We start from the raw sequence: 1,132,425 nt of genomic DNA, 5'->3' as shown, positions 1-1,132,425 counted from the left end.
ATGTGTACAGCTTCCCTTGAGAAAGAAAACTGAAAAAATGTGTGGAAATATGTGGGGAAGAAAAAGTGCTTTATTCTGCTGGCTTACAATGTCAAAGAAAAAAGGCCCATGTCAATATTTTTGTTTATTCTGAGGATTTAATTTTGCTAGATGCAAATAACAGAAAAACAGACATAGAATGAAGGAAAAAAAAATCTCAACATGCTCACCTAAAGAATTAATTATATTTTAATGGAATTTAAGAACACTATTTCTGTATGTGAAATTATGGAGCATTATAAAAAGTCAGCTAATGAAAAATGTTTACTGGGAGATGTATTTGTTCTTACCTATGGTTCTATGTATGGTTCTTACCTGTGGTTATGCTGTCTGCTGATTAAAAGGTGGGGTGCAGAAATAGATACCTCTGCTCCTGCTTCAGGCTCGGATTAGTCTGTAACCTCTGCCATGATACTTTGTATGTCCCAGCTGCAGGATAATTGGAATTTATAATACAACGTGGAATATTTTTACTGTATGTGCTTGTAACCATCTTACAAGCACATGATGCTTGGTGTCATAAGTCCTCAGCATGTTCAGATTTCAGTACATGCTGTCAATTTTTAGTTCCCTCTTTTTCAGTGGTAAGTCTATATGGAGATAAGCTATCTGGACCCACTTTGACTTTTGTGGCTCATTTACCCAGTAACTGGAAACTACCAATTACTATTTTGTATTCAAAGCAGTTTCTTATATACATTTCTGTTAATTCTGACTTAAATACTATGGGTTGTATGCTTACTTTTAAAAGCATTTAATTAAAAGTTTAAAAAAGGACTTTAGAATTGTATGCTGTTGTAAGTGTTTTGAAGTTATACACACTAAACATTTAGTTTTAAAATAAAACATTTTAATATGCCTCATACCCATTGTTCAATTTTGGATCTACCTTGCCTTGGGCCCCGCTGAAGTACAATGTAGGAATGGATAGGAAGTTTACATACAACTCTCAGACAGAATTGTCTTTAAACCCTTGCTGCTTGTGCCATCTCTGCCTCTGCAAAAGACTCCTTAGAGGAGAAAGGAAGATGAAAAAGAAAAAAAGAAGGTACTTCAGGTAATTTAAATATATGTACTTTTGCACTACAGATATGAATACCATTTTTAGTTGTTGCCATAACATGAAAATGATTAGTCGGTTATAAAGTAACATTTATTTTGTATTGAAGACAGCTGAGCTAGTTCTTTTTCTTTACAACTCAAATCTCAGAAGCACCTTTTTTAAATGAATTTATTCCTGTTTCTGTAGATTTATTGTGACATTTTGTATGCTGCCAAATTTAGTGTAGTGAATTTGTAGTTACAATCCTCTTTAAAAATTGCCAATTCTCAAGCCATCAGAAGCAAAGAAAATAATTTTACAGTACCCAGCAACATAATGTGTTCAGTTTAGCTTCCATAATTTTCTTACCCTGAAACTTTTAAACATGAAGCATTTGTTAAATATGCCCCTGGCATGGACAAAGTGATAAGGGAATACTGTGAAATGCTGGGACCTTCCAGGTTTTTCCCAGATAAAATATAGGACCTTCACCTCTCTCAATGTTCAGAATAGGACTCGCTTGAATCTATTCCAGAAATGTAAAAATAAATAAAAAATCAATACTTCCTGGAATATAGTACAAAGTTTGGAAGAGCAGCAGAGATAAGATAAGCTTCCCATGTGTGAAATCCTTTCACCTCTGTAAAGGCTTTCCTGTGTCATGAATTTCCAGTGAAAATAGTATCAGGAACTGATATAATGTCCTGAGATAAATGGAGTAGATACCTCTCCTCATTTCACAAGCCCCTTTAATGGACTGTGCTATTTTGCACACTGAAACCACTGACAATATGGGACTTTTGTTCCATAAAAGCAGAAGAAGCACAGTTATGTGGCTTTGAAACTCTCTGAGGGTGCCTGCTGCTTCTGATGGACAGAGCACACCAAGATGCTATTTTTTCTTCAAAGCTCTGGACACCAGCCTCTTGGATTAGATAGACAATGGACCTATTATAACATAGAAATTTTTTAATGGAATAAAAGTGACAAAAGAGACAAGACATAGAACAAAACATCTAACATAAAAGCCATGAGTTTAAAAGTATTTTGCTGCTTTCTTTTTGGATGAGCTCCCAACAGAAAAAAAAAAAAGCCAAAACAACCCCAACCTAATATTTAGTCTTGTCTTTAGCTATGTAACAGGAGAATGTGTTGCATCATTTGTCTGCTGCTTCCAGGTGCTTAAAAAAGCTCAGTGGTTGCTCTCACTGAAACTTGAGTGCTGTCCAAATGTTAAAATCGGTTTCTAAAAAGCTTAGTTCATTCTAGAAGGCCATGCCCTATGGGACAAAAACCAAAGGACCCACTGCCCTACTTTGTTGCTATCATTGGCATTTCCCTCTCAGGTTTGTTGGCACAAATCTTTCTGAGACCATTTAATAAACTGGATCAAGGGCTGAAAAAATACTCTTCTTTTCTGATGGGTTATTTTGAAGCAGGATTATTTCCCTTTTTCAGTTTACAATGAAATACTACAAACAGTTGTGCCATGAGCAGTGAAGGGATGCTGCACCTCTTTCTAGCAGTGAGTGGTGGAGATGGAATATGTCAAACTTCATTAATTCTGGATGGAAAATTCATTCTGATCTAGGCCACCTGATCACTGGTTAGATAAAGCTGTTGCACTCCTGAAAGACCACAGAGGGCATATAGGCACTAATATCCTTCATGCATTAAGTTCAAAGCCTAGGAAATCTCCACAGGGAAAGGACATGTTAGGATGTCTTCAGAAAAGCTGTGCATGTTTGTTAATACTTTAAAAAACAAAAGGAAAGACATGTAAATAGTGGTCCCTCCTCTAGAGACTTCACAGTACAATTTGGGAGAAGGCAAAAGCAATGCAATAAATAGAAAGAGAATTATAGAAAAAAATTTTGAGATCAGATCATGGTAAACTGTATCAGGTTGTTGTATTCATAATCCATGATAGAAGTCTGTTGTGGTTTAGGAATGGTACTTCCCCATTTGGTGCATCCACAGAGATTCTCCAAACCAAGCTGCGTTCAGTTGCTCACTCCCCCCTTTCCCCTGTTCCTCTCCCCTTCAGGAGGCTGGAGAGGAGGGTTGGAGGCACAAAAGGTAAAGATTATAGGTTGGGATAAGGACAATTTACTGGAAACAGCAATGAGATAAGAAAATGAACAATGTGTGATTGCCTGGAACGGGCGTTACCCGACCCCTCCCTCTGCCCACTGCCCCTTCCCCTGGCAATGATGTGTCAGAGAGTGAACAGTACCAGTGCTTGGAAAAGGTGCAAACTCCAATCCAGGCTGTATGTGAATGACTCTTGCTCAGTTTTGAGAGGTGGTTGTGAATAAATATGCTGAAAATGTATGTATGCCTCATATTTCTAATTATGTTTGTTCTTATTTCTGAAAATATCCAGCTTTCTTCCAGGGCAGGGTGCAGGGCCATTGGCAAGAAGGCATGGAGTAAGCTTTCAGTTCAGCTTCCTACACTGTACATGTTCTATGAATAAATAAATCTTCCCCAGCTTAGGCTGACAACTTTCATTAAGTGAATTTATTTGAGACTGGTCCTAGTGTTTGGATTTTGGTTTTTTTTCGGGTCTGTAGAACAGATGATGTTGAAGGGAAGTGTTATGAAATAGAACCTGGACTTGTCTTTTGAGGCTTGGTCTTTCCCTCCTGATCTTCACTTCAATTAGCACAGCTGGGGTGTGGCACTAAGCAGATAATCCCCCCCTTCAGCAGCACAGCTGAATGCTGTTAATCTTTCAAATTGTCTTTAATTTAACACTCTTCTTGCTTAGCTTTGTATATGCTTCATTACTAGCCAAGTACATCACTAGTGGAAGAAAGTAATAGTTTTCTTTCCTTAGCTGAGAGAATTAATCCTTGAGAAGTTGTGATGATGCTGATTCATGTACCACCTAAGGTATGACATGCAAGTAATTGCTGGATTTTTTTTTTTTCTTCATCTTTACTAGGCCTTTAAAGAACATTACTATCTAACTCAAATGACTGGTGGCTTAAGAATACTGAATGGGGTAAATTTTTAATCTCTCTGGGTCTCATTTATGGTTAGGCTGTTTCTGCATGATTAGCAGCAGAAGGAGCTAGTCTGGTGTGCTCATGTGTACCAGGCAAGTTCCTCTTGCTTGCAGGCACACGTGCATCTGGAAAATGGCTCTGAGCAATAAACGTAGAGTAGCTGCAGTTAAGTACAAACTGCTCTGTAGTGTTTGTTCCTTCTCATTTCCCTTTGTCCTTTTCTTCTTTTCCCTTTGCATATGCAGTATAGTATTTGAGCCAAATTTCAAGTACAGTTAGTACTCTGATGTATATCAGTGCTGATAATATGTTAAAAATTATGAATTATGTCTGTGAAGGCATCCTGCTTGAATGTGTAAGCCAGAGTTTGGTGTTCAGTTCTGACAGGTTCCTGGATGTACTCTGAGGACTAGTTATGCTTGCAGAATAGTTCATTACTGATTTTCCTCTGGGTTTTTTGTTTATTTCCTTTATTGTACTGAAGCTCATCTCTCCTGAGGCAGGCTCAAAGAGAGAGACTTGTCCAATGTTATAAACGGGCTTTTAAGATGAAAGGTTCTTAGTCAGAAATTTCCCAGATCTGAGGTCTTTACCACAGCTGTTCTGCAAAACTTGAGTCTGATTTCCTTATGCTATAAAGCATTTTTTTATTCCTTCAGCTTTTTAAAAATATTCTCAGTATGAACAAACAAAATTCCTCTCCATGGTCTCTTACTTGCTTGAGTGGCATCATTAGCCTTAGACTCCATGACAGCTTAAATCTGCTGTTTATTTTATACTTTAGACTGAGGGACTAGGGTTATATTAAAATTTTCACCAAAAATGGAAGCAACAGCAGAAAATAATACAGAAACAAATAAAGCTAACCTTTCCATTGGAATTTCCTGATTTTGAAAGTGGTTTACCAGACTTGGATCAGATTATGAAACATTTATGCCTCTGTATAACTTTGTATATACATGGATAACATTAGTCATTAGATAAATGTCTGCAAGAACATAACAGTGCATTCACGATGGCTTATTTTTTTTCATTTAATTTTCTAGATTTTCCTTAAGATAAAAGAAATGCTTGAAAATTCTCAGAAAAATACTCTAAGTAGGATTACCAAGGCTGAAGGAGGCCAGTAGATTGGAACTTCCCTGAGACTCATTAACCAGTAGGAGAAAAAAATAATGCTGTGGACAGATGGCACATGACTGTCCTGCTGTTCCCTTGCCCCTCACTTATTTCTTGCCAAGCACTGAGTAGTGGGACATGGGAGACTAAAAGTCCACAGGATGAATGCTACAAGGGGAGAGGAGGACTGGGGGCACTGGAAGTGTTAAATGGAAATATGTTGCTCCACAGGTTGGTGGGTGTATAGCATCTGAAGATAGAAGGCTCACTTTAGGGAACTTTCAGAGACTTGGATTGCTATGGGAAAGGTTGCTTTTTGCTCTTGTGAGCAAAAAGCAACCTCAAAATTCATCTATCTTGTCTCAGATGGGCTGATTGATTTTCAAATTTTTAGCTTAGAAATTTTGGGAAAAATTAGCTCTTTTCCTCTCTCTCTCTCCAAAAAGTAATTTCACTTGCAAAGACTGGATCACTTGAAGAAGCTGACTAAAACTGAAAGGTTTTACAATTATTTTGACTATGTGCAACAAAACATATATCACAGACCTGACTTTTCCAGTGCTGCAAAATGTAGTTTATGACTTTCCTTTGTCTCCAGACTTCCTTTAGCCCAGTTCTTCCTAACACTGGATGATCTCTCCCCTCTCACAGCAAGAATTGTGTAGTAAGGTCCAGTCCCCTTTTCTTTACAGCTGCTGAGGCTGTTCTTTGCTCTGACATCCTCAGATCTCAGACTGACCCTTTGGGACCAATAGTAGCAGGTGTTAATTGGAACAATCTTTTGGCTGCTATGATGCACTCCAGGGACAAGCTGGGGTTTAAAAGCTGTCTGTATGTGTGCCAGATCTGAACAGTTAAAGCAGAAAGTTCCATGTTTCACATTTCAGGCTTTGTCATGCTTCCCCCTTGTACTGATTTTTAAATGTACAAATGGAATTAACAGGGATCCTGGGCAGGAGCCATGGTGTTCATTCAATTCAGGGTACTGCAGGTAACGGTAGAAATAAAAAATAGTTTATTTTTCTCCTTTATTAAAACTACTAGAAAAATAGTCATCATCTATTTAGAATCAGTCTGCATCTGTTTCTTTTCAGCATAGTTTGGATAAAATGGGATTCACTTGGGTACTTTTTCAAAGATGTGACTTTGACTTTCACTTATTATGGTAGTTCACAGCCATTTAGGAAAAAAAACCCATCCAAATTTCATTATATTTCATCATACTCCCAGTACCTCCCTACTTGACTGCACTTTTTGCTCTTGAACAATGAGAGCTTGGTACTTGAGTTTGGCCATGCAGCATTTTTGCTTTCTCATAGAGATATAAAGGGATGTGTCTTGTATTCCATCCAATAAAGACTGGGTTTTGACTTATTTTTGGACACTGGCAGGAGATCTTCTGATGGAATGAACAGTGTTTAAATATGCAATCTGGGCTTGCCTCTTCTACCTCTAAGCAAAACCTTTTAGACTAAATGTCACTGTGGTGCCTAACCTTTGAGGTAGACCATGAGATGACCAGTGCTGGAGACTCTTATACCCATAGGATTTCTATCAGCCTAGGAATCTGAAAAGAATCTGTTTTTACTCTAAGGAACAGCTACATAGACAGAGTAGTAGTGGATATATTAATTTTCTATGAAAAAGGTTTTTAACAACTAAGCTAAATAAATCAGAAATGCAAAACTTAAATTTTAAAAGCATTTTGTCAAAGGTTTGATAATCAACAATTTTTCACCAGAGAGCTTTATGAAAATTTTTATATTTGTGTATTTTGGGAGTCTGGGGATTTTTGGAGCAAAACACAGAAAATGTTGATACAAGAGATTACTTTTTGTAGAAATTTCATTCCAGTGGCTTTTTTTTTTTTAATGTTGTAATTTCTATTTTAATCTGCATTTAGGGTAAGCATAAGTTCAGCACTCTGGATTTTTAGTTTTGTTTTGTTCCCCCACAGATATAAGTGAACAAATAAGAGCAAGAACTATTTTCTTCTTCCATGTAGAGTTTGTGATTCTCTTGCTTTTTTGAAAAAACAGCATTTCCCTATTGTATAGTTCAGGATAGGAATATCAGGCTTTACTGGAGACAACAGCACATTCAATACAGCATCAGAAAGCAAAAAAAAAAAAAAAAGGAAGTAAATCTGCACAGTTTTAAAATTACTTCAATCTTAACTCTCCCCACCTTTTAAAATTTCTTTTCTGTCTGTTCAGCACGTGTACTAACTTTTTCTGATGGCTTTTATATGGTTGAGTACTCTAAAGAAGATCTCACAATGAGCTCTAAGCCTTTTTCTAAGCCTTTGTAATGTCCACAGCTTTTGATCCTGTCTTAGAAGAAGCAGTTGTGACCATTTGATGATAAATCATTTACTGGCATTCAAGGGTCCACTGGGCTCTGTTCCCACTCTTTCATTTTCAGAAACTTTCTGCACAGAAATATTTTTTCCTCACTAGAAGTTCAGTGCCTTTGGTGGCATTCTAATTTTATTCTTTCTTCTTGCTTTACTCCCCCTTGTAACAAATATGTTGCTGAGTTGATGCTGTAGATTGCAGGGACAGAGAGTTAAAAATGCTTAATGCTGTGTGGATTTGCAGGCTCTGATCTGTTAAGCAGGCAGCAATGACTTTACTGTCACTGGGGTTACAAAATCTTGGCATCAGGCTACCAGAGAGACTTTGCCCATCCCACCCTGTCCCCTATTTCCAAGGTGAACTTTGGTTTTCAGAATTTGATTACCTCATAACTGCAGAACAAAACCAGCCTTTCAACCATTGCACCATTTACATTTGCTTTATTGTGTTAAGTTAGCACATTTTTTTTATTTTGCTTTTAATACGTACTATGAACTCATGATTCTCATAAATCCTGAGATATTCAGAGAGTAAAATCCCCAGGGGACAGTGGTGGCCTATGATTTATGATAAATTTTCATGGGTCATGTTCTTGATAGTCTTGAGGTGGTCATTTCTGCAGACTTGTGTTGAAGACTCCTGGGAGCTGGGGCCATGGGTAAGAATAAAGAGACCTGATGGGCACAGACTAGAGACTGGTCTCCCTTTCATCCCCTCTTCACTGCTGCTGCATTAAGAGGATTAGGGGAAGCAGTCAGGTTTCTCTGGCATAGTGATGCTCTCTTTGCACACCTCCCATGCTGGATGTTTTCCTGCCTCGTGCTTTACACCAACCTTACACATGGAGATTGCAGCAGGGGAGAGGGAGAAGGGAACCTGAATTTGGTGTGTTGCAGCAAGTCCTGACCACCATGGGGCTTTGGTGAAGCAGCTGGTATAGATTAGAAGAGCCCTGGGATTGCTTTCATCTATGGAAGGGCAGGGCTGGTGAAAAACTGCCCCCAGGATAGGAGAAATGCATTGGTTTTTCATGGATCTCATCCTCAGCCTCCTCCTTAGTTACATCTAATGAACAATGGTACAGCTGGGAATGTGGCCACACACAGCTTGGAGAGTTTCTTTTTGTAACTAGATCTTGGGAAAGATTTCCCTTCAATAGAGAATTTCATGGATTTCCTTTGTGCAAGTTGCGAAAATAAACAAACAAACCGCGTCCTGCAGTTGGAATGTTTGGGACACCATGAAATGAATTTGATTTCCCTGTCTGATGGTCTACTGGGGGCACTGATTGTAACAGATGCCCTAATGGAATCTGTGTACATTTAGGTGTGGTTCTTCCAGTCAAGTATCTGGAATGAAAGTATAGACTAAGTATGTGATGTTATTTCTAATATGTTTTTAATTTTAATGTTTACATTTATATATTTAAAATATTTCTTAAATAAAGAGGAATTTGGCCACCAGAGCTAACTTAGTGGTTCCTGGCACCTGTTTTTAGGAGATTACCAGCTGTTTACCATTTATTGTCCACAGTAACTGCAACTGCTCAGACCTCAGTGTGTTTCCCACAACTTTCCTGAACGGACTGAGCCAGTTCTGCAATGCTGAAGCGTCACTGACAAATGTTGTTCCTTGATTGTTACACCTTGTTCAGTCATAGCAGGTTTGCATATTTGTATTTCTTTTACTGGATTAGCAAGATTTTATTTATGATAGTTTAATTTGGTGTCCATCCCTGAAGTTTCTTTCTTTAGAATGACTTTGCCAGCTGGTCTGGTAATACAAATGTAGTATTTTCTTTAGCATGTATAGTGTAAAATTGCATGCTCTCACTCCTAGGTGTGACAAAATAGTTATGTCCACAGAAGATGCACAAAAGAACAAACACAATGTTTTGACTATTTACTAAATATGAATTGTGCCAAACATTATTCCATCTTTTGCAGTCATTAAGGTTATTCTAGTCTAATAAAATGCCCTTAGTAAAGACAGAAAAAAGAGGAAGACAGAGATTTGGGTAAGTGTAGGGAAGTTAAGTGTAACAATTAATGGGATTAACTCAGTTTTGCCATGAGGCCCGTCAGCTTTTTATATTACATTTTTTCTCTCTGTCAAACTGGCCCACAAGGATTTTATGTAACCTGTCAATGACCAGCAGTATAGGGCTATGGAGCAGAAAGCCTTAAAGAAAGTCACAGGATGGATGCATTTGAAAAGAGGAAGGACACAAAGAGCATGAGGTTTCATGGGAAGGACCCCAAGCCAAAAGAGGGTACAGAGAACACATGTACTTATTTTTGAAGATGTTTTTTCAGGGCATCTCTGAAAAGCATCAGAAACACTCCAAAGACAAAAGACTGGGTGGCACCATGCAGGTGATAGTAGGGAGTAAAGTGTAGTATTGCTTCTTTCAGCATCCATATCCCATTGGATCAGCTTAAATATCTATTGTAATTTTAAGTAAGGGCATAGGATCTCATCACAGATGGCTGAATGGCAGCACAGAGCTATATTACCTTTTCCTGTTCATGTATACCCAGGTCTGGTCACATCTTTTTCCAGAGTGAAAGAAACAGCCAGGAACAAGAACATTGTCATGTATGGCCTTTGCAGGATGTCTGAAAGAATTTCCAGATATGAGTTGACCTTCATCTGTTTCCCATGGCTTGGTATAAAGCATGATTTTCCAATGCTTTCTCATTTCAATTTCTAGTCAGGCCAGTGAGAAGATTACCTCGCCTTCCAAAGACTAAAAAATAATAATTTTAAAGCGGGAAGTGTAAAGTGTAATGTGGAGCGCTGAAGCTGAGGACTTTCCTCAGAAGCTTGAAAATCATACTGGATACCAAGATCACAATGTGTAAATGAAATACTGGCTTCAGGGGTGTCTAGGAAGTACCAGACAACACAGAAGGATTAGGCTGTTCATTTGCAAACACGTGCATATGTACTAGCACCAAGCATGAACTTCAGTGACACAGCTAATTTTAGACCCTAATTTATCTCTACTGCAGTTCAGTGTTATCTAGCCTTAAAGGTGTTGTTGGGAAAATTCAATCACCGCTGTGGTTTAAAATTCTCATACACGTGGTAAAAATAAAGCCTGTATCTATAGATAGCCACAAATAAACCATATGTGCTGTAATGCATTCATTAACTGACTTACTGACTGGTTTTGAAAGGTTGAGGAGTCCCTTTCTAAAGTTTTTAGAGTTTGGAATAGAGAGGGTAGCTTCTCCCTGACAATTCCACTGTGGTCTCTGACCATGTTGGAGCTGTTTTAAAGTAGCTGGTCTCCAAAAAATGTACTGAGGCCTTTAATAAAGACTAAATGTGACTGCAGTGATGTTTTAGAAGTTAATGTCACACCTGAAAGAAAAGCTGAAGGGGAAGATCCCCACAAGGGGGTCTGCTCTTGCTGTTCTTAATACTTTGAGCAGCACAAACTCACTGAAGTGCCCAGTATGTCTCATCCATGGTTCTTATGGAGACTGAAACACAAAGCCCTGCTTCCTAAATTATGTTGAAGTTGCAGCCGCTCTCCTGTTTTCTCCTCCAGTGATTTAACCTTGTGGACTTCATCTACTTCTCCAGGGTGAGAGCTGAATGTTTGAGGCAAAATCCTTTAAAATGAGTGTGAGTCGTTCTTCTGGCTCTTATCAGGCTTTCTGCTCTTTGGCGTTATGGTAACGTGTGACCCTCGGTTGACTTGTAATTTTACACTTGAGGAGCAAAGAGAGTGATAGAATGAAGCTGATGTTTCATTCCAGTAATAAGCTGACTGAATTGGGAAGGATTTACTGCAGCTGGCCAGAGCTAATGGCTGAGTATTGTGGTGGCTGAGTGTTCCCTCTCATGTGCGTGGAAATTCTGAGGAAAAACTGACTCCACCAAGACCAAAACATATTTACTAGTGGGAATTAAAGGGACCATGTGATCCAAGGATGTCTGTCTCTGGGCTGGGAATGCTTACAGGCAAGAGATGAGGAGCCAACTCATTGGAAGTTTGGGTCAGGACGCACAAGCTGCTGCTGAAAGGGCCTGTCTACAGTTGTCTTCTGCACATCCAAACAGGAGATCTCCTCTAAGACAGAGAGATTTTTTTTTTCCTCATTACATTTTCCCATTGCTGGTCTTCAAATTCTTTGATTAGGTGAGCAAAATGGGGACCTACTGACATGTGATGATCAGTTTAATTCTTTCTGAAGTGGATTTGGTGCTGGGAATTCCCACTGAAAACTCCCTACAGTGTGAGTGCTGTGTCCTTCTTCTTCCAGCACACTGCAATCCCTTTATTTGTATAGAAGGCTGGAGTAACTTAAAAGCTGCCTTGAAGCTTAATAAAACAACATTAAACATGAAAGCTTCTGGTCTTCAACTTCATCCACTGTAGGTTCTCAGTAATTAACAGTGATTATTCAGCAGTGCATCTTTTTTCCTTACAGGTGAAAATGTTAACTGTGCTGAGGCTGTAGATGTTCTTTGTAGATTTTGAGGTAAATTAATGTGTTTGACATGTATGTCCATGTATATTTATTTTGCAGTAGCACCTAGTAGTGGCAGATATTTTTTGTCTGAGATACATGATGGAGAAAGCCTCAGTGCTTGAACATTTACAAGTCCTACAATTATCTTTGTGTTTATTGTAGCTTTGTTTTTTTTCTGTCTCAGATCGAAAAGTAGTGTAGTAAAACTGAAGCATCATGCTATCTGTTTTTTTGTGAGGGATGGAGAAGTAAGAGACAGAAAGGCACATGAATGCACACACATGAGCATATAGGGATGAATATCCATGTACCTTGACAGACAAATACATTGGATGTGTGAGAATTTAAGAACACCAAATATTCTATAAAGCATGTCTGTTCTCCATGGAGTACTACATCCAGGTGGCACATGAATACTTGAAGTATAGAAATCTCCTCTGGTGACTTGTTGCTCCTTTGGTACTTTTACCTCAGTAAAAGTACCAAAGCAGGTAGCTCCAGTAGTTGTGCAGATATGCTTTGTTATTGAATAGACATAGTTTTTTCACTGCCTGAATCTGAGACAAATGAATATTTGGATGAGGACAGCTTGCATGATTCAGATAACATTCTGAAATGCTTCTTTGATTTTTGAATGTTAGCTTTCATTGAAAGTGGTATTCTGTTTTAGTTCTTTCCCATCCTCAGAATTTCCCATAAGCAAGAATCTTGCTTAAAGCCAAATTCAACTCTCATAAACTCCAGAGATTAATTTGGCTCATTATGCTGTGGGCAATTACTGTTATATGGATTTTTAATCTGGTTTGTTCCTCTACAATTTTTTTCGGGTTGGACTCTGTTCTTGGGCACACTCTCTTCAGTATTCTATTGTTATAATTCAGCTGTAGCTACCCTTGGCTGCTTTTATTTCTGATTCTCATGGATTTAATTAGAAAAAAAAAATACTTGGTATATTATGATGGATTTTGTCACTAGACCTATTAGATATTAACTCATGTGTGCCAGTAATGCTGTGGAGTAATTTTTAAAAATTGCTACATGCAATATAAAAATTAACATCAGAACTAAGTAAAAAACCCAGTCTCTATAGTTACATAACTCTGGATATATTTTCTTTTAGAAAGCTCAGAAAGAAATCTGACTTGTGCCTCCTTTTAGAGCTCATTAGAGGTTCATATTTAGTTCTACCCATGTGGTTCTTCCTTGTTTTTTGTATTTAGCATTAATAGTTTAATTGCCAATAGCTGAGCAACAAAGAGCTTCTACAGTCTGAGTAGTCTCATTAGAGTTTCTCATCTATGCAGTAATGTATTATTTTAAACTTGAAAGAAGGAAAAAAATTATTGTGGGGAAGTAGCACACTTCTTTGATTACAGTAAGGTAATTCCTTCCTTTTCACAGAAAATCTGACTGATAGACCTACTAAAGAAACAAATGCCTCTATCAAAGTCATTCTTAGGATTCCCTGCTTTCCTCAGTGCTTGCCCTCAGTTGTTACCATCAGTTGTGAAGAAAAGTCATTTAGACAAATAGAGTTGGCACTCGTTCTATCAGAGCAGAATTGGGTTTTTAATTTTGAACACAGACCCTCTGTTGGAAAGATAATTAGAGTAAACATTCTGCCATCCCAGTGGACTGTCTTTCACACTGTCTTGTGGAATTATGATAGTTCAGTTTTTTATAGAATATACTTGGAAATTACAGGTATATTTTGTTTCCCACTTTGCTGCTAATGGCTACAGAATTGATGTGCACTGTATTTTTTCACAGAACTATTTACTTTTCTTTTGTCATTGACCTAATCTTGAAAACAAAATTGTTTTTACGCTGAGAGTGACTGGAAGGTTTAACAGCTTTGAAAAAACTAGCAGTTCATTTTCTGTTTGATACTTCATGCTTAGTCCATTCTGTGTAATTTTGTTTCCCCACATCCTCAGCAAATATGCAGCATATCTTCTACACAAGAGCTTTTCATTGAGAACTGCCTTGAAGTTATTTTTTCTTCCTTTTTTTGGTATTGTTGACTCCCCACTGAGCAGGGACATTTATGGCACAGAAGTAGCTATTACAGGAGGGCAAAATCTGCCTCCTGAGGTATCAATGACCTGGGAATAGAATGGTCTAAGTGTATTTTTATGGCTTCAACCTTCCTCTAAAGATAGAACATTTTCTCTATCGGTTGGAGAGATTGAGTAGCTGCATCTGCTCCTAATCATGCAGGTGATAATAGCCCTGCCATTGCATAGCATTTTCTCCTTTCTTTTGCTTTAATTTTCCAATTCTGCTTGTCACTGCTTGAAACAACAGGCATTTAATGATGTGATGCCACTTGAAGTAGACAAGGGACACCTGTCTCTAGTTGGATCTTTCTCCAGTACTTCATAATGGAAGACACAGGCAGTTCATTACAAAATCTAAATTAATGCTTTATCTGTAAATATGCTGAGAGGATATATGAAGCTGAACAAGGAAATTAGAATCTTTAGGAAATACCATCTAAAGTCTTCTGGCCTCTTCTTTGGATTCTCTAAAAGCTGTGTAAGCACCATCAGTGGCAGACCAGAAAGTGGATTGCACTCAGGGTATCAAGCTCACAGGAGTGGGGAGGTCAGTCTGTTGATGCTCCTGAGCATGCAGATGCTGTGTTACTCTGCTGCTGAACTCCAGCTCCATCAGGGCTTTGCTCTGCTTGGAACTGCTAGGTCAGCAATGTGCACCTATTTAGGGGTTGTACATTGTGCTAGATATACTGAGGGAAATAAGGAGAAAAGCATACAGAATTTACATCAGCCTAGAATCAACTGTAAATGCTTCTGGAACTGAACTGTGGCACTAAATATGAGAAGACAACCTCAGGTTTTCAGCACAGATGCTATGTAACCACACTGAAAGCAATTGCACTAGATTTGCAAGAAAGGACTCAAGTAAAAAGCTGGGTTGTTATAATTTAAAAATGTTCAGAGAGTGGGTTTGTAATGTCACTTATCTACGTGCTCAAATCTTTTCTCTAAAGAGAAAATTATTTTAATGGTGAAATATGATAGTTCTTTCATAATTTATTCTCTGAACCTGGCTCATGTCTGTGCCTAATATGTTTTTCAGCGTAATAGAGAAAGTTAAACTTGGCCTAAAGTACTCACAGAAGACCAAAAAATGAAAATAAACAACAGAGATGGCAGTTTTATAACTCTTTTAATGTTAGTTTAGAAAAAAAAAAACCTAAGTATAGTGTTGGAGTTCAGACTTAGTGGCTGTTTAATGCAGTCTTATACTTTTAAATTCAGTATTTGTCAAACCCACACTGCAGAATTGTTGCATAATTTCCCTTTTTCATAATTAAAATAAATTGATTCTGAAACCTTTTAACATCAAATATAGTTCTGCTGGTTATCCCCACCTTCAAAAGATAAGCAATATGGTACTCCCTTGCTCCCTCATGCTAAAGATACACATGAAGATGTGAGCATCAACGCTGAAAGGCATCTAATAGCAAACACAGTCACTGTTGTCTTTTCAGGGTCCACCTAAGGAGGTGGATAAGTTTGCAGCAGTGAGATTTATGTGTCAGGAAGGTTTGCCTAAAACACTCAGTGAAAATCTCCTAAGTAAGTTAGAGCTGGGGAAATGCTCACTTGTTAGGGCACTTAGTCTACTCTGGTTTTCTGTGTACCTTCAGGGGGCAAACCCAGGAAAGGTTTAGCATGGAAACAAAACATCCCAAAGAGCTATTTGCTTTTCTTTAGTCTCCACAAGAAAAGAAGACAAGAGAGGTCCCACCCTAAAACAAGATTGAGAGCCAGACCTCATTTTGAAGATTGTTTGGCAAAAGAAACGCAGACAAGAAAGCTTCCCGCAGCTAGTTTGTTTGAATGGTGACCTTTATCTTTCTCCAAATGAAACTGAAAACCCTTCCTACGCTGCATGACCTCCAGTGAGATTAATCAGTTGCATCATGATGAGATGATGTTATATATCATCTGTTTCTGCTGCGTCCTTTTCCCATATGTGAGTTCCATGTTAAGAAATTTTCTTCATCTCTCTCCCTCCCATCCCTCCCATTTTTACTCCTTCTTAATACCTTTTTTTTTCCACTATATCTCATCCATCCTCTCATTGCCCAGAACTGTGACAGTGAGAAGAAAGCTATAGGCACAACAAAGGAATGAATATGCTTTTGGTTTTAGACCAGTTTCATAATCTTTTGCAGTTTAATGAGTTACCTCTGCTGCAGAGGATACCTCTGCGATAACTTTGCCAAAACTGCAACTGTTATAGTGGACTCCAAATTAAAGGAATTTCAAAACTGGCACAGAAAGCATAGCTTTACATGTGTTCCTCCCAGGAATGGATCAGAGAAAGATTTTTTAGTTGCAGTTGGTTAGAATGTTGGCTAGGAAAACATTAACTGTCCATTAAGAATTAATAAATTTTTAGTATGAAGTTGCATGCCAAATTCAAATCTGAAATGTGATCTTTTTCCTGCATTCTCTCTCTTAATCGAGATTTTTAGTCAATTCTAATTTCCAGTAGCTGTTTCCCTTGGAAAACATTGTGCTTGAAAAAGCTCTGTTTGTGTAAAGAGCTCTGATTTCAGCTATTATTTCTGATAGTTGACTAGGATATAAAATTCTCAACGTTAAACATACCATGTAGAATAGAAGTGCAGAGTATATAATTTGAAAACAAGTATTAAAAGATACAACTTATGGGAAATATTGAAACTGATACTTACTGGTAATATCATTGTGATTAACCCTTTGTGATATCCTCTGTGATCCCTCTTGAAGGGATGTTAACAGTGTAAGGACCTTTACTGCACGCTGGCTCTTCTTTACTGACAAAACTCCTTTCTGTTCAATTGTTTTTTTTCTTAATTGTCGTTTTGATACTTTTTCTTGCAGATCAGGTCCTTTTTTGCTTGTCATGTGAAGGCCTATACATCCTCTGCCTTGGCAACAACTGTTAAAAAATCTGCCCTCTAGTTATGACAAATTTCTGAATCTAGTTCTGGGAAGGTGGGGGAGAGAGATTTCTTACCTGAATCAACAATGCTTTTCACTAGATTGACACAAGAAAGGCCAGGACAGTGGGTGAGCACACTTCCTTTGTTACTCTTGCTGGACAAGGGCTGTCCATCTGCTTGCATAGTGCACAGTCCAGTAAAACCCTGATTGCAAGGGAGACTTTTTGGCACTAAGATGAGTGGTTAATAGTAAATCTGCCATGGAGCATGACACAGCCTTGGTAGAGAGACAAAGAAATGGAAAAGGTCTCTTCAGTCTCGGGTTTAGATGCTGCAGATTTAAGCTTAATTCAACTCTCAACCATGATGTCCAAGCAGGAATATTTCACAAAATCAAAAGATTGGTGACTCACAAACAAGCCACGTGGAACTGAAGTTAGTGTATAGAAAAATTATTTTCTAAGGACTGGAAAGAATCCTGAGAAACTTTGAGGTGTATAGAGAGATTTAAATTATAGATAAGGTAAGAGGAAAAAAACCCTGCTTTCATGTTTTCTTTAGTTAAGAAGTTTGTGTCTTCTAGGGTCCTTCAAAATATTTAATGATGGCCAAGAGCACAGGGAGTGCTGTGCATCATGATGAGATTTACAGGAAAACGGGATCTCAGTACAGGAGCCAGCTGGAAAAACCTAAAGAGCTCCGAAGAGCTGCCATCTCAAGTACCCTTAAAATGCAAGGTGAACTCTGACTAGAGGCTTCTAGTAGCTTTTAGGTTGACTCTTCCAGGTGCTGTAAGAATTTGTTATAATAATTTTCAAAAGGAAGGTGTTTAAAAGCTGTTTCTCCTGTGAAAATATTTGGTCACTTCCAAGGCTCTGCAGTAGACAGCACAAATGGGTGGAAGGGCTGGGGCCCCTCTTTCTGCAATACTTTGTGGACAGGAGAGGAGAAATATCTTGCAGACTGATTTAATCCTTTTTATATCTTTCTTGTCCCTCAGGAATACAGTCATAATCACAGAGAACGGAGTACAGAGCTCTAATAGGACGCAAGTTAGTTTCAAGACATAAGTTTCAAGTCATCAAAAACCTGTATAAGGGAATACATTTTGACCTTTTTCATACCCATTTCCAAAATTATATCTCTCCTGATGAGCAGTGGTGTTAATGTTTCTGATACTATTTTGTTTTTTTTTCAGGAGATGCTCTTATTTGTAGTGTGAATATTTATAGTTTAGCAGCAGAGAGGTAGCAGCTTCAGTGTGACACAGCTTTCCCTCACAAAGGCAGAAATGCTGAGTTTTGCTATTCAAAAGTCTGTAAAATGAAAATTCCTTAATGTAGAAGTAGCAGTGCTAGCAACCTTAGCTGTGCTTTTATTAATATATGTGCACCTCCTTTTGGCAGAGATTACCCTGCTTTTAAAAACTGCTGCAGATGCTTTTTGGGGAATCTAAGCATGTCCATGTGGGTGGCAGGGTTTTTTTTAAACAGCAGCAGGAGATTTCAGTCGTGCTGCAGATTTCACTCTTGAAAGAATTCACAAAAGGTCCCATCCTTAATCTGCTGAAAAGCTATAAAAAGATAGGCTTAACTGGTCTTGTGTTGGGGAATATATAAAAGGATTTCCATCTAGCAAGCAAACAAAGGTACATCAGAATGAAAAGAAAATTCCCATCTAAGGAAGAACTGGAAAAAATTGGAGTTTTCATCTCTTTAAATTAGACTTTGGATGAGAGCCTGAAAATTGAGTCTCTAGAAGGATTAGGAAGTAAACATCTTCACTTTTCAGTCTATTACAAGATTATATCAGAGCTTCTGATGAGTTGTTAAGGTGATGAAATACCTAAAGCTCAAGGCACCAAACTTCTGCTGATGACTGTATTTGGTAGCTGTTAATCTAGCTTCTTATTGCAGATTTAAAAATAATGAAGTGTTTTGACTTAATCCTCTCTGCTTGGAACCAGTGGTTCAGAGATTTACATGGTTTACCTCTCTCAATAGCTCCGTATCATCTTTCCATCTTCATGTGTCCACTTGTCTGTGACAAATACATGAATAAAGAATTAATGATCTCTCTCTTCACCCACCCCACTCAGTTCAGTTCTGCATCTTACTCAATAACAACAATTGTGAAATTTCAAACAATGGTCCATCAAGTTCATTCTGAATGCCTGGGGCTTCACAGAAAGGCAGCAGCCATGTCACATCTCTGTGCCTTTAGTCCACAGTTCAGAATTGTGGCTTTGAAATGAACAACTGGATTTCATCCCTGGTCTTTGGTGATCTGCTGAAATAATAATGCTTAAATGTTGTTAGCCCTGTTAGTAATGGGTAGAATTACAGAAGCTGAATGCATGAGTGTTTTTTTCCAAGACTTCACAGCAATCTTTCTCAGATATTTTCTAATATGTGTTTGAAAAAACATATTGAAAATTTGGATGTGTTATCTGTTGGGAAAAGTTTCTTCTTTGCACTCCCTTAGTATTTCATACACACTTTTCAGTAAAGATGTTTCTAAATTAACATTTTCACAGAGGGAAAGGAGTAAGAGAGAGAGCAAGGTGAGAGTAATCTTAATTTAATTTTATTAATAAATATCTCAGAAAACTCACATTCCTTGAAATAGCACAATCATGTTCATGTGCCTCAGATTTTGGGTAGGAAGAGGCAAAGATGGGCCATAACAAGGTCTTGTACACACTGATAGTTGCAGTGACTGGGCAGAAGAGTGGGTAGGAGACAGGACATGACAAAATGACCCTCAGCTCTCTATTTGAACACTCGCTTTGAGAACTTATTCCATCAGGCACCCAATCTGAGCACCAACCTTGTGACCTGTTCAGACTGCCTGTAGAGGTTTAGTAGACCCTCTTGATCCTCTTTCACATGAAGGCTGCTCCAGTTTTATACCCCATCTTTAGTATTTTTGTTTCTATTTTATGTAAATCAGAATGCCTTCATTGTTCATAGGTGCACTTTGTCTGGTTCTAAATCCTGAAAACCTCATGATATGGTATAGCCCATAGATACTATTTACATTGAGATAATTCATCACTAAATTCTTCCCAACTCTTGGTGAGACATGGAATTGCTGGCTTCTGAGCGAGCAGAGAAATCAGAACCACAGAATATCCTGATGTGGAAAGGACCCACAAAGATCATTGAGCCCAGCTCCTGGCTGTGTACACAACAGCCCCAAGACTCCCACCATGTGCCTGAGAGCATTGACCAAATGCTTCTTGAGCTCTGTCAGGCTGGTGCTGTGATCACTTTCCCTGGGCATCCTGTTCCAGTGCCCAACCACCCTCTAGGTAAAGAACCTTTTCCTAATATCCAACCTAAACCTCCCCTGACTCAGTTTCATGCCATTCTCTTGAGTTCTGTCACTGATCAGTGAGAGAAGAGGTCAGTGCCTGCCCCTCCACTTCCCTCATGAACAGCTGTAGACTGCAGTAAGGTCTCCCCTCTGTCTCGTGTTTTCCATGCTGAACAAATTGATAGAAGGACAGTATCTTTTCACTGAGTATAATTTCTTGAATTCTGTTCCCTTAATGCAATTTTTTAAAAATTCAAAGCAGTGCAGGATTGAGAATCAATAATCTTTACCTTTAGTGATCTTAATGGTACTAGAGTTACATGATGGAAAGACATCCTGAAAATTTCTGTCCCTCAGATATTTTCTCTCTCTGCCAGTTTGCCAAATCCAGACACAACATAAAAATAGTGACTGGAGATGGTACTGTTTTCCTTTTGGCTTCTTATGTGGCCACATGACCCAGCAAGAATTGAACTGCACATAAATGGTGCTAATACATATTTAGAAATGTGCATGGGTAGCTCAAACTGAATCAGCATTTTTAGCACTTTCTGTGATACTCCTGAGTCACAGGAGAGATAGAAGCTTACAGGAAAGCACTATGGGAGAAAAGAAAGCTGGTGAGAGAGTCATAAAAAAAGAGCTGTGACACCTGTTTAATGTAGAAGCAGAGCAGTAACACAGTTTTATGCAACTGCTTCATCTTCATCTCTTCCTTTGACACCTTTGTTCCTTTCCTCCCATTGTCCTAACCCAAAAACCACACACTTTTTCTTTTATAGGGAAGTTTTTGTTTCTCCCATTCAATTCTTTTATTAATTATATTTAGGGAAATTGTTCATATCGCACGTTCTCTGCAGGCTTCTCCTTTATGTGTCCAGCCAGATGTGAGATGAAATTAGCCTTCATGGGTTGTAAAGCACTTTTAGAGCTAAATTTGGGGCTGGGAAGGAGTGTGGTATTTATGCAATGTAAACAAGTACTAGAAGTCAACAAGGCAGAAAGGATGATTGGGAAGTTGGACAAATGTCTAAACTGGCAGCCTAGGAGATCATTTAGGGTAAGAGTGAAGGATGCAACAGCTGCTGGTTGTGACAGAGGGGGCTTGGATGTATATGGCTTATGGCCTCTGTGAGGGGTGCACTCAAAAACCACCTTAGATCTAGTCAGAGACAAAAAACCTAGTACAAAAGAAGTGTAGTTACATTATCATTACAATTTTATAATGAGCTCTGTTCTCAGATGTGAGGTTGATTTTTTTTTTTTTAATTTTTTTTTAAGATCAACTGACTTGATCTACCTCTTCCCCATGTTACTTTTCCATGAAGGAGATGGTAGCTTATGTCCTTCTCACTTTAAAAATGCTTTGAAACTAACAGTAGTGAGGCAAAAAAATGCTGGTGATAATTTCAGTAGAGATTTGTTGAACTGTGGTAAAGGAGGAAATATTTTCAAAGCATCTGAAGAAATGGACCACCCTGTTCTCACATGGTGTGAACTGGAAAGGCTCCAGTTTGTGTCAGTGGCTCTGTCCCAGTCTGAGCATCAGCTGACAGTCTGGCTCACTCCTTATGAAGACCATTTCATAAATGGGTGGAAAAGTAACACACAAGATCTCTGCCTCACCAGAAGCTCTCCCTGCTAGGAGCACACAGCGCTCCAGGCAACAAATGGGATGCTGAAATCAGAAAAAAAATGGCACAAGCAGAGGTCTGACATCTGAGAAACTGTACTTCTGTGGGATTTTCAGCTGGTTTGTTATAGTGTTTCAGGACTGGCACACTAACAGGTTTAAATGTGTTTTAATCCGCTTATGTAATTTAAGCCCCTCTGGGAGTGGTGAGCATTCATTAAATTATTTGTTATGGTGGGAGTTCTATCATATTGAGCCAGATGCTGCTTTCCATGAGATATGTTATTGTGTCTGGTCCAAACTAAGCTGAATAACTCCATCAAATTTGAATAGACTATAAAATAGGTCTCTGCTATGTATGAAAAAGCACCAGAGCACATCCTTGGCTCTTCTAAGCACCTGAAAAGTAACTTTATCAGTCATGCTACAGCTGACAGTTTTTTCCCTTCCTTTGATATTATTTTTGACTCTTTCTACATCATTACCCATCTTACAGACAAATGTTCATAACAGCTGAATTAGTTGAGAAGGAGAAATAGAGAGGTGTGAAATGGCACAGACGTCTCCTTTATTGTTGTACATCAAAGATCATTATCCAAATGAGAATAAATTTAATTTTGTAAGAAACAAAACAAAAAAAATGTTCAAGTCCATGTTCTGTATTATTTATGCTCTCTCCATTTTGTGAATTAATACACTTGTGAGCAACATAGCCCTGCACATTTCCATAGTTCCAAAGATCCAGTCCTGTGTTTCTTCCATGCCCAGGTTGCCCTTGATCTAAAAGGGAGTTTGGAATTTGGTAGGAACATGAAAGCAAACCATCATATCAGGCATATGCACTCTTGGCATGGGTTGCTACTGAGGTAAGACTGGACCAGAAATCTTATATGTAAATAATGTGCACTAGTGCAGTAAAATTTATTTTCACTTTCTTTCTGAAACATTTTTTCTAACAGTTCTACTTCTTTTATTTATAGTTGAAAGTATCAACAACTACTGGATAGGCCTGAACTATATTTTCTGTCTTAAATTCTCTGTTAGCCCCAAAGAAGGATAGTTGTATCTGTTTGCAGAGCACCAAGCATTGTTTCTTTGTGACTTTGTGCTCTGTATTCTGAGCTGGAACCAGTTCAAATTGACTCTCTTGAACTGACTGTTTAGATTGAGGCCAGTATCTAAAGTCTCTGTTATAACCCATTCTCCAGTGTAGCCCTTTTTTTTCCCTCCTTTTACTTCTCTATCTTCCAGGACCAGCCTGCCATTCTGCTTCCTGTTGTTCTGCCCAGGTTCTGTATCACCTCTTATGGTCTCTGGGCAGATGGAACCTCATCTGTCACACTCTGCCCACCCAGTCTGAGACACTGATATCTCTGTCTCCTACTTCTTGAAGGTTCTGGATCCTATTCACATCCCTACTGCTGCTTCCCATAGTCTCTACACTTCCATTTGTTTAGACAGTAAAATATACAAAAGACAGCATGCCAAATCCGAAATCATAAAACAGAATAACTGCTAAATAAAGTACCCTACAAGAGCTATGTGTAGATTTCTGTAGGTGTCAGCAGCTGCAAAATGTGTTGGGTTTGAGTCCTGTAAATCTTTCCTTTAAAGAAACATTTATGGTTTGAGCAAAAGCCAGGGATATATATTTTTTATGAGTTAAATAAATAGAAGGATAAGTTCTTTTGTCACATTTTGAAGATTACTCTTCTCAACTTGCAAACATTCAGGCATCTTTTGGAATAAATATGAAATATTTTTATGGAGTGTGGAGGAAAACAAAAACCCACAAGAAACATGATAACCATGTATAGCATCTGAGTGATAAACTGAGAACTAACAAATAGTTTCACTGGAAATTTGGCCAGCTTCGGGGTTCTTAGCTGCAACTATCTGAAATGAAGCTGAAAACTTTCACAGAGCAACCCTGAACCTCTTAAAATCTACTTGTAAACCTAAATAGGTTTAAAAGTGAAGCCCACTGGGATGTGTTTGTCTGCACCACTCTTCTTCAGCTGTGCAGCCAGACCTTGTTTGATGAGAAGCTCCATGCCTCAGCCCTGGCACTGGGGGCTCCCACTGACCAAGAAGTTTGGCTCTGGGCTTTCATCCTCTGCATGGCCATGGTGAAATCAACTGTGGCCACTGTGGTTCTGTTAGGTTCAACTTTTAATTAATTTGGTACTGTCTGCTCAACAGTGCTCTGCTTATCTAATCTGGACCACTTTTGAGTAACCTCCAAGTGGAGAACATGGTGAGGAACCCACCCCTGGAAGGAGTCCAAGCTCCCTGGCACAGTGTCAGACCCACAGAGAGAGAGAAAGAAAGCATGAGGTCTGCCTTCCCTCTTGGGCTTGTTTTCCAGTCTCAGATTGCTGAATGTAAAAACAGGAGCACATGCTTATTTCCATGCCTGTTTTATGCAGCTCCTGTGTCTTTTCATTGACTTTAGCAACACCAACAATCTCCTTCCATTTATACTACTGGAATACAGACAAATGTAGGCAGAGCAGCAAATATGGTTCCTAGAGTATATGACCTCACACAAGACTTCACTGGGTCCCTAGGTGTAGTGACTACATCCATTAGACTATTCTTCTCCTAAAACATTTAAAAATGAAAAAATCCATCCTGCTGATGAAGTGATAGGGTCTGATGTCACCTTGTGAATGATGGTCACATTGCCTGTGAATGACAATTTAGGCAGTGCCCATCTAAGATAGCTACTTGCACTGAATGCATTCTCCTGCAGCCAACCTTTTAAAAGAATTAGAATAAAAATGTTGATATGCACATGGATTTTTATCACATGCATCTGGAGCCAGTCAAACATTTCCCTAATGAAATGCATCAGGGCAAGGACAAGTTTTAATAATACACAGAAATTTTAAGAAATGTCTTTGATGGAAAGCCAATTTTTCAAGCAATAAGCATTAGCTTTGAGGAAAGGGGGCACATGCTTTAGTAAGCCAATTTAAATGGGGTTCATCAACTCTGAAATAAATAGCATCAACAGTGCTACCAGATTTACAAAGGTGAAAGGAAAGGATGTTTCTGAAATGCCCAACTCATTTAGGACTAAGAACAGTTAATGAGCTCCTGAAATGGGAGGAATTGTACCAATTAATTTCTCAGAATAGCTGGAATATGTTATCCCAGTTCTTTTCTCCCTGGAGTAGAACGAAATGCCATCATAACCCTGTTTGGGAGCAAAAGCAACCCATTGTTTACTACCTTATGGTAGCCAAGGTGACATAGTATCTTCAGCTCTTTGTGTTAATTTTGAGATTGCAGATGGAAAGTTGTAGGGTTCATTTCTATTTTGCTGTTGTTATGTTTGTATCAAAATACAAACATAGTCAAAATGTAAGAACGAAGACTTTTTTTTAAATTTAAAGGCAAAGAATTCATCACAGATGCTTTTGTCTCACCTAAAAGGAGAAGAAATGTTGTTTTGGCTCTCCTTTACTGTTTTGATGCTGAAAACCATCCCGATTTATAAACAATGTTTTACTGTTAATAGTTTAATCAAATGCAAAATATTCCATTGCAATGTCAGAAAGAGTAAGGTGTTACTGGCTGAAGTATTTTTTGCCCCACGTATTGGGTTCCTTATGTAACTTTGAGGAAATGTGGTTTTACTGACATAAGGGGAAGCAACAACAGAATTATGAAGAGAATTTAATGGGCCTCAGAGTAAATCTCGTTTTCTTGAAAAGTGTTTTTTCTATTAGTCCTTCTCAAAGTGAATTTCATGGTAGTCACCATCCCAGTTTGATTTCTCCTGAACAGAAATTCTCTGTAGCTGAAAAGCTGTGGCATGGTAGAAGTCAAGGTAGATTAATCTTTCTTTACCAGAACTTCCTTGTTCTCTTCCATGTGTTCAGATGTTGAATGCAGCACCAGCTTCCACAATGATATCACTGTTTATTGTATCTTTGGAGTTCCTATCTTGAGAAATCTTGAAAGAATGAATTATTTGGGAAAAGTTGAATTGCCATTCCCTTATAACTTAAGGCAATGTAATTATGTCTTTTGAAAAACCCTTGAATAATGACACTCACATCAGCAGAAAAGACAGGTAATAGAATAAATCAGAAGAAACCAATTATAAATATTCCTCTGCTACTCAGTAGGAAACATTTTTCCAAACATAGTTTTGTGAGTTTAATTTATGTTGTTACAAAAACTCTGTGTAAAAAAAAAAAAAATTACATGATTACATAAAATGATACTGAATAGGATTGTAATGTAAGAGGTCTAATACAAATTCTGGTGTGTGGATATTTTTATGAAGAAAATATCAAAACTACCCACAGACTTTATATTTCAAGAAAGACACAGCTTTAATGACTGAACAGGAGAGTACAAATTACCTGAGACCAACACAGTTCTAGTGTAGAACACAAATGGGGTCATTTAGGAGTGCTCCTAACCTCAAAACTACTCCCAGCATAGGAGGAACAGCTCAAATGGACCAAAACAGTCATGGATGATGAGGTCTGAATGGCAGACACACCTGCTGACATTTTTCTACTTGCCAATTTTTTATAATCTTATAAACAATCAGCAGGTGGGGCAAACACCACAATTTCTACTTTTACCACCTGCAGCAAAGACATTGCTCTGTAGGAAGCTCTGAGATTTCTGGTGAGCTTGGACTGAAAAACAGAACTAGAGCCTCAATTCCTTGTGGTTACCAATGTTCCCACAGCACTTGTGTGAGTAGAGGTGTTGGCACTTGGGGGGTCAGCACACTCTGCTGACCTGAAAGGACTCAGTGCTCTTTCAGTTCTGTGCAGTATGCTCATGGATCAGAAGTCCTCAGCTTATGCTTGGTGCAACTGAAAGCTGTGAAGTTTGAGCTTCATTGTTAGTAAAGTGAGGGCTGATGTGATTTGCATTTGTTAGCTGCAGGGAGATACACTTCATTGAGATATTTGGAAAAAACCAATGTGGATGTGAACAGCCTCAGAACTGTCTCATGCCCTCAACTCACACAGTCTGCACAGCTCTCTGGATCCCTTTCAATATGAAAAGGTCCAGTAGACCTCTAGGAGGATATTCTGATGTGGATGCTTGTTTTAAGAGAATGGAAGAGGAAAAATGCAATGGAAAGTTGGATTTGCATCACAGCCTCAGTCATGCTAATGGCGAAGAGCTCTAAGATTTAAATAATTTAGGATATTGCCTGTAATTGGTTCTGGTTATGCAATCTTCTGTTAATCTCTTTCCTCCCACTGTTTCTCTGAGGGAATGTACTCTAATGAGTAAATGTTCTGTCCATTTTATTAAGGATGGAGTGCTAGCCATAAAGAGAGTTCCCATAAAAATCACCACACAGAAGGGGATTAAATGACAAACACCAGGACCAAGGGCCCCAATGGCTGGAGTCATGTCATTATCAGAGACTTTAAGCTTCTGTTTTTTGTTTGGGGGAAAAAAGAGTTTAAAAACTACTGTGTAGTTGAGGAAAACAGTTTTTGAAAACACAAACATGCCTGAGAATTATGTACCGTAATAGAAAACCAATTCCAGACTATTGGAATAAGTCAATGCAACAGTGCCCTTCATTTCAAAAAGTTCCTTACAGTGCTTTGCAACCCTTCTCCTACCCCTGCCCCCAACACTTCCCCTCCCCACATCCAGAAAAAAAAGAAATCTCATCACTTAACTGAGGTGCTTCAGCTCTGGCCACCTATGCATGTTGACCCAGAGGTCAGGGCCAAAGTCCTCAAATTCTGTTCTGTTTTGTGGACACAAGAAGTAGCCAAAATTTTATTCCTGACCAAATGTTCTTCCCAAGCATGTTTTGTACACTGAAAGTCAGGCAGGCACGTGCAGCTGTCCCTGCTTATGCCAGGCAATTGGGCAGCCTGCAGAAATCACTTGCAGTGAACTGTCCTTCCACACTCCAGTTTCAGAGCATTGGCTTTGCATGGGCTATGAGTGAAAAAAATCTCAGCCAGCAGTTTTGCAGCAACTGAATCCAAGGTGCTTACTTTTTATTTGTTAGGGTCTTGCTGCTTTTAGGATTTTTTGTCTTTATTTAGTCTCCTTTTGCAAAAGCAAGCCTTGTCATCAATTCACTATAAAGACAGAAGAAAGAGTCAACTAAACGACTACACTGGATTGTCACTGATGGCTCTTATGGGCTTAAGACAACAAAATAGAAGGATTTCCCAAAAGTATCTGTAGCTTCACCTTTTGACAGCAATTAAGGGTTCATCTATGGGAAGAGACTGATTAGTAAGGAAGAGGAAATTACAGTACATAATTGTGGGATGAGGGAAATGATAGGAATATCCCCTTTGTCATTCTGGGGAGGGTTGAGGACTGGGAAACTGACCTTTGTCCTTACACCTCACTGGGAACAGAAAGACCATGATGGCCTGGGGGTACTGTGGCCCTTTGCCAGTATGGTTCAGTTAGAAGAGAACAGAGCCTTTGTCTATGGCTGTCTAGGACACAAGCTGCCCCTTCCAGCTGGGCTGGGCACTCATGATGAACAGCTCTCTTTTCTTCCTGTCATGATTTAGGAATGGTAGTATTTCCCCTGAAATCACTCCAGGCCACACACTTCTCTCCTTCCACCCTTCCCCTCACCCTTGTCTGTGGCAGAAGGGAGAGGAGAATTGGAGGCACAGAAGATGATCATGGGTTGAGATAAGAACAATTTACTGGAAACAGCAGTGAGATAAGAAAATGAACAGTAACAGAAACAAAATAGAGGGTTCAAGAAAAGAAAGATTATTGTGCATCCCTGAAACTCCCACCAACAGGCAATGCCCATCTGCTCCCTCGGCCATGCCAGTCCCACCTCTCCTTCCAGCTCAGAATCGCTGGTACCCAACCTCTCCCTCTGGCTGGGAGCCAGTGTTACCCCAGTGCTCCCTCTGCCACGCTGACTCCCCTGGCAGCATCTCCTCCTCCTCTCAAGAGGCTCCTTTTCCCTACCCCAGCACTGATGTGAGGCAGAGGGAGCACTGGGGTGCTCCCTATGGGATATGCCATGGGCATACCCCCTTCTGACTACTGCAAAAAATTAACTCTGTCCTGGCTGGAACCAGGACACCTCCCCACAGGAAAAGATTAAAGCACGAGTATGCTCATTTCCCCAACAGGAGGGTGAATCAGCCTACCTGTTTCTTAGAATTGGAAGTTTGTTTGTGTGCTTGCATTTTTGTGCATGCATTTTTGTGATTATATAGCATAGTTGACATTTTGCAGAGGAGATTAAAGAGTTACACACTTGTAGAGAATTTTGGGGTACCTGTTTTTATCCAGGCATCTCTGCCTTTTCTGCAAACACTGCACACATTAGATTATTGTTAGGTGAACTTCCAGCATGAATAATAATTTCAGCAGCTTTCATCAAGCTGTAGTCACTGAATCTGCTTAATGGCTTATTTATTATAAGGGTCCCTAAGATCTTTCTGCAGTCTCTCCCTGGTGCATTTTGAGATATGGCCTTCATGATCCTTAATATCAGCCTTCTGGCAAATATACCATTTGTATGCTATACATTAAAAAGTATGCTTTTAAGTCACTCATCTGCATTTCTTCATGTACTTATAGCCCTGACAAGGGCTATGCAGGCACAAGTGGCTTTGTGTTTCTTCACCTTCAGAACAGCAGGTTTATTCTTCTGAACATTTCATCATGTGAACATTGTCCTCTAATACTGATTTTTGAAAATTGGATCAAACATCTGAATATGAACCTTGAAAATCTAAGCTGGCATCCAGGTTCCTGTAAACCTGCATTGCAATTCTGCTTTGCATGGCTTAAAAATTTGAATCCTCCTATTTGCCACTGAAGTGTGATAGTGATTTAAGTTTTCTATCTTTCTGATGTATAGGTCAGGAGGGCTCCCATTTTGGAACACACCCTCATGAGAAGACAAAACAAATTCTGTTTCCCAGCATCACCTGTGGTTAGAGATCAGTGTGTCAGGTCCTGCAGCACTGCAGTGATTTTCATTTGGGAAGGATTTTTTTGAGGTGACCATGTGAAATGGGTGGTGGTGCTGCTCCAAAGCAGTGCCATGTCCCTTTGCCAGGGATAAGCAAATGCTTTCGTCTTGCTCAGACTTTCTGTAGTAGAATTTTGTACAAGTATAGTGAAAGAATGAATGTTCAGTGGCACAGAACACAGCTTTGATATTGATTTGTGTTACTGTTGCATAACATTTAGGGACTCTGTAAGGAGCAGGGTCAAATCAATCTACATGTGTTTAAATACTCAGAAATAAAGCAATGGAAAAATTTTGGGAAAAACCAATCAGATCTTACCAGAAAATGATGTTTATTAAGCACTGAGCCAGACCAAACTCTCCTGGTCTTTAACAAAACCATGATTTTAGGAGCTGTTTTTATTTCTGGAGCAATAACAACAGACAGTGAGTATTGAAATTAGTGGAAAGTCAAGGCACTGTACATATCAAAATATGCTGTGCAGAATTTGATTTTCACTTAGCAAAATTTATAATGGGGATCAGTTAAAAACCTACATGCTTGAGGCTTTTCAATGTAAAAATATATGTTGTCCCTGCATATAAATAAATTTGGAGGTTTTTAGAAATAAATGCATTTATATCATGTTGAATTTACACATGGTAGTATGAGGCACAGACAACATAAATGCCTATATCATCTAGAAGATTAATGAATAAAGTGAGCTACCACCAACCTGTCTTTGTTCCTGCCCAAGGGAATGAGGAGTAGACACAAATGAGGAGCAGGCACAAATGAGGAACAGACCCTGTGGTCAGTGGGCAGATACATGACATGAGGCCCTCCTACTTTGCCACTCTGTAAGACTTCTATTGCTACATAACTCTCTCTTTTGCTACTGTGGCCCCTTTCTTCCAGCTAAAAGTGCTCTCTGTCACCCAAAGAGGCAACCTCCTTATACATACTTGGTTTGCATGTCAAAGTAGATCCTGGTGTGACAGCAGCTGAAGTTTATATATGTGCCAACAATAGAAATGTTATACACTGCTAGATTGATACATTAACTGGGGGGTAGGGACAATTGTAAAGATTGTTTGGTTGAGACTCACGCTGGAAATAAGACCCCAACTTAGGTTCTATTTCTGTATCTAAATGTCCTCAATGTTGAACTAGACTCAGATGAAACATTGCACCTTGGAGCTGTCTCCATGTTTTTTTTCACTTGATTCTTGTGTATTTTTTTTCGTGGCTGTTTTAATTAGATGGTTTTTAATCATGCCTACTGGTACATGAAAAAGTTTTCTGACAGAAAGAATGTATTTCTTAAATAGCTGAAGTTATGATCTTTTAAAATCGACCTTGAGTCTGAAAAAAGCTGTTTTGTGAGGTTTCCAGAGGTTCCTGCCAAAATGCCATGAGACCATTACTTCACATTTACTTCCAGATTTATCTGGAACCCAGAAGGGCAGACACAACACAGAAGAGCTGGAAGAAGCAAGAATTCATCAACTATTTCTGAACTTTCAAAATGAATTACTTCTGGTTCAGTCTGAGGAAAACAGAAAAGTTTGGGTGGTGAGGAAGTTGGCTTTATTTCCCAACACTTTTCTGTTCTAAAGTAAATCCTCTTCAGATTCAACAACACTTTGATGAATTAGAAGATAAATATCCATTTGCTGACTAAACAATAGTTTCTTCTGTTGAAACTAAGCAATAATATCTTCTTGCTCATCATCTTTCATGTATTGGCAGCAGATCTAAAGCACACACTGAGAAGAAGGTTTGGTCCCTCTGGGAATGCATGCATGTGGAGGGAAAAAACGCTCTCATTTGAGAAGGGTGATTATAATGCTGCACACATCACTTCAGGTATGTGCAAGTCAAATAGCCACTGACCTGCAGCAGCCATGGCTCAGACAGCCCAGCATGGTTTCCTGCCTGCTGTGACCTGGCATAGCCTGGGACAGCGCGAGGTTTCTCCAGGCATGGCCGGCTGCCACTGCTTCCTCAGGAGTGGAAACTTGGAGGCTGGTGATAAAAGGAGAGAAATTTTGCCATTCAGAGTTAGCTTTCTGAAATCATAAGGTGGGTTCATGATTTCAAAGTAGTGCTTGCAGGTAGTGGTCATCCTTCCCTCCCTTTCACAGCTGAGTGGGGAACACTTTCCTAAGCTGAGGTTCAGAGCTCAATGCTTTTCTAAGTGCTGGGCAAAGACCAGCCCTACTGTGGAGCAATGGAGACACCAGGATGCCACAGAAGTGATGCCTGCCTATTTTGAACCTTCTCTCTACTTTATTCAGGGAGATCTATTGTAAGAAAACTGACTGGTGTAAGATAAAATACTAATTTCTGGAAGGGGAGCGAGTTGAGACAGACCTTCACGGTTTTTTCCCCATGTAAATTAATTTTTTGTCAGTAGCACAGAAGTAGACATCTCAAGGAAACTCAAGCTCTTTTTTGGTGAAGGAGAATACAATAGTTTGCCTGCTTTATAAACTAAAGTCTAACTCTCCTAAATTTAAGTTTTTGGTGTATGCACAAATATACTACAAAGAAAACCTTTCCTGTAGTATTTTGGTGCTCCTGTTTGGCTCCAGCTGAGACTGAGAAATGTAGAAGCCATTTCAGACATGAATAATTATAATAGTTTGTGCTTGTAAAGTGATCCAGATACTAACAATAATGGACTGCAGTTGGAGTGTGAGCATGGTAAAATGCCTCTGTTACAAGCACAGCTCTTTAAAGGAAGTGGTGAAAGGGAGACATTAATTATATTAGGTCTGGTATACTTTGACTAGAGGTGTATTAGCCTATGAAACTGAAAAGGCTGTTAATTCAGTCACTGAAATGATTTAGCATGAAAAAAATATGAATAAAATTAAAATAAAGCTAAGAGATTTTAATTGCCTAGAACTTAGACTTGCTTGGAACTGCAGAAAAAAGGGATGATGGGAACATCATGTCTTATCCTTTTTCATTGTATTTTACACACAAAAATAGAGACAAAGACAAATGATTTGGACAGATTCCTTTAAGTCATATCATGACTTCCTCTCAACACTTTAAGTAATCCTACTGTTCTTAGACATACTTCACCTTCAGCTGTAGAATGGTCTCAGTTTTCCTAAGTAAGAAAACATGGGCCCTTTTGTCACACACCAAGATAAAGGGAACAGGGGAAACTTAGAGATGGTTGGCATGATTTACAGCATTTGGAAAATAATCATAGGCCTAAATGTTCATGAAGGATCATTAATAGATGTTTTCCCTTTCACTGAGGATCCTTAGCAGCATTCCTAGTATCCTGGTCCGTATATATTCTTGGGCTATACACTCAGATACAATACCTGTCAGTTTGCTTTGTGAAACTCACTAACTCAGTGGTCTCTCCCTATTCAAAACAAGTGGTAATCAGACAGTTACTGGGGTTATCCCATCAAAAGTATCAAAACCCCCCACATATTTCTATTAAAGCAAGTGGGAATTCTATTTCCAGTAAATTCAATTTCAAAACCACCTATTTAAGACAGCCAGGGTTGAAACATATTCTATTCCATGATAAAGAATACACCCAGATATACAGTTTGTGCTTTAACAATTCTTTCAGAGTCAAAAAGGAAAGTATAAGTTAGTGTTGACTTTTTAAATAGTAGTGTTAGCCTTGCATCCCAGAAAAACCAAGCAACAAATCTCATTTATGCAGTACTCATAAATCAGTAAAACACAAAGCTGAGCTGGACAACTTTTAAATGACATCAATCACAAACTGTGAAATACCCAATAAAATTTCACAACATACCTGTGGAACAAGTTTTGCAATGTGCAAATAACACAGATTCCCCACTACCAGGAAGAAAAAAAAGAGTCTTTCAACACATACAATACAAATTCTACAGCATACATGAAAAACAAGTTCCCCTGTATGTATGGGGATTTGAAGAATAAATATAGTATCTTAATAGTCCCTAAACCTGAAGTGACCCATTGTCTCATGTTTAGTTAGTACTTGGTTTTGTGGTCTTTCATTGCCTCAGGGCTTTATTATGAAGATGAATTAATGTGAGAACTTGTCTTATAAATGAATTGTTATATTTCTGACCTGAAATGCCATGATCAGCCTAGAACTTGCCTGGAATTGGCCCCAAAAATGGTCCCCTAACAGATTCATAAAGCTTCTGAAAAGCAGAAGCGCAAACAGAATGGAATATAACCATCTGAAACATAGAAATGCTTGTGCTTGGTTTTAACTGCATAAAGTAAACAGATTAAAGAGGCTACAGGGAGAGGGAGAAGGAGGGCAGACAGGCAAGCAGTAGTGTGGTATTAGAAGGTGTTCCTTCTAGGAGACCAGTAAAACAGCACCAGAGCAATGGATGAGAGATAAAGTTAGGGATAAACATCCCTAAAATATAGTGACCTAGAACAAAAATAAAAAAAAAAAACAAAAAAACAAAAAAACAAAACCAAAGCTATAAGTAATATCCACAATTTTATAATACTGTCTAAAGAACAAAGAGTGCATAAAGGAATTGACACTGCTAGTATCAGTCTATGAGCAAATTACCACTGCCCTTGAGTTGGAAAGATGCATCCCTTCTTTGTCTGTGTCCTGGTTCCAGCCAGGACAAAGTTAATTTTTGCAGTGGCCAGGAGGGGCATGGCTTGGACCCTGAGGTTGTTCTATACACCCTCACACATGTGCAGGGGGTGGCTGGGAAACTGGCAATACCAGCTGCCCCTGCACACTTCCACTCAGGAAGTGTGCAGGGGCAGCTGGTATTGCCAGTTTCCATCTACTGAGCGCTTGCACTGTAATTGTTTGCCTCTCTTTTACACTCTGTATTATTGTTTTTGCTGTGACTGTCAATTTTTGTATCTCATTGATGCCTCCAGTCCATCACTCTTAACTCAGCCTGTGATCTTTATCTTTTGTGCCGTGCCTCCAGTTCTCTCCAGCCCACCACAGGGGGCGGAGGAAGCGCGTGGTTTGGAGCTTTTTCCTGGGAACTCTAAACTGGAGAATACCATTCCTAAACCACAACAGTTAGTCATTCCTTTTCAAATTCTTTCGAAGTATTTGGCCTTGCAGCTATGGAGGCACATGAATGTTGCTTTAGCCATGGAGTCTCTGGTCACAGAATGTGCAAAACCTTGAAGAAAGGAAACGTGTATATTTCTTGGCTTTTAACTGAAGCAAAAAGGGGTGATGAAAAAGAAGACAGAAAGACAAGGAAAGGCAGGTCACAGAGAGAGAGAAAAGAAAATGATAGGAATGCAGATGTGGAGAAAGCAGATAAGCACTTGTCACTTTCAGGTAATAATTTGGGGAAGTGTTACAGCATGAAGAGCTTGACTTTTGCTTAGTAACAGGTGCAGAGCAGAGTACTACCCAGCTCTCTGCAGCTGTGAGAAGGGGCATTTATATTTTTCCATCTCAAGCAGTTTCCATGGGACAAAACACTTGGCTACATATTGTGTGATGGTGGGATGCACAAGCCCCTCCAGGTGAGCAGTACTGCACTTTAGGCTATAGCAGCTCACTACCTCAGTAATATGACCAGTGAACCCATGTGCTGCTGTCACTGCTGATTACAAGGATGACAATACTCCTGTGCCTGCTAGAAATCCTCAAAATCAGGCCAAAGAATATAAGTTCCTATTATTTATAGAAACTGCAGCTCCCCTTTGGAAAAAGGTGAGAATTAATCAAAGAATGACTGTCTTTGCTCTTTTCAGATCTCTGTGAGAGCCAGTCCAACTAAATCCAAGAACCAATAGAAAGTTATTGTGCATTTATATATTTTGGTTTTGATGCTGCTTATTAACAAAGTAATTTGAGAAACTTCTAGGGAATGAATACTTTCCATGTGCAAGTAGGAATCAGAACCTTGTACCTTATTCCTGCCTCATCTTTCAGGTTTCCTTTCTGGCCTTCAAGTGTACTCTCCTATGTATTTCTTTGTTCCACTCAACAAAGGAGACTCATGCTGAAAGTAGGGCACCTACTTAAGTGTTTAGTTGGATTAGGGTTCTTCAGAGGATTTCCTAACCTCTGGAAAAAAATGATTAATTGTTGTAGCATTAGGCCTTCAAGGCCTAGACTTCCAAGAAATTCAGCTCTGAATCCTGGGCTGGGCTGACTGAATAGTTTTATGATGGCCAGACCTACGACTGTGCAGGGTATTGGCTTCTGAGTGCAGACAAAAATAGGAGGAGGTGAGTGCTGAGTGAGTAAAATGAGATTTAGAAACTAAAAAACTCCAACCAAACAACCAAAACCAAAAAACAAACAAAACTAACTAACAAACAAAAAATCCCCAAAACCCAACACCAACAATTAAACAACCATCCCCCCCACCCCCCAAAAAAAACAAAAACAAACCCAAACCCAAATAAACAACCCAGTGGAAAAGAATTCATACTCCAGTTACAGTTTAAAACTTTCTTGGTATATAGTCATTTAAGAGAGGATAATATCTGCTTCTGTTTTTGTATTGAACTTTTTCAGACCAACTTTCAAGATGAGAAAAATCAAAATTATGTGATGACAGTGGATTGTGACATGCTGCAGTTATCCGTGAAGCCTTGGCCATGTTTGTGATGGCAATAGTTTTCCAGAAGTGCTGTGCCTTGTAAGGTAAATCACAAAGTTAACTTCAGCTAAGTAAAATTTGGGGAAAAGTCCCTGATATGGTTAATTGGCAAATGCCCATTCTTTTGCCCATCTGAAAAGCATCCATGTTCAATGTGATTACATTTTCTTTAATCTGATTAGAACATTTGAAAACTATCAAACCTTCCCATACTTGCCCTATGTGCCTGAAGACCTTTATGCATTTCTTATACATTGCATAAAAACTAAAATTACTTTCCTGCTGGCTTGCAAATACTTGGGTTAATTTTAGCCAGTAGTTGCATTTCTCATAACCTAGTCCCTCAAAGTGTCTTCTTTTCAGAGTTTGCCAAAGGGCTCACTTAAAAATGCTAGTTCTTAGGACTCTCACCTCACTTTGTTGTGACTAAGCCCTCCTGAAATGCTCTCTGTTCCACAGGACATTCCTTCTGCAGCTGTCACATGCTGCTGTGCTTGCTCTGTGCTTACTGAGCTGCCTTATACTCACATAGGAGTTCCAATTGCTTCTTTCAAGGGAGAATTTGTATTCTGTCCTGTGTACTTTTTCCTTGGTTGCTAATATCTTACGGTGCTCCACAATCCCAGGAAAGCTGATAACAATCTTGAGTAGAAAAGATCAGCCTGCCTGAATGCTGATATAAACTGAAAGGGTGGTATGAAATATGTCAATAAATCATCTTGCAGTGCATTTCAAACACTTTTTTTTTGCTGGTGTGAGTAAGCACATTTGCTGAGATGGGTCAGGCCTGGGATAACATGAGTTTTTCTAAGAACTGATGGTTTCACTGGTATGTACAAGTGCTTTGTAAGTTTAACCTGTTATATCCTACTTCACCCCTAGCCCCCTTTTCCTCCAACTCACCACCTTTTAATTGCCTCCTAGAACTGTGTCCATGAAAATACAGAGCTCTAAAATTTCAGCCAAGGGGAGACTCTGCCAATATTTTTTACCTGGAAAAAAATGCTTTTCAAAAGGAAATGATAGGGAATAGTCTTAGTTGTAATTTAGAATTGCACAAAATAATTGGCTGCTCTGAGGCATAGTTATTTGGCATAACATGCTGGTTTGGAAGCTGTTTCCAGGTACAGCATGGAGCAAATCAATCTCGTTCTTGTTTCTGGGAGTTCCCTGTCCTTGCCATGGAATTGCAATAAGCAGTCAGAATGCTGTGGTCAGTGGCATAATTGGGTTTGGTCCCGGAAATAATGGGAATTCAGCCAAAGCCTCTGAGGGAAAGAGAAAGGACTCTGTAAACAGTTGTAATTGGGTCTGACTGAAAAAAGATCATTAATGGTGCTGTGTCTTTTAAACTGCTAAAGCTGCTCTTATACTCTAATTTTACCCCTAAATGTCTGCATTTGGTGCCAGTCATTACCCCCATGCCTGTATGGAAGACATAGTTCCCTTCAATTCTATATTCAAGAGACAGGTTGGATCCTTACTTTCTTCCTGTACTTTTTTTATCTTCTGTCTCTAGGATGAGAGGCACAAATGCTGCCAGAAGTTTCTACTGCCCAGTGGGGCAGCTGCCCCTGCACAAGAGGAGTACCATTGCAACTCCCCACTTCTTCTACTCCCCACCACCACTGTGGTTGGATGCTGATAAGAAGGGTCCCCATGTGCTGCCTGGACACTCTGAAAACACCTCTGCAGAACAGAAATGACAGGGAGAACTTCAGAGGAAGGCAAGGTACCCCCCAAAAATCACTCAAGATATCTCTATTGTGAAAGAAAAAATTGGGAGACAGGAAGAAGTGCTGGATGGGTGGGAAAACAGCTAACTGCTGGGAATAAAACTACAGCTTTGGTGTCTTTTTTGGTAAGAGAGGAAAATACTGTTTTGTAAATATCCATATGCTTTAAAGAAATTCTCAGTGTAGGAGGGAACAGAATAAACAAGGCTCATAGATTTTCATGTGAGAAATCTCTTGTGCAAGAAGGTGAAAAACAGTGCTTAGAGCAAGGCTGGTGCTATCCCATTATACAGCTGAGCCTGTGGGCACCGTTGGACAGGATGGCCCGCTTGTATCTCGGCAGTTCTGCGGTTCTTTCCCAGGGAAGTAATGTTTACCACATTTTCATCTTTTTATCCCAGTGGAGACAGGGAGAAGTCCTTCCTCAGAAGTGTTTTTTTGTCTGTAAGAAATTACTAAGTCAGGTGAGACCTACAATGGCAGAGAATGGAAAAAGTGGCATGAAGAATGACCTGTGTGCCTGAAAACTTGGCTGCTAGTTAATCTGATAAAATATATTGACTTTGTCTACAGACTTTGTTCTGGATAGAAATAAACAAGAGTCATGCTCTAAAATGTAATATCAAGACAGAGTTTTGTTCACATGAAAAACTGACAAAACTGAAGTGCAAGAACCAGAGTGCAGCCCTACCCTGTCTGTTTTGGCTCGCACTCAGTAGTGAAGGCACTCCAGAAAGGGGCTTTGCTGATATCATCTAACTAAAATCTTGTGTTAGGCTTGGTGTGCAATATGTCTAATGATCTGGAAAATATATGTTGGATATTCTCCCTGTGGTAACGGACCCAGACATAGAAAGACAGCCATATTTTTCAAATGTTAAGATTATTGCTCAGTTTTCACACAATCTGTACACATAAAAAACTGGCACTGTTTTCTAACTATTGAAGAAATGCAAAATGAGTGGATCTGGGGAATTACTGAAAGGTTGTAATACTTTTGAAACCAGACCCACCCATATTTAGGTGGAAAAACACAGTGGAAGCAATACAACCCGAGAATTATTTTCTGTATACTTTAATTGGAGTTCTCATCCCCAATTCAGTGATGTACTTGTCTAAATTTCTACCTATCCCCCTGGCTTCAATACACAGCATCTGAATGTTTAAGAGTGCTTAGAAATCTTTATGATGCCTGTGAGGCAGGAGAAGCATTCTTGTTTTCATTTTGTTTTAAGGAGGAAAAGAAAGCAAGAATTGCCAAAGGGCATGCAAATATCTGTGCCAGAGCCAGGAAACAGGTACATGTTTTCGGTGTACCAGCCCAATGCCTGCAACAGCAATTTTTTTTCCCCCAGTCATGTCTATGTATGCACACACACATAAATAGATAGATGTGCAGTGTAATTATTTCCTACTATGTGTTTGCTCCATGGGCGTTTTACATGAGTGCTGTGAGATTGGAGCAGGCCTTGGTCAAACACACACCAAACTCACATCCTGGAAGACTCTTTCAGTGAGGTAATATGTACAGAAAAGTGGCTCTAATATCTTCTATCTTGGCCCTGATTCAGGGTCAAGAGGATATTTCCAACAGTTGCTTTTTCAACAAAGAGTGCTCTGAAAGCCCAGGCTCTGTGAACGGAGCAAGTGCTCAGAGCACACACTTCTATAAGAAGCTTGCTTGCCTGCTAAGCAATTCTCAGCAATGTCTTTGGCTGCAAGCTATTGTTATTTGTTTGCACTGTGGCAATGCCCAGAGGCTGCAGTCGTGGATCAGGGCCCCATTGTGCTAGGTATTCTAAAGACACAACAAAAAGGTCTTTGTCATACTCTTAAGGCAAATCTGAGGTGAGTCTGGGAAAAGAACTTTCCCAAATCCAAAGTTCTAGGGCCAATTTATAAGCAGTTTACTGCTCTCCACACTTTGGGTTTATTCTTGGTTTTCTCATCTGCATTGTTTAATCAACATAGATAATAAATGAACTCTGAAAAAACAATGGGAAATGCTGAAATTTGATGTAGTGACTTATATTTCCTACTGTCCTTTTAAATAAATAGCCATTCAGTGACTGACAGAAGTGCCTTGAGGCCTTAGTTGCCATCTTTGGCTCCCTTGAAGTATTTTGTTGTGCTGACTAAAGTGACTGAGGACTGAAGTCTGAGGCAGAAACAACACTTGAGGAAAAACCAGCCTTTTTCCGTTTGTATTTTTGATGTGTCAATATCATCTGCTTCATGCATATGGCTTTGCTGGGGGTATCCACATGACAACAGGATTTGTTCACCTCAGGCATTCACCAGCTGCTGGCACTTGAAGTCACATTCCTTTCTGTATCACATCAGTTTAGTTGCTGTGGATACTCTTGTGATGCCAAAAACAAAGGATTAGGACTTAGTGTAGCCCTTCCTCTCCCAGAACAAAAGGTTCTGTTCCTGAATGTCCTATCTGCACTGCAGGCAAGGGGAGCACTGAGGGATGGGGCTGGAGCTCCTGAAACACTCCCATCCTACACTTGGCAACCATCTCCTTTTCTCCCCAGAAGGTTTTGGGTGAATAGAGTTGGGAATTAAACTTGCGCTGAAGTCACGAGAGTGCAAATACCTACAAAGTCATGTCAGATCCACCTCAGCACTTTGGCTTTTTATCTTTTCTGGATGTCCTCTGTATACCTCTGGTCTCAAACTAAGAATGAGAATTGAGTTTTCTAAGTTTTGGAGATACTGCTAGTGGTGTATGGGATAGCTGAACCCACAATAATAGAAAAAGGGTCTGGAAAGCCCCTCCAGGTGGCTCTTCACTTGTTGAGGAATCACTGTGTAAATCAAGAAGATGGTCTGAGGCCTTAGTTTATATTTTTCTGACCCTCAAAAGCAGCTCTGTAGGAATTGAGTCTATTTCAAAACCCACATTCAGCTAGCAAAAGAAAAAATGTAATGTCTCAGGAAAAAAGAAAAAGAAATGCAACATTAATTCTCAGAATAATTCAGCATGTAACACACATAATTCTTGCCTATTTTCATTTATGTGCCAATTAATTAAACACCTTAAAAACCTGGTTTTGTATCATGTTTTACAATATTCTTATGTTCAAAATAAAAGTTACATTAATACACCTAGCCACTGCTGTGGGCTTCTTTCATTAGCCTTCTCTGCCATGGATTTAAGAATCGAGAGAACAAACATTTATCAGCTGGAATAAATACTTTTTTTTTTGTTTCCGTTTCTGTCTTCTGAGATGCATTCCAGGCTTTCAAAGAAGCCACAATAAAGCTCTAATTTTCTATTTATATGCTCAAACATACTTTTCATTCATATATCTATAAACAGATAAACATTCTGAAAATTCACATTGCAGAATAATCACTTTGTTCTTCTTTTGTTCTACTGACTCATAATTAAATAGATGCAGCTGAAAGACAAAAACATGACATTGAGACTGTACTGTTGCAGTAAGGGGGGAAAAAATGAAAACAGAAGTTCTAAGGTCAGCAAAGCAGGCTGGAGTAGGAACTCAAAAATTGGGTTAATGCTCTGGTGCATCCACAAATACCCTTCACCAACCATGTACATTACAGCCAGTGTTTTATACTTTGGCTTTAAAATGGGGTAATTACTTTCCTGTGTTAGAGGCTTTTGTGAGAATATCTATTAGTGACTGTAAAAAAAAAATATACTTGCAATATGGTAACACTCACATAGGTATCAAGAGAAACAAGAAGCTTAATTAGCATCTCACTATAGACTTATATTCTCCTTAGAAAGAGCAATAGACTGAGTTACTGAAGGTAGCCAAAATTCAATCCCTTGCTGTTTATGTAATGAGCTAACTCACAGTTGGTATTTGTTGTGAATTGCACAGTAAAAGAATTTACTTTAAAAATGCCTTTTTGTTGAGTCTTGAATGTGTTGTCCAAAATGTCTCATTTTTAACAAACTTTCAGAGAATTTGAGCCTGACCTGGATTCTGAACCTGGCCAGATTTAACACTGCCAGGCAGCATCTGCAGCTCTGGGTTAGGTAGCTGCAGGAGCATTTCCAGGCTAGGGCTGCTCTCTCCAGGTCTGGAGCCTGTCTGGGCTTCACCACCCGGCTGGAAGGGGTCTCAGGCTCCGGCTGTGAAGCCAAGGCTTACAGCATTGGAAGTCTGGAAAAGGCTTTTTGGATCTGCTGGGCAGGCTCATGCCACCACTAAAGCAAAAGCTCTATGTAGGGTCTCCCCTGTTCCAGGGCACAGTCCTTTCACAGCTTGCTGTGGAGCTAGGGGACCAGACAGGAAAAAAAGTGTTAGATTTCTTCTTCTATAAGTCCGTGCCTTAAAGCAAACAATTTCTTTCTGGGGGACAAAATGTTCCTTAAATAAAAACATTGTATTTCTGTTAATGCTCCTGAAATGACAAAGACAATGATTGCAATGATTGCTTTTAAGGTGTCAGAAATGTACATGGGCATATCAAAACAAAGCAGTCTACTCAAAGCTGATCACATGAAGCAAGTAACAATAGTGTTTAAAGTATTGTAACTATCTAAAGTTTTTTAAAATGTCTTTGTTTAAAAATAGGATTTACCCATGGATTTTTAAACAATTTAAAACAATTACAAATTGGGTCATAAGAAAACACAATTGTGTTATTTTATTTTTAGTCACTTTTCTTCAGGAATAGGATAGCCAAATTCCCTGAGTTCTTTGAAATGTTTCTATTAAGCTTCAAGCTTTCATTTGTTCATGGGATAATTTTCCATGTCTAACCTCAATTTTATTAGAAAGGAAAATTTCTATAACTTGACTCAGTCCCTATTTCATGCTGCACAGCAAAGGAAAAACAGCTGTTTTTTCAGACATCTCTCAAGCAAGGTGATGTGTCTTTCCATGTAACTCTTGCAAATACAGTGCAGCCACTTTTACAAAAAAAGGTATTGTGAAATAGTTACATCCTTGAGATATATTGTAGGGTATTAGGAAATTAGTCTTAGCCAGACTGAAGGTGGATTCTTAAAATAACTTGTAGTGTTTTTGGCTTCTGTAGCATTTTTGATGTGGAAGATCTGCTAAGAGTATAGAATCACAGAATAAATGGTTTGGAAGGGATGTTTCAAAGTCACCTAATTCAATTGCCTCTGAAATTAACCCCATCTAACCTGACCTTGATTCCAGGAATGGGGCATCCACAATTTCTCTGGGCAGCCTGATCCAGGGTTTCACCACTCTCATAAAAATTCTTATATCTAGTCACAATTACCATCTTTTAGTTTAAAACCCCACTGCAACAGGCCTTATCAGAAAGCTGTCCTCATCTTTATTACAAACCCCCTTTAAGTACTGAAAGACTGCAGTAAGGTCTCCCCAAACCCCAACTCTTCCAGCCCATCCTCCCATGAGAGGTGCTGCATCTCTGTGTCCCTCCTCTGGACCTGCTCCAACAGGTCCACGTGTTTCCTGTGCTGAGGATAGAGCTGGGTGCAGCACTGCAGGTGGGGTCTCATGAGAGTGGAATAGAGAGACAGAATCACCTGCCTCACCCTGCTGGGCAGGATTCTTTTGTTTCAGCCCAGGATATGGTTGGATTTCTGGGCTGCAAGTGCACATTGTTTGCTCATGTCCAGGTTCTCATTCACCACTACTGCCAAGTCCTTCTTTGCAGCATAATTAATCACCTATCAAGGACAAAATATATTTGTTCTGAAATTTAAAGTCACATTTTTTTCAGGAACTTCCCATTTCTTAATCTTAAAATTTGCATGTTCTACAGGAAATTTTCCTTGAAATTGACTATAAGGCATCTGAAAGTCTTTGAGTTCAGGTAGCCAGAGGATCTTAAGACTACTGTCTCTAGCAGGTTTCTCATGACTTCCAAGTTCCTTCTCATGGTGCATCACTGCAGGTTTTCTGGACTATGAGATTTCAAAGCGTCCATCTGGGCCTGTCAAGGCTAGCTGATGGCACTGCAAGTACCAATTTCATTCACAGTCTTCAAGCTCAGGGAAGATGCTTTTAGGGGCAGCACAGAAAATGTGTATTCCAAAAATGTTTGTTTGTACTCTTAAGCTTGTGAGAAACCAAAGGTATCAGTTTCAGTGTGAGTCAGGTAAATACTATATATGAAAAATACAAGATCTTAACTAATTCAAAGTCCTTCAATCTTTTTGAGTTTGTACACATCATTACACAAATCATTGTTGTAGTGTAGTGTGTTATCTTTTGACAAAGCATGCTAAGATGTATTGTGTAATGCTAAAAAAGGGTATGAAGTAGGTTGCTGCTTGGTTACACATGATAGAGGTCCTAATCTGGTATTTCCATCAATGATCAATCTCCAGCCATTGTTGCTGGTAAAATGTCTTTTTTGTCTGTCATTTTGGCTGCTTCTCTGTGTATCTTCAATGAGTGAGGAAAGGACCCACACCTTCTGCCCTTGGCTCACTTTGCAGGTGGTCTGTGGAGGAAAGCTGGTGCATGAAGTGCTGCAGGCAGCTGCAGCATTCCCAGGCACTGAGGGGACCATAAACTCCCACTGCCCACAGAAAGAAGAACATGGTCTGCCCTGGAGAAGACCAGGCCTGCAACAAACAAACTTAAATAATTATTTTTATCTTCCTATTTAGTGAACTTCTATAAAACTAAGAGCTCAGCTTTTAAAAAAATGACGACAGTAAACTCTTCTCTGTTGTGAGCAGGATCTTGTTGTCTTCATTCAAAGAGGAATTTCATATTCTGGCCCTAGCTTGCATTGTTAAAGGAATCTGGACATTTCCTAGAAGCCTGAAGGTTTTTGGCTACTAGAAATGCTAGAGATTTCCTCATGCTAAGAAAAACCACAGACTTCTCCAATTACAAATATAATTGTAATTCACAATTAGAAGTTACAATAAAATAGCATTTCCTGCAGAACCAAAGACTAGTTTAAACTTGCAGTCATTATTTGCAGGGCAGGAAGGATGAAACTAGATTGTAACTAGGACTATTTATGTGGCTTATACATTGCCCTTAGTAATATAAACATTATGCCCATCTTGGACACACTCTTGAAAGGCAAAGTGAAGCATCTGAAATAAGAAAGGCATTTCTCAAAAGTCTTTTTCATCTTCTCCATCATTCAGTTCCAAAGTGTTCAAGACACATTGTTGTCTGTCAGACTAAACAGAGAAAGGAAAGCATTATTCAATACTTGAAATATTTCAGTGCCCACACATCTTCAGTTCTCATGACTTTTTTTTTTTGTCCAGTGATTTGTGTCAACGATATTATCTATTCAGAGAAGTATGAGGCAAGAGGATAGAATGTTAACTTCTATAAAGTCTTTCATTCCACATACTTCCCCAAACAAATGCTTTACCAAGTTAAATAACATAGCTATAGAATTAAAATATTCCAGAGGGAGAGGGAAGGCAAGAGCCAATGTTTTCAGTTGAAAGTGAAAGAGAGATGGCAGCTTCTAAGGCCTGTTCTGGGATGCAAATGAGGATGTTCTTATAACCTCAGTTCTCTACTTCAGGGACTTTGTTAAGGGCAGGGTGCTCAAGCAGAATTTGGAAGAGGGCATTTCCAAGGCAGGAAAACAGGGCAGAATGGCATTTCAATTCTATTTAACCACTTCAGGTCTATCCTGCTTTCATGTTTTTTCTGATTGAGTAAAAAACTTACAGGGATGCAGTTTTCCAGAGTAGCACACATTGATGTGATTCTTAATTCTGCAGTTTGATGCTGGTTTATACAAATTAGAGGTGTCACAGATCAAGACAGTGGAAGTAGTAGGGTTTCGTGAGGTTTTGTAATTATGAGCTGAAACTTTCCTAAGACAGCCTGTGAAGTTTTTGATACACTTAGGTAAGATATTCTCTTTCTGTTCAGAGCTTAACTTCCAGCACACATTTGAACTTCAGTTCCAGTCTGAAGTTTTATATTAATCAGGTCTGAATTCTGCATATTTAATGCATTTTTTCTCTCTTTTATCCTATCCATACTGTATGCTACAATTTACAAATATTTTCTCACTACTTAATCTGTTACTGCTGAATCACTGTCTTGATAGAAATGTATATAAAAGTAAATGCTAAACTAGAATAGAGCATAATTACATCACAGTGAACTATTTGGCACCTGACTCATTAAAATAGTCATGGATATAATTTTTAAGTCTGTATTATTATGAATATTAAATGCTATATCTTTGTGGTTTCCAAGGAAGGTTGGTTATAATCAAAGTGATAGACTCCTTACAAATTTTGGATTAATCACATTTAGTGATTCATGGAAGTAGACTGGTCATCCTCATGAAAGCCAAGAGGTGCACCTTTTCTCTTTGACATTTGTTAGTCATACTAGCATAAAGTTGCCCTGGGAAATGCCCTGATGTCCAAACATCTACAGAAAGAAATCTGTATTTTTACAGTCACCTGGATATTGTGAAGAAGCAGTGAAGAGATGAAGAGCATGTAAATTCTCTCCTCCTTGTACAGTGGAGTTTTCACTCCACTAGTGAAATTACTAGTGCAATTCTACAAATGAAAAACATAAAATTTATATGTAAAATAGAAAAAAAATAGAAAAATTCTACTTGCAAGAGGCAGGTTGTATTTAACTGAATCTTTAAAAGTGAAGAGGCAGTATAGATGAATATATTTGTTTACATTTATGCATTTAATAAATCTTTACATAATCCTGTAACAGATATTAAATACCTTAATAGTCTTCCAGTAATTTATCAAGGATAGAACAGCAGAGTAGGTAATGGTATTTAAAAGTTTTCAGTTATTGCTTGATGTTTGAGGTTCTGCAATCCTACCTCTGAATTTATGAATATATTTGTCAAACAATTCTATACTTTAATCAAAATCAAGGATTTTTGAATTAACAATCTGGCTTTGCAAGGAGAACTCCTACAAAAGAGTCGTGACAGCAGAAGCTGGCATGGGTCTTCATGATACCTTTTAACTTGATATGGGAATGTCAGCTGGTCAGCAGATTGCATCTGCACCTCTCTTGAGCTTTGGCTAGAAGAATATACAGCAGGAGGGTGAAACGAGTATTTACTGCAGCTTTATCCCTGTGTACTTGCCACAAGTTCCATTATTACAAGCCTTTTTTGTGTTATTTGTTCATCCCTGCAAATATTCTTCAAGAAAAGGCCAGGGAGCTGTAGAGCTAAGCTTAATACTGCTTTTGAAATATACCAGAAAGTGCTGCACACCAGAATCCAACATGTGTGATGGTCATTCCCACTTATAAAAACAGAAATTAGCACTTTAACTACTGACTCAAATTAGGTCCAGCTGGAATTCTAAGGCAAATTAATAATTTCCTAAGGTACTAAGCAAAAAGCTATTTCTCTGCCCTCTGAAATAAACTGTGAATGCCCTGAAGAACTGGAAATAACTAATAGTCCTCTTTGTGTAAAACCTCATTTATTTTCCTTTTAACATTCTCAGAAAATCAAAATCTAACACACTGTGACCATTATCAAAATCTGGGCTAAATGCTCCGTGCTATATTATCCAGCTGGAGAAGAAAAGAGAAAATAATTTTCTCTTACATATTACAGTGTATAGCTATTCAATGTCAGCAGTCTTCAATTAAAAAAAGAATTTGAATTAAGAAGATCCAAGTCCTTCTGGTATCTTTCTCTACTGGTGTATCCATGTATGAACAGTGATACTGTTGCTCTGATCATCCCAAGAGCATCTATCAGGGCTGGAAGTGTTTCAGTGCTCACCATATGGCATAATTTTTGCAATGAAATAATGAAAATATTTTTTAAAATTAAAGGCCCAACTATCTTAGTATCATGCCTCTAACAGAGGCCAATTATGGTTGCAAAAATGTCAGAATTGGGCCAATGTACAGACATTCCTACATCACACTTTCCTGACATTCTGGAATTTCCTAATGCAGCAGTAATTCTCTGTTAGAAATTTAAACTATGTACCCATTATCTAGTTGTGAGCACCTGTCTTGTGGAAAATGAGTATGTTCAGAGAAGTATGTATGCACACACACGCTGTTGGCTGTTGTCAGAGTCTTCATACGTTTGTGGATAATTTCCACTCTCATGCCAAAGTGCATCCTTGGTTTAAGAGGGCCATGGCAGCAGGGAGGCCTAGTGCACATCAGTGTGTGTTTAACATTTTCACTGACTGTCTGGTAAGCATCCCCTTGCTGGCTCAGGACACCCAGCCTCTGTGCATCAGCCCTCTGACACTGTGGACACTTGACACAGAATCACAGAGAATCACAGAACTTTAGGGTTGGAAGAGACCCCCATGACAATCTAGTCCAACCATCAATTTAGAATTGTAATCACTCCTAAACCACATCCCCAAGTGTCACATCCAGAACCTCTTGAACACTTCAAGAGATGGTGACTCTATCACTTCTCTGGGCAACTTATTTTCTCCAATATTTAATCTGAATTTCTCCTGGCATGACTTAAGACCGTGTTATTTCATTACATAAAATAGTAATAAAAAAATAGCAAGGGAAATTTTTATTGTCTTTTGAACCTTAGGTTTGAGAATGTTTTTTGACTCTTTTTTCCCCTCCAAAGATTTAAAATAAAAATTTGTTTCAAGCTCTTGAGGTGTGATGTAGCCACATCTTCAAATAGTCTGAGCTGTAAGAAAAGCAGCAAATACAGCTAACATTGACACAGCAAGTAATTCTTAGGTAAAAATCTTCAGTCAGCCTTTCACAGCCACTGCTACATTCCTTCTTTATGATGTTTTAGAAGTTCCAGACAGAAGAGGAAGTGCTGAAATGCTCAGAGAAAGGCACTTCTCTGCTCCAGAGTGGAGTCCTGTCTGGAACTCAGCGTGAACCACTGGACCTCATAAGAGAGACTGTCCTTGGGTGAGGCTGATTCTGGCTTCCACAAACCTATGGCAGCTGAAGACTTGAGCTAAGATGCAGGGCAATAGACTGTGACCTTTTGTGTGCATTCTTCCCATAATTATACAATAAAAATGCAGACTGTTATTTCTATCTTGCTAAATATCAGCTGTGAGTTTGAAACTGTCCAAGATCCCGAACAACACACTTTAACTTAAAAGCTAAAAGCAGGCAAAAACCACAAGCTGGAGATCAGGGATAGCAGCATGTTCTACAAAAAGAAGCATAATATGACAATACTGATAGGAACTTGTGTTTGTCTGTTGGATAGAAAATGGAAATTTTCCAAAGCTTTCTAGGAAAAGGCAGTATGGAGTCATTTTGGGATGCCAGAAAATTTTGACAACCCTCAGGTGGGATAGCCTTTAGGAAGGTTAGAGAATGGGTTGAGGAAAGGAGCTAAAAAAAAAAAAAAGTCATCATTGTGGACTTTCCATAAATGGTGAGGTAAAAGGTTGAGAAATAATTGCAGAGGGACAAGAATTTTTTTATTTACTGAATATATATTTGCCAAAGGAAGCATTGTTATTCAATGAGAACAGGTGCTAACAATTCCTGAGAAGATATCATGGGTCTCATGACCATGAAATCCTTGCTCACCTGGGTACCTACAAAATCAGAGTAGGAGGAGCTCTCTGAGGTCAGTTTAGCAATTGTCTTTTTGGCATGAACCTGTACTTGTCTTCCACATGATCAGAGAAACCTTTTGAGCAGAGTCTTGTATTGACTGACACTGTAGAAGCTATCATAGATCTTTCTGATAATCAGTTGGTTTTGTGCCTCACCAAACCATGCTGAGGTAGGTATGCAAAGCTGGGGATGTGAGTTATGATCTACCTTCTGTGAGTCGTAATTTGTTTCTATGTGGAATAGTTAAGATGAAATATTAATGGCAGTTAAAATGTATTTCACTCTGATGTATTATCTAGAATTCACTTCTATTTTTGAACTGGTAACAAAGATGTTTTGCTCCCTGCTTAAGAAATAGCTTTACAAATTAATTTGTTTTCATAAAAACCTTTTTCAGACTTATGCTGCATTCTGAAATAATTTTATTAGGAAGGTGCTTTAGATCCAGAATATAATTTGTAGTGATGATAAAATGCAGTTGCAGGGCAGGTATAACACAGTGTGCAGGGCCATCTGCCTAATTCCAATGAGAATTCTAAAGTTAAATCTCCAGCATCCTAGAAACCATCAGTGCTCTCTTTTCACCCCAGTTCTGTCATGACCAAGCATCAGAGGTTCCTTTGAGAATTTATGTTTTCTATAGAATCTGGTGATACTTAAATGTATAATGGCTTCAACTAAAGGTGAAGAAAAAAAAAGGAAAAATATGAATTTTCAAGTATTTTAAAAGAAAATAGAACTTAAACCCATGAATCTGGGGAGCCACAGTTGCATGTTTTGCCAAGAACAGCAAAATCAATCAAAAATGTTTTTTTCATTTTTTTCCTTGGTCATCCATTTCAAATGCAAATGCTCCTTTTTCTGCTTATGTCAACACTGAATGTAGAATAATCAGGTTTTTAATAGGGTTTTACTGTGGTGAGAATCAAATCCAGTATTATCCAATGACTTTGTGAACGAAATTATTAACTCTGGAGAAGTGATTACAAACTTGGAGAGAGCCAGCAGAGCTATAAGCAAAATTTATGTCTATCCATAATATTGTTTTTGGCACAAAGGAAAATGAATGAGCAAGTGCAAGAATAGGAAGTAGTTGAACTTTGTCAGATATTTTTTGGTGTTCTGGAGAGGGCTGTGAATAAATCAGCAAGAGAGAGGAAAACCTCTCAGGTATGTCCATGAAATTGCCTCCCCTTAGATGAAGGATGATGACCTGTGGCCCCTCAGGTAGTGAAGGTTACAGCTGAAGCAGGTCATGCTTTAGGCAGAACTGGTGTGCACTTTGGAAGTCAATCTGAGTATGAAAAACAGGGAGATGACAGGAAGTGGGCTTGGTAAAATAGGGAACAGCAATATTGACCAGTTGAACCCATCACTCCTGTGTGATAAATGCACACAAGGCACAGGAGCACATGCTCTGAGACTGGGACTTGCTTGCTTTGCAGGCTAGAAATAGACCTGAGTTTATTTTGAGCTGTCCTTGTATCTGGCAGGATTATATCTTGCCAAGAAAGGGTTATCTTTTCATTGTTTCTGCCACCTTTTCTGCATCCACCTGTGGTGACAAGCTGAAAGGGCTGATACAGTAAAGCAGAAACATTTCCTAATGTGCTTGTTTCACTTTTGAGCTTTAAGGTTGTTCCTCCTTTGCAGTTTAAAGAAAGCAGAGCAATGCAGAAGTATGCAAATAGCTTCTGGGTTGCCAGATAATATAATTCTCTCAATTAGTTAAAGAGAGGATGGGCACTTAGGTGAGATTAACTGTGGCAGTGTAATTGTTTGGGTTTTTTTCCATGTATGTGCCAGTCTGGGGTTTTTTAATACCTGAAAATGTAGAGATTTTTGCTTTGTTTCTTACATTTTCTAGTCTAACATTCTTCTTTTTTTATAAGCAAGAACCAATTGTCCTTTGGTAATTTTGATTTTAAAGTAAATATTTAATCACTTATTTATTTTCTGCTAAACATGGGCCTGGAAAAGCATATGTTTATAAAATAATTTTGGGGTGATGTTGAGAGTTGTGGAGACAAGAGAATAGAATATAGATTGCCTTTTTTTTTTTTTTTTTTTTTTTGAGAGAAAAGACTAGCACCTTCTGTGAAAATCACATCTTTGAGGGGAAAAAACCTCAATATTTTCAGTTGTTTGCTTCCTGCAGGTATAAGACAACAGAAAACAGCTTCCACAAAACAGCTATGCTTCCTTTCTTAACAGAGGGGATAGAAGAGCTTTGATTTTGGCTAAATCATAAAGGGGACACTGGTACCTGTGAAGTTTGTAACCTATCCTAGTGCAGAAGTAGGAGAGCTGCAAACAGATCCTTTTTCTCTACACTGTGATACTCAGCTGGTCTCAGTGCTTGGAACCACGATTCTGCCTGTGTTTAACTTTCAATGCACGAATAATTCAGCTGAAGTCAAGCTCACACGAGAGTCCACACACCCTCCTTGGGAAAGCAGTCATTACTGCTGGGAATATTCCATGGAGCTACGTGTATAAGGGCCACCTATATCGAGAACAAACACAGGCAGTGTTGCCAGGGAACCCCAGGAGATTTGAGAGTGCATGACAGCAAGAACAGACTGGAAGGGTCTGTCCTGTACTGCTTACACTGCAGAACTACACACTCTGGATTATAATCAGCCCCTTGAGGGCTGCCAGTTTATCCTGCCTGTATTTCACTGCAAATCATTCTTCTCTGCAGGGTTATAGCTGCTGTGGCACTGCTGAGGTCATTTTACTTCAGCCAAGGTGGCAGTCTTTACAATGAACAGCTTCTTTGGCAAAACATTGACAGCTTTATGGTGAAAGTAATTTCTGAGTTCCTGGAGTCCAGCATGTCCTTATTTATTTTTGGGTCAGAGGTTTTTAGGTTTTTGGCTACACCATTAAAACTAGTCATTCAGGTGGATGACATTAGCCAGCCATCTTTCTTCTCTCTGCCACTGTACTCACAAGCCCATCCTTGCACAAGGGTCAGAATGTTGCTATTTATGTTTTTCGACCACATCACCATTTGTTTTCTTCTTTTTTCACAGCTTCTTAGAAATCAAGATTCTTGTCTTCACCCTCAGGGTATTTCTTGGTTTAACTCATCTACAGAGGAAGGCATCTGTAGTTAGTCAGGAGGAGAGACACTGAGCTCAAAGACCAACTATGCAAATTGTCTACTCTTTGCACTTTATTTTATTGCCATGATGTTACCTCTACCTGTCCTGTCTGAGCATTTCTTTCACCATTTTGTCACCTGCTTCTATGCTAAAATGCAGGGTGTCCTTTCTGAATGGGCCAAAATATTACAATACTGACTCTTAGAATCATAAATTCATAGAATATCCTGAGTTGGAAGGGACCCACAAAGATCATTGAGTCCAGCTCCTGGGTCTGCACAGAACAACCCCAAGACTCACACCATGTGCCTGAGAGCATTGTCCAAATGCTTCCTGAGCTCTGTCAGGCTTGGTGCTGTGACCACTTCCTTGGGAAGCCTGTTCCAGTGCTCAAACACCCTCCTGGGTGAAAAACCTCTTCCTAATATCCTACTGAAACCTTCCCTGACCAATTTCATGCCTTTCTCTTGAGTCCTGTCACTGTTCACCAGAAAGAAGAGGTCAGTGCCTGCCCCTCCTCTTCCTCTCTTGAGGAAGTTATAACTGCAATGAGGTCTCCCCTCTGTCTCCTCATACAGCTTCTTCTCCAGGCCCTTCACCATCCTCCTGCTGTCCTTTGGATGGTCTTTAATGGCTTAATGCCTTTCTTACCTTGTGGTGCTGAAAACTGCCCCCAGCACAGGAGGTGAAGCTGCCCCAGTGCAGAGCAGAGCAGGACAATCCCCTCCCTTGCCTGGCTGGTGATGCTGTCCCTGATGCCCCCAGGACAGGGTTGGCCCTCCTGGCTGCCAGGGCACTGCTGGCTCAGGTTCAGCTTGCCATCAGCCAGGACCCCCTGGTTTCCTTTCCATGACACTGCTTTCCAGCATCTCATGTCCCAGTCTGTCTGGACATCCAGGGTTGCCCTACCCCAGGTGCAGAATCTGGCATTTGTCCTTGTGCAGCTTCATGCAGTTGGTGATTACCCAGCCCTCTAATTTATCCAGGTTTCTCTGCAGAGCCTCTCTGCCTTCAAGGAAGTCAACAGTTCCTCCAAATTTAGTATTGGTGAACCCACTTAGTGGTTTTATTTGGGTTTGTTGTTGTTGTTTAAAGACTTTTGGGTATTTTGCTTTTGCTGTGTACAGGGCTTTAGTCAATGTATACAGTAAAAGGTATCTGTATGCATGAGGATTTGTGAACATGGGTGTGCACTGCAACTGCACTGCTTAGCCTTTGGCTGCTGTGTGATTAGCTCTCTGGGCTTTGTGTGTTGATTCATTAGACACTAAATGCAAATTAAGGAAAAAAAAAAGGCAGAACCATGAATTCACATAGCTTTGAATCTGAAAATTATGGATACAGTCCTCTTAACAGCAAAAATAAAACCAAATTGATGTGGACAGCGAAAAGAGAACATCTCTTCTTTCACACACTAATTTAAGGTCAGGAGGCAAAACTGGGGGGTAACTAGGAATGTCTTAACAGATTCCTGCCCTGACATCAAGGCTTTGAATTTCAATTCCTCTGTTTTAATCTTCACTGCTTCACAGCAGTATTATGGGAAGTAATTAATTGGCCATTGTTTGTGGAATTAGTTTCTAACTGCAAATGAAGAACAATACAAATTTTTCAACTTTGGCTGAGAAGTGACATTTTGATTCCATTTCAATGGGTATAAAAATTTTCTATTTTGGTCTGGCTGTTTGCTGAAGGGAAATAGGTGTGCAAAGGAATTTTTGGAAAAAGCTGTGTAGAGAATTAATGGAAGACACTGGTATGAAAACTAGAGAGATGTTACAAATTCTAGAATAAAACCAAATTCTGGTCAGTGGCAGTAGAGACCACAACCACCTTTAGTAGATATGATCTGCATTCAAACAGCAGATAAATTTTGTTCTGTTTGGCCTGCTATGTTTAGAAGGAAGAAGTAAAGATAATGACATATGTTTTCATTAGCTTCTTCCACCAAGTTTGGAATTTAAGTCTTTTATCAGAAAGTAACAGCAGTTTTATTTTATTTAAATTGATATCTAATTAAATGAAAAGCAGCACTGCCTTTCAAATGTTTTTTTTTTCCTTCTCCTGAGATAAGATACCAGAGTATAATTATAGATGTAAAAAGAGCATCAGTGTTCAGGAAATGTGTTTGTATCTCATCTTTATTTCAGGAACTTGAGCAGTGGATCCCTAATAGGCAATAATCTGCAATACCGGGTACTCCTAATAACTGGAAAAACTGAGGTAAGTGTAATAATATATTCAAATGATTTTTGGATATACAGGATCACACTGACTTTTTAAGAGGTTCATTCTTTCACATACTGGTACAGAAATGAGTTTTCAATGAGTTCTTATGAGCTTTGAAATTTTCCTCAACCACATAGTATTCTTCTAACTTTAAATACTGCAGGAGGCTTTCTCTGTGTGAACAGCTGACAATTGAAGAGTGTGTTACATAGTGTGTTACAGAGACCTTGGGAAGTGTGAGAAGGACAAGGAAGGTGCATGCATGTGTTGGCTGTTTCTCATTAAATTCCCAAGTTTATTTATTTTTTTGTGCTCTGGTGTCTGAACTACTCCTTTATATTTTGTGTATAGAGCTTCAAATTTGTAAAAATACTGTCACTGGAGAGCTTGTCCTGGTTATATTCAAAATTCTGTGTCTTAAAATGTATACATTTCAGTACCTTAGTGACACAGAGAAATACTGTCATTCCCATTTTAAGTGCAGAACTTTTAAGTGCTCCAGCGTGACAGTCTCTCTTTTCCAAGATGAAAATTAAATACATAGGTGTTGGATTCAAGCTCAGTTCTGGCATGATCTTCCCCTCAATTGGAAAGGGAGAAATTGTTCTTTTTCTAATCCAGAATTAGAATTCTTCTTTAGCCTAGAAGTGATGGTTAGCTTTTAATGTATGAGCAAAAAGTACATGTCCCAAGTCTAGTAGAAATTAATTTTTTTTTCTAGTACCAAGTCCTAGAAAAAAAAATTAATTCCAAAGGCTGAATCTTTGGACACTTAAATTTCTTCAAGTATTGAGCTTTGTGACCTTCACTTAAGCTCTTTGAGTTCACACAGCATCATACTTAACCCTTCTTTCCTATGTGACCTTATTCTTTCTCTTAAATAGTGTTGTTACCTTCAAAGCTCCTGAATGAGCCTCCAGAAATCTAGGCTTCATTCTTGGTCTTGCCACAAGCCTCCTTCAGCTGAACCTTTCTACTCCCTGCTTTCAGTGGGTTCTGGATTTAGGGTTTTGGCCTAGTGAACATGGGTGAAGAGACTTGGATTTTTAGAACTCCACTACTACTATGATGCAACTATGGATAATCATGTTAATACTGTTTTTGTGTACGTAGGCATACACTGAGTCTCTCTCCCTCACACGTGTGTCGTGATTTGGGCACATGGAAGGAGAAATAAATAATGTAAAAATGTAATAATTTAGGAGTTGTCAGGCTGAGGGATGCTATCTCTCTGCACAATCTCAAGAAATCATGATGAAGTGCCTAGGCAGAGAAGAGACAATGCCCTGGAGCTTGTTTCCCATGTGTGTTGGGGTGTTTTCTTCTCCACCCCCTCTCCTGTTTTACTGTTCTTGTTTCTATTGCTGCAAAAATTATCTAAAGAATGGTGCCAATAAGTAATGAATATGCAAGTGACTTAATTAAAATAACTTCAATTATGCTAAATACAAAAAAAATTATATCCATTTAAACAATCATTGTTGTTCACATAAAAAATATTTTAGCAGTAAGACGGGATACATAGAGGAGAACCATATAGGCAGCAGAACATGGTATATATATTCTCCTAATAAAAAAAAAATCAATCCCTTTAATCTCACTTTAATTATCCTGTCAATCAAACAATTGCTTGAGCATTTTATTTCTACTGACTTTGAAGGAAGAAATTCAGTGAAACCTATGAAAATCTTTTATAAGTGGTCAGTAAGTTAGATGGTGATTTACATTGTTCTTGCTCTTGTGGTGGCTGTGATGGCTGTAGATGAAGCTCCTTTTCTATTAGGTGCTGCAAAAACACTGTGTTAGGAGAAATCACAGCAGTGAGGAAAAACAGGACTATAAGATCTCTGGAAAAAGAGGCAGAAGAATCTGCATTAAAATGGTGAAATTACTTCTGTACCTCCAGAGACATCCAAAGACTAAGGGGCAAAGTTAAAGCAAAAGACTCAACAGTGATTTAAAACCAATTAAAAAATCCAGTAGTAAATGAAAACTAATCTTATCTTCCATTTTTACACTAGGAAAACTTAGATAAATTGATAGAGGCCACAAAAAGGAACTAGTGAGACACATAAATAAAGCCTGTCAAGGCTAGAATTAGACCTTATAACTTGACTCCCAATTTCTTGCAGTAAGTAAATCATACTGCATGAAATTAGTCATTGTGTGTTTTAGTGAACCATTCTCTGATTGATTAATTTTGGGGAAATAAAATATCATCATAAATAATTTTAAGTCAGTACAATTTACTTAGTCTATAGGGGTTTTCCCCTCTAAAAATCTGTTTTTCCTAATTCCCAGATAAAATGAAACATCTCCAGTAAATGTGATCACTATGCTTTTCCACATTTCAGAGATAGCAGGAAATCCCTTAGGCTGTATGAACAATGGTTCTGGCTTGCCTACCTTTTGCAGAAGCCTGAGTAGTCAAAGAAAAGCCAGTGGTTCTGCACAATAGAGTACAACAGAGATTGGCTGTGGACAATAATTGTCTCAAATATTTTTTATGGAGTTCAATGACCCTGCTCTTTTAGAGAAGATGGTGTCAGCTGCAGGTGGTTTCACCATGCCTTGTCTTTTTTAATTTTTTTTTCCCTCTAAAAACTATTTATTTTATCCTTAATCACTCAGCCACTTTTGCCAAAAAGGCTTTTTAGTTTTTTATTCCTCACAATGGGACAGAGAATGGTGTTGAAAGGTATTGTAGCTGGCATAGCCTGAAGGCACTGTGAAGCCAGGTAAAATACTTTGTCTCCTTCTCACTGTTTAATCTTGGCTTGCACTCCTACTGACTTATTAAAACAAAATGGAAAAAAAACCCCAACCCACCCAAATATTCCAGATTGATTTTTATCATGAAAGGGCTTCTGTGCCAAGAACACACCTGGTTGGTTCAAGAGTACTGTTTTCCAACACCACAAGATTATTAATTATATTTATTTTCAGGGGCCAGGTCAGAGTTTTGAACTCTGAAAATCCTTTAGCTCTCCACAAACAAAGTGAATATATAGGTTGGCTTTTATTAATTAACCCATCCTGACATTACAAGGTGCTGACAAGAGGGCACAGTTGTATTAAAAATTTGGATTTCCAGATGGAATTTGGAATCTTCCTGAGCTGTTATGGCTTTATCTTTTCATCAGCATACCCCAGGATCTTTACTGTCTTCATTTTTCCAGTATAATTTCAGTCTTCTGCCAAGTCTTTATCAGATATCTCTTTGTTTCTGACCCTGAATATTTGGAGATGAACTCCTGAACTTGCCAGTTCCAAACCCTATGATCATAGTAATGATGCAAAAAAGTCAGGAGCCAACTGGAAATTCAGTTGCAAAACTGAAATTCAGAACTACAAGCATATAATAAGCCGAAAGAGACATTTCCAGAAAAAAAAACCAAAAACAACAAACCACCCAAAAAACCCCCACACAACCAAAAAACTTGGAAGCTGCTAGTCTAGAAATGAAGTGGTGGCTGTCAGTTGTTGTTATTGTTGGCTAATTATGGCAGCAGGCTGAACACTGGAGAGCGACACACACAAGGACCTTGTGTGATCTTGCAACAGGATATTTTAACTGCAACCCACTGGAGTAAAAGGGGTACCAAAACTGTACTGAGAGGTGTCTACAGCAGAATGAAATTGAATTTGTATGATGTTCCTGCAAGAAAGACCCTGAGGCTGACAGAAGCCTCCCCACCTGGTATTCCCAGTGAACTCTGGATGTGCATCATATTTGGATCAGCCCTAGGGATATGCCTACTTGCCCAGGCAGTCTCTAGCTTTCCAGTCACCTCTTTTGATGGCTTTGGTCTGAAAGCAAAGCCCAATAGTTTCTCCTATCATGTTCTGATGTTGCTTACCATAGATGTATATGAGATTTATAGTGTAATTTGGAACTGAAGCTTTTGTGTATCTGTCTCACATGTGGGTCATGTGGTTCTGCTGGAACACAGAAGGTTCCACAATGCTCTGTCACATAATGTGGTTGTAAGCTCTAAGAGCAAAGAGTATGTTAGCATGATACTCATTTTAAAAGAGGAGCTCAGAGTATAAGGCTCTTGGTCACCTTTTGTTACTTGTTCTTTCTATACCATGGAAACCACTTCCTTTATTCACCATGAAATTCATCCTGACCAGGATCTGGTATATATTGTCTGAGCCATTTCATTCTACCATTACAATGTATTTTGTCATTATGACATCCTAGTTAGTATGTTGTTCGGTCTTAAAAATTAAGCAGAGTTGAGGCTGGGTGGTAAGTGGATGAATGACTTCCAAGAAAACATCAGAGTTACACAGGAAATAGTATTAGTGATTCATAACAAAATTATGATCCTTCAATTTGAAGTACTTTAGAAATAATAAATCTTCTGTAGTTTGAAGAGGTAAAAAAGCTGAATCATTCTCTTCAATATGAACCCTGAGGGTTTTGATTTTATAGTTGGTTTGAATTTTTTTTACTTGTGTGGGAAGCCTCTCTGTCTTACATGAATTGTGTGGTGCTGCTTTACTGTTGCCCTTTAGTAGCCCCAAGATTAGTTTGTAGTGGCCTTACCTGAGTGTCTCTTGGATATTTGTCATGTAGGATATATTTGGTAATAAATCCCTCAGCCCACCACTTCTGCACTTGCTGCCAACGTGCAAACACATTATACTTCCTTCAGGGCACAGTGGGTGCAAAAGACTATTATGTGCATAATTAACTTTCTGGTTAAGTGAGCTGAGTAGTAAAGGCAGGTGGCTTCTTTAATATGAATCAAATATGTTGAAGAAAATGTTGCTGCTGAAAAAAAAAAAAAACAGGAATTCACTATTGGGAAAATTACCCACCTGTAGAAGTGGAGGATATGAGTAGGATGCTCAGGGAATGAGGTTTTAAGTGTAAATTTTCTAGTAAGATTACTGTTTCTCTTCAGCTTTTATATTTGTATCAAATGGGAAGGTGAAAGGCTTACTCACAGACAAAGGGTGAGCCAATGATTAGCACATGTTATCCTACCTAGTTTCCTGAACTTTTGAAAAAGAGCTTACTTTTTCTCCTTTCTGTGCAATTTTAGGAGAGGTTTGTTATTCTGATTTAAAAATTAACAAAAGGGTTCTTATGCCATTTTTTGTGTAAGATGCATAGACATGGCAGGGCCCTTTTCCTCGTCACCAGTTTTTGCTAGATCTAGCATAATTCAGCAAAACCTTGCAGTGATCTTTCTCTGCCAGCAGAGCAACAAAAGGTAAAGGAGAGTATGAAGGCAGACTCTACTCAGAGCTGCTCAGTGAAAAGAGAGGAGGGAATAGGCACAAACTGAAACACAGGAAAGTTCACTTAGCAGAAAAACCCTTGTTGTTGTGAGGGTGGCCAAGTAGTGAAACAGGTTGCCAAAAGAGGTTGTGGAGTCTCTGTCACGGAGATGAAACACCTGACTGGAGAAAGCTTGGAGCAATCTGCTTTAGCTGACCCTGCTTTGAGCAAGGAGATTGGACTTGATGATCTTTGAGGATCCCTTTTAATCTCCACAGTTCTGTGATTCTGTGTAGCTATCCAGAGGTAAGTGAAGTGTATAAACAGTGGGGAAAATTTGCTGCCATATTTGGCATTCCTCAGCAGAACTAAGGTGTGTTGGAGTGATCTTTTGAGAAGAAAAGATAGAGGTCAAAAGCCTTTTGAATTCTAGAAAGTGTAGGTTTGTCAAATCTTCTGCAAGAGAAGGGAAAGAAATCACATGCCTTGAAATTTCTACAGATTGAGACAATCCTTTCAGAATAATTGTAGAGAACAAGCCTATTTTGGCATGGGGTGGACTGCACAGGTCTCTGCCTGTGCAGGTAAATTTCTGTGATTCAGGTATTTCAACACAAAGGGACACATGTTACCAAAGAAGTATTTTATTTGTGTTACGTAGATGACTTGTACATGACAATGGCTCAAAGCAAGCTTTAATGTACTAGAGAAGGTAATCATCAAGGGGAGATGATTTGCTTTGTACTGTTGTTACCCAAACCAGTTTGAGCTAACTCTTGTATTTTAGATTGTGTGAGGGATTTATCTAGGTCAGCAAGTGGGAGGTAAAAAAGCAAAATATGTGAAGCCAGGTTTGCTAATCTAGCTGTGTTCTTCCTGGTTCCTAGAATGCTTATTCATTCCTTACATGTTTTGCCCATCTGCAGGACCTGAAATTGGAGGTTTTGTTGATTTTGGTGTTATTCATACCTTTAAATAAGCCTAAAATATTTTTAAAAAGCTGATTAACAAAGCCTTCCCAGTATGGTGTGGGAGTTCACTCATATATTGCTTACCTGCTTACCTCTTTTACTGCTTACCTGATGCAGCATAAAGGATTACCTTTTACTGCATGGTCCCTCATTAATTTTTATTAGTTCCTGGTCAACTTCTTAACTCAATCCACTCTAATAAATTAATGTGATAAGACACAATATCCTAATATACTTATTATTGCAAATGAATGGAATCAACTTTGCTGCACACCTGTTCTCAGTAATCTGTGCAAATACTAGGGAATTATCATTGCCTCTCAGAAATAACATCTACAGTGACATCTTGTTATTCATTTTGCTGGCTCTTGAAGCTCATGTTATTGCATTGCACAGGATGCTTTGAAAAACACAGTCACTGTGACTGTGAACTGTGGCTGAACTTTATACTTCTTGAAGAGACAGCTCTAATTTGCTTGTGGCTCCACCAGAACTGTCTGGCTTTATGGCTGGAAATGCTGTAATACAAAAGTGTCTCAGAAATATCAATGCATTAAGCATTACTAGAGCCCAAAGGGCAAAATCAGAAGAGATGAAGTAGAAGTGGACCTGGGTCTGATGGGTGTAAGTTGATCCTCTGTTCAAGGAATTCTTTCCTTGAGATCTACTCGGGCTCACTCAAGGTCATACAGGCCATCCATGACAGAGGGCATCTACAGCCCTCTAGAGGGGTTTTAACCATAAGGTGCCTGAAGGAGAGGAGCTAAATTTGCAACATACCTGGCCTTCATTAGAGACTGTGAAAGAGGAAGAATGAGCAGATAATGTAAATTTTATCTAGTGAAAAGCATTTAACATATTTTGCCTGATCTCAAAATATACAAATTTGATTACTTTTTCTGCCCTTCATGATAAAAAAAAAAGTAATTGCAATACTTGTATATTTTTTTTAGCTCTGATTTGAATCAGTCATTGCCCTTTTTGTAAGGTGGGAACAGTGAGGCATACAGACATCTGAGAATCTGACAGGAAGATCATTTCCGATCATGGACTGGAAAAAAGGGGTTCATGTTTCCAATTTGGGAGCATCAAGTACTATATTATCTCCCATTTCCCCCCCCCCCATTCTCACTCCCAATATCTGTCTAAAAATCTTTGTCTTGTTCAAAGGTTGCGTTCCCAGGCTCAAGCTTTGGTCCTCTAAAATGACTGAGTTAAGCTTAAGCCCAGAGCCTTGGCATTTTGCATGTGCTGGAAGAAGCAGAACTGAGAACTTGAATAGTTCCTTCAGGCTATGGTCATATGAAAATTATTCCTAACTGTATGTAGACAAGCCATTCCACCAAACACTTTCACCCAGTTTTGCCCAACATTACAAACAGCATATCTTGGTTGACAAAAGTAATCCAGAATTAGTGTGTTTTAGTATCTATTCTTCTAGTTTACATGTGCTGCCACCTCTAATTTATACTCTGCTGTCTTCTTGATATGGTACTTAAAAAGTCACGTCAGTCAGGTGAAGCCCTAGGTGACTGGAAAAAGGAAATAATTGTACCAATCTTTAAAAAGGGTAGAAAGGAGGACCCTGGGAACCGCTGACCTGTCCGTGTCACCTCTGTGCAAGAGAAGATCATGGAACAAATCCTTCCAGAAGCTGTGCTTAGCCACAAGGAGGACAGGGAGATGATTTGAGACAGTCAGCACAGCTTCACCCAAGAGCAAGTCCTGTCTGACCAACCCAGTGGCCTTCTCTGATGGAGTGACTACATCAGGGGACAAGGGAAGGGCTGCAGATGTCATTTATCTGGACTTTTGTAAAATGTTTGACACAGTGCCCCACAACATCCTTGTCTCTCAATTGGAGAGAGATGGATTTGATTTGGTCTGTTTGGAGGATAAGGAATTGGTTGGATGGTCACATTCAGAGGATTGTGGCCAACAGCTCAGAGCTCTGATGTATGTCAGTGACAAATGGTGTCCCTCAGGGATCTCTGTTGGGACTAGTGATATTTAATATAGGCAAAGGGATTGAGTGTACCCTCAGCAAATGATAATAAGCTGAGGGGTGTGTTTGACACACCTGAATAATGGGATGTCATCCAGAGAGGCCTGCATGAGCTCAGAATGTGGGCCTGGGAACCTCATGAGGTTTAACAAGACCAAGCACCTGAGCTGGAGCAGCCCTCACTACCAGTTATTGGGGATGCAAAAGGTTGGAGTGAACAGATCAAGAGCAGCCCTGCTGAGAAGGACTTGGGGGTGCTGGTGGGTGAGAGGCTGGACATGACTTGACAGTATGTGCTGAGCCCAGAAATCCAATTGTATCCTGGGATCAAAAGCAGCTTGGCCGACAGGGCAAGAGATAAAATATCTTTGGAACAGATTGCTGAAAATGCTTAGGAAAATTGATGGGGTTCACTAGCCAGAGGGATCTTTTCCTGCTTCTCAGCAATGACTGGCAGCAATGACTGGCTGGGATTATTGTAGCACTGCGTGGATCAGTTAGATAAAAAATTATTTTTCACTAGAAAAATCACCTCTGGGAGTTTAATGGATTTAATTTTAGTATTTATGGGTTAAAGTTTAGTACGCTTGAAAATGAAGAGCAAAGTTGAGAGGTGCAACCTAAGCCCACATATATTTTTTATTAAAGCAGAAAGTGTGTTGGAAGAGGGAAGGGTGAATAGTTGTATGGGAAAATTTTTAGACAAGATGGTATGGCCTTTAGCTGTGAGAAACTGAAGTCTGCTTTTGCATGCAGCCTAGACAATTTGGCTTGCATGATGGGGAGAATGGCAACAGGTATGAAACTGTCACCCTAGCTGCTAGAAGCTAGCAGCTTCTAGCAAAATGTAAAAAACCAGGGAAAATGAGGCTGTGAAATTCAGTTGGTGAAGCATACTGCCCTTTTACTGGCCACCTCCTTCTCACAAGGAACAAAATGAAGGTCTTTGATGGGAAGTGCAGCATTTTTCTTGAGGGCAGGAGTGCTGAGAACAGCCCTGTTCTTAGAAATGTAAGGTGTGGTTTTGCACAAAAAAATAAAGTTCTTTTTTTTATAGCTATGGCATGCTATAAAACCACTGCTGACATGAAACTGAACAATTCAGGAAAGGCAAACAACTTAGAAAGCACATAAAAAGTGATAAGGGACTTCACCTGGTAAAATCAGTGGGACTTTCTGCCTGGGATGTTGAAAGGTTGAAATGTCTGTAATAAAGAAAAATGAAAAAAAGGAAAAAGCTGTGACGCATAATTTAGGGCTTGACCTTACAGCTTTATTTGTTTAAGTAGTCTCACTCTTTTCTGAAGACTTATTCCATGTGGTGAGGCATTATTTTTTCCTAAGTTCAGTTGCCATATTAGTTTCTTAATAGTTTTCAGACATAAAGGTATTTGGGGACATATCTTTCCCTTGTTGAAGTAATCAAAGTAATGACCAACACTTTTCACTTATTTCAAGGGTTCTTTAATCTATCTTTTCAAGACTTTTTTAATTAAAATGAATTATTCAGTATGTGTACAGCACTTTGAAAGTACACATAGCTACGTAAGTGCTAAGTGTTATTACTATTCAACTCTTTTTATTAAATTATCTTTTATCATAAAACGAGCCATGACTTAGCTGCTGTTAAGCTTCTTAGTTCTCAAGGAAAATTAGCACTAGAAAATGCTTTGACTTTTTTTTTTTTTTAAACCATGGCAAATTACTACTACCACTGATTACAGCAGTGATGACAGGGTATGAGCCCTAACTGAACCAATGCAGAGATCAGTTGTAGCTTCACTTCTTTAGAGAACTGTACTGCCATGAGTTGCTGTGCTGCTCTGGATTGTAATGATGATGACACATGAATATGATTTGTCATTGCTCCACTCTTTTTACAGACACAATAGGGTGTCTTTAAGTACACCTTTGGAAAATGGTAACCATACACCCAACTTGTGTCAGTGGTCACAGGAGGTGCCCAGGGCAGTGGGAAGTCAGAAGTGGAAGACACTACCAGGTACTTGCATTGTGCCTGTGCCTGTGTTTCAAGAACGGGACACTTCTGCTACTAATGCTGTCATAAGGAATTTATTTCTGTACAAGTGCATTTGAAAATACAGGCTTTTGAGGTTTCTGTGCTGGACTAAATAAGTCTTGCTCAAAGTTAGGTGTGTGTGTTGGTTTTGGATTTTAGAAAAATTGTCTGATTTTTTTTGGGAAGATGCAGAACTTTAACTTTTTTCATGTGAAATTAGACTCTTTCTAGCTCCCTAAAACAGGCACTCTGTCAAGTTTGCCATTGAATAATTATAGTAATAATGATTAAATATTAGTAATAATTAAAAATTAGTAATATTAACAAACATAGTAAATATAAAAGTCTACCACTAAATATGTCAAATTTGTTTTTCTCAGTGTATTTGTACCTTATCCACATATATTCAGAATATTTTTATGTAAAAACCTGAATTTTGCTATAGGGAAACACTGTGAATTAATAGGAGTGGGTGGAATAATATTGTGGATACTTCTAGGATAAATGCTACATGGCATTATTTAGGCTACAAAAATACTTCTCATGCTTAGTTTTCTTTTGGCTTGGTTGTATCGGAAGGACCAGAAGAATACTTCAGTTCTTGGAGTTTTTGAAAGAAACACACTATATCCTATCCATTGCCATATACCTTTTTCATTTATTAAATTATTGGTATTATTCCTACCTGTACACAGTGAAGATGAGAGCCCTTTCTTCCACTTGCAATGAGACTTCATAAACAAGATTACATAGAAACTTGATAAGATTTTTGGTACTTTGAGTGTGAGGGAATAAGAGATTACTGCCTAGGTAACTAAAGGTATAATGACACCTTACAGGTGAATGGCATTATTTTGTGTCTCTGCTGCATTATTCTGATTACTGCTGTTTGTACAAGATGTGACACACATCCTTTCTTTGAAGATCTTAAAATCTTTAAAGCTTTGAAAAGCTCACTTAAGTTTCATAAAAATCTGTGTTTTATATAAATCTTTAAGTAAAAATAAGTATTTAGGCAAAGCATGGCAGAGGTTTTCAGTGGCTTATTTAAATGCACACAGTGAGTTGTTTGCTGACTGGGGACAGGTTGTTTGACTCTTAATCTACTGCTCCATCTAAAATGCTTGTTTCCACCAGCACAATTCTTCTGATGTAAAAGGAATTACATTTAACTTTCTGAATCACTACATTTCCTTTCAAATGCCTGTTCAAATATTGTTAGTAGGAAATGAAAAATGATGTTCCTGGAGACATGCTCACTGCATTTATTGAAATGGTCTGTCATGCTGAACCTCAGAACAAGCAGCTTCATCATGTATAAAAGTTTCACCTTTCCCAAGAGAAGGCTAGCTGCTGGGAAGATTTTTTCTTTCTTCAGGTTAGGAAAGCAGCATAACAGACCTCACAATAGATATCTGGGCATTTATCAAGAGCAAAATGTACTTGGAGCAAAGAACATGGTGAGGGGATAAAAAGGAAAAATTCTAGACCCTGTATTTGTGTTAAATTTGTTTCTAAGAGAAAGTTTTGATTTTTTTTTTTTTAACTAACTCACCCCATTTATAAACTTGCTTTCTTGAGGGTACTCTAACATAAAATCATCCAAATCTCCCCTACCTGACCCTCTGTTGTTGAACATTAGTTGTGGTGGCATCAAGTAAATAAGAAACTGAGAATCAAACCTGCTATTTTCTTTCTATTTCTCGCTGGAATGAGTCTTTGCTTTGATAAAAGGGGTAGAGAGATACACTCAAATAAAGACATTACAGAACCCTGAAATTCAAGTTCTGGCTTGTGACTGCAAATTGCTGAAATTCTTGGAGGCTCTGCTCCTTTCTCTACATCATTCTTTCAAATTTTCTACTTAAACTGAAGCTCTTCAAGACAGGGATTTTCTATAATATATACTAATTCAAAGCTTAGCATAGTTGATGTTGATGATTTAACTTAAACATCATATTTACTAGTGAAATGAATTGACCATAAAAAAATGAGCAAGAATTATGACCCTAATGTGGGGAACTGTGGTAGGAGATGGATGGGGGCAGCTATGGGATTGTACAAGTGTCACAGACTTCTAACCACAGAAACTGAAGACTGAAAGAACATGCTTTTACAAGGCATCCTAGGCCTAAATGATTTCCAAAGGAAAAAATGGTAGTGGGATTGAAATTAATTAAAAAAAAAAACCAAACAACAAAAGAACCCAAAGTGGGAATGGAAAAGGCAAATTTCGCTAGAATCAAAGCAGAAGTTTCAATAAAGCTGCTCCTCGATAAATCTGAAGTCAGTGTCAGCTGAAGACTGAAAGTATTCTTACTTCTTACAATACACAGCCCTTGAGTACTTTCTCCTGCTCACACTGTTGAGTATGTATCCTGTCTAGTATCCCCATTATCTGTGAAAATACAGCTCAGAAATTTGCTGGGTTTCATGTAAAAAATGAAACACAATTGAAAGAGTGGGTTTATTTTTTTGGAGAAGTGACTGACTTGAAATATTTTCCTCTGTTCTGAAAAATACTTTAATGGTGAAAAAAGCACATAAATTTATACATATTTAACATCACTCTATAAGAAGCAAAATGGGCACTTTTTGCATTATCACTTGGACTGTTTTAGTATAATAGAATAAACATTTTCTAATGCAGCAAAGAAAATGTTCAGTGTGGACAATTTTTCAAACTGAAGAAAATATAGTAGAAAACCCAGCATGAGCAGATGGTCTGAGTAGTTTAGGAAAAGCTAGAGCCCTGGGCTGAAACAGACTTTGAACAATATTTTTCATGTGTCCCATATATATTTAACAGTTTTTAATAAACCTATGAAATTGAAGGAGTTCATTAAAGTAACACCAGTCTTCAAATGGCCTGAAAGCCATTATTTATACTCTTGAATGTATGAAACCAAGTTGTTGCAGAGAGATTTGGACACCTACAATATGATTACATTCCAAGATTTGTGGTTTCTGACATGACTATTGAACACATTGAAATGAAAGAAGAAACCTTGGCTTTCCAGCTTTGGTATAAGAAGTTCCATGTCCTCAGTTAGGGAAATAAATTGCCCGTGAACTCCTCACTGCCTCATCCAAAAAGACCTAGGTATTTTCCTTATTCCTAGGGGTGAAGAGCTACAAGCTCATGGATTTCCCAAAAGATGCAAACTTCTAGGTCTTCTGGCTGCCAATTCATGCTTTCTAAAAGACATACAAATGATAGCAATAGAGTATTGACAGAACTGAGAGAAACAAGGTTAGGTAGGAAATTAGAATCCAACTGAAAAAAAATTCAAAGTTGTCTCATCTGAGACTGAGCATTGATGGTATTTGGATTTATGTAGTTACTAATCTCATGCATGTAAGAGGCCATTCTTGTGAAGAATGTCAGTGGTTTGCTGGGAAAAAGGAAATGGCCCCTTCTCGACTGGAAAAGGTGGGACTGGGGGGCTTTTCTAGAGCTTTGAGCCAAATTACTTTGAAGGGGTTACCTTCAAAGAGATGATAACCAAATTTTATACATCCTCTCCACCCCCTCCCCCAGCCACCCCACCATCTCTCTGGTTTTCAGATGGGTAGGAATACATTAACATCATAACTCACTGACAGCTACACACTTAGCTGCCAGTATCCTCCTGCACACTTGTATTTCATGTGAATAGTCACAGGAGAGGTGGACTTTAAATTCTAGACACAGCTTTTTTGGGGAATTTGGGAGGTAATTTACAGAACCTACAAATAGAAGTTGTTCTCATATTCAAGACATAAAAGTCTCTTTTGCTCTTCTTGTGCATTATTCAGAATATTTGGGCTGATTGGGCTAATTTCTCTTCTGACAAAGCCTTCTGATTAACCTTGCTAATAAATCAGCTTTCCTAGTTTCCTTTAAAGAAACTGTCTTATCTTTTAGGGTGGATAGGGTGTTCTGCTCTGTTCCAAAATTAGGTTTGACTCAGCCAGGTGTGTTTTAGCATCAGCTTTGTTGAAACAGGGAGACAATTTTTGTTTTGCATAGAAATTTGAGAATCATTAGTGAAGGGACATGAGGAATTCTTCTAGTCTCAAATTTGTCACTATTATACAACCACACCCATGAGTCAATTTTTTCATTGTGCTATCATACAATGAATGCAGGCTCTTAGAAGGTGCCAGACTGACAGCTTTGAAGTTTACAGAACAGGTTTTGCAGAGGCATTAGCAGTCCCAGTTCTCCTTGTGCACTTCAATCTTTCTGAACCACTGTGGCTTGAGAAGACAACCTCAGTTACTTCCTGGTGTATCTAGTTATAACTTGCCACAGTGACCCAATTATATGGCCTTTTTCTTTTCTTTAGTTCTTTTGAATACTGTTCCAGTTTGGCCCCTATTGGATGAAATGACCCCTAATTGTTGCTCTGCTTTGTGGGCTGAGTGGGCAGTGAGGGTGACTTCCTTCATCTGCTTCAGGGACTTCACTCCAAATTGCTATGGAGAGCTGCTCCTGTGGGCAATTTGCATTCTTCTTACCTGTACTCAGCCACACTGCAGATAAACTTAAGGAATCAGGTCTATGGGGTATTAAATCAACAGCTCTCACAGCTGCCAGTTTCACAAAATAATGAACTTTCAATTATGCAGCATAATGGCAATTGTAGAATAACCCAAATAAAACCAAGGCTTATACAAAAGGTAAATGAATGAAGCAGTAAGGATAGATTTAGTGTGCTCACCTTGGAGATGCTGGTAAGCAAATTCCTGTAGAGAGCAGAGGTAGCTTGAAGCAGGCAGAATGGGGCTGGGCATGAAGGGTGCCCCATGCAGATGGGGTGATGAGGCCAGGAGTGATGGAGGAAGGTATGGCCTGGAGATCCACACCATGGATAATCCATTCAGGTAGCACTGCAACTTGTGCAAAAAGATAAAATTCTCTTTTCATTAAACATATTATTTCTTTTAAGAAAATATGCTGTTGATCCTGATCAAAAAGTGTAAACAGACAGTGAATGCTCAATGGCATTTTAAGTGAGGGAAATGTTGCTGAGGGATGGGGGTGATTTTTCTCTTTTGGCAAAGAGAAAAAAATGCAAATTTATGAGAGGTACAAATTCTTGTTTGGCTTTAACAAACAATTTTTGCCCAGGGCGGCAAGGCTAAGCTAAACTTTTCTCTTCCCCATCTTAGCCATATCACTCTGCAGCTGCACAATTCTCCAGGGATAAGCTCATGGATACACTAACTAGCCCTGTAACAAAAAGCTTCATTCTTTGGTTTTGGCAGTGAAAGCAGTGAGAAGCAGCAAGGCGGGCACACAGGTTGTACTGAATCCTTTGGGATGGTCTCTCCCATGAACCTCCTGGGGGTAGGACTAGAGCAGCAGCCTTGCTTGCCTGTCACTATGAGGTACTCTTTCACAGCTGTGCTGCAATGAGTGAGTGCATTCAAAATAGTCTTGCTTCGTTGGGGAAAATGAGGCTGAGTAACCAAAATATCAATCAGTCTACTTGGTTTGTATTCTACTGTCTTGAAATGGTGTGATTGAGTGCCCCATAGCTTTCACAGGTAATTAAGCAACAAGCAAGTAAAAGCCTACACAAAAAACTGGAGATTGTAAAACACACTCTCTGGCATGCAGAAAGCTACTATGGATGCACTATAAAATGAGATTGGAAGAAGTGGCTTGAGCTGTAGTAATTCCACCTCAAATTTTCTGAGTCCAGTTACAGTTATCAAGTGAGTTGCAGTAAGCAAACTTACTAGGGACTCATGTCCTAATCTTCATGCTACTGTGGTTGAAACTGGAAAGAAACATGATGCTATGCATGGTTTCGGTTTTGACGGCACTGATTTTTATAAACATTACAGAATATGAACATCTATACCGATACTGTTGACTTTAGCCACATGCAAGGTTCAGTAACAGTAAATGCTTTAATGTTGTTGGCTTTGCTCATTCCACCTTGACAAATTATGGATGATATGTTTAATTTCCCATTACTGAACCTGACTGCTCCTTAGATTACGAGAGGACTTTTATTTTCTTTTGCTGGTGAGGAACTGAGGTGCATTGTAGGTCTATGCCCAAATTATATAGGAAGGTATGGCAGAGCAGGTAACTGAAGCGAGCTTTAGCTGAACCCTATCTCACTTCTTTCATGTGTAAATTCAAACCTGCCTAATTCTTCCTTGCGTATCAAATTCAGCCAGTTTTCCTTCAAGAAGGAAGGCTTCAAGACTCCAAGGCTCTCTTAATGTCTCAAGGTCTGAAACATCTAGCCTTTTTTCCTTGTTTCATGACCATCTGCAGGGAAATAGCAACAGACTCTTGACTTCAAAAGCGAGATTATGGTCTACATATCTGACTTTCACAAAAGATGCAAATAGTGATTTCCCTTGTATTTTGGATGTCTGAAATAAACACAGGGATCAGTTGTTTCAGTCAAGGAGAAAAACTATTAACTACTGTCAAGAAGTAGGGTTAAGGTTTTCATCTCTGTTGAGGGCTGCTGGACTTTACTGTCAAGCTGACTGGAAGCACATTGTGCTCTGCAGAGACAGGCTACTTCTGAAGACAGTAATGAGAAAAACTAGCTTTTTACATTTATTTACTCAAAAGATTTACGACTTTATGGTTGTATTAGGGAGTTATCAACCATTTTTTAACTGAAGCTCCCAAACACAATCTGTTGCAGTTCTGTTTAACTCTATCCACACAGCTGCCTTATAGGCAAGAGAGGTGACTCAGTAAACAGGAGCTACCATCTCCCACCAGTGCTCCATGGGCTTCCTGCTCAGCTCCCAATGCACTTCAAAGCTCTGGCTGTCTGGTCTCCAGCTGTCTTACAAACAACCTCTTCACCCATGAAGCATGCTGTGGGTAGGGGTAGTCGTTTCACAGGAACCCAGAATACATCGTGTTCCCAGGGTAAGTTCTTGCCTGACTTTACCTCCAGGGAACAGGAAGAGCCTGAGCTGGACTGTCCTCAGAGCTGTTTGCAAACTGTTCTCAGAAACAATGGCTGATGATTCATCTGGCACTGTCATCAACAATCTCCAGGCCTGCCGTTTAACAGACCTTCCCAAAATAAAGAAAGGGGACCTTCCCAGACAGAATCATGTATTTTTTTAGTGGTGAATCTACGGAGGACCAGTTTAGGCTTAAGAGTGCTTGTAATCAAGTGATTACATATGCTTGCCCGAGGTCAGACAGCAAGCGAGTTTAGCAGCTCTGGGGACCCTTGTTCCTGTCTTGTGCTCACATGACATGAGCACACTGACTCATCCATGTGTGGGGATATATAAATGCCTTCTTATAACGTGTTTTTGCAAGTTTTAGTAATAAAGCCAGATCTGTGAGGCTGCAATCCTTCTATGGTAACAGAACACTGTCATCACCAACATTTGACTTAAAAATAGTTTGAAAAAGGAACTCAGCCTTTTGTTTGTTTGTTTGTTTGTTTTGTTTGTGCTAGTAATGCAGAAGGCCGCTGGTTTAATGTGTGCAACCTTTTAAAGTTATTTCTATGAGTAAACATTTGCTGGAAGATATCCTGTCTGGCTGACATCTTTTGAGAATGCCTGATATTAAGCTACCTAAACAAACTTTTCTTTGGTGAGAACAAGACAAGACACGGGGTGGCTTTTCTAGAAGTGTACATCCTAGTATAATGACAGGCCAAGTGATATTACAATGTCTGAAAATTAAAGACCCCAGACTGACGGTGTTTACCTTCTGCATTTGCTAGCAGTGAAAGGATAGGGATGACTGATGAAGACTAAGATATATTAATGAGGTAAGCTTGTACTCTCCATCAAGGATGTGAGTTGACAGAGGCCAGACATCATGCTGGCATCTCTGGGAATGAAATGTATCCGGGGAGGAAAGCATAGTAAGCACACAGTGAAGACATCCACTAAAACCCAAACTTATGGATGTCTGCAACAGGAAATGCGTGAAATATTTACCTAAGGGATTTAGAACCATGCTAAAAAACCCCAAACAAACTTGTCTACTATAGCTCCCCAAAAAATCGTGTGAGAAGAGGACTAAGTATTGGACTGAAAAGGTGAAACAAAGAGAAGTGCAAATGAACAAAAAACCTTCAGCATGGGGCTGAAGGGCAGTTGTTAAAATACCAATGGCTCTGCCAGAGGAAATTTCTGCTTTTTCTTTACAAACTTTTAACCAAAAGCTTGTTAGCCTAATATATAATAGGAATATTAAAGTCCTAGAAGCTCAGTTGATTTACCATCATTTAAGGCATATATTTTTTTAGGCAGGGAATTTTAGCTTCAAAAACCCAAATCCATTAAAAAAACCCTTATTTTCTCTCTTTCTTATCTCCTTCTCTTACACATCAGTAGATGAAGTCAGTTATAGGTGTTCACTTATGTTACCAAGAAAACAACAAAAGATATTTGTACTTGTACTTCAAGCAGGTGGGAGAAAAATGTTGCAGAAATGTGCTCTTTCTTGGGATGTATCAACTCACAGACCTTCCTACAAAAGCAAAAAGTACAAAGAAAATAAACCAACCAGGAGAAAAAAAAAAGTATTGATAACAGAAGTCTCTGTTGCTGTGTCACCTTCCATGTCACATGAAAATACTTCTTCCAAAATTTGGAAGTGTGTTGTAAGAACATTCAGAAACATATTGGATTTTTTCTTTCTCCTTTTCAAAGCAAAGCTAAGTTCCACCCTTGCTCTCTCTCTCTCTTTTTTTTTTTTTCTCCTCTCTCTTAAGGGAAAAAAAAAAAAAAAGTTTTGAGAATTTCATTTTTTCTATTCACTGCAGTCCTGGCCAAAGTAAAGCCCTCTTTTACATTGACGTCAAGATCTTTACTAAGATTAGGGTTTCATTTCTCTATTGCAGCAATTAGCTAGGGAATGTATAAAAGGCTTCAGGGAAGCAAGCTAGGACTCCAGAGGGGAGAGCACTTTGCACCATAGGCAGATAGCAAAGAGAGAGTGCGAGAGGAGGAAGGCAGGAATACAGAGACGCGGAGTAGGAGGGGGGGGGACGGGGAGGCAAAGAGGGAAAGAGAGGGAGGGAAGCAGGGAGGAAGGAACAGAAAGTTTATGTACATAAACCTTTTTTTTTAAGTATTGTTGCACCTAGTAGCTAGCTTTACTGACACAGAAATGAGAGGTCAGTTCAGTGCTTAAATATCCGAGAAACAATGGGATAGTGCAGGAAAGTTAACAATTAACAGTCTCAGCTTAAATTTTGTAACTGCAGGGAACTGGAAAAACAGCTGCCTCTCTCTTCAGCAAAATCAGGTCTCCTGGTTAAGAGAAGAATTTTTGTTAACATCTAAATTTCTGAAAAATAAGCAGCTTGCAGTTGAATGGATACCGTGCAGTTATGGTTTGAACCAGCCTGCTCATACTTAACTATCTCTGCTTATTTTTAATAGAGCAGCTGTGAAAGGGGTAATGAGGCTTTTGAAATGCCCTTTGCTTTACTCTTTTAAATGAGGTTACAGAGCAATAAAGAGAGCTGAAGGTATCCGGCTGAGGAGAAGCGGCAAGGAAGATGGGTCTGCTAAGTGTGGATTTGTTGATCACGCTTCAGATCTTGCCGGTCTTTTTCTCCAATTGCCTCTTTCTCGCGCTCTATGACTCGGTGATTCTCCTGAAGCACATGGTTCTGTTTCTGAGCCGCTCCAAGTCTGGGCGCGGTGAGTGGCGGAGGATGCTGACCTCGGAGGGGCTGCGCTGCGTCTGGAACAGCTTCCTCCTGGACGCCTACAAGCAGGTGAGGAGTCCGGGGCACGGGCACGGTGGGGCTGGGGCGGCTCAGCTGGGATCAGCATCCCGCTTGTCCGCGGAGAGGGGAAGGGAATGACTGCGTGCTGCAAACTATCACCTATCTCATGGAAAGCTTGATGGAGAAGTATAAGCTGAGAGGAGTGGTGCTCCTGAGTCTGCGTTAAGGATTCGTGACATTCTGGAGCTGCTGACTCCCTCTGCTAACTCTCTGTGCAGCCTTGGCCATGTCACTCAGTTTAGGCGTGCCTCAGTTTCCCCAAGAGCACGAATAATAATCTTCACGTTTTTAAAGTATTTCAAGGTCTTTGTTTAAGAGTAATTGTACAATACTCTGGATGTTTTCACAGCTGCAGTTTATTATTGCCACGTGAGAGCCTCAGATATTATAAAAAGGCTGCATCTTCAGATAGAGTTCTACATAGATAGATGTTAGCTATGTAACTAGAGTTGTTTTACCTAGAGTAAAATATAGAAACGAACCATTGTCATTACACTGGCATTTTCTATTACTCATATGTTAACTTTTATATTGGAGGAAGCATCCAAGTAAGACTGTGCACAAATTGAAAAGGTGACCTTTTTCCTTCATGAAAGCAGTGACAGAGGGACATGTCAGAGATTAAAAATGAACTTGACTAGCTGTCGGACAGCTGCCTGCTAATTTAAGTTAATAAAGACAGTAACAGTGATGCAACATGTACTTTTCTTTTCCTTTTAAGATTTCTTACAAACATTACCCAGTGGTACTGCCCAGGTCTCATGAGGTAGCTGGAATTCCCTTTTATAGATTGAAAAGGTGAACCCAAAACCATGAAATTTCTTGCACAGACCACCCAGTTAGTAAGTAGAACTGGATTCAGAGCTCTGTGGCTTTCAAAACAGTGCTTAGTCTGTTAATTTCTTGTCTTATTTAGACCATCTAATTTAGCATATTCCATGTGATGTCATAGGGGTCCTGTCCAAATGATACTCTTCTGAAATATTTCTTTTTGTATTGCCTTCCCCCCAATTCAATTTCACACCTCCACAATAGCCTTTGCATTTGCTCTTATTTAAAAATGGGAAGAGCTGGTGATGCTGGTGTTTGCTGGCTTTGTGATATGGAATACCATCTGCTTAGCCTGAAACTCAAGCCATGGGGACATTAATTTTTAGTGTAAGACAAATATAAATAACTTTAGCTTTTGCCAAATGGGTCAACCTTTCACTGCAACCAAGGAATCATCCAGCTGGCTACCCAAATAAAATAATGCTGAATGAAGCCCACTATTCTCCTAGGCCTTCTAGTCTTTGTTTTTATTCTCTTCATAGACATTAAGTAAGTACATTTTACAGTGGCCTTGTAAAATGGGTCACTGAACACAATTGCTCCCATTTTACAGACAAGGCAAGGCAGGACAGTTAACACATGACTTGGTCAAGGCTCCAGTGAAAGTTGGTAGCACAACTCTGCAACAGTCAAGTTTTGAGTTCCCATATTTGCAATCTATATGTGGCCTGGGGTCTGGAGAAGTTGTGAAGCTGTAAGAAACCTTATCTCCATGAGAAATTTTCTATCTTTTTTTGCTTAAATTACACACAATTATTTAAAATTAAGATATTGCATGCCTTTCTGTAGTCTCCAAAGTCATGCTTTGCCTTTCTTTCAGTATCATGATGTTAACCATGGCAGTAACAGGTATGGTGACTCTGCTATTTTTGGTGTTGGCAATGAAACTCATACCTTGAACTTTGGTAATTTTATTCTCTCCCTTATCATGATTAAATCACCTGGTTGTTCAGGTCGATCAGGCCATAAGGTTCCAAGAATAAACTCTGTGCCTCAATGAACTCAGCAGAAAAATGCATATAAACTCCACCAAATTTTATCACCTTGTTCCAAAAAGAGGAAAAAGCCCATTCATGGCAGGTAGCCTTAAGACAAAATGAATTGACCAGCAATCCATGGAAAGACTATTTTGCTTAATAGAATTATGGGCCATAAGGACAGAACATCATTGAAAACTCTTGATTGTCACAGAAGGATAGCTAAGTATAGAAATCAAATTGTAAAAGGGACAAAATAAACTGAGGAGCAAACTTGCAAGAAGACTCATCACCTCCACAGTAGATGAGAATCTTTTGCTGCTTCTGTAAGGAAGAAAAAGGAAAAAAAGGTTTCATCTAAAGGTTGTACTAGTAGATTTGAAAAAGATTGAAATATATCCTGCTTTGTAACCTATTTTAAAAAGCATGGGAAACAGTGAAATATATCAAAGAATGTCCTACAAGGCAAATTTTTCCTTAAATCACCCTTTTCTAAATCCTGAATAGATTATCCTATTGTGATATCTTACTCTGAGACAATAAGTGAGAAATTAAAATGTTATAGGATCAGGATACTTATACAGCATGGCAAAACATAGCTGATAACATGCCCAGGATTGCTTGTTGCTACAATTTGCCAGCTGAAGCCAGGTATTAGCAAATTACTTAAAAAGGTACTTAAACTCATTCCACTGAGCAGTACTTATGAGAAAATCACCATTTTTCATGTAGAATAACAGAATTGCAGATGTCTGAGATAACAAGAGCCACGCTGCCAGTTAGCAGGAGACTGGATCAAAGAAGCAATTCTGCCTGGTTTTACTGTGTTTTGTGTCACTTGCACAGAATTCTTCCTGAGTACATTTCATAATATTTTTCACAAAATTACTTTTACTTATTGTAGGATTTCTATTCAAAGAAAAATTTATGGGAAGCTATTCCAGAAAAACACTGCAGGTAGACACTATATTCTGAATTAAGGTAAACAAGAAAGTACCTTTGCCTCAAAAGCATGCAGTGTCCCAGAGGTTTTTTTTTCAAGGCTAGTGTGTAGAAGATATGATCTTGTAATAGCTAGAGTATATTTTAAACAAGCTGTTCTGATTTACTTTCTCATTGTCTAGAAAACCTTATTAATCTCTCATCTAAATTTAGACTTTTTTTTTTGCTTATTGTTGTTATTAAGTATTATTGCACAAGATTTTTTGGTTAGGGCAAATATTTCACAGGCAAGATTACCTGGCAACAGCTGAAGATTTTAACATCATCAGTGGGTAAACAATGCAGTTTGTTGTATTGTATGTAGAGTATATTCAGTGTTCTTTTTCATTGGTACATTCTATATGACTGGTTTTCTCCACATTTTAAAGTCCTACTGGAATCTAAATAATTGCTTTTTTATTTTGATTTTTAATGTAAATTTTACTAATGAATAATGTGTTTCTTTTTACTTCCTTAGCTCTGAGTTCAATATCTGTCAGACTCAGTGTTGATATTGTCTACACTGCACCAACTTTGTGATTTATAGACCATCCTCCTATTATTTTCCAAGAGGCAAGTGTGTCTTACATTACAAGGGAGTCTTTAGGACCAAACTAATCACCATAACAGAGATGAATAGAGCTCATAGTCAAGTTAGATTAACTTTCTGTAATTGAAAGAGTGCAAATGTTTTAAATATTTTTTTATATATGTATGTGTAGGTATTTACAATTTTATATGTTTGCCTGTATAAAGATCTCTCTATATATACCTCTTTGTCTCTATACATGTACATACACATATGTATAAGAGGGCAAAAGTACACATATGTAAGCACACATTTCCAGGAGTCAGTCCCTCTCATTTCTCCCTATGTGTATACACATATATAGGTGTGTATGTACACACACATACAGATATGAATGCAGTCACAGCTATGGATGAGAGAGAAAAACCAAGATTTTTGGGAAGGTGTTAGTCTAACCATGATTTACAAAGGCCATTTCTATAAATGCCAGGGAGGTATTTGTTCTAGCTTAAAGCATGCATACTGAATGTATCACACATCTGCAAAAATCCAAAGGAAAAGCTGGAGAAGGTTTGGAAAAAAATTTTGAAAGCTTTTTTTTTTTACCTGCTAAATTCTGTGCTTTCTTTAGTAGTGGGATGAATCTGTTTTCTAAGACACCAAAGGTGAGAAATTGTTATCTTAAAATGCTTTTAAAATAGGTTAAGAAGTAGTTGTACCTATTAGAGATGCCCCGTGGTGAGCCCTTCTGCTGGAAGCTTTTCCAGTGCCAGATGTGATCTCTGCGTTTCAGCAAGGCAGAGCTATCATTCATGGTCTCCAGTAGAAGGCTTTAATGTTATGCTTGAGAAAATTGTCCCTCTTTTCCACCTCAGTGTAGGGTAGCTGTAGGGAAGACCTTAATGGCCTCTCCTTGCAGCAGCCCAGTATTTAGGAATGCTGTTGTGTACCCATGGGGGCAGCGTGCACATGTGCACACGCACAGAGACGTGTGGTGCTGTGTGTCATGGGCCTCAGAGGGATGCTGGTATCTCAGGTGATGGATGGTGGGTGTGTGTGTACTTGCACAGCTTTTTACTGTCTTTAGAATGGGCCAGCAGCAAGCTCTGGCATGATGGTCCCAACACAGGGGAATGGCTGGCACGGGATCCCAGGCTCATGGCGTAGACCCAGCTCTGGATGTAGGAGCAGGCAGAGTGGTTCAGTAAACACCCAGTGAGATTTCCCTGGGTTTTCACACAGGCAGTTAAATTACCTTTGGCTGCTTTTCCCTGCCTGGTAGGTAGATGATCTAAAATAAATCAGAACGCAGAGCAAAACAGTCCCAACACCTTACGTGTTAAAGGCATCCTGCACAACATCATCACAAAGATATATGTGAAAGTAATATAAAAGCAGGACCCTCTACCTGCTCTTTGGCTGTCCAGTAACTCTTTGCTTTTCGGGGAAACATTTTAAAGGTTGAAACAAAGACACAGCGTTCATACTTACTATTTGTATTTATTTTGTCTGGCAAGGTAAGGAAGTCTCTCTCCCTGAATTTGACAGTGGTAAGGGGAATCTGTGAAAGAAAGTCTCTTGTATAATTTCAGGGTTTAGAACTAGGCATTGTGTGGTATTAAAAATATTTTATTGGTTTTACAAAGTTCAACTTTAGTAGAATTTTTTTCATTGACATTTGCAAATGAAAACAATCTTGAAAGAAGTGAGAAAAACAAAACTGAACCAAACCACAATTAAAACTTCTCCTGCAAAGTTGGGAATGTAAATTCAACAGGATTTGGTCTTGAAATTGTAATTGTTATAAAAAGTTTATTATTATTACTAATATATAATCATGTTTGCTGTAGTTGTGTGTGAGGATCAGCCTAGGCCAGGGACCCATTGTACTAGGCAGTGTCCCAACAAGAGGAGCAGACAGTTGGTCCCATGGAAATTAAAAGAGTTCAAACATTCAAAACAAAGAGTAGGAAAAGGAACAGGAGGACTTTTATCCCACATGGGCTCTCATCCCATTTAATTTTAGAGATCTAAATTAATTTATTCCACACCTCTTTGCACTGTTCCATTTTCACCCTTAGGTGTGAAAAAATGACTGTAAGGAGTGCTTGCCTTGCTGTCAAAGCTCTGTGAAAACCCCCTTTTGCTGTGATGGACACAAATAGCTAGTGGGCACTATTCAGGAAGAGGATCATACACATTTCTTGAGTGCTGGCTCTACGTCTCTGTCAAAACCACCACTGTGTATTCATACTTATAAAGCCAAGTAAAAAAAAAAGTAAAAACCATCATTCAAATTAATATCAAATTCCCTTCATGTGCTGAGTAACAAAATCTGGTGAAGGCCTCTGTCACATGTAGGTAGGTCCTTGTGGCCACAGTGTAGTAGGTAATGCTCTCATCTTGAGGGAAACACAAAGCCCTTAAGAAGCTTGCTCTTGGCTCCTCAATCACAGCAACTAAAATTAACTGTAAGAGAGCAAGGCAAAAGGCTGCTTTATGCATTCCTTGTGCCAGGCATACTCATTTGTGGGACTGGTGGCTTTTGAATGGAGAGAGCAGAATTTGACAAGTTATTTTTATCTGGACTGTGCCTGGTTTGTTTGCCTCCCACTTCTCTTCGTCAGGTCCACATACCTGATCCTACATGAAAGACTCTGGGAGAGCCTGAGCCATTTCTAGTCTCTGCTCTCCAATCCGAGTAATTCAAGTTGCCACCTTCCCAAGACAAAAGAGGAACTTCTGCACCCTTGCTCTATTCCAGACAAGAGTCTTCTGTGATTTTTGTCAACTGCACAACTCTGGGTCATGAAATGAGGAAAACAAAAATAATAGTTTGTAGAATTTGCCACCCAGAGGCAAATTATGATTTGGATGAAGCTATACCCAGATGAATGGGATCAAATCAAGGCACAGAATTTAAAAAAAATGCTAAAGGCTGCAGGGATTCAGTTCATTACCAATCACTGTACTCCAGTCCCAAACACAACATGTCCATATTCAAATGACTAATATAATAGACTGTTAATTGTCTGGCAGCACCTCTTTCTTTTAGGGGGTTGACACAGCCTGATGAGTCTGCCAAACTGTATGAAAATCCCTTATGCAGGGAATTTAAGCTGTATTCCAGTGCACAGGACCCCAGGAAGGTTATGCTGAAGTTGATAAAAGCAAAACGAGAAAAAAGAAAAGGCAAATGAGGAGACAATGTTTTGTCTGTGGGGCTTTACCTAGTTCTTATGGAAAATGTGCTACAAACTTAGCAGTATGTGCTATTTCTAGCCTGCAGTTTCTGAATAGGGCTTTCTCTCCTGCTCCTAAGTCTCCTTCATTTTGTAGGCTGTGTCCTAAAGCATCAGCAATCTTGTTCCCTTTTCACTATGCATACAGACTGAGAGCAGGCTGTCAGGCAAACACGAAATTCTCCCAAATGATGCGAGCCACTGCCTTGGTGCAGCTGCCTGCCCCTTCTGATGGCTCACTTGGGCAGATTTGGTTGGCCTACCTTGCGTGTCCCAAGCAGGCTGTGTGGGAGGGGATGCCTGTGTGCTGCTCTGTTGCTGCCTCATTCAGAAGGCTGGCACCAAATGGCCAAATATTCACGCACAAAAGTACGTGATTATGGAAATGCTGGATTGCGTGTGAGGGGAATTCTGCTGGTTTGTTTCTCAGAATTTATATTTTGCCTGCCTTTGTGTAGGATTTCAAAAGCAGTTTGGCTGAATACATGAGTGTTTTTGTTTGTTTTCTCATTGCGTTGATTTTCTTTTCCAAGAGCTATTTTTTCTTTCAATAAATAACAACAAAGAAGATGGCTAAGGCCTACAATGCAGATGATCAGCAAGGATGATATTGTCATCCTGTGTCAATCGGTTCAGAGTCTGGTGAAATAAACAGTCCCTTGGGAACGTCAGTGCTTCATCAAGACCAATTAGTGGATCTGCCGCTGCTGCTTATGTTTAAGCATTAACGACTGGGCAGGGCTGCTTTTTGGAGTGCCTGACACTGGCATGGAACAAGGCACCGACCTAATTACTTCTCTGCAAGAGCAGAAAATGCCTCATGAATGCCTGCTTGGCAAGGATGTCTCATTAAGGGGAAAAAACCCAACACAAGCACTCCTAGAAACAAAAATTAAAATTATAGGTAACCTGCGGCCGTGAGACTTCCTTCATGGCTCTGGGAAATGAAGAGGAACTGCTGTAAGGTGATGTATAGATGGATAAAGGCTTCTTTGTACTTTGTTTCCATCTTTTTTTATAGTCCATAAGGAGTGTGAGATGCAGAATGCAAACTTGCATCGTCATCTTTGGTATCAATGATAATAGGACTTGAAGGACATTCCCACCAACAGTTGGTGTCTGTTAGAAGTTGTTTTATTCCAATAAATTAGTCTATTTCTTCAGGGTTTGAAAACTGGCCTAGGAAATTAAAGGGCTTGGTAGACCTGAGTGAGGAATTGGTAAGGAGGAGCTTATGATATGTAACCTCTCTTTCTGCTTGAAACGATCAAGAAGCAAACTGTGGTTTCCCAGTTCAAGAGTGGTGGCTAGATATTTTCAGTCATGATATTTTGTTAAAATAAAAAAAACCTGAGGAGTAAGTAGAAACAGCTGCTCAGATGTTTCTTTGGTCCTAAGCAGCTCTGTTCCTTCCTGACTTATGGGTGCTTCTTTTTACCTTTATTTTTCTTCTCCTCTGAAGAGTGAGAGCGAATATAAGAAGTTAAGTGTGTTGTTTAATTGTAATTTGTGAGTTAAATTACATGTCATTACTTCTTTTCTTTGGCTGGATGAGAAAACACTCTTAAATACTGAGGCCCACTATTCATGCAGGGGGTTGGGTGAAGCACAAATACTTACACTTACACATCAGGCTTCGCCCAAAAGGCACATTTTCAGCAAGCTGTCTCTGAGAAAGTGTGTATGGTAGTTCAGGAACAGTTAAGCTTTCTAGGTGAAGAGGCATCTAGTGTTTGTGTAGATATGCATGTGTTGTGTTTCTCGAAATGTCCCTTATTTTGGTAGTCACCAATTTATCACAAATTGCTGAATTGCTTAGTTGGCTTCTGGATTGAATGCAGCTCTCAGGGTGATTGAATGACACACGATCTTGACCTGTGTATTTCTTTGTTCAAGTGCCGCCTTTTACCTTACTCCTGCTTTATCTATCTTAAGTCACAGAATGGCAGAGAGAAATGATCAACAGTTGAACAGAAGACTACATGCTAAGCTCTAGGTAGCCTTAAATGCTATAAGATGTTTAATGCTTCATCATAGATGCAAGAGTTGCAGTCTCTGACCTGCCTCTCCAGACAGATAATTTCTTCTCAAAAACTGGGATATACTTATTTTCAGTCTTTGAGTTCAGTGGATAGTACACTCACACATGAGGTCCTAAACTCAGCTGTTTCAAGGCTCTTGCTTTCAAAGGCGAAACACAAACCTTTTTTTAAACTTTTACCAGTGTTCTAGCAGATAGCAATGCTGTTGATAGAGGTTTACAGGGATGGGGCCAAAAGGGGCTTTGCTTTCACAGAGCATCCTTGTTTCTCTTGACTGTGCTGCAGCTGCATATCCTCTGCTTCCAGTGGCATGATCACCACATACTTGGCCTGGTGAGATTTGTGGGTCTCAGGCCATGTTTTCTTCTGTGGTTCTCTCACTCTTGCTGAGTGAGAATGATGGCATGGTTGTGTTTCAATTTGCCCTATCGAAAATAGTCGAAATAGCGCTCCTAATCATGCGCCAACACGCTGCAAAACATTCTCATATAGCTGTGAAGTCTGGAAGCATCACTGGCTGTGCCTTACAAATTTTGGTTAGACTCTTGCTTCTGTTGTTATTCTGATGAAATAGTGCAGAGCCATGACTGACTGCAGTTTTGTTCAAGATAGGTTTCTGAGGGAGAAATGGAGGATCACGTATCAGCAATCTACTCGCCTTTGGATATATGTTCAGCAGCAACTGAATGAGTTCAGTATTCAGCTGTTCACTCAGCTTCTTACTGCATCTGACTCCTATAATGCATCTGATACCCTATAATGCAATGTAGAAGAGAAGGGCACCGAAAATCAATTATTATTCAGTCTTTACACAGTTCTCATGTAGTGTTAACATCTATCGACTTTAATTGCAGTGTAGCTTCAGAAAGAAATACATAAAATGTTAAAGACTTTGGCCCTGTGTGTTTCCTTCAAAGCAACAATTCTGAACTTAATCAAATAGTTGGTGGGCAGAGAAAGAAAGTGTCAGGAAAATGCAAAAGGATAATTGCATTGCTCTACTAGAGGCTGATGTTAAAGACAGAGACATAGGAATTTCTGAGGCAGAGCTCATTAAAAATTAATTGCATTATGCACTAATGTTTTGTGGTTGTATAGTAGTTATCAGCTAAGGATCTTGGAGACCTCTGCAGGCTCCACCTTATTCTGCAATTCCCTCCCGGGAGATGCTTTTATTCTGTCTTTTGTTCTGTAGACATGCAAACAGAAATGGTCAGGCAAAATGAGCCTTCCACAACTGCCTGTTGGGTCTGTGTTAGAGCTGAAGTTAGAGCTGAGAACATTTTCACCTCATCCTACTTCAGCCATGATATAAACTTTCCCCTTTTCCTGCTGTTTTTTTTTTTCCCAATCATCTTGTACAGAAACATTGCAGTAGAAGGAAATGTGTCACTCAGTCACTGATGAAATTACCGCAAAGGGGTTAGAATAAATTTTAGAGAGCATGATCTTGAATGATTCACTGTCAGAGCAGTGTATAAATTAAGTGGACATTTGCAAGTTCTCTTGTGTTTGATACTCTTGAGTATTTTCATTCTTGGGCTGCAGGATGGAAGAGAATACACTAAGCTGCAAATCTCTCAAAATTGAGAGGCACTGTGTGCGTTGTGAAAATCAGGAATATAACGCAGAATGATTTTTGAGAATTGGAAAAATGGCTTGAACTGTAGGTTGTGGGCTGAAAAGGGACCTATGCTTTGTAACACCTTACTAGCTAATCTCTAATCAACAGGCTACTGTTTTTCCAAAACAATCATGGTGTCTCATAAAAAGCAAACATCTAGAATATATAAACAGATTAGTCTGTGAGCTACTTCATTATACAAAGTAATTGTTTGATTATACTGAAAATTAGTGAAAACACTGTTGAAATTTTGAATAGCGAGCTTCAAGGATGATGTGAACCAAGCAGAGAGAACTCATGGAAAATGCCAGTGGAAAAAACCCTGTGTGTCACAGAGGAAAGTTAGAAGAAATTTGAGGTAGTCTGAAAGCAAATACAAGTCTTCAAATACCTAAGGGTGGACAGGACCAAGTATGTAGGGGACAGGACAGACCTCTTATCAAATTTTCTAACATTAATGAAGAAGCATATTTGTCAGAAATGCCACATCTTCCTGAACTGTGAGTGCAAGTGGACAAGATGACTGTTTTGGAGCTGCTGCTTTTGATGATTTGCTCTGCCCCCATGTGACTCGTTAGGTGTACTCTGAACAGGTGACTCCTTGAAGAGAGTAGTCATAAGGATACTGCACCAGCAAGTCACACTAACCTGCTATGTTTTAATTTGTTCTGCCATCAGGTCAAACTGGGAGGAGAAGCCCCAAACTCCAGTGTAATCCACATAGCCAAGGGCAGCGATGACAGCAGTGGAAGCTGGAAGAATGTTGGTGGAAAGTGTGGAGCCAAATGCCACCTTCTGGATTTCGCCAACTCAGAGCGGCCACTGGTGGTCAACTTTGGCTCAGCTACCTGACCACCGTTCACAAGCCAGCTGTCAGCCTTCAGCAAGCTGGTGGAGGAGTTCTCTGGTGTGGCTGACTTTCTGTTGGTCTACATCGATGAAGCTCACCCATCAGATGGCTGGGCTGCGCCTGGAATCTCTCCCTCCTCATTTGAAGTTAAGAAACACAAAAGCCAGGAAGAGAGATGTGCAGCTGCTCACCAGCTTCTAGAGCACTTTTCCTTGCCACCTCAGTGCCAAGTGGTGGCTGACTGCATGGACAACAATGCCAATGTGGCCTACGGGGTTTCATTTGAGCGAGTATGCATTGTGCAGAGACAAAAAATTGCCTACCTGGGGGGCAAAGGCCCTTTTTTCTACAACCTTCAAGAGGTCCGGCTTTGGCTGGAACAAAACTTCAGCAAAAGATGAAATCCATTCTCCGCAGGAGTTACGTCAACCAATGTGTCCCTTTAAGGTGATGCAAAAGGGAAAAAAAAGAAAACGTATGCTAGTTTGAATAAAATCTTTCAGATGATTGCTGGAGAACACATTTGTTAACAATGTCAAGTGAATGTTAACTAGGAAAAGAAAATAAAACAAAAATCTAGCTCCACAGAAACATTGTCAAGTGAAAAAAAGTAATCACACTCCTGCTCTTGTTACGGGACAGAAGAGGTGAACAGGCTTCTCCAAAAAGGTGCTGCTGGCAAGCAGGTAGGGTGGTTAGGTAAGATCTGTTTCCCAGAAGCCCCAGTCCTGGGGTGAGGCACAGAAAGCGTTTCTGCTTGGAAGGCATTCCTTGGAAAGGCAATGCTGTACGTTTCATCAGAAACGCTTCTTTACCCCCTGTGGCCAGTGCAAGGAACCTGAGAGGAGCAGGGGTTTTGCAATTGCTTTGCACACAAATGCAGCGCAGTGTGGCGATTTTCCTGTCTTGGCAGAAAATTTATTGTTCAGAGACTTCAGGAACCACATGCAGACTGGCACAGGCAGACTGGCTGCTCAGAGCAAGATGAACCTTTGTCTGCTGGTATTTGTACTCTCTGCGGACACCTCTGCACAGCATATTAACTATGTAATGCCACCTTACGTGCTTGTATCCACTGTGCAGGCCTGTGCCTGCAGAGAAAGGTGTTAAAATCTATGGAGTTGGACCAAAAAGACAGAGGTGATCAAATAAGCCCATTATCATTTGAAAACTGAAATACCTGGAGTAATTATAACACAACATTGAGAATCATCTAGAGCATGCATCATGAGACAAAACTCAGCTGATGCCAACCAAACCCTTGGTTCTGAGAGCTGACAACACACATTTATCAATGTTCTCTGGTTCTCATCTCTTTCTGTCTAGCAATAGGATTAAAGGTAATTTCACTTTTAGCTTTAAAAAAAATAACTTATTTCACTCTCTTTTTTCCTTTTTTTTTTTTTTAACTGTGACCTTGCAGTTATATTTTGAGGACGGGAGAACTTATGCACAATTTTACCTCATTGAAATGGAAACCTATCCTGTCATTTACCCTGTTAAATGTAGTCATGCTGACTTTTACTGTCTTACCTTGTTTATATCTATGTTAATCAGAAAGTTAAGACGTTTGCAGCCTTAGAATTGATTGGCTGCAGTTCTGCTACTGGATGAGCTGATAGTCTGTTTTGCTCATGTTCTTGAAAACCTTTCCAGAAGAGAAACAGGGAGGGCAAATATTTTGAATTAATCTGAGTAAGCGTAAAAGATGGCAGAATTTTCGTACGAATGAGTATGAGGAATGGATTGTTATGTCGAAAGAAATAATGTGAACTTAGAGTACACATTAAGTTTAGGTATTTCTAAAACTAAAGTTATTTAATCAAGCCTGATGAAGAGGCAGATTTTCAATGAGCTAACCTATTAGAGCTGATAAATGAAAACCCATATGGAGATGGACTATCCAAGTTTTCTCTCACCATTGGCAGAAACATGAAACAGATAAACAGAATAAGTGGGAAAAACCAAATCAGTTTCTCATCCAGCCCATCATCAGGAATATGATGTGTTGGGGTTGACATAGGAGAGAATAGAAAATACAGAAGTGTTTTAATTTTCTCAATGACCATTAATATTGTGTATTTCCTCTAGCTTGGCTGTTGGTCAACTTAGCCAATGTAGGAGGAATTCGGAAATGTGTTTTCAAGCACAGACCTGAAATAATGACAGTAACATGGGTAATTTCTCCCGTACTCAGGTTCATGCTGCCCATTCTGCTCACATTTTCCTCCACACACTGTTAGACATAGATACACATGCACTTACACAGTTGGTAATGTGCATTGGAGAAGGGTGTGAAGAGTAGTTGTCAGATCTCCTAGTGAGCCCCACTTCTCAGAAGGCCTGTGTCTCTCTGTGTGTGCATTTATATAAGCAGCCACGTGTATATAATACATTTTTATGTATGTGTATATATATATATATGTGTGCACATATAAATGATGTCTAAGACCACTAAAACTCATTATCCTGTCCTACCATTCATTAATGTTACTGTAAATCATTGCTTAATGCAGAACATTGTTACAGATCTTCATGACTAACTGGGATATATAACTGAATTTTTAAAACCTGTTATCCTAGAAACAGTAGCATAGCCAATCTACGTGGTTTGTTTAATCCAGTTCCTACCTCTGACTGTATCAGATGCTTCAGGGGAAGGTGCAATAATTTTTAACGTAGAGAATTTTTATTAGCTTCAGCCCATATTGGTTTTGCCTCATCAGAAGTGATTGTTGATGTCTCATTACCCCCCATGAGAGGCTGATTCTGGGTATTGAAATTTAAATATTTTGTGAGGTGGGGATTACTAAAATAAAAAAAAAACACCATCCCTTTTAAGTTCAAAGAAAACAAAATGAAAACAGATTTTTTTCTTTCATATTTAAATAGGCTGCTTTTCAATGTCATTCTCATCTCTTGCTGTTATATGCTAAACCACTAAACATAAGCAATCCCAAGTTTTCTTCTGTACATGGGTCATAATATAATCTTTATAGAAATTTGCATACCTTTTGTTTGTTTAAGACAAACAATAACACATATTCTTATACAGAATCATACGCTTTCCTAGTCTCTGAATCTCTTCTGTTTTTGCTACACTGTATTTTACTCAGGTGAGTAAAGATGCAGACATTAATCCAAGTGAAAATTTGTATTGATATACCCAGCACAGCATCTTTTCTTTATTATAGCCTATTCTTCAGTCATCTGAAACTTTTTTAATCCATAGCAACTCCATAGCCTTTGTAAAACTTAAACTAGTAAGTATTTTCTTCTTTTTCTCATTATACTGTTGAAGTCTGAACTGTTTATATGGAAAATGCTAGCCAAATGTTTAACACAGCTGTTGAAACATACCTTTAGTTCAGAGGAAAGAGTCAGAATTAGTAATCCACTTTGTTAGTACCCATTTGCATATCTAAAGTTACAATTATTTTTCACATCCATTCTCTCATTCTGAATTTCTAATATTTTGTTTTGTAATTCATAGTATACAGTTCATCCCATAGGATACAGGAATTATAAAATTGGCTCCTGTAAATGGGAAAAACACATTGATTTTCCAAAAATAAAAATACACAATAACTTCATTTTTTCTTGGCAACATGTATATCTGTTTTAGGCTGTCCTGCCTAAAATTTAAAGATATTCCAGCCTCACTGATTATCAAGACAGAAATAGATTTTCCAAAATCTTGGGTTTCCCCAGAAAACATCTGGTCAGAAAGCTGGGCTTTCTTCAAAGTGAAATGGGCATAAAGGAAAAAAAAAATGGAAAAGTATTTTCTAGGAGGATGACAGAAACATATCTTTTTTTTCCCCCTTTTTTTTTTTACAAAAGTAAAACATTTTATTGAAAAGGTTTTAAATTAAATGACATCCTCAACTGATAATAAAAGTGGCCATATGTCACACACCCAAAATCAAAATTATTGTAATAGTTGTTTTTGGGTCCAGGTAGAGATTTTACTACTTTGCTAGCCTGCTGTGAGACTGGATTTTTTTCTCTCTCCTTCTCACTGTGTCAGGGCACTATACCATTTCACTTGAGGTGCTCCAGTGTGACATACATGTTGAGCAACAGCTTCAAAATAGGTGCCTGAAAGCATTCTGGAAGGCTGCTGTATATAATAGAGACCCCAATACTGTGCCTCAACATTAGTATGGGAAACCTCCAGTATTTTTCATTTTGAGCAACATAAAGCAATTCTGGATTATCATTCTACTTTGTTCTGTGCTTAGCATCTGTATTTAGCACTGTATAAAAGGAATGTAAAACATTTTGTGCAGATGAGGAACTATAGCATTTTGCTCTTTCCTTGTGTAGACAATGACATAAATTTCATGCAGCAGGAAAACATACCTATCTATTAAAAATAAGAAAATATATATGAAATATGTGGATGAACATCTCTCTGAACAGATGTCTGAACTCTGAAAAACAAATTGCAGTGATTTTTAGGAAGGTGATCTTGGGGGAAACCTACAACACTTCTCAAAAAGGTATTTGTGCTATGCATCCAGGTGTGTGCGGAGGGTAATTATGTTTCTGCATGTGTAAAAGTGGCTTTTCTGTGATGTGGAGTATAGATTTAAGAGTTTCTAAGACTTTCATTTAGTACTATAACCAAAGCAATAAGAGGAGTCAGGTAGGGAATATTGGCCAGTTTTGTACAACTTGACACCATGTCTGTGACAAATCCATAATCAGTTGGGCTCAACTCGGAGTCTTCAGTGAAGAGGGATTGGGGTGAGACAGGGGGGGCTTGTGTGCTCATGAAGATGGCTAACAAAAGAGTGATTAACTCAGTTAGCTTTCAGATGCCCTCACACTGGCATTCCTCTGTGCACCTCTGGGGCTGTGTTTTAAAGAGGAGTCTCTTTGGGCCTGTCAATAAGATCGCCGTGGTGTAGGTGCCTGTGTGTACTATGTGTGTGTCATTGTTTAAATGTCAAAAAATACACTGCAGGAGAGCCAGCAACATTTTGTTACAATATGGTGCTCCATGAAATGTGCTTTCTAGATTTGTTTTTCTTGTATTATAATAAATGATAATGGAAAATAAACCTCTTCTGTGTTTTATTCTGATTGCCAATACATAGAGGAATCTTGACATTTGACCAAGGACACTTAGACCTATATTTAATACAAAAGGTTATGCCACCCTGACTAGATCTTAAGCAACGCAAGCAAAGTTCCTTATAAGTGGTGGAGCTAACTTACTATCTCACTACTCTCAACTTTTAGGAAAGGTAAAGGGGATGGAAACAGAGAACCACAAGGACAGTAGTTGAGTATGCACAGAATTGCAGTGTTCAAAAAAAAAAAAGTGCTTGAAGAAAGCATGCCAAGCTGCATACAGCACATGAAACCCAGGCAAATTGGTTATGAATGCATGACCTATAAATGCTACTCCCATTTTAATGTACAGACAAAACCATAGCTGAATAGCTGCTACAAGAAAAAAAAATCAAATTAAAAATTTAAAAAAACCCTCACTTTGTGATTTAATTGTATTTTAGAAATTCCCTCTTCTTTGTCATCTTTTGTTATGGTAAGTTTTATAGGACCCTGCATCTAAAAACTGCCTCTGAATATAGGTGAGAAAGAACAAAAAAAATCTGCAAAAGGAAGACCTTGAAAAAGGTTATATCCTAGTTCCCCAAACAGAAATATTCTTTACAGTATACTTTATAGCCCTTGATACAAATAAATAACTCCCTCTAGATTATCTAGCTCACATCACAAAAGTACTGAAAGGAGAATTTTGAGTTGAGAGAATTTTCCTGTTGTCTGGTGGTTAGTGATTATGACCATTATATCAATTGTTGCTCTAAGGAGCTACTCGGTACTCTGGAAGAAATAAAAATACCCTTCAGGTCTTGCTTCTTATTTCACAGCTGTGTAAATCAGATGAAAGCAGATGTGATGAAATAACAGTTTTATTAGAAAATAGGAACATCAATAAATAACTTGTTAACAAAAATTAGACTCTGGATACTCCTAAATATTTTTGAGAGTGTTTTGGTAATTTTTTCTGGAATAGTGATGTCCATGGTAGAAACAAACTCAAAAGAAAACAGATTATCCATAGAGCTGTATCACAAGATGATTGACTACTGCTCAAGATCTTACTTTCTAACAGAGGATTTCTAAGACATAATAAACCTTTCCCAAATATAGCCTTCAAACAAAGGACCTAAATCTTGGTTAAAAACACTGACTACAGCCAACCCACTGTATATGCCTGTGTACTTTTAACGTTCATGTTAGTGAATCAATGAGCTTAAATGTATCTTAGAGGGCTGGATGTGAAATGGAAACACATCGAATGGGCATCCTGTTCAAATTCTTAAAGCCTAAGGATTTCTAAGCCTTGTCATGTGACTTGACTAGAGAAAGAGAATCCAATTTAGGTCATATATATGAAACATATGTGCCTGTTATATAGCATTAAAGAAGTAGCAGGCAGGAAAAATGATCTTTTTAAGTCAGTATTTCCCATGTTTTCAATACATACTTTTTTTTTATTTTTCAATAGGAAAGCTACTGTGACTTAGATATTGGTTAGGTGGGCAGGTAATAGGAGGGGAAGCTTTCTTAAAACTCTTTTCTTCTTTAGGAATTGATCAAGTTTTGATGTCTTTTAGCCCTGTTCTTTTTTCCTCATATCCTTCCCGCACCTAATTTCTCATATTTCTTGAACCTGTGATATCACTGGTGATGTTTCCCCCAGTTCAGTCTTTGGTTTTGGGGAGTTTACTGAAGGCTACAGAATAGCTGAGGTCTTCATTTCAAGTATGATGTCAGGATGTGAGTTGTCAGAATGTCAAGTGAGATATGGCAGAGTACAGTATTTTGTTCTGTTTATCTCTGTATTCTCAGTGCACATCATCTGCATGTGGGCTTGTTCCCAATCATAATTTTTTGTATGCCAGCCTGCAGAGCTAAAACTGGCTTTCTGGACAGATTATAAGAACATAGAATAGCTTTCTGCAGACTGGGATTGAGCAAACAGGTTTTCAGATCAACCCTAGCTACTGGAGTTTGTATTTCCCTGTGTCTGCCAACCTTTTGTGAAAACTCACAGCAACACTTCAGCCTCAAGCAGAGTGGGGGTCTGAGCACAGTGACTCCCACACATTAAACTTCAGCAAATGTTTTATGAGACAAATCTTTCTGAGGTTTTCCCAGAGATTCACAGGAAATTAGACCAATCCTTCCAAATCAGAAACTGGTAGACTGTACTGGGAAACTAAAATCACTTGCTTCATGAGAAAGGAAATCTTGCAGCTGATGCTGCCGTGGAAGGAGCAGCAGATTTTGGCTAGCTGCAGAGATTGTCTCTTAAGTGATCCTTGCAGACCTTCACAGGTGGGCTGAACAGCAGTGCTAAAACTGTCTGCAGTAGTTGACATAAAGACTGAACACACCTAATGGAAAATAACAGAGCTTTGTCACCTGTGCTCCTCAAAGCACCTGAAAGACAGAAGTACATCTCCACTACAGGCTAATTTGACAACAGCTAGGCTGGATGCCTGACTGAAAGTGCATGTAAACATATAAGAACTATTTTCTCAGGATATTTCTCCTGCCTGTCACAAGCACCTGTATACCTCAGCATAATGCTGCTTCTCTTTTGTCCAACACCATGGCAAACAGCCCAGTATCACACCCAGCTCCTCCTGAGTAGATTGCAGTGGCCTCTTAATTCACTGTGTGACACTGGTGCTGAGCTGAAGTTCAGGTTGTCTTGTATTTTATTGGGATGATATCTCCAAGTCAACAGATCAACAAGTTTCCCAGCACTGTTTTCAGCAGTGGAAGTCTACGGTAGGTGAGGCTGGAGAGAAGAAAATTCAACAGAGTCCAGTGGGACTCACTATTTAATGTTGATTGCAAGAGTTTTCTTATTATATGTCTAGTTAAGTATGAAAATCTTCATGAGTCTTCCACTTGTATTTACTTAGACCATCAAATTCTAACTTCAATGGAACTTTCAGTATCTGAAAAGGAATTTCACAGGACGTAAGTATTTCTGTCCTAGCCTACAGTTTCAGAAACTGCAACTATGACAAAGTCAGGAGATACTCGTTAAAGTTCATGATTACTGCTTAGAGATTTTTCTGTGAGTTGTTAAGGGAAGCAGAAAAATAGTCATTGTCCTGTATCTTGATCCATGTCAATGTGAGGCAAAAGGAAGATTTTCAGGCCACACAGCAGTCCTGTGGGGCTTCTAAAGCATTCCTTAATGTTGTTGCCTCTGTTTTGGAGTGGATCACCACTCCTTGAGAAAAATCCTGCTGGGGTGGCCCAGTGGTGAGATGAGATGTTTTTCTTTAAAGGACAGAATTTCCCCTCAACTGACCACTTCAGAGCAAACAACAGGGAAAAAAAAAAGTCCATGAGAACTAGGTAAGTTTCCATTCCCAAACTGACTGCGGAGGAGGAAGGTCTTCCTGTTGCATTTATACTGTTTTAATCAATTTCATGTTTTCTTCCACTACAGAAGAGAATGTGCTGCTTCAGTGATTTGAACATTTACCATGCCAAAGCAGCCCAGGCTACTTGAATCTTTTTGTGGCCCCTCCCTTCTCCTCCCTTTGTTTGTGGCCAGGTAAACAGATAAGTTTTTACTGAGATTACTGCAGTCTGGATCATTACCCAGAGTACCATCTGCTAGTATTTTGTCCAGCATCCATCTATTAAAAAGCCATTAGATGACATCTGACATTCATTTATGATCAGCAGCTAAACCAGTTCACTTGACAGATAAATAGGAACCCAAGTAACTGGTTTTTTAATTGTGACTACTACCATATGTTGTCACTCATGATATATTTAATCACTGATCATGCCCTAATTAGATGTATCTTAAACCTCTTTGTCTTGTCAATAGAACAAAAAACAGATGACAATACTTTGATGTGGCTTCAAGTTTACTGTAGACTTACATTTTCACTGACATGCAATAAAGAACTAAATTTGAAAAAAAAAAAATAGATGTTATCAAGATGTAGCATACATGCAGGTTTAATTCTGATATTTGGAGAAAAAGAACTGTTGTGTAAAGTTTGTGATACTTGAATTTTGAAGGACAATTCCAAAGTAATAGTAGTATATTTATTAAGGAAAATGTCTTTCAAGTACTGTCTTAAAGGTTTTTGTGTACATTTCCTGAAATACCTATTTTAAATATAGTGGGCAACAAAAATAAAGGATATTCCTGTTAAGTGTGTAAGTGCGCTTAGACTATGTAATTTTTACTTTTAACAGAATGAAAGGAAACAGCACCAAGTTTCAAACTTTAAGACTGTTTTATGTCACCCTCTTTTTATTTTTCACATCTTAGTATGTTAAAAGAAATGCAGTAGAGTGTTCTGAGGATAAGTCTATCTGAAATTTAGTTACTACATACTACTTTGTTTTCTGACTCCTGGCAGGCTGAACCAGAGATGCACATGAGTCACAAGAGAATGCAACAATCAGTATCTCCTTCAGGGCAGTATGTAAGTTTACAAATAAGTCCATCATGTGATTAAAATTTCTTAAGCATTTATGGGCTTAAAAAAATTAAATGTGGTTAACCTAAATACAACTGATATAATAGGACTTCACAGTTCATACTTTCCATTATTCATCACTCTCTTTTGAAATATAATCTTCTGTGAATTCTTTTTTCCCAGAAACATTCCAACCGTGAGCTCTTTCCAAAGTTGTTGGGTTTTTTGTTATTGCTTTTTTTTTTTTTTTTTTTTTGTGGAAAATGTCAAGACATTTTACATTGCTATTTCAAAATGTGGTAAAGAATAGAGATACATCCACACAGAGACACACAGACTGGTATTTTTCCCATGGTAAAAAAAGAAGACATGATCACACTCAAATAGGAGATGGCCATGCCGAGCATGAGTGATATTTTTCACCCTATATATTGTATATAAAACCTCTGAAGTAGAAATATTCAGGAAAAATAACAGTCATGCAAGCTGTTGAATACCTGCAGATGAACATTTTTTTCTGAGAAAGCAAGGACATAATAGAAAGTGTAGTAGTACTTTCCATAGGCTAGGACTTTATCAGTTTTCTAATCATAAGGCTGAACATGGAGGATGACTTCTTTAAAGGAAATATTCCATAGGAAGCCAGAACCTTTTAAAGGAAAATATGAGCCACATAGTGTGTTTCTATTTTCAAAAGATTTTTCTTGCCATAGGTGAAATGAACCCTATGGCCAGCCAAACTTTCATTATGACTATCTCTCTAGATATTTCTGTAGAATCTTCCTGAAACTAACATTTTTTTTCTTTATTCTGTGTTCTCCCTCCATCCCTAAATCAGCAAATTTGCCAGAATATGAAGGAATGAGTGAAAGAAAGGAAAATCCTGCAAGTGAATGTCTTCATGAAAATCCATGAACTCTGGCTCCAAAGGTATACAGTAACCCTACAGCCTCACATGACTGTTACCCTAACAACATATTTTGAGAAGTGTGTTTTTACACTCTAGACACTCAAAGTCTAATATTTAGGGAGGACATTGTACACTGACATTTCAGACAAGAAAAAATTTAGATAATTGTGACAAATTTAGGACAAGTAAGCTGTAAAACAAAATTTTCAGAAAACTCATCTGACATTATTATGTTTAACTATATATCAATAGAAAGTCTGGAGTTTAAACAACAATATTTTAGTGATTAATCAACAATACCGACATGATTAGTAATCTGCATTAAATAATTTCAGTGAGATGTAAACAATTTGATTATTTTTATTATTTTTGCAAACAGTTTGTCTGAACCTTTAAACAAATTTTAAATTTAATTTAAAGTGTGAGCACAGAGATAATATTCAGAGCAAACATAAGAAAAAATCAGAAAAGAGATTAATTTTATTGACAGCAGTCATCAAAATGTCATAGCTTTACTTGTCTTGCTCTTGCCTTCAAACACTTGGAGTTTGTGTTGGTCTGCAGTTTAGGGGGAAAGTAAGCATGAGACAGGACCAAAAAAAGAGACAGCCTTAGTATCAGCAGTGTAACAGTAGCATGTTTAAAAAAATTAGCCCTTTTTTTGTCTTAAATAACTGAATTTTGAGTATCTTCTTTAAAAAAAATCATTGCCTTTATAATGGGCAGCTCTCCAAGTATTTGTCAAAAGATCAGACCTTTGTGCACACATACACACACAAAACAATGTCTAAATGTGCCCTAAGTAGGTTAACCAGGACAAAACCCATTAGACCTCACATACCTATCTCACATAGAAGAGCAGGTTTGGGAAAACAGTAAAAGAACTGTTTTTACTGTTTCCATAATACATTAAAGGGATTTTGTACAGCTCTTTTTTTTTTTTATTTTTGCATCATTGGTTGATATCAGTGAGAGGACAAGAACACCAAGCTGATTGATTTTTGTTCATATTCTTCCAGCACTGCTGCAGTCACAGGTCCAACCCTTCTAGAGCATCCTGTTGCAAAGTGACACAGGACTACTTGGTGGATGAAAACTGGCTGTCTAGACTCACACATTTGTTCAATGGCTCCTTGTGTTTGTAGAGACCAGAGACAAGTGGTGTCCCTCAGGGGCTGGTACTGGGGCCAATACTGCTCAATATCTCTGGTGCACTCTGGGTTTAGTGCACCCTCAGTAATTTGCTGACAGCACCAAGGTGAGTGGTGCAGTTGACACCAGGGAGGGAAGGATGCCATCCAGAGGGTCCTTGACATGCTTCAGAGGTGGGCAGATGCAAACTTCATAAAGTTCAGCAGTGCAAAGTGCAACGCCCTGCAACTGGGTGACAGCAATCCCAGACAAACCAACAGGTTGGGCAGAGAGGTGACTGAGAGCAAGCCCATGGAAAAAGGCTTTGGGATGATGGTTGGTGAAAAACCCAATGTGAGCCATCAGTGTGTGCTCACAGCCCGGAAAGCCAAACCAGTCCTGGGCTGCACCAGAAGAGCTGTGGCCAGCAGGATGACAGAGGGGATTCTGCTCCTCCACTCTGCTCTTGGGAGACCCACTCTGGAGTGCTGCATTGAATTCTGGTGCCTCCAATAGGAAGGACATGGACCCGTTGGAGCAAGTACAGAGGAGTGTCACAAAGGTGATAAGAGGACTGGAGCACTCCCCCTATGGAGACAGGCTGAGAAATTTGGGGCTGTTTACCCTGGAAAAGAGAAGGTTGCATTAGGACCTCATAGCAGCATTCCAGGATCTGAAGGGGTCTGCAGGGAAGCTGGAGAGGGACTTTGTCAGAACTGTAGAGATAGGACAAGGAGCAATGGGTACCAACTGAAAGAGGGGAGATTTAGTCTAGTGTTAGGAAGAAAATCTTTTCTATGAGGCACTGAAAGAGGTTGCCCAGGGAGGCTGTGAATGCCCCAACCCTGGCAATGTTCAAGACTGTGTTGGATCAAGTGGGAGGTGTCTCTGCCCATGGCAGGGGCATTTCGGACTAGATGATCTCTGTAGTCTCTTACAACACTTAACACTCTATAATTCTCTGGTTCTAGAGAGAACTCCCTGGAGAACATTTTCTAGGGCTCTCTCCATTCCAGTTCTAAGTGATAAAACAAATAACTACTTTCCATTAGTACTTACAAATTCAGTTACCTTCAAATGTATGTTCTTGGGGATTTTTTTTTGTTTTTGGATTTTTTTTTTGTTGGATAAAGGTTTCTTTCCCTTTTTTGAATTTTTTGAGACACCCCATCTCCCTTGTTATTAACTAAGAATCATGCAAAGAAACCAAAGGCCTTTATCCAGGCTTTCATCCAACCCAATTCTCCCACGTTTCCTGTTTCTCAGCCCTTTCCTTTAAACCTTAGACCACACTGACTAGTCCAAAAGTCTATTTTTAAAATCACTTACATATAAATAAGTTTTAGAGTAGTTGTAGGATTTGAAGATCCCAGGTGGGAAAATCAATAGCCAACATTCTGTCTTGGTCTTTTGTAAATAGATATTTGCAAATATAGTTGAGGGGTTTTTTGCTTGAGATGCATACAAGCTGACATTTTGTGGTCTATGTTCTGTAAAAAAATATGTGTTAAAGTTGCCTCTGTAGGTCTTTGAAGGAAACTGGAAATTCAGACAACAATGTATACTAAATACTCACTGAATATCTTGTTGTGCTGTGGAAGTTACTTGTACGGTGTTGGTTAATACTGGTAACAGTTCGGATAAGAATTCAGATTTTTGGACTAATTTCCATAAAAGATGAGAACCTTTCCTCTCCACCACCTCTTCAATATTACTCAGGGAAGCAAGTGAAACGGAGCTGCTCCTTTGGACGACTGTTTTATTTAAAAATATTTTTTTATTTCTTGCAACACCACATAGTTCCTATTTCAATTCTTGTTCCTTCCAGGCCTGACGTTATTCCTGGACAGTTCCTTATGCATTTATGTAATTATGGATCTCTACCTTTCTCACAAAAGGCACAGGTAGGCCTTGTTGCTTAAGCAGCATTCTGATCCATGGGCATTTTTCTTAGAGTTTGGGTTTGTTTTTTTTCTGAATAACTGGGCAGCTGCAGGATGTCAGATGATCAGTGTCCCGGCAGTTGGAGCCGTGCTCTCTGAATTGGCATTGCCCTAGAGATCCCCTAGCACATGTCTGGAGACTGCTGCCAGGCAGGCCTCGGTGACCCTGGGCACTGCTGAACTCCTGTGAAGCTTGCACAAGAGGAGTGGTATTTCCCCACTCTCTTTCAAAGTATTAGTTTGCGCAAATCTCTTTTTCTTCCTTGCGTTTGCCCAGCTCTTGCCAGGCAGGGGCTCAGCCCTGCAAATTCCAGCTGCAGTCCTGGCGCTCTGGGCCATCATGTGCAGCTGGGGCACGGACTGGCTCTTGCTGCCCTTCTGCAGCAGGTGGGCAGAGGACAGCTGCTGACAAGCAGTGCTGCCTGGGGGGCACCTGCTGAGCTGTGTGTGGAAAAAGGGTCAGATCCAGTGGAACTGGCATAACTCTGGCCCAAATTTTGAGAAATACTGCATCAGTTTGCCAACGATTTACCAAGTATGTAGCCTATGGCTTAAAAACAAATGGTACTATCGGAACCTGTGTTCACACATAGGGAACAAAGAACTGCTGCTTGTCTTGTGGGCCCTCAGTTTATAAGGCCTACAGATTTCATTGGTTTTTAACTGATTCCTGTGAAACTGACTTACACTGTTTTGTTTTTTTTTTTTAGTTCTTAACACAATATCTTCAAACATTACTATCCTTTACTTCTTACCCTAAAACACAAGTGCAAGTCCACACATGGAAAGGCATCACATGCTCTTTGTCTGTTAAGGGGCTCCATTTCTAAGGAGTTCAGCTTCCATGCAGCTAATTTCATAATGATCAGATTCCTAGAAGAGGCTGACATGCCAGTTCTGTGAACTGGAATAAATGGGACTGAGATTCTACCATTAGTATTTTGGGAGCTCTCTGAGTATTCAAAATATAAGAACTTTGCTTTATTGCTACAGTTCATTTTTGCACAGTTCATTTAGCACTCAGTTTTTCTCTTATTAAATAATAGTGTAATTTGAGAGGAAACTCTCCCACCTTCCTTAATTTACCAAATAATTACTAATTGTTAAATTAAACCTGAGGCAGGTGTAAATTTACACTGCCCTGACACAGCAGGCCACAAAAGGACTCTGATTCCTATACTAGAGCTCCCAGCTGAGAGCTTGGCTGTGAAGCTGCCTCTGCAGAGACATACAAGAAGAGGCTTATATTTTTAGTATTTTTTTTGCATAAAGGTCTGGACACAGTGCAAGGTATGTGCTCTTGAAAAAGACTTGGGCTATTCTTAAGGAAGAGGGGGTAGTACTGAATATCTTTTGGGCTTATATTTTGGGTTTCTTTCAAATCTGAAAGGCCATATTACTTATACCAAATCAATTACAGACAGTATGGTGGCTGGGACCAGGAAATTTAAAGAGGATAGGAGCTTTTATTTCTTTTCATATGCATTGCCCCCTAGCCCATTTCCACTGCATTCTGTAGGATAACATTTTTTAGCTCAAATATGTTTGTGCTTTCAGGGCTGATGATCCATTCTGCCCTGTGAAGGCACCTAAAATTACAGTCTTTAAAACAACATTTGGCATCCAAGCAAATATCCCACAACAAAGATGATAGCCACTTATCATCCTTTGTTTCAGGCTGACTGCCCTCAAAAGTTTTCAGCTTAAATCTGTGATAGCCTGTGATGTATCACAGACCTCCTGGCTTTGTCTTCAGGGTTATTGCAACAGTTGTGCTTCGAAGGAACATTGAAGTGGTGGGAAAGGGCTCTCATATCTGGGGTATGAGTTCTTTGCAACTGGTACTTAAGCTTGGAAATTGTGCGCAAGGAGACTTGGTAATGTGGTTACAGTTAAATTAATGCCTTACCTCCTAAAAAGTGGAGTAGTCTCAGAGATAGTTGTTAGCTTTGAGAGTTCCTAAAAGGCTTTAAAAATCTGGGTGACTTGCTTTGCATTAGCTAATGCTCTGAAAATGTGTACAGGAAAACCTGAGCACAGAATCAATCACTAGGGATTTTGTCAAGGTTATATAATGAATTAGTTATAGTGATTAATTACATCTCACCTCTTAATTCCTGAGAAATTAGAGAATCATACTGTCTTACAAAGTAATTCCCGTGCCTTTCCTTTATTCCTCCACATTATTTTCCCATAGACCTCCTTGAAAGCTGAAGGGTGGACATGCTGTTTCCCAGCCTTTAGTCAAGATTTGCAAAGAGTCAGCTGTGCATTTAATTTCTGTCCTTGTTCTGAGACAGTGAGTAGTTGTTTAGCCTGGAGAGCCAAATAGCTCTGGGGCAAAGTAATTGGTCTCCATGCATGGTTTGTAACTAATACCATTGTAATACAGAAGAAACATGAAGCTCTGAATGTTTCTTTCCAATACTATGGCACTCAAGCAAGCAGGATATGTTTGAGACATGCCAACTTCTTAATCCAAAGAGTCTACATGATAAATATGAAATGGAAAGCTAGAACCTGCAAAAACATCTCCTGCCTTCCCCTTATTATATTGTGCTTTCATATTTGCAGAGAAGCAAATTTCTATACTATCGTGCATCTGTCACAGAAAGGGGATTCCCCCCCCTTGTCAACACAAAAACAGGGTCAAAAAATCAAAGGGTAAAAACACTTTCAGATTTATGTGTTTGAATTGAGGTTCTGCCTTTTCTTCAGCTGGCTAAACTCTGTGATTTGCTCTTCAGAGTTTCTCAGCATCAGTTTATAAATATATGTTTTCATGCAGGGAAAAAAGGCAGGAAATGCCCAGCTGAAATTACAGTTCTTTGACCTAGTTTGTGAAGTCCTAGGCTGTGAGTCTGTCAGCCTCTCAAGTCCAGCTCTGTGAGAGGAGTCACCTTTAAGAGAAGTGTTCATATTGTGTTGGATTTGTGAGAGAAGATTCTAAATCTTGTTTAATTTTGGGATGCTGAAGTAGAAAGATGTTAACAGTCTGAAGAAATTGTGTGACATGAATACCAAGAAGAGAGGGGTCAGGGGAAAGGAAATATTTAGGAGTGTAGGCAAGATAAATATAAGCAAAGAAAAACTGAGATGGAACATGATAAGAAAAATCCTGAAATTAAAATGCATTCTGCTGAGTTGCAAGTACAGTTGCATAATCCTAATTCTTTAGCACAGCTAATGTTAGAATAGACAAACACAAGAAACCTACCTATATATCTATAGGATCTATCTGTAGACTAGCTAAAGAAGCTCCCTACATGCATTTTTAAGGCACTTCCCACTGCACTACTAGAAAGGGGATTGGGGGGCAACCTGCTGAGCCAGGGAAGTGGTCTACATGGCCTATGTACATGTTCTGAACAAAAACTCTGGAGCCCAGTTCTCTTGCTTTATCATCACTGTGATCACTTTGCCATGCAAATAGGTGGGATTTCCTGGGAGCACATCCTTATAAAACTTTTCTTTCACTCCTTCTGCCCAATGTTTCCACATAATCTTACAGCTATCTGAATTTAAACGAGATTTTCAGATTCCCAAAGCTAGCTGAACCTGAAGGAAAGTGGTACCACCACTTCTCCCTCTGCCACGTAGAAAGCACTCATAGGCCATCATATTCCAAAGCTGAACATATCACTTGGTTTTCCTGTGTAAACCATATGTATGTGTTAAACCTCATGTATCTTTTACAGTGAGGCTTTGATTTGTCTGTATTGCATCTAGAGTGGGAAATAGAATTAAAGTTAGCTCCAGTACTAGTGGGCTAATTTTCTTTTAATTACTGTTTCAGTTAACTTCGAAATAGTGGCTTTAAGCACTGAGGAGAAAGTAAATTTAGGTCCTTTCCAGCTTTGAGGAGTCAATAGGTTTGCTAGGCTTGAGTAATTTTATTTTGTTAAAGTTATTGAAGTTAATAAGCAGAATTCAGCCATTACCAAAGTGTTGTATAATACTTCTATTGCCTTACACATTGCCAGTTGCTAACAACACATGGACCTAATCTGAGGTGGCCCATCTTCTGGAGTCTGCAGGCTGAATTAGTAGCAAAGGACGTGAGACACATTGCCCAAATGTGAGGCTTTTTTTAGATGGTAAGTCATCCTTGTAGTTTAAGGCTAGAAATGGATCCAGACAAACATCCCTGAACTGGAGAAGAAATATGGATACAAATTTTGAAACTAATATTTTTCTCTCCTGGAAAAGAACCCCCTAATTTTCTATTTATCCTGTTCCTCCTTTCCCTAACAAAGCAGTCTTTTTCTGATCATGTGAATTTTATTTACTGACTACCAAGTAATTGCATGGTGAGTAATTGGATGGCTTTGCAGGACTGGAAATGGAATGCTGACTGCTTAACCTGTAGGTGAGTATTCCAGCCCTGTGCTGTCCCAGCAGTGAGGGCAGATTGTTTTCAAATGCTGGCTGCATGATGTGACGTGGTGGGATGGGACTCAGGCCAGTGGAGTCAAGTGTGTGCTTCCCAAGGAATCACTTAGCTCTGTTGGCAGCCTTGGGAAAGGAGCAGGACAAAATGGTTCTTAGGAAGAATGGCTCCTACTAACTACCCATTGTCTGGACAGACTGTGTCTATGGCTGTCTGAGAACACAGCAGTACTTGTAGTAATCGAAATCTCAATTTGTTCATGCTGAGTACCTGCCGAGCTCTGTTATCTTTCACTGACACTAGATGAAAATTAAATATTTGATTTAGCTGCAGGACCTTAAGTAACTGCCTGAATCACTGCTGGAAAAGTAAATAAGATTTTAAAAGAAAAATTTGTAGCACAGAAACTGCCAGAAGGAAGCAGTACTCAGTACCACTTTAGTTGAAGGAGGGGAACAATTCCTGCTATTTTTCAACAGTGGATCTTTTCTTTCTGACCCAGCAGCAGCTGATTAGTTACCCTGAGCTCTTGTAATCTGCACCAGGTCCCACTAAAATCCCTGGGTTTTTGCTTAAAAAGGAGTGGTGAAAAAATGCAGCCCAGCTGTTACAATATAGAAACCTACAAGAGCAACTCTTGTTAAAAGAAGCCCAGCACAGAGAGAGCTTTTATTCATATGGGTAGAGGTTTTTGTCCTTTTCTTTCCTTTTTCTATTTTTTTTTTAAACCCCATGGAGCTTTTCCCTCCTATAGTTTTTTGCAAATCTTCTTCCCGTTGTTGCTGGGAGATTTAAAACAAACAGCCAAACAACCAAGAGCATTGAATGAACTCTGAATTGCCTTGCTATTAACTGAGAGAATTTCTAGGTTTCCCACTTCCCAACTGGCCTAAAATCACAAAAATAACCTCATCTTGTTATAATCCTGTTTCACAACTGCTTAATTCCACTCTAGACTGGATTTTTTCTTTCTTAGCTCTCATTTTTCCCCTATTACACATGTATCCACTCTTCCTCTGTCACAAACAAGCTTGCTCACACACCCCCACACATCCATGCTCACATGCACCAGGAGTGGTTTACAGTTTTCAATTTGAAAGATGTTTCTTAACAATAACAACAAAAAAAAGTTGTTTCATTGTTTCTGATGTGGAGCGCAACTAACAAAACAAAGGAAACCAGTGTGGGCAGTAAAACTCTTGGGGTGTGCAAATTCAGTTTTGGGAAATGTGGTGTTAATTTTTCTTATTTTAAAACCCACAAAGGCCTCTTAAAGAACTCAAAAGAAGATTTTGTTTACTTAAAGGGTAAAAAAAAATAAAATCTGATGACTCCGTTATATGGGATTTATTTGGGTTCTTTCTTTTTCTTAACTAGGAAAGTTTGTAGGAAGACAGGATATTTGTCTCTGAAGAGATTGTCTGCTACTTATTTCCTGCATAAACTTCCTGCTGTTGCTACTTCAGAAACTACTGTCTAATCCCCTTGTGTCCCAGGCCTTTATCACTGTGCACTGGGTCCCCAGATCATAGACTTCCAAAATTCATTCCCCCATATCACCCCTGCCCTTAATTTCTTTAGCATCCACTGGCTGGGTCATGTGACAAGTTTTTGCTCACTCGTTCTTTCCTTGAATAATCACTTTGCTCACCTCTCCCTCAAATTTCCATGTTTCCTCACATGCCATTCTTTGCACTATTTAAATTTGAACTGTCTGTTGAAGCCCGTGGAAAGAAAAGTCCTTGCTTTTGTGGATGTTTCAGCATTGTCTTGCTGCACACAGAAAACACTCACAGCCTTGCAAATATCCCTGGAAATTTGATTTCCTGGGTTTTTTGACTTTGCATCAGTTCCTTTCATCCTCTAATTAGTACACTTGTTATGGGCTTACTTTAGTTTAGCTAGTCTCTGTGGAGTGTGGTAATACCATGCCAGATTTTTTTTTTTTGATGATAAATGCCATTTTCTTCCATCAGGGCAGATTACACAGTCAGCTGTGTATTAAAAGGTCAATGTACAAAAACCTTATAAATGTATCGACCGGTCTGGAAGCTAGTTGTTATTTTTGTAATGCCCTGGTGACACAATGATTAAGCTGATTAAGCCATAAATGATGAGGACATCAACTTCTGTCAGTTCAGCTCTTGGAATAGCCCTCCAGCCCCCAGTCTCCCAGTGTTCTGGATAAATGTGCTTTGAGTTCATAGTAAAACGCCGGGTCAATGGACTGCCGAGTACTCAAACAAAGCAGAATGTCCTGACCACGTGCATAGCTAGCTCTCCTGCCTGTGCTGCCACAGGTGAAATCAAGGCAAGGAAATGTGAGCACTTGGCAGACTTACAGCAGATGCCATCTCAGTTTGTCTGTGATGAAGGTGAGCTGTTCCTCTCCAGTGGTGACATGCTTTCCACTTCTGCCTGGCAATTTGCCTGCCTGCTCTTCACTACTTATTAACCATGTAGTCTGAGGTCTGATATATTTTGCTCTGGAAAAACTTTCTAATTCTTTGTAGAACATCAAAGGGCAACAGCTCCAGAGTGAACCCCTGAATGTACCCAGCACTAGCTACTGTGGCTACTCTAATGGCTCCAACAAATGAAGCTAAACATTGAGAGCATTTGCAGAGTGTGACAAGTGTGGATGGTAGTGGAGGTAGCAACTTGCTTATTATGCATGTCACGCCAGGAACACTGCACACCAGCTTTCTGCCATCTGAGTGGTGTGCCAGGACTTGGGGCCAAAACTTAGTCCTAGCTGTTTAAGGCCCTGATTACCTGGGAAATTCTCTTTTTTTGCAGTGTCACATACCCAGAGCTGGTGACGAGGGAGCTGAAGTGGGAGTGCGTCAAGACGACGTTTGTGGCAGCACACTCTGTAGCACAGCCTGCGTCGGCTCACTTGCTAGGCAACCTCTGAATGCTGCCTTTCTCAAGTGTTTGGGAGGAGGTGAGCTGATCTCTTTTTGAGTATGCCTAGAACAGAGGAGCTCTGATTCTGAATCATTATTATGCCACTGATTAATTAACAATGGGAACAGTTTATTCATTAACTGAACTTCTCTCTCTTCTCTGCTTCAATTTGGAAAAAGCAATTAAGTACTAGGGTTGATGAACCAGAGTGTAAATACACAAACAGCTAGTCCCAAACCCCTGTGCCTTTCCTTATATAAGGAGGGTGTTAACACCTGTTTACCTGAAAGGTAAACTTCCTGTAACTCTCCTATTAGAGCTTGGAGAATCAGGCTATGGAGAATAAGCAGTGTGGGTGCACTGCTGGCACCCATACACAACAGAAGCTTGGCTTGGGCCAAGATCAGTGTGCAGATGCAGCTGGTGCATCAGGCCCTGCATGGATTTAGCAGTTGTTATGCACCTGTGGAACTAGTAATGGTGCATGTCAACCTTGCAAGGAAGGAATTTCATTCTCATTTTTTTAATCTTTAGAAAAGCCCTCTTTGTAAATGCGGCTACTTGTACTTTCTGCAGTAGCAGAGATGATTTTTTGCTGTGTATGTGAGGATCACTAGATGCATCACTGATGTATGTCTGCCTTCTGGATGGAAGGCAACAGCCTTTGTTACTATTTCCTGTGAACTTTATAGCCTTGTGGTCTCTTGCCCCTCTCCAACTCATAGCACTCAGGATGAGAAAAACACTACCAGATGAATGAACAACTGGTGTAATCCTGCTGAGACAGGATACCACTTTCAACTTGCATATGATTGAAATTTGTGATGATTTCCACTCTTCTGGGAATCAGCTGGCCAGCTATAGGCAAAAAATAGTTCTGGGTTTGAGATATCTTGGCAGCTGGAGGGATAAGCTCTTGAGCAGTCATTAACTGATGTAGACAGACAGAAGCAAAAGGAAAGCAACTCGAGGGGAGTGAGATCCGTGCTTTTCTTTGAATTTATTCTTTAGCTGCTGTTTGTTAACATGGTCCACTGATTCTGTAGTTAATTTTGTAGTAGAGATTTTTGTAGTTTCTTTAGAAGCTTGGGTCTCCTTTTCCAGGAGTGAGTTCAAACATTTAGTCTTGGTCTTGAACCCTCATGTGACAGATTAGGCACTGACATTATGATTATGACCAGATATTTTCTATTCCCAAGGACTTTTCTTGTCTCTTTCTCACTGGTGCTTGGAAGAGTTTAGTAACAGCCAAGGGAGTTAACAACTGAACTACTTCAGTTGGTGAGATGAGCTTGTGAAACTGCAGACTTGTTTCACTGCTATGTATTAATGGTTAAGAGTGTGGTAGAACCTAGAAGAGAAGACAAGAATAAAAAATAGGCCTCCACCTAAAAAATGCCCTCCTTCTTTGCTGAACAAACGTGTGATGAAAGAAAAGAAGTGAGGCAGACAGAGATGGAGGTACAGAGGGAGACAGCAGCAAAAATGGGGGTAGATGCTGAATAATCATATCTTCCAGTCTCCTCCATAAACCCTTTTCTCTTCAGCCCTTTTAGAGAGGATCTTGTAGGCAATCAAATTAGAAATGGAGGCTAAAGTCTGAGCATGCAGCAGAAGAAAGTGGCAGCTTGAAACCTCAAGACACTCCTCTTCTGTGCCGTGTAGAGGGATTGTCACAGGACTGATGTCAGAAGGATTGGATTGGTTTCAGAGAACCTTTGCAAAAGGGTAGCAGATGAAGGATCTGAATCTCAGTGACATTTCTGTGTCTGACACAGCTCAGAGAAAAATGGAATATTTAATTAAAAGAGGGTTTCAATTACATGAATTGCTGGTGCAATGTGTGGCCAAAAGCCCGTATGGAATAGGTCCTTCATATTGCTGAGCATGCTTTCAAGACAAGATATTAAGGATAGATGAAACATGATTCAAAACTGTCTTGTAAAGATGCACTACAGTCATCTTGCCATGAGGTAGATGAAGTTTTTAAGTGGGCAAGGAGTGCATTGACTCTGGTCTCTCTAAGACCCTCACTATAAATTATTGGACTTGTGACAGCCACAAGCCAAAGTAATAAAATAAACTTAAACCTGACCCTACATGCAGCCTATGAACAACTCTCCTCTGCCAGACAAAATGCTTTCAGTTGTCTCTCCTTGGGAAATTGATTATTGAAAAGATTTTTAAAAATATTTTTAAATAAAAAACCAAACAAAAAAGTCTAGTAACATACCACTTGCATAGGTAAGATGTTTGTCTTGGATCTCCTCTTCCCATCCTCTATGTTTTTTATGCAGCAGACAGCAGCAGTGCTGCATGTTCCCTCCTAGCCTGGAAATCGTCTGTGTGGAATAAGCAGAGGGAATGAGAAAAGGGAAACTTGAGGTCTAACTGGGCAGCTGGTATTCTTAGGACTTAAGGAAAATAAAGAATAAATGTTTGTCATAGAGCCTGAATGTTAATGATCAGCCAGAGTTGAGAAAATATCAAGCTCAACAGTCATCAGGAGTGACAAACTCCTCTCTAAGAAGGGAATTCAAGGCCTTACTTTGTTAGGATCAGTTCCAGACCAGGATTTAGGCATCATGACTTTCAGTAGAGGAATTCCTTCCCTCCTCCTCAGTTCAAAAGCTTGGTTACAGCACATGAATGTACAATTCATTACATCATGAATTTAGGTGTAATTGCAGTCACACTGAATGGAGGGGAGGAGAGAAAGTCTGATCCAGCCAACTGGCATTGTGATGAGACCCCTCTCTCTATATTGCCTGGATTTAGAGAGTGATCTCAGAGGTGGCATTTTGAAATGGATGTTCAGCTTCTGAAACTGCTTGTGGCAGACAAATGCCTGGCCTGTATGCTTCAGGTAAAAGCTGCCATTTCTTCATAAAACTTGTTTGAAGGAGGAGCCTTCAACAATCCTTGTTTCAAATCTATATTATTCATTCAGGAAGTGCTGAAGATGAGTATACACCTTTTGCCTTCAATGATGCCATAAATAACTCTCATAGGGAAAATGTTCTGTATTTCTTGAGCCTCACTTAGTGTGCACAGATTCCTTGGAAAGCAATTAAAAATAGAGTATAGTTGAATGGTACAGTGTTTGCACCTTGAAATTTCTCCTAATTTTAAATTATTTACTTGTTCCTTTCATTTTGAAAGCAAGAACTATAAATTCCTACAACTTCATGAAAAAATATGAATGAGAAGCTGTGAGATGCTAGTTAACAAGTTCAGATTACTTCCCCAATGACAGGGTTGCCCTTTGAGTGTTAGAGTGAAGGATATGAGTGCTGTTTTTTCAACGAGTCTAGCAGTAATAGGACCCCACTAATGTCTCTAGTGGCATAAAATGAGACAGATTAAGGACAGATAACATAACACATAAATATGTCAGTTATTCTGAGCAGGCCATATGACAAAGGGGAATTCAACAGGAGAGCATGCGGCTAGGTTGCCACAATAAAATAGAGTGAAAACCACCACACCCTCAAGAGGTGTAATTTTGCTCCATCTTTTTCTGTGCCCATAAGCAGGGTCCACAAAGGCATATTTGATTTTTTTTTTCCATGCACTTTCCTCTCTTTACTTTCACCTTAGGGATGACACTTGTTCATTATGATTTCCAATGACTCATGCTCAGCAACACAAAGCTAAATTGGTTACCAATCCATCCTCCAGGAAATACTGGTGGGTATCCTCAGGAATCTAGGTTAGGTTCAGGTAAACATCTCTCACACTGGTCCTTCTGACGACTAGAGCAATTTGGTTCTTCCTGCTTTCTGTTTCTAACAACAGAAGTCTTGTTCTCTGTTAAATAAAAAAAGTATATACTTGGTAGGTAAAAAAATCCAAACAACAACAACAAAAAAACTACCCAACAAAACCTTCCAACAGAAAATATAATGATATACCAGAAGAACCATTTATGCATTAAAATCTCTTCTCAATTTTCCAGAAGGCATCCGAAGCTCATTAAAAGAGGCTTTATTTTAGTGTGGCTGTGGTTTTCATTTTCTCTCTTCTTAAAACTGCTTCTGTCACAGACAAATCACTTTCTCTGGCATTTTCAAGCACATATTTCCTAGCAGTCATGCTAATACCATCACAGGAGGGAAGCATTTAACTATTGCTGTTTCACCTCTATCTCAGCAGTGCGCAATTGTGACTTGCAATTGCCATTGAATACAATTTTTCTGCAGGAAAATACAGCCCTTGCCTTAAATAATAAAACCAATGAACTTATGCAGTGACTGATTTCTGCACTATGCAAATCTGTTCTTTAGCATGGTTGAATTGGTGGAATACAGAGATCTCCAAGTCAAGTGATTGGGATGTACCCAGGACGTACCTCACAAGTGTGAGATTTTGTTGCAGGCTATGATAAGGATCAGATCATGGGCAAAAATTATTCAGTAATGGTATGTTTGCACCAAAGCGGTTGATTTTACCTGAAATCTGCCTCTATTGTCCAAGTGCCAATCTGTGGTGGCCTTATCTGCAATATTTGCTGTGTAACAACCTTATTCAAAGTTTTAAAGTCAGTGCAAGGCTTCTCATTGCTTTAAACAGTTTTGTGCAAGGCTCTGATTTGAACATGCATGGGAAGCCTCAATTATAGCCTTCATCTCTCCACTTTGAAAATGTGGTCTCGGCCACCCAGCATAAAGAAGCCTTCCTTGGTGCCAACAGCTGGATTTTTTTTATTGTTTTATTCCCTACAGGCAATGTCTAATTTAGCACGGTGCTTCAGACACATTTTTAATTTTAAGTCACCTTACAATCCTGTGTAAATCAGGGAACATTGCCTGGGCACTTAAAATCAGGTAGGTTCTCACCCAACTCCTTAAAATGCAGAATCAGAATAGCCACACCCACATCTAGCAATCCTCGGTGGAGCTACATTACAAAATACTGCTGTGGTTTTGTGGAATGGAGACAGGACCCTTTAGACCTGAGTTATTCTGTTGAAGGATCTAAAACAAAGCATGCATTTGTCAGAGAAATACAAGAAAGGGATGGTCTTGAAGGGAATACTTGACAGGAATGGTGTCAAGTTAGTCACTGGAACAAATATGCCCACTGAGGACAAGTGGTTAAAGAGGACCAGCAGTCCCAGAACTAATACTAGACCCAAAGCCTCTGCCTGAGTGGTTGCTATAGATGCAGAAAGTTAATAGGAGGCAGGTGCTAAATTCCCTTATTGTGTTATGGCATATCTGACCAGTTTTCTATGATAGCTTCAGCTTTAATGCTTTCTTCATGGGTCTCCTGATCTGTGAAGGTGTAGCAGCATTCCCAATAGAGTCAACCTGGTGACTTGACCTTGATGTGCATTTGAGGCATACCAGGGTGAAATTTTCTAGGACACTGAAGCTGGCCTGAAATTTAATTTCTTTTTAGAAGAAGTGATTGTTACTTTGTTAGCTTTATTATTAGGTAGTTTAGGAAGTTGAGTTAGCTCACAAGATAAACAAGCATTGGAATGTGTGCACAGGAGAGTGCAGAAGTAGTCCACAGCTGTGGCAGGGGTGTGGGCTCTCTCCAGAGAGGGAATTAGACAAATGCAACCACTTCAAGCAAGGTCAACATTTTTCATACTTCTTGCCCTGCATTTTCAGAGCTTAATGATCTACCCTGGTTTATGTCATACTTCCCTGTGTAGGATAGTACTGCAGGACTGAGACACTGAGGATTTTTGTGCAGATAAGGGAAGGTGATAACTGCAGCACTTGCAATGGAACATGTGATGGAATAGATGCTGAGTAACAAGAAGCTTCCCATTTACTCTGTCTTCTTCTGTCTTCCCATGTCAAGTCACCACCTTCATGAGACCCTCTTTTCATCTCTTTACAGGAAAAGAATAGTCCTCTACCTTCTAAAAGTATTGCAAGGCTACATTATTTATTTTACAGAAAAAAATAGTTGGTTTCAGCTTCAGACCTATCAAACATTCTCATGGTTCTTGTTTGTACACTTATTTTTTCAAAAATGTATGGAAGATGAGAAGACTGAAGGTTTGTGTTCCAAGACAAATTTTAGTGGTTATTACTGTAGCAAGTAGTTGGATTAAGTAAACATATGAACACGAGCTTTTTCTTCTCAGCACTTTTTTTTTCTCCATAGAAGAATGTGAGCCACTCTTTATTAGGTGTAAATTGTGTATTACTGCATCAAGAGATTGACTTTGATTTACATGGGATCATGGCTTGGCTGACTCAAACTCTGATCCACTTTGCTGGACTACTTTATGACTGCGATGAGGCATCCTTCTAATTTCTCCTGTAACCCTATTCCTCACATTTCCCAGGCCGTGGTGTTTGTGTTTCCTGATTTTAAAGCACAGTGTCTTAATTATGGTCAGAAAAAAAACATAAGGGAAGGGAATTTCTGATCTGTGTTTTAACTGCAGTTCTTACTGGTATTTATTTCAAAGTAATTATAGGAATTGAAATTGCTATGAAAAAATGGTCTTTTCCTGCTAACAATTTCAGACACTTATGTGTATTTGAGACAAATCTGCAGACCTTTGTTGACACAAGTTTTATTGCAAGCCATATTTATTTTCCAGCCACTACTGTAAAATAGCCTTGCAGCAAGGGCTATCTTCAAGGAGAGGAGAAGGGTAAAGAACCAGAGGGACTTGCAGTGCTAAAGTCACTTTTTTCCTCTTACTCTTATCGCAGGCAGCTTTTGCTGCTGAAAGTGTGAGCCTCTCCTGCCCCCTCGTGCAGACATGTTAGCAGTGCCAGCAAGTCCCTTTCAAAAGTCCGCTCAGAGAAATAGCAAAATGGAATAACGTGCAAAAGTTTCAAGACAAGGCAGTTGTGCTGAACAGCGTTTTAGAAAGGAGAGACATATGAAGACAGCTGTAGAGACCTGCAGTGGGGTATCTCCCAAGCCATTAACAAAGAGAAGTTGCTTCTTGAAACTTGCTTTTCCAGGCTGTAGAACATATAAGCTTATGAGGATGGTAGATCTGGTGAAAGTCTGTTTATGTGTCCCCTTCAGATTTGACAATAACTGTGTCCAAAATTTTAATCTGAAGAATGGTATCTTCAGGAATTAAGCATGGAAGCAGTTAAGCCTGTCTACTCTACTGCTTCTCTCTGCAGGACAGGTCTCCCACGTATGTTAAGCCTTTGCTGGCATGTTGCTGGGTCCTGCTGCCACCTGGTGCTTCTTACACCCTCATCTGCTACCCAGATGTCTTGGGCTAGACATCTGTTCTTCTGGCCTGTGGTCTGTCACTATACTGAGTTCTAAAATATTTTTGGGTGCCTTTCACTGAAAATAACTATCAAGATAAATATCAAATAGTTTGTCAGAAATGGCATGGTGATCAAAGGGTGAGAGGCACAGCAATACCTAAGCTTTGCATTAATAATTCAATGCACAGTTTTATGTACTTGCACCAATACTGGACCATATTTAGAAGACTATTTGTTTTGTTTTTCTCAGTGCTAACTTAGACAAAATTTCACTGATGTTAATGGGAGTTCAACTGAGCAGAATACAACTGGAATCAGGACTGTGGTATTTGGTTGTTTTGGTTTTTTTTTTCAAATACAGTCAGGGTCAGAGTGGATTGGTCTGTGTTCCAAAAACATCTTAGCTGAAGATACTGAATTACAGCAGTAGCTTCTTCACCTTATTTTTGAGGACCAAACTAGGTTATATAACTTATGTTGTTGAGCAACCACATACTGACATTGTCTGCGGTATTAGACACCCTATTTTGAGTGCAGCTAAACTTTTAGGGAAAAGGACAATCAATAATACAGGACTGATCAAGAGCAGAGAAGATAAGTGGAATGGCTCTAATTCTCTTTCTAAGTTCCCATCCTGTAGGGCTTGGATCTTTTTAATCATCATCTTTCTTCACATGAAATCTTAACTTCTCCCCCTCTCAATTCACAACAAAAACACCAAACAAAAACTGAAAGCCAAAGCAAAACAAAACCAAAAAACAAACAACCAAAAAGAGAAAACCCACAACAAAACCCCCATCAAACAACAGAGGAAATTGCTTCTGTGATTACTGTGAACAGACTCTTAAGATCAGATTTATAAAGTCTCCTAGTCTCTAAACTGGCTTTGCTTACAGGCAAGCATTCTGGCAAGCAGCAGGGCACCACCGTGCTGTACAAGAGAGGGGTGATGGTGGGGCACTTGAATAAACAAAGTCACAGAAGAAAAATCCACTAACAGTTATTAATTTTGAGGATACAACCTCTGTGTCAATAATTCCCTAACCTACGGATTGCTGAGGCCCCTGTCTTTTCCAAGGGAATTATAGTAATAATCTTGTTATGCTACTTCCCTTCCTAACAACTGATAGCCACTGCCAAAAAAGAGATAATCAGGTAGCTCATCTTCAATCTGGTCCTACTATTCTATTTTTAAGGGGTCTCTTAATCTGAAACCCAATGAGACCAAATAAGTTGTGATTTACAAGGAAAGAAATTAAGTTGAGAGTAATTCACACACTCTTCCCAGTACCCAGCAGACTTGGCTGCAAATGTACAAGTAACTACAAAAACAGAGAATTGAAAGCCACAAAGAGTCATAAATGGATTCATCAGGTACAAATTTTAAATAATTCAGCTTAGAAAGATTAAGTGGTAGTGGTGTTGTTATTGCAACTTTTTTAAGGCCTCAATTAATTCTAGAGAAAGAGAGCCAATGCACCTTTAAAACTTTCTGCTTAATCAAGTATAGCGAATGCTCATTTAATGATTGTCTTTTTGTACCAACAAGAAGTAACAACGCTTTTAGCAAAAGAAATGGAATGAGAGAGAAATTGCCTAATCAGCCCTACTCATGCAGTGCTTTGTGAGAGAGATTATTGAATTTTCAGTCTCTGCAGAATTTTAATGAAGCTCTGTCTTGCTGGAAAATCCAGCCCTTTGTCAATAAAGTTCAATAACTCGACCACCCATGTAATAAGATGTACTGCCTGCAATCTTTCACTTGCCAAAGCCAGAGGCCTGCTGCAGTCTCCCTGAAAGTTGGAAGTACTCATTTGTTGTGTATTTTCCTACAGTCTGCATGCAGTGGGATTTGTATTTACTGTAGTGAAGGTGTTTATAGTGAGGTAGAGAAAAAATTCAAATTTGTCTCAATGGGCTGGCTGCTATGGTAATAGGAATATTGCCCTGCTGAAAGGGAATACAATGAACCTGTCTTCAGGACCACATCTGTCATGGTAAAACTCTTAAGTTACAAATTAAGTAACAAGGTACTGAAGAAAACAGAACTATAAGAAAGGAAGTGAAAGGTGTTTCAATAATGTCTGAGCTGAGGTGAAAAATTAATGGCCAGAGAAATTCAGAGGGTCACTAAACAGGAGAATACCCTTGTACCACTGCCATTGCTTGGGATCAGAAGAAAAGTGAGACCACTGATCTGCCAAACTAGACAGAGCAAACTTCAAGGGATATTCACAAAACCCTCCAAAAACCAAAACCAAGCAAAACAAAAGCAAAACAAATAACAACAAAACACCAAAAACCCCTGAAGGGATGAAGTCAATTTGGCTGGATGGGTATGGAGTGACTATTATGTATACACCAAATCTTTAGTTTAAAATTAATCAGAAATTGCAAGGATGTGAGCAGGCTTTTTTCTATGGAATAACTGGCCACACTGAGGTCCTCTGTGCTGCTAGTTTCAAACAGAAGTTCTACATTTGTGGATTTATAAGACCTTTTGTTGATGAAAATTTCATTGTGTCACTAACATGTTGCAGTGAGAAATTGTTTTTATATTAACTATATTTTTTCAGTGGAATAAAATGTTTGCTGAGGCAACTTCTATACCATTTGCTCTCTAACTCTGGACTGTATTCCAAGATCAGCAAGAAAGGAATTAAAACTCCTCAAGTGTAATTTGTGTAAAGGAAAATCCACAGACAGCAGTGGGGAGCTGGGATTTGATAAAAACAGGAGAAGACTCAGTCTCCTCTGATGAGAGGACACAAAGTTATTGAAGATAATGTTATCAGAAACTGGTGGGGTAATACAGAGAATAGCACAGAAGCAGAAGCAGATTAGCCAGAGCAGGAGAAAACTTAGAATCAACCCTGACATCAAGGTTGTGATGGAAGTGAAACAACCTGTAGAATATATGTCATGGAGAGCAGCAGGAAGTGTGAGTATTTTCTTGTCCCAGCTGCCCATAAATGTCTCCCAAACAATGGTTTACATTAAATGAAGCTAATACCACAAAGTTAGATGAACAGAATAGACAGGGAAATAATTAGAGATACCCAAAGAATGAAGAATAGGCAGCCAAAGAATAGTAATGCAGTGGATGGTGTTTGCTTTATAGAGACAGCAGAAGATAGAAAGGTTTAATGAAGATTCTTATAAGCTATGGAAATCTGTCAATTAAAATAGTGTGAGTAGCTGTAAATGTTGCAGACTGCTTTGGAGAAGAATGTTTGCCTGCTACCTAATAAAAAACCCTTGTGGAAGGATGCAAAAAATGCATTAAAAGTTTCGCAGCAATTGCTCTGGAGGGAAAAGGACTAAAGACTGGTGACCCTAGTTTTGGGTAGCTTTTAAGATAGGTAGGTGTCTGGAGTTCTTGTTACCCCTGATCAAAATACTCAACAAGTCATCCAGACTAAAGGAGATGTGAGTAACAAAGGACTCCTTTTCCAAACCTGGTTACAGGTAGCATTATGATCCTCTGTGAAATTTATGACACTCACTGGTAGAAACAAGAAGAAATAAAATTGGAAACAGGTAAATGTCTTAATGAGAAATATTAAGAAGCACTGCTAAAGCTGTGGGGATTTTAGGCAATGAAAGAGTTAACATGGAAATAGATGAAAGCAAACAGAGGGAGGCAAAGAGAATGGGTAAGAGTAAGGGAAAGAGGAAAATATTCTGGAAGGAAATGGAGATGATGGTATTGCTGAAGAGCAATTTAATAGAATGGAGCTGTCCATCATATTGAAAACTAATATAAGTAGAAAGACAGATTATTAAATACTTGCTGAAGAATTGTTTTCATGTCCAACCAGTGCTAATCCCAGAGCAGGATAAGCATATGAACTGAATTTTTAAAAGAAAGAGACTTCTTTCCTGACTACTTGCTGGTAAATAGTTTGGAATTGGATTGGCAGATAATGTATGGGAGAAAAGAAAATTTATAAATAAGGTGTTGAAGAGAGTAGGCTTCTGAGCCCTCAGGAATTGACTGTTAAAGTGTGAACAAAGCAGCTATTTTAAAGGACATGTGTACCAGGGAAGATCAAGCTGCCTGGAAAGACAAAAAGAGAGAAAACACCAGAGAAAGAAACACATGAAAGTTAATGTTTGAGGCATATGATCTGTCCCTAATAACAATGAAGAGAAAAGAAAGGATTTCCAGCAAGACTAGAGATCAGAGAGGGTGTGTCAAACAATGAACTTGCATGTAACAGTGTTTGTTTGCTGGAGTCAGATAATTGCCAGAGCATTTGTGGTTTATGTGTTAGAACAAATGTCTGGGAAGAGTCCAGGCTTTGTCTTACTGAACGTACAAACCAACTGAGATTAACTGATTACTGATGAACACAAGGCAAGAACCTTTTCCTCTGTACTTGCCAAGTCAGACTCTCCAAAGGTGGGTGTAGGTTAGCCAAACCTTTTAAGAGTCATTTATTTTCCACCTCATAAGTTATTTAGACTAGGTAAAATGTGCCATTGAATGATACATCCTAGGTCAATCACGAGACATGTTGCTCCATGGAAGGGTTCCTTGGGTACAATTCTGGCCTTTATGTCAAAGGGAGTCTGAAAAGTCTATCTTAATGTCCCTTTTAGTTTTATATTTCATTAACACAAAGTATTACATTTCATCTTCATATGGAGACAGCATTCTCTATAGAATAGTTGTTCTCTGTGTTCAGAGTAATATTTTATTCCAGGAGAGGATTCTTGCTGCATCCCTTTCTACTGGTGTGAATCCATTATTAAAAGGTATTACATTAAGCAGGTGCATGAATAAACCCTAGGTGGGACAAAGCAATGGCACCTCAGTAAAATTATTTAGAGGAGGATGTGTGCTGGTTCCCAGACTTCCTGACCCACCTTATGCCTTCCTGAGTGCACATCCTGCATGCAATTCTGCACCATGGGAGCAGCAATAAAGAGACAGCAAGTGGAAGCCAGTAACAAGTGAAATGCGTGGGTTTCTGTGAAGCAGCAATTCCTGCCAACACCTCCAAGACTAGAGTTCAGTTGCAGTCTTGCAGATGACATCTATGTAGGTCATTGTGGCTAATTATATATCTGAGAGCTATTTTCTTTCCTGAAAAGGTGCGAATAACTGTGAGTAGCTGGGTACCTCTCTGAGTTGAAATGGCATGAGATAACAAGATTTAATTACACTAAATACAAGTAATTTTAACCTTGTTAAGAGCCTACATGAAAGGTAAGAAATATGGGGTTTATTCCTATGCTGGTTACAGCATTTCCTTCATTATGAGCAATTTTTAAATTTACTCTTGCTGGCTAGTACTGTGTTTAAGTATTTTGCATAAAGTTAGGCACCTCTGTAAGGTTTAAATACTTGTTCTTTCTTCTCCTGTATGTGTCATTTTATGTCTATAAAATGTGGCTTAAGTCCTTAATATAAGGTACTAAACAAGCACAAAGTTTGGTAATACAATAAAAAATTATATTATTATTAATGAATATGCAAAAGTCAATCCTGCTCTTAAAACAAGCATATGTGATAAAATATAGCTAAATAAAGCTATAAAAATATATTAAACTGATGCAAAACTGTATCTGTACCAGATATAATATACACTGAGACAATGCAGTAAGTGTATTTTCATCAAAGAAGCATCATTACTGTAAAAATTAACACTGCAAACAAAAGCCCAGGAATATCCTTGACCTTTATTAACAGGTATTTTTTTGCCTTGGGTACATTTTGTTTCATTTTTAAAATAAAGCTTTTCAGTTTAGTGAGGCTTAAGTTTTATAATTAGAAAATACTGCTAATCATGCTACTCCTCTTAGTTGTTACCATTTTAAATTTCATTTGGTACCATGACTCATTATGTACCACGTATTTTATGATTTTGTGGAAATAATACTGAGAGATACTGCTCTTATGATACCTGCATGGTCTCCCTAAAAGGAGATATTTTAACATGCTAGCTGCCCTCTCTCTGCATGCAGGACAAAAGCTGAATGGGTCAGGGAGGCTGAAAGCAAGCTCCTTGTTCTTGAAGTTGGTAGGAGTGGTTTCAAGCACCAGCAAAGAGCTTGGATTATTTAATAACTGCTGGCATACATCATCACAGGTATTTAATGCCTTTCGTTTCCTTTGGTTCTGTGAGTATCAGTGATTTCAGAGTATACAAAGTGATGCATGCGAGCTCCAATATGCTGATAAAAGTCCAAATTGCCAACCTTCTTCTTTCTTTCTGAATGCCTGTCCCCACCTTCACCACATTATGTAAGGATCTTCGCTTCCAAGGCTCAAAATAAAGGAGTGCTTAAAAAGTTAGATGCTATAACAATGACAAAAATCCTACTTGTGAATCCACTCCTTTAAACTTTCTTCTTGCTTCTCTTTTTGTATTAAGCATATCCATATCTCCAGTATTGTTTCATGCCTGCCTCTATGTTTACCCTTCTTGAAGGAAGTGGGGGCCATAGGTTGCCTTGTGAAAGAGGATGGCAGGGAACTCAGGGTAGAATTCTGTTATCTTTTTTTTCTGTATTATATCCCAACTTTTCTTGATTAATCCTGTGCTAAAGCTAGAGGAGGATCTTTTATTTGCCTGGCGTGACTTCCTCATCCTAAAAGGCACTTTGATTTGCATGGAAGGAATGGCATTGGAAAGATTACACAGAAAGGGGCTTATATGAAGGAAAGCTGATTGAGAAAGCTTATTTTTAAAAGTCTGGCACTTTTAGTTTTGTATTATACATTAAATTAGTTCTTTACCCTTTATACTTCTCTGCTCTTGGTAGGGAATAAAAAGTTAAAAAGAAGCATTTTTAATATACCATAAATTCTCAGACACATTTTACCCAAGAATGTGGAGCCTTAAAGCTGAGGATAGATCCAAGAAAGAGTTAGATGTCCTGTTGAGAGCTGGGGAAAGGCTAGTAAACCTGACCTCATTCCTGCTTCCCTCCTGGCTGTTAGAGCAAAGGACAGCAAGGGGTGGAGTGCATAGAGCAGTTGCTGTCAGCCAGATTGTTGTGGTTTTAGAAGGGAGGTCTTGATGGGTGGGTCCTGAACCATCCCCAGGGGAGCAACATATATTAGTAGAAGTAGATAGACCCGATTTTTATAAGAAGCAATGATAGACACTAGTGGTAAAATGAGATAAATCACCCTCAGCTGGAAACACTAAAGGTCATTTGTGATTTAGTACTCAGAGCAGCTTTGGAAAGGCAATCCTATCCTCTTCATTAATCATTAAAAGTCTTGTATTGAATAGCTTCTTTGTCTGCAAAAATTGCAAGATGCAGAAATTTTTATGTTTTCCCTCCTTGATGTTAGTGAATTTTGTATTTTTCATATGTAATGCCCAAAGGCATAGCTTGTCCTTTTATTTATTCTTTCTCCAAAGTCTCTTATTTCTGATGCTGTTGTAGAATGACACTCTTGCCCACTCCAACCTCTCACTGTATAAATGGCAAAGAGAAAAGAAGAGAAAAAGTGGCAAAAGGAATAGGAAACATTTTGTATCCCAGCTTTGCACAGCACTGAAGCTCAGATCTTGTCTTGTGCCTTGTCTAGTGTCTAGAAGCAAGTCTTGCTGCTAATGAAAAGCCTTCTGCCATAGAAGACATATTTGCTGGCCAGTGGGCCTGTGGCCATCCTCTAAATTCATTGTTGAAGGACCCTCTTCCAGACTGCCCCTAGCTGGGTGAAGTATATTTTACCCTATGAGTAATGTAGGTAACATATATATTTACACATTGATACGTTTCTGGCCCTCTGGGAAAAAACTCATAATTATGTGAAACTCATAATTATCCCGCTAAGTGAATTTCTGTGTATTACTGGAAACAATAAAAAAAAAAATCAGTCTATCTAGTCCTTCGGTTTATCTGCTTCTACAAGATGTGAAAAATGAAGAGGAGATAGGAATTTCAGAATTACCTGAGATTTAAGCAGAGATTTAGGTCTTTTCTAAGACCTAAATCGTTAAGATCATTTGGTAGAGAAAAATAGATAATTTTTACAACTTGTGAGAATAGGGGTCAATTTCTTTTAAAAACTTAACTTATGTCTAGAGCTCTATGTATCCTTGGATAACCCTTTTGTCAGTGATGATAAATATACTTTCAAAGACTTCTGGAGACCTTTAGCTTTGATGAGCAGTTCAATCAACATACTCAGTTATGGCATTACTTCTAATGGATTAGGGCTTTTTTTTTCACATACAATTGGGAAGTGTCTCTTCCTATAAACAGGTTAGAGAGAATAAGCATTTCTGAATTGTCAAGACAATTTCATCTAAGTCTGTTATAGTCTACAATTTGAGAACAATTTAATTATGTGAACATTGCAATGGTAATAAGGAAGACTGCTTATTGCTAGCTCACAGCAGAGATTATACATGATAGGTAATGAGACAAAGCTGGCAGACAGTAGTAAACTTGGTCCTGGCAACTCCCCAGTCTGAACCCGCTGGTTTTGGAAAAGAGTGGGAATGTAACTGTTTTCATGGCCCTATGGCTTGTAGATGGAAGCCATTTTGGGAGGGGCCAAATGGTGCCATGAAGTCCATGGAAATAGGGTATACTTGGTGCCTCTTTGGGGCAAGACCCAGTGGACATAAGCCCTCAAACCGGTATTTTTGGAGAGGATTGTTTCACCTGCCCTTTATATCTGTATGTGTACTCTCAAAGAAGCGACTCACTATTAAACGGTGAATCAGAAGAAGCACAAACAGAGGGCAATGGAATTGTATGGGATTTCAGCAGAATCACGGGTGATTTTTGGCTTATTTCTCTTGTGCTTATGTAAGGCCTTTCACTACTGTGAGAAACAAATGGCTCAATAATCCTACCCTCCCCCAAGTGGGCAGGATTATTTTTTTCCACACCCCCACTATCCCTCCATGAACAGTATGTGAATAAGGGTATTTCTGGGAAAATGAAGGAATGCTGATCCCAGACATATTGCCCTCTGATTTGATCCATTATGCACATCTCTGCCATCCAGGATTATAAAGAAAACAACTTTATCTTATGTAAAAGGTGATTGACGTTGTGCATGTGTTGCAAGGCTAAGTGGTGAGCCTTTTATTAGTGCTCCTCTACCCAGCTGCTGACTCTGTAACCCAGGACGGACTGTCAGGATACAGACATTTAATGTGCATGTCATAGCTGTATTTTCAGTGGTTGTGTCTCAAAGTGGCCCTTTTGACTCTGATGTTATCAAATATCTTTTGAGCTTTGCACTCCTGGAATGTGACATTGCCAATCCCTTCATAAAGTAGCTCCAATCTCTGCTGGCCTCTTGTTCAATTTCTGTATCAGTAGATGTCTCTGCTTCAGTAGTGTGAGTGAGAATTGGGTCTGACTGCCTTTATTTCATTCTGTCCTTGCCTGTTGCCCTTTGGAAAGTATACAGGGCATGAGACTATGTGGCTAGCATGCCACTGCATCACCAATTTCCACTTTTGTTCTACCTCATGTTAGCTCTTCCTCAGCTGTTTTAGAAAAAACTATGTGCAATGAAAGAAGACTTTCTATTTGCAATGTCACATTCCTTTTTGGAATCCATCTGAGGGCTGTGCCTGCAACAGCTTTCTTGCTAAATAAGAGACAACTCATATTTTCATATTTTCACAGTGTCCATTTTTTTCCCCTTATCTTTTGATGATTTGCAGATTAGGCATGTTTTAAGTCAGCAGTGAAATTCACTGTGCCCTGGGGACCACCATTTAAGGGTAATTTTAGTTCCTGGCACCCTGACTTAGCAGACACAGGTGGATACAGCTGCTGTGCACACAAATGTTAAGCCTCTTGAGAAACAGCTCACAAAGCCAAGCAAAAGGCGACACAACACATTATTCCTGCGAATGCCTGAACTCAACAGAGCAGTGGTTGTGAAAGTGTGTAGTGTGCTGATTGAATCTGCCTGAATGTGTGTAATTGCACCCATTGTTCATTCAGTCACAATGATGAAAACTGGTCCGTTTTTTTCCCTTTCTCTCCTTTTGTAATATGTGACTTTTTCTGTACCTTCCTCTTTGTGTCCTCTTTGCAAATGGTCTTTGCCAAATGGAAATGCTGCCTGGCATTAATGGTTATATTCTGAAATAACATTGCAGGCTGTAATAACATTCCATGAGAAATAAGCCATTATTTTTGAAAATGTGTGTTCTGTACAAGACTAGGTAATATGTCAAAGTTCTTTGCTGCCTTGAATGTGGTACTCTGCTTCTGTGTTATCTCCATAATGCTGGAGCAACAACAAGTTGCCACTCTTTGTCACATTTTCAATACATTTTTTAAATTTACATTTAAAAATGCTTCTTCCTCCTCTTTATGTAAAACAAAGGTGTCCAGAACTACAAAATGACTGAAAATGTCTTGCTGTTGTTGAGGAGGAATTTGTTTTTTCCTTCTACACTGCTTTTAGGCCCTAAGTTCCTCTCAGCACTCTTGTACTAAGTTACATTATCTCTCAGTTCTAAAGATTAATCATTAAGGCTTCTTTAGATAGCTTTATGGTCATACAGAACCTCCAACAGAAACCACCAGCTGTATTATTTAAGTATTCTTGCCTCAGAAAGCTCATCTTCATAACAACTGTATCAAAGGATTTATTAGCCATAACTGTGCCACATTTTACAAAGTATGCCAGACAATGGAAATACTATCCAAACTGAGCTTTTGTAAGTGCAGTTGGTATGAACTAGATCTTTGGGAACCTTTTCTCACTAAGCCAGTTTGCCAGCCATTCTTCCTAATTTTTATGCTGTTCACAGTGTTATTTGCTGGTATGCGAGTTAGTAAACACTTCCCAAACTTCCAGATGGGACCACAGTCTCTTTTTTTCTCTATTTCATATCTGTCAGGGCTGATGCAAGACCCAAGTGAAGCAGGTATCGGGACTGGGAAACTAGTGTAGACCCATTGCCTCCTTTTTCAGTCAGAGCTTTGTAAAGCAGGATTTATTGTTGCTGATGCCACTGGGGAATGGCTGTCATCTGTGGCATAGCAGGTATGAATGCTTGTGAGGAGCTCATCCTCTCCAGAGAGCCCAAATTACCCTTCCCAATAATTTCATTACTTGGCAGGAGCAGAAAGTGTCCTCTTTCAACAGTGAAGCTAAGCCTCAGGGGCTCAGCCTCTTGCCTGCCAAGCAGTGAGTGCCCAAGCCTGTCCCTTCACCGCTGAGACCACAGAGCTCAGTGCTGCCTGTCACCATGACATGATCACCACAATATTCTGTACTTCCATAAGTACAGAATATTTCTGACTGCAGGCAAGTCACATTCTCAGTGCCTCAGTTTCTCTGTGAAACTCACTTCCCTTTTTGAGGAGGTAGTGAAGGCTGGGTAATGTTTGATTAATGCTTTCAGAAACAGGGGTAATTGTAATCTCCATTCATCCCTTCCTTCCTGTGACAGTGTGATGAAATGTAATCAGTAACAATCAATTGCCTAGAACTAAATAAAAAAGCCTCAAAAAGTAAAATGGAACTATTGTGGATGCTAAAGGCTTAAAGCTTTAAGAGATGGAAGTGAGCTAGGTTGGATAACTATTTTTTGATGATGCTAGTAGCAAAATTATTCCATACCTGAAAATGGTGAATATAAACTTAAAAATGTAAACTCTAAATCCAAATTTTACCTAGGGTTATCCCGAGGAAAAAGAAGTCAGGGAAAAGGTCTGTAAATGTCTATCTTCAGCAGTCCTAAGAAGATGGCAGTATAAGGATGATGTAAGAAGGACACTCTTACTCTCAGAATCAGGGATGTTTCTGGTGGTACGCATGTGGACACTGTTAGTCAGGGTTGGATGCCCTGCACTAAACTTCAAGATGAATCTTTCCTCTGTATAACAATTTATTTTTCATTTTGGTAAAAAAACATCTAAACACATGCAATTAAGTCACAAGTTCAGATCCCACAGAAGGCATCTCAGTAGTTTTGAACCTCTCTTATTGTGTATCCACATGACCATATGTGAATGCAAACACTGTCCCTTGAAATGAATTTTGTGTCAATAGCATGTGTATTGGAACTCAGCAGATATTTGCTTATACAATGAGGTGGGTGACAAGAAAATACTTATGATTTGATGGAAAGAATGTGAAAACCATTTGTCAGCTACTCAGTAAGGTGAGTGCTGGATATACTTAACAATTTGCTTTGATGGTGGTGTGCATTTTCTAATTTATTGGATGCCTGCTTCCTTCATAAAGTAAATTATGTATCATTAATCTTGCTTGGAAGCTGGTACCTTCAAGATAATTTAGTGATTATTTTCTTAGATAATCTACCAGTTAGGAAAGTATGATGTGATCAATATAGAAAACTAATCTAGCTATCAATGATTTATGTGTGTACATGTACAATATATGCCACACCACACTTGACCTCTCCTCTCAAAGGCATTCACATTTGTTTTGGGGAGTGAAATATTTTATTTCACATCTTTTGGCACTCAATGTTGATAGCAGCTGAGATTTATAATGGCAAAGGGAGTACATTGATTGATTCCTACACTCATCTACCTAAACATTTCTAAAATGTGGGGAATTAGCACTGATTCTTCAATAACCTCCATGAAGCCAAAGCCATGAATCAGTGTGCACTGCAAGATCTGGGCTATAACCAGTATTGGGAGGACAGATAGATTTTGGATTCAAGAAAGCAATTAAGCATATGCTTAACTTTGAGCACATTTTATGCCTATGGTAAGCAGCTACCACAAAACCCATGTGCTTTTATAGCACAGCACTGGAGCCCTGAGAGGACAGACCAAAGCCCATCCTACTCACCTGGAAAACTTTGATGAAGTCTATTTCCACTGCCTTTTGTGAATTTGCTGGTTCAAGTTAGAGCAGGAGATATAATTGCTACTACTATCCAGTGGCAGATATTTCTTTCATGGTTCTAAACCAAAGAGGTGTTTTGGTCAGAAGTCTGTTCTCAGGCCGTGTTCTGGCTGATGAGACAGATAAATCAGGGGTGTAATTAAAAGGCAAATAGCTGTTCTCTGTTACTTTCAGTTATACCATGAAAACGACAGTGGAGCCTGCTCTGCTCTCTTGTTCCATGGAAGAGTATTGTCCAAGAAGTAAGAGAAATATCTGAACTTTGGATTGTTCAACTGAAGTTGATTTTTGAACTTTTAAGGTTTACTTACCACTGAAGCTAATGTGTTCCAGAAAAAGCTGTCTGACTTTGTGACCTTCTAATGACTGACTATTCTGCTCTATTTCATTTTTTATTTCACACCTCTCACCTCTGTATTTGGGTGCCAGTGAGATGAACACCTTGCAGAGTGATTGAATTCAAAGGACTCCAAGTTTTTCCCTAACTTTAGTTTATAGAAACGTATTTTTTGCTCCAGTTATCTGGCCTCTTGGAGATTGCTTTCTGACAGTAACCTGGGAACAGTGCAGCCTATTATCCTACAGGATCAAAGGACGTGGGGTTTTTTTGCAATGGAGCCTTTTCCAATCTTATATCAACCATAGTAGCAGAGAATCTGCACACAGAGAGTCAAACCCATTTGGGCTTTAGGATGGAAAGGGTTATTTCATTAAATTTTCACCATAGAAAATGTAGCTTGAAAGATGGCTTGAGTCATTTCACAAGACATAATGGGATAAAAATGTATACATCACCTTGATATACATAGACAACGTCGAATTGTAGAATAATTCAAGTTGGAAAGGGCCTTTAAGATCATTCAGTCCAACAATTTACCCAGCACTGCCAAGTCCACCACTAAATAATGTCCCTGAATACCACATCTACATATCTTTTAAAGACCTCTGGGGATAGAGACCCAACCACTTCCCTGGGCAGCCTGTTCCAATGCTTGAAAACCCTTTTGGTGAAGAAATTTTTTCCTAATAACCCATCTAAACCTCCCCTGGCACAACCTGAAGTCATTTCTTCTTGTCCTATTGCTTGTTATTTGGGAAAAGAGACTGACACCCACCTTGTGTGGAGAGATAAGATCTGCCCAGAGTCTCCTTTTCTCCAAGTTAAACAACCTCAGCTCCTTCAGCCACCCCTTGTAAGACCTTTCATCATCTTTGTTGCCAGCAGGCAGATTTCCAGCCTCTCTGTTCTCAGCCTGGGGCACTGCATGGGGTTGCTGTGACCAGAGTGCCTGCACTTGGTGCTATTGAACCTCATGGAGCTGGTGTTGAGGTTATAACAGATATTATCTGTTATATAGGAGACATTGTATGGCCATCTGCTGCCTACTGTAAAGAGCATAGGGCAAGGCCTTTTATTCAAAAAATGGCAGATTTGCCTGGATGCATTCAGGATCAACTGGTCTTTGCTTATATCTAAAACCACCCAGATCCTCCCAATTTCTGTTCACTTGCTTTATGTACCTAAATTTTCCTTAACAAAGTTTTCTAGAAAACAATATCTCCTGTTACTCATGCTTAGAAATGCATTGAGTGGAGGGTCAATGGTGCTGGGATCTGAAGTTCACCTATCTGCTCCTTAATGGCTAATGGAAGACATTTCTGGAATACAGCAAGCACGTGTATTTCTGCACCAAGATGAATGATTTACCCTATATCCTTTTATTCAGTGACTTAGTCAGAAGAGCTGTCACTTCAGAGACGGGAGATTGAGATTAATTTTCTCTCTGCCTGAGGTTTGAAGTCTCCCACACTCATGGTCTGGATATCAGTCAATTAAATATCATGGGGTGAATAATCTCTGTTTCCCTTGAAATGTACCAGTTCATATAGAAAAAATAAGTGACTTAAAATCTGGATGGGGAAAAGAAAAGGACATTACTGCTTCAGAATTACAAAGCTACAGGGGAAATGGAAAAAATATTTGGCTTCAGTAAACCTTATGTGTATATTCACTGAAATTATACAGACACTGGGACTCAGGTGTCCCCTTTGCCAGATGGGTGGCACAACCATCTGTGTTTCTGTGGATTTCATAGGACAAAAAGGGTCCTAAAATGTTGATGTTGTACAATGCTTGATTCTGGTTGCAAGGGCCAACTACCTTTGAGAATCTAGCACTGACTTTTTGCAGTAGCTGGGGTGTTTTATAGTTAGTAATTATGGAAATTATCTATTATAATTTGCATTTTTATATACTTCATTCACTTAGCTGAATAATTATAGTTTAGTATTTAATTATCCCAAACACATATCCTTCATGCCTCTAATTTTAGTCTGTTCTACTACACCTGCCTCTCATCTGCTGTGTTCATCTCAGTTGCAATATGATTGGAATGTATTTCATGGATTAATAGAATGGATTGGGTGGGAAGGGACCTTAAAGACCATCTAGTTCCAACCCCCTTCCACTAGACCAGGTTGTTCAGAGCCCCTTCCAGCCTGGCCTTGAACACCTCCAGCATCCACAGTTTCTCTAAGCAACCTGTGCCAGTGCCATAACACACTCAAAGTAAAGACTTTTTACCAAACCTCTGATCTTAACCCACTCTCTTTTAGTGTGAAGCCATTCCTCTTGTCCTGCTACTACAGGCCCTTGTAAAAAGGCCCTCTCCATCCTTCCTGTAGGATCCCTTCAGGTACTAGAAGGTATTTGTCTTCTATACCTTTCTTTTAATAAGATTTCTGATCTCTGTGTCAATGACTCTCTTGTTCTCTGAGCTGTTTCAGTTCGTATACAATTCTAAATCTTCTTAGAAGCCAACTTTTTTCCTTTTTGATGCTGTTTCCTCCTTATTTAACATGCTCTTAAAATAGAAATAAAACTATATCGTAGATCTACTAATTTTAAGAAATATCTCTTTCCTCTTGAGATCATTATTTTTATAAACTTTTTTAGAATATAAAGTGAATTATAAATATAAATATTTTAGAATAGAAAGTGAAAAAGTCACTCTAAAGGAGAAACTGCTAACAATGCAGAATGGAAATTTTGAACTTCTTCACTTGCAACTCAGCCAAATCTGTGGTTGGAAAAAAGACTACTAAAATATCTTCTGATGATGAGCTATGCCATTAAACTTCCTGACTACTTCATTTCTTATCAATGTGGCAGTCCTACAAAGACAGTGTTTTGATTCTCTCCTGTTTGATTTTCTTGTTTTTGGCATAACAGTGCTGACTGATACACAACTTAGCAAATTTTTACTTTAAGAGGCATTCCCTCCTCAAAATAGCTGAATATTTTGAGCAAAACATATTGAATTTCGCTATGTTGTCAGTTCTTGTTGAATGCCAGTAGAATAATCTGCCTCTGGCACTGTTACAGTGGTGAAAGTAATGTTCTTGAGATCTAAAGGTAAACAAAAACTGGTTGCAACTGTTGAGCAACATCTGCAGCTCTTGGAGAGTAGAACAAAGAAGACAGCAACAAGACTCATATTATTTATTTCCCTTTATATTCCTTTGTGAAACCAGAAAGCTTTTTTGGTTTTTTTTTTCTTTTTTTGCCCTTTTTTATTTTTGTAGGTGGTGTCTTTTGCAGCTGCCAAAGTGTAAAATTATGGCGCTAAACCTCTTTGCTGAAATGATGTCCAAGGCTAATTCATCTGTCACATGGCATCCTACATCTGGACACGCAAAAACTGTTTATGGGAGAGTCCCCCACGGGTAGGATCACTGCAAGTGATTGGCATATGAAGAAAATTCCAACATTCTAAAGTTAGGAAATACAATCTCTGTGTGGAAGTTATAGCTAGGAGGCATATGTCTCATTCTAACCTGCTGGGCTATATACTGTTAAATCTGGAAAAGAACAGGAGTGTGATTATGAAAATGAAGCTAGATACCTGCGAACAAGCAAGCAGCAATTTTCCTGGGATATGACTGTGTAAGTGCAGAGCACTCAATGCCAGCCAGGTGGAAGGTTGTAGTAGCTGTTTAAAATCAACTGGGTTTAATCAGTCAAGCAGCACATTTTTGGGAAATGTGATTTTGTTTTCAAACTAGGTTGGACAGCAGGTTCCTCTGTAATGTATTCCACAGCACTGCCAGCCTCCAGCCATTAGCTGTGGATGGATTTACCCTGAATTACCATGGTAGCCTGAGGTTCAGATTTCAGCCTTATGTATTTATTGTGAAGAACATTGTGAATAAGATTTCAGAGTTTGGGAAAATTTGGAGCTGGGTGTAGGGACACTGGTAATTTGAGTGACTGTATGAGCCCAAGGTACAGTATGTCTTCATAAAATACAAGAAGTGGAAGGAATAAAAAACTTCTTGAGGTGATGCTGTATCATTGGGATCTTCCTCCATGCCTTTGCCTTTGTGCAGTTGTTGATGAGCTACAACAAAAGTACTGATATGGGCATCACACTGCTGATACAGACACAACAACCTGTCTCTTCAGCAGCACTGCTGGGAGCAGTATGCTGCTACTAGCACAGGGAAATTCCCACTCTACTTTAGATTCCCATAAAATCCAACACCTTCACTGTCCCAGTTTTTGATTTCAAGATGCTCAGTGATCTGAGCCTGGTAATTGAAGAGGCACCAAAATTTCAGGACTAGAATGCTCAAAGACTTCTCTGTTAGAGATAACTTATCTCAATTTCACTCACACAGCAAGAATGGAACTTGCAAGTGTTGGAAGTAGATCTGTTGCTACCTCAGACTGTGATCATGATGGCCTCAAAACTATCTCAAACATCACTAAAATTTATTATGGTCTGGTGTTTAACTACCTATGGTAAATTGCAGCTGAAATACAGAAAATGTTCAATAAAGTAACTGAACAATAAACCAACATGAAAACCTCATCTTCCCTAAGGAGTAAAGCAACAAGCAGAGAATCTGCTTTGAGAAGTATCAGTGATTTGCAAGTACCATTAAGGTGCTTCTAAAACATGTAATAATGCTACATTAGAACAGGGAATTGAACAATCATAGCAATATAATTTGTCACATTTCCCATCTATTTCCCTTTTCAGTTTTTTGAATTAAATTTAGTGGATGTTCTAAATGAAAAGAAAAGTTTTTGAGCAAGACCACTTAGTCCCTCTCCTAAAATAAAGTATATATTTTTCTAGGATAAGTCACTCTACTTCTCTTCCATCTCCAGTAGCACCCGGACTGTTGGCTATACTGGTAGCTGGTAGCAGGCCTTTGTAGGAAGGAACAGAATCAGCAGTTCATGACTCCCAGTTCAGAAAATCTTGTTTTCTAAAATGGAAATAGTGCAGGGAAAAATGTCCTTCCAGAAAGCAGAATTCCAGACTCTGAGATTTCAAGATATTTGCATTTGAAGAACGCAGAAGGCATCTCTTCACACAACCTCAGACTTGGAAACAGAGTCAGTGTGGTCCTAGACATGACTGTGACAAAACAAGAGCCTAAGCTGCTGTGCAACAAGGAGAATTGCATATGCAGAGTCTAAGAAATCCTGACAAAAGTGCTGACTCTCATAATTGTGTCCCAGGCTATAAGAATGAACCCATGCTAGTTTCTTTCCAGCTTGTAATGGAGATATATAATAAATTATTTTCAGAATTTCTCAAATCCTGTAAGATCAGGCCTAGGTTAGACAGGATCCAAGCACAAAAGAGACTGAATTAAAAAGCAATTGAAAAAAGAGCTAAAGAATACGAAGTCAAAGCCCCAGCAGAAACTGCTTTTGTTCTCATAGCTGGGGGCAGAGTGAGTGATCTTTCCTGAAAATAAAAAGTAAACAAAATAAAATGTGACAGGATAGTCCTTTTGACAGATGGTTTAAATTTTAATAGATCCTGCTGATGTTTAAGAGCTAGGAGTTTTTTTACTGTTTCAGCCACCAAATCAGTGTGAACTCTTAAGCTTATATCTTTTCAATTTTCAGTTTTCCCAACTGCAAGATGGAGACAATTGAATGCTATCTTTTTACACAGTTTTTTAGCAGTTGAAGATAGGTGAAGGTTTCTGTGGATCTTGTGAAATAGAGCAAATTTAATATAAATGCTTTTTTTGTTCTTAGATACTTACATTGCTGGTCAATGGAGACAAACAACTGCTGGGTCACTTTGTTCTGGTACAAGAACTGAGAAAGACCACTTCTCAGTCAAGTCTCAAACTGCCTCCAAGCCCTTGTGACATGGGAGAGAACTGGACTCAGGTTCTGGATCTACCTGTTTTAAGTGTAAAAATCCAATTTTCATCCAAACAGAAGTCGGTCTAAGAGCCATGAACATTGAGCTGAGTTTCAAGACAAGCAAACATGGGGGAAGGCACAAAACCAAGCCTCAATATATCCTATGGCTAGTTACTCACACAGCTGTAGAAAAGAAACCCATGGCTCTGCATTCTCCTCAGTCTGCCCCTCAGGCTGCATAAGAATCCTCTAATTGTTCTGTCTCCTTCAGTAGAGCTGAGGACTAGTACTGTTCATCTTAGACTGAACTCACAGACAAGCTTCCAAGCTTTCAAAATAATACTTGCAGCAACTGCAAAAATGCATTGATAGTAGGTGTTTCTGTAGTTATGTTAAATTTTTGGTGTTCTTTATTAACTTCAGAATAACAACATTGTCAGTCATTCCAGGATATTTTCTTTGTAAATCGTATCCAGCTCTAAACTAATATGTCCTGATAATTACACCACTTCCATGAAAAATCTCAAAGCTTTATCTCCATGAAAAATAAGACATTACATTCCAGTCATTAAACACATCTCTTTGCTTTTATAGTTTTAACATAGCTGATGTGTGACTCAGAAAACAGATACATGATTTGGTTTTGCTGTCATCAATTTCTCTAGCACATGAACAATAGTATTTCAGCCCACTCCTATGCTGCTAAGAAAATTTCTGCCACTTAGGGCAAGTAGTATGATATGAATCTCCTTTCCCCTATATTTTTCAGAGCTGCAGGTACTTGTTTTACTTTGCCATTAGCAAGTTTCACTTCAGAAACTGTAGCTATCGATTCAGTTTCTATTAGCAATATATGAGCCTGGCTGGCACAAGAGGTGCTTAGATCCATTGTGTAGTAAGAGTTGAGATTCTTGGGCTGATGTGACCTCAAAGAAGCAAGATAGATAGATCTGAACCTTTTGCACCACAGCAGTTCATTCCTCACACCACAAGCTGTGGCACAAGCTGCATAGTCAGCATGATGCCACAGGGAATATTACCTTTCCATCAGAACCCCAGTATTTGTCTTGTGGTGTATCCTCTCAGACACAGCTGCTGCATTTCACTTGTTTCCCTGGAACTTTCTTCTTCCAGAAAAAATTCAGGTTCCTTCTGCTCTTACTGACAGATGGGATGTTCAATTTTCTAGTATTATCAAGCGTATAATCTCAGTGGCAAAATTTCTCATTGATTTAAATGCACTTCAGTATGACTAACTCTTCTATTGGAATGTCTTTCAGAATTCCAGGTGTCCAGTTACAGATGGGAAATTTTCCTGGAAAGGTTTTCTTAACTTCTCATGAAAATTATAAGCTAAAGTTTGAGATTCTGGAGTAAAGCCTATCAAAGTAGAAAAAAACCCCAAAGTACCATCAACATTCAGAAGGCTCTAGATCTGACCTATTAAAATAGACCAGCCAGATATGTCTTTTCATTTCAGTGATGAAATGAACTATTTATATTTGAGCTCAGAAATTTCAGGTGGGGTGAACAAAGATTTCTATCAGATCTTCATAGTTCATATTCTTATTTTTGAAGGACTCATATGGATTTACAACAGAACAACTAAGATTCTTATGCATGAAGACTGATTGAAAATGTATATGTATAAAAATATCAGAAGAAAGAATTCAATCAGAAGAATGACAAGAATTGTTTACCAAGGAAACAGCTGTTTTAACTAAAATCTGAAAAGTGTGTATTTGCATCAGGATAAGAAAGCTGTTGCTCTGATAAGGCCACAGTAGAGATGACTTCTCAGCAGAAAGCTTGTGCTATGATAACAGGAGAAAGGCAACAAGCTACAACTCTGTGTGCTGTTTCTTCCCCTACCTGTTATCCCAAGAGGAATTTGGTCTAAGATTTGTGGAAAATGAAGCAAAAACATATCTTGAGGTAAAAGGTCATGATACCTAGTGTTGCTCCAGCTGTGTATGAAATAACCCTGGGTGATGATGCTTCCAGACTTATTCCTTGGGGAAACCAAGCAGTATTTAATAAGCCTGTCTTTATGAGGAATTTTTCCTTCTTACTAGCCTAGAGTCCCCTGAAATCAAACACAGTGTCCACATCATCATATTTAAAAATCAGTAAGACTTTCATTGAGGGAAAAAGCCCCATAGAAACCCTTTGCATTCATTCTCATAGGTAAACATCTCCTGATTTTATACGGATCTGAAATTTGGACCAGAATTTTGTTTAGCAAATAATTATTTTATGGAAGATTCTTTAAACTTGTTTGCTCTGAACATGACTGTCTGTGCAGCCACCATAGGTCACTCGGTGGCTTGTGGGGAAGATGTTTAATTTTGCACAGAAAAAGTGTTCCATTTTCTCTCCCAAAGGTGAAGTGATGACTCTGTCTGCAAGACTGGATGCTCATTTTCAACAACAATTTCTTTAAGGAATAAGTAGTCATTCAGTTGAGTGTCTTTTAATGTTGTTAATCCAGTTAAGTGCTTGTGCAAAGGAGCTAACAATAATGGCTAACCCATCTGAAAGTCACCCATAATTGTCAGGATCTGGCAAAAGGCTGCCTCAAACACACCGGCTCATACCCTGCAGCTGACATGTCTTCTTCCCTTGAAGCTCCCTTTCTGCACTTCTTTCTGTCTTGGTTTATTTTGTCATGTCAAGTAATGTCATAGCTGTGACAATCTTGTTTCCAAAGTCTTTAGTACTCATTCCTGACCAGTTTATCTCAGAAAAACTCTTTTATTCCCTTTCAGTAATTTATAAACTATAGCTGGTGTCTTCATAAGATGGTTTTTCACAGCATTTAAGTTTTAAATTATGTTATTATGGCCATAAGCTATAAGACAAAGGATCACGTAGTGGGAACGATTTTCTGACATGAAAATCAGTTTTTGCATAATTCAAATGTTCTGGAGAAAAAGATGAATAAAAAATTTTGTTCTGGCTCTGCTCATCACCAAATATATTTATTACTGTAATGTAAAAGTAAATGAAGTAATTATTTTAATGTGTAAATGTATATTTTATTGTGAAATATTTTAACTTTATTCAGTGGGCCTAAATTGAATCATTTCAACAGAACTTTGAATTGCACTTTTTATTGTCTTTTGACTGCTGTCTCCTATTGGACCCATGACTGCTGGAAATCATACATGCTGTATAAATGTATACATGGGCCCTTTAAATAAACTTGTTTATTTAACACACCTGGTTCCAGCGGAGTAATTGCTAATAAACTCTGCAATTCACCCCCTGCTCCCCTGGTTTGGTCAGGCCTGTGTAACAGTGAAGAGATGGTGCTGGTCAAGGTAGGACTGTGTAACAAACCTCTGGAGAAAGGTTTTTCTGAATCTTGTTTTTGCCTGTAAGTGTGTAACATCTACCCAAGCTCCATGCCTCAGTACTGGTGACTTGGAAATCACTTCTACATTGCAAATTTGCTTATAGCCTGGCCACTCAAAATGTTATAGTATGTAAATGCTGTTGCTTGCTATCAATATTTTTGGATGGGTATGCAAAATGTAGCCAACAACATATTAAAATGGCTCTGTTATGAGCTAGTTGGAATGGATTGCTGTTTTACAAATGTGCATGTTTGCTGTGCAAAACTGAAGGAGAAACTGGACCTTGAAAAAAGGAGACTTGCTAGAGTTCTCAGCTCCTATGATTACTGGGCAAGGTACCCAAAACAAATTATCCCCATGTCAGGATTGTATTCAGAAATGCAAGTATCTACAGTGTGGGTTTCCATACCTGAGCTAGTAATATAAACATTTATAAAAGTGTGATCTGACTTGAATGTGGAGCATAGAACTGAGTATTAAACTGAAGGCTGTTGGCAAACTCTTTGATCAGACCAGTGTTAACTGATCACGGTGTAAACTCTAATGAGAATGTATGGACAAGATTTCCAGTGAGCATGAAGTGGTTCCAGATAACACACAGAGATTTCAACATGTGTTCAACACTTACCTAAGTTCCTTTGATTCTTGCAAATATATGTTGCATATGCCAGTTCATAAAATTCAATGCTGAATAGATCCTTCAAAATTTTCTGGAAGGTTACTGCTTGTACTCATCAGAGGATTTCAATCAAATGTGTAGGCACACACTATGGCTAAAAGCATTACCAAGGCCATATGACTGAGGGTAGTGGTGGTAAAATCCTCAAGAGGTTAACATTATTTATACTGCTGCAGTTATTGGAAATGCACACATAAGCAGAAAGCAAAAGACTTAAACCAGCCCAGATAACTGTGTGTGAGTCAGAGTCTGTGGCTGTCACAGAGCCTGTCCTTGTCAGCTGTAATGAGACATTGTAGAGGGACCACAAGGCTGAAAATTGCTAGGGTCAAATTCAATACAGCCTCCTTCAGGCAATCCTGCCCACAGTCCCTTTTTGGTCCTGTGGTTTTTAGTGCAGATGTGCAGTTTGTTGGGGGCTTGTAGGAGCTCGAGGCAGGAGGTGCATCTTGCAGTTGGTCTTTCTTGCACATGAGTTTATTGGGCATTTGCATGCTGCACTGTATCAACTTTTATTGGTATGTACTATGCAAAAAATCCTCAGTTCTAACAGATCAGAGAAGGTAAACAATTTCTTCAAAAGCCCAAAATTTAGTGGCGACAGAGCTGAAAAAGGGACTGAATATCTAGGCCCTCTGATCCTTTTGCCATAAATTTTTGACAGCATTCTTTTCAGAAACTGCTCCAGTGCCATGGTTTTTAGAAGAGGACTGAAAGAAGTCCAATTAAAAAATAAGGACAATCAGCTCTTTATGATTTCTTGCAGGAAAGCTTAATGACATATCTCAAATTTTCACATTTGTGAAGCTGGAACTGGTTAGTTTTTCTCCATATAAAACAAGATATCAAGAGCTTGACAGTAATGAAACATTCATTTTCTTTATCTTTTTACAAGGCAGACAATTAGTAATTTTATGGTTGAAAAAGCTCATTTTTAAACCTTGCATGCGGATGTTATTGCTAGACCTATTCTGATGTCAACTTTGTTGAAAAATAAAGAGTGTGACTTATTCTGAATCTGCTCCCTCCTGAAGGGGGAAAAAAAATCTTTCAAAACAAACTGAGAAATTGTTTTCAAAAGGTTTGCAAGTCTTGTACACTTTCTCCTTTGATTTGTCAAGACAGTTGCAACGTGTATTTTCACACTAAATTAATGCTTCGCATAACTGGCCTTTCTCTGGCCACCTTGAATGTCTTTTCCTCATTGAGTGGAAAAGCTTCTTCCTAACCTTTCTCTCTTGTGCTGACTCTTCCAGTGCCCTGCTGCACTGCAAGTTCATCAGCTGTGGTTTGAGCAGACTTGTTTCCAATTGAGAGCCACACCAAAATATAGAAATTACTGTTCAGCTGAAGACCTTTTTTCCCTTAAATGCTGTTCATGAGTTTTGAGGCCTTGCTTGACATCAAGAAAAGTGCTAGATTCAGTCTCTGAGAGTCTCTATTTCAAAGGCTCAAGCAATTTTTACTTGTGACCCTCTCCCCTGAAGTTCTCTTCCAAAAAAACGGAGAAACTACATCTTCCAGGATTTCATAATAAGCCCTAATTTTTTTTTTCCCTATCTGTTTCTATGCCAAGGAAATAAGCCCAAAGGAATGCAACATGAAATTTTACCAGAGGAAAAGAAATAGGAGTAAATAATCAGGATAGGAAAATAAGAATGAGAGGATTAAATTCCTGCGAGGGCATCCTAAACTACAATCAGTGAGGAGTCTGGCTATTACTTTTCTGGCCTTGTAAGTGAGGTTTCAGGGTTGATTGCTTCAGTTTGGAGAACATCAGCCTCTGAGCAAATCTTAACCTGTAAACAATATCCAGAACCCAGTGCCTTTTGATATTTTAACAGTGAGTTGCTCAGGGGGAGTTCAGGCTGCTTCAAAGCTGCTTGTTTTGTCTCCCAGCAGATGGTTGTGTTCTCCTTCCTAAGCTAAACAAGCTCTCTAGGATCTTTGAAAAGACAAATATTTATTGAAATTATATTTGCAAACTGAATGTAGTTTAGTGGCTTTGCAGATTTTGTTGACCTGTGCTGTGCAGTCCCTCTTGCCATGGAAAGAAAGATTTCCCAGTGTGAGTATTCTCTGAATGGCCATCAGTGCTCTCTGTGTTTGAAGTGGCAGTTCAGTCACATCGAGAGTTTTCCTATATAGGTGAAAAACTTGCTTCTGAATTTAAAACAGAAAACCCTTTAATTTCAAAGTAGTAGTTGAATGCTTAAGCTGAAGGAGATTGTCCCTTAAGTCCTTGCAGATAGTAAATTTGAAGGCTAAATTTTGATCTTAGTTGTACCTGTATACCTGCAGTCTTTTAGCAGAATTACTGTATGAAAAAAATCTTCTTGTTCTTCATTTTGACTTGCTGCCTGGCCCTGAGCTCACTGACATCTGAAGATATTTGAGGATGTGTTTATATGTTTGTGTTCTCTGTGTTCTGCATGCTCACAAGCCCAGCCTGACAGATGTTGTTGCAGCAGGCTGGAAATCACAAGCAGCACTAAGATGGGTAGATGCCTTACTGTCATTAAGGTTCTCAACTACTCACTGTTGATAATTTAGCTTTGAGGGTATGTACTTGGAACTTTGTGGGTTTCATGGGATGTAATATCAACAATGTGAACCCCAAAATGAGAGCAAAGGAGTTAAAGCCTTTTTTTAGCCAACAACCCCTCATGCAGCTGTGCATCTCCATCATAAGCCACAGCACACTGTGCTTAGTCAGAGAGTTTCAAGTTCACAAAGATCATTTCTATGATGACCTCCATTAAACTGATTTGTGGAACATTTCATTTTTTCACAGCTTGGACATATCTTATAAATTTCAGGAGTCAGGACCTGTTATATCACCATAATGGCTTTCCTGTAGAGGGAGGTTTGAAACAAATCTCTTCAGTGCAATGGGGATCCTTTTATGATCACGAGCATCAGCATGTAGTAGGGACCTTAAAACAACATTATGACATTCATGATTTTTCCTTTGTTGTTGCTTTTTAGCATTTTCCTGGACTTGCTTGTCCAGTTCCAAATTGCTTTTTTACAAGGGTCTTGTGCTGCCCCCTCCAAGAGGTGAAATATGTCCTCCTGCTGTATATGCTACTAGGCTGTGTTGAGCTCTGGTTTTGAGTTTAGAAGAAAGCCCGCTGTCTCTGTTAACAATTTAAAATAAAAATCTGTCTTCCTCTTGCATCACACCCCAAAGGAAAAAAAAGCTTCAGTTTTCCATGCAATACCCCCTATAATTACTTAAGTTGGTCCAAAATGGTTAAGAACTTTTTTACTATTTTGGACTTTTTTAAAAATTATTTTTAAAATTTTTATTTAAAAGCTGTATCATGAGGAAAAATAATATAACCATGGTAAGAACTGCCAAAATGACAGTGCTAGCATTTGCAAGCCATTGTTTCTATACTGTCTGGATGAGAATATTAGTTATAAATTTAATGTAATGTACAAGCCCAAATAGATTGTATAGAACTTTGTCATAGTCTGAAATATCCACTTTAAACAAAGTTTTCAGGATGCAAAATGTCATCAAAAATTGAAGAACTAGCAGCATAACTGCTCATATGGGAAAAATGGAAACTAAAATTGACTAAAAATTCGGGCTGTTGACTGATCAATATTCATTGTAAAGTAAGGAATTAAAAATGTAAAGGGATAAGAAATGGAAATTAGATAAAAAAAAATCTCCTTACTACCTTTCATAATCACTGTCATCCACCATGACTTTCAGGTGCTATTATCAATAGTGTGACAGATATGAAAGATTGTCATTTCAGCTAAGAATGGTATTTTTAGATGTCCAAAGCCATTTTTACTTTGTCACTGATGTACATCTGAAATAGCCACACTGATTTTTCTGGATTTACTTCAATTTCTCACCTGCATTTCCCTGTGAGCTGGTGTGAATGCTTCCTTTGAAGAGAGCAGCTGTGAAGCCCAGTCGTTGGCCGCGCCTTGAGCACGGCGGCTCTGGAGAGAGCGCGCGCGGATGAGACTGGGGGGCGTTTGTGGCAGGGCCTGGTGCTTGCAGAAGCTCCCTGCCCTCAGAATCACAGCCTGTCACACCCTCCTTAAGTGGCCAAGGATCGTGACAGGTCTGCGGACTGCAAATTAATTATCACCAACAATTGTCTCTGCTTATTTCTCGCATGAATGGATAACATCTTCTGCGGAGCTGGGCACATATCCTCGCTCAGGGTTAAGGGCTGCTGACTGGACAGAGGATGGTTTGTGGCTATTCATAAAGAGGAAGAGTGAAAATATGGCCAGTTTCACCTTCTATAACTGCATTTGCAGTTCCAGGATAATACCTACTAAATACACTCCAAAATCTCTTCTAGATTCAGCAGGTGAAAAGTGCAAAATGTAGAGGATAAAGAATTAAAAAATGCCTTGATGCTTACAGATATTTTAGGCATATTTTACCATAATTAAAGCAGCTCTCTGTCAGCTACTGTAAAGGGCTACTCATACAAAATGCTGAGTAACTCCTATAGTTAATTTTTCACCCTCCATTTCCAGACTGTTCATAGAGTCCAGTTCTGCAAGGTACTATGCTTTCTTGGAACAAGCTGATTCCACATAGACTCAAGAGTACGTTTTAGAATTGAGCAATGAGCGTGGCGCAGATCACCAGCTATAGATAGGCACACACTTGAGTGTGGAGCAAGGGTAGGAGCTGAAAAATTGCTTTTTTCCTTTTCAAAAGGGAAGATTTGATCTAGGACTAGGTAGGAATCAGTTACTCGGTGACCAAAAACAAAAGCAGCTGGTATCTGTGGCATACAGGGGGCTCCTAAAGACAAGAAAGGGATATTTAAGTGGTTTTCTGTATAGCAAGAAAGGATAACTCTGCAGTGCAGGAATCCTGGGAGCTAAGGGAGCTTGCAAATATATACTCACACACATTTATCTGCTTACTGAGGCCCTGCCTTTGGAGCGATGGCTAAAGCTGAGATTCAGAGTGATTGCAGTGAAGATAGTACTGGTCTTCATGAGCTCTCACAGATAAAAGCCAAAACGAAGCAGAAAGATGGCAGGTTTTCCTACCTGATATAAACTCCTGCTGAGAAAATATGGACAAATTATTTGACTTTTGATTTTGTTTTTAAATTTATACACCTAACTGCTGTTTCATAGCTTCCCCAGGATGTTTTACCAAAGTCACTGTCCTTGAGATCAAGACTGTGCCTGGAAGGCTGGTGATAGTAGTAATTAATGTGAGTTACTTGTAGTAATTAATGCCAGGTCACTGTGGAAAAAGGAGGGAAGGAAAAGAAAAGCTTCTACCACTGCTGACTACATTTTATAAGAGTAAAGCACTTTAATAAGCATTTCAACACTGTAAGAAAACTCCCTGTTTCAAACATTTCTCTCACCTCTCCCTCCCATGTGTGTTTTTGCACAATAGCTCCCAAGAGTACTGTCACTGGACTAAATCATGTGAAGGACATTTCTCAAGGTGTCCTGCTTTCATTGTAAAGTCATTCTTCCCTGGAGCTGCTGCTCTTCTGAAAGAAGTCAAGTTTTTTGAACTAAGAACTCATGATTGTGCTGGGGCCCAGGCTCCCCTGTGAAGATGCTCCTGAACTAGAGGAACATCTGGATACTGGATTTGGCTGTCAGCTGATTCGGAGACCGCTGTTCTTTTTATGCAGTTTGTTGTCTCCCTCTGTGCTTGCATGTCTGGAATAGGATCTAGATGCTTTCTGAGTAGCCCTTTTTTTCCTTGCTCAGGTCCCTGTTGCAGATTCTGAGAGTGGCAGTGATGGACAGTACTGCCTGCTCTCCTAGCTGGAGGACTCTCAGAGATGACATACCATGAAGGAAGAGATGACATACCACTCTCAGAGATGACATACCATGGAAACCCCTGAAGATTTTTGAGATCAGAGAAAAAAAAGAAAAACAACCCAAAATCCATAGAGGAAAGCCATCAAGAATTTTCTTTCTCCTGCAAAACAAGCTGCAGAGTACCACTATTTTGCTGGACCCTTCCTGCCACCTCTGAAAATTCTCTCTCTGGTTCAGGTTCATAGCCAGTGATTCATCTGAATCTGAACCTGCTCTTTGGGTCAGACTTTGGGACATAGAAGAAAAACAACGCAGAGAGGCATTTCCCTGGAGGAACACTTGAGAATTTCTGGTTCTCTGATGCATTTTGGTATGTGGCCTTGTGGAGGGCCTGACTCTCTTTCTTCCTGTCTCTTCCACTCGTGTCTTTAATCTGCTTCTCCTTGGAGCTGGTGGCTGATGGCAAAGCAATAAATGGGTTCTGTGCATCCACATCCATCCACTTATGGGGGAGGGGTTTGGCTACAAAAGGGTTGTTATTCAAATATTACAGTAACCTTGCTACATGAGACAGGCACTCAAAGCCAAGGCAGCTCGAAAAACAGGCTACTAGAAGGATTTCATCTGAAAATAATATGACTTCTTTTAAATTCTCTCTGTGTGAGAACTTGTGTAGAGCAAAGCTGTAGAATGCCTAAAATAATGCCAAATTATGAGTTGAACTGAAAGAAAGACCATGCTAAATGGTAAGTACAATTTATACATACACAATAGTTCACATATATTGTAAATGTGCAATAAATACACAATATAAATGCATAAATGTAAAAGGGGGACCAAGTTGCCTCTTTCAGAGCATTACAAATGACAGTAGTGACAGCCAGTGTTGTTACTGCTGAGAAGCTGTAGGAATTCTCTGTGCTAACATTTGCACTCCTGTCAAAGCCTATATTGTTTTAATGACCAAATGCTCCTTATTCATGGAGAAGTCCAATTTTCAGGCTTAGTGATGCCAAAAAGGTATAGTCATTTTAGGAGTTTAGGATTTCTAATTTTTCATCAGGAAAGGAATTAATTGTTGGACAGTGTCTAAGAAATAATCTGGGTTGAGGCTGGCAGCTGAGACTCTTGGCATTTTGCTTAGTGATTGCCAGGAAAATATACATTTTACTAGAGAATATACTCTAATGAATGTGAAAATTTCCAGATTGTAATTTTATTTTTTTCTGTCTCTCTCCCAGTGTCCTCCTAGGTGACTTGGGAGAAATCAGTGCTTCAAATCACTGTGCTTCAATTAGTCCATTTGTATGGCAAGAAAAATAATGCAGAACTTGAATTTTGATGCAAGAAATAATCTTGACACTGATGTCTCATTTAGACTTCTAGTTTCCTACTGCAATCAATCTGTAGCATCTCAGTAACTCTCATATTCAGAATAAGCTGTTCTCCTGTCTTATAACTTCTCAGAGTTTCTCTTAAAGTTATATCAAGCTGGTTATTTAATTCCACTAATTCTGAAACTCGTGGTTTCTATTTTCATTGTACAAAATGACAAACTGAAGCAGTGGCTCGCTGGCTTATCTAAGGTCACACACAAAGTAAGCATCAGTCAGATGTGACTTTGAGTCCCTGTTTGAAAACACAAGATAAAAATACTTATCTTGGACACGATTTAAGAACAGCTTGGAAAAAGAGCTTTCCTTGAGAAAAAGCCAGAAAAGTCCAGATATGGCCCATGCACTTGAGATCCCAGGTCCTCTAAACACCTTACTGAAGGAGCAGACAGGGGTGAAATGTGAAGGATATTTATGTAGCTTGCTGAGGGTACAGCAAAGGGGAAAAAAGAAGAGGGTCAAAAAGATTGATCAGGTAAGTCAGTGAGCTTGACGTAAAGGTTAGGACTTGTGACATGGATTAAAGATTATCTTGGAGACTTATAGGACACAGGGGGTGTCAGTGAAAGATAAGAGAAAAAGTCAGCAAGATGAAGACCACACTTTACCTTGGGTATAAGTGAGCCTAAGAAACATGCCATTTCAAGCTGCTGAAGTTTGCAGATGTTGCCAAGAATGAGGACAAACTTGGGAAACACAAGAGAAAATGCAGGCCCAGATTCCTAATTCTTCTGACTGTTTAGATTTACTGTCACACAGACACAAATTTAGAGCCACTTGAGATATTGACTGTGTTCAAAGATGTTTTGAAATAAAGAACACAGATATAATAATCAAGTGTTTGTAATAGTTCTGTAATGTTGAACTCAGTTCTGTATTTTTATAACAGCTCTCAAATAAATAGATAAAATTATTCCTAAGTTTTTACTAATCTGTATTACTTCCCTCCAGGGTGAAGTATAGTAACTGTCTGCAACAGGGAACAGGAAGCATTTAGAATGATTGTCTGTGTCTGAGCAGAAATGAGAATCTAGGTTTATAACTGCACCCACTGGAAGTGTGACACTAGAAATTACATATTTTATGGAAAACTGCTCAAGGCAACTAGTGATTAAGCCATCAAGCAATCTGAAATCAAGGGATGCTCCTCCTCAGTGACACAGTTAAAATCAGGTGATTGTTCAGGGCTGTATCCAGACCGCACTGTCTGGGAAGGGGGGCTTGTGGTCTCTAGAATTAAACAAAGAAACTAGGCCAGGGTGAGATGAAAGGGGAGAAGACTGCTATCAAATTTTCTGTGGTTCTCTTCAGCAGCGTAACCAGCCCAACGGGGCTGCACTTCTGCCCTTTGCTGAAAGCACAGAATGACAGTGCAACCCTCTCCAAGTTTATGATGTAATTTTGTAAGTGCTCTCTTTTGTGTGTTTGTTCTCAGTAGTGTAGCTCTTTCATCCAGTGCCACCACTGTCTTGGTATTCTGAGCACATTCAGAAGCCAGTCCAATTTAAATGTACCCCTGTTGTGTTACCTTTATTTCTCAAACTCATCTTGAGTGTGTGGGAAGGAATCATTGTGGCTTTTTGTTTTCAATGGAATCTGATCTCTGTCAAGATCTCTGCTCCAGGCTTTCCATTAACAGCTTTTAGTTTACTAATCACTTCTTTTGAGCTACAGGCATTAACCATTTATGCAATCAACCATAATACCTGGATAGGATCTTTTACATGTTAGATTGCTGTTGTTTGCTGAGAGGGAAAAAAATTGCTTGTTAAGTGGATGTCTGAAGAGAGGATAAATTGCTGGCAAAGGAAATAAAAACAGCCATGCTGTAACATAGCCACAGCTCATTTAGACTTTGACAGCAGCTGGATCTGAATGCTTCATCAAAAGGTGTAACATTTCTCCAGCATAAACAATTGTATCTCTTTGTTCCGGAAAATTTCTTTCTTATTCAAACTGGTGCTTATTTGATGCCAGAAAGCTTGAATGCTAATAACCTTAATGTTCCTTGCAGTAGTATTAATTAGGCTAACATTTTCCATCTATAGAATGAAACCAACACAATACCAGAACTTTATAATTTTAACAAGAAAATCAAGCAGCCAGTGGGGCACCACTTCTCACCCCAATGCAAAACCCAACTGGCAGGATTTTTATGATTCATATACTTCCAGCTCCCAAAGAGCTGTTTGGATTTATTTAGGTGGTAGAGCAACAACTTCTCCAGAAACATTGGAGATGCTCCTCTGCCGTGGCTACCACGGGTGTTTGGACTTTGCTGAGCACATCATTTTCCTGGTGTGTGTCTCTGTATTATCAGTTGCCCTCTGAATCTTGGCTGAAGGCACACCAAAATGGCTGTTCATGGAAACTCCTTGCTTCCAGCAATAGTCACTTCCTGTGCTGGTTCTGCCAGATCCAGTTGCCTCAGTGTGATGGTTCTGAGACATTTCTGTGGACTTCTCCTCCTTCATAGGGAGTCTGGGAATACTTAGTCATCTCTGGAAGGGTTCATGGAAATCTGGCTGATGTTATACCTGAGATTAGACACCCACCTTCATTTCAGACACTGCTGTATGTATGGCCAATGCTGATGCAGTACTAACATGTCTGCATGCACTCCTGCTTTGTTGAAGTGAAATCTGTTATTTTTGTATTGTGCCCTGGCATAAATCCTCTAGAACTGGAATTTTCCCATTTCCCAGGAAATGGAGAGCCACAGAACCACTAATAATACTTCACAGGGAAAAGAACAAGTTGTTACCTGTAGGTCTTCAGGTCTTCTTCTCTTTAGACTCGCTGCCTACCTCTAGAGGTCCTGGAGTATTTCAGTCTCCTGCATTATCTTCTGAGAGAGACAGTGAACTGTTCAGTACTCCTCAGCCATTGGTTTCTTAACATCTTGCAGTGCCACCATTTTGAGCCCAATTTACTCTGAGTACTTTAAAAAGTGTCAGAATACTGCTCTTACATCAGTAATCAGGTTTACGAGAGACTGGTGAAAGTTTTCAGCAAGGACAAATAGACTCTTGTTTCCTGTGTAAGCTTCACTGGAGCTTGGAGAGTGAGAAACATCTAAACACAGATTTGATGCTTTCAGATATTTTCTGAGGTCCAAAACATCATAGAGAAGAAGAGTATTTGCTGTTAATTTAGCACATACCACTAGGGGTAAATCTTTTGTAAATCAGAAACAGGATGACAAAATTACAAATACACCACAATTTACAGAGTAATCTGCTGTCTAGCATGACCCAGGGTAAAATGTCCCAAGATAAGAATTTTAACATGTACCAAACTTTTAACATGTAATTAACTATAATTAAAGAATGGAATGCAGCACATGTTATACATAGAGGGTGATTTGCTGGCCTAGGGCCTCATACTTAGAGAGCCTAAATATCTAAGTCCTGAGTGCAAGATCAGTGAAAGCATGAAATCTCTAAGTATGTAACTAAAAGGAGATTAACTTCATCTAACACAACCCCCCCACACACCTTAGAAATTAGTAATAAAACTTCTATTACCATCAAGAAATGATAATCAAGAGATAATTCTGTTTTATTACTTGGTAATAGAGACACTCAGAGATTAAAGGTAAGATTTTCTAAGAGATGAGAATTCTCCCAACTCTTGTCCTTACGAGAGGCCTGAGAATTTTACTGCTGCATTTGCCAGTGCCAAAATATTTTAAAAACCTTTCTGCATTGCCTTAAACTCAATAGGTGAAGAGCACCACAAAGTGTTGTGTTTGGGTCCTCTGTTTGACCTGTGCGTGATTTCTGTCTCTCAGAGCACACGCTTCTTGAATGTTGAATACATTCCAAAAGATACAGATAAAACAGTCTCTTCCACATGGATTAAACCCTTTTGCTTCCTGCTCTTACCCCATTCAAAATTTCAAACTGGGAAAGAGCATTCAGAAAGGAATCAGACATACTTTAAGGAGATTTTTTTTTTAAGTGTGTACAAAATAGGATAAAATAGATACTGATGTAATTTTGAATAAAAGTCATTGAAAAATAGTGGCAGCAAACAGAGAAATTAGATTAATTAAAAAAAAAATATGAGAGGAAAGCGTTGTTTATCTGTGCTTTATCTAGTAGAAATTAATGGATAATGTGGAAAAACAGCTACCGGTGCAGATGAATATATGCTTCAACAATTAAAAAAATTATTGTTTACCTACAGCAGTAGTAAAGAATAAAGGCTATGGAACCCGGTCTGTGTGGGATGTCTGTGAGTGAATGAAAAGCAAACTGGTGGACACATATTCTCTGCAAAACAAAGGACATTGTTTCCCTGTGAAATACAGTTGTTGCTGGCACTGCTTCACATCTTCTGCATTTCTTCACATGTTCCCAGCCAAACAAGGCAAGGGTTCATAAATTCTTACATGAACTGTGATGCACCAGAAAAGAGAGAGCAAAAAGAGTGTGTTATGTCTCTGCCCATCTGAAGGCTGGGGGAGCAGAGGAGAGCCAGGGAGCAGAGATATAGCAAGGCAGATCTCAAATCTTTACTAGCCTTGGGTTTCTGCCTAGTTTTTGACTAAGATATAAAGGATTTGTACAGAAGAGCACCCAAGCAAAAACAGTGAGCCCATCCCCTCCCTGCAACCCCCTGCATCTCAAACTGTGTAAGAAGCACTGCAGAGAGCACCTGGTGGCCCAGCCAAGTCAGAAATAGTTCTTTTCTTGGCCACTTGGCCAAGAATATTGAAATTCTTGCATTACGCAGCATGACCAAACATTGACAACATGGAGTTCAGGTAGGAAGAAGACTGGGAGTCACTGCAGAGCTGGAAGGTGAGAGATTACTCCTGCTAGACAACTGGGAGGGTGACTGAAGGGTTTCATCTCATGGCACTTTATGAAAGCAAAACATATGAATGCCTTCTGACTATTAAATCTGTGCAATGTCAGTGAAACATTCAACATTGTCCCAGCAATAACTAAAGGGGAAACAAAGGAACATGATTTTATGTTTTTGTGGTCCTTACCCCAGATTACTGAATTTGCAGCTATAATATCCTACCCTAAGAAAACTCTAAACCAGACTAAGGATTTTTATTTAATTTGTCATATTCTTTTTGCAGATTTTATTCAATTATTTTTCCCATCAATTAAGAAGATTTATGAATATGTTTTCCATTATGTGATGTTTGTCAAGTAAATTATTCATTAGTTTTCTCTCAGCCAGCAAATTATTTGTGAACCATCATTTCCCCTTTTGTTTTTCAACCTGCTTAGATTTCTAAAATGGTGACAGAGTTTATGTGTTTGATGAATGTGTTTTGTTTTCTTCATAATTTTTACATAACCAAATACACTTTTTATAGGAATTTGGACTCACAGTTGACTAGTTGAACAGTAGCACTTAGTAATGAACACATGTAAGAGCCCAGCTTTAGTCTAAGTTATTAGCCCAAACCATGTTAAGCAAAGGTGAAGTATGTTAGGTGGCAAGGTATTGCTGACCTTAAAGATTTGAAATACCACCAAAGAAGCAGTGGACCTTCACTCACTCAATTTGCATGATGATCACCCTAACACCAGGCTACAGACCCAGCTGGGATTTCATTAATCCTAGTGCTTTGAATAACAAAGGCTGAAAAGCACATTCACCTGCAATACTGTGGTAATTAAGGTGAGCTTGAATTTTCAATGTCCTTATTTATTGCTGCCTCAGACAGGAAGTGGAGGATCTTGGACAAGTTACAGCTACAAGACTGATATCATTGGATTGTTGGTAGCAATGAGCCAAAATGTCCATCCCTAGGATGCCTTTAATGCAATTGTTTATCTGCTTTGTAGAACTCAGCAATGCAGTTTAAGAGGGGCAGTAACTTTGTCAATAATACAGCCAGAATTTGAGTTTGGCATACTGGAAATTATATTAATGGGCGTTGAAATTTATCTGCATCATCCATGTGACATTAGGAATTGGTCTTCTGTCAGGTCCTAGGGTACAAGCACTTGACTAGAAAAAGATAGGGTCATAATCAACACTGAACTGCTGGCAGACTAAATGCAGGAGCCATATAGGGTGCTGGGAGTAAGTCTGATTTGCCCTTTGCATTGATGTAAACCATTCTGAGTGCCCAGGCAGTGGTAAGGTGCTGCCCTGCTGACAACAGGGGGGAAAAGTGGCCTGGTACAAATGAGTCAGAAGTGAAAAAAAATAAAATGGCTGGAATAATTCGTGCCTATTTGATTGATTCTCAAAGTGTGTCCCATCCCAAACATTTTTTCAATAATTTAGCTGTTACTATTGTTCTTGCTACAGCTATTGTTTTTCTGTTCCTTCTTGCTGCAGTGGAGCAAGTCTGTTTTTAACTTCTACTGCTATGGAGTTTATCTCCTGGGCTCATGTGAGAGCGTTAAAAGAGCATGACATGGGTGTGCATGTGGAAATGATCAGTAATCTTTAGCCTGCAATAGCAGAACCCTCTTATCTCAGGACAAGGGAGGAGGGAATGAAATTGGATTTCCTGCTCCTGATGACAGTTTCTATAGCTGCACTGTGCTAGCCCCATCGGGTACGATACTGCACAGCTAACCTAAGCTGCTTTTCTCATTGGGAGCAGCTGCCAGCTTCTCTTCAGAACTGTGGGATGTGAAAACTATGTATAGAATTGGCACTTTCCTTCTTGGTTTATAATTTTCTGACTCACCTTATGTAAAGTTTTCTCAACATTTGTGCCTCACAAGAACACACCCAAAGTAATTTAGAGCAAAGCCCCAGTTCTTTACATGAACAATAACAAAAGCATTATTGCAATTGTGACCCTAGCTTTTGTCTGGAGAGATAAACCAAGAGCAGATGTTATGTTTGAAAATAAGTGACAGTGAATTAGCCATGTACAGTGTGTCTTGAAAGTGCTGTAATGCAAAACAGACACTGTCTTCACCCCAAATCTCAGCAACCCACTCAGTGTGTCAGCATAATAGGAGCAACCAGATATTTGCAGTGGTGGAACATGAGACAGGGGAGCTGCAGTTTGCAAATCTGCTTGTTGGAGGCAACTCTCAGTCAGGTGAAATCCAAGGGATTGTTCTCCTTTCTGTTTCTTGAGTCAATGTTTTTTGGGGTTTGTAAATGTGAGGAATTAAGAAAGTTCAGCTCAGTCTAGATTGTGTCCTAAACTAATCTATTCCCTCACTTCTTGCCTTCTACTCACATCATCCTCACCTTCACTTGTGTGAGGTGAAAGTGTATCCTTTGGCTTATTCCTTTCGTGTCATGTTATTTATTGAGAGTGAGAGCCTTCCACCCTTTTTACTGCTTTTTGTGTTGCTATGGCAATGGTAGATGAGGCCCATGCTTCTAGGCTGGCTAAATGTAATTTTAATTGCTTCAATAAATGTACTTTAAAAATATACAGTGAAGGCTAATGTTAATGTTGTAGTTATGTTACATCACATGTAGTAGAGATAAAAATAAACATGAATGTAAACTTATCTTTAACTGGTTTTGAAGCTGGTGATTTAGCTTTCAGCACTCTGCCTTTGTGCTGTGGCAGGGCTGATTGCTTTGAGTAAACACTTGTCTTCAGCTGAAGCCATGGGTAAATTGGATTGGAAAGATGTGCCTGCACCATAGGATGCAGTTCCTTAGGATTGCAGGTGACTGTAAAATAGGCATTTAGCCTAGACTGATGCACAGAGCATCTGGATCATGCGATAGTCTAGGAAAACCCTTGGAGCATGCTTCAAAATCCTGTGAGAGAGTTAAAAACTTTGTCTGCAGAGTGCTGTAAGGAGAAGGGCAAGAGATAGGGCTATTGCTGATGTTCTATATTTCCCTGATTATCCTACCCTGCAGAACACAAGGAAATCATATGTCATGGCAATGGAATGCATTCTAAAGGCCTTTGGGAGGATGTTTTAGTGGCAATTGCTTTTGTTCTTTCCACATGTGAAGAGTGAAATATGAGTTGAAATAGGTGTGGTAGTGTCATCTTCTGACAAGATGCTGAAGACTGGCAGTGGACCTGTACGCTTGGTCTCTATATTCAATATTTCTTCCTAACACTGAATTGTGGAAAGGGGTGGAAAAGAACTGCAAAATTGGTTTGAAAGTAGGAGAAAACACCCTGCAGTGAAAAAGCTACAAAATTGGCATGTTTGAATTATTAAAAAGCTTTAAAGGAAGCTTGGACAGAGCAAATAAATATCTTCCTAAAGGGAAAATACCATATACCAAAAGGGCCTTTTACTTAGCAGAGAGAGGACTTGAGACCAGGCACATCCAAACTGGATATAAACCAGATTAAGCTTGAAGACAGACTAATCAGACACAAAGAGAGTCTCCAGCAAGTCTTCATATGAGGACTGGCACATTCCTAGAGAAATTGTTCCAGTTTTACACAAGCTGGTGGGCAGAAAGGGGCAGTAGAGGGGGAAATTCTGTAACATTTTATATACAGATATACCTAGACTGTTTATATGCTCACATAAGCACACACATATAAGGCAGAAGTGATGACTTGTCAGGCTTTTCTGGCTGGCTCTAGACTCCAAGGCAGTGATCTGTGTGGCAGTACTGAACTCGCTGTTTATAAACTTCTTACAGAAGACTTCTTAAAATAAGAAAGGTAGAAAGCAATTATAAGTTTTGTTGAAACCAATTATAATTTTTGTTGCTAAAGCTCTGTTAGATTCTGAAGCAATTATAAGAGAATTTGAATTATAATGTAAGTGTACAGTGGTTAGCTTTGATATGTGAAGGAAACATGGTTTCTAGTAATGGAACAATGCTGGCAATTAAGCCTTGCAGTGCACAAAATGTTTGTAAACGAGATAAAGGATGTGTGTTGGTTGCAAGGGTCTTTATATGCCATTAGTGAAGTCTCCTTGAGTTTTGAAAAGTTTGACATAACCACTTTTTCACGGAGAATGTATAAAATACAATTTTAAAGTTCTGGATTAAAGCATATTATGTAGATGAAATTACTGACCAGTGGACACAGTGTACAAGTGTGTACATAAGTCTCATATTCTAAAGAAAAAATCACTTAGAAAAATGGTTGGTAATCAGAAGAAATTTTAGTAATACTTTTGCTAATATCAATATTTAGAAGTATAAGAATGATTCAAAGATTGGCTTTGTGAGAAGTTTAATTTGACTTATTGTTTACAATAAATAATATATTGATATATAATATATAAATAATATATTGCTATACATAATAGATTTATATAGATAAAGATAAAAAAAATTATAAACATAATTTTGGCAAAGTGCTATTTCTTTGTCTTTACCATTCCCAGGTTTATTAACTGAAAATGTTAAACTGATGTTATTCTGCAGATCTACACCATTTCCTACAATAATTTGAACACTTTTGTGCTTTCCAAGGCTTTAGGAATGTTAATCTTGATTAGATTTTAGGGTCTGGTTATAGCATAATATAAAAACAAAGTTAACCAATTAAAAAAGTTCTAATGTTAAAGTATACATCATCTGTTATAATGGAATATTTTTTAAAATTAGCAGTTAGAAGAAGAGACCTAATTAAGGAGCTGTTTTGGGTGGCTTGCTAACTCACAGCCTGGTTGTGCTTTCCCCTGGTGCTGGCTGCAACCTTACCTGCAGCACAGGAGGGGGTGTGTGGCATCCCCTGCTCCTGTGGGAAGCATAAATGCCCTGGTAGTGCAGGGCTCCCAGGTAAGGGCTGGGACTGCCAGAAAGAGCCATTTGTGACCCCTTCCTGAACCCCCAGCATAAAGGAGATGTTGAAGATGCTGAGTGTATCTGTCTCTTGAAATGAGCAAACATGATGGATTCAGGTAGTTAATGTTGCATTGAACAGCACTAATATGATGAGTATGACATGAGCTATTTAATTTGTATTGAATCATTGCCTTGCAGCTGCATCCTAACCCCTAAAAACTATGGGTGTCTAATAAATCCCAGGAGCCAGAGTGGCAGATTTAGAATTTGCAGTACCTCCTAATCCTAGTAAAACAGTGATGAAGTAAGCTGAATAACTAATGGTGAGTGATTTTGAGATCTATTTTGTCTGTCTTGTAGTTCATAAATAGCCTACCAAAACCTTGGGAGCCTTTTTAACTTGTCTCTTATTACCAATTATTTCCTGATTCCTTTCTGCCAGTAATTTTTGATCTGTCTTATAGATGAGATTGCAGATCCTTTGATGATCAATTCAGAAGTAATAAAAGTATATATGTATTAAAGTAAAATATACCTTTAATTATGGCCAGCTCTTCCTGATTAAATCTCTGCCTTCTACTGAATTATGTTACTTGACTTCTTATTAATTTTTTAGTAACTGCATCTGCTTATTACAAGTAAATAAAAAATGAACATGACATATTTATCTAGGAGTGAAGTATATGGAAAAAATCTGTGAATCACAGAATTGGGTCTAGACTGGCTTCTCAAGCTATCTAACTGCAGGAATGCACAAACTCTCATTGTAATGTCACTGCTTCCTCATATGTGAGATGAAACACTCATGATTCTGCCATCTTTTCTCAAACATTTTGAAATTTTAAAGTGGATTACATCCATTGTGATTTGTCCCTGTAGATGATGATCCACATCATAAGCTTTGGGACTCAACTTTATGAATTCGATCCTTTTTTTGATGTCAGACCTTCATTGCTACTCTTATAATTTCTTGTTAAAATTTCTTGGTACAGTCCATAGTTATAAACTGAAATTTGAAGCCTGTTACCAAGCTCGTCTGTTCAAAAAGATTTCTATTTTGTGAGTTTTGAGATGCCTACCTCAAATGCAGAAAACAAATTTAACCATGTGTCCAGTTTATGCTGAAGACACTAGAAAGGACTACTCTTTCTGTGGGGTTGGTAAGTGTAATCAGATCAGAGAATTTGATGTGCAGTTGCTTGGATACTTGCAGAATACTTTTACAGAGCTGTTTTATTTATGAAAAATATTTATTCATTAAAATATTCTGTAAGAGATGACTTTGACAAAGTCAGAGCTAAACCAAGAGCACCGAGAAAGTTTTCATAAGCTTTTAACTACTTGGGAGGTGTTACTTAGTGAATCCCAGCTCAGTTGCAGTGGATGGTGCCCAGTGTCACAAACACAATTCCTGTGAGATGGCACTCTGCATGGGCCCCAGTTCACTCTGTGATGTTCAAGAGGAACACGTGATTTAAATTAGGTGAATACTAATAACCTGGTTATTATTATTCTAAGGCTGAGAAACCCTGAAACAGCACTTGCTCACAAAAAATGTGTCCCAGGTGACTTGATGGCCCTCATCCTTTCACCAGTCTAGAGAAATCTGGTGTTAGACAGTGTCATTCAAGCTGCAATATACGTGAAGGAAAACAAAAGAAATGAACCCATTGCCCTCCCCGCAAACGTCTCTATTACATCGTTACAGTTCACTGTCTTTGGCTGAGCTGTGAGACTTGAGACCCAGACAAAAACATCTATTAACATTCTGAAGGCACATTTGTTAACTGCAGAACTATTTCACTCAGTGCCTTGACTAAATTATCTTTGTGCAAATTACATTTTTTCCCTAATCACCTCGGGTACTTCACTTGGAAGGCTTCCTACTTTTCTGCATCCAACTGCCAGGTATAACTTAGAAAAGCTTCACACCAAACTTGTTTTGGATGATATCTGGAGTAAAGGGCCACTAATTCAACCTGCTGCAGTGAGCCCACCTCTGGGCCTTTAGCTGTCAGGAACCTTGCTTGTTTCTTAGCTCATATTTGATATGATGGAAAACTTGTGAGACTAGCCTGTGCTTTTATAGCACCTGAAGCACATCCAGACTGGATTTAGTCATTATCCTGAACCCTTGCCTATATCTTATAGGAAGATGCAAATAAACAGCTCATGCCAACATTCACAGGGCTGTTATGTTAACCAGGTGCTGAGGTCCTGGGTGGGGTGTATCAAGGCAGATCAGTTTACATGGCTTACAGTATGCATCATTACCCTCTTACTTGGACACCATGACTTCAGGCAGGCACAAGGGTTTTCTTGGCTTCAGGCAGGAATGAGGTGTTCTCTTTCTGCCTGTGTTTATTGACTTATGCAAACTTAAGATTCTTGAATTATTAAGTTAATTTTAACACAATGATTTCTGGATAAAATACTCAAGCACCAAGGCAAACCCTGCACAGATTAATTTATGATTTAGCAGATTCAAGCAAGTCTCTCTTGCTTGAGTGATACAGGGAACCCCAAACTCCCAGAAATCCAGACTTGAATCACAGTACTGCCAACTATGCAAGTGGGGATATTTTCTATTCTTCATTTTGTAAAAAACCTACTGTGGAGCAAAGACTGAAAAAAAAAAATAAATGGAGGCAACTAAAATATCTGTGAGAGGACCTACAGAAGTCTCTTCCATCATGTAGTTTCTGGAGGAAATGCAGAATAATCCAGGGAATAAAGACCAGATAACAGAGCAACAGGTCATCAATAAAGCCATGTCAACATCTTCCCAAACATGGGAACTATTAGGCACCTGTGCAAGAATCAGGCACCATGTGTGGCATTCTCACATTTAAGGTACCTAAAGCACTAACTTCGAAGCTGTGGGCTGGATAAGCAGACAGAGAGGTGGATTGAATTGAGATTGGCTTCCCAGCTGTACCTAGAGGATGGTGATCAGTGCTATGAAGTCTCGTTAGAGGCCAGTGGCCAGCAGTGGGGGAATCCTTGGGTCAGTGCTGGGTCTAGTCCTGTTTTCATCAAGGTACATAAATACCAAAAGGGATGGTATAAGGAAGATGAAGCTGAGCTCTTTTAAGTGACAGGACAGGACAAAACAGTGTCAGTTCATCTGAATTCAGACCACACTTATTAGACTGGACTGAAAAGTATCCAGTTGTGGAGGATGCTTGGCTCTGCACATCAGAATTAGGAAGAACATAGAGATGGCTGAAGCCAGGTGAGATTTCAGAACCTCAGCTCTGTTTTAAAGGGAAATTTAACTGTTGACAGCAAGAGGTTGGCTTGTATCATTTCCCCCATCCTTTTGTTAAAAGACATCTCTTTTACACACCAGACAAATTAAATGGCCTTATAGTCTCATACCTCTAAAAGCACAGTAGACATTCCTTCAGAAAAGTGTGTTCCAGACTCCAGATTTCCTTCCCTCCCAAACCTCAGCTACTTTAACCATTAGATGATTCAGCCTCTAACCCATAAATTGCCTGAAAAACCCCATGGCAAAAGTTTTGTGTTAATCGCTGTCAGTTTTGTGTTAATTCCAAGTGCTGAGATCTGACAATGCTGACAAGGTGTTTTAAGGCTTAGTCTAACTACACAGGCCTATCAAGACGTCTTTGGAGATTTATCTTGCATATGGAAAATAGGAATCTGGGCTGACCCATTTAGGAGATGAAAATAATTTGTGATTGAGAATGCACATACAGGGATATAAGTGTGGAGCTGTATTTTAGTGTGAATGAGTAAACAGTCAGCACTATAATAATCTGTAAGGCATTTGATCCCAATAAACCATCTTAATCCTTAAGGCTATTCTGGCAGTGAGAGATAACTGCACAGAAACAGAAACATTCTTAGCATAAAGCTTACATATCTCTGTTTACTGTGTGTGTTAGACAGTTTCACACCCCTTCCCCCTCTTTCCCAAAACTGATGAGAACTTCATCTATACAGTCTGCTAGTTCCCTACTTCACTAGCCCCTCAGTTTGGATTTTTATTATTTCCAGAAAGGGCCAAGACAAAAGGAAAATCAAGTCATAAAGAAATGCTTGGGACTAATGCTACCCTACTGGCATGCCCTCTACTTCAATGAAGTTTCACTGCAGATTTTGGTTTTAATAGCCATACATGTGGTCCTTTGCTTTGTGGGAGGATGCATTTCCACATCTCTGCTCTTAACAAGCCTCTGAGCTCAATGTTTTTGTGGCTGTCTCCTGGCTGCTGCATTGTCTTCATTGTTGTCTGCATTGCAGACAAAGGGTTGCGGCTCAGAAATGCAGAGGCAGTGAATGCCTAGGCAGCAAAGAGATGAAACTTATTTAATTTGTTGTCATTACTAAAGAATGAATGGTGCTTATGAAAGGGTAGGAGCAAGAGCACATTGTACCTCCAAAAATAGGTAGTGCCACTGTGGGTATGTTACCATAATTTTTAAATAATCTTCAAGCCAGTGCTTGCTCCTTTAGTTTTGGTGTCCTGGAATCTAAAGACACTTGAGGTCTGTCTGGTATTTCGTGAGCATACAGAGCTTGTCAGCAGTGCAGGTGTGTAGTGCCTGGTGCTCCTGGTCTAGTACTAGTGCTCAGACATGAAAAAGGGACTATTACTTACAGCTCAGAAATCCCCAGGATAAAGGTGGAAATTGTTCTACAGGTTTTTTTCATTGATCAACTAGTTTGCAAAATCTTTCTAGCTTAGATGGGTGAGTGGCCATTAGGTGCCAGGCTTCGACTTGGCTCAACGTTGTTTGCTATGGAAGCTGAAATCAAATTTCCCTCCCCCCCACAAATAACAAGCTCAGTTTAAGACTCTTCAGCACAAATGTTGTCATGTAATGGCATTAAAATCATAACATGTATTTCTGTAGTGGAGTCTTCAAGGTCTGGAAATGGACTTTGAGTTCCCTCAGCTATGTAAATACCAGCAAAAACATTAACCTAGCTGGGAACCGCTCTAATTGGGATAAAACAACCATTTTGCATCCACATTTTGTGATAGATTTAAATTGTTTTTATAAACTAGGATTTGTAGTTTTACTTCTTATTTTTGGACAAGGATGTGTAAGAATTCTAGCTTCAACAAAGCTGCACAGGTGCCACTGCAAGAAATGATCCTTAGTATATGGGATACATTAGGTTGTACTGTTGATTGAGAATTTGAGGAGGGAAGTATGTATCCTTAGATTTATGGAGGGAAATCAGGAACTGGCTTCAGATTTGCACATACTTTCCCTTTATATGTTTTTGTTTTGATCAGTGACAAAGCATTTCTTAACTTCAGTAGTAAGTGCTCAAGGTGCAATATGTCTTAGTGCTAAACAGTGTTGTCTGATGTATTCACCCTGCAGGGGTATCTTAAGTGCAAGAGCCCACACTTATATTAAATGCAACAGTCCTGTTTATGGATTTGGCTTACATTTACCCAGATGCACTGTATATGCAGCTTATTTTCTCCCATTTTGCTAAGCCAATTAGTCAATGAGAAAGCAATACTATGAAGTGCAATAAGCTATGAAAAAAAAAAAAAGTAAAGCTATTTGTAGGTAAAATAAGAATTGTAAATTTATTTGTAGGTCCCTTTCTGTAGAAGAAATGTTGATATTATGGGCACTCAAAATGAATTTTGTTTTTGAGGGGCCCAGAAGCATCAGGAGAACAGAGAAACCTTTGAGGTGCTTGAGAGTTTCTGTACTCTCAATCCTTGTGTTAGAAAGGCTTTGAGGGAGCAGAAACAATCCTTCAGAAACTTTCCTTGTTGCAAAGTAGACCCTTATAGTGCATACCATAATTGTTATTCTTAATGATCATAATGTGGCTAATATTAAAAAAAAAACAAAACAGTGAACACCATGAGGTAAGGAAAAAAAGGAAACATCCAAACAGTTTTTATGGCAAAACTTGCAGAGATTCAGAGATTTATGGAAAGGGAGCACTCTCTGTTTATTGTCAGGAAGCTTTGCCATTAGCTTCAAAGGAAGTTTCAGTAGGTTCTGAATGTTTGTAAGAGTTATGACTTAATTTATCCAGATAACAATATCTTTGTTATCTAAAATCTTGGAAACACTATGTATTTCAGTGCAGACTGTGAGCGATAACAATCAACTTCAACTCTCACTGACCCAGGAGAGTTGTGATATGGCATTTAGCCTTACTTCCTATAATTACATGTAATAAAATTGTGTTGTCATTGGTGTTATTGTAATTGGTATAAAAAGTTGTTTATAGCAAAATATTACAGATGCAGGCAGTGATTTTCTGCAGGAGTTCACAGATGGCAAAGCTAGACTCTGGCAGATTAGTACTGCCAGAGTATAGTACTTGCACAGTGCAAGTAAGCTCCAGTTCACAATGCACATGGGAGAAAAGGGCTTGATTAAGAGATTAGAAGCTGCTTTGGATGTTAAAATGCAATCATGTGCCTGTGTATTTACCAGTATGTATAAAGCCAGGACATTTAAAAGAAACAGTTAGAAACCTAATGGTTTCCATTTTTAAATGGAAACATTCTTAGTTAAAAGTGTTCTGTTCTCTTTTGAGAAGCTCCGGCATTTACACCATTTGTTCTAAGTTTTCTTGGCCAAATCAAATCAAGCCAGCTCCTGATTTGGAGAAGCTAGTGTTAATGGGAGGAATGCATGTGTTATACCTCTGGCAGCACCACAGTTTACTTTGGAGGCATGAGTAAAGTGGGAGAGTCTGGAAGATTTGAGGGCTAATCTTTTTACAACCATGGATTTGCTATGTAACCACAGGCAAGTCTCTGTGTCTTAATTTCCATCCTTGCACAGGGGAGATACTAGTATCATCTCACAAGGGAACTATGGATGTAAATTAATGTTTGTGACTCAGAGAATAGGCAGAAATGAATAATCATATGATGTAGAAGAAGTGGTTGAGATCAAATACTTACAGAATTCAAACAGACCAGCTGGAAGTGTCCTGCATAGTAGAAGTAAACTCCAGTGCATGATGCATGTGGACAAAAGGGCTTGGTTAAAGTTAAACAAAGGATTTGGCAAAGTTAAACAAAGGGTTTTAGCTCTGGAACAGCTCAGCTCAGTATTCTTGGTTTTGGAAATCAAAATCCTGTTCTTCACCTGCTGCTTTACTAGGTGCATGGCTGTGCACTGCATGCAGGCTCTCTTTCTTAGTTTTCATCTGTTCTTAAAAATAGCTCTTGGAAACTGTTCCTCAGAAGAGGAACCTCATCACCTTGTGAGTGTTCCTTCCATTTATCTCTTTCCCCACATAACTAAAGACTTGCTGTTACCGTCACAGGATAGTAGTAGCAACTTTAAATTACTGGGCCAGGCTATAAGACTGAAAACTGTGAGAACCATGTGTACCAAGGAGGTCATGCAGATACAATTACAAATGGTTTACAGAGCTTTCCCATTTCCACTTCTGTTTCTGTGGTGGGAGTCAGTCCAGTATTTTGTTGTTCTGTGTTTTAACACTTTATGTAAGTATTCTTGAAATCCAAAGGCTGAGTGAATTTTTTCAAAGTGTTACAAAGGCTTTGGCAGCATAATTAAATGTATATATATAATTCTTTCCCAGTGAGTTTAATTTTCCATGTGCATCAGCCAAAGCTGTTAGGCATGGTGCCCAGCTTACGAGCCATTGAAGAAAAGCATGCCTTAAGTTTTTCCAGCTGCTTGTTCAGGATATTTCTGACCCATGTGGACATTGTCCTTTTGTTTTATTCTGTAAACAGGCTGACCAAAGAGATGCATGGAGTGGTAGATGAAAACTCTTGCTGAGTGGCTTTAGGTTGTACTTGGTGGAAGAAATACAGGGTTTGGGCTTCAGTTGGGTTTTTACAAGGTACATAAATAAGCCAAAGTTTTTTTCTTGTTTTTGGTCTGCTTCAACTGAATTTAAGGAAATAGCTCGCTCATGCAGCTTCATCTTAGCATGCTGAAATAGATTTGTCTCCAGGCAATTTACAGCATATCTAAACCATCTCTCATTTTTACTCCTACTCTGAAGGCAGGTGAGTTATGTAAGCCTCGTGAGAAAAAGCAGAACCTTGTCCACCACTTGCCTACACCATTAGGTACTGCAAAAGCCCAAGCAATTAACACTAGCTAATTAACTTTATCTGACTGCTACACTGAAATAGCCTCAATTTTTAAAGGTGTTTATGTAGTTGATTTCCCCTGTTTTCAATAGGAATTAGCCAGCTTAATACCTTTAAAAATTAAGCCTTTCTTTAGCTATATGAAGTCTAACATAATCACATAATTGAGTGTGCTCTTTTCCCTCTCTCACGCAATCCATGTGCCCAAATTACAAACATCAAATCTCTGCAGACCAACATTTACTGAAAAATTTCCTTGAATGGCACTGCATTTGCTGATGTGTGAAGGACAACATGAACAGGCATGCTAGAAAATGGGGATATTTGGAACTGTTTGGGGACAGAGAGGAGATATAGCACTGTGCAGTGTATATTGTCTGAAGAGAAAACAGAGTGTGATGGCTTACTATACAGTGTTTTACCAAATTGAATAAGAGATTCTGATTATTTTTTTTTTCTTAAATAACCCAACAGATGTTGCTACTGTGAGAAGACTTTCACCAATAAAGAGTATCAGCCAAGACTTTGCTCCCCAACATCCTTCATTTATCATGACACCCATGGCTGCAATACTTCTACACTAACTAGGCAAATGTGCTCTCAGAGCTCAGCCTGGGTCCCATCCAGAGAGCCAAACAGTAGGCAATAGTCTTTCTTCTCATGCTAGTACCTCTACCAAGCCAAGAAGATCTGGTGAGGTTGGCAGCTGGAAGGCAAGTCTTGTTGCTGTTCCATTTCTTTGTTATCACTTGCATGCGGGGAGGGAAAGGCAGTGACTTGTTCCAGCATATAAGAAACATCTTCTAGGGAGCCAGTGCCAACCTTGGCAGCTAGGGAGGGTGTATGATAAAATGACAACAGCTGCATGTGACTTTATTTTCTCAAAGGTCCCTCGACAGAACTTTGTGATCTTGCAAATGCCTTTCAGACTGATAGGATTCAAACTACATCTCCATATAAGTAACGTGCTTAACTTTGGCCCTAAGTAAGTGTCAAGTCACATTCATTAGATTTAATTCATGTGTCTTTGCCTTCCTTGGGAGTCATCATCACCTTGTGATTGAAGATACTTTCACTATGGAATTGACAGGAAGGATATTTGTTTTTAATCGTTATTACCAAACTGTCTGATCAGAATGTTCTCACTTCTTGTGGAAGAAAAGCAGCCTGGCATGACAACTGCAGAGGAGACCAGCATGTCTGCCCTACCTCCTGGACAAGAAGCACAGAAAGGTCTGGAAAAGGAACCATCATTGACATTGCTCCTCACTTGTCTTTTTCTGCAACACCAAGGCTCTGAAAGCTCAAGCCCATTTGAGCTCAGATCTTCATGACTTGTCTCAGTAAAGAACCTCTGCAACTGTGTAATAAACAGAGATATGCTGAACAATTTGGAAATACAGGACTAGGCAACTAAGAGACAGATCTTCAAAAAGTGTCACAGTAAGTGGGATGTTTACCAGTAGAAAATGGCAGGAAGAGGAGCAGCTGCTCAGCCCTGGTTGTTGAAAAGAGATGTGTACCAAGCTCAGTGACGGTGATAAGGCAATTGTGTCTGCTCCATATACTGGAGTGAGTCCGATAAAGAGACATGAAGATGAATAAGTGATTGAAGCATATGTTGTACAAGGAGAGGCTGAGGGAGCTGGGACAGCTCAGCCTGAAAAAGCAAAGGCTTATAGGGAATTTTACTAATATGTAGGAACCCCTGAAGGGAGGCTGTAAAGAAGAGAGAGCCAGGATCTTTTCACTGGTACACAGAAAAAGGGTAAAAGGAAATGGGAACAAATCAATTAAATGTCATTGAACAAAAAATGTTTATTGAGTGTGCTCTTATAGAGCAGGTTGCCTAGAGAGATTGTGGCATTTACATGTGGTGATATTAACAAAAGTAGACATAGTCCTGGGTGAGTTGCTGCCATTGACTCTGCTTTGGGGTGGTAGTGCTTGGACTACATGATCTCCAGGGGTCCCTTTCTATCTCAACAATTTTATGGTTCTGTGATGAGCCAAAGACATACAATAATTCCAAGCCTTTTAGGCAGCAATGAAATCTCATTTGACATTTTCATTTAGCCTAAGTAATAAAATGGTCATTAGATGACAGAAAAAAATGAGAAAAAGCATTACTATAGCCAGAAGGTTAGGGTAAATCAGGTTGAAATTTCTTGCTTCACATAATATATCATAATGATATGAAGTATAACAGGTTTTGAGAGAAGTACTGAGGAATAAAAATATTTTTTCAGAATACCAACTGCTTGGTGATAAGGAAATTTTCTGCAATATTAGAAGAGATATTTAGGTTCAGATCAATATCGCCGACATGCCAGCTGATTGCTCCAGTACTGGAACTATTAGGTACCAGTCATCACTCAGAAATTTAATGATTTTGGGAGGGAAATGAGTGAAGATTAGACCAGAACCTGTGGGTTTGATACATGTGGAAATCTGTCAGAACATGATTCACAAAAGAACTGAAGACAGTAAAAGAACCTCACATGTATGTACACATACATATTCTCACCTATGCAAATGTGAGCAAAAACAATGCAGAAAATCACAGGCAATACCCGAACAATCTTTTTATCCTAAGTTAAATTTGATTGAAAGTGAAACCTGTGGAAAACACAGCTCAAAAGACCTATGGATTTCACCTATGGGAAAAAAAGGTGAAGTCATCCCCAGTTGAAAATGAAAGGGCTGTGAAATACTCATTTGGCTGACCTCCAGATGCCTGTAAAAAGTAAAAAACCTTGCAGATAGATTGAGAAGCTTGAATCTGTCAAAACCCCACACTACTACTGTGAACTGAAGTTCTGTACAACTTGCTAAATAATAGGGTATTGGCAATTTTGGACAATGGCCAGAATCAGACTATAATGCCCAGTAGGCCAAGGAACATTCAGTACTGTAGTTGGGGTTAACTGGAAAGAAGTGAACACTCAGACCATCTACCACTGACTCCTGAGCAAAGATGAATCCAGAATCCCATAAACATCATTGAAAGAGCAACACACTTCAAAGGGAGCACATAAGAAAGGGTATACTAAGTCAATGTCCTAGGTATGCTCTTATCTAACTGAAACCCCTATTACACAGAATGATGCAACTGAGGTGGTGGAAGTGGTATGAGATAGACTCCAGACTCAAGTTTAATTTATATCTCTGCAAAGGAAAGAAAAAAGGTTTACTGTATTAAAAGAAGAAAGCAAACATGAACATGAATCTGTAATTTGGTGGCTAGACACTCCTGTGGGATGGGAGATACTTGCGTCACAAAATATTTTCACCTTTAAAGGTCTGGAATTTCCCTGAAGTCTTTTGGAAATAAAAATGCAGCAAGATCCAGGGCTTTGGGAAGAACATTTTATTGCTAAGCATATCTTTAAACAAACTGCAACTAAGAAAAGAAAAAGAATCAAAAAGAAGAAGAAAAAAAAAGGAAAAAAAGCAATAACATCACGATAACTCAAATGAAATTTCTCCAGGTTGTCCATAAAGCAACAGGGATATGGTAGTAGCCCACATACAGAAATGCACATGTTCCCAAAACCTGTCCAATAGAAACTTACACAAAAAAGGAAAGTGTAAATATTTTTTCCTTTAACTTAAAAAAGGAAAGCAAAAAGGAAAGGAAGAAAGAAAGCAGGAAATCATTTCACAAGACTCCAAGACTCCAAGAACAGCAATCTTTTACAGACATCAAGATATAATCAACTTTTATATAGTTTCGGCCAGTTAATTCATCTAAAATCGTGCTTTCATACCTTTTTAAAACCTGTCTTTTTTTCTTTTTAGTATAAAAAATAAAAAAGAAAAAAGCTCAACCTCACACACGCACACACGCACCACACACACACGCACACATACACGCACTGAATATATTTGTCAACATGAAAGCGCCTTCTCTAAGTGTTTGAGAAGACTGTTTTTCTGAATTTAAGTTCCCATGTGCGTGTGTGTATCTGATGAAACTTCTTCAAAGTCAAATATTCATGCGACTTATAAACACCAGCAAGAGTAGATTTCTAAACCTAAACAGCTGATTAGTTTTCATCCGCATACAGCAAAAGTTTTCATTTCTGATATTCCAGGGTTCTCAACCCATCATGGTTTCTGTTGTTTCCCACTCTGTCTCTCTCTCCCTCATCTACTTTTGTGCACATGATAGACATGGCCGTCAAACCACTTCACTATTGTTCTGTACAGTAAGATAATCCTTTTCACAATAACTGGGAAAATGTAGAAACCGAACAACCAAATTAAATAAGTTAAATAAAACATAAGACATTCCCAATTTAACCATAAAACAGTATATACACCATTAGGGTATCCATATAGAAATTATACTAGCAAAAAAATAGTAGTAAAATATGTAAACAAAATTTCAGTTTTTTTTTTTTTTGACACAGGTAACTGTGACAAAGCTAAAACACACTCTCCCTCCACATTTTAAGGTTTGCTTTTGTTGTCTGTTTCTTTTTACTCTGTTCTTTAAGAACATTCTCATTCCACATTAAGACCAAACTGCAGAACTTCTGTTCCAGCCGTTCCATCAAACATACCATGATAAATATATCTGTGTGTATATATATATATATATTAAATTAATTTTTCTTTTTTATTTTTTGTGTGTCACAGCAGCTTTATTTATTTTCTTTTATATAAAAGAGAAGGAAAAGGCAGAATAGGGCAAATGGAAAGACAGAGATGATCTGAAATGTCAAGCTACAAAATTAAAATATTACATATGAAAAACATTTATATGTCAAAAAAACTATGTAATTTGCATTCTTTTACAAGTGTTTAGCTTTTCTGATGTTCATTGGTCTCGTCACAAGTTGAACTCCACTGGTGTCTTTCTGATCACTTTATTAAACTGATTTATCATTATTTTTGCATGCATTGCAGTGTCACAGAACCAGATCCCAGAGGAAGGCTCCTTTACTTTTGCACAGTATATCCAGTTCAGAACAGGTAAAAACTTTTAAGCATTCTTTTTTGAATCTCCAAATCCTATTAACCATACTTTGGTTGTCAAATGCATACCGAGTGCTATACTCAAATAAAGCCAATGACTGATCAGAACAGACCCAAACCCATCTGCTCTTCAATTGCAAATACTGGAGCCAGATCCAAGAGAACCAGCTTTCCATGACAGTTTTCCTCAGCACCACTCATCAGACACTTTCACTGCGTTGTTAGCAAACAACTTACTACAAGATGACAGTTTCTAGAGACAATACAACCAGATATGCAGAGTAAACACCATGGGTAGCTTTAGAATTCATATACGGTAATAGTCTCTTTTTATTTATTATGGATTTTTTTTCCGAGATTTCTTCTCATGTCCTGGGTCACCCCCCACATCATTCCACTCCACTCTTCCCTCCCTCACCCAAAGTAACCAAAGAAATCAAACAAAAAGCAACCCAAGAAACAAAACAAAATCAAACCAGAAAACCAACAATCTCCAAACTCATTTATTCCCCTCCTCCAATCTCGAAAAGTTATGTGTATGCTGGACACGGCCAGATCAGTTTGTTCAATATATCTTTGTTGTTTAATAATGTTTATATTTTTTTTCTTTTTCCTTCTTTTTTTTTTTTTTTAAATAAGTAAAATGAAAAATTATTGATACAGTCAGGGATCACGAACATTGTTAAAGACTCACTTGGAGATATGAAACAAGTAAGCCATGAAGTCTTCTACCTTTGCAGAAAGTTCAGCGGAGGAGGAGATTTGGAGATGTCCAAGTTCACTAACAGAGCAGAGCTGTGCGCGCCATCTCCAGAACGCTAAGTGTGCTTTATAATACATTAGGGCAAAGTTTGCTGACTCCAAGTGAGGACTTAGACATTAACAGTCACTGCTGTAATTTTTTCCCAATACTTTTTCCCACAAACGATATCTCCCAATCATCTCGTTCGCTGCAATGGTTCTGATATCTCAGTTAAATCTCATTAAGTATTTCTATATTTATATATAAATAATTATTCTTTTTTACACATAATACTCTTTGTCCTTGTTTTTCTGCTTCTTGTGGCCGCTCTTTGAGCTCTGCTGCTTCTCCTTCACGAGCGTGCCGTTGCTCTGGGCTGAGTTGCTGATGTAGTTCCGCGTCTCGTCCACCTGATAGGACCCCTCGTCCCTGTTCCTGTACTTGTACATGGCGTACAGGAGGATGAGGATGCAGAGGGCGGCAGCAGCCACAATGCCGACGACCATCCCCGTTGTGCTGCTCGACTCACGGACCACCTCTGAGGCCCCCGGAACCCGTCTGATTCCCGGCTCCGTGGGGTTTGCTGTGGGCACATTACGGAACATGGGGGAAGTGATTAGCGGGCTCTTCAGCTTTGTGCTGTCTAGCTCATAGGCAGTGGGCAACGGAAGCAAGACTATGTCAGGCTGGGGTTTGAGCTCACGGTTATTCATTTTGCCGGCTGGCAATTTGGGAATCATCACAGTCGAGGACGAAGCTGTGGAGCGGATCAGCTCAGGGGACAAAGACGTGGTAGTAGTCCTACCAGTTTCGGAGACTTTGTTAGGTCTAAAGTCCTTGGATTCCCACTTGGGTGCGTGTGCTTTGTAGCCACCTTCGAAGATTGAAGTGGAAAGACTCTTATCTGTTACCAAGGAGAAGGTGGTGTAAAAATCTTCATCATCAGTAGGGGGTAGGTTAGAGTCAAAGGTTTCCCCTGAGCCATACCCAGATATCACCAAGCCATCATCATCACAACCATCGCTGCCTTGGTCCGACAAGCAAGGTAACCCCGCCTCAGAGGTCATGGACAGGGAATCTTTGGTGGTCTCAATAATGGTGAGGAGGGGGCGAAAGGTAGGGGGAAGTGTAATGAAAGGTGCACGAGTAGCAATAGGAGGGATATCTAAAGGGTCTTCTACAAGTAGAGGGATAACTAATTCACCTCCTGGGATGGAAAAGAGAAAAAAAAAGAAGATTAGTACATTTTAATGACACGATGCACCATTTTCAGTTCACTTAAGGGTGAGAGAGGATCTGGGCATTCTGAAAAGGTGTCAGGGATCTGATTTCTGTCTAGATACACTACCAACATACTTTCCTGGGGCTGCCTTTTCTTTGCTCCCTCCCACCCTGCTCGGGCACTGGTAAAGTGAATGCTCCATTTTCTACCTATGTGAGGTATGTACAGTGAAATCCCCTGAATTTTTACAGATCCCATTTTTTTTATTTTTGGAGATACTCTCAAGTGACTCTGTGGTCATCAATTTTTGGTAGTGATTTTTTTCAAGCATTTGGTTAGAAGACTGTTTAAATTAATTACTTTTGACCAGTGTTCTCCTAGATTTATTTTCTACCACTCATCTTTCTAGTTTTCCTCTACTGATTATTTTCATTTAAAATAACAGTGGAATTTCTTCTCTGCCATTCTAATATGCTCACCCTCTGTAGCAGTATATAAGTCCTTTCCCTAAGGTGTTTTCCATTCATCCATTTCTTCCTGATCATTGTCTGGCTTTTAAATTGTGGGAAGGTTCATGAACATTAGGGGTGGATAAGAACCAAGTACTTACTGGGTCCATGAAGGTACAGAGCTCTACTCAATGTTCATTTCTTTTTAATCTTTCTTTAGCATTCTGTTTGACACTAGGAATGTCCCTTTTCCTTGCATCTTTTGGGGCTACTAGCGCCATGCTACCTTCATCTTCCATTCTTCTTGATATTCATTTACTATAGTTTGATTAAAAATTAAGATAGATTATACAGTGATTGACAAAAAAAACTGAATAGGACTTTGATGAACTAAGTTAGCACTTGAGCCCAGGACTGTAGTGCAGAAATTGTCTTCACACCTCCTGTTACTTCTTGACAGGCAGACAGCTGCAATCCGTTCTACTGATTCCTAACATGATGGTTACCTGCCTACAGAGGGCTGAAAACAAGGTGGACTTACGGTCTCCTCTTCAAGCAAAACAATAAAGCTAGAGATGTAACATTTGAACCTTACAACAATATAAGCTGCAAATGAAACATGAAAATCACTGTATCATTTCTGTGATTTGGATTCTGAGCAGCAATATTGCTCCTTTTAGGGTAATAGCCTTCTGTTGTCTCTATATCATAATGAGACTGCACCTCTACTTTTCAGTCTATGGTAGTTAACACTCCACTGTTTTATTTGGACCCAAAAAAAAAAAAAAAGGTGTGGAATCTTATTAGTTTATCTAATTCCTCTACCTCTGGTTATATAGTCTTCTGTAGACATACAGGTCATCAATAATTTTTTTTAGAGTGAACTATATTGATTTTGAAAGTTGGTGTATAAATTTTTACTTGGGTAATTTTTCTTCGCCTAGCTATGTAAGTAAGCAGCTTAAAATATAAACTGAATTGTTCAGCTGACATAATGAGAATCACCTAGATCTGTTCAAAGGAGTGCAACTCAGTAAGTATTCCTAATGCATAAGAAATTTTGATTTATACTCACCATTGCTTAAGGAGACTGTACTAAAGGAATTGTAGTTTCCAAATAAATAATTCTCGGTTTTAATTATGTATTAATAACTGCTAATCTACAGTTTGGCTTTGCTACAATGCTGAATTCCTCAGGGTCAAAAATTCTACTCTCAAATCTACCCTATATATTACATGCACTTGTTTCCCATTGAATTCTGCCAGTAATGTCTATGGAATGTCTAAAAGGAATATTGTCTAAAATCTAAATACCTTCTAAATGTATTTGGAGAGCAATATATTTGAACAAATTACACATGGGAGATAGAAATATACTGGAAAAGGTACTTAACAGTTTGATTAAATCTGGATAGCTGAAATAGCAATATAGCTTATTCTTTTCCTTAATGGGAAACTAAGTGGTGAGAGAGCTTAATCAACTGAAACAGTTGGAATTCTCTCAGAGGTACCAGGGTAGAAATTATGCCGAAATAAGAAATGTGGTACTTTGCGTACTTTCATGCAAAGCTAGTTTTAAGTTAAGATACAAAGAGACAATCTGAACATGTTTAGTTTTCTGAGCTTCTTCAGTGTATTCATATATCTCTTTTGTTACTGCAGAAAGACTGAAGAAATAAGTATCAATGTCTCTAAACTACATGCTTTCAAAAAAATTATGTAAAAAAGCTCACAGTGTAGTCTGCCAAATGGCTACACTGCATTTTGTGCTCAGGCATCTGAGCTGTTTTCTGAGCAATGCAGAAACTAGAGCATATAATATGATTTATATATGACCAGAAGGCCTGTCCATGGCTTGAGTAGAGCATCTATAATCTATGCAAACAGGTGGTCTCAGGATGAACTTGGAGTATGCCTTGGGGCAAAAAGATCATCTGTGAGCCTGGTAAAAAAATGAATAAAAATAACAGAATTTAAGTGAGGATTTCAACAAATGGCATGAGTCTGGAATTTAATTTCCAGAAAGTCAGGGAGAGATAGTGCTCCTTTAAACAGTTTTTTAAGATCAGCGTTTTACTGTTCAATTGCAATACTCATCTGTGTTTTTCATTCATCATCTGTGACACTCAACTGGAAAAAAAAAGTTGGTCAGCTTTTAATTGCTCATCTGGAGCCTTGAAGTGCCTTTGTTCTTAAAAGCTATTATACTGGCCTACAGCATCAGTATGTAGTTAATCTGCCACCCATTGAAGCAATATTTTGGGTAGCTTTCATCCAAAAACTACTAATTTTGGTCCTCTTAATGATAAATATTCTGGAAGGAATCAGACATTTCTTACATTTAATATGTATTTATCCTTTTGCCCCAGTAACCTTTGCATTTAAAAGCAGGTCAAAGTTATATGTTTTTTGTTGCTATTGAGGACTTGAGATAATGATCAAGAGTACTGGAATTATAAAAATGATCACAGTCGTCTTGAAATATTAAGTTGATAGACTTGCTATGAAAAGTCGGGTTTTATATAAGCGATGGAGAAAATAATGGAGCTTTGTAATGCCAGCAAGTCTGTTGGACAGAAGGAAATAAGACAGAGTTAGGACTAAGTTTTACAAAGCTTTAATCTCTCAATGTATGTGAGGAGAGAAATAACTTTCATACCAGGAAAACTGGATTAATTTTGATTCAATTATTTAATCTTATCACTAGTTTTTATTTCAAATTGTCCAATGATTCACATTATGGTTACTTGCATACTCAAGAAATAGAGACTGTTTAAGGTCCTTTCTTAGGAGTAATTTCTCCATCAAGGAGTTAATTTGTTACATTTACCTTTGTGTGGTGTCAGGTAGCTGTGGTGCAAAGGTGGTAATAATGTCTTGATTTTTAAATTTTTTATTGTCCATAATAGAAGAAACTGAGGCCAAAAATGCTGTGTGACAGTAAATCCGAAAAGTCACTTTAGGTATCAAATCTGGATTTTCTTTTATTGCAGCATTGGGCATCTCTGCAAAACTCACAGCAAACTTGAAGCTGTAAGTTTAACAGGATGCAAGCACAATGAATTCTTCCTGGGGTATGTGATTTATAGGAGAATAAAAACATCCTTAAAAATGCCATGATAAAAATGCCACTCAGTCTAAGAGAAATGTGTTATTTAGGGATAACAGGGAATGTAAATCCTGAAAAGTTCCCAGGAAAGTGTGAGAAATATGATCACCAATATCTATGGAGCAATTGCAAACTTTCATATGATACCTGCAAGCAACTCTGTAAGTGGTACTACATTTCTGCGGGTAAGAGACATGAGAGGGAGTCTGATGACCAGCAGATTGTGAGTGTGTGTGTGTAGGGGGAATCATCTTTCACAGAAGAATGGCTGAGGGTGCAGGAAGCTGTCTGGAGCCAATGGTCTTTTGATGGTGGAGTAGTGATGCCTCTTGCCCAGGCCCCATGTCAGATTAAAGGTGAACACTGAAAGCTTTAAAAAACTTTAAACAGCTACTTGCTTGTCAAGAATATCTCATGCAGGATTTGGATCCTGAGTGGTTTGCTGTAGAAGGCAAATGTTTTATAGATTTAGGCCTCTAGGAAGAGCTAGAGGAGCCCCTGAAAAACCTTACATGACAATATTGAAGAGAAATATGTTTGAGAGAGGTTTTATGTATGTCAAATTTTCTTTTCTCCTTATGATGTCTACCCGTTTTTCAACTGAAAAATTAATGCTTTGCAGCCTTGAAAAAACGTACAGGTTCAATTTCCAAATTGCTCTCTTCTATGAAAAAAAAGAGCAAGGCTGCAACCCTGTTTGGGCCATGGCTTTCAAACAAATAAATATTCATGTAAGACCTAGATTTTGCTTATTTCCTGGTAGTTATAGGTTTCTTTCTCCCCTTTTTTTCTATTGGCTGTTAAGCACCTGTTAAAAGTGTTCACCTGTATGCTTTGAATTCAGGGTTACTTTAGCAATCCAAAGACTTCACAAGGATTTTCCAGATTTATTTTTCACCTGCTTTGTGCTTTCTCCCCTAAGCAGGGAATAGGTGTTTTTGAATAGAATTATGTGTTTTAAAAAGCTCCTATTGACAACACAATGCCAAAGAACTAAACAAAAGAGAAACAGATGAAATTGTTTCCTCTGCAGTGACATAGATGCAAAACTCATTTACAGTGTAGATGAAAAAAAAAAACAAACCCAAAAAACTTAACACCAGACTGGCAGGAGCTCTGAGAGAACTTAAGTCTGTGAGGTGGGAAATCTTAAACCAAACAGCCCAGTGGTTTGCTTGGCCTTCTCATTCCAGAAAGCGTGCATATATTAATTAAAAATTAGCCTTTTAATGAAACACATATACTACTTTCACGAAGCTGTGCTTTTCTTTAAACTACCAAGAGCACAGGGGATATATAAAAGGTCTACTTAAGCCTTGGAGCTGCCCTGCTTTTTTGCTTTGAGTGTATTTATAGATATATAATTCATACGTCTGGAGCTGAGCTCTAGTCAGAGTCCTCTGCCACTGAAAAAGACAGAGTGTTTAAAATTTAATAGAAGCCTTATGAACTGTGAGGATGGTGTGGGCAAGCCAGGAATGCAGAGGGCACCAAAAAGTTCGATAAATAAAACAACATGAAAAACTGTAGCAGCTGGTGGTTTTCATCTTTAGAGCCACAACTACTTCAGTGGAGTTCAGGCATCAAACTGATACAGGACAAAAGGCACACAAAAAGGAAGCCCAAAAGATTCATCTTCTGCTGCTGAGGATAAGGAACACACCTTATAGTCTCTCTTTTTCAGATGCAACTGAGGAGCTTTAAAATGTCATCCATAAAGGCTGCACAATTCATCCATTCCTGCAGGTACTTGAAATTCTGTATCCAAAGTTTGCAATTTTCATTCTATTCTTTTGTTGTTCCTCTGAAGTCTGACTCCATTTTTAATATGGAATACTTGCCAGAGAACTAATTCCTTACCTTTCCCCTGCCCTGTATCAACATGATAATTTCTTATTAAAAGAGTGAGATCATAAATTTCAGTCTAATGGTATTTAGTTAATTCTGCTTTGAGTCCTCTGAGAATAAAAAGACGAAATTATTCTCAATACAGTCTCTGATTCAAAGGAATGATGATGCTAACACAAAACCTAGTATATGAACATTTTCAATATTTTCTACTTTTGCAGTCTGAATTAATTGCAATTGACAGAGAGTACTAGAGAGAAAAACAAGATTTCCACCATGGAGTACTGCAACTCTTTATCTCAAAGATCTCCTTTTCATTTCAGAGACTATATAGTCCTCAAAATCATTCAATAAAACTGGATTTCTGGTAGAGTTGTTGAAAAGCATTTCCTAAGCTCCTCCCCCCAACTATATTAAAAGACATCAGTAAATGCAGTGTTTCCCAACAGATGGTTCATGAGCAACATGAAGGTACAGAGTTTGAGAGGTAATGAATCCCAAGTTAATGTTGGGCTGTCTGTTACTGGTGTCAATTATTGGTCACTTTTGTGGAGTTTTAGTGAAACAGAACCTTCCAGAGAGGCCCTAACATCATGTATTCTAGAGCAAAACCAAGAAGTTTGGTGCCCAGACACCGAGATTCTCTGAACCAATTGAGGCATGCTCTCTTCTATCTCCCACCATTATTTTAAACTTTTATGATTACCTGGTGACAGCTTCCTATTCAGCACAATTATCTGTTGTGTTTTCAGTATCAGTGATCCCAGGGACTTGCTGGTTGAACCTATCTGTCGGCATCATTTCTGGATGATGCTATCAAGTCTGGTACTAATAGTAATATGGTGGGTGCACTAACCTGGTGAGAGTACACTTGAGAGTATCATTTGGACTGGACATTGGGCACATATTCAGCAACAAAAAAATTTGGCAGAAATAAAATAGTTTCATGGGAATAAAGTAGGAACAGTGTGGAGCTGCAGTAGGAAAACCCAGAGAACTACCAAAATGCTAAAGAAGCCTCATAAATTTGGACTTGACATGAAGGCTACACCACCAGGTTAAATACAATTTAAGTAGCATGAAAAGAAGTAACTGGTGATTCGTGTGGGGAAAGGGAACGAAAGCTTCTAGAGGGGGACTGAGAAAGAACAGAACCAAACTGCCTCAGACTCCTTCACCCCATCCTATGCACAATACAATATGGCAATCGACAATATACAAAGAGCACATAACATAAAGGCAAATACAAACTGATTAAAAAAGAAATAAACTTATATATTTTTTCCTAAAGCAAAACCATGTACTAGAAAATAAAAACGCCACAGCAACAAGGTCAGAGAAAAGAAAAACAGAACAAGTAATTCACTTTATAAGCAAAAGAAAGATCAAAACCTATGAGAACTGAAAAAAAATTATGAAAATCAAAAACATTATTTCCTTTAAAAAAAGGTAACCAAAAATACATAAAAATATTTAGAAAGCATACCACATTGATTTCATAACAGTCAACTTACATCAACAAATTGCCCGCATGTTTTTTGGCATGAAAGGAAAAATTTACAAAAGAAAGTTGTGTAAGAATGCTCTTGGACAAGTAGCATTGCCACATTCTTGTAACTTGCTTTTTTTTGCTGTTGTTTCTTAAAAACTTTTTTTAGCAAAATGTTTATTATTTCTTTTTAAATATATTTGTTTTACAACAAAGGGCGATACAGGGAGGCAACAACACATACATCCACACCACATAACATGAAAAGAAAAAAATCTTGCACCTTAACAAATTTGAACTTTTTTTTTTTCTGCTGTTTTTGGTTGTATTTTTTTATCTTATGTAAAGTTGTTAGCATATTGCAGTTGAAAAATCCTGTACAATTTATTGAATTTACTTTTGCTTGTTTGCATATCTACACATATAATGTTTTTTGAAAAGCAAAGTTTGTTGCTTTTTTGCCTTTTTGGTCAATTTGATATATATTTTTTTAAACATTTTCTTTTTTTCTATAATTTTTGTGTGTGTGTGTTTTAAGGAATGGATGACCGCACATAAAATTTTAACAATGCTAAAGAAAGGGGTGGTGAAGGGAAACTTATGGGAAGAAAAAATGCTTAGGGTGGACGGAGTGGGAGTGTAAAAATCTATGAGTGTACTACACAGGAGATGAAGATGATGGGAGTGAATGTGTAAGTCAGTTGCCATGTCCATGTAAGGGCGGTACGGAGTGATCTAGCAGCATTAGAGCTTCTGGCTGTAAGGAAGGGATGGGCAATATACAAAAACAAATGAGCATATTCATGCCCATCAACAAAAAGAAAGAACAGAACTCTAACATTGACAATCTCACAAACCCTAAGCTGCAACTTCTTCAACATGCAAGTTACAAAAAATTTATAATTATAATATTAATATTTACATTTTCATTAAAGGTTCTCAAATTATAAAAACAGTTAAGACTTTTCCCTACTAAAAATAGCAGTAAAAATACACAAACTAATAATAATAATAATAATAATAGTAATAATAATAATAATAACCAGAGAGTAAAACAAAAAAACAAGGAAACTAGTTTTAAGCATTGGAATTAGAACAACTTCATCTGTAGCTACCCACAGCCTTCTTGTTCTAAGAATCAGAAGTCCATCAAATTGACAGCATATTCTCAGTAATTTGAGGCAATAGTTCCTTGAGTACATCAAATGTACTGTTTCAAATGTAAAGGTCGTGTTTGCATACCCCTTCCCCACTGTCAAATTAGACTGCTTTCATATTCAGATTCCCTGGAGAGTCTCAAAAATACAGCTGTAGGATTCTGCCAGTGAAGTAGTTCCTTATTTAAAGACAGAAATAGAGGGAAAAATTGCAGAAAACAATTCATAACTCTTTTGTTTTGTTTGTTTTTTTTTCATTATTAGATTGGAACAAACCAAATCTAAGATAGAAATTCAACCATTGAAAAGAAATATATCAAAATAGAAGTATGTAGAGATATACTAAAAAAAAAAGCAAAAGATGATATAGAGAGTTCTCTTTGTTCCCAGGAAGAAGGGAGATAAGAACAATTGCTGGACTTTGAAATTTAATTTTTAAAGAAAAAATTATTCCACACACTTTCAAAGATGGACAAACCAGATGCACACATTGAAAGGAACAGACAAAGCAGTCTAGGGACACTTTCATAATTTTAAATTTAAAAAAAACATAATTGGATTCTCTTTCCTTCCATCCCCCTCCCATTCAAATATGTTTTCAATTGTCGGCCAAAAACCCCACCACCCTTGAGTGTTGCTTTTTTTTTTAATACATCTTTTTTTTTTATCACTTATTTTTAAAATAAACATGGAGAGGAAAAAAAAAAGGACGTGCAGTCTGGATGTACGTCATAAATAGACATAGGAAAAGATAGAAGAAATTGGCTGAGATTGACAAATGGGTTATATAATAGCTTAATTTTACTGTAGGATGTTAATAATAATGCATGCTTAAAGTAAGTTGCATTTAGGGAAAGTAGAAAAACAGAAGAGCAAGCAAGGATTTGGGGGGCGGGCAGGCAGAAGGGAAGGCGCGGACAAGGGGTGTACCATCCATGCCTCTCCAGAAAGGGCAAAGCACATTCCAGCAGGATCTCTGCATTTCTGGGGGAGGTCAGAAGGGGAAAAGGGTGAGGAGAAATTATAAACTATGCTAGGATAGACTTTTCACCCTATGTCCTATTTGAATCCATTCAAAACACCAAACTCCATCCCTGTTCTGACTCTAAGGCAGACCTGAAATCAGTGGCATATTTTTCTGCCTAGTGGCAGAAAGTGCTGCCACTACTAGCATTAGGACAGAGACTACTTTCTCCTATGCAACAAAAGTATTAAAAGTTCAAGGAGCTATTACTAATTGGTTCTTTCCTAAATCAGTATTCCAGATACAATATGACATAGAGGGGTCCTCAGCTTCCTCTGAATTCTTTAATGACACATAGGATGTCTGAGTTTTTCTTGTATAAAGACCACCCCTTAGATATCAGAGTCCTTCCAAAAAGGAACTCAGGACCCCAGGCAAACAAACTGTTTTGTTTGGTACTTTAAAAGACAACAAAATTACATATAAAGCTCTGGACCCTGCTTAAGAGAAATCTCTCCACCAGGTGGGAAAATCTGGCTGAAAGCACTGCATACACCTTAGCTTCCCATCAGGAATGTCAGTAAGATCATTCCCTGAGCCATCATAAGGTCATGCTACCACCAATTAGTTGAAGTGGGAGCTATCTTGAGAATTTCTGAATTTCTGAATTGAATTTCTGAATTGAATTTCTGGGAATAATGGGGATATCCTCCCTGTGGATGTGGCCAGGGGTACTTCTGTGTAGGTACGATAACAAACAGGTAGGATGTTCTGGTACTCATAAACGTGAGGAGCAATAGCACCTCTAAAGCCACTGACAGATCAGTGTAAGCTCTGGGGAATATTAAATAAGTATAAACCCCACAAAAATTAACTAGCCTGGGATGGTTTTAGATGTATTACTGAAAAGTGTCCAGTTCTGAGAGGAGTTGTATAAGAGCTCTACTTTAGAAGTGATGAGGTTGCACTGACTAACAGCACAGTGCAGCTGTAGCTGGAATGTACCATGCCTATGCTGGGAGGCTACTCTGGACCTATCTCCTACATCCCTTTGGTAAACATGTTAGGAAGGGAAGAGGTCAAACCACAGAAGAGGAAACCTGGTCAGGATAATCCCAGGGACAAACATGCAGGTTACAGGAAGCAAAATGTTGGTCTACATGAGAAAATTTGGGGATTCATTTATGGATCAGAAAAAAATGGTTAGGAATATGAAAAAAATTTACAGAAGTGAGGCCTTTTTAGACCTCAGTGGAGATTTTTGTTTGGCAAGGTTACAAGGCGAGTGTCCCTGGACATCATTCCCCACAGGATTCCAAGCCTCTGGTTTAATTGTACTTAGGGAGTTTCACAAAGAGGCATTTAAGCTTTGAATTTTAATCAGTATTTGTCATGACTTGCAGCTGGATTTTCAGAGCAGTGAAATATCCCCCTTCAGCACATTAGAATTGAGTGCCTTCTCTTTGATGCAAAACAGACTGTAAGGCATGAGTCTGGTTGCCAACTGTGCAGACTATGTCAGGCCTCTCCAGAAAATACTTATGCCCTATTTGATGATAAACTCCTAACTCATTGTGTGAGGGTCTGGAAAAGCCTTTTACTGCCTGAAAGATCAAAAGAGAGAACCACAACTAGAGCCAGAGACACTTAAGAGATGACAAGATTTTGTAAAGGAAATCTTGATGTTAGCCTTACAAGAGGATTTGAAGGGTGCTAAGCAAATTTTTATTTGGTCAATACAGCTTGAATAGAAGTGGAGTTCTTCAGAAAATCTGGATCCAGCAATTTCTGTTGAGACTGGCAAAACCTTCTTCAGTATTTAAAAAAATTCTGGCTGTTAATAGTAAAAACTAGATGTCCTAATTTGAAAATTGGATCCTAAATGCTTCTACATGAAATTACAAGATTCTATTTTATTACTGAACACTTAGCAAATTATTCCTCAGAAAAACAAAGACTAAAAAGCATAACTAGTGCAGCTTTTTTTTTAATTTTCAAAAAGTTTAAGTAGATCAAAGGACTGGGAGTATAAACATCTGTATTATCAAAGCTTACAAGTTTCTTGCTTGAAGGATTGAGCTGATAGCTGGTGTTTTCAAATGAAAAAATCCATATATCAACAGGGAAACAATTATACAAAAAGCCCCTTGTTCAGTGACTCCAATGATAAAGTTTTGTTATACTATTTTTTGTTTTCAAGTTGCATTTTAGAGGGAAATGAGAAAAGTGAAGGTAATGCACATTTCTCTCTCTCTGGGTGTGTATGTGTTAAATAGCAACATGTAGGATGGATGGTGGATTAGGATCTAGGGCTGCACTGCAGTACCCAGGCTCACGCTAACCTCTGAAACTTCCATGTCTTTTACCACTCTAGTCACAGAATTACAGAATATGTAGAGTTGAAAGGGACCCACTAAGATTATCAAAGTCCAACTTGTGGCCCTGCATGGCACCATCCCCAAGATGAGTCCCACCATGCACCTGGGAGTATTGCAAAAACACTTGAACTCTGTCAGGCTTAGTGCTGGGACCACTTCCCTGGGGAGCCTGTTCCAGTGCCCAACCACCCTCTGGGTGGTTCTTCCAATATCCAGCCAAAACCTCCCCTTACACAACTTCATGTCCTTGTTCTCCATTAAAGCTGACAGTTTCTCTCTTCCCTAAGACACTGAATCCCAAATTATTTGAGTTTTGTCCACTGCAACACAACTCTGGTTCTTTCTGTTTGTACTGGCTCTCAAAACAACCTGCTCATTCTTGCATGCTTTTAACCTTTCATAGTGTTTTTCAACCATCCAGCCAAATGAATGCTTAGCAGACCACAAGTAACAAATAACTTATAGATTAATAGGATTAAATACTAAGTTTCGAAGCAAAACCTCTTCCTACACCCAACTCAGAATAAAAATCTGTTCCTGTGATTCCCATCAGCTATCTGCACTAATTTAATCTGCAAGACAAGTGTATTGAATTAGCTGGTCCACTACAAAACAGAGAGATAGGAAGAGCCTAAGAATATAAATTAGTTATATCACTTCTCTTGCACCAGCTGTTTGTACTGGTAAAAAGCTCTCTCATTCTAAGCCCATGGGCACATCTCAAGCTTAGAAATAAAAAAGCAATCCATAGTAAGAATATCTATATGAAAATGACTGGCAAAGTCCCACATGCTGTTCTGTTTGGGTTTGTGTTAATTAGTGGGGCTTCTTTATAGCAATGAGCTAAAAAACTATCTTTAGAAATGAAAGCACATTTATAGCTCTGAGAGCTAAGGAAATCATAGGGCTAAACTGCCACAGCAGTAAAGAATTTTTCAGGTGTTTGCCATAAGCTTATTATCTTTTCACAGTCCTTCAAATCAAAGACTATTTGATGCTTCTAGTGCTAAGCAGCCCAACCAGTATCACTGGCCTGAAAGCATTCTTCCCATGCATCTCCAAACTGTCTCTCTCCAGGGAGCAAGATCTGCTGTGATGTGTTTTGAAAGACTGAAGATTGATATTTGTAGTCAGCCCAGCTATGGCTTTTTTTTTTTTTTTTTTTTTTAATGTAAAGACAAACTTATTTAATTCTAGAAGTCAGTTAAATGGAAAGAAGTGTTTCTGAAGGGATTTTGCAACCAAAACCCAGATTCTCATAGTGACAAACTCAGCAGCAGAGTGTCATCCAATAATTTGAGTGGGAGCAGGAATGATTTACTGTCTTTGGTCTAAACATATGTATCAAAAGTTTTCTGCATATTTATGGAATACTAAAATGTACATAATTTTCTGCTAATCCACAAATATAGAGCAGCAAGGCTCTATTAGTGTTTCCCCCTTTCTTCAGTATACAGCTATGAAGCAGACAGGTAAAAATACATCTCATCAGGTTGTCCAAATGCTAGTAAATACTTCATGACTTCTGAGTATCTTCTCAGTAGGAGCATCCTAAGAAGTCATATGCTGTTGGACAGGCTGGATCAATGGGCTGAGATAAAAGTGTACAAGGTTCAACAAGGCCAAGTGCTGGGTTCTGCACTTGGGTCACAGCAACCCCAGGTAGTGCTAAAGGACAGAAAGTGGCTGGAGAGCTGCCCAGCAGAAAAGGACCTGAGGGGTGCTGGTCAGCAGCTGCTGAACATGAGCCAGTGTGTGCCCAGGTGGGCAAGAAAGCAAATGGCATCCTGGGCTGTGTCAGAAAGAGTGTGGCCAGCAGGACCAGGGCTCTGGCTGTCTCCCTGTGCTGGTGAGGCCACACCTAAAGTACTGTGCTTGATTTTGGGCCCCTCACTGCAAGAAAGATTTGAGGTGCTGAGGTGCTGGGACATGTCCTGAGAACAGTAACAAAGCTGCTGAAGAGTCTGGAAAGTCCTACAGGGAGTGGCTGAGGCAGCTGGGATTGTTAAACCTGGAGAAGAGGATGCTAAGGTGAGAGTTTATCACTCTCTACAACTACCTGAAAGGAGGTTGTGTACTTCAGCAGCAGGCAGAAGCCTTTTTCAGTGCAATATTTTTAATCACTTGCAAACTAGGCTACGTTTGCCATTTCTGTTGAAAGTTCCTACAAAGTAATCGAATTAATCCCTAAAACAGCATAAGCACATTACATTTTCAAAGTCTGTAGCTAATCCAACTGCAAGTAACTCAGTGGATGGAACTTCCTCCCTTGCTTTGTGAGAGAAGAACCCAAAGCATAGTAGAATCACTGGTAAAAGGTTTCTCTTGCAATGAGCTTAAACTTATTTTCTGAAGGAAAAGTAATGATTCTAGTTCTGCTCTCAATAACCCCTCTTTTTTTAGTATCTCATACTCCTGTTACAGACAAAAATCAGTGCCGGGAAGAACCTGTTTTTGCAGCTTGTGTCCAGATATAGATATTGTGCTTTTTACCTTGGAGTTGTAAACAAAATAAAGCAAAGAAAAACCACACAAAGAAAAGTGTCCACTTCTTAGATGGCTAAATAATCCAGGAACATCCTAGGCAATACTTATGTCTCTGGAAGACATTAAAGATCCAAAGCATTCCACTTTACAAGTCTCCATTGATGCAGCTACACCTTATTCTCAAGGATACATGGAAATCAGTACAACCTTTAACAGTGTACACACAGGCCCTAGGAAAGTGTTGGACAAGCTCTAGAAAAGAGCAGGAGTGTTAACATATAAGCTGGACAATACAAACATGATAATGAATTCCAACTAATAATACACAATTTCCTTGATAATTATATCAAGCTAAACAGTGCAATTACCGGGAAGAAATAATTTACCACGTCTTTTCAGCACTATGAACATCAGTTCTTTGTAAAATATAGATGAAGAGAATTTAGTGTGATGGTTGGGAAGAGGCTTATTCCAGTCGGCTTTGAAAAAGATTAATTTACCTGTGCCTTCACACCTAAACTTATTTATTTTATTAATCACAGGGCATGACAGGGATTCTTATAGGGCATGCTTTATTCTACTAAGTTTGAGCAATTTTAAGTTCCCTCTCAGAGTAATTGGGGTGTAAGAGTTAAGAATTGAAACGACCTATTCAAGCAGATTTTTAAAAACTGCACTAAATCAGGGATTAATAAGCTCATTTTCCAAATGATGGAAGCAGCACAGCCCTGCTAATAATGTTACAAGAAGCCTTTGGAAGTCCAGAACTGAGTCCGAGGACTATGGGACTTCAGTCTCCTCTTCAGACAAAAACATGGCAAAATAGTCCTCAGAATGGATACAAGGACTGCCCCACAGCCATCCTAAAAGGCAAGGGCAAGTTCTCCTTCAGTAAAATGAGCTGATGTTGTAAACACTAAGGCTTTATTCCCCAGTAACCTGTAAAGGAAACATGCTACATAAGAGACTGTTACTGATGAGAAGTTCACTACCAAGTAGACTGCTGAGGTTCTATAAAATTACCACTGGGAAGTGATAGGAAACCCTAGGTAGAAACCCTGATAATCTGTAAATATAAATAAATAGAACCCCAATTCTTCCTCCAGAAAGGAAAAATGGGAGTGCCAAGCTTCTGAGCAGTATGCTAGGTGATGTTCTATCACACCACTTCAGACAATGTGAGATGCTCTTTCCTTTTGATTTTAATAATGTTTAACAGCACTAGAATCCCCTTGAGATCTCAAGCAGAGGTGTTTGGAGATGGAATGGCAAATGGCTAATAATCCATACTTTGACGTCAATTCTCCTACTAGGCAGCACTTGTAACTGCATCAGACACACAATAGAGATAACTAACATAGGAGCTATCTAGCTCTGAAGCACTGCAGGGAGAATCCTTTGTATAGGAGCTTTCAACATGTGAGCTAGTTCTGTCTATCATTTAGAAAAGACAAGAGGGGATGGTGCTGTGACTCAGGCATTTGGGAATGGATTTTTGGCAGGACTTCTTGTTTGTTTTTGCAGGGAAGCTTAATACTAGACATCAAGTGCAGAAGCATAAAGAGAGGGTGCTGTTTTTGCAAATTTTCTTTTGAAAGTTCAGGATTACAGCAATGGAAGGCTGCTGCAGGCAAGTTTGAATCCTCTTTTTCAACATCATGAATGACTGGAATAAATTCTACTGTGATTCAGAAGCCAACGCTTTAAGCTGTTTATCAGAGGTTGCATTACAGCAAGAAAGTGGCTGGGAAGGGTATTTGTTCTGTTTTCATAAAAGATTGGATTAGAAGAGAAACAGATCTCATTCCGAAAGTTAACTTTAGTATTGATGATATTACTATCTGGGGTCCCCAACATAAGAAGGATGTGTTGAAGCAAGTCTAGAGGATGGAAATGGAGCTGAGTGCTGGAGCTTGTTTCCTATGAAGACAGGCTGAAAGAGCTGGGGCTGTTCATCCTGGACAAGAGAAGGCTCCAGGGACACCTCACAGCACCTTTTCCAGTACCTAAAGGGGACCTACAAGAAAGCTGGAGAGGGACTCTATTTTAAAAAGGTATGTAGTGATAGGACAAAAGCTTCAAAATGAAACAAAGCAGATTTAAATTAGATATTAGGAAGAAGTTCATTATTTTGATGGTGGTAAGGCACTGGAACAGGTTTCTCAAAGAAGCTCCATCCCCTGGAAATGTTCAAGGCCAAGCTGGAGCAACCTGGTTCAGTGAAGGTGTGCCTGGCCATGGTGAAGAGGTTGGAACTAGATATTTGAGGTCACTCCCAACCCAAACAATTCTGTGATTCTATACTATGAGAATTGTATCTATTTCAGAATCACAAGTAAAGGCAGTATGTCCATGAATAAAGATGGATACCAGAATTCTTCGGGTCCATACAGACTTTTTAAACAAAAGTTCAGGATGACTGCTTTTAGCTATAGATTAATTCCGCTTACCTCATTTGTAAGCTGGGAGGCCTTTGCATTCTTTCTCCCTAATCTTCACACCATGATAAGATAATGTATATCCCACCACCCCAGAAGTTTGTTTTCTTTGTTAGAGAAGTTGAAGCACTACTTTTCAAAATGGATGGAGAAGGGGGATGGGGATATCTGGGAGTATGGTGTGTATTTTTTTTTTTAAACCAGGGCAGGTCAGATTGCTGTGGAAACACTATTTAAAGGGATATATAGTCAAAAATTTGAATATATTTTCCATATTATTCCTTACTGTATTACCTGAAGTATTTACATTTAAATTTCTGGGTCATTGTTAGAAAATCAACTGAAAAATGACTGCATAGATATTAACCATCATGTCTGAGCTTCATGGTTTAATTCTCAGGAGCATAAAAATCATGAATACCTGTGAAATGAAAGTTAACTGCAGATCAAGTCTAATAGGATGGAAAGTTAATTAAAAGAAGCTAAAAAAATCTTATCATATTAGGCTTTCCTCTGCTATGAAGTAAGACATTGTATGGTTAGATTTTAATAGGAAACTCTATTACTTTCTCATAGACTCTAATTTCCTTTATCTCTATGAGCCACAAAATTTTCTCATGCAGAATTATTTTTCTGATGAATTCATTATTCTATTCATATTCTTAGTCTAATTGATGGTCTTAAGCACAATCAAAAAAGAGATAGAGCTGGAAACATTATGTTAATAGAACAAACACTTTATTTGAGCAATTCTGCCATTGGCAAACCTGCAGCTTTGAACTTTGTGAATGAAACAAGTAGGTGTTCAAATTTTAACTTTATTGCCCTGTGATTTACTGCCTTTTTAGGGTATTTATGAACAGCACTGTTTTGAAGTTACAAGAAATGTTTCAGCTTCAAAAGACTCATTATAGACACTTGAGCCTGTTGCTTGCCTTCTGCAAAGGACATTAAATGAGAACAGACACATGGACCAACATTTTAGTGAAGAAGAACTGGCAGATTTGCCTGTTTTTTCCAGCGCCTAAACAATTCTTGCTAGTCTTTCATGGTAAATTTAAGTGTTTAATGCAAAGTGGCTTCTTTTCCCAACCTTCCAAGGCATTGAATTATTCATCAAAATGGTAGCATGCCAGAAGCCAAATTATAAGTTGTTATTGCTGTCTTATAGCTCCATCATAATTCCTTATTATTTCTTATTTCATTGTCTGGTAATTTAGTAATGGTAACCTCAGTTGAAAAATACTGCAAAAGGGAAGCAAGTGGCAACTCAAATATACAACTACAAAGAGCAGAATTCAGCACAGGAGCAATAAGCTTTGGGACAAGATGACAGCTCTGTCTTCATAGGCAGGGAGGCATAACATGGAGTTAACTGGAAAAAACACTTCACTTCTGCTCTTTCCTCAGCTTCACCTTTCTCTTAAAAAAAATACATTCCACTTCAAAACTCTATCATGATGTTTCCTGCTTATTATGTCTCACTGGAGGATTTTCCAACCTGATAAATATCTACTTCCAGCTCTAAAGATATTCTTCATTCCAACTTGCTGCCTACCCAAGTTAGGGATCTGAGAGATGAGTTCAGGTCTCCTATCATTACCACTCAACAGGAAAGACTGTAGGTTAAGATATGCACTTGGCAATCTTGTATTGACCCTGTTGCCTTCATTGATCTTACAGAAATATGACTGACTGAACTTTAAAATTGAACACGGATAAATGACTCCACAGGGAAAGTGAGGAACAGACTGGAAACCATTCCCTAACCCCAGCACTGCATGGAATTTACAGGAACTATCAGGATACAAAACTTAAAAGTCAGCAGACTGTTCTCTGACACCAAAGACACAGATCAGTGAAGAGGAGGAAACACTTTCTGTTTGCTCATCTGTGGCATTCAGGTATATCTATGGGTGAAATTATTCCTTTTGCTTAAACAAATATGGCTTTTCATAATGAAAAAAATAATTTTATTTAGAAACATTTCTTTTCCTTTATTAATGCAATTCTTCTTTTAAACTCAGCAGTAGTTTATCGTCTTCCACCTCTGCAACTGTTGCATGCCCTACAAATAATTTTCTCCCTGCATTGCTCCATGTTTCTCTTAACTAAAGCCTGCTAGTGAGACACCTCAGGAAGTATCCTTTAAACATCTCTGATTATTGTATTTATGAAAAGCAGACAATAGCATTCATCACTCTTACTAAAGGTCTGAAATCTTCTTTTTAGTACCTGCAGAACACATTTCAAATCTGAGATAAACAATGCCACTGAAGTAGTGACAGTGCATTTCTGGTCAAACACCTTACCTGGCATATAGGGCTGGGTGCTCTGTTAGATAAGATGAAGAAGATCCATAACACTATCAAGTGCAGAAATAAAAATAGAAGTAGCAATGGCTTACTTTAAAGAAAGAAAAAAGCCAAAGGAAGGTTTATCCCTGATCCCTTCAAGAATATTAATGTGCAAAATACAGATGCACCAGCTGGGCTAAAAAAAGTGAGTGAAAGTCAGAAGCTGCCTGATCTCAGAAAAGCAACAGGCATTCCTTATGTATTCAAACCGTGTAGAATAAAGTAGAGCATTGTAATGAAATACAGTAAAAAATGTAGATGATACGCACCTTATGAAAACAAGCTGTTGTGTTTGACAGCTGAGCTTTGAAATGCTCCAGCTAAAGTCTCTCCTCTCTGTTAAATCACCTGGACTTTTTTTTTCCAGTCTGTGATTTAAGGTCTGGCTAACTCTATATAGTGATTTTTTTCCACATATAACTGTACAAAAGCCCTAATACTATAAACTGCTAAATACTTTCTACTTTCATTAATCCCAAGTCACTCAACATCTCATCAGGCTGCCAGTTTTTCCAGCCATGTGGTTAATGTAATTAGCAAATATGCAGGCATATGCATATACACAGGAATCTACGCTATTTTTTGGGTATTTTTTTTACTATGAAAGAATTTAATTTGCATCCACATTCCAAACTGCTATAGACATCCAAGTGCTGACTCTTTCCTTTCCTAAAAGACAAATCAATATCCCGTTCACAAATGCTGTGGACAAAAGCTTTGGAAAAGAGTCATAAAACAAGTGAGGAGCAGAAAAGTTATGCTTTTGGTAATTTAAGCCTATTACCAAATGTAGTCTCCCAGGAATTCCTTGTACATAAAATTGGGTTTTTTTTCCTGTATATGCTATGAATTACCTAATCCACTCTTTCTGATCTAATGTTCAGTTCTGCAAACAATCCTACTTTTGAAACTTAGGAGCATGATTTTCTACTCACCTGCAGCCATTTTACACTGATAACACTTACATACATTATTGCTAACTTACATTAGCAGTAAATGAGAGGGAAAGCACGTGCATCATTTCTTACAGTGGAATCAGAGAAATCTAAAATATGACATGCAGTCTATCTCCCGGGGACAGGATATTACCAGCACTCTGTTTTCACATCTAAGATATTTGCTAGAACTACCTGAAATCTGTAATAATATTACATAACTGAACAATACTTACGGGTTTTCATATATATTTACTATATGTAACACCTATATATATATTTTTTTCTTTTTCTTTGCTTTCTATTTCCAGCACTTTTCCCAGTGCTCCAGTTGGAGACGCAAAGCTTAAATTTAATGGATTTTATAAAAGGAAACTGCATTTGCCATCCCTTAATCCTTTCTTGCAAAGAATCTCCTTCCTCTGCACCAGTTCCCTATGCTTATTAAGCTTCCCAGCTGCATTCAGAGCCCTGGCGCTGTATAAGCAGAGGCGTCACTGTAATGGAGCAGAGAGATAACAGCGCCTCTGTCCTCGGCTTTGTCAGCACTACCCCTGAAATTATGGGTACAGTTCTGGGCATTTGATTGCCAGAATAGAACAGCACAAGACAATGCAAAAGAGAAAACCGATAAAGAGCTGCTGTTCAACAAGGAACAACAATCATTGCTCTAAGTTGATGTCTAAAATCTTTGCCTTCACTGTAGATAGCTTCATCATCTTGATTTGTACTTGCTGAAATCTCCCTTGAATTAGAAAATTGATGTAATATGACACACACACAGTAAAAGCTGTCATTGCTCTAACATGGCTAGATCCCCAGAAAAATGACATCCTGGTATGTGTATCTGTCTGAAGATTTAAGAAATCTGAAGGGTCAAAATACAACTTTTGTTTAAAAGTAGATGAGATATTAAGTAAGGTTGGAAACTGAAAGAAGAATTAAGACTCGAGGGTCTTATTTCAAGTTCTGTCATTCAGCTAAACCTTAAGGGCTTGATCTACAAAAGGATTAACTATCTCTTGTCAGTGTATAAATCTAAAATTTAGATCCTAGAAGCAAATGCTCAACTGCTCTAATATCCACAAAGCTCCCCTTAGCTGCTAGAAAAATTATGGCGATATAGCTATAAAATGTTGGGGCTATTGGACACTCACATTTGCAGCCAAGGATATATCCCAAGGATACAGCTACTAAAATTCATTTAAAAATAAGCATCTTGAATGTGCAGCTGGCTTCTAAGATTAAATGCCAATAAAATACAATAAACAAGATTGCTTGTATAAGGATTTTAAGGCAAAAACCATAGGTATCAATAGCAATTGATATTTGGAAGATCATAAAAATCTGGCCTTCACAAAATGTCTGCTACTATAGTAGTCCCAATGGCTTAGACCTGACTTGCTGCTTAGACTCCTAATTAATTAGCTCTAATGAAATGTAGGCAAATTAGGTTGTGAAAAAGAAACAAGACTGTTCCAGTTCCTCAGGATATTTTAAACATTCCATGTGAATATAGTGTTCTTACATGAGGCATGCCAAGCTTGGCAGGTCTTAAGAGTTTCTTAAACTATCTGAATTGGCAGCTTGTGTTTGGACACTTGCCACCTACGAGACAGGCCAACAGAAAACTTGCAGCTTGTCATCAGGAAGGAAAGGTCATCTGAGAGGCAAAGGAAAAAAAGTCACCAGGAGAATAAAAAAACCTTAGTGGTTCAATAGTAAATGACATATAGATGATTTGGATTAATTTTTCCTATACTATCACATCTTTGTGTTTGCTGTAGACAGCACTACCAAAACACTCATCCTTCGGCAGACAACTGTGGAAACTCTTTTCAGAGCAGGCAAGATTGGGGAAAAACTGCTGTACCAGGATTCCCCGCTCTTCTTGCACGGAGGAAGAATTACTAACAGAGTGAGTAAGACACACCAATGGCTGCTTTCATCTTTCAACAATCCTGTTATTAGAATAGAGGTGCTGCAGGCACAACATCTGCAGTTTGTTTTGCCATCTGTTTCTAAAAATATCATCTTAGGGAAAGAGACTTTTTTCCTGTCTCTCAAAATCATTTTTGTTTGCTTTTTCTTTCCAAGGGAAAAGTGATGGATTTGGAAAACAGCATATGTGGGAAAGATCACTCAGCTTCAGGGGTGGACTTTACCATTGCTATTCAAAATACAATGGAAAGCTGTGAACAAAACAACTGAAAATTTTGAAATATACTGGCTCAACTCCTTTGATAAATGTAATCAAAGGGCTTAGTCTTCTAATGTAATTCCTACAGAGCTAGTGACAGATGTTTCCTATGCAGGAAAGTATGGTATAGTGTTCTGGGGAACCTAATGGGGGAGAAAAGAAATTGAAAAACTGAAAAGAACTATAAGAAGCTCCAAAGTTATTTACAGGTGAAGTTTAGTAGTCATACTTTCAGAAATCACAAAAGGAGACACATGAAGTGGGGGGACAAAAAAAGCTCCCATTAAATACGTCAAAACTTAAGTTTACATTGTTTCATAATTAGAGATTTTGTTGGAATGCAATGTTCGCTTTTTTTAAAGCACCAATTTCAAAATGCAAAAAAAATAATCAAACCCAGCATTTTAGGGGTCAAGGACACTTTTCTTGTTTTGGATATGACACAGATAGCTCAGAAGAGACTAGGTGGAGTATTTTAACAGCACCAAATCTTCATTTTTTTACTAAAAAACAAAGGCATGAATAAATTCAACTAATTTTTAGTCTCTGAATTCTTTTGGAGCTTATTTGGCATGCTCAAGCATGAGAAGTAAAGGGTGTGAGAGACTGAAATGTTAAAGGTTAAAGCCCCAAACAAGTGGCCATTTGCAAAAGCAGCAGGGACTTTGCTGAGGCCAGCTTTGCACCCCCATACCGAAGGGGCAGAGGAGATTTTTGGGTGCATGGTGGCAAAACCTCTGATCTGTGTAAGAACAGCCCCAGTGCCAAGGAGGGCCCTTCCACCAGTGACTGCATATGATCCACAATGTTCCAGGGAATGCCACCCATCACCCATGGGAATAAGGGCAGATCAGGAAGTATGGCCAGTTTACTGAACAAGAGAGCACTTTATTTTATTTCAGATACATACAAACTCCCACTTCACTGACTTTCTCTCCAGCTGTCAAACCTTTCTAATCCTCTCCACAGGTCTCTGAGAGTCCCAAGAAGACTGGCAGAGGTAAATGATTCAGAACCTCACCAAAGACACCTCCCTGCTGTGAGTTCAGATGCATGACAGGGATCCTCTGTTTCTGACTGTTCCCAGATCTCAAACCTGAGTCACACATGCCCTCACTCTCAAAACACCTCCCCCAAAATGATGGGATGTACTAGCAGCTTTCTGAGTTATACAAAAGCCAAAGACCTGAACTAACAGAACACAACAGATGCATGAGAAAGAGGATAAGGCAAGATTCAATCTATTTGTTCCACATTTGCTTATAAAGCTCCTAAACATGTTTATTCTACTATTTCAGTTCCCCAAAATGCTTCTTTTAGCCAGAGCATAAACATGGCATTAACAAATGTATAAATATACACACATGTACAGGGAGAGAGTGAGCGTGTGTGCACGTTTTGCAGTATATTTATCATCCCTGTCTTAGCACTAAAAAAATAACATACAGGAGAACCATGGATTCTAGAGGAAATACAGATCTTCAGGCACTCCACAGTAGATTTGTTACTGAATGGAGAGAAGTCAGAAGAAGAGAATAAAATTTTATTTTGATGCATTCAAGAAAAAACAGAACTATTTACAGGACTACATTTGCTCTTTTCATTGGTCAAATGAAAAATTTATGAACTCCCCAAGATTTCAGCAATGAAATCACTAAAGGATCTAAAGCTGCTAAAACTAGTATCTAAAATCAGTCATACTGGTTTCAGTATTAGGAAAAAAAATCTGAATTATGAACATATATTTTTAAAAAAAGCTCAAAATTGCTTTGCATTTCTGCTGTCCCTCAAAGATAGTGCAGCCTTTCCCCCTTTTTGAATGCCTCTGACATTTATTTTTCTGACACTGAGGTGGAGTTAAACCAGTGGAGATAAAATTTGGGGCATTTTCTTGTTCTTCTAAATGAAGCTAACATTGAGATTTTGCAACTTTGTTTGTAAAATAGTTGTAGTTGCTCTTGAATGTAAAAAGAGGAGCTGATGATCCTTCTAACACCACCCCATGGGACCAAAGAACTTTAGTTTTTATGAGACTCAGCAGAAGTAGAAAAAGAAGGTCCTTGGTGGTGGTTCTTTTGCAAGGTTTTAATAATGTATTTGTTAGTGCAAAGATAAATGGGTTCTCAAATGAGTAGACATCTGAGATTTCAAATCAAGCCAGTCTAATTTATTTTTGTTTTGGTTTTTTGCTTCCATATCTAATTTCCAAACTGGTATGGGCTTTGTCTTCTGCACCTCATAGAGCATTTAAGCTAAGTAGTATTAAAGAAATACTACACTTGATGTGCCCTAGGAACTGGGATACCCCTTCTTAAACTTGGGAGAAAGCACTGATTTCTACAGCTTGTAAATAAAAAATTGGAACTGAAACAGAGAGGCAGAATGATGTAATTATAAACTTTGGTTTCTCATGATCTACTTGGGTGGAAAATAGAACAGGTTTTCCTGCTCCACTGAGGTATTATTCTAGGTGTTATAGTTCAAGTGAACACCAGTAACTTTGAACTTCTAGTAAATTAGGCATCCTTAGGTCTAGGCATGATTTCCAAAAGAAATTTATAGCCTTTATAAGCAAAAGCCTATCTCTGTCCCTAGTATCTGTAAACACTCAACATGATTTCTCTCTAACAGACATTATTATCTTTCAGAAATCAGATACTTTCTTCTTGTTTAAAGGTAACTAACCAGTTGCCATAGACATTTAAGGTTCTAATAAACAAACATTTGCTTTTGATGCAAAATCTGTTCCTGAGTCATGTGCTAGCTCTTCTCTTCCACTGAATGTGTCATTGGCTATTTTTATTTTCTTTACCATATATTTTATGAAGCTGAAAATCAAAGCTAACAGGGACAAAAAGCAAGTCGCAGCAGGTTGAAAATATCATATCTTAGTATTTTAGACATGTGTCAGCTTGATAACATAGGCACAGCACTCGAGGGATTGCCAGAATGTGACAGTGCACATGGCTTTGAGTTTAGAGAACACGCTTTAAAAAAAGACTGGAAGGCAGCAAGGGCAAGGTAGCCAGACTGTGGGGCTGATTCTCATCCTTCTTGATCTCCAATGCAAAACCAGGGAAACTTACACCAGCTAAGTCAGGCTGGAGAAACTGTTTCGTTTTCAAAGCAAAATTCTACGAGCATGCAAGTCCAAGCAATGGAAGTGCTGATATTTAAGATCTCTATGGTGCTGTCCACACATGACATTAATTCATGTAGCCTGAGCATGGTTCATTCCAATGCATGTGTTCATTCTAGAGGGAAAAATGATATTTAATGAAAATAATGTCACACCAATGATCCCTGAGATTAAAATACTTGACTTTTGTATCCCTCACTTTATTTTATCTGCATTAGCAGATAAGGGATCGTACCTACTTTATAAAAATATGTGATAATATTATTTCTCACAGCAAGTGAAGATAGCATATAGTACTAAAACCTTAAAAATAACACCATTTATTTGCAAATTTCTGGTAGGTAGCTGTACAGAACAATTTTGGGGTGTTGAACAGCAATTTGCACCTGAATATCAAAGTCCATTAAAATAGTAATTAAATCTCCTTTCCATTCATCTTTACCTAATTTAGCTAGAAGTATTTCATTTACCCTGCCTTTCAAGTAGGCAAATGAACAATATACACACATAGTCACAGAACAAATCAACAGTAGAACTGGGAATGCCATACCATAGTTCAGGCTTTTTATTCTTGGCTTAAACAACTGAATTCTCAGCTCTTACCCTTGCTCAGTGACAAATGTCACAAAAGCTGAAGCCAGCAGCCTGCCCTGAGACAGAAAACAAAAATAAGAACTAACTATTTTTAGTACCAGATATCCATATTTAACCTTACTGGGATAAAACAGAGTACAGTGGGATCTCTCACAGCATCTCCTGAGCTTGAGTGAACCCCTTGCCTCTGCAGAAGGCTGGTCACAGGCATAGCAGAGGCTACATAAGGCAAACAGAAGTCACCATTCAGTAAGACACAGAAGCTTTACCACAGCCTGGAGGTTACTGTCCTGATGCCTGGACACTTGATGGTCACATTAGTCCAGTCTGAAGGTTACCCTGACCTTCATGATACAGGGGTCTAAAACTCCAATTGTTCTGCTCCAATAACCTGCCACTTGTTCTAAAACATTGGTTTCTTTTGCTGTTTGCATTGTAACAGGACTGTCCTTTCTCTCTGCCAGAGGGCAGTGTTACACAAAACTACAAGCTTGTTGATTACAATATAATTTTATAAGCAGTTGCTTTATAAGCAATTGCCAAGAAAAAACTTTAGATTCAGTAGGAATTTCTGGTTATGAAAAACCCATGAGAGCTAAAATCTAAACCAAACCAGCTTTGAATATTGATTCATTTTCTGTTGTAATAATTAAACTTAGCAATTTTCCTCAGATTACGTAAGAAGAAAACTAAACTGAACATAAATCATTGGTTCCCACTGGTGAAAGAAAAGTGATCTTTTTATCTCTCTTCAAGTACAGAAAACATATATTGGGTAAGTTAAATGAAATAACTAAATAATTCCAGGTTGGAAAGGCGAACATATCCCATCACTTCCCTCTTTCTGGAGCACTTTGCCTAAAAACGTATTATGTCATGGTCCTGTGACAAACCTTAACAGATTTCAATGTCTTCTCTTCAGAACAAACTAATTCCTACAAAAAAGCTGGAATTTTAGCTAGGCTAAGGGCATATATAAGTATGCTTTTTGTGATGATGTGAACATTATCTGTACAAAGACTGTCTGCCTTTTCCTCCACTAACTAGAGCTGATCCACTGATGCCAGCTGATGTTACCTAATGCACAGAAGCTTCCTGTGCCAATAATGTGGCTAGTACATTCACAAAGAACTGAATTAAGGTACCAGGAAATGAACCACTGGACAAGGCAAACTATATTTTTTCTAAAGAGTATTCCTAGTCTAAGCAGACGCCTGAATGCCCAGCTTGTTTTCCTCTGCTTTACGCATTATTGCACATTTATGATGCATATGGCAGAAGACACCCCAGATGCGATTCGAGAATTGTGTTCAAGTTATACAAGTAAACATCAGCCAGCCAGTTTTCACCAGCATCAGTAAGAGGCAGAGATCACACACTGACAGACTGGCCCCACAGGGTGAAGACACACTAGAAATCCTAGATACATCCTAGACTTTTGTCTGCTAACTACAAACAAACTGTGAACTGTGGATTTTAAAAATACATTCACAAAGGTATCCTTTCATCTGCACGTGCGCAGTGATATTCCTTTTCCAAGACTGCATTTTATAAAAAGTCCTAGGTACATCCCATTGTCTGGTGCCTAAAGCACAGATAGCAGGAACTCTTACTCTAACACATCAGCGTGTAGGCACAAATCCCTTAAGAAGCTGTATAAGAAGTCACTTTAGCATTATGCCAGCAAACCACTTCTAGGAGTGAAATGATAACAGAATTTGAGAACTATTGAAAACAGAACAGCTGCAGACTTGGTCATATGAAGCTCTGCAGACATCTTGAAACATCCATCCTGAAGCCTCGGGGAGACACTCAGAACATCTTTCAAAGCTTGGTGCCTCTTTGTGGACCTCCCTCGGGTAGGTGAGGAAGGGAAGAGGGGAAGGGAAGGGGATGAGGGATGACAGAGCGCCGAGGAGCTAAACACCGGCTTACGAACAGAGAACAGAATCACATAACAACACTGGACCAATGGACTCCAAGACACAGTGACAAGACAGATGGACACAAACAAGACGCAAAATCACTACTGAGAAATAAAAAAAAAGCAAAGAAACCCCATTAAAAAAAGTAGATCTATAACCCCGAGGCTGCAAGAAGCAGCCAAGGGTACTGGCATAACTCTTCCAAAAAGAATAAATTTTAAGTAAAATAAAAATCAAAACAATATCCCCCCCCCAAATCATACACTACAGACTTGCTCGGTTAGCCTGAATGCGTAGCTCTGATGGAACATACGATGGTGTCATCACAGCCCATGCACCAGTTAATGAAGGCCATGGTTAGTTACATCAGCTAAACTACAGCATGCCAGAAAAATGATCTTGCACTGACCCAGAAATAAAAGATACAACAGACACTCTGCATTGCAATAAAATTCTTTTTATGCCATCTGCAGTTTCTAGGGCTCTTTACATTGGAAGAGGTTTTCCTGGGAATATGCAGGGTAAAGGGGAGGGTTTTTTCCTTCTGGGTGTTTTTTTTCTTTGAACTCAATTGAACAAAAAAAAGGAAGAGGGGAAAAAATAGGATATAGACTTTGCAGAAGTTTAAAAAAGTAGGAAAATAAAAATAAAGGAGGGGTAATATTCTTCATTCTTTTACACACAACTTTCTTGGGATGTCCAAAAATGTGAATTTCTTGAGGATGGCAAGAAAAGATTTTGTTGCCTTTATTGGTTTGCAGATCTGTATCTCATTCTTGAGATGATGAAACCATTATTTTATTGGAAGAATTCCAAAAATATAAATTGAGAAGTACAGCGATGATTTTAAAAATTAAAAAATAGCAGTATGGCACGATTACGAGCCAAAAAAAAAAAACGAAAAGGAAAGAAATATAAAAGAAACTAAAATATCAATCACCAAAAATTCATGCGGCACAAGATGAGGTGAAACGACAGAAAATGTTCTTCAAATATATACAATGTATATATCTATCTATATATACACATGGAGTATGTGTGTATATATTGATTGATATACCTGTATAATTTTTTTTGTTCTCCCTGCCCCACCCTACCCCAAGGCTAATTGGTAGATGAAATTATCAATTAAAATCAAAGAAATAAATAAAAAGAAGAAGGAAAAAAAAAATCTAACAAAAAAAGAAATTAACGTGCTTTGTTCACCAAGAAATAACAATATCATGCATCTGTCCACACCAGCGGATGCCAGGGTTAGATGAAGGCATGAATTTCTGTGTAAACATGTGATTGGATGATAGGGACTACTGCTGCTATTGGTCACTTATTACTTTAGCATATAGATAATATATGCACACTGTATATATAGTGCATATATAGATAAAATATCCTCATGGGTGGGGCCTTTGGACCTTACAGAGATAGAAAGACCAATATGCTGAAAATCAATCTCAGTATTCCTAATGTAAAAAAAAAAAAAAAAACAAAAAACAAAAAAAAAACTAAAAAGAAAATAAGACTTCCTGTAAGTCATCTGCATAATTGTAAAGCTTGCTCATTTGGTTTTGTTTTGGCTGCAAGATTGTAGCTAGGAAATTCCACCAAACAAGTGAAGCTGTTACACCCTGGGAAGTGTTGTGGATGAACCCCTGTCCTTTGGGTCCATATGGTATTCAGCTTATGAGATGGGAAGGCTATTTCTCTGAGCACTCAGAGGCATGCACACAACTTCAAAGGCCATTTCTTTCTCAGAACATAAGAAACGGGGAAGCATTCCTGCTTGTCAGAGGGCAAGACTGGGGGTAACTGAGCACTGGATTGTGGGGAGTGTTCCAATTAGGAGAACAGTGAAAATTTTCTGGGTGCTTCAGGAAGGTTGATGCAGTTATGGAGGACAACATCCAAATCAACACTTTTGGTTTCTTCAGTGAAGTCTTCACTTCCAACATATTGGTTTTGTACTGTGCCAGCTGTTTTGGAAGACAGATTATTCTTGTTTTCTGCAAATAAATTTCTCACCCAGGCAGGCTGCAGGTGGATGGCTACAGGCCAGTAAATTATAGATACAGAGGGCATATCTGTTGGATATGTGCCTCCTGTGTGTAAGTGTACAAAACTTCCACTGTAGATTTTGCATATCTACTGCTGTTGTCCAGTCTTCCATCAGAAAGGCTTATCAATCTGATTAGACAATGACAGCCTTGACATATATGAAGCCTTTTGGGAAACACAGAATAAATTTCCCTGGGGAAAAGAAAATCACATTGGACATAGATGGGCTAATAGGAAGGGAAAACTGGCAACTGCACCAGGGAAGAAACAAAGGATGTGTTGGGCCTGGGAACAAGGATTAATCCATTTCAAGGGGCTGTATTCTGGGCTTCAGGCTAATTGGTGTTTGAGTCTCCCTGTTTTGAGTAGTCCAAGGAGCAGCTCGGGCTATGATCCCAACCAGCTGCCGGGCCACCAGCATCCAGCCTGCCTGGTGCCAGAGCTCCACTAATGGACATCCGTAACAGGAACGAGGGCAATGGTATGAGGAGACAGCAACAACTGTCAGGAAAGCGTAATTATCATCCTCAAGGCTTTGAAGTCTCAGTAAGATCAGATTGTAAAGGTGCTCCTCATTTCATTGAGAAGACAAAAACGCTTTCCTTCTTCACAGTGCTTCCTAGTCATTTCTTGACAGAAAAGATGTTTTCCTTACAAATCTTATATTCTCTGAGAGCAGATGGGTGACCAAAAAACTACCACAAACAGACTCAGAACCTTGGCTTGAGTTTTGAGGAATTTGAATATTTGAGCCTCAGATCTCTGTGGAGCAGGCCAGAAGACAGTCCTGTACTCATACCATAGAAAAGTATCAGTTTTGGCACAGAAAAAAAGAAGTTTTTTGGCCATGTACTGGGACAAGCAACATTTTTATAGAGATAAAAGAGGATCTTCTCTTGACTGTTAAGTAAATGCTTCTTCAGGGCAGATAAACAGATTTTTTGCCCCCTGTATCATTCCGACTAAGTCTTCTTGGAGATCTAGAGATCTAAGGGTATCTAGGCTTGTCTGCAATAAAATGAACAGGGGGCAATTTCTGTCCCTGAACCTGCAATGGTTTCTATTGCGTTACATAAAATACAGGGGGGTTTTGGATCCACAGCTGTCACTTGGAATAATTCCTTATGTATACATAAGGGTGTCTACAGGTGGTGTCTGCAAGCTACCTCAGTCAGAACAAGTCCAGTGACAGCTCCTGTTTTTTAAATGAAGTTTTTCTAACAAAATTCTGCAAGAAATTACTTTTGGAAGGGGGGCACAAAGTCTTAGCCAGCCTGCTACAGTGAGTGTTTCAAGCCAGACTGGAGAGTCCTGAAGAGAGCAGAGTTAGGGAATCACCTTCACACTGTCTTTTTTGAAAGAGATGCAAGTGTTCAGACACAGATCGTATGCACATGAGATTCAGGTCTTATATTCAACTGTCAATCAGAGTTAAGTGGCAATAAGACCCTGCCAAATGGTCTTCACATGGTATTTAGTCTCAAAGAGGACATGATTGTCAGCCTCTGAGTACTCCAAAAACAAAGGCTTCAAAAGGACTCTGTGTAGAGTACTGCCTCTGATTCCAAGGACCAAGACCACAGTAATATCTCTAGATACTGGGATTTGATTCTGACCCATATGAAATCTGAAAACTTCTGATCTGCAGGGAAATATTCTCTGCTGCCCTTGTCTTTGCTATTGCACAGCAGGTTCATAGTGATGTGTATCATATCTCACAGCTGCAGCAGTGAGTTCAGTAACCTTTACATTACTAGACCATGGCACTGAGGGTGATGGAAGGCCAAATTTGGCAGAAACTCAAGAGCTTTAAAAGCTACACATTATCAGAGCAACAAAAAGAAGACTGTGCTGGGTTAGGTCATTTAATTTTCAGTGTGCTGTAAAAGGGATCAGGCAAGGCAGAAGGCAGTGACCTGTCAACAGAACAGGATGAAGCAATTTCAAATGAGCCCAATTAAAAAAAAAACCCAACAATAAGTTTTTTAAAAAATCTAAAGCCACACGCTAGAAAACACAGGCAAGATAATCTGGATCTTTTCTCTGCACAATGTACATATTTAAATACCAGATCTTGGCATCTGGCCAGAATTCTGACTTGGCTGGTGAAGTGTAAAGGCAAACATATCTGCTCAGCCAAGCCAGCACTACTGGATTTTGATAAGCTGGCTCAGATTGCTTTAGTGCTCCAGAACAGAATGGGCTGAGTGAGTGCTTTGATACTGCCTGTATGGCAGACACTGTGCACTGAGAATGCAGACAATAAGATAGACAAAGAAAATGAGAAGCCCCATAAACCTGCTACTTTTCCTTCTTATTATGATGGAATGAGTTAAGTTTATGCAAAAAGGACCTGCATATTCCTCCTCCTTCTGGCAATTCTGTACACCAGCACCTCTGAGAGCAGAAGAACTCAAAATCTGGAAGTGCAGATTTCATCAGCAAAGACCATCTGGGAGACTTATTTTTACATATAATCAAGCTAACTTTTATTCTCAATGTCATAGTAATTCCCTAGAAAAGAATCAGATTTAAGTAGGTTATGTGGTCCACCTTCCTATGCAAGAGGAGTAGGGTGCAATGAAAGATACTGGTGAAATTTACAAGAATGTCTGGTAGTTTAGGAGAGAACCTTCAGCAGATTTTCAGAGAATCATATTATTTTGCACAGCAGATATTCAAACGTCTGTAGGCACTTCTATCTGCCAACTGTAATGCTTAGTAGGATTTTCAAAAGCAAGTAATTTTTACAAATCCAGTTTGTACCTGTTTGTAGCATTAGATTTCTAACTGTGTCAGGAAGGAGGTATTTTTAGTCTGGAAATGTTGCTGTACAGCACTATGAAATTTCATGCTAAACATGCTGTTTTACCAAATTTCTACTCAAACTTTGATTTTTACACTGGCAGCACAAGCTGAAAATATTGCTGTTACAATTTCTAGCTGCTGAAGTTATTGTGATTTTTTAAACAAAAATTTACAAGAGGAGGAGTCTGATAAAGACATCCCTTTGTCCTTTAATTGAAATACATGGCAATTAGAATATAAATTCTAAAAAGAAGTCTTCATATGTTAGTGAAGCTTTAATAAAGTGACTTCATTTATTTGCTATCAGTTGCAATAACTTTGTCCTAATGTCCATGGTCCTATTAATCTCATGCCTCACTTTAATTACAATCACTGTGGGATTTCATTACTATTTTTATTAAAACTCTCAGTACCCCCATTGCTTACTTTTTTACTTCACAATCTAGTTATATTTTGACTGATTTTCCTCCAGAAAAATCCATAGAAATCTGTGAAAAAAGAGATGGGAAGTAGGCTGAGCTACCTGTTACCAAGAGTCTGTGTCACTGCCTTCACTGCCATCACAGGGAAGGCAAGAGTATGGGTGGAAGTTCCCAGCTACAATGCAATGCCAATCTCGGGTTACAGCAAGACCAAGTTCTACCAAAAATGCAGGTGAACTATGAAGAATTGAAAAGAAATGTGAAAGCACTAGCCTTGGGTGAATTTTTATGTTATTATTGTAATACTCAAATGGCTTCAGGAAATTAGAAACAGAACATTTATAATACTTTCTTGGTATTTTTTGTAAGAAAAAAACCCCATCATCCCAAATAAAACAAAGTAAAAACAAACAAAACAAAGCCAAATTAAAGAATCCCCTCAGACTATTTATGCATTTCACTTTTAAAGACAAAAATTCTAACCAAAATTCCTCTTTTTCTTTGAAATATACACAGAAATTCGATGATGTCTGTTCTCTATTATAGAAATGCTTAACTCATGGCAAGCCTCAAAAAAGAAGACTTGAAAAAGCCTGTAAGAAATAAAGTAGACTGCAGTTGCCTGCTGGATACCACATAATATATCTCACCAGAAAGAAAAGCCATCAATTTATCAAAATGTATCTGAAAGGGAGAAGTTGAGTCAGTTCCACATGGCCAGTCCTTCTGACTCTTTAATGGATACATTTTGAAGCATCACTGCAGATAACAAGGCAAGAATTACTACTAATTTTGTTATGTTAAAACTATGTTTTGGTGCTCCCCAATTTCTTTGGGGCCACAGGAAACAAAATTAGTATAAACACATTACCATGTTAACTGTTCTCAAAATCCCATGGACAAATGAATCCCTTAACATCCATCTTCAGAGTAATTAAGAAAGATTAAACATCACTAATAACTCATTTTTATTTCACTTTTCTCTTCTGTTTTCAAATGTTCACCCTCTCCACTTCATAAATCTTCATTATTTGTCACACTCCATATTGATTTTTTTCCTAATGTGTTAGTAAAGTAAAATCTAGAGATATGTGAACTATTAGCTGGAATCACTTGCAGAAAGTTTGCCTTTCCATGCGAACAACTTTATATAAAGCAAATAGTGACTACATATCGGTGTTTTGCTGTTGCCAAGTCCATGGGATCTGATGCTTGGCTGTAGAGTTTCTTATTTTATATACAGTGTATATATACATGAGTGCATATATATATACACATATACACACACATATATACATATATAATCATATATGTATACATTCACACACATATAAAATATATGTATGCATTGTTTTTTGCAAATGAAATCAGAAAGCAAGCAAAACACGACTGACCTGACTTACCTGTACTGGGCTCACAGTCAATGAAATCTTCATCATCACTGGAACATTCAGCTGATGAAACGATGTCATCTGTTGTCTGGCATGAGAAGCAAAGGAACAAAAGAAAACAAAAGTAAGATATTTGCAAGTCAAGAAGCTATTACAGAGGCAGGTAAATATCCCAGAGGAAAAAAAAAAAAGGTTTGTAATGTAACTTTTAAAATATTTAACTTGTACAAGCACTCTGTATATGCCTGTGTAAATCTGTTCTCCATTGAGTTGGAGTCTCCTGTCAGAGTAACAGTGCCTATCCTTTGCTGCTGAATATTTCAGGTGTGCACAGGTGCTGTACACCTGCTGGGCAGTTTAGAGCAGCAAGTGGATCACACTGGTGCTGTTGAATGAAGTACAGTGGGCTACAAAGCCTGCTTGGCTGGCAAACTGCCCTGAACAGCCACTGTAGATGTGTCTGCTGGGAGGAGGCTGGGCTCCTCCATAAATACCAGTATCATGTAGGGCCAGCCAGAAGGCACTTCCTGAGAGAATTACCATGTGAGGCATGCTCAGACTGAACATGCTTTCTGCAAAGGAAAATATACAATGTAGACCCAGATAATACACATCACTCAGCTAGCAGCACTCTTTGCTAGGCCTGATGCACCACTCTGAGGCAGACATAATTCCTGCTCTGTTAATGCACCTCCTGGGCTGGGAATATGGCGTTGACCCAGACAGTAAATATCTGTGCAACTCACTTGTTGCATGATGAGCAACTGCTGCATGTGTCAGGAATGCCCAACATGCAACTTCACCTCGCTTAGCAAGTGAACAGGGATGTGGATGCAACTACTTTGACCAGATGTAAAGTCTGATTCTGAAAGGGTTAAACCAAACTGTAACCATTCACAATCATTACAGGTTTCATCACATTCCTTTCCATTTCCAGCCAGTGATATTTTCTTCTTTTTTTTATTAACTTTCATTTTTTTGTATTTTTTCTTTCTGTGTGTGTACTGCTCTAATTAACGAGCAGCATGTACTGCAGCATGTTAGAGAGACGTGTACTGGTGTCTCTTCCCAGCAGCATCTCCTGCCTGTAATTGCTGCAATTAGTTGAATTAGTAATGCAGACCATTAGGGAGAGCCCGTGGCAGCCTCTGGACACAGGTTGTAATGTTCCTGTGCACAATACAAAATTACCCCAGCTCAGCAGCCTTGGCTCAACCATGGCTTCTGGTGAAACTGTCTCCCTTAACAGCTCTTCCTTGCAGAGAGCTGCCTATTCTGCCAAGCAGTAGGATCAGTGGGATGAGTCCTGAAACAAAACAACTGAAATGCTCCTCACCAGGCAGGAAGCATTGTTGAACTCAGGAGCAGGACAGCTGCACTTCAGCACTCTAGGTGAATATTTCTGGGAATTTCACATCTTAACAAGACTTTCAAATCCTTATTCCTGATATATATAAACACTCTCCAGCTTTAAATAAGGTCTCCTTTAAATTCTTATATTTGCTATGGCTGCCTCCACCAAGTTCCTTCTTTCTTTTGCAAAAGAGTTCTGAGGACTCTGTCCTTTCTTTAGCCTCCTGTGCTCCCAGCACTATGAAATACCTCTGACCACTGCTAGAAGTTCCTTACCCTCTCCATCTCTGTATTTGAGGTAAGGGGAGAAAAAGAGAACCAAGAAGTCAGTCAGAAAGATCAGATTGAACCTAATGATGCTTCAGTCTTGATTTCAGTGGCATAGATTGAGCCAAGAAAGAAAAACTGTTGCGAGTAAAAATTTAAAAAATAGATTATCTGTGAAAAAGCCAGTCATGAAGTATTTTATGTGTTACTCAGTCATACCCAGCATGGTCATTTGGCAATGTTTTGTGGAATGCTATCTTGCAGTATTTTCATGCTTAAATACTTTCATTAAATACTTCTACAATCTTGCTTCCATGGGGAGTCAAGATTAAAAGAACTGAAGGTAATATGTTCCTGCCTTACATGTCAAGGTCATTTTTTTAAGATCTTCTTTCAGTCATAGAAAGTGGAAGAATTCTGTTGAAATCCTGCTGACTTCTCTTAAGGCAAGCTGGCTTTAGAATTTTGTCTGCTCAGTAAGGAAACAAGAAAGGAGGAATGCACAAAATAGAAATTTACTTTTTTCAATTCTCCTGGTCCTGTCACATATATTTTAGAAAGTGTTATTTATCCCCAGAAACTTTCTAACTTATACAGTAATCACATCCTCCAACAATGAAATGCAGCTGTCCCTGGGTAAAAAGATATTAGTTTTTAATTGCACCAATGTAAAGTAATTTAGTACAATTTAGTAAACAAGGCTATACTGCTAGAAATTTCTAATCCGGGGAAATGTGGTTAGTGAAACTGGAGATTTATACTGTAGCTGTCTAAGGGTAAGGATGGCACTGTGGATAAAGAATAAATTAAGGATAGTATTGTGACTAAAGAATAAACTACCCATCACTACTAGAAGACCTTGCTCAGACAGTGCTAAAACCCTGGAAACCGGTTTTGATTTCCAGGTTAAATTTAGATCATGCGGATTTTGGTCTTAGTTGAACATCTGACAATTCACACTTCTCACAGAAAAACAGGGATGATTTGCTCCAGTAGGAAATAAACATAAGAATTATAACAATGTGCTGTTGTCACTTATCAGCTGCTATACCTATTTGGTTACCCTCTTACTTGCTCAGATCTAAAGGCTTCATGCAGCATTAATGTGGAATCAAATCCAATTGCACTGACAATGTGATTTAGTATTTGTAAAGAATAAGGAGTTCCTTTAGAACTGTTTTTTTTCCCCTTGCGTATTAGGGGCCTCATATGTAACCAGGAAGGTAACAAGGCCTTTTTTTTTTTCTTTTTTTAACTGGACACCTCCTGGCAACAGGATACTGGTAGATAATAAAAGTTTAGAGCATTTGGGAAGTGATCAGCCAAACTCAGGGTCAAAACATCCTTCCAGACTATTAATGACCCTATATCTAGTTTGGGAAGTTCCTGTACCACAACCTGAAAAGTCATGAAGCCTGGCTCTTGTTCCTCTTCTTGTTCTATTTCCCATCTCATAAGCAGCTTAAGGCACTACATGCAACACATTTATGCTGCACTCTGATACCTGTACTAGATTTCCTGCTATAAAATCCTTTCGCAGCTTGTGTTGGTTCTGAACAGAGAAGGGCACAGTAAGCCAGACTCAGAAGAAATGCAAATATGTGATGTGCAATACTCACCAACCCCGTCAATTTCAACCTCTATTTGCACTTTTTCATGACTGGTTTCACACATGATTTCATCAATTCATCTCCATCTCTCCTCCCCATCTCTACTACATACTATTTCACTTGATACTCTATATTTTTGCTTGGTGATTGCTCTTTATCCCATCCTGTTGATTTTGTGTGTATAAAAATGAGGGTTATAAAAAGAAAAAACCTCCAGAAGTGGTGTTAGATTTAAGTCAAGGTCATTAACGAGATTTCTAGAAACCACAGAAAAGATAAGTACACTAATCTGTCTTGCCATTTCCTATCTTGTATTTTTAATCTCAGTACTTTCCATCACAATTCATCACTAACTGATTTTCTAGTCCCACCACATATTGGTTTTCCACACACCTTCCGCTCAGATACCAGCATCTGAATCATCCCAAAGGAATAAAGCCATTTCAGTGAGAAAGAACAGCAAATTCCTGATCACAGGAACAGTGTCAATGAAACATCCAGAAGGCCATTACTTCTTGTAACAGGAATTTGTACCTTTCAAGACCCTCCTGGAGCTGGGAAATTTCACTGGATGTTTATTAAACTTGCTGGTTCCACAAGACAGGATAGGCTAGTGAGTAGAGACCCTGGAAATCTATCCACTAAGATAATTTATTCACATCAGAAAAAGCTTGCTGTGAGGCAGTAAGCAAAAACACTACTCCATTTCTGGTCTTTTTTCCCCAATTTTGAAATGGTTCTCATTATACTCACCCACTGGCTCCAGGAGAAGAAAGTGGATTAATGTTTTAGTGTGTGCCCCGTGATCTAGGGATAGTAAATGCTGAGCATTCTTATGTACAGGCAAAAGGATAGTAATGAAACTTCTCCATATGCTGTGATGGAAATGATGCTTGTGTTTTCATTGGAAAGAACATGAAAGAGAAAATATTTTTCTCTTCCCTATATTAGCTAAATTCTATATTAAAAATAATAAGTCACACTATACTATTTTAAAATACGTATTTCATTTCTAAAGAATCCCAGCTTTGAAATTACTTGGCCTGTATTAAAGGCCATAAAACTAAAGATAGGTATTATAATAACTTTCAATAAAATTTCTCTCTGGCAGGAACCCTTTTTATTCCTTCCTCTGAAAGATTTTTTATGGCATTTATATTATTATTTTTTCTCTCCCTCTCTCTAGTGTTTAATGAAATTGCTTTGGAATAAAACCAGAGCAGGAGAAAGTGCTAAACTCTGAGTCCACCCCAGAGGATTTATGGGCATATTTACCTTCAAATTCTTTCTATTTCACTGAATTGGCTCCCCATTCCTTTCCATGAATTATTAGTACTGTAATCACCTCCTCCTAATTATTCACTCTAAGGGCCTCTTCAATCTTGCCACAGTGATAGTTCTACAATCTTTGTTCATTACACTGTATGTACTGGTGCGGGATATGTAGTGCAAGGAAATTTGGCATGGTATGGCAAGACCTGCTCAAGATGTCTCCATTCCTGTCCAATGTTTAAATTGCCCAAAGCCCTAATTTATGTATTAGATCCATAACCCTTGCTCCTTTGTTCTACACAAAATGGCAGGTGCTGAATCTTCCTTTTCCCAATTGCAAAGTTTTTTTGACACCTTGCTGTTTGGGTACGCCACTCTCTAAGAAAGATTAAGCGTGCTGGATAAAATAAGCTCTGTCACAGAACAGCTTTATGAAATGATAAAAAACACACCCAGGAATGAAGGAGTTCTCCCTTCTAGAGGGAGAGAAAAGACAAAGACCCATAAGTTCAACCCTTAGACAAATTCCTGCAGAATTACACATTTGGCAGTTGCTTCACTTGGTAAAGTAGGATTTAATTTTCCTACTTGCCTTTTTCTTGAAATTCTTCTGCACACTATACATGTTACCTCCAGTTCAACACCATTATTTGAAAGGCAACACTAAATGCTTTGCTGTGGGAGAAGTGTAAATCTGTTTGCCAGCGAGGAACCACAATTCACAGTACTTGAAATATGACCATCACAAAATGCTAGGCACAAATATCTTCCCAGGAGTGGAGAAATGCAGTTGTATTAACCTGGGCACTGCATTTGCCTTTCACACCTAAAATATACAGAGATGAAAGTCAACAAACTTTTTCCTAAATACAACCACTTGACTCTCTCCATTACTTCCATACTGCTGTATTTTCTATAGATCTCAAAGTTATTATGGTCAATGGACTACATATTTTCTTCTATGCCTTACAGTATAGAGTAAAAATGCTCCATTTAGAATAGCAAAAAGTTAGTGATGCTGTCCAGTCTTCTGGAAATCAAGATGTTTCTTGGCCAAGAACAGGCTCACGGCATTTGCCGTCATGCCAAAAGAAGATAGCAGATGAAGTGTCTTTCTTATTAGGAGCCATTTCTAGTTTGAATACCTCCACCTTTTGTACTTTGGGAACTAGGATTTTTAAAGAACTTTTTGTATTCTGTTCACACTATTCAATTAAATGAGAATCCTTCATCTGTCCTTTCTACACGTTACATTTGTTTCTCACTTTTTAATTAATCTTTATTTGCAAAATACCCTGGAGGTCACTACAGTATAGCAGACCTGAGAGACTCAGTCTGGACAAACTCAACCTACTACATACAGATAGAAATAATCTGCATACAAATGAGAAAATATTAGAAATGTTGCAAAAATCATAATGAAGTATTACAAAAGAAGCTGCAATTTGGGATTGTATAAACTTTTAAGGGAAGTCTTGGGTCTCCTGTCTTTTGCTAAAGTGTATAAATCTTCTCATTACTAGATAGAACAACATGTATTTTCTTATCATGGGACAGAGAAAGCCACAAATATGTGCAAGCCCTTTGCACTCCCACATACTAATTCTGAGGTTGTGTCTGCCTCTGCAGAGGCAATGCATCAGAGAACATGTAACTAATAATTCTTCTTCATACAGCTAATTTGAAGTAAATAAAAAAACAAGAGGACCAAATCCTCTGTTTGTTTAAATTGGCATTGATTTCAACCAGGCTGCCACAACTTGCAGCAGAGAGAATGGCTCACTACATTTAGTTTTGGACAATTCAATACCAAAAGATTAGGAGTAATTTTAGTCAATTCAGAGAAGAGCCACTGAAAAGAGGAAAGAACTTGAGAGATGTATGAATGAGACAGGCTTAGTAAAACTAAACATCAGAACTTGATTTAACAAGGGCTTAAGGTAGGATAATTTTTTTTTTTTATCAGGTGTCACAAAAGACATCAGGAAGAATGATGAACTATTTAGAGTGTTTCAAAAAAGGATAAAATTAAGAGAAAATAAAAGGTGTTGTTTTGACTAAGAAAAATCTCAGTAGTGATCTTTACCACCTATGGAGAAGTCTCAAAGAAATACCAGAAACCATTAGCACTAAGGTCAGCAGTTGCCTGAGCCATCCAGGTATGAATACCATTAGTGTATATGCCCTAATAGGCAAGAGCTTGCTCCATCTATCTTCAGTCCAATCTAATTCACTCTAAATCAAGTCCATATTTGCATCTTCTCTGTCACTATGTAATATAAACACATTACACATTTCCCTGTCATTGCAAAGCAGGCAGCAAAGCTATCCAGCACAGCCTTTCAGCTGCTGTGCTCACAGCTAGAATGACAGAATATTCTGAGTTGGAAGGGACCCACAAGGATCATCAAAGTCCAACTCCTGGTCTTGCACAGGACAGCCCCAAGGATAACACCCTTTGCCCATTGTCCAAATGTTTCTTGAACTTTGTCAGGCTGTGACCACTTTCCCTGGGGAGCCTTTTCCAGTGCCCAGCCACCCTCTGGGTAAAGAACAACTTCCTGACAGCCAACCTAAACCTCCCCTGACACAACTTGGCCATTCCCTTGGGTCCTGTCACTGGGGCTGGTGTGTCACCTACCAAGAGGCTGGTGGGTAACCAGCAGGCATGGATCCTTCAACAGTAGCCCAGCACAAGTGCATCTCCTGGCTGCATGCTCCTGGCTGGATACAAAAGCTGATTTGCTGTCAAATTATGGCATTAGGTTGGGATCATGAGAGAGCTGCCCCTCAACAAAATCAGCCATTTGTCCACTACTATGGCAGACAACAGATTAAGGAACTAGGCAGTTAAGTAAGAGAAAGCAAAAAATAATCTTCCCAACTGTATGTCAATCTAGATTCATGGGCAGTCATGATTAAAAAGAGCTTTGAAAGCTTGAATTATTCCTTTGAAAGCCAAAAGCCTGTCTCACTAAAATCAATAGTTCATTAAGACTGTAAAGTCTGACTCTTCTGGACCAAGTTTGATGCCAAATTTCAGAGACTTTGTTCTGTGCCTGAGCTGTGGAAAGTCAACAGGGAAAAATCATGTTTCTGCCTTTTGTCTCTTTCTGCTGGCAGTGGGAAGGGGGATGATGTTGTGAGGCAGAGAGAGAAAGAGAAGGGAGGGCAAAGAGGGGAGAAAGGAAAGTGAGGAGGATTAATTCATCTGTTGTTCACAGCACCCTGACAGGGGAAAGAGAAGTATTGAACCACAGCAGCTTAACCCAACTTCAATGTACCTTCCCAAAAGCAGAAGGAATGTAATTCTTCATGGTGTTCTGCTGATAAGCAAATCCTCCTAAATCCTTTCAATTTATTTCTTGGCCTGAAGAAATTACATACTATTTAGGAGCTAAATAAATAAATAAAATTTCATTTCCATGAATCTAGATTGGCTGTTTATTGATTACATGGGCCCACAGAGCCACTTGCTTTTCTATTTCTTTCCTTTCCTAACAGAACAGGCTCTTTTTGACTTGAACTAGGAAAGCATCAACTGGCAAGTCTTTTCCAGACTATTCAATGTAAACTTCAAGATTTGCAAGAGCTTTAAACTGGGCTGTAAAATACCATTCATTGGTTTTAACACAAAAGATACAGCTTTGGTGTGAGAGAAGACACTTTCTCCCCTCTTATCAACCAGTTTTTCCTTTCCATGTGAATTTTCCTTCTTCCAAACAAGTACCTTGAAGATGAAAGCTGTGTGTCTATACACTGAAGACAGAGCCTCTTGGAAGAACCTCACAGGAGGAATATTGACACTGAGTGTACTTTTCATCATTTGTTGAAGGAGCCTGTGCTCCTTCCCTATTATATTTTTATTTCTTATTGAAAGAAACTGTTACTTGAAACAGAAACCATCAGTCCTCTGGTATACAACCACAGTTATGCAGATGGTGCAGGTGAAAATTCCCTAAGAAAGGTACAGAAGGGATGCCCATCATGAACTAAAGTAACTACAAAACTTAATACTTAAAATCAAACCACTACAGCTGACCCCACAACAACTCCCACTCTAAAGTAAGTGAGAACTGCTGGAAGAACATCTTTCTGAAATTCAAACACTGCTCAGGAATTTGACTTTCTGAATATTACACTAATCTACACAATATTGTTTCCCAGTTCTTGTCCAAAAGTCTTCAAATGGAAGACATTTCTTTTAGGAAATGGCCTGAAAATAGCTACAGTGTGTTCATTCCTGTGCCATTATCCCACTGAGAAGAACCAGCAACCATCTGAACACACAGAGCAGCATAAACTTCAATGTCCTGCTCTTTTCAGCATCTGCTTAAAGCAGGACACAGGAAGCAAAAGCTGAATAAAGATTCTAATAGATACGTAGGAAAAAGTCAAACTATTGTCAGAATTTAGCATCCTGCTGGTGTGGGCTCTGGTCCCTTAGGTACACATTCTAATAGATTACCTTAAACAGCCACAGAAACAATTTTATTAATATGCTGGGCTACGAACTACACTTGCTGAAAAATAAAATTTTACATACTTCACCAGCAGAAGGGCAGGGCAGATCACTGGGATGCAGTTATTTTTTATATTGCCCCAGGCCAAATTGCCAAGGACATTGAATCAGAACCCACATGTTACTTGATTTTGTTTTCCTGATATTGTCATAAATTCGCTATCTGACATCAGCAAAATTGCCCCTTTCCCTCATGCTTCTGTTTATATTGCCATAAAATAGAGAGAAAACAGTTTCTATGTTTGCTTGGCGTACAATAATAATTTTAGTAAACATTTTACATTCTTGAAGCAAAGCCTAAGTACAGAAAACTCCTTTACATTTAGTAAAGGGAAGCCTACGTTTCAGAAAGTTAGAGACTCAAATGATGTGAGATGAATCAGCTGCCCTTTGAAGACTCAGCCTCTAGTAAGAGTAAATGGGTTTTTCTTTGCGTGCTAGCTGGCACTTAATAACTGTGTCAGAAGAATATTTTTCATTTACACTTTGCTCCTTTGCTGGAAATCAATATGTCGTTTGCTGGCATTTTCTCCTGGACATCTTTATTTAGCTTGTCTTTTTTCCTCAGAGGGGAGGGAGTTGTATTTGATTTTGTTCTGTTATTGATTGGATCACTCTGAGCAAGAAATAAATAACTAAGCACAGCACAGTAGCTTTAATGACAATCTCTTAAGCCTCAAAATCTGCACACCGTGTTACACTCCCCCCTAACACGACTCAAAAGAAACAAATCTGTAAAGTACAGTTACTGTACAGAAAAGAGGTAGCCACACGTGCAGTTTAACTGGCATTTCTACTTATGTGATCACTTAATAAAACCCTACAAGTCCTGTTTCTATCTGAGCAGTAGTCCTTTTCCTGTAGCACCTACTGCTGGGATCTCAAAATCTCTTGCAAATGAGGTTTAATGAGAAATTAAAGATACAGGAGATCTTCTCCCAGCAGACATCGTTCCCTGGAGAAAAGAGGAGCATGTTCACACACTAAACACTGCTGGCAGTGCAGCCTGGTCCCTGAGGTATGACAGGCCAGCGAGCACTGGCAGAGGGGCAGTTGCTGTGCCCTGGCTGCACCGAGCAGCACCAGGCACAGCAATCCTGCCAGCATCCAGCAGGAAGGGATGGGCAAGCCAGCCCCAGGGGCTGCACAGTAATTGCCCAGCATCTTTATGGTTTTTTTTAACTGGGGAGTTCTTTACCTCCTCCCCTGTGTCTCTCTTAATTTCTCTTACTCATTATTACACTGACCACAAACAGTTGGCACATACAGCTGTAAAATTCATAAAGGAGAAAATACCCTAGTACGGTCCAAACTGTGGCACTTAAAATCTAATGTGACAGAGTATGTTATTCATAAAGTAACAATAAATGTAAAGACTCTGAATAAATGTGCCTTAAAACAACTTCTGCAATTATTATAAGTACCTCTGAGTGCAGTAAGATAAACAACTATCTTTGAATATTCACATTAATGTGCTAGACTATTCTTGCCAGACAAATATTCTTCTCGCTCTCCAAACATTAACCCACACTTAGAAAATGGCATTTAAATACTGTTACTCACAGGATTCACACATTAGCTCACAAGGGGAAGGCAGTTCCCACACATTTAAATGCAGAATAAACATAATGTAGAAAAAATAAATGCAGAATAAATCCTGGCCCACTAGGTACCAATCAGCACCTAGAAATGTTCCCTGAATAACGTTAAAGAGTACACCATTTAACAATGGAAAACATTTAACAAAGGAAAATAGCCACTAAATACCTATATGTAAGCATGTATACAGCATACGTGCTACAAAAAGGCTATGAATGGTTTTAATTTATAAACAATAAGAAACTTATAAACACAAATGTCACAAAAGTGGCTGTGGTACAACTCATATTTCCCAGAAACATTGACAGACTCTTAATCACAAGCTCATCCTTCCTCTCAATACAGGATGCAAATTATTATCAGCACTAGTACAGAGATATCTGTTTACTCAACAAAAGGCATATTACCATCAACCTGTTAACACAGTGACATTATCATGGCCAAATCTAATAAAAATTAAGTTAAACAGTTCTAGACAATATTTCACCCAGAAATACAACTGCCAAATAGTTAATGCTTAAAAATCATACTTTTCTATCATTACCATTTTTTTTCCCACTTGAAATATGAGTAAATGAACACCTTTACTGGAAGGACAGGGAACTGACTTCACATGTTAGCAAAAAATATGTAACAAAATAGTAATCAGGGAAATGAAATCATTACCACCACCACCAGGGATCATGGGGGAAAACTTAAGAAAGTTAGAGTCAGAAATTGTTCTAATCATAACTTTATCAAAGAAGGAGATCTACTCCCATCAAACATATACCCATCAGCCTAAAAAACATACTTGTTCCACCAAATACTGATGAAACCAGGTAAACTTTACCCTTATGAGCTGTGGAACACCACAAATGGCTCCTGAGCATTAAATCTGAAGTGAATTTCACTTAAACAGCACATGAAGTGGTCCAAGCTGCAAACGGTTGTTATGCAAGAAAATTTTGCCGTTGGGTAAGGCAGACTCCCGTGCATAGCAAGCCTGATAAACACTTATCACCGCTGGGTTCCTCAGCAGCCCCTGCCTAATCACAACATTTGCTCTGTGAAGGATAAGAAGGCCATTTTCCTGGCTTATTTATTTAGTGTTCTAGTGAGTTTGATTAACTGTGGTAAAGACAAATCAATCTTTTGTGTTTGTGTAAAATGGAAAAAGGAACAAAGTTAGCTTTAATGGCCCCAGAGATGCTCAGCTGGAAGGCACTTACTGAGCAGAGAGCTAGACAAAGGAATTCAGGCTTTAAACACCATCAAGAACCAGCTGACATCGTTTATACTTCTACCTGCTTAAAGGGAAAACAACAAACCCACTCCACACACAGTGAAGAGGCTTTCTTTTCCTCTGCAATTTTGTCTATAAAGGCATCAAGTACTCCAAGGTCCTTCCTAGTGCCCTTCAGATTTCCACAGTATAATCTGGGAGATACTAGGAAACAAGTATCCAAAGGAACATCATCAGAAGGAGAGAGGATTTGAAGCTCCAAATCCATAAGAATACTTTCACTGTCAGTAAACTTGCTTCTCAACTCAGTTTTGTGGCAATTTTGCATTTTTGACATGAATAACCTCTTGGTAAGTACTGAAAGATAGCCTGAAATCCATGTCCACTATGAAATGAAGCTTCTGCATAAAGAATTTGAATGAGACACTTACCAGTTGAACGTAAACTCTGAGAAATTTTTCCTCTCATATATTCTGATTATAGTGTTGACAACAGTGGAAATCACAAAATAAATTATGCCATTTTAATGCAATGCCTATGAAAAGGCTTTAGTAATACAAAGAAACACATGGGTCTTCCAGACTATTGAGAGCCAAGTTTTAGCCCATGGAGGATCTAACCTTAGTCTTAGCAAGGCATAGAAAAGGACAGCTTGACCAGGATGGAACCAAAATGTAGCAAGAGTCCCCATATTCAAGATATTCCAGACCCTGAATAGACAGAAAAAAGTGCCTGCTTAGGTTTCATAGGTTTCATGCTATATCAGTTTCTGCTTTTTCATCAGAATTAAAAAAGCAGAAAGAATCAGATCTTTTGTTCTAAGAAAATACTCCATCTTCCATTACTATAACACCTAAACCAACAGCTTTGGGATGATGGTATGTTTCTGGTCTCTCCTGGGAGGAAACAAATGCAGTTTCCCTTAAAATTCCCTTTTCAATGGTGTCAATATTGTGGCTTCACTTGTACCAGAAACAAGACATAATAGCCACTGAATTTAAAAGGTGGTACCTCTGCATTTTCAGATGTAGGCCCTACTCACACAAAAGAGATTACTGGCATTACAGACATGAGGACATACCCAAGCTGGTAGAGCTCCTCCTTTTAGGTCCAGCAATGCTGACTGAAGAAGGCTTTCTGCCAGCAGAGTTACACCACCTATGAGTGTTTCAAACACAACTGACAATAACTGGCACATTTATGTTCATATAAGGACTTTGACTGGCAACAGGAGGTAAAATCAAAGCACGTGCATTTCTGCACTGTGGGACGCAGTGAAGTTGTCAGAACTCCAGAGTATGACACTGTATTCCTCTGAAATGCTTCAGGATGGAAAAAGTGTTTCTAAGAAATCCTGTAATTGACTCCAATTACTAGCAGCTGTTATTAACTGTTCTCACAATTATTAGCAGGCATTTAACTTCAGTCAGGAATTTGCAAGTAAAAGCCTGCAGTCAGTGAGGATTCTTTTGATTCAGAAATCTCAGGTGAGAGGGGTCCATTATTTTCAGCAAGTCTGACTGCCCATTTTACACAGCTGTGGAATTACACAGAAGAGCTGAGTGCCAGGATGCCTCTGCCACTGATTTGCAATGACCCTTTACAGGGCTGTTAATATGTCAGCACACCATGGCTTAATTTTTAAGATAGTGAAGATACACATGTATTTCTTGGAAGTAAATGCTTATCAGTTGCTCTGACAGTACCTTGAGGACAGTGCTGTGTAAAGCATCTGAAGGAAGATTATAGAATTCTGAAATTGTTTGGGTTGGAAAAGATCTTTAAGATCACTGAGTCCAACCATTAACCTAACACTGCCAATTCCATCACAAAACCATGTCCATACGTGCCACATCTACACATCTTTTAAATACCTCCAGGGATGGTGAGTCAACCTCTTCCCTAGCCTGACTGTATCCAGTTCTTTATATTTAGTCAGCAGAAAGACTCACACTGTCAAAATGGAACTCCCATATGGACTGCAACAAACTGTTATGCAGGGCTGAGGTAGGAGAGATGTAAGAAACATTCTGCTCTCTTTAATGTTTCTGAAAGGAAATAAAATACTGGAGGTGACTGCACAGTTCCTACAAACGGAGGTTCCTGCAGACAGGAATTTCTTGCAAATTCTTCTCATCAGTGGGAAAAGCCTGCAGTGTACATCTACAGACATCAATGACAGCAGAGCTTAACACCAAAGGCAAATGACCCTCAGAAAAAGAGCCCTGCCATGGTGGACCACCAGTACTCATCAGAACACAAAACTTGCTTTCACAAGCTCTATCACAGCTTTTCCAAAAAGTGCAGAGTAAAGCTCTGTAACCTCTCCACCAGGCAGCTTTGAAACTTAGCACCTCAGAGGTAGTGGAACAAATTACCTGTCTGGTCCCAGGATATCCCTTTTACCTAAGTCTCTCACTTACCCAGAATGTGCAATTGATCGAAACAAATGCTACAATCTGACACCATGGAGCGCTTGACAGCTGTCAACTCATTAAGTTCTATTCACTGGCTTCCCACCTCCTTGCCAATGTATTACAGAAATTGCATTTTAGCTGGCAGCCTTTTCCTTCTCCTGAAACCATTTTGTACTGAGCATATTTAAGTTCATTGTTTTTTTAAAAAATGAATTTATTCCCTTCCCTTTGGTAATTTGCCTTGCAACAGTTTGAATGGGCTGCAGGATACTGTTTCATTATCAAGCTGCAACTGGAAATGAATATTTTATAGCAGCTGAACAGAGGTTTGGCTGTAAATGACTATATCCTAATTACACAAAACAAAAGGAAGACAGAAAGAAAAATGAATTTAATTAATGAAATATTGATGCAATTTACAGACAAAGGCCTTCCCATTTAGAAGGGAATTCCTGCATTGCGAATTTTATAAAGAGCTGGAGGTTCACTGCCTCCTTCTTGATTTATCTAGTTATGCATCTCATATTTAATTTTTGCTTCTTTCATGCTCTTTAAAATTCCTGAAGATATGTCTGGTATCTGTCCACACTAAGACACAGATGCAAGTGCTTCAAGTGCAAATCTATACCTATAGTGACTGTTATAAAAACATGTGAAACCAGAGCAGAAGTGCAGTCATGCTAGCTCAAACTCCACTGAAGTCTTGACTCCTGTTGCTGGCATTAGACATTTATGTTTGCTGACAGATAAAGGATAAACACAAGAGAAACCTGCAGAAGTACTTTTCTCTCACATATGCTAGTTGGAGTGGCAAGCATCAGTTAGGAAGTGGTTATACCTGCAACTCTGTGCTGCATAGATTTTGTATTTCATGGTTCTTAATGGGCTTTTCGACCACATGCTGACATATTAGCTTTTAAAATCTATTTATATTTTTTTTCTATAATATCATATGGCAGTCAGATCCACATTTCATACAAAAGCACTTCCTCCTGTTTGATCTCCACCTGCTTCTACCTACTTTCATGCCTTGGGCTTTGGTTTCATGAGAAACTGTGAGCAGTGATTGCCTAGTCACAATTTCTCAGTACATTTTGATTTTAAAGACCTCTGTTATCACCACTTGGTTACCAATCTTTCATCATGAAGAATGTCAGCCTATTTAACCTCTCCTCATGTGGAAACCATTGCATATCCTGCAGCTTTTTTATTCATCATAGATCAGTTTTTGAGAGCTGATGGCCAAGTGAGTGCAATGCAGAAGGCAAGGCACATGCAGATTTACACAGTGGCTCAATAATAGTTTAGATTTTTTTTCCTCTAACAATCTCTAAATTTTGGTTTGCATTCTTGAATGCAAATTCATGTCCAAAAGTAACCAAATCTGGTAATTTGTTAGCATACAAACTAATTTTCAATGTTCTGTGTGGCTAAGATGTATAAATCTTTATATCTAAAGATATATAAAGTGGCAAATAATGCATTTTTTTCTGTTCTGGCCTCGGCTTCTGAAATTTTTGAATTAAAGGCCCTGTATCTGAAGTGATTTATTGAATCATGAAATGCTTCAGAATGCCATCTGTTGAACTGTATATGGAGTGTGACCTACAAAGACACAATAAAGCTTTTAAGAGGATGCTGCACTTCTCAGTCATCCTAAGTCCAACAAGCTGACACCTTTCTGGGGGCACAGAAGGCACCTGAGTAAGCTCCAGGGATGCCTGACAGGTTCACAGAGTCAGGAGGCAGAGGGAGAGCATTGTACAGCATCATCATTTAAAATGGACTGGAGCAATCCACACAAGATCAGTAACAGACAGAAGACTCAGCATCATAAATAGAAATGTGATTCCAGAAGTGAGGACACACTGTAGAATCTGCTCCAACTTGCTTCCTTATCTCTTTTTGATGGTAAAAGGTCTTTATTATCATGCATGTTGTAAAGTGAATTAGGCTTAAATATAATGTCAAAGTGCTGCCTGAATAAAATTAGAAGATGAGAATAGACCTGAGCTTTAAAGAAAATCACATGCAGCTGTACTTTGTAGCCCAAAAGACAGTTAAAAATGGAAAAACGATGGCATATGTTTGCCCAAAATAACCTTCATCTTCAAAACATCTGTATCATTTTGGATGAGCACGACTTTTCACCCTGGTGTGGACTCTATTGTCCTCTGAGGATCAGTAATGAAATACTTTTAAGGAAACTGCTATGGTAATGCAGTCTTCAGAAACATGGGGGAGAAGCTATTGACTCTTGCCAGGCCAATCAACCAGATACCAGTAGGCAAATCCTGGCAAAAGCAAAAGAAATCATTGACCTGAAAGCATATAATCTAGAATTTTCTACAGGCATAGTTTCTTTGAATCCTGTGTAGGATGTGAATATAAAAGATAAAAATGAAAACACAACTCCTGTACAATTCCATACCTTGCCATTGATTTAAGTAAATCTAATTTCTCATCCACTTCAGCAAAAAGAGAAAAATATATCAGGAGTGAATGAATGAAATAAATGGATATTTGACAAGTTTGGAAGGGAGACAGATACATTTCAGAGACTTCAGTTACATCTCTCCCTGTGCTATGATTTGTTTTCTAGACTTTAGTCTCCATTTCCCACGCACTGTTTCCACCTTCAGCCCAAAGCTGTCAAAGTCTTTCTGCTCCTACTGTGCCTTTCCCTCCCCTGCAGTATTACTGAAGCTCAGCAGCTTTGGTCTTCTACTTTCAACATTACTCCTCTTTTTCTCTGCCACCCCTTCTTCTTTCAGACTCTGAGAAAAACTGAGTGGCTCTTTAATACCAACAGAGATACTGATTGTAACTCAAATACAGGCTTTTAAATTTGCAGGGGAAAGATTTCTTTAAATTACACATTATGAGAAGGCATAAAACTTCTATGTGAAGATACAACAGCTATTACCTGAATTTTAACAATAATGATATTATCTACAGCCTCAAATCAGATCAAGATTCTGTTATCTAGATACTACAGTATAAACAGGATAAAAGAGACCTTGTTGCAAGTACTGCTGTTTAGGTGAAGAAGCAACATATTTAGTACAGCTGACAAGGAAATAACAGCTCAGTTTTATGGTGAGTTATGATTTTAAAAGATTAGCTTTTGTTCTATGCTTGAACAATCCCAAATGCCCTTTAAAAACAACCTCAAAACGAGAGTGATATCAAAGTATCGGTTTTTGGATAATGATTTTTCACTTGCACCTAAATTTCAGACATACCATTCATTCAGTGTGTGCACGACAGCAAAGCACCCACTGGACAGCTTGGAGGGTGCAGCCCCCACAAAAGGATCCAGGCTTGACATGCATGCTTCTGAATAGCTAAAAGCAGGGAAATTTCTCACTGCATCAGGAGCGTAGGAACAAGAACCTGCAACATCTCCTTCCCACAGCAGTGCCCCGATTGCAGCCTGCTGTGGTGAGAGAGCCTCTCCCCTCCTCGCATGACAGAACAGAGAGCACGACAGAAGACAGCCTTAGGAAATGCCACTTATAGCCAAGATTAATGAAAGTGCAAAGGAAGTATGGGCAGAAAAAGACTGTTTGCTCTAAACATGGATTCCTTAATCTAGTTAGCCTGGGAGATTTCTAAAGAGGCTAAAAAAGATTTTATTTAGGAATGCAGTTAGTGCATGTATAACATTAACTGAAATTATACCTTAATAGTGTACAAAATAACATTAGCAAAGATTATACTTATGCTTGTAGGGCCTTCTGACAAGAACAACTTCAGGGAAAAAAAAAAAAGAAAGAAAAGAGAGAACAAAAATGTAATTGCCTATCAGCTGCACTATCATAATTACTTTCAAACTCTTGACATGGGTTGAATCAGACGAACACCAAATCAATTTTTGCAGCCAGCAATCATTGCATTCTTAGCTCATAAATTAAAATGTCACTGGTAGACTGAGTACAAAATAATGCCTGTTTCAGTATTTTAGCCTGCAGAGAGAGCAACATCTTTCTCCTTGTTTGTGAGTGTAGCTTGTGTATCCTTAACCACAAATACAGAACATTACCCTCATCTAATTCAAACCAAAGTTTGCACTGCTGGATCCCACACAGGAAAGCAAGAAATTATACACTATCTACAGAGTGGGGTAGTTTATCCCCCTGAGTATCCAGAGCCCCATTCTAGATCTGGGGAGATGGCAACACGAGTTTTTGTCTTGCCTGTGCACAGGAGCAGCATTGCAGCATTGGGGATTTGCTGGCTGTACACTGGCTCAGAGGAGGAAGAACCTTAAGTCTGCACTGTCCTCCCCTTCATCCTTTTCTGACCTGCAGTGAACCTCATCAGGCTGAAGTGAGTAGAGGACTCCTCAATACAAGGAAAATTCTCAAAAAAGCCCCAGATTTTAAGGCCAGAAAATATTCATTGTTGTGATTTCTTTAAGGAATACAGTGATCAGATTAAATTTATGAATCAGCAGCATCTGTTGAAACCTGACCCATAATAACAAAGTACTTAATTTCATATTATCTTTTGTGTCTCATTTCTGCATCTGAGTAGATGCAATTTAATGGGCTGTTCTGTGCCCAGTACCTTGCCTATCACCTCTCCCTCTCTATTTTTAACCACAAACTCTGCAGCTGAGGGTCACAGAACCAGGCCTCTGAGGTTACTTTTCATGTAACTAGAGTTACCAAGACATCCTGTTGTTTTCCCCTCTTTAGGGGCTTTTGCACTTTACATAACACTTAACTGTATTTTTAACTGAAAGCACATTGCTTAATCTTTATCTAATGATTGAGATATTTTTTTTCTCTCATGTAATGAGAGAAAGCCCCAAATAACTTGTTTTTATTCTGACCTATCTCTAACATCATACCTACTTTCCAAAAGATAAATCTTCAAGCACCTTACTCTTTCACCAATCCCAGCAGAAAAGGAGATATGAAGATCAACACAGGTTTAATTCCCAATTTCTCCAAAATTCTCCTCCAAAGCTTCACCTCCAAATACCAATGAACAAGACATCCAGCTGCACTAGCAAATCCAAATGACAATTTTAAATGCATTTCTGTAGCAGCCAATGTCAGTATTCAAAACTTTGCCTCAAGGGATGTATTTGAAGAGTTGAGGATTTTCTTCTGCTCTTTCTAGCCTTTCTAGAAGCTGAGCTATAAACTCATTGAAACCTGTACTGTAAAGTACTTCCTTATTTAGTAAAAATAGGATTGCCTATCAGCTCAACCCAACCAGCAGCTAGTACATAGTGGAGTGCTGCATTTAGGGAAAGTCTCCTCTCTTACAGTTCATTATTTCTCTAGTTCAGAAGAAGAAGTTTCACTATAAGTGGAATGGTTGACTCTTTACCTGATCAGTGGGGTAATTTGACCTCACAGGATGTGATTAGCCAAATGCTCACAAGGTCTTGTACGTTTTCCAGTAAGTTGCCTGCTACTGTCTGCCATGGGGAGCTCTGCACCTTTGTGAAGCTTTTGCAGAAGCTTTCTGCTCAGCTGTGCCACCTAAGAGGTGACAATTGATCACACTGGAGCTCAGCAGAGATATGGTCTCATACCTCTATGATATTGTCACCAAAATGACAGTAGGTGCAGACACATCAGGTACACAAATCACAGAAAGACAAGAAGAAACCTGTAAATGTGCAGGGCCAGTACTGAACTACTTCTGTTCTACATCAAATAAAGCCATGAATAAACTTACTCTTCTGGACCTCTTTCTCCAGATGACTCCCATTTTCGATATCAACCATTTCTAACTTCCAGCTGTATCTTCTTCACAGTTGGGTAGCAGCCATTTTGGGCCATGCAGCCCTTTTGTTTAAAGAAATAGTTTCCCAGTCTCCTCTATGTAAACACAACATACTTACAGAGAGCAAGCATCTCCTTTTTGTTCTTTCAGTATGCAAGCTAAAGAAGATAAATTGTGAAATATTTCTTCTGCTGAGACTGACTCCCAATTCACAATTTGGCCCTCAAAACCTTCTCTGTACCAGTGCCAAATCCTTCCAGTCATTCTGGAACATGAGCAGATATGCTCTGAAACAGCACTGAGCAAACTTGATTTTTTTTTTATAAAATAAAGAACAATTCCCTGTACAAAATAGTAGCAAGTTTGTGTGAAGATGTTTGCAAGTTCTTTACTTTCACAAGTAAAGGAATACAGATAATTATGTTCTGTCAGACAGAAAATCAGGTTAGCTATGAGACCACCAAAAGATCTGACACCCAGTTCTCAAGGGAGGGATTTCTAGTGGCTTAAATGCAATGATGTTTAAGGATCAGCCCAACATACCATTGAACAATCAATGCAGACCATCTACAAAAGGGCTGGAAACAAAAACATGTGCCTTGCTTGAGCACAGGGGGAAGTAAAGAGATCAAGGTGAGAAAAAAGGACAGTTACTTTTCAAATTGTCATCTTCTATCTCTGAAGAAACACAAAAACTGAAACTGATAACTGTCTTGATATGTTATCAGTTACAATAACTACATCATGGAGACGTAATACAGAGCAAGTCCTTAGAAATTCCAAACATAGAAATCAAATATAATGAATAAGTGAGAAAGCCCCACATTCCATTTCAATTCTGCTCTTCTTATCTGCCATGCTAATATTTAGAAAGTAATTATTGCTCTTGATGATTAAATTTTTTTTTTCTCCTCTTGAAATACTGATTTTTCTTTTGAAGTCTGCTTCACCCTGAAGGGAAAATACGTTTCTCAGCAGATTTTTTTTCCTATTTGCTTAACAAGGAAAGAGGATTAGAAAAATTAGAATAAAATGACAATAAAAATTAAAAAGGGGGAAGGGAAAGAGTGAGCAAGGAAAGACAGGATTTTTTTTTTTTAATGAGAATGGTCTTTGGGAATTCACAAAGAGAAAGAAGTGAAAAATTATGAGCTCATCACATAGGGTATGACACCTCATGCTGCAGTCTGGAGTTCCTATAATGAGGTGAATGGGCACTGCTGAGAGCTCATTGCTGGGGAGAGGTTAAAATGAGTTCTGCATCGCCAGGCCAGGCATTTTCAACCTACCACATTACACATAAATTTTTCTGCAGCATTATGCAGCTGGGTTTGTTCTCTAAAGCGAGCACAAATGCATCTTATCCCAGAGTCTGAGTGTCATGATCAAGTTAATCTGGGCTGGAGGGAAAGGAATTCACACTGTAATGAAGAAGGGAGATGAGTGAACCTAGATGTATACTTTATCAATATAAAAAGGTTAAGCTATGGAAGTTTAACTACAGACTCAGGTATCCCCTATAATAAAAGGCAAAGTAAATAAAAACTTAATATACTATAGGACACACCAAAAGCAAAATATAGATGTATGTCATTTCTCATTCTGTAAACTTCTCCCATTAAAGTGATCTAATGAGACATCGGGGTTTTTTGGACGTATGGTATACTGAAACCATGAGTGAAACTCGCTATGAATCAAAGCCCACACACAGGAATGCAACTCATCCCCTCCTGAGTTTCAACCCCTGAAATCAGTGTATGCCATGCAAATTAGCTTGGCCAACCTTATATAGAATTTTGCCACATAATTTGTGAGCATGGCTCCACACTGCTGCAATGTGAACACGCTGGTGCAAAGTTAATGGTTGGACTCAATGATCTTAAAGTTCTTTTTCAACCTTAATAATTCTCTGATTCTCTGATTACTGCACTCTGCTCTTGCAGAATGGCAAGCTTAAGATGTGCACTATTATAGATGAAAGACACTTTCTCCATAGCCCCTACGTGAGGCTGAAAATGTTGAAACTCATATTTCAAAGCACTCTTTGGTAAGAGTACTCAAAATACCACATGACAAAAAAATTTTCTTTTTTTTTTTTTTTTTTTTGAACAAACCCTCAAATCTGAAACTCATATGTGGTTGTTTCCAAGGGAAAAAAAAAAAAAAAAAAAAAAAAAAAGAAAAAAAAAGAAAAGAAAAAGACAAGTTATGAGGTCTTAGAAGATGAGATACTGACCATGATTCCCAGCTAAACACTCAGATATCTGCTGAAGCAGCTACTCAAGCCAAACTATAATTCACAGAAACAAGCTGGAGAAAAGCCAGCTCTGGATGAAGTGATTGGCTTATTTTGGAATAGGAAGTGTTTCCTCTAGACTGCAAGCCACGTTGACTGTCCTTGGGGAGATGCTAAGAAGAAACCTTGATCAGACATGAGACAAAGCATCAGTATTGGGTTGTGTAATGGATGGCCATTCTATGCCTTTGTGCCTGCAAAGTAGCTAGGTAATATCTACAATAAAATAGATGTCTTCGGTTGCTAAAGAGGCTAAATATACATTTCCAGGCATTGTTAGTGCTTGGTAAATCATAAGCAAGTTTTGTCATTGTCATCTTCTTTACTTTAAATACGCTGCTTTTGAAGTTAATAAAATGACTTGTTTCTCCCTTGTGCTGGACCATTTGCATAATTATAAAGAGGGTTCATGAAAGAGAGTCAATGAGATAATTCCCACATGCAAATTAAAGATCTTTCAATTAACATGGCAGGACGTGTGTGAAAACCATGCTAATGCAGTAGAAGATATCCCTAGTGGCACTTCAGTAATCTGCCTGTATGCTAAGGCAACTCTTTGTCTCACTTTGCTTCATCACTGGTGGCCTTTGGGCAACAGGGAGGTGGAACAGAGAAAAAAATGAAGCTTTTTGGGAAGGATCATTACTTCAGTGCTACTGGTGGTGTGGGAGAGCAGTACCTTAACCCTAATATTTTTTCCAGCAAAATTCAAGTTGATTGATTAAATGACCATGTTTCTTCATATCAGGGAAAATTTTAAGCAGAGTCTGATCTCCAGAAAGCTTTTTCATTCAAAGATCAATTTTGCTTCTAGTTCCCCTCATGAAAGGTGACTTCTCTCTCTTGTCTTCAGTAATAATATATGCACTACTTTCATAAGGCTTCCCTAGTTTCTCTGCTTACAATTAATGGCCTCTCAGAACAACTACTGAAAAGCAAATATGAGTAGAAAAGGACACTGGATACTTAGTAACTCTTATATTATCCCTGATAAAAAGCAATAAAAATAACACCTTTAGATTTCATATATATAAGCTTGTAATCAACTTCAAAATCAGAATTTAATATCTCCATGAGTATAAACATGCTAGATGATCCTTTATGGAAGTATTACATCTTTCCCTCAAGCTTGGGAAACATTAAAGACCAGATACCAGAATACAGATGGTTGCTTGCTACTTTGGCACACTACTAACTTTGTAGTCACTGAATAAATTTTCAGAAGCAGCTCTTACCCAGGAGAAGTGATATCTCTGTGTCTTCAAGAAAAAAAACCAAAAGAAACAAAAAAACCAAACAAATAAAAAAAAAAAACAAACCAACCCAGAACTGTATTATTTTAGGTGCTAGTTTGCTCCTGAATTGGGACTTGAATTAGGAGTCTGCAAGTCTGGAAATCAAGAGCCCCTATGTGAGCATGTCAGAACTCTCCCACGAAGGTATCTGCTTTACTGTCATCATGCTTATATCCTCCCCAGGAATCTGAAATAGCCCTAAAAATTGCTTTTCAAGGAAAAACTTACTGACTGCTTAAAATACCCAGCCCACCAAGCAAAACCCCAAAACCTGTGGTTTGCTCAAGGCAGGAATAATGCAGCAGAATACGTATTTATGGGGATGATGAAGGCAAGTAAGGGAAATGACTGCCAGAAACTCACAACTATGTTACAGAAAGCAAGATAGTTATCTTTGCTGAATGCACTCAAACTGTGTTTGGTTTTGTTTGCTTTTTTTAAAACCACAGAAATTCTCTAATTAAAGGACTAGGACTTTCACAAACAGGAATAATCTACCAACTAATCATGAGAATGAACTGGTAGTGGCCTTGGTATTAGTAGCTCTCTGTCAGTTTTAATAATTTCATCGCCAGCCCACAGGTCATCCTTGTAGGTATCCTGCTTCCTGGTACTGATCTATCATGGAGCACAAACTAATTTAATGGAATAAATACAAAACTGGGAATCGTGAACCTTATTGTAAGGCCAACTGCTTTCTCCTTGGCTTCTGCACCACACTGGTGGAGCATATCTAATCCCTCTCATCTCCACTTTAGGGGTAAATCAGTTTCCCATTCAGGTCTTAGTGTTCAAAACTCACAAGGGGAATAGTGATGTGAATGAATCCATCTGCGACACAAGTCTTGGAGAGAAGCAAAGTTTGCAAGGAAGCAGCTGTAGCTCTCACATTGTGCATATAACCTCCAAATCATTGGAGTTCCCATCCATCTACCAACATATAAGAATAAAAAATGATAATTACAAAAAGCTGCTGTATTTGCATTCCTGTGCCTCTGGATTTGACCAGTTTACAGAGTGGTTCAAACAGATCAACAGTTTTAAATGCTATTTTTGTGGTAGCAAATAAAAATCAGGAGTTCATTCTCAGCAGGCTATTAGTTTTATAATATTAATAATACTAGTTATTTTATTATGTAGCACTAACAAAGTAAACTCAAGCTTTTCCAGCACACTTTAGCTTTAACAGAGCAATTACTTGAGTCAAAATCATGTATCAAATTGAGCAACTTCTAGCAAGAAATTGTATTTCTGTCTTCAAGTCTTTGTTTTTCAAATAGTAAGGCATAATAACTTCTTGAAGAATTAGTAATCAATGTGTCACTCCTCTAAGTAATTATTTTACTTGAAACAAGTAATAAGACTGTTCCCATTTGAGGGCACATGTAATTGCAGTGTATTGTTAATTCTGCAGTCTTTTGTACAGAATGAATACTCAACTTTAATAATCATAGGAAACTATCAAACTATCTCTAGTGTACATTCTCTAGAAAAAAAGGAATGAAAAAAGTTAGGACTCTGAGTACCTTTTTAAGTTTCAAACTTCAGAGAAAAACACAATTTACTGAAATGTACTCTGTGTGTGGTATTTGTGTGCATACTCAGCATGTCCTAAGGTTTTGTTTGTTTTCTTGCTTTTTTGAAACAAAACTATAGGCCTAGTAGAACTCAGAATCAAATGGGCTTGTTTCTTTATGCTTGTCTCTTCAATTGCATTTTCTGTCATACAAAGAGCAGAGCACAAGGCTCTTCTCTGCCTCAGCTTCACTGACTTTAAAGTGCAGAAAAATAAAACATCTGCAGTGAACATTATTGTCGTGAGTGATTGTTTTCTAAGCACTTAAACACCAGTAATATACGTTCTTAGCATTACTTCTTTTTAAAAGATAAATTAAAATTAAATATGATAGAAGTTTTCAGCTTAATATATGTCTTAGGACACATTAGAACTTGAAGTTGCATTTTTGAAATGAATTTTCATGTAAAATGAAACAGATATTTTACAGTCTACATAAACAATATGCTTGAGTATGAGAAATTACTTCCATCCACAGAAGGTGTTCAAGAGCAAAAGGATATGGCCCTAAGTAAACTGATATGACCAGACCTACTTTAAAGAGGCTCTTGGTGGGGCTCCTTGTTAAAAAGAGCCTTCCTGGACTGTCCTCACTATTCTGCACTTCACAAGTGTGAGTGCACAAATGGACAGGATCATGGTGAAACTTTCAGTCTGAACAGCACCTGGCAGCACACAGGATGCAGCCAAGGCTGTGCTTTGAGCCAGTCCTGGTCCCACAGGTGATTATACATATTACCTCACAAATGTGCCTCTGCAAAGCCTTTCCTCACAGCTGGACTTCATCTGTGGGCATTGTCCTGTGTTAAAGCACGCAGATGGCTTTCCTACTGCAGAGAGCTCAGGGAACATGCAAAACTGCCCACACCTGGCTGTGCAGTGCTGCCTGGAATGTCTCCTGCCACTACAGAAAAGCACCATTTATCCCAGACTCCAAAAGTGCAGGTGCCACTGCTGTGTCTCTGTCATCGCCTCTCACAGCCCCGTGCTGGGGCTTGAATTAATTGCTGCCAGAGAGAACAGCAGCTTGTCAGCCATCAGGAAAGCCCGTGACCACTCACCATACACCTCTGACACAGGACCAAGATGAAGCCGGGTGTCCAAGCTGGATGTTTATGGTTTTGCTCTTGTTTTGCCCGTTTGTTTGTGGTTTAATGCCTATGTGGTTAATTTGAGGGCGATAAATAGCTTTTTCAGAAAACTAATTTGTACACAGCTGCAATTAATCAGAGTGCAGAGAAGAGAGCACCAGAGCTGAACGCCCTGCTGAAACACATGGCTGTGCTGCTGCTGCCACACACTCCTGCATTCCTGTGAAGGTTAAGCCAAATTGCAGAGCCCTGGGAATTTGAGCTTGCACACATGCTGGCTCTCCCTCCACACCGGGTCTGTTAGGGAAAAGCTTGAATGATTTCCACCTGGAAGCCTCCTGAGGCTTGCAGCCATTAGTTGAGAAGTTTAATAACCACTGGCAGGGGAGGAAAAAGCCCACCAGAAACAAGTGATTTACTGAACTTTTCCAACTGCACAGCTGAAATTTAGTATCTAGTCCTGTTTCTGACTGTTTTCTTTATATTGCCTGATCCTCAAAACTTTCATGGTATGAGTGCAAAATGATAGCAGCCAGATGGCAGCTCCAGCTTACAACAGAGCAACCCAATAAGAATCCAGTAGTTTTAGTTGTTTCTCCTGGATTCCATCTGAATGCAATAAGAAGTTAAGGACAGAGAAGTTGAGGTGCACAGAGCAAGGTGTAAAGTTTTAAAGCTTCTGGAGTGCAGAGTGGGTTCCTTCAAACTTTGAGACTGATCTGCAATGCTACTGAAGGATGTGCTGACTCAAGTGGAAATTGTGAGTGCTGGTGACAACAGAACTTTTCTGAAATGAGACAAAAATTCTGCTTGGTGGCACTCATCATGCTTGGGGCATGCAATGGCTTGTAAGATAGTTATTAAGGTTATTAATCAGGTTATTCACCATTTGCCTAATGTGTATCCAGGAGTTACCACAAAGAGGTTCAGCATTCACTATAAAAAATCTTGTCCTTTAAGACAAAAAAAACCAGATGAAAACTAGAAAGATAATGTTTGAAATCTGAACCTCTTTCTAATACATAGATGCTCCAAATAATCACTAGAAGATGACTAATACTAATATCCTTTAAGTATTACTGCTCAATGAGTCTTAAATGCAGAAGAACAGTGATTGTGCAAATGCCACAGCTATTAGGAGTGATTCCTCAAAGGTCAGAGTAAAAGGTCCTCCCACATGTGCCATTATATTATGGAAGATAGTCTCAAAAGAGACTAGTATGAGATATCCCAAAAACGCAACACCATGTAATCTCTGCTTTAATGTTGATTTCCAAAGTGATAGAATCAATTTTTGTGAATTGATTGAGAAACAAAAGGCAACATGGAAGTTAAGCTCTGACAGTATGGGCTTGCTGCAGCTAAGGGAAAAGAATTTCACTTTCCTACCTATTTTACTTTCCTGTGCAAATACACACAGCCTAGCAGCAATACCTTGAATAAGGGAAGTACTTCAGCTAGGGAGTAAAAGCAGGTGACCAAAGAGTTAAAACCTATATATGCCCCTCCAATAAATTCACATCAGATAATTAGTGTCAGGTTTCTAGTTCTTTCTTCTTTGCAAACTCATCACTGGCTTCAATAATTAGCCATTATCTTGAAAAGGAGGGATGAGAAAAAGGGCACTCAAAATGGTTGCTTAAAGACCTAAGCACTGCAGTATGCACTTGGGGAATTCTAGTTGCAGGGCAGAAGAACATCTGCATAGATCTTTAAGGAGACTGAACTTGTGAACCCTGGAGTTTAAGGCTTTTTTATGATTCTGCACAAGTTGTGTGTGCTTTTTCTTCCAGGCAAAACCTTGCTTTCCTAAGGAGCAAAAGTAAATCCAGTGTTGATTCCAATAGACTTATAGATAGTGTATTATTTCTCTCATTTACACCAAGTACATGCAAACAGATTCAACAGGCTATTGTCTTTGTTGCAGGCAAGAAAAAGGAGTCACCATTTCAAGATTGATCGTAACAGGGGTGATAAAGAAAAGAGCCAGGTCCAGAGTTTGATGAGTGACAGTTCTGAAGGTAGTGAAATGTAGTTTTGGGCTGAGAAGCTGAGAGGATTTCTATGTGGGCAATAACAACTGCACACACAGCATCAGCTGAGAAACCAGAAACCCAAGCAGGACTTCCCATCACACTTTAGCAAGGATAAAAAGCTGTATTATTGCAGACCTTACACAGTGTCTTCTGTTATTAAAGTCTGCAAAATACAAAGCTATAGATCAAGTAAAATTTGTTTTTTCAGTCAGAGACAGAAGTCCAGACTTCAAGTTTCTGCTGCTGGTTCTTTTTAGACTTTATAGGGCCATCATTATTATAGCACCTGACCAAATTTTATGTTTTATCCTCATAACTGATATAAAAACTATTAACCTCACTTTCAGAAGGCACTAAAGGCACCAAAAGGCTATCTTCCTTAAGATCATATGGGAAATTCATAAAAGGAATGAACTGACCCAATTCTCCCAGGACTCATGATTTGAATTTTCTTCTTTGCTCACATCCACTCAAATGTCCATAACCTCAACTAGCTCTGAATATAATTTTATTTTCACCAAGATGGGTAAGAAGACTGAATTTTAAAGCCTTCTGAGTTGCTAGGATGAAAGGCATTACGAGAAATTCAGTGTACTATAATAATCATTGGCCTCATGCCTTGCAGTAGTAAAACAAAATAACATCACTACAGCTTATTATTCTTTAGATAAAATGCTTTTCTTATTTCCACTATACTTGTAGTTCAGCAGTGCTCAACTCCATAACCCTCAAGCTCTCCTGTTTACTCCTCAAGCTCCAAGCCATAGTTAAAATTTGCTCTGTAGTGCCTCACAGTGAAAGCTTTGGGTGGGTACCTGTGGGTAGCCAGCAAACAGCGCAAATAAAAGTGATCTCAAAATTTATTGCTACAATATACTGATTGTCTTCTCTCCTACTGTGCTGAATGGGCTGAAGATAAAAAGTCAGGGATATCCTGTTGGGAGTTATATATCAGCATTACAAAACAACCTGATCAATGCCTACACAAGCACATCAGCCAAAACCAGCACAGAAGCATAGCAGGAGGTAAAAACCAACAGCCTAACTGTGACCACACCATGTTCTTTCTGCCTGTAATGGGACAGCTGATGCCGAGTTCAAAACTAAGCCTGGAATACTCTGCTTTTATGTGACAGTGGTTCACTCAAGTGAACTAAAGGAAAAAAAAATCCCTTAGGCTGAGCTAGCAGGAGAAACACTAAGAGCTATTTGAGATGTACTTCTACAGTAATAGAAGAGAACTGCTGCTACCAGCTTTTGAAACAGGTATGGGGAGCTAGCACATGGCAGCTCAGCAGAATAAATACTCTCATTAAGAGCTATATCCATTAAAGCTATCATGACCCTCTGCCTGTAATTTACATGAGCCTTTCCTGTCTACATCAGAGCTAAAGGGAAATGGTGTGAAAGGGAAATGCACTGATTTGAAATAAAAGTTACACAAAAATCCTAAATCATATTCAAGTGCTTTCTGCTAAATCAGTTAGTGAATTCCTATTGCCTCTTGTAGAAAGGCTCCTTTACAAGGTCTATAACTTCCCTGCACTCTCCTATAACAGACAAAGAAGTTGAGATTTTCTGAAGGTGATCCTTCTGCCTTCCTGTGCAAAGCACAGAGAGCTTTTTCAGGGCTGTGCTGATGTGACCTGCCTGTGCTGGTGTGAGTGCAGGGGAAGCTGCATCTGCTACACATGCCAAGTGTGAGCGTGGGCTCACGCATGCATTTCTTGGTGCCTGCTGGACAGGATTGCTACTTGTGGGAAGGAGTCTGCTGTACCTGAGAGCACTGACGTGTGGAGGTGGGGAACATGGTGTGGGAGGGTGTAGCACACAGACACATGAGTAGGTGTGTGGGTCTGAGAAACAGAGCCGACAAAACGACATGATTGGGAACTTTTCTATAAATTTTTGGAGTATGTGAATGCATAATCTCTGGGCAAATGGTATCTATATGGTCATTTAAGGTGTACTGTAAGGTATCATATGTAGCTATGCACACTTTGATGAACTTATTGAATATCTCTAAGCATGGTTTGAACTTGGCCCTCTCACCTTACATGTTGGCCAGTATGGGAGGGACCAATGCATTCCAGGATGAGGGTTTTTTATGTAACTAAATAGAACACCCCTTCTCTTCCCTTCTTGGTCTTGTCAACTCATCCAACAGCAGATTGTTGAATTACCACCTTTACTTGTTCTGTCCATGAAGCAGATGAGTTGGGTTTAATTCCCATCACGTACCTGGAACACGCATGAAGCACTTAGTTCTTTGGGATATAAATAATGGGAAACCTTCCCAACACCTAAAACAAACCTGTCCTCTGTGCAAGAAGTAGGCAGAAAGCTGAACTGAGCTGGAGAAGATGCCTCTACCTATTTCAAATCAGATCAAATTAAAGTCTCCAAGGCCAGAGGCACGAACCAATTCATGTTTTCAGGGTTTTTTCCTTCCTAGTGTTGAAAGAAAAGACGACTATCACTTTCTCTTCCCTCTAATCCAAAACTTCTGCTTGATCCTTGAAAACAGCAGCCTGTGTAATCTCTTTTTGTGACTGGAAGTCTGTGGGGCAGGAAAGCAATCCTTGCAAATGAAATTCATCCAGCATTTACAAACCAGACAAGAGAAAAGGAGGCTGAAGTGAAAAGGAACCTTTTGTTTTCAGCGGGGAGCAGAGCACAACAAGGAAATAAAAAGATGAATAAACCTGTCATAGACTTGTTCTTTATGGAGCAGAAGCACAGTTATTAGGTACCCGCAAAGAAGGCATTCTGGATATATGACTCCTAATACATCGTCCATAATACAGCACTGTGCAAAAGGCATGCAACTTTTCAAATAGTTGTCAGAGACAGAAATAAATACAGTGTCTTAGTGGAAAAAAATGGCCAGAAGGATTAGGAGTGAGCATTGGAGTGGTGCAGGCAGAAGTCAGAGAGCTCTCTCTGACAACATGTTTTCATACACAATACTTGTCAGAAAGAAAAAAATTATTAACCTATTATTATTATTTTTCTTTTACTAATCAGGGTGAGGTTTTTACTGCTCATAAAATGTGACAAATTGATAGTGCTCAAGAGAAAGGAAAGGCTGCAAACATAGAGCCCTGCCAAGCATATTTCCATCCACAATTGTGGCATTCTTTATTAAACACAGGTCACACCACCCATTTGAAACCCATGATCTGACTCATCTGAAGGCCCAAAACCCCACTACTAATCCTCCTCACTGCTAATTGGTAACTTCCTACCATTTCATCTCTTCCTAAAGTTCTGACAAAGTTCAGTGATCTTTGTATCATATTTCTCTTCAGCTTGCTATGTGTCTGGTGTCAGCTGCACATGCCACCATGCTCTGTAGCATTCCTTCTCATCTCAATGCTGACCTCCCAAAAATGAGCAGAATATTCTAATACTTGAGTTATGCAAGTACTGCCATAGCTCCTAAAGCAATAAAGCTAAATTTTTTCTCATACACTGACTCCATTGCACAGTCTTACCCATCTGCCTTTCTACTTCACCAGCATCACAGATCTGGGGGGCAAAGAAGTATCAGAACATATAGGTCTGGATGCAGATGAGCATATTAGGAAAGACCAGTTGAGAAATCAAAGGTGGTTTGTCTGCTGTTGAAAATGCTGAGTGGAGGATGGTTTTTTCCTGTAAATTTGTGTATTAATACTTTGAAGTAAGTAACAGCCTTTTATTTTTAACATATATATACTGCTAAAATGCATTTGCTGTTGTTTTTGGGTTTTTTTTATAAACATTCAAATATTATCAGTAAAAGCTTCAGGTAACAGCAATAAAAACATTTACCCATTATTGTTTATGCCTTCATGATGACATTAGATCATGCTGTCTCCATGCTAACTAATAAGAATCTATTCTGAAAAGAGAAACTTGGAAGATCTTTTCTATCCTTTTTTCAGCAGTTTGCCATTTGATATACCACAATTCAACAGAAACCACTACAAGACTATTGCACAGCCTAAATTTCTTTATAGACAGCTTCATTTATGACCTGGGCTTAAAAAGGAAAATAAAATCATTTTCAGTGATGGATGATCTCAATAGTGAAATTTTGTCTGACCTGTTGCTAGAAGCAAGGACATTACTGACTTGAGATAAGTTGGTCAGGCTCAAATATCAGAAACCCCAAAGCTTTCCAATGAAACTGAACTTGCACCTGAATAGAACTTTTTCTCTGAGATTTAGACAAAGGAGGTTTTTTTACTTATGAATGAAGCAGTGTTTACAAAAGCTCTGGCTGTAGTGACAAGTGCCCTACCACAGTCAAAGCAAGACAGCTGACAATCCACCAAGGTTGGCAACACTTTTTCAGTTTCACTGACCAACCTATCTCCCACTCTCCCTCCCTAGCCTAACCTCTTTCTCTGATCTTTCTCTTCCTTGCCTCCCACTTAACTCTCTGTTCACAAATTATTTCCACTGTTTCAAGGAAATGATACAGCACAAAATGAAACAGCATAGCAAAAACCCACCCCTTTCTTATATTGTACTAAAATGTTATGAAAGACACAATAACTTTATTCTTTCTATCCCTAAAAGTAAGCAAGAAACTCATCTCTGACCCCAGACTTAGCAGCTGGAGATCCCTAGATATGATTTACAAAAAACAAAAATGAAGTTGCAGTAATAACAGCTCAAATTACATCAAAACAAAAAGCTGCATTTCTTTCTGGCTGGCTTGTAGCCAAACAGAATAAAATGTAAAGTAAGGCCAGTTTTTACACCAGTCCTTCTCTTTGTGATGGCCTGCTACAAAAATTATCAGCCTCTGGCTTTGAGCTTCTCTCCTTAGTACCCTACTGTGCACAGGAATGTATAAACATGCAACTTAGCTTTATGGACAAGGCCAGGGCAATGAAGCAGTGATTTGTTCTCTCAATAAGGGTGAAAGACAACTTCATATAATTAAGTCCTTCATTCACTCTGCAGCTAAGCTTTATTCACATAATTTTTAAATGTAACATAAACAAGTTTTATGGGTCATTACTCAGACAGGTGTGCTGCATACTGCATCTTTCAGATCCCAGGCCAGGAAAATGAAAACAGGAATGGCAAAATTACTTGGCTGCAAGCATTCAGGGAATGTGGCAAAATGTTTAATGAAAAGCATTAAGTTTCACTTTCTATCTTCCAACAACTCTTTTGAAGTTTGACATTACATTTCTTCACTCCTCCCTTCTTTCCTACCATTTATACTTTACTGAAAATGACATTTGTCTGATACCCAATTAATTAAATCAATTAATTGCTCTCTAATTCCATAAACTAAGTGCTCCAAAAGTGAAACATTCACCTACCAAATAAATCAAAAATCTAACCTTGTTAATTTGCACCCTTTATAATACAATTCAATCTGCTGTTTGTACTTGATGTGTAGGACTTAGGGAAGATGATCTTCTCAGCACAGTGATGGCTAGACCACTTCCTTCTAATGTGCAATTCCATTCAGAAATAATATTTGTTGGGGTAATTCTGTCTTCTGACAGTGGAAATTAATGTGCTTCTGCAATTGCATATAAATGGTCTAAGGCATTATTTTCCTTTAGCTTCTGCATACTGCCAATAGGCTTCTCCTGCTGCAGTACCCGCAATTTCCAGAGAGATTTTATTCAAAATAAATGCAGTTTGACCTAATTACCTTCCCTGATGGCTTTGATTAGTGCATTTTGTACTGATTAAGTCCTATATCTTAACCAGGGCCACTAATTTCTTTCATCATGCAAACTAACTTGACAATTATGTTTACATCTTCAGCATCCCATATGACCTGTCCTCTTTCTGCAGTGAAAGTGGACAAAGCTCTGACAACCTGTGTAGAGAGATGCCTATTCAAAAAGTTCCTACATGAAGGTAAAATCTAGTAGATAAAATTCATCCCATGAGGTAACTGAAGCAGTATCACACCACAGGAGGTATTCAATGATTGCAGTTAATGTTTCATTTTCTTGGACAACAAAGAGTCTTCTAAAATCACCAGGAAAGAAGGCCTGACTTCTTTATTGGATCAGTACCTGCAGAAATCTGAACTGGATATGCCATTCCTTCTTTGTTGCTTTCCAATCTCCCTCCTCCCCCCCACCCCTGGTCTTCATGAAAATCGGGATTAAAAAAATGCAGCTTTAGAAATTAAATGGATTTTCACTTAAATCTGAATCACCAGCCTCTCCTGTTCTAAACTACTTCTGCACATTACTACACAGCTTTTGCACTCTGCAAAAGACAGATGCAAATGAGAAATGAGGGAAATGAAGCATGAACAGACTGGAAAGACAAATATGTAGCCTGTTAGGGATCTAAGACATTTAGTGCTCTGCTTATACTGAAGGATTGTAAAAAGTTACAAAAAAGCAACTTATAAATGCAAAAATATTTTGGGGAACATTAGATTCAAACTGTATCACAATGGATGGGTAGACTAACATTCACATACCTACTTTCTTTTTGATAAATATTTCTCCATGACTTTTGCAGATTAAGAGATATAGTTACAAACACATATTATTGGGTTTTTTTCCCTAGCTCACAGAATCTTAGAGCAGATGAGATGAATCTTGGAGCAGTTTTAACTTACCTGAAGAACCTTTTAATCACAGAACTGTAAAGAACAGAGACAACTTTGAGTCAAAATTATTTCTGCAGAGGCCTGTCACTGATTTAAAGCCTCTAAAGGGTGAGAGAATCCCATCCACTTCTGAAAACTCTTCCTATTCTGAAATTTGAATGTGTTACTTCCCCACCTGAAAGAAAAACCAAACTGTTCTGACAAGAAAAGCTTTCACAGTGTACTTCACTACCCAGGAAGAAAGGTTCTAGTATTCCAGCCTAAAATCATGCTATTCTGAGTAATATTTACATATTACAGCTTGAACAGAGAGGGAAATACAATATCATTTCACAGACACATTGGCCAATTAAGTACATGGAGATAATCATAATTACATCAAAGTATGCCAAGCATGACTAGAGGTAATCACAAGGCAAACACATCTTTGTTCAATTGACAACAGAAGCAAAATTTCTTATAAAATTAAAAAAAAAAAATGAATGGCATCCCATAGCAGAAAGAGTCTAGAAAATTTAAATGTCCATATTTTACTATATCAAAATTAACATAATTCCATATCAGTTTTACAAATTTGTGTATATAAGGAGAATTCAATTACTATGAAAGTTGAAATAATAAGTGTACATGCAAAATAAACTGTGCATTAGAACCACATGTGTATTTAAATGATGAAGGTACCTATTCATACAGACTAACACCTTATATTTGGTAAAAGAAAATATAGAGAGAAATATTTCTTTTAATAAAGCCAAATGGAAGGTTTTAAACCAGTGTGGATTTGAAAGACAAAGCTGTTTTTCCATTTCCCTCACTAATGAAAAACAGACCACAGAATTACTCGTTACAAGTAGGAGCTATTGTGCCATTTGGGTGTGCAGTGTTCTATGCACAATGCTACCTATTAAGCACTGAAACTGCACAATGCAGTTCTGTGGAAAAAATACTTGCAATCTAAATAAGTAAATTCTGATACTAGAAGCAATAAAGCCATGTGGTGCTGCATACCACATTGGCTGATTTGCCCTGTTTCTCAACCAGGTAAAATCATCTGCATGGAGCTCTGGGCTGCTATGGTTAAACTGCTCCCAATATCTGTGCACGTTTGTTCAAAGCTACCTTGGCTATCTCTGTGCAGGACTGCAGCATTGTGTGCAGGTATTTTAAAATATTTTACTGAGGGAAGAAGTCAGAGCCCAAAAAGGTAGAGTTAACTGATGTACTGTTTATTAGGCTTGGTTTTAATAGCAGTCAATAACAGCTCAGAGCTAGTGTTTTGTAATGTGACAGGCTGGGTTTGGAGGAGGATGTGAAGGAAGGCCGTCTGCTTTGTGCTCTGTTGACGTGAGCATGCTGCACCTGGTGGTGCTGCAGCTCTGAATCACATGAGCCATTAACAGAAAACAAAGTCACCTAAGCAAAAGACAGGAAAGCCACAATACATCTTGGAGTCAGTCCCAGCTAGGACAGGCTCCTTGACAAAAGTTCAGGATGAAAGTGGTATAGTGCAGATACCAGCAAAAATGCCAACTAGAAATTGTTTGCAGAGGAGAATGAAAGATAATCTCTGCATCACATCTGCAACATGAAGCTTTAATTAACATTTCACAAGCCCTGGCACACTTGAAATGTCAGTTTCTGTTTGGTATGGAAAATTTGTGGGGTGTTTAGAACCACAGCTATGGATGAGACACAAAGACGGGAGTATGATTAGGACACAGCTGAAATAAAATCAAGCTGCCTTTCCTTGTGGCCACGTGAGTCCTGACAAAAATAGAAGCAGCTGTTACTGTTGGTTTGGTCGCACTGGGACAGCTATTGCCACTGGCATGAGTAACTGGCTAGCTGCTAGCATTGCTGTAGTGGTTCCACTGGCACAGATCACCACTTTTCTGTCTGCAACAGCTCTATGAAAATATCACTGTTCAAAAATTTCCATTTGGTTCAATTTCTCAGCTGATTGCTTTCTTTAGAAATTAATACTGAAAGTGTTCTTGGGACTAAGCCCCCTCAAGACACTGTTATATATAAACAAGATCACAGGCAACAGAACTGAAAAGTATGTATTTCAACATGATTTAAATTTGCTAAGCAAGGATATTTTCAGTTATTACTTGGGGAGACTCTTCCAGAGTTTACCAAATCTTGCTTTTATGAAATTGCTTCTGCTTTCAGTCTAAATTTATTTATTCTTAGCTTCAGCCCAATACACCTAGTTGCCTCAATACACCTATATGCCCTCAATGCATCGCTCTAAAGCATTTATACCCTTTAAATATGTAATGTCTATCACAGGTCTCTTGCTTCAGTATCATTTAGCAAACAATGCAAATTCATAATTTGTGTAATTTCTTATCAGCACAGCTTGTGTTCTAATTTTTACCTCTTTTTTTTGCTAGTTAGGCATCTGAAGTGGAATGCAACAATATCACAGGAGAGGCAATTCTGTTCAAAGTTATTTTGAAACTGTTTCTTCGGGCTTGACAACTTACAGGGTCATTTGCTATTTGCATAGCATTATGGTATCTTGGCACAAATGGGCAAAGAAGAGCCTTGTGTTCCTGTCATCATCTACAGCATCATCTGCTGACTTGATGAAGCATCTCTACTTCCTGTGTACACAGCCCTAGCTAGAGGATCTAATTCAACTATTGCTGCTCTTCAGAAGGAGGAGATATAACTATTACTATGGCTACCTAATTGTTTCATTGCTTTTGTTGATGTGACTTTCATGGCTCATGCTGTACCATCTCTGGAAAATCCCTAGTTCCCTTTAGCCTGTGGCTTAGCAAATGTACTTCATGCATCAAGATTCAAGCAGTTGTGTGTGGTCTCTCTAACAGACACTACAGAAAGTTAAAAGCCCTATTCCTCCGACAGTGTTATAGAGACACTGTTTCAATGTCTTCATATAAAATTGTTTCAGAGTTTTCAATACATAAAATGTCCCAAATGACCTTTATCTATTTTTCCCAGAACTGCCAATACCATTGCCCTTAGAGGTACATCTGAACAATTTCAAGGAAGGATAACACGACTTCTGACCTCAACAGTTACTCTATGCTTGTCTTCTGTCCCAGGAGAAGAAAGATTTTTGTTTCAAAACCTATAACAGGAGGCAACATGGAAACAAATTTAATTTCTTAACATAAGAAGCAGCTGCCTCTTTGCACCAGGGTGTGCACACACTATAAATTAAAATACAAGCCCAGGAATGCATAGAAAGATTATGAGAAAGTGGAAATGGATTTTGAAGCATTTTAGGTTGCAGATGTTTGATATGATGAAGTCCTGCAATTGTACATGACTGCAAGTCAATGAAGAGAGGCCCTACAGAGAAACCTTGAAAAATTAAGAGGGCTGGACAATCACCACCCATATGAAGCTTAACAAGTGAAAATGGTGGATTCTGCATTTGCCCTGGGACAGGGAAACCCTGGATGTATGGACAGACTGGGGCATGAGAGGCTGGAGAGCAGCGCTGCAGAAAGGGACCAGGGGGTCCTGGCAGATGGCAAGCTGAACCTGAGCCAGCAGTGCCCTGGCAGCCAGGAGGGCCAACCCTGTCCTGGGGGCATCAGGCACAGCATCACCAGCCAGGCAAGGGAGGGGATTGTCCTGCTCTTCTCTCCCCTGGAGTGGCCTCACAAGATTAAAAAGACACCAAACTATTACAGAACATCCAAAGGAGGGCTACAGAGGTAGTGATGGGTCTGGAGGGGAAGCTGTATGAGAAGTGGCTGAGGTACTTTGGTGTGTTCAGCCTGGAGGAGACTGAGGGGAGACCTCATTGCAGTTACAGCTTTGTCACAAGGGGCAGGCACTGATCTCTTCTCTTTAGTGACCAGTGGCCAGAACTTGAGGAAATGGCCTGAAGCTGAGTCAGGGGAGGTTTAGGTTAGTTAAAAGGAAAAGGTTTTTCACCCAGAGGGTGGTTGGGCACTGGAACAGGCTCTCCACAGAAGAGGTCACAGAACCAAGCCTGACAGTCTCCTCAGGTCTCCCCTGACAGAGCTGAAGAAGCGCTTGGAGAACACTCTCAGGCACGTGGTGTGACACTTGGTGAAATTCTATGCAGGGACTGGAGCTGGACTCTGTGACCCTCATGGGACCCTTCCAACTCAGGATATTCCATGATTTTATGAATGTTGAATAAACACTTCAGAGAAGAACCTAATGAAGCTTTACCCTTGCTTATGAGTTTTAAACTAACTACATCTACTTTACCTTTCTCTGATGATTATATTTAGTAATTATTTTTGTGAGGAGATTGGAATTTGTATTTATATACTATGTATTAATATAATTTTGTATATCTGCATGAATGCATGTGACTAAGGAAGGAGGGAGGACTTGAGGTGCTGGAGTGGGTCCAGAGAAGGAAAGCTGAAGAGTCTGGAGTACAAGTCTTATGAGGAATGGCCGAAGGAGCTCAGGTTCTTTAGTCTGAAGGAAAGGAAGCTCAGTGGGACACCTCAGGGGAGAGGTCAGGAGAGACCTTATCACTCTCTACAACTACCTGAAAGGAGGTTGTAGCCAAGTGGGAATTGGCCTCTTCTCCCAGGCAGCCAGGGACAGGACAAGAGGACATAGAATTTCTTCCTAATGTCCAACCTTAACCTCTCAAGCTGTGTCAGGAGAGGTTAAAGTTGGACATTAGGAGAAATTCTTCACAGAAAGAGAGATTAAATATTGGAATTGGCTGCCCAGGGAGATGGTAGAGTCACCATCCCTGGAGATGTTTAAGGAAAAATTGGATCTGGTACTTAGTGCCATGTTCTAACTGACAAGATGGCGTTCAGTCTCAGGTTGGACTTGATGACCTCAGAGGTCTTTTGCCACCTAACTGATTATATGATTCTGTGAAAAACTTTGATTTTGAAAGTGTGTAAGGATAAGCTCTTCTGGTGCCAGTGCATGAAGAATTTAGACATTTAGGTGTGCAAGGGTAAATGTGAGCAGGAATTTCCAATGTGTGTGAATGGTGCAAAGTCGAATTAAAGACAGTTATGTCAGTTCAAGTACAAATATAAATAGTCAGCTTCCTGTTTGAATGAAAATCTTAGGTAGGCAGAAGCTTAGAAAGGCAGCGCAATTCCATTTTCTTTTGTGAAAATTCTTTTGTAAGCCTGTCTTTAAGGTTTTGAAGGTTTTTGGAGTACTTTTTATATTCTTGCTCTTCCACATGCAGCAAAATATGTTCTGAAAATGATAGTTATCTGTGAACTCAGCAACTCTGCCAACTAGAAAAACAGCTTTCAGCCCCACAACCCGTTTGGAGCGATAAAGAATTGCTGTGGTCTTGCACTGAAATAGACTGACTTCATTATCACACTCAATGATGGTTTTAACTTCATATTTCCTCAGCTCTGCCCGAAGGAAAAATGATAGCTCTGATAACCAAAGAATATTATTAAAGATAGTTTCCCAGAGAGTTTAATGATAACTGCATTATTTCTCCTTAAGAAAATGAAATTGTGAAGCTAGTTATGTTCAGTGTGCTTAACACTGGGAGACTTTGTACTACTAGGTTTTAAAGGCCAAACTGGCTTGATTTTTTTTATACCTTTGTGTGTTAGGTTATTCAATAGAAGTGGTTTAGGGTCACACTTTGAAGGTAAAGATGAAGTCTTCCTAGTCAGTGATCTTTTAATCAGGTTGTGGTCTTTTCTTTGGTGCTTGTGAAAAATGAAAATGAAGTCTGGATTTATTTATTCGTGCACTGTGTATTCCACTGTTTGATCACATTAGGGATTTCATGACAGGGAAAAATCTAACTTTACCAACCCCTCCTTATCTTTGGCATACATCATACAGTTGATCTTGCTGCTAAGTATAAGATTAGTGGACATTTTTTTAAACTATGTGCATATGTTGATGAGTGTTCCCAGGCACAAAACCTTCTTAAAATGGTTTCTTCAAACACAAGGTGATGAATTATACACAGGAATTTGTTATTCTGATATACAGTAAATTCTTGTATTTTAAGGGATAAAGGGATGGATTCTGTCCTTGGTTGTATTTCACTAAAATGGTAATTATAATGTGGTATACTACCATTACTGATATAACATGGGCTACAATAACATCCTTAGAGTGATAAGAAATGTGCCTTGACTTTGAGTTCACATTTTAAGCAGCAGATACTTCCATCTGAAAAGGCAAGCCAAAAGGAACTATTCAATCTGAAATTGCAATATATTTTATAAATTTTCTTTCACCAAATTTAATGTCATCCATAGGGAAATAGTAATAACCAAGCAGATCAGATGAGTGATCTATCTAGACCAGTGTAACACATTCCCCAGAGCAGATGCCAGCAGCTGTCTCCTGAAGACTATACCCACAATTTCATGAGGTACCATGAACCACAGTTACTGTTTATCTAAAGTTTCACAGTGTGTTTCTGTTAGTGCCTTAAAACAAGTTGAAATCTCCTTTTGGAGTCCTACAAAATATTACTGACGAGTTTCTCATTAGTATACATTTGATTAATCCTCTTCTGAGCACTGATAAATACTTTGGTTTAGGCTCTATTTGTAATTAGTTTTATAGGTTAATTATCTTTTTGAATAAAGCACATTTTCTTCTGTCATCTTCAAAAATATCACCTTTCAATTCCTCCAAAATCTCCCTGTTCTTGCCACTTTGGAAAGGGCAAAGAACGTTCAGTATTTCCTCCCCAAATCATTCAGGAATTTTTCCTGTGCCTGCCTGCCTTTTTTTGTGACAGCCACAGCCTCCTAAGCATTTCCTGCTGTAATTTACTCTTGTGTCCCTTGTCAACATCAGCAGCTGTTTTTTGAACTTCCTTTAGTTATACTACCTCATGATTCTATGAGCAGAAATAAACGCTACATCCTTGGTAAGGATGTACCACTGTTTTATATAATGCTGTGATCAGTGGAATTTTCTACCCCATTATTCCTGTATCACAGTGTAATATTTGCTTTTTGACTTCTGCTGTGCAACGAGCAGATGTTTTTACAGAGCTTCTGGCAATGTCCCTTAGGTTTTTGTTTTTTCTCCCTGAATGGTTACAGTTAATTTAGAACCTAGTAATGTGTACGAACAATTCAAATTATTCCTTGAGATGAGCATTACTTTGTAGTTGTCAACAAAGGATTGTGTATGATGTTCTGCTGCCAATAGAACCTTCTTTATCAGGCGCCTCTGGAATTCCTCACTGTCGCCTTAAACACAGACTTCCATAAATAATTTCTTATTATCTGCAGATCTTGCAACTTCATTGCCAATTCCCTTTTCCACATCACTGATTAAATACAGTGGTCCTCAAACAGAAGTTTGAGGCACTCTTCCATTAACCTTTTGCCATTTTTCTATTAACCTGAAAATCAAGCATCTATTTCTCTTTTTGGTCTCCTGTTCTTTGTCAGTTTCAAATCATGACAGACATTTGCCTTTTTCTATCTGACAGCTTCTCTTCCTTATCAGCTCTTACAAGGAATTTCTGAAAGACTAAGTAAGTCCCATTTATTTGTTTCGCTATCCCCACTGTATAGATGGCACAGAATTAATACTGGCAGATTGGAGAAGCACATTCAATCCCAGATTCTCACTTTCATACTATATTAACTTAGGTGCTGGTTCATACAGTAAATTCATTTAATTACCAATCCAACCATTTTTCCTAAAGTCACAATCACTGAGCTATACAAATATGTACTGAAATAACGTGTACTCTGCTTCTGTTCCACAGCAGTTATTTTCATGGATCTTTTTCGAGCAGTTAAAGATTTGCTCCTCTATTCTATCTGAATCCCCTTTTTCTTAATCTAACAACCCATTCCTTTATGTTATTCTGATCTGTCTTCCTGAAAAGAGCAGGTTTGAGGCATGTTCCCTCTATGATAGAAAAGCTTCTGAGAAATTATTCAGCAACTCTCTAGTGCTTTCTAGGAAGTGTAATATCTCCCTTTACTCCTTCATTGTCAAACCAACACAGGGATACTTTATTGGGCATTCTGATAGTCCACCTGTAAAAATCATTAGCCTGTTACTGCAGACAGTTAACTAAGGACTTCCAAACCAATTTATCTCTTAAAGCCAGTGACTTGAGAGGAACTAGAGAGAGAAGTCCAGGATCATGAACCATCCTGTAACTTTTCTATAACATTATCAGCTTCAGTATTTAATTGGTAGAAAAGAGGGGAAGACTATTCAAACTGAGAGTGCCTGGAGAACAACAGGGAGGTGAATAACAGAAGAAATGGATTTTTCAAAACCAAACTATGCCAAAGCAGGCAGCTTTCTCCATGGGTTGTTGATGGGGGTAAAACCAGAGCTTTATACTTTGAAAACCCTTCAACAGAGTTTCACATGCCACAGGGAAACATACTTCTACATAGTGGCACAAAAGCAACTGAAAAAATGTTTCCTGAGAATAATTAGCAGTGGTTCTGAATGAAAATGGGAGGCTATATTAACTTTGTTTGTCCTGCTTCTGGTATTAATATTTAATTTATTTAGGACCTGGAGGATAGAGTAAAAAACAGGTTGATAAAATCTTCATCTTAATCAAATTTGGAATTTGCGACAAAACTGAATTTACTTCAAATTGATTTTGAAAATTAAAATATAGGAGATGCAATGCAATAAAACTAAACACAGTTTCTACAGTAGCTTAGAATAAACCTTCCTGACTGTATAATGAGGAGTGATCAGCCTGGCAGAAGTTGGGAAGAGGAGGACCAAGCAAGATACACAGCAGTGAAAAAACTCATGCTGATATTAAAATAGGCAATAATAAACCAATGGGTATAAAAACAGTTATAGCTTATTGCAGAGATACAAACCAGGGGTCTACTATAGCCTCCTGTACAATGCATTCAGTGTTGGTAAATCTTTCCCTTAAACACTGTATTTGGGTGCTGCTGCAGAGCCTGTGAAGTTACAGGGCAAACAGCTGGAGAATATACGGGATACAGCAACAAGAACAATTGGAGCTTTAGAAAACAGAGACCAGAAGGAAGGTGAAATAACCAGTTCTTTTGCCTAGAAGCCTGGGCTTGAAAACGGCAGCAGTACTAAAATACATTAAAGTGTGCTGCAAAGAAGGTGACTTGAAAGATGGACATGACAAGAATCATAAGCTTAATTTGAAGAAATGGAGGTTTCAGATAAAACATCTGTCTAGATTGAGCAGGTGGTTTTGTGAGCTTCTTTTCACGCTCATTATCTACAATAATTACTTAAAAGGAAAAAAAAAGAAAACAGCTGCAAGAAAAATGCTGAAGATATCAGAAATGGCCTTGGGCAATTGGGAATAGGCCAAGACACTGAGGAATCAGGTTAGTACTATGCTAGTAAAAATACCTCTTGGCTCCCTCTTTTAAGCTGTGAGCAGCAACTGAAATGACTGCATCCATCAGAGAGAGCACCATCTAGTCCCAGTAAGTGAATTGAGTCCTACACTCTGGATTCATCCTGTGGCATGGCACTGATTCACTGCACAGCCCTAGGCAAACCACTTGAGCTTTCTGCACTTGCCTCCCTTCTCTGAGGGAAGAGTACATAACCTACCTCAAAAGCACATCACAAGTGAATCATGGTAGAAGCCCTGGTTAAAAGGGTTCATCATCAAGGAAACTGAGAAAAAGCTTGCTTCCTAGAACACAGCTTCAGATAACTTAAGGGCACAGGATCATGGTTCTTTGCTACTGTGGCCAAAGCCTGCATAGCACAGGTTATTTTGATCTTTTCAGGCAGGCTGTCAAAACAGCTGAAATAGTTCCCAACAAATACACAGAAAAATCTCAGCAGATGGTCACCACATATCCTTTCAGCCTATTTCTCTGCTTTTTGCCTGCCTTCTTGAGCAGAAAAATCACTGCTCCTAGTACACTCCTACTGAAGGCATTTTATAACGTACCAGAGTGAAACAAACCATTTCAGTCCAAGGTTGGTCTACAAGACATTTCCCTCTGATGTTCCTGGGCAGTACCAGGTCCTATGTCTCCTACTTGACATCCCAATACCCTGCTTTCCTCTGTGCACTTAATCTTCAGGTATTTTACGACCATTAACTTAATGGTTCATTATCTTAGTCAGATCCATCTTCACACTTCATCACCAGAAAGTTAGAGTCCAAGTGTTGAATTCAACATCACAAAGCAGGGCAACAGCTGAACTGAAAACAGGTTCAGGTTGATCTGATTTCCAGTTATGTGCTATGACAACCTACATATATGTATATATGAGTATGCATGGATATATATGGATCCATATTAGATGTATTTTATATTCCCATATGTGCATGTGTAAAACAGTTTGCTTAGCTGTGAAGACAAACAGAAGCATATGATTCCAGTTTCCCTTTACTCTGTAAAAGTATATTCCAAACAGGTTCAATTTCAAAATATTCATGAGACAACTAAGTGTCTTAAACTATATCTTTCAGGGAATAATGAACAGTTCTTAAGGAGTCTTTAGGGGAAAATGAGTAGAAATTGTCTATGTTGGGTAAAAATCTTTTGATTACTGTGTGCCTTATTTAGAAAGCCAGCTCTGACCTTCTGTTTTCTGGAGAGCTTGCATTCCTAATTTTGGTTGCTTTTTTCTTTGTTGACTACAGAACTGATACACTTTGATTTTCATACATGACTTATCTAGTTTCCATGTGCTTCAAAGCTGTCCAGCCTGAAGGCATCTATTCTGGCCTCAGTCCAAGACTTCAATACTTAGAGGCAACTGGGGACATGCACGACAGGAGAACACAAGTCCCCTGCTCTTAGATTTCTCTATTTAAAGGAAAAGGCTAAGCTGTCAAATACAAAAATTGGAAGCTGTAACAGGGCACAATGTAGAAGTCACTGTATAGAAAAGAACAAGAAAACTGCCTTTTTGAAAGACTCCAATTGATAACTGACACTCCTGTCACCTTCTTAAGTCACCTGATCCAATTTTCTACTAAGCAGTTCAGAAAAATCTACAGGCAGAGCACAGCCTTTGCCAAAACAGATCAGAGCATCAGTGAGTCCTCGCAGTTACAATACCCTGCCCCTTCACATGCCTGGAGAGAACAGTAGTTTCTCTCATCTCCTATTCAGACCTGCACTGTAGCAGATCAGATAACCTCACTCAGAATGAGCACCCTGTATTCATATCTAGCAGCAACCACATGAACCTACATCATCACTCTGTTGATAGTCACTGCTTATACACAGGAAGGGGGCAGTGAATTTGTTCTATGGGAGAAAGCTCTTCTATTTTCAATAGAACACACTATTTCAATATCCGAGTATCTTACAGCAGTATTTTAACAGCAGTGACTGTATATAGCTGGAGCAATTGCTTCCTCTCACTTCATCAGCCTAACCCATTCACCTGGAAAACGTATTTTCCTTTGGCAGAGAGGAAGATCATAAGCTCTTTCCTGCATTCTTCTCTAATAGAAACAGTGATCTTGGGTAAGAGGTAGGCTAGAGAAAAGCAGAAAGGGATCAAAACTTTCAAGGCAATAAAGTGACCAATAGCTAGCAGAAGAAGTGAGAGACAGGAAATACTTTCTTCTGTTGCAGCTCTGCATCATTCACAAGAATGAGGGAGCAAAGAGTTTGGGAAGCTGAGATGAGCAGAGGCCCTATGTAGAGTCATGATTCTCTGCAGATACAGAACCACACTGCAACTTGCCTTTACAGAAGTCTGGTATAAATGGTGTTGATTTCATAGCTGGTTCTTTCTCACAGAAAAGCAGAGCACAAAACAGCAGTGCTTCAGGAATACATTACAGCTAAAATATGTGAATGCATATGCAAATGAAGCACAGCTTTCCACTCCTGCAACATTATTGACTATCCCCTTGTGTCAGAGAGTTTGGGAGTGCCTGTTGTGCGGGCATCAACCTACACATCAAAGCTCTACTATTTCTACAAGGAACAGGGGGGTAAGCAGCTCCTCCTTTCTAGCCAGTGATTAATCATTCTGCACTGCAGCAGAATCCATGCTCCATAGGCTTCTGACTGGCAATGTTACAAAAACCAGAAGGATGGCCATTTGACAGAAAATCGTTATCTTCCCTCTCCTGTGTATGACCACACTGATAGCTGCACAGGAGAAGTACATGAACAACCTGTAGATGTTACAGAGGTAACAGCACACTTTCTTTAACTCCGCTTTCAAAAGCATCATCCTAGAACTGAACATGTTCTGTAAAAAAACCCAATCCTTTTGAGACTTTAGAGAATCTTTCTTTAAAGAAAGTCTGGCAGCAGTGAATTTCAACAGTGTTGAAGGCCAAAGATTTTCTATTGCAAATATCTTTCTATCAGAAGGTCGTAATCCCATTCTGTAGAAATAATATCCGTCATTAAGAGTACTTGTTTTCCCCAAAGTCAGACATCTCTGGCCTCAGCAAAAAGGTGCCGTTTAAGGGGAACAGACATATTCACTCTGATCACATTCTCAATGTGTACACATACAAGAAAGAGCAGTGAGGATGTTTCAGCGATCAAGCTCTTGATTTTATCTCTGAGCACGAGATTTTAGCTAGTGATTTCAGATTTAAAGGCTTTAACTTTTCTCCTTTAACTTTCCTCCTGTTAGGAAGCTTCTCAGGTTATAGCTCTATCCCTTAGATATTGGGATCTATCAGAAAATGACAGAAATTATGCCCTCAATAACAGAATATATTAATGTCCAGAAATGGGATTGCTAGTGGAATATACTTGGAAGCAACAGAAAGCATTTTTATAAAAAAACTCAGTGTATTACAAACAATTAATTAATAGATCTGTGCCATTGTGATAGAACTTTTAAGGATCATTCAAGATATTCTTCAATAAAATAAAATAAACTAGATCACCATACTCCCTCCTATGATGTTCAAACTATTTGTCTAAAAATATGGGATCAGTATCCAAAGTGTAGTGCATTTCAGTAATACTCAATTCATTAGTCATTAAATCAAACATCATTAAAATTCTCTCTTTAGTAATATATGCATCTTTTTAAAAAAGAAAATTACAATTTTTATGGAAAGCTTTTTTATCCTCAGTTATAAATGAAGAGAATTTGCATTGAAGTGCACAAACTAAAGGGAGAGAGAAAGAGGAAGATGAGAGAAACTGTGTGAAAGAAAAGGAGTGTAACTGATTGCAACACAATTTATTAGCTTCAAAGGTCAAGGCAGCCAGTGTTTTTATTGGATCTGTTTACCTAGGGGCATTTGCAGTGCCTTGACCTGAAACAAATGAGTTGCTGTGGCAGTGCTTCCATATAATTATGTCATTCCTAGGCTAATGCAAGCATTTCTTGAAGTCCTAGCGTTGCACAGCTAGCTCTCTGCAGTCATTATCCATTGGCTGAAAATGCCAGGCAACAAGAAGTGGCACAGAACCATCAAATAAGTTTTTTTCAACTTTCACTTCATTGCTACTGGATCCTCTTTGCCCTTGGGTTGGTCTGGTGGCAAACATCCTCCACAGGAAGGAGATGGCAGCAACGGGTTGTACAGAGCTGCTTCACTGAGGAACATGCCTACCCATGCAGAAGGAGTGTTCTCTGGAGAGTTTCTCCTTGTCAGGGTATTTCAGATGTGCTCTGGGATACTCACAGCACCAACAGTAGAAAAAAGGACCAATAACTAGGTAACCAGCAGCTTCCCAGATGATCTACTTTCAGCTGCATTTCCACTTGAATTTCCAGGCTTGTATCTTTTCTCAAAAAGAATGGCTCATCTAGTTAATAAGGAAAGTCCAGGATAGTGGAGTTTTCCAATTCACTCCAGTTAATACTATTAAATCTTCTGTAGCAGTGGCTCAGATGTCAAGCCTAGTGGAAAATGGCATCCTGGCTGACACAGCAGATGTTATGAAAGACCAGCTTTTATGTTCACCCCATCTTTTATTAGTTCCTTTGGCATGGGGGCTGAATTTTTCTGTCTTGAGAATATAACCCTGAAATTCCTAGTAATACTTTTGCCAGCCAGTCTTCAGCCTCTGCAGCTGGATTGCTGAGTCTCTCCCTGAGGGAAGCACCTGGTGAAGAAAAGATGGTACTTAAAGATGCTTCAAGTATCCTGACTTCAGAAATGCTTCCTACAGAAAGTGTTACAAGTTCAGCCTACCAAAAAATGACTCTAAACCAGAGATGTGAACTGGAGTCCCTTACATGAAATGAAGAAGGAAATGGCAGATACCAGTCTTCAGCTGGGGGTTCTACAGTGCCACACTGGACAAATGAGGGATCAATTCTACGACACTGTAGGTCAGCACTACGACTTGTTCCTGAAAACGTGCTCCACCATTGTTAAAACATGAATTAGCGGTAGGTTTACCAAAGGCTTCAGCAGCTGAAGTACAAAGCCAAGTGCACTAAAGCAGCTATAAATTATGGCATAAGATAATACCTGCGCACTCATTTCACATAAGCTACAGAAATCTTACAAATTATATTGACTCTGAACCACTAGCGATTTACACTGGATGTGTTCTGGAAATCTAGAGGCATCAAATATGGTCTCCTTCCTATTCACATGACTTATTCAAAAATGTTTTAAAAAAACAGTTGAAGCCTTCAAGAGGTTAAATTAAAAAACCTATATAGTAGCAAAGTTAACCATCTTTTTCTTTTAAAATATTCCTTCCATCTCAGTGAGCACAGTATCACTAGTGCTTACACATGCCAGCAATGCAGAAATTTGTCATCTAATAATAGCCAAGGAAGTATTAGAAGCTGCTGTGATGCTCAAAGATTGAATCACCTTTATAGTACTTCTACCTGGGAATAGTCTGTTTCTGAGACACACATCTCGATAGAGAGGGGAAAGACAATGTTCCAGCTTCAGGGTGTCTTACATATACAGCAAAAATTAGAAAACCAAGAGGTAAAACTGTCCTGAGAGCAGTGCTTTCACGGGATGACAAAACTAATTGGCAGTTTTAGGTCTGCAATGTTAATGGAGAAGTTTATTTCAGCCTCTAACTAAAATGAAGGCCCCATAGAGGGAAGTTTTTTACAGAAGCTAAGATACAAACAATTATCCATGCATTAAAAATACTGCAAGAATTAATTTAAGAAGAGCAATAATCCTTTTCCTGTATGGTGCAGATACCAGACATAAGAGCAGGCAAAGGCTGATAAGAGGTAACTAGAACTCACTATAAAGTGTCGGAAAGTCATTGTCTTACAAGAATGAAATGCTGAAGAAATAACATTGACTGAAAATTCTCCCCATTCCCATTAAAAGTTCGAATGAAATATTTTAATTCAAGCTGATATTATTTAGTTATACACCTCATTTCATTTTTCAACACCCACTCAAACACCAGTCCAACATTTATATTCAGTTTTGACAGTTCAAAGAGTTACAGCATTTGGGAGCTGTTGGTAACCATCAGATACCACCTAATGTCATGCTGGCACAGTACTGGTATCTGCAATTACAGTTTTACACAGCTCAAAGAAACAACTTAATTGTACAAGGGTGTACCAGGAACAAAAAGACAAAAGATCAGCTGGACACAGACTTACTGTAGTACCACTGTTATAATTATTTGATATACTTGTTTGCGATACAGCTTTAGCAATGTATTAAAAAGAAAAAAATTAAGGCTTGTAACATAGCTTGCCTATGTGTAAAAATGGGCCTAAGGAGACTGATACCACATTTTTTTTTATGGCATTAAGAGATCAGAATCTTGACCCATCATTCTTATCTCTAAAGCTCTGGCCATGCTTCCTTCTTCTTAAAACACTCATTTTAATTAAAGGTAAACAAATGTGATGATTCAAAGAAGTGAATGTGATGCTGCAGAATGGAGAAACACAAATGGTTTTCCAGTGAGAACAAAAAACCTCAAGTCTGAGAGTGGTCACTGAGATTTCTGCTCAATGCTCTTTAGGCATCTCCAGCCACAAGGAGAGAGGAGCCATATGAGTTCCCTGCACCAGAATAATTGTGTCAGGCATTACCCATTTGTTGGAGATGCACCCAATTTCTCTCAAAGACCTATGGTGTCCCCTGCTTCTCTGTATTCAGAAGTGGAGGCTTGTCCCAGAAATTCTAACAAGTTTGTGCAGGCTTGTGTAAGGCTCTGGAAGAACAGGGCTGGGCAGGACAAGATGACAGCACTCAGAAAAGAAAATGGAAGCTATTTTTGCACAGCTCGGAATAGGAACACGGCGTGTACAGCTCATCGTCTGCTGTGGTTACCTTCAATCCCAGCAGTGACAAGTGCTGAGCTCTATGTGCTTTTTCATTTATCTCTGCAGCTCCAGGCTGAGGGCAGACAGCACCCATTTTACTGCAAGACCATGCTTGTGAGACAGGACAAGTGTATTTTCAATTTGCAAGTAAGCAGAGTCCTGTCAAGGGCAATATTAATTCCTACCGGGTCTGAAAAGCAGATCATTATTCCTGACTCTGCCTGTGGGTTATTGGTGCATTAAATAAAAAAAAATAAAATCATCCCAAATAAAGGCATTTGTTGTTATTGCCAGCATTCTGCATTGGTCTCCAGGAAGATGTGTCAGCTTACTGCAGGTTTCTTCAGATATATAATGGCAGTACTAATACAAGCAATTAATTAAGATTTTTCAGCTATACATCCAATAACGCTTTACAAAAGAAGATAAAGGAAATACTAATGCCACATCACATAAAGAAAAAATCTGGGCACATGGGGGCTTAAAGGCCTGGGGAAATATGTTGAAGTGTCAGACAAAGTCTGGAAACAAAATGTTATTGAAGAGAACAGAGAAAATGGTGTCTGTAACAGCTGGGGGGCTTGACCCAGTGACTCACGTAAGGTTTTCCTGCAATGGAATCCTGTAACTGTATAGTTCGTGCCTTAACAGTTGATTCTGCTGTCCTATCTACTAGACTATGCTAGAGAAGAAGGCTACACAAATTATTTATTTACTGGTATCAATTAAATCAGCACAATGTCAAACAAAAATTTCTACACTGAAAAAATTGCTCAGTGAACTACAGAAAATGCCATGTGATTCAGGACCACTGAGAAGACTGGTGATAACAAAAGGAACTGTTGAGAGTTGAAGGCAATTTTTGCATCTCACCTCAATTCAAAAACAACTGTCCTCCAGAAAAGTCTCTGTCCTCTTGAAAAGAAAAAAAACCAAACCATACAAAAAGTCAAACTCAAAAAACCCAAACATACCCAGTGAGTATCATCAATTCAGAACAACTTTGGGTTTTCCCACCCGAGCTGCGAATGCCAGACCACAGCCTGCCTGTGTAAAGAGCCATTCCCCTCCACAGAAAGGAAGTCCTCACTAGCAAGTGTCAGGCAGTGAATGGAATAAGAATTCTCATGATCCTGGATTATCACAGTTAAATATTTCTGCACTACTCAAAGAAATTATGGTCTGACTTTATTTCAAGAATGAAATGAAGTCCTGCTTTACCAACAGGAAAGAAACAGTTTTGGGCTGCACTGAGTAACCCAAACCATGTAATTCTTAGATCATCGTGAGTGGCAGAGGACATTTACAAGCTGGATCTTAAGTTTGACATTGCTTGTCAAAGGAGAAAGCATAAAAAGAAAAAGTAGCAGGGTAGCATAAAGTAACTAGTTTAGAAGCTTGCTTCAACATTCATTCTTATTATTTCTCTTGTGTAGTTATTGGACAATTTATGTTTTGTTTAATTCTGATTTGAAAGAAGAAAGTCAGGTTATTTCCATTTATAGCTAGCTATACATAGCTAGAGGTTTTCACCACTCTATAGTCACTGCTGAGACTACACTGATATGAAGTCACATGCCATGCAGCCTTGAAGTTATCTGTTACAAGGTGAGTGACAGAATTCTAGACACAAGCACAGAGATTAATGAAGGCTGTCTTAACCTGCTTCTCCCATATACACTGAATTTTAGGCTGCCAGTGCTCAAGGACGGGATTACAGAAAACAGCATACAACAGCTATGATTGACCAGAGGGTTCCATTCCTGTAGTTTTGTAACACAAAACCAAGGCTAGGCAAATAAAAAAGCAACTGATTCTAAACAAATAAATGTCAGTTTTTTATATTTTGTGAAATGTACTGCTGTATTACTATGGCTAATTGAGTAATAAATATCCTGGGAGGATTAAGTATTTTCATAAACAGTGCTTGCAGGAGTCTTAGCCACGACAGTAGTTTAAGGAAGTAGTTTAAGCACTCCTCATCCTCTGGGAATCAACATCTAGGGACAGAATCCAAAAGAAACATAGCACATATACAAAATTCTTGAGCAGGTGCAGTGGGAAGGTAACAATGTCCTCAGAAACCTCCTGGCTGTTTCATGGGCTCAGCTACTGCCTGTTAAACCCATTGATCAAATTAAGACTAAGCCCTGCAAGGCAGGTGCCTACCATTGTCCCTGGAAAGAGCTTCATTCTCTTTGTACTTTTACAAATTTGCTGGAAATGGAAGGGTGCACCATGTTGAAAGGGGGCAGATATGTTACAGAGCCTCTAGCATTTGTGAGACTCATAAAAGCAATTCCATCTGATGGAGTTTATGTCAATGCATTAGGTTTCTATTCAGCTGGCATTAAAATAATCACAAGGTAGAAGCACTGAAGAAGCAAGGAACTATCACCAACTAAGATGACTGCATGAGGAAGGAGAAAAACAGTGTGGTGTGATGTAATGGCAAGACAGTGGAGAGAAAATAACAAATACAAAAACCAGAACATGCAAGCTGAGACAGAAAAGATTAATTCTGAGCCCTGGCAGTCTAACAAATTTACTGTGAATTCTTTGTGGGGGAGACAGCTGCCACTGAGTGCACATAAACACTCCACAGCAGAGCAGCTTCAGAAAGCACAGCAGAGGTCATTCAGAAACTCTCCAGATCTCAGAAAGCCTTTTTTATTTTAGAAGAAAAAATCCAGAGTTTGACATGAATGGTTTGATTTGTTTTCCAGGTCTGCAGAAACAGATGACACAGTAAAGCCTGGAAAGTGCATATGAGCTCATCATTTTCACAGAAGCCTTAAACAGCACTGCAAGCATCTCAGCCTTGGTGAGAGGATCATGCAGGTGTGCCTGCCACTCTAGGTGTATTTTAATAAAAAACTTGCCTTCCTGGACAATTAACTAGTTTCCCTTGGCTCTTTTATTTTAAAGATAAATAAATTCCTCAGAAACCATAAGATGTTAGCTTGGAACAGAAGGAGTAATGAATAAACCATTCTCATGGGATGCCAACATAGGGTGTGAGATATCAGTGTAAGAGGTCAAAGCCACAGGTAAGTTTAATGAAAACCCTTGACAAATAATGAAAATCTTTCACTGGTTCAAGAAGGACTTCAAATTGGTAGAACTGTCACAAAATGAAGTCCAAGAAATAAGTTATTAAGTGAATACACCTAGGGGGAAAAAGGATATTTATCTGAAGCAAGTACTGTATTCCTTTAAAAGGTTTGGATCTGTGAATTCATTGGGCACTACAGAATGTAATATCATGCAGAGAAAGTTCAATAACACTTTTCAAGGGCATTGAAAAAGCTTTGCCATGTTAAGAAATAGCCTCATTTAGAACAAAAGCTTCTGACTGACATCCTGTTTTACTGTTGCGGCAGTGGCGACACATTAAGGTCCCCACCAGAGGTTACTGTCCCTGCAGCAAGGGCAATGAAGAAGACCCATGTGTCCATTCCTCCACAGCTCCAGCTCAGGAACCAGCATGCAGCCTAACCTGATCATCTGAAGGGCTGGCACTGCAGCAGAGGCTGTGACCTGCAGCAGCTCAAGCACAAGCATATGTCCTGATCTGCCAGCTCTGCCAGGGGGCAGCTTGGAGGAGCGATCAGAGACATGTGACTGATGACTTACTAAATGGCAAAATTCAGTAAGGAAAGTCTTTAAGTCCCAAACATTGAATCTTTTCTGTCTCTTTGGTTCTGCCACTGAAGTTGGCCACTTGCATTGTCTGTTCATTTGCTACCCATGAACCCCAGCTACCTCTGAGGACATTTGCAGTACAACATTCTATCAATCAAGTCAGGTCATGTGGGAACCAATTAATCTGAGACAATAGAGAATATATCCTGCTTTTCAATAAGCAATGTGACAAGTTAAATGGTGAATATTTAACACTGCCTAAACTGAGTTAATTTAGACTTAGTTTGGACAGTGCTTCTCTATTGTCCAGACATGCCTCTTGCACCTCGACAGAAAAATAATAAAAAAAAAAAATCAAAACCATCTACTGTCTCTGTGGATGAGAAGAGAAGAGCTTGCTCACGTTAACATGTCATACAAAGTGCACCATGAAATGCAGATGAGGAAGATTCTCATTAATGAGTGGATGTAATTTTGCCTGTTACAAGGGGCCATTGTTGAGGTAATGTTCATATTGAGATCATTTGACTCTTCAGAAACCTTTTCTTAAATATCAGTTTTAGGGTGTCCTGATGTAATGACAGCTTGGTAATTTATATCCTGCTTTGGTTTGTTTTTGCTTCTTGCTTCATGGCCATGTTGAAAGCATCCTACATTGCCATTCCAGACTACTGCTGGCTTAGCTATGCATTATTAAACAATCATTAGCTGCTTAACCTACAATTAACTGCATATCTGTGATGAAAACAAACAATCCGTAGATACAATTTGTAAGGTGCTTCATAAAGAAATCTTGTTAACAGCTGTTTTCATTACTGTTAGCGTGCATACACAATGGTCCAGCAGGTGCCACAAGGCCTATCCCAGAGACTGAAGCCTTTGGGCAAGCAGGTTTGAAATCCACCTGCTTTCCTTGCTACAAAAAAAATGAATCACAGCCCTAAACAGTAAGATTAGGCTGGAGGGATTGCTTAAGTTGACTCCCTCTACCTGGTACTATGTCAAAGGCATCAACTGAATTATCAGTTTCCCCAAATTACACACAAGTTGGAATGCAAATTCTTTTTCCAGAACGAGGAATGGCTGAACTTCTGCATGCTGTCTGATGCCAAACAAGGTCAATCAATTTAAAATTGGCTTTCTGATGCTGCCATGTGAGCTACAGCCCAAATTTCACTGCTCTGTGCAAAGGAAAATCACACCAGATACATTTAAATAGAGCAAAAATGGCACCTGGAACAACATGATCTCGTTAAATGAACAATGACTGCAAACAGTGATCAGATAAAATGCAGTCCCACTAAAGACACCATACCAAACTTACAGGACAGTCCACACTTCTCCATATCTCCTCCAGGACATATGTACAATTTCCAGTAAGAAGTGCTTATGATCACACTCTTCAGTGATGTGAATTTTCTGTTAAAATATTGCTTTGCATTTTCAGAAGGCAAATCAATGTTCACAAACACATCCTCCCTTCTATTATTCTATAAGCTTTAGAACTGTCCACCAGATTTTCTTACATGAAGATTTCCAATAAATAAATTTTTTTTCTAGTAACAGAGAGTATGGCCACTCCTGTCCACTGACATCTTTGACAACTTTGAGGCCATAATTCATACTATGGCTTTTATCATAGATTTATCTGCACTACTCGAATCAGAAAATGTTATTTTCCAGCCCCACACTTCCATGCAAGTAAAAGTGAAAAATTAAATGATGAATGATAAGAAAAAAACTGAACCCAAACAAGTTATTAATTCCTCCTCCAGCTCCTGGCTCAGTTTTACTTCTGCAAAACAAAAAACAGCCTTCCTCTCTTTCAGAAAGTACTTTTTTTTTTTTCTTCTTTTAAATGGTCTGCCTGGATATCAAAAGGGAAGAGAAATTGCAGGGGTCTGGAGTGATTTTTTTTCTAAAGTCATTGCCTTCTATGAAAGAATTTGCACAAGACTTCAGAAAATAATGCCCTGACTTGAAACATGATGAAGTTATGATTTAGTCCTTGTCTAAACTTCACATAGTTCTACAGTAAAATGTATCTGTGATATTAATAAAATATACTAATAAAAGATGAGAATTTCTATCTCAAAGAGATTAAATAAACTAGTGGATTTCTGAATTCCAGATAAAGTACATAGGTGTTTTGAATTAATAGTCATTATCTCTCCCCACATCCTTAGTCTGAATTAATGGACCATTGCAGGTGGATGGCACTAGAGCGCAAAACTCTCAGATGCCAAGGTAAAATACGTGACAGGTACTGCAAATATAACTTGCCAGATGGAGCTTAGCTCTACCCATGGATAATAGTAATCATTCCTCTTGTTTTCCGTAATGTCCTTTGGGGGAAGTGGGGTACAACACTGCCTAACCACTGTCACCTTTCATTGCCACCAAGCTGCCTCTCAGCTCTAGAACGACAAAAAAGCAAGGGAAGAGCAGCTAACAAAAGGGAAAAAGTCTCAAAAAATTGAAATCCCCAGATCCTTCTGACCTTCAGCTACAGCTGCCATTAAATCAGTTTGAATAGAAGAGAAATAGAAAGCTCCAAGTGACCAAACCTGACAGAAGTAGAGGGACAGCCAGCCTGTGCTATTTCCTCTCTTTGCTTCTAGAACAATCCTCAGTGCTCTAAACTGTTATTTACACCCTCTGCCTTGCTCAATCTTCAGCTCTCTTGGGGAAAGCTGGTGACACTGCCATCTTTTCACCCTATTTCTCGCCTCACAGTAGAAGCCCTGATGCCATTTATCTGTGGTTGCCTTTGATGCCTCACGTCCACCACTACAATAGAAAGCAGGAGAGCACAAGTGCCTGCAAGAATTGAAGCAGCAGATCTTCCCAAACCATGCCAAAGGAAACCTGGCCCTGTGGAGAGAGCAACTCAGACTCAGAATCTGAAACAGAGACTACCTTGAACGGTGTAACAAACCATCATAAAAGAACAAGTCACAGACTGCAGGCCTAACAACTCACTCCTTTTGATACAGCATTTCCTAAGGCCAAAGTGAACACAGCAGATCCTGGTCCTTATCAATCCATTGCCAGGCTCTCACCTTCCCATCCAGTTCATGCCAACTTCCCTCCTTTTTTTCCGCCAGGAATCACATGGAGCAGATGTGAACACCATTCCCATGGCTTCAGTTAAGAAAAGGCAAAATAAACAACTTGCAAGCATTGGACATTAGCTGAGAGGCATCCAGAGAGACACTAAACCTTTTCACAGCAGATTGTAAGTGGTCCTTGCTTCTTGCCAGGGCAACAAACGTTACAGCCAAGCAAGCAGAAATATCTCTGCTGTGCTTGAGTCCATAAACAGGACAACACGTAATCAGCCATCTGAGCACCAAAGAATTATTCATCTTCAGGCAAGCAACAATACCTCAGAATGAGTCAGATGTGGGGGTGGAAGAAGTCCTCTATGTGGGAGGCTCCCGCTGCAGTGGTTCTTTCTGAGGCATATACACAACATACAACCTTCCTTCTTCCTCACATCCATCTTTCCTTTCCACCTTGGCATTCTTATTTATGTCTAGCAGCTGGAAATCCTGCTGATTCCCAGCAAGCACACACAGCTCTGTCACAGAGCGGTTCCAGCTGCCCTCCTGGCTCTGGAGGAAGCCCGTAAGCTCTGCTGCACAGATCCTCCCCCAGTGCTTTTAAAACTGGATGCCTTCAGGGACTCCAGAGAAACAGACTGTATATGCTGACCTGCCTACCATATCTACATTTCTAAATTTCATTCTCACTAATTGCTAGATCTCAAGACAAGACAAGCAGGTCACAGCAGTAGTCAGCTGAACAGCCATTGCTCACAACATTAAGAGCAATTAATTATGCAAGTCTGACAGGTGACAGCAAATGGCAATGCATTAGGCAGTTAAGACAATGACATATAACTTAAATAGCACATGTAAACATATATGGGAGAACTGTGAGGGGAAGAGTGGCATGTATGAGAGTGCAGAATCAGTTTTAGCTTGCTTTTCTATGAATATCTCTAATGAGGCTATGTTTATAACAATGAAACAAATCTACAAATCTGGGCACTAGAGACCCAAGTGCTCATATAAGTTTTAATACAAATGGCATTGCTCTACTAAAGAACACGAGGATTAACTGCTGCCTAAATGTAATCAATTGGGAGCCAAGACAATGATGCATAAGATTTGGGCCCTAAACATATTTGAAAGTCTTGAGCCTACTGTGAGGGCAATATGCTAATACATCCACAGCAAAGAGGAATCAAATAGTCTCCAGGAATACTGACCCTACCAAAACAAAATAAATGCTTCTAAAGGATAGATATCACAGATCACAGAATGACTGGGTTTGGAAGGGACCTCTGAAATTCATCTCATCCAACCCCCCTTCTAAAGCAGGTCAACCTTGAGAGGTGCACAGCATCACACTAATGCATTTTTTTAGTATCTCTAGAAAAAGAGATCTCACAACCTCTATGGGAATCCTATTGCAGTCTCTGCCACCTGCACAGTAAAGAAGTTCCTCCTGTTCAGAGGGAACTTCCTGTGATTCAGTTTGTGCCTATTGCCCCTTCCCCTGTCACTGGCACCAAGAGTCTGGTCCCATCCTCTTGACATCCATCCTTAAGATGTTTTGTATACATTGATAAGATCCCAAACAGGTCTGTTCCTTTAATTCAGGTATTCCTTTCTATATTCTTCTGCTCAAAGTGTAAACAAAATAAGGTCTAACCTCTTAATTACAATATCTTTAAGTCTTTTTTCTTAGGATCCTGAGGAAACACGACAATTGTAATCCAATCTTACTCACACATAAGACAAGGCCTCCTACTTAAATCAAAGTCATATGCATTCAAAACATCCATTTCTGTTTTTACCAAAGCACAGAGTTGATTTTCTGCTCTCTGCTTTACACTTCTCTAGAATTAAAGTGGAACTTCAGGGTCTAAATACCACTGTGAAAGACCTAGGCCAAGAACCATGGAGAAGGTAAAGGAAATACACCACCTAATGGAATTTACAAGGTATTATCCATATTATCAACTGAACTTGGTTGTGAGATGGACCAAGGACACTTATTTTACTACAGAGGAAAGAAAAGAACCATCTACAGAGTAGGTTTCCTGACAGATGCTGAATGAATAGAGTAAGGATTAGAAAACAGGAGCTCCTGGTTCAGGACCTGAAGTACTGCAACGCCAAAGCAGCTTGGCAGCTCACCTCCCTCTGCAAGATGCTTGTGCTCCACTTGCTGTGGTCTGCCCCATTAATCTTCTCACCATCAAACTTGCTCTTACCTCTTGCTTCCTGCATTAAGTTCTTCAAACAGAAGGATAATATATTAGAGGAATAATAATAACACTGATAACAATAGTCTAAGAAATACATACTTCTTTCTCCATATTTCCTCTTGTTTGATTAGTCTCCCAGCAAGAGCAGCATTAATCACTGGGACAAGAGATAAAAGATAAAGTCCAATTTGAATTTTGCTGCGTGCTACTGAGAATGTATGTGTGTGTTCAGGCAGGAGGGAGGGAGGCCGCAGGATAATCTGTCATTTTATATATTTATGCTGTTGGAGGCAGTCAGGACTGGTTCTCCATTGTTACCACAGATTAAAATCATTCATGTCCTTATACTTTCATTGGAGGTCATCTTTCAGGAAAAGAGAGATATTATGACCAAGTTAAATTCAAGCTATTTCTGCAAATCTCTGTGTATGGCCTGGATACCGAGGCAATAGCTTGGATGTCAGAAGAACACAACATATAGTATTTCTTTGTCCTTACCTGACCTTAACCTTTTTTACACTGAGTTTTCTTGCTTTAAAACAGTTAGGAGAAAAGAACAGCAGCAAGAGAGGAAAAGGTGCATTTTAAATTATCTTAGTACAAGTGAGTGATCTCTTTCCTGACTTCAAACTGCCATGGAAGAATCCATGGATCCTCACATCTCACTTCCAGCATTTCTACTGAACTGAGTCCCAGGCAGCTTGGCAAAAAAAAAAAAAAGACTTCATCCTTAGGAAACATGGGAGCGTGGAGCCAAGCAAAGACTAAAAGTAGAAGAGTGGTTACTAGGACATATAGTACGAGTTTGTCTTTCCCTAAAACCTTTGCTTCTCCAAAATAGAGTTCCTAGAACAACCAGCCTACCAGTTCTGGTCAGGTCACTCTCCCTCTTTAAATCATTCTTTCCCATATCTCTGTAAGAAGATGCATCTCATCCTTTGGATCTTTGTTGCCATCTGCCCTTCATCCTTTCTGTACTGACTTTGATACATTTAGCCATTAGAGCTTTTCAACATTTCCTACTCTCTTATTCACGCTTCCTATAAAACTACTGGTATTCCCTGGGAATTGTCCTTACCCAGAAATCAATTTCCTTAGAACACTTAATCTGAGACCCAGTAAAGTGGGCAATACAGCGCCAGTCAAAAACTCTAAAATAATTATTAGGGATGAGGATCCCTTTTATTAGTCATTTTAAGGGTGAAAAGTCAACATATTTTGTCTGCAAATACAAATACCAAATACAAATACCAAACACCAAATAACTTTTCCTCCAAAAATCCACTGTAAGAAAAAAGGGAAGCATTTATGTCCTGTGCAGTACCAGGAGAACTGAAATCTAGTTTTTCACCCCTTTGGCTTTATTTTTCCTTGGAAATTTTGTGGAAACACATTCTTATCTTTCACAATATAATAGAAGTAATTTTTCAATCAAAATGAACAACATCCCACCTACTCATATGCCATCTAAGGAAGGAGATAAAGAATTGGTGGTTGCATAGCCTGTCTTGTTAATCACTACTTTTACGAGCTGTACCGTGTCAGACATATCTTGCAAATCAGTGACAACTCATCCCACAGATTAAAAAGAAACTAGCAGAAATCCTTCTGTTTCTGTTAGCTAACAACACCATCATTCTGCAGAAAATCCAAGGCATTAATTAGATGGTTTCAGAAAGCAGGTCTGTCACAACAACAGGGATGTGTTTCCAATTTCTGTGCATTCACCGAAATGAATGATCTAGGAAAGGTAAGAGGTACATTCACACCTCTCTGCTAGTCCTGAAAAATAACCCAAAATAAAACAAAAAAACCCAAAACCCAAACCAAACTAATAAAATGGAACTATATGTTCAGGAAGCATTCTGGCAATGTCTGCAGTTTCTAGGCATTTCCCTGAAGTATATAAATAGCAAGAGGAACAGATAGGCTATAACAAAACATGAGCCAATCCTCCAACTATATTTAAGCCATAACCATTGATTCTACTCCATTTGTTTCCAAGTAGTTGCTCTTGCAATATTGGCTCTCTTCATCATATCTTGTCGCTGCATAACCATTCTAGAACAACACACTTGTCCTATTCTTTCACTTGGCTTGGGATCAAATGTATGGTCAACTAGAATAGCTGCAGTTCCTGAGTACTGTATTATTCAGACTTTGAAAATAATCTTTCACGTGACTTTCAAGAATCATTTTTGACAGGGTAAATGACATGTCTAAATGCACAAAGGGATACTGTGCTCTGAAAAAAGTGCATACTGATGTTATTAATTTTACTCTCTGAGAAACGTATGCCTGCCTGCCTGAATAAGGCAGGTATCAGCTTACTGCAGCTGTTATTTCAGCTTCCTATTCTTTTATTCAAGAAAAAGGTGTGCTCCTTGTTCAACTAAAGGCAAGTAAAAATTTCAATAGTTTTTGATCACGAAAAAAAAGTATCAGAGAAAAATCTAAAAAGATTCTGAAAAGTGCCAGACCTGCCCCCTTTTACCCTCCCCTTGCTCTTTGATGCTGGCCCAAATCTTCATTTCCAAAATTGACAGGAGAACAGAACTGGCTACATGTGTCAAAAACACCAGCTGAGATTTTGCTGCAAGACCCAAATGATTGCTCAGACCTGTAAGTTAAGGGAATGCAATCTCAACCCTTTTAGAGATGAATCTGCCAACTCAAACCTTCTGTAAACTATTAGACTGAAGAAATAAAAAGACAGTGTGGATCCTAACAAAACACACAGAGGAGTGGTTGAAGTGACTACTTGCTAATGCTGAACAGGTTATCCAAAGAATTAGTGTAAGCTATATTTTGAGAAATTATGCTATATGCCAACTTGTGACTCTCAAGTTTGCCATACACATTCAGTCAAACCCCTTCCCTGAAGTCATGAGACAAACATCTCCTTTTGGAGCCAAAAATGGCTACTAAGTTTAATGTTCCAAAATCACTGCTTGTAATGTCAACAAATGACAGCATAGACCTGCATATGCATGAACTGTTTTACAAGCACATTGTTCTGTATTACTGTAATTGTGCTTAGTAGAGGTACAAGGCCGAGTTTACTTTCATCATCAGTACTTGTCAGCACTGGGGAGCATAGGCTGGAAAAATAATATTACAGCAAAATCACATTCTTCTTTTGAATGGGCACTGTACTTGTGGCTCACTTATGGCACTTCTAGAAGACTGGATCCCCATGACACTTTTAGAAGTGCAGCACAACTGTCTTCTGCAGAGAGTGGATGAAATCAAGAAAATGTAAGATTCTATTTTAGATTATATGAATACTACAGGTAATCTGAGTATCCTGAAAACAGCATCAATAAATATAATTTAAAAACAGCATACCACTTGCACATCTAATACTCACTAGGAGAATATTTTTGTGCCTTTCCCATACAGAACTTTATCATATCATATCAATCATATCATATAATATCATATACATGTTTCTGGTTAGGTAGCTACTACATTACACACCAAAGATTCTGTATTTCAGTGTGCACTAAATCTATTTCTCAATTACATATTTGTAAAGTATTTAGAGGTCATTTGGTATTATTGAATTAGTAACTGTAACCTACATGAACGATTCTCTGCATGAAAATTTTCAACATTTGGATTCTTGCTTCCAAACTCTGCTTTCTTTCTCTGCTCAAAGCACGTCACCATTTACAGTAGAGATGTGGCTGTGAATAAGTAAATGCCATTTTGTGAATGTCACTGCAGAAATGCAGGAGTGTACAGGAGAAGGGATTCTACTCTGAAGCGTGGTAAAGTTTGGAGCTTTGGTCTCTTTAAATAAAAATAATGGAGGAAGAAGCAGATACAAAGGGATGACTCCGTAATTCTCAGCTGTGCCAATGAGCCAGTGAAGTCAGTCTTTAAAGCAGAGACTCATCAAAAGCTCTTTTTTCATTAGAGCTTTGCAGTCTTGGGATGAAAATGTCACTAGTGACTTATATGAAGCAAAAACCAAATTAAAGGCCAATTTCTTTCCCTACCAAATTATTATCTATGAGTGTAAAAGAAAGTACCTAGGCAAGACCAAGGGTGAGACAATTTTATTTGTCTTACTGACAGTGAAAGTCTAATTAGACTGACAAATCTTCTGTGCTATTTTCCTTTGTGATATACACTGTAAGGAAGGATTTAGCCTGGAGCTGCACGTTATGGAAAGACATTAATCAAGATTATTGGACACTCAACAGAGAACACAGTTAGAAGGCTGAAAAGCCTAATGGTTAAAAATAAAGGTTGAGAACCTTATTCTAAGCCATGACAATGGGCTGGACTCTCCATATAGATAATGGGAAGATCCCCTCTTCTACTCTCTAGAGAGAACAGTCTGCATATAATAAATCATGAACTGGCATTCTATGGCGCTAAGATCATAGCTGAAACCATCCAGAAGTAATTTATTCTTGTCACCTACAAGTTATAGTTTGAATAGTTAGGCAAGTGTCATTTTCTGCATCTCAAGAAGTTGAGTCATGCCCTGGATATGTAACAGAGCACACAGTTTCTGGCTCCTCATGGAGAGTATAAGATCATCTGTATTCCCAGAAGGGTTCTGATCTCTTTTTCAAAGAAAACTGTTTTGATCTTGGGTCCTCAACCCCTCATCCATGCCATTAGGCCAGACTTATTAGGGGCCTGCCCTAGGGCCTCCAGGAGATTACCTTCTTCTCCACTTGGATTTGATGAGCTGAGTGTGCTTGGAATGAGAGATGTGTATCATGATGAATGATCTCTAGACTACCTTTAGCAATTAACTTTGCACAAATTGTTCGAAAACTGAATGACCCAGCTGGAAACAAAGACAGAATGAGCTACATAAAGGCATATGGAGAGTCTACTAAAAAGCTTTCAACAGTGACTCATAAAAGAGAATTCTGACCACTCAAGCAACTGCCATGGAAGCAGAAGACAAGAGAATGAGAGTCACTCTAATCTGTTTTCACAGAGGTCTCCCAAACCAAAAAAATCCCTGAAGTACTTCATTAATAACTGAAGCTGTTATTTAAATCAGCAAATAGGGCCAAAAGGGATTTCAGGACCTCTAGCTAATGAAATAACCCTGTGAGAAGCAAGACAACCTTGCAAGAATGCAGCATGGCTCAGCACAGTGACTCTCAGGTAGAAGCAGTCTGCATGGCTTACTGTACCCCACAGAAAAGCTAGCAGCTTGACTTTCAGGCCTTTGTGGCTAATGTGGCAAAGCAGAAGTCTCAGAGAGGATGTTATCATCACAGGAGAGTCTGATGTGTCAGGGCCCTGAGATGCAGCAAGAAATTAGTACATGCCACTTCTGGATTTATTGTACCTAAATCTGGGACAAAACCATGTGTGAGAAAGCCAAATCAGTGCTTCCTCTTGTGGCAGTGGAGCACAAGCACCATTTGTGACTCACTGGAACACAAGTTGAAACTTCCTTCCCTTATTTTTAGTTAGCAAAAAAAGTCAGCTCTTGCTACTTCCTTTTCTGAACCACAGGAACATTCCCAGCAGTATAGCATACAGCCATCTATCTCACCTGTTTCTCACTCAAATTCTAGCTGTCCTCCTTTGCCTTGAGTTTTACTACCTTGCAGGAATTTAGTATAAATTTATAGACATTTTAAATGCTAATTTCAGTGCCACTGGGTATTTCCAGCAATATTTTTCTCTCAAGTCCCTTTATCTTGGTTGTTTGTCCAAAACTATATACCATGTCTAAGATCTTCAAAAGTTGATGCATATCATAGGCCTGAACATGTACCGTGTATTTCTAAACCTCTTCATTTTCCCAGCTGTTTTATTCTAACTGTGCTCTAAAATACTTCTGTCTGCACTCAGACTACCTAACTGCAGGAGGTGTCTTGGTGTGTGTTACAAACAGAAGAGATCTTTGCACTTATCACACTCTTCTGTAGTTTCCTAACGAGTGATGTGTAAATCTAAGTACTTCTGAAATTCCCCTGGATTTCATAAGACTTTGTGATTATTGACTTGATATCCTGCACAAGGTTTATATGCATTTCAAAAAGGAACAGTTTAAGTTACTTTCATATAAAAAAGAGTAATAAAAGTAGCACAGATACTCCTAACAGAGTAAGAAGAGTAATTCTTTATCATGATTTGTGCTATTTCGCATTAGCTGCTTCACTTTTATTTGTATCATGCCAGGTATTTCTACAATTGGCCAGAATTGTTCTGTGCCAAGTAATGTGCACGTGCAGAATAAAAGTACATTTTGAACCCAAGGACTCTGAAATCTTAGCATAAAACAAGATACTACACATGGAAACAGAAACATGGCTAATAAAACAAAAAAATATGACAACAGTGATTGACTTGATGAACAGTTGTCTTAGACCATCATCAGCCTAACTTTTTGACTACTTTTTGGCATGCATCATGATGACAAAAAAGTTTCAATGGGGTTGGAAAAATAACTTGCTATTGCCTTTTGTATATGATCAAGAAGCAGAAAGAGTCCTATGATCAAATCTAAGAGGTGAACAAAAAGTGCCTGAATCATGCTGACTGGAATCAGAAGAGGCTAAACTTTAAACAGCTTTGAAAGTGAAGAATGACTGTTTATTTCTGAGCAGAAAAGAGAAATCTGGAACAAGGTAATAATTAACTGTATTACTACCTCTCATAGCCTCAGGTGTCTATATTTTACGTTTCCCAAAGAGTAAACTTGGTCTATTAGACTTTTCCACCACTTAGATCTAAAATTGTAAGCAGGCTTAATGATGGTGATGTCGAAGACAAGCAAGATAAAATAACCATTAGGCACCTGAAAAACCACGGCTAGAGATACTGCCCAAACAGGAAAAGAAAATTTCTTCTCACTTTCACTACACAGATACTGCAACTTAAGCAGACAGAATCAAATTCCAGCAAAAATAAGGGAAAAAGCCAAACTATCTCTGCTGCAACAGCAATAAAATGGCCCAATGTTGAAATGCAGAAAGTTGTAATAGAGGTACACATTGACCTTTATTTTTCTTTCAGCGGGTAGCATGAAGTGTCAAAGAGTTATTGCTTTAATATCAGCTGAGATGAGGCCATTTGTTGTGGTGCATGTGTATCCAGGAAATCGCTGCTCTAACCATGTTTTTAGAAGCACTTTGACACTTTATTAAATCTTCTTGATGCTCTTTCAGCACACAATGGTCTCTGTAGGCTGAGTGAACTACCACGTAGGCTAGGCAGGAAGCTTTCAGAAAGAGTTCCTTTTCAGGCAAGCCAGCATCATTTCCAGCTTGACCCAGCCCATAAAGGTCCAGTGCCATTTTCTGTCCACTGCTATAGCTAAACACAGTTAGCTGCCTTTAAAAATTATAGGGGGCAGGATAAGAACCACAGAATTAATCATTCTGGAGACGTAACTGTACAAATATTTTCTCTAAAATTAGAACTAGTCACTGCAGAGAAGGAAATGCTCACAAAGTTTATGAAAAACAGTGAACAAACATAGGGTAATTTCCCCTTATTTAGCTGAAACTTTATAAAATCACCTACTGGGTGTTTGAGGCTAATAACTCAATTAATCCCAGTCCTGTTGCCATCTGGATTTACAGAGTACCAAAGCGGGCACTGTTAAACCTCAGCTTGGAATTAATTACTCTAATAGCTGTAAATTCCACTGGAGCCAGACATACCTCACAGAATTGCTGTGATTGGAAGGGACCTCTGGAGGTCATCTAGTCCAAACCCCTGGTCAAGTAGGATCATGCAGAGTCAGCCATCCAGGACTATGTGCAGATGGCTTTTGAATTTTAACAGCATGGACTCTCCACAACCTTTTGGGGCAACCTGCGCCCATGCTCAGTCACCCTCATGTTACAAATGTTTCCCAATGATTAGAGGGAAAGTCCTGTGTTTCAGTTTGTGCCCATTGTCTCTGGTCCTGTCACTGGGCACCACTGTCGTCTTTACACTATTCCTTCAGGTATTTGTATGCACAGTTAAGATCCCCCCATGAGCCTTCTCTTTTCCAGGATGAACAGTCCCAGCTCTCAACCTTTTCTCATCCAAGAAACACTCCAGTCCCATACTCATTTTAGAGTCCCTTAGCTAGAGTCTCTCCAGTAGCTCCAGCTCTCTAATGATTTCAAACACGTTTCATTCTAGTTGATAACACAATAACATGATAGCATACTGCTGAAATAAATAATCCACAGCTCAGATTAGTTAGTTACATGACACTTTGCATGGACAAGGAGAGCCAATTGAAGGTGTTTATTTCGAATCAGTGCCATATTCTGGCTGCCATAAAAGTGGTTCCAAATCCACTGCATTTTAAGGGCTGAAATAACTACTTTGGCACAATTAAGTCAGATAATCTGAAATTAATTTTTTCTTTAGGAATGATTTTTACCAAATAGATGGGAACTGCTCTATGTTGGAACATCTACATCTTACAAGAAACTGATCTTCATAGCATTCCTTCAAAATTCTCTGCAGGAAGGCTATAAAAGGGAAATAAAAAATGACTCCAAATGGAAGTAATGCTCCATTGCTTTTCTCCTCATTATGAACTTCACTACTGCAGCAGTTCATCCTGTCATAATAATAAATAACCATACACCCACCTCCCATTAAGCCGCGTAACTCTCTTCAGAATACATTTCCCCACATATGGAACTTTTGAAACGTAGTTAAAACCTTGTTCTTGTACACATTGTGACAATCACACAAATCGGATTGGACTAGATCAGGAGCAAAGTCCATTTCCATTCTTACATGTATGTGCCAAAGCAATTCAGCCAGCTGTTTGTCCTGTGTCCAACACAGGAGGACAACATTTTTAAAATAAAGAGTTACGTGGAGCAATATTCAGAGAACATAGCTCCTATGAACTTACAAATGAGCAGCAAGACGATTAAGAAATGAAGGAAAGGGAAAGGACTAATTGACTCACCTGGATGCTGGGCGGTGAACGATTTTTTCGGGTGGTAGTGGTCGCCATCGTGGTTGTGGTTTCCATGACTGTAGTCGACATTTCCGGTGGCACCGAGGTTGTGGGTGTCGTTCCCAAGATGGAAGGGACTTCCCCAACGAGTCGGACGCTTCCATTGATTTTAATGTTGGGGTTGTTCTCTGCCGCCATGTTCAGCACTTTCAGGCCATTGTAATAGAGCCCGGAGAGCTGGCCTTGGAAGAGACGCCCTCTGTCCTTCCCTCCTATGGCTATTTGCGCCTGGGTGTTGAAGATCGTTAACTGTCGTCCTAGTGAAGGGGGGTGAATAACATTATTGACAGACATTTCCTTCAGTTTGCATACTACATTGAGCCCTGGCCCGAACTGATGGACAAAGAAGAAGTAGATTCATTCTTGGGAGTGTATGTGATGACTGCAGAGAAAGAGTATGGAAGTGTGGTGCCTAAAAGTCATTAATAAAGATGATTAACCTGGAAGTATGAATTCCTAAAACTGAACTTTATACCTCACCATCCACTCAAACATCAAAACTCTGGAGGATCTTTAGAAATCTCAACCTGTTCTTTCAGGATTGGATGAATTTTAAACTAAAAAAAAAGGACTTCAACATGCGGCTATTTTTGTACTATCAATTCAAACTACAGTACCTGTCAAGCTTTAGCCCATAAATAAATCTCCTTTTGGACTTTTTTGTAAAAACATTAGATTAACTCATAAAGCCACTTTTAACAATGCCAAGGTTTCAAGGGTTAGCTCAAAAACAGTAAAACATCAGGTAAAAATGAAACGATATAAGAATTAAGTAGGAGTGTTATGATAGGATCAGTCATGATCTTTCACCTGTAAACCTTGTGTTGAGAAGGCTTGCAAATCTAAACCCAAGAAAGAACACACACAAACATTTCTGATGTCTCTGAAAGAGTAAAGCTTTTGAAATTGTGAGGATAACAGTGCTTCAGATGGTTAAGCCCCAGAATGCCTTACTCTGCTCTTACAGACAGTGAAATTCAAATGTAGGCAGGGTTATGTGGTTTAGTTGTGGTCACATCTTGAGTGTTAGAAGAGGTCCAATATCATATGTAATAAAAAATATAATTATTAAAAATAAATCTAGTAACAATTGCCAATTCACTTAGTTCTGCAGGACACTTACATCACATTCAGCCTGGACTGCTCTATAAATACTGGTTATGTCCCAGGCTGCAGTAGGTTTACCATGTTAAGAAATAAATTGCTTCATAAAGTGCAAAGGCAGTGCCTATAATTTCACTATTCCTCAAAAGATTAGGGGCATGCTGCCTGAAATCTGCTGAATTAGAAGACAACCAGACTGGATATTGCTCAGAAGGGTTATCGATGCAGCTTCAAGTCAATAATCATTTAAATATCTTGTGCTTTCCCATTTTTATGAAGTTTGAAATATGTTTTCCAATCCCATTCCCCCTCCCCAGTTCTCACTCGCCACTTTCTGCCTGGTCCAGGCTGATGAGAGGTGCAGAATGCCACCATGTAGGAAAGCACAACCTATGATCCACTGCTCATTTCTCCACAGCCAGTGGTTAGAGGAGATCAAAATACATGGGGGAGCTCACCAATTTTGGTCGTCGTGGCAGGTCTCGAAGTCAAGTGGTGATGCGGTGTAGCATCATCTTATGGTGACAGGATGGACCATGGGGAAGAGAATGGGGACAAGAGAAGAAATGTATCTGAAAGTAGTTCCTGTCCCCAAAGAGGGCCCTAGCTAACTAAGCAACAGCATATGGAGAGGTGTAACACACAGACATGTGGAGGTGGGCTGCACATCCCTTGTGCTCCTCACTCTCAGATTTGTAAATGGAAAATCAGGAGTTGGTCAGGGTGGAGTAAGTGCATTGATGAAGAAATGAGAAATAAAAATGGGGTATATCCTTCCCCTGGAAAGTATTGAAACATCTGATGCGATGTTCTGCATCTCAGGAGGTTTTAAACTTGCCAGAGGCAACATGTGTCTATTAAACACCAATAAACATGCACTGAAGCCACAAATTCTCAGAATGTATATAGAGCTTTTACTCTTGTCTATGACAAAAATAGGGCCCAGTAACACCATCTGTTAAGATATTCATCCCTCTCAGGCCAGCTCCTGTCTGAAATGGCACTGTAGAAGAAATGGCACCGTACACTTTAGAAGGTCAAACTTCAGTCCCATACCATGTCCTCAGAGCTTGCTTTTCTCTTCTGTCATGCTGTTTGGATTTTATAAGGGATATGTTGTAAGAACCTTAGTCTAAATATGTTCCCTCCCTCCAGCACTATAGTTCTGTCCATATTGTCCCTGCCCCCAGAAACTCAAACATGTCACTTGCAACTGTTCCCTTCTTCCTACCTCACGCATGATAGACGTAAAGATGAGTAAAGAAGGGACTTAGGAATAAAGGGACTTATTTCACTAATCTTGAGATGTTATCTCTAAAAACAGATGGAAGATAATGGTCAGTTCAGTTTTCCACTTGCATTTCCATTTCCTTCTTAATTTGAATTAATTTAGTATCTTTTTTTCATATTTTGCCAAAGGGGAGAAGGTGGAAAGTGAAAAGAAAGGAAAATTTTTTGCTGTTCCAGGTGGGAGAGCTCCCCAGACAAGGACAGGAGAGGGGTTCTCCCACTTTTATTGGAGGGTCATGACTCAGCTCAGGATATCAACTATTCTAACCCAAGCTCATAGCACGGCTTTACATGTCTGTCATATCTCTTGCATTATTTGAAAGAATGAAGAGTAAGTATATTAAGCCTGAAAAAAAAGAGACCATGTTTCCAATCATGGGCCTTCATCTGCATCTTCTAATGTTGAAAGAAAGTGTACACCAAGGACGTGACCCCTTTCCAGTAAAAAAAGAAAAAAGAAAAAAAGAAAAAAAAAATTGATTGTGTAATTTGGAGTCTTCACTGTTATATGGTTTTCCAGATCAGCATTCATGCATTGTACTATATGGTTAATGTTGGAAACCACACTAAAAATGTGTTTGCTAAAAGAACAATCACTTGTTGCAGCCACCTACTATGTGCAATTCCTCATTCTTTGCTCTAAGATGGTGTGCATGTGCACGACAAAGACACCAGGGAAATGAACATGGAATGAGAAAAATCTTTGGAGAGAATATACACTTCATTCTGCCACCATATGTCTCTTCTGATCATTCGTTGAAGGGAATTTAGCTGAAGCCTTTACTTCCCCCAAGTAAAATCTATCTGCCCACTGGATTTTATTGATGAACTATTTATATTAGTAAATTCTACTAGGTATGTAATTCAATTCTGCACTCCTTTTTTTTTCCAAAGAGAACTCTTCCTAGTGCTATATTAGTGTCATACTAAAGAAAACTGAGGTGTTTTGTAAGCATTCTGAATAGTTCAGGCTTTTGTTTCTTTGCTCTCTCATTGTCGTCTTCATTTGGAAAACTGAATTCTAATTAAAAATACCACAGAGAAATCTGAAGTGCAACTTTTCCATAGCACTAGAAGAGATTTTGGGCCTGATTTTGCAAATCCTAATTCATACTAATAGTACTTGCTTCAAAAGTGCAGCCACTTACATCAAGGAGACTTTACAGGTAAGAGAGATTTGAATAATTAAGTACTTCTGGGATCAATCCTTTTGATGAGATGCTTCTGGGTCTTTATTAGCTCATCCAATTGCAGAACAGGTAGCATCTGTGCCTTAGCAGACACCAAGTATTCTGCTAAGGAAATCTGCTGGATTTATGACTACTGAAGTTGAACAATTTAAGATTAACACTACTTTTTTACATTCACATACATAATCTCAATGAAGTTATTAGCATTTAATATTTTGCTTATTACTCATGCAATTCCAGACTGTAAACCTGGGCTCTTAAAATTATTTGAATTTATAGAATTTAAAAGCCCTTCAAATCCAACAGTGATGCCACTTCAGAAAGATAAGGTGTTATATTTGTTTTCCAAGAATGGACTATTTCATTATTATGAATAACATAGCAGTACCAAAGGAAGACCAAATCTATAGCATTCAAATATATCAATCAAAAAACATTTCATGTTACCTCACCCAAGCCAAGAACTCACATGGGCAAGACAGCTATTCTATATGCTGACTCTTTGATGAATCTATTCCTCCATCCATCAGCTTGTCTTGCTCCATTTTGATAGGAAGCTACCCTTTCACTCACCCTCTTTATAAAGTCTTCAGACAGAAGGCTTTCATGTTACATTAATTGTTAGATGGATGACCAGATGGATGAGCAGGCTGATGAACAGCTACATAAATTACTCATTCTTACATTTGTTAAATTTGAGTGGTACCTGAATTGCTGAAAATGTCTGTCTACTTTGGAATGAACAAACCAAGTTACAATATTGTCTCAGGTGTTACACTGCACAATGTCACTCCCTGACACATAATGGAAAGACTGAATTTCCTTTCACTTTAGTAAAAACATAGCCCTATCCTTCTAGCCTGACCACATCCAGTGCTTTGAGAGTGCCTGAAGACTCAAATATTGTCTCTTTTAGACTCTAGTGCATGTGTGATTGTCTTTTAACAAAGCATCAATATCCACAAAAGGTAGACTTCAGTTCAAAACTTCAGGATGAATTACAAATGAAACTGTCTTGGCATGCTTTTAAGTTCAAACTTGTAGAAGCTGTGATATAAAGTAAAAGATTTTGTGGAAAACCAAAAATGAAAAAACCAAAAAACCAACAAACCCACAACCAAACCAAAAGGAAAAAAAAAGAGATGGGTTTCTCAAGCACATGAATTGCATCAAGGAATTAGACATGCATCTCTTTTAACAAAATTGAGGCAATCATTGTCTTTAGTGTTAAAGGGACTTTAGCAATTCAGACTTACCAAAATTATTCTCTTTTTATTGTTAAACTTTATTTACCTAATTTAGTTTGATCTTGTAAATTAATAGGGCAACCCACTGAGACTCAGTAGCATTTTCTGTTTATTATTATCTTCAAATTTATTTACAGTTTAGCTGAATTAACTGTTCATGACATACTGGTGGTAAAAAAACCAATTCTGTTTTGGTTAAACAAATATTTTTGCCTTATTTTCATATAATACTTTAGCTTTAGTTTTAAACATTACACCTTTGTAGACCAAAGCTGAAAAGTGAACAACACTGCCAGCTCTTGTTCAAGTTAATAGGAACCGAGTGTGCACAACTCTTTGCAGGACCAGGCCCTTCACATGAAAATATTTTGACTGGATTTAGCCACATCCTTCCTGACCTTAATTCATATTGGATAAATCTATTTGTTAATTCAGCTGACATTAGAAATTTGAAACAGAACATAAATTATATTTTTCCAGTCCTACAAGAGACTGGTTTTCCTTCCTGGAAAATGCGCTAGCAACCATAGTTTAAATCAGCACAGAAAATGCAAAACCTGAGTTCAGAGGTCACCCCCTTTTATTAGCTGTACTTTCATAAATGGAAACAAGAGAAGATTGCGTTCTGCTTTGTCTAGATTTCAAGGCAAGGAGTTAGTTACAATGCTTTTGTTTTTTAATACCACATTTACTAATAGACGGAGAAAATCTTCCTGACTTTAACTCCATTGTATTACCAGGAGCCTAGTTCATGCCCTACTGAAATCAAGTTATTCTGTTATCTTCAACTGGGTTTAAAATGGGTTCTACATCCAAGATGTCTTTTTTCCCTCTCCAAATTCCTTACCAAAAAAAAAAATTACCGTTCTGACACAAGTCCCATTTCAAAAGGTCATGGTCTGCATGCAGAACTTTCACTCGAGCCATCTGGACTTATTCATGTTAACAAGTTTTTTTGTTGAACTGAGGCCAATTACTCCAGGCAAACACACAAAATTAGGCAGCACTGCCTTAGATTAAGAATTTGATCCGTATTTTAGACAAATATTATTTGACTGTTCAACCTGTACTCCAGACATAGCATAAAAGCAACAGAACAATAATTTTCTCTGTCTCCGTCTCTGTAATTTAAATGAAAATGTTAAAAAATGTTTCTTTACAACATTTTTTAAAATAATTTAATTATATTAATACAATTAGGAAATACATAGCTATAGTGGCTAATCAGACTCATGAGAAAAATCAACTTAAAGGAAGTGGTTTAACAAGTAGATTTGAAAATCTTTTAACAAAACTTCAATAAAAAAGATATACACGTAGCTCAAGCCCAAATTAAAATAGGAAAATCATGCAGTGGTTAAATTGCCATAATACATGTTGTTGCTCTTCACTCTTCTTCATTTGACTTTTTTTTTTTTTTAGAAATCATCTCCTGAATTTTTGCTTGTTTGTCATTACTATTACAGCAAGCTTAGAATTTCGCCCCTTTAACTGCATTTTAATAGCAATGTATTATAGCATGATTTATCAACATATGGCAGGTGGAAGCTGACACAAATTATAATGAAAATTAAAACACTCATTTATGCAGCAGGCGATTATCATTTAAGAAACATTTATTTGCAGGCTTTAAAAATGAGAGTTTAGAACCAAATGGGTTTAAAATGAAAGTTTTAATGACTGTTACCTTTTTCCTGCAGCCACTCCTCTACAGGTCGGTTATATTTGAAGGGGATTTTCTGTTTTACCATTTGGAACCGTTCACTATCAGTGTTGCCTTTAAAGTTTAAAAAACAGCTTAAAAACAATCTGTAAAGTCAATGAAATAGTTAAAACATCCTAGATTTTTGACTTTTTTATGACCTTATTTAGCTATAGATAAATAAGTGTGTACGTGTGTACATATATATATATATATATATATATAATATAATATTGAAAAGAGAGAGATTTATCTTTAGTAGAGTGGAGAATAGTTATACATCCAATTGCCTGAGGTTCTGGAAGGTCAAAGAAATTAAAGCCTACAAAAAAAAGATAACTCAGATTCTCCTCAGAGTATTTGTTTATCCAAATTGGTTAGAAGGCATGTGCAATTTGTCTGCAGTGTGAGACCTTGCATGAACTCAGTGCCATGAGTTAAAACATTCTGATCAGACTCTTGATCTGATTGCATATGGACATGGCACAATATGTCAGTCACACACAGTAGTAATTTGAAAAACCTTCTTGCACTGGTAAAAGACTCGTGTTAGGACTAGAAACCCAGTAAACAGGAAAAAAAAAAGGAAGAAAATATAAGAAATTGATGCCAAAGTATCTAATAGAAAAAAAATCGAAACACCTAAGAATGGAAAGATAAACAGGAAAAAAGAGGAGTAAAATTTAAAAAGAGGAAGAACTGAGAACTGTTAATTAAGGATACATGAAAACTTCTGTTCAGTTACCAAAGACTTGGGCCTGTTGCCAGAATAAAACAAACTCTTAGAAACTAATTTAAATAAAAGCAGAAATAATTAGCCAAAATGTAAATTCCGGCAATTACAGTTCTATTGTTCCACGTTGATGGATAATAGACTCATCCATTAAAGTGTGCTTTGGTGGAATGCTCCTCTTACTTGCACAGCACAGAGAGGAACAGGATTCACACAAAGCCTCTGTCCAAATTCCCTAGCTACTAGAAAATTGTACAGGTCAGATGGAACCTCTAGTAGAAAGGAGCAGCTCAGTTTGATGATGCTAGGAAAGCCAGTGAACAAGGGCCACCATTCTGCTTTTTCATCTTCTTCAACCAGAGTAATTTTCTGATTAATTCTAATTTTTGCTTCAAGTATTATTTTTACAAAAACTCTTCAGACAGGCATAAGAAAAGTCCTTTTTTTTTTATGTACAACATTATAATATTGTAGAAAAAGGATTAAGTCCAGGACTTACTGAAGTAATGCTACTGTAAGCAAGAGGTTCAGTAGATCAGTTGTGTTCCAGTATGTGTTTTGAATAAATGGTGGTCAAAGCACAATTTGCTCTGCTCAATTTGGAGTATTGCCTTTAAACACACACATATAAATATCCTAATGGGGCTTCATATTTATCTGACTTTCTGAAACAGATGCTGCAATCTTTTTTCAATGCAAAGAGACACCAATGAGAAAAAAGCATAATTAAAAACTAAATAATGAAAGTCCAGCCAGTCAAGAGCAGACACTGTCATACTGCAGGGAATATGACTGGTGAATCTCACATGTTTGATCCTCCTCACTGCACAGCTGCTGCTCAGAAATGCTGCCAGTCTGCGTGAGGTACCTGCTGACCACAGCTGGGCTCTCCAGCAGCACCTTGGAACTGCTGACTTTCTGCAGCACGTGGGAAGCACTATAGCAACACACCAGATATAATCCCACAAGGATCCATATGAGCTAATCTTAAGGAGTATTTGTAAAAAGCATCATCTATATTACTGTAAGGTCAGCTGTAAGGAAAGCAGCAATTTGCATTTGGGTTAGTATCTCCAAATATGATGATGAACATTTAGGAACCTTGCTGCTTATTTGGGTTACACAGTAAAAAAGAAGCAAAAGCATTTAAGAACAACTTTACTGGCCCAATTACTTGCTACCTTCCTGAAAAATCAGATGACTTTTTACCTTCCATATTATATATTAATTGTTGGAAACTGCTATTCCCCATCACAGAAATATCTAATTAAGCACTAGCTAACACACATTATTGCTCCACTTTCTATGCTGCACCTCAGATGCCTGCCATATACACTTGGTTACTCAGATAAACTAAAAGGAAAAGAAAAAATTGAAAATACTCTCTCAGTCATCTGTCAAATTATACTTCGCAATATACTGTGGTGACTTGGCATCACTCACAGACATGAAGTTACATTTAAGTATATTCCCAGGTCTCATAATTCATAGCAGCACCACCAAAAAGTCTGTTCTATACTTCTATGAATACATATTCCTAAACAGAAAATTTGAACCATGTTTAATCCAGGAACCAAGAAAAAACTGATACAGAGGAGCTGAGTTAATACAGACAAGAAAAACTCTACCAAAAGCTAAAGACACAGTAATATTAACAAAACAGAGATATTTGATCTGTTTATTAATAAGAAACTGAAATGACAGCTTCTTTTCCTGCAAATTCTGCCATTCATGTAAGCCTAGGGGCAGCTTACAGGACAGGGAAGAAGACTCATTGGTTTGGGGAGAACAAAAACAAAATTAAGTCAAGCTCACTACAAAAAAAATTATTTTTTAAGATCAGTTAGCACAACATTCTGCTTAGGCATTTCTCAAAACACTAATCCATGCCCACCAAAATAGATAAAATTGCATAAATGCAATCATCCAAATTCTGCATCTCCTTTAGGATGTCTTTTTGTTTAGGTGCAGTGTGTCTATATATTTCATTTTAATTTTTTTTTTTTTTTTTTTTTTTTTTGCATGCGGGGAAAGAATACTAGGTCCTGAAAAATTCTCAGGAGGCATTCAATGGCACTTAAAGACCCAAATTTCTTTCTCAACTCAGTGTCGAACACTTACAAAGAGGCTGCTACTGCATCTGTATTGCATGTGATAGTGACAGACACAGTTTCTATAGAAGTGGGCATTATCCCCCACTTTATAGAGTCCATTTTGAGCCAGGACTACTGGTTCCATGAGTGCATGGATAATATTTCGTTGATGGGAAGGCACACTTTCTATAGCCCCAAAGAAATTCTCTAACACTATTTACGAGCAACAAGAAACTCCACTGTCTTCATCCATACTGGTATGCACAAAAGTAACCTTTTACTGCTGGCCATGAGATCTTTTTCAGAATGAAGACAGTTCAGAGGAACACTAGAGTCAGCCAGGGGCTGGCATGGACTGCTTCTTCCTCTGTGTGAAAGGCTGACTGTAGAAAAGAAAAAAACGTGGTGAATTGAAATTCCTCAGAAATAGGGTGTCTGACAAGAACAGGCCAACAAGACTGAGGTAAAAAAAGCAAGTGGGACAATCAAAAAAGACATGATGATGAAAAATGGGTTTCTTATAGCTCTAGACCTTCAAGAAAGCCGGAAAGGACAACTATTCCCCACCACATCTTTAAAAACTTTTTTTTTTAAATCAGGTTTAAATTAATTTTATTATGTTATTATTATGCAGATATGTTCAGCGAGATTAAAATACATATAAAAATCATACCTTTAAAAGCAATGAAAAATTGAAGGGCATTAGAAAATTCAAGTAGGTTTATACTGAAACATTAGTATCTGATCTATTCTTTTTTGGTTTGTTTTTAAATTTTATTTCAGACATAAGTAAGAATGATTTTTAAAAACATGTGCATGAGAATGTGTTCACTCATATATCCAATTACAACAGTGAGGTAAAGAACAACCTTTTCATCATTAAGTGCTTAGAATAGCCATTAAATATAGCAAATAGAACCCACAATTGTTAAATTAATACTGACTTGGAGTTGTGCTTTAAAAAATGAACACAACATTTGATATGAGAGCTCAAAAAGGAAATATCATGGTTTGCAACACGAAGTAACATAAGTTTGGCATGAAGAAAGCTTCTTGAACCTCTGACAGCTGAGGCATGATGTGATTAAAGGTGTTGTTTGTCCATATTCATACACAGAAATTTTAACAATCCTTTTGTGACCTCAATGTAGTTTCTTTCTATAGTTGAATGATACACACATTCAAACAACCCTTTCACATAACTCATATAGATTCTCTCTCTTTTTTTTGCCTTTTCAGCCCAGATTTGATTCCAGGCTGTTTTTCAGAATAGACTACACAGAATAGAGTGATTTAAATTTTCAGAAAATACTCCTAATCACATAGTTCTTCTGCAGTCAGAATCAATGTGGGTCTCAAAGGTCAAAGGATATAGCTTTTTACAGTAAAATTGTGTTGATTGGTTTTGCTACTTGTGATTTACTAAATATCTTCCTGCTATAGATTCTAGCTACTTAAGTGATTCAAGTACCAATAGGAAAGGCTCATTTTAAATAAGTTTCCTCTTTTTTCCTTCATCCACATAGTAAATGCCTGTATATCAAAATGACTTCGATCTGCTTAACAACTCAGCTTCTTCTAAAGAACTGTGCCTCATAAGACATTATATTGCCTATTTTTATTCCTTTTTCATGTAAAAATTCTAAAGCCAACTGTGAAGACTAGGATTAAAAGAAGTATTTTCTCCCATTTATGACTTATATGCACAATTAATAGAAATTCTGCTGCATGTCCTAAGTTTTTCAACAAACTGATAAGCAATTCGACTTTTACGACCTCAAGGATTTTAAGGGTAACATCTTGAAATCTAGATTCTTGAATCTTGGTTAACCTGAATATTCTAAATATTTCAAATACCATGTACATTGCTAATGACCAAATACTTTGGAAAGAAACATGGCAGAAATGCTCTATGTTTTTTGGGTTCTCTTGGACTTTCCCTCTTTTTCCAAAGGAAATGTGCAATCCAGTCATGAAAACAAGAGACTACTGGTTAAGTATGATTGGTTGCTGACATTGTGTCTTTCTTCTGAAGCCCTTGGTATCACTGCTCTACAGACTATACTGAGAAATAGATCGGATTCACTTTGAACTTCAGCTTTTGATAATCTTCAATTTAGACCAAACTATAATGGGGAAAAAAAAATCAAAATAATTTGCTTGTGCCAATCACTATTGGCAGTTCCCACAGGAAATACTTTTTATGCAGTGCAAGAGTCCAAGGCACACAGTTTAAATTTGCTCATGGGCAAAGCAGAATTTTCTTCCAAAACTCTTCAGTGCTAGAAGATGTTATTCTTTTCTGCTGATGGTTCCTTTAAGAAAACAAGTAACCTTTATTGCATTAAGCTTATTTCTAAACCAAAAAGTAATCTTAAGCCAAAGAAAGTACAAGAACAAATGAAGCTTGGAAAAATCTTACTTCTTGGCCTAGACCAATCATAATGATTTACTACCTCTTAGGTGTGAAAGAGAAAAACAGAAAGGTTCCAGCAAATTGCACCGGGCAGAAATAAAGTACTTGCTTCTAGGTGGAATATTAATCCATCCTGATGTGCTGTCAAATCTGTGAAGATGCTGAAAAGAATACCATAAGAAAACACTCATCTGATCTAAAATACTGTCAAAGGCTGTTTTATGAAGCAGAATTTTCTTCATTGCCTTTTAAGTCTCTAAAAAGAATGAGACATTTTATCTACTGGGCAGTTATTAAGTGAAAGATGCTACAGTGATACTAATGATTTAAAGAAACATCTTGAGATCAGTGTTCAAGCTTTAAAATGTTTCCACCATTTTCCCCTTAATGTAGATGGAAAATCAGTAGGAAAAGGGCTTGTTAACACTTAGTGCTTGATAGCTCAGTTTACCCAGCAGTCTGTAATGACAGCTCCCTTTGAGTTTTTATGGATGCCCATAATCTCACTAAGATTTACACACACTTAATTGACATCATCATGGGAGAGAAGCAGTCTGCTACAGCATGAAAAGTGTATAAGTGTATATTTGATGGGTTAATGCTCCACTAACATAAACTGATTCAGTTGAATTCAATGCCAAAACTCTCCTGATTCTGTATGCCCTGGAAAAGGAGACTTGCATGCATCATGGAGAAGCTGCCATTTCCCCTCTGATAAAGGGAACAAAACTTTCCCAAGTGTGCTTGTTATTGGCACAGACTGAGCCTCTTTAACCACTTCTGTTTTCAGGCAGCTGCACTAAAAAACTTACAAGATACTGAATTGCTCCATTTTCACATTTCCTTAAGTATATATTTTGTTTTAATTACTACAAAGTACAACCCCTATTTGTCCATAGCTTGTATGCAATTAGATAACTGACACAAGCATATTAGTAAAGGATTGGAATCTATTTTTAAGACTAGACCTTCCTCCAAACATCAGAAAGGAATAACAACACTTACAATCAAATTTTAGCATCAGGTCTGTTTATGTATAGATGTTTTGTTGTGTTACTGTAAGACCATATTGTGGTTTGTCTTACATAACATAGAGAACGGTTGCACTAAAATCCAAACACGCAAAAAAATCTCTACTTACAGTGGCTTTAGAAAACACTTGGAAAATGTCCAAACCTGAAACCACAGATGTGGCTTATAAAAAAATGAGATAGGATAGCCATGCTAAACAAAATAATTACAAGGCAGATGATCTGGAATCTTTCTAACTATCAAAAGCTGTACCTCTAAAAATTCTTGCAAAGCTTCAGTTTTGCCTTGTATAAAAGGAGAGCTATAGAAAATTAATGAAAATTTGGGATTTCATTTCATTTTAGTGAATTGAAAAATAGACAAGTCTTAACATTGTTTACCTTTCCTTCAGTTCCTGGATATCATATTCTTTCCCTGCCTTCACTGTTCAATAAAGTTGTATCTTTTGCTACTGAATCCTCATTTTATTTTTTGTTCTCATTTTCCCCTTAGTCCTGGATGCCCTTGACTTTATCTTCAATTCCCTCTGATCACATTGTTTGCTGGGAGCAACACCTTTTATTCTGTTCATCTCACTATGGACTGGAGTTAAAAGCTGACCTTCACACTGCAACCCTCCTCAGCTCACTGCCCTCATGACAAGAGACAACAAGGTTTTGGTAATGTAAGTACTAAAAATATGAGAGAGAATTAGCCAGCAAGACTCCAACAGTAAAAATTATTCAGGCAGCTGGAGCCGTTTCTAAGTCTCTGTACCTCGACCAAAATCTTTACAATGCCACCATTCCCTATTTTATCTGATCTTTTTTGGCCTAAAAACCTTGGGGTTCTAATTTAATGTAAAGCACCATTCAGGCCAAAATCGTTGGGAAATTCAGAAGCAAACTAAGAGACAGGAGTTTAAATGTCTGTGCAGGAGGTATAGCTAACGTGGACCACAGTGACACTAATAAGACTAAGAAAGACTTGAAGAAGTCATCTAATTCAGTGCTCTGCCCCAGGACAAGATCAGTAACATTTCAACCTCCCTTAGATTAATCTTTCAATCCTGTTTTGGATGACTGAGAAAATAAGTGCCTTACCCTTGATAATCTAACACAGAAGCACAATAGGAACAAAACGAAAGAAAACTCAGACTAGCAAAGGTGGAAGAAGGTTAATCAAACCTTTTCAAGCATCCAGAAGAAAAAAAATATTGTCAAAAATGTGACTCAAGTCCTATTTTATATGTGCACATTATGCTGAATCACTTCAGCTTGGTAGAAGTTGAGGCCATGTGCATGAAATAAAAGCAGTCTGCTTTAGTTCTCATTTGAGCTATGCTGGAAAACTGAACTAGTGTACAGTGCAGAGAAAGCAGTTACCTGTTCAACCTCCGTAAAAATATGAAATAATTTGGGTGCCTACATTACTAGATGTTTGAAATCTTTTGTAAGGAATGTGTAAATTACTGTGCTTTTTCATTGACCAGACCTAAATTGAGCCCCATGTCAGGTAGCCAAGGCTGAAGTGTCTATTAAAGAAAAACTGAAACTACATATTGATCTTTTCATTTTAGGCAAGGAAAAAAAATCATTTTGCAGGAAGAAATCAGAGATTGGAATAAAATACTCTGCTATTATCCCCACATCCCACTTCTTTGATTCCCTTGTGAAAGGTCAGGATGTGATTTATGTTGCCCAGTGGGAACAAGCAGCAATAATCAAATACCAAAAGCACTTTATTTGTATTGACACTTTAAATTCTATTAACTCTCATTTATCTAGAGGTTGTTTATCTGTTTTATGCATTAGGCAAAGTCAGGACATAGAAACACAAATTTAATTTACATATTTGGGGTAAGGCATTGGAGCTACATGAGTGTAGCTATTTTGCTTCCAGGAGCAAGGTGAGACTGCAAGCAGCTCAGTTGCCTTTGGAGGGTGCATGATCTAAGGTAAGAAAACTTGTGGCTTTATACCTGCTTCTTGAAGGGTCAGTGGCTCGCTACCACAACCCTGCCAACAAGAGCAGCTCAGTTCCAGCAGACCTGAAGTCTCTGCCTTGGTGCTGGGAGCTGGATTGGCTCCATTGGAAACTTCCAGATGTTTCTGAATCTCATTTCCCGTGCACATATTATTAGGCAGATAATATGGGGAGTTAAATGTACAAATAGAGAGAGCATGTGCAGTCCTTTCCCATAAATACAGTGCTACTGTAGGGAAGCAACTCTGTCAGTAACAATAATGAGAGTAATGCCTGTAAAGGCCCTCAGTCAAATGCCACTGATGAGGACTGGAAACCTAACCAGTTACAAAATACCAAATTGCAAAAAACTCTATGGAAGTGGCAAGTTCTCTAGAATGAGTGCCAGGAAATAATTAAAAGCATGTAAGAAACTGATGAAAGAAGAAATTTATTAAGAAGCACTTCCTATCAAGATTGCATATTAGACAGTGCTACAGTATCCTCAGGGAAATTCTTGAATTATTTAAAATTTTCCCTGAAAAAATGGTGGGGGATATCAGTTTATTACAGAATGGAGCAAATGAGAGCAAACAGGCCTTTCCCATTTCTAATTGCTACAAATCAGAAAAACAATTCTTCTGTTTGCATCAGTTTAGAAAAAGAAAAAGAAAATTCCAGGATTCTGTAGCAACCCAATGAGTTTTCTCAAAGACAGATGCTATTCACAAAGTTGTGCCATGACCAAGAGCACCAGGTACTCAGTAAGTAGCAAAGATGCAAATGCATTGACCCAGAAAGACTTCCATGTTCACTGAATTGTAGAATATTTTCTATTCAAGTCACCAAGTCATCTTTCTATTCAAGATAAGGTAAATTGGAGCTTTATCCTCAGTTTACTGATGGGAAAAACTGAGCTGCAGAGTGGTAAAAGCATTACAGAGAATGATAAAAGATCACAGAGAAAGGCATCTCTAAACACAAGGCTGGGATTCATGAACTTTTGACTCTTAGTTCCATGACTGGCCCCTTTCATGTCCGACCATCCTTTCACACAGTTGCTCTACTTCAGATTGTAGCATTGGATTTTAATGACTTCATGCTTTCCAGTGCCTTTAGCGAGCAGGGAAAAGGCTGATGTGGATGCATAAACCCCTTCTGTCACTGCATGTCAGCACATCAACCTGGGATTACAGCTGGCACTGTTTTTTCTGCAGGCAATGTGATCAGAAAAGCACAAAGTTGTTCAAGCCTGTGATCCCTCAGGACAGATGTTTGTTTGCTCATTCTTACTGTGCACACATGTGTGTTTATGGGAGAGAGACAGGGACAGAAGGAGAGTTAGGGAGAGAGAGGGAGATAGAGAAGAAATAAAACATAAAAACTCTGTCTGATCAGGAGAACTGAAATAGACCTTACCCAGGAGAGAATCGTAAATATATTAATGTCTGGGAACTCACTGCACTGTGTTGTGCAGCAGGATTGTATTTAGCCTGAGTCTCCATCTGAGAAATATTTCTCCATCCTTCTCTGCACTACATTACACAGCTAGATTTGATCTACCATCAGGTACATCAAGCCATTGGTTGGATGGAGCTCTGAGCAATGTGTTCTAGTGGAAGGTGTCCCCACCCGTGGCAGAGAGTGTGGAACCAGATGATCCTAAAGATCCCTTCAAACCCAAGTCCTTCTATGGTTCTAATTATTCTTATGCCAGCAAAGGATAAATTTACCAGAAATCATTGTTGATAAGGTTTATACTTGGTACCTGGACCTCATATATTCATGAAGCAATGAACAAAAACAGATGAGAACAGCTCAAAATATCTGAGCATTCAGTCAGGATACACATGCCTGTATGAACAGCTGTATACTTTGGCATGGAATTGTTGGGAAGACCAAGCTATCACGATATACCCATATCTCTTAGCATGTAATTACTATTCATGGACAATGGCTGGATGTCAAAGAAATACAGGGAAAACCACATGGATTGTGTTTGTTTTGATCCATTGTATCTCAGGCACTGGGATGGGACTCAAAGGCCTGTGGTAAGTATATGAATGCAATGCCAATACATAGGAATATTCCAGGGTTCTTAAATCAGATACCAGGTGAGAACAATTAGGCAGAAAGATGCATCAGAGCCCTATGGATACTGTATCTTGGAATATTTTAAGTGATCATCTGATATAGAGCAAATCTAGGACTGGGAAATCATAAAGCTCAAATCTTCACAAGTTTCAGTTTATGCTGTACTACCATTGTCAAAGGTTAATACAAATTTTCCTAGGCATTCACTCTGTGTTGCAAGAACTTATCTTACAAAGAACCCTAGCCAATAAAATTAAGCTAAGAGGATAGAAGTGAGATTTGAGAATCAATACCATCAATGGAAAAAGAATCAGAGAAATAGAGGAAAATTAGAGATGCCACTAAACTACCTAGGTTTTGTTATGGTTTAAATTTGGCTGAGCAATGGGGTCACAATGCAGCAGAGTAACTTCTCCAGCTGCAGAAGTGGGAGTATTTCCACACAATCATGTCTTCCTGAATAAATCAAGGAGGGGAAAACAAGGAAACATTTGCTCTCCAACTGAGAAATACAAATGTAATTACTGTAGATTTGATAAAAACACATACATTTTATTTGACTTCATATTTCAGATCACAAATTAAATGCAGAAATAGGGCAATTTTTTTCAGAAGGACATCTATTGGGGCATATTTTTGTTGTTGCCAAAAACAACAAAAATATGCCCCAAAAGATGTTGGTGGGTTACTGTAATTCTCTGGAGCATCAGACACTTGACAGGTCTCAGACTCAATAAGCTTGATTAGACAAACAATCAGGCTCTGGGAAGATAGCAGAGAATCCCAAATCCAGGACCATTGGAAAGTGTCATTTTGACCATTAAAGCAAATTTTCTTCTAAAGTATTTGGTATTCATCTGTAGATTTGACATATTGGACATCTAGTCTGATTCAGGAAGATGTAAGAGTGTTGCTACACTAATTCAGCTAACAGCTGCATATATAATACATACAGAACAGATCTCTGTTTTTTTGGACAGCACCAAAAAAACTTTTACTCAAACTGTCCGTACTCTCTGGTAATATTTTCTTTATCTAGGCTATAAACAAGATAAATAGTTTGGCTAAATTAAAACTAGTATTGCCTCTGAGGCATGTATTTGCATGTTAGAAGAACTTTTTATGTGATTGTTATGTAGCAGTAATAAAGACTGCTATAGAAGAATATTTCTTATTCCTCTCCCCTCTCCCTCAAGGACTATCAGTGGGATACTGGGTGAGAATTAGATGGTCATGGCAACGTGCATGAAGATACTTTTCTGGGTTTACTTCCTTACCCAGGTAAACTCCTTCTTTCAACCCTATTGCTGTTAAATCATATTGTGCTGCTTGCTGTGCTTCATTACCTTACAAGTCTTCATAAAGACCCATGCATTTCCCTCTTTCTTGACTCCAAGCTGACAAATTCAGGTGCTTGATAGGCTGCCACTCACACAGGCTTGAGGTAGATAGTAAAACAACAGCTCACTCAGACTGAATGCAGGGTGTTGCAAGAGTTCAGATCAGTTTTAAGAAACAAAACAGGAGCAATGGATACTGGAAGCTGCAATATAACCACCTTTTTGTTTGTTTGTTTTCTGTCTTCTGTTCTCAAAAAACAGAATTTGGAAGACAGAAAATCCTTACAACACCTTCATGAAACTCATGAGGATGGAGCAAATCAGAAATAAACCACAGCTACATTTTTTTCTGGGAAAAGTGAAACACAAAGAACATGGCAGTTAAAGCATAGTTGCAATATTTATCTAACTTTTATATCATGTCAGATCCTATCCCATCATCCAGTATGGAAACCCATGCATTAACATGAGGTTTTTTGCACAAATTTCAAAGTATGTTTGTTTGTTGATGACTTCATATATGGAGTTTTATATGTCATTGGATACAGGGGAACAAAACTTGAGTGTTCATACCAGGTAGCCATATTTATCAGTTTTCCAACCCTATAAATATATTATAGATGCTATGGCCCTGCAGTGACAAGCTACAATCAACTCTTGATTTCATCAACTTGTCATACTTTAATCATCCCTCTTGGCAGATCTTTCAACATATGTTGCAGTACTGCCTTCAAAATGTGCTTCTCCAATTCTGTTTTATTAACCCTGTCTTTTTATATGTTTTAGGCTCATTATGAAATGCAGTAAATCTGTCAAAGGCACTTTATATGCTGTCTCCAATTCATGCTGATAGGAAGCATCTGAGAGCTCATTTAAGTCCCACAAAATGAGTACAACATGAAAAGTCAAAATCCACAACAAAGTATGTGACAAGAACTCTGGTGAATGCATTCAGCCTACAGGGCTAATCAAAAATCAGTTCCTTACTCATTGCCCACTCAGAAGGATGTTTGGATAGCAAAGTACCAAGACCACAGCAGGATCTTGTAGCACCAAGAAAAAAATCCCTTCAGCATGCAGATCAAGCAACACATCTTATTAATGATTCCAAGTTATCCAGCACAAGATCCACTTTCATGAAGACAACTGGGTTCAGCCAAACTTCTTACTATTACCTTGGTTTCAGAAGTGAAAAGGAGATCATAACAGCCTCAAGTCTGAGGGAAGGAAAAGATTGCTACAGGTTCACAAGAAGGCAGAAGCCAAAGTTTTTGTGGGGAGTTGAAGTGTGGAAAAAAGAGGAAATGACATGTCAAAGTCATTCTGCAAGACACAGAATGAATTTGGGGGAGGAGGACCCAGGCTCTGAACAGCACAGAGAACTAGAAATTTCCTTTAAGGTTCCATTTCTGAACATTTGTAAATCACTGAAGTGGTGCAATATAAGCCATGTAGAGGTTCTGTGCAGGGAGAAGTACAAACTTAGAAAGAACCTGTTGCAATGACTCAGACATCTCCATTAGTTCTGCTTTTGAGTTTTCCTTTTTAATTTCACAATCAGCATTGGACTTTGCATCATTGACCTCACAAGAACTAATAATCACAACATTGTATATTATTTACAATATCAGTGCACATGTCAGCTGAAGAAAGGATATGTAGTCTTTTCCTAATTTCCCCAGTGATGCTACTATTATACCATCTAAACTTACCTTCTTTTTCTTGTCTAATGCATTATAAATTAAATAAAGCAAAGTTGGAAAAGGTAATATCCCATTGATAACAGTTAAAAACAGACAAGCTTTCAGAAACAGAAGATGCAAAAAAATTACAGAAGGAAAAAACTATAATACCACTGAGTAAAAAAACCCCAAAACTAGCATAAAGAACTTATATATTGTGAAATGAAGCTGATTTTTTCAAGTGTATTGGGCTGACTCATAAAAACTATTAACCTTCAGTAGTTCTGCCTATATAAGCGAAGACTAATACAGATATCACACACTATTTCTCCACAATTAAGGCACTCTTATTTTCTAGGTTTGTCAGCAGGTACCAAAACATAGAATAGAGAAGTCAGCTCAGTGCTGCAGTCTTGGGAAATCTACTGTCTCCCCATGTTCAGCAATAAAGCCAGTGAGATGAACTCTAGCTTGCACAATGAATCTGAATACAATCTTGTGAGACCTTCTGTTTCCAGGACAAGATGGGTATAATATATAAAAATCAGCAATCATGAGTGGGAGCTGCCCTGTATGCTTTACATCAAACAAATCCTTGCTAAATTTTGTCTTTAACAACTACAACAACCACTGCATTATCTGTGGAAATTCCTCATCATAACAAGCTCTTGTGTGTTTTGTGTAATTCCTTTACAAATAACCTTGAGCCTTCTGTATGTCCTCTTAATATCTCAGGAGAGGATCTCATTTTCTCCTCCTCTCCTGCCTCCTTCCCCAGTCCCCCCCTCCTCAATTATCTCTTGCTGTCTTCTGGGTGGTTATGTTTAATCTCAGGATTAGGCAGAAGCCTGCAGTTTGCTTTGAACAGCTTATCAGCTTCCAAGAGACATTTACAGGGAGAGAAAGACTCCAGTTTTGATAGCAGTAATTGTATTTAGCTTGTAAGATACAAGGCTATTTATCTCATGGCTGGGAAATCACAGAGGGAGAGAAAGAAAATGTTGTCGATAAAAACTAAATAAAGCCAAAACGAATGGAGAAGACGAGAGAAGAGAGAAGAGAGAAGAAAGAGAGAAGAGAGAAAAGAGAGAAGAGAGAAGAGAGAAAAGAGAGAGAAGATCAAGTCCTTTCAGTAGAGGGTATGAGGTGGGAAATGGACCTCATTGAACAAAAAGATCGTGCCAGTTGTGGAAGGAGACTGAAAATAACAAGGGAAAGGTAATAAATGGCTCAAGTAGGACAATAAATGACCTGTTTTAAAGCAGACTATGAATTCTCATTCAATAGTCACAGTTGTGTAAAACTCATGGAATTTTATTTGTAGAGATGGGTAGAACCATTTTTAGAGATACTGAGAACCAACACTGCATTTAAAGATAGCTGATTCTGTGGATATCCACATCTCTGGAAATGAAATCTGCTTTTTTTTTTTTCACAGAAATTTACAATAGTACCCATCATGGGTTGTGGGGTGCCATGCAACACTTAGCACTTAAACCAAATTCAGGTTCCTCTTTTATAAAATGGCATTTCCATTTCACATTAGCAGTATTCGGTCTGCTCTTGCCAAAACAATGTCATGCTTCATTTTCCCCACCTTACAACTCCTATAAAATCTCTGATGCTGGCTTAAGCTCTCCTACAGTATGATTCCATTTTTAAAGTGTCTACAATAGATTTGGTTGGGTATTTATGAAAAAAAAAATAGGATCTAGGTATTTTTAATTTTATTAGGCTGCAACCATTTCTAATATTCTAATTTGGTATAATCAAACAAGCATGCAAACAGGGAAGTGTTAACATCATCTCACTGAGAAATATTCAGCACTTTGCAAAAGTATCAGATGGGTAACAGCAATTTTAAATATGCCAGATTCCAATTATTCTGATACTTTTAATCCTAGAATACTTTTCCTAAAGGAAGAATAAGATGGAACCAAGCTTTCAATCTTATCAAGACAAACACAAATACTTCAAGTACTTTCCACCACCATAATAAATTCTCTACAGTTAAAACAGATGAAAAATACATCTATTTTTTCTATGTTTTCGAGATGCAGTATACAATTTCAAGTGTCCCCAAACAAGTCTCAAAATCATGAAATTTTCTCAAAGAAAAAAGAACACAAAGTGAAAAAAAATGAGAAAAACTGACAGTCATGAGATTCTTTCTATAGCCTTTGTTGCATCACCTTTCACTTAAATGCAGAACTATAACATCTGCCTGACATTCTCTATTTCTTTGTGAGCAAGTCGTTTAGACTAGACTAGAATATTTGGAAAGTAGCTACAACAATTATCTAGCTCAATCAGGGCTGGCCAAAAGTCAAAGAATGTTCTTAAGGGCAGTGTCCAAATGCCTCTTAAACACTTACGGGCATGAGGCCTGCTGACAATCTCTCTAGAAAAATGGTTCTGTTTGACCAGTCTGTCAGTAAAGTAATGCTTCCTAAGATCTATTGTGAACCTCCTCTAGCACAGCTTTGAAACACTCCTACATGTCCCATCACCAAGGACCATGGAAAAATGGCTCAACACTTGTCTCTGCTTGCACTCCTCAGAAAGCTGCAAAGAACAATGTCACCCCTAGCCTGCTTTGCTCCAAACTCCATGACCCTGAAGTCCTTAGCCCCTCTCCATAGGACATGCCTTCCAGCCCTGTCGCCAGCTTTGTTGCTGTCCTCTGGACATCTTCATGGATCTTCACATCCTTCTTATTATGGGACACTACCGAGAGTGGCATCACACAAACACTGAATAGAGCAGAATAACCATTTCTTTTGAATGGCTGTCTGTGCTGGCTTTTTTGCTGCTTTTACTGTCAGAGTCCACATATGACTTACACTGAGCTGCTGCCCAGCAGCACCCCAGTTCCATTTCTTCAGGGCTGACCTCCAGCCACTCCTCTCCTAATTCCTAATAATGCCTGGTGTTATTCTGCTCCAGGCGCAGAATCCAGAATTTGTTCTATCTTAACTTTATCCCATTAATAATTTCCAACGCTCCCTTCCAACTAGAATCCCCTTCTTGTCCCCTTCTTGGCTTCTTGTCCCCTGAAGGGGTCAACAGCACCTGCCAGTTTAGTCTCACTAGCAAACTTCCTACATCCACTACCTTTCCTTCATCCATGAGATAGGTGACCTTACCACAGAAGAATGAATATCTTGAACAGAACTGTTCCTAGAACTGAACCCTGAGAACAGCTCTGGTGACCAGTTGCCAGGCAGATGTAAACCCATCCACCACAGCCCTCTGAGCTCTGCAGTTCAGCCAGTTCCTAACCCAGTGCACTGTGCACAGCTCATACCACAACTTGTCTGGAATAGTGCTGTGAGGGATGGTATCACAAGCATTGCTAAAATCCAGGGAAAATTACATCCATTGCCTTCCCTTCATCCATGAGGCAGATGACCTTACAATAGAAAGACATAAAATTAGTTACATGGAACATTCCCCTTGTGAACCCATGTTCAGTGTGCTTTATGAATGCATTATTCTTTAAATGCCTTTCAATAGCATACAGTATAATCTTCATCATGTTTCCAGGAGCTGAGTTTAGACTAACAGGTCTGGAGCTCCCTGTATCTTTTGTCACACGCTTCTTATAGCCTGGAACAGCAGTGGCTAGATTCCAGTCAGCAGGGACCTCCCCAGACACAAAGAACCTTGTTAGATAATTGAGAGGAGTCCTGCTGCTAGCATCTTTCAGTATTCCTTCAGTTAGCTAGAAAAATTATTGAAAAAAGCAAGTAAGAACTCAGCCAGTTTTCTTCTCTATCTTACATAAAGTGCGTGGCACAAATCAAGCTACCTCAGATCTTTCCACCTAGCAAATGAAGAAATACTTTTTAGCAAGGTAAGGTTGATGCTGTTCACATTTTCGATAGATAGGAGAATCTCAACCACTATCACTCTGACCTGTTTCTGGAAAGCTTATTGTTTTAGACAAGGACTTTGTCTCACATAGACTAACAAAGATGTAGTTCAAATTGGATTGCTTTTAAATGAAATTGCAAAAGAAGATATGCCCAACAGTTCAGGAACATTCAATCCTTGGAACTGGAACTACTCTGAAAGAAAATCCCAGCACAGATATCATGGTCTCAGAATCAGCTTCTTGTTTTATAGGTATGCACTTATCTGGCCAGAGGAGTCAGTTCTGCTGCCAAGAGCTAACTGTCCAGCTTTTCCAGAAGTACAATTTCCTCTCAGAAATGTACTTCAGAGACTGAATGAAGTAGGACATGGAGGATGAACTATTTTTTTCATTTATCCATAGCAAGAAACCTGCAGAAGAATGTAATTTGAAAGGGCAAAGACTACTGCAAGAAAACTGAAAGATAACTCAAGAATGATAAAGGGGAAAAATATAAAATATGTACTGTATAAATGGAATAATGAACACTAATAATAATAAGTTGTTTAATACTGTCTTAATTCTTGTTCATAAAATGCATTAAAAAATCCAGGCTACACTTGTGTTGCTGGATCATGCATTTCTTTAAATGACAGCTCCTTCCTACCTATTGCCTTCTTTCCTTTAATCCTCTCCTTTAAAACATTACTTCAATAAGATTTTATTTTTATCACGAATGCTCTTACTTTACAGCTTCTCTGCACCTAGCTTTGTTTCGGTTTTTTTTTTCCTACTGCAGAAAATGTAGTTGGTGCCTGGATGAACGAACAGGAATATCAGGCTTGTTTTGACATACACTACAAATCTGGCATCACATAAAGTATTTCTTTGCAAGGAAAGACAGTGAACTGAGTAAAAAAAAAATTCCTGATTAAGAAATAATGAAAACTTAAGGACTGAGGTATCCCAGTTCTGTGTAAAACTGGAAGATTTATTTCTAACTGTTCTAAAAATTTCTGTAAGCTGTCTCAGATTTGATGGGTTTAATTTTATCAAAACAAAAATATGCCAGATACTTCCTCTTCCTGAAGTCTGGGTCCAAAATTACTCAAATTTCATCATTAAACAATTTATTTGGATATAGAGAAGGCTCTCCCCAGGAACATAAAAGCAGGAAAATAACAGTGACCAAGCACAACCTATTTTCTGGGAGATACTTGAAAGGATGAAAGCATGAGAGACAATGGAAGGGAAGAAGTCATTGAAAACTGTAATTTAGACTACAGCAAAAGTTTTATACCCTGACTGAGTAAAATTCTATCACATTGTGATAATCAACTTAATGAATCAAGCATGAAGAAACTGGCTATCAGTACAGCCTGTGAAAGAAGCCTATCTCCTTACTGTGTTCTTGAGAGAGAGGAGAAAGAACAAAACTAATGCAAATAAATCACAAACAGGCCAATGGTTTTGGCTGAACCATAACAGCTAAATTGCAGACAGCAGCCTCTGTGCTAATGCTGCTTCTTTGACATCTCCCAGTTCTCAGGAGCTTTGTATCAGATACCTATACTGGGCCACTGTTCTGTCTTACTGTCCAGTAAGAGAAACTCTGGTATCTTGAGATGGTACTGAAGATGAGAGATCATCCCTCGTAATTTGCATTATTTCAGTCACAAAGCCAGCTTTAGCTCCAAGTTAATTCCCTCCTTTACCATTTTTCTCTAACCCTTTTCCTTACAAGAAAGTGTAAAGCTCATGTTGCAGGTGACTGGAATGCAGTTGGATGCTATAAAACCCAAAATGTCAGGGCCTGAGTTGTAAGTTTACTGTCATTCTATTTTCCTTGTCTTTTATTTGAAGTTGTAAAAATACAGCTTTGAAATCTTTTGGTCCCATTGGGCTAGTTTCACTTAATTTCAATTTAACTAAAGACTGTATTTTAAGGAAAGCTAATATTCTCTCACTTTGCTCATTTAATGAATATCCAACATTTATTTGCACTTTTCATTGAGCAAATAATTATGAACCTAATGTATAATCCTTCCACAAGTAATAAAACTCAGAGAGTAGCATGGAAATGCCATGCAGAATGCAGCCCTGACTGAAGACTGCACTGTGTGTGATGACAAAGAAGAAACATCAGAGAGTTTATAAAATTTGTAAACATTAGGGTATAGCACTGTGTGGAAAACCAAGTACACATGAAATTGTTCATTTTACAGAAAACACAGTGTGCCCAAGCAAGACTGGTCTATAAATACAACATTTTTTAAACACTACAAATAACTGTTTCCAGAATTCATATGATGCTATGTGAAACACAGAGGATTGCTCAGCTACTATCACTCAAGTTTGATATGAACTTAAATTTTCAGCAGGTTCCAGTTGAAACACACCGGATTAGCCTTGGTCCATCCAACCAAAAAGCCTTTACAGAACTCAATCTCTGCTGAACACAGGTCTGGTCTTGCAGTCAGATCAAAAAACAACAGTGCAAGTTTGGGTTGGGAAAGACAACAAGTAATTAATTTTAAAAGCTCCTGTTCAGTCTTTTTTTCAAACCATTGACTGCACCAAAAATGGGACTAATAAGTATTGGTTTCCTGTAATAATTGGTTCATTGAATCTTTTCTGAATCTTAGGCATTCATAATGCCAATGCATTACCTGGATATTCTGGTGTTTAACAAGAATTGACATCAAGCCACAGTTCTTTCCTTTGGGAAGGCTGGAACATTGCCTTCTTCCCTTGGGGTTTTTTGTTTGTTTGTTGGTTTGCTTGGGTTTTTCCCACAATAATGTAATATTTTCTGGTTTTTTTTTGATTTTTGCCTATTTTTTTTTTAATTTGGCTAGAATACTGGTTTGAAAGAAGTAGGAAACAAGTAAGGGAGAAACCTGAACACACAGAGTATGGTCCCATAAGCCTTATTTTCACAGGGACAGGCTGAAAAATTCATCATCTACAAACAGACAACATTGAAATACGTGCACAGAAAGGAAAAGGTGTCTGGAAGATAAAGGTGTCCTTTTTTCTTAGGGTACAACTGCACACACTCAATACTAGCCCAGAATATAAGATGAATGCTGATTCCATAAAAACATACATCTTCTAATGAAAACACAGAAATATCTTTAGCCTAGGCAGAAGCCCAGGGTACTGAGGTAGTCTCTGAGTGTGATTTATTTTCCCTTTAAAAAAAAAAATCTCTAAAGCATTGAGCTGAATATTTTGTTTCTTTACAACAGAGACATACTACAGCAAGCAATATAAGAAGAAAAAAAAATTTATAGGGTTTGTAGTGACTGTAATTGACTGCCAACTGGATTGGAGGTATTTCACAAAATAATTGATGAAAGGAGCAGAAGAAAGATCCTCAGCTGGACCTTTCCTCTCAAACCAATGGATGGCAGAGCTAGAACATAACCCAGCATATCTGTTATGGCATTCTTCAAAACTAATTTTTGCACAGAAAAGGTTAATAATTGAAATGTATCCTTTTGCATACACCTCACAAAACACTGACAAAGGGACATATGCAGTAGAGAGCAATATAGCACAGATGACTCACTTTTAAAAACCTTCCTGTGTGCTTTCTGAGGGAGTAGAAGAGATGAAGTCATCCCCTTGGAGTAATTTATTATTGTAATGTCACATAAATTAGTATATAACCTCAAGTTAGAATATTTCCTATCGTTTAAGTTTCTTTTGAACAATTCCTACATCACTAGCAAGAAATCTTCCTTCTGTCTTGAGTTACTACTGCACAACATAGTGCAGTAGTAACATAGTATTTCTTAGTCTCAATATCAAAAACCAAGATCATGGCTTGACCTTAGGCAACATATGAATAGGAGAATGTGGTTAACACTGGAGTTTTTCCTTTTGTTCATTCTTCCTTTTATAACCATGCACATCATCAGATCTCAGCAATCTAATACACTGTCAGCAGCACACAAAGCAATCTGTTTTTCACTTGGTCTAAGTTTGATCTTTTAGCATGGTGACAAAGTATCATGACATTGTGATTTGCCAGAGGTGGGATAAAACATGGGACAGTGTATCAAGAGTTAGTTATTCACTATTTCTGGTGGATTTAGGGTGATAATTTCCAAAGATATTGAAATTTTCCACTGCATTTTGAAAGAAAGTCAACTAGGAGTTGTCAGTTTTGGTTAGATGGTGTGTCAACCTTTGTATCTGCAAACCTAAGAAACAAAGTGAAATTCAGATGATAAAAAATTATGAGGCAAGCACAAGGTCTGCTCAAATAATTGCTTATCTTCATGTTATTTCCCTTTCTACTCTATATTTATATAGACAGTATCTGAAGTATGGCTAGAGTATTTTCATTTCGCAGTTCCTTTTCATAAAGTCTGTTCAGAACTTTTTACCCTAAATATTTAGAAAATATCACAAGTAGCAAAACCAAGTTTGTCATTGAATGGCTTTGTAGAACCAGGATTCACTTAGAGACCTCTGAAATAGCATGACCTATGGACATCATACCACACAGTTGGCATGCTTATTCTTCCAGTGTAAAGGACCATTAATTTGTTTTCCAAGAGACAGATTATGCATCACCAGGCTTGTGAATTTATTGTTGAGATGAAGCAACAAAGATTTATATAGCAACCACTTATTATTAAACATTAGGTTATAGGTACAGATACACTGAAAGAGGAAAAAAAAGGAAAATATATGTACCTGTGGGGTAGTGTTCATTCACTGGCCAGCTGTCAACCTGAAGTGTTGCATTGCCACCATTCCTGGTAAAGCGTACTACGTGGTATTTGCCATCATTTACAGGTGTGCTTTCCTCTTTAATAGAGATGTCCACTGTGCCAATATTGAAGACTACACCAATCTTGCCTTGCTCCTGAAAGAAGAAAACAAACAAGTGTTTTAAAATTGCTGCCACTTAGGAGAATGTTCTTGGCCTCTAAGCCTCTGGTGGGTAGTTCTGCCGGTAGATGGCACTGGAGAATACACAGAAGTGTCATTTTGAGCTTCCTCAGGACACATTTCATTGGTTCTGCTTCAATGCAAACACTTTCTTTCCCACTGTTCTTTACAGCATTCACCTGAAGACAGTGACTCATTTGTTCCCATTAAAAAAATCACAGAAGACAGGTGAGAAACCAGGCAACAAAATCAGAAGATGCAGATAAAGAGTTATTTGAGCAACATCTCTACTGATTATTACTAGTCACTTGTTATATAAAATGCAGCCACAGACAGGCTCTTATCTCAATACCTGTTTTGTTCTGTTATTCTTCTTGGGAAACAAACAGTCCTCACTCCCAAAAAAAAAATTGTGGGATCCAGGAGGAAGAATACAGTTAGAAGATGAATGGAACTCGAAGGGAGCAGAAGTGTCATTAGCTGACTTCAAAATCCGGAGGGAAGCTACCTAAGAGACAGGAGCTACCCATCTTATTTTTCTCCATCACACAGCAAACTGTGCCCTACCAATAAAGCAGTGTTTTCCCAAAACTTTGCACCAGTCACTGACTGAAAGGGAAGAGCAGGCAAAACCTGTTACAATAGCCACAACACTTCCTTCTGTGGGTCCCCTCAGGTGACTCCAAGTAATGACCATTTTTAATGACTTTAGGTTTCAAAATACACACCCAGATTATACTCTTATTAGATATATGCATTTAATACCACCGACTTAAACAGCAACAGAAATTCTCATCACTGTACAATTAAGAGGAATGCATCTTCAAACAGTAAGGAGAGGCACAATATGCTAGTGTCAACAACTATGAAGGCATATTAAGTGCACTGCAGATATCCAAAACTGGTACAGACAGGCAGAACTAAAATGTATCATACAGGAAGTTAATATATTTGTTAGCTATCCTTACTATAACATTGAAATAACAGAGATTAGATGACCATCTTCTATGCAAATATATTTTCCTTGAAAAAAACCTGAGGTATAATAAAGGGTCACAGGTCAATTCTGTTCCATTTACTACCTTACATATCTCCTTAGAGGGCAGAGGACCCCATTTTTAGGGCTGTTACCCTAACTTTACTACATTCACATTAGGAAATCTCAGCAATAAGAAAGGAACTTCTGCTCTTGTACTTGATGGCCACCTTGGATTTATCTCCTGGATTTATTCCTGCCTCCTGATATCAAAACATCTTTTTCTGAAAGTTCCACCATGTTTCAATTTCTCAGAGAGGTCTTTCTGATTCCTGATTCACCTTACATTTCAAAACTTACTCCTATCAAAGTACTCATCACAAATTCCTTGTATCTTTACTACCCTTCTTTTTTTTTGACATTTTCTCCCTAACACTAAGTTTCCTAGTGTCAGATTACAAAATTGTTTTAGGAAAGGAAAGAAAACAATCCTGTAGCTGAAGAGGTCATGAACAGTGGTTCAACTACCTGAAGCTTAGCACTGAAACTGTAGGCATCTTGGTTTTTCTCATTAAAACAGTAAACTTTAGACTGTACTAAATGTATGCTGGATGGAAAGTTTCATGTACATTCATACTGTTATTATTTGAAGGGACTTTTCTTCAAGATAACAACATCATCCTTCTCTTTTCACTGTACTGTGAGGTAAGTGGGTTGCTACACCCAGCAGATGCATGAAATCAGATGCCATTTGGAAACAACCAATGTTTCTTCTCTTATGCTAGTCCAAAAATAAGTGAAGTTTTGGTTAACAAAGATTTATTTCAGATAAAAGCATTGCTGGCACAGCTTTACCACTTCTTTGACATATGAAGTGATCTCCCAACTCTGTTTTAGCGAATCTTTTGCTGGCAACCATATAATTATCTTTACCTGCATAGCAATTACCAAAGAACATGTGACTAATTTTTCCTCAAAGACTCAATTAATTATAGGTAACCTGGCTACTGATATTGTGGTTTTGCAAGATATTACCTTACAATCAGCCTCCTGGATGACTTCTCATATTGCTTTTTAATTGCCATCAATACACCAAGATTCTTTGGAAAACTGTGGCTGCTCTAAAAAGAGTCCACCTTGGTGAAGGTATAGCATGAGCAGGTGTGATGAAGACCAGCACCTTTTCTAATGGAACAGATTAGAAGCACCACCACAGAGGAGGAAGGAATTAAAAGCTATTCAGCAGAGTGAAAGCTGCATACCTTCAAGCCTACAGGCTTAATGAGGCAAAGGTAAAAACTTGCAGGTGGGGAAAAGGATGGTGGGAAGTTCAATTAATCTCTGCAGAACGAGAAAATGTTTCTGATTTCTCCTCAGAAGAAAAGGAGATAGCACCTTTCACCATTTCTCTTCCCAGGGCTTGAAGGAAAAGACCTATTTAAAGAGCTAGTGATAAGAGGGCAAACCGGCAAAGAGATAAGATTCTGGAAGCAGAGGACTGCAAAATGCCAGTGGCCTTTAGTCTGATGGAGAGAAGGGGGAAATGAGCAAACTGGTGCCTTCTCCATCCCAAGAGGCATCCCCCCCACCAGAGCCAGAGAAGACAGCCCTTCTAAAAGCAGTGTAACACTTTGTTGCAATTAAGAAGTGTAAAAATTTGTCTAAAAAAACCCCCATGGTTCTTGTGGACAGTCTATTCCAGCTCTCTTCAGATCACTCTTAGGCAGAGCTCCCTGTGACTCTTTAACTCGACTTTTGCAGAATCACAACTCCTGAGACTCTTATTTGGACTGAGTAGGAACTTGTAATGAAAATGGTTTTGTTCCAATTACCAGAACAAAACACAACACAATATGTCAAAGGTAGGGCTACTGAAGCCAAACTCCACACACAGGCCCCAAGATACAGTTTATTTATGATATTTTAAATCTCCAGGGCACCAGAACTATGAAAAAAATTAACAACTAGTTTATGCATTCCTTGCAGAAGAAAAAAATAAGGTAAAGCAAAAGACAGAGAAAATCCTACAGCAGAGAGCAGTGACCATGGACACAAGGGGCAAATCCACAATTTATTTTCAACATCTCTTCAATTCCAGTTTCTTGCACTACAATACTTCATTAAAACCAGCTTTTACCAAGACCTACCTTCCTTCTCAATCGAAAGACAAGTTTAACCCATTACGGTTTAACTTTGTGATGGACATAGCCTTTCATTCCTTTCCCCACACATTCAGCTGGTGGATTTTCTTTCCACATAACCAAACAAAGGTATTAACTAGACCAGTAAATATGTGACAAAGAAAGGTTTATATGTGAGCCACTACCTATGACATTTATTTTGTAGCTATAGGAAAAAAATCATAACTATGCAGCAAGGGAAGAGGTGAATACAGAGCCACACAGAGCAAACAAGTTACGTGGTCTAAAAGGGGTCAAGAGAATTTTAACAGACAGTGCAATTTTTTTTCCTCTGTATATAGGTATTCACTGGGTGCCCCAAAAACTTTCCATGAAAAGGAAAACACTAATTAATGTCTTTGAAACCTCCAAGTGACATCAAGTGCTGGCACTATGTTTTGGAAAACTGAGAACCATTTTATTTATAAATAATGAAGTGTACTCAGCATTCAATCTATCTTAATTTTTCTCTTCTTTCTTTAAGGCTACTGTGCCAAAAAGGATTTTTAAAGTTTTTTCAAGAATTTCTGCTGATTTGTCCCATAAAATTGCTGCCCTCAAAAGCCACATTACCACTTCATTCCTTACAGTACTTCTGGAGATAAAATTCTGCCATTACGTCTCTAAGAATTTAGAAATATAATTATGATCACATAATGGAATGGTTGTAGATAAGTTTAAAGAACAAAAAAAGCACAAAGTACTGAGGAAAAAAAAAATTGTACAAGGCTTCTCCTTGACCTGTCTACTCTACACGGACTCCTGGTAACAGTTTGTTATATGCATAATTACCAAACACTTTCAACATTATTAAATGACACAAGAGCTAATCTACAGCCTGGATCAGGAGATCAGAAATTTATTGCTTGCCCTGAAGCATTGGTTCACTTTGGGCAATCTTTTCTTTTACCTTTCTGTAAACCAGATTCTTTATCTGTTACAGAGCAGTTATAGACACCTATCTTTCCAAGCTCTACAAGCCCAAAAATCCAGATATATTTCACTTAAATACTGGTTTTATACTGCCAATCCAAACACTTCAGCCGTGAGAGCAACTACAATCTGAGAGGAGCAGGTTCTAAGCTTTCCTCAGCTTCTACATTCAACTCCTTCAAAACCTGTTCCTTCAAAACAGGTCTGAGGTCTTACATTTTAGCAGGTATGTTTGAACTTTTGTTTCCCTTCATTCAAAGAGAAGCAGAGCCTGTCCTGTGTGCAAATTGTCAGGCCTTTGCTTTCTCCATGCCTTGCCTTTACATTTTGAAGGCATCTGTCTTTATGTAGCAGACCAGGTAAGAAGAAAGTAAAATTGTGTTGGCAGTGATTTTGTAAGTTGAGCAGTTCAAGTGTGTTAGAGGGTACACATACATGAACAGCCACATGCACTCTGTGCTCCTTACTCTTAGGTTTTCTTTTTCTAAATCTAAAATTTAAATTGTCCACACTAAAAGTATATATTTGTTCCCTGTGTTCAGAAAGCATTTAATTTCAAAAACAAAGAGAGAGAACTCCAGGCATGAGGACAGATCTTACTCTCAGCTACATCAATGTGAATCAATAGCAATTCTGTTGAAGAAACTCAATTCCTACTGATGGAAGTGGAAGCAGAGTTTATCCCAGTATCTTCTTGTGCTGTTAGCTTATTTTTCTGAAGTAAAATGTAAAATTCAAGGAAGCATTTGTAAAACATACCTGAAATCTGACTACAATCCCAGGCTGTGTTTTCTCACTCATTTTATTATGTAATACTTAAATAGCCAGTACTGCACATACTGCCTCCTCCTCCCACCCTGGCTGGTTCCAGCATGGCTAGACATCAGCCCAAACCTGGCAGACAATACTCCTGGTTACTCTGTCCTGCAGATCACTGCTGATTTTGCTGCTCTCATTTGGAATTGATACAAGCTCTTTTAGTAATACAACAAGCCATTTCACACTGTAGGAAGGTTTAGTAAACTTTCCTTCTACCCTGAAAAAATGCCACACAGACACACTTCAACCACCCTCTAAATTCAGGAAAATTGATTTGTTTTGTAATAACCCTGAGAACTGCTTTTCCTGCAATGGCTTGCTTCTCCTTAGGCTCCTCACACTTGCCGTCTATGTTTTTAAAAAAGAGATTGAACTTTTATTTCTTCCTTTTTGTTTTCACTTCTTTCTTTAAGACTTTCTTTACTTGATTTCCTTCGGGGTTTTGTTTGCCTGGTTGTTTTCTATTTTTGCTCTGCCTCAAACTTGATTCTGAATGTTAGTCCCTCTGAAGGATTGCTCACTCTCTGTGGTCTAGGGGGCTTTGCAGAACAGTGCTAAACGTTGCAAGTTATCCAGGAGAACCGAAGGTATAGATGGATATTTCACAGAGGACACTCATTTATTACCACAACTACAAATCACTTAATGGGAACTTTCACTGTAAACAGAAACTCAGAAAGTTCTTGCTGATAGGAAAGGCAGTAAAAACCAGCACTGTGCTTAGAGGGCCCTTCTGGGCTGAAGCCAGAACTGAATGCATGGCTGGACAGATCTTCCTGGTACACATGTGCCAATGGATTTTAGAGGGGGAAGTATCAGAACCTGTATTCAGCAAAGAGTATAAGGCAGTTAGCTCTACTCTTCTCTGGCTGGCCATATTCAGTACTGTTTTTAATATCACTGAGAGGTAAGTCTGAAATCAGGATTCAAGATGTAAAAAACCCCAGGCCTGGGTAAAGGGAGAGTTTACTGGATGAAGTCTGCCTTTATCCAAACAGGGGCAGCAGGGGAAGAACATTCAAGAATCAGTATTGCCACCCTAGCAAATATGATAATCAACAAAACCAGCAAATGCTCTGAGAGAAATGACAGGCACTGAAGCTCACCTGGCTTGGAAGTTTTTTGATCAGGGTGCCAACACTTTACAGTTGTCTTGAAACAAGGAAAAATGTTAAGGGGAAAGGAAGTCCACAGGTCGGGTAATTTTGTTTGATTTTTAAGGGCTGTCATAAGGAGCAATAGGTCATTTTTTGTTATATACTGTTATAGCTTCTTTAAGGTGTGCAAACAGATCGACTCAATGCCAGTTAAAACCTATTTATCAGAAATAATCCCACACACAGAGGATAAATATATATATAAATTATTACCCTTTGGGGGCCTGGTTTTTAAAAGAAGCAGTTCTCAGCAATACATAATTTATAAGGCTAAAAAGGACAATTGTTATAATCTACTCTCCTCTAAAATTTTATAGGAGGTCATATATCTTGTCTAAATTGATTCTTTTTTAAACTACAGGATATGTTTTAGAGCAACATTTGTGATTTGCAGTTGAGGAAAGAAGGCTTGGATTCATTACAATTGCTACTTTGATGAGATTGCCATAGTGTTGAACACGGTCAAAAAAGCAAGTGGAATGCAAGAACTATAATGAAAAAGGACAGTGTACAAAAGAAGAACCTCTATTATAAGTTAAAGGTAGACCTTTGACTTAAATTCTTGAACACACTACACAGATCTTTACAGGCCCTCTCAAAAAGAAAAAGAGGAGATATTAAAGGTTCCAAAAAGTAGTACACTTGAAACTGTGTATATAGTCATGAAGCAATGATTCAGCATTAGCTCTTTTTAACTCAAAGAACTACAAATATCTAAGAAAAGCATTTGACAATTAAGTTTAAGCAAAAAAAGTACCAAATTCATGGGAAGACTCAAGAGCTATTGAATGCAGCAATATGAATATAACCTTGTGCTCAGCTCCTCCTGAAAAGCATAACATTATTGTTCAAATGTTGCTGCCTATACTGAAACACCACCTAGCATCATACTGCTACAAATGACTTGTAAGTCTGTGATCAAGGCAAAATTTTCTTGAATGCCGTTACTGATTCTTGTTCATTTTAACAAGTGGTGCAAAAATCAAATTGGGAAATATTAATGAAAATCTAATCTTTTCCACTGAAGGTTTAGGAAAGGTAGCTTAGATAATCATCTGTCACAGCCATGCAGAATGCCTTTGGTCCATCCTCAGAGCAAGAAAAAGATAAAGCAAAAGACTTAGGGTTCCATTTTCATCTTTCCTTGACTGCAAACTCTCTGTTTTACAGAGTGTAAGAGAAAACCACTCAGCTCTTTTAGTATCTTGCTTAAAAGCAGGTTTTCCAATATTTTATTTAAACTTCCCCATGGCCCTGAAACTCCTTCAGTTTACTTGTACTTTTTTTTCAAGTGGAGACACCAGAAATTTTAAACTTTTGTTTACTGAAATTACACAATATCATCATGGGGGCTCACATTTGAGGCTTATTCATCATGATCAACAGATAAATTCAGGAGCATTCTCTGGGAATGTTCCTTGTACTGAAAGATGATCTCTACTCTTTGGTTGGAGACAAATTACATTATTTGGCTAAAGTAAAATTTACACCAGTTTCCTTGTTAAGAGTTTAACAAATTTTCCAAACTGCCCTTCATTTTTTGCCAGTTGAAGGTTTATGTGGGACACAGATGGTAATATAATACTTTTTCAATGGTCCTTACAACAAGAAATTGTAGCACAGCCATACACTGCTACTAAAGTACATCTTACTCCTGGTCTTTAACTTTTTTTGACCAAACACCTTTGCAATATTACAGAAATAGAGTTACCACTGGGATAAGAAATTGCCATTCACTTGGTTTAATTTCACCTAATCTCCTTGTCTCCCTGCATCTTTCTGTCTTTCAACTTTGCCTTTTGTCTAATAAAAGTTTATTTTATAAAAAAAACCTACCCGGAAGACAAGCAAAAAAAAAGAAAATAAAAGAAAAGGACAAGAAGCTCAGTTCTGTGACAGCTCTGCCAGGGTCAGGAGTGATTCATTATGTTCAACAACACACACAAGATATTTTCACCAAGAAAAGACATGAAATGCAGAAGCCTCTTGTTTATTTCAGCCTAGATACCCTGCATCAGATAAGAGCTTTACACATCACTGAAGCAGTTTAGGTAACATTAACACATAATATCAGCAGAATTGCACTTAGGAATTAATTTTACACCCGAAGCTTACATATTTCATGTAAGGTGATACCATTAGTACAGATTGAGACCTTTAAAATTTAACTCACTCACAGAGGTAATCAAGATTAGTTAGATAGAGTACAGGGTTGAAAGAAAAGATTTTTGCTTTTACAGCTGGTCTGCTGTACCTTGAAAAAGCTTTAATTTCTCTCTCTCTCCAGTTTGCCTTTTTATAATGTGAAGTCACATTATCAAAAGGCTTATCAAACAGTATATTTGTATCTTATCTGCCCCAGTGGAGCCCTGGTATCCAGTGGGGCCTCCAGATGTTGTTGCAGCACAGTTAATTAATATCAAGCAGGGTATCCTGCTTTACATTATCATCATTACCATGATGAGGCTTGTACTAAGCTTACCCTAAACCCATTTCCTCAAAATCTGGGGAACGCTGTGGCACATCTAGCTGCTCTTGTATCTGACACCTGCCAAGCCCAGTAATCAGAGATATTCAGCAGTCTTAAAAGGGAGGCTTCCTTCCGTGCCATTCAGTGCCTAAGACACAGTGCCCAATTAAATCTTTATTCCTGTTACCTGGGATTGCACCAGTACTCTGCCAGCCAATTAACAGGCAGTAAAATGCTTCAAGAAACACATGCAGGTGTGTTTAGGCCACACTATTTCCAAAAAACAATTGTTATTACACAGCTGGTGAAACTCCAGCCACGAGGCTGCTAAACCCCAGTCATTTAGAGATATCACACTGCAAGTAAAGAACCAAAATTAGCAGCATGCTGAAAAGGGACATTTCCTAGGGAAAGAGAATGCAAAACAGATTAAAGAGGTGATACCTGTCTATTGGTTCACTAGCAAATACATTATTCAGATGGCTAATTTGTTCTCACAGACTAAAATACGCATCATAAAAATACCCCCATCTGATGGTGTGAACTCCAACTATAATTAAGATTAAATATTCTGACAGTGCCTTCTAAAAATGTAAACAGTATATCCTGAAAAGTTTTTTGCAATTATACCTTGTAGATATGATTCTGCGCTAGGTCAGAGATAGGAACCATTCTGAATGTTGACACAAGCTTCAATTTTCCCAGAGAAGGGAACCAATGCATAATGTGTGCTGCATTTTAAACTTAAGTATGCTTAAGCTGCTGTACTATTCCAGAATTATAGAAGTTTGCTGATTAAAAGTCGGCCTTTACCTTTCTAAGAGCTGCTCTGCAACTCACTCTTCAGACAAAAACAAGACCAGCTGCTAAAATGTCACATCCACTCAATAAAGAAATGACTGCAGTAGCAAGTCACATTTTAAGAAGGCACAAGAACAAGGAACTTGCTCCAAAGCAGAGATCTTCCAGGAGAAAATACACCCATCCATCTCACAACATCTCCCCTGGGGTTTCAATCCACTGGGTAATATTGCCAACAATTTGTGCTGGCAGAAGCTAAAGTGGCAGTCACACTCCAGTGGTTTGAACCTCGCTGGACACCAGATACTCACCAAAGCCTCTCTATCACTTCTCCAATTCAGCAGGACAGGGAGAAGAAATAAAATGAAAGGCTCATGAGTTGAGATAAGGGCAGAGAGAGATCACTCATGAGTTGCTGTCACCGTCAAAACAGTCTCAGCTTAGGGAAATTAGTTTAATTTATTACCAACCAAATCAGAGTAGGCTAATGAGAAATAAATCTTAAAAACACCTTCTTTTGCATTCTCCCTTCTTTCAGGACTTTACTCTCAAACTCTCTACCCTCTCCCTGCCGCTTGCAACACCATGGGCTTCACCACAGGCTCTATCCCACTGCCATTGCTCCTGCTCAGCAACTTTTTCCCCCTTTTTAACTATGTTTTCACAGAGGTTTTATCGCTGTCATAGATGGCCTCATCCAGCAGCAGCTCCTGGTCTTGGAGTTGGCTGGCATTGGCTCCGTCAGACATGGGGAAAGACTGACAGCTTCTTATAGAAGACACCAAATCCCTGCCATGCAAACCCAATACATAAAATATGGGGTTAAAGATCTGATCTGATCTTTATTCCACAGGCTATGTGGAATAAACCATGTACCTTAACTACTAGACTTTCTTATCAAAAGCATGGGTACAATTGTGAGATGTCAGTAAGCTGAAGGCACAGAATATATTACTCAGTAACAGCAATCAGAGCTGTCTGTCTCAACCAGTAAGCATTTGTCAAGAAGATGGCATTAAAAAAGGACACTGCGTTCTGACAGGAAAGGTGATCACAAATACCAACTTTCCACCATCCAATTAACCCAACTGCAATAACTGTAGAAGTGCAAGGGGTGAAGAGGCTTTGGACAGAATTAATCTAAACTTGGTTTTGCCTAGAGTGTATTTTTTTGCAAACTCTCATCTCTTAATCATAAATATTATTCTAGGGTTTCAGAGTGGTCGAAAAATGTGTATTTAAAGGTATTATACAACTGAGAACTATGTACTACTGCACTTTCCTTTTTTAGTGTTTTCTTTACAGATTTTTACTAGAATAGAATTCTAATAGAATTTAATGCATCCAGGGCCTATGTTCTATGTTCCTTTTGAAATCTATGAACAGATTCTATAAACTGTAATATCAACAGCCTATTGTAACCAAAGTAGTCTTCTTTACAAGATAAGTAAGAAGTTTGAACTAAGGTTCACTAGGTCTCTCCAATCCAACAAGAAAAAGAGGGAAATGTAAGGTTTTGCAAACACATACAGTACTTGGATTCAATAACAGCTCATTTCTAGTTTTTCAAAGTTTGTTTTCCTAAAATGGTAGATTTTTTAAGTATAATGTGGCTTTTGAGATGTGGCTGGATTCCAGCTGAAGCCCTTCCTAATCCTGAATCAAAAAGGTTTCCTAAGATTTTTAATGGAAGCAGAACATTAAAAAGACATGAACATTGCAGTATAGAAAACTTGTATTTCCAATGAAAATACTCTAATTACTCAAAATAATTTAATACTCTACAGATGGTATGACAGAACACTGATAGGAAATAGTGGAATATTAGACAGAGATGGAAAAAGAGAAGAGGAGAACATAGTGGTCTGAAGACACAGCTCACTTTGCTTTCTGCTTTCACGCTGGAAAGCAGAGACAAAGATAAATTACTTGACAAAATTTTGCAGGAACAAGAAGTTACAGGAAAAGAGCAAATAACTGAAATTTCCTTTCATTCTTAAGGCACTATCTAAAAATTTACATTACCTTAGCTTTGCTACCAAGGAACACTTCAAACACTCATGTTTTACATACACATAGGATGCATTAACTACTAAATAGGTTAAAAGGCTGCATCTGAAATTGGTTGGAAAATGCACCTCACATTAAGACTGACTTTTCTTACAAAGATGAGAATTTTATTAAATCAAGCTAGGCAGCTGGGAAAAAATACAAATTTGCTATTTGCATATTTATTTTGTGTTCCAGAATTTGCTTATTTTTTGGCAAAGGGATATCAGCAGAGCCCCTTGCCAAGTTTGTACTATGTTAGTTATAACAGAACTGCTGATGTCAAATGGAAACTTGTTTATTTGGAATGGATGTCACAAAAAAGCTGAAGTACTTCCAGTACAGATTTTTTTGCACGGTAGGTGTGTGAAGGAGTAGTGAGTAAGGAAAAGGCTAATGTCACAATTTCAGCTTCCATACTTCTTCCTGATAGCTTCCCTGTACCTTCCAGGAAAAACATTATGAGATGTAAAAGGTCAGCCAATATAGCAAAGGAAACTCCTCTTTTAGGACTGTGCTGAGATCCTAATCCTCGTGTAATACCAGCAGCACTTAGACAATGAGTGTCCACTAGGTTCTAGAACACTTTGAAATAAGCAGGAGACAAACACAAAAGAACTCAGCATAAGGATGCATTCCATTACTCAGCCTCCCTTGTCCCTATGGCCTCTCACTTATTCACATTAGCTTCCATGGGAAGAAGCTATGTTTCATCAGGCCTGCATGAAGGGACAAAGACTACCTTTAGAGACACCCTTTATTCAGAAATCAGGGTAGCTACCATCAGGAACACTGAGGAATCTCAGGGTATGGGAGGTAAAGCAGTACAAAAACAGCCCTAACATGTCCATTCCTTGATCAAAGAAAAATTTTAGTGAATAAACTGGAGCAGCCAAAGGAATTTAGAGATATAGAACTGTTGTGATTTAGACTATACAGTTTATGCTTACACACTGCAAGGAAAAAAATTTCTTGCTTTTGTCCAGCACTTTGTGATTTAGAAACACTCAGTAAATATTACTCAAGTGCAAGAACAGAGTTCCTCTGTTCATTCATTATTTTGTCAGCAGGCTGCTGAAATTAGTAGGTCAAACTCTGACATTTCTACTCAGGAGAAAACCCTACAGAGGACCCAGATCTGAAAAAGAATTTATTTTGATACTGTATGTTCAGCACAAAATAACATAGCCTTTAAAAGTCAAATTTAAAGAACTGCCATTTTGTTTAGGGGAATAAGAGTAAGATGGGCCTTATCTTTTTGCAATGACATGACCATGGCCCCCACTCTCCATATTTTCTCCTTCCTAGACAATTTAGCTATCGGACAAGTTGATTGGGAGAGACAATAAACTTGCAGCAGGCTGATCTTGTAGACCACAAACTGAAGGAGCAATAAGGGTGATGGATGTCTGTGGCCAACTACTACAGCTGTTTCCTGTGTCTTCAGGCAGATGGAGGACAGTACTGGCAGCATATGGCACAGGAGTTTGGGCTTGGAAGGCAGACACAGCAGACTCCTGATAAAAGGAATTAAAACCAAGCAGCATGGTGGCTAGCAAGCCAATCTGACAGACTAAAGTATTGATCACCTGCCTCATTTCTGCATGTCTACACCTTACCCAGTTCTGTAGGCTCCCACCTCCATTCCTAGAGCTGCCTTTTAGCTCTGCCTGCAGAGAGGGAGCCAAGAAGCCTTAGCTTGAAATGGGCTAGTGTCAACAGTCATTTTGGCAGATGCACCCAGGCAGCAGGGGTCAGTTGGTAAAGCTGGCCATGGTGAACCTGGCCTCAAACACTTCCAGGGATGGGGCAGCCACCATTTCCTTAGGCAACTTGTTCCAGTCCCTCACTACCCTCATAGTATACAATTACATACTAATCAGACACTATACAGTATTTTAAACAGAGCCATTTATTATAAGAACATGGGCTTTCACAAGTGAAAAAAAAAAGCTCCTGAGGATGATACACTCTGTCAAGATTCAAAAGATTATTTTGCAAATTGGTGGACAATGCTAGTGACACAGCCTTGTCAGGCTATAAAGAAAATACCAACAAAACAAAGCAGACAGCATGTGTATGCATGTGTGGACACTTCAACGACAACAAATAAAGGAATGCTGGCATGGATTCTCTGCGTTTGTAGCTACCATGTGTTCTATATTTACTCATATTACAATTAGAAGAAGATGAGAAAATACAACAAAATAGCATGTATCTGCCTTTTGCAAAAAAAGATATGGTCCTGCTTTTGCAAAAAAAGAGATGGTCCTGTTCATCTCTGTGGAGTCCCACTGCTCCTCTGAATAAATATCACTATTCTCAAACTTCTTTATACTTCATTACAGTATTAATAATCTAAGACTCTCCTTCAGAAAATGGATATAGTTGTTTTGGAACTAATAATATCAAATTTATGCTGATCCACCAAACACCATTCATGCTCTTGTACCAAAGAAGAATTAAGTACACGACATAAGTTAAAGAAGCTCCAGGGAATTCATGTAACACCAGCCTGCATGCAAAGATAGCCTATACTAACACTTAAAGGATGGATAAAACAAACAGATTGCAGTTCTGTAAAATAAAATCACGATGGTCTTTTTTCACACCAGAACACAAGTTAACCTAATTACAGTCTCCCTAAATAGATGGGTACAAATGCCAGCCTTCATGCACAGCAGATTCCTGCGTCAGGGTTCTGAAACTTTCAGAAGGGTTTGCACAGCTTCTTGTTAACGAGCCTCACACACTGGGAGAACTGTCCCAGTGTGGGAAAAGAGACCATCAATGAATGGCCAGAATACATCAGGGAGTGCAACAACTGGTCCAAAATTTCAGGCTGATTAAAAAAAAAGTAACAAAGATTTTAAAAATTCCACCCTAAGATGGCTTTTTAACTCCTCAGATTTTCCGTAATAATTTTCCACAATGGTTTTATTTAATTACCAAAATTTTGTTATAATTTTAATTTCTAGATATAGTGCTTGTTCTCATGTTTGGTCTGTATTTTCATCCTCCCTTTTCCTTTGAACAAAAAAAAGAAGCAGAAAAGATGACAAAATGAGATAAAGAAGAATTCTTCTTACCATTTATAAGCCTAAAATTCAGATATTTATTTTATCTGAAGACAATTTTCTTATAGAAACAGCAACTTTATCTTCAGTGGGAGACATTCAAACTCTAAAAATGTGTCCAGTTAAATCTTGCTTTATAGCATTTGTCATTTATTTTTATCTTTCCTAGACAAAGAAATATGTGGGTTTCTCAAATTGAAATTACATGCAGAGCATAACCACTTCACACTTGTAGCTTGTGAGGCCCATTACCTTCAAAAAGGCACATCATAATCTTCTGAATTTATATAATACATTTATTCTGTGTGGTCATTGCTCTTGCTAAAGAGGTTGGCCTTCCTGAAGCTCCCTGCCAAACTTTGGGAAGCGTTATCTCAAGGGAACAATAAGAAGAGTTACTATCAAGGGAGATAACACTGCAGTCCCTTTAATAAGGACTCTTCTTGACATTGAAGCCTGTGCTACATGGTGGCAAGGGAAAGTTTGTTTAATATAATTTCATCACACAAAGTTATTTGAAACTTATATTGGTCTGGTGCTTTTTAAAATGCAATTCTCAATTCATTTTTATCATGATTCACTTTCTTCTTTCAGGTGACTACACCTCAGATTGTTTGGGGGTGATCTTGCTTTTAATGTTGCTTATTAAGCAAAGATGCAAACAAAGTAGAGGGCTGAGTATCACAGTCAGTGATAACAACCCTACAACCTTCGAGGTGGCATTGCAGACATCCACTTCCCTCAGCCTTCAGGGCTACATTTCCTTCTTTGTGAAACTACATAGGTGGTTTCAAGAAGAAAAAAGGACATGAAAGCCTTGCCATCTTTTCTAGCAAACACTTCTTCAACAGAATGATCTGAAATGGGAAGGAAGCATGAAAGAGGCTTTATTGTTTTTTTGAGAAAGGTTAATAGCAAGAGCTGCATTTAAGAAAGAAAAGAAAAAGGTGAGGGAAATTAAAAAAACCCAGCAGCTATGTCTCAATTTTGTTCAAAGCAATACAGAAGTAGCTGTGCCGAGTGTCTCCCCATTTTTCTGGATAACTTTATAGACATGCAAGACACAATACTTAGCCTCTTAAAAAAAAAAAAACCAAACCCATCCAACTACGTGCAACAAACAACAATGAAAACTCCCTGTGTGCCATCCTCGCTAATCAATGCACCTTCTGAGAGGACTCCAAGACAGGGAATGAGATTGAAACCCTACAAAACTTTCTCTTTTTGGGTTTTCAGGACAGATGGACAGAAAGGAGCTCTAAATTATTCTGGGTGCATACTAAAACCTGACTTTTTTTGAGATTTGTAATTTTTCCAACCACTATCAGTTGGGCTGAGACTCTAACTCATTTGCTGGAGACTACCAAACAGCTACAGAAGATTTTATTACCTGTGTGGATTGAGATCAACTGCTAACTAGAAATTAAGGGCATTGTTTAATCCTGGCAGCATTCCTTAGACTTCCGTGTTGTTTATCTAGAAATACATTTGGCTTGAAAACTGCTTCTTTAAATTGATCCTCTGAGTCTTCTTAACCCTGTTAGCAGTGGAGGATTGGTATACTGCATTATTTTCTGAGATTTGCCTGTGGTTTATTTGCAAAAGCCACTTTTCTATCATTGCACTGACACACAAATGGAACCTGCACTTAACCCCGCCACATTTGCTAGCTGAACACAAATCAAAGATTTCCACTCTTCATTGTCAAACAGATGAGCTATTTTCTGTCCAACTCAAACAGCCCCACTATATCCAGATCAGTCGCTTTCCAGAAACGATGTAAGCCACAACAGCAGGTCTTGACCACTAACGTCTCAGAACATTTCCCTCTTTTGACTATTGGGTTTATGTGTACTTTTCTTGCTGTGACAAGCAATTTTGAAAACAGTCTGTAGTTCCATTTGTGTATGTCACTTAAAAGTTATAGTGCTTTTCGTCTTGTATACCAGGGTTGGAACAATGATATGAATTGCTCCTTCCTGAAGAGGCACTCATAAAACTAAGAAAAGGAAAAAATGGGAGAAATTAAGCAGGAAGCAGACCCACAAAGGCATCAACACTATGTACCAAAATACTACTGCTAGCACAGATCAGTGTTTCTACTGCATGTCTGAGATAGCTGAAAAAGAGAACAGATGCAATGACTCATGTTACTAAAGGTACAGGGCTTGTGATAAGAGCTGAGTTTCCTGGATTCTTAAATCAGCAACTTTCTTAAATGCTGAATTAAAGACGTTTTGGATAGTATTTCAAAGTTACAGTTGGTTACATCTGAGCATGCTGACCTGAACAATGTTAAATTACATATTTTCTTTTTAATTAAGGTAATAGCTAAGCTCTGAAGATGGGTAATGGTTTTCACATTGTTAATTTTACTGTTAAATGGAAAGCAAGACATAAAAACAGAATAGCTGAGCAGCATGACAGAGGGGCCTTTCAGCTAGGCTGAGCTGCCACAGTGCTCACAGGCCAGAGGCACCAGGGTCAGGGCTAGGCAGGCTGTGTGTGCAGGAGCCCCAGGATGGCTCAGCACCCACAGCTCCGCACGCAGCTCCTTGGGGCAGCCAGCCACACCACTGACAGCCACACTGCCTGCTGCCCACACAAGGCACTCAAGCTTCTGCACAGGTTCAGGGGAACCCTTTTTCCCAGCAGCACAAGGGCAGTTCTAAAAACCCCTTTTCTGTTGGCTGCTGGAATATTAACGCTGGGTGTCCTTCCAGCATGATAAAGGGAAAACTTATGTATGCCAGCAATAACTTGGGCAGCAAATGACCTACTTTGGCTACTGAAGTTCAACCAGATTGCAACATGATACAACACTGTTATCATGTAACATAATCCTACAGTTTCAAGAGGATTACTTAGATTTGAATTAGAAATTAAAATTAGTTGCACTATACAGAGACTTTTATAATTGGAAAGTCTCAAAAAACTCAAAGTACTTCAAACCAGGAAAGCTAAAAAAGTGAAAGTATGAGATATACAAAATAATGTATGAAACTGAGAAGTCAAGCACTTTGATTCATCTTTTCTGATTAACAGATAACTAATAAAACTACGTTAACAATTTATTTTCTTTTTAAAGACAGCACTAGTTCAAAATCAAGGTACATATTTGCTATAAAATATTTTTTAGACTATTGCATTAGGAGTTAACTTTCATAGAGATAACAAAAATTTCTAAGCATGCAATTTTTAAGGATGTAATTTTCTTTTCAAGAAACCAAGAATAAAGACTCTTGTACTTCAGAAAATGAAATGAACTGATAGCGCTTTGACAAAAAATTTTTCTAAGACCCCAGGAGCTGCTTCCTCTCCTTGTGTTGGTTTTGTTTGGTAAAATTTACTGGCCAAGACATTCCCATGTGGAACACATTGATAATTCTTCGGTGTTCAAAATTATCATTCCGAATATAGAAGCTCTTAAAAGTTTTTTGTCATGGATTTGGGTCCTGTTTCCACATGCAATAAATATTTAATCTGATTTTTTAAAGTTAGACCCACTCATCTAATATATGATGGAAAAAAGCTCCTTTACCCTTCATAATTACAAGAGAAAAGTGTTAATTGTTAAGAGAACTAAACAGCTTCCATCATGATTTCTTTTTGAAATTATCACATCATTCTAGCTCACAGGATTTATTACAGAGTAAGGGAAGATTCTCATTGGATCCATTCTGAAAACACCAGTAGCATATCACTGCTCACCAGGTAAAGAAGGACAGCTGGCAGAGCATTTAGTCCAGCCACTGGAAAACTACAAGTCATTTGTTTTTGTGAGGAAAGTCATGGTTTAATAAATCAATTGGAGAGCTTCATGTCAGAAGATTTTAATCCTACCCCTTATGTTAGAAGGGACTTGCTGTGTAACTTGCAGGAAGCATAATAGCAATTTTCCCCCTCTTTCTTTTTTTCAAATGAGAACATAATTTTTTTTAAGTGGGTGCAGAGATCCCAGAATGGAAGAAGTCTCGACAAATGCAAACCTCACACAACCATTGTCTGACCCCTTACTGAGATATTTACAGATTTGTTTGCACATTGAACAGCTCCTGATAGGAGCTGGATGAGCAGGATGGCTCATCTCACTGCACAGCCCACCCCTCCTGCCTGCAGCTGTTCTCAGGGCACACGTGTAACCATCACACTTGTCACGATGGCAATGGTGATAATGATACCGTGGGCACTAATCAAAGGCAAGTGCATATTTCACTTTCTGTGAGGGTTGGTGCTTGGACAACAGTGCCTGCCTACTGTCCCTGTCCACAGCACAACCTGTAATTTAGTTAACAAAATGAGCCATTTCAGAGATCAGTCATTATCCTGCCTGTCTTTATCCATTTACTGTTGCTACCAGGGATAAACATAGTAGGCCTTACAAATAAGGCCTTTATGGCTGGAAAGGTTGGAAAAATAATAAAAAAAATAAATATATGACTCTTGCCCAATCTGATCTGCCTTTTCACCAGAGTTCTGGAACTTCTACCTCTTCTCATCTCTAAGCAAAAGTCTCTTGGACACACAATTCTCAATTTTGCATCTTTGCTTCCAGCTTCCTTGATACTTTAAAGGTTTTTGTGTGGTAGCTGTTGTCTGACAAGAAATTCTCTTTAAAATTTCTTCCTGCTTCATGTTCACCATGTGTTTTAAAACCCAGATAGATGTTATGGTTCAGTTAGTCTCCTAGCCAAATTAACTTTTAGGGGTCAGACATCTTCAGTGGCCAGAAAGAAACAGTGTTTGTCACTACTGATGTTTCACTTCCCATTTCCATGAAATTTGATGAAAGAATTCAGAATATTTTGTTGATTTACTTTTCTTCTCTATTGATGGAACAGGTATATCCAGACACCTCTCCTAATCAATAGTGGGACCACTGATTATAATTCAGTGTTAGCCAAGTGCTGAGTGAAATTCTGAGTATAAGTCATTCTACATCATGATCTACAACTTCAAGGTCTCACTCATTTTCCCCTCAGTATTTAGTTAACATTTGGTACTGCATTGTCCCTTAATTCAGTAGCCACTTACTCCACTCCTGTATCCCCATCAAAAAAACCAGAGACCTTGTATCTTTGAAAATTGCAAGAATTTCTACATCACAAGAAGTGGGAAGAAGGATTTGGTTTAGCCTTGAGGGCTTCAGAGCACTGTCAGAAGAGCCCTAATTCAGTTTTTGAGAAGCCACTCAAGTCTCCCACTGTCAGTGGTGATGAGGGGCATGCACACTCCCTGCTCTCTGAATGCAATCAATTTAGGTCTTAATGACTCTCTAGATGATTTTAAATGTCTAGAGCCATAACCTAATCACAAGGATTTCCACCAAGATTTAATTCTGAAAACGGTAACTTGAAGAGAAACTTTATCTGCAGTCTGAACTTCACACAAAGGTACTGCATTGAAGCAAAAGAGGTGGAAAAGGGATGATATCAGGTCTGGATTTTCCCTGTTCATACCACAACACTAATGCTATGCTACCATTTAATGACTGTTGTGCAGTTTACTTTGTAAATAGTTGTGAAGAGCTGCAGTATCTACTGAAGGACACATAGACAGTTAACATACCTTATTCTCAGAATTCAATATAAATTGTGGTGATCTTTAACACATTTATGTAATAGTTACAAGTGAAGTTGATTTCCTAGCAAAATTATGCAACTATTCATACACATCCTGTAGAGTACAGCCACTACAGTACTTGAAAGCACAACACAGACATCTTGGATTTTTGGTAGTTTTTCTTTGTTTTGGGGGTTTTTTGGTTGCTTTTTTGTTTGGTTGTTTTCATTTGGTTGTTGTTGGGGGTTTTTGGGTTGTTATTTGTTTGTTTTTCATATTATTTATGCTGCCTGTGACAATGAGACACCCGCAAACCTACTTCATTGGTAGGCACTGTAACAGAAATAAATGCCACAAATGATTAAAATATGACAATATAAATGTATTATTCTTTCTACAGGCAATCAAATGTACTAGGACTCTTTGGATCTACAAAACTGTAATAAAACACCAGATAAAAGAAAAAATATGTCAGACAGAATTTCAGAAGGCCTTTTAAAAGAGCACTTTACCAAAAAACACTATAAACATCATAACAGGAGAAAAAGTGCTGTAAAATATTAAAAAAAATAAAACACAATAAAAAGAAATTAGGATCAAAATTGTGGGTTTTTTTTCAGTGTGATAAAGAAAAAAATGCAGGCACTTTGCTTAAGCAGCCCCACCTCACCTAGTTGTCAGTGCTGTGGAAAAGGATGTAAATAACAAAGAAACAAATCTGCAGCTGGCACAAAGTTATTTAAGTTGTTTCTTAGTAGAAGATCTATGAAAACTGTCTATGCAATGGCAAATTAAATTTACTGTTGACAGATGCAAAGAAATGCATGCTGAAAATAACTAATAACTGCATGTGTACTGCCAAGTTCCAAATTAACTGGAAGCACCAAGAAAAAAGGCCCCTGAGTGTGCATCTCAACCTGTCAAAGTCTAAATGTGAGATACAGCATGGGATGAAGATCCTAAATGAGGGACACAGTAAAACCACTCAGGCAGAAAACTTCAAATACTTGGGAATAGATTTTTTTTTGTTTTTCTGAGACCTCTGCTCTGTATTTCTGATACAGGCAAATTTTAACATTAAAATTTGTCAGAAACCAAACAGCAGCAGAGCATTATTTAATCCGGGACCAAAAAAACCTGACATCCCTTAAAGAGACAGATTTTGAAAAATATTTCCACATATATGTCAGTACATGAGGAGGCCACTGGAGCATCACTAACCCTGGATTCTATGTGTCCAGATGGATGCTGATTAGATGAACCACTGGTCCAAAGAATAATATCCACACCTCTGGCATTGCAATGCAATCCAGTTTTGCCCTTGATAGCACTGTCAAGATGTACATAGGTGAGGCACATTATCGACCTCCTTCGATCTTTTCCTTTGATTACAAAGGAGTCATTGCTCAGACTGAAGTCCTGAATTTTCCATACTGTGACATCTCTGCTGGATGACTGATTCACGTCAAATGAACCAAAGCCATGACCAGCCTTACATCAGTGATGGAAAGATGCTTAAAGCACAAGCCAAGTGTGTTTATTTCTTAGAGGATTCTATTCCAGGCAAGGCAAAAGAAGAGCCTGCTTGGCTTGGTGGGTGACGCAGACAACGGAGGCAGAATTCACGTTGCATTCAGTGTTTTGTAACAACTTGCAAAGCAGAGAATATGATCTGACAAAGGGGTGGAACACGTAGGAGGGAAAAAAACTTATGAAGATTTGGCAGCGTATCCATGGGTTAAATATGTAAAGTGTGAGAAACATAAAAAATATTTAAGGAATGTAAGCTACGGAAAAATTACTCCTCTCCAATCCCTGAGAGCTCCCTACTGACATAATTAGACTAAAAACCAAACCACACAGACAGGGCAGCAAACTCACCTTGGGATGTGATCTAGTTTAAGTAGACATGGGGCTGCTAAGAACTAAGGTAGAAGAGAGAAATGCAAAGGGGTTCCTGTTTTTTCCTTACCTTGCCCTTGTTCCAAGCAGTTGTACTTGTGAAAGTCTCAAGAGTTTAAAAATTTATTCCTTACCAGAGCAGGATCATTACATTTCTATCTGTCCCTGCTGGGATAAAAATAAGGTCAATGTGTCACAAGCAAGATGATCTCAGTGTGCAAAAAGGAAGAATATTACTAACAGGAAATCACTGAGCCACACATATGCTCCTCAGTCCAGCACACTATGAGAAGATTTAAAATTCTGAGATCAGAAAGAACAAATAAAAAGGAAGGAAAGGAAGAATAACTCAAATAATAAACACCCTTTCTTCACAGCAGTAGACATCTTCAGGTTCTTATTAATGCATTCAAGAGGAGAGGATAAATAAGCCATATAAGTATTTCTAATCTAAATATCTATATCTATGCTCTTCATACATAACCAAGACCTGTTTGAAATAATTGTGTGTTTGGTTGTCCTCTACTGATCTACATTTTGTCTGCAGAATGTACCAATCTAACCATTAACACAGTTTAAATTAAAAACATCCTGATCAACCTGGTCGAATTATTATATGAAAAACTAGGATTGGAAGACACTATGGCTGTGGATGAGTTTAATGGAGTGGGTAAGAAGGAAATGGATGTTTTTACATATATCTACATTAAAAAGAGAAAAAAATAAGTCTAATAGCAGGTGCAACCACCTTTCCTTCTCTTCCCCTGTCTCCATACCTTGATCCAAAAAACTCAGTATTAAGGTATTAGGAGAAGACATTTCACTTTTCTGTAAGATCAACCTGACAGCTCACCAGCTGTTTCTTTACTCTTCATCCCACAATGGCATGAGTAATCCAAAGAGTGTTCTCACTTTCTCTGCTAGCAGCATGGTTACCTGCTGTTCACTTCTCCTAGTCTATTCCCTGAGCAGTGAAGTACTGTCTCTTTTATATCCCACTCACTTTGTAAACCACAGGATTTGATATTGTGTAGGAGCAGCTATTACCTCTGACTTATCCTAGAAGTTCTCATGCTGGGAAAACAGCTTCCCATCTCCTTTCTCTAACATCACTGTCCCAAAGATACATTGGTCAATTTTTGGTGCTATTACAGTACCTCGGCCTGAAGAAGAAATTTATGGGCCAACATGTATTTCAGCTGCCTCCTTAAATACTAAAAGAGCAGAAGTACAAGTATTGAATAAGAGGTAAACATGGTCAGTTTGGGGCAAGATCCTTGTCTATTACAGGAACCAAGTGTTGTCTAAGAATGAAAGACACTAGTGCAACAGGCTTTGAGGAGCTATGAGTCTTGTACTCTCAAAATACAAAGCTCTTAGAAAAAGATACTGCAATAAAATCACTAGCTAGGACCTGAGCCAATCTTTGTAGATATGTGTAACTTATCCTGGGTTGCACTGTATCTCATGAAGTCTGGAAGTCTGAAGCAAGTACATTTAGTGTCACAATCAATAGTTGGAAGGACACTTGCAAAGCAAGCGTACCCCAAATTCTCTGCTCAGTCTTGTGGGTTAACACATGCCATGTCCCATTATATCAGCCTGAGAACATGTAAGGGTCCAGGATGTGTACAGCCTTACTCAATAGAAATTAACCCCCCCATGTTTTTGTTTTTTGTTTTTGTTTTTTTTTTTTTAGGATCTTTTTTCCTGTTGCCTGTGCCATTCACTGTTTTCTGAATAACTGTGTCTGTGTAGGTATAAGGCCTGTGGGATTTGTCTGCCCTTCTGGCAAAGCATGCAGACATGTCCTGGATGAAGAGCCAGACTTCCATTGTGTTTGCCAGTGCTGTACAACTGGCCTTTGTGAGCTACAAAACATAAATGGACTAAAGGAGGATGGCAGTACAGGCCAAATGCACACACTGGTCTGAACAGCCACTTGGGTGAAGAAGTAAAAAGCTGTAAGCACTGGGATAGAAACAGACATCCACTATCCCCACCCACACAGATGGAGGAAAATAGAACACCTCACTGGAAATGGTTTTCAGAAGGGACACAAAGCAGGAAACAAAAGAGAACAGACACCAACAGCACCTTTTATTTTTTTTTACAACAGGTTCTTTTTTCCCCCCCTCTCTCTCTCATCTAGTGTCTAATACATAAAGGAGCCTAAATTTCATCATAAAAACCCCCTCTGTTCTTGGATGCACTTTACAGACAATGATATATGAACACAGGAAAGCACCATGCTTAATAATAAAGGACTTTTCTGTCTCATTCTCTGCAATCATATGATAATATCTCACATACCAAATAAATGGAGACAAAAAATAGAAAAGAAAGAAGGCTCAGGATTCAAACTGTGAGGCCTAGGTAATACCATGTTTCTTCAAAGCTTTTGACTGTCTTTCTGCAGCTCTCTCAAACTAAGGTAATAAACAAAGTCAATAGTAATAATACTGATACTGCCAGCAGTAATAATTTATCCTGTGACAGAGCAAGAAGAAACAATCAAGAAAGTGGTCATGTCACACTCAGTGACAGGACAGCATTCATAGTGTAAAGGATACAAATCAGCAACACAATGGGATGCTGGACAGACAATGTTTGGTTTGTCTTCAAATGGGACTTGTTTAGCAGTGGATCAGACAGAGAAAAGATACTGATAGAGGAGACAAGGCAAAAAGAGACAGAGGCCAAGTCTCAGAAGGAGGGAAACAATAGAAAATAAATGGATTAAATTACCAATTAACAGAGATGATAGGAAGCTTCCTATATTTTTATTCTCTACATAAATTCTTTGAAGAAAACAGTTATAGAACAACACATTGAAGTTCTAGCAAAAGATATATTACAGTCACTATTATTATCACAGCTTAATAAAAATTCATTTTCTATACAGTCACAGCTCAAAGACCATCACAATGCATTCTGACACACTTTGAAACCAGGACACAGCACAATGGTTAGCAACTAAATGAAGGCACAAATGAAATTTGCAATAAAACATGTTTAAGCAATTTGGGCCCAGGAACTAATCTACCAATGGGAAGTCAGTCCACTCAAAAAACTATTAGCTTGGGAGAAATGCCATAATGAGAAAGTATAGGTTTAAATTTTAGGTGCCAAATGATTACAGCCCCATTTGAACTGGGCCAAGGAAGCAAGGCTACCACACTTTCTGCTGTGAAAAGCACACAGAGATATTTAAAGACCATAAGCACAGTTGGAATGTCAGTTCTACCATCTGTCTTAAATAGATCCTCTTCAATAATGGTTCCACTCAACACAATTTTGTAGCCCCATTTTTGTGTCAGCTCTGACAGTAAGACAATATTTTAGCCCACAGCCTTTAAAATGGTCTTTAGCTCCCTTCACACTCACCACAGCTTGTTGAATTAAAAAGATTACAGTCAAAACCAAGTGCAGCATCCAGGATTTACAATGGAAATTAACAAGAAATTCACATGTACTTGTTGAGTTTGTTTTGGTTCTGTATGTGTGTGTTTGTTTTTATTATTCACAGCTTGCCACAGAAAAGTCAAAGACAGCATTTCACAATCAGGTTCATGCAAAAAACCCCAGTAGTGATGGAAAAAATATAGGTGAAAACAGTGCTAATATGGTTGACAGTAATGCTTGCTCCACCAATTTCCAGAAAGCTTCTTTCACTTGTGTAGACAGCTCACTATATTAACTCTATTCACAGAATCAGGATCACTACATATCAAAGGATAGACAAGTCAAATTTTAATAGTCATACTTCCTGAGAACGTGCCTATTCCTTTGTAAAACTGTTTTATTTTATGCAACAAGCCCCATGATTTGACTTTGGCAAAGGAGAGCTGATGGCTCCAACAAGATCTGTGGTCATCGTGCGCTTTTATTGTAGTGCTTGATTTTAGCACAGATTAAATTCTCTACAGCTTTAACCAAACGTGTATTTTTAAAGTTTTGAAATAAATAAACTTCTCCCTTCATCTTCCCAAGAAGAGCAACTGTGAGAAATGAGAACATACTGAAAATATGGAGATGACTAACTGATACCAAATTTTCAAATTTTGGAGATTGCTGTCAAATAAAAATTCAACCCACTTTTATAGAAACTGTTAATATTGATGTTAAATCATCCAGCTCCTTGAACAGTTCCAGAAAACGTACAAGTTACCACTGTGAGTGGGAGTTAATCCTGTATTTGAGACAGTGAGTTCCAGAACCTCACACCATGAATTGTAAATACCATGCTCACTGTATGCAAGCATGACTCATTGATCTCTCTGTACAGATGAATTGCACCACTCCTGAAATGAGAGGAATGTTACATATCCTTAGTAGCACACAGCAATGCCAAACATCACTTTAAACCAGGAAATGTTTACTCAAGCAATGTAGAACTGAATTATAACATTATCTGACCCATATGGAAGGCCAGTACATTTTTCCTGATGTTCTTGACCTCCCAGCAATGTTCTTGCTTTTGCTTTAGGAATTGCATATATAAGCACAAAGCAATAAAAACTCCCTTTAGTTTCTGAAAGCTACTGAGATCACAGGCAGGCATGCCCTGCCTACAGCTGCACCTACACTCCAGTGCACTGTAGAACAGACACATGCAAGAACAGAGCATTTCAGCAGGACATTGCTTTGATCAGCTCTCTGCAGCAGGACAGGTTCTCCAGTACCTTCCCTGTACAGAAGGATGGGGTTTCTGTCGGAGCTTTGGTCACTACGATGTATTCATTGTTAACTAGAATACTCCCATACTCAGTAGTGAGCAGGAGCACTTTCAGAATGAGAATCTCCCCATTTATCCCAATGGCATGATCTGCTCACTGGGAGCACCTATCCCTTTCCTGACTATAAACACAACCCAGAAAACATTTCAAACACTGGGCTTAAAATGCACGATTACAGACAGCTGATGATATGTAAGCTATATAGATCACATTACAATTACATTTCCATAGCTCTTTTTCATTTTTATCATCCTCTGACTATACCAAAAGGAGTGTGAAAGTTTAGTAGGCCTTTTGGTCAACTGTTTTTAAGGAAGATGCATTATCTCAAAATACAGCTACATCTGCCATCCTTTGCTACCACATAGCAATGCTTATTGACCTCAAGTAGCCCAAGTACATTTTCAAGTAATTATTTTCAATACTTATATTTACCTCTACTGTTTTGTTTTGTAACCATCTAGAAATATTGAGGTTTTAAAAAAATAAATTATTATGCCAACAATGCCTGAAAGAAGATATATATTCTAAATATGCTGGAGTTGACCCCAATGAAATGACAGCACTGAATATGAGAAAGGTGGTAAAGACACGGGTGTTTTAACCAAATATGTCATAGCCTTGTTTTCTCCTAGCCAGCAAATCTTTTAATGTATTGTGTGACACCTCCACTCCCCATAAACAGACAGTGTGGAAGTTGCCCATCTCGTCTTAATCAAAACACTGGAACAGTTAGATAATAACATTGTATAATATTATTACTGAAATACTTTCCTGTGTTTATTTTTTTAAATCCTAGTTTTTCATGTACTGCATTGTCATTAGATTTTGATGCAGTCAGCATCAATTTCTAAGCAGCAATAGTAAACCTCATGAATCATTTTGGCAAAACCTTCCTTGAAGTGACTTTGAAAAGGCAATAACTTTCTCTAGTTTTATCTTTTTGTATTTGAAAACTGGCACCATCACACACTTAGGTACATACTCCCCCATTCATAAACAGCAACACACTTACAGCTAACTTTCCACCTCTTGCAGTTTGAAACTTCAAAAAATCACCTTCCTAATATGTGCTTCTAATTAAATTTCAGTCCCTAACCACAGCTGCTGTGATTCATGCATACCCTGCAAGGTTCAGTGTTAATTAATGAGGGCTCCTTAAATTCTCTGAGCCAGGGTGTGGGAGAGAAATAGGGTGTATGCAAGACATGAGGATTTCTCACAGTTGGTTGTAGGGTGTTGTGATGCCCCTCTGGGAGGCAGCTCAATTACAGTATGCATCCAAACAAGAATGAAAAAGGAGGTGGAGAACTGGGAACAGAAACCCACACGGTGTATTATTCATAAGCAAATATATAATTATGCAGTCTCATGAATTAGGGATCTACACATTTAAAGAAAGACAGAAAAACTGTGTCAGAATATTGCTTTGCAGTGTATTGGTTTAATATTCCCTTCTCCCTACAAAAACTTGAGGTAAAGTGGGACACAGTCAACTGATCCCAGGGGCCTCTAGGCAATCCAGGGACAATTTCTGACAGGTACAATCTGAAGTATTAATAAATTTCATGGAGCGTGGATTTCTACAATCCTTTCTGGGACTGCAATTCAAGGCTGCAAATGAAAGCACCCAGCAGCTCAGCATCTCTACAGATAAGAAATTTCAAGGTGAGATTCTAGAGCTTTGCTAAATAAGCAAAGCAGTTGGTCTGGCTCACATGCATGTAGGTTCATAAATAATCAGAGTTATTATCATGTATTTGTCTTATGCATAGGGCAGGCAGCTCGAGGCACCACAATTCTCTCTTCAGCTAAATATCTGCCAGTCAAGAACACATCTACTCCTCACAGGTTGCACAGAATATTGATCTGAGAAGGCTATAATGGGTTGGATACAAGGAAAAGCCTTTGACCTTTGTTCTTCAGTATTTATTTTTTTACATGATTGCCATATCCTGCCTCTCCCAAGCATCTTTCATCCTTTATGTGTGCTCTCAGCAATGCAGCACAGAAACAAAGCAACCCCAGTACCAGGATCTGAAATTAAGTAGCCGATAGCTAAATGAAAACCCAGAGGGGAGGTTTAGAGGAACAGAATGTAAATTAATGAGGAGGGATTTGGCCTTAGCTTTCACAGGGCTTCCTCTTACAAAATAGTCTTTGATACATTTAACTGTCCTGAGTAGTCATAGCCTCAGACTTCATCTTACCTAACCACTGATATTACGGGTGCTCTGAAAGCTCCAGTCCCACAGGTGATAAGCATCATGCTCACACTTGGGGGGAAATCACATCTTTCTTTCTCTTTCACAGGGAAGCTTACAGTAAAGACATCAGCAAGCCTTCCCAGAATCAATTTCATGTTTGGTCCTCTGAGGACTTGAACTAACAGTGGATAGGCAATAACCACAGAGCCTCTCAAAACACATTATTTTTTCCATTTTAGTAGAAATTCTGCATAGGATTAAGGAAAAAAACCCACCAGATTTTTAAAGTAACGGGGAAAAAAATCTTCTAATTCAATATCTATCCCTAGTGCTTACTGTTCTTGCTGTTTTGGAAAACCCTAACACAAGGATACTCAGTTATTGTTTTTAATGAGTGTGTAATTACCTGGTAACTTAATCTACTCTTTCAAGTCAAGGACTGGTTCTGACTCTGCCGTGCTAGTTTGAGCTAGGTACTCCCTTTGCAGGGGGCACACTGCAGCTGCTCACAGCATGAAAAAAAGACACACACCAAGTCTGAAAGCAAAGCTAGCATGCTGCTGTCATGGTCTAAGGAGAATTTATCCACTGCCTACATCTAGATTTGAGTCAGAGAATATATCCACTGCCTACATCTAGATTTGAGTCAATCTCAGGAGGGGTCTTATGCAAAGCTCAACAATTTTCAGCAGGCAGAGGGGGTTGCTCTATTAGTAGCTCCAAACAACTGGTTTACCAATAGAAACTCTTTCAGGATACAGGTTTTCAGCTCTGGTTAACAGCTTCTGGATTTTAATTTGGATCTTGCCTAAAAAATACAGACACTGCAGATATACTGCCCCTGGAGCCTTTTTATTATTTCAGACAGAAGGTTGAAGCCAGCATGGCCTAGGAACAGCACATTGTCTTCTGCCTATTTCTGTCTCCAACAGGTGACAGTTATCACCAATTCCTTCTTAGATAATTTTGCCATGGCAAGCCCTCTATTTCCCCAGAAGCATTATAAATTCGTTAGTCTTGTTTCCTTAAGATACAAATAATTTTTGATACTTGGATCTTAAAAGACAGGAGAAAAAGCTTTCACTCCTCCCCAAAATGCTCAGAAAAACATGCCCTCAGTCTGACCCCCAGGGAGAGCAGGATTTTTCTTTCATTTAAACTAAAGGAAGAATCCAAAAACCACATCAAGAGTAGTGATGCATGGAATTGCAGCCCTACATTGGCAATTCCCAAATATTGTAGCAAAATACACCTTTTTAGCTGAAGTAGAGGAGACCTGGTTTTCCAGAGTCAAACCAGATGGACTCCAGTCGAATTCAGGTTTATAATCCCAGATTATAGTTACTATAATTACTAGATTTGTCATAAATGTTATTATGTTCTGATGTATCCCAGACTATAGGCTCATGGAGCTGCTGTCCTCCAGAATTGTTCTCTAAATCCTTAAATGCTATTCATATTGGACTGTAATTTGAATCCTTCTTTCTACCAGCCTTTTTCCACTAGAGTTCCACTGCCTTTCTAGTGCTCACTCATTTCCGTCTGAAAAGGTAATCTTTTAATCCAGTCATTTATTCCAGAGTTACAAGAATCTACACACATGATAAAAATCTGCTCAACTTTGAGACTTTGCTTCATCTTCATGCCTCTGATTCTCTAAAATATTTTTGGGTATAGGCAGTTGAGATACCACAATGAAGAAAATTATCTTTGCCTTCATCTGTGTCAGTTTTGGTTTCTACACCCTTTTTGACCTTTAGAGCACATAGGAAGTTGTTTTCTCACAAGCATTTCTGACCACATATAAAACAATGATGGAAGCAGCATAACCTCTTGTAGCACTCACAGAATACTGCCACTACCTACTTCAGAAAGTTTGCAATAGATTTAAGATTTACCATTAATTGCTAAAATCTTTGGCTGGGAGTGGAGACAGTTCCTCTACCATAAATTGCAAAGTATCTATTATGTCACATCCTTTAGGGCCACTAATATAGCAATTTCTCAGGGCTAGAATTTTTTTAAAATAAATTGAAAGCCTATTTAAAATAAACCATGGCACTCACACCTGAGCATAAAATTGCATTTGTATATGCTTGTTCACAGCACTCGGCAGCAAGACCCAAGAGAACTTTCCTCTGTCCTTCCACATCCCCTCGCTGTCTCCCAATGTCTGTCAATCAACATGGAGGGAAAGTAAGCAGCTTTGGTAGTGCTTCTGAGGCAATCAAGCTGCTCAACAGAAAAACCCCTAGGCAAATGCTCTATTATCCCTCAAGACAAATACAATGAAGAACTGACAATTCTCTGTATAATGCAATTATTTCCACCTTTTAAGACATGTTAGAGTATCCTATGAAACATTTCATCTGTCCATGAAATTTTCAAGATGCAGGACTCTTCGCTGCTCCTCCCTGGGGATCTGTCCCTCACTCCTTACATGATCCAATGGCTGATATCTCCAGAAAATCTTTGAGACTGAACTAACACTTTTTTGAGGACTACTGATGGAAAGAATGTTTGCTATTCTCTGAATATTCTTCACAATGCTATGAAATAAAAAAGGATGCATGTATGACTGAAAACTCAAAGAACAAAGTCAGTGTGTAACAAATGAATTGAAACCTTGACATCCTCACAAAACTGCCAAGAGATAATGAGTATGTGTTTGCTTCTGGAATGTTGTCCTGCCAATTTTTATATTTGGAGAGAGGGTTGCAGAAAAAATATAAAACTATTTAAGAAATAGAACAGTTGTCTTCCCAATCCAAATCGCTAACAACACTTCTTTATTCAAACTTGAGATCATAAGGCTTAGAAGATCCTTAAATTGAAGTGGAATTAGGATTTAAGAAATCAAGCTCTTCTTCCTAGATGTCAAAATGAGCCTGGCCATAATGCCATACTGTGCAAACACATTAAAAGCAGAAGGATAAACTCTTCTGACCTCTAATCTTAATGATATTTTAAGGTGGCAGAATTCAGTGGAAATGTGCCTTCATGCAATTACTCTTTTTTTTTGCTGTCAAAATGTAATCATTTGCAGTTTTATGAATTTGCCACTTTTAGAACACAAAAAAAATGTACAGACAAGAAACTTAATAGCATGATACCTAACTTATCAGTAAGTCATAACTCTGTAGTCAATATTTTATAAAGGGCCCACCATCTTCATTACCACACCCTTTAAGAACTGAATATTGTCCATTTATCATCTTTAGCTGTAAGGCCGTGCAAAGCTTTGCCATGCATCCTTTGCAACTGTTGAGGATTACAGTGATAATCATGACTTTTTCTCCCTACAAGTTTCAAAGGTAGCAAATATCAAAGTTAGCTGTGCTTCTCACTAGAACACTGGTCCATCAACTTTCAAAATAATTTGCTTCACACTTAGAAATTACTTAGAAATGTGTACATATGTACACATACACACACATATATATACACACACACATACTGTGGGGTGTGTAACAGATCTATATATTTATTTACAGTGCCATTCCCCAGTCTTTAGACTATGCATATGATTGTCCATAGGCTGAAAAACACTTGTTTTACATTTCAATCTCAGATCAGTCTCCTAGATTTCTGCAACTTTAAATAGGTCTAATTGTGCTGATAAATGAACCCCTAATATCTATGTACAGATTATTAAAGAAAAATCTTCCAGAGTTTTTGCTAAGAACAAAATTATTCAAGGAAATAACTAGATTTTGGCTGAAATTAATGTCAATTTACTTTACTGAAAGCTATGAAAATCTTATAAACTCCTGCCTCTCACCCTTTATTAATAAGAGCATTATTCCACCAAAACACAATCTTTTACAAAACTGCTTAATCCACAAGACAGAAAAAATTTGAGAAAAATAATTTGAGCTTTCTTCCCTCTCAGCTACTCAGAGTTCCTTCCATATAGTCAAAGGAGTTATGTTATGAGACAGTGTTCTAACACTGACTTCTATAATTAGTCAGTGAACACTTGCCCAGTGATACCTGGAAAGGATACAATAGTCCCATTTTGCCTCTCACTATATGGAAAATGATGAACTCTTCTATGTTTTTTAATATAATTATCTGAAACTATGGACTGTGTCTCTCAACTTTAGTGAGATCTCTTAAAAAGCCATTTTATCTTTCAAAGTGCTCTAGAGACCCATGCACAGGAGTCCCCCATCTAAATTTTGTTTTATTTAACTGGATAAATTTTAAATGTCATGCAGTAGTCACTTTGAGAACATAACAGAGAACCCTTTTGATTATGTCAAACCTTCACGATCTTCAGTCTTGTAGTCAGTTTGCCCACCCTCTACATCTTCCAACTATCTAAAGTGCTGCCTGGTCTTTTTTTAATCTTGAACTATGAAAAAACAGTAATTGCTCACATCACCTGTGGGAGTGTTTTCCATTTTTGTCCAACTTCAGGGGGAAATACTGACACCCCAGATATGAGACATGTTTTCTGCTTAGAGATAGTTGTTTCTCCTACCCAGTGTGCTGGTAGTCTTCATAGGAGGTTGTATTTGGGGAGGAAGTGATCTCGGCCAGATTCTTGGCTCTGTTGGACCTTGTACTTGGGGCTGGAGAAGCTCATTGCAGAGCAGCAGCAGCCACTGCATGGGAGCCTGGGGGAGTGCCCTGTGCCAGCCCATGCTGTGGGCTGCTGGGTGATGGGACAGAGACAACCTCGCAACTTGTCAGCAGCAGCTGCATGATTCTGTTTGCTACTCAAAATGAAAGAACAGGAGGGAGGCAGGAAACTCTCTGCAGACAGGATCTGGGCAAAGTACAGTGGGAAAATGCATCTGAGTTGCACCCAGTGCTGCACAAAACAAGGTTCCCACTCTCTGAAAGAGTGTAAAAATTGCTCACTATCTATATTCCTCTCTTACTGAAATGGCTATCCATTAAGCCATTTATCACCTGGCCTTTTTATTTAAATCCAGAAAGAGCCCTGCTTTTTCAATATCATGCCCCCTTCCCTTCTGCAGAACACCAGGCTGGTCCAAGAGGCCCAAAACCTTGCTGGAATGAAACACATTCTTTACGAGTAGTTTTACCTTCACACACAAGGACAGCAAATACTCCTCTAAAAGATCAATTTGTTCCTCATATTAAGAGAATACTTCATTAATTGACATGACAAATACAGGCTAGGAAAATAGACCATTAATCAATAAGCATTGGAATGATAGATGTAAGTTGAAAGCCTTGCAGCATCAATTGGCATTTATTTCATAGTTATGTTATTTGTCATCTGCTGTTTAGGCAACTGTTCTTTGGCAGTCTCTGGAACATATAGGAATATGACTGCCAGCATGTCAGAGGGTCCCATGTCACACGTGGCCTGTGAGATGTCCTGGGGAAAGGGTGGCTGCTCCACAGTGCAAAGGGTTCCAAGTGATACCTTTACTTGTTCATTCATTTTCAGCATATATTGTAATATTGCAGTTTGTAGGGACCTGGTTGAGTTGTTTATGGATTATATTAACTGTTTTTAATTAAACCTTGCAAAATGGACAACTGTCCTAAAAACATTCCTGCACAGAAACCACAGCCTGAGAAGACTGATAACGTGAGCACAAGGGAGCAACAAAAAATGGCAGAGTTGACACTACTTCTAGTTCAAGCTCCTCATTAGCCACTTTATGAGGTAAAGACAGTGACAATCTGGACTGACAAGAACTAGGCCAAACATCTTTTGTAACTATCAAGAAGATTATTTGAAATATGCATTTTCATCCATGATCTTAATGATAAACCTTGCCCTAAACATACATTATGCTTTGAGATAGTATGAAGCCTCCACGATTAGGAGGGCATTTAAAAACTAAGCATTCAGAAATGAAAACAAATATCTTACTCATGTAATATCCAGCACTTTAAAGGATTTAAAGGCTGTTTAGCAGTTAAGAGGTTTCCTATTTAAAAGTGGAAGAAAAAGAGCCACATGTTGAAATGCTTGTTCCTTCTGCCATGGGAAAAACTACTGGAATAATACATGGAAAAAACATGGCAACAAACTTAAATTTATTCCTTAGCAAGACTCTAAACCAGCAGATTCTTTACAAAACTTTGTACTGAGATGGGTGGGTATTGACTGAAAATCTTTTGTACCACAGAGAAGTTGTCTGGTTATCATCTTGTGGCAAAGTGCTTTCACTGAGCTATCCACCTTAAGGATGAGTTACATACTTAAACAAAAAAACAAATTTTCCAAATGTGCTGACCTTTTTTGAGATGACAAATGGTTGTCAGCAGTATGCTACCTAGCAAATATACTGAAAAAAATAAACACAATCTGTCCCTTCAAAAACACGTGACATTTTAAGGATGACTTCAAAAACATTTACTGTTCTAAGAATAAATAAATTAAATAATTATTTCAAAATATTGTTTGTCATCCTAATCTCATGCTTTTTTTAATTTATATTTTTGTGTACATTTAATAATACACACAGTATATTAGTACAATAGTACATATATGGAGTGGTACAAGCAGAGTTTTGACTAAATAAATACACATATATAGGGACTGCAAGCTTAAAAACTTTTTAATGATAAGGAGGTGAAATCTAAAATGATTGGAGATCCCTACTGTAGTGTAGGTAAGTTACAGTGGCACATTATCCATAGCATGCTGAGGGAGAAGGAGTGGCTCACAGAGTAAATGGAAATTGCATATAAGAATACCAAAACCCAGAAGAATTGGGGAATAGTACTTTGCAGACAGCCTGCAAAAAATAGTTGATTGAGCTGGTAAAGCAGCTGGCAAAAATCAGCCTGTGATACAGCTGAGGAGGAAACAAGTTTAAAAGACAGTGCAGACTAGCGGAGCAGAGGGAATAGTCTGTCACAGGAGCTTTATGCACTTGGAATCACACATACATAGCTCAGCTGTGAAATGTGGCTAAAGCTGTGCTACCTGGCATGAGAGGCTGCTCAAGTGCATTTCTATGAGTGTCCTATGCTTATATGACACAGTGGCTTTATCTCTGCATAGAAACATTGCAGCTGCTGAAGGGAGAAATAAAAGAAGCTTCTTTCTGAGCAGCTGAAATCATACTTATAAAGTGTGCAGTTGATCCTCGTGAGACAGCTGAGAAATGATGGCATAGGTGAAAATACTTCCTTGTAAAGTGCAGAATTTCATCACTGAGTCTATCAATCAAAGTTCCATTTGTCATCCATCCTACACATGTAGTAATAGTTATTACCAGAGGTGGGAAGCTGCTGCACTCCTCCCTCAAAGCTAATCCTTGTTGTAAAGAACCACAGCAGCTATTTACACACAACTGATCCCCTTACCACAAGAGATGCACCCCTACTCACCATGCCCTCAAAGACCTTCATTTGATTTGTCTAAAAGGACTGAAAGAGATGAAGGAGTGAGTATCCTAAGGGAATGGAAGGTCGTACAATTAAGGACTGTTTGCAGGAATGATTTTCACAAGTTTAAGCTGAATGCACCACTATGAATACAAGGAAGATGAGTGGGTTTTTTCCCCATTTTGAATATTCTTTAAATACTCTTGGTTAGACACCAATCTCAGCTAAACCAGAACAAATTCTGCATGTAGCACCTACCTCATATAGCTGGAGGTATGAAACAAGTTTCAAAACTGAGCATATTTTTAAGTTAAAATTATCTGTGTGGCAAAAAGTTGATTAAACCCAAGCACACAATAGGAAATAGGAACACAGTGAATTCAGAGGAAATACTGGGAATCTGCCATAGTATTATTCTGTTTGAGGTTGCTAAGAGCAACAAAGAAAATCTAAGAACTATTTTATTCATGGTAATGGAAATTGAAAATAATAGCCAAGCATAGTAATTGAATGGATGGCCTCTCCCTTCCCACTGAAGCTAAAAGATCACTTCCATCAGCAGTAAAGGCCCAGTGACTCACTAAAGTATCACCATTGCCTTCAGAAAGGTGTAGAAGCACCTCTAGCAACATGGCATGCTCTTTACTATCTTCTAATCCTTTTAGAAATGCAGTCTAAGACAGTCCTGTGACATATCTCTAGTTTGTTTCTTGTTTCTCAAAGCATGGTTTAATTAACAGCAATATGTGGTTCTAGTAGCAAAAAGGGCACATATAGCTACACATGGTCCAATTTTCTCCCTTTTACAAGTGCCCTCCCTTTGGTATTGTTAGAGATGGGGTATTCATACACACACACACACACACACACACACACACACACACACAGTATTCACAGTAACACTAGCTTGCTCAATTTCACCTTTCAGCTCTATTCCACCTTTTAAGAGATCCAACAACTGATGAAATGTAATGAAAATAAAATCACGATGCTGTGCTTGCACCCTTAATTCATTCCTTATGGTTAAATCTACTTCATCTAGTCCAAGCAATTTTCCTTCAGCATTTGCATTTTTCAGAAAAGCCAAGTGCAAATTAACAGTATTTTCAGGATTTTTGTAGACAGAGCTTTCTGAGGGATGACACCCTCACTCTTGGAGCAGGAAACAACATATCTCAAATACTATGACAGCTGTAGGTAAATGCTGCACTGGCAGGTATTAGACTGACATGACTGGACAGCATCTACTGGACACATGGTTATCCTGCCACTATACTCCCCTAACTATTTTTTATCATACACTTTTGTGAACACCACAAAAGCTTATCAGTTGAGTTATGTAAATTCTTTTCTTGTAAGTACCTAACAGTTATTTGAAGTGACTCTAATAGTTAAATTTCCCTGTTCGGTATGCAGCACATTAAAATTTCTGTTTCATGATTTGTTCATTAATGGCACTACAATAACTCAGCACCTCATCAGCTGCTCTAAACAAGCATTTTTTAAAACTAAATAATAAATAATTCATAAATATTTTCAATTAATAAATTAGAGAGCAGAAAGATCAATTGTTGTGTATGCGGTATGAAAAGAACATTCCATTAAGGCATCAGTGGTGCTGTTGGCTGGGATATTAAAGAAGAGAGAAGAACTGTATATTGGTGGAAATGTAATGCATTCAATCCAGTCTTTTCTTGTATCAGATTCTGCCTCAGTTTTTTACAATATTTATACTATTCAAACCTATGTTTCTACTAGATCTTGCCAACTTACATTTCAGCTCCATCTCAGTCTAGCCTTCTGGCCAGCTTGTACACAATCTTTAGCCTACTTGCAAAACTCTGGGCAAAAGGTTTCTGGACTGTCTAATTAAATGTTAGTATGTCTGAAATGGAGATTCTAAACTCCCCTCTTCAAATCTTTCCTTTTACTGTCACTGAACACTTCTTCCTACATTCTTATCACTTATATGATTGCAACAATCAGAAGAATGTGTTGCTTCTTCCTTTCTTTGTGGCTATGCCTAAGCTGGGCTGCTTCTTTTCTACCCTCCTTTGGAAATACTCCTCAGCTTCCCTATGGACTACTACTAAAACTAACTGCTCAGTTCATACAATCCCTCCTTTTCATTTTTTTTTGGTGGGTTTTTTTTTTTTTTTTTTTTTTTTTGGTTTTTTTGGGGGGGTTTTTTTTGTTTCTTTCTTGTCATGGGTAATATATAACAGTTTTTCAATAGACTGCAACAAAACATGCAGTAATTCAGGCAAGAAGTGAAGAAAATTCCTTTAACTGAATTCAGAGAGATGATGATATTACTTCCAGGCATAGATGTACTGGGATACCAAAAGTAATATCTTTTATCTTGACAATCAAGTTTTGATGAAAACATGTGGGCAAGTAGGTCAGATGAGGTAGCAGTACAATGCCTGTAGCTTACATTTCCTTTCCTTTACATCTCTTTCTCTTTCCACCCTTCTGTCCTCTCTGTAGCTAATGTGGAAGGAAAAAAACCCAAAAAATCTGGCATATTTCTTGATGGATTTCTGAAAGAATTAAGTAATTAAAATTGAGCAGCATGGAATAGAACAGTATTTTTCCAATTGTCTTCAGACATTTTTCTGTTTTTCAAAAACTTGAAATCACTCACAGAAGTTAAGATATTACTCCAATGCATAAGAAATCATGTGCCATCAGTCACTGCCATGGATTTTCTTTTGTCCTTGACTGTTCTGACGGATTGCACTAGACTTAACCTAGTAAATATTTAATTGCTGTCTTTCTTGGCCTCTGTACATCAGTAACTCACCTTGAAGCCATCTAATTTTGTATTATGGTAAGATTGAGTTGCTATGACTGTTCATTTTGTCATTTATCACTTTTCAAAATGATGCAGTCTGAAAGCATTTTTTAAAAGGAAGATCCAGTGGTTCCATTTACATCTCCTATTCTTCCTTTAAAAGAGCACAGGGTGATGGCTGCTGCATTCCTCCCAGCCGACATCAGCACAAACAAAAACATCGTGCATTTTGGTACAATTAACAAAACACAAAAGAGGATAAACTCATGCAACAATCCATATTCTCTGAAAACAACATAAAATGTTTTAGATTACATATTTTTGCAAGGCCTGTAAGAGCAGAGCAAAAGAGGAAAAATGAGAATCTCTTAGGATGCCTCCCTAAGAACAATTGATGGAAAGATGCCAGCAACTGCTACACAAAAGAAAACCACAAACAGTCACATAATAATTGCATGTCTGACAGCCCAATCAAAGTACCTTGATTAGCATCTGTTCTGGTCCCACTACTGAAATATCCACAGCATGAACACACTACCAGCTGTCACCAGCACAGTTCTGAGAACAAGTCTCAGAGATGCTCAACCTGCTTCTTAATCTCCTGAAAGGTAACATCACATGCTTCAAGAATGAAGGGGAGGCAGTAGACACAGTTTTTTTCCTGGGATTTAGTGTAAGACTGTTGGTACCATCCCTCACAGCACTATTCCAGACAAGTTGCCTGACTGTGGGATGAGCTGTGCACAGTGCACTGGGTTAGGAACTGGCTGAACTGCAGAGCTCAGAGGGCTGTGGTGGATGGGGTTACATCTGCCTGGCAACTGGACACCAGAGCTGTTCTCAGGGTTCAGTTCTAGGGACAGTTCTGTTCAATATGTTTATCAGCCATCCGGATGCAGGAGTTAAATGCAGTATTAACAAGTCTGCTGTCAGTAACAACTGAAATGTGTTGTCAACTCTGTTGAGGGATGAGAAGCCTTGCAGATGGCTCTGGATAGATTTAAGAACTGAACAATCATTAATGGTCTGAAACTGGACAATATGGTTCAGATGCAAACACACAGATGCAGGTAGAGCCACAGGATGCAATGCTAGAGACTTCAATAATGAAATCCCATCAATGTACCACAGAAATTCTATGCAACATCAGTGCAACATGATCAACTGTTGGTATTTAATATAACATTTTACTGGAGATAAGAGAAGCAATTAGACTGTTGAAAATTGTGTTAACATCTCTCATAATTCAATATTGACCACCACCAGCACTAAAGTATGTGGTAAGACTGATAACTTATTTTGTGTGCAATTCCTGTAATAAGGCAGAAAGGAAACAAAAAGTGATTGGAGGTGAAAGTGTTGGATTATTTGATGAAACAAAACAGTGTTTCATCAGTTTGAGTAGCTATATTTCTATATTTTTTCTATATTTCTAGCTGTCCTTTATTTCTTACCAAAAAAAAATTCCAGTTTTGGTAAAATACCATAGGCACATTCACAGACAACATAATTAATTGCTCTAATATCAACATATTTTGAGAGTGAAAAACTAGTAGTTATTCCAGCAAAGCTCTCAGGGATTTTGGACATTACAAAATGCATGAGAATATGTTATGAAACTGAGTTGTGAAGGCTATTAAGGAAAAAAGAAAAGCATAGTTAAGATATTTGCAGCCTCTAGCTCCAAATTATACACCCTTTATACAACACCTTAATTAAGTTACACACAACAAAAAGCCTTGACCTGGACTCTGCATCAATAAATATACAAGATCTGAATAATACAAGTGCCAACAGGAACAACAGAACAACCCAAGCTGATAATAATATTCACAAGCAACATAAAGCCTTTCAAGCAGCATGGCCTAGATGCAATAGTAGATTCAAAGTATTCACCCTGAAAATCACAAACATTCTTAATAGTGAAAGGTTCTGAAACAGCACATGTAGTACAAGAAGTGGAACTTTCACTTAAGTATTCTAAAATAAAGGTAAGCAAAAGACAAGGAATTTATTTTGCAAGAGAAAGATGAACAAATCTAAGAGTAATTTCTAGAGAAACTAGAAAACCACAGAATAAACAATTCACTTAAGATTTGACCAAGATGTTTGTGGCAGTTTTGGACATAAGGATGATGAAAGGAAGGATTGAGGTCCCTAGTGAAGGCAAGATACTCAGGCAGAGAAACACATCTGTGAAATACTACCTATGGCCACCCTGACCTTTAAAACTTTCTAAACATCTCTGCTTTACTTGGTCTTTCTGTTTGCACCCCTAAATGAATGAGTAGCAGTCCTTCTGCTACAAGATCTGCTAGCCAGTTCTTGTATACACACTTACTTACTGTGGCTCGTGTTGGAGCAAATATTTACTCCAAGCAGCTTCAATGCAATTCTTTCACCTGAAATAAATATAAACAACTTTGAAAGCTGAAAGTTTGAAAGTTTCAAACAGGATTCATTTAGAGACATAAACCAAACAGTCCTATCAGACTATGTGCCTCAATTTGCAAAGCATAGAAGAATGCAAATAAAACTGGCTGTAGGTCAGCCAGATTGTGATTTTGTAAATACCATACACATAGCCAAGGGACAACGGAGCATGGGAGGGCACACACAATGTGAAGTGTTTTTAAAGACCTATTTATACCTTTTGCCTCCAGGAAAAAACCCCAAAACCATAACATTAGGGTTTTTCCTGGAAGATTTCTGTTTTAAACAACAATTAAATTAACTTCTTGTAGTATTTCTGTTAATGGACAGTGTTGGACACATGTTACTATAAAAATATTTATCTTGCTCCCAGGAAAGGTGCCCACCAGTGTCAAAAAAATCAGCCCTGGTGGGACAGCTGTATCAATTCATTGCAATAAGTACAGTCACAGTTCCTATTTCCTTACTTGAAGGCCACTTTGTTCTGAGAAAGGTGCACTTGGGAATGCCAGTTTCTAACTGATCTCTAGATTTTAAATGAAGTTACCTTTTCTTATGGTCATCTCAGACCTTGGCCAACATAAATAACTAACTAGGAAAGCTAATCCAAAAAAAGTTACATTTGTGGTGGCAATTTTCTAAACATACTGCAGACATTCTGTTGCTGGCCTCAGCCCATTTGGGTCTCCTGCATGCACTACACACAGCCAGACCCTGAAGGAGTTCAGTGTCACTAACAATATAACTAAAGCTAGTAAAGGGAACTGGGAGTCAGAAACACATTAAGCATCACAGACTTTCCATCCTTAACTGGGACTTTGCATCATTCCTACAGTAGATAAGTTGATACTGACTTAAAAAGTCTAGGAGTTGGGACTGTTACTATGCTATGGAATTGGTATTACCTGGACTTGAATGGATCTCAGTAATCACTGAAACCTCACAGGTGACTTTCTCAAACATCATTTACTCTCTCAAACATCATTGCCTCTGGTGACTTTCTGTTTCTGTTTAATACTTCTTTAGGTGGCTTTGTAATGCCCACTAAAGTTTAAAATGATTTGCCTTCACCCAGCTGGTGATTCTCAGAGCTTTCTTGTTTTTATGTACTAAGAACAAAAGAATGCAATTGTTGATTTCAATGCTTTTGTTTCAGGAAAAAGCTCTTTCAGGGATGTCTGTGTACATTTTTGTGGTTTAGTGATTAAATAATGTTTACTGACAAAAGTTTAATAGAAATGTAGCAATGCCTTGTATTTACAGATCATCTTTTGTTAAACATCTGAAAGCACTCTATGAATACTCATGACATCAGCCTCCTAGGTGGATTTTGAAAGAGGTAGCAGGACTATTTTGCAGAAAGAAAACTTCAACAAGTAAAAGAAGACAAAAAGACCTTTCCAGGCAATATGTTCAAAACTATAAACAGATCCTATAATACCAAATCTTGTGTTTAATTACCAGCTGACTTTTCCCTTATATATCAAATAGTTACAATTCTGTGTTGCCTCCTCTTAGAAAGGTTTCACTGCAGTAATTCAACCAAGTAGCACTGAAGCATTAAAACATCTCCTGCTTAACCTTTCCCTTCTCCCTGACTGCCACAGACTCATACATAATCTGCTGATGTCTCTTTCAGCCTTTTGGCCTCCTGCTTGACAAGCTGGCATAACCTGTGATTTTTAGTGGATAGACTGACAATAAAAAATGGGAGGGATCAAATATATACACCCACATTTAATTAGCCCTCAACATGACTGCTTCATGGAGAGCAAGTACATAAACATCAAAAAGAGCTAAAGCCTCAGTATAGATGCATATTCTTAATTGACTGCTGCCATTGACAGGAGGGCTGCTGTAGTGAGGGACTAGCCCTGCACTTATGGGTCAGAATAGAATGTCAGAAGTTAGAAATGAGCAGATACAGGCAGCCCATTATTCTAAAAGGCCAAGTCATATCATTTCCCCAGCTCATTGCTTTTTCACAGGTTTACATCTTAAAGCTTCCAAAAACTTTACATCTCATATCACATCTCTCAAGAGCTACTCACACTTATAAATGGGAACCTAAAGGCAGAGAACAGATAGCTGCAATGGATACTCAGAAGAACATGCTGCAAAACAGCAGCAAAGATGCATTAGTTCAGGAATGTTTGTCCACATTCCTTGGACCTCAGCCCATTTATTCTCAGTGGATTCCTCAAGATAAAAAGGAGCAGAACTAATGTACTGCACTAGGTTGCTGAAATAAACATTAAAAATGAAACTTTTAAGTGAAAACTCCAGCTCTTGATAAATACATGTCTTATTTCTAAGCTGATGTAGAGGACAGATCAACACCAAAAACTTTTCTGCTTCAAGGTTCCTGTTTAGTCCCCATTGCATTCTGGTAGCATAAACCTGCCACTAATCACTTTTTGCATTAGAAGTAAATTTGCAGAATGACTAGGATAGAGATTTGCTTAATGTTTGCAGATGTAGGATTCACTGCTTAGAAATACCTTGGATCATTTTCAAACCATTTCTCCTCCTCCCCCTTCAATTAGTCTTCATTCATTGCTCTCTTTCCCCCCTATTTTCCTTCTGTTCTCATTCCCTCACCACAACCACCTTGGTTTTGACTAGGAGGTGATGAGGGAGAGAATATGTCTCTGCATTTCAACAAGACTATTTTTCTTCAGGTAACAAAAAGATATTTGCTAATTTCATTCTTGAGTGGGTTTTGAAGATTTTCCAAGGCTCAAACAAGTATTTCTTAAATACTTCTAGAGCATCCAACTATTAGAACGTTTCAGGTTATAGTTCAGAACATTTTCATTGCCCAAACTAGGCAATTCTTCCATCAGTTGGCATGATCTGCCAGCAAGAACTCCAGAGCATGTTTCTCCTGCATACCTCTTGTTCCAAGGTTTGATGTAATAGCTGGCATCCCTTCCTTCTCTTTCATGCCTGGCAGCAATGGAAACAGTGCACACATGGTCCCCTCCCCCCCATCACAGCCCACCTGCACAGAACAAGGCTGAGGACACAAACACACTGAGACCAGCCCTGACACTGCAGGGCCAGGCTGGGCACGGCTGCTCAGAAGGGGACTGCTGTTCTCAGAGCAATGTCAAAGCAAGCAGTCGTGCCAGCTGCTCCCTGAAGCATCCTCCAGGTCTCAGCTGCTTCCATGCCTGCACCCAGGATGCTGAATTTCAAGCGCTGCTTGAGCACAAACACGTCACTGATGTCTGTTCTATATTTTCCTGTCCTCAGCTTGCTGAAGTAATGCATGGCATTCAGGAAGCTGGCTGGATATTTCCTATTGACTTCAGTTGGATCTGAATGGTCCCCCTGCTGAGTGGTATTGAGGTGACAGCCTTTGGAAGGGCAATGACAGAACAGCTTTTAGCTGAGAGGCTGAAACACCATGTACGACATGGAAGAACAAGCTGGGAGTGTGCTGGGAGCTTCAAGCTCTGTGTCTGTCCGTGACAACTGACACACAGTCTGAGTGATGTGCTACAGCAGCCAGGCTGAAAAACACCTCACATGTTTAAGCAATCAAGAAAGATTTATCTATTAAATAATCACTGCCACCCAAGGATATCTCTCAGGGAGGGTAAATACATCCTTACTGGCAGATTCTAGACAGACTAACTGATGCACCATGAAGACAGGAGATGCTTGCACAAGGCAAGGTTATTGTGCTGGTAGCCAGACAGATAAAACTTCTGTAGTCTTAACCAATGCAACCAACTTGGAAGAGAGTGATCTAATTCAGTTTTTTGTAAGGGATAATATAGCAGTCAGAAGAGCTTCTTTCTACTTGTAAAGGAAATTATTTTACCTGCATGTATAATAGTTGTCCACAGCAACATTAGGTGCATCTGTCTTTACTGACTGATTTGGCTTTTTTTTTTCTTTTCAACTCTCTAACCCTACTCTAGGCCTTCACAGGGCACTGGTGTATGAGAACTTTTACTGGAGCTGTTACTACTCCCTTACAACTGGACGTCTTCCTCTCTTCCCTTCCTTCCTGTCTATTTCTTACTGTGCATCAGAAATATTAAATTCACCTACCAGTTCTCCTGTATACTTCACAAAAAAGAAGATATTGCTGAGATTATTGATGACTGAAAGCAAGTCTTTAAAGTGGTGCTGTCATTTCACCTCGAACTACTCCCCTGCACCCTTGATATGCCTCAGAGCCTGAAAAACCAAAATGTATTTATTTACAAAGATGTTATCTTTTTATCTCTATCAGCTTTGGCAAAATATGAAAATGGAGTTTTTAACCTTGCTGGTCAATTCCTCAGGTATCTTCTCTCCTCAGACCAAACCTGCATCTCTCAAGATTAGATGCAAATTTTTTTTACTTGCTGTTTCCAAGATTTCACCACAACTCTAAGTCAGGAATCAGTAGTACAAAATGTTGCAGGTAACTAACATATTGAGAGAACACTGACTATACTAGAAGTGAAAGAATGTACAAATAAATTCAAATTACCTTTTTCAGGATGAGAAAAATTTTCAAAAAAGAACAGAGGCAGGACAGGATCAAGCAGCACATACTGATACATGAGACAATGGATACACAACTATGGCATCTGCATCAGTATTTCCCACCAGCAGCTCAGCATTCTGCAGTAGCAGCAAAATAACTTACACTTCAGTGGAATTTTAACCACAAACAAATTGAGCACTTTCTTTGTTCCTCTGAAAAGGAAGGAATGAAGACTAAATCTCCCATAGGAATAGCTTATATGCACAGAAAGTAATGTAAGTCATTTATCACTACTCTGATGGTCTTTTCTAATGAACATCCTCCAGCTACTGAAAAATAACATAATAATGTAACACACATTTTGCTATCTGTGTGAAAATGCCACTGACATCTTGTGTTAACTTAACTAGAGAATGCAGAACAATGAAGGTTAAACCATGTACTACCTTCTCTGGAGAGAAGCAGATTTATTCATACCAAAAAAAAAAAAAACAACCAAAAACCCAAAAAAACCAAACACCACCAAACAAACCACCACTGGAGCTAAATTGCTGAAACAAACAAAATATTAGATGAGTAGAAGTAAAAGTATTGAAACTTCTAGTCTCTGGTTTACCAGTCTTAATTTGATCTATGTAAAAAGAGGCCAAACCCCACCATTATCAGATGTTAAGGGGACTGCATGAAATCAGCAGATGGAATTTAGTTCAGGTGACAGACAGGTCCACCTTGAAAAAGCAGCAAAGGAAACAATAGTTGCTTTCCCTTGCCTCTGACAATTTCACTGTAAAAAAGCCCAACCCACTGACACTGACTGTCACAGAGGCCCAAGAAGCCACTCCATCAGGTACCGGGAGTGCAGGGATACAGGGACTGTTCCACAGATCATACCTGTGACATAATTGCTAATCAAGTTAACAGAAATCATTATTATACTTTTCACAGTTGTCATTAGCTAAATTTAACTAAATTCAGTTAAAATACTAAGCAAAAGTATAACATCCAAACAAAAGAACAAATCCACAGAAAAAACCAACCAAGTAAACCCACAAATGGAAAAAAAAAAAAAAAAAGAACTCGAACCAAAATACCAATATCTCTTCAAACTTTTCCATTAATATTGTCCCTAAAAAACCCACTGGCATTTGATAATGATCTATGAACATGGAAAAAATGCCAGTTAGTAATGATTTCTGAGAAAGGTTCATATGGTTTGGTTTCTGCTATTACTTTGACTATTACTTCATTAATTATTTGTATGCAAGTTTAGTTCAGAAATGCATATTCACATGCTTTACAGCTTGAAGATTTTGATTGCTGCTGCAATCCCCCACTTCCTGGCTGTATTGAGCAATGAAGCTGTCCAGCTGTTCTGTGGTGCTGAAATAGTGATTCAGTGAGGAGGTGATGGCATCAGATTTGATTTGTTAGTTTGTATTGTGGTTTCTAGAACCCATGAATCCTTCTCATTAAATAACCATCAATCGTGTTGGAGATGATTAACTTCTGAAGTCAGAATTAAATCAGCATTGAATCTGCACTGCTATTAGTACAGTTAATTTTCTGTTTGATGGCTGATATGCCAGGTGTCCATTGTTCAATGTAACTTGAAAAGTGAAAAAAATAATTGCGTGCACATGCTCTTCTCATTTCAATAATACACTGAATTCAATTTCAAAGAGTGGGTGAGAGCAGTGGGAGTTATAATGGTATTGACCTTCCCCTCTGTGGAGGATGCTAATGCTGCAAAACAATCAATATACTAAGAAGACAACCAAAAAAATGAGGCCACATTTTTACTTTTCCTCCTTTAAGATTTTTATACTGATGATGTGCCAGGAAACTCATTTTACATTAGACCAGTAATTCTTTCTATACAAAGAGTGTTATATTAGCAGCTGACAATCCAGTGGAGCCAAGAAAGCCTTCTTAAGGAGGAAGTGAAACGAGAGAGGTTGCAGCATGGAAAATTTGACTCTTTCCTTGCATAAAATAAAATTCCCAAAACAATAGTTCCTTGTCACAAAAAATTAACTAGATCAAACAGCAATTCTCTCCATCCTCCATTGAAACCACAGTTAGAAACCTATAGGCTGCTTATAAGGAGGAATAAAATCCACCAGCTTGATAGCTGAGCATTCTTTTTTCTGCTGTTACCAGTGTTTTCTGGGCAGAGTACAAGCTTTATCCTTTTGTTCATTAGGCAACAAGGTCTCTGCTGGACATGGAGTAAGAGCTAAAGTATTCACAGTCAGGATTTAGAAAATCAGCTTTTGCACGAGAACGGGAGATGGTACCTTTATCACAGATTGTACTTGTAAGAAAAACACTAAAGAAGCTGGACTTTTGTTAATGCTTCAGTGCTGGGCATAGCTCCTTTCAGCTCCCTTGTAGTGCCTAACCTCAGGCCACTTGTCTTTTATCCCTCTGCCCACGGAGTGCAAGGCAGGTTGAAAGACAGAACTGGCAGAGGTGTGAGCAAGAGAGAGCTGAGGAAGGGGTCATGTCACTGCGTGCTCCTTCGCAGCAGCAGCCTGTGCAGGTATGAGAACAGCCTGCCCCAATGTCTGACCCCTGCAGGAGTGTCACCCACTGAGAGACAGCCTTGTCCTTCTGCCAACAAGCATCAGAAAGCTAAGCAAATCCAACCTATCTGCAACATGGAATTGTTGTCATGAGGGAAATGGACATCTTAAAAAGGCCCATTAGCCTTCCTGGAATTTATAGATACTGTTGGTCTACTAAAGAATAATTAAAAAGGTAAAAATACCTTTTTGATAGGGCGGCCAGCACTAGCACAAGCCATTAAATTCTGTTTTGGTAGGTGTGTTTTGTAATGATGGTCCTTTATTAAATCATTATTTAACCATTTAGAACTTACAAGCTATACAGGTCTTTGTGTACTTAACAACTCAATTGTTTTAGCTACTCCTTCCTCCTACTTTTTAAATTTATCAGACTTGGCACTGGTAAACTGTCAGGAGTAAGTCTTACTTAAAAAGGCAATTAGCCCAACAATTAGTATATATACAGGATCTGTCCCCTCAACATCGTCTAAAAGCCAAAATCAGATTAAATACTTTAGCTGAAAGCAAAACCAGTCATAGAGAGCCATACAGCAAATGAACCTAGTGAACTAAATAAATGGAAGTACTTCTTAAAACTAGTTTGGCATCCACACATCAAATATTCAATAGCATTTACTTGATCTTTATTATAGCCTTCTGCCATACCATTGCTGTTATTTTACTGTACAGTTGTAGGCAGATCATTTTCATCATCAGGGACTCATTAAGACTCAGGGATTTGATGCTTAATGACTTGTTACCCTGAGTAAATATATTAAAAAAAATTCAAATTGAATTGCATTTGGCTTGTGTTTTCTTTTTTTTGTTGTGGTTTTTTTTTTGGTTGTTTTATTTTTGTTTTGTTTTTAGTTCAATAACATCCATAGCAAGAGAAAGTATCATTTAAGAAGGAATTTTTGCTAAAATATATTCCAGATTGTTCACACTTACTTTTCAACACACAATCCACCTTCCTGTGGTTTGCACTCTAATATTTTCTGTTACTTCCTTTCAGTTTATATAGTTTCTTCAGCTATGGTGGCAGCTCTGATATAGAAGACATTTGGCCTATTATCAAAAATGTCTTTTAAATACTTGACTACTACCCTCCCCCTTCTTCCATTTTCACCCCATTACAAATAGTTTTAGAAAAATCCACTCTTGTTCTTTTTCAGGGTTTGGTTTTGTAAGCAAGGCATGGATTTTTCTATACCTAAGGACTGCTGAATCTCAAGTGTTCTTATACCCCCCTCTTTTCATTTATGTCCTAACAAGAGATAGTTACTGAGCTCTGGCTGGTTCAAATCAACAGGACAACAGAAAAACAAAAATAAATATTTGCTGGAGATCTGCAAGTCTTAGTCTTTCTCCACTGGGTGAATCAAATGTCTGAAGCTTTAAAAGGAGCTTTTTGATGCTGTATTTTGACCTGCAACAAAGCTCTTATGGCCAACTCAAAACTACCTGTGGACAATCAGAAATGAGGTGCAGCTGTTCTACACCATCAGTTTTCAGGCACTGTCTGCAGGCACAGAGGTGAAAGAAAGCAGACCTCCAAATTATATTATTTTAATGACCATATTGCTCTGCACTGCACTGTTCTCCTGAGTTATGCTGCTCTTCTCTCAGGAATTATCACAAAATAACAGAAGTTTCTTTTATTTTATGCACTAGAACTATCCATGCTTGACAGAGTATAGCTGGTGTGCTACACCTTTGTGGGAAGCAACTCCCAGAGTTGATAACGAAGAGAGGTCTGCTAAACATTACAGTGCTGGGATTTTTTTACAATATCTTTACTGAACTTACTGACAAAACCAATGTTGAAATCATTAATTCAACAACATGACTGCAACAGAATGGGCCAGACTTTATTTTTCTTGTACGTTGTACAAGTTCTGGATACAACATCAGCTAAGGAAAATACTGATATTCTGACCCCAGATCAATCTTCTGGATTGTTAATAGCATCATCAACTGATAAGGGAAATAAATGCTGTAAAAGTGACTTACAAGAAAATGTTAGGGGGGACATGCTGAAATGTTAAATCAAATTTTATAGGCAAACTGAAGGGAATATATATATTTAACTCTTTTTAATCCTTAATTTGGTTTATTAGATTTTCTAATTTACAGAAGCCATTACTGATTTGAAACTTTAATTTTTTGTTTTTTAAAATTTTGCTTATTTTTACATCATTTTGGCAACTTCACGTAATAAGTTCATATACTACCCTCAACAAGAAAAAGCACAGGGAATACAGATGCAGATGGTCTTGAACGGAATACCTTGAATAAGATTTGTGATGGCTTCTTTCCCCCCCATGGTTTTACTTGGCAGATTTCAAAGATGAGAAAGACAAAAAATGCCACTAAACACGAGCAGAAAGATGCTTTCTCAAAGTGCAGTGTTTGATATAGTGGCTATATGTTGCTCAAAAATACTTTCAACAAAATATATGAGACTTCATGAGTAGGTGAAGACAGTCTCTTTTGGATCTCTAGTCAACCATGGGTTGACTCAGTCAAGATTTATATTTTGATACTGTGTGTATTTTAATTTGAGAACATGGCTTTGATTTCATATTGAGAGACAGCTCAAAGCTTCATTGAGTCTTCCAGGAGTGCTGTTCATTGGATAGAACAAAGCAATTGTTGAGTTCAGAAAAAGAATACCAACTTAAGTTATCCCATATAATTAAGAGAAACAAATACTGCATACCCAAGCTGGAACTTGGTGTAATATGTCAAGACTATTAGCTCAGTTTTTGGAAAGAAGTTATAGTGATCTGACCAAATGCAAAGGACTTGAGGTTGCTGCTTTACTTCTGAACAGAAGTAATGCTTCAGTTGATTAAAAAAACTGCTGCTAGGGAATGCAGGTATTTACATCCAGGGTTTTGACTATTTGCTTTTTAAAATTCCTTATGGACAGTTTCACAAATAAAATCCTAAAAAGACTTGCTATTTTAATTGTGGACTGTCTTAGCAAAAGTAAAACTGAGAGGATGCTTACAAATGACAGGTAATTGATATCCACACTTCTCCAGAGCGAAAATAGATAAAAAGAGTTCCTTCACTATTGTGGTAAATAATCAAAAACAACCAACCAACATTTCTGACCCATTTCTGACCCCTTCACTCAAAATCAGACTCATTTTTGAGAACCAGTGACTAAATGAACAAGCAAGGGATTGGCCTACTGTGGCAGATCCTTGCAGTGAAAACAAAAAAAAAATGCACTCTCAATAAAATGCAATCTCATCAAACTTGGCTAGGGTGACATAGACTGTATGGCAGAATATTGTCTGACCCAGATTCATCCAATACAATGGGATGAGAAGTTTGTGCTGACACAGAGATGAAGCAGAGAAAAGAGCACAGAAATTTGCAGTTTCTAATAGAAAAACCACATCTTTCTACTGTTATTTTCATCCAGAGAAGCCTGCTAATCATACAAGAGGTTACATTTCTCTTACAAACAGCAAGGCTTTTATTTCATCCTTATATGTTAGAAATAATGAACAAGTGTAAAATCAATTTTTATCATTAAAAAGCCAGCTTAACTCTGAAGACTTTGTTTACCTACTTCTTCAGAGGTCATTCTTTTTGTTGAAGAAGGATTAGCCTATTTCTATACTCTGTCATAACACATAACATCTGTAATTTTTTCTTTCATTCTCTACAATGATATTTAATATGCAATACTAAGTAAGGTACAGCTTGACAAAATGTCATTTTTTAATGGCCTAAAAACCATGCAACTCCTCTTGATTCCTTTATTAAATGGATTTAGGCCAGTACTACCTCACCAGTATTTAATGATGTTACTCACAGAAAAAGAAACTGGGATTGCAGAGAAAACAATGTTTACATCTTATATAGGAACAAAAACCCAGTAAAAGAACCAACCCTCCCACCCCCTGCAAGTTCGCCCAAAACTCCCAAACCAACCAAAAACCACAAAAGAACTGACAAAACCAAAAACTAAAACCAACCCAAATCTCCACCATTGGGAAAAGAGGCAACTAGTGACAGCAGCAAGTTTTTCTTGAACTTTTACTTGTATATTCTTGTGAACAAGGTATACAAAAGAAAACCACAGGCATTTACTTCACCATCATTCATTTATTATAAATCTCTCCCAGTGCAAGGCTGTCTCACTTCTGCTAGTATCATAGCTGATCTATTGCTAAAACAGAATATAATTCTGGCAGTAAAGACATGATGTTTATGAAGTAATTTTCTGAGGAAGCACTTGAAAGCCCTCAAGTGAAATAGACGACAGAAATTCAGAACATTTTAATTATTTAGTGCATTTCCTAATGCTTTGTCCTGCTTTGTTTTGTAGTATTCAAATAATTAGCAGTACAAATGGAAGTGGCAAAAATCCCAAATCTATAGCACAAACACAAGAAACCACACATTTAGGCTTTTGCACTCCCCAGTTTGCTGAAACTCAGCAGCAGAAGTCTCTCCTCTTATGCACTGCCTTATAGCTAGCTATAGAAAGTCACAGGGCACATAAGCAAGATGGCAATACTACAGGTAGATGCTAGAACTTATTACAGCATCTTTTGGTTTTTATCTCAGTTTTCCCCTCCAACATTGCCCATACAGCTTCTATCTACTTAATACTCATTGTTATTTCTTGCATTTCAGGCTTACTTCCCCTCAGAGTATTGCTTCATTGTAATGCTCCTTTCTGAGCCTGCTATAAGGCTATGATAATGCACATGAATGCTGACCTGCCTGCCAGTACTTGATAATTTAATTCTATCAAACCATTCTGATTGTTTCAAACATTCCTGATACCTTAGCCTTGCACCGTCCTTGCTGCTGCATCCCTGCCCAGTCTCTAGCCCTGGACAAAAAACTCACCTTAGTCTTAAGTTCCACTGCTACTTCTGTTTGAACATCAAAATAACTTTTTTCTAGTACAATGCACTCCTCCTTAATTCCTAGACCAAAACTTTCCAGCTCAAATCCCTGAAGTTTAAAAACTCAATGGAAGTTTACATGCAACATCCAATGCCTACCTTCAGGCACTAACTGCTGCTGCCAAGGTGGGAAGCCCAGTGCACGCCCTGAGGTTACTCTTGCCCTCCAGACTCCCTGCCTTCCAAGCACAAGAAATGTCTCACTGTAATTCACAGGCATAAAACCCACATTAAAGGATGAAAAGTTCAACCTCTTATATTCCTTTGATTCCATCTGCCCTCCCACAGAGGTAGAGCACAGGGACCACTACAGGTTCTGCTTCCTGAACAGGTGATGCCAGTGAAGCTGTGGATTGTTGTTGAATATATACAGATGTGTCTATTTCTCACAATTCTAAGCACATGTAAGGGTGGATTAGATAAAATACAGGTTATTTTCAGGTGAAATTATCTTGTTTCTAAATTGCACTCAAGGGCTGAACAAAGAGAACAGAGTCAAAGATTTGTAATCTAGAAGCAGAACGTTAATTTGTGTGATAAACAAATATAAAATTTTTGAAGAATGACAAAATAGAGAAATAATCAGTACCTTTGAAAATCAGCTATCTTCTCATAAAATGGACAAATTGCTGATATACCAAGCACATAGCTATATGATTTAGTTAATGAATGATTACAAAACTTTTTCAAATCATTAGTTTAAAAAATGCTTGAAAACTAGAAATCCTCAGAGCTGATCCATTATCTAAATGACAGCATACTAACCAACCCAGCAGTTCTGCCAGAGGTCAAAAGAAGCTCTTTCCTTTTAGATCAGCTAAAACATGAAATGCTTCAACAGAAAATGTTTCAACTCTTTGACTGACCACATATTTTTCTTCTCAATTGCTGTCTGGCTGGGGACATACCAGAAAAAAAAAATTGTTATGACCGGTATCCTGATCAGAAAAAGACAAGCATGTAGCAAGGTTACACATATGAAAATATTTTCATTTAGTTGTGTTGGGGGCCTGGAGTGTCTGCCTCACTACAATTTTGGAAAATATTCACTGCAGAAAGAAAATGACTCCAAATAATGGAAGAATTCATTTCTCATGCCATCAGACGATCTCAGAAGATTCTGAGAGGTGTCTACTATAGTCAGACCAGCCATGGTCACAATAATGCCACAGAGCAGGATGTAAATGGGCTGCCTAAATGTGAAAAGACTATTCATCTTCCAAGAATCTTCACAGCCTTTGTCAGGTAGCTGTTTTCATATCTACACAGTCTCTCTTTGTGTCAGTAAGTCCACATACATTACCCTGCAGCATATGCTCATCTCTTTATGGCTGCCTAGTTTTCTTTGTATATTTTCCCATTTGTGAAAGATCTGATCATATGTCTAGAGCAGCTATACAAGTAACATCTTTCCCATGTAACTACTACTTATTAGCTTTTAAATAAACTTGTTTGAATAACTCTACAGAAACCTTGAGGAAAGTGAGTTTTTAAACAAACTACAACTTTACCTTTCCCCCTTTGGTCCAGATCAATCGGTATAAAGTAATACCAAAGTGGGACAAAGCTTTTTCCAGCATTCCCAAAGTGAAGCAATCCTTCATGCCTTTGCTCTTTTCCTTAAAACTGGCCAGAAAAGAAAAAAAACCTGGGTTTGCACTGTTTCCTGCTGTGTATGTTTCTTCCTTCTCCTTCTTTCTGTGAAGAAAGGTAAGACAGTTGAAAAGAGAAAAGAATGAAAAAAGGCAGCTTTGGTGACTGATCCGTTTCCCACCAAGCAGTCTATCGTGTCTGAATTGCATCCTCCTGCTTGGACTGTGAGCAGGTCATTGATTGAAAACATTTGTTAGTGACTGCAAATGGGAAGTCAGTCCTGACTTTGAATAGCCAAGAAGTTGGAATTTTTTCCAAAGGAATTTATTCAAATTTTGTGCAGCTGGATATGTCTGCTAGGGATGTATATTCAGAGATGCTCTGAGGGCAGAATAGATTAAGGTGGTAACAGCTTTCTAGATGATGGAGAGAAACATGCAAAGGCCTGAGAAGACCAGTACCCATCATCTCCCCTCTTCCAGCCTAGCACTGACATTTCCTTTTCATCTGTGCAGGAACATCCTCTCTCACTACCTTTGATTCATTGCCCTATACTGAAGTGCAGTGCCTCTGCGCATTGCTAATCTGTTACCACATCTGGTTTCAGAATGACCAAATTTGGGTGAGAGTGACAAATACTGATACAAAATCTTAATGTCCTTTCTGAATCCATCAGGATGACAGGACTGTATGAATAATGCTGTTAGAAGAGTATCAGAAACATGTTTGTCAGCATAAGAGCCCTCGAAACTCTGGGTTTGGCTGCAGCACTCAGAGCAGTGGAAAAACAAAGATTTCTCTGGAAACTCTGTTGGAGCTGGGAGCTGCCGCCTCTCAGTGTTCAGGTACCTCTGGGATAAGTATATGATTACCTGGCTGTGACCAGATGACAGTCCCTCACCTGTGTTAGGGACTTCAAAATCCCAAGGCAGCAAGCCTTGGACTTTTGCTTTTTTTATGAGTGGAAGCAATCCTTGATACAATCTGACCTACTTTACCTGCAAATAAACAACAGGGACAGATACCACTGATCAGCTACAGACTGCTTTTTGCTGAAATCCCACTGAGGTCCTGGGGACTTGAATGGCATACAGTGATGGCACAGTGGTGCTCAACAGAGCACCACTGTGCACTGCATATTTTCAACAGAAATACCAAAGTGGGCTGCCTAAATGGAAGAGAGCATTCAGCCTAGTTAGGAAGTGACAAAGGATTACAAGTCAGGAGGTGCCTAGAGCAGACCTCCAGGGCAACGTGATTAGCTTGACTTTAACCCCCGTGCCTGGCCCAAAAGTAACAACAACAGATGAAAACATTGGAACCTTTTTATGATCTACTTCAAAAAGTGATTGACAAAAAGCAACAGGAAGGATGCCAGTGTGCCATTTTGAGCCCATGGTGCAACAGACAAGATTCCATCATAAAAAAGCATTTCTACTTCCCCTACACATGTTGTGACACAGGGGATCTAAAATGTCTTACTAAGCAGCTTCAACATGGGAAGGAGCAACTTATGAAAACCTGGTACAGCTGAGAGGAACTGCACAGAAACTCTTCAAAGGAGTAATTTCAAACAATTTTAGACAGACCGAGTGGAGAAAAACAGAAAGCAGGGAAAAATTCTATAATATTTTTTATATCCAGGATCAATGGCTAAAGAGAGGGAAGAAAAGTGTCTGTCACCCAAACACTTTGAATTTGTCAACCAGAATTCAAGGTGATCCTGGATTTAGGTTTTCTGCTTATGTTTAAGATGACTTCAGTTCCTGGACCCTGCTTTGAGCAGAAAAGGCAGTGTTAGAGACAAGTAGTAATTAGAAAGTAATAGAGGGAAGAATTTACTATTCTGTTTCAGTTTTTGCTCTGTCACTTGCCTATAACCTAGTCCTCACTCTTCCCTCCCAAAGCCAGCGCCCATTTTTAAGAAGAAGCTGAAGGAATACATCTATGATTTGCTGTAACTGTATATTTATGTCAGCTTGTTAACTTTTCATTGCAAGATGAGCCTTTCATGAGTGAGAAATTTTTACAGTTCTGAGAGACATTTTACTATGATGAGCTAGTATTTTCTGTAGCCATTTACAGAGGGGAACAGTGAGGAATACAAGACTACTACTATATGACTTTCAGCTCTGGTTCTACACTCAGCTGATGTAGGGAATTTGAGTCTGGACTTCAGTAAGTCCACTGAATGGTGTGATGATAAACCAGAACATCTGGCAGCATTAACATTTTATTATCAACATATTAGGGGCAGTTGACTTTGTCCATATTTAACATTCTTCAGATTTTGCCATCTCATCAATTTTCACAGCAGCCAGACACCTGCACTCTGACAATCCATCACCTTATTAAATACAGAAGCATGAGAAGCCTCGTAATAAGGTTAGAAATCCAGGTCTGTACCTTTAAAAACTACTCTTGACCATATGGAATTTCATCATGAAACACTCAGTGACTTCAAGGCAAAGCAGAATTGACATACACCAAGATAAAAAATGAAGTATGGTTGCTTATGACACATTTTGGATTTTGTAGTTCTATTTTTTGTTTTTGTTTTTTTCTTGGGTGGGAGTGGGAGCTGCAGTTGCTACTAGCTATAACTTTTGAGACTTCTTTTCATTTTGAAATGGTACATCATTGAACTATGACACTTTTGTCTCATCCGAACACAGTACAGTGAAAATTGTGTTCTTTCTTCACTGTGCTTACAGTTACGTAAAATCTTTATTTATATTGGTTTAGGAAGCAGGAGAATTAGCTCCAAGACACCAGTGATCTCTGTGTAAATCTGAATTCATTCTATTTTAATGAAAATCTTCCAGTTATTCTATTTAAAACAGGGCAACAGCAAAAAACTAAGTCTAACTCTTGGGCTGAGGATACAGTCATCACAAAGGATAAGCACCTGCTCAGCTTGAGACACACGCAAATGTAAATCCAAAGTGAAATATGTCACATGTTTTATTTCATTATGCAATTCTCTCCTCCCTCCCAAAGCTGTGAAAGCACTATGGCTGGCCAAAAAAAACCACAGGCACAGCCAGTGACACAGCTCCTGTGATGGCTCTAATGTCTCCCTGAAACGTTTTTCAAAAATTGTGGTGCAAATGTTAAACTTTCATTATAAGAGAAGAAAAAAACCCCAATTTTACCTCTTTGCTTTGGAAGGAAACAGCTGTCAATATACAAACAGGTCATGTGATGGTGTCCTGTAACCCAATTTTACAGAAACCTCTTGGCAGCTAGACAATAGCAACCTTTAAAATGTAATTTAGCCTCCATATGTGCCATTACTGTCAATTATGGATACTTTAAATGTTAAAATTGCAAAAGAGAAATTAAACTAAACTAAACTAAACCAAACCAACCAAACAAATAAAAAATAAAGGCCAAAAAAGAGATACCATTGAATGCGACCTTCCCAACATTTACATAGCACTGCTACACAGAGAGATTGTGGTTGGAGAATTGTGAACATTTTTCCAGAGTGTTATTTAATACTAGTCTGCACCTCAAATACGGCAATCTAAATTCCTCTACAGAACAAATCTTTTGGTTTTAAAGACATAGCAATTTCTACCCATGCTTAGAGAAAGAGTGGGTGTTGTGAAAATCAGAAACTACTGCAAAGAGAAGGTCTTATGTTCCACCTAAATATTTAGCTAGAAAAAGGAAGGCTAAATAGCTGTGCTTTTCCTCTCCACAGATTTCCCTACAATGAAGAGTGGTGGGAGAGAGGAAGAAAAGTTAAGCTAGAGGATAATACTGGCCCCAAAAGAAATGGCAGTACTTGGGCTAACAGAGCACCATAGGATGCCAATTAGAAACTGTGCCTCCTCATTATAGGATTTGGGTTCCATAACAACTTTTCAAAACACAGCAGAAGAAAAGAATTCAATGAGTTAAGAGACAAAATAGTATTATTACTGAAAGGAATTCAAAGACACAGCAACTTGCAGCAGCAATAGCTTGGGATCAGTGACCCACGGGTCTTTTGCAGCCATGAGGCCTATACTGCAAAGGATTTTAATTAATAAGGAAATTAAATGTGTCAGTAAGAGAAATCATTTAGACCACCACCTAGATCACAGTGACAACATTGTAGTCGTGCTTCCTGCAGTGCTGATGTGCCTTCCTGCAGCCTTGCTGAGCACTCAGGCAAGGAGCTCCCACCTGAAACAGGACAGGACCAGCCTCAGTGATGACACCAGGATTTGTTCTTGAGCTAATAGAGGTATCATATACAGTCAGGGAACTAACTGGGAAGATTTTCTGGAAAATGAGAAATAGATACTATGCTGCACCATTTATTTGCTAAGAGAAATTGTTGGCTGTCCTGGAAAGGTATAATCTTCCTAGACAAGCCAAAGTAACAGCTTTCTGACAATACAGTTTGTCAGAATAATCATTATCATGCCATTATATAGCAGGCCATGTGAAGCCAGTTGTCTTTTTAATGGTGGCAGCTCAAAATCTTGCTGTGGGAAACTAACTCATTCTCTCACTCCCACCCATGCTAAATTCCATTACAAGCCAACATATTAATATCACTCCACTTGCACATTACATATGATGCTTATGTTTAAATAACACCCTCAGATACAGTATGAGCAATCTGAACTTTCTGATGAGGCTGAAAACTGGCTGCAGAATTCAGGTCTTTCATGTAATGACTTGTTTTCCTCAGTCTTTGCCGTATACAACAAATCTGGGAGATGAGCTTCCAAGTTTCTGGTTTAGTTTAGCAAAAATTACCATTTTAAGCCTTAATACATTACCTTCCTGGAACAAAATCTTCTCCCAAACACACAAATGTCTGCTTTGTGTAGCAAAGTCTACTAAATAAATTTCAAACTGTAAGGAGAGAGGACAGAATATGGGGACATGCACAAGTGTTGCACAGCAGAACCAGCAAGACTAGGGGACAGCTTGAACATTCTAAGAACAGGATTCTGCAACTGTTTTGTTTCTTGGTTGCAAAGGCACTGGAGAAACCACAAATATATATAAACTGTATATCTCCCATGATACTTCACTAATTTGAAACCTGTCACCTGTTTATGCCACATGCTGCCATTCCAAGTTAATTAAAAATCCCAAACAAACAACAACAACAAAAATCTGTAGTTGCAGAGGCATCAGCTTACATCCTTCTTCCCTTATAAGCCATGGAATTTTTTCCACCTAAAAGGTCTCTCAGTTCAGTTTTGGTTCAGGCTGGATACTGTGTCCAAACCAAAATACAGCAGAAGTGTCTGCTAAACAGCTGGCTTTCTAGACTTCCTAATGCTTAAATTCCTGCAAATTATCTGTGGCATGTGTGCAAATGAAATAGTGCAATGAAACACAAAAGCACTCAGGTCTCAGTGTTTCATGCAGCAAAGCACTTTTAGCCCGTTGGCTCACATGGGCTGTGTGTGTTACCTCACAAGGAGCACAGGGCCAGTTCCACTCCTAGCAGCTGTCTACAGTAGAGGAAGGGAACACTGCAGGAAGCAGCTTTGGCTGGAGAATTGTATCTCCAAGTCTATTCAGGCCAATACACGGACACCACAATATGACACTTCCCATGCTGTATGTTATGTGCCTTTAACACCAAACTTTAATTTGGAAAACCTTTGCTTTCATCATAAAGAAATCTAGCAAATAGTGGGTAGTTCCAAATCCCATGACTTTTGTGGAGTCCAAGAATATCCTAGGAGAACACTGTGTCAAAAGAACACCCGTTACAGCATTTGCTACTAAATTACATCCCAAACTTGAGAATAATAGTCCCTATTATGTAAGGCTTATAATTCAGCTTTTCATTTGACATCTCCTTTGTGCACCGTGGAACCAAACAGGCTGCCTTTTCTGAATGGAACAACAGTTCTCGTTTCATGTGTCTCATTGAAGCAACACCTCTATAGAACAGATGGATCTCCTTTGCACTACACTCTATGAAAAGAAGTGTCATTTAAACATGAGGCCTTTATATCAACTGCAAATGGAAAAATAACCAGCATGGTTTTCTGATCCTGGCAGATTCTGACTGCCTGCTTCCATTTGTATGCTTTTGAGGATCAAAGTCTGAGGAAGAATAAATGAGGATGATTTTTAAAAAGCTAAAAGCCAATACTTATCCCCTCAGTTTCTCTTCTTTCCCCTGATGTTAGCTGGGAGATAGTGATGGGCTGTGTGCATACATGCAACGTGCATACAGACCCCTTGCACAACTGTAGAAGAAAGCCTAATTTCAGGAGTGCAGCTAGATACACAGAACTCAAGAAACAAACTATTTCTGTACATAATCCGATATTTCTCTCAACAACTCCAGCAGCGTTTATTGGACATCTGCCCTGGTAGCACAAAAGTGCAACATTTACAGTCCCACATTCTCTCCATTGCACAATTCAAGAAGAAATGAACACACTACTTGAGTAATTGGGTTTTGTCTAGCTGCTGCACAATGCCATCTGGGTTTACAGGGTTTTTATTCTCCAAGTTATGAAGTCAGCATGACACAGCTATTTTGGAGGATGGCTACTGCACACCGGTCACAATTTGAAGCCATTTTCTTCCACTGATAGAAAAGAGAAAAGCATTCAAGTAATGCATTTTCTTTGTGGAATTGACTTTAGCTACCTACATCTAAAAGACTATTGCATGCCTTCCAGTTTGAGAGAGAGAAGAAGGGGGAGGAGAAAGAATCATTATTGATGATTATTTTACCACGCACATGGCAGCTGAACAAAAGTCCTGTGTGATAAGAATGAGGCACTTTTTATGTTCTTGGATGTAGAAGAGCATAATACTGACAACTGGTGTAATACCAAGAAGAGTCTTCTGCCTCTCTGCTCTGAGGAACATAAGGAATACACATATTTTAGTTCAAAATGTAACCTCATTCTCACAAAAAAAAAGACATTCTCACTAAAAAAAACCCAAAAGAGTTAAACATATACATTGAACAAGCTATCCCTATTCCAACAGAATGAAGCACCCACAAAAATTGGCTTTTTTTCCCACACAAAACCCCCAGACAACTATCAAGAAATGGAGATGAATTGACAAGCATTCTGAGATCTGTAAGCTTCCAATGTCAGCTGTGTTTCAAGGAAATATCCTGGTATGTCCACAGGTCAGTGTGTCCCTTACTCTCCAAGAGTAAGTGTGGTGGTGCCCAACCTGTGCAGGTTCTGCAACTGCATCACCCATAAATGCTTGGGCCATTGGAATGCCTCTGCTGTAGATTTGCATGGTTTGAGAAAAAGTGGGTGCCAAATTGGATGAACTAAGGAATAGACCAACCTTTCAAGCAAAGCTTGAGAAACATCCTGCTTTTTCCTAACAGAAATCAGTATTTTCCATATTAAGACAGAGATGGAGAGAGAAGTCCGCAGAAAGGTTTGTGAGAGCCAGAAACCCCAAGTTTATGTGCCAGTATGTCCACAGAGAGGAGAAAAAGGAGCATGTAAAGGATTAGACAGATCAAATCCAAATTAGATTATGCTGACAACTTCCTGAGGAAATACACTCAGGTGAGATTTCTAGGCTATCAATCTCTTACAGATTCTTATATGAGAACTCTTAAAAGAGGTTCATATCAGGCTCAGTACTCCAGAGCCCTCTCAGCTGTCACTGTTACAGGAAGATGGGCTGCAGTAATAAATCAGCCAGGGAGAACAGGCTGCTTTTGGCTGCCATGCAACTATGCTGGGACTGTGATCTTTCCTCTCTGGCAGCTGTGTCAGCTTTCCCACACTATGCAATACCCACTGCCACATAAGAAAACCTGTCTTAGCTCTCACTGCGCTAAACATTACCAAGATCAATGACACAAGTGACCTTTTTATTTCAATAATATAGGCAACACTGCTCAACAGACATGTACAAATGACTTTTTTTGGTATGTGTATACATGAGTCCCTATATATATCTATTTAAGAAGAACTGGTTTAGATCTATCTATCAGAGATGGCAACAGTCACCCTCTCAGGCCATTTTATCATGTCTCAGAAGCAGGCAGCATGTAAAAAGCAGATCACATCCTGCAGAGGATGTAACCAGGAAAATTGTTTATTCCATTACTGTTTTCTTTCCCTTATGGTGGAAGCTCTGCTGAAGAAGAGGTTTTTGTCAGTGGGAGAGCAATTCCTAGTGTTACTGTGTCATACCCCACAGACAGGCATCCTTTACTTTTCTCTCTGCTACAGGTAGCTCAGACCCCACACTCTACCTTCATTTTCCCTTAACAGACCAGGTTTCATCTCTTTTCCTCCTAATACTCCTCTCCACATTGCACATTCCTTTTCTTGTTTTATTTAAAACTAGTAAAGCTGTTATTCAGCAGCTGGGAGAAAAGAGATTTGATGAGACTCATCTATTGCTGAGACCATGCTGACCTGGATCTTTCACTTTTCTCTTTCTCTCCCCAGTGAGCTGCAGTAATAAGAGCTCAGCAGCTCTAAAAGCAATCGATACAAAGATGACGTGGGCAATTACCAGCCTGGACAACTCAAAGGACTTCCAGTAAATAAATAAAGAAAAAACAAGTAAGTTTTCTGAGGCCAAAATACTCCACCAGGAGACTTGGTTGAGGTGGAAAGTCACAAGGGGTGGTGGTGGTGAAATAAATCAATGTCCAAGGCAGATGAGGAAAACTGCAAGGAGGGCATGAGAGGTAGCATGCAAGCTGGCACAACAGAAACACAAGAGTCCAAAGACATGAGTTTTGGACAGTTTGCTCCAGCAACCTGTCTGCACCATATTAATTCCACTGACCACAGAGATACAGCAGAATGCCATCAGTGACTGTGCTTACAAGCTCACAGTCATACAAAGGTGTACCTTGAGGACATATTAATTCAGGTATTCCATTTCTCCTCTCTATTTTAACCCCCATCCAGAAAGCCTGCACCATCACAGCATGTAGCTTGTACCTCCATACTTCCCTTTTCCTGGGGCCAAGACTAAATCCATTTCCCTGGGGAATGCTGAGGGAAAAGCTCCACAGCTATGGCAGGATTCCACATTCTTCCACCACTCTTCAAGATGTTAATATAATCCTGGAGTGCCAAAAAGCTCAATCCCTTATATTAATCATCTCAGTAATGTTGTACTTCCACCAGTCCCATTAATATAAAATAGTGCTTACTGAAAGAAATTTTTAATGGCTGTCCTCTTGCACATTGGTTGAAAGAAAAATTCACCCAGATCAAACCATTTGCATTAGTTTCATCAGAGTGATTCCTATTACTTTCCCATCACCCCATTTTTATTTATATAGATACTCCTTAATCCTTCAACTACCTAATGTCTTTGCCCCTTTTTACCCTTTCATCTCTGACACAGAATGTTTGAGAAAACTGATGTGTCTCCTCCCTCCTATCAGAACCATGCCAGAGGCAGCAAACAAGATGCCCTGAGACTACAGCCTAGCCCAATGGAACTGTTTTTCACGGCTTGCAAAGCTGTTTCACCACATGGTGCTCTGCATCAAACAGCTCTTACAAGCCTCCTGCACCCTTAGGGGGTTTGACTCAGGCTTCAGCAGCAGCAGGCAGGTGGTCTGCAGGATGACTGACACTTCAATACTTACTATAGGGCTGGGGGTGGCAGGAAGGCACACACATATTTCTTGTCTGTCAGTGACAGTAGAAATGGGAAAACAAGTGACACCTGCTGCTAATGACAAATGATGAGCTCAGGTTCAGAAAGGCTCATTCACACTGCAGGCAGTATTCATGTGATACACGTGGGCTCTGAGATCCAGAGCAGCTTCAGTCACTGGCAAAATCTGGATGAGGAAAAGAGGAAGATGACCAGGAAAAAGCAGAGTGAGCTGCAAATGGTGCTGTCCGTGTTGCCCTGTTTGCACACCTCTTCTCACAACTCCTTTGAACCAAAATGTTTCCTATATACAAAAACTGGATGCTCAGTTACTGATAAGAAATCCCAGCATTGTTTGAGACCTGTACAGTTCAGGAAGCAGCCATGAGAAGCGCAGACTGTTATGCTGTTAGTGCAAAGATAAAGGCTAGGTCAGGATTAATCTAGGATGACAGAGATAAGCAGGGGTCTTAGCCATGGGAGTTCTTGTATCAACCACCAAATATGAAGTTTCTGCCTGTTCATTAACCTCCAGATATGATTCCAGCATTTCTGTTATGAGAGAGTCTCCAGAAGCCATCACTGCTTCTGTGAAAATACTGTCCCCATTGCCTGTGCTCTGCTAGGGGTGTATGAATCTGCTCTGAGGCTAAAAACAGAGCCTGGCCAATGGGATTTTTATAGCAACAAGATCCTCCAAGGGGGCAACTACTTCATCCATTTTTTCAACTAAACCTCCTCTAGTAGCAACTGGACTTACTTGCTCATTTGTCACTGCTTTTTGAAACAGATGGCCATTAAATAGATGCCACTGAGAGGGAAATACTAGGGCTCACTGCACACTAGGCTTAGCAATGCCTTTGAAGACTGGGCCTCATGGCATATGTCAGTTCCAATGCTTCTTGGAGACCACAGCTCCTCTTCCCTATGCTCCCTCACTTTTGCTAAATCTGAGGCAAAAGCAGCGTGTGAATATTCCTCTGGGGTTTTTAGGAGAGAATCATAAAAGTGTAGCTTGATAACTCAGGTTTGGATTATCGACAGGAGAGTTGACAAATAGTTCTGGCTTGAGTGATAAACTTGGATATCAGAGAATAAATCTAATGGAAAAGAAAAATCCATCTGTCATTCTTGGTCACATCTGCAGAGGCTGAATTGGCAACTGAGATTTATTTTCTTAATTATGAGCAACTTGGAGCCCTCCTGTGATCCCTTGTATCACCTCTCAGGCCCCACAGACAAAAGAACAGCATGTCTCATTTTAAAGCAGAAAAATTCACCTTGGATCACCTCTCCTTCCAGGTTGTTTGGTTTTTCTCCCTTCACTCTCCCCTGCCTCTCTACACTCACCCCAAATATTCTGACTGCCAAGTGCAAAGTATTTGTCCTTTGACCAAAGTATGAGAGAAAGGCAGTTGAAGCTGAAGTCAGAGAAATACTGAGCCTACAGACCTGTGAAACTGAAACCCCAAACCAGGTTCCACTTCAAGTCTGCACAAACACAGCTGGGTCACTGCAAGATTTATCACAGTATGGATTGTAGGATCAGCCTTGGAGTATCTATTGACATCTTAAACCCTTAGCCCTTTTGCTGTGGGGGCACCTTGAGCTACATTTGTTGATTATTCTTGCAGTAATGTATGCTTGCAGTAATAACTAAGTAGTCTAACTTCAGACATCTCAAAAAACAATGGTCTAGTAGAATTGGGCAACATCCAGGGTTTTATGGACACTTAAGGCTATTGTGACTCACCAACAGTCTCCAAATACCTTGTATTTTCTTTCACAACTCTCTCCCTTGGATATCATCCTCAAGACTTTTATTATAAACACTATAAAGTCGCATTGATTCTTCAGAGCATTAAAGATGAGGATGAGGTAAGTACCTCCAAAATGCATGCCATTTAAGGGCCATGCACAAAAGTGAAACTGCTATAGCTGTACTTGCATTTACCATTTGATTTAAAACTAGTGATCAGAAACTCTCTATTGCATAAAGAAGTTTCTGTGGTGTTAATCTTACAACAGCAAACAATTTCACAGTGTCATACTGAAGTGTGCTTTCATTCACACAAGGGAGGGAATGGCAACCAAGCCATGAAGTACAATCAGAATAAAAGCACAGGTTAAAGAACAAAAGCCTCTAGTCCCTCCTGCGAAGCAGAATTGTCATCCATATGAGTTCTACAGTATAATCTAACTGTGAGTACTGACTGCAGGAATACATGCTGGCTAGTGGATAGGGCATAAAAGAGAAGAAAAACATATCAAAAAGTTATTGCATATCTTAACATTAAACTTTAAGTTCAGACAAGCAAGTAAAGTGGTGCAAGGAGTGTATCTTGAACTAAGTCACCCAGTGACTTAGTTTAAGATACACAGTCACCCAGTGGTCCCTATTTCAGAGTAAGCTGAAAGACAAGCTACAGCACCCTTTCCAAACACCTGTGATGCACAATGATTTGCTCCTCACCCCTACATAAGAATTAGCCCAGAAAAAGGAAATGTGGACATTGCACCCTCAGAAACAACTCTTTCATTTCACAGATATTCTACCATTCTGCCATCCAACTTGTTAATGTAACAGTATTCCTGCTTATTTTTTAAGAATTATCCACAATTATCCTGGCATGTCCAATCTCCCAGTCATGAACTCATTTGAAAAATAGTAGTGTTTTTGTTGCAGAAAATTAGGAATAAAACTCCCCAACACCCTTTGTAGTATTAAATTACTTTCAGTGCCAAGAGTGCAGGGGATATCTCCTCCTATCACACACTGCAGTTATCTAACATACTAGTTTTATATCTGTGTAACTAGTACATATTCACTGCATTTCCCCAAAATCATACATATATGCATTCCAGCAAATTCTTTTACATATTTAAATTACTTCTCAGAACTCATTTACATTAGAGTAAGGTTCTCTTGAGGGTCTCTGGTGGCTGTTTTTGGGAACACCCCATTCCTCAAATTATCCTTGTATGGTCACAAGCCTCCAAAAAAGCAGTTTCTTCTTCTTGAATATATCCCAGCTTTGTGGTATGACCAAGACATGCCTTCTTAAGGCTAAGATAGCCACTAAGATAGACAATCAATAGTATGGGTGAGTATAGGACTAAGCACTGTCTGTTAAAGCAAAAGGAATTTGCAAGGCTTAAACACTATTTACTACAATTAAAGACTTTCCCAACAGCTTTCCAACCTTTTCTAAGAAAAGCTTGTTCTTTGTCATGATCTAACCCTTTCCCCTCTTCAACTGCTGCTGTAAGATTTTACTTCCACCCCCACTTAAGAGTTTTATTTGGGTATCAAAGACCCAAGGCCTGTCTCTGACACAATAGTTACTGGGATTAAACAGCTGAGAAAACTAGGAGAAAATCTGCAGAAAACCAGAAAAGGTAAAAATTACAGAGAGAACTAAGCTTAGTGAGAATTAATCATTCCTATCTCCAGAATTCAGGAGTGAAAACACCAACACAAAAAGCTAAGAAATCCTATGAAAAAACAAAGAAACTAGTCAGGCCTCCAGCTTTAATTGGAGACCAGTCTAGAACAGATACTTGGATCAAGCTAACCACCTTCCTCAGGATGCTTCCTACAGATCCTGGACTTTACTTGCTCTGCTTCTAGAGTACATTTAAATGTTTCGAGGAGGTTGGGAACTGTCACGGCACTGATGCCCAAACAGATATGCTACAAGGGAGGATCTACAGCCCCCAAAAGAGTCCCTTAAGAGTAGAAGTAACAAAGAACTATTATCCTTGAAACCTACTGCCTACTGACTCTCACAGTGGCTGTTGCCACCTTGGTGTCCCTGTGTATCCTGATGTGACTGGAGCACACCAAGCACTTGCTTCACTCCCCATTTCTTATCTTATGGCTACATCATAAGGTTGCCAAGGCAGGGACTATCTCGTGGTCTCTTTTCAAGGCAGACAATGAGATCTTTGTTTTATTATTAGAGTTCCATCACATTAAAGTGCTATTGATAAAAATGAATAAAATTATCCATGTGGCTCAGATGAGTCAGTGCTGCCTCATCACAAATTTTCCAATAAAAATAAAGTTAGGGCACCTTCACTGAAACATAAAAACTGGCGTGGAAGAAATTCTTCTAAGTGTCTAAGAACTGTCTTGAATATCTTATGAAGTGTAGAAAGCCAAAGCTGCACACACTCTGCTACACTCCCTTCCTACACAAGCCAAGGTTTATGCAGGTTTATTGTTTTATCCATTTTAAATGATGTTTAGGTTTCATCTCATGCTTTCACCAACTTGCAAACTCAATTGTGCTTTCTCCAATTATCTTCTATTTCTACTACTGACCTCATATCTTCTAAAGTTCTTCATTGCTAGTATAAAAACTCCTTGCTCCATGTCTCATACAAAAATCCCCTCAATATTCATTTCCTTGAGCTGCTTTTAATGTTTGCTGTCTTTCACAGACCTTCCCCATTTTAGCCATTTTTTTGTAATCAAATCCCCATAACTCAATATTGTTTTACTTTTGCCACTAATTTTTTTAGAGATTTTAAAAGCAGAAGCATGTGGGTGTCTGTTATGACCCAAAGTCCCAGTATCTGGATTGAAATAGGACAAGCTAGTGGGAGAATGAAACACATTGGATCATATTCTCTGAGGAGGAAGCACACTTCAAGGTGTTTTCCTACAGAGCATTACCATAGGGTAGGAGGTAATGGAACAAAAAACCTTGGAGAAATCACAAACATTAGAACTAGCACTGATCAGTTAATAATGAAATTTCTATAACATACAGACAGGGTAATTGGTGGGGGGGAGAGACAAGTATGATAACATTAAGAAGCTGAAAATGCTGGTGACAGCAGGAAATAAGCAAATCTGTTCTGACAGAGCAAGAATGGATGTGAATGTCTGCCACATTAATGATAACAAGAAGAAACTAGGCAACTGGCTTTTCTTTCTCTCCCCCTCCCCCCTCTACTGGGTTTTTTTTGGTTTTTGTAGTTTGTTTTTTTTTTTTTTTTCTGATGGATGCAGTTAAGGGGACAAGGAAGAAACAAGGAAAAAAGCAGGTTATATAAAATGGACAAGATTACTGATTTGTTGTTTCCAGTTCTCTTGGAAAGACACATTTGCTGAAATAATAAAAATAATACCTTTATGTTTCCCAAAAAATCAAGGAATAAGGAAGCTCTCTGTTGTTATTGTCATTAAATATTTACACTGCTGTACATAGAATAGAAAACAGGTCAGGGCACAAATGTTCTGTGCAAATATTGCAAAGGATAGTCCAGACCCAAGAAGATACCAGTAAAAATAAAAATATAACTCAAAAGATGCTGAAGGAAAACAGAAAAATAAGGGTCAGGTAAAAAGCTGAACTGAAAAAAATCTGTCTATTCTCTCTCTTTTAATCAATCCCATTTTCCCACAACCAGTGAAGAACCTGATTAGTTTCCTGTCACCATAAATCCAGAGTTCACTGCCCAGATGAGAGGAAAAAAATTTCAAAATCCCATTCATGCCACCTCCTTCACAAAGTTGCTTTTTTAGCATAGATTCACCTATGCTCTCTGTCTGTATGATCTAAATTCCATTCTCCATCCCAGCCCTCTGTGCCTTCTGCCATAGGAATGGCCAAGAGTCAGAAGTGGCTTGGGGACAAAACAGGTGTGTGAAAGGAAGGTGCTCAGAGCAAAGAGCTCTGCTATGGTGCCCTGGCCCTACTGCACTCCTCCTCTCTGGAGCTCCTCTGATGTACAACAAGGGACTAACTGGCTCAGATGATAGAAACCACCTTATGATTCTGCATTTCAACAGCAGGTGTTCACTTGAAACAAATGCACCCCTATACTAGGTTTAGCCCTGAAATCATAAGAAAAGCTAACTTGATCTTTGTGGGGGAAAAAAAATCAAGTTTAGAGGAAAAGGAAGACAAAACCCCCACAAACTGACCATCACCTACAGAAGCCTTTTTAGAAAGAATGAATCAGAAGACATTAAAAATTTTTTCACTTTAGAAACACAAAAACTTTCCTGGTGCAAAAAGTAGTTTTGCTTCCTAAATGAAATACACCTCCCATTTTCCCTAGATAGTAATAAAACATACAAGCATTTTCTAAGCATGTCTGCATGTGATCCTTTTGTACTTCACAGCTCCAGAAACCTAAGCCACAAAGGAACTGGCAACTTTGGAGTCTGTAGCTCTCCATGTCCAGGTTCTGAACCAGGCAAGCCACATAGAACATATCCCATACTTCTGGAACATCTCCAGGCAGTTTCTCTAAAGTACCAGAAAAGAAGAGAAAAGAGATGGCATGCAGGCTGCTAAACGGGTGCCCTCCAGGAGGCTACAGAGGTTTCCATCTGAAATCCACTCACTTTTTTTTCAACTAAATACTCACCTGGATAATTTATTTTCTTTTAGGAAATTAACGTTTCCAATTATAAAATTCTTGACCCAGATCCAGTGCTCATTAATCAGAGTATATTACTGAGCACAGAGGACTAATACATCTGTGTATACACGGACATGCTCTTCCTTCCCTGAAGCACTTTGATGCCCAAAACAGTGGGCTACAATATTTCAGAGATGTACATGTAGCACAGCCTCAGGCATACTGCACCTGCTGAAAGGGTTGGCTAACTGCCAAACATCTTTCTTTTGGAAAAAGCATTTCCTTTAATATCTGCTAATTCCAGGAAGGGGGCTGTGCTCTTCTTGTTTGGCTATGTCTTTGCATTTGCAATGAACAAAAGAAAGGGACAAGGCAACCATCTGTGGGTGCTTCATAGAAATATAAAACCCCAGTGGGCTTCTTACTACGAGGAGGAAAACAGAAAGAATAAGAGATAAAACAGGCTGAATGAAACAAGCTGACACCCTGAGCTCACTTCTCTGCAGCAGACTTGTTAAGCATTCCAGCCCAGACAACCTGGAAAGCCTTTGAAATAAAATTCAAAATCAAAAGGTTTCCCCAAAGCATTTGCTTTTCCTTACAACAGTTTTGTTCTATCTAGTTTAGAGAAAGGGAATCCTACTCCTCCCAACACATTTTTATAGTCTTAAATGGAACTTAGCCAGGGCATCAGCCCGACACCAATGGTCAGATATATTAGAGGCATTTGCATTTGGCAACTAGAGATGATGATGAATACACTGTAATATTTTGAAATGATAAATACTTCCAATTAGATGCATATGTAATTACTATTCTGTGATCAGATTCACTCAGCACTAGAATTCATAACATAAGGTAAAAAGAATTTTCTAAATCCCTTCCCTCCATGTGTTATGCTATTTCTGTCCACACAAACAGCAAAGTTAACATCAGCAAAAAACCAACACAACCTGCCTCCAAATACAGTCTCATATCTCTTAACTTTATCAGTGTCTCAAGATTATTACTAGCATGAGCTAAAATACAATGCTTTCAGTATAAAACTAAGGCTTCACCCTAAAACAAAAGAGTGAATCAGCAAATGAAAACACAGCCTCCCCCCCACACTGAAGAGTGAAGTAACAGACTTCTCTCTGGAGATTTCCAGTAATGAATTCCTGTTTTAATTGAAGATGCAGCCAATGCATGAGATCCAAATAGGCTTCCCTCTCTTTCTCTCTCTAGGTGATGCTGTGCAGCAAAGAGCTTTTAAATCAGGCAGCGAGCATAATGAACTTCAATTTCCCTTTGACAAGGGCAAAATTACAAACACACACTTCACTTCCAGACAATTAATTAATTTGTTTACATGATTTCTTCGCTTTGTTTTACTTTCATGATTGTTTTCTCCCTCCACTTCTTTTAAACTTTTTAACTCTCTAAGGTGTAGGATTAGCTTTTAACAACTAATCCTGGTCTCAGGCATGGAGACATGAAATTAATGCAGATTTTTGCAGCAGGGAAGGGAAGCACTTCCCTTCAGGCTTACTGCTATCACCTAGGGGCAATGCTGAAGCACACATGCCCATTCTGTGGAGGACAGAATCAGCTTTTGCCCCTTGTTAGCAAGGCAGACAGTTGGAAAATGTTATTAGCATGAAAAGGTGGACACACTTTGCTGGTGTCTGCAAAGACCACAGGCTGACAGTCAGAGATTAATGTGACTGATTTCCAGGGGCAAAAGCCTTCTCCACCAATGGGATGTAAAGGCGAAGGCATTGAAGCAGCCAGCCAGAGCCAGCAACCACAGGCTGTGCACAAATATGCAGCCTACCAGCACTGGGTTCCCATATTCCTTTGGGATAAGGAAACCACCTCAAAAGCACTTGGGAGGAATAGTAGTGGGGAAAAGAAAAAAAGCACAGTGGACTCAGCGAAGACAGGACTGACAGATTTCAGATAGTGAATATAAATATTTTTTTTCTTGTAGAAAGAATGTTTCTTCGACATAACACCACAGACTAAATCCCTCTGGCAATATCAATACTGTCTACATTACCACAGTGGTGCATGTTTAATTCCATTTCTGCTGCTACAAATATAGGCCAATAAATTTGACAACACATCTGTTATTTACTTGCACTCAACACAAGCATATTCATGACATTTACTTTGCCAGTTTTAAATTTAACAGCTTTCCTTTTATTTATATCTACTTACTGAAAAGTGCTCTAGTGACTTTCCATATACATGTAGTAAGTGCAGCACATTTAGCAACAGTAAAATATTCCTTGGCTATGTACCATTACTGCACACATTTCTGATCACATAGAACGAAAATAAAGTGGCACAAGATTGTTACATCCACTCACTTTGAGTATAGCTAGTAACTCTGTGCAGCCAAATCATTCCTGCAGTTGTACCATCAGCAGAGATCCAGGAACTCATTTCAGTGCTCACTGAGTTCCTGACACACACTGAGGGCCTTCACAGGCTGTGACTTGCATCACAAAGAGGATTTCACGTGAAATATTGGCTCATTCCTATCTTCTCCATCCTTTCATTACCCTTTTGGAGTAAAATATGAGAAGGGGCTTAAGAAGTTGTGACCACAGATATAAAGGAAACACCACAGATATTACACAGCAGATTCTTGTGAGCAGTGGGGGTGCTTTCCAAAGTAGTGTAGAGAGGTGATGGGAGCATCCAGGCCAAGGACATGAGCATGGAGCACCAACAGAGCACAGTGCCTTACACACATTCCTGCTGCTAGCATGCAGGAACCAGGGACTGCGGCTGTGACAACAGAGCACAGCTACACTGCCTTGCTCTTCCACTGCCCTGAGCTAGGATGTCAGTCTTCTGTCTCTTGCAGCACAAATCCAGTATTACAGTGGTTACACCATGTAAGTTTGCAAATTGTGTTAGACAAATTACAGAAGACCAAGAAGGAAGATAAAAATTCACAAATCAATACAAAAGTACAGAAGTGAAATTACAGCAGTAAGATGAATTTTCTTGTCTGACATCTGGCTTGGAATTCTCTGCATTTTCATGGTACTACAACTGTTAAAACAAGCTCATTGCCATTTGACAAAGCTATACAACTACTGTGCATTCCTGTAGTGTGGCCTTTTTCTTTCAGTATTAGTTATAGTTGTTAACTGCACAAAACTGACTCCTTAAATAAAAGATCACATGCATGTTAGAAAAACTCAGTAACTGTGCTGCTTAACAACAAGGCTCTCAGCCATGGTCAGATTTTACCATGGTCTAAGTGTGGTCTGTTGCAACAAAAACATGCTGGCAAATTGAAGATCAAACCACAATAATCTGCTTTTCAAAAATACAGTGTTATAGAGAACTATGCATATCACACTTCATACCAGTAGGACCAGGGCACACACAGCATGGGGTCTTTTAGAATCTATTTTGTACTTTTGCAGATGTAACAGCTTTGCAGAGAGAAAGAAAAAGCAGCACAGAGGAACCAGGGATTTATCTATTGAGTGGATGCGGATACAGCAGCCAAACTGCAACTGAGTGTGCATGTGCCTGTTGGGGAGGATGGTGGGGGAAATGGGACAGAGTAAGACAAGACAGCTCACACCGCCCAAACCTCCTATCCTGCACTAACCTGAGACCTACTTCCCAACCTGGAAAACCTTGCTGGTCTGCTGAGGACACACAGTTGGCTCCCAGCTTGTTTTTACCATCAGCAGTGGAATTGCTGCTGCTCCAGACTCCAAATCCTGAGACAACAATCACCTTCCCCCTGCCCTGTAGCTTGGTGTTGATGCTGGTAATTCTGTCACATTCATAAATGACCTCACCAGTTTAAATCATTACTCTTATCAGCCCAATTTTTGTTGAACTCTCAAGTTGTTCAGAACAGAAATTACATTGTCTCCACTGACCACCATTTCAACTCCTGATCTAAAAAAGCATGACAAACAATACAACACCATTTTTAGTTAACTAGCCTTTGGCTTCATTATTGACAAACAGGAAAGGAAGTTGATACCTTCAGTATCTAAAGGGGGCCTCCAAGAAAGCTGGAGAGTGATTTTTTCACAAGGGTATGTATTGATAGGATAGGGGGAAGGCCTTTAAACTGAAAAATGGTGGTTTGGATTAGATATAAGAAAGAAGTTCTTTACTGTGAGGGTGGTGAAGCACTGGAACAGGTCTCCAAGCAAAGCTGTGGATGTGTCATCCCAGAGAGTGTTCAAGAACAGTTTGGATGGGCTTTGAGCAACTTGATTTAGTGGAAGGTGTCCCTGGCAGGGGGTTGTAACTCAATGATCTTTGAGGTGCCTTCCAACCCAAACCATTCTATCATTCTTTGGAAAGAAACATGCCTTTTAATCACTGCTATTTCAACAAACTCCTTCCTTCTTGCCAGAGGGATATCTGATAAAGAGTTACTTACACTGGAAACTGCTGAATTTGAAAGCTAATGGAAACAACTCCTGACCCTCATTCTTCCTACGTTTTCACAAGCAATTCATTTTTTCTTCCTTTGTTTTGGCTTAGTTTGTTGTTTTGCCATTTCCTTCTCTTTCCCATTGCTTAGATGAAATGCCAACAGCCCTTTGCTCACTGCTTCATACAGTGGCAACCACTGCAGAAAAGGCTGTAAAACTTGGCACCAGTAGCATGGGGCAGAGGAGGGAAGTGCCATTGCCTGTGGGGATGTGTTAGAGAATGAGGAATTGCTCCTTAGTTACCTGCCCAAAAGCAATTTTCAAGAGGTGTGAGGGAAGCTTGGAAGAAGAAACAAACAAATACAAAGAGCAGCTTAAGGCTCTGTCATTTGCTGGGTGTCATTCACACTCAGAGGACTATTTTATTTAAATAATCTATCATTTTCAATCTGCCTTTCAAACTCTATGCTATTTTTCAGTTAAAATTAGAGTCTGTCATGATCATAGCATTCAGGGAGTATATCATAGGAGGCATATGTAAGCTGGTATCAGACATGACTACCAAGTGAGCCTGTTTTCTGTGCCTTACCACTAGTTCTTCTCTGGCCTTTAACCACTATCTGCAGTAAACCAAAACAGTTTTACAAGGTTCTCTCAAGATCAGTTTGCTGTTTACCTAGGCAGCCTAGTAAAAAGCTTTCCTGAACAAATATATTTGTTTTATCTCACTGAGTGTTTATGGCACAGATTATTCATCTCATCTTCTTGCCATTATTCTATCTTTGAGCCAAATTTTGCAACTGAAAATCTCCTGAAGGATTCATTGTGCCACCCAACCTTTTCATAGAAAGATTTTCTGGGGTAGGTATTATCAAAAGCTTATTCCTGGAGATAGGTGTAAACCCACTTTGTTTCCCACAGCACCCAGGTAGAATCCCCTCTAAGTGTCAGCACAAAAAGGTATAAGGCAACTAAAGTACAAATCTGTGATTTAAAGGCCTTAAAGGCACAGGCCACCCGGCCCCACAGCACTGGTGGTATACCACAGGATCTGCCATCAGGACAGAACAAGGCTCTTCTGATAATTATCTCCTGAACACAAACTGGACACAGCTTCCCTCAGCTGCCTGCAGCTTGCATTACTTCTAAAGCTCTGTAAGAAAGGAGAGCAAACGAGGAAGATGTAACTGGTAGGAGGAGCAACCAGCACACTTCCCTGGAGCCTCACTTCACACTGATGGTAGAAATGAGCATAGGAAGACTGTTTAGTGGTGCAAATCCAGGCTAAACCCTCCAATTTCACTGGAATCACTAGAGGGTCACACTAAACAAAACTCCAGGACTATGCCTCTTAGTAACTATGTGCAATACATAAGACACTTTAGATATTTAAAGTTCACAAAACTGAGCAAGCAACAATGAGCAAAACTGTCTGATTTACGTGATAGATACATTTTTCTTGCAGATCATCTTTGAAAGGTGTTTAAGGTCATCCAAATATTCCCTCAGAGTAATGGAAAAAAACTGGTTCCTTTGAATTTTTTAGTAATATTAACATCTGATCAGTGCCACTTGTGAACAGGTAGCAGCCCAATGCCAGGGTATGCTTATCCATAGACCTGAAGACCACATTCAGCACATTTCATTAAGAGCTTTTCACACTGCACAAAACAGCAGCCAAGTCAGGTCACTCAAAAGCAGGATGACTGCAATGGTTAATTTAACTTCCAGAAAAATGAGATCTATTCTACCAATAGAGGATTTTATAAACAGAAGATTGCATGCCTCTTAGAACTTCTATTAGGAGTATCAACTAATCTGTGGATAAAAGATGCAGTCAAATTAGCTGACTTCCAATTCCCAACAGATACCTGTGTACACTACAAGAAAAGACAGCCATAGCCCAGAGATAGCCAGACTGCCTTCACCTTGCTGTGCACACAAGACTGTTACACATATTTGAGATAAATCAGAACTGCTCAAAGTTGTCTGACAGGTGCTCAGCCATTCAACACAAAAATGGACAGACAGCAGAAATTAAGACTGTTAATGACATGTAAAAGCTCTTCAGACATCAATATAGGCTTAGGGATGTTTGAGAGATGCTTGCAAGAAGAATTTTGATTATATAACTGAATCTACAGGATTCAACTAGGAAAATGTTTCAGCTTTGGGAAACCATGAAACCTGGTGTGCCTTTAGAACCAGGGTAGGTTCTTGTAGCTTTGAAACTGGGTTCTCTGAGAAATTACAATGGGGATTCCAACCTCATCAGGGGTTCTGTCTGGAGATGAGGCTACAGAATTTCCTGGCACATGAAGAAGTTATGGTAACAGGAAGAAAGGAACATCAAGGAAATTTGTTCTCTGCCCTAATAACTCCAGCAGAAACATTAAGACTTATTCTTACCAGGTTTTGGGTGATACAGAACACAAATAATTAAGTGTCCAGATCTGTAAGCACACAGAAGCAATATACATGTACTAATTATCAAGATGCACATCAATGGCATGACTCATCAGAAATAAATGAAGGTGCTCTCAGCAATATATTTTCCTCAAGGAAAGATACCTAAACAGGAAAGCAGGATAAGCTAACGCAGGCAGGCGTAAAACAAAACATGAGATTTCCCCCATCTTGCAATTCCTTCAATAAGCATGAGATTCAACCTGTCTCAAAATCCCTGCTCACAGCCATTAGACCAATTTATTCTTCTTTCCCTATCACATGCAGAAAGACAGAGAAAAGCTGAGTTGAGGTTAACCCCTTGTTCACTGAAAACAAAGCATCACCATTTCAGATTCTCACAATGAGCTTTGGACACATGGGAGATGCAGGAATAGATACCAGATATCACCCCACTCAATCTGATTTACTTCCCTAAACAAATTACAGAAGCCTCACTTCCTCATGGTAATTAAAAAACTCCATCTTTCCCAAGACCATTGCAGGGTTCTGCATTTTGGTCTGGAACTGACAACCTCTCTACCTCTACAGCCCTCAACCAGCTCAGCTTCCCCTTTTGATCTGCCTTAGGTAGATGGGTGAGACCTGAACAAAGAGACAGCTCATGAAACCTGGCCCCAGAGATCCAGCCTCACCTTCAAGGCTTTTTTTTCCCCACCCCTAATTAAACTTGAATTTACACGTACAAATACAGACCATTCTCATTCTTTCTCCCTATGCACATGCAGAAACTCATACTACACACATATTTCTGAATAAATACACATATAATTATGTGTACTGGTTTGATGCAAATTTTCAAGGCCATTTGCATGTCAGGTATGGAAATGAGTCCTGAACCTTGCTTTGAAGGTTTTTCATTGCTCTACAGAAGAAATTAGCTCCAAACAGTCCCAGAGAAAATAGGCAGTTGTTAAAGGCTGCTGAAGCACTAGGTTTCATTGGAGAGACATCAGTGGTGTCTAGATGTTCATCTGTCCACCAAGGTGTTTCCTCTTCTCTGCCAGACTACTTACCCACAGATAGCACCTGTGAGAACAAGGTGATTACAGTAGCTTTTGGCACATTATTCTTTTAAATTATAAATTATCTAGGCTTCTACCTTTGACCAATGCATTGTGTGCTAGCAGAGCATAACTCTGTGATCCCTACCAATGATCTCATGTTGATTTTACTGGCAATGAAAAGGAAAAAGTAGTTCCTCAAGGGATTCTATTTGATGCTGTGCTGATTAATGCAGAAAAATTGGGGGTTATATCATACCTTTTAATCTCTAGGTATTACAAAGTTTTTAACAAAACAGTATAATTAGTGTTTGAAGTGAAATAGCACCTGGCCAAGGGAAAAAAATCAGCAGTGACAATGTACTTGAGAAAAGCTTCCTGAGTCTCAGGGGTAACAGCAGAGGCTTTCACACAAGTTGTACCAACTCATGTTTTGATATTGGTTAAAGCAACCAGATTTATCTGGGTGACTTAAGTGGCCCTTTATGCTGTCTTTGGTTTCCAAGTAATTGACATTGCAGTGGAGCACCAACAAAGGGAACTAGGAAACATCTTGTCATTAACTTTTTGGTGTGATCAATTATTTTGAAGATCCCAAGTAGGAAGAAACAGGAAGAATGTCAAGCAACCGTCTTTAAGAGAAATAGAGCAGGTGTCAGTATTTTTTAAATCAATACAGAAAGCCAGTAAGTGCTCTGATCCCAGAGCTGCACACAACTTTATCAAATAATTATAATTTGAGACTGGCCTTTGCTTTAGTGCCTAAAGGAAAATAGAACAAAGAGAATTCTACATCCAGCCTTAAAAGCCCACTGGAAAATCCTGATGGTTACTATAGTGTTTGATTTTGCTTCTGCTGCTGATGACATTTGCCTGGACTCCAGTACCTTGACCTGTGAAGCAATCTTTTGGTAATTAAAGTTTGCATCATTATGGATAATGCATATATTCTGTATAATGCTAGCTGTACAATGTTTAATGCATATATTATGATACAAACATCACAAAGCATTAGAGTTATTTATACCTGTGTGATTCATACACAATACCACTAAGATCTGGCTAAGATTCCTTTTCCCAGTAAAGGCCAGCACTTTCAGAGGCCAGCCTTAACTCCAACCATACATTGTTATGCCATTGTAGGCACCCATGACATATAACTAAATTACAAAACACAGGCAGCCATGAGACTGCTGACATTTAGAACTGCAGGGTTTTCACAAACATCTGCTTGACTTGGGATATGTGGATATATGGAATAAATTCACAAAGTCCAAACTGTGCTTTCCTGTGCTTTTTTAAAAAAAAGTATTTGGTAAAAACCTGGATCTTGCTTGACCCTAATAATCTATGTTTTCTTTCAAGATTTTGTATGCCTCTGTAACAAAACTGCAGAATAAGAATGAAAGTTATCAGTTGATGAAATTCATCTGAATTTAAGAGTTCTTATTACAAAACTTTAACAAGCCACTAACTTTTACAGTCTTCAGATAGCTGAGGATACAACACTCCTTTCTGCTGGCACTTCATAGCCATCTATAATTCTGCCACAAAGATTATTTTTCTAATTTGTCACTGTGACATGGTCACACATCACAGTGATCCTAGCTCTGCCTTGCTTCACAGATTTCCTCTCTCTGCTTCACATACATGGCCTGTCTTTATTTTCACAGCCTAGCCTGGCTAGTTTTTCTCTTATTAAGAGATCATTTCTGATCTTCCAAATATCTATTGTTTCAGTCTCCACTCAAATTTACACATAGGCAACTTTTTGCCAGTCCTGTTCTTCATACTTGGCAGTTATACTTCATACTTGGCAGTTGGGAGCTCCCAACTAAATATACATGAAGTACCCCATTACTCCCCTGCAATTTTCAGTTAAAATTCTTAAAAACTCTTCTGAGATCACCACCCACAGCTGCCTCATTGTTACTCCTGTCTTATTCCCTTCATCTGTCTATGAAGGTATATCTGTTGTCTTTCCCTAGGTTACTAGTGTAACACTCTTGATAGAATAAAACCTGCTTTTTTTTTTTACACATAAATTCAGTTACTGAGAAAATACCTGACACTCAGTTTCAAGTTTTGTAGCTCAGTATCTTTTTATCATTTTCTTTCAAACCATGTCTCCAATGTTTTCTTCTGAGTAAAGTAGCAGGTGATAAGCACAGGAAGGTAAGCAAGAAACTACTAGAAACATCAAATAGAAAGGCTCTACACAGCTGTTTCTGAGCTAAACAGAATTTTGCACCGCCTGTGATAAGGGATAACTTCAAACTACTAAATCCTCTTCTACAAAGCCTACACCCAGCCAGGCTGAGCAGCTTCAGTGTCCTCACAAGTGAAGAGACACATTCAGCACAGATGCCCCTGTTCAACACACAAAACTTGAGAACCCTCACTTTTCTGCAAGTTAAGATTTCCTTCACCCTCCTCCTCTTTTGCAAGTGTGTGTACGTGTAGCCAACCATCCCAGCGAGAGCAGAGCTGCATCCCCCGCAGGCAATGAGCTGCTCCTGCAGCTGTTAGCACAATGTCTCCCTTGAGAGCGCTCCCAAGTGCTAACTGTTCACCATAACTTCCACAACACCTCTTCTCACAGGGTTTTTTCCCAATTTCATTTATAGGTGAAGGCTAAGACAAGCAGAAAGAACAAGTATCATCTTCTACATTTGGAGTTTTTGAATCCTCTTGAAGAAATTTCCCAATTAGGGTTTCTTCTTAGAAATCAAACACATTGAGAAGTAAGCAGCCAAATTTTTATTTATAAATTTAATATATACATACAGTAGATATAAATAAATATATATACACACATACATGCATATATATTTATATAAAACCAACCATCTTCAGTTTGCTGGATTACTTAAAACTGAATGCATCTGCCCTAAGAAGCTGGGGACTCAAGAATGTAAAAACAGAAATGTGCAAGGAAAGAGTCTCTTGCTGTTACCTACATTTAATTACCCCTCACCACTCATCTATCATACTACATAATCTCAGTATATAAGAAAAGACAATGCCTTCCTAAGCATGCAATAACCCAAATCCCAAAGGTTTTAGTACAGGCTTTCAAATCCTCTCTAAGCTAGCAGGAAAAAGGAGACTAGCTTTGCTTTCTGGCCAGTGATTTTCTTGGGAACCTTTTAGTGGTAGCCTTTTTCAGGCATGCAGCAGGGTGGGTTCAGATAAAGCACTGCAGTCCAGTGCTTAGGGTGCTACTGTTAGATACCCCAAGGCTCCTGGATTCCAAATCTGGCTCTAGCAACAACTCCCTGTGTGGCCTTGCTTTACACTTGCATGAGATTAATTTGCTGCATCTGTAAAATAGGTATGATAATAATACCCTAACTATTTTCCTATTGACCCAGTCAAATTTTGTGAGCATTATTGATTTATCCAGTAGGAGCACCTCTTCCAGTGATAAGCACTGTGAAACTGTAGTTTCTAGGTGGACATTCTTGCCCACACTGTATTCACTCCTTCTTTCCCAGGATAAGACACTGGCTCCAAGGCTGAACACCATCTCTTTTAGTTTTGTATTGAGGGATATTTCTCTTGAGAATGCACCTGTACAAGTCAGAACTACTGCATTCTGCCTTGCCAGTGATGTACTGTAAAATCTAAGGTAAATCACCCACCCCTTTACCTTATTTTGCCTGTTTTATTTAATAGAAACATTGCTATGTTACTGGAAATATCTGCAAAGCTGCTCTTAGGGTCAGCTAGATATTCATTACCTCAAAGAACCCAAACAATGTAGACATACTTAACAGCCTATTCCAGTGCTACAGTGCCTTCTGAAAAAAACCAAAAATTATATATGATTGCTTGCAAAGAAAGAGGAGCTGCTAGAGACTAGCTCTAGATTAAAGCAACATCCTTTAACAAATGACAAATTTTTGTTGCCAACTGCATATTTGAGAAAAAACTACTCATTTCTGAGGTCAAAGGGAACAACTCCTTTCTGGCATAAAAAAGAAAAAGAAATACTCTTATCAAGTAATAAATAAAAGGGAAGGGTTTTAGCCCATATAACCATTGAGGCATACCACTGAAAAAAGAGAGGCTGAAGAAATACCATGAAAAGAGATGAGACATTTGTTGTAGACAAAAAATACCAGGGATGTAATTCAAACTGCCATCAAGGCAGAAATCAGCAAAACCACCACTAGGTGCCTACAGAACAATGTAATGAACACATGGAATTTCCCTTTATTATGGGTATCCCATGTTCTCTAGAAGGAAATGCATCATTACAGAATTGTCAGCCAAGGGATGTGGCTAAAGGCATCACTGCAGCAGAACAGACTTAAAGTCCTGCTCATCTGTTGGAAGCAGCTCATGCACAGCATGCAGACTTTAATGATGGCTGGAAAGCCTTCTAGGCTTAAATCTATTTGCTCACTTTGAGATCATAGCATGACTGCCAGCAGTAGCTGCCTTAAAAATAACTCCTGAATGTTTCTTCTATAACTGGCAGTCACACTGTTTATTGGAGAATAGGATGATCACTAAGGCAGGTGGAGATGCCACAAAGGGCATAAAATGACAGGTCATGTTTCTTTGAAAATCTGTCACAAAGCTCCTGTCTATATGTCCTGTGTAAAAGCAGCACAGTCTCAAAGCACCAAAGAAACAGATATCTTCAAGATTGAATGCAAAAAGGAAGAACATGAGATTCTATCATATATCATCACCAGGGCTAGTTCTGGAAATAGCATGGATATACTCTTTTGGGGGTATAAAGGGAATTTCTGGGGTTTCATTTTTTTTTTGAGAGGGTGCTGAGAGTGAGTTAGTTCCCAGACAGCTTTGCCATAAACTTCAGCTGAAAGATGGAAAGTCCATTTCACTGTATTGTTATAACCAACTACAGGCTCAAATCTGCCTGAAAACCATGTGAATTCAGATTCTACCTCCCAGCTAGTTTTTTGTTACCAGAAGATTTTTATTGCAAAACCCAATCAGGAAAGAAAGGTGGTAAGATGCTAGTAACAGTAGGGGGAAAAAATTATATATATATATATCCAAGACTTTAAAGGTGTGGTGTTTAGCATCTGCCACTTTGGTGATAATTCTCCATGCATTGGTTTAGCTCATTAAAAGCTATATCAATTACTGTAAATTTCTCTTTTCAGATCTGCATAGAAATGCATAATGGTACCATGGAGGAATTGTCCATGCTTTCTTTCTCTCTTTTTTTTCCTTCATTTTCTATCTCTTCAAAATACAGATGATATTTTTTTTACTTTAGTTTCAGTTACTCTTACACAGGAAAACTTCCCTCACTGCTTCATTCTTCTCTCACCTCTAATACCCAATGGGCTATTTTGCATGAACTCCTCTAAAGAAATTCACAATCAGAAAGCCCACTTGCAAGATTTTGAAGCTACAAGTTTGAATTGAAAGCAGGAATCTGGAACAGTTTACATAAAAGCATTTTCCCTTCTATTGAAAATATACCTTTCACCCCATCTGCAGGCTCAGATAGATAGGCTCATCCCCTACCTTGCCCAAACATCCTGAACATACACACACTCACTCTTCAAAAGCATTAGTCTAAAAGCCTCAGCTGGGGTTTACACGTTCTTCCTTATTAAAGTAACTAAGTCCATTGATCTCAGGTGAATTATGTACTAGGGGATACATAATGCTTAAGCCTTTTGAAACATGTTTAGGTGGAAGAATGATTTCCTTTTGGTTCCTTGCAGATAGTATCTGCACCACCAAAAATCCATCAGAGTTACCAACAGAAATTGCTTTTTGAATTTTGAATGTCCAGTTCAGTTGTCCTCACACCATAAGACAAAATGGAAACACACTGGAGCTGACATAAGATCACAGTAAGAAACTTCACCTTCCTATCCATAAAATAACTCAAGTAAATCAATAGCTCTAAGTGTCTTTATCATTAATCCCTTTAAGAAGAACTGAAAATATATTTTCCCTCAAAATTGTTTGCCATTATGCTCAAACAGATGATGCTTTGAATGAAAGGTTGAACTACTAAATGGAAGCAATATATATAGCATTAAATAGTCTGGTTACAACTACAGTTAGACTTCACACTTGTATGCAGTATTACAATGTCCATAGTGCTTTCCCTACAGGGGGAAAAAGGTCAGGAAAAAACCTTCACACTATCCAATTTTGCCTCCTGACATTATAGGATGGCTTTCTCAAACACAGCTGAGGTATTCTTTACCTAAACCATTTTATGTCCTCCTACATAAGCCATCAGTCCTGGAAGTTTCTATGTTGCATGCATGCATGCAACCAAGCCAACATAGACAAGTTAAAACATTATGCTTTGAGGGCAAACTCAAATAGTGAATTAATAAAACATTAACCATATACTGAATTGTAGCATTCGGTGCAAAGCGGTCCAAATTCTGCTAAAGGCATCTATAACAGGACCATTAAACTTATGTGGTAACATGATACATATATGGTTTTACAGACAATTATGCCACCCCAGTGAACTCCAATCAAAGTTAGTCATTGTTTCTTGGCTGAGGTGCTTGCTTGTGGCCTATTCACTAATTCTATTTATGTACTTCTAACAGGGATTTCTGGTAGGCTTCCAAATAGCTTTATTCATTTATTAACAATGTGAACTGGGATATGCAGATATTTTTCTCTGTAGTCCCCAGGAGATCAAGGGGCACAAACTTGCATAAGGCAACAGCCAACAAATGAAGTGAGTAAATTAAAATTGTAAGAGGAGAAAAAAAGAAATTCAACCAATTTCCAGATATTGAAATTATTGTTATTGAGAAGAATAATTACTCAACCTCAAGGAATAACTGAGCAGCATTTGTTTCAAAAGTATTCAACCAGCTTCAGGCCATGTGAGAGCACACAGCTGTGAGAGGCTCCTTTAACTACTCATTGCCACTTCCCTGCCCTTTTTGTACCAGTACTAATTAGCAACATAAAGAAATATCCCCTGCATTTTTGTCATCATGCTGTTCAGGTTGCCTGACTTTTTTGATAGCATAATCCAGTGTTTGACATATGCTTCTGCAAGATCATATTATCTAAAACAATATTACCAAGCAACCTCTGAATGAACACTACATTAATGAGCACTACTCAAAGCCCGAGTGAGGGGTAAGTTGAATAACAGATACTTCTACTACATTAAAACCATTACAGAGCAGGCTTCTTCCTACTATAGGTGCTTGACATTTCCCATTAAAATAACTTCTTTCAAGCTATTACCATTGCAAAAATGAAAATGTTTACACTGAAGTCACCAGTACTATCTGTCTGCCTTATGTTGTTTGCTTCATGAAGTATTAGCCTCAAAAGAATATCTGTCTCTTCATACCATTCCCTCTTTGGAGTCAGGAACAGCCCCCAAAATTTCCCAAACCACAAGATTTTCATACTTTAAAAAAATGTTTGTGAGAAACTGATCCAATAATTTCTCTTAACTTACTTTAAGTGATTGCTCACAACATGAACAACCTTGGGAGGCTTTATTGAGTGAGGTAACATCTTTCAGCAGACCAATACACTGTCCAGCTCGGAAAATAAGGTTTTAGGGAAATATTAGCCCTTTCTACATGTCCCAAAGGGAGAAAAATGTTACTTTACTACAGCTTTCAGAAGAAAACCTCATTTCCCCAGAAGCTTACAGACATTCATCTGCTAGGTGGTCAAATAAAAGTTATTGCCAACATACAAATCCTGCTTTGACCTTTAGGACATTATACCTACAACAAAAACAATATTATTCCCACCAGTTAGTATGTTGTGTTCAAGTAGCAAAAGGAAGTGCAGTTCCAATTAATATTCTAGTCGTGCTGTGACCTGGAGATGTTCCATGGTAGAATCTCAGCTTTCTGAGTCATTTGTTTGTTTTAGTCAAAGCCAAGGAAGTACTACACACACAAGAGAAGAGTATTTGCGTGGTCAGATACTTAAAACAGAGAAACAGAATTGTTTTACTATTCATTTTTACTTGCCAGCTATAGGCCCCAGGTTATGACTGGCAGAAATACTGAGCATCCAAATTAAAAATATACTGAGCATGCAGAAATACTGAGCATTCAATTTCACTTAAAACTACAGGAACTCTGTGAAAATATGTAATACCACCGGGTGCTAACAAAAATTTTTAAAACAGTTTATCAATGTACAATTTGCTAAGGAGAATAAATTTGTCCCAAACCCATGGACACTCTTGACTTTAAGACTTCTGTTTCTAATAATGACCTTCCAATATATCTATGTGACTTGGTGGTGACAGCAGAGATGAAGATACACTGTCAGCAGCCGAAGTCTTGACTCACTTGAGCACTGGTGAGCTTATAACCTTTTAACATCTGTACATAACAATACCAAAGCATTACTGTTGTGGTTTAACCCCAGCAAGCAGTCAAGTACTATGCAGACCCTCACTCACTTTTAGCCACCCCACCTCAGTGGGATTGGGAAGAGAACTGGAAAGCAGCAAAATCTGTGGGTTCAAATAAAACAGCTTCAGAGCTGAAATAGGCAATATATATAAAAAAAATTGTAACTGTAACAAAAAGGGAGATAACAAAAAGAGAGAGGAATAACCCCCCCAAAATGACTAGAGATGCACATTACCATTGCTCACCACCCAGTGACTAATGCCCAGCCTGACCCCAGCAGGGATTGTCCCCCCAGTTAAAATATTGGGTGTGAGTTTCTTGGAATATCCCTTCAGGCATTTCTGGTCAGCTGTCCTGCCTGTGCTCCCTTCTTGCTTTTTGTGCACCTCCCTTCTGGCAGAGCATGAGACACTGAAAAGTCCTTGTCTTAAGGTAAGCACTGCACAGCAACTAAAACATCAGTGAATTATCAATGCTATTGTTACACTGAACCCAAAACACAGCACTGTACCTGGTTCTAGCAAGAAAATTAACTTTATCCAATCAAAATAAAATCAATCTACAATGTCTTATAATTTACAAGCAAGAGGAAACTTTGCTCCAAACATTTGATAATCCCCACAAAGAGACAAACTAGCCTACAACAACAGATAGTAGCATTGCATCAATATGCAAAGAAGGTGGGTCTCAGCAGTGTTCTGTAGTCTCAAAGAATGACCTTGTCTCATGCTCCTGAGTCAATAAAGATGGCAACAGCACAGCAGGTATGAGCCCAAAACCTGAATGTTGAATCAATAACCACTGTGCTGGGTCATGGCCCCACATCAATCTGAGATGGTTTCACATGATGATGTTGCAACAACTCGTATGATATTGCAAGGTGGTACCAGGCCATGATGTTGCATAAATATATACAGATACTTGCCTGTGACAGCAAATGAGTATAGAGAGATGCTAAATTTTGAAATGACCATCAGGGAATCATCATGCATGATATTACGATAATGATTGCATACTTGTATGTCACAAGGTCACTTAATTTTCTCTTTACAGGACAAATCCAGGTAAGTGCGAGTCCTAAGTAGGTAAAGTTTGCCAAAGCTAGCAAAGGCACCCCTTCACCCAACTGTCCTTTCACATTTTATCTCCAGCCTGAATGGACAGCAGGTACTTTGTTCTTGCACAGTTTTTATCTGCTCAGCCATTTGACTGAATATGATTGACCTCACTACAACCCGTGCAGAGTTACAAGATTCAAAAGGAAACTACTGTGACAGGGAAATGGCCCAATTATGCTGAGACCAGCTTTTTCTCTGGCAAAAAAAGATTCAAAGCATAACACGTCAAGACACAGAAGGAAGCAGGAACCCAGTGATTGCTGTCAAAGGAGGAGAACAAAGGGATGGCAATTATTTTAATAATTTTCCAAGACGCGGCAATAATGTTTCTTATAATTGCAGAGAGAAGCAGAAATGTCAATAGTTCCAACCAGCCTTTCTTTCTGAATGGTGCCTGAATCAGCTCTTCATTTAGACTATTGAAGCATCAACTATTTCCCATTAAACTATACTTGGGTCACTCTGCTTTGGTCACACTCAGTTTACATTGAATTTGAGAGTGATAATTACAGTGAATTCACATCATTTTCCTGGGGTGAATTTGTTTCAGTTACTTGTGACTATTTCCTCATGCATGTTTCCTTATATGTCCCCTTTATTGTTGCATTGTTTTCTTCTATTTCCTTATTATTGCTACAGAGCTGACATGTTGAAGTATGTTTTCCTGAAACCCATTTAATGAAGTTTTATCTTTGAAAAAACCCAGACATTTATTTATAACGGTATTATAAAATATAACAACAAGGATTGCTTTTAAACAAATACAAAAATAGCCCAGTAAGAGTAAACAAAGGATGGCACAGCAATTATTAGTTCTTTTGTCCTCATTTTCAATGGCACCTAGTAAGCAACAACCCAAGTTGACAGTCGATCTGGTACTCCTCTACCTCTACTCTGTGAGTGCCTGGGTACTGGGCAGGAACAAGAATCACTCTCTAAAAGCTTGCAGTATTAAAATTACATAGAAAATAGTCATGTATGTTTTGAGAATACTCAGCAGAAGAACAAAATGTAACAGTGAGGCAGAAGGTTACTCTGTGCATTCTCTGCACAGGGCTGGACACAGGGGCTCGCTGAAAGGCTGGTGCACTATGTAAGCATTCCAGCACCTCTCGTGGCACATACAAGGCTCTTCCACAAAGGATTCCAAGATGAATAAACATTCTCCCTTCTATCACTTACCCACCTGCTGTAACACTACAGGTGAACTGATCCAAAAAGCAGTTATAATAGAAGTGTATGTAATGAAGTTGGAGTGTAACAGTGAATTTTAAACAGAACTTGTCTCAGTCTCCCAGTACCACGTGTAACCTGTTCTGGGGTTCCAGCCCATCGCTTCATATTTCATTTTGACAGTTCAGTGTAGCCCACCTTGAGTTCTTGACCTGAAAATGTAGACATGTTTCAGATGAAACAGAAGGTTAATTAGAAAAGCTGAAGCCATTAATGAAGGCTATCAATTATTAATCAGTTGGTCCACTATTCTCTTTCCCCATATCCAGAAGTATTTATAAGCCAGTGCTTTAGGGCTGATGACATCTCTTAGCAACTGTATCACTCTGGTTGTATGATTAGTCCCCACAAGCAAAGGAGGAAAACATGAAACACATTTTCAGACAAAAGACTTCTAAGGAGAAATTCAAAGTGATCAAAGACAGAAGAAAAAGCTACTTCACACCTCCAGAAGCTTCCTGACCATTGCACTGCAGTGGACTCTGGCCTTGCATCTGAGTCACTGAGTGTTGCTGGTAATGAAGCACTGAACCATGAGACACAGAAGATTTTAATGTAGGTTTGCATTTTCATAAAGAAAAATCACAGCAACAGCTGTTTTAAAGTAAATATATCAGTCAAATAATATATGCATCCTATGTTATAAAGAACCTACCAGGAGTTTGCAACAGACAGGTAATTTTGAACATAGACAATGTTGAAAGATATCAGAATCTTAGCAGGGAAAATTATCTTCAGAAAATGAGAGCAGAGTTTCTATTAATTGTCCTCACATACATGAAATTTATTTCCCTTGCAAAATAAATCTATCATTGAAGAAAAATGTTTAATTAAGAAGCGTTAATAGAAACATGCCTTTTCAACAATTTATATTAAGATTTTATTGCCACGTTAAAGATGAAAGCCTACTCAGTTGTGGAATCATCACTTATATGAAGTGCTAAAATCATCATCATTGGTTAACTGTGGAGTAAGGGGAAAAGACTTAGGAAAAGCAACACAGAATCCATCTTAGGAGGAAATTATGATTACCTTGGTCTTTTCCTTCTCTGGGATTCTTCATTACTGCTAGATGCAGGGTATTTTTCCATTGCCATTTTTCAAAACTTAAGTATGCTTTCCTTGTGTTATGGTTTGCATCATCATAGACCAATTCTAACTTCTAACTTGAATGATTATAAGTTTCTTATGTAATATCACATACTGCCACTTCACAACAAATCAGTACAAAAAATTATCTTGAACTGACAAAACGACATTGTATTCCTCCCCTCTAAGGTCATTAAAAATAACTTCAACCTACCTAAAAAAAACCAAACTCTATTGAATGTGCACTACTATGCCTTCTGCTTCAGAAAGTTTTCTATTCCTTTTTGCATCAGAGATCTGCAGAACAAAATTTAGTAATACTTAATGTCTTAAAGTTCAGCTTTTATCCTCAGGAGATAACTCACCCTCAGGTAATTCCACTGCTTGGTTGTTCAGTGAAGACAGAACATTTTCCAAGGCAAAAGTTGACAGACATTTTACAGAAGATACCCCACCATTGTACTAATCTTATATCTCTTTTTATCTTACCTCCCACTTTGAATAAATTATTGCTTGCAAATACTTCCCTGATGGCCTTTGTCCCTCTTCTTCACATAAAGATTCAGGAAGTCCTGGACCATTTTAGACATTAACTTGCAAGTTCTTAGGGGATCTTTGAGAAATGTCCATTTCATCCTTCTAAATGGACCATCACTGTTGCCTCACTCCCATATTTTGAAGACTGTACTCCCTTCATCTATACTGAATCATACTTTTCCCTCAGTTTGGCAACCCTTCAACAAGCTTCCAAAGCCTGAAGGAATCCCCCAGCACTCCAAATGTGGGGGCAGAAACTGACAATAAGTTGGCACACATACAGACTGAAAGGATCTGCTTCTTCATGATGGTCTTTACAAGTTTAGATACTTCTATCAGTCAAACAGAGAGGACATAAGTAACAGAGAAATTCAACAAAACAAGCAGAGTTTTTAGAAAGACACTACCATTACAAACCTTCAGATCTAATACTGATCTCAGTGAAAACTCTCAAAAGAATAATCTGTTTCTACCAAAAATAATCAAAGCACTTACAAAAAAATTAGACAACTGAGTTGTTTATATTATCACAATAAAGCACCCTTTTACCTTCAAGCAGTAGTCCTTTTAGACTTTGAAAATTAATTCAAGATCCTGTGAGGGTGCTACTTTCAACTTCTAAATGACTATAGTTAAATTCCATGGCTTCTTCCAAATTTTCTACAATCTCTGAGTCAGCACTTATAACACATTTCCAAGCACACCATCCATACTCTGGTAAAAGCTCTGACGTGGAAGGGAGGCAGGAGGCACAAATCATAAGAAGCAGCACAAACCTGGACAGCATCAGATGCAGTGATGACATCCTGAAGCCTAAATTTACTCTTTTGGCAGACACCTTCACCTATTTTGACTTTTTAGATTTAAAGCACTCTAGGATCAAATGCTGCCATTCCATATGAAGCAGATTCAGGTTTACCAACAAAAGAATTGAAGAAATTTTAGTCTCCCATTTGCTCAAAACTGCCCCCTAATGCTTTGTAGTGGCAGTGGCTAGACCTGCTGGCAGCCAAATTCTCACCCAGCTGCTTGCTCACTTTCCTTCCTAGTTTGTTCTCCCTTCTGCTGAAGACTAGGAACAAGAAGGCTCATGGTTTAAGATAAACACATGGCAATCACTTTCTGATTACTCTTGGGGAAAAAACAGATGCAGCTGAGGGAAATTAATTTACTACTAGTTAATGTATATTTATTTATTTACTGGTTGGGTTAGCAGGAAACAAAAAGACCAAATTAAAACAGAAGGAAAACACCTCTCCACCCCCTTTTCCCAGGCTCTGCTTGACTCCTTCACTGCAGATTCCAGTCCCCTGCCTTTGTAAATACCTCTGGCCACACACAGTCCCCTCAGTGAGGCAACAAAAATGCATGGGGTGTGTTACTGTCAGTACACAGCAGTTCTCTCTGCTGCTGCTTCTTTCTTACACTTTTGCTCTGCTCCAGAGTGGACTCTCCATAGACCATTCATTTTTTTTGGAATATCCATCTGTTCCAGCATGGGGTCTTCCACAGGCTACAGCAGATTATCTATCTGCTGTGTCATAGAGCACTTCTCCTCCTCTCACCTTGGTATCACCTCTGATGTTTATCTCCCTTTCCTGAATGTGCTTCCTCAGGTGACTCTGGCTTGGCTGATGGGCTCAGCTGTGCCCTGCAATGGGTCCATTTGGAAGCCAAAAGAATCCAGCATGGGGCATAGCTTCGTCTCATCCCACAAAAGCCACCCTGCAGCTTCCACCTTGCCCACATTTACACCCAATACATGGTTTTACATATGTGATATAAAAATTCAGATAGGTGCAAAACACCCTCTCTTGTTCCTCCCAGTAGTATTTTAACAAGGCACATTCTCATCTGTGGATACACCAAATTTGAAGCAGATTTACTTTTGCAACTATCTGCCCACTTATGCTATAATTTTTAGATGCCCCTGTCATCTCTGTACCTAATTTATACACCTGAGATAGAGCAGTTTGGTAGTGATGTGGACCACAGGCTCTTTAGTCCAGGCAAGACAAACCAAGACTCCCAAACTATGGAAGAAGCAATTTTTATTTGTCTTCATTTTAAGCAAGTAACAAGAGCAATTTTCTCCCTTCTACTCTTCCATTTGTCAAAAAGATACTTCAAGTAAACAGAGTGAATGTCACTAAACCCTCACACCTGACAAAAGACACAATGCAACAATCTCACCAGAGAGCACAGCCCTGCAGATGAACTCAGTCTGCCCTATATTTGCCTGGTTTCAGGAACTTATCACCTACTCTAATAGGCAAGAAGAAAAAAAGAATAGTTCTAGTTGTACTTGAGTAAAAAAAAAAAAAAAACACATCAAGATTAATTTTTAATGACTTCTTAAAAAGTACTGAACAATACTGAGCAGCTAAAGCTTTGAGCTCTTTAACTAGCTCAAATGTATTCTCTGAACTTTGCCTTGCCCAGGTGATATGAGTGACCCCCAAACCTCAAAACCACTTATTGTATCAGCAGTTTTGGAAAAGAGGCAGTGAATCTCATTCTCCCAGGAAAAGGGTGGCTTTTGACACAGAAGTGCAAATGGGAAGGCAAAAAAGCTTCTGTAATAAGCTAACTAATTTTCTTCTTTCATGTTCAAAGAACCAGAAACTATCCTGTGACTGTTACGCACCACCTTCACAGGTAGTTCCAAATCAGGAATTTCTTTCAGCAAGCACTGGGTAAGATTCATCAGGAACCAAACACTACACTGCACAATGCTCTCAGGATCATGGCATTATTCTTAGGGTTGTCCTGTGCAGGGCCAGGAGTGGAAAATTATGATCTTTGTGCATCCCCTCCAGCTCAGGATAATCTATGATTCTGTGAATCCTATGAATGCTCATGAAGGGGTTTTATTCTCACAATTTCTCTATGGCAAAAAAAAAAAAAAAAAGTTTTCCCCAACCTTGACAGATTTAAAAGTTGTTTAAAATTACGATTTGCTACTTTCATTGAAGATGAAATTCAAAGAAGAAAGAAACAAGAATCAGGAAACATGTACATCTCATAGCAGCAATATTGAGAAATCTACTGGATTATAATCACTTTGGTCTTTATTATGTGTGTCAGAGTAAGGGAAGGTGTTATGCATAGAACAGTACTGAAAGCACTATGCCATACCTAAATGAGGAGGGCAAAGCAGCTCATATTCCCAGTTTTGCCTATTTTTTGCATTTTTAAAGACAAAATACTCCTTCCTTATGCCTCTATAAGTCTCCTCTATTCCTAGCCTCTTTTCACACCCAGTTTTGTAATCTAAGTTTTTCATTAAGGAAATAAATAAGCTTGCTAACAAAGAGCTCTGCTGAGAGGAGGGGGATAGGAGTAGGGCAAGCAGGAAATACATTGTGTAACTTCATCAAGGGATTTTAAGACACAGCCAAAGTAAATCAATATTGGGTGCCTTGCCTCAAAATTGCATGCACCAATGTATTACCTCTGTCCCTAAAGACCAGCAATCATCCTTCAGTGCCACTGCTCACATTACAAGTGATGTCTTTTCAATTATCTCAAAGGCCAGATTTACCACTCTCTATTCACAAGTTCACAAGCCCATTAATAGCCATCTTGGGAATCATTGCAAGGCTGCTGACTACATATCACATGATGATCTCTCAGATAAAGGTTTTATAAACTGAGTCAACATGCCGTCTAATATGTCAAAATACTTTTTTTTCCTAGACTGACAACAGGAAACCAGAGAACAGCCCCTCTGCCTTCTAACCCAGCATTATCATTTAATACCAGCTGTCACTGAAAGCTGAAAAAATAAATTCTAGGAAAATAGTTACATGTAATAAGCAATGATGTTATGATGAATACCAGCACACTGGGAGGGAACTGAAAGGTTTTGGTTGAGAACATATCCTTTTAAAACAATCCTACCACTGGTGTAAAAGAATTTTGGATCAGATGTGATTGGATCACATCTGTGAGCAGATGCACCCAGCTGTGTCTACACAGCCAACCAAACTCAGCACCAAAGACACCCTGGATGGTTTGCAAGGACCCAACTTGGGTCTAGCTGCAGCTGCAGGAATAAATCCTCCCAAACACAGCTGAACATTCAGGTGCAAAAGCAGTGAAACCTGCCTGGAGCAGCAGCTTGTGGACTCGAACATTTGAATTTGCATTAGTCCTGGGATATCTTCTTTGTGACCCATTATAATACAGAGATAGCCAGGGGGGTTGGTGGGGAGCTGCTGACACAAAGCACAGGCAATGCAATCCTCTGTGAATGCCACTGACAGGTAAACATCAAAAACCAGAGAGGAGCTGAAGGGCAACATTGGCACAAAACCAATGAAGGTTAGTCTGAATGAATATATATATGTACTCATTCAGTATTCATACAATACTGTATGAATACATATGGTCATTAAAATAAGTTAAAATCTTAGGAAAAACATCCATTTTAGAACAGCATTTCAATAGAAATAGCAAAGCCAGAAAACCAGAAGAGATGAGGTAGATCTGATACAGCCAGAAAAGAGGATGCAACAGTACAGATATGAGGATAGAGGACTGGACTTGATAATCGAGATAGTCCTTTCCCTGTTATGTGCTCCTAAATCAAAACACATACCCTGCAACCCCAGAAACCTCATGTAGATGTAAAGCCCCCAAAACAAACAGATTTTTCCCATCAGAAAGGGAACACAGGAAAAATTTTGATCAAAATAAAAATTAATGAAGATTTTTAATTCTGTTTCGAGCAAAATAATTTTCTAACATGTAAAATAGTTGGAAGTATATACCTTTTTATCTACAGATTCCAGTAAAAACTGAGTTAATTTCCTTAGAAAAAAATTAGGTAGTTAACAGCAATAATTGTGACAGGACTATAGTTAATTGGGCTCCCCAAAAGTTAAGTTTTAAGGAAATATAAATGAGAAAACACAACCTCCTTCCCTTCACAGAAACAGACAAGAGAAGACAAGAATATGGTGCACAACAGTAGGAAGTAAATTTTTGCATTAAAAAAACCCAAAGAAGATCTGTAAATTAAAAGACTTACAAGTTTTTAAAATAAGTAATACAAAAAGAAAATTCACACAACTGGACAGAATTAATACAGTTAGATTTTAACACATTATAGTAGAATCCTTTCATTGTAACAGAACAATGGACTAAATTCATCTTGTCAAACCTTCCCAAAACTGTAAGGGTAAAAAAAGCAAGTCTCAGCAGTGATCCCTGGAATGATGGATGCTGCAGAGTATAAACTTACACACAGGCTTCTGTACATCAGTAAAGCACCACACAGAAAATCACACCCAACGGGAACCCCTACTTCCCCTTGTCAGTCTCCTAGTCTGATAGCTTAAGTATCTTCTGGTACATTAATGTTGCCCAGCTCATGATACAATGCAAATCCTGTGGCTGCTCCTGAAAGTCTGTACTAAGCAAAAGATCATTGTTCACTGAATACAGTCTCTCTGAATATGTTTGGGATACAACATACATCTATGAAAGGACAACCTACTGATGGCAAGAACATTTGTAAGAAATGCTTAGCAATGCACCCAAAGACCTGCAAAGTGAGTGGATCTATTTCTATTGCTAGTTAAACAGCGAAGTATGAACATAGTTCCCTACAGAACTGATTAATCCCACCATCTCTTTAAGGCTGAGCATTATCATACTAAAAAGGTTAAACGGCCCAAACCTGAAATCCTGTACATGGTACTGGATTTCAGATGAGATTTTCTAAAAATAACATATTAAAAGAGACATGATAGGATAGAAAAGGAAGCCTGAGTCAGTATAAGATACTTTTCTTTTTTCATACTTAATGAACGCTATTACACACCTTCCAGAAATTGCACTCTTAACATCAGTAATTGACAAGATTAAAGAATAAACTAAAACAAGGCCTGTGTGCACTGAAAGTAAATTTGGACAGTCAAAGCTAGTAATATACTTGATTATCAGGTATGGGTAAAAATATGCTCAGCTGATGCTTTGCACTTTCCCAAATTATAACAGTTATACAAGGCAGTCTTTTTCTGTAGGCTCCAAATTGTTTAAACAAAGCACCAAGAATTTAAATGTAGCAGAAAAAAAGCTATGCCAAGATATTTAAGAAAATATTCACACTATATAAGCTTTACTTCAACTGGCTTTCAGAGTGTTGAAGTCTTTACAGTTTCTTCATCCCACTTTTACATAAGGAGGTGGAAGAAGAAAATGCCTGTATCATGTATTTAACATAAAAGCCTTTGAAACCAGCAGGAATCCTCCAGTTCAATCATGCTTTATGTACTGAAAGGTTAACTAATGGGAGAAGCTTATTAGCACAAATAACACCACTTCTGCCTTGATCCCAACAACACACCAGCTAAGCAAGCTCAGGCTGCATGCACACTTAGAGAGGAAAAACAAGCAGCAACAAATACACCACGCAGGATTTTACACCAGGTGCTGTAAAGTCAGTTCTCAGATGTGTGGGCACCAGCAGCTTTCCCAGGGCACAACCTTTGCCCAGCTGCTGGTACTAAACCTCTCGGGCTGGGAGAAGGGAGCACTTTGAAGACTTCTGATTAAAGAAAAGATGAACATTCAGAGCCAGCCAGCTGCAGGTCTGAGGCAACAGACCTGTTACATCATTTAACCTCCAAAGCCTCAATTTTCTCATTTCATAAGTATGTTTAAACTATCTTTTAAAGAGATATGGTGATGGATTGTGTTTATACAGCTGCTCTAAACTTACATGCAAAAGTATGTTTTAGGCATTATAATAACTGTTAGAACAATGATTCTGAAAAGGAGCTGTTTTCACAAAACACTTGTTTCTTGAAACTTTTGGTGAGAGAAACTCACAAGAATTTGACTGCTAGAGTTTTAGCCGAATTCCAGTGTATTTTCTCCTCAGAAGTGACTCTACAGTGTCCTGATAGAATAGGAAAAGGCAAAATTGCCCATAATTTCCTATATAAAAGTGTGCAGGACTAGTCTTTCATGTTCTCTACAACAGATGATTTTCAACTCAGCCAGCTGCATATCAATGATCTCAAGTTATCTCTTCCCTGCATTGAGTTTTGAAACCCTATAAAATTCAAGTCCTACAGCAAACAATGTGTAATATTGCTTGGATTAGATCAAGTTCACATTTTTTCCCCTCATAAGATTCAATAATATGTCCTGTTTAGGATGTTCTTCCTAGAGGCTTAATAGAGAAACAATTCATTTTGCCATAGCTGATGTAGTATGAAACAGTTGTTAACCTTTGATGAGAAGGTTACACGAGATACCAAGCTGGGGTAAATTACACTGACAATTGCCCTTGTTTAATTGCTTTTGAGTAGTACTCAGTATGCTTAAATGTGTGGTGAATTATTATTGTACCCTGCTGCTATCCATTAACATGGAGATCAAGAATTTTATTTTACTTTTTTTTGATGCAGCCATAGAGAAGGTGATAAAGGCTTTAATTGCAAACAGATTTATTTTAGAACCTATTAGTGCAATTTATCCAAGCATACAGAAGATGGGCTGGTCTGAACAAGCTCGTATGTTTAAAGCTTCTTATAAAAGGCAAAAATCAATATTGCCAATAGTTACAATGTACAAATATGAAAGATTTTAGTCTCTTTTGGAATGAGTACTGAAAACCTCACACTTATCTTACTTGAGTCTTGGTTATTTCAAGCCAAAAATTTCACTGGAGATGACCTTATATTTTTGGCGCAGCCAGAAAAAAACTTCACATTACTTCAATTCCTTTGTACTTAGTATTTAAAAGAAAAATACTAAGAAGCAGAATATAATTTTTTTCAGCATCTAAAAATGTATCCCTAATCTAATATTTCTTTGTTTATTCACACACTGACAAGAGTGTGTAACAAAATTTGAAAATCCCAATCATTAGTTCTGAAATACTGAGAGAAAGTACAGCAAAGCAGGAAAGGCAATTCCTCTCAGGTTTTATTGAAATTATGATATACTCTATAGCCCTAGATGACATATTCTACCTAAACACTACAGTCAAAAGTGACAGTAAAATTAGTTTCAAGCAAACCACAATCTCTGTTTGTACAGTATACAAGAACAAGCAACAGCATAACATTTATTGCCATGCAAGGTGTTTGGATAGATAGATACTGTGAGGTACTCTGAGATTTGACTGTTTAACATCTAATAGCAATTCACAGAAGCACAATGAATCCTAAGACAAACCTGGACAAAATAAGAAAGTTTCAAGCTCCATAGTGTATTTTAAACAGAGGCTGCATTTTTAAGGATGAATCTTTCTTGTCAGCTATCTCATTTGCTTCTAATTAGGAATATTTTTTTTCATTTCTGCACTTAGGCTGAAATACTAGTGTCTGACTTTGCCAGATGTATAACACTAAAACTGGGAGATGGGTATTCTGAAAAAATGCTGCCCACTATACCAAACCACTATGATCTTAGTAGATGCTTCTGTGACTCGGCTGAGCTCTATCTTTTAAGTTTTAGTATTTAGTTGCCCTCATCTTTAAGTCAGGTTTCAGAAAGTTACTAAAATGGAACTTCCCACTGAGTGTCCTCCATCTCCTCTAATTCTAAATTTTCCCTCTCTGCTATCCCACTGAATTCAACAGATTTGAGAGCCAAACTCCCCAAATTATTTTCAGATTGGTGACTCTAATCAGGCTAATCTATGGTCTAATCAGCAATTTTACAATTCGTGCCAACATTGCCCTACCAACTCTTTCTTCCATGTCTACAATCAGCTTCACAATGTTCAATGACAGCTGCAAAAACACTAGGATCTATGCACAAACTGTCACTGAGTGAGGAGTTAATGAATCCCTGTATCAAAGCACCGAGCTTCCAGGCTGCCTGAATGCAGCTAGGGATGTAAAATCCATCATCTTTAGCCACAGGACAGCAGCGCGCCATTTCCCGCACCGCCGCCTTCAGCGCTCCTTCAAACACCTGGGGTACAGGGCAGGGAAAACACAGTGGCCACAGGGCAGGGAATGGAGCCAAAAGAGAGAGCTGGCTGGGGCACAGAGAGCTGGCTGGGGTGCCAGCCACCAACAGGCACACCAGGGTGAAAACCTCCCCCGTGTTCATAGATTTCGTCTCAACTCATGGCCTCCTACCAGAGACTCCCACTCAAGTGTTAGGAGATAACAATAAATGGGCAATTTCTATGCACAATATGAACTAGTTAAAATACAGTAAAAACGGATTATTAATCACCTTCTAAAAATAAAGAAAGAAGTACCAAAAATACGCTTTAAAGCTGGCTTGAAAACTGAAAGTCCATTTCCTTTCTTCAAATTAGTTTTCCTTTACTAATTCTTGTGTGCTCTAGGGAATGATAAATGCAGCGTGCACAAGCACATGGGACTTCAGAGACCAAAAGAGTTTAGGAAAGGACAGGAAAAGACAGAGCATTTTGGGACAAGATCATTGTGTATTTAAATAGAATGCTTCCACAAAAAAAAAAAAAAAAAAGTCAGGCTCTTTGGCAGTTTTACACCAGCTGGCAAAAAACCCTGTGACGTGCATATCTCAGATGTGGAACTCATTTAGATATAGCCTCTCTCAGGCAAAATAACAATTCTGAAATTGTATATATTTGCTATGGGGATTTTTTATCCTACAAACCTGATACAATGGGCAAGCAGCTACATTATAATCCATTTCTTTGTGCAGATGATCTGCTTATGGCAGCCTATAATACATTCACTATTTCCAAAGTACATGGTCAAGAACAGAGGCCTTTTTCCAGGTCAAGACTATGCAGGATGGCTTGACCCTGCCTTGTAACAGAGTACCCCCTAGTCTGCTCATTCACTTACTCCTCCCGAACAAGGATGCAAAGAAAATTGGAGAAGCAAAAGTAAGACAGCTTGTGGATGGGTATAAAGACAGTTTACTAAGTGAAGCAAAACCATACTGCTTCCCATTTACAGGCAGATGTTGAGCCACTTCCTGGTAAGCAGGGCCTCTACATGCAAAACTCATTTGGAAAGACATAGGTCATAAACCACCAACAACCCCTCTTACCCTTTTTTCCCCTGCCTTTTATTTTTGCCAGTCACATTATCTTATGGTAAGGAATGGCACTCAGGTCAATTTGGGTTAGCTGTTCCAGCTGTGCTTCCTTCCAAATTCCAGTGCACTGATGGCCTATTCACTGACTTCTGAATTCATTACGGTTTTTCTTTTAACTTACAAAATAGTTTTTAGGGTAATTTTACCATCCCCAATTCTTGTGATCAACATAAAGAAATGGAGTGCCATTAAGATCACAGCTTCAACTGAACATGACTATGATTCTAAGGAAAGAGGAAGATGTGACTTAAAGCTTGCACTTAATAACACAAATAATTATAAGAAAGGATGTAAACACTTGTGATGTGCTCTGTAGACACTCATAAGTTATTTGTCATGCAATAGCTTAATGCTGGTTGTAGTTCCCCAAGTTATTCCTTACTGCTAGGGAACAGTACTGCCACCCCAATCGTTGTGGTGCCAGCCCTCTATCTGGCCTACACAGCTAAGCAGAAATCTGCTCCACTGTAGCAAGGGGAGGTAAGACACTTCTTAAGGTACTGCAGTCTATGTACATATGTGTCACATCTTAAATGAGGATTTTCTTGCCAATACCAATTACCTTAAATGGAATGCAACATAAGTTAAAGGTATCCATTAACTAGTTAGTCTGACCTTCAAGAACTGACAAACCACAGTAACAAATGTTTATAAAAGATATATATGGTTATGTGAAGGAGGGACTCCAGCAAATCTTCGTACACTAACGTTAAATCAAAACAGTTCTTCCAGTCCCTCATTTGGCTCATTTTCCATCTTGCCTAGGAGATTAGCAGTCAAGGTTTCAAGACTTCAAGCACACATTAATTCCCAGGTGGTACCTATTAAAGATGGTATATTCAGAAGTGTCTGCCATAGAACTTGTTCCTAGCAGAAAACTACATTCAGACAGTTTTTATATGTCAATAATCACAGGAGACCTGCAGAGCACTCCCTCAGGATGGTTGCTAGATTTGTCATAGTAAAAAATGTCTGTAGACAGTTTGTTCTTTTAGACCTTCTAAGGATTTAGACAATATAATCTTTTGCTTGAAAGCTCGACCTAACTCTCTCCCCTTACCAGCAAGCAGTCTAGTCACTCTCATTCACTAGCTGTTCACCTCCTCAGCTACATGTGCTATACAAGATGTTGTGTCCTGCACTTTGCCATTTTATAAATAATTTCTTGCTTCAACAAAGAAGCCTTTGTCACATATCACCTTTTGGTGATCCACTGATTGCCTCACTATAAAAACATCTTTGATTGAATATGTGTTCTATACCAATCTGCAAGGGCTCATAATTTGTATAAATTAGATTAGGAGAAATGTACACAGTTCTTTGCTGTTCCATGAAGGAAATGAGGCATGATGGGCATTAAACACTTTGGAACTGATAACTGTTTAACCACTTCTGGTATTCTCCAAGATCTGTATCAACCTCAAGGACTACACACCGCTTGAAATCCTGGAAAGGCAAGAGTAGAAACACTGTTCCAAATAGACATCAATGTAAACACAGTCAAGACATGGTACATAAAATTATTTATGCTCACAAAAATTAAATTTGAACAAATTTAGGGTAAGAATAAAAAAGGTGGCCTAACATGGTGAATAACCCTAAGAGAAAACTGTAACTGTAACACCAGTAAAGGCAGCTAAAATACAGCAAAACACAAGGAAGGATATTGAAGCAAATCACTCACTTTTTTTCATGTTCTATAGCCTCTGCTGACATACTGCCTGCAAAATAATGCAGGTTAGTCTTAAGGAAACCCTGTTCTTTCTACTTTCTTGGATACAAAAATGTAAGCCTGTTAATGCTCAGTCTGTATTCAGCCTGGGAGAGGCTGAAATATCTTGCATCAAAGAGATTTTAGTTTCAGAAAAGTAAGACACAAACTCCCATTGTATTTTGCCTCCATTTATTATCTCAGAGTAGCCCTTAAGTTATTCAGTTCATCATATACTCTCTGGTAAGGATAAGGACAATCCTGCATCTATCCCTCTCCTGGTTCTAAATCATCTGCTTCTTCTGTATCTGCTCAGATAATGTGCCACTGCAGTCTGGAAGGCAGACTTCAGAGAGAGAAGCCAGAATTGGTTTTACAAGTCTAAAATCCACAGACTTGGGCCAATCACAATATAACTGAAAAGAAAATAAATGACTGAAAGAAAAAAATCTATTTCATCCATTTATACTCACTTTCATTTAGCAATGCCTTCTCTAACTCAGAGAAAACTTACTTTTTGCTACACTTATTGCTTAAAAATCAGAATGGGCTACAGCAGATTCTGTAGCCTTCAGTGGCAGTCTAGTGCTAAATGATGGATCCCCTCCAGCCTGGATCTACTTAAGCAAAACTCATTCTAAAATCACTAACATTTTTGCCCAAAACTGAATTCCTTTATGTGGGGAATTCAGAAACTGAAACAACCTCTCAAAACCATTCTGAAGATCCAGTGGCAGTTTACCACACAGAACTAAATGAAAGAACTCAACCAGCAGCACACATAAAGGATTTCTGTCTCCCCAATTACTACAGGAATGACACCCATCATCACTTGCAGCCATTTCTCTCCCCATTTCATCTCTATGTTTTGTATGTGATGAAGCATAAAATATAAGCTGTAGCGGTGCAAAGTGGATAAACATACAGAAGCATTGAACCCAAAACTCAAGACATGCAGTCTTTTAAGTATCCATTGTGGAAGACAATTTTCTGGTATAGTTTGGACTTGTGCTTTGAATGAATTTTTAGAAAAACAAAAAACTATCATAAGGGGGGATCTGATGCTCTAGCAACACTCACTTCTGTGCTACAGTCTTTTCACACAAGCACCTCATGCTTCATATGCAGCATCGATCTGGATGGTGTGCCATCCATTTCTGCAGGGCTGCCACCTCATATTTCACCGTAAGTCAGGAGAGAAAATAGTTTCAGAGGCTGTAATTTTTTGTCATATAAAACAGACATCTTAGTCAATAAATTTCCACAATATCTGAAAGACTCATAATTAAAAAATTAATTCTAACAGAACAGCTGTAAATTAAACAAGTAAATATGCAACTTCAAAATAAAATATCTTCTTTGACTTCAATCTACAAATAGAAGAGATCAATGGACACTCCAGAACATACATGATATTAAAATAGCAGGCTAACTACTACTCTCCTTAGAAGAGTATGAGCAACTTTTACAATCTTTAAAATATATTCAGATCTTGATAAACCATAGCCATTACCATTACTTTTGGATTAGATTTTAGTTTAGTGATGCACATTAGAAAACGATCATCAGGTGGCTTTTGTCATCTGTTACCACCAATAGAATATGCAGGGAATGTGAGGAGGTCAGCACTCAGTAAATAGCCCCCCAAAGTGCCTGTGAATGGAATATCTAAAAAGGCTCCTGTAAAAGAAGTGTCCCCAGGATCTTTTATTAACCCAGGAAAATCCCTGTCACTTTTATAATTACTTTTATTGTTAAATATAATTGCACCCGAAAAAGTCAAGATGCTAAATATATTTAAAATAAATTACGTTAGTGCTCTCTCGTTCTCTTGAAATTTGCTTTATGGTCTAAGTAGTTAGGTTTTCAAAGTTTATTTTATTATCACTTTAATCTGTTCTCATAGCTCTGATTTTAAGATCTATTTATCACACATTTCTATTAAAATTTTACCCATGCTGCCTTGTTTTTCTAGACAATTGAAAATGACCTAATGGGCAGTTTTGAAGAAAAGAAGATAGACAAAGTCTTTGATTATCACAGCACAAGCATGTGGTAGTTTTCAGACATTTACAAAAGATCTTGGTCTCATGAAAAGTTCACATGCAATTTGCTAAGAGATCCTAAATGGTCTTGCATTTTAACGGTCATTTCAAGTTGCACCTTGAGCTTCAGATTCATTTTTTTCCCAAAATAATCCTGATGTAAGCTCACTTCTATTTCTTTGAACTATAAGCCAGAGATAACAAAGTCTTACAGACATTCAAGAAGTCAATAACACTTTAAAAGTTCCTCTTCAACTTTCCTATTGCATGTCACAGCATGAGTCTGAGACCACATTCTTTATTTGAACAGTTAGGTAGAGTCAGTTATATATATGATGATCAGTAATACCATACCCAGAAGAGCACAGCAGCATGCCTTTGCTCCTCCTGAATGACTGGCAAATCCTCCTAATCCATCCTGACCACAAAAGAACAAGAGAAATTAAAGCTGAACTAGTTCTATATTTACTGCTAGGGAACAGCTTCAGGGATAAAATTGGCCAAACTACACAGGAAGTATTCAATGGAACTTTTAGCAATAATATCAAACACAATTAGTAGTTCTTATATAAATATCTGAAATAATCTGAAACTAGCACCATGCCATAGAGAGCAGTTCTAAAAAAAATATGGAAAAGAAGCTGAAAATTTACATTATTTTATTTTCCAAAACTGATTGGAAAGAAAAAGCAATGATTTTCTTTTGTTATTATTTTTTTATTGAATGCTTATGTCTCAGGTTTAATTTCTTTGTTTCAGTCTATTCAACAAAATTTTTTATAATTAAAAAAAACCCTGTTATTAAAATGTTCAATTAAAGGTAGGGAAAGGTTTGAGTCCAAGATATAGAGAAAAAAATATGTGTCTTCATCATTAATGCTGGAAAGAGTCACTGTGCAAGTATTTATCTTAGTGCAGAATTAAATTTCTGTTGTTGGTACTTGTGACCATTTCTCCTCTTCCTTCCACTGACTACTACAAAGAAGAGCCTGACTTCCATCTTCCCTATAACATTCCATTAGTCATCCAAGAGCAACATGATCCCATCTCATACTTAACAAATTCATATTTCTGCACGTCTCCTCACATGCAAGAATACTGTTTTCCAGTTAATTGATAGCATTTTACATGTTATAATGTAACACCTGAAGAATATACATTGCCTTGCTCAGACACCTCAAGTCACATTTGCTTAATTTGAGTAAGAGTTCCAACCAATTGGGCTCAGCACTGCTCACTTTTACAGTCTTCTTGGGTTCTTTTTTTTTGTTTTTAAGAAAGGAAGAAAACCTGGTTTTATATTAAAAAAAATGCCAGGATTTGATCTCATTTTCATTCCAGCACAAAACAAACAAAATACTTGGATTTATCACAAAAGAGAAAAACCAGAATGGGTGACAGTCTAATGGCTCAAGCCATATCCATCCCATTCCAATGAATCTGAATTTTACAACAGGATTAAAAACAAAAACTACTTAAAATTCTGGCAGTGAGCACCAGAACATTGTTTCTGGTTGTTTTAGAACCACCCTGCAATAAACCCCGTGCTTCAACATGATTCTGAATATGGCAAACTCCAGCAGCAGACTAAGGCCCTTTGTCATTCGCATGAGGTCTGTTCTGGCCCCGGCATTCATTCCAGTTTACTTATATCTTCAAGGTTCCATGAGATGTCAACATATCCCCAGCTCTTTCAAAATTTGCAAAGGGCCCAGTTGCCCTTCCACTATGAATTAATGCATAATACATTGCAAATAATCTGAACATCAAGTAACATGACCAGGCTCAACCTCTGGTAAACCTCTGGCTATTTGCCAGATGAAAACAAAGCAAACAGCCTCTTCTCCTCCCAAAGAACCACATAAAGTAACCAACTCCGAATGTTTCCAGTCCTAGTGTTCTCAGTTTTTCAAGTAATTCAACATCCTAAAACCCCCTTTGCTCAAGCTCTCACAAAAATCTATTCTTTTCTTGCAAAGCTATGTTGCGCTAACATAAAATTCTTATTCTTTTGAGCTGCCCTGCTAAAGCAAGCATCAGCTATATCAGCTTGAGGATCTGTTCAGTTCTCACTTAACTTTCTTCATGAGGAAAAAACAAACAACCAATCATTCTCTTTTACTCTTTGCCTTCCAAGAATACTAATACTTCACCAGAAATTCAGCTGTGTTCAGAAGTGTGCATATGAATCAGTAGATTACCACTGATGCAAAATGTTTCTTCACTTTTTGAACAAATCCTAATATTGAATCACATAAAGCTTTTGAGTTTTGTTTGTTTCCTCCCTCCCCAATTACACTTAGGATCAAGATTTAATTCTCTGTGCATCCCATTCAGCAGCTCTACAAAACCCTAAAGAACTACTTTAGGTGGGAATTGAGAATTGAAGACATAGAAAGTACAGAATATGACACATGGTATTTTAGAGTAACAGCTTTCTTCAAACACATATCCAGTTAAAACCCAGGTCTGGGAGAGACATGGGCCTGTCTGTACTCACTATGTGCAGCTGCAGAAAATCACCGAGCCCAGGGGCGCTGTCAATGCGGACGAGAATGCCATCCTTCACTGTTGTGCTGAAGCCCACAGCAAGACGGTCTGTCCTTGTGCTTGGTCTGTCATTAGCTGGCCAGGTGTACAGGATGAGACCTCCACTCTTCCCAAAGATATATGTGGCACCAGCTACAAGACACAAAACCAAAGAAAAGTGTCTTAGTTAATTATTTGCCAAGTCTGGTGGTAATCCTGTGACTTCCAAGAGGAACAACTTGAGCAAGCACAAGCTTTCATTAGCTACAGGGATGAAATCAATGTGTCCTGCTGGCCAGGCCTGATGAAGTACATCATTAGTTCCTCAATAAAGCCATGCAGCATTTAAGACAAAGATAAGTGAAGAGTTTATCAAAATTTTTCAAGATGGCCTATCAAGAGTGAATGATTTCATTAGTGCTAATACCCCAGACAAGGCTGGATAGGACACTGCTGTACAGGGGGGAAAACCACAAGCCACTCCTGTTTCAAAAACATGGGATTCAACCTTATAAGACAATTCAAATGAAATATTTCACATTTCTCCTTTAGGTTGGACTTGCCTTCAGCTAAAGTATATTCACACATAGTAGGAGACTATTCTTTTCTCAACATTTCATGAGATTTTTTGATATCTAGTCCACATATTTCCAGCACCATTTGTCTTCTCACAGCTGAGCCTGGGAACTTGCCCTTGTTTTTAAGGACAACACCCAACTTCTCCCATGCTGAATACTGTCCTCCCACATTCATGAGGGCCATCTGAGCTGAGGAAGGCAGAAATGCAAGTGAGGAATTATTATTGCAGACGAGGAACCTGAGAAGCTAAAGCATTTGGAGTTCACATTCTGACTCGTACTCAACGGTTTTATAACTCAGCAGTTATAAAACTGGCCCCCAAGCTTCTTAAAAAATAGATCTAAAATTCCTGTCCTGTCCAAATCTACAGGCAGGCCAGGAACAACACTCCTCCATGTTTCAGCCACTTACTGCACCTCATTTTTCTGAGCACTATTACAATGGTTATAGAATAGTAAGCAAAAATAACCAGCCTCTGCTACTGCAATAAGGATAAAACATGTATAGAAAGCACAGGCAATTACTGGATACATTTTCTCATCTGAGTGAAACTACAACTGAGGGTTACAACATGTATCACACAATCCTGTACAGAGTAAAAGTAGATAGATACAGAAACAGGTAGGATCATATCACGGTAATTTCTACACTTGCCTACAAAGCTGCAGCTTCACTAAAGCTCTCTATGACCTGAATTCCAAATAAATGCTATTAGTAGAAATAATTGATATACTTGTCCCTTGCTAAAGAGGCTTCCTCTTGACATCTCAGAACATATTACCAAAACAGACATCAAAAACTCAGCCACCTAAAAATGAAATTATTTGTGAACAGCTGACTCAATGACAGAGTGATAATGAATCATGTTTCCTTCTTCCCTTCCAGGCCTGTGCACATCCAGCAGAACATGCCCTCAGTAAATTCAGACAAATGTGTCCAAAATCAGGGTCACATGGGAAATTTCAGTCATAATTCTGAATTTCCAAAAGAGTACATTCTGGCATTCTGGAGCTGTGAACATGACACTATTTCAGTTTGAGAAAGAATAAATTTTACAGATTCAGTCTCTGCATTCAGCTTTAAACTCCACACAGAGGGTGTATGACTATTTTAGGATGTGTAGAAAGAGGTTTTGTCTGTCTGTTTAAACACATCCCCAGCTGGCTAGACAGCTGGAGATGACCAGGTAGTGAATTACCTATGTCCTCTCCCCATGCTCATGTATAACAGCCTCCCTAAAACAACACTACAAGTACACTCCTTCAGTTTATCAGTTTATTCTATAACTTGTGTGTGTATTTGCACTACAGACTAAAACTAGGCACAGCAATGTGGCAAGCAAAATTAGATTTACTCATTGTTGATGGTTTCACAAATTAAAACCCACTTCCCAAAATTACTCTCACTTGAATTTCAAGTTTCCTTCCTTTTCTTTGTACTGGTTATCAGGCCTTTCAGCAGCAAAGACAAGCTTGGAGGTGAGTTCCACACTCTTTATGAAGACAGATTACTTTATTGCCTCACTAAGAGTCATTTGGCTGCAGGTAGACCATGTCAGCCCTCCAATGAGAGCCAATTAGAACCAATTACATCCTCACAGGCCTTTCATGAGACTTAACTACTTAACCAGATCTTATTTTCTCCTCACAGAGCATAGATTTTGCTTCTAAGCCTAACCTGAAAATATTTAGTACTTTGGTACTATGGTACCAAGGTTCCTAAGGTAAGGATCAGAAACCCTAAGAAATAACATAGCATAAATCTGCCTTGGTTGGGTCTTATTCCAGTTTTCTCTTAGATGGCTCTATATAATGCTTCATGAAGAAATGTATTCTCTGGTTCAACTGGGAATGTCAACTCAACTCTGGAGTTCACCTGGTCCACAGGTTGTCCAACTTTATTTCAAACATTTCAGGGGTTTACTGTGATGGATTTTGCACTCATATATTCTGGCAAGGCACTGAGTTCTTGAAATAAAGGTAATTCAGATGCAACAACCAGAGCAGCACTAACCCAAAGAGACCTGTAAGCAGAAGTCTGATGGCCAGTAGTTGTTTCCTTATTTTCCAGGTCAGAAAATATCTGCATAATGAGAGATGGGCCCACTTGCTTTATCTGTGTGTAGCTGAATGTTTGAAATGTTTGTTGGATACTTCAATGCCCCTTCCCTTCATCAACTTTTTGAGGACAAAAAGGATATCCATTGACATTTTTGGAAAGAGATGCACATTAACATTGTGCCAAATGTTTTTTCCCCAAACTATGAAGAAAATAGTCATTCCAGTCTGAAAATATAAGGTTCATCAAGTTAAAGTCAAAGTATAACAAGTTAGTAGCATATTGCAATCACATAAAGAGAAAAGATAACAAAAAACCCCCAACCATGCTACAGAAATACTCTTGACTTAAACACTTCTATTTGACTGCAGCAACCATGAGGTTTATAGAGTCTGAAAGTTCAAGACAATTGAAAAAGACAAAATGAAAGCAAACTATAACCCCAAACTTCAGGAAAGGAGATTTCAGCTTAACCAGAACTTGACAAGGCCTGGACAACTCTACTTGCTTTAGTGCTGGTGTAAATGCTGGCTAGACCAGTTTACCTCCAGCAGTCCCTCCTGATCTTAAATCAATAATTATTCTTTATTTGTGGTGTTGCAGAGAATTGTACAATAATAACCTAAAGCATTCCGATTAAAAAAAAAGTTGGTGATCGCACATCTGTCCATGTTGATATCTTCTTGTACCTAAGCTCTGTTACAGTCCTCTTTATCAGACAAGAAATCATTGTTTTCTTCCAAGATACTTTCTATTCAAGACAGACAGGAGACTATCCTCTTAATGAGCAGCCACTTTATATTTAGTTTTTCCTCATTGTTAAAGGTTTAATTATGTAACTCTTTTAATAAATATAACACCAACTGTGCCCTAGCAATAGAAAAGTCTGAAGGACTGATTAATTTCACTGTTTTGCAATGTATTGTTGTTACAATGTTTCACCACTTCAACTATATAACAATAAATTCAACCCATACCATGAAAAAAAGAAGAATAATAAAATCAAGGATAAAAGCATCAAATTATTTCCCCAGTTGGTTTTGTGAGCAATCTCACTTCTCATAGTGCCCTAGGCCAGACTACTGTAACAACACATAAAAGCAAAAGGAAGTAGAACATTTTCAGCTCCTCTACATGTTGCATGCAGAATTTGGTCAGCACTGGGAGCCCAGAAAACTGAAGCACATAGTGAGGAAACACTCCCTACAGACTTAAGCTACTAGGACACCATTACATGTTTAGCATATACAAAGCTTAGAAACTCATAAAATTTAGTGTGGCAGAACTGGCAGTTGACTTCTGTCAGAAATTACATAACTTGTAATGTATATCATTGGTGTTTAGAGATCAAAGATGGGTATGTTACAACACATGTGGCAATGCAGGCTGCATATCTAGCTTAGGTAAATTATGTATTTGCTAGTTATATTCATGAATAGAGCTGTTATATTATTCATCTTCAGTCAAAACAAAACAGTTTGAGGCAAAGACTCCTCAAAGAAAACTTCTAACAGAAAAGTCATAACTAAGATTATAAACCACAGCAAATAAAGCCTGCAAGTGAGGTGTTTTAAGATGCATTTAGTTTAAGCTGGCACCATCACTTGTCATTTTAATTCATAATTGCCCAAAGACTTCAAAAACCTATTTTAAGGATGAGTTTCTTCAATCAACATGGTACAACTGCAGCAAAGTAAAGCAGAAAAGTAAAACAGTAAAGTAAAAGTAGAGCAGTAGAAAACAAGTCTACTGCATCTGCTCAAATTATAACTGCTATGCCCTGCACTCCTGTAAATTCCCCACATTAAATAATTGATTGCAATTCCTCTATTTGCATCTACTATGCCATCAAAAGCCTGGTTTTCTCAGCTACAGCACAGCACACACACTCATTTCCCTGTGGCCAAGGAAATGTAACATTTGGAAGGTATTAAAGTGTTTATACACTGAAGGGTTAACTGCAGCAACTCTGCACTGGGAGGTGAGAACAAGTTTAACATACTGTAAATGCTACAGTTCATATTTTTACAACCAAAAAGTACCTTTAAAATGCAAATTATGAAGAACCCAGGCCAACTCAAAAGCTACAATACTTACTTGAGTACCTTTCAGAAACCTGCCCCAAGGGTGCATAATCATGAGTGGTATAGAATGTTGGAGGGCATGGGCTACCTTTTAAAGACCTTTTCTGCTTCAGTGATCTGGAAGTTCACCCCTGAACAACTATAGGACCCTGATAAAGTGACAGAATATTTGCAAAGAGATGAGCCCTGGAGACATGTCCTGTGCCTCGCGCCCCTGCCTGGATGACCACGTTGTTGCTTGAAAAGCAAGTCCTGCAGCAGCACAGCACCCTAGAAAGGATTAAGTCTGACAATGGAATTAATTTCAGCACAAGAGCCCTCCTGTCCTGGAAGGCATCTAGGATGGATAGAACCCACATGGAATAAATGAACTCAACAGACATCTTGAAGGGACAGCCATTGACTATGGAAATGACAGCTGTGCTTGTGTTTATATATGCATATAGCTGGAAGGCATAGGATTAGAATATCATACATGAAATTGGGGAATACCAAGTCCAGTACTTCAGATGAGTCTCCTAGGGTACTTCATATGCTGGTGTAAAGGTCCTAAGAAGTTTATTAATAATCATAAATTTCTGCTATTTAACAAGAAGCTATCAGTTCAACTATTGGAAAACTGATGATGGCATGATGATGGCATTTTGCTCTTCTTTCTTGGCAGGAAACTGAATTTTAGGTAATTTTCAAGAAGCAATGTTGTCAAAGGATGAAATCAGTAACACATTGTGCTTGACCACAGGTTACACGAGCAAATCAAGAGCTATTTACCATCAGGAAGGAAACCTTGGTAACACCTGTAATTAGCAGTCCTTTAATCATCAGGCTTCTGAAAGCAGAATAAATAATGGACACCTGAAAGTTTATACAGACATTCAAAAAATCCCACAAAATCTCAATAAGAAAAGGTAGAACTTTTTCCAAATTTACATAAAGAAAAAGTAATGGTGACCCTTATCTTACTGTACCTGGACTAGGCAGTTCATTTACTATTCCCATCACCAGAAAAGGAATGCAGGTAAGAATACTGGCATGAAAGCAAGTGAGATCAGGCATACATCTGCAGAAACTAAGTAAGGAGACAAAAATTGCTGCTGCCGGAAGCATCATAATTCAGTGATGTAACAAAAAAGCAGTTCCAAAAAACATGGTATATAGAGAGTTATTCCACCCTCATAAGTGGAGATGAACAAAGCAACAAGGAAGAGCTGCTAAGATCAATTTCTGTTGTAATAGAAAACTCTAATAACATAGATTGGAAGTTTTGCTGGAAATCTGATCAGACTGATTTGAGCACTGTCCCCAAAATTAAGGTTCTCAGCCATATGTTTGCAGCTTAAGGAAGACTCCATATTTGATCACTCTGTTTCCAGTCAGAGGAACAACTGTAGGGTAGCTCCTCAGGTCTTTACTTGGCCAGACAGTTCAGCTTCTTATTTATTTATGCTTGTTACCCTTGACCAAAAACAATCCATGCTCTGACCACCAGCTCTAAGGAGAAGCAAACAACTCATACTGCATGAACCAGAAAAGAGAATCACAACTTTCAAATGACATCTGTTTATTTATTACTCCCCGAGAGTTTAGGACATCACAATGCAAACAATGCAACATCAGTTGAAACCCATACACTGCCAAAAGGATGCACACTGGCTGAGTGAAAAATAAAGCTTCTGACAGTTGTTTTTAATACTTAACTCATTCTGGCCACATCAAATATACTACACACATGCTGCACAACTCCAATTTCCATTAAATTAATTTCTTAGGAGAAAAAAGAATTAAAGAATGACAAAATAATATTTTGAGGGCAGTTAAAGAAAGGAAACAGCGTCCATATGAATTAACAACAATAATTATGAAAATAGGTAAAGTTTTCACCTAGCTTTGCTATATACTCCCAAAGAGCATGGATGATTTAGCTGACTCTTCATTACTTGAAATCACTTCAACTGGGTCAATTCTAGGTGTGCTGAAACATTTATATTGACTAGAGACAACCTAACAGGTATTGTCAATTCCCAACCTCTGCGAAGTTACTCCTGTGGGTCCTGTCTGCTAAAGTCACTGCATTCAGCATAAAACAGCTTCTTTGTCTCACAGTTATATTGGATGCATGACAGCATTTCCAGCTACTACTATGAAACAAATTAAGAATTGGGACTAAAAAAAAGACCAAGAGAGAATTGTCCCATTCCTTCTGCCTTTTCATATATACCAAAGCATCAGTCTTGACAACAGCTATTCTTCCTTCTCCAGTTATAAGCTGTTGTCTTGTTGCCCTCAATCCTAACCTTCAATTACATTGTTATCCTAATCCCTCCTTTACTCCTCATCTTTTTATCTCACTATACATCACACCAAATTTAAAAAAAAAGTAATTAGACAAAAGAATTAATTTTATCTCCGGAATCAAAACCAAGCTAGACATTGACCCATCTTTTGCTTTCAAGCACCAATGTTCTTACATATGAATCATCTGCAATATCTGGACATCCCAGGGACATCTTGTGAGCTACTGTCACTCAATCACACACATCAAAAAATGAGAGTCTCATCAAAACTGAGTATCATCAATCAGGACAAAAATTCTTACTCCACCTAAAGATCCTCTCTGGCACTTGTACATTTCTGTGACTCAGTTGCTGTGTTCTCCACACCCTGAGTTTAAAAGGTCAATTGATACAAACACCTGCTTGATTAAAAAAAAGGAGATGGGGGTTTCAAAAGGTTACAGAGGATCCAATCACCATACTCATCTGGCTCACTTGCCCATTCCATCACAGTATCCTTCCTGGGAGAAAGACAGACCTAATACTTTCTATGACTGCTGAAACATCCTTGTATTTATCAAGAGATTTAAACTGCCTAAGAATAAAGAAAACTTAAATCCCTGGAAAATGCAAAGCTTCCAGTGTAATCCTCAAAAAAAAAAAAAAAAAAAAAAAAAGAAAAAAAAGAAGCAAGCTTCTGTGTTTAGAGTTCTCATGAAGTAGCTCTTCTTCATTTCAGGATGCTCGATGCTCACTCTTCCTTTGACAAACCCTCCGAGACTGAAAGTGAACACCATAATCATCTCAAAAAGCAGGCATTGTTTGACATGAAACTGAAATTCCTTCCTCACTTCAGAATATGAAGGAGCTGCTTCTATCCAAAAAGGAGGAGGAGCTATAAAAGCTGCAAGACTAACACAAAACAGAAGCAGCATTCAGATCACACCTGCTTTCTGTGTTTGTCTTTTTTAATGATGGCAAATGAATACGAGTCACTTTCCTCCCGTTGTGTGTGCATCAGCCAACAATTGGATCAGACAGTGTGTTACTTCTTATTAGTTACACTGCATTAAAAAGATTGGAAGAGGAAAAGAAGGAGAGCAAAAGAGTGTTCCTAGAACTACTACAAGGTCCAAGATAATTAATGCTTGAAATAGGAATTCTCTAAATCTAGGATACCAGGAAGATTGAGGTTTTTTCCAAATATGAATTTGCCATGGGGCATGTCGGGGATGTTTATCATCTCACAAGAAATTTAGGGATTAGCTCCTGACTAAAACAGACACAAGATGACCACAGGCACACCAGCTTAAACATAAAAGATTGCAGCACTTGAAAATATTTCAGTAACACCCTAATTTCCATTATAACAACACAATTGGTCAGATAAGGGCTACTGTCATGTCTTCAGCATTGATCCTAAGCATATACCCAGGGAAAACTAAGAGTTGAACAAGCCTATATCCTTTAAGTATGCACTCAGACCACGAGTCTTTTCATCAATTAACTCAGCCTCATGTGGTTTGTTTATACAGTAATCCCAAACAGATCTATTTTTCAAGTACTTATCCAGTCCCTCTTTGAATTCATTTAGAAGTTTTGCATTCATCATAATGTCTTAGAAACCCTTTCCAATGACTCACACAAATCTGCCATTGATGTAGCAAGTGAAACATTAGCCAGCTGTGGGCCCTATCAGCACAGGCAGCCTACAGCATCTTGCACTCTATTAACAGGACCTGAGGATGTGAGTAGATGAAGTGATCATTCCCCTTTACTCCGTGGTTGTTAAACTGCATCTAGAATAATGCATTTGATTTTGGATTGACAAACTGGAGTGAAGTGCCACAAAGGCATTGGGTGGATGAAGTGCCAGCCTTGTGAGGAAATGCCAGCAGATTGGGGCTTTATCAGCTGGGAGATGACACAGCTTCAAGGGCAGTCTCACAGCACCTGCAACGAGGTTATGGAAAAGCCAAAGGTAGGTTCTTCACAGTGGTGAAGAGCAGGAGAACACAGCTGAAGAACAGGATGCAGCTGCCACACTTGAAAGTAAGAGAATCTGACTCTGCAGCAAAGAAAGAGCTTTCTCTTCACAAGGACAGACATGCAAACAGGTTGCTCAGGGAGATTTTAGAGTCTCTGTGTGTGGAGGTTTTCAAGACATGACTACATAAAACCCAAGCAACCTGATCTGACCTCACAGCTGACCTTGCTCCAAGCAGGGGTTTGGACTAACAACTTCCTGGTGTCACTTTCAGTCTGAGTAAAAAAGGATCACCTTTTTGTGTGAAGAATCATCTTTTTCATACTTGCCCTTGAAAAATAGCTGACATGTTCCCTAGATCTTATTCTGGAAGGCACAGTAATCTGTCCCTACATCTATCCTCTCAGTGTCAACTTGGTCTTGCAGACTTATACCATACCACCACCCTCAATCCTTAAGTAATTTCTTTCATTAAAGAGACCAGTTGTGCCATCAAACTCAGCTCCCACAGCTTTATGCAGCTAGATGAAAGTTATGAACCTAGAAAAAGTCCACAAGAACAATTCCACCAGGAATTTCCTTTTTTTTCCACTACACATTACAGAGTATGAAAAATGTTTTGCAAAAAAACCCACCCCCAAACTCCCCACAGTACTGATAACAAAATCAAAAACAAAAGGCTTAAAACCACCATGCACCAGAAGAAGAGACAAAAGAAACTACAAGCACAACTGAAATATGAAATTTGCTGAGTAAAAGTGCCTGGAAAATTGTGACCCCTTGTAGAACAGCAGGATATGTTTACTAGGGTCAAGTTATCCACCACCTACCAAGAGATTCCATTACTTCATTACCTGCAAGTGTGACTAAATTCAGCAAAGGTAGATGGAACCATTTCTTAGTGGCATTCTTCTGCCAAAGAGGATCAGGATTCAATTTCTTATTTCTTGGTATTTCCTGATAAAAGAGCACACTTAGAGGATGTCCTTCGAGAAGCCCAGAAGGCAGCATGCCAGAGGAGCTTAATACAGAGGCTGCTGTTAGCAAGGAGAAGCACAGCAGGATTCATAGCTCACTTGGGGCTTGGAGGAAGAACAGGAATGTTAGTTCAGTACAGTTTTACAGAATCTGAATGGTAACAAAATGGCCTAGATACCCCTCAGGATGGATGAAGGCCAAAATGCTATTACTGATCTCAGCCCAGTCAACACTCCTCTAGAGAATCTCTTTCTAGTGTTTATCCTTAGCTGGACTTTATTTATTCCATTAAAACAAATCAACCTTCACAAAAAGATGAAAACAAAACAAAAAATCCAAGCAAAAAAAAACTCCAGAACAATGAAAACCAACCAACCAAAAAGAATTCCCTAAGACGCAAAAACCAAACAAAAAACCCACACCAAAACAAAAACAAAACAAAACTGCAAAGACATCTTCTGTTCTCTCAGCTTCATTGAGTCACTTCAGGTTAAGTAGCATAACACCTTGCATGACCAGTCTGAGTCTACAAGGTTTCTACTTGTTTTAACTGTATGCAATACTTCACTCTTCCTTACACACCTGCTCACCTTTCCTTAACCATAGATAAGAAAACAGAAAATACAGTTTAAATTTACTGTGTCCACTGTCATCACTGCAAGAGACCAAACCCATATTTTCAGTCTTGACAGCTAAAAAAAGTTGGGCCAGAAATATCAGCTACTGGGTATTCATTAGAGCCTCAGAAGGTAAGAGTTTACCAGATCTAGTTTGCTAAATTAGCAGCAGAGTTTGGAAAAAGAAGCCAGTTTTCAGGTATCTAACTTTTTGCTGGCTACTAGCATTTTAACTAGTAAGCTTTTGAAACAAAGTTTTTTATCTATCATCACTAGCCATGTTTCGGTTCTCATCAGAGCAGTCTCAGAGCACACAGGCTTGACTCCTAAAATCTTCCAGTTTAAAAGTAAACTGGAAGATGCAATCCAGCTTTTAAGAAGATACTAGTCTATGGAGCCAGTCCAAAGTAACACTTAGAAGAAAAAAGCCTGCAGTACAGATCTCAGGTCCTTAGTACTTAGTTTCTTTCTAAAAAACAACTCTCATGCTGGTTGTTATTGTGGACACAGCCTAGTCTTCAATGAATAAATGGGGCCCATTTTGGTCTATCAAGGAAAGAAACTCAGTTCTGAGCTTTTTGATCTCACCTCAAATATGACCTTGTCCCTCACAAGTACTAGAAGGTCAAGGATGAGAACAAATGCATTTGTGGAAGCTCACCATTCCTAAGGCTCTCTAACTTTCCCTAAGGTCACATAGTAGGAAAGTAAAAACAAAAAGTGCCCAGAGCTATTAATAGGGCATACAAACTATTCTGTAAATGCTATGCAGCTTTTCTTGCTATTACCTCTTCTTGTCACCATGCAAGGACATCCACCACTAGGAGAGATGGACATAAGAGAACTTCATACAGGCAATCTGTTAAAAGTACCATGCCAGAGCAAAAGACAAGTGTAATGGTTGTTTAATCATTCTCACCATGAAGTGCCAATTCTTTAGTGTCTTATGACACTCATGAATGATGCAGAGGGCTGGCATGATGAATGCAGAGCAATTCCGACTGACAGATACTTTCAGAGAATTTATATCCTTCCCACACTCCCAGGACAAAAGGGCTCTTGAGCTGAGTTATCATTTGTTCCACGAGAGGATTTACAGTCTTTCCAGCAACTCCTTTTACCTTACTCTATAAAGCGTTTATTTTGATATACTGATTGTGATCATTCAAGAACAACTGTATCTGAAGAAAGTCAGCAGGGGAGAGAAGAAGCAGAGTGGCTCTGAATAACTTGCTCACCTTGACCTGGGACTTTATTCCCCTCAGCCAGTTCGCTTTGTCTTTGGTATCAGTTTTTTCCCAGCATCCTCTGCTATTCCATTGTATTGCATTACAAATGTAATATCACTCAAGGGAGACATGTAATCTCCCATGCTAGGCTACCCTTCCTTAATGGCAAAAGGTGAAGTTTAGCCTCAAAAGCCATCCACCGTAGTCCCATCTTATCATTTCACTAGAAAGCATCACAGTTTTCACACCAGCCTAGAGTGGACTCTAACAGTTACACATAGCAACAGCTCCTGCCATGAGACTCAGTGGCAAAGAAGCACCTGGACCTCATCCAGATGAGCAAGGTGATACAGGCACAGAGTACCACAGTCTCAGCAGGACTTAGAGACCAAGATATTCCCCCTGCTGTGATGATCACATCAGCATCAGGGATGTATTGCAGTTTAGCTAATGCAACGCTTCTCACCTCTGGCAGAGGCTACCAGCAAGTCTTGTGATCTGATATTCAGCCACTTTCTAAAAGTTTTTTCATCACTCTTGTACTCTGAGAAATTCAGCAGTAAAATCTTGACTAAAATACATCATCACCTAAGAGGCCCTGAGTCTGTGGCCTTCAGTCGCACAAAGCAATAGCATGTGTCACACAAGAGAGGATAATAAAAGGTCTGTGGGCTGATCATATCAATCTAACAACAGCAGTGATTTCCCTACCCTTCATTTTGAAAGCTTTAGGTGACTTCAGGCAGAGAAGGAATAAGTTTCTATGAATATTGCAAATAATATCCATAATATCATTACAGAGAAGGATATTATCTTTTTTTACCCATTTTAAATTATGCTTTAATGCCATATTTTTGCACCTCTATAAGCATTTGATTTTAAATGCCTTGAAATGCCCTGCTCTTAAAGCAGGTATACACAAACTAATCGGAGAAATTTAACTTGTTTGCCTTTGAAATTAATCAATCATTATTTTAGAGGATATTGCACCACAACACCTCACAATGTTAAGGTAGACCAGTGACAGGTCCTACCACATACCTATTTAGACATGTAGAAGGGACTTCCTAAAGCAATGAGTGAACCTTATAGTATCTAATGGGTATTGTTAAGAAGTCCTAGAAAGATAAGTTAAATTAATAAGACTGAAGGAATAACAAAAATGGCTATGTCATGTCCTCTCAACCTCTTCTCCCACAGAGAAATTTTGATTAAAATTGATAAATATTTTCTTCAGTCATATTTCAAGTATGTATCAATCACCTCTAAGCACTAAACCTCAGTATTTTTGCTTCTGTCTCTACCACTTTATTGTGAATTGCCAGCTTCATTCCCAGTAAAGCATTTAATTACTACATCATTTATTTGGGAGACAACATAGGGAAGAGTTTCTTTCAGGTATACCTTTCAGGGTGCCAAAGACATAAAATTCTATATAAAGTTGATTTCTGTGCTCCCTAAAGGGAAAAAAAAAAAATCGTTCTCAAACAACCTGGAAAAATAAATCCCAGTCTTTCTTTTCTTTTTCTCCCATGCTGTAAATACAAACTATTGATTTACCTCTAGCTCTTTCATGCCTTTCACACGCTTCAATAATACAGAGGATTTGTTCATCATCCTTTCATCTCCAGGCCTGGAATGCCTCTTAAGCCCTCTGTTAAGGGTCACTCATTCTTCCTCAAAATGCAGCACTAGCATCCTACAGAGCTCCACAGGTGACAGCTAGCGAGACAGGCAAGTAGCACATAATTACTTACTTCCTGATTTTTTTGGCAGGTGAGACAGAAAGACAAAATTTATATAAACCCTAGTTATTCAAAGTTTTGATCATTTATGTTTGATCTTTTGTAAGCCTCCTTCTGAATGCAATATAAAACTAGTAAAATATGGATAAAAAGTAATTTCCAATGCAGCACCTTTCATGAAGTTGAACTGGCAGCACTGACCCATCAGGTCTATATTCCCATAGAAAACAGGGAACATGAGGACATTCACACCTCAAAAGCTTAGAAACAAAGAATCATTGGATAATTGGAAGGAACATGTAGAAATCATTTTATTTTCCCTCTCCTCCAACTCAAAACAAAGTCAATGAGAGAAGGAACTAAGGAACTACTTCAGTTCAGTTTTGAATGCGTCAAAGAAAGGAGATTCAGCAACTCCTTCATTGGCAACCAATTCTAGTATTTTAATCTCCTACTTTGTAAGTTAAAATTTTCTGTATTCCATCTTGTGCCTGTTACCTCTCATGCTATTTCTGTGGATCTCCAAGATGAGTCTTATCCATAAACTCCTAGTCTGGTATTCAAAGACAACCACAGTTATTCCTCCCTCTCTCCCCTTAGGGTTCAACAAATCATGTTCTCGCATATTTTCCAGCACTTTTACCACCTTCGTGGCCTTCTGCTAAGTGAAGCCCAAACCTGAATGCAGTACTCCAGATGCAGTCTAACAACTGATTGCAGGGTAGGAAAGCATTCATTGAGCCACCTGACTGCATTCTTGCTCAGGTAGATCACTGTGTAAGTGGCTCTCCAAAGAAGGACACATTGTTGACTTTAAGTCAAATGGTTAAACACACCTTTTCTACACAGCTGCTTTCTTCCATTCACTTGGCACACATCCTGTTGCATGTCTTGCACAGGAATTCTCCATCCTAGCTGACTTGGCATCTTCTTTTGTCAAATTTCATAAGATTCATCATGATGACCCCATTTCTCCAACCTGTTGAGGTCTCTCCAAATTGCAGGTCATCACTGGCTGTCCCAGTTTGGTAATTTGCAAGCTTGCTAGAACCACACTCAGTTTCATCACCCAGGTCACCAGCACATACATTAAACAATACAGGCATCAGCATCAACCCCTGAGGGGCATCACTAGTCATAATCTGCCTGGTGAACTTTGTGCCATTGAACACAGCCCTTTCAAGCAGCAAATCAAGCCAACTTCCCCGCCACCTAACTCATATCTCAAAGGTTGGTATATCAGGATACTCCAGCAGACTGTATCAAAGCATTTGCAGAACTGAAAGTAAACATCTCCTGCACCCGTTATCCAGAGAGACAGTCATTGCAGAGGGCAACGAGTTTGCAGCATAAGTAGCCTGCAGCAAATATATGTGGGCTATTCCAAATTAGGTTTTCATCCTCTGTGTGCTTCCAGGTAGCTTCTAGGAAAATTTGGTCAGTAATCTTCCCAGGAACTGATGTTATGCTGAATACACTGTAATTCTCTAGTAGACGTGGCATTTACCTTCCACTCCGCCTCCCGTCACCAATAACATTTTGACTGTTTTGCTTGGTTTTGTTTTTCCCATCTATTTTCTCTCCAAGTATCTCACAATTTCTCACTGTATTTATTGAAGATCAAAGCACCACAGCGTGATGTAGGCTTTCGGATCTTAATATTTCTTCTATCCTAGACAGGATTCCCTCTCTTCGCATATGCTGTCCTCAAGATTTCTGTTAAAAATAGATCTCTTGTGAAAACTCAGTCTCAGGACCTGCAAGCATTCCTTCATCTATTTAAGGGCCTGAAAACATAAAGAGAAGCTCCACTGTTCCACTTAGTTCATCAAAGAATAGGACCTACTCCTGAGTTATGTGATTGTGGGTTTCATGAACACACCAGCTATGACCAGGGCAACATACATCATAATGTCCCATTTTCCTGCAAGTCCAGAAAAGTGTTTTCCTTCCTGCAGAATGGATCTAGATTCACAGTTCATTAATCTGATATTTTCTTCATTTTAGCAAAGTTGAATGGGCTTTCTCATGTTGTGTACTTGGAGCTATAGAGAGAGCTGCAGTTTCTTCAGGGAAGTCCTTCCAACATGTCATTCTGACACATCTTCCCTTCAATACTGACAAATTGAAATGTGTTCAAAGAACATAAAGCAACTTCCAGGAAAAGCCAATTTTTTTTAAATGGTCTCAGAGGTGCAGGCTGTTCCACGGGCTCATTTTCCTTTGCTCAAAGGTTCACAGGTAATTTTGAAAGGTGGCTTCCATACAGTACTTTGAAGTACTTTACACATTTGTGCGTATATATATATATATATATATATATTTTTTTTTACATCCAATCAGTTTTCATGTCATTTTTGCTAATCCTCAAAGTTATTTATATTTAAACAACAGCCTCTGGCTTTTATTCTCTCAATTTGATTCTCCCATAAGTCAAAAAATGCTGAATTGATAAGCTAACAATAATTGCCACAACAGAACAGTAAGGTCACAAACATAAGCAAAAAGGAATATTATTCTGACCTTGCAACAAGCATAAATCTGAGTAATTCATCTCAGGTCAGTGATTTAATTCAAGTACATTTAGTTATAAAAGAAATCATGCTCATTGCAGTACTTCAAGGCAGTATCTGTTTGCATAACAATTTACATTCAAATATAACACCCTCTGTAACATATTGTATTGGGGAAATAATAGGGAAATCTAATCATTGGAAAACTGAAGTCACTACCAGTGAAATTTTCTACTTCTTACCGAATGCATCAGAACTTCCTCTACCACTCACATATTTCTGTGACAACATATTCCAGGAGTAGGTGGGATGGATCTTTCTTTTTCAAGGTAATCCTCATGCAACACTTCCAGAATAGACTTAAACCACACAAAATTGAGCAGAATTATAGACATTTCTGTCCAGTTATTTTGGCATTATGCACAGTCCATCAGCAGCCAGTTACTGTTATGATAGAACAAAAGGCGACTAAAGACTTGTTAGGGCTTATATAGCAGTTAGATTATCCAGTGGAAAAAGACTGGAAACCAAACAATGTAAAAAAGTAAAATCATCTCTTCTGAGTTATGTCAAGTTAGGCTATTCGTGATGAGGGAGTTTATGGCTGTCCTGTGCAAGATCATTTGCCCTGGTGCATCTACAGCTGAACTACATCAAGGAGAGGGTACAAATAATGCCTTACAGAGAAAAGAAGAGAGACCATGTGCAAGTGGATGCCAAAATACCATTGTTACTTCACCACTCATGGAAGACCAGCCAATCTAGGCACTGAGCAACTACAACCACAGTGAGCTCAGTCATGATAAGACTCATGGTCTACACACATTTGTGTTCAGTCAGCAAGAACCACGTAAATAGCAGACCTGTCAGCCACTGGTAAAAGGAGCTGGTATTTCAAGAATAAATAACTACTAACTATTTTCCACCATATTTGCAGACACACTACATTTGTTTTCTACATGCAACATTACAAAACCAAGCTCTTTCGTAGGTAGAAAAATACTGGGTTTTTTTCCTCACAACTTAGGAAAAAATTTTGTAGTGAAAATAAAAGAATCAAAATAAACATACTACGAAAATACCAGCATAAAAAAAAGTATATTTAGCAGTTCCAAAAATCTCACGTGAGACTCTCGTGACAGCAGTAATTGTAGACACTAACCCAACTAACCAAAACACAAGAGCCATCCCCCACTCCTGCACTTTTAACAACATGCCAGCATCTTGCTTAACAAGTTTGCAGGAAAACATAAATTTCCATTGTTCCTCAGCTCTCACTTTCAGACGTGGAGATTTCCATCACTAAGCACTACATAAATCAGATATTGCATTTCACCATAGTTTCTTACTACAAACATACTGCTAACGCTCTTTTTATTAGAAGGGGAAAGGTTAAAGAAGTTGTTTCCTTCAATTAAACTGCAAAGCTTGGTTTTACTTCTTCGGCAATATTAGCATCATAGATTATTGTGCTCATGTTTATTTCTCCTTCCAGGCTACCCTCTGTATTCAGAAAAGAAAATAATTGCAATGTTTTCCCCTTCAGATCTTCTTCTATGACATACATCTTCAACAAGACCCATGAGAAGTGAATTATTAAATGACGGGAAAGGCAAGTAGCATCTAATCAGAAAGAAAAGTATTTGGAACTTCCTAGTTACACATGTATACCACTGAAGGTCAGCCATTGATTAGATTCTCTAGAGACTACTGCAACTCAAGTTGAAGAAAAGTATTTCTGTTTGAAAAGACAACCAATCCAGCATTCTGAAATAAAATTATTCTTGCTTCCAGGCACACAACCCTATTACTGCAACTCCCATTTTTCCTTTGTTGTTCCTGCTGTTCCTTAGTAAATTCATTTGCATCCAGTTTGACATTACAGGAGATCCTGACACACAGAAGTCTCCTATATCTCCAATGTAGGAATAAAATTTATTGATTTGTTCAGCACTGGCCCAAGGGTATTTTGATGTAATGGTGGTATTTTGCCTGCCACCAGTATAAAATAAGCTAGTCAACAGCAGTATGTGTGTCAATAATGTTGAAGCACAGACATCTTAAATGTATGTATTTTTCTGAATTAACTTAAAGTCACTATATCAATCTATTTCCAATTTGAAAGTAAAAAAAGATGGAAGTATTGGCTGACCACATCCCTTTCTGTTCCAGTCTGAATTATCCACATCTAAAAGGACTGACTGAGGAAATGGCAAGAAAAGCTATCTACTCTACACACAGCTTCTCTAAGGAGCATGTTTCCAAGATTCCTATAGTGAAAAAGGAGATAAACTTCCAGTGTGGCAGCAGAAAGAAAGGGCTAGGAGTAATGCAATGAAAATGGAAGGGGAAAAAAAGGAGTAATGCAATGAAAATGGAAGGGGAAAAAAAGAAGGAACAAGGAGTCAAGGGCAACAAGAAATTAATAATGATTACATTAAGGTTCGAAAAGACTTCCACCTGAACACTGCAATAGCACTAATGAAGATAAGCTCTCTCCATGCTTTTATTTTCCCCCTCCTGGTTCTGAAGCAAGCCTTCCAACAACCATCCTCACTTCAAAGTTACAGTGCCTAAGCACCCAATATAATTTTCTAGATGTGTTTCCAGTGGACACACAAGAAAGCTGTCTTCCAGAAGTGTATATGGGTCCCAAAATCTCAGGTAAAGCACTACTGTTTCTGGTGACCAATTTACACTACTGTATAAAGACTGAAATTTTTACACAGAGCCCGTAATCAGCACTGTTCAGATGTGCCCTTAAAGTTCTTTTTAAGTGGCAATTCAAAGAACACCATCAGCAATATTTACTTTTTTATTTTCCTGCCATATGTCTGGGACCTTTTACTTGGGGACTTTTGTTTGACTTCGGTTTCAGTTTCACTTCTTTTTCTCTCTCCCTGCTGATGTCTGCCAGAGGCATCACCATGGTGACTAAAAGACCTCCTGAGAAGATGATAAACTTTCAAAGTTTTCCTTCAGAGCAGTCTCCAGCTGTTGCAAACGTTCCCCATTTATCTCTTCACAGCCTCAATTAGAGCAATTGCATCTCGGAACCGATTTCCTCCTCCCTCCTACTGAAAATGCTTTGGTCCACCTGTCAATTGGCATCCTTGCTTCATTACTTGCTGACAGCTCACAATACAGCTCCCTTCCCCCGGCAAATAACTCCTAATCAATTCCTCCTGCAACATTATCTCATAGCTCTCCAACATACAGACCCACTCACACACTGGGAAGGGGCTAGCTGGGATGGTTGCCTCCCTAAGAACTATGACACATAAGGAATTTGATGCAAGGAATATTTTCCTGTGCTTGCTGCTGGTTTGTTCCAGGACACTGGATGAGCTTCATAGTCTCACTCTCCCCTTCTATCTATACAGGGTGCTTAAAGAAAAGTTGATGGAAGAAAGCTTGATTACTCATGATGAAAACAAAGAGCAAATAAATAAACTGTATTAATATACACTGCACTACATTATAATTGACTGTTTACCACAATAAATTCCCTGATAATCTGTTGATTTTTGTTTAGTTGCCCTATCAGATAATGCTCTTGCTTTAATTCCAAATCCCCATCCCCTTTCTTTACACCAATAAGATAACATGACAAATACCGTAGAAAGACAGCTGCCCATTCTGTAACCAGAGACAAAAAGAGCCTTCACAACTTTGATGCACCATCTTGGGAACTTTAATCACATTAAGTGAACCAGGCTGTCTTACTCAGAGAAGACAGAAAACATGAAAGTCATCATGAAATGTGACCCATACTACCAGAGATTATTACAGCTTGTTCTTCTGACAGGTGGATGTTACTTGATTCTGTTACTTCACTATTTCTTAATGCTGTTTTTTTCTCAATGGTGCCATACTATTCACTAGACATCAGTTTAGAAGGGTGTTTGAAGAGCTTTTATGCACAAATTTCTATATGTCTCCTTTGTTTTTTAATAGTTTGTTAATGTAATAGAAAACACTGAAAGTACCTGTGCAAGCAGATACAACAAACTCATCAACTAACTGCTCCTAAATGATTTGGAGCACACAAGGGCACTTTGCTGAGATGTTAAAGGTCTTTCTTTGCTAGCACATTTAAAACTGCTGAAATTTTCTCGGTTGACATGGCTCTGGATAAGGACATCTGCTTGGCAGATTTATCACTGGGAGAAGCCTCACAGGTTTTAACTACACAGCCTCCAACACTGCTGCTACTGAGTCATGAATTTCTAGGGCTGAGAACTAAGTTCACCTTTGAATAGTTTTTTACTCCTGGCCCTCCCAGGTGAGGCTGCCAAGAAGATGTGCAATCAGAGTCATGAGTGATAATGGGAACTGCCAAATGGATCCCAGATGCACCAGCTTCTGCCTCTGTTCTGCCCAGACACAGCACTAAGCCTTTAAGGGCTAATGTAATGTCACAGAGCAGTGCTTGTTCAGCATCCTTATTATGTGCAGGAAAGCAGTTTTCCTTTTGTGCTACAGAGTGCAGAACTGAGGGCTGGACAAAAAGATCAGAATAAGGAACATTGTTCTCTTTTCCTATTTTTCCATATGGAAGAAGTAAAAAAAACTTATCAACTTCCCTTAGAATAAGAAAATCTTTCTGGGCACTTCATCATATAAACTCAAACAAGCTGCAACTTCTAATTTTTTTTGTTTTTTTTTTTAAATTTTCAAGCAGTTAGTAGTCCAGAAGACACATGATTCTGGGTATCAGTAAGCATGTGACAAGCATAAAGGATTATTACAGGCTGACTGCATAAGCCCTATGTCAGTCAAAGGTGGGGAAATCACATGTACTAATATCCCCAGAGACAGGAGCATTTGTAGCCTCATTTGAAATTAAAGGAAAAAACAAGTAATACATTTCTTTTCAAATCTCTGCTGTCATGCAAAGAAATAGAATTAAACTATTTAGGAAGCGAATGACTCTCAGAAATCTGTAATAAAAATATGTTAAGAAACAGAACCTGACCTTCTAAATTTTAAGAAATGTTTTTTTCTATCACTCCTTATTACTCGGAAAACAATTATCAAGAGAACGTGATACATTCTTATAAACAAGATTTTTGAGACATGCTACCACACAACTAGCCTACAACAGACAAAAAACCACTTTTGATTTCTTTTTGGTCTCTGCTTCATTTACTTCAGTCACCCAATGCACCCCAAGGAAATAAATCCCAGCACTGCACGTAGCTAGCACATCAGCTCAGAGATCTTGCTCAGACATATTCTGTTGAAGTGAATTCCAAGAAAGACTGTGAGGCCACCTTCTCCTTTTTTGTTATTAATAAACACTTGCATGATGCTGGCTTTATGAAATGTGATGACAACTTACAATACGGATCCATAACAACACTGTCTAATTTAAATCCATTTTTCTTACTATGATTTCATAGTACTTAGAAAGAATAAATACTATTTGTATTTGACAGCCAGGGTAAAGCACCTCAGTGGCCCACACTTCTGGAAGAGCTTGCAATTCCTAGTAGACTAAATCAAGAAGTGCAGTAGTGCAGCATTTCTGTCTGTCTGTGATATACCAAGCCCCACAAGGTCATTGAGACAGCAGAGAAAAAATTCAGGGATTCCAACAGGGGGATTCCCAAAGGTGGCCTAGGCATCTATAAAGACAATCTGAAATTGGATTGCAGAACCACATTACTATGTTTCTGACTGAAACTCTATGATGCATTTATGATATTTCCTGATAATTATTTTTGACAGTAATTCAATGCTGAAAAGAATGAAAGCTAGAAAACACTCTGTTTCTTACAATATCTCATCCATTTTTGATAGGGACCTATGCTGATATCAGAGTTACAGCTTCTGACAAGAAAGGAGTTCCAATAACAGAAGTTACCAACACATTTTCATGGAATGAGTTGCACAGAAGAGTACCTAGTAATAAATAGCTAAGAGTGACAAGTACTGAAAATGAAAAATTGAGAAATCATTCCTTCGTAAGTCTTATCCCTTCAAACATATGCAACAGGATATCTGCTGCTCTTTAATCTCTCTTAAATGCAGATACTTATCACCGTGAGGGAAAAAAAATTCTCCTGACCTACCAGTGGCACAAATGCAGGCAAAGCTGATATATTAATTTGATGTTTATGAGGTCTTTGTTTAAAACCAAGAAAAAGCATCATTTTCTTAAGCGTTCAATATAAATCAGAAGACAGATACACAACAGAACCAAAAGATTTGACCTTAAAGATTCAGTGGAACTAAAATAACTGCCATGCAAACCCCTAACCTCTGCTCCCCGCTGCTCAGACTGGGAGCCCTGAGGTGGTTTGCCACTGAGGCACTATATCTTACCACCAGGATCCACATCCTGCAAGTGCATTATCTCCCTAAGATTGTATAGCTTGCTGCTTCTACTAATTAATTACAAAAATTACAGTCAAAAAAGCCTACTGCTCAAGAGAAGAAAGGGTGCATACAAAAATGCACTGAACTGGAAACGATACCACAGAGCCCTGCAGCAGAATGATCTAGAATATCTAATTAGCTATTGCTGAATTTATTTTATTTTAACTCAAAGGTTTCCTTTTCAACTCATTTGCAAGAGACTACAAGAGACACGGAATTCAAGCATCTGCACTATAGCCCAAGTTATCTGCATGGCATAGATGAGGCTCAGCCGCTGTTTCTTGCTTTACTAGAAGCCCTACAAATACATCAAAGACAGCTCTGCTGTTCCATTGCCAGCCCAGAAAGGTTATCTAAATCCCATCTCCTTCCCAAAGATACAAATAAAGACTACAGAACAGGAGAACAAAGACTTAGTTCAGAGAGACCTCTGACAGTCAAAGGAAACATAACCCTGTACTTTTCACATGGGAAGTATAATCTTCTGTTGCTCAAGCATCTGTTGGTGAAATCTCTAAAATATTACAGGCCACTTCTGCACACATTGTCAGTTTAGTGGAAAACATAACATGGAATAATTTCCATCTGTAGAAAAAACTCAGATTCTCACATTTATTCTCAATTACCTAAAATTATTTCACAAATACAGTTATACCACTGTGTGCAGGAATCTTCTCACCAATAACAGTGGAATACAGTATGTCCATTTGAACACATTAAACTCAAACTGATTTAAGCTCAGAAAATATCCAAGGAGAAGAAAGAGATGCACCAAAAGCATAACCCCTTCTGCTGGAACTTTTATGTGACCCTGTGAATCTTTGAAACTTTAAAAATAAGTGTTCCTAAAGATCATTCACTTACGCTCCTTGCTAGAAACGTAATTGCAGCATCACCTGAGAGTTAAAAAAAATGTTACTGGAAACAATGCAACATTGTACTTATTGACATATTTACTAAAAAGAGAAAAAGCAAGTGCTCAAATTGAAAAATAAATACAGCTCTAAGCCATCTGGGATCCTTCCTACAATGTTATTCCCTCCTTACCCAAGAGGGTGCCATTCCTGCTTTTAATGAAGTCAAATTAAGATCTTCCAGAGAACTTCAATGCCTCAAGATGAGACACTGCTTCTCAGCTGAGACTTCCTTAAAGCAAATCAAAAGGGTAAACGTCTATCACATCTTCACCTTTTTTGTATGTACTGCGTTTTGAGCATGCAAATAGAAATTCACTGCACTTTCCATCCCTTCAAGTTCCAGATACGCAAGTCACGAAACGATCGAACCTACAGTCTTTGTTTGATCCTAAACCTATTGAGATGAAAGGCTTTGAAACAGGTCCTTTAATGTTTGGAATGGATTTCAAAGAAGCCTCTAATTAAATTTATTTCTTTTTGTATTTCTATTTTTCATGATGGAGTTAAGGTATAAATGGGACAAAGATTTGAAAAACTCTGGTGAGGACCACATTGATATACAGAAGGGCTTGAGGAATCTTTTTGGGTTTATTATCTATTATCCCCTTCACCTTTAAGTTGCATCCACCAAAAGAAGATTTTAGCCAGAGGGTTACAGCTGCTCAGGATATCCTCTGTGTTCAGATCCCATTTAATTGTATATTATCAACCCTTCCCTGGAGAACACATTTTACAGATGATGAACGTGTTTCATGAACAAACTTTCTCAAGAGAGTTTTGAGATTTGAAAGCCCTCACAGAGAGCAATGATCTGTGTAACTTCATATTCCGTGGGGAACACCATTGCTCTGTTTGAACTCTCAAATGGTGGGGGAAATGGAGCTCACCACTGGGGGAGGAATTCTAATTCTAAAAGTACATTAATAGGTAGAATGTGCACTAATGCTGGATTGAAAGATAGCATGCTTGTTGGCTAGGTGCTAAATATCCCAGTTCTTCAGAGGGATCAGAATATACCTCTGTTCTGCCCCCGACCATTTTCTGCTTATTCCCTTTTAGCTTCCAATCCTGTAGTCTCTCTACATGTACAAATTGAAGTGAGGACACAAAGTCTGAAAATAGGCAGTAACTGAAGATAAGCAGAGGTTGCAGTCATGGGTGTCTGTCAGATGTAACTGCTTAGTAACCAGAGGACACTGAAGAGAGAAGAGCTTTACAGAAGGTAAAGCACAGGAGACATAACTGAGGGCATAAGCAAGACACAAGCAACCTCCTCCTGCCATGTTCATGCAATGTTTATTCAGTTTCATCTTGATCCATTTACTGATAGACAAGAAATATTACCTATAGCTGAACACATGGTGAAGGATCTGGGGGAAAGGACTGCCCCTAAACCGGTTCAAGTGCACAGCATCAGCATCCTAAACCACAGCAGTTTTCAAACATACTTCCATGATTAATCAGATTATGACAAAAACTTAAAAATATTTTTAATATTGTGTTGATAGGCTTTCTTAAGATGAAAAAAAAAGTTGACAAAACAAATATCACAACCTACATATGTCTATTTTTTGGCAAACTTTTCTTCTAGATTAAGTCTTTGTGCTTTACACTTACACTACAGTCTGCAACATGCAGTCATTTAACTGGAAATTAGGTAAATTTGATCAAATTAGACAGAATTTTTGATGAATTAGATGAGAATAAAAACAAATAAACAAACAAAAAAAAAAACCAAAAAACCCAAAATAAAAACCCAGAAGGGGAATTATGTCCACAGCATTCCAGGCAAGTATTCCTTACAGCCAAGCAGCTTCACAAATTTCCAGCTCTCTCACTGCAATCAGGAAACTATAAATAAATACTTCTTCCCATTTCACTGTTTTAAGATCTTTCTTCCATCCAGTAATATTCTAGAAAAGCTGGATATTCCAAAGGTGCCATTTCTGACCTTCTGCATTTCTTCCTTTCTTTACACTGTTTTCAAAGAAACATAGATGCAAATACTACAGACTGACTTGGAAAACAAAGCAGACTTGGAAACTTTAAAGGATCTTCTGATGCAGCTAACTGTGTAAAAGGCAATAGTGTTTCTCTCAGATCTATGTTTATCTTGTTTTAATGAAGTGGATAGCACCTCCTTTTAACACATTGCTTTCTATCTATATATTTTTATCCAACTAGGAGTATCTAGAATCAGTTGAAAATTCATTAACACTGACATTTAGACAACACAAAGCCATTTCAATTCAATTAAACAAACACAGTGTGTTAACCTTCAGCAAAAGAAGTAGCCGTTCATTTTTATAGGCTTCCGTAAACAGATTTCTGGGCTTCAAAGCCAAGATCAATAAAGCTTCTGCAAACAATAATAGTCTCACACAGACTCCATCGACAGCTGCTCAGAAAATATGGGCTGATTTTAAACATCTTAGTGACTGGGTGCTTTCTCAGTCTTCCTCTTGCTCTCTAACACCAGAGTGCAAATGCCAAGACCTCAGTGCATTCCTTCAGAGCAGATACTAAAAGGAGTTGCCCCGTTCTTTAGCAAGAAATTCTCATTGGGAGGAAAGTTCAGGACAAAAGTGAACCCATGTTGCACAACTATCTAATGCTGATGAGAAATATTATGCTATAAGACACTATTTTGATAAAGCAGGTGAGAGATAGATGAAGTCTTAAGCCTTCCTCTTTTTCCTTTAGATCTGTGCTATTAGCTCAACACTCAAGGAAAACTTTCACTCATCCACAGAACAGGCACATTCAGGGACCAGATCTGTCCACAGCATCTTGCTTTCCTTCCCACAGTCTTGTATATGCAAAGTAACAGAATAATTCAGAACAGTAGCCTCTGCATTTCTTAGTCCTGCTAACACTGCCAATGCAAAGGCCAGCCTTTTGTTCTTATCTACTCCAGCAAACATTCTACTTCTTCCTACTTACGTCCCCAGAATCTTTTTTCACTGCCTGTTTAAGGGAGTATGCCTGTGTGCAGGGATTTGCTCGGGTCTGGGTTTAGTTGTTGGTTGGCTGTCTTTATGGGTTTTTTCTTTTTGGAGGAGGAGGTGTGTTGTTTGGTTTGGTATTTCTAAACAGCACTTTGGAGCAGAGATGGCATCTTCTTTAGTAATGCCATACTTTAAGCCCACTGATAACTGATAGCCAGCAAATACAGCAGCAATTCTATGCTTTATAAACTGCAGTTATTATCAAATAGTCAACAGAAGACACTTAAATAACTGGCTGATCAGGAAACACAAAATGCAAAGTGGATGGCAAATATCTTTGCTCTTCTAGGTACACAAGGAATCTTGCAGACACAACATCTCTGAAACTACTGTTTAGCAATGAGATGCACTATCTATCCACAGTTACATAATCACATATGGCCAGCATCAGACTTATGCCTTTACTGTAGCATAAGCTTATATCCTTACATTGTTTTTCCTTCTTTCTCAGCAAACTCCCTGTGAAGTAAGGAAAAGGGATAAATACAGAATGAGTACAGAAATTTGGAGACATCCTCCTATCTTCTCTCATATGTCAGTGAAGGATTGAAGTGAGAACTCAAAATGTTCTCTGTGATAGCTCAGAGATCAGGTCTCACTCAGGTCAGTGGATTAGGCTGCTTGAGAACTACTGAAAAGTCTTATCTCTGAATAGAAGATTAAGGCTTAATTTTGTGTGGTCAATATGAAGGTTTTGGAGGGCTTATGTAACTCCACAATCGTTGGTTCAGCTATTGCATCAAAAAAAGAAGTGCACATCTTTCCTTTGGAATACCCTACAACACTACAGAGTTTCATAACATATGAAAAGGAAGCTATCACACATGTTTCTGTCAGACATTATACACCAACAAGGCACATTACATACATTTCATTCTTTCAGAGCTTAGGACCTCATACATTGTCTGATGTGATGACAAAGTACAATTTCATCACAAACATCAGAGATATCAAAGGAACTTAGGATTAGTCCAACTTAATAACAGAAGAGAAGCATTCCCACAGATGGCCAGGTATCAAATTCATGTTTAGCTGTAATTTTAGGCTACACCCACTACATTTCAAAGTCACTCTATTTTCATAGTCACTCATTTCATTTGGAGTCATTTGGATCAGAAGGATTGGACCTCCTGGGGGTATTTAGGAAGTATGCACATGACACCATACTGGCAAATAAGTAGTGCTCTAATCCATGTGTAGAACATATTAACCCTTGATGTACAGATGACATTCTGCTGAATACCTACACTGAGCAGATGAGGTGGTTCTGGTGCTTGCTGGATGCCTCCGGTTTTTCTTTACCGTATTTCTTCACTAGAGCACCAACAAATTCCTTTTCTATTCATCGACATCTCATCCAGAGGAATCCCCAGCAACAGAGCACTTACTGAAGCAATAAAACAAAATCCAAGCAATAAGCCTGGTGGGGTATATTCCCATTTAGCTTGATTCCCAAATCACCTTGACAGATGGTCAGGGAAACTAGTTCATGGGCTACAGCAAGGCAATTAATTTAGGTCTTCTAGGTAGAAGCCTCCACAGTGTATAACAACAATTTTTCCTTCTTTTCACTACTGCAAACCCATGCCAGATTTACAAGATGCCATTTCCAATGAAGTTTATAAGGAATACAAAGTACTCTGGACATCAGAGCCGTTGGGAAGTGGGTACTACTCTGCCCAGTTGCCAGAATTATTTCACCTTTCAAGGGCATTCAGTAACATTAGCTACATTAATTTTGAAAGTAATTGTGCTTCTCCAAGTAAACACCATTTGTATCACTGCATAAGAGGTTGCAATGTACTGTAGATTTGCGTGGTTCTTTCCACTCCTGCTCTTACCCCTCAGTTTATGAATGAAATCTACTTTTTGCTATGAGTGCCTCTTTGGAGGCAAGCAAAGTGAGCACACAGAAATTCAGCAAAAGAAGAACTGTGAAAAGGCATCACTGGTGGGACTTAGGGGAATGAAAAGGAAACAGATCCTAACAGAGGGTTACACAAAGAGTCTGAGCCCCACAGCAGAGGGCTCTCACTGCTGAATTCAGTTTACCTGCAGAAATGTATTGTCTAGTCCTGTGGAAAGAAACTAATAAGCTTACTTCTTCCAAAGGCTGCAGTTCATCACACCTACAGCTCCAGAGGTTACAGGTTTACTCAGATGAAGTCAGGTGACAGGTTCCTCATTTTTATAACACCTGGCCTAAATGAGGAAACCTGTTGGGGGGAAAGGGCATCCTTTATACATCTCAGCACTAAAGATACTGACAGACCGTTCACTTGAGAGCTCATGTAGCTGTAATTTTACTTTTTATCTCTCATCCTGCATTTTAAAAAACACCATGAGTTGATCCTTGAACTCATGTGGATAATATAGACTATGTTCCTATATCAGTAACTTCACACCAATACTAACATGAACAGCTGAATGAAACCTACACTTCAGAAACAAATCAAGTAAAACTCATCTTCCCTCTCATCACATAAAATGATGTCAAAGATGAGACTAATCCTCATGAATCACACAATCCAGTTTCTTGAGGCATTCAGCTACTTGAGTCATCATTCAAGCTTATCAGCAATTTCACAAAAATACCAGCAAAAAACCCCTCACGACTGCAGACATGTATGTGGGTGTGATGAGTTGGCTCTGGCAGGAAAGCAGGAACCCACCAAAGCCACTGTGTCACTCCCCTCCTCAGCTGGACAGGAACAGAAAATATAAAGAAAAGCTTGTGAGTCAAGATAAGGACAGGGAGAGATCACTTGACATTACTGTCATGGGCAAAACTAACAGACTGAAGTTGCAGAAATTAATTTATTACTAATTTAATCACAGCAAGATAATGATAAATAAAATTAAATCTTAAAAATACTTCCACCCTCCCACAAAATTCTTCCCAGGCTCAACTGAATCCCATTTTTTTTTTGCCTTCTCACAAGCAGTGAAGAGGAGTGGGTTAGTTCATCACACACTGTCTGCCTCTGTTTCCTCACACTCTTCCTCTGGTTCTGTGTGAGGTCCCTCCCATGGAAGACAAACCTCCACAAACTTCTAGCACAGCCCCTTTCCATGGGCTACAGCTGTGCACAAGCCAGTGTAACACAGGACCCTTCCATGGGGTACAGAGTCTGGTCCAGCATGTTCCTTTATAGGGTCAGAAATCCTGCCAGGAAATCTGCTCCAGTATAGGCTTCTCTTCATGGGGACCCAGGCACCTTCTCCAGTGCAGCCTTCCCACAGGGTCACAGTCTTTCAGGCATACACACACCTGGTTCCAATACATGTTACTCCATGGATTGCAGGTGAATTTCTGCTCCACTTGGACTTCCATGGGCTGGTTTCAAATGTGACAGCGGAATAATATATCTAGATGTCCTGGTTCAACTGAGACAGAAGTGATTCTTTTCCTAGCAGCTAGAACAGTGCTGTGTTTTAGATTTACTATGAGAATAATGCTGACAACACAATGATGCTTTCAGTCGTTGCTCCGTAGTGCTAACCCTAGTCCAGGACTTTTGCATTTCCCAGTTTCTGCTGGTGAGCAAGTGCACAAGAAGCCAGGAGAGAGCAGCTGACCAGAACTGACCAAAGGGCCCCATACCAGAGAATGTCACACTCAGTTTATAAAGTGGAGGGATTTGGCTGGCATCAGTCAATCAGTGGTGAGCAATGGTATTGTGCATTACTTGTCTTTCTTGAGTTTTAGTCCTCTTCCAACTTCTGTTTTCTTCCTTTTCATCATTATTATTATCATTACTATTATGTTTACCTTAATTTCAATTCTTACTGTTCTTAAGTCAACCCAGGAGTTTTACTTTTTTTCCACAAATCTCTTCCCCATCTGATCAGGAGAGCAGGGAATGAGACAGTGGTTGCACTGTACTTAGTTGCTGACTGAGGTTAAACCACAACACACATAAATAACAATTGCATCATCAAATTTCAGAGGGAAAACATTTCTATTCCCCCCTCATGGAACACTGCTGTATTAAACCCTAGAGCTCTGATCTGGCTGTACTGGAAATATTAGCATCATTTAGGGGTAGTCACTAAACAGAAATGGCATTATTTGCTTTGGGGACAGCAAAAGGAACATACAGGGGCTCCCTTTTAAATACCTGCTGTCACTTTGCCTATGCTCCATACAAACCAAATACATAGAGTCAACATCCTGATAAACAGTTTATGCTAAATTAGGATCTAACAGAGAAGGATATTTTACTATACAGAATTTCCCAAATTCTGTTAGAAAATACCATCCCCATGGCTACCACAGGGCTTTCTTCTTACCATGCACTTTGCTAAAGAAAAGAATAGATTTTCATTGTTTATTACATGGTATAAAAGACATTAAAAATGCTGTCATTTAACCATGTTGTTAACAGCTGTTCCCCTTCCCCATTGGTATTCACATCACCAGCACTTAATGGATGTAGTTAATGATGCTTCTCCTCAAAAAAAAGTGTCCAAGACAGCAAGGATGATAATCAGAAAGTGTTCAAGTTTTCAGCATAGAAATCAAAATTTGAAAATCCAGTTCCCTTTTCTATCTTTCTTTCAAAAGTACACATGCAAGATACTGATGGCAAAATAAAAATGGCACCACACTTCGTGATGAATCACTTTCTCCTCTTTCAACTACTCTATTACAATTTTCATTAGTGAGAGGTAAAAGTACAGCAAACAGATGACGAAGTACAGTCCTTCCTAGAAGCATGGAACAGCCCCAGGATATCACAATTCTGTGCTTTCTCACAAGACAAGCATCAAAGGCAAAATGTTCTTGTCCAAATGGTACTACTAAGAGCAGATTTGTGCTGGCTGCAGCAGTAGTTATCAGGGCCAGTCAAATACACAAAATTTGGAAAAGGCATATTCTCAGAAGGAAACATGGTTTAGAAAGAGTGATAGACTGTAACAAAAATACACAAAGAAAAACATGAAGAATTGAGGCCGGTGGAAGTGAAGGGTGAAGAGTAGAGTTGAGAGGAAGCAACAAGATCTATAGGTAATTATTTCTACATATAAGAGAGAGGCAAATGAAAAAGTTTAGAACACATCAAGACACCTATATTAGTGTACTAGACCAAGAAAATGTTCTTTTCAGCAGCACCTGCTTGTCCTTCCCAAAGAAGAAACATGCTTTGATCTGACTTCCCCAAAACCTTAAAAAAACCAGAAAGAGCTCTAGAAATATAGTTGCAAAAGTTCTACCTAAAGTATGAAGAATAGTCATGCCAAAGCACTCAGCCACAGTACTTTAGCATGTTTTTATGCCCCCTGGGGGGAAAAAAGAAAAAAAAAAAATCAACCAAACAAAAAACCCAGACACTCCACAAAACCTACCAAATATCAGGTGGGCAAAGTCATTGCGGTGGGTTTGATGACTCACTAAGAGGCTGTGATATCTTTTACAATCTCTGCTCATGCTGAATATGCTTTCTTGAGCTGCTGCCTGACTGTGAAGAAGACAGCATGGGCTGGAGGTCATTCATTTAATTGTCTTGCCAACTGGATCTTCTTTAGGACAAATCCCAAGGGCACGCTCCCTATAGCTCTCACTTAAAGCAATGGATCAGACTTTTGAGCACCAACATTGACTATAGCCAATTAAAAAAAAAACTGCTCCGAAAGTCAGACTTGAGGAAAAAGATTAAGAAAATTAGAATTCAGTTATTCCAGTTGCTTGCTTCATCCATTCCTTATCAACCTGCTTATAGATTAATCAATACATAGATGGAAAATTATTTCATACCCACAGTGACCTTGCAAAATACTCCAATGACAAATTCAACCAGGCACAACAATAAGACTGTTTGCTACAGAGGCTGAAATTAATATTGAAGACACAACAGAACATTCTGCATTAATGCTGAGTACAACATATCAGCAGTATATCCACTTTCCACACTCTTTGTGAGGAGGTGAGGTGAGGGTTTACATTTCTGCCCCCTGTTCTTTTCCCCATTGTGCTGACACATGTACTTGGAGTGAACCAAACCAAAAAATGTTTTCTTGAATTATTTTTCTGGATCATTGAACTGGTTCCTCTCACAAACTTGCACAGTAGACTCAACACCATCCAGGCAACAGCAATAGAAGTGAAAAGTTTAATTTGATATCACTGCCAAGATCTCAACAATGCCCAACAGTAATGTAGACAGTATCAAATAATAATTCATTAAACATTCATTACTCTACTATTTTCAAACAACACACAAAAACCACCACAAAAATGTAACCTACCTTGTGCTAACCTCAGTGACCAACTGCTCTAAGATCACAAGACATCAGAAAAGGATTACAAAAACCTCTGCATCTCCTCTCTTCCCTGCCTTTTTATCATTAATTTATTAAAAATATAAAAATACTGAGATTACTATTCTGTATAGACTTGCTTCTGTACTTCCCACTTACTATTCTATGTACCTCTCAAGTACTGAAGAATAGAATAGAAGATGGCTTCATTTGGATTGCTTTCCTCTTTAATGATTGTGTCATTTTAAAAACACTCTAGAGAAGCATTGACCCATCAGACACCTCGAGTTTCAACTAGCATTCAAGTACTTGAATTCAACTGGTGACACTTGCTTTCCCACATTCCTCTGCCTCTGTTGTTTAGCCCACCTGAACCCTGCTAACTCAGTGTTTCTTTTCTTTCCCACCCCTCAAGTGGTGTGTCTGAGAGGATGGCATTCCCGACACAGATGCCAGAGCAGCATCTGTACCATTCTCTACACAAACTGTTTCATCTCATTGAAAGGTAATGGAACCAAGTAGCCTCTTAGTCAGTGCACAAGATCTGCTCTAGTGATCACACCCCTGGTATTTCAGGCTGGGTGCACACAGTATTTTTAAACCCCAGCTCAGCTTTCACTTAAGAATATATGCCATTAGAGAAGCAGACAGGGACAGAAAGCTTAGTTTTGCTTTACTGGCAGAAACCACAGGTAGAAAAATCCACATGGTTACAATAATCTACACACCATAATTAACAGCAGTCACAAACTGAAATTGTTCAAACAACGATCATCAGCACCTCAAAGTCATTAGAGAATACAGTTCTGTTTCTGCAGCTGGCAAGAGGAACACATCTCAAGTGTGAGATTATATTGTGTTTGCCTTGGCAGTGTTTTGGCTGCAGGGGTGGCTTCTGTGAGAAGATACCAGTAGCTTTATAAGAGTCGAGTCTGGTTTGGCCATCGAAACAGTTGGTGAGCGGTCTCTCCCTGTCCTTATCTCAACCTAGAAACTCTTGGTTGCTGCATTTTTCCCCTCATCTAGCGGTGGAGGGGTAGTGAGAGTAGTGTGGTAGGCCAAGGAAGGAAAGAAGAACCAGCCCTCATCTCCCCACTGATTCCTTGTATCGGCCCAGGAATGATCCTCTACCTGCAAAGCCTCTCCTTCCAGAAGTGGAGTAGGCAGGAAGGCCTTGGCTGCAACACACTGGGAGTGAACAGCCTGTTAAATTTCTTTGCCATGAGCCACCATCACCGTTTTGTCACTTCCATCATTAAAGGTGTTCAGTTTGCCTACGCCAATCCTTTCATAGCCTTCTGCTAAGGGAAACACAAAGATGTAAAGAAAACTGTAAGAAGCAAGAAATGAGAGACTCACTGCAGTTAAGGACTCAAAGCTGATGAAGTAGAGGGTTTTAAGTTATTTTTAAACATGGATGCAGCACTGTAATGTGCTAGAAACTTAAAAGCCAGCATCATAAGACACACTGCCTTGGATTCTGTAATAAAGCACTTGCAGCATACCAGTCCATGTGTAAATAATTGAGCTTCAGGGTTTTTTTCCTTCTTTTTCATTTTTTTCCTTAAATAGTATGCTGATAGTCAAACAAGAATATTAATTACTTCATTGAATAGAAGTGTCCTAGGGCTTTTTATCTCCTGCTCAGCGTATTATGATGTACTACATGGATTAGACTGCACCAGCTGCTAATTTTTTTAAAAAGTGTTCACTCAAACCTTCTGTATGTGTGCTATTATGCAGGAATTGTCAGGTCAATTAGGACTAGTGCAGCCAAAGCTCAAAAAGTGGTCATTTCATTACTATAGGGATAAAGCTGAATAAAGGACATGGGAGATGCAATAACGTTAAGAAAGAAGAAAATTCTTCTAATGGCTAGACAGACATTACTTCATGGTCAGAAAAAAAGTTGTAACTAGTTCATAGCCCCAGTAAGGATTTCTATATGACCTTGAATCAGTTCTCACAATTCTCACCAGGCATATTATGAGATCTGAGATCTTCAGCTAAGAGGTACTAGAACCGTGCAAAATTAGGGCCTATTTCAGAAACACCTGCCCTCCCTTCTGTTTTTTTTAAATGCAGGTGACACAGTCAGTGACTTCACTAAGATACTAAAACTTGCTTAGCACAGCCCATCTGCACTCAGTTTCACCTCCCTCTCCTTAGGCTCCTTATTTAACCCCCTCAAATACACACAAAATGACTCATAGGTGGAAAATTTCAAGAGGCAAAGACATTCCAGAGATTTAAGATTTAGCAGTGAATGGATATTTATTAAGTACATGGAGCAGACACAGAGTGGCATTGGTTAGTTAGGTTTCACACTTCCCTGCCCCTCCTCCAGACTTACTTTAAAGACAATAAACTTTATAATGAAGTATTGATAACATCTTCCCATTTAGGCTAACAGGCTTATCACACACTCCACCACTGAATATGCTGTTTTAATTAGCAAGATGGATCTCAGAGCTGATATGTTCTGTTGTGCTATAATTTCTGCCTTTACAGTAATTTTCTCCTGTTTTTCACAGTATAATGTGCTATAAATCCTACTTAGGCTGCCTCACTGGCCTGTTGCTGCTCAGAGTCAATCTTTCAGGCTCTCCGTTTCCATGACAACTTTCTGCCATCCTCCCATTTGCAGGATTATCCTACTGCCCCCTGGGGAGACTGTTTCCAGTCTGGATGTTCGATGCACATGGGCTCCTAAATCTGGAGCTCCATTCAGCCCCCTCTCTGCCTCCAGCAGATGTGGTTTGCCCAGCCTTGCCATGCTGGCTGTGCCTGGGGTTGCACCCAGGGAACTGGGAGACCAGTCCTCTCTTTATCCCTCTGGAACAGGGGTGTCTGGAAGAATAATACAGACTTGGCTGCTTTAATCCCTAAACAAGTCACGAACAAATTAAATAACCTGTCCTCTCACTCCAGGGTTTTGGGTTTTTTTGTTCCTTTTTCTCTGTATCCCCTGCTCTCACATTTAGTCTCCATGCACACACTTCAGACTATAAGCACATACCCTTTCTGGTTCTTAATTTTCAGCTTTTGTCATGTTATCTCTCTCATATTCTTCTTTTCCCCTGTTTTATCTTGCCTTCTGTTCCTTTTTTCCTCTCAATAATACTTCCTCATATACTACAATGCTTTCTAAAGACAGCTGTGATGATCCAGAAACCATTACAAGGTCATCCATCAACTGCTCTTGCTCCCCCAGGTCATACACCACATTCCACTAATACTTAATTAAATTTCAGTCTTTGAAAAGAAAAGCAGGATTTTTTTTTCCTCTCCTATGGGTCTCCTTGTTTACTTTTTCTTCAGTCTCATTTTGAGTTGTGAAACATTTATAAGTTTGGAGCAAGTATCAATCCCTCCATGCTGTTTCAAGGGAAAAAAAAAACAAAAAAACAACTAGGATTGACTGTTCTCTAGAGCTGAAGGAGAGGCAGAAGGGCTGCACCTGAGATAGCAACTTTTCTGAAGTCACTGTATAAAGACAGCAATTAGGAGCCTCCAAACATGCAGGCAGTGGGAAAACAGCATTTCTCAGATTTCCCTCTGCATGACCTATTGATTCTCCAACCTTATTTCTGTTTTTATGGATGCAGTTCTCTATAAACAAAGGGTACATAACTGTTAACAAGAAAAAACACTTTAGGGATATATACACCACCTAACCTTAGGCATCTAATAAAACTCAAAGCTCACAGATTTACAATTTATGAACAGACAGGATCTTCTACATCAAGCTGCTCTGAACTTTGGCCTTGGCACCAAGCTGAAAGCCCAGGTTAGGTGTTTCAGGTAGGTTGGGTGAAGAAGGAACTTCCTTATGGAAGACTCTTCCATCAGCTAATCATTTCCACAGACCTAACCCACATCTGCAACATTGCAAGTCTCCAGCTGGACTTCAGTAAGGTATGACAACTTGGGCACAACAGCACTTCATCATACCCATGGCACAGTTAAAAAGCAAAATTACTTCTGCATGCAAAGATGGAATCATTTCCATCCCTTACTCTTCAGAATAATGACAAAGGAAGCTCTACAAGACAGCAAAAGGAATCCACAGGTGTGAGTTTAGTAATTTGAGAGCACACATTGTGCTATCAGATTGCTGATAAAGTGAAATATCTCCTATCTTAGCTGTAGCCACGGTATTTGCAGCTAGACAAAAAGCTGGAAATCCTTCATATTTCAGCAGCATCTCAACAGTCTTTACATTTCCACCATAGTCCAGATTTCCAAAATGCAATCTGGGCTTTGAAACACCTGCTGCCCTTTCAGCTCTAGACCTAGCCCTTAACATAAACCTTAACAGAGAAGCAGAAAGGGCAGCAAAAGAATTTGGATCAAGAAAAAATAAACTTTCCCTAGGGAACCCTCACTAAAAAATGTTTTGGTATTTATACCCCCCCGCCCCACCCCAATTCATGCTGTCATCAGTTTATATTCAATGGATCTCATTATTAATATAAATAAGACAATCCAGATATCTTTAATTTAATAAGTGGGATTCTTTTAATCACCTTGGGTAATATGGATTGTAATTCACCTTTTAGAATTTGGTTTTTATACAAACTGAGTAGCCTGATTTTAAGACTAACAAAAGATTCTACACGAAAGAGGTGAGCAAATATTAGAAAACACAGATTTAATTTCCATTAAGAAAATTTACATACAAGTAAGGATATTTTTCAGAACTAAAATTTCTGTTTTGTTTTTTTTTTGTTCACAGTAAGGACAGTTTCTTGCTTTCATGACTCAGGATCATGTTTCATCTTGCACATGAGAACTTCAGTAGCTAAATGAAACAATATTTAGCCTGTACATATTCCATATTCCCCCCAAGATCACAGTAAGTGCCTCAGATCCCACACTTTACACAGACTGGCCAGTGTAACATGTTTGTCACAGTTATCATAGGAATTTCAGCACCTCATGAAGGTTTTCTCTGAACTGGATAAAGTGCTGAGCTAAAGCCTAGTTTAAAGTCTTCTTTCCTCCTCAATCTGTTTCTTGTTTTAGAACTAGACTTTGGACTCCCTTGACCCAAGCACCACATTTGTTCCAATTCATACAACAGATCAAACTGTTCAGAGGTTTTATTTGAATTGACACTGCTGTAATACTGATGTAATCATTAATGATTGGTTTTAAATGGTACATACAATGAAGAGGCATTCCATGTCAGATCTGCACTCCATCTACTCTATGTTCCACCCCTGATGGTTGTCAGTACCAGATACTTCACAGGATCTCCTTTAACCCTCTGGTTAACTCCTACTAAGAGCCTCATTCCCCTTCTGAGCTAGAGCTTAATATAAAATGCCCTTCATCTTATTAAAGTGAACAGAAATGCTTCAGATGAGTCTCAAGATTCCACATCTCAAGCCACTGACCCACTTGAACATTAAACATTTAGTAATTTCTCTGGACTACATCCATGAATTCATCTGAGCACACAGCTACAGATATGTTTTCAGGGAGTTCATTAACATCTCTGCTTTTCCAGTAAGGACTTCCCACCCACACAGTAGAAGGGCTATCCTGCTTCTAGCAGGACTAGAGAAATTCCAGAAAGCTAAGCTCACAAGGACCATGAAAGCAAAGCTTTTAGTTCATTTCCCTCAAAAGGTTTATTATTCCTGCACCAAGAAGCAGGGTTTTGCCATATATAAAAATACATATACACACACATATATATTTTCCAGACTCTGCTTTGAGACTAAATTTGAAATTGATGCCCCAAATGATACCCCCAAACACCTCATAAATCAGTGACATGTTTCCATAGTGACATTACACTGCACTGACAATGGCTTCATCCCTGAGGGCAAATGACTAAATCATAAGTCAGCCCCCAAGCTTGATGAGCCCAAGACAGTCACACCAGTCATGACTGTCACTTGAAAAACTGGAAACAGTTCTCAGAAACTGGAACAGTGCTCCTTACAACACATAGTAGATTGTTTCAAGGCCTTTCTCTTTCATAAAGTAAGCTGCTGCTGTTTTTCACTAATGAATTGTCTCCTTTTTTAAGAAAAACAATAATAAAACTTGAGATTGATGTTTTTCAGAAGCATCAGCTAACTTGAATTTTGGCTGTTGCATTCTCACTGTGCAGATCTCCAGACCTCACATTGTTGTTTGCATCACAAGGCAGATGGACCAGCTGAGTTCTGATCCATCTAAGAACAGAAAATGTGCTTATTTGGAGGGGTTCTATTCACTTTTGGTTGGTTAAAGTCCATGGATAACAATTCTTCACCTGAATTCCAAGGGCAGCATTTGCTTAAGGTTTGAACATGAGAGCAGCAGCCTTCACTTAAGGCTGGCTTATGCTGTCACACAACATCCTGATGCCTTCACCAGCACCAGTGCAGAGCCTAGCTCATTTTTTGAACTCAAGGAGGGCACAGAAATATCATGTTCTTATTACAACATTTTAGTTGAATAGACTTATTACAACATTTTAGTTGAATAGACTATTTCTGTACACCTCATCAAAAAAAAAAAAAAAAAAAGCTGTTTCCCTGTAGCTGTACTAGTGATTGGTTAAGAAAAACTCTTATTAATGTGTAATAGAGGTTGTACAGTGATTTTAGAACTTTCAAGTATACTGGAAGTAAAGTTTATAGCGCACCATAAACATGCATTTCTCCCACTGCTCAAGGCAAATTAAAAAAAGAGAAGAAAATAACACCAATTTTGCACCAAAATTTAAAAAAAACAAACATAACCAAAAGTCACAACTCACAACTTGCTCAGAACCTTTCATAGGTTTCAAACTTCTGAAAACAGAGTATGATCAAATCTTTGTTCAGGACAACCCATCAGTGGTAAACTGACTCCATGCTAACAGTACCACACAATTCCAGCTCCCTAATACATACAAACTGCAAACAGTCAAGACTGTGATTATGTGAAAATTGCTCTAATACTTCTCTGACAGCTCTCCAGCTGAGAAGTCTCCCTGAGCAGTGAACAGCTGTTGTGTAGTATTTACATTTACTTATCTTGGAGAGTGCTCTCAGTACAAGCTCTCCAGAACAACCTGCAAAAGGATGACATACTAATGACTACCTGAAGTCTAAACAAGACCCAAAGCAAACAAACAAACAATCAGGAGCTCTATTGTGAAACATTATACTTTTTAGAAGTTGCAGGGCCAAACAAAGAACCTTTCAAACTTTCCTTGTGGACCCAACCATGCAAATTTCAGTCCAGATTTTCAGAGAAGTTTTGTTACACAAAAACCTTCTCTGCACCTTGCACTTTTGCTAAACCTTTCAATAAGAGACCAGACAATGCCCAGAGACTGGACACCTCTCCATGAACGTTTGAAGGGAGCTGTGCATGTGTGGAATAAGAATGAGGGAAGTTGATGGCCTCTTGAGCAAAAATTACCCAGATGTTATGGAAAAAAACAGGTTCCTGACTCTTTTTTTATATGTTCAATATCTGTTATCAACAACTTGAATACATCAGTTTTTAAACAAGGACTTGGATTTTTCTGACAACAGTTTGTCATCCTACATGGAAATGTATCGGATACTGAAATACCATGTGTTTTGAAAACAACTTTATCTTAATCAAAACAAACAGGAAATTCAAGGAAAAAAAAAAAAAGCAGAAGGAAATATCGCACTTATCTAAACTGTGACATCAACCTGGGAAACTACTTCAGCTAAACTTGTTCCAAGAGTTGAGTAATAGCCCTGAGAAAGCACACACTTCTAGTAATAGCAGCAACTCAAAGATACAGTCTGGAAGGAAATTAAGATAACTATCTCAGTTTTCCTACCACAGCAGTACCCAGTCTGGGGTGTAGAAACAACATTTCCTCCCGATACTGTTATTGCTCACATGCTGTATATTGCATTATCTAGGGATACAGGTAAGATACCAGTTTGCTGGAAGACTATTTTGTTTGATAACAAAGCTTATGCTCTCCAGACTGTATAAAAATTGGGTAATGATCTTGCAAGCTCTGTTCCACTGCCTTTTTTTGGGAGCATTTTGGTCTCCTGGTACCCACAAGAGCAAGGAGACGCAGGTGCTCCATATGCAACTGCACTTGGTGTCACTGGGCCACGTGATGGGGATGTGCTGCTGGGACCATATGTTGAAATTCAAAACAGACACTTCAAAGCACAGACATGCCAAGGCACCCAAGGTCACAATCACAATACTTCAAAACAAAACTCTAAAGTCTTTGGCAGACTAGGAATTTAAAAAAAAGAAATAAAAAAAATTACAGCTTGCTATAAACTCTTCCATGACAGATTCTACTGGTTCATCACAGTTATTCATTACCAGGTAAATAACAATTGATTTCAATGTCCCTGCACACATCCTGACTCAATAAACCTGATGACCTACAGCTGTCCCCGAGATAAATATCACCCAATTTTAAAACTACATTAGAACACATCCATGTCACCATGACTACTGCAGCTTTTGTTTGGTGACAAAGGTCAGTGAAAGTCAGGAACTACTTTGCTTATGTAGCTGAATGTGTGTATTAGGTTTGTATATTAGGAATGTGTGTATTAGGTTTTCTATATTTTAGTATCCATAATATTACTTAAGACAAACATTAACTAATAAAGAAATAAGAAGTGGGATCTACTAAAGAAAATCTGAGTCAGGCCAGAGTTTCCTTGTGTGGGCCACACACTCATTGCTTGAAGTCTAACATATCTTTTCTGTTCAGCTTTCACCCTAAAATGCCTTATATGTCTCAGAAGACAGACAGCACTCTTGATGTCTTCCACACCTACCCACACCTGACAGGAATCCCTTCTAGTCAGAAACAATCCTCTATCCCTGCCAAGAAACAGTACAAAAGAAAATAGGAACTGAATGCCCCCTTCCATCCCCTAAAATCAAAATGCCATGTCTTACTCTTTTTGCAACATTATCAGGCATTTACTTGCATGTCTATTTAAACCTCTCTTTCCCAGATGCCACTTGAATCCCAAGATTCACACACCTCATCTTAGCATCTTGGACCCAGTTTTCCAGTCCTGGGTACCTTACAACCCAGCTTAGGGTACATTCTTAGGGTACCTTACAACCCAGCTTCCCCAGCATTTTTAGTTCTTTTCTTTAAAACCTCTTTTCTTTCTTATTCTGTCCATCAGCACTAGCCATCCATACTTATCCCTGTACATTCCACTTCCACACTCCAGCCCTCTTGAGCTTGAGAGCACTGATTGCACCAAATTGGGCATAGTTACGTTTAGTGGCTCAGAATCCAGCAAGGACAGGCTCCAGCCATTTGAAATCTTCACTTAAGCTCCCTGCTGAGCTTGCAGGCTTACTGAGACAAAGATGCACTGAATCTTAGATGGACACTGTACTGCCAGTGATTGACTTATCTGTGCCTTGCACCCAGAGAATACTTCAGGTGCACAATCTGTGATAATCTTGCACCCATCTGTGTGATGTGATGTGCCACAACCAGGCAGAGGAGAAATGGTCCCCCTCCACACCCTGCACACACAGATTAAAAGCCCCTGCACAAGCTGTTTGTGCAGCTGCTGACCCAGGAACTCATTTGTGCATGGAAGCACTACCAATTAAAGAAATCTTTATTACCCTGGAGGAGAGAACACCTTTCACATTCTGCATTATTTTTCCTAGACTGAGGAGCATCAGGTCAGGCACAGCAACAGTCTGGCCCAGTGCTTCCCACTGGACAGCTTGCCTGTGCTGCATCATGGAGGCTGCAGCAAACTACCTTTGCTTTCCTACTTCTTCTCAAACACTGGCCTAAGGTAATTGCAACACATCCAGACAGGGCTATGTGGAATGATATGCTGGGTATGTTTTTGAAGTACTTTTCAAAGCAGAAAATAAAATGTGGCATTTCTTCAAATGTAAACAGGACAAGCTGTCTTTCAACAAGCAGTTAGAGTACAGATCATTCTTGTGTAAATTGTTCAATCACATTGGCAGCAAGTGTGGAAGCACTTCCAGACAATGGAACACAGGTTTATACCTTCTATTTAGCATAAGAAAAGGTAATTCTTTCACCCACAGAAAAATTTGGTTCTTAGAGTAGTTTGTCTCTGAGTAGAAGAGCACTGTGCAAAAAGAGGACAAGGACCATTATGCTCTATTAGTCATATGAGCACAGAAGCAAGGGGGAAAAAAGGGGGAGAGCTTGGACCAGACTGGGGCATGGAACAAAAAAAGCAGCAGCAACAAAGCTTGGAAAAGGAGAAAGCTTGGCTCAACACACTGGGGGAATGTAACTGCTTGCAAAAATTTGAAGTGTGCAAAAACAAAAAGTATCTTAAATAACTCTTAAGCAGAAGAAAAGGATGAAATTAAGCAAAGGAAATTGCAGTTTGAATGCCAAAAAAGTATTTCTTTTAAAGGATTTTGTTCTGTGAGTTACATGTGATGAAAGACATTAAAGATTACATGCTGGCAATATATTGATTTGAAGCAATGCTTAACTGGCCACTCTGAGTTTGTTGTGCGTTGCCTCCCACCTCTCTTGTTTTTAAGAAGTTTGGCACACTTTTCTCTTTCTTCACCTTCAGCATCAGACAGATGCCAGAACAGCATTTGGTATTAAGCAAAAGCCTCACACTGGTACCTTCAGAAATGAGCTTCAATGCCCTAATTAGTCCAATACATCTTTGGCAATGTCTATAACCCTTATATAGTCACAGCAGTGAGAATCATGCAATCATGAAATCTAAGCAGGAAAACAGATGGTCTTAAATAAAAACTTTGTGTGTAATTCATTTTACAACATGGTGTAAGGTCTCCAACTTGATAAAGAAATGGGAAGGAGCAACACTGAAGAGATCTTTGGCTTTGAATTCCTGTGTTTAATTGGGTTTATAGATTAAAATGAAACACAAAGATTCAAATTCAAATGAGCCCAGGAACACATAAGTGAATGCCACAGAATTGGGATGCAGTTTAATAAAAGTGGGATAGCTCTCAGAGGACAGCAATGTACTGATTTTCATTAGTGCATTTCATTCTCAGGAAGATGCAAGCAGTGGCACTTATGAGAAGGGAGCACCATGGACCTCTGTAGGAGTGGGCCACATGGAAAAGCTGGACACATTAGCAGTTAGGGTGCTTGAGGCCACAGCTGAAGCAAACTGCTATAGTTTATCTTAGGAAACCGTGTTGGAATCATCAAAAAACACTTCCAATTCTAGATCCACTGAGCAAAAGCACACCAGGACTATAAGGGATGCTTAACAATTGTGGTGTTACCAACTGAGGTTTTCAGCAGAGCCAAGTACATGGAGCCATGTACATGCAGAGGGTTGCCTCAAGGTGAGGCACATCCAGCAGCTTGTAACAGTGGGGGGAGTTACAGGGGAAGGAAAATGTCACAGAGAGCTCACAGACATCTAAAAATTATCTACCCCATAATAAAACCTCCAAATGAATTTCATCAGCACATCATTACTAAACTCCATTGATTTGGAAAAGAAAACAATTAATGCCAAACCCAACATCTGTGACATCTTTTAATATGATACTGCAAACCACAGGAGCGTAACTTAATAGCTAAGCATTTTGAAATACTCTAAGTTTTATTGGAGCATTGAGGAGAACTCTAAGATTTGAGCAAAATTCATCCAGCACATGGACCAGTGTTATTACATGCACCTGTGCTCTGTTACAGGAGTTGTCACAATAACATGAGCAAACACAAATAAACTCCAAGGTCTCAGGAGGATCCCGGCTACTACGTGATACATTCAATGGATGAGAGAGCTAGAATCTTCACACCAAATGCAAAAGAGACTGACAATTAATTGCATTTATAAGAGTTTGTCTCCTTAATAACACACAACTTCCCCTCAGCTTTACCCTGTCCAGCTTGAGCAGCTCTCCTTCCTCAGTTACAGTGAGGCATCTTAGCTGTGCCATTGCACCTGAAACTGATGGACCAAGTCAACCAGTAACCAGTTCTGATCTGCTGGGCACTGACAGCCCTCGAGCTCTGGGAACAGCCAAGAAAGGCTCTGAACAAGTCCAATGCTGCTTTGTCAGCAGGCATGCAGCTGTGCATTGCCTTCTTTCAGGCATCTACTGCCCATTTCTCTCCTCTTAAAAAACCTAGAAAGCCACCTAAGGTAGGTCAAATTTCATCACCCAGTTTCATAACCTGGATGGATATTCCTCAAAGGCTGTAAGGAAACCTAGGAAGCTCCAAAGAATCAGTATGGTAGCAATGCTAATGGGAAAGCTGACTAGGCAAGGTGGATCCATTTAAATCCAATTCTCACTTTGTGGACTCTGAACATCAAAGGATACAAAATAACCAAAACTAGTCTTTCACCTGTGGGGTTTGCTGAGTTGGGAGGAAGGAAAAATAGGCTTGCAAAATGTGCCACTCGAGTCTGGTAACCTAAAAGTACCCAAAGTAGCCTAAAAATAAAGTACTCTTCCCTTTGACTTCTTCTGCAAGTAAGGAAAATAAAAAAGACTCAGGGAAAAACATGAAATATGTCTGGCTTACGCGTTTTCTTCTTACTCTTGTGAGTCATTCCTCTTCAAAATAAAAAGAATAAGAAATTCAGGGGAGCATGCCACAAGGCAGAGAGAAGCCTGCCATTGAGATAACATATGAAAGTCTGTCTTCATAGTTCATCATCCTGAAGTTCTGGGTGGCTTAGAGCCTTTGCATGAAACTGTTATTGCCTCTGAGGAGGAAGAAGGAATCAATGGCAGGGAAGAAAAATTGTATGCAGCTCTGTGCATTACTTTTATTGCTGTTCAAGAAGAGAAATACCAGAACCAGGCTTCTGGCTGTTGTACCAGAATCTACTGCAAACAGACATATAAAGTCAGAAAAACAGGATTACAGAATTTCTGGGCCATCCTTTACTGCCCAGCACAACAGCCCACAGGACTCAGGTAAAAACCAGAGACCTTCTGCCACAAGAGGTAGGAAACTGCTTTAGCAGCTTCTTCAATCACTAAACAAAGACTGCAACCTTACACCAGAAGAAAAACAATTGGATATTGCATGTCACCAGGTATATTTTGTTGAGGCAGGTTTTTTAATGCACTTTTGTCCTACAATCAAATAGACATATTGCCAGCAGGGGAAGTCAGATTATGACACAGCAGAAACTAAATTCAAAGCAAGATGGTCAAACTCAGTCCCAGGCCCGGCTACATGCAGGCCTATGGAATGCATTGGACAGTTTACACTTTCACTTCATGGTCCCTGAAAGTTTCAAGAAATATCAATAATCAAGAAGTATCAATTTAGATCATTTCTAGATTCAGTATGCAGGCTGATAAAACTTGTCTCAAATGTGAGCCCATCCCTACCACATTATAAATCAACTCACAATAATAAAATCTTATTTGTGAGGGGGAAGAACCACAGCTGGGAGCCTCCAGCCAAGAAAATCCCCTCTTTTCTTCATATCCTTCTGCAGCAGCTTGTAAGGCTGCTTGTAAAGACAGCAGCACTAAAGAGCCAGAGTAGAGAAACTGGAGCTAGAGATTTGAGCAAGTTATGGGAATGCTTTCAAAAAGAATTTGCAGCAGAGAGTAATTACACATTCAGTGCCAAATCAAGTGCTGTCACCCTAACATCCAGCTACTCCACATTTCTCTGGGGCTAGGAAACATCTCTCACCACTAATAAACTTTCAACATCTTTCCACAATCTAGACAAGGAGTAACTTCTATGTAGTCCTTGTTTTCAGGATTAGATTATCACTAAACTATCCATTGTCCTTTATAAGCACACAGATAAAAGGTCAGTAACTAACTTGAATTATTTTTCAGTAGAAAGGTTCACAATGAAAACTCTCAAGTTCTTCCTTGAGTTGCCGGTCCACCAATCTAGACAAGATTTACATGTGTTCAGGAGATGCTTGGCTGGCATTAGTCTGTGGTCTGCCTTCAGACAGATTCCTGCAGCTTTCAGAAAGCATTACTGCTATGATTCATCAAGGGATACTGTTTATTTTCTCATTGTCTTTATGTGGGACTTTTTCCGGTTACAAATTACCTATGAACGTCCTTAGTTCTTCTCTGAATACTATTAATCTCTGCCCATTTAGTAATGCCTAAGTGTTCACAAGTGGATACAAATCTGAATACCAAGCAGTTTTTAAAAAAGGTGGAAGTGCTTCATTCCTTCAGTCAGAGCACACTACTGCTTGAAAGATGCTTTGAGTTCCCCCTTACACAAATGTAATACTCAACCACATCATCAGCAACCTTAAAACAAGGCAAGGGCATCTTTTCTTGTTCAGTGTTCATTTCAAATCCAGTCCTTTTGGAATGCCAAGAAGCAAGCAGAAACTCATCGTTTCTGTGGGATTTTCAAATTATTACCATAGGAAGAGTCTATATTTTGTAGTTAACCTAACAGCTGGAAGTTCTACCTTTACGTTAGAGGTTAGAAAAAGCATAGGAAGACCAGGAAAGCATGACATATTTTAGTCAAGCCGTATACAACAGCTGATCTCAGAAGACAAGTGACACAAAACTCATCCACAGTCTCCAATTAAAATATATAGATGCACACACCAGCTAGACACAGGAATCTCAACTCTGGACAGACTGCTCCTTCTACACTGACCATAGATTACATAATCTGGGATATTTCACCACAAATTTGAATCCAAGCTAAAGAAAGCTTTTTTTCCCATCTTCTCAAGGGGTCAAGAGACCAATACAGTGAGCCAGAGCAGGCTTTCAATACCTTTTCCACAAAATAAAATTTAAAAAAAAAAAAAAAAAAAACAAGTAATTTTATGAAGCAATTTTAAAGGGTACCAGTAAAATATCGACTTGATATCTACCCTACTCCCTCCCTTAGAACAAAACAACCACTGACTTCCTTAGCACAGAAATACGCTCTTGACCTGATCCTGTGCAGTGTGCACTAATACAGCACTGAGTAAAATACCCAGTAAAGTATGGGATCTTAATCTAAATTCTCTAAAAATTTTTCATACTTTCCTTAAGAGTTCTCATTGCTCATGTTTTCTTCATTCTCAATTTGTGACCTCAGGGCACAGCACCTTCTGGGTATTTTTAAAGGTAAAAAAGCCCTATGGTTGTTTCATTTCTGAAACATTTCTACAGAGCTGTCATTTGAAGATAAACTACACCTGCATATTCCAAGTTCAAAAACCTTTGCTTAGAATTCACCAAATGGGTATTTGAACACTGTACAATATCTTTCCTTTTTTAAAATAGTGGGAAGCTCACAGCTTTTTATGGTAGGGAGACAAAGACACCAGAGCACCAAAGCAAATGGGTTCAGCTATGGGTTTTGTTTTGCCAGAGAGACCCCAACACTGAAAGTAAGTTTTTCAAGTTGTGTCCTAGTGACAGCATTACAGAAATAATTTAGAACCAAACACATAATTATGTGCATTTATTTCAACCTTCCATTACTGGAGATAACAAGATGAATAGTGCAATGCAAACTTTAACAATCCTGTAATTACAGCCACTGAACCGTACGTTATTGAAAGAATTGTGCAAAACCCAGATGCAGGAGAATCAATGGGGTATGTAAATAGAAGTGAAACAGTAAAATAATCAAGTGATAAAGAAGTAATGTGCAGCACTAAACAGCTTCTCAGCATCTCTTGCTACCATGTTTAGCGAACACCTTCATTTTTTTCTCTCAGGTTATCACTCTTTCCACTACCATATACTGTTCAGAGGTTATTCTCATAAGTGGCCTGGCTGAAAACACTCTGATAGCTGCTGTAAACAGTTGAATATAACCAGAATTATAGAACTACTGTGGTATCTTAAGTTTACACAGATGAAAAAGACTTAATTATTCCAGGTAACCAGGGATAGAATCAGTCTTGCAAGAAGCCAGGAACTTCAGGCTGTCTCCACAAGATGCAGTACTCTTCTGAATTCCAGCAGCCAAGCTTAGGAGTTATCCTGCCCCTGGGGTAGGCTGGCTTTAAGAGCCAAGCTACAGACACCAAAAGCAGACTATTGTCCACAGGCCAACTGAAGTTCCTGTTAATACTCAGCACAGCCAACTATTTTAGAAAGATTAACTCATTTTCTTTATGAGGGGTAAGGATCACAAGGAAAGGACAAGTTGTTCTCTTCTTTTCCCCAGGAGAGCTATTTTGTAACATACAGATACCTGTATTTCAAGTAGTCTGAAGCTATTTTAGTCTACAGAAAAAGAAACATGCAACCTGGATTTTAACAATCCTAATGCATCTTAGCCTCTTCTAAATGGCCTCTACTCCATTTAACCTATTATTTGACTTCTAATTTTGACAGCACAGAGTCAAGGGATCTCTTTAACCCCAAGTGTCTCTCCCTTCTCCACAAACACATCAAGGAAGGAAAACAACAGACTAATCTAACATCTCACAGTATACCAAGAACCCTGGACCTTGTTCTGGCATTCAAAACACAGCCATTTAATCAAACACAGATCAGCAAAGGCAAATGGTATCTTGGGCTGTGATATGAAAGACTGGAAATACATTACAGCCGTTCTACTCCAGGAAGCAAGTATGTAATACAATGCCTACTGGATATTTGGAAGAATAGGAAAAATTTCACACTAGCCTAGACACAAGTGTGTACCAGCAACCAGCATTACCTCTAGAACCTACTTTGGAGGTGAGGCCTCACAGCTTGCAGTGGCCACCATGCTGCTTCTCAACAGCTTTGTGCACCTACAGTGCTCTGCTTGTAAGAGCTCATGGTATCAAGCTACCCTACTACATCCATTTTATTATTCTTGACTTCCTAATGGTACAACTGGCCAGGTTTAGCTTAATAGTCCTTTTATCATTCATAGGCCTTTTTGATAGGACCATCCTTAGTTAAGCTCTAGGTCCACTATTACAGCCCAAAGATGAGACAACAGGGCAGCCCAACCTCTGATCTCCCAGAGCCCACAAGCTGCTACGCTACTTTCACCACCATAATATCTCTTTAAAAGACAAATCCCTAGTCCCTCCTCTTATTGAATTTCCTGCCCTAAATAACTAAGCATTCTTACCACTCACCAATATCTCAACCTTCATATACTTCAATTTTCCATCTTCATAATCCATGCATTCTCCCTGATAAAGAGGCTGATGTTTTTCCCATCCTCTGAGGCTGCTCTCTCCTACAGCACAGAGATGTAATTGACCACAATTCCCAGCTGGAGGAAATTAAGAAACCTCCTTAACCCTAGATGGGATGCAGCTGAAATCTTTATCTCAGAAGTAAAAAAACTTCAAGGCATTTTTTGGGTAAGGGCCAGAGAGTTTATACAAATAAAGTGTATTAAAAGTTACATGTATGGTACATTTGACATCATTATTGGTTGGTGGGTTTTACTGGGATCTATCACTCATTTTCTTGCAGCTACACACATAGCAAAAGTTGATCACAGTGTGCCAATGAGACTCTTTCAAAGTGAACAGAGAACAGCACTGAGGACTTGCCATTTGTTTCAGGTCTTGGCATGATTTAAGAAAATATTTCATTCTATATGTTTTAAGCACTTTTTAATAACTAGAAGTATGTCCTTGTTTTTCAGGTTTCAAAACTTTTGTTGGTATTAGAAATACATAACCATCATCTAGATATATGCCCAGGAGATATTTATCAAAACAAAATTCCAATGAAAAATAAAGTAATTTTTTTTTACCCTCCTTCTGCATTTTCCACTGGTTAATTATGCATCATGTATTAATTCAGCAGCATCTAATGAAAACATCCTCCTGTGTTTCCACCTAACAATGTCCTGCTTATAGGTGAAAAACCATCAATTGCTGAGTAATCTGACTCCACAAGAGTTGACAGTCTAAACTCCTTGCACTTCCCATTAACAGGTTTGAACACATCTGTTTGATTAGAAAAACAATTAATGCAGGCAGAAGAGAAACTCATACCTGAGTAATTAAATGGGAAAGAACACAGGGAGCCCAACTGTACCCCCTCTTCCCAGGTAGTTTGAAGTATACAATGTTATAGTCTGAATGCAGACAGCAGACTCTGAGCTCCTTTAGAATTTTTTTTTCCCTGATCAAGTGAAACTAAAGGATAAATGGGAATTCTCTATGTACAACTAAAAGATCAGAAACATAATTTCATTGCAACAGCCTGACTCTAAAATGTTATCTATAAATAGCAAACAATTCACAGACTGCTTCTGCCTTCAATCCTGGAGCAGATGAAGTATTGGTTACCTCTTTTATATACTTTCATATATACTTTACCATTACTGGTATTTTCTCTCCCCATACACTGGAGAGAAACTGATTTTCACCAACATCCAACATCCCTTTGATATTTAGAGACTAGAAGCAAATGTATTAATTGAAGAGCATGGGAAGGAGGCTTTCCCTGTATGGCCTTTCCTAATCTTTCTCCCACCTGCTTGAACATGCAAATTTTATTTCCCCAGGAACAAAATTAAGTCAAAAGCAAAAATAATGTCCCAAACCTCTTCAGGCAGGGTTGACAAGCATCCCTCCTCCTCACATCCCCATGTTATTTTACATGGGGGTAGCATCAAAAGTCTCATCCAGTGGAGACTCACTTACAACCATGCAATTTCTTCAGCAATAAAGTAGGATACAAACAATTCTGGAGCTTAAACTGAGAAATGTGAACTTAAGATTAAATGACCTTAAAGGATATATCTAAGCCAATATAGTAAACTTGGATGAAGAAGATGAAGACAGATCAACCATGGTGCACACTAAGCTAAAGTATTTCTATTGGATTTCTCTATCCTGTTAAGAAAGTCCAAAGAGAATTCTGAACTGTTCAAAAATCTGAGATGGTATCAAAAACCTACCTATGCTTCATGACATCTTTTATGCTTTTCTTTTGATGACAATAGCAGCAGACTCTTGTATAAGTTGCACTTTGTTAATTATTCTAGTAGCAAGTAAGATTGAATATTTTATTTGCTCTGACCAGTAGGGAAACAACAGAACCACAAACTACTGCATAACCAGGTGCTTCCAAGATAATTAACACCTTTTTTGGTAGGACTAAGCTAAGAAGCAAAGCACATATGCAAAACATGCAAGGAAGGAAAAGGTAAGAAAACACACCTATGCATGGAGGGAGAAGAGAAGATTAGATAAGGGTGGGGGGAATAGCACAGCAAGCATTTTAGAAATCTCTGCTAAAATCACTGTTTAGTTGGCTGGGTGAGAGGAGGTTAAGATAAAGGCAAAACCTGTCTCTGAGCTCCCATTTACCTCAGCAGATAAACAACTTTGGATTAAAGGCAGAAAAAAAGCTGAGATGTCAGCATACTTCAAAAGCAGAACATTTTACTCAGTACACTTTCCATTAGCTGGATTGCTTCTAGCTCTCTCTCTCTCTCATATATTCCTCACTGATTTAGCTTACAATAGTGTCAATGACAAAGTTGAAGTTACTGATAAAAGCCTCATGGAATCAGTCTAATCCATGCAGCATAGACATGCTGTTCCCTAACTATACCAAACATTACTGTTCTGTAATCTTCTGCACAAAACAGAAAAATGAAAAAGACATGCTTAGTATTTTTTCTCCTTTTTCCTCCATACATATTTTTATAAGCTGTCCTAATGTGGCAGGACAGATTTATCAGAATTAATTTGTGTGGTGTGGGTACCAGAAAGGAAAAATCCCATGCACCAAATTAGATGTCTACAGAGCAAATCTGAGGCCAGATTCCTCTTTGATATAAAAAAAAGCAATTAAAGGGGGTAAACTAAATAGGCCTGGAACATCAAATAATCTAAACACAATTTCTAAGTTTATGAAGTCTGAGAGCTGTTCATCTCTCTTTCTGCTTTTTGAACCCTCCTTTTTTTCCATATATCCCTTTTTGCTCTGTCACCTTATCAGGAACAAACAGTGGGGAGACGTGATCATAGTCTTCAAGTACCTGAGGCTGCTGCAAAGAAGGAAATAACCCATTCTCCTCATCCAGGGTGGATAGGGCAAGAAATAACAAACTTCAGCTGCAGCGAAGGAGATCCAAGTCAGACATATGAAAAGGTTTTCCATACTTAAAATATTGGAGCCCTGGCTCAGACTGCCTGGGGAGACTGTTGAGTATCTGTCACTGAAAGTCTCTACAGATAGCCTAGATCACCATCCATCCAGAAAAATATATGTATAATTTGTCCTGCCTTGATGCAGATAGATGAGATGATTTCTTAAGGCTTCTTCTTATTCGGAGCTCCTGTGATCTCATAAGGTAAAAAAAGGTCTGGATTGGGCCTGGTAGGTACTTTTAAGACAGGTCACCTGACAAATTAGCTGGGGAAAGATTTCTGCGAGTTCCCACCCCTCTAACCAACAATTAGCCAATATCTCAGCTGGGCTATGAAAAAAAAGTGTCAGCAACTTATTAAAAGGGGAATTCTGATGACTTTAGTCTACTAAGGTTGTTTTCTCAATCCCAGCTCTAAGCTGAAGCCTCAACAATGTTTAGACTGTCTGCGATTTACCATCTTAGTAAATCCTTAGGTCCCAGTTAATTACAGGGGGTGTTTCAGGAGGCATATTGGAGAGAGATCTTAGTCTAAATGGTGCTTTGAAGTGGCCAGGAAATACAGAGTTGATCAGTAGTACATGCTGAGGGTACATTCCCAGCTCCAGCAAAAGCAAGTAGCTCAACACCAGCACACAGATGTGAAAATAAGGCAGATACACATCCAGTGTGCAGAAATCAGATGGAGAGAGAGACAGGGCTCCATTTGCTTGTTCAGTTATGTATCAGCTGCCAGATGTGAGTTTTAAGGCCATATAATGCATAAGCAAAGCAGATACATTTTGCATGCAATAACTTCAAAAAACCTAATGAAAGTTGAAGACAAAACTACATAACACAAAGTTATTATGAACAGAAAACTGGTTTGCTTGTTTGGAAGCTATGCATTTCTACTGCTTTAAGAACACTTCAATTACATCTTGAACATCTTCTGAGGCAGGAAAACGAGGAGATTCTCATCTCACTGTGACCTTTCCTACCTCCCTAGGTACACTCTCCTCGTTTCTGTAAGCAACCCTGCCTGATAATGAAAAAATCCAATAAAATTTTCCTCTTCAGGTTTGGAAGGCAAATCATGCTAAACAACACAGAAGCAAAATACCCCATCACAAGCAGATCAAAGGAAACATAAACAATAATTTTGCAGTAAAAATCTCTAAAAATCAGTTGGAAAAAATGTTTTAAGAGTCCAGTATAGTCCTTTCTTCATTTATTGTCACAGGACATGCCCTAATTTCGCACAGTCGGATAGGAGTAAAGTATTGTAGAGATTATATGTCATTTACCTTCATCCAAGTTCCAGCTAAAAGACATCTGCCAAGAGAGGAAACAGACTTTCCTATGGTCCTTAGCCACCTTGAGGAAACCCAAGTGTAGCTGCTAATCTGAACATTACTGAGCACTTTGGCTCTAATACCACAGTTGTGGCTTCAGGACTGAAGCTGCTCTATTCAGCTGTCCTGCTGCTAAACATATAAAAAATATTGGACACCCTAAGCCCATAAGAATGCTAAGCATCATATGAAAATCAAATAAAAGGAATCATTGGGTAGGAGTTGTCTTGTCCTTAAATCAGTGCCATGAAAGATTATCTCCCCTGCTTCCACGGGAGTTACACAGAAGAAAAATCTGTATGAGAAGGAAATTGGAAGCAGTCCTGCACCAGAGGACTTCAGCAGGTGGACTGTTATCAGAGAGAGTGGAGCTCACTCAGTGCCTCACTGGGCCTTCCAGAAACCTCAGACAATATTAAAAGACTGCAAACTACTACTTCAGGATAGGGTCACTGGCAGGAACCATTAACTCCAAAAGGAGTCAGTACCAAGAAGGAGCAGGGAGGGGAAAGAGTGGAATAAACAACACCAATATACGGTGTTTCCACACTGACATTTACAGAAATGGCAGGTGAAAGAAGGAAATGATCACTGAAGAGAATGAAAGACTGAAGTCAGATGAGAGGAGAGTCCAACACAACCCCACAGAGACTGAAGCAAATGTAAGGAGCCAAGTGGAGACATTAGAGAAAAGAAAGGCAGAAATCTTATATCGCTTTTATTTACAGAAGATGATGCAATATTAAGATTCTTTCAAATGTTTTATTTTTCCTAAGCAATGAAGAATTAGCAGCATGCAGATATTTTATTTCTAGCAACAAAGATGTTTCAGTGCCTAGGCATGGACAGGCACATTACTGGGTAACCAATATTGGTTGTGTCTTTACTGGTTCATTTATCAAGCTGCAGACCTATGCATTTCTAACTAGAAATCACTCTGGGTACATGTAGTACCTGATTCTTATTTATACTAAGGCTGCATTACTAATTCAGTGTAAAGGATCCTTATTCTGTGCTGCCTCTATGCATCTTCTACACCACCAGCTCTTTGTGAAAAGGCCTTGGAATAAACAAGAATCACATCTGTAGGTTACAACTATTTTTACACTTTATCTTTTTACTGTACATGTTATTTCATTTCATTACTGCCCTGTTTTCTCGTGATGCCTATTGACAGTGACTGCAGTGAGAACATTACATGAATTTTATTTTCACCCTGGACTCATCAGAAGGCTGTTCCACTGACAACAGAAGGGAAAATCAAAAGTCTATCCAGAGCAACTTCCCCTCCACAAGTTTACAGAACATAACCATGAGATGTGTCCATATAAGGTGCCCACATACAGTCATGATGGGTATAATGGACAAATCCAGATGTATGTACTATACACAGGACAGCAATAAACCAATTAAGTAGAATTAGATGAATAAATTTTCAGGCTCTGCATATAAAATCTACCACTTAGAATAGAAACTGCACAGCTATTTGCATTTACTTTTAGTGTGTTCTCAGGAAAGTACTAATCACCTCCTCAAATCCCAATATTTCAGCAGAAAGCACCATAAATTACTCTTCTTCTTTATACCATATGTAAGGGGAACACATCTTTCAATATACTGCAATTACACCAGTTCTGGATCTGAAATCTACAGTTCCAGAATTTAATCTGAGGCTGCACTGATAATAATATAGTGCAGGCTTTAGCAGACTTAATACCATTTTCAAGACACAGTGGTACCTCATACAGACATAAATCTGTCACGCAAGATGCAACTCCACACTTTCTCACCTACATTTTTCCCATTTCTTAAAAACCCACACACAATTTCACTCTGCAATGAATATTTTCAAATTTAACTTTTTAAACTGTCTAAAGTATGGGGAATATTTTTGCCTGGGTGGTCCACAATTACAGTTATTATGGAGAAAAACATATTGAAGGAGAAGATAAAGGAAAAAGGAGGAAAAAACCCCATGTATGAGAAGAAAAGAGAAAATGTGTAAGATGGTGTGAGAAGAGTGAAAAATATGAGGAAAGAAGAGAACATGTCAAAGCAAGTCTGCAATAAAAAAAGTTAAGAAGAGGCACGAAAGAAAAAATATAGCACATGTTTAATACAAGATGATATATAAGACAAAATATATGATTCTCATTATAATCTCCCATTCTGACAATTCATTACAACATAGCACCTCGAGTATCTATGATACTTTTCAATCTGCTAAAGAAGAGATGTTAAGAAGATAGATGCTGAAGTATGGTATCAACATTTCCCTACAGTCACAGACCTCACTGTCAGCACAGATAAACCTGTGCCAGGATACCATTCTTATCAGAATATGGGCAAAAAACAGTTTAAAATCATGTTAGATTGAAAAGACCATTCTTGCAGCTTCCTCAGAGCAATCAGAAGAGCAGCACAAACATATGCTGAAATCAAAACACCTTTGCCTTTTGATAGTGAGATATTAATTATGTACTGGGAATCAGCACTAAGGGAATGATTTCTCCTTACTGACCTATGCCTGCCAAGATGCTGAGCTGCAAATTTAAGTACAAGCACTCTGGCCCAATCTTATCCTGGGAATAGATAGATGTGTGCAAATTTTGGTTATCAAGATTTCTGAAAATTATATCTAATGAGAAGTGCCTTGTTGTTTGCTCCTAAGGAGTAAAACACTACTGTTGACAGCAAGAGATCTAATCTCTGGCCAGCATTTCCACATTGAAGGAAACACAGTTAAATGCAGAGTTTTATTTGTTTATGAAAAATTCTAGGGAAGCAATGAAAGGAAAAGTAAGAATCATTAGTGAAAAACCTTCCTGATAGTGAGTTCTATCTGGCTATGAAACTGTCTCTCAGAGGAAAAGACTCCATTGGTCATTTTTAACTGGAATGGATAAAAATCCTATTGAAAGTAACGAAATTCAACACAATTCATTCAGAGCTTCAGAAATTCTTCATTAAGTCTTCTGAAGAGCTATATCCCTAGATGCAGGGTTCCACCAATGGTCTTAAAACCCCTAGGGAAGGACTTCAATTCTGAATTCACAAGAAACAATTCACAGGACTATTCCCTATTGTAATAACATATTAATTCATCATTCATACCACATGTACTCATACCACACTTGATCTGGCTTATTAAGTCTTTCTCACTTCTAATTTACACACAAAGATTCATGCGGCCTTTCATTTTTATATTTCAGGTTCATTATCTGAAATACCATTTTTTGATTTACACCAGTCAATAGTTATAGAATTGGGATCAATGTCAGAAATATCACTATATTTTTCTGTAAATGACAACTTTGATTTGCTAGCAAATTCTATGCTTTGTAGTTAACACTCAGAAGACTTACCTTTATTTCTTGTCTTATATTTTTACGAAATTGTTATAGTTCTTCATTAGTACCTTGATTCTTTTTCTTTGATGGTTAATCTAAAGAGTCCTAGAAAGCAAGATGTCTTTGTTATCAGCTATCAGGGAATTGTTTGTTCCCTGGGGAGAAGTCCCATTATTTCCATTAACTGTGCTTTCACCTACTGCATAACACTGGCTGACAAATGTCAAAGAAATCTGATAAGTTTATCTACTACAAGGCTGTCAGAAGGGGCAGATGTAGAACAAAATTCAGATGCTGAATTGCAAATTAGAACCTGTTCAGTAGGTTCAAATTCCTTACTGGTTTAATTTTACTAAATTAAATTTGTTCCCATTCTAAGCAGGAATATACTTCATCCTAAATACCACATCACTGGACATGTTAACGAAAGCGGAGCAACAGATACAGACTGGCTGATGTCATGGGGAGGATTTCTTCAAGTATTGCTCCCGGTGAAGTGAAGAATTTCTTTCTTCTATACTCCCAAACATCAAGGGACTGTGCATAGAAAGGGTGTCTCAAAGACTGTACTGCTTCTTGCTACAATTTCCTACTCATTCTTCCTACTCATTCTTGTGCCTTCAAATATACATGATAGTGGTGGGAAAAGTGTATAAATTGTTATTGGCTAAATGAGCATTCATTTTGCATGAAGACTTTCTGTTTCATAATCCAATATTTTCATAACTCAAAATCCCATTGCCCTATTATTGTCTTCCATACTTCCTGGGACAAATGGCAGACAACATCATCTAATTCCAGTCCTTTGTCCCATCTCTTAAATATTTCATGCTCTTCTGGTTATGAAAACCATGAGACAGTCATCACAGCATGGTGTGTCTAGCACACACTAGAGACTAGCTGCTGGAATCTTTCATGAGTTATGATTTTAAATTTAAGAATGATGGATGGTTGGCATATGAGACACAAGTACCCTCTTTGACCTGACCCTTGAGAGATACTTTCCTGTTTCATTAGTTGTAGAATCACACTTTATGCTGTTATTTCAATTATAAACAATTAGTGTTTAATCAATGTTGTCATAAACAGCCAAGCAAATACCACAGACTCCACTGAAGTTCACTGGATGATAGGTTTTAATAGCTGCAGCTCATAATCACAATAAAATATTCTCCCCTTATGTGTTGTGAACAACAGCAGCATTTTCTCATGATGCTTGTCACATATGAACTAATCACAATAAAATATTCTCCCCTTATGTGTTGTGAATAACAGCAGTATTTTCTCATGATGCTTGTCACATATGAACTCTCTGTAAGCCATTTACTACTCCTTATAAAGGAGAGTAGATAAAATTCAATAGACAAACATGTGAAAGCTCTGAAGAGACATGAGCATTTTCAGCTCTGCAGTCAGCCAGATGTTCTTGCACAGAAACATATACATGCTCGTCTCTCCTCACAGCTGAAACAGATATGTACAAAATCTTACTGATTGTAATTAGGAGATTAGATCGTCTATGTGACTCCTATGCAGGTGAAGAAACTTTCTTTATCTGATTAAATAGGTGTGTACACTGCTCTCTTGATAGTCAGCCCTTTTATGCTCTGCAAGAGTAACAACCCTTCTGGTTTTCCTGAAGGTGACTTCCATCCACAGGAAGAATGCCAAGATACTTAATTCCTCTATACTCCAATATGGTTTAGAATAAAAAAGTACATGTAACAGAATAGCTGTTCCAGTGTCACATATGGCCAAATACTCTGTAAATTAATGAAAGCACTTAGCATTTTGACTTAGGGAAATATATCAAAATATTACAGGAATTGCTTCACCCCATTCTACCATGGAGACTAATGTTATAATAAAAGGGTTATTTCTAAAACTTGTGTACATATTTAACTTTAGTTACCAAGTCAAGGCACTTCATAAAATGCTCACTAGAATTTTATGGCATCCTTGCATTTTTTTTCTTTTTCTTTTCAGTCTCCTCCATCTCCTCCAGTCTCAAATATGTAGCAGTGATTTATTATTTTCTATGGGAGCTTAGAGAAATGCCATTTCATTTTCCCTGTATCTTTCTATTTTTCTAGGATGACTTATGGTTGAGAGCATATTTTTACATGAGAGCCCACGTACTGACATCTGATTAGGAAAAGAGAAGGGCTCAGCAAACACATGGAAGGGGAGAAGATTCAAATCCCAGGCCATTCATTCCTTCTGTAAAAATAACTTCCATAATGCTACATGCATTAGTAGAAAAGAAAACACTGGTATTTCCAAAAGCCCAGCAATAATTGAAAATGTTGAAAGCTTTCAAATTTGGACCATTACTTTAGAAGAAGTGAGATAGAGAATACAGCTGGTGAAGCTCTAGGAAACTCTCCCACTTTTTCCTTTCATGTAGAAAACAGCCTGCAGTCATGGGCTGACAGGGGAAAAAACCTACCAAGCTCCAGTTCAACCTCTGCTATGGCATAGGCTTAGTCCTCTGAATTCCAAAGGTTCTGACTAAGGGCAAGGTGATGCAATGTTTTTTTAAAGCTGCATGGTGGATGGAGCCTGCAGAGGTATCTGCCAGGATGGGCTGTGGTTTGTGCACATCCATGTGTGAGCTGGGGTCCCCATCAGTGCCCATCAGGTGTGGCCAGAGGTGCCCTCCAGGTGCACCTTTGAGCAACAGAGGGCAACCACCAGTGCTTGAAATTGGCTGCCTTCTTCTTATAAGCAGTAAATGGAACTGAATATATTTCAAACACACATACTAGTGCTCTCTGCAGAGAAAACGATCCTAGCAGAAATCATATCCACCTCAGAAGGATGCAACAGAGCGGAAGAAGGTAAGAAAATGGCAAAATCGGGAAGGTTTGTGTGCAAATAGAAATTAAACTAAGATTATTCAACTTGGAAGACAGGATTAGGAAGATTTACAAGACCATGACAGAGACAGAGAAGAAATACAGGGAATAATCAGTCACTATTTCCCAAAAAGAAGAGAAATCAGATTAGCAAGCCAAAGCTTTTTGAAAAAAAAAAGGAAATACTTTTTTTTATATAATTCATAATTAAAGTTGTGATCACAAGTATAAATGGACTGAAAACATCATTAGAAAAATTCACAGAAGAAAAATCCACTGAGGATTTAAATACAGAGATATAAATAAAATCTCTGACCTTGGAAGACTTTTTTGGGACAAGTGAATGTATTTCAAAAAAAGGATAACTTTATTTTTGCACAGGTTTTATACTTTCTCTTCTTACTATAATATTTTAATTTTTATTTTAACATCTGACCATGACTGGATATAAACAGGAATGTCCAGCTGCATATAAGACCTAATTAACAAAGATTTCCCTTCAGTTCATGTAGCAAACAAATTTTTCCTTCCATTCTATCATCACACTACTGTGAACTTTCAAGCAAGCATCATGTGGTATGCTCCTTGGTGTAATGCAAAACCTGAAACACTTAGAGAAACTTAGAGAGTTTTGCAAAGTGTATTTTAAAATACAATAACAATCCCATGATGTCAGTGCTAGACTACCTCAGAATTCTGACTTTGTTCTGCATTTTTGGACAGACAGCTCCACTCATTGTAGTTTTAAGAGTTAAGAGTAAAGGACTACGGTCTGTCATTGTATAAAAGAATGCATTTTTCATGCAAGGCCCTGGCTATAATGCTGACAGCATATTATGAATATAAAAGCAAAGTCATCTTCATAAAAAAGCTAAAAAGAAAATAGATTTGTGGCACAAAGCAGAAATACCCTAGTTGTAGTCTGTAGAGCACAAAGGGTAGATAACACATTTCTTGGCTGTCTGGGAAGAACAGTTTCATCATAAAGCTCTCCCTCTGTCTCCTTTTTTCCAATGACAGAATTGCATTAAAAAGAAAGATACAAATGTACACATTCCTAATCTCACTTTTCCCTGCCAGCCATCGATATTACTGTCATCAGGATGTTGTGGGTTGAGAATCAGTGAAGAGATGTCCCAATAAGATAATGTATCTTTAAAATGTTTTGGAATCCCTGTAATAAATAATGCATATAACAGTATGAGAAATAATATGACTAAAACCTAAATTGCACAGTTCAGGAGTTATCAACTCAGCTGGATTAAAAGTTAAACCTTTAGACCTGAATAACTCAGTCTGAGCTCCAGATCTGAACATAACTTCATATGTACAAATCAAACAAGCTAATTATTTTTAACATAAGCAATTTTGCTTCTGTGGGAAAAAGACTATCTACTACAAGGTATGTCCATCCCAAAATAAATCTCCTAAAGGATATGACTTATGTGATCTTCTAAGTGCCCTCACAATAATTACACTTTTTGAACTCTGCTGCTATGCAGCTCTTATATCCAGTATTGCTTGAGGACACCAAGATAAATAGTGAGCAGCTGTGATGGGTTGACACTGGCCAAACGCCAGTGCACCCACGAAAATAATTTATTCATTTGTGCTTTAGCATAAACAAACAAGTTGCATGTTAGTAAAGGCCTAGAGAGCTATTACACAAAAAATTGCTGTACATTTCATAAAGTAGCCACCACCCTTCATCCCAATCACTTAATGGGGAGAATTCAGGTATGTAAGGCAAACCAAAGACTTTTAGTTTCATTACCTTGCCCAAAGGCCGAAGTTAAGAACCCAACTTTGGGCCAAAACACCACAGCTGTTAGTACAAAACAAGCATAATTGAGTTACTTTCAAATATATACTGATTGTTAAAAAGCAGTTTAAAAAAGATCCAAATTTAATTGTGTGTCTTTCATTAGTGTCGTTCACTCATCCAATATGCGGCAATCAGAGGCTGCTGAGTGCAGTGGGCTCTGGCAGGGGCTTGTGTGATCAGGACCTAGCTGTGCATAACGACCATACTGATAATGTCTCAGGTTGGCAGCTGAGGCACATAACTCAGATATACCAGCACCCTTTTTCTCTGTTCCACAGTTAGTGCAGCTGCTTGCCTCTAAGAGTGCTTTACCAGCATGGCCAGCTGATTTTCCCAGGTGGACATGAAGTATGTTTATAATACCCTTCAAAATATTCAGCTGCAGGAACTGCAGAGAATTGCAAAGGGTTTTATTAAATGCAAGGAGAACAAAGAACTCACAGTCTCCTACAGCATATGAAAAAAGTGGTTCCATGCATAAGCAAATAAATAATGATGCGCTCACATAAATATAATGGATTTCTCTTCTCCATCTATGGTTCTTTCCCTCCTGCAATTATTTCTGAGTGAAGTGAAATTGTAAATAGCTTTACCCACTAAATGATCTTGAGAAAATTATTTCTGAAGTGCCACAGTGCAGCTTGGGGGCTTTTCCCAATCATTCAGTGCTCAGATGATTAGCCTGAAGCAAATTTTTGCAACTATGCTCACCAGGGCAAAAACACATTGTGAGGAATGATGAAAGCAGAACCTAAGTCACATTTTATTTTCACCAGAAAAAGGCTTTGAAACAGGACTGGAAAGATGCTGAAGGCCACAACAGAAGTGCTTGCAAGAGCTGGGGTTGTGAACTGGAACAGTGAAAGCTGTAGTTATCCATACTGAACTAGCTAATCTACAAACTTCAGTTCAGGGTAGAGATGCCAGGCCTGGACTACAAGAGAGCCAAGGAGAGCAGTGAGCTCTGCATGTGAGAAATGAAGCAAACTGGAAATACTGCCAAGAAAACCCAGGTTGGGACAGCATGGATGAGCGAACAGCCCTGGCAGAGCTGTACAGTACCCCTGCACGGGGCCTGGCTCTAGCCAGCAATGCTCAACCTTTCCACTCAAAACAGACAAGAGCAAATCCATCACTTTTGCATTTTCTTCAGAGTCTCAAGGCCCCTTATGTCTCCAACTAAGGGATCAAGAAAATAAGTAATTATCTATCTAGTTTGAATTAGTTCCTTCTAGAAAATGGTAGAGAAGAGCCTTTGAAACCCCTGTGTAAAACACTCCTGTGACTAAACTAATCTTCCACACCATTACCAAGATTCCTCTATGGAAAGGCAGACATGAAACTGTTCTGATTGAAGAAATGTACTGCCTTGGTCAGAAGGTGATTCTTTTACCCAGTAGGTTTCAAGAAGATCTAGCAATTCCATCCAATTTCTGTGAGAAGCTTATACCTTAAGAGAACTCAGCAGCCACAAAAACCTCCTAAGTAGTCCAAATCTTGATGGTTTCATAACAAAGGAAATAATTTGTACAATGTATCACTTTGAAAAACAGTTAATCAGCACTGATGTCTCAACATCATCTATACACTAGAAGATTGAAAGAGTCAGGAGATTTTATTCATCATAAATATGCACAGCTTGGGTTCCATCTGGCTCCACATCAGCTGAGAAGACAGTGCGAACATCCAAGGAAGGGGCAGAGAAGAAGGATGTCCAAAGAAAGAGTTTACTCCTGATTCTCATCCTGCCCAAAGGTTTTCAGCTTCACTCTGTTAACAGAAAGAATGTCAGGATGGCAACCCAAGGTGCTGTCAGGAAAAGATTGTTACCCATCTGCTCCCTACTTTTCTTCACCAAACACATGTACCGTTGCCATGCTGCAGCATGGCTCATGTCCATTCTCTGATATTTCCAATGCACACAAATAGGTTGTTTAGGAGGCTCAACAGCTGAGTTAAATCATTGCCAATCAAAAACAGCTGCTCATCAGAAAAAAATGTTGCCGCTGATGCAAGAGAGTGTGTTAGTTATGTTCCTTTACCTGGATGTGGTCACAAGGCAATATCACCTCACCAAACACAACCCACACTACACATCTCTGCCTAAAGATTGTTAGTTGGAAGTGAGGTCTACCCTAGCAGAGTTAGTGTGGCAGTCTTCCTAATGCATATTGGCTGGTTCTCACCCAAGAAAATAGCAGGAGTCGGTTCTAGGGGGCATCCAATACTGCAAGTTCTCTGTGACTGAAGGAAGATCCACAATTTTGCATAGCCCTAGATATCATGATTGGAAGCAATAAATGTAAGAAAGCCATATGTAATCTTCTTCATCTCCTATTTTCATAGAAGAATTAGCAACCCATAAGACTAAGACAGACTGACTGTTTCTGTCAGAAACAAATAGAGTAAGTGCATGCATTAAAATGGATTTTTAAATGTGTGTTGGCCTGAGGGAAACAGCTTTGCTCAAATCTTTGTAAACAGCTATTCAGTCTCTCCCTGCCTTTTCAAGCAGATGTTCATTGAACTGTGAGAGGGAAAAATACCTAAGTCCAGGATGTGTTAAAGATCTGCAGCCTCATCAAAAGGTTCAGGTACATTTTTTGTCACTATGATGGGTACAGCTCATCTCTGCTTACAGTAAATTAAACTGATCCCAGCAGCTGAGACCACACTGTGTCAAAGAACTAGGTGTGCAACTGAGCAGAAGATACAATTGGAATAACCATCATCAACAACATTTTGTCAGCTAAAAAATGACTCCTCTGATCTCCATCCTCATTGCTATTTTATTACAAAGCATCATCTATTGAGGAATATCATTAGGTGTCTTCTTGGCTTTGATATTTCATACTCAAAACTAAAGTTTAATTTTTGATCCATGAACATGTAGTGAGGGACAAACCCACCACAGAGCTATGAGGGAGTATCTCATCTGCTACAATAACCTCCCTGTAAATGAGAAATGAGTAAATGGCATGGACTGACTGTAGGAAAACAATTCAATCACTTTTAGCTGGCCTCTAATTAGTACAACAACTTAACAATAAGTACACAACTATCTCTGCATTAAACAATACATTCCCAGAAATAAACAGGGAAAGGTGCTTCAGGACACTAAAGCCATCTCTCTAAACATCTCCTGGCAAGAAGAAAAAGGGAACTCTCTGCTTCTTTTGATATTTTTCTGTAAATGATCAGCCACCCTCACTATTAAAATTGTACCTGTTTTTCCTTTTGAATATCTTTAGATTCAGCTCCAAGTTACTGTTTCTCATTATATATTCCTCTGCAGATTAAAGATCCATTAGTGCTTGGTATTTTCTTCCTGTAAACATACTTTTATACTGACACCAGGTCACTTCAATTTTCCTTTCCTAAGGGGTCTTTTAAAAATGATGGACTGGTGTTGCAGAAAACACACCTGGGGACACTTTCAGACAGTTATTTTATTCTGGCTCTATTTTTTCTCTGATATTTTGGATGTTCCAAAAGTTGTGTATGCAGGCTTCACATGTGAACTAGTTAGGAATTTGATGAAAGTATGGAACTACAGATCTGCAGAGCTGTGTACTTTAAAAATAGATAAGGGTTTTTCCTTCTTTGTCAGATCCCAGATTAGAATTTATTTTTTTTCCTAGGTTCCACAGAATACTGCATTTTTTCACTGTCTCTTCATTCTTGGTGGAAATTTTCAATAGCTGCAATACTTTACCCTAGAAGTGGCTGCATGTGCCTGTGGGTTGAAAGGTACATCTAGAACACTGAAACTTCTTAGAAACTACTGGAGCTTTTTTCAGGAAAAGGAAAATATTTTCAAATGTATTAACTTTTAATACAGAGTAAATGTCTGCTAGAAAAAGCACTGAAGTTCTGCTTTATTTTTGACCTTGAGATTACAGTTTGGGTGTTTTAGAGAGTCACTGTGGCAATCTGAAAACACACACGCTTTGCATTTAACCATGCCAACAATGATGAATCTGGCTATCAGAAGAATACTTAAAGCTGTCAGTTTGAATTAAGGCTATATTTATCCTTTAAAATGCTGCTGATAATAATGATTTCTCCCAAGAGTCAATAAGTCCCTGAAAAAGATTAAAAAAGAAAAGCACAGGGAACAACAAATCAGATTCATATTTTTCACACAGTATCTTCCACTCTGCCTTCTCTGTTCAGGTGAATTCAGGAGCTCTATAGTTATGAACCTATGACTTGAAAACACATGGAACAAAAAAGCAGTCCCAGGGCATCAATCTAACAATCTCAGTGAGTCCTAAACAAACAATAATTCATTACAAGATCTCTAAGGACAGGCTTAAAGTTAGGCACGGGCTTGTGCATTGTGTTTAGTGAAGAAAAAAGACCTCTTAGATAACATTGCCATTTTCAGAGTAAATCTTTCTTCTTCAAATCACCCTGAACTTTTTCTGATCCAGAATGTTTAGCTGAAGTAATTTCATGACCTCCCTTCTCCCCCTTCCCAAAGTGTTCCAGATAAAAACACACCTTTAATTTTGATTCTTCTCACAGAAGAAAAAGGAGTGGAGAAACACAAGGGTAGTTGCACAGGTGTTATTACTTCATATGTAAAAGAAGAATTTTGTTTAAAATGTTTGCAGCATTAAGAACCAGTAATTTAGCAAGAAGTGAAAAATTTTCTTTTCTTTACTTTGGAAAAAACTATTTGTTTTTAGAATGTGTGGGTGGTGTAGAGATGTCATGACTAATGTGATTTGCAATACAGCTTGATCAAATTGCAGTGACATCAGTACTGGTACAGAGTGCTAGACTGTCACCCCCAGAATATAAAGTCCACAGAGTAGATACGACTTGAGTTACAAAGAAAAGAGATTCCAATTGATTCCTGCAAATGTGGTACACTGGGGGAGGCATTTTCCAGAAAGGGGACTGAGATTCCTTCAGTATTTAAGCTGAAGCTGTCAAAGATATCAGAAAACTATCAGTGTGCTTTTTAAAGAGGGCTAACTCCTTGTATACAGCCAAATAAAAACCCTCCAAATGAAAACAGTCAGCCAAAATCTCACCAAGTACATAACTCTCCATCACTATGGAAGTGGACTGGCATCCACCTTCTGTCTTCTACAAATTCCAGTCATCCTTTCTTGTGCTGTAACTATCAGCAGAACCTTCTGAACACACATTCTGTGGGCAAATAATGAATTGAAAGGATAATAATTATCTCCATGTGGAAACCTAAGGCTCACATATAGTTCAGGTTGCCAGATTGAAAGTTATATCTATTAAGCCAAACAACTTACTTGTGTACTGTACCAGAGGTAACCCATTAAGGAATTTATTTCTTCTACCTTTGTACTAACTTGTGTTAATTTGGATGATAATAAGTGATGATTTGCCACATCAAATGATTGCAATAACTCCAAAAAGTTTTATCCTATCAATAGGCCCCTCTCAATTAAAGAAAGAACAGAATTAATCATTGCCAGCCAAGGTTTCCTGAATCTTCTCTTGCTATCATTGAACTGATAAGAGGGGTGACAAGGTCACCATCTGAAATCTACCCAGATTTCAATAGACCTGTTTTTTTTTTACCCAGTGTTCAATAGACCACTATTGCACCAACTGATAACAGTCTGCATAGTTTCATTCCAGCCTGCACACTGCAAATGTATCTCACTAATACTATAACCTTGGTTTATTTCCATATGCTGGGTAATTGCCATGTACTAAGCGATAAATTAAAAAGATTAACCAAAGTACTAACTACAATAAAGCAGCTAATTTAAGAATTTCAGCTCTATATTATCTTCTCTTTATTGAAATTGAACTTAAAAATCCTCCCTCTGCTTCAGCTAATGATAAAATGTTAGATAAAGATAGGTTTCTGTATTCTCCATTGGTTGACAAATAACAGTTTATCCTCTAATTATGCAGCTCAAATAGCATTTTCCTTGACTGCAATTCCACACTTGCATATGGATCTTAGCCTGCCTAAGTGGAAGACTGCCCCCACAGCAGCAGTTTTCAGTCTCCTGCAGGTAGAGGACAGAGAAGCTGTCAGCATGTCAACAAAGGCATTTCCAGAAAAAAATCCTGGTGTGATGTGGAAATAGCAAAGACGAAGAACAGATCACCAAGGCCCCACCAATACTCTGGGGCTTTCAGAGCTTTTGCCATTATCTGTAAGCCTTTCAATGCACATTGAAAATCTGTAGTTAAACAATAATAAAAACTCCTTCAGTTAACCAACAACTAATTTAATTTTCGGGGAGGATGTCTGCCCCCTCTACGTCACTCCCTAAATAAACAGCATGTGCTGATGGTCAGGAAGACAGGAAGAGATTCAGGCTACTTTGGTCCTGGGTATGAAACCCAAATCCTACACTTCCAGTCACCTGCCTGGGCTCTTTTGCACCCCAGTGTATCTCTGACTGTAAGCTGTGAAGACCTCTATTAATATTCTGAACACTGGAAAGACAGCAAATGTGTGAAACTGCCAGATCTATGCTCAAAAGGGGGCTTTAGAATGAGGCTGTGCAGTTACATCTCTTTGAAATCCACAATACGGGTTTACAACGTGCTATCTTGATAGACATTGTTCCTTGCTACCATTCATAAAATTATAAAATCATAGAATCATTAAGGTTGGAAGGGACCTTAAACAAGTTAGACATGACTGCCCCCAGTACTGAGCCCTGGGGAATGCCCCTAGGGACTGGCTGCAAACTGGATGTGGCACCATTTACCACTTTCTGGACCTGGCCATCCAGACAGTTTTTAACCCAGTGAAAAGTGCTCCTGTCCAAGCCGTGCACTGCCAGCTTCCCCAGAAGAATGCTGTGGGAGACAGTATCAAAGGCTTTACTGAAGTCTAGGTAGACTACATCCATGGCCTTTCTTTCATTCACTAGCCAGGTCACCTGGTCACAAAAGGAAGTCATGTCATAAGCTGAAGATTAAGAGAAATCCTCTCCTTGTGGGTTGGCACAACCTGGGGGTACTGGGAAAGGTTACATGTTCATCAGAAGTAACCTTTAGCATCACACCATAGTTTTCCCTCTTTGCAGTACAAAAGCAACACAGGACTTTTTGCCTGAATGGTATTTATTCTGCCAAACTCAGAGCATGCCTACACAAAGGACATAATTATGTTTTACCCCGCTCTGTGCTCAAAGCCATCTTAAAATGAATCAGCTCAAATCTGCAGCTACATTACTGTGGCTGCCCAGGCTAACATGTCCTGCCACTCAACAGGTCCCATTATCTGGGTCACAATGCCAGGCTATCACAACTCTGCAAATTTTGGACTTGATCTTACTCATGTCTGAATAACTTCATAGTGAGGCAAAGTGTTCTCATATCCCTTTCCATCTGTCCACTCTGTCCACTTCAGCTCTGTTTAAAAAAAATTTTCTCAAGCTTCAACTTAAAAACAATTTTCTGACTCTCTCACCTGCCTGCTTCTCTTTGGAAACTGTCCAAAAACCTCACCACTGTAACAGTTAAGAATTTTCCTGTCATCTCCAAATTCCATTTATCCATCGCAAATTTATATTGTTACCTCTTTTGGTAAAATTTGCCTTTCTGAACTTAAAAAACATTGCTCTCCTTTATGCTTAAGTGACTGATGCAGTTACAGGGAACAATCACCTCCACTCCTAGCATTTGCTCTGCAAGGCTGAATAAATCAAACTGGTTTAAAATCATTTTCTGGGAAGAACTTTTCATTCCTCAACAACCTAGAAACTCTTTATCTGTTCCAGAAGAAATTCATCTTTCTCAAACAGAAGTGACTTAAACCAGACACACTTTCTAAAAGAATCCTCACCAGTCTGGTACAGAACAGCACTAATGCTTCCTTATTTCTGCTGTATGTATGACAAATCTGCTGATATATCCTGGGATATAACTTGACATTTCCATCACCTTTTCATGTTTTTTTCAAAGCCCTTTGTTTCACAAAACTGCACTTTAAATCTCAGAGGAGTATGTTCATGCACAACATTTCTGATCCCTTTTAATTCCAAGCAAAGACAATCTTCATCAGAAAAAGTTCAGATCTATGTCTAGGCACAAATACCTTGGAATCTGACTATGTTCAAAAGTTGGTTTTAATTGGATCTGTCTTTTCTTTTCAGTAAGCTATAAAAAAATGCTCCTACTAGACTTCTGACCTTTTCAGTTTGGGACCAATTTATATTGATGCAAAAAATGCAAAGCAATTGAATAGTAGAAGTACACCAGATGTTTTCCAAACCAGTTTCTAAACCCAGTTCTTTTTCAGAAATAGTCAGTTAAGAGAAGCAGAATGTTTTCCCCGGACTGGTTAACCACTCCATTCATCTCTCTGATGTTCCAAGTAAACCCAATACAAGAGCATTTTCTTCCCTGAATCCCCTTCATTCTTTTTGCAATCCTGCTGCAATGCAAAAGATCCTGTGCAAGCAGCGTGGTTTGTCAGCCAGATCTGACCCTGGCCTTGGCCTCTCTTCTCTGGAGTGGCTCTTGAAATTCAACAAGAAGATGACTCAAGTGCTGCTGGAAGGAGAGGGAGTACATTGATGCCATTCACACCACACTCCATGCAATTTCTGAAGATTTCACAGCAACACATCACACCTAATAATCTCTTCACCACCAGCTTTAACCAGCTCCTCTCTGGATCGTGACTAAGTTCAATTTTGACTAAAGAGACCCTGTCAGGTATTTTGTATTGGCTCACATGGGTTTTTTTCCACTCTGGATGTCTTAAGTTATTTCTTCTACTGTGGAAATAGTTTGATTTTGAGCCAGGTTTTCAGTCAAGGTAAGTCTGGGAAGCTCTGCAGTAGTCAATTCATACCACTTGATGAGCTTTCCTTCAGCAGACAGATGTGGGGTTTTTATCCCAATTGTTTCTTTAAGATAGGAAACAAACTCTTCTTACTGTCTATCTTTGTATTTCAGGTCAAATCCAGGACAACAGCAGCAATCTATGTAAGTGAATTTAAGCACTGAATTGGCTTCAGTTAGGAAAGCTAAACAAAAAATGTATGTACTAAAAATGTATAGAGCCTGGTTACAAATAAACTAAAATTTCAGTTAAAAAAAAAAAAAAAAGCCAAGATTTAAAAATCAGTTTGCAAATTGGACAGCATTTAAACCTTACCCCCCTGCCTCCCCAAACAGAACAGGGAAAGTGATAGGGAATGAAAGGCCAGCTTTGTGAGATCAAGATGGGCAGAGTGATGTACATGTGGACATGGAGTAACCTGTTGAACAGTAACTTAGGAAGCTGACTGCTGTTTTCTGTTCCACCAATGACATGCTTCATAAGTCTCAATTAATTCCTCTATTTCTTGTGCCTCAATTTACCCACCTTCAATACAACAATAATGATTTAGACATCACAGCATCACAGAGCAGTCTGAAAATCAGAAAACACAACCTAAATGTTAGGTATTGATATCTAATTTGTTTTTTGTGTAAACACAAGACAGTCCTTAACAAAAGTCCTTGTAACAAAATTGCACTGAAGTGTTAGAGATGTTTTCACAGAATCCCTTTTAATTTAGGTCCTCCCCAAGTCTCCTTTTAGCTCTGCCCTATTTTGCAGAGGTATTTTCCATATTGATTTGTCTTTGCTTAGGTGGGTTGGTTTTTTTTTTTTCTTAGAATGAGAGATTTTCTAGGTGTTCTGTATATTCATAAATGGCCTTTGAAGCAATCCAATATCATTTCAGCAATATTAATTCAATCCACTTGCTATCTTTGAAACAATTTTTGACTTTGCAGAAACCAGCGTTTGCATCTAATGTAGCAAGTATTGTAAATTGCCCTTAAGTGCTTAAAAATTAGTTTCAGGCTGTATCTGGCACCCATTTGTCACATAAATGCAGCGAATATAAGGCTTTTATCAGCAACATCTAATGTATCTGAAAGCCATAGACTAACTGTCAAATGGCAACAAATTTTGTTTTAATCTAACCTAAGTAAGATTTGAAATACAAGAGAGTGTTGCAGTCAGCTAACACCCTAGGAAGCAAGATAGTTTGCTTCACAAGTATGGCAAGGCATATCTTCCAATATGGGCAGTGTATGTGCATACATATTTACCACACCTGGATGATGAGTCTCTGTTTCTTATCAAATGAGTTTACAGCACATTACAACCCCACCACATTAAAGCCACACCAGAGCTCTATGATACAATGAAGCTGAACACACATTTAGTGGTGTTTTGTGTGTGTGTGCAGGCCTGAAGTCTGAACCCCTAAATGATTAAACAGGAAAAACTTCTACTGAAGTAAGAATAGCATCAGATTAATTCTGATCTGACAGAACTGCTTTTTACAGTGCCATTATACAACACAGATGCCATTATACTAGTTTTCCAAATGTAGAGTACTTAATTTTAAGCACTTAGAACTAAAGTAAATAATTACTTAAAAATCTGATTTTCATCACACAAGAATTGTAGCTTCCACTGAAGACAGTTAAGGTCAAAAGCATTCAGGCTTAGATCAGGAATACTACTACTACTACTACTACTACTACTACTAATAATAATAATAATAATAATAATAATAATAATAATAATGGTATTGAAGTACATAAGTTTTATTGGGTGTCCTAGTTACTAATTTCCTCAGTTTGCAGATAAATATCTAAATAGGTGCTAAAACTGCTGCATGTGTGAAATGAATTGAGAGGCATGTTTCGTCCTCATCTTCAAACTTCATTCTCTTTCTCTCCTGCCATGGCTTCAATAGTCCCTCTGACAGTTGAAAAGTACTTGTGAAAGCCTCCTAGTTCTTTTTTAAGGGTCTACCAAGATCTCTATATGTGGTTCTCACCATTACTACATTTTAGGACTCACTAACTTTCTTGAAAGAAAGTTAGGAGTGAATTTGATCTCCACCTTTCTGAAGGAAAATAATTTTGAGATATGAGTTATTACAATGTTCAGCTCTTAGAGGATTACTTCTTGTAAAAAGGCACAGAAAATCCTTTGAAAGAAAGAGATATTTTCCTTCACCTTAAATTTTACATGGCAAGATCGTGGTTTGTGGGTAGGCAGAACAGGAGGGAAGCTGTCTGGTTCATTTAATGAATTTCAAATAATCACATCAGAAACCTGTACAGAAGCAGAATTAACCAGGAATGGTTCTTTAGAAAAACCCCTTGAAACTACGCAATTATTTGAAAAATTGGCCCAAACTCTCCTGCATTTATGCCAGTTTAAATGTGGTGCAAATTCACTAGCTTCTGTAGCACTGCTTTCAGACCACAGGCATAGCAAGAAAAGAACCAAACCCAATCTTCTTATTCCCAGCTCATAAGCAACACGAATTCAGCCTGAGGTTTATGAAATCACTTCCGTGCCACATATCCTTCCATTCTTCCTCTGCCTCATTTGCTGAACAAATGAAAAAAATCACTTTCCGTGAAAAAGCAGCAGTAATGGAATTATAGCTGTGAAGGTAACCTTAGCCCATTCCAACTCCAATCCACAGCAAACTGCTAACTGCTGTCCCAGAGAGCTGCACTCTGGAGTGGCCCAGCACCAATCTCACTGACTTTAGCTCCTTGCAGGAGTGGGACACCATTCCCTCTCACCTGGACCTCCCCTGTATAGTCTGGGGCTCCTTTTTTCTCTTTTCAATTGGATATTAAGCCAATGAAGCTTTATCATCTAATAATTACATAAGGTCACATTATTTTTAGATATATTTTTAATCTATTGGAGGGGGGTATTAAAAAAAAAAGGGAAGATGAAAAAACTAAAAAGGAAATAAAATTCTCCCTCAATGGTCCCCTGTAATTTTCACAGCTATACACTGTATGGCATAATGTTGCCCCTCACAGGCTACAAGGATGAAGCTTGAAGAAGAGTAATGAGAATAAGGAGTCAAGAGGCATGGCTCAGTCAGGATTTCTGGTTTCTGTTGCCAGTCCCAAAAGAATGCAATGACTAGTACAACACATGTGGCTCCTGTGCTGCTAGTAAAAGGGATAACAAGATTTCCCTCCTTTCTCAGGGCATGTCAAGAGGATCAGGTAGCCACAGAGCTGCAGACAAGAGACTGCACTGCATTTCCTTCATCCTCCTTCCCTTCAGCTTCCATGTGCACTGAAGCACAAATATGCCTAGCTCTAAACAGTATTCTTTCATTAAAACAGAGGGTATGCAGGTAAGGATCCCCTACACATCCTGCTTACACAGGGCTTAGCACAGTTGAATGGCTCTGAGAACCATTCCTCATCCCTGTAAGGTTGTACTCAGAAGGTTGAGCCAGGCACAGCAGACAATGCAAACACATATTACAGTCAAAGAGAGGGTCAGGCTCAAGTCAAATCCAGTTCTGGATTTCAAACTCACATTAGAGTCTGGAGAGACTGCTTTTCAGAACTGAGAACCTGCTTTTAGGGGGGATGTATAACAGTAATGGTATCAGAAGGAATGAGCTGAGGTGACTGTTTGCTATTTTCTCAGGACCTAGAGAGAAAAGAACAAAACAGAAATGAAAGATAGGGAGGAAGAGAGGACAATGTAGGCAGCAAACACTCATCAACTTCAACATAACCAGAAAAGCATGATAGTAAGGAAAATCCTACAAAAAGATGCTACACTGTCAGCAAGAAAGGGCTGCTGCAGAGGGAGATCAGCAAACAGCCTTTTTCTTAAGGCCCAGGGATTTTGAATTTTAGAGAGATTAGGCAGACACACGATACTGGTGCAGGAGTAGAGCATTATGTCCAGTTCACTCTAAACATGTGTGACTCTCAATACTGCTTTAATTGTCTCGATACTATTTATGACATAAGCTCTGTAAGAAAGACATCTAATATGCAGAGCACACATATGGTCCCTTACTAAACACAACACAGGACAGGCATTCCCCTCCAAGAGCAGCCTGCTTTACAGATCCAGCACAGCAATACCACATTGTCACTCCCATGCCATTCGTCCCTCCAGTCATTATCAAACAGTAAGGCACATTGCAAATGTGAACAGGCTAAAGGGCTAAATGTTTCTCACTGCTTTCAGGAAATTGTTAGTGTATTATGTACCCAGCTTCCCTACTTGAACTGCCTCTGTCTATCTTTGGGAGCCCAACAAAAATCCAAATGATACCCTAAGGATGTTTAACTTCCTCTACATACTGCCTCTTTTTGCTAAGCCAGCCAAATGTGAGGTTGGCCTGCTTTCAGTATGTGACAGACCAAATTCAGATATAACTGGCCAAGTTCAAGCAAGGTATATGCTATGCTCTCCAAAGAAGATGATTAATACTTAAGGAAACGTAAGTCGAGTCATCTTAAATCAAGGAAATGGGGCAATGCTGTAAAAGTAAAAGTGGAAAAATTATTTTGAGCATGTCTTGGAAAAAGTCTGGGACACATTCATAATGGCACGATATTCCTCAAGGGTGTTTTCTTAAAGGATATGCAGACTGGCGCTAGCCACAAAGCAGCAGGCTGAGAAGGATTGTGGGAGGGAGCAAGAGAAATGTGGGACAAGAGAGGGTGGTCTAAAGCAGTCATGTGCTAGGAGGCTGAAAATAAATCAGCTCACAAAACTCACACAGGCTGTTATGCAACAGTGCGTGAGATGCCCAAGTATCCTCAGATCTGGTCATCAGTATCAGCAGCAAAGGCAGAAAAGAGCCTTTTGGCATCCAATGTGTCAACTGCTGTACAACTGCTTTCTGCTTATTATCTTAGGAGAAGAATTCAATTATGATAATGTTTTATTTATTTATATATGTATTAATTCTAAATTGTATAAAGGCAACCTATTTGTAAAAGAACAAAGTGCAATTTTAGTAACCTTAAGTGTAATTAATTAATTTCCTTGAGCTGATATAAACGGGGCCAAGACACTCCTGGCACTTTTCACTCCACTGTTCTCCCCACAAAATGTCCCATCAGTAACACTGAAAATCTCTTTGGCCTCATAGAGGCTTCACCAGAAAAGTCCATCCATATCCTTAGCATGTTTCTTCCCCTGACATATTTTCATTTTGTATAGTATGTCAGGTTTCTGTCTCTTCAGCTGTTATTCATATTTCAGAAAGCTGCTGGGACTGAGACAGAAACATAGGAACCTACTTCACCCAAGTTTAGACCCGAAACTGGCAAAAAGGGTATAAGAAGAGGCCAAATAGCCTTTCACTGCTAGGCTGCTGGCCTTTTGTTGGTCCAGGGCAGGAGCAAACAAAAGTGAATCATGTCTGCTGGTGGTTCAGGACCCTTCTGACATGAATTGCATGGATTTGGACCTGATTTTTTTACAGCCAGTATCAACGCAGGAAAACCAACACATACTGTTATCCTAGAAGCACCTTAAAAGCAATGAGTCTTTGGGGAATACCTCCACAGCAAATACAAGGAATGACTGCATAACAGAGATCCTCTTCCTGGCCATAAACACGAGCTCTCCACTGTATACATATGGTGAAAATAACAAGAGAAGCTGGCAGTCAGGCTATCACTTTATCCTTGTAGCCATGGTCAATCAACTGAATTCAACAATTCAGCACTTTCCCCAAGTATACCGACACACGATATATCCAAACTAATACAGCCATATTAAAATTCCTCTAAAGGCTCCAGCTAAAGGGCTAGTTTCCCTTGAACTGGAATCAAAGATGTGATGAGGAAATGTAGTTTTTTTATTACCAATTATGAGAGTATTCATGCAGCACTGCTTAAATATTATCTTCTAAAACTGATAAAAGGGCAATGTAAGGGGGAGTTCTTCAGAGAGCAGGAGACCAGACAATTAAAGCTCTTAATTACAAGGCAATACCCAAGAACTTAAAGATCATACCCGGACTAAACTCTGTCCTTTATACCAATATTCATCCCCCTAATGTACATCTCTTAAAAAAAGTCTACACATCATAATTTTCTATCATATTTTTAAAGAGTTTTAAGAACATTTCATGCACCAGTTAGTTCAAAGATACTATGATATATTAAAAGTTCAAAGCTGCAGCTTCTCTCTCTCTTTTTATACCTCATTTTAAGAAGGAACAGTTGCATGCAATTTAATATTCCTCTTCACCAAGAGCTTGTACTTGTTGCTCCTACCCCAAGACTGTTGCAGAAACTCCTTTAACACAGAGAAGAAACAACAGTATATACTCATGGTAGTGAAACAAACCAACCACATGTTTGAAAGAATATGGGAAAATCCAGACCAAGAGTCCTTTGTGCACAGAGGAGCACAGGTCAATCACCCCCAGCCACCTGCAGCTGCTCCCAGTCAGCCACCATCACATATCTAGACAGCACCACGGCGGGTACACTACTGTTGTGAGGGAAAACATGAGCAGGTGGTGCACTACTACCTCTAATTCATCATCTTAACCAGTGACATATAAAAAGCAGTGAAACACAAAGTGCTATTAGACCTGAAAAGTTGCCATAATTGCAATAGCATTGCTAACTAACCATTCAGCCCCATGTTCTGAGTAATTAGGGCAATGTTTTATGACCAGCACTTGGTGGCATTAGCAAAATGGAACAGGAGATTGAGCATGACGGGTGGGTTGGTAAAGAGGGGGAGGAGGAGAAGATGTAATTCACAGCTTTAGGGAATCACCTGTTAAAAAAATGTGTCCTTCCTCACTGAAAAGGAAGACGTTCCCATACTCTATGGATAAGGAACAGGGATTCAAGACAATGGCAAGGTGACAGTCTTTTACAAGAACATTTTTGACTTTTCTTTTCCCCCCACATACAGATTATGATATTTTGCTCTGACAAGTCAGCAGGAGAAAGGAAAGTCTGGCAGTGAGGCTTTTGCAAGATAAATACAGTATGCTTAAATGATTTGAGAAAGATGTGACCTTACTTCCTCTTAGAATAAAAAGGCTGATGTAAGTCACCTACACTGCAGCACTATACACAGTAGGAGGGGATTGGGGGAGTTCACATAACACAAAGAAAATACCACAGAGGGAGGAGAAGCTCTTGCTTCTTGCCCTCCAGTAGTGTAAGGCTTCAACAGGGAAGATTCTGCAGAAGAAGCAAAAGATAGTTATGCATGAATTTTTTTTTCATGGTTATTAAGAAATCTACCCTGAACTCTAGCACAACTCAAGCTAACTTTCTTGTTTTAATTCTTACCTGAAGTCCAATAGCAGGGTCCAAAATACAGATTTCCTCTCTTTCTAATTCTGTCAGTGGGGGTAGGAGAGGGGATTTTTGATGGAAAGCTGCCAGCAGTGAGTGCTTTCCCACACCGCAGAAAACTGAAATGTGCACACTATTACACATCTACATTTTTCTAGTTGAAGGTTTCAGCCACACAATCATGTCATGCTTTCACTTTTAAAAGACCTCTCTTAATAAATTGCTGTTTACCACTGTAGGTAGCTGTAGACTTTTATTGCCACCCCTCCATTCTACAGAATCGCAGAATTATTTAAGTTAGAAAAGACCTCTAAGACCATTGAGTCCAAATGTAAACTTAACACTGCCAAGTCCACCACTAAACCATGTGTGAATGATGTAGTGTGAATACCACATCTACACATTTTTCAATATCTTTAGGGATGATGACTCTACCTCTTCCCTATGCAATGCTTGACCCTTCCCATGAAGAAACTTTTCCCAATATTCAATCTAAACCTCCCCCTTGCCTTGAGTCACAGCTCAAGGGCATTTCCTCTCGTCCTATCACTTGTTTACTTGGGAGACTGACACCCACCTCACTACAACCTCTTCTTTCACGTAGCTGTAGGGAAAAACAAGGTCTCCTCTGTCTCTTCCTTTTCAGATAAATACTACTTATCTCTCACTGACAAATTTTTCAATTGTTTTACCAATTATTATAATTAAGAACTATCTCTCCTCTAAGGTAAGAGCAGCTGTATGAATAGGAAATGTATTTCATTCACAATCATAGCAAGACTAAATACATTTGTTCCTACTCAATACTGTCCTTTAACATAACCAGAATGATTTAGTCCTTTGGCCACCATAGAACCCTGAGAACTCATTTTCATCTGAGTAAAAGCCGTGATCTGGAAATCTTTAGCAAAAATCACTACTTCCTATGGTACTTTATAAGGATGGCTTACATACTTTGTTCTAAAACTGATACATTTCAAAACAGACACTTTAAAATGCATCTTGTTCAGCTGCCCTCAATTTGCAACACAATTCAGTCTCAGTGACATTTCATCTCTGAATGTTTGGACTACCTTCTGTTTGAGCCATTCAGTGCCAGGTGGTCTGTGAAGAGGATTCACAAGACACCATTTTCCTATATGTATGCTTTACCTCTCCAAACAGCTGTTTAAGGGCACAACTGTACATTATTATTCCTTCAGATGATCTTGCAGCACACATGGCAGTGGCATTGTGAAGAAGAGAAAATCAGCCAACTCTGTCAGATAAGGCAGAAAGCAAGGGTCATGTTGGGAGCCTAGCCCAGCAGAAGGAAGCTGGCACACATGAGTGAAGCAGGAATGACCCTCCTCCACATTTCAGATCACCCATCTGTGGGGCTGGGTGCCTCTCTATATCTGAAAGAAAAAGCTCTGAGACTGACATTGCTGTTCCAGGGTCTGAATGGAGGGTATGTGGCAAAGGAGTGTTAATGGTGAGAAATACACATGAGGACCATGACCATGCTGGGAGAAACAACTGGACTGAATAACCTCTATTTCCATGACAGGAATTTGTTTTTTCATGGAGAAAAATTTAAATTGACTTCAACTTTGGTAACAAAAGTCATCAGATTCTGATAAGGGAAAGCAGAGGCTTTTTTTCTGCTTAAGAAAATATCCTTTTCTAAAGGGAAGTAGAAGAGTCTACAGCCTCATCCCACCTGCCATACAACAGTGCATGCCACATAACAGCATGCCTGGGAAAACTGGCAAAGGGAATAACATTTCCTCTGAACCCTTGATGGTGGATAAAGAAAAGGGCACTTGGTCTTCCCCTGTTCTCTTTGAGCTGTCACAGAGATGTGCTGCACCCATAAAACAAGGCAGGGGATGCTGAGGAATTCAGAGCTCCAAGGGAGCTTGTTTAGCTTTTTTCCATTCTCCAAGAGTCAGAGGCCTATAAGAAGTACTGTGGTAAGCACAACAGCAAGACCAGAGAGGGGAAAAAAGTGTGTTTCTGGATTTATAGCCATTTGTTCTGAGCCAACTGACAGAATCCTAAGTGGGAGGGTGAGGAGCACAGGGTGCAAAATTAGCCTGCATTTAAATAAGAGACATGTGGGTTTGGAACCCCTCCCTCCTCTGTTTAAACAGCCCAGTGTTGCTGTGAACAAAGCCTAAGGAGATTATGTTCTGTGAGGATAATTTCAGCTCTCTAGTGCTGTCTTGGCTTCAGAAACACAGCAATTCCAGTTTTCTCGCAGGGTCATTTCTACCCTTTCTCTTCAGCTCCCAAATGCTTCTCCAGCTACTCTCTGATTTCTGGAGTGAACTTTTTTAATGTTATAATTATCAAGGCTCTTTGGATTTTCCTGCCATTCAGTCTTGAGAGAGACAAATTACTCACCTGAAGGTAACAGGATTAGGTGTCAAGGAGCTTTCTCAGCAATCCAGGTACCCCTTTGGAAAGCAGAGGAGCAGCATTCCCCAGGGGCATGAGGACCCAGCAGCCCAGAGCACCTCATTGTCCACTGAAACACATTATCTCACCTGAGCATTAAATAATAAAAAGAATATTCCAGCAGCTCAAATATTGAGCAAGTGGTAATGATGCTGTCACTTTGGCAGAATGTGCAAATATTGGTGCAGACGGATAGCATTTGTGAAGGAAATGAGCAAGATGAGAGAGGACCCCTTTGATCTGCCCTGCGCAGCTCCCATTGCAGCTGAGGGCACAGAGCTCTCTGCCAGTCAGGGATAGCTGCTCCCATCCTGGCACACCCTTTCCCACTCACATGCAGACTCTCTTGCCTTTCCTGCTGCAAGAGTGCAGAACAGCTTGCCTGGCAGGCACTGTGCACCACTTTAAACATGCTGAAGCCTGAGGAGTGGCATCTCTTGATGCTAGGTTTGAATTCACTCTCTGCCTGCCAGAAGACTGAAGAACATGCTGCATAGGGTTTTCACCTGCTTTAAACAGGTAAAACAGGTAAATGAATGTCAGAGATATTTTACACATCTGAACACACTGTGCATTATATGCCTTGGCTGCAAATAGTGTTCCTGAATATGCTGTGCATTATATGGCTGCAAACAGTGTTCCTCATTTTGGGGTACATGTTGCAACATTTACATCTACTAGTTGTACATGGAACAGAAGCATAACTACCAAGAGAACTAATAAATATGCAGGAGGAATAACTGGGAAAAAAAGCAACACAAGAACCAGGAGTCAAAACACTGTTAAGAGTTGTAGCCTTTTCCTAAGGTAGGGTCTGGGGTACCTGGAAACTAATTGCACAGGACAGGCACAAATAGCTAGAAGTCTCTGTGCCAAGACCATGGGATCAACCTTGTCCAACACCTGGATGTCATAAACCCAGCCTAAAAATGCACCTTCTTCCTCTGGTCCAATGAAGGTTAGTCTGCATTGTACTTGGTCTTAGTATCCTACCTTAGCCTTTAATTTGGGCTGTGGACACAGAACTCTGGCACTGACATGAAAGCAACAGAGAAAATAACCAGTATCATATAAATAACCAAAGTAATTGTAATTGTTTGCAGTACAAGTCCTGCAGTGTTGACACCAAACAAATTCCTTTGACTTCTATGGATGTCTGGCCTGATTATGGGTTATCTGAATCAGCCTGTATACCACAGGCTACAAAGAAAGTAGAGCATCACAGGAAGAAAACAAAACACAAACTGCTCTCAAGTTCACCCTCAGGCTTAAGAAAGATTGAAACCAGCCAGTACATTGCCTCATTCCATCACAGTCCCACTGATCTGGAGATGCTGCATCAACATTTGCCAGTCTTTCATATCAGAGCTCCGGATGGGAAATCCCAATTCCCAGAAAACCAAAATAAATGCCCAAATTAATTTAAAAAACAAATTCAGAAATAAACCCTCTTATTCTAATGTAATTTCTTTTCCAATGACATGTTGCAAAGCCCAGCAGGAGCACACCTGCTGCATGAAAACCTCAACGGCATTTTATGAGATTTCCCTCAAACCCAGTAAAAATGGCCAAGAAATTTTCTTGGTCTTACAAAGTATCATGTCTTAAAACACATTAGAAAGCTTTGAAGGATGCAATACAGTCTCTGTAGCCAAGAACTTTCAATCCAAAGTACTTCCATCAGGGAATGTACACAGTGCAACTGATCACAGCCCTCCTGAGGCGCCAGGCAGTAACTACACTTGGTATAAAGCAGTGGATCAAATATCCCATGGGATAAAGAAAAAAAAAGCATAAAATGTCAACATGCTTCTGAAATGCTGTAAGGACATTCAGTGTCCTTTCTGACCAAAGAGTTGCTCTGGGTGTAAAGACACAGACACAGTAAGCCCTTCAGAGTCCATCTCCTGCTGGAAATCCAACACACAGGCAAGGAGCCAGCAAAGCCACTTCTGTCTATAAAGGTCCTGAGGCTTCCTGGTGTACATGCCCCCGGTGGCTGGATGCCTCTGCCAAAGATCAGCTCCCCAGTGCAAGCCTTTCATTTTCTGCCTGCAGCAATCCAGCTTGAAAGTCCCATGTCAGGCATTAGAAAAAGGACCAACAAGGTGAAGTCTGACATCACTTGGTGCTATTTGACATGAGCACATGCATAGGTGTATGTAATTCTCCCTGCTGAGAATCCTGATCCCCCAGGCCCCAGAGCCACACCAGCAAAGGAAGAAAAACACCCCAGCTAAGCAAGGAGAGAAGTACTAAAATGACAGCCACTTTGCATTTTTAATGAGGATTGTCTCCTAAATGTCTCTGTACCTCCACAAAGCCCTCATCTCTGTCTCAATACCCATCTTGTCTCTCTCAACTGATCAGAAATTTTTATTCTTGCTTGTTCCCCCTCCTGCTGTCTATTCTGTGTCCTTGGTGTAAGTGTGTCCTGACAGCAGCAGCTCTGTGGTGCTCTCCTGTCTTTCCCAAATGCCTGCTCCTTGTGCTGTCAGTAACACAGAGCTGCCCCTTCTCCTGCACCACCACACTGGGCAGTCAGGAAAGTCTTTTTGCCCTGCCCCAGCCCAAGAGGAAGGAGCATGCACAAGGCCTTGGGGAGCTTCCCCGCTGCCCAATCCATATCTGTACCCTAAGTCTGTCCCACATCCAAACTAGGGCAAGAACTCCATATGTATCAACCCTCCCACTTAACACCCTAGTTTTCATGAATGGAAGACCTGGAAAAATGAGAGGGTGCAGAGGTGCCACATGATCTTGTCCTGGGAAAAGATTCAGATGACTGGGAGACCAATAATTCATGGTGCACTACAGTATACATGCAGAGTAAATTTAGCTACAGCCTGAACTTCTTGCTTTCCTGCTTGTAAACAGAGATAATTGTGCTTTCCTAATTAGTGCATGAGTGTTGAGAATAAACAGCAAAATTCTTGAGGCACATCTGAGCATAAGAACAAATCTCACAGAGGCTAAAACCATCTACAGAGGCCACAGGAAAACTTTGCTTAGCTTACAGAAGATGTGTTCAGAGAAGGCTGACTGCTTCCCAAATGGAACAAAACCGTCTTAAAACCATAAAACCTTCAGAGTACATCCAACACCACCATACAAATGCTCCCCTTCCTCTCACAAGCTCTTCTGACCTCTCTCTTTCCCTCTGCTAGTCAGCCTAATACATCTCAACAGCTGTATACTTTAAATATACTTGTACACGTTACTAATGCCAGTTCTACAAGGCTATAATTTCATTAGGTTTCCTCAAGGCATGCACAGCTCAGCCTCTTTCTTTCCTCCCAAAACCCAAGGTTTAGATGACTGTCTATGGCTGTATAGAGTGAAAGCTCTGGGTATGCATCAAATAATTCAGAGGTAGAATAAGCATCAAGAACTAAAACTGACTGACCTTTTCGGCCCTGAGTTCAGCCCTTTTTTTCCCAAGAATTTGATGGACCAGTAACTCACTCTTCACTCCAATCACATTGAAACTTGAAGGTTCCTAAGCCAAATTTTTCATTCACATAAAACTATCCCAGAGGTCACAACAAAGAAGTGTGTGCTTGTTCTTCAAGTGAGATAACAGGGAAATTGTATTTTCTGTTCTCTTTCTAAAGGATTGTTAATGTTGTAGCAAATGATGGCTTCCAACATAGGCAGCACTGCAGCCTCACAGCAAAGTTTCAGTGAGCAAGTGGAATCCTTTTGGCAGGTTTATTCACTCATAAGGAATTCCTTTCATTATTTAGTACAAATAAAGATATACCTTCATGAAAGCCTTCTGCTGCTCATGATGCTCACTTTGATAGCTGAACAAACAGCTAGAGACCTTTGCCTGTTCCACACTAGTGTGCAAGAGGGGTTCTCTTCTGAGACTGCTTAATTTTCAGAAGAATATTGGGTTTTCATATGGAATTAGATGGATTTTGTATCAGATTTTGCTTTCTATCTTTAAACTCCAGTAAGGGAGTAAAAAGAGCTTGCAGCACACTTGGCTCATCCAGCAAAGCGAGGCACCACAGGGAAAGACTCCTTCCTGACCTCTACAGGCATTAGATAATGACTTGAGCTATGTGATTTGAATATCCCTCTGCTAGAGCCTGAATATGCCTCTGATGCATGTTCCCCTGTAAGGGCAGGGAGTGAACTAGGACTGTAAACAGCATTTCAGACCCTCTCAACTTTAGTTTGACATCAGACTAGGAAGGACCATGTAGAGACCCTATATATGCCTTCTCTCTGCCCATGCCTGCTCTCCTCTTACAACAGCGCTAGCCTGCCGTCATTTTCAAAGCCCCCAAAAGGTTTGCCACTGAGCTTTGAGAGAGAGGTGGGAGTTACTGCATCCCTCCTCCTGCTTTAAGATGGCTGCATACAATCCAGTGTCTTATAATAGCAACTTGTTACTATTTTGAGTGAATGTGTGAGCTGGGTTCTGCTGCCCTGTGGCAATAGATGGTATAAAGCTGTAGGTCTTGTTCACAGCACAAAATGATACTTCTTTTAACATCTCTGCCTTGTGTTACTGGCTGGCCCTTTGGTCTCACATTATTGAAGACTCTGAGAACTCAATGCTGATCATTTGCTTCCTGATTCTTCACAGTCCTTTCACTAACAGTGAAGTAACCTTCACTACCTCAAAGGTAGACAGTCCTTTTCAGCATCTCCTGAACTCATCACCTTCAACAGTCAGTGCATATTTTCTCCCCAGATTTTGCCAATGCTAAGAAAACCCAAAGCAGAATTTTGTGCTCCGATTATGTCCAAGCCAGAAATCGTAAGTGCAGAATTTGCTAGGGGAAACTGCAAAATAAACAGATGAATAAGATACTCTGCATATTGCAAGCCTATAAAAAGCTGGGCTGGAACAGAGTGGGTGGGAACTTAAGGGCTGAGTGCCAATCAGGATAGCTGAGGGGTCTGTTAATTTATCCCCCAAAGATTTCCTTCTCCCTTAGGTTGTAACTAATAACACAAACTCCTATCTAATGCTACTAATGCTATTATGCTGGAAAGTCCAAACCCGAGGAGGGAAAAGGCAGCGTCTGGCAGCAGATGCCAGAAATCAGCCAAGATCAGAAGCAGAGCATGTCTTCTGGCTATATGTATGAGATAAATGTGGACTTCATTTCTATCCATATCCCCCATACTCTGCTCCCCTGAACCCTCCCAGTGCCTCCTTTTCCAAAACTCTGCTCTGTTCATGTCGAAATGATAATTGTTAATTTATTCTGCTTTTCTGGTTGCTGTGCTAACCCACAGCTTGTGGTGCTTGGTGTCTAAGCAGCTTGTCCTGGGGATATGGTTAAACCTGCCTTTGATCAGCATTTAATCCTTCAAGGTGCTCCAGGGGCTGGATTTTAGTTTTTATGTGAAAGCAATGAGAAAAGGCAGAAAGGAAGGAACAGGACTTTCACTCTTATTCTCCCTCCAACCCTCCCTGTCTCCAAAAGAAATGTTTCCAGCGGACTGGGGTGGTTGTTACAGTGGGGGAAGGAGCTGCTCCAGGGGCCTGATCCACAACTGATGACAGTGAGAAGCAGGAGCTCTGAACTTCAGGAGCCTAATCTGTCCATCTCCACAGGTAGCCCAGAGATCTCTACAAATTTGTTTCTCAGCTAAATATAAGCTGCTTGTTAGGGAGAGAAGCTTATTCTCCCCTACCTTCTTTCAAGCTTTCATCAGGGAGAACAAGTAGAGGGAGCATTTTAAACAGATGGGAGCTAAGGGAATTTTTCAAAGTAAATAAATAAAAAGCAACTTGCAGTTCCTACACACAGCTAAATATGAATGTCTAGATAAAGTCCTAACTGTGGGGCACAGCCATCTGCAGGAATGCAGAAGCTGCAGAAGGAAAAGAAGGGGTGGAGCTGGGGAAGAATTTGAGAAGGCAAGACTAGACTGGATAAAGAAAGACAGCTGATGCCAAACATCCCAGAGAAAGCTACTTAGAAAAGGATTCAGTTAATGCTCTGGCACAGCATCTCTAGGAAAACTCCACACCTAAAATCACTGAAAATTAAGTGGTGTGATGTCCACATCAACGTACTGACGTGGCACAGGACTTCCCTCAATGAGGAAAATGCACCATCCATTCAAAGAGTTTACAAGCACTTGGCCCTTGTGAATCAAAGAGCAGCATACTGTCCACATTTCTGGCTTTAAACTCACACTGTAGAGGCCACAGAATGGTACCTCTCAATTTCTCTGCACATGGAGCTTAATCATTGCAATGATATGGCACCAACTGTTCTGTTGTTAGCTAGATCATGTCAGCCAAGCTCTCGGTGTCACAGAAATGAGATACAATACAATAAATGCTTAGCTAAGGTACTTCCAGAGTACTGATCAGTGTAGTTGTCTAGGAAATGTATCATCAGGATATTAAAGCTGGTTACCATTCCCCAAGTGCTCTGGTAGGTTACTCAATTTGAGCTTAAAGGAACAAATCAAAAAATGCTTGGAACTGTAACAGGAGAATGCTACCACTGTGACCACCTATATATGCCTTGGTTTAGAAAACTTGGGATACACTGCAGCTCCTGGGTTCTACTTGTTCTGCAACAGAATTGTTTTGTGCACCTGATGAGATACTTCTTTTCTCTAGGCCTCAGTAATCTCATGATATTTAGTTTCCTTATGAAACTCAATTTTCAATGAAATGGAATTAAGGATATTGTCCTATTTCGGTAGGATACTTTTAGCTGGCTCTAGACATGTAAACAGCTGTGAAATTGCAAGTAATAATTTATCTCATTTGCACTTGCTTACAGCTACACTACTGTAACTCTTTGTATGCTCCCCTATTTCTGCTCTGTAACTCGAGATAGGAATTAGAATTTTAACCTGCCACTCATCACATCAGAAAATGCGAGTTACTCACCTCCAGTATTTAGGAAAAAATTCAAATAACTACATGTGATTTTGAAGTACCAAATAAACTTCACTGCCTGACTTGAATTTCACAAATCTTCATGCCATGACACCACACTAAAAGACTGCCAGCTGAATGTGCAGCAAACAAATGATAATCCCTTAGCAGTTATATACACGACTCGTTGAAATACCACACAGGAGAAACATTTTTCATCTGGTATGGAAAACAAATTAGACACATGCCAGCCCCAATTAGGCATACATTAAATTCTATGAAATACTTCTTTGTATCACACTTAAAACATGTGGAAAACACTGATCATAGGTTGAACAGGTCTTCATAAGAATTTAAGCAGATTCCAGGGGTGACTCTATAGACAGGAGCTCCCTGACTCTATAGACAGGAGCTCCCTGCTCTCTGCTCCGTGGTGCTGAGCTGCCTCAGGGCAGGAGAGAAGCAGCCCCTTCCTTCCCTCTTTTGCTGCTACAAGCCCTGCAACCTTAACAAGAATTCTTGGTTTCCCACATCATGTTGTACTCTGCAGCCCTAAAGAAAACATCACATTAGCTTTGCTGCAGAAAAAATCACCGCTACCCTTGGTGTGCTAGCAAAAAATAATTGACAGACCCTTGAAATAAAGAGTTAAATCTTTTATAAAAACATGTCCAAATCCCTCTAAACTGAGCTTCAGCTATTGTTACCCATTTTTTTCCTTCTCAGGCTTTTTCAATATAGAAAAAATAATGTGTAAAAAAAAAATAAAGCCACCTAGCACAGCAGGAGCTACATGCTGATTAGAAAAATTTTGCTTTCTTAGGGTGCAGGTTTGGGGGTGGGAGCAAATTAAGCAAATAAATGGTATTAATCTTTAAACCTGAGAATTTTTGCTACTGCATTAAATATTTGGCAGTGGTATCTTCTAATCCCAAAGCCCAAGTACAGAGTATTATCCAGCAGACTGCATTCCCTCACTTGACACCTCCCTAAAAGCTTTCTGTCATGTGTGCCAGTTTTATCGGCTACCTGGAGGACTAAAAGAGAATTCACTCACTAATTCCCAACCTCAGAGCAATCTGCTCTGTTCCTTGAATGGCAGGGTGAATAGGGCATTATCTTTAGAAAGCCTTTGCTTATTCAGTTACACCACCTTGCTTTGCTACCAGCCCTGAGTCCAAACCATATTAGTGAGTAGAAGCAGCAAAAGCATTCACTGGTGGTCTAATTCTGCTCTCCCTGCCTTGCCCTGAGGTGTGACTGCCTCTGATGTGGACCATGAAAGCTGACGAGCAGCTCACAAAGGCATGATGAAACACTGCAGGTCAAGACATGAGGAAAAAGTCAATATCCAAGTAAGCCTGCAGGAAGAATGTAAGGAGTCAGAGCAAAAGAAACATAATTGGGATGTAGCCAGAAATGAGGATTAGCACTAAACAACAACAGTGACAATGAATGATGAGGACTCCCAGTTGCATGTCTTACAGCAAAAATATCTCCACAAGTAACAACCTGCCCCAAGAAGAGTGAGCTCAGTGCTAAAATGCTGGAAGTGCCATTGCAGATGAAATCTAGGTCCATGTAGTGCAGTATGTGTCTGTGGCAGTAGCCAGTGTCATACCCTGTGGTGAAAGGACAGCAAACTTTGCTGTAAGAGGAAATTGATGTAGTTTAGTAGGACAGATGATGCAGCTGGAATAAACAGGCAAAATACCAGACACAAAATATTTTTCAGATCAAAAAACTAGTCTGTCACAGACCAGTCTGATCAGTGGTTTACTAACCTTGCTTCACTTACACACCAATGCCACTGCAGCCACAACAACACAATTAACTACAATCTGCTCGAGTAAATTTTGGGAATATGTGCTTCTGTACCTCCTAGGTGTCATCTTCATTTCTGGGCATAAGCCTTGAAACAGCACATTTCTTACTCAGAGTGGAAGACCCCTCAGGCTACCTTGTCAATGGCCTCTGTGGGGCACAATCTCCTCAAAACCATGCTGAACCAACCTCCTGGTCCTCCACCAGAGGGATAAGGAAACACCACTCAGGTAAAAATAGATGTTGACAGGTTTTGTATAATTAATATTGATGTTTAACAGCTCCAGATCTCCTGCTCCTTTGTAAGCTCTTCCATAAGTGCAGTATGGGGTCTGCAAGGAACATGATAACTGTCCTTTGGTCCTGTCCTCTTCTGAGTTATAAAATAAGATTTCATATTAATATTTGGGTTAAGGGACAAACTGTTTGGAGTTTTGGTGTAGCACAATATACTGAATGCATTATTTTTCCAAGTCACAGCTTCCCTTCTGGATTCTGACGAGGAAAGACTGACACACCGGATAAACCAGGGAAGAAATTACATCATATGCAATCTGTTACTTTCTGTCTTTCTCTTTTTTTTAAGACACCTGAAGCAGATAAAAAGCAGAGAGGGGGGGTCAGATCCTCACTGGGTATAAGCTGGCATAGCTCTGCTATAGTCACTGAGTAGAATGAGTCAATATATTGATACCTACTGAGAAGTTATCCTGTGTACCTTAAATATTAACACCAGAGTCAACATGAAGGAAAATGGAAAGGGGCTTTCACCTCATCTGTTCACCTTTTCAGCCTAATGAATGTATAAGTTCCCTAATAAGCACACACACACTTGCTAAAATAAGCCTGGCTGAGTCACAGAGGCACTGTGGGACCCATCTGCCCCTGCTGATCAACCTCCTCCGCCCATCCACCCACCTTCTGCCCCAGAATACACCTTGCTCTGCTGCCACACTTCTGTGTGAAGCACAAGGTTCCCTGTGAAAGCAGAAGAAATAAAAATAATAGCCTAGGCAGGCTTCCAAAAGTCGATTATCTATCTGCTTTTTTTTTTTAATTTACAAGGTAATTGGTCCACATTCTGCTCTTACTGTTATCGATACAAACTGGGAGATTGCAGTTAAAGACAGCAGAAAAGACCTAGGATGAGAACCAAGTACTCTCCTGCTGTATCTGAACTTAAAGCATAATTTGGCAGTATGTAATAGGCATTCTTGCTTCTTTTTATGCACATTTTACTAGCTCATGAACACATTATTTAACCTGGGGAAACATCAGAACTTTCCTTCATAAATTATTTCAATCCAGAGGATTGCTCAAACAGATATGTCCAAAAATTGGATTTAGAGGAAACCACAGCTGAGAGGCTGTTAGATGATGAGAAAAATCTTATGGTGTTTAAACATAGCCCAGAAACAGACAATGCTGGATATATGCGTGAAGGTACCTTATAGTTTTTGTATAGCTCTCTTTCTCTCTCTTAACTGAAAGAGCCAGTTAAAAAGATGATTTCCATGCTCTGAAAGGCTGGGATTTGCAGTCTGGAATGGGGAATGTATAACAGCAGCAGCAGCAGCAGCAGCAGCGTCTTTTTGGACCCCAGCACAAACTATACACCATAGGCAGGACCTGTGCATTGCCCCCCACTGCAGAGTGAAGCTTTCCAAATTAGATCCATTAGACTCAGGACTTCCCTCATACCTCTCTCCAGCACTGGCAGACTGGAGAACTTTTGAGAATTCTCAGCTGTGTCACGAGGCAACAAAAATAATCCTGTTTTGGTCTGCCCTGAAAACCTCTGGTATAGATGTGGTTATTTCTAAAAACAAAGCTGACTGTGGTAAACAGCCTTTGGGGATTTCTGCTGGATTGGGAAAGTTTAATACCAGGCATGCTGGGCAAAGGACTAAAATACTTCCATATTACGTGTCAGGAATAAACACAAGGTGATTCAGCTCAATCAACTCAATGCCTTCTTGTTCCTGTCACACCTGTAAATGCTGCTGACTGTCCTCCAGGGAAATGCTTCTCTAGGACAAGCATTTTTCCTGTGCAAGGGAAGTTCATCACCATTAGATATGAAGGACTACCCTATCCTTCCTCATCTCCAGTCTCTGCTTCCTTTGGCAGTGTTCTGGTGCTGATTTTCCTAGATAATACAGTTGCTTTAATGTTTTAAAACTAAAGACTTCTTAAATTGAAAAGTGGTGAAACTACAATATTTTACTTTTCAACATTTTTCATTTTTACAACATTTAAAATGCTAATTCTATTATCAAAAATGTTATTGGAACTGTTACCTAAATGGTTATAACTGTAGTAAACCCCCTAAGAATATAAAACCCAAATCTATTTTAAATCCTGTGAACAGATAAAGCATCAAAACCTCTATATTGAAAGAGTAAGTTGAGAAACATTATCCAGCCCAGCTCTTTACTAAGTCACACAGTTAACTCACTCCTTGCTGCACTCTCTCTCTCTCCTCTCTTCTCCACACTGAAATTTAAGAAATACAAGCACTGAAATGAGGGTGGCATTTATTTCCTTTCAACACAACACACACTGAATTTTCCACGGTCTACCATCCTACTTACAAACGCACCAAGCAGTTTTTAGGGGGCTAGCTACTCACTTGCCCACAATTTCATGTAAGAAGTATGAACCATACAGGTTAAGGACACTCTGAATAAACTGTTTTACTGGGGCATGCTTTGCAATAAGACACACAGAATGCTAAGTGGTCCTGACCACATGCATACATGCACACACCAGTGGTTGGGTCTCCAGGGCTATTCAGGCTGTTAGAAGAAATATCAATCAATAGGAATTAAGGATCCTACTTGCCTTTTTGCCTCTAAAATGCCAGTGCTAGAGAAGAGCTGCATGTGAAATCAACAACAAAAATGGGAAGAGAAAAAAGAAAACCCTTTTCTGAGACATAAATTATGATCTTTTTAAAAAGTAATGGCACACAGATCTCCCTCTTGTTTAAATACTCTCTGGGAGCACAGCCTTGCAGAGTTCAGTGTAACAACTAAAAGGGTTGTCACATTAAATGGAGACAATGATGGCTAAGTCTCAATCCCCAGTTAATCATTGGCTCTCACCAGCATGGTAAAGCTGAGCACCCCAAATCTCCAGGACAGTTGTGCTAATGAAATGAGCAAAAAAGTGAGATGTTATCTGGGCCTGCCTGATGAGATTTCAGTTTGCAGACAACCCTGGCTTATCTTAGATGATGAACTATCGTGGATAAACAGAATGCATCAAGTCTGTTTCCCCAAGACCTTGACTTGCTGGTGGTAGGGGAATACGAATAACATCCAGGCAGCTCAATATAGATTAAGTGAGGAACTGGATAAGATCATGGTGTTAACGAATATGCCCTTTAAAAATATCACCAAATACCTAGTCTGGTAACCACACACGGCAAAGCTTTATGCTGCTGGTATACATTACTTTAGGGCAGGTAAATTAAGGTTAAAATCAAGGACTCTGAATGTAGTATGTAGTTGCAAACACATAAGGTTTTCTATGTGTGTCCTTGCATTAGTACCCAATTTTAACATGATCAAAAGCTATCCACTATCCACCTGAAAATTCCTTGCAAAGCTGTGTCACTATCACAATCCTGACACATAAGAGGAAACTACAGTATTGGCTAGGGTTATAAAACCAGAACATGCAAGATACAGAAAAAGGTTCTTGGACCCTGCTCTCCTCTGGATTCACAAACACTAGGCATCAGTGATGTCAGCCAGAAACATTTTGGTAAGAAAGACAGAAATCTTGCAAAATGAAAACTGACTCTTGTCCCACACACCTGTGAGCTCATCAAATTATATATTCTGTTTGATAACTGCCACTGAGAAACAAATTTGAAAACAGCCAGTTTAGGCAGGCAAATCAATAATGAGTAGAGACATGCAAGGAGTATTCATTTATGCAAATGTGACTGCATTATAGGTGTCTGAACAAGCTATTGTAATGCATTGCATTAATGTACCAGATTGTTTATCCTGAACAACATATTGTCTAAACAGTAACTTATTTGGGCTTCACATTTATTTAGCTTCAAACACCCAAAAAATATGGGTACCTAGCTGTGATGGTGGGATTGAGGCACAGTTCAGGCTTGCTCCACCAGCAGGTTACAGACCAAAAATTCTTGGTGCAGAAATAATACAGAAGTTCACAGTGAAATCTTTTTGTAAGAGAATCAATGCCATTTTAACAAGCCCACAACTACAGCTGGGTTTGGAAAAACCTACAGCACTGGGTTATTACACAGTGGCAGTTAAAATAATACCATGACCTTCTAAGTGATATATGAACATTGTTTCATGTCTTTGAATGCTTTTTCTCAGAATTTCACTGGCAGCAATTTCAATTTAAGACTTCCTCTTCAATTAAAATCCCAGCTAAAGAGTCACAATAAAACAAGCATTCCATTTTAAACCTAAAACTGTGCAAAGAAGCATGGTTTAGAATACTCACTTCCAGAGCCCTAATCAGCTACAGCTAAAGTCCAGAAATTTTACTCATTCCCACTGCTGTTCAAGCCGCAATGTATCAAGCACAATGGAAGTAACAGTGACTATTTTGGGAGCCTTCTAAATGGATTAATACTTGTGTAAGCCAGGCTTTCAGAATGGTTCTAATGGCATAGATGTGAGTTTTTGTCTGCATTTGTGTACAAATCATTTTATGACTAGCATTGGTTGAGGATTTTCCACTGAAGGGTAATTCATCAGAAGTAAACTATTTTTAGGGATTGTTCTGTATTCAGTTTTAAACAAGTTTGGGCATTTAACAATAAGGTTTCAAGTTCCATTGAAAACACGTTTTTTGTTTGGAAAGCTTAATAAATAAATACTTCAAAAATTTTAAAAATGTGATGTTTCTATGCCCATGATGATTAATAGTTATAAGTGAGCAAGATTTGCCTTTAGTAGACCAACCACTATAGAAGGAAAAAAATCAAAACATAAGGAACATAAACCTTATTCAGATCTCAAAATATAGCAACAGCTTTCAAAACAACATTAAGGTTTATACCAATAGCTCTAAATTTAACACTGTAATCTAATAAATTAGTCAATTTGAGGCAAGAGTACTGTTACCTGTAGATCCATGGTACTAGAAATGGTAATAGGCTCTCTCCTCAGTTGAACAGAGGGAAAACTAATTATTGCCTATAGGATATGAAGAGTTCACAGGCAGCAGGACGTAAGAAGAATTACAACGTACAGTAAATTATTATTGCTATCCTCAGCCCTTTCAGCAGTTACAAATTGTAGTTTCTAAGAACTTTCTTTGAAACTGTTTTGAAGGACTCCCTAGAGGATCAGGGCTAATAGGTTAGAGTGGTCATTTGTGAAAAATGTTCTCCCCCTGTTAACTGGATGTTTCTATTTACTGAGTGTCTGGGTGAGTTTGGCATGGTATATGGCAGATTTCTATTTTCCCCAGCTTTGGTTCCATGAGGACCTTTGAAAGCACTGGATGACTTTGTAACACTGATTAATAGGTTGGACCATACATGTGTAAAGTCCAGGGCTCTGGACTGTTTACTGTGAGTGACATTTTACTATGGCAACTATAGAAACCAGGCAGTCTGTGCTTGGTTTCATTAAATGAATTTTGTTTCTGGGGATGAATTCGGCAAGATTGTTGCAGAAGTAGTCTGAGAGTACAGGCACTGTAAGGAAGGAATGAGGTTTGGGAGAGCACCTTTTAATGATACTAGCTTTCTTGTAGAAGTTTAATGATTTTCTGTTCTAATTCCTGCACGTGGTGTTAAGCCATAAGCAGATAGATACAATGTGTGTGTGTGTGCACAGAAAAAGGGTTGTACTACCATTATTTTGCATCAGGTTCTTCGATGTTTCACAAAAAGATATCTCTCAATCTGTCTCAAGCAGTAACTGTTTAAAGTTAGTTGGACTGATCTCTGAATTCCTTGGAATAGCCAGTTCAATATTTTCAGCTTTTTGGGGTTTGGAAAAAAATCTTGAGTAAAATAGATGGGACAGCTCTTCATTCTCTGTACCCTACTATACACACATCATATGTTACAACAACAAATGGAAGTCCTTTCAGCCCAGCTCATAAGTTCCCTGGAATCTTTTTCTGTGGCTGAGCCTGCCAACTGCCAGACAAATACAAGAGATCAATAAAGATTTTCATTTGAAGTTGGCACAATGTACATCTGAGGCTGAAAGTGGGATACTCAGGTCAGAGCTACTTTAGCTAGGCAGGTACAGACTGTGACAGCAGGGGAGCTGCCATGACCTGCAGCCAGCTGAGAGCACAGGGCCAGCACAACAGACTCTTCTTGATGCCACGTGTCTTCTGGTTTCTAATGGTGAAAGTTAAGATCAGGGCGGTTGTGTGTCCCAAGACCAGGAAATATTTCAACTCCCCATTACCACCTGGGAGCTTAGAATATGCAAGGGTCAAGCTCTGATTTTATCTAGAGCGACAGCAGAAGGCAGGGCTTAACCATGACCCACACCCACAAGTTGATGTTTCCATACTCCTTGCTCAGACTACTCTGCCTCTCCCTGCGGGATACTCATGTGAAAGCTGCTCTCTGGGAGATTTACATTAGTTTAGATGAAAACACTGAATATAAAGGACTTATTTCTATGCACCATGGACTGTAACTGAAACACTGTGAGTACATGGCAGCTGCTCTTTGACACTGGACACAACAGGCTTAATGTCACAGTTTGGAGGCAGAAGAGAAAATATTTCTGGCAGCATTTAATGTGGCTGAGGTTATTATTACTAGACACAAATGCAAACAAAACCAGCTTTTCTGCAATACAATGTGTAGTCTCTCTCACACACACATCATACTTCTAGTCCTCACAAATCCATGATGTAGGTTGCTATTAGGAAGATAAAAGGTACAATACTGTAATTCTTGTGCAGCAAGACAAATATTTCAGGAAGACATGGACAAGCACTGTACCAGCAATCTACCCATAAAGCATAATTTTTTAAGGAAAAAAAAGTAATTATTTTAGACATATTAGCCTAAAATTACATGGATGGATTAATCATGATGGTCAATGCTTCCTGGTAATGTCAAACTAATTATACATGTGCCTCCCTTCCCTGTGTATGCATTTCAGCAAAGAAATCCTAGACAGGAACTCAACCACGCCACCATGCAAGAGCAATGTGAAAAGGGCACTGGATGGGATGCCACCAGTGCCAGGTTGTACTGTCAGCTTTGACTTTGTGCACAGCCACATTCAGATAACCTAAATTCTATTAACCTCCAAAGCCTGTTAGGTGCTTCCAATCAGGCACCTGATAACCTGGACTGAAGTGACAGAAAGCAGTAAACCCTGGGATTTCAGCAGAACTCAGTCTGTTTAAATGTAGCAACAGTTTCTGACTCAGCAAACTGCTTTGCCTCTCAATGTCCCATTTTCTCATCTTAGAATAAGAAATACAAAAATTGGTTGCTTGCCCTCAATCACTGCTGTGATGGTCTAAGAAGCTGCATAAAATGCTTTGAGACGGCAATTTAAAAATAGCTAAGGAAAAAGTTAGCAAAAGAAAAAGACTTACTAATACAGAACAGCGTATGAAATATTATAATCATGAAAAATTGCAGTGAATCCCCTTCTCAGTTCTTTACAGCATAAGGTGATCAGCATTTGTGAGGTCAAAGAAAAAAAAATACAGCCCTCCCTTGGGATATACAATTAAACATATCAAAGAGATTATTTGAATCCATCTGTAGCATCTGGCACTGGCCACAGTCAAGAGACAGAATACCAGAGCAGATGGACCAGTGTATACAGAAATTCTTATGATCTTCTGTGATTAATTTCTTCCTTCAGGTTGGATATGTTTCCTCAAATTTTGTATCAACATCTACCTAAAACTGGTGCTGACATATCATTGATTGTACTGTGAGTTTATCTGCAGCTCAGCATTCAGGGACAGTTCAGTCCCTTGTTACCTCAACTTTAAAGTGGAATTTCTTTATCAGTGAATTTCTACATTCACTAACACATTTTCCAAGCCTTGTCCTCAGAGATTACTGACAGAGTTCATGACTCAACTGTAATTTGAACCAAAAATCTTTTTTAGTTCCTGAATCTTTGCTACTGTGAGACTGTAGCCTACAAAACTATAGACTGTAAGACTCCAAATGATTTTCTAATAGTACAGTCTTGTCCATGAACTTATAGAGCCTAGGTCTGAATGGCAGGATCCTAAAAATTTCCCACAAATTCTTTTGGAATGATTGCACTGTTTTTCTGTGATCCATGTGGAGACATGCAAAGCAAGGGTGAAGTAAAACAGCAAAGATAACAGAAATCTTCTCTTTTACAAAACTCACCCATTGCATTTTATTTCTTTTTTGTTTGAGGACCATGTAGGTAAGAATAATCAATTATTTTTAATACTTATTTTATTTATAAATAATTTTGAAAAAAGAAATCATTAGCACTGCAGTATAAAATTGTGACATTGCAATATTATAATACATCAGGGACTTTGTTGCCATATTTTAAGCTTCTTGACTAACTAGGACCTCTGTAAATATGGTCAAGTTCAGGGATTGAATCATGCTCTCTAGTAGGTGCCTTTGAATCCAGGAATCCAAATAGGTGCAGAAAAGGGTTGATGTAGAATGGTTGCTCAGACAGTGAAGTGGGATAAATGAGCTCCTGCAGATATGACTTCTTTTCCTCTACACAGTATTTAGAGGGAAATACTCTCCACATACAGCCCCTAGCCCTTTCCTGAACCTGAACTCAGCTGCCTTATGGACATGAACTAAGCATCACCCCAACCTCAGCAGAAATCTAAAAACCAGACATTGCTTCTGAAGAGAAGCTAGTCTCTCCAAGGAGAAATACTGCACAAATCCCTGTGTACACATGAAGGGATTCCCTGGCAAAAATGCCCACTATTCAAGCACTGCATTTGAACAAACTGCTCCTCTTAGTGTAACAGAGGAGCACAGACAGGGCAAGCACACACCCAGAGGCATCACTGCTGACTGCCATCCAGCCCTGCCTTTACCTGGGCTGTCCTAGTGACCTTTTTAGCAACACAAATAAAGCACTGCACAGCTCTTCTCTTGCCAAGGAGCAGCAGAATCCACCCTTTCTCCCTCCACCAAAAAAAAAAAAAAACAAAACGTGCCTCAACTCTTTAGACTGATAGGCAATAAGTAAAATTTATTAATGTCTTCTTCTAGATATTGATAATAGGAATTCAAAAAATACACGGTGAAAAAAAAAGAAAAAAAAAAAAAGAAAGCTGAATGGGTGATTCAATCATCACAGTAACTGGACTTCTGAAACCTACAGAATCCTCCAAAGTCTAGATCCAAGGTCAAAAAAGTGTGTGGCTAAAAGACCAGTGTACATTGATCAGCAGCTTGAGGCTCTGCTGGACCAGATGCTTATCCCACAGCCTTCTTCAGAACACTTGAAACTCCAGCTCAGATGAAGAGCCAACAGGGCAGCCCCTTTGTTGAGTTCTGATACTGCTTCTTCCTGTCCTGTTTATTTGGTGCATTTTTTCCTCTAGCTTCAAATTGCCTGTCTCTTTTCTTGAGAATTACTTGGGTCTTTAATCGCTCTTCTAATGCTTCCCTCCTTTACTTCTGATTAAAGAGAAAGAAAGAATGGGAACAAATTTACACTTCAGCCTTTTTTCCAACTTTTTCCTCTTTTCTTCCTCCCTTCTTCTTTCCCTTGATTGCTGAAATAACCTCAATAATTTTGTACACGATTTTTGATATTTTTGATAAAATGAATTGATTGAACAGTTGCAGACAAAATCTAACTTGTGACAGAATAGAAGACAGCCAACAAGGACAATTAAAGTAGAGGCTGGGGTATACACTCAGCTTTTGGGTCACTGGTTTAAAAAATCTCCTCAGATTCCTAAAACCAGTGAAGAGAAATTCATGTCCACAATGGTCCTTGAAGCAGTAAATGAGACCATCACCAGCAGTAGGAACTGCTGTCACAAAGAAAGGACTGAAACAAAACACTGCATCTAACCACATCTAACCACTCAGCCCAGACATTTCCCACGTTTCTGACAATGTATTCTTAGGATGAGAATCAGTATTTCTTTGCAGAACTGGCTTCCTAAAAAGGCACCCATCCTTCTCAGGACTTCTCCTAAAGAGAGTACCAGGAGCCATACCACTGTGATGTTCCTTAAATTCCAAGGACCAAATATTCTGGCTCAAGTTTGAAGATACCTTTCCAGAACTTTGGGGGGGAAAAAGTGACAACATAGTTCTTCTCCTTTCATATGTGTTATGTCAGGATCTAACAAGACTTCAAAAAAACATCATATTTTTGCATTACAGCACAAAGAAACTGAATCACCTAGCAATGTATGATTCACCATCCAGCATATCAAGGTAAGCTAGGAGCAGAGCTAGGGAAAATGTTTAGGGGTTCTTATCTTCAGTTCTGTTCCATGCTGTTGCTGAGGAAAAAACTCTTCAGCACTGCTCAATAACAACTGGAATGTGGCTTCAGTTACACCAATGAACAAATTTCTCACCAAGGAATGCACAAAAGGCTCTGGTTTTGACCGTTTTTCAAACAGTTATCAAGTATTAATTAGACCAGTAAGGGAGGCTGCTCATTTTGCCAGTGTATATTTCCTAATGACTGGGCCAGGAAAAGTATCCAAGTATATGGCTTGTTAAGTAGAAATTACCCTGTCTGAAATAAGCTCTGATACACACCACTGGCGGAATTTGCCACCCTGCCATCTGAGCAGAATTTGCCATGTTGATATTTGGTTAGATGATATATTCTTTTGATATGAAGCAAATGCACATCAATTCTGAAGGACAGGCACCCACATCACCTTATTCTGTTCCAGCCTACTGCAATCCTGACACTTTCATAGTGCCTAGTGTCAGAAAAATAAGTTACGAGGTAAATGGATGTTTGTAGGGCACAGACACTTTTTGTCTCCAGATTCTCCATGAAAAGAAAAAAGTTTGAAAATAAGTTAGTAAGAGTTCTCTGCTCTGGTTCTCTTCAAGCCTCTATAAGGTGCTGAATACATTTCTCAAGGAAAATTAATTTTTTCCTTTGTCTTTTCCTTGCGTCTAATGAACTGCCTCTGAATGCATGAGGGGACAGGAAAGAGAGCAGGCTCCATGGTGAGATAATAAAAAGTGAAAAGGCATTCAAAGCCATCAGTATCTTCCAAACTTACACTGACAGAAATATGCTGGACTGTAGATAGGGGAGCAAGATCAGGGAAACTCAGAATAGCTTTGGCACTCACTACTAAACTACAAAGAAAAGATGACATTGGGGGAGCAGAGGTCATGCTACAGAGAGGTTACACAAGCACATGACTAGATGTAGGCCACATGAACTGAGGATCACTCCAGGTCCTATCCAGGCCACCAGCATTCCTAAACACTGTACTCAGCAAACATCAGTCAAGGACAATCTCTCCTGTGAAACCACTGAACATCATCATTATCAGTAGCACAGTCAGAATACGAGAAAGCTGAGATGAGCTACCATTAGACAAGTAAATCAAGAACAAATAAAGGAGAGAGAAAAATGTCAGGTTTCAACCTACTGTTTCCACTTTCATTTCACCAGATACTAAAAGATGAACAGTGCTTGAAAGTAAGAAAACGTGCCTATATGACTGCAAGCTCCAAGAGCCTTTGGAGTAAAACTGTCCCACATGATCAACACAACTCAGGAAGTTACAAAAGATGAAGGCTTTAATGCAATAAATACAGGAATTCCTGCATGTTAAATCAGACAGGGTAAATCTTTCCAGAGTAGAAGCCAAGTAGAGACCTTGGCAGAAACCATTTTCTATGTGTAGTCCAGTCAATATAACACCCAAATAAAATTAATCAGATCCTTCTTTTTTTTTCTCCTTTTTCTTTTTTTTTTTAATTCTCTTACTCAGAAACATTTGAATTTCTTCAACAATTTCAGGTTTATTGTATCTTTTATGTGCTCTCTCCCTAAACCACCCTGTATTTGACTTCCCAATGCTACTCAGGGAATTTCCATACTCTGCTGCTTTGTCCTCATGCTCATGGTTCAAGTCTTTATCAGAAGAGGAGGACTTTTATGCACTGAAACATTGGTAGCTGAGACCGCAAACATGCAGAATCAGCTGGACAGAAATATTTCCAGACGTTACCCCTGTAAAGTCTCCACTGGCTGGAGGTATTAAGCAAACCAGCTAGAGCAGGAGCAGGAGGCTTCTGTAACTGCAAGATTCAGCCATGATAGGAAGCAATGAAAACCATCACTGGGCAGTGCTCCAGATGAGCAAGGAGACAAAGGGTCCACCAACCATGTCCAGAAAGTCAGTTCTTGTCATGCAGCACGATGTTAAAGATTGAACTTTTTGAAAAAAATCCAAAATTCACCTCCACGACCCTTCCAATAATTTGATATTCTTAATTTAGAGTAATAATCTTTCAATAATTTGATCTGATTAATGCAGATTAATAATCTTCCAGTAAATTATTCTAAATTCAAAATCAAGTTCCAAGGATATCACAGAAACTGCTTCCCTCTTAAGTTAATAAATAGAGCCTGGACTGCTGACTAAACTGATGGTACTCTCTTCCTGAGCCCTCTGGAAAACAGTCTTCCCTCACTCTTTACCACGTGGTATTTACAGAATAAGTAAAGGATCTTTTTTAAGCAATATTTTTATATCTTTCTGATTCATTCACCCTGTTCCTTGATCTTCTGAAGACACAAGACCCTCTGTAGATTGTAAAATACTTCCCTCTCTTCTGCCCTCCATCATCAAGAATGCAAAAAGATGAAAGATGCAAAACTAAGAGATGATCAAGTAAACTTTAGCACTGGATCAATTAATAATGTCCTTTATCAGCCCCACTATTCATGCTTCACAACCACCATAGCTCACACTAACTTCATTTTCATCTTAATACACCATACAGAAAAGCAGCCTAAATATACATCCCCAGATATAAAGCGTATAATCTGTAAACTACAGGAACAGGCAGATCATTTCCATTAGTTTCTTATGTAGCAAAAACCACAATTTACACCCAAAGCATATAATTATATTCAAATTCTGAAAGACAGTTTCGGAAGTACTTTAAATTCATAGTTTGGGGGAAAGTCACTCAGGGATATAAGTAGTTGTTTTAATGTGCAAAAAAACCACACACACACACAGAATGCAAGATAAGTAATACGCAAGAGTGGTGAGAGAGCCATGGTGAATCACAGGTCCCTTGTTCCAGCAGCTCCCTGGAGTTTGGCATAGCCAGCAGTATGTTAAAATGCTTTCCTGCTCCTTCAGAAACACCAGTGCTGGGATTTGGGACTAGAGCCCGTCCAAGTTTCAAAGCCATAAGGGAAAACACTACCAGGATCTATGCTCAGAATTTGAAGGTGTCTTGCTTGTCCTTCAAAAAGAGATACAAGCAGGCTGCTCTTTTAAGGTTCTCTGACATCTAAAGCCCAAGAGGACTACTGGGGTTTCATTCCTTTCTGTGGCTCCCTGCCAGGGATCTCAAAGCACACAGATGGACCAGAACTGCTCGCCTCACCTAGGTGAAAAAATGGTTTTCTCTTAATTTCATAGATGAGAAAAACAAGTCAGAAAGTAAAGTAATGTCAAGGTCGTACAACAAATGAGAGCCATGTGTCAACTGCATGTTGTCTTGTGTACAGGGGTTCATGGAAGACATGAAAACTTTTTTATTTTTGCTAGTACAAATGACCTTCCATAGTTATCAAAGACCACCAGGACATCAAGGGCAAAAACAAAGAAAACCAACCACCAAACCAACCAACCAACCAAAACAAAAAAAAAACCCAAAAAAAAAAAACCAACAAAATAAGGCAGCTAATCAGCACAGGTTACCTTCTGTATGACAAACCATGGAACTTCCCCATCACAGCTGGAGACTGTTATGTTCTTGTCAGTATTGCCACATCATATGACCTAGGTGCATTTTCCTACTTCTAGTGAGATGTGTAAGGAATTTGGAGCTCCCAACAGCACAGTATATAATAATCCAGTGTCTGTCATAATACTGTTCAAGCATATATTTTCATGCCATGGCAAAAGAAGAAAAAGAAAAAGAAAACAAGAAAAACTAGCCAGTATTATTAAGAAAAAAAATATTTTTAAATGTATAAATATTACAAAAGGTAACATTCTCATTCGGCAGTATTGTGACTACATAGCTGATGTCAAATAACCATATATTCTTTACATCAATACCTATACAAAGCATACAGCAGGATCCTTTATCTGTCTTTGAAATGTAGTCACCTCTGCAGCATAATGTGGCAGTTCCTTGAAAAGTCAGGGTTGAATTATCCAAAAGCAGAAACAATCAAGAAAATAAACCTCTCTCCAGTCTAAATTGCAAAGGAAATACAAGGAGGAAGAAAGATCTGATCTAATTCTGACTAGGACTAGCTTTCCCCCTTTTGCAAAATGTGCTATTAGATACTGAGCAAGCACAACATAGCTTTCAGAGGAGGCTTTTTTACACGTCCTAAGAGACTATAGCTCAGCAGTACAGGCCTGAGCAATGTTTCAAAGAGCACAGAGACATATACTAAATAAGACTAACAGGGTTCAACAATAAGTTTCTCATGTTCCAGATCTCATAAGATCATTGGGATCTCCCAAGAACAAGTATCAGGTGAACAAACTTTACCATCAGTTTTGGAGATCAATGCAAACTATTCCAAGTTGAGAAAAGTTAATACAGTGCACAGAATGAGAAGTCAAAGCACCTGATCAGAAATTGTTTAATAGAAAAGCATGCAAATGATAAGTCAAATAGCAACCTCATTTTGAGGAAACAACCTTTGTACATACCAGATTTTTTCTGTATTCAACTACTGAAAACCGTGCTTTCTCAGAAGAGCTACAGAGTCAGCACAGGGAGGGAAAAGCTCAGCTATGATCACTTAAAACTCCAAGTGAGTCAGTTTGGATGCTTTGATTTCTTGATAGCCAGCTTGAGATAATTTACGGGGATTTCCTTTAAAAATTATTAATCATTGTTAACATCTCTGAGTAAGGGAATGTAAACATTCAGGCATACACCAGTACTAGTCTTTGCCAAAAAGTTAGGCTTCATTATTGATACAAGAATGAAGGTAAGCCACAGAAAGAAGACAGATTACTAGTTTTTCACCTTTGCAGAACTTAATTGCAACCTTTATTTCAGCTCTGAGTGAAGTTAATTTTGCTGGATCGCTGACTGCTTTGTACAGAGTGATTTTTTTCCATTTTGTTAAAGCTACCAACCTTTGCTCAAAGTAATCTCCTGGTGAAGGAAGAACAGGAAAGGTCCTGCTTTGAACTGGGGAATGGGCAGTGCCAAGGATGGGGAATCTGTTCCCTATCATAAAGAAAAGGCAGGATTCTGTGCAAGAACATAGAATCTTGAGATGAGGAATAGGCCACACTGGAGGAGCAACAAGAATATACACATTTTAAAAAGGGTGCACTGCTAGAGCTGTGTGCGGCGATCTTTGACAGTGGTTTGCAGAATACCTGCCTACCTTGTGGAAACACTTTCTGGATTTGTCCAAGCATTCACTCTCACTTGCTAATTTTTAAAAAGATATAAGAGAAGGAAATGCTTCGTATAAATAACAGCATGTCTAAGAATTGATTCAGTCCTGAGAGTTATACCCACAAGATCTGATGATTGCTCACTACCAGTCCTCTCAACAGATCTACATTCTTCCTATGACTAGTGCAACAGCCCGGGCTAGCCTAGGCCCCACAAAGTGAAAATGAAGAGAAACTATCCTGTGCCCACCACTGCTCCCACAGCTGCAGAGCAGTCCCTGCAGGCAGGGGCAATCAAGGCATCACACATCACCTCTGAGCACCCCGTGCTCCACAGCCATTAAGGACAGCCAGAGAACAAACAGCCAGAGGAGAAAAAGTGAAAGTAAATTAATTAATTCATCACTGAGACCAAACATGAACAAAATCCCTTCATTTGATCTGTCAACCAGAGGCACACATTATTCATCAGCTGAGGCAAGGAGGATGGGGAAAGAGGGGCTGTGAAGTCACTGCTGCAGGCTCCAGTAAAGCAGCTGACCCAGCACAGCGCTAAACAGCCCAGGGGAGACAGGAGGATTCAGCATATGTGAACTTTCAATAAACAAAGCCCCAGCTTTGTTCCTCCCTCTGCTTAACGAACCCCTCACAAAACAAAAAGGAATCGAGGGTTTCCCTTCCTATTATTCACGGATAAAGATTCTGCTAGTCTCGGAAGGTCCTCACATGGAAAAAAGATTTGCTCTAACTTGCTGAAATCCCCTGCTTGGCCAGGGTCACTCCTCTGCATGAGAAGGAGGTAAACCTGTTAGAAAGACTTTCTCCTTGAGAAGATGAGCTGTGCCAAGTTTTGCATTTGCAGGTTGCAGCCCAACTACCGTAAAGCACCAGCTGGGTGATTTCAGAATTAACTCTTGTAACACCAGCACAGCAGCGACTGCCAGATCTGGGTCTGGTCCTGCTCAAGGTAAGCCACAAGAAGGTACTCCATTGATTTTAAAGGAGCACTAAGACACAGGCTCCAAACAAGTGCTCACTGCTCATGAGACATTATTTTCCTCTGTTCTAGATATTAATTTGCTTCTTCAAACAGATTGAAATCCACCAGAATGTAGGAGAAAAAAGGAAAATATGTTTAAATACAAGACTGAGTCCCAGTGGTCAGCACCATGGGGCTAGAAGACAGCACAGCAGGGTGGCCATGATCCTGATCTGATTCCTTCCAAAAATCAGTATTATTGTAACCACCAAGCAGGGCAACAATCAGAATGAATTTCTTATTTCTCTATAGAAAAAACAAATAACCAAAATCCCAGGAAACACAGGGAATGCACAGCCTCCTTGGAATCTGACTCCTCAACATTGTTACAGATCCAAGTTCCAAGGGCCTCTGTTGTGCAACAGTGAAAGAACACACAAAAATAAACCATGCATGTTTCCAAGACCAGCTGTCTTTGTGATCTCTTCTTCCTCTCTCTCTCTCACACTCTGTCCACCCGATTCATCCCCTTATTCATGGCCAAAGGAGGTTTTTATGTAGCTTTGCTACAAGGCATGATGAGGAAAGAAAAAAAAAAAAAAAACAAGAAAAAAATCCCACAAAAAACCCCAAACAATTCACACTGACTTACGCATTATCCTGAGCTCCCTGAGTCCTCTATTTCCCTTGATTCCTTTCTGCAGTGGGGACACCAAAAAAATGTCTGTTTCTCACTGAAGTTGATAACTGGTTTTGATCCTGACTCTTAAATGAGGCTTTGCTTGACTTTCAGGGCAGATGGAAAAGCCATCAAGGAGAAAAGAGCTATCATTTCTTGACCAGGAAACACACTGTAGACTCTCACACAGACTACTGCCTGACTTTAACAGCAAAGCCAAACACTAGCACATTTTTTCCTCATAAGTGACCTACAAGCCAGGTTTTGCTATGCCCTTTCATCACAGAACTAAGCTACAGAAGCTGGGGTGTTGAAAACCTTTTGGGGCAGTGACTGGCTGATCCCTCATATTTCTTGCTTTAGCACAACAGGGACTCTCACATGGTCCTCAAGAAATGCTGCAAATAACAGGGCTCCTGCTGCTAGTGATTAATAACCCATAACTGAGTTTCACATGGGTGGTGCTTAACAGATGGTCTTGATGTCTGGCATGGCATTGATTCTCTTCCCGTGTGGGGCCTGAATGTTTCTCTTGCATTTTAGGATGGATGCGAACTTTGGAGCAGAAGTGGGAGTTTCATAGGCTGAAAGGATAGTGCCACTTGTGTCTGCAGAAATGGCTGCACACCTCCCACCCAACCTACTGCACCCAGTGCCACTCCAGTCCTGAGCCCTCGCCTCTGCAGCGCTGTGCTATTCTGCAGTGCCCTGGGCTCCCCCTCCCGCACTGCCAGAGCACAGACGACCTAACTCACAGAGCTCCCTGTCACCCTCTTCCAATGCCCTCCAGCAGCTCTGCCAGGGCACCTCCCGCTAGCACAGCCCTGCTCTGCTGGTGCTCAGCTGTGACCCGCAGCATCTGCCTCCTGGCTGTGTTCCTGAGCCCTTCCCCTCACCAATGCTCCTCGGCTCAGACCTGCAATACCGAGCTTCTTCTACAGCTCTGCCAACGTAGCCAGAGTTTCACTGGAGTTCCATTCATCGCTGTGCCATTTGAACCCTTCCGAGTGCCCTGCTGGTCGCCTGAGCGCTTAGGTGGAGTGCTCCAGGTTTCAATATCCTCGTAACCCTGACACAGCCCTACCAGACATCCTCATAGTCTCCGCTGCAGCCATGTCATGCGGCACCAACTGTGCCAGGGCTCTTCCTTCCTTCCCTTCCCTTCCCAGTGTTCCTATGCCTCATTTAGGATACTGGTTCTTTGGTTCTTCTTCTTCTGGCCCTGCACAAATGTGAACCTCTAGGTGAATACTCCTATGATGGAAAGCCAGACCTGACCCTGACCGGCAGCCCTGGAGGGAAAGGGCCAGGCCTTGGCCTGCCTGCCTCTACCAGATGATATGACTGAAAACAGAAGCTAAGGGACAAAGACAGCAGACAGGAGAATGTGGAGATGAGGAAAAGGCTCCATGTCAGACAGGCCTAGGCCAACTCTTATTAGGGTAGGGAGACTTGAGAGAGCTGGTTAAGAGGCTGTGTAGGTCCAGCTGCCGAACATTGCTCAGCATTTCAGGGGCACGATGCTGGTCCTCTCACTCTCTCTTGGCATCTCTCAGACACCCTCTTCCCCTTCTCCCTTGCTGCCAAAGTGAAAACCTACTCCCCATTATTTCCTGCCCCAGGGTTTCCCAGGAAGACACTGCCAGACACCAAGCAGGAAGCCAGGAGCAGGAATAAGACCTCGCCTTTTCCTTTGTACGCCCCTTTCTCTCCTCACCCAGGAACGCTGCGAGCGCGCAGGCAGGGGAGGAGCGGCGCCGGCAATTCCCCAAGCTCCTGGCTGGCCCTCCCGCAGCCGGGCGACCGGGAAACGAGGGTGGCCGGCGGGGAAGAAGCTCTGCTGCAATGACCATGTCAGCCGCTACAAACCAGGGATTTAGTGATTCCCCGTCGCAGGATCCCAGCGGGACAGGAGCGGATGCCCTTCCGCCGTCCCGAGCTGCTCGGCGCTGCCGTCTGACACAGAGCGACCCGAGCCCGTCCCGGCCCCCACCCTCCGTCCTGCTGGACCACACCGGCCGGGGAAGTTGGCTCTCGAAGCGGGGCGTCCGCAGCCCAAGGCTCGGCTCGGGGGCAGCCGAGGAGTGGAGGGTTAATGGGGAGGGGGCAGAAATATGAGGGGCAGGGAGGACCCCCCCCCTCCCCCGGAGACACAGGCATCGTCCCTGCTCCCCCTCTGCTGCTCCAACTGCTCTGCAAAAAGGTTAGAAAGAAACAAGAGTGGGAACCCACCGTGTCCTCCTCGGAGGGAGACAGGGGAGCGGTAGATAGAGATAGGCACAGAGTGGTGCTTGCTGCCGTGGAAGTGATGCTCATACTGAGCCTGAGAAACAGACGAGGAAGAGGAGGCAGAAGAAGCCACGTTAGAGGAACTCCACACAGAGCTGACGATACATCCCCAAAAGAGGGAGCACATCCACAGGGTCCAGGCGGGGCGGCGTCCCGGGCAAATGCTGGGGTCTATTCTCAGGTGCATGGTCAAGGCACAAGACACCTACAGACGGGCAGTCTGAATTCCAGCCAGGGAGAGAGAATAACGTTCATGGTGCCAGGGGACCCATGCTAGCAGAAAAGAGAGTCGCTTCCGAGGCTCTAGGGGTGTGCGTGTGTGCTCAAGAAAAGAGACAGCGTGTGTGCGAGAGAGCGAGTGCTAGCAGGGAAGGGGAGGGATGGGGGAAGGTTAGTAACCACACAGAGACGAATAAGACGCGCCGTTTCCCAGGGCTGGATCTACTGTGGCAGGAACCCCGCGGCCGTACCGAGCCTCCAGGAGCGCGCAGGAAAGCCGCACATGTCCGCACGAGGGTCCTGTTCAGGTTCCTCCAGGATCACGGGGTCCTTGAGGACTTTTCCCTGCCTGCGATTCTTGTCTCTCACTTTGCTGAGAGGGACTATTGAAAACGAAAAAGAAGAAATAAGCCAGGGACCCCAGGTAAATTTTTGATTTTCTTTTTTTTTTTTTTAATCCCAATTCCGGGGGGTTTCTCTTGCTTCTCCACTAGCAAGTGTTGCAATGCAGAACTGCTAGGACACGCACACGCGCGCGCACACACACACACACATAGCAATCTAGATTGTTATCCTCCTTCCACCGAATCCAGGCGACCGAGGGATCAAGCCGATTAACCCTGCGCAGCCGTCGAGCGCATCGCCAGGTCCTCCCGGGCGGGCGGGCGGGTTGGAGCGGCGGGGCGGTCGGCGCGGTCCGGGCGCGGAGCGAGCGGAGCCGGGGCTGGCTGCGGGCGGCCGGCGCCAAGTGCGGCCAACTCGGCGGCGCAGGTGAAGCGCAGCCGGGGCGGCCGGGGAAGCGGCTCCGCCAATGGGCGAGCCGCATGCAAATGTCCCGGCGCCGGCGAGCCAATGGGAGCGGCGAGAGCGCTGCGCAGAGGGACCGGCTAGCTCCGGGGGGAGGCGGGGCCGGGGCGCGGCACCGCCCCCGCCATTCATGCGCTCGTGCGGTCCCGCCGCCCCCGGGAGCTCCCGGCTCCGGAACCGCCGCACGGGAACCGGAGCTCGGGAACCGGGGCCGGGATCGGGATCCGACGGAGACCGGGAACCGCCGCCTGCTCTGAGCGGCCACCGGCCAAACGCGCCCAGCCCCTCCGTGCGGGGACGGCACCTCCTCCCGTTCCGCCGTCCCGCTGCGCTTCGGGGCAGCCGGCGCGGGGAGCCCTCGGCCGCGACGCGGGAATGGATGGGCTGAAGTGACACCGTCCCGCCGCGCCGCCCTCTCCCAGGGCTCGTCCTGCGGCCGCACCTGCTCAAGAGCAAACGAAGAACCAGGAACGGTCGCGCTCTTTAAAACTCCCTAAAGCTCTTACAGATTTTTTAATTTTTTTTTCCTGTAAGGCTGCTGCAACAATAGGTGTAGTCCAAGCAGGAGTATCTGCACTTAGTCATCGGAGAGTGAGGAATGCAGCCGGAGTTTGCAGCCCATAAATTAATAAACAAACGCAGTAGCTTTATCTAGTAATTTACTGCCTATCAATTTGCATGGCAAAAATCCCCAGTCACAATGGGGAAGGCAAGCACCGGGAGTGAAGTGACTTACACAAGATCACTCAGGGAGTCAATAAGGAGCTTTAGAAAAGGAGCCAGCCAGCCCCAGGACTCACCTTGCACTGCACTGCCTCCTTCCCTTTCATTTATTCATACAAACGAATAAATTGTTTATGAGTGTAAGTTTTCTTGTTTTCCCCTCTAGAACCGTGTTTGTAAGTGTGCACGCATGCGCCTCTGCAGCCTGCTGTTTGACTCGAGTATTTCCCTAATGCTGAGGTGCACTGATTTCAGTCATTGATCTCAATTTGGTACAACGCGTCAGTAACTTGTAATGATCAGCCTGAGTTGTACACCTAATACTATTAGTTGAGCCTGATATGCTTGTAATTTATTTTTTAGTAACTTATACTAAATGTGATCTTAAGTTATCTAAGTGATCTAAATCAGGGGCTAAAGCATCCAGAAATGCTTTGTTGTTTTGCTGGGTTTAATCAGTGATTGTGAAAAGCAAGAATATTATCTTCACATTTATCTCATATCTGCCACCTAAGAATCTCAGAGTTCTTTGAAATCTTTTAATAATGAAGCCATTCAATGGCTTTAGGTATTACTTTGCCATTCTGTAGATAAGGAAATAGAGGTTCAGTCATGTTGAGCCAGTGACTGACTGATAGACATGGGAACTGAACAGACACTGAGATTCTCCCTCCCAAGCAGTACATGCTGTTATCATAAACTATTTGACTTATTTGGTGGCCTTTTGCTGGCCTTAAAGTGTGAATATCAGCTTTCCTGACAATGGGACACACAGGTGGAGACAGGACTGAGTGTAGTGCAGGTGTAGTGCAGGTGCCTCCTGGATGGCAAGTTGGCAGTGCCATACAGAGGGCACAGAGCAGTTTTATCTGTGCAAGACAACTTTTTCTGGCCTTGAGTTTTGTTGAGGAAACTGAGGTCGCTGCCACATATATGGTGGGATACCTCATACATATATATGTACTTGGGGGAAGGGGGGAATATAACCTGTCATAACACCCTTGAAGGGCTGCTGAGCCATGAGTCAGCACCCTTGAATCCCTCATCACACAAGTCCTAATTTTCACACAGTCCACAGACAAAGTACTCTGGAAAACGTATTGTGTAGTTAAGCTGTAGGGAGCCTGATTTAGGGGAAGAGGGGAAGGACAGGTATTAAATACATCACTGAATAGCTGATTTGTAAAATATAGGAAATCTGAATTAGTTTCAGACCCAGAGAATTAGAAGCAATGCAACAAAGATCTGCATCCCATCGTTTTACTTTCTGTTTTCTCTGGCTGCAGCATTACAAAAAGGACAGAATGTGTCACACATTACAGGATCAGTCAAAGGGGCTACAGGTGCTACAGGCTTAAACATTGAGGACTCAATGCTGCTTTTCCAGGAGGCAGGGGTGGAAAATTCATTACTTTGTGTGGAAAATATATAAATTTTAGAAAGTGCAATTCTAGAGATAAGAGCACAGAACTGCATGGATACACTCCTGGTCCCTGTCCTGCAACTATTTGCCCTATTACTGAAAGAGAAGAAAACAGAAGGGGTTGTTCCTTTGATTAAACTGTGGTAGCATCCTTCAGCTTTTAATTCCCTTTTAACAGTCCAACAGGCCACAACCTCTTCTCCATACTCAATCCCTGTTCATGCTGGCCACCTACCTCTGGGGTTGCTGTGGGAGGCAGAGCTATCAATGGCCAATAAATTACAAAGCCCAAAACCAAATCATTGATCCTTTTCCTTGTTCAGTCCGCCACCAATCCTTCCCCACATACAGAGGTACCACCTTAGGTGCTGGTAGGACATACAAAGGTGATCATCACTTCACACTGCCCTGTTCACAGACAGAAAAATGCCTGGACAGTCCATGAACAGGAGAAATAGCGTGGCTGTGCATCCCCATCATCCCTCTGATGGGGATTTGCTCTACGTTCTGCATACCAACCTTCCTTTGCTGGAAACCAGTGGGTAAACTGCCCTAGACAAAAATGAGAAGGGCCAAGAACACCAAACTCTAGGAGTACACCATAAAAATAAATAATGAAAAAAGGGAAAAACTATGAAGCTAGCTATAAATACATCATAGGATTCTGGTGACACCGCAAGTAGAGGAACTTCACTCTGCCTTGCTTTATGAGATGTCAGTGGATGTATTTACTGCCCTGTAGTTCACAGGTGACTCATTTATTTAGCAGCACCACTGCAGGGAAAGGGCAGATTTCAATTGCAGTATTCCTCTTGGGTGGCAAGGGGAAGTTTATAGTCAGAAGTGACGTTTCAACATTATTCCCATTAGATTTACTTCAGAGGAGGCTGGTTTTGTGGTATTCATATTAGTTTAAACTGTTTAATCTGGGTAAACATGGAGTCTTTCTAAGTGCTCTTGTGTCTTCAGAACCAAGATGGAATCCCTTAAAGGATAATGGTTTCCATGATGTGTTGTGCCCTACAAATAAGAGATAAGTCTTTTTCCTACACAGCTGTTTCTTTTACTAAAAGAGCAGAGGGCCACTAAAATCTGCAGAAATGAGAAATAGTAAAGCAATTGTTTCTTAGTTTTAGAATCCAGAAAGAGACCCAGTCATCTTCAAGCCCAGTAAGAGTTTGTACTCCACCTTATTTAAAAAAGCAAGTACAACTTTCTCCTATTAAATCTTAGCTGTTAATTATTTGCTGCACTCAGAACTGAAAAATCAGTGCTGCTGTAAAATCACAGATCTTTTAAACTGGATCCAATGGGGAAAATTGATTAGCATTTATCAGTACAGGGTGCCCACCAGAGAGAGGACAGCTTTGCCTCCACCAGTAGACGCTATCAAGGTACAGTGTTAGTCAGTGCTTTGGTATATAATAAGGTTAAGAGAATAAAAGGTCAGCTAGAACAGCCTGTCACCCAGAAGCTTGTCCCAGACTGAACTGCTTCTCTCAAGGCTCAAAAGAGTTCCATTATTTTTTTAATGTTCTTTTCCAAAACAAAAAGGAGCGTGAAAATATGTCATACAGATGATGTTAAAATACAGTTTTAAGTAAACTAAACTAAGCTAAAATAAACCAGAGGGAATTGCATGCTGTAGAGAGCTTAGGACTGGCATTTAGACACCTTTGTCTTTAGCAAGCTACTTCAAATTCTGCTGACAACAGCAACGACCAAAAATCTGGTAAATTCCTCAGCACTACTGGCAGAATTAACTGCTCTGAGACTAGTCCCTGGTGCCCCACTGTCCTTGTCATCACTGTCTCTCTGCAGGCAGCCTCAAGAGGCAGGACCCAGCAGCACCAAAAAATTATCAGTGTTTGCTCATCCAGAGCGAAAGGGGAGGGTTGCTGCAGGACAGGGCTGGAAAGTATGCACACAGCTGCTGTTATGCAGTACTTTTTCTTGTGTGCAGTACTTTTTTTGCATATAACCAAGTTGCTGCAGTCTCTGTAGTTCTTATTTTTATTCTGTATCTGGGGAAACAAAACCAAAAACAAACAAAAAAAAAAAGAGCAACTTTTCTCAGGGCTTCTGTGCTTTGCTTTAAAAACCAGAAAGTCCAGTTACCCACAAAAGTTGAGGCATATGCCTTACATGTTACCAGTAACAAAGGTCAGGTATTCTCTTTTCTGCTCAGCTCCAAGGGACCACAGATTGCCAAAAGCAACTAATATAGAAGCTTTAGAGCCTAGTTTTGTTCTCATTTATGTCAGGGTGAATAAACTCAACAGAGCCAGTAGATTGACATCAGTGAAGAGAAATCTGACCCTTGGTGTTCATTTGTGAGAAGAAAAATGCAAGTTGATTACAACCAGGTAGTCTGGGCTAGCAGTAAGTTAGACAAAAGCAATGGTAACCACTGAGACAGAAATTCAGTTCTATCAAAAATCCAATTTAAGGGCCAAAAATCTCATGAAGTTCAGGCTTTCTGACACACCTAGAGTTCTGTGTTGGTGGAAATAAGCAAGAACAAGTGCATGGGCACACAAATACAGAAACATATCTCTTTTTGATAAGCATTAATCAACTATAATTGGGAAAGAGACAATGTCAGGATTCACTAATGCAAACTGACAATAACATGTTAAAATTTCCCGTTTGCTGGATAATGTCTAAAGGATGATCCATTGTACTCAGCACTATGCAAACTAACACAAGCTGAGAGTCCCTTCCCTGGAGAGATTACAGACTTGCTGGAAAGGCATGAGCCAACATATGTCAGAACAGCTTTATGAGCAAACAGTACCTTTTTTTGGCCAAAGTCTGCTAGTCTGCAAGCCTATGAGAATGGAAGGCACTGGCAGTAGTGCCTTGATACAGTAGTGTCTGGCCCATGCTTTCAGCCCTGAGCATGGGAGTTCTTCACTCCCTCATCCCTGGGAATTCTCCTTCACAGAATGTACTGCAGAGATACCCCTGACCACCTGCACAAATCACCAGCAAGCATTCTCTCTCCAAAGGCTGCCTCAAAAATGAAAAAATCCTTCCCACACCTCAGACCTCTACCAGATCAGCAATTATGAATGGTATTTCTGTTAAATAAAGGATGCTCAAGTTTAGTTTTTTTCAGTCATCATAAGGAGGTTCTGTGATTCAAGTACCAACCCTCTCCCCCTTCTGTCTCACCAACACTTTAGTCCCTGCCTCTGGGGTACTTTATCAAAGTGGGCTAAGCTGACAGCAGACTCTCATCTCACAAGAGACAACTGATCTTCTGTGGCTGCAGAGCTTTTTCCTCCAGGAAGATTGGAACTGCATCTATCTCTTACTCTCAGTAAAAGCTGGGCTCCATGGCAGCTGCTCAAAGCTTGTCAGGCAGAGGAACAGAACCTGCTTGGACTTCTTGTATCCCTTTCAGCAATGTGACATTTTATCAAAGGTTTGCTCAGGCTCAGAAAGATTCTAGAAGCTAAAAGACTAGCTGAGTTTGAAAATATCAGAGTTGTCCACTGCTTGACCTTAGTAATTATTGAATCACCAATGAAGAAAAAGAGCCCAACAGTTTAATTTTCTGATGTTTCTTTCACAGAATTCCCACTTCTACTACCTAAATTTTACTAAGTATATTCGTATAAAATGGTAGTGACCTGTAGATCTGGTTTCCATCATTCATAACAGCCCCCTCTAACACATCCGTGATTAGCCTGATTTTATGTTCAGCAAAATTCATCTCTAGCCTAACTCCTAGCAACTGATACTACGGATGCATGTGGCTACTATGTTTATGGAAACCAAAAGCTATGGGTACCTTCCTGGGTTTGGAATCAGTGTTGGCAAGTCTAAGGTGAAGGGGAACAGCCTGTTTCCAGCCTAGGTGTGAGCCCTGCCTGGGATAAGACCCTGCTGTGGTCCCTTGCCTTCAGTGACTCTCACAGCAGCAAGAGGTTAGATGCACCAGCAGATCACAGATGTTGCCTACTGTAATTTTGTCTGTATCCATTCTGCAGATCTAGATCTGGAAGGTCTGCATGCCATGCCTTACACACTAGGGCAAATATTAGCACTGCAGAACTAACATCTATGTCACAAATTCTTAGTGTGGAACACTTAGCTGGGAGATTATTTTTAAGAGTTCTGAGTTCTAAAATTTAAATAGCACCTGCAATACTGAAGTAGAAAGACACAGAGAATCAATGGAGCTAAAATATCTGCTGAGATAAATAGGGAACTATTTTAATTTTACCCATGAAAGCAGAAAGAAGACTTATTTTTCCTTTTGCACTCAAAGAAATCTTGTCTGACACAGAAAGGAAAAGCTGGGAAAACTGTTGCTCCTTTAAACTGACTTTTGTACTAATGAAAAATGAGCTCTCTAATAGGCACTGTGCACGGGCTCCCCTCTGCTTCTCATCTCTCTTCCATCTATCATCTTTGCCTGTAATCACCTGTTCAACTCACAGCAATAACTTCCAGGTGACTGCTGTTTGCTGTGGATATCCAGCCACCAAAAAAAAAAAAAAAAAAAAAAAAAAAAAAGAATTAAAAGCAAAGAAGGATATGGGGGAAAACCTTGCAATGCCATGAGTGTCTCACCACCTGACAAAGAGTGAACTGATTCCAGCAGCCAAGCCTCCTTGCGTGGGAGCTGCTGGTAGGTGTAATTTCCTAAGATGTATACCTTGTCAGAGTGCAGGAGATGAAAAGAAAAAGAAGGTCAGAGCAGCCAAAGCTAAAAATTTGAAGGACAAAAGAAGACGCTGTGGGGAACAACTCTTCTGCTTTTAACTCTGGAAGAGCCCATTCTGCATGGTCTGTGTCAAATTACCTATTGGCTAGGGTGTAACAAACAAGAAGCTGTTAGATGGCCTTCTCCATGCCCAAAGGGGACAGCTGTTTTTACAGGCGGTGCCTGTGCTACATGACCTGCACAGGGTAGTACAAGTATACAGTCCAATTGCTCTCAACCACAGTGGAAATAAACTTTTTCCCTCCAGGTAACTAGGCTCATAATAGACCAGACAGACAGATACCTTAAGAGGCTATATTGTCCCTGTCTCCACCAATGCAGTATAAACTTTGCAATATATACCAGTGTTTGATTTTATCAATATTTTTTCCCCTCCTTCTCACAAATTTGCTATAGTCAAAGAAGTCACACATGACACCTATGAATTAAAAATGCATTAATCGGGATATGATTAATCATAGCTTTCCTTCTGCCCAGGTATAAACATATTAAAATATTGTAACTAACAGCAGTATATATTATATTACAACGCTCAGATGATATATATAAACAGCTTACTAAGTATGTGAACAACATGACCACCAAACAGGCAAACAAGGCATAGTTATTTGCTCACAGGAGGCATCCAGGTAACAAAAAGTTGCAACAAAGGACAAGATAAGCATAAGGGATGCAAACAGACAGGCATTCTACTAACACACAAGAAGCATGTCTGGGAAAAAAAAGCCAGGAGAAGCAGCACTGTTGGCAGTTGAAGATCCCGTTTTTGGGAGATCAAAATAGCATTAAAGAATCAAGTACATAAAGGGTAATTGGATATGGAAGATGACAAGCCAGCATCACTTCCAACTTCTCTCATCCTTCTCTACTTCTCACTTCTTCTGCAGCTAAAGCACCCAAGAACTGTAGCTGTCAGTGCTAAGTGTAGAGAATCAGCTCTGTGGTGCTGTACAGTCACACTTAATTTAGGACACAAATGTTAAAGAATAACAGCTCTGTAGTTTTTTTTATAAAGCAATAATTAATGATAATATTTGAGAATTAACCATTGGCATAAAGCATGTTGCTACTCAATGAGTTCAGTAAAGTTTTGGTTTAAAGCTCAAAACTGGTCTGATTTACTAGTGTTCAATTAGTTCCCTTCCTAGCAATCGGTAATTCCCCAACATGCAGATACACACACATTTTCAGGTGCAATATTGAGGTGTTATTTCTTCTCTATCATACAAGAAAGATTATTTCCTTCCTCTTTACAGATACTATTCATATATTTGAAGACTTCTTCTATGTCCCTCCTCCCTAGACTAGGACATTTGTTCCTTAGAAATCTATGGGGTTTAGACTCTGCTCATTATTAGTGGTTTCCTCGAGACTTTTTCAAAATATCCACATTTTTCTTGAAGTGCAATGTCCCAGACTGGATGCAGTCCTTCAGATAAAGTCTTATGAGCACCACATACATAAGAATAATTATTTCATCTATCTTATTGATGATACTCCTGTTTACATTCCCTATAAGGTGTGTGCCCCTCTTTCACAGAAGGAGAGCTCATATTAGCACCCTGCTAGCTACTCCCAGTTATATATTGTGTAACAGAATTATATATTTTGTAATGGAAAATACCACAGGCTCCTAGGCATTTTGCACTGAGATTTTTAAAAGGTTTTGCAACTTCCAGAAAGTGCAGCTTAGGTCACTGCAGTATTATGCTGAGATGAGTAGTTACACAGCATCAACTACCTGTTCCCTGCTGATATAGGTAATACTTCCAAGGACAGGCCCTGGCTTTAAGGCATGCAATGCACCCACACAAACAAATCAAGGAGATGGAAGCAGAATACGCTCTGGGTCCATTTGCAGCAACTGATCAGGGACCTTACTGGGACACTTGATCTCCAGCAGAGAGGTTCAACAAAAGCACAATAGTGAGAATAAGGAGCACGAACTGCTTAAAAACATCTCTCTCCTTGTGAAGCGCCTCCCTCTCCTGTCATTCCCCAGGGTCTCCAACTCCACCTACACAAGCTTCCCCAGAACTGCAGGTCTCCTGAGGCCCCAGCAGTTTCCTTGACTTGTCATATCCTCTAACTCACATGGAATTTAGAGTGTTGATAGTATTCACAGGGATGCAAAAAGCCAACTTCCTCAAACTGAACACTTCCCTTTGCCCAGCACCTTAGTCTTTGAGCAAAATGGGAGGGAAAGCACCCCACAGACACAGAATCCCACTGGAGCTGCAAACACTACCACAGCAAGTACATTTACCAGGTGTAAAAGGACTTTAGGACCAGGCAGCCATGAAAACTGGGACATGGAAACAAAGGGAAGGAGTAGCAAACTCCCTCAATGATAATCTGTATCCAACAGATCAGGCATGAGCTGCTACCAACATGGATGTACTATCTATTGGATAGAGCCAACAAAGAAACCAGCTACTCATTGTAAAGTGCCAGGGAAAAAAACTAAATACAGCCATCCAGGGGTACACTTAGATCCATACAAACACACGTGCATGCACGAGAGCACACCCATTTCTGCTCTGCTCTCTCCTCTGTAGTCTCTTTATCTCCTCCCCAGCCCATCAGCCCAGGACAGTGACAGAAGAAACCAAAAAAAAAAAAAAAAAAAGGGAAAATAGCAAAATGCCTGTCATAACCTGCAGGGGGAAGTCACTGGAAGAACCACACTTCTTTATTTCTTCCATCTGAATTTTGAATTGGTCATACAAAAGCCATCTGCATCCTGGACCAATATATCCATTAAGTAACCCTTTAAGTTATAATTGGGTCTGCATAGTTTTAATTAGATGCCACATTTCACCCCCCTTGCCTTTTTATTAGTCACTTAAAGTGAGCACTCAGGATGGCAACACACAGTCTGCCACTGACTCGTCCAGGGTACTGCCAGAAGTGTGGTGGGTATATGAGGGTGAAAGAAATGTGAGTGGTCCTCAGGATGACTAACTGTGAATCATTTTGTTGCTGTCTTTATCTCTATATTCTGATCTCCTCCTGCACAGAAATCTAAAGGTAGCTATTTTGTGACAGCCCAAGCTACCAAAAAACCCCCCAAGGAGACAGAAAGCAGTATGTGATCAACAGAATAAGCAGATTTACAGGTGCTCTGTATAACACATTTTCTTGCACTGAGACACTACTTACTCACTAGCAGCCCCTACACTAGGTGTTATCACCAGAAATGTAGCGGCAGGCAGATAAAACAAGGGCATCTGATATTCCTGGCTAACCGAAAAAATGTTTGTTCTACAAGCAGCAGAACTGCAGAAATAACTGATTAGGAAATGAGGCTTTATGATTCCCCTTTGTTGGGCTGTGTGTGCCCTCCCCTGTTCACCACAATGTTACCACATGACCTTTGGTTCCTCCTGCATTCTCTCACACTCCCTCCTCTGATGTGCTCTGGGTTTTGTCCTATTTCCTTACCCCACTGTAACACCTTTCATTTCTTTTCCTTCTCATGTCTTGCTTTGGCTGAGGAAGAGGTAATCTGTTTGGATGCAGGTTCAGAGTTGCAAGCCTGCCAGCTGGTGGGCCAGCCCTTACACCTCAGCAGGGATGAGGAACAGGTTTTGGAGGAATTCAGTTCTCTGGGGCTTTAATGCTCCTGTCAAATGTGGCGGCTGCTGGCCAGGCAACCAAAGGGGTGATGGCCAAACAGAGTGATTGTAGAAGCATGATTTCCCCATAAGACAGAGTGATTGTAGAAGCATGATTTCCCCATAAGACAGAGTGATTGTAGAAGCATGATTTCCCCATAAGAACAGACTGAAATAACACTGTACTTCCACACTTGTACAGAAGGGTCCAGAAGGAATCCTTCAAAGGTGAGTAATTCTATTCCACTTTGATCAAGCGTTATTCTCCACTAGAAATGGGAGATTTCATCTGGCACTGGCAGCAGAACCTAGACCAGCTAGACCTCAAAGGTAGGATGCTTCTCTTCCTCACTGCAAACATTGCTTCTGTATCAGAGCCAGACACTGAACAAAGCTTGCACTGAAAAGAGAAATCAATTACCTAATGAAGTTGGAGGAGAGAAGAAAATACTACACAAGCATAAATTTCAAAACCAGTAGAACAGCACATTTCCAACTTCTGTCAGGGAAATGGGTGGCCTCTGAGGGAAGCCCCAAGCTGTCTAATTATTTGTGGGTTCTTTGAAACCCTTTGACCCACCCCAAGAAAGACGGCTGAGCTTTAAAATACTTTTAACAAAAATTTCATCTAAAGGAATAAAGCTGTAAAAAACTTCTGATTTCAACAAAGGATGATCTAATAATTTGTGTTTGGTTTGTTGTTTGTTTTTGGGTTTTTTTCCCCAGAAAGCTGTATTGCAGCAAATCACTCTCATTATTGGGTTTTCTCAGGCCACTAGTTACAGGCTGAAAATAACACATATCCAGATGTTTATACAGAGCTTATCATAGCTTAGGTTACATAAATCATGGTAAAATAGAGTTAAAATCACACTAGACAAAGCACTAAGACAACCAGGCAAAAATCCTACTCCATCCAAATAGGACAGCTGGCATTTAGCAGGTATTTTTACCCCCATCCATCTTCATTTTTCTCCTTATCTCCCATATTTGTAATGGCCCATCCCACCCTGCACAGTAACACACACAGGCTCACCCACTCACTCCCATTTCTTCTCTTGCCAAGAAAAGCATCCTGGTGGGATTCAATCATTTGTTGTCCACAGAACTTCTGGTGTGTGTCTCTAAATAGCTGACATCTGGAGGAGCTATACCTTCCTTGGCACAATCAGATGCTGCTAAAGAACATGACAAAATGCCTCATTCTTAAAATATCTTCTCTCTTCCCCCTACTTCTCTCCAACAAGTCTTTCTTTTTGAGAGGGATTCACAGTCCACTTCATGTAGTGACCAGCTTTCCCAGCTGTTGTTCCCAGGGTCATAAAGAAACTGATGTAAAAGTATACCCTGATAACAATCCATTATTTCTGCCCTCATGTCTGAATCATACTCATTGCTGTTTAGGAAGAATGCATCACTCTGGAACGCTGCTGCTGAGCTAGGCAAACAAGTGGAGCATTGGATTCTTTAATTACAAAACTCTACTTTCCTCTTTATTATTCAGAAAATTTTTTTATCCACTAAAACAGAGGTCTCCCAAACTACAGAATTTTCTATCTATACAAATATGTTTTACTTAATGATTCTTTCTGGCTCACAAACAAATAAGGAGTCTACAAGAATATGATCCTGATCTTGATATGATTAAAAGACTGAAAGAAATGCAGAGGGGGGGAAAATGTTACATAGATTTCCAGCTTGCCTCAATTTTGAATGCTTGATTTTGTAACCAAAAATCCCAAGTTACTCAGAGCAGGGTTGTTGTTGGCTTTTTTAATGTTCTCTCACACACATATGCCAATCTATTTATGTTCATGTGTAATCTTTACTTCAGTGGAGTGTGCTTTCGTTCAAAAAATACAGCGACCACATATATGCCTCAGGTCACCCAGGCAAAAGTGATGGGTAGCACAGATGCTCCTAAACTGATTAAATTGCTTTTGCTAGAACACACACACCATAATCCTGTTCCCTTTTGGTTTATTCAAGGTACCCTGTCATTCTTCTCCAGCCCCTTCCAAACTGCTCTTGTTTGCAGGTTGAGAGAATTAAGTTGACTCACTAATATTAACAGGTCTCTCTAATTCAATAGCAGCTTGTTCAGAGAATGCCACCTGCCTTCTCTTTAAGCAAAAGATACTGAAACACAGCCAACACTTTACCCAGCTGTTTCAAAAGCTAAAATTAGACACACCTGTTTTAACAGTTGTTTCAGCAGCTGGACATTGGGATTTGGATCATTCAGATTTACTAACAGCTTTTTCCCCTTAGAGACAGTAGTGCAATTTTAGTGTTTCATCCTGTGTTTAGAGAAATTTATGCTGCAGGGGATGGTGTGAATGAACCAAAAGAGGTCAGAGTGTTTCTCTTCCACATTGCTGGACTTTGCTACAATCCAAGAAAAACTGCCTTTTCAGTTCCCGCTTTCAGATTCCAATGGGATCGAGATATTCTGGTCTTGACCTAATAGTATACAAGAACAAGATCTTGAACTATCTGTAAACCAACATAGTGAAAAGCTGCTGGTATAAAATGGCAAGTTTGTGAGATTTGTACTCTCTTTTTGCTGCAAGGAGTTGGCAACACTCATAGCTAAAGCCAGCAAGTGAATCCTGCCAACTTTTCCATGCAAAACCCACTTCCCCAGCATCTAAAGCACAACTGTCCCACCAGATGTCTTCACATTCAAAGTCATCCCCCACTGCAGAAACCTATGTCATGCTGGAAACAAAAAACACTGTGATGTTATGAAAGAACTGCCTGCAAAGTGAAAGACCAATTTAGTGAAAGACCATGTGAAATTACACTTTAAACACTTGCTAGAGCTGTTTCCAAGCTTCTGTATTTGACCAAGTTGCTTGAGAATCCAAAAACCTTGTGCTAAAAGGAAGGTTCAATTCCCTAAAATTGCGGTATTTCACAATCTGGTTCTGTTTGCCTTTTTCCCTGAGGCAAAATCAATTTCTACAGTGCTATCCAGACCCGTTTATTCCCAAACTAGAGTCCAGCCCTCTGGTGTTGACTGTGGGACCAACTGGTAAACACAATCAGGGAGATAATCTGTGTTACAAAGAAGCATGCAAAACCAGGAATTCCCTGAATTTGAGTTATAGCTAAGAAAAAGACACAAAAGAATCATCAAGACAGTTCTTGAAGTTAAAGTTGGCCCTGTAGTCTTAGAGTTCCCATATAATCAGAAGCCATAAATAAATTTGTAAACAGGAGTGCACTAAGTTATATAAAAGTAAACACCTCACAGAGTATATACTCATTATGCACTCCCCTGGAATGGGCACCTGAGTGTTTTCAAAGAAAAGACACTTATGATATGAACCCAGAGAGATAGCATGCACACCTATGGAGATTATTTATAATGTACATAAGTGTATGCAACCATACAACCATGACCATACATCTCTGTAGCCAAGGGAGCAGGGGCCTAAGAGCACACTGCACATTATCAGCTTCCCATCAAAATACACTGCAAATTTTCTAAGAGAAAGGGGCAAGGGTAGGGAGACTACTTGGCTGTCAAATTCAGTAATAAATGCTTGTCAAGAGTGTTTTTGAGTAAAAGTGCTTGGAGAAGTGGGGCCACCATGATCAAACTGCCCAAGTTGAACTCAAGAGCAGGGAAGACAGGAGAGACAGTGACACAAAGACTTTCTCCTCTTTCTGGGAAATAATGAACAAATCCTTCAGCGTAATTACTCTGTTACACCTGCTAGCCCTTATCTCAAGTCCATATGAGACAAAAGATGCTCCTATCTTCCCTCAGATTAGATGTGCCTTGTAAAAAGCGATCAGAGATTGGCACGATAATTATCCTCCCTCATTAGAAAGCAAGCCCTGAACCTGACTGAATATGACTCCTCTGTCAAGGCCCTTTGTGGGCTCTAATAGAACCCAGCCAACATCAACAGGCACAACACTTCATGTGAACAAAACAAAGCAACATATCAAGTAATCTTGTCTTTTTAGTTGCTTTTTCTCTTCCAAGCCTGATAAGTGAGGTGGGAAGGTGCCAAATTCTTTTTTAACTAGTATAAATGAGCCTAAATGTCACAGAAGAGCCTTGTGAAGTGAAAAGCTTTCTAAATGTTTTTCTCTCCCACATCGAAAATAGATTGCTCTTTTTTCTTTTTCTTTTCAATTAAAAAAGGCACACTCTCTCTCTGAGACCACTGCCTTTCACCATTCCAAGGGTCAGCCAGCTGTAGGGACCCAGAGAGTTTTCAGTGTTGTTCTGGAGCAGCATACACCAATAGTGCAAGGGACACCTTTGCACATGGATGCCAGGAAGAAGGGTAAACACATAGGTAAATACAAAGTTAAAGACTCTTCTGACAGGAGCGTGAGCAAACCTAAAAGGCCTCTTTGTGACAGAACAAACGTGCTCCTTTTTTTTTTTTTTTTTTTTTTTAAATGCATTTGGAGCATGTTTGTTGCTTTGGTTCTTTTCTGTTAGCATGAATGTGAACAGTTACTAACCTCCAAGAACTCTGACCCCAGTGACTGTAGCACCACCATGGAAAAGGCAGTGCTGAGGCAAAACTCTACTCCTGGCACAGACAGGGCAGACAGGACAATCTCATTTAAAAGGGATGAGTGGCAAGAGCTCAAGCTTCCACAGTGGTGCACATCTAGATATGACTGGTAGATAAAGCCCAGTGAGAAGGATGGGTGGTCAATGGTCAGTGGTTATGGGAGCTTTGTGACAGCAGATGAGGGCAGACAGCACTGGCTAGTGCACAAACTGGAACATTAGGAAGAGGTGCAGAGAACTGTGTTTAGTGGCCTTAATGAATAAGCTACTTCCCTTTTAGTACAACCAACCATGGTCACTTTATCATCCCAAAGGTCACTCCTATCTCCTCAGTCTGGTTCATTTCTTCATGGTCTCAGTTAAAAAGCTCTGATTGCATTTCTGGTCTTACAGAACAATGTCAGGAGAAGCGTCCCCTTTGATTCTGCAACCAAATATAAGGCTCAAAGAAATGATCACATCCTATAGCCTGTTCAACAAAACATGCTGCAAAATGGTGCTACTTTGCAGCAGTAGGAGCAGAACTGTGGTAATGCATTACAGTATCCTGCACCACTGTCAAATGAGATGTGTGGTGCCAAAATGCAATGGCATTTAAAAAGATAACTTATTCTTCAAGTCATTGCATTACAAGTACATCACAAGAACACAGAAAACACATATAACCTACAGAAATGCTATAACTTAACACATGAGAGCAGAGTAAGACACCGAATTTAGGACACCTGACCTCACAGAAGGGTAACCTTGGATGCTCTGCAAAGGAGCCCTCTGTGAGTTACTCACACATGGGACTCCACTGCAACCTTCCCCATTCCCAGCCTCCTTCCAACACCCAAATCAAGGAACACCTTCTACACTGGAAAAATGTAGTCTCACAAAATTAATTTTACTATTTCACCATCTGCCACAGTCTGCTCCTTCCCAAGAAGGAATGTGAGGCTTTCCATTCCACGCAGAACCCAGAAGCTCAGACTAGTACAACTACCATCCTCTGAAATCTAAATCTCAGAGCTGGCCCCTCAGGTACAACAAGAGGGATTTTAAACAATTCTTTTTTTGTTTTAATATTTTACTGTTCCTTTTATTTGCCTTTTCTTTTTGTATGTGGGTAAAGGGAGAGGAAAACTGGGGAGCGGGGGGCTGTTTTCATGCTTTCATCTGTAGTAAATAAAAAAATTTTGTTTCATAAAAATTAAATTAGGAGATTCAATGACGCTATATGCCTGCAGGAGCTCAGATTCTAAGATACACATCAGCCACCAGTGGCCTCAAATTAAATTATGCACTAGCAATAAAAAGCATCTCACATTCAAAAAACAACAGAATTCTTGATCAGTGAACATTTCAAAATCTCTGCTCTGCAGAGGCATACCCAGGTGTTTGCTAGGCAGATGTGACAGAACATTACTACACTGGAGCAGTGGTTAATTGCTGTGATCATTTAAATATGCATTTATTTGCCTTTCAATTGAGAAAATGAAAATCTAAAGTGGAGTTGTTTTGTGGTCCCAGTGCTAGTAATTAGCCTCCTCATCTCAGTAAAACTTGGGTAGGCAATGATGCTCTTCCTTGCCTTGCCTCAGCTTTCCTAAAACTCATCATCTTCACAGAAATCTGACTTATTTCATTGGTCTCCCTTCTCCTGTGACCACTTGCCTCTTTCCCTTTTCTGTCTTCCTTCCCTGTCTCCCTGTTTCGTGGACTAGGAGCAAGAGCAGCATATGCATAACCCCATTTCTTTACCTTGCTGCTTACAGCATTTCTCAATTTCAGGAAAGTTCCTTTTAATTAATTCTGGCTGGCACCTTATTTGCATAAGGATGAACTATGAAGCAGCATTGCTTCTCCTCTTCTGCAATACCAGAGTCTCCTGATGAGTTTGAATAGTTTTAAACAGGGTTATGCTTTCTCTTGTGCCCTCTTGCAAGCTTGGTGCTCTGCCAGGCAGCTGCAGAATGGCTGCATTGAGTGCTGAATATTCCCTGTGCAGCAGGATCACAGGAGCTCTGAGGGGGAAGGCTCACCCAAGCTCCCACAGCTAAAGCCTGGCAAAAAGAATGAACATTCCTGCTGCCTTGAAAATGATGTATGTGCACAGAGGCTTTGCACAGCTTACAGCCATGTATGATACCCTGCACTGCTGCCTGAAGCCCTGCACATGATGTAAATGGCCATGCAGAGAAACACTCTCAATAGCACAGACCTGAACCAAGATCAAGCAGCAATGTAAAGGTAAAGTAACTCCACTGCCCAGGGTCAGCCTTTGCTTGCAGGGTTTGTTTTTATGTAGATATTAATGTATAGTTTATTGGCTGGCACACTGAAGGGGTTAGCAGGAGATAAGCTGGCTTGTTCCTTTTAGATAGGATTAAAAGCTTTTACACTGGTTCAGTGCTTCTTGAGAAAAATAGCTGTTTTTCCCACAAACTTCAAAAGATAGGAGGTTGCAGTCTAGCTGGAAATGGTGACAACAGGCCTTCTTTTGGTACTTCTGCTCTAAAAGGAGCTGTGAAAAAAATATGATTTTCTCATCTTCTAGGACTTAAGCAGATCAAATATGCCTGACCTTCTGATGAGCGAGAAATGTTGGGGTGCTTTTCTGTCAATGCTTAGACCTGAGATAAAAGCTGAGCTCATATCCAGCCAGTCTGACTAAATTACAAAAAACTAAGTAGCTTAACCTCAGCAGTTCCCTTGCAAAGGAGCTACAAGAACCCCTGGCCAGTGTGATCCCAACAGCCAACATATAATTCACCTCCATGGTGGTCTCAAAGCAAGGGGTACACATTTACAGCAAGCCACATACTAAATACAATTTGCAGCCTGCTAGCAATGAGAAGGTTACAGCTCAGAAAGATATGGGATTGGCACTTTTTTTTTTTTTTTTGGTCAATTTTGCCAATTTACCTAGGTAAAACTCTGCTTGTCCTGGGAAAATGGCCAGACAAGATTATGCAATACCACTGTCATCTCATTTTCTGTATGCTTGCTAATTCAGCCTATTAACAAATTTCATCACAGTTACAAACACTGGCATAAACGAATATTTTCTTATATTTTGCCAAGTTTTCAAAATTTGTAAATCCCTCATCAGTTACAGGAAAATAGGGTCTGCCAGTTAATAATTTATGTCAGACTCATGCAGAATACCCAGCTATGTAGCAGGAGAGGCGACTCCATTCTCCTGCTCCAAAGCTGCTGCCTCCTAGAGTGCAGAAGACCTGATGTCCCCACTGCAAGTAGTGAACAAAAATACCAGCCCACTCTGAGCAGCTCTGGGCTTGTTCAGCACAGCAGCAGAACACTTGGTTTTATTCTACATCGAATGTGTAACCATGAAAACATACAAAAATCCTGTTCCAAAATCCACAGCTAGACAAAGAAATTGTTTACTACATAGGAATATTTTATATTTGTAAAATGTATGGTATGAAACTATTCCAAATGAATTTACTGCTAGAGTGTACATAAAAGGAAGCATTAATTACTCCAACTCAAAGGAGAGCCAAGCTGAGGCAGTGAGGGACAAAACACACCACTGGTGGGGGTGGGGGTGTCTCTGTGTTTCTACACAGCCTCTAATGACATGATCATATGCTACTGTTTTTTGACATGACCTTCCCTTCACTCCTTGCACAAGAAGAATGATGCCTGTTGAAGGTGCTGTTACTTGATCCTATGTTTTTTCTCTATTGCTCCATTTGTGGCCCTTCTGCACATTACTAATCCTGCTCTGAGAGTAATTTTTTTCCACATGGGCTTTTCTGCGGTGCCACTCAGCAAAGCACTGGACTGTTTTGCAAAAACTAATGACTTTGGAAAACACCTTTCTCAGGTGATAAGCTCATTTTCCAAATGCTGAGCTCAGGAGTTGGGAAATTGAATCAAAATGTCCACTAGTATTGAATGAGCAGTCTCGGATTTTAAATTCTGTCTACCCAGTGAGCTTAGAACCTTATGGAACCTTAGAACCTGAAGCACAGCTAGTGCTGACATCATTCCTGCTTTTAAGGGCTCAATAATGTTTCCATCTAAGCTCTAGATCTCAAGTAAGCCCGGACACAAGAAATGCGTAATTCAGAGGTGACCTGAAGGAAAAATGATCTTAGTAACTTCCCCAGCATCATAATGTGACTCTGGAGAAGAAAGAGGGATAGAGGAATGAGATGTCTCCTAATCAGTGCTTTGCTAAAGAGGTATCCCTCCCTTGTAGAAATCTTTTTCTTCATTCGCTACACATTCAGCTTCAGAAAAATCAAAGTGGCGTCCTATGTACAAGGCCATCAATTTGAGAACAGATCCCAAGTGCCAGAAGCTCCTTTTGCTTCTGTGCACAGCATGGGTGAAAGGCATATAGGGGAAATAATGAGTAAAGATGTTACCAAACACTGTAGCACAAAGACCATAACCAAAGGATCACAAGGTCTATTTAAACTAATTTTTAACTCCTTGACTTTTATGAGTCAAGGAGTTAAAAATTATGAGACGTCCCCAGTCCTTTTAGATTTGTTAAATAGGAAACAGCTTATATAAATATTTATACAGAGATAGATAGGTTTGTAAATACAGATATACTATATATATATATTTATATATATATATATGTACATAAAAACATATAGCCTTCTCTAAAACTTATTTAAAGTTTCAGTGAGTTCCTTTTGATTTAAAGAGATGCTACCATATCCATCGGCATTTCTGTTTTACATTTTTTATTGAACAAATCTAGAACTGAAAACTAGATTTCCTTCAAATTCCCCTACCTGCATAATGCAAGGAAATGAAAATGTCTGTCAGCAAAAGTAATGTGTTTAATACCACGCCAGCCCTAAACATCAGTAGAGATTTCTGTGTATTGCAGATAATTCTATCACCAAGCCATATTGCTCTGTGATGTGCTTTTATCTTTGCTGTAGGATAATATCAATATTTCAAGCACGAGCAAAAGAATGTTTTATGAGATTGATGTGGGAAAATACGGTGACAAGCACATAAAAAAGGGCAAAGAAAAATGCCAGGTACTCATCATAAATGCCTTCCGTTCCCACCAGAATTTGTCTAGTTTATCCAGCTTTAATCAACAAGTAGAGGTCCACTGGGGCACCAGTGACTTGGATTACATTTTCAGTGCCAAAGAAGAGCAGCAAGCAAAAAAAAGAAGAATAAAGAAGGTAGCAGGATGGGGAGACTGTCATCTACATTGTGGAAGTTTAGACCTTTAAAGGCCAAAATCATATGTTGTTAAACCTTTAAATTAAATAAAAAGAAATTATTTTTAAAGAAGAAAATAGAATGGGGAAAAAGGAAAAAAGTATTGAGCCATTTGCTGTACTGCACACATGCCTGATAAAGGTCAGATGATGCAGGGCAAAAATACTCAGGGAATAAACCCATGATGCCCTGAGCAGGCAGCTCTTTGGGCACTGCTGGAGCCTGTGCATGGAAGTGCCCAAACAAGAAGTTAACCCTGTATGGCTCTGGTTGGGTGAATTATTCACCTCCTGCCTACTTCTGCAAAGGTAGACAAGGTAGGTTTTCTGCAGAAAAACTCTTGGTTACAGATACAATTATACCAAGAAAGACGGTGTTTTTCCCCAGTACAGCTAATTAGCTACCTGTGCCCCACACTGGCACAAGATCTAAGCTTGTTTATATAAACTTTGCAAGTAACTCTTCTGGCAAATCCACCAACACAGATCATTTGTCATATTGTCCTTTTTTTTTCCTCTGGGGCTTGCAGTTCTTCCCTGTTTGACAACAGAACTGATGACTAGTATTTAACCCCTTTCCACATTAACACTGCAGCTGTTCAGCCAGACTCATTTGTTACTGTTGTTTGGTGTTAGGTACCTCAATATTTGTTTGTTGAACTGAGAACCCTTACAGGAAGCTGAGTTTCAGGAAAAGAGTGATTGGCACCTTCTGCAATCAGTTTTAAAACTGTTCCAAGTCATTAAAACTGAGGTAATCAAAATTATTAGTTCTGTCAATCTTGCCTGATTTAATTGGAAGCAAAAGGAAATCTCACAGCCCAATCTTTCCTAAAGTATCCTCCATCTCTACTGTCCAACTCAATGTTCTCCTGGGGACATTCAGATAGTTTTTAGTCCATATGAAACAGTGCTCATTTCAAACCCAATTTCATGAAATGCCTAAAAAACTCTTTGAAAATAACTCTCATAATAAGTACTGAACCTTTTATGATATTACATTATTACCAGACAGTAAATTCTTCTGTCTCCCCAAATCCCTTACCAACTTCTTTTAAATACATAAATAAAGAAGGGGAGTTTCAGTCGATATTATTTCACAATATGTGGATCTGAGACATTTTAATAAGAAAGGCACTTTCAGGCTAAGAGGTATGAATTGTACACCAAAGAAAATGGTTTAATACACTGCTTAATACTGTCATAAAAAATGATAACAACATGATGGCTTTTACATATTTTAACATTTCTTTAGTGGTGGAAAAAGTGGTAGTGAGAACTATATTTGTATATCACATAAATGTCAGAAGTGACACAGAACCGCACAGTTCCAACAGCATTGCCTCACCCTGACCAAAGAAATATTACCTGAACAGAGATCCAGGGATTTCCTCTGAGAGTGGCTCTTAAAGAGAGTGCCTCTGCCATATACCCCCCCAGTTCATGTGAAATAATGAACACCTGCCATGTCCTCACATCTTCTTGCTTTTATATACAGTGTGTTTTTTTCTAAAGCTTTGACACAGAATCAAGGTATGACATGCTGATAACAACATTTGAAACAGGAGCAAAATGGACAGGGATACTCCTGTCTACCAGGGAACAGCCCATGACCAGGAATTCCCTGCTGGGCAGAGGGTCATGCAAGAGACAACGATTTTGGAGGGGCCATCACAGCAGCAATCACCACAAGCTCTCTGTGCAAGGACCTAGAGAGACATCCTGAAGCATAGATAGATTTACCTGTAACAGCACTGTAGCAGTAGTACCATGGATGAAAATAACTCTTTTAGGAGAAGGAAAAGGCTCCTCCCTCAGCTATAGCCTTTCTAGCAGAACCTTGACAAAAAAACACCTGAGCTGTATAGCCTATGATCATACAGAATGACTGTTGGGGGTGCATCCTTTCATTTCTTAAGAAGAGGTGGTGGAGGCCAGTAACTTAAAGACAGCAGCCTCCTTCAACTGGCAGCAGACCACAGCAAGCCACCCAAACCTTGGTGCCTTTGCCTTTCCCAAAAGGTAGAAGGGGAGAAGTGGTATTTTCTGGGAGCAATCCTTGATCCCCCTTTAAGGAGTTACCTCTGCATGAGTCCATAACTGAAATACTACCAAGATTTTGACTCTCATAGTCCCAAGGATGAAGAGATTGTCAGGTCCTATATGGGAATTTCCAGAAATGAATTTGGGACTTAACTGCTGAGGCATTGAATATAAAAGGGGAGGCAGAGGAACTCATATTGCTCTGGCTTCATCATTTAGTCCAAAAGGTAAGTCTTGTTTTTGTGTTCCCCAAGCCCCTCCCAGGCTTGTGATATAGGACCCAGTCTACTAATACATATCCATTTAACGTATTCCCATGGACTCGATTGACCAAGTGGTTCTGTCTTCGAGATACTGTTGCAAAAGGAGAGTTTTAAACTGCTAAATGCCATGTAAAAGTAAATGGTCTTTTAGTGTTCTGTAGCAGGGCTATTCTAAATTGTGCAAGCTCTAGCAAAAAGTATTAACTTGTACATAAATGTTTTCTCCTGCTTTTTTATTCTTCCAATGAACAGGAAGTCCCTAGGGTCCTGTTAACTGAGAACAATAAAGACTACTTCCACTTGTCAACAGAAATAGGTTTTACATCTAACAATAAAGTATTCTGGCACTTTAAAATGTGTATTTGCTTTTAGCTCCATACCCCTTAAGAGGGATGCTGGCTTTTTGCACATTCAGTGGGGGTAAATGTGGAACATCTGAAGCCACCCTGTACCCACTTTCTCAACGACAGGGGCTTCTCTTATTCCATGGAACACCATTAACTTCTTGAGGAGTCAGCACCCCCAAATAGTCAGGCAACATCTTCCAAGAGAGTGTTTGGGTTTATCAAGCCTGTAGGACAACTTGCAGATTTCTCTCAGGTTTCTGTCACAACACCAGTTTCCCTTGTCCTACCAATCAAGACCTCTGTTTCCTATGGCAATATTAAGAAATCTGTGCTAAGATAGAATGGGAGAGAATAAGTGACAGAAATTTCTAAGAGGGAGCATATGCCTGATATAGGTTATCTTGAAGACCAAACACATAGCTCATATGTAGCTACTGACCTAAAAGTTGTGCATTTCCCTTTCCTTTCACTAGGGAGCATGTTTTCTACACAGGAGAAGTAGAAAAGCAGCTTTTTCCAGGCTGGAGTTGAAGGTTGGAGCCTTCTGCTTTTGATCTCTTTTCATAGGTGTAGGAGTCCTGACTGTTTTCATATCGAGATCTATTTGGTGAAAAGGTCAGGAAAGTCTAGCCCAAGAAAAAAGAATGTTCTTGGTTCTAGGCAGTGGGGGTTTTATAATAGTATTAGTTCTTAATGCTGAAGTACACACATGTGAAGGGGCTGAAGTACACATGATTGAAAGGAACTACACAGGTAAACAATCCAAGTTTCTGAGTTGCCCTATCCTCCCCTCACCTCATCCTCCACATCACTCAGCCCTTCCCCCAGGGTTCCTGTGAATTCTTAGACCTGGCTTGTCACAAAACTGACCAGCATTTACTTAAATGTGTGTACAAGCACATCTATTTTATTTACTTCAATGTAAGTATCTTCATGGACTTTCCAGAAATACAACTGTTTTTCCTCCCAAGTATGAAAACATAGCACATTCAGTTATTCTTTACCTAAATAAGAAATAGCTGGAATATTGGTATAAACTAGGCTTAATTCAGTGTCTAAAGACAGTACACTCTTTAAAACTTCTTCAGGTAATTAAGATCTTAAGGTTATAAATACAGTTAGTTCCTCATAACTGTGATAGGATTCCTTCTTCAACTTATTTGCAACTTTTAAAAACTAAAAAAACCTAATAACATTATTTCCTGGCTGGGTGCTATGAGCACTGCATCAAAACTGCAAATTGAACAGAGTGAGGCCTGATAGTTTTGGTTGTTCTGGGGTTCTTTTAAAAAAAAACAAAAAAACAAACCCCACAAGAAGTTGATTTTGGACTTAAAATTGCATGTGTATCATTAAGAACTGCACTTGTGGATTTTCTTTGAGTGCTACCCAGCTGAGCACTGCTCCTCAGCTCTGCACTGCTGCTCTGCCATTATGTCACAACTGATCTCGAGCTCTTCCATCTGTGAGTTATTCATTGCCTCTCCTCGTGTTCGTCTGCTGGCTATTTATAAATTAAACTCCACTATCACAGCAGTCACTAGTTTCTCTTAAAGAGGATCTAAATTTACAGCATAAAATGCTGAAGTTGCACAAACACTCGCTACACAGGGAAAAAAATAATTCCCATCTTAGAAACAGCAGTTACTGTGAAATATTTGAAGTATTTCCACTTGAGTCTATTCTAAATATCACCATTTGATGCAGCCATTTTGGATTTTAGCAGGCATAAGGGCACCAACCAGCTTACTGAGAATCATTTGCACATATGCTGATAAAGTCCTGGCTTGCAACAGACTGAAAAAGCAATCACCACTAGGCAGTTTAGCTTCCTGCAGCTTCAGAGAGCCTGTGCATAAGTGACTGGAGGCTGAAAATCCCTAGGTGTCTTATAGCCATACTCTGTCAGAAATAAGCCTTGGGGACCAGATCCTGAGCTCTGTGTTCCCATTGCCTTTGGGAAATCCTTCTAATTTATACCAGCTGAGGAATTGGCCTTTATGTGTGTAGTCTCCATAATTCTCTTCTACGACTCCTCAAATAAAATGAGAATGATAAAAGCTGAAAGGGTATGAGAGCATGAAAAGTAAGCAAGTCTCTGCTCTAACTTATACCAGTAAAAACAAGAAAAAGGCAGAGCTTGGAACAGTGGCTTCAGATCCACCCTGACACACAGAGAGCAAAACTTGACCAAGGTGATGTCCAGAATTAGGAGCGCAACTCTTGATGCATTTTCTTATCTCTGCTATTCTTTCTTCCTGACCTTGGGTAAGTTGATTAACCTTCCTCTTCTAAGTTTCTCTAAAAGTGGTGTGACGCTGCACCTCCCATAGAGGTTGTGGTGCTTAATTGGCCAGTATCTCTCAAACACTTGAAGTGCTTTGGATGAAATACATTGTGCAAGCGAAATAATTGAAGTCAATGGAGCTGTGACAACTGACACTAGCTGGTGGAACCCTAGTGTTTAATAGGATCAGAAGGAGGCTTAGTTAAAATGACAGGAAGCCGAAGAGGAATTTGGTGGTAATAAGATCAAAAATGAGTCAAAGGGGTTACTTTTTGCTGTAGTAATACTCAGAATTTTTCATCTTCCAGGCATTTTATCAGCATCCATTAATTTTCAGGCTGCCCCGTAAACAGATCTGTAACATGTCTCCCATTACGCAGATAGAAAAATCAGGCAGATAAGTGATGTGACTTATCCACAGAACAAGATGTAAGAAATCAAATTTGAGGCCCTGGTTCCCAAGCCTATTCTCAGAGCTCCCTTTCTGCCTCTCTTTTGTTGTCTATATATTTCCTTATCTTTCTGTTTCAATTATGAAAGCCCATCTCCTGCTCCTTTTTCTGCAAGCATCCTTGCCTAATTCCCTGTAAGATACTGCTCAGATCTAACTCAGATCTGCTGTTCTGTAAACTTCTCAAAGCTTTCAGACAGAAAGCAAAGCTGGGGTGAATGCTGCTGGGCTGAGCAGCTCTCCTTGTCTTAGCAGCCCCTCTTCCCAAGTGCCAAGATGCAGCAGTTTTTGCCCTTCCAAGTATTTTTCCTGGTTCCCTACCAGTTTCCCACAGCAGCTGGCTGCTGCACTGCAACCTCTCTTCTCAGAAGCAGTTCTCATCAGAATATGCTGGGACAAGGTCTGTTGCTTCACACTGCCTACTGCTCATTGCTGGAAAAAATTCATGACCTGTTTAAGCCCCTAGGGAAAATTATTGTCATTACTTCAGCTCTTGAAGATATTTGCCATTAGAGGATACAAGGCTGAGGTTATGTAAGTGTGCCAGACAAATCCAGATGTTCCAAGGAGTCCAACCACAGCTGCTCTGCTCCTAGCCCTCCTCTGGAATGGGTGCCAGGCCAAGATTTTGGGTACTCAGTCTAACTAATAGCCTCCAGGCACATCTCCACAGACCAGTTTCTGTGTAGAGGGAATACATGAACTTAAAAATCAGCCCCTTACTTGAAAATAAAGAAGTATTAGTGTGCTGGGATGCTTCTGTACTGAAGTTTCCCAGCAGATGGAAACGTAACATGAAATGGGGCAAATTATTCAACGATTATAATATTAGAAATCTATAAATATGCAACAAGCCCAGACAATATTGTTTACTCTAAAATAAAGACTTCCACGGCTGCTTACTACAACTATTCCACAGCAATACTGGGGGTAATTAGTCTTGTATGCTAGAGGTTTCCTAAATTTTTTTTTTTAAAGTTATTTGCCCCAGATTTACACTCATAGTTCAGAAAGAAGAGGTTTGGCTACATTATCTCTACTTAATTAAAACCCAAACTAGAACAAAGGAGAAAATATAAAACATTACCGAATCAAACCTCAGCACTTACTTGTGAGAACACCATGATGAGACACATTTGAAAAGATTATTTTCTGGCTAGCTACAAAAGAAGATGGCTTCTTTCACCCTTAAAACAAAACAAAACAAAGCAGAAAACCAACCAACCAACCAACCAAAAACCCAAATAAACAAACAAAAAAGTGAACATTTTAATTGCCGCAAAATTTTGGCCCAGATGAAATTTGAAGGACTAAGGAAGCAAACTGGATTACATAACTGGAAAATAATTTGGTATGGGTTTTGTTTTTGTTTTTGGTTTTTTTTCAGAACAAAAAGGTAAAGATGGATGCATATTTGCCCTTGCTGACACCTGAGTGCTTTGATGGTGATATAACACTTCTTGTGCATCTCTGTTTGATACATTGGAGACAGCACATCAGACACAAAAACTGTAAAGATAAACTGTGAATTCTTCCAATCCAGATGAAATGGCAGTTAGACTCATAAAAAAAATTCTATGAAAAAAAAAATTACTCTTCCTGTCCTATTCTGTGCTCTTTGCTTACAAGATGTCGATTTTGAGAATTTTGATTGAGATGTTAGGTTCTTAACATACTGAGTGTCTTTTGTTACACCACAAGTGAACTCCCTAAAAATTTTAACTCAAAGTCAACACATAGGATTCAGCTAGACTGACTCCCTGTACAATATACAGGTTGTAGTCCCTGTATAACCTTAGTGAAATCTCTTGTTTTATATTCCTCCAGTGGGAGCTATTACAGTCAATTCATTAATGTGTAAAAATGTGATTTAAGACCATCAGACAGAAAATCTTAAAGAAAAAGCTTTGTCGTCATAGATTTACATTAAAATTATCTTAATAAAGTGAATGCTGTGCTATCTTTAGTTACAAAGTTAAAAAAAAGGTAGGTATGCAGAGTCACAGTATCTGATAACTAACGCAGAAGGGAGATCTGTAACAAGTAGATCCACAACAGCTAAAACTTCTGAGGTTTTCTGCAAAACTACAGGTGAAAGCAATGACATCTTTCATTTAGAGGCTTGCTCAAAGCTCATCTCCTAATACTGTTTGTCTGGGAAAAAAAACCGCAGAAGAGAGAGAAGGTAGCAATTACCATTGGGGAAAACATAAAAGATGACTGCTGTGTGTATGCCAGGCATTGGGGAAAATTACTACTTTGTCTTTAGCAGAGAGATGACATTATCCCTGCAGCCAAACAGAACCTACACTGTAAATGCAATGTCCAAATATATTCAACAAGAAGAAGAGAGAAATCCAGCTGGATTAGAAACAGAGCCATTCATGAACTAATTGGGACAAAGAAGTTTTGCTGACAGTCTAGGCTGCATTCAGCAGCTTACTGGTCAGTTAAAAGAGGTGGCAGTACCATTCCCATTTTGGGAGCTCTGGCAGGTTAGTGATGGGAATTACCCAGGATAACAGTGAAAAGCAGAGTGGTCACAAGCACAGGGGAGGTAGTCTCAGCTTGCAATGGGCTTTTTGGATGCATTTAAGTGAAGGATACACCTGTACTATCAAATGAGGAGACAATGCTTCCCTGTTTGGAAATAGATTCCAGGATTTGATTTTTTCATGGTAGCATTGGTCTGGAATGGTCTACAATGATCCAGTGGGTATATACCAAATAAAATGATGGCTCATTGGATATGTGAGCTTTTCACATTTGTGCTTGCTTTTCTCTATGTGGCTGCTGGCTTGGAGGGAAAGACTTGGACAGAAAAGAAAAAAACCCCAAAAAACGAAGCCAGCACAAGAGCCCAGGGGAAATGGGGCAAAACTGTAATGAGAAAAAGGAATAAATAAATGGAAGTGGTACGTAAGCAGCACTTAAGTCTGTGTGAGGTTAACACCAAATGCTTACTCCAAGCTAAATAAATGCTGCCTGGGGACTGTGATTAGAGCAGGCAGCTCAGGGGAGGGAGCAGCTTCTCAAAGCTGGAGCCAGGGGAAGGCTTTGGGAGCAGTGTGGTGAGCATTTTTGAGCATTAGCTCCATCTGACCAAAGGGAACATGATGTTCACAATAAGGGTGAAAGCACTCCCCTACCACATCTATCTAATGCAGTGCCATCATGCTGCCAGCCTGTGCAGAGATGTCATGTCATTCTGTCACGTTAACATCACAGAGTTTCAGAGCAAGTGGAGATGTCACATGCCCTGTCCAAACTGACCCACACATGAAGCCAACAGCTTGAAATGCCTCCTTCCCACAATAGGGTCCTAGCTCAAGACAAATGAGCAGGCAGCCAAATGCAGATCAAAATCCTTGTTTGAATAATCTGCCTCTTGAAATACTTCTCCTTTTTCAGAAGCAGGTATTGGATAAAACTGCTCAGGCACAGCCCTCAGTCAGAGGTAGCAGCCAAATTATCAATTTACTTCTTCTGATTCATATTGCATTCTACCTGCAGGTATGTAATCAGGCTTTTATTCACCTAACTGCTTTATTCTCTAACAAGCAATTCATCTGAAGAGCTTTTTACTGCAGGATTTCCACTGTAAGGATCTTTTATTTCTGTTGGAGAAGGAACTCACTGCTACAGTGCAACACTTTTGCTCATTAAAAATAATTTCTCAGTGAGTTTGGTCGTAGTAGCTCTTCAGTCATATTAGAGACCCTGCTGCAGCCTAAGTGCTGGAGAACATGCTAAAGACCAGCAGGGAAAATGAAAGGGAGAGAAGAAAACAAGCGGATGGAAGGACAAGACAGATTGCTGCAAATTATAAGCAAGCGCAGACCTGCTGCTGCCCACTGAGGTACTGATTTGTCCAGCCCTGGGAAATGTGCTTGACCATAAAGTCAGACTGTACCCTCATCAGAATTTCTCACCTACTTACAAATACAGTTCTCTATGTATTTTCCCTCTTGCCTCACTCTCTTCTTGGCTCCCTTCCCTCTTGCATCATCCTTGGCTTTCTTCCTTTACTACCATAACTTTTGTGCTCACCAGGGATGCTTTGAAGCTTGCTTTCGCAACATAGCCTCATTCCAATCTTTAGGGAAATTTGGTACAGAAAGCCTGTAGTTTATATCAGCAAATTCAGTAACACAAGCACATTGCCCCAGAGAGGTGGCACGTTCAGCTGCCAGTGAGCTTACTTCAGCTCCCTTGCTGGAGCAGGCAAGTCCCTCCTCAGGAATTCTTGTGTGTGTTGGGGAGGGGCAGGGCTGCAGCAGCCTGTTCTGTTACAGGAGGTAACAAAACCTGACAACTTCCACTGAAGCTCCCTGTTTTCAGCTAAATAAGAGAACTGGCACAATCTGGAGGTGGAGAAAGATTATTTCAAAATGCAAAGCATGTTAATCTCCCTTCTTCTGACTTAAGCACAGGTACCAGTCAATGACTACTTCTAATATACCACGTAAATAATGAATCACATTATTCAGAGAAATATCAGCTCAGACAAAAACAGAAAGAAGCAAGGTACTACTTTTCATTCTGTAGGACAATTTCACCTCCAAAGTAAGTTAAAAGCCTTCCTGAGGCTCTCCATCAGTTGAATACAGCTTTGTTTTAATAAAATCAAAGCAGAGTCCCTTAGCATTAAAGTGCTAATCACTTCAGGGAATTCATGATTGTACAATAGCATCTACTTTTCTTTAAGTAGCAGAAAAAGGAGGAGCTGGATAGTCTGTCCTGGACACAAGAAAAATATTGTGATTGGTCACTGTCTAGCCTAGGGGAACATACTAAAAGATCAAATTAAAAAATGCAGTATTTGTTTAGAGAGGGAATACTGCTCTAACACAAAATAAACTCATATGCCAGAAGCCTCCCTGCCTGAGGTAAAACAAGAGACATAGAGCTCCTGGGATTATCCTGCAGCAGAACAACCAGTGCTGCAGAATTAACTAGAAGGAATTAACTTTTAGACCTTTTCCATCTTTCATCTTATTGAAAAGAGCTGTCCTGGTCACTGTGGCCATGTAATCTCCTAGGAAGACAAGGGAGTATAAATTTGGGCCTCCAGGCTTGAGTGGCTCATGTCAGTGTTCACTACTGACTCCTTTGTACCTCTGTTGTGTCTCAGGAGTACTTTGATTCACTTCTAACTTTGATTCTGGCACTGCTAGGTGAGAAATGGCCCTCCCACTTGCTTTTAAACCCTGGGGAAATTCTGCACTCTGTTTTATTTCTAGTATCTGTTCAACTGGTGTAATTGGGTTGTTTCAGGATGGATGAAGCTAAAACAGAGAAATAGGTATCCATGAGTTACTGAAAAGAGGAAAATGTAAACAAAATCAAAGACTTGAAGTTAAAATCTTAGACACTGCCCTCTCTTCCAAAACCTCATCTGCAACACGTCAGCAAAACAGATGGTATAGGAATATAAAAGACTCTCTTGTCTCCTCAGACTGGTCCAACAGTGATGATGATAATGCCAAGAGAGCATCTTTCACTAGGAAGGGAAAAAGTAGTTTTCCCATTCAAAAAAAAAGACAGAATTAAAGCAAAAAAAAAAAAAAGAGGAAGCCAGCATCAAACAACATACATGATGAATTGAACTTACAAACAGATTTTCTAGCTATCAAGCCAGTATCCTCACCCAGAAAGTATGCTTTATAAAGCACTCTAAAAAAAAATAATCTGTAGACTGCTACATAAAAAGAAAACCCCACAGGACCAGAGAAAAATGTCAGAGAGGATGCATAGAACCTCCTTTTTTCTAAACAATTAATGGGACTAGTGTTACCCCTTGTATATGGAAGAATATATGGATACTTGAAGAGAAACAAGCATGAATTATCAGCACTCATATAAGAAAAAGGCCCATGAGCATCTGTCACTCTTACCCATCCTTTACTAAGTGTAGTATGTGGCTTCTAGTGAGACTTGCCAAAAACAAACAAGTCACCAGCCCACTGGGTAACCATTGTACACTGGCCAAAATTCAAACAGTCTGATTTAAAATTCAAATAGGTGCTTCAGCATCACAATCATTCTGGCCAGGGCTCACCCATCATCACTTAGGCTTGACATATGAAAGAGTCAGTCAGATTTCCTTCCCAGTCAATAAGGGTATTTCCAAGGCTGTGTCTTTTAGATGTCCATTTTAGAAAAAGGAGGATGGAGATACCAACTTCAACACCGAGCCTCAGAATAGAAATGCAAATTTTAATGTGTATCAGATCTTTTACTGAACCAACTCTCAATCAAATAGATGAGAACTGAGCATTGAGATACATATACATAAAATTCAAGTAGTATGAGCTAAAATGAAAGGTTACAGGAAGTCCTCTCAAGTGTCAAATGGGAAGCTGGTGTGCCACAAAGATCAGCAATGGTAACATACTCCATCAGATGCTCCCCTGTATTGATGAATACTGCCAGGAGAAAGTGGGTATAGATTCCACACTATGCTTGACCAGGATGTTAGCTACAAAATTTAATATACACAAAGGTAAATAATGCAATAAGCAAACACAGAGACTGGTTGTTACATTAAATTCCATGACTGAAAATCAAGACTAATTCCAAAAAGAGATCATTAGAACTCCAGCACCCAGATTTCAGCCAGTGTACATTTTAAGCCAGTATTGACTCTAAGTGCAAGGACTTAGTTTGGTATAACCAGCTCTTCCTCAGGAATTCAATGAAGATAAGGCTGTTAGCTGTGACTAATCAGAACACTCTCTTAGGGAAAAGGAGAGTTTAATTACCTTGGTGTTGTAGTCAGTAACTTTTCTAGATATATCACACAGTGAAAGATACGTGACAATGTGGGTGCCAGAGTTTATATCATCACGAGTTTGGGACAGCCACGTTAGTCATGAGTTTGATTCCTGTCTCCTTCTTTTCTGAGGTGCATTAGCTGCTATGGAAACTGTATCATTAGAATGGGCATGGCTTCCTGACACCCCGATGAACCCTGCGCTGATGCTAAATGATGTATCTTTTACGCAGAGCTAGGTCTAAGCCCAGCATATTAACTGATCCAGATCCATCACACACACACAATCTGAAATACATTTCTATACAAAGGAGGTAATTGACAGAGTTTTGCAGTTTTTTCCTACTCTTTCCCATTCCTGACCAGTGGTGGACTTCTCATACCCTATAATGCCATGAAAACAGCAAACTGCTCAGCACACAGCTGCAGTGATTGGCAATGTGACACTTAGTTAAAGAAGCCTGAGAAAATCTTCCATGCTCCAAAAAGACTAGAATCCCTCTGATGAAGTACAACCACAGTGTAATTAATTAAATTTTTTATGCTTCTTTCAATTTTCCTTTTGAAAGGATGCTGCAGGAGGTGCTACTTCAATTGGATCAAGAGATATACAGAGAAGCCAGAGTTATACATCCCCATGTTAAATGGTGCTTACCAAAAGACTAAGACACAAACACAATGAGATCCTGTCTTCAGATGGAAAATAAAGAGAAAAGGAAAGCAGTTCTATTTAGTTAAGAGCCCTATCAAATTCCATAACCTGTATGAAAATTTTTCAGGGGAACAATGAAACAAGAAGTTCAATCAAATCAATGGCTCATCTGTTCTTGTGTCCAAATGTGACAAGTGCTAAATTTTCTGAGCAAGATGTAACCAATTCCCTGTCTGCTACTGCAATTCATTTCCATGCTACTGCACTATAATATGCACTGTTATATTCCTCCCAATGCCATTCTGCAATCTCAGATAAGAGGATCAATTTGGAAAAGCTTCAAATGCTGCAAAATATTTACCAGATTTTAGAACACCTGGAAAGCTATGAAATAATAATAAAACCAACAATTATAGTATATAGTTCTTTTCCAACAGTGAGCTTGTGATTTATTTAACTTCCCCAGTTCTTCTGTAACTACAGAATAAATTATGAGATATCACAAGGAAGGCAACTGTCCGGATCATGCAAGCCCAGAACTGTAGGAAACACCTTTGCTTTAGCAACCAATCCTACACCATTGTGGAGACCCAAAAGACTTTCAAAATCTCAGTGAAGCTTCTAAAACAAGAAGCTTGAAAAATTCAAATTATCACATTGGTCACAGCACTCAACCTCCAACATGTCATTTTAGGTCTTTATTTCAATAAGCAGAAAATGCTCTCAGTATCTCATTGAAGATCTATGCCTCAGTTTACCAATTAATTCTGAACAGCAACCTCCTGTGACCAAAGACTTTTTTTCTCCCTGAAACAGCATAGTCAAATTACATATTAGTAATTAACCCATAGTAAATTAGACTTGATTGATTAAAGTCTACTGCTCTGCAGAAATAAAATTAGCTGGAAACCATCATGTTGCCAATAACTTTTAACAAAAAAACAGTCAGAGAAGTCTGAATGGGAAAGAGCACCTGAGCTGCATATTGCAGTGGAAAAACAAGTTCAGGACTAGGGCTCCCCCTGCAATAAATAGTTGCAATGTTCCATGTTTGTAAAAATGAAGACAACTGACCACAAAACAATAGGCATGTGCATGCTTTCATTTTTATTTCTTAGCTAGCAAATTTCCAATGCTGCCTTTGAAATTGCTAGCAAGCCATCTTCTTTGACAAGGCTGGTCTTTCTACGGTTTGATGTTAAGCAGAACCAAAAAGGAGTCTCTGGTGGGGTCTTACACATCTTTAGCCTTCCTAAACTGAACAGGGGAACTTCACAGCTCTCCCCTGAACAGTATTCAAGGCCAATGGCTGAGTACTAAGAATTAAAATCCCCAAAAGATTGTGAAAAGGTTTGAGGCACAGCATGCCTGTGCATCTGTGACAGATGGTTACAACGGTTCCGTGATCACACAAACAATTCTCAGTCAGATCAGCAGATACTTTGTTTACCTTGGACTTTTACAACTAGGAGGAGGCAAGGATACATTCTTCAGGAGACTGCTGAGCTAATTACAGGTTCAACCTTTCAGTTTGTATGCACTCCAAAAATTTTTGGGCCTTTCTTGTAGATTTCTATAAAGCAGCTTTAAAACAAATAACAATAATCTTGCTTTATTTAGTTACTTTTTATATAACTTAGATGTAGTCCACTCACATCTATTAGTCAAAATCTAAAGGCATGCAAGTCGATCTTTTCCATACCTTACTAATGAATCCACCAACTTACAATAAAAAGCCAGTTTATAGTCAATAGTTTTTCCTAGTAGAGATCACTGCTTTGAAGATATTTCCATGGTCTGTTCACTTTAATCTCCTATTTCAGGGCAAAGTGCCACCATGCTGTGGTATTTGCACTGCACTCAGGGGGCCCAAGACAATCTTGTGATGTCTGGGTGCTGCAGGTTGGCCATTCAAGATGGACAATCCTGAGCAACCCTGCAGCAGCCCTGCAGCAAACCTAGGATGAGTGAATCTATTTCTGCCTGAGAGACACAGGATGTCTCTCAGCATCCTGTGGCTGTGTGGTGCTCACAGGTTGGGAAGAAAGTCTACAGAGATAATGGCTGCAATTTGCAAGGGCTTCTCTTTGTTTCACTGTCTGAGCTTGCTTGCTGAGGCGGCACTAATTGCAGAACAAGGCTTCAGCTCAAGGGGCCTCACAAGCAGAGCTGCTTGCTCCTGAAGCTTAATTCCCTGATTCGTGACCTTGGAACAGCAGGGACGGGGGAGAAGAGAGAACACACATCCGACAGTTGTTGCAATGAGGATGGCAGAGTGGCCTGAGGGCTCAAGACATAGATCCTGTTCTCAGTTCTATTTTCTACTTGATGTCAGCTGTGGACATCACACAAAATCTCTCCTTGGACTTAAGTTTGTCTCATAATGGCGACGATGAAGTGCTTTGAGATATTTGGAAGACAGAAAATGCAAAAACATTTTGGAGCATCTCATTATTAAATATAGGACTAGACAAACACCTCTGAATTTTGTTATTATTCAGGTAGATAAATATAGAGCTGGTTGCACTGAGTTCCTTCTGTGTTTTCCTTCTGTGAATATTATAGCAACTGATACATAATGTGGAAGGAGAAAAAAAAAAAGAAAAAAGGGGTAAAAAGAATAATTTTAAACTTGTATTAGAAACTGTTCAAAGAAAGAGACTTTTTGATTGTGTTAGCTCATTTGTATTTGAGAACTGACTAGTTTTACATGAAAAACACAATATGATCTTGTTGTAAAAATAATAGCAATAAACCCCCCCTAATTATAAAGCCCACTGAACTTTCCTATAGCCAAATCCCTGAGTAGCTTCCTCCTATGTGGCATCTGAAGAGCCTTCTTTTCTCTTCAATGATCTAGAATTCTGTGCATAGTATAAAAGTAATTTAAACCACACCAAATTTTCATAGGTAATTAAAGATAGGGATGGTAGCAGGAGCCACTTTTAGGATACAAACTGAACAGGGAAACCACATAACAAAAGTTTGAAAAGAACAGTGCTAATGGGAGAGATGAGTGGGAGTAACTCTCCACAGTGAGAGGCACTGTCTGCAAAAGGCAAATGAAGAACACTTTGAGCCTTCCAGCTCCACCGACCCAGAACCAGGGAGCCAACAGAAAGGCTTCCTTCCTGACACCAGACTATGCCCAGGGCAGCTCCAGCACTGCTGTACCAGCACAACCAAGAGATCCCATGTGCAAGACAGTGCAGAAAAAGGCACCACCTCCAGATGAGGATTCTCCAGGGTAGAAAGAAGACTCTATCTCCAAATAAAACTAGGTCAAAGTTCCACATGCTGTTCTTTTGTTTTGGTCCTCTCCAGCCTCATCTATGCTCTCTGCTTATGACAGCTAGGAAAATCAGTAATTACATGGCACATGCCCCTAACATGATGAATTCTATGTCCAGCACCTTATTGGCAGTATTGGCAGTAGTGCCTGCCTTCTAAAGACAAAGAAGGATCTGAATGGCCTTCCTATGCATCTAAAAAAAAAAGCCAACAAAGGAAAAGCAGAAGTCATGCAGTACAGTTTGTCCTCTAGGCAATTACTAAGGTCAGTCTCAACAAACAAAACATTAGAAAGGCTGATTTTTGAAGATTCCAGCTGAACCCCGAAATGTTATTGTGCACCTTGTTGGGTGGAAGTTTGATTATTTTTCTCACTAACAACTTCAACTTCCCCCACCAGGACTGATGGGAGAATTATATTCACCCCATAGTAAGCAGAAGTCAAATTTCAGAACAGTTTTACATCAATAGAGGTATCAGTAGAGACGGCAATAGAGGTGAGGAGAGGTGAAGATGCTGAGGTGAGAGGCACTATTTTCAAATAATGCAGAAATAATTCTCAGTCTTCCTTTCTTTCAGATTTGCTATAAAACTTACAGAGATTAAAATAATAGCAATGGAACTCCCAAAAAATAGTCTAGAAAAAGCAATACACAAGTACTAAATGTGTTGCACACAATAGCCACACTATGACCAAGGGGCCAGAAAGACAGATGGACTGCTGATTTTTATTCCTGAACTTGCCACATCTTTGCAAATTCATCTTCAGCAAGCCATTTATAGGTCTTCTGTACATCCTTTTCATAGTTTATAAAAGGGACAAAATTACTTTAAATTCTTCATACAAGAAGTGCTGTGTATGACCAGGATGTTATAATTACTATTAATTCATATAACCCAAATAAACGAATCCAAAGTTCTAAAATAAGGAGTGTAGGTTTGGGCTATGATTCTGGAAATGTTCATAATAAGATATTTCTAAGGATATTAATTTTTGGATAATTTTTCTCTGATACAACATTGATAAAGATTAATAATCTTCATGGAAAAGAGAGTGTCTTGGCAGTAAGCTTCAAGAGCACCAAGCAAAAGAGCCCCAACTGAAAGTGTTCCTGAAATCACAGTTTGTTCATTGTGTCCCACTGGCATCTCCTGATACCATCTCACAATATTTTTTTCACTGTATCTCACTTAAAAGAAAGAATCCTTGTAAATCCAAACAGAAGCACATTTGGAGCAGTTAGTACACCTAAGTTAAAAATCATCCCTTCCCTCTTATTTACAAAGATGCACATATTTTTATCTTCAAGTGTTTCTATTCTACAAATTCAACCAAAAAAATCTGTAGCCTGACAATGCAGCATTGGCATCTCCTGCTGAAGGAAACCAGTTCCTCCCTGACATCTTCAGTGACTACCAAATGGTTTTTCCTATCATCTTTCAATGTTTAAATTTTATAGGAATACATAATAATAATAATACATTATGCAATAACATATATGCAATAAATAATAGCATATAATAATGTAGCATATAAAATATATAATTATCTTACATGAGAAATAAATTAAATACTACTAACTTTTACTGTGGCATAAGAATCAACTGAAGATGCAATATTATTGCAGAATTTGCATTCTATGTTTAGTATTCAGATGACCAATACTGAAGGATGTTAGAGAAAATTTCAGTACCAGAGCTGCTTCCCATGAATAGATAAGGCTTCATCTAGATGCCTAGAAAAGCACATTAGACTTATGTATCCCCTCATAAAAAAAAGCACCAGCAGTTGTACTGGACAGGTGTGGGCTCAGCAAACACATAGGACTGCTCTGGCCACACAGACTGCATGCTCAAAGCTGTTTATGTCAAACACATCCATCACCTTCTGTTCAACTCAGATACTGCCTTCGTCATTAGAGCTTCCAAGAAGTTGAAGTGAACGACTTCTTTCCGCTTTTCTTGCATCTCTCTATTTAATGTCAGGATTTTTTAAAATACTTGCTCAATTACAGATTGAGTGTTCATTACTGTCTCAGTTTAAGCAAGGTTAGTGGCCACAGCAGTTTACCTTGGTTGGAACTATCACCTTAATAATAAACTGTCCCTCTCTGTTGATCATCTCTGCTTGTCATCTGTCAACTTGATTTTAGAATAGCATGTCTTTGGGAAAGCAACCACATCTGTCTCCAACATGTTTTAGCCATTGATTAGCATAAGGCATCTGCAATATGAATAGAGAAAAAGTTGTCCAAAATTAAGAGATGCAGAAAGCTCCACTGGCCATAGCCGTGAGCTTTAAAACCCTAAGTTCTAAGTCCAGCTTGATGCATGCCGCAGAGGAATCCATTTCTCAGCAATGAAGTTCACGTTGCAATGTTCAGAATTTTGGAGCAAACACTGTTGGCAGTGGTCCACCTAGAAGGTACCAGTCACTTCATTATATAAGGACCAAAGATAAAATTAGATTGAGAACAATGTGTAGCATCTTCTAGAGCACAATGACTCACATTCACACGAGGCTGTCAAGCTGGAAAACAGCCATGGAGAATGTAAAAACAAGGCTGCAGTAAAAAGTACATCTCCAGATTCTTTTGCTGAAAATACAGAGAAAACTAAAGAGCTAGGGGCATATTAGTGATCTGCAACTTACTGCTGTAGGCCACAGAAACTCATGAGCCATAGCAGATAAATAATCATAGCTCCTTCCCTAAACATTGTAAATCAGCAAACAGAGGGAATTCATGGGGAAAATTACGGCAAAAGAAAGACTAAATATCCCTAAGAGGAGTTTCAGGAGAAACTACTCAGAAGGTGAAACCCTTTCCTGTAACGACATGTCAGCTCACACAGAGACTCCAGGCTGCCTTATTCATACATTCCAGTTTAGCAGAGACTGGAAAATGTAGGATTTTGTACAATTCTACCACACAGAAACAGTGTATCATTCTCATTGTGGTACACACATAATGAGATGAGTAGATCTGTCTGGCTGCAAACATCTGTTCTCCTCCCTCATTTCAGCTTCGAATGAAGGAAGCAAAATTGCTGATCCTCCCTTCAGTGCATTCTCTACCTGCATAACTGGCACAGCCTTGCTCATCAACTCACACAACCAAGGAAAGACAGATCATTTTTTGTTTCCAGTCTGGTTTTATCCACCTGAGTCCATAACAACTCATGTTTTATAATTCATCAGAAAATGGTCCTTGAAACAATTGCTGGGTCCTGACTGCTGTCCATGTCTACAGCAAATACTGTCAGGAGGCACTTCCCAGGCACTGTCAACACCTCTCAGTGAATATGTTCAGAAGCTGTCTCCCAACAACGGTGAAGAGCTCTCAAATTATGTGGTCTCAAGCTAGCACCCAGCTGCTGTCACCTCACAACACACCTGGTCAAAGCCACGTCCTGAGCAGCCATTGATGCCATGCAGGTCACTTGTCTGTACTGCTGGTAACATGAAGAAAGTCACAATACAATTTGGCTTCCACAACAGATAAAGATGATCTCTACAACCTCATCTCACAACCAGCAAGCACATTACTCTGTACTGTGGCCTTGGATAGCAGGGAATCCCTGCAACTCATCGGAGTTACAGTACTGTGTACCAGTGAACAAGAATTATCCAGCGGTTTCATCCAAATAAGCAAGTAAAAATACCACCACTGAAACAGGGTGGATCTCACTGTCATGAGGTTTTACCTTTGCCATATTCAGGTGAAAATTCCATTCTTAAGATGTCTCTTCTCCCTTGCTGTACCTTCTTTTCTATGTTGCACTGTAAGCAACACTTCTCAGTCTTTGATTTCAAATAATCACGTCATCCTACTTAGTCACAAATTAGTCAAATTGTACACATTTAGTTTGTTCTTTTAAATTCACATGAAACTGTTTGGCTCTCTTAGGGGATGTACAAGGCAAAGAATGCTTTTAGTGAAAGAAGAAAATGACAGATTGTCCCTCAATGTGTCTGTGTATATATATACACACACATATACACTGTATGTTCTGGCACATGGTAGGGTGTATTTACTGTATGAGGCCATATGTTTGAAAAACTAGAACAGAGGAAAAAAGCCAGTTTCTGAATGTTATATGTCTATTTTACATATTGTCAAATATATTCTAAATATATGGGAAACACAGTTCATGAGATTCATAATTGGTAAAGAACAGGCAGTCATATATAAAGATCAGTGAGTGTTCAGAAGTCAGATTTACAAAGAAAGAATGTGGAGCGCTTCTAATCTGTATGAAGACTTATCACTGCTCCTGTCTTTTCAGCTTAATAAAAAACTCTCATAAAAATCTGAGCATGCCAAATGTTGCAGAAGCAATATCATAATCCTTGCATCATGTGTGGATTTACTGGAGTGCGTTTCCACTTCCAGTGGTGGAATCACTGAGTGCTCTAATCATGTAATACAAATATATCCATAGAATTCTTGATGCTTTGTGTGCAAGTGTAAATATGTTCAATGGATGAAAACACTGAGAGTTAAAAGGCTTTTTCTACCCTAAAGAAAACAGCATAACAAGAAGAATTAGTTGAGTGCTGGAAAATAAAGCAAAATAAATTAGGAGAAATAAGCACTCTATAAATTCCAGTGAGTTTGAATATGTAGATTATGCTTGTAATCAGAAGAGATTCAAATTTTTAGAGTGAGTTACCTACATCAATGCTTTCTTACCATTTGTACTTGTTTTGAGGCTTCTTTTATTCCTTTCTTATGTCATTATAGATCAGAAATACCCATATTTTGTGACACTTCCTTTTCAGTGGAGTTTTAACTGCAAGAAAAGAGTCCAGTTCTTCGACAGCAAAAGCCAAAGGCTGTGGCCACAAGTATTTGTATCCATTTATCTATGCCAAGTCTTTCCTGTGAAGTCATCTTTAAAACCAAGACTTGGAAAAATGGTAACCCTGGGGAAATATTAGACAGGAACTGGATCCCCTTTTTAGGATTTTTAGGTGTACAGAGAATTAGACATATTCTTTTAAACATATGCAGCACCTTGTTTGGAACCTCCCAATGTACTGAATTACATGGCACCATTGTGAAACTAACTGTTCTCTGATTTTGCAAAGTTAGTCTCTTAATTAGACAGGTGTGAATAATTCTGGTTACTAGAGAACAATTAAATTCATTTTAGTCTAGCAAACTATCACAGAATCACAGAACACAGTAAATTGGGAGGAACCCACAAGGATCACGGAGTCAAACTCCCAGCCCTGCATAGCACCATCCCCAAGGATCACACCATGTGCCTGAGAACATTATCCAAATGCTTCTGGAACTCTGTCAGGCTTGGTGCTAGGACCACTTCCTTGGGGAGCCTCTTCAAGTGCCCAACCACCCTCTGGGCAAAAAAACTCCTAACATTCAACCTAAACGTTCACTGACACAGCTCCAGGTCATTCTCTCAGATCCTGTCACTGGTTATCGCAGAGAAGAGATCAATGTTTGCCCCTCCTCTTCCTGCAATGAGGTCTCCACCCAGGCTCTTCTTCTCCAGCCTGAACAGACCAAGGGACCTCAGCCACTCTTCCTATGGCTTCCCCTAAATGCCCTTCAGCATCACAAAGATGGTGAAGGGCATTTAGGGGAAGCCATAGGAGGAGTGGATACTTTGGATACTTCCCAGTAGCTCAATGTCTTTTATATTGTGGCATCCAAAACTGCCCTCAGCACTGGAGGTGAGGCTGCCCCCGTGCAGAGCAGAGCAGAACAATCCCTTCCCTTGCCTGGCTGGTGATGCTGTGCCTGAGGCACCCAAGGACAGGGCTGGCCCTCCTGAGTGCCTCGCTGTGATCTACATCAACAAAGGACTCGATCGTACATCAAATCACGATATTCTCTTAAAACATGTGCCAACACCACAGGTACTTTTATAAGCGAACCTAAACCCGAGGATCTTCATGAACAGATTAGCTCTGCTTCTTTAACTGAAACCCATTCTTACAGCATGATAGCACTAGGAATCAATTATACAATGTACATCAGTAGACTTCAATTAACTGTTGCCTACAAAATATCTCTGTAGTTTTGGCAGGCCTCATTTCCCATTCTGTAGCCATTGAACCTTTGTGAAACTTATAATCTCTTCCCATTTCAGTGCTTCAGTTCTATTTCCTTTCAAATATGAGGATGATGACATCAGTATCTACCTCAGAGGGATTCTGAGGATTAATTCTCAGATGACTTGAAATTATCTGAACTATGATATGTGGGTAGAAATGATGAATTATTAGCAGATGTTTTTATTATAGTGACAACTTCCTGCATTTTAAAATCTCACATTTTTGTGTGAAAGAAAAAAAGAGGAACACCTCTTGGTTTCTACATCAGGACTTATATTTTGATTTGATTTTAACCTTCAAGATCCTTTAAACTTTTTTGTGCAGAGAAAGAAGATTGAGAGCAGGGACTGGAGAAGCATCTGAAAATCAAAGAGATTCTCTTGTCTGTCTTCCTTCTTAATAGTTTCTTTAGACCTGCACTATTACCCATCAGTACAGCATTCTGCCCCCCTGGTTAGAAGTGTGCTGAGAAAATACAGGCTCCATCTGGCAAAGGCAGGACTTGATACATAATGTGAAACAAGCAGCAACAATGACAGGACAGAAAGGACTTTGACACAGGAAGATTGATGGTGGCAAATGGAGAAGTGTCACAAAGCCAACCTCAGGCTTGCCAAACTCCAAAGCCACATTTTTCATCTGTGGCACTTTTTCCCTGGTGGAGGCTGCTTGTCAATGGGACTAGTTCAAGTGTTCAGCAGGTAAGGAGATGCGAAGGTGAAGAAGTAAAGACATCATTCTTCATTACTCACTTCAGAAAGAGGGAAATGAAAATAAGGAAGAGTCAACCCCAGTACAGTCTTGATTAATTACCCGACTTGTCAGTGACAGTGAAAGCCAGAGGACAGTGAATCTTATTGCTATATACACACAGAGCAAATACAAGTTCCCTGAGAACCATCAGTTCAATGAGGCAGGTACTTGTGTCTGGATCCTGAAGTCCTGCAGGCTGAAAACACAGAGCTGCACAAGCATCCAGCCCCTCCTCACTCCACATTGCTGCTCCGGGCCTCAGAGCTTTTTGCTTGGCAAAAATCATGGTCTGCCAGTAACTTTGGCCTTACAGTAAGCAAAATGTTGCACATGTAGTCACCAATATGCACATTCCATCTACAGACTGTGAGAAAATTCTGTTGTGTAAAACTGGAATGGTTGCAGAGTATTTAAATACTTACAAAGTGCAAATCCCATGAAATGGTGATTTAAAAAAAAAAATTCTGATATCTATCCTAAAAGTAGATAAAGACTTCATTTGGAAAACCTACCTTTATTGCTAAAGAGGCCAGTACTGATCTCTCCTTACATGCTACTTAAAATAATTTCGAGTGTAATTATGGGTCTCAGACCATGTACACTTAATATTCAAGAAAAAATGCTGGGTTTTCCTTCCCTGATTTCCAACCTTGTGAACTCAACCTCTGACCTAAAGTCTACACACTTTCAGCTCATATAACATCTGAAATAAAGAATGTACTTTTGGACTTCATAATCAATCCTATAAAAACTTGTAAAACATGAAAAATGATGCATTCCTTTTCTCTGAAAGTTCTGCTGACTTTCATAAAAGTGAAAAATACTTTAAATCATAATTTCTACATTCTGCAGTTCTAATTCTGCAGTTACAAAGGATTAAAAATTTTGCCTATTATTATTTGAGCAAATAGGCCTGAAATCATATTCCAACAGGTTTCAATCACTGTGGCAGCTACTGAAAACCACTTGTCCCATGTTCATTAATAGTAGAATTGCTTTCAGCAGTGGTTGAGTGGGGATTAGAGCCACTGATGACAATTACAGTTAAAATACAGGTCACTTTCCCAGTACACACTAACCATGAGCCTCTGCAGTACCCAGAATAAAGACTCTGACACTAAGGACCTGTACTGTGAACAATTTTTTACACAGTCCCTGAAAGAAAAAAGATTTCCTTAGATTAAAGACAAGCATTCTGAAGTCTTAATAGCTGTAGGGGGTCTAAAAAGCATTCCTATCAATGTGGCCTCTCTCAATTTCCTCACACCCTGTCATCTCCACCTGAGGAGTTAGGCATGAGGACATCCAAAAAGTGAATTCTGCATACATCCAGCATAGCAAAGTTGGCAGCACTTCTGGGCACACATGGGAACAGAGTAGAACACCTCCTGGTAAAATTTCACTAGAAAATGCAGATACAGTGTCCCAGGCAGCCATGCTGCCTAAGAAGAGTTTTCAGTATCTTTAAAGCTGTACTTCTACCACCAAAGTGCTTTTGTGGATACCAACCACAACCTTTTGCCATGGAGACTTTCACCACCCTGTTAGCAGAATATTTCACAACCTTCAATGTATGTATCCTCCCAAAATGTGAAGGACAGAACTGAGAAGGACATAACTGATGTCACACTACAGTATGACCTGAAAATAAAGTGGCGGATGGAGGAACATTCAGAAAGCCATGAACCAGCTGTATCCAGGCTGCACCAGAGTCAGAAGCAGCACATCTGGACAGCACTGTGTCTGCTAAGAAACACAGACCAACAGCTGTACACAGCCAACACAACACTGCTAGGAGGAGAACAGCAGATCTCTGCATGGGTCTGTTCACACATTACAGACACGACTTGTGGAGCTGGGCCAATGCACCCTGCACCATGCTCAGCTGTGCAGCACAGAAAGGCCAGTCACTGCTCAAGGTCACTTTATTCATCTACAGGAAGTACAGAAAATATGCAAGTATGGAAGTATGTGCAAAACCTAAACTTCTAAAAATGGCACCCCTTTTATCTCTCTGCTTCCCCCTGCCCTGATTATCATGTTAAAAATGGTCCCATCTCTTCAAAACATAAACACTGTCACCCTCAAAGCATGCATGCTTTCTCAGGAAAAATGAGTCACTTTCTAAGTAAAGGCAAACTTTCTTCAGAATCTTTTAAATGTCTTCATGCAAACATGAAATACCTGTTTTAGCAGGGTTTCTCACTAAGCAGGTGGTTCAAATCCCAGAGAAGAAAAACTGTATAGATTTGTGCATATTTAGAAACAGTTTAATTTCACCAGGTTCTAAGTTGCAGCTCAAGGTGCAGAAAATATGTACTACTACTAGGGCCTGTCTTTTCCTTGACACACTTTATTCATTGATCCCACATAATGAAGGGCAGCTTGAAAGACTGTTCTATTTTGCATTCGTTTTTCATGTTCACTGGCTCTCAGCATCCTTTACTGCAGCTGGTGCCTCAGTTAAGCTCCACAGATCAGCCCCCCACCATCAAATCCATTCTGAAAGCACCCAAATCTGCTCTCAAGCAAAGAAAAATAAATGTACCTGTAAATGCCTGAGTAGCTTTCCCCTTCACCCCTCCTTGCAGGTATCCATAATTTGTTCTTCCCAGGTAAGCCTCCAAGTTATAGCCACTATCCTTCTTCCTGGCCTGACAATGAAGCCTGACAACACTTTCTCTCAATCATCTGAAGCTGTCAGTCATTATGATTGACACACCAACTCACAGCTTGAACATATTACACCCACAGGAATCCCACTGCTGTCTAGGCTACACAGTGATAGTTTCTGACCAAGCGTTCTATGCCAGGTCTGGACAAAGGGTCTGAGGCAGAAAAATACAACAGATGTGCCACCAGCAGGTTGGTGCTCTCCTATACCCTATGTCCATCTCACAGCTCCAGAGCAACAGCAGGAATGAGATTTAGATCACAAGACTGCTGAGGCAGAAACTGTACATTTTATTATGTGCAAATTCAACACACTGTATGACACATCTTTATCTTTGTGCTTGAACTAATAGAGAATCTCCATCAATGGACGGGAGTTATGACACAGCTGAGAGATTCCTATTCAAGCTGTTAGAGGAAGCTATATAAAAATGCACAGATTATCAGACAAGGGAAAACCTTCCTACCTTTTCCCCCAATGCTCAAACCAAATGGTTCAAATATTAGAAAACACTTACAGTTCTTCTCTGTGATACTTCCATCTATGCACCTGATAATACAGTCACAATTCAAAGTGGGAAGTGAAAATTGCCTAAGAAGCCAAAAACACTATGTTGTTTCAATTGCCCAAAAATGAAACAGAAATACTAGATAAGGAACGAGAAAGACTTTCCACTTTAAAAATAAACTATGATTACAGAGATCATAGTGTTTAACTGACAGGAGAAGGTAAAAAAGTTCTGCAGAAATTATATGGTGAATTTATTCTTAATCCTGGGGCTTAAACAGGATGATGTCTCCACACCATGCTGCCCTATGTCTCTTCCATGCTGAGCAGATATAAACTCTCAGTGCTCTTTGCACTGGGTTGACAAACTTCAGGGAACACTGGCTGAAAGAGAAATGAATCCCCGACATTCAATACCCACAAAAGTAACATCAAATTCTTGTCATTTAATGGGTGTTCAGATGTTTATTCCAACTCTGCTTAGGCTGGTAAAAAGTATGGATCAGATGCTTAATGTTTTCAACAGCCACCTAACACTAGAATCAATACTGCCAAACACCATGGGCTGTCCCTCATTAATACCCTTACATCAGTAGTGTCTCTGATTTAACGCACTTTTAATGGCTTTGAACGTTTGATCCATACACTTCACTTGCCTAAACAGAAAGAAACAAACATCTCTTGACACACTGAGCAACGTGTGCATGGGCTATGAAACCAAAGAAGCAGAGTGAGCACTGGGGCAGTGGCTGCAGACAGTCATGCTCATCACTGCCCTTAGCTCTTTAATTAACAGACAAAATTTCACCATTCCAGCAGATAAGTAGTAGTGACAGGAAAGGCAGAACGCAGAGAATGAGAAAGAGAACAAGGAGAAGAGTAACTTTCATGTTATTGCTCAGGTTTAAGGAGTAGCTTGGAGTGCTAAAAAAACACAAGCAAAAAGGTTCTGATTTTTCATCTTTGGGGACTGTGCTTGAACTTGTCTTAGGGCTTGTGCAAAATCCCCTCCACTTTTGTCATAATGCTGTATTCCACAGTATAGAAGTATTATTGCTGGACATCACATGGTGGTACCAGGCGAATATGCAGCTACATGTGATGGGCTGATGGTGTGACTGTGCAAGACAAGCACCTGTGGGCGAAGGGATTGTCCCAGTGTACAAACACTAAAAGGAATCCAGATCCAGCCCCCTCAGAACTACTCAGTGGCTGTTGGTTATACCCTCTATGCGTGCATGTGCATATATTAATAGTTGTATAGGCACTCACACAAAGGCATATAATCTCTACTCAACAATTTCCAGAAACTAATTACAGCCTTGACAAGGTGGGTCTTGCATCCTGATAAATTGCATAGCCACAACCCAAATATATTCCACAAAAATGTATCTCCGGATTACTACACTTGTGGTCACAGCTCAGTGAAAAGCACTCTCCTCTAAAGGATGACAAACAGCATCCTCACACTTTTTAGACTTTTGCTCCTATGACTGCATCCTAGCAGCTTATCATGTGTTTCCACACCTGGGGTCTCCAAGGAAATTCTTTAGCACCTAGTGACTGCCAGAATTTAGATTTCACTGTGATAGAGACCAGCTCTGTATTTCCACAGGGGCTCTTCTCTCTGTCTCTAATAATCTGCACAGACATTGCTCTATGGAACAAATCAGAAGGGCAGATGACAATGCATTGCTCTCCCTGCAGCTTGGCCTACCCATCACCTTCCCTCAGCTCAATAATTTTGTTCTGGCCTTACTGCGGCTGCCTTCCATATAAATACATCTTTCACCTTCTACCTTTCCTTCAGGTGCTATTTAGACAACATAATATTTCCTTCCCTGTGGAATATGGGGGATAGGGAGGTGGCAGACCCTTGCCTCTAGGAGAGTGGTACATCACACTCAGAAATCACATGGGGACTTGTTCTAACTTAGTATCATCTGTAACTCAGCTGATTCCTCTGTTCAGTTGTTGATTCTGTCAGCCTCACTTGTTTCCCCTACACAGATGTGTACCTCTCCCTGAAATAAAGAAGACAACAAGACAGATATGGTAAGAGGAAGAGGAGGAAGGCAGGGCATGTTTGTTCCATAACAGCATGAGGAAGATGTGCGGGGGACGGAGTAGGGCTGGTGCTAACCTCCAGTAATCACAGCTCAGGGAGAAAAGCTTGCACTGTAAGGCGTGAAGCATCTTTGGAATGTGATTTTCACTCCATAACCACATTTTCTTTTATATTCTCTTCCTTTTCCCTGTTTCTATTGCCAACCTGTAACACGTGGGAGTATTTTCCTTCTATTAAAGGGGAGTTTATCTCCCATTCTTGTGATAAAATGAAACACCTAAACAAACACATGAAAAAAACCTCACCGTGAACACTCTTAAAATCCATCTAGAACAGCTCAAGAAAGCAGCTAACACAAACAGGAGACAGAGAAAGATGACTTCTGGTCTCAGAATTCTTGTGAATTTCCTGTGTGGTCACCTTTGGTAGTAAAAGTCCTTGGGAGAGTTTGCAGCCTGCTGCTCTCCAGAATTTAGAAGGGAAAACTTTAAACACCTTTATTTCTTACTTGTGTAACATCCCTCACTCATTTTAATGGATGAAAGCCTGTAGTACTGTGGCAAAAAGGGGGTATTCAAAGAGTCAGTACAGTGGAAAAGTGTGGAAAACCTTAGAATACAAGGCAGCAGTCCATTACCATGCTCTACTAATGGTTGCTCAGCCACTATCTCACCAAAGGGTGGGAAGGAAAAGAAAATCCTGCTGCTGTTCAAACAAATAGCAAATGTGGTCTTGTACCTGGGGCCTGAGCTAGCAGTTAGGAGACGTGGTCTTATTGCCCAGCCATGCCTCTCCTCTCCAGCAGACTGTCCATCACACTAATACTCTGAAGTTCAATTTCTCCATCTATATAATGAGCATGTCCTGGCTTTCTTCCATAAAACACAAAGATCCAGAGAAAACTGCCACATAAGTGCTAATTATGGTTAAAAATATGATTCTGTCCGAACTCCTTCAGACACGCTAGCAGCAGCTTGGAAAATGAACAGTGCAATCTCAGTAACGATGATCATCCCAACAGCACTGGTATGTTTAGCTCTGTATAAATCAGGCCTGGCAGCTTGATGAGTTGCAAGGAAGGCGATATTACGTCTCCAGAGGAATGGACAAGTGCTGACAGCTCACCAAGGCTTCCTCTGCACAGACACTAAGCAGCTTTCTGCAAATGCTCAAGCTCCCGTGAGAGGAAAGAACGGTACAAAGCGAGGGAAAGGGAAACATTTTGTAAACTTTTTTCTCAAATTTTTTTTTTGACTTCTGCTGCTGTTCCATCTTCCCCCCCCCCCCGCTCATTTTTATTACAAATTAAATAATTGCTGGCTTGAAGCCCAAAACACTGAAGATTTCACATCTTGTTTGGTCTAATTATATCAGTCAGCCTGACAAAATGGTTTCATCAATGGAATTGCCTTGCAAGAGCTCCAGCTAATCTATTCTTTGACACTTAATTAAGAACTCTGCTGGTCTGGGAGGATTCAGGGAAGTTTTGGGGGGGGGAGGGTGGGGGAATGTTGGCCAACAAAGTATCTGTAGAGTGCAGGTTGTTAAAACTCCTGGCACAAATGGACCTCTAATTCCTTCACTGTCCCTGCTTTAATATTACCGCACACTTTATCCGTCTCTCTAACTGCTTGCTTCAGTTGGGTTTTTTAATTACTGTAATCTTAGCCCTGCCACCAGTAATGGCTTCAAAACACCTCTAGGGCCTTAGATTTACTTTCAGACAGATGTTTCCTAAGCAGGCAGCAGCAGACAGGCTCAAAGCATAACGCTTCCAGCTGAAAGTGCGCCGGACCTCAAACACTAACCAGCCTGAGCTCGGCTGAAAGTGGGAAAGAGATCTGTGCAGGTACAACACACGGCCATGGTGAGAGGAACCCAGAGCAGGTTCATTCCCCTGAGCCAGCACCATCCTGACAGTGCCGGCATGCCCTTGCAGGCTGCAGGGTAATGGCTTTCTTCTGGAAAACCCTACCAGGCAATCTGGGTATCACCTGCCAGTGCAAGATGCCATCTAGGTCTGCAGCAAAAAGACAGTTGTTTTCCTTTTGATTGATCAGTGCACTAAATTTAAATCTTGTATTGGTTTTCCTGATTGTACAGGCTTTCATCTGGCTAAGAGAGAACAGATAATGACCATACTGGCACAAAGTTAGAAAAGAACAAACAGAGTATCTGGTCTAGGACAACTATTTCCATACACTGCCAGGTTAACCCACTTATATTTTTATTAATAGCTTAACACCAGCAATGTGAGTTTAAACTAAACAAGTAAATTGTATTATTTGGTGGCAGTGTGTTTTTATTTGGCCCAGATCAAAAATTGAAAAGTGTGAACTACTTGCAAATGGTACCATTTAAGAAAGAAAAGTGGCCTTTATAATTAACATCAAATTAGAAAAAAACAAAATACATAAACAAAAAACCAAACCCACACAACAAAATGAAAATGTGTTGTGTGGGTTTCTACCAATTCAAAAATGAATTGGTAGAAAATTCTGAGTAAAATCTTCATTTAACACTGTTTAAAGAAAACACATGGCAAAAGCACCCAATGTCATTTCACATGCTAAAGCCACATGACAAAGCACATCCCGAGCCCCAGCTTGCTGCTCTTCTCATGGAATGCACGAGGTTAGCAATACCAGAGGTAAGCAAGAGATGGGATACTCTTAGCTTGACCATACAGTAGCCAGATTTGCATTAAAATGCTTGGTTACACTGCAGGTTCAGAGCCTCAGCTTCAATTTCAGCAGTGGCAAAGACAGACTATGAAGAGTTAGAAGGCCAAATGCTCTACTGCAGAGAAAGTAGCCAGAGACAGGCTCCTTCACATTATTAACACATTCACAACTGTTACACAGAACTCTGTGGGTGCTTACACTTTTTCATTCTAAACTCCATAAATTTTGGAGGGTAGCTGAGAAGACTTTGGATGAAAGACAAGCCTTAAAAAGTTTCTCTATCTTCTGAAATTTAGGATTCAAATTCAAAAATTCTGTTTCATGTTCATCCAAAAATCAGATACATAGCAGAAAAGGAAAGATATAACAAAGAATGAAATAACAAGATATAACAAGAAATGACAAAATGTGTTTTGCATACATTTGCTTATATCTGAAAGACATTAGCCAGTGACCGTAAAATCCTCTATTTGTTGTGTCCATTCCTAGTTTGGAAATCCAAAAAGAACCAAAAGAACTTAAAAAAAAAAAAAAATCAATTTTTAGGTGTAACAAGCCTAACTTCTACCAATACTAGATGGCAAGACTGGCACACATGGGAGATTCCCTGAATCCATTGTCCCAAACAGGAAAGATAAAGTGGTAACAGTGACAAATTCAATATATAAACTTGATGTTTTAGCCATGTTGAAAGACTGCAGAAAAGCTAAATAGACAGGGCAGAACCAAAAGTGGAGGCAAACAAACAGACATCTTTAGCTCTCAGCTTCCAAGGAGGTTAACCTCATCCCAACAGCATCAATAAAAGAGTGACTAATTTTCTTTCTCAGTTTTGTCATTGTCATAATCCTAATTTAAATATTGCAAGTGAGAAAACCTTTCCCTTTGCACCTCCTGTCATCTTTCTGTATTGCTTTCTCTCACTACTCTTAAGCTTTCAAATTCTTTGTTTTCCCCAATAAATTCATCACCTTATACCTCTTCACTAAACTTTCACTTCTCTGAAAACAATAGTTACTCTGTTTTTGTTTCCATTGATGGAGGTGTGTCAATTTACACAGTGGAAAATTTTGTTTATACTAGACAATAAACTTGATAAAAATCTTTAAGTAATAATAGGAAAGTTCTTTTATTCACTGCTAAAACAAATCTGAGTTTGTAGCTTGCAGGAAACAGTGAATTTTGTAAGAACTAGCTGACTATCTGAATCAGCCAGGACCAAAAAAAGGACACATCAGAGCAAATGGAAGATGAGGCTAGTAAAAAATGAAATTTGGGAATTAATTAGGAGCAGAATGAGAAAGATTGAAAAACTACCTTTATAAAGCTCTGTATTCATTCCGGTCCTTCAGTGTTGCCTGTCAGGAAGTTAATATTTTGCTGTAAGAAATGTGCAAATCTTTCATATTTGCAATTTTTTTTTTTTTTGGTGGTGGTGGGTAAAAAAATTACAGGAAAAGGAGAAAAGGTCCATTTGCTTCTTCGCAGAGAATATGATTTCAAATTTCAATTAAAATGAAATGAGCAGCACGATTATCGCTATGGAGCAGGCGCTCGGCAGCGCAATGGGCCCCTTTCAGTGCCATGGCAACCGGCCCTCATTGTCACGGCTACCTTGGCACTACATGTAATTGTCGATGTGTGAGCCTGCCTGATAATACACAATCAATACCCCATAAGCAGCAAACATCATTTTCTGTCTGAGGGAAAGAAAAAAAAAAGGGGGGAATGCTTGCAAAGGAGAAAGAAAGCAGCAAAAATAAACAGGGAAGTGAGAAAAGCAGAGTAGGAGAAAAGAGGGGAGACCTAACTCCAAAACACTGTTAACAATGAAACATGCAGCTATTTTTTTTTTTCTATAAGGCAAATAGCTGGAAAAATCCCACCAGCACTCATGATCACCTGCTAAGTCCTTCTAATATTATATTAACTATTTGTTTATGCCAACATCATTAAACTATTATCCAAACACCACATCAACCAACAGAATGCTTTTTGTATGTAATCAACAGTAATTTTGGTAATGCCAAGTCCTCTGGAAAGAGCCAGCATTTACAGTCCAAAGCAGGAAGCTGATTTTTGTATACAGATCATTAGGTTTTTTGACTAGCTGAGTATAAGAACAAAACATAACAGCCCAGGGAACAAACAGATCTTGTAAGGGAACTTAGTCCTCAAACACATAGTAGAAAGCGAACTGTGATATCAGAGTGGAGACAGGTGCAGGTGGATAAATGGAGAAATAAAAAGTCTGCTTAGTATTAACTCTAATACTTTGGTCACCTCATGTTCTTCTTCGGACACTGTGTCCTCTTACCTAATATTTGCATGCTGTGCAGTGCAATCATGTCCCATTATCAGTGAATGAAAATGGAAAATAAGAAAGGATACATAGAAGAGTATAATAAGAAAAGTGGAAGTAAAGAAGTGAAAAGAACAGTGCAGGAAAAAAAGGGGGAAAAGTGAAGGAAAAAGTTTGACTCTATTTTATGTAAGTGTGGGGTCCTCAAGATCAACCATGCAGGCGTGTTTACTTCAGTGTGAGCTACCTGCATGTTACACCTGTATATACAAGCAAGATAGAGCCTACAAGACTGGTACCACTAGAAACGTGGCCATGCAGCATCAGCCATTCTTCTCCAGAGAACTGGCCAACAGCAATACTACAGAGATTTCAGGTCAAAGTGGGTGATATAATTATGAGATGGCATGAACTCACTGTCTTCAGATTTAAGGCATTTTACTCCCTCAAAATTCTCGGGATAAGTATCATCAAACTCTGGACTCACCTGAAAAAGTGAGGCAATAGTAAGGTGATTGAATTTCTCTAGGTATGAGAACAGGGATTTCAACAACTCCTTAATGGGATACCAGGAAAAGGCAGAGACTCACCCAATCATGGGGAAATAAGCTGCATCTCACACCCCTTCAAACCTCTGGCTGTTATTAGGGGGTGTTAGTGAGGCTGAAGATAGCTAAGAAAAATGTCTTCAGAATGGTATGGAAAGGAAGTGCTCCATGTTCTCAAACAGCCTTCTAGATATTTTCTATTTTCTTTGTAGATTTACGTATTCCTCTGAGAAACTCAGAAGATGTTATGAGATATAGATGAACAACTTTTGGGTTTCATAGCACAGGGCAAGGGAAGCTGATGGTACAACATAACAGAGATAAGCTTAGTATATTAATACTGAATGCACAGTGAGAACGTCTTCCCATTTTTATCTTTGTGAGATAATAATCTGTAATAAATCAGACACATCAGAGACAGAGAAGAAGTTCTTTGCTGGCTTGGACAAGCATGGGCAGATGTGAATCACCCTATTTTGTGGTCTACCATTTTTTAAATATCAGTGCTCTGTATACTGAATCTGGGCATGTACCTTTGCTTTAGATTGGTGTATTTTCAAAAGTGTGCTTCTCTGAGATATCATATGTGGTAATATTAATTTATAAAAGTACATCATGCATTCAAGCATCAAATATAGAAGTGAAAATGTGTTTCTGAATGAGTCTATTTAGACAAAGTTCCCTGTTCCCATGTGTAACCACACAATGCAGTTGATGTTGAAAGTTCAGTTTTCCAAAATAAATAATTCTGTTATAACTACACTGTCAGCATTATTTTCATTACAATATCAATCACCTCCTGCACGAAGGAGAAGTGCATCATACTCATTTGCCAAGTCCAGGAAAAATCCTGCATTAGTACTGTAGCAATATGCTTTGCATTCCCTTAGTACCAATCAAGGCAAGTCCCACAAAAGAGATCAAGGGATAGGTACCTGAAGCAGCTTTAGCTCTTCTCATTTTACTCCAAATCTGAGATAAACATAATGAAACATGTGGGTCTCACCACACCTTAACTAAAGACCAGCACAGTCTCATATCATATAGCCCTGAACCTTTTGTATGCCTTCAAACTCCCTGACTCTTCTGAAATGACATGATACCATCTTCCTAAAACTCACACTCCCTCCAGAATGATCAACTGCACCTTGCACCTTTATTTGTCAAATTCACACTGCATAATAGATAGGATAATTGGGCCCCAGTCGACTAACTTTTATGGAACAAACCTGATAACAACAGACTGATTGACAGCCCCAGCTGTAGAACACAAACACAAAGTCTTTCAGATTATAATGTTCTAAATGTTAATGCTAGGGTTGAAAAGCAAAATTAAACAATAATAAAGGACATACCTGTAACAAATGCAATGTCAGAAATTTCCCTGGGGCTTGAGTTAGGTCTGATAGCATTGTTCTACAATAAAACTTGAAGACACTATAAAGTTCTAGTTTTAGTAACACTCCCCTAGGCTTCCCAGGGATGCCTTATTATTTCCCAGTATCTGAAGAACTACTTTCCAGACACTCACTTAGGAAGCTTTCATTTTCTTTTCCCTTTATGGACTTGTGTTTCATCTTACTTTCTACCTCTGCTCCTGACTAGTCCCACACAATCATACACACTCTGAAAATGAATATAAACCCCTAGCAGACAAAACCAGCAATCTGTTTAGTTTTGGCTCTTTGTCAAATTATCTGATCTAGTCTGACTTTTAAGTTCTTTTTGAGACAATATGTCAAGAGAAGCAATCAAAACCATTTTTGTTCACTATGTTCTTTTTAGTAAAAGCAACCTTTTATACATTTTATAAAAACAAGTTATTAATGATGTCTAATTTGTGCTATAATTAGAAGGAAGAAAGAAATTAAACAGCCACTGTTTTCCTCCCAAAACAATGTTAATAATAGACATTGAATGTATTTTACATAAACTTAGAATACCTAAGTAATTAAATCATGAGATCTTGTACCTAGTAAGGCTTGTAGAGACAGAGGCCTCCTAGCTCATTGCAAGATAAATGCCTGCCATACTGGAAAACATCCTTAGCTCTGAGAAAAACATATGTGTCACTCCTGGTACTTTTATCAAGACATGCTGAAGAATTCAAAACTCCCTCTATCCTTATTTTCAAGTACTAGAAGAAAATGTGAAAAGAAAATCTGAAAATATGGCCACCTTCCATACATCAAAATGAACATTGCTTACAAGCACTGGGAACAGGAGTGATGTGCATACTCAGGACAGAGGGATGCTACAGCCTGAGAGAATGGAGAGCAAAGGGAACAGCAGTCTTACTGAAATACTAAAGCCCTTCCTGTAAACCACTCCCACTTCCTGAGTTTGAATGAGATCCAGTCCCTAGTCACTACATTTACAGCTGCTTATTTCTTTTTTGCTCTACTTAAGGTAAGTCATGGAGCAGCCACATGATGCAAAGTTAAGTTCCTTTTAGCACAGGGAGAATATTTTGCCCCTAATACTCACAGTTAATAGCAAAGCTCCAGAAAACCTGATATGCCAAAAAATCTTTAAAACCTTTTTCTGTTAAACAGCCTACCTCTTCCAATCTAAGAGGCAATCTAAGATGGCATGAACAAAATCTGCTTAGAAAGGAACTTGGGCCAGTGGGTGAATATGTCTGGCCTCCTTGGGCCTCATAACCCTTCTCCTGTCCTTCCAGCTCTGGGTGACTCTGGCATCCAATGGAGACAGTGATTTTAAGTCAATGTTACAGTTAAAACTGCTCATAGACAAGGCTACAAGCAAAAGCAGGGGCTGTTTGACAAAACCTGCCTGATGGTTGGAAAGGCAATCTCACAGAAAACAGCGTGCTTCCATAAATGTCTATGAGCTTTTCAAGGGCCCATAATGCAAAAGGGGAGAGATAGAAGAAGGGGAAGGAAACAATTCCAGGTTGTGCAATTAGGAAGAAAAAGACACAAAGGAACACACAGGAGAAATGTCAAGAAGCATTTCTATTTGGCAACAAAGTCCCTGGAACAGCCTCCACAGAGTGATGGTGAAATTTGTGTTGCTATAGCCATTTATATTTAAACTGGATGTATCACTAGTGATTTTGACATAAAGAACAAACTTGCAGCAAATGCCAAGGGAAGGACTAGATGGCACAGGTGTTTGCCATTTCTTGTGTCTAAGGCATCTTTCACTTCATTCATAAGTACTTTGTAGTCTTTCTACATAAGCCTTTCAATCCCACTACCCTGGCAAAATTCCAACTAAGTAATTAGTTTCTGTCTACCTTAAATTTCTTTCTGTGGCTTTGATTTGTTATAGCATTATCACATCTCCTCTTAAGTGAAGTATAATATTTTGCTGCCATGTTCCACTCCAGAAGTAGTTTTTAATACACACAGAAGGAGAATGTGGTGGCTGTTTAAAAAAGCTCAGCAAACATGAAAATGTAACACAGCAAATGGAGGAGGAGATCGCAGCCAATACAAATCTGCTGCAGAAACTAAGCGGAAAATAGCTCCTCAAATTGGAACTAGACCAGAACCCTGGGTTTAACATATCTGCAATTGTGAAAACTGACAGAAGATCTTTACAAACACCAACACTCATTAAATAGGGCTATGCATTATCCCCAAAGACCAGGGGAATCAGAACCCCTTCAAGGGGCAGAAGACCATCTACTGAGTCACCCCTAGGGATTCCTGCAAAAGTGTTTCTTCAGGGTGTTTCAGAGATCTTTTTTTTAAGCCCTAACTAACACTATTTGAAGTTCTGTGACATCAGAACACAAGGCTGTGAGGCCACATGAAGTCAATTTCCTTTGTAGACCACCCTCCTGTCCTGCGTTTTTAGCATATATCTCAGTCTTAAAATATATAAAAAAGTAAAGACTCCACAGACCACACTTATAAGAAAAAACAAACATCAAAATAAGATATTAAGTTCTTTTCCTCTATGCTTATTTATTCTGTTAAAACTTGGCAATTTAAGTTCCTAGTTGGGTTGATTTCTTCCATTTATAAAAATGCACCCACACTAAAAATTACACAACACTGCTTACTTTTAAACTGTAAATGCTCAAAAAAACCACATACCAGAAAAAAAGAATTTCTTCCCTTTGTTCTTTCCAATGAAATAAGTTGCATGTATACCACATGGAAAAGTAAACCCTTGGAAACTGCATGCTAGGATCTCAGGAGACATGGAAGAAGAACTATAGATGACAGTATTTTCTGACAGTCATTACAATTAATGCTCATTTATTGAAAAAGAAGCATCAATATAAAAGAAATATGAAAGCATTTTTATAGAACTGCAAAAATAAATAAACAATTGCATTAGTTAAATCCATTCTCACTTCTTGAGAGGTTATTTATTTTCTCTGAGGGCTGATAAAAGTTCCTGATGACATGCTTTCTAATTTTAAAATTGCTCTCACTTCACAGTTCTGAAAAAGCGGATGTCAGGGAGTGAGTGGGTGGGTCTGTTTTAAGTGTGATTCACACATTAGATTCTCTTATCAGCTCATCCATATTCAGAAGAATCCATATCCATGGGCTGTGGGGTTCAGGAGGAATAATCCAAAGGACCAGAAAGGAAAAGGGTCATTTGGAAAGAGCTGATTAAATTAGGGGAAATAAAATAGAGAAGTTGTTACACTATCTTTGCTTCGTGTGTCAGGCATGCAAAAGATGCAGTATTTATGCCTCAACAGAGTATGTCACACCTGCAGAGAGCTTTTCCCTGTCCTGAGCTCTGGTTCTTCCCAACATCTTGTGACTCTCAATATGCAGAAGCAAAATCCAAGGCTGCCATGATCTCCCCACAAAAAGGAGACATGTTTTCAGAGATGCCTGGGAGGGACTGGAACCCAAGATCCAAAGCCAAGGCTGATTCACAGTGTAGTATTTGTGTAAGGCTTGTGTTTAAAGCATCCTGAAATAACACACTGCCCTGCTGACTTGTCATCTCTTCTGTACACACTTTTAAACAGTACCTGCTCCTACTGTGGGTCTGATCAGGATAGCCCTCCCCCTAAGTAAATAATTCCCAGGAGAAAAAAAGGCCATTCTTGAGATGAGATATAAGCAGGTAGGGATGTCAGCTATCTAGGTGAAACTCTGCTGTTAGGCCACTAAACTCTTGGCCTGTTTCTCAGACCATCAGGCTGGCTAGCAGAAATCTTTCCTCAAAGTCCTTTGCTAGAGGGAAGTGCTTTGTCTCTTCCCCCTCCAACTGCAAGAGATTTGCTGGTATTGAAGAGGTTGTTATGGAGTAACAAGATGGCAAGCCTGTGCCATCATGTTGGTGGAAAAACAAAATTCAGCCATGACAGCTATACAGAAAGATTCTGAATGATGGCTGCTGTGCTGGACACAGACATGCCCAGAGGCACGATCTGGTTCTCTCACTGCCTTTGTGATAAACATAGGCCATGATGAACAGGCTCATCACAAAGTTTCTGCAAACCCTGCTCTAGCCCTAGATGAAAAAGGTTCTGTACTGCAGTGCACATACCTTGGTCCTCAGGAGCTGGCAAGCACAGCTGAGCTGGGGGAGGTAGGAAGAAGGTTGGGTGGCAGGGAGGGAATGTGTATGAGACACACACAACACTGTAATTAAAGGTAATTTCAGAAGCATTTACCTGTGTTTCAGTGTCTGACAACTTTTCACTTGTGAATGCTGCAAACGCCTCAGCTCTATAGACTGATCTTGTTTTTATGTTACTGGAATGGGAGGAGAAGAAAATGAGAATGTCGTTTTCTGAATTAATTACCTCCTCTGATTTGAGCAACATGCACTGAAATGCAGTTTAACTCTTGCTCAGGATCTTTTTGCCTACACTAAAAGAGAACTGAAATGGAGCCATGGTCTGTGTTTGCAAATACAGAGCTATTGAAGAGGCTCTCCTACCTGCAGAAGATAATCAAGGATGAATGCTGCCATATAGAAAACTCAGTGTTTTTGAAGAACTACACTGGAACTTCAACTAATATGATCTCTAGCTAGCAAAATCATTACCATAAATATCACCTTTGTTCAGTCACCACTTTAAAAGCCACAGCTTAATTTCCATTTCCTTTTGCTGAAAATCTGAGGTTCCCCATCCTTTAAAAAGTACTATAATGGGATTGAAAACCAAGCTGCAACTCACCCTGCTTATGTCCCTAATTCTACAAGTGGGTCAGTTTAGGGGACATTAGATCCTACATTTGGGTACATTATATTCCTATTTGCCTGCTCCCTAAGGCAGTAGCAGCATCTTTCATCTTTGTCAAGTGTTCTGAAAGCGGGGACTCATAGACATCTGAGTAACGAAAACTTTGGAGGTGTCCAGAGCTTAAAAGTTGTGAGGAAAATTGCATTTTAAGTCCAACATCCAGTACTTGTCTCACTTTTTTATTTACTTATTTTTTAAATTGGCTTAACAATTGTGCTCCAGGTCCTGACCCACAATGTCACTTTCTGTCATGTCAAGGTCAGATGTCACACATCAGACTATGACTATATTGGACATGACACTTTTCATCATGAAAAAAAATACTCCATCCTGACTTGGTGGTGGTGATGGGGTAAGAAAAAGGAAATATAAGGTGCATGTTATTTTATCTCATTTAAATGAAAATCACAATTTATTTTATCCATCATTTTTCCTTAAACACATAAAATATTTCCAGAGTTTATAGCACAGAATGACTAAAAGGATCAAGCAGAACTGCACAAACTGTGCCCAAATGATAATGCCATATTCTCAAACACTTCTGCCCTGATGTTCAGCTCCCCAGACAGCTCAGGCCTAGGCACTGCAATAACATTGTCACACTTTTCAGAACTCATTCCTGTCCTTTTGTTACCTGTAGCAATTATTCCACAAGGTAACTCAATCATCTCCACCAATGAACCTATGCTGAACCTCCTGTTGTTCTAGTATTTCAAGACTTGTAAAAACCCACTCTGGGGCTGGAATCTATAGCACAGGAGTCTGAGATCATCAGATTCTTTTACTCCATCTGACTGCAAATCTGGCCCTATACCTATACAAACATCTGAAAAACCTGTAACTTATCTATGTTTTTTTTTAATACAGTCTTCTTCCAGTTTTCTTTCTTGCTTCTACTGCGCAAAATGAGTATTTTCTGAGTAGGCCAGGGTATGGCCACTACAACATAAGAATATAATATCTGCTTCCTGACAGTGTGATATGCAAATCTTGTTCACATGTTTATGGTATTTCCTTTATTTCTCTCTTGAACATGATTTTCCACATCTTCCAATTTTTTTCCAGAGCAGCAGGGAGCAGTATGTAGCTGAACTAAATTTCCTGCTGCTCACAAATCTGAACAAGCTCCATGTGATATGTGAACAAGCCTTGGAGTAATGATCACTGATAATCCATCCGGGTAGAACTAAGAACAATTATGACCTCCATTTCAGTATTCAAAGCAGCAAAATCTTTCTGTAACAGAACTAATCTGTCACTGACAGCAGAAGGCACCACAATCAGCTGAGGAAACACTGAACAGATTCTGGTGAACTGTGTGGCAGCAGCAATTAACTTTGGGTTGTCATGTACCCACCTCTGAGAAACAGCATGACTGTGTCCCTTGCTAGTATCAGACTGAGTGGACAATTCTTCAGCATTACACTTACATCAGCACCACTGAGTAGGTGGCTCCCCCTCTCTCACTGTGCAGGGCTATCTATCCCTTTAGGACACCTGGCTGCTCACACTTCCAGAGCACTGAGTCAATCCCAACCCAGCCAGCAGCAAAGAAGGAATCATGACAGTGGTTAGAGCAGCATACAGAGGAAGATGATGCTGGTTAGTGCCTGATGCTAAATTGTAAGGAAGAAGAGTTTACTGTAAATAGAATACTAAATTAGGGGTGGGCTCTTTCCTACTGAAATAAATCAAGAAATTACATAAATTTTTCAAACAACTTGAGCTGATATATGCAACAGGAGAAAAAATAGGAAGGGAAGTATCATTTGTACTTTGTATTCACTTCCATGGATTGATTTGACTGCTGTTGGTGGACAAAATATCATAGCAGCTGCTTCTTCTTCACTGACAATTCCTAACAATTGAAAAAAATCTTCCTGTCATTAATCCTTCTTGTCAGAGCAAAGCTTATCCTGCAGAGCATACTTGTATCTTAATGCAACTTGCTTGCTGCAAAGATAGGGACTGAATTCACTGTGAACATGGACAGGGCTTTTAGGAGTTCCTGTCACAGACTGGCAACATAATTGACCCTAAAAAACAAAAGAAAACAAAACAATTTGATAAAAGTGTCAGATCATCAGGCCTGGGAATGACAACATCAGCCACACCTGTCCTAACCCCAACACAGATCCAGAGATCTGTCCTAGGCAGACAAAGATACTCAGTGTAATAAAGATGAGAGGAGCAGGAATTCACAGTGTGTTTGCAGGACCTTGCAGCCCTCTTTAGAATGTGATTCAGGATGAGCGCCTGACATTGGTGCTCCAAAACTCTCTGACATCTCATTTCTCTTCAGAGCCTATACAGTGCCTTACAGCTTAGTTACTCAGAATTAGATCACATGAATAACTTCCAAAATGCTTATTGATCAATCACAAGTCCAACTTTCTCTCTGAGGAAGACTGACAATAACAAACAATAAATTCTGTTTAGTCATCCCTGACTGGCAATTAATCATCAGTCCCCATGCCAGCACTTTCCCTCCTGCATACTCTTCTCCCATCATCAGGGATATCCAGCCCCATAAACCTACCAAGTGCCTCTTTGCTGGAAATAGGTCCCTATCTCCAGGAGGCTGATTGTGGTCTACTCATCCCTCCAGCCCTACAGAGTGCCCTAACAAAGCAGGCCTTGGAGAACAGGTATCCTAGGTGAAAGCCCAGGGACACAGAAGCAGAGAATGCAAAGGCAGCAGCTGCCAAGATGGATGGATATCTCTGATACCGCAGTGAGCATCACAGCCTCTTGCTGCTCTCTATTTGGAACTGAAAAGACCATTTGTAAATCATTTTTAATTGTCATGTTAAAGTGCACAGAGTGCAGCAATCAGAGAGCTAGTGGTGTTGGAGGCCTGACACCACCATCAGGCATGGATAAGCAGACAGGATAATAGGAGGAGAAGCTGCAGGGTTACACAAGCAGGCACAGGCAGACAAGTGGGAATGTGAGAGAGGAGGGCGAGTGCATGCCCTCTCACTGCTCCTTTTCTGGGGAGCAACTCATGGGAACTCAGTGGCAACACAACCTCTTACATCATGCATTAACTGGGGCCATTGCAAAGACACACAGCTCAAAATCTTTGGGGGATTTTTTCACAATGAAATGACTGGGTTACTTGTAATTTTTCTCTTTTTAAGTGCTGGGAAATGGCTTCTCCAACTCCTGATGGTTCATGCCTATCTTGACTACAAATCACGAGAGGTTTGTGCAGCAGGCTCTGACAAGCTCACCTTATTGGTATTATGCCTTTAACCATCTCTTAAGTGAAATGGTTCCTAGAAAATCTCACCAAGCCAGGGATCTTCTTTCCAGAAGATCCTGTTCTCCAGAAAAAGAGAAACAGAAAGGGTCGGTCACTCTGGAAGTATCTTTTCAGTAAGTCCTATACTAACTGGAGAAAGAACTTTTTAGGTTGATCTAGAAGCATGTGTTCAGTTGTTTCTCATTAATTTGTCTGCCTCAGGGTATCTGTGAAACACCAAACACAGGTTTGGATCCTGTTTGTAAGAAGAATAATACATAGTCATGGATGTTCATTGACCTTCACGTACTTCTCACAGCTACTATTTGCTATTATAAACTCTAAACCGAAGGGCATTCAGTTGAGTTTCAGAGGACAAAACCTCTCAAATTCCTTGATCACCTCTCTGATCAGTCAGCTACTGGGGAGCATAGAAAAGCAAGGGCTGAAATCAAGGATCTACCCTGCCTTCACCACAAAGTAGCCAGACTACTGTACTAAGGAGTCCTGAGTGCATTCTCTCAGTAGGTACAATCATTATGCGAAACAGCAGGCAGCAGGAGAGAGGCACAGAAAAGGGTTCTGCTTCACTGAGGATTCTTATTACTGCTTAAATACAGAAGATTGGATTTTCTTTCATTATTACTCCCCAGGAGACCAGGGGCCTTGCAGATCTAGGATGTTTTGTAATCTGACATAAGGGACACCTGTTCATCTGCAGCACACGGATTCACTTAGCAAACACATTCTGATTGTACTGAGAGCAGCAGAAAAGCTATGCTTGCAGTTTGAGGGTGGAAGGTAGCAATGCTACCTGGTAACTGCTGCCCTTCAGTCTCCAAGAAACTGCTTTGATTGCTGTTATCCTATTTATAGTTTCAAAGAGTTATCCTTGCAATTAGAAGTAAGAAGTTGAGAACAGTCATAGCCATGCCCACCTCTTCTATAGCAGCACTCCTCTGGTCATTTTTCTGCCAGCTAGAAATTAGCACCATGAAAAATGAATTTCATTATAAATAAATACAGAAAATAAATACCAACTTTATATTATGAAAGCAGCAGACAAATGCTGCAAAGCTTGGTTCATTATGTCTAAGAACAAGTCCAATGCAACATTGATCAGGACAGAATCAGGCTTATCTTTTCTGATATTCTTGCTGAAGCTTTCTCAGCCGTAGGGAACAAGACATGATGCACAGTAACAAACACAGCCAGTTCCCTATGCAAGATTTCAGCGGTCTGCTGAAAGGAGTTCTTCTATATGTCAGGGGAACCCTTCTAGAAGCTTTGAACACTTAGTTTTTCCTACTCTCTCTTAGGCCTATGATTGCCATCGTGCTCTCTTAACTAAGCAACCACCTAATGGAGTGCTGATTTGTTTGAAAAAGTTTTGGCTGTAGTCTTCATTGCTGTAGTTTTCATCTGAACCCCAAGTTATTTTCTTTAGGGCTCAAAAATATTGTTCAGAGTTTGGCTCCTTTCAATGCCATGGTGCTAAGTATTTCCTAACTCTCTACACTGGGTGAACTGAGAAGGAATGAAATAATAAGGTCACACTCAGGAGAATTGTTAAGAAAATCTGCCCCAGTGGTAGAACTGAAAGAACCCACAGAAAAATAAGATAAGAATGAGCAAGCTATGAGAAGTGTGGGTTGACCCCTCAGAGTTCTGTAGAACATTGATTGTAGAACAACTGAAGCATACAGGTGACGAATTAAGTGTTAGCTTTGTGAATTACTCCACTTTTGACCACATTAGCAGGAATATCTAATTATTTTTAAGCTCAAAGTAGAACCCGAGGATAACACCACCCACTCTGACAGTATACCAAAACAAGAATACTAGGGAATCTTACACAAATATGCAGAGAACCTTCTCCCTTACTGCCAGTCCCAGTTTTAAGAATCAAGTAAACAGACAATTCTGAATGTACCTCAAGCAGTTTTGCACATTATTGTGTACACCTGTCTATCCCACTACTTTACTAGAGAGGTCCACTCTCAAAAGTCAATAAACAAAATGGAGAGTTATTCCATGCCTAACTTGCTCTAGGTTACAGTCCTTAGCACAAACCTTACCAGTATCTTAGCACAAACCCTCATCTCTGATCGATTCACCTGAGCTGTTAGATTGTAAAATCAGTTTTGAAAATTCAGACACTGCCCTCGTTTTGTCACTCCATTGACAAAAGTGATAACTATATTTGCACTGAAATAGAGTCCACAACTGAGAAATGCAATGCTAAATACACCTATTTCTGCCCTAGTCTACACATGGATCATTCAGGCTATCTCATTTTTGAAATTTTATTCAATTTAACGTCTTACAGCAAAACTGTGGTCTGCAAACATATTCATCAGGCCACTGACCAATTCAATCAATTTGTCTGTCTTCCTTCCTTTCTGAACCACAATTCTTTTGACATGAGCTGCCTGTAAAGCCCGTAACAATCTCTATCCATCCAATCACTTCCCTCTGGAATGCTGAAGAACCTTCCTTCTACTGGTGCTGTCCTTCCAGAGAAGCACCATCTCACCAAGGACCATGGTATAAAAGCTGTGTGAATGGTTTCGCTTTCACACACTTTGCTTTCAGTTCTGTGATGGGTGCTCTAAGTTGAATATAAGTACACAGAATAAAATGCAGAAGAGATAAGCACAAAACAATCCTCCAAAAGGAGTAACTACACAGGACAGAAAACAAAGAGAGGCTCAAGATACTCTTCAAGTCACACTTTTTAAAACAACTTAAAAAATCTATTTCTTGACTACCTTGATTTTATGTAGGAAATTGGGGGTTGGAGGTAGTTAATTTATGCTTCAGGGGAAAACAGAATGTTACCCCTCCCATTTGCAGTTTTCTTCAGTTCATTAAATGAAAGAAATTGATTTGGCGAAGCTAATTTTGTAATTAAAAAGCTTATCATGGCTTTCTCTAATGAGCTAAGCAAACAGACAGTAATTCAGTGACAATATTTACACAGTGCACACTGGGGGACGTTTGTTTATAAAATTAAATAATAGAAGGAAATGGGAGGAAGAGAGAAGGAAAAGAAAGCGAAGGAGATGAGGTCAATTCTAGATCCAAGTTCATCCCAGGACACTGGTCCTCTGACGACTTGCTCCTGTTTCCATTGCATCACAGCAGCAAAAAGAAGAAAAGGCTGTGTGTGACCTAAGCTAGTCCCTTGTGTAAGTGGGCTTTTCACAGACTGAATTTACTATGCTCTCATCTCCAGCTGGGACCATAGCCAACTCTCTATTCAGGATTTCAGGGAACAGCTTTATACTCATTCAAGACTAAGAATTACCTTTCCAGGATACATTTCCTCCCTCTGGGGTGCCAGAGGCTTCATGCACACTGACTGAGGGCACGGTATGGAAGGGAAGAAAAACTCTTGAAAACTGTAGGTCAACTTGACTTTAAAAAGTTCTTCTGTTACATTTGGAATGAAACTCAGAACTTAAACTACTCCTTTTTTACCTTCAGAAAGCAAGAAAACATGACAAAGATCCTGCCTCAAGCAAAGCTTTGTGCATTGCAGGATGAAAAATAAGAGAAAGAGGAAACCCAGCAGGTCTCTGGAGATTTTTTCCCTCTTGGTCTGCTATGCTATACAGAGGTGCACCATTCCCACCCTAGGGGAAAGCTTCCTAGTACAGAAAGGAGGAAGTCTCTTCTCTGCCTGTTTCCCTCCGTGTTCAAAGTTTGTTCTCAAATCATCTCTCCTGCTCTGTGTAACTATGGATGAAACCACTGGCAGTTTAAGAGTGGAGGGAAGTGAGCTCTGGAAAAATAATTCTCAGCTTTCTGAGTTTCTCACACTTAAAAAGCTGTTCCCTCTATTCTTGAAAAGCGACCTGGCTCAGATACTGTAGCAATTGACAAGTGCAATTCAAGGGAAAAAGATGAGTCCTAAAAAGAGTGAGCAGAAGATCAGTTAGACGTGAGGCAGCAGAGAGAGGGGAAAATGCTGCTAAGAAAAAGGTTAATAGTGGGAGCAAACTCACAAAGCTTAAAAGACCAGAGAGAGAACAAAATGGGAACTTCAGTGGACAGAGTAAAAGAACCTGTGGATTTAAAAAATTGTCACGTCTCAACTCAGAAATAGCTGCCTTCTGATGCCTAGCATATGCTTTCAAACGCTTCTTTACAGCTACAATGTAGAGCACAAAACTCTTATTAAGAAAGAAGAAAATAGTTTGGGAGATTTGACTCACAAATTTCCAGACTTATTCCCTTATAAAGGATGGGGTAGATTCATCCCTATGCATCGCTGGAGGTCAGCATATCACTGTGCCTCATGGATATATGAGGGGGGACATAACAATGAGACCTCCTTCTTTCCTTAATCTTTTCTCCATGATAAGACAACCCACCTCCATTCTGAACTGAGTCCAACAAGAACCACTAGTACAGTAAATGTTCCAGCACCTCCTAAGACTCTGACACCAAAAGGCATTTTTAGATTTAAAAAAAGAACAAATGAGCTTCTGTCTGCTGAGTCCAGGTCCATGCCTACACTTTTCTGAAGAGCCTCTCAAAAATTAACACCAACCCAATTTACTAAATTAATAACTGATTTCTGTGGTATAAAAAGGTATCTGCAACTTACATAGAGTTGCATGGAGCTCAGTCAAACTGCTCACTTACTAACCATACCTTATGCTTCCTTACAGTAAAAAAGGAAGTTCTCCATCTCTGCTCTCCTCAGAGGTATCCTGTACCTATCCCATATTTTCTCCAATACTGGATACTGCATAAGAGCATTCTGAGACCGCAAGGCAGGCTCTGAAGTTCTGCAGGAACTGAACTCCTTGCTGCAGGAGCTGGACAAAGCCAACTCATATGTCATGACATATGTCATGATAGTGGCTTGGAACAGAGGATAGAGGGTCTAAAATGAATTGGAGAGACACAGGGCAAAACATGACAAAAAAAACCACAACCAAACTGAGCATCTCTAATAATCCTTAATCCATTCTCCTAGACAGGAGACTCCTGTGGCTTCTCCAATACCACACCCTGCTGGCTGTCCTTGAACATTCTCTGACAAGAGGGCACAATTGCACACTCATTAATACCAGACATCCACACATTCTAACAGTACTAATTTGATACATATCAGGCATAAACCCACAGCTTCAGCTCTCTAAAATTAGCCAAAGAATATGATAGGACATTTAAGGCTATTGTCATGTCAGTTGGGGTTGAAAGCACCTGACCCAAAATATAATAAGAGGTGTAAAACCAGACAGTCCAAGATCCAAGTCTCTAAGTAAACACCAAAATCCTTTGAAAACATCTGAGAAAGCAGAATAAGTTTATTGGTGCCATGTAGCCCAGCTTTTCTGTTTTTATCTGAGATGCCCTAAAGCTGTGTCATTGAAACATCATCATTATGCACGGCAGGGAGAATCTCTTCCAGTACACAGGCACAGAGGCAGAACCTAAGATAGGACCAGAAGTGCCCTGCTTGCCATGACTCACAGTCCAATGTGTCTAGGAATTGCTGGTAATTAAGACTTATGAATCTCAGTACCGCACACTCAATCCTGCAAACTAACAAGCACCCTATGAGTTAAAGGAATTTGATATACCCACAACAGTTACTAATTGGTTACCAATGAACTGAATAATTGGTTGCCAATATTTCTCCCAAATCCCCTTTTCAGCTATTTTCCAGCATAAAAACTATTTTCCTGTTCTTCACCCTTTGTCTTCTCTCATCCTTGTAACTCTTCCCTTAAGTGCTTTTGAATCCAGGAGCAATCCCTTCAGGAAAACAAAGTTAGCCAGTGATGATCTGCTGGCAAGAAAACAGACAAGAGCCCAAGAAGCTGCCTAGGTCAGACCTCAGGGTAGAACTGTGCCACTTCATTAGCTGCAACAGTAACATGAAAATCCCAGTGCCTCTGCAGTAATAAATATGTAATAAATACTGCCTTTATATATAACAGAAAAACCCTGCAAGTTACACTGCTGGGGAATAATTGCACTTTATGCTTAAGCAAACTGACTAAATGGAATATAGCAAGGCTTTTCCATCTCTTAGTTCTGCGACCTAATATTCTCAACAAAACAGCAAATATGTTTCTTATTTCTGGGTTTTTTTTCGTTGGTTGGTTGGTTAATTAGTTGGTTTGCTTTCTGCTGTGTTTTAGTTTGAGGTTTTTTGTAATGATAAACTTATAACTGATTCATTTATGGAAGACTGGGTGTAGCTGCTCCCACAGGACAGAAGCAGAGATGCTCGAGCAGACAGCACTGCTCATCAGCTTAGACTGTGAAGACAGAGCAGAGTCTCCTACAGCTCAGGCAGAGACAGCCATTAGCTTTTTGAGGAATAGGACCAGACCTGTGTCTAGTGCCCTTATGCTGTATTGTAGAGGCTCTTTTTTGATAGGACAGTAAATGTTGGGAACTCATCCTGGATTTCCTTTGACTTGAAAGAAATTATACCTGAGGTGACACTACACAGAGAAAATTAATAGATAATGACTTAAACATCTGAGGGCCAGCTGAAGAGAAGGCAAGTAGGAGAGCTACTGAGAAGAGCAGAACTGAAAAATTATCCACACATCTCCCACCTTACTGGCAACGCAGGGTGGGTTTTTTCCTTTCCTTTTCTTTTTTTTTTTTTTAACCGTGGGAAGTGAGGTTGTCGTGATGAGCAGAGAATGAGGTGGCTGTGAGGTTTCTCCAAGGAGTACTTAACTACTCTCTGGGTATTTTAGTGCCTGCACACGTGAAACACTTGAGTATTAGCTTACCAGTCTTTCTCCAGTTAAAAGCATAAAATTGCAGATACCAAGTGTTTTCCTCCCCTCATTCTCTTTAAAATTCCTGAAAGCTAAAGCAGTTTTGTCATGACTCACATTATAAAAAGAACAAGCGATGTGACTGCTCCCACTTATCATGCACATGTACAAAACAAATATTCTCTGTCCGCTCTACCTTGACTTGCTGCTGCCTGCAGTCCTATCATCACTGCCATCTGTTTAAGCATTAATGCCAAGCTCTGCTCCATGAAGTAATTTTTTCTTCTTTTTCTTCTTTGTTTTTTTCCCCCCTCGAGGTTGGAAATCTCCCCCTACTCCATTATTCTTCTATCACTCCCATTAAATTAACTAGAATTTGTATAGGACAATGGAAAGAATTAGGCTACAACATGAGTAAAATCCTAGATGGTGACAGAAAATGCCCATTCTCAGATCACAGAGACTGGACACAAATCACAGTACCAAAGAGAATTTGAAAACAGACACTCTTTATGATTTTATCCACAAGCACTTATCTCCCAGAATATATGGTTATTCTTACTAGAGTTATTCATGAACATAATTCATTCAGCGACATGATCTGATCACTGTTATACCTTTTGATTCAGCAAATTTGTTAGCAATGGAAACATGATTAAGTTTCTAAATTAAAAATACACTGAGAAAACTGGTGAGGCTTTACATTAACTTCATAAGTCTTCTCAATGAAGAGATTAGTTGGGTTTTCTTCATAATCAAAGTAATGTCAGTTTCTGGAATAGAGGCTTTTCTTTTGAAAAATTATACCACCTCAGCCCCTTTCAGCTCTCAGCTCACAATGTTACCACTGCTGCAGTTACAAAGACGTCTAAAGTACGATAGGAACTTTTGTGAAGTCACATGAAAAGTTAGGCTTTAATTGTCACTTGAGCATAGCATACCTTTCAAAAGTTGCTACAAAGAATAGAATTTAACCATGTAGAACAGGTGTCATATTTGGGACAAACAACAGATTAAATTTCCAATTTCAGTAAAAAAAGATTAAAAAGCTTTACAAGATAGGAAATAGCTCTTCATTAAACCTTTACAAAGTACAGAATTTTTGCAACTACCTCTTAACTTCTGCTCCTTTTAGGCTATGAACATTATGATTTACAGATATATGGAGCTGCCGAAATTATGAAGCACTGGACCATATTTTGGTGACAAGATTTTTGAGTGACACTAATTCATCTCTGATAAGGATGAGCCACCAATCTTCTGAGTCCTTGCTAACAAATTCAGATTCAAGGGGCTTTGGATATGTTCCCATTTTCAATGTAAAAGCAGAAAGAAAACACTGCCAAAGGCTTGTGCACATTTGTACATTTATCATAACCAAATTTCAAACCTCAGCGTTTCCAGTCTTTCTGAGGGATGGGTGAATGGTTAAAAACCTCCAGTACCATTTCATAACCCGACCCTTTTCTTGTAAAAGACACCCAGATAGAGCCAGAGGGTTCCCTACTACTACAAAGTTGTGATGCACACTGCTCTGACTCATGACTAACTCTTTCTTATGACCAATAAAGATTGCACAGTCTCTGCAGAAGGCAGCACTCCTAACTCCATTTTACAAAGCCTTTTATCATCGATACCGTGTATAAATCACTGAGCAATAATGATTATGGTTAATTTTTAATTTTATGGAAATAAAATCCATACAGTTTTGGCCCTTCTTTATTCCTCATGGACTAAACCATATTTCTGTGAATGGATTTGTTATTCAGAAACATCCACCAAATAGTTCGTTTGAGCGCATTTCCGCCTCCAGAACACTTATGAGCTGCTCACTTCAATTATCTGCTATTCACAGTGTGCTAGTGGCAGCACACTACTGTTTCCAGTTCCTGACTACAGGAAAAAAAGTTTTCAAATGGGGGAGTGATAAGCAGCAAATGCTAAATCATTTTTCATAAATAGCTTTCAGAGATAGATGACTGCATGGCTACATGCTCATGTTAAAGTCTATAAAACCTACAAAACAGAGGAATGTTTTTACAAACATCTTCAGGAAAGGAAGAATCTGACCCCACATACAGCTGTAATCATATTCAGTACTTTATTTCTAAAATTATTTACAAGTTACCTTTTGTATTAAGCAGCAAATTGATATCCATAAGTGAGAGTTTTTTTTAAACTCTTCAGCACTGACATTATACTGAAGAATTCAATGCTGTTTTTCAAATGGAAAGAAGAGACATATCAGAGGAAACTCACTAATTTTTAAGCAGATTCTGCACCTTCTCTACTGACAATCGTCACCACTTCCTTTTCCCATTTTGAGAGCTGTACACATATGTGAGTAATGTAATCTTCCACCCAAAGTTGTGATGCTAAAAACCCACCCACATTTTTCCACTACCTGATAACGAATCACTGCAAAGTTCTCTGATTACTGTGTGAAGCATAATAATAGCCATGAAGGGAGATGACAGAAAATTTATTGGCATCAATCTCAATAGCTTAAAGCTATTTATGCTATTTCTGGGCCAGAAGAAGGAGAGGTGCTATACTATACAATTTAGTGACTGGATAACAGCATTCTGCTGCCGTGGTTGAGATGTGGCACTTGATGGTTGCACAGTGAAATTTGGGTGGCTGATTGATGGAAAGCGTTTGCAACACTTACAGGGTGTGGCTGTGCCATGACTTTGCCATGGGTGACTTAATTTTTTTTTAAGGTGAGGAATAGACAAGAAACTGTTTGAGTTGACAGAAGTCAAAAATGAGATATAATAAGTACCACTCTAGCCATCTATAGTAACAACATCTGTTCCTTCTGAGTCTTCTTTTCATTTTCATTTTGAACTGTCAGTAAAAAAGACAAAATACCCAATGCTGTAACTGTCAGAAGAAATCAGCCAAAAATCAAGAAAATGAAAGGCAACAAATTTCCTATGTTTTTTTTAGTCTGGCTACCCTAACCCCCTTGGCTCTTCCAAATCCTCCCTCTCGTTTGCCAATACAGTGCTCACCCCCTCTTTATTTTCAAAAGTATTTTCTTACAGTGAAGGGCTGACTGTACGCTGCAGGTCTGACAGGGACTTGGGCTGGATGCTCACTCCAAAGGGAACGTGCTGGGTGCTTACCCACGAAGGACGCGGCATCGCCGCTGCTGCTGCACGCAGCGCGCCCTGGTGAATAATCGAGGCAGCTTTTACAGAGACGCCAGAAATGCCGATCACAGCTTGTCTCTGAGTCACTTGACATTTTTATTTTATATATAAAGCAAATTAGGGTGGAAGATAGACAGAGAGCAAGAGATGAGGCTGTGTGCCAACCTCTTCAGATCTCATTTAGTCTATGTTACAGAGCACTTAGTCTTTACAATCCAGCATGCTAATAAGGGACATATATCCCTTCTCTGAGAAATTAATAAATCTTGAGACAGCTTAAAGGAAAGAAAAAAAAATTTACAGCCTTTAGTGTAGACATCTGTGCCTCTGTATGTTTAAAAGGATTAGAGAGGGACAGGAAGGATTTGCAACATTGCTTAGGAGAGTGATGTGGGGAGTGTCAGATATTTCCACAGGCTAAGAGCCTGTAGTAACCTGGTAATTGCATTGGACACAAACAATGACAGTGAAAAACCAGCTCCCTTGATAGGAACTCTGCCACAGTGCTTTGAAAGCTCTGCTGTCCTTGTGATAATTCCCTACCACCCTCCCATTGTGCTTATTCCAGCTTGAGGGTACTCCCAAACCTCAGAGAGACACATCACCTCACTGGGAAGTGAGTGACAAGAAGTTTAGGCCATCTACTTGACAACTTGGTGAAGATACAAACTAAACTCCTTTTAAGATGTCATCTTTTTGAAGAAACTAGAGCTTCATTAGTGCTTGAAAAGCCTGACAAGAAAAAAAAATCAGAAATTTCACAGGTGGGAGAACTGAAGCACAACATATCAACAGCAGAGTCTGGAAAAGAGCTTGGAAAAATCAGCCATCACCTTCTGCCTACTCCTTGACATTTTTGCAGTATTTCCACTTATCTCTGGGTCCATTTGCTATCTATATCAGAGTCACTTTCCACACAACCTTATAGTGAAGCTAAAGCCAAAGCCTACTTTTCTACCAGAATGTTTCAGGAAACAGCTAGGTAGGTCCTGATAAAGAGAGCGAGCATCATGCACAGCCAGTGAGAGTGAGGATCCTGGGAGATACTTTGGAACAACATGAGTGTCACATATTTGACTGATACTGCTGGAGGAATGCTCTGTTAAAATGAATCTATTTTTCTTCTTTTTTTTTAGAAAAAAGGACTGTTTCTTACTAATCAATCTGTGCCAGACCCAAGTTTCATCAACACAATAGCCTAACATGCAATTTAGTACATGATTATCTACTGCCAGTGAATCCTCAATCTTTACAGCCAAGTCAGTGCTGAAAACGTGAAAAATACCACTTACTGAATTTAGTGGAAAAGGAAGGGAACTGGAGGAAGGAAGTGGGAGAAGGAAATAGCACTATACTAAAGAGGAAAAAAAAAAAGTTAAAAATAATTGGAAAAAATAAAGCAGGAGAAAAGGGAAATGAGACTTAAAAAGAAGAAGTTGAGACAGGAGGGCAGAAATGGATAAAGGGTGACTGCAAAAGGATGAAAGTTTTTAAATGTTGAAAAATAAATTACCTAGTTTTTTCTCCTCAAAAGAACTTCTTGTGCAACATGGCTGCAGCAAAATTCACTCACAGTCCTCCCCTCTCCCTGCTAAAACCAGCCTAAGACTTCTCAGCGGAACTGTCAAAACCAAAATTTTACAGCAAAAATAAAGTAGATTGGGAATGCTGTCAGCATAAGAGCTTGAGCACACCACTCTTTGTCCCTTGTTTTATGTGGGCATTGGAGTGATAATAGCAGCAGTAACCCTTGGCTAATGGGTAGGTGGAGCTGCAGCCAAAGTCAGGCTGCTCAGCCACCAAAAAGCATCCCGTGGTAGAACCCTGCAGTCCAGGGAGTCCAAGACACCCCAGCATCCAATTCCTCTTCTTCTAGAACAGGCAGAGGTGTCAGAGGGGTTACTCTGTGTTACCACACTCAGCAAGCTACCACTAACAAGAACCTGCTTCCTTGAACTGTCCTGGCTGCTCCTACCACCATGGAAGAAATCAGTGCATGGTGCTCAACACTGGCACTGCGCACCACTCTTTGGTCTCTGTCTTTTCCCTGCCTGTTTTTGCCTCACAGCTTCATTTCCCTAATGGCCAAAATATTTCCATTTGTATTTTCCCCCATTTACCCTTTCTACTGTGCTTTACTTGTGTCCTTCATTTGCAATTAAAACTGTCTATTACTGGACTATCTAAAAATATCACTTTTATTCTAATTATTCTCTGTGCCTTCTTCTGCAGTCTCAAAATTCTGAAAAGCAAATTCATTTCACTCATACAGAACATGAATTCCCTGTTCTAGCTCTATGCAAGATGCAGTAAGAATTTTCCTTTTATTTTTGGAATCTCAGCATTTCTAATCTCAGGACTACGTGCATCAGAATAAAAACACCCAAACCAGATGAAGCGATACGACTGAAAAAATTTTTCATGTAATAAAGGACAATAATAGTAATAATAATTATTATTATTCAAAGTGTGGATAAGTTCTGATTTTCTCCTACCCAGATCATGTATCTTCCAGAAAATATTTGCTCTGTTGAGTTGCATGTTTCCACTTTTATGGACTCTGAGATGAATGAACATGAGTTAAAGAGGTGTCTTGATAGTTCACATGATTATATTTCTCTTTGCTACCCTATCAATTCCAGAATGTCTTTGCAATAATAACTTAAGTGGTTAAATAACCTATGAGCTATTTGCTTTACACTGAATTAAAATACAGACATTTGATTTTTTTGGTATTTTCTTTTGTTAAGCTAATGAGTCGAACATATCCCAGAAGGACAATGCCACATCAGTGTCACTGACTGCAAAGCTGAGGCTGTAGCTGAATTGTGGCAGCTTGTTAGGTGAGAATACTGGGCAGAGGCACTGACTGTCTCTCTCTCCTATCAGTTCTTTTACTTATGTATTGGGGTAAAAGAAGTTTTCTAGATGGGAAAATGCTGAAAGTTCTTTCTAATTTTTGCAGCAGTAAATATTTCTTTTTAGTTTAATTTGGAGGTTATAAAATGCTCCTGTTTCATTTATATGCCTTTTTGGGGGTCTGTGCAAGACTCAGATTCATTATCTTGTTTTATCAAGCATGTAATAAATAAGTTCAACTAATTTGAAACTTTCCATTTGTTCATGTTGTTTATTTTTGTATCTGTACTAATCACAGTTTTTCTAGCTCCCCTTTTTTCCTGTTCGCTATACTCTCATTTCTATTTTCTTATATTTGACTGGAAGTTCCTCGCAGTCACGCTGTCATATACATTCATACAACAGAGACTGCATTGGGACATTGGGACCCTGATACTTAGAGGAATTTGAGAGTGATCAAAAATAGACCTGATAAACAAGAAGTAAACGTAAGTTTATCTCTCATCTTTTCATTCATTATTATGGCATTGGGAGAAAAAAAAATACAAAATAGATTTCTGGGCAATTTATTATCACTATCTATATCTGTGGTAATGCCTGAACACCTGGTAGCTGCCCTTACAGGAGGGCACAAACTCAAGAAAGCCATCTACATTGGGACAAAGAAGAAAAACGATAAATCCAGACCTACCTTATAAACTCCCATATTCCAACACATCTAAAATAATGTTCTGCTTCTCGATCTCTAGCTCACTCAGCCCTCAATCTACTGAAGAGAGCTTTTAAACTTCAACCAAGGATGTTATTTTTGCAATTGTTCCAAAGATGGCTCAAGTAGGTACATCCAAGAGCAAAGGAAGACAAAACCAAATCCAGTTCACAAGGAGCAAATAAAAATAACCCAAATATTCTCCCCAAAATAAATTGGAGACAAGGATATGGATGATGTTCAAAACCCACAGAGATTATGCAGAAGAGTACTGTCACAAGTACACATACGTCTATATCTTCCTTGTGCAATTTCATACTTGAAGCAAGTCATTCAGTCTGTCTGCTCAAAGGAGATTCAGGGCTCAAGGTTACAGGTGAAATCACTCACCTTCCACCAGAAACTTCTGTTAACAATGAACCCCCCCAGTACTTCCCCCTGAATTATGTCCAGGAAGCAAAAAGTTCAAACTCCATAAGTTTCTATCTATCCTTTTTCCCCCACCAGTTGAAGCTCATCATCATTTTAAAGCACCAAGGCAGTCTGAAAGGCTCTCCCTAGTGACCATCTTGCAAGGCTATCAGAGTGGAAACCTCACTGAGAAGCAGCAGCGTCAAGTCAAGCACAGCAATCCAGAGAGGGCTCCCTTTAGCCACATTACAGTAACTGGATCTTCTCGTGACCTTCAAGATGCCACTTCAGTTCCCTCCAAAGAGACTTAAGCAGCCTCTCTGCCATTAAGATGTTCCTTCATTTGTCAACAGAAAGCTGCTCAATTGCTAGCCTGAGCAAATTTACATAGAAATTACCAGTGATACTCTGCAAACAGTTAGGAGAATGACAGCAGAGACACCCAGCAGAAACAGTCCAGGATACACAGCCTACACAGTCACTCAGACAAAGACGTAGAGGAAAATGTTACCAGGAAAATGCACTGGACTTGCAGAACTATTAATATATGGGCATTCAGCAGTGTGAGGTCTACTGGGGCTCTGCATATACCAGTTCATCCAAAACCTTTCCACAGAACGAAGATGATGTTGTCAGCATTCCCTTCCTACCTGACAAGTACTTCCAAGTTGCCAGGCAGCAGAATCTCATGTGAAGCCTGCAGGTTGAGAAGGCATCCTGATAAAGGATGCCTGGCTTTTCAGCGTAGCACTCAACTTTATCCTCCCATCCCTGACAGAAAAGTCTTGCTGCCACCCTCAAAGCTCCTCCTTGAAGACAGCAGTCTCTCCTTGTCACACTCCTCAGGCCCTGCATCTACTCTCAGTCTTCCCAGAGCCCTTTCCCCATCCCTAGAGACAGCACCCAGGCAAACCAGGAGCTTGATTGGTTCAGATCTGTCATTTTCTTTCCTTTTTTTTTTCCTCCTTTCTAAGGTTCTTGACCTGATCACAATAGACTTTTATGTGAAAAATTGTAGAGCTGTGAAGTCTGCACTTAATCCCTTTGTCAAGCACTACTTGTGGTAGTGCTTGTATGAGTGCTCAGACAATCTGAGATAAAATACAAATCTGACATGGTTACTTCTTGACTGGGAGCATGACTGAAAGAATGCTATAGGTTCTCAATGGCAGCATTTCCCCAGAGCTGCCCTTCAATGGGGCAATTTTTCTACAGCAATCAAGAGCCCCAGCACAAGGTCTTAACCCTATAAAAATTAAAATGCAACCCAGAGACTTGAAAGTAATTGTGGTTGAAGAACACTAACAGTACTGGACCTGTATGCTCAAATAGGGACACTCCAGGAGTCAAAGAAAGCAGTGAGAACTAAAGCATACCAAGATACAAGTCTACATTTCCTTAGACACTACTGCAGCAGAGACTGGTGGATCAGTTAAGAGCAAATAAAGAGGAATCAAGCAGCAAAAAACTGTCTTCCTCTTTGTAGTGATGTACACTAATGAAGGTACATTTGTGTGATTGTACCCACAAGAGAAAAAAAGATAGGGATTCAGCAGGGCATGGGGTATCTGATCCTTACTATGTCTTCTTGACATCAAATGACTGCACAGAGTAGAAGAAAAATCCCATTTCAAATAATGATAAAAGCCATCATAGGGAAATAAGTAGCTTCCACTTCTTAAAGCAAACAGGCAGATAATATTTATTCCACAGTATAGACAAAACTCTGTCTTCTGTCAAGGAGAAAGGAATAAATTGTTTTCCCATAATGGTGTTTTCTTTTCAATCAATTTCCCTTCAAGCTTGATTTAAGAGGATGCCAAGCCAGAACCTCAGGTGAACAGAACAAACCAAAGATACCCCCCCATGAAAGGTGAAAAGGATGATGCAGTCAAACTTAAAGTTTCACCCAAACACCAGTGTTGCACATAAGTACAGTCATGCACTCCTCTCCCTCTTCCTGCTCCTCTTCAAATAAAAGGTTTGCAGCAACAATGCAACAAAGGGCCAGCAACAATGAGGAAGAAAGAGATCAGAGCATGAGGAATAACAGCAATGGATATAATCTGGAGTGCATGCTGCTTTAGTTAGAGAGAGAAGTCCTAGGAAACTGCTACAGGTCATTTTGCTACGTGCACAGGCATATGTGTATATGTTATCAATTTTTTTTTTATTAGTGAGACCTTTGTAGATATTATCTTATTATTAATATGCATGCATGTAAGAAAGAACAGTCACATCTGGTAAAACCCCTAGCTTCTAAGAAAAGCCTGAAGGGGACAGAATGAAGAATGAGATTGCTCCCAAGGCATTGCAGGCACTTAGGTACTTGCAGAGCTAAGTCATCAGGGAACACTTTAGCTGTAAAAATATTGCCTTGTAAAAAATTGTGCATATTTTTTGGGGTTACAAACAGCCCCTTTGAGTTGGGAAAATCACAGTAGTTTCACAGTAGTTTTCAGAAAGAGACTGATATTGTAGAAACTTTCCCATCTATTTCTTTTAAATGCAAATTGTAGAAAAAATGTTTCCAGGAGGACAGGAATTTAAACAGAAAGTTCTTAGTATTTTTTTAATCTTGGAAATGTGTACACAAATTGACCCACAGAGAGTATGGACACTCAGAACAGTTCCAGTAGTATCAGAACCCAAACACATAGTCTCAAAATTCCAACTAAGCTTTTAACAGACACAAATCTGAAAGACAGAGGACCCTTGATCCTTCCTCTCAAATGCTTCCTCATAGGATGCAATTCCCAGCTATATAAATGATCTCTTCAAAAGTCATGGGATTCTTACTGTAAGATTTTAGTGAGGGGATGCTGATTTAAAAGACAAAACTCCATCCCATTTACTTTCTGACAGACCTTTTATTTGAATGGATGCTGCCTCAAGACAGGGCCCCTTTGCATGTTTGAATACAATGAATTCCTCACGGCAGTACAGTAAATAAACAGCTACCAAATTATTTGGGTGTTCAATGGACTTTGCAAGCAAGATTCTTAACAACAGCAATTTTAGTTAAGCAAAAGCTAATGAACACTTACTACAAATGACATTCCTGTTTCCAGGCCCTAATTCTCTCATTACTTATCTGCAGGCAGAACAGGCATTTACTGGTTTTACCATTACTGACAACAAAATTCAGAAGCACAAGGGATGCCACATCCAATGATGACAGCCCCAGAATGGCAGCTGTCAATTAAGCTGGGGAAGGGACTGCTGGGGAGGGCTGAGTTAACAGCCAGCACAGCCCAGCAAGGACGAGCAATGAGAACCCTCTCCTGCTGCTGAGTACTTACCCATGCACACATCTATCTGCACATGCACCTGCTCAAGGATAGCCTTATAGCAATCTTTTAAAGATTAAGATTTTCTCCACAAATGTAGGCCAACATTTTCAAAAATAGATGTCCAAAGTTAGGCATTCCAAAATCCATATTTAAGCATCTACAGAATTGTCCTCATTCTCAGAAGTGCTGAAATTGCCAAGAGCTGTAAAATGCTCAGATTCTGAAAACCAGGCCACATCTTTAGGTGCTTGAAAACATATTTAAGAGCCTAAGTTTAGGCATCTGTATTCCTGACTGTAAACTTCTCTTACCCAGGAAGACCTGCTATAATTCATCATCCATACATTACATTCTCAAAAATGTACAATACTAATTATCCTAAATTTTCAGTTGCAGCTGAAAAGTGCACTGCCCAAATCAGAGCTGCATCACAAAGGCAGCCACTTCCCTTTTTCACCTATTTTCTGGTAGTATTTATGGCAGTAAATTTACAGTGACTGTCAAAGAACTCAGTGAACAACAGTGGCAGCTGACCTAGTCCATATTGCCTTTATCTACCCTGAGTCTCCAGCAGAAGAAAGGATGAAACTGATGTAAGGCTGCACAAATCAAATTAAAAAGAGTGCTGGCTTTGGCTGGGACAGAGTTAATTTTCTTCATAGTAGCTGGTATGGGGCTATGTTTTGGATTTATTCTGAGCACAGTGTTGATAATACAGGGATGTTTTAGCTGTTTTAGAGATAGCTAAAACACAGCCAAGGCCTTTTCTGCTCCTCACACTGCCCCATCAGGCTGGAAGTACACAGGAAGCTGGGAAGGCACATAGCCAGGGCAGCTTACCCCAACTGATCAAAGAAACATTCCAGACCAGATGGCACCATGCTCAGCATATAAAGGTGGGGAAAGAAGAAGGCAGAGAAGATGTTCAGAATGATGGTCCTTGTCTTCCCAAGTCACCACTATGTGTGATGGAACTCTGCTTTTCTAAGGAAGGACTGAACACCTGCCACACCATGGGAGCTGGTGAATGAATTCTTGTTTTGCATTGCTTGTGTGTGGCTGTTTCTGTATTTAAATCTGCATCATACAAGTGGAATAGGTTCCATACTTATCAATGTCAATCACATTTATTAAACATGCCAATAGGATATATCTGTTTACTTAAGTGGTAGCAAGTAGAATTCAGTTGCATCTTTTGAAATTGATGTCAGATCCTTCAGCTTAGGGAAATTAAAAAGAAATACACACAACTATGTGGTATGCTGGGGCCTCAGCAAGCAAGAAGCTTTCCCCTGTGCTACATGTAGTAAAAGCAAAATAACAGCATAGATAATATTTAAATGAAAAAATGCCCTAAGGGAAGTTTCATCAGTGAACTAGCCAGCATAGAGAAGATCTTATTTTAATACTTTGATACAACTCTGCCTCCTCTGAACCCAAAATCACTATATTATCTCTATGAAATATACTGTAACAAAACTCTTAGTATGAATCAGGGTCCTCATGTACCTCTCTTCTACATTTTTCAGCAGCATTTTAAAATATTTGCTGCATCCTGTAGCTTCAGTGATTAGACAGCAGCAAAGACAACATATTCTACAAACTGCCTGCACCTGTACCCAACTAACTATACTGTCCCACACAGCTGGCAAGTATTTGATGAATGGGCATACTAGAACCACACAAAATTATACTGAATGTGAGGTAAATCATCATACGTGGCAACATCCTACTAAAACTGCAGTGAAAGCAACCATACTGGCATAACTTATTTTATCAAAATATTTCCCTATTTGTCTACCAAATTTACATTTTTAATATATTCTTACAAAGGGTCAAATTCTCATCTGTCCTCAAATGTGGTATTCCACTTATATTAGAGCTGTTATTGTCTTGCACAAGTGAGAATCTGATTACAAATTGCTTCACTTAACAATAAGTTATGACCACTTCTGGGACAGTTACAACCACCATTCAATGGCACACAAACAACATTATCTAAGAGTTTATAGCTGAAAATAAAGTAAAAAGCCTTTTTCAAGAGATACAGCAAAAGGACATTAACATAGAAAATTAATCCAAAGTGGCCAATAGTTTTTAAAAGATTGTTTCAACATGATGTCCCAAAGGAAAATACATCTACTTGGTCACCCATAACCACAGTTTAGCTTAACCTCATACAGAGCAACCATGTGACTCCTAACATGAGCCATTGTCACTCCCTCTGCCCCACCAGCCTCCTCTGGTGAGGCCACAACCCTTTGTGAGCTGGCCACATAAGCCCCTCATGTTTTAATAGGGCTATCTCTGCTGTAGCATATGCCTGTATATTTCTTGAATCCCATGCACAGAGGGACTTGCTTACTCAGCTCTAAATTCTTCCCAGAGGCTCAAAAGCTGCTGAGAGGCTAAGCCTATTTGTTCAAGCATAGAAGCAGTTATACTGGCTTCTAGACCACTCTGTTTACTCATCAACCTGACACAACACAGGGCAATTCCAAATGCACATTTGTCAGCAAAAGGCCCTGCAAGCCTCTCCTTAGCTCATGTGAGCCAAAAATGCTCCACTGCAAAGGTGGCACCTCTGAGCTTTTTGTAGCAAAAATTTCTTTTCATTTGCTATATAGCCCAATGACACATGAACTACAAATAAATTCCAAAGGTATAATAAATTAGAAATGGTCTCTTAAAATACTTTTTGACCAAAACCTTCCCTTTTCACTTGTGTTGCTACAATTTTCTTTTCTGCAATGACTTAGGGGAAAAGAGGTTATGGGAAAGATGGCAAGGAAATACTTGAATGAGTTAAAAATGGTGCTTAACACACAAAAAAAGACTGGCCAAGGCATGGCATTTGTTAAAGAGGTAACAACAGAAGAGTGGAAAACCAAAAAAAAAATTAAGATCCTGAAGCCTAATAAGAGCTAAACAGGAATCACATGAAGCAGAAATGGAAGGAAGAAAAGAATTTTATGGTGCCTTGGATGACAAGCAATACAGTTTGAGTAAGAAATGAAAAAAAATCTGTCAGTTCAGAAAGAAATGTGAAGAAAGCAAGATGAGCACTAATAGAGAAATGGCTGCAGATTGCTATCTCAACAGCTCAAAACAACTATCTCACTTGAAAGAACTACACACAAGGAAATCCAAAGGAACAAAGTCACAACAGTCAGTGTAAGAGATTAACAGAATTATGAACAAAGCTTCAAGCTGGAAGACTGAGTTTAGCCTGGAAAGTGATACCTGTTGCTGGCTGTGCCAGATCAAGAATTGGATGAGTGACAGTTGGCCAGTCACCTGCTCCCTGTGAGCTGGAGCTCAGACCTAGTAGTGGGCCAAAGGAAGGAAAACATGCTTAGCTACAAATGTTAGTGTGTGGCTCTTGTCACTGAAAAAGGAGTTGCTCTCAGTGTCTCACAGTGTAGGAAGAAACAGCTGCCTCTGAATCTTGGTATCTCTGCATGGCACAACTTTCCAGAATGCCACCATTCACACAGCGATTCCAGACCCAGGTTTTTCACGGGAAGTACTTGTCTTTGAAACCCTAAGCTCAGTTTTGCAGACTTCCACACAGGAGAACACCAGTGAAAGTTGCAAAGAAACGTTCCTGCAAGAAATGACTCAATGGCAGAAGTGGTAGGAGTAACGGCACCACAGGAGAACAATAGGGCAAAAAGGCTCAGATTTCTCTGCCATTCACATTTCATGTTTATATTTTAAGAAAAATCAACTTTAAAAGCTTTCCATGTTAACCAATGTATCTGCTGATCCCTAAGGACTACACCATCAACTTTAAACCTTGAGTTTATGAAGCTCATTTTTCCCTTGATTAGCTCTTATTGTCCTATGTGTGCTGCTGCAAGCATCTCTGCTGTTCTTAGAGAGATGGTGGCTTGCAGCCTCCTTGGTCCCTGTGGAGCTGTGCTCTTCACCATGACCCTGTTATTCTGACACTGCCTTTCTTATTGCACCCAACTCCCTCTGCACAGAGGCAGACAGCCACAGTTACAAGAGATACTTGTCACGTGCTCTAGTACTGAGTCATTGCATCATTATTAAAAAAAATATATATAATAATAGAGAGGGACCCTTTGTTGTCCTATATCAATGCTAGCAAATGCACAGGCTGCCGTTAGCAGACCAAAGCCAGTGAATACTTAAAAGAAGTGGTTTGAAATTTTGGTTAAGCTTTGCATATGGTTTGCTAATATCCAGCATTCAATTCTGTCCCATGGCCTGTGCTACTGTAAATGTTTGGCTCCTGAGGAGAAGAGAAGCGTGGACACTTAGCAGTATTAGCAAGAGCGTACTTTAGAGTTTTTGGAAACATTTCCTTTAGTGTAAGAATGCTTTTGGTAGGCCATTACTGAGTATCTGGCCTAAATATTTATTAATCTCTTACTTGATAGCTTGTTTATATTCTAAGTACTGCATTTTGTATTTCTTATAGGGTTTTCCAAACTATTTTTATCAGTGAGAGATTGCTCATTAGTTATATATATTGTTTCATATAACACTTCTAGTACACTAAAGATTTCCAATGTACTTAAGATTTTGCAACACTATACAGCAGTGAGTTCCAGAGGCTCATTATGTACATGAAAACAGAGTATTTCCTTAGATTTCAAATACTCAGCTTCTTTGGGAATCACCTGCAAATATGCACTGTTAATATTATATTCCAATCTTGCATTAGCTAACAGTCTCACAGTACTTAATACAGATACATAACCAATTAAAACCTGCACATCTTAAGGACTCTGCTTACAAGAAAATAATAGTAGATCCACCAGCACTCAAGGAAAGCCTAGAGCACACCATAGAATAAAGCTAGTGCTGCAATTTCAGTATTTAATGATAGAGAACTATGTTCAATAACAAAATGTTTTTCACTTTAGATTAACATCACTTAGGTTATTGAAAACACACTATGCTCTGTAGTTTACATTTTTCTGGAGGAAGAAAGCAGTATTAAAAACTTTCCTTCATTCACTAACTCAATCCCAGTTTGAAGGACTCAAGCTAAAAATTGGAGACAGACTTTCCTTTTTGGGTTTCTCAGCTTTGTAATTATATCCCTTACTCTATAAAACGTGCACCAGACTAAAGAACCAGAGGAACTGGAAGACTGAGGCAGACTGAAAATGTCTTAATTCTTCTGACCTTTACCACAATTTTCTTTCTCCAACAGAATACACAACTGACCTTTTCCACGTACTGACAGGACATCGTATGGCAGATTTCCATTATTGAAAGCTCTCTGCAAATTCACTGCAGTTATTACCGGTAACCCAGCTCAGCTCTGCAAGGATATTATAATACACAACTCCCTGAAACCTTAACTGCTGGTTGTTTCCTGTTCCAGAAAGTCACAGTGGCCATGCTTGAATACCTGCTAGCTTTCCAGATGTGCACAGAGGCAAAATACCTGCAAGACAGCCAAACAGTACAGCTGTTCCCAGCAGAAACATGGCTGATGTGTTGCCAAATGCACCAAACATTCATCTAGGTCACAAACTTCGCTGGGCTGAGGCATGTCTTGGTCATTAGGCTGCCTGCCTAGCATATAGGAGACCTCTCTCCGACTTAGGAGGTGACATTGAGAAAGTCACTAAACCCCTATGGCTCTGCTCTTTGTCTGTAAAAAGGGGGTGGACTGCAACTCCTCTTCAGTGGTATGAAACTCTTGTAGACAGTGAATCATTTACCACTACTCTGGTAACAAGGTCCAGATGGAGAAATTTGCAGAATACTTTAGTTGAAGTTTATAATTTAATTACAGAAAGACAACAAAATGTTGTTGGGTATGGTATACAGGTTTTATTGGTACAAGTTGGATATGTGATTATTCATACCTTGAAAAGCCAAGTGATTCAGGAAGTTTGCATCAATGGACTAGCAACAAAGACTTTGTACGCAGCTGTCCCATCCTGGTCTCTGCAAATTTCAGACTTTTATTAAGAAACCCAAATGTTTGTGATATTTTTTATATGTTTTCACATCTTTTTAATTGAAACTATTTTTACATTGCTCCAGCTGTAAAGCCAGACTCTTTTAGTAACCATGTGTTCAACTACAAGGATCACTGTCAGAGAAAAAACTTTATATTTTTATTCCCAAAATAACCTGCATTCTTATGCTTTCTTTCTTTAAACTAGATTCAATACAGACAGGTAGAGTCAGGAGTATTTTGAGTGGTTATCACATATCTTGACAGAGAGCACCACAAAGTGAGAAGCTTTTCTGTAACTATATGTGCCTCTCCGGTCAGCAAAGGCAAAGCTACTGGGGTTTGCAAAGGAGTCAAAGGCAATAAGACTTGAAAACAAAAGAAAAGTTTTAATCTATAAATCAATGCAGCAGTCGCATTGAGATTGTGGGAGTGATATTTGCCTTTCTCACTCAGACTTGGCATGGGATTTAAAATCCCAGGGGTTTCCATCCTGCATCTTGCTGTGGTTTTACAGGGAAATGAGCACTGAGGGAGAAACATGAATGCTCAGACAGGAAGGCCAAGAAAAGGGTCAGAGAAGAGTACGTGCAAAACCACCACACTGAACATGGGAAGCAACCCTCCTTACATGCATGACCACTCACGATCACGTTCTGAAAACATAGGTGGAATTAAATGGGAATTGAAGAGGCCTGAGATGCATCCTACCAGCAGAGAACTTCTTGAGGAACACATCACAGATAGCTAGAGAAGTCCTGAGTGCAGCACTCAAAAGTTATTGCAAACAGCACAAAATATTAAGTCCGATATATGTAATCTTAGTGCAAGAATTTCAGTGGTCTGACTATATTTACTCCTTGGGTAAATGTATTCTAGGTTACATAAAACTTCAGGGCAGACAATATTCTTTGTTTTACTGTATTTTGCCACTAACCAGTCATAATATTTTGTGCCATTATGACAGAGGAAAAACTGTTCATAAAGCTTTGCAAGGGCCTTCCACAAAGAAAAAATACACTCCCAGAAATAACATTCCAGGAAAGTGTTATTTCAGATTTTAAGGCAGCCAGAACTAGTGCATAGTTCATGTACACTTAATTTAGAATTCTACTGACACTACTCAATAGTTCATTTTATGTTGAAAGGAATTTAAAATACTGGTATCGTTAAAAAATATCCCATGCCTCAGACTGGGAATGAACTATGACTTAAAATCAAAATCTAAGAACAGGGCAAAAATACTATATAAAACATACTACCTATATATTTTAAATAAATACATAGTTATACATTGCACATAGAAAGAGAAAAGATATTGAATGAAAATTAATGCAGGTAGAATCCAGAAAGGAGAACATATTTTAAATCTTACAGAAAAACCTGACTTCCCTGTAGAATTCCAACCTGGTTTCTTTTGTTTTGTAACACAAAAACGCTTGGGTAAATCAGTAAAGAACTGATTATTCATTATTACTTAGCTAGTGGGTTTGCTTCTGACATTTCCTTCTTCATTTTCATTCAGACTGCCTATCAAATACTACAAAGCTCTATTTGACAATGCTTAGCAGAAATAGACATGAAGAAAATCTGTGACTATCTTAGACTGATTTAGGGAGACAGTTTCAAATTTGAATATTAAAATTCTGGGCCAATGCTGACTAAGAAAAGAAATAAAATCAGCAAATATGAAATGCATAGGAAAGATGGAAGACCATTTCAAAATGATAAAAAATTCAAATTAAAAGCATAAAAATATAGACTGAAGAAATTTAGACTGGAAATCTTCCAGAAAGTTTTTTGTAATAATAATTCCATAGATTTATTATTTATTCTTTACAATGTTTTCCACAGAATCTCAAAACTGGATCACAAATATAAACTAACAGTTTCATTTTTCAGAGGATAAAATCTCATTACTAAGGACATATAATTAAAACACAGAAGACTGGAAAAAGCAATTGAAAACCAAGCTGTAGGGGCCTCACTGGTGCCAACAGAAGCACAAAATAAGTTTCCTATTTCTGAGGAGAGAGATTGTAGCAAAAGTAAAAGACTTGCAGACATAGGAAAAAGGATACTGCATGAGAGAGTCGTGGGTTTTTAAAGAAGCTGTGACTATAGAGGGATGATCCTCCAGTGGTAAAACACATGCACAGGACAGTAGGACATCTCTTACACGCACATCAAAACATTGCTGCTGAATGCAGAGACAAGGTGACTTTGCTGAGCAAAGGCCACAGTTTCACACACTTATCTTTTGCTCATCTTTTACAGCCATCTGAATATACCACCAAAATCTGATGCACCACGAAATCTTCAAGAAACTCTTGCTCTAGGATCTTTTGTTCATTTTGCCACTTTTCACTGAACTCCTCCCTCTTCAACAACCCAAAGGTGAGATGCTCCCTCAGCCTGTCTCCATCTGCTGCTGTCTGAGTACTTTGGACGCATTTTGCATCACAGAAAGAATGTACTTTTCAATGTCTGCCATTGACAGCCATTCTCCTTTCCCACTCATCCTTCCTCAGCAGGCTAACACATAACTCATGCTAACACCCCCACTGAAGGTGAGAGATGACCAGTTTGAGCATCCTGTGCTTTTTCCTAATCTGTAACTGATAACCTCCAGTGTGACTCAACTGTTTATCCCCGAGAGAAGGCTTAAAATAAAGCAAAGCTGCAATGGTGAGAAGCTTGATAAATAAATGTTTCGTTTCTTTGGTTTGGTGATTCTGGAATATTTAGTTACAACCAACAGAAATTTGCGAGCATCATCTACTTCCTCAACACCTTGGGACTGCATTGAAGTCATGCTCCTAAACTAAACTACTAAAGATAAAATAATGATCTTTCCTTGGTTTTGCAGCATATGCAAACTTTAGATTTCATAAAACTGTAAAGATTTCATACAGATCCTCAGAAACCAGGTATTTCAGGAAACATCAAGCTGATATTTTCCACACTGATCCAAGGGAAGAGAGGATGTACTGGCTGGAAAGCCATAACTATGGCTTTTTCTTTACCTTCCTGGCCTCCAGGGTGAGGTCAGAAAAGAAGCAGGCTAATTTTGCTTTCTTCTCCATCTTTAAAAGGGTTTGTTTGCATATGCATGGGGGGAAAAAGAGATGAAGGAAGAGACCTGAGAATAGGAATCTTCAGCAGCACAGCATGTCACCAAATACTTTGTTTCTCTACCATTATCAAAAGCAGTGCTTCATTTCTCCTTTTCTGCCAGATTTGCTTGGAAGGGTTTGCCACATTCAGGCCTTCATTTGCCACATTGTGGCACAGGAAATCTGGGGTTGTCTCTCTGAGGGGCTAATTAGGTATTGCTATTCCATTCCAGTATCTCGATTTAATGCCTGAAAATACAGACACCACAGCTTCTTACTGGACTCATTCTTGCTCCGTATTTCCATCCAACAGAGAAAAATGCCCTAGAAAAATTGCTACTAGAGAAAGCTAACATTAAAAACAGTTTGCTTTTCTTCTAAATGAGTTAGTTAGAAACCAGTCAGCTGTTTGTTCAACATTCTGAGCCAAAGCCAAGCACAGATCTCTCCCTTGACTTACATTTGCTTGGAGAGCGCAAACAATAAGCAAGCTGGGGCTTAATGAGCCTGTATGTGGGGTCAGTCTGGCAGAACGAAAGAGGATGGTCATTTTTTGAGCAATCCCAGCTTGAAACACAAACTAGAGGGGGGATAACAAGAACAACAATAAACTAAGAACCTGCAGAGATACCTCACAGAAACTAATTCATGGAAAGCAACTCCCTCATGGTTTCTTTACCCCAGCTGATGGTAAGATACTATTTCCCAATAGTATCTTACCCAAGAGCCCTGGCACTGAGCAGCTAATCCAGATCAGCCCTCATCAGCCTTTGGCATAGTGCAGTGGCACATCTGGACTGGGAAGGAAAGACTGAGCCTGTTGTACAGGAATGTTTATTTTCTTTAAGAGAGATTTGTTTCAGATAAAATGTGCACTATCCAACATGCAGAAGGAGCATGGTTCCAAAAAAACACCCCAATATCTCTAATCCTTTAACTATTTCTGAACAATACGTAATAGAACCTTTTTGCTAAAACCCAATTGTGTTAAAAGCACAGATTTTCACCATCACAGACAAAATGAACACCCAAAGCTTGTCTCAAAAGCACGGAAGATAAACAATTCTAGACATAATAACACTCCACCAACTAGGTGGAGCTGGACAATACAGGCTAGAGGAAATACAGAGCCATGGTAGCATCTTCAACCAGTCTGTTTTTTTTCCAGCTTATGCCACAGACCTCATTCTAGGGCATATTTCATAACCTCTCTTCTACACAATTTAACAGCCTCCTTTGATCTGCCTGGCCTCCACACCTCTAAAGAGCAAGAGGAATGCCGACTCATTAACCCCAGAGGTTCTCAGTTATAAAGGTGATAGGCTGATAGAAAATTCCAAAGGCAGACAGGAATAATGTCATAGACATATCTCTGGGCCACCCAGAGAAGGAATTTTCAATTATTCCAAAGCAAGGTAATGAGCTTTTCAAAAATTTACCTTGGCAGAACACTCCTCAAACTGCAAAACAATGATCAGAGAAACTGAACATCAGACAACTAAATGGTTAAAATCCTGCTTGTGATTTGCTGCAGATGCTTTTACTGGGAATGTTTGAGCATAATAGTTCTGCGTAGGAAGAAAGGAACTGTATTTTAGTCATCTGCATATATTTTAGTTTTGGTTGAGATTTTGGTTTTTTGTTGGCTTGGGTTTGGGGTTTTTTTTAAAGGCACACTTAATGATTATTCAGGAGTGGACTATTACAACAGTTAAAAATAATATTCTTACAGATAGTAATCAGCTCCAGTGTCTCTCCACATGTGTGTGGGTTGGAGATGAGCACCATGACCAGTAGGCAGGGACTTTTTTTGTACTGATGGGGGTGTATATTAAATCTTTAAAAGTTACTCTGATTAATCCATATCAAGTCAGCATAATTTTCTTCACTGCTTAAGTATTCCAGCTGCCAAGATTCCTAAAACAGAGTGAGCTGTGCTCTTGAACATGATTAGGGTCATGCCTTTTTTTTCAACCAGACTGAGACCCACCAACTCACAACTTGGCTGGGACTTATCTTCAATCTCATTCTCAGAGCAATATCCAGAAAGGTAATTTCATATTAAGACTCCAAGTCTCCCTTTCTCGGCAGCTCTCTCCTTTTAGACTATTGAAAGAATTCAAATTAAGTAATTTCAGTTCCCCCAGGTACTTTAAAAATACTCTGGCTTTTGACATAAGTACCAAGAAAATGCCAGCATACAAGGTTTATCTGGCATGTTGAATGAAAGTCTTCCTTTCCTATTCTATCATCCATCCCAATAATGTCTAACTAGGAAAGCAGCACCAAGTTTTACAGAGCATTTGTAGCTTCTCCCTAACAATGATCCTTTCTGTCTGTAGCTTCCACGTCATTGTTTTGCTGATGCTTTTAACTCTTTTTGGTTTGCATCCATTTTAAATGAAATAACCTGATTAGATTCCTTTTGTCAGAAGGCTGAGGTGACATCAACGACAGCAAGAGTTTTCTGGACACATGGAGAATGAAAATAGGTTGGATATCTTTAAATTTTCCATTCTCCCACAAAGAGCCAGAGTATCCATTCATGTAATAGTCTTTAATTTAAGCACGCAACATTTTATTGTATGTTTCATTCACCCTCAAAAATGCATATGCAATCTAACTGAAATTACTACAAATGAAAATTATATTCCAACTTTTCCAGCAAAAATAACAATTTCTAGTACAATCTAAAAAAGGCTACATAGTGTTTCAAAAGAAAGCCTTCACATTTTCATATAAAAGTGAAACTCTCAATTTAAAATGTCTAAATTTTTAAATCAGTAAAAATAGTAACTTAGCACTCACTTGTCCTATTCACATGCAGAAACACATTGAAGTATATTCTAATTATAGAGAAAAAAAGTGTGCTTGACTTTTTCCAACACTCTTTTCTATTTCAATCAGCAAATTATATAAACAGCCTTTGCATTTCTGTTCTATATACAACAATTAAATATCTACCTTTAACTTTGCTCTTCAGTTTTTCTACTAGTGTCTAAAATCATTACAGCTACACCTGTTCTGCTAATCTGTACTACCTTCAACACTTGAAAATTCAGCCTACAAATGCAATTTGCTTCCTAATCTCTTGAAGAGGCTATTGGTTATACCATTCAACTTATTGGAAAATATAGAGAGGCAGTGTAAATTTCTGGTGGTCATGCAGAAGGTTTTATAAAACATCTCTCCTGGCTTCAGGCATGCTTTCTGACATATATCCTACCTCTTTTTATTATGCTAATCAGTCACACATAAATGTTTGTACTGCTGAGACTGCTAAGGTTTACACAGAACCTATTCCATCAGCAGAGCTCTGATCTGTCTTAAACTGTGTTGCTATTGATCTTTGGTCCTTGGCCCCATGTAGATCAGGATACTCACATAATCAGTTCATTCAACATAGCAGTACATTTGCAGCTACTATGGAAAAGGTGCATTTGTTCTTCCCAAGCAAAAATAACACGCTGAACTGTTGCTCTGGTTTTAGTAGGTAAATGAATAGGAACTAGGCAGAAAGAGACCAATGCATTTGTTTTCTGATAGAAATACAGGCTTAGGTAACCTTGCTCTGCAGAGGTGAGAGGCTTCTAGACACTGAGATAATCCAGCTTGGTAGCTTCTGTCAATTTAATTATTTTTTACTGAGATTGGCACTCATGAAACCATCTCTGATTGACAGTCCTGGAGATGATGTCCTGTGTTATCTATGGAACAGATAAAGTGCAAGGAGCTGCAATGTTTTTAGGTCTGATTTATTGTCATTTCAGTCTTAAATGTGTCCTTCAATTTTTAATTGATGATAGTGAAATCTCTTTCCCAGTAGCAGCCTTTTTTATTTTTCTGTAGAAGACAGTTATTTCCTTCAGCCATATAGATTTTACTTCTAAACTGATTAATTCTCCCTAAATACAGACCGTATCTTCATAAATACTCTTATTAATGTGATTGCCAAAAAATCTACAGGTTACTTAATCAGTGACTTAACTTTAAAACATGGAAACTAATCTTTATTTACATTAAATACAAACATCTGAGTAGTTACATTTTAATAAGGTTTTGCTTTATGGAGAAGGAGATTGCTAACTGAAACTGACATTACAGACAGGAAATGAGGAATGGAAATAGAGAAAAAGGAAAGGAAAATGGGAAACAAATAATTTTAAGATATTGGCTGTCATGTGCTGTTTTACCTGAGTATATATACACCACTGACTACATGGAGCAATGAAACCACTTTGAGCTAAGAGAATAGCACAAAAACGTCATAACAGTGACAGAAAATTTACAACCAACATCTGCAGGAGGCAAAAGAGCAGGAAGAAGGAAAGGATAATCTAGTGAGCAGGCAATTACCAATCTGCTTAAACCTAAGCCTCAAGAAAGATACAAACATAGAGGCTGGTGTGCTCACAGCCTGGCTCATGAAGCAATAGTTGCCAAGATCCAACCATTGACATGAGTATGCAGGGAGATTCTGCTGTAGGCAGTAAGGAGGCAATCAGATCCTAACATAAAAGGTAATATCCTAATCTCCAATTTTGATCTAAACCATGAGGTTTAGTACCCTTTCCAACTTCCCTGTCCCTGTTAATAGCAATATCCAAAGTTATAGCGGTTATCAAAATAAATGTCATCTCTGCATCTGGCTAGACTCCTGGCCTTAATGAAACCCTTTTGCAAATCATGCATTCTAGTACCTAGGTTCAGCTTGTAACCATACCAGACTTCTTGTGCGTCACATACAAAATCTTTAAAGAAAAGGCTTTTAAAAGGAATTTAAGCACATTACACATCCTTACAAATCTGTTAGATCCTGTTCTTATAATGAGGATAACTGCACATTGCTGTATCTTACTTATCTTTACAACATCTCCAAATTACAGAGATTGAAAGCATTTACTACTGAGTCATGACTAGGCAGGTGTGTAAGAGACAATGAACTTAGCGATCAAATTAGGTAAACTGTCACATAATGGCTAGTCACCAGCTCCTTCAGCTTGGAAGAATTCTTTTCCTAAGTCCATTCTCTTGTTCGTTGTTAAGTTTTAAGTAAGGGAAACATCAAGACTGCTCAAGATTGCTCTCCAGGGGCAATCACTTCCTCTGGCCCTGCTGGCCACACTGTTGCTAATACAGCCCAGGATGCCAGGGGCCTTCTTGGACACCTGGGCACACATTGGCTCATGGTTGTCAACCAGAACTCTCAGGACCTCTATACGGTCTCAGATCATTTTCTGCCAGGAAGCTTTCCAGCCACTCTGCCCCCAGCCCGTAGCACTGCCTGGAGTGGTTGTGACCCAAGTGCAGGACCTGGAACTTGGCCTGGTTGAACCTCATTCCACTGGCCTTGGCCCATTTGTCCAGCCTGTCCAGATCCTTCTGCAGAGCCTTCCTGCTATCAAGCAGATCAATATTCCAGGTCAACTTGGTGTTGCCTGCAAACCAACTGAGGGTTCACTCAATCCCCTCATGCCTATCATTGATAGAGATATTGCACAAAACTGACTCCAATACTGAGCCCTGTGGAATACCACTTGTGACTGGCAATGACCTGGGTTTAACTCCACTCACTACCACCCTTATAGCTTGGCCATCCAGCCAATTTTTTACCCAGCAAAGAATGCACCTGCCAAAGCCGTGAGCAGTCAGTTTCTCCAGGAAAATGCTGTGGGAAACAGAGTCAAAGGTTTTACTAAGGTCCACATAGACAACACCAACAGCCTTTGCCTCATCCATTAGGTGGGTCACCCTGTCACAGATGGAGATCAGGCTGGTCAAGCAGGACCTGTCTTGCATAAACTTGTGCTGGCTGGGCCTGATGCCCTGGTTGTCCTCTGTGTGCCACATGATGGCACTCAAGATGATCTGCTCCATAATCTTCCCTGGCACCAAGGTCAGGCTGACAGGCCAGTAATGTGGATTCTCCTTCCAGTCCTTCTTGCAGATAGGTATCACACTGGCAAGCCTCCTGTCTTCTGAGACCTTCCTGCTCTACCAGAACTGCCCCTATATGATTAAGAGTGGCTTTTCAAGCTCTTCTGTGAGAGAATCTCTCAGTATTCCTGGGTGGATTCCATACGGCCCCACAGAGTTGTGCGCATTAAAGTGGAGCAGCAGGTTACTGTTTTCCCTTGAATTATGGGGACTTCATCCTGCTTCTCATTTCTGTTTTCCAGCTCAGGGGGCTGAGTGCCCTGAGGATAGCTGGTCCAGCCATAAGAGACTGAAGCAAAGAAGGCAGTCAGTATCTCAGTCTTTTTCTCATCCTTTGTGGAAACGTTTCCACAGACATCCAATAAAGGATGGAGATTCTTTATTCTTTCCTTGATAACAGCAAATTTTTCACCCTTCTGACTTGTCAAGAGAAGAAAGGCATCATCACTATGGGAACATAACTATGACAGAGAATCCCTGAGCTGCCAACTGAGCTTTGCCTTGGACAAAACCTACAACAGAGTTGTCAAGGAGGCCTGCCAGGGACAGAACATGTCTACAGCCCCTCCATAGCAAGCTCCTTTCCTTATGTTTTAGCCCACTCCTCACCTTGTTTGCTAAAGCCCTTATCAGGTCAGAATTGGAAGACTTATTCCCTACCATGTCTGCCTGACACAGACTTTTCCACAAAACCTTAAAGTAACTTTTGTACTTTAGAAAATCTATATTATGAATGATAGAAAAAAAAAGGCATGGATTTTGTATCAGGTGTCAGCAAGACACCTATTACTTAAACACTAACAAGGTCCAGAGAGGCCCTGTTGAGCATTCATAGGAAGACCATAGGCTGGAGGTAAGGAAGGAAAGAAATGAGTTCTCTTTCAGAATTTCTTTGCTTGGTATCTTTGACAATGCAGTTTCAAATTCCAGTAATAGACAGAAAAATCTGAGATCAACATTCATTCTCAATTATACATCTTCAAACAGGGACAGAGAATGCCCTCATTTAAGATTCAAATTTAGTTCCCTCCTACTTGGACCTTTGTGCCATCTTGTGCACTTCTTATGAAAAAATATTTACATGGGAATTGTCAACTCAACAAGCAAAGGGAGAGGAAATTTTTATGTCAAAGGAAGAAAGCCTGCTGCAAGTTGGCTTTCTCTTCTCCTTCTTAACAAATCATTCTGTGGCATGAGTCAGATAATATGGAGTGGGAGGATCACACTCCAGCAGGCTGTGGTAGAGCAGGTGGAGCCGTGGAGACAGCTTGGACAAATGCAGCATGTGTGTTTTCTCTGGAAGGACTTGGAGAAACAAGTGCTACAAAGCTGATTTTGCAGAGCTATCTTGCTGGCTAAACCCCTATTTTAAAAGCACTGGACTTCCTGAGTTGTTTTCCTCCACTTGCATCAATTAATATTTTTCTCCTGTAATTTTTTTTCCAAGATGAAGCAAAAAGCCGCAGATTTGTCTCACAGACTATTTGGGAAACTAATTCTGAGAGCAGATGACAGCTGTTTCAATTATCAATGCATAATACTTATCCTATTTTTTGGACACAGAGCAGACTCAATAGTGTAGAAGGCATACTATGCAAGGGGGACTCATACAGTGAAGATGGATTATTTACCCTGGCCCCTAATCACTGACTTTTTCTGATTCTTCTGCTGTTACATTCCAGGTTAAAGTACCATTGTGCTACATGCAAGCAAATTGTCATGTTAACTCTAGTCAAAGGTTTTCACAAGGCCCTGTATTCTTCCTAACATCAAGAAGCTTTTTAACAGTGCCTAAAGTCCCTGGATTTAATAATCACTTTTATTCAATTTCCAGGATTATAGATAGCCTGGGTCTGTTTGTTTGCCTTATCAATAAAACTGGCATGAATAAACAATAATGACAGTGATCCCAGAGAAGTCACATTAGTGTGAATGTAAATATCCAATATTTTAAAAACCCAATACCTTAACTGCTCCTACCTTTTCCCCTTCTTCCTCCCTAATGAAGTCATCCACTCTTAGCTTTTTGAGGACAATGGGACTTCTATTTTGGATGAAGATCAAGAAACAGAGAAAACAAAGGTCCATGTTAAGGAGGCCAGCCCTTGCATTAATATAGCCCCTCAGTGGCCCAGCAAATAATTTATAACTAATAAACAATGTGAACAAGACACAGTAAATGCAAATTTGAATATTGAGAACTTAAGGTTTGCTTTGTTTTTTGGAATATTATTTATATGAACAAACAGTAGCCCCAGGTGTTCTCAAACAAGCCCAGCAAGCTCCCTAAAGGTTTGTTAGCCAACTGCTTGCCTGAGGGCAACTGGATCTAGAACAGTCTTGTTGTAGCTTCTTGCTGTACTGAAGAAACCCTTCCCTGAGTGTCTCAAATTTGGCACCAGTGAGTATGTCAGGAAAATTCTGTGGAGACCCCAGTGAGACATTATTTACTGTGCCTAGCTTGGGATGCCAGACTTTTGACATCTCAGATCACATCTCATTTTTAATGTGTGTTAGGAGCTTTTAATCAAGGTGGAGGGAAGTGTCCTCTCTCCTTCCATGGCAGACAGCTCAGGCTGGGCACAACTGCAATACCAAGGGATAAGGGAAAATCCTCAAGGGGAAAAGTGGTGATGAAATCGGCATGATTGCTAGTGGCTGCTTGTAGGAGACTGAGCTAGTAATTTGGGAAAACAAGCTTGTTAGAGAAAAACAGGAATGACACCAATCTGCTGTAATGAGCAGGCAGTAGAACAGTGCCTTCATGTCAAGCTCCATTCTGGGTTTGAGCCACACACTGCAAAGCTTGTGGCCTTGCTGGGTGTAAATTAACACAGCCTAATGATTTCTCCTCTCTTTTTAGTCTCCCAAGCTAGTATCAGTTTACAGTGAGAACAAAAGACAAAAGCAATGCAGCAGAATTGAGGGCAGACTAGGAGATTTCCATCGGCTATCCTATAGAGACTTTAATTTGTCAGGGTGAAGGAAAGGAAAGACTTGATGCTTTAACCAACTGTTTTGGTCCTGAGGGTAAACAGTTACTAACCTGGGGCAAGGAGCCTCCAGCTTCCTCCAGACTGTGGGCATTTTTAAAAATAATCATAACACTCCAGAGTACCATGCAGCTATGAGAACATTGTCCAGGGAGTAAATTCTTCAGATGATGAAATATTCCTTTTACAGATGGGAACATGGTTGCACAGAAGGATTAAATGACTTGCCCAAGTATTATAAAGTAAATCAGTGATAAAATAGAGAAAATAATCAGATGTCCTGATGCCCACTTCTGTATATAAATCACTAGACCATAATTTCCTCTGCAAGATCATCATTTCCCCCTTTCATACGCTATCTTTCTGCCAAGAGAAAGATTATTCTACATGCTGCATGGACTAACATTTTTCCAAGTCTAATTCAAAACCTGTCAAGCCATGGAGTTGCTCTTTATCCCCTGGGAAATGATTCCAGAGCCTGACAGGGCAAGGACATATCTCCATGACAGGAAGTTTTCCATAATATTTACCCTTAAATTTTTCTATTCCCCATTTGTAGTCATCTAAATATCTTGTCTTTTTCTATAGCATTTATGATCATCAAATACTAGCAGATTTGTATTTTCCCTTCTCTCTCCCAGATATCACTTAAGCAAGATTAATTAACTCTTTTAGTAATACCTCTAAAAGCAATTCCTTTAATTCCCAAAACAGTTTTAATTTCTTTCCCTAAACTTTTTCCACTTGTCCAATATTAGACACTTATTTCAGTGTTTCCACAGTGTATTCTTTGACCTTGACCAGTACTTCTTTTCTCCCTGCTGATGGGATAGACTACAGTAGTACACAGGACATTGGGAAAACTGGAGTATGGAGCAGGAATTCAGTAAAGTCACAAGACCCCTAGGGTTGAGGGATTACTGGAAAGCTCCTGGAGCAATGTTTCTTCCATTAGAACTGGAAAGAGTGCCAGATCCTACATTAACATTGGGCTAAGTTACCCGAAGGTGAGAGGCAGAACTTCTTGCTTCCTTCTTGTTCTTTCTACCATTGTAGCCCACAGAAATCAGAAGAAACAGACATTAAATTCCACCATTAAATAATAAAAATTAAAATGTTTTTTTCACTGCTTGGCTAAATCAGCAAAAGACAAACACCAGTACCTGAAAACCCTGCGGTTTCTACTGTGGTCAGAATGAAGCCTCACAAAAATGGCCATCTCAGCAGAAATATACAACCCTGGGCTGCCACATTAACATAAATTACAGCAGCCAGAAAATATTGCTGCCTCTAATCTCCAAAGACTCAGGAGCTGAGCTGCGTTCAGCGGAATGACCTGTCCTCCATGATGCATTAGTGTTTGCACTCTCTCTCTCTCATGCACACACAAAGCCCATCCTTTTGAAGCACAGAGATTTATGTTTTCTGAAATAAAAAACCCTATACTTTAACTGCTCCTGCCTGGTCCCCTTCATCCTCCCTAATAAAATCATCAACTCTTACCTTTTTGAAGACAGTGGGATTTCTATTTTAGGTGAAAATCAAGAAACTAAGAACAATCCAATGCTTCAATTAGAACCTTGCTACTGCCTCCCAAGAAGAAACAATAACTTCCTTTCATCCCACATTTCTAAACTGAAAGTGATGTGAAGTAGTTAACAAGAAGTTACTAAGAACCTGTGTGCAATCATACTTGTACAAAGCCACATAAAAAAACCAACCTGCTGATCTTCTATTTTCTGAATTTATGTCATCCATCCCTCTGACCCATCCTCTATATCCCATGTCCTCTCTAACTTGTCTCTACTACTCCTTAAAAACATCATAATTATGCCTGTGAACAAGACTGTCTAAAACTAAACTAGGAGAAACTAATATACACAAGTTCTTATTCCTACTAAAGGCTGGCTTATTTTAACTTAATAACTGGCTTCCTGGTTGCTCTTTAAGTACTTTTAGTTGCTTTCAAAAAACTGATGATAACCAGGTTTAAACTAAAGTGAGTACTCTGGCTTAACAAGGCTGATAGGAAGCAGTATCTTAAATTTAACCAGTACAACTGATGGCAGAGGAGATCAAACATTGAAGGTTTACTGTTGAAGACAGAACAACAAAGGTCTGCCTAAAACAATAGTAATAAGCAGAGGTTGAATTGGAGTAGAACCGGTAGATTTAGTTCCCACCCAGTTATTTGAAAGATGGACACAACAGAGAGTAGAAAACAAGCTTCCACTTCAGAAAAAAGATGATATCATGCTGTTTGAGGTCTTGAGCAATTAGAATTTTAAAAAAATCCAGCAAACAGCAAAACGAGCACAACACGCTATAGCTATGCAACTCCTTCAAAAGTCGTGTGAGAGCAGACACACTCTCCAGGCAGAGAGAGTGACAGAAGTTTAGGTCTGGCTGAGCTCATGTGTGCTGTGGGTGAGGGATGTGACATTTGAGGAAGGATGCATACAGAAAGAACTGGTGCTCTGAGTAGACAAGAGCATCTATGTTGGAGATGAATTCTTTGAGAATGAAGGACTTTATATAGTTCTTTAGGATAACAAAAATACATCAAAGTTTTCTGACTCTTGAAAATCATTTCCTCTTCATAAATGGAATAAACTACTACCCCCAAATTTAGACCAACTGCTGTAGTGAAAAGAAGCACAGTTTTCAATAGGAAGATAGGAGCAATAAATAACCTGGGGTCTATTACTACAATAAGAGCACAGTGCTGACAATGGCTGAGGGTTACTACTCTGAAATTTCCCTACATAAAATGACAGATTAAATCAGATCTAGCTCTATACATAATACAATTCTTCCACACATTCAAATGTTATGTTTTAAAAGCCAGACAAAAGCAAACACAACTCTCCACATTGCCTCCATGTGACCTGAAGACTCCACATTACCCTTCACTCTCTAGGACTGAACAGCTGTCATAAACACAGAAAGCATGTTAATACTAAGGATCACTGCTATTTCAAATCTATCAAAATAAAATATCTGGAATAAAATAGTTATTAATAATCATACTTAGGACATTTTATTTAGGACTAGACATTAGCAAAGTGCTACAACAGCATGTTAATGGCTATTTGATGCAGGCAACCCACACTGCAGAGCCAGGAGAAGCCCCAAAAACTTGCTTACAGAGAAAGCTTTGCATCTAATTTAAAAGGCCTTTTTAAAGACCAACAGCAACACCAGATTAAATCTGCAGCAGAATGGATGACTTTCAACTCTAAATCAGTGTTGAAAGTCTCCCACTCTTCTATTTCAAACTCATCACATGTTCCCCCCAAAATAATCAGCTGTGAAAGTGAATTATGCCTATATTTAAAGTTCATACTGTTAGGCTTTGGAGTGCATCCCCTTGAAACAGACATAGTCCTTACATTCCTCAAAGGCAATGCTTATAGGTTGTCTACAGCCTCATCCATCTGCTTGGAAAATATTTTAAAGGATACATATCTATGAGACACGCTCTATTAAAACATTGCCAGCAAATACTTCAGGCAGCACCTAGTTCTCCCCTCATTTACACCTCTCTTTTCATGGCAAGAGACAGCACTTTCAACAGTCAGGCCTATCAGGTTATGTCAGAAACATACCCACTGTCCTTGTGTCATCTATGTCACAGATACCTCTTTTTTCTTCCTCTTCTCCCTCAGATCCAAGTCCTAAGTCTAGAAAGGTTGTCTACTTCTTTTATGCCTCAACTGAGAAATCAATAAATGCTTTCAGCCTTTCCAACTTTATGTTTTTATTTGACAAGAGTATAGAACAACGATCTATGTGACACGGTTACAGCAGAATATTCTTAGGTGTACTATTACATTTCTGCAATTGAACAGGATACAATAAAAGAGATTTAAGCTAAGTGTTACCCTGCCTTTGCAATGAAGAGTGTGCAAACAGTTAATTAAAGTAACTTACCTAACACAATATAGTCTGATACAGCATCCAAATCTTTCACTGGTTAAATTTTAAGGTGACACGCTGACTCTGTGGTAAAAGATCATCCAACTCAGGGTGCTGTCCTGGAATAGCTATTTAATTACCATTATTCAAGTACATGTTCCCTATTTCAGCAAGCTTACATTATAGTCCCTCTTGTCCTCCCTCCTAACCTGTTATCGGCTCACTGGACATTGCACAGACCTGTAGTGCCATGCTACAAAAAAGTGCTAAGGAAGATGAACATACAGGATTCCTGCTAAGTTTTGGGATGCTTAGCCCAAGATTACACCATAGGGATGAATTAAGGATCATGATATGATTCTTAAAACTTACATGACAACCATAAAGTACTCCTAGATATTAAGGAGAGATCAGGGGCCCCCCACCTTGTCACATGCCCATTGAACTCAACAAAAATATTTTTCTTAAATGAGTTCTTCATTTCACTCATTTCCCTCCACCTAAAGAAAAATCCAAAATGAAACAAAATATAAATGATTGCCAAAAGCTCAAATAAGTAAACAAACAACAGAGATCATACAAACTCATCACAAAAGAAACAACTTGAGTTTCTTGTGAGAAATATTCAAAGAAGCAAGGCTAAGCTAATCAAGTTATGCCAAATGCAGGAAGGCTGGGATGCCCAAGGCACCTTCCTGCCCTGATAATTATATATTTGGGCTGTATTGCCATAACTCTGGCTTATGGCAATCTCTTCCCTTAAAACAAAAAAACAAACAAAAAACCAAAAAAAACCCAAAAAAACATGGAAAAGAAAAATCAAAGTCAGCTATGGCTCGACAGGTCTGCAGTAAAGCCCAGCCATGTAGAAAATAGAGCAGCAGCTGCACTACAGGATCAAAAACCAGAGTGAGCAAACTCTATCATCAGGCAATCAGGCAAAATTATCTTACTGGATTTAAAAAAAAAAAAAAGAAAAAGATAAAATAAATACACCCACCCACACTCCCCAGATGTCTCACCCACACCCAAGGGATTTGGATTTCTGATGCAGGATTTCTGCATATTATCCATTACCTGCCTTATAGGCTTATTTTTTTTACATGTTTGGTTCTCATCAGACTTCAGTTTAGAATTTCAGAAGCAAGAAGCAAAAAGCATGCACAAGGCAAGGAAGTCTAACATAGCAGCCTGTCCTTCACAGTCATATTCCACACACAAGGCTCTTGGAGGAGTCATCCTGCCAAGTGAGGGAGGAGGGTTGCTCCCACATCCTGTCAGGGCATAACGACATGGCAAGCTCAGGTAAGGTAAGTATAGGATCAGCAGACAGCATCTAAATCATCTCACAGAAACAGGCTCAAACCATAGCTCCATGAACAACTGTATTCTTAGAGTGTTTGGAAAGTTGAATATTGCTAATACACATATCTACATGTGAATCCAGAGGAAAATTTTCGATATTAAACTCTCACCTCAAGTTCTTATCTCAGTTGATAAAAGAGCTCTCCCCCTGAAAAGTTCAGCCAGGCCTTATCCCATAGGATAGCAGACATGAGGCAGAGAGCTCAGAAATACTTCTAATGAATTTCAAGGCTCTAGTATACACATGCTGCCCAGACATACAAGAATCTTCCTTTCCCTGAACCTACTGGAGCTAAATCCCTGCTTGGGGATTGGTAATCTATTCCCTAAAACAGCCCTACTTAAATCCTTAGGAGGAGGAAGAGTGTCCTACTATGCCTGTACAATTTCTGATGGTGTTGTCAGTTGACAGCAAGAAATTGCAATTCCTGAAATACAACCAGACACTGTTCTCCATCAGATGTCACCAAATCACATCATCATTTCCTAACTTCCCCTGTGCAGCTCTCACACCACATCTGCTCACTTTTTTTTGGCCTGTTTGAATTCATGAATCCCTGGCTGCAAGGACTGGGGCATCTAAAAAGGTCAACTCCAGGTGTTTATGGGACACATCTACTAACTTCATGGCTGGAATGGATGCTAATAGCACTCAAGTACCCTCTTCATTCATGTATATTTATATTTATGACTTGTTAAAAAAAATCCTCAATGCCTCAAGGAAGTGTTTACAGGACAGAAATTCCAGGAAATCATGTTAACTAAGGTGTCAGTGCATGGGTAGTATAAATATACATCTTCTAAGTGGTTATCATGGGACAAAGGAAAGTGAGCACCAGCAAAGACCTCTGGAATTCTGGTGCTCTTCAATGCCCTGGTCTTCAGCAAAAGGTTTTTCACTTATCTCCATCTCCTGCACACTTTTAGCTTTTTGAGATTGTCAATCCTCTGCATGTACCGGAGAAGCAAAAAAACACAGAAAAACCACAGAAAAACCAACTATAAAGAGCAGAGGGGAAAAGGTGGGTGTCTTTTTAACAGAAAAGTACTGAGGTACCCTTTGATATAACCCTGCACTGCAGAGAAATCAACTTATCCACAGCAACAGCAGCCAAGAGCAGGGAGCACACCCTTCTATTGAATTTGCTACCATTTGTGAGATGATCACAGCATAAAACAGCACAGATAAATCCTGTACCTGTAATAAAAGCAGGTACCCAAGCTTGAAACAAAACAAACCTCACAAGAGAAACAGAGTAATCCAAGGAATTTTCATTTAATCCCCCCAAGTCTTTTCCATTTAAGGCATTTCTGTCACTTTGACAATTCTTACTGCAATATGCTGAAAGTGCATTGGGATTTCAAATAAAAGGATATATAAAAAGATAAATAAACTCTTGAAGAACTGTGCTAATACACCACTGAAACACTAAAACACCCAACTGGACTCAAGAGATGGCTTTGTTTTTACAAGCACGTCCAGGTGAGCAGAGAGCACCACTGGACACTGCCCTGTTGGTGATGTCTGGAGGGGAAGGAGTAGCACCCTTTGGCCCTGCACAGCCCTTCCTTCCACAGCACCCAGCTGAAGAGGGCAGGTGGCTGCTGTACCAACACATACATGCTAACACATCCTCTGGAAGCTCTGACAGCCAGTCTCCACAGGGCCTGCAGGAAGCCAGAATTGCCCTTCCATGGCCTCTTTCTTTCATACTCCAGTGCACTTCAGCTGAAGCAAAAGCCCATGTAAGCTGCAGATCAGCAAGCTGCAGACCCACCCAAGCCACAGGTAGAGGGATAAATAATGGAAGTCAACATGCTTGAGAGCAACTGGGAAGTACTAAAGTTTCACACAAAGCAAAGACAAACAGCAACACAATAAAAAAAGTAGCTGAGATGAATGCAAGTGTCACTCAACTGCAAGAGGTGACAGCACAAAAATAACTAACTGAGCACACTCAGGAGTGTAACAGGTCCTCTGAGGACATGGTGACATGCAAATTATGATCTGCCTCTGGGAAAGCACTTTTCTTAACTCCTAAATTGTGTGAAATGGCATGGGTACATAATGTAGGGGCATTTTAGAGATGTGCCCTCATGAAAAGACTTATTTTGCATTTAGAACAACTGCAAGCCAAGGGCGGTCTGTACTGCTTCAAGATGAGCTGCAATGCAAGTCTCCAACTGACCTTCAAAACAGTTCCACAAGGAACTGTTCTCAACAGGAAGATCTTACTACCCCCTCCCTTCCAATTTCACAGCCACAGCTAAGACACAACTCCAACAAAACTCAGTCCTTAAAGTCACCTTGTGAGACCTCAGTGTTTACCCACAAAAATCTGGTTTGTGGATGCACAGAAGTTCTTGAAAGAACTAATGGTAGGCACACAGGACCAAGCTTGAAGGGAAAGAGAATTAGAAAAGAACACAATGTATTGACTTATTTTCTCAAATTCTCAAACTTTCCATCACTTCAGAGATGGTCTGGGATATGTTGGAGCCCCACTGAAACTGTAGATTTCAAGTAGAAATCTATCACTAATATACTCAACAATCTGACTGCCACTGGCATAAAAGACAATATGCACATGTGGCAAGAGTGTATGAGCACATCTCTGGAAGGTCAAAATAATACTTCAGTCTGTGTTGAAGCACTTATTGCATGTCTTGTCAGGAACTACAAGGGTGTTTGCCTAACAGATTTTCTAGAAAAAAATCCAGCATAGGCATAAAAAAAGCATTTAATTCACATTAAAATATAATATTATAGACAGAAATGTTAACCTACTTTAGCTCTTCTCCAGCAATGGGATGAAAAGAGATTTCAAGGTCATCACTCATCATCATTACAGCTTCACAAAAACAGTACTAGCAAGAGCTGTAGATAAGAATTATGTTTCTACCACTGTATCATCTAATTCCTGTAGTTTCCATAGGCGTACCATGTGATTTGGTTATTTTTGCAGCCTTTTTGCATTTGCAGATGCTCTAGCAAATGGTATTTATTAGAGGAATATTCCAATCTTGAAAAGATGCACTTTGCACTTTTCAAATAGCATATTTCCCAGATAATGCAAATTTGGATGGGCTCAATGAAATGGAGAAAAGGTGAAAAAGAGGCCAGATTCACCAAGAAATATTTGCTAAAGAAGTTCCTGAAGAGCATGAATTAACCAAAACTTCTCAATTTGTGTAGGCCAAGAAAGAAGAGTAAATATGCAAATTTATTATTTATTTATTATTGAAGTTTACCATTAAACTTCAATATTAGTTTTAAGATCTTGGCATCTAGCTTGAAAGCAATCATGTTGAATACCTGTATACAGTCCTCTCATATCTATATTTTTTTATCATTTTGTAATATATGGTCAGAACTTAGATGTCTCTAAAATGCCTGCAACACAAATGAAGTATTTGACCCTATGAAGTATTAAAAACATCAGCCTTTACTTTCACACCTACAACAGGCTGACCTGATATCAGAACTAGGTCTGAAGTGCAGGAATTCTGACCATTTTGACTGTTATCTCATGCCATCTCTCAGCCTTCATCACAGTAGCCACACACCCAACTTCATAGCTCTTACTTCTAAATACTCTCCCAAATTCTTCTCCACACAGCAGCATAAGAAGAGTCAATCTAACCCTGAAGGAAATATAACAAAGCCATCTATGCTGGAGATAGCTGCAAGCAATTTCCAATTACTCCCTGATAGCTTGGCATCTCTTCATAGTGTCATTTATTGTTATCAGATAATAACTAGTTATTTCTCAGACAAATAGGTGGAATCTAATCCTCTTCTACTTGGGTTTCCAAGACTTTTCTTATGAGTTATCTTCTGAGAATTATCTCTTGAGATTTTCTTCTCCAATGGAACGGGCTAAAAGATATCAAGTAAGTTCAGAGTTCACCAGGGCACTTAATTTCTTCACAAGATGTTCATATGCAGAGTAGATGAGATATTATGCTGAATAATATTGCTTATGCTGCAAACATCAGCCTGAAAGGGACACATTTCCTTGGAGTAGGCAACCTGGAACTAGCTAGAAATGTAATAAAACAGAACAACTGATGGATATCAATCCAAGCTGCACACCCATCAAGGAAAGAAATTACCATGTTAGTTAATACTAATTTTTAGCTCCAAAATATTATGCATGGGAAAAAAAAAAAAAAAGAGTAACTCAGAAGTCCTTGACTTGAGTTCTTTCACTGCTCTGTCACCAGATATGATTTTATGCAGCAACCAAAACACACTGGCAAGCTGCACCATTCTGATAGAAAAAACACTCACATCTCTCTCCCCAAACATCATAAAAAGCTTCCTATCACAGGCACTTTAGCAGACTGTTTATGGTCTGTAAAAAATGAAAGAAATAATCTCTCCTTCATTTTAAGAGCACTAGGCCAGGGCAGCACAAAAAGGGAAACTGACATGGCTGTTGATTTACAAAAGATTTGTTTCAGGAATTATTCTAGGGTATTCCTTACCAGATGTCCTAGTCCAATTCCTTTCCCAAAATCCTCCATTAAAATGATAAGATAAATACAAAACAATTGGAGAAACATCTGAGGATTCACCATATTCTGCAAACATCTTTGCAGCCTGGTGTTTGTATTTATCTTTTCATCTGCCCTGATGTGAGCTGCTTTTGTAGCTCTCCACAGACTTAGCACTAACATCTTGGGGAAAACAAAACCACTTTAGAAGTTATTTTGGAATGTGCAGCTATAATGCAGGAACACCATTCCAAACCTGTATATTTGTTTCAGAGGTAAAACAGAAAGTACATTAAAGCTGGTCTGCATAAATTTTCTCATGAAGCCAGATTTTGGTGTGAGGTAGAAAAAAAGACTTTCTTTGAACTCTGTATTGCTTGCATTTGCATTTTGAAACTGAAATTTCTCCTTGAAACTCCCAATATGTTTCTGTTACCTTCAGGGAACAATAAGGGAGCCCTCCTGTGGATAATGCATCAAATTTAAATTCCCATGACCGACAAGGAGACTATGTAACCTAGGGGATAAAATGGCTCGATTTTAGAGCAAAGAGAGTGAGGTGGTAATCCACTGGAGGCTGTAGTTTAATTTAAATGGCTATTAACTTTGTTCCATTGGGGTAGTTATAGCTTAATTCATACTACTTTTAGGAAGAAAAAGAAATCATATAAAATAAAAACATCCAGGCTACAAAAGATATTTTACCAAGACAAAAAAAAAAAGTGTGATGGCTTTTTATTTAAATTATGAATGTAAAAATATAATTATTTTTGCTTCCACCTCTTGAAAGGAACCTCATTCATGAGGTTTAACTTTAGGGGAAATAGTCACACGAGGGCATCAATATTGTGCATATCAGTTTAGGTAGGTATTTCCTCAGTTTGAACTCTGCATTCTTTAGTACATCACTTCTTCCTTTACACGAAGCATGGCAAAAAAATAGAATACCCTCTTCCTCCTTTCTGAAACAGAAAAAAACCCAGAAAGAGAGAACACCAAGACCAAGGTAACTCTATTGCCTGCCTTCAGTTCTTGTGTTCAACTCATCCATTTTGTTGGCTTTGAACAGCAGCTCTGCTCTTACAAGGGGCAAAGTGGACCCATTCACCATCACAATATACTGTTCTTTATTGTCTGCCACAGCTTCAAACACTTTTTTTTAGAAAAACAAATGAAAAAAAAGTATTTGGTCCTGCTGGGATTTCAGCACTGAAAAAACAATTTATTTTTGCGGCAATCACTTGCAGAAAAATGCAAACTTCTTTAAAAGTTTTGCATAATCTTACATTATGGACTATAGGTGTTGACTTCCATCACATCTAATAGGGCTTACAATTGCTCAGCACCCTTACAGGATAGAGATTCTGCTCTGAAGATCATAATTGCCAAATTTCCACAGTTCTCAGACATTTTCTTAACTACACTATGAGCTCAATTCCCTCAGCTGATTTCACTTTTGAAGTGGTTGCACACAAAATGCCAATCACAGTAAAATCCTACAGCTGTAGGGACTCCTACTATAGAGGACACTACTGCAGGAATTGTACAGGCAGGTCAATTCACCAGCAGGGAAGAAAAAAGCACTGGAGGTTAACAGAGCACAACAATTTTTTTACAATTACTTTGGCAAGGAACTGCAGAATATTCAATGCAATTGAAACTGCAGGGAAAACTTAATAATCACTTGTCGTCCAATTTGCTCACAACACTGAAACTAATGCTCTATCTAAACTTACTACACAGATCTTTTGGACTGCAAGCAATCAAGGCTTGAATTCTGCCTTCTGTTGAAGGAATTTTATCACAGATTTTTACAAAAGCAGAGATAAAATTGAACAGTCTTTGCTATTATGAGTCCTCTCTATAAACAAAGAACATTCAACCTAACAATATTTTCTTGCTTTGATCTGCTCTCTGGAAAACTAGAGTATTTCTCTATCCCAGACAACAAGCCAATAAGGAATAAGACATGAAAACATGCCTTACTTCTTTCTTAGTCTACCATCACACAAGGCCTGATTTCCAAATTCACAGATGTGAGCAGGAAGATTTCCATTTTACTCAACTAAATCAAAATCAAATCCATAATACAAGACAGAGACAAAATATTTGCAAACTCAAACACAAGCAACAATCTTAGAATTTGGTATGTACAGAGTGAGGCAGTAATGTTATAGACTCAATACCTACATATCAGGGTAAGCAATTCTGAAAAATGGTCCATCAAAAGAACACTGTCATGCATACGGCAAGAAAGAAGGAAATGGACTTAATATTTCAGAATAGTAGTAACCCCTATGCACGAGAAGAAATATCTTCTGTGAAAAGATGACTGAAATCCTAGTGCACAGTGGTATGCTCAATATTGCCTCTACCAAAATCCAAAAGGAAGTTTAAATTAAACTACACAGAAGGATGCTTGAAGAAAAAAAGAAACACCACCAACAACAAAACAAAACAGAAAACCACCAAACCAAAACACACAACTACTTGAAGACATGTAAAAAGAGGAAAAACCCTAAAGAAAACCAAACACCAAGATACAATTGAAGAAAGGAAATACCTTCACTTTGGGATAGAAGCGCTACTAAAATATTATGAAAGCCAATCAGTGAGAAGTAAGATAACCACACTGACTATCTGGATCCAGAAAATAAATGTGGGTATGTCACAATGCCTGGTCTCTCCTGATTTTTGACCAATTACCCTATTTTGTCATGAGGCAAAAGTTACAAAAATCTTCACTGCTTCTAGCAGTTTTAGGGAAGAAGCCACCATAGAAGAGAATTTCTAAAACTTTGAAGTTCTTTCAATATTAAAAAGAAAAAAATTCAAGTCTTGGGATAACATTCAAAGCCAGCCACATTGCAGCAACAGTGACTCATCAAATTCTCACCTAACACAGCATGAGCCAGGAGAAAAGATGGAGGTACAAAGGCATGACACCAAACCAGTTTTCAAAGATCTTTGTGACCAGAGGCAGATTTCAGTGAGTAGTTTTACAATACCTTCAGTCCCTGCCTTTTACTGGCGTATGAGCCAGGGTCACCACAGTCCTGGAGATGAGATACTAATACACAGGATAAGGAGGAGAGGAAAAACAACATAAAAAGAAGATTCATGGCAGAATCTGGAATCTTTGCAGCGTTTAATACATCTCCTTAGAGATCTTAATTGCACATCAATCTTCTTCAGCTGGAGAGTGAGAGGTGAACGTGCAATTCTTTAGCTTGGCACAGAGGGCAAACTGGAGTTAGAAGAAAAGGAGAAAAGAAGGGCATGCTCAATCGAAACTGGATTTTCTCTTCTCTTACAACAAGAGGACAAGAAGCTTTTCCTTAGTGCTTGCCAATACAGGAAAATTACTTTGGAACAAATAAGAATGTGGCTTAACAGCATTCTGTCTGTAATTCCCTTATTCTATACCTAGAGTTCTTTTGGCAGTTAAGCTTAATCCATTTCTAACCCACACAAAGGCATGTTCAGTGCAGGGTACCCACGCAAGGAATTAGGAGAGAATAAGCATGCTAAAGTAAGAAGACATAAGCACAAAGTTCTTCATCAACCTTCATTGCCAATGTCACCCTTGTGACACTCCTGTTGCCAAGGCAGGAAAAAGAATTAGGTAGGAATTGTTGCTCTCTTCTTCTATAAATGAAAGACAGACAAGAATTATGCTCTGCTGGTATCAGAGCAAGCCACATCCAAGCTATCTAGCCATATTCAGACTGGCATATGTAAGATAAAACAAGAAGAGAGTAATGTCCAACCTGTGCTATGTTTAGATGTACTGGACATAATCCTCTTTAATGCCTTTAAGCTGTGTGTGATCTATGTGGCTCTAGAGAGAACTTTAACATTTCTTACTGTAAGTCTTGGTTTCGGCTGGGATAGAAACAATTTTCTTCCTAGTGTCTGCCATAGTCCCATGTTTTGAATTTAGCATAAGAATAATGATAGTAACACACTGATGGTTTTACTATTTATGCTATGTCAAGGACTTTTCAGCTTCTCATGCCCTGCCAGGGAGAAGGCTGGAGAGGCAGAAATAGTTAAGAAGGGACACAACCAGAATAGCTGACTCCAAAATGATATTCCATAGCATATGGTGCCATGCTCATCATATAAAACTGGGAAAAGCTGGTCAGGGTCCTCTGCTCAGGAGCTGGCTGGGCACTGGCTGGGGAGTGGTAAGCACTGCATATCACTTGTTTTAAATATTCAAATGCTTTAGTATTATAATAATAATTTTTTTTTTGTGTCCCATTTAATTGTCTTTGCCTCAACCCATAACTTCTCACTTTTAGTCTTTCTCTCTGTCCCAGTGGTGGGGCCAGGGAGAAAGTAAGCAGCTGAGGGGTGCTCAGTTTAAATCTGGGCTTTACCCTGACATTGTATGAACAACTCATCTATTTAAAAATAGCAAAAAACCGCAATTGTTACAGTCCAGATTTATCAGATCTAGATTGGAGATTTATGTAATCAACAGACACTTGATTAGTAACTATGACCTTGTCTGTATTTTATCCCATAAAATTAAGATTAGTAAAGTCACTAGAGTTGAGATGACTATCTCAAACTCCAATTCTCAAACTCTCCTGTTCTTCAAGTTCCTAAAGGTACACCAACAAAGGAATGCCCTGGAATACATCTCCCATTCATACCAACAATATTTTATTCTAAAGGCAGCTTAGAGTCAAGCAGAAAAAAAAAAAAAAAAAAGACACAAAAAAGCATTCCCAGTTTCTAATTCAGAAGAGTCATATTTTAAACTACATTCCTTAAAACACTGTAGACTTATGCCCCACTTTATGTTTGGTAATACCTAAAATTTCTTCACAGACCTTAATGAGCAGTGTCAGGATTAGAATTATGGAATGTCCCCAGACGAGCATGCAGCAACACACACCTTCAGACCTCTTTAAGCCACCTTCCCCTAGGTTACTCATGAGACTAGCAAAACATGTAAAAAAATGTAGGTTAGATTTCCCTATTATTTTAATCTAAGATATGCATGAAGCAAGAGATGAGTGGTATCAACCCATTGCGCTTTCTTTTTATGATCTGCTCTTTCTTGTTCTTATATTTAACATTTGAAAAATAAAGAATAGAGAAGTCTCTCCTGCTTTTAAAAATAAGGATACTTGAATTCTCTTATTCTATAAATATTAGAGGTATTATAGAATCTATACCTTCTTGAGGTGAAGCATAGGCCACATTCGTTTTTTAAAACCAAACCTATATTTTGAATCTAAGCAGCACATTTCACATTTCCGGCCTGGCATCTCAACCATAATGTAAAACTTGCACAAGCAAAAGATGAAAAGGAGAAAGCATGCCTGTCTGCCCTGGGACTCTGCTGCCCTTAGGCATGAGCCAGAAATAATCCCAGAGGCAGAATGCAAATGAAATGTCTCGTCAGCGTGCAGGCCTTAATGCATTTTACCTTAAACATTTACATTAACAGATGGTCCCCTGCAGTCCCATAAACTCACTCCTGAGTTCATTTCCATCTCACTCCAGGCCCCATTTGTCACTGGTCAGACAGAAGAATGTTGCAAGGGAGTTGAGCCAGAACAGAGGAATGGGACAAACTGTATGAAATGATTGGTGTCACCTACAGATAAGCATTTGACCTCAGTTACAAAAGGAGAAAAAAATTGCATGTAAGAAGAAAATGAATGAATATGGTGATGATCAGATGACTTGGAACTACAACGAAATAAAAAAAAACCAAAAAAAAACCCCAAAAAAACCCACTCCTCCAAAAACTAAAACAAAACACACAAAAAAACCCCAAACCAAAAAACAAACAAAACCAAAACACCAAAAAACCAAAAACAACAACAAAACCCACAAAAAATTCCCCCTCAAAAAAACCACACTACTCTTTTTGTGGAGGAGGGAAATGGTACTTTTTAAAGTGGAGATGTAGCTGTGTACTGTGACACTGGACTAGGTTAGCTCATGCATTTAAGGAAAAGTGACTGACATCAGGAATGGCATAAGACAGCCAGACTGCTCAGCCCTCACCTGTGGGAGACATAAAACTCTCCAATCAGTCCAGGGCTCTTGTACAAGACTTTGGCTTTTGCTGAGTTCTAAATTCTCAGCTGTCACAGAAAGGGATATTGGTTTAACCAGGGGAAGAATAGAATTAAGCTCTGCCATCGTAGGTTGGAAGGTACCAGCTCTTGAGCCACAGCTCATCTGTGGCTTGGGTTTGCTATAGCAAGGAAATAAATTTTGATTTGCTTGTGTTATTTTTATCATGGCCAAAAACATAAAAAGAAATCGTTAGAACAGAGATACCTGCCAAAACAAAACTCTCAAGTGCAAGAAGAAAAACCACAAATCAGTCTAGTGGAACTCTATGAGGGATAAGAACACAAATGGATAAAAACTGGTGACAAGGTGCTACTTCTTTATTCAGGATCTGAAGAATATGAGCAACAGAGCTTGATCTATATTCTCACCAGAGCCTTACAGAGATGCCATAGGTGCTCAGATAACTCAGTGTATTATACATCTGGGACAATCTCAGAACATTTCTCTGAAGCACAAAAATATCAACTCTATTTTTCAAACTGAACAACATCAGAGATAAAGAAAATTGTCACTCCACAAAGAATACCCCTAGTCAAAAAGAAAAATTAACTGAATCACTCAAATCTCCAGTTAATGTCATAATCATTCAACTCTGCCCAGACCATGCAACTGTTCCTTCTCCCTTCCCTGTGCAAGCAGGAGACAGGTACTGGGATAAACTAGCGCTATGACCTAAGCTGCTTTGCTGTGGTGGTAAGAAAAAGCACTGCCAATCCATTGTTTTCATCTGAGAAAAAATGCCTTTGTTTATTAAATTAAAAGCTTACTTTGCTTCTCTCAATTGCTTCAGGGGATAGAATATGCTACACTGCACATTGCATCCATGGATTTTATATTGTAAATTTGAATACAAGACTTATATTTGAGAATTAATGACAGAGCTCTACAGTAAAGATCGATCTTCATAAGAAAATCCCATTGTGTCAGATTACTAAAATATATTGTTTTCTTTAAATCAGAGGAAGATTGCCTACTCCTACAGTCTATATCAAGTCTTTCAGCCTGAGTCAAAATGTAAGACAATTGTGAGAAATAGTGTTTTCCATTCACCAGCAATATTCACACAGGTTCTTTAGCTGCAGTTCACTATTGCCTAATGACTTCACAGATCATGCACCAGAGCATCCAGGTACTTTGGAATAGGATTTTGCTGAGCAACATATAAGAACATATTCATAAAGATGCGATTTTTCTTTAACATCTCACACTTCAGAAGACATTCAGGAATTTTTCATGCTTCCTCTATTTTAGAGGCTCATTAGAAGGCAAACAGAGAAACAGAAAAACTGCATTCTCCAAAGGTCCCATACTTGCATTCATGACACTCACACATCCTTTTCTTTCTCTACAGTTCATCAGCATCTGCCTTGAAGGAAATCTCTACCCCTAAAGTGAGTCAGCAGTATTCATGATAATGAGAAAATTAGAAGTTGTGGCTTATCTGCCTAGCTGAAAACCCTGCTGGTACCTGGCAATGAAAGCAAGTCACAGCAGAAAGGATACAGGAGAGCTGCTGGGCACTGCACTCAGGGCAAATGCCTCTGGCTCTCTCCTGGTAAACTTAGAACACTTCCAAGTACAATTAAGGGACTGTGTCAGGAGGGGAAGAAAAGCCTTGTAGAGATGGCCAGCTATACAAGAGCCACTTATATCTTTAACATTGTTATAAATTAGTTAGAAATACCAGTTCACTTGGACAAAAACCGGCCATGACCTGTATTTTAATCATTTTAAAGTTCCAGTAATCAGTTAATAATTAGAGCTCTTTGTCAGAAATCTCTCTCATTTATGCCATGTCTGGGGCTGAAATACATTTTATTTCACCTTTTGGCCTGTTCATAATGAGGAAACAGGAAATGTAGCAGTGAGACTGGTTCTTCAAAGATATGATAACAAAACAAGTCTGAATGGCAATAAGAGGTAAAACCATACAATTTTGTTAGTCAGTGGCCAACAGATTACACTGCAACAATATTCTCCTCCAGCAGTTAAAACGCAAGCCTGACTGTAGCTGCATTCCTTCTACATTAACACATAGTGGGTTCCAGTGAACACCTAGGGGGTTGCAGTGAGAGGGAATTTTAGATGCCACCTTGTCCCAAAGCCAGCCCTCAGAACTTCTGTACTCTCAAGGCCAGCAAAGTCAGTGTGAAATTCAGCCAGCCTGCTTGCAGAAACAACCTCTGCTTTTACATCAGGTTACCCTTTTCCTCCTTGTTGCTCCTTGAACTCTCTAACCAGCTGGGGAAAGAACACACCCTCATGGCTGCAATATTCTAGTTTCTATTTGTTACTATAATTACATTTTGTTCTTCTGATTTAAAAAATCTGAAAAAATCCTACAAGTTTTTGCAAACTACATTCCCTGAACAGACATGCTGATCATCAAGCAGACAGACTTTTCCAATAATTACCTGCTACGATACCACAGTGCTCATCTACTTATTGTGGCCTGAACTGGAGGATTTTTACAGATATCACAGTAGATGCTGCAGTGCCCAGAGTTATGGCAACCACAGATGTATAGGGTATTTATAAACCTCTAGAAAACACCCATACAACACTGCTTTAAGCTGCATTTGTGTACATCCTGAGTACAGGTGACTTCTACAGGAGCAGCAATCCTCATAGCTCTTCTTGGGGGAAAAGGTTTCATACCAATGAGCAGGTAAGCTGTCTCCATTGGCAATTGCTGGATTTTGTAATGGTGACTACAGCACATTTCCCAGAGAATCATTCCTTGAGCCATCCACCACAAGGAATTCAAGTCCAAGAACAAAACAAATGTTTGAGTACAGGTCTAATACTTGAAGAACATTTGTGCATACCTTGCTCTCATTTTTATGTCACTTTGACTCAACTGTGAAGGAAAGAAATCTCCACTCAGTGCTACTGGATGAGATCATGATAGCAAGTATTTCATTTCCACCAAGGCAAAATTTTACTCATTAATCTTTTCTGTTCTTTCAGTGAGTGGTGATTTAAGCAAGTTGTATTTATAGCACCGATTCTGTGAAGGGAGAGAGTGCCCAGTGAGAAAGGACTGCAAGTGATGGATCCCAAGGGAGATAAAACACAGATGTCATAAAAACGCATTTCAGAAATTGTACACAAAGGCACAGCTGTGCAGTGGGAAGCAAAACAGGTGGCACTGGCATCAGGGGCTGGCAGAGCATGGAAATAAACACACTGCCTCGTGTCACAGTACAACCTTGCCACAGGATACCATCAAAAAGGACCCTTAAAAAAGGCCTCTTAAAAAAGACCTCTTACTCCACTGCCTCTGGAGAGGTTGCTGAGGTTAAGCAGCCCCCTTCAAACAAAGCATCCCCAGAGCAGAGTGCATTTGTCCTCAATCTGTGAATTTACACAAACTACCAAAGACTTGTGAAGCCAGCTGGAGTTAAGAGCCCCTCAGCAATATACTAAATCAGTTCCACGCTCACCCTGGAGTCCTCTACTTAGAAGCAGCTGTTTTTCTCCTGCTTTTGTTCAGCTTTGCACCCTGAGGTTGAACAGGCCAGTTATCCCCCTCACTCAGTGTCAGGTCAAGAGACAGCATCTGAAGCAGCACAGGACCCAGGAGTCATCCCACTGCCTGTCTGCCCACCAGGTCAGACTGCTTCATTTCTCTCCAATCTGCTGGTTTGGAGGCAAATTCTCTCTGCACAGCAGATTTTGAAGAGTTAACCAGCTCTCTCCTCAGTGGTTAGAACAGATTTAAGGGCAGTGTGATCCTAGCAGGATGCGAGGTTGTGCAATTTACTGCTATAAATCAACTGCCTCGATTCACATTTGGAAGGCTGGAGCAACTCCCTCTGAGGCAGAGGGGAGCTCACGCAGTTCACTGACATCTGACACCCTGCAATGTTTTAAAAGTGATCTGAAAAGCAACGTCTATAAAAATGACAGTGTAGAGCTTCGTTTTTGTTCTGTGATGCCAGATCAAATCTTCTGAACACAGGCTCAAGAATCTAATGCAGCCATCCCCATCACACTGTCTCTTATGTCACCATCCACAACATTCCTGTTTTAGGAACATAGCTGCCACTACTGTTGCAATCATGATAAACATGCTGGAGAACCCACTATGTCCCTTGCTTTCTAAAGGTTCTCCATCTAATCTTTTTGAGAAGGACATAACCATCACCCAAATAGCTAGCTTGGGACCAGGTTTGTGTCATCTGTGGTTGTTTTCACATGTGAACTTTATTCTTTTAAATTACAAAAAAAAAAAAATTTAAAAAGAGTAATAGCATACACTTATATCTCACTGTTCATCTGTAGAACGACGATATTTGTATGTCCACCTGCTTCACAAAATCACTGAAGAAGATGTCAAGTTGATCACAATTGAGACACCAGTAAAATGCAAAGTTAAGAACATTAAAGCAGCTTCTTGAAAATGGAAAGTGCAAGGAATTACTTTTGATGTCAGGCATTTCAAACCATTCAGTCTTTCCTCTGATACTTGTTTGTATTTTTAGTGTTTGAAGGAACATGCCAAGATTTATTGTGATTAGAAAATTGCCTAATACTATTACTCTCCCAAATATTTATATATTTTGATGAAGAGCATCTTCTTCCATAATGTTTCCAATGACTCTGAGGTATCCAAGTAGTACAAGGGGCAGATCGAAGAGATTAGAGGCACCAAAATTCAAGACACAGCACTTACAGAGAAAATATTAACATCTCTGGTTGAAACAAATCAAATTTTAAGAGAGTTCAGGAAAACTGTAGAGATTACCCCAGAAGCAGCTTTAAAAAACAGAAAGCCTTTCCTGTCCCATGGGTCAACTCCAGTGACAGAATTGCCAGCCATTTTCACTCAGATCCCTCCTTTGAACCCCCACACAGACACTGCAAGGTTTTTCTGGTTCTCAGACATCAGCCATGTGAAACAACCAAAGACTTTTTTTAAATTACTAACAATTGACTCTACTGAAATTTTCCTTTAACAGCTTAAGTATGGGAAAAATGCAAAATCCAGCTTGATGCCAAGGAGCGTTGCACTCCTACCATCAGAAGACCATGAAGGCTGGAAATATAACCTTGCAAAGCAAGCATGGGTATAGGACAGTACCACAGTTCTGAACCCAGTTTTCCAACAGATTCTATGAAATACTAAAAAAAAAAGATATTCAAGCATTTTGGGGTAAATCTAATTATTTCATTTTATTTATCTAGAAAGATAATTATGGGTATATGAAAAGCCATTGAGCATGCAAATGCCTTTAGCATCAATGGGAAGCCAAATATCTTGTTGTGACTGCAAGGGTAAGAAGACAAATGAATCAAGCTTCTTACCTCAGTGCATAAATTCAAATTCCTCAAGTGAAAACCCTGCCCCTGTATTTTCAGGAGAAAGTATGGATAATTAAATATTACTGGATAATAGCTAATTCTTCTCAGCCTACTGTGGTTTTGGCTCAGCTCTGCTACAAATGGTTTTCACTCATTTAGCTAACTGCATCCCACCTGCATCCAAAGATGCCTGCTTCTACTAATTTTTACATCTCAAAGGACTGCATCTCACTGCACCCATCATATTGAGCCCTGGATATTAATTATTCCTTAGAAAAAACTGCTACAGCCCTGTTTGCCCATAGGCAAATAATATCGGACTCCCAAATTCCTTTTTATTTTCCTTTTTACATTGTTTTTTAAATTTCCCTTCTTATTTTCTTTTTTAACTCATTAATAAATTAATTAAGTGCCTCGCAGGGCCAAGGCCCTCCGCACAATCTCCCTTTTGAGTAACATGGCAGAGCACCAAAAAAATGCTTTGCAAATCTAATTGAAACAAAAGCTATTGACCCAGACACATTTGCAAGTAAATCTGGTTGAACTTCAATCAGAGAGCATATGTTTGACAGCAAATTATGCTTAAGTGTTACAGCAAGAAAAATTAAAGGACTAAAACACACAGCAGCAAGTCTAGCAAATGAGATTCAGAGCAGAAAAGGAGAAGTGCAGGACTGTTTCTTATTTTAGGAATCTAGCACTGAGGAGATTTGTTGCCCTCCAAGAAAGCTTGGGTACGAGAAATGATCCTGCACGGCTGTGAAAAGGGCAACAACCAGAGACAGGGGCTAAGGGGGAAGTTAACTACATTGCAGGAGACCTGAAAATGTCACCTTGTCTTTTGATTAGGGGTTTTTCAGTCTAAAGCTAAAAATGTAGAAAGCACAGTTTGCAACTGCTGCTCCAAGAAATTATCTTCAGAAAGGCCACAGCAATGCTACAAGTCAGTGTAATGCAGCTACCAGCCCTGTCCTCACCCAGATAATAATCTGCCATGTATTAGTGAAACAAATACGAATTCCAGCAGAAACAACTGCAGTAGACAGCTGAATCCCCTGTTCTATAACCTAACATAGCACAAGAAACAAGGAGATCCTAAGCAGGAAGTTAAAGTGCTCCTCATGCAAGGAAAACCACGACATGAAACAATCATTTCTTGCAACAGATCAATAGAAATAAAAACATCATGTCCTGGAACAATGTGGAGGGCAGAAAAGGATATGTTCATAGGGGGAAAAACAACCCAAAAACTCCCCAGAACATCATCTTCATTCCCACCACAAAGGGGCTAAGACAGCTCATAATTTTTATTTAACTATGCTCATTTGGGTGTGATACTTACCAAAATAATTATTCCAATACAAACCCTAATTTGAACACAATTCTGTATGTTGGCACAGTAATCATGGCAAAGACCAGGATCTCTGACTCTCTCTTAAAACTACTGTGCCCTGCATTTGAAGCTTTCTTCATGCCTTTTCCTCTTTATCCACTTTATATCATGGTGAAATGTCACGGTTCATAATAAATAGATTGATTAGAAGTGGAAAATAGTCTCCAACACTTTTCTCTTGAGACTAGGAAAATAACCTTCCCCCTGAAGGTTTAAATGAACTTCATGAATGTACAACCAAGCCTTGTAAGCTGGCATGGCCCAAGAACTGTACAGACATGAATCCTCTAATCAAGCCCTCCTAGTAATGTGTGTTCTCTGCTGCTATCAGCTGGGTTCCCACTGAACAAGGCAGGCGGTCTCACAGATCAGTGGGCAAGTTGTGCCTCTGATGTGTTTGACTGTCACATTCATAAACACAACAAGCAATGCCAGCAGCAATAGCAAGGCAGCATGGTGGGGGATTCAGTACAGCTCGCAAGCTGCAGAGCACAGCATTGATCAGGGCAAACAAACTCAGTCCACAGCTCTTCAAGCTGGCTTTCACAGCAGGGGCACACAGCTGCCAATGCTGCCCTGTGTCCTGCTTTTGCTCATCCTCAAACCCTGAATTCCCAACATAGGTGCTATTCTTCTGTGACCTACAGGGACTCGTGGCTACAGCCTAACAAACACTGACCACTCAGGACACTTTCAGAAGCATCTGAGAGAGATGGTCCACCTCTCTCTCAAGGGGAATTGAGTGCCAAGCCTTTCTCTGAAAAGGGACAACAGTATAAGCTATATCAAGTGCCACAGACAATTACATATAAGGTCCAAGTATCCTGGTACCTGAACCCAGCAAAGACCATTGTCCATTAGGCCACGACCTGCATCCACATACCATCTTCTCCTACCATACAAGGGCATATGAAGATAAGTGCTTTTTAAAAATAAAGTAGTAAAAAAATTTACTGTGATTCTTCAACACCAAACAATTTCAAAAATGTGTGTTTAGGAACATTTCTCTCTCCTCTCCCCATAATGCCATTACTGAGATGAAATTGGAGTATTTAATAGCACATTCAATTGTGAAAGAGGGAGCAAGAAAAGGATTCCAAATTCAAATTTTAAAATAGAAATTCAGGAAAGTAAAATCTTATTATATAACCCCTAGTTTGAAAGGGTAAAAGATTGCTTTGCCCAAGAAATCTCCAAGAATTTCATCCATCCCTGGAGATGAGACTCTTAGTTTCATGCTTGGTAAAGAATCACACCAGCAGTCCCTGGCACCCTTGGCCTAATGCTGTGTCCTAGATCAGAGCTGATGGGAAGCAGACTACGACCTACTGCATTGCTCCAACCCTCAGACTCTCCAGACATCAGCAAAGATGAGAACCCAATGGATGGCATTGGGGACTCTGAGCTATGAAGGGAAAGAAAGCAAAACAAAAAGATAACAGTAATTGAAAAGAGAAAACTATGTTGGGTACCTTGACAGATATTGACAAGAATAGAAACAATAAAAAAGTCCCTGCTGTGAAAAACTCGTCAAGTAGGGGATGATGCATACCATGCAGACCTCATGCAGTGTCCTCCCTCAAAGATGTCACAGTTCTCATCAGCTTTGCTACTGTAATATTCCTCCAGGAGAGGAGAGCTTAGCTGACACCCTGCCAGTCCTCCCAATGACTGCTGACAGCCTCGGGGAACATACGGATGGGAAACTGATGCCTGCATTCAAAGGCTGCTGTCAAACCCAGATAATAACCCATGCTGCAAGGCAGCATTGCCTAAGCATGTGTAAGTACCTACAGAATCCATACATACACACACATTTACATATCCTTGCCTGTATCTACAGTGATGAGAGGGAGACAGAGTTGAGTCTGCACGATTCCAGCAAGCCTGGGGTGGTGTTGTGAGGCACAATGTGAGCTTATGCACATGACAGCTGCACTAATTCCTTTGATCTGCAGTGACTGGGTTGCCTCATTGCTATGTTATATAATAATATAAATTAAGATCAGCTACAGTAAACAATAATATAGCATGAAATACAGTCAGTGTTTGTTCAGTGGACAGACCCAGAAATAGCACAGCACCTGGAGAGAGAAAATACTGCTCTGAGGTTTTGACATGAATTTACTGAGCAGGACCTACTGGATGCTCCTTGCCCTCTTCCTCAGAGTCTGAGAGTCTTGCCACAGCTTTGGACACATTGCAGAGCAGCAAACTTTGAACCTATGCCATTCTCCCCTCACCTCAAAGCTGTAAGACATCAGTAAGCCTTGGAAATTTGACTCTAGTCAAAGTATCAGCTTCCCACTTGAGTGAACCCAAATGGGCACTTGACTATCTGCCACATCTTGCCTGCAGCTAAATCCTAAGGATGCAGCAAAAACATTACCCTGTATTCCCAGTGCCTATTTGACTAATAGCAGTAAGAAAACTTGAAGGAAAATGGAATATGACATTAAATTAGTTCATGTTCTATACATATAACTCTTTTAAAGTTTGCTGGAGTGGATATCACTTGTTTTAATTCTTGGCAATATCACATTCCTGAAGATGCCTATTTGGCACATGTCAGTGGCAAAGATGAAAGCAGGTAACTTCGAGGGGTGCAGTTAGCTGACATTGCAATATTAAAAGTATTCCTAAATTTTTAATTTAATTCTGCCTTCTTATTTTAATTGAAGAAATAGAAAAAGGATAAAAGACATAAACCTCCATGATCCAATCCAAAAAATATTTTTTTTATACAGGAATACACAGGAATTAATGTGTTTTGTTACTGTCCAGGGCACTGTAGAAGCTGACAACCAAAATACCAATTTATGGGCTACCCAGCCTTAATCCACCTAAGCAGCAATGTATTTCACAGAGTACAGATCTAATTAAATATACATCACTTGGGCTGTAATTTGGTCAGATAGTGGTTTACCAAATATGAAAATCTGCCCACCTCCCCAGCAAAACATAAACCAATACCTAAGTTTAATAGAGGTAACAACAGTCAACATCATTTGATGGAAGGTTTTCCTCCTACTGTCTTTCTTTATTGCACCATCTGGGTTACCCAGGACTCAAAACCTACTAGAATAATTAACTTTATCCCCTTCCCAAAGCAAACAAAAAAAAAAAAAAAAAAAATCAGACCATGAGTTCCTGAGGCCCTATGATTTACAGGCAAGCAGCTCTGATTCAGTCCAGAGTGAAGGAGGTCAACAAGAAACTAGAACCACTACAAAAAGTGTTTTCAGCTTGCCACAGCACTGATTAAAGAAGAAAGTGTTTCTCAAAGACTATGTGGAGCAGTCACCTTTCCCAGCATGGACTTTGTGCCATTTCTCAGATCATGACAAGGAATTCTTTAAAACAGAAAAAATCAGACCCTTCCTTATCAGGTTGCCTAAGTAAAACTGCATTTTTTAATCAAAAGTCAGCCACATACCAAAGGAAATCTTACTAAAGAGAATGATATCAGAAATGTCACATTAATGCTGCTGTGGGCTGGGTGATGGATATGAGGTGCTACGGCTCATGGCTCAGTAAAAGCCTTGTCAGTTGACACCATCATGTAGGCCTGCCCAGACTTTCAGTTCCTGCTGCAGTAGAAGACAAATCCTGAGAAACATGCTGGACAGCTGCTGTCACAGATAAACATCATTGGCTTTTAGAGCAGCACCTTTTAAAAGATGACCTGCTGGCCATACTTCTTTTGATGTAGCCCAGAATACAGTTGGCTTTCTGGGCTTTGAGCATGCATTTCATGTTGAGTTCCTTATCCACCAACAGACCAAAATCCTGTTCCTCATGGCTGTTCTCAGTCAGTCCATTTTTCACCCAGCCTGTATTTGTGTTTGAGATTGCCCCAACCCAGGCACAGGCCTTGCAGTTGGTCTTGCTGGATACCACAAGGTTTGCTCAGGCCCACCTCTCCACACTGTAAAGTCCCTCTGGATGGCATCCTTTCCCTCCTACATGTCAACTGCACCACTTGGTGTTGTTGAAAAACTTGCTGAAGGGGCAGTCAATCCCATTGTCCATGGCACCAACAAAGATGCTAAAAAGGCCCAGTCCCAGTCCCTGTGGAGCATCACTTCTCACTGTTCTCCACTTGGACTTGGAGCCATTGAGCACAATTCTTTGAGTGCTACCATTTAGACAATTCTTTATCCACCAAGTGTTCCACCCATCAAATCCATGTCTCTCCAGTTTAGAAGCAAGGGTGTCACTTGGAACCGTGTCAAATGCTTTGCACTAGTCCATGTAGATTACATTAGTGGCTCTTCCCTTATCCACCTGCACTCTAACCCTGGTCAAAGAAGGCCATTCGCAGAAAGGAATGTGACAATGCAGGCTAAATCATAGCTAGGACTGGAAGTGAAAGACACCAAAGCAGCGGTAAGGGAAGTGTTAAACAAACAGAGAGTTTGCTGCTTAGCCAGGATACTGATGCTAATGCTACTGGCCTAAAAATCACCAAGAATATGTAGCTCCATTCTAAGGAAAAGCATGCCAGAACTTTATGGATGGGGGATGGCCTCTCCTCCCTAGCAGCTAGCAAAAGGAAAGTAGGAAATCCCTCAAGTTGCACCATTCAGGATGGAAATCTGGAGGGATTTTTTTTCAGAAAGGGTGTACAGGCATTGGAATGGGCTACCCAGAGAGACAGTGGAGACATTATCCCTGGAAGTGCTCAAGAATCAACTGGATGTGGTGCTTAGCACTACAACGTTTAGTTGACATGGTAGTGTTTGATCAGATTGGACTCACTGATCTTAGAGGTCTTTTCCAGCCCTAATGATTCTATGATTACCTACAGGTGCACAGGATTCAATGAAGCCTATGTCCATGGTGCCTTTGACAGCAGGCACCCTTCCCTTCAACTCTGAGGAAACTCACCTTCACTTTTCTCTCCACCCCAAAAATAACACATAATGAAGACAGGATCACAGCCACCACCAAAAAGCTGATTCCTCTCCACAAAGCATACTCAGTATTCTTCAGAGCTCTCTAACCAAAGAGCTGACCCTGCCCAACCCTGCACAGAGGGGATCTTTGACTGCATGATCTAGCTATGCCACTAGAAAGAGGTATTACTGTCATATCCATTTACCTTTGCTAGCTCCTGGCAGCACTGGTAGGCTGTCAAGAAAAGAAATGAGCTAATGCTCACCAGCAGACCCTTGCCCACTTCTGCTCTCTGGACATGACAAGCCCTGTCATTTCTCATATGTGAAAAATCGGAGTAATAATGCCTCTCCCCTCCAGGATGATATAATGGTGTCTGCACAAATAGAGAAGAGCAGCAGAAACTCTGGCATTCAGTACAGTGCACAGTGTACAGATACCAAGAAAAATAACAAAATATCAGAGGAAAACATTTTTTTTTTTTTATATGCCATTTTTGATCTAAAGAGGATTTCATACATGGGGTATTGGCTCACACTGCTATTGGAGAAAAATCCATTGAAGCTGCTTCCTCACTGTTGGTCCTTTCAACAGCTCTGCCTGTACAAGTCAGAGCTGCCACATTTGGCACTTCCTTGTTTTCTCCAACTGTGAACCTGGTTGAACCTTGTTGAACCTGCATCACACTGCTTGTAATGCAGACCTTTCTCTACTGTTAAGAGTTTCACAGGCTACAGGCAAAGACTGCTACTGCCACTCAGTGCTGACACTGGCGCTGATCATTTCAACCAGGTGAGGAAAGGAGAAAGCAATGTGAAAGGCTCAGACTGCAGAGGTCAACTCTTCCCTCCCACTCATTAACAAGGTTTTTCCATGTGCAGTGCAAGTACCAAATTTAGGTCTTCTTACTGTTCAAATTCTCTCAGAGACCCTTACCCATTCAAACTTTCACCTTGACCAGTTAAGAGTATTGATGAATACCATCTCCTTTGCAAGTTCATCAACAATATCACACAAATAATATGTGAAAATAATATGGCATTGAGTAACAGTAAAGAGAAGCCCATCAGCAGCAGCCCTAAGAAGATGCAGAGAGTGTTTAGCCAAAATTATCTTAAGTGCTTGTTGACTACTTCTTGTCACTGCTGGTTACAGAGAATCTTATTCCTTGATGAGTCACTTTTTACACTTCAGTGCATAGGTCATTTCAAATAGACCCAAAAAGAGATACTGTGATGTACAGAATAAATTGTGCAAAATCTCTGAATGGCTCTGACACTTGGAAGAAAATAATTGCACTAAGGGAGCTTCAGCTGCCCCAGAAATGTGTAAATGTATGTACATGTATATATACTTGCAGGAAAAAAATATAAGTTTAAACACTAGGCATATAACAATTTGAGAAACAACATGATGCAGCAAGTCTGTTGCATAATTCAAAGCGTGAAGGAAATCTTTTCTCACCATGTACCAAAACATGCAAAGACAAGGCACATAAAAGCTCACCTGTGCTGTCACCTCTTCTTCTGCTACACATTGTATACAGATTATTGCCCTCGAGGGTGCAATTTAATTCTGCTCATTTTAGAATTAGCACAGTTGCTATTAGAGCAAGGCCATTTTCTCTGCAAGAATTCACAAAACTTAAAGTTTATCTGGGTTCCTAAACTGGCAACTGCACTGAGACACAGAGAAAAAAGGAGAGAAACAGCTTAAAAATTAGGAAAAAATTTAGGACAGAAGTATTGGTGAACAGACAGTGGTCAGCAGACAGATATCAGCAAAAAAGAGAGGAAGAGAGACAGAAATAAAAGAAAGGAGAGAGGCAAAAGAAAAAACAAAAGTGCATTTTTATTACAATATTACAAGCCCTCTGATTGCTCTAATTACACCTAGAGGAAAACAAAACTTGCCTGCTAGTAGCAAGTGCATGAATAATTAACCGGAAAGGAAGGAAGGCAGCAAAGCTGCAAAAAGCCCAAACAATTTTAAGCTATGGGCAGGTTCTCTGCAAAGCAGGAAAGCATTTAGTTCCTGGTATGTGGTGGTATTATTTTTTTTCATTTTCCTCCCTTCCTGTATGTCAGCTGAGCTTTTCTTCTCCTCCTCCCTCACCATTCTTGGCCTGTGATAAGCCACCTCATCTGGTGATGCTTATACTTCTTACTGCAACTTACCACTTAAAGTGTAAGCTGTCTGATTCTAAAGACTGTTTGGGTGAGAGCATCTCCTAGGAAAATCCAAGAGAACACACAGGAAATGGAAGTTCTTGGTTTTTTTTTTTTTTTTTTTTTGGAAAGAACAGCTTATTTGCAGTAGTCCTTAAGGTGTACAGTAAAATCTGAGGCTTCAGTAGACACTAAAAACATACTTTGACCCTTAAAATGTAACAGTGCCCCCTTTCACAGCTTTTCTAAACAAAAAAAGTTTGGGCCCCAATGTCTTAACCCACCTCCAATCTTCTCAATGATTTATACAAGGAGATCCCATAATGAATTGAAGCGAAATGATGGTGTTCTTTTAGTTTACTCACTAAATTGTCCTTTAATTTTGAAAAAGTAACCCTCATGAATTTTTCCTTAGCACAGAAAGTAAAACTGAAGTGTTAGGCTTTGGAATTTATTGTAAAATACAAACCAACCTAGCCAACCAATCAGATAGGAAAGAGTAGAAAACAGTTTGATCTTTTACAGTAGCATACAGAGTAGACAGATGGGTTCAACAGAACATCTCTAGAATGAAAAGAAACAAATTAAACTAAAGGTGAGCACATAAATATCTCAGATAAAGCTTTCATGTTCAATATAAACAAAACCCAAACATTTCTGGAAATATTAGTAGAATTTTATACAGTAACTAGAGGAGATAAGGGGTGGATAAATATGTTATTAATGACTATAGAGAGAACCTCATATGATGAAGTATTAATCGTCATTTCATCTATTTTGCTGAAACCTCAATAAAAGAAAGAGAATAATCAATTCCAATAGGAAGTTACTAATAGGACCCAGCAAAGGTTGTATCTTTTCATCCTGAAGCAATGTCTTTGCTGGTTTATAGGAATGAAAACATTTGCTTGCAACTGATCAAGGAATTAAAAAGAAATCTTGACTTAATTTCTGGCATTCCAGAACAACACTGATATCAATCACTTTAAGTCTGGTGAGGGCTAAGTGCTAAATAAAGCTACTTCCAAATTAGGAATATTTACCAAAATAAACAAACATATTTATTACACAGTAGGCATGGAGAAGAAAAAGAACAAGAAGGAGGAAAATAAAGATTTAGAAGGAGAGGTCCTTACATCTATTTATTTATCTAATATCTGGAAGTAAAAGCTTTTTGGAGTGCAGAAATCCAATTGCTACATGCACCATGATGGATTAGCTCTGGTAAGATGAAATAAATAGCCATTCATCTTACTGCTCACATCAGCACTGGGTGTACCATGTACAGAACTGAAATGAAAAGCCTACAGACAATCCCTAACCTGGGAATGAACAGACATTTGCAACGTTGGGGTTGTCTGTTGCCTGCAGACAACCCTAACTTGCAGTACAAACATTTGCAAAACAGCTTTGGTACCAGAGCTATGTCTGAATGCCCTTTTGGCGTCTCAAACCAGTCTTATTTGAATCAGCCATTCTGTAATTCTCCTCTCTCTGTGGATAGTCACACTGAGAAAAGCATGTACATAGTCATCCATCCTAGAAGTGCCTGAGGGCTTTCTCTCCCCTCAAAGCATCTCAGGAGGTGTGCCCTTCAAAGACCTTTTGTCTACTGCTGTAATACAACTTCCACACTACCACCACCAAATGCTGTGGCAGCATTTTGTTCTCACTTTTAAAGTCTCTCCTAAATATGAAGATTGAAATAAACATCTTGAAACAGCAAGCTAATGCATATAGGGCTCCTCTTACATACATTTTATAATGCCTTAATAGTTTTACTGATCAGAGGTCTATTGCTCTAAGGAAAAACAATTTCTGCATTTATGGCAAGAGAATTAAGAGCAAAAAAATTAGTCTTGCTAGAATATGAACTTACAGGTTCAGGATACTTTCCATTTTGATGCTGAGAGCCCTGAGCAATGATCCTCAGTCCAGTACACCATTTTCCTTTTCACTTGGAGAAGAAAAGGCATAAGAAAATCCTGATCTATAGCATCCTATTTCAGGGCCTTTAGAAAAATTTTGAGGACATCATCATCACTAGTATTAAAGCAGATGCACAAAAATAGGGATTCAGTTGAACAGAAAGTTGAGAGCACGGACGTTGAGCAACTCGGTCATGGCAACATATTTTCTCTCTGATACAGCCAGAAGTGAGTTGCTATTCACCAAGACAGATACTCACTCTCACTTACTGACTCCTGAGCCACACAGCAAACACCCTGTTCCTACTTTCTTCCCCAACAGATGTAATTAAACACCTTCAGGACAAAATTGTTCTGTTATTTGATTGCTTCTTTTTTTTTTTTTTTCTTTTCCCAAAGCACCTTGTCCTCTGTCTCACACTGCTTTTTATTGCTTAGATGAAAGAAACTTAATGACTTTACAACAGTATAATAATTACAGTCCTGGTGGAGTCTGTAGAGGCAGGAGGTCACTAACACCTGAGCAAATCTGATTCCAAACAGCCTATCTCCCTTCACCTGAAACAGATAAGAGCTGTAGCTGCCTCAGGGTATTCATTCTGCACTGTCTTGCATGAGTGGAAGCATATGTTTCTCTTCCTCATCAGTGCTAGTTTGTCAGAAACTTCTCTTTCCTAAATCCCCTGGTCAACAGCACCAATGGTACAGCTGCAGTTATTCCATCCTCCTCTTCTCTGCCCTGTGAGAGGAGGAACAAAAGGAGCCCAGATCATAAGGTCAAGGGCTGAGAAAAGACTGAGGGACTTCAGGGAGCAAACCTCTCCCTGAGGCTACAGAAGTGTTCCAAAGCCATATTAGGAAGCAGTAGAAGAGACTCTGAGATGCAAAGCAATCTGAAAAAGGAGAGAGCTCTACCCACAAAGAAAATTGGAATGAGAAGCAGGAAAAAAGAAGGTTCTACACAAGTTGTGCAGTTGAACAGAAAGAAGTCTGTTTTCTATGTTTCAGCTCCAGACACTGAAAAAGAGGATGGCATTGAAGAGCCACCTTCAGCAGCCCTCTACAAGGAAAAGGAGCACCAGCCCACACATACACACCATGACTCCAGTCTCCAAACAATAAAAAAAACTAACCCAAAGTCGTGAAATACTGAATGCTTCCTAATGTACAGTCTCCTCTTGCAGTTATCCCTCCCTTCTGAATAGAGACTTTTTCATCAGAGTGGCATGCATGGTTATTTTTGAGTAAGATACAGATGATTACTCAAATGTGAACCTCTACTTCGGAGACACAGTTCCTGATAAATTTTATTAATATTATTTTAATCCACAGATAAAAAGTTAGTTGCTCAGAGGGTTTTGCTGTTCACCAGCTTCAGTTCACATATTCACCTAGCACTAATTCTATTAGTGCATTTCATCACTGAAAGAGAGCTCCCATTAAATAAACTTCATGAACTGTTCCACAGATGTTTAACAAAACTGAACAACCTTCCTCACACTCACAATCCTAAAGACCTGTGTACAAAAAGCTCCAGCAGATTAATTTCTAAAACTCACCAGCCTCACAACTGAGCATATGCCCAGCTGTTGCATCCTTGTTAAATGCTCTGATTACATGAGCTTTTGCTCAACAGTAGCTTTGGGCTCCTCCCAGGAGCCAGGATCTGATGAACAAACATTCGTGAAGCTCCTGGGAAGGAAATAATTGTAAATGCCAAATCACCACAATCGAGACTTTATGTCTGTTCTTGGCCTTTCCCTTTGGCTCAGATGTCCTCTTCAAAGGGAGACATCTAAAGGGAATCCAATGGCTCTCCACTCCTTCATGTGACAATAAGCCTGTCATTCACCTAGCAGCTTTCAGTGATTATCCAACATTTGCTGAAACTCATGCAACTCTGTTGTGCACCATCACATATTTGTCACATTTCAACCCAGAGGTGGATACACTGCCTGAGTGCAGCTCATAAATTGCTTCAGGCCCTCTCCCAGTAAAGGTGCTGGACAAATGAGAGCTATTATTAGCAAGGACAGAAGCAGTGTCCAGCAGCTAGGACTGGACAGCACTGGTTAGCATTGACTATGGGTCAGAAGTACTAGCTTAATGCTAACCAGTCCTCCCTCTGGGTCCTCCCTCTCCCACACTGCAACACCACATCTGTTGTAACACAGGAGCAACATATCAAGCCATCCTGTTGCCACCAAAAAATTCAGTGTGATGACCAAAGAGCTCACAGATTTCGCTGGGACCTAAAGCACACCCAGGAGCAACAGTAAAGACACACAGAGCTGTCTCATTAAAAAGAGGGATGATCTGAGAAATATCAACGTGCCAGACAGCTGCTAGCAAGCACAAATTGAAGGGTGGCTGGATTGTGCCAGCTGTCTCCAAAGCAGCTGCTTAGGGTAGAACACAAGTTTCTGATGAGGGCAGCTGGGAGTAGAAAGTGTGGCCCAACACCCCGATAAGTTAATGTTTTCTGCAGAAATGTCTCCAAGTGTGCAGTTCAGTCAACTGAAAAAATAACCAATAATCCATAAGAGAAATAGAGAAGTCCTCAGATCCAAAAGACATGAGGAGGCTACAGTAAGTTCTTGCTGTTGACAGTATTTCTCTGGCAGAAGCTCCAAAAACAAACTGCTCAGAAAAACTGTTTATGTTCCATCATGTTGCTTTTTTTTTAGATTAGATTTCCAACTCATGACTAGCAAAGCCCATTTTTAAGATGTGAAACACTTATTTAGCACCACATAACCCTACAAGCTGTCAGGGGCTATGATATTCCTTTCCTATACAAAGCACTTGACAAAGACTTTTATAAAAGCATTATCTTTAATTTACATACCTGCAAATTTGCACACTTGCAAATTAAAGATCAGATTATTGATTCAATATTCAGGGGAGCTGGAAAAGTATATTGTTCTAGGGACATACACTGGACACTAAAATCCAAACTATAAGGAGAAAACAATCCCTCCAACAAGAACAGGCAGAACTTTTATTGTCCTTTTTCATCCAATGGCTCCCAACAAAGTCATGAGGAAAGAAAAGAGACTAAATTTTATGTGATGGATAAGAGAAGGAAAAATAAAGATAAGAAGTAAATTGGTATTCTTAAGTCATGTAAAGAGTAAATGGGGGTACTAACAATGAGCAATACATTCCCAAAATGTGTCTCAGGCTCTGAATGGATCATGCTGCCTTGCTTTGATCTAAAATGTTAGAACTAATTTTTTTTTTCCACATCAAATCAAAATCAGAATATGGGTCCTTTTGGGTTTTGTTTTTTTTTTAATCATGGCAGTTGACAAGACTTCAGTCATTGCTTTTACAAACAAAATGACTACTCGGTGATATGTGCCAAGCCAGAGTAGCTGCATTTGAAGTCCATGGTTCATTCATATTCTGTGACAGATGAGGAATATATAGCTATAATTTGTGACAATCCCTGAGAGAGTTTGTCATTTTTAAAGGGACAAGTACTCTCTAACCCGAACAAATGGAGACCATATAATACATCTATTTCACTCAGAACTGTGTAACTTTAACACAGGACTGTTGGCTATCTCCATAACAAAGAACTGAGAACAACAAAGGGAAGGTGCTGGCCACTGAAGCAATGATTCTTGATGTCTGATTACTCCCTAGAGAATGCATGATCTCAAAAGTAGACCCACAGACTTCCAGGGGCCTCCAGGTGCCGAGAAGCATTGAGAAAATGGCATTTCAACTCTGAAACACATTCAAGCAAGACTTGAAAGCAAAGCATGGGGAGAGGGAAGTAAAATTCAGGCAAAACCAAACTTCCAAGTTTCCAGGTTAATCTACATACGCATTAGTCATATGCTAGGTCTCTGTGTGCCAGGGCATAATGAAACTAGTATCTAAAGAAAGTGACAAAAACAGAGACAACATAACCCTAGTCTGTCTAATGAAAATTCTTTTTTATAAACAGAAAAAAAAGGTGTGGAGAAGACGCTGCTCTGTAAAACTACCAGTGAAATCCTTTCCCTGCATATAGAGAGCTTTAAAATTCTAAAAAGTTCAAGTGGGTGCAACTTGCCTTCAAATTCGAGGCAGCCTCATTCAGAAGACACATTGCATGACTTCCAAATATAACCTGACTTTTATTCTACCTCATTGTCATTACCTCTTAGTCTTAAATGTAGGTTGAAGGAAGCAGCTGCTTTCTACTGCCTAAAAAATAAAAACTGGCTTTTGGCAAACCTGACAACTTCCACGTTACCTACAGAGATCATCAAATATTCCATTTTCTGTGCTGCCTTTGGTGAGAAAACAAAATCCACATGCCATTTGCTTGGTTTGACTATTTCAGATTTTACTCCTTGAAGCCTCATAAAGACATTTGTATTGAAGCAAAAAGAGGAGTGCTGTAGTCAGCATTCAGAGTTGCTTATGTTATAAATCTGGTAGCCTCACATTTTTTGTGATGCTAGGCAGGCTACAGGAAGAAGGACAGCCAGTGGAGAAGACAACCAAACCTGTACTCTTACAAAATTCCTCTGGACCTGCAATGAATGCAATGGATGTTTTACCCTCTCTATTGCTTCCCCATTCTCACTTGGAAACAAGATTCCAAATTCATCCCTAACCACACAGTGCTTAGGGTGGCTAATACTTTTAGCAACCCATTTCTCCAGGTCACAACAGTGTCTTTGAATTGCAGCAGTGACATTTGGCATATCAATTGATTCAACTACCTAGTGTTACCTGCAAACTTAAAGAGAGGGATTATTCCATCCTATCACCTCACTTATTATTGAATGCATTAAGCAACATCAGCTCCACCACTGACCCCTTGGGAACACCACTGCCCTATGCCAAAACATAGGTATTTTGTTTCACCTTCCTGAAGAAACAGCTCTTCATGTGGAAAACAGGGGGTTGGAACTAGATGATGTATAAGGTCCATTCCAACCCAAGCTGTTCAAAGAACCACCTATACTGTGATGAAGAAATAAGAAACAGATTGGCTGACAAGTTAGAACTCATCACACCTTGGCAGGGGAAGAAAGAGCACAAATCAGATCCACTTTGTAAGTTCATTAGTTATCAGACACCAATGTCTGTTGTCTCAGGCCACCATTCCTAAAAAACTAATAAAAATTTTAACAAAGAAGCAATGAGGAAATCTAGACTCTGACATGAGCCATTATTTACAGAGTTAATAAAAAGGCCCTACATTATTTATTCCAAGATCTGCAGCAGAAGTACTACTTTCTCAACCAACATGAATAGTTTTTTGCTTGAAGTGAACACTTGCCACCATAATATCCTTACTATTCTAAATACATGCTTTGCATTATTTCTACATTTTTCAAAGGATATTATAGTTGGAAACGTCACCAATCAAGTGTCCCTGTGAGGCAGATTTGTGCTGTTAGTTGCAATTGATAAAGTGCAGCGACTTCTAGGGTTGAAAACAATATTTAATTACTGTATTCACACACAACAAAACACTAATATTACATTACAGGGTCCATCCAATCCAGAGGCTTATTTAAACACTCTGATATTTGTATTTAATTAAAGCAGTTTATAATCAGACAATGAATCTTCCCACTAACTAATTTTGAATAAATAAGGAAAACCACTAGTTGCAGGATCATCTGGTCAGTTACTGCCCTGTCTGTGGGTCCTTCATACTAGGAAAGAAATGGGAAAATTTCATCAAGCAAAAGTCTTCAAGTTATAGTTCAGAAGTCTGAAATGAATATGCTGTATCTTTAAAAGAAAAGAGAATATATCTGATCTGACTCCTGTACTTGGGACAATGACAGAGCTGGACTGTTGAATGGAGTCTCACAGCCAAATCTTAGTTCAGAATATTCTGTCAGTATATCATTTGCTGGACCAGCAATTTTGGCAATTTGTGATGCATTTCTTGTACATTTACTCTTCACATATAGAAAGTGCTGTGGCTTAATTTTGTTATGTTTCTGCTCTGAAAGAATTTGAAGCAATAAAACATAATTGACTGACATTTTGTCTCCATGCCACAGCACTGTGCCACAGAGCAATGCCACCTGTCACCACTGCTGGCTGCAGGAGACTGAGCCCTCCACTAATATTTCCCCCAATTATCCACAGCTCACTGGTCAAAGCCCTCTGCATTTTCAGTTCCTTTAGGGATAATCTCCTCTATAATTGTACTGATGGGAAATGACAGATTAGAAGGGAGACCAAATGATTTTCAGTCTGAGCTCTAGCAAGTTCTTGCTGGATTGTTCTCAAATCTGCATGCTCTAGGCTTTCCTAGCAGTGTCCTACAAGCCATCTCAACGTTCCCACTGCAGGAGATGCCTGCAATTCAAGGCTGCAATTAAAGGCTGCTGAGGAATCAATTAAATCAGAAAAAAAACAGTGATCCCCATCCTGTCACTCATTTACAGGAAGAAGTAGATAGGAAAGCTATGTGAAAGAAAAGTTTAGGCAACACATTTTTCTCAAAAGTTGAAAATTATTTTTCAGCTATCAGTGCTTTTTAAAACTACATCATTGCTTAAAACATTGGATGCAGCAACAAAGAAACATGACTAGAAAGAACAATGTGTGGTATGTACCTTGGTGAAAAGAGAGATGGGCCAGTCTTGCCTTTCTGGGCCAATACATGGCAACAAGACTTAGCAAAGTGCCACCTTCTGTTCCCCACCTCAGCTTCCCTAACCACAATTAGGAGTTAGAACAGTAAGCAATTTTCCAGCAGCATTAGGAATCTATACATACACACATAAAAGAAAGCTTCTCAATTGCAGCTGGAGAAGAACCATACACAGCTTTAATGCTGGTGCCTCGCACAGTGCTGACTTGACACCCACCTGGAGCCCAGGGACAGCTGTAGCCTACAACTCTTGGCTATTAAGGGCTATACAGAAATGTTCCCTCAACACAGAAGGTAGTGACATGAGCTAGCACAGAACAGCTTACTTTCTTTAAAGCCCTAAAGTGATCAAAAGATCTGATGGGCACCACAGAGCATCTAAAAGGAGAGAGAGCCTTTGGGATCAGCTGGGTGCCAGCCGCTCTGTAGGCACAGCTTGCAGAGCCAGCAGGCTGCCCTTCTGCACAGCCTCCATTCTCAGCCCCTCTCTGTCAGACATCTCACAGCTGGGGGGGAAATGCTGGCTCAGACTCACAGGGGATACAATGGCAACACTTAAAAGAAAACAAGGTATTCTGCTTCAGAAAAATGTAATTAAACAATCCTCATGCCAGCCACTTTTCCTCAAGCTCTGCATCCATTGTACAAATAAAACACTAGAAAGAAAAAACCCACCACAGATTCTTGGCACCATATTAAGTTTTATGTCCATTAAATTTTACCTGCAGAAAATAAAACAATTTGTCTGTTTTCTGTCTTTTCATAATGCATTTTTATGCCTCTAGGTGTCTGCCTGTTAAGACTCTAGGGGCTGTAAAAAGTATTCTGTACACCATTACTTGAATAAACACCCTATAAATTACATCTGATATTTATCAGCCTCATGGCAATTCTACTACATTAGAAATACTACAAAACTGTATTTAGATTGATAAAATATGGGTAAAAGATTAGCATACAGAGATGTCTAAAAAAATCCATGTCTGCTATTCTCGATGAAATAAATACACGTTACTTTAATTAACTTTCCCCGCATTTGGAATTCCACCAGGATACAAACCTAGCTGGATCACTAAATGCAATAACATTTTCAGCTCACCCTGATACTTCACCAGAACCATTCAAATCAATTTATCCAACAGAGACATTTGTCCCTGGCCTGTCACTATGGCCTGCATTGAACCTCCTGCACTTCTTTATCTTCTGGCAGGGCCATCATAAGCAAGTGACACAGAGGGCGATGTATGGGTACTCAAATAAGCTATAAATCCTCCACCCCTTCATCAGCCACCAGCCTAAGAGAATTTACTCCAGTCAGCACTGGCAAAGACACTCTCTGCTCTCAGGAACAAGTCAGCTCTAAGACGACATGTTCTTCGAGGAAAAGCTCTTCCTTTCTTTTGGGAAAAGAAGGCATTGCAATGGGAAGGAATAGCTAAAGGCTGCATCCCTGACAGGTAGTGATATGCCTAAGTATCAGCAAGTCTCTTCCATGGATTCAGATGCTTCTCAAATGTTTAGAAATCCAAACTAGTAATCTGGCACATTAAAAAAATCTAACAGTATAGTTATTCCACTGACCAAACTTTGTTTTAAGACACTACCCTTAAAGTAGCAGTAATAGTAATGCCAAAGCAGAAAGCTAAAAACCCAACCCAAAATATCCAACACCCAGACCCAGAAGAGTGGGCAGTCACCTGCACTTCAGGATAAAGATAAAGAAGACTGAGTAATTTTAAAAACTCAGAGGAGAGTGAAAGATACTCTTCTTTTTCATAACAGCATCCTAGGGTTTCTTACAAGGTCTTTCTGAACACCCTTGAGAATGTCACAGGTATCCATTTCCCTGTCACATAGCTAAAAGTATGGTAATTGAAGAGTTGAGCAGCCATTTACTCAGTAATGCAAGAACCCTTGACTGACAGGGTATAGAGGTAGCCAGATGGTCCAGACCAATAGAGACATCTTTGGACAAAGCACCTGAAATGCAGTATCTGAAACTGTAGTACCTACTAACTCCTTTCCTCCTTACTGTAACTGAAGGCCTCAGCACTGCGCTTGTTTACTTGATTGGCAGCTATCACATCTTCAAAGCTCCTGGGTCTTCACTGCTTCCCTCTTCCTTTTCAGTGGTGTGGATAGCAGCTCAACAGCACCACTCTGCACTCAAGGGGCCAAGTCTAAGGAGCTTTGTCATGGCAGGTCAGTCCCAGGATGCAAATGTCTTACATAGCTACAACTTCTGTCTCCAGAGAGAAATGCAGAATAGACAGACCAGCCAAGTCAGAGCCCTGGCCTTTTCCCTAGCAGAGGATATATGCTGTTCAGTTTGATATATTAACTAGTTTGACTGCATGTAAACACATATTTGATATTATGAGTATCCTGTTATCCACTTTTTTGTGATTTCTAAGTCACAAATCATCCAAATAATCTTTATCAGCTACAATAAAGAAAATATTCAAACACTTTCCCAACAAAACCAAAATTAAGGCATTTTGCTTGACAGTATATTCAAAGTTTCAGCAATAAGGAGAGGATTAGATGAACAATTAATCCATTCTGAAAGACCTGGTACAAACTTTCTTACCCTGGCATAGTGAGGAAAGAAGAGATATGGGTGCTTTCCACCCACCAGCATTTCTTTTCTTTCAGGCAAACAAGACTTTGGAGTAGTTATGATAGGGGGATGGTTTAGGTTTGAGACACAGCCAATCTGTTCTAGCCTGGACACACAGGCTATAAGCTTTACCAATGATTTTCTCATCATCAGCCTCACAAAAACAGTTTTCCAGGGGTTTTCCACATATATACAAATTTAGTTCAAAGCACACAACATCAGCAGAAAAAAATTTAATAAGCATCTTGGTTCAGCTCAAGGTAAAGTTTTAGGCATTTAAGGCCTAATTTCAGTTTGGAGAAAAGTTTAGGTTAATAGTTATGACCTAAGACCCTTTCTTGAAACAAGTTCAACTTCAGAGCTTTCAAACAGAAATTATTCAGCCTACCTTGCCCTGGCATCTGCCCTCCTCCTCTGCACCCACCCTCAGAAGTGCACGTGCAGGCACACTCATACTCTCATCCCAGTCATTTCACACCATCATAAAAGCAGCAGTCTCTTCTTTCCCGTGCACACATCTCATTACCCATCCTTAGTACACATCTTGAGTAATACAATTTAGTTCAATGTCACCAAGAGAAAGACATTCCTCTGGGACTGTCATTATCATAAACCACAATCTGCTGCCAGTTTAGATGTCCTTATCCACCCCTTGTTTTAACTTTATAAAGCATAACCAAGTGGTTTCCACCCCAGTGCTGTCACTTTGATTCAGAAATCTTTTCCTCTTCCCCCCAAAATCATGCTTTGCATTTTGCTCCCCTACACATCCCTTAATCTTTCCATCCCAGCATCACAGCACAGTTCTGTTGCCCTATCAGTGCCCATCTGCTCATCCCAGGTTGATTGCCACCTTACAGAACTACTTCCCTGGCCTCTTACAAGTCAATCGACCTCTCCAGATATGAAGCTCTAGCCAGCAACCTCAGAGGGCCTCATGCTACTGTCCGGGGAAGCAAGACAATCAAGACAGGTCATCAGTGTAATCATAGCTCTCATCTATAAATAAGCCATCTCAAAGTATGATCCTACAGCAGCTCAGCAGCTGAAGAGAGTTAAAGTCGTGCAGGAGAATTTAACATCTCTGCAGCAGAGATTCTTTCACTACTTGCCTGTGTAGTCCTCTGCCACTAGCATAGATTAAGGTGTCATAACAGATTATAGAAAGAAGCTTGAGTCTTGGAGGGAAGAACTCTGGAAATGACCAATATTCATATTTTTATTTTGCTAAACAAAAGGCATTAAAAAAAAAAAAAAAAAAAAAAACAAACTCCAAACTACTAGAAGGAGGTACAGAGGGTTTCAGCAGTAGATTTAATAAGAAGACAGGTTCAAATCAAGTGTATCCAAATCAGAACTTGATCTGTGAGGTGGTAGTTAAATACCTGGATAATGACTATTGCTAGTCTATGACTATACCCTGTGTCTATTAGAGATAAAAGTCTTATTTTTCATGAGTAACTTCAAAAAAGTATTTGGAAAAGAAGAGCAGAGGTCCCTTGTCAAAGGAGACATTTCTGAACTTAAAACTAGAAAAACATGAGACTTCAAAATCCTAAAGAGTGAACTTTTTTCTACATAGTGATTGAAGCTGGTCAGAAAAGCTAGAAGAATAATTTCATGGAACACAAGGTGTTTTTGCCTTATGCAAATATTGAAAAACTTTTTTACTTTATGAGAAACAGTTAAATCTCTGTTAGCTAATATATTTATTTGCTTTTATTGCTTCCTCAGTTTTGATAAGATCTCTTGTTCGCTAAGATTTTTAACCCAAACTAATTTTATGAAGATTTTACCAAAAATCAGATAACCTCTGGAGAGAAGTGCTGAAATAGAGTCAAGAAATTACTTCTGTTGCTCAGTTAGAGAGCAAGCATATATTCCAAGCACACTCTGTCCAGGATGCTTTACATGAGCCCAAGTGGTCCAGGTGGTGCTGGTAACATACTGAATTGTTCAGTGATGAGCAAGCACTAGAGATGCATCACCCCATTACTGTATCCATCTTCTCAGTCTTCTGATGTTTGTGTACATTTCTGTCACACACTGTTCACATCAGCTCACTGAACTTCTGGGTGGAAAAGCTTTAAAACATGTCTTAGTTATACAACAGCATTTTTCCTTAACCCTTCAGAATTGTGGCAAAAAAAGGAGGGCATATGCAATTATAGCATGACCAAATACATTTTGCCTCCTTGATCTCGTCTGCTTTGGAATGGTGTGGAATTTTCCTCATCTATTTTTTTTTAATGCTGAGTGACAGTGTTACACGCTGTTGAAAATCCATCAAAGTCTATCTCAAAGGTATGGAGCATTATCTTGGTATGCAGCTAATACCAAAAGGACTTTGCAATGAAAGGTGCTACAGGAGCACAGGTGCCAGGGATCCCATGTTACTGAAAGATTCATGGAGTCTTTACAACACTTTACTCCTTTTACTTTATGCCTCTGAAAACTAATACATCTGCTCCTTTTTTTGCTAAATTTTAGTGTTCATGCCTTGTAAATGATAATGAGAGTTCTAGAGGGAGGAAGAGGCAGGCCCCAGAGTGCATGCAGTGACCCCAAACTTCAGCAAGGCAAGATGACTTGGGAATGTCATTCCTTTAGTGTGGAAAACTGCACAGTGAGAAAGACAGCAGAGAGAACAATAGCCTGGTGTGCCAGAGCAGAACCCAGCTGCTGATTACTAGCTCCCCTTGCACAGAAATGCCAAAAATGTCACATGGCTCCAATAGTAAGATTTAAATCCTCCAAGAAAAACAATATAACACAAAAAAAAAAAAAGACTGCTAAAGGGGAAAAGCCAGTGCTGTAACTGCAGCTGAAAAGCATCATTCTTTGTACCAAGACATGCTATGACAATAGCATTAAAAATAAATCACTCTGGCTTTTTTTGTTCACCAGTGGCATTTGTTTGCCACTGCTTTTAATTCAAATTGGGCTGAAAAACAAGACTCCTCCATTTTGAATCCCGGATCTCATGTAATAGTGAGGGGAAAGCCACACAGTTATTAACAGCCAAGCAGTAAAGAAAAAGGAACTTGATAAAGGTGGTACAAAAGAGATCATTTTGCTGCTTTGGGATTTCAGCAAGGCTGTGGGAAAGCTTATATATTAATAAAACATGATTATTGACATTCACTAAGACTTATTGTTAGGTCTTCCCCTTTTTCTTGTATACTTGTACACTCGTACTTATTTATCACAGTCTATAAAAACCGATCATGAAGTGTAAAAATGTTAGAATTACTTTATAATGGGTTATACATCTATACACTGTAATTCTGCAAACAGCTTCCCAATATCTCAAAAGCATTATATATAAGAAATGGCATCCTGTTCTTTAGATTGAGGTCATGCTGCCATTTTTGGCATTAGACTACACTATAAAGGCCTTCAGATCTCTCATACTCTATAGCATTCACATTTTTTTCCTGTTCTATGGACTAGGTTATTCTGAAGATTTTTTTTCTCCTAGGGAGGAACATTTCTACACTCCAGAAATAATTATCTTGTCACTTGATGTGAGCCCCAGTTGGGCAGACTAGAGAGAAATAAATAATCAAAAAAATCAAGCAGCATGCCTGCTCATTTAGGCTGCCTTCTCCTTCAACAGTCCAATGCTTCTTGCTTTCTTTACTTGTTCAGGATTTTAAAGACTTGGGAATCATTTACAGCCATGCCACGTGTTGCTTACTTTTACATATCACCCCCAAAATACTACTCATTTATACCAATAAGCAGTAGATTGGCTAGTAGGTGCTTCCTAATCAGTCTTCCTTTTCATTAGTATCCACATTATCTGTTCAACACATGAGGGTCCTTTAAGAGACTTCCCATCTTTTAAATGAAGTGGCTAAAAGTGACCTTATTCTGTTTCTGTGAAACGGTATAGGGCACATCGGCTTATCTCCAAGCTTTTTTCCTTTATCTCTCCCCAGCAATTAAAAAAATAACCAAAATCTTGCTGTGCTGCTGAGAAGAACTGGCTCATGTGGCAAACCTGTTCCATGCAATAAATTCAGCATTAGAGCAAACTTCTGAGGTACCCTCCATATGACAGGTTTCTTCTTTGTATGCTCTTTCAGAAAAGAGACAAGAGCCCGTAATCTGCTGAATCTGTTCTGGCTTGGCTTGCTACCAAACTTGCCAAGAGAAGTGATAATCACTTGATCCATTTTAGAGAAGCACAGGAAAAAAAGTTCTAAAGAAAAGGGAAGTAGCTGCTTGTTCTACAGAAAATAAAATTAAACCCTGGATTTCACCAGGATGCAAAAAGAGCACACACTCTGGGACTACATGCACCTTGGAGTCCTCCGACACCTTGAGCTGTTGTAGGTTTTTCTTCTCCCTTCTACTTCTTTTTGGCCTTTTTCCTTACGACATGCCCTCAGCTTCCAAAAGAGAGAGATTGAATAATCTCTTAGTAGCTGACAGAAACAAGATCTCCTCACAGGCAATCATTCAGCCAGAATATAATTTATTCTGTTTTTCTCCACCTATTGTAATGAAGTTTCAAAACCCTGCATGGCCTGGCAGTCCTTTACGCTCTTCCTTACCACATATCTGAAAGAAATGTAACTGCTATCAGCTCCATTTTGCTAGTATAAGCTACAAATGTGGGTTTAATCAACTAACTGAATGCACAATCCTATTTACAAAAATGTTCCTGAGCAACAGACAGTAACAAACTAAACAGATATCTCTTTTAGAAAGAAATTATTCAGGCCCTGAAGGATTCTGTTGTTCTTCATTGCCCATAAGGGGAGTTGGACTAGTTCAAATATCCCTATGGGGCAGGTGTCTGTGTAAGGTAAGAGTGAGTCTAAATTGTAACTGAATGTGCCAAGGTTCACCAAGGTTTGCTTACCAAGAAACAACTCTGCCAGACCAAGCAGGCACCACAAAGCACGTCTGAAAAGGATGCCAGAAGTGTTCTTCAGCTGCCTGAATCAGTGCTGGGAGAAAAGGACATACTCCAATCCTTACAAACAAGTCTTCCTTTAGTCTTGTGCCAGCACTACACAGACATTGCCACCATTATTTATTCCTATTATTTATTCCTAAACATCAAAGAAGGTAAAACTTGCAAGGAAAACCAGTGGCACTCATTCAGATAAGAGTTATACTTCCACATAATACCCAGTTAAAAAAAGACAAGAATGTTCTAAAATCCAGGACTGGGCTTTCTGAACACAAATGAATGCCAATGCATGTACAATACTGGTCAAGGAAAAATAACTAAGGCAGATGCACAGGAAGGCTATCAGGGGACAGACAAGCCTGTCTGGGAAAAAGAATATTAAAAAATCTTGGCTTGTTCAGACCATCTAAATAAATGTTGAGAGGAGATACATTTACTGTGCACAAACACCCAGAGGTAGAAATAGCTGAGGAGTGGAAATGACTATTTAACTAAGGACAATACTGGTACAAGAACAGATGGTTATAAACTGCCAAAGAATAAATTTAGACTGAAAATTAGACAAAGGTTTCTAATCAGCAGAGCAATGAAGCTTTTAAAAAGCCTTTACAGGGAACAGGGGCAAAAAGCTCCTCTAAATGAGGGATAAAGCTTCATGCATTTCTGAAAAGTATTATGAAATATGGTTCCCTACCAAAGCACAGTACTGGAGGTAAGGACTCCTGAGGTTCCTTGCAGCCTCCTGCTTCCCTGCATTTCACACTAAAATCCATTCACAGCAGCACCAGCATATGAGAAGCACAGTTCTGAAATACCTTGACCTCCCAGAGCAACTACATGAAGAACCATTCTGGCTGGACCCTGCTGAAGGGTAAAACAAGATAGCTTCTGAGGGAGAGACCTCAGGAGCAGCCAAACCCATGAAGAAAGCCTGAGCTGAACTTTTACATTACCTTATTATGAAAGCCACAGACAGAGGGCAGGCACAGTCAAAACATGTCAACTCCTTTAAAGCTCGTAAAACAAAACTCTTACAAATTCCAGGGGCTCAGGGCAGAGAAAAACTTCTCAACACATTGCTCCATGCCAGACAACCCTCCTGGGGACCATCAGTCATTGAAACATGCAGTTTTTTTGTCTGACCATACAATACCTTTATCAAAAGACCAATTTTTTTTTCTTTATTCATTTTTTATTAAGGTTGTCCATAAAAAACAAGGATGGAGCATTGCAGTTTTGCTTTCTATGAGCAGGACACAGTCAAGTCTTTTGCAGACCCATACACAATGGTAAATATTTGATCTTTTCAACATGTGCATGTGACAAAGTGATAAAGCACAGGAGGAAAGAAACTTCCTGAGAAGCCCTGCAGAATTATACGGTTTAACATGTTGCTTCATTCCTTAGTTATGGCTGCATCATGTTTATGCCTCATACAACATGTATCAAAATTTTAGGATCAAAAAAAAACTCTCATAAAATGGGAAATTGCCACAAAGACTGTATCTCATCCAGCAACTGCCTCTTGACAGCCATTTATATAGTCCATATTATCAGGACAGTTGAAGATATTCTAAACATTTCAGGCAAAATTGCTTGGAAAGCCCTAGACCCTGAGGAGATATTCTCTGGCATACTGAGAAAAGAGGCCAGAAATAGGCCATGGATAAGTTATCTGGCCAAGACTGTTCCTGATAAAGTGAGGAAACACATGAGGTATTTTTGGAGAACACAAACTTCACTGCTTCTTTAGAAAATCTGCAGCTGACTGATGTAAGACAGTATGTGGTTTTCAGTTGCAAGCTCTTTCCCCCTGGGCCAATTATGAGAGCTCCAAAATGTATACAAATAACCCTAAACTGACTGTTCCATGCAGAGGCCTTAACCATTACCACTTTACACCTCCTTCCACAGACTAAGACCATGTTCACTGTGACTGAATCCTCTGGTGATGGAAGGCTTGCAACTGCACGCTTGATTAAATGCTACCTTCCAGAATTCTTGGATAACAGGAATTAAATTTTAATGCCTTTAATCTAGTTGACACTTTTTCATAAGCTCTTCCTCCCCTCCTTCTCCTGTGTTATAAATGACCAATTACCTAATCTAAGGTAGTGCAGGCTTTGGTGGAGGCTAATGAAGATGCGGTGGGTGAGATCCTGCTTGCAGCACAGTCCCGTTAGGAAAGGTTAATCACCTCCTATCTTACAATCCCACATTTTAGCTCCAAACAGCAAGGAGGCAGAGAAAGAGGTATCCATCACATTAACCAAACAGTACAGCAAATGCCTGGCATTTGATCAGCAGTAAGGTGCTCTTCTGATGGGAAGAGGAAGACTGCAAAATGAAGACCAACAGTGACTCTTCAAGGTTGCTCAGGGACAGAGATCCCCACATAAGAAGTAGAGAAGGGAAACACACCCAGATAACAGCTGAGATTTGTGTTTTAGAAGAGAGGCCTACATCTTCCCTCCCTGAGAAGGAAGTGCATTGCTCTGTATGTGATGCTGCCCTTTCAGGGAATCAAAAACCTTGTCTCAATAAAATGTGCATAAGCAGCCGAAAGAAACCAGAGAGGAACAGTCCCAACCTGCGTGGAATGAAACAAACCTTCAGCGTTATTTTATAATTCCAAAGCCTGAGGAACAGCCTAGGCAATGGAGTAGTGATATCTCCTTCTCTACATTCAGACTATCCATTGCTGTTTATGTGGATCAACAAAAATCACTGATCTCCAGTGAAGTTAGAATGTATGTGAACATAGAGCCAACATGCATCAACAAGGCCTAACCCTGAGTGGCAACACCTTCTTATGTAGATATCTAGAACTAACCTTCATGACACCAATTCATTCCATTACTAAGTCCTTACTCAGAGAAAGAATAATTTCTATTGTGAAGTGAAGCAAAGGGATGGTTAGTAGGAGGAGAGGAGACATTCCTAAATTTTTTGCATTCTGATTGACTACACAATAATGTTCTGTAATTACTACAAAAAACAGGTTTTGATTTAGTTTTTTCTTGGTTTATTTTTTTTCTTTTGTTCTGGTTGGTTGGTTGATTTTTAACTCTGAAGGTTTTTTCTAGAATTGTCTTCTTTCATTACCACTGTCCATGACCGTTAAATTTCCCTCACAATAAGAGTGAAAAAACCTTCCTCCTCATCCAGAGATACTCCCAGAAAAATGAGAAATACTTCAGTTGTGAGACAGAGGTATTGGCTCTTTGCTGTCTTTTATAGAAATATATATATTTCTATAAAATATAAATAAATAAAATATATACACACTTTTTTTTTCATGGCTTGAATGTCCTTTAGTGTCCTTGCCCAGATGACACAAATATTCTCCCTTTCATCATTTGAGATATCTTACAAACCCAATTAATGCAATCAAGAATAGGTCCCTTGATGTCAAAGCTGAAATAGGATTCCCTAAAACTGGTAACATGCATGGCAAGAGGTAGTAAACAATTTTTTTAGCAGTGATTAGTCATGATCAAATTTAAGCTTTTTATATTTCTAGAGCAACCTGTCATCAGTGAGTGCTCCATTTAGTTTGCAAAGTAGGAGGATGCTTCCATGCAGTCTAAACTTAACCTTACTTAAACAATTTCTGCTTCTCTCTACACTTGATCGATAAATATTCAAGTGAAACATTTTATGTTAATTTCTTCTGAAGCAGAAAGGCAGTCAATAGTAGCAAAAGAATCCTCTGCTTGGAATCTGAACAGTGAAGAAAACTTTCAGATGGTGATCCTCCAAAGCTGCCTACTTGAACTGCCACCAACTCTAATAGCTAAGGGACAAATTGTGAAAAAATACAAAAGGAAACCCATACAGGCAGCTGAAGTGGCAGGCAGAGGTTTAAAATTTGATCTGAGTGATCGCTTTGCAAATCTGCAGAGTGTATGTAAGACTAACATTAGGCACAGGAGAATAAGAAACCTAATTTAGGAGTATGAAATTGCTTTTTGAAAGGATTTTGAAAAAAGCTTAGAAATTAGCCTTCCAGAAGCTCCTGTCCCAAAATTGCTCTCAAATTATTTTCTAAATACTTAACCCTTTATTTTACTAGAATAAAGTTTATTTTTTATTCTTTTTTTTCTTAAGGTTTATTAGTGTATCTCTTTAGGTGAACTAGAAAACACTGAGCACGCTTGATTTAAGAACAAGTGATTAACTTGCATTTTATGCCCACCTAAGTTGAAATAAATATTTTCAGGTTCTCAAGCTCTGTTTACATAGCCATACTTATCAGGCAATGTGCAGAGACTCAAAAGGACCTACTACCATACCTATTTATGATAGAAACCAGTGTAGTTCAACAAACCTATGAATGGATACAGCAAAGACACTAACTCATGGATTGTACCAGTCCAGGTGAAGATGGCCACAACACCCCATAAGCACTAACAAAGAAAAAGAATTTGCTCCATACAAATTGCAGGGAGAAAGCTCTACATCTTCCCCATGGAATGGCTGCAGTTAAACAAAGACCAGCACTAACATCACACTGAGAAACAGAACCCAGGTGCCCTCAGAAACTTCCAGCACTCTCTGCCATGAGTGGTTTCACAGATGTAAAGGGAGAAGACAGATTCACTGCCCAGGCCAGAAGGTTCCAGGCATAGGAGGAGTGTGTGCCTTGCTGTGCCCTGCTTCTTCAGGCAGACAGCCATTCATCTTAAGAAGATTTTTCCTTTTCCTTGGCGTGTGAAACAGAAGGTAATTCTCAGGTGGATTCAGAGTTATTCATAGGTGTCTTTGGATATTGCTGCAGCTGGTCACTGTGCTTGCTAGTTCGTATTGTACTGGTGAGTAAGTGAAATAACAGGATTTCTGCTACCAAGGACTTGCCTATTACAATTAGGAAAATTAGGAAGAGATACTTCCATTGTCAGGTTTTCAAGTTTTACAGGTTTCTGAGAATATCTTATCTCAACTTTTGTTTTCTGAGAGAACTAACAGTAATAAAATATCCAGTCAAAAGCTGTAATTGGCAAATGCTAGAGATCATGAGCAGTGGCTCCATCAAAATTTCCTGCTGGATTTCCAATAAAAAAAAATACAGCTTTCAGCATTTATTCAATAGTGTTCACTTACCTGGAAAATATAAAAATCTTATTCAGCTTTTGACCTTGCTTCTCTGACCACAAGCCTTAATTAGAGCCAAAAGCAAGAGAACTGTTCTGATGTTGAAGCTTTTCCTCAAGAAGTTTTCAAGATCTTCTCCAAAACATCCCACAAGGTAAGCTATGTAGTGGTCATCACAGCAGAACAGCTGTTATTTTCTCAGAGACTGATCCATATCTAAGCCAGAGGAAGATATATAACTGATCCCAAACTAGTTCATCTTCCCTGCCATCTTCCAACTGCCTTTAGAAGAGGAAGCTACCTTTGACATAAAACAGTCTCACCACCTTCTGTAGCTAGCAGTTCCCAGATTGAAAAGATATATAGGAAAGGAGCAACAAAGGCCAAAGGAAACTTGGAGTCAATAAAAAACAAAACAAAAAAATTAACAAAAAGCCACAAGCAAACAAGGAGCAAGGGAAAATTTGCTCCATGCTTCCTAGTTTAAAAATGCTGTCTCTGGAGAGTTCAACCCCTTCTGCTCTGATGTGTCCTCCTGCTGTTTTACTGCAAGCTCTGTCGATTCACAGCTGCTGCTCTGCACAAGTCCTGGGCTGCCTTCAGAAAAAAACACAAGGGAAAGCTGGAGAACCACTTCCCCCATCCAAATAGCAAATCCCAAGTCAGAAAGAAGACACTAATACAGAAGTCAGAAATCTGCATCATAACAGCAATGACAAGGTGAGTCAGGGCTAAAGCTCTACTCATCAAACTAATGAGAGTAGCATCAGTTATTTCTCACACAGAACAGGTCCTGCTTTGAACTACTCTCCCTCACCCATGCCCCTGCATTCCCATCCAAAATGCTCTCAAGTAACTGGTGCATTGTGATCCAGTCTGGTCCCCAAAGCTCAGTATAATCTATTTGTAGTGAACATGAATCACTCAACTGGAACAACAAGAGCTGTTACTTGCCAACATGCATGCTTTTGAGGAAGGAAAAACAAATAACACATTGTATGCAGAAAACACCTTCATGTTGTTATTCATAAAGTCTTGATCATACTTCTCAATCCCTTAAACCTTGAAGCCATAACTACTACATCAAGGTAAGATAACCCTGGAGAAGTATCTAGGGAGGACTCAAAGACAAAAACCTATCAACGAAGCAAAGCTTTTATTGTTTGGTAAATTTTCATGGTAGTAGAGACAGGACACTGATTGAGAAGTGATGAGAAACACAACTTCTGAAGTTAAAAATCCCTCTGGTGTATATGTCATGATACACAGAAGCACTTCCAAAGTTGTATCTGGGAATTAAAATTTGAATGAGAAATCAGAGATGAGCTTTGAGCATTGGAACGTTTACTAGCATCTTAAAAAACTTGCCAGAGGTATCCAGATAAGAAGCTTTTCTTGCCCTGGAGAACATGCATGACATGGAATTTCCATGCCACAGCTCTTGGGGATTAACAGCTGATGGCAAAAACTGCTGCTTACATCCAAAACATGTCCTGAAGTTAAGGGAGTAAGAAACAATCCTTACACAATGATGTCATCAATGTAGTTAGGTCCTAAGGTTCCCAAGATGAGTGAAAAATAACTGTGAAAATTTTATGTGCATTAGGAGTCCTGCTGAAATGCATTTAGGTATTTGAAATGGAAAACTCTTTCTGACTTGCCCCAGAACTGCAGTTGTTCCACATTAATCAGGACCAGTCATAAAGAGTTAAAAAATGAGGAGGGTCTCAGCCTCATTTCGGAAAGTAAAGATTTTGTACCTCTTCTCTACTAATCACCTCCACACCACTTATGGGGATTTGAGACTAGATATTATAAATCAGGAATTAGCTCTCAGTCAGCATAAAAGCAGGAAAGTGCAAGTTCAAGCTTTTGAAAACTGCTAAGAACAAAAGTGGGAGGATAAGTGAGGTCAGACTGTACTTTACAGAAGCGTGAGGAAACGAGAGGCAGAGCTGTGAAGACACTGGACACACATCTACAACACACAAAGATATGAGTGATAATCAGGAAGCTAAAATGGCAGACTCCAGGGACACACAATGTATGGAGAAGCCTTTCACCCCAAACTGCTTCTGGAAAGAAAGAATCTGTTCTTCAGAACAAAGGTAAGTTCTTTATCCATCAGTTCAAAAATAACTAGTAAGTTGTTTCTTTTACTTTCCACACTGACACAAAACTCACTTTAGCAACCCAAGAAAGGGTAACACCCTGGCAAGTTTGTCAAAGGTGACTTTTCTTTTACCCCTAACAAGTCTCTTTCCACCTTGTGGCAGAAGATCATTGGAATTCAGCCATTTCAAAGACAAGGTTCTGTAGTTTCCTCCTTGCAAAGACAGTACCCTCAGTAGTGCCCTACTCCAAATCTAACTGAAAACAGGAGAAATAAAACACAAAACTCCCAAAACCATAAATAGGAAAGCATATGGTAGCAGAATGAGAACAGCAGAACTGCTAGTTATTTTAAGTGACAAGATCACATAATTTAAGTTTCCAGGGCTGAAGCCCTTGAACATTTTGCACAAGATTTTAATAAATTAATAAATGTGGAACTAGGCAGACCCCTGCAACAGGCAGACATCTTCCTGACTCAGCAAGCTATCCACAAGCAATGGCCACACACTGAGTTTTTCTGTTTGCTCTTCAGTATGTCTGCCCTGAAACTATGGCATCTGGAAGCAGCCTCCAGAAGTTTTCCTAAACCCTCAAGTCATAGCAAAGCTGCAGGACTCAATAAATATCAAGGAAGACATAATCTGTAGAGGACTGTACAAAGCCTTAGGTGATTTTGGAAAACCTCTTTTTGAGATTAATTTGGAGAGGCGAAAAAGACAGCTGGAAGATAGAGATTATTTCTAACTTCATTTCAAGTTTTCATAATCCAAATATCCACCAACAACCTGGGAAAACTCAAGCAGAGGATTCTTGGAGTCTGTGGGTACACAGCACCATCTCGTGGAGTGAATGAAACAAGTATAAAACCAAGGAATGATTCCAGCCAGCACTTGAGATGTCTGCAGCTTGGCTTTTTGACAGGCTGCTCTTCTAGAAGGTTAACAAATCTCTCTATCGAATTTGTGCTTTATAAAAAAAGTTCACTGCAGATCTATAAAGAACAAATGAACAACAAACAACTCCCTATTTTTATCTCTCAAACTCATCACCGTTAACATAAACACTGCAGGCCTCTTCATAAATAGAGTGTGGGCAGACAACCATCTGCACTGAATTTTATTTGCCAGCAGGCCTAGCACAGCTGTGAGCACCCTTTTCTTACAAGTTTGAATCTCATGTACTTAAGGTGGGCAAAGAAAACAAGTCAATTAGAAATGCTAAATTTGCCAGGAATAACAACCTATACTTCTCTCTATTTAGTACTGGAAAAGAAAAAAGCCCTTTTCCATGTAGAAAAAGGAGGACACTGAGAGAAGCAGCTATTCCAACCTTTCCAGTATTTGCTCCCAAATATGGAGGTATGCTTACAGAGTGTCTGAGAAGGAACAGCTTAAATGACCCAATGGGTTCACATCTTAGTGGTAATAAATAAGGATTTCCAGGCACTACTGAAAGCATGAAGACTTGATTTGTTTCTACCTTATGACAGGTAGAAATTGATCTGTGCAACAGGAAGCATTAAGGTGTCCTGACTTCTAGTGGAGGTATGCAAATACAGGGGTCTCTTATACCAGCTCCACTTCAGAAAATACTTCAAAGTTTATTCTTAGTTCATCCTGGCCTCCAGGATGAAAGTTGTTTAAAACCAGAAAGTGCTATGTATATTGTCTATACATTTCAAATAGCTCCCATAATTATTTTAGTACTGGTCTCTCAAATGTGGTATTTGGGCTAAGCAAGTTCTCTGGTATGCCTAATTTAAGTTTAAATGACTTTATCTATATTCCATGCATATAATCCACCAGTAGCACTTCCACAGGCAAGTGGAGATCTCTGTGAGGATACCTGCCTTAAGACAAAACTCAAATTTATGTTTCAAGTATCTATCAGAAGCATCTCTATTTCAGCATGATGGGGTAAGGGATTTAAGCCTCTAACCTCTTCCAAACAGGACAAATGCCACTGGTAACAAGTGCAAAAAATGGAGACAAAAAAGAGAATAGGCTGGTGGTTTAGGTTTTGTGGTTGTTTGTTTTGGTTGTTTGGGTTTTTTGAGGGTTTTTTCCCTTGACAGTACAAAAACCTAACTCCTGTGATTTGTGTTAAACAATGTGAAGCATAGATAATTCTGTCTGATCTCAGTTTCCAGCATTCAAGTAACTATAACAAGATAAATTCTCAGGACTATCTCCATGCTGCAGCACTATATGCTACAGAATCATGTGGCACATAGGAATAACACGATGCCCTGCCTAGCTCAAATGTACTACACAAATGTGCACAACTCAGCAATAGTTCACTCAGGTATTTCAGATATCTATGCATGGCAACTCATGTATCAAATGCATGTTCTGCAGAGCTGACACTACAGTTACAAGACATCAAAATCATGCCCTATTGGGTAACTTCACATGTTTCTGTCAAATCATGAACTCAAGATAGATACTGGAATTTCTGCCTCTCACACACATGAACGGTCACTCAAACAGAGTTTTCTCTTGTCACACAGCAGGAGTGCCTACAACTATTTGCTGGCAGTCAGATTCAGTCACTACTTCTGAGAATTTGGGCTCATTCTCACAGAGCCAGGTCTGCTCAGCTCATTCTGCACTGGTAACACAACCAATCCAGTGTTATAACAGCAAAGCAGGAAAATCAGTCTGCTGATGTGAGCAATAGTGCCTGCCTTCTGTAACATGTGGTTGGCTTGGATCCATAATGCAAACCCTGGAGCACAGGCACTTTTTGTGACAGTCTGCATATCCAAGTGAAAGACACCTGATGGCTGAAGTCTTTAGTATGAAAAAGAAATACCAATATTAGCCCTCTCTTCAGCATTTTGTGGTGTTGAACTGTGAAACTCCCTGTGACGGATGAACTGTTAAAGACACAGATGCTTCTATGGGACCTATAAATTGTATGATGGATGGCTTGTGATATTGCTATCTATCTTCATCATTTGCCTGAGATCAGAGGGCAAAAATGTAACAGACAGAAGGTCATTTAGTACAATCTGAAAAAGCAAAAAAAAGGATTAAATAAATATGACAGATGGTTATGGGAAGCCAGCAAACCTGACACCAGTTTTGCTGTGGTCAAGCACTGCAAATAGGTTTCAGACCAGAAACAGGAGGAAGAATAGAGCCCCAACCACACTTCTTTCAAAATAAATGTTGGAGTCTCTCTGGAAGAAAAATATGCTTTTATTTGGCAGTTATATTATTAAAGTCAGAGTCTAGTCAAGACACTCTAGTCTAGAGGTCAGTTATGTTATCTGAGACAGTTACTCAATAGACACGGGCACAACTGCACTCGCATTAAGGCTAGAGATACCTGAACAAAAGCTGCAAAGATCAATATCTGCTTTCATGGGGATGGAGTAATTTTCAAATCTCTTTCCCCATCCTGCTCAAGACCACGCTCTCAAGCACTGTGCTGGCAATATACAGAAAGGCACATCCTAGACTAGGGAGGCCACCACAAGCCCATGCTGCTTATCTTCAACACAGAGGTCTGTGGAGAGCCTCAGGAAGTCACAGCCAGTAGCTGATTAAATAATAAACCTAGGAAGAGGAGGATGAACTAACTTAGGTCAATGCTTTTAAACCAAGATTAATTGTCTTCTTTCTCAGGTTTTTAGGCATTTTCTGCCTACTTTCACAATAAATTCATCCTTATGATGCAGTCAATAAATCCTGAGCTTTGTTTTAAAAGCAAGGAAATCAACCACATCTTGCTTTTTTATTCCTTCATATTTTCTGCTCAAAGCTATTCCAAGACTTTCACTGAAATATGCAAAGTTTTGCTTGCCCTAAGTGTGCAGTTTTCATCGATTAAACTACCACCCATGAAAAAATTTCACCGGCTCTGTGTGCGCCCAAGACTTTGAAATGAACTAGCATTCACAAATTGGAAGCTTTTTCATCTGCAAACAGCTGTTAGCTAACTGGGGTTTCAGTTCACACTTACATCCCAATAGAATTCAAGTTATATGAATAACTTGAATTATTCTTAGGATTTCTTACTAAAAAGCCTAATTCCTCCCACAATCGGAGAAGTTACTTTGTGTCCCAAAATCTCTAAGGACAGCAAAAGGCAAATGAAGTCCCAGACTCCTCTCCCAGCATTTGCCAAGGCCTCAGATGTCAGTACACAATGAAACACCTCCACAAAGATAAATTAAATCCAGCAAAAACGTGCTCCCCTGCGCAAAGCTTGTTTCACAGGTACCCAAGCAGCCAATTTCAATCTGCCCCTCAGGGATCATTATTAAGATAACTGTAATTAAGGTTTTTCATCTAATCCCCAATGTTCTACAGCTGAGATTATATACCAGCTCCTGGGTAACAAGATTGTAACATAATAAAGCTATGTCCCCTATATGCAGCTAAACTCCACTGGAGATCAATAGCAGCCTTCTGTCAATGACAGGAAATAATTAGTACATTAGGCAGCTCGGATAGTGAACAAAGAATCTCCTTCAGGACCTCTGACTCCTCCTGCTTTTGTTTTTCTCTTACAATTTCCATAGCAAAACAATGAATAAGCATAAAAGATGTGTCTCTTGATCCCTACTGACCTCAGCTTCCTCCCTTAGGTAGCCCCAGACTTGCAGGCTCAAAAATCAGAAGGAAGATAAAAGTTTAAAAATTCCAGTACTGCCTGTATCTCTCTACATGTTGGCATTCTCTCAGCTACCCACACTGTGAATATTTTATGACATAGATTTGCCCACCTAATGACTGTAATCTTAAAGGTAGCTTTTAGTCTAAGGTATATAAAAAACAGTATATATAAATCTTAAAAACAAAACAATTAGGCACATTTCATATGTGGACTGAGAACCCCATAACAGATTCTGATCTGCAACTTTTGGCATAAATCAGAAGTTACATCATTGAATTAAAAGAATTACTTTGTATTTATAAATGTTACTGCAAACAAAGTCTAGACTGAGAAATAGAAAATACTGACTTCAATCCTCATTTATTTGTTCTCACCCGAAAATGTAGGCTCCTCTTTGTAAACTGTTCTCTATGTACACAGCCTGGGAAACAAGCAATAGTCACCTTGAGGACCCTGGAGGAATAAGGAGGCAATATAGTGTGTGCTGTGGCAAACAGCTCTATGCTGTCTGGGAAAGCACCAAGTGAACCCTACCTCACCTCAACACCACTGCACCCCACTTCTCACTCATCAGATTTAGATTAATGGCTTAAAAGCACACATCTACAACTCAGCTGAGTGCTGCAAAGATGGGAGAGCACACAAAGCCCAGGTGGGACAAAAAACAGATCAAGGACTATTGCATATCAGAGCTTCCCTCCAGGACAGTAAGCCCAACACGGAAATCATATTTGCATAATCCACAGTGAGACTTACAACAGACTCACAGGGGATTGGAGGGAATGATCAAAACCAGCTGGGTGTTCACCTGAACTAGAGACTGGGTACCCTGCTGCAGATCAATTGCAACAGCTCAAAGACCAAACAGATTTTTCAAGAGTTTTTTTTCCCTTCTCTGCACAAGAACAGGTACTATCTGCATACCATATGGCACTCAAAATACCTCATGCTGATGAAACCATACTAGGTGTGAGATTATCAAAAGTATTTGGACAATACAATTGAGGACAGAAGTTTCATAGCACTGTGTAGGGGGAAAAAAATCAATTTAATATAAAAGTTCCCAAGCAAAGGGTGATTTTTGCCTATAAAACCTAACTCTACATACATTTTTTATTATCCTCCAAATTCAGTTCTCTACTATCATCTCTGAAGAAGCTAAGAAAAAAAAAATCTTTAAAGAGTAAAATTGATGGTTGAAGACACTTTTTTTATTTTTCTGAGGTTTTACATTTACTGCTTCTCAAAACAAACATGAACATGTGCAGGATATTACAAAGAAAATGCTAAATTTAAAATTAATCAAATAATTTTTGCACTTAATAAATTAAGTGTTCTAAATTGTCATCTTACATTCAGTCAAAAGATGTGCTTACAGATCATCATTGACAAACGGAGCTTGGGGTGACAGAACAGAGACTCTTACTCTGCTGCACAACATTTCTGTTTCTGCTGCCAACTTACATCAGTGTCTTATCAGTGATTACACCCTGGCTGTGCCATTACTGAAGGAACAGCTTCTGAGACCAAATTTCTCATGGGACAAAATACATAGGACACAGTACCACTTGCTCAGCTGCTTTTAAGATGAAAAGTGAAAATTATTGTCATGACTACCAAAGAGCATCAAGTTAAAGAAAAATACTGTCAAAGGGAGCAGAGATCACAAGGAACAAAATTATGGCAAGAGCCTTCTGTGACATGCTTATGAAAATGGCAGAGCTGGTGAACAGCACCAGGAAGGGAATTAACTGCTTGAACTGCTCAAAGGCTGATAACAGAGGCTGTAATCACTCCCACCTGCAAAAAGTTTCTTTCCCTCCATGCTATTGAAGTCTGTAGCACGCCTGGACCATAGCTTATGTGCTGACAGCAGCCAGGTGTGCACAGATATCAATGACTGATTACAGCTCTCATTCTAAAGGCTCCTTCTGCCAAGCTGTTGAAGCAATCGTAATTAAATTACTCACTAGAGACCTAGCTGCATTTTGGGGATCACAAAAGGATAAAGCTGGCTAGCTTTCACTATCAAAAAAAAGGAAACACTTTCATGTCAGGGCACCTTGAGAAGCTGAAAGGTGCAGAAGAAGCAATTTCAAAAAGCACCTGTCACTCAAATTCCCTCTATCTACCCCAAAACAGGGACAGACAAATTTCTCCCTCTAATGATGACAGCACTGCCCATTCCAGATGACTCCCAAAGGGAACATGGGGCAAACAAGTTCTTGATCTGCAGTCTGATCTGATGTTTAGCAGCTGTTACTCAAGGGAGGGGAAAATGCCTTTCAGTAGACTGAAAAGAATGAGCATTCTTAAATCACTGAAGAGCCAAGGCGATTATGCAGTGGGCTATTACTAAGCATCAGAAAAGTGCATGGTGCTTCTATAAGAAGTAGCACCAGTTCCTTGCCCTAAAGATGTCACCTTTCTTGGACCTGCAGGGCAAATTAAAGTAAACAGTGCTAAGGATGAAAGCAGGGTTCACAACTCAAATCACATTGGTACAATTTACATCATGTACTAAAGTAGAGTTGCATTTCCCTTCTTTTTTATCGCCGTTCCCAGGGGATATGGTCATTCACTGTCAGAAGACACCAAAGGCTTAAGTTAGGAACGGAAAATGAGCCATCAGTCAGAAAACACTAGTTATAATAAATAAAAGACCACTAAGTAGGCAAGAACAAAGCACGAGGAGAGAACTAAGAAGTAGGCAGTGTCTGACCTGTTGTAATGAAGTATGATTCACTCAAGATAAATAAGAGGTGACTCTTGCTTCATGTAGGATGGATGTCTCTGTAGTATCAAAGGCAAATCCCCAAGCATGCTCATATTTAAACAGCTGACTGGTTTAGCCATGCATGACTAATAAAGTCTATGCAGATTTATTTTCTACACACTAGCAACCTCTTGCTCTCTGACTCAGTAAGTGAGTAAGCTGGGCACATTAGAAACAAATGGGTGATAATTAAACATGAGCAATGAAGAGTGTTTCTGTAAGTAAATCAAGCTGAGTTTTTGGTATTGACATTAAAGGAGGTCATGAATTCTGGACAGAAATTGGCCCAGATGGTGAAAAACACAAAATACTGAGACAGAGGGAATAGGGCTCATCTCCCAACTGAGGGTCTGAATCCTGCAATGGAGAGCACAAGCTGTAACTGCTCAGTGACTCACAAAGTTTGAGGTGCAAATGGCTCATGAGCACATCAGAATAAAGTCATCATCATAAAGGAAGGGTTACTTATTTAGCCATTTGCCCTGCTAGTAGTCTCTTCTAATGACTATTCTGCTATGATATTCAAGCAGGTGTGAGGGAAAACAGCTCTGCCACTGCAACCTAGTTTTCAGACTGTGCTCCAGAAGCATCAATACATTTTCATACTCATTCAATTACTTTGTAGGGTGCAAAAAAGAAGGGCATTATTGAAGAGGGATGGGCTAGCTCTGACAACCTTGGTATCTCACACATGTGGGCTAAGGCCAGCTTCAATCTTCCTTAATCAAAAATACTCAGTGCTTTACTCTAAAGCATTGGTCTTAGGTATTTTTTGCTAATTTTGATATCCTTCCTTTTATTTCAACTAAAAAAACTATTTTGGCTAGTAAGCCTTGCTCACTATGATTACATAACTGAAGTTATCAAAAGCTCTTCTTGTGATCATGCTAAATTAATGAACAATGGAAGAAAGTCACCATAGCTCTCTTTTCCTCTAATTCTTTCCTCCTCCAAATGTGATTCACATAAAGACAGTAAAAGTATATAGGTTATGCATCACATGCAAAGGGATTGTGGAAAAAAATATTAAATATTGCACAAAAAAAACCTCCAACAGCCCTGTATACTACTTCTCTCCCAGACAAAAAACAAGCATCACTCAGCCAAGCAACCTCATTGAAAGGTTACTTAATAACAGGATCATTGAAAAGCATGGAGACTGGAGGCATATGAAGACACCAACACAAGAGGACAAAAAGCTTGGGCTGCCTTTTCTCTTTACCAATCAAATGGAAAAGCTGTTTTTAAACCAGGTGTTTTAAACCAGGCTATTAGAATCCAAAGTTTATAAATAAATTAATAAATAACCCCTCTAAAAAGACAATCACTAGTCAGCAGATGGATTTAACTGTTTCAACAACAACATAAGACCTGTTTGAAAACGTGATTTATACTCTGCTTGCAAAAGTCATCGCTGCAAATCATTGATTTTTCACAGGCAAACAGCTCCACTAATACATACTTGTGTTACCCTGGCAATTGCTCTTGGAAAGCTTGACCCTCAGTGTTACTCATCTGCATGAAGCACTGAGAAAAAAGCAGAATTTTCCAGGATCTAGTTTGACATGGATATTCCATTTGCATTCTCTAGATTGCCAATGCTGCAATTTTCTCTCTTGTGCAGAAAATGTTATTGCTTCATCAGATAGAGAAGAATGTGAATTAATCAAAGAATCTGCAAAGTTCTGCATAGACAATAGGTAAAATACAGGTCACTTCTCAGGTAGGTTGGAATGCTCAACTACCATGTTTTCATCACATATCATGGTTAACATTAGCAGGATGGAGTTCACCCCAGATGCAAGACACTTCACTAACATTTACTTCTGCTACCTTACATGCTTAAAGTTGCACGTTTGAACAGTCTAAGCAAAAGCTTGGCATGCCAAGCAGGATTGTTTAATATTTCTAATATTAACTGCAGTACACTAACACTGACTTCCTAGTATGTAGATTCTTAAAATAAGTTTAAAGCCCACATGGAATGTGATGCTGAAATGATTAAAACATATATAAAGATTGAAGACTATAGAAAAACTTCAAAAATTTGACAATATATTTTAAATGGCATGGAAAATAGAACCACTATATCCTGAAAAGCATTATTGCTTCTATTTCTGCCTTTCATTTCAGGTGCTAGTACTGGCCAGTGTGAAGGGCAAACCTTTAAATTCACTTTTGTACAGTGGACCTTCTCAAATGAACTTGAGGAGAGGAGATGTCTGTGGGTTATTCCTGTGTTTGTTTTTTTTGAACATCAGTATAGTTGCACAAGTCAGAATGAAACATATTAAAACTAAATTTATCCCCCCATACCTCCAATGAATTTCTTATTCTAAAGCATCTTGATTACTACAAAGTAAAGAACATCTAAATAGAGCTACAGACAAACAGCTAAAATTAAAGGCTATATCATCATTTCCATTAGGAATTTAAATCCTAGTCTTGCTAAGCAATACTGGTGAATGGATAAACATGTCTGTAGGTTTAAAAAATGCATCTCTGTCACCACTGAAGGGTGAAGGGGAATTACAGGTGCTTTCTCTTCATCCTTCAGAAATAGCAGCTCCAAGCCAGTTGGATCTGAATTAGGAAGTTTAATGGCCTAATCCTGGGACAAAAATTAAAGAAGCAAAACATATTGGTGCACCAAGCTTTGCTCAGCATTGATAAGACTGAAAATACTTGCAAAGTTTGCTCTAGCAAATAATAAAAAAAAAAAAAAAAAAAACATAAATCACACCTACCAACAGTTAATTAGGGATAATCTAGGAGATCAACAAGATTAATTGAAGAGAACACCATACTTTCTATTTATCTATCTCAGAGGCACAGATACATTTCTCATGAAACACACAAAAATGCAAATTTCCAGTGTGAACACTTGACTTGCTTAACATATATAAAAAGGAAAAATATGCACAGTAAGTTAGCCTTTTTCTATCTTTTTCATTGGGTAAAACTCAACCTGTTCCATTTACTTCAATACTCCATATTTACAACAGTGGGAGACCACCAATTGCTCATAAGGTAGAAATAGCCATGTACTAAATTAATAAAATGGACTGCTGTGGCCAAAAAGATGTTCTACTAAAGAGCCTGATGCATTTCTAAATAAAAGGCCTCAGCTTACACAGAAGGTATCTTCCTCTGCCATTACTTGCACTAAAATCCAGTCTAGAATATTTGCTTCAATTTATAGATGCCTGTACTTTGATTAGCAACCCTATCTAAAAGGTAGGAAGGAACAGGATTTCAGCCTTCTCAACTACACACCCACAATGTATCCTTACTGTATCAGGAAGTCAGTATTTCCAATGTCACGATACATGACAAAGACAAAATCAAACAAAACCCACAAAAAAAGTCATACGCACTTTTTGAAGATCCAGGATGAAGTCTTGTCATGTTCCAGAAAGAGTCCATGTGACTTACCTTTCCAGATCACTTTGAAACCCACATCCTTCTGCCTGCATTTGTCAATTACCAGCCAGGCCTGCTGACTGGAGGCTGGCTCCTACCCTGCCCACACACCCCCACTCATTTCAAGCTCCTTTCTCTGCGTTATTTCCAGCTCCCAGCTCTAAAAATCAGCAAGAAATCCCCAATTACAGACACAGGAACCTGACTCTTGCTGATGCTTCTGGGCCTGTTCTAAGCCATTAGCAACAGCTTAACAAGGGCACAGCAATGTGCTGGAGTTGTGAAGCCAAACACATTGGAAACAAACCCCACAGTATCAATAACCTAAGAGATTTCCTGGATATGTATTTAAATGCAACCAACAGAATTCAAAGTAGTGTTTCTTTCACACATTTGTGTGCTATGCTTAGCAAGTCTAAACTGATTGACTGAACAAGTAATTTGAGAGTGGGAAAGTGGGTGTCCAATTGATAAAAGCAAACCAAAATAAAAATGCAGAAAATTGGCACCAGATCTTGTAACTCCTATATGAAATGTTTCTTCTGGACCCAAAGGAAACATTCTGAATTCCAAAGCAATCAAAAACTAGACATAGCATTACAGTCTATGAATGTGTGTCAGTAGTACCTTGTTTATACAGCCCCTGTCAAAGTATGAATGCTGATAGGCCTTTCCAATATCTGCTTGAGAGAAATATGCTGGAAGAAATGGGAGACCAACACAGAAAACACTACATATTATGAATGACTCAGAAAAGCAGGCATTTTGGCCTTCAGCAGAAATGGATTGTTACCATATGCTACACAGCTTGTCATATGTGCCATCAATTCAGTCATGTCTCAGACTTTTAGGGGAAGGGTTGAAGATATGACAGTGCTGTGGTACCAATATTGCATGGACCTTGCTGGTACCACTAATTAGGTCTACCATAAATACCTTAATGAAAAGCAGTTTTTTCTGGCTTTAAAATTTTTACAGTCAGTGAACCAAATTATTGAAGCCTACTGTTACGCTTAGTACAGCACTCATGATGTATTCCTTTGTTCCCTGCCTTGGAGCAAGTGAGGGAAAAGGGGGCAGTCACCTCAAATAAGAGAAGCAGGCAGACAGTAGAGCTGAAGTGATCTGTTCCCTCCAGGCAGGAGCAAAGGCCAAACCATGATGAGCAGAGGGAATGTCAAAAAGCTGATTATCTGCCCCCTAAAGGCAGACTTAAGGGGTTTGTTCAATTACTTTATCAGAGATCCTAGTAGTACTTGGTCAAGAACGTTCAGTGTTTTGAGATTAAGCAAATCAATACTCCAAGAAGCACAATGGTTCTGCTGTGTACCTAACCGATTGCTGGTTTTAAGTGAACATACTCAGAAACACTTCAGCATACAGCTAGTATTCCAGACGACTAGAACACTACTATCTAGAACACTACTTACTTTACATGCATTCCATGCCTTTTTCAGCAAGGTTTGAATGAAAATCTCAAAGCATAATTCAGTACACAAAACCTAGATATTTTTACCTATAAAAATATTACATACAATATCTGCAAAGTCATTCCTGGTTTCTCTAAACCAGGAATTCCATTACCATCAATTACCACCGTTGGACTGGTGAAGTTAGCATTCAAAAAGAGGGGGAAGAAACCTAAAACCAGCCAACAAAACCCACACATGCCAAATTGCATATTTTCATTTTAAGGAGAAAAAAAAAAATCTGCTGCAGGCTTCAAAGAAATTTCCAAGAAAAAATGTTTGGATTTGATTCTGGGAAAGTTGTATTGCACTTGAAGGAACAATGAATCATGTGTTTTCTGTACTCTGATGTATCAGAACTCACAGGTCACCAATGCACTGGAAAGTCTACTTACGATCATTACACTGGCTCCCAGAATATGAAGTCATGGAGCAATCACAGGTGAAGCCTTCCCATTGCTGATTACAGATGCCCTGATTCGCACAGGAATCTTCCTGGCAGGTAGTGCTTGGTCCTGGAGAAAGGATGACAAGAAAAGAGTGAAATACATCTGAGATAATCACTTGGGTCAGGCCAACAACATCTGCAATTAATCACTACCATTACCATCAGGATCCTCATGCAGAAGAGAGAAAGCACTAACCAAACATGGTTCCATTGCTGGGCGTGCAAGAAACTCAGGTAAAAAGAGCACAAAGACAGTGTACACCTCACAACAACACAGCCAACTGTAACACAGAGCAAGGAAGAGGGAACAGCAACATATTCCCTCTTAAGCAGGCCAAACTCATACGTTCCCAACTTGCTCAAAGAATTTTACAGTAAAATAGGGGGTGATGCCAGACCAAAAAACTTGGCCAGGTTACTGTGCTTCCCTAGAAGTTTGATATCCTTACAGAAATAAAAGCTAATTTATAGGTCCATTAACAATGCCTCATCATACCCAAAGAACACTGATAATGTAGATTCAAACTGAAGTTTTGAAGCCTCAGCTGGCTACAACTTGGCTTTATAGATTAATAAAAGTCAGTCAAACAAAAACCAAACACTCTGATCTATTATATAGGTTCCTCTGGAAACATGCTAATAAAGTCCTCAGAAGGGCATGACATTTATCCACAACACTCCTCTTTTTGGACTGCTTTCCATGGTTTTGGTGGAAGGAGAGAAGGAAGCAGCCACCACTAACAGAACAGACTTTCATTGTTCTGTGATTTGCAGCTAACAGTTGCTATCCTACTCAGGTAAGCCTTGCAAAGACAAAATCCAAGAAATAGGCAAAAAAGTCATCTTCAGATCAGAGAGACTCTGAATTACAGCTACTGTGTCATCCACAAGGAGGTAGCTGGATTCTGAATCTTCTGAGAGTATGCATGAAGCTGCAAGTCATAGATTAAAAGAACATGCGTTCACAAGTTACCTCCTGGGTAAATATTTAATATTCAGCATTCTAGATAAAGGTATGTAACTCGTGTTGTGCAGGATTTTAAATAAAATGTGAGTATACATTTGACATACCTAGTATGCTATATCCTGTATGTGTTGGAAAAGAAGAAATGAAAGAAATAAAGCAGATAATGCACGATCAACTGGCAAGTCTGCCTGAGATCAGCTCACTTCTGGTCTAGGAGAACACTATAAGGACAAAGAAACAGCTGTTCAACCCATCCCAGCATCTTTCTTCACAGTCTTTGCTAGCAACAGCAACTCCACAAGACTCAATCCTGCTCCTTATTTCTTTATCACATCAACACTACCATCTGTATTTTATAGATTAGATAGGACAGACCAAAGTGGAGATAGCATTTTTAAGTATTTTTACATAAAAAGAAACCCTTCAACCAACCATAGTTATTTCACTAAATCCCATTATTATTCAGCATCTTTGATACTGAAACTGCACACCTGGGCACTTCCATATTTACAAGCCCTAGAAGAACCACATCTAACTGCAAGTGCCATGTCAGGCCATGGTGCTCCCAACAATTGAAAGATCAAGCCAGGAATGGACCCTTAAAGCTTTGGTGCAGAGTTTCTGCTCTCCCCACCAGACTAACTTTCCTCACTGAAAGAACAGAATGGATGAATTTCAGTAGTTTTTCAGCTATCTGCATTTCTTTACATCTCTCCTGTAATGAGAATGAACACGTGACTTGGTAAGCAGAGTTTGACTGCATGTTAACAAAAACCTGAGCTTCTTCCAGAATTTATTACACTGTTATAAAAAAACCAACCAAACAAATCCCAAAACCTCTAGGTAGAAGCATAAGGGATGTTAATAGAAGACGACAACAAAATCCCTAAAGGAAAGTTCGCCTATTGAAAAGAAGTGACAGCAGCAGCCACAGCAAGAAAACCCCTTGTTGCCATGCTGAAAGAAAGTTGAGCAGCATTTTTCAACACTTTTCTCCTCCCTTCCACCTCTTCTTCCCACCCACCTGACTCTCATTTGCAGCCATATGAATCCCAGCGGTCTCAGTGGCACAGTGTGAAATTAACAGATCACTTCTAGATTAGAACAGAGCTGACAGACTTTCCAGCGTGGGCAGGCAGGCACATGTATGTACAGGCCTCCCTCCTGCCTTTACTCTTGTAAAAATCAAGGATATAAATATATATACGTGTGCATCGGGTTGGGGTCTGATACTTGCTTCAGACACTCTGGCCAAGCAAAAGAAAGGATAACATTTAACAGTCTGAAATAGAATATTAGTTGTCATTTTGTCTAAAATGTCTAAACTATCTGAGGATAAGGAATGAGGAACAGATACCTCTCCTGCACATTACTATCTCACGATCTAACCTTTAACCTCAGTCATGAATGTCAATACTCTTAGAGGTATAAACAAGCAGGATATCTATACCTATATTTTAAAAATTAAACCAGAAAGCAGCTGTGACTCTATGCAAACTTGCTACAGCCTCAAGTATAAAGACCATTGCATAGAAGCAGAGCAGAACACCATTCTCAACAACGATTCTCCACTTTTCCTACATTCTTCTGAGAACACTTTAATCACTAACTGGACTTGGCAATGGGCATATCCTTTGTCTAGATGCTGCAAGAGAAAGGACTCTATTCAAGGAATAATACTGCATGAGGCCCAGTCCCTGTGGCTTGAAGTCTTCATATGATAGAGCCCAGAGAACCAAAGTACTTGAATTCATGGCCTGTATGGTATCTGAACTGTATTTAACAGAAATCAACTGTGAAGATGGGAACAGCACTTTCAGTATCCAGAGGGGAAAAAAAAAGGAAAAAGAAAAAACCACAATGATGAGGAATTTTGAAAGCCTGACAATACCAGAAGGAAGCTTGAAGCCTGATCTGCCATCTTTACAGTCAGTCGTGACAGCACAGCATAGATGCTGGGTACTTGGCCTCACTTCTTAGTACTATGGGCCATTTGAATCATAAAAGGATCGTTGTCTCAGAGAATTCATCTACTCCTGCTGCTAACAGTCATTGCCTGATGTCATAATCCTCTGTGGCAACAGAATTTTCTTCAGAGCAACTAATAGGGATGTCACAGGGAATTAGGATTTTGGATTAGGGAGCAAAGTGACAGAAGCACAGGAAGGATTAAAAAACATGAAGATTGTGCTACCACGCACATGCCCTTTAGTGCTAACGAACAAGGAAAGAAGAAGACAAACAACTTTTATATAAAGCAGAAGAATTGTTTCTAAATTACCAGTGCCATCAGGACTCAGGACTATTTTTAATCTCATTCCTCTGGCAACACTAAGAGCAGACAAAGTATTTAAAAGAAAGGTTTCAGAACTAGTCTTCACATAATAACCTGAGATACCTCTGATTTTACTGTCTGTAGCTGAGCTTGGTTCATTGCCTTCTTCGTGCCACACGCACAGTGGAAAGAGGAGTAAGTGGGCAGTAGATATCAAGTAGAAAAGGAAAAGTCCCCAGTGCAGAAAAGCAAGGCCCCTAGCCAAAGCATGACTTGCTGTGTCTCTTCCTGTCCAGGCTAAGCCTACCAACAGAGGCATCTCCTTTGGAACATGAAATAGCAAACCAGGATTCTTCAATAATGTCCTTTCTATCTTTATGTCTGCATCTCTAATTTTTACTGAACAGTTCAGTATCCAAGGACTTGCAGGATCTGAGATTGTTGGATCTCCCTGCCTGGGAAGGAGACCAGTACTACAATTTTCTTCAGCTACCTATCCAGATGTATTGCTTGTTTACTAATTTTTTTAATAAGCATTTGAAGAAAATCACCCTTGAAGAGTATAATATCTAGTCTCTTTACTTTGTTTAGACATTTTGCTTTTTCTACCCTCTTTCCTACAATATCCGTTGTATGGCATGTTTCTCTTTGCCCTGAAATTTAAAAAAAGAAAAAAAATTCTCCTGCTGCATGTTGCTAAAACTTCCATGTTTCACTGGCAAGAGAAGTCATTCCTCCTGTATCTTTTGAAAGCTCTTTGCAGGAAAAGGAACTTGAGAAATTAAAGACAGTATTTTGTTTATTCTTTCAAGTTACACGTGGAATCAGTTTATACAGCAGCTGCGAGATTATCATACAACTGCTTCATGCTTTGATCACAACTAGCAATAAATATTAAGATAAGCAAACCGTTATTGGTCTTCCTCCACACATCAAAAATTCACTCTTTTTGAAGGGAATCAACCGTTTGTGTTAACGTTATTGTCTCAATAAGATGAAGATCAGCAACAGGGGAAGCAAAATAATAAGATTGTTTCATTTTCATTCTTCATTTCCCTAAATGCTCTCATCTCTTCCCCTTGTATCTTCAGAAATGTTACAAAGCAATAGGAAAGTAATATACACAAGGCATCTTTACAGCCTTTGCAGAATAGGGTTCTTTTTTAGTCCTATAGTTCATAAATTACAAATGTCATGCAGCACTGAAATATCTCTACCAATATCTCTACTGTAAAGTCAAACATTACAATCAATTTACACCTTTGATAAATCTACACTCTACTTCTGTCAGCATTCCTCTTTCATAACCAGAGAGTGCCAGCCTTTTTTAGTTCACTCTGCAGTAGCAGTTCAGCTGAGAAAGGCATCAGGTCTTGGAAACCATATGCACCAGGTAGAAAATAAACCTGTTCCAGGACTCACTCTTCCTTGCAGGTTAAGTAGGAAACAAAGTTATGCACCCAATAGTTTTCCCATGTTAGAATAATTTGGAAAACAATATTTTTCCTGCTTAAATAGTGAGCAAAATTAATGGTGAATCTCATGGAACCATCACTTTCTGGGATGGACCATACCACATATACTGTTACTGCCAAATACATATTGGTGGTATATCAGCATTTACTTTGACCAAATGCAAGAAACTAAATTAAAGTCAGGGTTCAGTGCATGATTCAGAAAGTTAGATCCTGTATTTTGAGTCACAGATAACAGAAAGCAGGAATATCACAGACTAATATAGCCAGAAAAGTCTAATATAAACCAGAACCAAAAACCAAACAGATTTTCAACGATTGCAAGGCCAGCTCTTCAAGCTCTCAGTTTCATACTTTGTTAAGAACTCATCATCCCTTTCATCACCTAAATAAGGTTAGGCATCTGTCAGGTTCCATATTTAAAGTTACTCATTGTCAGAAATAACTCAACAGCCAGCATTCTTCTGTCCTGTGAAAAATGCAGCCATTTTTTTTTCAATGCTGTAACAGAGCCTGAATACTTCATCCACCTGACACAAGTCATAATGCTGAGTCCTTTTGTTACAAATAAGCGGCTGGTCTGAAAACTTCAGGAACTGGGATTAATTAAAATAACAAATATGCACAAATGTGCTTTCTCCCACTGAAAGTACATATCTCAAAGTAACAGAAGAAGGGAATCTAGAAGCAATGGCATTTCATAGAAATGGATTTGCAAAGTGCTGGGATTTCCTTCCCCTCAAAGAAGGCTGTTATATACCTATCACCCACTCCCTTGCCACTCTTCCACTTTCCATTTCTAGGTAACCTAAAAGGTCATGAGCAATGTGCTTATTTACATGCTGGTGAGGAAAGAACAAAAAAAGGCCAAAAGAATAAAAATCCCAACCAGAGTACAAGAAATCAACTGCATAAAAGGGAGTATGCCTGCACACAGAATGCAAGAAGGAACAGGGAAATACAAATGAAGCAGGGGAAGTAAACGGCATTTGGACATTCAGACACAGACTAAAAGCATAAAGGGAAATTGAAAGGGCTGTATATGAACAAGAAAAGAAACAGAGTGCATTGGAAAAACATCCTTCCTCACTGCAAATCACAGCAATATAAAAGAATCACAGAATAGTCTGATTTGGAAGGGACCCACAAGGATCATCAAGTCCAGCCCTCAAGTACGAGGCATCATGGCCTATCCTGAAATAGCCAAATCTATTTAGCAAAGGTTGGTTTCCTGGAAAGCCAATAATCCACTTTAGCACTCAAGCCAAATGCTTCCCCTTAGGCTTCAATGTAATCAGATGTCTCTATCTGAAGAGCAAATATTCCTACAGGGTTATGAGCTCTGTAAAAATATTGAGCATGAGATGGAATAATCTTCACAGGTGTAATATGCATTTGGTTCTGAGGATTCTGGAAAAATCAAAAAAATAAATCTTTTTCTTCCAGAACTTCCTGTGCATGATGCATGCACTTCAATAAACATCAAAAATCAAGCTCAGGAACTCCTGAGCACGCGTTCTGAATTCTGATGGACACATACCTGACTACAGAGAACAACAGTGGCTGTGGCAAAAGGGACAATACTTGAGGATGTCTAATCTAAGTCCTAAAATCATTGTCACAATTTCAGTGGATGGCACAAAACATCTTAATCCTAAAGTTATTTATACTCCAGTGTCCTTCCAAGACACTCTTTTCTTATCACATCAGTCTCAGTCCACATATATTTCCTGTTTTTTCAAATCTCATCTTTTACCCCTTTTATTTACATAAACTTCAGAAACCCCCTAAGGGCAGCACTTCTCTACATCACTCACCTATAAAACAGAGTACTTCAAATTTTACAGTTGGGAACAGGTCAGAGATGCCAACAAAACATAGTTGCAGTCAGATGCTCCACACTCATAAGGCAAAATACATCACATTAACTTCTGTCTACCTCAAGCCTGTCAAATATTTCAGATTCAATGTCTCATAGGGATTCAATTGCTAAAATTATCTCATACTGTCAGTATCATTACCTGTTGGGCAAGTGGGTATCTCTTAATATGCTCCTGTCGGCAACTGCTACAGTGATAAACAGTTTACCTATTAAAACATTGTCCAAATTTATTTTTACTGTCCAAATTTATTTTTATCCTTTTCTACTGAGCCTCAGAAGACCAAACTCCACCTAAAAAAACACAGATGATATCCTGAAGGAAAGATAATAGCTACCTGCCTATACCTGAAATACAGAACAAGAATATTTTAATTTGAAAATGGCATGTATTACATTAGATGAGGTCAGCAATATCACCACATCTTCACAGTAAACACAGTGAATAGAAAAGGAGTTTATGAATCATATGATTAAAGTTACAAAACCTTAATTCCAGAGATATGTAATAAGCCAGGAAGTCTCTGTCTCAGAGGGTGAAACAGGAACATTCTATATTTTGTCTCACAACAGAACCGTAGACATTAAGTGGCTTAGACATAAAATTTCAAGGTGACTAAAACAATCCCATAACAGATGCTGTCTGTGGTTTCAGGACTGCTAAACAGAGACACATTGTTCAATTCCTCTGACTTCCCCTTATACCTGAAACCATTATCTCCTTTTCCATTAAAAAGGAGGAACAATTTTTAAACTTCCATGGCATTCCAGAATAAATTCATTTGTACTCTATATTGAAGTCTTTACAGATGAACTGGGAAGTACATTTTCATTATCATATTTAAAAGGATTCACTTTCAATGCCATGGAAGACATCTTTCTGTTAATATTAGCATCAAAGACCTATTAATCTCTAATAGGCACATTTCCTTACTTATGTCCCAGGAAAAAAGTCTACAGGGTCTCTGAGAATACCTGGTTTCCTTCTTATTCTCACAAATGCTACTCAGCCTAGTGCCTTTCTCAAACAGCTCCTTGACCTGGTGGCACAGCTCCTTGACAAGGACACACCTTCAGGGGAGATGATCAGCCCCAGGTTCTTGGATGGGCACCAGGCACTCCTTACCACCAGGGGCCTGCAGATCTGCCAGAAGGTCTCTTTGGGGGGAAGCCTGTGACATCAGGTATGGCAACAGCCACTGGGGAAGGAGCTTTGTGGCACAGAACCAGCACAATGTTGGCATCACTGACTGCTGAGATGGGGACAAGGGACCTCCTCGTCCTCCTCAGTGTTAACAGCTGCTCCGATGTGCTCTTCTCTGGTTCTGCTACTGTGCTGACCCTCCGAAAAGGAACCCTTCCTACCATAACTATGGCTTGTAAAAAGCCATTCTAAATATTAAGGGAGCTTGTAGTTTAGAGATTTTTTTGGTTTGGTTTGGTTTTGTTTTAAAATTGAAATTCCACAAAGTTATTTCTGTGGGTTTTTTTTTTTTCAAAATCTACATTAAAGAAAAAAAAAAAAAAAAAAAACCACAACAGTTTTATCTCCTGATCTCCCTCCTCAAGATTAGTACTAAAGAAACTAAGTCAGCTTTCTGTTTTTTAAAGCTCTGAGGGCCTTCTACATCTTGAGGCACAGCAGGTATTTGTCTGATCATTAGGCTTTCCAGGAAATCAGCTGGTGCTTTTATGGCTATTATTCAGAGACTGATACAGTCAAATCCCCCAGGTTTACAGAGGCAGCTTCATTGTTTGCCATGTTCTTCCTCAGCCCAGAATCCCCTCCCACAGACGCTGGGGTTTGCCATTCTGTTCCGATTGAGAGGCGTGACAGCACCCAGTAAAAGGCACTAAATGTTACATAAAAGCATCTTTCACTGAAACAAGTAATGGAGAAGAACAACCTTCACTACCTTGCAGGTCAGCTTTGGTCAACTCAACTTTGTTAGCCAAAAGAAAAAAAAAAAAGGAAAAAAATAAAGCAAAGACAATAAACAACAGGTTAGTATAAAAGCAGATAAACCAGGGTAACATCACTTTGAATAAATAAAATCAACTGGTATAAGGATCACAGCCAACATGCATAATCAAAACACACAGAAATGACAACACAGGCAACAAGGGCACAGAGGGACAGCGACTACATTAATGCAACCAACAGGTAACAAAACCAAACAGAAAGAGAAGAAATGCATTTCATTCATGCACACATAAAATCACCAAATTTATAGATAGTACAAAGAGAAGAAAAAACATCACATTCTTCAACCCATCTCTCAGCATTTACAACAATTTTAGAGAGATTTTGTCTTGTTTGAGAAATACATAGAATCCGTTTAGGTAAAAAAAATCTATTAGACTTCAAGTACCTCCATCAAGAACACATTTAGTTTATTTGGCTTTTTGTCCAAAATGGATTTATTGCCAGAAAACCATAAATAACTGATAATTGTATAAGACAAAAATTTCTGTTTATCTAAAGAAGTGAGCTCAACACTGAATATAAGTGACAGTAGCACCTTGCCCCCTCACAAGCTGTCACCTGCTCATAGATTTCAACACATTCTTAAAAAAAACTTACCTCAACAGGCCAGCAGACAGCTCAGGCTTTAGACCCATATAGTCTTAATCAGTCATCAGAGAAATCAAAAAACCAAAGAGTACCAGTTCATTATTTCACCTGGGTCAGAATGATCTTGTTATCTGTGGTCAAATCATAGTCCAAATGAAAAAAATAATCATAAGTCTACTAAGTCCAACTGTCTAAAGATCCAAATACACTTTGTGAAGACTGAAGAGCATTAAAAGTAAAACAACACTTGCACTGATGCTCTTCCATGTAAGCACAGGATTTCTTTTATTTTTATTTTAATTTTGTTTGAGCTTTTTGTTTTGTTGGGTTTTTTTTTTTTTTTGTTGGTGGTTTGGTTATCTTTAATGGAGTCAGTTACAAGGAAGCCATATAGATTTTTGGTGTGTTATACCTTGATTCTAAGTTTTCTCTTTCAGAATGGAAAAAGTAGAGGACAAAGATGGGAGCACAGGATGCAGCTCCTGAATTCCCTGCCTCTGAAGGTTAATATTCCTATAACACAGCACAATAGGAACAACGAAACACCAAATCATCAACTTCATTGTTCAAAAGATGGTTATTTAAGAAGTGCATACTTACCTTCTTAACCTGTTCTTAAAAAGTTCTAATATCACAGCTGATACTGAAGGAAGATTGGTAGCTCTCCTTTCCCCACTGTCTTCTTTTACATTTACAACTCAACAAATTAGAACTGACAGATGAAGATGCCATTTCCTGTGCTTCCTAAGAATTTTAACATTTTAAATCTTTGCTGTTTCACAGCCTATGAATGACTGAAGACAGCAATTATCCTCCCTTTTCAGATAGTCAGAATTTTCTCTCCACTTTTGAAACCACTTTACTACATAAAGCTAAAAAATCCCATTTTCCTTAAACAAAATTCAAAAGAAAGGGGGAAGGAGTAGAAAGAAAAGGATGCACTTCTCCATGCATCATTTTCAACACTTATTTTAACACAGTAATTTCTCTACAACAAACAACTACTTTCCCTACTTCCCTGAACCTCATTTTCTTTGTAGATGAGAGAAAAGCTCATATTTGTTCCATAAATCCAGCAGCACTATGAGAATAGAATACAAAAGCAAGGAAAAGGAAAGATGTCAAACCATCATGGAGCAAATTAATGCTCCACTCTTCAATGGACAACCTCTGATTCCAGAGAGAAAGTGAAGGATGACCAGATTTGAATTTTCTCTTCTGAGCAGATGAAGGGTGAAATCCTTTTTGACATTATCCTGCTGTGAGATTTTAAGCATGAGATTAGATTTGCTGTTTTCCACATACTGCTTAGTATACCAAATGTGTTTCTGATTATCCAGCCTGTACGTGTCATTCATGCTTTTCATGCACCAGTGAATTCCAAAGGTTAACTACACTATTTCATGGAAAGTAGCAAAAGATTATGATTTTACTGTGGGATCTGGAAAGAAGATTAAATTAGGGCCAAAAAAAAGTCCCAAAACATCTGGAATAGTGTCAGCCAGCTTAATAATAATCAGTCTCCTTTGTGAGAAGCTGTTAGTGGAACAGGTGAGGTAGAAGCAACATCTCTAAAGCACATAGAAAACTACCTTACAGGAGAAATAAAATGTTCTTTAGCCATTGCTGATAGTTTTTTTTGTCTGGGCACAGGATGGGGTAAAAATATTTAGAACATGCCGCTGAATTTCAGATAGCCCTAGTGCCCATGGGAAGCAATACAGGGATGACCGATTGAAAGAAAGGAAATCATGTGACAACATGTGGAAAATTAAAAAAGATTAAAAAGTGCCTCAAAGGCAGAGAGTACTCATCAATATTGAGGGCACCCTCTTCAAACTACGCAAAAGAGTGGACATATGATTAACTTTTTTACAGACCAGTGAGAAAAAAAACCCAAAACAACACTGAATCATTCAGTCTACATTTTTGTGATTGGAATAAATTGATCCATTTATCTAGCAGTAAGACGAGGAATGAGGAGTTCAGCAAGAAGAACTCATTTTAAAAGTCAAGAAGTGAGAAAAAGCTGAGCTGAAGTTTAAATTGTTTACTTTAAAGAAGAGAAATGAGGTCACCTGGTATAACCTCTTCTATCTACCAATTCTTCATATATACCATAGTGCAGACATCCTCTCTCCCAAACTGTGTATGTTTCATGTAGAATAGTCTATATTGTTTAAACTAGGGAGTAAAAAGTTTCCAATCATCCTTCATAGGCTGTTGAGACACAGACTGGACAAAACTATGTCCTGATAGAAGACTTTTCCTCAGTTTCTAATGCTTTGCTCATGTCCAAGAGCCTCCACCCACATTTTGAAAGTGGTTTGCAAGACGCAGATGAATTTCATACTTTTATCACAAATACAAGAACACCTGGAAGATGAATTTTATGGGTGGGGAGAGCAAGGCTGAAAGTAGGTGGCAGACTTGCCTTCAAGCTTTCACTAGAAGAGGCCATCCCATTTGATGACCTTTTTGAGAATTCATTCTGTCTCTTCAGTGTGCTTAATACCCTGATGCAACACTGACACAAGGACCATTGAAGTCTTAGCCACTTCCCTACTTTTGGTAGCTTTTCTCAGAACCTCTCACCAATGCCTTTTTCAAGGTGGTGGTAAGGGGAAGGGCCCTCTTGTTACATCAGAGATAATGAACAAAGCTGCAGTGTACACAAAAGATTAAGAAACTGTGAAAAATGAGCAAGTATATTGGTATCATGTCATTCTCCCCAAGATTTTTTCTCCTCAGAGCTGTGTGTAGCACACCTGAACATACCAGACAGCAAGGTGGTTTCTGGCTTTGCAAAATCCCTTCCAGGGAAACAGAAGCTGCCACTACAGATGTGACCACACTGTCAAGATCCGTGAAGAGCTGCCCGAAAAATGAGGAATGTAGCAATTGCAAAAGTCTATTGAAAATAAACCCAACTACCATATTTAAAAAAAAAAAAAAAAGAAAAAAAAAAAGTGAAAAAAGTGTGTGACATGAAGCTTTAATTTTATAAACTCATTTGTCATGTCACACTCCTGGGTTCTCTTCTTCCAGATAATCCCCCTCAAAATCCTTTGCCAAAGGCAATGGTACTACAGGATACATTGAAACACAAAACATGTCAGCGTGGTAGCTGTCATCTTGTCAAACACACAGGTGATTGAACAGTAGACTTCAAATGCTGAAACCATAAGCTTCTACTGCACACGTGGAAGCTGCATGATGAAAAAGGGACCTGCTATGTCACCTAACAAAAACTGTGAAGAGGCTATTGAGTTGTGCTAGCCTAAACAAATGCCACCATATATAGTTTAAAGAAATTATAGCGATAGAACCAGTAGGACATCAGAGGTAAAGTAATTCTTGCTTTAAGTCTTGAAGTGACTTTTTTTAGCACTACTATACACTGTTAAACATCAGCCAATTTCAGTCTCAAGGATTCCTGCGTCTCAAGAGTGACTCGTATATATGACTAAGAATGTTTTGGTAGCTCCCAAAGAAAAATATGTCCTATAAATACAAATTACTGAAAGTGCTTCCTGTTCAAGTAGAAGCCTTATTCATCACTGGAACACAAATAATTCTGTGCTAAGTGTGTGCTTTGGTGCACAGGGAGGCTGAATCACGCTTAAGCACATGAGAGGAATAATGTGGTCAAGGAAGTTCAATGGCTTGCTCAAACTGAATAAAAGGAAGTAAGACAAGATGGAATATTATTTTCGTATTGAGACTTGTGAATCTGAATTGGTGGTATGAAGCTGGGTACTGAAATACATGAACAGAGATAAAAACCACAAAAGGATGCAACAATGTCACCCTTTTGCAGTAGTACTTGCGCGTCTTAGCCAGGACAGTGCTCTCTCCTGACCGACATCTCATATTCTACTGCTCTCAAGGCCTTCTTCTTCTAAATATTCTTTGATTTTGTCCTGAGATGAAACTGACAGCTTCTAAGAAAACAGCTGCCACATGCTAATCTCTGCCTCTGAAAGCATGGCCTCTACAAAAGACAAGCATTAGCAGAAATCTCTCTCAGATGACCTTTGAAAGACTAGATTCATATGTAGGAATGGAATAACATTTCTTTAAGCATGCATGTTCCCATCACATATGTGGTTCCTCTCCCCTTCATGACAAAATACAGAGATATCCAGCAAATCAAGATACAGCATGACTACTCAGACAAAAAGCCTGCAATTGTTTTTAATAAACGTATTTAAACATCATGAGGCAGCAACAACTATCTGGGACCTCTGCCCTTAAAAACAAAAAGACTGCACCCAAAGTTACTTCAGATGGAAAAAACTAGGGAGATGTAAATAAGGACTGAACAACCTTAGAGTTTTTCTTTCCTTAGAGAATGGGAGATATGTGTGACTTTCACTGCCAACTGTAAGAATAGGCTCCAGCAGGCAGCAAGACAGATCTGAGAGGAAGCTTTGAGGATTGTTAGGATTCAAAAATTAACAACAAAAAAAAAAAAAAACAACAAAAAATGGCATATCTTTACAGTAACCAAATTCTCAGGTTTTTTACTAATCCTAAATATGTTGGCAAAAAAGAACACTTTCCTCTTCAGCAATTTCCCTGGTGCTGAACAGGGACCATTTGGGAAGGTATCAAGGGCACAGCTTTCCAAGACGAGCTCTTCCAAAGGCAGAATGATGACCATCATTGACCTTATCACCCAACTTTTTAGGTCTCTTTCAAATTCTGAGTCCTGTTTGAAGGACTTTAGAAGAGAAGGGGAACTTGTTTTCTGGAAACCAAAGCAATGTCCACATTCAGGCAGCAGCTGTGCTGGTACCACACTGGCACACACAGTGCCACTTTACGTGTTTTGGGAGCAGCACTGATGTTACACAACCTCAGCAATACAACACCACATCAAAGAACTACCCTGGGTACAGGAGCAGGAAACACCACAGCTCTAATGGGACAGCTGTTACCCCGTTCTCAGGGGTTCCAAGATGAGGGAAAAGACGAGAAAGTTGACTCCATGTATCAGAAGGCTTGATTTATTATTATATGATATATAATATATAAAAACTATACTAAAAGAATAGAGAGAAGGATTTCACTACAAAGCTATGCTAAGAATAGAATAGAATCTGTAAACGAAAAGTCTTCTCAGACCGAGACGGCCAGACAGGTGTTCTGTGATAGGCTCTTAATTGGAAACAGTTTGACGGGGCCAATCACAGACCTTCCCGTTGCATTCCACAGCAGTAGATAAGAATTGTTTACAGTTTGTTCCTGAGGCCTCTCAGCTCTCAGGAAGGGAAAAATCCTAAGTAAAGGATTTTTCATAAAACATGTCAGCGACAGACAGTCTTCAGGGCAAGCCTCGTGGCTTCGTTTCTGAGCCACACACAGAACAACAGGATGGTCTAATTGGGGGGTTCTCTGGAGGAGGAGGGCTGGCAGAGATCACATGCCACCTAAAGAGCCAATGGGTTGTGATAATTTTTAACAAAAGAGTTATCAAAAAAAAATCACTAATATTTAAGAGCTTTCAGTGCATCTAATACAAATAGAATAGGCTTTTTCATAAACCTCAAATGCATTTTTTTTCGTTAAACATTATAAACTACTATGCAAAACAGGGTACTTCTTTTGTTGACTCTGCCCCAAACGGGCAAAGACACAAGTTCTACACTGTGCTCATTTCCACAAGGAACAAAGTTGTTAATAGACATTATTAAGAAAAAGAAAGAATAAAAACAGCCTACAACTGCCCACCAATCTGTGAGATGGGAGTTGACACGGAGTGAGCTCCTGAGAGAGGACACAAAATTCTCACAAACCAGTGTATTATTGTGACATGTATGGAAGGAAGGTTGGGGCACAAGAGCTCCCAGCCAACCAGAACACTGAGACACAAGCAAGGGATCAGACCTGACTGGATGGTCAATTTGGTACTCAAAGGTTTCTCTCAGATGATACAGTCAATCCTAAAACAGAACAGTCTTGATAAGCAGCAGGGCTTCATCATGATGCAACTTGTAATCTTGACTCAATAGGGAAAGATGATCAAGGAGTCTTCTCAATTTGTGACATTTTTGAAGGATCAGTTTGGGACATCTTGTTTTAGCAAAAGTACATACAAAATTCACAGAAAAAGCTATCTTCCTGTAGTGACTGGTAGCCAGCACAGCAGACTGGTACTGCATGATTCTAGACACAATGGTGATTGTCATTTAACCCCAACAGCAAAACCTTGGAGTTCTGGATGGTAAATATCCCATGTGCTTTGGGCATTGAAGCCATATGCATTGTACTGAGTCAGTGATGCTGACATCAAAAATTAACTTTTAAAAAGTTATTCTTTTAACTAATGGGAGCTTACAGGAACAGCAAATTATTTAAAGAGGCTTCAAGAAATCACTATGGTTTACATGCTGCAAAAAGCAACTCCCACTGAGTTCTAAACTACCTGGAAAAAGAAAACAACTGAAGAGAAATGTTTCCCAGGCATAACAGGCAATGCCTCCAGTGCTTTCACAAGAGGCCCACCTCATCAAAAATTAACTCCTCTTTCAGGCCAATCTTTACCATTCAGCTCCTTCTACCTTCCATTTCCCCTGTCTCTATTTGTTCTTCCAAATACTTACTCTTCTGTGGATCCCAAGAAAGGGTGCTCTGAAGCACAAATTAATTGAATGCTTAGAATATCTTCCAAAGGATTTTAAGGCTAATGCTAATAAACCAGTCTGAGAAAACTAATACTAAGTAGCAGTCCATACCCTGGTATCATCCTTTCCCACTACTAAAAGTACCAACTCACAGGAGATAGAGCACAGAGGCAAAGAGCTGCTAAGCCACTCACAGGAACTGTCAATCCACAAGCTGCATTTGGTAGACAAAAGTGTAATAAAGGATATTGCCATGGTAGCAAACTAATGAAATGTACAGTGAGGTAAACAAGTATATGCAGAGAGTGTAACAATGAAGTGTGAAGTGGGTGCTGGAGAGGGGAACCTCTCTGAAATCAATCTTACCTTCACATCCACGCTCAATCTGCCCACTGCGGTGCAGAGCATCATTGATAAGGTCAGGCAGACGCCCATTCAGGTCTACAGATGCCAGGCAGCCCTGAAATCCATCACGAGAGGCTACAAGCTTCGGGAGGTTGCTGTACATGCCTTGAGCTAGGCCAGCAATGTAGAGATCACCTAGAGCAGAGAGGAGTACACATACCAGGAGGAGGAGGTTACATACCTTCTAGAGTCACTTTTCTTGCCACCAAATGTGAATAAAGCAAAGTAAATACACGCTCAGGAAAAGTTAAAAAGAGAGCAACATATTGTGCAAGAAGTAATTTCTGATTCCTTTACTACAAAATACCAAAACAAACCCAAAAACTAAACAACCAACCAAAATAAAAACTGAAACAAAGAACCCATCACAAAATCCCCTAAATAATCCCAGTTCTCATTGCTACCTAACCAGGAAAAACTGAAAAATGACAATTTCTGAAAAAGCAAAATATGACAAACTATTTGGCTACAAGAAGCTGTCAAACAAAAAAGAGATAAATGAATTTGAAAGCCAAAATGTTCCAAGTACAGATTTACTGCTCTGTAATTCATGGTTACTCCAAGGTTTCTCCTGTTCACTAGTTGAGCCCTGCAAGAACAAAGGGAATATCTTAATCTTGCAGAGTTTACCTTTAAGATCCAGATTTTTGGCACCGTTGATAACCTGAGTGACCACCTTAGTGTCCACTTTTAAGCTGTGTGTGTTACTGTTATCTCTGGTAATGACAACATTGTGCCACTGGTTGTCATTCAGAGGACGATCACTGTTGCCTTTGATAACATTAGGTCCATTTCCAAGGTCAAACACGTAGTGTATATACCTGCAAATAAAGCAAGAACTGGTTAATATTCCGGAAGAGCTGCAGCATTAATGAACCTTATTCTAGCCAGAGCTGGTAAATTAACTTTAAAAGTCATGAAGGGAAATATCTCTGAGTTAGAAAGTCCTAATAAGCCAAAAAATTAGCCACTGCTTTGAAAGAATATAATTGTTTCCTTTCCACCAAAATGTAAAGATTAGTATTTTGAGATGACAACATTTCAAGTAATCAGATTGTAGCCATAAAGCATTCCTCTTTTTCACAAAGTTCTCTTATATCCACAAAAACACTGTCTGAGCATATAATTATTTTATTAAAATTGGTAATAGTGATAAATGTACTGGTGAGCAAAACTAGATATGCTTAGTTGGGGCATATATTCCCCAGGTTAATTCTGAGTTTTTAATAACTCCCATAAGAAGTTAATTAGGAAACTCACTTGAAATATTGTACTAAAATTCTCATGAGATCCTAGACTTATTCAAACAGCTAAAAAACAATTAGCAAAGCTTTTGGCAAAAATAGAGACCCTAACAAAGACTGAAGTCATGGGAGTGTTATCCTGAATTATTTATATAGTGCAAACACAGAAATCCACCTGAGGATGGAAGAGCAGTATTCTACTCAGAAAAGAAAAAGAAAAGACAACAAATTCTTCTCTCAACAGAGCACCAGGAGCTCATGTTCCTTTTTTTATGACTCAATGTCCCACTTACAGAAGTATGCGCAAATCCAAAAATGAAAACTGATTGAACTGAAATAAAAAGGACTAGTAAACTGTGGAAAACATGTCTACCATGACTAAATCAGAGATCAAAATTTGTTCAGCTAACAAAGGATTTTTTTTTTATGAGATATAGGTCTCCTGGAAAGAATACAGCAGCTCAAAAGCAAACAGAGTTCGCTTTTCATCAAGCATCACCAGCTGAAGAACAAATTCAGCAGCCAATGTGCTTTTGCTTTTTCCTTCACTGGATATGACAGAAAAACAATTATTACAATGGAAAAAAAAAAGGGGGAGGGAGTGGGGAAGAAGAGACATACAGAGCCCTCAGCACATCTCCTCTGTGCTAATCTGTGAGGCTGACAAGACAAAATATTAGTCTAACTATGTCCCAATTACTTAAAACACTAACGCTGCACACTGTAAAAATGTCATTCCCACAGCCATAGGAGGAAGTCAATGATAAAATCAGGAGTCTTAAGCTTCAGAGTTTTTGTTTAAACAGTTTGTCTTACAGCTCAGCAAACAGAAAACATGAGTACGAACTTCTCTTTGTGTAAGCATTTTAAGTTCACCTATAAGTAATTTATCTATAAATAAGCTGGTAGAAAACAACAGAAAGCCACTTACCCCTTGACTAGTTCAACTGCGATAAAGTCATTGCCATCACCACTGTTAAAGAGGATGAAGCCATCAGCTGAGGTGGTCTTGAACTGAAAGAAGAGGTGCATGGATGTATAAGCCTGCAAGGTGGCCAAGCTCAAGTAGCTGCTCTTAGTCTTGAATGTCACAGGGTCAGCTATAATGTTGCGGAGACCAAAGCGCGCCTTCAGCTCGCAGTAGTCAATGTCACCGTTCTTGCACAGGTCGATGTAGAGCATCCCGTTGAACATGAGGCTCTGCAGGTGCCCGATGAAGCTGGAAGGGATGACGGAGATGTACCGCTTCTCTGTCATGATCCCTGTCTCGATGTTGTGGAACTCCAAGCGGGTATGATCACCAACCATTGTGCCTGAAGGACAGAAACAAGGAGGAATAGTGGAGATCAGCAACAGGTCATATAGAGCCCTTCACACTCCAATTTCCAGAGTGATAGCAGAACTAAATCCTATCCAAGCACTGTCCAGTAGCTTGCATAAGAAAGGATATAAAGAATCTTGGTGAAGAGGCTTGGTGGAAATGCGTGAGTCTAGCAGTTGCCAAAACCTGGAAGAAAAGACAGGCCCCTAAAGGGCCATGGGCAGCAAGCTCTGTCCTTTTCCCTGTGCTTCACAATCTTTGTCTGTGAAGAGGACCAGGCATCTCCCTTAAAGCTGATGGTGATCTATTTGATGCAGCAGACCATCTGCCAAACAACTCGAACACTTCTGAAACAACTTTTCCAAGTGCATCTCCTAAAAACACTTGTTAAACATAGATTAATATAAATAGAGCAGTGAGAGAAGTGAGAACAGTCATAAAATTGCTGTTATTTATTCCTTTGTTCTCTCCTTGTGCCTGATGTTATTCCTCTTCTTTTAAGAGCACAGGTGGAGGGAAACACACAAAAATGTAACAGGTAAAAAGCACTCCAGCTATTTAAATCATCAACCTACCACTTTGGCTATTTACCACATCATGACAAGATTTTAACCTCCGAAAATATCCAAGCTATTCAATATACCAAATACTACTGTCAGACTCCTCATACAGCATATTTAAATGTTTTACTAAGTGTGCTAGGCACCAGTGCTGACACAGAACCCATACAGACAGATGAAATACAACAGTATGCTATAAAGACAAGATGGGCAACATCAGAATGTAAACCCTTTGAGCCAATCTTTTAGCTCTCCATAGTTCTTTATTAAGGTAGTTTTCACTATTTGGTCACATGAGCAAGGTGTTTTTCTACATGGGCCTTGGTCCACATAGTAAACAGGAATAAATGAAATATTAAGAATTTAACTGTTTTCCTATAATTTACTGTACAACCCCTATTAAAATTCTGCTACATACATGCCATTATTTTTTCTCTCGTGAAATTTTCTGCAGTTCTCATTGGGTTTATGGAGTGCGGTGTTGGCTCTGGGGTGGCTGCAGGGCAGCCTTAGTGAGGAGAGGCCGGGGCTATGCCATGCCTGAAACGGCCAGTTCCATGTGACTTCAACCTGCCCACCACAGGGCACAGCTGAACCCCTTGGACAAGATTTGTGGTACCTGGGAGAAAACGTGTAAGAAAGGACATAATGCTACCCACAAGAAACAAAGGGAGGGGGAAAACCCAATTCAAATCCCTATGAACATTAAGGACTGAAAAGAGGGAGGGGGCATGTTGCTATAGGACATGAAATAAAACTATGCGGACACTGGAACCTCCAAGGTAAAAAGAAGTTTAATTTCTGACTCCAACATTTATAGATTTTCAAAAGTGACAGTGGATTGGAGGATGACAGTGCCGCCTCTCCAATGATACTGGACAAACCAACAGTCCATCAAATTTCTCCTGCTCCAGAAAAGAATGTAAAAAAAAAATTAGAGAAAAGTGTGTGAGAAAGTTCGTTACAAGAAGGTAAACATCAGAAGGCTTAAAAGAGCTTAGAAGTACAGGGCAACATCAGCATTCCAGGGGCCAGTGTGGAAATTTTCCATCATCCATGAAGAAGATCACAGTGGTGCAGACAACTATACTGCAACTCATGGAGGACTCTTGTGCTAGAGCAGGTGGATATTTCCTGATGGAATTGCAGCCCCTGGAAAGCCTACACTGGAGAAGGTTTTACTGACAGCCTGTGGAGACCACAAATGCTGGAAACACTTCATGAAGGACTGCATTCCATGGCTAGGACCCATGCTAGAGCAGGACAGAAGTGTGAGGAGGAAGGAGCATCAGAGAGGAGCTGTTAGAGGCTGAGCATAGCCACCATTCTCCAACCCCCTTTTCTGCCTAGTGGGGGCAGGTGGGAGAGGCAGGGAGGAGCAAATCTAATAAAAGAGGATGGCAGACACTGTTCTACTTTCTTCTCTGTTTCTCACCATTCAACTCTATTTTTAATTGGCAGTAAATAAAATTAATTTTCTCCAAGTCAAGTGTGTTTTGTCCATGATCATAATCACTGCACAGTCCTCTCTTTTAGAAGGTTTTCCAAAGGAAACACTCACACTACCTGTTGGTCCCTCTCATAATATTTTAACATGCTGGTCAAATTCACCAGGTTCAAAATCCAGAGGGAGCAAAGGTAATTAAACTCACACTAGTTTTGTGAAATTTGACGACTGGATAAAGACTGGAATAAATATTTCAAGTGTGCTATAGACTGACAAAATTTAGCAACAATATCTGACTTGACTGCATCTGCTAGTCAGCAAGCATTTCTACACAACTCTCAACCAGTCATTGCAAGAGATATTTGTCAGTCATTGGGGTTATACCTAGGAATCATACCAATCACCATAGCTGAACCCAGAACAAACTCCTCCAACTTCCCTAAGTTATACCAACTGGGGCTTTTAAGCTTTCTCATATTCTGTGCTGTCTCCTGAAGTCTCCTAACATTTCGCACCACTAGAGCTTCCAGGCATTAAAAGAAAAAAAAAAAAAGAAGAAAAAAAAGAAACCCCAAACAGTAGTTCTTTTTAAGACTTTTCCTGCAAGTTGTGACTTTTTTTTTTTAATGTGGGGATAGAACAAAACCTGAACACACATATAAAGACATATGGATGATACATCCTGGGTTGTAGTGTATAGAGAGTCAGATATATATGAACTGATGGTCATTCTCTTGCTTAGACATTCTGGAAACTCTGAAATATTTCTAACTCACCTCTCACAGTCATGTACAAACTGCAGGTTTTCAGTTTATACTTTGTCCAAATGTGAACAAGTGTTATTCAAAGACAGCAAGCAAACACAGATGTTATTAGAATTTTTTTCCTTTATCTCCAAATATGAAGAAAAAATATAGATCAATTCACCTTTTTCACTTATTCCAAATTTTACCAGTGGATCTAAATATCTATGCAATTATACAAAGACCATGGAAAACTTCAGTCCAAGCAGACATAGCTGATCAAACTTAGAAGCAGCTGAAGGCAGTCACAAATTTCTGACTATTTAAAAATTCAAGTGTACATAGCAATGCAAATGTTTTTAAATCCTGAAATGGTTCTTTACTAGATGCAATATTATTTTAGTCGAAAAATTGAAGTTTACAAAAATTGAAATAGTACATGGGGAAATTTTTTAGACAGCTTTCTCCCTTCTACTACTGTGATCCTTAGAGTTTCAGATTCAGTGTTATAAAATTAATGATTTTTCCAAACGAGAAGTGTATTTTCTTAAAATTATAAAAGTCACTTAAAAAAACCCCTGCTTTTTTACTTAAAGAAAATAGAACAATAAAATTAAGAAATGTCAGTTCTCAAAGGTAAGAAAACTCCTGCTTTTTCCTTTTACACTTAAAAAGATACAAGGCAATGGTGGCCTGAGTAACAGAAAAAAGCCAAGATGGGGAATCTGAAGTACACTGGGACAGAGAGCCCAAATATAGGGGGCATTAAAAATGAAGCGAGGGAGTTTGGAGGAGGTGAGACCAGAATCTTGGAAAAGGTTAAAAATTGAGAAAACTGGGGCTGGCTTAATAAAAAAAAATATTGCCAGAGGCAGTACTGTAGAAAGTCAGGAGTAGTTCAGTGAAAAGCTGCAAAGGACATGGCAATACAAGATCAGAGTCAGGACAGAGATGTAATTTCCTAGGAAATCATGGAGTGCAATCCAGTACTTTCTGATCTCATTAGCTATCAGCCCCACCTGCAGAGTTCACCTCTAGTTCCCCACTGTGCTCTCTAGAGTACTGTACCTACTGCAGCAATCAGAAACTCTCTAGTTCAAGTGGTAGCAGACAGAAAAAATTCCAGCCTCCACTGTGGTATTTGGGTGCAAGGAAGATGTCATAGAGAGGAATACATCTGCTGTATTTGTGTCTCATTTACCACTGCTATTCTGACATCTGTTCTGAGGTCAGAAGGAATGTGGGACAAAGGTTTTGTGAACTTTTTCATTAAACAGTAAAATGCTGTCCAGAATTGGATTCTGTCTCTGCCTTAGACATTCTACAGGAAACCAAGCAAGACACTTCATTACAAATTTTTCATAGGTGCTCATTAATTGTCTACATCTAATTCTCCAATCTGGTGCCTTGTTCCCAAACCTGTAAAATGGGAAAAAGATGCCCACTATCTTCAAGTAACACAGACATAGGAAAAAATCCAGTTAAAGCTTCTTAGTTCTGTATAAACACATTGATGAGTAGCCTACAACATATAAAGACAAAATAAAAAAAACTAAAAAAAATAATTTTAAAAGAAGTCTAAATTTAGAGGAAATTTCAGCTGGTGAGCATTGTTCCAAATGGGCAGTAAGAAAACAGAAATCAAACAGGCTGCTTATTTTTACTGGGGACTCAATTTAGACTTCTGATCTATGCCTAAGACAGCAAGAATCCTGTGGAAAAATCTATGTGACCACACCACTGCAGACTGTTATCATCTGCCCGAGGAAGTGGGATGCAGATTGCACAAAAAATCTTAACTCTGGCTTTTCTGACTTCTGACTTTGCCATGATGGCATTCTTTTAACAGATATTTTTAGCTGTAATGCATCTTTAATTATGCAATTCATATACATGTACATATGCGCATCCTATTTTAGTACAGGATTGTATCATTATTATTTATAAACTCAGCTTCGTGAAAAAGACTTCAAGAACAGATGGCTTTGGGGGATCGATTCGGTAATGCAGAGAGTGCCACCCCGTGGTGTTTCCTAAAAAAGCATATCCAGAACAATTGTTCTCAAATTTAGAAGTAATCGGGATGAAATGTTTCTTTTAAGTTCCCTTTTAAATAAAATTCCTTTTTCCTATAAGCTAATTTTGACCAAGCCACTACAAAGGCTGAATTTCAACAAGGAGAGGGAATGATTTTTCTTGTGTGTTTCTTGTTCCCTCTTGCAAAATCACAGCCTATACAGGACAGCACATATTTACTTCAGAGAGAAAACTTATTTCAAACCATTTTCCTGTAAACCAAATTCTTTGGGCATATTTCAGATTTCTGACACCTGGCTTTCCAAGTTATATAAATTACCACAGTATTTAAAATACTTCACATTCATATGGAAGAAAAATACTTTTTTCCAGAGATAGGTTATAGTATTCTGGTACTACATATGGCAGCCATTACTCCTAGTTGGAGTCTGAGTAGAAACTACTCAGAAAAGAGTATTTCAGCTTTTTGGCAAACCAGCATGGGTGTAAACTAACAATTATACCTGCATCAGTTTTGCATCCAGGGTTCCTCGGTTTTTTTGGTTGGTTTTTTTTTTGTTGTTGTTTTTTTTTGTTTGGTTGGTTGGTTGGTTTGGGGTTTTTTTGGTTTTTTATTGTTTGTGGTTATTGTTGTTTTACTATCATCAGCCTCCAGACTGCTGATGTTTTTGTCAAAAGCCCAGTTCCTAAAATTATATACAAATAAGAGAATTTTAGACCTTCAAAAGTAAAGAAAGATAGGTTAGATAGGTTTCTGGCTCGTGCAGTCATGGGGAAATGCACCTAAAAAGTATACTTTTTAAAATTCTGCAATTAAAAAGGATCAATCTGGAGTACTTTGATCATTTCAATGCAAATCTTAAATTGAAACATACGAACTTTTCTGACTTACCTTTTCTCCCTTCAACTACATTTCTCTGCAAAAAGAAGTAGGGCTCAAAAAGCTGTCTGAAAATGCAGAATTTTTTTTTTTTAAAATCAAGAAAAAAAAAAGACTGACACACTTTGTCATGTCAGGATCCTCCCAAAGCTCTAAACCAAAACTGAGAACAAACTGCTTTGCTTGCTTTTTCTTCTGGATGGCTCTGAATCAGGTACACAAGAACTTGGGAAATAAAAAAAAATAAAAAAAAAAAAAAAAAGAAAATAACCTAGACTGCCCAAACTAAAAAAAAAAAAAAAGAAAAAAAAAATCAAATTTTTTAAAATGAAAAATAAATTTAAAATAAGCATCAGAGACATAAATCTGTGCTCTGTAACACATGTACTTCATGCAGGTTTATAATCAAGGAAAAGTTTGTGCAGAGGAATGGTCCAGAGAGCTTGATTCCACAGCATTGGAAACCATCACACGTGCAACTCAGGAATGAAGTGTGTTAAGTCTAGCTCAGAAAGAGCCTGGACCAAGAGAAAGTTCTGCTGAATCCCTCTACAGTCTGAGATAAGTGTAAGCTTATCTGTCCCCTAAACAGGTATCTCAGGTGCTTACAGTTGTCACAGAAGTTCCTGGTGCTGGCTAAGAAGTCTCTCAGACCTCAACATTCATTTTCAAAATCATAACACTAAATAATACACGAGTGCTAACAGGAAGGGGTGGGGGGAGAGATGCAGAGAAAAACAGGGAGAAGGAGCATAATGACAAAGATCAGGAACAGAGATACAAAGACAGTGATCAAAAAAACTGGTACATGACACTTACCCTCAGCAACATCATCATCCACGATCAGCTTGAGGCTCTTTCCTCGCCGCACCACCCGGACAGTGTGCCACTCATTGTCATTGAGTTTCTGCCCAGCATAAAGAGTTTCAGGTCCCTTGCCTGGGAAGGGTGATAGGTGCAGCAGTTAAAGGCAGACCCACAATTGCTTTAGTACTTTCACAGTTGGAAAAGTCATGAAAATCAACTTGGTGTGATACAGACCAGTAGAGTGTACAGGTATATAACAACCTTGAATCGACTCTCCCATCTACACTTCCCAGCTCAGGGAATCACAAACCCTTCCACTCAGTCAGGTGCCTCCCTCCACAGAGCCCTAAAGTCACATGCATTTAAAAATGGGTAGAAATCTCTCTTGTGCTGTGGTACTAATTTCCAATCAGGCTGCATGGCACACTTCAGTAATATGACTGAAATGTCTCAAAGGGGATCCATTACAGTAGCATTTTGATCTTCTAAGGATCTAGATTTACAATATCCCCAAGGTACTTGGGATTCTTTTCAAAGTTTAACACTCTGGTCTTTCAACACTTCAGTATCAAACACCAGGTTGGTTTCAATCTCAAAAAAAACCCCAACAACAAAACTACACGCCCCCCCCCAAAAAAAAAGCAATAAAAAACCCCCTCAAAGAACTTCATACCCCACCTTTATAAGTTTTTTTTTTTTAATTATAATCTCAAAGAAAACCATTCACCAACCTTGCAGATTGCTTTAAGGTTCTTTGGCAAAGCAGACTACGTTTGAGGTGCTTACTTCACCCCTTGGATTACAGTCAAAAGAGAAAGAGGAGCCACGTCTTCCCCAAAAGGTTATACCACAGTTTGCCCTTGCAAACAATGCTCCTGGGAAAACAGCACTAGTGCTACCCATATTTGTCTAGTTTTGCTCACCCATCACAGCTGACAGGCAATTACTTAAAAAATTAATTGTTCAGATTACAGGACCAGAACACCTCGCTCATGTCAAATGGTAAGTGAAATTGCATAATGGTGTGTGCTAAATTAAAAACATCTATCCTCATTTCAGTACAGTACTAACGTGGGGGTTTTGATACAGGTATACCAGAAAATGTAGAATGAGTACAGCCAAACTTGTTGCACACTGAACTGGACCCACTGGCAAAACTGGCAAAAAGGGAAACCCCCCAAAAAAAAAAAAAAAAAAAGAAAAAAGATATTGAACATATTAACAGAGGCAGGATAGGAACAATGAGGCACTGCTACAGTTCATCATACTGCGCTGGTAAAACTCATGTCAGATAGTTCACAGCCCACAGGATGCACAGTGCCTAATGAGCAGCATTACTGTTATTGCTTCTCACCAAAGAAGGAACATGGGCAAAGTAGGGGGTGTCTCATTCAGCTAGGATTCTATCTGTAGTAGAGGAATTCTTCAGAAGAAGAGCAAAACAAAATAAATATTCCATTACTCTTTTTGAAAAAATCATGCAGTTTATGCTAATAAAAAAGGAGATTAACACCTTTTTCAAATAAAGACCACTGCCAGCCAATTTTACCATAAACTAAGATGAAAAATTGTTTTTCTAGTGACCTGAAAGATAAGAGTCATTCTTGAATTAAAAGAATGGCCCCCCCCATTCTTTTAACGTCACATACTGAAGTTACAGAGAATATCTCCTAAGCAGAAGAAACCCACAACTTCTGCTGTCCCTCATCTATGTGCCAAAGTCACATTCCACACGTGTAAATCCAGCTGAACAAGGCAGCTAGATCATGGCCAGAAAGCTTAAGTTTTATGGCACCAGACAAGCAAAATTCTAGGAATCCAAGAAACTTACGCTAGATTTACATCAGTAAGTACATTTTATCCCAAACCAGAATTCATAAAATTATATCTCTCCCTGGATAGACAGCGAAATTACTGTCTATGTCAAATTATTATCTACTATAGTTCTACACAGCCACTTCCAGCCTACTTCCCAGGTAGGAAGATGAAGGAGGTCACCTGGAACTGTGTCTTTACATAATGCCATCTAAAAGCAGGGGAAAGGGGTGGCGAATGCTTTCTAAAAAACCCAGTCTTTTTCACATACGCACTGGAGCTCTGGAGGGCTCAGCCAAAAGAAATAGTCAGGTGTGCTGGAGTTGCTCATTGACAATGCAATGCTCTCTACGCAATACCTCTGTGTTCAGCATGGTTCAGTAACTCAGTTGCTGATCTTCTAGTTCCCATTTTTCAACCCTAGCCTGACAAAAGAGGATCAGCCAAAACAGTCTAGGGTTTGGCTTGTCTGGATGGCCACCGTAACACTTTCAAAACAAAACTGTGACACCAACAGAAGTTATATGAATATATTCTTAGAAAATGCAGCTTAACCAATTCACAAATAAATGAATAGAAAGTTGCAGCAATCCCACATTTTCCAAATTAATAAGGTTATCTACTTGGAAGTAATTGGTTAATAGCTTGGGCTAAAAAATTGAAAATTAAGCACCGTAATAATTACTTTATTATTTAAGTCCATGTCTTCATCAGCCAATTTTATATTTGATCAGTAGAAACCAAAAAAGAAGTTTTAATACTTTTGTTCACTTACTACACTCCCTTTTGCAAAAATGGGCATTGTCTTATTTTAGTAGGGTTGCCCAAATAACACTACATAGAAAAATTCAACATTTGAACATGCTTAAAAGCATTCAGATAAGTTTTTTTTCAAACCAAACATATCTGATCTTAAAAGAAAACATTAAACAAACATTATTTACTCTATTCAAACTGGTTTATTTTCAAATGTTTTCAATACATTTATGCAGTGGTGGGCAGACCATTTTTCAACTGAGAGCAAGCAAATAAATTGCTGCTCTTTGTATAAGCTCCTATTGAATTCTAAGTAGGTCCAAAAACTGTGTATACAGGGACTTTGACATTTGGATACCAAAATTCATTTCATTGAGGACGATTACTACATGTGCCATTACTATACAGACATTATGCTGGGGAGAATAGAAAGGAAATGGGCCATGTGTTCCTGCTCCACAAGGCTGTCCCTAAGAACAATCTCCTGCCAGGCATTTCTGTGGTCTTATATTTTGGATTTTTATGTTTTTTCCTCCTTTCAAGCTATCTGCACCTACATCATCCTTCAAAACGAACAACAGACATATGAGGAAGCAAAACAGAAGATCAAATAGATGGGAAAAGAAACCTAGAGATTTGTATATTCCTTTTGTATAACAATCTTTTATGATAAAAGACAAGAAAAAGCAAACAAGGAACTCTTGCGGCAATGAATGGCTCACCTGGAAACAATTTCTATTTATCATACTTTGGGCCACTGGGCATTAGGTAATTTCAACACTCTGTTTCTTTTTATGCATGAAAAGGGTGAAGGACAACATAACAGTAAACAGAACAAGGAAGTTCTTAGTGCTGCAATAATGTAATAGTTCAGCTGACAGACCCTCACTCCTGCTAGTGGCTCTGATCCTCTTGGTCATTCCATCCCCTTTCCTAATGCTGTCTGAGGAACTATTGATCACCACGTTTCATTCTCCAACTCAAATGAGGCAGGCTAGTGAGTATTCCTTTTATGATTTGCAGTGGCAAATACTACTTAATCAGAAGCAAAAAATATCTGTCTCTCAGCCATCTCCTAATTCTGAACATGAGTTCAGCTGCAGTTCAGGCTTCTTGAGCAAATATTACTTGATTCAGCCACAATGACTCCTCCTCATTCTCCCATGAATCCTCCAACATCTATTCAAACTTTTATGCATTTTGTTCATAAAAAAAAAATTAGTATAAGCTTTCAAAGATGGAAGAACTACATCCAATCTGCCCAGTGTCCCAAACATTATCTCTGTATCAAAGGTGCACTGCTGCTAAATAATAGCTTGGCTCAAATAAACCTATATAAAAGTGCCAAGAATACATGTGCCAAAGTATAAAGAATCAAAAAGCAGATCATGCCTTCTAAAAATGCCAAGTTGCTTTCCATGTGCTCCCCAAGAACTCACTTGTTCAGAACAAACAACTGGTCAGAGGCATGCAGTTCTGACAATACCTCTAAAAATGCACTTCTTATTTACCCTCAGTGGCTAACAGTACATGGCTATTTCCTCTGTGAGATAAAGAAGAAAGAGGGTTAATCCCCTCTGCAGTTTCTCACAGGTGGATCAAAAAGTGTGCTTTTACTTTGGTGCAGGCTCTCATCATCTAATCCATTTATAAGATTAAAATGACTTGCATGAAACCAGGCTATCTTTATCATTGCATATCCTATCCAACACCACAGAAGTGGAACACTGAAGTCTACAGAACACCACAAGAGCTGAACAGAAGGGACATGGCCATATTGGTGAGAAAGGACAAGGTGCTTCCCTCAGTACAATTACAATGATAAATAATATAAATAATTTTACAGTGATTCTAATGCTTTCCAAGAAGACTCTCAGAAATGATAAAGTTTTCTCCACTTTTACTTTTTCACTAAAATCCTTAGCTACCACCTCAGACTTTTTCAGTGGAAAGATGAATCTTTGTATCTCTTTTATTCAGGGCAACATCCTGTAAGAAAGCCATTAGCATTCAAAGGCAAGGAGGGGCTGAGAAGAGGAAGTTTCTTTGCCCCCCATCCCCTTTTTTTTTTCCATTTGCCATGGAGGAAGGGCATTGATTGTTTTCACTTCCACCTTTAAATATGACCCAAGTAGTTGTGGTTTGCTGTATAAAATGTGTATACAGAGATTTGTGAAACATGACAATGAATCACAAGACCACAAAAAAGGAAGAAATGGGTGAAAGGACAAAGATGCTGGCAATTTTTCACACACCTTTGTAGCTTCCTGATGTGCAGTAAGTTCCTACAAAGCACAGGTCAAATATCAAAACACAAGAACGGCTCAAAAGCAGAGCTGGCAACTGCTCTGAAAATCTTCAGTAACTCTCAATCTTGGTTCAATATAAACCACTAGTGTAAATTTTGTTGTTTCTTTCAGGCAGCACTAGTATGGACAAAGTGTTTTAGGACGGTCTTTTCTTTGACCAGGATTTGCTGTTCAACACAGGAGCATTGTTAATTGCTAAGAAACAAGTGGCAACCCCAGACTGTACCTTGCAGACATTTATCTAGACAACCCAGTCAAATCAACCTATATTCTCATACACACACACTTGTTTTGCTCATATACAGGCTTTAGAATTCCTCTTTTCAAGAAAATGCTGGCTGCCAACAAGGAATAAGCAGTTGCACTCCCCCTACAGTTATTCAGTATCTTCACTGGGGACCTTACCTGCAGCAGTCTTTCCATTTCCTCAAGGAACAGGATCATGCCCATGTACTATCCGACAAGTTTAAACAAAACATAGCATGCACATAAGAAACAACCTTCCTGTGAGGCATGCTAAAAACTTTTATGTTTACAGCTTTACACAGTGGCTTTACTGTGAAAAGTCAATAAAGTTGAGATTATTTACATCAGCCTACCCAGAAGCAAAATTTAATTATTGACATCCATTCAGCAGTAAAAAGCATACACACAAAGTCCTTTAAACATCCACAGAGTCAATTAGCCTCACAAGTGCAAGTGAGAATTCCCTGAAACATCCAGACTAATCATGTGCAGGGAATTAGCTCAGCAACTAACTGCAAACTAGCAAGACCACCCTACTAGATCTCTCAAACATACCCCACTCTCCATATAAACATGACAAAAAAAAAATCTAGGTTTAATTATTTTGTATACAATCTATTTTAACTTTTTAAACCCCAAATTTAAAAAAAAACCCAAAAGCAATCCCATCAAAGCACAACATAGTTCCTTGCTTGTGCTATAAATACATATATCACCATACTGAATAACTGGTATTTTCACTGCAGACTCCCTGGCCAATAGCTGTAATAAAGTTCAGCATTCAACACAGTTGCATTTTTTTCATAAGGCTCTGAAACAAAACTTAGTGCAGAAATTAAATTGCATGTCTTTGAGGTGACAATATAACTTAAGAACAGGGAGATAATTTGATTGCAAATATCGTACAGGTCACACATGGCACAAACTGTATTTATATGGAGGTTTTTCCATCAAAGTTTGTAGGCTATGCTCCTTGTTTACTTCAATTTCACTGCTGCTGAATTTGAATGCCTTAGACACTATACTGGGCATCAAAAGCAAAATTATTTTTAACAGAAAAATGTTCCTGTTAATAGAAGTTTGATCCCCTCAAAAGGGTTTAAATAGGAATTTCAATGAAAAGATATTTCATTTAATCCAAAAATAATTTTTTTCTGGATTTGAAAACATGCAAAATATTTCAACTTCAAGCTAAATGAAAAAAAAAATCCACTGTTTTAAAATAAAATTAGGCATTATTATCTATTCAAGATAATTTTAATTTTTAATGGTACTATATGGTTTCCCATTTTTATTGAGTCAGCTTTTCCACTTTTAAGGAAAGGGATTTTATTTTATATTCACAATCAGGGAGGAGGTCAAAAAAGGACACAGAAGTATGTAAAATAACCTCAAGTATTCATGCTTTTAAAATTAAGAATTACAAGAGTTTAATTAAATTAACTTCAAAGTGATTTCAGTCACACTGACTCTGTTTTCAGATAAGGCTGTCTTATGAACCACTTCACATCTGCCTAACGCCTTACACTGCTGCTCCTAACAGTTAAGGGCAACAAAAGCTTCAGTGTTGGTATACGCAAGAATATAGAGGCTGCTATATTGTCACTCATCTACAACTTGCCTAAGGAATTATTTGTACACATTAAATTTTCACTGAGCAAAGCTCAAGACTACTCCTGGTGTAAGTGGGGCAGCCAGGCGATCTCAGGAGCAGCTTCTACTGCAGGGAACACCACTAGAGGGAAACCACATTCACTGAAGCTGCTGCTTAGACAGTGTTACGTGAGTACAAAGGAGTTACATTACTCTATGCTGCTTTCCAGAGTTTCATACACTGATATATTTTGCTTTGAAGATGACTCCACCCCAGTAAATAATAAAATAACTCTAGAACTTCAACCCAGTTTCGCCCCCATAATAGCAACTACCCACTGATTTCAGGTATATTTGTTTAATGGGTGTAATTTGCCACCCAAGAAATGAGTATATGCAGAAATCACAAATGTGCAGAACCTCATGAAGTTTTACCATAGGAGGGAGTTTTAAAGTAACCATATAGCAACAATTATGCATAGACTTCAGCACATCACAACAGCAATAAAGAGGAGAAAACATTCTATTTAAAGGAAGCTTTCCATTTTATTAACTTTCCAGTGATACAGTAAAATCAAAGCAAGATGCAGGAGTGAAAAAGTAGAGATTTAATTCTTCTCTTTACTCTTGTGTAGTTAAAATAATAGAGATACCAAACCCAAACAGCTTCACACTAATCCCACTGACATGCCTTACTTAAAGCAGAGATAGACTATGTCACCAACAGTAAGACCACTAAAGTTTCTCTTCCTGTTTAGTTTCAAACCTCTCCATAAATGCTACCAAACAAGCGGATTAATCATGATGATAGTGAGAAAAAGATACTGGTGATAAGGCTGAGACAACTGGAGTGAGCCACATGTATTAGACAGACAAACATATAGCAGCAATGGAATGATTTGACTGCTAACTGCCTGGATGAGATTCAAAACACTTAGAAGGAAAAAAATTATGAATCAAATGTATGAGTCCTTAAACCAAGAAACAGCCCCTCTCCCTCACACCCCTTCTCAAAGGCCTTTGCTTTTGCTGTTACTAAGTAACAGGAAGGAGAGGGCTGAAAAAGCTTGTATCATCCTATTTAGTGTGTGTTTTCATGCTCTAATTACCTTTTTACTTCATTTGAAAGGATTATTTGAATTTTGGAATGATATGATTATTAATGTAGAGGGTGGGGTTTATGCTTGAAAGTATTAAAGAAGCAACATCTCATCTAAATCTGCAAAACGAGGAGATCAGAAAGATGGATAAATTATACAGTATATGCCAATACAGCACCTTATGACAATTGAACAGGTGTCTTTCAGAAAAGGATCTGCGATCACTTCCTAACAACAGGACAGCATCTTTGTCCCTCTTTCAGAACACAGAAAATAATACCAAAGAAAGGGTCTCATCTTCCCAAAGGCACATGTGGCAGTTGAACAGAGAATTAAAGCTGAGTCAGAGAAACAAAAAGCTCCTTGAAGCTCCAGTCCCAAATTTTGCATTAAAGGGTTTTTTTGCTCTTTTTAAAATTATCTTTAGAACACTGCACAGTCCTCACTAAGAGCATAGCATTAGAACAGAAAACAGACTTGGCACCAACCCCTCTTTATCCAGATATGAAAAGCAAAGAACAACATCATCACATGTTCAAAGAACCCAAACTTTTCTCTCAATTAAAGTACCTCTCCCTGTGGCACCTGAGTGCCTCAAGTGTTACAAAGGCACACAGAGTTACACCTTCATTACTCCTAGGAGTATGACATGAACTAGCTTCAGTCTCCCTCTAAGAGCATAACAGCATCACAGAAATTATGTCCAACAGATTACAGAGCCAGCAGGATTTCAGTCTTCTGCAGGGGGTACAAACATATGCCCTTTAGTTTTAACTCTCTTTTTACTACCTCCATTCTAAAGGGTACCAGTCTTTTTATGATCTTTGGAGTTAACTTGCATATTAAGCAGTAAGTATAAGCCTACTGGGAACCCCAGGTGTATTAGGGGGAACATCAAAATGCATAGAAATCATACTATTAATAAGTACAAACACAACCAAAATTTGCAAGTGGAGACCCTTTGTTTTCAGATATTACAGGCAAGCTATGCGTGCATAACTAGTAACGCACATTGTTCCTCCCTGCCTGAAGTGAGAAACTACTGAGAGAAGGACAGTAAGTGGTACTTGGACCTAACAGGGCAGAGTCTTTTTATTTCACTCAAGGAGCTATTGAGGAAGGATCAAATGCTTCTACAAAGCTGAGGGATCAAGAGTGCAGACTGGAGAGTTTAATCCTAAAGGCATTTAAAAGCTTACCCACCTCAAAGAGTGGCTTTCACAGGGAACAGAATAGAGACCTCAGCTGCTGTTACTTTTTGAAGAATCATTGAGTATTCTCTCATTTTGTAAATAGGAATGGTTAGCACAAGATAGTGACCAAATAGCAACACAGATGACACTATTCTGACTGAATTTTTTCCTGATATTTAATAACTACAGCATTGGTATGTTTTTTACCTATTTAGATAAACCACATTTCCAGGTTACATAGCAGAAAACAAGTGCAATCCAAGAAAAATACTTCATGGGGAAGTTCTACTGAATCTACCTATACAAGGAATAAAGACATAGAAGACTCTCTCCAAATGCCCCTTTTTCCTTTCTCTTCTTGAGCTCAAGTTAAAAACTTCCTTTTGGTTGCCATCCTCTAAGCTTTTGATTTTCTTCTCTGTATTTGTAGAATTCCTTATTTATCCAGGACACTACAACAGTAATGCAATCTCAAATTTTTAGGAGGCAGAATATGGAAAGAGTTGTGCTGCCAGGAAAAGCTTGGACTCTCTTGTCTAGCTGCAAATTATTTGCTTAATGATACTTAACCCTTCTATTTCCAAAAACCTTTTAGTCACAATGCATTCTCCCAAAAGAACAGGGACCCTCCTAGCAGAAACCCACCTCAGTGATAGCAACAAGATCAGTATCCACTGATGAAAATCTTCTTCAGGTGCTTTACAGACACCACCAATCTCCAGTCTCCTGATTGCACTGACTGCTTCCTTTCTACATAAACTGAGAAACCCAGATGAGAAAGACAAGTGGTATGTAGACCTACAGGCAAGAGCCTCCTTATTTAGCTTAAGGAGCTATCAAGGAAGGATCACAGGCTTCTGGAAAGCTGAGGGATCAGATGTGCAGACTGAAGGATAGTTGAGGATTTACAGATAAAGATGACATCTGAGGCAAATATCGAGAACTCCTTTGAAATTCAGATTTTAAAAGTCACAGCTTTCATGTCAGCTAAGGAGCATGTAAAGGAAAAAAATGCCCTGAGAGAAGAAGAGGGAATTATAAAGTTAAGCACATAACTTTAAACATATCCATATCTCTCTGTCCTCAGTGCTCCCAATAGCAAACAGTGTAAGATCCAAACTGATGCCATCCCTCTTCTCAAGAGGATGCTATACCTCTCAAGCCACTCCATTTCATGTGCATAGCTTCACAAAAATCCTCTATGCTTCATATAATATCTTCATGTTATCCTAATATTGTTAAAATTAGACAGGAGTGCACCAGGTAATTAATTGTAAAGAGTAATCCTAAAGCAGCAACATACCAGGACAAAGAAAAAAGAGAAACAAAGCAGATCCCTTCCCACAGGAAGCAGACTTACTCCTGGAAAGGTACTACCAGCATTTGGGGGTCTTCTTTAGGTGCCCAAGACAGAGAGAAGTTAATGATCACTTTAAAAAGGCCAGAGCTCTGACAGCAACACCAGCGTACAAACCATGAGCTGAACACAAGGAAGGAAAGTGGTGACTTTATAGATCCTGAGCTCAGCTGATGTCTGTGCAACTTCATCAGCCAGCTTGGTTAAAAGCAAGGTTTATAAGTCCTTGTGCATCACATTTAAAATAGAAGGAAATTTTTTTAAAGAAATAAAACAAAAAAAAAATCTTTTGTATTGGGATTACATATTAGTTCAAGCTCTTTTAAAGACAATTTAAGCAATAAGGTTTCTTGACTATCAAGTATATATTCCAACCTCTGGCTAAGTTGTAAAAACTGTAGAATTTGATAAACGGCATAAGCTGGTCACAAACATCTCTCTATAACATCTAACTCTTCCCATTTCCCATGGAAAGCTTAGTGATGAGCATGGTTGGTTTTCCATTGCAAGTTTGAAAAGACATCCTTTTCCTCTGCAAAAAGGTTAATTTGTGTGCTGCCTTTTCAAAGACTCAAAAAAAAAAAAAAAAACCAAACCCACAAAACCTCAATACAATTTTTTTTTCCTCACTCTCCAGCTGCCTGTTGAAAAAGGAGGTAGCAATTTTTACAAGCACGGGTAGATTTTACACACCTCTCTCCCAATATATTACTCCCCACCATGTCTCTATTTCTAGCTGGCGAACAGCTGGTGTGCTGCAATGCTCATCAAACCAATATTTCTCTAATTTCTATTGTTCACAGGAGCACTTTGAGAATGAATGTGTGCGTGTTTAGAAAGCGTTCAGATTTTATGCTGAACAAATGCTGCAAAGCTACCAGAATTTATACAGTCCATGCCATCAGCAAACATCATTTTAATAGTATCACAGCAGCAGAACATTTACAGATTCTCTTTAAAATGTGGATCTTCAGATTCTACAGTCAGTGCAAGATAAACACCACAGTAAGTAGAAGAGACCATCAAGTCCCATGGGTCAGACAGTTGAGGAAACTTGATTCCCAGGGCAGCACCAGACTTCCAATACAGACTGTGATACAAATGATTGGCCCAACTGTACAGCACATGAGTTTTAAGCTCTCTATAGTTCCCACAATTTCAAGGGGAATAAGCACTCCTCTCAAGAATGGTTTTGGTTGGGTGGAGGTGTTAGGTTTTTTGCTTTGTTTTAAAATGCAAAAGGATAAGGCATTTCAGGATGATATATTAAAAATCACTGCAGAATCAGTCAGGAGAAACAAATGCCATCATTTAGCTCATCACACCCCCAAGAACATTAATGATGTAGTGAAGAGTTTGATGGAATATTCAAAGCAAGAGCCAAGCCTGGAGAATGAGGATTAGACCTCAGAAGATTCCTGTTTCTAAATCTTTTAAAGTACTGGTTCTTCACAAGTCAGGTTTTCATAAAAATAAATATTTTTATCCGCAAGTGTCACATTAGCCTGATGTCACTAAGGTCTTCCAAAACAATGCACTGGGTTAACACTCTAGGACCACAGGTCAAGTTTGGCATTGTTTTTTTTCTTTTGGTTTGTTTTTTGTTCTTCTTTTTGAATTTTTTTACCCTGTATTGCTACTGGATGCTTTAGATTACTGGTTATAAACTACTCCCTCTTACTGGTTTGTGAGCTTTTCTCAAGGCTACCAGTTCCATCCAAAGAACTGGATGGCTTGTTGGAAACCTGAATTGCTTGAGTGACAAGCAATTATCCCCAGTTACTAGCCTGGGTTTATCACTCAATAGTTAAACAACCCCACCTTCGGGTTGAACCCCTGTTTGCTAGGAAGAGGCCTGAGGGCTAGCCTTCACTTCCTTTTTTATTTCCTCTTTTTTTAAAGAAGAGATGGAAACTAGTTCTGACCCTTTTTCATTGCAAAGGCTAATTAACAGTATCTCCAACTGACAGCAGCCCACTTCTAACAAATGCATGTGCACAAATTCAATGGCAGCTTGATTTTCAGAGGTGCTGAAAGGAAGCTATAAAGCACATCAGTTTGGAAAATCAGATGGACTGGTATATAAATCCAAAGTCTCAGTAAATGGTATTAGGAAAGGATGTATTTATAGATGTGTCATCTCTCATTCACTCCCAAGTCCAGTTTTAAAAGTTGCTAAACATTTGTTTAATGCAAAGCGTGCTTAATAGCTAATTGGTAGGTGAAGTTTTACATGGAAACCAAGCCGTTTGCACAAGCCTGCAGGCAACTGGGTCACATTCAATATCTCTTAACATCACTGTCGCTATTTCACACAGGTACTAAAGAAAAAAACGTGTCAAGCACTACTGAGATAAGTCGGAATTAAGGAACTTCTAATTTCTCATTCAACATCACTAGAATCACAAAGCAAAATAGCTTCTAGTTTTATACCAATGCTGCCTTTAATGAGGTGTCAAATACAGAAGCATGGTTTCATGCAAAGAACAATTAAAAGACTATTTCTACCAGAACACCAATCTAGGACAACCATCTGGATCAGCAAATTTACTCTTTTATATTTATAGTCAAATAAAGGCAATAGCCACATAATCAAAAATTATGCAAAGAAAGTCTGCTCTCTTGCCAGCACAAAGAAATATCCCTTCAACATTTAAATAAATGCAATGGGAAAATGCACCTTTTCTGTGACTTTTCCATAAGCCACATCTGATTATCTGCTGAAGAATGCTCACTGTTGAACAGAAATAGTGTGTATGTCAGACTATGCCATTAAGGTGAATATTAATACTATGTACAAACACGTTTGCAGAACAAGAACTGCACCACGGAATTGCTGCCACAGCACAGATCACATGTGACATCCAGGAAATAAAATAACAGGAGGCATTTTTGGTTCACTGAACAAATTGGCAATATCAGCAGAAGAAAGAGAACATCATTTCATGCCTATCAGAAAATGTCCTAGGTTTCTGGACCAAAAATTGCCCAGCAAAAGCAACCCAAATAATGTTCTGCATGGAGATTTTTTTTAATTCAAAGCCAAATAGGGCTGAAGTACTCTCACTATGCCTTCTTTGCTCTGGCATTCAATGATGAGGTCAGGCCTCCAAAGTTTCTGACATACATAAATAAATTCATGGGACGAGAAAGGCTGCATCCAAACATACCGAGGGAGCCAGCCATGAAAGAACACCTTCAATCACCTTTGAAAGACTGCAGTCACAGAAAGGAGGTCTCAAAGTGGCAAATATATTTTTAAAAACTGGCCTTGTTTTATGCAGGGAGTTGGACTACAGATCTCCAGGGACTACTTCCCAACATAAGTTTTTCTATGAAAACATTTTATTTCACTGGCAACCAGACTTTTTTGGTTTCACTGACTGGGAATATAAATAATTTTTGAATAAGTAAAACATTGAGACATTGTGAAAAATGAAAAGTCAAAATATTTTTATACAAATGTCATAATATTTTCATGTTTCCATTTCTTTTTTCATAAATACTTTCCAAGTTCAAACTGAATTGACAAATACATGCAGTCAACATAAATCTGAACATTTTAGCTAATAAACTGTTCAAATGAAAACACTTAATCTAGTTGTACTTGGCAGCGATACCGCTCCCAGAAAAAAAAGAAATATTTGGGAGAAAAACCTCTACTCAGAAAAAACTGCATATAAATTAATAACCTGAGGCAAAGCATATAGACTAATGTCCCTATTTAAAAATATTTATTAATATAAAGAACTGAACATAGAAAAACCATTCTTAGCATCAGACATGAAAACAAGTGGCCCCAAGTCTGTATCTAAAAAGTCAGGTCTGTGAGCTCAAGCTGACCAGCACCTCTGTTGTACCATGAGCAGCAATGCTCTGAACACACAAATGGCAGCTCCCTTTAACATCAAAGTTACTCTTTTGGACTGTACTCTTAAGATGGTACAGATGCTTATAGCACGATCCCTTGCAGAATGATCCCTAAGGAAAGAGGCAGATTTTGCATATAATTATCAGCTGGGAGAATTTGCCCTTATCACATTGATTTTGATTATTTTCATCTTCATAGTGAGAGATTTGTCAAAAGTGCTTCCTACGCTCCTCATCTGTGTTGATGGCAGAGATGGCTCCTACAGCCCAATCACTGACATCACAGCAAAGCAACACGGAGGAAAAGATCAAGTCTGCCCTGAACAGGCAACCATTCTAAGTCAGCCCCTTTCTCTATGGGTGCCTCTCATCACAGCAGTGATTCAGTTCAAGCCCTCCTCAGTCACAGTCATTACACATGCACAGAGCAACCCTCAGGGCCTCTCAGCAGGAGGAAGCCTGGACACCTCCACTTGTCCATATGCTTCCACAGAGAGGGATATTGGCTGTATCTCCAGTGCACCTGATCTGACAGCTTACCACTGAAAAACTTTAAAAAAACAAACAAACAACCAACCAAACAAACATTCAGACACATTTTTCCTGCAGCCCTCTCACCCTGAACAAATGCTGGGAATGAGGTTTAATGTCAGACTGCAAGATTGTGCAGAGAAATGCCTGAATCTCCTTACCAAGGTTTTGTTTGTGGCAGTTTTCAATTTCCTTCCTGACAGTGTGAACCCCTTCATTAACATAACATGATTTATGCAAATAACCACAGCTAGCATAGGAGGCATTTATTTTGTTATGCCCAGAATTTACATGCATTAAAGGAAAGATAATTCTTTCTGTCTGGCTGCAAAATTGCCACTAATATTACATAAACAGTTCTCTGGCTTTAAGCCAGAGCCCCTGCTCTGCATACATCATATATTCAGTTAACATCCAGTTACAGGAGAGCAAGGCCTACAGCTAAATTCATTCTTGGAATAGGACTAGTACCACCTTTTATCACTGGTCTTTGTGGTGAACCTGCATCATGAGGCTGGCAGTCTGGCTTTCATTAGGACAAAGGTTTCTGCTAGCCACCCCTCTGAAGCAAAGGAAGCATGTGCACAGATGTGGGAAGGCATCGTGGGGAGATGCAAAGCAAAAAAGTTTATTTTCCCAATATGCTGATCCTGAAAATTTCTCTTCCATCCCCTCTTCCTCTGGTGTTTGCCTGCCTTCTGTCCATATGGGCAACACACAGGATGTGCCACAGAACCACAACAGGCCAGAAAATTCCTGCCTTGCAGCCTCTCTCATTCAGAAATGACAGAAACCAGAGTGAAACAGTAAAGCCCCTCAGCAAATGACTACAGATTGGCAAGGCTCAGAGAGGCTTCATTTTCATTATGAACCTTTAAAGTATTAGAAATATTTGGGAACAATATTTGCATTTAGAACAACTTAGCTATCTGTGAAACTTAACTATAGATAGCTTACAATGGAAAAACAGGTCAAGACTTTCTTGCAAAAAAATGCAGACAGTAACTAGGACAAAGGAATACCTTGGAAATATATGGATAAGAATCTCTACTTTCATGTGGAATGACACTGAGCCAATCCTATACAGAGTATGAATCAGCTCAATATTAGCCACTTAAACAGCTTAAACTGCTTTCTAGCTACCACCTAAGTATACTAATGCTAAGAAATTAATCACCACCAATTATATTCCATGTTACCAGCTATCAGAACCTGTCAATCACCTTGTAATTTCAAATTATTTTACCATTTTCTTCCCACTTTCTCCACTCACCTATCCTGTCAAAAGAATTAAATGCATCAAATAATAAGAAGGAAAAGATGTATTTCTAAAGGCTTAGAGGGAAAAACCTTAACATCACAAATATACTGCAAGAGCCCTTGGGAACATTCAAAATGTATTGAAACTTGCAAAACTGAACAAACACCCAGAGTTATTTCCAGCTGACACCTTACGCTATCCTGTCACAACAGATATATAACATGTACAAGAAGAAATGACCTCAAAGAGCTTTACACTTAAATAGCCACAGACTAAATCAGATGCATTTCTCTTTTTCTTACAGAAGCATTACAGAACTGAGAGGTAGAAGAGTCTTAAGTCCTCACACTCATACTTCTCTGGATATAACAGATTAACAGTTTTTTCCTACATTACAGCAATATTTAGAGACATCTTGCAAAATATTATGCCTCTCTCTAATGGGCATTTATCCAGAGTAAATGGCTGTTTATCAGTCTAAGCACAAGAAGCTTATTTCTCAAGTGCCATCAGTGTTATTTTTTTTCTCCACAGATAATGTCTGGTAACCTCAAGGTATGTTTAGGCAACATTATAACTATCATGGCAAAGAAATAACTCAAACACGTTGGGAGGTTCCAGCACATTCTTCATAGTTTATTGATCTGAATTACCTCTTTCTTGACTTCTCCTCTAATTCCTGACAGTTGTTGTGGAAAGCAAGGAGAAATATGGTTCAAAAACTACTTCTCTCATTGACTCACTTTCCTTTCTATGTATCTGACTCACTTCCTGCAAGAGTCCATTAGAATCACAAGTTTTAACATGGTAAGAAAGCCTGACTATGAAAGCAACTACTTGCAATGGTGTAAACATAAGCTTAGTGCACACATGCAGCTCTGGGGAGTTTAAATGAAAGTAATTCCTAGAACAGCCTACCCTACAATCAACACAAGTGAGCTGGTGGTAAATAGCACTCAAGACATCTGATGTTTCCTAGATTGCTGTGCTTCTTATTAAACCTTCTTCAGCTACTTACTAGAGCTGTAGTTATCTAGCCAGCCTTACCTTAGCCTCTATAGATAATGGGAGATCCTCCCTGATAAAAATTAAAAGTAGTGTCTGCTCAGCAGTAAACACAGCCCAAAAAACTTATATTCATAAGCAGGTCAAAAATTCATAAGGAAAGAAAAGAAGTACAATAGAAACTTGTATTAGAACTTCCCAATCAACTAGAAAATTATCTGAAAAAATGAAAAGCCTTCTGCCACCCCACCCAATGCCTCTCTTCCTCACCCAGAGAAAGTCTGCTTGCAAAATAAGTTAGGAAAGATCAATCTGCTAGTCAAAAAACTCAGAAATTAGTGATATGACAAGGTGGAAAAATGAAAACACAGTTGCCAGAAGATCCTGTGTCCACATATCCCTTGCATTCAAGCCCAGAAGTAGAATCTCAGACACCTCCACTGTCATCAGCTGCCACAATGCCCTAGGGGAAGGGATACAGTCTTAAAGAGCCAGGATCTAACAGCTGCAGAAGTTGGAGGATAGCACTTTGGAATACACTTTGAAAGTAAAGGGAGATAGGTACCACTATGAAGTTCAGAGGCAATTCTGCAACGTGAAGGATCCACTGGTATGAGTTACAGCTGAAACAACCCAGAGCAAATAGAAAGGCTTCAACAGTCTGACCAGACATAGGTGACTTATATGCACTACAAGGGCAGCCAGGATGAACTGAGAAGTTACAAGCTGAATAAAAAGTTTGTAACAGGCCAAATGTATCTATTAAGAATTCAAGCAAATCTCCTTTGCTCAGCATTTGATTGTGTCAGGGCACAGGAATGAAAGCTGCTTCTACCTACTACACCAATACAAACTGAAAATTTTTGTAAAACCCGGAGAGTTCTGTCAAGACTTGTATGCTAAACTGATGTAACTGTGACACTTTGCATAACAATTTGGAAATTCATTCAATCATAGCAAATAAGTCTGGTAAGATTGACACATATGATCAGGTATTATTGTCCACAGTTCACATCTATTAATAACACTTAGCAGTGTATTTAGGGATTCCATAAAACCACTGATAAAGAAAAAAGGTTGCAATTTGGACAAGTCAAGTAGTCATTCCATGACTGACTACACACAGATGAAGACTTGCAAAGAGAAAACGACTGAAACTGTCTACTTTGACCAAAATTCACAATAATTCACTTTCAACACTGACAGTAAATGTAGCACAAATACTAGAAAATGCAGTATTTTTAACTCATTTATGGTTTGAATAATCATGTCAATAAGCTCCTGATTTGCAGATCTAAAAATGCCTGAAACACTTAACCAAAGACCCTTTGATTATTTTTTGTTCTGGTTTTGGAGTTTTTGCGGATTCTTTTGGTTTTGTTTGTTTGTTTCAGGCATTTTTCTTCTGAGGTCTTCACTTTTGGTATATCACACTTTTTGTCCTAACAATGTTGCATAACTTTAGAAGAGCAAGGCTTGCCTCTGGTATGTTTAATCCCAAGAAGTGGAAGAGCAGTATTGTGCGCTAATACCAAAGACTTTTTCATAGAACAGCTAAAGCAAAAAATTATTAGTTGGTTCTAGAACTGTGACTGTCAACCCTGTTTCAAGATATGCTCCTTGACAGCTCGCAGCATCCTTTCATCATTTTTATGTGATGTTTACATCCAGTCCTCTAAATTCAATTTGTTACATTACCATTATGTTCTACTTTGATTAGATTTTTCTCTAATAGCAATAGCAAGGTACTTACATAACTGCTGTATAAATGTGATGAGTTCCTTATGAGAAAGCAAAACTGTATAATTTTACTGGAGCTGCAAGGCATGTTCTCTCAGCTGCTTATCTCCAATTCCACAGGTACTCATCCAAATGCTGTGGAGGATTCTGCTGGCAAGGCTCTGCCACTTCTCACAAAGCTGAGTGCGTGTAGCACTTGATCTCACACCATAGCAGCTGACAGTAATGTTGTCAAGAGAGAGAACTTTGGTATCTGTCTTTAAGGTGTTGAATAGTCTTTTGATGACATAAGGGTGGAAATCACAAGTTGTTGAGTTTTGTAGTGATACTCAAAAGTTTCTTGGATAAGGCTCTGCGGACTGACCTAATTAAACCTACTTCACACAGCACCCCAGATGAATGACTCAGGATATTCCTTTAGAGTTAAAACATTCAAAATTATCTTATCTTGTCTCCCAGAATCATAGAATGGTTTGGTTGGAAAGGGCCTTAAAAATCATCTAGTTCTAACCTCCCTGGCATGGGCAGGGACACCTTCCACAAAAGACCAGGTTGCTCAGGGCTCCACGCAACCTGGCCTTGAACACTTCCAGGGATGAGGCATCCACAGCTTTCCTGGTCAACTTATTCCACTGCCTTACCACACTCACAATAAAGAATTTCTTCCTAAAATCCGATCTAAATCTATTATGTTTCAGCTTAAAGCCACTCTCCCTTGTCCTATCAGCATGTGCCCTTGTAAAAAGTCCCTCTCCATCCCCAGGCTCCTTCAGGCACTGGAAGGCCACAATTAGATCACCCCTAAGCCTTCTCTTCTTTAGAGTGAACAGAGACAATTCTCTTAGCCTTTTCTCACAAGAGAGGTGTTCCAGCCCTGTAATCACCTTCATGACCTTCCTCTGGACTTGCTCCCAACAAGTGCATGGCGCTCCAGGAGTTGGACACAGAACTCTAATAAAACTAGGGTCTCTACAGAGCAGAACAGAGTGGCCCTGCTGGCCACACTGCTTTGGATGCAGCCCAGTTTGGCTTTCTGGGCTGTGAGAACACATTGCTGGGTCATGTCCAGCCTCTCACTCACCAGCACCCCTAACTCCACAGCAGGGCTCATCTCGATCTGTTCATCCTCAAACTCTATTGGTCCTGGGGCTTGCCCTAAGCCAGGTACAGCACCAGGCATGTAGAAGAACTACTTGGCCTGGCTAGCACAGAACTCCCAGTCACCCAAAACCTGCATACTAAAATGTTTTTTTAAAGACAATAAATATACTCTGTAAGACTAATGAGAAGATGGAAATCAGGAGAGACACAATAAGTTAGCAGATGGACAGATAAAAGATGAGATGATACGTTGAAACAGAAAGTGGTGTAGAATGACGTATTAAACTAGAACAAAGGAGAACATGCCCACAGCAAGAACAGTCCCTGCAAGAAACAATAAAGATAGGCTTTGAGGTACAAAAGAGATACAGAATAGGTGACAGGAAAAAAGAGTACATAATTTGAAAAGACCCTTGGGAATAAAACAGCTGAAAGACTGCTAAAAATAATTGTTTGCTAGATACACAGTCCAAACATGATATTTGAAGAAGAAAAAAAAAAAAAAAGACAAACACAAAGAGGTAGAAAATTGCTTTTTAATTCACAAAGCTGAGGAAGAAAAACAAACTGCAGGCCTTCATGCTGAAAATATTATTTGCAAGTAACCTCCAGCTTTTCTTCTACAGAAAACGTTTCAGAGTGCCAAACAACAAAGGAGAGTATGGCAAGCAGAATCCTGGGCATTTCAAGGCAGGTCTACAAAGCACAGCTCAATGTTCCATCAGTTCTCAGATGGAAATACTGCCCTTGCACTCACATAACACATCTAAGTACAGCCAAGTCACTGTAACCTTCTCACATGAACAGGAGCAGCCAAAGAATAACTAAATATTCAGAATCTGCCTTATCACAAGCACATATATTTTATTGGAATGAGGAATGAAAGAGAAAGTTGTACAAAGACTATCATGTCATTATAATTCTGTACTAATAGCTGCATTTAACAATACTTGCAGAGTTTTAAATACTTGGATATTTATATGAAAATTGTAGACAGACCAACTTGTTTTCCTAGGCACACACTTGAGAAAACTCAACAGAAGTAAAACAACTGCAGTTTTTGCTCGGGTAATAACTTTATTTTACTCCTTTCACAAAAGTGTTAGATGAAAAATACATTTAAATCACCTGTAACTCCTGTTCTTCTTCCAGAAACTACCCAGTCATGAATCCATCTTCAGCACTTGCAGAACATAAAAGTCATTTTACTGAACTCTGCCTCTTCACAGCAGTCTGAGCAAAAATACCGTATTGGAGTTGGAATCAAGCTCCAATTTCAGTGAAGTTGCATTCAGGCTTAATTTGCCTCAATATCTCTCTCATAAACATGATCAAATGACACAACAGCAACAGTCACTGTGGTACAATGCCACAGAGAACCATGCAGGAAATACCTTGCCCAAAACTCATCTGCCCTGCTCATGATGTTCATTGAAGATTCTACAGCTTCTCTAACAGAAATGCAGATGCTTTCTTGGGCTGCAAAGATCTATGCAATAAAAAAAAAAAGGGGAAAAAATAGCAACAATTTTTCCCCACTATTAAATAGCCCACTATTGCTGCATTTTCTATTTGTAACATGGAAACAATATTGAATGAACTTCACAATGTGAGTGGACTCAACATGGCACAGATAACTTATGAAGAACAGATAGTATGCTTGCTTAATTTACTTCACTAACAAACCAATGAGAGGCTTCCTTTAGAGGACTGAGTTATTATATACAGAGGTAGAATAACGACAGCATAAATTGGATTGCACTTTAGTAGACAAAAATAAATAAGTCACTCTGTGGGACCACTACAAAATTAACATAAAACCAACAATATCAACATTGAAATTAAGTGTTGGACTGCTACCAAATTATTTAAGAGGAGTCACAATAGAATGGTTTTTGAAATTTACCAAATAGGCTGATTTTAATTCCAAACACTCTTCAGCACCCAAAGCTTTCAAGTCAGGAAAACACCTTGGGAATAGCATGAAGCTGACTGAGGGACTAGTTCCTTTGTATCTTGCATTTTGAGATGCTAAGTAGGGACTATTTAGGATTTTGTGCAAAGCTCATCTGGTCTTCTCTCTAATATGGATCTTTCCAAACACTTGCTCAACATCAGCTCTTCTAGGTCTTGCAGCTTATCATCTACGTGGCACAGAACTGCATCTAGAATGGACTACAGTATTGTACTACTGATGCTAAAATGCCCAAGAAAAGTAGAGAAAGGAGTTATTGCCTCTCTACACTGCAACAGAGCTCCATTGAGCTCCAAATCCAAAACCACGCTATAATGGAAGCTAAAGGTGAGAGGTTTTGACACTTACATGACAGCATCCCTCTTAGGATTTGAAGGCAACTCCCTCACTTCCCAAAGAAAACTACTGGCAGAAAGAGACACCTCAAAGAGAGATCCTAGTGATGAAGAAAAAAATGCAAAAAGTGTTGTGCAAAGGAAGTTGTTTCATGTTCACATCTTCGGACCCAGGAGTCCTTCACAGCAGGTGCTTCATTACATGCACTGCCTCGGAAGTCAAGAGGATTGAAGAGCCTGAGCAGTACAAATCTCTGGGCTTTACACAACTCTCCATGCAACTCTCACGTTCACTCTTTGAGAGCTCTTCAGCACTTCATCCCAAAAATCTCATTTACCTGTCAGCTTCCCTATCCCTGGAATTCTCATGAGACATCTGTGATAAAAAGTAACACATTCAACTGCACACTAAGTATCCAGTCCATAGTGGTACTGAATGCATCCCAAGCTTCATAATCAGATATAATACTGCTCTCCATGGTACCTAGTAACACTACCTGGTACCATTGAATATTTTTTGGAGGAAAAGCAGCTGGTTTAAGCTAAATTGGTGGTATAATAAAAGACAAAATAAAACAAGCAAACAACCACAACACAATAAAACTCTCCCCAACACATTTACCACCACCACTCATAGGAAATAGGGGGTTTGACATGTTAGTCTCTGTTTCTGCAACACTTATTCCACACAATGGATGGAAACATTTTTGGGCCTTCTGAAGACAATGTGAGGAAATTGAGAGTTTCTGAAACATCCTCATACCCTTAGAAACAGAGAAGCAAGCAAAGAACAGTGTGTTAATAACAGTTGAGACTGTCAGAAAGAGACAGTTCATAACATAACTGCTGGTTTGGGGCTGGCTTGACCAATTCAAAGGACTGCCTGAAAGCTGAAAAACAGATGAAAATATAATTGAGGCATTACGGGACTCTGAAGAACTCTTTCTAAAGGCCATTGAAACACTGTCAGTGAATAAAATATAACTATTATGCTTAAGTATAAGAAATGCAACAGCCTCAAGTCATGACTGCAAGTTGTAACAGTTTTTAGAAAATAAACAAACAATGAGAATGAATTCAAGAATCAGAAAGCAATTGCAAACAGAAGCAAACTGTGATAAAGTACCTCTGCTTTCCTACACATGAAGAAATAAGAGTCCCAGGAGAAAAGCCCCTAGAAAGGAGGATAATGAGGATCACCTATAGTTTCCTTGTCAAAATAGAAGAGGCTGCTTCATAAATAACTATATTATGTACCATATATGGTTGTAGGAAGGAAGGAAATTAAACCATCCCATACTTCAGCTGTGTTTTTGTGGGTTTTTTTATTTTAAATTTCTTGTAGCAGCAAAGCCAGAAATTCCTTTTGCAGGCTACCCTCATAAGACATTAGAAGACCCCAAGACCCTTAGATTATTGTATAAATACTCACAGTGTGCCGTGTCAGAGAAGTGGCAAGTTTCAAAACCCTCAGCAATTCTATTTTTCAGTATAATCTATTAAATGGAAATCCAACTGTCTTTATTACGCAGTTCGATTCTTAAAAAAAAAAAGTCAATGCTATGAAAGTTAAAAGCCCAAGCTATTTTGGGATAAAATGTAAGGGTTGGTTACTAACACATTGACAATTTAATAGAAAGATTAAAGGAATTTCTTTGTGCATTTGCACACATTCCCACCAACCCTTGGATGGACCTTCTTTGAACAGTCTAGTCCAACATTTATTTAGGGTACATAAACTCTTCAAGGAGAAAGAAAACAGCAAGGACATGCCAAGACTGGTTTAGCTTGGGAAGGCAAAATGGCAGACTACAAACAAATCTTGGAAGAAATGTGGGCGACTTGTACATGGTGCTTCCCTGTGTGAATAAGCAATAAAACCTCCTTGGCTTACTTGTAAATTAGCTTAGTTCTAAGGCAACTCCCCAGTTCATCACTGAAGCTGCAATACTGGAGAGACTATTCACAAATATTGTACATGGAATATACCAAGTTAATTAGCATTACTGTTTCCTTGATTAACTTTCTGCTATTCATAGAGTTGCAACAATACTACAAATAGCAGCAATGATAGATTTTAGTATTTTCAAAATTACTATTGAGCTGCTTAAGGACCCCAAAGGGGTTAACATCTACATGTATACCATGATTGAAAGGAGGTAAGATTATTAATAGATTTTATTTAAATTTCAAAACAGAAGTGGTAGCAATTTTTTTTTTTTAATAAAAAGACTGCATATTGAGTGCTTGTTGAACAGTTATTGCCCTTGGGCTGTTCTGTAAACAATGAAAGAAAAGCAAAGCCCACAGCCTATATCATCCTTCCACAGCTACATAATGTGGACCAGAGATGCTAATTCCTTTCACCATTTCCCTAAAACACAATTAGGTAAGCCCTATCACCACAAATCCACATCACAACTTCTGATTACACTGTAAAATAAACTTGTTTTTTTCTTTTTTGTCATAGCATTTGGAAATCTAAACCAAGACAAGTTGTAGGCTTCCTTTATCAAACAGGTTTCTTCAGTAAGATATCAGCAGGCACCTCAGAGTTGAGCAACTTGTATTGGAGTATGCTCACATACATGGGGGTATGGAGTATCCAGCCTAGGGTGTCTGACTGCCTGTCTTCAGCTCAGCTACTGAGCGCCACTCAATGTCCCACATAATCTAGGATTATCCAAGGCATCATGATAGCCACCCACAGTATCCATGACATCTGATACTGTCAAACAATAGCATTACATGATTTTTCTTTTCAAAGTTACCCTGCTGTAGTGCTCCTTCTACTTTGACAGCTCACACTGATGTTTGACAGGCTCGGTGGAAATACTGGAAATGCAGTTTTTCCCAAGGGAAAGTTTTCAAATGTCAGCTCACACAAGTGATGTGCCTGAGGCTGAATATTTCATTTAGAATATGTTTAAATGTTGACTTGATCAAACTGAGCTATAGCAGAAAACAGCAACGTGCAATTCCTATCAATAAATTAGCATGAATGACTTTCAAACCAAACCAGCCAGAATTTTTGCCATTGGTTCCAGCTTTGGTTTAAAAAGCTATGCAATTAGAGGGAGAAGTGTTGTAGCCAATTATCACAAATATTTACCATGCCATGACTCTGCTTTAAAAAGATCAACACAGAATCACTTCTCCACTTAACTCTTGTCTGCCAGTGTAATGTACAATGACAGAAAAAAAGAAAAGCAACCTCTTTCCATTGACAGCTAACAATTTTCCTTACTCAGAGTACAAAGCAGATGAAGTGTCCTAATATCTTGATGGCCTAACTGAACTGTTACAGTCAAATTGGTCATTACCCATTCATAACTGAAAGGTTTTGTAACCTCTTTCTTAATGAAAATTCGCTTTCACACAAGTTTCTGGTTCAAATCTGCACTTTAAGTAAAATCTTCCTACTTCCTGATAGGGAAAAAGCTAACACACTTTTGAAACCTCACATCATTATTCTTTGATGGGAATGACAACTTGTGTCATCACTAAATACTAGACTTCTTGAGTCATCCCACTACCTATTTATAAATACAATTTCCAGCTACACTTGACCATCTCCCGAGTTAACACCAACCCTACAATGTGGAACTCAGTTCAACTCCCACGTCCCATTTCAGAGCCCTGTGCCTTTCCCCAGCTTGCCTATGTTAGGTTCTGAGGTGGGATTGCAGGTTTCACTGACTGGTTTCTTGCAGTAGGGTCTGTGAACAGGAGAAGCCAGGCATCACACACAAAAGCAACACAGCTTACAAGCTTTGCTTGCAGAGGGAATTACCAGAAAGAAAAAAAAAAAAAAGAAAAAAACCAATGAACAAACAGGAGGTATAGTATAGTGGTTATTATCAACAGCAGCCCAACACGAGAATATTTAGAAGCATTTGTAATGAACTTATGACTGACAGAAAAGGGAACTATCCCAGACTAGCTTCTGTGCATTGCAGGGAAATATTTTATGCTATTACTTCTCTAGCATGCCACAGTGGCAGCACTTAAATGTAAAGACATTCTGTTCCTCAATCTATATAAGAAGTACTGATGGATGATCCTTAACTACTTTCAGATCAAACTTAAGTTCAATGTTTGTCTGTATGCAAGTACACCACAATCTTCAAAACAGGAATATAATCCATTTTGCATAATATTACCACCACTATCACTAAACATCATGTAACTCCATATCAGGAGAAAGAATGCCAGTTACTTGGGAGTAATGATCCATGGATGACCAAAACAAACACAAAAATCTACCTTTTACAAGATATTGTCATCATACATCTGAAGGTAACTAGATGAGGATAATGTGCAAAGATCTTTTGGTAAATAAAGCAACCACTCAGATGGGTCAGATCACAACAGAACAGTCAGTCACACTGCAGACTACATCTTTCTTGTCATTTACAGTTGATTTCCTCTGTGACATCCTTAATAGACCTACAGATAGCACTTCTGATGTGCAAATCACAAAAAGCACATTGCCTGAACAGCCCACAGGCAACATTTTATCCGACTCTCTGTGCATAACTTAACACCATACCTAGGATCTCAACTCTGTTGGAAGCTTCTCACTCCCTTCAGACAGTATATTCTACATAAAAGTGCAGCAAGCAGTGTTCTTGTACACACATACACACACACATCTACTTTTTATATTCTTGCTGCAATTTCAACAGGCATTCAACTGTACTTCTTCAGTTGCCGTGGGGGTGGAACCTTTTATCTGTGTAGAGACTTTCTGTGGCCTAGAACCTGTTGCCAATACTGATAAAAACTTCAGCAGATTAGTCACCACAAAATCTAGAAGCAAGTTTTGAAGCTGTTTAAACATTCACAGTAGTTTCCAAAATACATTTTCTTACCATAAATAGATCAGATTGTTTACACTAGCATTTTTGCTACTCAAACAGAATACCTCCCTGCTGAGAGATTCATATACATTTATTTTAATGATCACCTTGTAAGTAATATCAGTTTTTGGAAACTTCTGAGAGCTCTACATCATTTTACACCATCTCCTTAGGATTCCAGAAGGTTTTATAATAGCTTAAAGAAGCTGCTGACTCCTCAAGAACACGAGGAAAGGACCTAGAAGACACCAACATTTGGCGTATTAACTTTTATTGTTTCACTTGCCAATAGAGAACTTCTAGAAAAATAAATATGATGAATACCCACTGGGCAAGGTGTCATATATGAGGCTCACAGGCATGGAGGAACATGAGTGTTATTTCCACATGTGCATTTCATGCTCACTTAACCTGGGTGCAACATTTTCACTAGAATGAATTATATATACACTCATTTGTCAGTTATGAAAAGTACTGCAGAAAGCTAGCAGAGACTTCATCTTGCCTTTTCCCTCCCCACCTTCAGCACTGAAATTACCCTGTGTGGTTGCACAATCTGCTTCCCAACAACCAGCCATATACAGTGCACTTTAGAAGAATAGAAAATCAGAATATGACCAAACAACCTAATATAACAACATGGCAGACACACAAAAAACAAGCACTGTTGTGAGACTCAAGCTTAATTACTATCAATATCAACTGATTTCAGTAGTTACCAGTGGAAATTGTTTCCTAATTGACCATCTGTGCAATTGCTCTCTCCTTTACCCCAATGCTACCAAGATGCATTTCATCACGTCAGACAGTAGCTCTTCATCAGTATTTTGTAACCTACTGCTCTCACTCTTCAATTTTCTTCAGGATTATTTTATAAAAGCTCTGTTCTAAGTATTCATGACAGCTTTCTAAATCTCCAAACTACTCAAATACAGTTACTCCTTGCAATCACCTAAGCAGTCTACAGAGAACAGGTAAATTCAATCAAGTAGTGGAATATCACCAACAACTGGAGCAACAGCACTGCTTATGGACAACAAAATTATATTCATCAACATTTTAGTATCCCACTGGAGGAGGCTCAGTGCATGAAACACCAACAGCAGGTTACATTACTTTGAACAAGTCATCACCTTTACACTATTTATCAAGTGAAGTAAAACACTGAAATAAATAAAGATATAAACAACTAACCAGAAGTACTCAAAATAATGAAAAAAAAAATTTTGATAGGTGAGGAGAATTAAACAAATGCTTCACCTGATCCAAGCTATCGAGTGCAAGTAAAAAACCCATCACAGCACAATGTGTACCAGCACAAATACAATTTTCACTTTTCCTCCACAAACCTGCAAGCTGCTTACATTTTCATATAGATAACAAAATGCCCTTCCTCTATTCCAATATCAGTTAATGCATCTACCATAAAAATGTGTCATTAGCTAGCTCAGCATTTGAAAAGTCTTCCCAGGCCTCCTTTCCAGGGTTCAAGTTTTTTATCTAAAAACTACACTCATTTTCCTTTGTTTAATCCAACCTAAGCATTTTCTTTCCATTTACCTATGCAGACATCACAAAAAGGGCACATATTCCTGAAAAGTGGTGAACATTAATAGAGGAAAAAAAAAAGTAGCCCCAACCCTTTATTAGCCCATTTCTCGAGCAAGTACCTCAATTATTGCATTCAAAAGTCAGTTTGAACCTGTTCCCATTAGGCTTCATAACTGAAGTCTTCTTTAAGTGGTCATGAAACCTATACATACAGGCAATTACTTTTTCCCTCTTCAGCCTTCCAAAGCAAACATTTATTGTTATAAGAGGTCTATTCATCCTAGTATAAAAATAAAACTTGCAGGAGGCTAGGACAGTACTTGTCATCCAGTCCTTTTGTCTGCTTTTCATTAACTGCATCCATGGTTTTCTTCAGACTATTCAGACTCTGTACAATGTGGACAGTCTCTGATTTCTGTCAATAACTCCAGTTTACCAATAGGCCAAGACTTGCTGCCTCTGCTTTTACCCTCAAAGGACTCATCTATTCATACATTTAGAAAGCAAAATTAAGTTAGTGAGGCACTGGAACATTAAAAATAAAACCAAACAAACAAAGAAATAGAATAGTTCAAGCCACATCAATATTAAATTGAGATCAGTCTGCACTACTAAAATGCTTTTCAGACTGTTCTTTCAGGTATGAGGAAAACTAAACACTGTGTTAAAAACAAAAATGCAGAGATAATGAAATCATTACGTCCACTTTTCATACCTAAACTCCCATTTCCTTCTTCTCCCACTGCTCACCATACCTATAAAAAGCAGCAAATACACAATGCCCAGCCAATTTAGCCTATTTTTAATAGATTTAGATGTCTTAGTGGCTTATTGCTCTCTGCATTTCTTTTGGTTTTATCACCACAGTCTATATGCATCCAAGATCTGATCTTAGAAGACTGCAAACATGAAATTTCTCCACGTAAGCAAAAGTGTTTCTGTCTCTTTCTCAGGCCTCATTTCATTTGTCAGAAGGTGCACTGTGGGAGGAAGAAGATGGCTCTGGAAGGCTGGCACACCTTTAATTTCTAAAGGATATATTCCACAGCTTTTCTTTTCCAAATTCCAAAAGTGGCTCAGTAAGGAACTTTGAAATAAACAAACCTTAATTAGAGACTGATTAAGTACATTAACATAACAAAAAGCTAATAGCCTTAAAACTACACTAGAATAAATTTAGATAAGATCAAAAGAAACAGCTTTTTAAAACTAAATGTAATTTCAAAGAGAAAGCACTAATTTAAAAAGTTGTGAAAGGACAAAAACAGGGCAACTAAAAGCAAGATTAAATAATAATTCCAGGGCAGCAGCACCACAAAAAGTCTGCAGCAGTTCCAGCACATGTTTGACCCCTACCAACCATAATCCCTCAGATGTACAGACAAGCAATGACAGCACTGGGGAGGAGCACTAGTTTGTTCCTTAGTCCCCATTTTTGTGGAACACCTTTTCACGGAAACATTTAGGTCAGCAGGGACCTCTTGAGCTTATCTAGTCCAATAGCTGTGCCTCAACCAAGGGGACCCACACCAGGTTGCTCAGGAGGATGTCCAGTCAGGTTTTTGATATCTCTAAATGTGAAGACTCCACAAGCTCTCTACTTCCATGTTTAAATAACATCTCAGTGAGAAAAAAAAAAAAAATTTCATCTGGTGTTCCCATGGAAATTTTATATTTTTCTAATTTCTGAGCACTGCTGAGAAAAGCTTTTCTTCTTTATTCCCTCGTAAGTCCTGACTCTCTTGAGCTCTTCTTCCTTCCCCCTGCTACTTCCTCAAATTCTGAGATCACTTAGAAGGTGTCTACTAATCTGTGTAAGCCTCCTGCTTGGTTTTGCTCCATTTCCTTGTTACTTGTTGGAACAGACCTTGCTTGAGCTTGGAAGGACACCTTAGCATCTCCATCAGCTCTCCTACAGCCTTCTTTTCAGGGCTGTATCCCACGGGATTCTTCTAGGCAAAACATGAAGCAGGTGAAGCGTGCTCAAGTTTAGGGATGTGTCCTGCTTTTTGTTCTACTCCCTCCACTTCGCATCCTGAACTGCACCAGTTCATGGTCAGTGCAGCCAAGCCTGCCTTCAACCTTCAAACCACAGCCACTTCTGCCTTGTTTGCAAGTACCAAGTCCAGCAGAGAACGCTTCCTCATTGCCTCCCCGATCATCTGTATCAGGAAATTGTCACAAACACACTCAAGGAATCAATTTGAGTCATACAGTTGCCCTCACAAAAATTACAGTGGTTAATGTTCCCCAGGAACCAGGGCCTATGAATGAAGTTCTTCCTGCAGTTGCTTGAAGGCAGTCTAAGCTCTATTTTCAATCCCAGACACCTACTCCAACACCACCCACAAACTCCTGACTGGTCTCAAAGCAGCACCCCATGCATACTGCTGCTCTCACACCAAGGGCAACTCTGTCTCCTTGCCTTCCCAGCCTGCCCTTCTTGAAATGCTGTCTCTCTTGATTATAGCCCTTCATCATGTACGCCTTCCCACCACACCTCCACAATTCTGGTGAGGTCACAGCCCTGTTGCTGTTCAAGGACTTCTAATCCCTCCTTTTTACTCTCAAGCAAATATGCTGCATAACAGAAGCTCTCCACACCTCCCCAAGAAGCTGCAAGACACTTGGATGCACAACTTCCACTGATGGCCCCATATGACATCAATAAACACATTAACAGTCTACAATTTCAGCAGAATTGCACAAGAAATATTCCCTTTCGCAAACTACTGGCTCAGTCAGAAAGAAACCCAAAAAGAAAAGTAGCAGCATGTATTACTAATGGTTGTTAGTACCTATAAAGAGACAAATCTGACAATTTCAAATGCAGAAAAAGAGGCAATAAGACAAGATGATGAAATGAAGGAAGTTGAGACCTAAAGCTTAGCAAAAAAAAGTGATAACAAAATATACTCCAGTCAAACATAAGTATGTGTGAGGGAAAACAGTTAAAATATTTGGTTTATGCAAAAGATGTGACAAGATGTTAAGACAGTTTAGGGAAGCCTTCTTCCTCTTCTAACAAACAAAGAATTGTACAGATTTGGGTGGGTGTTTGTACATGTTCTGTGTTAAAGTGAGTTAGTAAAACACAGAACATAAGAGGACTTTCTGCTGTCCTTCTGCAAGACCAGACGTCTGTTTTAACCTCCAAGGAATATTGTACAAATTGCATTAAAGGAGAGCATTAAAATTGTCAACTTGAACAGGATAGCTGGATTCTTCTCTTATAGCAGATGGTGTATGGGTTATAAATAAATTCTCTTCTACACATGATTGTAATGAAAGTGAAATAAAAGAGAAAGAGGAAAAATTGTGTTTGATTGATACATTCTAAAGAATTATTTAATTGTATCCTCCTCTACTGTCTGATCTCTGATGTCAGTTCCATGCAGAATGCCTAGGGAATGGCTGTTACACTGCATCATGGGCTGTACATTCTTAAACCAGAAATTTCCGTTTTTCTTATCAAAAGTTTTCCCCTCTCACTCTTGAGGTTATGTTGAGACTGCAGTTTGTGCTCTGATCATCACATCAGGGTCATGACCATTGCCACAGGTACTGGTAATACTGGGCAGAAGGCTGTTTGCCACAGACCAAAACCCTGCAGAGTGCCTGCCCTGCATCTTAGGACCACTCTGGAGCTGACACTAAGTCCCTGCTGTTCTAGAAGTAGCCCTCTACCATGTCTATCCATATTGGTATGCCAGCAATATCCAAGCTAACCTGAATTGAGCTAGTCTAAATCTAGCTTGGGAACCTCAGGGAATACATATCCACAGGGGCTGGGAGGGTCTTTCCCACTCAGAAGCTACTGAGCTTTGCTATCCCTACTATTCCCATAGCAACTGCTACAAGGAGACCACCTTGCCAATATAGCCCCACAGCCTCTCCAACTAATCTGCAAGGCATTTTCTAAGCAGTCTCTGTGCCTCCCCAGATTATCTTAAAGGGGGTGAGGTACAAAAAGGCATCCTGCTGCAGCTGTGGTTCCACAAATTTCCTCTTCAGCCAGGATAAAGTCTGAAGGCTCAGCATTGGGGAGCCCCAGCTCCTTACCTGGGAAAGGAGCAGGACTCTTTTGCTAGCTTAGTTCCTAACATAAACAATGTGCAGGAGCATCTTTGGAAACCAACCTGGTATTCCTGCTAAGAGGCACAGCGAAGTCAGCCCACATTACTCTCACATAATAAGATTCCCCTTTATGGGAACAGCAGCCAGCACAGACCTCACATTTCTGCTCTGCAAGTACAGGTTTCAGTTAATGAGCTAAAAGATATGCTCTATTAATTATGAATAATGTACAGCAAGAACTCACAGTAGAGCTGCCCAAGAGAGTGTGCACATGAAAGCACTAGATCTCTCTGATATTTACTCACTGTGGTGCTTACAGCCCTGCAACAGTAAAACCCCTGAATGGCTACAGTGAAAGGCCAATTTAAGTTTCTGTTGAAGATCACTGTAACAGTAATACAACAGTAGAGCAAACTAGAGGCAAAAGCTCCAAGTGATTCTGAACTTTCAAGTAATGATCAGTATTAGTTTTTGTATAGCTGACATACAAATACATATGAAGCTGAATTAAGACTCAATATAGATTTTTTTATCTTTAAAGAAAAGCAATTTTTAAGCATATACAATATCTAAATATATGTACATATACATACATTTACATACATATATATACACACATCCATCCATATATATACATCCATCCATATATATGTGTGTATATATATACATACATACATATATATGTGTATGTATATACACTACATCCATATACATATATATGGTATATGATACACACATATATATATATATATATATATACACACACACATACACACACACACATACACACACACACATATATTTAGCCTTCAGAAAACCACTTCGTTTTTTTCTACACTTTTCTCCTGTGAGTGCCCTGGCAGCGCCCATTGTGTTTTAAAGGCACAGGGAGTGGCAAACAGCCGATGCCCAGCGGGACAGAGGGACACGCGGCGCATCCATCGGGCTGAGCGCTCCCGGCAGCAGCGCTGAGCCCGGGCCCTGTGTCACTAGATGGAGCTCACCACCCACCAAAGCCACGCACGGCACAGGCTCGTAGCAAAGCGGGAGCTGGAGAAACGTTGTAAATCAACCAAATTTGTATTCAGGCAACCTATTTAGATGGTTTGCTTTCTTGTTTCATTTTTCTAAATGGTTCTGTAAATTCTTAGCAATAAATCCCAGCAGATTGATAGGACACAGAGAGAAGTAAAGGCACAAGGTAGGACTGTCCTCTGCATGTTCTAGTTTATGCACATAAACCCCAGAGTTACTGATCCCCATGTAAAGGAACTCATGCCTTAACTGCTTTTTTCTGGGAATACCCTTTCCAATGAGGTAAATCCAAATTAAAAATCTTTCTTTACTAGATGAGAAAACTGAAATCTGGAAAGCGCAGGGCTAAATTTGAAACTGTTTTGAATCAATTCTATAGTTGCAGTATATACTTAATATATTCCAAGCTTGAGCTGAAACTACAAAATTTTCATGTCCTACAAAAATTAAACCTCAGTAGGCCAATTCAAACAAATTTACAAACTTCCATCAATTTCACTGCCAACCAAATTTCAATAACCTTTGAGGATTAAAACCTAATGATCTGCTAGAATTTTATAGCTTTGCTTGTCTTGCAAAAAGATCCAGGTTTGCAGCCCTTTGTCTAAATCAAAAAGAATTTTTCATAATATTAACAATGGTAAGTGGCTCCAGAAAAAAATTCTATCTATTCTTAAAAGACCAGGATGCAGTGTAGTAAGACTTTTGAGAACCAGTGCTTCATCTCCTCTCAGTATGTTCTTTATTAGTGGGTGCTGGGGAAAAACTCAGAGCTGAACAAGGGTCTTTCTGCTGTTGTGGACTGCAAAGAAACAGAAGTACCAAGAGCAGAGAGATTTCTAAAATAAGATGACTTTTCTTAACAAGTTGATGCTGTCAGAGAGGTTTGCAAACAGGATTCTTTGGTTAATGGACAGCTTTGCAAACGCTCACATGGCCTCACTTGCAGTTTGCACACGTCTTCTCCAGTGGCTTAAAGTGAAAAAGACACACAGAGCAAGAGGGCAGCAATGTCTTTATTCCCCATGCATCACTTTCATAGCAAAACATTCCCCAAACTGCAAAACATGTAATCAATAGTGCTTGAAACACAGGAGACTCTCCTCAAAACCTGAAAGATTTTCTGACAGAAAATTTCAGACAGAACTGGCTTTAAGCAGTTAAGAGAAGAAAGGTGAACATCACTCAAAAAACCCTCAATAGTGGACCCCTCTCTTGATCTGGTTTGTCTGCTCATGGTACCCTGTGCCTAAGAAGAGCCAAAACAGTCCCAGTGCAGGTATAAAGGAAAGTAGCAGTAAGCAATCACAGAAGAGTGATCATCAGGAGAGGAATCTCTGTATGTGAGAAGTATCTTCCAAGACCCTAGGATGGAAAGACTGAAATAAAAACTAAATGAGTGCAAGTCTCATATGTCCCCTGTGCATATTCTAATCTATGAGAAGAAAATTATAACCTATCCTAGATGTACTTTTATCCAGATGAATTTTCTATTAAAAAGCTGCAGTTAAGCTCTTTGCCTTGATGCTATCTTGCAGTAATGAGTTTCACTGCTTAGTTACAAAACATGTCAAAAGTATTTTATTTTATAAATTGCTGTTAAATCTGCTGCCATTCAGTTTTAGTTCCATGATTTAGGTTCTTCTGTTACTTCAAGAAAAAAAGGGCAATCCAGACATCTTATCACCATTCATGACTGAGTAGCTCTGTCACTGTCTGCCACTCACACCATATCTAGCTGATATATTCTTGATTTCTCCTAGGAGTACGACTTGGTTGCCAACCATTTATCACTTGCTTGTGAAAAGGAAAAAAAAAAAAAGAAAAAAATTACACTCTCAGAAGGAATTTTCCTATTGCAGCTAAATTTTACTTAAATAGGTATATATATTTAGAACCAGAGAATACTAAAGATGAAAAAGAAGAAGCCTTGTACCATCAAACTGAAGGAAATGCTTCACTGGGAAGTATACACACAGTGAGTAACAAACTACAATCAAATCTTAAGTACAGAGTCTATATCTTACAGGGAAATTGCAGCTAAAAAACAAACAAGCTCTAATCCACTTAATCCACTTCTCTATTTTCAACCGTGGCTGTTGCCAGAGGCAATGGCAAAGCTATAAGGAAGAACAAGAGTGGGACACTGTTCTCTGCATCACATGTCTTCCCAAATTTTGTGGTTTTAGAGGTTGACTTTGAAATTGAGCCATAAAACTCCCCTCAAACTTCTATGACAAACAGCAAGATAGAATCCAATCACCTACACAAAAAACTGAGAACTTATTGAGGTTTTGAAAACATCACTCTAAAGATGAACAATTATCAATGTTTGAAAAGTATTTTCTTGTAGTAATTTTGCATTTTCTATCCTTCCATTTTTAACAGGATTTTCTTAGTGTTTTATTAAATTCATAAAACTATATTTCCTCTGTAATTTATTATGTTAAGTATTTTGGTCCTTCCTTAGTTGCTGCTAAAAAATAGAATTTTAAAATTTGAAAAATTATTTCTCGCCTCTTATCTTCACAGTTTCACAACACAAAAGCTCTTTTTTTAGCTAGAAAGGCAACCACAAATTTTTCAGGAACTGAAAATCAAGTATTTGTACAAGCAAATAAGTTCACATAGCTCTAAAATTAAAGAATCTTTGCTCAATAAGTAAGCATTCCAAACAGCTGGATGCAATTAACTAGAACAAAGTCAGTTTGCAGCTAACTAGAGCAAAGAAACTAGCACTAAAGATTTAAAAAGGAATATTATGCTTTTAAATGCCTAGCATCTCTCTCTCAAACCTGGCAAGTTTTAAAATCAAAGTCTGAAGTGCTGCATATATTTAACTACATGGAGTCTTGAAGATTATTTTTTCCCCCTGTCTTTTCTCCTCTCATGTTTAAACTGAAACCTGTAAAGCTTTCCCAAAGAACAATTTTGACTACTCCGGCCCCAATGGATATTTTTTCCCTTCTATTTCCTATCCTCTAGGGAAATAAAGGGCAGAGAATAAAGAGCCTTTCTTGTGCTTTGTTTCAACTCAAAAAAGAGAAAATTAATAGAAGACCCTAGAGTGCTTTGAAATGGAAGGAAAAAAAAAATAAAATTGAAGTGAGGCAGTGAAAAAACCCTTCAAGTCCTGTTGGCAACTATCCAGCATCAACACATGCAGGAAATAGGGCATTTGAAATTTAGGTAATATTTTAACATTACTGCTTTTCAGTCTATTGTTCAGTTTACTTTCTCCCATAACCTGTCTCATTCTATATCAGAGGCACAAGAAGAGAAATATTCCTGCTGTAAATCACAAGATAATTTCTGGCTAAGTTCTCCATTCTCAGCCTGCATTCAGGGTTGCACGTAACAGCTTGCCCCCCTAGACATCAGATTCTCTAGCAGCAGGCTGCAGGGAGGACTTCCTGACCAGCTCATCCCACAGCATGTTACTCCTCTTCCAGAAAAAGGTCCGTTTAGATGAGAAGGTCACTACAAACTCAATTACTTGAAACAAAAGCCACAGATCGAGCTAAAAGCTTTATTTCCATCAAAATTAACAACTATATTAACCATGAACAGATATCACTAGACATTAAATTAATTCCAAAATACTTATACTCCACTGGTTAAGGACACAAATTGTTTCACATATTACTAAACTGCATTTCGTTCCTAAGTGAAGCATAAAGCAATACTAGAGCATAGCATAGCAAGTAAACACTGTCACTGATAAGGGTAGCTGAAAAAGAAAAAACCTGAAAATTTGGAAAGAAGGTTTTAACATTCTCATCCTTGGCAAATGCCAGTTGAACAGAGCCAGGTTTGCCTTCTCAAGCTACACAGTTTGCTATTGAATCAGAGGACAGTCAGATGGTATATCACCATACAACATATCAAATCATACTAAAAACATGATTAAAATTATGAGGTTCTATAACTACCTAGATTTCTGAAGAAACCTTGACAAACACATGCTCTTCTCACCAGCAGCTATAGCCCTACTATTTATTTATCTCTTGTCTGCCCTAGTCTTGCCAGGCTCATAAAATTTTATTTAGCACAACATACTGCTGCATAAGCACATATGTCTGCACCACTTAAAACACACTAGCATCATCCCAGACACCTACACAGCCCTGGCAGATATAGCAAGGAAAGCTGTGCTTTCCTGGAGTGCCAACTACAGGCCAGGCTAGCTACCAAAGGAGATTTAAAATGACACTGTACACCATCCTACAGTCAGTTGAATCCTATCCCTATTCAGCCATCCCAACCCAACAGTCTGGAGAGGATGGAGGCAGTCTGCACTCCTCCTCTGCTCTCCCAGCCAGCAGCTCTTCTCCTAGTAAAGGACTGGTGAGAAATATTGCTGCTGAACAAGTGAGATGACTGGGCTTTGGGAAAGCATCTCATGGTGGGGGATGATCCAAGGAGACCACTGATGCTGACTGTTGCTTTTGAGAGGGGGAACACTAGGAGAGATGAAAGGGGTCCTCCTATCCATACTTCAGTCTGGGAAACAGGTTTCCAGCACATGAAATCCACTGATGCTTAAGAGGTCTGGCCATGGGCTGAAAGATAACACTTTCCATCTAGGCCAGAACTCCAGATCCCTCTGAAGAAATTTAACTTGATGATAGCACAATGGATTTTAGCACTGGTAGGATGAAATGCAAACAACCCATGCCTCCACAGCTGAATGGAAAGCAGTCAGCAGCAGCATCACCAGCAGCAGCCCTGCAACTTACAAGAAACGCAAGTTTTAAATCATCTCTGCCATGCTCCCAGACTACCCAGTCTGACAAGATCACACCTACAGTAGGAAGAGCTGTAAATACTTTAATGGGAAAAATATGCAAGTTTCCGTTCTGAGTAACTGGCTTGGAAGGAATCACAGTGAATTTCAATATCCCTACACCTACACACTTGCAATAAGGTGAGAAAGACTTATAAAACCACAGGCAAGACTAGCTGATCCCATCCAATCCACACCTTTACTACCCTAGTGGAACACAAAGTATTTCTAAAGAATTTCCTATATTGATTTATTAAGAGTTGATTTCTTTTTGATTGTTTTGACATAAATTCCTTTAACCAGTCAAGATGCAAATTAAACTTTAGTTTTTATCAGCACCAGTCTGAAAACAAGCACAAACTTATTGCATTTCAATCCTTGCACTTTCAACTTCCCCATCTCTTTTTTGAAGTCTAATCTGAAGATATGAGTTCTCTACTCCACAGGAGAGTTCACTTCTCCATAACAAGTACTAAGATGCAATAAATTCTCCTGCCTGCCACACAGATGCTTCATCCAGTTCTCCAAGAACAATATTTTGTTGACAATTACTTAGAAGAAGTTCACCTTGAGTTCAGGGATCGCTTCATGCATGGGACCATCAAAAGTTACCTAGGTGAAAATGGGACTGGTAGACAGGACTCTGCCTAAACAGGTACATATTACCCATCCTGAGGGGTCAAGGATGGACTTTACACTCTTATGCTTCTCACAAAAAAGAGCTGAGCTCTTAGAAACAAAGTTTTCAAGTCTTTTACACATCTCAGGAGGAGTAATTTTGAAGTCTCTGGGATCTCAGAGCCAGGATAAGGACATGGCTCTAACAACATCCAAATTATGAAAGGCAAGACAAACTGGAGCCTGCTTCCTCATCTTACAGAACATGTGTGCACAGGCTAAAATCCAGATAACTGCAGTAGGTTATTTACTGATGTACCAGAGACTGAAATCTCCATGTACTACACTGCCACTGCTAAGTTTTACTGGCTTGTACAAATATTAATTTAGCTGTATTGCTTCCTGTTATTCCCACTTCACATTAATGAACAGCTCTAGGGATCTCTGTTATTGTTACTAACAATTAAAAAGATAAAACATAAAAATATATTAATAAATAAGAACAAGGAATTTCTTTTTTTCTCCCAAATGAAATTTAAACCAAAGAAGAGGCAACAAAAGAGTGCACAGGAGAATCTCCTCTTATATCTGGAAGAAAATCATTGTCTAAACACTCAAACCCTGTCTAAAGAAAACGATATGGTATGCCTAGTAACATCATAGACAATACCAATGCAGGCATATATGAGAAGATGAGTGTTCCAGATAGATATCTATCTCCCAAAGCTATGCAGTGTACGGACTGTCAATGTATCACCAACCAAGCAGACACAAAACCACTTCAAAAAATCACAAGTAAAGTCTGCATAACTCCATAGCTTAGCTACATGGACAAGGGACATGACTTGGTTCTGTACAACTTCTGTGTGTCTCCACCACACTCCATTTCATGGCAAAAATATCCCTTCAACCGAAGCCTCCCCTCCATTTCTGCAGGTTTTTCACACACTTTGACTCAGAGGTAAAAGTTGTTTTACGTAAAAGAAACATTTCTGAAGAGAAGTCTGTGAAACTCTAAGGCTGGCATGGGGAAGCAGGGAAACTACCTTATAAATAAATATTCCAATTGGTTTTTTGGTAAGCCTTCAGAGAAAGGCAGAGGCTTTCACTGTGTGACCATGAGGTAATGGTGAACTGCTAGTTTTGCTCAAATTACAATTTTTAAAACTGGTCATATGGATTAGGCAGTGGATTGAGACACAAACATAGTCCAGGTTCTTTCCAAACTCTTCCCCAGCTTCCCTTTAAAGCTTTATCTGTTCATCCCTTATCTATTAACTGAGACAATACTGTCTCTCTTTCTCATGAAATACCAATATATTGAATGTATCATAAATGTGTCAACACTACCTGTGTCAGAAATAAATGGCACAACACATGAAACTGAAGCAGGAGATGGTCCCCATCATTCAGGCATCAACCTGAATGCTGCAGATGGCCTCTGAGTGTTTTAGATGGCTGAACAGATCCTGGCTGGGGTTTTTTTTGGTAACAGAAATTAAGCATTCTGGATCATATATGAAATGACAGTGACCAACTGGGTTGAAAACTCTGTCTTCTAGTCCCTGATTAACTAGCAAGAAATGGAGATCAGTATTTTTTTTACAAACTATATGCAGAAAATGGCTTAAAAACAGGGCTCACCAAGATCTTTTGAGGCTTTCATTCACCTCTAAGTATTGCCAAGTCCACAAATTACAAAGAATGCAACTTCTTTGCTTTCAGATGTTAACAATGAGAATGAGGGGCAGGGGAAAAATCACCTTACCTTTTTCAGAAGCACCATCTGACGATACTTTTCAAAACCATTTTATACAGAATTAAGTTTTCACCATGGAATATTACTGAACACATACTTACTTTTGGTGCATGTGTCCAATCCTCCATCACCTACCACAGATATGCTTCAGGCATAAAAAAGCACCAGGAACAGGACTTCTAACCAAAGCAGAGAAAGTACCAGAAAGATCCTTTAACAGGAATAGACAGGAACCAGCATAAAGTGAGATTTAATTGTGAGGCCATGCCCACAGATACCCACAGAAAAACATCTTTTTCTTCAAGGACACATTCTTTCTCATCATAAACTTCCAGTGTCTCCAAGCGTGACTTACCAAAACCTCAGATGCTGGGAGCCTTTCTGCTTTTATATTTTTCTTTTTTTTAAAGAAGTGAAAACAAAAGAAATCCAAGCTACATAGACAAGCAGGACAATTTAATTCACAGCAGCACAAGCTGTATCACTTAGTCAAAGGAATGTTCTAAACACCTGTTTATGAGCAAAACCAGTCATAAAAACAGCTGTTAGCAGCAAACAGAAGCTAACAACAACAATTTCCCATCCTTTTCCAGACACATAATGACATTTAAATCACATAGCATCACAGAAGAATTGAAAAGAGCTGATGGTAATTGACGTAATTACTTGTATGCATTTCTCCACTACATAGTGTTGTGCTGTAAACCCAAGCATGTTAAAAGTAAACAGAGCTTTTGAAATCCTAAAACAAGAATACAACATTCCCTGCTGGATCCTTTTAACTTGTAGGTGTAAAGAAAACAACTACTTCAAAGTTTTAGACTTCAAAATGCATAATTTAAACCTCAGGCAGACACTGAAAAATTAAAACTTTGCCAGTTCCTTTTGGTTAAATAGGTTCAGATCAGAGCGGAGATGATACACAAACAGGTAATGAATGTTTATGTGATTAAAGATGAAGACAAAAAGAAAAAGAAACCACTAGGGAAAATATGCATAGTTGTATTTTTCTTCTTTCTTTCAAAAGAACCAAATCTTTCACCTGCAGATCTTTGATGGATCAGAGCAGGGGAAAAACACATCAGTGAATGTAAATCGCAGAAAACTCTCCTTGAGTATGTATTAGCATCAGCAAAACCATAAGGGAAGCAATGAATAACAACATACTGAAGACTTCCTCTCAGAGGGGACTGCTGTTTAGGAAGGCTCCAAAAAACCTAAATGACAACAGATTTTAATAATAAATATTTGAATCCTATGTATCAGCCACATACATGGACTTTGAAGTGGTGTTACAGGTTGGGAACAGGAAAGTAGCTCTACAGTCTAATGTGTCTCTAGTCACATACAGATCTGTGGGAAAACTGTGACACAATGTGGAAAAAAAGTCTCTTATAAATACAGGTAAAGCATCCATTGAAGAAAATCAGGAGGAAAAGCCACCCATGTCCCATATAAATAATAAATGCATCACTCTTCCTAATGAAACTCAACAGGTTAAATGATGAGCCCAGGTGGAGGATTGATATCAATAGAATATCCTAGAAGAAGCATGGAAGAATGTAGAGAGGAGACAGCATCCTCCATAGACAAAGAAAGAAGGTTCTAAAGCTATCAGTTCTCCCGTACATTGAAACTTTCTAACAACCATTTCTCAAGAGATTTCTTTTTGACTCTCCATTTGAAAACATTTTTGGATTCAAAATAAAATTAATAGGTGGCAGTGGGAAAAAGCCTACTGGCCCAGAGTGTAATGAAAAAAACTAAAAAACCCCAACCCTACCACCCCCAAGACATTTTACTTTGGCACAGCTTTTACCAATACTCCAGACAAGGCAGAAGGATGCTGTGGCTGTATCCAGAACCACAACTGATGACAGATGGGAGGTATCTCATAAGTACTGTTTAAAGATTAAAACAACTGGGTATTTTATTTCTCTACATTGCTCAACCTGAGCTGCATATTAGTAGCTTTCAGTAATTAATCCTTCCTTCTTGTTCTCTTTGTTAGCAATTTATTGGGACAGCACACAGGCTGAGATAACTTTTATATATCAGATGGCATGTCACACAGATAATCAAATAGTGTGTTCTCTGCTCATCTGTGAAATAGCCTTTCTATTAAGCACAAACAGAGGAAGCCCAAGTGATGTGGAAGCTACACTAACTGGGCACTGATTTTTGCTCCACAAGCACAGTACCTGATGTTTAGAAGGAAGGGAACAAGGCCACATGCCTCTAAAAACCCTTGCAGGTTTTAGTCTCATGTCACATACATATGGCTATTGAAATAACACGAAGAAAATCATGGAAAGCTGCAAGGAGTGGAGTGCAACGAATCAAGGATTAGGGAAGGGGGACATACAGAATTTACATGATTAAACACTTAACTTAAACTGCATCTTAACTTAGCTGCTGTAGTGTTTCTGGATCAATTGCAAGATAAGATAATTAGAACTGACAAAATAATGGGGGTTTAAATAAAGAATGTCTTCCTCCAAAAAAGTCAGAAAAGCACATTTTCTTCTGCAGAAGGATTGTAACAATCTGTATTTCCCCAGATTAAAAAATGCTTATCTTCCAAGATGACCTCATGACCTATATCCCAGACAATTTTAAAGTACTTTTAACTCTACAGTGTAAGGATAGCTCATTTTTCCTACTTACTATTCAGCCTAAGATATACTTCAGACCTTTCCTAATATAATGTAACATAGTCAAAATCAAATTTATCTATCCAGCACTGGAGCAGCTAAATCCTGTTCCAGTTAAATCCCAGCCAACAATCAAGTACCACAAGCTGCTTGCTCACTCCTGCTCTCACTTTGTGGGATAGAGAAGAGAGTCAGAAAAAGGTAAAGTGCATGGGTGGAGGTAAGAGCAGCTTAATAACTGAGCAAAGTAAAATACTATGATAAAAGGGAAAATATAGAGGAGAACAAAATCCCCAAAACCCCAATAACATTGGGGCTCACAACTCTAACCCACTGCTCACCACCCACTGACTGATTCCCAACCAGGCCCCCAGCAGCATCTGGCCCCTCCCAGCCAAGTCTCCCAAGTTTAAATACTGAGTGTGATGACCCATGGTATGGAACATTGCTTTGGGCAGTTCAGGTCAGCTGTCCTGAACACGTCCTGGCATCTTGTGCACTGCCTTGCTGGCAGAGACCAGGAAACTGAGAAGTCCTTGACAGTAACAACTAAACCCTGCACAGCAGCAACTAAAACCATCAACGTGGTATTGACACCATTCTCATACCAAATCCAAAACACAGCTCTGTACCAGTTACTAGGAAGAAAACTGACTCTATCCCAGCTAAGATCAGGACAATATCAAAAGTCAAATCAACATTCCCACCTGCCTCTGTCTTAACCTCTCATGAAAGCAATTCGTACTAGTGAAATAACCTGATCTCCATGCATTACAGTCTTGGTTATCAAGTGCATATTTGCAGTAGAAGCTCTGTTTATTTTAATACAGAGTCAGTTTGCATACACAACAAACCTACTGTTTAAGAATAGTAGGCAAGGACACATCATTTCTTCAAAAAATCCATTGTTCTACAGCCAGGAAAAATAAGAAAAAGATGGATTAACTTTCTAATGATTTGTTCAAGCTTTTCATAATTTGGTTTCAAGGGGTCTTCCTGATGTTCAGCAGTGTCCATCACCTTATTGTGTCACTGAAATCCACATCCTTGGCAATTCTCAAGGCTTAGAACTGTGAAGTCTTAGAACTGTGACATTCTAAATCAAAGATCAATTTTTACCATTTTGAAATCAAATTGTTTGTTCCTAGCAGTTTACAAGCAGAGTAAAATAAAACTGAGAAGCTATGGCTCATGCTATTCTCTGTTAACAGCAAGTCTGTAAATTAGAACTACATAAAAATGTAAGGACAATATAGTAAAACTCCTACTTTTTCATAAAAAAAACCCAAACAAGCAAAATAAATTAAAAAAAAAAAAACCACCAGAAAACACTTTGAGGTTTGTTTTAAAGCTTTCAAAAATGTTCTGGGTAGTAAGGCAAATAGTTTATGGGCAGCACCTTCAATCATCAGAAGATCTTCCATGTGTCCAGCATCACAATCTTACACTGAGATACTGATATAAGAAATAGGCAAAGACACAAGAAGCAGTACTAAACAGCACTATACACTACTACACTATACCCTAAAATTATAGTATACTACTGTGGAATAGCAATGCTGACTGCTGTCAAATATAAAAGCAGTATAATTTTTAAAAGCGCAATACAGAAAGTGAATCTATCCTGCATAAGCATGCTGCTGTCTTTTACAAGAGATTTGATGGGCCACAGACAAAACCATAAAAACACAACCAACACCACCTGTAGGCTCTCTTGTGTAAGTTCAGGAAATCCTAATTAAAAAATTCTAGGCTATATATACTTAGATGTTCATAATTTTAAACTTTTCCTAGAATTTTGTGATATGAATGAAACAGGCAATCAGAAAAAGTGGTAAGGTTGTAAGTAAAACTACAGCAGACATAGACAGCCTGTTCTACTACTACTTATGGCTTAATGCACACACAAAAGCCAAGATGCACTCCATTCTTGATTTTTTCTCATAAGCCATCCAAAATATCATAAAGACAATAATCGCAAATCGCCCACCTCTTTTGACTTTGTTGTTACAAAGTTTTCCTGAGTAAGTAACTCTCCTAAAGTTCCCATTTTAAGACCAGCTTCAGACCAGCTATTGACTAACAAAACAGCACTCCTTGCTTTCTGCACAACACAACCTGACTGAATCCCTGAGCCTACAGAAGCACTTGAACACTTTTTCAGCAAGATCAGTGCATGATACTTCTCGATGCTGTTAAGAACCCATGTTGGTGTTTATACACCTTCACACAAATAAACAAAAATCTAGTATCCAGCAGGGGAGTGTCCCTCATGGATACAGGGCAGGATGATCTTTTGCATCATTTGTCTTCTCAGTAAAAAGACATATTGCTGTAAAAGTAATCAATCCACAGAGACACACAGCAGTATTTGTAAGAGAGTGCACCAATCACGTGTAACTGAAACACTTCAGGGAGGACTGCATAAAAGAAAAATCAAAGTGCTTTGAAGAGAACTATCTCCTCCCCACCACCATGAAATCTCACATCAGTAGCAATCATCTCTGCTTTAAAATTATAAATATGCTTAGAAGCAAAGATTAGTTTCAGTTAATTTCCACTCTCAGTTATTTACTAACACTCAAATCATCAATAAAAATTTGTAACTTTATAAAACCATCTCTTAGAAAACTTCAAAAAACACTAAAAAAAAAGTAGCTGCCTTCATTTTATGAAATGAGAAACTGAAGTGTTAAGGTGCATGTAAATCATAAAATACCGCCTGAGCTAAACTGAATTCAGCTGCTTTGTTTCCTGACATTTTTCCCCAAGCATCAATGTGTCTATCCCCCTGGGAGTGTAATTCTGAGAGTTCTCCCAAATGACTCTGCTTTTCAGAAAGAGAAAAAAGCTATCCAAAACTTCATTTTTCCACAGAAACAAGGACAGTGATCTAGGAAATAGGTTTAGGAAACAACAAGTACTTGTTGATTGTTTACTAACAATGAGAATCGTCAGCCACATGAATGTTCAGAAGAATACATAACGTAATGAGAAAGCTGTGCCCAGTCTATGGAAGCCATTCAGAAGTTCATGCACATCAGTCTGCTGAGCTTAATCAACAGCTCTGCACTGGGACACACTTTGAAGGAAAGGAAAAAAGCAGGAACAAAGGGAAAAAAACACAAAATTATCAAGTATAAGAAACTATCTATTGGTGGAAACTGAAACCAAAGCCAAAGTGACTTTCAGCAACAGGAAGATACATTCAGTTGGATTAGAATGAAGAATGGGACAAAAGGACAGAAATTTATCAAATCTCAGTAAAGTGCCAACTGAGATTAATTTTAATAATTAAGAAAAAAAAAAGGGAGGGCAGATAAGAGGACCTGAATGTTACATTAGAGTAAAAGAGTAAAAGCTGTCACGTGTTCTGCAGCACACAGGCAGTGGGTGGTGGCAAGCAAAGACAGTATCTGTTTAATTGTGTTAGCACTGCCCAGTAGTGGAGCTCTTTTCACACTCTAAAGTGCCAAATGGTGGTTCGCAAGTGTTAGAAATATAATGATCAAAGGCTGATTAGGAACACTGCAAAACAACAATGAGAATTACTGAGCACAAATCACTATGACAAAGTTCCAAGTGACAAAAGAAGTTGCACCACATGATAATGGAACCTGCTTTGGAGGAGACTGGTGGGAAGGACAAAAATTGAAAACAACTAAAGCATGGATGAAAAGGCCAATTACCTGGCACGACTGAAATGTTCAAATCGAGACAGTCCTCCTCAGGACTGGTCCCCAATCACACCTGCTTAAGTCAATACCTTAAAAAATGCTCATTGTCCCTGGTGCTAGTTGTGTTCAAAAGGAAACGGACTTCAAGCATTTACAGTAGCAGCTAGATCATCCGGTAAAGGTGGAGGATAGCAAAGAATAAGCACTCAAAGTGAACGTTACAAAAAACTAGAAATGGGACTGTAATGAACACCTGTTTATAAAAGGAAATTTGAGAGGTTTTACCCTCTAATAGCTTTTATTCCCTAGAACTTCAAACTCAATACCTGTAAGAAACTCAGAAACTAACTTGGCTAAACTACATATTTGAGGGGAAGGTGCAGCAGAATATTAAGACTTCAATTTCCACTAAAAAAACTGACTTTAAGTACCAAATTTATTGTAAACAATGCAATAAGGCTGGGGAGAAAAAGGACATCATATGAGCCCATCCTACTACTCAGTTTTTCACCTGATTGGCTTTTGGGATGTTTTGGTTAATAATTATTTTGCTCCAGTTGAAAATGATTGCTTCCTCTCTATCAAACCTGGACCAGGTGTTTATTCCTTCAGCCTAGCACATCTATTAGCTTCATCTTCATGTCATATTGGTCATTCAGACATTAGTTGCCTGTTGGAAAAGTACATTTTTACAGAAAAGCTCTCATCTAGAGTTTGTTCAGTTTTGCACTGTCTGTCACACCAGAACATTGTAGCTGCATCCTCAATCTATACCAGAAAGGTATCATCCAATTTTTGTGAGAAGTTACTGGTATCAATAAGAACATAAACGGCTAATCAAGCAGAGGCTTGAAGAGGTAGCACCATACCCCAGAGAACACCAAGAAGATTGAGGACCACTTGTAACTATAAACAGCTGACTTGGATTGTCTCTTGGAGGGGTACCTCAAAAGTGTGTGTGAATGAGGAAAGTGTGCTACCTTTCTACAAGATGTGAAAACTACAAGTTGTCACCACAAAGAATTGATCAGTTACTAATTATCAGGGTGCTGACAGCAGAAAACTCCCATCTGGTTTAGATAAACTCCAGCAAAAGAAAGCTTTGTCCAAATGCTCTGACGGAAAAAATTGGAAATTTCAAAAATGTTAAGCACAACATTGAAGAGAAAGGACAAGGTAGGCCTAATAGTCAAAGCAATAAAATACATTAAAAACATCCATCATTCCAATCTTTATTCTAGGCAAGTTGTGCTCTAAAAATAAAAACCAATATGCTTCACCTTTAGCCAAAAGTCCTGAGGAAAAACTATTTTAACTTTTGTGTCTGCCCACTCAGTTTGGTAGCAGGCACATGGCTATGATGGATTCTTTCTCCATTGCCTTAGAAGGGGGCAAGACATGAATGTATCATGAGAGCCTCACTCTTCTGCAAGCACTCCTGCAGTTCAAGAAAGCAAGCAGCCCAGCAGTATGGAAAACTCCTGTCCTTCTGCAAGCATCCAAACTGCCTTAAGAGTAAGCACAATACAAACACTCAAGCCTGTCAATCCTGCACCTTCAGCAAGAACTCCCTCATTTTAAGCAATCTCAATTAAAGAAAATTCAAATTAATTTATTTCTGTACCATGCCGTTTTGACCTCATTTAGGCCTCAGACCTCACAGTAGTCCACAGCAAAATGCCAAGGTGGCAGCAGTACTGGTCACTACGTTTTGGATACTGGTGCCTTCAATACTGAAGAAGTGCCAGTTCTACAAAGGGTCATGCCCTGGACAGGATAGATCACAGAGGCTCCAAAATGGAAGTCTTACAGAGGGACTTACAGAGGCACCATAGCAGCAAACAGACATAGGTTTCTCTCTTCAACATACAAAGTGTCTTTCCCGTGCAGGTAATGTAGTTTTTGGCACAGGTGGGACTAGGTTTTGATTTAAACTGAACTGTTTCTGAATTTGGTGAAAGGCTTGTTTCTGCTATGAATAATGTACAGAGAAGTATAATGGTTGTATATATTATAAACCTGCTAAAAGTTAAAACACTATGCTTTTTTTCCCAGCATTATGGAACCTGTCTCCCCTGGACATTCTGGACCTGCGGAATACAGACAGATATTACCTAAAACTAACGGTTGCTTTCTACACCTGATAAAATGTGGGTGAAATTTCAGAGAAAGAACCAGCAGCAGTTACAGAAGCTGATGAGTTCTGTGCCTGAGTCTTTCAAGCCCCCTCTGCCTCATCAGAATTATCTTGAACATTACAGGGTGACACTTAAAGCACTTCCTGACAAGAAGATTCGCTACTTGCAAGACATAAACGGTGTTTAAACACCAGAAGGGCACACCACTCATAACCCAGGATTCACTTATTCATTCACTATTACTCAAAGATCACAAATTACAGTTTAATACCATCATCAAAAAGAATTACTACCTTTCTTTCTGTCAGCAAACCCTGAACCCTGACAGAAAATGTCTGATTTCCAGGTGCTTACCATTATAGCTACACCACTGAAGTGATAAGGAAGTCAAAAGTGACTGAATACAGAGACTTAGGTTGACCTGCCCTTTCATATCTTAATGCAGGCTTCTTTTTAACAAACCCATAACAGCACTCACATCTATCATTAACACTGCTAAACTGCAATTAGAGCTGGCAAGTACCTAGTTCAGAGAGAGCAGCAAGCAGCAGGTGTCCCACCAAGTGATGCCATGTTCCCGCCTTCCCTTCAAATAGTCTTTGCTACAGAAGCTCCTGGCATTTTTGGGCAGGAGAAAAGTTCTCACACAATTTTCTGTAGCTTCAGGGAAGCTATACATACAGCCATACCAGCAAGGAGACCACAATTTCTAGTTCGATATGTTTCCTGACAGCATTTCTGCAGCCTTTACAGCCCTTACTATTAAGGTCTTGTAACTTAAGGGAGGTAAATGCCACTCATTCATTTACATATGAAATCACCAACTTTGAACAAGGTCAGTCCCAGGAGAGCCAGGAATGGATTGATACATTTTTCTAGGCAGAATGAGTACTATGATGATATGCACTGACCTCCTGCACAAAACAGGACACAGCACTTCAGCCAGTAATTTCAACACTCAGACCATAACTTCAGTTAGAACTAGAGCTTATCTTTTAGAGAGACATTCAGCCCTGATTTAGAGACTCCAGGTGATGGAAAATCTTCCATCCAACTAAAAAAATTGTTCCAGTGATTAATTACCCACACTTAGAGATGGGTTCCTTATTTTAGGTCTCAATTTGCCTAGCTTTCACTTTCAGTCATCAATTCTCATTACACATTTTCTGCTCCAAAAAGATTAAGTAGCAGTCTACAATCAGAGATCTCTTCCCTGAAGAAGTATCTGTAGGCTGCCTTCAATTCCCCTCTTAACCTTCACTTCTATAAACTCTGTAGAGTGAGTTTGCTTGTCTCTACTCAAGTTATGACACTTCTAAAGTATACCTCCTTAGGAAGTAAGATATCACATCATTTTTATAGCCTCATTCTCAACACTTCCAAGTTTACTAGGAAATGCTACTTTTGATGCTAAGGAAAAAACCTTAAATCCTTACTTTTTTAAGAGTCTCCAATGTCACATCCAAGGCAATTCCAATGCATGAATATTCCTCTACTTGTACAGCCCAGGTTTCTCAGCTAAGAATTAGAGGAAGCATATGCTTAACTGGCTAAAAAGTTTCTCAGCACCCTTTTCAGAGCTACTGCTTCCAAAGTAAGAAATGTTCTTTGTTACTAGGAGCAGGAATTTGCCACAGGCTGTATTAAGAAATCAATTACCCAAAGGAGCCCACCTCACCAGCTATTAAAAAAAAATATTTAAATCAAAGCTGATTGATTTTCCCACACCACTATTTGTCTCTTCATTACCTTTCTGGTAATTTTAACAGCTGTGTCCTTTATCTGCTGGTAACATTACACCCATTAACTCTTTCCATGCTCTTGATCAAATAATGAGGTGCATGCATGGCACACATCATCCCCAGTGCCATCTTTCCCCTTCCTCAAGGGTGTCACTGCCACAGCAGTGAGGGCTTATTAACTGACACTGCCCTTTATTTTCCATTGTCTAGGCTTCACTAGAAATCCAAACTGATATATTACAGATCAATTTTTTCACCTTTAAAAATATTTTTGGAACAAATATTCATGTCTCAGAGGTTTAAGTACACAATTCACATGAATACAGTACACATTACACATTCAGGATACTCTATGATCACTGCCTCTGAACCATTTTGAGATAACAACTGGCACTTTTCCAAACACAGAGTAAGGAATTTGCTGATTACTATTCCTTTCTCTGCACTACCAGTGATCATTTTAGATATTTATCACTCACACTCCATAACGGAATATTTTTTTAATTAAATAAATCTTTCAGAATTTAAACTTATACACCATAGCCAAGTTTATGGTGAAGTATTTTTTACTGTGATTGTTTGATTTTGTGGTGCCTTTTTTTTTTGTTTTAAACAAATCCACGTGTAATTCCTATAGATTTCTTTTTCAATTGCTTGCACTCAATCCCCCAATTTTTATTTCCTTCCCCTCAACCCAACAAGACCATGCTCTGTAGCTCTATCTCAGCACATTTAAGCACCACACAGAAAGCCACAAGGACTTTCATACATTTCATTATGAACAATCAGTCTCAAATAACATTGTACTTCATCACCCTTGTATGTCCCAGGCACATAAAGTAAAGGAAAATGCAAATCATTTTTACAAATATATTCTTTCTATATAATAAGAAAGGATCCTGTATAGCCCAGATATATTTGGTTCAGAACTCAATACTGACAAATTCAACATTACCTCTTATCTTGTTTTGTCCAGAAAGAAATCCTTCAGTATCCAAGTCAGAAAGAGACCCAGAGAAACCAGTGCACATATAAAATATTCCTCTGTAAGGAAATTTTCCTCAAACACTATCAAGTTTAAACTACCTCATGCCTCTGGATTAAAGATCTTAATAACATTATCAAAAAGGCAAAAGGCCTCCAAAAAAAAATAGCTGGGATACAGGTCCAGTTAACAACAGATCACCAGTCTCTATACAACAAATCAGAAACTGCAAGTTATTCCCATTAAATACTCAAGACAGCTACAGAAAGTACTTGACTTCCAGATCCAAACTATCCTGTATTCCATTAGGCTGCTCTAGTCACAGCACCTGCAGAAAAGAAAGAACCCTTTCTCCCTGATGGTAGGGGCCTAATAAAGCTCTACAGGAAGAACTCCCAGAACCGAACCTAATTATTAAGCTCATCATTTGCAGAAAATAACAAAACACTCAACAAGAATAGCAGCTTACCACCCCAGGAAAGGGTGAGGGTAAGTACAGTTCCCTTTGGCAGCAAACAGATTCACACTGGAATTCACATTTAAGACATGTTTTTAAACTCAAGGAGACTTTCTGAAACCAGGTTATCTTATTTCCTTCAGGAAAAGCTTTAAAGCAAACAGAAGGCAATTCTGAAGTGTGATGGCCCATGATACACCAGAGCTCAGGCTACAGTGTCAGAATGATTCCTGCTGCCTTTACAATTTATGAACATAGGTTCACAGCCACAAATGCTGTTCACACACTGAAGAGGAGGGGCACTCCCTTATAGAGATGGATGAAATCAGTGTTTCATTTTCTCTCCCTTTTAGAAAGCTGACCTGATCCAGTAATATTGATCTTTTATATTTATCAATATTTTACAATGTTCACAGCTTACAAATTTTATTCTGTTAGTTTTCTTCCCTCCCTGTGTTAAATACAGCTTTACCTGCTTCTTGGTCACCTTCTCATTCCTTTTCCCTCCTTGTCTTCCTGCATTCATCCCCTTTATGTTCCACCACCTTTCTCACTATCAAGAACCATTTCCTTAGACTCTTTTCATCCTCATATACACATGCTACTTAGATGGGAACCACAGAGAAAGGAAAAATGCATTTCTTTAGAAACACTGTGAGTCAGCAGGGCTGGTAAAAAAAAATTACTTCCACTGATAACACGCCACAGGAATCTCTCAGGCTACTGTCTGTCCTAATGAAATGAGTAACACATGAAAAGGAAGGAGGAAGAGGCAGTTTAGACTTCATGCTCTCAGGTAGGGCTGCCTCTTCTAAAACAGCCCTCTGAAATATGTCATTTCAGGAGCCATGCAAAGAAAAAAACTGTTTCATCTGTGTGTCTCAAGTAAATCAGAAAGCTTCATGTGTGCTGGAAGAGCTGCAGTGGTGCCAGTCTGCACCCTGAGGCATAAGGAATGCAGAGCTCTGAGCACAAGCCCAGCTGTGCAGCCCTCCCACACCAATGTGAAGAAAATCCTCTCTGCTAAGTAAAAGTTATATAAATGAGAGAGCAGATAGCAATGAAACATCCAGCCAGGAAAGCAGGAGGGACCTGGAGAGCCTTAAACTGACTGGGAATTTTTTATAAGGTCAATTGAGAGGGCTGGAAGAGTAAATTCAGTTATGTTCAGGATAAGCAACCACAAATAAGTCTCAGAAGTGCAGCACTGAAGCTTAATAAAAGTAGCCTTAGACAATAAAAGCAAACACCAGGTTTCACCCATCTAGCATCCTAGGTTATTAATTATTTCTTCAAAGTTGCATCACAAGAAAGACCAGCATAGGCTAAAGCTCTGAATGCAAGAAGGCTTTAAAGCCCTACTAGCACTCCCTGGTTTGTCACTGTTCTTGAAAAACCCTCCTGCTCCTAGCATATGCTTTAAACCTGTCCCAGCCTTTCTGTTAATACACAATGGACAGCAAAACTTTCAGTCTAGAAGGCAAAATAGGGAAAATTTTAATTAAGGCAGGTGATTGATCCTGTCCAAACCAGGAATCATCAGCACACCCTCCTCAGAGACTTACTTTTACTTTAAATTCTTCAGGGAAAAACAGAAGGGGGAAAGCACTGTGCACAGGAGAAAAACCCCACACCTTCCCAGCAAAGCCAAGCCCACAGACTCCCCTCCAGCCCCACTGACCTGCAGCTGTACAGAGCCTGTCTGCCCACACCTCTTGCTCCCGGAGAGGAGAGCAGAGCCCCAGCAGGAGGCAGCCCCAGGGCAGCAGCCCTGGCACAGCTCTCCCCAGGTGCCTCAAATGGCCCCACACCAGCTGAGATCCAGCACTTCAGTGGCTGCACCTGCTGCCCCACTCCATCTGCTGCTTAACAGGAGAGAAGACTTTTCAAATGTGGTATTTTCTTGGGCTTTTAATAGCAGAGATACAATGAGCCAACAGACCTGGAGGAACAGGCCTCAGTCTGTAAAAGCAGTGGCAATGGCACGTGCTAGACAGTGGTGAGGTATTACTGCTGTCAAAGGTGAGGGGGGGAAAGACAGAATATCACAATGCAGAGACTGGTAGAGGCTCCCACAAGACAGTCACCTCCAAAGAAAAGCCAGCCCCTGGATGGCTGGGGACAGAAGGGGGCCATGCCATGAGGAGAAGGCCTTGGCTGGGCCATCACAGGACTTCAATCTCACTTTCCCAGCTGTTTGGGTCACAGCTCTGGGAAAGGAAATGCCCACACAGCTTCTGTCCCTATCACTATTGAGAGAGAATACTGTCTGCATGGTCTGGCCATGCAAAAATGGTACCAGGTTCCATCTGTCCCACCTTGCTGTCAAGGCATATCCCCATTCACCCAGAAGAGCTATGCCAGCACTGGTTTCCACCTCCCTCAGGGGATTCCGACTCGATTCAGGACTCGATACTTTCCTCACACCTTGGTAATATCTTAGGTGCAAACCAACTCCCAGATTCCTGCAGAAGGCCCAAAGTTTTATGAAGAACCTCAGGGAGGACTACAGCCCCCACCAAAGTCTGACTGCTGAGGATGCACAAAGTATGGGACAGGCTGGGCCGAGCTGAAGAATGAACAGCTTTTTGAGAACTCTAGTTAAAAAAAAAAAAAGGCCTTGAGATGGTCTATAGGAAAGCAGCGTCTGATGTCAAGTCACTGATGTATCAAACCCCAGTGGTATGAATTCAGAGCACTGCTAATCCAGGAATACTACCAGAGGATCCAAATAATGCCAAATAGGATGAGCATAATTTTGAGCACTGGCAATGGGGTTCAGTGATTACTGGTTCTGAAAGAAGGTACATACACAGGATTTGAATAACTTGGACTTACTTTATGGCTTTACAATATATATTTCATGCACAATTGGCAAATGCCCCTTATGATTTTAAGGGACTTGTAAATCCTTAGTGTAGATACAAATTTTAAGACAAATGTACTAAATAGGTGATGCATCTAGATAAAAAATGTTTCAAAACAGATGTTTCATGGTTCAAAGGGCATTTAAACAAAAAACTCAGTCTGATAACCAGGATAATGGCATCTTCAGGCCTCAAAATACGTGATGTAAGGCAAATGGTAATGCCTAAAGATGTACTGGCAAAGCTGAACTCCTGAAAACAGATTATCATAGACAATTCAATGTCTACGTGTTTTAAAGAAGATGACTCTGTGGAGTACTTAAATTTGTTGCTCATGACCTGTGTGTACTAATGTGAATTCTATGACTTCTGTGGTCATTGTCCCAGCACTTCGCAGGGCAGCTCACTTTCTCCAGGGAGGAGCTTGTACCACACTGACTGCTGTTTCCATGATTTTCAAATCAAACTAACAGTAAGTCTTCAACTTAGCATTTAAGACTACCTCTGAAGCATAACATCTGAATTAGAGGTTTGCTATTAGTCACATAGTCCCATCGGAGTGACAGTTAACAATTCAATTACCAAACCTCAAGATCTCTTTCTAGCAATACTTTCCATAGAATCCCACTAGCAGTGATTCACATCCTTCCTAGTCCTTCTCAGTTTGTGACTAACACTGAAATACTGAAGTACAGGCTTACAAGCAAAATTGTCCACTCAATTTGTATGCCCTTCTAATGCAGGGACACAGTCAAGTCTGCAGTATGAGACAGAAGTCTATCCTCAGTGCTTCTTCAGACTAGCCTGGATTATCAAAACTGGTATTTAGTTTTTGACATATATAGCTTTAGGAGTGTGGAACACAGAAAATCTCCTGACAAAGATGGGAGCTGGAAAACCAACCCCACATTTTGGAAAATGTTGATTCCCTGTCAGATCCCCTCTCTAGGTGGAATATTGTTGCATTTTATTTTTAATTTATTCAACATCCTCTAGGTGCTGTAAATGGAAGATTAGATGGTTGTAATTTAAATATTCAGTGTCAGTATAAAACAAACAGCCAGATTCCTCCTGAGATTAAATATTTCTTAGCAGCGGTAGTTCAGCCTGTGGATTATTTTTTCCATGTTAATATAAAGGGGAAGATGCTAGCAGATATCACAGTTCAGTGTTTAGCAAGCAACAGAGTGCCAAGAGTTGTCACTAGATGAACTATTATAATGAGTGAAGAAAGAAATGCTAGATCTGTTAAGTGGCAAGGGGATGCTTGTGGGCTTTTGCTCTGCAGAAGGCAGACAATTGGTTCAATTTAGCACTAGCTGCTCTGAAACTTTCTGTCCAAAAAAACCTTGAGAATTCTTGGCTTGGAAGAAATATCAACAAAAAACCAATTAGCAGCAAAATTGTACTTCCCCAACTGGATCCCTTTTGGATCAAAATTAATCAAATTCATAGGATTAAACTCTCATGACTCAAAAAGCAGGAATTTGACAGTAGGATCAAAAACATACAGTACATTGAGGGAACTAATTCTCTTTGTAGGGAGGCTGGAGAGAAGAGCTTTTGCGTAACAGGATACTTCTACGTTCTTTCTTCTTGCCTTTTTAAATCCATATGTCAAAAGTTAAATACCAGTTTCAAAAATCTGAGCCTATCTAAGAAACATCAAGGACAGTCTTCTGTTTCACACATCAGATTTGACTTTAGAAGGTCATAAAGATTGAGCAGACAAATCTGCTCATGAAATCTGTACTTCCTGCAATTAAAATCCTCCAGAATAGTCCAGTAACAAAAAAAAATAGTGGCCAGAACCACAAAACAGCAGGCACAGTCTTGATGGTGTTACTGGTCCAGGGTAAACCTGCTTGAAAAGTGGAAGTGTAGAGCACAGTGTGGTATTTCTGAACACACAGGGTTCAGCTGGCAGCCTGAGCTCGGGTGTGAGTGCTGGCCCTCTGCAGGGGTGTGGCAGCTCTATGGCCAGTGAAGGAATAACACCAGAAAGAACAGAAAAATTAAATGGACTCCTAAGTCCCTCCTGTAAAGCAAGCTAAGTCTTTGCTTGTTAGTACTAAAGAGGAAAATCTCCTTTGAAATGACTGAAAGCAAAGGCTTGGGGAAAGGGCAACAGATACCAGCAGTCATTGCACTGCTGATGACAGGGTATGGAGAACAGCAAGGATCCTGGATAACTCGGCTGGTGGAGTCACATTTGCACTTATTTTTACTGGAAATCCAAAGCCCTTGTCTTTTCATGTGACTTGATGTACCTCCTGTACCTGCATTTAGTTGCCTGCATCAGCACCCCAACTTTTGTCTCAAGCTGCGCAACAGCTGTAGAAGTTAAATTTCACTGACACTGTCTAATTTATATCTTTTCCTCATGAAAAAGCAGCTGAAGCCATGGAAGATACAGAGTGCCATGGAGAAGGAAAAATTCAGCGAGCAATGCTAGGCACAGATTTTTAAACCTGTTGCTTATTTGTATCTAAGCAAAAAAATACTTGCTCCTGTTGAAAATCTCTCTGCATTAGCACTCACATTTTTGGCAGTGGTTTTGGTGAAAGTAGAAACACAATCTTAGACCTGCCTTGAAAAGACAAGGCATGCAAGCTCAGCTGACTTGTTCTAGCTATTTACAAAGCAGTTAAAATGGCTTCTTTCTTCTGTACCCTTGGCATGAACAAATCAATAAAAACATAAAAAGATTAGAGTGAAAGAAAAAATGACTGACTGGTAAGATAAATAGATTCTGTAAAGACACAAAACCGTGCAGAACCATTAAGGCCCATACGCCCATTGACAGATGCACTCAGTGAACATACACTGTGCAAGAGTGCTCAGCAATTGCAGCTGAGAAATTCTAAAGACAGAGGCTCTCCCAGAAGTCAGGAGGTAAAGAAAAATAGCTCCAATCTATAACACAAACTTACATGCACACACACGCTGTGTTTTTGAGCATGATTTCCTCTTTTATATTCCAAGGCTTGGATGTTGCTTTGTATGTTCAGATCAAAAGAAGCAGCTGTCAGAGCTCTGGTATTGTTTGGGGTTATTTATAGAAGGGCAGAAAACAATTATTCTCAAGGTACATGAGGGCTCCAAAACAAACAGGTTAAGACCAAGCTGAAAGAATTTGGAAGTCAATTTGCCACATGTTACATATTACGCACCCAGATCAGAAGTGCAAGTCCTCATTCTCTCTCTGCTTTGTCTTCAGAATATTTGTTCACTTAAAAAAATAAAATAAATATTCTATTCTCATGAACAGATGACCCTCCCTTCTCATATATTTCCCACTGCTGTGAAAAAATGACTGCACTCTACTTTTAGACATCTAAAATCGACCCTGTCAAAACTACAATTTCTTTCATTATTTTTGGATCTTTCACCCTCACTTGTTATTTAAAACTGGTCTCTTTTCAATCTCTTTCTATCCCCTCACATATAATTTATTCTCGTCCAATAAAAACTATTCTTCATTTCCTCCATGCCTTTTTTACCTAGCTAACATACCACATTTTTTCAAATCTCATCCAAGAACTTATTTCATTTCTTTTATATGGAATGCACATTACAATTCTTTTCCTGATAATACTTGTCTTTGGGCTTCTGACTCAAATTCAAAAGGAATATTTCCTTCTTACTTCAGTAAGAAACAGAATCATATTCCAATTACATGTGTGTCACCAGGCCTTGTATGTACATACATCTCACTCTCTGTAAGTTTATATGAAATGAAATGCCAGGAGACACAGATAAAACCAGAAAAATTCTGATCATATGTATGGAGCTGATCATCACATGAACACTCCTGTACAACATGAAGATGCCTATGACATAATTGCATAATTAGAAATAAATTTCAGTAACAATCCACTTTGGTTTCATCTCAGATTCCAAAACAAGAATCTCATCAAAGCTAAGTTTAATGCCAGCAGTGTTTCCCTGACATTCTGCCACTTACCAAGGTAAACCACAGGAGCCACAGCTCTAGACATTTCCATGAGTGCAAAGAGAAAGCCATGTCAATAGGCACAGCTTCAGTCACAGCTGTAATGACATTTTCCAGTGCATGGGCCAAAGGGAAAACACACTGACATAAAACTCATCACAACATTAACAGGGTGAACAGATCATACTGTCATGGCACAAAGTCAGCATCATCTCTTTGCTTTTATCTAAAGAATCAATCATTCTTTTAGCACACAAGCAAATTTTAGCTTTAGTATTTCTCCCTACAGCAACTAAGAGATTGCCATGTCTGTAAGGTAGCTATCTAGTTCTGGTGTATAGTAATGAAAGAAGCAAAACATAACCTATGGAGAGTATCATAAAGCAGGTAACCTGTTACCCAGCCTGCAGATACTGCAGCCATCCAGAGAGAGATATGCAATTATGTGCAAGCCAGTATAATTTCTTAATGTCAACCTCATCATTCTGGCCTAATTATTCTGTCTTTTTTATGGAAATTATGACTGAATGTGAAGTACAGTGCATAAATACCAAGCCTATAAACTCTTACATACTAACCACATTTACAGCAGTCCAGTTATTGCTGATGCAGGAGACTGAACATTTGTTTCACTGTTGTTTAAGAATCAGATTCATCATTTCACACTGTTTCTGAAGATGAAGGCACTGATGTAAGAAACACAGTTATCTCCCTCAATGTGCTTTAATGTGGATAGAACATTGCACACACTTATTTTTGTAAATATTTCCTTAACTTCCTGCTCATTTAAGTTTGTTTTCTTTATTGCAGTTTAATCTGGCCTTTTTATTCCCATTGGGGTGGTATTTTTCATTGAATTGATGGTATATCTATCTAAATAACAACATCTAAAATTACACATATGCCATGGATTTGATTTCTTTGATTTCTTTCAGGAAACTAATTACCACACATAAAAGAGAAAAATTTGCTTGCTGTGATTCCACCAAAATGAACCAGCTGGACAATGTGGCCTTTAACATTTTGAAAAATTTTTCATCATCCTGCCACTTATTACTGTAATGTTGTGGGTAATAAACAGAAATTCACAATTCTTTCATAGGCACTAAATATGTTTGCACAATACCTTTGTACTTATGATATTAAAGCCACTATAGACATTGATGAGTTCAGTTTCTAAAGCCTTCTGGCAAGAAGGTCACTAATATTAGCTGCACACCACTGAAAAGATGAAATTCTGGTAAATAAATTACTTGCCCAGAGTCCTGATACTGCAGAGTTATATAGAGATGATGATTATTATTATTATTACTATTATTATCTGGGGACTCTGAGGTGATGCTGATTTAAGAAGCCTCTATCAGGCAATGTTCCTGATAATCACCAGGAGGTGCAGGTAGCTCCAAATTGCTCACTGGAGGAGGCTGGGTTAGCTTCCAGCTTCAAACCACTCTCTGGAAGAATTTAGTCCTCTTCACTAACTAAAGAGAGACTAGTGTCTACATACTAAATGCTGCTTAATTTAATCATTAGTCTAAATATGAATACCCATACACTCCCTCTATGCCTTTTATTCTTGAACACATTTGGACAATAAAATCTTCAGAGCAGATTCTGTCCCCAAGCCATCCTGTAAAGTAGTACTATCACGTGCTGTGAGGGCACCAACAGGAAGTTTTTATCAAAGCAAGGACAGACTACCTGCCTACTATGTCAACACACTGGTATTCTCTGATATTAGGTAGCAACCAGGCTATGGATGTAAATTAGTTCACCTTCCAAAACTGCCTTATCCTTTTCAAATACAAGTATTCTGGTCTCTCTTGCCTGGGAACACAGAAGAGCTGGCCACAGCAGAAGGCTGTGGAACTGAGGCAGGAATGGGGATGCTAGGCCCGTCTCTAGCCACTGTGGAAATCCTTGAAGCTATAGATAGAATTCTCAGTACTCAAAGACAGTAAGTTTGAAGTTTGGACCAGCCAAACAGTGGGGCAGTGGACTGGTGATTGAAGTGATTTAGGAACATCTGTCTCTCTACATCAACAGTTGCACGGCACAATGAACCTTTATGACCTGTTCACTAATAGTATTCTTATAAACTAACAGTAAGCAGAACAATGTGCAACACCTGATCTTCCATTGTGAGATTTTCTACACTCAATAAGAATTGACTCAAACTTCCCTACAGTCTCTGATGCTTAGAAATTAGGATTTGAGTTTGTTTCACCTCTGTGTTTGCAGCCAGAGAAATTGTACACCAGTGGTTTTGTTAGTACTTCAGATAATTTTCTTCAGAAAGTGCTGATTTTAAAATGTGGTCTCAATGCTCTTGGGAAATTTCTTCCTAGATTTTCCTCTGCCCTTGCAAAATCTGTACAGGATTTACACTGGATCTACTGCAGTTTCAAAAGACTAACTGCTGCTTAGAAGCAAAAGGTCTGAAACTATTGTCACATGAGACTGAATGTGAGGTTTATTTCAGTAGTGATGCAATTAACAGTGTTCACATTTCATGGGTAGTGTTTTATCCCTAACTGATCCATTTCAGGTATACTTGTAGTTAGCAGCACTTGTAGATAGCACCTTTTTCCAATCATTATGTAGCCTGCAGGTTTCCAAAAAGTGCACTGGCAATAAATTCAGTCACATATCCTTCTCGCAAAAGTAGAAGTTGGATCCCTCCATATGCTATGGGTGTAGTAAGAAAACAAGAGTGAGTAAGAATGCATAATATTTCTTTTTGCTCATGTTTCCCTCTCTATTAAAACTTGTAGTGTATCACCAGGGTCAAATGGCTGCAACAAAGCTTTCCATCACAGTCAGAAGTGCTTGAACAATGGTACCATACTAGGGCAGGTTTGAAAGCCCATAATATCACTGCTACTGCTTCTGCACATTTTGTCCTTCACTAATTCCATGGTGACAGTAATTCCACCATTACTGCAGCCTCGCAAGTATTGAATCATCAGCATCAGTATAATACTCTAAAGAAAAAAAATGCTTAAGAACTCTTCAGAATTTTAGGCTCAAATCTTAACTCACTATGAAACAGAATCAAATATTCTTTCAGTAGTGTGATCAAAAAAGAGATGCCAAAATAAAGCAATGCCTTTGCCCATTTTCAGATTAACTTACTGTTCCTCCACAAAAAAAAGAGAAGGGAAGTGGGTTAAAATATTTTACTACACATCCCTCCTTGATTTTATCAGAACTGCAGTTCTACAGGTATCTCTAAGTTTTTGTATACTCCCAAAGCTCTCAGGAAAGTGATGTTTCTGTTACATTTCTGGTTCAGTCAGAAAAAGCAAAAGCAGAAATCTTACATGAAAATGTGTTCATGTTTACCCATGGAGTCTCAACATGATACAGGTCCCCAGAGGTAAATCTGTAATACATTAAAACACACAGTTTTGCATTCAAAGCTGAGTGACTGAGATCCTCAGGCTTCTCAGACCTAAATCATTCAGATCATGGTGTTTGAATTAGGCAGCAACTTTCCCAACATGAAGACATATCTGTACCAAGAACTTGGATTTACTTAATTTACTTCATGACAGCAAAAAATATACAGGACCTCTCATTTGTCATAATTTCAGTTCTGAAAAATTCCCCATAGTATTTGGGAGTAGATCTCTTAAGGCCTTAAGATTTGATTCTTCACAAATGCTGAACATCTAAAATCTGTGAAATTTGACAGCGGTTGACTATGCTCAGTACCTCTGCAAAATAGAGCTAAAGTAGAAAATCATCTTAATAACCTCCTAATGGACAACTGAAAACCATCGTTTCAGCAATCAGAATGACAGAAAGCTGACTCTTTTCCCCTTACAGTACAGAAATAATTGATATTTGAAAACTATAAAAAGTGATGCAAGGAAGAGTAATAGATTTGTATTTTAACTCCATTTGAGCGAATTGGAATAAAAGGGTTTGCTTGGAAGGACAAAGCAGAAAAGAACCTCTCTCAAAATAAGGAAGAAATATTTCCTTATGATGCATCAAAGTTTACCTGAAACAGGAAAGTATCTTTTACTTTTCCCTTTTCTATTACCCATAGTGAGGGAGGTAGCTGGCTCTCATTCACAGTAACATTTTCCTGCACTGCACCTTCCACATTTACACTTTGCAATTTGAAAGGAAACATTCTCCAGCCCTTTATCTCCTTAAACAAATTTCAGAGCCCAAGTTCTTTTTCCTGTTTTTCAATAGCTCCCTTGCCAGAGTCACTTTTTGTGCAATGGTGAAACACACTTATTTTTCAAGTTTATCTTGGCTCAGCTCAAAAAGCATCAGACTGAATTTATGGTAAAGAGAAGCACAAAATCTTGTAGAAATTTGAAGTCAGGGTTTTTTGTTATGAAATGAACATCAGATGCAGTTCCAATATTAGCTTAAAATGGACTTCAACTTTAATTACTCCTACTCAGAATTCTCAGAGTGTTTCTGGCTGCTTCAGCTGAGGATTTGGCTTTAAAGCAACATCATGTCTTCCATGTATGAAAGCTGCCCTGGGTTCTTGTAGCCTAATCCAGGTAGCACCTTTCTGAATTCATGCCTAGTTAGGAATGGTTGAATATCAGCTATGACAATATGACTGGGTTTAATAAATAATTTTCTGTACCTTCTTAGCCTAGCTGCCCTACATCCATGCTTGGCTGTTCCTATTATGAAGGATTATCCACATTTCTGTATGAATTATTGTAAAACACTTCATCTCCTTAAGTATTCTATGAAATTTACAATCTCAGGAGGTGTTAAACATTTCTATGGGTATCCCCACTGACATATTTTATTAAGGATGTTCTGTACATACTTATCCATGCATACTTTTCTTATTACATCAAGCCTGATCTTAGAGATCACTAGCTTTCCTGAACACTACTTTTGGAATCAGATGCAGATGGCATAAACAAATGTTTTAAATGCAGTACAGTATCCACAGAATGTGGATATGATTCTAGGAAATACTGAATTAAGGATAACCTGATTTGATACAGCTGTCAGAGACACAGAACAGTAGCTTCTGCTATGGCCTGGCAGTCCCTTCAGTCTCCATTTTTGGGTTTATAGTATTTGAGGTAAAGGCTTCAGCTGCATGGCATCAGCTGTTTTCATCTGAGGCAAAAAGAAGTAACTCCAAGGAAGCAGAGCACACGGTTGTTTGCTGTGCTGATCAGTGCTGGCCTATGGTACAGTCCATGCTTTGCCAGACTTACTTGCTTCCTCTAGAGCATAAGAGATATGGCAGCCCAGTGCTACTGTCAAGCCCCTGTTTGCATTCAAGTCTCACACAGTTCTGCCAGTGAACAGAATCTTCAACTTTGCTGCTTTCCACAAAGCACTGTGAACATACCTTCAACCCTTTCACAGGTAGAAAACAATACCATAGCAAACACAAAATTATCACATCACTTTGGAGATATATTTGAGTTTCTCAACACGGGAACTGAGAGGAGACTACAAAATCTCCAGCTGCACCACGAGATGGTGCTCAGCCCCCTCTCTAAGACACACATGGAGTACACCAGAGTCAGGAAAGTTTGCTTAAACTGAGTACTGGCATTCCCAGCATTAGCACACACAGACATGATTCTTTCTTAACAGCCCTGCTGGATACAGCATTCCCTGAAAAATACTGTTGTGCTGCAGAAAAAAAAAAGAAGAGAGAGAAAGAAAAAGACTCTGCATTTTTAAATCTTTTTATGCTGCTCCACCTTCTCTGTTGCATTTTATTATGCTTGAAATAAATCCAAGTGTGACTAGTGAGTGAAATATTAAAAACCTTTATTACAACAAGAAGTGGTCAATTTTATTCGTGCTGCTTTCAGTGGCAATGATAATTTAGAAGCAAGTTTCCTGTAATCTAAAATTATCCTAAGCATAAAAATATCATAATATAATAAATTGCAAGTAACAATCTTTCATTCTTCCTAGTATAAGAAAGCACAGAACTAAATGAGGCTAGTTTCTGTCCATCACAAAAAAAAAAAAAAATTGGTGATATTATCCACACCTTTGGCATCTATATCATGGCAATTCTAGGACTATGATCTGTATTTTCATGGGAGAATGCAATTTGGTGGCAGAATAGGCTACAGTAACAATGTGATTGGGGTATATGCAATTAAAGTTACAGTATAATAGTAACTACTAGTATATGGTTTGGCCACCTGGGTACTGACCTCTAAAAATCTCAGTGGTCCTCTACAAATATGCTTCTACCATCTTACATTAAAGTTCAGAGTTGCCACACAATCTTTGATGCCATCTTTCACAGTAGAACTGGCTATATATTAGCAGCAATGACTATTTAATCTGTAAGAGGCCTTATAAACTCCTGGCTTCATTCACTATCCTACTAAGCAAACACTCCTTACTAGCCTACAAGGAAAAAACCTCTCACATACCTATAGCTCTTACCAAGGGGCTCTTTGCACTAAAAAATTTTTATATTATTTCTGTCTTTAAAAAGGAATTATGAAATTCCAGCAACATTTGCACCAAGCAGTTTTTTCTCTTGCACTGAATGTGCAAACCCACTTTGTTCAAATTAGAACCTGCACCATTACAAAATATAGACATAACAACTGCAATGTAGGGAATCTGTTCAATATATGCATCTCCTATTTGAAGAAATGCAAATGGACTTGGGTTTGGGACTGTGAAATATCAAACCTATGAAATCTTTCCCTAACTCAGGTAAAAAAGGCCTGTGGTTTTGCTTGGAGCAGAATAATTTGGCAAATTCTGTCCCTCCTCTTGAAGCTAAGAACTGAACTCCAAAAATTCAGGAGGAGAACCATGCTAGATGGAAGACTGCAACTTTAAGTTGTTTAAGTGCTTTGTTCAACAGCTTAATAAAGTAGCAAGAGCTTGAAAACCGAAAGATGCTCTTTTGAGTAAAAAGCAACACCAGTTCCATTTCTTCTATTCCCAACTATTTCAAAACAGTGGGCTGAATAATTTCAAATAAGATTCACCTACAAGAAAAAGCAGAACAGAAAACACACTAATCCAAATTATGTCAGCATGCTAGCATTTTTTAACGTACAATTAAATCCTTATCTGAACCAACTCTTTCATCAACAGGTAATTAGCATAACTTCCTTATTTTGTTTTAAGCTTTCTGGTGATTCCATACTCCAATTTCATGAGCAAACAAAAATAAAAAAATATCCTTAGGTTATTAAAACTTCATTTGGTGATTTGATTTCCAGTTCATAGTCAGGCCTGGACACTGGGAAATTCACCAAAAAGAAGAAGTTATTTTTTCATAATGAGGTGAGCTCACATGACTGTTTAATATAGAACTCACTGAAGTGACACAAATCAAAAAGAAATTTTACTGGGAAAATTACTTGAGAACTTCTCTCAGGCTTTCTAACTTTTCACATTCAGAATGAAAATGCTCAGCATATTGCATTTTCAGCTAGGTAGAAAATTATTTATGATGATATAATGAATCTTCACCACTGATCAGACACATCTGTGGCATCTCAGTCAGGTTTCTTATGCCATCAAGGCTTGCTAAATATTGTACCCCCTTTGCACACAAGAAGCAAGAAGGCAACTACTGTCTTCTTGGCCCTGAAATCTCAAGAATCACCTTTTTTTTGAAAGAAGCAGAAGATAAGACATTAAAAACATTACTGCCGAAAGTTTTGCTAGGAGCACATTTCCAGAGATGCAACAGCAATGCAAGCTTGCCATATGCATCATACACCAGTGTGCACCAGCTTGACCAAGCAAGACCCTCTCTGGGAGAAAAAGGGTTCTTGTCCCCACAACTCATTTTGTCCCTGCACTGACAGTAAACATTTTTAAGCTGCTTCTTCTAGAGGCAGGCCACAAATGTGCACCTCACCTTTCCCAGATCACTTTTTAGCAACCAATATTTAAGCACAGAGGCATCAATGGGTATTTTTTAAGTCAGCCTCTTACTGCTGTGTACAACTGCAGTTCTCTGCTCCCAGAGAGCAATTTTCTAGTACCCTTTGCCAGACCAACCAGCCTAGCAGTGGAAAATACAGGAAATGTGATGGATCAGAGTGGCAGGGCAGGTGAGGACTGTTAAACCTGGAAAAAACCTCTCAGCTGTGGAAAGGTGTAAAATAATGAAGCCACAGGGGCTAGCTTCTTAGCTGGATAGCTGGGTCCCCGCAGGGTAAGTGCCCCAGGCAAGCAGTCTCAAGGCCAGACACCTCAGCCCTCTGTAGGCTGGGGTGCCCTAGGCCAGACTGCTGCTCAGCCGTGGCCCCTAGCAAGCACAGTGATTGTCAGCTCTTAGTGAAAGTCAGCTCTTTTATGGATTCAGCTCTCAGCTTGCTCACAGGGGCTGTGGCTGGCCGTGGCTCCTGGAAGGCAGACGGAGAGAGAGAGGGAAGGCAGCTTCAGGAAATCCACGATGGTTTATTCTGAGGGTCTCGCGAAGGGTCTGAAAGCTGCTCTTTCAAAAGAATGGGAGAAGACAGCCTCTTTTATAGGGTTAGGGAGGATTGAAAACTGACCAATTGTAAGGGTTAGGGAAACTAGCCTATGGGGTCACAGAGAGATAAGCAGGCCTGGAGGACCAGAGTGAGGACTCCTGGTTCAATTCCTATGACTCAGCAAATACCCATCCCTCCACGGAGCCGTAGCCGGCCCTGCGTCTGCTACAGAAAGGCAATTTTTCTCTATTATCAACCCTCTCACCATTCATGGCAAGAGTAGCCAACACTAAAGTCCTAATGCAGTCCTATTTGATTTCAAGATAATCAACAGCCTGACATTTTAATCCTGGAAACAACATCTTTCATGCTCCTACACAGCTCCCTGGTGCTACCTCTCACACACCATGTTTGCTCAAACTTAGGGCCTTGTGTAGAAAAAGAAAAGAGGTGAAAAGGAAAAGAAATTACTTGATGGCTGGACGCCATAAATGACATTGTTTCAGTCTACCTTTAGCCATCTATTTCACTGTATGGCAGAAAAATCATTGCCTTTTTAAGTTCTATATCAAAATGTTCACAAGATCTCAAGGGTATGTTCTCTTCCTGAGTGTACTGGCTCTGGCTGAGAAGGAGTTAATTTTCTTCAGAGCAACACTCATGGTGACATGTTTTGGATTTGCAAGCAAAACAGTGTTGAAAATACACAGGGAGGCAGAGAGTGAGAGAGCAGCTGTGTGCTTCTAACCGCCTACAGGGGTTAAACCAAAAACATTGAGGAAAGTGCAAGTGATGACAGCTGATCTGAAAAGAACACAAATCAATTTATACAAAGAAAGTGGCCAAAATAACAAATTGAGGTGCTTACACGTTTTTCTATCAAAGCTTTTTTTTTTTTTTCCCCAGGCATCCTGGCTGAGATCCTGCAAATATTGCAATAGAAAAGGAAAAAAGGAAATAAGACTGTTTTCCCCAGACATGAGAAAGAAGGCTGGAAATATAACAGCTGGTGAATAAGAGAGAAATGTTGCTGACCACAATTAGTTAATTTAATGTATCATTAAACAAAACCTTGCATCACAAGCCCTCTTCCTCAGTTACTCCAAGCTTCACCAACAGTATTTTTCTCCTCTAAAAATAAAATTAGAAAAAAAAAAAAACCTACCTCAAACTTTTCATATTTCATGATCTTTGTTAAATCATCCAGGATCCCAATACTTAATTAACATTTCTAATGTTAAGTAATGGTATCTATTTTAGTGACTGAGAGGATGATTAATATCATTTGTTTAGACCTTCAAAACAGCTCTCTTTTTTAGTTAGAATCCCATAGAAGGGGTGAGAGGCTAAAGGAATTGAAAATTATATATATATATATATATATAAATGTAAATGTTAATGTACAGCAAACACAATCTCTTTTCAAAAGTCAAAAGGAATCAAGAAAAGCTGCTGTTTTCCAAAAGTGGGTCATTGATTCCTGACAGATGACTGCTGAGTTTCCAAGGTTAGTTTTCCTTCTTGTTAGGTCTCATCACAGCAATTTAAGGTAAAAATAATGCAGAACCCATTCTGCCAAGCTCTGCTTTGATCATTGCCATCCCTCCATACTGATGACCTTTCTCTCCCTGCATACTGGAACTGAAGACTCAGAACTGAGACTTTCAAAGGGACAATATTAGATGGAAGATGAAGGCTGACTGCTGTTAACTAACACCTGGGCCTAGCTGAATTCTAGCAAACACAGGCTTGTGTTTGTAGCCTACATTTGTGGCCCCTGATGAAATATTCTGGGATTCAGGGACCTTGTGATATAGCAAACCGCAGTTTAGGCGTGCTCAAATCAATTATGCCACAGCACAACCTTAATCTTCATGGCGCTGTCTGGATGAGGAGGATTAAAGACACTGTGAAAAGCCTGTGCTCATTAAACCCAATATTCTGCCCCCAGTAATGGCAATCACTAGTACCTCTTGAGCAGTCACTCCTTATCCAACATCCACTGATCCTTAAAGTTCACTGATTTGGCCTCAAATTTACAGAACAGGTGGCATCCACCACAGCTAGCAGTGCTTGTGCTGATTGATTTTTTCTTTATAACTATTTAGAGCCTCATTAGAGATGCTCTCCCTGGGTTGTTCGCAAACAAAATTAATAATATATAAAATACTCACTTCCTCCTAGATCCTGAGGCATGAGTTTTCAGTTTTGTGCCAATGTTCTTGGAAATGAAAAAAAAAGTGAACGTTCTGGCAACTAATTATACAATGTAATCTACAGAAGACATATTGTCTAGACATCCTTGAAGAGGAGCAGTTTCTCATACGTGCTTTATGTTTCCTCTCACCCAGATGGAAGATGTCCATGTGAAACCCAGCCTAAAAAAGGAGGGACTTATCCTCTCCACTGCAACTGAAAATTGCATGGATTCTGCTGCTATCTTTGTAAAACAAGCTCAGAAGCACTACCTCACTTTGTAGGGGTACCAAACAACCTCTGAGTTGGAAAACATGTCCTGGTTTGGGTTAAGGACAGGGTTAATTTTTCCAGCATCTATGAGGGTGGAGAGCCTGGAGCTGTGTGGGCATGGCCAGGGTCCTCACATGGCCAGGGCAGGGAAGAGAACCCTCTTTCTCTCCCTTTTGGGAAGAAAGAGAATTCCTTTCCAGTCATGGGAAAGCCTGGTGGGTGGAGAGACTTCCTGCCATTGTTTTCATTGTCCCAGGCTTGGTGGGCATTTTGCATGTAAATCACCCTTTCTTTGTACATTTGTCATTGTTGGTATTGTTGCTGTTCATTTACTTATCTCATGGATGATTCCAATAAATTGTTCTTAACTTATCTCTGCCTTTTGTCTCCCACTGAAGGGGAGGAGGGGTGTGCAGCTCATGGTTTTCTTTTCAGTGGGACTACTAAATTGAAGAATACCATTCCTAAACGACAACATTAAGTCAAGAGGGTATTTTTGCCACTGGAGACTTGGAATGGGCTTGAATCAAGAACATCTGAGACAAAAGAGGTCACTTTTTAGTAGCTGCCACAGGGAAGAGGAATTTGTTGCATTATGAAATAAAACTCATCTCCACATCCATAAAGGAGTTTAGAGAGACAGCAACAGGAGGGGGAGCACAAATAATATCTTCCTGAGTTATATCCAGGGCCATCAGCCCACCAGAGACCCATACGCACAAGGCCAGAGGAGCATGGGGCACAGCATGAGGTGGGAGCACAAGTCACGGACTCCTGAGCAATGAAAACCTTTCCAGGTCTGTCCCAGGGCTGTTCCAGCAGAGCCATTGGTTCCAGTGTCCCAGCATGACGCTCATCACTTTATGACAGCTGGACCAAACCTTGATATCACCTTTTGGATTAAGGGGATTGCTGCATAGGGTGGGACATATGTGATGTTGGGGAAAAGCAGTTTGAGGTCAAACAGACTTACTATGGGATGTTTAAGGGAGAAACCAAAGGCACAAAAAGTGAGAAGTTTAGGTGATTTTGGGAAGAGCAAGAGTGGGAAAATAAATATAGGGGTAATGGTATAAAAAGGGCTAGGGCATGTAAACAGTTGCCGATGAGTACTTTTATCTGATCAGTACAGCCTGTCCTGTCTTATTAAATTCCTTTCTACGTCTTTCCTGGGTGAGAGCCTTTTATTCTCTGTGCATGAAGGTGTATGGGGCTATGAGTGCTGTAACTGGAGTCCGACCATGGTGTCAACAGGCCCAGATGTTCAGAGTGCCAGACACTGGAAAGAACGCAGGTCTGCGAGCACGCGTGTAAACTCTAGCAATGGGCCTGCCAAGAGCACATCTTCAGCTGGCTACAAATAGAAGCTGGGAGGAAACAGGGGCAGTAGCCTCACCTCTCTTGGGCTGCTGGATCTAGCAGGTTCTCCACTAACAGAATTCCTATCTTGCCATCTGACAAATATCTGGGAGGATTGCTTTGGATCCCCTGACAGAAGAAGTCTTCCAAAGACAGGCTTGTTCCCTTCTTTTCTCCTGCACTGTGCAGCAGCAGCACAAAGCCAGGCCAGCACCACAAGTGCGAGACTGCTCAAAGGTGAAATTATTCTCAGCTGAGTTGTGCAGCTGCTACAGACAGACACCAGCTTTGCTTTCACTACTACAATATGACATACTATCAACTCGACACTTTTCAGGCTGCATAAGTATTCATTTCTTCCTGATTATATTTAAATGGAGCTAGGAGATACTACATTCACAAATATGATGTGTATGTTTAATCATATCACTTCACTTTCAAAAGAATGTTTTCTTGTTAGAGTATTATTAAGATTTTATTAAAATGACAGCAATATAACTAGGAATCGGGTAAGTGCACTTGGTTTTACAATATTTTGATTAGAGATAGCACAGCTTCCTATTTACTTATGATGATACAGAAAAAAGAGAACTTTAAACCTCTCCCAGAAAGTTACACATAATGGATTCATATTTTATGTTGTTAGAGTGGCACTTAATAAAATGAATCATTAACACTGCACTGAATAAGGCACTAAATACAGTAAGCATGGCAACTGAAACAAGAGAACCATACATATTCCAGCTGTCATAATTGTCAAAAATTTTCTGGATTTCAAACAACATGTTAAATGTGAGACCTCAGAGAGACACAGAATCAACTGTGTAGTAGTGATTAGACTGATTTTTTTATCCCCTCCCATTTATGCTTTTAGCAGCAGGTAAGAGAAGAAGCTATGGAAGATTTGAGGCATCAAAATTGACATGAGAATAGATGATGGCTTGTCTGGCAAGCTTTAGTGAGAAGAAAAGGCCTTATTATGAAATAACAAGCAATAAGACAGAAGTGTTCACTGTCCCAAGGAGCTACTTTTGGCAGATCTCTCACTGTATTAGTGTCAAAGTATGTGACTGAATAATGACACACCACATAAAAGGCTTGTGAGGAGAGAGAACTAGACCAAGAGTAGTATCCAAAAAAGAATACAGAGCGAAAACACCTCCAAAATCTAACAAATCTATAGCACACACAGCTGCTCTCTCCACACTTAATACTGAGTAGAATGCTGAAAACTCTCCACATCTAATCTGATATGAAGTGGGGTCACTGGATATGGAATAATGAAATTAAGGACTAGATACCTTTGAAAAAATGAAGGAAAATCAGAGCACCAGACATGACACAAACTATAAAATTACCACAACTTCAACTTTCTTCAAAGTGAACAATGCATTTCAGTAAACAGTTTACAAGAGAGGGACCATTTTCCTACAAAATCCTATTAAAAAAAAAAATTACATGTCGGCAAAAATCCAAGAGACTTATATTTATATACCTCTTCTCCCCATGAATCCAACCAACAAAATTGTGTTATCCATTATGTCTGCATTATGTTGAGGAATCGTTCAATGCAGTTTATTCAAACGATTTATTTGGAGATCCTGGTCCTGCTTTTGGTTGTGCTGATTTCACACTCAGGGAAAAAGAGAGTTACTATACAGCTCCATAGGTGTGAGCAAAAGCATTGTTGGGTCTTCTAAACGTGCAGAAACAGAAAAGCTTGGTTTAGGTATCTTCAAGAGTGAAAGGAAAGGATGAGATGAGTATTAAAATAAGTACAGAGACAGTAAAAAGCTGAAATACAACAATTATGAAACACAGAGAGAAGGTAAGATGAAACTGTGGAAAAAAATATTTTGCATAGATATAAAATAGCCCAAAGATACATAAGAGAAAAAGCCCTCAATCTTTTCAATGAAAATTAGGAGCAAGTATAAATGCTTACCTGGGACAATATGCAAGACTCCTCTCAAACAGCATGAGCTTCAATGCTTGAAATAGTGGGCTCTTAAGCTACATGTTCCACAAAACCCAAAAAGTACAGCTCTGTTTACCTTTAAAACCATGCACTGGGTCCCTTCTATTCAGTTACTAGTGGTGACTGCTTGACCTGAAACTCTTCAGCTGCTGGGAAGCCCATTTGTCAAGTTACTTTAAAACACTTCTGCTCATTTCAACAGACCCTGGCAGACATATCTGTACGTGGATAACTCCCTCTGCACAAGTAAATGTCAGTGTGCCTGCAGGAATGCTTACAGTGATATTTGGTCTGCTTCTGCTTAACCATATTTTATTCATTCAAGGGTACAGTTTTCACCAATTCCTAGCAGGTTCCCTTCTAGGAAACAGGACAGATGACCTGAGTTATTGCAACAGGCAGCAAAAAGACCAATGTATTGGAGGGACTAAAGTAAAGACATTTGTTTTCAGCAAAGCATCATAAAAAATAAATTAGGAAGATCCAATGTGTTATAAATAAAGAAATAAATCTAAACCTTCAGGGGAAGACTGTATTTAAAAATGCAACAGGCTCAACTATTAAAAATGCATGGCAGCAAAATGATTCAAGATGTTTTGATGCTTATGGGGAAACTAACAAAAACACAGAATTCTGTCTTTCCACTGCTTTCATTTTATGATTCTCTTTTTCCTCTCTTTTTTCCTTGGGTTTTTTTTTTTTTTTTAATATTTCTTCCAATCAGTGCTAGCTTTTTATTTGCATAAAAACCAGATGACTGCTACTTGCTACTGAAGCTGACTTCCCACCTGAAGATAGTCTTCCATGGCTAAACTTTAACAGGCAGCTGTCATCAAAAGTTGATGTTGACAACATCAGATTTTTGTCCAGTACCAGAGGAAATGGATCCTCAAATGACAAACATAAAGAAGAACTATGGGGCAAGTGTTTTGATGGAGTTACAGGTGGCATAGCAGCAAGAGCATATGAACTCTTATGAAGTAAAAGATCCTATTTTTATGTAAATGTCCTCACCACTGCTGTGTAAAATCTGGAAATCTCAGCTACCACATTCAAGACACTTTTTCCCATTGCACATTCTATCTTGAAATTTAGTGTGAAAACTTCGAAGAGCAAAAGGAATTCAACAAGATCTTTCAAGATTTGAGTCATACACTGACTAATCCCACTTGTAGCAGTTTAATCCCATACAATAACTAAGCACCATGCAGCTGCTTATTTACACCCCTCCTCCCATCAGTGGGATGAGGAGGAAAATCAGAAAAGGTAAAACGAGGGCTGAGATAACAATTTAATAGTTGAAATAAAGTAAATTATCATGAACAAGTTTCTATGGCACATCAGGGCTTCTCCCCAGCTACAGGCTCCCAGGGACCACTTCCCAAGTCCAAACAACAAATTGCTCACACTTTTGTGCAAAGTAGGGTCTCAATCAGCTGATATTTGCCCTTCATAAATACTTCTACATAAATCTAACACAGAGGACATTCAGGAAGCTGGTAACAAGTTAAGATAAGCCTCAAAGCACACTTGAGAGCTAAACAGCTCCAGTGTTTGGGGAGTGCTTTTTACTTTAGGGCCTACATCAAGTTTGATCAGCTCTTTGAAGTAGAACAGAAACTATTTGGCTTGCTCAGTCAGTCTAGAAATGGATATGATCTTTCACTATTATTTTTCACAGAAATTTTATAATCCATCCTCCTTACTTCTACATACTGAAAAGAATTTTAGGTGACCCAGAGGTTCAGATCGAATTTCTTATAGAAACCTAAGAATGGCAAATGCCATATATATGCATATATATATATATTAAGTATATATAATACACTCTAAATGTAAAACCTAATTTTTCTTTATTCTATACCCAAATAAAAAAATAACTTTGAATAAATATAATGGTAAGCTGTCACCAGTCTGTAATAAAGCAAGAGTTTGAAGCTTGTTTTCTTTCTTTTTAAATATACCTGCCTTTTTGTAGTGGAGAAGTGCATACAGTACCTGTTATCCTTATGTAGTTCCTTAAAAGTTTTCATAAAGACAATAGGTTACCAGTGAAATATAATATCAGCTCATCAGGTTCCTGAGGTGCTCTTCTGCAATGCTATGAAATAACAGTTCATCTCCTCCTTGGAGAAACCTAATACAAAATTTTCCACATACAATCACCTTAAAGTCTTCCCTCCTCCCTCTCCAGCTTCATATCCCACCCAAACTCTTCAATTTCAAAAGATTTTTTTTAAAGAAAAGAAAAAAAAAAGAACAAAAGAAAAGAAAAACAGCTTATAAAACGGCAAAGAAAATAAAGTTATTTTAATATATATAGAAAGAGAACAAAATGAAACTTGAGGGAAAACTTACTGGCGTTACAGTTTATCCTGATACAGTCTAGATGGGGAAAAATAAATGAAAGATGAAATTGCATCCTTCAAGGTAACAGCTGCAGACATCCAAAAACAATCAGTCCACCCTTCCGGGGACAGACACACGCAAAGAGATGTGGCCATTTTATACTTATACACAGTCTGTACAAGTTCAGGAGTGGGTGTATATGTACAGTATATTCTATGTAAATAACTGCTACATAAATATATATATATATATACATATATATATATATACATATATGTATAGAGAAATATACCAATATACATACATAGCCACATGTTGATACAGAAAGTTCTTTTCTTTTTATAGAAACCTACAAATCTAAGAGAATCTTCCACTCCAGACCATGACTTGATATGAATTACAATTTAAAAAGTTATAATTAAGGCATAAAAATCTTCCTTAAGACACAAGTCATACTCAAGTGTCATTTTGCTTTTTAGAGACCTTTAGCAATCTCTCTTAGACGCTTGAAGCTCAAAGTGAACCTTTACACTTGGTTTCTTTTAAATTAATTTGCACTGTTATTGCATAAATACACCATCTGTCAACAGAGAATACCTGTAAAATCAGCCTATGAGATCTTTTGGTGCAATATTTAACCCTTTCCAGCTCTCCCAAAGACAGACCCTCTTCTAATTCCCCCAAAGCCAGCCCAAAACACTTTTTAATATGTGCACAGACACATTTGACGCTGTCCGCTCAGGTGAGGAAAGGGTTAACATACTGCCCAGTTGTGTCCTATCATAAAATGGCCACTTGCAAACAGCTAACCGCACGAACGCCCAGCCCAGATTTCAGCTACTTCTGGAGGTTGGGAATACTTTTTTTTGGGCTTGGCAGGGAGAACGGGGAAGTCTTTGAAAGGTCCCCAGCCCTTCCAGTTCCTCAGAGCCCAAGCTCATCTTGCTGCCTGAACGCTGAGGCTGCATGGGGTGCTCGTAACGTTCAGGGAGAAGATGAAACGGGCACTGAAGTGGCAGATCTGGGAACCTTTGCTGCCCTGCTTCATTCAGAAGTCACAGGCAAGGGAGGGACAAAGAGAGGTACAAGGAGAGAAAAATAGAGTTATGCTTGTGGAACCTAATAAATAGCAATGGAGGAGTCTCCACAAAGCAAGTTGAGGTAGGAGAGCCTGTGCTAGAGGGCTTCTGAGCATTGCTTCTCTCTTTTAACACACTAATGCTCAGCATATCTCAGGATGTGATCCATAGGAGGATCTTTCATTTACAAATGCCTATTTACAGCCTTGTGAACATCCACTGCTGTGGTGTCTAACATGGGCAAGAGCTTTCATATTAGTGCTATTGCATATCTTGGGCTATGCTGGCCTTCTCCAGGAAAACAAGGCTGTGAGTAATAGCACCATGGACATGTTGTCTGGACAACTAGAGCTTTGATCACCAGGAATGGTTGTATTGATTACAGAGATACGGCCCAGCAAGGGAGATTATATAGAATGGCAGAGAAATATAATGCAGTTTGCTTCTTAACTGGGCCAATTTTATGTTTGCTCAGACAGATGTAGGAAAATTATTTCAGCAGCTAAACTCAGTTCTTAAAAAATGAAGGAGGGGAAAGAACAAGAGTCTATAAATAATAAATAAAGAGTTGTAATGAGCAGGGACATACCAATCACGAGTAACATAGCCAGAGAGAGTCTGTTTTCAAGCAGAACTTCTCCTGAGAAAATCTGGGTTTGGTTTTGTGCGATTAGGTTTGTCATGTGTCGTCAACCGCAACAGAAAAGTGGGAGCAAACAGCCCTGGAGCAACTGCTAGGATCACCATACAGTGGTGGCCATATCCCTTGCAGGAGTTGGGTGGGGTAAAGGGAGCTCTGAAGTACATGCAGGGGAACTTCTCTCTCTGACCTGATGGGGAGTGACAGCAAGAGAGACACCCAAGTCTCACCACAGGCAAGTGAGGTCAAGAGAGCTGCTATAGCTGGAACATGGGAATTCCTTCCAGACTAAAGAGCAAGAGTGCTGGAAAGGGAAACATACATGGCTGGTCCTCAGCAACATTCATCAAAAAGACTAAAATCACTCTTGAGCTATTGAAGTCTGCAGAGTTTTGTTTTGGTTTTTGGGTTTTTTTTTTTCAGTGATACCAAAATAACCATTTGTCCTAGGGCTTGCCCTCAGGCTGAAACACTATTCCAGATGAAGGGATAGATGTTTCCAACTGAAAACCAGTGTAGCCCTTATCTTGGCTGCAAGATTCCTATTTCAAAGGATGAGAGTCCAGGCCACTGAGAGGGCTGCCTGAGAAGTGCCCTGACATGGCACTACTACATCTCCAGACTGTGAGCACAAAGTCTGCAATGCCGTGCAATTGGGAGCCAGACAGAAACACCCAGGTGCACTCCAAAGAAAGCAGCTCCCTATCCAGGTTTCATCTAACTGGGTCAGTGTGGATCCTGCAGGGCAGCTCAGAGAAGGTGTCTGCTTGCACTGTTACCCCAGCACGGCTATATCACCCACACTTCTATACAAGAACGTGCATAGGGTTTTTGGTTGACTTAATTTTGAGCCTTGCCCAAAGCAGTCCAAAAATTTTCCAACCATTAACACACGAAGTTGTTCTCTCCCTCTTAAATGAGATTTTGAAAAGGAAGAAAACACTTATGTTCCTCTAAACTAGTAAAACACTACAAATACAAAGCAGAGATTTTTCCTGGCAGTGAGGGTGCAGGGTGAGGGTGCAGTTTGGTCTTTGTGCTCAAAACAGCAGCATCTGGCTAACTCAGGAATAATTTTTAAAACTCCTTGGGATTCCTCCTGCACAGTACCAGGGCAATAAGACTTCTGGTAATCATCATCTGGGGCACTCATCCCTGTAATCAGTATTTACTTCTGAGAAAAGTTTTGGAGGTGAGTATGCCTGAACAGCTGTAAATCAGTCACCTGCCAGTTCAGCAACTGGATGAGGAATGTGGTGGATAGTAGGGAAGTGAAAATAGAGTCTGTTACTGCAAGGGGAGCAGGATTAGCTGGGAAGACTTCCTGCAGTTACTTTCTTTTCATTAATTGTCTATTGTACACCACAAGTTCCTTCCTTAGTGCTCAGATGAAGGGTTTTCCAGAGCATATAACCTGGAAAATGGGCCAAAGACACTCTCCTTCAAAAAGGTTCAATAACTCAATAGCAGTTGCTAACACAAGGGATCTATTGTTTGAATGAAGATATCTTTAGCAGCAAACAGAGATCTGCAATTTAGGCCAGTGTTTCTCACCATTTTTATCTTTTTGTCTGAAAAAAGTAATATTTATTTGATGCTGCTAAGGCTTCAGGCTGTTTAATCCTTGAATAAAGAAAGACAGTGCCCTATACTGTGTGAGGACAAAATGGTTTTTCCTTTAGATGAGCAGCCATAGGTGGTTGTGGAAGAGTACTTCAGGGCAAGAATAGGACAAAAAAAGATAATCAGGGCCCAACTTTTTCTAAGCTCACTCTGAGTTATTTCCTATGGGAAAACCAAAGTCCTGCGCACACTTACCCTACATTATATTGAGGCTCCTTGCCGATCTCCTACTTGCACTATTTTTTTGTAGAAATGATAAGAGAAACTTTCCCTTTTGGATGGGCAAATGGGGCTCTGACACCCTTCAGGATTTATCTTAGGAAAAGATAGGTGGGAGAGATGATTACACTTCCTTAAATGAGAGGAGGCAGGAAATAGTTATCCTAGTCACCAGTGACCTGAAGATATGCCAGGCCAGGAAGAAAAAAACCCTGAAACAGTCTTTAATGAAAGTCAGTACAACACTATAACCCTGCCACTTATAAATGGGAGGAGAAATGTGAATGTGGATGTCTCTATCTGACCAGCCATTTCTTTCCCTTTCTGCACATCATCTCAGCATCAAAAATTATTCCAAAGCATGCTCCAAGCTATGATTTGCCTAATATCTCTCTCTCTCTCTCCCCTTCCACTCTAGACCCATTCCTTCAAAATCCTTCTCAACAGAGATATGTATCACATTTGGATTTCTATTCTTCACACAACAAAAACTCAAACTACTGAGTCAACTCACGTTGACTACTGCCAACACAGAGATTTGCAGCGCCCCAGGCACCCAGACTGGAAAGGTCTGAAGCAACTTCCTTGACCCCTTTCCTTAGAGAATTATTCTTTGCTGCTCTTCCCTTCCCTCCCACGTTCCAGAGCAAGCCCCCAGCTGCCCATGCTCCCCTGGCTGGTTTGGACCCTGGTTTTGAGGGGTGAGAGGGATATGCCAGCCCCTGCAGGCTGCTCCGTATGCTCTGTTCTCAGGGCTGTTTGCCGTGCGGGCCGCAGGCTTCAGGCCTTTGAAGGGTCGAATACCATCTTTTGATTTACCATGGCTGATGGGGAATGGGAAAGCTTTACAACTGAAACACACACAAGAGTCAACAAAAATAAATTAAAAAAAAAAGCAAAAGGAAAAGGAAAAAAAAAGAAAACGTAGTAAAGACCTTAATAAAGACACAAATGATAAGAAGTAATCGAATGGAATAGACCACAGAAGAGAAGAAAGAGACAGCTCTTAGTAATAGTATTAAATGACATAAGAAAAGCACAATTAAATAATGCACCCCTCAAAACAGTCCTTTTTCACACACATCTATCATGGGTTAGATGCTCAGGGAATACTGACATATAGCTAGTCAGCACCAAGTATACTCAGATCTTCAGAGCTGGTGTTGATGACTGTTTCTCACTGGTAAGGAGATTTCGGCAAGGTCAGGTAAAGATTTATTTCTTGTTTGCAACATTTGGGCTATGAGCAGTCTCCATACAGAGTTATTGTGACTTAGAGTAAACAACTGGAAATGAATGGCTCTGGTAACATGATTCTTCCTCAAATTCTGTTTTTTAACAGCAAGGTAACTGCTGTTTTGGTAGAAGGGAAGTCCTGTTTCAAGGACATTTTCTGACAGTTTCATAAATCTGAATAAAGGAGAGGGGAAGCTCAATCTGGGTTCCAAAAGCCTAAACTACCCCTCTGTTGAGTTAGACATAGGAGAGTGCTGATAGGTTTCCATTGATCCAGCCTACAGTCACTTCAGGAAGATTCAACCTCACAAAAATTTACAGCTGAAAAGCTGGCAAAATGTGGCATACACATTGTTTCAGTCCCTGCCACTACACAGAGTCAGCCTCCAGCTTACACAGGGGTTAGTTTAAAGATTTTGTCCCTGCATTAAGCTGTCAGCAACACATCTTTCCCCAACATGTGTAGACCATCTGTCAAATCTTTAGCCACATCTTTTAGGAGCCAGACAGAGTTGAACAGTGCACCTCTAGGCTAAGTGGTGGCCAAACAAATCCCAGTGAGTGCCAAAAGTGACCAATGCCAATCAGGCTTACAATGTTGACAGGCCCTGAGGGAAAATGCCTTCTGCCAGCATGATATAATGAAAATTGGAAAGGAAAATGTAAGCTTTAAAAATAAGTAAATTCAGGCTGATATAAATATATCCTCCTCATATCCACTTAGGGTCTAAGTCTAGAAGGCTCCAAACACCCAAAATGAGCAATTCCCCTAATTCTCATTCATTTTTAAGAAGATATAACAGAATCAAACAAGTGGTATCTTTCTCAGAAGAAAAAGTGACCGTTTCTTATGAAGTCTGGTAATTTTCATGCTGCAGTACTTCTCATGTGAGAATATCAAAGGTGATAAAAACAGGCCTTACAAAAATACTAGCACATCCCTCGAGAATTCTCCTTTCAACAAGTAGAGGAACTAGGGCTTGAAAAGTAAAAGAACTGGCCCTGGGCTACAAGAGGATACTGCAGAGTTGGGCAGATACTCAGTTGCCCCATCACTTCCCTGAGAGAAGCATGTCACTACCAATATTTCAGCGATTAATTTTATTTTATTAGAAAAAAAAAATCAGCTATAATTTTCAGAAAATGAAATGGGGGAAATATAATGTTATTTTCCTTGATTATTAGCAATAATTAGATCAGAAGACAATGCAAACACATATAGATAGACAAACGCTCTGGGGTTTTGTAGAAGATTCTGATTTCACATGTAAGCAGGCTCAACTGCAGTTCTTCTGAGCTGCTCTCCAGAGAAACCCTGCAAATGTATGAAATTTTCCTTCACTTAGAGTTAATATAGGCAGAAATGGCTATCATCAGAGAGCTGATTCTCTTTATTTGAGGAGTTACTGACACAGCTGAGGTTCATCTATTCCACCTGTCCTATAGGCCAGTCTGGAGAGCACAGCAAGTGCTCTTATGCAGCTACAGACTCAATAGTGCTTTATGCTTCTTCAGTCAAGCTAAGTAGTGCAAATATGCAAATATATGGGGGGTTTTCTCGCTGGTGTTTAGCATTTATTCACTAGAAGGCAAGAGATTCTATAGACTTTTAGATGGACACTTTTATTTTAAGAAATATGAACTTGTTTGATGCATCTTCTTCACTTTCTTTTTCAAAAAGTAAATAATAGGGTCTGGGTAACAATTTCAAAGCCAAAAGAAAAACCACTAGCTGTTCCAGAGGACAACATATTTTACAAACAAAGCTGCTACGTGGTTTGCTCCTGGTAGCCACAGCAGGGCACTGAATACAGTGATACTATTAGCTCAAAAAATGTGAAATTTGTTCCTCTGGGGCTTAGAACTTTAAAAGCTGACAGAAGCTTTCACAGACCATACACAAACCTTCGTATAAAATAACTTACACATTAAGAGGTATAAGGTTATGCAATATTATGTTAGTTTTGCCTCTTTGAGTCAGAACCTCTTTTTGTTTATATTCCTGAATTCATATGAAGCTGCATCACTGGAAAGTGAAAGAAGTCTTCAACTCATGTATTTACATTCTTTAAAAATCTGTTCTTCCATAGAATACATAAAGACTGGCAAGAAGACTAATTGAGGCTAATCTAATAGTACATTCACTCCCAACTGGTTTTGTATTGCTATTGTTGGACTAGTTTCTAATTGTCTTTTTTAATTATTTTCTGGGAAAGTGTAACTCTGAGGAGACAGAACACAGCCTTTTGAGATGGGGGGATGCACTTTTATTATTGTTAATTTCTTTTTTATAAAGACACAACAAAAAGACCAGCCTTTTCATTAGATATATAAAATATGGCAAGCTGTATCAAATGTTGCCAAATTATGCAAAGGGCAGGGGGTTCACAGGACTCCTGCCTGCCACCATATCCGTTTTGCTTCCTTTCCATGTTTGCCTTTGACTGTTTTGAGTGATGCTGGATGAATGAGGGATGTAACTGATCAAAAGATGGACCAAGTAGCATGTTTCACACAGAGCTCACCAGTCCCAGACCAAGAAAGGAAACTTAAAAACTTAAAGATTTAAAAACCAACACTGTCCATAACGAAGAACTGACAGCAAATCTTCATGCAGCAATGCAGAAGAGAATTTCTCTCCGCAAGAGAATATAATTATAAAAGTTTCAGCAGTTATTTTAGAAATCAATCCAATCCAATCAAACCAACAGAAATTAAATGAAATCATTAAAAAAAAAAAACCAATAATCACAAGCCCAAACTAAGAGTGAAGAGGGCAGTGGGAGGTGTTTATACGATACCTAAATTGACCATGAGCTTGACCCGGCCTCCATCCAGCTCCAGGCGCAGAGTGTCAGCAGAGTCCCGGGAGGTGGTGGCCATCAGCAGCCCATAGGCACGCTGGGACATGAAACGGAAGGACACATCCTCTGCTTCTGTGTGCATAACCATTGGCATGATGATCTTCATGTACATGCTGCCATCATAGCTCAAGATAGAGGCCTCTGCAAGGAATCAGCAAACAATTGCAAAAAATGAGCAGTTACACCTCTGAAGAGCACTCACACCTACCATAGAGCACTGTGTTTACAGAATCCATAGCACTTACCACAGAAGGGTATGTAACTGGGGAAAAAGGCAACATTGAACTGCACCCAGAAACCCTGCCAGGCAAATATGAGCAGCAAAGAAAGATATGGTCTTCACTGCAACTGCTGACAGCAGTACCCATGGACACATAATTCCCAAGGTCAAGCATGTTAGGACAGAGCCCCTTTGTGATTATAAGCTATCAAAGCCTTCATTTTTCACATCTCCTTCAGTGCACTAAAGTCCAGCCTTCCAGGACTAGCAGTAATGACTAGAGTGACTAGAGTTCTAATTTCTGGTACACTTGCTGTTGCTTATTTTTGAGAGGAATTTCATTTCATTGCTATCACTTTAAGGACAAACAACTGTATAAAGTGAATTTCCTAAATCTAGGTCTTTTCTAAATCAGATTTGTTCCCTTTTATATTTTATATTTTTCCACTACTTAGTAACAATCAGTGTTTGCAGAGCTCTGCTGACACAACCAATGCAAATGAAGAAAGGAACAAACCAAACTCCATTGCAAGTACCATTCAAATGCAGGGAAAGTTAGAAGATATAGGCACAGTAAAAGCCAGTAGGAGGGGAAAGGAGTGAAGAAAAGTTATATTTTTCTATCATCTCTGAAGATGTCAAAGAAAATTGGAATTTCAGCTGAGGAAAAGAGTTAAATTTAGCATTCTCTATTTGTTCAGGGTCTTGCCTGCAGAAAGTGATATTCTCCTCCAAAGGGTAGAATTAAAGTCTTGTGTTAGATCTGCAGCAAGCACTATAGCATGGCAATCATTGTTTCTTCATGGAATATGCTCAAAAGCATTTTTATCTGCAAACTTTACTAATCTACATAAACATATTAATACATGAATCAGAGCATTTCCATTCCCCACAGCCAACCCCTGTCAAAGGCAGAGCTGTAGACATTGCTCCATATAGGGCTTCTACCATAAAACTACATATCAAAATCCCAGAGTTTAAAAAAAAAATAGACTAGTTCAGCTTCCTAGAAACATGGATGGATGGCTCTAAAGCTCTTTTATCAGTACCTCATCCAGTTCAGTTCAGCTGGAGTTTTCTCAAATGACTGACTGGGATTCTCTGCAGCCCATCCACCCCACCACCCAGCCCATCTAATTTAACCAACTGCAAGACGTGTATTTGGAATGTAGATGTTCTCCTTATGTATTCCTTAGTCCCATTTTTCCCAGCCAATGAGAGTAGAACCTCCATCAGGAAACAGCAATTTTGGCAGAGCCAAACCTTACATCCTCTCAATGTCTAAATGCAGGTGCTACAGTAGGGTAAATGGGTGGGAAGCTAAGGAACAGCCAAATGTCCATGCTGTAAAATACCCATGGAAAGCTCCAAAATGGCCAGTAACCAAACCGTTAATGCAATGCAATAAATATGCAAATGAGGTGATAGATAAAGATATTAATATAAAGCAGATAAAGTGACAGAGAAGACATGTATATGGTTCCAAAACATTTGGTGGGGATCACTACAGTTGTGATGGTGCAGCAACCCACCACATTAATAAGCTGGTATGCAACACATCTGCAGTCACAGGACACACAAACATATTAAGAAAACTTTTCTGGGTGCACCATTAAGATGAACAATATCCCTACTCATCAGTTTTCTTTGCTGCACTCATCATGCACTGTCACGGTCTGTACACAGAAAGCTTTCTACACACATCACCCACTCAGCCATTACATTACACACATGTCTGGTACCAGCTGCCAGTGCTCCCCTGGGGTCCCACATCTTCATTTGGCCAAGAAACGGAGAAGGAAAGAAAGCTTCTTTTTCAAGGTGGAAGAATACTTTCTTCTTTTCAAAGTGCAATTCTCTTCCCCCTCACGTCTGCACCTCTCACTTGCCACCCACAGCTGCAAGCTGGAACTAAATGTACTGTATATTATACATACACTCAAAGGCAATGCCTATGTACACACAAACCTTTCTTGCTCTCTTTCCTCTCTCTCTCTGCAGATTGTATTAGAAAATGCAGTCAAGCATGAAATGGCTCTTTTGACGCCTTCAGCTCAGATGTGCCTTGCATGAAACAGTTGCTGGCCCTGGCACACGAATAGCTGTGAGTTGGGAGGATATTGGGACCATGAGTGGGAGTAGCTGACACAAGTGCCCCAGCTCTGCTGCTTCCCTCTCCACAGTGCCATGCATTAGGTGCTTTGAAAAGATGAGGTTTTCTGCAGTGACTAGAACAAACCAAAAGCATGGTAATAATGAGTCTCTTCCCTTCAGTAAGAACTTGCATCCTTCAGCTTTACCGATCCCATTGCCAGATAATTACTATCCTTAGACAAGAAATCCCAACCTTTACTATTATACTTATGTAAGGAGGACCTGAAGAATACTCAAAATCGCTGAAGATGACATAAAAGTCTGGCAGTGTTTCAGCTGACATCCCACAGTAGCCTAAATCAGGTATTACTGTCCCTTCTCCAACCAGTCTGCTACAAACACAATGTGATGAAACCTCGTAACAATTAAGCCGATAAAATTAAATATCTTGAAACTGTTGAAACAGGCTCCACACAACCCAAGGAGACAATGTTCTGTTCTTGCATGTGCCCTATGCACTTGATGTATTCCAAAAATGACAACATTTCATTCTCACTTTGCAAGCCTTCACAGTCTGGAGTATCTGAGAGCCTTTCAGCACATCTTGCAAGCAGAACATTCCCTCCAGCTATGAAAATACCCCTTCAGAGGAGGGTATTGCCTAGTAGCAGTCTTACAAGTAAAACCTATTTCCTTTTCCTGACAGTCAGTCCTCAAAGCCTGAGAAAAGCATGTTACAGCTGAGCAAGACATACAGCAAATCTGCTCAGGGATGAATGTAACCTGGCAACAAGTGCATGACCTCAGCCTCCCAGACACCTGTGCTGGCAACTTCTGCCTGAATACAGGCATCCTTTCAAGGGTCCTCAGCCACCTGCAGCAATGGGACTGTAATGCTTTGTTCAGCACCATAAATACAGGCAGCAGCACAGTTATCCAAGTTTAAAACACATGCACATTTCTGCCACCCTTCTACTTTTAGGGTAGCTATTACATTCGATTCATAGGAGCAATATGTGAAATCATGTTTGAGACCCCCGCAGATTTGTACAGACAAAAACATTGAGTGGCATTTATTTGTGATCCCAGTGCCAGAAGCTTCATTGCCATTAGCTTGGAGATGGGAAGAGGAAGAAACCAGGTGCTGGTTCAAAACTGCTCTGACATAATGCCAGAAATCTGTGAAAATCAGTATGTTATTAGGAGCAATTAGCTTCCCAGTCTTGTGCTCTCAGACCCTGCCAGTTTTAATTTTACACTTAGCATCCAAAGGAGCAATTCACTGCTGCTTCCACACAAGGCTCTGTATAAACCTCCCAGGGAGATGGAACAGGCATATTCTTAGCATACAGACAGAAAATTATTCAAGACCTCTTCATGCTTTTTTCTCCTGCTTTCGAACCACTCTCCCGTATTAATCTCCATTCCTCACCTCTTTTCTTTCTCCTCCCTTTTAGTTTTTCTGTAGTCTCCTGTTCTTCCCTGTGGTCTTTTTCCCATGTCTCCCAGACTATAACACAGTGTAGTTTTTTACTGAAATTTTCAGAAAGGTGACAGTGCAAAAAGAATTAAAAATATCCACACTTCATGAAAGTTGAAGTCCCCAGTGACAGGAGTTTAGGGCACAGGACATTTTCCCCAGCTGCATTTGTAAGACCAAGACACTTAGACTAAAGATTTCCACAGTCTTGCAAATTCAAATATCTCTAAAGTGCCTAAGCTTTGTATTCACAAGCCAAACACTTTCCTGCAGGCATTGATTGCACAGCTCACCTCCTGCCCTCACATATCCACTAGCAGTCACATGGCACCAAATAAAAAAAAGATTTTCTTAAAACCAAAATTACACTTTAAAACAAAACAAAAACAAACTTTTTTTTTTTTAAAAGGAGCACTAATTCGTCTTTCCTGTCCAAGTGGATTCCATACAGATGAGTTTCAACACAAGAAGCATGACAAGTAATTTGGGAAGCCCAAATGTAATCACTCAGAGTGAATCTGATGACAACCCAAGAGAAAATGCTCCTGTTTTGGTGGAAAAGATATGATGGGAACTTTAAGTGCTCACAAGCAGTTAGGACCTTGCACATCATCCAGCAGGATGGGGGCCAGAAGCTGTGGAGTTCCCTGAGCCAGTGCCCTGCTGCCCAGGGCTGTCCCACGCACATGGGAAGGTGACAGGGACAGATGTGCAAATGGGGCCAGGACCAGCCAAGAGCCAGGAAACCTCATGGTGATGAGGCAGGTCCATGCTCAGGCCAGGAAGTCAATCTTCTGCCCAGGGTTAAGGGCGATTGCCAGGCAGGGCCACAGTGCCAGGGCTGAACAAGGGCCTGGCTTGGCACACCAGCACACTGTGGGACCTGGGTACTGGTCCTGTCACAGCATCACTGGGTGGGGTGGGGCCATGGGGGCTGCCATGGGCTCCTGGGCCAGGAGCAGGGTGGAGGAGCCCCAGTGGCTAGGCAGGGCTGGGGGTGCTCGGTGGTACTGTGCTCTGGGACTGCTTCTCATTGACCCATAAGAAAAGTCCATGTCTTCTAAATGACACTTTCTGCAGTAAACTGAGTTTTCCCTGGATGTCTCCCATCTCATTGTCATCAGACTTTACCTTAAACTTAGCCCACCAAACAGGAAAGCAATTTGAAGAGATATAAATGTAATTCACTAGCACTGAGAGTGACAATAACAGAGAACACAAAACCATCTTTAAAAACCTGCCTGAACTGAAGCATTACATTAGAAATAGGAATGGGATTTATTAGTCTAGACAAACAAAATTATTATCACTAATAAGCCAATGACAGAGTTTACTATGCTAGTAAGAACAGAGCTATTCTGCTTTAGAGATTTCAGACTGACAAGATGTCAGTAGTATTATTATGAGTTTTGTCATCCAACAGAAACTCATAAAGATAAAACAGTAAAAATCTTGGATACATACAGACAAAGAAAAGTAAAGAAATCAGACTGGTTTTTCTAGTATTTAATCTCTCTGAAAGACCAAAGTATTTTTTCAACATCAATCCAAGTTTTTCTTTGCTTCAAATTAAGATGACACCTTCCTTCTCCACTCCCAAGCGGGTATATGGCTGCTTTACCAAAGGATCTTCATATCCTGAAATTCAGTATATCATTATTCCAGCTCCCTCACTCTATTTTAGACTAAGTAAACTCCTTTCTACTCAGCTTCTTCTAGCTTTTATTTTCTAAAACCTGCTGCTCCTGCTTCTCATCTCGGGCTTTTTTCTGCTGTGTATACTATTTTCTTAAATTTAAGTTTTCCAATTTGAATAGCATATGTCAGTTAAGACAAAACAAGCACTTAAAGTAGAATAATTACATAAGACATCCATATCACTGCACTGTGCACAAAATAGTTCCAAATGAACAGCAAGTGGGAGATATAATAGAGCAAGCTCCAAGGCATTCATCACATTTTCAGGGATGCAAGAATACTGGTGGAGCAGTAGTAATAATTGTCACTTATAAGGCCCCTGCTATTGACAACAATTGCTAGCAGATGCTTACATAGGCCAGATGACACCCAGATAAATATTCTTCATCAAACACAGTTTTTCGAAACCATGCAATTTTATTTCGTAACATTAATTAAAACATTTAATTTCTGGGCCTGAAAATTCCTGAAGAAACCTGAAGTGCAAACCATATCTATTTATTTATCTAGAAATTCAGAAGAAAATAAATACTCTATTCACCACTTTTCCTTCCATACTACTGTCTCCCCCTGAAGGTACTCTCACTGTTCCAGTACCTTCTACCCCTTTAAAGTCTTCCCAAACACATAACCAAAGCCTGCAGATAATATTATTGACTAAGTATCCACAAAATTGAAGACATAAAAGAACAAGGTAAAGAAGGCAAATAAAGAGCCCTAAGCACACAGTGCATGTACTATAATGTCCTTCAGACAAAAAAAAAAAAAATTCTTAATTCATAGAGTTTAGACTTTGAAATTACTTTGGTTATGAACAAAAGTAATTCTGATTTTTCTTTTTAGAACATCACCATTTTTCTTTTTTGAGTCCAAAATTAACACCCTGCTCTTCTGCTTCAATATTATTATAAAATCCTGTAAAGCTGTCCTGAGAATTTTCATCTTAAAGTAGAATAAATACCAAGGAACTAGTTAAAACTGTGAGGCTTCTACCATTGTAAGATAAAATCCCACAACACATTTGCCTGTCTACAACAAAAGCTTCAAATGGAGATCTTCCAAATTTTAAACTGACCCAGGGAAGACATATTAAGGACATGGCTCCTAAATCTCTCTCCATTAATAAACCTCTCTGACATTTGTCATCTGGATTCTAGATTTGCTTAACTTCAGTATTTAATCAACTCTCCAACTCCCCAGGTTAACCTGTGTCTGCTCTACGAAGTGGAATGTATCAGATTCCATCAGCATCAGGCTTGGTATTCCCTTCCTACACACCTGTGTGTGTCCCCACACACAAAAGAGTATGAGTTAATCAAGGGGTTGTTGTCAGGTGGGGAGTTGCCAAAAAAATAAATTCCTGTACTCCACAAGGAAAGGCAAATAAACTTTCCTTCTCCTTTCTCCGGGCTGCAATCATGAAGAACTGGCCTAGGGAGGAGCTGTAAAAGCAATGAGCACCACAGTGGAAATATTTGCAGACAGAGGAAACTGTTGCTTGTAAATGTTATTGCTAGCCCTGGGAGGTGAGGAGTGAGGTTATATTGCCATACTGAAGCTTGGCAGAGACTCAGGAGAACCAAGAAGGAGCATGTGTGCTTTTCAAATCGACTCCAAATGTCACTCTAACATTTACAGAGCTGTGTACAACTATTCGGGAAGAAATCCCTGGCAAGAAGGCTGAGGGTAGAAGAAAAATTGCTCCTCAATGTAAAGGAGCGTAATGGGGAAACAGAATACTAAAATGAGAGTTTGAGAGTTTGCATTAAATGGGTGGCACTTTAGAAAGTGACACAACTTCTGTTCAGTTCAAACATCTTTAAGTCCTCTTCATGTCAAGCTACATGAAGCATTTGATCACTACCTGTTGAATAATGTCCACGGAGAAAGGGAGATTACAGAAAAAATGTTTGGTTTACCTCAGAGTAAAGTGATAAAAAGAGGTAGCAGACACATTTTGTAGCAAGGGAAAAACCAAGAAAATTGTAAGAAAAAAATTACACAATGAGGGTTGCCACACACTGCAACAGAACAGCTGCAGAAACCCCAATCTTCAAGTTAGTCTCACTTGAAGCAGGTGGTGGGGACAACAACTTTCAACCATGATTATTCAACACCAAGTGCCAGAATGCCCTGATTTCACTGGATATTGCAACTTTCTACAGACATCACCTTACACCTGCAAACTGCTACTGATTTGAGATGGAAAAGGCTTCCAGAGTCACCATCCCTGGAAGTGTTCAAGAGGCATCTGGATGTGGCATCTGCAGCTTAGGAGTGATTATGGTGCTGCTGGCTTGACAGTTGGACTAGATGATTGTGTAGGTCTCTTTCAACCTTGATGATTCTTTTATTCTGTGATCATCAGGCTATCATTTTTGAAAAACAAGGTTGTGATGTAAACTACATTCATAACCTTTTTAAGGTTGTTCATAAACAACCTTTCTTAGTTCTGTTTTTGCAATATGGCAAAGAAAAACTAACTATTATTGCCTCTGGCTGTTGGTTTAAGGAAGGTTCACAGCATTAGACAACCCTCGATTTCATTTCCTTCCTTTTCCTCATCTGACAGCCCCAAATCCCTAAACTTTGTCAATTCCTGGAAGTACTTTAACAGAACAGGAAGCAAATGGAAGACATTGGTCTAATACCTGTAGGTCAAACTAGTCCATATCACACTGGTTTTGAAAAACCAAAAATTCCTCAAGCCAGTCAGTGATTTAGGAAGAGCCAGAAGTGAGACACTGACATGCTAAAACTAAGTAAGCAGAGGATCTAGGTAACTATTAAACTCATTTAAGGCAGGCAGCTTCATGGAAACCAGCTTCATGGAAACAAAATGTCACAACACTTGCAAAGGATGGAAAACAGGTCATCTTTGAAGGGAAGCCCAACACAACAGAGCAGGTAGCAATTAGGAGGGTAACAACAGTAACACATGCTGTGGGAAATTACAGGATAATATGTAGCTTGGTGTTTCAGGCTACAACTTCCAAGCTTAAAATACGAAATAAACTAAGCTGAATTTATAATTCTAGGATCTGTAGAAAGGTTCCTTCAGAGCCTTTTCTTCTCCTATCACAGATCCGCTGTCTTCCCTAAAAACATTCTCAAAACCAGTAACCTGACAGTGGTTCCCATCTGAGAGCAACACTCAGTCAGTGCAGTGCCAAAATGGTAACACTGATTTCCAGGCATCCCACAGACTCTGTCCATTCCTAATGAAGTCATCAGCAGAGATGCAGCAGCCAGATCTGTTCACCCAGCTAATTGCAACCACTGTTAATTATTGGAGCCATAACAAAAAGGCAAAGAGAAGCAGAAACTAGTAGCTGGCATGGAATGGCAGTTGATATTGCCAGGATCATGAAGGCTGAAGCTAGATGTACGTGTTCATGCCTGTAAATTTCACTAGCACATAAAAGAAATTTAGTTCTACTTTCAAGTAACAGACACTGCCTTTTGAAAACATGATTGTATCCCAGACAAAACTCCACTTTACAACTCCAGTACTTGTAGATAAATGATTTTAAAATAAAAGGAATTTCAGATAAATAAGGAAGAAAAAAAGAATTGGCGTGGATATGTAAGGTGTTTATGTACTAATGATGACCCAAATTACACAGAATTTCAGTGTTTGGACAACTACAGGAATGTCCATGGGCTGTCCTTCTCTGACTCCAAACATGACCAAATGCAGTTTTTGTCTTACAACACCAGTATCTTTTGGTAAGGACCCAGTTAGAAATTCATAGTCCTTAACACTGCTTACAATTATCACACAATTATTAAACTCCTACAAGCCTGTCTCAAATTCCAAAGGCTGTAGTGCAGGATCTACAGTGCAGGACTCTGTACTGGTCCAGTTGCCTAAACTGACATTCAATGAATGCATTTACAAATAACAGTAGCCAGTACAAATCCTTAGTTCAAAACTCAAAGATTTGGGTTCATGGAGAAGAGAGTTCCATTACCCTTTTTCTTCTGCTCTGAGCTCCAAGAGCCTCCAGTGATCTTGATGGGAATTGTGAATTATAATAAATCCTGTTTCATGTTGAAGCTGTGAAGATTTAGTCAGCATTGGCAACTGATAGGATTCTCCAGTCAAAAGAACTGTAGATGTATAAATTATGACAGCAGCTGTGATCCTAAAACTTTCACATTCACCATTTTGCAGCCCATTTTATTCTCTTTGAAATTCAGGGTGGCAGTTGGAATGCAATGAAGAGTGTCATACTCCAAAAGCACCAGCCTGATGTCACAGTCAAGCAGAACTGGATTTTCTTCAGCTGCTTCTATCATGGACTTACTGAGCTGCTGAGGCCTGAGACTATTCCTATTCAAAACATGACCAACCAAATCTTGAAATCACCAGGTATCTTAGACTGAAAATGTCATTTATATGCAGATTTTCAGATCACCTTCTGTGGTGGCTATGACTTTTACTGAAATGCCTGGATCTCTTTCCTGCTCCTAACTGAAATTGGAAAGCTGTCACATTGTCACCCCATACCAAGACACTTGCATCCATTACAGATAAGATGTAAGAATGTATTGTTCTCTTTATACTAGAAATAATGAAAAACTCTGAGTTAGGAGATCTTTAATGATGAATAACTGGCTATTTATCCTGTTTAAAGCACTTCTGTCCACTCTAATACAGTCCAGAGGGACATTTACTCTCTGGATTGCTAGCAGTAGATTAAACATCACCTATTAGGGAAGAGGGTCCCCACAGACCTGTAAACTGCCTGAAATGTAAAATTCAATATCTGCTTCTCAGTGGCTGCACCTCCTGATTGACATCACTTTCCATACACCTTCACTCAATGCTAGGCAGCACACCTGCAGAACGAACTTCCTGGGAAGGAACTCTGCCAGGAGTGGGCAGGTAATAAAAAGCTTCACTTCACTGTGGTCTTCCCAAGTTCTCTAGGTTTTTGAACAATCTGTTTATGGGACTGAGAACCTGAAATACAGGCAATAGCAAGGAATAATTTGTCCCCCACTCACAGCACTGTTAGTCCTTGTACTGTTCAGAAAAGCATTAAGGATGGTACAGTTGATATCTCTGTCACAAGGGTGGGGTAATAAATTCAAACATCAAACATTTTTTCCTAAAGACCAGAGTTCAGAAATTCCTTAGACAGAGAAAACTAGGAATTTTGTAATCTCAAACTAAGACCAGGTTTTCCACATCCAAAAATCACTGTTTAGAATGACCTGCAGGGCTGCCTGTGCTCTGAGGAAGTCTGGGACAAAGGGAGAAATAAAGCTACCCATCACAAATATGACATATTTGCTAATCTGGGTGGCAGACAGAAAGTGCAATCTCTAAGAATTGAGTCTGAATCCTAATAAAAACTTAGGTGTTTGATAAAAACATCAACAGCCACAGTCTTAACACTCTGTGCAGTGGAAAAACTGTTTGCTTTCACCTAAAATGTCTCCCAGGCCCCTAAGTGCAGAAGAGATGAAACTAGGAGACTAAATTGCAAAACCCATCCCATTCAGATAACTGGGATCACATGTAAGGTCAGGGCAGTTAATCACTACCTATTTGCTGAAAATTACCCATAAAGGATATTAGATGCACAATACTTTTACAGCAATTAGCTCTTGTTGATATGAATATGAAATAGGTACCTTGTAAGGGTTACCTAGGAAACAAAAAGAAGGAAAATAATCAGAACAAAGATGGAAGGCAAGGTAAATTTGGGGGATGGCCAGTTCAGATATATGTTTGGAGGACTGGAGAATGCTTTCACATGTATTATTTGGCCAAATCTCCAAAGCGTACCAGAGGAAGTGAGATTATTAGAACAGAGTCCAACACAATTTAACAAAGCATGGTATAAGCAGATGGGAGCGTGGCTATCAGATTAACTTTGCATAAAAGCTGTGGCAAATCCATCATGAGGTTTTCCAGGCTTTGAGAAAGCCTGACCAGAACTGGCTATACCAGCAAATTGTGTTTACTTCAAGGATGAAAATTTTCTCCTCCCTCATTATACAAGGATGAAAAAGTGGTGGGGGAGAGTGTCTGACATTTCCTACTCTCCAATGGTATTTCTCTATAGAGATAAAAGCCATTAATCATTACTAATTAAAATTGGGGGAAAGAAATAAAAGTAGCTACATCTGAAGGGATTATTTCAATTTTTCCACTTCTTGTTGCTAGCTCCTTCTCTTGGGCTGTCTGCAATCTGCACCCCGACTGTTTCTGTATCCACTGGAAGGGGTTGAGAAAGCTGGGCTGCAACTCTGCAAACACAGCCTTCAGCTGCAGGGAGAAGAGTCTGGCTGCTGCCCAGGCAAGCAGGAGGAGTTAGGAACAGCCACATGGATGTGCTCCTCACATCTGCCCACATTCAGAGGAGTCACACAGTCCAGTCCAGGAGATAACAAGCACTCCAAGTTCCACAAGGACAGAGTGGGAGGGGGAGCCAACAGCTGTTACCTGTGGCTGAAGCATGATAGTGGAACCTCCTGTGAAATTGGTATAAAGCCTTGGTGTCCCCGATGGTCTCCAATTTGAAAAATATTTGGGACATCATACAGAAGCCTTCACACAAAGGATGTAATTAAAGCCAATAATGAATTAAAGCCAATATAAGGAAACAGAAGAACTCATAGTCTGGAAGTTTCTACAGTCTAAAGGATCTTGTACAATTTCAGAAATTATTTAGACAAAAATTACTTTGCAATAACAGGCTCTGTTTGAGCCTGACTGTAACAGCTGCCTATTGGGACACCTTTGATTTAAAATTGAGTACATTGCAAAAAAAAAATCTAAATCCAACTATCTGTATGTACTTCACCTGTCAGATTTCCCCCTCCTACTGCTCATGGCATCAGAATATGCTATCTCTTTTTTTCATATCTTTCATATTTTTCTTTCTCCTGTTACTGCCAGTACAAAAAAAACATGAAAAACAGCAAGCTACCTGCACCAGGAAATAAACAAAGCACATCAGAAAATTACTTCCTGTAAACTGAAAAAAAACTTAATTATATATTTCAAACGTATTTTTCTTTTCATTTCCATCCAGCTTTAGAACAAAACAAATCAGAATATGCACAGTGCTTCCAAATACACAATACCATAATCTTCAATGACAGTTAAGGGCTGACTCATTCTTAACAGCAATTTTATCAAGTCAGAAAAAGATTCTGCAGAATATCAAAGCCACAAGGGTTGTATCAAGGCACATTGCACCCTTTCCCCTGGGGAACACACAGTTACACCTACAGCACTCAGCCTTCCACAGCATATCACTTCTTTACACTGCATAAACATCCTCCCGTGCTGGCCAGACCAAATACCACAAAGGGAGGAACACAGCAGAAAAATACATTGCCAAAGCAAGACAGGCAAAGCCCTCACTCTTCCAAACAAAGTCAAGCACTGAGCAACCAGAACTCAAGAGATATTTGGACAATACTCTCAGACACATAGGATGATTTTAGAGGGTATCCTTAGCAGGGCTAGGTGTTAGACTTGATGATCCTTGTGGGTCCCTTACAGCTCAGGATATTCTATGATTCTGTGAACAATGGTGTTAAAACTGCCATCTAATGGTGAAACTGTACCTTTGAAGCAGGCAGAGTAGACAGCACACAAGGAAATTAATCCTGCTTTGACCTGCAGCTCTTGGATTCAGATTGACAATCACCTTTTTCAGCAACATTTAATTATATGCTGCTTCCTCCAGCACTAGCTGCTGGTGAAGCAAAAGTGTATGTTTTAAGTGACAAAACACATTTTCATCAAGGATGTGATTACTGACTCAAACTGCCAGATTTGATTTCCAGTTTTGTGCCACACATAAGAGACTGCACAACAAAGAATATAATGCCAAAGTTCAGGCTTGGATCATTTGAGGACTGATAATGTCCTCTTAATTTCTGATGAAAAACCTACCAACCTTGAACCCATGCAGAAATGCTGAGTTAAACCATCTACATTACTCCAGTGATACAGGTTTACTGGACATTTCAGCTGTTCCAGAACAAGATCACGGTCAGTCATCCATCATTTACCTCATGATCTGGTGGTACAGGTTCCAAATCACTTTCCTGCTGACTCAGGTATGGGCTGAATTTTTGGCCTTTCTACGCATCTAAACCAAAGGAAGCTACTTCAGACAAGTCAGTATTTGCCTTTCCACTTTGCTTAAAGTATAATTAATAGTACTTCTTTATTATGCTTCCACTGATCCCTTAATAATTGTAGAATCATAGAGTGGTTTGGTCTGGAAGGGACCTTAATGATCATCTAGTTCCAAACCCCTACCATGGGGAGGGACACCTTCCACTAGATCAGGTTGCTCAGAGCCCCATCCAACCTGGCCTAAAAATGTTGGCCTAATATCTAAAACAGAAGGACAAGAATTAGGATTCCTGAGATCTATTCAACAAGTCACTTTGTGATTTCCCTTATTTGATCTGAAAGTAGGAAAGAATGTCATTTACCTCTCTTCAACAACACGTTTTAGATTCTCACCAAAGCAATCATCACAAAGTAAGCCAAATATATTAAAAGGATGTCACTAACAGAAAAATAGAACCTAATGAACCCTTGTATTGAAGGTACAATATGTCAGGCACAGACACTTTTGGAATCCACTTCTGACAGGTTATTGACATCTAATTCCATACTATCACCAAAGACACCTCAATTTGCTCCCCCTTTTAATGTGCAATGAGGGCCAGTGAAACTGTCAGACTCATGATGAAAGACAAGTTCCTAGGATACATACAGAAAAAATGGTTCCTTCATAAAGCTCTCTCCAATTCATTCAAGAGTTTAGAATCTCAGAGCTTAATACATGAGCCATCATTCCCTGTATCACTGGAGAAAAGGGATGTTAAGCTATTCACCCACAAAAACAGGCATGAAGAGAGACATTTCTATTTTCACTATAAAGTGAATCACAGGCTCTTACACTGGGGCTTGATCATGATCCTGAAAGTTCAGTACAACATCTGGAGTGAACATCATGCTCTGCTTTCTTCCAAGGGCTCCTGGAGGGCTGCAAGTGTACGGGGGATGCCCAGAGGGTGGAAAAGCTGTATTAAGGAGTCAATACACTTCAGTATGGATTTCAAGTCTGTTTGAAGACAAACACAGTGTCAAGCTTTCCCCCAAAAGGGTTGCTAGCAGGAACTTAGCAAATCAAGCAAGCCACCAGTTGCTGGGTGAGCAGAGCAGGTGATGGGGATGCAGAAGCCATGGGCTCCAGGGACTGGTGCACTTGCTCAGACACTCTGGGGGCACAGTGAGGGGCAGATGTCAGGGCTGCTTGAGGCCACTAGATGGTGAAGGAGGCTGTAATTGTCTCCTCACCTTGGCCACTAGTGCTGAGGAGTACTTGTTATGTGTTTTTTTTTCAAGGGACAGCAGTGTGGCTCCTCCCTGGGGTAGAAGAGAAAGCAGAGACACACAGCAAATCCCAGTCACTGCATAGTGTCACTGCCACCAGCTCTAACTGTCACTTGCTGGACAAGGTCCCAGGTTTCCACTCCCATTTGCACAAGTTCTTGATCAACAAGGGCTATCTCAAAATAAGCTTTTCCTAATTTACACCTGGAAAGGACAAGACACAGCTCTATACCACAATACAACCACAAATAGCTGTTTTCTAAAACAAGCAGCTGACGTACTCTGACCAAAGAGGGAAAAGAGTAGGTCTCCTAATAGGATGGTTTTCCTGTCCTCAATTCCTGTTATTTGAAGTCCTCCACATGATTTCAAAGCATTAAGATGCACTCAGGAATGTTTTTTGAACTGGCCTACTTTCACAGCAGAAACTGAGACAGAAATAGAAGACAGCTCATCCACTGTCACACTGCAAAGCCAGGACTGTGCAGGGACACAACCCACTGTCCACCACAGCTGGGCTGCTGCCCTCCATTTTCTGGATGATTCAAGAGCCACCTGAACTTTTCATCAGACAAACCCTGAAAAATTCTCAGAATATCAAACAAGTCAAAATAATGAAGAGGTCAATAATTCCTTTGGAAACTGGAAAATAACCCATGAGCCTAAAAATAATCTAAATCTGTAACGGAAAGGGGACTGATCTTGACATCACTTGAAACATAGATGGTAAGACTCTATAGATACAGCACCTGTTTTTCTTTCAAATTTTTCAGATAGAGAGAGACTCAAAAGGGGAAGGACTGAGGCACAAGACAGTTTTTTAAGATTTCAATTGGCCTTTTTTTTTGGACTAGAATTTATTTACTGCAGAGTTAAGCATCTCTCATAGTTACAGATTCTCTATTTATATCTGCTAACTGTGCAAATTTCCTGGTTCTCTGATTCCAGACCAGCTGCTGGGCACAGCTGTGCTCCAACAAAGGCACCAAAACCAGCAGGATTGCTGTGGGACTGTCATATTTCCCTAATTTCATCTGCATCTGGAAGAGGAAATCACAGTGCTTTTCTCACCCACTCCTGACACAGCTCAACAGAACACCACCAATGTAATTAAAAAAAAACCCCTCAGTGAAAGATTGCCAGTGTGAGAAGCTCCCAAGCTTCCACAGCAGCTTTCAAACATTGCACTAAAACTTCCTGCACAACATACAAGGTTGCTAACACAAAGAATACAGGAATCTAAGTAAACAGTCACCTGCAAACCAAAAGACAGAGCAGAGGACATCCTGTGAGCAATGTGACATGTGGAGAGATGAAGGCAGAGAATTGCAAGCAATATAGAGTCTGGCATCAAAGAAGCCTCTGTTTAGTGGGAAGAGGGGGAAGTAAAAGCATTGCAAGTAGGCAGAGCACCCAAGGCTGTATGACCACATACAGATATGTGACATCTCAATCTTGAAGTGGGTTTTTAGCATGCAAATTTCATATTTCTGTGGGCATCAAACTCAAGCATGCAGCAAGAGCAAGCCTGCACCCAGCAGAGGGGACTCGCACATCCTCCTCATGGCATGCACCACTGGCTGCCTGTCCCTGCTTCCCCCACCCCCTGGCTGTCCTGGGCACCAGCCTTACCTAATGGCTGCTTCACACCCTGAGCACCTTACTTACATATTTGGATCTTACTCGAAGAGCTGATGGGCCCCTAAGCACTACAGGGGGCAATACTGGAGTTTGTCAGGATTTATTGATTTTATTCATCAAAACCTTATTGATTTGCCAAAGATCAAACAAAGTCCATGACAGAGCAGGACTAAATGCAAGTGAACTAAATAGTGGACTGGTTTTGGTGGTGTTTTAGGGTTTATGCAGGTGAATAGTATTTTGGATGACAGCTTGTCAGTCAGAAAAGTCTCTGTCTTCCATCTGCCACAGAGATGAACAGTTAGCAGCACACTTGCTGCTTCTGCTTATGCACTGGCTGGAAAGAATGAACCTTACAGTAGGCTCTCCTCACCAGCAAACTGGAAACATTCCATGCTTCTCTTTCTCACATGAATCTGTGAATACCTCTTTTAACTGAGATTTGAGCTTGGGATCTGAAGGGTTTTTGGCAACAGCTTTTCCCTACAGTGCATTTCACAAAACCTCCCTTAGCAAGTCTTTTCTCATCTGATACTGTAACATATACCACATAAATTGTTTCTAGTTTCCCCAAACATGGAGTTTGTTCCACAATTATTGAGACCTAGCAAACAAGCTTAAGTATCAAAATGTTGTTATTTTTACACCATTAACTATTGTACCCTTCCTAGTTCAGTATGAGTTATTATAACAAGTAATTACATGAAGAATCAAACAAAACTTACTTTGGTGATCAGTGTCTTGCATGTTGTATAAGTTTATTCATGTACTCACTAATTAGGAAAACATATCCAGTCATTAACAGGATTTAGAAAGGAAAACAGATCTTTTGAGGTTGGAAGACATTTCCAGGTTTTGATTCTGGGCATACATTTCACAGATTGATCCAAGCTAGAAGCAGAAGAGCTGGCTAGGTCATGGAGCTCCCGCCCCTTCCTGTCCTCTTACCAAGCATATTTTATAGAAAGGGAGAGCAGCCTGGCCTTGCTCTGCCATTTTAGACATCCTAGTTTCAATGCCTAACAGATGGGATTTCCACCCTTTTCTATGATTCCTGCTACAGCAAAATAAAGAAAACAACAACAACCAAAAAAAAAAAAAAAAAAAAAAAAAAAAAAAAAAAAAAAAAAAAAACAACCAAAAAACAAAAAAAAATAAAACCCCAAGAAAAAAACAGCTCATTGTTGTGATGGTATGATATTCACCATTTTCCTTTCTTAATTTAACCCAATATTCCTGTCCTGTGAACTTCCTTAAACAATTCCCCTTTCTTGGGAAGGCAGTCCTCCCATCAGAGCTGATTTGTCATCCACTCCTCAGGTTATCATTTACCAATAAATACGTACTGAACTCTTCTTTCTCCATAATTCCTCTATACAGCCTCCTGATTATATTTCAAATTATTTTGACAATTTCCTTCATATTGCTGGATTTTACTCTAAGCTGCACAACAGTGCTTTCTTTACACCTTTTATGCTTTTATTTCTTGAATATACATTTCTACTTGTGTGACTAGGAATAGTTCTAACTAGCACAGGTGTAGCTGAGTACCCAATGGCACTCCATTAGTACACAATTTAAGTGGTGAGGAGCTGATATTCAGGCTTTATTATCTTGGCAAAGGTCAATGGGTAAAACTATTTAAGGCTCCTTTCTTGTGTGCTCTGTAAATCTCACACCACCAGTGAGTTAAATACATCCAGCCAATCACTGACACACCATACAAAATTTCATCATTTGTTTAGTGCCTTATAAAGGGCAATGAATATTTTTACCTTTTCAATGCCAAAGGAACAGGAAAGTTTTTTCCCCTTGAGTGGCTCAAGTACTACAGCATTTTATCTATAAAAGGTTGCTTGTGTATCTCAAAGAAATACAGCATTGGGTCTCAACAACCACACAAGGATTGCAATAGCACTGCAGGTGTAGAAAAGTAGAGAAGACAGAAAGTTACTGCTATTTCAAAAGAAAATAGCTGACCTTTACAGATTTTAATACACATTATGGGTCTAGGCAATGTTGTTCTTTTGGGGAGATGAACTCAAATTATTAACACACAACACCAGAGCGACCCCCACTTCTGTACTGATGAAGAATAAAATACTCTGTGTCAAGTAGTAATAACAGGAAAATTAGTTAGATAACACAAAAATAAGTAGCATTCATTAGGTTAGGTTTCTACCTGTTCTCATGGCAGGATGTCCATTAAGATTAAGGAAAACTATAAAACAGAGGGTCACATATTGGCAAAATGTACAGATTTTGCTGGTCTTCAGCTTTTCTCATCCTAAAATTTGAAGCTCTTAGTGATTCATGAATTTTTTCATATTGCAACACTTCTATGATTTTGGAAAGTCCTAAGTATCTGGCTTTTTTGGGAGGGTTTTTTTTTGCAGCTGGGGAACATAAGGCACAGAAAAATGGACTTGGCTACAGTTATACAAGCCAGAAATAGAATTCTAAGGCATGTCTACATTGTATACTTTTGTGAAGCACCAAATTAGTGAGGTCCTATATATGTCAAGGCCTGTTTTGTGAGAAGCCCTGATCAGACTCACTCTCCAGCCTGGCAGAGATGCTGAACTGACGTGACACAACTCCCCACTCATCCGCAGGTACTGCCACTCTACAGGCAGCAGATGGTCTTGCAAAGCAAACAGGACAACACATAATGTAGCACAGGATGCTCTGTGCCCCATACACTGCTACACAGCTTCTGAACAGCATCTGCAGGGCAGCTTGGAGAGAGATTTCTCAGTAACAGCATTTGTTGTGCTTTTACCCTGGTCCATGGGAAATCACTGGTTTTTAGCTCTCACTGCCAGATAACATTTCTTAATCTTTACTTGTTCCTTCAGTTAAAGCTTATACAACTTCAATTTGCCTTATTAGCACATCTATTAACTTCTTCAATGTTTTAGTCAGTTGGAGAGCCCTGGATTCTGATCAGACACACAGGGACTGATCCCTGAGTGAGCAATGCTGGGTAAGAGACAGGCTGACCCGTGGGGAGCTGTATGGTAATCAGATTTTCATTACTGCATGCTGAAAGGCCAAAGTGATTCATGAGGGCTCTTCTGAGTGGGAAAGAAGGAGAGGAAGAGAAGATGAAGGAACTCTGGTTCTGATATGAATTATCTCTATCCTATCACAATATATATTTCTCTCTAGTAAATGCTAACCAAATATCCCAGGACTATATTATCATGTCTGCAGAGATCTGCAAGTATTATTTTAGAGACATCAGATAGCTTTTTCAAGGTGGAAGGAGTAGCTTAGTGCCCTAAGAGCCTAACAACTAAATTAGGCAATATCTTCGATCCAGACACTTAAATCCCAGTAAATGAAATCTTCTCAGAGTCAGGGTCTGACTAATTACATTTGTAATCTTGAATCTTACTGTAGGTGCCTTAATAGTTCTATATCACAGTTTCCCAAAATATAAAATTATGATGATATCAATCTCAAATACTCTGGATATGGGAAAAAATTGCACTTATTTGTATATGATTATCAATCTGCATCCTTATTAATAGTTTAACATGGATCTATTTAGCATATTCTGATAGCCCAAAGACAGGTAGGGATGTCAACAACTTCCTGGCTTTCTCCCAGCTATGGCCTTGTCTGTTCATTTTAAGTTTGAAGTGCTCCCCACGAGTTATGTGAATGCTGAGGTACAAAAACTCACCCAAGCCTCTTTCTCTGGCTTCTACAGAGAGAGAGGTAATACTGTGAGATTTGGCAGAGCCCACAACACAGTGGCAGAGAACAGCCTAAAGTGCATTGCCAGCCATGTTTCAAATGGGTTACAGTTCACTGCCAGAACAGAGAACATCTCAATTCCAAACACAAACAGCCTAAAGCCAGGACCCCCACTCCTGGCTGTTTCTGAGTGTTCTTCCTTCCTGCCCTGAAGCTCCCCTGGGTAACCCTCCCCAGGAAACTGCTCAGGTGTGTAACCCAGAAGCAATGTTGAAGCAGGAAAAAGCAGTTACCTGCAGGCACCCAAACAGATGCTTAACTACAGTTCCTGAAAGGCACACACTCTTCAGTGCCTAACAAGATACTGTCTTTCAAGGGATTGACATGGGAAAAGAAAGTTATGGGTGCCACCCAGTTAAATAGGATTTTATTGACCAACACTTTGATGGAGCACATAGATCAAGCATCTCTCCATAATCTGAGTGAAAGGTGTCTAGGAAAACCAACTCACAGCAAAAAGGGACATGGCAGCTCTGTCAAAGCTGCTTCTCCTGGAAGATTTACTGACTGAGCCTTGGCTGGTGGCAAAGACTGTGGTAGGAACTGTAGGCAACACACACATAGGCACACAGAGAAAGGTGCATTTTGATTTTTACAGCTTCTAGAAAAAGAACAATGTAAATGAGAATAGATGGGCTCAGCAAATCGTCACCAGCCAGAAGGAAAAGACAAAAGAAAAAAGAAATCACAGCAGTGTAAATCAGTCATGGAGAAATGGCTAAATGAGGATACTGATTGCTAATCTACATCCTGTCACTCTGACTTTATAAACAGGTGAGCTCAAGAGGCCATGTGTGCAAAAGCAGCTCCATAAAAGCCCTGTTTTTCCCAATCTCATCTGTATTCACAGTGGGCCAGGTTTTCACTTTATGGCTGCAATGTTCCTGTTTCTTCTGCAGGTCCATTAGCACTGTGCACATTGCACAGTCAATACCAATTCCAGCCTACACTTTTCTGCCTTTTTTATTTGGACACAAGTCCTTCTGTCTGCTGGATTCATTACTCTTCGACATGGCTATTTGTAGTCTCCCTTTATGTTTTGATTATTTTTTGAAGCAGCCCAAGTGCTTTGACTTAAATACAAAAATTAACAGATAAAGTGAAAACAGTGAGGCATTTAAAAATGTCATGATAAATGATTTCTGTTTCTCTTTACTTTAATTCTTTTTATTTTCCATAATTACTTTACCCAAAAAACTTGCAGGCTATAAAATGACACCCCCCCCACACACACACACACAAAAAAATACCAGCCTTTGTTTAACAAGGCTCTATTCATTCTTTTTCTTGTCCCCTTTTCCCACATCCCAAGAAATCTTTCAGGACATTCTTAGTTCTTCTGCACCAGACAGGAATGTGAAATTTGATCAAGCTGGGAGGTGGCAGAAGGAATCTGGCAGGCTTGGGGAATGGCATACAAGAATTTGAGCAAGATACAGAACCATGGTGTCACCTCAGGAAAAGGGAGGGCAACAGCCCGAAACAGGAGTCAATCTCCACCCTGCTGAATTCTGGACCATCTCCACCTCCCTCACCAAGGTGGCCAAAGGCAACTCCTTCATACCACAACAGTGCTTCCAGCATCAGACTGGGAATAGTGAAAAGTGAACTGCCAACTATTACCTGTGCCTTACTTTATTCATACCCTCAGATGACCAATCCCATGTTTAACATGAAGATGGAATTATTAAAAATACAACTTTGAGGCAAGCACCTTGGCAGTGCTTGCCTCAAAGTTGTATTTTTTAGCACTGGATGCAGTGCTAAGTCATACTCCAGTAACACTTGACAGGGAAAGAAAGGTTAAATTCCTCATTGGTCAGTCCTCCAAGAGGAAAAAAAAAATCAAATTCAAATGTAGAATAAAGGAAATTTGCACCAATTGGACAGGAGAGCTGACCAGCCAAAATGGGGTAGCAGTGATGTGTGGGGCTTGCATAAAAAAATCAGATTGCAACAGAAGAGAACTTCACCGAAGAAATGGTAATAAACTGGTGGAAACCTGGACATTTCTATGACTGGGTACTGAACTCTTAGTTCGGGTTTCCTCCACCTCTAGGAACCAGAACCAGTACAGTAAGATTCTCGCAGAGACTCTTGATATTTTGAAATTCCTCGGTATGCCAAAAACCTGCCCTTTGATCTAATTTTTTCCTCTTTGGTCACAAAGATTCTCAACAAAGAGATTAAAACAAAAATAAAAGAACTATAAAATATTTGAGACCATTTCTGTATTCTTGCTTCCTTCCCACTCTTTAGCAAACACATGCTTTTTGCCAGTCACTTGTTCAGGGGGAGCTCTTGTCCTCCTGTGGCAGATGATACACACAGCACAAACTCCATTTGTTCTGCTTAGTTCCAGCCTTGCTCTGCTCCCCAGGCTGGGTGTACTAAGCTGTCTCAAGGCTCTCTGTCTTCAGCAGTTTCACACACACAGGAAAGGAAACCAAAGCTATAGAAAAAGAGTTCCTCCTTTCACCCTTCTACTTTGTAGCTCTACCAAAGACCAGGCAAGTCAGAAAGACTGAACTGTTTCCTAACCTCTAAAGCAAATACTTCTCCAAGAGATGACTAAGGTATATAAAGGAGAGGTACTCTATATATTTCTCATTCTAAGTACAAGCCTAGGGCTCCAAGAGCTGTCAATCTAACATGCTTTTCAACTGAGGGGCTGAATTGTTATTTTCCATTTTACTGATTTAATGAAAGGTAGTTGATAAAAAAAATCACTGTTTAAAATACCATAATTTTTCTTTCTCAGCAGTTTGAAATAGGGCCTGTGGGTATTGGGGCAGTCAGACTGAAATAATTCCACATGACTCCATTTGAATCCTAAACTCTGGTGCTTTGATACAACTTCCAGCAGTAATCTCCTTCAACCATCCCCGTCCTTTCACTCCCTTCAGCAATATCACAACATGAAGAATTACAATTCCTTCTTGTTCAGAAATGGAAAAATGCTGTTGCTCACAAGAACACAAGATTAGTGTGGTTGGTAACCCAAAGGGTCCAGGCTGACCACAAGAGGACCTCATCCTAACAGGTAGAACTTCAGAAGTCAAAAGGGGTAGGACATTAAAAGTGGAAGCATCATGAGACCAACAGCACTTATTACAGAACTGTTTTTCTTGTACACCCTCCTTGCTGCTGTGCCTTTTTAGTGGGAGGACTTTTGCCTTAATGTGATGGATATCTCCTAAGTATCATGTTCCATCTATTACCAACTCACCACCTATAATCATCACAGAGCAGGAAGTTGCTCTGAAACTCATATTAGGATTTGATTCATCAGGATGCAGTTTCCCTCTTCTGCACCTTATCTTCCAATTTTAACCTCTTGTTCTCGATTACCCAGGAAAGAAAAAGACGATTCTAGGAAGAAATAAAAATGATGACTATTATCTTTCCTTTATACATTCTCAGATGCCTTAGCAGTGAGGATGAGAAGGGTTTCCCTCCGGAGGGCCATGCCTTGGAGTCTGGTACTTGCTGGCAATGGATTCACTAGGACCACCCTGTGGGCTGCTCTGTGAGATAACTGCATTTGAGACAAGACAGACAAACCAAGCAGACTGGGGGCAGCCAATATACACCACCAAATAAGATCTTTCTATGCTTGCGGTGATGGCTGTGCTGCTGCATATCCTTTCCATATCACATAATAGCCTCATCCAATCAATCAAAGTGTCCAAGGGATGACTGCCTATCTCCACATGCAGAAAGAGTCAATTAAGGGAGCATCATGAATGCCAAGTCTTTCCTCTCCCCCTGAGATGAATAGAGGAAAAGAAATGAGACAGAAAATGCACTGTGCCAGTGCTTGCCTTTAAGCATGATGGCTTTCACTAGGCAAAGCAGGGAGATAGAGAAAGCTAATTTCACAGATAACATCTCCAAGGTCTATATAGTAATTTTAAATATTGGAAATAATTTTTCATGACAAATGAATCTGCTTCATCCTGGCTTCTTCCATCAAGATACTCCCTTTAATTGTACAGACAATTGGCAGTCTCAGCAGAAACACACACTGGTCTGAATGGAGGGTATGGAAAGGAAGTGGTGTGTAAAGCCACAGGGACAGTTCAGCCACTAAGCTGTAGGAGACTCAAAGACAGAGGTAGTATGAAGCAATTCTGCAACCTAGCGTCATCAGTTAGTCTCTGAACACCTGAAAAAATCACAACAGATGTGTACATATTAAGTTCATTCTGGATCATCCATGTGACATGCTGTGAGACTTGACTAATAATGATTACTGACTAAAAACATTTGCCTATTTGGGGAGGTGCCACAGTGCTTTGCTGAGGCAGGACTGCACCCCTGGAGGAAGGAGGGGAGCTTTTGGGTGTGTAATGCCTAGTCTGCATAAGACAGAGGGGGTGAACTGTCTCTGCCTGGAGGCTGCAAACCAGGCTTTGAGGCTGATCAGAGGCAGACCTTGTGGAGACAGGATGGTGTCTTTTATCATGCCAAAGTGCCCTCCCTCACACATCCCAACCCCTTCTCCAGGGGAAGGTCACATTCACACTTAGACCTATCAATGTCAGAGGCAGCTGAGAAGGGAACATAAACCATCAAAGGCCCTCAAAGCATCCCCAGACTCATTTCTGTGGCCTTTGACCAGAGGACTAAAATCTCCTCCTCCCAGAGGAGGTACCTGAGTATTCCCACAAAGTCAGAGTGTACTTTACTTCAATCCACTGGATTCTGTGTTGGGTTGGCTTCTTCCCCAATATCCCAACAGATCAAGATGGATCAAGACCATTATTTAAAAAAAAAAAAAAACCTACAGATGATGATAATGTATCTTTTCACTCTCATCCTTTCTTTCTCTTGCTTTCTTTTCCCTATTCATTTTCTTAAGTAATATTTTTATGCTTTCCTGCCGCTATATTACTATAGATAATAACCAAAACTGCTACATATCTGCTTTCCATTGCAACTAAACAGCTCTAAAATAAACCATATATATATATATATATATATATGCATATTTTCAAGCACTGACCATTCAGTGTCCTTTTATTGTAATCCACCCAAAAGGATCTATTAACAAGAACCTGTGTTATTCTTGTCTTTGTGGGGGAGAATCATAACACACCATCATGTGTCTTGCAGGGAGTAACCCGGGAAAGATATCACGAAAAGGTTAAAACGTATTTTCCTTCCTTCATGATGAATTACCTCTTCAAATTATCTAAGTTTTACTAAAATCTGCCTTCCCCTGTGTGCTTGTTTTTGCTGGGGTAGAGTTAATTTTCTTCACAGTGATTAGTGTGGGACTATGCCTTGGAACTGTGCTGAAAACAGTGTTTACCACATAGAGATGTTTTTGTTACTGCTGAGCAGGGCTTACACAGAGCCAAGACCTTTTCTGCTTTCTGTACTGCCACACCAATGAGGGGGCTGAGTGTGCCCAAGAAGCTGGGAGGAGATAGAGCCTGGACAGGTGTCCCCAACTGACCAAAGGGATATTCCAGACCCTGGGTCATCATGCTCAGAAGAGAAAGTGGGGAAAAGAGGGAGAAATTTGGAGTGATGGTGCTTATCTTCCCGAGTTCCTGCTACATGGGATGGGGTGCTGCTCTCCTGGAGATGGCTGAACACCTGTCTGCCATGGGAAGTGGTGACCACATTCCTTGTTTTGCTTTGCTTGTATGCGTGGCTTTTGCCTTTTCCTATTAAACTGTTTTTATCTCAACCTATGGGTCTGATTATCTCCCTGATCCTGATGGGGGAGGAATGAGTTAGTAGCTGCTTGGGGCTCGGTTGCTGGCTGGGGTTAAACCATGACACTGTAATATTCAGGCAAAACTGACCTGCTGTGACAAGCTGTCCTTCAATCTGAGAATTATCTGAACAACATTTTGTGCCTTGACTTATTTTGTGTCTTACATTAAGGAGAAACCACTGTTCTGAACTGTGATTTATAAACCAGGAGAAAAACAAAAACGTAACTATAATACTGGTCCTGTAGAAGAGGCCTATACTAATAAAAGTATCATGTTCTGTAAGCATTAATCAAATGGTCTTACCTACCCATCAACATCTCTTTTGTTGTTGTTGTTGTTCTAGTGTTCTTTACAGGGGCTGACGGTACACAAAATCATATAGTTTTGGGTAATCATATTTCTTGAACTGGAAGACCTTATGAAAGCGATACTCAGCAATAAACGGCCAGAAGTACAGAAGTTTAGAGAAAAACAGCAGAAATTATCTTCTGCTGTGCCACCAACTAACATATTCAGAGGAGATGAAGAACACCTGGAGTATAATAAATTCACATGCAGCACGGAAGTCAAGAGTGGCCTTAAATATGAAAAGCATATGATGATGGAATCAGGATGAAGAAACAGGAGGAACATACGGATTAAAAAATCATACCCATAACATTATACGATATAGGAGAGACAATCAGTTGGTTTTTACACGGTCTCAGATTTTCCAGCTGCTCAGCAGATGCTGTCGGAGATTGTCACATCAACGAGACTCTTCGAAGCTAAAGTTCAACAGCATAAAACCCATGAAATGGTCTTTTCCCAAGTAGATGCAATCACCCTGACTGCAGAATTAACTGCACACTCTTCTGTACTGAGGATATCACAAAGGCATTAGAGTGCAACAAATGGAGTTACTGGTCCTGGAAAGCACATATATTCAGGGTGGCTTTGGACTGAATGTAAATATCCATGGACAAAAAAGTTATAATGAGTGGTAAGGATCACAATGTAAATCCACAAAAGTGAGAGACTTTTAAATTGTTCCTTAATATTGTTTATCTTTCCTTACAAGCCCTTGGCTGCATTGTCCTTATTTGAGCTAGCACAACATCTAATGAACATCTTGGGAACTTTTTGAATGTTAGCACAGAAGTTATCCCATAGAAGATAAGGAAAGAATCATAAGGTGGAGGATACATAAAAGCCTAATAGGCAGAATAATCCAACATTTATGCAACTAACAGTAGCCTTCTGGTCTGACAGTCAGTCTGTAAGGAGAGATACAAGGGAGCTACCCACATAAAGCCAGGTATTTCTTGAGCAGGTCTGTGAACAGCATCTTCCACAGCAGTAGCTGTCTGGGCCAGCCAGAAAGGAGTCAGCCACAAGTGTTACAAATGGATAGATGGCAAGTGAGAAAATTAACTTCTCATATAAAATGCTCTTAGGAAAGCTAACATTCTTCAGATCAAGTTTAATAGAGATTTTACCATAAAATTAGTGAGAAACAAATTAAGATGGGTGTGAAGGAATTGTATGAATTTTTTGGCTAAATTCAGATGGAATTTTTTTTTTCTGCAGTTTGGTGACAATTGAGAAACTGTACAATAGGGACCTTTCTGGTCCTAGTAAGTCAGTGAATGGATGAGGTCTAGAACAGACCAATTTTCTAACATCCTACTTTATATCATAAATCAAAAGAATTTTTCTGATGTTTTGATTTTCTTAAGTCTTTGACTGTTCAAGATCCAGCAAGAATTAAAAGAATTAAAAACATTGCAGCAAAGAATTTTCTCCTAATGTGTCCATCTTTCCTGGGAACCATCAGTCCTATAGGAAAATCTATTCTCAGCAGTTACCTAGCATTTCACAGCATACTCAGGAGGTCTGGACAGTCCAAAAAGCATCAACACTTATGACTTGCTTTAAACAAACCTTCTAAGATGTGATTATCATCAAACATCTTCACTAAAATTAAAAAGAAATCTAACCTGCTACTTGTGCTTGAGACAGCAAAGTATGCAGCACTTATCCTGTGTAGTAAATGGTTCCATAGCATTTCTTATTACCAGTAACTTTACAACATCTCCCTTCGTTGCATACATAATGGGAAGAAGTGTATTGTCATTAAACTGTTCTTAGTAAACATTGCTGCAAAGGTACTTGGCAGATAATAAAATGTGCAGCCCTATGCTCAACATCACCACTGTTAACAGCAGATGTGCTGCTGCTCACAGAGAGCTTACCACAAAACACAGAACAAGGCTGCTTTGCTCAGGATGTTAGTTGTCCATCCGTGAGCCAACAGAAACGAGCTCTGTTTCCAGCCCTTGGGAGAAGAACCAGAATGGGATATTTCTGTTTTTCTGCAATAAACACCGAATGCAGCTCAGCAAAGGAGATGGCTGGAACACGACTTCCCCCCCCCGCTTCCCTAGAAAGGACTCAGGCTGTGTACAGTTCTGAGCAAATACCTTCTGAGGTTTCAAATCTAAACCTCAACATCTTTTATTTCACTCTTAAATGATCAGAAGTCTCATACCAACCTGCCTTTTCCAATATTATATACTTCTTAAAAAAAAAATCCAAGCAAACTGCAGTCAAATCATTTAAGTAGAAGAAAATGTTAAAAAGTGACTGTACAACAACAACATTTGATTCGCATTGGCCTAAAATTATCAGATTTTCAGTTGTCTTTTGCTTAGTGTCCTTCCTGGGCTCTTGTCTTCTGCAGTCACTCTCACAGTGTTTCAGTAGAAGGAAAGGGGGCAGAGAGTTTCAAGATCCAAACAGACCTCGTGCGTGCTTTTGAGCCCAAGGCATTTTCACAGTAGCTACAGAAAACAGCTAATTTGAATACAACTCACTTCCCTTCCTCCTGCTTAGTTCATGCCAGGGCTTTGGGGTCCTTTTCAGAGAAGTCCAGGGCACTTTGCAATCACAGCTAAGTAGTACATCATCCTCCATGAGCCACATACCAGCTCCTACCTCCAACATCTTAAGTGCAGTTAACAGGGAGTTGCAATGACCTGATGCAACTGATGTCACACACTAACAAATTACAAGGCAAAGGGTAAAGAAAAAATTAAGTACTTAAGAAGACCCACCAAAGATTTTTCACAACTGCTGCACAAACCCACTCTTCACACTCCCCTGCCTGTCTGCAACAATCCTCCAGCCCATGCTGACATCACTGGCAACTCACCCTAACTTCTCTTAGGTTCAGTTTGGACAGGCAGCTCACAAGCAACAGAAGGAAGCACAGTATCCATCACACTGGAGTAATCTTTTTTGTCAATTACTTCAAATTAATTGACATCTGATGATCAGAAAGCATTTGGGAGGCATTCCCATGGGATTTCAGATAATTTAGGCCCTTTATTTCAAGCAAACCAGCAGAGTAGGAGACCTGTTGAAACAAAGTACTTCAGAAGAGAGAGGCTGCACTGCAATCACTGTTCTCTGGTACTCTAATCTTTCTAAAACTCTAGCATGGATGAATGTTTCAATACTACCAACAGCACAAGCACCAAGGTTTGGGGATTTTTCCCTGATGCCCAGCACACCACAACTTAAAACTAGCAAACTCAGTAAAAAGTCTCAGCATGCACTTGCAATTATAAATGTCATCATAAATCCACTTCACTGTGCCTGTGATTCATTTAAGAGCTATCCAAAACTAAATTAAGTTTAGGAGTCTTCCTGACTTGATTAAATCTTTCTCTTCACCATATTTAACAGCAGTGCAAGAGAGCTCAGGGAGCAGGGGGAGGTAAGATCATTACCACACTGCAAGGCAGTCACAGCATCACTTGCAGGAGGAATTGTGTCCTGTCTATTAGCATCTTCTCTTTTTCTTGCCTTTCTTTACTATATTTGCAACATAGTCACACTGAGTTGGACTGCTTAGCAGAGAACCATTATGGAAAGGTGACAGAGGATGAGAAGCAAGGATTTAAGTCAATAACAGTGTGTTACCTGGTCATCACGGTCTCTGGTGGAAGGTGTGAAATGGGGACCATATCAAGCTAACTGCCAGCATTTGCTGCTGCCTTTGCACAGCCTCACAGCCTGGCACTGAGCCCTTATGATCCATGAAAGTACAGTCTGGTCTTTTCCATGCCCTGCCCCATCTCTTCCATGAAATTTCAATAATCCAAGGAGAAACTACATTACTATTAGAAATTTGACACTTTCAGGCTGCTAACACCTTTGTCTGCTTACATCACTGCCAATACCGAAACAATGACTAGATACTGGAATTGTAAGAATGAACTTGAGGCCTTGGCAGCAGTTTTCTGTTCTATTCCCTGTCAAACTCCAGTTACAGCAAGGTTCCTCTATCTGCACAAAAGTACTGCCTTGAGCAGACCACTATAACCAAAGTCTGTGTTGCATCCAGTGTAGCTGGCTGAATATACAGAGGTGTTATTTCACTGACAAGACAAACTCCCACAGGCTTTAGATAGAAGTGACATATTGAATACTATGTATTTGTATTGTTTCACCATGAATAAAAGGAACCCAGACTTCTTTTCTAGCTGACACAATCAATGTTCTTTTTAATCCCTTTTAAATGTATATTGTCCTTCCTATCACAAAGTATAAAATTTATGAGAAATAAGCATTATAAATGTAGAAATCCTATACTTGGAAGGTGGGAGGTAGACTTTATCATCAACAACATATTGATCATCTGCTTCTCTTCCAAGAGCTGTATGTATGTCCTTCTCTATTTTTAGTACTTTAACTAATGTTAAATATGCACTTTGCTTTGTGATAAAGACTGATTTTCCAGATAGTCCAAGCACAGGATATTCTTCATTCTATGCTCCATGGCCCCTTAACCCTTGATCATACATCTTGGGCTGCAGGAGTTACACTCCTCTTTTAGCAGGACAGAAGTATTAGAAAACAATAAAGTGAGAGATGGCAAACTGTAAAAGTGGGCCAGTAGCTGTCCCATATTAGAAGATCTAGCCTGCTCCTTCTTCATTCCTACCCTTATGCACCAGCCTGGCTGTCCTCCCACTCCTGTGGCAGCTCATCAGTCACTACTCAGCAGTGCCACTGTGGCATGGCAGCATCCCTCACTTTGATTTCCTTCCCAGTCTCCATCTCAACCTTTCTCCTTCCAACAGTGTGAGGATCACAGACCAGATGTAATCACGACTTGAAGTATTCCTTGGGAATCAGACCAGGAGAATGAAAGGTATCATTGGTAGCCAGCAATGCTTTTTGTTTTTGGAGACAAAATCAGTGGGCACTAAGGCAGTTGTTGACATGAAGCATTTCTATCAGAGCAGTATGAAGTTCCTATGTAACACCACATAAATATTCTGGACTCAAATGCACTTCAATTTGTACAATTTTTTTCATGTATCCAGTCTCAAACATTTATTCCCTGTGAGCTGCTTCTCACTTTGCCAAGGAGCATCAGGCATTATAGTGCCATGTTTTGCCTGACACTGGAACTAAACCAGCAATGGGTCTGTGGTTTCTACTTACAGAAAAAATTAGTTTTTCAGGATTAGGACCTTTGCACATATCTTTTATATTGTCCTGAACTGTTTCATCACAGTTTTGTTCACCTTAAATACACTCTAAATCTAAAATATATTTATTATGACCTCAAGTTCCCATGCCAGACATTAATTGCTAAATGTATCTCCCAAATTCAGACTGATGCACATCAGAGCACAGCCAAGTTACAGATCTCAGGCCTGACTTGATATTCATTTCTCCTGAATTAAAATGCTTACATGCCTTTAACCTACTGATTTCTTTTCACTGACAATAAAAATAGTAAAAGCTAATGCCATTGATATATAAAGGTTCATGACATGAACCCTGTTCTTTATGTCACTGTTAGCCTTAGAGTCTCTTCTGAGAGCCAGGTCCAGGAGATGGACATGAGACAGACTGCATGAAGCCCTGAATCACAGAGCTGGTCACTCCTAATACTAAATAGAGACCAAGGGCAAACATACATGCAGTTTTTGGGGGCAACGATGCATTTATGGTAACGCTTCCTTTTATCATGTTTGTATAAAACCTAATCACACAACAACTGGCCAAACAATTCCCAAGGCTATGGCTGAGAAAACTTCTATCTGATGTTTTCCAGAATTTTCAAATCCCATGTATTCAAAAGAGGGAACTGCTGAGCTGACATTGGCATAGCTGATGTCCATGAATCTTACATTTTCACCCAAGTTCCCCCTGCATGGATGGCAGTCTTGATGCTTCAGCTGTTTTAAGGCCCACTGGCAATTAAATACTATTGCTGCTTAGGGCACCATGCAATGAATTACTGGCTGTGAGCAGTTTTATGAACAATCACAGATCTTGTACTTGAAAACCTAAAAATCCTATCCATATAGGAAGAATTCTGGTCATTAACAAAAAATTTCTGCACTCTGTGTAGAGTGAATGAATTCCAAATCTCAATTATGCCTAATATTTTATGCATTGTAGCTAAATTTCATGATCTTCCTCATAAGTGACACGCTACTTTGATTAATATTTAAAAATGCACTAAGTGGGAAAGGTGTTGCTCAAATATTTATAGCACAAGTTCAAAAATATCTGAATTTTGAGTTCTAAGACACATGCTATCACCATGGTGCCAAGTGAGGTGATATAAAGAAGAGACTGAAAGGCCTAAGACTCTGCTAATGGGTTACTGTTATTTCTTGGGTGTACTGTGAATGCAATTTAGCCCAAATGAAGTGCTAATTGCCAAATATGAACAGAAATATAAAAATAATATAAGCAAACACCCTCTAGAGATGTAGGATTTTTTTCATCATTTTCTGTAACACCACTCATCTGCCTCTTCTGATGGTGGCAGCAGCATAATAATGATCACAATTAATGGAACCACCTATGTACTTGAGAAATACATAGTTCGAGTATCTTCCATTAGTAAATCCTTTCCATGTGATCTGTAACATGGAGAAAATTTGCCGGCCTACATGAGCATCACCTGGGCCTCATATCTCCAAATCATTTGTCTTTAAATCCAAATTCTGTATGAGTATCAATAAGATGCAGAGACTCTCCCATGAATCTCCTACAGATTTGCCTTACCAGAGATGAACTTGGAGACATACTGCATTTAACTCTATCCCGTTAGCTGGCTTTACTCATAAACAGCAATCAAGGAAATTTCACTAGACAAAAAAAAAAAAACAACAGGAAACCCAGATAGAACTGGGATTTATCATCCGTCCTGTGCAGGAAAAATCTCCCTAACTGAAGCTCACACTTGGTACAGTTTCCAGTAATTTGTTTGAGACTTCTCACTTGCAGCTGCATTTTCCACCTCAGACAACAAACCACACTTAGCTAAAGAAACTCTGGAACCTGAAGACAGGATCTTCAGAAGGCTTAGGGAGGGAAGTGGCCAAGTAAGCTCATGAAACAAGGTGGAAAAGACTGGAAGGAAACAATCAGAGAAGAAAGTTTTCCTACTGTGGGGACTGGAACTTAGCATTGGAAAGACCAACAAGGGCAGAAGAGTCTTATGGGAACACTGTATTTTGTACTTGTTCTCATACACACCTTCAGCTTTGTGTAACTGAAGTCGGAAAACACAACTTACCTCGCTCACATGTTCTACCCCAGTAGCCAGTGCCAGTGCAGTCACAAATGAAGCGGTTCCAGCCATCCTTGCAGACTGCATTGTTCTTGCAGGGGTAGCTGTCACACTGCTTGGTGCTGAGGCGGGAGCAGGAGGACTTGACCCCGGCGGCATTCTGTGCCTCTGCCAGCTGCCGGATGTTCTTGCTTCGTCCGTCAATGAACAAGTCTCGGATGCAGCCGACATAGCCATAGTTCAGCATTGCTGTCCAGAGCTCTGTGGGAAGGATGAGCCCTGCCCGGTTCTCTGGCAGCCCACCCAGGTACATGTCACCTTCCAGATCCAGGATCTCACTCTCCCCGCTAGCGGTGAAAGGGGTGCGACGGCTGTTCACTGATATTGTACCTAAATGAGGAAGATAAGGAGTCATCAACGCTTTCAACTACAGACTCAGTTCAATTCATTTTTTCCAATAACTCAGTGAGGTGTAAAGTTCAGCACAGGAGAGTGAAGATTCTTTCCTACCCAAATGGCATTTTAACAGTGTACTTCACACAGGTCACTCTCCTCCTGATCCACAGGTCCTAAGTATTTCCATGTAGTGACCGATCACATGTCTGTATCCCAAGTTGCATTACAAAGTCAGAAGCATAATAATTCAATAGATAAATAATGGCATGTAAAATTTGAGCATTATTCAATGGTATTCATCCAGCAAAGCAAAAACTTATTAAGAACACACAGGAGTTTGATGGCATAAAGACTAGAGAGAAAAAAGATACACAAAGGCATCTTAATTCCCACTGTATAGCTCTTTCAGAAAACACTTCACCACTACCTCCAAACCTGGACCAACATAGACACGTTTCTAAATGACATGGAGAGAATGGCTGATGCATTGGACGAAGCACTGGGTTACCATTTAGAGAAATCTTTGCAAGGTGGAGCAAAGAACTGATAGCAGTGTTTGATGTAAATCAAAACCAATAAATACAAAGTCCTACAAGACCTGAGTCACAAAAGCCTCACCCATAAGTACAGGCTAGTGACCAGCTGGCTAAGGAGCAACTCTGCAGAAAAGGACCAGGAGATATGGCAGAGAACTTGAACCTTGAACATGAATTAGCCCTGGGAACTTGTAGCGGCAAGAGACACGAGCTGCAGTCAGGTGTCCTGGTTCCAGCCAGAACAGACATAATTCTTTGCAGAATTATCCCTTCTTTGGGAGGGGCAGGGCCAGGGGAAGCAAGTGAGCAATGTGGTTTGCAGAGTCTCAAAGGGACCACTGAATGGGAGAGTACCTTTCTTAAGCCACAACATAAGGGAATCTCCCACTCCATAGAAAAGGATATTTTTCACCACAAAAAACAGAAACATTTTTCACAAAGAAACAGAAACCTCATAGAGGCTTACTAGACTGAAGGCATTCAAAGCTCAACTGCACACAGTCCTGAAGAAAGTCTGGATTGAACTAGAAATCTCCAGAAGTTTGTCCGAAATTAAATTTTTTTAAGCTTTACAAAAATTTTTCTAGTTTTCATTTTATACAGGAAAACTGAGAAAGAGAGAGACAAATGCAGTGGGCATACTGCATAGAGGTCATTCACATGTATTTCAAGAAATTGTCCCGGCACATAAAATAATCAGAATATATAATACAGAAATATAATCAGGATATTTAAAACAGGTACAGAAAAGCAAAGTGATTTGTTTAAGGTCAGACAGTGCATCCAAAGAAAAACATGGAAAATAATGGACATCTCTCACATTCCAGAACAGTGTACTACTCTGAAGAGCATTTGGCAGTTTCTGTGATAGGGATATCTGCCCACTAGACGGTCATCTAAAAATCAGCAATTCACTCTCCCTAGCTATAAATCATCACATCGAATTGCCTTGTCATTAGGACAGTCTGTCTTCAGAGACACTATCCAAGCTTTGAGATTAATTCCACATCATTGGATTTTTATCAGACACCCCTACAACAAGGAAGGAGAGTTAATAGAGTTAACTCTATCTATTGTCTCTGTAAAAAAGTACAGTTGTGTATACACACCTTTTCTTCAGTTGTAAGAGGGATCTTCTTACAGAATTGCATGTATGACATAGACACAAGATATTCCATGTGTGTGATTTTCCGTAATAATTGAGGGATAGTATTGGAAGCAGCAGAGTGTCAGAAGCAATAGAGGCATTGCAAATTAAAGGCTCAAAGAGAACCACACTTATTTGATGAATCATTTTGTATCAACAAGCTGGAGCACCACAAGCATTTTCTCTTTTATAAAATAAGGAAAGAGAAAATGTGACTACACACATACTGTCATACCTGCAGCATGTCATGGAGCCAGGGGAACACAACTCCCTTTGCAGCATCTCTACTGCTATTTCTCAAAAGCAGCCTGTAGAGTACATATTACTCTAAAGCTTAGAACCAAAACACTGGAGGGCTGAGCTCTAGACAGCTGCTGCTGTGGAGAGAATGAACATGTGCAAATGCCACAAAGCTATCTAAAAGACAAGAAATATTGGATAATATGAAGTGTAAAACCTGGAAAAAGATCATGAGATGGTGAACAAGAAATAGGCTAGAAGGAGATGGCACTAGTTTGGATGAACAGCACTTTTAAGACCAAGCTGCTGAAATGGAGAAATTCTGCATTGATCCTAGAAAGGAGCACTGGCATAAGCTGATGTATTTTTTTTCTCCCCTCTAGAATCCCATGTTTTCCACTCTGCTCAGAGGAGATCCAAGTCCATCTTAAGAAATCAGAAGCATCTAAGCATCTGCAGTGCCATCTCCTCTTTGTACTAGACTGAAGAATAGACCAAAACACCCTGAGGGCAGAACATGCACACCAAACAAGGCACTGATACAACTGTAAACCAAACCATCTAGTAAGATTTTTAGTGCCTGATCAGGTGGGAAGTCATGAATGGTTTGTAGCTGGTGACCAGCTGAAAACAGCAACCTGTGTAAAATGCTCACTGCTCCCCAGCTAGAAACTGTGACAGACTTTGTCAACCTGCTGGGGGCTTTCTCAAAGGACAGAAAGGTTACAGGACCTTTAAGAAAGGACAGAAAGGTTAGGTATCCATGTCCACGCTGCCAGCTTCTGTCAGAGTAGAAAGACAAAACCAGGTTTTGTTGCTCTAGCAGCCAACACAGACTGAAGCAAACACAAGACCTAAGGGGACCAGAGATGCCAGAGGTTATCTGACCATGACTGCCAAGCTTCCCTGCCTTAGTGCACTGCAATAGTGAATATTTGGATTTTTAGTCTATTTTAGATCAGCGGAACCTGAAGTTTTGGACTGTTATAGAAATGGGAAAAAGCAGAGAGAGATGACATTTAACATAGGCCTTGCTGCTTTAGTAATGAGAATCAGAACTTGCAGGTTACTCACTCATTAAACTCAAAAGGGTGTTTTTAGCCCCCATTAAGTAAATTAATTGTTTCAGTTTCTAAATTATAGTCAACTATACTGGGGGAAAAAAATCTTCAAGGTGTAACCATTCTCCAGTCCACATGTGGAGGAAAAGCCAAGGACTAAACAAGAAGAGGTCTTGAACTCCTTTTTTACACTTATCCAAATGTCATTGGATAATAGTGACTGAAGGTACAATGTGAAGAAATTAATGCCAATACCTTGGTTTTCTCAGGACACAAGACATCAGTCGTTAGGATTATTAACTAAGTATTCATTGAGAGCAGAGAACACAACAAAATTAAAAAAAAAAAAAAAAAAAGGACAAGACATCATACGAACACGTTCCTTCTTGTTGAGAAAACTGTTTCAAAATCTGTTACCTCTAATCAGTGTCCAGAGCATCATAAACCTCCCTGCCAAATGACAAACAAGTCAGCCCTACTGTGCCATCCATCAAGTAGTAATGTGTCTGCCACACCCTCCTGTGAGTGTGTCCAAATAAACACGTGTCCCTCTTGGTAGGGCTTTGCAAACATTCTTTGCATAGAGCCTGCGTCATTTCTGTCTCTTCTGTCTCTGCAGCTGCTTCTTCAGGGATGAGGTAGTCCCAAAGTGAGCAAGCAAAACTGAAGTCAGTAAGAAACACAGCTAATTGAGTTTACCCTTGGAAGTTAATTAAATTTTAGCAATTCTAAAGAAATCAAAGCTCCATTTATTTATTTATTTGTGGCCTCCTTTGTAAAATGCTCCTATCGATGTCTTTAGGAGATAGCAATATATAACCACACATATTAAGTCCAAGCAGAGCGCCATGCCAAATACAAAGAAACTACTCACATCATCAAAGGGAAAAACAGCTTCAGGCAAAGACCTGTTCAAACAGCAAGGCCTTGCATGGTATCTCAAAGTCAGCTCTTCTGAAAACTCAAGGGAAGCAAATTCTTGCACTGCATTCCCTATACTGATGGTGTTCAGCAACTGGAAACATAAAATTAGGGACCTAAAACTATCATCTGGAGATCACCTGAACAAATCTCAAATCTACTGGCAAATGTAAGCAAAATTCTTTTTGAAGTGAGGACTTTGAGATACCAATGGTTCAGAAATAAATTGAAGTATAATTGTTATTCTCTAGATGAGGCGACAGTAACTGAGCATTTTTTTTTTCCTCCACAATTTCAGAGTAGATCATGAGTACGTTAGCTTGATATTCAGCACTGGAAACAATAAAAATATCTCTTGGAAACTGCAAGGTAAATGTATTTTTAGAAATAAACTAAAACCCATATTTGAGAATGACAAGCTGCAAAGAAAGAAAAGAAACATCCACTGAATGATGCCTCAGATTTAAAGACTTGAATCTGTCATTCTAAAGAGTAATGAAACCTAACTCAAAACTACAGGATACTAAAGGAAACAGAATGGGATGAAAATGTTGATCTGTTGCCATAATTTTGTTACTGATTGTGCCCATTACTGTTATTTTTCTCACAACAAGATCCCAAATGCTGAAACCCAAGGTAGATCAGGAAGAATTTCTCAAACTGAGAACAATGGAACTGAAAGACCTTAAACCTTACCATGGCCCACAAAGAAATCATCACCATAGCTATGCATGCAATTGCGAAGATAAGTCCAGAGTATCTGAGGACTGTGAATAAAATATTAATAGATTACCTCTGTGATGTACTATTTAAAGGTCACACTACATATTTAATGAAAACATTTATTAAAAACCATTCACATCTTTGCTTTGCTGGATAAACATCACTGAATAACACTAAACTTTGTTAAGAAGGTGACTGAGAATTAATACATAGACCTAGTTCTGAATCTGAAATATGAATCTATTTAAGAAAAAGTTATAACTCTACCCGATCTTCCATCTCGTTGAATATCCACATGATACCACTCTCCATCATTGGCTTTCTTCTGGGTGGCCTTGACTTTAATGGTCCCAGAGCCCATGTCCAGCAGCAAGTAGAGGTTTCCATCTAGAAGCTCAACTGCAAAAAAGTCTACCTTTGTATTTTTCTGGCTTCTGGTATCTTTCCTCTCCTGAGGCTTTCCGTGGGTGAAAAGGATCAGTCCATTGGGTTCAGTGGTTCGGAAATCAAATGAGATGGAGCCCATCCTCTTGGTGTTCCATTTAGGCAGACTAATATAGGCCTCAGGTGTCTCAAAGCTGATGGGATCCAGTGTAGCCACATTTTCACATACAAATTTCACTTCCCCATAGATCTTCATCTTAGTATCACCAATCCGTGCCAAGCGAGACAGCTCCAGACGAATGTCATTATTCTTATAAACAACCTGCCAGACACAAGGAAAAGGATCATACATCAATCCTGCATACAATACAAACACCCCAATTACTTTCAGCCATGGGAGATAAACTTTTCCCAAAAGGCAGTGGGGAGAGGAAAGGAGAGAGTCCAAGAGTCTGACATCATGACAGAGGGAGTGAGTTGAACCAGAAGAGTGCATAGAAATGACAGTGGTGGGTACTTTGCAATGACTTTGGATCAGATAAGCAGTGAGAAGACAATATTTAACTGAAGGGCAGTGGGAACAATTAACTCTACCACAGGCCCATTCGGCTGTAAAAGCTCCTGTACATAAAATCCAGTGTGTGCCTGGTATCATGCTGTTATATTTGCATAAATCCCATACAAAATACATAACAAAATGTAACCTCCATGTCCATCTCTACTAGCCACAGCAGGGAACTTGGTACCACTGTCATTTCTCTGTTATTCCTATAGCCTACTTAACTACCAGGAGAGAGACAGAAAAAATTCAGCAAGTTGATGTGAACTGTTAGTAAATGCCCTGTGGGTCCTGAAGAAAAAAAATAACAAAAGTCTCTGAGCAAGAAATCTTAGATCACTGCTGACACAAGCTTGCCATGGAAATATCTCTACAGCTTACCCTTACTTCAAGAAACCAACAATTTGTGTGCTAACACATAAAAACCTGTACATTTTCAGTGCCTGGACTCTGGCTTCCTCTGGCTTAAGAATAGAATTCTTGGGTCTATTCCTGCTACATGGATTGAAATCAGCCAAGAGAAGAGAGCCTCAAACAGGCAAGCACTCCTGAGCATGTCTGGCTTACTCAGGAGCCCAGACCTCCTACTCTTTTCCTTCTCTCAGGTACAGAATGAATTCCTGGAAAGCAGACTCTTCTCTGGCCCATGCCATTCTCACAGAGGCAGGAACTGGAGAAGGCACAAAATTGAAATACTTGTAAACTGTACTTCCTCTCAATCACCTTCCACACTTGCTAAATGCAGAGCTGTAACGCACGTACAGCAAGTCAAACCACTTCTGCAACTAGCACAATTTTTATTGAATTCTTGTTCAGTGAATCTAATTTCTTCTAAGGAGTTATTATTCTAAAATACTTTCTGTCTGTCACATATAGCATATATATACACATACGTGATTTCTGCTTTCAAAATCTTATCAGGAGGAGTTGTCAGCAATTTGTTACGAAAATAGAAGGGAAAGGAGATATGCATTGTTACTTCTACTATTAGGACAGGAAAGTCAGAGAAATGTGTATGCAGTAAATATTAAAAGGCAAATGAGAGAAAGAATGAGGCACAAGCTCATAAATAAGGTAACTTGAAGATGAAAAAATAAATTAAATCGTGATTCGATACATTCAAAGATGGCAAACATTTCCAGCATTCTCTAAGCATTAAAGGAGAATTTCCATGGTGCAGTCAGATTTTTCTGTTGCAAAGGCAAAACACAGAGGGAAAAGAGAAGCCAGCTGTTAAATCCCATTTGGAGAAATGGCACAAAGCTCTAGCTCTTCCCAGCAGAGGACAGTATTGACCCACAGTAACTGGGTCCAATTCCTAATAACGTGCTCTGCCCTCACACAGGCACCCGAAACATCAAGGCTATTAATAAATGCAACAGGGATAAAATTCATTTTCAATTTATGGGACTGCAGTAGTTTTATTCTACAGATTAATCATGTCAAATGCTCTCATTAGAGAGACCATACACCTCCTTCCACTGACACAGCAAGGGGGTGCATTAGAGCCTCCTCTCTCCCCAGACAAGGAGGTGCACTTCAGTCAGACTTTAGTTCTGAGCACTGCATGAAGTCCCATCTCTGCTTCTCAAGGAGAAAGAGGAAATAAATAGAGCAACTAAAAGGATGGAAGAGGATGCTTTATGAGGATAGGCTGAAAAGGCCAAGCTTATATTTGGAGAGAACTGAGAAAAATATGATTGAAGTTTACAGAAGATGAAGAAGGTTAATGTAGAACTGTTCTTTGCCAAACCCAGCAACAACAGCGTTAGAGGCACTTGCTGATACTTGTATGAAATCAGCATAAAATGGATTTTTAGAAGCACTTGTTTACACAGAGGGTAGTGAACTTCTGGCACTTGCTGCCAGGGGAGGTCATGGAAGTAGGGTGCAACAGAAGACACAAAAAGAACCAGAAATAACAATGGACAGCAAGTCCACAAACTGATACTGAAGGAAAAAGGAAGGAGGCATCTTCTAGCAATTGTAAACCAACAGCAGTGAGTGCTGCAGGAATGTGAAGGAATGCACCACTGACAGCAGTCATGGTCATGTGCTCTCCCTAAACAGCACCTTCACCCTCCACTATTGGAGACACCATCCTGGGTACATGGATTGACCATTCTTCAGGCCCACGAGGCCTTACAACTTTGGTGCACTGTTGCATTTGTGGTTCCACCACAGCATGGAGTTGCCTTGATGAGCAAGAGAATGCCAGGCCTGAATGAGCTGTGGCTTTAATGATTCTAAGGAAGCAGAGCTGCCCTTAAAGGATACCACTAATAACTGGTCAAACCAACACTCATCTAAACTACATCTTGACCCAGTCTTCCCATACATGAGAGGAGCAGGCAGGTAGCACAGACCCCTTCGTGATTGATGGGTGGTGCTGGGCTGTATCTAGCCATGACTCTGATCTGTTTTCAGCAATCTCTGCGGGTTGCTGGTAAGGGAAATATCATATGCATATTAGCAGCTCCCACACATAGCTGAGCCACATACAGGTTACTGTATGGGTATATTCCCTCTTTGATGTATTTGATACTTGAGCAACAGGTCTCATCTTTTCCAGGGAAAGGCAGAGGGCTTGCCTCTGAGTTTATTTGAGGTGTGATGCTGACTGCTTTGTGTTTCATTAATCATAGGAGTAGCACAGCTGGAGAATCCCTGTGACAGAATGCTTTCAAAGGAACCAGAGAAAAATTATATAAAGTTAGTTGTAACCAAGAAAGTAACTAACAATTAACAATCTGAGACCAAGAATGAAGAGACTAAGAAAGCAAGCACAAAGGAAGACTAGGGAAGGAGACAAGAAAGGCTGTTGAATAGATACAAGAGTTCTGAATTCAGTCTTTACAAATAAACATATCCACCCCAATCTGAATCTCTGTTATTCAAATGAAGTTCTAAATTATTTTCTTTTTTAAAAACCCAGAACAAAGCACCTAGCTTGAGAAATCTAAAAAAGCACCTATGTTTACAGAAGAAGTGCAAGTATTTCCATAGGTGACTTGAAGTATTATTGACAGACACGTTTGGACATCAACATCATGATGTATAATCAAGTACACCAGAACTCTCACAAAACTAAAAGGATAGAAATAATGGTTGGGTGTAAAACAATGTGAATCCTTGGCAGGAATGGAGAAATGCTAAGGTAGCTTCTGATAATAACAGTTCAATTGTTAAACCAAAGATTCAAGATTGTAGAGGGAATAAAATTAAATGACTGGTATGCATGTCCCATAGTGTAGAACATTCAAATTCGGTCTGTTTAATAGGCAGAGGTTAAAATGTGATTTGATTGCAATCTGCAAGTACCTATGCAGAAAATGGAATTTGGCAAGAGAGGGGTCCTCAATGCATGTGACAAAGGGACCATGAAATCTGGGGGCTAGATATTGAAGAAATTCACATTTTAAGAGATTCGCATTTAGAAAAATTCGCATTTTAAAATATTATGACTCATTTTTACATGAGAGTAATTTACTTCTGAAATAATTTACTATAGGTTATAGAGTGTTCTCTGCTCCAGGCAAATTTTAAATTAAAATAGTATCCTGTTTTCTCTAAAAGATATAGTGAGACAGGAATTAATTATAGAGCAAATCTGCCTAGATTATCATAATAGCTCTTTTTGGCCTCATAACCTATGAATCTTTGTGGTTTAATGAAATAACAGAGGCTTCAGTGCAGTTTGCAGGACAGATGATGCACATCTTCCCAACTGCTAAAACTGCCTGGTAAAGGAGAAGATGCTATTGTCCGTTCTGGTCTGACCTGTCATCAGTGCATTCAGTGAAGCTTTTTTTATATTTCTACATGTTTGGGATCCTACCTTAAAACATACCACTAAAAAGGAAGGCAAGCAAAAAGTCTTGGACAAAAAAACTGATTAGAGTCACCTGCTGCAAGCCAAAGATACATTTTCATGTTTGACTGAGCAAGGTTTCTGCCAGCAGTAGCCTCTACCATCTGCACAGCACTTCCTACCTCGTAGTCTCTTTTTATGAGCAACCTCTGAAGTAACTTGAAGGCTCCTCAGTATATGCCAAACTAACTACTGAAACCCACTCCTCTAAATTCAAATGAGGCCATGACTGTCTCAGAATGCTGCCCCTCTCCAGTACAGTCTTCTAGAGCCACACATGGCTTCAAAAGCACCTGAGAAGTAAGCAAAGCAAGGAAAGCTCATAGTGCCCATAGGCTTCTTCATTTATGTCAGGTGCCTTCTGAACAATGCCAGTCTTGCCTGTTAAAACAGACACAAGCTTGAACTCATCCCAGGTCTGATACATATTTCAGAGAAGGTCTAAGGAAGTCAAGGACATGATTCCTGATACAGACATAATCATATTTATTTTGGGAAAGGTGGAAAAGAAAAAGGGAAAGAAAATTATTAATAAAAGTTATGGACAGAGCTCTTGAAAAGTAACCTTCATTCCTCCAATCTAATATTACTTTATATTGCAAAAATGAAGCAAGTATAATTAAAAGAATGGTTTTTTTTTCCTTTTCCATGGGGACTGTTTCTAAGTATACCTTAACAAAGGAATATTGACCATGCAAAGCCTTTCTTTAATGAATTAGATGAGTATAAATGGGTGGTCATGAAGGAGAGAGTCCAGATACACATGGTCCTGACAATCAGCAGTAGAATTTCATGATATCTAAAACATTTTGAGGGAAAAAAATATATACATTTAATCATGTTCCCTATAAATCTGAGAAAGAAGAGCTTGTTTTAAGCAGAGTTAAAACAAATTTGCAATCTAGTTTTGAGGTTTCTTTAAAATGACAACTCTGCAATTCTGAAGCATTCAAGGAATTTCTCCAGCTAAACTTCTTATAAGTTTCTCTCATGGGTTAATGACAGCTCTAATCAGATGGCTTTTCACAATGATGAAAAGCATCTCTCTGCAATCAAGTGAAGTTGCAGATAGTGAGGGAGCAACAAAAAAGGAGGGAAAATTATGTGCTAAGTTTGGCGAGTCGCCAATATAAAAATTCCTCTCCAAGTGGGTGTTATTAAGCAGGAAACATGATTTTCAGTAAAGGCTGGACACAGGCATGCTCCAAAGGGGAATGGATGTCAGTAGCCTGGGAAATTAGAAGACTACCATCATGAACCATCACGAAAAAGAGCAATAACCTGAAGGCTGCATATGTTTAGCTAGCTAGGAAGAGCACCCCTGAAGGGGTGCAGCCAAATTGTGCACCTATTGCACCCTGGATATTGCTTTTTCTGTCCCAGGCTGCACCCCTTCACCAAGTGCCCATATCAATTCTCACAAAGGATAACTGCTAGATATTCAGGCTAATGCCTAAAACTTCTTTAAAGGCATATACACATAACCAAGCAAGTTCCTACAGAAAAATAAAAAAAAAAAAAAAACCCACAGTTTATCCATTGGTTTATTAGACCTGTGTTTTCCCAGCCCTACCTGACAAGCAAGTAGAAAAAACCACACTGGGTTAGAAGAACTTTACTTTGTGTCTGGGGCAGACTGTGTATCAAGCAATCCAAGTCTTCAGTGATGGGTAACTAAAGTTCCTACACTTATTTAAATAGCACTGTGTGGACTGGGATACCTAATATAAACATATTTAATGCTCCACTGGGATGACAACTGTATTCAGGTAATAAACACTACCACCAATCCCCAGACACTGAAAGAGTTAAATTTACCTACTGTGTAAAGCAATTCATTGAACATGGATGGAAAGTAATGGAAACTAAACAGTCAAGACTCAAATACAACTTGTGCAATGTTGGCTAGAGCAATGCAAGTCTAGATTTCATCTGAATTCCATTTAACAAAGAGTATGTGTTCACCCAGTGTTTGTCTTTACTGCTAAAGCTAAAAAAATACTCTGAGAATAAGATTCAGATTTCTCATTCTCTTTCTAAAAATCTAGCTGATTCTTTTTAACACAAAGGTAAAAAAATTAACTGTCTGGTTTTTGACAGCAACATAGTTCACCTTTAAGTCATAGCAAAGTGTTTAAGGCATTTCACTGTGGATTCAGATGCACAAACTGAACTTTCCTCTATTTATGTTCTATTCAATCTCCATTTGGGCTAGTAACAGAGAAGAAAAAAGGACAAGGGAACAAGGATACTTCCCTTGCCGGACAAGGGAAGCCAAGACAGCCAGCTGTGATGCTCCTCACTTGTGCCACAGACACAGATATGCCTCATGCTAGCCCTGAAAAGTAATTTTTACCTTAGATCTATTTTTTCATATAAGGACATAGAGAAGATATGTCTGTACTTTAAAAATATTCATCCATATACAATAATGAGGAAATTCTCTATTCTACACTGAGCCTAGTGCAGAGGTTAAAGAATAAACAAAAACTTAGCTACACAGAGAAAATCATTCATTGAGTGGGTTGAAAGATGCATGCTGGAATGTAGGGAGACACAGAAAGAGATAGTGCTGTACTCTACTGGAGATCATGTTCACTTTGGAGAATTGCACTTCAAGAAATGAGTGAAACTATTAGAAAGAGTCCTGACTACAGCAATGAAAACAATCAGGGGTCTAGAAAACAGAAGTTTGAAAGGAGACACTATAAAGTGTTCAAATAGAAAAGGGCTACTACAAAACAGAAAGGAACAATCTCTTCTTTGTACCCATGCTGAAAAGGACAAGAAATAATTGGCAAAAAATTACAGCAAGAAGTGTTACAGAAAGGCATTTTTAATTTAAGAACAGTGAAGCAGTGGAAGAGGTTGTCTGAAGAGCAACAATCACTGGAGACCTTGAATTTCAGACCAAAAAATTGCTGTCAAAACTCCCATAGATGTCATTGTTTTTGTTTTGGGACAGTAGAAGTGCAGAGTATTAGATAACCCCTAATGACCCATTCTAGTTGTATTTTCTATGATTCTGCGGTGGGGGGTGAGGGGAGAGTAGAGGACCATGTGAAAAAGCAAATTACTATGTATCTAAAGACTTTCCTATAGTGTTCAAGCACAGGAAGGAAGAATAAACCTTATAATAACACAATGTTGACACTCACAAATTTGAAGAGCCCAAATTTACAAATCACCTTCCTAGCGAAAGAAGACTTGAGAGTTAATTTTTAAAAAAACACCCTTAACAAAAAAAAAAAATATTATCACAGCAGCTTCTTTACACAAAAAAATCATTATCACAGCAGCATGCAGGAGTCGACTTCAATTATATTCAGTCCTGTAGTGAGCTTATACAGGCATAGTGAGCTTATACAGGCACAGTTACAAAATATTTTGCTCCTCCCAAATGCATCCTGAAATCTCGGATTTGTCTAGCAAGCACAAGCTAAATCTGTCGAGCTTGGTTCAGTGATGATTAAGTGAGGAAATGATTACTGTCAAGTGTCTTAAGAATTTCATACGAAAGGCTGAGAGGAATTATTTTAGGATGGCCCCATTGATCATTTAAGGCTTGAGCCTTATTACACTGAAAATTTTATCAGACAATGACTGAGCAAATAACACTCCATTTAGTGATTTCTTTGTATTTTAAATCCACCTAAGATTGTGCATATACAAAAGACCTATGTCAAGGAAATAAATCTGTTTAGTATGGCTGGGTGAAGGCTTCCATCAGGATGACTTTTCAACAGAGTATTCCATTTCCCTTACAGAGAATTAGCAATGAAATGCTTCACTTCAATCTGTAACAAACTAAAACAGCAAGTTTTGTTTTATTGAACTTTACAGAAAAGTTTTTGCATGAACTTAACCATAACACAAACCAGTATTTTTTCAGGCATTGCATTTACTTTCAGTAAATGATCCCCATTTTTACCTCTGGTCTCCACTCCCCAGGAAAATACTTCGACATGACACAACATCAGTGTCCCACCTGATATCAGCAGAGATACATGACTGGTTTTGCCATAAAGCAGCTTAACCAAATACTTTGGTCCCTCTGGGAGAATGGACACAAGGGCCCTACAGGTCACATGAAGTGCACTGGAAAATATAGTTGTGCTATACTGGCTCCAGATTGTTTGGGGTCAGCTCAATCAATATGAAATAATTTGATTCAGGAAATACCAGAATGTTACACATGAACCCAGTTTTGAAAATTTCATGGATTTACATTTTTTAAAAATTCATCTTACCAGCAGCAACGAAAACAAATGCCAGTTGGAGAAAACTCCTTTCGAACAGAAACTCTTAATTTCACTCAGCTTTTCACTTAGTGGTAAAATGTGTTTTAATGAGAACACTAATGTGTAAAGTCTTCTGTGAGAATACTAAATAGATATTCCTCATCCATAGACATGCAGTGTTTTCCCACAACCTACCTTCCCTAGTCAATATGCCTTGAGGCTGCTTCACTAGAATATCCCTGGAAGGTACAAGAAGGAAGTTCAGTCTCCATATGCCTGGAGTCTCGCTGCTGAGATTTCCAATGTAAGCAAAGCAACTGCTCAGCAAATTGTGCCAACCACAGCAGGGTCTTCTATGTTTTTGTCACTTGCCCAGTGAAAAACAAATTGAAAATATTTACCATTACATATTGGAGAGCACACACTCAGAAGTGAGCACTGTTCAAGTAACAATGAGATTACAGCCACAGAGGAAGCATTTAGTGGATTTAGTATTGTACAGACTAAGCCTGAAAGTGGTGCCATGCAGCAGGATGGTGTCACTGTTTTTAGCTTAAAGCTGAGAGTGCTGCATCCCAGCAAGTGTCCCTCCCTCCACCTTAGCAGAAAGGTCTCAGGGGCACTGACATCTCCCAGCACCTGCAGTGTCAGCCAAAGAAAGAGTCATCCCTTCAGCTGGGCTCTCCTCCTGTGAGGGACCAAAGACACTCTGGGTCTGCTGAAGAACTCCCATTGCAGGATGACACTGTCTCCATATGTCTAGCCCAAAATACAATGGGATTGTAAACTTCATTTTTAATACCCCTCTTTTTACTCTGTGCAAAAACTGACATCTCTCCAGGATCTCTCTGCTCATCTCTCTTCAAATTCTATAGCATGGAACAAAGTTCAAATCTTCCATGGATAGGATTCCCCAAGCATTCATCTGCACTGGGCCTTACGTTGTGTGAAAACAGTGATATCATGAGCTAACTATTTGCTTGAATATTTGCAGTAGAGGGCAGGGAATGTAGTGAATTCCCTACCTGAAAGAAGAAGCATCAAGAGAAAAAGACTGTCATCTTATAACCCCCAACCTGGTCTGAGAAAAATAACCATAAGCTCTTTTATATCTTTGTCTCATGCAAATCTAAAACTCTCTCATCTGTGACCTTCATCTCTAAGCTTGCAACACTAGTAAAAGGAACAGGGGGGAAATTTAAAAAAAATCAATACTTGTCTTCTGTTTGGGACTGGGGACTGAGCCCCAGCTAATCACCACAATGCCAAATGGTCTAGCTCATCTGTTCATCCAGAAACCACCCAGCTGCACCAGCCACAGCTTTAGTACACAGCACAACAGGGAGACCAGTAAAGGGAGGCTTGGAATGGGACAGTTCCCTCTCAGCTGTTTATCTGGTTTTATCTGGCCTCCAGAGAAACCCTTAATTAAAAAACTCTCCCCTGTGCCCACGACCTTTATAGTTTTCTTGGGGAAGAGTATTAATACATGCAAAGAACCCAGGGTTCACCATGGCTACTGACAAAACTTCACCTCCATCCCTTGCTTAGATCTGGAAGCTGTGCTGATGGAGTGTAAGTCCAGCAGCTCCTGGGGGGAATAGGGAAGCATTTAGCACAGGCAGAACTGCTGCCCCAGTGAGAGAACTTTAGGAAATCACATGAAAGCAGAAACAAAGGCAAACATATGTGACATTTTCCAGTGGAAGCACTGAAATGAGAAGCAGAAATGGGAGACAGATAAGGACCTCAGCACCCAATTCAGCACCAGATTACACTTCCTTCCCAAAGTAGGTGGGCTGCTGCAATCAGGAAGAGAGAGAGCTCTTCAGAAAGGAGAGGTCAGGATTGGAGTCAGCACTAAACACCAGACAAAAGAGACACCTGATTAGTTGGTTCCCAGCACAAAGGGAACTGGAAAAAAAAAAAAAGATCACGCCATTGTAGAAAGACTTTCTATAAGAAATTCCTCCAAAGCAGTTTAAGTTACTCAGTGAGTATTAGTGTCTTTGCATTCGTTTATTTAATATTGTAAAATTTTCCACTCCCTCATTAAGGGCCACTATTCCTGATTTTGAGAAAGTGAAAGAGGGAACTGAATTCATAAAAGTCAGTAGATGGCACGAAAGAATGTTCCTTCTTCCTAGCTACTCCCTTGAGCCTAAGCTGGAGAGGATATTTTGGTAACACAGATCAGTGCAAATAACCTACTAATCTCATTCAGTTTTAGAATTCTATAATGTAAATACTGAACAATAATAAACCCTTCCCTCAGTTTGTTTACTTTTGCTACAGTGCCATTTTAATGCACCCAGGCATAGGATTTCCATCTTCTCTGTGTGGAGCACACAGAAGACTGATCTCACATCTAAGAAAGCTTCTTTGATCAAGACTAATTTACTTACATTTTCTGTTTAGCTCAGTAGTGTGTTACTGCTTAAGAATTATCTATATCAGATCTTAAGCAGAGCAATAGAGCTTACATTGCTCAAACACTAACAGGCAGAATACAAATCTGCTTTAGCCACTCTTTGGCAAGAATTTGCCTAAACCTTTCTGTTTAAGTGGACTTCCCATGCTTTAGAGTTTTAAGTCCCAACAACCTTTTCCAACCTTTACAGAGCACTGAGGTACTACTGCGACAGCAGCAGTTTCAGAGCATGGTAAACTTCCATTTCAGCAGATGACTCCTTTGGAGGAAGGGGTTGAGAAGAGAACTCTGCCCTTATTATTACCCAGACCACGTTGACCAGAATATAGAAATGATTGGTCTGTCTACATGGTACTCAAAGAACCTGCTGTTTCTCCTCTACAGCAGTTTTATTCTCCACTGAGCAAGCACTGTCAAAAATAGCAAAATACATAGAAATCAGTCAGCCATTCTTTTTCTAATATATCAAGAAAACTTGTCGGTGTGTTTTACTGGCAGCTGAAGGGGGGAAAAAAGGAAATAAGAGAAAATGGCTGACATAGTCACAAAGCTTGAAAAAAAAAATTCCTGGAAGCAAGGACACATACATATTCCTCAGGGCAGGACAGGCTGAATGTTTGGACATGTAATCACCCTACATGCTACATTTTTTTGCCTAGATGTACTTACATATATTTACAGATCCATATACCATACATAGATGCACAAGAAAGCATATGTATTTATGTATTGATATATAGATCTGCATTAAAGGCATATATATGGGTTTATATGCATTTGTAAACTGCACCTGCATGCACTCTACTGTATGTGCACACATGTGTACTCATCTCTTCACTTGTGATTTTTAGGCTATGCTATTGTGATTTAACCCTAGCCAGTAAGAAAGAACCATATTGGATGGGGAGGAGAATTGTAAATAAAAGGTAAAAACCTGTAAGCTGAGATAAGAACATTAAGAAGAATAAGAATAAAGAAAAAGAAAAGAATAAGAATAAGAATAAGAATAAGAATAAGAATAAGAATAAGAATAAGAATAAGAATAAGAATAAGAATAAGAATAAGAATAAGAATAAGAATAAGAATAAAGGAGACAACAAAGGAGAGAGGAATAAAAACCCGAGACAGACAAGTGATGCTCCCACCCACTAACTGATGCCCAGCCCATGTTTATCCAGGACAGTATAAGCAGCATGAGAAAAATGCACATCATCTGCATGCAAATCTCCACATTCTGATCTTATGCAGCTGTGTGACCAACAAACTACTAGGCATCCTGGTAACTGCTATCCTCTTCCCCTGAAAGTAGCTCACAAAGCATGAGCATATATTACTATTGAAACACTGTGCTGGTTGGGGCTGAGTTAATTTTATTCACAGTGGCTGGTATGGGGCTGTGTTTTGGGTTTGTGCTGAACACAGTGATGGTAGTTTAGAGATTGGTTTTTTATTGCTGGGCAGGGCTTACACAGAACCAAGGCCTTTTCTGCTTTTTGTACGGCCACACTGGTGAGGAAGTTGGGAGGAGACTCAGCCAGGACAGATGACACCAACTGATCAAAGGGATATTCCACACCGTGTGACATTGTTCTCAGTATAGGAAGTGGGGGGAAGCAGGAGGAGGGGAGGGATGTTTGGAGTGATGGTTTGTCTTCCCAAGTCACTGTTACAGGTGATGGGGCTCTGCTCTCCTGGAGATGGCTCAACACCTGCCTGCCATGGGAAGCAGTGAATCTATTCCTTGCTTTGCTTTGCTTACATATGTGGCTTTTGCTTTTCCTATTAAATTGTCTTTATCTCACAAGTGTTCTCAGTTTTGCCCTTCTGATTCTCTCCCTCACCCTGCTGGTAGCTGCATGGTACTTGGCTGCTGGCTGGGGTTAAACCATGACAAACACCACACAAGGATGGAGTTACCATTGGAGAAAAGACTCATGGAGGTGAGATTACACCAGAATGCTTTTGACTGAAAATTCCACCTTTCTACACCTTCTAGTATATCCAGAAGTAACATATCAGTTCAGAAGATGCAACTAATTTTGCTGTACATGACATTGGACTGTGTGCTCAATGGGGCTTTGCAGAACCTAATCATGTTCCTTCATACATTTCTTTTTCTTTCACACTGGCATGGTCAAACCTGAAAGAAACACTGAAGAGGGAGGAGGCAAACAAAATGACAACAGGGGCTTTTAAGTGAAGTATTTCTAATGTAAGCTGTACTGGATTTGGCACATTATTGCCTACAGTTCTGTTCCAATTCCAAATAACTCAATGATTATTGTACTATTTAAAATAGGCAATTAAGAAACAAAAAAAAAAAAAAAAAAAAAAAAAAGAAAGAAACAACACAACCACATTAAAAAAAAAGCCCCATGTGCAGAATATTAGGAGGAAAATGCTGAAAATAACATTGTTAGAGAATATATGTTCAGCCCATGATGCTTCCCAGCATCAGTGTGTCCTGCCATTCCCAAGCAGTCATTGTTCTGCTTGGCTGAGGTCCTTCACATCTAAGGCACTCAAAAGGAGAGAATTAGTGGTGATGGCTGTGGCACACTGAAAGTGCTGCTGTTTTCTATTCTTTACTATACTCTTTTTTTCTCTTTCGCTCCCTATAGCAATGCACTTTGAAAGGGTTACATTTTTCAGCTACCCCACACTTCCCCATTTTGCTTTGGGAGCAATATAAACAGTAAACCAAACAGGCAAGTTATTTCTCTAACTTCTCAGTCACTCTTTCAATAAGGTCTGTATGGTTTTATAACACTATTTCTTTGCCCTTCAAAGCACAGGAATCTCACACTGTTCTGGCATCCACAAGCCTGATATCTCTCACTGCAAATCCATCATTTGCATGCAGGTCTGTCAACAGGTATTACTAAAGCTGAGAATTATTTCCTTAAATCTTTGAAAAGGAAAGATGGCTTGCACACATCTGTTCCAGATCCTACTAGTCTCTCACAAAGCCACAGAAGTTCAGAAGCCAGAGAAGAGAAAAATTCTCAACTGTTGTTTCTGCACTTTGCTACAAATTTGTTTTGTCCTACATAGGCTAACACACCTCTTAAAGGCAGATCATCACCCTCTTGCCATTTTCTTCCTTGCTTATACAGATGCATTAGACCCTGAAATTCAAACCCTAAAATTAGTTTGAAGCAAGAAAATTAATTCCCTCATGTTAATCACATCCTGCAAACTTGGATTGCATGTTCCTGTAAGAGGTATAAGATGTACTGTCACTGCCTAAAACCAAGTTTCATTTTGCTAGATTGAACATATAATCTATGCCACTAAAGGAACATCACTATTACAATATTACTACTATTACTACAATTGCTATTGATTATTACACATTGAAGACACTGGTATAGACAGGGAAGGGAATAGACAGGGAGGTAGCAAGTGCCATTTAGCAAACTGCAAGTGACAGTTTCTACTGACTTGGAGAAACATAAGAATCATCCTGTACCATCAATTACCAAAAATTTAGGACTGCAGGCATATTTCAATAGATCCCTTGCATCCAAAAAAAAAAAAAAAAATTAAGGCCAAGAAGAGGAAACACACAAACAGGTATATTTTTGTTTGAGGTTTCTTCTAAGTTTAGGGAAGAAGTGTTATTATTAAAGCTTTCCAGATGCCAGAGAGAGAGAGAGACTGAGGCAGCACACTGAGGAAAGTGACACCTGCTCAGAAATGTTCAGTCCTGCCTTAACTGAACTACAACCCCAAAGCAACTTCCAGCTACTACTAAAGAGTCATGACACCTAAGCTGGCTTTTGGAAAAGAACAATAAAATAGCTAAAACTCAGATTACTTATCACTTTGACATGCATATAATAATATATACTCAGCCACATTATTTCAGTTCAGGCCATTGCTAGATTATAGATTTAGGATCAAAGACTCTAAGCAACTCTCACACAATGGGAACCGTATCTAAGCCTTCCAAACAGTGACTATGAAAAGAGCATGCCTTGGTGCATAACCAATTGAACATGAAATGCCTTTGTAAAGCAGTTCTGAAGAAGACTAATTGTGATTTTTCAGTGTCAAAGTAGGAAACTATCAAGAAAGTACAGACAAAAGACAGCGATTAAATATATAGTACTAGTGAAACCATTTTGTAATACTGTGGCCTGTTATCTCACCTGTGCTTTAAAGAATATGTTAAAAAAATATCAAAGATCACAAAAACCCCTTAATCTTATACTATACTGGGTGAGCTATCCAATGAATGCCATCTATTTTACCCAAAGGTAGGTTATAAGCTGATCCAAATCGACATGCTGCAGGGATCTCTATCTGACAGAAGAGATCTGCTTTAGTTTAGGAGATAAAAGCATAGTGATACAGCCAGACACAACTATTCAGGTTGGAAGTAATGTGCAATGTTTCCTAGAGATCTGATGAAAAAAGTAAGTCTTTAAATCACTGTAGGATGCACTAGTGGTTTAAAAATTTTGTATCTTGATTCAAAAGTATATCATAACACCAAGATGGCAATTGTTTGTTTAAAAGGTTCAGCTTATATAATTTATTAAGTATGCAACATTTTTTATCTGTCAGATATAAATACATGAAGAACCTAAGTGTTTATATCACAAGGAGATGAGAAAGTGTTTTGCAATCCATGAGAATAAAATAGGATGTTGATCAGCTACCAGGAATAAATACGCTTTATTTTTAATTTCACAGACTTGGGTCACTTGCTCCCATTTCATAAAAGAGCTGAATGAGGAGATTTATTATCCACTGGGGTTTATTTTTAATCTTGGAATAACAGAAAGATAACAGAAGAATAAAAGAACAATAATGTTGTGTGAATGTTTTAAAAAGCCAAACAGGACAAGATGTATAACCATAGAAGGGTTTAGCCTGGAGGAAACATCAACCCTGGAGGAAATAGCACAACAGCTTCTATCTGAAGTGCTTAATAAAAACATTAAAGGAGAGCAAGACAATACTTACTGTCATTAGACCTTCCTGTATAAAAGGAGCTTCTGTCAAATAAACCTGATATAATTCCAATGACAATGGTGAAAGAAGAGATGAAACATTTTTTTAAGGTATTAAGCTGAATACCAGAAGACAGCTCTGCTCAAATAAACAGCATACAAGAACAAAACAGGATGTAGTGACAGAGAGATAGATAGATTAGATAGACAGATTAGATAGACAGATTAGGTAGATAGATAGATAGATAGATAGATAGATAGATAGATAGATAGATAGATAGATAGATAGATAGATAGATAGATAGATGGATCATCATTCCTTGGCTGACAAGTCTCACAAAGTATTTGTCAGTGGGGTAGCATTACTGAAAGGGGCATTTCTAATGCACCATAAGAATCTATGTTTGATGCAATAGTATTAAATATTTTGTCAATTACCTAGAAGTAAATATAAGAAGAACTGAAGCTGATACTTGAAGGCAACACCAAGTTTGGCAGACCACTGAACAACCTTACTGACATGTCAGTCATATAGAGTTATTCATAGAGCATGGAAATCCAGGTCCTTTCATTCCAAGCAGCTTTTAAAACATTTGAATACTCAAATATAGAACCTTACAAACATGGAAGACAGACCATGAACTACAGAACCAGGAAGGGGAAGCTGCAAGGAAGCTGCACTTTTGAAAACAATTCAGAAAACATCAGAGGAGAAAATGCAAGCTTCCAGTAAAACACTATGGGCAAAATAGCCATACAGTCCCAGGACGAATGAACAGAATAAGCAAAATGCAACATTGATACCATATGCACTGTAACCCTAGGTATAATTCTAATTTCTACTTAAAGGGCTCTAAATAACTGCAAAGCATATATCAAGCAGCTTCAACGTGATTTGGAAACTAGAATAAATGCCTTAGAGTAAAATACAAGGAGCTCCATTGGTTTAGTTTTTCAAAAGATGAATAAAGAAAAAACTTGATTACAGCAGATAAAGGAAAGACAACAGATTTCTGAACCATCTTTGTTTCAGTAGAAAACTGCATCAAAAGAATCCCCATTTAGGGGCCATTGTCAGACAAATTCCAAACAGAATAAAGACCCAATTGATTTTGTAGTAGGAGGTGGTTAACCAACACAACAACCTAAAGAAGTCCAAATTATTAGATTTAATGTGGGGGACACAGAAGAAAGTGAGGCTTTATGTTTGTTGTTTATGACCACTCTGAATCCACATATAAGTGGGGATGAATAATCACCTGAAGGCTGAGCCAGCTGGGAATGGAGGGGGTTTTGGGCCTTAAAATTCTCATTTTGAAATGTTTACATGTCACAAATCACTTAAGTAGAAGAAAAAATATGAGTGTGGACTCAGTTTAAGTAGCAGGCATTTTTATTCTGCTGAATTAAGCAACACATCAGGTGTCATATCTCCTGTTTTTTATTCCTGATCCTGCCACTTATCCAATAAATAACTTTGGCCAGGTTTTCATATGATTTCATAGTTGAAAAAGTCTTTAAATAGTTAAATAGTGCTACTACATGTAATTCTCCAAATAATAATTCTTTTCCATTTAGTCACTTTTTATTTTCATACATGTTTGCTGTTAAGTCTCCAATATCCAAAATGCAAAGAAATCAAGGTGCAAAGAGAAGGCTTTACTTGTCCTTAAGACACCTTTAGCAGCAGTAAACAGAATACAGAAAATGACAGTCACAGTCCCGTGGAGAATAACTCTTTGTAGAAATGTTTCCAAGTTATTACACTGAAAGGAACAATGGCACTCCTGGCAGAGGAAGATGGACAAGGTGACCTGACAGATGTTTACTATTTCTACTATCTATTATTCTCTGGAGTTTTTCCCAGTAGGGTAAGCACTTATCATCCCTTTTTTACACACCACCAGTCCACCTTTCTGAGGAAGCAGAAAACGCTCCTTGGGTTTTAAATCTTCTGTAAGAGACAACTCCAGATGAATTCAGTGCTCAGAAAAGGAGTCCAGTTGGGCAGTAATAAACCTTCTTAACAGTTACTTCCACAGTTACAGCCACAAGGAAAAAAATACAAATGATCACTGTCTGACCATTAGTCATGGATGGAAAAATCTCCAAATCCAAGTTAAGGCTTGAGAGCTGTCTGCAGCTACCACAGCCCGTAGTGATCTGGGGAAATCTCCCTATTGGAAATCTCCCACCAAACTTTACAGAATTCCCAATTCCATACAGAGAAAGATCATCTTTAATGAAAGACAAATCCTTTTACAATGCAGCTCAACAAGCAGAACTGTAAAACTGCTTCTAATATCCTCGTTTCCCATCAGTTGCTTTGTAGGCCTTAATAATTACAAATGGAGAAAGAAGTCAAGCTGTTTTGCACTTCCCTGCACTTCCCTGGGATTCATCCAGCCTTCCTTGTTTTTCTTTTCATTTAAAGCAACTTCCTCAAATGTAGACTGCCTACACATATAAAAAACCAGTTTTCATTCAAAGGGGCATCATTACACCTCCTGCCAACATGGGCCACTCCAACCTTTTCTCAACCCTTGTATGTCTGTTCCTCCAGCTCTTCCAACACATCTCACTTGCACATCTACACATTGCTGCACAAACCTGTATGCCAAACCTCACACCAGACTGATTCTCTGCTGCCTTCCCCCTCGGCTGTGCACAGCCCTTCAGGAGCATGACCTTGCTATACAATACGTGCAATGAAGGGATTAGGTGTACTACGGCCTCTGATGGGTTGTGGCACACTGCTGTTCACAGAAGGCAAAGAAAATGGAATATCAACTTTGAAATACTGCAGGGAGCCTAGAAATGGTGTAGCTGTACCAGGAAATATTTAAACATAAAATTCTCCATATTACATTGGATCAGTATCCTATATCTGAAAACCACCTCCTCAAATACCCAAGCAAGTCTAGCAGAGCATCTGTGTGGCAATACCCACCCATAAAAACCATTTCAGGCTCCACTCATCTGGGGCTTTTGAGAGTCTGCAGGCAGAAACTTATGTCTTTGTATTTCATATACCATCAATAATTTTTCTTCTGTGGTTTTTCCAGGCCCAGAAACATCTCATGGCAAGGACTTCCATGACTTTAACTGCCATCATATTTCTCTTTGATTGTTCTGAAGCTTGCCCTACCTTTGTCATTTGAACTTACACTTAATCCCTGTATTCAAAAAGAAACAGAAAATACGCTATGATTCCCCACTCCCATATCCTTTTCCCGTCAGTTCAGTTACGAAGAGCCCCAGGCTGTACTGACAGCTCTTGTATAGAAATCTCTCTAATGACCTTTAATGATCTTTGTTGCCCTTCTCCCCTTTCTGAGATTAAAACAACAGGATGACAGTGTCCAGTGTGGTTGTATTTAATGACATCATTATATTTTCTGTTTTGTTCTTATTCCCTTCCAAGAAATGCATAACATTAGAAGTTCTTACTTGCCCAATATTGACCACTGAGTAAATATTATTATATAATTATTTAAAAAAACATCAGAAACAACTCAAAATCCATCATTGCATATGGATTGCCTTGCATAGGGATTGTTTTCTCTCCCCTCCCCCAATATAAACATCTCAATATGTGTTTACACACATATAATTTAATCTGCTATTTATTTGTCCAGACATTCAGCATTACTAGGTCATCCTCTGCAATCCTGCAGACAATCTTCAGGTGAAAATTTGCATTCTCAGTAAAATGTATGCTGTCTCCATCCACATTCCTTTCCACTCAATTCTTCTAATGAATCTTTAAGACCTCAGCATGGATCTCAGATGACTTTCCACTAGGGCCCTCCAATGGGAACTATTTAGTGCATTCTCTTTATTCCCTTCTGGTTTTTACCTTCCAACCAGTTCTTCCTCTGTGCCCAGACCTTCTTTCTCTGCCATTGCTTTTTCAGTTCCTGAAGAGCCTTTTGGTGAGACACATCACTGAAAGACTTTTGAAAGCTACACTACATTTGCCAAAACTCTCCCAACCATACACTTATTGTGGCTTCAATGAAACCAAGGAAGATCCTGGCTGTGACAGCTCAAATACAATGCCAGTACTATTCTTAAGTCCTTGGCACCACCATCAAAGCTTGTCTGCTGCACTCCAAAGAACTGGAGTCTGTAGAATGGTTTTAGGGGAGTATTGCCACACAACTGATCTGTCAGATGGGTGTTTGAGGAGGCAGTTTTGAGATCTAGGCCTTTGACATGGCTCTTCACAACATCCTTCTCTCTAAATTAGAGAAATACAGATTTGATAGATGGACTGTTCAGTGGACGAGGAATTGGCTGTATGGTTGCATCCAAAGGGCTGTGGTCAATGCCTCAATGCCCAAATGGAGATCAGTGAATAGTGGGACTGTGACTGCTCAGTACCTTCATCAGTAACAGACAGTGTCATCAAGTGCACCTCCATCAAGTTTGGAGATGACAACAAGCTGAGTGATTGCAGCTGACACACCTTGAAGAATGGGATGCCATACAGAGGGACCTGCACAGGCTCAAGAAGTGGGCTCATGGGAACCTCAAGATGTTTAACAAGGTCTCTAATAAGGTCAGCTGAAAGCCCTGGAGTAGATGCAGAGAAGGGCCACAAAGATGAGCAGAGGGCAAAAGCACCTTTCCTATAAGGACAGCCTGAGAGAGTTCAAATTATTCAGCCTGAAGAAGAGAAGGCTCTGCAGAAACTTCATTGCAGCCTTTCAGTACTTAAGGAGAGCTTTTGAAAGACAAACGTTTTTGCAGGGCCTGTTGCAATAGGACAAAGGCTTATGGTTTTACACTAGAAGAGGGTAAATTTAGATTAGTAATAAGAAAGAAATATTTGATGATGAGGGTGGTGAGGTACTGGCACAGGCCTTCAAGAGAGGGGTTATGATGCCTGTAAATATTCAAAGCCAGACTGCATGAAGCTCTGAACAGCCTGATCTGGTAAAAGAAGTCTCTGTTCATTGCAGGGGGGTTAGACTAAATGACCTTTAAAGGTCTCTTCCAATTCAAACCATTCAATGATTCTTACCAAAAGGTGTCTTCATACATACCAAGTTTTTCCCTTAAACTCCTGTTGCAAAACTAAAGAGGAGACCAACATTTAATTGTCTTCCTCTGCTGGATGCACAGGCAAATCCAGCCTCCAGGAGAAATGTGGAAACAGCTGGAACCAAGTTTTTAAAAACCATCTGTGGTTTTCACACAGACACAAGATTCATAAGAAAGGAGAGAGTGCTTTAGAAAACACACTTGATGTCAAAGCTGTCCTTTGAATTATTAATGCATAACTTTAAGTGAAGCTCACAATAAGATGAAAGTTATTAACCTAATAAGTTACATGCATAATTAATTTCTCCTATGATATATGATTTTTGAAGTTCTAACAAAATGTGTCACAGAGGTTGTAAACATGAAAACTAGCCTGAAGCCAGAAGAGCTAAGCATATGCTAATTAGAGAACATATGAGAAATACACAGTAAGAAAAAAACTGAGAAGAGAGAGGAAGTGATAGCACTGCTATCTATGTGGCGTACTAGTGTCAGTTATGAATAACAAGAACTAGGCTCAGACAAGGAGAGAGAAGCAAGCACACCAAACCAAAGGAGAACAGAGATATTCAGTGTTCTCATTATCTTAGATGAGGCTACTTTAAGACAAATCAGCCCTGAAATATAAATCAGGGAAATGGAGGAAAGTGCTCAGTTGACAGCTTATCTTGTTAGCTGAACACTGAAGCTGCCGAGGAAGAATCCATTCTTAAATATGAACTCTAAATATGAACTCTCCTTTCTTAGAGCTTTGCTTTGTAACCAGTTTTAGTACTGCAATTGACTGCTTAGCCACTATCTGGGCAGAATAAATAGTGGGCATCCCCAGTAATACAATCTCCTGAAAGAGACAACAAACACAACAGCCTTGTTCTTTAGAAGTTGCGAGTCATCACAAGGATCCTAGTTTATCAAGGTCTTGAAAAAACTTTTTACTTTTCTATATGTGGTTTTCTTTACAGTCCTTTACATCTTTGAGAAGGGTGATATGGCAGTCCCCCTCCTTTGGGAGGCTACAACCAACATTCCATTTAGTCAGTCACCATAAGGGATTATACAGGGTAGCTGCAGAAATACACACATGGTTAGATCAGCAGCACTAGGAGAACAGATTTCACTTTAGCTCACTGGTCTTCTCAAAAAAAAAAGTTGTTTTGAAGACAGCCAAAAAACAAGTAATAGAGTGTGAACTGATCTTAGTTAATTGTCTGTTTGTTGGGAGGTCGTCCTAGCATCACTGAAGCTGAAACACAGGCTAGAAACCCATGTCAGAGGTGTGAGAGAACTGGGCCCTACATAACCAGAACAACCACCTCCTCTACCCACTCAGATATTGAGCTCATATTGCCTAAAACCTCTAAGTACCAAACCTCTCAGGCTCTGCTGAACTTTTAAGCCAGTGGTTAACAATATGAGGGAAACACTTTGCTTCCCCATTTTGCTGCCCATGCAGTAATTTTGCCAGAGACTGGGAAAAATTTTGTCATCAGAGTCTGTTTCAGGTTGTTGCAGTGGTTTGGCCAATCCAGCTGCAAACATGAAAACAACTATTCTGCCCTCCTGGCATTTCATAGCAATGTTTTAGTCAAAAGTCTTGCATTCCACAGCCAGATCTTTTCTCTGATGGAAGTTCAGAAAGCATCAGCATACTTATCTTCACATCTGTTCAGGGCTTGAAACCCACTGGAACACTTCACAAACAAAAATAAACTGGAAAAGGAACACTGGCAGGCAGCTGAGAAGCAGGATCAGAATGGTATTGACTTGACGAGCCTTCTGAAAAATTACTGGCTTCATTCCCAGTTGCTGCTGCTGCCTCATGTTGGTAAGTGCGTGCAAAAGCAGATTGTCCGCCTACCTCCTGCCCCAATCAGGGCAGCATCTTGCCTCTGGCTGGCATCTCACTGCATTCAGCTGTAGTGAAAAAGGGAAATCTCAAGGACAACCAATCCAGCCAGGATGTTCTGCCAAGGCCCTGTTCCTAGCTGAGGAAATAGTCCTCTCATTTTTTCTCAGCCAGAAAGAGAGAGAGAACTACACACACCCCCACCCCCATTATCCTAAAGCCCGCAGGTGCCAGCAATCCAAATAAACGTAGAGCAATTAACAGAATTAACACAGCTTTAAATAGCTTGGCACACCAGATGCGGACTCCTAGCAGGGTTCTATAAAATGTAAAGTTATTACAGATAAAACCATTAATCATCTGTTCAGAGACTTGTTCTAGATGCAAAACCCATTTCACTTAAAATGGCTAATAATCAGAAAGAAAGGCACAGATTTAACAGGAATGATTATGCCATTCTCAAGCCCTATTTCCAAATGCCATTTTTCATCTCTGCCACCATTCCAAAACCTCTGTGTTCCCTCTGCTTGTTGATGTTGATACAGTAAGAATGCTTTGCAGGCATCACTCACAATTACCTCTCAGGGTGCTAGACATGGGACACCACCTCTCAGCCTCTTTCATTTTGGACAGAGGAGGTTTGTGACTTGCACACTACACATTGCTGCATTCTTGGATGCAGCTGTTACTGTTCAGTTGTGTGGCACCAGCCCCATGCAGCTCTCAGATAACTGATGCTCACCCTGATGAATTAAGTATTGAACTGCTAAGATTTGTGCTTAGAAAATATGAACATTTGAACATTGTGGCAATGTGAAGTCACTAGTAGCCACTGTATGCAATATAACAATCCTCCTGATATTCCCTTAAGACCCATTCAAATAACTCCCATTTCCTACATCTATGTCTAGATAGTTACAGGAAGCAGAGGTCAGGGGCTGACCCTAATTCACCTTTGAGCTCTGATGCTACCATTTCTAACACTTCCACTTATGGAACCATAGCTTAAAGTGCATTAAAACCAGTAAGTAGCAATTCAGAGCTAAAATTGCATCCTTCCACATATCTATATTAATTCCATTGATTTGCTTAGGAATCTAGATACATACACTGTTAATTCCAACTAAATGAATTCTGCCTGTGCAGTTTGAAAAAAGGAGGGAGAGAAAACAATCCTAAAGCACAAATATTCAGTGAAACAGAAGTAGACCAAAGCCAGAGAGCAGCCATGACAAAGAACTAAAACAGAGAGCCTATCAGAGACTATACAAAACCTGCTTGTACTATACCAAGCCTGCTGCCTTTTCCAGGCTGTTCAAATAACAAATGCTGCCCATTAGCTGCCTGCCCACTCCTGTGCTCCTCACACTTGACAGCTGGCTCACTGCTACAGCAGAATGGCAGACCTGGGCGGAGTTGTTCAGCCCACTCACTCAACATTCAAACTTCATCATCTTTTCCTGCCTCCCTTGCTGGTGCAGCTGAGCAGCCTGGATTTTTGTGGTGGGTAACAGCAGCTCAGTCATCCCCCACTGCCCACAATACAAATGCACCTTTCATAGCAATACTCAAACTTTTAGGGTCAGTCTGCTTCTCCCAAAGAGGGGACACTTGTCAAGTAGCCAAAAATGTCTGTTTTATACACATGTATATAAAAGAGAACAGTCTTGCAGCTTCTCTCATGTAATTATATCTATATTAGCATATTGCTGTTCTGACTCTTCAAAACTACTCCCATTTGTATCTCTGTCTGACAGGATGTTTAGCCATCTCTTTAGCGAGCAAGAAATAAAAACACATCTCCTATTTATTTTCAGTATTCATCCAAACCAAGAGTTTACTGATCTCAGTGAACTACAAAGCCAGGTAAAGCAAAAGAGGCTCATTTACTTTCAGTCCAAGATGAGCAAATCAGACTTTGGACAGCTGAAGTTAAGATCACAGCATCCATTATGATGGGTCCACATTTGGCTAACAGCATATGAGAAAGAAAGCCAGAAATCCTTACCAGAGTATCACCACTGCTCTGCTGATGACTTTGGACTCAGCTACATTTGTCTATCAATATATCCTGTTGTAGTTTGCTCAGCCTTCAATGGGTAGAGATTAGACCACATATTTTTGTAAGGATTTTCATTTTAATATTGAATCAATACCAAGTAACTTTTTTATATGCACTGAACACAGGCTATATTGCTCCAATCCCCATTACATTTTCTGAATTTGTTGATATAAAGATAGTTCTACACCTGTAAACCCTCTCATTTTCTGAAACACAGCACATGGCACACCTCTTGCAGCCACAGAAGCTCAGTAGGAGTTAGGTTCATTACACAAGAAAAAAGCCTGATCCTGATGATCCTACTGCAAAGGAAGCACAGATGGCCACAACACCAGGACTGAGAGTCACATGCAGACAGCTCAGTCGGGAGTCAGTGGAGTGCTCCCTTCCTGTTGTGACATGTCAGCCCACTGCCCAGTGGTGACACCAACCTCTGGCTGCTAGTTTCCTCCCTAGGCACCTGTTCCAGTGGCAGCTGAAGACAGTTGAACTCAGTTATTCCACTTTGTTTTAGTTCCATAGATTCTCTTTAGCTTGTAAGGATGGTGGCAGTACATAGTTCAAACAGTCCTGCAAAAAGAAACCTCTTACACCTCATGCATAGAAAGATCCAGTTTCTATGTTTGCTCATCAATGCTTGCTTCAGAAGGTATGCTCAATCTACATACATACTCTATTACTCAGACTTTGGCTATTAATTACTTTAGTAAAATTTCTAAAAGTGCAGTAAGTTTAGGAGTTCAAGGCCACTGAACTGTTGATATGTGCATCATCCTTTAAATTAATCCTCAAGAAAATATATGTGCTCAGGCCGACCTAGAATGCCTACAAAATGCTGTTTGCTGACTGATAGGAGTTCCAGAGAACAAAATGCTACTTTGTAATAAATGTGACCTTAACAAGAACCTATATTATTTTAATTTGAAAATATAAAACAAATAAACAAACAAACAAAGTTTTTTACTACTAGATTCATTATGGCTTTTGAATTCTACAGCCTTTGCTATATGAATTGCATTAAAAAAAGAATTTTAGGAGTCTAGAGCTTTTTTCAGTACACAGTTGACAAAATAGCATCTCCTCCATCTCCTGCCCCAAAGCTAAAAACTCAAAACTCAGTTACTGTCTTTGGACTTCACATGCTTTACTAATTGAAAAAAACCTCTAGCACTTCATTTTCACACTCCATTCACTAAAGATGAATTTCATGAAGCAATTTAAAATTGTTTTCCTGCTTAACTGGAATACTTTTCATGGATCTATGAGATAATGAGCAAACTTTCTACATTTGTGAGTACAGTACTCTTCCGCTTTTCTATGCATCCAGAAACATTTGATGAAAGAGATTGATCAATAACTGAGGTTAGCTTATGTTATTTTGCAACAAACACTCATTTAATATCATTATGCCAGCAAAGCTGTTGTTATGGATGCATATACACCAAGGTAACCAAGTTCTTTCAGTGTCATGCAAGAAGCAAGTCAATAACGCTATCAGAGACCTCACTTTGGAAGAGTAAGCAAGGGCTAAGCTACACTAGGAACAGAGGCTTTGAATAACCCCTTAGCTAAAGCAAAGCTGCAGCTAATACAGAAATATCAAATGCAAACCAGCCCAGGATCTAAGCTTATAAGCATTACTCAATGAGAAAACACTTCCGTATTTCCTTCCCCATCTATTGGTCTTGCTCAGAATTCTCTCAGCATCTTGCCTCCTACAGTATTGCGCTCAATTTCCAAATGCCTCCAATCCCACCTCAAAATTAAATCTTTCCAGAAATAAGTGGGGATTTTTTCTCATTAGCTTAAGAATGTCATCAGCAGCTACTCAAAATGCTGGCCTGCGTCTCCAGTGTTTTATGTCGCTACAACAGGGTACTCAAAATCCTGATGAAGGCTTTGTGTTGGATGCTCTGCAGATGCACAGAGAAAACAAGTGACATTCTTGACTCCCAAGACACACACTGTACAGCTGCAACAGAAGACTGATCCCCCAAAGCAGCAGCAATGCAATTGGAACTTTGAGAGTGGGAGGCAACCAAAAAGTTTACAGACCTCTCAATGTGGAATCTTAGGAATCAGGGTAATAATCATCATCCAGTCTATTCTGAAGGCTCTGGCAGAGAGTATTAATGAGAGACCAAGACAAGAACAGGTAATATTTTGAGGAGTGGAATAATACTCAACCTTTGGTTGTGCTTTGTCTGCTTCTACATGGTGCCATTAGCTTCTCCCTTTCTTTTTCAAATGTTAAACTTATTAAATAATACAGATAGGAAGCAGACAGGCCCAAACACTATAGCACATCTGGAGCAGCAGTACTGGATTAACATATGTGGGCAATTAGTGCCATTCATGTCATAACTTCCTCCACTGTACCTCAGGGCAATCCCAACACTGTTGATTCCTGATACTCCCCTTATGCATTCCTGGGACCTGTTAAACTGTGGAAGGGGATCTTGGGCACCCAAAAGCTTTTGGGCTTAGGGAGGGACTTTTACAACTACAACTTTCTCTATCTGACTGTTTTTCTCTGCCTCCAGTTTTCGGCTGCCTTCCATCTGCACCTTCAGCCTCCTCCCAAGTTGACACTGCAGTCAGAAAAACTCATCCCCAAACAGAAACCACATCATCACTACACATCAAATAGTCCTGAAAAAGACCTGGCTTGCAGATAGCATCTGAGATTTACATACAGCAATTGGGCACACTCACCAAACATTTTGAAATCTGGCTCCTAGAAGTTAAATTACAGAGAGAAATTAGCTAAGCTTTCACAGCTTTCTCCCATCAGAGACAGATGGTGCCTGACCTCTGTAATAATTTCTGCCATATTCCACCCATATGCAAGCCTCAGTGCTTCCATCAAGCTGCTACTACCAATCAACATTTTTCAGAACTGAGATTTTAATAAAGGATTGACAGAAAAATGCAAAGATTTCATAAATTCTCTCATGAATATCCATTCTATAGGGACCACCTTAGGCTCTTCTAAAGCATCTCCATCTGTACCATGTAAGTCCTGCTCCAAGTAAATAAAATCTTAGTGTCTGGTTCCCTAACCCCAGGAAATATTCGGGTTCTCTCCCCTCCCTAGCAACTGGATATTGAAATACCATTTTTCCCTCTTTGCCCACACAGCTGAATTCCCTCCCTGCCACTTTCCATCTCCATCCTTGATTACTAAAACCTCCTCCCTGAGGCCCTTGATTACATGCAAAACATAGTTGTTTCTTGTTACCTTTTTTGTCCTAACCCTTTCTGGCCATGCAAGTTCCATTCAACCCATTATTGGATTCTCTTCCCTTTCCACCTTCAATCAGTGCTTCTCCCTTTTTAAAAATCACTATCTGTTATAGCACTGTCACACCTTCCCTGACGCCCATTAAAATTATTTCTCCTCAATTGTCTCCAGATGTGTTCCTGTATTTTCTCCTGTCCTATCTCTATATCTGGTTTCATCCATGATAGGAAATGGATGAACCAGCTTCCCCCAAGATTTTCTCTAGAATGATTCATTTTAAGAACGAAGGTCCAAAACACCTTAGATTTTATGCAAGTGGATTCAATGCAAAAAACCTTTGATTCAATGCAATGTCCATATTTCACGTGTGTGCACTACCCTATTTGCATACCCTGTATGACTATTTTCCAGTCTCATTGCCTCATTACAGTGTCAGGTATACTGCAACATTGCCAGGATGGCTATGGAGAAGTGCAAAACAAACATGGTTCACCACACATAGGGAACTCTTTAATTCCAGTGAAAATAGAGAAAAAATCCCAACCTGAACTACACATTAAATACTTGTATTTATGATTTAGGTATATTACTGCTACCAGCTTTGTGGAATCTGTTCAGTCAAAACCTATAGCCCCAAAGGAGAGACATGAGGATGTATTCTATGGTAAAAGGAGGTACCATTAGGTCAGAAATTGTCTGACCTAAATAAAACATTATCTAGATAATTAGATATTTAGATTAATTTTAGGAAATATATAGATATTACAGCAGAGGAGCCCTGAGACTCTTAGTTCCTTGCCAGGAACACATTCTTAGACACTCCAAATCCTTCTAGCCAAGGCTTACTCTGCTCACATGAAGTATCTACCCTGCCAGAGCTGCCCCTCCTCCTGGCACCAGCCCGGGCTGGGTGGAGAAGTCCCTTCCTGCTGCGAAGGGCAGAGATGGTCACTAGGCACTCCGAGCCCTGCCACTCCAGCACCTGCATGTCATCTCAGAGGAAGGAGGGAGGCAATGAGCCACTCAAGGAGCCCTCTTAGCCTAGCACGAGCAAATTTGTTGGTGTATTCTCAGACTGATGCAGTCTAGAGGAAATACAAAAGCTTACAGAGGAAAGGCTGAAAGTTTCACCTCAAAGCCTGCATAAATCCCTTTACCTTCCTAGGAAAGTGACACATGCCTAGAGCCAGTCTTGAACGAATGCAGAGACCATTCTGCTTTAACACCTTCAAGAGATCAGCACAGGGCTTGGCAGGATGTTCTCCACCGTTACAAACAGTGCTATCTACTCAGGGGTGTGCTGTGTCTCTGGTATCAGCAATTACATAGATAGGACTTAACTATAAAAGAAGATCTTTGCTCTACTGGAAAGCATGAACTGAAAGGAACAATATTTGGTTAAGTCTACCCTACCCCTTCAACTAACTTTTTTAACTTAGAATATTTTTTTAAAAAATCCAAGTTCTTCCAGTACTGGCTAGTGAGAGACTGAGCATCCTTTTTGGCTATGGAGAAAAGAAATGTAAGCTTGAAAAATAAGCTATGCAGACTGATTTATGAAATATGCTGACAAGCTACACAGAAAGCCAAGTTCCCCGTAGCCAGTTCTGGAACCAGACACATCATAAGCACACAAGCACTGCACTAACCCCGTTCTGCCTCCTCCAGGATCAAAGCTCATTGAAAGCATTACTGGACTACTATAAGCGGGTTGCTTCTAAGCAGACCATAGCTCTAAACCAACCATCAAGTCAAGACATCTGTTCATACACATCTCCTGTCATTGCCTAGTCAAGTGAAGATTACAAAGCAAATTTTGATTATCTCTTTTCTTCCTCTCATTCTTAAGCGGTTTCCTGGGTTTTCCTTCTCACAGAACATTATGAGCCTGGGATGACTATGTTGGTGGCTCTTAGCACATTGTGCGAGCTAACAGAATACAAATGATTATATAAATAATAAAGCTCCTGAAGATTTCCTTGTCACTGCTTTCTTTGCTCCATTGGCTTGACTTAAAGCACACATAAAAATGGCCTCTGCTAAGTGTAATGTTCATAGCATCCATAAATAAAATTAAGATCCTGATTTAAAGAGACACTAAGAGGCTGTATCTCCTCCTGATTTCAATCAAACTGGGATGCTCAGTGCCTAGGAACATCAGGCCCAAGTCTCTATAAATGTAACCAGAAGGATTTGATCTCTGTATGGCAGTTTGTATTCAATCAGCAAAGTTTCATTTCCTATATAAGATGCTCACAAACTCTCCTCTAGCATATGTATATCCCTTTCATCCAGAGGTCAGGCAGGAGAGCAGCTTCAGACCCTAACAACTCTTCCTCACATCAGAGGCCTGGCACATAACATACAAACCCTGACACCACAAGCTGAGCAGCAGTAGGATGCTGACTTGTCAAGGCAATTACAGCCACAGAACAACATCTAGCTCAGCATTGCTGCTTCCATGACTCCTATGTAAGCTTTTTAGAACACTTTGTGGAGACATGGATATCTATATGCCCATTAATCACAGTGATAATCACAAATTGCATTAGAAGAGAGAAGAAAGAAGACAAAAGATGACTACAAGCCAGCATCAAAACTAAACTGTACCAAGTCTGGGATTTGGACAGAACTTATCTTTTGTTTTGGTTTGGGTTTTTTTTTTTTTTTCCAAGGATCACTTTTTAGGTTCCTGCTGCTAGCCAGGCAGTCCAATCTCTATTACCCATGTGTGAATTTTCCCAATGCTATGTGGCAAGTGCAGTCAGCCAAAGTATGACAACACAGTTTTCAGAACCAGCTAGCTCTTCCTGACCAATGCAGCCACTCAAGTGCACCGACTTAGCAACCAACTTTAAGGACCTAAAGATCACAGTTGTCTATCTCAAATACTGTTGAGGCCACAGAACAACTGCCTTGAGATGAGCACAGAATGGAGTGAAAGGATAGTGCTAACTCCAGGCAAAGGTGAGATCTGGTCAGCCCACCCTGACAAATGCATCCCGACAAAAAATTCCTACTGTGGCAGATTTTGTAAAGAAGCCACTTCTAAACATATCACTGGTCAAACAAAGATCCCAAAGATCCCAAGGTATGGGACAAATGGCCTCTATGACCACTGAGGGGACCCCCAGACTCCCTCAATCCCTTCCCCAAATATGCATCCATGGATACCAGAAACTTGGACTGTAAATAAAGTCACCATGATCAGGAACTTAAGATAAGATAGAGGTGATTCTATTGTCCAAGTGTTATCTCAAGCCTAAGGGGAGGTAAACAAAGCTGTGTGAGCAGAATGTATAACTCAAAATGGACATGAAGAATGCAGAAATTATGGGCCACAAAGAAAGGAACTATGCTGAATTAGCTTGGGCTGGGTAAAGGGTAATTCCATCAGTGGAGATTGTGACCACTGACTAACAATCCACCACCACAATAAACCCACCAACTACAAAAAACAGAAAGACTGAGCATAGGACTAATTAACATTAGAAGCAAGGGAATTATTTAACCAATAGAATGAAAGACGTGTGTAACCAGTGAGCATTAATTCCCTTGTTTGAAAAGATATATAAACAGTGAGAAGTTTTGAGTAACCTCAGGCCCCCACCCCTGAGAAGCCTAGGGTGAAAAAGGACCAATGGGACACCACTGAATGCATGAGTGGTGACTATCTTCTGTTTAATCTCTCTCTTTTTCTCTCTTTCTACTTCTTTCTATCTCTCTACCTCACATTTCATTGTTCAATAAAATCCATACTATTGACTTCAGTGTATGGTTTTGTTTGCACTTTAATTCAGGGAGAGGCATCTCTCAATAATGATATCATAACACATGGTACACTTCATGTCCACATGCTATGTGATTAGCATATCTCCCTGACACCTTCATGCTGCATTCTCCTTGCAAAATTTACACTTTTTATGCTACCTTCTACTTTCATTTTTCTGTTTTATTGTATTTCTGTATCTTCCTGGAAAATTCAGATCTAACTATACTTCCAGGTGAAATCCAGGACCTCAAAAAGTATTCTAAATAAGCTTCTGATTATGTTTTTTTCATCACAAATTGCTACTTAGTAATCAAAGGCCATTTGTCTTTTTATAATGGCTATTGCCATTATAAGTGGTGCCTAGAAGACAGTAATGCTTTCTTCTGAAGGGCTAACAGCTCAGAGAAGAAACCTCTTCTACTACCATGAGTATTTTTTCTGTAATCCAAGCACTAGAAGTATGATTCTGCCCTTAAGTTCATGAGTTTTCCAACCATCTGACCAGCTGAATGGCAAGTTTATCTTTACAGAGCTGTTGCAGTTATCAGTATAAATTTAGGCATAAGGGAAGGAATTAATTGCGTAAGGCAGGAAAGAGTGATGACTTTAGCAAATCAAAAGCACAGAGACAAGAATTAATTTCAAATAGTTACCTCTTTGAGGCAGCCCATGAAGTTATTGCTTACTGGAGACCCAGGTAAATCAGCAGTACTGGGGCTCCCTCCCACGTAAAAGAAGTCATCTGAGCCCAGCATGGTGTAGTCCTCCTGTGTGTAGCCCGTGGTGGTAAGGATGCCATCCACAGAGATTGTCACCTGTTTGAGGGACACAATGGACAAAGAAAATCCCAGCAATGACCTTACAATCCAGAACAGAACAACTTACCTCCCCTACAATTTTATGCCAGTTTTATTAAGGATTTCGTTGAGATTTGGTATGCCTTTTTTTTTTTTTTTTTTTTTTTTAATTAAGTCAAGCTCTATTTTCTGGTCTGATTTTCCCACAGAGAAATGCTTCAGCATCTGCTTCTTCCCTTTCTGGTGCATCAGCACTCTCAGGCTTACCCAGCAGCCTATCCATCCAGATGCTTTCCATCTATTCAGGCCAGAAAATATAACTGTCCTCGAAAGACATCTCTCATATTAGCTGATTTTATGATTAATTAGAATTTATTTTAATGATTACAGTTAGTTATGGTTGTTAGTAAAAAAAAAAAAACCACTAATGAAGACGAGGTTGGTATTTTTTATTTTTTAAGTTTCTTTTGCTCACGGCACACTGACAATCATGCATTCAGAGATAGGGGAGAGGGAACTCACTTTCAATACATTATGGATGTGCATGCCATGTACCTGGAGAGACACACACCCACCACCCACCACAAAAAAAAAAAAAAAAAAAAAAAAAAAAAACCCAGAAAAAAAAGGAAAAAAAAAAACTAAGAAAAAAATTTTCAAACTAACCCATAACCAAAATATAAGCAGAAAATAAAACAAAATAAATCAAAATAAATCAATTGCACACCAACAAATGTGATAGAAGTGGATATGAGAAAGAAAGAAAGAAAGAGCTACAAAGCGTGCACACACTGCACTTTGACCTGTCATGCCAATATATCTGAGGTCCAGAAAGACAATAGGAAAAAAGCAAAATAGAGAGAGAGAAGGAGAAGAAGAAGGGAGAAACAACCATTTCACACTCGCATGCAATAAAAAATAAAAATACCAAACAAATTCCATAATAACAAAAAAACTCAAAACGAAACAGAAATGTCCCCAAAATCTCTAACCACAAACACATGGAGGGTGAAGGGTGACAGAAGGAAAGGGTGGGAGAGGAGGAAGTGAATTTGAGGTGTTTTGCTTGATGTTGTTAGTGGTTGCAAGGGAAGATGGAGGAAAATAGATCGAGGCCAGGAGGAGACGGGCGAGTCACCAGACGTGGACATGCCATGCAGAGTGTGTACTGAAACAAACAACCGGCTGAGCTCCTGTTGGCCACGCAGGTAGAGGTCAGAGAGAGAGAGAGAAAGTGAGAGAGAGAAAGCAAGAGGGAGAAGGAGGAGAAAAAGCAGAGGGAGGGAAGTGGGGGAAAATCATGAGAAAGAGGACAACTCTGGCCAGTTTGCCTGTAATAGCCATTGTCACAACAAAAGGGTGAGAGAAAAAGAGAGCCTTCACCACCACAGACTAGAGGCCCTGCAATGGTTCCGATCTAGAAACCTTCAGAGTAAAAAAACACACTAATCTAAAAGCCAAGAAGAAAAGCCAAATGAAAAGAAAAGCAAAAAGAAAGAAATCTAAAGTCAAAAACAAGGGACAAAAAACCCCAACAATTTATCACCAAAAAGGAAAAGAACTGAAGACAGAGGTGAAGAAAACAATGAAAGAAATGTCCAAACCCTATTTCCAGAAGAGCTGTGTTAGTTGCTTTTGATGCTCATTTTTCTATTCAAAAAGAAAGGAAAGGAAATAAAAAAAAAAAAAAAGAAGGGGGAAAACAACGTGTTTTCAATGAAATTAGAATAAAATTAAAGGAAGCAGTAAGTATAAAGGAGGGGGGAAAAGAGCAGGTAGGGGGAGGAAAAGGCAGGTAACACACGGCAAACCCAAAAAAAGAGACAATAAGAATGATATCTACCAGACAATGTAGTTTGTTTACCATAGCGTGTCCAATGCCTGAGTGCTTTGCGGAAAAGGGGGAAGAAAGGAAATTAAAAAATCGTGAACAGAACGATTGTTAATTAAAATAACTAAAAGCAAAGATGAGTCGTTAGGGTGTTAGTACATTAGTTGGTTAGTAAAAATGACACATTGCATGAATGATCTAGTGTTAGTTTTTCAAAAAAAGGCGTGGGGCACCTGAGACACACAAAGTGAGAAAGAGGACAATATGACCAGGACTCTATGGGGAACCATGCCTTTTAGACTGTAAGGAAACAGGGGGCTGCCTACTCTTCCCACCCTGGTATTAGTCATTAGCTTCAACCCTCACATACATTATGCAGACCTGAAGCAAAGTTAAAACAGTGCAATACTTACTCTTCAAATGCTCATCAAGGTGCTTCCCTCAAATAAGAACCTTATGCTCAGAGATATACACACAGAGTACACAGTTTGCCCCTTCAGCACAAACCCAGCCATGACTCCCTTCTTCCACCCACCACCACACCAGATCCTCTTCCAAGCTTCACTACCCTAAAGTGCTGCAGAATATCACAAGGCCACTATTTCCTTTGGCTGGAGGATACAGATGAAGATGAGTTCAAGACTCTGTTTCTTCCTTCCAAGTTTCCCAGTCTGCAGGTTTCTTTACAGCAGCTGAGTTTGTGACTTTCAGGAGAAGCACATAACAGTGCTTGTGCTTGGCTGTTTGCCTGTAGCGCACTTCTGTCATCCAAGATACAGGAATTGAACCTCTCCTACTGCAGGGAGAAATGTGTCAAGAAATTGTGTAGAAAGAATTGTGTCCCTTGTGTCCAGGTTGAAGACAGAAGATTGACAAGACTTAGCATCCCTCCTGTTTCACTGCATTTCTATTACACAAGAGCTAGGAGAATTTACCAGTCGGTTTGGTTCAGCAGAACTTTTTTAACCTGTCCCAAGGCATGCAGATGTCAACTGTTAGAGCTTACACTTTGCTTCTTTGTGTTTTAGCAGTTAAGAAACTAAAGATCTTCATAGGAGATTTTGCACTGTGACTAGCTTTAGTGTTACTAGGGAAGGGCAGCCTGTGCAGACTCCAAGTCCCTGGTCCAGTGTGATTGACGTTGGCAAGAATTATCCTAAATTACACAAGCAAGATCTTCGCTGCCTCATGCAAAAACCATCTGCTTGCAGGTTTCAGAGCTGTACACTGACTAGGGAAATAGGTTTTTGAAGACTCTGTGGCATTGAGCATGAAGTCCCAAAATTATTTGCCAGTGGGAATGAAATCATAATAATAGTCTGTTCTTGGAAATAATTAGCACAAACTCCTGAATTCTTCACCAAGGAAGTCCTACTCACAGCAAATTGTTGTGTTAGTAAATTTATTTTTACAAACAAGAGAGTTGAAGTATGGGACAGGGAGAAGAGCATGCTAGAAATGAGGGGGAGTGTCAGCAGCAGACCTGAAGACAGACACAAGAAGTCTGACCTCCAGTCTCTGCTACTCCTCCCTCCAGACCACACTGCCCCAAATTCAGCCGTGATCCTATTGCTAGGTAAAGGTTTCTCACAAGGCAGAAAGAGGGCTTAGTTCTAACTGAAATAATAAGATAAATAAACAAGGAGATTTGCTTTGACATTAACAATCACTACTCAAGGGAATCTGTGGATTCACTTGGTTTGTCTCTAAGGAGATTAACTGCTGTGATAGTCATTTGATCTAAAAAAAAGCAACCCTTAGTACTCTCCCAGCTTAGCTACAAAATATTTAACAATTCCAAAAACCACTAGGCAAAATTCCAACTATTTAAAGTTCTACTCTAATTCTAGAAACAGCCAAAAAATTATGCAAAAATTATCCCCTTTCTCTTAGCCCCAAAAAAAGCAGAGGAAAAGATTAAATGGCATCCTGAAGCTGCTGATAGTCCATTTAGCCGGAATTGCTTAGATTTAGATAATATTCTTGGAATGTCTAAATTATTGCTTTTAAAGCTCATTTTAAAGAGAAATATATCTATCTCCAATGCAATATTTTCAAGCAATTACAAGGAGGCTACTGATTTTCTTATAAAGCTTCAACATTTAGAGGCAATATATTTTATTGGGGTTTTATGTTTGGTTTTGGAATGGGGTTTTTTAAGGAAACATGAGCAGAGCTGGAAACAAGACTTTCTAGTGAACTATATTATACTGTAACATTACAGGTAAATTTATATCAGGAAAGACATAGAACTGATTATGTTTTACATACAAAATTATTTAGGTGATGCAAAATCATATTAAATGACAACTTTTAGGACTATCATGACTACTCTGCCTTGAGGTCTCACCGATTCCAACATCTGGGCAGCTTTAGGCTCTGGGTCAATGCCTTGATTTGAGACAGATCAAAAGTTAAAATGCGAGTATCCAGGGAAAAGATGACTAAAAATAATCCAGCCTTATTGATATTTATTGGTTGAACTGTACACTGTCATGTTTAACTATAGAAATGGACACCAAATCACCTCTGCTAATTAAATGTAATTTGATTTGAAGACAGGGCTTTCTTTGCAAAGAGCCCATCCATCTCATTAAAACATCCTCTCTCTTGCCCAGTCAAGTTGGACCCTTTAAGAATTCAGGATCACTTAGAAACATTCACAGTGAATAGATCCGGGGGCTTAAAAATTTACAGTACTGTTTAATTGGCAAGGGACTACCTACTTTCTAATAATCGCCAAAGCACTGCCCAGGACTCATCAATTATGAAAAGGCATAGACAGATTTCCATTTTCTTAGTCCACTTCTGTGGACCAATTAAAAAATCACTAGCTAAAATATTCAGAAAAATAATGTGAGAGCTTCTCATCCACAGTTTGTTTGTGACCCTTTACCTTCTGCATCTTCAAGACCCAAACCAATCCTGGCATGAAGCAAGAATTAATTTTGCTTCTGGCACATTTGCCCGCTGAAATTTATTTCAAATGAAAAATAAAAAGTACAATTAACTAAAATGGCCAATAAGCTCTACTGAGATATTCAAGGACCAGCTGTTCTGAAACTACCTAAAAATAAAAAATAATAAAAAAAAAATCACATCAAATAAAGCCATATATTCGGACCTTTCGAGACTGACTAACCTAGACCAGTGGGTTCATCTCCCTCTACTGTATTGATGGGAAAGGTTAAACAAAATAGGATCATTAAGACCCATTGACTGCATAAGAAATGAAATTTTCATCTGTATATAAACTACTGAAAACAGATTGATTTTTTCCATAGGTAAGAATTCTGTAGTCTCATTAAAGTTTGGTGACAGATTTTTTTTTCAGACCCAGACATCCTAAGCATGCAGAAATACAGGGATTTACATGGGAAAGACAAATAAAAATCTTCAGCCCCAAATCCAAATATTGAAAATACATGCACTCCTGATAACAGAAAAATTATCCAATGATCTCTATTAGTAAAGACCTTTTCTGATTCCTGGCACTGACTATCCTATACTCATAGAGACTTTGCTCTTAGCTGGTGTAAAATGCTAGCACAAATTAGATTGTATAAACTTATATAAACCTATTTAAACATTGTGCTAATATTGGCATTAATGAGAAAATAAACAGGTAACATTGTACTCACAAATTGATTTTTAATTTAATTTTAAATCTTAGTTTACAAGCTATTTCTGCTCCTCTACCAATCAGCAAGACATCTAATAGCTCCTAGTCACCATGTGAACCTCATTTATTATGCAGCGGATGGTGCTTAGTGACTTGATATATTTACCAGCTTTCAGAGCAAAGTTATTTAATTTTATCTTATCTTTTTATGTATGAATTTATATTTCATGAGAAAGGCTTCAGGATTTTAAGACTTGCCTACTACCAAATACGTCACCTGATATAGTTGTCTGCTAGGAAAAGCAACATGTAGATGTGCAAAATTACAGTGGTAAAATCAGAAAAAGTTTTCCAAAGTGGAAGCGTAGGGTGCTGGATTGATCTGAGTTTGCATGGGGTTTTTTGATTCTTCCACTTTTCCAGTCCTCACAGCCCACAGAAGAGTCTCAAGGAAGAGACAAAAAATAAAGTAGAATCTCATTATAGAAAGAAGGGGGGAAAAAAATCAAAAAGAAGAAAGAAGAACAGAGAATCAAGAAGACTCAGAGAGACTCCAGCCAATTAATTCCAAAGCCATAAAGGTAAAATAATTACACACATACCCACCAGCCTGCACACCTGCACACTCAGATGCACACACAAAAGAAAAGGAAAAGAAAAACAAAAGACTTTCAGAATTAGAACTGAGACATCATGGCAATGGTTAAACCAATTAAAGAAACTGAGAGAAAAAGGAGAGAGGTGTAGAGCGTTGGCTGTTGGCAATAGGCTCTATTCCCACAGTAATTAAATGCAACAAGAATATTACTGATAAGATTGAATCATAATTAAGGAAATAATAAAATTTAAAAGGGAGAACAGAAAAAGAAAAAAGGAAAAGGGAGATGAAAGTAATGTCGCAAGTACTTATTATTAAATCAAACCGGGAAAAAAATAGAAAATTATTAAAGTGGAAATGAAGATATTGCAGGAGGGATAAATTCCCAACAACTAATGTGTTTTTCACTGTCCTTTAGGCACCAAGATCCAGAATAGATGGAGAAACTCTAGCAGTAGCACTGATCTTCCCCATTTCTCCATTACTCTCTCCCATCTGCCTGTCCCAACAAAACAAAACAAAACAAAACAAAACTCTCCCCAGCGCTTTCTGCCCTTCACCATTACCTGCCGCAGGTTGCGCGTCACCTTAACGTCGTGCCACGCGTTGTCATTGAACTTGCCATTGACCGGCTCCACAATGGCCTCAAAGGCCCCAGACCCCAGGTTGATGACCAAGGAGACCGCACCGTCCTTCAGGGCCAGGTTGACGTAGTCAGCCGACTTGCCCGTGTGCAGGATGAGCCCGTTGCGTTGCCACGTCTTGAAGGAGAGCGTGATCTCATCGCTGCTGCTCTGGATGGGGTTCTGCGACAGGTCATAGCACAGGTACTCGGAGCCACGGAACGTGGCCATGTTCTCATCTCGCGCTGCAAGGGAAGGGAAACAAAAGATCTATTCAGCAGTCAGCCAAGGAGAGATTTATGGTCGTCATGAAGTTTAGGCATCCCACGGCACTGTCACCTGCAGAGCTAAATATCAAGGCATGCCAATAACTGTAGAGCTCCTTTTGTAATATGGCTACCAAGAGAATTAACTGCAGGTTGGCTGGTAACGATGAATTTCAGTGCTGTGTTTTTAGTTTCACTGCAGCACTGTCTCCATAGGGACAGTATGCAGTGGAGTCTAGGAAAAGCACATTTAAGGACTGTTATAAGATATTTCACATCCTTTTTAGGAGAAGGATGGAAAGCTCTGTTATTCACAACACAACCACCACGTGTTGATCAAAAAAACACCAACATTTCACAAAGATCAGTATTTGCGTTCAGCACTACTGCCATCTGAACTTAACCTATGCAACAGGAAATTTAAGAAAGACACCAGAATATAATCCTAACAGAGCTGCCCCTCTCTTTCAACAGAATGAAAGACCAAGCAAATAAGAGAGCCACATGAGGGGTCCTACAGATTCCTTCTCTGAGAGCATGAGGGAAGTCCACATAAAACATTTTGTCTGTCCACAGATACAAGTAATGTTGCTGGTAAACACATCTGAAAACTTTGCCTGTCTTATCACCTTTTCCAGGAAATCTCTATTAGATTAGCACATCTTTTTCAAACAGCAAAAATAAACATGGGGGAATTATTCACAGCACATGACATTTAATATTTCCTCACGAAAAAAGAAATACCTTATGTACAACAACAAAAGCCACTGCACTTATTTCTCAGCAACTGGAAGCAGTGTTTGAATACCATGAACATCCTTTGTGTGAGGTAGAAGTCGACTTCCCAGTACCTGGGTTTCCAGTCACTCAAAGACAGTTCTGCTGCAATATTGTGCTTATGAGACTGGAGCTAGCTGGATATCCTGATTTTATCCCATGGAAGAAATACAGGAGAGTGATAGGAAGGCTTGGAGGAAGGCTGGCTAGTTCCAGCTGAGAGGAAATGGTACTTGCAATGGAGTCTGTATAGATCCCACCCCCCACTCCATATTGCAGCACCTTCCTGACTCCCAGCTGTGAAAGCAAGGCTGAGCAAGAGATAGTACAAGCAGTCAAGCTATCATTGCTTACAAATCACGGCATAAGGCAAATGCTGGTGCTATTTTCATTGGCATTATTAGTACTTTTCTGCTTCATTTTGTACCATTTAGTAATCCTAATAAGGATTAGCCAGAATTTATTAGTACAAGACTGAAGGGAAAATACTTGTTGTCATGGCCATTCTTGGAGCATAACTACATGGTAAAATCTGTGTTCTCACAGCATAAAATGATGGTAAAAAGCAGCGCAGTATTGCCACTTGTACATATAACATCCTCACGTGAAAGGTCTGATTTAAGCAGAGACTCTTGCAGAAGCAACGTGTGTTTGCACTTCAGTAAGCAAGCCATGTGTCCGGATACTTCTGCAAGCAAACAGCCACCCAAATTGCTTCATGCAGCAGCACACACTGGGAGCCAACTGGCTCGAAAGCAGCTCTTCAGAAGATCTGTCCTAGCAGACAAGCTAAGCACAAGTCAGCAGTGTCTGCCCTTTCAGCAAAGGCCAGCTGCATCCTTGGCTGTATTAGCAAGAATCCAGTCAGCAGGCTGAGGGAAGTGATTCTTCCCCTAATGGAAACTTATGAAATCACATCAGGAGTGCTCGGTCCAGCACTGAGCCCCCTCATATAAAAATGACTTCAAAATACTGGAGTCAGTCCAGCGAAGAGCTACCACCATACTCAGGGTACTGAGGTAGCTCATGTGTGTGGAGAGGCTGAGGGAACTGGGTTCATTGTGCCTCAAGGAGAAACAACTCAAGGAAAACCTTACTGATCTCCTTCATGACTTAATGGAAGAACACAGACAAGACAGGGTCAAATTCTTCTCAGAGTTGTGCAGAAGGATAAGAGGCAACAGATGCAGTTGAAAACAAAAAAATTCCCACTCTATACAGAAAAAAACGTTTCATCTTGAGGATGGTCAAATAGTAGGAGGGGCCCAGAGAGACTGAAATCTCCACCCTTAGAAATACTAAAAACTTGATTAGGCAGAGTCCTGAGCTGCCTGAACTAACTGGACCTTTTCTGAGCTAATGGTTGGATTACACAGCCTCTGAAGGCCTCTTCCAAATTATTTAGCTCTTTGATCTTATTCTGAAGACATTTAACTACCACCAACAAGTGTTTATGCTTGTATCAGTGTTAAACCAGCCTAAGCACAGAGGGCTGCTATTGACTGCAGTTCTGGAAGTCAGAGCCAAGCACTTAACTACCCTCTCCCAACACTGACAATTCCCCTGCCTGGTCACTCCTGATCCATCAGAAGAGAAGGTGTTACAAGCAGGTTAGACACATGCTCCATGTACCTGCAGGTAATTCCCATCAAACAGCCAGTGTCTGAGGGCAGGAGTCAAACACAATCATTGTGAGTGAGCCTTTTTCCTGCAGCTGAAGATGTGCAAAGCCCTGAACACACATTTGTGAAGGAGGACACTCGGGTTGATGGTTCACTCAGTACAAGACATAGAAATAGGGCTCATTTACACTTCCTCAACCACTTAAATGAAATCTCACTGATCCACTCAACACAAAGGGGAAGGCAAAGCCTAGATTAGGGATCTATACAATAATTTAAGGCAACCCCTGAAGACTAATCAAAACAGAGCAGAGCAAATTCAAAGAGATATTACTCCTACTTGTACCACTGGTTTTAAATAAGGTGCATTCAGCTATGTCATCTGCCTGTTTCCCCCAGTCCTCTTCTGCTGGCCCTTGTCATAGATAGGATTCTGTACTTTATCCACCTTTGTATCCTTCCTGTTCTGGGGAGAATGTCAGCAATTTCTGTTTCATGTGTTGTTATGGGGGTTTTCTTCCCCCTGTGGCTGCTCTAGGCAGGCATTCAAATTTGCAGATCACCACACCCTAAAATATCTCTGGGATTCACTGTGAAATCAAAATCCATTCCTGTCCATGATACGTCTCATAAGCACGACTCCCAAGGTCAACACACTTTCTAAGACTGTGTTTTCCAAATTGCTGATTCCTCAACAGTTTACCAGTGGCCATGTGTTTTGGCAGTCTCGTGAAAGGTTTCAGCAGTCAGAGCCTGGTATGTGCACTAAAGAGCCTGACCATGTACCCCCCAAGCTACAGCTCAGCACCCTCTGTCAGGCCACATGAAAGGCTTCTTACAAGCATGGCCTCTCCATACTGTCCCAGCTGTTAGGATGCTCTGACATACACCATAGCTGTGGTCAAAAAGCACATGAAAATTACCAGAGAGCATGGAGAGGGGGAAAGGGATATAGGTTCTTTCCACAATGAATGAGGAGAAAAAGCTCCAAGTAGGTCACAGGTCTCCCAGTATTTCTTTCTGCTTTCAGACACAGTCTGGTGACACCTGGCAGACCACAGAGCAGTGAACCACTTGTTATTTGTTAGCTCATGACCCTTGTGCTGTACAGTTTTGAAGGTTCCACAGATGGCACTGTGATATTTATACCTTCTGTATTCCTTAAATAGTGGTAGGGTACCAAGCAGCTTCTGCAGATACAACACACAAGTTAACCTTAAGATCCAAGCTCAAGTCAACAGGGATCGTTGGGTCATGCTACATGAAGCAATAGATCTAACCCTGATTTTTCTGTTATGTGAAACCCTGTATATAGGCAATGATATTTCATTTAACTGATGATCTAGTTATTCAAGAGTGGCAGTGCAACTGCATAAAAGAACATTTACTTAAAACATATTTGGGATATGTTTGAAACTTATTGATTTTTGTATGATTTGCAAGATTTAATTTTTAATGCAGTTAATACTAAATAGATATACAAAAATCAGAATCTGTCCGCACATTTAAGTAATTAGATCTTCCATTCTTCTTGTTATTATTAATCTAAATCCATTATTTACTTCTAATTCATTCACATAACTAAATTCTCTGCAGTAGCTGGGATTTTCAAAGATCCAAGATTTGTACAAAATTCCACACTTGGACTTAAACCTTCACATATTCAAGATTTTTAAAAATCATCTGAATAGAAGCAAAACTCAGAATCTTCAAACAAGCACAGATATTTTCCTTGAATGAATGGAGTCACTGATGACATTAATGGGAAAATGTTACCCTTTCCTGACCAACCCCTAGCAGACACACCCAGCACATTTAGCAGCTACCATCACCACCACACTGCAAAGCCATTTTGCAAGTCTCAGACTTAGATCTGTTTAAAACCCAAACCAGCCATCAGCACATATCAGAGGCTGAGTGCAGAACAGAAACAAAAGCACAGCAAACAAGTACCTAAGCCAAGCTCATGGCTCGTCCCATCCCTGAAGAAACCCCAGAGCTTGCTGAGTCTCAGGTCCCCTGGAGAGGTACAGAGCCCAGGATCTTCCCATACAGTATTTAGCTATACTGCCTCCTCAGGAAAGCCAGATGGCAATTTTAGCTTCAGTTTTTATGTGCAATGCTGTTGCTGTTCCTGTCAAAGCTCCTTCTATGAAGGAGAATATTCAGAACTCCCAGGATAACTAAGAGGTAGAAAACTTGGCATTTTGTTTTATAGATGAGGAAACCAATGCACAGACATTTTAAAGGGTTTACTCAGAGCCACCAAGAAAATCAATGGTAGAGAAATTTGAGTTTAGGAGCTTCTATCTCTCCATCCTGGGCTCATTCCAGAGGTTCTCATACATTTGTGGAGGGAAACCAACCACCTATTTTTCTCTAGTCCTTCCAGGATGTCATCCTAGCTAAGGTGTGGAGAAAGCAACCTCCAAAGTTTTGGATGATGCTTGAAAATAAATACTTCATGACTACAAAGCTGAACACAGCAAACTCTAGAAGCACTCATTTTGCTCCGGGGCATGAAGTTTAACACTCAAGAAAAACAGCATCTCATGTAACAGCAATTTTGTCCCCAGACACAATTAAGAAATATTTAGAAACATATAAAATGGGCAGTGACTTTCCTGACACCTCCTGAAGCAAACCTCAAGTAGCTCTCCTAAAACCAAGGGTCAGCTGCTCACCCCTCTCACCTTCACTGCATTACAGATGTCCTGTTAGGCAGCCCCTATCTCACTGGGGTTTGGTTTACAGTCAACATTACATGACTGAATGTTAAAATTAAGGAAAGCCCTCAGAAGTGGTCAAAGCACCTTGCCCAGATTGATGTCATTAAAACAAACCTCCAGGCTTAGTAGTTTAGTAAAAAAATTAAGCTTTTATTTTAAAGAGATGGTGACAGAATCCAGTAGTAGCTAAAAGCAGATTACTGCAGCCTCTATTTATCCTTCTGCTGCATTCCTCCCTTTCCAGCCTTTGAACAGGAAAAATGATACATCCAAGTAATTGGTTTTTCCTAGTCTAACCATTCTTCATACCACCTGAACAGATCAGTAACACCACTGATCAGACTCTCTCATTTACAGATATCATTTAATTATTTAAATACATTAGAAATAGTGCACAATACATTCTTCAGTGCATGAAGCATCTTCCAAGTACCACAAACAGCGATACTGATATGTGGAAGCTGTGAGAGCCATAAAAGAGCCTGCATTTATATTCCAAATTGCATTTATATTACAAACTGTAAAGTAAGAACATATAAGTCATATTAATGTCATAATGAGATGACTGAACTGATTACATTGATTAAATCTTTGGAAAAAATATGACTTCTAACCTCAAGGAAATTATATAAATAATTTTTCAGAAGAAAAAGAATTTTTGCTGTTGGAAAAAAATTGTCTGTAAAATCACAGAATGATGTTTCAACGGATAAATTAAGTGCCGAGCTGGAGTCCCACAGTAAAAAGAGTACTGTCTTAAATGCTTACTAACTTTAAACCATTCTGGGAAACGTTACATTTTTCAGAAATAGTGTCATTTATTGTTTTCTCAGGCTCCTCTTGCTCACTTACTCCATCTATGTAACCTGTAACTTGGAAGCAGGGAGGAATCAGCATTACAACATCAGAAACAGTGTGGGGAAGAATCAATGCAAAGCAACAATTCCCATCCTATTTCAGAGATGCAAAGAGTCCACAGCAAAGGAATTAGCCCAGGAATCCACAGCAAAGGTGAGATGGACTCAACAGCCAGTGCTCTTTCAATGCCAAACTCAAATTTTGCACATAGTGTAACAGCTCTAATCTTATGCAAAAAGCTCTTTCACCTCACCAGTAAGAGCAAAAGAAGCATTAATGTTCCACCAGAGAACATCAAGTGCCTAGCATGAATCATGCCCTCTACTCTCTTATCTGCTACTTTACCCATTGCCCTTCAAGTCTAAAGCAGAATGCTTGTTAAAAGCTCCTCAAATTTAAGCCCAGAAGAGATCAAGGAGACTTGGCAATACAATGAATGTTCAGGGGTTTTTGTCAAACCTGACTAACCTATTATTTCCCTGTGCAGCTAAGCTCTTAAAGAAAACAAGAGGAAGAACTGCTTTATCTGAAGATACTGCATGAGAGCTCTGGAACTGCATGTTCCACCTCTGCTTTTGTCTGCCTGTGTCCTTGGATGATGATCTTTGGGCTGGCTCCAACACAGAGGAGGCTCTGACCTGTGGGACTGCAAACCATCCCTAAGAGGTCCAGAACCAGCCCTGCAGAGTGACTTATTTCACCTGATGAATTTGGACCACTGCACAGCAAAGGCTGATTGCAAAGGGGAGGAAGAGGCATGACAGGGCCTGGATCTTTAGTCCAAAGAAAGGAAAAATTTTCCCTCAGCTCCTATTCCTCAAAATAGCTGACATGAACTAAATGTATAAAGCAGTTTCCATATATCACTGTCACATAACAGTGGCAGAGCTAGTAGCCTGTTAGAAGCACAGCTGCCCTATATTTCTGAAGCACCTATTAAATATACAGTTAGGAATCTTATCATCAAAATAAATAAATATTCACCCAAATGAAAAGCTATTTTGCTTGTCAGTGCTGGGAATCTCCTATTCACTCAACAGTATTTTGCAGTCATCTGAAAAAATCTCTTCTGAGAGGAAAAAACGTAAATCAGTTATACCACACAAAATCTCCTAGTTAGTCCACATATTTAGCACACATTTTTTAATCTAGTTTTGCCAATGATATGATCCACAAGTTCCCTACTCACTCTCTAAGCCACATATTGCCTTTTCTGAACAGAAAACAAGAAAACAGAAGTGTCTGAACTCTTCCAATAACGCACACAAAATAGCTGAAAAACACAGCCATAAAAACCTTTCTTGCTAAAATGTTTTGATGACAAAAGTATTAATACTACAATAATGAAAATGAATAAATGACATGTCTACAAAAGATTATAGCATATGTCTGATAACACCATTTCTTTAAATTGCTCATTAAAATTGATCTAAATGACAAAGTAGAGGCATAGAAGTCAAAACCTCAGCTTTTTATCCTAAACTCTGCCACTGATTCACTGTGCAACCTGAGGCACTTAATTAACCTTGGCTGTCTCCATCTGTACTATAAAGATAACAAAAACATAGGTTAAGTCCTCCAGACCTGTGGGAAAAGAACCTTCTATGAGTTTAATATAACTCTGAAAACCAAGAAATGTTCCACATCTGTGAGGAGATGCCCTCTACCGACCCAGTGTATATGCAGTGTACAAAGTGTCCTGAGAATCCTCTTCTCCACATATTTTCCATTGTTTGCTAAATACAAACTGTACTGGTATCAGTGTGGGATGTTGGATTCTCTGTCAAAGAAATTATAGACTCCAGGTATTGGTCTGACCAGGGCACTGTTTACTTAGAGCTGTGTTTGTTCTTTATGTTCTGATCAGCTGACCATAGGGCCAAAAAAACCAATTCTGTGACATCTTCCTTAACCTAAAATGAAGTCCTAAAGTTTTAGTTTACATGTCCTGAAAAATGTATTTTTTTAAAAAAAAAGTACAGCTCCATTTTAAAGTGAAAGCATGAAACATGTTTTTTTTGAAATGAATGATGCTGAATAAATCAATTTTTAAAATAATTTGCCTGAAAGAATTTGATATAGTCATAGAAATTAACAATTTGTTTTGGTTGAACAAAGTATACTTTCTCTTTTCATTTCTCTGAACAATTTTGCTACTCCCACTCCTAGTTCCAGAAGGCAGAGAAAAAGCAAAACATTGCTACAAATTTTGTCAAGAGATATGATGATTATTTGCTGAGCATAAGACCTCCTCTAGATTCTTCAATGCTAAGGATGGGTGAGGGCAATTCCTACTGCTGCTGTCTCTACTTTTTCTTATGTTCTTATTTCACTCTGCAATTTTTATAGTTTTCTTATTTTCCTGCTGCATCACTCTAAAACCTAAGGATGCCAGTCACTGAATGCATCACCCAGCAGAAATGTTTCCTCACATGCTGAATGTTCACAGTACCATGACCATAAAGTTCCAGGTCTAACATATTCACTAGCCCTGCTCTCAGAGGTCTCTGCTGCTGGGTTGCTACCAGGCCCATCTACCCCTCTGTGTAGAGCACATGTGACAGTACAGGTAAGAGTGTGGAAGCATGCAGCAGAGCTCTTAATTCACCAGCTTTTCATCTATGTATTCTTGACCAAAACTGCTGTTTCTTTACACAGACCGAAAAAAACAAAACAAAACAACACAACAAACTGAAAAACTGAAGCAACTTGCAGGCTAACAAGCAACATTATATTCACTCCCTAAGAGAGATTTACTGTTCTTCAGCAGCAATCTGTATCCCAGCTGCAATTCCCAATTTCACTCTGCCTTTACTCTTCAAGCCTATTAAAAATCAGAAGTGAAATACCTATTATTAATTTTGATTCTAAGCATTTATACCTGTTTATTACTGGCTGCAGATTCAAGAGCACTAACATTCAGCTATTAAAACAGTGTGCACTTGGCATTTTTGCTCCTTTCCACACTGAAGACAAGGTGTCTCCACCATTTTCTGACCTTAGCAAAAAGTAATACCATTAGAGAGAAGAACATTAGGTAACTATCACAGTCTTCCCTACATGTGTGGTATGATTAGTCCTGCTGAGGAGGAAGAGCATGAAGGCTGTTGGAGTGAGTCCTCCAAGACTGACGCAGGAATGAAGAAAACGATTTACACCAATGCTGAGAGGAAGCTGAAAGAGCATTCAGAGCAAAAGCACATGTAAGGAGCCTGGCAGGAGGCAAAATTCCTGCTTCTGTTGAACAGCACTATTTTAGAGAACTGCTGGAAGCTCACAAAGAAAGGGGCAGAAGGGAGAGAGGCAGCAGTGCCAGAGGTGAGCGTGTGCTGCTGCATGCCCGTGGGTCTGTGCTGGCAGCAGCCTTCCAGCAAGCGTCGCGCTTGCTGCTGAGCGGGGAGCCCCTTGGGCATCCTTCCAGCGGGAAGTGGGAGTAGAAAAATAGTTAATGCTAATCACTGTAATAACACAATAATGATCCACAAAATTATCCTGTTCAATACCACGGAGCGGTATTGAAAGCCATGCCCATGGGAAAGGGGAAATGCAAAGGAAAGTGAAAAGCAAAAGCACAGTGGAAGAGAGACGGGAGCGGGGCAGAGCAGCACCAGTGGTGTCACCGAGACTGCGGAAATGTCAGCTTCCCACGGCTCCTGTGCTGCTGGAGAGTGGGTACATGTGGAACCCCAGGACTGCCAGGACAGCAAAATACACTGCCAAACACTACTGCTGCCCTTCATTTATGCTCGTTGTGAGACACCATTAGGACCATCTATGAAAGTAGCAGTATCCAAACGCAATTTGAGGCAGAACGATTCTTCTCAAACAAAGCCACAGCCTAGAGACTGTTACAAGCTGGCAGAGCAGCTCTGGCCAGTAATTATTTAGGGGCAAAAAGGTGTGCATTTGTATGCAATGAGAAACATGCTAGGCTTCTGCTACGTGTATACAGCAGCAAGTTCCACGTGTGCTTACCAGGGCAATGGACACATATGCCCTATAGGAAGGACAGCTGCCTACACAGCATATTTCTGTGGAAAGGCAGACAAAGTACAGCTGAACAACACAACAGACAGATGTGAAGAGGAGGTGTGTCCTTTGTTACAGCATGAAAGGAAGCGACCTTAGTGTGAAGGGATTTACAAGAGCAACAAACAGAACTGGGTTGAAGGGGATGCACTTGCATACATACAAAATGTGGGATAATTAAAATCCTTATACAACTTACAGTACATCTGAGGGCAGGAATGAAATGCATGTTCCCCATGTAACTTCAGGGCACACACACACATGAGGACTTACACACACATGCTTGCACACACAGAAAAAATGAATGTGTGTCTTGGCCAGGAGTAAGCACTGGAGTGAACACACCCAATCTCAGGGCATAGACATAGATGTCCACAGTGCCCGAGGAGGGGAGTGTGGTGGGAGCGTACAGAACCGGCACTGTGCACGGGGCTGGGAGGGAGGGTGTGCCAGCGCTTCTGGCGCATGCTCCAAATTCATCCTGGGCTTTTTTCCTTCCTGATTTAGTTTTTTTTCTGCGGCAGAGCAGACTCCATGTCTACAGGGAAGGTGCTTAATGAGTCAAATCCAATCTCTTGAATGTCTTATCAGTTGTGGACAGGCCTGTTTCTGACAGCTGACCTTTCTCACTGCACGCTGCTGAAAAACCCATACACCACAAACAATTAACACAATGCTGAAAACACAAAGCTGAGGGAAGGGAAGACTCTAGATCACTACAGACAGCACTACATCAGAAGGAAGAGAGTGATGCACATAAAAATGACAAAAAGCATCTATATAAGGGTTTCATTCCACCTTATTTTGCCACGCACACACTTTATTACTGTCTTTACAGCTTGGCTATAGCAAAGTTACGTGCAAAAGCAAGGGTCATGTAAAACAAGAATGAAAAGCATAGAGATCAGGGGATATTTTTGTGATGTATATGACATTAAGCCCATGCACAAATAAATATATGTCTGAATAAATACATCCAAAACTGATAAGAAGAGTAAAGTTCCTTACTAGAAAATAAAAGCATACAGAGCAGAGGAGGTGAAGACAAGTATCTGCCTGCCCTCCTATACCTATGCTGTTATGGGACTACTTCCTAAAAAAACACACAATAATACATTTACTAAAAAGCCTAAACTGAATATTGCCTGGATCAGAAACACCAGAAATAACAACACTGTCAAACAGTCCCTTCAATAATGACAAGGACACTCATCCCATGGTGAGTGCAACTCCAGTTCCAGGTAAGCAGGAGATTGCTTCTTTTGGGAGGCACAAACACCTAAACATAAAGTGGATTATCTAGCCATTTGTTCAAGGGATTTGTTGCTCAAGAAAGGGTCAGAAAAAACCTGCATGTTTTCAGCTCTGCTGCCAACTCAGCATGAGACTTGGGCAAACCATAAACATTGCATTTTCTGAAATCTTTCTTCACTATCAGAATTTTCTGCAACAGGTACATGCCACCAACATGCTTGAAGATCAAGACTCATATATCTCAGATTTCAGGAGCAGATCCTAGGCACACAGAATTCATATCCTAATTTGAAAAAGTAGACATTTATCCTTTGTGTAGTAGTCTCCCTGTATGTGAAAAGAGAGCACAGCCTACCATTACCACATTTTGCTTTTTTACTCTTATTTAATGCAATAGCATAACCTCGAAAAGGAACATGTTCTTCCATTTTAACAACTCCTTACATGTTCAAAATAGGAGCTAGATGACACTGAGGAAAGTTCACAGAAAAAAAGTTTGCTGGAAAGTTCACAGAAAAAAAGTTTGGCAGAAGCTCCACAGAAGTCATCTGGATTCAGCATCTAATTCATCTAGACACCTGTGGAAAACTAAGCATCTTTTGAAAATTTTGCATGCAACCCACACAAGACTGACACAGGAGTGGTTTAAAAGGCACAGAATGTAATTTAAGGTCAGAGAGTGGGGGAAGCTCAACAGCAGTGCAAAATATGTGTCAGTTTAGCATGTCTGGCTGGTAGTGATGCCTGATGAACAGAAAAGGTATTCAGGCATAAGTATTCCAGTTAATCACTGGAAGTACATAAGATCTCTTCAAAGCTCAACAAATCAAAAAAGATTTTAAGAATAAATATTTCATTATAGTACAGGTTTTTTGTATTCAAGTGAAAAAATTATGTCATGTTTGTAATTCTTCCTTACCTATTCCCATGTTGTCTTTTCATGCATGCATATTATATCCATTTATTTCCATGCAATAAAAATTGATGCTTAGTATATACTGTAATTATCTCTAAATACTTATCTGCTCATCTGTTTTCATAAATTTATGAAATTATCTATGCTAGTTGGAATAATAGATAACAGCTATTCTATCAGTTCATCCAAAATTAGTAACTTCATATCATCAATGAAATGAATTTCATATCTTGATGTGACAGCACCAAAAATGAGCCAAGCTACTTTCATTAGCTCAAGCTACTGGGTAGCACAATCTTATTAAAGCCTTGTACACATTATCAAGACTCCATACCAACTAAAAACAATTAAAAAAAAAAAAAAAAAAAAAAAAACCAGTCAAACCAGTGCTTCTCTTCAGTACTATACGCCAAACTCTGAACTCACTGGCCTTGATAAAAATAAGGAGCAATTTCATGGCAATCAGTGAGGGCATACTGCTGGATGTAAGACAGCGATCATGCTGGTATCCGTGTTCATGTTATTTTTCCTAAGCCTGTTGCTAGAAGGTCAGAACTGCTGTAATTCTTACTCTGACAAGCAAAACCCAACTGCTATAAAAATTACTTTCCAAATCTCTCTGCAGGAGATGTGACACTGCCCTTGTGCTACAACTACTGTTGAAAAACCTGTATTTCTCTTTCAGTTCAGAAAGGTGCTGCCATTATTTTCCTGGAGATGAGTTCACCCTGGAGGGTCTTGACTTCTGTGATTTTGGGGTTTGGGACTTGGTTTCTTTTTTATAGCAGCAAAGACTCTTATTCTAATCTAAACACAAGGAGTATTTGTATATTTATAAATATTTTCCAATTCCTGTTTCACTGAAGTGTTGTCCCCCTTTTCCTCACACATTAACAACTCCATTAACCCACTGACACCATAGTCTTGTCATTTTGGAACTGAAAGCTGGTCAGGGTTTTGGGAAGATAGGATGGCACTTCTGGTCACAAGCCACAGAGCAAACCATTGTGCGTCCCATGCATGTGGCCAGCATGAAGGATCATTGAAGCCCTTGCCATGTGAAAAACATCACTGTGTTTAAAATACAAGACAGTTCTGAAAGTGAACTCTGCCAGCTTGTAACCTCAAGAGCCTCCAGATTAGTTGTCTCTTGACAGCTCTCTGGTCAAACATGCTCATACAAAAAATAAGCGTCTGTGGCTTTTTTCCCTGTAACTTCTATGTCTACCACTACTTTGTAGAATCACAAAGAAGCTGAAATATTTTTTCATGCTGCCTCTAGGAACAGAATTTTGTCAAAACAAGTTCTACACATACCTTCATAACGCCATGATCTATTATGGGGCTGCTGAAAAAGGACTGTTGGCAAAATTTGGCCTTCACATTGGAATTTTAGGAGCTTTTCTGTTAAAGCATATGTCAGAACAAGGTATAACATTTTTCTCACAACTCTGTTGGCTCTGCAGAACTAAAAAATAAGAGGGATTAAATCATATAACATTAATTCATCTAGTTGATCTATCTAGATATTCATATACATGCAGTTTAATCATTACACACATATAACTTGACACAAAGAAGTAAAGAAACCTCACTAAATACTTTTTTTCCTGTTTTTACCCAATTTTTCTTGCTTGCCATTATACATCAATCCCACAAAGGGACTAAACAAAAGGGAACTGTATAACTTAACTAGTCTGGGAAGACAAAGGAGGAAGTGAACTCACTGCATTTAGTACATACCAGTACTGAAAGCTTTTTTACAATTACCTGACAATTTGCAGCATTAAACTTTACAATCTGCAGCCCACAAAGCACCACAATTGTTCCTGCTGTTGCCCTAACACTTTCTTGGAGCACCACGTCCCTGTTTCTTTGCCCTACAGATGAGCAGATTTTGAACTTCTGTGATCTACTTGGCTTGACCATACCATGATGTAAAAACCATATGACATAGTTGTGCCCTCCTCCCCTGGGAATGTCTTATTGAACGGCCTTCACAATGAATGCTAGGTAAAACAAGTTCTCAAGCTGCAGAGACAGCAGCAGATAAATGTTTTTGCTGACCTCAATACTTCACAGCATCCAGTAAAACAAGATTTTGGCCCCAAAGATTCTGTTTCTCGGTGGGGGTAGATTAAGAACTCATTTTCAAGCTCTTATAAGAACTGCATCAACTCCACAAAGTTCCTTTAGTTGTGGGTGGTTTATATATATATATATGTGCTAAAATTGCTTCATCTGGCAGAACTGAGGCAGTTCAGCCCCAAAAGACAGAAATGATCCTTGACAGAAACTGTAATTTCCCACCAGCTACAATTTCTGATAGTCATGCAAGCACCAGTCAGAACAGGGTATGGTCAGCCCAGCTGATCCTTCAAGTGGTTACAGCTCTGCAGGCTTATAAACCTCCAGACCCCACTTGTGCCTGCTTTTTCACCTCTATAAAAGAGAGCTCTGTCTACTGGCTGTAGCAATTACTCTTTCCAGAGTAGAGCATACCCTGTATGTACAGCTCTGCATCAACATTCCATAACCACTGAGGACTGAAACACAGTTGGGACGTGACCTTTCTTAGCTGCAAGGGGAGTTTTAAAGGGGCAGAAAGACATTGCAGCAATGGGAAACTTGGCTGCTGCGCATCAAGGAGTAACCCTGACTGAGAGGCTGGGCTCTCGTGTCTCTGTGCACTAGGCAAGCATGTGGAATACATCACATCAACACCTTCATGGCAGCTGCCCACATGCATCACCCTACCCTTCAGTAAACACAAGGCAGCTCATGCCTCAATGTGAATGCACTGACTTGCTTTCCCTTAGAATTAGAAGAGTACATGTGTTTCTTTTTAATAGGCCAATTCAGTCTAGATTGCTTCTGAAAGATTTGTTATTATGGTAATAATCTAAGCCAGCCATCTCCCTTCCAGCATTGCCCACCTGGTATTATTTTAAATTCTCTCTGCATGTAGGTTTTGCACTGAACTCTTCTCAAACTCTTCCAAAACTCCCTGAATAGTGCTAGAGACAAATGCACCACTTCCTGGGTTGAACTTCAAATGTCAATGGCTCCAGCCCCCCTTCACCTCCCTGGCTGCATCTACTACGAACCACTAACTCATAAACACAATCCATAACCTGTAACATCCGAGTTTATCAGTTATTTTCCCACTGCTGCCTCTGCCTGCCTGAGGTGTTAGGCTTCCATTGGGATCGACATACACCTCTGATAAAGGAAGGTTTGTTTGCTAACTGCTTCATATTGATGTGTTTACACTGAACACTAGCACAGAGGGAGAGGGAATAACAGATTGGGACCAGTTCAAGTTATTTTTACAACATTTATAATACACATGTGGTTACAAACAGATTTCATGGCTTTATTTAAGTGGGAAAAATTACAATGAGATTTTTTTTTTTTTACCAACTGGCATCACACCGTAGCAATCAGCTTTAAAGGCAGATAATTGGAAATAACTCATACTTGATGTTCCTGCTTGCTTCTAAAAAAGTAAAAATGCCCTTACACAGTGATGAATAAAAGCTCAGATTATAAAATCAACAGATGATCACAAGAAAATATGTCCAGCTAGTTTTAGAGCATCAGCCTCATTGCAGATTTTGCCAGCCAGTTTGCTAGATCTTACTAACAGTCTCCTAGAGGTCTCCAACTCTGCCTTCTGCTGACTAGTGTTTCTGCAGCCCACCCAGCGCACCGTGTAGGTTACTTTGAAACAGCCACATGGCTGTGTGGGTGCACATCACTGGATGGCCAAGCTATACATGGCACATACGTGATAAACACGTATCACAACACAATCAGCATAACCCAGACACTGATTGTCCTAGCAGAAGCCAGCAACTGAATGAACTACTGATATTAAATTTCTCTCCAGAGCAACTTTTTGAGCCAGGCAAAGCTCTGACGTGCACCCATTAGCCATCTGTATGGCATTTCAATCAAAGATGGCTCTCTTAGCTTCAGACTCATCTCCAGAGCCCAAGTGTTTTCTGTTTAGGCTGCTAATGACAGATAGGGAGCATGGAAAAATAAAAGGTGAAAGGGACAGAAGACCCTTTAGTGATGGAAGACATTTTAAAAGCCAGAATTGAGCTTGCCTTACCCTCCTAAACATAAAGCCAGAGGAAGGGCTCCGTGTAGAAGAGAGTCTCTTTTGTTTCACACGTGTGCACAGGACTTCGTGCAGGCGCACACACAGGGGGAGCCTCCCCTCTGTGGGGGAGCACACGGTGCCTCCAGAGCAGCTCTCACTAACCTGACATTGCTGTCACACTGCATGGGGGTGCTCAGCAGGGCAGGAACCAGACATGAGGGATCCTGCATGCACACACGTACAGTCCTTACCAACACATGCAAAGCTGGGTTTGCAGCTGCGTGTGTGGCTGTCTGCACATGCAGATTCACCATGACACTCGTGTGCGCTGGTTGCACGAGTGCTTTTGGACGTGCATGCGCACACGGTGCCCATATGGGCTGGGCAGGCTTCCCTTCCCTTCTCCCTCTCCCTTTTCATCACTGAATGGGAAAAGGCTGTCAGCAATTTCCTTCTGTCAGCAGCTGGGAGACACTTTTCTGCAGTTAGCTGCAATTTGTTTCAATTATGTGTATTAATCACAGCCTGCTCCTGATGGGATTCTTCATAAATGAAAAATTTTTAAAAATCAGAGCTTTTCTTTTTAACAAGCCGATTCCTCTCTCATGATGGCCCTTAATGATTGCAGATTTGTTGGGAGAGTGGAGGAAAAAGAAAGAAAAAAAAGAGGAAAAAAACCCTTAAGACACTTCCATGTTTGCTTATTTCATTAATAAGCACCATGGTTCAAGAAGCTGGCAGGGCATACAATTGAAATAGGGGTCAGTTCATTGTCATTTCAACTGTGGAGAGAGAGAGAGCTCTGATATCCTTTATACATAAAAATCTCCTAGTTCAGAGAAGTGGTAGAATTACATCAGTTAAGGACTTTTGGACTCTAACTTGCTTTTTTGAAACCTAAAACAGAAATCACCTTCCCAGTGTTTCAATATCTTATAGCAGGCATTCATTTTAAAAACACTGGAAAAAGTAGTGAAAACTGGGAAACCTATAGCTGCCTAAGGACTGCTCCTAACGTCTACTGGAGCCTAACCAAAGTATCAGTGAGGATGAACGTTATGCAGTGTCTCAAAGTTCTCTATTTAATCTGTGAGTCCTAAGAGGACTCCTGAGGAGCATGCTCTACATTTACAGTGAAGAAGTAAATAAAATAAACAAAAGGTACTTAGGATGTATTCTGATATTTTGGAAATATTCTGCTTAAATAAGCTCCTCTGCTGAGATATGAGGGTGTACCAGGATATAAGCCAAAAGGATCTTTCCCTCTTTCTCATCATCTGCTTTGTCCTAGCACTTATTGTCTTACCTGATATTGTATTAAAGATTCCCCCTGCCCTGATTAGTCACAAATCACAGTGGGGGCTGATGAACTCGGAAAACTTAGGAGTCATTGTACAGATTTTACCCAGAGGTGTAAATATTTCTAGAAAACTGCTAGGATTCAAGCAATCGACACTTACTCCACAGCCCTGGAATTTTTAATCAAAAATTATCCAAGTACCAAAAATGTAGATGATTTGCTACCAAAAATGTAGATGATTTGCAAGTCATGAACAATGTATTTTATCAAAGACTGGATTAGAACAACAAAGCTGTGATAGAATAACAAGGGGGTCTGTTAGACTGGTACTCCTTAAAGGTCTATTACAATGAGTCCTTGCAAAATTTGCTTTCTAAAAATCTGCTTAGCTAGATTTGCCCAATCCATCACAGTTAGGGAAAAGAAAAATGATCCTGTTCTAGGTCCATATGGCACAGTGTGTATAATACATCACTTAGAAAATTTAAACCTACTTCTACCTTAAGATTTAATGGCACAGACACCATTTGGGTGAACAAAAAAAAATTCACCCAATATAACCCCTGATATCATCATATCAACAATGAAAAAATCATGAGTGAAGATGTCTTTACCCTGGCAGAAAATAAAACTTTATTAGTATGTTTCCTTTTCGTAATGGCCCAGGCACACTACCAAAAGTATTTATAAAGTATATGTGTGTGTGTATGTATATATATATTTATATTTATTCAAATGAGCTCTTTACATAACTAGGTTAATAAAGTCATAGGTACAAGCAAGTCAGGGTCAAACAGCTTCTGCAAATGTTTTCCACGACACCAAGGTGAGACAGGGATTGATGTGATGTGATTCTGGACATAGCTACAGTGTTAGCTACAGTAACTAAGGACACTGTGCAGCTGCCAGAGCTCTGCCTTGTCATGTGGTTAGGAACTCTCACTGCAGGATGGTGTACGCGATGTGGGAGAAGATGATAGCTCCTCTGCTCTCCCCATCAAATGCATGCCTAGACCCTCCTGATCTGTGAAGGTCACTGCCATGGATGAAGCTACACCCACATGACTCTGTCTATGAGGATTTCATGGTTCTTTGCAAGAAAATGTGGAGGAGATAGTCTGCACTGAAAAGAGCATGCCTTTTTGCCTGCATGAACTGCCTCCACAGAGAGCCCTTTTACTGATGTCAGAGCAGCCTTTGAGTCCAAGCAATGAGCTTCACAGGTCTTGATTTTTTCCAGCTTAAAGGTAGGTACCTGAAAGCTTATTGTTTAGTTCAAAGTGTCATCTGCAGAGGGACAGATCTAAAAATCCTGAGACAGGATCACTTGCCATCATCAGTGCTCCTTGTTCTCATCTCAGATTTACACAAGCAGGATTTTAGAGACAAAAAATCCAGAGCAGTTACTAAGTGAAACTAACCGTGAATAATTAAGATGTGGAAGAGTCACAACATTAGGAATCATTTAGAAACCAACATGATTTACAACCTAGATGCAAACTGCCCAACCTCTGGGCACTCTGTGATCAGCTGTGGTCACAAAATCTGGCACCACAAGAAGCAGTACATCCCTTCCACTAGCACTTTCCTCTACATTTCCATCAAAAACTTCCATTACATTGTGTTTTATTTGCCAAATTAAAACACAGCCCACAGAAATATGTTTGTAGAAGGCTCATCCAGAAAACTTCATCCTTACTAGAGTCACACTGACACGTGCACAGACAAAAGGGAGAAGAACTAGGAAGAACAGAGGAAGTCTGAAAGGTGCAAAACGCTTGGACATTCACAAAACCCTTGGGCTTCAGACACAGCAATTTTCAACACCAAGAATAATAAATCCAGAGAACGTGATAGAGAAAGCAAGAGGGGAAAGAGGTGAGAAAGAGGTGGGAAAGAGAAAAATAAGAAAGAAGGAATACAAAGAAATAGAGGAAAGCAAAAGGGACAAGTGGAGAAAACAGGCAGAAAAGGGGAAGAAGGAGAAAAAGAAAAGGGAATGAGAGAAAGTGATAGACAGAAGGGGAGAGAAATCTCTGCTGGTACAGTAACAAATAAATCCCTGCAGCATGACAGGCGTCTGCTGAAGCATTTCATTTCCCTGCAGCATAATGGTGTGTTATTGCCCATTATCTGTTCTGTCAGTGCCAGAGTCGATATTAAATGAGGGGCAGCTGCATTTAGCTGCCATTTTTCAGCTGTCTCTCTGTTACCATGGAGACACGCTCAGGTTTTTTGATGAACCTGGCTGCGAGCAGAGAGGTGCACGCGCACGAGGGGGAGGCAGGAGCGCCGCAGAGCACTGGAAGCAAAGGACCAAGACAAACAGTGCAGGGACACGAGCAAGGGGAGGGCAGGTCCCCTGTACCCAGGCACCACAGAGACAGCCATTTCAAAAACCCTCTTAATATGCAGAGGGGCCCACAGGCGAGTGTGCAGACATTGCTGTGACTTTCACGGATTCTAGCAACTGCTCCTTCATCCTTCTGCCCTTCTCCTTTCCTTACACCCTCTGCCCCATAACGACAGCAATGCTCCCCTTCTGTCTGGTATCTCTGCAGCAACATCTCTAGGACTATTAGAAGGAAGGATTAATTAAGCCTCTTAAAGACCACGTAGCAGGTTGATGAGCATTATTATTGCTAAAATACGAATCAAGAACACAAAGCTCAATGAGATTGGATGTACCCCTCTTTCCCAATAAGATCTATGCAGCAAGCTGCTGCCACACATGGGTGCTGAAATCTAGATAACTTCATTCACCATTCTCCTGCTTCAAATATAAGGATGTTCCCTAGAGGGAAGTGGATGGGAGACACCTACAAAAAAAACTGGAATCAAATGAAAGAGATCTCATTTCTTTTTCTGAACTTTTTAACACAAAGCTTCTTTGGAGGAGAGACAAACTGTGGTCTCCCTGCAACATTTACTTAGTGGTGGCAACTTCAAACCTCGTATCTAGCATAGATTTCATCTCTAACACTGCTGCATAGATTTCATCTCCAACACTGCTGCCTTTAGACCCATAATCAGCCTACCTGCAGTGGTTGGGAGAGCTCATCTGTTCTCCAGTGGCATCTCCATCCCAGTATGAGAAATTTCTGTTCAAAGTGTGGAGCACACACAGCACTAGAACTAAGCAGTCAGTTCCAGCAGCATTTTCAGTCTACTTACATCACTATAAGCTATTTATCTCTGCTTGAGGGCCTTGTTTTTCTGAATTGCATGTAAAAGGTTTTAGAAACACTGGAGAGACTGACATGGTGAAAGTCAAGCTAATAAACTATATACCAACACTAACAAATGAAATGGAGCCAGGTTGTACTCCTAGACTTTGGAACATAGTAGTTTGCAATTCTAAACTATTAGAACTCTCTCCAATGTAATTTCCTCATTTTACTTTTACTCTGAGCACAACTTAGGGGTTAGGATATGCCCATGGCCATTTCCAATGCCCATTTTTCATACAACCATCTTGTTCTACATGTTTATGAGCATAGACAGACCATTCCTGCAATGGCCAGTCTCAGTGCCAGGAGACATTTCCACTCATGCTCAGCTGATTAGTAGAGACAACCAGGCAATCCAGCTTGGCGACAGCCAGACAGTACTTTGTGCAGTCCAAAACTGCAAGGATAAGGGTCTTGTTGACATATCCTAACTCTGCCCATCCTAACTCTCTGTCAAAGGGCTGACTTGCATAATTCTGCTTATCACGCAGCTTGGATGAACACACAGAACGATGGAGTCACAGCTCTTCTGTAAGCCACTGAATAATTGAGCCATAGGTCTGCTGAGATACATCCTCCTAAACAGATAAATGCAAAAAAAAGACTAATAATCCCACTCAAGTTGACAAGGATAATGGGATGCCTGAGAAGTAAATTACAGCCTTAAGATACATACCGAGAGCACTTTTGGGGTCCCAAATTTCTGCAGCAGTAAATGGGAATATTCTGCTGCTACACTCTGAACTTGCAGAAAGCCTCATCAACTATCACGATATCAAAAGGAATTGTTTGATGTGCAATGTTTATTATTAAGGCTAAAGATGCCCAGAGGACATTTACTCCTCAAAGGTGAATTCATGTTGTCAGACACTGAGAACATTCAGCTTTTCACAGCTGAATGTTTCAACAGCAAGCTGCTGTTTGCTCTTTAGGTGATATCTACATTTGCCTTGAATGCTGATTTACAGCTTCCCAGCCCATCCTCAGATTATGCTTCTCCAAATCCAAACTTTATACTTCCCTCAAACCTCCGTCCTGCCCCTTTGCCCCAAACCCCCTGACTGAAAAGCAACAAAGGCAAATGTCTTTGCTAGGAAGTTGCAAACAAAAGATGCAAAGGTGCCCAGGCCCAACTCTGGTTTGCAGTGGAGTGTCCCATCTCTGGCTGTCTAATCTCAGTGCAGGTGAAACTGAAGATATACTGATACATAAGTAACACCAAAAAACACAGCTACACTAAGTAGTCTTAACTTTTAAAATTGTAATTTGCTGCTTCCTTTTAGTTTAGAGCACCCTCTTTTCCATACCCCCTGCTTTCCCAATGCTTTTCTTTGAATCTTCTTTTATTTGGTCATGCTCTCCAGCATTACCTAACAAATAAACTTCTCAACACTCAAACACTGAAGTAGGAAACAACTGTTTCAATAATTGTAAAAACTGCAGTACCTTCCAATGATCCACTGCATTGCCTTCCAGTGACCTGCTAGTACAGATTATTTCAGTGTCTGACTGTGGAGCAGTCTTCTTCCTTTATTCAACAGATTTGCTCTATAGAAGCCATTTAAAAGTCACTGTTTATCAAGACCTGCCCAGCTCTCCCTGCTCCATGCTAAGAGACAGTAAAAACAAAGGATCCAAGTGTGTCATTGTATTATATAATACAATGACACAATAATAGCTAAGTCCTCATCTCATAGTTCCGTATCTTGTCATTTTCTCATCACTACCCCTTACTCTGATGTTTTCCCACTTTGGGCCTTCTGCAACTTGACAAAACTTTTAAAAGCAGATTCTAAAAAAACTCAAGTGACATTTAAATGGCACAATGCTGTTGATCTTTCCCCCAACTGATATCTGCTCCCTTTCTCTACAACAGTTTCACAGAACTGCTCATGTATCTTTTCTTATCTTGCTGACCACTGATTTCTTTAAAATTTCTCATTGTCCCACATTGATGAAAAAAGTTCTGCCCGAATTGCTTACATGCTCTTCCTTCTTTAGCTTTTATCCCCTTTCATAACCTTTTGCTTTTGAATATGGAGCTATCTTAAGCACCACAGAGTCCCAGACTGACATTGGATTTGCAGGATCTTTTTTCTCTGGGAGATGCCTCAGTTCAGAGTGTCTGATCAAAGTCATCTTTGTAGTCCAAGAGAATTTTGCATACAGTAGTGGAAACAAACATCTGATATACAAGATTGAAAATATGAATGCTAATGAACTGTTTAATCTGTTAGGTCAATGACACTGGTTTTGGGTTCAATGAGTCAGGGAAGCTAAAGGGAAGAAAGAAATACACTCTAATACTTAGAGATTTTGTTTTAATGTAATGTCTGGTCAGCAAAGAGTATGACAAGAGCAATAACAGAGCAGTTTTTGAGACAAATGGGAAAAAGCAAGGGGGAAATTATCTTGCAGAGCTTTCATAAACAATTCTGTGGTCATTTCAAGGAGTTTCTAGAATTGTGCCAAGTGCGATCGAAATTAGTTTATGTAGCACAGATAAATTTGTTCCAGAACCTGCCTAAACTGTCCCATTTGCCTTAAGGAATACATTCACAAGACCAAGGGAATTTAAAATTTATTCCTCTGACCACATTCTCCACACCCAACAACTCCACTTAAATGAGAAACAAAAATGGACAACAAAGATGCAAGGAAACCCAACTGCTAGATTCTGCAGACAGATGATATTTATTCAGCAACAGTTTCTAATCAAAAATATTGATTTCTAACTCAAAGATTCTTTGCGGAAAGCTTTCAGGTAGAAAAAATTAGCACTTAAATTTCAAGGAAAGAAAGATATATCTATCTTTTCATGTCTTTGCATCTTTATTTTCCCTATTCTCTCTTTCCAAAGAACAATACCCATCGGTTTTCTTCCTACAGCCTACTGTCTCAATTCAGTCACTGAAAAATGTTTGGCTCTAATTATTTGCATTCATGTAGCACAAGGCAACATAGCTGAGGATCAAACCCTCAGTGGCACAAAGGCTGCCACAAAGGTGCCCCTTTAGTTCTGGCATTAAGTTGCTAGTGCTCCTGGTGATGGTATTCCTAAATCTGATTCCTATCCTGGTGAAGGAAAGGTGTACACCACTCTGCCAACATCAGGTCTGAGTTTTTGTGCATCAAAACAGGATCCAACTTTGAGTATTTCAGTACTCCAACAGAAGCTGGGACAGCTCAATTCACAAAAATACAGGCCTAAGGGGCAGAAATGTGAGAAGGTCAGAGCCCAGTATCACAGACAGCTTTCTATAAAAATGTGGCCTCCGTTTTGACTATCCAGGAACAGATTTCAAAGCTCAACATGCCTGATGCTAAGCTCTCCTTATGCCTTTCCTGTTTATAGGGCAAGTCATTCAACTGCAGAGCTGGGAAAGAAGGATGAGTCCTCCAGACGCAACCTTTTGGCACTGAAGTCTCTCCTTTCTTATCCTTTCCTACTCCATATTGCCCCCGGAGGGGATACTGAGTTTTACAGAACACTAAAACACAGTCATGAGGAGTATAAGCAATGAAGTGTATTTCCATGTCACAACAGACTTTATAGCATAATTCCTAATTGTGACTGTTTAGAAGCCCCATAAGAGCAAGAATAATTACGTTTAACAGGCAAAGTGATCAAGAGACAAGATAAGTCAATTCTCCATCCCCCTCCCCTTCCCAATTGCTACAAAATCCTTTTTCTTTCATCTGCCTTTGGGAAATATGTAGAATAAGTGAATGTATTCTACAAGAAAAAAATGGCAATTTCAATTTCTAGGAATCTTCTACTTATGACATCCTAACACTAGTTTCCCTGAGTGGGACCTTATACACACTTCTGAGTGGCACCATAAAACTAAGACAAAATTTGGAAGCCCACTAGAAGACAATCTAAAAGAAAGGGCAAGATGTAACTAAGGAGAGGGAAGTATTACAGTACTTTCCAGAACAGCACACTGTGAAAAGAAATCATCATTTAGATACAAGTTTGCAATTTCCACCATGTTTAGTACAAACATGGAAGACAAAGCATTTAGTGCCTTATCATGAAGCATCACTTCCTAACCTGCCCTGGGATCTGAAGCACACATCAAGCAACACTGAGCCCTTGTGGTGCAAAACCAGTCAGAGGATAATCCAGAGGGTGCAGAGACTGGGGCACAAAGCATTTCTTCTGTTATGGCAGGAGAGGACAGGCTTGCAATGGGGACTTGCCAAAAGTACCAGTCTGTGGGGGCTCATGGATAGAAGAAGCTCCTCTTTGCAGAATCCAATTCAACCATGATAAAGATAGTGGCCCTCACAAAAGCAGCTCCTTTTGGGTACAGTAGCCTATCTTGCATATTACCGACTTCCAAAAGCATGCACAAGTGTCAGCAAAGGGAGTCTGTTTTGTTAATAACAGAATGTCTGACAAGGACAAGTCAGGCTCCCAAGCACAGCAAGACACTGGGCTGGGGAACACCCCCTCCCTCCCTGCTCTCTCCCCAGTGTACATAGTGCCTCTCTGGAGCCAGTGGGCCATGCCCTGGCTGACAAGGACCCAGTCCCGGCAGACAATGGCTTGCATCACCAGAAAGCTGTCAGCCCCCATGGTGCAAAGGATCTTAAGATGCTAGCTGGTACCATCCACAGCAATTCCAGACCTGCTGTCCCAACAAACATGAAGTTATTCAGCTATTCCAGCTAGAAGCTTTAAAATATCCTTCTAACATGCACTAGTTACATTCGTTAGAGCCCAGGGAGAACCAAACTATTTTACCCCTCTCCTTTTGTCCTTTAACTCCTCCAAATCTTAAAAGAAGATTTGTTTTCAAGCTGACTTGTCCTCTCCCAAAACTGTCGGCAGTTTCAAGTCCAGAACTCTCACCACAACACAAGGAAAAGCACTTCTCTCCATTTAAACTGCATTTTACATAACCAGGATATTAGAGCAGCCAGAGGCTCTGGGGTTTAATTCAAACTTAGACTCTCAGGTGTGATTCTGTTTTGCTGCAGGTATTTTAATTTCCATTAGAGAGAGAAGAGCAACAGAATCTTACATGGTTTCGTATGCATTTGTTTTGATTTTTATAGTTGGCTAAAGTGCTATATTAGTAGCACGGCAGGGGTTGCACTGAAACCAAAGACCTGGAAAATAAAATATTCTCAATATTCATTATTTCAGTACTTGCAAATTCCAACAACATGACACTTCTATATGCTTATCATGAAAGAGAAAAAATAGGCATGGATTAAAATAGATTTTAAAAACCCATATTTATTTACAGTACATAAAGCAAATATACTTGCAAACTGTAAAAAGCATTACCCTTGGTGTCCTCAGAGATTCAAATGTATTGGAACAAAAAGTAGGCATACCCAAATTAAATGCTCAAAGAGAAACTGGAAAAGACACTTTCAATCTGATATGCAACTGCCGAAGACAGACCAACCCAACACCTGGAGCTGAGCTCTGAAGGCCGGAGTCATGAATCCAAATTTCAGACATCTGAGTTTTCACAATCTGTCTGTCATATCTCATCTTAAATCTCGCATGAACCTGATGTACAGACATGCTTAAATCACCTGATCATCTTTTTCCCTGATATTGAGCCATTTAAAAATCTTGTGAGATAAACTGACCATAGCATTGCAAAGCAATAATATGGCCACTTAGTTTTGCCTAGTATTAAACAAAAACTCTTCAGAAAGCACAAGCACATTTGTTGAGGTCTTAATTCCATAAAGAAGAGCAAGTGTCACACATAGCCAGAACAATCAGAGTTTTCAGTAACCCTCTCCCAATCCAATCTTTACCCTGAGTAAATGAGCCTCATCTGACCTAATTACACCCAAAAAATCCTGAGTCCTTTAAACAACTATTCAAGAAAACATCAAAGAAATATACAGAAAAAAGAGGAAATTTTTTTTTTCCTCAATAAAACAAAAAAATAAAAAGAAAGACACAAATGCCTAATAGTAAAGGGCTTCTGACATTCAGCCTGATGAGACCCCCAAATTTATGACTTTATAGACACAGATTTGGGGTGGAGGGTATGTAGGGCTTCACAGATGATGTCCTATACCACCATGCAGAGCTAAGCACTCTCTACAAATCATGTCTGGTGCAAGGGGCAAAGCCTCCTGCTTGGCACAGGCAAGGTCAGCCCTTGGCTGACCCTTCTCTCTGCTCCTGCAAATGCCCACAGCCTTTGCAAGTCACCTAGTACAAGAGACCCAGGGTCTGAACGGCCCTTCTGGAGGCTGAAATTTCTCTGCAGCTCTAGGAAAGGTGTTGTCAGGACAAGGACAATAAAAGATCATGACTCCTCAAACAGTCCCCATGTGTGCTGAAGGGGTGGGAAGGAATCCCACCCCCACAGGCAGTCTGCACTCCCCATTTTAGTAACAACCAACGCCCAAGCACCGAGGACAAAAGTTCTGCTAAAGGCTTGAGTCATTTAGAGTTGATCTGACACCCCCCCAAATTGTTTCACATAAGTTCTAATTTCATAGAGAACCTGCTATTTAAATGTCAAATGAGGTGGTGAGTCTAGGACTGTGGGCACAAGCATGTGTTTAGTCTGGCCCAGGGAAAGGTACATCCTCTAGTGATGCCTTGTTGCTACAGTAAGTTTAGTTCCTATATGAACCAAACACAGGGATAACAATGGTTAATCCTGCTACAGAACCATAAATAAGTAAATATGAAACCCAGTAACAAGCACAATGTTTCAAGATTATGCTATCAGCTGGCTGAGAAATCACAGTCTCAGACTTGTCTATCACAAAACTGGTTTAGTGATACAAGGCTGTTTGACTTGTAGCATATGATAAACTGCATTAACACTTTGCTCTGATGATATAGGAAACTAAAGGGGAAGAAATACACTGCAAGCATTTCCTTATATAAGGTTTGTCCTCAGAAATATTCTGCTGAGGGTTAATGAAATAAGTATTTGGGGGCAAATGTTTAAACATTAATGAAGACCAACTTAGATTGAACATCTAATCAACAACAATGAAAACTGGTCTCTTACAATGGCTGCCTTTCATCTTTTGGTAAATCACAGCTCTGCATTGTAGAGGCTCTTTCATTTAACAATTAAATATTCCACAATGAGAAGAGAAGCATTTTTTGGCTTTTCAGGTTTTTTTACACAAAAACATACACAGTTCTCTAACAGCAGCATAAATCCAGTGTATTTCTGATGACCTGTTACAAACCAAGGTTTATTTGCCAGAAGGGATTAACCAATAATTTCAAATTAACATATTTCAATGACATTACAATTAATTTGCCAGCGGGAAAAGGAAGGGGGAAAATGTAACGAACAAAGCATTCAGTTTCCCCATTTTCTCTGCTCCAGATGGAGTGGTGTGGCTTCAAATTAATGGAGAAATCTCCAAGGTCAAGAGGGAATGGTTACCTGATGGGGTCTGTGAACCAGACCTTTCTCCCCAAGTCCCTACCCTTCAGTGAGACTGCAGCTTTTGCCATGGAAAAATTATTTCAGCTGTTAATTTAGTCTCTGCTTTTGTAAAATAGGCCTAATAGTACTCACTTATCTACTTCACTAGGATGCTTCAAGGATTAAAATTGATGTGTCCCTGCTGAAGTAATGTGCTATAATTACCTTGTTAATGTGCCCTCTCTTGGATAGAATGAAAATTGCTTAGCTGCGTGTCACAGTCCCACACTGCCAGCACCTTGGGCCCTGGGCGAGCTCAGGCAATTGGACAATGTTCCCTCAAGCTGACTTCTCCTGTGCAGCTGAAGGGAAGGGAAAAATGGCAGCCCTGCAGCCAAGGAGTGCAGCAAGTACACTGTACTTGAGTCTGCTTCCTCAAAGTCACTAATTATGCAGAACAGCACTGCCTTACAGATTAGTGGGAGGCAAGGACTACATTTTCTGCCTACATTTGGGTGACAAAAAAAAAAACCCAAACCTGTTGACATCTTCCTTTACATGAACTAGATCCTTTCCTGATGAAAGCAGTGAAGCAGCCATTCTCTTTTAACACACAAGCCCCTGCCTGTGCCCTGACCACTTTTCCCCTGCTGTATGATTATGCCCAGCTAAGGGCCCCTTTTTCTTCAGCTGTTCTAACATCTAAAAATGAGAATAATGCTAAGAGTTTATGCAACACAAAGGGACAAGGTCTAACATTTTATTTCTTTCAGAGAAAAGTAGTCAGAAGTACCTTTATTACAGGTGCACTCAGGCAACTGCAAGTCTGTCTCTACTATCCAGAGATGTCCATGGCAAACACGGGGGAGTCCAGAAAAATCAGATACAGACAGCAGTTGGCATTTGTGGCAATGCAAATAAAAACAGCACCATTTAATAACGGGCAGGCAAGAGACTGATATGAGTATCTTCTGCCTCCAAAATTTAAAGAAATAAAGAGCAGAGCAACATTTACACACTGAATAGCATAATTCCTATTACAATAATCAGGAATAAGCTGACTCTCCTGTCTCAGGAGGAGAATTTCAGGGGAGCAATTTCCAACAGCAAGATGAACAAGAGTGTTTCAGACAGGCCAAGGCACTATGCACATGGGGACAAAGCCAAGATTGCAAGGAAGCAACCCCACTCCTTCGCCCTTGGAAAATTCAAAGATCCGGCCTCATTCATGAGAATCCATCCTAAGCAACCCTGTTTCAGAGACAGCCAAGTATTATCACTGCAGGAGTCCTAGAGGGTCTGCATTTCTTACAGATGTTATTTTACCCAGAGGATTTTCTGCCAAAGTTACAGTGAATATTTCTATTTCACTCCTTTGAAAAATAAAGACACCGTTATAAAACTTCATAAAGTATTCAGCACACAGCAATCCCTGAGCAATGATGACTCCACACATTTGCAGTGCACACACATTGTTTAAAGCACTGCAGACATCTAAGACTGGTTCTCCTGCTGTTTTTAAAGGTAGTCAGAAAATTCAAGCAATACCAATGAGGTGAAAGATGCAGGATTTTTAAGAGTCACAGCTGTGTTGGGAACCACTTGGGACCCCAAGACTGAACTCTGAACTCTGCAAAGAACAACTTTTTGTTGAAACAAGCTCTGAAATTGCCAGAGGAAAGCTCAGCTGACAGAACTGCTATGACCTCTGTCTATCACAAAAGCTGTTTTTTAACAAAGCCATCATATGGCACTGAGCTGAAAACTCAGTGCAGCATCCAGGGGCTTGCATAGTTATCTCAACCTCCCTCTGGGTCAGTAGAAGCTGTTCTGATGAGCAGCCCATGCTGCAGGAGAGAACAAGGTTCCTAGTAGTTTCACACAGGATTATTAATCACTATGAAGATTTTACTCATAACCCACACTGTGTTGTGACATATGGCTGCTTTGCTGCCTCTGTGAGTAAATCTGGTACATTATAACATTGCCCGTGTGCCAAGTGTTTAGCAAACACACATGTTGGAAGCCAGAGTATTCCTGGAAAGAACATGTGTCTTGAAATGAAGATGTGCCAACTGCTGCTCCATGTCATAACAGAGAAAGTGCCCTAATATCTGAGTTCAGCAGTGCTGGCACAAAGAATGACTGTCATACAAAAAGCAGAGCTGTAAAAGTGCCACGGAAAACACAGTCAAATTAACAAATATGTGGGTTTGAGTACATCTGCTTCAGAAGCATCTCCTGCTCTTCCCTTAATTGATTGAAATAAGAGATTTCCATCAACAAATACCTTGGAAACATTTGGCCAGAGGTCAAAGGGATAACAAAGCAAGAGTAACAAGGCAAAAAATGTTAAGCAATTCATATAAAAATACTGACTTGCCGCCCAAAAGCCATGAATACAGGTATCAGAGCTTCACACAGATCAGTGACCAGTATGACACATGCACTTCTATTTATATATACCTACCTAAATACTAATACACACTTGAGAAGCTGATGTCTAAGAGAACTTAGAAAAACATAAGTGGTGAGAAGAAAGAAAATATTTATGAAATCCAGAAAAATTTATAACCATGTATTTGAATTGCAAAGTACAGTCAGATCTTAACACAATGTATATTACAGAAACAAAATAATCCCAAATAAATCCAAATCTCAATATTTGTGGATCTGATTTTTCTGGACCCATTTGGTTCAAGAGTTTCCTTCTGAGATAATCAGTTCTCATCCTCACTTTTGAAAGTTGATTCCTGGTATTTTCTCAGTATTCTGAGAAAAGTGTGTATTAACAAAATTTCAGCTACTAAAGAGTTCATCATTTAAATTTGTGTGTATTTCACCAAAACTACATACTCTGAGCCTTTGGGAAATGTTTTGAAATAACACACAGGCCTAAAAAGGACAATTCCGTGACCCTGCTTACAAACAAAAAAAAAAAAAAAGGAGATCTCCCTAATAACCAGCAGCACAAGGATTGTGGACATGTGATATTTGCAGTTTTACTCCATCAGAAACTACAATGAAACACAAGCATCACCTAAGACTTGGCAGTTTTATAGCACCAACTATTGATATTACTGAAGAAATGGAAAGAGAAAGAAGAAGCTGCTATAGTGGGTTTTTCTGCATGAGACAAAGTGGCAGAAGTGACGTGCAGATTGCGGATCATTTTTTTGTTGAAGGGTAGAAGCTACTTTCTAGCCTTACCTAAATTATGTTATTCTCTCTAGACATTTGCAGCAAGTTGCATTAAGTAGCTGATAACAAGTTAAATGCTGCAAAAAACATTTATGTGCAATTTTTGCCTTCCATTACCGAGTGACTGACAGGCCCTGTTACTGCATTTCAGCACACATAACTGCTGCTGAGTTTTAATTGGGGCATTTATTTTGAAAAGCTGAGTGATAACATTATCAAGAAAGAAATCCTCCAGAAACAATGAGAGAAGGGGAGTTGAAAGGATGGTAAACAGTGCTTATCCAAACCATCTTCATCTCAGGTAGAAAGTAATTTTCTGAATCTTCTCCCTCCAAAAAGGGCTATCATCAGGTTTCTCCTTTCCAGCTGCCACAGGCAGCAAATCTCCATCTGTACTGCCCATTTCCAAATGTGTTATTCTCTCTGAGATCCTCTTTTAATTACAACCACTAAATTTTTTCATCAGAACTTTTAACCCAGCCTATATATTTGTTTAGAACTCAGAAATCTGTACTGCCTAAGTTTGCAGTTTGCCAGAAGCCTGTACCTGGTGCATGTGGCATGCTAATGCAATTAAAACTGCATGTCAGATTGAAACATTCATCCAAAACCCACTAGAATCACATTTCTCTAACAAAAAGAAGAAATTGTCTAATGGCTGACTTCACCACTGATCAAAAACCTCCTGCTGGCATCATCTTTACCCAGTGCACCACAGGATACTGCTGATTTTACCACCGAAATTGCACCCCGCCCTTCTCCTTAAATAAAGGCCAGTAAATCTTACCAGAGAAATGCAGGTATTAATCACTTGTGCTTTCCCATCCTTTCCACTATATATGCAAGGTAACTTCTCCTGACATTTTGATTGCCAGAGAAAAATCCATAGTTTCAAATATTCATCTAGACATAAAAGAACACTTAGAGCATTAAAATTTTTATTTTAAAAAGCCACCTTTAGGGCAGGTGAAAAGGAATAAACTAACTAATCTCATATGGCAGTATATAGGGCTGAAGGCGAACTCATTTTTTCTCTGAAGGTGCCTGCCTTTCAACAGCACCTTCCAATTGGAAAATTGCATGTACTTTAAAATATTTATTCATCTAGTTTCATACAATTTACACCACCTATGGGCTATTGAAGGTCAGTGAAACTATTCATACATGAAGCAAAAGGATACCAAAATAGTTATTTGTCCAAAATTTAAAGCAGAAATTAGCCAGAAAAAGACAAATCTTTCTGTGTCCCAGAATGGGCCTTAATGATTGTCCTTAGAAACAGCCTGGTTCTTCACAGGAAGGATTAAATAATAATATCAAGTTTCCTGTATTGTATCTTTCACTGCAATGGAAATTCATTGCACATACGTCTGTAGGTAGAGGCAAGTTATAAATAATTAATATGATTACATGCAATATATATCAAGCCTGCAACAGCTTATGTATGCTGGTCTCATACTGCATCTGCTGGGAGAGTGTAATGTGATTTAGTAGATAAAACATACTTATTATTTAAAAGGGTTATCAAATTTTGAAGCTGCATTAAATTACACATTGAGTCATTGTGTTTGTGGGGGTGTATGTACTCCCATAGTTCCTGTGTACAAATCAATCATGTTGCCTGTTAATCCCCTACACGTGCATAACTGCAGGGAGTCAAAGCCCAGCACAGCACAAAAAATAAATGCGTTTTAACATGCACTCTGAGCTCGGCTCTAAAGGCAGGATAGCCATACCATGGACATTTTCTGGGAAGGAATGCACAACTCAGGATTGCTTTATACCCCAAATCTGTACAGCTTGACTGCAAACCGAAGGAGCACCTCAGTGTGTGCGTGCACACGTGCATGCGTGCCGCGCCCGTTTCTGCTGCAGACGTTCGACTTCTCCTCGGAGCAGCAGCAGGTGCTTTTTCTTCACCGAGCTGTTTGGCTGCCTCTCCGTTGTGGAAACAGTATGTCAGGGACCACCCAGGAGAGAGCAAGTGCTTCAGACAAAAAATGGGGAAGCAAAAGAGCCCCCTCTCCTTGTGTCACCCATCTGTGGTATTTCGGGTCCATCTCACTTAGTAAGGCCAGTGAAGCTTCTTATGCACAGCTCTGCCCATGCTCTGCAGTTATAACCCTCATGGCAGTGCTACTTCCTCTAACACAAGGCCTGTGAGGAAAAGTCTGACAGATTTTCTAATAACTGCCACCTGGGACTCAGCAACCTCTTTTCATTTTTCCCCTCACAAACAAGAGTCTTTCTGAATACTCAGGTCTTCTGATAATAAAACATCTAGATCTTTGTGATACTTCATCTTTTATGCAGAAGGTTGAATAAATTAATATCAATCTAGTCCATTCATATTGTCTGTACGAGGGAATAGGAAGGCAAGTGCACGCATCCCTACCATAATCCCACTAACTCACAGAACAGTTTTCTTCAGAGTATGTTTGTATATGGTCACTCAATTCAAGAAGGCATCAGCAGAAACAGAAAGGATTCTTAGGAGCACAGGGTGGCAGGGAGGGGTAGGAGTGGGGAATAAAATTATGAGACAGAAGAGAGAAGTTGTACACAGAAAATCCTTGATTTAACCAAAATAAAGGGTAAGGTAGAAGCACAAGAAACAATGAAGCATCCTTTAGCATCTGTCACACCTTCTCATTGCAGGAACAAGAAAACTGGGATGTTTTTACACAATGCATAATAACCTGTGGCATTCACTACCACAGAGTAATACTGAAGCCCAGAGGCCCAGCAGCACATAAAATAAAGCCAGGCACTTAGGCAGATAACAGAAACTGCTGCAGTCACAGCATGTACTTATTACATGGTGTTTACACATTTCTAGAAAATACACATTAACCCTCTAAAGCATGTGCAGAAGTACTAAGTTAGAAGAGACAACTGTCAATGGAGTTGTCTGTCAAAGCCGACTGGAGCAAGAACAACCATCTTCAAATGCCCTTCTACATGTCAATTGTAGCAGCATTGCTAATATACTATTTTTGACAGCAGTCTGAGAAGTGTCACATTGATACCAAATTGAAAACCGAGATTTTTCCTTCATGCAAGTTACCTTTGCTACTGGCATTTATTCTGTATTCCTCCATATGACAAATGAGAATGTCAGGTCACAGCAGTGCACCTGTTTTGGTTCCCTGTTACTTCCAGGCTCACAGAGAAGGCTCTCCTAGTTAATTACTATGCAAAGTGAGAACACAGACAGATAACGACAAGTAGCACAGAAGTTAATATATTAGGCTTTTTTGCTGCACTGGGAGGGTCTGAACTATCAATTACCTTTTTTGCACTTGAGCTCAGCTTAACCATGCCCTATTCCAGATCCCTCTCCCTTTTTCTGCAAGAGCTTTGCCTTTATCTTTACAGCTTCTTCTACAACATCAACACTTACTTAAAGGAAAATGTGAACAAAAGTCACCTAGTAATTCTCCAACTGACTATCTCATCCCTAAAAAAAAAAAAAAAAAATCATCATTTCATAGGAATTATGGGCCAGAATCTCGAGATTCTGTTATCCACTAACAGTGATCAGGGAGGGCTACTCCCATAAATGCAGGCAAGACCTGGTGAGCAGAGAGGATGATACACCATTTCTTTTCCTAGATCAGCGACTAATCACTCCACCACCCTATAAAAACATTTATGTATGGGTAGAAAAGTGAGCTTGATCTATTACCCAGCAGAGATCATGATGGAGAAACAGCAATTCCACCCAAAGGCACTGATGCATCAGTGCCCTATATAGTCAAAGGTGAGTGAATTTTAGGTTTTTTTAGGCACTTCTGGGAGACAGGGGGCTTGGGGGTTGAGGTTGGGTAGGGAGTTTTGGGTTGTTGGGTTTTTCTGTTTGTTTCTGGGGGGGGTTTAGGTGGGGGGAGGTCATTGTTTGGTTTGTTTTTTGTTGTCGTTGGGGTTTTTTGTTAATTTTTGTGGTGATGGTAGTTTGAGGGGTTTGGGCTTGGTTTTGTAGGTTTTTTGTATCCCCTTTATAACTTGCAGAAATCATCTACTCCTGTCTCCCTGGGTGGATGAAATCTTGATGTGTTTGGCCCACTGGTAAACTATGGCCCACTGAAGTAGCACCAGACAGTACTATGGACCATACCCAGCAAGTTCTATATAACCCCATCTCTTCAGAATAATATCCCTAAGCATTCCTGAAAATTAATTTTCATAGTTTTACATTCACTCAGTGGTCAATTATCTCGCAGAGATAGTAGATGGAGTTTGAGAATACATAAGGGTAGCTGAAGTTATGTGGATTTAGAATACCTTATTGGTGCACACACAGCCTGTCAGAAAATAGAATTTTTAAGCTTTAGAAAATTACTTTTTGGTAAAAATTATTATACCGACATTTTTACATTACCAATTGTTACCAGAGAAAATCACTGGAAATCAGACCCTTAAAATTCAATCTTAACAATGGACTTCTGAAGTGTGTATTCTAGGATACATCACAGTGTGTCCTCCTGGCAGAGAGACTTGAAATCACTGGCCTTGGGCCATCGGAGAGATGGATGAAATCTGGCTGCCAGTCAGAGAGCACCAAGATATAAAGCCACCAAATACCCACTGCTCTATCATGCCATCTCTACACTGCAGAAACTACATTATTAGTCAAAATATGTGTATTTTGAAGAAATTAATTCACACTTTCTACGAAAATTTGGTTTTGTAGCTTTTTAAACCAAAAAAAAATCTTGGGTCAACCATGAATCTTTTTACTGTTTTGCCCCATACTGAACTTAGGTGTGAGCTTTTGACATGCTGAAAGAGGCTGAGGGATGATTCAGCACCATCTCTAGGTTCTGTCACACTCTTTGGTTGATTTGTGGGTTTGCATTTGAACAAGGGGAAAAGGTAACTTGGTGAAAACAATGAGCAGTGTCCTTCAGAAGGTTCTAGGAGCACTACTTCTCAAGACCCTCTGAATAAGTTGAACAAAGACAAGGAACAGAGGCAAAAAAAAAGGTGTAACAGGTAATCCTAATAGCTCTGCTTAGCGCACGCTTGTAACTCCACAGGTACTTGTTCTCCCCTGCTCTTCACAGTCATGCTCCTTCCACTCCCCTCTGCACTGACAGTCCTTGCCTCTCTCAAACAATCTTGCAGTGCCTCACACTGGACACTGAAATTTTCCCTTTCAAGTTACCGGCAAGGGCATGGATCTTCCATGCTGCTGGTCAGGCTACCAGTCTCTTTCAGGAGCATAACTACAGAAATCTCTGAAGGCAATCAGTAACTTCTGCACCTCTTAGAAATATCACATACTGCTATTTTGGCCATCATACAGAACCTCAATCTGGAGCCCAGTCCCCTGAGGTAGGTAGTCCTAAATCCATGGTTTTCCACTGAATACAAAATTAATTTCCTGCTTACTCACTATGATGTTATTCCCATGTTTGCAGAGATATGCAACAGGAATTAAGGGACTTGAGCTTCACTGAAGAGGAGTCTGGCTTCAGATCTTTCAGGTTATGTGGACAGGAACTAAGTGTCCTAATTTTTGTATTAGGATGAACAAACCTGGGGAAATTGGCAAGAAAAATAATAAAATCCCCCAGGAGGAGTTAGATAATGCTGTTTCCTGCATATTAATCTAACTGAAGACATTTTCACTATTGAGTAATGGACCCAGCCCATGAAGATTTGTCCAAAACCAAGCTAACCACTGGAAACTCTTCTTTTGACACAGAGTGCCTCCCTTATGCTTCTATTTTCTACTTTATAACTTAGTCCCACTCTTTTTGCTATGTTCCCTTAGCTGAAACATTGCCCACTATTACAGAAATACTATGCAAGGTCCTGTGGGTCAGTTGTTCATCTCTGGGGGACGTGAGGAGAAAAAAATTCAAGTTCTCTTGAAACAATAGCAACTTAAAAGAAAAGCTTTCTTAAAAATTCAAGCTGGTGCAGGGCACTGGACATTCCATTTCAGCTTTTACAAAAAGCTGTGTAGGACTTCTACTTAACAAGTTTAAGCAAAAACATATTGCACATCTTATCCAATCTCAAAAATTTTTTTCACATAATCAAAAACTCTGATTAATCATCTCACTTAAAGACTGGAAGTAGTATTTTTTGAAGTCTGGAAAGGGAAAGTAGTTTCCTTATAATAATCCCAGAGGTCTGTGGCAGCATCTGAACCATTATGTTTACCAAAGCCCTGACAGAGACAGCTTTATTTTTCTTCACAGCTAGTGGTTGGGATTTGGGTTTGCTAATGAATGCTGTGGCATTTGCTCTTGCAATGCTGCAGAAGGCCCAGGTTAGAGAGTTCAGCATTCACACTGCACAGCATGCTGGCATTCCACTGGAAATCTGCTGAAGTATTTACTGTGCCAGGAATCTACTCAGTGTCATGCACTTAGCACAACCAGTGTCTTCAGTAAGATGAAAGACAGACTACAAATAGTACCTTCCATGAATGCATCTGGAAACCAGAAAAGAAATTCATACATAAATTTTAAACACTCTGCAATAAAGTGATCCACCTTCAGTGGAGTTTAGCAAGTACAGCTCTGTGTCAAGAGAAATGGCAGATATGAAGTGTAATTACCTTTTTCTTCCCTCCAAACTCAGTGTTAGACAAACTAGGACTGACAAGTGAACAAAGAGACTGAAAAAAAAGCAGGTTTTATCACCACAGCTTGTTTGAAAACCCAGCCTACAACTAGCTGGAAAATGCAGGGGCTGCTAGCCTATGAAGCAGACCTGAATTAAGAGAGAGCACAGCTATAATACTCTGCACAGCTAGTTCACGTGCCTTTTGCAAAAGCTTATATGCGACTTGCAAGAAATAGACACGTCCATGGAAACAAAACTGTCAGCATTATTCTGCATCCAAGGGCCTCATGGCACTTTATAAAAGAAAGGAGCATCATTAACTTCCATTTTAGAAAGGAAAAGACCTAAAGCATAAAGATTAATCTCAGATCAGCAGTACCTGAATTTATATCACTTGCTTATGCAGTTGTTCTCAAATCTCTCTCGTTTTCAAGTATGAAGAAAAACTATTTTTTTGAGGCTTCATTGGATCTGACCAAGAGATAAATGCTATTTAACCTGAAGAGGGTAGGACATAAGACCTAGAGAAGCTGAACACGTTAATCCAGAGCACTGCCAGCAGTTCCCAAGGGGTGATCCTTCATCTCTGCTCAGACCTGGTGAGCCACAGCTGGAGTGCTGTGCCCAGTTCTGGGCTCCTCAGTACAAGAGAGATTTGGAATTCCTGGAGCAGGTCCAGTGGAGAGCAACAAAAATGATTAAGGAATTGGAGCATCTCTCTCACAAGGAAAGGCTGGGGGAATCAGACTTCTTTGGCCTCGAGAAGACACAACTGAGAGGGGACCTTGTCATTGTACACAAATATCTGAAGGGAGAGTGCCAGACTTTTCTTAGTGGTGCCAATCAATAGAAAAAGAGGCAACAGGAAGAAACTGATACACTGTAAATTCCACCCAAACATGAGGAAGAATCTCTTTATGGTGTGAGTGACTATGCACTGGAACAGGTTGCCCACAGAGGGTGTGGAATCTCTTTTACTGGAGATACTCAAGAACTCTCTGGACACAATCCTGTGCAATGTGCTTTAGTATGACCGTGCTTGAGCAGAGAGGTAGGACCAGAAAACTCCACTGCTGTCCATTCCAACCTCACCCATTATGCGATTCTTTGAAACCACCTGAGTCACCAATGCAGGATTTGCATTTAATTTAAATAACTGTTTAATATATCTTAGAAAATTATACAACAGTCTTTGGGAAACCTACACTAATGATATCTGCTTAAAAATATGCATTTAATACAACATTGAAGATGTTCTCCACATGATTTGACCAGGATGGTGAAAAGACAATGTAAGTGGCACAAACATGCATCTGCTGTGTTTAGAGAGTACCACCACAGATCACATAACTCTGCCCTGTTTTGTCCTTCTCCATCTTGCCTAATTTGAACCTAAATTGAAAGTCTGAGAGTTGCCAAACTCTCAGCTTCAAGAGAATGAGCTGATATTACCATACATCAGTTTCTGTTCACCCGTTGTAGCTCAGCTTCAGCATGCTGCAAAATCAAGAATTCCCCAAATTCCTGAGCCCAAACAGGAGCTCAGGAAGGCAAAAAGAATTATCAGCTCTCCAGGACTATGGTTGCCCCTTTCCTCACTATGAGAAGTTACTATCAGTAATTTCTCAGTTTGCCAAGTTATAATAACACAGCTTGGTGGATTCTACCATTTTCTGTGAGGAAGCACTGAGAACTTGTGGATTTAGAATACCTTAATGGTGCACACACAGCCTGAACTGTGTGTGCACCATTAAGAAACAAGCAAGAACTTGAATTTAGCAGATGCACAGCATGGGTACTCAGGATGCATCTTGAAGGCCAAGTTCTTGTATTAGAAAAAAACTTCTTGGCAAGCATTACAAATATAATGCTATTAATGCTCTGTAGCTCTGCATTCTAGGATGGAACTCTCACAGATTTGCCCTGGCAAAATTAGGTATTTAATAGCTTCTTAACCAGAGAGAAAAATTAAGATAATGTTCATATAGACTGTTGCCAAAAGTTACTCCTTGTAGGTTTGACCATAAATCTCTACCTCCCTCCTTTGCAGAGGATCTAGCAATTACAAGGCTGTCATAAACCAATTAAACTTCAGATCCTGTTAAATGCAACATCAAATCTCACCATAAAATTTGAAGTCAAAAACTTAGATTGCTCATTCAGTACAGTGAGGACTGAGGCCAAATCTGTTCCCTAAACCATGCAAGATTTCAATGCTCTATATGAGATTGATTACAATGTAATTTGCTTTTCTGAGGTGTACAGCTTATGTCTGTCTCTCACTTCTTCAGGTAAGCAAGTCTGCTCATGTCTCACTTCTCCTTTGTGACAGTGCTAAATAGGAACGTTTCTGAAATTTCAAACAAATTTAATGGAACAACAATCTTGCTTCCCACCTCGTTGTCTGCAGCATTTACAATAGATAATCTATGGAAGCAACTGACAATGCCAGCCAGACAATAGAAAAGAAAAATCTAGTATGACAATATCTGGGAGAGCATCTTAGTTTTGTGTGTCTTTTTCTTGGTAATTAAATGCCCAAATTCACCACCACGTTCCTGCATCTTCACGCCCTGGCTCCTAGGTACCCAAAAATTCAGTACCCCCTTTTCTGTTTAACTCCATAACACAGTACTCTCTATACAAAACTGGAAACATATATTGACATTTACCTTGTCTTTTTCATGGCAGCATAATGGAGTGCTTCAGTGAAGACATCAGAGAGCCACAGAATCATAAAATGGCTCAGGTTGGTAGGGATCTTAAATATTGTCTAGTTGCAATCCCCTGATATGGGCAGGGACACCTTCCACTAGATCAGGTTGCTCAGAGCCCCATTCTTGAATGTTTCCAGGGATGGGACATCCACAACTTCTCTTGGCAACCTATTCCAGTGTCTCAACCCCCTCACTCTTTCTAATATCCAACCTCAGTCTACTTTCTTTCAGTTTGAAGCCACTCCCCCCTGTTCCGTCGCTCCATGCCCTTGCAAAAAGTCTCTCCCCATCCTCCTTGTAGGCTCCATTTAGGTACTCGAAGGCCACAATAAGGTCATCACAGAAGCCTTTTCTTCTTCAGGGCATTAAATCCCCACTCTTTCAGCCCTTCCCTACAGGAGAGGTGCTTCCTCCCTCTGATCAACTTGGTGGTCCTCCTCTAGACTCTCTCCAACAGGTCCATGTCCCTCCTGTGCTGGGGACCCCAGAGCTGGATGTAGTTCTCCAGGCAGAGTTTCACCAAAAGGGAGGTGCAGAATCCCTTCCCTGGCCCTGCTTCCCACACTGCTTTGGATGCAGCCCAGGACATAGTTGGCTTTTTGGGGTGGGAGTGTCCATGGCTGGCTCATGTCCACCCTCTCGCCCATCAGCACCCCCAAGTCCTTCTCAGCAGGGCTGCCCTCCATCTGTTCATCCCCAGCAAATGCTGATACCAAGGACTGCCCTGACCCAGGTACAGCACCTTGCACTTGTCTTATTAAAACTCATGAGATTCCCATGGGATCTGTATTGGGCCCATTTCTCAAGCTTTTCCAGATCCCTCTGACTGACATCCTGTCCTTCAGAGTGTGGCCATCACACTACTCATCACTGATGGCCATCAGGACTCTGAATGACTGTCCACCACCTTCTGGATGCAATCATTCAAATGGGTTGTTATCCACCACAATTCTGGTTAACTTATGCATAGAAGGCCTTCTTGTTATTCTTTGAGTCCCCTGCCACGTTTAGTTCAAGCTTCATTACCCCCTTGCCTGCCTTACCCTCTCCCTACACAACTGAACTTCATCTCTTCCCAGGTTACCTGTCCTTGTCTCCACTGTTTGTACATTTGCTTCCTTCCTTTTATTTTGACCAGCATTTCTCACTCGGCATGGGGGTCTCTTGCCTTTCTTGCCTGATTTTGTGCTCCTGGAAATTGCTAGCTCCTGCACACTATGGAAGAATTTCTTACAGACCTACCAGCTCTTTTCCGCCCCCTCCCCAAGGGCAGCCTCCAAGGGGATGCCACTGACAATCTGCCTGAAGAGCTGTATTCCTTACCTGACCCATACCCCTCAGGGCTGCAAACTCCACTGCATTATTCATAGTTTTTAAAGCTGAACTAAAACACAGGAAAAGAAAACCTCTTCAGTAAAATCATTTAGCTGCCAGTGGTAGCCACAGAATTCTTTTCTCCATTGTTACTATTAAATTGTTATTATTAATACAATTCCTATAATAAGGGTGCAACTGCAATTCATGTGGTTAAAAAAAAGCAGCAAGTATTTAAATGCTGCTGCAACAGTAAATATCACCTCTGGTATATTTGTCCTGGAAGAACAGAGCACGATTTGGAATACCTAATTGAAATGTGCTACAGGAGATAAGGCTGGCTGCAGAGACTGACATTTAAAAGCAGGAGACACCAAACAAGACATAAAATATCACTGTTGCTGCCTCAAAGCAGAAAGCCACTTTCACAGAACTGAAGTTTTCTCCTACTCACCCCTTGCCCCTCCCCAACTGACAGACACAGCAAGCAATTAACCCCTTCCCTGATGTCACCCCCACAAAAATATAAAGGTTGCTACAATTTCATGTAGTTATTTCCTCCTGCAAATCACACAGCCCTGCACGAAGCACCATGTCTTCCCTCCTCCCATTCCTTCTGTGCAAAATCTTGTTTCTTCCCTGACACATCAACATTTCAAATTCCAGCACACAAGATGCTGGAAACCAGGCTTTCCTCCTGCCTAGCCCTGCATAGTAGCATGTGCCACCCTGTGCCCACTGGCCTCTGAGTAAAAGAGCCAGTAAACTCCTCAACTGGAATGGAATCCAGGGATAGTGCCCAAATACAGACCTTACAAAAAAATCCTTGGCACACAAGGGATATTACGATATGTTTGACTGCTCAATCTTTTGCTGCCTTAATCAGAAGGAGCACTGGTACCTTTGAGTCATCTGATCTGGTCTTGTGGACAAGCAGCAAGGGATATAAATCCAGCAGATTCCATAAATACACAGTTTGCATCAACACCACTTCAAGCAAGGGCTTAATTAGAATGTTACAGTTCATTAAAAGAGCACCAATTAGCTTTTTCAACTACATATTTTTTCCTATGCCAGGATAGCAAGGCAAAGATTGGGATGCATATCAGAACCAAGCACCTTGTGCTGCTCAGTGAAACATCCCAGTGTTGTTGAAGGAACAGCCCTGGTTAAAAAGCTGCATTTGAAATAGATTTTAGAAAATATGCTGTGAATTTGCTGAGCCATTCAACTATTTATGCCAATAGACTGATCACTGGTCTTGAGCAAAATGGGAAATCCTAGCTCAAGATAAGATATTTTTAAATTTAAAAATTAGATTTTTCGTTTCTGGTTATCAATCCACATCTGCTTTCATACAGCACCAGGAGGGTGCTATATGAAATGAATGGGCCAAAGGAGGAGGTTCCACTTTGCTGAACAATTCACCACGTGGAAAGGTCCATGGTGTAGCCAAGAAGACTCAGCAGCCCTGTTTTCCTGGAGCTATTCTAGTCACTCCTGATAGGCAAACAAGAGCTCTATTCTCCCTCTGTTTTCAACTCAGACTTGCTGTGTAGGATGTCATTCCTTTCCATGTTGTAGCACACACTGTATTTCACTTCCATTAATCCCCTTTGCCCGATTCTGGAGCAATTTTATCAATAAAACTCAATACACAGAATTAGTAAACTCTGTGGACCTTTGACTAGTGCTTCCAGGTAGAAAGCTTGATACTCAACGGAACACAGAAGAGAAATGCTCAGAAGGCTCATCAACCCTTATCACAGCATTTTAAATAAGCATGATAAAAATATTCCTTAGATGAGAAATATCTTTTATGATGCACCCCTGCCTAATATTCAATAGTGTCCCAAATCAAGGGAGGTTTTTCTTGAGAATGCTTTAACTGTATCCCAAGAAGATATGCAAAACAACTACATGCAGACCAGATTGCAATGTCAGATACCCATGTGCCATTCTTTTCATAAGCACTTACCTGGTCATTTAAGGACTTGTAATAGCAAACAATTGCACAACATTTTGTTTTCTTAGACCTCAGTGACATGGGTTACAAGTTTCCATTAGAAACTACTATTCAAAGCAGGTGGCCACCTTATCTGTATGAAGCCCAGCCCTACCAGAATCTCCGCTCTTCTGCCTCCTTCACACTACAAACTGAAGTACATCTGAAACAAAAATATAACCAAAAAAAACAAATTTAAAAAAAAATCAGTCTGTGCTCTGTGGTTTGAAGCATTTGGATGTGTTGCCAGCACACTTGAAAACCAGGAAAGGAGGCTGAGGAGGGCAAGGGTGCTCCATGTGTCACAGTATAATACTATGATGTTTGAGATGCCTGTTAGGCACCTCCCCAATGCTAGCGTTCCTTCAGTACCAACTTCTGCCACCATAAACTGGCACCCCATGGAATGCCCTGCAAGACTGGAAAATCTCTCTCAAGACATTCAGATCATGACCCAAAGGCATGAATTACACTGATTACACAGGAAATCTGACACAGGACAGAAACAAAATGAGTGCAGTGCCATCAGTCAGGCCAGAGAGAAAACACTTCTCAAGTCGCTTGTCCAGGCGAGCTCACCTAGAGAAGCAGAAGTACTAGAAAGTGGGTTGGATCCGAGATCCAAGTGTAGTTTTACAACCGGAAAACAAGGAAGAGATGAGGCTGGGCTAGAGATACCTTAGCAGGTTGACAGAATCCTAAGTTGACTCCAAACTAGGCATACATCAGAAATAAAGAACAATCTTTTTCTTTTTTTTTAATTAAAAAAATGCCTCTTGCCAGTTCACTAAAATGTCTGTTATTTTAAGAATGGATTTAAATGTTTCCACAAACAGGTCCTTCCACAGACTCGTGAAGAAAAATACATGTTGTAGATACCAATTTGAAATACAATTTACTTTTTGCAGCCCTTACTTGATTTTGCATCTTGTAAGATCAGTTCACATGGGGATGATGAGCAGCTGTATCAGGCTGACACTTCAGTGGGGTTGATGAGAGAAATACCTCCTAATTTTAATCATAGAATGGTTTGGGCCAGAAGGGACCTTAAAAATCATCTATCTCCAACCCCCTGCCATGGGCAGGGACACCTTCCACTAGACCAGATTGCTGAGAGCCCCATCCAACCTGGCCTTGAACACCACCAGGAATGGGCTTCCCATAGCTTCTCTGGACAACCTGCTCCAGTGCCTCACCATCCTCATAGTAAAGAATTTCTTCTGATACTAAACCCACTATTTTTCAGTGTACAGCCATTGCCCCTTGTCCCATCACGACACACCTTTGTATATATCCTTCTCCAACTCTCTGTTAGGCTCCCTTCAGGCCACAAAAAACTGTTCCTAGAACCTTCTACTTTTTGGGTGAACAATCCCAACTGTCTCGGTGTTTTCTCATAGGAGAGGTGCTTCATCCCTCTGATCATCTTGGTGGTTCTCCTCTGGACTCTCTCCAACAGGTCTATGTCCCTCCTTTGCTGGGGACCTCAGAGCTGGACGCAGTTCTCCAGGCAGGGTCTCACCAGAAGGACGTAGAGGGGCAGAATCACCTTGCCCTGCTGGTCAGGCTTCTTTTAATGCAATCGAGCATAAAATTGGCTTTCTGGGGTGCAAGGGCACTTGGCTGGGTCATGTTGAGATTCTTGTCAACCAGCACCCCAGAATTTTTTTCCTCAGGGCTGCTCTCAACCCATGTTTTACACAGCCTATACCTGTGCCTGAGCCCCCAACCCACATGCAGGACCTCGCACTTCGTCTTGTTGAACTGCATCTCTCTGCCAATTGTATATGGAATTAGGGGAAGGTTTGTGAGGGGCAAACATGCAAACATGCACTGCACAGTGTAAAGCTGTCCACCTTATCTCTCAGTAGCTTCCAGCAGTTCTTCTCCCCGCCCCCCCCCTTTTTTTTTTTTTGGAAGTGCTAATGGATTTTGGCAGAAAAGGAAGGGAAAAGGAGGGGAAAAAGAGAGAATTAATCACAGTTATGTATTTTTTTTTCCCCTCTTCCTAACTGAAATCCTCCCCAGTGACTCGTTTTAGACTGCTGTGGCTTTAGAAATAGCCCGGACAATTAAAAGCTCTCTCCAGGGTACTTCCTGCAGCTTCCTCTTGCCTCTGAACTTGCATCCCATTGAAGTGGGCATCCCTCTATATGAAGACAGCCTAAATCAACAGGGGATTAGATTAACTTCCATTACTCATGAACTGTCCCTGTACCCACATCTCTTCTCTCCTAATCATTTTTAGAGAGACTTCTTTCAGTGTGTCTAATATCAGCTTTTTCACTGCCTTTATGGGATATTGGAGATTCTCCCAGCTGTGCAGAGCCACTTTAGGTCTACACAAAGCACACCCCAGCAAATTAACTTTTAGTGTATTCAGTGAATTGCTCTGGGAGACCACTAATAGAAACAGTGCCACAGAGGAAGGAGGGAAACTAGGGAGCTACCAGGCATGACACGAGCATGCAAGTCCCATAACGTCAGACAGAAGGAACCAGGGGAAGTCCCAAGGTAACACTAAGAAATAATTTACTGGACTAGTGAGTTTTTGTTGGGTTTTTTTTGGTTTGGTTGGTTGATTCAATGGTTTTTATTTTTTTTAATTATATGGTATAAGATTCAAAGGAAGCACATTTCTGTGTGCTTCCTTTGAAATGTATGGAATGTCCATCTCTCACAGCCAGAAGCTTAAATATAAATAGTATTCATAACTTAGCACCACTGTGAGGTTGAACCACATTGTTACTTAAAGGATGAAGTGGTAGGATTGGTTTTCTAGTCTCTCCAACTGAAAGGCTAAGCATCAAGACAGAATCAACAGATCTGAGATGGACATGGCATTAAGTCTCTTCTGGCATAAGATGACCTTTCAGAAAAACACATTGGAAACACTGATAGTCACTGAGCACAAATGCAATTACATGGTGCTGCCAGTCAGAACAAGTACACGGTATTGTGGCCACTGTGGCAGATGAAGCAGAACAGACCCAGCCCAGGATGCCAGGCCTTAAACAGCAACTTCAGAATTCCTATTGCTGTCTAGGCTCTTCTTCCACTCCAAGTGGCTGGGCTTTTTTATGGTTGGATATCTTTTTTTGCCCTGGGTTAAGCCTGTGGGTTTGCTTTTGCATACTGGGCTGTGCCTATTATCATATCACACTAAGACTTGGGAATGCCTTAGCTCCCTACTGGAGATGGGGAGTATTTGTTTAAGGATAGAAAAAGTGATGAAACTATGCCCAGCTCTTGCTTCCATCTACCCTCTGCAATACATAGTCATGGTTCTGCTGTCTGTGACACTCAGTTTGGCCTGGTCCTAAAATAAACTCAGGTACAACCTACCTTTCAGCAGGAGGTAGGAGCAGCAGCAGGTGAAACAACATGAGGACACCAACTGTCCAAGGTGCTTCTCTACATCTCCACCCACAAGCAGCTGCTAATTAAAAACCAGCTCATGAACTGCCAAGCTTAGCAAGTTTTGCATCCTCATCCCTCAGCAGCCTTCTACCCATTATCCTCCTATCTACTGGAAGAAGATTTGTAGGTGAACTTTTGGTTGTTCATTAAGTATCATTCCCCCACACTTTTTTGTCTGTGGCCAAATAAGGTCCTCCTCCTACCCTCTGCTTCTCTGCATCGTTCCCACCTCACAATCACCTTTTCTGCCAGCATTCTAATCTCAGCAGTGTCGGTCAGTGAGCCAAAGCTTGCTGAAATTAGTGAACAGTTGAGATCAGTTAAAAATTTCAGAGATTGTGTAAAAGAAGAGAGTCACGCAATGTGCTCAATAGAGCATGCTACTGTCCCAAAGGATGTCTGACAAGCAGTTGTACAACCATAGCCTTCCTCTAAAGCCCAGGACTGGGTACTAGGAAACGTGATTTTTATTCCTGGCTTGTCTAAAGACACATATGATGACAAACAAGCCATTTAACCTCTCCCTGCTGCTTTTCCTGCCTAAATAATACTGAAAAATATGAAAAATTATAATCTATGATTCTCTGACTCAGCTTTATCTATAAAACAGAGGTTCATGGGAGCAGTGGGCACAGAAGGACAGTCCTTAGCCTTATTGCTGGAAAAAATACAGTGATGGATGTATTGTCAGACAGCTTCTCCCTAAGTCATCAAAGTCTTTACAGTGCCCCAAACAGCTGAAGATAGAAGACAACTAATAACTCTACTGTGGGCCATTATAGAGTTTCTAATCCCATTTCCTCCCAATAAATCTTTCTTAGGTCTGTAAGGGTCTAATGAGCACTGTCAAACTGAGGTGAACTATGAGCGGTGCAGCTGGACAAACTGGACCAAATGGCATCCAGTAATGAGCATACTGGCCATCAGGGGACAAGGTCTCCAGCCAAAGTTAAAAACTTCAGAGAAACCCTGAGGTGAACGTTAGAGCCTGCCTCTGGGTAACATCATACAACAAGAGCCAGAACTGCTAAAAAATGACATGTTCCTTTGAAACCCTTCTGAAAGGCCAAAAAGCTTGTGCAGCAGTGTGAACATGCATATCATCACTTCCCTCTGGGAAGGCAGTGCTGCATTTTGTTGTTTTGTTTCAGGATTTGCTGACTTCACTGCCTGGAATAATAAGCCAGATGGAAGGTCTGATTTTATAGGATGAGAGCAGTGCATGAAAGTTAACAGTGGAGACAAAGTACAATGGCAATGAAGGGAGAAAATTCATGGGGTGATGTTCAAAGGAAGACTCCAGGCTGAAAAGGAGGAAGAGTTCTCAGAATCTGGGGTATAGGGGAATGCAGAGCCTGTAATGAAGACAGGATATCCAAGCACAACACAAGAATGAGCACAATAAAATGAAGAAAAATCTCCCTCTGAAAGGACTGTGCCTTTCAGACACAAGCACTTTTTTCTGCTTAAAAGAAAGAATATTCACACCCATTCAAGCAGCTACAACTCTCTCCAGGACTGAGCACAGGTTCCCTCATGAGGTGGCTCCAGCTGGGTCTGTGTCCCCAGCACCCAGAGAACGCCTCAGCAGGAAAGTAAGAAAGGATTTTTCAGGTCTCTCCTCTATAATTAACATTTCATAATCTTAGCTGAAAGAAAAAGGTAGATGAATCTTTGACACTTTTTCATGACAAGGTAGTACGAATGGTGAGTAAAAGCCCAGCCCTTTCAGTGCGTAGCATACAAAGAAAAATGCTTTGAAGTTCTAATCAAGTCACACTACCTGAGAGTTAGGTCTATGCAATTATTGTATTTGCATTTTACAGAGAGGATATTATAAAGCAACGTGACAGAGGAACAGGCATAGTACCAATATTTTTAAAGACTGTGTGCCCCAACTCAGAAGTCCATACAATTTTCAAGCGTCAACACAAAGCAAAGCTCCAGATGCTCCGACACTCCAAAAATGCTGCTATCATCATGACTGCCTGCTTACAAAAGAGCAGCACCTCCTAACCTCATCTAACTCACTCCCACATCCCTTATAAATATTAACAATTGGAATGTCTATAGGACACGCAACTTCACAGAGGCTGAGATAGTACATAGGACTCATTTAGTCTATGTAAGAGGGAGGAAAAAAGTTACTTTTCAATTAAATGATAAGACAAACATTGTGAAGAATTGAGTCTTTTCCTTAAATTATAGCCCTAATTCAGTCATTACACATAATTATTAAATTTGCACAAAATGATTAGATAGGCTTTACTTACAAAAGAGAAATAAATGGAGCTGCCAATGTTGGCATATATCACTATTTAAAATAAAGACTAGAAGTCCTCCTTGGTGTGCAAGCCTGTAGGTGGGTGCATTTGCACCAATATCCATGTCAGACACCTCAATTTTTCAATACAATAAATAGCTAATGGAAGATACCATCTTTATTCACCTTTTGATGTGTCCTACTCACAGAGATCATCATGGGTGATGTAGAACATATGTTGTTGTTCAATTTTTAAAATATTAAACACAAAAAATGAGCAGAATTTGGAGAAATAATTGAGTTCTTTTCAACAGGGAAAATCTGCAATGCTGCAAGGAATGCAACAGCACAGTAAAAAGCTCTGGATAGAACAGACTACTAGAAATTTCCAGAACTGATCAAAGCTCTGACCTATCTCTAAAAAGGGACAGTAAAACCATCTTCCACTATGGACTTGACCAGTAGGTCATATGCAGTAAGATATATACTCCCCTTACTGGAAACTGCTTGCTTCACCAGCACTAGCAATTGTTACATTGAAAAGGTGCAATCTTAAGCATGTCAGAAATTTTATTTCTCAATTATCAGGAAAAATAAATCTACTTCAAAATTCAGTTTTTCCTCCTCCAACCTCTACTCCAACTCAATATGATGTACTTAAATATGAAATATGATGTAGTTTAGCAAGATTTTATAAAAGAAGTAAAAAGAACAGCTGAAGAAGGATGCTTGCTGTGCAGAACAGCAAGCTTTCTAGGTCTTACAAAACCAGACTCTTACATATTCACTAGAACACTTATCTATGGAAGCACATTTATGACTAGATAGAGGGAGGCTTCTAGGTACTCCTACAGATCTCAAAGGAAACGTTAAACACTGCACAGCCCTCCTGCACGGCAATGGTTGTTGCTGTTTAGAGAGGAGCTCACAACACTGAAGTGACAGGAGAGCTGTACCAGGGGCTGCAGCTGCGCTGGGGACAGACAGTGCAGGAAGACTGACAGCCACTGCAGCTGGGAGCAGCTGGAAGCAGGCATGTCTGGCCACCAGAAGAGGTGACTGGCATTTTGAATCCCCAACACCAGCCTGCACCAAATTAAGCAAACTATTCAGCAGCTGCAAAACGGCAGAGGCTGCTGAAAACCCTGAGTGACAATCCTTGTTTATTCAGCAAGGCCACTTAGCTGGAATGGGTAATACACCAAGGCCTCGCCACAATTAATTGACACATTCATTGACAAACCACTGCCTCTAGCTTGTTTGATGCCAGATGCTGACAGTTCTTATGGACTCCCTGGTTGCCCTCTACCCATGGACGCATCCTGCTGCAGCTCACAGGCTGTCCTGGGGACACAAGCACTTTGCAGAAGGGTTCACCAGAGAACTTGCTTGTGTAACATAACTGCTTCAGCCTCTCTGTCACCAAATATCACCCTTAGCCCGGGATTTCTGCAAAGGGAAAGCAGCAGGCTCCATTTGGAGCTCTGGGAAGGTAAAATGGAGGTTCTACAGCAGCTAGGAATCAAGGGAGAATATTAAACACTCCATGCCTAATCGAGCATCTTTTCAAATTAGCCTAACTGCCTTATTTGCTCTATTCAGACAGAACAATGAGCTGAATGTTACAAAGCATCTGCAGCACTGAGCCCCTCAGGCACCCTCCCCTCCTCCTGCTGTGCTGGGCCACGGCTCTAATACTTTTGCAGAAAGAAAACCTAGGCAGACTGGGCTTGAGAGCCCCTCTTTACTCATCTGTCCCCACATGGTGCTGGTAACCTCCCTTGCCACATGCCAGTTGCACAGGAACCACTCCCACTTAAACAGCCTTTGGTGGCTACAACCCCTTATACAGAAAACTTTTAATTAAAAAAAAAAAGGCTTCCCTTTTTAATCAAGAACTAGTAAAGAGTATCTCACCAGATAAACCACCTCTAATTATTTTAAGACAAACAAGCCTCATTTTCAAATAAAATGGGAACAAATGTATTAAATGCACAGGGATGGTTTGACTCAGTTTAAGGATAAGTCTGAAGAAATCTATAGCTCATGATATATCTAGAAGGCCAGAGGCTGGAATGATTTCATAGGCCCTTTGCAGTTGTAGATTAAAAATTTTATAAAACATTATTTCTCTGACTCTTCACCACTCCAGCCTACATCCATACTCGTCACCCCACATAGTCACAGTGTGCCTGCCCCCAAACCAAACCACAGAAACTTCTGATCAAAAAGAATGCATGAACAGCATTCCCTATCTAGGTGCCTCTTCCTCCCAGCCTTGCTGGGTCACCAAAACATCAGCACTGGAACTTAAAGGTATCCAGTATGAACTGAAGCTAGAGAGAGCTTTCCACATAGCAGCCCTAAGAACTTCTTTGCAAACAGGGCAGAAAAGTGTAATGAGTTCAGAGCAAGCAGTGTTTATTAATTAGGGCAGTCTGAGCTGTTGAAGCTTCTTCAAAACCCCACTCTTTACAAAAGTCCCTGGCAGAGAAGCCAGGCCTGCAGCAGACATCCTCTCACTTGTGGAATAAGAAAGGAAAAACCTCTTCTGTTTCTCTTTGTGCATGTTTCCACAAAGTGCTTGTGGCAGAAAGGCCCAAGGAGAAAGGAGGGAAAGACTCCTTTCGAATACAGACCAAATTTGGAGAGGTAACAGTGATTTTCAAATCAGAGCAGCCTTTCTCTCACCTAAACATAACCTAAAAAGTAGGTTGTTAGCCTCTCTTATTGACTCGATGACCAAAAGCCATGAATTTCAGGAGTAAGGAAAAAACAGCACTAGCACCAGTGATCAAATAATTAAGGATGTGACCTCCAGTTTTTGGTTCACTGGTGATCTAAAGAAACCCATTTAAGAAATTCCTGCTGATAACCCCCCAAGAGACACACAGAGGGTAAGGCAAGGGGAGACTTTGATGTGCTTCTCCTTTATCTGCACCACTGCTTCCTCACCACACCAACATGCCCCAAACTCCCCTTTTCTTTCAGCTTACCACCTTCCCAGTACTTTTTAGAAACATTTTTGCTTTAATTCGCTTGAACAAAACAATCCCCACTTGTGCTGCAAAAAGAAAACCAGGAAGGACTGTGAACGTCTGCCTAGTTTAGGAAAGCTAATGTTGATTTAGACAAGAGCACGTGCATAAGGCAGGCCTGTTTGTTTACATCCTGCACACTGCTTGTTACTCATCTTAACAGCATCCCACGTTACTGGCTGCACTACAACAGCATCAACATCTTTACAGGGTACCAACTCTATCTTGAGAGGTGCCATATGCTTTCTCTAACTGTTAGATTAATAATTTAAGATCTGACACTGATCAGTTCACAGCATTTGTTCATTCACCTAAAAAACAGCTGCTGCATAAGAGCCGCTATGGTTTGCTTGCAACAAAAGCAGTTACCTTTAGTTTTCCTATTAAAAAAACCAGAATAAATTTTCTAACATAAAACAACAATGGAAAAGCACATATTTTGAAAAACAAAGTTTTGGTGAATGTTGTTAGTTGATGCATTCAGAAACACTCTTTCAAGACCATGTTTGGAAACATGATTCATGAAACAACTAAGACAAGACATCTGCTGAAGACTCTTAGAGCCCACCAGACACCAGTGTGTCAGCTTTCTGGGTTTGCAGTAACAGTTGTCTGTCTTCTCAGAGAAACAGGTTGAGGACTAAAATGACTTTATTTTGAGTGGTTATTTATAGGAAGGAAATGAAAATTTCAAATTTAGAAATAGATAAGACAGATGACCATACAGCCTAAGCAATGTTTTCAAGAAATAAAGGTTTTGACAGTTTCACATCATGAAGTACATACTAAGGAGGATTCTCAATCTTATTTCAAGTTAATCTAAGGTATAATTTCCAGAGTAGAATCCCATTTCAAAATAGCATCCAGCATTAAATCTTTGGAAATCTGATACAATAAAGTTAACATAATAGTAAGTAACATAAAGTAAATGGTTGTTGCTGCTATAAAATTTTGCATGTGTGAGATTGCTCTGTAATCTTAGTAGAGAGAGAGACATCCAGAAAATACAATTTCATTCTCTATTTGTCTACTGCCAACCTATGTCTGACATTCTTCTAGGCACTTCCTCACTTTCTCATAAAGTAGGGAGAGTAAAGATGCAGCAGACCCATTTCAAAAAAAGAAAATCCTATAATAGTTTTGAATCCTGTGTTATTCACATAAATTTATCCCCTCAGCAGTAAGACAGCATTCAGCTGTCACTGATCTGACCTACAGTCTTCCCCCATTCACAATGGGTAGCTTTTCCCTGTTTGAGTAAAAGGCCTGCTAAAAGTGATTTATCCTGTACTGCCTTCTGTTTAGTTAGTTACGGTGCCATTCCGTTTGTTACAAGAAATACCTCAAGCTGCTTCCGTAATTCAAACAAGCACAAGACAGGCAAAAGTGGCTCTGTTGTCAAGCCCATCAATGTATTAGTTACACCAACAAGTTCCAGCAGCTTTTGCAAGAATCAAACCATATAGCAGGTCATGAAAACAGGCTGAGACTTCTCATAGGCCTCATGATATTATCACTTGATGTAGAGCTATAAATCAGTTTAAGCAGTCTCTGCATTTTCAAAGCTGTAAGATAGATAACCAAGGGTGACTGAGTTCACAAGACAGAAACAAAAAGCCCTTCTTTAGCTCATCAACCTTCCTAGATGCTCCTGCCCCAGAGTATCCAGCCCTAATACCACCATTCTGAGATGAACCATCCCTTGTTCACCACCTAAAATCATCTGTCTGCAAGCTTCCATCACTGCCATGAGCACTAAGCAGCTCTGCAAACATCAGAGTTAATTCCCACACCAAAATATAGATTGAAGGAAGTCCTCAAGCTGCCCCATGGAGACGCAGGTTCACTCCTGACACCAGTGCTTCATCTTTCACATCTGACTTGTACGAAACAGTCTCTGTTCATGGGTGTCTACTGCTCCTGACACAGCTCTATCACACGCTAGAGGAACTAAGACTTTAACGGAGCACAGACAGCGCTCATGCTTGTTTCCCATGTTTGCCCCTTGTGAAGAATCTCTCAGCAACACCACCAAAGGCTGTATGAAAATATGTTCTTCCTTTTCCTCAGCAAATTGCCAGAGGCTTTTAGGAGAGCAAGCACAAAGAAAATAGGCTCTCTTGACATTGCATCCCCCAGATTCTACTGTGTTGAAGAAGGAGGCCAATGCAGGACCTTTTCCCTCCAGCACTCGGCTGGAGGCTGGGAGACAGCGTTGGACAGAAATCATACAGTGTCCCTCGCTTTTATACTCTCTCACAGACATCCACTTTTGGATGCTGTTGGAGAACAGAAACATGTTCTGAGTCATTATGGCCACCCATGTTCATTTTATGATGGACAGCTGTCATCAACTTCTCTCCTCTTTGACCAAAGCCTGATGCAATTCCTCAACTGAAGCAGGAAGCCCAAATGGGAGCGCTGTAACTCTCTTTGTCCTGACCTGGGCCAGTGAAATGACAAACACTGATCCTGACTTTCATAGTAAACTGTGGCAGGAACATTACAACACAAGGCCTGTAAGAGCCTGTGGCTGAAAAAAGACAATGCCTTCAGTATTGCAGGAAGAGATTGGAAGCATCTTCTGTGCATCAGCTCAGTGTGGGACACTGTAGCATTTGTCATGTTGAAGGAAATGCAATGTTTGTGTAACTAGGCAGGCAGCACTTCCTCATTCCCTTAGCCTCAAAGCAACAGAGATCTTTGCTATTTAATGGAGATAGGAAGCAGAGAGCTGGAGAGAATTTTAAGGTGGGTGGTCTTGTTTGAGCTGTTCTCATTAAGCTGTATAAATACTCAGTCTGGCCAACCACTGTTTTCATGGCTGTACCAGCTGGTCACAAAAATCAAGATGAAAAAACCCAACTGAAGTTTTTTCCTGTCTGTGTAGAAATTTAAACTGATGGATGACCCGCAAATGCATGAAATAACATATCTCTAAGTCTTCTATCATAAGCATATGTCTACATGTGCTGGCATTTTTCCACAAACAGCTGCACATTCACATGAACTTATCAGAAAATCACCAAATCCTATATTGACAGGTTTACTCTCACATTTGCACAGAATTTCACTTCTACATAGGATGACAAACTCCAGCTCACCAATTTACACAAGCAGTGATGTAGACATGCCCTCAAACACTAAATCTGCCACTTTCCCTTCTCTTTTTCCTCCCCAAACAGGCAGAGGCACAGTTACAGGCATATACAATTCCCATGTGCATTCCTAAAGACCCATCTGAGATTCAGCCACTCCATGTTTGTCCTGAAATGAACTATAAGGCAATGCCAAACGCTGAAAAAGCAATGAGCATAGCTGTTAAAAAGATATTCAAATACATGTATTCTCTCATAATCATAGTCATTCCTTAAATCAAAAAGGACAGAAATTTGCAGAAGAACCAATGCTAAGTAAGAACCTTGTTAAAACAGTGATGACAACAGACTTGCTTTGCAGGAGAGCTCTTGGGTTGGAAGGAATCTGCAAGAACATTGCACAGTATTCAATTTTAGACTACATCTCACTTAATACTCATATTAATCTGACTAGGCACAGGATGGGAATGTGCTAAAGTAATTTACAGGCATTCAGGAAGGAGATTCTGTTAATACAAAGGAGGATCACAATATCCCAAGGATGGGTTGGATCATCATTAGGACTGGAAAAAAAACCAGAAATAGAATGTGACGTAATGTAGTGCTAATTTCTGACAATGAAATGCCATATCTGCATCCCTCCTATATATCCTATCAGCAGTGACAGCAGCTCTCCAGACAAGCCTGGCAGGCTGCCTCCCCTCCACAGCCACTGTCCTCTAGGCACTAAAGTGCTCCCTGGTCATCAGCAAGGATGGCTGTCATTGCAGTATCTCCAGGCTTTCCAACATCCTAAAACTTGCATTTTCTGTGGCAAATTTACCCCAAAACCTCTAGCTTTGTCTTGCCTTCATAGCTGAAAACATGACGTTGCTAAAGAAGAAATAAAAGCCAAGCAAGTTTCCATTTACACGGAAATCACATTAATGCACCACAGTGAACCTGGGTTATATTAAGGATGGAGAAGCCCAGGATAGTTCTCCAGTTATGGATGATCCCCAAATCACGACAACTCTCCCATTTATCCCTTTGTTTCTACACTGTCCCTGCAGATCAGGATGCTGGAGCCCATGGCCTTTGACAGGTGATCGGTGCCGACCCCAGAGCAGGCAAAGTGACAGGGACCTGCTGAGTGAACAAGAGAGCCCAGTAACATACAGGACAGGGGGACAGGGGGACAGGGGGACCTCAAGGCTGCAGGCTGTTTGGCAAGTCTTGGGGAGCCCACTAATACAATCCTTCAGGAACCACCTCAACCCAACCAGGTACAGCAGAGCCTCAAGGAGACAACCCAGCATCGAGGGCACTACACAAAGAACAGTTATCTTCTGTGTCTACACACCACTGAATTCAAACCCTCCAGTTCCAAGAGCAGGCACCATGAGCTGCTTTCACCATGTTATGCCTGGGGAAACTGGGGCAACAGTTCAACAAGTGATCAACAAAAAAAAAAATAAAAGGCATCAGGACAGAAACAGCCTCATCTATTGCTCTGACCACCCATAGCACTGCTTTAGTTAGAAATCCCTCTACAACTGATGATTTGTCATACAGAAGCTCCCAGTAATTTCTCTGGTATGTGGTCTGTATTTATTTTTTACCCACACCTCCTCATCCTTCCTTGTTCCTGTGCCTCATTCCTCTGGCCTGTGTCATTACACTTCTGTGTGCCATGCACAGAGCTACTCCTGCTTCTCTAAGCAGCTCCAAGCAGCACGTTATTCATCCTCCACACAGTCCTGCACCAAGCTGGTTCTCACCACCATCAGGATTCAAAAATAGCAGAATGGGAAAAGGCATCCTTGGAACCACAGAGCCAGTCCTCATTTCATACCATAACAGAGGGCCTGAGAGGAATTAATTTAGGAAGAGAGTAGGCACAAAGGCAACAATACACATGTCTTCCATTTGATTAAATTTTGGAGACAAAATTAGTTTGTTTTTTGTTTTTTTACTTCCCCTCTATCTCAAATATATATAAGAATAAAAAGGATAATCTGGAGCTGGGAACTATTTGAAAACCAAAGGAACTCCAAAATAAATTATAATTAGTTAAATATTTATACAGTGCAGCTCTAATTAAATTAATAGGGCTGCAGATGTGCTGAGGAGATCAGCAAACTACCTCCTTCACCTTAACTCTCTTCTTCAATTATTACTGCAAAAATTTTAGCTAATTACTGACACAACTGAAGCTACCTTTAAAAAGGCAAATCAGAATCAAAAAAATTGAAACAAATAGAAATAATAACACCTTGCAAAGAAAAGAAGAATTGAATCCTCCATCTCAGCACAGGTATCATGCAGTAAATATAAGAGCAGCACACATCTTTCCATATAAAACCCCTCAAGTTCTTACACTCCCTGGGAATTCCTGAAAGAGGATCAGTGAGCAATCCCTGACAAACCAGATATACAGGTACATTCACTAAGTGTAAGCAGTCTCTCTTTCAACCATTCTGCCAAACAATCAGTGTTATCACCAAGTGCAAGTGACAGATCTGGACAACTCTGTGTGTTCAACCCTTACTCCTCACCTCTCTGCCATGGACTGGAAACTGCCACTCTGAGTTAGGCAGTAAAACCCTTTCATGGATGTACAGAGCTGAGTGTGAGAGAGTCAGTCTGCTGCATTCAGACATGAACAGATTCCTCCCTGTGAGGAGAAAATCAGGTTCCCAAGTGCTGCCCAGTGATCCTAAACTCTAAACTGCATATCCATGTTTATGCTTTTATGTTTGTTTGCTCCTACATTGCTCTCAAACATCATGACTATTTAATTACTTCAAGGATAGAAGAGAGGCTTCAGAAACAGGCAAAAACAGTTATACCTTCCACTGCAAAATTATCTACTGGCTGCAGCAGCCTGAGAAATGCTACATAACCAGTGGCTTCCTTAGGCAGGCTATGTGCTGCAGCCGGACAAAAAGGGTGGCTCCCATCATTTCCACAAGCAGGCTGGTATTGTACTCCTGAGAACAATTAGTGCCAAGATTTTGGATCCAAGAGACACAAGCTACACACTGGCACTGAGCAGCACTGTCAAGAGAAAACAACCCTGCATGGAGTTTTAGGCACTTCAGGAAACAGAAAAGGGCAGCCTAATGACCTCCAGCATAAGTCAGTAGTGGGGAAAAATAAAAATGAAAGGACTTGGAAGATCTGTTGAGGGTTTTAGCACCTGAGAAGCAGTTAGGTGGAACCCGGTCATGTAATTTTCTTTTGTGGATATAGTTCAAAGTCTTATTTGCTGATGTTTATCACAAAGCTCCCAAGTAATTTTATATGACCTCACAGGAATTTCAGGATGCATTTCCAAAGACAGGGGTGCACACACCCAAGATTCTAGATACCCCTTAATAAAAAGCAAGAACATGTACAACTTGTGTCTGTGCCCAAATTCTCCAGATCACAATGCACTACACCTTCCAGTGTCTCACTTGCTCTCACCCTGGGGCAGAGAGAAGAACAACAGAAGTTGTTCCTTGACACAGCATTACAGTGAATTTCCAGAACAGCCCTATGTGTAAGGCTAACCTGCAACAGAGATTTTCCTTCCTTATCACCAACTGAGATTAAATTAAGTTATATGCTCAAAATTATATAGACAGTTACAAGCAAAACCAGAAATGCAGGTAATACCTTTCAACCCCTATTCTGGCCATCAGACACAAACTCTTCTGGCATCTTCGTGCCTCCCTGTTTCTGACCTAAAATACCTAAGTGCTTCTTGAGTGCAAAAAGTATCTGGATCACCTACTTGCCAAGGATATTGATGTGCCAAAAGTAACACAACTCCGGTGGTTTTAATTCAGGAAGATACAAAACTACCTTGTAGAGAGAAAAGGAGAAACAAGAGAACCTTGCAAATTCTTATTTACAATACCAGTTACCTCAGATCTTCCCAATCTAGTTTCACCTCTAAAGCTTGCCACAATTTCCATGGCTCTAGCAAATAATGTTCCACATCAGATCTCAAAAGGCCACTTAGATCACACCACAGGCCTCTGTGCTGTACCAAGAAGAAATTTTCCATTATCACTCTCCTCAAAGAGAGAACCAAGATGCACAAAGGATACGAAAGACAATAGAAAGACTTCAAGCACAAGTAATAAGAATATAGTGAGAAAAAGATTCAGAGACAAAAACAAAGGTATTTCCACCATCCATGTATCAGGAAACAAAAGTTAGCCTTTTTATCAGCTCCTAATGAAACTAGCTACACTCCACTCCCCACAAAGTATAACTAGCACTGATTACCAAAGTGTTCTTGCTCTGTCCATAAGACCTAAAACGCCCAGAATGCCATGTACTACTTGGAAAAATACCAAACAGCACAATCACTGATTAATTTAAATCAAAAAAAAAAAAAAAAAAGAAACAAAAAAAGGAATGGATCCAAGAGAAAATGAAATGAGGAAAAGCCCTCAAGCATAATTTGAAGAAAGTAGAGGCCAAAGGTAGAAAGGGAAAAGCAAATGTCTGGAGACACGTTAAAAAAGGACAGCTGGGTGTGACTGCTTTCTGCCTTGCTCATAAAGGCTCCGAGCCCATCTCTTTGCTTTGATTGCTTCTTTTTGCCAAAGATCTTGTTTTCCTTCTTGTCGTGATTGTGGGCTTTTTCCCCCTTTCTCCCTCAGAGCAGCTGTCACATTTACTCAGGTCTCATGAAGTACTGTGCTGCGGGTGCGTGTGATTAATTATTCCGTTAGCCTTCATTAAGTCCGTGGATTGGCACCCTGGTAGAGAGGCAGCGGGACCAGAAGGAGAAGCTATTGAGAGCCAGCAGGATGTGTGTCCCACAGTTTGTGTGTTTTTTGGGCGTGTGAAGCTTTTGTCCTTAAAAATAGCAATATCTGAGTGGTTTTTTTATGCTTTGTTAAGCCACAAAGCTTCTGCCTTAGTGCATGCCAGGCTCAGTAAATAAACCAAACAAAACCACCACCAAAAAAAAGAAAAAAAGAGAAAAAAAAAAAAAGAAATCAAGGTCGTGAAACATTTTACTACCCCAAATATCTTGCTGCTGTTGCCTACTTGGTTTTGTGCAGTGGAAAATGAATAAGCTAGTGTCATTAGCAGAACTGATAATGGTTTTTGTCCTCGTGCCACTTTAAAGAGATAAAACAGAATTCCTAGATGGGGCAGTCCGCTTTCTTTTAGGATTACCAAATACAGCTAAAATACTTTCCTTCCATACTTCACAGGCTTGGTCTTGCAACAGCCCAAGGAAAAGAGCATTATGGGAGGCAAAAGAGACTCCATTTTGTTCGTTCCATGGCATTGGCTTCTCCCACAAAAGGGCATGGGACATGTTCTCCAATGTTCAAAGATCAAAAAAAGATCTGTTTCTATTCAAATTGTAAATATTCATCTCAGCTGTTTCTACCTGTCTGGAGTTTAACCAATAACTGAGGCTAAGTTTTCAATACTTTATAAGATATAATTGCAGCCTAAAATCTTCATAATTCTGCTAACAACTCTTCACTCTGCACTACTGAAAAGAATACAATTTCTAAAAGTTATGACATGTCCCTGTTTTCTTTGGAAGGATTCACTACAGATGTTGTTGAAATTTCTTCTCAAAAGCTCTCCAGCTCAAAACACAGAAATTCAGGTTTTAACATGATGATACTGTGTTTTACTAGTCATGGATGAACACTCTCTGGAGGTGAATTTGAATTTAGGAAATAGGGTAGTTTGACCACTCTAGTTATATAATGTGGTTTAATAAACAGAGAAGCCTAAAACAAATCTTCTCTGAATTTTTTTTTTTTGTTTTAGTCACCATAAAAAAAAAAAAAACCCAAATGAATATACTTCCAGCTCATTCTTTACAATTTCAAATGTGAATTTACCACAAAAGCAAATTTTGCTATATAGAAGATAAATAGGCGTGTCACAGTTCCCATTGCCAGCTACACCAAATCCAGATGACTGAAGGATGTATCCAAATTATGGCTTAAATTACTCCAGACTAGCCTCATGGACCCCAGAATAAGCAGAATCCATTGACCCCATTTGAGGAAGAAGATACCAAAATGTCTCTCTGGGGAAGGGGCAAAAGTGACTCAACATGGGGAGCTTCAACAGATTGTCTGAGACAGAGAGATCAGATAAAAGTCCAATAGAGCAGATGCTGTAAGAGGATTAGGGCAAGCGGATTAGAAGCCTTGAGAATACAAAGATCATCAGACTCATGATTCCTCTTTAAACATAATCAGGAACAAGTATCCCATCTTCCCCTACCCACTAACAATGCTTCACGTCCTTATTTGCTCTCTCCCTCCTCTTCTGCTTCCCAATCTCCCTCTCAATCATTTTATGTTCCTGAGAGGTTATTAACATCATGTGACAGATTTGCATGAAGTCAATTAGAAGTTTCTAGAAATGTGGCAGGATCCTCTTAGGTTAGGAGCAGCAGAAAGACTATGAAGAAGCTGGCCAAGGACATACCAAAAACCTCAGGTCCTGATAAAAGCTGATCTTAGGTGGGTGGCAAGCAGGAATGCCAGATACCAGGGAGAATGCAGGCCCTAAATGGATGAGGCCAAGAACACAACTGATTTTCCAAACATTCTACTGTCCAAAAACCCACTGTTTACATGACAGTATCACCTGTGTGTTACACTACCTTCAGCTCTTTTTCAAGTAATTTAGTTATGGCTGAAGTGCCCACCAGCATCCACCAAATAATGTTCATCAAGTTACACAATACTGCTCTTTACTCCCAACGTTGTATCCATCCAGTTTGGGCTGTACTGAAAGCACTTATCCACACAATTTTACCAGTTATCTTCCAAGTGGGTTTACAGATCTAAGTGTTGGGAAAAGATCACTATGTACTGAGGATCAGCAGTAGCAAGCTATGAAATGTATCCACAAAGTATGCACATTTGACATTTGCTTAACTTGTCAATATAAACCCACAGGCATCCAAAAGCACAGCATGAAATATCATGCTATTCACAGGACCAGCCACACTATGGAAAGCAAGAGTTTAAGTAAACAACTGTGCATATGCTATAGGCTGAAATAAACAATCTTTTCCAAACAATTATGAATCAACTCAGAGTTTGTATGTAATTCATGTGCTGTAAAAACATCTGACTTAATCAAATAATTTGAAGCACTATATAACAATCCACCCAATTCCACTTAAAGTAAATCATGTCACCATCAGTTTTACAGGGCCTACAAAAAACCCAAACAATGAGGGCTCATTGTTGAAATGAATCATGAAGTCAACCTACATTGACTCCATGAACATAAATATGCCCATGCATGGCAAAGCACCTCTAGCAAATGTCACAGGTGGCAAACCTCCTACATATTAATTCATAGGCTCTGGAATGGGAGATTTCCATCTTCCAGAGGTCAATTGCATTTTGACACACCATACTTAGCTCTAGGTATTGCCTCTGAACTCCTTACAACCCCTTATGCTTTCCAAACGGATCTGCAGTTCAGGTCACATAGAGTCTTCCTCAGGGCATATGCTCCAGACCACTGTCTTATCGACCTCCTCTCCTAAAGCCTGGTTTATTTGTGCTTTGTCTTGGTAAGCAAATATAAATAGATCTTTAATTTCATGTTCAGTAGAAGTCACAAATCACCACCCACCCTTTCTTCACCCAAGTTCTCCAACTTTGGTGCCAAATGAGAAAAGTGGTAAAACACCCATCAGGATGTTTCTGCAATCAGCACGTTGGCCCATGCCCATCCCTTATCAGAAGGAACTCAACTGTTTACCACAATGACTGAAAATACACATGTGTCACCTCAGCTTTGCACATGACCTCTGCTTACTCACCTCTTCACGACAGCTCCTGGTGTTTGACCTTCCTCCACAGAACAAAGAATAATCAGGTACCACGGTTTTCACCAATCAGCCCCACTGGCTTGTTGGCTTTTCTTTTCAGCCCCAGCAACGGGGCTGTGTGGCTGCATGCCTGCAAACCCTGGCTAGCTTCCCCCTCCAATCCCTCACACCAGCCTTCAGAGAATTTGTCATGCTTGACACCTGGCTGGGGGCAAGAGAAATCCTGACCATCACAAACAGAGCCCTCAGCCAGACACATACTTCTCTTCCAACATGCTGAGAAAGGAGAAGACCCAACCCCTGCTACAGGTGTACGTGTGTCCCCTCCCCAAGATGACCCCAGCTTCCTCACTAGCCATGACACTGCCACACACATCAGAAACACCCAAACAGCACTCCAAGGGCTGTACAAAACAGCAGTGTTACTGCCACAAATGACAGGCTGACAACAGAGAAGATTCCTCCTGTCTAACTCCTACAACAACTGAATGGACAGTAGTCCATTCTGCAGCCTTGCTTCAGTCTCTCATGCTGATGAAAAAGGCTCAGGAAATAAGGAAAAACAATGATAGCAAATCAACTAGAATCTGATAGAGCAGCAAAACTAGATGGATGCTGTGAAAGCAAATTCAATAGTTATGCAGGGATATATTATAGCTACCTACCCAAGAAGTTATTCCTTCCAATGCAAAAATATAAATTACATGATCTTCCATTAAGAATGAGATCTGTGTTAAAGCCAGAGGCAGACAGCAGAGTTTTACAATGCAGGAATGCCATGATGCCCTCAACAAAAAACTACAATAGTCAATGTACGCAGAATTTCGGAAGATATGTCCTGCTAGGGCACCTGATTAGGGACTAATTAGAGAAAAGTAAAAGAGATTTGCACAGCAAAAGGCCATTTCATTTTGAACTTAGAACTCTGGAAGCTGCTTTGCCGATGTACCCAAACGTGACCCATTCTTTGAGCCTTTGATAATTAAGCTGTCCCTGCTAGTAGAGCAGTTTAGACACCTGAAACATCCACCAACTGCTGAACTGCTTAGTGATGTGTAAAACATTGCAAGTATGAACTTGCATTTAAGGAACTAATATTTGACCTGTGAAGGCCAGCTCCTCAGAGATGAAGTAGTGCAATATCTTATCTACATCTTTGCTGATAATCTGCTTTTTATCCTCCAGGAAGATTTTCTTTTTCTGGATGCAGTGGGAAGTAAAATAATTTTTAAAAAAATTAAAAGAAAATTGAAAAGGTAAAAAAAAAGGAAAAATAAAATAGAAAAAGAACAATGTATTTGAAAGACTGAGATCACTCCTGGACTTCACAAACTTAGAAAAGAGAACAAGACAGTAATTGGCAAACAATAGGAACAGAGTCTCCAATGACCGGCCATGATGAAGGGGAAGTAAGGATCCATGAGACCCATCTGAACTCATCTGCTTTTAACCACTGTGGAAGGAGCTGTGCTGACAGACTCCCATCTGCTGGTGGATCAGATACTACAAAATGCACATGGATAAAAACCCACATTATTAGTAGAAAGTTATGTATGTAGATCTATATACACAGACCTCATCTAAGGCTGGCAAGCATGCTAGGGATTCCCCAGGACATCCTCATCTGTCCCCAGTACTATCACTTTGCAGTTGTCAGATGGAGGGTTATTTACAGCTCAAGGGGAACACTTTGATGAACAGCTCTAAATAACTTAGTGAACCATAAACCATTCTGCCAAAGCAAAACCCCCAGAATCTATCCTGAAGCCTAGTCCATAATAATAACTGAACTTTCCTACAAAAATTTTTTGTTGTTCCATTACTCACAGGGGAGTGAAATGGTTGCAGCTTTATCATCCTGTTGCTAAACCATCCTTCCACAAGCAGTTCTTATCTACAGAGTCTCTCTCCCCTCAGTGGTTAAGTCTCTTAGTATCCTGCAGCCTTCACTCACATCAGTCAGGTTAATCAGTCACTTCTTCCCAGTACAGCCCCAAGTCTTGTTTGATAGCTCCCTCTGAGGCATGATGCACATATAAACTCCAAAGATTTTCCACAGGAGACCATGATGGGAGATAGGCTTGCAGAGAGTGAAGGATTCTTTATTGCCCCGTTAAAGACAGAAATCTGTGGCTGCAATTTACTGAACAGTAAGACATGCAAGAAATAAAATTTGTCCAAACACAACAAACAGCAAATGATCCAATCTGGGCACCTATCAAGGGAGAAAAATACTTCAGCTCAACAGCTGTCATGGCAGGACAGGAGCTATTCTGATGAAAAGCAACCAGACCCTAATAAAAAAAATACTTCCCATGCAGAGGGAATAGAAGACAGAGAAGGACATAATAATAAGCACATAGGGACAAGTATTCCTCTGGTATGGGCAAAGACAGATCTGTAATAGGCTGCAAATTACATAGTAATTGTGTATGAGAACAGTCTCTTACAAACTCAAACCTTTGACAAAATCCCAACCAGATCCCCCAATCTGTTACCACTCTGCTTGGTAGTTTGTACTGGACTGAAGCAGTAGAACTCAATCTATAGGGCACAGAACAGTAAAGCAGGAACTCAAGACAGTTCCTGCATATCTGCTGGAATATTCTAGCTAAGCCAATTCCTCTCCTTGTGCCTGGGTTTCTGTGCCTATATGGGGGGCAGGCTCAAAGCACATTTTCTATCACAGGAAAGTAAGTTTCTTATTCCTTAGAGAGTTAAGAAGTATGATACTTCTAGGTTTTTGTATAACATGAAGCATTATTCAGCCTTTTTATTATCTAGTTTGTGAGCAAAAAAAGCAGAATAAATGCAGCAAATACTTGACCTGCCCTCTCTGTACAGGACAAAAAAAAAAATCCCAAGCCCTTCCATTTATGAAAATTCTTTCTTGATCAAAACCATCTAGAATCTCTCCTGCGATTTCTTCATTGTGTGGTAGGGTCACCTGGCAACAGTCAGAGAAAGCAGGAGCTGAGCTTTTTCACAAGCCATGGCTCGGCATGGTTGTGCTTCAGGGGAAGCACTGGAGGGGCCAGGCAGCTGAGAACAAACCTGCTCTTATCCGGGAGGGGGCACTGGTAATACACAGTAGCCAAATCATCAGGCTACCAAGCTACCAAGCACCAAAATGACAGCAAACTAATGTTAAATTTAAATAATTAAATACATTGTCTTGATGTTCTAGAAATTTAATGATTTGAAAAATTAAACACTTCATTCTCCTCAACCAATACAGGTAAGCCTTCTGCACTTTTGTAGAACCAAGCATGTTTCCTAGCAATAAATCTGAAAAAGCTACTGGATACCAGTTTTTGGCCAGCAGTGAGCAGACAGAGCAGTTTACTAAATATAGATATCATGGCTGCTGCCCACAGAGGCACTGAACAAACTCTGTGCAGGTTCCTTGCACTGACACCAGCATGCAGTGATGCAAAACCTTTCCATACCACCTTCTGTTCCCAAACCAAACAGCCTGGAGAAGACATCACTGTGAGTACTGAGACTGCTAAAACTGAAACATCAGAAAACGAAACCTGCACACGCAAGTACATTCACTGAGGGACCATGATGAGATTTCACCTTGTGGAACAGTGTACGTCATTGTGTTTTCACCAAATACATGGAGCCTCTGGATTTTCCTCTGGACTCCTCCCACGTTCCTCATCCCTTACAGCTGTGGACTGTGACAAAGCTTATTAAGGCACAAGGTCCAGTGAACATCTATAAGGCAAACTTCTAAGAGAAAATACCAAACAGGCATGTTTACAAAAATATTTGTCCTAGAATTTGGGAATACAGACTTCTACCAGCCAGTTGTTAATTTTGGACATCTTTCTATGTTGAACTCTGTGGAGTTTGTGCTCCCTTATATCCCCTTTTTTCCATTTCTTGATGCCCGAAGCCCCTCATGCCACAATAATTTTGTTGCCTCCACTGCAGACTGGAACATTTGAGTTTGGCCTGTGTGCAAAAATGCCTCAACCCAGTGCTGGGCATGAGGGCTGAGGGGGAGTCAGGAGTGTCAGATTTTACACCAGGCTGGGGGTGACTTAGAAGTGATCATCCAAGCAATTCAAGTGCAAACTACCTAAGCCCAATGCCCAAAGTTCTTCCAAGAGACTGCAACATCTCACTCCCAAGTACCTGACAAGGTCCCAGAAGCAAGGCTGCTGTGGGAGATAACAGCAGCCTCATCAGTCTGCCCTGCTTCCAGCAGCTCCCAAACTTGGCCCCAGAGGACCTGTTTGATCCCGGGCCTCTGACTCAGCCCCAGCAGCCTCACTTGCCAACTCCTGCACTAATCAGCTCCAAGTTTCTCTCCTCATTGCACAGGAGAATGCTACCCTTCAGAATAAGTACAGCTCCTCACATATAGCCTGAGCTACCAACGCTCAGGAAATGTTTTCATTGTACAGTAACAAAAAAGCTGCTCAAATCTGGATACCCTGAGCAGTGCCCCTGCTTGTGGGAGGCAGGGATGGCTCCTCCCTGCTCTGCCAGCCCAAGGTCCCAGGGAGGAGGGAAAGCGGACGATGCTTCCCTGCCGACAGCCTCAGGCTTGCGGCACAGGTGGGCAGCTTTGATTTCCTCCAGTAGAGGGCAATACTAACATAGGAAAGAAAAAGCGAACCGCAGTATTTCTTACACTAAAATAAACAAGCAAAGGAATTAAATCTCCTGATCGTGCAGCACTGAACGCAGAACAAAGCACTTGGATACTACATGTGTTCATTCCAGAAAAAATGCTGCTGCAGCCTGACCCTGTTTAGTGGAAGCTTGCCCTACACAAAATTTTCAGATGTTTAGGGTAAGATTTTTTACTGTTCTGATTAAAATAGACAAGAGATGGTTTGTGTTGGACACAGCAGAAATACAAACAAACCTTTTTTGTTGTTCGTTAATAAAGAAACTTTTCCATTCCACACAGCTTTAGTCTGCATATATGATAAGGCCCAAAAGATCAGTGCTTCATCATTCCCCCTCAACTGGCCTGTTTGATACAGACCATTTCTTGCAGACAAAGAGATAAAATTTACCAGCATTCAATTGTATTTGTAATGGAATTGCCTCATGCTTGTTAGGACCTGAAATTAACTTTCTATGACCAAAGCTGCCACACATATACTCATCACACATTTCTAAAGGCTATGACAGTACTGTCTCAAATTGTACTATGACAGCATCCTTCCACAGTAAGTTTGAGAAATTAACTCCCTGTATTTCTTTTATAATATTTTTTCCTCTTTTATAAATAATAATCTCTCCTTCTATAACTTTTCCATCCTCTGACTTCAAAATAATTTAAAAACCTAAGTAAGTCTCACAAGCTTCTCTTACACTCTAGCAAACATCCTTCCTTAGAGACTGGGAAGTTACATGGTTGGTACATGACCTGACAGTGGGTCTCCCCTAGGTCAGACATATCTGCAACCTTTTCTGTAGCCCCAGCCTTGTATTTTAAACATTTATCCATAGTGCTAATCATGCTTACTGGCACAAGATACCTTTTTTTTTTCTCTCTGAAGTCATCTATTGTCCTCAGATGATGGAGATGACAGATGGAGAGAAACTGTTTTCCTATTCACAGTGTTCTGCTATTATGTTTATTTGCTTATAAACAAGATAAGATATTTTCTACTCTTTCATTCCTTTTGTTTACTTTTCCTTTCAACTAAACAAAAAACACCCAGGACTATCTTCCCAGATTTTTTTTAAAAAACAAACAATTTCCTCCATAAGTATTTGACAAGCTAAGTCACACCATGACTGATCTCAATAATAAAAAACAGCATTTTACACACAACTCAGTGCTAGCCAAGGCTAATGTACAGAAATCTGTACACAAAGTGCTGTTAAAACCAGGAAGAAATGCATCTTTTTCACCTAGGGAAATGTACCAGTGAATTTGCAGATTTTGGCCCAAATTTCTATATGGATTCTTTCTATACGTTGCCCAGCTTCCTTGGACCTCTTTGGAAGTTCCAACCTGTGGTATCAGTCAGATGACACTTTGTGGATATGAGGCTTAATTCTTCCTCTGTCTCCCCAGCAGCCAGGCAGGGCCAATTCCACACAGCTCCTTCAGAAGTGTGAACTCTCTCAATCTATCTGCTCTATGCAATGGTGACCTCTAAAAATTATGGCCCTGTTTATGGTCACAATTTTTTCTAAGGCAGAAAAGAGAAATAGATTTAGGCACAGGGTTAGGTATAGTCATGCACCAGAAAGAACACACAGTCACAACAAAGCCTATTGTACACAGAGACTGGGCTCCTCCCAGTCACAGAACAGTGACAGCCTATTTACCATTACTCCCTGCATCAAGACTGAAAATTAACAATTGCAGCACCTGTTGCCATGGATAATTTCTAAGTTATTATCACAAAAGTACAAAGGATCCTAAATATCGAGGAACAAGGAGGTCTGCATTGTGTCCCATGTCTCACAGCTGCCCCCAAAATGCTTGCCTTGACTTGTCACCTTGACTTTAACATCTCCCTTTCAACGTGAGAATAATGACATAGCCTCCTTCCCTAGCAGTGGCACTCAGAGTTTGAATACTCTAGCCTATTACTGCTGACATAACATTATGGAAATATGACACAACATTAAGGACAGACTGGACATGGCACTCAGCACCGTGGTCTAGTGGACAAGGTGGTGTTTGGTCATACACTGGACCTGACCTCAGAGGTCTTTTCCAATCTAATTGAGTATGTGATTATGCAATCAGAGTGCAGCAAGGACAGGATGGATAGCTCTCACAGTCAGAAGTGACAAATACACCAGTTTGGCCACCTTCTTTTAAGGTTTGACAGAAAGATATTTCAGGGCATAGCCACATAAAATGCTGGAAAATTTTTTCACCACAAATACCCCTGAATCCTGCTATCCTGTACCTGTCATCGACACTTTGACTCTAGAAGGCAGCTAGAGCAGAGATTTAGTGATAGCACTGCTTGTTCAAGTGTGACGGGTTTATTTATAACAAAAGTAGCTTCTTATTAAAGTATTTTTCTCCTACCACATAAAAGAGAACCAACCTGTAGCATCAGCACTTTCCCTGCCAGCAAATTAAAGTTCCCTAAGTAAGGCTGTAAGGATAGGATAATTGTGTTATCCTAAAAGAAGCTGTGAGCAGCACTCTGTGCACAGCTGAGGGGTGGTATGACATGGGCTGGAAAGAGAGGAACTGCTCTGCATCCCCCTGACCCTCCCCAAGCTGACATGCTTGGTCACTGTCACAATTGGAATTATCCTCATTGTCATGCTCCTGCAGAATTAAGCTGTTAATTGACAGTGAAGTAGCTGTAAGTTGGAAAAGTGGCTCAGTCTGGAAAACATAACACAGTATATATGGGGGAGCTTCTATGTCCCCCAGGAAAGCAAGCAGCTCTAAAGCTAAGTAAGGTGATTGCAGATAACAAGCAGCCAGGATGCTTTCTGCATGCAGTTCTGCAAATGCATCTTGATTCAAGTAGAGTCCATCAACCAACCCACGCAGGACATAAGCACCCTTCCCTCACAGGGCAGGGATCCTAGAAATGAAGCAGTCACCTACCACCCCAGAGCTACATCCCCACACAGTCCAGAGACCCTGACAGTCCTGGAGCTTTGCTATCCCTGCTCCCCCCACCCCAGCCCAGCCTGCACACCTCAGCCCACAGAGCCAGCGCTCTCTCCAGCAAGCTGACCACTGTGCAGCACCCCATGCCCGCTCCCTAGGGGCCAGTAACACCCTGGCCAAGGCAGCCCAAGCCAGCCTCCCACCCAACACACCTCACCAGTAAAAGACTTCCCTCGAGACATCAGCTGTAGCAGGGAAATTTGAGGGCTGTATTACAACAAGGCATTTCTATGAACAACTCAAGGGATCAGTATGATCTTTTCATTTGCACTTTTTTATCTCCTCTCTGTACAAGATATTTTCTTACAAACCCATTAACATTTCCTGAACAAATACTACCATGTTTTTAAGCCAAACCAGTTTCCAGTTCTCTTGTGTGCCTAAACATAGTGAGGCCTCTCTGTACATAATATATGCATGTTCAATAACTATTCTGAAAACTGCTCCAAACTTCATTGCTTCAAGACAGATCATGGAACTTGTGTCCTACATGTGCAAAACCTAACGCAAAGACTGACTTAATCAGAATCACATTTCAGAAGGCTGAATTCACAAACTACCTGATGCTAACTATAAATATTAGCTAGAAAGCCGTGTTCTAAATTTCAGGTGAAGAATACATCTAAAGTCATAGAGGTACGTCATTCTGTGAGCTTCTTTGAGTTTGTATTAAAGAAACAATTATGCTTACACACACACAAAAATATAAAAAATTTAAGTGTTGGATATATTGCCTTAACTCTGGATACTAAGGCAAAACAATATTTTGAACTACTATAGAAAAGAGATCAACAACTGAATGAAGCTGGAACAAAGGACTGGTGTCCACAATCTAAAAAAATACAGATCCTTAACAAATACTGCTGAAAGGCTCTTTGTGCAGCTTTTGTATTTTAGTGTTTCTCTTTAAATTATCTATAAGGCCAAGAGGGACAAATGGCAGGGTATATTTAAGAAGCATGATTTATTTCCATTTTAATTTTTAAATTCCCAGTAAAAGTGACAGTGCTATTGCCAGAAACTCACTTGCTCAGGGGCATTTTTGTAGTCTCCAGCTTTGCATGAATTGTCCCTAGAGATCTCAAGTTCCCCTGACGCTCATCTAGTAAACATCTGACTAAACTGCCTATTAGACAATAATGCCCTCCAGGCAAGAGGGGAAAACATAGCTCTGTTCCTCTGCAGCCTTTTCCCTCCACCCTCCCCAGTCCCCAACATCGCACAGACAATACTGCAACAGCCGTCTGTTTCAGGGGAAAAGGTGACACAGGGTGAAGCCTACTTAAATGGAAATTTCTGTTTCCTAATGTTTTAAGCTAGTGATTTTCCTTCCTCTCTGGCTAGCAAGGACAACCCAGACTGGGGTTAACCATTTAGTTCCCGTAGCCCACCAGGCATTCTACGAACTGGCAAATTCAAAGCCCTCTGAAAGGGGCTGCAGATGACACAGCAGGAGACAAATATCAAACATGCCCTGAAAACAAAGAAACCAGCCTTGCATTCCCAGCATTAAATGTTCTCTGGCAAACCCAGCCTCACACACAAAAAGGATTCCTGCTGGCCTCTCATCTGCCAGGGCTTATGTATCAGCACAAGAACCCAGCAGGAAAAAGTCAGAAGGTCTCTCCCCATCTTTTACCCTCTCGCAAAAATAATAGTTCTCCAATGGACTGAACATTTTCACGAGGAGGGAAAACTCCTGAAGAAGTGAGGACAACAGCAATGACTTTTCCACAGCTCTGTAGCAGTGCATGGGGAATTTATCCGTCAGCAATTCAAGCATTTGCATCCCAAACCACACTTACCATCACCATTCCTGAGCAACCTGGTGCTGGGTGCCTTCCCTCCTTGTGCAGATATGCACTTTCCTTCACATTCCTGAAGAGAACTGCTCCCCACGGAGAAGCCTCAAACAGAAAGCTTTGGAATTCGTGTTGGTTTTTTTTTTTTTTCTGCCCACCTTGCTGGAGAGCATCCAGGATTTACAGTGCTGGGGCTGAATTCTCTCTAAAGTAACAGCAGTGAGGATAAAGGAGCAAGACCCACAAAAGTGAGCTCAGAATCTAGCCACTAGATTTCTGTGCCCTGGATCAGCCAGGGAGACAAATGCTGCATGGAGAGTCCCTTTGCTCCACAGAGAAAAGAGTGTGTTTCATGCAGCAGGAGCATCTCCAGCTGGTAGCCTCCAAAACAAACAGTACCGGCGATGAAAGAACTGTGTCCTTTACACTGCTCATACAGGACACATTTGCCATAATCTTCCCAACACACACTTCCACTAAGCCCCACGAAAAGGGAAGCATTTAAGACACCTCAAACTCAACAAAGGAATATGCATACACATTACAGTGCAGCAGCAGCAGTTTGGAACTGAACTGGCAGTGAAACAGACTTACTGGATCAGTTATTTTATATCTGATTTCAATTACTCTGCTATGTAAGGAGGTGAAGGTCACAGAACAATTTAGTGCCAGGGCTGCAGATCGCTCCCAGGTGACAGACAACTAAGCCCTCCTCCCCTCCAGCCCCGGCCTATCTCTGAACTACCAAAGAGCACAGGAGTCTCTTATCAGCTAACGACAGATGCAAGTGGGACCCTGGGATGGGGGGAAAAAAAAGAGAAAAAGAAGGTCCCCCAGGTTCTGGGAAGGATGAGAGGTGGCTGGGGATATCACTTTTCACAATCTACTACTCTTATTTTTCATTATATTACACAGAACAAATACACTTGGCTATTAAGCAAAAAGACACCAAGGGACCCAAAGAAGACAAATTAATTCCTGATTTATGAACACAAAATGCAATAACCATAAGGGGAAACCAGCATATTGCTCATGTACTAAATGATCATTTCATAGACAAAACTGGGAATAAATCCAAGAATAAAGAATAAAAGCAGCAAGGCTGTGGTTGTAGTGTTGGGCATCTAATCCACAAAAGAATATTATGGAGAGCTCTATTAATTCATTTACCTGGAGGAAAAACATTATCACTGGAAAACAGAATACTGTGATTCACTGTAGAGCAGGGCTAAACCAAGCCAAAGGTATTCATAATCTTAATATCAACAAGAACTTTGTATGTATGTACATATATTTTAGCATGACTACATGTGTGCATAATAGCACATAGCATCTTCTGCTTCTCTAGTCCTCACCCTCTCACACCTCCACTGGTTTATCAGAATCCTGTTTACAGCCTTCTATTATTCCATGCTCACTTCCACACACAGATCTGCTACACGGACCCTGCAATTCTACACCAGGTGCTGAGCTGTGCAAAAATTAAGTGTGATCTAACTAGATACAGCTAAGATCCAGGTAAAGATGCACAGGTATCTGGGAAAAGTACCTAGTTCTTACAGCTGAAGGGCTGAATAAGAAAGAACTCAGGGCTGAGGAAACAGGAACTACATCAGTCTTACCTGTGTCAGCCACAAAGAGGCTGTCACACAGTAAGACTATTGAACACTTGCAGTCCCAATTCAGACCCCAAAGGGACCACTTCTTACTGATCTGCATTTGGATATCTAGATCTTGACTGCAACCCTTTGGATGCAGTCATCTAGTGAATAGTCCAGCCATTAAATCCATATTTACTGCTTCAATCACTAAAAACCTTTTAAAGCTGAAACAAGAAAAAAGGCAATTAAAAATGGTGCGAAACCCTGACATATATCATATTTGAAAATAATTTAGAGCTGGCATGGCCCAGCAAGAAAGATCATTTTGGCCACATCTGCAATGACCTCATCTCTTTCTCCTTCCTAGAAAGGTATTAAAACAACAGTGTTATATAGCATCAAGAGAAATCCACCTGGGTATCAACTCCACATCTGCTCTCTTCTCTCTAGGTCCTCTCAGTAGCCTTTAATCCTCCATCCTGGATCCACACCTGTCCTCAGACCATAGCTCCAGCCATGCTGAATACAATTACTGTAATTGATGTGCTGCTTTTGTTAAAACCACAGTATCAATAAATGGGAATAAAACAAGCTGCTATAGAAGATGCAGGAAATTTATTAGAATGAACGTATGCAGTGGCTGGCATAATAACTGTTGATGGCCAATTCATAAATCACAGCTGGATTCTTTGGGAGACTTGTAACTCCCAGGCAGCTTCTCTCATAAAATAACGACAGTATGAGGAAACAAATAACAGAGTTATGCTAAAGCCAGTGAAAAACCTTTACTATGCCAGTCACAGCCTCAAAACCTAACAAAAATCCATCAGCCTAGGTTACCAGGCTCAGAATCAGCTAAAAAAACTATCAGGAAATTTCAGACAAGTTCTCTTACCTTATTTTCCAAGAAGCCAGTCACACCTCAGACCTCTAACAACTCACACCTCTGACCTCTCAAGGCCTGAAGTTTTAAGAGAATCCTGAAGTTTTAAGAGAGTCCAGCAAGTCAGAAAGCAACCCAGTACCTATGAAAGCTTACCAAGCACTTCAGAAGTGCCCAGTCCTTGTGACAATACCACACACCCAGCCAGCACATTAAGACTGCTGCACCAAACACAGCAACTCAGGGCACTCTGGTAGTCATCACAGCACATGACAGACCTGCCAGTCCGGGTGGGACTGCATGCAGGCTGTGGCAAATGACCCAAAAGCACAGCCATGGGGCTGAGCAACCCAGCCAGGGAAATGTCATCCCGTTCTCAAGGTGGCAGGACCATCCAGAAGCAGGTCTTCATCTTCTCCTATGGTAACCCTGCAGCTTGGCCAGCAGAGTCTTTGCAATAGATCTGAAGCAGAAATGCCATACTGTTTTGGTTGCCCCATGCTCTCCACAGGGCACAATGGTTTTGTTACAGGCCACTGTCCCAGCACTCTCTAAAATAGAAACAGGGTGGTGATGTCCTGGTCCATTCCCCCTGGTTTTTGCAAATGAACAGGATGTGCAGGGTCCATGATGACAAGATACTGGTAACCAAATATACCATGTCAATCCCATGCATGAACTGACAAACCAGGGCATCAATCTGGCCTCCTGTCTTCATCTCTGGAGCCCTTACCTGTTCTGCACCCCCTTTCTCCCACATTCATATCTGTGGTGTCTGATCCCTGTCAGTGGTGATGAAAGGATAAGAAAACAGCAAGAAAGGGACCTACAGATAACAACTGTTCCATGTAAATTTATAATGGCAATAAACAGGGTTTATTTTTATGATGATTTATTAACATGCTTAAAAATGTACAGAGTGGCCTGAGGCAGCATTCCATTGTATTAGAGGTTGGTGCTGCTCGCAGCTGGGGTTGATAAATAGCAACTCCTATGCAACAGGCTCAGGAGACCTCGTTATGCAGTTTGCCCTTTAGGGCACTGCACTGCTTTAGGACCGGGTCTGTGCTCTGCAGCCTTAGAAGCTGTAGCTGCTACATCCCACTTCCAAGGCTTCTCCTCTCCCTATGGTACTGCCAGAAATCTCTCTGAGCTTGGGGTGCAGGTTGAGGATCATGGCCAAATCTCATTTTGTTCTGTAGTCACAAGCCAGTCCCCTAACTTGAGGGGTCCATCTCACACATGACCAGTCTGGCTGGCTGGCTCCATGAGAGCCATGTGAGTATTTCCAACTGTGCAACACTGTTCACCATGCTGCAACATACTGGCTTACCCAGCAAGTCATGAACTTGCTCAGGGCTGCCTGTTTCTCCAGCAGGTGTTACAATAACATTACTGTTGGTACTTAAACTACATCTTTAATTTAGGAACCCCGGAATGCTTTTTAGCAGCATCATTATCCACAGCTTTGCTCGCTTCATGTGAGGAAATAATTCACATAAATCCAAAAAAACGTGCAAGTCACAAAATAGAAATGGGAAAAAATTTCTTCAGTTGATGAGCAGTTAGGATCTTTCTAGATTATCCTCCAGCATATATCAAAACCAAGAAAGATGCAGAGGTCAAGGTGCACACTCTGAAAATCTCACAGCATTTAAACAACATCATCTTAATCCAGTTTTATAAACCTTTATCCGTCAAAGTGAGGCACAAGACTGGCAACTCATTTAGCTGAGGTCTGACAACTATTTAATGTCATCATTTCATTTGAAAACACCCTGAGAAAGACAACTAACACCATTGATGCCTTTGCTGTTACAAACAAAAAATTCCAGGTAACAATAAAAAGCTCAGGAACTAACTGCTGTATTTCTTTTGTTTACTAGGTAAGCAATGAGACCATACATCCCACTACAACCCTGATACAAGGGCTCTTTGTAATTTTGGGGCTTTTTAAAATAATTTTTGTGCAGAGGCCAAAGGTATGCAGGTCACTTTACCAAGAAATTTACAGTTTTCATTAAGGCAAGAGCAATAGGCAACAGTTGCAACAGAAACAGCACAAAAAAAGGACACAGTAAATAATGATGCATATATATTGACAGGAAAAAAATAAGTGCTGATGCCACAGGCTCCCTCCCAGGTGGTTAGTTTGTGTCATTTGCATGTTGAGCACACTCCTGACATACAGTGTGTAACTCTGGCCTAAAAGCTGAGGCTCCAGAGGCAGTGGCTATAGATGCTGTGTGCCTCATACAGCCCCAAAGATGCAATGTGTACTCACTCAATAATATATAACTAATAGATTTGATCAGGCTTCAAAGTGCTCAGTCTTTAAAACCATGCCCATTTAACTTGAACTCTAATCCCTCTGGTTTGTTTTTTTCTTTCTTTCCATGATGCTCACTTTGATGTCAAAAGCGGAGGAATAAGGGCTTCCAGTGCCCCTGTCATCAAGGTAATAGATGTGATAGGCTCAGGCTTACCACTGACTAGGTTATTGATTAAAATTTGTCAGAAGATGCTTTGGAAAGGCTGCAAGAGGCTTCAAACAGGGCAGGGGGAGGGGCAGGGAGGGCAGGGGGAGGGGCAGGGAGGGCAGGAAGAGAAAGTAAAATGTATTTCACTCCCAGAAGTCTATTTCAAATGACTGAAGGTCAATTATCCCAGCAATTTACAGCCAGTCTCAACAATTTGGCTTGATTAGAGACTATAATACAATAGGGGAGTTCTAATCACTCCATCTCCCCATCTTCCATTCTTTAGCAGAAGGTTTGGATGTCAGAAATAGCAGAAAGCACAGGGCACCTATACTGTGGAATAAAGCATCAAAACAACCATTTGTCCATGGATCTTGGCGATTTCAGACTCAGAAAACATATGCTAGCTAGAAGGCACTGCAGAAGAGTTTGAAAGCTTAGAGGACTGTGGTGGTGACAAATCAGCAAACAGGAGAGAGACGCTTTAATCATCAGGAAGATAATTTGATTGGTGGGGATTATCAGTTATTGGAGGAAGAGACACAGATTTGGCAATTGGAAAGTAGGTTTGTACAGAAAAATTGATAATCTCACACAGTCTGTTCTTCTCTTACAACCTCTCTCACCTTCTGCACTGGCCTGCCAGAGCCACAATGTTTGCCTTTCCCAGGCCATTCCTCCACTGCCAAAAAGCAGAGCTTTGTTGTTTTTCCACTGCTACGAGGCTGTGCCACACACCCAGCATCTTAGCCACCAGTATCCAGGCTTGTCCAAATTTTCCAACAGGTTGTTTTAACTACTCTCAAGGCAGGTAGTAAAGATAGGTAACATGTTCTGGTTGGGTAAAGCAGGACTGTCATGCTATTCTCAGCAGCAACCAGATACACTGAAGGATTGTGAGTTGGTATGTTATTTGCATCCAAGATCACTCTAAGTGGGTTGGTACCTTCCTGCTGCCCAACCAAAGCACTCTCATGTCAATCTTAGAAAGGCCAATACATGCCTACTGCCTTGTCTACTGATTACTTTCAAACTGGCAGGATTATAAACCTGTTAGAAGTGCCTCAGCCTGCCCCTGTGCTAACAGGGTGGTGAGTGTTTTCTGTTCATTCTTTCATCTCATAGGTTACCAGCTGCTCACTTCACTGCTTCTCAGTGCAAACAGGAACTACTAAGTCTTTCTGACCCAGAGCACACCAGTGTTTGATTTCAAATTGTTTCAAGCTTCTATTCCCCCAAATGCACAAAGCTGTCTTCCTCCCACAGCGGAGCAGAAGGGTTAAAAGCCCATCCTCATTCTCCTTGATGGAGGCCATCCAGCCATGACCCTGGTTGAGTGGCAGACACATAGGAAGTAGATTATCAATAACTCTTTTTTCTACTTTCTTTCACCCTCTCTCTATACAATGTCAATGAGCTGGAAAATGAAAGGAATAATGCAGGTTTAAGAGGCCAATAATTAGGTCACAGCTGATCTCTGCTCAGATCAGCTGACAGCTGGTGCCTATCCTGCCTGAGTGAGCAGGGGGGCTTTCAGGACTCACAGGTTTAGGCCAACCTCCCCTTCTCCCTTCGCTCTATTTCTTTGTCCCCAGACTCCTGAAAAGCAAAAACTGACAAGTGTAATGCAAATGTACTAGGTTTCCATCCACTGGAGTTTACAGGGAGAAATTACTTTGCTTGCTTCTGTCCTAAATTACCTTAAATCCTTTTCCCTGCTGCCTCACCACCACTGTGGCAGACCAGCATCACAGCCTGAGTTTCTGCTTCTGTGTTGTCCCCTTCCTCCCACAACTTCATCCTGCCCATCCCCTAACATAATCACAATGTTTGCTTGTTTTAGCTTCCATAATCCTGTTGTCTTGCAAATCTCCTCACCATAATCCTGCTTTTGTCTGTCAATACAATTTGTTTGCAGTGGGGAGGAAGGGAGGTGAAATGTTGCTTGGAACACAGCAAGCTTTTGCTGCTGTATTTCAAAGCTCTATTCATTCTCAAACACACCCTGAGAGTTTGGCACTGCTGTCCACTCAACATTTGAGAAGGGTGTCACAGCCTCCAAAATGAAGAGTTTGCTGTGTCAAACCAGTGGCTACTACAGCATTAACAACATGACAGCAAGGATGTTCTGTTTTATGTACCTGCACACACTAGAGGGAGAGAAGGCAAGAAAAGAAAGCAGAGAAGAAAGAAGCTCCACTTTGCCTTGTCAAAGAGTTTGCACTGTCAATTCTATCTGGATAAAGCAGTGGCAGAAGCTGCAGAGCAGGGCACTGCTGTCGGCAGTGGCACTCCAGGGATGGGAGAACAAAGCCTGTACCACTCACACACTAACAGAGTGGTAATGGGCAGACACACAAACTAGTAATTGATTGGTAGGAGTGCGGCAATTTTGTGTGTTTGTGTGAATAAAGAATCAGCTTAATCAGACTAATTCCTTACAGTCAAAACACAACATGGGCTCCAGCACTCACAGCAAAACTCTGTTGCACCAGCCAAGTTTCACACCAGAACAAAGCAGCTAAGAATTTCACCCAATTTGGATGCAAAACTGAGTCAGGCCAAGTGCCCAGAAAACTCTTCTGAATCCCGACAACAATCAGCCGAAAAAGAACAACAAATCATGAAACTACAAGATGCTCATATGATTTGGGGTTTGTTTGCAAACATTTCAAAAAGAGATATACTACCTGAGCAATTTGCTCCTCAGAAACTGCTGAAGTGGATAAGAAAAGAGGGGAATGCATGTCATTCCAAGAGTGAAAGGAAACCTTAAGCAATGCTTTCAGGAGATTAAGAAAAGTATCATTAACACCCCTTTCCTTATGTCAGTTCTCTACCTCAGGTCTCCTACTAAAAAAGAAAGTATTAAAGCATTGCATCCAGAATATCCCTCCTCCAGGGGAAGTCTGGCTCAAGCTCTTTGCAGAGAAAAAGGATTTTTGGATTTACACTGAGCTAAGCTTGAGACTCAAGCACTTGGGATGCTGAAAGCATATTCAGATCAAGCTGCAGACATTGTTCATCCTGAACTTTTCATTGCAGACCTTACTCCACAAAAGTTTTTTGTTCTTTTTTTCCCCAAAATGCATCATCTCAAAAAGTACATTCTGTGTAGAACTGCTCACATTTTTGCTACCATCTATGCAACAATTAGATTTTTGTCTTTAAGGTTTATTTGGAATATTAAGTTTTAAGTCAATTAAGCATATCATTCAATTTATTGGAGATTTTAAGACAGAAGAAATATGCAGAACCCATAAATAAAACAGATCATCAAAAACCAGCAAGCATTGTTAATAAACTTCTGCACTCTTGATGCAACATGGACATGATTACCAGACTGAATGTTTCTAATGCAGAAAGAATGTAGGAAAGGTAGTAAAGACTCTAGGAAAGGTATTTTATGAAGATGTTTATAAATTCATATGAAGACAGTAAGAGTGGACTCATACTATGGGATGAGTGAAAACCAATGCTGCATAACCACTGCTTTCCCAAAGAGGATGGGACTTTGAGGAAGGAATTATGTGAGGAGCTTGAAGCAGCGTCTGGGACAGTAAGGAATTCCAGTAGAGCAGGAGTGGTCCCTTCCCACATACTATTTTCAAGTACATCAGGAACCTGTTATTCACCAGTTGATTGTAGAATATGTTGTGGTTTAGCTTCCTTTAAGTGCAAGAACTCCTTTAGCTTCAGCTAAAGATAAATATATTCACTCATACTCATCCAATAAGCTCCCCCATCAAGGCTTCCAGACAAAACTTTTATCAGCAAGTTTATCCCACTTTCATATACCTGTCCTCACCTACCCAGGAATTCATGGCATTTATCATCTCACAGCAGTGTATCACACTCCATTTAATTTCTGAGCAGTCATCATCTAAAGATATGCAGCTCGATGTTGTGTGTCTTGAATCAAATGGAGTATTTCCAGACAAGTCACAGTATTTCACACTTATCTGGTTCAAAATCTGGTATAGCTTCTTCCACCTCCTGTGGTAGGCCAGCTAGCACTATTATGCCCACTGCAGATGCAGAAGCTTGGGTCACAGAGTAGGGAAGCAGTTTTTCCTCTAGCTGCAGCAGAGCTGGTAACCAAGTGATAAGTACCTGATCCTGGTTAGTGATTTTTATTGTCATCTACAATATTCCCTCTATAGTTGAGGATATTATACAAAACGTCCTTCAGAGCTTGCAGTTTTAAACACTGTCATGTAGAAGGAACTTTCTCCTCAAAGTTAACATGCTTAAATGACAAAAAATACCGCCTCCTCTGTGGTAGAAAATACCACACCATGGGATATGAATCACCAATGCCCCCATTCCACACACCCAGAGCAGCCTCACCATCTCATCCAGACCACTAGTGTGCAGAGGTAGCAGCGACATGAAAAAACACCTGCTGAAGCCAGGTCTCCCTGTCATGGATGGCACAAATTATACTGCAAGAAAGCAGGTCTGAGGGTTTGTTTTCAAAAGGGCCCTTAATCTAATGTTTATTTAATACTTAGGTTCCTAATCCTGGTTTACTAGAGGCATCTGTCCTGGTCCCGTCCAGGAGAGCTCTTTTCACAGTAGGTGTGGGGAGACAGAACCTGGAGCTGGGTGCGCATGGCTAGGAATTCACTCTATACCACCTCACACCAACTACCAGGGACAGAGCTGAGGGACCCTCTAGCTTTGGGAGGAAGGATGTGATTTCTCCAGTGGGGAACCTGTCCACTGTTGTTCATTGTCTCGGGCTTGGTGAGCATATTTTTGTGTGAATCGCTCTCTTTTTTGTCTACTTTAGTTATTAATATTGTTCCTGTTACTGTTCATTTTCTTATCTCATTGCTGTTTTCAGTAAGTTGTTTTTATCTCAACCTATCATCTCTTCCTTTTCTGCTTCCCATTCAGGGGGTTTGTGGTCTTTTCAGTGGGCGTACTAAGTTGGATAATATCGTTCTAAACCACAGCAGCGTCCTATTCACATAAGATCTGTAAACCTGTACAACCAGCCTCCTCCCTCCTCACACTTAACAACCCTAATTCCCCCTACCTAGGATTCCAATACAAGAAATGTGTCCAGTTTTGAAGTTTGAGGAAGTTCACCTTCTCTCCTCCACATCTTCTCACAACACCCACACCTCCCTCACATTTTCCCGTAGCAGAAGCTTGTGTGTTTCAGAGGTCCATGCATAATTTCCTCCACGTGTTTAGAAGTAAAATCAGGGAGACAGGGAGTGTTTTGAGGAACTTGCCACTCCCTCCCTTCCACCCAAAAATCTGTTCATAAAAGAAGGAAGATGGTGAAGTTTGATTGCAGGATCATCCTGCCAGCACTTGATGAGGACTGTTGAGCTCTTTGAGCCCAGGCACGCAGTGCTGAGAGGCAGCTGTGAACAGTGCACCCTGCTCATCTAGCACTGACACTGAGGAAAAAGGATAACATGTACTTCTACAACTCCATCCACTCCCGTGTGTTCTGAGGCATTTTGAAATCAATGTAAAGATTCAATATCACAGAACACAGCCTTCACCTACTTTGAGAGATGGTAGCTGATCAGCTACAATATGAAAGAGTTCAGAGCATGGCAGAGAAGGGTTCTGCATGGAATGGAGAACAGAGGCAGAGAAGCACTGAGACAGGGAGGTGATAAAGGTGCAGAAATGACCAAGACAGAAAATCTAATAATTATTATTAAAAATGTGATATTTAAGTCAAAGCGCTCAGTTTTATACCCAGGCTAAAAGCAATTATGGGAAGACATCCTGCTTCCAATACTTTATCAGATGTTGTACATCAAAATTGGTTTCACCCTTGACTTCTGGCAGATGCATTTTTCAAGACTCAGTAACAGCAAAGCCCTCAATTCTGAAATGTCAAAATTTATGATCAGAACAGTGTCTGACCTTAAGTTACTCAAAATACAAGAGATAAATCAAAATTTTGTTGGATTGTTTTAACAATCCATATATCCAAGTTTACTTCTGTGCCTTTTTTACAACTGCTGACACCTTTGACTAAAACAATCCCCACTGAATCAGTGTAGCTCATGACTTTTCAGTTCAGAAGACATGAGGCTGAAACCCTGTAAATGCATCAGCAGAAGCCGCTTCAGGTTCACTGCTGCATTAGACTGGATATAACTTGCTCTGTAATCCACTTAACTGGGACATGCTTCCCCAAGGAAGTATGTTTACCTACCAGATTCCACAAGGAATTGATATAAGCCAGCAACACTTAATGGCAATAACTACAGTATAACAGAGACATTAATTCTGCTCACTGGGGACAAAATGCATCTGTTAAGGAAATTTTACTAAGACCTGCCAATGCACAATGTTTACTCAAGATCTCTGCAGGCTTACATAAGTTAAGCATTTTCCTAACTGGGACAAACAGTCGCTCCAGGTGCAACATTCAAGCTTGCAGTTTTTCTAAGACTGCACGACTTACATTAAAGTAGACAAGGATTTCAGGTAGCCCATAGCTACCAAGCAGCTCTCAGAAATTAACTCTGATAATCTTTATCCCATTAGCATCTCTTCTTCCCTGAAACCAGCAGCAGTTCAGACATTGACTCCAACAGGAGTCAGCTAAGCTTTTATTTTTCTGTATTTAACTCCTGCTCCCTTTTGAGACAGAGGGGTTTGAGACAAAGAAGGTTTCAGTAGATGTAGGTTACAATAAAAATGACAACAACATTGCTGGGAATTTTTATTTTCTGCACAGCTGTGAAACTGAGCATGTACCTCAAATTCTCTATCAAACCATTTATGTTGGGACATCTCTAATCCAGCCGGGAAACTGTCAGTGGAAACAGCCATGATGATCTGGACTGTGATGCTCTATCTTATGAATCCCAAGAGGAGCATAGAAGAAATACAAGTGTAATGAAGAGACCTTCAATATACCCAAGGTTTGGGTGTGGAGGAACATTAACAAGCCAGTACAGAGCGAGCTCTGATCCAAATACAGTGTTCCACTGTTTGCTATTCCACTGTGTTTTCTGCACTACTTCACAGCCACTGTAACATCAAGACAAGCTTCCATATGCTTCATTTACTGACAGTAATTAATTTCAGCCTCTTCCCACATACACATACACATTCATTTTATCTGACAAGCAAGTCATGAAAAGCAAGTCCATTCTCATAGAAATACAGGGCAGCTACCAGAGGCTGCCTTTCTTCTTAGCAAAGAAAATCTAATTGGTGCATCTGCTAAGTCACAATGCCTCTCTCGCCCTCCACTCTTCACTTTGCATACCCTGCCCAAACTTAGGTCTGTTGTTTCTCACAGGCCTCCCCCTACACCAGAAAAAGATTTTTAATAAAACACTTTCTTCCAGATGACTAGAGAAATGTCTGGGCACCTATCTCCTTGTCTAAACAGTATATCTATTAATGATCATGAGGAAAGGAATAAGTGTTTTAAGAGGCTCAGTAAGTCACTCAGAAAAGCACAGACTCTACCCTCCTGCTCCCCCTTACTCACTGACAGTTTAACCCATAGCATCAAGGACAGTAAATTAAAAAAAAAGAAAAAAGGAAACACCAGGTATTTGATCCCACTCTAAAAGTTCTTTATTAGGAAGAAGAATATTTTTTTTTCTGAAATCCACTTTTAACTCACTTGTTCTCATGCCTTCTGCAAGCTGCTACTCTGTTATTATTCTATGCCAGTATTATTTATGGTCTCTTTGCTAAGTTAGTATTCTTTTATTAAATTTGGTAACTGTGTTTTTAGTTCTCCAGCATGTCTCAGTATTGAGGTGGGTGAGAGAAGTAACCATGTGATGCTGACAGAAGATAACACAAGTCAGCAACTGAAATCCAGACAAGGCTACCTCAGAGCTGAAGTCACCATTACCTAATCAAAGTTCATCTTCACAAAACAGCCAAAGTGCAACTTGTATATCATAAAATTTTGACAAGAAACAGAAGACAAAAATAATATATACTTTGAAAACTGTTAACCCAATTTTCACTGTATCATCAAGCAGTGTTGCTGCGCTTAGAATCACACAGGTAGAAAATAGGGGCTCCAAATGTCCCCAGCAGACACAATGATGCCTTGCTTGTCAGGATGAGACACCTAACTGAAAAAATAATACTTTAATTTGCTATTATGACAGAGAGCAAAGAAACACAGACTTACTGACTTGTACTTTTTTCTGCCATCCTGAATGAGTGAGAAAACAGACATGCACATGAAAAGGGTCTTGAGTTACAGATTCACTGTATCAACTGAGAAAACAGGAACTAAATCTAGTCCCCACCACCTACCAGGCACTAGTTTGTACATGTCCCTTTCTCTTGGGGGAAGATATGGCACTGCTTGAATTTTCTTTAGACATCCCATTTTTCACTTTCTTGACTCTTATAGAATAGCCAATCTATGCCTTTTTCACTCTTTGATGATATTCTGAAATATCACTCCTATCTGGCAAGAGTAAAGCATATTCTGCCCTCCACAAGCCACATCCAAATTTCTTCTCTCACTAATCAGTGTTCCCCAATTCTAACAGCAGCTATGTCTCTGCCAATCTACCTACTATTCTTAAAACATCTGAAAAACAATTAATTCAGCTGAAGAGTCATTCCTATCACCAAACAGATAAGAAAATCAAGCATAGAGTACCTTCAATCAATTTTGCCCGTGTATCCCTTACTTTAGATGCTTTTTTTTAGAGCTGTCCAATATAATCTAAGACAGCTGGAACTCAATATTTACAGCATACGCAGTGTATTAAAAAGAAGAATTAAAGCCATGCAAGAAACAAAGATCTTAATAGCCAAAATCATTGACTACTTCTAGTCTGAGATCTGACAGCAAGTCTGTGGAGAAATTGGGAATAAAGTTCAAAAGTGCTGAAGTCCTCATTAATGACTAATCTACCAAAACTATCAATTTTCTTGAAACTCCTAAAATTTGCTGCACTCTGTCCAACACTTTGAATTGACACAACACTGTCTTTGGGATTTAACCTGTAGAAATGACATTGTATGTGTGAACTTATTCTTCAATTCATATTTATGAAGAAATAGAATTAATCAGTCAATGGTTTGAGATATGATAATCCTTCTTCTCACAAATGCAGCCCTTGGGAAGTGAGAATCAGAACATAAGTAGCTGTTCATCCAAAAAAGGAGCATAAAGGTTAAACATGTCCAGCTGGGCCTCACACAAAGAAATACAAACCTAGTTGTCTAGCTCATGATAGCTGAGAAAATTCATGTCCCTTTTTCTGGGGCCATCACACAAAATAGCTGACCCATGTGCATTGATCTGCCCTTTTTCTGCTACAATATACACAAGATTAAATCCTTTTAGCTGACTATTTCTTAGCTCCACAGTCCAGTACTAAGGAAAGTGTACTTCTTGTCTGTAGAGCAAATAGTTACAAGGACTAAAGGCAGGAGCTGGCTTAAGATAGTATTTCCTGACCCCTCCCAGAAAATATCCATCAAAAAAAGGCTAAACCATGATGACACAAAATTGCCACACTTTTCCCACTTAGTGAGTGAAATGAGAGCATCAATCATGGACTCCCATAACTGGATCGTCTCACAGTTGTTAAGTTTTCTACAGAACATGCTATACTGCCATGGCAGATTATGATGGTAAGACTTCTTAAGCAGATGCTGGTGTGCATTTATCCCAGGTATGCAGGATCAAAAGGGCAGCTTTGCAATACAGGAGAGGGAAATGGCTACTGGATAAATGGGACAACAGAATATTCGACAGCTACTGCAAAAGCTCTTGAAAATTCCTTTGGTCCTTGTCTCCCAAAAAAGAGGTGATGGTCCCTTTCATTCCTATTTTCTACACCTTTTCTCTGCCTTCCTACCCTGTCTCAATTTCACCTTCTCTGCCCATTCTGTGTTTTTTTTCCATCTGTCCTTTCCCTCTTATCTTCTCTCATAAAGCAATTGCCCTTGTTTTTCTCCTTTATTTACTTTCCAGCAAGCCAAGAGCAGCAGTGGTGCCTGCTTTGCATGCTGTGACTCCACTCCCCGTGTTCATTTTCCTCCCAGCTCAGGCTCAGCAGTTCCACCTCAGTGCTGCTCTCCTGAGACTCCCACAGCAAGGAGCAGCCTCAGCTCTCAGCTCTCAAGCCTCAGTAGGTTAAGGAACATCATGGAAGGGAGGCAAGTGGACACTGGAAGGGGAAAAATATGTCATACCCACTGCAGTCAGCCATTTTGAAGGTCATAGCAGAGAATCCTCCCCTCTGCCTGCCAACTTGGAGCTGTCACTGGTATTGTGAAAGCCTCTCAATGAGGGACTGATATTCCCTGCAAGCCACTACTTCCTTAAAATAGGGCCAAGAGAATGAGTAAGCTCAGCAAGGAGAAAAAAAATAAATTTGGAGGAACAGTCAAGCTCTCAGCCAGCACACGCTGACAAGGAGAATGAAACATGGGAATTGCAGACCAACCATATGCTAAATGTGTCACTTAAATACCTCATATCCCTAAAGAAACAGTATGATAAGAAAGGGCCCTGTCAGCCCCAGGTCTCCCCCCTCCCAGAGCCTTTATCCCATTATAGAGAAAAGAACTGAGCCCACTGTACTGCCAGTACACACCTGGCTGTGCCCATGGTTGTAGGACACACTCAGCCACCTTTCTTATTATGACATTACCAAGGCAGCTATAAGCCAGGCATTATACAAACAATATATAAAAAGACATCTTGTTCCAAACAACATGTAACCAAAATATAAAGCAGGATGCTGCAGAAATACACAGAGGACAGTGCATACCAGATTGATGCATTTCCCATATAGTGGTTTCTTTTCCCTTCATTATTTAATTCTAATTATGGACAGTAATCAACTGGAATAATGGTAAAACTCACTGGCAATGTGATTACCTCCTCTACTCAGAGATTTACTCTTAAAATGATTCTCCCTTGCAAATAGCTTACACAGCTCCTCCATCTAGCATAGCTACTGCTGTCAGGTATATTCCTACTCTCAGGCAATTTCTGACACCAATTCATTGTGTTCTGTCTTGGCTTTAATTACAATTCCTGGTGCTCAATACACTGGGGACAGAGGAGGAAGAGGTGAGCAGGGAACAGTGTTAAGTATGTCTTAAGCTGAAGGCCAGAAACACACCCAAACAGAATCAGTGACTGCTTCTGGAAGCTGTGCCCAAAGTGACCCACTCACTGCTCCAAACCAATAGTAGAGCCAGTAGTGGGATACATGAGCTCAGTCTCAGCTGCACCTTTACTGTCCATGCTGTCTCCAATGCAATATAACAGGCTCTACACACCAGTGAAACTGTCACATCCCATTAGTCTGTCAACTTCAAAAGACTGCTCTGGAGCTCACAAGGTGTGAGCTATAATCTACACCTTGGAGATTTCTCACACACAGCAAAACAAGTCCAGAATTATTAACTCCCAAAACTATCCCAAATTTCTTGAAAATGTATGAACTCAAACCAGTCTCCTGAATCACCATCATCATCACCATCTCTTCTTAGGGGTTCCCTATCAGCTGCTGACCAAAAATGCATTGCTACTCAGGACAAACACCTGATAAGTTCCCAACAGCAAACCATACACTGGCCGAGTTCATGGCCAGCACCAGTTTCAACTAGTTGAGCAGCTCTCCTGGCAAAATTTTGTTCTCAGATTCAGCACTGAAATCACTTTATCCTAAAAAAATTAACACAAGAAAGATATGAAAATGTAAGAAAAGGTGAGAGAAACAAACGAACAGGGGCAGTCAGAACTTGCAAATTATCATGGACAAAGGACAGTCTCAAAAAAGGAGTAATTCAACCATGTCGAACACCTTTTCTCCTAATCAGACAAGAACTCCCTCATCAGCTGGGGAGAAGGCACACAGCCAAAAGCAATTCAGAGACAGCAGAAGGTTAAGACACCAAAGCAGTCAAAACAGCTGCAGGTATTTGAACATTTTTGGCCAAGTCATTACATATTATATAGAAAGGTGGTCTTAACAGAACTACAGATCCTACCTCCATCATTTTGAAACAGAGAATTCCCTTCACACTTATCACTGACTTGTCAAAAAAAGTGAATTTTAAAATCTAAGTCCCACGTACTTTGCCTATGCCCTTCCATAATGGTTGGGTAAAATCCCAAAACTAATGAATTCAGAAATTGTTTTTGTTATTGAGGTCAATGGAACCGAGATTTTATTCCTAACATCTTTAGAAGTTTCTTACTATGCTATCTATTATCACATCCCTAAAATCTGTGTTTCTCCACTTCTTTTACCTATAACAGACATTAACAATGGTATAATTGACATATAACTGCATTTTCTTCTCTTTTCACTATTGCATAGCACTGACAAGCATCAGCAGAGCTCTGTGAGCCCCTCACATTAGGACAGAAAGCAAATGCTCAGGGTTGTATCACACTGGCAGAAACACACATACTACTGAACTCAAAGCATCAAGAGGAGTTATAAATAAAGACTGACATGTGTTGACAGAGATGCAAATAATTGGATTTGCAGAACCTGTACCTGGCCCATGGCAGATGCTAAATAAATTTTCATCAAGAATTCACCAAACTCTCCTAGACATTAAAAACATTAAAAGGACATTAAAGACATTAAAAGGATGAGGGATACATGTCATTTATCACACTTTCAGGCCCATATCCTGTCAGGCTAGGCACCAAACAGAGTGGAAAAGGAAAGATGGCCTTTTCTGCATACAGCTTTAGTCTCTCAGTAATGTTTGGAGTACACATGGCCTGTCTCGGATAACAGGCACAAAAAGACCGACCAACCTCTCTGAGACCTATGGACAGCAGTTAACAGGAACCAATCTAAGTCTTCCCACTACAGAGAAAACAAGGGAAAGAATGAAGACACAGGCACGAGCCCTGCAAAACCAGCCTGCTTCTGTCATAGCTGCTGGACATGCTGGAGCAGATGCTGGGGAGCACACAAGTGCTGGCAAGGGCTGGCAGCAGTTGTGGCAGTATTTCACTTCGTCTGCTCATGTGCACTGAATTCTGGCCCAGCAGTGGCAGCCTGGCTTTCCCAGGCACTGCCAAGGGGCACAGAGCTGCTGTGCTGTCTCCCAGCACCCCTGCCCCACAGAATCTCACAGTGGCTACACTCAGTCCTACTCTGTGGCCACAAATACAGCAGTCCTTCAGGACAGAGACAGCTCTCCACACACAGTCACAAGCTCCACACTCATGCAATGCAATCATTAAGTATGTGCCAATTAGATAATGTGACGTCAAAAGCGAGGGTTCAGAAATGAGCAAGATGAAGGATGAATAAGCTGAAGGAACTGATTTATAGAAACATTATCAGGAGGTGTTTTTTTCTGCTTCTTGCTTAAATTTGTCTTGAAAAACAGGATTATATAAACCAATAGCAATATAGAGTACAACTCTGACTTTTGTGTCTGAAATTAGACCCAAACTTTTCAAGGCTGCCCCTGAAAAATTATTACGGCTCAGCCTGCAAAAGACAGTTGAATAGCTCAGAAGTGACTTGTGCTGGCAATTATCCTGACTACTAGAGGAACTGCTTGCCCAGACTATACATGAAAAAATTTGAATATTGACCTTAAAACGTTCAGTTATTTTATTCTAAAACTGCTCCACTAATTTTTTAGTTTCAATAAGAGATTTTATTAAAAGTGCTGAAAAGAATACATTATTAGACTGTACAATTTTGTGTTGTAAACTCAGCCTCCTATTAATCTACTTCTCCACATTGTGATGAGCAAACTACAATTTTTACAAGTTTTTTCCCATGGGGTTTTAGATTTGTGTCAGATAAAAAAATAATAATTAATAGCAAAAAAAGATTTAATTTGTCAAGACACAAAGTTATCCTTCATTCCCTAATTTCAACAGAACTAGTTGGGGTATTAAACAGAAAACTTTCTGTAGAAATTGATCAGGATCAGCATTTGTGTCAAGCAATGACTTACATTTTCAGAGACAAATCTTCATCTGTCTGTGCTCAATGAAATGAATGACACTGATTTACACAGTAGGGTCTTTGGTCTACAGGTCTGATTATCAATAGCAGTTGATTCTGTATTGCCATACACTAAACTACAGAGAAAAGAGGTGGTCTGCAGAGGTACAAATTACTGACACTGCTTAAAATCAAGCCATTCAATTGCCTCTGGTGCATTTTCTCTTTCATACTCTACACATCATGTGACAATTCATGGATCTATGAAACAAGGGCCTGCTCGATTTGCTCCTTGCACCTCACTGAACCGAGAAGTAAAACCACGAACAGAGTCAGAGCTGCACTGGTGTAAATGCTCTCTTGAGAGAGCAAGGCCTTGTGGTTGTCTCCTCTTTCACCTTGCAGCGTGCCAAATTGATCCAGAAAGCAGTTCATCTGAAAAAAATACCTACCAACAATTTGTTTTAAACAAACACTTGGAGCCAGATCCCCCATCTCCATCGGCATGCGATTGTCTCAAATCACAAAAGGCAAGGAAACCAAAATTGAAAATTGATCTCTCTGTGGCCACGTAGACAGGAAGAATGATTTCCTAGCTGTGATTTTAAATAACTCTTTCTCCTCTCCCCTCTACCCCCTCCCCATACACATTTACATTTCTTCTCCTGTATTCTCCATCTTTTGTCGAACAGGAACAAAGACTTCCACCATCTCTCTCGCTCTCTTTCTCCAGCTTGCTCATCAATATTCTATTATCAAACAAGGCTTTAGCTCTTTTTTCCTCTTTAAATCAATAAGAAGCAAAGCAGTAAAAGGGAAAAAATTAAAATCACCAGCAGATAAAGGGTCTTTAAAAAAAGTTAATCACTGCTAAACACTGAGTTCAGTGGAGTGTCACACACAGCCCCTGCTACATTCTGTTTGGTCCCACACTGTCATAAAGGTAAACTACCTGTACCTGCCTGCCAAAGACAACTGAGATAGGAAAGAAAACAAGAATAAAACTTTCAGAATTGGTCTTCATATGGATGGTTGTCACCTGAAATCTGAAGAGCAGAGTTTGCAATGCCTGACCTCTGGGTGAAGGTAACACTGAGGAAGCCCCACAAGTACGTGTGATTGAGAGCTACCTTAGCTCCCAGCTGGAGGCAGGGGCAGCCGAGCTAGCCTTGTACCTTTCTGATATTGAAGTGCTCCTGCTTCTCTCCCAGGCCTAAGACTTTCCTCCACCAACACATCCATGCATGATGCAGACAGGTTTCAGGTGTGCTGCTATACATATACATGTATATGCATGCATATAAATCTATATACACACACCCAGACACATCACAATTATGTATATGGGATATTCCATACCTAACATCTTCAAATTTATTGTCACACACATTTACCAAAAACACCCTTACATTATTTAGAACAGCGGCAGAGAGAAAAGTCAATGCAAAAAATAGGGAGAGACAGAGGAAGAAATCTGGGCGTGTCTGATGCCAAGAAACAGCATTTTTCTTAAGCCATATGTCTGTACTATTATTGCTAGTACTTCTTCATGATCAAAGGACCTTTCAAGAGTCACAGCTGGACAGATACTCCATGTCAGTGGCAGGAAAGAGCAGAAAACAGTCCCACTGCAATCAGTAGTTCATTTTTTTCAGGAATAGCTCTTAGAACTAGAAAGTACAGTCAATTCAAAAACAAAGCAAAGGAAATAGGAAACTACTCAGTTTTGACTCAAAGTAGTTTTACAGCTCTGGGCAGCATACATTGTTCCTCTTCTGCCTGCTAACAAACTCAAGTTACAGCTCTAACCTCACACACCTGCCCCAGCACAGATGACACTTCCATATTCTGTCACAGTGCCCTGCTGTGCTGGACAGCACTGGGCTGCACAGCTTCACTCAGAGAGGTGATAAAAGAAACCACCTGACTTCCCACAGAGGGAAGTATAAAGTAGCCCATGGAGGGCTTCCCATATTTCCATATGGAGGGCTTCCCATATTCCACTATCCCTGTGACAGTTACAGGGGATTGCTGGGGTTCTGTATTCTTATTGCACCAGGAGACACACACACAGACTCTTAGTGAGGAACAAGCTAAATGGAGGAGTTTCCTGTTCCAGACCACTAGAGAGGAGAAAAGAAGCAGCAATGAAGTTAGGGGAAGTTTGACATGACAATCTGTCTATCCTCAGGAAAATTACCATGAGACAAACCTGCCTGCTTATTTAAGAATTGATTCCATCATAATTCCCAGTCACCAAAAACAAATTATAAGCATTCTTAATATTAGAAGGATCATATTTTGTCATAACCTTTTAACAGAGTAAAATTATTCAGGGCAGAAAACAGTGAGTCAAACAGGAGGACTCTAAAGATAGTGTTTGTATCAGCAGGACAAAACTGGGATGACTCAGGAGAGAGTACATCTCCTGAGAAGTTGCCACCAATCACCTCCACACCTTGCTAGAGAGCATTATGATGTTACACGAGATGGATTCTGCACTTCTGTTTAAGCACGAAGGTCCTCAAGCATTTACAATGAACAAAAGCTTCTTTTCCCTCCGTACTGCTGCAGAGCACAGTGTGTTCTTTCCACTTGGTGGTGACACGTTCTTTCAAGTATGAAAAGAATCCTGCATAAATGCCTTATAAAATACTTTGGATCTGTGTGTGCCATTGAGGAAAATCTTGAATTCTTACTTTAAAATATGCAGCTAATTTGATATGTTTACCTGGAACAAGAAGATAAGAAGGGACACAAGAACTTGGGGAAAATGCAGTTACATCACTCAGTGATTCTAAGCAAAATCACCAAAACCAGAATCACAAAGTTTAAAACTTCGAGTTTAAAACTTCGCTCTATCCATGTACTGAAGAAATACACTCCTCTTTTCTGATCTCTTGGATTTTCCCCAAAAATGCCCAGCTACCCATGATGCCAAAGCTAGGGTTCTTCCTCAAAGGTTGCCCCATTCTCCTGCATTCACTCTCCCCTTTGCTTTCCTGTACAGCTAGCAGAAAACAGGAACTTTCTTTTTCTCTCCTAGCAGCATATGGCAACAGAAATTCCCCATAAACCTTTCAGAAGCATCTGTACTAAATTCTATGTTTAGCAACTATATTAATCAGAAGGGCAAACAAGAACTCAGGAACCAAAGACTTTTGTTATGCAGTGAATTACTGGGTAAAGAAAGTAAAACCAGAAATCATTTGAAAAATCTCAGTTCAGAAAAAAAATTTGCAAGCTGATTTGAATATCAGGCGATATTTACCAATGGTGAACCACAGAACAGCATCCTCAGTTAATGGCTTGCATCCCTCTCCCCTAGGGCTTGGCATGCTGTTTCAGCAGCTCCACCAGCAGTCATAATCAAGCATTCCCTCACTCCAGCAAAGGACTGCTGTCTTGACAACTGCTGATGGCCTTCATGAAGGCTGTCTGCACCCATGCTGACACCTAGGAGGCTCTTGGGAAGACACACTGAATGTCTGCTCACAAAACTGCTGTCTTGCAGAGCCAGCAAGTTTGGTCCCTGGAGCAGCTTTGAGTGTTAGAATATATTCAGAAACTGCTCTCCCCAAAATACAGTGTAAGGAACAGTCAGGTGTGGACAGACCAAATAGTCCTGCATCCACCATAATAGGAATACAACCCATAACATTCAGCTCAGCACACAAACACCTGTAAATGAGCAATGGGCAGCCCATCCAACACCTCCAAATATACAAATCTGGGAGCAGTGTGCACGAACCAGCCTATGCAGGAGAATAGAAATACAAGTCCTCGGAGTCCCAAGCTGCAGCAGGAATCCCAGGCTGACAGGCTAGCTCTATGTGCACAGCCCTAAAAGCAAAACAGCAAAGCACACTCAAACACTGTAAGTAATATGCAGGAAATAAATTAACAACATGACACATTCAGAAGGAAAATAAATGGTAGCAGAAACCAAAAATCACTTTACAACTCCCTAAAGGAAATCACAGAATCACAGAATGGTTTGAGTGTGGAAGGATCTTAAAGATGATCAAGCTGTAACCCCCATGCCAGGGATAGGGGCACCTTCCACTGGATCAGGTTGCTCAGAGCTCCAACTAGACTGGCACTGAACACTTCCAGGAAAGGGGCATTCTCAACTTCTCTGGGCAACCTGTTCCAGTGCCTCACCACCTAAAGAATTTCTTACTAATATCTAATCTACATGTATCCTCTTTCAGTTCAAACCCATTCCTGTTTGCCCTATCACTACGCATCCGTGTAAGAAGTTTTCTCCAGTTCTTTGTATGTCCCCTTCAGTACTGGAAAGTGCTATGGGGTTACTCTGGACCCTTCTGTTTTCTAAACTGAACAATCCCAGCTCTCTCAGCTTTTTCTCATGGGAGAGGTTCTCCAGTTTTCTGATCATTTTTGTGGCCCTCCTCTGGACTCTTTCCAGTAGGGCCACATCCTTTCCATGCTGGGGGCCCCATAGGTGGATGCAGAACTCCAGGAGGGCTCTTTGAGAGCAGAGCAGAGGGGGAAAATCATCTCCCTGAGCCTTCTGGCCACACTTCTTTGGATGCATCCCAGGATACAGCTGGTAATGCAGGGGAAGAAAACTACTGTCTAAAGGAGAAGGACTGAAAGGAGACAAACACCTCAAAGGTTCCTTCATCTCACACAATGACGTTTTTTTAATTTTTCTTTCATGAAGCCAAAAGAAGGTATCTCCCCATTTCACTGAAAGAAAACAGATTCAGATGTCCTTGTCTGTGATTGGTTGGAAGCTGCCAAGCAAGGATGTGTCTATATTTTTACTGCTGAACAAGGATCCATAAAACCAACCAGATGAAAGAGGGTGTCCAAAGGCACAGAAAGTGATGGATGAAAGGGCCAGAATTTGTCACCCAACTCCCTTAGTCTCCAAGCCTCATGGGAAAGCAAAAGGAAAAAAGAGGCCAGTAACCATGGGTAACCACTCTCCAGTTAATCTCAGATGGGGAGAGGAAAACGCTTCTCAAGATTAATAGCTAAAGTACTCAGGGATTAGAGATTAGGAGGAGAATCCTGTTTGCTAGGATTAAAAGGGCTGCATTCACATGAAAACCTCAACCAGTGAATTGCCTCCAGCAAAACAGTGGGGTTTATTATTATAATTATTATTTTATTCTCCTCCAATAAATGAAAAACATCAGCAGGAGGGCAGCAAAATCCATCAAAGGTTTAGAAAATAAAATCTCTGAGGAAAGGTTAAGGGAATGCAGTCAAGATAGAAATCAGATATTAAAACCAAAAATCAGCCCATGTTATTAGTAGCACAGAAGATTATAAAGAAGAAGAGATTTAAAAAAAAAAAAAAATCAACTTCACTTCCCAGAATCCATGTGGTGTAGTCTATTCCTTTGCCCTTGGCTTAGCTGGAGGCAGGTGAGCTACAAAAATGGCAAAAGTTACCCAGTTTGCACATAAGGAAGGTACAGTTCAAACATCCAATAACTGGTATTTTCTGGAGTGCTAACTAAGAGCTTCATTTTGACATTTACTCTTAGTCACTTTTCAATGCCGCACGATTAAGGTACTTAATGGAAGTGTACAGGAAGGAACAGAAAAAGAATAGGAATATGTTCTATCAGTTGGGGTTAATGGAGAAGGGAAAGACACTAATCCTAATCATCAAAGCAGGCATTCAAAAATTTAGTTAAGCAGCTTTTCTGAAACAATTTTCAGTATGGAACAAGGAAAAAACTTGGATCCACCACAACAAAATTGTTTGAACTAGACTCCACTTGACTCAATCCTTGTACAAGTAAGAATATTCAGTCTGGATTAGGTCAACAGACCTGCAAGGCAGCTCTTGAGGTCAGCAAGGAGAGGCAAGGCCACAGCACTGCCCTGTAAGCAAGGACCACACTACTGAGTGACGTGCTGCTGCAAAGCACATTCCTCCCTTGCAGCCCAGTGCCACAGGCCCTCCACATAACCAGATCTTCTCTGTAGTCCTGTGTCAAAATTGCCCTGTCAGGAGACTTGGAATCAGTCTTCTCGAGCACTGAGAGAGAACTGGGAAATCTGATTACTCCAGCACACTTGGCCTTTCAGGTTCTTAAAAGCTGCAAAATTGCCATATCCCTGCACAAAAGAAAGCCCTGGAGGTTGCTGGTAATAATGCCATTCCCAACAAAAGCCACAGAGAAACAAGGATTGTAACAGGAAAGAAAATAAAGAAGGTATTCTTAATCACACGTGCTTGGCTGTTTACAAGAGACATTTAGCTGCAGAACAGACCAGAATGTCCTAAAGCTTGCTTTAACAGGGAGCTGCAAAACCATCTGCATACCTGTCCCTCAAATCACATGTACAGGCATAGAGGAAAAACTGTCTCCACCTTTTACTGGGCAAGAACTCAAGGGGGAAGCTTTTTCTGTTGCAGGTTATTTGGAAATTTTATTAAACTGCATGTGTATGAAAAAACAACAAACCAATTTCCAATTTACAAAGCAAACCCTTGCTTTGTCTGATGCCAGATGGTGTCACTGCCAGGCTTCCAACCATTACTGGCAAAGGATACCCAAGGGACCAAAGCTCAGGAGGCTGGGGCACCACCCAGGACAGGAGATCACAGTTTTCCACTATTTATTCCTCTGAATGAACCCTGGTCCTTTGGGGCTCCCAAGGCCAGTAAGCAGCAGGTGGAGATCAAGGTGATTCATGGGGAAAGGAAAATGCAAGCACAGCAGAGGCTGACACACAGACTGAACTATTCACAGACTGGAAGCACCACTGCCTCCTCCCACCTCACCAGCATCTGTGTCTCCTCTCTTTCTAACCTGCTATTTTTGGAAACTCGATGACTCACCTTCCTGATGAAGCCAGGTCTAGTTGGCTCTGCGCCCTGACACTTTTTTGTACAGAACAAAAATGGCAATTTGCTTGAACCTCTGCTTCTACACTCAGGTAAGCCAGCCATGTCTGCACAGGATGATAGCAATGCCACTTTCTCAGCACCAGCAGCATTTCTGTGTGAGCAAGGAGTGCAAACACTGAGCTTCAGAGAGACTTTATATCAGGTTCACAGTCTACTTGCTTGCTTTCCATTGAAAAACAGACACTAAAAGGTAACACATGGTCTAGGAGGGAGTAAAGTGAACCTGTAGTGAAATAAAGTAGAAAGTGAAAGCCAGTGTATGATGCATACACAAATGACCAAGGCACACAAAATCCCTTCCCACTATTTATCTGTGGCAAGTCCGATCTCAAACATTTTAATTCTGGATACTACAACTTAGGGGGTAAGAAAGAAAAATACTGGGAAAGATCAGGAAATCACAGGAATAAGGAATTAGTAAGTACTAAGAATCAGCTAGCTTTAAAAAAGGCAAACCAATAAAGCAAGCAGTGAAGATGAGGAGATATGATGGATGTGTATATTTCCAGGGGAAAAGAACATTGAACCAGAAAGGGTATGCTCCATTGCTAAAGGGAGAAACAAGAAGAGTAGATACTTAAAATCTTCAGTTTACCAACATCGTGATACTCCCTTGCAAATAACCTCCCACTCTCCTCTCTCTGGACTGCTTTCACAACTATTTCTGTTCCATCCCTACAGGCAGTGCCTCCCCACTGCCACACAGCCACTGAGTCATGTTTCACTTACCCTGTAAATCAATAATTGGTCCTACCTGTGCCATTTCTCTTCCTTCACACTCATTCCCCTCTTTCCTTGCAATACTGATTTCTAGTACAGGTTAGAGATTAAGTTCTCTGTTACAAGATACTACATTTCCCAGAAAAGTAGTATTTTTAAAAGCCAAAATCGACCTCACTTTACTGTACAGTAGAAACAGCTCTGGTCCCCTTCAGCCACCACAACAGGGAGAACACAGGACTGCCTTCTGAGGCAGGCTGAAGATGCACTCTTGGAGACTAATGCCTTCAAAGACAAAGACACATCGTCTACTGGTGCTGGTTCTTAGGTAGGGAATATCAGTTTCAGTATAAAGACTTGAAAGGGCCATGTTCCACAAATAGAGCAGCCACTTCACAGCTCAGATTAAACTGAAAAACTGATGGTGGACAGTGGTGTGAACAGTGTTATGCTTGCAGGTAATAACACAAGCACACGTTGCTACAATGCCTTCACTCACTGGCTTGTAGATGATAATCACAACCAAGGCCAATGTGCTGTTATTGCCCACTGGTATGGCTGTGAGATAAAGCACCAGCACATCAGAGGACAGCAGCAAAGCTACATTCCCTGGCAAAGGTACATCAGTCCTAATATAGCCTTGTGCTATAAAAAGACACAAAAATTTTAATGTGAATGAGGAGCTGCCCTGTCCACCACAATCACATCATTCGGCAAGAGCAAGAGAGATAGAAAAATGAGAATCAGCTCCTGACAAGAAAAAACAAAGAAAAAAAAACACCAAAAAAACCCCACCCCTCCTTTCAACTGAAATCATCTAAAGAGAAAAAACAGTAGACAGCAGAGCTCGATGTATTTGGCTGAGAAGAAAGTTATTTACAGCAAGGTCTGGCCTCTCACTGCCACCATGTAATTCCAGGCAATTGCACTTTCAAATAGATCTTTTTGGAGAAAATCAACAGTGGCTTTGCTTTCAATCTACTGGAAAATGAAGTCCTGCAAATGTGTTACATAAAGCTGCAGCAGAAAGAGCAATGTGCACATAGGCACATAGTCTCAGGTGGAGGTCGGTGGGCTTAAGTACTCAATTCTGCCAGGCCCACTTCACATTTCCCAGCTCTCACATCACACTCTGAATTTCCTGTAACTAATGATGCCAGTCAGATACCATGGCAGTGACAAGTTTCCATAGGCTGCCTGTATCAGTCCTGTCTGTCCAGGTCCAAGAAGTGCCATCTCCAAGGCTCAACAATGCTGTAAACCTCCTGAGCAAGGCCCTTAGCCATTAATTATACAGTCTGTGAGGCAAAGGATCATCCCAAAATTCACCACAGATTACAGCTCACATAATTATGCCCCACTGTCACCTTCATTCAACATCAATGTCTGCCCAAGTGTCTGCAAGGCTGTTTCCCAAGCCTGCAGTGACCGGTACTGCCCTGATCAGTGTATCTGCAGCTCTCCCCTCCTACAGAGAGCCTGTCCCACTAGGGTCTTGTCACTCAAAAGCAACAGACACTAGGTTTTGAATATTTTATGTCATTGACAGTATAGCAAATATTGTAGAAAAATCATTCCTGACAGTCAGTACAAATACTCAGAAAAACTTCAGAAGGGTGGCAATTGAAAAAAAACTGCATGTCTTCATGCAGAGAGGGCTGGGAGCTGCATCATTATCAGAGGTCAGCAACACAGCAACACAAGGGTAGTACAGTCAGACTCCACAAATCCCATCACCACAAGCTGTTACTCTGTGTCACCCTCTCCCCCAAGCCCATCCATAAACACACATATGTACACATGCAAGCCAGCCCCAGCATCCATTCCAGACAAAGGCCAAATATAAATTCAGAAGTATAATTTCAGAGCAAGTCAGAGGGATGGAAAGCGGAAGGCAAACCTAGGCTTTGAATTATCTCAAACTAGCTCATATACCACTACCTTGTGAACACAGCAAAAGAAAAAGGTTAAATTCCCATCATCCATTCCATCAGGAATGATTTTGAACTAATATTTTCCTTCATTTAAAACACTGAAAAATTAGAAGAGACAAATCTGGAACTAGTAACTATAAAACAAGTTAATCTTAAGACAAAACATGAGCAGTCCTTCTTGGTTTAGGAATACTGGAGCATAGGTTAGGAAACACCTGGGCCATTGAATAGGTTCTGCAAAACACCCAAAGCTTCACAGCAAATTCCACTCATGCCCAAGCTCCTCAGGCCACAGAATACCTTCAACACCTTACAGCAAACTACTTTCACAAAACTAAAGCTTGTCACTGTAATATGGAAGATCAGTGGAGATTCAGGATCCCCCCCCACCCCCCAAGAGCCCCACCTCTCTCACACAGAGACTATATGAAAGAAAAGTCTCCTATAATCTCCTGAAACAAACCATGCCTGTTTCCACAGTGGAAGGTGATAAAAAAATGAACCAAAGCCTGACAATCTGACCAGAAGAAATTGCATTTTCTCTCCCTGAATCTGGCCGTTGCTTTAATCCTGACATCATGAAGGGGACGTGAAATCAGGCATCTGGGATAATGCAGTAACAATGGGAGTGCTGAGAGGCTTGGTGCAGCCTGCAGGCTATCTCTAACTGAATCTAATCTGCACGGCTCCAGAGAAAGATGGAAAAATTATCAGTCAGAAGCCTATTTGCACAAAGGTGGAAAACATTCCCTGCCCTTTCCAGACAACTGGTCCAGGAAAGCTCCTTTATAGGATCAAGCTGACTGCAAAGCACCAGAAACCCTTTTCACTTCTCAGTGCTGACACCCATGCAAAGCACCCACAAGCAGAAATGTCTGTCCACTGGTTATTCCTGCTGCAGTGTGGAAAACAAAAGAATTCAGCACAATGAAGTAAATGCAAAAGGGGTTTCTAGGCAGAAAATATTGCAGCTTTTTATAAGGAAGTAGAGATTAAATTAAAAAAAAATAGCAACAGCAATTGCACCATGAGGCTTGCTTGCTGTTTCAGTGCCACATAACAGAGTGAGTTAAGACTTCACAGAAACAGCAGGGAGGAGAATTCAGGATCGTATCCAAAAGTACGTGCCTCTGCCACCCACACATCAGAGGAAGCGCTACTACGGTTTTTGTTTTCTTTTTTTAGCTCTCCAAGACACTTAGGACTTGATGCACGTAGCCCAGCTTTCCCGAGAGCCTCCACTAGAGGACTTCTCTTCCCAGGAGCCATTAGTCAGATTACAAAGCAATAGGTGTTTCAAAGGAAACCCTCTCCTTCCACACTGAGCCTCCCGCAGGTGGAAACGGTACCAAACCAAACAGTGATACACCCTACACATGCATTTACACTCCCCTGAGCACAAAAGGCTATAATTCATTACTTGACACACACCCACCCGGCATTTTGTGTGATTTACCAAAACCACTAGCAGTGTAACAGAGGGAGCCTGCCACTATGTCACAAACAAGCCATGAGCCCTTTCTGGAGCAGCACTGGGAAAGAGTGCCAGGCCCCCAGACAGCAACAGCTCTTCCTGGCTCTCCTTGTTCAAGTTTCTGATCCCTTCCTGCCCCGTCCCCTTGCCCTCCTCCTGCTGCCCATGGAGCACTGCCATCCTCCAGCCCCTGGCGCCTCGCAGCCAGGCTCTTAACCCCCAGCACTCTGAAACAAGGGAGCCCAAACAATATGGGCCTTGGGGAATAGCTGACAGCTTTATCTCCTGAGCCACACCACCTCCTGCAGCCTGTGCACAAATGAGATAACATCCTCCTGCATCTGAAGGATGTCCCTTTTAATCTTATGACTAAAAAACCTCAAAACATTATTCAGAGAAAGCGCTTTAAGATAAATTAATTTGAAACATAATTTATGGCCATAGACTGAACCACTACATCACTGGGCACACAGGGAAGTGCTATTCCATTTGTTGCCCTCATACACAGAGGCACAGAGACAATCTTCACATGGACACATGCTTCTCAGCACACTGAGCACAGCTTTTCTAAAAGTAAAGCATACAGACCTGTAATTAAGATTCTAATGCATCATCGTGGACACAGCCTGTGTCCTAGACAGTGATAAAGCCATGACATTTACAGCATTCAGAAAATCCACACAATCAATTTGGTACACCAAGCTACATAAGCCTGCAATAACATAAGCCAAAACCGAGCAAGAGTAGCAATGAACAGATTACTATTTTTAAGAAGTTTCTGTTATGTGGGTTCAGGAAGGCATATAATTCAAGGCTACAAATCAAATCACAAACACCATCCTTGCATCCCCCTCTCCAGCTCCCCCTTCTCTGAAGGAAACACTCAGCAGCACTGCCCGGATGTTACATTTGCATTTTATTCAGTGTCCAGATCCAAGTGCCAGATAATCACCATATTTAGTTTTTCACAGAAAGGTTAAAACCTTAATGGCCTGAATCATCAGAGCATTACTTCAGTCTGATTCTAATGTAAGTCTAATGCTTTTAGCAGTTGCACTGGGGGGAAAATCAGTGACGTGACTGCAAAACTGAATGGCCTAAGCATCTTATACAACTGTTATCTCTGTTCTAGTGAAAGTGATACAGAAACAGAAAGATGTACGAAAAGCTTGTCTCAAGATGCACGGCAAGCTAGTTAGAGAGATGTGCATCTTGAGACAAGTCTTTGGACTCCAAGTCACATCTACTGGATGATTTTTTTTAAAAAACCTTTTTCTCAAAACTAAGCAAAATGAAAAACCAAAGCTTTCTTTGGCTTTCTTCACAGCTTTTCTTTCCCTTTCCCACTATTACTGCTACCACCTGGACAGCAGCCTCTCACTGCCTAAACAATGGCCCTCAGTTTGGATATCACTGATTTGTATGAGAGGATAAAAATCCGTGGCACAACATGAAAAGAAAATCTCTGCACCCTACACTACCAGTGCAGCAAAAACCCATCTAGTAAGCTGCATCAAACCCTGTTGCCTCCGTTGCTGTAAGACACCTGGCTATGTAGCATGCTCTTTTGTACCCAAATCAGCAGCTAAACAAGGTCCAGACTCCCAGTGCACTACAGTCATAGCAGTACATAAGCAGCATTTCTGCTGAAGCTGTTTGCCTAACTTCTGGCTGGTATCCTTAAGTACTGGCTGTGACAAAGTCTTGGTGCCTGAAACCTGCTTTTCACATTTTCATTTCTTCATGATGCAGGCATTTTCTGTGATGCTTATGCCCGCCAGTGTGGTGAGGATAAGGAAGGGTCACTTCACTTGACCTGAATAGTTCTGGATCCTGTCAGTTTGCCAGATAACACATGGACAGGAGAGACTCTCAAATAAGCATTTAGATCAAAAAGTGCAGAAACAAACATGGAAAAACTTACTCAGCTCTAGTTTTCAAGCAGAGGACTCCATCCTCACCAATATTTGCTCCATTAATGCCTTGTCAAGGCTCACTTTAAAAAGTAACAGTAAGGGGATTTCTCTCTCTTCCCTTGGAAAAGTTTATTAAAGTGAAAAAAATTCTGGAAAAGTAAAAAACCTTTCAAGTTCTTCTCAGCATAATTTCACTCAGAAATGGATGCAGAATCCCTCTAAATGCTCCAAAGACATGAAATAATAGCTGGTGTAGAGAAGTTTTTCTTTTTCATACACTTAAAACTCTCTAGGGAAAAACTGCTTTTGAGTAATCATCCAACATGACTTTTTATATATAAAACGTGTGAAAACATTTTTGGGTGCTTTTTTAATGCAAAAATGAGGCCCAACTCAAAACCAGAATCCATGTATCTACAGATATTTACAAAATATATGCCACCATTGTGTGTATGCACTAGAGCGTGCTTATGTCAGGTCGTCTTGAGTTCAGGTTACCTTAGATAACAGTGAATCCTACACTGTTTGAAAACTCATATAGTACATTCACCTTCCCACAGAAAAACCCATGAGACAAGGGCAGAGAAGTGGAGTTGGGAGACTTTTTTACTCACATATCTGAAACTTTTATCAGAAGTGAGAACAAGCAACTTAAAAACGCATGAACCAAGTTCTCGCTGAATCAAAGTACAAAGGAAATGGGGCAAAAAGAGCACCAAAACAATGTTAATTATTGTCAACATTTTAATCACACCCAAGCAAAGGATTTTGAAATCGTTATTCTTCCTGCAACCACATCTTGATTTCAATGCTAAGATATTATTCCTTTCACAACTTTGTTGGGTTTATTTTCCATATGTCATCCCATTCTCACTTTTTATCTTACTTACATCTATTCCTTCTATAGAATAAATATTATCTTGAAAATAAAGTACAGTGTGTCTTTATAGCTGAAGCAGCTGTTTTCAAGGAGCAAAATAAGATTTTTCTAATCTGTGGAAAAGTTTCAACAGCAGAGAGACTAACCAACCTATTTCTCTAAGTGGCAAATGACTGGTAATGTTCCCTACCTTCAACAAATGCTTTCACAAATTAATTTCCCTCAGAAAAAAAAACAAAGCAATAATCAAAGAACTCTTCTAACCTAATTTACAAACTCCTTAGGATTCATTCCCCAATTTGGGGTTGAAAGTAAGATGACAGTTTTTTGGTAAAAAGTTGTCTTAGAACACGGCTTGCTTAGATGGCCACAGAGCAGATACTCAAGAATACAGAAGACATCTATCCTTTGAGCTTATCCAAATCATGATATGTCTCAGTGCTTTAAGTAAACACAAAAATAAAAAATCACCAAGGTCATTTTTTTGCTCACACATAATATTTCTCATAACCAACAGATTAGAAGAACCCACAGAAGAGGCACTGCCTATTTAAAAAATCCTACCCTCTAGACTCTGTATCAGGTCTGTTGTCTTTCTCTAGACTCATTCCAGCACCTCAATGTCCTGCCTGAATTGAGAGATCCAGAACTGGACACAGTACAGTGTCCAGTATGGCGTCCCTGAGGTGCAGCCTTACAATTGCTGAGTAGAGGGGGACAATCAGTACCCTGGTCCTGCTGGCCACACTATTTCCTTACAGGACAAGATGACACTGGCCTTTTTGGCCACCTGGGCACATGGTGGCTCGTGTTCAGCTGCTGTCCACCAGCACCCCCAGGTCCTTATTCTGCTGGGCTGTTTTCCATTCCCCCTGCACAATCACATCCTGGGCTACATCAAAAGCAGCATGGCCAGCCAAGCCTGCCCCTCTACTCTACCTGGAGTACTGCATCCAGCTCTGGAGTCCCAAAGATGAGAAGGATGAGGACTCTTAGAGGAGTTCCAGGAGGGCCACAAAGATGATCCATGGGCTAGAGCACCTCCATATTAGAGATGTCTCCAGGGAGCCTTCCAGTACATAAAAGGGGCTTACAAGAAGAGAGAGAGAGCAGGTTTTTACACTAGCATAGAGTGATAGGACAACCAGCTATGGTTTTAAACTAAAAGAGGAGAGATTTAGAAATTTAGGTTAGATATTAGGAAGAAGTTCTTTACTCAGAATGTAGTGAAGCACAGAAGAGGTTGCTGAGGGAAGTGATGGATGCCACAATCCTGGAAGGGTTCAAGGACTGGTTGTATGGGGTTTTGGGTAACCTGGTCTAGTGGAAGCTATCCCTATCCCTAAGAGAAGTCAGAGACAACAGAGTGATTTCAAATAGGGACCCTCCTTGGGACCATAGACCATAGTGTCCCCTCAAGCCGCAGCTATAAATTTCAGCAGCACCAAAGTGGTGCCAAATCACTAAAAGATCTATCCTCATAAACAACTGATCAGTGGGAAATTCTGCCTCCAAAGATCATCCTCATCAGATCTGTCTACCAACTACCATACTTGCCAGATTTGTGTGCAACAAATGCCACATCTTTTTGGTATTCCAGGTTTCCTTTTTGACACATTATTTCTCTCATTCACATTACACTTAAATGGAATACAAGGTAACACTTAAAATACGAAAATATCTTGCTTCACCCACTTTCCTCTCAAAACAGCGTTGTAAGTATTAGCTAGACCAACAGACCTGCAGATCTTCAAGTTATTCTGGGATGGATAACCACCAGAGCTCTGATTGACATGAAAAGAACGGAAAGTTTCTAGAAGCATTTGCCTCTGAATCTGTAATAATCTAATACCTTTGCATAGAAATGTCCTACTGCAGTAAGGAAACAGGGCAACACGGTATCAGTTCTCTAACCTTCAACTATGTTGATTGTAATTACTAGAGGCTGCAGCATCCCTGGAGAGGACATACCTGAAACAGACAAAAAGGGAAGGCTTTCCCAGCTTGCTTTTTAAAGATCTCATGAGCAACAAAGTCAGTTATCTTGGCTGCTTTCCAACATCAGTATCTCCTTTGAAGTTACAATCAGATGGGAAATTTTTCTTCATTCCTGTACTTAACGATGTAAGTTGAATTTGCATGCTGTTAAATGACAAACTTCAGTTGCAAGCTAAATAAATCCTCCTGTCCACACAATTCTGAAAGTACTTTGGGATCCTTTAGGATGAAAAATGCTTAAGAACAATCATGGTATCTTGCAACAAGTACTGCAGTCTTTTAATTTATTCGATAATAAATTGATTTCTTCCCTAGAGCTGATTTTTCCCTTGTGCCAGTCTCCAATATCCTTCCTTGATGTAGCAGTAAAAGATTAAATTGCTCCTGGGGCTAAACTCCCAGGCACACAAATTCTCCAAGGATCAGATTTTACTATTTTATCATTTGGTTCAATAGTTGGTCTTTGTAACATCTGTTGAATTGGTGGAGTCTTGAGACTGCACTCCCTTAGTTCAGCTCTAGAAGTAACTTCTTACTTCTTTTAACATCTATGGGGGCTGCATAGAATTCTCAGGTCTCCACTGGTGACTGGGGGTTCATCTAATAGCTATGATACACTGATAAATTGTGAACCAATAAACACAAAAGGAAGTAGCATTATCACATCCACCTTATTTCGACACAAGAAAGAACTCTGAAGCTTAAAGGAATTCAAATACAGCAGTGGAAGGAATTTTTCACCCTCCTTGACTCTGTACAATAGCAACCTCCTTCCAATCCCTTCCTGAGAACTTCAAAATATGCTAGTTTTTCTGGGCTTTCTTCCCTCCTAGTTCTTAAACTAGGATTCCCAGAAAGGGCTCCTTCACAGGGAATGCCCTCTTATTTTGGGTGCAACTGTTAGCATGCACCCCTGCACATGGGATGCACAGAGACCGAGGAGAGTCCTTAAAGAAGCAAGAGGCAGGTCCTGGGTACAGCTTACAGCCATTGAAGGAGTAACTTTTATTTATATTGGACAAGGTGCTTGTTCTCTAATACAGTCTGCTGTGCAGGCAATCAGACAGCTAAGAAAAGCATGTCTGTGAGATCCAGCTGCCACGTGGAGCAATGACCCATCACTCACTGCAGGATGGACTGCACACTTCACTCAGCTGCACCAAGGCTGAGCACAGCCTCAGCAGTGCCACTCCATTCTGCAAGCTTCTGGTTTGCAAGCACTGAACATTAGGAAAGGAAGTTCCACGGAGTACAAGGGAATGACACTTGAAGCCCAAGATGAGCACTTAGAAATATGGGCAATTTGACCATCAATAGTGCAACACAAGCATTACTGCATGGAAGAGTAGCTGCTTTGGGCTGGGTTTCTTCCTCACCACCCCTTTTTCTTTACTGGTCTCATTCATCCTCTCCTTTCTCACTTTATGTATCATTCCTTTCCTTCAAAAGAGTCCCCTGTGTCCATAAAACTTTGCCAGAGACAAGAAAACCACTGAGCATCTTGTGTACAGAAGGCAGCCATAAAACTACCCCTGCTTTTAAATTGTGCAAAACACTTTAACCTCACAGAAAGCAGCAGTGTCTCTGTTTGCCCTTGTGCTCCTACAGGGCACATAGACGACAGCACATCTGCTCTCCCAAATTCCCAATAGGCTTCCTGACAAGGAGTTTTGCCTAGAAGCTTTGACAGGTTAGTTGGTGCTAGTGCCCTTGAATTACCTGGCCAAATACACATACCCATCTTCAGCCAATGCTTAACCAAGCTGCACACACTTCACCATTTAAACTTCTCATCAGCTACTCCATCTGGTCCCCTAGGCAGTATAATGAAAGGCTCCAATCTCAGTTTACTTCTCAGGCATTGCACTCCTCATTCTGGGAAACACAAGGCCAGCATGGACCTAGAGGATGGTCACATCTATACAGCTGTCCCAGCTTTAGCAAGGGAACCAAAACCAAGAACATACATTAACAAGTACTGTGAAGAGGCCCTTCCTCAATAAAATACAACATTGTCACCTAAAATATCTATTAGTAGTGATTTAAAAGAACTGCAGTTTGACTTGCGCTGCTATTTGGATTTGACACATGGTAAATGAGTGTTACTGGGGAAGGGGAGAAGAAAAGGGGCTAAATTACCCTCTTGACAGCTTCTAAAGAATGTTTTGCCTTGTTGAGCTACTGATGCCTCAGAAGGGGTCTAAACACCTCATTTCTCAACATACAGCACATTTCTCTAGCTGGCTACCATGAAAGTAGTATCCTACTACTACCTGCACTGGAATACAACAGAGAACTCTAAATAATCTCTGGAAAGGATGGGACTTCTACATGGACACATCTTGTGGAGATATCAAACTGGGACTGGAAACAGACTGTGGCACTGCTGTGGTCTTCCCCCTCAGTTAAATCTGGTTTGAACCCAGTTGGGCTGGCTGTTTGGAGTGGTAACGTTGCATGAGTGTGGCATATATTGCATTCAAGTCAACAGCTACTTAATCCCTGTTTGTTGCTCTATCTGACCCTTACTTCTTGACAAACATAGACATTCACTGAGTCAACTGACAGCCTCAGCAGCACCGGAATACACAGTGTTTGTATTCCCACACCTGAGCACTGGAACCAACAGTGTAAAATTAAAACGCTCTGAGTAATTCAGTGGAGCACTTCAGGTAACTCCTAGACCCATGCAAATAATTGTAGAAGACTTATTTGACCACTTATCTGATATTCTCTGTACCAGCCCCTCCAGCCTAATCTCATTGGCTTTGCCAGTTATTTCATTGCTGTCTCAGATAAGCACCTGACTCCTTAGTAATGTAAAGGGTCTCACAGCTTGCAAAGGGCTTTTAGTATTTAAATGTATATTGCTATATTCTGTTTCCTATTATTCCATCTCATTACATCCTTCCAAGCCTTCAGCAATTCTATTGAAACAGCTTTTTGAAGTATTTAGAATTTGTTAAAGGTCTCCCAACAGACAGTCTCCTTCTTTGCCCACAGTATCTAACAGCTCCATATTCTCTGGTGATCTGGCAAAGGGAAACCAGTTCCTGTAGGAGGGCAATATGTACACTCTATTCATAGCTCTTCCTCCAGAAAGAGATGGCTCACTTGTAAACTTCTGGGCTGAAATCCATTGGAAAACAGTCAAAACAAATTTTTCATTCTGTTGCCACTGTAAATAAGAAACTGGCAGTACCACACAAAGGTCTAAGAAGAGTGAACTAATGATGCTGTCTTCTTCCCAGAGACCATGCCACTAGGAGAAACACAAAAAGGAAAAGGCAACACATTTGGTCTCAGACAAATGATAACCCAATTCATCTTGTGAGTGGTTAAAATGAACCAGTTCAGGTAGCCACAGAGGTGAACACTCAATTCCAAACCTCCACGCCAGCTCTCTGTAAAAATCAAATTTTGCCTAGCTGTACAGAGCTTTCACATCCTTACTGCTCAGACATAGAGCAGCAGAGGAAGACTGTTCCTCTTTATAGCAGGTGCCTCTTTGCATTAGCTGTAGTGGATTTCAGTCCCTACAGGAATACAGCTTCCTCCCTTCCCACTGGGAGGATTAACACTTGTGTTCTCTACAAGCAACTGCTTGTCTTGCAACTCCAAAATAAGCACCTTTGAGGTGCCTACAGGATACACATTGCCTCTGGTTCCCTGTGCTCTTGTCAAGCTCTTGGGGCGATGCAAGCTGTCAGGCACATGATCCCAGAGCAGAGGAGAGAGTAACGCCGGTGCTATCCGTGGACAGAGCAGGCCTGCTGTAATTGCTTCTTAAAGCAGATTCCACTGGGCCCAGGGGAGGGCAGAGACTGGCACGTGCCTGTACATATTCACACAGAGGATCTCTGACTCCTTTCAGCTTCTACTGTGCAAGCTTACTGACCTCCTGCAGTATTAATGAATTCCTCTCACCTCCTTGTTCTGACATCTGCTCAGGAGAACGGATGAGTAAGCAGGTAATCCAATTGGGCAGGAGCAAAGCAATGAGCCAATTCTCCCACACAACTGTGTTACCCTACTGCTCTTTGGCACTGCCTGCCCCTACAGGCCCTGTATTCCAAGAAAAAGCTTTTGGGCTTTCTGCCCTGAGGTTGGCTGAACAGACCTTCTCCAGCTCCAGCTTATTTTATTGCTCCTGTGTAAGTATGACATAAAAGGCTGACTTCTCATTTCCAAGATTTCAACACTGACAAAGCAAAAATGAAACCTTGATTTCTCTTCATCTCCTCTTTGCTTTCTGTAGAGCAAGCTAACAAAAACAATTGCTCCCACACACAGCAAATTAGAACAGACAGATCAACAAAGCTTCTGCACAATAGAAACAAATCAGATCCAAATCAAACACTTTCAGTAAAACAAGTTCTCAGATAACTTTTAGATAGTTAAAACAGGCAGTATTACCAGACAGCTGGAAATTAAGGACAGAAAATGTTCATAAAGCTACTCCAGCTCATGTCAGGGCCAGGACGAGACTGGCTGATGTAAGTTGCCAACCTGTGCTTTTCTCTAGGATTGCTTTCAAAGGCATCAAACAAACTTTTATTGATTCCTTTCCAATATACATTCAATTCAATCAGTATAAACATTAAGACAACTCTAACTGATGGTCAGATGAATTCTTCTTTGTCCAGGCCTTTCTGCTACCCTACTTAATTTTCAGTTTCACCTAAATGTTCTTCCCCAGTTTATGCATGCTTAGGATGCCTGTTTGGTTTTTCATGTTTCACAGTCTTTCAGTGGAGCACCTCAATGTAGGAAGAGCAAAGATCATCTCTCCCACCTCTGCCATCTCCCATTCATACCATATCACTAAAGGATCTGCTAAAAATCAAGGAAAAAAGCAAGAATGTAGACAGCTTTTCTCATTCACTATGAGAATGTGTTCATCTCTCCTTGGCTCAAAATAGCTTCTGACAGGAGTGAATCACACGAGCTCAGAAAAATTCACAAAAAATAAGCAAAGAAATCTATAGCTGCCTTCCTCAATCTCACTCCCTGACTGTCTTATTGACTTCTGCTGCCAGCATCGACCATTTGCAGCTACCTGTCTGCTTTCTCTTCCATTGAGGTAGCTACCAATACAACATGAGAGGAGTGGGAAGAAAGGGAAGCACTGAAATACCGTGGGGATCTTCAGCACTGCCTCTTGCTTGAGGGATAAAGAGGGACCAGTGAGGAAACACACAGCACAAAAATCATTTGCCTTCATGAGAAGCCAATGAGCTAATTCAATATGAATAAAATAGAATAGATTTTACTTGATTTACATAAATGCCTAAAATATCCCAAAATACCTTGATCAGTGCAGCCCTGGGGAAAAGAGAGGAGAGGGAGAGGGAGAGGGAGAGGGAGAGGGAGAGGAAGAGAGAGAGGGAGAGGGAGAGGGAGAGGGAGAGGGAGAGGGAGAGGGAGAGGGAGAGGGAGAGAGTGAGGGAGAGGGAGAGGGAGAGGGAACAACCTTATAGAGCCAAGGATGCCACTAATCTCCAGAGCTGGGTATAGAATTAAGAGGACATCTATCTTCAGAAGAAATTAATCTCCATTCTCCCATTAACTCACACTTTCAAGAACTTTTTCTCCATTACATTTCTTGTAAGAGCTCCACTCTTCTCTCTGTTCTCCTAATATAGAAACTATACCTACTGACACTGCTTACATGACTAAATATGCTAACCCAGATATGAGGTAATAGTTGCATTTTTATGAAAAGGGATCCAAGGACTGAAATAAAGCAATAAGCCAAAATATATTGGAAGGGCAATACCCATGAAATTCCAAGCCACAAAAGGACTGGTATGAACTTGGCTCCCATTTCTTTTTAGGTCAAACAAAAAAAAATTATATATACATTTCTCCAAGCATTTGACTTTTCCCTCTTTCCTTTTCCTGACCCCTTCTATTTTCTGTTGCTTTAAGCTTCCTTCTTTGTGGACAATCCTGTGTTGTTAAAAAGCTACACTTGATTTGAGAAGGAAAACAAAAAGAAAAGCATTAGCTTTTGTGTGTATGTATTTAGAAAAGGCTAACAGCTGAACTCAATGATCTTGAAGGTCTTTTACAATCTAAACAATTCTATGAGTCTAGAGATGTGTATTCATAGATACATACACACATCTTTCTCTACACAAGTGCATAGATGAAAACCCATGATGTTTGAGAACTAATCAAGAAATTACTATCCATTAATATGTACACATAAACAGCCTTAGTCCCTCACTGGAGCACTATATTCCTATGAGTTTTGCTTGATGGAAAGCAAACACATGGAGAAGGCTGCCCACCCTGGCCTCAGCCCAGTGCAGTGTCAGCAAGCACCCCGTGGTCACATCCAGACCTGAAAGCAGGAAAATACCTCCAGGTTTACAGTTTAAGTGCCCACAAGAGGTAAGGAGAAAAAATATGAGAGCAATCATTAGAAATTATTTTAAAAAGGATCTCTGCCGAAACAGAGAACATTATGCCTCTGAATATATTTTTAAAGGAAAAAAGCTGAAATACAAACACTGAGTAATACTAATTTTTAATCTTAGAAAACTTGTAAATTTAGCCTGTGTAGAGCTTGAAAAGGAAAACAAGTATTATAATGTTAATTTTTTTCAAATATCCTGAGAGTCAGAAGAAGGCTACAAGTAAAATTCCTTCAGAGAACACACCTGAAAGCCAAAGTCTTCTTAAAGATATCAATTTAAAACATCTTGCTTGCATGTCATCATGTCTGACATGCACCAAAAAACCCTCATGGAGGCGTAAAACATGTCATTTGTTCCTTAAATGAAAATGTAAGTCTGCAGATTATTTTCTTAATATTACAGAGGATATTTTTAAAGCTATATGTATCTATTTCAGTTACCTGTCAAACATGCAGATATTTTCAATACCATAACTGTCATTTGTTTTTTTAAAGAGATAAACAAAGATTTATGTGTTTCAAGGCCCACAATCACAACCAAACTTTCACACTTCCATTCTAAAAAGAGTATCCTAAAAACCAAAACAAACATGTTGTGACCAGCTCTTCCAAAAAACAAGGCTACATAAATTGGTAGGCTTTTGTGTCACATACAACTAGTTTTCCTGCAAGCAGAGGAAAAATAAAATAAAAAAAAAAAAAAAAAAACCCACCAAACAACAAATAATAAAAAAAACAAAAAACAAAAACAAAAAAACCCCAAAGCCAACAATCAAAATGCGCATTCCTTTGCTACAGAAAGACCAACTGCAATGGGAAGTCATTCTACAGAATAGAGTGGAAATTCCACTGCTGAAGGCCAGATGTAGGATCAGGAAGCCCACATGCAGACAAGGTATAAGAGTGTGAATGGCAAGGTCAGCCTTCCTGTGTGTCTCCTGTTTGCATCCACAGCAGTATGAAGCATCTGTCTTCCCCCAAGCAGCACAGGGAAGGGAGGAATCTTTTTGCATAGAGAACCATCTTGAGCAATACACTGTGGTCAAATTAAGTCAATGAGTCACACCATAAAACCAAGAAAAAGCAGACATGTGCTTACTTTTTCCTACTATGACCTTGATTCCATTCATGCAAAGCAAATGTTCCTAGAAGAAGCTGAAAGCCTGGCTATGAGTGAGGAGAGAACAAAAAAAAAAAAAGAGCACAATTATTGGATTTACTGGTTTGGTACACTGGCACACAATTGCATTTCCCCAGTCCTCCAGCATCCATCAAATACATCCAAGGCTAGAACAAAGCACCAGTCTCACCCTGCAGATGAAAAAATTCAGTGAGTACTTCCTTTGCTATGCAGTTACAGCATACTCAAAGTGCATCCCTGCAGTCTCCACTAAGCAGAGACTGGTCTTTTATTTAGTAAAACTGGTCTTACATATCAGAAAAAAAATTGCTTAAGAGAAATATTAGTGGGAGGATCTTCTCACCTGTAAGGAAGCTTGAGATGTGAAGATTAAGTTACTTAGAGAGAAACCAAAGTAACTGAAACAAAAAAGGCAGTTCCTCATTTTTTTAATGTAGCAGCCATTAGACTGATCTCAGAGCTCCGACAGGCTGAGACGAATGCTTTGGAAGAGGGAATACCAGTGATAGGATTCAGCAGCACCCAAAGAGGTGGCCAAACCAAATTAACCAGTCATGAACAAGCTTCTAAATCAGGTTCTTGATGGAACATATGATTGTAGGAAGATTCAATCCAAAAGTCTCAAGTCACCTAATTCACATGATGGACAGATGATACACTCCCTCTTCCTAGTCCAACACTGCCCTGGATGGCAATAACTTTCCTCTAAGCAACATAGCTAGGTCAGTGCTGCTGGTCATGCTCAAATCTCATGGTCTCACCCAGATGGCAGCCTGGGATCTGATACTGTGCAGAAACTCAGCACAGAGCATGTACAATAAACCAAATAAATCCCAGAGCCCATTCAGCACCTGTGTGCACCTGTATAAACATAATCCACTTCTTACAAGACAAAAAGCATCACATGAGCATTTTGTGACCACAGAGCTGCTTTGGGCCTTGTTTCAAATTGGACTCTGTAACTTTAAGAGTTTATAAACCACATTCTAATTCCTCACAGCCAGACATGTGCTTAAACAAGGGTCAGGCTGGAATATAAATGTTGCATATCTCCACTGACAATGCTTCAGAGTTGTTGAGTTCCCTCAGATGAGAGCTGGACTGAAGTCAGTTTGAATAAAGGGTCTTGCATCTGGTTCACAGATCTCTTGTACTGCCACCACACCACTTTCCCTTTCCTCTTTAAAGTATTTTGTTTGAAACACAGGCTCTACATCGCCTTCTTATAGTTTCTCCTCTCCTTTGATCTAGGCAGGATAAAATAGGATAATCATATTTTTCTTCAAGATGAACAAAATCTCAATTTCTGATAAAAAATTACTCATTTAAAGGAAGGCAAATGTACAAAGGTTGGAAAGCAAAACAGAAGAAGACAGAGACAGTAGTCATAACCCCATGAAAATATAATAATATTATATTATAATATATAATACAATAGAATACAATAGAATATATATTATAATATCATATAATATCATAATATCATGATATCATGATATTATATATCATATTCCACTGCCACTGTATTATATTTGAGTATCAGAATGGAATACTTTGCCTGAATATTGCTCTTCCCTCCCCCGCACCCCCTTTTTGCTTCTCTTCTCTTTCTTGTAATTTTAATATAGGGAAAGAAAAAAAAAAGATTTCTTCCAAAGCTATTCCAAATTATTGATCCATCTGTTGTTCTATTCTTCTCAAATAATGAGGGTTATATAGGCAACATACATGTGACCTAAATCCTGTACTTCCTTAAATTCTAAATCTTTAAAATATCTCTGGATCTGAAGATGCAATTACTGGTCTGCACACCAAAAAAAAGGAAGAAAATAAATTTAAAAGAGAGCTGATATCAGAAGAGATTTTGATAGCACAAGGGAAGATTTCATCATGCAGAAAAACAGTTCTAGATAAAACAGAGATCTTGCTTGGCTTTTGATCACACAATGACCAGATTATATGAAAGCTCTGCAACTGTTTTGCTAGTTAAAGAAAGCAATAGCTGGAGGATTTTAAAATAAAAAGCATGTAACCCTAAAATGAATTACAGACAGAATGGAAAGCTATTAAGTGATTTACCCAAACACAGGATTTGACCATCCTTCTTCTTGTGCCCAAGAAGGCAGGCTGGACTCATAATGGTTATGGAAAAGCTGGTCCCAGACACCAGTGCACTCCAAGGCTTGGCAAGTCAGGTCTTGCCATCTCACCAGAGGCAGGAATGGCACCAATGTAGAGGATGCATCAGAAAAGGAAGGACCAATTGTATTAGTCATGGACTTTGTGGCAAAAGTGGCAGCAACACAAGGTAAAAGAAGGGAATAGGAAATTGCATGGCATTACCTTTAAGAGCATATTACCAAGACCCAGCTGCCTTTACCACACTGGCTTCTTTTCAGTTTCTGTTCATCTTTTTCATTGACAAGCACACAAAGCAGCAACTTTACTAGTTCATCATCAGTAAAAATGGGATTTGGATCCTAACCAATTCCAAAAGAAACAAGGTGTGTGGTTTCCATCAAAAAGGCAAAGACAAGAGAAGCACAGCCACGCCCCCATCCAAATATTATACACCCCACACCCAGATGCTTCCTGTGGTTGTCAGGTTTATTTCTAATTCCCACTTTCTGCCCTTTATGGAATATCTTTCTCAGTCTGGTTATGTGCAGGACTGACCTCTCATCCATACATGACATCTTCAGCTGCACTTGCAGTACCAAAAAATATTTCATCTAAAATGTCCAGATCTTAAAAAAAAAAGGTTTCCAATCCTCCTGTTCTAGCTCATACTGGTGCTAGAAGCAAGAAGCCAGCCAGGTGGGCACTGGCTAGAAGAGCAAGAGGCAGCAGGGCAGCACAACCTTAGCAGTCCTTGACATCTGCATTCTCACCATTAACAGTTTCTTTGTGTCAGGAATACATCTGACTCAGTGAAACATGTAAAATAAGCACAGGATACATATATTTACTATGTGAGTGTAGCCCAGTCCCTTTCCCCACCCACCCCTTATCAATTCAACTGGACATAGCATTTATTTGTGAAGAAAAAAAAAATAGGCAGACAATTTATCTGCTAAAACCACTGTCTGATTGTGAAAGGAATGCCCAAATTTAAAACATGATTGGTAGCAATTCTTGCAACTAAAAGAGTTTAACCCTATCCCTAATATTTATTGAAAATAATTTTAAAAAAACTCAAAAACAACCAAAACCAAACAAACACACCACCACCAAAACACCAGCATTCACATAGCATTTGGAAAACTACATAGATAATATACGTATGGCCAAGTATTCTTAATTTAAAACATTTCATTGGGCTGTTTGCATACCCTAAGATGGTCTTCAGGCCAAGACAAACCAAAATTCAAAGTCTCAGCTTGTAAAATATTTATATAAAATGTTGCATAATAGAAAGTGCCAGACCAGTGAACCAACAAGCATAAGAAATCTGTAACACTGAGAATAACAGCACAGAATGTACAGAATTTACTCCTAACATGCTGTGCTGTTTGATATTCTTTTGCTAATCTTGCCTGTTAGATTATCCAGATACAGGAAGAAGTACAATAACTAAAGACTTTTTTCTATGTGTAATAAGAGCCCAGCCCAAAGGCAAGCCAAGGTAATGATGGCAATGGGCACTGAATTACATTCACTTTAACAACAAACAAAATGGTCTTAATCAAATCTTGCCTCATTCTTCACAATATTTCATTGCATTATGGTTTAAGCTATGCAAATTTAAATTTATTTCTTTATAAAGAAATTAAATAAAAATTCAGATTAGTAATACTTATCTATGATCTTCAGAACAAAATTTAAGACCTCAAGAAAACTTGAAAATAAACTCACTGCTTCTGAGGATAGAAAATTATAAATATCACTGCACTAAAAAGGTGATTTAACATGTCACAGAAGTTTTGAGAAAAAATTAATTTCTTTTAAATATTAAAAAAAGGAGACCACACAAACAAATGTCACAGTAACTGTTCTGTGCTAGTTTGATATGAAATCCACTCTTTTATTCTGTCCAAATATTTTACATATGTCACAAACTTCTGAACTAAGCAAATCCATCAAAGAAAATGCAAGGAAACCAACTATGCTTTGGCAGCTGACAATAGCATCTTTTGACCAGTGAGGAGACAGGAAGGCAAGTTCATATTGTGGGATATGCTTCTTCACAGCAGCTCTTTCTGCTACAATGGTCAACAGTGGGAAGGCCAACAGTGCTGACCTAACATTAACAATTTTCGGTTCAACCACTGGTCATATGAGACACGCAGTCCCATTCTTTCAAAAACAGCCCCTTCAGCCAACTTGCAGATATAGGCAGGCATCATTCTGTTGGTTCTCTTCAGGTAGTTTTTGAAAGGTCAGCATCTCCAAAGATCTAAAAAAAAATCAGCTAATTTTTCAGCTGATGAAATCAAGGCAGACCAGGTTAAAACAATTCACATAAGATTATTAGCAAGGCAGTTTTACTAGTGCAAGAGCACAAATTCTGTGTTCAAGGTATGAGACACAATGTCTAGACTTGTGTTCTTGTAATATGTTCTACCTCTCCACAGTGGTAACTGCCCTTCCAACACAACAGCCAGCATATAAAGCTTTCAGTCTGGTCCAGCTGGCAGCAGGGCTGGAGGTCCTGCTCTCAAATCAGCAGAATTTCACAGTGGGATGAAATCCAGAAATCATTCAGATTTAGGCAGTCACAATTTTCCCCAGTTAGCCAAAACAAAGAGACAGGGGCTTCCACAAAACAGGTGGTTTTCCTCTGGCACAGAGTCATCTCCATCTGGGCACAGAACAAACACTCTCCATTTCCTAGGTTTCACATAAGCTGTGGGTTGTTAAGAACCTAATAGCTGGGCATTTTCACTTTTATTTAATCCTGATGAAATTTTCTGGTCACCGATCAAAGTTCTTTAAAAGCACGTGAAGTCAAATATGCCATGTCTCAGTGTATTGTTAAGGCAACTGAATATTCAAAGTTACCAAAAAATAATTATTTGTTAGCTTACAGTGCTATTATTTCTGACCAGAATATGACTGTATTCTCTCCCACTAAAAAAATTTTTCTTTTTGATCCCAAAAGGGCCAAAACAGGAAGGCAGAAAAGGTTGTCTGCATACTTTATGAAAAAGAACTGTACAAACTTTCCATGCCCAAGGACTGTAGAAGAAGGGCTGTAGACATACAAAGTCCATCAAGACCCCCTAACACCTGTCCCTCCCAAGACCTTTTCTACTGCAATAATGCAAGCAGAACAAAATGCATGCAGAAGGCAAAGCAAAGCAAAAGGAGCTGAGATTTCTCTGTTCAGCTCCGAACTCCATCATAGCTGGCTGGGACAACAGGGAAGTAGCTAAATGTAATATTTAAATTTTTTACTGTGATCAAAATGGCTTAACTTTGTATTTCTGATTTGAACCACATTAGTCCTGAAGCTTAGAGGTATTTATTAAATTTTCCATGTAATCCAGCAAGTGAGAATGGAAGCATGATTGCTTGGTCACTGCACAAAAAAGAAAAACAAACCAAACAAAACCACCTCCACTAGTCACACCACAATGAAGATGCAGGTTGGTAGTAATTTTTGACAGCTGTCTCTTATCTTCCCAGACTTTGGATTTCCACCTCCAGAAAGGCCAGTGACACACACAGTCCCTGTTGAACTCATCAAATTCCTTTTCCTTAAAGGAGCAGAAGAACAAAGAGTCTTTCCCTCCTATTCATATACTAAAGCATAATCCAGGGCCAAGAGTATCTACTAATTCAGAATAATTCTGACAAGCCTTATCCCAAATCATTCTTCTAATTAATGTGAAACAAACTATAATTATACACAATTATAACATCATTCAGCTTTCCACTTAGTAAATTTACAACTAATCCTGCTTCTGTTTTACTTCTGGCCCTATTTAATTCTTACTTTTCTTCACTGCAAAATAATATTGTACATTTCTCCATGCTCTTGTTCTTGTGTCTTTTTATTCTCTCACCTGATCACTTCATTACTTTTTTTGTCCATCCATGTTCCCTTTTTTTCACTTCTAAATCTATCCCTAGCTACTTCACTGTCTCTCTTCCTGACTTTTCCTACTTGCTTACATCAGAGACTCTCTCTACTATCATTCTCAGCAATCTCATGCCACATTCAGAGCCTGATAATTGTACCAAGACCTTATGACTAGGAAATTAAATTTTAATTTAGTATGGATATGGAAATGTAGCAATCTGGGCACACTTCTTTCCTTTTTAATCAGGTTTTACAAGGTACTTTCCAGAGAATCTGCCCACAAATCTTTCAAACATAATCCTCAAGAGACTTCCATGCCCATTTTACTGGCCCAAGAACACCACACCTAAAAATAAAGTTAAAAATCCCAAACCCTCTGAACTTCAGCTATGACTGAACTGCTAGTGGCTGGAAGAGAGCAGATGTTCAGGGATGTCCTTTTACCTCTATAGTAACGCCTAGCTGTCACCACTTTAAGGATTTTCACTGATTAATTCAATTTCATTCAGAAAAACAAAACAACCCCCAAAAAAGTTAAACCAAATTTAATGCAGGCAAATTTCAGAAATATATTGAATATTTTTAGGCTACAAACATTAAGCAACAAACATCATTTTGTCTCTGCAAGCTGTCAGTCTCGATTCTATCAAGGACAGCTAGCTTGCTTTCTTTAGTTTTTCACACAGGCAATTCAAAATAGGTAGGTAGTCCTTTCCTTTCTCTTATCACTCCTATTCACCCAGTTCTGCTGGAACTGAGGACGATCTCATTTTCAGATTCCTACACATTCTTTCTCACATTCTTCTGCACTGCAATTTTTTCAAAACTGGATTGTCAAATGAATAGTATTTATCTTGAGTGATCTTCCAAGAGGAAACACAATGTAGACTTCTTCTCCATTAACTATTTTTGTTATCTTATTCTGCGCATTAAAAAGTAACAAAATCATTTTGTCCCTCTCTGAAAAGGGAATTTCACTGCTGAGTTTTGTATTCAGACAATGCATAGTCTGCTCACATTGGTCATTCGGAGAAGCAACATTTCTGAAAAACATTAAAAAGTAACTCCTTGTCTGCTTCCCATTCAAACATTACCCATGACTGCTGCACTTTGAATCCTCAATTACTACAAGTCCTGCTCAGGAAACAATGAAGGTTTTTTACTTGGACAAATCTTGCTGCTGCTTGTCCAAGACTGTGACTCATGTCAGTTCTAAAAAGACCACATAATAAACTGGAGGGAAAGAATTATTAAAGAAATATAGGCAGAGATGAACAGATACCAAGTATTAGTATAGTAACTGAACTATGCTCTGAGAATTTATATACAATGTATCTATAGTTAGACAATAGCAATTTATACACTTTTTTAACACACTAAACATTTATCCATAATTATATCTAATAGCAGAGAGTCACACAGGTTGTAGAGTTACTGTGCTAGTAAACCAAGAGATAATGAAATAAAAAATGAAAATCAATAAGAATCAGGAGATACACACCATATTAATTTCATTCATTACAGAAGTTCTATCTACACTTGTATTTGTAGACAGGAGATCTGGGGACAAATCTGTGATTACATGTCTCTGTTCCTCAAGCAAGCCCTCTCACCCATCAATAAGAAATGGACAAAGAGTGGCTGCTGCCTCCCACTAAATGAGCACAGGCCAGTGATACATTTGATGTGCTTTCAGTCTCTGTAAGAGTAAACAAAATCTTCTCAATAGTTTCCCTGGGAGATTGCTTACGTACAGATCAAGTACTGCTAACCACAGGAGGGCCAAACATACTGATGACAGGAAGAAAAATGTTGAAGCTGCTGTGGATGAGCGAAATTCAGCTTGCTTGTCCTTCTACCCCTGTGCAGCTCAGAGACATCTCTTCTACTCCAGAGAGGGTCAAAAAATAAGATGGATGCTCAAGTAAATAAGAAATTCAGTCTTTGGACTATCCAACTCAATGGCCAGTTACATTATTCTTATACTTTTTATCACATAGTTACCAACTGAAATCTAGCTCCCATCCAGTACCATAAAATAAATCAGTTTATTATAGTCAGATTCTTAGACACCGAGTCTCCATAGCAATACAGCAGCAATATTACCAGTTCCTTACTAGTACTTTATTATTTTCTTACATATAAATATATTGTGGACAGTAACTTACAGCTATTCACAATAATCTCCATCTCACTAGACAAATGTGCAGTATAAAAACAACAGTGACAGATCTACCAAACCATTAGTTTGCTATCTAGAGAGAAGGAATTCACAAAAGTTTGACATAAGAAACTTCTGATCAAATAGCAAACCAGTAGCCAATTACAAGCTAAACTTCGATTCCCTGGTTTTGTTACTTAGTAGCTAACTACAGCAGCAGAAAAAGAGTTCAGGAGTCAAGATACCTCACCTTAGTTACACAGGATAGAACATAACTGACCTAGGTAGTCTAACAACACTTCCTAGCCTCAAGCTTAAATCCAGTCTGGAATTTAAATCATTAAATAAATAGTGTGGCAGGTAGCCTGGCTGGACTTCTACACTCCTAGTCTTTTCCTTTAGATTAGTCCTGGGGTCCTAAATGTAAGAATACCCAGACAATAAGTGCAGGCGACTGATTCTACCCTGAAACCCTTCAGATCAAAGTCTCCAAACACCCTGTACAGCCCTTTGGGGAAGGGAGCAAATAAGTCCTCCACAGCACTTCTTCACTCTAGCCTGGGCATTACACAAGTCTGTAATGCTATTTGCAGCTTCAAAACCCTGCAGATTCATCACATTCCTGTGGCTCAAGAAAGCCTTATAGGTCTCAACTCTAAATCCTACCTTCTAAGAATCATAACTCCCACCTTATCCCAAGAACCCTAAAGACAATTAACAGTAAACCAGGGATTCCTGTTGATTCTCACCCAGTGTCAGGGGACACTACAGAACTGCCTTTCCCTCAGGAGTGGGAACTGAGGGAAATAATGTGACCAGCAAGTCAAGAGCTTTACTGGACAGGGTCTGTCCACAGTACACAAGGAAGAAAAGCTGGAAATGACAGTCACATCCAACCAAAAGTCCAGATCTCAAAGTGGTATCATAATGACAAGGCAGTTCCAAAGCCAAACTGGGAAATCAATACATACATTAAGACAGAAGATGAGGTCTTGCAATTGCCAGGCATAACCATGGTGATGAAGCTGGGCCAAAAATCAAGGCACCTAGTCAAAGGCCACAAGCTGAAATCCTGATCACACTATTCTAAGGCTAGGCACTGGCATTGCTGCAGCTAGTCAAAAATCAGAAACCCTTCTCCATTAGAGCTGAGAAAAAAAGATTGAAGCGCCAATGCTGAGTTTCAATAGAATTCCTGGGCCCACAGGTGTGGGCTCATCAAGACTATTAGGGGTTATTAGTGTACTTAGAGCTCCAACACACCTGCAATCTCCAGCCTGAGGAAGTCTGAACAACCAAAAAAACCCCCAGTACCAGTGTCCAACCCTAACAGGACCCTAAAGCTCCAAAGCTCGACTTAAATCTGGGAGAAACCCTTGAATCCTGTGAAATCTTAGCTAAGAGACTTATAAACCCCCAACCTAACCTCCTACAAGTCACAGCTATGGTTGCTCTCCCACACTACAAATCAGCCAAAAAGGAAGACAGTCCCTTCTCACAGCTCCAGTAGCCCCTTTCAGTGGTGTGTTCCTGCTCCAGACAGCAGAGCCCCATCACCAGGGGTCTTAAGCCCTGCCCTGCAGCAGGAGTCAGTCTAGGTAGCACATGACTGAGCTATTACACCATTTTTTTGAGAAGGTGGGACAATCCCATAGGAAGTAGATGACTTGGCAAACATACTTCTATTGTTGGCTCTCAATCCTTAGCTAAGGTACTTCTACAGCTTTAACTATAGGCACAGAAACCATGCTATGTAATAAGCAGTCGTTTTCCTTTCCATGAGAAGATCCCCAGACTCATCAGCTGAGTATACCAGGGTATAGCCATTGTAATGACTTCAGTACAAACTTACAGGTCCAGATATTTTAGAAATCACTTGCAATAAATAGGGCAAGTACATAGGAAAAGCAGGGGAAAACTACAAGGTAGTTTCACAGGCTGACACTTCATTTTTGCCAATAATAAGCAGGGAATATTCTGCAGAATTATCTGTAGAATTCAGATGCAGAATCAGCCTGCACTCCTAGCAATAGCAGTGGAGCCTCTGCTCCTCAGTGGGGAACAGCAGAGGTTGGCAGGGGATGGAGGCTACACTTCTGATGAACTCTAGACAGAAAGGCTTCAACCTCCAGTTATGTTCACCACAGACAGGTCACCAGTGCCTAGTCCACATAAAAATATTAACAACATTAAAATAAAAGGTTTTATCAAGGTCAAAGTAACGGTAGATGAGTTACAATGGTAAATGTCCCTTGACAGCATTACAACTGAGTGCTGTACCAACAGGCTCAACAGCTCAGGCAGGGGCAAATCCTCCTGTCTGCAAAACTAATGCCTTTTCATTCACCCAGCCACAGTCATGCCCTAAAAAGTTAACATTAGATTTTAAAAATCAAATATCTCACCTTCCAGAAAACCTTGCACTTTCTCAAACCCCTGGAAGTGCTTCTCAGTCATTCACCTCAGAAATAAAGACCCCATCCAGGGAGCTGAAATATGTGGGTTATGCACTGAGAAAATATATTAAAATCTTTATTGGCTGCTCCATCCAACCAAGTCTTTTCCCATAAAGAAGACAGCCCCCATGACACTAATTTCCCCCTTTGAGCTGAGTGTTTTTTAAAAGTCTGTGCCTCCAAAGTAGACTGAAATGCAGCCACAGATGTGTGGAGCCAAGCCTGCCCCTGGCCACACTGTCAGGGCAGTGTGGCACATGGCCCTAGTAAACCCTGGCAAGCCCTGCCCACAGCAGGCCCACTCCATCAAAGCCCATTTGCTGCCTCTCACCCAAAATATGGTCATTCATCCCTCTCTTCTTTGAAAAAAATTTAAACATGTTCTTCCACAGCAAGGTCTCACACCACAACATACATCATGATATGGGTTTATCAAATATCCAGAACTGAAACCTAATGTGAACCAAGACTGACAAGGCTCCCCTATTTTGGGATTTAGGGGAGAGATACGAGAGGCATTAATTGATAGTTTTTTCCAACTGGGAACTTATTTTTACAGACACTTTCTTATAGACTTTAGTGAAACAAGAAAGGAAGAGAAGGGAAAATGGTGGAGGATGGCAAGGAGATGAGGAGGATTGTGTCTCAGAAGCCAAAGCAAAGTGAATAGAGATGGATAGATAGATACAGATATGTGTATGTATATATATATATAGAGAGAGAGAGAGAGAAGGAGAGACATTTATATTACATACCCACAAACACAGGATCAGAAGGTGTCCACATCTTTCCACTGGGTGCTGTCCCACATTACATGTTGTCTTGGGCAAGAGAATACTCCTAAGTATTCTTATGTAATACTCCAATAGTGCTACTGTGAGAAAAGCTCCATTTTACAGTGCTGATCCCTTTCACAGTTGGCTATTATCTTGCAGCAATGAAAGTGGTGGCTCATGGGCAATAATTTTTCCCATGCTTCTCACATTTCCTACACAGTTTTTACAAAGAACCATCATCCACAGCAAAAGCTGTTTCTTCCATCCTCCTTGTTTGTTACATAGGAATACAAAAATGTTGTACTTCAGGTCTGTGGTCTGAGGATCTCCCTTCACAAAAGTCACTGTCAGGTTCAACTCACAGTGACTCCTATCAGACCACGTATCTGGAAATGCTTTTGCCTCTTAGAAGCCACCAGCTCAAAATGCCTTGCCTGGTTCTGCATCTAACCCCAAACAGCAGCTTAAAAAGTGCTCTTGACCATTGGGCTCTTAGACCAGATGAGTAAAACCTAAGAATATATATATTAAATATCAATTTTTTTCAATGGAAACCACAAAAACAAAAAAACAAAAACAAACAAACAAACAAAAAAAAAGAAAAAAAATCTGGCTTTTTCGCATTTCAGCTTTTATATACATCTACACTTTGATTTTCACTGTCCTTTAGTCTACCTCCCAAACCAAGGACAAATTAGCATCACCCTTACACCCAAGCAAAACAACCAGCAGTCACTGGCTCTATCAGATACATTCTCAGAGTCAGTTCAGGGCATAAAACACTGTCCAACATTTTCACCTACCTAATTTCACATACATCTTAAGTAGTATGCTACTGCCAAACTTGAGAACTAGATATCTTCTAGGACTTCATGATAGAGTCATATTTGGAGCTCTCAACTACAATGCTTTAAATTAACAGGAGAATCATGACAATCATTAAAACAATGTGGGAAATATTCAAGTGTCAGTTTTAAATTTCCCTGTTCTGAAACAAGACTGACACTTTTGAAGCAACAAAATAAGAGAGAAAAAGATTTTTTTTTTCCACTTGTTCAGCTGAAATCCTCCATACTGTGCAAAAATCAGGTTGGGAATTTCCTGAGAACAGTCCTGCATAAAATAGAAGGGGAATTCACTGCACTCGCTGTATCAATTCAGTTTAAAATACCACACAAAAAGCCTTTTTGGCTAAGATCCATGTATACAAAGACTCAGGATAATAGAAGAAAAGCATTATACTTTCACAACCTTGGGACAAGTCTGAAGCAAATTTCAAACTAAGTTCTGATTTGGCTGTTTATTTATTTATCAGAAAACCAGAATTTGTCGTCCTTGCTGCAATAGGAGGCAAACGACACAGAACACAAAAACTTCTAGAGCAGATACAGCTATTAAGTTTTGTACAGCTCTATAAACAGTATTAAGGAATTTGCATTATATGAATGAAATAATTATTTTGCTAACAAGCTCAATGTAACTATAAACATAAAATTTAAAAATACAGACTGATTTAGCCAAGGCAGTAAATTAAATGGTATAGTAGCCACAAATACCATTTCAAACTCATTCCATTCTCCCAGAAGTCTTTAAAATAGTAGGAGCAAACACGATTTCATTTCAGAAAAACATGAACAGTTCAGTACTTTCTCAGGCTCATCTTAGCCCCAGCAGTCTGAAAAAAACTTTAATGAACCTGCAGCTCAAAAATAAGAACTGAAACGCTGATGACTAACTTAAAGGGTGTCACCAAGCATTCATCAGTGAGAACTATCCTCTATTTCCTATTCACCTAATCTGGATTGAAACAATGACATGGAGGAATGGCACCAATAGCAATGTCCTGCAGCCTCTGCTCTCTTAGGTATGCCACCATCATGCACCTGGGGAATAAGGCTGCTCGTTCAGAGAGGTAAGTTTATCAAACTGTGATTCAAACTTCTTGGAGCTTAAGGCATGTTGTTCTGCTCTCTAGGACTGAGAAAAAAATCTTCCTCATTCTTCAAGTCCTTCAAACTCCCTCCAATTAACTGCCTAACCCTGTTTCATTAATGAAACCACTAAAAACTTAACTAAAAATAAGAAGGAAAACATGCTTTACTTTTCTCCCTTATCAGGTGCCACTACTACATTTAAATATACATCCTTGAGATTTCCACCCTTCCTTCTCTGTAATTATTTCAGTTACTGTTGAACTGTATAAAACACAATTCCTGTTGGCAAGTCAGCCCTGACTGACTTGGGTCTCAGTGCATCCTTCTGCCTATCAGCATGAGATATCAGATGTCCCAGTACATAGGCAATCCTCACTGAAGGTGGCCTCAGTACACAGAGCTTTCCTTCCTCAAAGAGGAAACTGGTTAAGTAAACGAACTGCTGATCAATTTTTATCAGAGAACAAAATTCCCTTCCATAGTCTGCAAGTCAGCAGCCTTGCACCTAGTTTTTCCCAATGAAATTCAAACTCCACGATAAATATAATGATGTTTATTAGGGACTCAGAAATGGCTTTCAAAATTAGATAAGAAAAACAGTATAGACAAGTCTGGACAATGCCCCAAACCACAGGCAACCTGCTAATTTATGGAGCAGCACCTCATTTTTTGTCTTGGTATCTTCTCTGACACAGAGGAAACCATGAAAGATCCATCAAAAAATGCATGTATCAAAGCAGGCATATGAACAACACTTGGCAGCTCTGAAAATATGAACATCAATCATTGTTTTCTGTATGTTCTACCAAGCTGTGAAAATGAGCCTCTCAAAGTAAGGTGTGGGGGAGAATATATGTCTATTACACTCCAAGACCTCAAAAAGCAACAACCTAACAGTCTACACTGCTTTCTCATACTGTACTAATCACTGAAATACATAAACCTGTAGAAAAAAGAAAGGTCATAACCAAATGATGTCCCTACCTTCTTATCTTTAGATGCAGTATCTCTGTTTGACATTTAAGGTTAGAATTTTCATGATGAAGTTTCAGAAGCCCACAAACACTAATGGTCATCTACATTCACCTTTATCAAAAATCTTTTTCAGATGTAAGAAAGCTGCATTTCTAACTCCTTATGAACTAGAGAGGGTAAGAAGTCAAAGGGCTCAGAGTACATGCATTCTTTCCCTTTTTCAAATATAAGCATGATCTTATTTGTGGGAGGAAAATGTCACATTAACACACAGCAAATTTACTTAATGAAAATAGATAAAGAGTCTCTTCAGGTTATTCCAACATGTGTCTCACATTTACACACTTAAATTTCAACAAAAAAAAGAAAGTCCAGTTTATCAACTAGTCTTTTAAGCCCTTCTTCTAGTCTATGTTCATCCTTTGAATCCACATCATCAGAAGCAGTATTGATAAGGACAGTAGAACAGAACAGCATTTCACTCTGATAAGAACAGTAGAACAGAAGAACACAGCCTAGGAGAAGCAGATAAAGGATGTAACCTGGGCAAATAGAAGCATGCAAAATGCAAACAGGATGCCAGCTCAGCTCTGCAAGGCCCACAAAGCAGAAGTTCTGCAAAACTACAATATTGTGCTTACTCCAAAGCACAGCTCAAGAAAAAGCCACCTAGGAAGGACCCCAGACACGGCAGACAGATCCCTGGAGAACCACATAAGGACTTCCAATAAAAGGCGCAACTATGTAAAATAAAGTGACACAAATACATCAAGTATGGGGGCATAGCTAATGAATATGAAACCAGTGTGCATGATAAACACTCTGTTTACCCAACGCTCAGGCCACTCAGTTAGAGGAAGGACCCTCTGAGTGACCAGCACACTCAGATAATAAAGAATGCCTGCCTTCTAATACTCAAAACTGTGTTAGAAAGTTTCTATCTGGATGATTTTGGTATCAGTATCAACTACAAAAGAGAAGGAAAGAACGGCACTTCCATTGCCCCTGTTAGTGGCCTTCACCAGGGCTATCTGATCGTGAAGTTTATCCAGTACTTTCCAAGGAATGACTGTGCATCAGCAGTGACAGAAATAATAGCTCTGCAATGTCAGCAACAACAGAAACGTACAAACTCAAGCATCCCATTCCTATACAAACATTTCTGCTTAACTTTTCTGCAAAGAGTTGCACTACTTTTTTATTCTTTTTTTTTTCAATGCCCAAAAGACCACCACCAGAAAAATTTCCTAAGTATATCATGCAACAGAAAATTCTGGCACAAGCTGTAGGTCCTCCTAGCAGGGCTAATTACACCTCGAGGTGAATCAGGACATCGGCTCACTCAGTTCCAGTCTCTTCTTCCTGCATTAATTACTCAGCAAAAGAGACTACAAAATGGCAGCTAGCACAATCACATCACTCATACAAGACAAACTCAGCTGTTCAAATCAATATTTGTTAGCAGGCAGAACAAGTCAGTTTTCAGAGTGCTCTAATTAGACAATGTATATTATTACAAAACACCTGCAATGTTTGTAATTGTTTAAAATAATGAGAATCAGTATTTGCTTCCAAAGGCACCATATGGTAAATGCTCATTCCACGCAGGCGGTCCTTCATAGGCTCTCAGTGCTTCAAAGGGCTCATTAACACTTTTTTTATTCCAAATGAACTTGTTCTCAGTTAATGCATGGGCCGCTGGTTTGCCCTCTGCACGCTGACCGCCCCAAAGCTGGCCCAACTGCGGCGCCTCCTCCTCGCCTGCTCCGGGACCGGAGCCGGCTTGCTCGGGAGGTGTCGCCGCCAGACGAGCAGCCTCCCTGCTCTTCCCTGGGCTCCCGAGTCTCAGAGGCCTTAGAAGCCATTTTCAGGCAAGCAGTGTTGCTCAGCGTTTCCTCAGCTAGTGTCACAGGCCGAGGGCCTGGCACGCCGTGCTGCGCTGCCAGTGCTGCCCCACAGCAGCGCTGTCCCCGCGGGCCGGCAGCCGCGGCAGCCGCGCCGGGAGAGCCCCACGGGCACCGCGTCAGCAGCGCCTGAGTCCCTCAGAAACCCACACCAATTTCTTCATAAATGGGGAAAATGAAGCTTTACATACTGCTAATGTCATTGAAAACAAATATATCTTTTCTGTAAGTCGTATCAGCAGATCTGTATGTTTCAAGTCACTGACTGTATTTTCTAATTGTAAGAAAAGCAGGTTAAACAGTTGCAGTGCTGTAAAAACAATATATGACAACAAATACAAAAATCCCTACAAGATAGCTATTGCCATATCTCTTTTACAGAAGGATAAATTCAGATACAGTCTGTCCACACCAAGATAGAAATTATCAAAGAGAAAAATCTTCCTGTGCTGCTATGAAAACAGGCCTGTGTCTCCCCCAGGCACACTTCGTGCAGTGACTCCTGGGAGCTGACTGGAAAAGGAAAAGAAGGAAGATAAAGGAGTTACTTCTTTACTGCCTCCCCTTAGACAGCAAGAAAAAGAAACCAGATTCCAAATAAATCTAAGTATATTATTTTACAAATCAAATAATGTAGCATTTAAGGTTCTCACCCACGTTCTTTGCGTGTATAACTACTTAAGATGCCAAAGAGAGAGAAAGAGATTCAGGAAACTGAGGAAACAGAGATAAACAAATCTTGAGCTTATACAAGTCTAAACTTAGATAAACTTGATAAGGTTTTGCTACTAAGCAATAATTACACAGAACTGTGTTTACCTATCAACTTCCATGCCAGGGACCTCCAAGCATGTTACTTAAAAACCATTAAAACACTGTTCCCATCCTAGATACACAGCTACCTTTCCTACAGTATAGTGGCTGCTTAAATGCACTCTGCAGATTATCTAAGACAGACATACAGACTGAACTGTAATCAATTCAAGCAGCAGGGGAAATGCAGAAATGGAACTGAATCACCTGAGTTGGGAATTAAGACTCTGGGGTGAAAACTCCAAGACTTCCAGAAAAAATATCACTGGATTTTCAAAGATTAAAAGTAAAAAGGGCTTCCTTTGAAATATCCAACCACTAGTCATGGTACATTTAGCTGTGGCAGTGGACATTAGTTTTGAGTAAACTTGGGGAAGGAAAAAGCCTAACAAAGATCAGATGATCTTTCAAGATCCCTTCCAGCCTGGGCTATTCTATGATCCTACTAAATCATCAGGGCAGATTCAGCTATTTTAGAGTATGATCTCATTATAAAGACATTGACTTTTCTGCCTTTATTTTATTGTTTGAGATTTTGAGAAAGATCAAAACTTCAGAGAATTTTTTCATCACCGAAATGTATGAAGTGGCTTTTTGAGGCTGCTACTAGAAAAATAAAGGTGAGCATTTGAATTTAGACATGTAAAAGTAGAATTTTTTTCTGTTTTGCTCACATCCCCTTGAGAGAAACTAAATTTCATCAAAGAAATTTGTCAAAAATATATTTTGCTGAATGTTTTGATAAGCTCTACTTTAGCCTTGCTATGGACTTCTTACAATAGAGAACCCTGGGAGATATCAATAATGCATGTGTCACTCTGCTGCCCTTTCACAAGCTGCAGCAAGTGATACACCAAAGGAGGTGCAGATGAAAAGAGAGGGCATTGCTCCTGGGTTGAACCATAATCAACAGACCCCCCAAACTGGGCAGCTATGAGCTGCTAGATCAAAATACACAAGGCAGTCTTGTCACCCCTCCACCAAGGTGTTTTAAAACCTGGAGGCACAAAGGTGGTGCACCACCATCATTGCTGTTTTACTTACTGGTTGGTGTTTCCCTGTTGCTTCTCCTGAATATGTAACCCTGATTTGGACCAGTATTTTGTCAGTAATCTTTTCCCCTAGCTTTTTTCCCCTGTTCATTCAGCTTAGTTAGAATTATATGACCATATCATATCCCAAAAAGGGATAGATAGCACCAGGAATGTTTGTTTCATGAGACAGCAAAGCCAAAGAACACAGTAAGAAAACCTGAGGCAGGATTTATTACAATGTTTGTCCTTGTCCAGGGTTTTACACTTCCTCTTCCTCATTCATTTTATTTTGAACATATGTGGATTGCTGCTCTGAATTGTTCTGGTAAAGCACTGCCTGCTAAAGAGGCTGTGATCACGAACTCTCTGGGCACTGGCATTTGTCACCATGATTGCAATTCACAGCAATACATAAACTTTTTAAAACGCTGTGAACATAGCTTCAGGGGGTTAATAAAGCTGCTTTCCAGTCCCCTAGCTCCTTCCATTGATAACTTATTCAAATTGTAATTGCTTGCAGTGTGCACCCTATATCACATAACTACTTCTGTTACCCGTACTCCCTGGGGCCATCCATCACCCCTGCCTACCAGCAGAGTCCTTGTTCTTGCCCGATGATGGGAGCCAGGGTACCTCTAACATGTGTGGGTTTGTGCCCAACCTCAGCTGACACCCTCCAGCCACGGCTGACTCTGTCCTGCATTTAGCGTTTCAAATTTCTTTTATCCTCAAATCCAATTCAGTCCATTGCTTACAAATCAACACTTCAGCAAGTACTTCCAAGAGACCTATATGTGTTACACGTGGAAAAGAAGCTTTTTTTCCCCACCTTTTCTCCCCTGGAAGACTCAAAGGCCAAGTTTCCTCTCATTCTAACATCATTTCCCAGATGTAAGTCACTGATTCCTTGGCCTGGGAGTACAAATAACAATGTACTATCAAAGGAGGTAGTAATGTTCTTTCCAATCAGGAAAAAACACTAAGCAAAACTATATCTTCACAGCAGTTTTAAGGCACAAAAATTGAAAGGACAATATCACAAAGGCAGACAAAGCTGGGTAATCTTCCCTAACCCACACTCCTGGGTCATACACTTCAAGACTTACTAGTAGTACATTTTTTTATCTTTGTCATTAATTTTATAGCATTCAAAGTTATAGTAGGTTTTTCCCTTAGATGCATAGGAGTGTATGTAGTCTGAAGACTTCCCAAAAGCATTTTAAATGAGATAGACTAGTCTAATAGTAAGGAGAGGCTGTATCCTGCAGCAAGGAAAACTCAAGCTTGACTCAGATATGCAGCAGAAATCTCTGTGCTGTGTAAAGTCTCAGTAAATAAAATACTGGGCCTTTTTCAACATGGCCTCTTTTGGCTTTACTTTTCAGAGTCCCACAACTTATCCCTTGCAGAATGTCTGTGATTTGACCTGCAGCTTCCAGGCTTGGATGTCAAACAATATTTTGATACATCTTAATTGCAACACTTCACACCCTGAATTTCTAATGAGTGCCTTTCTTTAGGAAAAAGATGACAGAGAATAACAAATACTGTATTTTAAAACTAACAAGATGCTTCAAAACATGTTGGTATTTTGAAGGACCAAGGTGCTTCACCAAGAAAACAGTTTACTAACTTTTCTTCTTTATGTACAGATCTTCATAGCTCTGCATAGTGGGTTTTGCAAACAAATAATCCTCAAAGCATCCCAGAGTGCATGTATCAGTTCAACTTCATAGACCAAAAATGCAAAAAAATCAAGAGGGCGGGATGTAAGGCATGCCCAAAGCTATACAGAAAGTGATAGATCTGGCACTATTACTCTTGCAAGTCTTGATCTAAGATCTACATCCAACTACTCTCAAATGGTGCGTTCAGCCTCACAAAGGGGAAAAAAGCTAATAGAGACTGAGGACACATTTACTTGGTCATCAAGAGGCAACCCTAAGTTGCAAGCTGGCTAGATGTGAGCTAGTTCTGCAAAGAACCAGTGTGGTCACCTTATCCTGGGTGTGGTGCTACACAAACAAAAGTCAAATTAAACCCATGGGCATCAAGTGTCAAGTTCTATTAACCCTGAAGAAAATCCTCACATCTGGATGACTTAGATTAGGAAGTGTGTGGCAAAATGCTTGCCTCTACCAGAACATATAGCTGTGCTCTAGAAAATCTTATACACATTTACTCTCAAATCTCTTTGACTTCAGCAGCTGTTTTTTCAGTGATTCTGACACAAAGTTAACAACTGGTTGGGATATACGCTGGGACAGACAGGTCCTTTCTTTTTCTGTATGTCTTAATGACGTGTCTTTCTCCTCCTCTAATGCCTATTTGCTCTGTGGGTTTACATTTTTTAGCTCAAGGGTTGTCTCTTACGGAGCAGATGGATAGCACCAGGCTTAACACCTAAGTGCTGCTGAAACACACACCATTAGAATTTCCCTAGCTGAATATTATACTAAAACATCCCCCCTCCTCTAGTGACCTCTCACTGAAATGGCTTGATTGAGTACTATACTATTACATTTGTTCAGAAACACTATACTGGCTTTTGCTACAGATATTCTTGGTGCTCTGCACATGTACTGAAGCAGGAGAGGTGCAAGCTACAAGGAAAATGTGGTGGGTCGTAAGCCAAAGCACTGTATTACTTTTAGCTCATGGCTGATTAATTTAATGTATGAGCAAGGAAGAGATAAGCATTTAATTGTTACTAGACGTGGAGAAGCTGACCGGGGCTGAATTAGTAGAATCTGTGACCTAATTTCATTATTGTTGTAATGTTCTAAAAACTCAGAGCCCTTGCTCCTGCCAAAATGAGGCACACTCCTCTTTAGACTGCCTTCTGCAACGAATTTTCCCTTCTTCTCCCTCTCAAACTCAACAGTGTTTCTAAATGAAGGTGACCAGCCCATTTGTTTGTAATTACTTTTGTGCTGCCAAAAGATACTATATCCTTTATTTTTTGCATGTTCAGGCACTGTTTTTCCTGGAATATTAGACTTGAGGTTCTACACTAATTTCATCTTAACAGCAGGTGTCTGACAGCAGCTCTTCAAGTGTCCCAGAATATGCATATGTACAGAGCACATGCTAGGTACTGTATGCTATGTATTTATATGTTATCCCAAAGATATATATGTTATCCTACTCAAGTCTTCAGAATAATCAAGTTGTAAAACCTTGGAATAACTGAGACAGAGTTGGATGTGACACTCAGGTGTCCAAGCAGAAATGAACCTAGACCTCTATTCCTCCAAAGAGAATTTTTCCAGCAGCCTAGCTCCAACACTGGGGACATGCCTTACTTTAGGATAGAATCAGTATCTTTTCCCACAGATAAACAAATATATTACCATCCCTTTACCTTCTTCACTTCCCTTTGGGAGATCATGATCCATATGAAGCCAAAAGGAGGAGATTTTCTTAATCTTGGGTAAAAAAAAAATAGAAATAACAAAAAGGGAAAGGAAGTGGACTAGGGAGAACAGTTTTGTCTTTGTTTCCTTTCCCTACCTCCCCCTTGCATGGGAAAAAGTCTGTTTGGAAAGCATTTATTTGCAGGGGTTTCATTCAATGGGAGACCAAACACCTCAAACTCTGACACCAGTGGATTTCAGGGTTCTTAGCTCTTCTTAAGTTGAAACCCTAAATATGAGAGAGCCTGGGTTATTGTTTAGGAAGAAAAATAATAACTGATATTGGACCTCTCCCCTATCTGCCTCATCATGTAAGACAAATTATTTACCTTCCTACAGAACATGAAGTGTACCAAATTCTGCTGCTTATCCAACAGGAGAACTAACACTCCCATGCAGGACTTCTTCAAAACAAGACTGCTTCTCCTTTGCAACTTATATTATCAGAGAGTCTGTGATTAGCCTGATATTTTATCTCTGACACTGAGAAATATTGCTGCCATAAACCCTGCAGTCCTTAGTAAAAGTGGAAGTACTTGGCAAAAGCTAATAAAATGAGGAACAATGACAGCAATCTCCAATGAATACCTAAGAAACAAATGAGCCAGCTGCCCACAAAAATGCACACACACTGAAGCATTTTTTCTTCACATGGTGCATACACTAGAAGAAAATGTATCATAAGGACACTGCTATTTTAACTTCATGCCATACAAAGCACCAGCAGGGAACTGGATGAGGTGCTTTCACAGATCCTTAACTCCTGATTCACATTTCTCTTTCCAAACTAAGTTTAGTGTCTAGCTTATTTATTAAATGGTTCTGTTTTTTCCTGGATTCTTACCAATGAGAGCAAGAAAAGGAGACTGCGTCTAACATTCTACAAATGCAACAAAACTTTCTGTCCTCTCTTTTACACTGCATGTACTTTTCTTCAAAGTTTTGAGCAATAAAATACAACAGCTGAAGAGTAAGGAAATAAGACGTTGAAACACTTAGGGCTGTTCCAACCATTCATGGTGATCGGGGAAACACTCTTATTCCAGTAGTTCCAGCTCTGGAAAAAGAGAAAGGAAAAAACTAAGCTACCTCAGCAGAGGAAACAGAAAGATATAGGCCTCTAATAGGCGTACTAATTCAGGTGGAACATCATGAAGCATTTTAAAGATGAGAGAAATTTTGAACCTTGGAAATACTACAGCAATAACATGACCTTAAAGAGCTATTAATCAAAGTTCCTGAGAAAAATTGCTCACTGTTCTCTTTCACTGATCTCTATGAGTCCCTGAATCAAAACTTTGAGAAATTCTGAAAATACAAGGTGTAATATTCAATTCTGGAAGTTACCTGCTGAAATTGCTAGACCTGTACAAAACTAGAAGACACCATTTAGATCGAAGGAAAGAATATTTTGTAGGGACAGTGTCAAGGTCCATTCTTCCAGTTCTTGTAGGGTTGGTCTTGCAGTGTTTAAAAAGGGTACTTTGTGGCATGGTCCAATTTAAAACATTTCCGGATCCAAGTAATTGTTCCAGCTGCTATGCCTGCAGCATTTTGGCTGTACACTCCATTTCCTGTTAAGAAATGTGTTTAATATCACAATTTGAAATTTGTTCAGATTTTGGAAATTGATGTGCAGTCAGACAATATACTCATATGACTACTTTCAATTCTATCACAATACTTTTTTTATCTCAAGAGTTGTGTGGCAGTACTCATCCATGGGAAGACTTGTACCTCTTATCAGTAAATCAAGAAAGTCACTCTTCTTTGGAAGAAGCAGCATTTTCTCACAGCTCTGAATTCTCCTCCATTCTCCCTTCTCCATGCAGAATCCCAGTGATGATCAATCTCACTAAGCATTTTAATATACTCCACCATACTTGGCCTTAACTTATCTGCATTACTCTAAAGCTTCATGTGATCCAGTTTTGGTCTGCTCCTTGGAAGATAAATCAAGACCTCTGTACAGATGAACTCTGTATGAGTTGAGATGAATTCTGCAGCAATGTCTGTCACCATAGTACCTGTCCACATATTTGCACAACTCAACTACAGATGCTCCTTCTTAATATTAAGCCTTTAGTTGCTTATTTTTGCAGATTTCAGAGAAAAAAACGGAGGTGGCATCCTCAAGCTGGAACTTGCCTGTATTTAATACTCCTACGCTTGCTTTCTTGGAGATCTAAAGAAATTAAGGAGAAATAGTCAGCCATGCAGTGCCTGAGCCCCTTTGAAGTAACCACATGCAAGGAGGCAAGGACCTTAATGATACCACCTATCCCTTCCTATTCACAGCAAGACTGAAATCCACCACTTAATTTTGCTGTCAGAAGAAAAGAGTAGCCAGTCATTGCCAGCTAAGGTAACTATATTCATATAGTTCATATAATTATATCTTTACATTTTTTCATGACCTACATAAAAAAATGTAAAGATATAATTTTCAACACCCCGGCCTAAACAGATCTTTTCATATAAATCTACTGCCATTAAAAAATCAGGGATTATTACAGTGATGAGGAGGGTACATCAAAGAATCACTGAATGGCTTAGGTTGGAAGGGACCTTAAAGATCATTTAGTCCAACCTCTCTGCCATGGACAAGGACACCTTCCAATAGACCAGGTTGCTCCAAAACCGATCCACCCGACTTTGAACATTTCCAGAGATGGGGCATCCACCATTTCTCTGGGCAACCACTGTTCCAGTGCCTCACCAGAGTAAAGAATTTTTGTTCCTAATATCGAACCTAAACCTACTCTGTTTGAAACCACTCTCCCTTATCCTGTCACTACATGTCCTTGTATGAAAGTCCCTCTCCATCTTTCTTGGAGGCTCCCTTCAGGTATTAGAAAGCTGGAATTAGCCTTCTCCTCTCCATGCTCAACCATTCCAATTCTCTCAGAATTTCTTAAAAGGAAAGGTGCTTCATCCCTCTAAACATCTCAGTGGCCTCCTCTGGACTCGCTTCAACAGGTCCATGTCCTTTCTGTGTTTGGGACCCAGGAACTGGATGCAGTTCTCCAGGTGGGGTCTCATCAGAGCTGAATGGAAGGAAAGAATAACCTCCCTTGACCTGCTGTCCACACCTCTTTTGATTAATAATAAATAATTCCATATTTTTTTAAGAGATAATGTCTCTGTCACAACCATAAACCTAAACTTAAGGTTCATCAGTACTTGTGGCCTTCCACCTTCTGACCTTCCAACCTTCTCTGAACTACTTGCTTCCTACAACATTCATTTATCAAGAAGATTCTTCTTTGATATTGATTAGCCTTAGTCTCCCAAACTCCAAGGCAGTTGTCTTGATGCACCCCACCACAGAGTGCGGCCTCTGTGATTACACAGGGAGGCCCCAGTTGGCTCCTGTCCCGAGATTTATACATGCCCCGTCTACTTTTGGCTTGGCATTATCTGCTCTGCCAATGGTCTGAGTCATTCCCTTTAAGATGCTACAGCCCCAAGGTGGGACTGACAGACTGTGATGAAGAGGGACAGAAGAAGGGGAGAGATGCTCCCTTTATTTTATCATTGCATTTACCCAAGCACTGCAAGGGAAATGTTACCAGGAAGCTGTTAAAGGGCAACTTTTTCTGCAGTCACCGATACATCTCCGTGTGACATTTACTCTGTGAGGAATGATTTATCCCTTCAGAAGGAAAGGCCTGAGTCACAGCTCAGCAATAACAAGTAAATCACCTTCTGGAGGAAGATAATGGCTCTGCCTACCATAGGGCTTTTTAAAATTTATCAGACAAAACTCTACCCATTCTTGATGAATACTTAAATTTCATGTTTAGAGTATGTATGGTATTAATGCCCAAAAATAGTCAAGAATATCTCAGATTTATACCCTCCTCTGCTACTAATTCCCTACGGGACCCTCTTCCTCCTCTTCCCCTTGTAAGACAAGACACTAATCATTCCCTAGCCCACACAGTAATTTTGGGAACACAGCCAATACTGACAAAGAAATCTGACTTAGAGATTGGAAGTGCCATTGGGAGAGTAAGGAGTAGCAGCCTCTCACTTTTCTACTACTCCAACAGAAACATAATAGAAGAGCCAGGATCAGGAGAACAGACTGAACTGTACTGAAAACTTCCTAGCACAAAATTCTTCCTAGCACTACAGAGCCTGACAGAAGAAAAAAAAAAAAAAAAGGAAAAAACACAGAACGTAAATGCAACAGTAGTAAAAAATTATATTCACCATTAGAACGCTCTTTAACACCTTTCCCTGTGTCTTATCAGGTTACAACAACTTATGTTCTGTCCCAAAATGCCTGCTATTCACTATAAGATTATTCTCCAGTGATGTATTCTCATTATTTAGCCTAATCCACTTTGAAGCGATTTGAGCTGCAGTTTCTGCACAGGTTTAACTTTGATCACTTACAAGTGGAATCCTCCAGATATACACAACATCTATGTAAGTACAAGAAAAGACACAGAAGAAACACAGGGTCACAGTTAAGCATGTACTGGAAAAGCTCTACAGTGTGACCTAGACAGAATTACAGAGCAACGGAGAGAAAGATTTATACCTATTTACATTATCCTTTCAAACCAGGAGCAATTTCCCCTTACCCTAAAACATTGAAATTTCCTATGAGATTTGCTCATATAAAAGATGCAAAATGAAACTTCAGCTGCAACCCCTTAAGCCTAGAAAATGACAACGCAGCATTAATGATATCTTGTTTAATTATTACTAATAAACCCTCTCTCAGACAGGATTAAAAGCTAAAAGAAGTCCAGTAGTTGTACCTCCACAGGAGAACTTGGGTGTCCAGAAATTTTCTAGCATTATTCACTGCTGCAAAGAGCAAGAGTCATACAAGACCAGCAGAGCCTCAAGTCAAATATTCTCACCTGCAGCAATGGTGCTTGAGTGCCAGCATGTACACCCTGTAGTCACTATGAAAGTTTCCTTAAAGTTATGGGATCGTGATGTGATCAGAGCTTGAAGGTACATCAGTCCATGCTTGTATATGTGGGTGCAGCACTACAAATACTTCACTCAAAATTAAGCCAAATATATTTTTGGGATGGACAAAATTAAAAGCAAGGACACAGGACAGAATAGGGAAAGTAAAAGTTTCAAGTTACCTGCCCTGCCTTTACTGGTGGCCTTTTCTCCCTCCTGCCCCACACTTTGAACATGCAGTCTCATAATCTTCTGGGTTGCAGTACACCATGCACACTCCCAGCAGCATCCCTGGAAAAAAGGTCTGTCCTTCCACAGTGTCTAAGATCTGGTTCTTTGGTTACTCCTGTCAGTATACTCCCACGTTGTGCTGCAAAACCCCTCTCTACTAAAACCATTCTTCAAGCCCCCCTGCACACTCCAGAAAGCCTTCTTCCTCAGCCTTATCCAAGTCTCCCAGTGGAACACATTTTCCTTTGGCCTGAAAATTCTTGTCTGAGATCACCCGCTAAAGGAGAGAATGAATTTTAAGGAGACAGTGGCATTGTAAGCAATAAGAAAAATTGTATCTGCCATGCAATCATTAAAAATTCTGCTTAAGAAAGAGCAACTGCATTTGGCTATGTATCACATGTCACTATGGACACTACTCTCTTCTAGGAACAGCTGCAGACTAACTGCACTAGCCTGTGGAAAGCCATTCTGTATCAGAAGTGTCCCAAGGACTGCCAAAAGGTCAAGAACTAGAGGAAAGCACACCTTCTTACACTCAGCTGAAATGCATATCCTGCAGCCAGTCAGATAAAGAGTTCTTTGACTACTCTGTGAGATAAATCCATCTGCAAAAAAAGACCTTATTGCAGAGGATCAGTGTCTTGAGAACAGACAAAAAACCTGACAGAAGAAAAATCACCTGATTAGAAGAAAAATCTTTTCTAGGCAAGTGATGCCATGCTGTCTGTGTTTTAGCATGCATAGACCACTTGGCTGATGTGAAGCTTGCATTTGGTAAGAATGAAAAAGACAAATTGTAGGCATAATCAAATCCAAAACTGGCCAGCAAAGAATATGCAATACATATCATTTGCTTATTTACAAGTGGACCCATCATGTCCCCCTGCTCAGTACTTGCTGCAGTACTTACCTAGGCAGCTTTTATGGTCCTCTAGAAACAGTAACAAAAGTTAACAGACTTCAGATCAACTCAGAATTATGATTTTTTTTAATTACAGTTTATCAGTGGTAAATCACTCTTACTCATTTTGTCTCTTAAGAGACAAAATCTGATAATATTTAGTCTGGGACACGCCTCTAGTTTTTAGACTGGAACAATCTGCTTCTTGAAGGACAATACATTAAGTCCTTTTTCCTGATAAGTTTTGTTAACAACCACTGAAGAGGTCAGAAGGCACAAAAAGGCAGCTAGGACCACTATCACTACAGCAGAAATATGCATTCCCATTAGAAATGTTGGATGACATGAGACACAAAGTTTATTTTGACATATGATTTCACTTCGTCAGTGAGGTGGCTTTTAGATATTCATTCCTTTCTAAACCAGAAGAGTATAAGGATTAGTTTTTTTGTGACTACTAGAGAGCTCTTTGGAAAGCAGTTCTGTGATATTTGCAACCAGAGGAGCTGCTGGCAATTTGGCGATCTTAGAACAAGGTCACTTGGTCATAATGCTCTTTTCCCATCATTGTTCCTTTTTATCATTGTAAATATTTAAGAGCTTATTTGTACTGATCCACCAAACTTACCTCTCTTCGCCTGCCATTGCAAGCCCTTGGATGCTCCATGAATCCAATGTCCAGACTGTTTGCTCCACTGCACAGAAATGCCATCATGCTGAGAGTCGTTTGGCAACACCTGCCAGTGATGACTCTGTTTTATAACAGTCCATTAGCACAAAGTTCTTAATGAAAATGAAAGCTGGTAATGAAGCCAAAAGGCAGCAGCAGTCTCTAGTCTGGGGAGGGTAATTAAGCTGGAAGAGATGGAGTGACTGAAAAACAAAATTAACACACAGAAAAAGAAAAAAGAGACCTGGTAGTGCATTAGCACTAATGTAGTTATGGCAAACCATGCAGTTTCCTTTATGAAAGCATTTTTTTTGCATTCGGTGGGCTATTTTTTATTTGCTAGCTGATACAAAAACAGTTTATTGCTCCCTTAGAGATACAGATGTCACCTAGAGGAACACACACAGGATTTCAACATGGAGCAGATGAAGAACCTCTGGAAGATGATGGAGATCAAAATATCTATAATGTGATACAGCTGAGCTTTGGAGAAGGGAAAAAAAATTAAGTTATCGTCCTCTAAATTGCCATCTCATTTTCACTAGGTGTGGAATAGAAAGATTCCCTAGAATGGCTTATGTTCAATAAAATTGTCAAAAGTCAGTGGCTTGCATCTTTTCACTTGCTAAAATACTCTATAAGCTGTTGCTGTAGTGCTCATTGCTAAGATGTTCTCTCTTGCTACTGGACCTAGAAGACCTTTAACCAACTGAACACTAACCTTTCTACGTAATTTCTCTGAGACAACCCCAGGATAATTCCTTCTTCTCCTGTGTATTTATGCTCCGTACATGTTTGGAAATAGCTTTCATATCTTGCCACGTTCTCAGCATGAAGGCCTAGCATACATACAAGGCCTTTGTCTGCTCCCTCTTAATCAAGTCATGCACAATCTTAATCATGAACTTTTTAAAAATACTTACAATTTGCTTGACACATCTCCACCTTACAGCATTAAGGTCACTAAAAGTTTAGTCTAGGTGCAGTTCATCAGGTCTCTTTAGAGATGAATTATCTACCTACTGCTTTATGCAGGATGTCAAGGCACTTAGAAAACAGCATAAACGTTGCCTATCCACACTGATGGTTGCAATTCTTCCCATTCTACTCAAATCTACACATTTCATTAATATGTCATTTCTTCCCCTCTTTGTGACCACTAAGAAAAGCAGAGAAATGACAGTAACTTCCAATTTGTCTAGCCTTCTCAGTTCATGAAAATGCTGCTGCATTTTGAATTACTAATTTATTTTAGAAAACTCATGTTAAAGCCAAATTTTAATTGTGGGGTTTTTTTTAAAGTAGGGCATTTTGTCAAATAACACATTGGAGTTTATACAATCACTATCTTCTTTTCATCCACTAATTCTGTAACTGAGTCCAAAAGTAATCAAATGTCCTTTATGAGTTTTCTTTATTAAATGCCACTGATAATTGCTCATGGTTCTGTTACTCTTTATAGTTACAAAGTAATCATTTTTAATATTGTTTTCATTATTTTATTAAAGGCTGACAATGCTTTTAAGAAACAGTTTGAAAGTTAATTCACTGGTTAATTTTTTGTTTGGGGAACGATTCAAATTAAGCCATGCACAGAATCTAACTGTTGAAAAGCTTCCACAGTTTTTGATTCTCCTAAGAGTGTAATACAAAGGACCAGACAAAACACAAGCAGACAACAACCAGCAGTTATATTATGATCATTATGCTATTGTAGTACAGTTAAGGCATACACACAATGTACCACAACTTCTAGAAAAATCCGGAAAGGTTTACCAGCCTCACGGAACAAAAGACTGATGATCTCACTGTCTGTGGGTTTGGCTAATTTTTATGTACTTTATTATCATCCTATACAGCACAAAGGTATCTCATGGACTTCAGGGTCTCGTACACCAGAAATCATAATAGGAAAGGTGTACTTAAATCTTTTTCTTTGAAGTAATGCCTGAAAGGTGGCAGGGAAGAGTTAGAGGGAAATATGAATCCCCAATGCCTTGTGATAGAAGAAGATGAATTTTCACTTTCCTGCTCTACGCAGCCCGCCATGCCAACACATGACAGCAAGAGGTGCTAGGAATGGATTAGAGACTCTGAGACTCCCTACCCTATTCCTACTGCCCCTGCTGTAAATTCATATGAACATTTCTAACCATTTCCAGCAGCAGCACCAGCAGAGAGCTCTGCCAGACAGCAGAACAGCCTCCTGCCTGCTTTGGCCTGAACATCACACCCTGGGAAAACTGGGGATCTACAATCAAACCTCTTTAGGAGTGGATTGAATAACTGGCTCTGTTTACAGCTGGTTATGTGGTGTCCCAGTCACCACCAGGTAAACACCTGAACCTAGGGAATCACTGGCCTGTAACTAGAGACTGGCCATGTAATAAATATGCTGCTCAATAAAAAGACAGATAATCTTGTAATAAGAGACTCACAAATCAATCTTGTTTCAGTGTTTCCTTCCTTTCTTCAAAGCACTCTCTTAACCAAGTGAAATCTTTATGTACAATGAAGTTCATCTCCCCATTTCCTGGCAAGCCAGTGTCTTGAATGCAGTAGGGACTTTTTCATTAATATTATATGCCTGTGAAAGACTAGGGAAATGCAACAGAAGCAAATTCTGCATTGCCTAAGAATAATATCATTGCTTAGACCAACTTCTAAATGGGTCTTTGATGTGACTTGCTGTACCTAGTGTGTTCAGCTGAAGCTTGCTTAGCTCAATAGCTCCGTGCCAACAGGAATCTGAGTCTCTGGGCTCTCTTCCCAGCCTTAGTAGTTTACCCTATCTCTGTGGAAAATCAGGTAGTCTCTGCCCTTCACTGTCTTCTGTTAAATGGAAAATACTAAGTGCTCTGAGTGACTACACAGTACCTTCTGCTCACACCTCCACCAGTGTATCTTGCTCTGCTACCTCTTACCTTGCTGAAGTCTAGAGCGCTGCTAACTGTCCCTCTACTTGCTGAAGGCCCAGAGTGATGTGCACTAACCCAAGGCTGAGCCTGAGCAATGAGATGGCATCAGTGCCCTAGACCAGGGCACCAGAAGGACCCAGCACTGCATGGCAAGTCAAAGCAAGGCAGAATTGGGGTTTGAGTGGTAGAGTTGTGGGACAAAACAAAACAGCTGTTCTACAGCTCCAAATCTAGTCATGCAGGCAGGGTAACATAAGGAGACACTTTAAAATGTGTTTGGCATAGATGAAAAGATACTGACAGTCTGATAAAAATATACTTGGAACAAAATAGATTTTTTTAATCATAGCTATCCATCAATACAAACAAGGTAAAGCAAACCGACACACTAAGAATAAAAGCAGAATAAAATATACAAGAGAAATAATGATCACCAGATAAAAAGAGAACGGAAGCTTAGGCAATCAGCAATATGGAACTACTGAAGGAGAATACTGGAATTATCATGGAAAACTTTTATTTATAATTTCTGAAAATTCATATTCTACATGGTCAAAGCTCTGGGAACTCACTGCTCCTGACCCCAAGGTGAGCTAAAGAGACTCCAATCAAAGGCAACAAATGCATTATAAGAGAGAAAGAGTAGTGTTAAATGAATTACATGAAGGTTTAACAAAAAAATATCAGAGCTCTCAAAAAAGCATTCAGCAAGGCCCATGCATTAACTCCACCCAGATTCTTTGTGTGGACTTAACAGGGCACCATCTCCTCGTTTCCACTTATACCCCATCTTAGTGATGCCTGACTGTCAACTGACAGAAGGGCAGAACTGCTCCAACTCAGAACCACAATAAAAGGAGTAAAGTCAGGATATCTCTGATCCTTATCACAAAAGCCATGACAACAAATATTAACTGGCTCTTTTTTGGTACATGTAACATAGAAGGGTAAAGACCATACAGTCATAGCCACTGTTGTGACTGCGGTCCCTAAGAACAGAGTTGAAAGATTTGAGTGAATGGGGGCAGCACACACAGTGGTAAAACACAAAGTGAGAGCAGTAGCAAGGATAGGACAAAAAAAGTCTCTGCCTGGGTCACATCTCTGCAGAAGATCTCACACTTAGATGAAATATGTTAGGTGTCTGTCAGTCACGGCTGCTGCTTGGGGAGCAGCCAGGAGTGACTTCCAAAATCTGCAAACTGCAGAGGAGAGCAAGCAGCAGGTTCAGAGGTAAGATACAGCCCCAAGGTGGGAAGCCAGCACCACCAATATTAACTTGCCTGTGGCTTCAAGTACCCAGTGTAGAAATAGAGAACATAGTTCCTGTTGCAAAGAGAACATCGCTCCTTTCTTTCCTGGAAAGTATGTTCCTTCAAACAGTACAAGCTGCAAATAGTTAGTCTCAGGGACAGACAATTTAGTAGGGCCTGTATTAACAGGACAAGGAGTAATAGTTTTAAATTAAAGGAGGGTAGATTTAGGTTAGATATGAGGAAGAAATTTTTCACAGTGAGGGTGATGAAACACTGGAACAGGTTGCCCAGAAAGGTGTTGGATGCCCCACCCCTGGAAACATTCAAGGTCAGGTTGAATGAGACTCTGAGCAACCTGATCTGGTTGAAGATCTCCTCTTTTCCAGCACTGTTTGCTTTCTCAACACCACAGCACAGTTTCTCTCAGGATCTACTGGCAGTGCTGTAAACCCATGCAGTGCCAGAGTCAGAAGATGTGAATGAGAGAGCTAAAGATGAACTCAACTCTTTGCCTAGGGCTACTGCCCAAAGTCCAGGCTCCCATCAGGGGTGACTTGCCAGGCCCTGTGAAAGCACAAGCCAAACTCCAGGCAAGTTTGCAGGTAAGGTACAGCATGACCCAGCCTTGCAAAATGTGTTGCCCCTACAGTCTGGGCATGCCAATCCCATGGGGCAGTTTCTCTTTTCATCCCAAGAGGGGACTGGGCCCCCCTTTTATACCAGCATTGTGTCTGCCCCTTATACAGAGGGAGATGTAATAGAGGGACAGAAATTACTCAAAACATCTAAAATCATTTGTGACCACAGTGTGGGGCATAAGAATACAGAATCCTTTTCTTTGGTACTTACTACCCAAAAACCTAGTACACTTACAGAGCAATTAATTTAGTTTCATGCAACATTAGACAAGAAACTTATCACCACTTCCATTTCACACATGGACAAGCTAAGGTTCACTGTGGGCAATCAGAACAGCCTGAAGCAAAATCAGAGCAACCAAGAACTGAACTGAAGACTGTAAATCTTGTGCCTTAACACTACCTTTCCTTTCCCAGCATGACCTCCTCCCAAGATGAAATGCTACTTTTCCATATTCAAAGGTATTACTTTCCTCCCTAGAGAGACCTGAAGACTGAGCTGGCTTCTCTTCTTTCTCTTTGCTTAGAGAAAAAAATAGAAGAAACCACATCCACAAACACACTCCAAAGGCAGTCTTATTTAATCCCAGTGTAATTCCCACTGCTCTTCCTTAATCCTTTCACCTGTGAGATAATTGCCAGCATTCTGGGAAGAACTCAATGCTAATCATAGACTTGCATAAAAAGAGACAAAGAACCAGATAAAACAGTCTAAAGGAAATCACAAGGCCCGATTTAACCATGCACACACACATCCATTCCAGACACCCTGCTGAACTAGCCTCTTTCCCAACAGATGAAAGGTCTGCTAATGGGCCTGGAGGAGAAGGCCATAAAAAGCTATGTCAGTAAACAGAGGCTTGAGTCTTCTCCTACTGCATTGTGGAATGAGACATCACAAAAATCAAATACCAAAATAAGCTACCAATATAATAGCTAGTTGCCTAATACTCAGCAGAAAATCTGTAGGGATACCTTCCCAAGTTATTCTGTCCAGAAGACCAGTATTCACCGCAGATTCCTCTTCCACCACTTAGCTGGGACTCCCAGATAAGAGTATGTATGATTCTACTACTCTTCCTTCTGCTTCCGTTCCCTCTTTCCACTGCTGATGCACTTCCTTTCACTGAAAAATCATTTCCACTCCTTGAACAATTTAAGTGCCTTAGTTCTTTTCCACTTGCCCTCAAATTCCACACCTTTGAAGAGAAACCTGAATTGTCTCTGTGTGCTCACATGTACTTTCCCAACAAAATCCTTACACAGCACACTCAGGGCACCTTTGCATTAGGATAGGTTATTTCCTACTGTAGAATCTTTTTACAGAGAATATGTCATTTCCCTTTGTAAAATATGATTGCTATTTCTGTGGTCATGTACATGTTTATCAACAGGTAAATACAGTTTTAATCTTTTTAGAGTATTGCTTTAGCGAGTGGAATCTAATTGGCAAAGTCCATGGTATAGGAGGGAAGTTATTTTGGTGGTTTATAAAATAGATTGCACTGGTGCTTAGAGAAACAGGAATGGACAAGAGAACTCTGGCATTTATTGCCTGTTCTCCTCCAGCTCTCTCCATCTCTCTGTGCTTCTGCTCATTCAACTGTAAAACAAGGAAAACAAATAATTAACCTTCTTGCTGGACGGCAGTGAAGCTGAATGATAATGCTCTGTACTCGCTGTGTGTTGTTTCCAGGACATGCTCTGAGTGTCAATGCAGCAGCTCCTTGTGCACGGTGGAGGGCTTCTGTCCCCACTCCATTGCTGCAGAGGCACAAAGGCCCCAAAAATTCACAGGCAAAGTCAGCTGCAGAGCCAGGAACATAGCTCTCACTTCTGAGGCCTCTTCACTAAGCATGATGCTGTGCAGGAACGTACTCCAAGTATTTATAAGACACTTATCAGTTCAGGAGGTTGGTGAATTGTCAACATGCTACATGTGCTCTGCTGATGACAAACAATCAGCACACACACACAAAAAGAGTTTTCATGAGATGCACAGATAGATATGGCTGGAAATCGCACAAGGGAAGAAAAGCAATCACTCATAAGAGTGGAGGCCATAATTCAGTATCTCTTAAAGTGAACTGCTGAAAAATGGCCAACTGGAAATCACAGCAAATAGAGTTGTAACAAGCTCAAGGCCAGAAAGAAGTGAATCAGTGTTTATCCACTGAGCTTATCAATATGAAAACTTGTAAAGAGGTTTCAAGCTCCAAAATCAGTCAGACAGGAGGAGAGTCAAAGACAAAATTATTTCTGAAATAAATTTATTTTCAGTTATTTTTGGAAGACAAAAAGGAGGGACGTTGGTACATTGGAAAGCTGACAAAAATCATTATTCTCTATAAATTGCTTTGACATTGTATATGCAGTGACCTTCACAGCACTACCAGTTTAATGGCATTTACTTCAGCAGTAGCTGATTTCACTATTAAACAGGGATGCATAGCACAAGATTACACAACTAAATCACTCTTGTAAATATTTAATATCATTGCCTTTCTTTTTTTTTTCCCTTTTAACAAATCACTACCAAAGGCAGAGCACACAGTAGAAAATACATTTATTTATTCTATCCTGGAAAAAGCTTAGTGTTCATGCATTTTATCTATCTAGTTCCCCAAATGACTTTGACACTTGAAAGCCCTTGTGATCAAAACAGTCTGAAGGAAGGCAATTTTGCAACCATTTAAGAACTGATTTCATGCACTGATCAACATTTACAAAACTTGCCTGATGGAATAGCACAAAGTTTAACCCAGCAGATTGATAGCAAACACCTGAAGGAGAAAATTAGTAAGAAAACTGCACTGGTTTAAATAAAAGTACCTTAGAAGGCAAAAAGAAAGAAAATCAGAGATTCTCTCTCCACTCTTCTCTTCCCTGACACACACAAAAAAATTTTTTTTAAAAATCAGCATTTGGGAAATCAAAGGGAACTCTCATACTTCTGCCTGATAATACAATAACTGCATCTACCACATAATACTTTCATGCCATTATGGATGTACAGTGCAGCATAGCAGGAAATGAAGTGTCCACAGATTTCTCTTAAAATACATCTGTTTTAAAGGCAGAGTCAATAGAGAGAACAAATAAAGTACAAGAATGTAGCATAGAAAAATTACTAATGTGTGTCTCTAGTATAATATCTTAATATCAAATTTACTGATAAATTGAAATGCTCAGCCTGGAATTGAGTACTTTAAGTATAGCAGGTAATTTCTAAAGAGAGCCTTACAATCTGAACATTCTGATTTTTCCATCTTTAGGCAAAGATTTTTTCCACAATCTGGCATAAATGGTCTGTCACAGTGTGGCAAAAATGATATTATGTTCAAACTGCTAATAATCAGTGCCATAAAGCATTCTTTATAACAGTATTTAATAAGACAAGTAACAAAAGTTACGTTTCTTTTCAGGGGGAAAGAAAAATCAATGGATATTTAGGAAGTGAAAAATTCTGGGGAAAAAGTAATTTGGTAAACTGAAAGATAAAAAACACATCTAGAATGCAGCTTGCACACATGTCTACAGATTTCTCTGAGACTGTCTGCAGAGTAAGACTATCCAAAATAAATATTAAAATGGTCAGATAAATGTGTTATTTGGATGATGAAGTTGGCCAGTCCTGCAAGGCACTGGTGCCTGAGCGGTGTGTGCCCTTTGTCAGAGCTGGGAAATGCAAATGCACAGCGATGCTAGGGCTGCCCTGTTTTACAAAAGCTTGCAACATCTTTAATGCAGAGCTAAACGAGAGCCTGTAATCCCTGTGCTGCGATGCAGCAATGTGCTCTCCCCTCACAGGACAAGCCAACAGCCATGCAAGATCCTTTTATCAACATTCACAGGGTTGGAAAATAACTGTTCACAGTTTGCTTCCCAACATTAGCAAGTGAACCAAGAATTGCTCAGAGAACAGGCAGCTGAATACACATGTAAAAGACAAAGGTTCTTCAGTGATATTTATTCTAGCCAAGTTTTAATATGTCAAGGCTTATAGCAACTAACTCTTTACATAATCAAATGTAATTATCTGATCCCAGCTGGTGATCAGAACATTCATCATCAACCTGGTCATTATTAATATACCAGTAATTAGGGGAATAAAGGTGTATGCTTCATAATGCTGGCTTAATACAAATCACTATACCTAATAAGACCCCAGGTCCCTTTAAAATCCAATTATTTTAACATATTATACCTTTTTTCTTACTACTACTAACAATGAAAAATCACAAAGATATAGTATTTCAGAGCAAATACTGAATTTTTTTAAGTCTTCAATAAAAAGAATTTGGTCAATTAAAAGAAATCATGTGTTTTTTAGAAATAATCTGACCCGTAAGCAGTTCCCCGATCACACTGATTGATATGAGAGAAAAGCTCGATTAAAATGCATGCAATTGACAGAATCAAATTGTAAACACTTACCTACAAATATTACATACCATCTTCTTGCTCTACTGTAGGAGAGGAGGTGATTTCTCAGGCACCACTGTGTGGTACTGCTTGGCAAATGCTACTGACTTTTTAGTGGTGACAACTGTGTACACAAATCCTAAAAGTACCAGTTCTGTTTAAAGCCTTTCCCCACAAAGCAGTGCTGGTAAAGAACCATTTCTATTAAATGCTTTGCAGTGTTTAACAAGAGAACTAAGGCCATAATTTAATGAGAATTATCCAGAATCCCTCAGGACAGTGTTGGAACAGTTTTAGAATAAGATTCTACCCTGCACTATTTCTTTTACATTAGTGCATTTCCTCTGCTTCAGTATCAGGTATACCACAATAAAATGCTTCCAGAACAGTAAAGAATATGACTCTTAATATCATTGCAGCAAACCTCCCAGTATAATAAGCTCATACAGTATAAGACCAATATCTCACAGAGAATCTTCTATTACAGACTCTGGGACTTTATCCCTGCAGGTACACAACACATTCCCAAGTGCTAAACACCATTAACTTCTATAGGGTTCTCCAGCTGTCTAGGGAATGCAGTAGAGTCAGCATAGCAACTTGCAGGGTAGGTTATCAGGAACCAAAATTTCAAAACAAAAAGGCTTTCAAAACAAATGTACATGCCACAGCCTCTGATGGCTGGGTTCACACCTGATTCCTTGCTCTCTGCAGTGGTATTTTCTGTTATCTTCCCTTATTTCATAGTCTCTCAGCACTGATTTCTATACATGCATGCACTCCAAACTATAAAGGCTCTTGAAATAAATGAGGAAATGAAAACCAGCATGAGAAGGAGCTCTAGCTCCATGAAAGGATGAGTACAGCCAAATAAATAATAAGAGTTCTGCATGCCACAGGAAGATATGCTTTGCCAAAAATCAGAATCAAAACCCACAATACTGATGTGGGGAAAATCACACACCATTAGGCATGAATTAGTAACTGACACACATGACCTTCTTCACAGTAATGGTTTTACAACCATTTGCATGGCATCTTATTCCCTGATCTCTAGTCAAAATATTTACCAGCTGGTAAAGCACAGAAAATAAGGCTGCTGTTTGTAAGCTCTTATTTTTAATGTACAAGATGCAGCTTACACAGCACATATTTTCTAAACTGTTCAATACCATAACGTTATCTCTGTAGTCCACAGAAGGCCACAAAGAGCCTTAAAACAGGAAACTCCCCTCTTTCATGGGGTTTCCTATTTTTGCAACTGTCTGATGTGTGTAACAGGGTCTATTTCAGTTCCTGATGGCATTACCATCACTTTGCTGCATTTCCATAAAGCCCAGGAAATAAGCTATTACCTACCACACTCCTCCCAAACGTTATCACAGACAATCACGCGCTCACAAAACAGCATTAACTGTGAGAATTAGAGTCCATTTAAACTGCAGCTGTTCCTTCATTCCTAAATAGGTTCTTAGATCAAAACTTCTCCCTGATTGGTCTCATTACTGAATGTCCATTTCAACTGGAAGAAGAAAAAGATGACATAAAAAAAATTTATGTTTTACAGATAAGATTCCTTCTCTGTAATACGACAACCAGGTAGGTAATATTAAAATGAAGAATTTTTCAAAAAATACAGTGGATGTTCTAGCTTTCAGATTTGTGACTTGAAGTTTAGCCTTCAAATCCTCTGGCCAAAGAAGTGAAACTGTAATTTTGATTTTCTGTTTCCAGTTTCTCTTATTTTCAGAATCAATCTCAAGCTTCAATTATTTAAGGGAAAGATGTTCTATTTATTTTTAACAATACTAACTCTGCATCTGCTGTTAAACGCAAAACTTAAATCCTAGATTTAATATACATGCCAGTGTTCTTTTTCAGCTAAAAACCCATGCCCTAGAAATGCCCAAACCACCACAACCTTATATTCTGCTATTATCAAAAAAACCTCACATATGATTATGTTCCATTTCGTGTTCTGTTTCTTTGTCTCTTTGTTACCATCCATTGGAAAGGCTTCAATCTGCAGAGGAAAAACACTTTCAAATCTAAACTGAACAACCTAAATATCAGGAAAATGCACCATGTCTCTTTAAGAGTCAACAGTAAATTAACTTGCCCATAACAGTGCAATAATTAGCAGTTAGTAGCTTATTAAATGGATGGCAAAGGCCAAGCTGCCATCTGGGATCTCCAGTTTCTTGTGATTGTTATTATGTCAAGATGTGCAACTTGCATTAGCTTTCATGTCACTGCGCTTGCCCTTACTTTACATGTAAATTTTAATGAAACATACAGCACTTTAAAAATCAGACATCCATCAAAAGTGCTATTAGCCTGCCTTTTACAAAGCCCGTGGCCTGTTTTGCTACCTCTGCATCGCTACATACCACTGAATGCCTCAAATGAAAAAAACAGAGGGAGGGGGTAGGGGAAAAGTCTTTCAATTATATCAATTAAATACTCTCTCTGGGTAGAGAGAACCCTGAGCTTCATTGAAAACAGAAGACTACAATACAGCCTAAGTCGACAATATTTTAGCTCCTGTTTACACACAACACAACCACAATGCCTTTAGCTCTCACAGGAATCATTCTTCTTAATAAAAATGAAAGCCAGCAAAGAATCAGCTGCTTATTCACACATCAGAAAGACAGTTTTAAAACAAGGAAGAAAGAAAAAATTAGTTACCTATAAACTACAAAATACTTAAAGCATTATTTAATATCTTATGCATACACAGTATTTGTAAACTCATATGCTCATAAGCACAAAAATAATTTACGAGAACTGTCCTCTATTATGTTTGTGTTCATAAATGTATTACAAAGAGGTATAAAAAGAAGAACAAGACATCTATTCCTTTGCATTAGCTGATATTGAACATTTAAGTGACTTCATTCCCCAAAATTTAGAAAATGTCATCACCACTGGAATATAAAGAAATAGGACTAATGCCTTGCAGAAATGCCACCCAATACCTTACATTTGAAATCATCAGCTATCAATCACCTCTAATTAGACTTCAACAAATTACATTAAAATATTTCTTTTTACCCTAAACAAAATATGAAACCAGCAGCAAAAATTCACTAACAAAAAAATTTATTGCAGAAGAATAACATCTTCATTCGAGGGGCTTTAATTCAAAGAGATCTTGTATATTTGGTATTCGCTAATTATAAAATAAAATGCTTGATTTTTTTAAGTAGCCATTAAGAGTAAAGTTAGAGTTGAAAGTCACCATCCTTATAATAATGCGGGATTTTTTTTCTCACCAAAGGAAAACAAACTCACTACCACACATATTTTAGAGTCCTTTCATTAATACTTTTCATTGTAGAAACCAAAACCATACAATATCCACATTTAAAATCCAAATATTAAGATACTTTACAGGGCAAAGCAGAGCCTAAAAACCACTGCCAAGGCTGGCAAGACAAATGTAGTGTTGTTTTTCCTCTTGTATAATTAGACATTTAGAGAACACAAACGATTTAATTTGTTACTGATTTTTCACTTCAACATTTGCATAAACTCTTGGCCATTCAGCTGGACTTATTCACATACAACCATAGAACCATTTAGACTGGAAAAGACATTTAAGGTCATCAAGTCCAACCCCCAGCACTGCCAAGTCTATCACTAAACTGTGTCCATGAGTACCTCATCTACAAATCTTTTAAACATCTCCAGGACTGGCAAGTCAACCACTGCCCTGGGCAGCCTGTTCCCATGTTTGACAACTCTTTCCATAAAGAAATTTTTACTAATATTCCATCTAAATCCTTCCCAGTTGCAACCTGAGGCCATTTCCCTTCATTCTATTTCTCCTTACTGGACGAAGAGGCTGACCTCAACCTTCCTAGGCTGGCCTTTCAAGTAGTTATGATATTGTCACTGTAGGGGGCAGTGAGGTCTCTCCTGAGCCTTTTTCCCCCAGATTAAACACCCCCAGCTCCCTCAGCTCCTCCTCATCAGACTTGTGCTCCAAAGCCTTCACCAGCTCTGTTGCCCTTCTCTGCACCTCAACACCTCAATGTCTTTGTTGTAATGAGGAGCCCAGAACTGGACACAGCACCCGAGGTGCTGCCTCACTAAGTACAGGGGATGACCACTGCCGTGGTCCTGCTGGCTACACTACTTCTGAAGCAAGACAAGACAAATCCTAATGGTATTACTGGTGAAAAAGAAATTGAAAATATTTTCCTGATCAGTAAGGTCCAGTCATTTCCTTCTATTCGAGCCCACAAATGCTATTTCATTTTTCCTGTGCCATTACCTTCAGGTCAATATTATTGAACATCTCAATGAAATAAGAACCTCATTCTTTGAGAGCAATGCTAAACCGTACAGGACTTAAAAGACCTACTTCAGTTAAGAGTAGGCAGGACCAAAGCAGATAATCTGATTTTGCAATGCTGATTACTAAATAGCAAAATTGGCAGTAGCCTTTGGTCCACTCAACAAGCATTTTTAAAGACCCTACTCTTTCACTTCTCTCTGACAATTAAGAAAAAACCTACTTCATACTGAAAATGAGAAGGCAGCTGCGTAGCTCACACCGAGCACAACTACTGATGGAAGGAAGGAAGGAGAAGAGCCAGCAGTCTGCAGAGTGCACGGGAGCTGCAGGGTGCCCTGTGCACACCCAGAAACCACTTCACTGGTCATTCCCTGTATCAGAGAGGGCATCTTCAGTTCTTTGGGTTCTTGGCCCACTGGAGTCAATGGGAATATTGCTATTGCCTTCAAGAAGACAAAGGACTTAATTCACTAAAAATAGCAGATTCCCATCAATAACACAGACAATTTTCAAAGGGGACATGAACCACAGTAGAAGTCAGATCCAAACCAAGAGTGATGGTAAAACAAAACCCACATGGTGGAAGGTAACAAAATGGCAAATAACCATTTCCTCAACAAAGACTTTCAAGAGAACAAATTATATGGATGAAGGTGATAACACATTAACTCCAGTAGCAAATTAAGTTGGATATTTGTAATTTCCTTGGATATCATTTACTTGTGGGGAAGCGTTAGGGAAGTAAACTTAATATAATTTTTCCTTAATTGCCAGTACCTCTCCAGAAGAGAAGTCATTTTCAGCATTTCTTGCCAAACTAAACAAAAGTCCTTGCTCATCACATATTTACCTCACCTCCATGACCAGTTCCATCCTTCAAATAAGAACTCAATGTATTTAACCTGAAACCTCAGCTCAGGTTAAAATGCAAGTGATATCCAGGTGCTTGTCTGTATCTCAACTACTCCAGCCATTACCCCAGAACACCTACACTTCATCTTCTTCAATTTTCCAGGAACTTATTAAAAAAAAATTAAAATTTCCTGAACATTTTAAAAAGGATAGATGCAGAGAAAGCCTATTTACTGCAGTGGAAACAACTAATCAAACACTTGCTTTAAATGATGAATGCAAGGTCACAGACCACTATATGCTGTGAAGAAGTTTTATGAAATCAAATACATCAAATCCAAAATTAAATCAAATACATCATATCTTTTGGCTACATACATGACACAAGACAGAGTTGTTGCCAGTTTTTACTAAAAACTACAAGAATGCCAAAAAATTATGAACCTTCCATGCAAGCACTAAAGGCATCTGGTGCCACTTCCTCTGTGAGCTGAAGGCCATGTGTGGGTTCAAAATTACAGTTTGAGCCCTCTGAAAGCAATGCCATTTTTCACACAGACTGATGGTTCTCTGACAAAGCCACTTGCTATAACTAGAGCTAAAACCTACACATAGCTGAGACGGGAAATGATATTGTCACTCAATGACACAATAAATTAAGTTTCAGTACATATTAATTAATTGTGGACTATAAGTTATAATTCTCATGCCTACCAGCTCAGTTAGATTTGCCTTGGAGAAGACTTTCAGCTTAGTCCTACACAGGCTGGCCTGAAGCATAAACACCACCCAAGAAAAGAGCATGAACTAACATCACACAAGACTTGCCCTGATCTACACTGACCCTTACACCACACTAAGCCATATATCAGCTAACTGAATTATTGGCAGCTGTGCTGAGGCACTGACATTTTATACGGTCTGCTTAGAGCTTCAGGTTCTCACATTTTTTTACAGTGTATATATGTGATTATTATGTTCTGATGTTCACCTCTTACTGAGAAGATAGCTCTGAGTACAGCTTAGGTATTACCCCCCATCACCCAAGTTTGGAGAGAATAGAAAAACTATGAAATTCATTATTGGAATATTTTTCTAACCTCAAAATAGAACAAATAATGTTGATTACATCATGTACTCCATCACAGAGAATTCAACAATACAATATTGTTAGAACAAAGCTGGGCATCAGAAAGAGGAATCATACAAATTAAGGTGTTTAATATGCCTTTGTGCTCCCTAGAATTCAGATATTACAGGAGTAGTAATTATTGAGCAGAGACTCCTTGTGCCTCAAAGGAAAGTTATTAAGAAGAAATCCTCTGAGCTCATATCCCTCCCAAATTCCTAGCTGCACAACTAGTCATTTCATTGCCCAGTGTCTTACTGGCATGGACACAAGCAACATCATCCAACATGTTCAAATCATGCTAATAAATATATGAGATTTTTCAGCAGTATATTCATTGGAGCAGAGAAAGCCTCAGCATAACAAAACCTTTTAATCTTTCTCATTGGAAAATAGGATCAAAAGCAAGATTTTTTCTCAAGCCATGTTTATAAATTATCAATTTTTACTTTTCCTTCCAGTCTAACTGAAGACCCATAGCAAGTTTGCAGTGTTTTGCCTTTTTGGCAGTTTTGATAAGGGATGGATGACTGCTCTCAGCACACCTAGGATAGGTGTGAGCTGCTGAAGAGCAAGTTGGAGCCCCAGAGCAGACCAGCATGCCCTGTGCTTTCCTGGGCTGCAAAGGAAATGGGCCTCTCTGCATAGCAGTGCTGATTACTTCTGCTTCCTCTGCAGCTTTTTTGCAACTCAATTTCTCTTTGAAAAACACCTTTGCACTAACAGGAATGATGGGAAGCAGAGCCAGAGGAAGAAACAGCAGCTCAGAAAACCTCCATTGTTGAAGGGTACTGGACAAGCCCAGGTTCTGCTGCCACCAACACCAGTAGAAAAACAACCAGCAGTGGCATCACTCTAGAGCAAGTGTCAGCAGGATGAGCTCACTGGCCTATGGCTCTATCCTCAGCTGAACTGATGAACCCTTTGCACCCCAGCATCACCAACTACAGATGGCCTGATGCTGCACAGCCCATATTTAGTGTGAATAGGGAGAAAATAACATCTCTTAGGAAGGCCTCAAAGCATTAATCTTAATAAATATTTTCTCCATAATTCAATGCAAAAGATTAAGAGACTTTTAAAAATAAAAGCATTAAGTTCCAATATGAAACACATCCATAAAAATACACTTTGCCCATCAGCAAACATTTTACAAGCAATGAAGTCTTAGAAAGAATGTGATCTCTACCTTTACTTCTACCTACAGACAGGAAGGTGTGCATCCAGTTAAGAGGAGGAACAAGAGAGGTGTCCACCATGGAGGAGGCAAAAGAGAAGATATGAAGGAAGCATAAAAAACCAGAAAAATATGTCACCAGCCATACTCAGAAAAACAAGGAAACGAGCATATTTATCTAGCAGCCAAACCCAACAAAACAGAATGTCAAGGGAAAAACAAGAGACACACCACAACTAAAGCACAAAGCAAAGCTTAAACCACTGACAGTACAATCAGCAACTGCCTGGTTAAGCTTTAATTTGATTTTCTACTGAGAAATGCAAACTGCTCATGCAATACCACGCCAGTGATATGCCTCAATCCACGTCAAATTCAAAACAGCAAAGGCAACAACAGACTAGGACAGGAAAAAAATAAATCTCACAGTAATATATTTGCTAAACACATCTCACCTACCAAAGCTAATGTATTTTTATATAATGTTGACATTGCATATTTACTCACACATATACATTTACATATTTTATATCCATCATATTTTTATAGACAGTAAATATTTATCAAAAGACAATACCTGTGAGTTTGTTGGCAAGAAAAGAGAAGCCACTGTTCCCTGATGTGTTATAGATAAACAAGGGTGGCTGAAGTTGCCAGAAGCCAATAGTTTTCACATTTTTTGCCAGATGAGGGAGCATAGAAAGTGGTGATGACTGGCCTGAATAGGTCATGCAAGTCTTCATGAGCCAGCTGGGTTGCAACTTGTAATTTAAATGTCCAATGCAACTGTTTACATAATCCAGTGCTAAATCACAGACTACTACAAAGAAATGCTCAGTGTTTTTCAGAATGAAAGTGGCCATCAACTGTTCTGATCACTTTCCAATATGCCTTCCTCTGCCAAAACAGCTTGCCATACTCAACTGAATCCTGACATGCTGAAGGGATCTGTCTGCTGGATGATCCTTCAATAAGCACAACCTCTGATCCATGAGCCCAGCTGAACAGTTAAGTGAGGACACAGAAGGAGCTCAATGCTTTCCAGAGTTCAGTCAAATGCTCCACATGCCAAACACCGTGGTCTTGACATACATCTATAAAGAGCCCAATTTTCCTACCTGTCCTACCACACAGGAATGTTATGCAGTATAGAAATTGATAAGTAAGCCCCTACTTCACTTCTGGTTGTTACCTAACCTTTCATGGCCTCAGAGCAGACATCCATCTTGAAAAATAGAATAAAAACGGAGAATGTCTCAAGTCTTCCTACATTTCACTCAGATACATAGAAATTACATCTGTTTTACTCATGCATCAAATTAATCTTTAGCCTACAGTGGCACTGTGCTATTCCTTGTCTTATTCCTTGAACTGTCTATCCTCAAATACATACTTACTTAATGCTAAAAAAGCTTTTGCATCCATCTAGTCTAGGAAAGCCTCATCAGACTTTAGAGTCAAAACTTACATTTCTGTCCCATAGGCCAAACACTTGGTCTGGACTTCCCAGTGTACCACTTGCACATACCTTGCATAAAGTCTTTTCACTCCTGCATTCACAAGACTAGAAGGCATCAGGAGTGCTGGTCACTCCTGTGCACCCATGTCAGTGAGACATGGGCACTGTCAGAGGCAAACAGAACCACAATTCTCCTTGCTTTACCTGTTCTCACCAGCTTCTTGCTCCACATCCTCACAGTGCAAAATGGGACTATTTATTCCATCCTGTCACAGAAAATAGATCTGTATGTCTGTGCAGGCTGAAATATTAAAATGTGATCTCTGATCTGGGCCTAGATCTCATTTGTAGCTCAATATGGGGTTAGCCCTGTTGTTCTTCTCAACCATTTTGTTCTGTATGTATTCGTGTATTTTAAATTGCAGACACAGGACTTGCAGGCCATTACATGCAAATTCCCTCAGAACTTTTAATGAGATAGGATCATGCCACAAGAGTTTATTAATATACTTTTTGTAATAATTGTAATAAGTGAAGACCAACATTGAGGTCTAGATTGAGTAAGCAGAAGTGGGAGTCATTACAGCTGGCACAAGAAGAAAGAGATGGCAAGATAAAGTAGTTGGTGGGCTGCATGGAAGAGGGATGCATACCTTTTTACCTTCCATGGAACCATTTCATGCTCTCTCCTGGGCCACTGAGTCCCAGGCTGACAAGAAGCCTTGGCTCATGGGACACAGAGGCAAAAATGCAAATGGCTTGACTGGCACTCTGTAAGCTTAGTTGCTTTTGTTATGTAAAGCCTAGCCCAAAAATGCAGCAGGGACAAAGCTCCTTCATGATCAGTGACAGAAGGAAAGAAAAAGTGGAAGGACTTACCTTGTTCACCCATCATCAGGTGTGAGAGACCTGAGGGGGGGGAGAGAGAGAGAGACAGAGAGAAGAAGTAAGAGAAAAAGAACAAAACTGGAAAAGAAGCACTAATATCCATGCACACTGGTCACAGTCCAATACCTGACAGGATTGGAGCTCACATACTTGAACCAAACCAAGTATGGTTGTAGCACACAGGGCACAAACATGAGCAGGCACTGCTTCCCACAGTGAGCAGGAAAGCATCTGTCACTGGAAGAAAAAACCTGCTGCTCTTTGCAGAATTGTGTCTGAGGCTCAGCACATCCCTGGGGGGTGGCTCCAGAAGCACTGCACACCACTATAGCTAAATGGGCTATGGAAGCCAAGGTCTGCAATGACAGTCTGCAGTGAGCTGCTGTTCCTCTGGAGAGATACAGAAATAACTTCTCCTCAGCTAAGACTTCAAATTCAAGATTGCAGTGGTCAGTAAAAGGGATGCCATGATCACAGCACATCTGCTTAAGATGAATCCTGCTTCAGATGCATACACACACAAAGCTATCATTATTGAACATGTGGCTTCATCATGTATTTTTAGGAGTCTATCAACACTGCTCACACTTAGTAATTAGACACCAGTACACCAAACATAGCATGGACTAAAAAAGTCACCTGTAACCTATTTAAATACACCTCCACACCCTTTCTGGGAAGAATTCAGATTCAGTTTCTTCAGACAGTGTGCTACTTTATGGCTCTATAGCTAAAGCTACTCTTCAGTTTCATAACTGAAGGTAAAGCCAGAAGGCAGCACAGTTCCTCTCAGCAGAGACAGTCATTGTCAGCTCTGCAGATGAGGCTGTAGTGTTTACTTGGGCTGCCTCACTGTCTGGTAATGCTTTCTGGCATGAACCATTTTTGTTCCAATCAAATTCTATGTCTAGGTCAATTTTCAAACAGGTTTACTATACTGCATTCATACAAATATTGTTTAGCTATTTCTGTATATATATCCATGCCCAAGACATTAAGCATGAAGTGACCAACTAATCAATCTTGTGACACAAGACATCACAGAACTAACATAACTAAAATCAAGTCCTACACACTCAAGCCATGAGGGACCCCTTTCACACTTGGTTCCCTGACCAATATCCCTTAGCTTGATTCCTTCTCACATCTCCTACCTCTCACAGCACTTAATATGGCAGGGCCTTCGATGCACATACACACCACACACCCCATATTTTAAGTCAGGTTTTTAATCAAACAGGGCTGTGACTTTTTAATTTCACAGAGGCTGAGAGGTCAAATGAATTTATTAGAATGAAAATTTTCAACAAGCAGCATGCTGAGTTTGAATTTGTTTATTCCTTTCTCTTTTATGGTTTTCCTTTGCGTTGGCTGAAGAAATCTAAAATCCAGATCATCCTAAGAGTATGTTCACCCACAGAGAACTTCAAGCCAGATAAGGGGATTAATAATTGTACAGTCTAAGGAATGCAAATACCTTAATGTTCTTGAAGATTATTGTGGATTTAGAAAAATAATCAGAAACATAACATAGGTTTAGATTCTTTTAGGTCTTTTAGCTATAAATAAACCTAGCAGATTTGATATTGTAGGACACTTCTGGTTTAAATTACAAGATATAATTCAGTGAATCATTTGCTCTGCTAGGAGAATGGGTTGAATTTTAGTCTCTATTTATGGCTACTGACCCCATCATTCCTGACAGGCAAATCTTAGGTCTGATCAAAGGGACACTTGAAAGTCACAATAAAAGGCAGAAAGACAAAAGTATAATTGTTAGGACTTATAATGCACAGAATCCCTGTACCAATGCCAAAAAAGTGGAAAGGCTAGAAGGTGTCAGTATGACATGCAGCAGAAGCTGGCTGAACAGGGAGGGGACATCAGATCCAAAGTGGAGATGGGGATCCTGAGGCCTTGTACACTGTGGGAAAGGAAAGCCACACCGAAGAGGCACAGCAACAACAGGTGCAGCTACTGGGGATGGCAGGGGTTTTGTCCACTTGGACACAAAGAGAAACCCCCAGAGAAGGTTCAAAGCAAGAGTCTACATCAAACACCATAAATCACACCAGAAAAAGATCCATTTTCTCTCCACCAGCCACAGAGGAGCTTTAAAAATCTCAAAAGGTCAGGAAAGTCAGCACCCCTTTGTGCCCTTATCCCAAAAAGGCCAATGCCACGTGCCCTATCTGTCAGGCACATCAGCCAGATGCATCCCCACAAGCCCTTTGCCTCAGCGGAGGAGTGAGCACACCCCCAAAGAAATGCAAGGTTGTGGCCCCTGATTTGGCTTTGGTCCAAATATCTGTAAAAGAAAGTATCCCTAAGAAATATTCTGGCATTTTCTGCTTCTTCACAGATTTGAAATACCACAGCAGCCATGGTACTGGTATTGTATGTGCCTCTTGATCTTCTAGTCCCAACTCGACAATGAAAGCAGGGAGATTAATGAAAAATAATGCCCTCCTTCCCTCAATGCTATTTTTTCCTTTTTTAAAACAGGAAGAAAAAGGAGGCTGGACTTGCAGACAGAACAAAAAAAATAGTATTGTATCATACGTTGTCCATAGACAGAGACCCTTATTTTAACAAAGATTACCAACAGATTTCCTGATTCATTATTAGATAAAATAAAAATATAAATAATGAAATAAAATATCATCTTTTCTCATCTGAAAATATTCCTGTCTTGTATTTTAAAGTAAGAGTGAAAATGAGTGTATTTATCTCCAAGTAAATGTCATTAGCAACCAAAACCTTCAGCCACTGAGATATAAAATCTGTGACATTTGCAACATGTGTAACAAAGGCCTCAAATCAGTCAGAGAAAAATCGACGTGGAAAATGTGAACTGACATAGTTGTCTCACCTTTACATCAGTTTCAAGACATGACAAGATACTAAAATAATTTTCAAATCATAAAAGTCAAAGCCACCTCGAGGTGGAAAGCGGTGACACTTGTTTTGGACTGTAAGAAACTAATGTGGCATCCAACAAACCAATGCAAGAGCTGCACAAATTGTTCAGACCTGCAAACTAGACCAGTTTTTCCCAGATCAATGGGGACACCTATCACCATGCTATTTGGGCAGCAGTTATGAAGACAAGGAAATTTTTCAGCAGGCTCAGGATACAAATGAATTCATTAGGCCCCAAAGCACATTATTCATACCATTAGAATATTCTGTCATTAGAATACTTGTGCCAATAGCCATCCCATTTCAGAAGAATCTTATAAGAAAATCTGATTTTCCACCTAAACCCAGATGAAACAAGTTCTCCTTTGAATCTTGGATTTTTTCAACAAGAAGCTTTGATTATAGCCTCAGCTATAAGGAAACCCAGCCAATGTAGAACTTGGAAAAGGTTGATAAAAATCTTCATGAGCTCTAGTAGCCAAGGGGTTTCATGCTTTTTCTAAGCCAATCTAGTCATCATTATAGTAATTTACTGGCTGAACAGAACTGCTGCCCAACAAAAATGATGTGTAGTAAGTAATCTGGAAAAGGTTTAGGAAAACCTGAGAATAAATGGCTTATCTGCCTGTAAAGAAATTTTATGTCCAAGTCAAGAATATGATGACTTTCTGTTCCTGAACTTCAAACATGAGTGGCAGTAAGGACAAGGCTTCAGAAGAACACTCTCAACAGGTTTTTTAGATAAACATCTGCTTGCACTCAGCCTCTCAAGGCCCAGATTCTTTGAACACTCAGCAGTAATGTGAAGAGAAAGCAGTCTGTTTCTTCAGAACATCAGATTGTTATTAAAATAATATGTCCATTGCTGAGGGCAGACAGACCCAAACTCTGCTCTCTGGCCATGATTTATGCCTGCCAAAACTGACTTTTTCTATTTAGGTCTGGGAGGTTTTTTTAATATTTCTTTAACCAACTACTCAATCAGTATTATTTTCTTAAAGTTTAAAATTAAGCTCCCTTGATTTCAAAGAAACATTTCAAACTACTTTTTTTAAAAAAAAAATTGTAAGCCATCTGCTTTCTATATCAAAATAGTAAAATTAAGTGGCTCTAATTGTGCGAAGTACCAAGGGCTAACACTGGATACTTATGAAGCCAGAAGGACATTTTCAAAAGTAGCTTCAGAGTACAATGATATGAAAGAGCAATGTAGTTAAACAGCAGTTCTCATCTTTAAGGGTTTGCTAAGGGCAATTTTCAGTATGGAGAAGAAAATATGGGAAACCTTGGAAACAGTTTGAATCCTTCTCCCTCCCACCCTATTACTACTTAGCACTTGAAAATGGAAAATAAAGCTACAAAACATAAGAAGGTGAGGATAGCACAAAACACAGCTGAGAGTGACAAGTGATTGCAGCAACAAAGGAAGATAGACTTGTTCATCTAGTTAATTATAGCTTGTCCTGTGCTACTGGGCCCATGATCTGGGGGTGTGCACGTGTGCGTGGGTGTGCACGCACTGCTGAATTGCTCTGTTATGGCAGGCAGCCTCAGAATTTCCCTTTTAATGATGCTACCAAATGATTAGCCCAAAAGCTCTTAATGAGTGGGAAAAGAGACTGCCAGGCAGCAGCAGCAACCCAGATCTCCCCTGGGGCAAGTTTGCCCAGAGAGGATCTTTTTTCAGAGTATCAGGCTGCATGACCCATTCAGACAACAGCAGGGCCAGCTGCAGTGTATGTCAGAGAGGACATCAAACCCTCTAGTCCAGGACATGCACAAAATCCTTTATGGCAAAGCTGAAGAACGAAATGCAAACCAGGGACTCTTCCAGAAGTAAAATGACATCCACTACAGAGAAGAGCACCCAGATGAGTATGGAGTCTGTTATTTTCACCTCCTTTTGAATATCCTAAAACTAGCAGTTCCTTAAGAAATAAGCTTTGCTCTACTCTGAGCCTTATACACCAGCTCTATTGGCAGCTCCCTTTTCTGTTAGGGAAGAGAGTTGACAAGATCTTTGTCTTCCATGTGGTCTTCATAAAATAGGTATCTTGAAAAACCAAAAGTCCAAGGAAAATTCCGTAAGAATCCCCAGGTATCAAAAAAGATGATATTCCAGTAGGGCCAAACGACGGGACTCAGAAGAAGCAGCAAAACCCTTTTCTTGAGAGATGTGAAGAATGGATAAAGAAGAAAAATCATTCCGCAGCCTAGTTCAGACCTTTTACCTGCTAGACAGGTCAGCTCTGCCAAGAGGGTAATCTCATTCTTGGCTGCTGCTGTACATGGGGCCTTTTCCTTCTAAGGCAGCAAAGCAGAAGCACAGGCTGGGCAGGTCAGCTCTGTTTGACTCAACCATGACATGCACGACAGCCAAGGGGCTGCTCTCAGGCCCCAGCAGTGAGCCCAGCCGGGAGTGCAGTTTTGTTATTGTAGCCGCAGGCCCACTTCCAATCCAATTACACACAACAGCTGTGCTAGCTCCTCTTTCCCATCCCCTTTTCTCCCTCTCCTATGTAATTCCAGGATAGGTTTTGTCACTATCAGGGGCAGTGAGTCAGGGTGAATGGCATCTACTTTGAGTGATCAAAGGAATAAGGACATGAGATAGAAACCAAAGAGAAAGTTGTTTACCCCAACATCTATGGAAGAAATAGTGAAAAAAAAAACCCCATACTATCTCCTCTCATTCCCAGCAAAAACAGTATTCTGATATTCCATGCAGCATTCTCCTGTAAGTATTGGCATAGCAAGGGCTGAAAACCTGGTGGTGTTTGAGAACAAACATGCAAGTGTTTTCAAACATGGCCATATGCACGAGAGAATGTGAGAGTGCGTGTGCAAGACCTGAGAGGGAATGCACTTCATCCGATCCACAAAACATGCATCCCTGAAAATCAGAGCACCTGATCAAGTAGGTGCAAAACTTGCGAAAATAACTGTTAGACATGGATTACAATTCTTCAGCTTAGAAAAGATCTCTCTGACAATATATATGATTGAGATAAAACCCCAATTGAGACAGAACAGGTGAAAAGGAAATATATTTTTCTTTATTTGTGGAAAACATAAAAAATACGAATCACTGAATGAAATTTTCAACTAACAGGTGTAGAAACAACTGAAATAAAGTACTTTCCACATTTCAATGACTAAACAATGGGACTTGCTATCACAGGATAAGTGGAGTTAAAAAATACAAGTGGATTGAGAAAAAACAAAGACTGGATATATCCAGAAAAAATATGCCCATTAATGACTATAGAATAAAATCTGGATGCAACATCAGGTCAGGAAGTCCTTAAAACAATAATTATCAGGAAACACCAGGTATTGAGACAAGACCTATGCTATCATAGTTTCTTAAACTTCCTCCAAAGCATCTGCTTTCACAAAAAGACACTTCCAGGATAGAGGAATTCTTGCTCTCACCCCAGTGATTACTACTGCCATATTTTTGCAAATGGGTTTGCATGCAGCTAAAAACATTCACATGGCAGTGTAAGAAAATCACATTAGGGGACAGTACCTGTGCAAAGGGCTTGCAAGAATCAAAATAATGGTGACACCTATGAAGAACCTAAGCTCATACATACTGGCTTCAAACTCCTAATGAGTGGCACTGACAATATGGCATAGATGGAGTCTGACTCTGACCTAGTACCTTCTGCAAACAGGAAACTTCAGATGGGCTGAAACCCATCATCTTCATGGCCCAAAACCAGAGCTCTTCTTTAAGGAAGCAGAAGCCAGCATACAGGTAGTGCTTAAATGACCCTATGACATGGAATAAGGGAGACCAACTATAAGAGCAGACCTGAGATGAAGGGAAAGAAGCATTTAAAGATGGCATTTGAAAGATTAAAGACCTGGATCAAAAATGTGCTTATATGCTTATGCTTTCAACGATCTCTGCATCTTGATGAAGGATTTGCTCAGGTAAACAAAGACTAATTTTTCCTCTGGGAACTACCTAGGTAATGTCTACTTGGTTTTGTCCATTCAGTTATATGCAAACACTAGTCAGCAGCAAAATCATGACAGCCAAATGTCCAGAACCTTATCTGTTAGCCTCCCCATAAACATTTAAAAATCTCTCCTGCAATAGGAATAAGCATGGTATGAATAGGAAAAGCACTGTTTAAACTCTGACGCCTCCCTCCCCATGTATCAATAACAGCCTCCATAATATCAAGGAACCATATTTAGTTCTTTCTCCTGCACATATTCTTCCACTAAAATTAAAAAAAAACTGAGATAGGAGCATATAACTTTCTGTTTGATCTATTGGTCTTTTCCCAACTACTTATCTTTCAGAATCTATACCACTGGTAAAGAATAGAAGGTGCAAAGAAAGAAACAGATACTGCGCAGAAGTGACAGAGGCATTCATTCTGGTCTGTGCTGCACGACACTTCCCAGCCAGGCACTTAACCTCTGTACTAAGGATCTCAAACTCCATAATACTCAGCCCCAGCAGTCAAACCAGGTTGTGAACGTGAGGTGAGGCTGTAGCTCTAACCCCAAAGGGAAAACTTAGATACTGAAAGAAGCTATTTCTCCTCTACATGACACAGCGAGTCCGTGACCCAGCAGAGTGCAGACAGCAACAACCCCAACTCCAGGGCACTGTTCATAATGTGGTGGTGTTGTTTTATTACATTTGTAGGAAAGGTGGGCTGACATCTGACAAACTTCTTTTATATGTGAAATGAGCCAGATGGGATCAAGCTGACTCTTGAAAAGAATGTGGCAATGAGCCCCTGTTGCTGGAGTGTCCTTCTTCACAAGAAGAGACCTCACAGCCAGGAAAGGCTTATGCTACACATTTCTGTTTACTTTAAAAATAAACAACCTCTTTGCACCTGGGAGTAACTGCACCCAGCAGAACCCTGTGGTGCCCACTGCTGCCAGCCACAGCCACCTCCTCTTAGCGGGGAATTAGTTTGAACCAGTCTATTCAACAATAATGAATACTTATTTAATCAATGGGCTCTTTACAACCCTTCTGCTGCCTGTGGGTAGTTACCACAAGCACATAAAATCCCTAATTTGTCTTTCAAACAGTAGATGGTAAAAGTAACCACTTCGATAGGGGCCTGAGGCTCTGTCTTTGCAATATAGACAGCTGGATGGCCAAATAGGCACAAAGTGTCTGCCTAGCTTGGCAGAGAAGGTAGACCCAAACCCCCCTGGAGGTCCATGTCACTGCACAATCCCACAGCAGTGCCCTGCCCCCGCGAGGGTGAGATGAGCAGAGGGAAGAGACTGCCCGGGCGTAAACAGTGACAGAGCCTTGTAATGAGGTGTGGGTAATTGTCAGACTGAAAATATACAGGTTATTGAGAGAACACATAAAAAAGCATTAGTATGTCACTAGAAATCTACATATGACTAAAAATCCACATGAGAAAGCACACAGCAGTCCTGAAAACAAGAACACGTGTATGAGCAGTGGGGAGAATAAAAAATGCACATCCAAGCATATAAATCATGAGACTACAGGGCAATAGGCAGAAGAGCACAGTCAGAGCAGAAGGATGGACTGCTCCATGGTGCCCACACTAACACAAGTGGAGTCCTGTACTGGATGTGCCACCTCAGCTTGGGCTCCTACCAGTGATGCTGTCAGCTCCTGTACACCAGGAGATGTCCCTGATATTATTTGAGGCAATGCTCATTACTGGCATAATATCATGTGTCCTACTGGAAGAGCATAGCAAGGCCATGCTTTCCCACTTCACTCATCCTCCTCTGCCACACACATCAACATCTTCAGGATGCTGTGGACAGAGCCTTTGGTGCATGCCCTGTCTGATCCAGCCAAGACAAGAGGAAACAGGAGTTCCTGGACACCTCAGACTGGGGCAGAGCTGGTACAGTTTCAGCCTTGAAGATGACTGAGAAGATGGCACATGAAAGTTAACAGAGCCTTTCTTTCCAAAGCGTGCCAGGTGACATTTGCCATTCGGCCACTTCCGTTCCCACTGCTGTCAGATGAGATGCACACAGAATGCAAAAGTTCTCAGCAGAACAAAAAGGTGGCTGATGAGAGAAGCCAAAAGGCTAAATATGGCAGGAAAATACCCAAGTGACTGGCTCTCCCTGCATCTCTCTGAAGTGATGCACAAGATCTGATTTGCCAAGCATAGAAAATAAGGAAATGTAACAGAGAACACATTGCAGATCCAGATAACTCATTCCAGGTTAGGTTTAGCAAAAGTTATGCAGGAAGCTGAGAAGGAAAAGAGCTTTGACTTGCCCATTATCCAATTCCAGCCAGGACAATGTAGGGTGCTTTCTCAGGCTCTCATTTCCATTTCACATAATGATAAAGCAGGTGGAACTGCCCAAGTGTGAAGTAAAAATTCATTTCTAAAGTTTCACTGGCAACAAAATGTGGAGTAGAGTAAAGTAGCCTAGTCCATCTAACACTTGTAGCTGAAGTTGGGGGACCATGATCCTGTCAGAATGAGCAGCAACCTGAGGAAGGAGGTTTGGAGTTCTCTGTGGTAACATATGCTATTGTGAGAACTGCACATATAAACCAGCACATGAAACACACATTCATTTTTCCTTTTAAATAATTTGTGCCCTAGTGGGAATAAAATTTTGATACCTAAATAAGATCACACATTCAGATTCAGCCAGAAATATACTCACTGGTTTATAAAAACGTAAAATACAACAACAACAAAAAACCCTTTTGTTAGTAGAACTGAAATTCAACATGTTATCAGTGGGAGCAGCAAATGGAGTAGGCTGCAGAAGGAGAAAAAAAATGACTAAACTAGATTTTTACACCAGACGACACAGAGATGTATCAGAAATAAATTGTATATAATGCAGTTTTCAATGCCAGGTTCAACTAGCAACACAAGCAACCATTTCAATGTAATTTTCATTAAGAATGCATCCCTTTAACTGACCAACACAATGTAGTCTCTGAAGAGGGAAGTTTGTGACCTTTGCTATGATGAAGGCCTTCTTTCAGCAAAGCCTGCGCAATCCAGACCTCGTGATGTCCAGCAGGAAGCAGGATGAGACCTGCCTTGGTAACTTACCACCACTCCTTAAGGAACAGCCTTTCAGCTCAGCAAAAGTAACACTTACCTGGAATATGATTGACATCTGTCGAGGTGTGTTCATGGCAAGCAGAAGGGAGAAAAGAAAGAGAAAGAAAGAGAAGAGAAAAAAAGCCATTAGAGATGCACACAGCAACTCAGCATCCTTGCATGGAAATCAATTTCATGCAAAACCAGAAGTAATTAGGTTTGTTTGAAGGCCACCCATCTGCATCCAAGCACGCCGCCATGCAAGGGAGGAGGCACTGGCTCCCTCTCCACTGTGCATGTAAAAGTGCATCCAGCATCATATCTGTCCGGAGAGAGAGTTCCTGGAATCAGATAGAACCAAGCCACATCAGTTCCTGTAAGAATATTAGTTAAAATATTCTATGTTTTTCACACACACAAATGCAAAAGAGGGAAACAAAAACCAACCTGCCTGCAGAAGGCTTCTATAGCACATAAATTCAAGCAAGTTTTCAGAAAAATAGAAAAGAACCTGCTCCCCTTTTATAAGGGGCCATGTGAATTTATGACCAAGTGTAAGACATACAACAAAGTCCCAAAGTTTAGAAGAGAGCCCATTCCTTTTCATTCTTTCTGCCGACCATCTTCCAAAAAAACATCCTTCATTGCAGACAGTAGTAGAGGTGGGGGAGAAGGAAGTGTGCCAGAGCTCTGCACATCTTGTCTTTCTCAAGATGCTAAATTCAGAAAAAGTGCCATTTGGTACTTTTTCTTTCTGTGATATAAGACCACTTTTTAGAATCAATCACACAAATTTCAAAATAAATAAGTCATTTAAAAAGGGAGGAGCAAGACTATGTAATTCATAGTATTGATAACAGAGAGGGCATATATTTGAAAGTACTGTCTGTTTACCAATCCCAAAGAAAGTACTTTAACCAAATGCTTCTCATAACTTTTTTAGCACCCCAAGTTTAGTCTTTCTCTGAATAAGCTACACTTACCATAATACCAAGATGGAGAGTTCCATGAAATCTCATAGGGTTAGATTCATATTTTCCTTACAAGGAAGCCTTCAAAAAAAAGAACTTGCTTGGGGAAACAGAGAGGCCAGGTCCATAGACAGCACTCTCCCCTGGAAGCTTGTACCCTTGTCCAGGAGCTGAGCTGGTGGAGTTATCCTTACCTTTCCAGTAAGGCTTCAAATAAATACAGTAATGATTTGGACTACAGGTCCCAGACTACTTCTGCCACAAATCCAGGAGCGTGACATACTGAGTGCACTGGCTTCACCCTAAGGTCTAAGGCTATATTCTCCTTCTCCCAGGGTGCCCTCCAATTCCCATCAGTATTCCAGCTTCCAGTCCAAACCCACTGTGCTCCTGTGAAACTGGTGCCACTTGTTCTGAGACACTTGCAATTCAGTGGTGAGTGATTCCTGGGCAGGCTGCTTTCTGTTTATCACTTTTTAATGGCTCCAAAACCATTTGAGGAGAAGTCCCTGTGGAACATTATACATATATCAAGCTGTCCTTTCCTAAGGAGGTAACAACCCAAATAAAACAATGCATGAAGAGGGAGGGACTGTTGCATCAATTCATTTAAATTCCATAGCTTTTACTAAACATATATGGCAGATCTGATGTGGATTATTTGCTGCCTTTCCTCTTTTAGCCCATCATTCCGTCTAAGAACCAGTGTCTAGGCAGGCCTAGAAGGACACTAAGCACTGAAAGTTTACCTGAAAGTAAACTTTTCCTACTTTTAGGCAGGAAAAGAGAACAAGTGTCAGATAGCAATGCATGCACTGAGGATGGAAAGCAAAAGAAGGTGATAGCAGGGGCAGAAGGAAGGAGGAGACCCTTAAACACCACTCCAGGATGCGAACATGATAACAAAGACTGTACAAGCCCACTGCCAGGAGCAGTCTGAAGTTGATGTGCTGCTTGGGGAAAATCAGTGGCAGTAAGAGATGACCATATATCTCAGAAGAGGTAGAAGTGATTACCATAAGGTACTGCAAATGTTTCTGATAATCCAGCAGCCACTTGAAATTCTGTTCTAAGCAGGTAAAAAGTCCTTGACCCATGCTGTCCCCTGAGCCTCCCTGCACACCTGACAATGGAGCAGGCACTGCTGCAGCCCAGGCTGCCAATGGGGGCCTGGAACAGCAGGCAGCCTCACCAGGGTGCCTGTGCTCCTGCAGGAAATGGGTGGGGTGGTTGGGAAATAAGAACTATCAGCAGATAGAAGGGGCAAGGGAAGGAGCTGGCCAAGGGTTAGCAAGGGATAAACACAGTGAGCAAGTAAGAGAAGAGGCAGTAGGCTGTAACTGATACACTGCTTGAAATAATATTTACTTAACAATGTGAGAATTAAACAGGTCATGAAGGTGTTAAAAAGGGAAATGATGAAGTGCTAAAAGCTAGGACAAGCATCTCTCAAATTTAGTTTCCCAATGGCAAGTAACAGCAAGGGGATTTCTTTTTACCTGTCTTTTTTTTTTTGTGCCAATATCCTTAAAAGCAGGCATGCCCCATCCTGACTGATTTAACTCTTAGGTTTTTTGTTGTATCTTTTTTTGTAAAGTTTCTACCCAAAATTATTTCTGTATACGCTAGCTGTACCACTAAAGTCACTGTTTGCATCTCTGTGACACTTCCACAGTACTTACCTACATGGCAGCCCGGGTCATTAGTGTTACTTCCCATACTAAATGCAGGAGTTTCTTGTATTGCAGACACCCCCCCATGTGGTATCTGCTGGCAAATGCTGATTTCCAAATTGTGAAACTACTTGCTTTTTTGTTTAAAACAAAAAGAGAAAGCACTGCTTTCTTTGCAAAGACAAAAAACTTGCACATAGCCAGTGAGTTGCCACAAAAGACCCTACAATAAATACCACTGTGGCATACAAGTGAAACTGCCATGCCAGTCACAGATTCACAAAGCACAAAATATTCTGGGTTAGAAATGACCCACAGGGATCATCAGGTCCATCTCCTGGCCCTGCACAGCACCATGCCCCAGAACCACACCATGTGCCTGAGAGTTTTGTCCAAATGCTCCTTGAGGACTGTCAGGCTTGGTGTTGTGACCACTTCCCTGGGGAGCCTGCTGCAGTGCCCAATCACCACCTGGGTGAAAAAAACTTTTTTAATATTAAATATAAGTCCCCATAGGAAACACCATCACACTTTTGCAGTGTGGAATGTCATTCCACTTTGGTTCACAATTCAAACTGTGATTGCATATATTGGCAGAAGGGACTCACCATGCCTTGTGGCTGGTGCCTGTACAATGAGGAGATATCTAATGCCTCAAGAAAGGTAAATGACAGAGATGGTATATAGCTAGTGTGACCAGACTTGGGGACTTGAGATGACTCTCCTTCAGACTCTCCTTCATCTGAGATGTTCTTTCAAATTCTCTTTATGTTTTTCTGTTTTGTTTACAATAGGACTGTTTAAAACATGTCCCCACTTTCTTCCTCTTCCATCAGCGCTGCCTTATTCCACCTACACAGACCTCCTCCCTGCCACAGGCACTGAGGAGGCAGAGCATTCCAATTAAAGAGGGAGCATGCAGAACCCATGCCCAACAAAAAAATTCAGTGACCATGGGACTGTAGATGGAGGTTTCTCAGCTTCCTTCAGCTCAGAGCAGTTCAAACACAGAAAGGTCTGCCTCTTAACATAAGCCAAGGCAGAGCTTGCTTTATCCTATCCACAAGAGTCCATTTATTGCTCCTTTGTAAAGGGCTGAGCCACAAGCCAGCCATGTTTGCTTTTGTTCTTTGATGATAATAGCTGTGTTGAAAGAGGGATCAGCAGGGCTGCTGCCTTTGTCTGGTGCAGCCCCAGCCATCTATCTGGGTGGGGTAAAGGATGAAGGGGAGCAGGGGGAATAAAGCAAATTTTATTATAGTTCAGACCATTTCCATGCCTGTACAGGAAACATCTGAGGTATTTTTCACTCTAACATTTTTAACACAAAGTTTAGCAAAAAAGGGAAGGTATCATGACAGCACACTTCTCTCTCCAGCTGGAAGACAAGGACAATACAAACTTTCTGAAGGCACAAACCCTACCAATACTCATCACCCTGACTCGAAGAGAACTACTTTCATTTCCATTTCTGCAATCCATTCAGTTTTGTCCCCTGCTTTGATGTGGTGTGGACACCTGTCTTCTGGCAGCTAAACTGTGAGCTACTGACTGAATTCACAAGTCACAAACAAGCTGGCAGGCAGAAGCATCCTAGGTAAAGTGGAAATAAGCACCTAGAAGTGAACAGCACTAAAGCCCTCCAGCATCGCTCTTCAGCACTCTCCTATTACTCTCACCCTGAACAGCAGTGTATAGAGAGAACTGAGGAGCAGGCAGAACCTGGAGACAGGAGGAGGGCAAAAGCCATAAAACTTAGAGCTGTGTTTTATCATAGAAGACCCACTCCCAAATGAGAGGAAATCCAGCTTTTAGACACAAAAATTACCATACTCTGAAGATTATTCAGATATTGACACCTAAAAGAGCTTTTCTAAAGTAGATTTGGCTCTCATCATTCTGCAGATACAAAAATGGATATGGGTAGAATCTCACTGACAGAAGCATGACTGGTTGAGAAGTCAGGCACTTAATTTGACATATTTATATATATAAACATAAAGCATTCAGACCATAGAGTGATGCATTTATGGCAGTCAGTGAAATGATTCAAAAGATAGGTGATGAGCCAGCCTGAACTCCTAAAGTGTGGTAGTAGGAGATGTTGGTGACTCAGAACTGGGTGATTACCTCCTAAGTGAGTTCTCATGGAACATTCTAACAATATGAAAAGCTGCATTTTGATTCAGCTGGAGACATCTCAAACTGGCAAAAGCAAATTCCTCACTAGTTTGATACTTCAGCATGTGAAATTTACACTTTGTTTGATGATTTGGCAAGGTGTCATTCTATTCTAATCTGGTCTGTTAAGGCACAGATAAACACGTGGTCCTACTTCACCTCCTACAGACTCTTCTTCTTTTTCTTCAGTACACAGTGGTTCAAAACCATCAGGGAGGGTTACAGCAACTCAAAAACAAATAGCATCTCCATTGTATAAACACCTCATAACAACAATCTGCTTGGCTAAAGATGGGCTCAGTAATGAGATCAGCTTCAACATTAGCACATCACTAGATACAGTGCTCACACTGGACACAGACACTTCGAACACCCTTGTATTTATGGTTAACAAAAGTTAAAATCTTGGCTCCAGTGAATCCATAAAGTACTTGAAAATTACTTTAAGGGTGTCACGATTTTCGTCCTTCATGTTTGTTTAACATCTTTTGTTTTACACTGGTAGTAGGATGCATTCCTGGTGTCCTTCCATGGGATTAATTTGCTAAATATTTAAGTTGCTAAATGTTTAGGATACTGAAAGAAATCCAAGACCACTCCAGCCTATGATGTCTGTCACTGAGCAACACACTGGGATCATGAAGAACTTCACAGTACTAGCAGGTGTAGGCCTTATTGTCTCACTCCAGAAGAATAGGACCCTGTAATTTGTGTTAATGGAGTGTTGAACACTTCTGATTTTATTCAGTAGAGATAAGTGGTGACACATACACAAACAAGTTCATTACAATCAATTACATTTCTCTGTGTTCTTTGTCCTACGGGATCTCTTAGGCTGCCAGCCTCTTGGGAATAGTATTCACTTGATACATTGCATAGAATTGCATACATTTGTGGTACTGTGCCTTTGCACAGCTAATACTTGGGATCCCAAAGCACTTATTAGCTGTGAATGTAGGACTCATTCATCCAGTACTGAAAAGCAGCCAGCTCTGAAGTGAAAGAGACAGATGTTTAACAGCTTATAGGAACACCATACAGCAGTTTAGCATGTCAGAATTAGAACAACAAGAATTACTTAAAGAGGCAGAATGAAACTTCGCTGATTCTACTAAAAGTGTTGTGTGATTTTAAAGCACTCATGATTTAAATGAGGTGAAGAGATTTGATTACAAAACTTATCTGGTTTCAAATCTTGTCTGAATTACAGTGATTTGAGGCCACCAATCCTTTTCTCCATACTGTGCACATCAATGTTGTGGGCAGCCTATGCTCTGCATGGGGTCAAATGTGAGGTCGACTGACCTATGTCCAAGTACATCACCTTCTAAAGCACAGGAAATTTGAGCGCAGCCTTTACCTACTAAGCAAAATAGAGCCTTACCTTAAGGGGGGGAGCTTTTTCCTCTCAGGGAACCAAAATACTCAGGCAGAATTTGTGCTCAAGATAGCTGGGAAGACATTTGCAAACCACTATGGTTTTGCTATTGTTATGTGGGCATACAGAAAAGGGCTTGCATATCAACATGGTACAGATTGATTAAGTATGGTTGCTGCTTTCAGAAACCAATGCACAAGAGTTACTTGGCTCCAGTAGGAAAAAAAAAAAGGAAAAACAAATTCCTAATAATCTCTCTAATTAACTCTGTATCATTACTATTCTTAGAAAAAGTTGCTTGCTGATTTTACAGCTTTCAGTGATAGCACCATCCTCTCCCACACATCCTAACAAATACGCTCACGTACATTCCTCAGGCTCAGGATAAATTGCTGGGGGAAAGTCAATAGTAGACCACCACTAGCAAAAATCCAACTGGAATTTAATTACTCAGTGCCCTCCAAACAACCTGTTGATCTTTACTTAAGCTGCCTAGTGCCTGAGCAGTCCAGGAGGAAACTTCTATTTCATCTTAGGCGTCTGGGAACTGGACAAAATAGAGGATTTGCTCCCTGCTATTTTGCACAACACCCTCAGGCATCTACATTCAGCCAGTTATGTTCCCAGTCTTGTGGGGAACACAAAGATATATAACTATATAATTTCTGAAGGGCAGATGCAAGGAGAAAAAAGCATCCTTCATATTCACCATAGAAAGAATGAGAAGAAACTTAGGATGATTAAAGAGAAGTTTTGGCTTAATGTCAGAAAAATTTGGTAGGAGCAGGGTAGTGAGGCTCTGGACTGCTTTGGCCACTGAGAGCCTGCTAAAGCATTGAAGACTATTAAGAAAAGACTAGACAAGTTTTTCTCATTAATTTTTCCGATTCACCTGATCTTGTATTGGAAAGATTAGTTGGCCCTTGTGACCTTTTTCAATTCCATTTTCTATGATTTTATTATTCTAATTCAAAAGGCACTCTACCCACACAATTCCATCAGTAACATCTGCCAGGCATCCTAAGCCAGCAGCTTCACTAACAGAGCAAGGCAGACACCAAAGTCAAGCCTCTGACAGCAGCAATGCACAGGTACTCAGCAAAGAGTCAAAGGGACCAAGAAAAATCACAGTACCATTATCAACAGCTTCCAGCAATGAGACTGGTGGAGATTGCATCATGATCAAAATGCTGATTGTTCCTTGATGGACTTCTCCCTCCTTGAACTTGTCAGGTCTATTCCAAAACATGTGAAACTTGTTTTCTTTGTTTATTTAAAACCTGTAACTGGGCATCCCCAAACTGTTGCTTTATAAAACACATGAATAAGCACTTTGTATTCGGCATCACCACAGCATTCCTGATTATAAATATCTACTTCACCTCCTGCTTTAGCCACTTCTCTTCTGAATTGAAAAGTGCTGGCCCATCAACATCCTCTGCAGATGGCAGGTGTTTACCCGTGTTACCCTTTTCAATACTTTACCCGTAGTGAAAAGGCACCAATGTTACCTACATCAAGACCAGTTTTGATGTTTATCCTGAAGTTAGCTGTACCGGGCCACTTGTATAACTAGTATATTTTAGCAGAGGTCTAAACCCATCAAAAGTCCTTCCCTCTCCTAAGTGCCAATATGACCAAAACTCCAATGAGAATAAAGTTATTATTCTCATCAGAAACACGGACAAGTTTATGAGTAAAAAATGCAGACTGTGTTTGGACAAATCAGACGAAGATCACCTATTGCTCCAGCAGTCCTTGTACCTCACCAGAGGATGGTGCAGATCCAGGCCCCTTCTTCTCTTCCTGTTTAGCAGTATCCTTCCTGCAGTCCTATAAAGAGCATTTATCTGCCTTAAAATTCACTTGGAAGGCTTGGGCCAAGAACAAGCCTTTGTTCTCTGCCCCTGTGTGCAGAGAACAAAGTATGTTACAGAACAACATGGACATTCTTGATGGCATGTGCCCACGTTAGGCACACACACCACACTGTCTCCTCCACAAGTACTGCCATTTGTTGTTCAGTGTTCCATGCCAACAGCGAAAGTCACCATATGGTTCATTGTGCTACACATTAGAAATCACAAAGATTTTCCACCTAAGTGGCCACTCACAGGGAAAAAAAGAAAAAAAAAAAAGACTAAATGACTTTATGACTTTCCAGCCTTTAGCTACAATATTTGGGACCACAACTTGCAAGGCATTTGTATATTAGGAACAGTGGCACAGTCACATAGAAATTTTTTTTTCAAAGTTAAAGAGAGGAAGATGATTTCTCTTGACTTCCCAGCTTGGATGAAACAAGAACCTATGACCTTCTAAAAGCATACAGGCATACTTCCATGTCATACTTCTATATCATGACCTAGGCATCCTGTATCTGCTCCACTCTTCCATCTCTGTATCCAGCACACACTTATGGCTGGAAACTCCAATCCTCATTCAGATTTCTGTTCATGGTGAAAAGTCTCACACTCCTTGAAAAGCCTTTCAAAAACTATTTGCAACATTCCCATGGGCAAACGCTTCCTCATGTTTTGATTGCAATTCAAACTATCTTCCCATTACAAGCCAAATTTTCTCTTGACTTTAACAAGAACTAAATCAATTAATGTGACATTTCAGGGGCCACATCATGTCATAGCAATACTTATTCTTGTAAGCTGGAGGTGACACAGAAGAGATATTAGGGATACAGGAGTCAGTTTCTCCCCAGTGGTCTTCTTGTTTTAATTGACTTAGGCATCAGGAAAGGATGGCAACTGGATGACTGCCCCTAAATGAAATACCCCCCCTGTCAGGAATGCATTCCCTGGATTCACCAACATAGCTACTTCTTCTCTGACCTCTCAGATCCAGCAAAGGTAATACTGCCAGAAGGTTATCAGGACATAAAGACAACCAAGAGCCTGATGATGCTGATGCACAACAGTGGACTTTCTTAAGATGACCACCATGAAAATTAAATTATTTTTAAGTAGTCTTGTAAACTTACATGAAAAACTGAACTAGCCATATGACCCAAGAAGCTAAAACTAGTTTCATTGTTGGCAGTCTGCAATCTGCTCAAAGCACTGAAACCAGGCCCATGGTGTTTGACCCTTGTCCACATCACCTGCAAGGTTGACACAGAGAATGGAAAGTGAGGCATTGCCCACTATATCCCACAGGAGAAGACGTCTCCTCCTGTTGAGGAAGAGCTTGAACACAGCTAAGGAGTTTCATCTTTGTCCTGTTCTCAGAACATCACCATGACAGCTACAAAAGGCATTTACTACTGCCAAATCCATTGTAAATTGTGCTGCCTCTGTTCCTTTCTTATCATCTAAAAATGACAGATGGAAATGAACTTTGGGCATATTTCCTATGACATATACACCAATGAGAATATTGAATAAATAGTAACACAAAGAACAGAAAAAAGAGGTTAAACCAAGAAGATCTGGGGGGAAAAATTATAAGTAAGCAGAGAAAGGTTTGTTAAGCCTATGAAATGGCCCAAGTTATAATCTATTTGCTGTACCCAGTCTTGGAATTAATAAAACAAATCCCTTGATGTGTCTGACAGAGTTATTAGAGGGTGTTAGTATTCCTCTCAGAGCAATCTGAAAAGGTGGAGCTGGAGGCACAGAATGCTGTGACTAGTCTAGTCAAGCAAGGGTGGAGAGAGAAGAAGGGGATCCCTTCTTCAAACCCATCTGACTCTCACTGTCAACATTGCTTATTCCTGTCCAGCCTACTCTAGAAAGTGTTAGAAGTTGTAGAATAAAAGGCAAAGATACACAGGGCAAAACTCCCTATCCTCACTTCTCAGTCTCACATGAGGCAGGAACTGTGCCACTGGTTGAGCCCTGGGATGCCTGAGCCCTTCCCTGCCCACAGCAGGCTGGGGGATCAGGCCACAGAAGGGAGGACATCCTGTATCACAGGTCTCAGAGGACACTGCCTGAGCTCTGAAGCAGCAGCAGCTCCTGCAGGCTTGGAGGGCAAGGAATCTTCATTTATCTGGTTACACCTGGCACTTACTAGTGCCATGTGCCAACACTCTCTGTGCTGCATCACAGCATCCCAAGGCCCAAATGCCATATTACATCCAGCTGCAAGATTTCCCAGAAAAATCAAGAGGTGATAGTTTCTGCATTAAAAAGGGACCTCCAGCAGGCTTCATCCAGTAGCCCAGTTATTGTATTGTCAGTATCATGGTACCTCTTTGTTGGAAGGCCTAAGTAGAATTATTAGCATTTCACCACCGAATCCAGATCATTTAATGTTACACACCTCGCCAGCATTCCTGAGAATATACATCTCTTATTGAAAAACAGAGCAAGGAAGTGGGATAAAACTCCTACTTTCTTTCTCAATATTGATTATAGCTAATACAGAATAAAATCTAGGTTTGTTACAGGATTTAGACAGCATTAATTTGGAATTCATTTCTGTATTGGGAGCCTTGCAGAAAATACCATAGTCAAGGAGTTAATGAACTCAACCAGACCATGTCTGTTGTGTTGATCCTTGTACTTGGGGCTTCAGAAGCCCACACAACAGCAGTCCCAGTCACTGCAAGAGCTGGCTGGAGTGCCCTGTGCCATGGGATGTTACAACAGAAACAAAACCCTAACCCATCAGGAAAAGATAAGCAATTCCATTTGCTACACAAAATAAAAGGCACTACAGCATGGGAAGGAGGAGGAAAATCCATTCCAGGTAAAGGATATCCGAGGTCCATTTGATGGAGCGTGAAATCAGGACTCCAAGCTCTGAAGTGACAAAAAATTTACTCACTATCCATATTCTTCTATTTATTATATCTTATTACAATGTCTATTTTATCACACCATTTGGTTTTAAGCCTTCTTATTTAGATCCTGAAAAATCCCTGCACACTATCTCACACACAGCTGCATCCCAGCACTAAGGGAGAGACTGGTCAAAAAAGGCTGGCACAGTTCTGGTCAGCCACTTGGTGCCATCAGGTGCCAAGATTTGTGCTCCAGCAGGTCTCTTCACCAAGGAACTGCTCACAGCCTCCTGGTTTCCCTGAATTGTCTAAACCCATTGTCTTGAAATTTACTTGCTATCTACAATGCACTAAGCATGCCTCTGGATTTGGTGTAAGTATCAATTATTGATTTGCTCATTCCAATTCCAATTAGGATGGAGTTCCAGTGTGCCTTAAAAGTGAGAACTCCATTTATTACACTATAAAAATATATAGTGCACGCTCCTTCAACGTACAAAAATCATCCTAAATACAGCAATGAGTAATCAGAAGAAATGCATCTTATTTGCCTCTCCTTTCTACACTTACATATAATTTTTAGAGTATGTGTTAATGGGTTTTATATTCCATGTTATTGCTGTATTTGCTGCTGCAATAGATATATATATTTAAATTAAACAGAAGTCATCAGGAGGTTCTATTGGAAGCATTTGCCTTGTTTATTGTTGAAAGGCACTGCTTGGAAAAGAGTAACTGCTGACTTCAGTAAATGTGAAACATAATGACAGGAAACAGCTGCATTCTGCATCTTTCAAAATGCTAAATTTTCTTGTGTGATTGTCTAAATGTAGACCTGCAGCCTAGTGCAGAATCTATGCAGATGCAGGCCCAAGTGCATAATCACAGGACCTTATACCCACTGAATTCAGCAGATGTCTCTCTTCATTGAATGGACTAGGCCCAGGCCCCTAAAATTAACAGCATTCAAACACAGGGGAAAAATTGTTTGTTTTTTCTTTTGATTAATGTGTTTAAATAATACACATAAGCTCATATCCAGAAAAACAGAAAACAGACAGGGTGTAGGAAAAAGGTGTACATGTTTTCGGTGCTGAAAAAAAATGATTTAAAATCTCTCCTCTTTTTAAATCTGTGTAAAAGAGTGTATGCAATAAATAGCTTCCATGCTCATTATCTCAGATTTTTTTTATATAAAAGACTCTGCTGAACAGCATGAAGCCGCCAAACTACCAGTTCAAATCCACTGTAAGTCAATAAAGATTCAAAGTTAGTCCTAGATAGCAGTCTTTCCATAACCTAAGTGGAAACAGATGAATAGACCCCTCAATTAATCTCCTGGCTGATTTCTGAATCCAGAAAATCCACCATCAATAACTGGCTTCCAACAGTACACAAATGTGCTGAGCACTGTATCAACTGCAAGAGCACAACTCCCCTTCCCACCAAGAAGACTGCCAAACACAGTGTCAGACACTAGCACTGATACCTCACCTGGGTCTCAAGCACAGAAAGAATGCAATTTAGTCTCCAATGTCTAAATGCCATCCCTTTGCAGAAAACTTCCACCAGATGCTTGTTACATGAGTAAAAGCCAGTACCTCTCCTGCAGGACCTGTTATTACTCACCAGCCAGTATGCAGCTCTATGTGTTCATGCACTGAAATCATGGAAGGAAGGTCTTACAATCTGCAGCATGCATCAGTCTGTTCCAGAGTGTTTGTACCTCCGTGTCTGATGAGGTCAAAGAGAGCCACAGCCCCTTTTTATTCCCTGAGCAATTCAGGGTTTGTAACTGCAGCATGAACCAGGGAAAGCCATTCAGCTTGCTCTGATTACATCTTAAAGAGCCTCATTCACTGCCAGGTGAGTAATCAGTCCCACACTTAAAGAGCTAATAAAAACTTCCTTCACTAGGAAAACACTGCCCTGAAATAAAACAATAGCAATTAGGGAAAAGAGACGCAATTCATCTTTGGATTTCAGTGATAGTCATAAGCACTGTTGCCGAGGGATTTGGAAGAGGGATAGTACCTTCTTTTCTATGCCTTCTAATTACTAAAAGGGCAGTATCTCTTCTCTCCTCTTCAGGAATATCAGTATGGATCCCACTATAAATTGCTGGAAAGCAGCAGTCTTCCAGGATGGTAGGAGAAAATATTTTACCTGCATCAAGGAGTGATTGTAGGACAGTATTCCTGAAATGGCATCTGACCTAGCTGGGTTTTCAAAGAAATAACAAGATTAAAAAATTTGATTATTCTGTACTGTCACCTCACAACACTATGTAGAAACAGGTACTAACATGGGGGTTTGAGTTCACAGAATTACAAAGTAGTTGATGTTTGAAAGGACACTCATGACCATCAATTCTGACTGCCCAACTCCCCTAGGTCAAACAGACCAAATTGCTCAGGACTTTAACTAGTCAGGATTTTACTGTATTCAAATGTGGAAGAAGACCTTGCAACACCTGGTGAAGTGAGTCTGGATATGCAAAACAGGACATACATTTAAAGAGAACTGATAAATTCTGGTACACATTCATATAAAATGGAAGAAGGAAGGAGGAGTGGGGGACATGTAGACATCTAGACCAGTATGACAATCCAAACACTGTCATTTGGTAAAAGATGAGCGGCTAAATCATTGCCTTGTACCACTTAACCCTGGATATTAGGCAGCATACCTAGGGAAGTAATAGAAAACTACACAATTGCAAAATTAGGGCAATAGAAACCTAGCACAAGCAGTACATAGAGAAGCAGATGAAGCACTTGGTATCTTCCCTTATAGCAAGTTGGTCATGGAATATTTGTAGCAAAATGTACAGAAGGAGATTTATAAGGACTTTTTTCAGCAGCCACCAGCTGCTAGGTATCAAAAGTCTGGTGAGGAAGCTTGCCAGCTTGGAGGTATAGAGCAACAGGATTAATATTTGATCCAGATACTGATGATTTTCCAGTGAGAGTGCATCTTCCTGGCTGTTTATATCATGTAGCATTTTATGGACATCTTGCTTATCAGCCATGCCACAACAGAACCCTGTAAAAGAAGCAGAAACACTGTGTAGACCAGCCCTAAGTACTTTCTGATCCAGGATATTGTAGCTCCATCTCCTTCCCAGAGCACACCACTCACCACTGCAGACAGCTCAAGCATCTGTCAGCGCCTTACAGTGATATTGCTCTGTTCCTATTGCCCATGGAATAGTCATGACCATTGTCACTGCAGTCAGGACAATAAGGAATATTCTTTTTCTCCAGGATTAGCCATAAGATTTTGAGGTAAAAACATGTGATCCCATTGCTTTATGATGCCTAGAATATATTGAATATATAGACCTTGGTCATGTTCTAGAAGGCCAGAGGTGAACTCTAACAAATTGCATCAGTTCTGCACGCCATCATTTGAGAAGCACCAATTCCTTCTCAACAGTGTAATACAACTTAAACCCTAGACAGAAAGTACCTATCTGAGAGGGGAAATTGCCTATCAGCCATAATGTCCATGAACTTAATTGCTTTTTATGAGTGAAAGAGAAACTGTTGTAGCTTCCACCTACCAGGAAAATGGATCACTCTTCTACTCCAAATGCTGAACCCCTTAAAGTAACATGAAGAGTAAGATTAAAAAAAAAATAATAAAAATAGGCCTTATATGAGGAACACTGAGGTCAACAGCATTACTTCAAGGTATATCCCCATAGACTTCAGCTTGGTGAGGTTATAAAATAAAGACCCACTTCACTAGTCTGTATTTCAGACAGAAGACAGTACATATGCATCTGCTGAGTTTGTTCAGAAGAGGGAAACAACCTCCCTTATTATTTGGCATAATGGAGCATGAACAAAAGCCACTTCTTCACTCCCACATAGTCTCTTGAATGACTTACAAAGAAAGCAACACCCACTTCCATTGGGGCAAGCTTTCTTAGGAATGACACCCTGAAAAAGAATGGGGAAAAAGATATGAAAGATTAAACTGGTCAAGTAGCTGCAGCCATACTGAATTTACAAGAGGGTGAGTCTGTTTCCAAAGATTCATCCACTAAACTCTGGAAGTACTCCTAACCACTGAAAATTTGCAGGTGTATAATGTGTGTGGGCTGTATTATCAGGGAAGAAGACAACTATTATCCACCAACATCTCACTGAACTTCAGGTTTGGAAGAAAGTTAAATCTATTGACCTGAGAATTGCATTCACTGCAATTCAATGATAAAATGCAAAACCCTAGAAAGGACAAGTTGGGTCTTTTGATATTTCAGAACATTCAGTCCAGTTCTGAATTACAGCTATGAAGTCTCAAGTGAGCAATAGTAGTGCTTTCTCAGTAGATTTTATTCTTCACAGTCTTTCTCCATACCAGTATGGAAAGGCATTTTCCATTGTCTCAAATGCAATGACCACCTTCTTACTGACTTCAGATCCCTCAGCAGTGCACAGTCTCATGGCATATAGAGTATCACTGGTTTGCTGGATACTGGCCAACTACTGGCTATTTCTGTCAAGGTTCTTCTGAGGCAGCACCTCTGCAATCATCTTAGAAAATGCAGTACTTGGCTCCACTACCAATGATGATCAAGACAGCCTTGGTGCTGCTGTGTCAGCCCATGAGTGACATCACCCCTGGCTGTTTTCTGCCTGCTATAGTTTCCACGTGAGTCTTTGCTTTCCTGTCTGCTACAGTAGGCACCAAATGAAGCCACCTCATTTGGGAGCAGGAGGCCAGAGCTTGTCTCCAACAGGACCTTCAAAAACTGCTCCAGCAGATGGAGCTTTTACCTCGTATCTTGCAATTTACAGTTTTGTGGAGAATGACAAGTTGGGCATCTGCTCTTTTCTGAAATTTCCACACAGAAAAGAGAAGCCTGTTGTGTTCATCCCCTATAATGATTAACCCTGGAAAATACACAACTCTTAAAACTGGCAGAGCTTTGAATCCAGAGGAGTCAGTTCAGACAGATGGTCTTGGAGATAAGAGAGGTGAGTATTTTCTCAGAAATTAGTTTAGTTTGAGTGCATTACCTTGTTCTCTGTTCTAAGGCCTGGAGGGAAATGAAAGAAGGTCACACCACCTTTCCATCATCCTATTAAGGGAAAGGGAGACCAAAGTTCTTAGATCTCTTCTAATTTCATTTATGAGGTATGTGGAGGCCAAATGGGATTCATACTGACATCTAAAGACCTAGAAGACTTCACTCCTCAAAGCCAAGAGCAGAGGAATGATTAAAAAAAAAAAAAAGAGGACTGTTGTAGGAAAAAGAAGATTCATGCATCACTGCATTCTTCTTTTATTTGGCAAGATTCTTGGAAGACATTTGTCAAGGGCTAGGAAGGTGTGAAGAGTGTATCTCTAGTATCAGGCGGCAAATTCCAGCAAGGGAATCAGATGTCAAAAGGAGGGAGATTTAAATGATGTTCATGGAAGAGATCCTCAAAGATGGGGACATTTGACCTAGCTGAAGACAAATACTAGAATGCAAACCTGGAAGTGCAGCTTTCCCTTCCAACTGAGTGTCTTTAAAGCTGATCAGTTTTCCATGCTTGGACAGCTTTCCTGCTACAGTCACACAGCAGGACTGGGTTTTCCCTTGCTGACTCGCTCTCTTTTTCTCCAGTTGCACATCCCAGCCCCCAGCCTCCCATAGCTTTGCCTCTGAAAGACAGCTTTGCCTCCCAGTGCCAGTATGCAAAAGCCAGCCTGGCCAGTCGCAGCCAGGAGGCTCTTTCCCCGCTAGCCATGATCATCTTGACAGTTCTGCTTTCTCCTCACATCATCCGTCATCTCTCTCACTGCACCGCCCGCCCTGAAAGCAGCCTCCTCCATCTACCACGTTGGGGTTGGGGGCAAGAAGAACAATGATCAATGCCAAAGTCAGAGCTCTCACTCCTTCCTTCCTTCCTTCTCCCACTAGAGTGATAAGGTGAACAGAGCCAGGGTCAATTAGGATGGAGGAGAAGCTGTGAAAAGCAGCAGAACCATGAGCTGCTCTTACAAAAAATCAGCTCATATTTCTGGTCTGAGAAAGGAACAGCTGGAGTGTTGATGTTTAGGTGTGATTTGGCTTAGAAAAGACTGCCAGAAAGATTTAAGGAAAAGATCCACACAGTCACAGGTCTGCACATCACTTTCCAAGCATCCATCATGGAGATAACAGCTATACAAATACATCTGAGTCTGGACTGGCCACTCACTTTTGTGTGCATGTCCTGGGATCCAGTTTGACAGCGCTACCAACAAATGTCACTCCTGATCTTGGGATTGTCCATTTGTTTAGATCTGTTTCCTTCTGGCCTAGTTCTGATGATGAGTTTTATTACAGACATAAAGGAATTCCACTGATGTGGTTCTTCACAACACCAACAATTAATTTGTTGCACACTGCACTAAAATAATTCATACATGCTTACAGCTTCAAACAATTTAATTTAAAACAGCTTCCACAATAAATACCAGTCAGAATTGTTAGTTATCCTGAACAGAAGAGTCCTACTCATACTTCTGTATGCTATGCAGTAAAATGGAGTACTGCTGGAGGACAGCATGGTGAAATGCAGTTTATCACAATTACATAGAAAATAAGAGAGCACTTTTGGGCTGAAGAGCATCTAGTCATGTTTTCTCATTATGTTATTGTTTCCAACATAAGCACAATGTCATCATGCCCCATCTGCCACCATCTTCATTCCATGCCGAACTTACTGCTCACTTGGGTAACTGTTCTTTGCAAGGCAACTTTGTTTTCAAGGGTAACATTAGAAATGGAGCATACTGGAACCATTTTTAGTGTCTATAATAGAGATTTTTGGGCAACAAACACAGAAAAAAAGAACTCTTGAAAAAAATTTAAGCTGCTCAAAGTGAGTAAAGCTAATAAAATAAAATTTTCAGGAATCCATTTTTCTGTAGGACTTTCTCTCTGCTCCCATCTTGGACAGGTGTACCCTTTGCTGGGTAAAAACCTGGATGGGCAAGCTCCAAGAGTGGGAGTGAATGGAGTTACATCCAGCTGGTAGCTGGTGACAAGTGGGGTTCACCAAGCTCTGTATTGTAGCTGTGTTAAGTATCTTTATCAATGATCTGGATGAGGGGATCAAGTGAAGCCTTACTTTGTAGAAGACACCAAGTTCAGTGGGAGTGTTGATCTGCTGAAGGGCAGGAAGGATCTGCAGGGGAATCTGGATGGGGTGGATTCCCCTGATAGGCTGAGGCCAATGGTATGAGGTTCAGCAAGGCCAAGTCTCGGGTCCCGCATCTGCATCACAACAACCCCGTTCATCACTGCAGGCTGGGGGAACAGTGACTGGAAAGCAGCCCAGGGAAAAAGGACCTGGGGGTGCTGATCAACAGCAGCTGAACATGAGCCAGCGTGTGCTCAGGTGGCCAAGAAGTTCAGCAGCATCCCAGCCCCTATCAGCAACAGCGTGGCCAGCAGGAGCAGGGCAGTGACCGTCCCCCTGCACTGGGCACTGTTGAGGCCACAACTCAAATCCTGTGTTCAGGTCCAGGACATTCACTACAACAAAGACACTGAGGTGCTGGAGCATGTCCAGAGAACAGAGCTGGTGAAGGGTCTAGAGAGTAAGTCTTCAGAGAAGCAGCTGAGGGAGCTGGGGAAGAGAAAAAGCCTGTAGAAGAGGAAGCTCTCAGGTGAGACCTTATCCCTCTTTACTACTACCTGAAGGTAGATTTGGCCTAGGGGAGAATTGGCCTCTTCTCTCAAGTAACAATTAATAGGATGAGAGGACAGAGTCTCAAGCTGTGCCAGGGGACATTCAGGTTGGATACTGGGAAAAATTTCTTTACAGAAAGAGTTGCCCAGCACTGAAACAGGCTGCCCAGGAAAGTAGTTGAGTATTTAAGTATCACTTGAAGTATTTAAAAAGAAGTGTAGATGCAGCGCTTAATGGTAGGTTAATGGTTGGAGTTGATGATCATAGATGTCTTTTCCAGCTTAATGAGTCCATGAAAAAAAACAGCAAAACAAAAAAGTCAAATTGACAACTCTTCTTTCTTCACCACCTATGAACAACCTTCTATACAATCAGTTCTACTCAGCTGGAAGTTCAGCACAACAGAGTCCTGCCTTCAGGGGTTCATTGGAGCCACTCCACTCTGAAACAAAGTTTCCAGGGAAACTTACTGTTTCTATGGACAATGAAGGCTGGACAGAAACAGAAGGTTACATGAGAGCCTAACCTTTGCAGCTTTGAAGAAATTCAGAAGGGAGGGGAAATGTAAAACCACACTTTATCCTATCACCTTCCATCCAAGGGTATGTTCAGTCAAGTATTCAAATATTTGAATTAGTCTTACATTTTAGTATTTTAAGTGAAATCATAAACCTTTCTCTACTGGAAACATTTAGAGGAACTGAATCCTGTCTTGAAAAGTTGTATCGGAGCACACATGAACCAGAGATGGGCAAAACTAGCTAAAACTTTTATTGCTGCAAGTCTGTTTTTCCTTGTTACTAACTTAAAAAAAGCACTAAACAGGGGAATCCATAAAGTATAGCCCAAGCAGTGCTGCCTACTAGCACAAGGTAGTACACAAGAACAAGCTGGTTCAAGATGGTTTCAGTGGGCAAAGTTATGAGACAACAGCCCAAAAGGCAGAACTTCTTCATTATGGACAATCCAATCCACCAAAAACAATAAAAAGAGAGTTGAAATTATTTGAATTTCAACTGAAATTTTACAAGAATCCCTAAAATCCAATGCTGTGGTTTTAGCTTCACATTCAATGTATATCACAGTATTTTGTGGGTTTTCTAGCACACTTGGATAAAACGAGATAAACTACTACATCATTTAATACTTAGGATTTAGCATTCTGGATTCCAATTTCACCTCAGGCAGCTTCTGACTTGATACCCTTCAATAATTCTCATTCTGCTTGCCTCTCAGTTTTGCCATCAGTAAAATGGAGATAGCATGCATTCCACAGTGTGGTAGAGTGATGTGAAGGCTGACTGATTTATCAGTAGTTGTGAGATGCTTAGGCATACTCTGATGAAATGTGCCACATGTATGCACAATTTATTATTAACCTGACAGCGTTTTAGCTCTTTTATTTTCCTGCCTTGCACACAATTCAAGTGCAAGTTGCCTGAAGCACATTTTAATGGATGCCATGAGGCATTTTGATTGCAGCAGGTACTACCATTTAATTCTGAAATTCACAACTTTAAGATCACATTTAAGCAGGATTTTTGCAATTAATTTTCCTTCTTCACTCAGTTTTAAAAGAAGAACATTTGATTGGTCTTGGTATCAGATCATTAAAATTATTAAAGGCAAACACAGCAATGAAAGAATCTCATGGAAGAATGTGATCTTTGGGCCAAATCTTTGGAGGTGAAAAAGGACAGAAATAAATACAATATGAAAGTAAAATGATCAAAACTGCTATTTTGAATAACTGCTATTTTGAATTCCAGATCAAATTTGTGTTAATTTTATGTTTAATTCTTAGTTAAGGACATCTTCCATCAGATGAATGAAAACTTTGCTCAAATAAAGAGCAGTTGGTATATGAAGTTAATTTTAAGTTAAGTATTATTTATGGGACCAGATGTGCAAGCAAACATTTTATACAATGATCCTTACATTTGATATTTTCACTATAGAACAGCCCCATTGATGACACAGTATCTGCAAGTTAAAATAATTCACATGCCAATATTGCAGCAGAGCTGTGCAGAAGGAGAAAACAGCTGGGCAACTGTAAGGATAGAAACTAAAGAAGATGTAACCTACATTTTGTTTCACTCCCAGACCTGAAAAGGGGCTTAAATTGTTTTAGTCAGCTTTCCAACAACAACATTTTGTCAATTAACTAGGAGGAAACTTAAGCAATTTCAGCTCTGAAAGAAAACTGGTGGAGACTGCTACAAATGCCCCAAAATAGCATGATATAGATTCATAGATTTTTAAGACCAGAGGGAGCACTAAACAGACCTACTATATAGCAGTGACCTCCACTGTAAGTGGTAGCAAGGCTATAATTAAACACCACTGACAAATGAGTTCTGAAATCACAGCCAATTGTTCTCCCGGGATAGAGGATCTGTTACTTAGTACTTCGGTTTAGCTATCTTTTGCCTCGGGCAAACTGGGAGTCACCACACTGGCAGCAGCAATGACAGGGAAAACATCCCAGAGCTCAGGAATGACTGTCATGCCATACTGGTGCAGATCCCAAGTGATTTTCATAGGCAGAGCCTTGCTTATCCAGCCCAAATTTCAGCTTGGGCTGGCTGCATTTCAGAGAGCACTTCTTGCACAGAGAGGTATTTGTTAAGCTCTTCTTTGGGAATGCCTGCTGCCCAGTCCTTAGGTCCGGCTGCATTGTAAGCTACTTAGGTTCAACCAACATGCTAAAAAGCTGAAAAACAAACTGCTGACAATCTCAGGCTCTCACATCAGCAGCTGTGGTTCTTCATTAATATACTCAGCCTTGCTGCCCTCACTGTCACTGTTGAGAGACTGCACTGCTCAGTGATACATATTAGAAGTCAAATGGGAAAGAGCCCACTCAAGTCCTATCCACTCATAATTATTCCTCAAGCCTTTTCTACAGTGGAGCTCCTGACAGACAGCAGTACCTATGGAGCTGTCACTTCCAACAAACTGACAGGATAGCAGTGCTTCACACCACTCTTCTCTCCTGGGAGGCTTCAAAGGGCACCAATCTGGTCATTGCTGTATTTGTCCTCCAGGCTCCACTTGCTGTCTGCAGGCTGGAAATCCGTTCTCCTCTCTGATTAAGTTTAACTTATGCTTAGGTCTCCTTTTGCATGCTCTTCTGAACCTAACAATCCCCACAGGACCATGGTGGGGTTGAATCCATGGGTTTCCATTAGTTCCATTTGGTCATTGTGGGAGTACATGCCCCTTCCTTAAAACACTTCAATATTTTTGTGATATATTGCAGTTCATCAGTAGTAGATCCATATTTGGGCTAATCATGTTGGTAAATTTTAAAATAAGCTACATTTTTATGTGTAATAGATATAGAGTATTTTTTAAAAAAAATCAGGATTCAGAAATTCTGCAAATTAAAAACACATTGCTTTTTTCTGCAGATTGTCATCCAAATCAGTTGGGCTTTTTTCTTTTCCTAAATATTTTGATCTGAATGAAACCACCATTTTTCACAAGGAAAACATTTCCAGTCTGTCTGATTCTGATGTGTCTTAGCTGGTCAAAACGTAACTCCACATGTCTTTCATTCAAACATGCCCCACCATAGGGCAGGCAAACACCACACTGCCTTAAAGATACGTTTCTGTGTCAGATGCAAAGTAGAGGTGACGTGTGTAGGTATATAGGCCTCATGTCTGCTCAAAACCAAAAGGCTTCGGGATTTGTTGCAGATGTGTTCATTGATGCAGCTGAGACACAATTGAGCATTTCAGCTTAAGTAATGAAGGAAAAGAAAATTTAGAAGGAGGCAGCCAGCAAGCAAAATTACAAATTGATCACTTGAGCTCTACTTTTTTTTTCAGTGAAGGAAAAAAAGTCAGATCTCCAACAACACAGTGCCCACTAGAGGAACTCTGAAGAAAGAGGATTTTGCCATTTTCTGCAGCATCCGATGTTTACTCAAAAGGTCTTCTACACAATAAACTTACAGTCATAACAATATCATCATATTTCAAGCTCTGGGATCACACAGCTACCAGTACCTCATCTGCCAAATTTTCAGCTAGATATGCCTTTATGAGTTTTGCCCCACCCTGACACTAACATAAACCCACCTCTAGCTCTGGTTATCCTGAGGGATATAGCAATGCTACTGCTTCACAATGGCAATATACCCATCCATATTCTTTCATGGTCACTGATCTCCTGTTATCTTCCTTAAAGCCACAGCTATGTGAATTACAAGGACCTACACACATCTCCCATTACAGCAGAGGTCTGGTAGGTATCATGCAGGGTAATTGCTTTTGCACAGCCCCCTGCCTCCTACCACACCTAGTTCCAGAGCAGATCTCAGAGAAGGCACAAACCAAAAGGCAAAAGACAGAAGTGAAAATACAGAAATTCTGGTTACTTTACCAGTTTTTTCTTTTAGGCAGTCCTAGACAAGAAATTTAATCGCCTTTCCTCTTTACAAACTTCACCTTTTTCTTTTTCCCTTTATTTTTTTAATCAGCAATTAATTAAGGAATGACTCCACACACTTCTTCCCCATTTAAAAAAAGTCTTTGAGGAACATAAGAAATTTCAACTACATACAGAAAAATGCTTAAGGAATTCAGCGGCAAAGACAACTGAACTATGGAATTTGCAGATCACAACACTAGCCACTCTCTTCAGGGCTAGCCATTCCTCAACTCTTGCTCCTGACCAGCCTCACTGGAGAAACATGCCTTTAGTTCCAAGGATTTCTCCTACATTACCTTGAGGAGAAAGGTACTGAGAGGCTCTCCAACCCTGAAAACCAGACTTGCAAGATGGAAGCAGCAGGAATAACCAGAAAATCAAACACATGCCTGTGGAGACACACCAGAGGTTCAGAAATCTCAGGCAGTGTCATTTTTCTCAAGTACTAAGGCAACAAACCACAGAGAAATGAAAATCCACCCAAGAAACTACAGAGGCTGAGAAAGGCTTCTGAATAAATGCAGCAGCCAAGCCAACTATGGAGCCCGCCAGCACTATTAGAGATTGAAGCCTGGTTTTAACCTACAGCTCAAATTCCTACATCTACCAAGGCACTGCTTCTTTCTTTACTGATAAAGATCTCTTGCCAAATACTCAGAGCCAAATCCAATCCATTATATTCAGTCAGGTTATTTAACTGGTCAAATTCCATGAGTAAGAGGAGATAGATCACACCTCAGAACAAAATCCTCAGAGCCAAGTATACCTTTCCTGTTGCCCTACATTGCAAACTGCAGACAAATATACCTGCTTTATCTAATAAGCAGTCAGAGCTTTGATGAGAGCCAACAGGAAAAGCAAGGTTTTTACACACCCTTTCAGTGCCTTAGAACTGCAGAACACTTGCCAGTTTTGTGCTAATTAAACACTCAGAAAGAATCCAATGGGCTTTCTTTGCTATCCTGCTTTTTATGCATAGAGGAACAGAGGAAGGGCAAATTATGCCATTCTGCTTGGGTAGCCTTTTGTGCTCTCTTTGCTTCCCCTGACAGCACAAGGTGGAGGCGAGTCTTGAGCATGGAGGATGAAAGGGGCAGGCTGAAACCAGCAGCCACAGCAGGGAGAGAGCCAACGCCGACAGGTAGGCAGAGGTGGGCCACAGTACAAGGAAAAGCATCTGATCAGCATCTGAGGTTCACAGCAGAGGACATTTGGGGGAGGTCAGTGGAGCACATGGGTCAGATACAAAAAAAAAAAAAAAGCTTTCTTTCTCCTCTTGCTTGTATCAGCACCCTGCAGTGCAGCATCTGCTCCATGTCACCAACAGGGAAGAGGCTACACTGCTGCTCAGGCTCTGTCTTTACCAGCACAGCTGCAGCCTGGCCTGGGAAAGGTCTGCCTACTCACAGTGTGACATTCCACAGAGTAGCAGGAAACTGGGAGATTTCTGTTGAAAAGAAAGATGAGGAGCACTCCTCAAAGATGGCCACTTAACAAAGAAAACCACCTTAATTTCTAACTGCATGTCCTAGCTAAAAAATTGACTATCAAACCAGGTCATTCTACTGGGTGTTGCTGCATTATCATCATTTACTTGTCATGCTAAGATATTTATATGTCTCTATCACTGTCATACAGAAGCATATGGGATTCTTAACACCTGGAGTATAGAAAGCCCTACTGACTACATAGTTCAGATATAGAAACTGAGACACAGGGGGTAACCAGGTACATATCCTCTGCAAAGAAAGGTCAATTGATTCAGTCTTGAGTCCTTCAGTCTGCCAGCAAATCACTCCAGGGACGCAGAAAGACTGGAGCAGAAATGGAAATCAGCCTCTTAGGTGCTAACACTCTTATGACCAGACCATTCAAGTTCTGTTGCCCTGCTCCACTTCCTTTATACGTTATACCCTGGTCTCTTTTCAGAATAATGAGGTGAACAAGTGTACATGCAGGCAGGGCCTGGAGAGCTGACACAGCATAACTGGCAAAGGTGTCAGTAGCACAGAAAGTGAATCCAGTGTACTCAGGTCTGAGCTCCATTTCACAGCAAACACATTCAGATACAAATGAGTTCTGCTTCAAGTAGATTCTGACATCCAGAGTCCTTCCTACTCCCTCACATCTACTTCTCGTAGTCCTTGGGCTGTTTTGCACCCATTTGTCAGCTCCTGGACCTGTTTACAGATGGAGAAAGAGCAACTGCTTTGCTCTGCAGGGAATATATATATTATAATGGCAGTGAACCTGTCTGCAATGAAGGATTGTGCAAGAGACACACACATACACCAGAAGTCCCATTGCTGTTTCTGGACAGCAATAACATGGCAGCTGCCTTGCTTTCTATAGGAGAGAAAAAAAGCTTTCCTGTGCATCAAGTTCAAAGTTGGTCAGCAAAGAAACAATTAAAATTAGAAGTGAAGTTAGAAGGTAGCCAAGGACAGGTGGCCATTCTACCATTTCATCACATGGATTACCACCTTCTCCTGCACCAGGGAGCACTCAGTGCTGACGCTGACAGAGGCTCGTCTTCTTTGAGTAGAGACAGAGTTCACCGGACAGATGTGCTCCTCCTCCGATTCTCTCCCTGGAGCTTTGTGGCGCCATTTCCAACATCCTCAAGGCATCTGGGAGGATTATTGCCCTCCATTTTTCACCAAAACATAACAAAAATTACCTTGTGGCAAATGCCCTGCACACCTTCGTACCTGAGTAAGGATGAAAGCAACCGCTGCAGCATGTGCTGTCTTGCTTGGGGCTGTATTTAGTGCTGATTGACCTCCATGACAAGCTGCCTAGCTCAGCAGAAGCCTGTACAGTAATAATTAATCAACTCTTCCCCCCACTTTTATTTTTTATGGCAAAACCAAAGGAAAATAAACCCTTCTTCAGAAATCAAGTTGGAAACCCTTACACTGGAAAGAGAAATTTCTGACTTTGCTCATCTTCACATAATTAATACTAGTTACTTTAATTTTGATCTTTATTTAGTAATGCCCAAAAATTCCAGTTTAGATCCAGGCTGTGCACACTTTGGGATAGAGCAGGAGCCAGCAGGCTGGTCTATGGGCTCACAGAGAATGCTGGTATCCAATTCTATCTGGATTTAATCCTCCAGAAGCTTGGTCATCACATTCTCTTTGCAAGAGCTAAGAACTCTTCTTTTATTCTATCAGGCAGGTAAAACCAATATGGAGCAGCTATTATAAACAGTGTATATGAGCTATGGTTTACACATCTATAACACTTTATAAAAGAACATTTTCATCCTGAGGCTTTTTCCCCCTGAGTTCACTCTTCTCCGTGCCCACTAATTATTGTCACTCTTCACCAGTTCCAGCTTACACCAAACAGCAATTTCCTTTGTACCCAACCACCACCTGCTTCACTTTATCAGAGGAAATGTCCAAGCTTTGCCCAACTGAGGGGTTTAACATCTCTTTTACCCAAGGTCTATAGCTGACCTGCAATCCAGCAGAAAAGGATTGCAGCCCCACAGTGATCTATAATACAAGAGAGGGAAACTACAAGAACATAGCTGTCAGCATGTATTGCAGACAGATTATTTGAACCAGTGACACTTACCATATAGGCTTCTGCAATCACCCTGCAGCTCTCCTGCTTTTAAAGCAGGGGAGTCTACAAAACAAATCCAGCTAGTTCTGGAAAGGGTTTGCTTAGTCCACACTTAGTGAGGGGGGTCCTTGGCATCTTCTGTGAAAGAGTATGTAGGATCTAAATTCAAATCCTGTGGCTCAGTTTTAATAGTTATCATTAAGAATAACAAATGGTGCCTAAACTCCACCTTGATTTTCAAAGCACTTTATAAGCATTAATACCTGAACACATCATCTTTCTCGGTGCTGATCTGGCATTGCATTAAAAAAATTGCAACCAAACTGGAAGAAATATTATAATTTTAAATACAACAAAGGGAACTTAAACCAGGAAGAATAAGCAAGCAAAAGAGATGGGGAAAACTGAATTGCTGCAAAATGAAGTATGGGCAAAGTTCTTACCAGCTTTCTGCCCAGTGACCAGTGCTGTGATATAAGTGACATAAAACAGCAGATTTGCCCCTTGCAATATTTACTCCACAGACCTTGGAGATGATCAGTTCTAGAGTTTTGCACTGGTGAATGAAGATCTGGGCCCATCCAAAGCATGTGCCAGAACTGCCTGGTGTCCTCTAGAACAGCAGAGCACCAAATGGAGGGTCTGCAACTGTTTACTGCTGGTGAATTCAACAACCAATTTATATTCATCTATCAAGGAACATGCAAGTAGAAGCAAATATTATGGTCATGTTCATTTGTTTCTGATTACAAGATGTATGTAAATGCATATGCAAATTAAGTGCAAGCATCAGGCTCATGGCAAAGTGCCAAACTATTCTTTAGTATTAGGAAGATTGGGGTGGCTGGCACAGAGATACAGTGACTGCAAGTGAAGCTGGGCAGTGCCTTCAGATACAACCAAGGCTGGGCTGCTCTGAAGGGGCAGGAAGAGGATAAATCCTGCAGTAACTTGTCACTTTAAACGAAGCTGAGGGGCTATAGAAAAATCTGTTCCCGATGCAGTTAGAAGTGTGATAATTACAGAGCAATGGGCTCCTCTGTCATTCAGCAGGCAGCATCCCCAGGAAATCTTGCTCTGTAATCAAGGGAAGAGCTGCAATCAAGCCCGTATTCAACCTTCGTTTAGAAACAGCCCCTGCAGGCAACACAAAGGCTTCAGCATGGTGCTTTGTGAAGTTGGTGATCAACGTCTTGGTGCTGCAACTACAAGGGGAGTTAATGCATTTCTAAGCACATCTTCTGTTCACCTTTCCTCAGAAAGTCCAGAAGGAGTCTTAGAAGAAGGGTGAGGGTTTAGGCCAAAATACATTTGTACAAACAGTGTTGCATTCACACTGTCCACATTTGTGAACTCACTCTCTACACAGCAGTGTCAGAGAAAATTTCTTGCAGCCTGACAGCGTGTTCCTGAATGAGCAGATATGAATAACCTCATCTGGCTTCTACAGCACCTCAGCTTGCAAAATTTGATTGGGGAAGGGTTTTCTTGGGTTTTTTCTCCAGAAATTTGAATGTATCTGTGATGATCAAATTCCACAGGAACCTCATTCTCTTGGCAGCATCCTGATTCCACAGAGACTGATGAGGTTTATGAGAGGTGAAGATGTCTCTGAGTTCAGCTTTCATGTCTAATGCCACCATTGCCCAGAAACATACTAACTAATAGCTACTCAAATCAGCCATCCTTTGTACCCTACAGAGCTGTCAGATTCAGTGAACCAGTTTACTCCAACTGCAATTAAAATAGTCTCACACTTTATTCAAAACAGTCAAACTTCCCAAAGTGCACATATTTCCACTCCTACTGTATAAACTGAGACACTGAAACTGTACCTGCTCAGCTACCCTCTGGGCATGTGACTGCCATGATGTACACAACCCTACAAACTCTGGGTGCACATGAAGTGCCAACATTTTTTTTGCACATTCACAGTTTCATCTCAGTATGGAATGGTTGTTCTCTGTTGACATCCATCATAACTGGAACTGCACTTGGAGTTACAGTAGCCTATAATACTGTAAATGGAGCTTCATTCCATTAAAGTACATGGAGTTTCATTCCATCACAGTACAGAAACAGCAGGTTCCACTCTCTGTTTACTTCTTCTATCTCTGGCCACAAAATAAATGAGTTTGCTATGGTTTTACCATCTGCAGACATAGGTATCAGTCAATAGCCAAGTAATAGCCTGGACACTGTCAAGAGAACTCATTATTCAAAAGGTACACATTACATTTAGCTGTTCAAACAGAACTTGTTATTGATCGGATCCATCAGTTCCCAGTAAAAGAGCCAACTCTGATGATGAAAGGAAAATATGCACATTGACTACAGATTAGTATATACTGTAATGAAGTGAAGGTTCCCTCCCCAAAAAGGGAGCTGTTGATATCCAGTTGAGAGACCAATCTTTTTCAAAAGTGAGACTGGGAATAAAACAACCATGTTACTTCTGCATATATCCAGAGGCATGATAAACATACAAAAACAAAAGGGAACAGTTCTGACAACAAACATCTCAGTCTCTTGGGGGAAAAAAGCAAACAAAGAAAATACACGTTGTTTAATGGCCAATCAAGCCACAAGCAGGAAGAGCCTGTAACCTCCTGCCACATCCTACTGTTTATCAGTGGAGATTCTGCCACACTTGCAGAATTGAAAGACAACATCTTGCACTTTTCAAAGTCAGACAAAAAGGTAGCTACACTTCATCTGCTTCCTGTTTTTTTTTCTTGCCATTTTTCTTTGTCAGCTTGTTTCCACTTAGTAAACAGCCTTTTCTTTTGGTTTTCCCACTCATCTGCACAGACACTGTAACATTTTTTTAATGGCAGTATTTAACAAACAGAAATCACCACTGCTACAGCATAAAGGAGGCAGAAAACAAGGCTGATTGTAAAATTCTAACATAAACCAAATATACACCATTTAGTAATACATGAGAAAACAAGAAGAACCAAACAAGGTAATGACTCTACATTTGATCCACTGGAAAAGTTCTCCACACAGCATCTTCTCTGAGAGTGAAAAGACCCCAGCTAACAGCGAGTTAAAAGTGTTTGCTCAAGAAGGCACGTTGTGACAAACTTCCTTGCTCACCCTTAACAGCAGGTTGGGCTGGAAACTGATGAATCACTATAGAAAACAAACAGCAATGGTGACTCATGGCTTCAAACAGTAACAATAGCATTGCTTTATCCATGGTGTCTACAACAAAAATATCCCTGGATTCATTAGAAGATGTATTTCAGATTGTTCCACCTACCCAGGAAATGCAGAAAGTCCACCCCCTGAGCCCTGGTTAGAGTTCTGACAATTGCCCCACAGGTACATGGAATTCCTGCTCACTTTCAGTACTTTCTCAGGTGGTTCACTGAAAACCATACGCTGTTGATGTTGTGAGCAGCTCCCCAAAGAGTCTGGATCCATTAGCCCAGCAGTAGACAGAGCCTTACATCTTTATGTTTCAGGGTCCACATGCCTGTGTGGCTCTTGCAAGCATCTATCAGCATAGCATTCAGACCTGAGGTGTGTTTGCTCTGTAAGCGTATGAGGATCAGGCTGGTGGCCCGGCTCCTGAACTGCCTGGTCACACCCAGAATTCTGTCCAGCCCCACGCAACTCATGGCTCATCAATAGTTTGGACTAATCAGGTCAGACAGTTCTGGCTCATTAATGGTTTGGACTAATCAGGTCGGAGCAAATAGCCAGCAAGAATTCTGTGTTCAGCACTTCCCAGGCTCACACCTCCTGTCTAAGGCTAATGTACTTACTGTATTATTTGAATATAAAGCCAAATTTTCTGTTATTATTAAAATCACCCTAAAATTAATGCACATATGGATGCTATGTTTATTTTCCAAACCTTCCCTTCCTATAAAAACATGTTTGCTTCTCTGTCTAATTGCAAAGTGTAAATGTGGAGCTGTAGGGCTTTTAACTTAGGTAGCAACAGTATAAGGACTGACTTCACCACATCTCACATTGTACAGGCTAACCTCTGGTTAATCTAGTTTCATTGCCAAAAGAAGTGAACAAATAGTAGTCGAGAAAATATTATTGCAAATATTTCCATTTTGACAAAATTTCAGGTTGGTTTTTTTTTTTTTCCTTGAGATTGAACACTTCTTGTCCAGGTTTCATCTTTGGTTCAAGCTCAAACTGCGCTGTTTAAAGCCAAATGGCATAAACAGTGTTGTGATGAGATTCTCAAATTCACACAGGGATTTTCAGCTGACTTAAGTTTCCCGCACAAACAAACTCAATTACCATCACATTGCTAAATACCAAAGGAAAAATCTGAAATACACTTCATCATGCAGTTTGTATGACTTAAAACTCTCAAACTCAAAAAGAGAGTACCAAACCATGAGGAAACATTCAAATCCCTCTTCCCTTTGCAATACTAAGATCAATTTAAAAAGCAATTTAGGCAATTTAATAAAGGATGCTAAAAAAATCAAGGTGCCATTCAGTGATCAGTATGGAAGCAATTGAAGGGAAGCATGGGGCTTCCACAGGCTAGCAAAAGCTAACATCAAAAAAGTATACAATGTCCTGTCCATCAGTTATGTTAGTGATATATATATACATATGTGTGTGTGTGTGTGTGTGTGTGTGTGTGTGTGTGTGTGTGTGTGTGTGTGTGTGTGTGTGTGTATATATATATATATATATATATATGTATGTATGTATGTATGTATGGCTCCTGTTTGCTGACACTTCACTCAGTTTTCAGGGACTACTGAAAAAAGCCAGCCATTTATTTTACCCACACTAAGCTAAGGTACTTCTTAGTTTTATTTACCAGTTCATGTTCTCTACCCTTATTAATAAGTTGCTGATGAAATGAATGATGATGATGATGAAAATCTCTCCATGCTACAAGTGTACAAGCGCAGCATCCTTTCAGAAAGACACTTTGTTGCAGTTGCTCATATTCTTTATCTACTCCCATTTAATTACTTCTATTTGGAAAAAGAATGGCAGAACTTGAATTCCTTCAATCAGCAGGAATAAGAACTCTGTCATAGCCCTGCTAAACAACAAATTAACTCTTTGGATCATGTAAAGGTCAATGAGAAACAGGGAAGTATTCTCTTACCTTCAGAACACAGCTTGCCAGCATATCCAGTGGCTGAGCAGTCACAGTGTGGCTCGCCATCCAGAAGGAAGCAAGTGCCACCATTTTCACAGGGGTTTTCTGAGCAAAGTCCTTCCATTTCCAGTCGGACCCCTTGACTGCCCAGGAGCTGCGGCTCCGAATTGCCATATTTAAGATCCAGGATAAATCCTTGAAATGGAGGCTCACTCAGAACACCATCAAGAGTCAAGGCAGCAGGACGAATGTCCAGCGGGACTCCCCCAATGAAGAGGTCACTGACGATGTTCATGTACTGGCGTTGCGGACGCACCTCCCCCGGCTTGGCCTCGCCATCCAGCACCAGCACTGTCCGCAGGCGGTTGCGGCTGACCATCAGGAAGTGCCAGCTGCTGTCGTTCACCTGCTTGTCTGTGGTAACTGTCGTCTCCGCACAGTCCACACTGAACTGCAGCTGGATGCGCCCATCAACCAGGGACACACAGAGGAAGTCACAGACACCACCATCATCAAAATAGAGGAGCAGCCCAGCAGAGACATTGGTCTTGAACTGGAAGCTGAGTTCGCTCCTAGTGCTGGCATCCCAGCGGAGGTAGCGGGCCCACTGGTTGGGGATGCCCATGAACTCCAGACCCAAACAGAGACCCAGCAAGGAGCCCAGCAGCAAACTCACCTTCAAGGTGAAGTAGATAGAATGCAGAGTGAAGCCCATTGTTTCAAGAATCTGCTCTTCCCTAGGAGAAAAAAAGAAGCCACACTACTGGGAGGAGAGCCCCAGTAGTCAACACCAAATGTTAAATCCAAAAGGAAGAGAAGAGCAGAGGGAGTGACAGAGAAGAGGAGAGTAAGTGGAAAAAGACCAAGAGGAAGTGTCTCCTCCCAAGGAAAGATCTCAATTATCCTTAGGAACCAGAGGCTTTTATCTCAGAAGTATAGGGTACATGAAGTGACTTCTCCAGATGGTGTACTTCTCTGAAGGGCGAAATTACCTACAGTAATTTGTTTTGGTAGAATACAAAGGTGACACTGGTGTTCCAGGAGGAAGGAAAGGGAGAGCCAAAGCCCAAGCCTAAAATTCTTGTTCTCTAGAAGTGGTGACAATATTGACGGAGATGGCAGTGAGATAGAAGAGAGAGTGAATTCATAAAGCACGTGAACTTCAAGAGGGCAAAAATAAAGTCAATCTTCATGATGCACTGGTGGATACCCAGCCCATAATTCACTGCTTGGCACTCACGGAGCTTGCAGGACCTGTAGGGTCAAGACAAAAAAAGAAAAGGGAAAGTTAATCTTATTACTCACCATATCTTTACTATGAAGCTTACTAACAACTTGCCCAATAAGTTATTTACATTTCTTGATACTCTGGACACTTCTCCACACTTGCAATTGGCTGTACAGGTCTCAAAAGCAGCAAGGACATCTACATCCTCAAAACTAAGAGGCCAAAATAGAGAACTCACCAAGTCATCTGCACACATAACAACAATGAGCAATATAAAAATACACCAAATTATTTAACTCCTTTGATGCATGCAATCTCATTGACTTTACTGGGAAATGGTGCTGGAGCTTTCCCAGTAAAAATTACCTCTCCAAGAAAATGCTTAGGGCAAAGACCAGAGTTCCTTAGAGTTTAAAAGCTGGTAAGGGCAAGAGACACCACTAATCAAACTTCCTATTCCACTGCTTACATTATGCTTCCTAGCACACCAAGGAAGGATTAGAGAATACAACCCTGCTGTCAGCCTGACATCCAGTAGCTGCTTTTACTTTACATGTCTTGCATACTTCAGAGACTCTACCACGGACCTCTGCAACCTGGAAACATGTGTTATGCAAATTATTTATGGCAACCTGCAGTTTAGATGATAGCAAACTTGTAGCTTAGATGATAAGAACTGTCTAAGCACTTAACCACTTACCCTGGCCTAGTGGTTTTGAAAAAAAGGCCAAATTCACCCCTAATTAAGAGCAAAGAATTCCAACTGCCTTCAATGAGTTACACCTGTTAACACCAGGATTTTAGTCACTTCTGCATACTCGCAGAAGTATGAAGGGTGACTGTACGCCTGGTGTAGGAGGATGTTTTAAGTGACAAGTAAAGGGAGTACAAAGCTAGGCACATTCTTTGAAAATTCTACCCAAGAAGAAAGTAAGTTTTCTATTAACACAGGTGTTTGTCCACAAAGATGGGTTGGACACAAGAACAGCTCTGGGAATGGCTAACATTAGCATTGATGGAAAGCAGGAAAGGAAGTGATGAGAATCAGGCCTTCAGCCTCACAGAAGTTACCATAAACACAGCTCCCACAAACTGGAGCCTAAATATTGTGGGGCAGTATTTGTTTGGGAAAGTGTTTTGTGCTGTGGACCATGAGAGTTGCTCACAGCAGATGCCTTGCAACCCCATGATCCATCTTGCTCTGAAGGAGAAGGCACACAGACACTGCACAAGTGGGCAGTGCTAGATAGTTTCTGTTTGGTAGGGGTAGAGGTTGAGCTGGAAGAGAATCACTAGGAAACAGAGGGGAGAGTTCACACAGTCACATCCTCACCTGCCCCAGGGACTGCAGAAGCCAAAAGTCTCCTGAGCTGTCAGTCCGACAAATTTAACCAGCACAAAAAACAAGCCGCTTAGAAAACAAAAGGGATCAATTAAAAGAAAACACGCAAGTTGGAGAGAAATGTGAGCTTTCAGTGCCCAGTGGAAACCAGGCCTGCTCCCTGCAGCTGCCTGAGTGAAGCATGTTAGCTAAACTGCTATAAACACAAATAAAATCAAGGCAAAACCAGAGGGAAGATAATTCCTTTTAATTGTTAACAGCTTGGCTGAGGAAAATGGAAGTGGGAAAAGGAGGTGTTAGGAGAGGTGTAAAATGAACAAAGAATTAAAACACAGAATCCAATTCCTCAATTCATTTGTATTCCCAATAATCACAATTGGGATTGTGATTGTTCATGGGGTTGTGTTGGCTAAGTTAAGTTCATGGGGGTTCTGAGGGGTTCTGAAAAATGGACTGGGAACAAAATTATGTGGTTCTTGTCCATTTACCTTTCTTCTCTGTGCTCCCTAGTGGATCCACTAAAATAGACTATAATTTATGGAGAAGAATAGAGTGAGAGAAAGGTAAGAGAGAAAGTGATGACCCAAGCCTGGAATTACTGATGAGATGGAAATAGGAACATCATAATGTGTGTAAATTAGCTAGTGATGTGCTTCTAGCAGCTCACAGCTTCCTGGACCATTTACTACCACAGTGGCAAAATTCACTATTCCATCAGACAGCTGTGTGCTCAGCCTGAGCTGAGAAGGGTGACAAGCCCAGCATGGCAGCAACCATTCACAGAGACCCCAATGCAGCAGGGCTCTCACCCCACCTTTAAATTCCCCTGGGCAGGGTAGCTTCCAGCATCTGCAACAAAAGCAGCCCTCAGTCTAATACTCTTCTCTCCCTGTTTTAGAAGACCAACACTTCAATTATCAGTGAAAGATGCTGTAAATCACAGCAGCAGGTGTGAGCACTATAGATAACCACAGATGTGATGCCTATGTCCACACACAGTTCAAACTCCTGTCTGAAGAGCCTATCAATCTCTCCCAATCCCAGGATGCTGAAACCCTATTTTACAGAGACAAATCCCAGCCTCCGTGGGTCATTTCAATCCTTGGGATATTTCAAAGGTACAATAATGGGAGTAGGCTACCTCTGCGGTGCAAATTTCTGTAATGATACAAGTTCATTAGGGCAGAACAAAAGGCATAGCCAACTAGGGAAACCAGACAGAAATGGTTAAACAGGAATAGCAGTCTTGACTAAGGGAAGCCAGGGCAATTCTTCTTTCTGTTTTGATTGAGAGAAGCCAAGGTAATCCCTTTCTAGCCGTTTTGAAAAAAGACAGTGCCAGCTCTGTTTCAGAAGAGAAAGACAATGCAAAACCCATTAAATATAGGTGTCATCGCTGGGTGCTTCATTGCCTTTTAGACACTACAGCTCAGATTTTGGGAAGGCTGCCCACACCCAGCCACTAGCAGGCTAGGGCCATCTGTGACTCCCCCAGAGCTCTGTCAGCACACGTCAGTCCTGACTCATGGTGCTTCCCATTGCTCCAGTTTCACGTATCACACAGTTAAGTCTGTGAGAGCAAATCCTACCGCAGCAGCGGGGTCTTCAAGAAGAGCTCAGAAGACCCTGTACCCTTTATAGCAGGAGACAGGATCTGAATCCCAACCTTGAGAGGGTAAATCCTGACACACCAATTCTGTGCCTCACCCATTCCCACAATGATTCTCCAAGACACGCTGAGCATGAATAATTTTCTGCTCTTACCATTTTATTTTTAGCATAAATACTACCCTAGCAGCCTCATACAGCACACCGCTACCATAGCAATACATTACAGTTTGGGACAAAAGCCACAGAATGCCCGTGTATTGTCTTAAATATTTTCTCTCTGAGAAATCTCATTGTCATGGCACAACCACATCTTGCATAAAAAGGGACTTTATGATGGACAGCAGCAAGCAAGTTATCTATCTCCACTGCACTTCCAACAGCTTGTACCGCCTCCCTGGCCCACCTGAGAGCTGCAACAGCGAGGAACCTGCACACTGAGCAGACAGCTCAGCATCTCTCACACGCCAAAGTCACTGCAGGAAACACACCCACTGGCACTATTGAAACATCCCACTCACTGGGCTGACAGAGCTGCACAAGTTCCCCGGCCAGGGAAGGGAGGCAGCCCCAGCACAGCGCCCAAGGCCAGTGCTGCCTAACCACCGCACACTTTCCCAAGCCTGACAGCAGTCTGTTAATGCCAGGTCAGAGCCATCTGCTCAGCAGCCCACGGAGGGGGTCTAGCCCTTGCTTTGAAGTGGCTCTCAACCACTTATCAGCTGTATGCGGAGAGTGACTGACATTATCTAATTGCCAGCTAATTTCCATAATTACTGACTGGCACACTCTCTAGGCTGGGTTAATATCTTTGCAAATGTCTTGAAATGCACCTGCTTAGGAAAGGGGGTGAGAAGCTGTTGCTCTGCAGCTTATTTACCCAACTGCACAGAAAGGTTGCAGGAGATGGGTTTGTCACACCCTGTCCTCCCTCCTCCACTACCTTCCTCTCTGGCTGCTAATTGCTTGGGGATGTACTTACCTGTATTTGAAAGTGTAATTTTCAGCAGAAAGAAGAAAAGAGTTAGATTAATTCAAAGACAGGCTGGCTTCCCTTGCAAACCCCTGCCTCAGCAGCCCAGTGCAAGCCTGTGTAAGACCTGTTATTCCACTTCAGGATGCTGGACAAAATCCCATTGACACACTGATGGGTAAAGTTTACAGTCCACCAGTCTGACATCCTCTTCCACAACCAGAACTATTCACTATGCCACAGTTTGTGCAGAAGGAAAAATATACATTGGTCACCTAAGATCCATGCATTTAATACCCCATGTGAACTCACTTCTGTCCTTTCCTTCACTCTAATCCAAACAAAATCCAATTGTTTTCTTTATTCCCCAAGCCCCAATGAAGCAGCAGAGTTTTAGGAAGGAGTAAACAGGATCCTAATTTGGATCTGCATCCACGTGTCTTCCCTCAACTGGCGCAAGCATAGCAATCAAATTATTACAGCTCTATGACATATGCTGCTCAAAACGATACAGTAAAATTTACCCTCAATAATTGATATTAAAAGTCCAGCTTGCTAGCAGAGAGAAATGGGGAATTCATAGTATTTATTCACTCATCCCATTTGGAACAACACGCTCTTTTTGGCTAATGCTTTGAAATCTTTATACCTGATCTATCCCCAGCTGAATTGTGGCAAAAGACAAAGGGTCAAAGCATAAAAAAAAATGTAGATGTGAAAACTGTGAGTTGCTACAGTGAAACACAGAAATCTTCCCATCACACAACATCCTCAGAAAGAATGCATGCAGGGATGTTTACAGAAAACTGAGTGGGGACATGGAGGGTTTGAAATTCATGAGACTAGAGAAAACTGCAGGGGCTAATTTAGTTTTTAATTCCTCTAGCAGCATTTGCATCTCAGTAATAAATCTGGACACTGCCTCATACCCTTGCTGGGATGGAGAGGACTCTGGGGTGGTGCCAGGGAAGCTAAGCTGAAAGAACTAGGATGGAGACAGAGACAGAGAGCTTCTATGTTCTTTCAATTCTATGATTCTTTTACCAAGGGTTATTTCAGTAGCACTATACAGCCCAGAGGGGCCACAGGTAAGGCAAGATGGACTCTGCTCAGTGAAGAGGCTGGAAGTGAGGTCAAAAATGGGAGCTTTGCTTTGCAAAGAGCTGAACACACCTCAGTTCTGCTGAACTTGGCAGAACTTCATGGGATGCAGCACTTACATTACTGGCTGGCTGGCTGTAAGGAGAGAAGCAGTGATATTTCAGGCTTTATCTTGGAAGTACAGATATGTGCTTATGAAGACCAGCATCTTAAAATTAGGGACTGAGGGTGACAGAGAGCACCTGTTGACCTCTTCTGCATGGTTTTCAGGAATATAGTACTGATGCCAGTCTCTCACATCACTGTGAAACCTCACATGCCTTTGCCCTACTCCAAGGCCATGTAGAAGACATATTCTTCCATGCTCTTTGGTACTTTGCACTACTGAAATATCTCGCAAGCTTAACTTTTCCATTCTTGAAAACTGATTTTGAGTTACTTAATTCTTATCTAAACTCAGCATTGAGCTCCCTAGGAGACAGCTGCAAATAAACTGTATCAAGCAAAAAGCAAGAAAACGGGGGTATGGAGTTGCAACTCAAGGGTGTCTTCTTAAAGTAAGAAAAAAAATAGACTATAAAGCTAAATTAGTTTGTCTTTGCTTCCCTGTAGTGGATTAGTATATTCACATGCACTTACATTCACCATCAGTTGTAACCTGTAGGTAGGTGGTTGGTTGGTTTCCTGGTACCTGGGCATGTGATTTGCAGTCACTGCAAATGCAGTCACTGCAAATTAAGCCCACTGCCCTTCTCCTCATTCTGAGTTCTTCCCTGGGAAAGGCAAGAATGACTGCTTATGATAAGGCTAACCTTGGAGCTCAGCTCCAGAAACACTGTGTAAAACCCAAACTAGGCACCTATGCACGGGGGAGCTGAACACACCTGCACTAGCAAGTCATACTGCTAAAATGCCACCAGCAGCCTCAGAAGGGATATGAGCAAACCAGTAAAGTGCTTGGTTCAATAAACACCATGAGACCATGGCAGCACAGCCCCACTTCTGACTTATCTGGCAGGAAAGTCATCTGACTGCAGACAGAGTTACTGTTTTATCATAACCACCCTTCATGTTTTTTCCTCCTGGGCCTATTTAAACAAACCCAACTCAGAACCAGAGCTCTACAAATCTATCCTGGGAAAAAAAAGGGTTAAAAAAGCCACCAGGGACATTGCGACTCCCTTCTTAAACACTCTCACCACCCCACAGAGGAGGCCATCTAGTACATGAGAGTGACCTTTAACTAGCCTACCTAGCCCGGGCTCAGCATGAATGCAATTTACAGACCATTTCAGCTCTCCAGCTTTCTTAACACAAAGAAGAAAAATCAAAACCCAAGCACAATGGAAAAGAAAGAAAGAGAGAGGGAAAATAACCCTGCAGAGCAATCATGTCTGGGGCTGCTCTGATGGCTTTCTGTTCCCTTCCAGGACACAGAAATGACTCCCAGTGTGTTAATTACCCCCATTACCACAAACTCTCCACTAACAAGGAGCAGCTAAAAGGAAGCGTTGGCAGCAGCTGAGCAGTTATTGCTCTGTACTGCCACGAAGGAGAAACCAGACTCCCCCATCTCTGCACTGGTACTAACCAGGAGAGCGATTTCTGCAAAACTCAACAGCCTTTATTGTAATTCCCACGGCAGCTGCACTGGGAACACTGGCCTTGCCTCAATTCCACCATCGTTAGAAGAGAACAAAGAATACCTGCTTTTCTAAAGACTTTGAAGCTCAACAGTTGGAGAGCTCCGAATCATTATCATTTATTTTACTCCTTCTGTAGATGGTCTGTCTCCATCCCCCGCATCCTCTCCCTTCTGCCATCAAAAAGCTCGGACAGATCTGTAGCATTGTTTATTCTACCTGACCCTAATACACCAAATGCAGCCAGCAGCTATACACATCTCAGCAGGGAATGTTAGTGGGGAATTTGGTACTATCACAGTGCTGGCATTATTGATAAAGGCAATACTTCTTCCAGAAGTACAAGGTATTTCCATTTTGGTTTAATACAAGCATATATAGTATTTCCATTTTCATTTAATAAAAATCAAGTCTTTTGAAAATGTCATTATCGTTACCAAAATCCAAAGTTTGAGCACTTCACTAATGCCTGAAAATGAGGCTGCTTCCAAGATTTTCCTAAGATTAACAGTACAGATTAGGCTTACTCTTCCCCCCAAATTTATTTGATACTACAGACACAGGCCAGCATTAGACACTCCTCAAACGGGACACACAACTGGACTGTGGGGGGGACTCCTGACTTTGAAGCAAGAGGAAAGAAGTCACTGATCCACTGCTTTCTCAGTTACCTGATTTTAGATACAAAGCACAAAATCAACAGCAAAATAAAACAAATGGACAGCATACTAAGTAACCCTACTAATACATTGCTCTTCCTAGCTGTCTGTCTACCCATCTGCCTCTTCTTTGCATATGCATTTTAAGTTCTTCAAGAGAAAGAACATTTTCTGTTCTGACAGAACCCAGCACAACACAGTCAAGAGCAGAGTCATGAAGCAATACACATGTACACATTAATAACTGTGATTTTATGTACTTGATCTAGCACTAAAATGCATTTATATTCCAGCTGATGTATAACATTTTCTTTAAAAAAAAAAAGGAAAAAGAAAAGCTTAAAAGGACTATCAGAATGACTATAACATGAACAAAATTTGAACTCACTTTTGTTTCACTTACAGATCATAGTCAATTCACACTTTCTCTAATGTATTTTATACTCCTGGACCTATTTCCAGTAAGTCAGAGCAGTCTGCATGTTTTTAAATGTTGTGACAGTATATTTTAAAGACAGGAGGCAGGTGCCATCAAATTTGTTACTGTACTAAAAACATAGCATGTATAGAGGGGACACTGAACCTGGCCAGATTTCCCTGTCATTAGTATGGCCAGTAATTAATTTAGGTCATTCTCTTAGTCTGCTGGCTCACAGAAAAATAAGCACTATCCACTTAAAAAGGAAATAGTAAAGGGCCCATGGACATCTTGAAATCTACGACGGATTCTCCCATTATGTAACATGTTAGCACTCTCTAATAAGAGAACTCAGTTCTCTGAAGTTTATTGTAACTTAGGAATCTCATGCAAAAATTTATACTCAGCTTCCCACAAAGCAAACACAAACACCTAAACACAGCACACAGATGTGAGAAGCTGTCCAGAGTGCAGGCAATGCTCTCAGTTCCTAAGCTCTTTTTAACGGCCAAGGTTGCATTTACGGACCAGTTAAACCCTGGAACTGAAGTGTGGGTGATCTGTATGCACCCAGCTCTCACACTGCCTGATGCTGACCAACACAGCGAGCTGGCACTAGCACCCTGCTCAGCGCTCTACAAGTCTCAGCCAGTGTGAGACGATGTCTCTGCTTTGTGAACCACACTCCTCTCCTACCACTAGCTCCAGAAACATGTTGCTTTTCGTGGGTGTACACATAACAGCAGGCTGGGAATCCCCTGCCATGGGAAATCAATGCATTCTTCCAGCTCTCTGTTGTTTTCATCCTCTAATACACAAATTCCATTCCAAAATTCATTCCACCCCATCCCTCTCCCCACTTCTACCTCAGGGTAGTTGGGTGAACATGATGAGAAGCTAGGCATAGATAGGTTTCTCGGTTCTAGCATGCTGGGGAAATGGAAGTGGAAATCTTTGCCAAGACAGACTGGTTGCAAAAATCTTTAAGTGTCGCTGTCTTGGCTGGAAAAGGATAACACTTCAAATGGCTGAGGATATTGAAAACTTTCCAGATCATCAAGGAAATTACTTGTAATTTTGCATGATAGGGGTCAGTTTCTAATCTGACCAGTAATTATTGCACAGGTAAGAAATACACTAAACACACTCTACTTGCAAGGAGTCATTTCAGCCTGGCCTGTGCCTGCAGCACTGCATGGTGATCTGTCAGTGTGCACCAAGCAATCCTCCACCTAACTCAGACTGCCTTCAGGCAAGGCTGGAATAACAAACCTGCCACTCTGCCACAGCAGGGGCCTCCCAGCTAAGGACTAAAACAGCGTTGTGAAGGCTACCTAGGCTCTGGAGCCCTAGGGACCCTCAAAGCAGAAATACAGTGCTTTTGGCACCATGTCTTTTGAAAGGAAGGTTGTTGAACAGGTAATCTTAGGCTTAGGAGTCCTGTGGGCCCAGACAGTGGGACAAGTCAAAAACAGAACAGGGTTCTCATTTTTGTTTTTTAATTCATTTACACCTTCCCGGACTTCCTTTCTGTGCTTCACACTGCTTTGCCCTACAAGTTTTCTCTCCAGTTGTCCTTTCCTCAGAAACTTCCTGCTCTGCAATGTAGAACCAAACATTAAGATGTGCAAAACAAAAGGGTTTTTCCAAAATTCAAGTATAAAGGATTCATCTGCCTATTTCAGTGGAACCTCCTAATGATGAAATTACATTTCCTGGAGTAAGCAACACACAAGATGCCAAAAAGGCTGAGGATGCATGCATGTGGCAAAGCACAAAAGGAATCATCACACACACAGAGCGACAGAGAGGCAGAGATTAGCTAAACCAAGAAGTCCAGAGGCTGGACAGTCCTGGGCTTTCAAAAGTACTTGGGCATGACTGCAGAAAGGTGGAAGAGCAAAACTGAATTCTATTTTAAAATTAACTTGGATAAAAACACTAAGAAATAGTGTAACAGGGAATAACCCTTCAAACACCTGAGAAACAGACTAGGGGCACTGCACAGCACCCTTCTATTTTCTCTCTATATTAAAGCCTCAAACACAGGAGTGCTAGGGCCATAAACCCAGGAAGCAAAGCCTGTCAGCCAGCTTAATACCTCAAGTGAGCTCAGGGAAAGAAAAAGCTAACTAGCAGCACTATGGAAATTAATGCCTTTAGAAATTAGTTCAAATTTTCTAATGGAGCATTTTAGCACCACTGGAGAAGGCACGTCTCTTTATTTAATCATTACTGGCTACATATTGATAAATCAATCATATTCGGTAGATTTAGAGAGACTTAAAAAAAAAAAAATATATATATATACACACACTCCTGCAAATGTTCCTTTAAAAGTCAGATGGTATTTTAAAGAGCTTCCAGCCTTGGGACTCACAGTGCAGTGCCCTGGAAGACAATTGACATTCTGAGTGACTGGGCTGCGAATTCAAAATCCCAACTCAACCTGCTCAAGCCAGGATTCAAATTCACATACTTTAAAAATAGGAAAGAAAAAAAAATGAAAAAGAAGAAAAGAGAGAGCAAGGAAAATACCTGAATTCCTGCAACTCCCCAGACCAGAATCTCTAAGGCTACAGAGGCAAGAGTGGCTCTGGGAATATCGCTATACGGTATTCCATAGCTGCATGGGACAAATTCTCTGCTTTGCCATACTATGAATCTCTCTATGGTTAGCAATACAGCTGACAAAGGATAATTGTTTGTTATGAAAGCCACTAGTGAAAATGAAAATAGCATTTATTATATTGAGGGGCTTTAATTGAATTTTCTATTTTTAATTTAAAAATGAAACATTCTAATTTACCTGGCTTTGGATATAGTAACTTCCAGTCATTATTTGCAGTTTATTTTTATTTCTTCTGGGAAAGAAATATAGAATAGGGAAGGAGTATAGAAGTGGGAAAACTGAGACTGCTATATAAATAGCTTCATTCCTAGCAACTGCATAACTTTTCATTTCAAATCAATTTTAAATGTATTACCCTACCTCTCAACAAAAAAAAATCTGAACATTCTGAATAATACATCCTTTCTGCTAACATTGTTTTCACAGTCTGAAAAGCCATTATTTTGACAAAAACATTATGAGCAGTTCTTGCTAACAGCACCCACTTTTTTCCTTTCATACCAAGCCCTGCACTCAGCTCACATGTTGGGGAACTTCTGCATAACTCTAGAGATAAGCAATGAGGCAGTGATGGGTCTCGCTCCTTTTTGGTCCCAATCTTCACCTCCTTGTTCCACATACAGGTTTTGCTAGGTAGTGGCAAACTGGAAGCCAGTGAGAGAAATGCTGCAGGATTAGCCCCAGTTTCTAAATTAAACACCACAAACCCTCACAGTGATTTTTCTGTGGTGCACTGGTAAGGCAAGCAAGGAAAGACAAAACAGAACAATTCCCCTCTACACTGAAGGAGACACTCTGCCTAGGATATAGCTAAAACATGTGGGTAGGAAAAAAAACTCACTAGTGAGAGCACTCATTCCTGGGTAGACTGAGCACTCCAGTCTCCCACCCCACACCTGTCAAGAGTACAGAAATAATTCTGGGAGAAATGGGGAAAAGCTTTTCTAATCAACACTTACATGGAAGATACCTGATGTGCTTGTAATAACCTGGCAGAACTTCTGCTTCCAAATTACGTTGAGTAACTGAAATTTAGAAGTAACTAATGAAAATGATTACTTGATACCACGGGCAACAGATGGTTCCTGCAACCTGCCAGTTGCCAGATTCTAGGCCAAACCTCTCCCCCATGTAACTTCATCACAAATGAATTCAATTCATTTTATCTATAGCACCTAGTTTTTGGCCACCAATATTTTGCTGCTCGGTAGTAAGATTGATGCAATGAACTTCATGTTCTAGCAGTCAGAGTACATGCAAGAGTCAAAATAAAGAGGCTCATGACTTGTTTGGCCTTAGGCAAAGTGCTCTTTCAGGGGATATAGCTAGGACTACAGCAGCCACATTGTAAAGTTTAATTAGTCATTGTGAAGTGCTCAAACCACTCAAAAGGCAAGCTAACAGAAGAGCAATCTATCTTCTTTTATGGCATTAAGAGTCTGCTCTCAAATTAAGCAAGGGAAGATGTATCTATAAAACACAGCATATTTTCTTCCATTATTCCTGATGTTTCAGTCCCAAAGAGGCACAGGTTTACTCAGCAGGCAGGGAGAAAGACAGGGCAATGATGGGGGAGTGGGGAAGCCTTCATCTGCCTCAACTCCTGACCTACCTGCAGCTGCCCTCTCACTCCCCGTGCTCCAGACAGCTTCGGCAGAGCAGAACAGCTCAGTCACAGAGAGCTGGCATGGTCTGCACCTCCCTGGGGGCTGCCCAGCCATACAGAACCTGCCTCCTGTGATACAACACAGGAAACTGGGGCACTCGCCTTCCCCATTTAAATACCAACCAAATGATTCTGTGCAATGGCTGCTCTGTGTTTTAAATGGGAATCATGGCCCACAGTTTATGTACTGCTCAGTCAGGAGAACTGCAGCCCCTCTTTTCCCCCCACATAACTCCCCAAGGGAGGACTCATCTCTGGGGTTCCAGAAACAGGCAGTCAACCATCTGGGGGGAAAATGGGTACATTTAACTCCATTTTTGACCAGTGGTCATCTTAAACTATCTGAAAGGCTCAGCGGAAGAGGAAGACATAAATCCAGGCAGGCTGCTTGTATACAGCATTGCTCAGTGCTAAAGATCAGCTAAGTGCAACTAGTTCAATTTGCTTCCTCCACTTTTCTGGGGCTTTTAAAAGTCAAAAATTAAGCAAGTTAAAAAGACATTCATCTAACAGAAGAAAGTCTATGTATGCATTTAATTAAGATCTAAATAAAGGGAGGAATCTACAAAGTCTCTTTTGAAAAAATATGGGGTTTTAGATTCACTTAATTATAAACATCATTTTAAAAATTGAAAAGCTGCTTTCAAAGTAGCTGGTTTTCAAACATGTGCAATCTACACTATAGCAAAAAGTAAAAGTGTCTCCATATTTTACAGGAAAGGGAAGACATACATCACTGTAAGCTGCTTTTACAGAATCCCTAATGTAGGATTTCCTACAGAATTAAATGAAAAGGGAAGAGGATATGGAAAACCCATGGGTCCATAGGTCTTCCGATTACCTCACAAATACAGGCTAGAAGTAGTCACCTGTTAAAAAATACATGTCAATAAAGGTGTACAGTTACTCTGCAGCACTGAGCCAGTCTGTTGTCTTGGACTACAGCTCACTCTTGGCTTTCTGTCAGATGTCTCCCAAGAGAATCCTTTACAGCTTCACTATAGCAAACACTGCTCGTCCAGGGCAACAGAATTAGAGGCATTCAGAGTATATCTCCTAAAATATCTATTCCCAATAGCTTTTTCTGACTAGTGGGAGAGATTAAGATTGCAACTGTACCATCTACACCTGCCATTCACTACTCAACTAGTTGATTTTAAGCCACAGGACTGCAGGCTGTTTCGTGATGATGAAAATAAAGTCTGAGGTAACAATACCATAGAGTCAGGAATGCATGATTGAGCAGAGGAGGGAGGGTATGTTAGTGTTCAGTAGAATATTTGCTATTTAGGTAGGTAATGGCAATGAAGTCAGAAAAAATTATTTAAGCAGCACTGCTGGGGAAAAAAAATGAAAGGACACCCCACTGATTCAGTTGATTTCACAGACTTCAAGAACAAACTTCCCTTAATCTTCACACCCATAATAGCTAAGAATCCCACAGGGACATTTTCCTCCTTAGACATTCATCCCCAACAGACTCTGCAACAGTAGGCTGAGAAAATTCTGCTGTTGAAGACAGCTGGTCTTTTTCCTAAGACCAGCTAGACACTGGTCCAGCCACCCCATCCACTGCACATCCTCATTCAGTACTCCCACAATCAAGACACAAGAGCCTGGACGTTGAAATCAGCCTGTCTGTACTGCAACTGTGATGTAACTTTGCACTAAGAGGTGCTAGTGTGTGCTCCTTCCTTTCCTCCTCCTCAGAATCTTCCTCCAGTGCTATCTCCTACTGCCCATTGCGGACTGGAAGTCTGCCTCCTGCTCAGTCATTTTACATCCCACTTCTCAACACCTAAAGACACATTCACACAGTTTTAGCCAAGCCATCCATCTCCTCTCCACTTCAGTCTTGGCTATAACCCAAAACTAGAGGACACATCCAGACCACTTCTCCAGACCACTGAGGCTTTTACAGCACTCCCTGCCCTTGCCCTCTTCTCATTAGCTGAGGAGAGAGAGCCCTTCCATGTCTCTTCACAGAGAGTCTGGTGAATGGTTTCCATGTTTCTAGGTGGGATCACCAGAACTGCATGAAGCCAAGAAGCTGTATCATACTGAATGGGATATTGGTGGGGTTTATAGTGCAAAAAGAAAGCAAATTAATTTAAAAATAGGAGATGGTAGAAAAAAAAAAAAAAAAACAAAACACCAAAGTACCCCAACATACCACTCAGTTTACTCTGAAGTCTCTACTAACCTGGATTCTCCTCTGGTTCTTTTATAGCTCACATCTTGGAGGAGTGTTATGCTTAGTGCATAACACTAAGCAATGTGATTAGAATTGATCCAGTGAGTCTCCTATCCTGCCCCAAGGGAACAATTACACTGGATTGTAAGGACAACATTAAAGCACTTGATTTTGGACCAGAGATCCACAGGTGAAAAGCCATGCTCCCATCCTTTTACTAAACCTCCCAAAATATTTATCCATTCTTATTTGATAATAACTGTTTGGGTACACATTTTCCACAGTTATCAAAACATTCACCAATCTGTTCAAGGTAATCATGTGAGGGTTTGGGGTTGAGGATTTTTTTCTATTTTTGGGTAAGAGATTAAGTGAATAAAAGATTTTTCTTTGACCACAAGCTTTCTTAAACTTGCCAAAGGGGAATGGAACTACATTCGACTAGCGAAAGAGATTTTCAGAAAAAATCCAAAGTGGGATATAAAAACATGACAGTAGATTTGGGTATGTCAAAGCTGCAGCCTCTGTCAGAGAGGAGGATGGGGAAGGAATGTCAAGAATAGAATAATACAAGGCCTATAGTCTCCTGTAAAACAAGCATTTTTACAGATCATGTTATTAAACATTTTATTATTTCAATGACTACAAAAACCCCACTTGATGCTCCTGGGTTCATGCTTTTCCATTATCAAAATCTGGCCAAAATACCAATGGCTCAGAAAATAAATTAGTTGATTCCCTTTTTTAAAAGCTGTGTTTGACTTTAATTACATTGATACTTGCTTGGGAAATCAGACTGCACTCTCAAGAGGGTAAAAAGGGGGAAAACGAAGGAGAAAAAACAGACATGGAGAGAAAGAAATAGAATAACAATAGACAATGGTAAATCAGATTAATCAAATTAAAAGTTTCTAACCTCTTATCTCTGAAATTTCAGCCAATGCCCCTACTTAGGAATATGGAGAAAAGAGGTTTTTAATTATTTGTGAAGTTTTTCTTTATCAGTCATCTATTCAGAAAATTCTGACATCTTCAAGCAGACACGGTTATCAATCATTAGAAAGTGCTTTTATCTGGAGCGGCTCATAAGAAACTGAAGACTTTCCAATATGAGTTTAATGCAGAAGAATGGTACTTCAAGGAAGAGGAAAGCAGCAAACATGGGAGAAGTCTGTTTACCTTTCTTTCCATGTGGGTTAGTACTTAAGACTGAAAAAACAAAGCACTGCAGTCACAGTGAACTACCAGGGCAGATTCTGCAGAAGTGGGTAAGAAGCAGTTGTAGCACAGATTGCTCCACTGAAAACGCTTTTGCTTTTTTCACTTATTCATCTTTTATGACTGAGTTTTTCAGTAACAAAACACCGTGTTGCTTGTCCAAGCTGTGTCCACAAGTGCCAAAATATTTATTCCTAAGTGGATATTTCACAGCTGCTGATCAGCACTCAGCAACATGGCCAAACCTTCATCTTTCATTCCTTTCTCACTCTCCTGCACTCCCATCTTCCCCTCCTTCCAGCCTTTTTTCCTCCACTCTTACCCCTTCTCATTCCATTTTAACCAAGGTTCTTTCCTAATTAAAACAAACAAATATGTGGAAGCAATTAACGTCTTGAAGGAAGCAGATGGTGGAATAGTGCCATTTCGTTATTGCATTAAGCCTTAACTTGCTATCTCTTCAAACTTTGTGCACTTTAATTAAGCGCTGTTACAGGCAAGTTCAACGGGCTCTAGAGTAGAGTTTATCCAATTAGCTCCTGAAAAGCTGATGGTGCATGGTGGCAGGCTGAGCATGCTGTGCAGTATGCAGCTGGGAAGGGCAACTCCAGAGCCAGAAGGGACTAAGAACTTCCCTTACACATCCAGCAGGCAGGAAAGGGAATGAGAGAGAATCAAATGTTGGTGATGGGGCAGAAATGTAAATTAGCCCTGCCCTGCCACATTCTGGTGGAAGTTTGCCAGTGCCCATGTCAAACGACTCAATGACCATGAATTCTATGTGCACATATTTTAATGGTGACTTTCAGTGTCTATGCCACCTTCCCAAAGACAGGGAAGGGGTGAACTTGTCAGAAGCACTTTCCAGAAGAATTTTCCATAGCTTTCAGGCCTATTTACTGCCCTCTCATCTTCACCATTAGCACCACTCCAATCTTTGGCTTCCATCATACCCCCAAGTACAATGGACTGATGAAGAAGTGGCAGTTAAAGATCTTGAGTCACCTAGAAATATACACTCAGAAACAGAAGGACTCTTTTTTTCCCTTGCATTTCTGTTTGCAGTCAGCCCAACGCTGCTGAACAGAAGCTTTTGCAGCTAAAGGAGTGAAGAGCAGTTGTGTTATCCAGGTTCATCCTCTCACTGTGCTCCACAGACACATGCCAGAAATGTGGACAGTCAAAAGATGCAGTGACCCAATCTACCTCCACCCAACCACATTCTGGCAGATGATACACTTCTATTCAACACTGGAGACAAGTGTCTCCAAATCCTACTTACAAATATTTAAGGACAAACAGCCAGTGTAACTCAGATGGAAACAGCCCTATAGATCCCGAGCTTCCTTGCACAGAAGTGCCTCAATTCTCTCTGCCCATATAAGGAAAAATATACATCTATTTTATACCTAGACTGCAAGACAGACAATTTTTGTGATTCCAGTGTCATATGGGGACCACGTGGAAGAAACACTTTCCTGTGTCTGTCAACCACAAAAATTACCTTTTTTGTATAACCAAGGTTGGAATATGACTTAAGGAGGATTCACAAACTACATAGACAAAAACCATCCCTGGAGGTCATCTAGTTTGAGAACTTCTCTGAATTAATTTCTGTTTGAAGCAGGGTAAAAAAAATCCACTCCTGTCCTAAAGATTTCTATTAATGGAGAGTTCATAACAACTCCTAGAACATTTTTTCAGGGCCTAATTATCATAGTTGTTAAAAATGGGCACCTTATTTCCAGTCCAAATGAATCTATTTCAGCTCCTAACCACCTGCTCATGTTATATACTTTTACCTGCTCAAATGGAAAACCCTCTAGTGTAAAAGGCCCTCTTCTTAGGATAAAAGACAATATGCAACATTTACTGAGGGGTATGACTCATATGATAGTGCCCTGGCACCTCTTCATTCATCAAAGATTTAAACTCAAACAAGGAAACCATCACAGTATTAAGAAATGCAACTTCAGCGTGCTATAAATAATCATTTTTTTCTTGCAGATCCTTCCTTTTACAGTTGTGCAATATACAGTGCAAATGTATTTACTGAATATTTAATCATGCAAAGTTCAAAGATTATGATCATCCAGTTCCCATCATAACCATAATGTAGCCCCAAGAACAGACATAGGATTTTGTGTTTTCCTGTGGGTTTTATCTTAATTGTGGCTTGAAGACATCACATGGAAAAGAGAGTTTATTAGCACTATGGAAACAGAAATTCTCAATTTCCAAACTTTGGGTACCTAAATTGTTATATTATCACACTATAAGGTGCCATGCAAAAATAACAGGGCTATAGAATAAAGAACCACTGAATCATTTAGGTTGAAAAACGCCTCCAAGATCACCAGCTTGAAGCATTGACTCAGCACTGCTACGTCCACCACTAAACCATGTCCCTAAGTGCCACATCTACATCTCTTATAAATATCTCCAGGGATGGTGACTCAACCGCTTCCCTGAACAGCCTGTTCCAACGCTTGAAAACCCTTTCTGTAAATAATTTCTTTCTAATATCCAGTCCAAACTGCCCCTGGCACAACTTGAGGCCATTTCCTCTCATCCTCTCACATGTTACTGGAGAGAAGAGGCTGACCCCTACCTTGCTACAGCCTCCTTCCAGGTAGCTGTAGAGAGTGACAGGGTCTCCCCTGAGCCTCCTCTTCTCTAGGCTCCAGCTCCCTCAGCTGTTCCTCCTAAAACCTGTGTTCCCGACCCTTCACTAGCCCTGCTGCCCTTCTCTGGACATGCTCCAGCACCCCAGCATCTGTCCTGTTGCAAGGTGCCCAACACTGGACACAGCACTTGGGGTGTGGCCTCATTAGAGCCAAGTACAGGCAGATGATCACTGCCCTAGTCTGGTATCCTATTGCTGATACAGGCCAGGATGCCATTTGCCCTCTTGGCTACATGGACACACCCTGGTTCATGTTCTACCAGCACCCCCAGGTCCTTTTCTGCCAAGGAGCTTTCAAACCACTCTTCCCCCAGCCTGTAGTGCTGCCTGGGGTTATTGTGAACTCAAGTGACCTGATACTTGGCCTTGTTGAACCTCATGCCACTGGCCTCAGCCCATCAATCCAGCCTGTCCAGATCCCACTGCAGACCCTTCCTGCCCTCCATGAAATTAACATTCCTGCCCAACTTGTCGTCTGCAAACTTACTGAGGGTGCACTCGATTCCCCATCCAGATCATCCATAAAGATGGTAAACAGAACTGCCCAGGACTGAGGCCAGGGGAACCTCACTAGTGACTGGCTACAAGCTCAACCCTAACCCACCACCACTCACCAACGCGCTGTGGGCCTGGCCATCCCGTGTTCTTACTCAAGGAAGAATACACCCATACAAGCCAGGAGCAGCCAGCTTCTCCAGGAGACTGCTGGAGAAAATCTGCTCTAGGAAACACTGTCAAAGACTTTACTGAAGTCTAGGCAGACAAAATCCACACCCTTCCCCGTATCCATGAAGCGGGTCACTTCGTCACAGAAGATCAGGTTGGTAAAGCAGGACTCTGCCTTTCCTAAATCCCTGCTGGCTGGGCCTGATCCCCTGGTTGTCCTGCACATGCTACATGATAACACTCAAGACGATCTGCTCCATAATCTTCCCTGGCACCAAAGCCAGGCTGAGAGAACTACAGTTTCCCTGGATCCTCCTTCTGGCCCTCCTTGTAAATGGGCATCATCTTTGCCAACCTCCAGTCAACTGGAACTTCCCCAGTTAGCCAAGACTGCTTATAAATGACGGAAAACAGCCTGATAAGCACTTCAGCCAGCTCCTTCAGTACCCTTGGGCAAATCAGTCCAGCCCCACAGAATTGTGTGGGTCTAAGTGGTGCAGCAGGTCACCAATTTTCCCTTTAGATTATGAGAATTTCCATAATATTCATTCTCACAATATTCATTCTTAATCATCAGCAAAATGTTGAAATAGTTTGATATGTATATGTAATCTCACACTACAAGTGCATTTATACGTAACCATTTCATTTCTATCCTTATTTAAGGCATACTTAGGTTCATATGTGAAGTATTACATATAACTATACCATGTTCTCGGAAAACAGATGTGTTCAGATACACATGCTATCAAGAAAACCCTCAGCTACCCTAAAGGAGGGCCTACTTTGCACGAGTTGTATTGTCTATCTGGTTATTTGACCTCATAAATCAGTTTGGCCATGCAATTACATTAAGTAGATGCTTAACACAGATGCACTAATAGGAAGCAGGAGATATGCTAGCTTCAGAATTACATTCAGAATGCTGGCTTCTGAATTAAATCTGACTTGGCCAGTTTAAATCTTTATCACCAGCTACAGGCATGAGGAAATTCCAGTCTCCAATGTCTCTGGAGTAGAAGTTGAGTCCGTGTTGTCCAAGGACCAACATCCATCATCCATGCCGTGAAAAGAGAGATCCTTCTTCTTTACAAACATCACATGAGCTAACACAGTTTGTGCAGATATTTAAAATGTGCTAAATCCAAACAAGTGGATCTGCATACAAAGCTGGTGATGAGTTGTCTTAGAGCAGAGGTCCTAGACACATCACACTGGTTAGACCTGCTCTATACTGTTCTGAGCACCTCTGCTCCTAAAGGAGGAAACCAAGTCTTCAGAAAGCCTCTGAGGATGAGCCAGGCAACCCTGAGCCTATTTCACAAGAAAAGAGTAAGACAACATAGCACTTTTAGCCTAACAAGCTGAAGACAAAGAGAAATGACTACTGACTATAAATACTTTAAAGACCAAAAAAAATAGAGATTTTTTTTAATCTGAAGAACAATACTGACACCAGAAGAAAGGTGCCAAACTGGTTGTAAGTACACGTACACTGGGAATTAAAATAGCATTTCTAACAGCCAGCAGAGCGAAGTTCTGAAATGGTCATCCACCCAGAAAACTGGCATACATAAAAAAATACTGGGGATTATTTTCTGTAGAGAATACACATCTGCAGGCCATAGAGCTCAGGACAACCTCTGCAGTTTGTGTTCCTACCATGATCAAGGTAAATATTGTAACACAGCCACAGAAAAGCACAGTCTGAGTTCCAAAGAGCCAACAAATATCAGAAAGTATTTAACACAAGGCTGAAAAATGGTAAGGGAAAGAAACTGTCCCCAGTGTACTGTTCCAAACAATGTTTCAAGTCTCCAAAACAGTTTCACTATATGAGCATATGCTGTAGCTCACACAGTTTCCATTACACAGGCAATTGGAGGAGATCATCATAATGGCCACTTCTGGCCTTAAAATTCACGGATCACAAGGCAAGCTAAAAATGATAGAACATCAAGAGAAAACCTGGAATTCTACTTGCATTTACTCAGCACTTAGAACGTGACAGCTGATTCAGATCTCAAGTATTTTCCCAGCCAGGTGTTGTAGTTTTACCCAGCAGGCAGCTAAACCCCCCACAGATGTTCACTCACTCCTCCCCATCATGGGAGGGGCAGATGCTCTCGGGTTAACTAGCCACATGGCTTCTGCTAAATGTATATTGCAATGTTTGAAGATCCCACCACCCATTACTTTCAGTGTAGTCTTTAACAGTTCATTGTATCATTTGATTGCCCCATAGGCTGCTGCATGATAGGAAATGTGACTACCAAATCAACAGCATACGCTTTGGCCCACGTCTCCATGAGGCTGCTTTGAAAATGAGCCCCATTGTGTGACTCAGTTCTTTCTGATGTGTCATGTCACCATAAGACTTGCTGTTCAAGGCACAAAACTGTTTTGGGTGGTGGCATGTGGCACAGGCTGTGTTTCCAAGCCAACTGGTGGCCGTTTGCACTATTGTAAGGACATGGTGCTTGCTTTGATGGGTTTGTGAAAGTGTGATATAATCAGTCTGTCAGATCTCGCCATATTTATATTTTGAACATCATTCACCGCACCACAGAGGCCTTAACAACTTGGTCTGCTTGATCACAGCACACATTTCACCTCCATGAATAACCTGTCCTATAGTGTCCATGGTCAAGCCCACCTCTCAATCACAAGCCCACCTATATGCTGCATCTCTTCCTCAGTGACCTGGGGTGTCACAGACCCACCAAGCTGGAAATAATTCACCCTTGTGTTGGCAGTCCAGGTGTGTCTAAGCTACTTCAGTCTTAGCAGCCTGATCCATATGCCCGTTGTTCTGATATTCTTCACTGGTCTGACTCTGGGGTCATGGGCATCCACATGATGTACTTTCATAACTAGGTTCTCTCCCCAGGGAGCAACATCCTGCCACAACCCAGCAACCCAAAGGGGTTTGTTCTGTCCTGTCAGTTGCTCTGCTTTCACTGCTATAGGCCCCCCCTCCCCCCCGCAACGTATCCATCAATCAGTGACTACTAAACTAATATAATGAATGCTTATAATGAGTTTGTTTTAACATGCTCTGGACAGCTCTGTCTTTAGTTCAACCCTTAGTATCACACAAAGGGCACCAAAAAGTGGTTTAAAACAGCAGGCAGCTAAATGTCACACAGCATTTTGCTCAGTACCCCACAGTGGGATGGGGGAGTGGGGGAGACCATCACAAAAAAAGGTAAAACTCCTGGGTTGTGATAAAGACAGCTTATTAGGACAGAACAGGAAGGAAGGCAAAAATAATATGATGACAAAAGAATATACAAAACAAGTGATGCATATGCAATTGTTCATCAGCCACTGGCTGATGCCCAGACAGTCCCCAGGCAGCAGACCAACACCCTGCCAGCCAACTCCACACGGTTTTATTGTCCAGCATGACACCATCTGGTATGGAATATTTCTTTGACCAGTTTGGGTCAGCTATCCTGGCTTCTTACCCTCACAGCATCTTGTGTACCCCTGGCCTAGTCACTAGTGAGGCAATATAAGAAGCTGCAAAGTTCCTGACCTAGTGTTAGCACTGCTCAGCAACAACTAAACATCAGTCTGTTTATCAGCATTACTCTCATCCGAAATTAAAAACACAGCACTATGTCATTGGACACAAAGACACCAACAAACAGAATCCTAACCTAGGACTCATGAACTTGTAAACTGTAAACTCCAAAATATCTGATCTGTATTAGCTAAGAGCCCAGAGACACCTTCACAGCACCAGTTTTTGCATTTGTCATCATTTAACATAACCTGAAGAAATGTCAGTCCCTAGATAAAGAATACAAAACTAGAAGTCAAAAGTGCAAAGTAAATATAGTAAGCATAGTTTAACATAGCATTAAGGGTGAAGAAGCACTTATCCTAAAAAAGCATTAACAGACTATGTATTTGCAGTCTTATTGACAATTTTCAAAGAATAACCATGCATAATCATAGGTATGACTTTTAGAAGCCCTTCACAGGAACAGGCAAGGCACAATCCCTGCATTAATCATCACATTTCACTTCTTGCCACTATGGTCTACCCTACCCTCTGCATGTTGGTAAGAGTTATTGGTAAGGGAGTGCTCTGCCCAGAACTCCCCTCAAAGAGTCAGCCCCACCCATTCCAGGGACAAAATACATTGAATCCCCTAAAATGCAAGAAGAGAGTGAGTTGAGCTTCCTCAAGTTGAGTGAGTTGAGAGGTAGTTGAGCTTCCTCTAGAGAATGCCCCCAGAGAAGTGCAGTCTCTAATGTGGGCAAAGTGAGCAAAATAATCAGAATGGGCAATGGCCAGAACACATATGTGACATTAATTCAGAGCATCTTCCTTTTTGAACTCCCAGATGAAATTCAAACCTTTCTTGCCTAGAGGTAACCAAAGAGAGTGCAAGAGAGTGCTGACTCTTACAACAGAATTTACATGCACACAAGTCCTCTGTGTGACTGAACAGATGCCAAGACAGTCTGAGAAGAACTCTGAGGATCTTCAGATGAGAGTATCTTAAACCTGCACAAAACAAATATTTATGGTCTATAAATATACACAGGCACATTCCTTCGCCTTCCTCCACAGAGCAGAAACTCCCACTACAAAGTGTCTTGCAACATGTCATACATACTGACAAAGCAAGCAGAAACTGTGTTTTTTCCTCTGCTCCACATAGCAAGGCTATGTTCTTTATTCCTACTCTTCTGATATTATCCCTCCCTTTCTTCTCCATTTTCTGCCTCAAGCCAGAGGCTTGTCTGCTGTCTCTTCATATTGGAAACATGCAAGCTTGTTTGGTTTAAAAGGTCAATCACAGCCTGTTTGTACTAAGTCTCTGATGCAAAAATCTCTTTGTATAAGCTAGGAAAAATACTGGAGAAGAGAGTGCTGGATGGAGGACTGTGAGGTGCAGGAACATATCAGGAACATGGACACAGTTAGGCACTGTGGCATATGGAGGCAGCACCCCTGAGACAAGGGGCTCGTGGGTCTATGTCCCTGGTCAACAGAAAACAATGCAATTACATTCAGCTCAGAACAAGAAAGGCTGAAGCCAAATGAGGTTACCTTATATTCATCATAAGCTAATAGTGTCCACAAGGATGGTGACTATCTACCAACTGTGTTAATTTAAAGCAATTGACTGTGTGTCGCAAAATTTAACTCCTCAGGAAAGGGGCTAAACCAACACAGCTTCTGTTTTACAGATGGATAAAGCCATTAAGGTTGACACTTCATGGTCAAGGGCCATGATACAGGCCAGGACATTTTAAAGATGCCCTATGATTAGTTTGAGAGCTTTTTTTGCAATGCATATAAAAAGCTCTAAAAATAAAACACAAAATTTAAAACTGTATTACATTGATGGGTTGTTCTACTTAATTTAAAGGCAACAATAATCTTTCAAAATAAACTGGACTTAGTGCATGGTGCCCCAGCTTAAACTCTATCTAGTTTGGCCACACTGAACTGTGTGTCATCAAGTTCTCTAGAGGTAACAGAGCGATTCCAAGATCAAAACCTCTCCAAAGATAAAACAGTGAATCCTATTCTTCTCTGCTTTGCCAATGGTTATATAATATAGCTACATACTATCTACCACTTTTATCAATTAAGAAAAAAAAAAAGGTATTTGTTTCCTCTTTCCCTAGCCTGCCTAACTATCATTGCAGCACTGTCTTCTACTGTGCTGACAGCTGATGGTACTGCTGAGGCAACTGCACAGGAATTACCTCTTGGTCTGAATCAGATGCAGTGAGGATAAACACTGTCCTCCACCACTGGAGGAGATCCTGAAACCCAGAGCTGGGTTTTACCAGCATTAAAAATGCAGCAGACTGAATGTTCCCTCATGTTACATGCCCCACAAACTACTTCATGTCCATATTTCTGTGCTCTTCTCTCTGTGCTGCAGGCCTTGGAATTCATTTCCTCCCTCCTCCTCCTCCCCTCAACTGTCTTAATAAAAAGAAGCAAGCTCCTTTTCCATTCCCAGGCCTGCCCTCGGCCCTCTTCCAAAGCACTTGTTTTCCATAGCATAGCCAGCCATCCTGGTCATGACAGGACCTCAAGTGAAAACCTAACCCAACCCCAAACTCTATCAACAAAAAGACTAAAACCAGGCTTTGCTTTTTACTGGGTTTAAGAGGGACCGGCTTTTGGTACATAATTTCTAAGTTATTGATAGCCTTTTGCAACTCACTTAAGGACTCCACTCTGCACTGTCACTTGAGAGTTACAAGACCATCAATAACCATTGAAAATAATGCACCCTGAGAGAGGCCACAGCAAAACCTCCTCCCCCAAAATCTTTTTTCACCCATGTAGTCTGCAGTGAGCCACAGCACTGAGTAGCTCAGTAGTACAGGCTTCATCTGATACCCACGCACCAGTGAGGAACAGCACTCCTCTTCCATAAGTCAGCATGCTCATTCTGTTAGGGAAAAAAATTCCCCAAGAAAAATACTACTGTTTCAGTTTTTTTTCTGTGTGAAAAAGTGCAAGTCCCTGTCCTGTATAATCAGAAACAGCCTTGGAGCAAACACCCACATAGCACCCTGCTGCTATTCATTAATCGCTCCAGCAGCTTGCAGTGAAATCCACAGGGAAATTTTATAGCCTTTCTTTAACTCTACACATCTGTTTGAAGACACTCCAGATAGACACACACACTACCAAGTCTTTGAGAACTTAGTTCCTGTGGAGTATCAGAGAGGTGCCAAAGATACCTGCTCCCACAGGAGAAAAGAAGTAGAAAATCAGTGACCTCCATTTCCAGCCCATGGTGAAACACTGCTGTACAAACTGGCCTTGCCTGTGTCTCCAGAGGGTAGCAATACATAACATGTCCTGGGAAACTCCCATGAGATATGTGACATTCAAGAGGAAACGCTTTGGGAGCTAAATATCAGACTCTGAGAGGAAAGCAGCCAAGATGGTGCAAAGAAACAATGCAAAGAAGTTCATTACTTCATCAAGACTGTAAGAAAGGCCAGAAGTCACAGTTGCAGCCAAAGATAGAGCCTCCTCAGCTACTGTTCTTCTCCGATGCAGTCAGTTCTAGTGTCCAGAGTCTACATTTTGCTGGGAGAAGATGGTGACTAGTGTTATCCAAAGAATTAGGGGAAATAATTCAGTAGTGCAATTTTCAGCCCTACTGAAGTCAGAAGCAATTTTTATTGGCTTCAGTAAGGCTGGAAAGTACTTTTTATCCCAGATCTTTTATTTGATACCTAAGACAGGATATTTTGTAATCAAAGACACCAAAAAGTCCTGAAGATTGAATTTTGAGCTGCTCTTTTTTCCTGAAGTTTAACCTGGCCATTTCTGAAAGACACAGACTTCCTCTGTGTTTTTTTGAGACTGGTGCACACGACAAAGCCTCAACGATGTCTACACCACTGCAGATGCAAACTGCCACAGAAACTCACATTTTCCCTCTCCAATCCAGCATGTTCCTGTTCTGGTTCAGATCAAGCCTCTGCATCCCATTTCAGAAACTGAGATTGTAGATAAAGACATAAAACCTGGTTAACTCTATTAACTTTACAATATCATGTCATGAAATGTCATCTCAGTTTCCAAGGCTGTCAATTTATGCCACAGCCCTTCTGGCCTGGGATCCCCTTGCTCTTTCCATTCAGAGGTGCACAGCAGGCAGCAGCCTTTTTGAGCTACCCAGCTCACCTGTGCACATGCACTCTAGAACAATATGAATATTACATGTAGCAGCCATTGCAGCAAAGGATATATTAAGTCCTATATTTTTAATGCCACTTTTAGTATGCCTATAAAAAGACTCTATGCAAAAAACTGGATTATGTATTTCTGTTTTGTATGGGAATAGGGTACCTAGTGAGAGACATGGCAAGTGGGAATGCTCCCATCCAGGTGCAGCAGCCTTTGGCAACCTGCATCTGCATGGGATTTGCAAAGAATTACGTAAAACTTATCTTCCTACAAGCATGAGACCTAGCTGAGCCCATAGGATTTTTCCATCTCAAGAGGTTTTTACTGGTAAATCACACTAGAAGTGTTGGTGAATGCTATCCTTCACAGTGACTGGATGACATGCTGCTCTTCCAATTTCTCTGTGACATTTGTAAAGATGTCACTCAGAAATGTGACATCTTTACAAATCATTGTATGCCCTCCCACAGCTCATATTAGAGGGCCAGAAGAAAGAGAAATGCCTGCCAGAAACTTGTAACAAAATTCAGCATTTGGAGTTTTCTCTTATATTTGCCCTTACTTCTTCCAAACTAAACAAGAGCAAAAGAAATAATTACAGCTTCACAAATATCTTACCTGCATTTGCATTGCCCCTGTTACTGTACTTCAGTTCTGGCCTGAAAAGATTTCCCCAGCAGCAACAGAACATCTAACCTCCATGACCCTTGCAACTTTGGGTTTTCTTGAGATAGAAAACGTATGAAACTAGCAGGACTGGGATTATGTTAAAACACGGACCCCTGAGATCACTTCCACCCCCCTGGCATGACATGCCAAAAGTGACATTCTGTAAGAAGTAGGGTTTCCTAGCACCACTTCTGCCAAATAACAGAAAGACTTACCTGGGAATTAGGTCATTAAAACAGAGGGCTTGACTCACAGTGAGAGGTGGATCAATAAGTGACCTTTGACAGATTGGAGCCACTGATCAATGATTACTTTTTTATTAAATAATTCTTTTCCTGTACCAGCAGGGACTCCTTCCCTCATACACAGCATTAACATTAACCTTTGCTGCACAAGGATTAAAGGAGATGACACCACAGAGAACCGTGGAGAAAGCAGTGAGCAGTAAGGAAAAAGGCAAAACAGAAGCTTAGCCCAAGGAAACACACTCTTCCCCCTACTCAGGACTGGCTCATGCTGCCCAATTTCCACATCACTACTCCACCCATCTCTACTCATTGTATATAAGCACTGCCAGGTCAGTCTGAGTAAGAAGGCAATGCTCAATTCAGCTACAAAGACTGAGAAATCAGGGATACCCAGTGAAGGCAGATGAGGCAAGGTGGCACACAAAATGGTCATAACAAAATAAATAAATCAGCTACAGCATCGTAATGAAAATCAAGGGCAACTCAAAAGGAAGCTGTGCTGACCCATAGCTCCCAGGACCTTAACTGATGGCAGACACGACCCGAAGCATTTCTATTTCACTGTTTGGCTTCATTCCAAAACACTTCTACCCATGCCAAACTGTTTGTCTTCACAGCATTTGCTCCTCCTGAGTGGATATCATCAGTCACACCCATCTGTGAGAGCTACTTTGTTATATGAGGTAAAAAGACCCTTAGGGAAAAGCACAGTTCATCAAATGTGCTCTGCCTTGGACTTGGGTTCAGCCTTAATGCAGCTCTCCTGGGGTGACCCTGTACACTAATCAGGTGTGCCCTTTGGCACTGTGCCCACAGCAGAAAGACCAGCTGGAACCAGGTGAAACCCTGAAGAGATGGAAGACTGAAAGGATGACACGGGGACATGAAAAACCCCAGCAGATGGCAGGGAAGAAGCTTCCTTCTGCTTTGACAGTGGTTTGCTCTAGCGTGGTTTTTACTGTGAAGGTCCTGCTGGTTTCTCCAGATACTTCTTTAGATGATCTATCTCACGGGAACTGGAGGGAGGATCATACAGTCTCCTCTCACACCCAGTCTAACTCCATTATTCCTCTAAGTGTTGTACCACAGTCCCCAGTAAAAGCAGTATGTCTTTGTCTTGGTGCAGTGCCAAGGAACCAAGTGTCATTTGAGCCTCAGATGAGGAGAACATGCTACAGGCAGCACAGCCTCCAGCAAAAGGAAGCCTTTGGCTAAGGAGAGAAACATGGAAACCAGAGAACGATATGACAAGAAGTATCTAAGTTCACTTCATACATCTTGTATGTGTATAATTCACCACCATGTATTTCAACAGTTGTCACCCAAGGAGAGCTCACACAAATTTGAAGTGTCTCCCATCTATCTCAAAGAAACAGGAGGCATGCTCAGCTGAAGTCCACCCTCATCTAACCATTATCAATGCAAAAGCAGCTGCACTGATGGCAAGAACACATGACCTGTTTCTTGTCTTCTGGGGTGATCAGTTGTTCATTCTTTAAGCCTTGATGTGTGAACCAGTAACTCAGCATGAGCCCCCCGACAGCAATAGAGTGAATGTCTCCTGTCTTCAGAAGAGACATCTACTGCCCTTATCACTTCACATTGGTTTTAGTCCATGCAGAACAAAATGCCTTATAGAAGAAATGGAATTATGTGCACTAAATCAGAGACAAATAAGACAGCAGAGTGCTAATTATTATCAACAAACAGATCTCAGTAGTTAGGGAGAGGTTGGGGAGCTCATCAACTACTTTGCACAGAAAAACCCCACCCAATGTGACAAAGCTCACCCATGTGAAGAAGGCAGAAGGGTCTCAAATCTTCTTCTATCTTGCTTTGACAACACTTTCCTGGCCCTGTAGGACTCATTTCTTTGGATATACAGACTTACTGGTCTCTTCAAAGTCCCAATCTGCACATACAGTGTTTTCTTGCATTCTGAACTTCCTCTCCTTTCTCATCAGGGAAAGGAAGAATCACAGGGAGACCTCATATTTTAAATTTACAGAATTCCTGTACAGGCTAAGAAATTGCATTGTACACATTAGTGCTTCCCTTTCAATCCTCAGCAGAGTTTCTGGGCCTCGCTCCTTCCTCACTCCTATACCAATTCCCAAAAAGAAATCCTCCAACACCTTGTTACAGACAGCAGGCAGGACCAGCCAACACCAGCTCCCCAAGAGATCTTCCACTGTCACACCAAGCAGAGAAAGCTGAGCTCTTCCAAGGGAAACACAAGACTCTACCTCTCCATCCAGAGAAGCCAAGGAGGGATGAGGATATCCAGTGTCAAATCCCAGCCTCAGGCTGCTCATTTGATAGAAGGTGGGATTTTAATTCCTAGTTTTAATCAAAGAAAATGTAGTTACAGACTTTGAAAAGTAGTGGCATCAAGAAAAAAGTGGCAAAAGTCTGAATAAGTCTTCTTGCCAAGTCCCCTGTTTCCCCTGGAGAAGGAAATGAACCAAGAGCAGATGCAGCAGCTGTGCTGTCCCTACAGTATCACTTCTTCCCAGTTGGTGTATCCATGCTTTGTCCTTCCACTCACAAGGTGCAGATTGACTCCTCCCTAGGAACTTGGTCAGACTGTAGGATTTGAAGAAAAGGTGAAGGGAACATCATCTCCTTATATACAAACCTGCACCCCTCCTCAATACTTTTTCCGTGTTTTTCATTTCCTTCAGTGATCTATATAACTGAGCCATGTGTTTCTTCTCACTATGAATATGAATTATTTGCCTATTCAATAATTTAAGTGGTCCAAAATTATACAATTCTTCAAACCTTTGAACACAGATGTATGCATATGCATATATATATATATGAAATCATATATAATCTTTTTTAAGTGAGTAGGATCAAGGCAAATAAAGACTGGCATCTTCTTTCCTAGAAAGCTTTAAAATTCAGAAACTTGCACTTATTTTTTAACAGATCTTACATTGTTTTTAAGCACACTTAAAATTAACAAAAAATTACAAAGCTTTCTTGCTTTTGTCTTGGATCAAAAAATAAACCGGCATTGGCAAATTCTATTCCATTAAAGACTACCAATTAAAAGAAATCACTATTCTATTTGAGTACTTTTTTATTTGCTATTGTTGCAAGCAACACCTAAGATTAATCCAACTGAAGGATTAGAAGGGAAAATGCCTTTCACTTAAGTGCTTACTCCATGCGTGTGACAGTACTTTGTGTCAAGCCAGTTTGACTGGTTCTCTTGCAAGCAGTCAGATCCCCTTTGGATTAGATCCGTAGAAACAGGGAAGGAAAAATACATGTGGAAATGTAACTGCAGAAACTCAAATATTAGCAAGTGAACCCAAAGAGAACATTTTTCTTTTCAGCTAAGTAAACTGAAGCTGCTGCACAGTCCTTAAACAACACACACACTCTGAAAATCCCCTGCCTCAAATAAACACACATTTCCCATTAGGCACAAAAACATATTCAGTGTTCAACAGACAGAGTCAGTACTGGTTACAGTCTTTTTCACACACTCTGCCCTAGAACGATGAGACATCTATGATTCATTCCCCAACCCACCTCTCCAATCACACACCTAGGAGGAAGGCATGTTGAATGTTTTGGGGGTTGTTTTCACATCAAAGAATAAAAATACTAAAAGCATTGCATTTCTTTTGGGATTTTGCTCCTCCTCAAAAGGAGTCTCGTCACTTAATTCTTCCCTTCTGCATTTCCCCACACTTCTTCTACGTCCAACCCACTGTCTGATATTCTTTCCCTTCCCAGAGATTGTCTCCTTTTCAACCTTGCTCCTTCCAGACATCCCTTCCGGTGTTGCCTCCTGGCTCTCCTTTCTGTGTGAAGTCGGACAGGTTCTTGTGCAGATGTCAGCAGGGTCAGCACACACATGAAGCTCTGTTAGATCTACACTTCATAAATCAGAAAGCTGCCTTCTGCTCTCTTTATTCACACTCTTCATTCAAAAACTTTTTCTCTAGTCCTTCTCCCTCCAGCCTCTTCTACTTCCCTATTACTTTTGCCTCACCAAAAGCTTCATATTTTTTTCATGTTTTTATTTCTTGCTTTTAAAACTTCCTTTTCCCTACCTCTTCTCCAGCTACTTCCTTTGGATTCTTTTGCTACCAGGCTGTCATCTATGCTGTCAGTGCCAACCACATCTACAGTACAGTTAAATCATTTATTAGATTCCTTTTTTACTTATTTTCCTCATTTGTTCCTAGCGCTGTCAGTTCCCAATCACAAAGACATCAAACCTATACCCTGTCCCCCCCTTCTCTCAAATGGCACAATCTTTTACTGGGAACTGACTACTCTTACAGGATGCAATAGCTAAACCTTTTCACAGGGGCACGTGATGATGTGTAAGTGTTAAGAAGAAGGTTTATATGAACAGATTGGAAGAGATAAGTGAAACCTTGATAACCAAGGCTGACTCCATTTGCAGTTTAGACAGAGGTTTGTGCTGACCATTCTGGGCAACTTATCATAAAAGAAAAAAATAAACATAAGAGAAAAAAGATTCAGCTGAGATACTCTGGTTGTGGACAGAGCTAAGCAAAGGCACAGAGAAGCTCCAAGGCAAGAGAAGTCTGCCCCAGCAGCCAAATACTAGAGCAACCATTTAACTCTTTAGAGTTTAAACTCCACAGTCAGCAGGCAACTGGCTGAAAGAAAGGCAACTTTCCAGCTACTTAGAGTAGCTAAGAGCAATGAGTCGCAGGGTCAGCATCATAGATGCTGACCCTGCTCAGAGTTTCACTTGGAAACATGAGAGAAAAAAAGGACAGTAGCATCTGCTCACTAGGCTGCTCCATAAGGCACATCATGGGACCAAAACACACACCAATCCCCAAGTAGTGAGTGAGGAGAGAGCCTTTCAAATCCTGATGCCTAATACTCCACATGAAAGTTGTTTGCAGTGACCTGTTGCTTCCACACCTTATAGGAAAGTTGCCTATAACATCACCCCCAAACTTCTGGCAGGTTACACTGTGACATGACACACTACACTCAGGCAGATGCAGGAGGGTATGCATGCAGGTGACAGAGGAAAAGGCAGTCAGAGAAGTGAATAAACATACAGGCAGCAGTGATTGAAAACTCTGAAAGTCTAAGGTCTCTGCAAATGCCTGAGTAAAAGCAGAGGCAGTCTCCCAGATCGATTATGCATGCACGCCACTGAAAACACAGACTGCTAAAGTGCCAGAGCTCTGCTGGATAATTTATAGGCTGGTGTTAGTATTCACAGAGGAGTGGGCAGAGTTCAAAGGAACGAGGTGAAGAATAAAAGTTTGAGCCTCATGAAAACACCATCACAGCCAGCATGAGCATCTGCACCACAAAGGGCTTCAGCTGTGCTGGGTACAGGCAGAAGCCAGCAGATATTATCAAAGTAGGAGCCATCAAGTGGTATCTTGGCACAAGGGCAGAGATTTCAGGGAGGGTGTACAATCAGAGCATGCACATGTGCAAACTTTCCAAGTGCTGAGCACGTGCCTGCTTGACTTTCAGAAAAGCAGAGGAAAGCTCTGTGCCAAACAGCCTGCAACCCATCCCATCTTCTAGCACATCACTTCCTCCCAATCTTCTTGATTCTTCTACACTTGCCATACACCAGATTTCCTGGGCTACTTCTATCACAGAGATAGACACCAAGCAGGGAATAACTGAAGACCTTCACATGCCTTTTTCACTAATGGTCTCACCAGGATTTGAAGCCAGTACTGTAGGGAAGAAATTAAGCATACTAAGCCATCCAAAATGCAAGCTTTATTTAGGTGAGCTTGAGTTTTCCAGCTTTATCACTGCCTGAGCCTCTTAGACATCTACTTATCCAGAGACAAAGATGGCAAGACAGCGAGGTCATCAATTTACTAAGCCTTATGTCTGCTCACGTTTCAGATTAGACACAACACCAATGGCATTAGAATAAGTACTGTGCAGTAGACTTCAGCAGAGATGTAAAGCAAAGGCTGCCTCGCCCATCTTCACTCCTCTCTCTGCAAGGCTACTCTAAAGCCAGATCTTACAAAAAGATATGCAGGTGCACAGCATGTACTGCCACTATTCACTGTTACCATCCAGTGCTGGAAACAGAGTACAAGGGAAAGCACAATATACAGACAAGATGAACTAAGGGATTTAACCAATATTTTTAGTATTGCATGCATATCCAGATTACACCTTTAAACTCATTGTCATAGCTTCCACAGCACTCAGCAAAATCCTCTCAGACCCTACTCATTCCAAAAGAGTTGTCTGGAGCTACAAGTAATTTTTTGTTCTAGAACCTTTCCTAAAGGAAGCTCTCTGGCCCTTGCAACACCAACCCGAACCAGGAAGGCCCACAGGAATTTGGCACAATACAGTGTGCTGCTAAGTGTTCTAACAAATACTCATCTGACTCACTTATTCCTGCAGGTTAGCCTTCAGGGACATTCTGTCTGGGTGCAGTACTCAAGGCTCAATCAATTATAGAAAGTTATCTCTATTAGAGGCCACAGAGGGGCATGCTTTAGAGGCACAAATCACTTAGGATGAAAACTTTTCATTCTACATTTAGGCAGCATCACGCAACAAATTTCTTGTGTACAACTGGGTAATACAGTAATATAATTCAATAGAGTAACTGTCACTACAACTAGACTCCTCTCTGTACAATTAGAATATTAAGGTGGATTTTTCTCCATAGAATCTGGAGGACTGAAGTATTGATGGATGCCCATTCTTTTAGTCATGAGAGGGTTGAGCAGGAAGGAATTGAAACAAGGAACCTATGTCTTTATTCTTTTAAGCAATGGCAAAGAATCTCCATAAAGAGATGGCAACATTATTGCATGGAATATGTAACTTGATTAATTCTGTTGCTAGACATGTGATCATTGGGGTCTTGGCAATTAATCTATTGTTAGTCCACAGCACCATTCCAGGTGGGTTTTTATCTGCAATGCTATTACAAGTCAGAGGACAAAGGTATATGGTGCACAACATGGAATGTTGTGGGTTGGCAGCATCTGCTGATACCCCTGAGAACCATTAACTGAGAAAAATTTGGAATACTATCTCAAACCAATCCTAAGATGAAGAGTGTACCAAATGTGATTAAATAAATTGGTTTGTTGTCTATGATCTTCAAGAAAAATAATTTAAACTCCGTCTATTGAATTTGAGACCTTTTTCAGAGATAAGAAATAGAGATAGCAATTTGCTTTTGTCATGAAATAACTCAACAGCAGGATGAAAAAGAAAGTTTGTGCCTTCTGCCCTTTCCATTTGATTATTTACCTCTGACAGTATAAAGAAGGGAGGTGTCAGGGGGGAAAAAAATCACAGAACAACAACAACTTCAAGATAAAATAAAACACATGAAAATATCTAGACAAGAGTCCAGCGAAAAGAGGCTATAAAGCTGTGTTTGCCTGGCAAGGTTCCAGAAGCTTCTCCCATGTTCAGTAGAGCCAATGCCCGTCAGATCCAAGACAAACTTGCTGCTGGCTAGGGCTGAGCCCATAAGTGATAGTAGTAACACCTCTGTGATAATCAATTTATGAAGAAGAAAATGTTTCTGCACAGAACAAATTGTGGTCCAAAAAGAGAGGAGCGAGACTATATGACAGGAAGAACTCTGTAGAGCACCAAGATCAGTGGGGAAGGAGGGGCAGGAGGTGCTCTAAGCACCAGGGCTGAGATCCCCCCGCAGCCAAAAGTGAAGACCATGGTGAGGCAGGATTTGCCCCTGCAGTCCATGGATATCCATGGGGGTGCAGAGATCCCCCTGCAGCCTGTGGAGGGGACCCACACTGGAGCGGGTGAATACCCAAAGAAGGTTGTGACCCCTTGGGAAACCTGTGCTGGAACATGCTTCTGGCATGACTTGTGATCCTGTGGGGGACCCACACTGAAGCAGTCTGTTCCTGAAGGGCCACACATGGAAAGGGATCTATGTTAGTGCCGTTTGTGAAGAACTGTGGCCTGTGGAAAGCACATTAGGAAAGTTCATGAAGAACTGTCTCCATGGAAGGGAGCCCACACTAGAGCAAGGGAAGGACTCCTCTCCCTGAGTACAGAGCAGCAACAGAAACAACATGGGATGAACTGACTGCAACCCCTATTCTCCATCTTCCTGCGCTGCTGATAGCAGGAAGAGGTAGGGAAACAAGAATAAAGCTAAGGCTTTGCAGGAAGGAAGGCTGCGGGGAGGTGCTTTTAGGAATTTTTTTATTTCTCATTATCCTACTCTGATTTTGATTGGTAATAAATTCAACTGCCTTCCCCAAGTCAAGTCTTTTGCCCATGACAGTTATTTGGTGAGTGATCTCTCCCTGCCCTTATCTCAACTCATGGACCATTTGTTATATTTTCTCTCCCTGTCCAGCTGAGGAGGGGAGTGGCAGAGCAGCTTTGGAGGATACCTGGCATCCAGGCAGGGTCAAACCACCAGAAGCAAGACAGGAAAAACTTCAATGGAAATAGAGAGAAGAGGTATAGATTGTTCAACATATAGAGAAACAAAAAATACAGAGAAGAACAACCAAATCTGAAATGACATAACAAATCAGTTTACAAACAGAACCCTTTTTCCAGCACAATTACAGTGACAGAATAATCACTGGAGAGCTTTAAGAAATCATTCACTGAGCTCTTACATGGGATAATCTAGCAAAGGGACCCAGGAGACCTTAGAGATCTTAAAGAACAAACTCCTCAAAGCACAAGAACAGTTCAATTCAATTTGTGGGAAGCCAAGTGGGTGTGGAAGGAAGCAGGCAGCTGAATGGGAAACTCCTGACAGCACTCAAACACAAAAGGATGCGAATGAAAGGTGAAAGTGGGGGTGTGCTTCTCAGGAAGAATACTGAAACTCTGCCTCAGCATGTCAAGATGAAAATTAGAAAAGCTTGAAATGGCATGAAAATTCATAAAATGTGAAAGGCATCAAGAAGGGCTTCTTAATGCAACCTGCTAGCAAAAGCATGACTAAGAAATCTGTAGGCCCAAAGCTGAATGGAACAAGAAACCACTGGTAAAAAGAAAACATTTAGGTTGCCTGTGGATGGCATTAGTTAGTTTTTGCAACACTTTGGTAAGACACCACTTCAGCCAACAAACCTTCTGCGTTGTGCCACTTACTTTGAATATTCATCCTGCTGTGATCCATCAGTCTTTTTGCTGTGTCCTTCAAAATGCAGGGCAGCAAAATCCCTTGTTTAGTTTCATTCTCTTTCCACAATAATAAACTAGTTTCCTTTGAAAAAGGAAACTAGTTTATTATTGCAATGGACACTTCATTGTTGGACCAGTGTGTCTCCCTACCTATACTAGATGAATGATGGGAAGTTTTGGGACAGAAAAAGCTACATTGAGTGAGAATTAAGCTGTTTTATTTAAACAGATGGAAGATGCACACACAACACCACCAAAGCAAAGGACACAGTTTGAATTACTGTTATAATTCTTTGCCACATGCCTACAGAAAGCTTGACAACAGCTAAGCTGTCAACATGCTATCATATCACCCATCCTGCTGACCAATCTTTGGGTTTTCTGTACTCCCCCAGTTATCTGTGTCCATCTGTTGTCTCCTTTCTCATCCTTAGCTTACTAGCTCTTTGGGGCAGGGAACATGTTTTGCCTTGTGTTTGAACAAGCACTGTGTAGGTGCTACCACAATAGGCAGGAATAAAAATAACAACAATAATTAGGTTATATCTTAGTATCTCCTTGGGTTGGAATGTTTCCCTCCTGACTTCACAGCAGTGTTCATAAACAATTATAACTTGGTGCAATATGGGGCCTCATAGACAAATAATTACATCCCAACCTACCTTCAACCATTCCACCAGTCATCCCTCGAGGGCTGATCTGCTGAGCTCTCCATATGCTCCAAATGGTGAGTGTGTGTGAACTCAGTTTCAGCAGAAGATACCAGCCTGCAGTGTAGCAGGACTAACACCCTGCATATAACCCATAGATTTTCTTTGGACAGAACAAGCTTCCTACACACAAACTGTTGCCTCCTACTTTTGTGTGTCAACCCTGACTCATTTCTAGTGCCAAGAAGAAGAGTATAGTATCTTCATCCTCTGCTCCCTCTGAAGAATGGCAAAAGCCTGTAGCTAAAAGTTTCTGTAAGATGGTGGAAAACAGTTACATTATAAACTGTGCAAATCAACTGTGGCCAAGCAAAACACTGTACAACTTCAACAAGCATATATTCAGATGTTCTTTGAAAATAAAAGGAAATTCTTCCTTCCTTGAAGCTCGCTAGAGAAACTGGCTCACTGCACTGGAGACATTCAAGTCCTAGGCCCAACTGGATCCAGACAGGCTGTTAATGTAAATCCAGGATTAGGGTAAAGACAGCAGTAACATGCCACATAGTATGTTTTGGACTGCTTGCTAGTAGCTGAAAGGTTCTGTTGAACTCTCAGGGAAGAAAAGCCCCGTTCACCAAGAAACATCCTCCTCTCTTAAAGTGCCATGAGCCCCTCTCACAAGTAGCAAAGTACCAAAGTGTATGGCAACTGAATCCAGCATTAGGCTCTCTCTTCTCAAATCCACTGGGTGCAAAGACACCTCCTGCAATGCCTCATCCACGCAACTCTACTTGAGGACACTGGAAGAAATATGTTACAGTGAGGAAAATCCTTTGCCCTTGTCTATTGCTTTTGATGGCAGAGCATAGAAAAATTATCTTGTAACTGTAACACACCACACAAATCTGCAGTGGGTTTTGATAGGTGAAAGCAGAAGTGTAAGCCTTTTTTTCCATCTCCTAATAATCTCACCAAATGTTCCCACTGTAAATTAAACGATAACCAGGACAAAAGTCTCCAATTACTTCCAATTCCTAGTTATGAAGATGCAGGAAGCTGGGCTTGTTTATCTGCAGAAACAGAAAAGCTTACAATGCTGGATGCTAATGTAAGACTACCGAACACACAAGCTCCCTCAGGTCTTTTAGGGATGTGCAGTGTAAAACTGGATTATGCCAGAGGCATGGAAGGGGCTGTGGGGCAATTTGCAGAGGGAGTGATTCACCCTGGCTCTGCTTCCCCACGCTCCCACCACAACTGCCAGCGAGGGGACAAGCCTGCCTCTCAGGCACTGCAAGAGCTGTTGGGACCAGACATCAGGAGTTCAGGCAGCCCATTCCCTTTTGAACCTGCCAAAACTGTAATAAAACAACCCTGATAAAATTATGTGTCTCCTGTCTCATCTGCTCTTAAAACTTCCAATGATGAGGGCACTACAGCCTCCCTCAGGACACTGTTTTCCTGCTTAACTTTCCAAATACTCATAAAGCCTTTCCTAGCACTTACCTCCACATCTTCCTTGCTACAAATTAAGCTGATTACTTCTTGTCCTATCCCCAGTGGACACAGAGAACAATTAATCACTGTCTTCTTAAAACAAGCTTTTAAATATTGGACGGCTTTTCCCTCGTCAATCTTCTCTCTAGTCTAAACCAACCCAACCAATCCTCTCCTTGCAGACAGCATTTGCCACTCTGGCTGCTCTCTCCTCATCTCCTTCCACTGTTTCTGGTTTTCCTGCTCTCCTGGATGCAATGCTCTGCTATGGCTTCAGCAGTGGCTGCTAACGTAGAGAAACTACTGCCTGTGTGCTACACGTGACACTCCTGTTAAATATACCCTAAAATGGGATTTGCTTTTTTGCAACATCACCACACTGTTGACTCATACTCAGTCTCTGACTCACAGTAGTGCCTCCCAGATCCTTTTCTGCAGTTCTGTTGCCTGGCTTGTTATCCCCCATTTTACATACAGGCATTTGAGTAGATCTTTCCAAGTACAGTACCTTTCATTTGTCTTTAATAAATTGCTTCTTATCAAATTTAGACCATTTTCTAGTTTAATTGGTAAATTAACTATATTGTGCCAAGGAAGCAGATCAACTTCCAACCTCATGTTACACACCGGCAACAAAGAGAGCATGAAAGGAAGAACTGCTGTGTTCAAACTTCTTTAAAAGAGTTACTGTCTTATCAGAAGCTTAGCAATTCACTACTCCTTTTTCTGGCAGGTTGACCCTGGCTGGATGACAGGTACTCACCAAAGCCGTTCTACCACTCCCTCTGCAACTGGACAGGGAGAGAAAATATAAAGAAAGGGTCATGAGTTGAGGTAAGAGATCACTCATCAATTACTGTCACAGGCAAAACAGAACTCAACTTCAGGAAATTAATTTAATTTATTACCAATCAAAATCAAAACAGGATAAGGAGAAGTAAAACCTAAAAACACCGTCCCCACATCCCTCCCTCTTTCCTAAGCTTAACTTTATTCCCAATTCTTTACCATCTCCCCATCAGCAGTGCAGGGAAGTGGGGAATAGAGATTATGAGCAGTTTATCACTTGTTGTTTCTGCTGCTACTCCCTCCTCAAGGAGAGGAGTCCTTTCCCTGCTCTAGTCTGGGGTCCTTTCCATAGGAAACACTCCTCCATTAATTCCTCGAACATGAGTTCTTCTCATGGGCTACAGTTCTTCACAAACTGCTCCAAAACAGATCCCTCTCCAAGGTGTTTACCCCTTCAAGAACAGGCTGCTCCAGCGTGGGCTCCCATGGGATCACAAGTCCTGTCAGCAAACGTGCTCCAGTGTGGGCTCCTCTCTCCATGGATCCACAGGTCCCTGCCAGAAGCCTGTCCCAGCACAGGTTTTCCAAGGCCTCATAACCTTCCTTCAGGCATCCCCCCGCTCCAGTGTGGGGTTCCCTTCATGGGCTGCAGGTGGATCTCTGCACCCCAATGGCTTTCCATGGGCTGCAGGAGAACATCCTGCCTCACCATGGTCTTCACCACAGGCTGCAGGGGATCTCAGCTCCGGCACCCAGAGCCCCTCTTGTCCTGCATTCTTTGCTGACCTTGGTGTCTGCAGAGTTGCTACTGTCACATATTCTCCTTGCATTCTTCTCTGTGCAAAACTTTCTTTGCTTCTCAAGTACGGTACCACAGAGGTGCTACTATCATTCCTTGCCTTGGCCTTAGCCAGCAGAACATCCATCTGGAAGCCAGCTGGCATTGCTTCTGCTGGACATGGAGGAAGTTTCTGGCAGCTCCTCAGAGAAGCCACCCTGTAGCCCCCCCAGCTACCAAAACCTGGCCATGCAAACCTAATGCACTGATACACGGTGGTCTTTGTAAATTAACAGTAGCTCCTTCTAGCCTCATAAAATACATTTACTCAATGAAATTACAATCTGCTGCCAAAAAAGCACAGCAACATCCTAGGCACCACATCACTCTATGACCCAAGTTAGTACCAAACAGACCTGCTAGAAACTCATTAACCCATATCTACCAACAAGGAAGAGAAGGGGCACATTTTAAAAACTAATTATTTGAACTACATCTTTAAGACCTGACTCAACAAAATTATGACTTTTGGTCCATTGTTATTAGACACATCCTTAATATGTATTTGATTAATGACCTGTATGAAATTACATCAAGTATCAATGTTTCTTTGTATTTTCTCCATAAAGTTCTTAGCATTTGATTCCCAGATATGCAGCATGCATTTTTAATGCATATACCTGAAATTATATTATATCATACCCTCTTTGACAATGCTGCTTGAGCTGACCAGACAAACTGGCAGATTTTAATACCAGGATATCAATGAATTACAGGCATTCTGAGTCCCTCAAGAAGCCTGGCCTTAGTCTCCCCACAGGACTTCTGCACTCTTTTTGTCCCCCTTCAAAGAGTCAAAGTAATCAATAATTTAAAATTTCTTTTCTTTGTGGTCTATAAAACCAAAAAAAAAAAAAAATGCAGCGTGTAACCACCATCATAAGAGAACAATAAATTACCAGAATTTCTCTCACCCCGAAATTAAAAAGGATGTTAAGTGAATGTGTCCAGAGGAGGATAACAAAGCTGCTGAAATGCTAGGACACATGTCCTCTGAGGAGGGGCTAAGCACTCTGGGTTTCTTTCATTAGGAAAAAAAAGGGGATTGAGAGGCAAGCCCACTGCTATCTACAGCTTCCTGAGGAGGGGAACTGGAGGGAGGTGCTGAGCTCTTTCCCCTGGTATTCAGTGACAGGACATGCAGGAATGATTTAAAAATGCTGCAGGTGAGGTTCAGACCAGATATTAGGCAACACTTCTTTACAGAGAGAGTGACCAAACACTGGACCAGGCTTCCTAGAGGGGTGGTCAATGCCCTGTGACTCTCAGCAACACTTGCACAATGCCCTTAATAATATCCCATAATGCTTGGTCTGCCCTGAAGTGTTGGACTAGTTTGAACTGGAACTATTCTATTCTATTCTATTATCAGATATATGAAGCTTTCCTTTCAAGGAACTCAATGTTTTACAAATTATAATTTTGAATTTTCGCTGAATGGCAAAAGTGATGACTGTTATGAAAAACTGGTTACACACCCTCTGGGAAAGAACTCCAGACTTCTGCTTCTTAAGTTAATACTTGAGGACCATCCTGCCTACTCTGCTGACACTGAATACCACTGTAATGAAGTTCATGGGTCATGGATCAGTACATGCTGAGGAACATCTGACTGAAAAGCCCTACAGAAAAGGACCTGAGCTCCTGGTGGATGCCACATTGAATATCAGCCAACAATATGCCCTTGCACAAAAGGCAGCTAATGGTATTGTGGGCTGCATTAGAAATGTTGTCAGCAGGTTGAGGAAGGGGATCCTTCCCTCTACTCAGCACTAGTGAGGCCAAACCTGCAGTACTGTGTGCAGCTCTGGACTCCCCAGTGCAAGAGAGAGGCAGACATGATGGGGGGAATCCAACAGAGGGCATGAAGAAGATTATGAGTGTCTCTCATACTAGGAAAAGCTGGAAAAGCTAAGACTGGAGGAGAAAGTACTCGAAAGGGTCTGTGGGGTGGGCAGTACAAAATTACTGATCAATGTACAAAATTACTGAAGGCAGGCTGCAAAGGTAACACAGCCAAGCTTTTTGCAGCACTGCCCAGTGACAGGACCAGAGGCAACAAGCAGAGACTGAAACACAGAAAGTCCTGCCAGAACATCAGGGAGAGTAACTGAGCCGTGGCACAGGTTGCCCAGGGAACTTGTAGAGTCTCCCTCCTTGAAGATATTCAAAAGCCATCTAGACATGATCATAATTTCTGGGCGGCCCTGCTTGAGCAAGGGGTTGGATCAGATGACCTTGAGAGTCCCTTCCAAATTTAACCATTCTGTGATTTTCACCAGCCATCAGCAGGTCAAAAATCTTCCTAGAAAATAGTTGCTCTGTGGCCTAATCTATTATTTTTCAAATGTCTCCTGATGCTGTAGCAGATCCTTCTGTACTTTGATACTGCAGATGGTGCAGAAAGGAATTTAACAGCTGGGATGGGTTCCTTCTCAGGACAATGCTGCTATTTCACTTACTGCATGAACTGATTGAGATCTTTGTGAGATCACTTTATTTCATACTTATGCAATGCTCAGAAAGGTCAGACAGGTTATTCTCCTCCTTTCTATTACTTCCCAGAACTAGTGAAGACAGAAAGCACAGTGGTCAAAAAAGTTCAAATCAAACTGTTTAATACTGTTAAGAATATATTGCTCACATCAGCAGAGAAGTTTATTCCAGATAAGATCTCAGTCTAAAGCAAGGACTCTTATCTTCTCTATGCATCCCCAACACCTGGGAGCACAAGAGGAGGATAGCACAGCCTTCCATTGGCTCTTCCAGTCTAATGAACAGAAGAGAGTTCAACCAAGCAAGGGAAGGATATATCATAATCTTTTCTCACTTTCTAAAGCTCCAAGGACCAGAAGAGAAAGTATCAAACAGTGCACATCACAACCTTGTACATGTGTTCAGTGACTGACATCCACATGTAGTAAATGAAGGTCAGTTAGGTATTTGTGAGTAACAAGAGCATTACAACTTGTGGCTTAACTTGCACCACAACTTGATTCACTTATATGTACAACAGCAACTATAGAAGTAGAAAATTAGAAGAATATCAAACTGGACAGAAAGCCTCTCTAACACCTTGAAAAGAATCTCTCTTCCATTTTGTTTTTTAATAAAAACAAAGTATTTTGTAAGAAATACTGTTGTCTACCTGATAATTCCTTAACTCATATCAGTTGAAAATCAGCAGTTACAGAAGGAAGAAGATTCACACTTAAGATGAATGAAGAACTCTAAGCTTAAGCTGAACAGATTTTTCGACAACCTTTGCCTTGCTTCCCTCCGTGACTGGTCATGAAGGCAGGACAGAAGGTCCTTCCACACATCCCTCACCAGATCCCATTCCTCCACACTCCATTTAGTTTCTGCAGTTCAAGCAGATTCCTTTTCCCCCTGAAATCAATGTTTAATTAACACATTATTGGAAAAAAAAAAATGGGAGGCAAGACTGAAACAAAGCCAGCATTACCCTGCTCAGCAGATGCAGCCAGTCCCATTAGACAATTACCCACTGGAAAGTTATTCCTCTCCTCATCCTTATTCAGCTGCCAGCAAACATCATCCTCTTGCTGAGTTACCTTTCTTTCTGTCCCCACAGGACTCTTTCCTTTCTTAGAAGTGGTCCACAGCAGCAGAAAAGACAAAGCAGAGGGAGAAGGGGAGCAAGTGCTCTCTGTGCAGCCTCGCAGGATGACTGAAGCCTCATCTTTAATCCTGCCATCCCCACAGGAGCAGCACACTGACTCCCCTGATGACCACCCCACCAACACAGCAGGCAGAACAGGACAGTGTGCTGTGCCATGAGCAGGGGATTCTCAGAGGGTCAAACTCACAAGCAGATCCTGGAACTACGCACAGCTGGATGTACCCAAAGGCAGCGGAGATGGCACCAGCATTTTCAAAAAGTTTACATCATACCTCCCCCTATCCTCATCAATTATTATTCTATCCCATTCCTTGGCTCTCATCCGGCTGCTGGGAGGTACTTGGATGCAGGGGATGCTGCAGCACTGTCAAGGGCATTATAAGGCAGGCCCAGGGCTTGAGCGCCCTCCCTGCTACACACACAGGCACCCACACTACAGGGCTGGTGCAGCCAGCAAAGGACATGAACTCCTGGGCTGAGCTGCCCTAGTTATGAAGGGAGACATCAGGATCTTTGAAGGAGCGTACCATCCCAGCACTGTCATTCCCGGGATCCAAAGCTACTAGTGTTAATTAGTTCCCATGATGTGATGGATGACAAGCGGCAGGACTAGGAATGACACAAGCAGATTGTGTTTGAAATAAGCCGTCCCTCACCATCAAGGGCAGAGGAAAGGAACTGGGAAAGGACAGGAGCTCAGCACACCAGTGAAAGACAACAGATACGCTGAGAGCCCCAAAATCCCTGATATACCCTTCCCACCACCCCAACTCAGTCCTGCTGCCAGCAGACAAAAAACAGGCAGGGGAGTATGCCTGGGAGAGAACTCAGGCACGTGGCTGTGAGAAACAAGAAGAAAGCTCTGAGACAAGGGGAAGCAAAGCAGATGAAGGGCTAATCCACCCTGTTGCAAGAGACCATATTTCAGACAGAACTGAACTTCTGGCAGCTGTAAGTGAACCTCCACCACCCTCTGAAAAGCCACATAGTGATATTTGCAGCAGCCCAGAGTCAAAAGAGGCTGAAGGCTTTAGCCCAGACAGAGCACTTTGCCAAGCTGGCTGTGCAGTGCACGGTTCACAAGAGCTGTCCACAGTGCTCACAGAGCGCTGTTTTCTGTGACTGATAACAAGAGAAATTGTGTTCCACCTTCCCTTAAGGAAGAATGCAGGATCTTCCAAAATCACTAGTGTATTTCCAGTAGGAGTCTTATTACTCAACTTTCCAAGAAGATCCCTACAGAAACACTGCATTTTATCCATACTAGACTTCAGTAAAACGATTCTCAAGTTAGCCCAACCAAAAGTCATGGTTTGGTTTTTCCATTTAAAAAAAAAATCACAAAAGGTATAAGCAGAGCACTAGAAGTGCCATTCATTGCCCACAACAAGCTGAAAGGCAGAACAAATTTCTCCCATGCCGTCTTTCTGTGAATGTGTCTTCATCTGGCTGTTTGGATGGCAGTGAGAAATCAAAACACCACTTCTGATCCTCAGAGTCCTTTACACATGAATTGTCATTATCTATGCCCAAGTGAGGAGAAACAAAAGAAAAGAAAAAGCAAACAACCTGAACCAAAATTATGTAGTGTACTGGTTTGAAGAAGATACTTCTTGTATCTTGGTTTCAAAAATTAAAAGTAACTTCCCCACCACTTGCTGTATGAATTACAAACCAGGTCTGCTAGACTGACAGACTACTATTACATAGAAAAGGGGGATGAGGGAGAGATGAGAGCTGATGGAAATTTCCAAAGCTTAACCAAAATTTGGGTAACTTCTCGCGCCAGCTTGGGCAATTGTCCAAAGACAAAGCCTGTCTTCTTTTCATGCTGGTGTGGGGCAGGCGCAGATAAAGCTGGACGCATTTTCTTTTTAAATTAAGCCCCATCATCATCAGAGGTCATATCTTATCCTGGCTTTTGGTCATCATAAAGCTTCTGACTCCTTCAGTTTGTTCCTGGATAGATCGTTGTGTATCCTTATCAAGAAAAAGGGAACTAAACTCCACCTTCCCAGGAATAATCCAGACAGGAGTCCAACCATCTTGTTGAGCCTGAAGGTGTCCTCTAGGTTGAGGGCTTAATCCAATCCTAACACGCACAAAAAAAAAAAAAAAAAAAAAAAAAAAAAAAGAGCTGCCTGTATTTGATGGCTTGGCAACTGGCTTAGAAAGGGAAGAAAGTAAAGGATGGAGGAGGTGTATTAACTTCATTTTTGCGCAGGGACTTAAAATCCACCATCACTGCTACCACAAATTACCCCTGGCATCATCTCTCACTCTCTGAATGCTCTGCAGGAACAGAGTTCTCCTCTTCCTTCAAGGATGCATAACATTCAGGGTCGGGGTAAATTCCAGCACTGTCAGTGTTCTTCCTTGGGTCTGAATCACTGGGGAAAAGGAGGAACCATAAAACCTCGAGCCCACCTTTGCCCTTCAGGGCATCAAGGAGATAGCAGGGAGGCAGTCTGCACAGGATGGGAGCAGGCACACAGGCCCTGCAATACCTTCTGCCTGCTGCTCAGATGGCCACCACATTATCTTAGAGAGCCCAGTGTAATGAGGACAAAGAGGTATGAGAGAGCATTGGAAGGAGGGCTACAAAGACGGTGAAGGGCCTGGAGGACAAGCCTTGTGAGAAACAGATGAGGTCACTTGGACTGTTCCATCTGTAGGAGACAGAGAACACCTCATCAGAGTCTACAGCTTCCTCATGAGGGGAAGTGGAAGGGCAGGCACTGATCTCTTCTCTCTGGTGACCCGTGACAGGACTCGATGAAAGGGCCTGAAGCTGAATCAGGGGAGGTTTAGTTTGGATGTTAGGAAAATGTTCTTTACCCAGAAGGTGGTTGTGCAACAGAAGAAGCTCCTCCCCAGAGAAGTGGTCACAACACCAAGGCTGACAAAGTTCAAGAAGCATTCAGACAATACCCCCAGGCACATGGTGTGATTATTGGGGTGTTTTGTGAAGGACCAGGAGTTGGACTCCAGCTGAGGATACTGTATGATGGTAAGAGTCCTACAAGCACAGGAGCTGCAGCACAACAACAACTTCCAAAGTAACTGAGGTAAGAGGGACAGCAGGGAGAGATCAGAAGGTAACTTCTGGTGAAGCTGAGCAGCTGAAGCAAGATTGGCTGTGGTGAGCACAAACCAGGGATGCAAAGGAATCTCTCCAGGCATCACAGAGCAACCATGTGAGGCACTGGACACACCCCTGCCCCCATCCTCCTGCCTGTAGCTTACTACTGCACCTCAAGGTCAGAGAAAGGAGAAAAGCAAAAGGCGAACACCAGTAGCTCTGGAAAGATCTATTTATTCAACTTTTGCTATTGTTTCATGAAGTGGAAAGATCCAGAAACATGGAGACCTCGGAGCAGGCACAGCCACACAGAGGAAATGAGAAGTAGCAGCTAGCAGAACCACAGGAGCACCTTCCTGCCACAGCTCTCCTCACCCTGGGTGTGAGCAGTCCATGAGCAAAGACGCAAGTCAGTCCTTCCCACCCAGAAAAGGAGGGTGCTGAGCAATTCTGTGAGCCTTGGAGAGGGTCCTGAACATCCTGAAATGCAGGAAAAGCTTCCCTCTCCCTGTCTCAGCTCCCTTGTCCCCATATGCCAGTCACCACAGCTACCCACTGAGGCTTGTCATGTTCTAGCTGGGTGAACGAAGAAGGGGAACAATGGATGGAGGGAGAGACTCTTACCTCCCTTTGCTTCCCCACCCCAGCCTTTTCCCTGCTCCACTCAGACCTGAAAAGCCATGGCTCTCCTGCACATCCTACAAGAGAAACACAAGGAGCTTTTCTCCGCCTCTCAATTCACCACCCTCCAGGCTCCAGCAGGGACTGCATGGAAATGGCGATATTCCTGCATTGTCTGGATCAACAGTACAGATTAGCTCAAAGAGGGCAAGAGAGGATGGCATGGGAGAATGAGGCAGGAATGCTTTGTTCAGTCCTGGTTCCAGTGCACCCCCTCTCTTGATCGCAATGCCCTCCAGCTCGGACATGCAAGGAGGCATTGGAAAGGGAGGGGACCTGGGACGCTTCTGAATTTTGTTTCCCCTATCAAGGGGACAGCACACTCCCTCGAGCATGCCTGGCTGTGACGGAGCTCCCTGGAGTAACCTTTATTCCAGTGTGTCGCAAGCATGTATTTCACGGATGGTTACACTGCATCATTATCACCAGACGTTCATTTGACCAAAATAATGTTATTAGCATCGTCAGGTCCATTTTCCCCCACACAATTTCTCCCTCCCCAGTACACATACACTCCCTCCAACCCCCAGGCCCCTGCCATCCACATAGGGCACACCCCTCCCCGGCACAAAATCTCATGATGTGTGACACAATGTCCAGGAAAAGAGAACGGCAAGAGGGGCTGGCGAAATGGATGGACGTGCCTTTGGCAATTACTGCGTTCCTCACCCTCTGCCAGTGTTTACCAACCGCACAGATACACAAAGATGCACACGCAAAAATTGAAATTAAATCACCGACTATCCAAGGTGCATGACTATGGGTGTACGTGTGCACCCAAGCTGCGGCCACGGTCCTGTCGGGAGCCCAAATCTGTGTGGCATGAAGTAAAGGTCATCGTGCCACTGTTGTGATGCACTAAAAAAAAGCCGCAGAGCCATCAGGATGTAACACAGAATTTTCTCGTCAAGGGATGAGAAACCTTCGGGGGAGTGGGGGCTGGGAGGAGGAAAGCGGGTGTGCGGATGGGGGGGATGGGGGAAAATGGCAGAAAATGGGGAGGAAAATGAAGAATACAAAGCTCCACTTCGCTAATCCAAGATAGACAATCCATCCCTTCCCCCCTCTCTACGCCCTCCCTCCCTCCGAAATGTTGGTGCAGATGGATTTCTGTATCTTGGTTTTGCAGCAGTGGGTCTAATGACTCCCATACCAAGCCCCCTCGCTATGATAACCCCTCCCACTATTTTTTTTTAGACCCGGCTGAAGAATAATGTGTTTTTAGAGATAATGGGTTTTATAAAAAGAAAAGAAAAAGGGACGCAGCGCAGACATTATGCGAATAAGCTGCTCCCCGCATCACCCCCATCTTCTCCCAACCACACATTCTGATTTCATCCCCTCCCGTCATTCTCCAGCCTTCCTCCATCAGCTCCCCCAAGGAAAGGAAAAAACCCACAGCGCGATCTGGGTAGCCGATCTCAAAATCCCAAGCACTAATCTGCTTGAATTTGTTCTTCCCCTTATATAAGCAGCAGCACGTCAACATGTTCAGTGGAAACACAGCGTAAAATGAGGCCAGGCTACAGCCATGAACAGGGGTGATATCGGCAGATATCGCTTCTATCGAGAAGCCATCGCCACCAGGTTGATGAAATCAAGTACTGGGCTTCCAGCCGTTCCCTGGCTTTATTTATTTATTTTTCAATGCTTACTCTAATTTTACTTTGTTTCATTTTGGTTTCACTCTACTTCATTTTTGAAAGGACAAAAGTGAAATAAATAATTAAAAGCCTAGAGACATACCCTACCAGAAGGTGCCCGAATGCTCCAGAAAGAGAATCCTCACCTCCTAACTTTGGGTTTTGTTTTTTTTTTTAAATAAATAAATACAGTCCTGTTGCTCACATTATCCCCAAACTTCCAGTGTCCCCAGCTACACCTCCCTACTCCCGAAAACCAGACACTTTGTTAGCGAGATAAAGGTTTAAGAAAGCGCAGAATACTGAAAAGAAACTGACAGAGAAATGGAAAATTATGTCTGTACAATAATCCAGTTAATTCAGCTGATAAAGTGCGTTCAGTCGCAAACCCATGAGCAATAATCTCTGCAACCTCCTCCCCCCAAAACACTACTAACCCTTATATAAACTTGCTAAACGTAACACTGATGACCATTTCAAATTAAACTGGTGACAGACGTAACACCTTTCTGGTTAACGCTACAATTAATAACTGACCGTATCATCACGGCAAACAAAACCTTTTGTGATCAAATTTTCCCCCACCTACTCAACGTTTGTCTTAGACTTTTCACCAGTCTAGTTAAGAGTTCGCCCCCTCAAAAAATAGCCCCTCAAAATTTGTAATAAGGAGGTATTGGTGAGCGGTCATTTCAACGTATTCACCTTTTCAGGAGGGCTGTGTGCTTATCTCAGAACAATTACGGATAAGAAAAATACAGAAGGGACAAAAAATATTTAGAAAAATCCGAAATAATTTCTTAAAACTATTTGCAACGAAGTGTTGAACAGTTTGACCACAGAAAGGTGGAACGAGAGCTTGGAAAAGCAAAAAGCTGAAAGTGTGCTTTTTATAAACGATTCCATGTTTTTAGCCCCGGTTCTGCCTCCCCAATCTTTGGTTTTTCTGCCGTTGATCTCATGCCTAATCTTTTTTATTGTTTTCTTTGAGGGAGGAGGGGCAGAAATCAGGAAGAAAAAAAATTGAAAGTGTTCAATTTTAACAAAATACATTCTTAAAACAGCACTGTTAAACACGTTATTTCGACGCCACATAAAATTACCATTAAAATAAATTTAAGAGTAAGCAAAAGACAAGTCACCTGCAAAGCACCAGAGTCGGTGCCCTTAGGTAGGAGAATTACATCACTCCCTGACTCAATGGTGTTTTCTTTTAAATTATAAAGCAGGTGTATTTTCTTTTTCTTACAGGAAAAAACCCGATAAAAAAAAAAACTATAAAGCCGCTATTTCACATAGATTTTGCACGAAAAAAGCGCTGAACCAACCTTTAAGGTCACTGACTGCCTGAAAACCCACAGCAGTCACTCACGGTGGAAGTTTTCAGGCAAGACGGCTACTAAATCATTAATACAAACAAATGGAAGGCGGGGAAGAAAGGCACTACCGTAATAGATCCGAAGAGTTAGAAGAGACAAAAAATATTAAAGAAAAAAACTTTCCTTTTCAGCCTATCTTCTTTTCTCGTTAGTATTTAAAAAAAAAATAAAATCCTTGAGCTTTAGTCAAACAGCAGGCTCACTCTAAGGGTCTCCCTGCTGTAACTCAGCGTAGTGTCTTCTTTTTCGAAAGCCCCCCCCACCATCATTTTCCATTGCAAAATGCCCCGCCGCGGGAACTGCGATCTCCCAAAAAGTCTGACCGAAGGAGCCGGAGCGTCCCGAGGGTCGGTGAGCGCCCACTCCGCCGGGGCGGGCAGCGCCCAGCCCCGCTGGGGCAGCAAGGACCGGGGAGAGGGATAAAACGATCCGAAATAGTTGTCGTGGGAAGGGTGAGGAGAAACCCACCCGCGGAGCTCCGGAGCGGCGGCGCCCAGCACTCGCCGGGCGGGCAGCTCCCTCCGATCCGCGCTGTGCCGTGCCGTGCCGTGCCGAGCCGAGCCGCCCCCCGCCCGCCGCCCCTCTCACCTCCGCAGCCGGGCGGGCGCCGGCCGCCGCGCCAACTCGCGGGGCAGGGGGCTCCAGCGTGGCCCCAGCCGCGAAGGCTGCGGGGGTCCCGAAGAAGCTGGGCTGGGCTGGCCGTGCCGAGCCGAGCCGTGCCGGGAGAGCCGCGGGCGGCCGCGGGCGGAGCTGCGCAGGGCTGAGCGCGCCGCGGTGCCGGAGCAGCCCGAGCCCCGCGCACGCCGCCGCCGCCGCCCCCTGCTGCCGCCGCGCCCGCCCCACCGGCCCCGGCTTTTAAAGAGACCGCGGGTCCGCGCCCCGGCCCCCGGCACGGTCCGCCCGGCCCCGACAGCGGGCACGGCCCCGGGCACGGGCAGCAGCGCTCCGCCGGGCTTCGCCTCCCACGCTTCCGCCGCCTCTTCCCAGCAAAGAGCTTCGGCGGCTTTTCGGCTGCCTTCGGCCCGTCAGCCTCTTGTTCCTCGAGCGCTCCTTCAGCGGGCCGGCACAGCAAGGGCGGATTTTTGCCCCTCTGGTCCCAACCAGGCGAAGCTGGGCAGACGCGACTTGTTTTTTCCTTCCGTTTCCTACCAGGGACCAGCCGTCAGAGCAAGGGAAGCGTCTTCCTCAGACAATCACTTTCATGAGTATCCCAAAACCCTTAAAGTTCACAAAGAATTTTCACTTCTAGCTCAGATTTTGACCCAAACGTACTGCGTATTTCAAGTCAGTTTGTACGCTGCTCATTTCATTTAAACCAGCCGTTTAAGTTTCCGTGTACAAATATCTCAAACTTTTTATTCACTCATTTCCTTACTTCTAAAAGTAGAGACAACAGCCAGTGGTAGACACCATCGATTATGTTGGGGTCAATATTTCAATCATTTAGAGTGTACACTCTAGATATTGTTATTTATCATTTTATCACCATTAGTACTTACGACAGCAAATGTACTGTGGGGAACATGTATGTAAAGATTTTTAGTATGTTATCATGCTGGAAGTCCACCTCAAAGAAGACTAGCAGACAGGAACATTATGTACATGAAGTGCACACAAACCCAAAAGTGAGGAATCCAACTTTCTGGCCCCTCTCTCCAGACGATATGGGTCTTGTAAAATTTGTGTATGATGCTCATACTGCAACACCAGACACTTAGGAATGCATTTGCCTTAGGGACAGACTGCAAAGCTGTTTGTCTTTCCTTCCCCCTCTGATCACATATCCAAAGGTTTTTGTCTTTTTCTACATTTTGCATAGCAGGCAGCCTAGCCGCAGTACTCAATAAATAATAAATAATTATTATTTTATACAGTATGTATTGATCACCTTCCTACTATCGAAATGCAGCTGCGTCTGAGTGGATAATAGCCACACAGAAACACTAAATAATAGTTACAAGTAGTATTAGGAGCCCCTTGGGAAGTTTCTCTGGAAAACACAGTCCTTCACACACCCTAATAAATTCATATACATGCACAGAGAAGATGATAGAGACCTATTTCAACGAGGTGACAATGGTCCAGCAAAGAGGCATCTTCCTAACCCAAAATCAGCATCCCAAGAACAAGATTTTATCCCTTTATATGTTTGTGCAAAGGCAGGTTATTGTTAATTGTTTTTAACCTTTTTTATGTGAACAACATAGCAGTAAGAACTATCAATCACTCCTTAGGGCATGGGGTTAGATCCTGGTCTCAATTACTGTGAAGAAAATCAAGTATTACTGCTTTTACTTCAGTAGTTAACTAGTTAAAAAGTGCATCTGACAATAAAATCTGGCTTCCCATACATTTCTTCACTTGCTGGTAGTTCTGGCAGTCTAGCATTTTTTAGCTGCAGTTTATCAAAGTAATGATTTGTTGATGGTCTGCTGAAACTGCACCACCTCTACCCCTTCCCTGTCCAAGGTCTTCTAAGACCATGCACACACATACTTGCATCATATTTTGATCTGGCTGCCTATCAACAGTGTCTTCCATGTAAAATCAATGACAACAGCACTGTCTCCACTTCCAATTCCAAATTTAACCTCTTTGGTTTAGCAGACAGTAAACAGAATGTCCTTTGTGATAAAAAACAAACTAGCAACTTTTAATCAGCTTCATCACCAAGGATAAAGTGAGTCCAAAAAGATTTGGGAAAAATAAGCTAGTTTTCATCCTATCCTTTCAACTGGAAAAAGAAAAGCCTAAGACACCCATATATGAAATATTTAAAATTAGAAAAAGGGATAGAAGGTTTCATCTAACTGAGAAACTTCTATTCAGAGTGCAACATGGAACCAAGGAGAATAACAACTACTTTGAAAAAAAATCTTACAATGCCTAATTCGGACACGTAGACCTATACTTCTGAAAAATTGTTACAGTTAGGCACCAAAATAGCAGACATCATTTTATAAATAGGCACAGTATAGTGAGAAAATATTAGAAGAGAGGGGAAGTTTTGTTAAGGTTGCAAGGTACATCTTTCCTGGGGTGTGGAGCAAAACAGAGACAAGAGGAGAGCAGTGCAAAATTAGAAGTCCTTTGTCCAGCAACCAGTGTAATAATTGCTCAACAAGAGAGTGGATTTTTCTGATTAATTCCCCTAATTCTTTCTTTCTTTCTTTCCCATCTCTCATTCTAGCTGTGCAGTTTGCAAATAAGTTGTATGGAGATGAAAAAAAAACCATGATTCCTAGAGTGAGGTTTGTACTAGAACCCTCTAATACTACTAATCTCCCCGGTATATGTCACTGGCATTGTGGTGAGACTTTTCAGAACATATGACATGCTCTAGATAAAGTGTTTTGTCCCCATCTAGAAGATAATTAGATACATCAGACTTTTTCAGTGTCTTCTTTAAGAAAACAGCCAATTTCCTTTCCAAAGGGCCTTAAGAATTAGCAGTGACATAGATTTATAGACCTAGGCACATGAAAATTCCCTCCCAACACCATCAAAGAGGCAAAGGCAAGAACACATGTTCATAGAAATGCCATTCATCTTCTTTTGCTTATTCCCTTTAGAGTAAATTTCCAAAAGTTTTTACCATGCCAATGGACTTTTTATAACTAAAAGACAAAATGCTGTCATAAACTGGGGCAATTCAGTCAGTGCAATTTCAATAAATTGCTATGTGGGACTGCTCATCTTCAAGATACTTATTGTGCTCTGAGACCTAGGCTTGCTAACTCAGGGCAGCAGCTGTAGTAGGCACCAGACACAGCTTTTGCTTAGGTCTTGCTAGAGCAGCGAGCTGGCTCACAGGGGGAACCCATCTCCCTGATGCCATAGAAAATGCTCGTGCCATTATCAGCAGTTCCTGGTCCCCCCCTTTCCTGTTGAGCAGGGATGATGAGAGAGAGGGATTAGACTAGATTCTCCTAGAAAAGAGTCTAGAGACAGAAGTTAGAGGCATCATCCATCATGCCAGGATGTCTAAATGCTGCACCACAAGATCTAGAAGATTCATTCTAAACAAATGCCCTGAGTATGACAACAGGGGATAGGAAAAGGGGCTGCACTGCAATATTGACACATAGAGTATAATCTCCTGGTATTCCTCCTTAGATTCTCTAAATGGCATTCACCAAATCCTTGAAATTAAGTGTTTGTATGGTACAGTTTAATGGAAATGAGGCTCAAAGGGAATTTGCCATTGAAACAGTGGCAGGGAAACCTGTGCAACATGGCAAGAATGCAATTTATCTCTAGCTTTTTTTTTTTTTTTTTTTTTTTTTTGGCCATGTTAGCATTTTCAGTGTCTTTTTGCCCAGAAGTTAAGACCCAAGGTGAATTTACAAGCTGCAGTCCAAATTGTGATCAGATCTTTTTGGGTTGTGCCAAACAAAGCTGATCTTATCTCACTGGTGACCTTATTCTACTTGACAAAGCAAAACTCATTACAATAATAAGAAATAACAGAGATGGGGAAAAGTAATCATGACAGTGCTTGGTCAGAACTCCCTTTACCATCATTTCAAAGGATTAGTTCTAAGCTCTTCTGCAAACACCATTTTTAACTCCAGCTGGAGGTTCAACCTCGTAAGTTTGTCTGACCACTTGCAGGACATGGCCCTTTATTCTTGAATCACAGGCTTTTTCCTCCTCCAAGCATGTTCTATTGCATTTATTTAATAGAAACTGTAAACACTCTATACGGGAAGTCATTTTCTGAGCACCATTTTGTTTGAGTGTACAGGGGACAGAAACTATACAGGACACAACTTTGAATGTGTGGAAGTGTATGAATGAACAAAAAAACCTTGATGTGTGTAGCCAAAGACATAAGGGTGAACCCATTCAGGTGAAAAGATTCCTTGTGGGGAACGTGCCTGAGAGAGATTAAATAAGTGGGGTGTGTGCAAATGCTGCAAGAACAAATTCCAGGCAAACCATGTAGGGAAAAAAAGCATATTTCATTGCATCAACTTATTTGGGGAAAGAAATTATGCAAGCCCTTCTTCAAGTTTCATACACTGTTTTCCACCACCTTTAAGAGCATCATTGTAAGAGGATGCATCGTATGTGTGTATTTACACATAAGCATTAACAACAACAAATGAGACAGATGTGGGTGCACACTCAGTTCTGCAAGGGAGAATAAAATAAAAGCTGTACATTCTTCTAGCCAGCAATACAAATTGTAATGGTTATCACATTGGCTTGGTGAGCTCCCCTACCAGGTATTAGATTTATATCTACATCTCATCCTAAGACAGAACGACATCCATTGCCATCTCCCATTGTCAACAAGCCTGCTGTGACCCTGACTCAGTGCAGGCCAAAAGGAAGAGAATCCCTTCCTATGGGCAGCAGGTAGCATCCAGTGAAATGGCCAAAACCAAAGCCACAGTTCAGAGTTAAAGCACAGCCTTGCAACAAGTATTTCCACCAGTTTTGAACTCCATCCTTTCTTGCTTCTTAAATCTTATAACTCCATGGGGTCACTCCAGTTTCCATGATGTCATCCAGCCCCCTCACCTGCAGTAAGACTCAGTACAACTTTATTGCTTACTACCCCTTCCACTTGCACTCTGCCTCCTCTCCTTGTTTCTGAATCCTCAGATGGAGCCATGAAAATTAGCCAATGACATCACAGTGTGCTTCTCTGGCAACAAATATTACGTCATACCTGCATGTCCATCAACAGTGTTGGTTAAGAATAGGAATTGATGAGAACTAAAAGAGGAAGAGCTAGAGACATGCAATCAGAAAAGCAGGATTTAACATGAGTGAAAGATAAATCTCTCTTACAAAATCTAATCTAATGCATTCACATGAGCTACTCCTTGAAG

At 39.7% G+C, this 1,132,425-nt stretch overlaps 2 protein-coding genes and 4 long non-coding RNA genes across 12 annotated transcripts; 4 read left to right on the top strand and 2 right to left on the bottom strand.

Moving 5' to 3' along the window:
• Nucleotides 1–74,172: 74,172 nt before the first annotated feature.
• Nucleotides 74,173–91,228, top strand: DIO2 (iodothyronine deiodinase 2). Of its 2 annotated transcripts, none has more exons than XM_009101837.4 (2): nucleotides 74,173–75,071; nucleotides 85,988–86,560. In XM_009101837.4, the coding sequence occupies exons 1-2, from the start codon at nucleotides 74,850–74,852 to the stop codon at nucleotides 86,558–86,560; spliced, it is 795 nt and encodes a 264-aa protein (XP_009100085.2). In that variant the 5' UTR covers nucleotides 74,173–74,849. The 2 variants fall into 2 exon arrangements, with proteins under 2 accessions (XP_009100085.2, XP_018762907.1); XM_018907362.3 differs by having other exon boundaries at nucleotides 74,174–75,071; nucleotides 85,988–91,228.
• Nucleotides 91,229–95,610: 4,382 nt separating this feature from the next.
• Nucleotides 95,611–98,934, top strand: LOC127059671 (uncharacterized). The gene is made up of 3 exons (XR_007777687.1): nucleotides 95,611–95,671; nucleotides 96,504–96,595; nucleotides 97,595–98,934. It is a non-coding gene; the product is annotated as an uncharacterized LOC127059671 (long non-coding RNA).
• A 7,614-nt stretch (nucleotides 98,935–106,548) lies between these two features.
• LOC108961237 (uncharacterized) lies at nucleotides 106,549–136,375 on the top strand. Of its 2 annotated transcripts, none has more exons than XR_007777685.1 (4): nucleotides 106,549–106,692; nucleotides 106,839–106,986; nucleotides 127,173–127,240; nucleotides 133,063–136,375. It is a non-coding gene; the product is annotated as an uncharacterized LOC108961237 (long non-coding RNA). The 2 variants fall into 2 exon arrangements; XR_007777684.1 differs by lacking the exon at nucleotides 133,063–136,375 and adding an exon at nucleotides 130,584–131,365.
• On the bottom strand, nucleotides 107,931–109,340 carry LOC108961238 (uncharacterized). Its single transcript, XR_001989445.3, has 2 exons — nucleotides 109,183–109,340; nucleotides 107,931–108,300 (listed from the first exon to the last, which is right to left on the bottom strand). It is a non-coding gene; the product is annotated as an uncharacterized LOC108961238 (long non-coding RNA).
• Nucleotides 136,376–165,472: 29,097 nt separating the features above from the next.
• Nucleotides 165,473–1,075,424, bottom strand: NRXN3 (neurexin 3). Of its 5 annotated transcripts, none has more exons than XM_050975200.1 (22): nucleotides 1,074,590–1,075,424; nucleotides 1,042,896–1,042,913; nucleotides 1,032,849–1,032,878; nucleotides 1,030,523–1,030,534; nucleotides 869,870–870,171; nucleotides 865,096–865,140; nucleotides 863,109–863,270; nucleotides 830,303–830,741; nucleotides 825,018–825,401; nucleotides 791,346–791,549; nucleotides 783,757–783,783; nucleotides 707,829–707,948; nucleotides 700,953–701,334; nucleotides 699,408–699,598; nucleotides 698,739–698,912; nucleotides 682,520–682,639; nucleotides 408,402–408,583; nucleotides 300,657–300,828; nucleotides 278,742–278,831; nucleotides 272,173–272,480; nucleotides 203,267–203,351; nucleotides 165,473–169,106 (listed from the first exon to the last, which is right to left on the bottom strand). In XM_050975200.1, exons 1-22 carry the CDS (start codon nucleotides 1,075,296–1,075,298, stop codon nucleotides 168,181–168,183), a joined length of 5,082 nt encoding a protein of 1,693 aa, XP_050831157.1. In that variant the 5' UTR covers nucleotides 1,075,299–1,075,424; the 3' UTR covers nucleotides 165,473–168,180. The 5 variants fall into 5 exon arrangements, with proteins under 5 accessions (XP_050831157.1, XP_050831161.1, XP_050831158.1 ...); XM_050975204.1 differs by lacking the exon at nucleotides 865,096–865,140 and adding an exon at nucleotides 265,813–265,815 and having other exon boundaries at nucleotides 165,473–168,482; nucleotides 203,276–203,351; XM_050975201.1 differs by lacking the exons at nucleotides 865,096–865,140; nucleotides 1,030,523–1,030,534 and adding an exon at nucleotides 265,813–265,815 and having other exon boundaries at nucleotides 165,473–168,803; nucleotides 203,276–203,351.
• LOC127059669 (uncharacterized) lies at nucleotides 184,409–193,560 on the top strand. Its single transcript, XR_007777683.1, has 4 exons — nucleotides 184,409–185,056; nucleotides 187,124–187,344; nucleotides 190,520–190,650; nucleotides 191,902–193,560. It is a non-coding gene; the product is annotated as an uncharacterized LOC127059669 (long non-coding RNA).
• Nucleotides 1,075,425–1,132,425: the final 57,001 nt, after the last annotated feature.

The sequence above is a fragment of the Serinus canaria genome, chromosome 5 (assembly GCF_022539315.1).
Source record: "Serinus canaria isolate serCan28SL12 chromosome 5, serCan2020, whole genome shotgun sequence".
Classification (NCBI taxonomy): Eukaryota; Metazoa; Chordata; class Aves; order Passeriformes; family Fringillidae; genus Serinus; species Serinus canaria.
Note: the sequence above shows the minus strand (reverse complement) of the source record. Positions and strands in the feature narration are given on the sequence as shown.

Coding starts and splice junctions, on each gene's coding strand:
- NRXN3 (XM_050975200.1), bottom strand. CDS start 1,075,298: ATGGGCTTCACTCTGCATTCTATCTACTTCACCTTGAAGGTGAGTTTG. Junction 682,640..698,738: donor GATTGAGCGTGGATGTGAAG/GTAAGATTGATT, acceptor TCCTTTCTCCAG/GACCAAGCACTACCTGCCAG. Junction 272,481..278,741: donor GGAGTGGCTGCAGGAAAAAG/GTAACAGTCATT, acceptor CCCCTTCACTAG/GACGACAGTTAACGATCTTC.